Here is a 1,153,433-nt window from a genome sequence, read left to right on the forward strand (position 1 = left end):
CCTTTCTTTGCCCCTCCAAATCCAACAAAGAGTTGGTTTTCCACCCAGTATTCTTTTGTAATAGCAATCTAAAACATGAATGCTCTTTTGGATCCAGATGTAATGTCCTGGCAGGAGTAATATTGGCAGGAAAAGAAGACTAGCAGTCCTGAGCTTCACTTGAGACAAAATGCATCTCCCAGCGAGTTGCCTTGGAAACTCCAGTGTGCATAAATGTGGACATTGTGCGTTTCAGCTGTGGCAAATAGATCTAACCAAAACTCTTCAATCTCGGAAGAAACCTTGCACAACCTTCGAATGAATATTACATTTGTGATTTGCTGGGAATAGTCGGCGGAGTTTGTCACATCTGATGTTGAAAGAGCCAGCCAGATGTTGCCACAAAAGGGTTATGCCATGATTTTCCAGCCATGTTGCAGTACCACATGGTAGTTGTGTTGTCCACTAACACCTGAATTAGCCTTCCCTTGATGGAAGGAAGAAAGGCTTTCAATGCCAGTCGAATTGCTCTCAGCTCCAACAGACTGATTGGGAGAAGTGACTACGCTGGAGACCAGAGGCCTCTCATCGCCACCTCTTCCAGGTGGTCGCCCCAACCCAAAAGTGACTCATCTGTCACCACTCTGAGCGGGGAAGAGAGAGAAGTCTATTGTAGACCCAATCACGGTCTGTGAGCCACAACTGCAGGTCTTTTGCAGTTCCCTGAGAGATTTCCCTGATGCGGTCCCCACAGGGTCTTCAAGTCCCACTGCAGAGCCTGCTTATGCCAATGGGTACGTTTTAACAGGATGCAGGAGACGATGTAACCCAGCAGCCTCAGAGTCAGTCTCACCAAAATCAAGGATAGAGGCTGAAACATCGATATCATATCCAGAATTTGCGGTACTGGAGGATAAGCTCGAAACTGCACTATATCCAGAACAACTCCTTTGAAAGGGAGCATCTAAGAGGAAGATGCGACTTTGGCATGTTGATCATGAACCCCAGTGTATGAATAATGTCCACTGCAGTCTAGAGGTGGAAGACAATTGCCTGGGGCGAGCTTGCCTTCAAAAGCCAATCATCGAGGTAGGGGGAAGACTTGAACCCAGACCTCTGCAGATGTGCTGCAACCACCACCATCACCTTGATGAATACTCATGGGGCATTGGTAAGGCCAAAGAAGAGCCCAGCAAACTAATAATGATCCTGGCATACCAGTAGCGTCGGGGGAGGCAATATGAAAAAAGGCATCCTGCAAGTCCAACAGTACCATCCAATTTCCAGAGCAGATAAGACCTGTGCCAATGTGGGCAACTAGAGTACTTCCTTTTTCAAGAAATAAGAGAGAGCGCAGATCGAATACAGGACAAAGGCCTCTATCCTTCTATGGCACTAAAAAGTAGCGGGAATAGGAACCAACACCTACATCAGATGCTGGCACCCTCTGGATGGCTCCTTTGGAAAGAAGGGCCAGTACTACCTGTTGCAGGAGCACAAGGTGTCCTTATCAGCCAATCTGGGGACAGAGGAAGAGGTGGCCAGGTTTGTTGGAACAGGACAGCGTAACCCCGCTGAACAATCTGGAGTACTCATTGGCATTGGATTGTGCTGCTAACCAGGTGCCCATGCTGGATTGAGAGGAAACTAAAGAGCTAAACTAAACTGTGCGGCTCCCAGGGGGCCAACTGGGAAGAACTCTGGCTTTGGGCCAATAAGGCTTGAGAGAGCCACTTCCATGGCCACAAAAGGACTGAGCCTCCTGGCCACAAAAGGACTGAGCCTCCTGGCCATGGTTGCCTGGGCAGAAAGGACGCGGCGGATAGTCCCTACCGTTACCGCGGAAGGTGGAATGCAGCCGTTGTGGGGCAACAGAAAGTCTCAACGACTTAGCAGTGGCCCTACTATCCTTGAATCTCTCCAAGACCTAATCTCTGATGAGACAGGTTCCATCAAAGTGTATGTCCATGAGCAAGGCTGATGGTGCAGTAGAGAAGGCGCTCTAATTAATTCAGGAGGTTGCGGCCTGGACAACAAGGCTCTCTGAGGTAGGGTGATGGGAGAGAGAGCAAGGCAATCAATCAATCAATCATGGACATTTATAGAGCGCACTACTTACCCGGAGGGTCTCAAGGCGCTTGGGGGGGGGGGGTGCTGCTACTGCTCGAACAGCCAGGTCTTGAGCTTCTTCCTGAAGGAAAGGTGGTCTTGGGGCGCAGGTCGGTCGGGAGGGAGTTCCAGGTCTTGGCGGCCAGGTGGGAGAAGGACCTTCCTCCTGTTGTCGTTCTTCGGATGCGGGGGACGGCGGCGAGGGCGTGACTGGCTGATCGGAGGTGGCGTTTGGGAGCGTAGAAGTTGATGCGGTTGTTGAGGTAGCTCGGGCCTTGGTCATGTAGGGCTTTGTGTGCGTGGGTGAGGAGACGGAAGGTGATTCTCTTGTTGACGGGGAGCCAGTGCAGGTCTCTCAGATGTCCGGAGATGTGGCTGCGTCGGGTGATGTCGAGGATGAGTCTGGCCGAGGCGTTCTGGATCCGCTGGAGTCTCTTCTGGAGCTTGGCGGTGGTTCCGGCGTAGAGGGCGTTGCCGTAGTCCAGTCGGCTGGTGACGAGGGCCTGGGTGACCGTCTTCCTGGTCTCGGTGGGGATCCACCGGAAGATCTTTCGTAGCATGCGCAGGATGTTGAAGCATGACGAGGAGACGGCGTTGACTTGTCTGGTCATGGAGAGGGAGGAGTCCAGGATGAAGCCCAGGTTGCGTGCGTGGTCTGTCGGTGTGGGTGCGGTGCCCAGGGCGGGGGGCCACCAGGAGTCGTCCCAGGCGGAGGGCGAGGAACCCAGGATGAGGACTTCCGTCTTGTCTGAGTTCAGTTTCAGGCGGCTGGTCATCATCCACTCGGCTACATCTTTCATCCCTTCGTGAAGGTTGGCTCTGGAAGCGGCGGGGTCGTTGGTCAGTGAGAGGATCAGCTGGGTGTCATCGGCGTAGGAGATGATGTTCAGGTTGTGTTGGCGTGCGATGGGCGCGAGGGGGCTCATGTAGACGTTGAAGAGGGTGGGGCTCAGCGAGGATCCTTGAGGGACGCCGCAGATGACTTTGGTGGCCTCTGACTTGTACGGTGGTAGACGGACTCTCTGTGTTCTTCCGTCGAGGAAGGAGACGATCCATTCCAGTGCCTTCTCCTGAATTCCGATGTTGCTGAGACGCTGCACTAGGGTGCGGTGGCAGACCGTGTCGAATGCCGCGGAGAGGTCTAGGAGGATGAGGGCCGCTGTTTCTCCGTTGTCCATCAGGGCTCGGATGTCATCGGTGGCAGCGATGAGGGCGGTCTCGGTGCGGTGGTTGGCTCGGAAGCCAGACTGTGAGGGGTCAAGGGATCCATTCGTCTCGAGGAAGGCGGCCGGCTGTTTGTTGACGGTCTTCTCGATGACTTTGGCTGGAAACGGGAGGAGCGAGATGGGGCGGTAGTTCTTGAGTTCGGTGGGGTCCGCTGTTGGTTTCTTTAGTAGAGCGCTGAGTTCGGCGTGCTTCCAGCTCTCCGGGAAGGTGGCGGTGTCGAAGGAGGTGTTGATGATGTCCCGCAGGGGGGGTGCGATGACAGCGTCGGCCTTGTTGAAGACGTGGTGAGGGCAGGGGTCGGTCGGAGATCCGGAGTGGATGGAGTTCATCATGCGGGCGGTGTCGTCGGTGCTGATCGGAGTCCAGGCGCGGAGGGTGGTGGTGGGCGGCGTTGCTGCGGTCGTTGTGTGCGATGGTTGACTGCTGAAGCTGTTGTGTATGTCCGCGATCTTGTTGTGGAAGTAGGAGGCGAGGGAGTTGCAGAGGTCTTGCGATGGGGTGATGTCGTTGTTACCGGCGTTGGGGTTGGAGAGCTCTTTTACGATGTTGAAGAGTTCCTTGCAGTTGTGTGCGTTGTTGTCCAGTCGGTCCTTGAATGCAGTTTTCTTGGTGGCGCGGATCAGTTGGTGGTGCTTCCGGGTGGCAAGCTTGAGGGTGGTCATGTTGTCCGGTGTAGGTTCCTTTCTCCAGACTTTCTCGAGGGCTCGGCAGTTCTTCTTGGAGCTCTTGAGTTCGTCGGTGAACCATGGGGCTTTCTTGCTGCCGTGTCTGCTGGGCGGGGTCCCCAGAGGGGCGAGTTCGTCCGCGCAGTTGCTGATCCACTTCGTGAGGTTGTCGGCGGCCTGGCTGGGGTTCGCTGAGCTGGCGGGAGGGTGCTGACTCAGGGAAGCGGCGAGCTGGTCGGCTGTGATCTTGTTCCAGCTTCTTCGGGCAACCTGTTGCTGGTGGTGGTGGGTCGTTCTTCTGAAGGTGAAGTGGACGCAGCTGTGGTCCGTCCAGTGGGGTCCGGTGGCGTGGCTGAAGGCGATGTCTTTGCTGGATGAGAAGACGGCGTCGAGTGTGTGTCCGGCGAGGTGGGTGGGGGTGGTCACCAGTTGCTTGAGTCCCAGGTTAGCGAGGTTTTCCAGCACGGTGGTGGTGTTGCGGTCGTCGTTGTTCTCCAGGTGGAAATTGAGCGAGCAATGGTCCTGTGCACAGGAGTGCCTGTGCAAGGCTTAGCCCAGTCCCCGAGCAGGGCATCAGTGAGGGCTTCATTGAAGGGTAGTAGGGGTTCGGATGGAGATACCCTCGGTTGAAGCACCTCATTCAAGACATTTGTTTGGACTTTGACAGTGGGCAGCTGCAGGTCTAGGGCCTCAGCTACCCTCCGGACCGCCATCCTAAAAGGAAGCTCCTTCCTCTATAGCCACTGTGGAAGGAGAAAGGAGATAAGGGTCTGGTGAGATGTCTAGACCACCGGTGTCAGCTAGGGCCTCATACCGGTTGTCATTGGCCATGGACTGCTGGGGGGCGGGAGGGTCAGTAGGCATAGGGATCCTCAGATCCCCACCATTTGTGTTCTTCAGTAAGCCCTTCAGTAAAATAGGGCTTAGTCTACAATTAAGATCGTGTGGGCTTGTTCGGCACCAAAACCGAAGTTGTGCATGGTTTTGTATCGGAGTTGGGAATCACAATGGGTTCGGGAACGGCTCCACTGCAAAGGTCCCCAAAAGGAGGTCACGAAGTCACAGCCAAGAACAATGATGAAGCAAAAATACAGAAGATGGAGTCTCAGGCTGCTCAAGATGGAGTTGGTCATTATGGACTTTACGTCAATTGGGTCAAGGCTGCTCCCATCATCCATTGTCTTCACTGGCTCTCAGAGCACTTCCTAACTGCCAGAGAATATGGCCCTTCAAAAACCAACTAGACAGGCCATTTGCTGTGCAACACACATGCTGACCACATCCATGATGAACACAAAAACACAAAGAGGCAAAGACCAAGGATGTTGCAATCCCCCAACACTTAGCAAAAATATGCTTTACCAATTAATGTTCTCTCTAGTGTTTTTGAACTGTTAATCCCAGGCTTTGCCTCTGATCGCTCACACACCAGAACAATGTTTTGGAACTTGCTCCCTAGTTCAGTAAGTCTACATGATCCTTGACAAAGCAGACATGGAATATTGAACTTTACAAATACAAACAACATAACAAACTGATGAATATTACTGCAGCATTGGATATGGAGGAGATAATTCTCATAAGCGGGGCGGGTGGAGATGAAACACTGGACCAGGTTGGAGAAGAGGCATTGCATGTGAGGAGGCCATGAGGATATGTAGGTACCTGTTTTCTGATATGTGGAAAGCGGTATCCCAGAGCTTTATAGACCATCATGATACACCTGAAGTGTAGGCTTAGGTAATAGATGTTTAGACGATAAGTGAAGAGGGTGACATTTTCTGCCTTAGTGGGACAACTGTGGTCCGCAAACCCCCTCCACCACCAGGACATCAGGCATTGTGAATTTGTCAGATATGAAAATGCTGGAACCTCATGGTGCAACAACCCTAAATATAAAAGAGTAGGTACTTGATGTTGTGCTTCTTTAAAATGCTGTATTGTATACACTTATTAGAAAACCTTCTCTTATATACACTGTTTGAACATTGGCTATCTGAAGCAAAATATGATGTTACAAAGTATGTGTAATAATGTGTATAACATATGAATAAATCAATAAGATGTTTAAAAAATTCAGAAATGTAATCAATGAACTAGATGTTCCTTGATCATTAGATGCATGAGGGAAAACAGCAATAGACTGTTTAAAAAAACGTTTTAAAAAAATGGGGGGAAAAAAAGGTGAGCCTGTGAGGTTAGTTAAGGGTTTTAGGCTTGATTTATATAGTGAAAGCGTGTTTCCAGCTGACAAAAACAGCTCAAAACGATTATGCATGTATTTATATATGTAGAAATATTTAAAGAGTGCAAACCTAACTACAAAGCAACAGTGTTGTACAAGAGTGTGGAACAGAAGTGGTGCCAGTCTCTTCAATCATAGCCGACATCTGGGGAGAAGAGTTACATAATGCAGGACGATGACGGGTATTAAGTGCAACCTTCAGATAAGACCATACTTCTTTATTAAAAAAAGAAGTTTCCTTAGAAAGAAGACATTTTAAGGTTTTTGGCAACAAAATCAACAATAAAATGAACTGCCAAATCAAACTAATGGACCGGAATATACTTCAATGGGTTTACATAATTCTGCAATACAAACATGAACATCATGATCAGGTTTTAGTGTTGCTTATTTTTAAATAAAATCATTCACGAGCAAATCCACAGTAAGCGGAAAATGTTCAAATCCATGAAGATGAAAACAGATCCAAGCAATCTTATGAGAAAATAAAGAGAGACCTTCATTTGCCTTGAACGAAAGATTTTATTTCCATTCGTAGCCGCTGGATCGCTTAACTTCATTCATTCAGCTCGTTGCACAAGGCAGAGTAGATAAAAATTGATAATTTAATTATGAAAATATTTTCTGCAATACACTGAAATAGCAGCATAGAGGTACAGTGTCCATTAATCATCTATAAATGTTAATCTCCCAGGGCCTTCATTCTTCATCCACCTCCGGTATCTTTTCCATCGGGGGTCAGAAGCCATCTTCTTCTTTAGTTCTTCCTCCTGCTCCCGTTTATAGACCTGGTGGAAAATTATAATTCACGATTTAAAATACTGTACAAGTTTCAACACATTTAGAACCACGAGTATGCGCTCTCCTCCAAACACCGCATATTCTCTTCACCTTTCACCCCCCCTAAAGTTCCTTCCACTTATTATCCATCCTGTGACTGTGGGAAGCCACCCAGTCCATCATAATCCTTATCCTTTTATAGTGTAGAGAGAAAGACTGAAGGTGCACGGTAAATCTTGCCTTTTCATTTATTGTACCCTCTTATTTGAATCCATTCCCTGTATCGCCTATTCCCTCGGCTCTCCGTCTTTCAAAACCCGGAACTTTCTACATCGTGCTATTTATTAATGTATTAAATTAATTATGCCGTCTCAGCTCAGACTGTGTCAGTCCAGCCCACGCATGGGTGCTCGCAAACATTTACCCAAGGGCCGCAAAGTGCGGTCTGTGATGTGCCCAAGGGCCACATTGATGTCAGCATGGTGGGAGTGGGGCTTAGTGAGAGAGGTTAGTCTGTGAGATTCAAGTGTAAAAAGCTCCTCGATGCTAATGGCAAGCCACAATATGTCGATTAACAGACCGCGCATGCGCAAGGCTGGTAGGCTCAACCTAAAAAGGCACCAACCAAACCTGCCTGTCAACTGAACACCTTTTAAGTTATTGGATTGAACTATCTGAATGTTGTGACGTGCGCTAGAGGGCTACTGTCAAAAAGAGTAGATGGTCACAGGACATGCGCCTACCACTATTTCTAGACCTGTTTGAGCTATATGGCTGAGCTGCTGCCAAAATTAGAGGTAATAAGTAACAAGTGTGACTCCATTAAAAGGTGCCGTCAACGCAGAACACAGTCCTTCGTCCCACTGGCTAATACACATGGGGTGAATAATTTGTGTATCATCTACTTCTATAGCCAGTTTTTAGCACGCACATGCACAAAGATCACAATTCTTATAAAATATCTTCAACACATTTGGTAAGGCAGAAACAGGTAGAGAACCGTGATGACTGGATTTCTCTATAACCCCATATGCAAGTCCCAAAAACGAGCTAAAACCTGTACATTAAACTTTACATTACTGAATACTTTAACCTATGTAAATACTTCACTAAGCAGCATAAAACGCCCACCTAAATCTGCCAATCTCCTTCGTACTGCATTACTATCTGGGTTATGTGCAGCTGATGACATTTAAGGGAATACAAAAGGCTGGAGTTGCATACCTCCTTAAAGCTAAAGGAGTTTAAAAATAACGCACAAAACCAAATTTCCTAATTAAGGATAATACTTTACTTCAACTTCTCTTCTCACTATAATACACATTACAGTGTAAGCAAGAGGGTAAACTAAATTAAATACTACTTTTCCTCTTAAAATCGCAGCATGAAATCTGGATATCGAGCACTCTATGCTATAAAAGATGTGTATGAAGACCAGCGTGAACTCGGCCTAGGAAACTACAACAGACTGAAGATATGCCACCTTCACAATATTATAGTTCTAATGAAGATAGACGAAAAGTGCTGGATTCCCTCAAATGGTGACACCTGTTCACAATGACATTCAAAAGATACTATGTCCAGTCTTTTGCAGGAAAAGAGTCTATTAGGTGAAATTAGAGGCAGTGAGAGTTAATGGCATAATCTGAGAACCATTTTAAATTCGGAAAGCTGCAAGGCCTAGGATGACCCACAGCGGTTTAATTCCCTAGCTATGGATTTTCCAGGGATACAAAGGCATCAATAAGTGCATGCTGGAGGAAAGGGAGTCTCGATATGCACAAGACCTCTTATAAGTGTCCTTCCCTACAGTAATGGAAATGTAGGAGGCCTGTAAATTAATTAGCAAAAATGCGTACAAAATAAAGGAATCATTAGGAGGCTCAACCCCATAGTGAACACGCTTCCAGTAAGGGTTTCAAATTTTATATTTCAAGTGACCCAGATAAAAGTTTGTGGTGAACGTTTTAGCTTTAAATTGATTCAACCTCTGGTCTACGCAGCCCACTATGGTCATGGTGAATGCTAGACTTTTGAACACAACACTCTTCCTGGTCACTCAATTTTTCAGGCCCCTTTTGTTGCAAAGTATAGACACGCCTCAAAAACACAGACAAGCTGCCCAAAAGCCTACTTTTGGGGCTATCGCACCACTCTCTTCTTGTACCACTTATCACAATTTATTTTATTCAATGTTGAGCTTAGGATTCACAAGTGGAGTACAAATGTCTTTCAACTGCAGGTGGCTGAAGCTAGAGACCATAGAAACTTTGCTCATCTGTTCAAGGGGATGTGCCTATAGTGCTGGCGAACCCTAGGCCAAGTGCGCACCACAATAAGTCAGAAATTTCCAATGCTGGCAACAGGTGCCTGACACTTGTCTTAGTGAAAGAACATTTTCAGATGTTGCCTCTTTAAGAGTATCACCATCACTCAAGTCAGCAGCCTTTTGCTATGCCCAACATGAACATGCTTTGTCGAACTGAAAGTTAAATCGCCACACAAGGCGTTTACAAATTTATAGAACTACATGTTTACTCTCTAATACTGAAGGAATTTTACAATTCTCTTAGTAAATCACAACGAAACGTTCTATGTTTGAAAGCCACAATGGAGTCGAGAAGTGTTGCCATGCACACCCTTCACCAAATCCCATATTTGAGTCTCTCCCTAACTAAGTGAAAAGGATATACATAAGATGATATTTGCCCAAAAGTCCTGAAACAAGTACTCTGAAAGGGTTGGATACATCTTCTAAAAATCAGTTGATCCAATTTCAAGTTTCTGCATCTTGACTTACTACTCATCAGAGCCATAAGTGGGTTAAGCAACAATTGACCAATAGAGAAATGTAAAAAGGAACTCAACTCCCTCTTTCATATGATGTAACATTTGCTTTTCAGAGCACAGGCCGATGCCAACTACTAGGAAGGTAGTTTATGCTTCAAGAGACTGCCCTCATAATCTACAAATCATTGAGGTTACTGAGTTATTAGTTTGTGATAATGGGTGATGTATTTTCAGGAATGATACATTGCACTGAAAGGTGGAAAAGAGGGCTTAAAAGCAGCATTGTAGAGATGCTGATAGGAGTTAAAGCAAAATATCATAGTTGTTCATCTCCCACGATTTACATTTACATCATTAGTCAGTTTGGTTTCGTGTAAATAATGGGTCTAATAGAAATACTGTTTTAGTAATACATGGAGATCTCTAACATCAATTGCATAGAATATTCGACGGAGCACAGCTGTATTAAAAATGGAAAATGGGACAACTGAATGCAATAAACCTTCAAGAGTACCAGATATGGTAGTTTGATTAGTGTGAGGGGAAAATGTGTGCTGTGCGTGTGTGGGATTGTAGGGATAAGAGGACAAAGTGCAGTAAAACCTCTAACCTTTGGAAAACGTAAATTGTTCAGTTATAATTGCCATTTTGAAATCCACTAATGCTCATCACATCAGATTTGCTCACCTCATAGTTTTCTCTTTTCCACAGTTCTCGTTCCAGGAAAGTCGTTTTTTGATGGTCTTCGACGGTGTCAAACTGAGACTGGGACATCTTCATATATCTGCGTATAATGTACAGTCTTTCTTCCTCGCCATATTCTTGTCCTTTGATGTTAAATGTGTAAATCCACCAGCAGTACCACACTATATATTTGCACAGGTACACAGGGCATAAGACAATTTGGAAGAGAAGAATATCATATATCTGAGGCTTCTGATAACCTCCTTTAATATCGATTTTAGTCTTTATAATGTCCCGTATTATCTCTTCTTCCTCTGCTTTTATTTCTTCTTTGGACCGTCTGTTTTTGCCCTTCTCTTTAGCCCGGTTAAAAAGACCTTGTTGCTTGGCAATTTCCGCTGCTTGAATTCGATACTTTGGCACCGTAGAAAGGTAATTTATGGCTTCATTGTAGCTGGCCCACCAGCTGTAAAACTAGAACATCGAAGGTAAAAAGAACGTATATCATTTTACATAAACAGCAGAGCACCTACTATGCAAATAAAATAGCATAAAAGACAAAAACTGCTCCTGACCCAAATACAAACAACCTCCATAAATGACCACAAAAGGCTAAGCCTATAGGCAGGATACGTGAATGCACAGCTTCCACGAAAGACAGTGTAAATCTGCATTATTTCAATATATAGCAGATTCTACTTAACATACACAACAAGCGCACAGTCGTCGCCCATTCCATCGTGGACTCGTCAATTACAGACATAATCTAAGAGAAAAATAAAAACCGAAGTGACTCTCTAAACCACTATGACACAATCACCGACCATTTGTAGGTGTTCCAATCTGTAGTACATTGTTACTCAGCAGGCATATTTTCCATGCAGAGCCTTGCCACAGGTCACAAGTAGCCATTGGTCAGATGTGAATCACTAAATTAAATAGATTACCTCATTACTGTCAATAGGAGATTGATGGTGAGAAGGCGTAGAACTATAAACATACACATTTTCACCTTTGTGATGGCAGCCACATTTCCATTTTAGAAAATTTGAAATTTGGCATATGCTTTAACTGCAACACTACAGCAGCTGAGCCTACCAGTGTCGAAAATGCAGAAATGCTTTCCTTTTGCAAAGTGTTAATAAACACATACATTAATAATTGGCAACAGGTTAATACTATTTAAAAGGGAAGCACAGACAAAGGACAGCAGAGTTGTAAATATCTGCTTTTTTTCTCATAGATTAAAGGCATGATCGAAAGGGAATTGGTCAGCTTGATTAGTATTTTTAAATAAATGGGATTGAGTACTTCTGTCAAAGCGGTGCTATAGGATAAGTTAGAAGCTGTAAAAATCTTACTTTTGTGTAGTGTTTTTTTGAGTTAGAGGTTAAAAACAAAACTATAGGCATGTTTCTAAAATGCTCAATGGAGTAAAGAGGTTTTTGAGGATCAGGCACATTTCATGCTTTGTAATGAGGAAAGGCTTCTTAAGAACAGTGGCTTCCAGCACTTTAAGAATTGGGCTTGATTTGCTAATGGTGGGTAGTCAAGACATGCATTAATTTCTTTCTAAACAGCTCCCATGATTTCTACTAACAAAGTTCATGGAGCAGACATCAAATCTTGAATTTAATTTGGATAGTAGATTTTCAGAAGAGAGTCTGTGTAAAACAGTGAATGCCACATAGGAGCTTTAGAATTGATATTCCAAGGATAAACTCAGTGAGGTATAAAAATGACATTTGCAACTAACCACTCTTGATATTTTGAATTTCACGTTGATTATACAAGTTACAGCCTTGCAGAAACAGGCTTTACTTCTGGCTGGCTATATCGATATTCTTGCTCTCAAGGCTGCTGTCTTATCACCGGTCAGCCTGGCTTTAAATCACCTATAACCAATGTATCACCTGTATAAGATGGCCCACAGCTAACTAAGTCTCATGAGCAGTAGGCGAGATGCAAGACTGCCTTCTTTTCACCTCTTTCCCACACTGCCCAAAGTTACTTCCATGGGTGATAGTGCATTGTAATTTGAACTATTCCATCTATCAATGCAAAGTTCTTGGTTCTGCATTTATACATACAATATCGTGGTGTACATTTATTTTCTTGCAAATGTTATAATTTCCCTGGAAACTCAAATAAATTGCATTTTTAACCCCTTCGATGCCGATGGCGAGCTCAGCTTGTCATCAGCTACAGCGCTCGTGTGCTGATGACGAGCTGAGCTCGTCATGTAACGCGGCTTTTTGAAAAATCCAGCGCACAGCGGGAAAACCGCTAGCTCGCAAGTGGTTAACCATTGCACAATAGGAAGATGCTAATAGGTTATTTAAGTTTTGACCTAAAGATAATCTTAATTTCTGAAAAGCAAACGTCAAATTTCTCACTACTGTGGAGGGCAATGTTGCATCACTTCATTGTTCCTTTATTACAAAGACCTATCTTAAAAATCTTTAAACCTCAATAGACAAAGCTCCACATGCTTTATATTTCCATCCCAATGAGCCCTAATTCAAAGCAAACTGAACGTACATGTAGGATTCTTCTAGACCATAAATGAGTGTAAAATGTTACAGTCCAAAAAATTCACAAAGAAAGAAACTTGGAGAGGGCACACATTCAAAGTTGCATAAAACGGAGGATGGAATTTTCGGAATTCTAAACTATCATCAAATGATTGAACAGTTTTTTTTTCACATTAGTTTATAAACAGAAGGAAGGCCTACTATTTGATTAAGGCCTTTATCAGTCAATTGTACAGTATGTGGTGAGAGTTTAAACCATGGGGAAATTATGACACCAATATATTTATAGTGCTGCAGCATAACCTTATTTTTCTCTATATTTATTGTAAAACGAGGCACAGAATAAGTGTTGAGAGAAAATGGAGGCCAGCTGTATCTTGAGTCAAACTCAAAATCATGCTACTAATGCATACATTCTTGCTTAGTTAATGTTAAATGGGACTTCTGGAGCGCAAAATCACCGACAGGTCTCTCAGAGCTATGAGAGAGCCTAACCTCACATATCCTATTGTACATGCACCAAAACTTGGCCTAGGTTGTGCCCCAGGCTTCAGTAAAAAGAGGCGTTATAAGTTTTTTCCTAAATGGAAGAAGGGTGGGTTCCCTGCGAAGGGTTTCCGGCAGCCTGCTCCAGAGTTGAGGGATCATTGCGGAAAAGGCTCTGCCCCATTGGTGTATGTGTTGAAGCGTGTGCAGGCCTAAAATCAGACAATCGAAGGGAAGTCCCTGGCACACAGTTTATGAGGGGTTCCTTAATGTAAGCAGGGGCCCAGCCGTGGATGGCTTTATGGGCTATGCAGGGACCTTTGAACCTTGTTCTCGGTTTGATCGGGAGCCAGTGCAGCTACTGTAGTAGGGGGGTGGCATGTGCCCGCCTTTGCTTTCTGTACAATGATTTGTGGCAATCATCCGACATTTCATTATGTTTTTTGGGCAAAAAGAGATTTGTTAGCACCAACATGCCACCAGAAACTATTGTTTCAAATGTCTCTCTTGGGAATTAAATACATTTAGAGCCAATGACAAGTATTTAATTTACTTCAATCAGAAACAATCCCAGACAATTAACTAAGCCGAGCTTCACTCTGCCAATAAAATGGAGTTAATAGCTAGTTCAAAAGGGGTACACAAATGTGCTTGTTTATTAGACCTAAGCACGAGTTGTCTCTACTTTTGAGAGGTTGTGTTCTCAGGAGTGTGATGGATTCTTCCAACATGATGAGTTTAACTAAATGTATGGGAAGTTGCTTTAGTGACTAGGAACATAAGTGAGGAGCTGTGCATTTGCCTGGGCATCAGGTGTAGCAGAGAAAAGCAAAAACTAGCCAGTCATACCGTCTCAATACAGCCATGCGACTATAATGCTAATGTTTTGACACACCACTACTTAAAAAAAATAATAATATATAAATCATTCCAGTTTATACATAGGTTGCCTAAATAGCTTACTTGGAAGATGGAGATGGCACACACAGTGACCAAGATGACTATCCTTACATCAACCTTGGGGGCCAGCCTACGGCTGTAGTAATGGTAGTAATGCCTGTAGTATTCTTCCGGATGATCGAGCATGTAATCATAGTCCTTACGCGTTTCTTCATCCTGCAGCATAAAAAGGAAATTAATTGGATTTTCAGACATGAGATTTCTCAATATGAATTTTTTTTTTTTTAACGAAATTAAAAAACATGAATGCACTAAACAACAGAAAGTAAATACATGAAACAGCCATTCACATTCAGAGCTTTGGATAAAATATTTTCAATCGAAAATGTTAATGCTCCATCTGACTTTGCGATCCAGACCAAGGAGCTGTCAGTTGAACACACTGTACTCTATGCTTAAAGACACGCATCCATTTCAGTCAATAAATAAATTCTTCAATCTACTTGGCTCCTGTATTTTCAGTTAGGATTAAAAAGTTCTCCATGATGGAATTTTCAGCCACATTAGGTCTGAAACACATTTTAATAGATTAATATTTTTCTTGTAACTCCAACCATAAAGAAAACATTACTAAAAAAGTTACCAGTGTATCTTTAGGCAGGTAATAAAAATGAAAAGTCAGCCATATAGAACATGCGGCAGGAAATCTTATCTTCATTTCTTTTTTTTTTTAAAGAATGGTGCATTCCCACTGCTTTTGAGATCATTTCAACTCTTACTTGATAAATCCAGGAGCCTCACAGTTAAAGAATACAGTGCTAAGTAAATAGAGAAGTTAATTTTTCTACTCTGTGAAGCAAAGATGGAGTCAAGTAGCGGAGCTGTTTGATACTTGGACTTTTAGAAAGTCATTGCTTCATCCATTTTAGGTCTCGCCTAGCGATGCGGCGCATGCGCTGTTCGCCTTGGCGAGATCTATCGTCGTCGTTTTGCTAGCGAAGGGGTACAGGAGATGTGCACGCACCCGGACAGGCGATGTGCACATCTCCTCGTGTACGGCTTGCGGTGTTTCAGCACGCTCGCGTGCATCTGTTCGCCAGGCGTCTCTTTTCATCACTGTGTTTTATCACAGCACGCGCATGTCACGCTTTCACTTTCGCGTGCTTCCACTTTCTTCTACTCCATATTGTATCCGTGCAAGCACTTCTTTAGTGCGCCCCCATGTTTACCCCTTTCATCCTTCGGAATCCTCGGCTCAGATCTGCCTCACATCCTGTTAATATTCCACCGGGGAGCACACCTGGGGCTGCCTAGGGCAGAGGAATGCTGTGATGTCAGGCAGCGTGTGTGTTTTATCCCGTGCGGTCATTTCATTGCCGTTTTCTTTAGGAATATGCCTTCTCTCGCCCCTAGTCAGCATGTGGTTTCCCACAGTCCCTCATTTATTGCAGGGAGTCGGTCACAGGAACTGTTTGGTTTTTCTTTGCCTGATCGCTTAAAATGTTAGTGTCACTTACCTGCTGAGGCATCAAAATGTAAGCATACACTTCAGTTTCTTATGCAGCATGGGTTGTGGCGCTTCCCAGTTATTCTATGTACTCTTGACTCTGCAGTTTGTGTGCGCACACAGTACCAGCTTGTAGATATGGTGTTGGATGGCTTAGCATTGCTTTTACTGGATGACTGACGTATACTGTTTGGCATAAAGGGCACGGAGTGCTCCACAAAGTGCTTTCATTGCCAGTTCAAAGAGGCAATATGCACTTAATTTGATATTGGGTGCTGTTTTGTCCTCGACCTGTATTCTACTTTAATTTTGACCTTTCTCCTTTTTTCTGGAAGAACGTTATTTTTATTAACTTCCAGGGTTCATATTTGGCCGTACACTTACAGGAAATTTACATTTTGCTGAAGACCTTCTATTATGGCAGCTACACCAACTGCATCATCTCGTTACAAGATGTACTTTATTTCGAATCTTTTCAGTCTGCTGCACAGTACTCGAGCTTTGACCGCAACAAGTGGTTCACCTCCGTTCGATTTGCATTTTTACACCGAGCACTCCGCTGGTCAGGTCCGTGATGTGGGACAATGTGAAGTTCTATCTGCCGATTTCAGCATCCTCTCCAAAACTACTTTCTGCACCTTCAGCTCATCTTTAGTTATTCCCATGCATTCACTTCTCTTCCATGCCACCAACTAACCTCATTTCGCCCTCTTTTTCACCCTCCATAACACTATGTCCCTCTGTATTTTACACGCCCTCCTTGGTAAGCCCAGTTTCCTTCCATCACTTTACCAGAAAACAAGAGGGGTGCCCTTAAACGTCAAACCTCCCATTGGGCCCCTTTCTCAGACCTTTTGGCCCAACATGGTCAGATTCCTGCTCCTCCTTTTGGAATCAGTCCTTCCTAATATACCCTGCATGCATCTACCTGTACCCTATCTCCTTGTTTTCTTTCAGCAATCCCTGAAATGCATTCCTTTTCATGTAAGAATCCTGTCCAAACACTCGTCCGTTTACCGCTCACTGAAAAGCGGTCTGATTGGTTGTTCTTCACTGAGGCATGATTGGCAGATATCCGTGTCCTGTTCCCAGAGTTATTTCTTCAGACTCCGTAAGAGCTGGAAGTGAAATCAAGGTGCACAAAAACACCTTTAAGACTTTCCCCACTACTGATTGACTCCCTCCTTGCCTAGAGAAACTCACTCCATCTATTCACATTCTGCTCTCCAGGCATTCCGCTCTCCTTTACTGAAACTTGCGATTCCACTACAAACCTCTTGTTGGCTTCTTCTTTGACAGGCATTATATAACCCGATTAAATCCCTTAATCTATACTTTTGAACTGCAGCAGTTTTTTTTCCCGCATCATTGGTTCAAACCATTGAGCAACATGACATTTTTTACAGATTACATGATAATAGATATTTTAAAGCATTCACTAGTTATTGGAGTGTCCACCTTTCTATCTTGGTCTTCACTGCTACCTCAGCCTTGATCAAACATACCCCATTAGAGTCCTGATAAGACTTCTCCGCCCATCTTTTCCCTGCTGTACAGTATCACCAGATCAAATATTGCTGTTTCAGCCTCTAATCTGTGACTTGAAGATACCGTAAGTAAAACAGCTTTTCCCTCTGGAAAATATTTATTGAAAGCGATTGCAACTCTTAATGCTATAAACCATGCATTTGTGTAAGTGAAGTAATTTAACAGGCAACTTAGCCCATCTACCGACCACACTTCAGGATGCACAGGGCAACAACCCTGAAAGTCAAGTAGAGTTATTGTTCCATCTGCCTTTCTTGTGACTCTCTCCCCACCAAGGAACTCTTTAGTATCCTCTCTCAATTACGAAACGTTGTCTGCACCAGTGATATGTGTCTTCACCTGTTCTGTGACTTTCTGGCCAAATGTTTGGCCATTTGACTGCGAAGGTGCCTTCATTTGTTCACCATCTTTCCTTTCCACCTTCTCCGTTGCTGTTTTGTACTGATGTCACGTTGATTTAAGTCTACCCCTTCACCCTTCAAATTCAGTGATCATGTTTCTGATGCGCGAATCTGGATCGCTAATGGATCCCTGCTTCCAAGTCGTTTATTACAAATTTTCAGTCCACCTACACGTCAGTTGTATGTCAAACTAGTGCTTTATGTCCAAGCAAAAGGCGAACAGTGGCCTATCATTGGCGTTTTGATTTTTTGCTCACTAATCAAATCATACATGCAAAAGCTAGCCAATTTGGGAAGTGTGAAGGTTGTTGTACCAGTGTTTTGGTTAGCCCTGAGAGCGAGACACACGGGAGTAGTTACTGCAAGCGTCTGCCCAGCTGAGCAGGATAGGATATCTGGGGTCAGCTGTCCCAGAGTCATGGCAGGGCTCACTACTGGTAGCACTACACAACAAGCATTTGCAATGCAATAGCTCTCGCTTTTGCGAGAGTTTAAGCTATTGGCATTGTAAATGACAATGTCTTATTTCTTGGTTTTAAAAATAAAGACATAAATAAAAGACATTGTCATTTACAATGCCAATAGCTCAAACTCACAAATGCAAGACCTATTGCATTGCAAATGCTTGTTTTAATAGTAGGGATGGGGAAATTTTTTTGGTTGTATGATATAAGCATAAATGGGTCTTTCACGCGTGCCTCTACCATGCATGAGTTAACCATGCATCCCCTTACCACACATGCATTTTCCAAGAAATTTCGAGGTATAGACGCGAGTGGTAAAATGGGTATGGGTGGCTAAGGTAGCCATCTACCACGCCTCCCCGGACCACACCCTCTCCCCCGCACTGTGCCTTCCGCTGCCCTAAAACCTACCCTGACCCCCCTCAACATTAAGAACTACCTCAACTACCTATTCCCCTCCTACTGTCTTAAGACCTAAAACCCTACACTACCCAGACCCTCCTGCCCTCCTGCCGTCCCTTAAACTTACCCAACCCCTTTCACTGCTCTAACACCTACCCCGACCCCCCATCCCTAAAAACTACCCCAACTACCCTTTCCCCTCCCACTGCCCGGAGGCCTAAAACCCTACACTACCACGCCTCATCCCTTAAACTACTCCAACCCTTCCACTGCCCTAAAACCTACCCGACCCCCCCAACCCTTAAAAAAAACAACAACAAAAAAACAGCCCCACTTATCTCACCGGTGCATCTTCCTGCTTCAGTCCTCCAGCAGCTAGACTGCGCACTGCCTCATTCACGCATATGCGTACTTATGGCATATGTGTGGTCAAGGCAAGCCTGGTAGAGCTGGAGTAGTCGGAGCACGTGTGGTACAGACCGCGGTGTTACGTCTGTTTCCCCATTTTTTCACTTTTCTCTCAAATCTATTCCCTCAAGTTTACTTAGCTGCTATGCAGACGCTTCGACCGCCATTTCACCTTCTGGTGTATAAAAATCAGATCAGAACGACTATAGTTTTTATGGATTTTTCTTCAGCTTAGCATGAAATTGAGGATGGTGTCATTTGGGCCAAGATGCCTTGTAGACGGCTGAACAGATGTGCTTTCCTCATGGCTAGGCGGGGGTACAATTATCACTCACAGTCTCTGGTGTGCTTAAAGGTCTTCACTTTTCAGCTTCATTATCAGTTCTTCTAGACAAAGAAAGCAGGTGCATGCATGGTCATCCAAAAACACATAGCTCAAAGGGTGGCAAGTTCTACAGCTCTCTTCAATTGCTAAGTACGTGCCCACAGAGACTCTTTGGAAGAGTGCTAAGAAAAGTCGAAAGGGGAGATTAAAGCAATTTTCAAACGGAGATGGTTGGGTCAGATCAATTCCTCACCTCATCAAAAAAAAGGCCAATCGTTTCAAGAATATAGCCATGACGTTCCTACAAGGAGTTCTTAAAGGCTTCCTTATGGCTAATGTTCACTTGCCCCAATGCCCTTACTATAGAACTTCCATGTTCTTGAAGAATTCACTTCACCGCCCAGGATTAACTTTCGAAAGGAAAAAACGCGATTCTAGGACTGCTCGGATGGACACGAGAAAGAACTTCTGAGCTTAATTTATGTCTTATGGAAGTGGCTTCTCTAGGCAAGTAAGAACACACAACGACTACCATAGCTTTTCTTGACATTCTGCAATTAATGGTTTTAAATAACCAGGTGTAGCAGAGATCCAGGTCTCAACAAACGATAACTGCCTTTTACCAGCAAATCCCCCAGCAAGAACGAATATAAAACAAGAACGGTAAATGGGATGCACAGTTTGCAGTCCCTCCAGGACATTGTAGCAAAGACAATTTGTTTATCTCAGCAGATGAGATAAAAACAGCGGGCATTGCACTCTGCCTCAAATTTCATGGGAAAAAGTGTTTCTTGAAATCTGAACAAGCTATTGGGGGGTCTTACTCTCTTATCTGGTAGTTCGGCCATTACATTTACACATGGGCTGGTTATAGAAAACTTGTTTCGTCAAGTCTGGCACCCTCAACCCTTTGCCTTTATCTGCAGGTACATCTTTCTGAACAATTTTTCATACAGTCCTAGCAATGCATTCTGCCCCACACTCTGAATAGCTAGCCTGGTACTATCATACAATATGAATGGTATAGAATAAGGAACATATATAGGGAGGTCCCGCCTCCCTGACTCCTCCCCCACCGCGTCGTAGCCTACAAAGGCTCCGCCCACTTTCCCTCTCGCGTAGGTCGAAGCCCTGTGGCAGAGGGCAGAGGCTGCGCGCTGAGCGCTCGAAAGTGACTTATTTAATTCTTTTTTTAACTACCTGGTTCACCTCTCTGCTGACTACGAGCAGCTTGCTGGCATCACCGTCCCGCTGAGAGCGAGCGGCGGACGGGCATCTTGGGTCTTTTAATTACCTCCTCCCTCCCGCCTCCCTGACTCCTCCCCCACCGCGTCGTAGCTTACATAGACGTTCCCCATGCGTCAGCGCAGCGGACGAGCGCAGCGGGCGCGACGGAGTTGCGCCTGAGTTAAGCCCGTCTGCGCCCGTCCGCGACAGGTCGGGGCAGCGGGCACCTCCCTATGCCCCGGCGTTGTCATACTCATCCCTCGCCCTCATATCCCACTGGATCCCAGGCACCATCAGCACGCTCGTGCGTAATCGGCTGCAAAACCTAAGTCTCCTTCAGAGACCCCCGGCAATTCCACCTGCCGTCATGCCTTCCCCTGCTTCCCCCCCCCCTCCCGTCCCCCACACGCCGATCTTTAACACTACTGCGGCGCTTCTTAACACTCGATCAGCAGTCAGCCATCAGTATGAGCTATTCGACTACCTTGACACTCATAATCCGGATCTCTTGTTTTTAACAGAGACCTGGTTTAAGGCCGACTCCACACCTAACGTCTTAGCCGCACTCCCTCCCTCATATTCCATCACCCGAGCGGACCGACCGGAGGGCCGAAGAGGCGGTGGAGTGGCCTTGATAGCTCATACTGACTCTCACCTTCAGATCCTCCCTTTCACCCCCATTTCTGAAGTGGACTGCCTGATAATCCGCCTTTGCTCTTATTCGGCCCCCCTCACTGCTGTCCTGATTTACCGTCCCCCCCAACCCACCCCTACTTTTGTTTCTAGCCTCCAGGATATTCTCGCAACACTGGTCATTAACAATTCATCAGTTTTGGTGTTGGGCGATCTCAACTTCTGGCCTAATGACCCGGCCGAAAGCTCTTCTTCCAAAGAATTTACTGATCTTATGACCTGCCTCAATTTTACTCCCCATGTTCATAGCCCTACCCACGTGCATGGCCACTCACTCGACCAGATTTGGACTCTGAATATTCCCACCACCCCCCTCACCATTTCCCCCTGCTCCTGGTCGGACCACTTTTTAATTTCCTTCTCCCTTGCTCTAGCTCCAGCGACCAAACCCCCCCTTCCCAAGAACACCTGGGTTAGGAAATGGGGCAAGGCAGATATGCCATCTTTCTGCTCATCTTTACTCAACTCCTGCCCCGACCTTTCTGGCCTCGCCGCCCCGGTCCAAATGGCCACTATTGACAGCTGGCTGACCCAGGCAGGCGATGACTTTGCCCCTCTGAGGCGGATCACGGTTAAGCGAGCCCATGCTGCTAACCGTTGGTTCACCTCTGAGCTTAAGGAGAAGAAACTGGCCGCGCGCAGAGCGGAGCGTGCATGGAGGAGGGACTATTGTCCTGTCAAAAAACTCTCTTATCTCTCTGTTCTCAAAGCATACAAGCAAGGCATCCTCGACTCCAAGACCCTGTTTTATTCTAACAGGATACTGGCAGCAGAATCCCAAACTAAAGAGATTTTCGCTACGGTACACGAGCTTGCCTCATCTAACAGAGTCATGGCCTCGATCCCCCCTTCCCAATCGCTCTGCGACTCACTTAATGATTTTTTCATTAACAAGGTCGCAAAGATCAAGGCCAATATCCCCCCCCCCCCCTCCTCTACCTTCACCAATCCTTCTCCTCCTGCCGTCACTTCCAAATTTACTTCCTTTCCCCCCCTCACCGAGGTCACGCTCTTTCCCCTGCTTCACAAGATAAAGTCAGGCTCCCCCCTAGACTTTGCCCCGGCTCATATTTTGAGAGAAATCTTCCTTAACTGCCCTACCCCCCCCCTCACTCTTCTGAACGAGTCACTCAGCAATGGTGTGGTCCCCACCGCTCACAAATTCGCGGCTGTTATTCCCATCCTTAAAAAGCCCGGTGTCGACCCTTCATCACCTTCTAACTACCGTCCCATCTCCCTTCTGCCCTACTTGGGCAAGGTTCTAGAAACCCATGTCACCAGCACCCTGAGCACCTACGTGGAAGCTAATCACTGCCTCTCCCCTCGGCAGGCGGGTTTTCGCCCCCTCCATTCTACGGAGAAGGTGGTGACCTCAGTGATGGACTGCCTACGCGAGGGCATTGATACCAACCTCCCGCAGGCCCTCATTCTTTTAGATCTGTCCGCCGCCTTTGACACGGTGGACCACTCCATCCTCCTTACCCGTGTCAGGGCGGCAGGCATAGAGGGCCTGGCCCTCGCCTGGCTTGAGTCCTTCCTGAGCGATAGGGCTCAGGCGGTCCATCTAGCTGGTTTCACTGCTGCCCCTCGTGGGGTTGTATGTGGAGTCCCTCAAGGTTCCTCACTTTCTCCCCTTTTGTTTAATTTATACATCTACCCCCTTATTTTTTTGTTACAGCAGCTGGAGGTCACGGTGTTTAACTACGCCGACGACCTCCAGCTTATCTTTAACCTTTCCCACGCTTCCTCCTCATCCCTGAACGTCCAATCCATCATGTTGTTCATTCAGGATTGGATGAACTGCAACCACCTCAAACTCAATCCGGACAAAACGGAACTAGTCCTAACTGGAGGTGGTTGCAGTCCTTGGTCCCCCTCTTACTGGCCTCCAACACTTGGTGTCCCTCCGATCCCGGTTCCCAAGGTCAAAACCCTTGGTATTCTTTTGAACTCCTCACTTTCTGTTCACTCCCAGGTCAACTCAGTTGTTTCTTCCAGCTTTTTTTCTATGAGAACCATTAGGAAGATCTCTCGCTTCTTCTCTCTGCCCGCTCTAAAGATCATAGTAATGGCTATGGTGCTCTCGCGCCTTGATTATGGCAACATCTACAACGGCGCCCCAGCCTATGCCATTCGCCGTCTGCAGCTAGTGCAGAATCAGGCTGCCCGCCTGATTCATGGCCTGCCTAAATTCCATCGTGTCACTCCTCTATTGCAGGCCCTGCACTGGCTGCCGGTGAAAGAGCGAGCTTTGTTTAAGCTTGGCTGCACCGCCTTTCAGGCCAGAATGGGCACCGCTCCGGAGTTCATCTGCTCCGCTATCATTCCCTATACGCCGGGCAGAGAGCTCCGCTCCTCTCATCAGGCCCTGTTAACCATCCCACGTTTTAGAAAGAAAAAGGCAGGTGGAACAAAATTCGCAGTTCTCGCTCCTGCGTTCTGGAACTCTCTTCCGGCGGGACTCCGCGGGACACCCTCCTACACTGAGTTCCGGAAAGGTCTAAAAACCCTGCTCTTTTCTCAAGCCTACAATGCTTAGTCTTCCCTCCGCTCCTGTTGGCCTTCCTACTGCTCAAAAGCGCCAAGAAACCGCGTGGTAAAAGTGCGCTATAGAAATATTTTTAAATTCAAATTCAAAATTCACCAGGTGCACTTGTTTAAGAATCAGGGTCCGAAAAAGGTTGACTTTCATGTCCCCTTCCGATCACTAAGCAGAATTATACCCGCTAGCTAGGGGCTTGGAAGGCACAGAGGATTTTATTTCATGACAGGGGAAGTGCACAATAATATACACTAGGGTGGACATGAGAAAGTGCAGGTATGGAACTGCTTGCCTGTTTCACCAACTTGTTCAGCTGCTCACTCTGCTTGAGAACTTGCTCATGAATCTCACCAACTGGCTCGCTTGGCCTGGTGACCCAATAATAAGCACAAGGTTGATGAAGCTGTGGCATGTAGCTTTCACTTCCCTCCTGACCCATCCCTCACCTTCTAGGCCCCTTAACATGAGACCCATAAAGTAAGCACACAATGATAAAAATCAATTGAGATATCAAGAACTATGACTTTTTAAGTAAATGTTACAAAGCGCACACAATAAATAATGAGATGATAAAAAAAAAAAATCAATTAGTCCAGGAGGTGCAAGTTATCAGATCCTAGTATGGGTGAAATCTAGTGGTATAACCTGGTGAGCCAATTTCCCTTCAAAATTAATATCCTGGATGAAGTAAGTACTTCAGTGGGCCAAGGCAATATAGTATTTATTTATTTATTTATTTATTCAAAGTTTTATATAGCGCGAACAAGATCCTTACAGATATCAGAGCGCTTCACAGAGACAGGGGCAAGGGCAACAGGAATGAACAAAATAATGGGAGCAATATAGTGGTCAATAAACATAGAGTAACATAGATAACAATAATGTACAGAAACATATCAAAACCTATCAAAATACAGTCAGGTAAACAAGTCATATAAATCCAACAAAGAGTAGCATATATTGGTCGATAGGACGAGAGTAGCGTAGTAGTGCCCCTCTAGGTAGTAGGATAGTGCCAAAGGGCAGGGTGATCAGAGATACAGCGCGATGCGGAGACTCAGTTCCAGTCTCTGTAATGTTCAGGAGATCTTGGCCAGAAGGATTCTCTTCACCTCTTTCTTGAAGAGTGCCGTGGAGGAGATAAGCCTCGTTTCCGGAGGGAGCGCATTCCAGATCCTGGGTGCCATTCCTGAGAAGGAGCGCTTGTATGTTTTTTCTTTCCGGAATCTACTAGGCTTCAAAAGTAGGTTTTTTGTACTACGATTGGATCTCGACCCTCCTGATATAGACAACTTTTGCGCGAGGTAGTTGGGTGCTTTGTGGTGCACCGCCGAGTGTGTCATTATTGCAATTTTTAGTTGAATTCTGGCTTCAAAAGGAAGCCATTTTAGAGATTTTAGGTCTGGGGAAATATGCGAATGTTTTCTCGAGCCAGTAATGAGTATAGCCGGATGCACTGAATTTGGGCTCCACTGTCCCTCTGTTTTAGTTCCAAATGGGAACAACTTGGAAAATGTGGTTGTTGAGGTATCTGGCATCACTTTCCTTAACCTTCACATGTTGCTCTGCCAGGAATCTTTCTCCAAAGCAGGTGACCGTAAAGGCTGTATGTTCACTATAAGGTATTTGATGGGTGCCCTTTACACTTCCACTCTAGACTAGGGAAACCCGAGTAGGGGAGGGGAGCGTTGAAGATTCAATTTGGAGGCTATCATGGTAGAAATGTACAATTTTCATAAAGATCATCTTTGGAATATTGTGCCAAAAATCAGCTCAGCAGCAAATTTGGTTTTTAAGAAATAATACAGCTAAGATGGATTTTCTAGTCCTGGGATAAACTCCGACTGCCATAACTTGGCTTAACACTCCTAGCCAGTCATTTAAGAAAAATAAAATAAAGTCAGTTTCAGCTAACTCAATAACTATCACATCTGAATCCTATTACTATAGGGACATAACAGTCATCTTTGATATGGCTTACCGCTGCGCATTATGCCCATGGCCTCTGTGGATACCAAGTCGCTACTCACAAATAGGTTTTTTTAAATTACTTTTCGCACATGCTTCCAGCTGCTTATCATGGAGACAGTCAGTTGCTAGTGCAGCCCAGTTCCTGGTTTTTAGAATCACTCATGTAGGTCATGTATGTCTACATGGCATCCAACATTTGTCTAATGCCACCAGTGCGATTTACAGACATCTGTTTGAGAAAACATTCACAATCACTGGGTGATAACAGTGATGTCACTGACCATACATACCATGAGTGATGTAATATGTAAGGTCATAAGCAGTGCATTGCAGGGGCGTAAGTTATAGTTAGCTCAGCTTATTATAACTGCTGAATTTCTCTGATTCTGCACATGTGAAATGTCAGTCTAACAATAACATTCCTGGAACCTCTAGGGTTTTTTTTTTTATTCTATTTCCTAACTATGTCCCTGTAACCTTTGTTTTTTTCTGTGAAATTCTATGTTTTATTAACCAGTAGTCAGGTTTGTTGAGTAGTGGAGATAAGGGGCGGGGCCTGTGACCAGCTCTCACAAATCTTGCTGTTTCACACTTACTAGGAGGTAACAGGAGGGCTTCATGGCCCCAAGGACACGCAGCTTACAAGAGAACTTCATTACCAAACCAGTAGTGTGCCAGGAGGCGCGTTTGCAGAGTGGTGGAGAAGGGGGGCGTGGCCTCCAAAGAACTTTCAGCAATCCCGCCGTGTGGGATTTACTGGAGGCAACAGGAGGTCTTGTTTGCCCACCAAGGACCCTACGGTGCCAAGGGGACTGTATTACCCAAACAGCAGTGCGCCTGAAGAAACATTCGCTGAGTAGTGGAGAAAGGCCTCCAGCGACTTGCCAGGTCCCGTATTTTTATATTATTTTTTTAACGGGGTAGGGCCAAGTACACCCACCCCTTTTCTCGAGCCCCAGGGTTAGGCTTTTTTTTTATGGTGGAGGGGTCCTTCGCAGCCCCCCTCACCAGACCAATTTCGGCCCGGGGGACGCATCTCCCGGCCTATTGTGTGGGTGCCCTGGTCCTGGGGGGGGGCATCCTGAGACATAGCAGGAGTCGTGCCTAGTGGGGTATCGGGGGATAGAGGAGAGCGGTTCCCATGGCCCTGTATGGCTCCAAGAGGGGGCTGCCTTTTTTAAGAATTTGACCCGGGAAGGTGATGGTGTGCGTGCACCCCACATCAATTGAAACTGAATGGTGGTGGTGGTCTCCAGAGTTGGGGGGTGTCCAAGAGGAACCCCATTTATTAATTTTAAAAAACAAGCCCCGGGGAGGTGGCGGTCCCCGGAGGAGGCACTATGGGCTTACCCTGTATTTAATTAAAAAGAACTCATGGAGAGGTGGTGGTCCTCAGGGCATCAATGAGCCCCAGAAGGGAGCTCTGCCCCCCTTTACTACAATGCCCTGGGAACCTGGCCCACTTGGGGGCCAATATGAAACGAAGCACAGGAGCCCGCACTTGTGTTTTTTTTTTTATTTTAAATTTGATTTTGAACCCACCGAAAATTTACTAAAAAAATGATTTTGGCCCTGTGGACTAGATCTATATACACACCCTGCTAGGGGCTGCCCACTGTGCACAAGGCCATGCATCCTCCACAAAAGGGAATGAGGGCAGCCCTTTCACAAGTAAGACATCAGCAACCAAAGTGGTTTCCTTCAGGCCCAGCGACTACTATGCCGATGTGTGCGTTTTAGATCAAAAAATGTTTTTGCTTTTCGTCAATGTTTGTCACATTGGTGAGGGCCTAGCATCTTCAACAACCGTAACGTTTTACAAAAAACTGTCAAAATGCGAGGATTGGGGTGTATTGTAGGACACCCGAGAGGGTATCCAGGCGCTGTGCTGTGCTGTCAAACAGTCAGGTCTTGAGTCCCTTCCTAAAGCGGGTCATTGAGTTTGAAGTGTGGAAGTGGAGGGGGAGGGGGAGGGTGTTCTAGTACTTGGCGGCGAGGTGGAAGAAGGAGCATCCTCCGGTGTGGGAGCAGCGTGGCATCTATGCGAAGTGAGCTGAGCTTCTTGAGAGGAAAGTGGAAATTGAGGCGTTGGTTCACGTATGCAGGTCCGTGGTCATGGAGGGCTTTGTAGGCATGAATCAGGAGCTTCAATTGGCATCTCTTCTGGTTTGGAGCCAGTGGATGCCTTTCATGTGCTGGGTGATGTGGGTCCTCTTAGGCAAGTTGAGGATCGGTCTGGCTGCTGCGTTCTGGATCATCTGGAGTCTTCTCGTGAGTTTGGTGGTGGTGCCTGCATACAGTGTGTTGCCTTAGTCCAGCCGTTTGGGGATGAGGGCAATGAGCATAATACTGAATAAAGCATCTAAGAGTTGCTTCTCCGCTACTTCATTGATCATCTCCTCTACATCGGACTGGGGCTTGGCATTATTCCTGAAGAGTCAACAGAAACTTGATGTAGAAATTGGCCAAGGGTTAGGCTGAAGCTGTACTTCTGTTCCACTGCCAGGCGTTTATGAAAGCCTGTATACATACATTCTCTAACTTGCAGATACCAGTGGCATGCACAAACAGGGCACTATAGTTTCCCATTTACTCCAAACCGCTATACTATAAGTGTGCAATACATGAACGCCAAATAACGTTAAGTGGTTGGTGAAACACTGAATAAGTTCACGACATGGGCATATATGCTTACCTGTTTTGTTTACACATTTATAGCACCTAGAGCGCAAGGTGGAACTTTCATTCGTTTCAGAAGAAATCTCCTATTTTGGCTCCAAATTAAGACTTTCCATCTTGGAGGACGTATGAATTGGACAAGTGTTCAAACACTTTATTTAATATCAGTCGGATGAGTCTTTACGTTCTGTTAAGGCTCAACGTATACTGGATACTTCTGGGACATTATAAAGGATTTTGCAGCAGGGGGTCTAGAGAGGACCATTCCAAAGACCCCAGCAGTGCTGCCAGCCGCATCGCACATCTTTGTTAATGGCACACTGATGTATATCCCCTTGCTGTATTTGTGTACTTTACATGTAGCTCTTTTGGGTCCATCCGTTTCAGGGCAGATACGCTTTTTGCAATCTGTAAAACTAACCTGTCATTCTGCACTTCATCTTTTCACTGATCCAAAAAAGAAACTCTGGCTAACCCGATAAGCTCTGCGTTGTTGGCAGCTTGATTTGTGGAGAATGGACCAGATTCTATGTTTTATTGATAGATGAAAGAAGGTACATGTAATGCTTAAACTTCTGCTTCCTTACAGAGAAGCCTTTTCTTTCATCTGCACGAAGATACTACAAGTGTTCTAATGTTCCCCGAGTAATTTTCTGAAATATTCGAAGAGATTTATTTTGCAATTACCTTTTGGTCTGTAGCCATAAGCCCATTACCTCAGAGAATCAATGACATGGATGGTAACAAATGCAGAGTTGGGAGGATCAAGGTCTTTTCATCCTCTGATTGACAATCTGCAGATTCAAAAGAATGGCCTCTGAATCGGTGATGCCCTTTGCTGTGGCTGGGTTTTATGAATGTACTTTTGCTTCTCAGACTGCAACGTCCAGCAGTTTTCTTCAATAGTGTGCACGTTTATCACTAGGCGTGGCTGTCTCCTACTTAACAAAGAGACTGACTCGCATTACAAACCAGTTCTCTCACTTTCCGTAGTATTGTGGGTGACAGTGTATTTTTAATGCCTATTTTGTCATGCACAGACGCATGCATCTTTCCACAGAATTATTTTGCACACAATTGCAGACCAGCCTGATAATAAACAAACATCACTGGACAAAACAACCATGAAGGAAAGAGTTGGAGACGATTGGGTACAAACCTTTTAGGAGCGGGCATTAACAGTGCATCGGACTGCCATTGGCTGTCGCTGGGGGGGGAGGGGGTGTAAAATGACCCTTTCGTGTTTACACCAGAGGGATTTCTTTTTTCCTTTTTAGGGCTCGGCTATAACGCGCTGAAAGCGCGTTCTCGCCGAGAACTATTGACGGCGTCTCAGCAGTCTGAGACGCCGAAGGGAGACAAGACCTGGCCGCGCGCAGCGTTTTTCCATAGGATAACGTTGTGCGCGCGGCCAGGTCTTGTCTCCACGGCTTGCATGGCAGGCCGGATCGCGTCGCGCGCCTCTGTGGAATGCAGGGGGAGTCTGCATACCAGCGCGCGGCGCTGATCAACAGGCAGGTTTTTTTAGGTCGTCTGTTTGCATGTTAGTAGTGTTAATGCCCGTGCGATAGGTTCGCGCTATACATTAAAAATAAAAAATGGCGGATAACAGCAAGGAGTACCGTATGAATGTGAGTGCGGGGAAGGAAGAGCACGGTACAAATCTGGCTTTTAAAACAAAAATACGGAAGACCGTGAAAAATGCCTCTGTTTATCATTAAGGTTCATCGAACAGTTTCTATTGTTTAGGCCAGCGAGTTATGAATGCTAATGTACTGTACGAAAGCGCCTGCAGTAAATCCGAGGCGGTGTTCTATAACGGGCGCATTGTAAAACCCGAAACGTTTCCCTCCTTCCTTGTGGCAAATAATATTTCGTTAAAACTGGGGCTGCGTATAAAAAATGTCTTCGGTAATTAAGAGTGGCCTTGAAACACAAAGAGCTGCATTATTTCCTCTGTTCACAAGGGATGCGAGACTCGTACGCCAACAGGTCGGGCATGTCTCCAGTTGCTCTGCATTCTTATATTTCTTAGATTTTGTTATTCTTCGGGAATGTACTTTTTTTATATCAGGTAAATTAATTCCAGTTAATAAAACTAGATCCATCAACGTTATGCAACTTAGGGCATGCCAAGACAGGAGAGAAAGCCTGAGCAATGCATTTCAAGAGTAACCACAGAACCATCATCTAGCAGGGAATCTTTATGATGTTTTATATTCTTCAGTAAAAGGGGAACATCAATCTATAATTGGTGTATGGATTTCTACATTAAAAGTAAGTCTGTGAGAGGCAGTAGATGTCAGTTTTAACATTGAGTGGATGGGAGTGGTGGTGTCTGTGTGTGCATGGCAGTGGTGGTGTCCGTGTGTGTATGGCACACCACCACTGGCATACACACACGGACACCACCACTGGCATACACACACGGACACCACCGCTGCCATGCACACACAGACACCACCACTGCCATGCACACACAGACACCACCGCTGCCATGCACACACGGACACCACCGCTGCCATGCACACACAGACACCACCACTGCCATGCACACACGGACACCACCGCTGCCATGCACAGACGGACACCACCGCTCCCAAGCACAGACACGGACACCACCACTCCCAAGCACAGACACGGACACCACCACTCCCAAGCACAGACACGGACACCACCACTCCCAAGCACAGACACGGACACCACCACTCCCAAGCACAGACACGGACACCACCCGTGCTTAATTTGTAAAAAAAAAAGCGCCAGGGCTTTCATTTGTCAAAAATTAAGTGAAAGGGCACTCGTCAGGAGGCTACTGTAGTTAGCCATACACATTACGCGACTTTGCGCTATTGGCATTGTAAATGACAATGACTTTTATTTATGTTTTTGTTTTTAAAACATAAATAAAAGACCTTGTCATTTACAATGTCAAGACCTTAAACTCTCGTTCATTTACAATGCTAATAGCTCTAACTTTTGCAATGCCGAGACCGTTGCATTGTAAATGCTTGTTATTTTGGCTGCTTAGGTACAGCATCCTGAGCAACCCGAGACAGAGTTTTTTTTCTATGGCGATCAGTGTGCATGGCACGTTGACATAATTTAATTAACACAAAAGTGAAAGCAATACAAACTTAAACTGATCAGCTATTTTATACTTTTACTGCATAAGGGTCTCAGGGACATATCTCAGCCCCTCTCGTACACACTGCTTGTGTTGAGGGAGGTTAGTTGGAAAGGGAAAAATCTCCCCTTTTCAATGGTATCTCTGCATTGTGGATCCCTGCTTGGGGACTCGCCACAGGAGAGTGATCTCAACCAAGGATCAACGCACTAGGCACCAGGGATTTAATACAATGAGCAGCTCATTAGGCAAGGGCTTGTGCTCCCACAACCTCCAAAAGATGTAGTCTTTTGCCCCCGAGGCAGATGGGCAGGGAGGAAACACCAAGAAAACAGATAGAGTGAGGGTCCCTGGGGGGTTTAACCCCTTCGGCGCTCATGACGAGCTCAGCTCGTCATGAGCGTAACCTGCCCTACGCTCATGACGAGCTGAGCTCGTCATGTAACGCGGGTTTTTGCGAATCGCAGCGCGCAGCGGGAAAACCGCTAGCGCGCATGCGGTTAAAGACCAAGCACAATTACATACCCCTGAGTACAATTTTAAACAACACAAGGTAACTGTGGGTCTACAATCATCAGAAGTTGTGAAAAAACAGCCACCAGCCTATTTCTAGCTCAACAGAAATCCTCCATAATGAGTGATACTTCTCAGGTGTGAAAATTCTCAGGTATGAAAATTCCCATCAGATATCGTTCGGTACCGCCCTTGTCATCATGTGGGACTCCTTACACCAATGAGAATATTTTTGCATCCCTTGATGGAATAACCGATGCCCCAGTGTCACAAAGGGTTTGTAAGGGTAATCTAAAAACGATACCTGAAAAGCAGTGCGTGTGAAAAATGGGATGCAAAAATATTCTCCTTGGTGTAAGGAGTCCCTCATGATGACAAGGGCGGTATCGAACGATATCTGATGGGAATTTTTATACCTGAGAATTTTCACACCTGAAAAATATCACTCATTATTGAGGATTTCTGTTGAGCTAGAAATAGGCTGGTGGCTGTTTTTTCACAACCTCAGGGAGGAAACACCCCAAATCAACACTCACTCGACGCTGTGTAGTTAAGGAGAAAAAAAACACTGGTGTAGGGGTTGCCCACCATGGGCATGGTCATTCCCCCACAACCCCAAAAATAGGCAACAGTCTTTCTGTCACCACTTCCCGGGGAGTAGCAGATTGAAGGCTTTGTCTCACTATGCTTTCCTTTGGAAGTGTGTGTGTGTGGGGGGAGGGGGGGGATTGGACAGAAAGGCCACTAGACATCAGGAAGATATATAAAACATAGGGATGGGGACTGCCCACCATTCACAGGACCATGCCTCCACCACAGAAAGGGACAAACCAGTCTTTCTGCCATCCTCCAGGGCAGACACGGGGTAGGTGTTGCACCTAATTTGACCCTGAGGAAGGCAAAAAAAAACACTATACACTAACGATTTCAAGATGCTGCCAAAACAAAACTAAAGGATGGGGCAGCCTACCCTCACAAGGACTCTCAAAAACGTGATCCCTTGCTTTCATATGGTTCCTAGGGCACGGAAAAAACTATAAAGAGATAAAATCACCCAGCAAACTTTTTTCACTTAAGTTCTGAAATCTACAGGATATACATCAATGTACGGCCCAGAGGGGTAGAATTTTTTCATATTTATCATTTTTTTATAAATCTATGAAACAATTATTATAATAATATAATTCGGGAGGTAAGCAGTGAATTTGAAGGTATACCCCGATATCCTAATTGATGGGCATATTGCTTCAGTCCATCTGGTTTTTAAAAAGAAAGTTCCTATGGTACTTCCTATTCCCTTTACAAGTGAACACATGAAATTAAATCCTATGGGGAGATTGATATTTACACATCCGGTTACATTTTATTCAGATAATCTGGATCCATTGTTGTATACCCTTAGATCTGAGATGGCGATTGGAACGGACGTTCCTGTTCTCTGCTAGTCTGCACTGCCCTCTTCAAAATGATATCCAAAAGGTCTTTACAACCTTCAAAACACAAACATCATTTGATGTACCTGATAAGTTGGAATAGTACTGCCCGTGGTGGTAAAGATGAAGGAGATATGTTCTACTAGACATCTGTCTTGTCTTACAAGAACTGAAGTATTATAGTGATGAGTAAGGTTTTCAGAAGAAAACAAAATGGTAGTTTTGATTCAGGTGTGCTTGAGTTGGGTCTGGGTTTCCATAGATCAGAGTGGCAATACAGAAAGATTATAATTCCATCATATTGGGTCAATTTCTTTCACTAGGAAAATAAACTATTTCAACTAAGGTTGAATGATAGTCTGAATATGATGTTTGCTTTTTAAAAAGATCTTATTTTAAATTAGGTGCAACCTGGCAAAAGCACCTGATGAGGGGGTCTTAGTATCTATCTGTAGACTTGTCACTTAGGACAGTTGTTGGACTATAAAGCAGTGATTGACATTAAAGTAAGCAACCACTGGAAGATTTTTTTTTTGCTGCATCCTTAAGTGATGTTTTTATTTTCACTTTTTTCTTTATTAACCGAAACCGGATTTTCTATATTGGGTTTCAAAACACTTTAATAACTAAAAAGAAAACATCTGCAATGTTCAAAGACTACCATCCAATCAAACAGGGGGTACCTTAAACAAATGCACAGCGCACCCTAATAAGGGTAACATATTAAAGCACAGAGCAAACTGCTCCACTTGCTCTTCCAGCAACACCTGCATTTGTGCTTGAATCGCAACTTATAAATGGCAATAACATTCACTACTGCAGCAGGTGTACAGCTGTAGTTGAAAAGGGTCAAATTCATCTGAGGATCTAGACGCACCAAGTCAGAGTTCCTCGATTATAAAATATCCATTGAATCTGAAACTTGTTGTGAAAAGTTACCACAGCTAATTAATGCTAAAATTGCAGGACTAATGAGTATTTCCCCACCAGCGTACACATCTTGGTGCATACCTCTCCTACCTGCTTAAAGATGGTCATTCTTTTACCTTCTCTCACTCACAAACCAACGGAATGGGAGGGGTCACAAAGGTCTACCATACTTTTTGACAAGGGACAAACTGTATAATCTGCCACATATGATCCGGATGGCCATGCATTTAGCTGTTTCAATTTACTGTGTGATGTTGAGAAACGATACACATCATATTTTAACGTACATGGGGACGGACGGAGAAGGCAAAAATCAGGCAAGTTATTACTAGAGAATAAAGAAACTTGTCTTACGCCACTTTTACTTAAAAGCTGGAAATGCTGTATTAAAAAAACAAGTATAATGTTCAACCAATGATGGTCTCCCTGCGATAACTACAGTGAAGCCAAAGGCTTAAAACGAAAGAACCATAGGTACAAAAAAAATATGCCTTGCTAACCTGTTAGAAATGTACCTACATGAACCTTTCTAGACCCGATGTTCCCTGCAAAACGGCGATTACCTTGCTGATACGCCCCACGGGTTCGTATCAGCATAATCCACCCCAATGTTGGGGACAGGTAAGTCTGCATTTTAGCATAAGTTAGTTTTTGGAGAAAACAGCTGTTTTCTCCAAAAACTAACGTGTGCTAAAATGCTGGGGCAGCCTTGTAAATATTGCGATGTGAACATCAACGATATTTGCAAGGTTGTCTATCCGGGGTACGCCCAGTGATGCCCACTTTGCATCTCATTAGAGATGCAAAGGGAGGCGTTGAGAAAAACTGTGCTAACATGCGATTATGCAAGTCAGCACCCCCTTGTAAATATGCCCCATAAACCCTTCCTTCCCCAAGTCGACTTTAAATCGGTGATCCAAACTCTCGTCTTGCCCAAAATGGACTACGAAAGTGCTACACTTACAGGGCTTACCTACATACAAGCTGGCCCCTCTAAGGGCCTCCCTTAACTCTGCTGCCAGACTCATCACCGTAACAAAAAGAAATAAGGCATCACCCCGGACCTAAAACCCTTGAAATGGCTCCCTTATGAGACAAGAATACAACTACAAATTGCGTGCATGACTCTTAAAACCTTACCTTTCAATACTCCGAGGTGTTTGACACAAAAATGTGAACTATCGGGCAGATGCAGAACATTGCAAAGTACCAGCTCCCTGCTGCTGAAACCACAGACTTTCCATAAAAAGAAAAACATGCAAGAGAACCTTTTCGAAAATTTGGAATTCTCTGCCTCCGAAAATCTGTTCAATTCAGTCTACCACCTCCTTCAAAAAAGAAGTGAAACCACTTCTGACTAACACATTTTTGCCCTAAGATCACTACTGTTGCCATTACAATAATTACAGTTGCTTTCATGATCATATCAATGAATATGACTTATTTGTTGAGCATGACCACTGTATTGCTGACTTCCTATGGAGATCAAACTTATCAACCTGTTAATCTTCCTTGTTTGCACCTCTCATACTTGTGACTGTTTCTTCTCTCCTACTCATCTCGTTCATCACCTAATGTAAAGTGCTACAATTCCCTCACGAGTCATGTTCGCGCTATGGAAAATGTAATAAATAAAATAAAAAAAATAGACTAGGTTTAAGATGACAAGAATGAGAGTGCTAGCCATGAGCACAAGAACTAACTGGTGTGTAAATATACGAGAACCATCATGTACAGTAATTTAGTTTTCCCTTCTCGTCACCCTTCTGTCAAGTGTCCTCTTAAAACGATCCTTGCAATCCTCGTTTCTTAGCTAACAGCGGTAAAATCTGTGCATTCAAACTTATCCTACCCAAGATGTTATCTTCAAACCCAAGCTGGTTAAAGGTTTTCACAGGGAAGAGGTGTGGCACCGCGGCCAGGGTGACTGACGCTGGGCATCACGGTTTGATCCCTGGCTCCGGTGGCAGGGGTCTGCCCAGCACCATGTGACTCTGGGCAATAGCTCGCTTAACCTTCCCAACGGCCCCCAGCACCGAGATACCCCTTTGGGGGTGATTTGTGCGCTATACCCACAGGGTTGTAACAGCATAATCCACCCCAATGTTGGTGATAGGTAAGTCTGCATTTAAGCAGAAAACAGCTGTTTTCTCCAAAAACTAACGTGTGCTAAAATGCTGGGGCAGCCTTGTAAATATCGCAATGTGAACATCAGCGATATTTGCAAGGTTGTCCATCCGGGTACGCCCAGTGACACCCACTTTGCATCTCATTAGAGATACAAAGGGGGGCGATGGGAATAAGGGTGCTAACATGCGATTATGCATGTTAGCACCCTCTTGTAAATAAGGCGTTAGTTTTATCTCCGCTTTTTTGGCTTAAAAAAACGGAGATAAAGCCCTTGTAACTATGCTCCTAAATTCCTAAACCTTTGCCTGCAATTTGCTGCAACACAATGATGTACAGGTCCTTTAGACTGAAGACATAGCTCACCTTCAATGTCTCGTAAGCGGTTGCTACCAGCAGGAACTTCTCGTGCGCGGTCTGGTCGGTATCTCCGGGCTGGCGGCGGTAGCGATCTGGGTGGTATTGCCTTGCCAGGTGGCGATAGGCACGAGCGATCTCCTGCTTACTGGCCGTGCGCCCCACATCGAGCACCTCATAGCAGTCGCGCGTCCCACAGTAGAGACCCTCGAGCAGACCGCGCGCCGGTCCCACCGCCGCCAAGAGCAGCACCAGGACAGCGAGCGGCCCGCCGGCTCCCGCCACCATGTCCAGCCAGCATGCCCAGTGAGTTGCTGGAAATGGAATGCAGGGGACGGGACGGGAGCCCGGCGCGTCAGCGTTCAAAGAAGGTGAGAGACGTAGAAAAGATAGATAGACATAGAAGGGGGACTAGGAGCCACCGTTTGAAGTGCAGTCCGTGAATAGTAAGATGGCCATGTTGAAAACTCTGCAGTTCAAATATAACAGCAGAGGGGTAAGAGGCTTTCATTGCTGGTTTCGATTATTCGAAAGACTAAAAATAATTAGGTACACTCTGTACAACTTCAAAAATGTTTAGTTTGTAAAAAGACACTGATATAGTAAAATATTATAAAACGTTTAGACAATATTGGGAATATGTTTATTGAAATTGATTTTGGTAGTAGGTACACAAATATATGCATTAAAAATACCTAATAAATTAGGAGGATTGATCTGTAGGTTTTAGATGTCTAACTGCATTATAAATACAAAATATGACATGGGAAGTGGGGGGCAAGATAGCACTTCCCGGTTCAATACGTAGGACTCTGAGCAGCATAAGGAGACCAAACTATTGCTCGGAGTGTTTTGTTTCTATTCTATGTCCTGTAATCTAGGTACAACACAGCCTTCTGGTCCACGTCGCCAATTATAGGTGCACCATTTCATTGAAAGCGAAAACCCGCGTGACGTTTCCAATTACTAATTAGTTTTGCTTAAAATAAACTGACATTAGTAATAGCTTATATTTTAAAGGGAAAATACGTCGTCTTGAATATCATCGAAATAATTCACTCTTGTTGATTTTTTCAGTACACTCTAATTATTTCGCTTGACATTCCTCAAAGGCATTTTTGCGCCCAGAACACTTTTTGTCTTCACAACAGGGATTTATTTACGCTGTTCCTTAAACTCTGCTTCCAAATTGGCAGTTATTAGCCATCTAAACATGGCGACCGCCGCATGCCAGACTGGATTCCGCTGTCGTGGCACGTTATTCTGTTTCTATTTATTTATATTTGCAGTTTTAAATAGCGCTAACTAGACCCGAAAGAAGGTATTTGAACACTTTGGATGAGCACCGTTTACATTATACAAAGATACATTCATTTTTTTAAAGGCACGGAGATATTAAGTAATTTTCTGTAGTAAGGCGAGGAGACAGTTGTAGTTCGAAGATTTATTGTGGAAATAGCAAATATCAAAGGGGAACAGGCAATGCCAGGCAGCACGACTGAACCTCAAGGAAGCCAGTACATAAATGAATCCTAACTCTAGAACATTACATGACAACACCTAAATTCTATGTCTCGCGCAAGCACGAGTCATTAAAGGACACTTTCATGAATATTAAGGCAAAGGATACACTACACATCCCCCCTCTCTTCATAAACAAGCATTTGCAATGCAATAGGTCGCGCATTACTTAAGTTTGAGCTATTGGCATTGCTAAATAAGGCAACACCAATTGCAACATTAGTCTATAAATTGTAGGCCAAAAAAATGTGTGTTTATTTTTGTAGCAATGGTGGCATGCTGCGCTTTAGATGTATATGTTTAAAAGTAAAGTGCGCCATACTGCGATTGCTACAATAGTTAATTATGGATGCGTTAACAATTGATGTGTGCACTGATGGCTGGTGGTGTGTGTGCCTGGTGAAAGCGTACACTTACGGCTGGTGGTGTGTGTGTGCCTGGTGAAATCGTGCACTGACGGCTGGTGGTGTGTGTGCCTTGTGAAAGCGTGCACTGACTGCTGGAGGTGTGTGCCTGGTGAAGCGTGCACTGACGGCTGGTGGTGTGTGTGTGCCTGGTGAAAAGCGTGCACTGACGGCTGGTGGTGTGTGTGCGCCTGGTGAAAGCGTGCACTGACGTCTGGTGGTGTGTTATTATCAACTATTGTCCTCTGGGAGACATAAATCATTAGAAATCATTCACTTCCATCCACCATACACAGTTGGGCATTTAATTCTATCCAACTTCCCGAAACCCAAGTATTGGCACAAGACCCCCAATAGTATGTAGAAATAGTTACACAATTTATTATTACAAAGAGTTTTTTTAAAACATTCATTAACACCTTTATTATAAATCAAAACATCCTCATTTCATAGCAATGCTAACATCATAAAATGTTATTTGTGTAACTATTTCTACATACTATTGGGGGTTTAAGGTTTAAGGAGCAGCAGGAATAAATCCCATTTGTGACGACAAAAAGTGTTCTGGGCGCAAAAATGCCTTTGAGGAATGTCAAGCGAAATAATTAGAGTGTACTGAAAATATCAACAAGAGTGAATTATTTCGATGATATTCAAGACGACGTATTTTCGTATGTAGAAATAGTTACACAAATAACATTTTATGATGTTAGCATTGCTATGAAATGATGATGTTTTGATTTATAATAAAGTTGTTAATGAATGTTATTAAAAAACTCTTTGTAATCATAAATTGTGTAACTATTTCTACATACTATTGGGGGGGGTCTTGTGCCAATACTTGGGTTTCGGGAAGTTGAATTGAATTAAATGCCCAACTGTGTATGGTGGATGAAAGTGAATGATTTCAAATGATTTATGTCTCCCAGAGGACAATAGTTGATAATAGTTCTTATCTGAACCCTAGTCCTTTGGGTTTCCAAGGGTTCCTCTTGTTTCTTTATATATAGTCTGGTGGTGTGTGCATGCTGAAAGCGTGCACTGATGGCTGGTGGTGTTTGTGCCCGGTGAAAGCGTGCACTGACGGCTGGTGGTGTTTGTGCCTGGTGAAAGCGTGCGCTGACGGCTGGTGGTGTTTGTGTCCGGTGAAAGCGTGCACTGACGACTGATGGTGTCTGTGCCCGGTGAAAGCGTGCACTGAAGGTGTGGTTGTGTGTGTGGTTGTGTGTGTGGTTGTGTGTTTGTGGTTGTGTATGTGGTTGTGTGTGTTTGTGGTTGTGTGTGTGGTGTTGTGTGTGGTTGTGTGTGGGTGGTTGTGTATCTGTGTGTGGCTGTGTGTGTGTGGTTGTGCGTGCTTGTGTGTGGTTGTGTGTGGTTGAATGTGTGTGTGTGGGCGTGTGTGTGGTTGTGTGTGTGGTTGTGTGTGTGGTTGTGCATGTGGTTGTATGTGTGGTTCTGTGTGTGGTTGTGTGTGTGGTTGTGGTTGTGTGTGTGACAGTAATACTAAAAGCATCTCAAAATAAAGGAACACAAACATAGAGTTTGTGGAAAGAGAAAGCACGTTGTAAGTCAAACGGGCAGCAGCAAGGCATTGAAACCTCTTCCATTCAGATGGGTTGGTTCAGTGTTTCGCCCTAAAATAGCTGGAATTTTAGTTTCAGTGCATGCACGTTTTAGAGAAGGGATTGTGGAGGCTTGCCCCGTGACGAAACAGCTGTGGCATCAGTAGCTGCCTTTCGACCAGGTTTGTATGCGATATACAGAACTGCTGCAAAAGCAGTACAACACAAGCAGTGTGGCAGACACTGGCGGAGTTAGTTTATGAAAAACCTAGCTACACGGCGGAGGCTGTAAATAGGCACGTTCATCGTGAGTATAGGGGGGGAAAGCCCCGCAGTCCATTTGGCTCTGCTGAAGCTACTCTGTGCCTGGGGCGGTGACCGTTCCGGGTTAGCTTGGGTTCAGGTCAGGAGGCCCAGCGATGCAATAAAGGGGACAGCCTTCTGTACTCATCTCTTCAAAGATGTGCTAGATTTGATTAAGACTTCACCAGGGCAAGGGGGGACAGAGAAGAGAGTGAGGCTGGGAGTCGATTTGTTGGGAGGCAGAGTCCATGGCACAACGCATGCCTTAAACAAGGATAGGGCAAGCAGCAATTAGGGAGGTGGGGGGGAGGGGTTAAGCTGCAAATCTGGAGGATGTTAGAAAACGGTGGATGGAATAGGCGCCACGAGAAAACAGCGATGTGCCGACAAAAATCCACAAGCTTGGCGTGCCACACTTTATAAAAAATATTATTAAGATGAGCAGTCTGACCACAAAGCTTGTACTTTTCACACACTCACCGGGAAGGCCATTGTTTCCGGTTTTGAATGATAGGGAAAACCTGCTGAGAATCCAAGCAGCCACATGGCGACTCCAGTTACTACAATTATCCGCAAGACGTGAAAAACACAAAGCCATGAATCTCCCGAACCTGATAAGAGGCGTACTTCACAGCAGTCCTAGACAATTTGAGTATTTTAAAGCAGGCTGACAGATACTTGTCAGGATTAGCGTGTAAATGCTGACAGCCCATCGCCCATTGTAGAACAATGCAGCTGAGGCCAGGTGGCAGCACTGTCCGGCCCTCCCCATGTCACTCGCCAAGGGGGTGAGGGTGGGTGTCACTATTGGAACTTGTCGCTGTTTTGTGAGCTCACAATCCCCAAAACCAACACCAAAGCAGACCAAACAAACACATTACTTGCCCAAATGTGCAACTGCAACGCTACTAATGAGCCCGGGGGTGTCGGAAGTAGCTAGGGAAAAGCATTAGTCGAAGAAACCGATGAAGAGTTCCTTCTTCTTTGAGAATTAGCAATCACATTTTCCCCGTAGATCGTTCTAATCAATATGAAGAATTTGCTAAGGCTATGGATGGGTGCTTACGTTTGTGAGATGCAGGATGACGGAAAATAAATAAAACATTTATTTGCATAAAATTGTGGCTTCTGAAAGGCTTTTGTGATAAACAAGATTATGTCTGTAGGCGCAGCGGGGGCGGGATGGGGAGGAGGGGTTGTGAGCCACAAGCGCCATTGTTGAGTGTGTGCTGATTGATTTGGGTGAGCCGCGCATAACAAAAAAAATGCGTGGCTGCTATTCTGGAACTTGAAGTGTGCCTCGCGCTTGCAAAAATATCACAAAGCGCTCTTAAAACCAAGGTACTTTAAAGAAAACATATTATGGTGTGAGCAGCGTTTATAGTGCGGCTGCAAAAAACATAACATAAGTTGAAGTGTAGCTGCACTACTTAAAAGAGCAAGCCCTCACCAAAAGAAAAGGAAAAAAAAACGTGTGGCAGCGAAAGTGTTGCATTATGAAAGCTGAAAGAGATAATAGTATTCAAACTTCAAAGACACAATACATTAACATATGAGACTGCACGTTTTAAAATAAGCATGCAAACTGCAACAACCGGATGGTAAATGGTGATCACTTTCGCGGCCGCTTTGATGTTCTCAGTGGCCGCACGGCTCACTGAGAACATCAAAGCAGCCGCGAAAGTGATCACGCAGGCTGACAAATGATGCACGCGCCCGGCTCACATTCACTGTACCCGATCCGCCTGCAGACTTTGGGAGCACTTTCAAAAGCCCCTTTACTAAATATCTCGCAGAGCATCGCTTACGCGATAGCTAGGCGAGACCTAAAAAAACAAAATGGAAAAATGCAATCAAGGGAGAAAAGGAATGAGGGAGCAGAAGGAAGCGGAACAAGGAGAAGGTACAGGGAAGAAAAGAAATACAATCATGTAACATACTCATTCAACCAAGCAGGGAGAACACTCCTCCTCTTAGCAAGGTTGTTATTGTCAATATTCAAATTATGTGACTCATGAACTGGCTCAACATTAGCAGAAGACTCTTCCCCTCCCGTTAAAGCAGAAGCAGAAACACTGGGGGTATCATGACTGGTGGAAGATGCAGACTCCTGATTATTTGGGAAACATCGTTTACAACGCGGTGTTTACACCACACTACCTTAACAACGCTGCCATTACAACGCAAGTCGTTACTACGACTTGCGCTGGATGGCGCTGTTGGTTAAGGAATATTGTAATTTTATATTCCAACACCTTCCCTACTGTTACGTGGACTGGTGTTGGAATATAAAATTATAATCCACATTCCGCGCCCTCCAGCGCAAGTCGTTGTAACGACTTGCGTTGTAATGGCAGCGTTGTAAAGTACCGCGATCTAAAAGATCGCAATGTACTGACATACATCCGATTATTTTTAGCTGCTATTGCTTTTACTGGAATAAAATCATCTGAGCCTAGATGAGATTGTAAGCTACTATTACTAAAATAATCCTCCACCCAATCAAAATTGGATGAAGATGCAGATTGTTGTGAACATTGTACATCTTGGTGATTAACATCCAGAGCAACATTCTTAAGATTCCACACCTTTCCATCAGCAAGCCTAATAGAGTTGCGTAGGACCTCAATAACTTGCTGTGGTGTATCAAATCTACTTTCACATTTGGAAACTTTGGAGACTTTAATAGGTTTTCTGATACGAACCTAGTCCCCCACATTAATAGGAACCTGTTTAGTACCATGATGATTGTCGTAATAGAGTTTGCTCTTCAAATGAATAGACTCTAAACTTTTTTTAACATCAACAGGAGACCATTGTTGCACATTCCCTTCAACAAGCCAACTAGGGTTAAATTACACCTAGGCATCCTCCTTCTCATCATAATGAAGGGGGATAGCCCGGTTGAGGTTTGGGTGGTAACCCTATAGGCCCAAACAGCTTTCTGTATCTCTAACTTCCAGTTCAAGTGTTTACTCATGGCCGCTTGGATCACACCCTTGATTACTCTATTGAAGCGCTCCACAGTGCCATTTCCACTATGATTGTATAGTGACGTAGTTTTGCGTTTGACACCACACCTATCAAAATAATTTTCAGCCAAGTTCGACACAAACTGTACCCCATTGTCACTTAACACACAAACTGGAAGTCCTTCCACCACAAAAATGTTATCCAAAAATTTCAAAACAGCTTTGGTATCAACTCTATCCACAATCTTAACAATAGGCCATTTAGAGAAAAGGTCAATTACCACCAAACCTTACTCTTTCAAATCACCAACCAGTCCAAAGATATCAATGGCAACAGTCTCCCAAGGAAGACTGGGAATTAAACCTTCACTCATTGGGGGTCTCAATGTTTTTAAAGACTTTTCCACAGAGCAACAAATCGAACACGCCCTAACTAAGTTTTCAACCTCTCTGTCAACTCCAGGCACCAAAAGAGGCCTTTTTTTTTGTAAAATCTTTTTATTGGATTTTATAATTATACATGTCATACATTAATCATACTTGTCTGCTGCAGTATTACACTTGATGTTAACATTTCTGTGTCAAAGAGCAGCGTGGCAATTAATTAATTAATGGGAGTAGCACCTCTACTATCTCCGTCGGAGATGCTGGTAGCCATTGAGGAAGTGGCCGTTGGTAAGCTTACCCCAACTCCCCTAGCCGTATGACAGTCACTAGTCCATTGTTCCCTGCAAAGGGTATCGCTAAATGGTGATCCAGGTTCTAAATTGAACTTGGGGATTCATAACTCGGGAAGTAAGGGATCGGGGGTGGGGGGGGCCTGGAGTCACATGAGGCGGGGGTAAGTGAAGCAGAGCTCCGTGTTGTTTCGCTAACTGTAAGCGCTTTTTTCTATCCTGACCGACGGCGTGATTCCCAGAGAGTGGCCTAGGGGGTGAACTAGTGTAATAGGGGGGAGAATGTGGGTGGATTAGTATGCGCTTGGTCCTAGTTCTGCCTGGGTGTCTTGCGAGGGGTTCTGCACCACCAGTGTGTGTTCGGCATCCTATTTCTAATGAAATAGGATGCCGTCGTATGCCACAGGCTTCCTCCTGGCGGATGAGATCTTCTTCGGCCGCAGCCCATTTTTTTACCGCCACCCACCATGCTGCTATTGGGGGACCCTCTGTTGCGCGCCAGTGCACTGCCACACTTCGTTTTGCTAGAAGTACGGCCAGCAGAGAAAATTTGGTCTCTACCTTCTTTCGCTTATTGCGCTTAAATATGCCCCGGGCGCATGCCTCCCACGTGTGGAAATCTGTTAGACCTGTGACTGCTTGTAGTGTGGTCTGTACCGTCGTCCAGAGGGTTTGTATCACGGGGCATGTCCAAAACATGTGGATGAATGGGGCGTCCGGAGTGTGGCAGCGGGGGCATTCAAAGTGGGATGTCAGGTAAAGGCGTTTAAGTCACGCCGGTGTGAGATAAGCATGGTGCAGCTTGTTAAACTGGACATTTTCGAATCTTTGGTTGCGGGATACTTTTTTGTGATGTTCTAGGGCTATCAGCCACTCTCTATCATGGAGGGCGCGGCCGAAGTCCTCCTTCCAGCGGAGCCGTAATCGTGTCAGTGGTACGTGTGTAAGTTCCATAATGGATTTATAGATCCATGTAATATGATGTCTACCAGTCCCCATATGTAGTAGTGTGTGCAACACCGGGTGGGTCTTGGGTTCTCCGTCCTCAAGGTCCCAGGCCCGTCTGCAGTCCGCCACCAGCTGCTGATGCAGCAGAAATTGGCCGGTTGGGAGCCTGCTTTCTTCGGCCAAACCTACGAACGAAATCAGTCGGTCGTCGGAGAGCAAGGCTTCAGCTTTGGTGAGCTGATGTTTGGTCCAAATCCTAAGCTCTCTCGCGGTGTAGAACTCGTGCCCTTTGGGGAGTCCTGCTAGCGGCAGTAAAGGGGAATACATAGGTGTCCCTCTCGACATACGGTAAATCCGCATGGTACAGGATATGGCCACTTTGACCAATAATGGCTGAGCCGGGTTGAGTTTGGTCTCCGTAGGAGTATTCGGGTCAGCTCCAGGACTGTTATCTGTCCGTCCTGGGCGTACGTTTTCCCGAGGTTGGGATGCGCTGTCCAGCGTGATAGCCACTGCAGCTGCGCTGCTAAAAAATAGGCTTCAAATGACGGGGCGCCCATCCCTCCCTTATCGCGGGGCAGCTGCAGGGCCGATAAGGCCACCCTGCAGCGGCCCTTCCCCAGATCAGGGAGATTTGTAATGAATTTAGCTCTTGGAAGAAGGGCCATGGTAGGATTACCGGGATATTAGCAAAGTAGTAAAGAAGCCGGGGCACCATGATCATTTTGGATAAGGCTACCCTCCCAATGGGAGCCAAGGGTAGGGTCCGCCAGAAACTAATTTGACTTTTAAGTCCTCGGAGGGCTCGGTAGTGGTTGCCTTCCAGGAGGTCCTGGGGCTCATGGTAGAGTCTGACCCCCAAGTAACGTGGGGCGTCACCCGTCCATGCCAGTGAGGCATCTCCCAGTCAAATTTCCTTGTGTGGAGTATTCGGGTGTAGGGGATAGATAGAGGATTTCTCTCAGTTCACCCGTAACCCTGCGGCCCTCTCGAAGTCTGTGAGTGTGGTCCAGCGGTTGGTGAGGTCTGCTGTGATGTCCCTAACATAAATGAGGAGATCATCCGCATAGAGGGAGACGCAATGTGTGCGGCCTCCCAGGGGGATGCCCCAGTGCTCCCCACCTCCCGTAGTCATGCTGCCAGTGGCTCCATGGCGATGGCAAAAATGACGGGGGACAGGTGGCAACCCGGCGTGTGCCGCGCATGATTGGAATGGGGGCCTATTCTTACCCATGTGGTGATGTCAGTGTATAATAGCCGGGTGTACGCCATGATTTGGGGCCCTATGCCCACCCTCCGGAGCACCTCAAATAGATATTGCCACGCTAGGGTGTCGAACGCCTTCTCGAGAACCAGTACAAGGCATGCCGCATGTGGGAACCTGCTCCCACCCCTTCCTGAATCTGTAACAGCCAACATTTATTTTGGGAGGTGTTTCTCCCAGGGTCAAATCTGCTCTGGTCCGTGTGTATCAGTCTGGGGAGTATCTCTGTGAGTCTGTCTGCCAGGATCTTCCCTAGAATTTTGCAATCCGTGGTCAGGAGGGTGATAGGGCAATAGGAAGCTCGGAGCAGAGGATCCCGATCGGGTTTGGGGAACGTTACCAGTATGGATTCTCGCATAGATTGAGGGAGTAGCCCCATCTCTAACGCCTCATGGAAGACTGCACCGAGCTGCGGGACCAGCTGCTGAGAGAATGTGGAGTATAATGCTATGGGGAAACCGTCATGTCCCGGAGCCTTGTTTTTGGTCAGGCGACGAATTTGATCTCTGCCGTTTTGAGTAAAGGGTCCAATGTCGTTCGCTCCTCGTCTGTGATTTGGGCTATGGTGTCTGTGGTTAGTATATTTTGAATATGTTCCCCCCTGTCCTGGGTCGGCTCCTTGTATAGTATGGTGTAGTATTCGTGGAAGGCTGATAAAATGTCAACTTGTGCGTAGACCACCGCTCCTACGGCATTGCGAATGCCAGTGATCGGCTGTGTTTGCGTGTCCTGACTAATGAGCCAAGCTAGCAGGGTGCCGGCACGGTTCCCTTCATTGTGGACTCTAGTGGTGTATGTGTGAAAATTATAGTGACGTAGGTCGGCACACGCCTCCTCGTATTTGGGTTTTGCCTCTGCTAGTTTTGCGGGGGGAGCTCCCGTTGATCTGCTGCTTTAGATAACTGCGCTACTTGTTGTTCTGTGGCTTATACCGCCCTCTCTAGTGTTTGTTTCACTCCTGTAATTTGCCGGATGCATGCTCCCAGTAAGACTACTTTCAAAGCGTCCCATTCTAGTGACCTAGCTGGTGTAGTGCCTGTATTTTCAGCAAAGTAGTGTTGAATGGTTTCTGACTGCTCGTGTTGGAACACCGGGTCTATAAGTCAGTCCTTGGGGAGGTGCCATATAGGGATTGGTGGTACGGGTGGGCGCCCTGCAACAGACAAGACATGCAGAACGTGATCCAAAATGACCCTGCCCAAGTAGTCCGAGTGTCTAATGCGTGGGAGGATAGATTGTGTGCACATGAAGCGGTCTAAGCGGACTCGTAAGTTGTGGGGTATAGAATGAAATTAATATATTTTGGTGGTCAGGTGTGTATGTCGCCATGCATTTGCTAAAGACCAGTGGGTAGCCCAGGCGTGGAGGGCGGTTGTGTGCGCGTGGGCTGGGGGGTGTTTGGTGGGGGGTAGGATCTATCCAGTGCAAGATCTAGGGAGCAGTTGTAATCCCCTCCTAGTATCCACGGGGAGGATGTGAATCCCGCCAGGGTGCTTGTTAGGGTCCCCCAAAATGGTGCCTGATCTATATTGGGGGGCGTAGATGCTACCTTCGAGGATGGGCTGCCCATCTTATAACCCTAGTAGCGCGTAGCGGCCCTTGGGGTCCACCTTTCTACCTGTTTCGCGAAAGAGCACTCTGGACCGAATTCAGACCAGCGCTCCACTCGCGAAGGTGGAGTAGGTTGTGGCGCAGAATGTGCCACGCCACTTCTTCTGGAGTTTGCGCAATTCCTCCTGAGTGAGGTGGGTCTCTTGGAAGGATATGATCTGCGCTTGTTGTCGCTTAACATACGCATATATCACATAGCGCTTCCTGGCTGTGTGTATCCCCCGTACATTTAGGGTTAAAAACTGGAAATCCGCGTGTGCCATGTTGGATAAGAAGTTGTGCCGTGGCAGCGTTGGGTCTCTCGGGGTGTGGAGTCCCCTATCCCTTGCCAATGGGTGTCGATGGCAAAGCTGTGTGGAGCTGTGGGTGTGCGCCCCTGCCCTGTATATGGGAGGTAACAAGAAATCATGGTATATGGGGTGGGTGAACTGAGAACTGGGGTCAGGGAACAGTCCCAATACTGGGGACCTATCACTGGGAGCGATACATCCAATCTGGCGCTCCTGAAGGAGGAGAGTGTCAACATAAAAATAACAACCATGGGGTGGTGGTGCGTGCGTGCGAGGGTGGTCCTTGGACGGGCTTTTGAAGAATCAGTGTGTGTCATCTGGTCCCTAGCGGTGTCGGAACGATGTTGCGTGTGTATCATGGGAGAACTGCAGCTTTGTAGGGCGGCCCGAACAGCTGTTAATAGGGCTACCCTGCGTCTATGTGCTGCGGGAGACTGAGGACAGCGTCTCTGTGGTACCCTCCCCTGTGTTACCTTGCGTGCTCCTCAATTTATGAGATCTGCTGTCTGGGGAGTGACTTGGGGTAGGGTGATTGAGTCTCCCTTAGACGAGGTCTCGTCACTATCCTCTTCACCCGCCGAGGGGAACAGACGCCAGGCTCTGTCCGTGTCGTCTGAGGCATGTAATGCTGTCACAGCCTATAGAGCGTCTCGGCGATCCTGCATAATTTGCTCCAGATATGGGGAGTCTAATGCAGGGCTACACGCCATAGTGTTCTCTTCATTGCCCCCCCCCCCTGTTTGGGTTGTGCTTCCTGGGTCGTGGCGCCCTGCGCATCTGCCCTCGCACGGTTTCTGTCCCAGATAGCTGCGGGCAGTGCAGGTCCACCCAGTCACTCGCCTCCTGTGCGCATGTAAAAAATAAAGCAGAGTTGTTGTGGATAATTTTTTTTTTTTTTTAATTTTTATTTTGTAATATGCAAGTGAATCGGAAAGGGGGAAGGGGGATAGAGCAATAGGATCAAGAAAAGAGGAAAGGAAGAACAGGCGACAGGTCGCCACAAATCCCCACACAGGGGGAGCAAAAAATTGGGGAGGGAAAGCGTTCGCAAAGGAAGGGGCAGTAGAACTCCAAAGTCCACTACAAGATGACAGCAGCCAGGCAAAGCAACAGGGTTCGGGCCGGAAGTCCGCCCATCACAGTGTTCAGATCATTCCTGGTGCTCCAACCGTGAATGCATTGTTCGTGGTCAAGAAATGCAGCCCCAACCTCAGCCGAGGTCTAATGTCCAACCCAAGAGCCAGGCAAGTCGCAACAGGAGAAGGAACCCAGAATTAACTTCCCCAACTACCCCCCCTCCCTCGTCCTCCCCCCACACCCACCCCCCCCCCAGTGGTGGCGACATTCAAGCTCACAAACCAACACAGTGACTCCCGCAGTTTATGGAAGACATCCCTAAGTTGCTCAGACTTGGAAGAGATGTAGGGACCTCAGCGCTGATGGGCATACCGCCGAAGGCAGGCCTCGGGACAGAAATCTCACAAGTGGGCCCCAATTGCACATAAAATTCTTAAAGTTCCCCCGGAATATGTCAGAAAGACGTTCCATGCTCAACAAACGCCATAACCGGGCATGCCACAAGGAAACAGCAGGGGTAGATGGGGACTTCCAAGCAGCCGCCAAAGTCATCTTAGCCGCACCCAAACACAACCACATGACACGCTTATCCGCCCTAGTTTGGTGCTCAAGCAATGGATCCCTTAGGCCTAATAGGACAAAGGCCATGGAGTCAGGGATTGGATAGCCCAAAATATCCTTTAGGTGGGAGAGAATCTCGGCCCAGAACGGCCGAATGGTGGGGCAGTCCCACCATATATGGCTAAAGTCCCCCAACATCCCACAACCCCGCCAGCATCTATCTGAAGTAGTTGGAAATATGCGGTGTAATTTAGACGGATATAAGTACCAATCAAAGATGAGTTTCATGTGGGCCTCCCTGAGGTCAGTAGAGTGGTTATGTGCCATCACATCTCGCCATAATCCCTGCCACTCGTTGACGGAGATGTCCCTCCCTAGAGTGGACTCCCAGTGGTCTTGATATCGCGGCCGCGGAGACATAGTAGTATCTAAGAGCAATCTATACAGAAAAGAGATCGCTCCTTTCATGGTGGAAGTGCGAAGGAGAAAAGACTCGAATTTCGTCAGAGGTCTGGTAGCGGCGTCCACAACTGCAGGCGACGTCGCCCAGTGTAGGAGCTGAAGATGTCTATATCGCTCCGTCGGGAGAACTCCATAGTCCCTCATACAGTTGTGGAAAGTGAGGGGTTCGGCGCCATGGAACAGGTGGGTGAGGGCCCTGCAGCCACCCTCCCTCCAAGTCTCAAATGGACCCTCCGTCAGAGCCGGGGGGAAGGCCGGGTTAAAATGAATTGGGGTGAATGGGGATGGGAATGTGGTCCAACGGTCATCGCCGCTCACCGTATCCCAAACCTTCAAAACCGTGCTCGTGGGAGTGCTGATGTATGTATTCCTGGGCCGGTCCATCTTAGGCTTCCAGGCTAGATCCCAGATGGAGAGGCCCGCGACACTCCGGTCCATATGGAGCCAATGCTTCTCCGAAAGCTGTTGGGACCACTCCACCAAAATTCTCAATTGGGCAGCCTTGTAATATAGATGCATGTCTGGAAAGCCCACTCTACCCTCCAATCGCGGGCGTCGAAGAACCGCAAATGGAAGCCGCGCTCGGCCACCTTGCCAGACATATTTCAGCATCAAGGTCTTCAATCGGCGAAAGAAGTCCAGTCCTATCGGGATGGGTAAAGCCTGAAACAGATATAAGAGCTTGGGGAGGAGAACCATTTTGAGCGCATGGATCCTGCCCAGCCATGAGATAAATTTGGGTTTCCATCGCTCCAGTTCAGCCCGGATTGATGTCAACATCGACGGGAAATTAGCTTGGAACAGGGCACCCACGGTGGGAGTCAGTCGCACTCCCAGATAGAGCAAGGATGACGACGCCCACGTAAGCGGAGTAAGCGACCGGATCCGCTGTACCTCCTCCGGTGATAGGGTCAGGTTCAAGATGTAGGACTTATCAAAGTTAACCTTAAATCCTGCAACCTCCTCATAAGCGGAGAGTACCGAGTGAACATGGGGGAGTGACAACGCTGGGTCACGAATGGACAATAAGACGTCGTCGGCAAAGAGTGAGATCTTATGTTGCTCACCCGTAAAAGGAAGCCCTAGAATCCGCTCATTCTCCCGCACCGCCAACGCCAATGGCTCTATGCTAAGAGCGAAGAGGAGGGGCGAGAGGGGACATCCCTGGCGTGTCCCTCTGGAGTGGCAGAAGCTCCCGGACCTGTGGCCGTTGACCAACACTCGGGAAGTAGGGCTACTGTAGTTGGCCTCAATCATTCGCACGAAGTGGGGCGAAAACCCAAAGGCCACCAAAGTCTGGTGTAAAAACCCCCAATCGACGCGATCGAAGGCTTTCTCCGCGTCAAGTCCTATCAGTACCGCAGGCATGTGGAACCGTTCCGCTTTTTCAATGAGGTGGACGACGCGGCGCAGATTATCGTGAGTCTGCCTACCCTTAATGAAACCAGATTGATCAGGATGGATCAGGGCAGGCATCAGGTCTTGCAGTCTGCCCGCCAATATGGAGGAGTACAATTTAGCGTCTAGGTTGAGGAGCGCTATTGGGCGATAAGATGTACAAGAAGTGGGGTCTTTCCCCGGCTTGGGGATAACAGTAATCAACCCCTCGGCCATAGAGTCCGTGGTCCTACCATCAGTCGCCATGGCATTGAAGAGAGAGACTAAAGAATCGCAAATGTCAGATGCGAACGTCTTGTAGAAGAGGGCCGTGTAGCCGTCAGGCCCAGGGGCCTTATGCAGCTTCAAGGCCTTGATGGCATCCAGTACCTCCTCTCGCGTGATGGGGGAGGACAGCAAGTCATTCCATTCTGTAGAGACTTTCGGAAGAGGCAAACCCTCCAGAAACTTGGATTGAGCCTCCGGATCGAGAGCATCTCCCGAGTAAAGCGCTGCATAGAAGCGCCCAAAGATGGCCGCTTTGTCCGCGTCTCTGTGCTGAACAGAGCCTGCGTGGTCACGTATACCACCTATATAATCTCGTTCACGTTTGTCCCGAAGCTGCCGGGCAAGATGGCTCCCAATTTTGTTGCCTTGGGAGTAGGAGGCACGCCGAAGACGCAAAAGAGTAAATTCCGCTCTGTTGTTATAATGGGCCCTCAGCTTCCCTCGCACTGCCGTCAGGGGGCGCAGAGTCACCCTGGAAGGGTTCGCCTTGTGGGCCTGTTCCAAGGCGGCAAGTTCCGATTCAAGGGCCTCCCTCTCCTCACGCCTCAATTTGTTCAGGTTCGCGTTGAGAGCAAGGCACGTGCCCCTTAAGGAGGCCTTGCACGCGTCCCACGTGTTATATACCGAGGTGTCTGAAGGAGGATTGAGGAGAAAGAATTCACCAATAGCCTTGCGCAAGGCCTTACAGGACATCTCATCCCTCACTAGAGCAGCTGGGAAGTACCACTTACGCCAACCGTCCCACCCAGCGGTCCAATGCAGCCCCAGAACCACCAGGCTATGATCGGATAACGAGAGCGGGAAGATAGCAGACAGTTGTATATCCCCCCGAAGAGCCTGGCTAACCAAGACATAGTCAATGCGAGAGTACGAGTGATGAACGTTAGAAAAAAAAGTGTAGTCCCTAGCCTGCGCGTGAACAAAGCGCCAACTGTCTACTAGCCCCAGATCACCCACCCGACGCTTAGTTTCCTCCGAGAAAACGCCAGTGTCCGCTCTGCGCGCTCCAGAACTATCCAAGTCCCTGTCCCACACCATGTTGAAGTCACCCAGCAGGATCAAATGCCCCTCCACAAAGTCCCCCATCTTATCCAGCAAATCCTGCAAAAAGCCATTCTGACCTGTATTCGGAGCATACAGCACTGCAAAAGTACAGAGGCGGCCATGCAACATCCCCTTCACCATAAGCCAACGGCCTTCCTTATCAGCATTCACACCGACGGGCTGAAAGTGTAGGGAAGCCCGGAAGAGAAGGGCCACCCCTCTATGCTTCGTGGCCGCAGACGCCCTATAGATAAGAGGGAACTGCCTATGACGGAGTCTCAGTTCGTCCCTCCTAGCCAAGTGGGTTTCCTGGAGAGCAACCACATCTAAATGATGGTCCCCAATGTACTTCCAGAGCTTCTGCCGCTTTTGCGGGGAATTAAGGCCTTTTACATTCCAAGTTCCTATGCTAATAGGCATAATGGGAAATTAAAAACCACGCCATGCACACGCCTAGAAAGCCACTCAACCCAGGCAGCCCTCCGACACATTCTGGAGCCCAAGTCCATCGAGGACATTCAAGCAAGGGGAACCAGGGGTAAGACCCCAGCCATAACCATACTAAGGGGGCCGCCCGTCTATTCCCCGAACCTCCCAGGACGGCCACTCCTCCAGGAAGTGTAAGAGCTAAGGGAGCCATCTCACAGAGCAAAATATGAGCCGTAGGAGCAAATATCGATGAAGAAACCATCATCATACAGCTAACACACAAGGTCGCCACCACCACCCTCCCCAACACCACCCCCAAACCAAAGCGCTCTGCCATTACAACTACTTGCAGAACACCAATTGACCCGCCCCCCCGGAACAACCCCAATACAAAAAAAACAGAGCACAAGGCCCGCAACCTGAAATGTAGGTTCGTCAGTTCCAATGGGCCACAGGGCACAGGGTCCACATCAGACTGGTATCGGGGTGGGGACTCCAGATCAGGGGCCCCCAGGACCAAGGCCCGGGGTGTCTTCTCCAAAAGTACCATAGTACCCCAGGGCCGCAGGGACAGAGGCGCCCTGGCGCCCGATTATCAAAGAAGGCAGGGATCATGCCGCTCCAGAGGATTGCTGGGTATCCGCAAGAGTGGCCGAGGCCACTGACGCCACCGCCGATCCCCTCTCCTGCAGACTGACAGAATGATCCGGTCTCAGCCGCTCCGGGGAAGCCCCAACTCGGTGCCAGGATGAAGAGCGACGTCGGCGCCGCGAAGAAGAGGACTGTGTCGCTTGCGATGATGAATCTTCCTCCAATCCCAACAGGTCTCTCGCGGCCCTCAGAGAGCGGAGCTGCACCAACCTGTTCTGCCATCGGAATATAATCCTGAAAGGGTGACCCCAGGAGTAGGAGACGCCCTGCTCCCTTAGATAAGCAGTCACAGGCCGGAAGTCCCCCCGCTTCTGAAGCGTGGATGCTGCCAAATCCTGGAATAGCTGAGGCCGATGGTCTCGGAAGCTCAAGGAGCCGAGGGTCCTGGCGTTCCGGAGGATGCGTTCTTTAATCTGAAAATCATGGACACACGCAAGAATGTCTGGGGGGGGGCACCCCGCCTGGGTAGGCCAACTCTGTGCACTCGATCCAACTTAATCTCCTGAACATCTTCCTCGTCCAACACCTGGAGGAAGAGGGCCTGCACATACCCCCTTAGGTCACCAGCCTCGCCATCCCAGGGGACCGCTCTGACACAGATGTTGTTTCTTCTGGAGCGGTTCTCCAGGTCCTCGGCATATGCTTGCAAATTCAGGTTTTGATCTGTAAGGCGAAGAACATCCTGCTGCAACTGGTGAACGTCATTTGCCATATTCAAGTCATGATCTTCTAACACGGCCACCCGCTCCCCAACGCCGTCCACATCTCTCCGGACCTCACGTAGGTCCGACGCCAGTTGAGCACGAAGCTCAGAAATGTCCTCCTTGATCGAGGCAAAGAGTTCCGCCATGAAAGCCTTGGTGGCTGGCGCCTCCTCGTCTGATTGTCTGGTCGAGCTACTCGCTCCAGGGGAGTTCGGCGGTTGCGATCCCTTCGAGGCCCCCTCCTTCACTGTCCTCCCTTTGCGTGGCAAGTTCGACATCGTGGCGAAGCCTCGGGGGCAAGGCCGTCCAAGAGGTAGGCCGTGCAGGGTTTCACGGTAATGTCCAATCCCAGACACTCCGCACACACCGACAATCTCAAGTCGCAAGCAGCGCAATGCCCGGGGGGCCCCCCCGCGCGGCACCGTGTGGCCAAAGATAGGAGAAACTCCCTAGGCCGCAGGGGTCGCGTCGAGGCGCCGGGCAGGGACAGCCACTCCCAGCACGCCCGATGTCGCCCGAGCAACAAAGTCCAGGTTCCTCCCAGCCGTCCAAAGCTCACCTGCACACTCCGTCCTGGGCAGCCTTTCACTCCCCGCCGTGCGGCACCGAAAATCTCAGCAGTGGTGTCCACGGGCCCCGCAGGGGGTGGGGTGGTGTTTGCCAGCTCCTCCGAGGAGCACGCCGCTGCGCTGGGCCCTCGCTCACTCCTCTTCCCCTGTCGGCACTGTGCAGCGGCGGCCGGTAGTATGGCAGCCCGGTCCTGTGCGCCACCACCACTCCAGGGCCCGGCGCTGTCTCAGGCGGGGCAAAGTTCTCGTTTGGCGGGTAGGCTCCGCTCGCACCCACAGTGCCCAGGAGAACGTCTCACGCTGCGGGCGCTATCAGCAGGCCGCGGGTGGACTCCGCTGGCCGTGCGAAACTCAGGGCCGCTGCTCGGGCTCACCTTCGGCCCACGGGCCGTCACCTTCCATGCGGGTGGGCTCCGATTCGATTCCCTTGACTGCGGGCGACTCGGGTGGGCACCGGCAGTCCGCCCTCCTCCCGGCACATCCTCACCGGGGCAGCCGCGCACCGGTACTCGAGGTACAGGGTGGGCTCCTGGTCGCCTCGGGTCGCACTGTAAGCTCCGTCGTCCTCCACTCGATGGGGGCACTCAGGGTCGACCCGGGCGGGCTCCGTTCGTTTAGCCCGATGTATGGGGCCGCTGCTCCGCGAAGCCACGCCCAGCCGACGCCGAGTCACTGCACTCCCCGGCGGCCTCGTTTTCACGCCAAGCCGGAGCTCAGTAGGCCGGATCTGGAAGAGCACCCTATGGCGCCTTAAGATCGCTCCAGGATGCGTCGAGAGCACCGGACCACTCCGTTCAACGCCGCCGGCCTCCGCGGATGTTTCAGAGCGGAATGAGGCCCTGCTGGCAAAGCTATACAATGCTTAGCAAGTCGGGCGCCGGAGCGACTCAGAAGTACGACTTACTCCGACGCCATCTTGGCCACGCCCCCGTTGTGGATAATTTTGAGTCTGGCGGGGAATAACAGGGAATATTGAATGTTATTCGCTCTCAGCCGCTGTTTTACCTCCAGGAATAGCGATCTCTGCTGCTGCACTGCCGGTGCATAATCTGGAAAGATCATTACCTATTTGTCCTCGACCCGGAGGGGGCCTGATCGTCTAGCGGTTCTAAGTACTGCATCCCGGTCTCTAAAGTGGAGGAATTTTGCTAGCATCGGTCGGGGGGGTGCTCCAGGCTGGGGTCTGCGTGCTGGGTCTCTATGGGCATGCTCAATGAAAAATAAGGCCGACCGGTCGGCAGCAGGGATAAAGGACTTCACCCACGCCTCCATGTGCCCCACCGGGTCTGGCCCCTAAATTCCTTCTGGCAGTCCAAGCACTCGTATATTACAGCGCCTCGAGCGTCCCTCCAAGTCGACCATTCGTTCCTCCATTGTGGATAGACGGGTCAGGACATCGCAGATTGTCTTTTGTTGCTCATTTACTGCAGGTTGCAAGTCCGCCATGATCTTCCCCCCTTCATTGACCTTGTCGGCTAGCTTTCGATGGTTGTCCCTAATAAGGCTTATGTCGGTCATCAGGGTGCCAAGCCGCTCCTCGATAGACACCCTGGAGAGTTCAATAGCTGCTAACAGTCGGTCCAGTTTGTCCGATATGTATAGGTCGGGCGGGGTCGCTGTCAGCTTGTCCCCTGTTTTGGGATGTGGTATATTTTCGGGCGCTGTCTCTGGTACAGTGGTGGTTTGCGTGGCCCTAGGTTTCCCCATCGTGCCTCCTGGGGTGCCTTGTCCCTCACGGTCCGTGTGCTGTGGCGCGGGGGTATGGAAGACACTGTGCGGGGCCTCTGCTCCTCTGATATGGGTTCTGAGTATGCTCCGACCCTCGCCTGCCCCACCGGGCAAGGCGGGTGCTCCGCTTGTCCGATTTGGGGATGCTTCTCCCTGACCGCGCTCTGTGGTGGGCACCGCATGGGTCACTCTGCGGGGCACAGCCGTCGTGGGCGCAGGTCCCTTCCTTTTTCCCCGCCCACTGTTCTTGTTGTTAGGCCAGGAGGGCCCAGACCGATACGGCCTTCCGGTGCACTATGGGGCTGAGGAGGTGCGTGTTTTGCTGTACTCCCTGCGGCTGTCAGGTTGTTGTAGGCCAAGCACCGAGTTGGGCGCCAAGCGGGCTGTTAATCCGCCATCTTAAGGTCAGGCATTAGTCGAACTGGGCCTCAGCGGTGGGGGGGTACCACGCGCACTCCCCGGTATCAGGCAGCCCCAGGGGGGGTCCCCACCACTCACCATCTCCAAGTCTGAGTATTCTTCTCCCAACCGGTCCGGTTCTCCGCTCCCTCCCCAGGGAGGTTCAGCTGTCACGCTCACCAGGCGCCATGTTGGAGTCAGGCAGTCTCGGCCTAGACAGTGCTCCGGTTTCTGACGGCCCGTGAGAGGGAGGCGACCCGGTATCCCCGGTCCTCCGCTGCCCAGCATGTTTTCTCTCCTCGGCCTCGTTCGGCTGCGCTCTGCCCGATGCGTCGCTTATGGCGGGGGCTCTGGGCACCCGCTCGGCGTCCAGTGTTTTCAGTGGCGTCTTCTCCGCTGAGTACTGCTGTCAGGCACATTGGCTCCCTCACTCCTTCGTAGCCCGGTCTCTCTGGGCTCGTGATCTGTGCTCTGGGTCGTATCTCCCTCAGCAGACCCAGATCTCAAGATGTCGGACAGAGGCGAGGGCGGGCGCCATCTTGCCACTAAGCGTCGGGTCCCGTAACAGCTCTGTGTGTCCTGCAGCCCCGCTCCGTTTCAGCAGGGGCTAATCACCGCCGGATGCGCTGTGCGTTCCGATTGCTAAATATCAGTTTCTTTGCCAGAATCGACGCTGTAAAGTGGACGATATGTTTGCCCGCTGTGGAGCTTCAGCAAGGCACGTCCACCATCCAAGCCTGCTTGGCCATGCCCCCCACCAAGTTAACAACTTATTTTGTTCTAACAATTCCAAAATGGCCTTCATGGCATAGTTGTAAAACTTTGTTGTGTAAGGTTCTTGGGGGAATGATGCGATCACCTCTCATTAATAAATCTTTGTCAGAGGATAACTCCATACGCACCTCCCAAAAGGACTTCAAATCAACTGTGATATTGTCTTTCCTAGCCCACCCTTTAGATGTGTAATCAGAAACCAGCCTTAAATCACTATTCTTGTGTAGCTCTTCGACCCATTCTGTTTTAGTGATGGCGGGTGTACCAGAATCATGAATGAAAGCTATACTTTAATTAGCACAAGGGTCGTCAACACACTCATCCAAAGGAACAGGTAGCCTAGACAAACAATCAGCGACCATATTTTCTCTGCCAGGTACATAAATGATCTTATAAATATACTCCTTCATCCGCATTGAAATTCTGGCTAGCCTAGCAGAAGCTCCCACACTTCCTTCAGTGGTCAAAATACGTACCAAGGGTCGATGATCTGCGAATGACTACAGGTTTTCCCCAAACAAAAGCGCAGAAATGTTCTAACCCCCAGGCACAAGCCAAAGCTTCTCTTTCGATGATGAGGTACTTACTCCCAGCAGGAGACAAAGCTCTAGAAGCAAACAAAATGATTTTCTCCTTACCATCAATCCCTTTCTGTGAAGAACTGCACCCAGCCCTTTATCGCTTACATTAGTGGTTAGCCAACATTCCAGATTTGGGTCAACACTACCCAAAGCATTGACACGTTGTAAATCTTTTTTGATCAAGGAAAACTCCCTCTCGCACTCAACAGACCACTCAAATTTTACATTCTTTTTCAAAAGAGCACGAATATTATAAACCTTGGATGCAAAATTTGGTATAAATTTGGCCCAATATTCTGCCATTCCCAGAAAATAACTGATTTCCTCTTTAGAAGTGGGAGGGTTTACCCCAATAATAGTGTTAATCAGTGAAGGCTTAGGTTTCACCCCCTCCTCACTTATGATGTGCCCCAGATATGAAACACTTCTTTGCGGAAATCTGCACTTAGACAGTTCGACAGTCAAACCAGCAACCTGCAAAGTGCAAAGAACCTCATCCAAAATAAAATCATGCTCATCTTTCCCTTTAGCAGCAATCAAGATGTCGTCTTGAAAGAATGAGACCCCTCTCAATTTTGCAAAAAGTCTGTGCATCAGTCGCTGAAAGGCAGCAGCAGCCGATGCAAGACCGAAAGGCATGCGTCTAAACTGGTAGCATCCAAGGGGAGTGATAAAGGCAGTAAGCCTCTTGATTGAAGTTCCAGCATGACCTTATGGTAAGCCGTGGAAAGGTCTATGGTAGAAAACCAGTTCCCCCTTCAAGGAAGACACCATCTCATTGATTTTTGGAAGGGGAAATCTCTGAACAACAATATTGTTGTTGAGGTGGCGTAAATCAATGCACAGACGGATTTTTCCATTCGATTTGCGCGCAACAATGACTGGAGAAATCCATTCTGAGGTGTCAATTTCCTCAATAACACCTTTTGACGACAAATTTTGTAGTTCTTTGTTAACTTCATCTCTTATTAACATAGGAATGGGTCTAACCCTATGCACTTTAGGTTCAGCATTCTCTTTCAGCACAATGCGGTGTTCAAATTCTTTGAGTGCCCCCAACTCCTTACCGAATACATCTGGAAATATTTTATCCAGTACTTCACTCACGTTGCTAGTTTCATCCATTATAAGCACTTTCTCCTCACTGTTTGGATCAAAACTGATATGTAGATTCTTCTGATCATGCCATCCCAAAACAGAAGGTCCAACCTTGGCAACATACAATTTACCTCTGGCGGACCTTCCTTTAAACAGGAGCGTAAGCCATCTGTAACCCAGCATATCTATTTTCTCTCCCGTGAAACTTACTGGGTTGGCATCTGAAACATTAAGATGATTACCAATTTTTCCCACAAACTTTGTTTTCCACACATCTTCACTTACTATAGTGTAAGGTGACCCTGAGTCAGCGTAGATCTTCACTATAATGCCACCTAAGGATAATTCACAAATTGGTTTATCTTTCAATGATTCCTCACCAATATTGAGAATGAAATTTCCTTGCAAATTCTTAATGCAATTATCCTTCTCATCTATATCCCCTTCAGTATTTTTCTCTTCATCATACACATATTTCACATTACTACGCCTGCGACACATTTTGCTAAAATGACCTATTAATCCACAAACCCCACATTTTTTTCTTAAAGCAGGGCAACTTTTGCTTAAAGCTACATGTTCCCTGCTGTCACAACGGTAGCATCTTCTCTCCTCCACTCTCCTGTCCCCAGATACGTTCCTTTGTAACTGATTCGGCCAACGTCCAAAACTTTGTTGCCTTTGACCCTTAGTATGAGCCTGTAACTTAAAAACACCTGTAGAGTCCTTAGATAATTCTTTTTCAGATTCTTTTACCACAGTGGCACATCTGCCTGACATCTCCGACTTTCTCATAATGGCCAAAACATCTTGAATTGAATTGAATTGAATTGAGATTGTTCTTATATAGCGCATGGCTACCCGGGAGCATCCCAGCGCTTAGAGCCGCCGAAGCAGAGAAGCTGGTATTGTTCTAGTGTATTCTTAGTTATTAGGTTTCGGGAATATCCATGTCTTCAATTTCCTGCGGAAGGTCAGGAGGTTAGGCTCTTGCCGCAGAAAGAGGGGCAGAGAATTCCAAAGTTTTGATGCATTGTAGGAGAAGAGGCGACCTCCAGATCGCGAAGCATCTTAATTCACCCATAACCGATCCTGTATAGGTGAATTGTTGTTTTGCATCACCAAATGGTCACGAATCAAGTCATCATGGAGATCTCCAAACTTGCAGTGTATCACCAATTTCTTCAAATCATCAAGCCATTCATCAACAAGTTCCTCCTTGTTTTGTTTCCTTTGAAAGAACTTTTGTCTTATCACACAAATGCACACCTTAGGCGCAGCATATTTATCTGTATCTTTAAGGGCACATTCAAAACCATCTAGATGTGCATCGGTAATTTTGGGCTTTCTTGAATACATTTTTAATCCCACAGGGTTTAAGGAGTGAAGAAGTATTCTTTTCTTCTGTTCAGCTTTCGTTTTACCAGCCTCATCAATGGCACATATGTAGTTCACAAAATATTCTTTCCATTCCAACCACTTAACACCCAAAGTGGATCGGAAGGGCTAATGCTAAAATTCTGCTGTGCCATGTTTAGTTCCTCCACAATATCACGTTGATCACCTTGTTCCATACACTAAAATAATATCCGGGTTTGACAATAAAATAGTTATAATTGCTAAATAAAATACTGATAGTGCACAAAAGCACAGGCAAAGTCACATGGATAAAAATGTAGATAACACAGAACAAGGCAACAAAAAATAAATAAATATATATATATAATCCTGTCGTGCCCCGACATTCTCACCTCTTCCCCAGTTTGCTCCACAAGCGCGCGAAATAGGGAAATGCACGTTGCAGGAGTCAACCATGAGCTATAACGTCCCGCTCGTGTGGGTGATCGCCTGATCAATATCCCAAGAGTTTGTCTTGCTATAATGGCCGTCACGCAAGGTCACGTAACGTGACCCCATGTGATTATGTCATGACGTGTGCATCAGGTTACTCACTTTCAGTAAGAACTGAATTTGCGAGCCTCGTTCCAGACTGGAATCCCGCGCACTGCTCGAAAGATGCAGCCGATGGCGGTTGAACAACAGTCTCTACGCCACATCCAAGAAGGTAATTTTACCTTGTAACTGTTAAACACAGTGTAACTCGAATACAGAAATGTCCATTAATTCCGAATAAATAAAAAAATGAGGTGATCCACAATACCTTCTCGTCCAATAACAGACCACAGAAACTCCAGCGTAGCAGTTCAAATCCTCTTAAAAAAAACTTCAAGAAGTCCGTAGAAAGAGTGGTGGTTCTGTCCAGTCGTCGCCAATTGTAGTAAGGCAAGGAGACAGTTTTAGTTCGAAGATTTATTGTGGCAATAGCAAATATCAAAGGGGTACAGGCAATGCCAGGCAGCACGACTAAACCTCAAGGAAGCCAGTACATAAATGAGTCCTAACTCTAGAACATTACATGAGAACACCTAAATTCTATGTCTCGGGCAAGCACGAATCATTAAAGGAAACTTACATGAATAATAAGGCAAAGGATACGCTACATTTTCCCAAAACCACAGAATATTGAACCCACGCCAGGACTCTAGTTCCCAAGTCGGAAGCTCTGGCCATTACGTTCCATACTTCTATGAGTTGTTCATGGTTTCTCATTATGCTGCTCAACGTAGTCATCAATTTAAAACATTTGTGTAGTACGGAAAACCTTTTTTTCCCGTTTTCTGTAGTGAGAACCTGGCTCGAGGGATTGAGAGCGAGTTACATGAGCTACAGACTATACTATACATTGTTTAGCCCCTGGATGTTGAGCTGATGGCGGGATCTGATTTTGTTGTGTGTACTTTAAAGTTTTAACATCCATAACAATTTGGAATTGTACTCCGTGACGCTCAAGCATCATACATTATATTGTTACATAAATCTAGATTTGATGTCTCTATCATTGCAGTAGATCTTATACCTCTAGCAGCTTACCGGGTGACACAGGAGACTCACGATTATTTCAAAAGTAGATTATAATAATGTTATTTATACCTGTTGTCTATATTTTTAGAACTCACGGGACAAACATGTTTTTTAAGTGCAGCGTCATTTAACAGCTCGGCGTGGATAGTACTGTGCTAATCCTATGCTTAAAGAATTTACTGTAGAAATGGCAAAATACTTTGCCCCTTTTTATCTGGGTGTGGTGCTAATCCTATGCTTAAAGACTTTTATAGAAAAGCAGAGATTTGAGGTGAGCAAATTTAGAGTGTTGCTGGTGTTGAGAGTGCTCTATACTGGAGCTGCTTTCCACCTAAACTTGAGAACTACCCAGAGTTCTCTGCTTCTTTTTTTTACATATTGGATGTGTCACTCTATGTCTGAAAGGGTATGCTTTTGATATATACTGAAAAAAGGAATATTAAAGGGATGTTATAGTTAGGTGAATATCAGTGTTGTAACACAAAATGATGGGCCACTGCAAAATATGATAAGGGGATATCCATGAGTCTCACAGATATTCATTGGCCTTTGGCTGAATGCACCTCCTGAAGGTTTGGTGGTGGGGGGCTGAAGGCTTGGCTGTCCCTTCAGTACCACAGGCACCTGTGTTATGCCCCTGATGAAAATGTCAGTTAAAACAATGTTTTAAACTAACAAAACCACACCAAAATTCATCAGTTACAATTATCTCAAGTCACTATAACTGGTGCCATAATGTAACTTTAACTCCTGCCCTCACCATGCTTAGTGTTGTTATCAATGATGTCCTTTCAGATGTTATTAGGGATGTTATCAATGCAGTCATTAAACATGTAAAGAGTGATGTAATATGTCAAGGTAGAAGCAGATCATGGTGAAGGCGCAAGTTATAATTACTTTAGGGCACAAGTTATAATTACTTGAGATAACTTTAACTGGTGCGTTTCAGTGGTTTTGCTGCTTCGAACGTTCCGCGCCAGTGCGGAGGGTTCTATTGAGCAGGCGGGGCCGCGTCGGCCAACGGACGTGCGCAGCACTACCGAGGAAGTGCTCGCGACAGCCTTTGGCCGACACCCACAGCAAACGAGTTAACTGACACTTTCACCTAACTATAACATCCCTTTAACCTTTGTTTTTGTAGTGAAATCCAGTTTTTTTAACATAAAGGAAGATGTCCATTGCAATGCGTAAAATGGAGTTGGGCGCAGAGCTTGGCCTGTGGCGAGGCCCTGCGACTTACTCCCCAAAGTGGGCAAACCCCACTGCTATGCCTTCGGCTGTGCGCAGCATGTTGTTGGGTGCAGAGCCTGGACTTTGGCCAGTCTCCTGCCCAACCCTCCATGGGCACCCACACCTACTTTTTTAGGTTTCACCTGCTCTGTGTTTGCTAAATCACTTGTAGTGAAAAAAGAAATCTAAAAAGAGGCCTAAAGCCCGACCATCCCTTACCTTTACTTACCTTTACTTACCATTGGTTGGCTCCCACGTCACTATTGTTTCCTGTCTGTATTGGTCAGCAGCTCTTTCTGGTCTCCAGCTTCCTCCTATGCTTCAGAGTCAGTCAATGCCATGGAGAATGAACCAAGTACTGTTTCCTGTGGCCATTGTCCTTCCACTGGCTGCAGGTACTCTTTTAAAATTTTCCACATGCTTCTTAGAGAGTGCATGTGTCTGCAGTCCTCTCCATGCGTCCGCAGTCTTCTCGTTCAACCCTGCCCACTCCAGTCATTTCACCAAACCCCCCGTTCTACTTGTCCGAAAGGTATTGGAGTGCTTTATATGACCATCAGTTACGTTACACAAAGACACCATTTTTTTGTTGTTGTTTTTTAAGGCACTGGGGAGGTTACATAATTTGCCCAGGATCATAGGATGTTAAGCCAACACAGAGATTCGTCCCCAGACCCCTAAGCAAGCAGCTCTTTTAATTACGCCACAACTTTATAGTCAAAGCGCTTCCACTGTGCTTGCTTTATAGTCACAATGTGCCAGTTCCCCAAGTCGGTAGCTCTTTCTGTTATCTCCGTTATCCCACATCATTATATTCTCGGCACTTCTGCTGCGCTTGCTTGATAGTCACAATGTGGCATTGTATGTGTCCGCAGTCCTCTCCAACCCCGACATGCTCCAGTGGTTTCATCCAAACCCCTCCCTCCAACTTTACTCAACCTGAAGGTATTGGGGTACTTTATATGAGCACCAGTTAGATTACACAAAGTCACATTCATTTTTCGTTTTAAGTCAATGGGGAGCTTACGGGGTTTACCCAGGATTTTTAGCCGACATCAAGACTCGAACCTGGGGCCAGATGTAGGAAGGCAAATACCGGTCGGTAACGGACGATTTTGGCCGTTACCGACCGGTATTTGGCTTTTGAGATGTAGGTGGCCCCAATTTTAATGAATCTGTAAATTTACCGATTCGGTAAATTTACCGATTCGGTAAAATACCGAATCAGTAAATTTACCGAATCGGTAAATCTAGATGTAGGTGGCACTTAAAATAGTGCCACAGGCCCTTAAGAATTCGTTATTTACCATGCAATACTATTACATGGAAAATAACGAATTCTGTGCATGTACACCTGTGCCATGTGACACACATACATGCTCTTAGGCCCTTAGGGCATGTATGTGTGCCACATGGCACACAAGCCAGAATCAGGGGTGCAACAGGGTGTCAAAGTGACACCCTGTCCCCCTTGCCAATTCGGTAATTTTACCGAATCGGTATTTACCGATTCGGTAATTGACATTGATTCCTATGGGCCTCAAGGCCCATAGGAATCAATGGCAATTACCGAATCGGTAAATACCGAATCCTACCGATTCGGTATTTTTTACAGATTTTTTACCTACATTGGATTTACCGAATCATAAATACCGAATCGGTAAAATTCGGTATTTATGAATCGGTAAATCCAATTTACCTACATCTAGCCCCTGGTTCCCCAAGTCAACAGCTCTTTCCGTTACATCACATCTTTATTGTCAAATTGCTTCTGATGTGCTTGCTTTATAGTCACAATGTGCTAGTGCATGTGTCTGCAGTCCTCGCCATGCGTCAGCAGTCCTCTCCTTCACCCCTGCCCACCTCTATGGTTTCACCCAAACCCCCTTCCTGCTCTACTCGACCCAAAGGTACTGGAACACTTTATATGAGCACCAGTTACATTACACAAAGACACACTTGTGTTTCTAGGTCTGGCAATATCCTCGGCCTTTTGGTTTTACTAAAATAATATGTATAATATACTTATATAAAGAGGCTTAAAACCATCTCTCTGCACCCATTGGTCTGTTATGTAATTCCCATTTTGCTTCCGCCCAGTACAGCATGCAACATGGGACAAATGGATCAGCCTACTTAAGCCTCTGGTTAACGTCACTTTGAGTTACTTTTAGTACCAGTGTTGCCTGATGTGATAGCAGGAGGCATTTGCAGTCAGAACAGGGTACATTCCAGCTTTATCAGTTCCTGTCTCCTTCGACTGCTGTTGTAAATTCCTTTTGAAGTGGACTGCTGCTATTTCACAGCACACCATATTGTGTTCCTGGACTCAGTTTCCCCAAAAGTTCTTTGATAAAGTTTGCCCAGGAAGAAAAACAAACTTTGTCATATTAAGCACTTATAACAGTTTTATTTAAACATAGGTGGAGTGTAATTTGGGCTTCAGTATTCAATATTTGATACTGTCAACCCTCTTCCCCCCCTTCTTTTTTCCCCTTGAATTTATTTTGCTTTTCCTTTTTGCTTTTCTTCTTTCTTTCCTTTTCCTTTCTTTGGTTCTATCTTTCTTTTTTGACTTCTTCCATTTATCTTTCCTCCTTTCTTTTTTCCTTCTAACTTTCTGTTTTGCCTTTTTTCCCCTTCTCTGTCCATCTTTCTTTCTCTTTTTTTCTTTCATTCTTTCTTTTCTATTTTCCCCCTTTTTGCATCTTTATTTTTGCCCTTTTTTCCTTCTTTCTTTCCTTCTTTCGTTGCTTCTGACTTTGTTTTTCCATTCTTTCTTCCATTTTAACCTTCTTTCTCTCCTTTCCTTTTTGCCTTTTTTCATTTGTTCTTCCTTTGTTACTTTCTTTCTTTCCGTTTTGCCTACTTTCTTTCATTTTTTTCTCTCTTTCTTTTTTCGACTTTTTATGCATTCTTTCCTTTTTCTTTCATTCCTTCTTTATTTTTGCGTTTGTTTCCATTCCTTCTTTCTTTATATTTGTCATCTTTCTTCCTTCCTTCCTTTTTTCTTTCCTTCTTACCTTTTTCTTTCATTCTTCCTTCTTATTGTATTCTTTCATTCATCCCTCCTTTCTTCCTTTTATGCCTTCCTCCCTTCCTTTTTGCCTTGCGTCATTACTTTTTTGCCCTTCTTTCCTTCTTTTTGTCTGTCTCATTTCCATTTTTGTCTGCCTTCCTTTCTTTTCTCCTTCCTTCTTTTTTGGCTTCTTTCTCAAAAGCGATCCTAGAAGCCAATGCAAGACCAATAATTTTTCTAGGTCTGTGTTAGCCAAGTCCTTTTAATTTTACTAAATGTATGTATAACATAATTACTTTTAGGGGGTTTCAGCCAGTCTTCATCAATTAGTCTGGGACTGGGTCATTTATATGTCCTTACACCTACTCCAGCATGCATCAGGGGGCAATGTTTTCCCACTTCAGCCATTGACTGACTTCACTTTGAGTTATGGCATGCTGCTTTTTTTAATAGGAGCACATCCACACACAAGATAGTACTCTTCAGTGGTGGGTGTACCTGGTAATGTGTACTCTTTTGGGACCAGAAAAACATTTAAGCCTTCAGCCAATGTTTTGTTTTAGATTTAATGAGGGGTCTGCAGCTTCCCAAACAATACAGTTTTGGAAATACTAAGACAAAATAATTGCCAAAAGGCTGGCGGCCAACGCCTAACCTATTGGCTTTGCCAAAGCTTGTTTTTATTTATTTAGTTGCCCCACGGATCCATCGCATTCTCTAGGGGACCGGGCTGAGACTCATGGTTGATCCGCAGATCTACAGAACCCCAAAACAGAAACAAAAAAATAAAATTGGCCTCTGAGGGGTTCCTGTGGATCCCCTACTTATAATAATCCACATTTGTAAAGCGCGAACAATCACCCGTAAGGGTCTCTAGGCGCTGGGGCCGTTGGGAAGATTAAGCAAGCTATTGCCCAGAGTTACATGGTGCTGGGCTAATCTGCCGCCGGAGCCAGGGAGCGAACCGTGATCCCCAGATTTGAGTGTCAGTCGCCCTGTCCGTGACGCCACACCTCTTACACAACCCTGTGGATCAGGGTACCCCTGCCTTGCCCCATATCTCTTTTTTATTTTATTTTGTAGGACTCAGTCCTTGAGTGTTGTGATGGCAGCCACAACTATTCCTTCAAGTTGCGGCCAGCGCTAACTATAACTTGCGCCCCTGTAATGCACTGCTTATTACATCACTCATGACATGTTTTATGACATAATTTATGACATCACTGATGAAATCTCAAATGACATCACTAATGACATCAGCCAAACCCAATTCTCCTGCATATTGCTGTATAAATTCCTATGGCCTGGGGGGTTGCACGCGCTTTGCACCCAGCCACGAGCACATTGCAGGGTACGACCCACCATACCCCTTGCATTACCTGCTCCTCATAATACACACAAACCAAGGATATAACTGTCTCCGGGTCATGTCCTGGAACGTAAACGGACTACTTGAATGCATCAAACGCATGGCAGTCTTGAAATATGCACAACAACACTCCCCGATATCCGCCTGCTTCAGGAGACTCATCTCATGGGATCCCATTGCGCCTTCCTGGCACGTAATGGCTTTGTTAGGATGTGGCACTCAGGGTTCTTCAGGCGTTCTCTGGGGGTGGCCATCTTACTCAAAAAGTTCCTCCCATTTGTTCCCTCTCACGTTTTCAGGGACCCACATGGGCGATTTGTAACTCTCTCAGGGATGCTGGGTGGGAATACCCTTAATCTCCTATCCATATACATTCCTCCTACGATACTTGCTTCAACGCTACGGCACCTTACTGACACTATTTCCACTTTGCCCTGGGAACAAATGATTCTGGGAGGAGATTTTTCAACACGGTCATGCAGCCCAGCCTTGACAGTACAAGCATCCCCTCCAGGTTGACCCACGTTAAGACATTGACCGAGTGGGTGGACACATTGGGCCTTTGCGACATATGGAGGATCTGGAACCCTATTGTATCCCAATACACGCACACTTCGGCAGCGCACCATTCCCATGCATGTAGCATGATTTTCATGCCAGCCCCAGGCTGTCTACGCATAACCAATATGTACATTCTTTCCCGGGTAAATTCAGACCATTCAGCATTACTCATGCATCTAGGAGACACCCCTGACGGATTGCGCCCTATGTGGCGATTGAACGTCTGGTTTCTCCAAAATAAGGAATTCCACAAAACTATCGGGGAGGAACTTCGGCAGTACTTCCTCGCGAACCTGAGTTCAGTGTCTTCACTGGACACCCTCTAGGAATCAAGTAAAGGTACCACCGGGGTGTGGCCAAAAGCCACTTTCAGGCACAACGGCGGGTCCAAGATAGTTACTTGGCCCTTCTCGAGGCGCAGGCACTTCGACTGGAGACCGACATTGCCAGGACCCTGAACGGAGCTCATGATAGGCAATTGGCAGCCTTACGTGAAGAAATCAAGCAAAGCTCTTTAGAGTCAGCTAAACTGCTGTGGCACTCATCTGTTGCCCGCATGTACGGCTGGGGGTATAAAAATGGGAGGCTCCTGCACAGGTTGGCCTCATATCCCCTGGCATATCCGTTAATCCTCAGGAACCATCTGCCGTACCTCAGCTGAGATTGTGTAGGCTTTTGCAGGTTATACTCAGTGCGCAAGTTGGAGGATACTCTCTCAAACTTTCTCAACCCTCTGCAAGTCCACATTCCCTGCTTGACGCACTCAGAAGCAGCTAGTCTGGACCTTCCCTTCACCCCAGAGGAGATAGGTGCGGCGGTCTCCCAAATGGTGTCACGGAAGACCCCAGGCCCTGCTGGCTTCCCTCAGGAATATTATGCGTCCTATCGGGAGCTCCTGTCCCCCATCTCTCAGCCCTGCAGCACGTGACAGAAGTTGGGACATTTCCCCCGGAGACGGATATGGCAACCATTGTGGTCATCACCAAAAGCCAACCGCCTTTGTCCACCTGTGTAGACTACCGGCCGATCTCCCTAATTAACCCTGAAATCAAACTCTACGCTACGATATTGGCTTAGCACCTGCGCCCGCTCCTAAATAAGCGAATCCATCTGGACCAATACGGCTTTATGCCAGCTCATAGCACCAGACATTTCATAAGGTGCCTCCATCTAGCGCTTGCAAATCGCCAGGCAAAACCCCTTATCTAGTGCTTCTTCTTGTAGATTTCCAGAAGGCCTTCGATACAGTGGACTGGCACTATCTCGATGAGGTGCTCACAATAATGGGCATGGGTCAACAGTGTTGGTGCTTCGCCAAGTCCTATACTCTAACCCTAAAGCCAGAGTGCTGATTAATGGGACCCTCTCTGAGATATTCCCAATCCAAAGAGGCTAGACAGGGCTGCCCCCTCTCCCCGCTCCTTTTCGCTCTCGCGATGGAGACCCTGGCATGTCTCATCTGCACGGATGACTTGATTCAAGGCTTGGCATGGGGAAGCCACAACGTGGACAAAATTGCACTAAATGCGGACGTCTTGCTTTTCCTAGCAGACCCGGCCCGCTCCGGCCCTAGATACCTTCAATCCCTTCAAGTCTTCGAGAAGGTCTCAGGCCTCACGCTGAACTCGGCCAAACCGACACTCGTACCTCTTCATCCCTCTAAGGAATGTTTCGACTGGCAGACTAACATACCCATTAGGTGGCAGTCCTTTAATATCTAAGCATCTGGGTGGCTTTGCTCCCGGAGCTAGAATGGTACCCCGCTTATTAAAAAGGCTAGGGAAGACCTTAATCGCTGGCAAACCCTCCCACTTAACCCCCTCCGGAGGGTGGCATTATTTAAGATGATGATCCTCCCTTGGTTCCTATATGTTATTCAAAATACTCTCTTCTAATATCTCCAAAGCTGATTTTGAGAGATCAACGCCATGATCACACGGCTCCTGTGGGGAGATAGGAGACCGCGGATGGCTCTTGACAGATACTGCAACCTGTCCTTCGATGGCGGTATGGGCACGACGGAACTCTACCTATATTATTTGGCCACGAGGTTGCTTGTCCTTCATGACTGATTCACCAGAGGATGGTCAGATCCTGCTTAGAGAACTGAGCATCGAGACATGAACGTCCCTCAAATCCAGGCTCTCATGTACAGATCCCCCATCCCTAAGACGCTCACAACGGTGACCCGAACAGTTTTCCTGGCCTGGCGTTCGCCCTACATTATACACAATGGAAATCCAAATCGACCCCAGAAAACGCCACTCAGGCAGGGCAAGTGGCTTGGTGAAGTGGCGGCGTTGCAAGGGTTTAAGCAGTGGGACTACACCGGCATCTCCCAACTGGGCGACATGTGGGTGGGAGACCATATACAGACTTTTCAGTATTTACAGAACCGCTTCTTCCTACATGCTTCACAATTCTACAGATACTTGCAGATATGCCACACCCTGACCACACACATCTTGACGGGTACCACGCTTCCTGATTTCAGTCCACTGGAAACACAAGTCTTGATGGGGAATCTTGGGAAGGGAGGCGTCTCACGCACATACCGCACCCTCACGAACAACAGCCCCACGTCTCTGGACTTGCTTAGAGTTCGCTGGGAGGATTGTCTGGGTCCCCTTGAGGATGAGGACTGGCGAGACGCCCTTATAGCCCCCAAAACTATCACTACCCCTGCCAGACTCTGACTCATCCAGATCAATTAACTTGACACTGCATACCTCTCCCCAGAGCAACTGTATAGAGCAGGGCTGCGCGTCTCGTCCGAATGCTAACGCTGCAGGCCCAAACCAGCAGATTTGTACCATGTGATCTGGTCTTGCCCCGCCTCGTAAATTACTGGGACAAGATAGCATCCGAACTCACACACAACTTGGGCAGGCAAGTACCTCATGACCCTATGCGCCTCCTCCTGGGATTATGGATGGTCTGGATTGATCCCGGGCAGATAAACTGTTTCTGGGGACGGCCATCATGGTGGCCACACAGGATATTGCCATGGCCTGGACACAACTTACCCCCCCCCCCCCCCTTACCCCCTCACAATAGCTCAATGGCGCCGAGGGGTAGAATGGTGTGCCGCTCAAGAGAAACCCTTATTTGAAGCCACGGCATGATCGGCCAAGTTCCAAAGAGTATAGGGTAAATGGACAGATCAAATGGGTTAGTGGGTTCCATGAGGATGGACTCTTGCCTTCGGCAGCCTGCTTCTTGTCATCATGTAAAGTGCTCAGTCGTCGTGTGTAAGAAAGTGGCTCTGTATATACTGTTCCAAAGTAAGGTACAGTGAGCACAGAGTCCACAGTCCCCAGAGGTTTGGCAGAGGTTAAAGGTAGATATAACCTTACTCTCTAAAGTGGTAGCTTGGTCGAGCAGTAAGGCAGTATCAGAGCACAGTGTAAAGCATTTGTTGTACACACTCAGTCAGCAAATGGTCTCACACACTCAAGAACTGAATTCTAGGCCAATTGTTTTGTATATAAAAATATATTGTTGTTTTATTTTAGAACCACAAGTAGGTATTAAAATACTTTCTCGGAATGAGATGTTGCAATTGAATGCTTTCAATGAGCAATAGACTTTTAAATGTAATAGATACAGTTGTTGCAATAGGCAACATAAACTTAACACAATAATAACATTGAGCTTAATGGGAATTTTAAGTAAACTGCAATATCAATTACTTTGCGTATGTTTTTCTTAATCAGGGCTGGATCCTGGATTCAGCCCTGGTGCATCTCCTTTAAACAGTTGAAAGAAATCGTTTTTGTTACACAGGCGATTTTTTAGGAATATTTGTATGTTTCAAAAATTGACACTTCGAAGAATTTCTGGCAAAAAACAGGCAATGTTAGCCTACGGGGTAAAATCAGGTTATCGGATAATCACTGTTGTAATTACTTTTTAGGATCAGTGCTGGGCACAAAGATCCAGCACTGGGATCTCTCCTTGTAACAAGTGAGTAATTTTGTTTTTGTTGACCAGATGATTTTTAGTGAATATTTCAAAGTTTCAAAACTCAACACTTAGAAGAATTTCCAAGTGAAAACCAGCCAATGTTACCCTATGGAGAAAATGTGAGTTATCGGCTTTCAGGTAAGTACTCGACTGGCAAAGTTAAGGTTCTGGGGCAAGACTCAGGGGTCTCCCAGGTTCAGGTAGGTACAGTCGTTACACCCTCAGCGGCACAGGGGTAGCCGGCTGCAGAGTGAGTAGGCCCAATGTCAGCCTACGGCGGGCAGGGGGCCTTTGGTTGGTGGCTGCTAGCAGGCAGGCCACGCGGCTGTGGGAGCTGAGCTCCTGGTCACTTACACAGGGCAAGTGGGGAAGTAGAATAGAACAGATGCTGCACTTCCAGTGGCACTCGGGCGGCTGGGTGCAGGGGGCTTTTGGGCCATGGGGCGCACAATGTATTTCAATGGGAAAGCTGCAGGGGGCCATGGGGCGCCGGGTGCAGGGATGTCTTTTGGTGTCGGGAAATCTTACCCTCTGATGGTCACTTTTGGAGGGGTCCCTGGTTGTGAGGCTGCAGGCATAGTCAGGAGCGTCAAGGAGGGTCCTTGGGTGCAGGATTTTTGGTCACAGTTGCCGGGGGGGCGTCCTATTGGTTTTTGAGGGGCTCGGCGGGTGCTGAGTGTGCTTAATTCGTGGTTCTTGGCTGGCACCAGGGATTGTAGATCTGTCGTCCTCTTGTTAGCAGCTGCATGACAGGTCTTCTTTCTTCTTCTTCTTCTTGGTATTTTCGGAATCGGGATCTGATGGAAGAAGCTTCAGGGTGCCCCTAAATACTAAATGTAGGGGCTTTACAGGTAGGGCAAGCTCAGGGACCAAAGGGTCCCTTACCTGGGCTGAGTACACCCCCTATCCTGCCACTCTCCAGTGGGAGGCTGTATCTGATTGGGTAGGGCTCCCCTTCCTCAAGATGGTGAGAGCCCGGAGTTGTGCTTCACCTTGCCTCCCCCACCTGAGGGGTGGGGTTGGCAGATGCTGGCACACCCCCTTTCCTCACTTAGGTTTTCCCGCCAGAGTGGGGGTCAGACCAGTGGGGTCCAGTTGCTGAGTACAGCAAGTGGCCTGGAGAAGTTCACAAAGGTGGCATGCCTTTGAAGCTTCCCTGCCCATCCTGGGGGCGGAGGCCTAGCACCTCGCCCCAGGAAGTGCATTGTTGCAGGCCCACGAGAACGGATAGCTCTCTACTCAGGGGTCCAGCAACATGTCTGCTGGGTGGCAGCCTAGGTAACCTCTCAGTCAGGACGCTGGTTGTGGGTTAGTTTCAGGGGGCAACTCTAAGTTGCCCTCTGTCGTGCATTTTACACTAAATCCCACACTGGCATCAATGTGGATTTAATGTGCTGAGAAGATTGATACCAAACTTCTCAGTCTTCAGTGTAGCCATCATGGTGCTGTGGAGTTAATGATGAAAACCTCCCAGCACCATACACTTAGGCTGTCCAGAATTCGGTTAAAACCGACTGTACCCAACAGTACCCTACCGACTGAAAATCAGATGACCCGGTTTAAACCGAGTGTCACTGATTTTTTACATATTTGTTGCTTCGCTTGGCCACTTGAGGGAGCCAAAGGAGCACAAAAAAGAACTATCCTGGAACTTGCATTGCGGAAGCAAAAAGCAGGAAACAAAAAGTCATCCCCAATAAATTAGGGGCACCCCATTGGTTGGCAACTGTGTACTGAGCGACCCCCGATATTGTCAGCTTGTGCGCTAGGTTTTGTGGTGTTCCACGGTGGAGTGCTCTGTGGGTAATGTATTCAGTCTTAAAGTTGCTAAACTCCCTAATTAGGGTGGGCGCTTAATGATTTGACTGCTTTCCAGCTTACCTACCAAGAGCGAAGATGAAATACATGGAGGGGGGTGGGAGGGCAGTGTGGGAGGTAACCAGCCTCCAGGGAGCTCAATCCGGCACTCACCTCAAACACTAACAGAGGAATGACTGTTAATAACAGTCACTCCCCCTAAAAAAAAAATCACAGGCACACATGTATTACAACACAGAACCTATTTTAATTGCTGTCACAACTGTTTGTCCCTAAACATCTCCGCCCGCATTGAATATCAAGTGGAGACGACGACTGCTGGTGCTCCAAGACTCAGCAGATTAGTTCTGCGAGGGAGCTGTTTTACAGGAAAGGTGGTGGGGCCTCGTTCAGTGGTGCATTAATTGACCTGTCTTTGCGTGATTATTATCAATAATAAAATTAACATAATTAATCAATAAGCAGTAAGGAGGCTAAGATGCTGGCAGGCAGACGCGCAACGCCCATGGAGCTCAAAGGGCTGCAGTCTAAAGCCCCCCCCAGTTAGAAAGTTTCCCGGGCACACACAGAGCCACACCCAAGTACTTCACAGGTCTTTAAAAAGACCATTTAAGTATTAAAGAGGCTTTGCTTTGCTTTCAGCCCTTCATCTCCACTCTGGAAGACTTAAGGATTCCCCCACCCGGAATTTGGCTCTAGGTGCACCTCTGATGCCAGGTGGGAATGGTGCAGGGCTAAGTGAAGTGTGCAGGACTCCGGATGCATGCCTGAGATGCTGCTATTGCTGACTGGAGATGTGTAAACTGATTGAAATTGGAAGCCTGGCTTTCACGCACCACCACAGTCTGACAGCAGGATTGATGGAACACATGTTTTCAATGAGAGTCACTGAGGGCAGCCGAGGGATGGGACTGCTACAATTACACTTATGAAGAAATGTTCACCAAGAACGGGGGAGAGTTGGACTTCTAGCCCTTCCCCCTAACCTGACTCACAGGTGAGCCTGCTCAAAAATGATTGAGGAGGTAGAACTTTAAAAGTTAGACCAACTCATTCTTTGTGCCACAAATCCATGGCATTCTTCATGCCACAAATCCATTACGAATGGCAGCAATTTATTTCCTATGCTCTGTGCTTTTTTATGCACGCACGCGCATTGATGCAACATTCATTTTGCCACAGAAGGCAGCTGCAACTCAACCCTAATTTGCTCTGTGTTACCCCTGGCCCGGCCCTTACTGGTCTCGTTTTCTTAGGGTGTACACATGGTGACATTAAGGCTAGCACTTGGAAGCTTTGAGAACTGACCAACCAGGCCCCCTGCTTGGGGAGAGAGGAGCTGTTGTGGTCTGCCGTCTGTCTTACAGAGTCTGCACCCGAGTACTTCACAGGTCTTTAAAAAGACCATTTACTTAACAAGGCTTTGTTGTTCTTCACCCCTTCTTAGAGCACCTGCAGCTACACTCTTACATGGAGAACAGCTAGAGCTCGAGCACTCTCCCTCTAAAAAACAAAGGTAATTCATTATTTTTTTCTAATTCACGTGTGCATACTTTTTTGTTGTTGGGAATACAGTGGCAAACGCAAGACTGCTCCATACACTGTTCGCTGTATGATCACAGATCCGTTCTAATTAATAAAATCCTTGTTTAAAGCGCTATGTACCCTGCAGTGTAAATCGTGTTGTATTTAACGTGCAACAAGCGTCTCAAGTCTGGCAATCTATATACATTGTTTGTGGAAGGAAATGTGTAATGATTAAAACAGCCATAGGCAGCCTTTAGTTTCCACCTGTATAGTTTTTATTTCACTACCGTTCTATAGATTTGTTTGACTACGGTGTGTTTTGTGAAGTATTCTTTGATTTTTTAACTGGAAGTTTCTTTTCCACCCGTTGCTTTGTGCATATTTGCCATTGATTACATGGCTGGTTTCCTTCGAAGGTAGTTAGAATAATCAATTGCATTCCCTGTGAAATATGCATTGGTTAGCCCACTCATTTCATTCCCTGAACAGCGAGCCTTCTGTTTTTAGAGCCTACATTTGTCTGTTCTGTTGCTCAGCCTCGGAACATAACATATTTTCAGTTTTTTGTGGGGTAACTTTTGGCAGGTCACCTCCTTCAGAGCTCATAACTGAGCTGGCAAAGTTATCTTAACCTGTAGAGACACCTACTTCAGTTGAGTTAATTGCGGGCCTAGGTTGAGAGCCACCACAGCAACTAGGGCCTTTTCTGTGGCTCCTGCTGGGTGGGCGTAGAGACAATTTGAGGTGTTCACTATGTCCGGGCCTCTGCAGACTTTGTTTCTTGCTCCTCCTTTAGAATAGAAATGTCCCTTCGCCAACCAGGGCTTTTGAAGTCAATGAAGCCTCACTGTGGTACTCTACACAAGTGTTAGATCCCTACCGTAAAGGGGAATTTTCTCCAGACTTTGCAAAATACAGCTTCATTATTGACAGCTTTAATACCTCTGAGGGCCTATGCACCCAGTTCAACGCATATGTTGCAGAACCTGTTCCAGATAATGTCAACCTTTAGGTACACCAGAATTGGCATGGAAAGCTATGTCAGTGGCCAGAGTTGGCAAATTGTGTACTGGCTGTTTTGGTGTTGCCTGTCTCAAGTGCCAATGTCGAGAGGGCCTTTTCACAAATGAAAGTTTACATGGGAAGGAAAGAGAAGCTTGAATGACCAAAGACTCACTGAAGAAATATTGTATGGTGTACTACAATAAGTTCGACTTGTATACACTGTACGTACACTGTCTATATACCATGCATCAATGAAGTAAGCAAGCAATAATAAAAGCAAAGAGTTCCATACACATTGGTAAAACACTGTTTCAGTTGTTTTTTATGGCGCGAAAATGAGTAACCACTGAAAAGCACTGTTTTTTTGAGGTATTGAAATCACTGGAAAACATTGAAAAACACCTCCAGAATTTACCAAAAACCGAAACTGAAAACAGGAAAGCCTACATATACTCTTGATGGCAGCACTGCACCTACAGTGCGCAGGAATGGACCCGGGCACTGTAGGGGTACAGGGCTCATGCCCTTGTACCCTCACCATTGGCATAGGGCACCCAGCTAGAGGGTTGACTGAGGTATGCCAGGGCAGTGTGTTGTGGGTATGGCACACAGGGATGTGTGCCATGTCGACTCTTGGGGGCCGATTCACAGAACTAACTTAAGACAAAAGCCTAAACTTACTACTTTTGGTATTCACAGAAGTTAGGATATTGTCTTAAATTTGTCTTAAGACAGACTTAAGACAGACAAGACAAACTTAAGAAAGACTTAAGGTGGACTTAAGACAGACTTAAGACAAAATCCTAACTTAAGTCTGTCTTAACTCTGTCTTAAGTTTGTCTTAAGACAAACTTAAGACAAAATCCTAACTTCTGTGAATACCAAAAGTAGTAAGTTTAGGATTTTGTCTTTAATTAGTTCTGTGAATCGGGCCCTTGGTTTTGTTCTGCAAAGGCAGTGTGGGTGTGTGTGTGTGTGTGTGTCAGAGTACAGGGCCTCTAAGGGTGGCACAATAGGTGCTGCAGCCCTTAGGGGCCTTCCCTGGAGTCTTCATTGTCTAAGTGGAAGAACCTGGAAAGTCCATCTGCATCGGCATGGGCAGTCCCAAATCTGTAAGCCACTTCAAAGTCCATTCCCTGTAGGGTGATGGACCACCTTAGTAGTTTTGTATTCTCTCCTTTCATTTGCATTAGCAATCTGAGAGGTCTGTGGTCAGTTTGAACGTGGAAGTTAGTACCAAACAAGTAGAGCCTCAACGTCTTCAGGGACCAAACCACAGCAAAGGCCTCCCTCTCAATGGCACTCCAACACTGCTCTCTGGGGAGAAGCCTTCTGCTTATAAAAGCAACAGGTTGGTCTTGGCCTTCATCGTTGGTCTGGGATAGTACCACTCCTACCCCTAGCTCAGAGGCATCAGTCTGCACTATGAACTGCTTGGCATAATCTGGTGATTTTAGAATTGGTGCTGAGCACATTGCTTCTTTCAGGGTATCAAAAGCCTTTGCAACTAACTGGGAATGCCCTGACTTGGGTCTGGGTTGTTGGAGCTGCCCAATCCAGGATGGCCTAGATCGTGGGCTGTAAGGGCTGTCCCTGGCCTCCGCCAATAAGGTGGCCCAAGTACACCACAGTTCCCTGCCCTATCTGGCATTTGGATGCCTTGATAGTTAGGCCTGCAGATTGCAGGGCTTTTAAAACCTTCCCAAGGTGGATCAGGTGATCCTGCCAGGTGGAGCTATAGACAGCAATATCACCAAGATAAGCTGCACTAAAGGATTCCAACCCAGCCAGGACTTGACTCACCAACATCTGGAAGGTGGCAGGGGCATTCTTTAACCCAAAAGACATCACAGTGAACTGATAGTGCCCTTCAGGTGTGGAGAATGCTGTTTTCTAATTTTGCTCCTGGGGCCATGTCAATCTGCCAGTACCCTGCAGTTAAGTCAACGGTACTGAGAAATGTGGCTGCCCCTAATTTGTCTATCAACTCATCTGCTCTTGGGATAGGGTTAGCATCTGTCTTGGTGAGAGATGTAAGGTCTCTATAGTCCACACAAAACCTAATTTCTCTCTTTCCACCCTGTGGATGAGGCTTGGGGACCAGAACCACTGGGCTGGCCCAGGGGCTCTCAGAGGGTTCAATAACCCCTAACTCCAGCATCTTGCTGACTTCAGCTTTGATGCATTCCTTGACTTGGTCTGACTGTCGATAGATCTTGTTTTTGACAGGTGCACTGTCACTAGTGTCCACATCATGGGTACACCAGTTTGTAAGACCAGGAGTCAGGTAAAAGAGACCAGCATACTGTTGCAAAACTTGCTTGCAGTCAGTCTGCTGTTGGGCAGAGAGGGTGTCTGAAAAGACAACTCCATCTACTGACCCATCTTTTGGGCTGTATGAGAGGAGATCAGGTAGAGGTTCACTCTCTTCTTCCTGTTCCTCATCAGTCACCATCAGCATGGTGATGTCAGCCCTGTCATTGTAGAGCTTAAGGCCGTTCACATGGGTAACCCTTTTGGGTGTCTTGCTTGTGCCCAGGTCAACTAAGTAAGTGACCTCACTCTTTTTCTCTAGGACAGGGTAAGGGCCACTCCATCTATCTTGGAGCGCCCTTGGTGCCACTGGCTCCAAAACCCACACCTGTTGCCCAGGTTGAAATTCAACCAGTGCAGCATTTTGGTCATACCAGTGCTTCTGAAGCTCCTGGCTGGCCTCAAGATTCTTGGATGCCTTTTCCATGTACTCTGCCATTCTGGACCTTACACCAAGCACATAGTCCACAATGTCTTGCTTGGGTTCTTGGAGAGGCCTCTCCCAACCCTCTTTCACAAGACAGAGTGGTCCCCTCACAGGATGACCAAACAGAAGTTTAAAGGGGGAAAACCCTACCTCTTCTGTGGCACTTCCCTGTAAGCGAAAAGCAGGCATGGCAACAGGAAATCTCATCTCCTCTTAAGTTTTTCAGGGAGTTCCATGATCATGCCTTTCAATGTCCTGTTGAATCTGTCGAAAAGGCCATTGGTTTGTGGGTGATATGGTGTAGTAAACTTGTACTGCACTCCACACTCTTTCCACATGTGTTTCAGCTAAGCAGACATGAAGTTGGAACCTCTGTCTGAAACCACCTCCTTAGGAAACCCTACCCCGGTGAAGACACCTAGGAGGGTCTTGGCTACTGCAGGAGCTGTAGTAGTCCTGAGTGGAATTGCTTCAGGGTACCTAGTAGCATGATCCACTACTACTAGAATGAACTTGTTCCCTGAGGCTGTGGGAGGTGAAGTGTACCCACAATGTCCACACCTACCCTTTCAAAGGGAACATCCACCACAGGCAATGGTATCAGGGAGGCCTTTGGGTGGCCCATTGTCTTGCCACCGGCCTGACAGGTAACACAGGAGCTCACAGACTCCTTCACCTTTTGCTGCATCTGGGGCCAGTAAAAGTGACTAACAAGCCTTTCCCAAGTTTTGGCTTGCCCTAGATGTCCAGCTAGGGAGGTGTCATGAGCTAAAGTTAGGAGGAACTCCCTGTACTTCTGTGGCACTTCCACCCTCCTGGTTGCTCCAGATGTGGGGTTTCTTGCCTCAGCCAACAGTAATCCCTCTTCCCAATAAGCTCTGTGGGTACCACTGACATCTCTCAGCTTGCTGCCTCAGGCTTTCAAGAGTGGGACAGTCTTGCTGACCCTGGCATAGCTCTTCCCTAGTGAGTCCCCCTGGGCCCAGGAGTTCGACCTGGTAAGGGTCAAGCTCCATAGGCTCAGTTCCCTCTGGGGTTTCCAAGTCCTCTCCCTGAGGAGAGGGTTCCAGAGTGGTGTGCTGAACAGTCTTCTTACCTTTTCTCTTGGTGGGTTGGGACATACTTTCAGGCTCCAATCCTACTTTTTCACCCTTCCTCTTGCTGTTTGCTCTTGTTTCCACACACACCAATTCAGGGATACCCAGAATGGCTGCATGGGTTTTTTATTCAGTCTCAGCCCAGGCTGAGGTTTCCAGGTCATTGCCAAGCAGACATGCAGTTGGTAACTTTTGAGAGACCACTACCTGTTTCAGGCCAGTAATCCCCCCCCCCTCCCCAGCCTAATCACCCCATAGCCATTGGATGGTTAGTGGTAACACTGTCAGCATTGGCGACTGGGTAAGTACGCCCAATCAGTTCAGTTCAGTTTATAAAACTGTATTCGGATAGCTTAGTACCCATAAAAGCACAGCATCATGACAACTTACTTAACAAGCGGAGAGTAAAGAATACATGGTAATAAATAGATTACAATGATGTAAACATAACATTTTGGTAAATTGAATAGCGAATTAAAAAGAGCTTCATTAGTAATAAGTAAATTACTATTATATAAAATTTCAGTTCATCCAGCAGTTATACAAAAAAATGCAGGCATAATAAAAACACAAGGATTGGACATAGTCGTTTGTGCTCGAGTGGAGATTCTCAAAAATGTACTTATGCGAAAAACCAACTCTTCATCAACCAGGGAGAATAAACACAGATAGGCATTATCCAGATTAATGGACCTCTTATTTTTTTTAAATGGATATAAAAGCCACTTGCTATATTTCATAGAGCATGTATAGAAGAGTAAAAAATGTAAAATTGATTGGCCACTCACCCCATCACACGGACATGGTACGTGATCAAGATTGGGGTGGTAACCAAGAGGGAAGCACAGTGCAAATTAACAGTTCCTGCTCTTAAACGGAATAATAGGCTCCTTTCCCAATGACTCATAGGTAGGGTGAGGTATGTAGGTAGGGGATGGTGATACTGTTCTATGTAACTAAGAGCAAAAGGTTTCTTAGATTCCATGGCAATCCTTTCTGTGTTATATAAAGAATAGAGGGCATCTCTAAGATTCTTTCTGTGCACAGTTTCAACTGTATTTGGGTTTAAATAGATACATTCTTTGTTGACGCTGCGTAGGCTTAGGTGCACTCCAGTCAACTAAGGAATATCCATCCCTTTCTCACATTTAACAGTCAGTGATAATCTCTCTGGTTAGGGAAGCAGCCTGATTCTTCCAAACTGATAACCAGAAAAGAGCCAGTCGGGCACGTATAAAATCCGACATATAATTAAGATTAAGTTCTCTGTGGCAGATGTATGGTGAGGTGGAGATTGGGATACCCCACAGTTTCCTGCAAAACCTATTTTCTTCCTCCTGAATACAGGAGCTTTTCGCAATGCCCCAAATCTGTGCCCCATACATGGCTACTGAAACGTACTGTAATTTAAAATGTATTTGAATAGCTAAAATGGCACCAATGGTCTTTGGACGGGGAAGGCTAAGGATTGAATTGATGGCCTTTGAGAACTTGCTCCTGCAGTGAGCGAGACGCTCATTCCAAAAGCCGTTCGCAGCAAAGACCAACCCGAGGTAAGGGAATGTGCGGATGCTTGTCAATTTCTAGCTATCCACAACAATAGAGCTTAGCTTCCCACGACCACAGGACATTAGAAATGATTTTTTTAAATTAACGCATAGGTCCAAACTATCCATACACTTGACAAAGGTCTGTACTAAAATATGCAGAGAATTCGGGGTGCAGCCTATGAGAACCACATCATCTGCGTATAGTAACACAGGAAGGGTTTTCCCATTGATTGTGGGAACATCATGGGTCGAGGTTTTTAGCGATTTGTTCAGCCCAATAATGTAAATAATAAAAAGGAGGGGGGCCAAGACACAACCCTGTCTGACCCTCCTTCCTACCTTAATGGCTCCCGAAACCTCTCCACCCATGCCAATCCTCACATGCGCCTGTAGATCTTTATGGAGGTATGCTAAAAAATTTACCAAAGGCTCGTCCAGCCCATATGCCAGAAGGATAGTCCAGAGCTTTGACCTACTAACAAGGGCAAATGCCGAGGACAAATCCATGAAGGCCAAATAGACCGGGGACTTCCTCGCAATGGTATATTTCCCAATTACCAAACTGAGATTGAGACATTGTTCGTTTTTTACCAACCTTGCTACGAAAGCCTAACTGGCAGGGCTCTAAAATGCCATTTTCCTCTTACCAGCCTAAGATCTTGTTGTATAGAACTCTCCCCAGTATTTTTAGAGTATTGTCAATCAGTGAGATTGGCCTATACTTACTAGGCTGGGACCGGTCCCCCTTTTTAGGTCTCGAAGCTCGCTCTCGCCAGAGACCTATAGTTAGCGGCTCAGCTTCCGAGGAGGACAGCACCTGGCCGCGCGCATTTCTGCCGAAGGAGGCGATTTGCGCCGGCCACGCGCGCGAGAAAGCGCTCGCAGTGGCCAGGTGCTGTCCTCCTGGAAAGCAGCCTCCCACGACTCAGAACGCTGCTCGTGCTCACGCCTGCTCCCAGGGCACGCACTCTCTCATCTGTGCGACTTGGTAGAGCAGCTTGTAGTGTTCCTCCCTCTTCTCAAAAGTACACAGGTCGCAGTCTTCTCTTTATGCAGGATGGGCGGATCGCCCGACAAACGCTGGTTCTTTTATTTCACCCACGCTCGCCTGCCTCCCGTTGATATTAAAGCATTTCTGGTGCATCGAAGCATCGAGGGAGGGAAAGTGCTTAAGTTTATTTTCTCTTCCTACAAGTACACCACATGTGATAAGCATGGGTCATTGTAGCATCACCCAAACATAGATAGTACATGTTGCTTCTGCAACGAAAGGCATGACTCAGTTAACCTGCTCCTGCATTCAGTGGTTAGAAGAGAGGAGTTGGCCTAACGGCTAGGGTGCTCGACCTCGGACCTGGGGAACACGGTTCGAGTCTCGGGAATTTCGCGAAAACCTCCTGTGATTCTGGGCAAATCCCCGTGCCTCACAAAATGAATGTGTGTCCTTGTGTAACGTAATTGGTGCTATGTAAGGCGCTCTGAACGTATTAAAAATCTATTTACATGTGAAAATAATGTGCTTTCTTTTGATACTCCATTGTAGTAACCCCACTGGTCTTTTTCTCACTTTTGGGGCTACACTAGATAGTGCGTCCACTTCTCCTTGAGGATTCCTCCTTTTTGCATTTCAGCGGAACATACGTTCATTTTATCTCGGAGACAGACTTGGGTGGTGCCTGTCTTCCGCATGTGCGTGTTCTCGCCGATCAGGTCTGTGTGGTTAATGTTGTGCAAGCCACTCATATTATGTGTACCTGCGTGGGTGTTCTGTGAGGCTGGTTTTATTTTACCACTTCAAAGCACGGGCCGTTTCCACCATTAGGCCAGACTAGGCAGTCGCCTAGGGCGGCAGAAGGGAGAGGGCGGCAAAAACAAGAGTTTGGGAATTCTGCTCATTTGCACTCGCTCACTGTGACAGTATCAAAGCGGTGCCAGGACTCTGCGTCCCAAACCTCGGCTCCCAGACGGGGACAGGAAATCTGCAGCTGCGGCGCACAACATGCCCTTGAGAGGCACTGGGTGCTGAGGGCAGACCTGGACACAGGACGTTGGGTGGGCCGGGCATACTGGAGGGCCACCCTGTGCAGGAGGGGTCAGGCGGTGGCGCTCTGTGCTCAGCTTGAGACCCCAGGCCCACAGCCCCGCCCCAACCTCCGGGCCGCCATGGCGGAGGCACCGCTGTGCCTCACCTGGGTGCTTCTGGTGCTGGCCGTGTCCTGCGTGTCCATCAGCCTGGCGTCCAACAACGAATGCCACAACACCTTTGATTAAAACGGCTGGAATGCCAGGGTGAGGTATAGTGCCTGAAACTCAACTTTTGGCCTGGGAGCCTTTCACGGGATTGGAAATGAAAGCCTGTGTCAGACTCGTCAAGGGCCTTGAGTGCACAACTCCAGGAAGCAGCGTTGGCTGGGCTGATGAGAGTTGTACACGCCATGCCGACATCACTCCCACCCCGTACCTGCGCATGGCATATTACAGGCACACAGTCGACCTTTCTTCTCTTGCTGTGTGTACTCGACCTTCCGATCCAGACTGGAAGGAACAGCTAGAAGTCCCGGGGTTAGTGGCATTTAAGCGCTGCACCTAGCACCTAGAGGTAGTGTAGCGGCTAGGCCTAGCACGCCTGGGTGTTCTTCGCATTTCTTCCATTAGCAGCACGCTCTTCAGCGCCGAGGGAACCGGTTGTTGTGGACACATGTCGCCTCTAGATAGCAGGCCAGGGCGGCAAAGAGATCAACTGCTCAGGTACAGCCACCCGTGGAAAAAAGCTGCATGGGTTGGCGAGTCACGCCCTGTTCACTTCAACCACCAGGGCACATCGGCACGACCTTTCCCTGTGTACCATGTTGGAGAACTGCCCATAGCCCATCCGTCATTCTCCGCATGTTCGTTTATTTTCCCTTCTTCTTACTGTGCAGCTGCAGACACCCCTCCCCAGTCTGCGATCCATTGAGTCACATGCCTCTTTCCCCAATCCATCTGGTTCGATGTGCACTTTCCCTGCAGCAGCGGTACTTCTAGTTTTGCAATTAGGAAGCATCAGTGGGCCAGCTCTGAAGGGACGGGGAAGCCTTCACTGACTGACCGTGCACTGCAGGATGTTATTCATGTTTCTACGCCCCGCCAACCAGAAGGACCCTCACTTTCAGGCACTTAGGCCAAATTGCCAACCCTCGGCTCACGCCGATGAACCAAGGGAACAGTGTCAGACGCGGGATACGGGCGCTTCTGTGAAAGTGGAGCCTGCATCTGGAATTCCCTCCCTGGAACCAGATGTTCCCCCTCCAATTTAATGCTCTTCACAACCCCCCTCCCCCTCCCTCCAGATACTGGCGCCCGGCATCGCCCGTCATCGCTTCAGCATAGCATGCAACCTTCCAGTGATCAGTGCAATGCTGTGACGTATCACACAATGGGTGTAATGAGCATGTGCTGCCTCTCCGACGGCTCTCGGGATACACTCAGTGAAAGCATGACCCCGGGCCATGTACATGTGAAGCTCTGCAAGAGCTGTATGTACCTGACTGCTCTCCTACTTTGCCTTTGTGCATCCGCTCCTCCTTGCATTTGATGCTCAAGGCCAGCTTGCACATGCGTAGCCTGGGATCAGTGCTTGCGTTTATTCTTAGGTGCTTTGGCAAGGTGTGCGTTTAAGCGGAGGCATGGTGCAACATAAACCTATCTGCGGAGCGCTTCCCTCCATAAAGGTACTTGCACAAGCTTGCACTGCTAACTGTTTTCGTTGGCGAGTGTTGCTCCATTGATAGATTCTTCCCACTGATTGCACTCGTGTTTTTCTTGCCTTCTGCCCCGCTGTCCATGTATGATTGCACTGAAGAGATTAGGGTCTGGTCTCCTGCTGGTCACCTTCTGCACAGCCTCACTGGCACGCCGCGGAAACTGTGAGGCATCGAGGCATAGGAGCTAGGATCAAGGTAAGAGGTCTGTGGTCACCTGCCTGCCACCCCTCTCACTACCTCACTCTCTATCTCACTACATAACAACTTCACTCTCTCTCTCTCTCTATCTCACTACCTCACTCACTCTTTATCTCACTACCTCACTCGCTCTCTTTCTATCTCACTAACTCACTTTCACTCTCTCTTTTACTACCTCTCTCTCTATCTCAATACCTCACAACATCACTCTCTGCTTATATCTCACTACCTCACAACATCCCTCTCCTTCACTACCTCACTCTTTCACTACCTAACTCTCTCTATCTCACTACCTCACTCTCTCTCTCACTACCTCACTCTCTCTCACTACCTCACTCTCTATTTAAATACCTCACTCTCTCTCTGCTAATGCAATAAGTCTCACATATGCAAAGAATTAAGCTATTGCCAATAGAAATGACAATGCAATTTATTTAGGGATAAACATTTTTTTTTTTAAAAAGAGCAATGCCAACAGCTCTAACTATAATATTGCCGAGACCATTGCATTGTAAATGCTTGTTAAAAATTGGAACTATGATGCTCTTGGCCCATGTATCAGGTAGCATAGCGTGGATTAAGCTATTAAAAACATTCAAAAGTAACGGAGCCCAGACGTCTGGTTTCCATTTTATTAGGTCAATTGGTAGCCCATCAGGGCCAGGTACTTTATTCCCAATACTCTGGTGGATAGCCTCTTCTACTTCAAATGTAGTTATCTCTATATTGTTCAATGGGCCAGAATCATACTGATCTGTCTCTGGTGAAGGAGTAGCATACATTTTTGAGAAATGTTTTTCCCAAGACTCACAAGAAATAGTACAACTAATGTGGGTTAGTAGCTGACCCATGGATTGGAGGTCCCTAACTGCGGACCAGAAAATATTACCCTTTTTTATAGTGGCGGCCTGTGATAGGACTTCCCAGCTTTCATTTAAAAGGGCTCATTTCTGATTTGGAAATCGCTGTATTATACTTCTTCCTTGCCAGTTGCACATCTATAGCACACCTTGGATTATATGACAGTGCCCTGCACAGGTTCCTCTTGGCCTCTGAACACTCACGGTCGAACCATCTGGGGTTATTTACTGCCCGGTGGACGGGTTTCGACAGGAGAGTTTTGGTGGCCAAACAGAGTTTGGAGAAATCATGAACTACCTCTGTATGTGCGGTTTGTAATGACAAGCAAGAATTAATAAGATGCATATTGTCCTTCACTAGTGTCTTAAACAGTTCGCCACTGTCAGCACCCCTCCATATTAGCTTTGAATTGAATTGAATTGAATTGAATGTGGGTTTATAGAGCGCGTAGTAACCCGGAAGCATCCCAGCGCTAAAGACCAAGACAGCGAAATCAGAGGGTATAAGAGGGAGGATAGAGGGGGGGTCAAGGGAAGAGATGGGTTTTTAGGAGTTTCCGAAATCGGAGATGGCAAGGTTCGCTTCTGAGTTTGAGGGGAAGGGAGTTCCACAGTTTAGCTGTGTTGACCGAGAACCGCCGTCCCCCTGTCCGTGCCTTTTTTACTCTGGGCACTGTGACTAGGCGTTCGTGATCTGAGCGGAGGGGTCTGATGGCTTTATAGGGCACGACTAGGTTTTTAAGGATGGGGGGGCCCTTGTCCTGTAGTAGTTTGTGTGCCAGACCAAGGGATTTAAACTTTATCCTTTCTCTTATTGGGAGCCAGTACAGCAATTTCAGTGCTGGTTTGGCTGATGATCTAGCTGGGGTGTCCGTGAGTAGCCGTGCTGCGGCGTTCTGAATTTGTTGGAGTTTGTTGAGGGTGGATTCCGGCGCTCCAAGGAAGATGGCGTTACTGTGATTCAGTCTGGACAGGATCAGTCCTTGGATGAGCAGCTTGCGGGAGGTCTGTGGAAGGAGGGGCAGGACTTTCTGAGCCGATCGGAGGAGGCTGAAGCAGGTTCCCGCTATTTTTTTGGCTTGGGTCTTAAAGTATAGATCTTGTTCCATCCATACTCCCAGGCTTTTGATCTCCTTTTTTGGAGATGGGGGCTCCCCCAAACAGGTGGGCCAGATGTTCGGAGGGAGAGTGGGTCCTTTGTTCCCTAGTAGCATGATCTCTGTCTTGGACCCGTTCAGTTTTAGGGAAGATTCACCCATCCAAGTGAATATTTTTGATAGGCAGGTGAGGAGGGTGCCTGGCCCTTGGTCAGAGTGAGAAAGGGAAACGACGAGTTGGGTGTCGTCGGCGTAGTTCACGATTTTAACTCCGAACGGGGCGACCACCTCCTCCAGTGGGGACATGTACACATTAAATAGTGTTGGGCTAAGGGAGGAGCCCTGTGGTACCCCACACTGGAGGGGGATTGCCGCTGATCGGGTGTTGCTTTCCCAAACCTCGAAGGTGCGATTACTCAGGAATGACGTGAGCCAGGACAGGGCCGTTCCTACCACCCCTATGTCAGTCAGTCGTTGGATGAGGACCTGGTGGTTAACAGTGTCGAAAGCCGCACTTAGGTCCAGGAGAATCACTGCCACTGATCCTCCTGCGTCTAGGATGCGTCCTCCTCAACTACTGCCAGAAGGGCGGTGTCCGTACCCTGTCCAGGGCGAAAGCCAGTCTGTGAGTTCTGAAGAAGGTTGTTAGATTCCAGGAAGTGGGAGAGTTTTTTATTGACTAGCCTTTCCGTGACCTTGCTAAGTCCGGGGAGTAGGGAGATTGGCCTATATTGGCCAAATCCGCTGGATCTAGAAGCGGTTTTTTAAGATGGGCTTTGACAATGGCTCTCTTCCATCCAGGAGGAACCACACCATGAAGCAGCGAGGAGTTAATGAGGTCAGTAACAGGTGTGGCGATGGTGGGTGCAATCATTTTTAGGATACGCATGGGAACCGGGTCGCTAGGTGAGCCACTTTTAATGATGGCCAAAGTTTTGAGTACTTCGTCCACTGACACAGGGCCAAAAGTATCCAGGTGGATGGCTGATTTGGCTGGTTGATAGTTTAGGTCTGCTCTTTGACTGACTTGGGGCAGGGTGGTAAGAATATTTTGAATTTTTTCGTCAAAATAGTTTGCCAGTTTGTTACATTTGTCCTCAGAGGTGTCATGAGCTAAAGGAGGGTCCGGCACTTTGAGCAGTTCCTTCATGATGAGGAAGGTTTCTCTAGCGGAGTTGGAGGACTTTTTGATTCTATCGTCGAAGAACTGCCTCTTGGTATTGCGCAGGGCCGTTTTGTATGTTCTCATGGCGGTGCGATATTCATCTTTTCTGGATCTAGTCCCGTCTTTCCTCCAGGAGCGCTCCAGTTTTTTACATTCTTTCCGTAGTAATTTTAGCTCAGGTGTGTACCAGGGGGCGGGGTTAGCTCTTTTCTCCTTTTTCTGGGTGCTTTTTTTTGGAAGAATAGAGTCGAGTAACTGAGTGAGCCATTTTTCACATTTCGTATCTGCAATCACTGGGTCGAGTGCAGGGGGGGGGTAGGACTGTTTTAGTATGGAGGTCCAGTTTTCAGCAGAGAGTTTGGACCAGGCTCTATCCATGACACGCGTCTTGAGTGGTTGGGGTGGTGGGGCACTGATTTGTCAGGATAGGGGGACCAAAAAGTGGTCCGTCCACGGGAGTGGGTGGGGAGGTGTAGTTTTCAGCTCGTGGATGTTGGTGAAAATAGGGTCAAGTAAATTACCTTTGTTGTGCGTCGCCTCAGAATTGACTAGTTTTAGTTCATATGAAGTGAGGTCAAGGATGAGATCAGACGCTACCGAGCCCTGGGGGTCATTGAAGTGGAGATTGAGGTCTCCTAGGATCATGAAGTTGGGGGTGGAGGCTGCTCGTGTAGTAACGGTTTCTATTAGGGCACTAGAGAACTGATTCGGGCTCCCCGGTGGGCGGTATACGAGTAGTCCACAGAGGGAGACTGTGGGTGATAATTGTATAGCGAAATGGCAGCTCTCACAGTCTTCAATGCCACTATCTTTTACTTTGCATACAAATTGTTCCCTATAAATTAAGGCAAGGCCTCCTCCTCTACCGAGGGGTCTGTTCTGGAAAAGGATTAAGATTCCTTGGGGGAGGGAATTTACGATGTCGGCTTCCGAATTGAGTGTCAGCCACGTTTCCGTAAGGAACAATATATCTATCTTGTGGTCCTGAATTAGGAGGTTTATCTCTAGGGAGTGTTTCGGGAGGGACCTACAATTCAGGAGGCCCAATTGAAGGGCGTAGTGTCCCACGGTGGTGGTGCGGTGTGGGCTGCGTAGGTTGCAGTTGATGAAGGTTTTTTCCTCTTTGTGAATATAGTGGCAGTTAGCGTTTTTCGTGGGTTTGAGGGACAACAGGTCTCTTTGAGTATAGCTGTAGCGATCCCCTGCGGAGTGGGGCATAGGTTCAGGGCCTGGGGCCGGCTGGGCCCGGACGGGCACAGACAGGCTTACCTTTGGCGCGCTGGCGGCGCGTCCGGTTGAGGCACATTTTAAAGGGTGAAAGGGGGCGTGGCCTGAGAAATATGGGCGTGGTCTCACTTTCCCTCGGAAATGGCGGCAGAAACTTTTCAGAGCCCCGCGGCAGCGTTAATATCTGCTGCGCAGTGCTGAGACGGCGATAAGAGGAGGGGGGAGTGCTCTGGGCAAGGTGGATCACACAGGAAAAAACAGTTTTCTAAAATAACAGTGCTTAAGTTTTTTAATGGTCATGTCTCCCGGCTTCCGCCTCAGGAGCTGTCTGTGGGTAAAGCGTGCTGGGACTGTAGCGCGGCTTAAATAGCGATCGTAGGGGGCGTGGCCTGAGAAATGTGGGCGTGGCCTCACTTTCCCTCAGAAATGGCGGCAGAAACTTTTCAGAGCCCCGCGGCAGCGTTAATATCGGCTGCGCGGTGCTGAGACGGCGATAAGAGGAGGGGGGAGTGCTCTGGGCAAGGTGGATCACACAGGTAAAAACAGTTTTCTAAAATAACAGTGCTTAAGTTTTTTAATGCTCGTGTCTCCCGGCTTCCGCCTCAGGAGCTGTCTGTGGCTAAAGCGTGCTGGGACTGTAGCACGGCTTAAATAGCGATCGTAGGGGGCGTGGCCTGAGAAATGTGGGCGTGGCCTCACTTTCCCTCGGAAATGGCGGCAGCAACTTTTTAAAGCCCCGTGGCAGCGTTAATATCGGCTGCGCGGTGCTGAGACGGCGATAAGAGGAGGGGGGAGTGCTCTGGGCAAGGTGGATCACACAGGTAACAACAGTTTTCTAAAATAACAGTGCTTAAGTTTTTTAATGCACGTGTCTCTTGGCTTCCGCCTCAGGAGCTGTCTGTGGCTAAGAGACCTTAGGCCTTAGATTGTCAGTTGAGGGCATAAGGATTTTGGCCCCCCATTCAGAAGAAAGCATGGGCCGGGGTGCCAATCTCAGTACTATTTTAATAGGGTTGTGGTCACCATGATCCGTGGCAATGACCTCTGCGGCCATTAGTTGATCCTCAAAAGAAGGGGAAATAAAAATAAAATCTATAGTTGAAGAACAACCCCTTCTGTGGAAAAGTAAATTTTGCCATGTTCTGTGTCCCTACGCCTCATCCACCATATGTTATGTGTGCATGACCAATATGCATATGTTATTCCCCATGTCTGATTAAAGACGCAATTACAGTTGTGTCCACCTCTGGTATGTCATTTTCCAGTCCTCGTGAATACTACGAATATCAGGCCTATGTAAGTAATGTTGCCACGTTTCTCAGTGTGCACGTTATTCCATTATAAAGTCCCCGTTTCCAGGCCTCAAAAGGGCCCGGACCACAGATTCAGCTCCTGTCTCCTGAAAGCCTCGCTGAGGAGCGATACAGCCCCCACCTGTATCCTCGACCCTTCACTTACTTCCTGCCTTGCAGTGCCCGGTGCACCCCGGCTCTGCCTCTGAGTCTGCCAAAAGTATGTTATAGTTCCTGCTATCAGTTCAGTCCTCCTCTTCTGCATTCCTAAGCTACTGAACTGCATCAATAGTTTCCGTCATTTGTCTAGCCTTCTCGTCTCCACGTTAGAGAAATACTGTATTTAATGGTCATTTAATATTCTTCACGTACTACATGTAGAATAATGCATGGTCCAGTTTTAGAGTCAAGTTAGCTTTTCCCCTCATGACTTCTAGTTTATATCAACATGTTCCCTAAACATCAGATACCAGATAGGGTTTAGGTACATGTCGCTCCGACCCTCCAGACTCTAGTCTCTGCTCCTAGCACAGAGTTCGTAGCCCCCAGTTTCTCCTAGTAACACGTCATTGCCAGTTTTCGCGCACCATTAGGTTAGAGGTCCCGGCTCCTTAGGTAGCCCCCTCCAAAGTTTCCGCCCATTCATGACATATTCTGTTACGTTTTGCATCACATGTCTAAGTAAACTCCCAGTTACACCTCTTATTTCTCTTATCTCTCGCGACTGCTACGCGTCACGCCTTCTACTCCACCTACTGTTACGCCTACTGCAATGTAATGCTATGTGTTTGCGCTATGTATATAAGTCAATGTTTTGTTATTAAATGTCAGCGCGCTCATCCCAGACCAAGCCCCGGCAGCTGCTGGGCCCCAGTTGTCCTGCTGGGCCTTATTGTCCTATTCCCATGCAGGTTGTCCTGATCCTGTCCTTATGCTGTAATAAACCTGCAGAAACTCCTACTACCTCGAATCTTGACTCTTATTTATTGAGCTATCTGTTATGCTATAAGTCTAGTCAAAAATAGGGTATTATTTATTTATTTACCACATAATGGCGCCCGAATAGGGACTTGCCCTTTCCCCACGCGTCGGTGAAGCCACGCCGACCCCCTGACCCTCTGCAGTCGTGACGGAACCATACCGTGCACTGGCAGATATTTCTGCTCCAAGTATCCCTCAGGCCCACGGAGGAGACGGAGGAGGCGGTCCAGCATCCGAACGAGACGGTGGAGGAACGCGGCGAGTCCCGACCAGAGCCCAAGCCGAGAGTCCAAGGTCCGAGGTATCCGGAGGCCCACCCGTAACTGAAGTCCGAAGTCCGAAGTTCGTCGTCGTAGTCCAGTCCCGTCCGAGGCCTTCCGTTCCGTGCTGCCCGGTGAGTACCATTGCTGGGGTAGTGTCTAGACAGGGTCAGTCTAAATTGACTCCTGGTCCGTGGGTTGGTGGTACCCAAGCCCACAAACGAAGTGTTCACCTAGGTGGATACGGGTCTTGATGCGTTCCTTTATGGGACCGGTATGTTCCGTACTGTTACAGCAGTGCATCCAGTAACTCTAGTCTGTTCCGTTCTCGAGAATTCTGTTCTGTTTCTGTTTTCAGTATTTTCAGGTAGTATTCTGTTCGAACTGTTATTTATAATGTTGTTTAATGTATTTTCAACGTCGTGGTATGCCTGAATTGTTTTCTCAATTGTTATTGTTTTTCGTGTATTGTATTGTGTTCCGATTCAAGTTTAGAATGCCGCTCTTTTCCAAGTTACGTCAGTTAAAAACTAGAAAGGGTCTGCTGGAAGCAGCAGTTCCTGTTCCGCCTAGGGACAGTCCAGGTCATTTTATGTATCAGAAACATGGCATAAGCGCCATAATGTATCTAGATTTATGGGTAGAGTATACCAAACAGTTAGAAGAAAAGTATAGATGGCCCGTATCGGGTACATGGGATGCCGAATGTATCATGCGAGTAGAAGAAGCATTATGGAAAAAGAAAGCCAGACAGTCACAGAAAGATGCCATCGAGTTATGGCGTAAGGAAGCGCATAGAAGAACGGAAAAGGAAGTCAGAAAGTCAGAGTTAAGTAGAGAATCCCAAGAACGAGCCCAAGAAAGAGAATTAATCGAGATAGGTGAACAAGTCAAAGTCGAACAGTCAGACAGACAGAGGCATGCCCTTATTAAGGGTATGTATCCTCTCCTTGCCGAAGGCTTGCCAAAAGCGACCCCAGAGGCACCCAGTAATTTCCCGCCATCATTAGTTCCGACCAAGCTACGTCACAAACCGACCGCAGCTGATATTTTTATTTCGTCCTATTTGGACGACACAGTTCCAGAATATGCAAATCCAGTTCGCGCTCCACCTGTCCCTGTAAATCAGGCACTTCCCGTTCCTCCAGACACCGGAGTACCTGTTACGGTACCCCCGGGTCAGCCTGCCATACAAGTTCAGCCCACGTTACAATTACCGACCCTGCAAGCACGAAGAATGTCAGTCGACGATTCTAGTATAGGGGCCGCAGGAGGAGGTCCTCCTCAAACCCCGCCGCCACACAAGCGTTTATCAGCACTCGAATTACATGCTCAAGCATCACAGCGTACTCCTAAAAGTAATAAGTCTGTTACAGAAATCAGACAAGCCCTTGCCGAATGTGTCTATGACACAGTCCCAGGCGAGTATAATATGGTTTTATATTCCGTACGCGTAAGAAGGGTGACCGAGTATCTAGTCACCTTACCAAATATGAAAGAAGATCTAGACAGAATATATCGTTTCATCCGTACAGGGGATGATCCAGAAAGTATTGGCGAGATTATGTCTCAAAGGAAAGCCGAGATTCAGCTCATGATATTAAAGTTCCTGATCAATTGTCTAATAAGAGAACAAGATTACCCGTCTAAAGATCCCGCCGAAATGAGAATCCTAACAAGGTGGAGTGATAATATAGCCGAGGGTAAGCACAAGACCATTAGTGCCATGGAAAGTATGTACAAGAAAATTCGTAAAGAAATAATAAGGTTACACGAACAGCGTAAAGCAGCACAAGTAAGCGAGAAAGAAAGTATCTCTGATCCTGAAGAGGAAGACGAGAATCCCGCCAGAATAGCGTATGTAGGAAAATCCAGATTTCCAGATCGCCATTTACGTCTAGAACCCAAGTCTTTTTTTCAACATCTAGCACCAGAACAAGGTTCCCTAGAACAAGTATTTCAAGCTACCGATCACATTCTGAAATCACGAGTCGGTTATAGCGAATTAAGTACCATGCATGAACAAGAACTAGCCCGATCAGCAGTCCGATGGATTACTGATTCTACCACTTTTCCAGACGAAATAGTGGCACAAATGTTTCTGAAACTGCCCCCAGCCGAGCAACGACTGGTGGGTATGTATATGATCCAACACCTCATTACCCTGTATGAGGGTCAACATTCTGATCCAGGCCCGTTACATGATATCCTGAACGAGTTACTCCAGTACAGATGGAGAGGTCTAGGTACTGATTTAATTAGTGTCATTCTAGAACAGCGCCACAAGTATAGAACGTTCCTGAACCCGCATTTTGTTCATGTCTCACCCCCAGAAAGTAAACCATTCTACATAGACAGACAGAATCCGCTACGAGAAGTCCACCCAGTCCAAGGGGCGGGTGGCGTAATGCAACGAGTGTTTGTATACACTCCGATATCAAAGATGGAACTTCTTGAAATGAAGAAATTAATTCCCTGTCATGACAAAGATCCAGCGGGGTTCCATAGAGAATTAAAAGACATGCTCCGTATGGGAGAATACACTTACCCAGATATCATTAAAATGTTAAAGGTCCTGCTACCCGCAGGGGTGTATGAAAAGTTAAAAGAAAAAGAATGGGAGGTGGGAGAGAAAAAGATCGATTGGACAGCTCTAGAAGCTGAAGACAAGGCACGAGTACCAGGTACCGGTCTTGGAGATAAATGTAAAGAATTACCAGAATTATTGATTCAAGTTTTACCCAGATTATTGACAACTAGGAAAGAAGACTGGGATGCAATCTCAGCCTGTAAACAGAAACAAGATGAAGACATTAGTGATTTTTATTCTAGATTTGAGAAATGTTTCAGTATTAACAGTGGTCTCAAGACAAGTAGTGAGTCATACCCTCATCTTTTCGTTACCAAATTAGTCGAGAATTCAAGTCCACAAATTAAAAACCGAGTTTTGAAAGTCGAAAGCACCTGGCAAGCAAATACTCCGTCCCAGATGCTCCAGATGCTCCAGTACCACCAGAATAGAATCAGAGAAGAGCAAGAACACGAAAGAAAACGTATGAAAGACACGAAAATTAAAGTGCTAGTTGCACAATCTATTCCTCAAGACAGTCAGAAGAGGGGTCCGAATCAAGCCAGTCATCCTGCGGCTCCCGTTAAAGGGAACTGCAATTATTGTAAACAGCCAGGTCATTTTATAAACGAGTGTGCAGTTTTGAAACACAACATAGCTACTGGTAAGACTAAAGAAAGACCACGTCCGCCGAGACAAGAACAAGTTTCACAGATTCCTCAGTCACAGAATGCACCACAGACAGTTACCGTACCGCAGCCTATTGCTGCAACACAGCACGTTACACCGCAGATGTACCAGTATGCACAGTCCGAGTATCCAGAGTACCAGTCATATTCATGAAACAGCCTAGAGAGGGAGGTAGGTTTGCCTCTCATCGAGATACCTGTAGATCAAGAAGGTCCCTATGTTCATAGTCAAGTATTGGGGAAAGACAGAAAGTTTTTGATCGATACAGGGGCAAGTAGGACCACAATTAGTCACGCCGAAGTTCCAGGGGCTCCGCTCTCAGGCTCAAGAAATGTTTCCCTTGGATTTTCAGGAAAACCCATAGTTAATGAAATATCTAAGCCAGTTACTCTAGAAGTAGGTCCATTGTCCCGTACTACTGATCTGTTACTTACTAAGTCATGTCCAGAAAATCTATTAGGCATTAAGACATTGAAAGAATTAGGTGCAGTTATTTGCTGTTCCCCAGAGGGAATACGTCTGTTCCTACGTGACTTTAAGGGTCACTATGTGTTACGAGATTTTGATTCAAGATTGTCTAATGTTCCGCAGCATTTATGGGCGCAAGGTCCAACTGATGTAGGTTACATGCAAATCACACCCTATCGTGTGACTCTCAAACCAGGTGTAGTGTTACCACGAATCAGGCAGTACAGATTGCCACCTGAGGCTGTAGCAGCCTTATCCAAAATTATTGACGAGCTCATGGCTCAAGGAGTAGTTGTAGAAACTGACTCCAATGTGTGTAATTCTCCGATCATTCCAGTCATGAAACGTACTGATCCAAATGCACCCCCAGTATATCGATTAGTGATTGATTTACGAGAGCTTAATAAATGTATTATTCCTCAGTACCCAGTTGTCCCAGACATTTCTTCCCTGTTAACAGCCATTGATTCCGAAGCCATGTTTTTCACTGTTATTGACCTCAAGAATGCATTTTTTAGTGTTCCAATTCATCCAGATAGCCAGTTTCTTTTCGGATTCTGTTTAAATGGAAGGAGCTATATGTTTACACGCGCTCCTCAAGGTTTCACAGAAAGCCCTAGCATTTACAGTCAAGCACTCAAGAGACAACTAGACAATATTCACATGCCAACTGACACTGCCCTGCTCCAGTATGTCGATGATCTACTGATCACAGCCCGTTCTGAACGTGCTTGCGAGCGAGCATCACTTACAGTTCTGTATTTTCTAGCCGAGATGGGGCACAAGGTGTCACCTTCGAAGCTTCAATTCTGTGTCCAGCAAGTGGTATACTTAGGACACTTGCTGTCCAAGAGGGGTAGGCAGTTGACACCCGACCGTATCCAGTTAATAGCGAGTCTTCCCCAGCCCAGAACCCAGAAGGAGGTACGTGCCTTTATCGGCCTTACTTCTTATTGTAGACAATGGATTCCCCAGTATGCATTTCTAGCCAAACCACTGATACAGTTAACGACACAGGAGGCAGCCGTATCGACTGTCCTCCCTTGGACATCTGACCATACACTTAGTTTCAACGAGTTAAAGAAAGCCCTATGTCAAGCTCCAGTTCTAGCTACACCGAACTACAGTAAGCCTTTTACACTTTTCGTTACAGAACGCAAAGGTACAGCATTATCTGTTCTCACACAAGATCAAGCAGGTCAATACAAGCCCTGTGCTTATTTTTCGAGCACATTAGATCCAGTCGCCCAGGCGTTGCCTGCGTGCCTCAAGTCAGTTGCAGCCACAGCACTAGCTATCAGACAAAGTGATTCCATAGTTTTAGGACATTCCCTGACAGTACAGGTCCCACATTCAGTAGAAGTTCTTTTAAACCGAACACAAACACAGCACTTGACAATTGCACGTTTAACAGGTTATGAATTGACACTGTTCCAGCCACACATAGAAATTAGACGCTGCAACGTCCTGAATCCTGCTACACTGTTACCATCAGTTAGTTCAAATCCAGACACACATGATTGTGTGGAAGTAGTTAACATTACGACAAAGCCAAGACAAGATCTGACAGATATTCCGTTACCAGATCCTGACCTGACACTTTATGTGGATGGTTCATGTATGAGAACTAGTACAGGAGAGCTAGTCGCCGCGTATGCAGTGACTACTGACACTGAAGTTATTGAAACACACCGTATTGATACTCTGTCCGCTCAAGCAGCAGAGCTAGTCTCTCTGACACAAGCCTGTACACATGCCAAGAACCTGAAGGTTAATGTTTACACAGATTCACGTTACGCATTCGGAGTCGTACACGACTTCGGAGTGCTCTGGCAGGAGAGAGGTTTTATGACTTCTCATGGAACCAAGATTCAGCATGGTCTCCTTATTCAAGCCCTGTTAGATGCCATACATTTACCGACATCTATTGCTATCATGAAGTGCAAAGCACATACGAAAGTTACTGACATTATTTCCCAAGGTAATGATTTAGCAGACCGCACAGCCAAGCTTACAGCACAGACTCCAGACATTTCAGTTAATCAGACACATATTCCAGATCTGACTACATGCATGACAGTTAAGGACCCTACTCAAGATGTCATAGATATCCAGTCACATGCTACTCCCGATGAAATCAAGAAATGGTCTGTACAAGGAGGGGTCCAGACAGATCAAGGATGGTTAACGAAGGGTAGAGCCACATGGTTTCTCCCCGATTCTATGGTTCAAGTCATTATCAATACCGCACATAGTCCAGCACATTTAGGAGAAAAAGCTATGTTAGACAGTATCCAGAACATTTGGTTCAACAAGCATTTACGAGCTGCAGCCAAGCAGAAAGTCCGTACCTGTATGATATGTTGCCAGTTTAATCCAGGTAAAAGTGTCCCGGTGGAACAAGGTGGTTTCCAGCCCCCTGACCACCCTTTTGAGGTCCTCCAGATGGATTATATTCAAATGGAGCGATGTCGAGGTTTCAAGTATGTTCTTGTAGTTGTATGCGCTTTGTCCAGGTGGACAGAAGCATATCCAGTCCCAGATTACACAGCCGCGACCACTGCCAAGCAGTTGGTTCGTGAATTCTTCCCTAGATATGGACTCCCTAGAGTCGTATATTCTGATAACGGCCAGCCATTCTCATCTGAACTCATGAGACATGTTTCCCTTTTGTTAGGGTACCAGTGGAAGTTCCATTGTGTACGCCATCCAGAAGCAGCTGGACTAGTCGAAAGGCATAATCAGACTCTGAAAATCCGTATAGCAAAAGTCTGTAAAGACAAGGGTGTGGACTGGTTAGTAGCTTTGCCAGTCGCTCTGTTTTACATGCGTATGGTCGCACATTCCAGATCAGGTCTGTCCCCGTATGAGGTCGTTTTCGGCCGCCCCCCTAATATGTGGGGTACTCCTAGACCCCGAAGTATTACCGATGTTTCATGTAATATGCTGACAGATTACCTAGCTTCCTTGATGTCTGCCCTCAACTCATGTCGTTCACAGGTTGCCGCCGCATTTCCAGACAATACCGAGGTGGCACCGCACGAGATCGTTCCAGGCTCCCTTGTGATGATCAGAAATTTTGACAGATCAAGTCCGCTGGAACCACGTTGGAAGGAGCCACGTCAGGTCCTCTTGACCACCCGAACTGCCGTCAAGTTGGAAGGCAGGAAGGGGTGGGTCCACCTTTCTCATGTAAAACTTTTCAAAGGATCGAAACCAGTCTTCAAAAACATTTCCAAGAACATTTCCCAGGATTCGAAGGATTGCCAGAACATTGTTTTAAAGGACTGTCCCGCACAAGACATTATTACAACCCCTCCCTTGTTAGAGAAAACTCCGCAACAGGAGTATAAGTTAAAGCTCAGGTCTAATAAGTCAGCCAGTTTGATTGTATAAGTCCTCCCCTAGGTGAAACGGTTAGACTGTTTCTGACATGTATAAAATAGACCCCCATAGTGAGAGAGTCAGTCAAAGCTCAATCAAATGTATCGTTTTTCTGAGTTTCGTATTATTTCTCAGCATAATGATTTCCTGCACTAGTTACGCGCTTTTCCTGTGTTTTTCAGTTCCTCATGTAAATATGTCTGCTCATGCTACAGTAGAGCACACGTTTAGTGATCTGCCTCCTCACGAATATTCATACCGCCTCGCCATGCGTAATAACACATTTATCCGTATGTTACATTATTCACACCAGACCAGCAATGCCACTAATTGTTGGGTGTGTGGTCGACTCCCCCCTTTCCAGACACCGAAGGGAGTTCTGCCACTCTTTCCTTATCCATTCTCACACAATGGTTCGTGTGGAGCATGGTCCACGTTAACGTCATCCTCAACAGATATGTCTTTTCTTAACAGTACATGTTTCCCAGACAAGCAAGGTCTCCCCCACAGAACAGGTTTAGATCTAGAAAATGAAGTATATAATTTAGGTAATTATTCGTCGAATTTCATGGTTCTGAATGTTCAGTCTGATACTACTCCAGACTCACCCGCTATTTCAGTACTACCAGTCAAAGGCGAATTATGTGTCCGTAGTTATGGTTCTGTACATATAGGTCATAGTGAATGTACTACTGTTATCCAGTATAGTGACAGTGGGAAATCTATTTTCAAAGCTTCACGTCATTCTTATTTTATTTGTGGTCAAACTGCATATGTCCGTCTGCCCCTCGATTGGGAGGGAACCTGTTACATTGCTTTCCTACTGCCACCTGTTTTTCTAGCCCCACCTGACTATCATAGGAATTCTTTCTTAGTACATACCAGACACAAGAGAAATCTCCCGATTGTCGATTATACTGAAACCGCCGCAGAGCAATTCATTGATATAGATAAAGGTGTTTTCCCTTATTTAGGTACAGTTGTAAATAGTAAGCTCATCCGTCGGTTAACAAGAACCCTTGAAGCAGTAGTAGATGAGACTGCCTCCGCTCTAGGTAACTTAACTGAAGAGCAATCCTTTATGAGAATTGTCGTTTTACAGAATCGTCTCGTCCTTGACGTCATACTGGCCGATAGGGGCGGGGCCTGTAGAGTTCTCGGATCCAGTTGTTGTATTTTCATTCCAAATAACGCGCCGTCTGTTTATTCAGCTATAACCAGACTCCATAAGATTGCCCACCTGTTACACCAAGATCCAGGCACCTGGACATGGTCCGGTTGGTTCTGGAATGTAATTTCCGCATGGGGTTGGAAAGTCCTGTCCTTTTTAGGTATTGCAGTAGCGATCATATTTAGCTGCTGCCTCTGTATACAATGTGGCCCTGCGATTTGCAGCATGTGTGCTACCTCTTGTATTCCCAGTCCCAAGCCCTGTTCTAAATCTCGTTCCAAGACAATTCGAGACGAGCAAATGGTACTGTATGAAATGATAGATGGTATCATGAAAATTGATGTTTCCTGATGGAAACGTAGTGACAAGGAGGGAATGTGGAAAAGTAAATTTTGCTATGTTCTGTGTCCCTACGCCTCATCCACCATATGTTATGTGTGCATGACCAATATGCATATGTTATTCCCCATGTCTGATTAAAGACGCAATTACAGTTGTGTCCACCTCTGGTATGTCATTTTCCAGTCCTCGTGAATACTACGAATATCAGGCCTATGTAAGTAATGTTGCCACGTTTCTCAGTGTGCACGTTATTCCATTATAAAGTCCCCGTTTCCAGGCCTCAAAAGGGCCCGGACCACAGATTCAGCTCCTGTCTCCTGAAAGCCTCGCTGAGGAGCGATACAGCCCCCACCTGTATCCTCGACCCTTCACTTACTTCCTGCCTTGCAGTGCCCGGTGCACCCCGGCTCTGCCTCTGAGTCTGCCAAAAGTATGTTATAGTTCCTGCTATCAGTTCAGTCCTCCTCTTCTGCATTCCTAAGCTACTGAACTGCATCAATAGTTTCCGTCATTTGTCTAGCCTTCTCGTCTCCACGTTAGAGAAATACTGTATTTAATGGTCATTTAATATTCTTCACGTACTACATGTAGAATAATGCATGGTCCAGTTTTAGAGTCAAGTTAGCTTTTCCCCTCATGACTTCTAGTTTATATCAACATGTTCCCTAAACATCAGATACCAGATAGGGTTTAGGTACATGTCGCTCCGACCCTCCAGACTCTAGTCTCTGCTCCTAGCACAGAGTTCGTAGCCCCCAGTTTCTCCTAGTAACACGTCATTGCCAGTTTTCGCGCACCATTAGGTTAGAGGTCCCGGCTCCTTAGGTAGCCCCCTCCAAAGTTTCCGCCCATTCATGACATATTCTGTTACGTTTTGCATCACATGTCTAAGTAAACTCCCAGTTACACCTCTTATTTCTCTTATCTCTCGCGACTGCTACGCGTCACGCCTTCTACTCCACCTACTGTTACGCCTACTGCAATGTAATGCTATGTGTTTGCGCTATGTATATAAGTCAATGTTTTGTTATTAAATGTCAGCGCGCTCATCCCAGACCAAGCCCCGGCAGCTGCTGGGCCCCAGTTGTCCTGCTGGGCCTTATTGTCCTATTCCCATGCAGGTTGTCCTGATCCTGTCCTTATGCTGTAATAAACCTGCAGAAACTCCTACTACCTCGAATCTTGACTCTTATTTATTGAGCTATCTGTTATGCTATAAGTCTAGTCAAAAATAGGGTATTATTTATTTATTTACCACACTTCCCCTAAATTTTGGTAATTGGTGGCATTTGTACCTCCTACCAGATCCATAACGTTGGTCAGGTTATATGATCTCAAGAACGTGGCCAACTCTGCACCCCTACTAAAAGGGGGAGCTAAATTACATATCCCCTCATCATGCTCCATGTCCGTGAGTTTCGCATTAAAGTATCCACCCAAGAGAATCCAGATGGACTCACTGAGCTTTGCTGGCAAACTAAATTAGAGATAAAATCAAAAAGCCCAATAAAGTTCCTATTAGGAACAAAATGAAAATCATTGTTATAAAAATTTGCAAAATAAAAACTAACTCTCCTTTTATAAAAACAGAACTTGATAGTTGCGACTATTAGTTGGTAAGACCTTGAAACTCCCTCCGGCAGCCACATTTATCCCAATAAATAGGCCCCCGATGGTCTGCCCGATTTGGGGCTCGAGGCTGCTACGCTAAAACCGTGGAACCCTTCAATATATAAATTATAAGTGGTCCAAGTCTCCTGGAACATGACTACGTCTTGTTCCTTTATTAGTTGCAGCCAATCCTGGTCGCAAAGCCTGGACTGTAGCCCTGCTACATTCCAGCTTAGAAAACTCAGTTTGGTTCCCATGTTAGCCCTAGTTGAAACTGGCTTATCATTGTAAAGTGGGGGTGTAATGCCTGGGCGATCCACCTCATGACCCTGTGGGTTGGCCATCCATAGTGGTTGTCAGTCCTGGGCATCTAAACTGGAAAGTACCTGAAACCTGGTGGTTACCAGAGGCAATATGTAGGCATCCCTAATCGGTATGGATGGTTGTTTATAGAAATAGCCTAAAGGGAGTGCACAGATACCAGTACTTTGTGTAAATGATTGCTCGCAGACACTTAGTAAACAATGAACCATTTGTGGTCTTCGGAAATTAAGAACAATACAGTCACCGTTCATGTTCTTATCTGAATGGCAAACCCACCCTACTTTCCTGGCCATAATAATTTCATTCATAAAAGAAGAATGAAAACCTTTGTGTTTACATAGCCAATCCGCAGATTTATTGCAAAGACCTGCCCAGGACTCCCTCTGACCCCCAGCAAGATTGGGAACACCGGCCAGAACTAACACATAGGGACTAGAGGCCGGAGGTAGACTCAGGACATCGGTGTTTGGGCTCAGGCGTGTACCCCTCGAACAGTCTGTAATATCCCTGCTTGAGTCAACTGCAATAGTGACGGTCCACTCCCCGGAACCAAGTTCAGATTATTTACATTATGCACTCGGAACATATCTTGACTTTCCCTCTTCTCGAGAGTGGGGCTCAAACCAGGGAGTTCATTTGAGTTGCAACAAAATGTGTGAGGATTAGCAAGGGGAGTATCCAAGTGAGGGACAGTAATCACCAATTGTGAATCAGACCCATATTTGGTAGCCACAGATATTATAGGGTTCCCTCCCCCCAACATCATTGGCAACATGGTTCACCTTTCTACCACTTAGATTGTCCATAACAGAGTCCAAGTGCTTTATTTTCCCCCAAAGTAAATCAAAATTCTTGTCAATCACCTCATTAATGTTAGCCAGCGTAGTTTCAAGAACTTTCATTGCAGGCCCTGCAAGTGTGGCTTCCCCAACAATATCTGTATTAATCTCATTACACCAAAGTTCTGAAATAGTGTCTGTCTGGGTAGCTACAGAATTTGTCATAACAGCCACGTGGTCGTTTATACTACTAGCAGATTGACAGCATTTTGTGTTTTTGGGTTTTGTCTTGGCAATGCCGGCGTTTCTCTTCCTTTTGATGGGTTGAGCATTTAGTTTAGTATTCCTTTGGGACTTTGCAACCTGTGCCCAGGTGTTGATACAGGACACACCTGGTACAGGCATATTAGGTGAGTCCAAGCTTAACGCGGATGAATTAGGGGAAACAGGATCGGAATTCGATGGCAATGTGTTTTGTAAGTTTTGGTGTGTTGCACTGACTGGGATAGGACGCCCTAGCGATAAACGGGACTGTAACGTGGCAGGGTCCAGGGACAGCCGTCTCTCAGTCAATTCAATTTTGTGCGTTAGGAGGGACTCAGCCCTCACAATGAATGCATCTAAAGTACCGGCTACTCCTCTCGGTTTACTCATTTTGCGTCAATAATTACCAGGAGGCCCAATTACAAACCCGCGGAACAGTACACTGGTAGGCAGTACCTAACGAACAGCTTCACGTTGCCTTGTGGCTGGATAGATGGAACAATGAAATAAATACCTGGAGGTCAATGTGAGTGGGGTAGCCCAGCCCGGCCTCTTCCGGCCTCTGATGGGCTCAGACAGGCCCGCCCTTGGTCCGGGCTTCGTCCGGGCTGCGTCCCGCGCCGCGATGGCCACGCCTCCCCCTCACTCGCGGCAGCTGCTGTGTGGAGCAGTGCACTCTGGGAGTAGCACTCCCCAAAGTGTCAACAGGGTGCTGGTGTTGTGGGAAAGAGCGACGTATCACCTGGGACCCTTAATATCCCACCAGGGGTTCTTCAGAGAGGCAATGGCTGGCGTTGCAAGCAGCAGGTAAGCACAGACAGGCTGCTAAGGACGCCCAATCAAGTATTGCTCAGGGGAAACCAGTGTGTCTCTCACCATAGTGACACTGGCACCTGTATCCCTCAGAGCTTATATCTTAGTACCATTAACCCAAGGGTATTGTAAGTACTTCTTTAAGTTGGGTGGCCACACAGCTACAGTGGCAAACTCAACTTCCCCTTCTGAAACTAGAACTGCTTCAGTGTGCATCCTGATTTGCTCTAGGCACACTGTTGATCCCATCTGTAGACTTGCTACCCCAGTTGTAGCTGTACTGGTTGCCTTAGGAGCGTTGTTGTGGGGGCAAGATTTAGCTACAGTTAAGTGTCCCAACTTCTTACAGTTGTTACACCAGGCCTTTAAGGGATCAAAGTTTTCCCCCCTATAGGGCTGAGGCACATAGAGAGTAGTTTGGGTCCCACCCCCCTGTAGAGGTTTTTGGGGCCCTTTAGAAGAATCAGACTTTTTATCTTGGGGATTCTCACCACCTTTCCTCTGGGGAGGTTTTGTAACCACCTTCTTCTGGTCACCCCCAGTGGTTGTCCTTGTCACCTAGTCTTGACCCAATGGTCTGCCTTCTTTTCGAATTCTTGGGGAGAAATTAGACCTAGGTCTACCAAATGCTGATGTAACTTTTTATTTGTGCAATTACTTAGCATATGTTCCATGATAACCAAATTGCAAACTCCATTAAAATCATGCACATTGTGTCCAGTTAACCAACCATCCAGTGTCTTTACTGAGTAGTCTACAAAATCAATCCAACACTGGGTCTGGGTTTTGTGAGCCCCGTGAATCTAATTCTATACTCCTCAGTGGTAAGCCCAAATCCCTCAATTAGTCTTCTTCATGAGGTCATAGGACCCTGCATCTGGCCCAGAGAGGGTCAGAAGCCTGTCTCTGCAGTTACCAGAGAACAGTTACAACAGGAGTACCCCCCAGACAGGTTTCATTACTTTTCTCATGTCAAAAGCCCTCTCAAATGCTGTGAACCATTTGGTGATGTCATCACCTTCCTCAAATTTAGGGACAATCCCTTTGGGGATTTTAGGATCATAAGACTGCTCTTTATCCTTATTATTAGTATCACTGCCACCATTGATGGGTGCTAAACCCATCTCCTTCCTTTCTTTCTCTAGAGCCAGGAGGCTGGACTCTAGTTCTTATCTCTTGGCCAGCTTTGCTGATGAACTGTCCTCTTCTCTGGGGAGTTCTCCAATGTTTTCTCTGGGACCTGGTCCACCTGTGTGGTCTCTAGGTCCCTAGAGATTGATTCTTGGAGTTAAGGGTATGGGTTCCCTTTCCTCCCGAGGGATTATTGGAGGGAGGTTACTATCCCCCACATCCTCCTCCCTTTCCCATTCTGACTGTTCATCACCATTTTCAGAGGGTTGGTCCTGAGCATACTCAGCCGGAGCTCCTTGAGCCCTTGTTTGATTGGAGGCAGGCCCATTTGTATATTTTTAAGTTTGCATAGTACCTCAAATCCTTGAAAGACAAGTGTAAGTAAGGTGTGAATTCGAGCCCCTCAACCAGGTCCTGCATGTTATTACCTTCACTAGTATCTGGGGTCTTTTGAGACCTTCTAACCAGTTCTAACCCTCTACTCTTGATTACAGTGACTTTTATTTCTCTAAAATTCTAAGGGGACTTAAGCAAGGCCCTGACATTTATTTTATTTTATTTGGAAAAACCAATTTAGGAAGATCAGAATTCTAAAGGCAATTTAAGAGTTCTGTTGTGTGATCAGATGGTAACCAAGTAGTCCAACAAATGCAAGTTTGTATCCCACCGCTGATCCACCAAGGTAAGAAAGTAGCTTTGTATATACTCCTGCAAAGTAAGGTACGGTGTGCACAGAGTCCACAGTCCCCAGAGGTTTGGCAGAGGTTAAAGTTAGATATAACCTTACTCTCTAAAGTGGTAGCTTGGTTGAGCAGTAAGGCAGTATCAGGGGACAGTGTAAAGCATTTGTTGTACACACTTAGTCAACAAATGGTCTCACACACTCAAGAACTGAACTCTATGCCAATTGTTTTGTATATAAAAATATATTGTTGTTTTATTTTAGAACCACAAGTAGGAATACAAATACTTTCTCAGAATGAGATGTTGCAATTGAATACTTTCAATTAGCAGTAGACTTTTAAATGTAATAGATACAGTTGCTGCAATAGGCAACATAAACTTAACACAATAATAACATTGAGCTCAAGGGGAATTTTAAGTAAAATGCAATATCAATTACTTTGCGTATGTTTTTCTTAATCAGAGCTGGATCCTGGATTCAGCCCCGGTGCATCTCCTGTAAACAGTTGAAAGAAATTGTTTTTGTTACACAGGCGATTTTTAAGGAATATTTGTATGTTTCAAAAATCAACACTTAGAAGAATTTCTGGCAAAAAACAGGCAATGTTATCCTATGGGGGAAAATCAGGTTATCGGAAAATCACAGTTGTAATTACTTTTTAGGGTCAGTGCTGAGCACAAAGATCCAGCACTGGGATCTCTCCTGGTAACAGGTGAGTAATTTCATTTTCGTAGATCGGATCATTTTTAGTGAATATTTCAAAGTTTCAAAACTCAACACTTAGAAGAATTTCCAAGTGAAAACAGCCAATGTTACCCTATGGAGAAAATGTGAGTTATCGGCTTTCAGGTAAGTACTCGACTGGCAAAGTTACGGTTCTGGGGCAAGACTCAGGTTCAGGTAGGTACAGTCGTTACACCCTCAACGGCACAGGGGTAGCCAGCTGCAGAGTGAGTAGGCCCAATGTCAGCCTATGGTGGGCAGGGGGCCTTTGGTTGGTGGCTGCTAGCAGGCAGGCCACGCGGCTGTGGGAGCTGAGCTCCTGGTCACTTACACAGGGCAAGTGGGGAAGTAGAATAGAACAGATGCTGCACTTCCAGTGGCACTCGGGCGGCTGGGTGCAGGGGTTCAAGTGGACCCACAATGTCCACGCCTACCCTTTCAAAGGGAACATCCACCACAGGCAGTGGTATCAGGGGGGCCTTTGGGTGGCTCCCTGCCTTGCCACCGGCCTGACAGGTAACACAGGAGCTCACAAACTCCTTCACCTTTTGGTGCATCTGGGGCCAGTAAAAGTGACTAACTCTCCTTTCCCAAGTTTTGGTTTGCCCCAGATGTCCAGCTAGGGAGGTGTCATGAGCTAAAGTTAGGAGGAACTCCCTGTACTTCTGTGGCACTACCATACTCCTGGTTGCTCCAGGAGTGGTTTTTCTTGCCTCAACCAACAGTAATCCCTCTTCCCAATATGCTCTGTGGGTACCACTGACATCTCTCTGTGCTTCTGAAACAGCTTGCTGCCTCAGGCTTTCAAGAGTGGGACAGTCTTGCTGACCCTGGCACAGCTCTTCCCTAGTGAGTCCCCCTGGGCCCAGGAGTTCGACCTGGTAAGGGTCAAGCTCCATAGGCTCAGTTCCTTCTGGGGTTTCCAAGTCCTCTCCCTGAGGAGAGGGTTCCTGAGTGGTTTGCTGAACAGAAGCTGGTCCCCCACTCTTCTTACCTTTTCTCTTGGTGGGTTGGGCCATACTTTCAGGCTCCAATCCTACTTTTTCACCCTTCCTGTTGCTCTGTGCTCTTGTTTCCACACACACCAATTCAGGGATACCCAGCATGGCTGCATGGGTTTTTTATTCAGTCTCAGCCCAGGCTGAGGTTTCCAGGTCATTGCCAAGCAGACATGCAGCTGGTAACTTTTGAGAGACCACTACCTGTTTCAGGCCAGTAACCCCCCCCCCCCCCAGCCTATTCTCCCCATAGCCATTGGATGGTTAGTGGTAACACTGTCAGCATTGGTGACTGGGTAAGTACGCCCAATCAGTTCAGTTCAGTTTATAAAACTGTATTCGGATAGCTTAGTACCCATAAAAGCACAGCATCATGACAAATTACTTAACAAGCGGAGAGTAAAGAATACATGGTAATAAATAGATTACAATGATGTAAACATAACATTTTGGCAAATTGAATAGCGAATTAAAAAGAGCTTCATTAGTAATAAGTAAATTACTATTATATAAAATTTCAGTTCATCAAGCAGTTATAAAAAAAAATTCAGGCATAATAAAAACACAAGGATTGGACATGGTCGTTCGTGCTCGAGTGGAGATTCCAAAAAATGTACTTATGCGAAAAACCAACTCTTCATCAACCAGGGAGAATAAACACAGATAGGCATTATCCAGATTATTGGGCCTCTTATTTTTTAAAATGGATATAAAAGCCACTTGCTATATTTCATATAGTATGTACAGAAGAGTAGAAAATGTAAAATTGATTGGCCACTCACCCCATCACACAGACATGGTACGTGATCAAGATTGGGGTGGCAACCAAGAGGGAAACACAGTGCAAAAAACAGTTCCTGCTCTTAAACGGAATAATAGGCTCCTTTCCCAATGACTCATAGGTAGGGTGAGGTATGTAGGTAGGGAATGGTGATACTGTTCTATAGACATGTAACTAAGAACAAAAGGTTTCTTAGATTCCATGGCAATCCTTTCTGTGTTATATAAAGAATATAATAATTATAATTACTAGGCTGGGACCGATCCCCCTTTTTAAAATATGGAACTATGATGCTCTTGGCCCATGTATCAGGTAGCATAGCGTGGGTTAAGCTATTAAAAACATTCAAAAGTAACGGAGCCCAGAAGTCTGGTTTCCATTTTATTAGGTCAATTGGTAGCCCATCAGGGCCAGGTGCTTTATTCCCAATTCTCTGGTGGATAGCCTCTTCTACTTCAAATGTAGTTATCTCTATATTGGTCAATGGGCCAGAATCATATTGATCTGTCTCTGGTGAAGGAGTAGCATACGTTTTTGAGAAATGTTTTTCCCAAGACTCACAAGAAATAGTACAACTAATGGGGGTTAGTAGCTGACCCATGGATTGGGGGTCCCTAACTGAGGACCAGAAAATATTACCCTTTTTTATAGTGGCGGCCTGTGATAGGACTTCCCAGCGTTCATTTAAAAGGGCTCATTTCTGATTGGAGATCGCTGTATTATACTTCTTCCTTGCCAGTTGCACATCTATAGCACACCTTGGATTATATGACAGCGCCCTGCACAGGTTCCTTTTGGCCTCTGAACACTCACGGTCGAACCATCTGGGGTCATTTACTGCCCGGTGGACGGGTATCGACAGGAGAGTTTTGGTGGCCAAACAGTGTTTGGAGAAATCATGGCCTAACTCTGTATGTGCGGTTCGTAATGACAAGCAAGAATTAATAAGATGCATATTGTCCTTCACTAGTGTCTTAAACAGTTCACCACTGTCAGCACCCCTCCATATTAGCCTTAGATTGTCAGTTGAGGGCATAAGGTTTTTGGCCCCCCATTCAGAAGAAAGCACGGGCCGGGGTGCCAATCTCAATACTATTTTAATAGGGTTGTGGTCACCATGATCCGTGGCAATGACCTCTGCGGCCATTAGTTGATCCTCAAGAGAAGGGGAAATAAAAATAAAATCTATAGTTGAAGAACAACCCCTTCCCCTAAATTTTGGTAATTAGTGGCATTTGTACCTCCCACCTGATCCATAACGTTGGTCAGGTTATATGATCTCAAGAACGTGGCCAACTCTGCACCCCTACTAAAAGGGGGACCTAAATTACATATCCCCACATCATGCTCCATGTCAGTGAGTTTTGCATTAAAGTATCCACCCAAGAGAATCCAGATGGACCCATCCGAGCTTTGCTGGCAAACTAAATTAGAGATAAAATCAAAAAGCCCAAAAAAAGTTCCTATTAGGAAGAAAATGAAAATCATTGTTATAAAAATTTGCAAAATAAAAACTAACTCTCCTTTTATAAAACAGAATTTGATAGTTGCGACTATTAGTTAGTAAGACCTTGAAACTCCCCCCAGCAGCCACATTAATCCCAATAAATAGGCCCCCCGGTGGTCTGCCCGATTTGGGGCTCGAGCCTGCTACGCTAAAACCGTGGAACCCTTCAATATATAAATTGTGAGTGGCCCAAGTCTCCTGGAACATGACTACGTCTTCTTCCTTTATTAGTTGCAGCCAATCCTGGTCGCCAAGCCTGGACTGTAGCCCTGCTACATTCCAGCTTAGAAAACTCAGGTTGGTTCCCATGTTAGCCTGGGTGATCCACCTCATGACCCTGTGGGTTGGCCATCCATAGTGGTTGTCAGTCCTGAGCATCTAAACTGGAAAGTGCCTGAAACCTGTTGGTCACCAGAGGCAATATGTAGGCATCCTTAATCGGTATGGATGGTTGTTTATAGAAATAGCCTAAAGGGAGTGCACAGATACCAGTACTTTGTGTAAATGATTGCTAGCAGACACATAGTAAACAACGAACCATTTGTGGTCTTCGGAAATTAAGAACAATACAGTCACCGTTTATGTTCTTATCCGAATGGCAAACCCACCCTACTATCCTGGCCATAATAATTTCATTCATAAAAGAAGAATGAAAACCTTTGTGTTTACATAGCCAATCCGCAGATTTATTGCAAAGACCTGCCCAGGACTCCCTCTGACCCCCAGCAAGATTGGGAACACCGGCCAGAACTAACACATAGGGACTAGAGGCCGGAGGTAGGCTCAGGACATCGGTGTTTGGGCTCAGGCGTGTACCCCTCGAACAGTCCGTAATATCCCTGCTTGAGTCAACTGCAATAGTGACGGTCCACTCTTCGGAACCAAGTTCAGATTATTTACATTATGCACTTGGAACATATCTTGACTTTCCCTCTTCTCGAGAATGGGGCTCAACCCAGGGAATTCATTTGAGTTGCAACAAAATGTGTGAGGATTAGCAAGGGGAGTATCCAAGTTATGTTATGTTATGTTATTTTGTGGCTTTTATAGCGCACGGCTACTCAAAAGAGTGTCCCGGCGCTTTATTAACATCCTGGCAAACACAACACAATAAAAAGAAGGGAACGAAGAAGATAAAATCTAAGAGGCACAAAGCCAGGTTTTCAAGCCCTTCCTAAAAAATAGCAGGTTAGAATTGCTACGTAGGGAGAGGGGCAGAGAGTTCCAAAGCTGAGGGGTCCGGGGCATAAAAGAGCGACCTCCCACGCGGGCCCTCTTCATACGAGGAACAATGGCGAGAAGCTTCGACTCTGATCTCAGAGATCGAGAAGGACGGTATGGCATGAACCTCCTCTGCAGGTATTTTGCCCCAGTAGAATAGAAGGCCTTATGCGCGAGGGTCAGAGTTTTGAAGACTATCCGCTGTCGGATAGGCAGCCAGTGAAGCGACTGCAACAGGCCGGAAACATGAACTCGCCTGTGCAGACCAAAGATAGCGCGCACTGCCGCATTCTGGACCACCTGCATCCGTTGCAGGAGGTATTTGGGCAGGCCAAGATATAAGATGTTAGCGTAGTCCAATCTTGAACCAATCAAGGCCTGCACCGTAATCCTCCTGTGATTCTCGGAAAGCAACGAAAAAAACTTCCGAAGCATGCGGAGAAGTCCAAAGCAAGTGCCCGTAAGGGCGAGAATCTGAGATCTTAAGGTCAAGCTGTTGTCAATTTTGACCCCCAGATTCTTCGCTAGCTGAGATGACTGCCTCGGAGGAGACATGTCCGCAGGCCACCACACCTGCCAGTCCGGGTCGGATTGACAGCCGAAGAAGAGTACCTCCGATTTATCTGAGTTGCACTTGAGGCTGTTCAGTTGGAGCCATTTAAAAACAGCCCCAAGGCACTCACGGATACTCTCTCCATCAAAATCCTCCCCTTTCCGGCAGGTGAAGAGCAGCTGGGTGTCATCCGCGTAGGATACGATCTGGGCACCGAAAGACTCGGCCAGAGCCGCCAGAGGGGTCATAAAGATGTTAAAAAGAGTCGGACTCCGACTCCCAATGGCGGCATCTCAGCGGAGGCTGAGGAAACCCAGATCGTCTGTCGGCGACCAGCTAAGAAAGATGTAAACCAGCTGAACACCGTCCCCCTCAGACCGATCTCATAAAGTCTGATGAGCAAGCCCTCATGGGGAACGGTGTCAAAGGCCGCCGACAGATCAAGCATGATCAACATAGCTCTCCCACCCAAGTATAGCGTCTCCTTGATGGCCTCAGACACCTCCAACAGCGCCGTCTCCGTACTCAGATTAGGGCGAAAGCCTGACTGAGTGGAATGGAGCAGATCATTAGATTCCAAAAAATTGGAGAGCACGCAGTGCACGTGCTTCTCCAGGGTCTTGGCCAGAGCCGGAAGAAGAGAAATAGGCCTATAGTTGGCCAAGACCTCAGGAGCCAGACCAGGCTTCTTGATAAGGGGGATAACCATGGCTTGCTTCCACGCCAAAGGAACCTCGCCTTGGCTCAAAGAGCGATTCAGGAGAGGGTTAACCAGCGGGTTAACTACCTCCGCCATCTTCGCCAAAAATTTGGCCGGACATGGATCTAGTGGCTATCCAGATTTGAGATTGGCCAAAAGTGTCAAAGACGAGGCAGTTGAAATGGGCGGAAAAACTGACAGGACAGGCCCCGAGGGGACCGATGTAACGGGACCAACCTCGGAGCCAGGCAAGGCAGCCGCCGGCCGCGGTGGAAAAGACTCCTGTATCAACTTGATTTTAGCCGTAAAGAAGCAAGCCAGATCCGACGCCCACTTCTGAGTGGGAACAGACTGGGCCGCATTCGACCGCGGGGCGATATATTCCCTGGCGATCGTAAAGATCTCTTTACAGGAGTTCGAGGCATCCTCGATCCTCCTGGCGAAATAACTTTTCTTCTCAACAAGAATGGCTCGGTGATAGGCTTTGACCCTAGTTCTATATTCAAGTCTGGCCTCTGGGTTGTACTGGGCTCGCCAGGTCCTTTCCGCCACCTTGCACTGCCTGCGAGAAGCAAGCAGCGCGCCAGTAAACCACGGGGCAGAAACCCGTTTGGGTAATGATCGAGGAGGCCTCAAAGGGGCCAGATCATTTAGCCTATCCTCAAACCAGGCCTGCAAGGATTCCAGGTCACTATCCAGAACCCCCATAAGAGGGCAGGGATGTTCACACAGTGCTTTAGACAGCAATTCTGGAGTCACCCGGTGCAACGCCCTTATCCCTAAACCAAGCTGCCTAGGGGCACTACTCCGAGGTTTCTCCTTGCCCAGTATATAAAACTGAACCAGGCGATGGTCAGTCCAAAGAACCGGCATAAGTGCTGTCACCTCTATGGGGGAGGAAGAGAAGACCTGATCCAAGGTATGGCCTTTGTCATGCGTTGGTTTGAAGAGAAAGGGGGCTAAGCCCAGGGGAGTCGTGATATCAGATAATTTAATCACTTCTGAGTCCAGCGCATCGTCCATGTGAAAGTTAAAGTCACCGGCCAGAATGCAATGATCGGCTCTCATGGCCAGCGGTAGCATAACAGACTGAAGTTCTTCAAAAAAAGAGCCTGCTGGACCCGGAGGTCTATACACTAGCAAACTTTTCACTGACTGATGCGGCGCCAAAGATAAAGAAAAGGCAAGGGACTCAGACCCTTTGATGGCCTCAGTGGGGATAATAGAACATACAACAGAGTTCTTCACCACGATGGCTACACCGCCACCCCTTCCTTCCGATCTGTCCTGCCTGTAGATGCTATAATCTGACGGGATCGCCGAGGCGATATCCGGGTTGGAGGAAGCTCCCAGCCAGGTCTCAGTAAGCATCAAACAGACCGGTTTTTCCAAAGTAAGGAGGTCAAAGAGCTCCTGAGCGTGACTGCGCACTGACCTAGTGTTCAATAGCATACAGAAATGCTTCACCGGGACCACCTCCCGATAAGGGGGTGGCCGTAGACCAGCGCCTTTCGACCAGCCACAACCAGGGCATTTGCTCTTGCCCCTATAACGACCAGGGAAAACCTTGAAGCAGCCACACGATACCCTTTGTAGGGACCGGAGTTGCACAGATGTATAGCTGACCATGGTTGCTACGAATTGAGTACGGTCGCCCTAGGTCAAAGTCTCCCGCCACTCCGCCCGCCTCCGGGACGCTGACTGGCGCAGATGGGCAGGACTCAGGCACGACTCCGGCACAGCGAAGGCACGCCCGCTGCGCTGATCCGCTGCGCGGAAGAGCGAGCTTTAAATAGGAGTCCCTGTGGACATCCAAAGCACTACACTGCTCACTCATGCAGTTGCTGACATTCACCCCACTCCAAGATGGCGCCCGTTCCTAGCTCACCACCCAGAACCGGGAACCGGACCCGCGAAATGCGGTGATAAACAATTAAATGGCAGGTAAGGGCCCTAGAAACTGTCCGCTAAAAAGGGACAGTACTCACCAATTGTGAATCAGACCCATATTTGTTAGCCACAGATATTATAGGGTTCCCTCCCCCCAACATCATTGGCAACATGGTTCACCTTTGTACCACTTAGATTGTCCATAACAGAGTCCAAGTGCTTTAGTTTCCCCCAAAGTAATTCAAAATTCTTGTCAATCACCTCCTTTAATGTTAGCCAGCGTAGTTTCAAGAACTTTCATTGCAGGCCCTGCAAGTGTGGCTTCCCCAACAATATCTGTATTAACCTCATTACACAAAAGTTCTGAAATAGTGTCTGTCTAGGTAGCTACAGAATTTGTCATAACAGCCACGTGGTCGTTTATACTACTAGCAGATTGACAGCATTTTGTGTTTTTGGGTTTGGTCTTGGCAATGCCGGCGTTTCTCTTCCTTTTGATGGGTTGAGCATTTAGTTTAGTATTCCTTTGGGACTTTGCAACCTGTGCCCAGGTGTTGGTACAGGACACACCTTACAAGCATATTAGGTGAGTCCAAGCACAACGCGGATGAATTAGGGGAAACAGGACCGGACTTCGATGGCAATGTGTTTTGTAAGTTTTGGTGTGTTGCACTGACTGGGATAGGACCCCCTAGCGATAGACGGGACTGTAACGTGGCAGGGTCCAGGGACAGCCATCTCTCAGTCAGTTCAATTTCGTGCGTTAGGAGGGACTCAGCCCTCACAATAAATGCATCTAAGTTACCGGCTACTCCTCTCGGTCTACTTATTTTGCGTCAATAATTACCAGGAGGCCCAATTACAAACCCGCGGAACAGTACAATGGTAGGCAATACCTAACGAACAGCTTCACGTTGCCTTGTGGATGGATAGATGGAACAATGAAATAAATACCTGGAGGTCAATGTCAGTGGGGTAGCCCAGCCCGGCCTCTTCCGGCCTCTGACGGGCTCAGACAGGCCCGCCCTTGGTCCGGGCTTCGTCCGGGCTGTGTCCGCGCCGCGATGGCCACGCCTCCCCCTCACTCGCAGAAGCTGCTTTGTGGAGCAGTGCACTCTGGGAGTAGCACTCCCCAGAATGTCAACAAGGTGCTGGTGTAGTGGGAAAGAGCGGCGTAGCCCCTGGGACCCTTATTATCCCACCAGGGGTTCTTCAGAGAGGCGATTGCTGGTGTTGCAAGCAGCAGGTAAGCACAGACAGGCTGCTAAGGACGCCCAATCAAGTATTGCTCAGGGTAAACCATTGTGTCTCTCACCATAGTGACACTGGCACCTTTATCCCTCAGAGCTTCTATCTTCCATTAACCCAAGGGTATTGTAAGTACCTCTTTAAGTTGGGTGGCCACACAGCTACAGTTGCAAACTCAACTTCCCCTTCTGAAACTAGAACTGCTTCAGTGTGCATCCTGATTTGCTCTGGGCACGCTGTTGATCCCATCTGTAGACTTGCTACCCCAGGTGTAGCTGTACTGGTTGCCTTAGGAGCGTTGTTGTGGGGGCAAGATTTATCTACATTTAAGTGTCCCAACTTCTTACAGTTTTTACACCAGGCCTTTAAGGGATCAAAGTTCCCTACTCCCTATGTGCTGAGGCACATAGAGAGTAGTTTGGGTCCCACCCCCTGTACAGGTTTTTGGGGCCCTTTAGAAGAATCAGACTTTTTATCTTGGGGATTCTCACCACCTTTCCCCTGGGGAGGTTTTGTAACCACCTTCTTCTGGTCACCCCCAGTGGTTGTCCTTGTCACCTAGTCTTGACCCAATGGTCTGCCTTCTTTCCCAATTCTTGAGGAGAAATTAGACCTAGTTCTACCAAATGCTGATGTAACTTTTCATTTGTGCAATTACTTAGTATATGTTCCTTCATAACCAAATTGTAAACTCCAGTAAAATCATGCACATTGTGTCCAGTTAAGCAACCATCCAGTGTCTTTACTGAGTAGTCTACAAAATCAATCCAGGACTGGGTCTGGGTTTTGTGAGCCCCCCTGAATCTAATTCTATACTCCTCAGTGGTAAGCCCAAATCCCTCAATCAGTCTTCTTCATGAGGTCATAGGACCCTGCATCTGGCCCAGAGAGGGTCAGAAGCCTGTCTCTGCAGTTACCAGAGAACCGTTACAACAGGAGTGCCCCCCCCAGACAGGTTTCTTTACTTTTCTCATGTCACAAGCCCTCTCAAATGCTGTGAACCATTTGGTGATGTCATCACCTTCCTCAAATTTAGTGACAATCCCTTTGGGGATTTTGGGATCATAAGACTGCTCTTTATCCTTATTATTAGTATCGCTGCCACCATTGATGGGTGCTAAACCCATCTCCTTCCTTTCTTTCTCTAGAGCCAGGAGTCTGGACTCTAGTTCTAATCTCTTGGCCAGCTTTGCTGAAAAACTGTCCTCTTCACTGGGGAGTTCTCCAATGTTTTTTCTGGGACCTGGTCCCACCTGTGTGGTCTCTAGGTCCCCAGAGATTGATTCTTGGAGTTAAGGGTATGAGGTCCCTTTCCCCCCGAGGGATTGTTGGAGGGGGGGGGGGTCACTATCCCCCACATCCTCCTCCCTTTCCCCTTCTGACTGATCATCACCATTTTCAGAGGAGTGGTCCTGAGCATACTCAGCCAGGAGCTCCTTGAGCCCTTGTTTGATTGGATGCAGGCCCATTTGTATATTTTTAAGTTTGCATAAGGACCTCAATTCCTTGAAAGACAAGTGTAAGTAAGGTGTGACGTCGAGCCCCTCAACCAGGTCCTGCATGTTATTACCTTCACTAGTAGCTGGGTTCTTTTGAGACATTCTAACCAGTTCTAACCCTCTACCCTTGATTACAGTGACTTTTATTTCTCTAAAATTCTAAGGGGACTTAAGCAAGGCCCTGACATTTATTTTATTTTATTTGGAAAAACCAATTTAGGAAGATCAGAATTCTAAAGGCAATTTAAGAGTTCTGTCGTGTGTTCAGATGGTAACCAAGTAGTCCAACAAATGCAAGTTTGTATCCCACCGCTGATCCACCAAGGTAAGAAAGTAGCTTTGTATAAACTCCTGCAAAGTAAGGTACGGTGTGCACAGAGTCCACAGTCCCCAGAGGTTTGGCAGAAGTAAAAGTTAAATATAACCTTACTCTCTAAAGTGGTAGCTTGGTTGAGCAGTAAGGCAGTATCAGAGGACAGTGTAAAGCATTTGTTGTACACACTTAGTCAACAAATGGTCTCACACACTCAAGAACTGAACTCTATGCCAAATGTTTTGTATATAAAAATATATTGTTGTTTTAATTTAGAACCACAAGTAGGAATACAAATACTTTCTCAGAATGAGATGTTGCAATTGAATACTTTCAATGAGCAGTAGACTTTTAAATGTCATAGATACAGTTGTTGCAATAGGCAACATAAACTTAACACAATAATAACATTGAGCTCAAGGGGAATTTTAAGTAAAATGCAATATCAATTAGTTTGCGTATGTTTTTCTTAATCAGGTCTGGATCCTGGATTCAGCCCCGGTGCATCGCCTGTAAACAGTTGAAAGAAATCGTTTTTGTTACACAGGCGATTTTTAAGGAATATTTGTATATTTCAAAAATCGACACTTAGAAGAATTTCTGGCAAAAAACAGGTGATGTTATCCGATGGGGTAAAATCAGGTTGTCGGAAAATCACAGTTGTGATTACTTTTTAGGGTCAGTGGTGGGCACAAAGATCCAGCACTGGGATCTCTCCTGGTAACAGGTGAGTAATTTCATTTTCGTTGATCGGATGATTTTTAGTGAATATTTCAAAGTTTCAAAACTCAACACTTAGAAGAATTTCCAAGTGAAAACAGCCAATGTTATCCTATGGAGAAAATGTGAGTTATCGGCTTTCAGGTAAGTACTCGACTGGCAAAGTTAAGGTTCTGGGTCAAGACTCAGGGGTCTCCCAGGTTCAGGTAAGTACAGTCGTTACACCCTTAGCGGCACAGGGGCAGCCTGGTGCAGAGTGAGTAGGCCCAATGTTAGCCTATGGCGGGCCAGTGGCCTTTGGTTGGTGGCTGGTAGCAGGCAGGGCACGCGGCTGTGGGATTTGAGCTCCTGGTCACTTACACAAGGTAAGTTGGGAAGTAGGATAGAACAGATGCTGCACTTCCAGTGGCACTCAGACGGCTGGGTGCAGGGTGCTTTTGGGCCATCCGGGGCCCAATGTATTTCAATGGGAAAGCTGCAAGACGAACAAAGGCTGCAAGCTGGGGGAAGGAGATTCTTCAGGTGCGACCACCACTTCGAGAGGTAAGTTGGGAAGCTGTAGGTTAGGTAGACACCCAGGAGTTGGGCACAGGGGGCCGTGGGGCGCCGGGTGCAGGGGTGTCTTTTGGTGTCGGGAAATCTTACCCTCTGCTGGTCGCGGTTGGAGGGGTCCCTGGTTCCGAGGCTTCAGGCATCGTCAGGAGCGTCAAGGAGGCTCCTTGGGTGCTGGATTCTTGGTGACAGTCGCCGGGGGACATCCTCGTGGTCTTTGTCCACTCAGGCACGGGCCGTGCTCGGCGGGTGCAGAGTGTGCTGGATTTGCGGTTCCTGGCTGGCACCAGGGGTTGTAGATCTTTGAGCAGAACCACTGCTCGTGGGAATCCCACTCTTTGGATGAGCAAGCCAGTCAGGTCCTCTGGGGTTTTCGAGGTTGCTGACCACAGGAGATGCCAGTTTTAGCAGGAGCAGGTTCGAGGGTCAACAGGCCGGTAGGGCTGGGGCCAAGTCAGTTGGTGTTGTCCTCTTGTTAGCAGCTGCATGGCAGATCTTCTTTCTTCTTGTTCTTCTTGGTAGTTTCGGAATTGGGATCTGAGGAAGGAAGGTTCAGGTGCCCCTAAATACTAAATTTAGGGGGGTTACAGGTAGGGGATGGTCAGGGACCCCCTATCCTGCCACTCTCCAGTGGGAGAGGGGCAGGAGCCTGTCTATGATTGGGTAGGGCTCCCCATCCTCAAGATGACGAGAGCCCGGAGTTGTGCTTCACCTCACCTCCCCACCTGAGGGGTGGGGTTGGCAGAGGCTGGCACACCCCCTTTCCTCACTTAGGTTTTCCCGCCTATCTTCCCGCCAGAGTGGGGGTCAGAACCGGTGGGGGCCAGTTGCTGAGTACAGCAAATGGCCTGGAGAAGCTCACAAAGGCGGCATGCCTTTGAAGCTCCCCCTACCCATCCAGGGGGCAGAAGCTTAGCATCCCGACCCAGGATGTGCATTGTTGCAGGCCCACTAGAGCGGATGGCTCTTTACCCAGGGGTCCAGCAACATGTCTGCTGGGTGGTAGCCTAGGCAGCCTCTCAGTCAGGACGCTGGTTGTGGGTTAGTTTCAGGGGGCAACTCTAAGTTGCCCTCTGTCATGCATTTTACACTAAATCCCACACTGGCATCAGTGTGGATTTAATGTGCTGAGATGTTTGATACCAAACTCCTCAGGCTTCAGTGTAGCCATCATGGTGCTGTGGAGTTCATGATGACGACCTCCCAGCACCATATAATCTTAATGGCAGCACTGCACCTACAGTGCCCAGGAATGGACCCGGGTACTGTAGGGGTACAGGGCTCATGCACTTGTACCCTCACCACTGGCATAGGGCACCCAGCTAGAGGGGGGACCGAGGTATGCCAGGGCAGTATGATGTGGGCATGGCACACAGGGATGTGTGCCATGTGGACTTTTGGTTTTGCTCTGCACCCGGAAACTCAACCTGCAAATGCAGTGTGTGTCAGGGTACAGGGCCTCTAAGGGTGGCACAATAAGTGCATCAGCCCTTAGGGGCCTTCCCTGGTCACAGGGCCCTGGGTACCTAGGGTACCACTTACCAGGGGCTGACATGTGGCCAGAGATGCCAATTGGGTTTAGGCTTTGATACAGTTTTTAGGGAAGGACCACAGGCTCTGGGTACCTGATTGGCAGGACACTCAGTCAAAGTACATCAGCAATTCAGCAAAAAGTGAGGGCATACCATGCAAGAAAGATGCCACTTTCTCACATTGTGCTTGTTATGTTATGTTATGTTATTTATTTTTTTGTATAGCGCAACGGTTACTCAAAAAGAGTGTCCCGGCGCTTTTAGGTAAGGAGAACAGATTTCAGAATAACACAACACAGCTAAAAGAGGTAAAAAATAAACAGAAAGAAAGCGAAACTACAGGCAAACCTGTTGGGAAAACAGCCAGGTTTTGAGACCTCTTCTAAAATCAAGGAGAGAAGACGCCCCCCGCAAAGGGAGCGGTAATGAATTCCACATCTGTGGGGCCAACAGACTGAAAGAGCGGCCCCCAAGGCGAGCCCTCTTCACACGCGGAACAGCCGCCAAAAGTAGAGATTCTGACCTCAACGAACGAGTCGGATGGTAGAAGGTCAGTCTCTTTTGGAGATGTTTAGCTCCCACAGCATGGAGCGCTTTATAGGCCAAGGTCAAAGCCTTAAAGGCGATCCGTTTGCGGATGGGTAGCCAGTGTAACGTCGCCAACAACCCACAGGCGCTGGTGCGTCTACTTAGGCCAAAGATGGCCTTGGCCGCCGCGTTCTGTACAACTTGAAGCCTTTGCAGCAGATACTCTGGCAGGCCCAGGTAAAGAATGTTGGCATAATCCAACCTGGAGCCTATCAGAGCCTGCACCGTCAGCCTCCTATGCTCCTCGGACAAGAGAGGCAAAAACCTCCGCAACATTTTTAACAGGCCGAAGCAAGTGCCGGTTACCCCCAAGATCTGGGCTTTCATCGTCAGCCCCTTGTCCATCTTAACCCCCAAGTTTTTAGCCATGGGAGAAGAGCCGGGCGGAGGGAACATGTCGATGGGCCACCAGGCCTGCCAGCTAGGCTCCGTATCGCACCCGAAGAAGAGTACCTCCGATTTATCGGAATTGCACTTGAGGCTGTTCAGTTGGAACCATGCGAACACAGCCCCAAGGCAAATGCTTACAGTATTACTTCTATACTGACATCCCCATTATGCCTTATATGCAAACCTGTAATTGTGCTGTCAATGCTCATCTTTTCTTGTTTCGAAAAAATCAATAAAGTTGATTTTCAAACAAAAACAATCCTATGGCTTTACACATAGCATAGTTCACATTAACAATCGACCATAGATATACGGGAAACCCTAATTGAGTACAGTGTTCAATTTGTATACAAATGTTCAGAGAAAGCCAAAATAGTCAATGCCAATTCCAAAAAAACATGCTTTATTATGGACAGCTTTTATCTGTATCAAACCCAGACATACACCGAACCTTCATTAACAAATGAAGTTGATTGCAGTAGAGAATTAAGAACTGTAAACAGTGTTTAATCTATGGATAGAGTTAAATATATACCACACTGTTAGCAAATTGTGAAACTCTCATGAGAAATACACCACAAAGTATTCAAAAGAATCTACTAAGATCAGTGTACATTCTATGTAACAGTTGTCAAAAATGACACTATTTTCTAAAATAACCAAGATCTGAAGGTGCTAAAAGTCATAGATCTTCACCCTTCATACTGTGATGAAAACTTTACAGATAGTCCTTTGTCTGAAGCAAAACAAGCCCATGTACATAGGTTAGTGCCTGGTACATGCACTCTTCCATGTTAAGTATAAATGATCATGCTGACACGATTCTCCCTAATAACTCAATGCTACTTACAAAACTTAGTTTCTAATATGTAGAAACTTTTTCTGCAGAATCAAAAAGTTTTATGGAGCATAATGAAGACAAGTCAACTGTTTCTTCACACAGAGTTACTCTTGCATGTGAACATTTATAACATATTCAATACCTCTACACCGTTATGGTGCAATAGGAGCACACACGTTTTGTAAACACTTATACCAATTAACTGGACACAAGCTGTACAAATTTAGGTAGAAACGTAATGTGGTAGTTACCAACCACTATGTAAACTATAAAATAATCTAATACACTCATTGGATGATGTCATGAGTGATGTCACCAGTGATGTCATGAGTGATGTCATAAATAATGTCATAGAAAATGTCCTGAGTCATGTCATATGTGAGATCATAAGCAGTGCATGGCAGGCGCGCAAATTATAGGATCGGATTGGGAAGTTGGGCATATAGGCATTGGGCGATGGGCCTGTGCCTTAGGGTGTCCTGTGGGCTGGTTTTTTTCGGGCCACTGTTAACCGACCCGCGGAATGCCAGGCCATGCCCTTTGATTCATTCCTCCTCTGACAGGCTGTTAGAACTGGGGGTCTCTAATTGATAGAGGTAAGTACCTTTGACCAAATAGGGACCCTTGCTTCTAGTCAGGGTAAAGAGATACACACTGTAGATAACCCCTGCTCACCCCCTAGGTAGCTTGGCACGAGCAGACAGGCTTATCCCCAAGGCAATGTGTAGGGTAGTTGCACTTAACACACACAATAATTCCAGAATTCACCACAAACTGACACCACACAGGTAAGTATATTAAAAATATATCTTTATGTATTTTAGGCAGTCAAAACCAATGGTGATGCAGTCACCGAATCACTTGACTCTTCTTTAGGGTTGCACTATATTCTAGGAAGTTAATTCAGTCTCAGTCTCAAATATCAAGGAAAGAAATGTTGTAGGCTGTACGATCTCAAAATCAGCTCTTCGCCGTATCTAGCGCTGTTTTACAGAAGCGCCTCACCGTGCTTATTTCAAGAGAAGCCTCCGCGTAGGGGAAACCTCAAAAACGGCCTCTGCTGGTCCCGCTAGCGCTCCGCCCGCTCTCGACAATCCAACGAGCGGCGGGGAGCCAGATTACAACTTAGTGCTGGGACGGCAGGTCGGGGACGATGAACACACTCACGGATCCCTCGGCGAGGACGGGTCTTCCTGCAGGCTCGAGCGCGCCTCCCTCGGACAGGAGCGCTGACTTCACGGGAACCTTTTGACCCTGGGTTCCAGGACAGGAGACCAGCTCTTCTCAGGCCCTTGGAGATTCTTGTAGACACAGCACACAGCAAAGTCTTGAGGTCAAGCAGGCAGGGGTCACTGCACACAGCAAAGTCCCCTTCTTCTCTCCTTCAGTTGAGCAGCAAAACAGGTCAGCCCCAGAGCACACAGCAAGGGCAGTCTTCCTTAGTTTCTTCAGCGGTTCTTCTTCTGGCAGAGGTTCCTCTTGATTGTAGAATCTGAAAATCTGTTGTCAGGGGTCCTATACGTATACCCCTAAAAGTCTTTGAAGTCTTTGTGCACGTGGGTCCTGAGCCCGGTCTGGACCAGTTCTGGGTGTTCCTTGAGTACTTTGTTTTCCTGGCTTATTCCTTCCTTTCAGAGTGAGGGGCAGGGTTGTCAGCCACTCAGCAGGAGGTGGAGCCAGCATTGTGGTAGGCAGGCACAGCCCTATTCAATCCCAGGTGCTATCCCCTCCCACCACTCTAGTTGCAAATGCAGTAATTCAGCCTAGGGATGGCCCAGCCAACCTCCTGGGGAATCCCCAGCCCCTGTCACTCTCAAACCAGACAGTCAATACACAAACAGGCCAAGGCACACCTAAAGGTCAGGCAAGAGAACAGCTACTTTTTAAAAGTACTGTTCTCAAACACAGAATTTAAAAACAACCTTTCCTAAAAGATGTGTTATTAAATTCTGAGTTCAGGTATACCAATCTTTTATGTCTTATCTTGTTCCTATGAGAAGATAGGCTGGTAGCCATTGGAACCAGCCTCCCCCATGTTAGTCTATAGAGCAAGATAACCTTGCAGCAGTGACAAAACAAAATGGCTGTTGTTCACTACCAGAGCATGTTACCTGCACTAGTACATGCTCTACCTTTTTTTTTTTGTTGTTTTTTTTTTGTTGTAAGACCTTTATTGGTAATTGCCAGCATGACACAGCCTGATGCCTACAACCCATTGGGCCGGCAGCGGTAAGGACCTCAACTCAGTTGTCTACCATTTTACACAGCTGTTAAGCCGACAACCAGAGGTCCGGCAGCGTAGTCTGAAATGTAAATTAAAATCACGCAAGTTTGCTAAGGATATGCCATTGTCTTACATTTTCTTATTCGCTGTTCCTTGCTACTTCCCAAGACAGACTCTAGCGTTCTTTAGGAAGCACGGTACGTCTATGCATACAGATCGGGCAATGGTATGTCAAATGGGATACCAATGCGTTGCACGTTCCCATGCTATGCAGGACACAGGGAACAGTTCAGTGCATATAACAAGAAAAGAAAGGCAAACATTAAACAGAAACCCCAGGGAAACAGTTAGCACACAGTATTTCTATCATTGAATGTAGTTTCATATACAAATTAGCTCATCCACAGTTTAGTGCACAATCGGGAGGTAAGCTCAAGAGAGGGGCGTGGGGCCTAGTCACCCCGGCTGTCCGCGCCACCTGGCCTTTTTCGGTGCCACAAGGGGCAGGTGTACCAGTGTAAGGTAATGATCGCATGAGGCTCACTGTATATAACAAGGAGGGAGGGGGGGAGGGGGGGGGGGAGCTGGGCAGTCCCTGGGTCCAACCACAGCCCAGGAACCTCAAGGACTGACAGGACTGCATGTAATGGGAGGATCGTGAGCATCCTCTTCCTCCGCTTGCCGGCCAAGCAGATAAGTCACCACGGGGGCCCAGATGTCTTTAGGTTTAGACCGCACAGGCATTAGCTCGGCGTAATCGTGCAGGCAATCCTGCCAAGTGGCCATATCCCGGAGCCAGCATTTAAATTTAGGCGCTCGTCCCCTTCCCCACCGGCACGCCACCCGCCTTTTGGCAATAAGGAGACTGAGTGCAAGGAGTTTCCTGTGTGGGGTGACCACTTGCCCAGCAGAGCAATCAAAGGGCAGGGGTCTATGGTGATACACAGCATGGCAGAGAGCCCTTCAAACACCTGTGACCAGTATGCAGCCACCTGTGGGCAGGTCCATGCTAAATGAAAGAAGTCCGCCCCTGCGGAGCCGCAGCGAAGGCAGCAGTCAGAGTCTCGGAGCTGGAATCTATATAATCGCGCAGGTGTGTGGTATACTCGATGCAGGAATTTATAATGTAGGAGGCGCAGTCTATTATTACCGGTGATGGCTTTTGTTTGTGTGCAGCTAGTTTCCGACTGGTCGTCGGTGAGTGGTTCCGTGAGGTCGCCATCCCATTCCAGCCGGGCTTTTAGGGGAGGGGGATGTGGAACGTCCTGAACATGTTTGTATAGTTTAGAGACTACGTGGCGTGGGTTATCCGCATGTACAATAGCATGTAGTGGTGCGAAGGTGTCCGGCTCCCTGGGGAAATCAGGAGTGATAGTGCGTACATTTTGACGCAATCGGGTGAATAGGAAGGTGTCCATGACTGAGGCTGACCTCTCCCTGAAGAACTGTTCAGTTGTGAGAAAGGTCCCGTTCAGATATAACTCTCCCCAATGGACGAGACCCAGCTCTCTAAGGAGTTTGCGCCCTATCTCTTCACATGCAACTCGGAGTCTGGGGTCATTCGCTAGAGGTAACTTGGGTGAGTAGAGAAATGCACAGTCCAGGGTGTGCGCCAAACGTCGCCATGCTGCCACTGTACAGTCCACTGTGGACGGGTCACGTTCCCTGGGCTTCACATTGGAGTGTATGTAGCCTGAGCCGGTCGTGGGAGCCATGTAGCCATCCTCCACTGCGAGGTGTGCCATGTAAGGAGGGGGAAAGTACCAGTAGGCCGCAAAGTGGGCCTGTGCGCAATCATAATACCTCTCGAAATTAGGGACGTCAAAACCACCCAGATGGAAGGGGAGCATAAGAGTGTCCAGGCTGACGCATGACTGCTTCCCACCCCATATCAGTCTAGTAAGCTGGGATCTAATTGTGCTGAAGAAGAATTTCCCTGGGTAATAGGGAATATTGACAAATAAATATAATAGTTTGGGGAGGAGTACCATCTTGGTTAAGGCAATCCTACCTGCCTTTGAGAGCGGGAGATGGATCCACTTAGTGACTTTGTCAGTAATTTTGTCTATAACGGTGCCGTAATTGGCACGCATCATGTCCTCTTTGTTCCGGGAGATGCGAATGCCCAGATATTTCAGATCGTCTTGCTCCCATACCAGGGGGTAGTCAAGCGGGTGAGGTAGTGTGATATCGGTCAGAGGAAAAATGGCTGATTCCCCCCAGTTAATTTGTACTCCAGCCAGACCTCCAAATTTAGTGATCTCGCGCAAGATCGGGTTGAGATTTTCTTTCGGTTTTGCAATATAGAGGGTGATATCGTCCGCGTAGAGGGACACCAGTAAAGGACGGGAGGGGTAGTTGAGGGCACGGTGATTGTGGTGTTGGCGAAGTTTTGCAGCCAAGGGCTCGATAGCAATAGCAAAGAGGGCAGGGGACAGGGGGCAGCCTTGGCGCGTTCCCCTCTGCACGGCGAAGGGCTCAGTTCTAGCGCCATTGAGTAGTACCGTGGCCGTAGGCTGGTTATAAAGTAGCCGAACCCAGTCCATAAAGCAGAATGGTACCCCCATGTGACGCAGAGTGCCTAGTAGGTAGTCCCATTCCAGGGAATCGAAGGCTTTGGTAGCGTCAAGGAATAAAGCTGCCGCCTCACATCTGGGGTTGATGTCCTGAAGGACGGCATGTAGGGTGCGGAGATTGTGTGCCGTCGCGCGGTTAGGGACAAATCCAGCTTGATCTGGGAGTACCAGGCGCTCCATGAGGAGGTTAAGGCGGGTCGCCAGTGTTTTAGCCAGGATTTTAGTGTCGCAGTTTAAGAGCGACAGGGGTCTGTATGAGTCACACATCATGGGTGGCTTGTCTGGCTTCAATAGGGACGTAATGAGTGCTTCGCGCATGGTGCGTGATAGGATGCCCTCCTCGAGTGCCGAGTAGAAGACCTGCTTTAGAATGGGGGCCAGGATGGGAGCGAATAGTTTATAGAAGTCAATTGGCAGGCCATCTGAGCCTGGCGCCTTGCCCGACTGCATGCTCATAATGGCGTCTGCTATCTCATCCAGCTCCAGTTCGTAATGGAGAAATTGCTGATGGCCTTTACCCAGCCACGCCAGTGCGGTGTCCGCAAAATAGTTCTTGAGGTCTAAGGGTTCAGTCCTCTGGGACGAGTAAAGAGCTCTGTTATGCTCCTGAAAGGTACGGAGCTGTTCGGGGAGGTTTCTCTGTATATTGCCTCGGGAGTCTTGTATTTCAGAGACATAGGACTGGAACCATGGGGGTTTAATTGAGTTCGCGAGGGCCTTACCAGGCCGGTCGCCCTCACCAAAAACACGGGCCATGTGCGGTCTTCCCAAAAATGTGCCCTCCCTGTCAGCAGATTCTGTGTATTTGGAGAGTTTGTCTCTCATTCAAGCTTGGAGTGCAAAGTCATCAGGGCGGGAGGAAATGTCTCTCTCGAGCTGGCGCAACTCCAACTCCAGGGAGCGGAGCTCGGTGCGTAGTGACTTGAGAATGCCCCCACCTTTGGCGATGCACCAACCCCGGACGGTGACTTTAAAAGCCTCCCAGACCCTGGTCACACTGTCCACCGAGGACATATTACGTTAAAAAAACTCTCGGATGTCCTGTTCAAGTTCAGCCTTGAAGGCCGTGTCTTTAAGGTGTGCAGGGTTAAGGCGCCAAGATAAATATGGGGAGCATGCAAGGGGGAGTCGAAGGACTAATAGCACAGGTGAATGGTCCGAGTGGGTGCGAGCTAAGTGTTGCGTTCGAGCCAGCCATGGAGTCAGCCCCGCTGAGACAAATATGTAGTCGAGCCGTGCCCATGTGGAGTGGACTGAGGAGTGGTGTGTGCCTTCTTTCAAGGAGGGATGTGCTAATCTCCACTCGTCCAGCAGGCCACCGTCCTGAATTATGTCCCTGAGGGTCCTCTGCGTGTTCGTGTAGTGCGAAGGGAGCGCCCTCGACCTGTCCACTTGGGGATGTAGTGCCGTGTTAAAATTGCCCCCCACACCACGTGTGTAATGCCTAGCATTTGGATTTTACCCCATAACGCGAGAATGACGGAGGGGTCATCTGTATTAGGACCGTAGTAGTTCGCGAATAGGATGTCATGTGCATACAGGCGTTCCCATACTAAACAGAATCTGCCCCCTGAGTCCACCTCTGCCCCATGTGGTGTAAAGGCTACCCCTCTCTTGACGAGAATAGTAACCCCTCTGGCGTAACTGGAGTAAGAAGAAAAGGTGCGGCTAGTGGCCCACTTGGAGGTGAACTGTGCAGGCGCTCGTGGGTTCAGATGCGTCTCTTGCAAGAGGGCTACCTTGATGTCGTGGCGATCTAAATAACTCAGCACCTGCCGACGTTTTCTGGGGTCATTAAGTCCCCAAACGTTCCAGGTGGCAATCGTGACGTGTTGGTGCAGACTATCTTCGCTAGGTGTGGCCATACCTACATCCCCCCTCTGTCTCTAGTGTGGAGTGCAGTTTAAGTGCACTTGACGCTGTAAGTGAATGGCGTGAATGTGTCAGAAAGTGTAGACTAGTCGCAGAACATTTATATACTTGTGTTGTGTTACTGTTTCCAACATTCCCTCCCTCCTCCCACACCAGCTGCCCCAACTCGCCGGATACAAAAACCCACCCAAAGTTACCCAGAACATAAGAAAGTACCAAGAAAGTCTTAAGAGCAAATCGGGGTATCACCCACATAAGGGGGTGAAAAGTCACTAGGTGCGCTGGACCAGCCCATATCTCTCCCTACTTGCACCTACCAGGCTCTCAGCAAGACTAAGAGCCCATTAGTGGGACGGAGAGATAAGTCCGAGCGTCGGAGTGAGTGCAACAACAACTGCATAAGGTTCAGAATGTACTGTTAAGTCATACATCACCAAAAGGTTCAGCCAAACATTCCAACGTGTTGAGAGGCGAGGAGTCTGACGGTTCATGGGCGTGTGTTAAGGGTCAGCCAGGTTGGGAGAGAGGGGAGGGCGATCTGGTGTGAGCTCTGGCAGCCGCCCCCCCATGTGCCGCCCTCCTGTGCTGCTTAAGGTAGTCTTCCGCATGTTGAGGAGTGCCGAAAAAATGCTGCTTTCCATCATGCGTGATCTTGAGCTTGGCGGGGTACAGCATGGCATAGGGAATTTCCATCTTCTGCAGTTTTTTCTTTACATCTGTGAACTTGCGGCGTGCCTCCTGTACAGTCGTGGTGAAGTTAGGGTAGAAGGATAGCGAAGTGTTTTCATAAGAGACGGTTTGTTTCTCCCTGGTGAGCCGTAAAATAGTGTCTCTGTCCCGATAGTCGAGTATTCTAGCTATTACGGGACGCGGTGTAGCTCCAGGGGGGGGCGGGCAGCAAGAGACCGATGGGCCCTCTCCACGATAAAGTGTGCCGAAAAGGAGTCCCTGCCAAACAAATCAATCAGAACTTTTTCGATGAACTCCTCCATCCGCCCAGTGTTGGTCGTCTCCGCAAGGCCCAGGATGCGGACGTTGTTTCTTCGAGACCTGGCTTTAAGGTCCTCGTTTTTGTCCGCAATAATTTTAAGGAGTTTGTCCATTTGAATGAGCTGGCGGTTCGACGTGACAGAGGTGTCCTCAAGTGTGGATATGCGGCCCTCCGCCTCTTTTAAGCGGTGATCATGTTGGTCCATTTTGGCCACTACTGAGTCCATTCGGGAATTGAGGGCATCTATTTTGGAGTCTATGGAAGTGAGGCTGTTTTTCATGCCCAGCAGTCGAGATTTCCCGTCTTCATCATTTGGCGCTGTGGCACCGGCCCCCGGCTGCACATCCTGCTGAGTGTCCACCGTTTTCCGGGACTCATATGGCAGCTTAGATTGTCTGGCATCGTTGCGCCCCATCCTGGCGCAGATCTCAGGGGAGGGAGAGGAGGTTGTTGGGCTAGGGCACAGCGATGATAACCAGGGAGGGCTCCGGGGCGCTTAGGTATGTATGCTCTCCAGCCGGTCAGAAGGTGAGGCGTGGGCCGAGCAGGGTCTCCGCTTCCGTGCAGGGCGCCGCAGTGCCCTAGGGGCTCCACCGGTACCCCCTCAGCGCCCCTAGCCCAGCCCCAGAACGGGTGAGACAATGGTCAGGCCAGTGAGTCAGGGCAAGAAGAAGGTGAAGGCCGGGTTTCATGGGGATGGTGAGCGCCCACCGAGGGGACAGCACGCACAGATCCACCACACCTGGGGGTCAGCGCAGTCAGCGCAGGCAGCGCCGTGTGTAGCGGGCGTCAGCAGGCCGAGGCATCACCCCCAAACTCCAATGGGCGCTCCGGGAATGCGCAGGCGACCCCGTGGAAGCGAGCAGGGCCTGAAAGCACGTGAAGAGATGGCCCAGGGAGTGGCAGACCAGGCCTCACCTTGTAGTCCAGGAGTTTCGGGGTGCCAGTAGGTCCGCCGGTAAGTCGGCCCAGGTGGATGGGCAAGTGACGGGCCGGGTGGGGAGAGCAATGACCGTTGTTCGGGCCCACAGCGGTGCCGCCCGGCAAAGGTCCCAGGGAGGTCACAGGTCCAGATCAGCGCCCCCCACAGTGCAAGCGTACCTGTTGGTATCGGTGGCTCGGGCCGAATCCGAGCATGGCCGAGCAGAGCCCGCACTGTAGAGTGACTGCCGAGGAGGGAGGGGGGGTCCGTGTATTACGCCGTCTCAGGCGGTCCGGTTGTAGGCTTCGCGGCTTCCCACGTGAGGCCAGCTCCCCGTGGAAGGATGGACAGACCACCCGTCTAGGCCCCCGATGGCAGAGGCGGACTCAGGCCCCGGGTGACGTGGGGCCCGGAGCACAGCACTCCGCAGTTCGGACACGAGGCGGCAGGGGAGGGGGCCCTCACCTTCCAGAGTCCCCTCCGGACAGTGGTGACTTCAGCGGCAGGTTAGGAGATGGGGCGGGCGCCAAGACAGCTGTGTGCTCCCGCCTCTGGAGGGTCCCGGGTGATTTCAGGCCCGGGTGGCTAGGCCACAGGAAGGTCTGACCGGAGTTGGTTCCGCTTCCCCAGGAGTGTCGGTGGAGCCGCCGGGGGCAGTGGGTGAGGGCTTGGGCAGTCTCGGGGCCACTCAGGCCCGCAGGCAAGTCCAGGAGGGTGCCGCAAGGATAGGCCTCAAAGCCGCGGACTAGAGTGCCCGCCACGGCCGATTCCGCAGCAGCTCAGGCTCCAGCTGGGGTTCCCGGGGCGGCACCAGCAGCGATATCTCGCTGTGTGGGGCAGCTGGAGCAGCGATCTTGGTGCCGGAGCGATCCTCTCCACCTCACGGATCCAGCGGTGATGTCTGTGCACAAGTTCGTGCACTCAGGATGATTACAGGATCGTGCTTAAGCTCAGGTGTCTTATCTTGTTCCTATGAGAAGATAGGCTGGTAGCCATTGGAACCAGCCTCCCCCATGTTAGTCTATGAGGCAAGATAACCTTGCAGCAGTGACAAAACAAAATGGCTGTTGTTCACTACCAGAGCATGTTACCTGCACTAGTACATGCTCTACCTTTCAGATACACTGCACCCTGCCCAAGGGGGTACCTTGAGCCTTCCATAGGGGGGACCAATGTGCACAGAAAGGGAAGGGTTCGGCCTGGTCAGTGTGGACACTGACCAGGAGGAAATGGCAGTTCACAGACTGCATGCAGGCACTGCGGTGGCAGGCCTGAGACACCATTTTAGGGCTACTCATGTGGGTGGCACAATCAGTGCTGCAGGCCCACTAGTAGCATTTGTCATCACCAGCCCTGGCACACCCAGTGCACTTTACTAGGGACTTCTTGGTGATACAAATATGCCAATCATGTATACCCAATCAATATCACAATTTCCATAAGGAGCACTTACACTCTGGCACTGATCAGCAGTGGCAGAGTGTCCAAAGCATCTAAACCAGCAAAAACGAAATCCAGCACAGCATCAAAAATACAGGAGGTAGAGGCCAAAAAGATAGGGGGAAACCACGCCAAGGATGCCAGGTCTAACATGTGTCCCCTCCAGCTGAAAGTGGGGAGAACTATCCACCCTCTTGGGAGTTCTCTTCACTAAGGCGGAAGAATCTGGACAGACCATCAGCGTTGGCGTGTTCTGTACCAGGGCGATGTTCCACCATAAAGTCCATTCCCTGTAGGGAGATGGACGACCTCAACAGTTTTGGGTTCTCACCCCTCATCTGCATTAACCATCTGAGGGGCCTGTGGTCGGTCTGAACACGGAAGTGAGTTCCAAACAGGTAGGGCCTCAGCTTCTTCAGAGCCCAGACCACAGCAAAAGCTTCCCTTTCAATCGCACTCCACTTCTGTTCCCTGGGGAGTAGCCTCCTACTAATGAAAGCTACAGGTTGGTCCCCGCCCTCGTCGTTGGTTTGTGAGAGTACTGCTCCCACGCCATGCTCTGAAGCGTCTGTCTGCACTATGAACTCACTGGAAAAGTCAATCAATCAATCAATCATAGACATTTATAGAGCGCTCTACTTACCCGGAGGGTCTCAAGGCGCTAGGGGGGGGTGCTGCTACTGCCCGAACAGCCAGGTCTTGAGCTTCTTCCTGAAGGCGAGGTGGTCTTGGGTCAGGCGCAGGTCGGTCGGGAGGGAGTTCCAGGTCTTGGCAGCCAGGTAGGAGAAGGACCTTCCTCCTGTTGTCGTTCTTCGGATGCGGGGGACGGCGGCGAGGGCGTGACTGGCTGATCGGAGGTGTCGTTTGGGAGCGTAGAAGTTGATGCGGTTGTTGAGGTAGCTCGGGCCTTGATCGTGTAGGGCTTTGTGTGCGTGGGTGAGGAGACGGAAGGTGATTCTCTTGTTGACCGGGAGCCAGTGCAGGTCTCTTAGGTGTCCGGAGATGTGGCTGTGTCGTGGGATGTCGAGGATGAGTCTGGCTGAGGCGTTCTGGATCCGTTGGAGTCTCTTCTGGAGCTTGGCGGTGGTTCCGGCGTAGAGGGCGTTGCCGTAGTCCAGTCGGCTGGTGACGAGGGCCTGGGTGACAGTCTTCCTGGTCTCGGTGGGGATCCACCGGAAGATTTTCCGTAGCATGCGCAGGATGTTGAAGCACGACGAGGAGACTGCGTTGACTTGCTTGGTCATGGAGAGGGAGGAGTCCAGGATGAAGCCCAGGTTGCATGCGTGGTCTGTCGGTTTGGGTGCAGTTCCCAGGGCGGGGGGCCACCAGGAGTCGTCCCAGGCGGAGGGCGAGGATCCCAGGATGAGGACTTCCGTCTTGTCCGAGTTCAGCTTCAGGCGGCTGGTCGACATCCACTCGGCTACTTCTTTCATTCCTTCGTGGAGGTTGGCTCTGGCGGCGGCGGGGTCGTTGGTAAGGGAGAGGATCAGCTGGGTATCGTCGGCGTAGGAGATGATGTTCAGGTTGTGTTGGCGTGCGATGGCCGCGAGGGGGCTCATGTAGACGTTGAAGAGGGTTGGGCTCAGCGAGGATCCTTGGGGTACGCCGCAGATGACTTCGGTGGCCTTTGATTTGTACGGAGGTAGGCGGACTCTCTGGGTTCTTCCGTCGAGGAAGGAGATGATCAATTCCAGTGCCTTCTCCTGGATTCCGACGTCGTAGAGGCGCTGCACTAGGGTGCGGTGGCAGACGGTGTCGAAGGCCGCGGAGAGGTCTAGGAGGATGAGCGCCGCTGTTTCTCCGTTATCCATCAGGGTTCGGATGTCATCGGTGGCAGCGATGAGGGCGGTCTCGGTGCTGTGGTTGGCTCGGAAGCCAGACTGTGAGGGGTCGAGGGATCCGTTCGTCTCAAGGAAGGCGGCCAGCTGCTTGTTGACGGTCTTCTCGATGACTTTGGCTGGAAACGGGAGGAGCGAGATGGGGCGGTAATTCTTCAGTTCGGTGGGGTCCGCTGTTGGTTTCTTGAGTAGAGCGCTGAGTTCGGCGTGCTTCCAGCTCTCAGGGAAGGTGGCGGTGTCGAATGAGGTGTTGATGATGTCCCGCAGGTGGGGTGCGATGACAGCGTCGGCCTTGTTGAAGACGTGGTGAGGGCAAGGGTCGGTCGGAGATCCGGAGTGGATGGAGTTCATCGTGCGGACGGTGTCTTCGGTGCTGATAGGAGTCCAGGCGCGGAGGGTGGTGGTGGGGGGCGGTGGTTCGGTTGAGTCGGGCGTGGCGTTCATCGGTTGGGTGTTGAAGCTGTTGTGCCTTGAGCACCGGTGCTGTGCACAAGGCAGTTTTCAGGGCATCAAAAGCAGTTTGACAGGCCTCGGTCCAATTCACTTTCCTGGGCTGATTTCTAGAGGTCAGTTCTGTCAAGGGGGCCACAATGGTGCCATATCCCTTGACAAACCGTCTGTAATAGCCGGTGAGTCCTAAGAAGGCTCTCACCTCTGTCTGGGTCTTGGGGGGTTCCCAAGCCAGAATGGTATCAATCTTTGCCTGTAGGAGCACCACCTGGCCGCTTCCCACCTGGTGTCCCAAGTACACCACTGATCCCTGCCCTATCGGGCACTTGCTGGCCTTGATAGTGAGGCCTGCCCTTTGCATAGCCTTCAACACTTCACAGAGGTGTTGCAGGTGTTCCTCCCAAGTGGAGCTGAACACAGCAATGTCATCCAGGTATGCGGCGCTAAATTGCTCCAGCCCGGTCAGTACCTGGTTGACCAGTCTCTGGAAGGTGGCAGGGGCATTTTTCAAACCAAAGGGCATGACTCTGAACTGGAAGTGCCCCTCTGGCGTTGAAAATGGCGACCTCTCCTTTGCCCCATCAGTTAAGGCAATCTGACAGTACCCTGAAGTCAAATCAAAGGTGCTGAGGTACCGGGCAGCTCCCAACCGATCCACGAGCTCATCAGCTCTGGGGATGGGGTGTGCGTCAGTCTTGGTGACCGCATTGAGCCACGGTAGTCCACGCAAAACCGGAGTTCTGGGGGGCCACCAGGCGTAGCAGCTTTCTTTGGCACTAAGACCACTGGGCTAGCCCAGGGGCTGCTGGAGGGATCAATTACCCCTAGCGCCAACATCTTGGAAACTTCTTCCTTGATGCTGGCCCTGACCTTGTCAGCTACCCTGTAAAATGTTTGCTTCACAGGCAGGCTATCTCCAGTGTCCACATCATGGACGCACCAATTAGTGACACCTGGGGTCAGGGAGAACATGGAGGCAAACTGACCCAACACCTGGCGACAGTCCCTCTGCTGTTCTGGGGTCAGGGTGGGCGAGAGGACGACACCATCCACTGACCCGTCTTGCTCTTTGGCTGCCAGGAGGTCAGGGAGAGGATCACTATCATCTTCCCCTCCAGCATCTGTAGCCATGAGCATTGTCACTTCAGACCTCTCAAAGTGCGGCTTGAGGCGGTTCACATGCAAGACTCTCAGGGGCTGCCTAGGAGTCTTCAAGTTAACCAGGTAGGTTACTTCGCTCTTGCGCTCCACCACCTCATATGGCCCGGTCCACTTGTCACGGAGCGCGCAAGGCTCCACCGGTGCCATCACCCACACTTTCTGACCAGGTTGGAACTCAACCAGAGTGGTATTCTGGTCGTACCATCTTTTCATTTCCTCCTGGCTAGCTTCCAGGTTCTCCTGAGCGAGCTTCCTGAAGCGTTTTGTCTGGTTGCGGATGGCCAGCACATAGCTGAACACATCCTGGGGGGTTTTCCCGCGGGATTTCTCCCACCCCTCCTTCACCAGTGTGAGAGGTCCTCTAACAGGGTGGCCGTACAGTAATTCAAAGGGACTGAACCCTAAGGATTTCTGGGGCACCTCCCTGTAGGCAAACAACAGGCATGGTAACAAGACGTCCCACTTCCGTCTCATGGGTTCTTCTAGGCCGATAATCATACCTTTTAGGGTGCGGTTGAACCTTTCAACCAACCAATTTCCTTGAGGGTGGTAAGAAGTGGTGAACTTATACGTTACCCCACACTCCTGCCACAGAGACTTCATGTACCTATAGATGAAGTTGGTACCCCGGTCGGAGAACACCTCTCTGGGGAACCCCACTCGGGAAAAGATCCCCATCAATGCACGGCCCACCACGGGTGCTGTGATTGTCCTGAGAGGGACTGCTTCCGGGTACCGGGTGGCATGGTCCACCAAGACCAGGATGAACCTGTTGCCTAAGGCTGTCTTGGGGTCCAGGGGCCCCATGATGTCGATGCCCACCCGCTCGAAAGGGGTGCTCGCCACGGGAAAGGGTTGGAGGGGTGCCAGGCACTCCCCTCGGCTCTTGCCACTGGCCTGGCATGTTTGGCAAGACCTACAAAAGGTACCGACGTGCTTCTTCCTCTGTGGTCAGTAGAAGTGAGTGACAAGCCTGTGGTAGGTCTTGTCTTGCCCCAGATGTCCTGCGAGAGGCACGTCATGAGCCAGACCCATTAGGAAGTTCCTGAAGCGCCCGGGTTCCACCAGCACACGGGCTGCACCGGGCTCAGCGAACTTAGGCTCACTATAAAGTAAGTCACCTTCCCAGTAAACAAAATGCTCCTTGGACCCTAAGCCTGCTGCCTGGTCTGCAGCCTGTTGCCGCACACCAATGAGAGAAGGGCATTCCTTCTGCGCCTTGCAGAACTCCTCCCTGGAGGGACCACCCTCTTGCTGCCAATGGGTCAGCTCAGGCAATTCCCCCAGTTTGGCCACCTGCTCCCCTGTAGGTTCCAGGGCATCCCCCTCAGGTTCTGCTCCTTCCTGGACCGTGGGAACAGCGGGGGCTGGTTTCCCACGCCCCCTGCCTCTTCCTCTCCTGGCAGGTCCCTGGGCCATTGTTCCAGGCTCCAGTTCTGCTGAATCACCCCTACTGGCTGCCATAGCACGTGTGGTCACACAGATCCATGCAGGCAAGCCCAACATCTCCAGATGAGTTCGGTGCTGCACATCCTTCCATGGAGAACTCTCCAGGTCATTACCTAGCAGACAGTCTACAGGCAAGGCATCACTGACAACAACTTCCAAGGGACCAGAGACCCCCCATTCAAAGGGAACACGTGCCACTTTGCAGAGGCGCACTGAGCTGTCAGCTGCCACTACAGGGCGGAGTACATTGGGAATGACCTGCTCTTCAGACACCCACTGACACCTCACTAATGTCACGCTGGCCCCTGTGTCTCTCAGAGCCTCTATCTCCCTCCCATTGATGGTCACCTTCTGCCCGTATTTCTTAGTGTTAGGGGGCAGCAAGGTTTTCTGGACCATCTCTTGGTCTCCTAAAGAGACAAGGGCCATCCCTGCTAATCCCTCTTCCCCACTGGAAATCAAATCCCCCTCCCAAAGCTACACTGGCTAACCCTGGGGCTGGAGCACCAGTGGGTGCTGGGGGTTTGTTGGGGCACTTAGGGGCAATGTGTCCCACTTCCCTACATGCATAACATGTGGGCTGAGCTCAGTTGTCCTGTCTGCCCTTAGTGGGCCAGGACCTCTTAGGCTTGGGGGGTTGGGACTCCTTCTCCTGGGAACTATTTTGGGGCCCTTTAGAGAACTCCTTACTGTTACCCTTGTCCTCCCCACCCTTTGGCTGGGGACCCTGTCCACCCTTGGCTGGGGTACTTACCACCCCCTGGTGGACCCTGGTGCTAGTCCACCGGACCGCCTCCTTAGCAAGCTCACTGGGATCAGTTAACTTGCTATCTAAAAGATGCTGGCACAGCTCTGGAACACATAGACTACTCAAGTGCTCCCAACTAATCAAGTGACGCAACCCCACATAATCAGTTACCTTGCTGCCCTTTATCCAACCTTCCAGTGCACGCGTGTACAAACTCACACACTCCACCCAGGTACTAGAATCAAGTTTCTTGAAGTTCCTAAACTTCTGGCGGTACTGTTCTGGAGTAAGTCCATACCTGAGGCATAAGGCCTCCTTAATAGCGGGGTAGGTTAAGGTACCTGCTGCTTCTAAGGGTGCCAAGACAACCCTCCCAGAGGCCTCAAAATGCTTCCACAAACCTGCCCCCCAACTCTTCTCAGGCACTTCATTCATCTTCAAGGCAAGCTCATAGGATCTAAACCATGCATAGATAGCCTCGCCCCTCTGATAATTCTGCACCAAATCTTTGGGTATGTACGCCTTACCCGCCTGCAATGGCTGCGCGCTGCCACCATTGGAACTGGACTCCGCTTGTTTAGATCTGAGATCCAGCTCCCTTAGACTCAACTCATGAGCCCACTGGAGTTTCTTTTCCTCCAAAGCGAGAACGTTCCTGCTCTCCTCCGCCTTCTTTTCAATGTCAAGGTGTAACTTTCTCTCTTCTGCTTGGGCCTTGAGTTTAAAGAGCTCTAACTCATGGGCCCTCTTCCTCTGATTCCCCTCCAGTTCCTCTGGGGAATGCCCCTACTGGAGAGGGCGCTGCCAGCCCTAGAAGCTGGCCTATTCACGGGTAAATCCTGGGATCCAAAACCATTCTCCTTTGCATCCCCCTCTCCAGTAGCATCCTCTGGATCAGCTTGTTTGGCCTCCCACCAGGCCCTTAAAGCTTTTTGTAGCTCTTCCTTGTTTGCGCTGCCCCTCATGGGACATCCAAGCTTTTTGCAGAATTGTTTCAAGAGCTCCTTCTTGTATGTGAGCAAATCCTGAATCTCAAATTCCAATTCCACCTCTTCACCTGCTTCCTTCTGAGACATGATGCTTCTTAGGCCTTCCAAAAAAAGGATTAAAAAAATAGGTGCAGTATGTGGCTGCGACGTGGTCTGCGCTAAACTCAACTAGTGGTGTACACAAAATTACTATAGGTCAAGTGCAAATACCAGTTCAAATCCTCACCGCTGTCCACCAATGTTAGAACTGGGGTTCTCTAGTTGGCAGAGGTAAGTACCTTTGACCAAATAGGGACCCTTGCTTCTAGTCAGGGTAAAGAGATACACACTGTAGATAACCCCTGCTCACCCCCTAGCTAGCTTGGCACGAGCAGACAGGCTTATCCCCAAGGCAATGTGTAGGGTAGTTGCACTTAACACACACAATAATTCCAGAATGCACCACAGACTGACACCACACAGGTAAGTATATTAAAAATATATCTTTATGTATTTTAGGCAGTCAAAACCAATGGTAATGCAGTCACAGAATCACTTGACTCTTCTTTAAGGTTGCACTATATTCTAGGAAGTTAATTCAGTCGCCGTATCTAGCACTGTCTTACAGAAGCGCCTCACCGTGCTTATTTCAAGCGAAGCCTCCACGTAGGGGAAACCTCAAAAACGGCCTGTGCCGGTCCCGCTAGCTCTCCGCCCGCTCTCGACAATCCAACGAGCGGCGGGGAGCCAGATTACAACTTAGTGTTGATGAACACACTCACGGATCCCTCGGCGAGGACGGGTCTTCCTGCAGGCTTGAGCGCGCCTCCCTCGGACGGGAGCGCTGACTTCACGGGCGCGAGACCAATGAGAGCGCGGCCTTGGAGTCGAACCCACGATCCTAGGCCAATCAGGGCGCAGCTCCTTAGGTGAGCCCCTCGTGACGCCGACGCTTCTCCCCTGCTCCAGCCACTCAAAGCGCGGCTGGATGATGATGCGGCGGCCCGGGGACCAATCCCAGCGCGGCGCCGCCAACCAGGCTTCGGCGTTGCTGATGGGGGCTCGTCTCTGGGAGCCAATGGGGGTGCAGCTCCTCCGGCTTCTTCTCCGCGGCCCCGGCAAGGGAAAGCAAGATCTTTTGGGTGAATGCAGACATCGGGCAGCGGCAGTGATAAGCGGCACGGGGATTTTTAGGCTGTAAGAGGCGGGCGGAGCGCTCTTGAAGCTGCAGGCTCCCTCAGGTGGTCAGACACGAAAGGAGGCACAACGATCCTCCGATCTTCGGTGATAATGTGCCGATGAGCACACCGATCTCCTGCACGGCCAGCAGTTGCAAATCACGCACCAAGTAGGAAACAAAGCACAATCTTCACGGCGTTCTGTAGTTTCTAGGGAACCTTTTGACCCTGGGTTGCAGGACAGGAGGCCAGCTCTTCTCAGGCCCTTGGAGATTCTTGTAGACACAGCACACAGCAAAGTCTTGAGCTCAAGCAGGCAGGGGTCACAGCACACAGCAAAGTCCCCTTCTTCTCTTCTTCAGTTGAGCAGCAAAACAGGTCAGCCCCAGAGCACACAGCAAGGGCAGTCTTCCTTAGTTTCTTCAGCGGTTCTTCTTCTGGCAGAGGTTCCTCTTGATTGTAGAATCTGAAAATCTGTTGTCAGGGGTCCTATACTTATACCCCTAAAGGTCTTTGAAGTCTTTGTGCAAGTGGGTCCTGAGTCCGGTCTGGACCAGTTCTGGGTGTTCCTTGAGTACTTTGTTTTCATGGCTTCTTCCTTCCTTTCAGAGTGAGGGGCAGGGTTGTCAGCCACTCAGCAGGAGGTGGAGCCAGCATTGTGGTAGGCAGGCACAGCCCTATTCAATCCCAGGTGCTATCCCCTCCCACCACTCTAGTTGCAAATGCAGTCATTCAGCCTAGGGCTGGCCCAGCCAACCTCCTGGGGAATCCCCAGCCCCTGTCACTCTCAAACCAGACAGTCAATACACAAACAGGCCAAGGCACACAGAAAGGTCAGACAAGAGACAAGCTACTTTCTAAAAGTACTGTTCTCAAACACAGAATTTAAAAACAGCCTTTCCTAAAAGATGTGTTATTAAATTCTGAGTTCAGGGATACCAATCTTTTATGTCTTATCTTGTTCCTATGAGAAGATAGGCTGGTAGCCATTGGAACCAGCCTCCCCCATGTTAGTCTATGAAGCAAGATAACCTTGCAGCAGTGACAAAACAAAATGGCTGTTGTTCACTACCAGAGCATGTTACCTGCACTAGTACATGCTCTACCTTTCAGATACACTGCACCCTGCCCAAGGGGGTACCTTGAGCCTTCCATAGGGGGGACCAATGTGCACAGAAAGGGAAGGGTTCGGCCTGGTCAGTGTGCACACTGACCAGGAGGACATGGCAGTTCACAGACTGCATGCAGGCACTGCGGTGGCAGGCCTGAGACACCATTTTGGGGCTTCTCATGTGGGTGGCACAATCAGTGCTGCAGGCCCACTAGTAGCATTTGTCATCACCAGCCCTGGCACACCCAGTGCACTTTACTAGGGACTTCTTGGTGATACAAATATGCCAATCATGTGTACCCAATCAATATCACAATTTCCATAAGGAGCACTTACACTCTGGCACTGATCAGCAGTGTCCAAAGCATCTAAACCAGCAAAAACGAACCCCAGCACAGCATCAAAAATACAGGAGGTAGAGGCCAAAAAGATAGGGGGAACCACGCCAAGGATGCCAGGTCTAACACAGGCCATCACACTTCAGGCTATGATGGGCGGGGGAGGGGCAAGCCTGTAATGGGGTCTCGCCAGGCCAGGTATTGTTCTGGCCCTTAGAGTACTCTGTGGGACCCGCCCTGCCCAGAATCAGTGCCTTTCCCCCTGACATCCCTTCCCCCTAATCCCCCTGCTAGGCCTTTGCATTCAGGGCATGATGGGAGTTTTGCGGGAAGAGGGAGTGCAGGTGAATTTTTGACCATTGGCAGCGGCAGTTCCTCCTTTAGGGCAGAGAAGCATCGCCTTGGCTGCTGCGACGCTCCTCCGCACTAAAGGGGGAAGAATCCATTAACTTCATTAAAATGGACTCAATCTCATTTTGCTATCGGTGAGAGCGGGTGATTACTGCTGATTGACAGCAGCTGGAATGACACGACAAGTGCGTAGTGCACATGTCGGATTGGCCGACTGTCTTGTGACAGCCAACCTGACATGCACATTTCTGCCGCACCAATCCAGCAGCTGTGTTAACAGCTGTGGGATTTAAGACACAGGCCTCCAGTCGCAAAAGGAGCACTGGTTTAGCCTGCTCCATCCAATCCATGGGCATTCTCATTAACACCTGCTCCAGGTGTCCCATGTAGTCCTCCCAGGAGGTGCTGAACACAGCAATGTCATCCAGGTACGCCACATAGAACTCTTCCAGGCCTGACAATACATGGTTGTCTAGACGCTGGAAAGTGGCGGGAGCATTCTTCAATCCAAAAGGCATATCTTTAAATTGGTAGAGGCCCTTTGGGGTTGAAAATGCTGTTTTCCCCTTGGCACCAGGTGTTAATGCAATCTGGCTGCAATCGCTGGTTATATCAAAAATACTAAGGTACTTTGCAGTACCCAACCTATCCACCAGCTCATCAGCTTAGGGAATAGGATGGGCATCAGGTTTTGTCACAGTATTTAGACCACGACAGTCCACAGAGAAGCGCAGGTCAGCTGACCCCTGCTTCGGCACCAACACCACAGGGCTAGCCCTGGGACTGCAGGTGAGTTCAACAACCCCAGGTGTAGCATCTGATAAATTGTGTAAACCACAGAACACGCTAACCAGATATGATGAATCTGTGACTTAAATTACAACATCATTAATATTCCAAATCGCTAAAGTGAGGAACAGTCCTAAGTAAAATCAAACAAATCATGCAGTATAAAAAAGGACATTTTATAAACATATGCTTTTTTTATTATTAAAAACTTAATCAATCAATTCACAAAATTCACTTAAATCGATTTACATAGTCTTATCAATTAATTGAAGTTGACACAATTTTAGACACAAGATTTAAAAACAAAACTGTTACAGATACATTAAAAACGGTTGACGCAGCATTTCGGTGATAACAAATATTTCGTCACTTTCTTCAGGACAAGAGAATCAATATGTTATCTGAATGACAATATAAAAGAAAACTATATTATCTTATAAGGCAATACAATGAATAGCCTCAAAGAAGGATTTAAAATAAAAGGTATTTAAAAGAGATATCGACACCTCTTTACGGGACAAGTGAGTGACAGACTTGGGAGACATTGAGGACTCAGACTGGCAGGGCGCCCTGGCTTCACCCAGGGAGTTGGGAATCCCCGCACGTCTCCGACTTGTACAACTTAAAATCCTACACCGAATCTATTACACCAGACTTTTCAGGCACAAGACCCATATTGCCTTAGAAGATGTGGAGAAGAGGGGTCATTCATACATACCATATGGGAATGTGCAGCATGGCAGAATACTGGAGACAGGTAATGCGAACAATATCCCAGGTCATGGAAGTGTCACTGATACCAGAACCGCGTAGGTGCCTACTTAACATATGGGAACCTAACGATCTCTCCCGTCATGGACAAATATGAGTCACACTGGGACTAATGGTGGCAAAGTGGAACATCGCGCAGAAATGGGGCGCGTCAGAGTTGCCCTCGTTGATAACATGGTGTCGAGATATGGATCTGACTATGGTAGCAGAGCGCACAGTATATGCTAGTCAGGGTAGCCCCCGTAAATGGACAAAGATTTGGACAGCCTGGAATACGTACCAAGGGGATATATGTGACCCACTTCCAGAACCTGACAGTGATAGTTCAGATGAAGACTAATAGGGTGGGAGGTATGCAGAGGGTAATATCAGGGATAGGATTGTCACATCGTTACATAATGTATAGCTGGTATAAACTGGACATGGCTGTAAACTTCCATATGCTGATTGTACTATATGATTCTCTATGTATTGTCATCATTGCTGTTTTGTTAATAATGTTAATAAAAACATTTTTTTTTTTAAAAGAGAGATATCGACATACCTATTAGATTGCGCCTGTGACTTTTTTCAGATCGTCTTATCATATGTCAAGGCGGAATAGGATCCAGCGTAACGTATCTTAAATTGTTGTTCTTCGGTCAACCAATAAACACTCTATAATGAATACAGTTATAAGTTGTATTTGTCTTAGCGAATCCTCTCTCGGGCGTATTATGTAATAAATGAGCTATGATTTAAAGCCTACCTTTACGGTCTGGTTGCTACTTTAGAGACTCATCAGCTGAGAGATGGCCGCCGTTTTTATCTATTTTTCCATGTGCTTCCCAAAAAAAAAAAAATATATATATATATATATATATATTACCTACTGGTGGTCGCCAGTAGGTAGTTATAGTTAGGACCTAGTTACCATAGGAAAATGGCAACATTCTATTCCCAATAACTTTGACACCGATTGACGAATCTTCGCGAAATTTAAAAATGAATTCTTTGTTGATATCAGCTCCTATGTTGAAAGTTTGGGGGTGATTCATCAAGGGGGGGCCGAGAAAAAAGGGGCTCTCAAATCATGTTTTCTCCATGTTAATTTCCATAGAAAACTTTAGACAAGGCTACAGGTCGAACGGGTGAACGGAATTATCCCAAATTTGGCAGGGAGCAGTGTCTTGGTCTAGAAAGCACGATTTTGTTTATTTGGTGTAAATCCGGTCAGTAGTTTTTGAGAAATATCAAAATTTACAGATATCGATATTTGGGAATTCTGCCATCTGATTGGCTGAGGCGTTCAAGCACGAGCTTGCTGCTGATTGGCTGCGAGCGGTTGCAACTAGGAAGTGTTGGCCGCCATTTTTTGATTTCGTTGTAGCGAGTAAGGGGAAAAAAGTTGGAAAGAGGAGGGTAGGAGTACTGTAACCTTTGTGGGGTGTTTAGGGTGTGCTATAGAGGGGGTGCGAAGCGAAGTATTCACCCCTACCGGTGTGAAAGTGATGGGATACGGAAATTAAGTGAGGTATTCCCTAGTGTGTGATGTTGCTAAGGTTAGCTGGTGCGTGACTCGGGGATTAAAGCCTGAGCCCAAACTGTGTGTCTTATGCTGTGAAGTCATGTGCCCTGGACGCTGCAGTACAGTTGTGGAAGTAGTGTTAGCATGTGTTTATACCTACTAGGATGAACTACTGACCCGTACTGGTGTGAAAGTCCTGTGGTACGCAAATATTTGAGGTATTGTCTAGAATCTCATGGAACTAGGAAGTGTTGGCCGCCATTTTGTGATTTCGTTGTAGCGAGTAAGGGGAAAAAAGTTGGAAAGAGGAGGGTAGGAGTACTGTAACCTTTGTTGGGTGTTTAGGGTGTGCTATTCAGGTGGTGCGAAGCAAACTACTCATATCTACTGGTCTGAAAGTGCTGGACTACGGAAATTAAGTGAGGTATTGCGTAGAGTGTGATGCTGCAAAGGTGAGCTGGTGCCGGACTCGGGGATTAAAGTGTGAGCTTAAATTGTGTGTCTTATGGTGTGAAGTCATGTGCCGTGGCCGCTGCACTACAACTTTGGAGGTAGTGTCAGCTTGTGTTTATACCTACTAGGATGAACTACTGACCCGTACTGGTCTGAAATATGTGAGGTATTGTCTAGAGACTCTTGGTGGTAAGCTGAGCTGCTGCAGGACTCGGGGTTGAAAGCGTAAGCCCAAGCTGTGTGTCATATGCTGTGAAGTCATGTGCTCTGGCCGCTGTGCCACATCTGTCTAAGTAGCGTCAGCATGTAGTTATAGCTACTTGGAGGAACTTTTGTTTCGAACATTGTAGTTTGTGTATAGTGTTTAGGGGGTGTTATAGAGGGGGTACGAAGGTAAATTCGAGCGTATCAAATCAATTCGGTATTCGTGAAGTGCTAAGTACTTATTCCTATGGGTATGATGGCGCTGGGGGATTAAACTGAATTGCTGACGGACTCGGGGTAAAGCTGTTGAACTACTGACCCCAACCGGTCTGAAAGTGCTGGGTACGGAAATTAAGTGAGGTATTGCCTAGAGTGTCATGCTGCTAAATTGAGCTGCTTCTGGAGTCGGGGATGAAACCGTGAGCCTAAACTGTCTGTGCTATGCTGTGAAGTCATGTGCTCTGGGCGCTGTGTCACACCTATCCAACTTGTGGGAGAGGTGTGGCGCCGCGGCCAGGGCGACTGACGCTGGAATCTGGCGACCACGGTTCGATCCCCGGCTCCGGCGGCAGGTTAGCCCAGCACCATGTGACTCTGGGCAATAGCTCGCTTAATCTTCCCGACGGCCCCCAGCGCCTAGAGACCCTTACGGGTGATTGTGCGCTTTACAAATGTGGACTTTACTTGTATATGGTGCTTAGGAGGTGTTGTATAGGGAGTGCGAAGGTAAATCAATACGGTATTTGTAAAGGGCAAACTACTCACCCCTATGGGTGAGTAGAGCTAGGGATCAAAGCGAGAGCTCTGTGCTGCAAAGTGAGATGGTCTGGCTGCTGCCCAACAGCTGTGTGGAGAAATTTGTTTGGCAAGGGTCCGGGAGTTGCCGTTATGTGGCCCTAAAATAGCGGGCCTAAGTTGTAAGCTATAGGGTGGCTCTAAAAAGATACCTTGTGTTCATTAGTTGGAGCTACATATAAGTGCGGATGCACAGCTTCAAATTATTCAGGAAAACTCGGTTTCCCTGATCTGTGAAGTTTCCATTACTTCTGTAGATATCCGCCATATCAAAACGTATGTTGTTGTTGTAGATGGACCCCTTTTTGTGGTCTCTGAGGTATGCCAACACAGCTCTTCTGAGATTTTTCAATCTAAGGACAAAATTGTTTGGACCATTTCCACTTTTGTCTTTGGGATGTACTGGAATATACAAAGACAGTTTGAGGCAAAAGTAACATCAATTGTCCAAAGGTGTCTTTCGTAAGCATTTCCAAACCTACCCCAGTCAATGTGCCTAGGTCGTTTCCACCACAGTGCACAATGATGAGGTCAGGGTGTTGGAGATGCAAACACGTTTTAACCAAAGGGAATAATTGGTGCCACTTCAATCCTCTTTGTGGAAACCATTTAATGTCCACATTTTGTAAACCTAGGTCTAAATCAATACGTCTCTGTTCTGTATACCTCTTGCACCAGAAAACATAGCTATGTCCTACGATCCACACTAGCATTTTGAAGGTATGGCTGGAAGGTATGGAAAGATGTCTGTAGCTCATGCAGTTCCTTCGTAGAATAAGAGATATGTTTAAAGATGGGGAACTAGTTTTTTTCACATACAAAACGGTACCTGATTGGGAGATGAAAAGGATTAATTTTTAAAAGTAGGGTGCACATCTGTTTTATGGAAAAGCATCTTTGTGATTGGTTAAGAAAAAGCAGTTTGAACGTGGAGTATATATTATAGTATAAAATATGCTCAACTCAACCACACCTGCTACTTCCATTTGGAATGCAGTGTTCGAACTTAAAACAAGGTGTCGTTAAATGTTCGAGAAAATGTTGCAAAAAAATATCGTTAGGTTTAAAAAAATTGATGAACTTTCCGACCTCCACGTGTTGTAGAATGTTCTAGAAAGTGCGTTGATAGAATACTTCTATGTGTACTTGAACATTAAAAAAACTGTTTATATGGAAAATTAGAAAAACAGTAATAGAGAGAACTTTTGCAACCTAAAAGAATCAAGGAACTATTCTAATTTGTTCTTTATATGTAGTTATGTGTGGAGGAGCAACATTATAGAAAGAAGAGCAGCAGGAAGAGGAAGAAGCAAAGAGTGGGGGGACGGGGGAGATGGGTACAATGACATAAATGTACAGTGAAGTACAGCATAAGTATAGATAAACAATGGCCAAAGTGAAACACACCAACAAGGAGCAAAAGTTACACAACCCGGCAACATCACAGCGCTGAACGAGCATACAAGTGAAAACCAGGCGGTATTCATATAGGATGGGTACAAAGGCCGGTCGTGGGTGTTGTTGGATGTGTGCGACTGTGGTCATCATGGATGAGATGTCCAGCACGTGGCACATGGGCAGGTTCATTGTGTGTTACGTTGCCAAACAGCTGCTCCTCCTTCCCTCGAGCCTCCATACTTTTGTACGGTACGCTGTTGTATCCCGTGCACTCAAACGGCACAGCGTTGTAATGCGTATTTCGGCATGTTGTGCGGCATTCAACTACACCATGAGAGTGCTGTTTGGTGGTGGTGGATGCCACTTTACAACATTGTCTACTGCGGCCCTTGTGTCAGGCTACATCAGAACACAGAGACACACTTAACGAACTTTCTGCACAGAGACATGTGGGAGACACCCCGTTTCCCTTGCCGGATAGGCACACCCCTGCGCTGACTTGTGTAGGCCGGAACAGCACACGTGTGTTGTGCCTGCAGGAGGATGCGTGCGTAGCTACATGTCCAGGGTCACTTCTAAAGCTGAGATGACATGGTAACATCTGCTGAAGACAGCACATTGTGATGTTGCAGGGCATTTGCTTATCATGCTAACACAATGACCACACAAACACACTTGCTCAGATGCGGGTATGGGGGGCGTTGGTGGTCCTGGGGTTGTTGCGGTGAGTCTTGTGGCCCTCATGGGTATCCCTGTATCGTGTTCTGGTGTGTCTCTTCGCTGTGTTTCCTTTCATGCTGCAGGTAGTCGTCCTGCTTCACACCAGCAGAAAGCACATGTAAAATTCTTGGTGATAATGTGGGTCATCGCCGGAATTAATTTTGTATTGTAGTTGTGAAAGTTGTGATGTCATTTGTTCATGTGTAGAACAATATACGGACAGGGTAGTGTATCCCGTCAAGATCCCGCATCTGATGCACCATTCCTAATCAATATAAATACAATGAGATTTCTTCATTGATTTTGTGTGTACACTGTAAGTGCAGGGACTGCCTCAGAGCAATTCAACACAGGATTTTAGTATTTAGAATAAATCCCAAAGGTGCACCTTGTGTCTTTTTGCACAGGAACTGCTACTCTGCATTTCATTATTAGCACTTTAATGCAACTAAAGTTGATATAAATCTAATACAGTATTTAGAAGTTGGTGCAAACTGGAGAGATGAATAGTATTCCCGCGATAAGTGATCTAAAATGTAACACCACGGTGATACCAGCAAATAACAGTAATAAGAACAAGAAAGAGTCACACATCAGTTAAGAAACAAATCGAAAAGGTATATAATTTTTTTTGTCAAACTTTTTGTTTTTTAAGTTTTATAAACAATAAACTATTCTCAAATTTTATTTTTTTATTAATATATATAAAAAATAAAATAATAAATACAATTCAACAAATCTAATAGAAAACAACAAGGTGGAAGATTCCTGTGGGGACCATGGATGTCAGCAACAGAGCTTGGAAAATAAAGCACAAAATAAGGACGTGTGTAATGTGCATATGAAAGGACTGAGAGAGAAAAAAAGAGAAGGAAAAACAAGCCAGAGAGAAAAAGAGAGGGAAGGAAAGAAAGGGAGTGAGAAAGGGCTAAGGGAGAGAGAGACAGAAGGAAAGGAATGAAGAGAGTGAGAGAGAGAGAGAGAGAGATAAGAGAGGAAAGAGAGAGAGAGAGAGAGAGAGACAGAGAGAGAGAGAGAGAGACAGAGAGAGAGAGAGAGAAAGAGAGAGAGAGAGACTGTCACCTCTGCACATCGATTTGCAAATAATTACTTGGTGCTATAGGAGTGCGCAGCAGTGGGCGGACTTCACGTGCCTGTCAAAACCCCGCCGATCTCAGATGTGTTGCAGAGTCCTGAGTCCTAAATGGCGGACACCACATCACATTGTGCGCGCATCTTACAGATGTCGTTGAGTCTTGAATGGCGGAGACCACAACAGCTTCTTCGCGGACCTGATAGTTGTCGCTGAGTAGTGTATGGTGGAGACCACTTAAACTTCCGCGCGGCCTGGCATATCTCACACATGTCGCTGAGTCGTGAGTCGTCAATGGCGGAGAGCAACTTAGGGTTTGGTGCCGCTAAGCTTGTGAAACTCAAGTTAGTGGCACGTGGTGGTAGGCTCCTGATGGCCACATGAGTTTGGGGTGGCAGTAACTCAATGCATATAAAGTCTGCGCCAAGGGGATGGTAGGCTGCTGACGGCCATATAGTTGAGGGTGCGACTAACCTTATGTGCACGTTTTTGTGGAGTCTTAATGGTTAAGACCTGTGGACCGTTCACCAGCTAGTCAGCACCTGCAATAAAGGATGTGAAGTTGTCGATCTATTATATTTGCGTGATCACATGGCCTGTGCCACATGTGCCGGATGAGTGTGGTGTGTGTGCTAACTTGCCCTCAGGAAGTGGTTGTGAGATGTTGAGAACTAGACCACTGACCTGCACACCAACAGCGAGTACGCCTGCGACAGGTAGCTATGTGGGGCCCACGTTAGAACGTAATCAGAGTGGCGTGGCGTATGGCAGAACAGGGCAGGGATAGACACAATGACGCGGACGGCTCGTAGTACTGCGTCTGTGTGTTGAGAGGACGGGCCGCAGCTGTCGCTGTGCGGCCTGGGTCCGAACTGTTCATAGTTCACACTACAGAAGTATTCAAAAACTAGACCACTGACCTGCACACCAACAGCGAGTACGCCTGCGACAGGTAGCTATGAGGGGCCCGCGTTAGAACATATTTGGAGTGGCGTGGCGTACGGCAGAACAGGGCAGGGATAGACACAATGACGTGGACGGCTCGTAGTACTGCGTCTGTGAGTTGAGAGGACGCACCGTCAGTCAAGCTTAATCTCGCTGAATAAATTAGTATACGCGTGTCCCGGTACTAGTAGTACCGGGACATACCCGACTGAAAATGCGCTGCTGAAGCCAGGGAGTGGGACAGGGGCTGGGCTGCAGCAGCTGAGTGACAGTCCAGACTCAGCTGCCTGCAGCAGTAGAAACAGTACGCATGTGAGTTGTTGGGCTAGGACTAGCCAGAACATGCGTGCAACAGTCTTACTGAGTCAGGGACCCAAGGGGGTGCTGCTTCATACAGAAGCGCCAGGACCGCAGCCCCCGGGTCTCATTACGGGCGAAGAGTAACTGTGCCTCCCCTAGACAATCCTGGCGCTGCATGCAGCACCAGGATTGGCTGGTCCACCTCGCAGAAGGGCAGGCAAAATGAGGCAGTTTATTTGTTGGGTGCCGCGCAGCGGGGTGGTGGCACTGCCGCAGCCGCACTTATGTATGGCCAATCACTGTGCGACTTCATGTGAAGCCATGCAGTGATTGGCTGTTTTCGGGTGGTGACGTCCAGACTGAGGCTCCCAGCGCAGCAAGCTGACTCGACATCGGCGACTCCCTCACGTGTTTGCCAGTGAGTGATCATTTAAGCCCTACTTTTGTTGCCTCGGAATCGGATGCCCATCTCTGCTTCTGTTATCTAATTGTGATTGGCGATTGTGTCTCCTCCGCTCATGTATGTAGTAGGTATCTATGCTGTATTTTTGTTTTAACTCCCCCCCCAAAGCAGGTTGGGGGGGAGTTGGGGCGCGCTGTACACCATGGACCAGTAGTGAGCCATGAGGAAAAGAGGCTTGCTGGTGCTACAAAACGGCAGTTGCTTTACTGTGACATGGGACTCTTGCAGAGTTGGGGGCTTTGCGTTGTTTCAAGCAGCAGATACATCCTGAGTCCATGCATCTCCGAACAGGGGAAGCCGTCCTCAGACGGCCCTCGTAATTGCTCCCAGTCTCCCACCCCAGGGTGTGACACGCACAGTCAGCGGACAGCGGTGCCACCGAATCTGCACCTGGTAAATACCGCAGCTGCTGGTACCACGCACTGTTTATTATCACATACCCAATTTTACAAATATAGAAATAAATGTGCGTGTTTCTTTCTGCCTCATTTTGAGAATAAGGGGGGTCTGTAAGAGTATGTGTTAACTACAATCATGCATAAACAGGGGTGACAAACAGACAGGGAGAAGGACAGAGAACGAAAGATCAACTACACAGGAAATTTGCAACAACAACAAAAACGACAAACGTGGCTGGAATCGAGTTAACGCTGGGATGGGTTTATGAAAAGTGGAAATATCGCTTTATCGCAAAAAAATGAAAAATAGTAGTCCCCTCCACTGCTAGGCCAAAGAAAAGAATTACAGCACAATTACTCATAACCTCTGCTAAAGACCACAAGAAAGCGAAATAACGAAACGTGAGATAATTAATTCAATCACAAAGTCATGTGTGATTGGTCCGCATAAAGCATTCCCACCAATCAAGGATTTATGAATTAAAAATGAACTCTTGGTAAAATAAAAAATACCAATAATACATTCGCGTTTGTTGTTTCATACTCGCAGGATCATAACTAATAGTAACGAAACTGAATTTTAGTTCGTATTGACTTTATGTGAATTAATAATTCGAACAATCCAGCCATGATGTCAATCCGTTGCTATCACTGCACCAATCAGTGCCTTCTGGGACCTGGAGGCACCAGCTCCACAGAACGCTTGTTTGGGGTTTCAAGGTGTAGTGCTCGTCACTTGCTGAACAGGCCATTCTGCCGCTCATGTTAGGGTTTGATGGTCTGTGTGGAACGCTGTGCTCATGTTTGTGAACACTTCTAAACATTTCATCCTCTGCGATCATGTTCCTGTCTGACTCTACTCGGCCGCCACTGTTTGTTCTGCTCAGTTGTTCACTCCTTCCTTTCTCCGCCTGTGACCTCAAGCAAGTCTCTCTCTCGCTGCTCATGTCACCATCAGTCTTTCTGCTCATTTTAGAGGTTTGAGAAGTGATGGCTAGAGAAACCTGAATCGATGTTACCCCTTGCTAAAGACAATGGGCACAGCACATCTTCTCACTGCACCGTTACAGAAGAACAAGATGTAAAGCAGCACCCCCTCAGAAAGAGACAGTCCTGGAAATAAACACAAGCAGCTTCACATGTGTTGGCCTTATTAGGTTACTGTCTCTGGGATAGAGCTCATGTTTGTATGGCACGGCGACTCTGGGGCTCGTCTCGGGACACCCACACCATTTGGGGAGCACAAATGTGATGAGTGGAACGCTTGAGTCGATTTAAATCAGTGGCAGTAACTCTGGATGCATTCCATTCCATTGTTTTAGCTGATACTTTTGGGGCTGGCCTAGTTTAATCAGGTGAGCACGTGTCTGGTGGGCAGTCTGCTAGCACTCTCAGTTAGTTGAGGCCTCCATCTCTATCACTGTGGTGGAAGACTGCCTGCCATAAGTAAAGATCTAAGTCTGCCTGACAGAGATCTAGGTGTCTAGCTGTCTGCTGAAGGTGCCTCCACTGATTAGGCGGTTAAGCTGTTGGCAGAGCTGAATGATGGGTGTTGTGCGGACATCATATTTAATTTCACCCACTGACTATTTAAACTGGTATTACCTTCTCTTTCCTCCTTTCATTTATTTGCTCCCTTGTGAAATGGATCCCAAAAAGACAAACACTTGCTGGAAACGTAGTCTTTTTCTGACATTTTTCCATTTCTAAGTGCAGCCTCAGGGTGGAGAGAAATAAAACATTCAAAATATGAAAAATAACTAATAACTAAAGCAAGGTAGCCAGATTGATTTATTCACACCTAAACACATTAGTGCCACATTACAGTGTTTGCTAGTGAAGCCCTACTTTTGTTGCCTCTCAGTCCTCGCTCTTTGAACAACCACGTTTTCCCTGGGTGGGAAAGGACACTATTCCTGGAGGTACTGAAATACCTGCTTGTTGGGTGCATTAGAAAACAAAATGGGTTCGGGCTCGCTCGCTACGCTCGCTTGCAACGGTGCAGTATGCCAATCATTTTACGCCTCACCACTTTCAAATGTCACCAGCCGCCCCTGCATGTGGGATCGGATGGTGTTACAGACGGTTAGTGGGATTACGTATCGCCGGCCTTGCATATGGAAATTTGCCTCACTGATCGAAGGGAGTCTGGTGCTGTGGTCTCTGTCATGGACTTGGAGTCACTGCCATTCAGGACTGAGGACACAGTTACACATGTGGGATCGGCTTGTGTTGAACAGAGTTAGTGGCAGCACGTGTCGCTAGCCATTCATATGACAATATGCCTCACTGTTTGAAGGGAGTCTGCTGTTGTAGTTGTCTCACGGAGTTGAGGTTCACTGTTATTCAGTACTCAGGACCAGTGGCGGTTTTACCATTAGGGCGGTGGGGCGTTGCCGCACCTTTTATTATTGGTACCATTTCAACTTTCAAACTTTTTTAAAAAGAACATATTTTAAAAGTTTGAAAGCTGAAAATATTGCCAAATTCATACATTATTTATTTATTTTGCTCGCGCGAGTCCCATGGATGAGTCGCGTCACGTCACCTGAGACGAACCGAGCGGCGCGCACTGTCAGGAATGAGTGATTGCAGCCGTGGGATGACCGCAGTGCGCATGTGGGGTTCACCGGCTGCCAGCAACCCAACATGCGCAGCAATGCTTTTCTGCCAGAAACATATTGGTGACAGGGGGCGGGGCCGAAATCGCCGTCCCCAATAGTCAGAAAATGAGCGGCGAGTTTGCCTGCTCACACATGCCAATCCTGGCACTCTCTAGCGTCTGTATTGGCTGACGCTGCTTGTGCAGAGCGTGGTTTACTTACACAGCCAGTTGGCACCGCGGAGGTGGGAGGGCCGGCCCAACATAGCACCGGACGGCCAATAACTGTAATGGCTTAGTGTTAAGCAATGCAGTGACTGGTCGTTCTGCAATTTCTGCCGTTAATGCTGAGCAACTCAGAAGTCACCCTTGACCCTAGTCTAGTCTGCACCGGGCACGCACGAGTAGTCTAGTCTACACGAGACGGGAGAGAGGAGAGACTGAGACAGGCTGTGAGACAGGGGTCCGTGACACGACACGACAAGAGTCATCATCATCACCGGCAACTACTCACTCAGTCAGAGCTCCAGTCCCCATTTTATTGCCTAAGTAAGTTAGCACTCAGGTTTGTGGCAGTTATAATCTTATTTTAATGCTGTGGCTGCCGGTATTGTTCGCATGGAGGGCCTCCGATTGCTTATTAGTATTCTGCTTTTAAATACATGCTCTCCCATAGTGTGAAAAGCAGAGCAAATTGGACAAGCCAATAAGCCATATAGAAAGCGCCGGCGGTTAATGTGCAGAGAAAATGCGGGCTAATTACGTCGGTCTTTATAACACGGTTATTTCCATTAAACCCATTCCCCCGCGGCTCGACGACCCAATTTCAAATACACCCCCCAGGCCGCGACTGACAAAGTAATTTCCGATTTTGGAATGTGAAGTACTACTATGTGTTCATACATGGTCAGAGGTCATATTCAGGATAGTTGGAGCACGTTTAAAAGTGCTTTCTTCGTTTTGCTGTTTGAAGTATTCGCTGTGGAAAATACCGGCATTCCGTCATTTTCCCAAAGTTTCTATTGGTCTGGACTTTACAGTGATCATGCTGGTAGAAAACTAGCCTGGTGGCAAACCCGCAGATAGGTGACGTCACTTGTACAGCCCCCATTATCTTCAAAAAGGCCAGTCTCCGAGTCCTGCAGTGTCGGAGGGCGGTGGCAGAGGACAGACAATGTATGCTCTGCCCCCAAATGGCACTTCAATGGGCCTCCCTGTCTCCTGCAGCCTTGTTGTTCCTCTGCTCGTCTTCCACAACAAACTCCATCCCCAACACGGTGTACAGTCATAATATCGAGTCAATTATTTCGACTGGACAGAATATCGAGTAAAAAATATAGAATGGACATAATATCGACTAGACATAATATAGACAACAAAAATATCGACTAGAGAAAATTAATATCGAATAGAATGGACATAATATCGAATCAAAAATATAGAATGGACATAATATCGACTAGACATAATATAGACAACAAAAATATCGAATTTAAGGTAAGTTAATAATAATTTTTATTTTTTGTGTAATATAAGTCTGTAGCGGGTTGTGGGTTTATAGGGGAATAGGGTGGGAAGTAATTTAATTCTAATTAATTAAATATGTTAATTTATTTATTGATATATATTTAGAATTAATTGTTAATTAATTATTAATTGGTAATTAATTAAAATATAATTGGTAATTAATTATAATTGATTAATTGATAAATATTTTAATTTTAGTAATTTATTTTCTGTAGCGGGTTGTGGGTTTATAGGGGAATAGGGTGGGAAGTAATTTAATTATAATTAATTAAATATGTTAATTTATTTATTGATAATAATTTAGAATTAATTGTTAATTAATTATTAATTGGTAATTAATTAAAATATAATTGGTAATTAATTATAATTGATTAATTGATAAATATTTTAATTTTAGTAATTTATTTTCTGTAGCGGGTTGTGGGTTTATAGGGGAATAGGGTGGGAAGTAATTTAATTATAATTAATTAAATATGTTAATTTATTTATTGATATTTTTAAAAAATTAATTGTTAATTAATTATTAATTGGTAATTAATTAAAATATTATTGGTAATTAATTATAATTGATTAATTGATAAATATTTTAATTTTAGGGTTCAGGGTCAGTTGTCAGTTTTTGGGTAAAGGGGTATTTTTAGGGTTCAGGGTCAGTTTTCAGTTTTTGGGTAAAGGGGTATTTTTAGGGTTCAGGGTCAGTTTTCAGTTTTTGGGGTAAAGGGGTATTTTTAGGGTTCAGGGTCAGTTTTCAGTTTGTAGGTAAAGGGGTATTTTTAGGGTTCAGGGTCAGTTTTCAGTTTTTGGGTAAAGGGGTATTTTTAGGGTTCAGGGTCAGTTTTCAGTTTTTGGGTAAAGGGGTATTTTTAGGGTTCAGGGTCAGTTTTCAGTTTTTGGGTAAAGGGGTATTTTTAGGGTTCAGGGTCAGTTTTCAGTTTTTGGGGTAAAGGGGTATTTTTAGGGTTCAGGGTCAGTTTTCAGTTTGTAGGTAAAGGGGTATTTTTAGGGTTCAGGGTCAGTTTTCAGTTTTTGGGTAAAGGGGTATTTTTAGGGTTCAGGGTCAGTTTTCAGTTTTTGGGGTAAAGGGGTATTTTTAGGGTTCAGGGTCAGTTTTCAGTTTGTAGGTAAAGGGGTATTTTTAGGGTTCAGGGTCACTTTTCAGTTTTTGGGTAAAGGGGTATTTTTAGGGTTCAGGGTCAGTTTTCAGTTTTTGGGGTAAAGGGGTATTTTTAGGGTTCAGGGTCAGTTTTCAGTTTGTAGGTAAAGGGGTATTTTTAGGGTTCAGGGTCAGTTTTCAGTTTTTGGGTAAAGGGGTATTTTTAGGGTTCAGGGTCAGTTTTCAGTTTTCGGGTAAAGGGGTATTTTTAGGGTTCAGGGTCAGTTTTCAGTTTATGGGTAAAGGGGTATTTTTAGGGTTCAGGGTCAGTTTTGGGTTTTTGGGGTACAGGGGTACTTTGTAAAAATAAAGTAAAATTACATTTAAATTACATTTATTTAATAAAATTAAATTATATTAAATTATATTATAATATTTTTTATTAATTTATATTCAAAAAATTATTATATACTTACCAATACTTATGTTGTAATGGTATGCGTTGTAAAGGTATATGCGTTGTAAAATCTTGCGTTGTAAATGTATGCGTTGTAAAAGTTTTTGCGTTGTAAAAGTTTTGTTGTAATGGTAGGCGTTGTAAAAGTATGCGTTGTAACGTCATACATCCCTGGAGTGGGAATAGTAATTTTAACCTCTACGCTATCCAGCGCTTTCCCTACTGTTGCACCCACTGGAGTGGGAGTAGTAAATTTTACCTCTACGCTATCCAACACTTTTGCTAATGTTGAACTCACTATAGTTGTAACAATAAATTTTAAACATTTTCTAAAATGTTATATATGTTTATTTAATAATATGTTTCAATATATATATATATATATATATATATATATATATATATATGTGTGTGTGTGTAATTTTTGGTGATATAATTTTTTTAATTATATAAATTATTTATTAAAATTATATTTTTTTAATAATTATTTCTAAGTTTATATTAAATATATTTATTACTATATTAGTTTTAACTTACTTTTAAGACATTTTAAAAAATCGATATTTTGACAGTCTATATTTTTGTAAGTCGATATTTTGGAGTCGATATTTTGGTACTTACCTGTTTGAAGATAGGGAGTCGATATTTTGTCAATCGATATTTTTGACTCGATATTTGTGTATCTCGATATTTGTGTCGTCGATATTATGTCAGTGATCCCCTAAACACACTGCAGGGGCACTCTGTTGGCCTAGGCGGGTGCAGGGAGGGCTTAGTGCTTTGGCAGCCTGGGGTCTGTGTGTGTCCAGGGCGGATGGCGATGGGGAGTGTTGCAGAGTGAACGTTGTGCCTGTAGAGTCAGGTGCCTGCATGTATGAGTGTAGGCCTGGATGGTGTCTGCCCGTGACTGTAGGGAGAAAGGTGTGCTTGTGTGAGCGAAGCAGTGAATGTCTGTGAGTGCAGGGGTAAGTGGGTCAATGTCTGTGGGAGTGATGTGACTGCATGAGTGTAGGGAGAGTGGTGAGTCTTTGCAAGTCTATATGCCCCTTTTATTTCAATAATTTGTAACAAGTATTCTTAAAAGATATGCTTAAAATGTATAATTTGCTCCCATTTATTCTCTAATTTTCTTGCGAGGGAAGAACCCCTGCACAAATTCCTCCCAGTCTTTGATTCACGCTTGCTCGCAATTTATATTCCACTCATAACTTTCTGCCCACCACTTTTAAAATTCACCAGTCGCCACTGCTCAGGACACAGTTACACATATGGGATTGGCTTGTGTTGAAGACGGTTAGTGGCACCATGTGTTGACGGTCTTTCACAGTTTAGGTCAGAGGTAGCAGTGAGCAATGGCCCATAGCCATGTGTATACGTTGGTGGCCCCACCGGCCTGCGAAGTACAGGTTCTTTGGCAGCACGTGTCGCTGGCCTTCCATATGCAAATATCCTTCACTGATTAAAGGGAATCTGATGCTGTGGTCGCTGCCACGAAGTTGGGGTCCTGCCATTCAGGACTCAGGAACCAGTTACACATGTAGGATCGGCTTGCGTTGAACAGGGTTAGTTGGCACCATGTGTCGCCGGTCTTCCACAGTGCAGGCCAGAGGCTGTGGTAAGCAAAGGCTCACAGGCAGGTGACGTTGAATTGAGCTGCACAGATTGGGAGCATTTGGTCTTCTTAACCCATTATAGTCTCTTACAGAGTTTGCGTCTGTACTAATCTTGAATCGTGAACCGTGTAACCCCAGTGCAGGGCGCAGGCAGTGGTCAGGATGGGCGCACAGCCACTTGGCGTTGACTTGAGCTGCACAGTTTGTGGCACCTAGAGTACTGGACGTGTGCGCACACTGCGAGGATACGTGGTCTCGGAGGGCCGGAATGGGAGCAATGTCTTGACTTGATAAGGCCACATGGAGATGACTTATGGTGCAGTGAGTTAGTGGCACCAGAAGCACACAGTGTGTGCACATCCTACAATGAGTGGTGGTCTCGGTGGGCCGCAGTGGGAGCAACATGTGTTGCAAACTGGACTGCGTCATCTGCAATCGCCACTGCATCTGAATTGTGAGCCCTGCTGTCCGCAGTGTTGATCGAAGGCAGTAATTAGCATAGATATCGAGGAATGCTTTTTGTCACTTCTTCTTGATAAAATCTGAGGACATAGAGTACAGTTCTCTGTGTAATTAATAAATCAAGGCTGAATTCAAGTTGTGAGCTCTGCTGTCTGCAGTGTAGATTGAAGGCAGTAGTTAGCATAGATATCGAGGAATGCTTTCCGTCACTTCTTCTTGAGAAAATCAGAGGACATAGATTACAGTTATCTGGGCAATTAATAAATCAAGGCTGAATTCAAGTTATGAACCCTGCTGTCCGCAGTGCAGATCGAAGGCAGTAGTTAGCATAGACATCGAGCAATGCTTTTTGTTATTTTTTCTTGACAAAATCCGAGGACTTACAGTACAGTTCTCTGTGCAATTAATAAATCAAGTCTGAATTCAAGTTGTGAACCCTGCTGTCCGTAGTGCAGATCAAAGGCAGTAGTTAGCATAGACATCGAGGAATGCTTTTTGTCACTTCTTCTTGACAAAATTTGAGGACATAGAGTACAATTCTCTCTGCATTTAATAAATCAAGGCTGAATTCAATGCGGTCCGCAATGTAGATCCAAAGCTGAATTCAAGTTGTGAACCCTGCTGTACGCAGTGCAGATCGAAGGCAGTAGTTAGCATAGACATCGAGGAATGCTTTTTGTCACTTCTTCTTGACAAAATCTGAGGACATAGAGTACAGTTCTCTGAGCAATTAATAAATCAAGGCTGAATTCAAGTTGTGAACCCTGCTGTCCGCAGTGTAGACGAATGCAGTAGTCGGTACAGACATAAGTCTGCGGTGTTGTGGCGCTGGGTTCGCAGGGGCTTGTGTGGAGGAGGCCTGCGGTCATGGCGGCAGCCACGTGCCAGGGTGAGGGCCGCTGCTCTGGCAGACAGGTTTGTCTTCGCACAAGTGAACCACGCCCAGGGCGTGGCCTATTTATTTATACTCTTACGCTGGAGTTGCGTACATTGGACCAGCCCACTCCGCTTCCGCTTCCGCTTCAGGGGGAAGACAACACAGCTACATGACCGAGATCTTACCCACTGCCTTAGGTAATATGGTTGCGTCCACTGTGCTGTACACTACACGTATCAATACTATATCTCCACGTGGAGAGGTTTGTGCTTTGCATAGTGAGGTATGTGCAGCACATCACCGGTACACGTGGAATTGTGTGAATTATTGTTGATGGTCGACTTGCCTCCTTCACACATAGTTGGTTTCCACATGTCCGAACATTCAATCAATCAATCAATCAATCAATCAAAGCTTTATTTCGATATAAAAAATATCTTAAAATCACATAACGATTAAAATACAATACATTTTTTTATTAGAAAAACACTTCATAAATAATTAAAAGACAAGAATAAAAAGACATTAAACCATTTACAGCTTTGAACATGATTTAAAAAAATAATCACCTGGTAAAATTTATCATAAGACTTTAAGTCTAATCACCCATGCCCAGCTGAGGAATTTAGCTACCCCAACAGGCCAGTGTAGTGTTGGGATCTGTCTGTAAGATTCTTAAGGCAGAGACATGGCACCTAGTCTCGAGCTGCCGACAAACAGGTTTTAGCCATTTCGATCGGGGTTTGTTATAGGCGCTGCAAACAAAAAAAAGGTGCGGAATAGTTTCTAGTGCACGTTACAGAACGGACAAGTGGCAAGTGTTTGGTGAGGGGGTTTCCACTTAGAAGTGCGTTCACGAACTGGTAGGGTTCCCAATCTAAACTGGATGTATAAGGCCCTATCTTTGGGTTTTCTGATGAAGTCCATATAAGGTTCGAGAGAGTGTACTGTCTTGTGCAGACGAAACTCGTCTGTGAGTCTACCCAGATTTTCAGCTCTAGAATCTTGGGCATCGACCCACAACCAATATGCTCGCTTGACCTCCAGTTTAGAAACCGATGCACCGGTCTCCCATGCAGCACTAAAACCAATAGCCGTTAACAGCTCCTTAACCTTTGATAGCCAAAAAATTTAATGAGACCCCTGCATATTCATAACTTCTCTAAGGCCGTCTGCGTAGCTAGCTAGCTCAGGTGTACGCCACAGACGAGCCCAATAGAGAAGCGGACGCAGGATTATAAGGTCTTTAATAGATCTGCGGCCAAGGTCGTATTGGAGAGGTTTGTTAGGCGTGCCCCTGGGTAGGGACAGAAGCTCCCTAAAGAATTTATTTTCAGCCATGACAAGGGAATCGACATTATTGAAACCCCAGAGCTTCGCTCCGTACAGTGCGCTGCCTATAGCTTTTGCGGAATAGATCTCCAGTGCAGGGGCTATGGGTCTGGATAATGAGGATCTGTGCTCCCTACCGATAACGCCCACGACACGTTTATGGTTTAGGGCCAGTTTTTCAATATGTGGGTTCCATTTGAGTTGATCGGATATCCTAATCCCTAAGTAGTCAAACATTTTAACATGCTCTAGTGGCTCCTCATTTAGTGTGAGCATACGATTTGCTTTCCTACTGGGGTTAAAGTAAAGGAGCTTTGTTTTGGAGGTGTTAATAACCAAGCCCCTTAAGTTACAAAAAACACAAAACCGATCCAAAAGCTTTTGGAGCCCCATGGGCGTTTTAGAAACCAATAGCGTGTTGTCAGCAAAAAGCAGAGCGGGGACTTTAACACCGGCCAAGCTGGGGGCATCAGCATCGATGTCAGATAGAAAGGAGACAACCCCGTTTACAAACAGGGAAAAGAGGGTCTGCGCCAGGACGCATCCTTGACGAACACCTCTGTTTACCGGGATTTTAGCCGTCTTCTGCTCCTGCGTGCCCCACCGGATGCATGCATACGTTCCGTCGTGCATGCGGGCCAACAGGTTCAGAATGGGCAAAGAGAACCCCATCTCCTGCAAAACCACCCACAGGCGCTCTCGGGGGACCAGATCGAACGTGGTCTTCAGGTCAATAAAGGCCAAGTACAGTCCACCTCTACCAATGGATACTGTCTTCCAGTGGAGTAGTACCAGCCTAAATGCCTGGTCGACAGTGCCTGTGCAAGCCCTGAAGCCTGCCTGGAAATGGGAGATGATGTTATTCTCCTCCGCCCAGAAGAGGGTCCTTTCCAATAGAACCCTGCCAACCACCTTCTGACCAGCATCGATCAGGCTGATTGGACGATAGTTGGCAGGGTCGCCCCTTGGCCCCTTCTTTTAAATAGGGATCACCTCGGCCCCCTTCCAAGAACTTGGGACTGGGGACCCATGGAGAAGGGCGTTGATCAAAAGGGAGAAGAACTTGGCCCACTGCTTAGAACTGGCACGGAACAGATCGCCAGGGATGCCATCCTGGCCTGGTGCCTTACCTTGAACAATTTTATTAATAGCTGACTCAACCTCTATCTGCCCTACGGGATCAATGGGGGTCGCGGTGGCGGACAGGGGTGGTGTACAATATACAGAGGGCTCACTGCTATCGGGTACCCCTGGCCCTTCATACAGCCTTTGAAATGTTCAAACCAGTCCCTATCCGTAATATGATTGGGTAATGGTTTGGTATCACCATCGTTTGCTCTTCTAACTAAAGCCCAAAACCGCTCGCCATTTTTGGACTGGCTGCCAGCTTCAGCTCTTCCCAGTGGGAGTCATCCCAAGCCCTCTTTGTCGCCAGTAGTGTTCGCCTGTACGCGGCTTGGGCTAAGCGAACCTCGGCTGCATCACGGGTTTTAATGGCACTTATCAATTTAGATTTAGCCTCTCTACATTATTGGTTGTACCACTTGGCTGTGGATTTCCTACTCTTCAATTGGCTTGACCCGCGAGAGTCAAGAAAGAGAGCATCCATCCTGTCAATTGTCTCCACATAGACCACATCAGCCTGGGCAAGACCTAGTTCATTAATACAAATTGCAGAGAGCTTCTCCGTCTGAGCTCTTGCGATCTCCCCCAGGGCGCTGGTCTTTTGTTCATTAATGGCACATTTTTGCCATTTAATGAATCTTTTGAAGTTTGAAGGTGCAATTTCTCTGGTCGCCAGCGTTGATCTATTAGTGGGCAGGGGCTTCCCCTCAGTTATGAAATTCTGCAAACTAAGAGATAAGGGGTTATGGTCGCTATGGATAGATGGAATAACTATCATGTCTGACACATATCTCCACAGTGTCCTGCCGACCAAGATGTAGTCTATTCTGCTGGGACAAGTGACCCTGTGATAGGTGCAAGCACCCGCAAAATCTGATGGTGTGCGCCCGTTCACAGCAACCAGTGCATGCTCCATTATCAAGGCATTTAGTTGAATGACGACTGGTGTCCATTTTTTAATTGGCACAGTCGTCAGTTGCGGAATTCCCCATCTCGCGTCCTCATCTGAGAAACCTACCGCGCCGTCGACTGCCAGCTGTTCAAAAGTACAATTAAAATCGCCTGCAATTATGGGCAAAGAGTCTTTGGGGCAAGAATGGAGTGAATCTGCAAGCAAGGAGATAGTTGGAGATTTGCCCCCCCCCTTGCAGACCTCTGGCATAGATATTAAAGAGCTCCAGAATCACTGCTGCTTGAGGAACCCGGATGTTAGCCTCATCATATCAGAAGAGGGACTATAATGGTGGATAATTTTACAGTTTAAAGAGATATTGACCCAAATTAACAGGCCGCCAGACGGACGACCCCTTCCAGAAGAGGTGGCTGGAACGTAGAAAGTGGAGTAACCAGACTTGTACATTGGTTCAAGGCACCAGGTTTCTTGAAAAATGCACAGGTCATATTTTTCAATTAAATCATTCCAGTCGGGAGGTAATATTTTTTTCCCCAAACCCGCTATGTTCCAAGAGATGATATTCGGATAACTATTTTGGCCATTGGTGTGTATTAGGACAGGGTCTTTGCCACTACCATCGGTCTGAACCGGATGGGATGGGTTGTCAGATACTATGAGTTTCTTTTGTCCGCATTTGCCAATTCCTGTCAGGGCAGAGTGGCCCTTATCAATCATCAAACACATGGTGGAATTTAAGCGCTGGGCATTAGAATTATTATCCCCGCATAACGAGGGAGACAATATTAGAAGTGGGTTGTCAAGACGTTCTGGCGACCTAGATCGACTTCTAACCGTGTTGTCTAATGCAGGAGATGGGACACGGAAGGCCTGAGAGACCTTTACCTGTGCCGGGAGTCAGTCAACAGCTTCCAATTCGCTGTACCGGTTATAACAGGGATAAGGGGGGGAATGAACTGGGGGCCAAACCATTCTCCACTGCACTGATTACCACCATGGTTGATCCTCCCAGCTCTTCGTTGTATTAAATTCCAACCCTCATCATCACCCCCTCCCCAACTATTGAGATTCAAGTCCCTGTGCACTTCACGCCTCCTCCCTCCCCTAACCTGGTTAATATCCCTCATCCAACTCCATCCATTATCTTGTTGCTCCACAGGCATGTAGAAATAAGACAGAGGTCTGGCCATAATTGTGGTACAGTTGTTTCGGGAGGCCCCCACGCAAATATGCTCCACAGTTCGGGGGTCCTCAAAAGTTACTACTACACAATCCCCATGTGTTCTTTTCCTGTTATGTCCCACCCAAAGGACTCTCTCAACCATTAAGATATTACTATAGATATTTAGTGGTAGAGAATAATTGTTGTCTAGCCAGTGGCATACCTTGTTTTTAAGTCCCCAAAAGGGTTCTGTAGTTGAGGTGGCCAGTTCCGGAACCCCTGTCAAAACTATCACATAGCGACAGGCATCTGGCGGTAAGTTAATATTTCGACGCTTCTGAGTTTTTTCATGGTGGACTATATCAAGATTTAGAGCGGGGGTAATAGGACCATCTGATTTTGTTCGGTTAGTGGGCTCATTTGCTACAGGGGGTTTGGCACTTACTTTGTTGCACTCAGGGTTAGGGAGATTCGGCAGGGGGATCTTGGATGTTGTATTTTTTACCACTACTGGACATTTGTTCGTTACATGATTTGCCCCTTTAGCATGGTTAGTGTTCTGGGATCTTAAGTCCTTGTGTATTTCCTGGAGCTGTTTTTCTATACCCTGAAGCCTTACTTCTAAAGGAGTGAATAGGGTTTTGATACGTTTTGTTAAGGTACAAACTAGGAAAATATCCTTTGCTTCTATAGCTCCTGTACTATCGGCTATGGTGCTATCAGCATGGATGTCAGCCAAGGTGTTATCCAGAATGGTATCATCAAGGATGCTCAGGGGTAGGTGTAGAGTTACAGGTCGATCCTCTTCCGTCCCAGTTTTTTTCCCAATTGTTTCCCTCCCCTCCTCTATGCTACCCCTAACACTGGTGCTATCACTAGTGCTCCCTCCCTTAGCTAAATTTGCTTTCCTGGCTCCAGAGGTGGTGGTGTTAGTGTGCTTACATTTGGGAATGGCCCCCTCTTTTTTCCCCCTCTTTTGGTTATTACTGTTCTCAACTTGGGTGTCTACTAATGTAACTACCGAACTAGTTTCCGAAGGGGTCGGGCCTGGGGATCAAGGGACAGTAGGTCTTGAAAAGCTGGCTGGTTACAGAGAGTATTGTGGACCTCAGCATGGGTCTGCAAAGGATTGGTTATACTTAAAGAGTTATCAGGGGTACGTGCAGAAGCAATATGGCCCAAGGACGACCTTTTGGCTAGTACAAGGTCTTGAGAGACCCTTCTTTCCATTAGTACGATTCCTTGATCAATTAGGGAGTTGGTGCGTATAATAAAATCATCCAGTGTGCCCGTCAACTTTTTGCCTCCCGCCGCAGCCATGCTTCTTGTTTCACGGGTTGTCATTTCCCTTAACAGAAATAAAAAGGGAAACAAAAGAAACAACAAACACAGGTCCCGTGTTGATTAAACTGCAGGGTGGCAGCTGGTCAACAATAAGGGTCCCAAACATAGATTGCCAATGGGACAGAAGATGCTTGGGTGTGCTTACAGTTCTGATGTCCGTGGCTTGGGTTGACATCCAGGGTCTATGGCCCAGTCCAGTCTCCTCAGGCCTCTGAGGGCCTAAGAGGGTCCACCCTTTGCCCGGGCTTCGCCCGGCGTCCCGCGAGGTAGATGAGACGCGCTATTTGTAGCGCCTCCGGGGCCGGGAGATGACGAAGGCGGCTCCTGCCGCAATGCCCCACGGGAAATGCAGTCCTCCGCACAGCGGCCGCAGATGGTTGGAGCGGCGGCGGGAGGACTGCGCAATGAAGCTTGGCCGGAATGGCGTGTGGCGTCCTGGGCAGAATAGGCAGACCAAGATGAAGTCCCCCAAGCAGGTAAAAAGAGCACACCCGCTCCCTCGATGAGACGTGCTATTTGTAGCGCCTCCGGGGCCGGGAGATGACGAAGGCGGCTCCTGCCGAAATGCCCCACGGGAAATGCAGTCCTCCGCACAGCGGCCGCAGATGGTTGGAGCGGCGGCGGGAGTACTGCGCAATGAAGCTTGGCCGGAATGGCGTGTGGCGTCCTGGGCAGGATAGGCAGACCAAGATGAAGTCCCCCAAGCAGGTAAAAAGAGCACACCCGCTCCCTCGATGAGACGCGCTATTTGTAGCGCCTCCTGGGCCGGGAGATGACGAAGGCGGCTCCTGCCGCAATGCCCCACGGGAAATGCAGTCCTCCGCACAGCGGCCGCAGATGGTTGGAGCGGCGGCGGCGGGCCGAACATTCAGCTATTGTGCGGTTGAGGGGATATGGTATTTTGGGAAGGTCCGTTGTCCTGTTTTACGCTGCCTCGGTGGTAGTAGCAGGGGAGTGGTCCGGGGGGAGGTTCTGGTGTTGGTGGTGCTGGGTGTTGTGGCCTTGTTGGGTGTCGGAGCTGCATGATTAGTACCTCTATCACGTGTTGTTCTTTAGATGTGGGTGTGAGTTGGGTGTAATTCACGCAGTGATAGTTGAAGTCCTTACATCAGTTAAAGGTTGATGTTAATTTGTTACTGGTAAGTGTGGCTATTATCTGTTTTTAGGTAGCTTTGCAGATTTAGCTGGTTGTTGAAAATATGGGGAAGTGGTGTTTTCGTGCTTTTTTTCATGTGAACGCCTAGTTTGTATATCATTAGCGTTAGTTGTGGCTCTGGTTTGTGGCGATTTTGTTGGCGGAAGGTATTGATGGAAGAGTGTTGAGATTTGCAATTTTTACCAGGTTGAGAATGAGCTGATAATTAAAAAAGACAGAAAAAAAAGATATGCTTCATGAACATTATAATTAGAAATTAGCATTTAAAAACATTCACTGAAAATACCATAGGTTTTACAGACGTTATAGTTTGGAATTAGCATTTAAAAACCTTAGAAATTCACAAAATAAAACCATAGGTTTCAGGGACATTATAGTTAGTTGAACATTTGATTCGTATAAAATCAGAGTAATTTGCCTGTTATAGTCTGTTGAGCTAACTATAACTCGCGCGCCCACAATGCACTGGTGATGACGTCACATATTACATCGCTCATGACCTGGTCAGTGTCATCACTGAGGACATCACTGATGACATCTCAAATGACATCACTGATGACATCACTGATGACATCATCCACATGAAAATTTGATGCATATACTGATGCCCTAATATAAACTTTGATACACGCACTGTAAAATACAGACTACTATTTTTGAAACCATACACACAACGATGCCAGATACTACATACCACCCACTATTTCCTAGGTCTATACACACATCCAGTCACTTCTACATGCAGTTACTCATCAATAGAGTACTATAATATGCACTCATACACCTATACCTTGTCAGGATTCCAATCAGGACATCATAATCATCTGGTGTCACGAAGAGATGGAACAACTACATGTCCCAGAATGCCTATAGCAAACGGATGGGCGGTTCTATATAGGAGGAAACTTCCTGTTCCTCTTGTCGGATATTCTGCATTCAACGACCTAGTGGCGGCGCTTTCGGAATTCAGGAGAGGCTGCCTGTCTGTTCATGAAAAGAAGTAGAAAGGCTTGGTTTTGTCCGTGTGATTACGCGGGCGGAGACGGATCGGCATTCCAAGCCGGTTGTCAGATCTTCGCGTGTTTTCCTCCGTTGGAAGAGCCTCGTTGCCTCGGCTCATGCGGAGGGAGACGAGTTCGTTAGTAACAAGCGGAGCTTGTCAACGCATCTTCCCGCTTCCTCCGTTGGTGAGCCTCTTTGCCTCGGCTCGTGCGGAGGACGACCTCTGGTTCCTTTTAGATATTGATCTTTGCCACGTTGCCCTCCGTTGGTGAGCCTCTTTGCCTCGGCTCGTGCGGAGGACGAACTCAGTGTCCTTTGTTGTATTTGTCATTGCCACGATTGCCCTCGGTTGGGGAGCCTATTTGCCACGGCTCGTGCGGAGGATGAAATCTCGATCCTAAACATTTGAGCTTCCTCTTACCAGGCTTGGTAAACCAGTCTTCTGTTGGCTGAGTATGCGGCTGCGGCTCGTGCAGAGGATCATCGGGGAAACTTACTGTGGGGTGACACAGGTACTGTACCAATCACATTACCATCGGGTGACGTAACCCATTCATAGTTGTGTATTGTTTTGATTGCTATTGAACACTGGGATCCTAATGGATAAGTTCCGAAACGCGTCGGGGAACTGTTTGCCAAACTTTGAATGGAATAAGGCAAGCTTCATTACGAAATTGGAGCTCGGCGCAATCTTTGTTATCACAAGGTTGTCTGTTTGAAGATAAAGGGTCGCAAACTTGCTGGCAGCCCACCACCGCTTCGAGGAAGAGAGTTTTTTTTTGTTGAAAATATGTTTATTGCGAAATTGGAAAAAAGCACAGGGTACACGGTCATCCAACCCACTTCCATGCAAAGGTCGATAACATGCAGTGTCTACAAGAATACACAGTTTAACAAATAGTGGTTCTGTCGGGTTTCGGCCACATGTAATTTATCCAAACGGTTTCCTTTATACACTTCTCCTGATAGAACCAACAAAAACCCTCTAGAATTCTATAACAAATCTTTTAAAATAAAAAACTATAATAAATCTAAATACTCATTTGTAGTATCTTTATCATGTTTTATAAATCAATGCATCATTTCTATACATTGTCTACAATAACTGTCAGTATATCAAATACAATGCAAAAACAAGTGACAATCATAAAAAATGGACTTGTGAGCAACAAAATTTGTTCAAATTTCATACAAGAAAATATACATTTATATACAAATTATTTCATAAGACCAACAACTAATACAATCTTGGAACTCTTTAATTTCTTTCCAATTCGTTGGAGGCTCCAAGTTTATATGGCCTGGGAAAAATGTCGACGTTTCGACCCTGAACGCGCCAAAATTTTCAGTCGCTGCGGGTCTTTATCAAGACAATAATGTGCGCAACACGACAGTCCTCTCAACGAGGTGCGTTAGTCACATGGGAGTGAAGAATGTTCATTTTAATCCTCTCACACAGGTACTTAATCACGTTGAGATGGAGATTAATCGTTTAGTCGTGACTCTTGCAAACTTCAGTCGGCTAATGGGACCAGCTCCAACAATACACAGCCATATTCGGCCCACATCACGGAGGCTGGGCGGCGTAGGAACAAAGCATGTAAAGAGAAAAAAGTTCATCCGTGCCCTAAGGATACGGAACTATCCTTGTATTCGCTAGATTTTCTTTTTCTGCGCAATTATGCTATTTAACGTGTAACAAGAACCAATTACCCCAACTATGGCATCATTAGTACAGATTTTAACGAGACAGGTCAATTATGTGAGGGCCAGTTGAGGCACAGTCTTCGAGGAAGAGAGTTAGCGCGAAGAGAGAGAGTTTTGAATTATATATATATATATATATATATATATATATATATATATATATATATATATATATATATATATATATCCAGATTACCACGTCTTGCTTCCTATTTTCAGGCTCTCCCCCTGAACACGGAGACGCAGACACGGACCATCTTGTGTAAATATTTATTCAGCTCAAGTTTAGCGCATGACGTTTCGGCTCTCAGCGAGCCTTGTTCACATGACAGTGTTACACATACTGCTCAGTCTATTTAAAGAGCCCGAGATTGTTTCACATCACGTGTCAGGGCTGAAAAAATGTGTGTAGAAAGGGAAGACATACTAGGTGAAAATACCGGACGCTTTCTGTGGTTTTCATTAAACATTTCATTTCGTATATTTACATGTTTTAATCACAATAAATTTCCGTAAAATACTTTTAAATCATCGTGCTTTTAGTCTGTTGGGGAAGTATTAATACCATTGATAACAATTCATCTTTAGTAAAATACCTTATTATAAAATCAAAGTAAAATACATGTATAATACAGATGAAAAGGGTAATTAGATTACAGTACTAAGCAATGTAATAAAGTGCAAGTGCATTTTAGTTACTGTGCAAATTACGCAAATCTTGTACTGTTCAAAATTGTAGGGTCTTGATTTCCCAACAATTCTGTGCAAAAATGCAAAAATGTGCAAATTAGCAAAATAGTGCAACATGTTGTTAAAACCAGACACACCCTTTGGTTCTCTCATTGTATCTATAATAAATAATTTAAAATCATTATTTATCTATACACTGTACAACAGAATCTCTGTGTTGTATACTATAAGACTTCCCCTGCCAGCACCTTCATTCAGAATGTAAAGATCCATATTGCGTCATATCTCCCCTTCTCACCTTGTCATGCCTCGAGTTCCGCAAACATGCTGTCCCTTTAAGAGAAACCCCTACATAAGCAGTCAGAGCCCTTGGAGCGACGCTTTACGTTCTTGCGTCAAGCTCCCGTTGCTACAGTCCTGTCTTGTTTCCTGTTGCCTGATTTCCGATTGATATTGTAGAGACGGGCTCTTTGCCGTTTCACTGCCCTGTGACTTTTTCCTTGCTCCCCCTGTTGTTCCAAGTCCTGGACCTTTCTAGGAACTCTGTTTTTTCCATTCTGCTCCACCCGACGGCCGGGTTTTCGCTCTGCCGTCGGGCCGGGCAGCAGGTCAGAGTTTCCCGGTTATTGCTGGCTCCGCCCGACGGCCGGGTTTTCGCTCCGCCGTCCAGCCGGGCAGTACCTCTGACGTCCCCATTTCCTACGGGCTCCGCCCGTCGGCCGGGTCTGTACTCCGCCGTCTGGCCGGGCTACATTTCTCGCTGGCAGCCTAAGCCCTTACCTGCTTCACCAGTCGGCCGGCTTGTTCTCCGCCGCCCAGCAGGATTATTCTTTAGGTATTTAGGTTTGTTTACCCTACCCTCCACCCGGCGGCCGGGCTTAGTCTCCGCCATCCGGTGGTTTCCTTACATTCCGTTTGTTTCCTTTTTGGCCGTAATCATCTTCCATCACTTCCTGTGTTCCTGGCCTTCCCTACAGTGTGTGTGGGGGCACTTGCGTGGACTCGTGAAGGGCACAGAAGTCTTCCACATCACCCAGAATCACGGTAACAGCGCTGTGCGCTACATTCATGTTATTAATATATAACCGTACTTGAACTAATAGATGTTTGTTTTGTATCTTAGACCTTCGGTTATACAGGGATGTTATCTTCTGATTCTGGTTTAATCCACTGCGATATAGATGTTTATTTAGGAGTCTTCTACAGGTCATCAAGTAAGAATTCTACAATTCTGAACAGTGTTATACAAGCTCACAGTCCACATAGAGTAATCACTATTGTGTTTTTTTTGTTTGTTCTCTCACCTTAGCCCAACCTGAACCCTGCAACCACTACACATTTATACCACAGCAAAGTTTAACTTACATTGGTATGTAACACTCATGTACTAAAGTAAGGTGGCAGTCTTTTGTGTATGTTAACAGGGGTTAGAAGTTTGTATTTTGTTTCAGCTCCTACATCCACCAGAGGTCCTGACCGGGTGTATGTCCATTCACACAGAAGTCTACGACCAAGATTATATTCTTTCCCCGCCTTTCCTTGTTTTGTCTCCCTGTTTTCCCCTGGCGAACCTCTCGGTACTCTAGTGTTTGATAGAGTCGGAAGGCCGTAGGGGAAGGCTGTGGACTATTCTTCGGATCCTTGGCGCTCCTGCGGAACCTGCCTGGAAATCATTACACACCTCCCCTATAGTGCTCAAACAAACTAATTGAAATAATGTGTGCTTGGCAAATAATAATTATATATGAATATCGACTCCTGGGAAATTAGGATCCTCCAAGTCAAGCTAATTATATTGTGCCCCTAAAGTGTGTTTAAAAAAACTAAATCACATAGTAGCGATTGCAACTTTGTGTTTCAGAGATTGTTACAAAGATATCAGCAAGAATATCAATTCTTTCCTCTTCAGGTGTATCAATTAATGGCAATCCAACGTATTTGACCCCACTTCTCCGGAATGAAGATAGCGGAGAAACTAAATGAGTGAGATTATAAGTGCATAGTTGTTAATTTCAATGCCAGTATATCCTCCTATATATCTATACAGATCATCATTTAGGGTAAGCAGGTATACATGTCTTCTGTAACATTTAGACCCATAGGTGCCTTAGTGTCAAGCAACAAGATATACTGGGTCTCCAATCTTCTTAATTTCAATTCCCTCTCTCCACCTCTTCTGCTAGTCTTAATCGCATCTATCACATAATATCTGAGTGAAGTATTATCCCCTTGATGATGATCACGATAGTGTCTAGCGACTGGGTAGGTATTGTCCCCATTGGCGATTGCTCTAAGCTGCTGCAGAATACGTTGATGTACTGGCAGTTTTGTACTGCCTACATATTTCAATAAGCAGGGACATAGGAGAATGTAGATTGCATATTCTGTCTTGCAAGTTAAAACCTGCGATATAAGATGTTGCTTGTCACTGAATCCATCCTGGTATGACTTGGTATTGATACCATGCTGGCAAGCCTTGCAGGTTTTACATTTATAAAAACCTTTGTTGGTTTGCCACCAGGTTGACTTTAGTACAGGTTCAGGGTCAGTATCAACTATCTGGTCTTTGAGAGACGGTGCCCTGCTGTAGGTTACAGATGCCCTATTAGGGAGAGTGTTGCCTATGATAGGGTCACTTCTTACTACGGGCCAATATTTGTTGATTAATCTGTAAATTTCTCGGTGTTGGTTGCTAAATCCTGTAATAATTCTAAAGACATCTGAATCAATTGCTGTATTGTTGGTTAAACTGGAGTCAGTGTTAATTACCTGTTGTTTATTTCGGGTCAATAGGGCTTCCCTGGTTACCATCATAGATCTGTTTTTAGCTTGTTCAATTGTTTGTGGAGAGTAGCCTCTTTCAAGAAACCGTTCCGTGCTTTCTTGCTGGGCCTTCTCCAAATCTGTGGGATTACTGCAGATGCGTCTAATCCTCAGCATCTCCCCATAGGGGATGCTGGTAACGAGATGCATCGGATGCGCACTAGCAGCATGTAATATGCTGTTCCCAGCTGTAGGTTTGCGATGAATTCTAGTTTCTAATTTTCCATCGATAATGTGTATATATATACACACACATATATATATATACACACACACACACACACAGATAAAACAAACGCTGCGCCCACGGAATCAAAACTCCGCGCAACCCAAAATAAGAATGCAAGACGAAGGCAACGCTGGAAGTGCACCCAAACCAAAAGGAAGGCAACCCAAGAAAAAATTCTGGCAGAACAAGAAACAGTAAATGAAAACACCATAATCAACTTAACCAGTACTCAATTAGACCAAGCAGAGGAACAGTTACTTTCGTTGGGCTTATCCTTCTGCCCGGAGAGTAACTTCAATTATTGTAACACCAGAATCGACGTCTTTAAATATATCCGCAAGATAAAACTCAAGAAATATTATGCCATTAAGAAAGGCACAACTGAGAAGAAGAGTATGGAAATTGGCCATCAACCCAAAAAAAGCGGATTACAAGCTAAGGATGTCGGTCTGATGCGAACTATGCACCATCTGCGTACTGAGGATGACAATGTTTTGAACACTCAATCCATCGCCGACACGGAGGACATTGAGATTAACCTTACTAGTAACAGTCCCTTTAAATCACCATCGACATTTAACCCTAGCATGCCTAGGGATGCCATAGACATTTATGCTGACAGGCTAACTGAGGAGCTCAAAAAACTTCAACTAAAAACTATGAAGCAGCGCAAACCACCTAATGCCAGAATGAGAGCATATAACAATTTGATGCAGAAGTTAAAAAACGACAATAAAATTGTCATTAAACAATCAGACACAGGTGGCAACATTGTGCTTTGGGCCAAACAAGATTATATTGAGGAAGCTCACCGCCACCTCAATGACGAACTTTGTTATGCCAAGACTGATCTCAAGACTGCTACAATGATTCAGGAAGCATATGAAAAAGACCTATACCTATGGAAACGTGAGGGACTTATATCTAAAGACGAACTGAAATTTCTACATAAAGTCCATCCAGTGTTACCAAACATTTACTTTGTACCCAAAGTACATAAACAACAAACACCAGTGCCAGGCCGGCCTATTGTGTCAGCGATCGAAAACACATCAAAATACATAGATTTCTATCTGCAGGAATATGTTGTCTCATTACCAGCTTACATCAAAGATACAACGGAGTTCTTACATCTTTTAAATCAATGCACATGGTCTGACAACTTGTTACTCATTACAATGGACATAGCCACCCTATATACTAGTATAGCACACGCCGATGGTATAAGAGCGGTCAAATACTATCTGGACCAACGCCCCATTGAATCATATCAACATAATAAAATGCTTATCACTATGATAGAGAAATGCTTAAACAACAATGTTTTTCTATTTAATAATGCTGTATTCAGGCAATTGAGGGGGGTGGCCATGGGGGCATGTTTTTCCCCCACCTACGCGGGGCTCCACGTGGGGTGGTGGGAGGAACATGTCCTCAAGACTCACCATGCAGCGTATTGGAACAACAATGTCGTGAGGTATTGGACATATATAGACAACGTGTTTATAATTTGGCGTGGTTCCATACAAGAAGCTAACCAGTTTGTGAATGACATTAAAAACAATCAACTGAACCTGAAATTCACAGCAAATATTAGCGTACATGAGGCAACTTTTCTAGATGTGCAGGTGAATATAGTGCAAAATAAAATAACTACCAGCCTGTTTAGGAAGAGTACAGCAGGCAACACTATCATGCACGCTAGAAGCTTTCATCCACACCACACCATTACTGCTATCCCTTATGGGGAATTTTTGCGAATACACAGGTCCTGCAGTTCCCCTGAGATGAGAGACAAACATCAACAGGATTGCAAAAACAGACTCATTGCCAGGGGCTACAATGCCAAGAAGTTAGACGCAAGTATGGCAAAGGCTAATCGTCTTAATCGGCTAGAGCTATTAAACCCCAACAGGGAAAAACATCCCATATCACAAGAGGGTAGCAAGGAAAACACTATTCGCCTCATAACTGGATACAGTCGTCAAGCACGTCAAATCACTAAATTGATTAAGCGGGAATGGCCCATCATCCTCACAGACCAGGTGTTAAAAGATATCATGCCTAAAATGCCTACGGTTACATATAGACGCGTGTATGCAATGCGCAACGATCTGGTGTGTAGTAGCCCAGAGACGCTAAAAGTGGACAATTGGCTGTCCCCCCGCAAAGGGTTTTTTCGCTGCAGCAGCTGCCGGGCGTGCAAGTTTGGGGTGAATGTAAAAACATATCCAACCCCATTTGATATCACTCCTATTACTTTGAAAGATCATTATACTTGCCGCACGGAATTAGCCGTTTATGTACTGAAATGCAGCTGTGAACTTACCTATGTAGGCAGCACCAAATTACCGGTCCACATGCGCATCCTAGAGCACCTGAGGGCGATAGTTAATGCTGACCCCAGCTATCCCGTAGCCCGGCATTTTAAGAATGTACATGACCAAAACCTCAATCACCTCAGATACTTTGTTATTGATGCTATCAACCCGAGTAAAAAGGGAGGAGACAATGAAAAACGTCTCCGACAGCTCAAATCAAACTATATCGTGCTTCTCAATAGCAAAAGTCCGGGAGGATTGAACATGGGGGAGAACCTTCCCAATTTCCTGTAATAAAACTGTTGTGTATCATTGGATGGTCTTTTTTACATCTTGCAGAATGGCCACTTAAACCCCCTCTGTATTCTATTACCTGAGACCATGGTCTCACGACAGGATGATGGGCGCTTTGGAACTCCGATGTACATAGTTATGTATTTTGATAAACATCAGATGTTTCACAACGTTAAAAACACGTTTAGGCAGATCAGTGTGGAAAATTGCAGATCTTAATGTTTATGTATTGTTTTTTATTATTATTTGCACACCACATCTATGTGAATCATAGAATCTGCACATATATTCAGGGTACCCATCAATTTTTTGTGAGTCCCTGTTTTAGCACCCGAGCACTTTAGAGTACCACTGAACAAAAAATACATACACACACCCAATGCATCCACATTGGGACTAGTAATAGCCAGAAGAAGGCAATCCTCTTGGAGTATTTGGGCCCATTATTTCAGGCACATTTATCGCATGGGTATTAGTACGATTAATAAGATCCCAGGCACATGCAGACCAGTTCACAAAGTATCTATAGATACGGTTGGCACAGATCTGACCATGATATCTAGTGCGAGGCACGGGAAATGAGGTAGATAAAAATAAAAAAAGGAACTTCAAGTATTTGTACAGATAACAGGCAATCACAAACCTTTGTCTATAGTCCAATGATCTATGTGCCATATAAAAATGTGGTTTCAATGTTGTTGCATTATTACTGATTTGCAAGACATCAGGGTAGTGTATGCATCTTAAAACTTGATTTGTTTCTGTATAACATCCAATGCACATATCACTTTATTAATATGATACTTGGGTCACGATATTATATGCCTGTATATAGTTAATTATAAGTGTATCATGAGGAAATTAACAAATTTATATACAACAAATGGACAATGCATTGTGTAAAAATGGCGCCCTTAGAAACGTTTAGTTAAGGACTATATGTGTAATCATAGTCCTTTGTTTATGTTTACCTTTTGAAATGAAATGGCGCGCTTTTGTGTGTGAAAACTCTTTTTAAACAGCGGTTACTCAATCACTCCCCATCAGTGAGCAAGGACGTGAAGTCCGAAACGCGTCTGATGGCTTGCACCACAATGAAATAAATACTTTGAGAAAAATTTGAAGACTGACTCGGGCTAATTTTTTAAGTCTGCGTACCTGTCGGTGCAGTGAAGCACACCGCGACAAGTTGGATTGTTATATATATATATATATATATATATATATATATATATATATATATATATATATAAATTCAAAGATTCTCCTGTTTTGAAGAACACCACTCCGGACACAACGGGACTTCAAATCAGGTACTTTATTCAGGAATCACAGCAGACCGGTTTCGGCATGTGCCTTCTTCTTGTGCTCTCATCCTTAGTCCGTGAATGTACCTCACTCTTTATGTATTCAAGCTCCTCCCTCCTAGTGGCGGCTGGGCTCACCTGCTTCCAATTGCTTTTGCTCGCTTCTGTATTAGGAACTACAAGTTCCGTGATGCAGCGGGCTGGCAATACGAAGTAGGCTGATGAGGCTTTCACTTTTAAAACACTTGTGTGTCTGTTTTCTGTCCCATACTCTCAGCCACATCCTTCGGGTTTAGCACAGCTTTCAGGGCAGTCAGGATGCGGTGTCTCTCCGCTCCCTCTGCGCTCGATGTTGCAAATAGCTGGAAATGCCTCAAAGGAAACTGGGGCGGACCGTGGCCTTACTCCGATACCTCGGCTAACATCAAATTTTTCCAATTCACCCACGGTCACTTGCAAGAGGGTCCTTCGTGCGCGTTAGTGGACCGCGCGAAATATAAATTCAAAGATTCTCCTGTTTTGAAGAACACCACTCCGGACACACACGATATTATATGCCTGTATATAGTTAATTATAAGTGTATCATGAGGAAATTAACAAATTTATATACAACAAATGGACAATGCATTGTGTAAAAATGGCGCCCTTAGAAACGTTCAGTTAAGGACTATATGTGTAATCATAGTCCTTTGTTTATGTTTACCTTTTGAAATGAAATGGCGCGCTTTTGTGTGTGAAAACTCTTTTTAAACAGCGGTTACTCAATCACTCCCCATCAGTGAGCAAGGACGTGAAGTCCGAAACGCGTCTGATGGCTTGCACCACAATGAAATAAATACTTTGAGAAAAATTTGAAGACTGACTCGGGCTAATTTTTGAAGTCTGCGTACCTGTCGGTGCAGTGAAGCACACCGCGACAAGTTGGATTGTTATATATATATATATATATATATATATATATATATATATATATATATATACAAACACACACACACACACACACATATATATATATTCCGCTCTGGTAGCTAAATTTGTTATATACGATTTCACAATCAGCTACCATTTTCCCCAAAACATAGATTTAAATATTAATCTTATTATTCAACAGGGGGCTAACCATTGCATATCATCAGTTGAGAGCATCAAAATCTCTAATTTAAATGGATATACCCTGCGGTGGTCCATGCTAAATCCTAATAAAGTTTTAGAACAGTTAATCATTATACAGAGCGAAGCCTATGAAATCTGTCTAGATGAGACTGCTGGGGCAAAAAAAATTATGGATGCATTTAAACTAATTACCAAGGGAATTAAAGAAGGGTTAACTTTTTATCGGAAACACGAAGGAAAGTTGACCTGTGGCTGTTTCGACTCTGCTTGTACCAGGGCTCACAAGAGTTTTAAAATGGCCCTAAGCAAGGGTTGAAGGAGGAGGCTTGGGAAGACTTACATGAAGTTTGTCGTAAAAATAATAACACAGCCTTTTGGCTTGTTATCAACTCCCCTTTTTAAAGAAAAGCAGATAGACCCCGAATCGAGATTGCTATTATGGAGGCTGTGTGGCTAGCTCACTATTCTAAAGTATATTCTAATCAAGTGGAGAGTGCTATTGAACCTCCTCCATTGATGTCTACGATCGACTCCTCCATGATGGCACTTCCTCATGATCAGACCTACCCCAATTTCACCCTTGATGAAGTCAATCTAGTTTTAAAGGCAAGTAAAGGAGGCAACGCACCGAGCCCATATGCATCCCGGTTGACCTTTATTAATCTAACACCGACCTCTGGGGCCTCCTCCTGACACTCCTCTTGAGATCCTGTTGGAGTACTGTTTTTTTAAAATACCTGTCCAGAATCCTGTGTAGTGACCATTTACAAGATAGGCGAACGTAACTGTCCATCCCAATATAGACCCATTTCCTTACTTGATTCTTTAGTTAAAGTGGTTGGCCGCATGCTCTTATGTAGATTAAAGGATTGGGCTGATTCCAAAAATACAATCTCTGACCTACAATATGAATTCCAACCAGGAATAGGGACAACTGAGCAGGCTATTAATCTGAATCTACTGATAGGAAAATACCTGCACATCAAACTAGGCAATCAGTTTTGGTATTTGTTGACGTATCTTCTGCTTTTAGTTGCATCGCACACGATAAACTTTGAACCATCATGCTCACCATGGGTGTGGACACTACTATAGTCAACTTCCTTAGATATTTGTACTCATCCAGTAGATTTATAGTATGTTATGGCTTAAAAGGAGAATGCACTCAGCCATTTATCATAGAGAAAGGAGTTCAACAATAGTTTGTACACGCCCCCTCTTGTTTAATATGTATATCAATAGTCTGGGCAGTGCCCTAGTAAGTAATTGTTCTGATCTTCCCCAGGTTGGGCACCGACCCATACTAGCCCTCCTCTATGCAGACAACGCGGTGCTCATGGTCCGTACCCCGTTGGCCTTACAGCGTTTACTTTTTACTTACTGAATTTGTTCATTATATGTAGAACCTGGGCCTGCAAATTAACATCAGTAAAACCGATGTAATGAAAGTGGGGAAAAGACTAAATGGGGACTGACGGATATCTGGCGAGCCCAACACTGTATGCCGGGGACTATTCTCACTTCTCTGGCATGCATGAACTGCACGTGCGGCTGGATGGGTTCTTGGGGTCGGCGGAATTAGTGTCCTCGGCTGCGAGATCCGAGTATTTAGCGAGGACTATTTCCGACCACAACCCTCTTCTAGCCGACTTCAGATGGTTCCTGGGTACCCCCTGTGTCCCAACTTGGAGGTTGCGCCCCGAGATGCTGGAGGACATAGTGTTTCGGAGTGAACTGGGAGACAGAATCACCGCCTACTTTGCGGAGAATGAGGGCACGACTGGGGCAAGGGCCACGGAGTGGGACGCCTTTAAGGTGGTAGTGAGAGGCTATTGCATTGCTAAGAAGGTGGGGGTGCGACGAGTCCTTTTAGAGGACCTCGGCAAGGCAGATCGGAAGCTTCGCGAGCTGGAGCTCTTGCGGCCCGGCCGTCCGGAGCTTCACCAACAGACCGCAGCCGCGAGGGAAGCCGTAGCTGCTGAGGTTGAAAGATTACGCAGCTTTGACTATAAAACCTACCTGACTAGATCGCTGGTGAGGGGGACAAATCGGGGGCGCTCCTAGCTTGGCTAGCTAACCCCACGAGACGCACCTCTCCCACGGTTGCCATGCGGGACGCTGTGGGGGTGGAGGTCTATACCTAGCCAGAAATCCTTGGTTGTTTTATGAACTACTACGAAGGTTTGTACCAGAGTAGGGGGGTTCAGGACGCTGCCCCCATTGACAACTTCTTGCGGGATTTGCCCATCCTTACTCTGGAGCCCGAACAAGCGAAAGCATTGGGAAGAGACGTGGAGCTGGGGGAGATCCGCAGTGCCATGAAACGCATGGCACGCAACAAAACTCCGGGTCTGGATGGGCTTCCTGTAGAGTTCTATTCCACCTATGTTGACCTCCTGGCCCCGCAGCTGTTGATAATCTACAAGGAGGCGAAGCACCTGGGGCGCCTCCCGGGCTCCATGCGTGAGGCCCTCGTGGTCCCCCTGCTCAAGCCTGATAGGGAGGGTAGCGACCCGGCGTCTTATAGGCCGCTTTCGATGCTCACGGTTGATTATAAAATACTAAGCAGCATCCTAGCGTCGAGATTGCTGGGACACATGGGCTCCTTGGTGCATAGAGACCAGGCGGGGTTCATTCCCAAGCGAAACACTACAATGAACATCCGTCGCCTGTTCCGCCTGTTGGAGGAGGGCCACGACGAGGCTCCCCAACCCATGATCCTCTCGATTGACCTGGAGAAGGCTTTCGATAGTCTGGAGTGGGAATACCTCCGTAGAGTGCTTAGTTGTTTTGGGGTAGGGGAAGGATTCTTGCGTTGGACTACAGTGCTATATGCCTCTGCGGTGGCGAGAGTAAGATCGGGCCCGCTGATCTCCCAACAATATCCGGTGGAGCGAGGTACGAGGCAGGGCTGCTCGTAATCCCCGTTGCTCTTTGCGCTGGCAGTGGAACCCCTAGTGTTGTCAGTTCGCACCGGAGCCCACTACGGTGGACTGCGGACCTTATTGGGACAGCAGTTTATTTCCCTGTATGCCGACGATCTGTTGCTTTTCCTGGAGGATGCTGAGGGGGCTTTGGCTGGTGCCGACACTGTACTCCCCTCTTTCGGTGAGATATCGGGCCTCAGGGTGAACTGGTCGAAAACTTGCTTGTTTCCAGTTCGCAACGGGGAACCCCAGCCCGTTACGCCTAGGGCGATCAGATGGGCACCTGGCTGCCTTAAATATCTGGGGGTTTACATTTACCATTGCCCTGCTGACGTTCTGGAGGGCAACATATCCCGATGTGTTCGGGCACTAAAGGGTAGCATGTCTTTTTGGGCTACCCTGCCGTTGTCTGTGGCAGGACGTATAGCGCTACTAAAGATGGTGGCGCTTCCCCGGCTACTCTATTATTTCAGGACGCTTCCAATCTGGATCCCGCCGGCTGTATTCCGGACCCTGAGATCGCTAATTGTGGCATTCCATTGGGGGTTGCGCCGCCGCAGAGTGGCGCTCAAGACCCTGATGAGGCCTAAAGCGGAGGGTGGGCTAGCTGTTCCCGATTTTGAAACATACTACCTAGCTGCCCAACTGCAGACCTACACTCAGGAGGTAGCACGGGAGTTTCGGGGTCCGGAGGAGGAGCGGGGGCTGGGCATGCCCAGACACTTTCTTTCTTATATTGCACTGCAGCAGAGGCTAGCGATGAGGGACCTCACGCAAGAGGAACGCACTATCAGATCGTGCTGGAACCGCGTACAGCGCAAGTCGGGTATAAACCACCCCTACGCCCCCGAAATCCCATTGGGAATGCTCACGGCGCTACCACATGGTGGGGATTGGTCGCAATTACAAGCTTGGGAGGACGCGGGCATACAAGTTATCGGCGACCTGTACGGGGACGGAGTGCTCTTGCCCTTCCAGGCACTGCTGGACCGATTTGACATCTCCCGGGGCGATTTCTTGTTACACGCGGCGTTCACGAGGGCACTTCAGATACACTGGCAGAATGGTCTTGAGGAACCACAGACGTCCTTGGCATGTCAGTATGTTATGATGGCAGCGGGAACGGTTAAAGCTGTAACGTGTTTATACTCCAGGATGGCTCATGAGAAGTTGCCTCCATTGGAGACACTCAAGGTCAAGTGGGAGGCAGACATAGGGAGAGTCATCCCAGAAACCACGTGGGCCCAGCTGGTGCGCCGAGCTTGGAAGGGCACGCGCGGAGCTCGGTTCCAATTGGTCCACTTTTATATATTACACCGAGCATACCTGACCCCGGAGAAGATACAAAAGTACTTTGCCTCTGACACTGCGGCCTGCCCTAGATGCCGGACAATTGGAGCGGACCTAGCCCACATGTTATGGTCCTGCCCCGCCTTGTCCTCCTACTGGACAATGATAGGGGACACCCTCATTGAAGTTACAGAGCGGACCCTACATTTCGACATCGCAGTAGGGCTCCTACATTGGTTTCCACATACCCCCAAGACAAAAGTGACCAGCAGATTCATTGATATGGGACTGCTTTTGGCGAAACGGGAAATAACACGACACTGGAAGGCACGAGTTGGTCCAACGGGCGCTAAATGGCGCAACGAGTTCCTCAAGTGGGCTGAGGGTGAGAGCACCCTGCGATATCAACTAGCGAGGCGGCAGCAGAATGAGAGGGCATTGGAATCAGCGCAGGCATGGGAAGCATTGGTGCAGGCCCTACGCGATCATAGCACCCCTAGCGACATGGAAGGTGATGCCAATTACCTGCCTGCATCCCCGTAATGCGACAGGTTTATTGTATTTTTTTACAGACTGCGGAAAGTTTCCTGCCACATGCTCTCTGATGCTCTAACTATACACCAATGGCGTGGGGGGGAGGGGAGGGGGTGGACGGAGGGAGGAAAGAGCATTACAAGCTTCCTAATACGCTCTTGATATTTTGACCCTGTTGTTTAGCCACTGGACCTCTGGGTGTGTTTTGTTGGGTTGGGGGGGGGGTTCTTTCTTTTAAAATAAAAAGCAGAACTGAAATTTTGCATAATGACTGGTCGTTTCTAGATGACCACAGGACCCACGCTCAAAGTTTATTTCCAAATTGCCGCCCGACCTCCGGGTTGTGGGCTGAATGGCCGTGTAACAGTGCTACCTCACCATCGGCGTTACCATCACCGATTGCTTTACCATTGACCAATGTACAGTTGTAACGTTTCTCTGCAATAAAAATATATTTACAAAAAAAAATAAAAATGAAAGTGGGGAAAAGAGCAATACAATGCTGTGACATCTTAATCGAGAGTACCATTATAACGCACACACCATCTTTTTCATATTTAGGGATTTTATTTGACCGGGAGGGGAACTGGAGAAGTGCAATGAACTCTAGAAGACTTTAAGGGGCATATCATCTAGGAAACGCGATAAATATTGCATTTCCCACTTTCAACGATTCTGTTTAACACCGCGTATCACTGTAATTAATCGGCAAGATATCGCGCTATTACCAAGGCATATCTCCACGGCGATTAAATCCTGCAATAGCGGGAGGAGCTACGTTGGCAACCAAGATGGCCGCATAAGCTCCCGGCTCCGCCGACCTCCGCCAGTTGCTCACAGATCCTGATGATTATCCTGATTTCTCACCAGACTCCCGTGCAGCTGAAGTGTTCCTGACTCTAAAGGTTCAATCCCGGAATTTCTAGCTGCTTGAATAACGAAGATACGCCGTGTTCCATTCTCGGCCTAACCCAGAGTTGAAGCCGGGGACTTGATTTCTAACCCAGCTGGGTTGGAGTTGAATAACATCGGCCGCGGGACGTGGGTGGCGTCCGGTCTCCCGAAGTGGAGTGTTTCTTGCCCGTTTTGGATGGTGGTCCGGTGGCAGTTTTCTCTCGCAGCTGTGGCGGCGTGACGCATCGTTTGCTGTGGTCGGGGGTCCGCTGCCCGGAGGCCCCGTGGAGCTCCCGGGGTCTATGGGCTTGGTTCCTCGCTGGCGGCGATGGTGTTGAGACCACGCTTTCGAGAGTGTCCACAGTTGTCATCGGCCTTGCCTGTGCCTGGTGCCCCGGAGTAGTCGACCTCCGGGGTTCAAAGACCTGCTCGGTTGCTTCGTGAGGGGCGATGGAGCGGGTGGAATGTGTACCGTTGCTGCATACTGTAATGGCCGCCATTGGGGAGCTCCATTCACAAGTCACCGCCATCGTCCAGAGGATGGTCGTAACGGTTGATATCGTCTGCCGGAGACCGGACTCCGACCCTTTGCTGGTTCCAGAACAAGCTGCTTTACCCGCGGAGCAAGCTCCGACTGTTACAGAGGGCCCCGCGCTGAAGTCAGACTTTGTATTCTTCTTCGACTCCCGAATGGCGGCATGCGAGCCTGGGACTATCAAAGGTGCATCCTGCCCTACGCCGATACCGCCCAAGATGGATATGGACAATCTTATATTTCAGAGTGAGTTCTCCGGTGACTGTCGGATTGATACCTCGCCCTTTTTCTCTCAGATGGTTCAAACACGCTCTGGCGACCTATTTCTGGTGGGCAGTGAACTCCGTTTGACTTTTGGATTTCGTGTACCGCTATCCTGGTCTCACTCCTTCCGTACTGACTTTGAACTTTTTCTATATTTTGATTCTCCTATTGAGATGGCGGTTCGAGCGGACAGGGCTCGCTTGAAGAATCGTAGCGGCCAGGGTTGACTCTTATTTTTACTGGATGGGTTTGAAAAATGACTTTCTTTGACACGGGATTTGTATCTCATAATGGCGCGGAGTGGGGTGGTTCTTACAAGCTTTCCCCTGTTGGATTTTACTCGTTGCATTCTATTATTCTGGAGATGTGTGGGGTGGGTTGCCGCTGGCGGGGGGTAAGGGAGACCGGGGGCCTGTTTGATATTTCCTCCTCCACTCTTTTTTCCTTCTTTTAGGTCTAGTTCCGGGGCGACAGGCACACTGCGGGTGGCGATGGGCCGTAGCCATTGCAGGGGTGCAGGGTGGGGGGAATGGGAAGGGGTTTGTTATTTTACCTTTGTTTAGTTCTATGGCCTTTTTTTCTCTTTCCTTTCTTCTTTCACAAGAGATGGGTCGTTTATCCTGTATCGACTTTCTTACTTAGTCGGGTGTCTAATTTGGTCTTCACTATCCTGAATCATGGGTGGGCGAACCTTACAGGCTGTTGTCTTGTTAGATTGCTGATTGTTTTACCTTTTTAATGTATATATCGCTGCTACAGCTACATACTTCTGTGAATTGATTTCTATGCATTGGTATATTCGCTCACCTATCTTTATATTGTATTCTGTGTATGATACCCGATTTATGTAAATTCTCAACTTCTTCAATAAAAACCTTAAAAAAAAAATCAAAAAAAAAAAAATCCTGCAATAGCAGCGTGAAACAGAATCGCGGAAAGCGGTAAATGCGATATTTATCGCGTTTCCTAGATGATATGCCCCGTTGCCTCAGCCGCGCAATCCACCTGCCATAATAATTATGGCTAAGTCAGTTACAAAGCAGGCGTCGCAAACCCGCGATAACCGCGGTTAGCACGGTTTATTTTATTTTATCATGGGTTTCCTCGCGGCTTGATAATATTGCGCTGCTTTGTCTGCGCCGATTTCCTCGGAGGAATGTAAGGGAACGCCTACTTTACATGTCATTAGCGATATTCATCGCTGACATGCAAAGTGGCGTTTAAAGGGCTGCTCACCTAGGGAAACACGTGTTAGCGTGCCCTTGATGATTGAGGGTTAACAAAATCGCAGTTTTTCGGCGCAAAAGGGCCGCTAAACCGGCGGTATTCGGCTTGGTGATATGCCCCTAATTTGTTAACTCCATTACTGCTTTGCTCAACTTCTCTAGGAAGCTGAGTCATAAGCATCCAAGAGAGATGATGACCATATAAAATTCCAAATGCTGGCCTTTCACTATGCATGGATCTGAGCTGTGGGGTTTTGCCCCATACCTAATAGATCTGATTAAGATTCAGCCCAATTAAGATTCAGCCCGTTCTGCTCTGGCACAAAATCTGGTCATCTGAGCACACAGAGCCCAATCGAGCTATTGTAAAGGATTGCCTTAGATCCAAGTGTGCTTCTAAAATTATTTGGCTTAAGCAAGTTCAACATTTCCTGTATGATAGTGGTCAACCTGAGTATTATGATTATCCGTAAACATTGATCAGTATCTCCAGGAAAGCACTAAAGTTGAAGTGTCTAACACTGCTTGAGGAATTAAGGCTGTCTACTGAAATGATTAAACCATCTATACTTAAGAATCAGTTGATCCTGACTACCTATGACATGCAACCCTATTTAGCAAATGTATGCAATACCCAAGACAGATTTCTATTGACACGGTTTGGGTTGGATATTTTCCATCGTTTAACCAGTTTTCCCAATATAAACAATTGGTCACACGCCTTAGTGAATTGCCCCTGTGATAATTTATCCAAGCAGAATACCATGCACATTATGTTTTTCTGTAAATATTATTCAAATTTAAGGAACTGTTAAGCCACTGTTAAAGCCTTTAACTTTTATGCAATGTCGACTGGCCTTTTTATATTTACAATTGCTTCCAAACTTGTATACATCTGCTGTTCTGTCACGGTTTGTATGGGCTGTCATCACTCGGAGGAAGTTGCATAGAAGGAACAGAACACTGTTTGTTTTATCTGAACAAGAACGGTGATGGATTAAACCCAGATCTTTTGACTGGGTGTGAGTGTTTGATTGGTTCAGATGCTCCGTCCATCACCACCCCCTTTTGTACCGCTTTGTTCGCCATAAGTTGGCAGGGTATGCTCAGACGTGAGTCCCTTGCTCACTTTGCCACTGGATTCAAGCAAGCCTGGCTAAAGACGGCTGAGATACCAAAAACCGGTCATAGGAAGCTTGTTTCCGGTCCAGGGATGGCATGGCTTGGCAGTTTGTGCTGGACTGTTCCCATGAGGCACAGGATCAGACTGATTTGCATATGGCCATGTCTGAACTGGGGTGGCAGAGTGGGCTAAAGAACGGTGATGGATTAAACCCAGATCTTTTGACTGGGTGTGAGTGTTTGATTGGTTCAGATGCTCCGTCCATCACCACCCCCTTTGGTACCGCTTTGTTCGCCATAAGTTGGCAGGGCATGCTCAGACGTGAGTCCCTTGCTCACTTTGCCACTGGATTTAAGCAAGCCTGGCTGAAGACAGCTGAAATGCCAGAAACCGGTCCAAGGAAGCTTGTTTCTGGTCCAGGGAAGGCATGGCTTGGCAGTTCGGGCTGGACTGTTCCCATGAGGCACAGGGTCAGACTGATTTGCATATGGCCATGTCTGAACTGGGGTGGCAGAGTGGGCTAAAGAACGGTGATGGCTTAAACCCAGATCTTTTGACTGGGTGTGAGTGTTTGATTTGTTCAGATGCTCCGTCCATCACCACCCCCTTTTGTACCGCTTTGTTCGCCATAAGTTGGCAGGGTATGCTCAGATGTGAGTCCTTTGCTCACTTTGCCACTGTATTCAAGCAAGACTGGCTGAAGATGGCTGAAATGCCAGAAACCGGTCCTAGGAAGCTTGTTTCTGGTCCAGGGGAGGCATGGCTTGGCAGTTCGGGCTGGACTGTTCCCATGAGGCACAGGGTCAGACTGATTTGCATATGGCCATGTCTGAACTGGGGTGGCAGAGTGGGCTAAAGAACGGTGATGGATTAAACCCAGATCTTTTGACTGAGTGGTGATGTTTGATTGGTTCAGATGCTCCGTCCATCACCACCCCCTTTTGTACCACTCTGTTTTATCTGAACAGCACTTGTTTTTAATAATTTTGATCCGTTTTTAACTTGAATAATGAATATTTTCTTTTTTTACTATGTATGCTTTCATGATTCACACTGTGATATCGAATAAATCTCACACACATGCTGGAAAAATAGTTCAGTGAATTGAACGTTTCTTCTTCAAAAACATCCGACTTCAGCATTACAGGTTGTAAATTATTTACCATAATTTTGCAGATAGTAACTTATTGTTACTTAAAACTCTTAAAGATAATACTCCTTGTGGGGCACTTTCTGGGCCATTTGATTGCATGATTTATATAAGAAATCCATACCCCTGGCAAAGTAATTAAGAGTTCAGAATTGTATTAGGCCTGGGCGAAACCCATGGAATTTCACTCTGCAGAATTTTTTGTGAATTCCGCCAACTGGCAAAAAAATGGTTCTCCTGCCGTTTGCGCTGTTTTGTTCACGCCGGTAGCGCATTCTGCACTGAAATTTAACGCGAACCGCACCACGCTGTGTACATGAGTGCATCCATTTTGTTTTACCTGCTTCTGCTTCTCCTCCTGGCCTGCTTATTACTTTACTAACACTACTAAATCCTCCCCATCCGATCAACCCAATCTTAATCCCACTTGTTATTCACTTATTTTTATCACTATCTATCTTTTCGTGCTGTATTTACGTTTCTATCTTTGTTTTTCATGACATGTTTTTTGTTTTCCTTTCCTGAACTGTTCTGTCCTCCTCCTGTTTCTTTTTCCGTTATAGCAGAAGCAGGCAGCCGTGGCGCCAGTGCCATCCGCAAACTCTGTTGGCGCGGCCGGCGTGAAGGGGTGTGGCCCGCCCCATTTTCAGAAAAGTGGAGGTTTGGGTACAGCAAAACCTCCCCCGCCTGCTGGCAGCAGGGCCTGCAAGGGTTTCGCCATGCAGGAGCGTTTGCTTCTCTGGGGGAGAATGCGGCAGTGTGGGCACCAGAGCACAGGGGTGCCTCGCACACAGAATCAAAATGAAGGGGAGGGGCATGCAGCCCCTCTTCTTGCTTGATTTCGGCCCAAGGACTGCCACCCCCTTGGGGCCCGGCCATGAAAAAAGGGGGAGGGTGTTAAGAGATGGCAGTGGCATTGCTAGACCTTTTGCTGCTTGTGACGCCCCCTGCGTTTGCCGCCCCACAGCGGCTGCATGTAGAAGCAGGGGGTAAGACGATGGCGATTCCTGCATTTGCCACCCGCAACGGCCGTAGGTTTAGGGCGAGGGGAGGCCGCCATCCCCAAAACTCATGCCGCCGGGTCGGACCGCCCCCCTTGCAACCCCACTGAGAGATGGGCTCCCGGGGATGGGACCATGGGGCCAAATAAGGCCTGGGTTAGAGGGCTACTCAAAGAAATGATGGACGGAATGCTGAATGAATCACACATTCACCCCCAGTAAATAGATCTGAGTTAAATCCATTGTTCTTTTGCGCACCATGCCACCCCAGTTCAGTCCCAGCCATAAGAAAATCAATCTTGATCCTGTTCCTCATGGGAACAGTCCAACTTGAACTACCAAGCCAGGTCTTCCCTAGACCGAAAACAAGCATCCTTGGATCAGTTTCGGGGTATTACCCGTCATCAACCAGTCTATCTTGAATCCAGTGGCACAGTGAGCAAGGGACCCACGCCTGGGCATACCAATCCCACTTAGGGCGAAAAGTGTTACACAAACAAATGATGATTGAATGCTGAATTAATCACACATTCACCCCCAGTCAATTGATCTGGGTTAAATCCATCGTTCTTTTGCTCACCATGCCACCACACTTCAGACCAAGCCATATGCAAATCAGTCTTGATCCTGTCCTCATGCGAACAGTCCAACCTGAACTACAAAGCCAGGTCTTCCCTGAACCAGAAACAAGCATCCTGGGACCGATTTCAGGGTATTACCCCTCATTAATTTTAAAATCAATAAAGTTTCACAGGAGAGTGGAGGTTGTGTAAGACACATTTGTTTGCTCTCTTCTCCGTTCCCTGGTGTTTCCTGCCCTACTTTCCCTGTTTGCTGAAGTGTATCATTGTTTAGCATGAGTAAACCAGATGCTCTAATGTGGTTTCCGATGTGTGGGCGTCCTGGGGATCATTGGGGGTTTCCATGTTGAAGTCTACTGTCTCGACCACAAAACCTGCTCAGGATTTGGGTAAACTGTCTCACTACAGGATGATTTACTGTTTGCCCTGACTAGAGACCCAACTGCGTTCACCTTTACTACGTTAACAGCTGATACATTGCTTAAGTATGCCTCAGTAATGTCACCTTCCTGCTGTGATATCTTTGTATGTAACTGTATTACTTCAGTCTGTTCTTTTACTGGATTCCTCTAGGCCATGTTATCACCTATTATCGTTATGTCATTCTGTAGGTCAATGGTTCTTAACCTGAGGTCCGAGGACCTCAGGAGGTCCGTGAGGCCTACTCATGGGGTCCACTAAGGTTTTAAAAAATTTAATAATACTAAAATTACTCAATTAAAATTTATAAAGTATATGTAAAGAATCAAAATAGAAAATGTGAAAACTTGTTCTATATTTAATTGTTACACAAAATATTTCAATATTTGAGTTTCTGTTTGGTGTATACTTGTTTTTGTATGTTTGTGTATTGTGAGGTCGAAATCATAGAAATTGCTTAGGCTGGGGGTCCCCTCCTTCCAATAATGACTCAGTGGGGGTTCTGGGATTCCAGAAATGATTCAGTGGGGGTCTACAGCTGTCAAAAGGTCATGAAAAGCTTCTGTAGGTCATTCTTTTGTTTTGTAGTGGTAGTGTGATCCTCACTTCATTTTTGCTATCCACACATATGCTGAGATGCTCTCAAGCAATCTTACTATGGGATAATTCAATCTAAATTGCGGCTTCATACCCATTTTGGGCCTTATTTATGAGGCCGTGAGTCCCTTTTACTCCGCCAGTGCGTCACTTTTTGTGACGCACCAGCAGTGTAAAAAAATGTGCCTTATTGCACTATATTTACAAAGTGACGCATCTAGGTAGATGCGTCACTTTGTAAATCCCTGCGCCACATTATGCCTACGCCAGGTATAATGTATGCAGGGGGGGCGTTCTGACGCAACAAAAGGTCATAGAAGTGACGCAGTGAAATCTATAAGATTTCACTACGCCACTTCTAGGACGCAAATGCGTAAATATCTTATGCCTGCCTCACAGCAGACGTAAGACTGACACAGGCCCTTTCACATGGGACTTTCCCCATGTGAAAGGACACATTGCTGGAGTTGCGTCACTTTTGTGACACACTCCAGCAATGCGTCACTTTTGCGCCATATAGATACGTCAGAAATACTGACGTATGTGTAACTCCTTGCGACATGATGCGTCATACAGTAAATATGACGCATCAATCATGTCGCAAGGAGGGAGCACTGAGAAGTGACGCATCGCTGCTTTCACGCAGTGATGCGTCACTTCTCATAAATGAGGCCCTTTGTTTTTACCACTTCTGGAGTATCTAATAATTTACCCCCCCTCCAGCTGTTCGTTCTAAAGCATGCATAATGTGAGTGGAGTGATTTCAAAAGGTGAAAGGTTGCATTCACTATTGCAAATTTCTATTATACTCAGTGTGTTTTAGCAGTATTTTTTTCCACCAACAAGACACACAGACACCATTTACCTTCCACAGATTGTTTGCTTTTCAATAAGCTTTGCTCCCCAAACCTGCCCAAATGCAATTACAGAGGAAAGATATTATTTGGTCTCTCGGCACAAGAATATTCATGCCTATTACTTCTGCCAGGGCTTCAGACATGTGCAGTTGACAATCAACGGTGTCCTAAGAAATACCTCTGTGTCTTCCTCTGTCTCCGAGGGCTTTCTGATTTGTGTTTGTGTTGACTGTCTGCTCATTCAAATGTAGAGGATACAAAATCTTCTGTCTTTCACCAGGACTGCATTAACCTGTGGTCATACATCAGCACCGGGTCCACAGAGAGAGAAGAACTGTACCTACCGGGTCTCCGCAGCATCCCCCATCTACTATATGTGTAAATTGCGTTTCATTGTTATTCCACATTGGAATGTGTTAGGAAGTCTTCTAACTTTTAGGGACTCTCTCCAGGGTTGGTTGCACCACCTCCCTGACTCTATTAAGGATCAGAAGAGGGTGGCCTTGCTGGGGACCATGAAGTAAGGTGGTAACTTGGACCTCTGTGAGCTAGTCCTTGTGGGCCCCGCAAGAGTGGAACTACAGACTCATACCAGACACACATCATCCTGCAAATGGTGGAAGGACTGAGTGGCTGGGGGTTGTTTGATTTATTATTTACAAAGAGCTTTTTCACCTCAAAGGTCAGTTTGGCACTAAGAGAAGATGAATCATGGAAGAAAAGGACATACGTACCAGTGACAAGATGAATCATGGAAGAAAAGGACATACATACCAGTGACATGAATAGACTCAGCTGGATGAGTTAACACAATAGGAAGATTTTGAGGGCACTCATAAAGTGTATAGTAGTGATGTGATAAGGAAGATTGTTTCACAATTGGGTCCCAAATAGCTAATAGTTCACTCACCAAGCATTGCTCTCTTGACTCTGGGTACATTCATGAGACGCTTAGAGTTGAAGCGCAGGTTTCTACCAGAGGAAGCGTAACTGAAGAATTGCCTTAAATATAATTTTTCCATGTTGTATTATACCTAATGTAAAGAGCCCTAAAGGAAACTCTTTGCTTAACTGGAAACCCATCGAGTTGAATTCTGGCTTGGCATACATGATATGATCTTTTGAGATGATCTAACTGTATAGTTTTGTATCCTCTAAAGTTTATGTAAATTTGTTTCTGAGAGACCGCAAGAAAAGTATGTTACAATAGTCTATTCTTCATAGCCTGCAGATAAGAGACCACTTGTGCATGATACCCCAGAGGCAGGAATGGGAGAATTGTGCTTAGACATCGGAGTCTGAAAAAGTAAGCTGAAGACACAGCATTGATCTGGGAGTTGAGGGAGAGGTGATGGGTTAACAGTACCCCAGTGATGGATAGACGATGGGCGGTCACCCAAGGACACAGGCCCCATAGTATTTTGCCCACAATCTACGTTTTCCTGACTGTGAAGAGCTCTGTCTTACTAGCATTTAATTTGAGGAAGGTTTTCAACAGCCACAACTGAAGTCACTTTAAACACTACATCCAGTTGGTGATGGAACTGGGTGCCGATATAGCCAGAATCTGGGCTGCGATCAACGCTATGGGTGTGTAGCTGTACACAGCCACAAATCCAACAAAAGGAGTAGGAAAGGGTATTACTAAACTCTAATCCAGCCCTTTATCACACTGTAAATAGGCAGAGATGTACGGGGACGCATCTCCCCAGATTGTGTGGAGTTTTAGGACAGGATCTTCCTTCAGGGTGAAAAAAACATTTTAAATTAATAGAAATGTACTTTTTCAAAGGAGATCCTACAACACACAGCAGGAATTTGACAAGCAAACCAACCTGCTGCAGAGTACACCTGGAAATATGCATGTGGTACGGCTTACCAGGTGTACTACTGGGAATATAGGTGAATAGCATGAAAGATTAAAAAAGCAGGTTCAGCCGGAGGCGGCGATCTCCGCCCATACTCTTTCTTCTCTTTCTGTGAATGGGGATAATTGTAAGGATGAGAGCCGCGCCCTCTCCAATGACAACCTACGCCACCACCACACAAGCCACTCTTAGACAGTGCTATCACTGTGGCTAGAGTCTCCAACTTGCTGCTACATATCCGACTATCAACAACAAGTGCCATGGTTGTGGTAAACACACATTTTATTTTCAAGTTATGCAAATGTTGTGATTTCACTGTATCAAGCAGATAACACTTGTCATTTCAGCAGTTCCAGCAATACAAGTCAAACAAGCAGACGCATTCATCTGGATGTAGGCACAGAACCATATAGAGCAGTTCTTCCAATTAATTGTCTTCCATTGAAGGAAAGAAACCATATACCAGGAATGTCCCTTCCATCAAAATTAGGGTCCTGACTGAAGATGATTGCCTCACTGACCTGGTGTTCGGAACTGCTGTCAGTGGCGTGAAAGTAGCTTTTCTCATAGACACAGACAGCACACGCAGTGTCATGACTGATGAACAATTAGTTTGCATGCATGGCGACATCTGACTTCAACAAAAGTACACATGGATGCCTATGGTTTTGAGAAACCAATCATGTACAAAGGTTCCTTGAGACGCACAATTTCCAGTAAAGTCATTGTTGTGTGTTCAATGTCACTGAAGCAACTTCTGATACAGTTGTTTGTCGAATTTCAGGACTAGCATTAAGATAAGCTTACTTCAGGTACTCTATTGACTCATCACACGGATCAGTATGTCAGAAGAAGACGCGGGAGGCCTGAGGAAACTTAAAGATACTCACCAACAAGTTTCCTACTCATTGTATTGCCATCGAATGGCCAACATTTTCTCTCTCCCATAATGTTTATTTTTGGTCCCTCTGGACGCTTTGGACAGTCAAGGATTTCCTCCCTAGTACCAAAGTGTGTGACTATACAGGGGCATGTCCCCCCTCCTTCTTTTTGACACATATATCACCAAGTAAAGGGTAAGGACTATGAGTGCACAAAACATCACAACTTGCAGTGTGTTTTTTATCATGATTTGCAGTGCCACCTGCTATATGTCACGGATATGTTTGAGCAATCTGATTATAGTTTGTCTTTCTATATGTACTACTCAGTGGAAGTAAGCACAACACAATCAAACAAGCATTGGCATAGCCAATAGGTCTCGCTTTTGGGACCTTGTAAGGGATTAGCCCTGCAACCCTTGATGTTGTTTAATGAAGGATATTGTGCTGGATAACTAAACACTTATAATGTCCCAAAGGCGAGACCTATTGGCTATTCATTGGGGGACCTTATAAGTGTTTAGGTAGTATATGTTAAACTCTAACCATGTCACCAACCTTACCCCCTTAGTATTGCTGTTTCGTGGCAGATAATGTCTAAAACACGAAAACGACAATTTCCAGTCTAATTGCATCATAAACCAAAGGCTGTAACTGCAAGCCTGCTGGCTAGTCTACAAATCTATTTTTAAGACCAACTTAATGAGGGAGAGAGACAGGCGATGCACAAAGAAAGAGGCGAGCAGCAGGGTGAGAGCGAGAGGCAGAGACAGGCAAGGGAAAGATAGAGAACGAGAAAGACGGCCACAAACAGGCAGAGAAAAAAAAGTCAAACAGGAGGCAACAATAATAAAAACAAAAGAGTGAAAGAGAATGGAAATAGGAGAGAGTTGTGAGCAGGACAGACAGAGAAACAGAGGCAAACAGAGGAGAAACTGAAAAGGAGAACCAGAAAGCATCTTACCGAGGTAGAGGAAAGGAGATAAAGGGTGCCAACTGCAACAATGCTGGTTGTTGATGCTTAGCTGGTAACGATGCTGAGAAAGACTAATACCAGAACACTGGTGTGAACAGATGAAGCGGTGTTGTTAATTTAGCTGCATCCGACCCCAAGGGACAGTGAGTTATAACCAGCATCCCCCACCTAGGGACGAGCGGTGCCATTTTTATTGGAGGAAGGTTCTTTACCGATGAGCATCGTTAGCAGCCACTGCGCCTCAGCGAGGAGAGAGAGAGTAAATAAGAGGAGCCGTGAGAGCTCTGTCTGGAGCTAGTCAAAGCAGGAAGTGATTAACTACTTAAAACAAGCATTGGCCGCCCAACGCGAGAAGCTTGTAGTAATGTATAAAAAAAAACACGCTAGTGATGCGCGCGCGCAGCAGCACTAAAAAGTGAAAGTGAAAGTGATCGTGCTGGAAGGGAGGCAGATGGCGTCTGCGCGCGTGCAAGCTTGTGTGAACGCAAGCGCTAGGCCTTCAAAAGCCTGTGGCAGCACTTTGAAAACCCGATACTAAATGTCTCGCAGGGCAGCGCATGCGCTGGCTCAGCGAGACCTTAAAACGGGGGGAGGTGATAATAAGCACAACTACATTCAGGGAAATGGGTACAGTGTGGTTACTAAAAGTGTTGGGTATGACATGGCACTATATTGAGTTGACTGATTGATGCTAATTTAGTTTATTATTGTTTTTTTGTTTGCAGGATCCAAGGCAAATAGGTTGTCGGAGAAGGGCAAATCTGCCCTGGGTATGTTGCATGTTCTGTTTGTTATGTGTTTTGTCTATGTCCTGAATAAGTTAGGCTGAACTGATCGACTTTCATAAAAAAGTAATTCAGGGGCGTTCATTTCATAGTCCTAATGAAAGCCCATGATTCCATGGGGCCATTGAATGTAGGGCTGAAACACGGTGGCATTACAGTGGGTGTAGGGCCGAAACATGTCAGCTTTACTGAGGGTGTAGCGCCATTACTCTCACAACACCACTCTAATTGTATTTTTCACCATACCAAAAACCCCATCAATAATAAGACACCTAGGTTTTTCCGTTGTATTGTTAATTCCGTTTAAGACTCTGGTAGGAGATTATCCAAAGTGCTCCCTGGAACATGGTCGAGCCCATTCTGGTTTTTAGTGACCAGGAGGAAATCCAATGATGAAGCAAGTCACTAATAGAGTGGGTGAGGGTCTAACAATAAAAGAAGCAATTGCACCTTTTATACAGGGTCAAGCAAACTCCTAATATTGAACAATTTGGTCATTCAGTGGCAAAACAATTTATGGGATATTTGTTGGTGAGTGTCTAGTTGAAGTGGGATGCCATATCCTACTTATCTCCTCTCTTCTCCTCCTTCTCAGGAGCTAACCCCCATTACCCACTAGGATATATATAGTGTGGGCAAACTAAAAGATAGACCAATTAGTGTAGGAAAGTGGACTATTAAGTGATATGGCGGGGAGGCCTTACAATGTAGTATTATCACAATATTCCAAAGATGGTCCTTGGATTCAGACTAATAAATCCTTAACTCTGCCTGGTAGAGTGTCAAAGAGCAATCAGGCTTTACTAGAGGAACATGCGTGTTAAGCATTTCAGAAAACCAACATGGACGATAAGTAATTGACACGACTCAAGATAAATCTGACACAAATTTATAAAAATAGAGTGTATTTTTTTCTTAATTTAGATACCAAAATGAACATATCATACATATAACTGGAGTAATATATTTTTGAAGCAATATTAAATCAGTGCAGTAAAAACCATAAACAAAATACCATTGCGGTCAATCACAAAAACCACTACTGACAATCGGTAACTTGCAGGCCAAGTTTCTCGGAACCCTTAAAGGGGTAAGGTCATGCGGGCCCCACGACCAGGCCACAACAGTTAGATCAATTTTACCTAGCCCGTGAAGTCCGGGTGCAGGGCTGTTCTGGCTGTCTTTGGTGCTGATCGTGAGCTGCTGGTGGTGCTGTTTTTACAGCTTACACAGTGCTGCAAGAAACAAAATTCAAGAATATAACAGGTACACAGCTGCTGACATTGGATGATGATTGTACAATGCTCTCTGTAGATTCAGTGTCAAGTGTGGGGGTTGGTTCCTGGACTGGTGACTAACAGGCCTTGGCAGGTGTAAGTACAACCAAAAGCTTTGGAAACTTCACTGTATGTGGTGGAGCAACGTAGCAGCCTGAGACTTTGGGGCAGGTAAGACTACAACTCCCACAATGCACTGGACTTCCTGGATTTGGGCAATCCCTTGTTGGGCCCGATGGCCAGATCTGGTGAGCATTTCAACCTGTAGTTTGCAGGGGACTAATGCCACTAGTCCAGGGGAGATTGAGGATGCTTCTGGCTTCCCTCTCTTTAGGAGTGTTGAGCCAGGGACGAGGGTCGTTTACCCTCTTCCAAGTCTGTTGAGTCAGGGACAGAGTATCCCTCTTTTGCTTTGTGCTGCTGGGCAAAGTCCAGTTGTCGGTGACACTGGTCTCCTTTTGGTCCTTCCTTGAAGTAAGTTCTTCAGATCTGAGGTTCTGGTGGCAGGGGTGTCCTAAAATCCTAGATTTAGGAGAATTACAGTATACACAATGGGTGTAGCCAATGGGCAGCAAGCCCCTACAGCTAGTCCACCCCTGAGGTGACCATATCCAGTGGTGTAGGTCACCTTTTCTACCCAGAACCCACTATTTCTGCCCTCTTAAAGTTGGCAGAGTTCAATTTTAGGTGTACAGATCAGGTTGCCCCCCCTAGAGGTGTGGCCAGCCTACCTGGGGGTGTACACAGAGTGCAGTCGCGCCCGGTGCAAGGGGAGGGCTGTTTCCCCCCTTCAGGGAGACAGCCTAGATGCATATCAGATGTGGTGTAGCCCTTGAAGATCACCACTCTGATGTGCTAATTCACTAATCATCTGGGGAGCAGGGAGATGTGACCTCCTTTGTGCCCAGCCTTTATCTCTGGCTCCTGGGAATGATCACATTGCCTGCCAAGAGGTCAAAATCTTGTCTTGGCGGCAGCAGGTGTGGGCTGGACTCTACACAAATATATCTCCTTCTCCCATACACCAATTGTTAAATGCTTCCCGACCAACTTGCAGAGTGAACTGACTTTCAAAAGTTTTCAGGACATTTAATACCCAATTTTAATGTAACCCTTTCTAAGGCTTCTTGTACAGTACGTGTTATCTGGCTTTTAATGTCATTCTTGTAATTTGAATATTTTTATATTAAAAAAGACTAGAAAAAAATGTTTTCAATGCCCATGGAACTTGCATTTTGTGTTGGACGTGCCAGTTTCTTCAGTACATCCACTCTCAATCGCTTTCAAATACAATTCATAAAACTTCATGAAAGAAGACACAAGTACGTTGATCACATAAATAGATTTTTTAAAAAGCAAAATGCCAAAGTTTAACTGCTACAAAGTTACTAGAGTAGCCAAGCAACTAATCATGGGCTTACTAAACCGTTATGATCATGACACTTGGTACCCACATGCTATAACAGTTTTGGGAATAATACATCCCAACCTAATATAACTTCTTTTGTATTTGTGGACTGAGTTTAGACAGAGGCTGTAGTGAAGATAAGGGGTTGACTGCAGACATTGCTATTCGAGACACTTTAGTAGGTCGTGTACTTGTCCACAATACCCTCACTCCTGTTTCCGGAAAACAGTTGTGACGGCATAACCTACCTATATGATAACCATAAACCCCGGCCAGAACGTCCAACACATATCCTCCCACATAAGGTTGTTGTAACCTTAGAAGTTGACCTGGCAATTGTTTAATTTTGTTTAAAAAAGGGGATAGATCCCTAGAAGAGCATTGATGAGTTCCTTTGTCATTGTCAGCATAAACTTTTAGATGTGTTGGGCCCTTTAACGCAAATATGGTAATTACAGAGAATGCAAGTTGTTACAGGAGCACATGTGATTCTACCTATTCTGAGGTGCTGAACCCAGCAGGCTGTGTGCATGTTTGTAGGAAAGTGCCCTTTTTGACATGGTCACCTCTACTTTTTGCCTGGTATTTGATGTGATTTCGACTGTAAGTGCACTGGGTTCCTGCTAACCAGACCCAAGTGCCAGATCTCTTTCCCAAACTGTATGATTGTTTCCCCCAATTGTCAATACCTTTAGTATCTTCTGTAAGTCCCTAGTAAATGGTACCCCTGGTACCTAGGACCTGAGGTACTACAGATGGTCCCCAAGGTTTGCAGCATGTCAGGGGGCTGTTGACGAACAGGACGATGTATTGCTTTACTCCCCTTTGAACAGTGTGCCTGACACCCTGTCAATGCACACACAGGCTATACATGGCGGCCCGTTTAAATCCTTACCAAGCGCCCATGAGGAGGAGCCCTGGGGGGCGTGCCATATGACGCCTGCTTTGTCGGTCTTATCATGTGAGGGCTGCATAAAAGAAGTGGGTGTGAACGCTTAGAGGGGGAAGAAGAAGGTCAGATCCACGTCCAAGACGACAACGAGACCACGTACCGCCCGCCACTCTCCAGGAGGAGCATGGCTGGACATGGTACAGTCCAGACTGCGGGGATTCTCGGGGCACTGGGTGGGGAAGGGTACGTCGTAGAGGGAGGGCACTGTATTCTGACCATACCGCAATTCACATGGTGCTGGCAAGTGGTGAAAATCCCTCATGTCCTCTACCCTGAGTTTAAGAAGGACTTTCAGTCCTTCCTACTGAAACCAGTCTGTTTTTGTTTTCTTTTATGCTCCGGGACAAAGGTGGAAGCTGGCGACCTCCGCATGCCTCTGTGAATCCTCGGTGAAATCGGGAGCATTCACTTAACCAGGACTCAACGTCTAGCTCAACCGACTGTTACCTACCTTGTATGTCCCTAATAAACCAAAGGAAAACTAAAGTAACCGATCTCTTGTGCATCCTTCTACCTTTTCTCAGCCAGTTTACACCTGCCCAAGAGGGACCATGACAAAGTGGCGGAGAATGCGGGCACAGACTGTCCAACACAGGATGGAGAACCGTGTGTACCAACTGAAGGAGTGACAAAATAAACTAGAATGGGCCATGGACAAAAGCACAAATCAAGCGGAGAAGGACCATGCTGTCTTTGTCTCCATCATTCTGACCCAGGCTGACAATATGACCAGACTAATAGAAGGATAGACAAAGATGCTCCTGGGCCCAGGGCAAGGGAGGGGTCCTGCACTTCCTGGGACGGTAATCCCCCTACAAAAGTAGGCACCGCATGAAGATCCCGGTTCCTTTTTTTCAGAATTTTGAGAGGGCAGCGAGGGCCAGCGCTTGGCCAGGGAATCGCTAGCCTTTTTAGCTGGCCCCTTTACTCACAGGAGAAGCGCAGGCTGCCTACCAGATCATCAACAAGGACGGTACTGCTACCTATGGTCTTGTGAAACAGTATATAATGGACCGATTAGGGGTAGACGACGAGACACATCGTCTCAAGTTCAGGAAAGAAAGGAGAGTGCCAGGAGACACCCTGAAAACCCTTTTCTACAAAAAGAAGGACACCGCCGATCGGTGGCTCAAGCTATTGGAATCTACCAGATGGATAAAATATACTTAGAACAATATCTCAATGCATTTCCTTACGGGACTCAAAGGTGGCTCCGACAAAATGCTGACTTAACCTTAGACCATGCCGTGGAGATGGCTACCTCCTACACACGAGCCTAATACCGCAACGTGCTCAAGGAGCCAGAAATGATAAGAAAGGGGCCCAACAGATGAAAATTGAGAAGAAATCAGTCCGAACCCCTGTTGAGCCTTTTAGGGCCCGACTAGGAAGTACTGAAGGGCTTTCCTCTTCAAGTCCCCAATGCTTTGAATGTGGTGATTTGGACCATATCACCAGGTTCTGCAGAAAGAAAAAGGAAAAACAAGATGACGAACCAATAGATGTCAGTTATGCACCCCGGCCTATCCTGCATGCTCAAGAGATGGGACCAGTTTACTATGTGAGTCTGAGAGTAAACAATCTGACAGTAACAGCTCTCCTTCACTCAGGTTGTAAACGCTCGGTAGTTAGAGAGGAGCTAATCCCTATGTCCAATATTATCCACAAGAGGACCGTTAGCATTTGTTGTGTGCATGGCTATGTCAGGAATTGCCCTGTAGCCCGGGTAACCCTTTAGACCGAAACAGGCCTGGAAACCACAGTCGACGTATAGGTCCTCCCTTCCCTCCCTGAACAGCTTATATTAGGCATAGACAATTCCTGCTTTTCTAGTCTCCTGGTCGATAATTTAAGAACCTATTCCTGAAAAAAAGAAACCCACAATAGTCTTCTCACTTCCGAATCATGGGCAATAGATAACCACTTTTGGGGTGGCACAGCTAAATGATAGCACCCTCCTTAACGCCTGGCAGAGCGCCAGAGCTACACAGGATAACCCCAGAAAAACATATCCCTGTTTTTCAGAGCAAAACGGCCTCCTGTATAGAATTGCGAAAGAGGGAGATGAACCCCAATTATTGATCCCGGCTGTTTTTAGAGACCAAATCCTTTTTTGCCCATTCCCATTTTTGGCGGGCCATTGCGAAATGGAAAAAAACAGTCAGTCCATTCTAAGCAATTTCTTTTGGCCAGGTATCCACGCACAAATAAAGAAATACTGTCAAGAGTCTGCAATATGTCAAAAAAGTAACCCATACGTCCCTTCGAAAGTACCCCTACAACCCCTACCCATAATTGGCAAACCATTTGATCGGATAGGAATGGACCTTATAGGCCCTCATCCTAAATCCTCCAGGGCATATCAGTATGTCATTGCTGTCGTAGATTATTCTTCTAAACACCCCTAAGCCCTGCCCCTGAGAACTGCATCCACCACCATCTTAGCTCAGAGACTAATGGAGGTGTTCTCAAGGATGGGTTTCCGTGGGAGATCATCACGGATCAAGGGACCCCGTTCGTCTCTAGATTGATGAAGGAGGTCTGCAAAATGTTGGACATTAAATCATATCAAAATCTCCGTGTACCATCCCCAAACTGAGGGCCTAGTGGAAAGGTACAACGGGAACCTAAAACTCACCCTAAAAAATCTACTAACATGGGATGGGAGGAACTGGGACCAACTGCTTCCATTGTAGTGTATTTCCTATATTCTCAATAGGCTCTGCGCATTGGAATAATATATACTGCAGCTTAGATGTAGGACTAAGGTCAACTAGGTCTCTGCCGAATATATTAGACTTAATTATGTGTGTGCCAGCTAGCTCAGAGGTCACTAGAAACTTTCTTGAAAGTACAAGAAGGGATTCGTTTCTGACAACCATATAACATGACAACTTTGTTTCCCAAGAATAAGAAATAAATCTTCAGAGTCGTGGAAACAATAGATAACTATTTTACTGAGTCAATCGTGTAAGATCACAGGCACAAATATGGTGACAATCACATAGACATGCTGCAACATGCACCTCCAGAAACGATTAGTTTCACCAGAGTTGCTGAGAAATTAGAGAGATGGGCGTTTTCAATAAAAGGTATTTATTGAACAGTCTTCTACCTCAAGCATGAGAAATGTACTGCTACAATAGTAATGCTGGTTATAAAGTACAAGGCATATAATACAAACAGTATTATAAAGTAGTACTGTAAATGCATGATATGGTTTCTAAGTCATAAGTTGCTTTAAATAGATAAAATGCATAAAATACATACAATGATAAAAGAGATGGCTAAAAGTACTCAACTGGTGCTTCTAAAATACGCCTACCCCGATGTACCTGACCTAAGCCTAGCACAAGGGACGAAATACATTTAGGAGTAGTTTTAACTTTAGTATTCTTTGCCTGGAATCTGCCAAGAGTCTAATCAAGAATTCTGTAAGGGTCTAATCAGCTCCGTACCTTGGTTTAGAATGAAGGAGGTCTTGTATCTCTCTCTCAGGACTCGATCTCCCAGATACCCGCAAGGGTAAGCTGGAAACACTGGAGCTGGATTTCTCGGCAAGAGAAGAAACAGCGTCTCTCAGTGCGTCTGCTGGAGGGTCGGCTTCCTTCGGCACTTGCTGCTGCAGGGCGTCGGGCAAGTAGTTAGTCGATCTGCTCCAAGAACCACCATGTGTTAGTTTGGGCAAATGTAGGCATATTTATACCATGAAGTCGCCGAGTTTGACGCATGATTGGACTTAATAACGTCACTCAAAGGTTCAATTTCCAGAAAACTCCAGGATTTCTTGGATAACCTAATATTCAAGCAGGGGGAAGATCCTAGCTGCGGAAGGCGGGTTTTCCCAAGAAATCGTTGTGAATTCTCGGAACTTAGTGGAAGTAGCCTTGCCGTATTTGGCCTGTAAGGTTCAGGCCAAATATGGTAATGATTTCTATGCCTATATAAGGATAGGGTAAAGTATACCTATATAAGGGCATGAATCGGGAAAAGTTACACTAGGGTCCTAGATTAGTTTACAACACCCACTCCACGATCTTAAGTTCAATAAGACTAGACCTATAAGCACTGATCAAATCTAAAGTAAGTGTTCACAATCCCACCCAAAATACAAATTTGCATTTGAAAAGGCTTGTTTACATGAAAAAATAAAAGTGAAAGTACACTGTATGAGCTAATAAGAAAGCATGCCTTCAAATATTTACAAAGCAAAACAAAAATATACATTCATGAAATTTCTATAAAGTCTGTACAGAAAAGAAAAATGAAATCGAGACCATTCCATAGCATAATATTTGAAACCATGGTGTTATGATGGCTAGGCCAAAATATTGTCAGTAGGAAGTCCTATAAAGAAATCTTGTTCTCTATGAATAGTTCTACTTTAAGCAGAATACTCTGTGCCCCCAATTTTTTTTTTTCTAATTTTGGAAAAAGTTCAAAAGTTGCATTTGTAGAAAAGTTTGTAAGCCGGAGGGTTTGTTTTGAAAAATGAAAGACGAATTGCAGAGTTCAGGGAACGCCGTGTCAATATTATCAAAAGTTATTTCCAGAGTCAGGAGAAAACATCAGATCATCGAGGCTGGCCAAGAAGCCGTCTACCGTAGTATGCAAAAGTGAAACTACTTGATCAAGCAGATCAAATGCACATAGGTGTGGATCATTGCCGTCAGCATAGGAAGCATTAGCAACGTCAGCAGTTGATGTTACCTGTATGCCTGTAGTTTCTCGTATCTCACCCGCAGTTAAACTTGCCGGTGCGACCTCAATGAATGCCGTCATCAGAATTGGCAGCCGTTGGGGACAACACGATGCATGAGCCGTTACAGGACCTAGCAAAGCGTGAACAGTACTGATGGAAGTGTAAGACAGATGTCTAACACGCATTCTTCTCCGCAAAGCAGGCATCGCAGAACAGGTAAGATGCAATCTTGCCAGATTGGTCTGAACGAAAGAAACCATGTGGTGTTCAGGTCTCTTAAACGAGCCAAGCCGAGAATCTGTGTTATCCGCTCACGATACCTCATTGCACGGAGGGCTTCTTCCATGGATATCTGGGTATCGTTGTTGACCGGACTTGCCATATCGAAGCAGGAGAAATAAAAATAGTATCCCAGCTACGAGTCCCAAGATGAGAGGTAGTCCGCCGAACACAGAGTGTACGAAATTTGGAATAATGCAGAGGACTGCTTCAAAAGGTGCTAACAGTCCCGAAAAAATTGTCTTAAATACATGTGGGATTCCGCTGGTATCAGACATGTTTAAGATTTGGCTCAACATTTCTACCAAATGCGTAGGACAATTTGTTGATAATAGGGCATGTATCTCTGCCGAAGTCCTTGCGACTTGCAGATCATACATTTCTCTAGACGAGGTCAGTGGCACCGCTTTTTGCAAAAGAATGGCTTTCATTCTGCTTAAAGTATCAATCCGTATAGAAGAGATATTCAGTGAAGGCCATAACGCCGTCCCTCTGTCTGACTTGCTCCTTGGATACAATACTTGCATACAACAAGTAACCCTGGAGGACACACTAACGAGATAAAGTTTTCCTGGCAACATGCCACAGCAGCTGTGATCATTCAGTAAAACGTAACTGCCATTGGATAGCTGTCTGAAAATTGGTTCTATTACTATGGAGGGAGTTCCGTGCAGGTGGCATGAGAGGTTATTTGCAGAACCATTGCAGGCTCCATGTAAATTAATACCTTGGCACAAAAGTGTACCACTTACTGAATTTTTACAATTATTACCACTAAGGAATACCTCTGTTCCCTTATTCCAACATTTGTGTGTGTAAGGTAAAGTCCAGGTTGACTTAATGTATTCTTTACCCAACCTTTCATACAGGCTGGTATATGCTGTAGACACTACTGAAATTGGAAAATCGTCACTGGTATTGTTATGGTGCCATGAATTATCCATTCAGTGACAGGTTTCTCAGAAACTGTCAATGGCAACCTTTCCAGTTTTTCAATGTTCAGCACAGTATAGTCTGCTCCTTTTTGTGCCAAAGAGATTTGTTTATCTGTAAGGTTAAATACAGAAAACAATGACGTTGTGTTGATTAGACGCCAAGGCACGTAGCCTGAATGCAGATTTTGCAACGTCCAGCCTAACTGCATCATAGAACGTAATTGGGACTGGCCATGTTGTAGAATTAGCAAGTCCTGCTCTATTATGTCAATGGCAGAAGTTACAATGTTGTCCAAAGAATAAATTCTGGAGGACAGAGTCGTTAACCCAGTGTCCACTACAGAGAGACTTTGCTCTAAATTAATACGATCAATTTCTCGTATCTTTTCTGCAGTTTCCATTTGCATTACTTTCCAAGCTTCGTCGTACCCAGCGTATATATCGGCGTATATGAAACGTTTTTGACGTGGTTTGCGAGGCCCCAGTAAGAAATCTCGCAAATCATTGCCTTCTTTAAGCAAAGATAAGTGTTGTTTAATCTCCGAGAGTGTAGATGTCTGTAGCCATTCAAGGCATAGCTTCCCTACACTATAAGTAGTTACTATCCCTGGATGTTGTCTCTGGGAGTATCTTGGATCTGGCCTGTTCATTTTGAAACCTTGTGTTTTGTTCAGGAATCTATCTCGACAGTTATTAGTGTCTGTGGGCCAGATTAACCATTTTTTCCAGTCAGGATCAGTTCTGTTTTGTTTTAAAATGTGGGATACGTCTAAGTCCTTATCAGTATTGTTATTACTGTCAGGTATGGGATTAGGTATAGACGGTTTGTTTAAACCTTTTATCTTAGCAATGCCAAGACAAGATGTTTGTTGAACAGTGTCATGCAAGAACATTATTTGTTCTGGTATTATGCAGGCTCTGAATAATGCTTCTAAACCTTGCACCTGCCAATCTTTTGTACCCCAGACGGTCTTCGTCTCAATGTTGTCATTCCAAAAGTCAAAACACAATGTAGACATTTGAGCATAAAAGTTTGCAGAATAAATTTGTTTAGTGTTGGTCAACATTGTTTTCATTCCTGTCTTATTTTCATTTCTAAAATAAAACATTTCTGGATTGGTAACATTATACCCTGAGAAGTATTGAAATTTCACATAAAATGTTTTCGAGCTGCCTTTTGCTGGCGTTGGACAATGTTCCCGTTGATTGTAAGTAAAAACATTTCTAGGGTTAGCAGACTTATGCAAATAATGATGACCATAGTGATTAAAACAATACATGTGTTCATAATCTGATGAACCTTGTGAGTATTCATGATCTGTGAATTTTTGCTGACATTTCTAAATCAGACAGTTTAACAAACAAGGGGACCCGATAAGGTAGCTTTGGACCACGGGTGAGTTAGTTATTTCAGAAAACAAAGGTCCTCGGCTTAAGGGTTTAGAAGGAAGAAAATTATTTATAGACTTGAATCAGTACTATAAGTAGTCATCCACTGCCCAGCCGGACATTGGGATTTATTGTTAGATAAATGCAAAGGTTTGAACAAAAATGGAAGCAACGACAATTATAACAAGGGCACAGTGCTGTACCCAGCGTCAAGGAAGGAACATAAAGGACAAAGGGATACAGAAAGGAAAACAAAGTATCAGGCAATAACTTAGGAGCAAATGGTGGCTTGCATTAATTTCAAAACGTTAGCAAGCACAAACCAACAAGGACCACAATACAGATACTCAGTGGTTAGATTGCGGCACTGTTTACAAAGTCGACGTTTCGATCCCTAGCTCCTGATAAACTGGGATCATCTTCAGGACTAACATTGAATTGCCTGTTTGTAACTAAGCCTTCAATGGGCTTGGCGGAGGTCAGGGATGGTTCCGACAGTAAGGAGAAGGGGGGCTGGAGTGCCTCCTATGGTGTGCAATGGAGGTGTAAGGTCCTGGTGCCCACGCGGGCCCGATGTCCGGGTTCGTGGTTCGATGACCGAGGGGACCGCTGCGATGGCGGTTCGGTTCCAAGGAGCTCAAGGAGTCTCATGTGGGGAGGCGTGGATGTCCTACGTCCATTCAGGCATAATAGCTGGACCCGTCCAGCTATTAATAGTTTCATTTAAGTCCTGTAAAACAGCCAAACGATCTTTGATATCAAAGGGTTTTTGTTCTACCACTGAAGTCTGACTATCAAGGTCCCCAATAATCATTCTAGTACCAAACATTCGTTCATACGGAGAATTTCTTGGCAGATTATTAAGACTACTTTGGACACTTATTAGATGTTTGACCCACCCGTCACCCGAACCTAATACCTTGGCTGTTATGGATTGCTTTATGTAACGTTTTTTTCTTTCCACTACCGCATCACCCTCGGGATGGAAGGGACTAGAATACCACAATGCAATGCCCAAGCTGACCATGGCCTCCTTGTAAACCCTAGAGCTAAATGCAGGACCCTGGTCAGAATGTAGCGTGCCAATTGCGTATGTGCCGATAAAGACTCGCAAATCCTTTATAACAGTTCTGGCGTCAGCCGAGAGCTGGGGCCACATCCAAATGAATCTTGTGCAGGAGTCTACTGCGACCATAATATATTTATAGTTGCCATCCCTAGTTAAGGGACCACAGTGGTCCGGTAAACACACGCTAGTGGTTTGTCTGAAATCAGAAGGGGTGTCTGTGCAGGACGTTTTACTGTAGAAACTTTTATTTTCTGGCAGATTTCACATTCTAGAACATAATTTCTAGTTTGTTTCCTCATGCGTGGCCACGAGTATCTCTGTTTTAATAATGACACCGTGGCGGAAATTCCCACATGTGTAGATGCTAGCCCTTCATGTGCTGCTACAATTAGTCCTAACCTATGTTCTATATTTGGGATTGCCCTATCCCCCACTCCAGGGATTCGAGCAAAAGGAACATTATTCGCATCAGTTATATATGAGTACTTTATTGGAAAGCCTTTCGGGAGTGTCTTACCACTGTCTTTAACTGAAGCAGTGACAGCTTGCATTATATCGCTGTCTATTTTTGTTTTTGACCGAGTAATCTCAGCTACGGAAGCCGTTTGCACAGCTGCCTTCGCGGCTTCATCAGCCAATTAATTCCCTGCAACGTGAATGCCATCACGTTGATGACTCAGTGTATTAATCACGTGAGTCTTTTGTAGTTCTTTCTGTAAAAGAACTACTTGTTCCCAAAGCATTTTATGCTTTATTGTGCCACCTTTTGCGTCCTTGAAATCGTTCTGAACCCAGTTCTGCAGATACTCATTGTAAGATTGTACGCAGTAATACGAATCGCACACTATTAGTGTGGGGAATTCGCGATCAGTATTTTCAAGCGCCATCTTGAATGCCTGTAGTTCAGCTCGGTGAGCTGTACAGTCCCCGAGTGATTAAGTTTTAGTGACCATAGGTCTGAATTTGCCTTCGCACCAGCGACCTTTAACAATCGCGCACACAGCACTATAGGCTTGTTTACCCCCAATAGCGGGCTGTGTCTGTATAGATTATACATCCGTAATGTTCCAGAGGCAGAATTTCAGTCGGTAGAGGACATTCATATTCGTATTGGAGAAATTCTTGTGTTTTTAAATTAGTGTCAAAATGGTATTCAACGTCTGTTGCAGCAATAGAGTTAACCCATTGAATCCATCTTGGGTGTAAAGCTTTTGCATTGGGAATGCTAGCTCTTGTCACTGCTTCTAAGGCAGGTACAGGTGTAACGATCATTATACGTTTACCCTGTGCGAGAGCTCTCTCTTTTGCTACTGCAGTTTGAACCGCTGTCAGAATTTTTTCTGTTGATGAGAATTTAATTTCAGCTTGTGTGTACAAGTGTGATTTGTAAGCGATTGGTACCTTTTCACCTTCATTAAAGGTTAGGTATGTTAATCCGCATTTTCCTGGGATGACACGGATCACTAGATTGCGAACGTTTTCACGTGTCTGTAACTGTTTTTTAGCTAACATGTCTGTTTGGACTGAACGCAGAATTTCTGTTTGTGCTTGAGTCCAATTAGTTGGTCTGAAATCTGGTTTGATTAGTTCATAGAGAGGTTTAACCCTCTCTGCGTAATTCAAAACATAAGTTTGACCGAAATTCAGGAAACCTAGAATTGACTGTAGGTTTTTCAGTGTTTTTGGAGGTTGAAGCAGCGCACACTTCTCAAGAAAGTTTGCTGCCAGGCTTTTGCCTTCACTTGATAACTCGTACCCTAAAAATAGGACATTGAGGTGGCCAATTCGTGATTTCTTAAAATTGAATTTATACCCTTCAGAAGCAAACCCAAGTATTATGGTGTTCACTCTTTTCAAGTGTACATCCAAATCGTCATCTGTAAGATAGATGTCATCGACATAAGATAATGCCTCATCGTCGTACATTTGTAGTAACTCTGTTACTTTGGCTGAAAATAACCCTGGACTATTCTTAAATCCCTGGGGGAGACGGCAAAATTGTCACTGTGTCCCCAAGATTGAGAAAGCGGTCAGGTGTCTGCTTTCTGGTGCAATGTTTTGACAGAAAAACCCATTTGAAATGTCCATTGTGGTTTTATATTTTTTGCGCACAATGTTATTCATCAGTGCAGCACTATGTGCATTTTGTACTGCAAATGTTTTACAACAGGAGTTTAGGTGTCTGTAATCCAAAACTAGACGATATGAATTGTCTGGTTTGGAAACAGGAAACAAAGTATTGTTCATAGATGAGGTGCATGTTTCAATCACCCCTTGATATTCAAGTTGATTTAAAATTTCCTTGACTTGTTTTTTAGCTTCCTGTTTAACAGGGTACTGTCTCTGTGCAGTAGGTTGGTTTTTTAACTGTATTTTGTGGTGAGGAGAGTCCTCATCCCATCCTACGTGATTTTTATATAATGCTGGAGCTTGAGCTACAGCCCATTGCCTTGCATATGTATATTTTTTATGAATTGGAATGTGATTTGAGAAGGCAGGCATAATCATTTCTTCGCCTTGCGGGCACTCCTTAACAACAACAGGTGGCCAGTCTTTTTCAGCTAGAAGTATGTCATAACCCTTGGAAAGCTTGTCCCAAAAGAGAGCTTTTATTTTTCTAGTTATGTCCCCCTCCATCCGGAGTGTTATTTCATATAACTTGTGGGGTGTACTAACCTTGGTGTCGGCAGTTTCAACTTGAATGTGTGGCAGAGTGGGCTAAAGAACGGTGATGGATTAAACCCAGATCTGTTGACTGGGTGTGAGTGTTTGATTGGTTCAGATGCCCTGTCCATCACCACCCCATTTTGTACCGCTTTGTTCGCCATAAGTTGGCAGGGTATGCTCAGACGTGAGTCCCTAGCTCACTTTGCCACTGGATTCAAGCAAGCCTGGCTGAAGACTGCTGTAATGCCAGAAACCGGTCCTAGGAAGCTTGTTTCCGGTCCAGGGAAGGCATGGCTTAGCAGTTCGGGCTGGACTGTTCCCATGAGGCACAGGGTCAGACTGATTTGCATATGGCCATGTCTGAACTAGGGTGGCAGAGTGGGCTAAAGAACGGTGATGGATTAAACCCAGATCTGATGACTGGGTGTGAGTGTTTGATTGGTTCAGATGCTCTGTCCATCACCACCCCCTTTTGTACCGCTTTGTTCGCCATAAGTTGGCAGGGTATGCTCAGACGTGAGTCCCTTGCTCACTTTGCCACTGGATTCAAGCAAGCCTGGCTGAAGACGGCTGTAATGCCAGAAACCGGTCCTAGGAAGCTTGTTTCCGGTCCAGGGAAGGCGTGGCTTGGCAGTTCGGGCTGGACTGTTCCAATGAGGCACAGGGTCAGACTGATTTGCATATGGTCATGTCTGAACTGGGGTGGCAGAGTGGGCTCAAGAACGGTGATGGATTAAACCCAGATCTGTTGACTGGGTGTGAGTGTTTGATTGGTTCAGATGCTCTGTCCATCACCACCCCCTTTTGTACCGCTCTCCCTTATCTGTGCTTTGTTTTTTCAGTTAATTTTCTAAACCATTTCATCTTCATAGGAGACTGTTTGTCCATGACATTGTTGGGATATGCTTCATTCTTTTTGGATCTATCTGATTGCCGTGCTCCAGTTTAAGAGGCTAAGAGTAACGCTACTGCGCACGATAGACCAGGTGGCAGACCCAGCTGCACACAGAACTCACAATGAACCGTTCCCATGCATGTCAGGCCTTGCTGGTGACCCACTGTTGGTGATGAAGTGGCGGGGACCACACTGCAGGGAACAGGTGCCAAGACAGAGATCACTCATTGCCAAGCCGCAGAAGTGAGGGTGGGAAGTCATTAAATTACACCGGTGACTGTAGGGACCACAGTTAGTGACTGGAAATGAGCACACACTGAAAGCAGTCAAGAACAGTATATAGAACGATAGATAGCAACAGGCTCATCAAAGCCTCTATATGCCTTCTGCATTAAAACTGACCTTGCGATAGAACGCTTCGCAGTCAGCAGTGTACTCAGATGTGGGCGAGGCATCATGTGTGGATGGTGAAAGAACCCGAGAACCCCGACAATCATCCCTGACCACTAGATTGGACTCAGTTCTAGCAACAGTGGAGAAAATAGGTTGAACCCTGGACCAAAAGCGCACATCCTTGGAGTCCAAAAGTGAAAGTCAAATCTGACTTTACGCTCCTGAGGGCCGATCACCGCAAACTAGCTGAAAAAGTTCATGCTAATGAGCTTGCTCTAAAAGACCTGCAACCAACGGCCCACACTCACGCAGCGACATTACAAGAAGCTATTGGACCGAGTGAAAACCTTGGAAGATCCTGCGGAAGGTCGCTCACGCCGCAACAATGTGAGGGTGGTGGGCCTTCCAGAGGGTGAGTAGGGGCATGACCCGATGGCCTATGTCAAGCGCTGGTTGAAGGATCTTCTACCGGAGGGTGCCTTGTCACCCCAATTCGTGGTGGAACAAGCGCACAGGGTGCCGGCCCACAGACAGCCGCTGGGAGCCAATACGGGAACTCTCCTATTTAGAATGATGAACTACAGAGACATGAACACAGTCTTGAGAGAAACACGCAAGTTGAATGACATCAGGATTCAAAACACCCAGATGATGCTGTTCCCTGACTATACAGCACATGTGCAGAAACGGTGGAGCTTTTTCAGCACTGTGAAATGCCAAATCAGAGAATTGAACATACTTACTCCCTGCTGTTCCCAACCAAACTGCGGATGGTGTCGAAGGGCGCCACTCACTTCTTTGACACACAATCGGACGCCTAGGACTGGCCACAAACTGACTTGTGACACAACTGCACCAAGACAAGAAAAAAGAGGCTGGCGAGGGGGCATGGGCCTGAGCTGCCCGGCCCTGGGCGGCTCCTGACCAGGAGCAAATAACAGAAAGACGAAAAGCCCTCCACGTAGTGGTGGCAATCCAGGCCAAGACACAGGGTTTAGACCATGAGGCGGAGTCTGCCGTTTCACAGAGCAAAGATGAATTCACTCCCATATGGTCTGGTGATCCAGACTCACTGTGCTTGCCACATGTCACACCGCAAAGTTTGGACGATATAATTTAAGTGGCCACAAGAAGACAGACGGTTGAACTGTACCTCATGGTTCACAACTGTAGTAATGAAGTGGTTCCAAGCTAGGTACCCTATATGGTACAGTAGGCTGGTTGTTTTCTGGGAGGGCTTGGGAGAGGCAGCTTCAGAGCACAACACGTTCCCCCTGCGCGACGGCTCACACACTAGCACTCGAACCTATGGGAAACACTTGGAAGTTAAAGTAGAGCACTTTGGGGGTAGACTGCAATTGGCATCACATAGCACGTGACCCCCCTTATATAGGCATCAGTACACACAGTAGTTGCCATGGTAGAGCAATGCAGTTTGGGCAAACTCCTGTTGCGAGTTCACCCTTAAGAGGCTGTGCAAGTTGCAATTCAAACCTCAGTTTTTCTTTTGAAACCCTACGGAGCACCAACCAAGTACCTGGTTCCCCACTACACAAACATACTTCTCTACTGTGGTAATTACAATACACCCCCAACATGATGCAGGTGAACATCATCACATGGAAAGTGAGAGGTATACACACGCCTGCATGTCAATCCATATCCATACTAATATTATAAAGAGAGAGCCCAAACCTTTGAGGCGGGTAATCTCCGTAACCACAGCACCAATCACAACACCCAATACAGCGTTGGAAAGGGCAGTTGCAGCAGAAGGACATAGGCTATGCAGACGGCCACCATATACAAGGTAAAAGAACCGTGCCAGCAAAGTAGTCCCTTGTGGGTGTGTCTGCATTGTGCTGTGGGCGTGGGCTGGGGGCGTGACTAACGCTGGGGGCGTGTGGTACAGCCATCACATCGTGGGCTGTGGGCATGTGCTGGGGGCATGACAAACGCTGGGGGCATGTGTCTGCCCTTCATGCCATGTGAGTCGTACATACAAGCGCCAATTACGTTGCTGCGCAGCATCAAGGGGCACGCTGGGGGCGTGACATGCTGGGGGGCGTGAGAAATGCTGGGGGCGTGTGTCCGGCCTTCATGCCATGTGAACGCAATTGCGCCGTATCAAGGGGCACGCTGGGGGCATGAGAAACGCTGGGGGCGTGTGCTATGTTCCGCCCTTCATGCCATGTGGGTCGTACATTAATCAGAAGATCGTCTGCTGTGGCCGTGTGCATGACAAACGCGTTCAGCTGGAGGCCTGGTAAGTAACATTACTGCAGCCTCTCCTGCGCGATGTTACTGAACTCTCGCATTCAACGAAATTAGACGCGCCTGCTACCATCAACCAGGGCTCTAGCCGGGCTCAGGCGGCGGATCAGTACACTAATTATAAGCGCCTGATAACATCAACCAGGGCTGCAGCTGGGCCTCGAGCGGGAGAACACGCGTCTTCTAACATCAAACAGGCATGCATCTGGGCCTCAAGCATGGGAACACGCAAATGAGCGTGTCTGCCGGGACAATTACTGCAGCCTCTCCTACTCGCTGTCACTGAACTCTCTCATTAAACGGATTTACCCGCGGCTGATAACTCTCTCATTCAACGACATTACACGCGCCTGCTAACATCAACCAGGACTGTAGCCGGGCTCAGGCGGTGGATCACTACATCAATTACATGCGCCTGCTAACATCAAACAGGGCTGGAGCTGGCCCTTCTCCATCCCTATTCTAATGAAACAAAAAATGCTGTCTACCGCGAGATTTTAAAATAAATTGCCCTTGCAAAATACACACATTCTATTTCATACCCGGACAACGTCGGGACGGGCTGCTAGTACTCCATATATTCATACTTACAGCGTAGATCCACCAGCATAATCCCCCTACAAGAAACTCATCTGACCCAGATAGAAGCAGTTTGTCTTTGTTGGCACTGGCGAGGACAGGTATATGGCACAAACTACCCCTCTCAAGCTAGGGGGGCCTTGGTATGGGTGAGAGCAGGGGCTCCCTATGTGGTGAAGGTAAAGGTCAATGAGGGGGCAGATACGTGATTAAGAAAGGCAGACTAAATGGCCAAAGTATACTCATTTGTTACGTTTATGCCCCCAATATAGAGCAAAACTAATTCCTACCAAACTTGTCGTGTTTTGGCAGCTCCTGAGTTAGCGTTTAGCACAGCTACACGGTCTTTTCGTTAACTTGACCAAAACGAACGGGGGCCATTTTGAATCCTTCTGGCTTCCATTTTCTATGAACATGCTGCCTCGTGGTCAGTGTGCCCTTTCGTCCTTTCTCGATACCCATGGTCACCTATTCTGCTCGGTAACAGGCTATTTTTAGTACTGGTCAAGCGCACATGCGCACTATGCATCAACTGGTCATTCTTTAGGAATGTTAGCACTAACTGACCAGTGCTATTGAACTCCTCCCACATGCTGGCTGTGTTCCAAAAATGACCTTATATGTACCTAAAATATGTAACTTGTAACCGCCTATCTTTTTATTGCTATTAAACTGTATAAAAGAGGTCACGCACCGATGTTCGGTGTGCTACTTCTTACATTGCCGAAGGGTGCTGTAGGAATGTATCACCACCCCATGGGGTCTTAATAAACTTGTCTTTTGCCTTTTCCAGTGTCCGTGCCAACTTCTATACTAAGGTATATGAAAGTTTAGCAGAGTATGTAGGCCTGATTTGAACCCAACACCACAATTGGCGACCACGAAGGGACTCATCGGTGACTCGGATGCCCGAAGGAGAGGTCGTGACGAAGGTCAGGAAACTCGCCATGGACGCGATCGCTGCTATTGAGTGACCCGAGTCTTGGCACCCACGGTGTGTTTTTCCTTCCTTCCGATCTGACCTTCCAGGTGGCGCCGGTCTTCGACTGAGATTCTGATCTTGGATTGTCGTGATGTGCCGTTTTGGCTGATTCGACCACAGAACTTGGCAGTTGGACCTTGGACGTTTTGAAGATACTTGGTAAGCTTTTTGACTGGTGAGGTAGTCTACTGACACTTGCTGTGGCTTTTTGAATTTTGAATTTGAATTTGAATTTGTTTGAAGTTAGCTAACGTTTGAATCTTTTGACTTTGAATTTGAATATGTGAAGTGCACCTCACATAGGCAGGCATGTAGGGATATTTCTCTGATTTATTTGATTTGAACGGCACACCGTGTATGAAGCACATTAAGTGCCATTTTTGTGTAGTATCGCGTTTTCGTGGTACTTTTTGAACATGCCTGTTTTTAGTACGCTCCGAAGGATGTGCTGTTTTGAAAATGGTACCAATTATCGATTAAATTAATCACAGCCGGCTCCCCCAGAGGGGACTCCAAATCGTGAGATGTATGTTAAATTCGGTATTCCACCAATAATGTATAGTACGTTATGGCATAAGTATACTAAAACTGATCGTGAATTACAGTGGCCACTACATGGGTCATTTAGTCTTCGAAAGGTTCAGTATGTGGAGCAGTGTTTGTTTCAGCGAAGGTCTAGACAAGATATGTTTGATTGCGTGCGTATGTGGGAGAAAGAGGCGCGTGAACGAGTGAAGCGTGAGGAAGCCTTGGCGGAGAAGGTGCAGCGGAAGGCTGCACATGATAAAGCTTTACAGCTACAGGAGAAGGAGTTACAGGAAAAGAAAGAGAGGGAGACGCGAGAACATAATTTACAGGTTAATGGTCAGTTCCCTATCAGGCTTCCTCTTTATCCGGTCCTTACTAATGAAACAGATGATTTTTCATTACTAGATCGCTGTCCGCCTCCGTACGTTGCACCTACGGCTCCGAACGAGGAATCAGATGAGGGTAATGATCGTACACAGCGTACAAGGTTACATGCGGAACGAACTGCGGAATTGCGTTCGTTTGCACGAAAGCTAAATATTAATACTGTTACTGTTTCTGAAATTAGTAAGCAAATGGAACAATGGTCTGATCAAGAGCGACTGTATTTCTTAGATCATTTTGGAGATGAGGTTGTTGAACGGTTCAGAAAATACTCTTCAGAATTAGAACCCAAGGATATATCTAAGGGTCGTGAGAACTTTCGTAAAGGTCTTTTTGTTCTTTCAGATGCGGATGAATTTTTCAAACGGTTGGTTCAACTACGGAATGAGGCGACACGGCTACGGGAGTTGGAAAAATCGAAGGGTCCGCCTGCGTCCGGAGCGACGGAAATATCCAAAGAATGGCCTATCTTTGGAACAGATAAGATCGCTGCGATTAATGTTAGACCTATGCGAGAAGCTGCGCCTTTATATGTCCCCCACAAAGGGGATGGCACAGATGATGATAAACGCTCTAAAGACGCGAAAGGGTATTTTGTATATAACTGGGTTTATACGCCTTGGAATAGAGCAGATGTTATGGCGCTTAAGAATGCTTTGCCTGATCCCCGTAAAAATCCTGCGGCTCTCTATGAAAGTGTTGAAAGTGCAATTTCATCGTGTATTATGACGTTAGTTGATATTGATTTGTTTTTCGGGTTGATATTGCCACCTGATATGTGGAGAACGATTCGTACGTTTGATGACCACACGACTCTTGGGGCCACTTGGAAAGATCTTGCTCAAGCTGATTTAGATAGGGAACCAGCATGTAAGCCTTGTCAATTAATATTAGACCTTCCAGGGGCCATACTAACAAAATTAAAGACTCTTGCTCCCGCTAAAAAGATTGATTGGACTATATTAGCCTCGTGTAAGCAGAAGACGGATGAATCGGTTTCTGACTTTTTCTCTCGCTTTGAGGCAGCATTCCATGATTACAGTGGGCAATCATTAACAGAAGATACAGGCAGGCATTTATTCGTTGATAAGTATGTGGCTAATCTCCTACCGGAGATTGCAAAACGATTAAAAACGAGTGAAAGTTCGTGGACCACGGCAACCCCTGCCTCTCTCTTGACTATGGCTCAATATTATGAACGACAGGAATTGGAGGCAAAGGAAAGTAGTGAGAAGAAAGCGAAGGATTTGAAGACGAAGGTAATGTTAGCTCAGGTTCAGGCTACGAGAGGAAACAATAGAGGGGGACGAGGATTGTACAATAACGCTCCTCCCCCTCGTTCTGACATTTCTGTGAATCAATGTGCATACTGCAAACAGTTTGGGCATTGGATTGCAGACTGTCCGGTGTTTCGAGAACAGTGTAATTTGAGGGGACGAGGAAGTGGAAGGTCTAGGAATAATTATGGGGGGCCGCGAGGATATGGAACAAATGATCGTGGAGGATATGGAGCAAATGGTCGTGGAGGATATGGAGCAAGGGGTCGTGGTCAGACAGATTATAATACATTTGATAATCGCAATCAATATCAGATAAATGAGGGTGGCTCTGCTGAGCCACGTGATGAGTACTATGCATAGGATTGCGTAGGATGGGGTGTGGAATCGGTTGAGGTACCAGTTGATCAAAGGGGTCCATATATAGAAGCACATGTTTTGGGTTCTACTGATCAATTTCTGGTCGATACAGGAGCTACTCGTAGCGCTTTGTCCAAATACTTGGTTCCAAGGGCTCCCCTGTCTGGCGAGGTAATTACAGCTATAGGGTTCGATGGAACACCTACTTCTAGCCCACTGTCTCAACCCGTTGCATTTCATGTTGATAAATTTGCTGCCCCATGTCCCTTTTTGTTGTCTCCAAATACACCAGATAATATTATGGGACTCGATATGTTAAAACACTTTCGAGCTACTATTCGCTGTGCCCCAGAAGGAGTACGAGTTGTGTTGAATGAGAATTACCCAGAAATTGAGCGAGTGTGTTTTCTCCATGAATCTGAAGTATTAGCCTCCTTACCAAAAACGTTGTGGGCCACTTCTGATACGGATGTAGGGCAAATGATAATTCCTCCAGTACGTATTACTGTAAAGGAGGGAGTATCTCTACCACGTGTCCCACAATATAAGATTTCGATTTTGGCAGGAGTCGTTGAGGAAGTCCCCTACAATGTTTGCAACAGCCCAATTTTACCGATCCTTAAAAGAGATACAGATGCTAAGGTTTACCGTTTTATTATTGATCTGAGGGAAATCAACAAGATAGTAGTGCCTCAGTACCCGGTGGTGTCTGACATCACCACGTTGCTTACGTTGGTTCCATCGACAGCAACTACTTTTACAGTCATCGATTTGAAGAATGCCTTCTTTTCGATTCCTGTACATCCTGATAGTCGATATCTATTCGGCTTTACATTGAATAATAAATCGTACAGATTTTGTCGAATTCCTCAAGGTTATACAGAAAGTCCTAGCATCTATAGTCAGGCTTTGAAAAGGCAGCTTGATTCCTTTGAATTACAAGATGGAGTGGTTCTTATTCAGTATGTGGATGACATCTTACTGGCTGCAGACACACAAGAACAATGTGAGAAAAGTACCTTTTCCTTGCTTTCCTTCCTAGCCAAAAATAATCATAAGGTTTCAAAGAAAAAGTTGCAATATTGTAGACCCAAGGTGACCTACCTCGGTCATCTTTTGTCTAAGGAGGGCCGTGCATTGACACCAGATCGAATTGAAGCAGTTTTAGATACATCAGTCCCTCGCACTCAGAAAGATGTTCGTGCCTTTATAGGTTTGACGTCTTTTTGTAGGCAATGGATATTGGGTTTTTCACACATTGTTAAACCGTTGTTGGCATTGTTGTATTTTAATTACTCGCTTGGGACTGACCTGCTTCTTCACCCACCTCTCGCTCCGCGGGTCCCGCAGCGTTTGGAGTTGTTGTTTTTTTGCCTGCTGAAGGGATATACGAGGGAAGTGTTCCACGGGGCTGCGAGCGAGTGCGAGCGCTCACCAGGGACTGCATATCCCAGGAGCACCCGCCAGCCCTGAGCAGTAACACCTGGGCCGCTCTCCCCGACCCCTCCTACCCTTCCACCTATTGTGTGCACACTCCATATTAGCCTTCAGCACTCCCGCAGCGCGGGAGAGCGCGCGGGAGAGCGCGCGGGAGAAGCCCGGGAGAAGGGCGGGACCGTCTGTGGCCGTCCGGGGCCGTAGGAGGCCGGGCTGGGCCAGGTCATTTTCATTTTCATTCTATTATAGGTCTGGGGTATTGTGTTGTGATCACTCTAACGTTTATTTATTGTTTCAGGGTTGTAATATCTAACCACTTAGAACTGTCATGAGTCACTCTGCCCCACCCGCTGTAGGACCATCTGTTCTCGGTCCGTTGGATAAATTTTTTAAAAAAACTACAAAGGATTTAGACAGGGATCTCCTCTTAGCAGAGCGAAGAGCAGAACGTCGTCGTTCAGTTGAGCAGTTAAAGAAAATTTCATTGCATTCACAAGCAGTCTTAAACTCTACTCATGATATGGCCGCTCAAGGGCTGAGCTCAACTGAGGATGATATCACCGACTTTAATCAATCCCCAAATATATTTAGATTTCCAAGTATTTCCCCGCTATGTGCTGATGTTAACAGCGGAGATCACCTAGGTTGTCCGCCAGTGGATCACTCGAGCCTTTTGGTATCGAATCTTCCATCTATCAATATTATTGATTTGGACCCATGTCCCACCTTGCCCAATCTCCCTCCGGGGGGTATAGACCCAGGTGAGTCTATATCTACAACGAGTAAATGTAATGGCAGACATAAGTCTGATGAGGCCAAAAGGGTTGTGCACTCCCCACCAAGGAAAAGAAGGAGGAAGGGTGGGGTCAAAAGGAAAGGACACAATGGCCAGTTACCTACACCAGCCCCGCCAAAGTCTAACATCGAGCTGGGGCCCCCACCTACTGTAGTGTCAGAGGCTTCAGACACACAGGTGATGGAAACCCTGGAGTCACCTAGTGAAGAGGCCCATGAGGTTTCCTACGCTAACATAGAGAAGCTTATTAAATCCTATATGCTTCCAGTGTTGGAACGTGTTAGGACATTGGGAGATAAATTGGACCGTCTGTTGGCAAACATTGACCCCATTCACGCATCTAGCGGGGATATGGCCAATGGTCCACTGACTAGACCTCCTGGTCCACCCCAGGGTAGTGGCACCATAACTACTTCTTCCAGTATACCCACCAAAAGTGCTGTTAACAATGCTATTGTTATTACTAACAAAGCACCAGTTTTAGCAGCCAAAGCCCGTGCAGTAGCAAAAAATGCCAAAGAAACTCCCAGGGTGGTAGTAAATAAACCTCCAGGGAAGGGTGTTGTGTCACAGACAAGGAATGGGTAAAACAGCTAATCCCTCTGGCATAACTAACAGACCCCTTCCCCACAAGATAAATGTAGATCTGCCACCGGATTCCTCTAACTATGTTATTGTTATGACGGGTGTGCCACCGGTTGCGGAAGGGGATAGGGAAAATAACGAAAGTTTAAAAAACAAAGTCATTTTTTGGCTGAAAACAAATAGGCCCCTTCCCTCACATCTTAATGGGGACATTGTTACAGTCAGAAGATGTAGGTGGGTAGGGGTTCGCCCTAAGGATATAGAGGGGGATATAGTCATTATCAACTTTAGGGACCATAAGGTTGTATCCCATCTGTCTGACTGGTATGTAGGAAGTAACGAGGGAGGGATTTCTACGAGGAACCTTACATACTTCTATCCCGAAACCCTGATTAATCCAACAGACCAACTCCCTATAAATAACCCTAATAACACCAAAAGCCTCCTTAACTGGACCAATTTTTCTAACAACTATCATGGATTCCAATTCAACCCCGAGGTGCAGTATCGCTCCTACATGCAATCTAATTACAACTGTCCTGTTCAGACTCCGGGCTGGGCTAAGAATACCACCCAGCCCAAGGGCCCCCCAGTTCTACCTGATCAAACATTCCCTAATTACCTCCAGCATCCATTGGCTTTTATGCCACCTGCCCCGTTACAGACACAACAGTACCCAAGTTCTTTGCCAGATTACCCTCCTGCAAACAGGTCCACCCGGCCCCAAGAGCTCTGGAATATCCCCCTAAGAAATTTGTATGACCCACTATCTTGGTTTTCGACGAACGATTGACCAGCACGTTTATTTGGGGTTGATCATCCCGAATCTGAGTGTTCGAGGGGGGGTGTTGCACAGGGTATCTTAATCAATGCGCCTGATAGTATGGAAGCCCAATCCCAACACTCAGTGGAGAGCTGTCTCTCCTTTAGTGGAGAGCCAGAAATACCTACTTTTGTATCTCCACCTATGTTGGTTAATGATGCTGATATTGTAGGAGCAAGCTCTGGTTTATTGTGCCAGGCAGGGTCAAAGTGTCTGTCAACGGTTGGTCAGGTTGCAGTTGTAATGGGGCACGTTGATCTCACCCCCCTGTCTGATGTATCTAACACTAATGTTGTAACTGAAATGAGTGAACTTTTATGTAAAAAGGGCACCATCCTGGGATGTTGGAATGTTGCGGGAATTGATTCTTGTATTAGTATCCCCGATTGGGCTGACTTCATTCGACGGGGTGATGTCTGGTCATTTCAGGAGACCTGGGCGACCAAATCAGTGTATTTTCCAGGCTACTTGAATTTTAATAAACCAGCTGTTAGAGGTCACAGAGGTAGGGCCATGGGTGGGCTCATTATATGGGTTCGCCAGGTAGCAGGTGTGTCTGTGAAGGAAGTTTTTATAGATTGTCCTGACATTTTGATAATTAGTGTGAAAACCAGTAGTGGGTTGACATTACTGCTTATTAATGTGTATGTTAGAGGCACAACGGGTGGCAGAGTTTCAACGACCCTCACTTGCTTGGATGGTTTCATGGGTTCCACTCAATTATCTGGTCATGTGGTTGTCATGGGGGATTTTAATACTTGTTTCGAACCCCTAGGCATAGAGGATGGACTACTGACCGAGGATGAGGATTTGACCTGGGGGATTCCCCAACTCGATTTACCCCCGATTGCCAAATGGTCCCAGGCAGCTACATTTATTAAAGGTTTCTGCTTAAACTGGGGGCTGCGTGCCCTTAATGGACGCGTAAACTCTGATAGGGAGGGTAATAAAACGTTTTGTAATGGTAGACATGGCAGTCGCATTGATTATATCCTAGTAGATATTAAAATGTGGCATTTAGTTCAGGACATGTCAATTAAGCCACGTCCAGAAAGCGACCATGAACCACTCATAGCGGAATTGAAGGATTCCAGCTTTGCAGGGCCGGTCGATCCACAGCCTAATCCTGTACAAGAGGCAGTGGTATTAACAAATGATCTAAGGAGGGTGCGCTGGCCAAAGGTTGCGGTGGATATTGAAGCACGTGCAAAAATTAGGACCCTGGTATTAAATTCACTAACGGAGATTGATAACTGTGGAAATCAGGAAACGACAATCTCAAAAATCACAGATATCCATGCTGGCCTATTTTTGTCCCTAAAAACTCTGTTTGTAAAACTGGTTGTTGTTAATAGGGCTAGGGGGAAGGGTAAAAAGCCAGCAAATTGGTATAATGAAGCTTGTCGAAAATCCCAGTCGTCTTTGTTCAAGGCCTTGAAATCCAAGAACCAAGCCTTAATTAAAAACTGCAGGAAGGATTATAAAGTAGTTAAACTTCGGGCCAAAGCCATATGGGACGACGAGCGCTGGAGCCTCTTAGCTGAGGCGTGTGGTGCCAGGAATCTTCAACACTTTTGGCACCTCCTTAAGTGGGGTCATTCCCAGGATGATCGTCCTAGCCCAGCATCCATTGAGCAAAATAAATGGGTGACATATTTTGAGGAACAATTCAGTTGCCATGGCATCACACAAGATTCCATTAACTGGCCTATTGCCTCGATACACTTGTGTTTACAGCTAAAGAAGTAGAATTAGTCCTGAAAGCCATCCCAAGAGGTAAAGCGCCTGGTCCAGACTGCATTCCAGCAGACCTATTCCATCAAGACCATGATTTATGGGTACCGTACTTAGTACGATTGGCAAATGCGCTGGCCATGGGCGCTAGGATCCCTGATTCATGGGCAGGCGCAGAAATATTGCCCATATTTAAGAAGGGAGATCGGTCGGTTCCCTCCAACTACCGGCCGATCAGCTTAATTGACGCGGTCCAGAAGATTATCAGTCGTCTTGTTTTGTTAAGGGTTCAGGCCTGGATTGAGGAATTTAACATCCTTACTCCTCTCCAGGCTGGGTTTAGACCCTGCTTCTGCACTGGAAGACTGTCACCCTGGGCAAAGGCAATCTATTTGCCGCCTTTGTGGATCTGCGGTCAGCTTTTGACCTTGTCCCAAGGGCTGGGCTTTGGAACTGCCTCTTAGATATGGGCATGCCTCCTATTCTGGTGCGCCTAATAGTGAATCTCCACGCTGAGACATTTGCGTTTGTGCGATGGAGTAAACCGGGTGAGGTGACTGAGAACTTTTCAGTGGCAAAGGGAGTCAGGCAAGGTTGCGTCTTGGCGCCTACCTTGTTTTCCCTATATATTAACAGAGTCACGAAGTACTTCGACAACTTTTCAACGGATGCTCCAACCCTGGCAGGCATGAGAATTCCCCTGCTCATGTTCGCTGATGATACTCTCCTGATTTCAAGAACCAGACAGGGCCTACAAAGTGCACTGACAAGGTTTGAGAGTTTCTGCAGCGAACATGAGCTGGAGGTGAATGTCTCCAAAACCAAATTTATGGTTTTAAGGGGGCGCAAACAAATTAATGCAAGGGTTTCTATGGGAGATATCCCCCTGGAGCAAACCAAACACTTCACCTATCTGGGTGTCACCTTTAGTGACACCTTGAGTTGGACCCATCAGATCGAGCTTATGACCCTGAAACATCTACAGCTGGGCGGAGCTTTGATCAAAGAACACAAAGGGTCATTTACGAGGCCTATGTCTCCCCTTATAAAGATCTATGGTGGTAAGGTTCTCTCAGCCATCTTGTATGGTGCGGAACTATGGGGCAATAGCAATTTGAACTCATTAAAACTTGCCCAAAATAAATTCTTAAGATTGTCTATAGGTCTCCCCCAGTCGACCCCTATAATACCTCTTCTTTACGATTTAGGGTGCCAACCGGTGGAGGCCCAAGCTAGATTCCGCCCGCTTGCATTTTGGCGCCGTTTGTGGACAACGCCAGAACTCCACCATTATGCAGCAGCATGTCTGGAGGTCAAAAATAGCTCTGGTGCCTCTAGTGTAGGATGGTTCCGAGACCTTAAGTCTACCTTATTAGCCTTGGGCCTCGGTGAATTGTGGCTTTCGCCTGAGTCAGCTAGTTTCCCCTCTAAACAGGACTTAAAAAGATGTCATTGGGACTGGGTGACCCATAATATATATACGGAAACAAATCCTAGTAGTCTCACTGGACTGTTCCTTGTACATAAGGATATATCCAAGTTAGAGGGATACTGGGACATCATAACTAAACCCCTGGACCGCAAATTATTTTACCAACTCAGATGCGGTTCTCTTCCGATTGGGGAGTTTACTCAAAAATGGGGAATTGAAAGGTTGTGTTTTTGTCCAAAATGTAAAGATACCAGGGAAAGCCTGGACCATTTATTGTATGTGTGCCCATTATACTCTGCCCCTAGAGCCAAATGGCTAAAACCTGTATGTCGCCAGCTAGGAACAAGATTGGCTGTTGAAGCAACCAGACTGTTAAAAACCAGCTTGGATCCGCTTATTGTTGTGGGGGTCGCGAAATTTCTTGGGTGGGCCTGGGTGCTTAGAAGCAGGTTTATTAACAATAACTAATAGGGGACTATTTAGTACTTTTTAATCTGATGATGCAATGTCTCCCATGTGTTATTATGTACATTTTTGTATCTATGTACAAGAAGCTGATTAGCTTGTCCAATGATTTAATAATTGTATTATCTGTTTATATGTATATATTGCATTTTATGTCTTTTATGATGAACTAATCGAATAAAGACTTCTTGACTTGATAAGGCATTGTTGTCTAAAGATACACCGATCCCCATTGAATGGACGGATGAATGTCAGAATGCTTTTGAACAATTGAGACAAGCTCTTTGTTCTGCACCAGTGTTAGTTACACCTGATTACACGAAGATTTTCACATTATATGTACACGAGAAGGATGGGTGCGCGTTGTCAGTTTTAGTACAGACACACGGAGACAAACAGAGGCCTTGTGCATACTTCTCGGCGGTACTCGACCCTGTGGCTCGAGGATTGCCTGGATGTTTTCGAGCAGTTGCAGCAACAGCAGTAGCGATACGACAAAGTGAGGGAATAGTTTTGTCACACAAATTGTTGGTGTTAGTTCCCCATGCGGTAGATGCGTTATTGAATCAAACGAAAACACAGCATCTAACCAGTGCCCGTCTGACAGGATATGAGTTAACGTTGTTGGCGCCGCACATCACACTAAAACGATGTGCGACACTGAACCCTGCTACTTTACTGCCGGATCCTGTTGCTGAAACTCAGAAGGAAGAACAACATGATTGTGTTTTTCTGACTGAGGAACAGACAAAGGGTCGTATCGATTTACAGGATACACCCTTTCCAGATGTAGATGGGGAACTGTGGGTTGATGGATCGTGCGTGAGGTTACCAGATGGTACGACTTCCGCAGCTTATGCGATCACGACACTTAAGACAGTGGTAGAAGCAGCACGAATACCTCAGAAATCGGCTCATGCCGCTGAATTGATAGCCTTGACGAAAGCATGTGAGTTAAGTGCTGGACTATGTGTGAACATTTACACGGATAGTCGTTACGCTTTTGGAGTAGTGCATGATTTTGGCCTACTCTGGAAGGAACGAGGATTCTTGACTTCACACGGAGTACACATCATGCATGGAGAATTGGTATGCGATCTCCTGAATGCACTATTATGTCCAAAGAAAGTAGCAATAGTCAAATGCAGTGCACATAAAAAGGTGACGGACAAAATAGGACAAGGCAATGCTTTCGCAGATCACATTGCGAGAGAGACCGCTATGCTACAAAATAATTTCCCCATGTATGTGGTAAAATCACAAGCCGAGCGGTGGCATGATGCTAGAGAAGAAATACTAGATATACAGAAATCAGCATCGGAGGCAGAACTTACGAAATGGGCCACTGAAGGAGTATTGGATGATGAGGGTTGCTGGCGCAGTAAAGATATGGAGAGATGGAAACTACCCATGGCCTATTTACAAACAATGGTGCAAATGACACATGGGCTGGCACACATTGGAGCTTTCGCAATTACTAAATTGCTTACACGAGTTTGGGAGAATCCTGAAATTGCTAGCACGGCTAAGAGAGTAGTGCAGACCTGTCTGATATGTTTACAGCACAATCCTGGACAAGGGACTCATACTCCTAAAGGAGGGTTTGTTCCACCTACTGCACCATTCGAAGTACTACAGATGGATTACATCCAGCTGGAACGCTGTAATAATCTCAAGTATGTCCTAGTGGTGGTGTGTGCCTTCAGCAAATGGATTGAGGCTTACCCTACGAAAGACAATACAGCATTGACAACAGCTAAGGTGTTACTCAAAGAGTACTTCCCGCGCTATGGTGTTTGTAAATTTATGTGGAATGATAATGGTCCTCATTTTATTGGGAAAGTAGTAGAGTACATCCTGAAAGGATTGGGAATCAAGCAACGATTCCACGCTGTCTTTCATCCGCAATCAGCAGGTTTGGTAGAAAGATACAATGCGACTTTGAAGCTAAAACTAGCAAAGATTGTGGCATCCACATCTCTGAAATGGCCGGATGCTTTGCCTTTGGCATTACTGTCCATTCGATCAGTGCCACATTCTCGATCTGGCCTCACACCCTATGAAGTGGTGTTTGGAAGGCCGATGAATATTTGGGGAGTTCCTAAGCCTCGTTTGATACATGATGTGCCTTGTATAATGATGAACGATTATTTGGCACGATTAACAAATGATTTGCTTGCTATTCATCAACAGGTTCGAGAAGCGCTCCCTGATAACTCCACTGGTGAGGCTCACGATCTTCGTCCTGGCGACTATGTCATGATCCGAGTGTTCGAGCGTTCCAGCAGTTTGGAACCGAGATGGCATGGCCCTGAGCAAGTGCTGCTGGCGACTCGGACTGCTGTGAGAGTCACCAATAAGAAGCGGTGGATACATTCAACGCACTGCCGACGTGTCTCTCCGGATCTGGTGATCCCTGTGGTGCTATCCGACTACAGAAAGATTTTGGATGCAGAAAAGAGCCCAGCTGTTACGCCTGATGAATTGGAGGGAGCCTTCCCGGACCACGCTGTTTCTGATGAAGTGAAGTACAATCTACGTCCCAGGAAATAAGATTCCTTTTTGCATTTTTTGAACTGGTTGGTAACCGCTCTGAGGTTTGTGAAACGGAAGCCGGGAATATCAAGGGGGGGGGATCAGTTCTGCCTAGTGTAGCGACACCCGTCTTGAATCCCGGAGAACAAATCAACGGCAGCCTCGGTCCAGAACCATCGTTTTATTTTTTCGTTTAGTGTTGTTCTTGAAGAGGATTGTTTTGTGAACTATGGCATCTCCTTCGATACGAAAAGGGAGAATTCTTGGTGCTGTTTTGTTTGTCTTGACCGTGGTGGTGATCGCAGTATTAGCTTGGACTATAGAACAATTGTTTCCTGCACGAGAACATTTGCTGCCCACCACTCCAAGCCCATCTGAACATTTTCATTTTACTTTGCCTTTTCACGAAGAAAGACATAGGCAGACTTATTTGAATAACAGCTTTATTCAGATTTTGCATCATACTCATAACATGACCAACACGTCCAATTGTTGGGTATGTGGAATGTTGCCCGGACATCAGAAGAGGGGAGGAACTCCACTCATTCTTCTCCCGTTTTCTCATAATGGTTCTTGCCATGCTTGGTATACTCTTCTTTTCACTCTGCGATGGCCAACGAAAGGTGGTTTACTTTTTCGATTGAACAAAATATGCTATAACGACAAAGATGGTTATCCACACGCTGAAGGAACTAAATTTGAATGGGAAGAGTATCGTCCGGACAATGTCTCTGCACCTCGTGTATATACGAATCAAAGACTTATAAATGTGACGAGCTTGCATATGATAACAGTTATTGATACAAAAGCAGATCTGTGTATTAGAAATAAAGGTACAATCCCTGTAGGCCGCAGTGAATGTAATATTACACTTACCTTTGATACGCCAACTGGAATTGCATTCGTAGCTTCACGTAACACATATTTCATTTGTGGAAATAAGGGATACCATCGTCTACCATTGGGATGGTTAGGAACGTGTTACATAGCTTTTGTATTACCACCTGTATTTATTGCTCCTCCTATGTACCACAATGATTACGTGCTGTACCATGATTTCGTACTGAACAGAGTTAAACGAACATTAGATCTTGATGAAATCGACCAAACTGATACCACTTTACAACAATATGTAGATTTCAACTTGGGTTTATTTTCATTTGTAGGAGCTGCACTGAATAGCAGGAAGATAAGGCGGCTTACACGTGTGGTGGAAGCTGTCGCTAATGAAACTGCCTCTGCTTTAGGGAATATTACTGAGGAATTGCAAATTACCAGAATTGTAGCGCTCCAGAACCGAATGGTTCTAGATGTGATACTAGCTGACAGGGGCGGAGCATGCCGCGTCATCGGAAGTAGTTGTTGCGTGTACGTGCCAGATAACTCACCTTCCGTGTATGATTCTATTACGAAATTACATAAGATAGCTGCTGAGATCCACCCAGAAAATGGAGCATGGACCTTTTCTGGTTGGTTCTGGACCCTCTTTAGTACTTGGGGTTGGAAATTATTAACGATTCTATGTATTTTTATTGGAGTACTATTTTCCCTTTGTTTATGTATTCAATGTGGCCCTACATTATGTTCTGTATGTATCACAGCCTGTATTCCGTCTAAACGAGCTATTGTTAAGCAAGAGAAACTGATCAATGATGAAGTATTGAAAATAATGGCTTTTAACATTGATGATGAACATTCTGATTACGTCCATTATGAGGTAGCTTTTGCTAAACGCTAAAAGGGCCGTCTGTCGTGTTTTGGCAGCTCCTGAGTTAGCGTTTAGCACAGCTACACGGTCTTTTCGTTAACTTGACCAAAACGAACGGGGGCCATTTTGAATCCTTCTGGCTTCCATTTTCTATGAACATGCTGCCTCGTGGTCAGTGTGCCCTTTCGTCCTTTCTCGATACCCATGGTCACCTATTCTGCTCGGTAACAGGCTATTTTTAGTACTGGTCAAGCGCACATGCGCACTATGCATCAACTGGTCATTCTTTAGGAATGTTAGCACTAACTGACCAGTGCTATTGAACTTCTCCCACATGCTGGCTGTGTTCCAAAAATGACCTTATATGTACCTAAAATATGTAACTTGTAACCGCCTATCTTTTTATTGCTATTAAACTGTATAAAAGAGGTCGCGCACCGATGTTCGGTGTGCTACTTCTTACATTGCCGAAGGGTGCTGTAGGAATGTATCACCACCCCATGGGGTCTTAATAAACGTGTCTTTTGCCTTTTCCAGTGTCCGTGCCAACTTCTATACTAAGGTATATGAAAGTTTAGCAGAGTATGTAGGCCTGATTTGAACCCAACACCACAAACTGATCGAAGTCTTGGCCCGATAGAGGGGAATTAACTGGCTTATAGTTGGCGATTTCAACTCGGTACTTGATGTGGCGCTAAATCGATCATTTCTACCCCTAACGCACACCACAGCCATGTTGAATGCACAGGCGCTGATTACATGGCTGGCCCACTAGTCCCTGGTCGACATATGGCGTACTCGCATGTAAGGCTGGACCGTATAGTGGGGTCCCCTACCTTGCTACCCCTTGTTGAAGAGACAGATTACTCGGGGTGCACAGATTCCGATCAAAATTCCCTGCTCTTACAACTCAAATGGGATGTGGGCCTGCCACCCATCCCCAGTTGGCGCCTCCAGCTGGCGGCGCTGGAGGACCAGGCGTTCCATGCACCAAGAATACACTCGCCAACCTATACACGCTGTGCGCAACGACACGGGCGCATGCTACATATGCAACACGAAATACATACAGAAACTATGCTACACTATGCAGCACTCTACCAATCTTCGTTGACCGGGAACGGTTGGACGCCTTCATAGATTCAGTGAGTCTGACTAAGATCACCCCTGAACAGTGTGCGACGTTGTGCACACCAATTGCTCTTGAAGAAATCTGTGAAGCTATTATGGTGCTAGCGACAAGTAAAACCCCTGGGCCAGATTGGCTGCCTGCCGAATATTACAAGGCGTATGCTGCGACACTGGCCAGTGCTAACACACCCTCTATGCTGCGGCGCTAGAGGAGTCGAGACTCCCCCGATCTCTACGTGAAGCGCGCCTAGTGTCGCTGCTAAAACCTGACAGATACACCACTGACTTAGGCTCCTACCGGCCGTTGGCCCTACTGAACACGGAATATCATGTTCTAGCGAAAGTCCTAGCGGACCGACTGGTGCCCATAGTGCCAACCCTAGTCCATGTGGATCAAAATGGGGTTGTGCCCTCTCGTAACACCTACTTAAACCTGAGGCGCTTTTTTAGAGTTGTCACATATTCGGCGAGTCGATGGCCATACTCTGGATGCTTAATATCAGATCTGGAGAAGGCCTTTGACTCCCTGAAATGGGAGTTCTTATTTGCTGCACTACCCCGCTATGGCCTTGACAAAACATTCATCCGCATGATTAAGCTGCTACATAGGGAACCAACGGGGTGGGTGAGGACAGGTCCATATATACCTGCGCCAATCACCAGGGGAAGAGGAACTAGGCAAAGATGCCCGCTGTCCAGATCCTTTGTCATTAGCCATAGAACCCTTGGCATGGGCTGTTCCGCTGGTGCAGACTGGGGCATCCCACTCGGGGAGGGCATGCACACGATCTCACTGTACAAGGACGACATCCTTGTGCATGCTGATCGATCCCCCCACTACTAGCTTGTGTTCTGGGAGATTTCGCTGCCGTGTTGGGACTGAGAGTTAACGCAGCGAAGTCAAGCTTGTATCCTTTCAACAGCGCACGCCTGGTCCCGATTTATATACTTAATGGAGTGTGTATACAGTGGAAGACAGATGCCTTCCGCTACCTGGGCATAAGGATAGATCATCAGCAGGCAGACCTAATTAACAGTAACCTGGGTAGAGCATTGACAGCTGCCTGCTCCAAATGTCCTTCTGGGGCATGCTTCCACTATCAGTAGCGGGCCAGGTGGCTGTCACTAAAGTGGTGATCCAACCGCGACTCCTCTACAATTTTGCAAACTTATCCTTATATATCTCCCCGCCCTTCTTTTGTGCTCTTGAGAAAGCAGAGACTTCCTCTGGGGTAACTCTCGCCACCGGGTAGCTATCAAGAAACTCTACCTGCCAACTGGTCAAGAAGGCCAAGCGGAGCCAAACATGGAACAGTATTATCTTCCGGCACAACTGCAATGGGTGGCCTGGTGGCTGGCTGACCGCCAACGACGTGACAAAGCAACCACACTGCTGCCCTGGTCCCTAACTGCCCTGGTTAACCTGTTTCACCCCTGTGTGAAGTCAAAGCCACCGGCACCTCTGCTGCTCAATAAGGAATACAGATGTTATTGAAGGTGCTTAAATATTACACGGAGCGTGAAACTATATGCACCTGACTTGCCCTGAAGGGCATGCGATCACTACGGCAGTTGAACTGCGCAGCTGGTGAGTCAGGAAATGTGGACCTGTATCACGAAGGCGCTCTAATACCGTATGCCACGCTAGTCGAGGAAAATGGGTTACACCCAGGTCAATTCCTGCTACATCGTTCGCTTTTGGGAGCTCTAGCCACCAAATGGCCAACGAGCCCCCAACACATCTCACAATCCAGTGCTTGCATGTGATGGGGCGAGGTGGACATTTCACACAGTGGTTTGCCACTTCCCTAAGACAGCACACTGCAATCACACTGACACCATTGAGACATCACTGGGAGAGAGACCTGAACTGCCCACTCACAGACCCCGAATGGGCCTCTGGACTGGAGGGCCTTATACATATCCCCTGCTGCCATATACAATAATATTACGCTGAGAGCATATCTCACTCCACCTAAAATCAACAGTTATTTCAATTGCGTGGACACTGCTTGCCCTTGTTTGCCACCTTATTGATGCGGACTTGCTGCACATGTTATGGGGATGTCAGCACCTTCAGGCATACTGGAATGTGGTGTTGGACGCCCTCTCCCTTTGCATGAAACGCACCATTACCTTTGAATGGGACATCTATATCCAACATCTTTACTGTATAAGTAAAAAGCACAAGGTGCTCTCCTGCATCCTACATCTGGGGATAGCAGTAGCTAAGCAGCTGAACACTAGGAAATGGAAGGCTCCTGAGCCCCCTCACATACTGGCTTGGGGCGCTCCCTGCTGACGTGCGAGGGCTAAAGCAGAGAGCGTTGCGCTTCATCAGGAGAACACACTGGGCATTCGTAGGACCCCAATTGCTACAAACTGGGATGCGATTCTGAGTGAGCTGCAAAGCGCCCATAACACCGCTGTACGCACACCAATCCCAAATAATAGTAACACCCCTGAGAATGCACTAGGGGAGGAACATCGGCCCTGACAAAGATGTAATTGAGGATTCACTACTGTTGGGCGCGCTTACGCATCGCCTGCCTTGGGTTTCAGGGCGAACATCAAAACGATCCAACAAACAAGAGCAGAGAGTATGCATTGATGCAGGGGACCAGGAAGCGATCCTCGGCACTCCAAACGCTGGACCTTTGACAAACAGGCACTATATGGCCGTGGGGAATTTCCCTTAAGACTCTAGATTACTGCCTGAAGGACTAACTAAATCCATGCCCATTACAACATGTGACAGACCTTAGGATCGCTACGGACAAGCTTGGGATCACACAGCTCACACAGCTCACTTTGACAATAACATATGGGACCTTTTTTATACGGAATTCCAATCTAGACCTTCCCTGAACTCGTATTTGATCTAGATATTTCAGGCGTGGCCAAACTTCCTTACAGATCAGGACCGTTATATATCTCCATTGTTATTTTCAAAAATAACTCGGTTTTCCCTTCGTAAGGGTGACTGCCCTTAGGAGCCCTGATGAAGCTCTCCCAGGGAGAATGAAAGGCGTTGCCTGGAATCTAATGTCTTGAAACCTCATAAGAAATGATCAATAAAGAATTTTGAAAATCTTACTTTCGCTCTCTGGACTTTGCCACTCTGCGCACGCCCACTATTTGCTTGACCAGGAAGAGCTCCAGTTAGATGCACAACTACGTGTTTCATTATTGCCTGCCTCCCCTGTTAGCAGACAACTACACAGTTAGCACTTACTGACAAAACAAATGGGGGACACCAGGGAACTAAGTAACCACAAATACCACCAGAGGTCAACATGTGAGGAGTATATAAATTCAGTATGCGCAAATGATTGTCACCACTAGAGGAGCAGATATGTCCAGATCACCCCTGTACCAATGTATATCGTCTACTAAGTAACCAGCTAATAATGGCTAAAACAGAATGTGATTTGCACTGTGTATGTCTGTGTTGTTAATTGAAATTCAATAAAAACATCCACACAACAAAAAAGAGGCTAAGGGCAACTCTTTAGCTAATATTTATAGGGTATCTGTTTGGACTTTTAATCATTGCAAACAGGGAGTTTACTGCTCTGCGTGGTTTCTTATACTCCTGGCTGTATTATTATTGGTGGTTCAACAGAGAAGTCATAGCACCACTGGAGTGCAGACCTTCGAGACCTGCTAGTTATATTTTCCCTCTATAATGGAAATGTAATGTTAGCTTTTTTCTTTGGTATTGGAATTCTCAGTAAAGAAAATCAGTCAATCATGCCAGCAGTCTTTTTAGGAAGAAGTCACAATCTTGGCATCAATATCCTTAATAGATTCCAAATCACCCATCATTCATTTTCATTCTTTATTTCGATCGATTAGATCATAAAAGATTACATCCAGAATTAAAAAGCGCAATTAATTATTACAAATCCATTGAACATAGATTAAAAGAGGACAATGCAGTTTTCATCCTAATATACAGATTCAGGCTGTTGCTATAGTTTGCCTATCACAAATCGCAGTCGGATTTAAAAGATCAAAAATTGATCGCACTGTATTTCAATTAAGAATCAACAAAACATAAAAATTGTTGTAAAACTTATACCGAGTCTGTATCAAAATTCATGCAACGGGTACGTATGTGCCACATCTCAGTTAAAAATGTGGCTACCGCGAACACAGTCGGGGTGATACGTCCGTCTTTAATATTCTGTAAGCAGGCAAGTAATGCCTGAACCCCAAGCTTTTAAGAAGGGGAACAAGCCAATACTTTCTGGGTTTCTGGTAAGCATTACAGAAGAATATGACATGTAAATCATTTTCCTGTTGGTATGGGCATGCTGGACAATGCTCTGGGGTAGGGGGCTGAGACCAGGTACTGCTAAGTGCTCTAAGAGGGAGTGTGCCGTACCTCCACTGTAAAAATAATTTTCTTGTCAGGACAGGGCTAATTCTATCAAGGACAAGTTTCCGGTGATATAAGTCTTTAGATTGAATAAAAAAATGTGTTTAAGACCCCAGGCGTGGATTCTGTAGTAAAGATGTTATTTTAGAGTCATAATAGTCCTTTGATAGAGATTTGCGTGAAACCTTGCTACAAGCATTTGCTGGGTCTAACCACAGTTCCGGCCTTCCCAGACTCTAACATGTCTTTTTTATATATTTTAGCCAGGGAATGTTCGTTATGTTTGGTAAGGATAAAATCTCTTGCAACTCCATCCTGTAGCTCATGAGCTCTGGGGTACTCCAGATTCGTCGCCAGAAAGTTAGTGGTTTTAATCCCAGTTCTTCCTCAATTGGTCTTAGGCCCAGATCTAGTCTGAGCGGGAAGAGTGGGGTGCTTGATGGTAAGGCTACCATCAGCCTGATAAATTTATTCTCAGTGGTTGTCAGGTTTTGGGCGGGTATATGACCCCACAACTCCCCCCGTGTGTGACTGCCCCCCGCGCCTGCATTTTATAAATTTGGGGCACTGGGCCGAGGGGATTGTAAGTTGATCTGTTTGCCATCCTGGAGATACCACCCGTTAGCTGCGCTAATTTAATATTAGCCTTTGTCCGATGTGTATCCCAGGTCAGATTTTGATTGATGGTCACCCCTAGGTACTCGAATGTGTGGACCCTCTCTAGTCTCAGTGTGCCTATGGTGGGATTAGGGCGTGTTGAAGGTGGAGGACTAAGAATCATATATTTGGTTTTCAGGGCATTGATCTCCAGTCCCCACTCAACACAAAAGGTTTCGAACCCATCCAAGACCCGTTGTATTCCCATCGGGGATTTTGACAGCAGCAGGGTGTCGTCCGCAAACATAATAGCGGGCACCCTGCTACCGTTAAGCTTTGGGGCATCAATGTCGGCTATCCTAGTCAGGTGGTCGATTACCCCGTTAACAAAGAGGCAGAACAGGGTGGGTGCGAGCACACAACCCTCTCACCCCCCTGTCAAGGGGGAATCTTCCTGAGAGCATCTTATTTCTACCACACCTGACCCGTGCATAGTTTTCTTGGTGCAGTCTTGTCAAGATGTTCAAGATGTCGGGGGGGATACCCATCTCCGCCAACACGGACCACAGTCTGGATCTTGGAACCAAATCGAAGGCGGCACGCAGGTCTACAAAGACCGTATAAGCTGCCTCCCTCGATTATAGCAGTTTTCCAGAACAAAAGATTCAATTGGAAAATCTGGTCCGTTGTTGAGATCTTCCTTCGGAAACCTGCCTGATAGGGGCTGAGAATGGAGAACTCCTCAATCCAGTTTTGGAGGCGATCTAATATCAGCCTGCCGAATAGTTTTTGGGACACATCGATAAGGCTGATGGGCCTGTAGTTGGCTGGAAGCAGAGGCGATCCCTTCTTAAATATAGGGACAATTTCCGCTCCCAGCCAAGTACAGGGCACCTCCATGCCCCTCAAAACGTCGTTAAAAATTGTCAGCAGGTAGGGAGCCTATATATCCGGTTCTTGTTTGAAAATGTCGCCCGGGAGCCCATCTAGGCCAGGCGCCTTTCCTGAAGCCAGCCCTGACATGGCCGCCCGTACCTCCACCTCTGTGAAAATATCCCCCTCTAGCAGTGTAGCAGTGGTTGGCAATACTTTGGTTGGGGCCCTATCTCCATCCGTGTACAAGGTCCGGAAATGGTCTTGCCAGACCTTGGCTGAGATGTTAGGCTCAATGGCGGGAGATGGTTCCTCAGACCCTGTATTCACTAGTCGCCAGAACTTCCGGACGTCCCTAACAGCTAGTGTGATAGTCAGATTCTCCCATTTATCGTAGTCCCATTCAGCCTTAGCATGGGTGATCAGCCGCTTATAGTCCCTTCTCCTTTCCTGTATAACAGATCTGTTTTTGCCATCACTTTAGTGGGGAAGAATTTCCATTATCTCGGTGCATTAAGTTAATCAGAAATCATACCCCCCAGGATATAGCGGCATGGATTGGCAAATTTAGCGGCACAAAAATGAAAATTTAGCTGCACAAAATGGAAATTTAGCGGCATTTAATTATTATTTTTTTTTTTACAACAAACACAGATATCTTATTGTTTGAGTTATTTTACAACATGGAGCTATGTACATTTTGTTTATTTACAATTCAGCCCATTTGTTTTGGTTAAAAGGCATGTTAATCTTGACCATGTACGTTCAGTTCTTCTGAGCACTCCAAATCTAGACCAGTATTGTGCTGCTGGTTATAATGTAAAAACAATAATGCCCGGATCGATTGCTCTGAAAGGGACCGTCGTCTGGATGAGAGAATAATTTTGTAGATGCTGTTGCTCTTTTCAGCATCTGCAGAACTGGTCACACAGTCATTGTACACAGCTGCAAGTTGGGAAAGAGCTGGAATGTGGTCAGCCAGCCCACGCCAAAAGAGGTCAGTGTCAATCACTCCAGAAACAGATGCCTGCACTGCTTCTGGGCCTACATTTTCAAAGTAGAGGCGAAGCTCCTGATCGGGAACTTCGCTCAAACCAGGGATGGCTGAATAGGCACTCTTCTCATTAGGCAGGATGCAGAGTCGCACAGGATTAAAAATGCGCACTTGTTTCAAGAATTGTATGCCTGGCTGGGCCTCCCCCATGTATTTGCCCACCTTTTCTAGTGAATGTTCAAAAGCGTCATTAAGCTGGGCGGTTATCCTTTTTTTCTGTGCCAGACTTAATTTTGCCCCTGAAGTGGTCTGTAGAAATGGCTGTAGTGACTCCACAGTGAGGACTGAATTGTTGGTTAGGTTCATGTGGAGGTCCTCCAAATAATCATATACCTTCATGGTCACTGGTGTCCGACTCTGGAATAACTCCATCAGGTTTAAAATGGTTTGGCATTTTTCTGCCACAATGTCCAATTGGACTTTAATGCACTCCCTTTGGTCGCTGTGCAAAATCTTCTGTAGATTTTCAAGGGAATCTGGGGGCGACTTGCTGAGTTGCATCTCAGACTCCACAAACCCAGCATAGGCCTCAAAGTGCTTGCAGTGGTACTGGACAGCGGCAAACCAAGAATTCCAGCGGGTACTGCAAGGGTCAGGTGCCACCCGTGCTTTCATCCCATGGTTCTCAGCAAGTTGGTGCAGGTACCTTCTCTTTCTGCTACCGGCCATGTAAAAAATGCGGGAGAAGTACAGAAGGAAAGCATTTAGCTTCACAAAAGGCTTCCTAAATGACTCTCCAACACGATTCATGATGTGTGCCAAGCAGGTGATGTGTATGGAGTTTGTATACAGATTCCTCAACACCGTGTTGTAGGCCTTGAGCATGTATGCCGCGTTGTCAGTGTTAAAGGAAATAACGTTCTGGAAGTCTATGCTGTACTCTGTGAGCACCTTTACAACAGCTTGCGCTACAGTCCCATGGTTGCACTGTGATAGGAAGACTGTGTCCACCAGGTGGGTATGGATCTGACGGGCACCCTGCGGAGAGACTACTGCAACTAGCACATTCAAAACACACCGCCCTTCGACATCTGGTGTTTCATCAAAGATGACACTGATCTTCTGATCTTTCAATAGCTCTTTCAGCTCGTTCTTGGCACTTATAATCTCTCTGGGAGATAACGTTCTTGCAGCTGATGACTTCCCAGGTATCGCTCCACCATTCCGTACTCGCTCGTGTAGGAACTTGCGCAACACAAAGTGGTCGGTTTTGCTCAGCGGAATGTTCAAAGCGGTGCAGACGTTAACCCACTCACTTATCATTTCATGGTTTGCGGCACCGGCAGCATTACTCTTTGTGAATAGCGAGTTCACAGTCATCTGGCGTGCACGTTTTGGCGAGGATTGAAGGTCAGGATCATCTGAACAGCGCTTCAAGTGTTTTTGGGACCGCACATGCATATCCACAGTGTGTTTCCGGATGTGGTCCACCGCCACATTACACACACTGCAAAACAGCACCCCACCGTCAGCGTACATCACGGTGCTGTAGTCTCTGGCCCGATCTGCTGCGGTTATCTGGGTGGGCAGATGTGATCTGTGCTTCACACCCTTTGCAGGCTGCACAAACTTCTCCATTCTGCTTTTCTTGTTGTGGCGCAGTCAGTTAACTCACCTACAAAGATAGTTGGTATTACTAAATGCATCTCAAAGGGGGGAAAGGCAATTGTTGAATGGGAAGTTCAGAAAGCGCCGGTGCTCAATGATAAGAAATGCATGCAACCCTGAAGCACAAGTAAAGTGACAAACTTGTTGGGCCATAACTGCAATGGTAAATGCCAGTCCCCGAACGGCGTTGAGCAAACAGACAGACAAATTGGACCAAAACGTGCCGGGCCAGCCACGTGCAAAGAAAGTGAAAGAATTGCCCAAAACCAAAACAAACAATTATGAAATTCCCCACAGGTGCTCAGAACCCCAAACTTACCTGTGCGCTGTGGCAGCTGACCCAATTGGCTCTTGCAACAGCAGATTCTTCCCTGTGATGCTCTGCAAAAGAACCAAAATAAAGAGTTAGGAAACTCACCAGGTGCCCAGAACCCCAAACTTACCAGTGCGCTGCGGCACCTGCCCAATGGCTCTTGAAACTACAGTTCCTTTCCCCACAGAGAACACAACAATTGCCCAAAACCAAAACAAACAATTATGAAATTCCCCACAGGTGCTCAGAACCCCAAACGTACCAGTGCGCTGCGGCAGCTGGCCCAATAGGCTCTTGCAACAGCAGATTCTTCCCTGTGATGCTCTGCAAAAGAACCAAAATAAAGAGTTAGGAAACTCACCAGGTGCCCAGAACCCCAAACTTACCAGTGCGCTGTTGCACCTGCCCAATGGCTCTTGAAACTGCAGTTCCTTTCCCCACAGAGAACACAACAATTGCCCAAAACCAAAACAAACAATTATGAAATTCCCCACAGGTGCTCAGAACCCCAAACCTACCAGTGCGCTGCGGCAGCTGGCCCAATTGGCTCTTGCAACAGCAGATTCTTCCCTGTGATGCTCTGCAAAAGAACCAAAATAAAGAGTTAGGAAACTCACCAGAGGGGCTCAGAACCCCAAACTTACCAGTGCGCTGCGGCAGCTGGCCCAATGGCTAGTAAAAATTCAGGCCAAAGGGTCAAGATTCAGGACAAAAATTCAGTACAGTGCAAGTAAAAATTCATGCCAAAGGGTCAAGATTCAGGACAAAAATTCAGTACAGTGCAAGTAAAAATTCATGACAAAGGGTCAAGATTCAGGACAAAAATTCAGTACAGTGCAAGTATAAATTAATGACAAAGGGTCAAAATTCTGTACACAAGGTCCAAATTCTGAACAATAATTTTGGCACAGCTTGCCCATCAGTTTACAAATTGCAGGACCTAGAATATCAAGTCACAGCTACTTTCAGATTTTCACCAATTTCTATAGATAGCCTCCCATGCCTTTCACTGCATGGCCCCGATATTTTGGACAGCAATTGAAATATTTATATCAAATCAATTTAAATTTGAAGTCAGTAGAAACGAATGCACACCCAGAGTACATTGCAAAACCTGCACAAATTAGAGAAAACATACCAAGATCATGCAGCACATTTCAAGATGTGGTAAATACAAGTCAAGTGCTTCAAAATCAATCCACCTAACATCTACAGTTGAAAGTGGTGGAGAAATAATGCTGATAAAACCTGCACAGCTAAAATATGAATTAATAAATTAATCTGTGGGCAACCCTGTGACAAAAAGCACCGGAAAGAAAGAAAAATGGACTTTGGGCCCCAAGGAATGCAATGTGGGCCCCCCGGGGCCCGCTGCGTGCCCCATGTGCGGCGGGCCCCCACAGAATGTGGCCCCGGGCCCGCCGCACAAAGGGCACGCGGCGGGACCCGCGGCAAAGCCATTTTAAAAAAAAAATATGCCCCCTGGGGCCCGCTGCGTGCCCCATGTGCGTCGGACCCCCACAGAATGTGGCCCCGGGCCCGCCGCACACCGGGCACGTGGCGGGACCCGAGGCAAAACCATTTTTTTTTAAATATGCCCTCCGGGGCCCGCCGCGTGCCCCATGTGCGGCGGGCCCCAACAGAATGTGGCCCCGGGCCCGCCGCACACAGGGCACGCGGCGGGACCCGAGGCAAAGCCATTTTTTTGTAAAATATGCCCCCCGGGGCCCGCCGCGTGCCCCATGTGCGGCGGGCCCCCACAGAATGTGGCCCCGGGCTGCCGCACACCGGGCACGCGGCGGGACCCGAGGCAAAACATTTTTTTTTAAATATGCCCTCCGGGGCCCGCCGCGTGCCCCATGTGCGGCGGGCCCCCACAGAATGTTGCCCCTGGCCCGCCGCACACCGGGCACGCGGCGGGACCCGAGGCAAACTCTGACTTGAACTTGCTTGACCCTGCTTACCGAGACCCGACGAGAGGAGAGCCAGCCCCGCGATGCAAAATCCTGGGAGGGGAGGCAGCAGCCAGAGGAGCAGCAGGACAGGAGCAGGTGAGGGGGGTAATGCAGGCGCACGGGATGAGAGAGACCCTTTGACCTGACCCCTTTCTATTGGCTCCGTGGTGATGAGAGCCACGGAGCCAATAGAAAGTGCCGGATTTCGCGGGCAGTTTTGTAAAAATCGCGGCATTTTTACAAAACTGCCGATTTCGCGATTTTTTGCAAATCGCGATATCCTGGAGGGTCTGATTAAGCATGGTTGCCATAAGTAATGCAAAAATGCCTGTATCAATTGGGAATGCATCTACATGGGTTATATATTCATAATAACAATAGCTGCACCACAATCCACCAATTGTTTCCAAAAATCAACTTCTAGGTTCTGAAAATATGCACATTTTCATCTCAAATACATGATTTCATTTTTGTATTCACATATTAATACAATTAAGCAAAAGTTTCTAATTCTGTAGGCTGAGCTGCACAAAGGGTAGCTGGAGAGCAGGTAGTAAACAAAGAAAAACATAGAGACAACAGTTGCATTTTTATATATTTATTAAAAAGCATAATTTTCATCAACTGAGCAAAACAGCTCCCAACAGTCGAACAGCAGGTATATTGTGATGCGTGTTTCTCATTCATCATGATTAAAAAAGTGTGCAATACATTGATTGGCCTGTTTTTTTGGACTGCTACAACACAACTGAGCAGCAGATAGAGGGAGAAATTTAGATCTGTGACATCAACGTGAGAGAGGAAGGTGTGCCACCATGGACATCAACATAGACGCAGGTCAGTGTCTTTATATTTCAGAATTAATTTCCGCATACACCATGATTTAAGCTGTAGCACCAATGACACAATGGAAAGCAGCCCCAACCCTTTACTTTTGTTTTCGATTTATTTCGCATTGTCTGACTAAAATCACAGGACAATCTGCAGTCAAAGGAGCCCACGTGTAACTCCCCGTGGCAAGCCGCGTGTAAACAAGAACGGCAAATTCCCGTTTTATTTAAAAAAACAAAAGTAACATGGAAATAAAATATTTACAGCGAAGTTCACGTGAGATTTGTGTATAAAATCCGGAGAACCCAGTGCCGTTCCCGTGCGATGGCTCAGCTCTTTCTAAATATACCAGTGTAGGGGAAGGAGGGCCGGCTGCAGGCAGAGGGAGTCACAGCCAGAGTCGAGGCTGTTTCTCTTACCGGCTACAGCCGCCTGGCGGTCCGGCTCTCTCCGAGGCTAAGGGGGACGTTTTCCTCTCATCTTTCCGCATTACGCAGACTCGCGGTGGACAAAAGTCCGCGCTTGCTCGACCGAAGTCGGCGGAGACAACAGCCAGCCTTTCAGAGGAGAACCATCAACATAACGAACAGAAACCCCGCCTGCTGCTGTTCTCCACCCGGCAAACATGGCCGCCCCTGCAGCAGCCGCCACAGCGCAGGACGAGCTGGGTGAGTGCGAGCCCTTCCCGGCTCCTGTCCACGGAGCCGCTGACAGTGTGCGACCTGATCCGGCTAAAGCCCGTGTTTTGTAGATTGGATTTATTTTTATGAAGGTGCCCGATCTGTGTGACAATAACCCCTCCCATATCCGGCTCAGGGCTCTGTTCTGTGTGTGCAGCGCACTTGTTACTCTGAAGCTTTTTAGTCGTAACGGTTGCGTGTTGCCTCAGCTGTCCAGGTTGTGCTGTTGCGGGTGTTATTGGGGGAGCCCTTGGGCCTGGAGGTGTACTGAGGCCCCAGGCCGCGGCTTTGCACTGTCATGTTACGAAACTGAAAGCTCGCCTCTCCTTCCGTGTCTCACTCCGGCTGATTTTATCACTCGACAGCAAACGCACCTCTGAATCCTTGCGACGTCTCGCGCCACTGTCTTGCCTCTGATTCGCGATCCCAACGTTTGGAGGACATACGTTATTTTTTTGTGTTGCTTTAATGCTGTAGGGAGCGGGTAATGACGATATGAGTGGAGAAGCGTTGGCCAGTGTAGTCTAATATTGTGAGACGAGTCAGTAATTAAACTAAAGTAGTAGTCCTTGAGCTAGGAGACTCATTTTTATGGTGTCATTTAATTTGCACTGGTTAATAAAAGGAACCCCAACAAGATCTGGAGTTTTCATGTTTCGGAATATTAATTAGCATATTTGGTGATATGACATAAAAGTGATATTACCCAATGATTGCTATCAGCCATAACCTGGTAAGTTATCTAAGTCAGGTAACAGAATTTGTTTTTGATCAAAGTATTTTACTAAAGTTTGAACAAAAGGGGAATGCAATTAATAAATGGAATGAATGATACAGGCTAGACAAACTGGTACATATGTATAAAGTTTAAAGGAACATACAAAAGCAGATATGAACAAAAGTCGATGGCAACAATAAAGGGAAAAATATTACACCATGTCCCTGTAAAAAGTATGAAACACGGTACATAAGTAAAAGTAGCACATGTAATCCAAAAACATCCGGAAATATTGTGTAGGGACTGGAAGGAAACAAGCCATGTATCAAATTATACCGTAATAGACCAGGGGGAAAAACAAAAAGAGAAAGGGGGAATAGATAGGGAAGGAGGGGTAGGGTTGCTCCAGTGGAACAGCTGCTTTAAAGGTAAAAATAGAAAAACAAACGCGAACAAATCTTAAAATGGTTCAGGTATTAGAGGGGTATGCCTCGGAGTCCTGAGCACAGGGTTGAACATAATTGTCCAAAGATCGCCAGACTATGTTAGAGATATTATCCGAGAGGAGTGACTATCAGAGTGCAGTGTATGAGCGCTACGAAGATAGGATACCCAGACTCACCAAGTGTGGAATGAAAGGTGTTGGAAGGACTTCTACTCTGTGAGAATCAGAAACAGAAATTTTAAAGTGAATATAAAATAACAAAACGTTAGTAATATTGTTCCATGTGCAAATATGAACATTTATTTCAAGCACCAGAAGTGGATGCTCCACACTTAAACCGATGTGCCTGCATTACGTCACCATTTATGATGGGAGGGTGTCCTATAGTGTCTGATGTTCAGGAACTGCTATAACTAGTGTGCTCTGGCCATGTTCCATCAACACAGTGACAGCAGAACTGCCAATGAAAAGCTATCTAGTACAGGCACTCTAGGCAGTTGACTTCCACTCAGGTTGGGCAAGCGAGATCAACAACCTTCCTTCAACCTAGATTCCACATTCACTGCACCCATGCTTGTGCAGGCAAAAATAAAGTACAGTAATGTCTTTTACAACATACTCTGGCCCTCTCAGGCTCTTCTTTTCTTGCAGAATGTTTTTTTGGAATTGAAGAGACCTTTTTTTTTTTTTCTTTTCTTCAAGGGACAGTTAGCTATTCATCACTTATCTCAAAAGTACTGCAATGTTTTACAACTGCATTTCTATTCAGCCATATAATTTCAATACTATTAACAGAGGGCTGTAGTACAATAGTATACTATGGCTGTGGACAGGTAGGGTTAGAACACCTCCTGTCTGGTACATTTAAAACTTTTTGTAATGTTGAACGTTTGCTATCAATGTAAAAGTTGCAACTAATGGCTGTAATATCACTCCACACCGTAGAGATCCACGAGTGACCAATGGCCTCTTCAAATTTTCTCTTCGTGAGTCTGACAAGGGACTATGCAACGCCTGTGAAAAATATCAAACCTAAGTAAAATAAAAAGTGATCATTCGAATACTTGAACATCAGCCCCTGTGAATTGGATTTGCCCTGGCTACATCCCAATTCCTAGTGTTCTTTCCTCAGTGTGGCAGAATGCAAAAGGACTAACCATATCCAAATCAGCTTGGTCCTGCCCCATTGAGTACAGTCTAGCCTGAAATGAGACTACAAAGCCTCTGAACTTGAACACAAGCAACACCAGACCGATTTTAGACCTTCACTGAGATTTTGCACATCTTTGTCAAAGCTGCCTCTCCGCACGATAGATTATACCCAGATCTTTTGACTGGGGGTGAATGTTTGCATTGTTCAGCATTACGTCCATCAATTGTTCTTTTTGCTTTTGTCACCTGAAACAGGAAGGGTATGCCCAGGCATGGGTCCCATGCTCACTGCGCTACTGGATTCAAGCTAACTTGGCTAGCTGGTGAGGGGTGATGCCCCTCAACCAGTCAGAGGATGCTTGTTTCCGGTCCATGGAGGACCACCTGCGTTTCCAGTTTGGGCTGGACTGTTCCTATGAGGAACAGGGTCAAGACTGATTTGCATATGTCTGGGTTCAAACTGGGGTGGTGTTTTGAACAAAAAACAATGGATTAAACCCAGATCTTTGACTGGGGATGAATGTTCACATTGTTAAGCATTCCGTCCATCCATCCATTGTACTTTTTGCTCTCTTCAGCATACCGACACTGACTGTTACAATCCCTGGAATTTAGAAAGAGGTCTTACTTAGATATGGATGGCATCAACTAATCAAGATGGAATTTCCCCACTCTCTTATGCCAGAATTGGGGTTTTCCCCCGCTGTTTATGCTTGTCAGAATCCTGTGTCCCTTTCACTTTTTTCAATGACCTTCTCACAAACTCCGCTTCAAAGCCCTTTATTTCTTGTTCATGTCCCATACTTCTTCTGTTCTCCCTTTGAAGTGCCTTCAGTAATTTTAAATCCTGTTGTGTACATAGCAATATAATCTCACATTTTTTTTCTTCTTTTCATAATACATTTCTTCCCATTTTCTTCTTCTCCTCACATGTTCTCAAGTTCCCTATGCGCCTAATGCTTTAAAACAGACTTATTACAGATTTGGCCTTGAAGGTAGAGTTGCTGATCTTGGAATTGAGGAACCAGGCTTGATCACTGCCATTGGCTCAACGTCCTGTGATTTCCGGGCAAATCAATCTCCCCCAAGGCTTAAAAAAAGAAAATCGTAACATGTTATGGCGCTCCTGTAAGGCTCACTAATGCCCCATGTCAAGGATCGTGGTTTTTAAAATTACAAAAATATATTCAGGCAAATACCATTCCATAATATCACTGTCATTGATTTTATATGTTTTTTGGTTTTAGACTTTCTCAGTATGATTGCTCCTAATGCGTGACAGCCGCACTTAACTGAATCCTTAATAGAATGAAATCTTTTCTAAACTTCTGCTTAGGGTTCAATAGATTGCTTTGATCTATTGGACTAGGGGTTAGGATACTTGCTTGGTTTTAGTTCTGGGTTGGAGAGATTTTAATTGTCACCTATGATACAACACAAAAACCTTAGGACTCTGCTTTGAAACATAATGGGCCTTTCATTGGTTTCTTTCAACATGGTTTTCAGATTTTTGGGATTGAATATTGCAATGTTTTTACATCACCAAATAGAAGTTATTCCTGAATGGTACGGCGGCCATGTTGGTGATCAGGTAAATGGACTAAACTGTGTGGTGATGTTTGTTATAAGGTTAGTTTATTTGTTCTATTGATTTGTAGAGTTTATATATAGCACAAATTTGACCTTCAGGCATCGGAGCGCTTCACAATATTTACATAGCAATAATTATGTGGTTTACAGATTGAGGTAGACATAGAGGCAACATTGGCAGTACGTCAGCGAAACATATGACTGTGTTATTATCTGTAGCTGGTACAAGTTTTTGAGGTAGAAAATAGCATATGAATATAGATGTTATTTTTACAGCGCATATTAGGGCACGCATAATGACATAGTGGCAATGCGTAGACAAAATGTGTGAGGACATTGGGATCAGTAGCTGATATATTTTTGAGGTAGAAGTTGTGTGTGTGTGTATATATATATATATATATATATATATATATATATATATATATATATTACCTTCTGGCGATAGCCAGTAGGTATATATAGTTAGGATTGTTTTCCATAGGGAAATCGCAACATTCTATTGGGAATAACTTTGGCGCCGGTTGAGGAATCTTCCTGAAATTTTCCTTAACTTTGCCTCGCGGCGCTCTGGTCCTTCCCTCCTGAAAGTTTGGGGGGGATTCGTCAAGCGGGGGCCGAGATAAAAGGGGGGTCCCAAAACGTGTTTTCCCCATGTTAATTTCCATAGGGCGGTTGGACCCGCTTTTAGCCCGAAGGGCTGAATGGTTTTCCACCAAACTTGGCAAAATTGTAGGGACTGGTAGCCCGATGTGCCTTTGCTATGTCTCAAGATATGTGCTCCAGTGGTTTTTACGAAAATTAACTTTGAAAAAATATATATTGGGCTACATTGGGCTATATATATGTTAGAGCCCAAATGTAGCCCAATGTAGCCCAAAGATGGCCACCAGAGACAAAAAAAACAAATGTAGACCAAATATCAGCCAGATGTAGCCCAACTATAGCCCAATGACAGAATGTCCCAGAGTGTTCTAAAGAACAACTAGAGCGCTAACAGTCTTACTTATGACAAAAGTATGGCACACCTGAAGTCATCTTGATTGGAATAAAGTGTTAACACTTAAAACATTTAATTTGCAAAGGAACAAAATGAGGGGGTTCATTTTGCCATAGAAATTATGATTAGTGCTGAAGAAAGAAAAATTAGGGCACATTTTGAGTGACTTCTCAAATCATCTTATATTTCATTAAAAAAATTCTGATATGCATTCTCCCAAGATGGCCACCAGAGACAAAAGAGCCTGTGCTTAAAAACTCTGTTAGCAAAGCAGGCATTTCAGATTTAAAAAACGTTTTAATATATAAAAACATTATCCGCTAATAGAATTAGCATTTAAAAAACCTTGCGAATTCAATGAAAAAACCATAGGTTTCAGGCCTTATATAGTTAGGAATTAGCATTTAAAAAATCTTGCAAATTCACTGAAAAAAACATAGGTTTCAGGCCTTACATAGTTAGGAATTAGCATTTAAAAAACCTTTGAAATTCACTGAAAAAAACCATAGGTTTCAGGCCTTATATAGTTAGGAATTAGCATTTAAAAAAACCTTTGAAATTCACTCAAAAAACTGTAAGTTTTAGTGGTGTTATAGTTAGATGGACATTTTACTCATACAAAACCATTGAAATTGCTCCTATATAGTTAGTTGTACTAACTATATTTCGCGCACCCGCAATCCACTGCTGATGATGTCACATATTAGATCATTCATGACATGGTCAGTGACATCACTGATAACATCTCAAATGACATCACTGATGACATCATCCACGTGACAATCACATACACCTTTTCATACACTATTACAATTTTTCATCACTCTTTGTAAAATACAGAGTATCATATTAAAATCCATTGTCACAGCAATACAAGTATCTAAAAATCCACTCAGTGATTCATAGATGTATACACACATCTAATCACTTACCTATGGATTCACTCATACATGCTGTCAATGAACAATAGAACACTATCAAAAATACTTATACATCTATATCGACATTAAACAGCACGCATCCTATTCACATATGAAGTCATCCTACTCACTTATGCAAACAATGGATCATACTTACATATTTACTTAGCAAAACACTTAAACAAACACCACTTATTCTATTCATTTAGATAGTAAGTCATACTTAGTGAATTATAAAATCACTATTACAAGTATACAGTTATCCATACAGTCACTCACACAATCATTGTGTTTTATGTATACTTATTTATATACAACAACTGACACACACACTGCCTTTTATTTTTCTAGTTTGTTGGACCTGTACCATTGAGAAATATATTTGCTCATCACCACACCCATAAAGATATTCACTCACACAAACAACTGTTAGAACATGTAGTTTTAACTTCATATATCTACTGAATCAACTATTCACACATCTTTGGACAGTCACACACCCCCCACCGAACCACACACACTTTCACACTCCCATACAAATACTCAGTTAACTAATCAATAACTAATATAGACTTTCACATAGCTAGTAACCAACTGTAGAATCAGTTTACACAACAACTGACAAAGTGATACAGATTTTCACACAGTTTAGTCACTATCCACTATATTTAGTGAGACATTATAAATTGGTCAAGTAAACAGTCCATTACACTGCTACTAAATCCTCCATCCAAATATTTATTTATATATATCCACTTATTCTTCAATGCAAATTGCTATATATATAATGCATATTTAAATAACAAAGCAAGCCACATTCACTGGATGATGTCATCAGTGATGTCATTTGAGATGTCATCAGTGATGTCACTGACCATGTCATGAATGATCTAATATGTGACATCATCAGCAGTGGATTGCGGGTGCGCGAAATATAGTTAGTACAACTAACTATGTAGGAGCAATTTCAATGGTTTTGTATGAGTAAAATGTCCAGCTAACTATAACACCACTAAAACTTATAGTTTTTTGAGTGAATTTCAAAGGTTTTTTAAAAGCTAATTCCTAACTATATAACTCCTGAAACCTATGTTTTTTTCATATATATATATATATATATATATATATATATATATATATATATATATATATCCATACTAATATTATAAAGAGAGAGCCCAAACGTTTGAGGCGGGTAATCTCAGTAACCACAGCACCAATCACAACACCCAATACAGAGTTGGAAAGGGCAGTTGCAGCAGAAGGACATATACTATGCAGACGGATAAAAAAAGTATTAAAAAAAATTGCAAAAAACTACATCATCCAGAAGTCCGAGGGCCAAAATAATATCAAACCGGAAATGATGTAATAATGTGACTCACTATATTGAGACTGAGAGCTTTGAGCCAAATTGATCGAGAACAAGGGATATGCTATCCCGAAACGCGTAGATTTGTGCCTGCCTGCTTGAGAAACTCCATGGTGTGAGGATTAAATAAAAAGCACATAAGTGAAGACAAACGCGAGTTCGTCCCGTTTTTCTCCCAGCTGGGGGAATTGGTTGTGGATTTAAATGCGGTGTGGTTCTGCCGCGGGGATTTACGAACCGGCGAGAGAGCGCTGCAAATTCTGGCGAAAAGGAACCGAGGGGTATCAATATATATATATTTCTCAACCAATCACAACACCCAATACAGCATTGGAAAGGGCAGTTGCAGCAGAAAGACATAGGCTATACAGATGCCTACCATATACATTTGAAAGGTAAAAGAACCTTACCAGCAAAGTAAACCGTTGTGGGTTGGGCGCGGCATGACGACAAAAAAAAGAGCTTCCTTAAACATGTGCGTTGTGCTGGGGGCGTGAACAAGGCCAATGGGCGCGGCAGTTACAATTGCGCAGCAGCAATGGGTGTGGCCAATGGGCGTGACAACCGGCAACAATCGCGCGGCACATCCCCCCCCCCCCCCCCCCCCCAAAAAAAAAGCGTGCCTTCAGGGCGTGTGGAAAACAAACGTGTGCGTTGGGCCGGGCGCGTTGCCAAGGCCAATGGGTGCGGCGGGAGCAAGGGGCGTGGTCAATGGGCGCGGCAATTGCCGGGGCGTAGGCGGGGGCAGACGCGGCTGATCGTGCCTGCGGGGACAATAACTGCACAGTATCCTGTGCGCTGTCAGCCAGTCAACTCTCTGCATAAAGGACCGGGCCTGCGGGGACACTAACTGCAGCGTCTCCTGCGCGCTGTCACACACTCAACTCTCTGCATAAACGAATTGACACCAGGCGCACAACATCAACCAGGGCTGGAGCTGGGCTCAGGCGGCGGCTAACGCGACTAAGCGCGCCTGCTGGGACACTAACCTTTGAACTGACTGCACTTTCCCACACGCGCAGCGTCTCCAGCGCGCGCTGTCACCCACTCAACTCTCTGCATCAACGACTTTACACCACAAGCACAACATCAAACAAAACTGGAGCTGGGCCCAAGTGGGGGATGACGCGATTCAGTGTGCCTGCTGGGACACGAAATTTACAACTGAATGCACTTTCACACACGCTTACCTACGGAAGTGTAGTACATACACATTAGAGACATCTGCTAATACTTCTTACTCCGTGGTACACACAGTATCTGCACACACATGCCTAACTATTGTGACACTTCATGCTGAAAATGTTCTCTAACGAGAGATTTTAAAATACATTTCCCTTGCCTATTAAACACATTCTATTTCATACCCGGACAACGTCGGGACGGGCTGCTAGTGTATGTATATGTGTGTGTATATGTATGTGTGTATATATATATATATATGTTTAGCAGCGCATAGTTGCATTTTCACAGGGTAACATGGGGAATAAGGAGACATGCCTAGAGCTAAATAACAATGGGCTGCAGGGTACAGTCGAATGGATGGATACATTCTTGAGGTAAAACCAGTATATAGATATAAATATTGTTTTACCAGCGCATAGTAGCAGAACATATTGTGATAGGCATACAAACACGATGGCAGTGTGTAGACGAGATATATGTAGGCATTGGGATCTATAGCTGAATACATTTTTGAGGTAGATACATCATATAATGCAATAGATGCATTCTCATCAGCTCTATGCACCTGTCAAGAGAATGCATTGGCGTCAATGGTTCTGGATCCTTGCATTGTGAGTATTTTGAGTTCCCTTTGATAGAGGCTCGAGGTGTCACCAGCATGTACATTATGCACATGTACAGGAGAAGATATAACAGTTCTGCCGTGTTTGAAGCGGTGTATTGCTGGATTTGAGGGACAAAGTGAAAAAGTGCAGTTAGCACAAATCTTTTGTTGTAAGTCTTCTCTTTATTATTGGTTGGAGGGCTGTGAATACGCAAGGGTGAATTTACCCCTTCATGTTAGTACTGATTGTGTCTCCAATGCTCTACAAGCAAATGGCCACAAACAAAATCAAGGGACTGCAGAACAAAAGAGGAGGACTGCGAGTTTACCCTTATGCCTGTGTTTTGTTAAAAGTAAAAAAAAAAAATACTGACAGTAGTTGTTTTAATAGTACTTTGTATTGGAGGCAGTGTACATTAGTGTGGGGTGTTTGGATGGTGTTTTCACATATAAGTGCTTTGGAAATAATCATAATAGAATACGAATGGGAGGATACGACAGATGTGTGGTTCTGGAGGCAGTTTACGTTGGTGTTTGTTTTTGTGCGTGTATCAGCTTGCTCATACTAGGGTTAGTCAACATTGTGCACAGGTGGGAGCATGTGATTTGCCTCCAGATGGTGCAAGTATAGTAGGCAGTTGCTTTCTCGTTTTGGTACCTTATGATGCTAGCTGGGAGTAATGATGTGGACTGGTATTGAGAGTGGGAGGGATGTACAATACCTGTTTAGCTATTTTGTTTTTATAGTTTTCCTTTGTGTGCACTGGGAGCTGTTGTGTTCCTTCTGGTGTATATGCAGTATCAAAAAGGTGAGGGCTTGTGAGTAGCTTCAGGAGCTTTCTGGCATTTGGTCAGCTTGCATGAGCTAAGTTTGCGCTTTAAAAAGCTTGTATTCATTCATGGCCTGCTGTTGGGTGATTTTGAGTGTTGAGCTGCAGTGGGCTGTGAATCCTAGCCTTGTGTTCCTGCGTGGATATGTTGTCACGTAAAAGAGGGAGGAATGCTGAGAATTTGTTGCATTATTTGCCTGGTATGTTTGCAAGGGCCTGACGTTATCCCTGTGTATTAAGTAAAGGTATTAAGTAAAGTGAATGATATATTATATTATTTTATTTATTTATTTGAAGAGTTTTATATAGCGCTGGCTAGACCCGGAGGTATCCGAGCGCTTTACATTAGGTTAGCATTAGAAATGAACAATGTTACAAAGTTATATCAGTTACAAGAGCAAATAAAGGCATAGAGAAAATAATTTGTTACATAATTACATACGTTACCAGAGCATTAAATGATATAGAAAAGAAGTCCTATGGTGCGTAGAGAGTAGTGGGGGGAATAGGAAAGGAAAATGACTCACGCGCACACGTAGCAGCCCGAAGGGCCTAAACAGTGGACCAGGGCAGACCTTACTCCTGGACCGAAAGAGGAGCAGTTCCTGCGAGAGAGGGGTTGCAGAAAGGTAGTCCACACTCACCTAACCGCACTGACCGGGGGGGGAAAAAACATCCGGGGGTTAGGGTAGCCACGACAGGGCCGGCCCTAGGCATGTGCAAACTGTGCACCTGCACAGGGCCGCCAAACCCCAGGGGCCGCCACGACGAGGATCGGATCGGAAGGATCACTGGAGTGGCGGCCCCCTGGCAGGATTTGGCGGCCTCCGGGCAATGGCAGCCAGTGCTTAATAATTGTGTCGGTGCTTTTCTCCCGTGGCAGAGTCCCGGTGAAGCAATACTGCAGAGTCTGCGCTGAAGTCCGAGTGTTGTGGCAGTGGCTGTGAGAGCCAATAAAAATATTCACATCGATCACATATGATATTATATGATTAATTTTCTGTGTCCAGACCGTCCGACTCTAACCCTCATTTATTGATTTTTCCATTTCCAAATTCCACATTCAAATGTAACTGGTCGTGAGGATGCGCATTGCGAATTTGCTTTACTTAGGCGGCGGCCGTCCCGTCCTTAGTTTAGTGTTTCCGGTGGGCGGGAACCTGTTTGGACTCAATTTGGGCTGGATTTAGTTCTGCGCGCCCGTACGGCAGTGCGGCAGGCAGCTTGCATACATTTTCTTTTAAATGCCATGCCCCTGCACGGCACACCTGTTCCCCGCGGCGCCACGAAACAAAAGCGAGTGGTAACTGGTGGCTAACGAGTGACGACGTCGAGTGCAGACTGCAGCAGGCCCATCGCAGTTATCCATTAATAAAGGCAGACAACCACTGCCCACCATCACCTAACCGTAAGTGTAGACCTAATGGTGTTTTTTTTTTTTTTAATGAGCATGGCTGTGGTGGGTTGTGCGCGACGTCACGGTCACCGCGTTAGCTCCAGCTCCTGCAGATGAAGAATAAATGATTGCCAGGCCCAGGGCCCCAGCCTCTGGCATGTGCAGTAGAATAGGCGCTGCTGACAAGCATGGCAGAGTAAAGTGTTTGTGTGTCGAGCAGTACAAATCATTTAACTGAATTAACACAGGGCTGTTGGGAAAGGCCCGTGTCGTCAGCACAGGGTTAAGTTGCCCCATTGCGGAGAACCACAGCCTAGCCTGGCGAGGGTTCAACCATTTACTTAAAAATGCGCAAAACGTAAAGAAAAAGAGCTTGAAGTCCTCTTTTAGATCGGATAGTTATCGTGATAGGTCAGGGGTTAAGTTCCAGCCTTATCCTCTTGGCCCGGGCAGTCAGTGGCATTGTACTTGGCTGCACACGGTGCCCGGGGCCAGGGGCTGTGAGGCATAATTTCTCAGGGCAAGCCTTGGACTTGGCACTCCGTTTACTTTACAGTTCACTTTGTTCATATACGTATGAACTGAAGTGAACCACGGATGTCTCGCAGCCTCCAGCGCTGGGCACCTTGTGCAAGTACAATGGCATTGATTTGTTTTTAATTATGACAGTTTTTTAATATAAATGAGGCAATTTCAGAAATGTTTTTGAAGCATCCTTCAAGTACGCCGAGCTGAGTGTGTTATTATTTATCTAAAATCCTCACTGAACCATTGATTATACTTTGGAGTAGTTTGTGATATGTGGGGTTGAAGTTGATTTACTATTGCACTATCAGCTACAGGAAGTTTGCAGATAATTCTACAAGATTTACGTTCACAAATCACATCTTGAATACTCACTTAATTAAAGACTCTCCTTGTCGGGGTGAGTGCGTTTGGACAGGAAGTGTCGCTGCCATCTAAGAATCATATGTAATGGAAATTAAGAGAAAAGTAAATAATGCTAAAATATCTAATTACTTGGCTTAACTAGTGTCACCTTCCTGAGCTCCGCCCCGTCCGGACCCCCTCTTCCGGGGCCCCCAATTACGCTCCCTGCACAGGGCCACCATGAGCCTAGAGCCGGCCCTGCGACAGGAGACAAGGCAGGCCGTCGACTCAAGGCAATCCGCATGCAAAGTCGACTGTAGCGGAAATGCAGAGCAGAATGGGAGCGACCGGAAGGTAGATGAGGGCAAAGGGCAGACACCCAGAGACTAGTAACGTGGCATGTCTATCTGTGCATGGACTGTGTGAACATGGTCTGGAATTTTGGGTGTGCATTGTATGAGAACGGACTGATTCATAGAATGCTGTGATGTGTGTACTGGGAAAGTCTTGCAGTTAAAGTTGGAGTAAGGATGGATCCCTGAAGGGAGCTAAAATGTGGCTATAATTAAGCGCTTACAACATAATAAGAAACTTCACTTAACAATCGGGCCTCAGTCTAACATATCCAAAGACCCTGCCGTCCAACTACAACATTCAGATTCCTTGGTTTTAACACACATTTTTTTTGTTCCCGATCCTTTCGTCAGCATGCCTTTAGTAATATAGTTCGATATATGCTTTTGATGTAAGTAAAACAACTGAAACGTGCGTGAAGCTGGAACAATTGTGCAACACAAAACCGTTTTCAGAACCTGTTTAGCCTTATAACTTCTTGATGCGACTGGTACTGGTACAGAGGATGACATGTCTCTAGTGGGCCATGCCACATGAAGGCATCCTTGAGGACAACGTTGGATTTGGAAGGGCCACAATCATCTCTCGGTTTGGTCTAGAAGTATAGTAATCCGGATTTATCCAGCATCGGCAAGGAAGTTGTACATGCAATTTGGAATAGGTAGTTTGCCGCTTAGGTCCTTTACTAGTAAATGGGACCTTAACAAAAACACTGCCTGTCCAGCGTGCAAACACCACTTTGAAAATGAAATTCACGTCCTTTTTTCTGTCCTGAATACCAGTCGGTGCATAATCGTTGGGTCAAACCAATCTGTAGGAACTTGGGTTTTAGAAAATGTGACAATGCTTTTAGAGTACTAAAATACGATACGCACCCTCCGATCGTTTTTGCCGTCTCCCGTTTTCTTAACGCTATGTGACTAAAACGTAGAAATTTTTTATGAAATAAATTGTGACCTAGTTATTGATGAAATCAAATGTATACTTCGGATAACTTCTGAGAATGGTTTAATTCTGATTTTATATGGGATGGTTTTAAAGTGTAAATAGCTGTGTGTGTGTGTGTATATATATATATATATATATATATATATATATATATATATATATGATTGTGATTGTTAGTGATAAGTTCTTTGTTATTTAATATTGAAATGTATTGTTTTATGTATTTTATCATGTGCTTTTATGGCCCTCTGTGACCGAAATGAAGTTATCGAAGAAGATAATAATACTAACATGATTTGAGGGTTCTGCATAGAGGTGTTATAGATGTTTTGTGCTTTACAGAAGTCCATTTCATCTCTGAGATTCTTCAGGTTTCCCTACAGGCACTTCTATAGGAATGTGCGTATTTCTCTGAAGGCATTGGTTAGTTTGAAAGATTTATAGTAGAATTCAAAACAAGTTACCCTGCATGACTAAAATAGTTACACTGAAAACATGCTGATATGAATAATAAAGGTTATAAGCTTAGTGGTTATTCTGTAGTACTTGAAGTATCATTATCAGTGTCATACTTGCAGATCTAGGTATCGATTTCACTAAACTGAGCTAGTAAAACATTGTCGCAACATACAGTAACGGCGGGAGTTCCCTTTACAAAATTCATTGATTTGTTTATTAGTGCTAGTTTCTAGGAATATCAATAAATATTCTATAGTTACGTTCTCAAGTTCAGAGCAGACCCAAAACATTTTTGTCTTCAGGATACTGTTGTATTATTCTGTTGCAGGAGACTTTTTACTTGTCAGAAATTCACTTTAGTTTCGGTTTGCAAGGATGAGTCCTGCTGCAACTTAATAGTTTTGCAATTTTGGGAAGAAGTTGCCCGGGGTTTGAATGAGATCTGACAGTTGCTAAAGGTATCCCCAGTCACAATCTCAGCTTGGATACCAGAAAGGACCATCAGGGTTGTGCTCTATCAGATATGTTACTCAACTCGGTCTGCACAAGGAGCCACTGGGGATTCTGTTGTCATGTCACTGTCTCCCTTTATCATTTTTAGGTCAAGCCTAGCTCCGCGCGCATGCGCTGCCCTATGGGCGGCTTCTTGTGAGCACTCTAAACTTCTCTGTGTGGGTCTGACTCCTCCCACACATTGGATTGGCCTTTGCCTGTGTCTTTCAATAATGAAAGCACGCAAATGGCCAAAGGCTGGCGCATGTCCCAACTCTTTAGCAAAGGTGCACTTCCACAGTGTTTTGCTTGTGGGAGCGAGCAGCGGCGCGCAGGGTGGCAGCTGCATTCCTCGTTTTTTTCCTTACAGCGCGAGCGCACCACTCGCGGGATGCTGTTCTTTGTTAGGCGTGTTGCAAGCATTTTTACTTTGATGAACCCTCCCGCGCTTGCATCTGAACGCAACAAAACCATAGAGACAACAAACCGCGGAGATAAGCACTACTGTCCCCGCCTCAATTAGAAAGTCAAGAAATTGCAGCATCTGGTTTCTGGGTTGGGCATTCCAGAGGACTGGCAAAGATCACACGGGGGGATCCCGACGACAGCTGAAGTATCCACTGGGGCTTTCTACCTCTCTCTTGCTCTCACAGCGTAGGCCGTCTGTGGAGTGCTCTCTGCCTTAGCTGTTTTTGCTCTCCAGGTTCAAACAGTCCCTGAAGCTATGTCTCCGCTGTATACCCTGTCCAAGATGAGGAATTGCCTCCTCCCTCCCAGCTGCATGAAGGTCTCCAGTACTCTTTCTCTCGGCTCAACCGGTGTAGACATCTCTGGAACTTTCTCTGGGTCAGGGATGTTTCTCTGCTCTTCTGGCTGAATAGGCTGAAGCACTCCCTTGCTCTTTCTCCGCATCCACACTGCCCAGATCAGCACTTAATCTGCTCTTTCTGCCAAAGATGCCGCTGGTCTCCCAGCTCTGACTGTGTACTCTGTTTTCCCAGCTGAAACAGTCTCTTGTGCTATCTCTCTGACTCAATTATGTCTGTCTGCTCTCTCAGCTGAAGCTGTTTTCGAGCTCTCCCGCACAGCTGGTTCTGGTTCTTGGTTGATAGTCACTTGAACTCTGTCTTTTATTTATCTATATGTTTAGTGTTGGAGAAGTCTCCTGTCCTCTCTCTCTCTGGCCAGTTGCCTCTGCTCTCAGCTGAGGTACTGACTTGGACTCTAGCATGCAACTGCTTGGCCCACCTGATGAAGCAGTCTCTCGAGCTCTTGCACCTCTTTTTATTATCTCCGCTTAAACTGTCTCTTGAGCTATCACTCTGCCTCAGCTGTCTCTGCTGTCCCACTTGAGCAGTCTTCAACTAAACAGTTTACGCTGCCTCTTGAGCTCTCTTCTCCCCTCGCTCTCTGGCCTGGCTGTCTCTGTTCTCTCGGCTGAAGCAGTCTCTTGAGTTCCTTCTCTGGCACAGCTGCCTCTCCTTTCCTGCTGAATCAGCCTCTCGAGTACTCTCATGCGGCGGGAGCTTCCCTTCGGGCAGGCAGAGCTCAGGGGCCAGGGCAACACTTCCCGCGCCTCAGCCCTCCTCCCCTCCCCTCCTGTCCCACTCCCACTCCCACACCTCTACCATATCTTCCCCTCCTCTCTGAGAGCCGAATCCTTCTAGAAGGCAGAAATGAGACTGCAGGCAGACCACTGCAGTGCCTGATCAGCCCCCATGACTCTACAGATGTAGTAAGCGCTATATAAATGCAATTACAATACAATTAGAAAATTGTTCGTTTATGGTGATTAATTTAAAAAATGCACTCTTCGTAGTAAGGTAGGATTAACTTTTATGAGGATTCATTTTATTTCATAAATTGATTTCAGAGCAGCAATTTCACAAGCACGGTAGTGTTTAGCTCACCTTTCAAACAGTACGAAAGCAGAAACACAAAAGTTTTTCATTTACACACTATTGTTTGTGGCCTCTTGGTTCGATTCAATCAACTTAAGTGAACCGGAACCGTACGCAACTCCCAGAATGCACAAGGTTATTCAAAGAAAATCCAGGACTGAAGAACTGCGGCCTTCGTGACACAGAGCTATCTGGGAACCATATAATATTGGCACAGCTACTGCATACTGGAGAGGAAACGGCCATTTCAAAGCTGCTGTTACCACACATAGCCGGTACCATGTACCAGTGGCACAAAACTATCTTATATATATATTTCTAAATCAGACTACTTGAACTAGTGTGTAGCAGTTGTATAGCTCTTTAATTCCTGGCTGCACAACACCCAGGAAAATGTGCTGCATAGCTAAACACTTTGAAGGTCTCAAAGGCGAGACCTATTGGCTATGCCAATGCTTGTTCTGATAGCAGTCACATTTGTCTTTGTTCATAAGGTTTTTTTATTGATCTGTCCGAGGCTATTGAAAACACTATGGAACAACACCTCTTTAAGGTGCATCTATCAAATTATCAAGATTGAACTGTCCGATTGTTGCGATTCCAGTTTGCTCTCATCTAGATTCCTGGTTAAATTCACTACTATCTTCAGTGGTTCTGTCTAAGCATGAGAATTCAATCCACGCATGTAAAAGAAACATTTTATTCTAACTAACTATAATAGGATACTGATACAAGCATTGAATGGTGTTGGTGTTTTTGGACTTGGAAATTCCATTTTGTGATGTATCTGCGCACACTTGCTAAAGTGTTTACAATCCAGTCAAAATACTGTAGGCAGATTGATCATAGCCTAGGCAGTGGTTCCTAACCTTTTGACTTCTGGGGACCCCAAAATAATCATTACTGGAACCCAGTGACCCCCTCCACTCATTAGTGGAATCTGGGGACCTCCCCACTGAGTCATGACTGCTAGCCAAGGGCCCCAGCATAAGCAGTGTTGACGATTTGAACTGCAAAACAATACACAAAAAACAGTCAAATAACTGCACCAATGATGACCATTCTAGTTAATGCACAAATATATATAAATAAAACAAATCACACAAACATATATAAATAAAACAAATCACAATTTTAATATGAAGGTTGGCGCTTTTCTAAATTCAATTGAGGCCATTCATAATCCATACTGTTTGATGCACTTTCACTGCTCCCACGAATCAATCTAAGGCTACTAATTTAATTTTTAGTCTCCAATTCTTTCATATTTTTCAGTACGTTTAAATATTTTCAGTTGCACATTTAGCTTACTTATATGCACTTTATCAATCTGTTAATGTTATTCAATTTTCTAAATCGTCGCGGACCCCCTGAGGAGTCTTTGCGGACCCTCAGGAGTTTCCGGACCACATGTTAGGAGCCACTGGCCCATGGAGTTTGAGTGATTTAGGTGATAAGCTCACGACACTGCTGTGATGCACCCTGTGCAAACAAGTGCAACACAGGCTGCATGTTCTTCCCCGCAAGGGCCAGTAGTGATCATAGGACGCAAACATTTTTATATGACCCAATTTCCACCAAGGTAATTGGTTTTATCCTGTGAAATAGCTTTTGGACTGTTTATCTGCGAATCGGTCTTACTTCTCAGAAATCATTTTTCCCTAGCCAAGTAGCATGTCCACAGAAAGGACAGCGTAGGCACGCCAGTGAATCGAAAATCTGTACTTTTTAGAGGAAAGAAGATCGCCTATTTTTTTGTTATGCTTTCAGAGACTGGAACTTGGTGCTGGTATTTGTGGGATTGGTACCATCACTCTTTTGATTTAGAAGAGTTTGACCTCTTTTTCAGAAGGTATGCACCTGATACAGTCACTTGTTTACCCAAATTCTGTTGGAACACTTTTATTTTAGTATGAAATAATGTGTAGAAGATTGAAGTTCTTTTTATTTTATAGTGAAAGGAGTATTCGTGCTCCAAGGCTGTGATTTTTTTATTTCTACAGGTCCAGAATCTGATACAACTGAGTACATTTATTACACAGGGCCTATTACTTACTATTCTACCATTTTAAATTACAGATTACAATGGAAAATTGCAAAATGTATCTGTGGAATTTACGTGGATGATTAGTGTTCTTCATTGCTTGTAATTTGAAATTGAAACTGATTGATGATACACCAGGCTAATTAAATGTCTGCCTTATTAATGAGGGCAGACCGATATGCAAGTGGTTTTACCCCCTTTCCACTTGGCAAAGCCTTCGCTATATATCTTGTATATGAGATAATGGAAATTGGATTGAACCCAAAGAGTTTGCTGACACTTTTGCAGCATATGGAAGTTCTAGAATAGTTAGTTACTATGTATAATTATTGTTGAGCAAAAAGACTGTTATGCTTGGGATACATTTGTATTTTATTGCCTGCAATCCAGGGTCAGGCTGTGGTGGTTAGGGCAAGTAGCCGGATCCTGTATTTACAAAGTGTTGAGAACGGGAGAACGAGAAGCAGGCCCAGTTGGCTTAGGAAATCTTTGCCTGGTTGTGGCCTAATCTTATCGCCCTGGAAGTGGTTTATCACTGGGAGAGTAAAAATCGGCATGCTGACCGTCTAATGTTACCACTTTCATTGTTTACTGTTTTCACGACCAAGTTTTCTAAGATGGAGTGTCAGTTATATATATGATTGCATCAAAGGAGAATGTGCTTTTTCCCTCATGTCCGAATGTCAATTTTCATATGAATGTGGGCAAACTCTTTTACTAACACGATCCAGATGTCTCCTTTAAGTCTTTTACCCAAATCCATGACGAACAATGGTTTCACCCAAAAATTACCGGATAATAGAAAATTCATTATAATAGCACAGATTGACCATGTAACCCTTGATGCTACTCTTTCAGAGGGTCCTTTCCTCTCTTTGGAGATTGTCACCACCTCCTTCCCCACTTCGCCACCTCCATCTTTCTGGCCTAGTTCTAGTTCATCTTTGACAAGGGGTCTGGAGACTGTGGAGTTGAAGTGTAATTAAGGGGATGCTTGCAGCAATGTACCCTGTGAATGAAGGATTGCCGTCAGTAATGCTATAATCTTGTGTTCAGCACATGAAGACATTTTTTTTGTGGTATGTGTTCAAAGGCTTGCATTCCTGTCTCTGCGGACCCTTTTAGATTGTTTTGTAGAACTCACCCTCCTTCCTCCCTCTCTTCTCTCCCACTATGTTTTCTGTTCCTACTCCCTCTCTACATGTTTTCTCGCCGTTGGCTCCGTTTCCATTCCTCCTGCTTCTCCCTTTTCTAGTAGTATGACTTTTTCTGTTCGGATCACTGTAGAAATAGCAAACATACTATTAAACATTTTTACCTCATTTTTGCATTCCGCTGCAGGAACCGTTTGTTCTCACAAACGGTATTGTAAGGAATTTTGAAGTGGTTTTTTAATGGTTTTTTCAAATCTACTTATCCGAGATTTGAGAACAGAAGAATTTTTTTTTTTTTTTTTTTTGTCAAAGTGGTTTTGCTGCAAAGTTAATATTTGTCATACGGGGTTAGTCAGTTGTCCTCTCTCCAGCTTGGTGTTCTTTTATAGAATAAACAGTTAGATTTCTGATGCGCTTGAGTTATCTTATTAGGAATATCTGTGGGCGGCTGCTAGAAACATAATTAGATATGTCTCATGCAATTAACCAGGTTATTGTTTTCTGTGAAGCAATTTAAATGGCAAGCTAGTAATGCATTCCCTGGCTCCTTCTTGCAATCTTCTGTTTGCCCTCAACGACCTTCAGCCTGCTCACTTTGAGCCTGTGAGGAAGTTTCTTTGGTACTGCTTACCTCTAAAGTGATCTTTTAGGTAGTTATTACATTGGCTTGCAGAATGGGAGATCCTGCAAATTTGAAGCCCCCTTCCTTCAAATTAAAAACTTAAAGTGGAAAATCTTTGATGGTATTAGGCATTAAAACCTGGAACCAATTGCCACTGCATCTCCAATTTATAGATACGTAATATGGTTTTAAAAATCCCTTAAGACCAAGCTTTTTCAGGCATTGGATGCTCTTTGCCATGCTCTCATTTAGCTTGGGACAGGGTTCATTCACCCTGTTGCTTAGTGTAGCTCCAGGATACTCATTCTTGAGTGACAATTGGGCTTTTCAAATGCCCTATTTATGTATTCATTCTGGGAGCCTACTATGCCAATAGCCTTTTCGATACCCTTTCTATGCTTTGCCTCAGATAAAGTGGATTTCTAGCTCAGCCACGTTTCCAGTCTACAGCTGTCTTGAGCGTTCATGAAGGACAGGACATTGACCTACCCGTAATCTATCCCAATCCAGTATTCTCAGAAGAATGTCTATTGCATTGTTGGACATCGGTCTCTGTTCATTTTAAGTTAACTGTACATTGGGAGTTTGGCAAACATGGGCCTCATTTATTAGGGAAGCGTAGATCAAAAACATCTGTGACTATTCTCTGCTACTAGATTTTGATGCCCAACAATAGGGGCAGAAAAGGCATCGGGTGGAACTTTCTCGGTAGGTTAAGGAAAGAACCAATAGCAAATGGCAGATTGTGAGTCTTGTCTTTGCAACGGGAAGGGTCATAAGTGCCCCGGAATCGGCTAGTCTAGCCCGAGACGTTGTGGCCAGTCTTTAAAGGGTTAGACCAATTTACTTACTTCGTGTCACTGTTGTGACTGGTGTTCTTAATTGAAATGTAAATGAAAGCTGTATGGTTTTGAGAAAACATCAGAACGAGGAGTTTTTGGATGTAAAACCATGTGAAAAATACATTGCCTGCCTTCTCAGCATGCTTAATAGGTAAGGAATCTGACGAAAAGCTCGTGGACTGGGGTTATTGAAATGTATCGTATTCTTCCTTTCTATGCACCATGGTGATGGGGGAAAAGTGCAACGGGTCCCGATGTTTTGTACCTTTTGAATTTAATAATTATTCTCTATTCGCTGCCTTTTCTGTGATTTCAAAATGTTTTCTCAGTCATCATCTGCACCATTGCATTTTAATAAACAATGAAACAAAATGTGTAACTTTTGACAAAATCGACTTGAAAACTGCTTACTCTTCGTTTATACACAGTTGTCAATGAAATTAAGATGCAGCGGTGTAAGCGCTCTTAAGTGATCCTCTCATCCAAGGAGAACAGAAAGTGTTTGAGACGTAGTTTTATTTTTCCGTAGCTTTTTTTTCTGACATTCACTCATTCAGAGGGAAAAAGCTCAAGCGAGAAGCGAACATACCTAGGTTAGAAATAGATTTTCTATAGAGATGTACACTGTATTTCCATGGCAACCAGCATCATTCTTATGTGTTTTGGAACATTCTGAGATTATGAAAAGCGTTTTCTCAAATGCTTCATTTCAATATTTATTACTACATGATCTGTTTTTATAGCCACGTGACTATTGAGCTACTGCTCTTTTTAACATACTGCTGATTTTCTTTTTAGTCGGCAGTTTCATAAGTTTGTATGCTGTAACATTCCTGCTGTATGTCCAGCCCCTCTTACCTTCACAGCTCGTGGAAGGAAAACCAGTTCAGATCTATTGAGCGCTTTCACTGAGTGATGGAAATATATAATGTAGGCAATTATTTTCAGTATGAAGGACTCTGCGATTTGCACTGTAAAATAATGCAGAAGAATTACCGAAAAAAACACAAATCCGTTCATTCGCTTAAAAATAAAAATCCATCTGTACGCTTGATTTTAAATGGAAGATTAAAAAAATCTTACATGTCTACCAACATGTTACTCTTTTGGAATTAAGGAGCAATTAAATGACCGAGAGAATATAGAGTGTGTCTGAGGAAACTTGCGGAAGGGGGGTGCTAGGCTGAGCTAGGGAGCTCTTTCATTAATCATCTTAGCACTATGCAACTATAGTAAGCCACAAATTACTTCTCATACTATCTTTCACATGTTTTTGAAATAGCTGGTTTCATATCTGCATCAATCACTCGGTGCTTATTTACTTCAACCTGCCCCAAAGAAAAAACTTTAAATGAAACCGCTTCCGTGTAGTAGTTGGTATGCAGATATGTATTGTCTTCTTTAAATAGAATGTGCTGAACGTGTAGAATGTAGTAGTGTTCTAGTGTGTATATATATATGATGGCATGGAATGTGGGGGATCAGTGGAAGACTGGTGTAGGAGGCTGGCTCTTAATATTGTTTATCAAAATGAGATGTATTGTGTAAAGAGTCCAGGAGTTCCCTTATGAGTGGATATGGGCTTGCTGTGGCAATCCCGAAGTGCTCTGTTTAGGGGTAGTGTGGTCAAGCACCTTAGGAATAACACAGAGGCGTGCAAGACATCTGAGAATACACACAATGGTCAGTGAGACACACGACTCATGAAGAAGGTCCACACCAATTTATAAAAATAGCAAGTATCCCTATATATGTTTACGCATCAGAAGAAAATTGTTCGTGTAAGTACGTTTTTACATAGAAATATTTTTCAGTTCAAAACGTCAACAGTGCAGCTTCTGAGTTCTGCAATGTTAACCTATGTGAGGAAAATCATATGCGGTTTATCGATTCTTGTCCGCGATTTACGGGACCATTTTAGAGGAGTTAAGTTGAGTAGTGGGCAAGATCCAGGGCCGCACCAGCAGTGGGCAAGATCCAGGGCCGCACCAGCAGAACTCCACCAGCAGTGCGAGGGCAGCAGGGTGCAGAGGTGCAAAACAGTGTCTGGTGCCCAATGTTATCTAATGGAGAACGGTCGCTGTAAAAATAGGCTGCAGGAGGGGACTATGTGACCAGTCCAATGAAACCAAGTGGCTTTGGTTTCTGCGAAGTTGCGGGACGCGGGGTACACCTTTTGGTCCTATTTTCGGGGCGGGGTGTCTGGGTGCAGAGGGTCTTTGGTGTGTCTGGTTTCTCTGTCCCGCAACAATCGCGGTTGAGGGCGACTGCCAACAGAGGCTCCAGGCGATGTCGCGGAGTTCAAAAGGGGTCACTCCAAAGTGGGCTCTGTACTTGGAGGGCTTGGGGACCACGCTGACACTGTTGGCCCACTTCGACACAGCTGGGGGTCTCGGGTGCAGTGGTGCTGGGCGGCGTTGGGTTTTGGCAGGGCCGGAGTCCTCTTGGTCTTTCTTTTGCTGTCTGCTGGATGCAGAGGACAATTCTGCTGTCCCTCTGCTTGTCTTGATTCCTGGGCAAAGGCTGGCAGGTCTCCCTGGCTTTGGGGACTCCGCAGCTACAGGACAAGTCCACTTTTGGTGCAATAGACCAAGTCAGCGGGCATGCTGGGGTTGGTGCCAAGTCCGTTATTGGGTATTCTGTGCTTGCTGTGCGACTCTTGTCAGTCCAGTCTTCTTTCTTCAGGTCATCCTGATCTGATTCCCTCGTGCCAGGGATTCCCCTAAATACTGATTTTAGGGGCTTTAGTGTAGTTTAGAGTTGTAGCCAATGGGCTACTGACCCTCGTGGTCACTAAGCCCTGTATATAACCATTTCCTGTCTGAAGTGGGTATAACCCTGTCCCAGAATTCCTAAGTATGCCATCACAAAGATGGCTACTTCTGAAAAATGGTGTCCACCTCAGTTTAGCCCACCTTAGGGGTGGTACTAACCAGGGGGTGGCACATCTACCTGACTAGCTAATTTTCCTGCCTTACCAGGTGCCAAAGAGGGCTTTGGACAAGAGGGTTGGCTTCATCTCCTATGAGGGGGAGCCAGATTCGCATTTCAAAGGTGGCAGCTCTTTGAAGCTTACCGGCCTAGGAAGGTTTATCAGCAGGTCATCCTATGGGAGGGAGTGTTACACACTCTTCTGAAAAGGCTTTTGTTCTGAGAGCAAATGCTCTCGCTCTAGGAGATCGGAACAGTGTCTCAGGTCGCAGGGTGGCCGAAACCAGTCCGGGAGCACACCAGAGGCTGATAGTCTTTCATGGGGCACCTCTAAGGTGTCCTCTGGGTGTATGCATTGGTGAATCCAACACTGGATTCAGTGTGGGTTTACCAATATGAGCTGTTTGATACCAAACATTCCTATCTTCAGTAAAGCCACCATGTAGCTGGTTGAACTTGTTTTCACCAGTGTCCAGCACATGTTTTAAAATTGCTTTCCTGCTAATTTGTAATGGCAGCAATAGGACTGACCAGCACATGGTTGTATCTTCTCATGCAGGTATGCCCTCACATGAAATATTCCGCATCCTGCCTTAGGGCTATCAGGCCTGCTGTAGGGGTGACTTACAAATATTACCTGCACTGTTAGGAGACAAGGTACACAGGGATGTGTGACATGAAGTGTTTTTACTTTTGTCTGTACAAAGACACAGAGCCTACAATGGCAGCCTTGCATGTGCTTGGCGAGGGGTCACGTAGGGTGGCACAATTTGTGCTGCTGCCCTTAGGAACTTTCTTTAGTACCTTGGGCTCTGAGGCCATTTACTAGGAACTTACAGAGGGTGCTAAAGTTTTTGCCAGTTGGGGGAAACAATTGTACAGTTTTGGAAAAGAACACTGGTACTGGGGGCGTGGTTAGAAGGAACCCAGTACACTTCAGTCAAAGTTGCATCAAATACCAGGCAAAAAGTGTGTGTGTCTGTCTGTCTGTCTGTCTGTCTGTCTGTCTGTCTGTCTGTCTGTCTGTCTGTCCTCCCTACAACGGTGCGGGCTGAGATGAACTGTGTACATCCTTGTGTGAAGATAGCAATAAACTTGATGAAACTGCAACGTATGGTCTGCATCATCACTACAGTATTTTGACGATGAGCAAGAGCCGGTATTAAACAGGTTTCAACCAAGCACCTGTCGCGAGGCAGTGCTTTACATGGCATCGATTGGATATTTCCACTTAAAATTGCAACACGTTTTGGAAGGAAAACTAAGGAAGTGTACCTGTACCGTAAGCATAACTCATCAGTGTGGGCATGCTTTATCCAATTCATAGATGTGGGTATCAGTACAGCATTTGAAGCAGGCCAGCGAGAGTCCGTAATGGCAGCCTTTCCAAAGACTAATGGACCCTCGGCGGGGGCAACATTCAGAAGTCCCACTTGCAGACACGCTGTCCCCCGGGAACCAGAGAATGCACTGATGAATACATGCATCCAAGGCTGGGTGGAGTGCCAGCATATAAGCCGATGTATTGTGCCTGGCAACCTAATAACGCACATAAGGTCAAATCAACGCGCTGTGCGGTTTTGTCATCATCCAAGGTCACGCCAATGTGTGGCCATCTTTGATTGTATTTTTACATCGTAAACACATTGTGCTACTGCGCGCAGCGCTCTTGTATTTTATTGGTGCAGGAAAGAAATCACTGTGCGTTCAAGCGCTGCTGAGAACATAGCTTGTATAGTGACTCATCAGGGGGCATTGCACCATTTACTCAGCATTGCAAAACAAGGATGTATACAGCTTTGTACGTGAAATACTGCTTCTGTGGTAATTCTTTATTTATTGGGTTCAGTTGATTTGAACATGTCTGCCAGTGAACCTACAGCAGCTACGTGCAATGGGACTGCACATCCCGTGCATTTAAGTCCACCCAAGGAAATGTTGGCAACTCCCGGGGAACCTGCTGTTCCGTGGAGTGATTGGAAGGAGTACTTTAACTATAAAGCTAATATGGAGGATAGTAGCGACCCTTTGAAAGCAGAAAGGAAAAAGAGAGTTCCCATGTATTGCCTGGGCCCAGAAGGGTTACGTATCTATAATTAACTGCAGAAACCAGAAAGGAGTGCTGCTTATACAGATGTGTTCAAAAGCGGAATTTTTGATTTGGATAAATACTTTTCGCCCAGTGTGTAGAGCAGTGATGAGACATGCCTGCTTTCAAAGGAAGCATGAATGTATTGAGGATTATGCATCCACATTAAAAATCTGGTGATCACATGCAGATTTGGAAACCTGCACGATGTACTAGTATGCTACCAGATCGTGATGTACACTAAGAATATGTCCATACATGAGAGACTGTAGGTAGAGGAAGAGGCGAACCTCAAAGACCTAGCAATTGTAAAGAAGGCAGAGCTTTCAGAGTGTTGTGCCAAAACTACCCTGTCGCAGGAAAAGAAGGTCGAAGACTCTGTGAGTAAAGTGTCTTACATGAGGCAGAAGAGTATGCTGACCAGTTAGCGGTGCTAGGACCAGAGAAAGGATAGACGTAAGGGTGACCATTTGGAACGAGGAAGGATCAATAACATTGTTTGTTTTTGGTGTGGCAGTACTTCACACTCGGCTAGGTTTGATAACTGGCCCGCAAAAATGGCTAACTACTTAGAGTGTGGCATAATGAGGCGTTATCCTAGAGTGTGCAAAAGAAGAGCGGCACCACCATAGTAGCATATGTGAGAGGGAGTGAAGAGGAGAATTCATCAGAAGAAAATTTAGGAGTATGTGGATGCAAAATGCTGTGGGCATAGAAAAGTTGTATTAAACATTGCAGATGAAAGAATAAGCAAACCATTGTATTGGTTTTCGTTTGACTCTGGGTCCCCATACATGATAATTGCAGAAAGTGTTTGGAGAAGTACTTTATTAAATGGATCGGCAATCACTTAGAACCTTAGTATATTTCCCCAGAGAGTTACACCGGGGAGAGAATTGATATGGTGAGTTTCAGACAGTTGGTTTGTAGGTTAAAAAACAGACCTGCATCTTGTAAATTGTACATTGCCAAGGATGGACCGTCAGTGCTGGGGTGGAAGGATAAAAAATTAAGTATACTTTTTAGATCCTAACCGTGCAGAACAAGTCATGGTAGCATGTGATGAAGATGTAGCGGGAAAATGGGTGCTACATGAATTCCCCGTAGTATTTGAAGGAAAAATTGGAAAACCTAAACGGTTTATCATTCAAATATGACTAAAGGTCGGAGCCACAACTAAGATACATAAAGCATGCATCATTTCTTTTATTGGCCGGGATGTGGTAAAAGAGCTAGCTAAGGTATTGGTACAACATATCATTGAACCTGTGGAGGGGTCAGAGTGGGTTTCTCCAATAGTCATAGCCAGGAAGGCTAATGGCAAGGTGCGTCTGTGTGTGGACTTGATGGGGCTGAATAATAGCATTGTGGTGGATCAGTTCCCGTTGCCTAGTATAGATGAAAGGAAGTCATTAACTAGACAAGCGAAGTGGTTTTCATTGTTGAACCTGTCTACAGCATACTACTAGGTGGTGTTGGATCATCCCATGATCAGGCATCTTACAATGTTTTGTACACCCTTTGGATGCTACCAATTCAGACACATGCTGTTTGGTGTGGCATCTGTTATTAACAGGAGGTAACCCAATTGGAGTCAAAGGACCTGGGTATCCAGTATTATAGACAAAAAATGGTCCTAGAAATTGATTCAACACATACAGTATAAAAATATATCAAATATTCTTTTGATCACCATCCGATTGAATCCGTTATGGTTGGTACAAGTCAAAACACAACAAATATATTAGCCCGAAATACTAATTGATGCAAGAAAAACACACTTAGAGCAAACAACTGTGTCTCACGAAGGTCCGAGAGACTCTCTTATTTAATATATGCTTAGAAAAATAACAGATATATTTCCACAACGTAAAAAATACCGTTATTTACACATGGGGTTCACTGACAAGTGATGTGCACAGAAAAGAGTGATAGTAAGTGCTCGTGTAGGTAAAGTGACCAAGAAGGTCTGTTAGAAAATATAGGTTAATAAATAGGAAGATTTTTTTAAAAAGAAACTAAGGTTTAGTCCTTAGTGTAAAACACGGGTGAGCCTGCCCTTGATGTTTAAGTCGCAAAAAATGTAACTCTTTCTTGCTGGCACGTGATTGAATAGTCTTCCGTATTCTAAATAGCACAAGGGACGCGGGGGGCGTTGGAAGAATGCAGGTACAGGCTCAGGGGAGAAGAAAATTGTCGACGTTTCGAACCAAAAGCAAACAGGGTGACTGATTTCCTCAGGGACGGGTCTTCATGAGGACGGGAAGAAGGTGGGGACTCAATATGCATGGAAGCAAAGCAACCCCAAAGTCAGTGGGCACCTGTAACAACAAATAAACGGGCTAAATATCTCCACAAACAACACTTACATCGTGTTTGAAATCTTCGAAAAATCAAAGAGAGAGAGGGCACTCACCCTTAACCGGTGTGCTACTTGTGCGACATCAATCAGCACCAAAAGCTATGGTATAACTCAAGCTGTTCCAATGTGCTTGTCAGCACTAGGAAGATAATAAAAATAAAGAAATGGTAGCCGTCAGTACTATTGATTGCCATACGTGCTGTCAGTGGTTGTTTAAACATGCAACTTGTATCACAAACCAATTGTGTACTAAATGCGCAATTCTTAAACACCCACAATGGGTGACTGAGGCTTAAAAACGGATCTACATCAGGCTATTCCACCTTGTTCGTCAGCATTGGATATAAGTGGCCAATGTTGCTAATAAAACGAGCAGTAAATGCTCTCAGTAGTAGTCCTTAATATTATCAATAATTTCTTACATATATAACCTATAACATAGCCCACAACACATAGTGACGGTAGAATAAATACGCGGGTAGCACTCACCCACGATATGTTCCACGTGAAAAATCCAAAGAGTTGATTTAAGACGTAACTGACGGCTACCATTTCTTTCTTTTTATTATCTTCCTTGTGCTGACAAGCACATTGGAACAGCTTTAGTTATACCACAGCTTTTGGTGCTGATTGATGTCGCACAAGTGGCACACCAGTTTAAGGGGGAGTGCCCTCTCTCTCTTTGATTTTTCGAAGATTTCACGATGTAAGTGTCGTTTGTGGAGATATTTAGCCCGTTTATTTGTTGTTACAGGTGCCCACTGACTTTGGGGTTGCTTTGTTTCCGTGCATATTGAGTCCCCACCCTCTTCCCGTCCTGATGAAGACCCGTACCTGAGGAAATCAGTCACCCTATTTTGCTTTTGGGTCGAAACGTCGACAACTTTCTTCTCCCCTGAACCTGTACCTGCATTCTTCCAACGCCCCCCGCTTCCCTTGTGCTATTTAGAATACGGAAGACTATTCAATCACGTGCCAGCAAGAAAGAGTTACATTTTTTGCGACTTAAACATAAAGGGCAGGCTCACCCATGTTTCACACTAAGGACTAAACCTTAGTTTCTTTTTAAAAAAATCTTCCTATATTTTCTAACAGACCTTCTTGGTCACTTTACCTACACGAACACTTACTATCACTCTTTTCTGTGCACATCACTTGACAGTGAACCCCATGTGTAAATAACTGTATTTTTTACGTTGTGGAAATATATCTGTTATTTTTCTAAGCATATGTTAAATAAGAGAGTCTCTCGGACCTTGGTGAGACACAGTTGTTTGCTCTAAGTGTGTTTTTCTTGCATCAATTAATATTTTGGGCTAATATATTTGTTGTGTTTTGACTTGTACCAACCATAACGGATTCAATCGGATGGTGATCAAAAGAATATTTGATATATTTTTATACTGTATGTGTTGAATCAATGTCTAGGACCATTTTTTGTCTATAATGTTTGGTGTAGCATCGGCAGCAGATATGTTTCAGAGGCTAATGTTGTTTTTTTGGGCACATACCAGAAGTACATTCTTCCAGGATGACATTTCGGTTATGGGGAAAAGCAGAAAACATCATAATAAGGTACTAATGTAGGTGTTACATACTCTTTAAAAAATATAAATTAAAAAAAAAAGGTTGTCAGCAGAGATTAAGTGCAGGTTTGGAGAGAGAAAGTTCACACATTTAGGTCATGAGATCAATGGTGTTTGAACAAAAAAGGAAGCTAGTGGAGGCTACTAACTGTGCTCCCCAAATTATGAGGATGAATTTAGATAATTTCTTGGATTAGCAGAATTTTATTAAAAATCTATCGAACATTTTACACAGAAAACACATGACATGAGACGATTATTGAAAAATAAGGCACAGTTTGTGTGGGATGAGGAGTGTCAAAAATCATTTTTACAGATCAAGCAAGCAATTTGCAATGCTCCAACGATGCAAGGTTTTGATTCGACCAGACATATTGGTGACTATTGATGTCAGTGGTAAAGGGTTAGGCAGTATGTTGGCCCAGAAGAGCGGGTAAAGAGGTTGTAGTTGCGTTCGCATCCCATTTGTTGTAATCCGTGTAGGAAAAATACTCTGTGATAGAAAGGGAGACATTAGCATGCATGTGGGCACTGGAAAATTTTCTACCGTTCACAAGGGGAAGAAAGTTTATGCTGAGGACAGTGAAGGGTTATCCAGAGCATCAGCATGGACCACAAGATTATCTGTGCGGCTACAAGACTTCTTGTATGAAGTGCAATATGTACCAGTAGTCAAAAATGTCACAGCTGATTTCCTGAGTTGAAAGTCACTACCTCTAAGAGAAATCAACCAGGATCCCTGAATGAGTTTTGTGTGGCTGGTATTTTTTCGTATGAGGGGATCAACAGTCTACAAAAGGAGGATTGGATGGAAGGATACAATAAGGATGATGTGTTGAAGGATGTGAAGGACAAGATTGTGAATGGTTGGGGAAATACTAGTAAATCTGAGATAGTTGGAGAAAAGAAAACATTCTGGGAGGTACGCAAGACGATGTATTTATTTGTAGCGGCAACAAAATTATTCCACCAACTGGGGTTGGGGAGAAAATAATCTCTATTGGTCATGAGGGACACTCCGGCATTCCATGCATGCAACTCAATATAAAAATGTTATACTGGTGGCCCTAGGTAGATCTGGAAACAGAGAGATTTGTAAAAGCATGTATGGATTGTGAGAACGCAGACAAATCCCAGAATACCTTCAATCCTTCCACATCCTCTTTGGGGTGTCCTAAATTGCTGTGGGATGACATAGCACTGGACATCTTGAGTCTGTTACTTGGTGTGATGGTTAATGTAAGAACGTTATAGTTATGGTGGATATGTTCTCCAGGTGGATTGAATTGGAGATAGTGACTAAGGTGGCTACAGGTACATTACATTTCTTGATGTGTTTTTTTTTTTTTAGGAGAGGGGTTTCCTTCGTCAATATTGATGGACAATGGGGTGCAGTTTAAGTAAGAGGAAATGAAGATATTTGTCAAATTAGCTGCCATAGAACAGAAGTTTACGGCGTTATATCATCCTGGGGTAAAAATAAAACCGTTGGCTAGCAGAGGAAAGAAGAATTGGGAATATGAATTGAAGAGAATGATATGGACATACAGAATTACAGCAGTTGAGACTGTGGGAAAGTCTGTTTGGATTGACTAGAGGCCATTTACAGCATTCAGAAGTTAATCCAGGTTGGATGAAAAGAAGTAAGAAATTGAATTGGGATGTTACGGATGTAAGGAAATGCATTTTGGCTTTGCAGGAAAAGAATACAACTTATTTTGATGGCAAACCTGGTGTAAGAGAAATACATATAAAACAAATCATTGGGTTTGTGTAAAATCAGTCAGGAAAGTAGCCAAAGGAGAAAGTAAATTCAGCAGTCCTAAAGAGGTAGTGAAATGTATGAAGAATACAGTGGAGCCGGACGATGGCAGTATTTATCACGAGTCTATTTTCTCTTGCTAAACCTGCCAAAGGTAAGGTGAGAAACAGTGAAGATGGCTTGAACAGATTTTGGTCGTTGTAGGTGTCCCATGGAAAGGAACAGGAATAAAGCAGCAAGGCCCTTGCTGAAGAGTGTGCAAGAAACTCGTGAAGGGAGTAAAACGGTTACACTAAAGTTTAGTAGAGCGGATCAAGGAGGTCATAATGGTAAGACTAGATCGAACCCACAGAGATCAGCTGCGGAGTACCCCAAAGATCCTCGCTCAGCCCCATGCTCTTCAACATCTACATGGCCCCCCTCGCCTCCATCGTTAGCATGGGCTCAGCATAGTTTCCTACGCTGACAACACCCAGCTCATTCTCTCCCTCACACAGAACTCCCGAAGACCCCAGACTCGGCTTCCAGAAGGAATGAAAGACTTCACAGCTTGGATGAACAACAGCTGCCTTAAGCTGAACTCTGAGAAGACAGAGGTCCTCGTCCTTGGACCCTCCTCCACTGCCTGGGACAACACTTGGTGGCCTTCCGCCCTCGGAAACCAACCCACTCCATCAGACCACGCCCAAAACCTCTGCATCATTCTAGACTCCTCCTTTACCATGACTCACCAGATCAACGCCGTCGCCTCCTCCTCCACCTGCTTCAACTCCCTTCACATCCTCCACAAGACCTTCAAGAGGATTTCCACCCGAATGCCGAAAGACCGTCACCCACGCACTCCTAACCAGCAGACTGGACCACAGTAATGCCCTCTACACCGGAATCAACAAAACCCTGCTACACAAGCTCCAAACCATCCAGAATGCCGCAGCCAGACTCGTCCTCGGAACCCCATGACACAAGCACATTATCCAGCACCTACGAGACCTCACCAGGCTCCCCATTGAGAAGAGAGTAACCTTCAAGCCACTCACCCACGCCTACAAATCCCTCCTCAACATCGGACCCAAATACCTCAACAAAAGAGTCTCCTTCCACTTACCCAAAAGGAACCTCCGCTCCGCTGACCTCGCCCTGGCAGAGACCCCGCGAATCCGCAGAACCAGAGGAGGCGGAAGAGCCTTCGCCTACATCGCAGCAAAGACCTGGCATGAGCTTCCAGTCCACATCAGATGCTCCCCCACTCTACACACTTTCAGGAAGAGCCTCAAGACCTTTCTCTTCGACTCATCCGGAGCTCCTCCCCATCCCCCCACCCCCCCCAAAGCACCTTGAGACCCTCACGGTTGAGTAGCGCGCTTCATTAACCCCTAATTGATTGAGTATTTTTGGAAGAACTATATGTAATCCTAAAACGTTTGAGAATTATGTCTGTTAATAAAGTTTTAGTTATCTATTTTTGTAATCGTGAAAAAAGGGAGGATAAGGAATATTCCTCTATTTTAAGAGAAATGGATGTGTAGTAGTGGGTAGATAGGAATGCATTGTCTCATTTAAATAGAACATGTTGATTGTGTATAATGTAGTAGTGTTCGAGTATAAATATTGCATGCAATATGGGGATCAGTTGGAGATACTGCAGGGCTGTGATTAACTATGTACATCCTTGTAAGAAGATACTTGCAATAAACTTCATGCAACTGTAACATATGGTGCATCATTGCTGCATCTACAAAATGACATTCAAACCTGCCTCGCGTTTTTCATGGATCTAGAAAATTAGCACTCTAGTTGTTCATTACAACTCTGTGGTGACCTTGCAGTAGAAAACTGGGTAATCAACTGACTGATAGCTGCTTGTAAGTACATGTTTTGCTAGGCATGCCAAACGTTTTTTCTCACATGGATGTTGAAGAGACCTGTGAATTTGTAGAAAATGTGTCCTCATTTTAGCTTCTAGATCATTAACCATAGCTTCCATAAAAATCATGATACAAAGCTGTTCACAAGGTCAACCCTTTTGACCAGTGCTTCATTTGTGCAGGTGCTTTCAGGTGCTGAGCACCGGCACCTATTTCTCAGAGCCAGGTATATTGAATTTTTCTACCATGCACAGCCAGAACTGTGCACAGGCCATTAAAAAGCCCCAGCCTCGAGCGAGGCTTGTGCCGCTGTACGTTCAGATACGGTGCATGCTGCTATTGTGCTTGCTTTGGCACGCACCAGTGCCTGGCCCTCAGGGTGGGGGAAGGGCAGGTGTGTTGTGTCATGCGCAGTATAAATGCACGAACGATGAACTGGGAGCATAATTTCAGCTGTGCTACCCAGCAGTCTGTGCTTTCCAGTGTAGCCAAAGCTGCAAGGTTAGGTGAGTTGTGTGTGCGTCATTTTACACACAACTGTTATCCTACAGGTGACAGAATAGTGCTTGGCCGTGGGACACCATCGATAAATTCCTGCACAGTGGCACCCGCAGGAAACTGCCCAGTAGCTGCCTGCCTCAGGAGCCCAGACAAGGCCTTGCAGTGTAATAACAAAATACGGGAAGCAGCGTAGGGTGGTCCAAAAGTGAAAACATTTCTTCCTGCCAGTCAGTGTATTCCTACCATGCTCCTACCTGTCCCAGTACCATTTTTGTCTCTATCAGACCCGTCCTCTCCCTTCTGCAATGGGCACCGTTGCAGCCACCAGCACCTTGAAGAACACCTCCCATCCCTGCCACTGTGACTGTACCCCACCGCTACCTCTGACCGTGCCCCTCTCTCCACAGTGGCCTTCTCCCACTATCCTAGTGCTCCTCTGTCCACAGCGCCTTTCTCACCTGTATTTCAGTGCCCCTCTGCTTACAGTCCCCTTCCACTCTGTATCACAATGCCCCTCCCTGCAACAACACTCCCTCACTCCTGTTACAGTACCCGTTGGCTCCCTCCCTCACTCTCAGAGCACCCCTTCCCACTATCACTTTGTATTAAAGCATGCACTGGGCCCTGAGTATCCACACTTTGAGTTCGCACGTGAGACCGCGAAGCCCTTCTCAGTCTTGGCTATTCGAACCAGGAGGCTTTGCCAAGTACCCCCTAACCAGAGAGAGGATACACAGAGAATTTCTCAGCTTTGACCTTGAGAAAAATAGCATTGATTCAAAAAGTGCTATCAGAGGGGCTAGGCTGATTTGGGCGCTCTGTACCCCCCACCCCCACAAGCCTACTGAGATCAATCGCCTCACACCTTCTCTTTACCTCCAAAGACCCATGTCCTATAAACCCCTCCTGCATACTTAAAGCCTTATGTCCCTGTTGGAGAGAGAGATCAGAGTTTTCGCTAGTTGTAGTTTTGACTCTAGCACAGAGGGGTAATGTAGAACATGTACCACCATGCAGATGACAGAACTATATTATGTGGATAGCTCAGTGGGTTTCTTTTTTTTTGTCACAGACATTTTTTTGTTGCTCGCAAATTACAATCCTAATATAGCACAGGCGGCAGACTCAGTTGAATTATGTGCTTTATTTGTTAAAATGTATGTGTGGAAGCTTGTCTGAATGGCGTTGAATGTCTGACTTCATTTGAAAATAGGTGGCAGTCGGATTTTGCGACTTAGTCTGATCATGTAATAGAACTATTTGTTTCAAGCATGAGAGTATGGTTCTCCATCAAAGCATAATCCCAATGGTATAACTGACACTTTGTTTTATCAGGAATACCTATTGTGACATAACAAAACATCTTTTTATGGCATAAAACTTAACACAGTTAAAGAATCGCGTTTGTGTGTCTTGGACAACACTGCTGTGCATTGATGAGACAGGCCAAGAATGATACACTCCCGTCACCTCTCAACTTTACATAATTAATGACTGTATATTTAATAAAGCAGAGGTGTACTTTTTGCTTGCTCTATCTCAGTATCTGCTTTTCTTCCCCCCTTAACACCTTCGCTTCTCTCCAATCTTACTTCACTTTCTGCCCTACATCTGCATTTTCTCTTAATCGCCACCTCCCCTCATTAAATGCTTTTAATTGTTCACCTTTCCATCTTTCCCTTCCACTCTACTCTCACACGCTCCCCACTGTTCGCTTTTCTTCCCTTGCCTTTCTCGTCTTTTCACTTTTCCTTCTCATCAAGTTCAACTCCAATCTTGCAATCCCAAACTCTGCTTTCCATATTTATATTCTCATGTCTACTGCATCTATCTTTGCCTTTAGACCTCTCCTTCTCCCTTTTAATTTTTTCCTTCTTTCACATATGTTTATATCTACTCCCGGAATCTGTGTTCTATCTCAGGGTCATAAATTGAAATCTTGGCGTGGCCACTCAGTCTTTCATTTTTAGATAAAATTAGTACAATCGAGCTGGCTAACAACATTTCTAATTTGGTGTCAAGGCCCCCTCTAGTGAGTATGTGCTTTACAAACATACATGGTGTGTTTCTCCCTCTATCCCTTCATGTCTTCCTTTCACATTCTTGTTCTTATTTCCTCCTTCTTTCATTCATTACTTTTTTTATTTCCTTACTCCAGTGCTCCTCTTACTGCCTTCTTTAATTTATTCCTTCCTTCATTCTTTTCTTTCTTTTAAACAGTGCAAGCACATTTTCTTTAGTTTGCAAAGCTGCCTCAAGTCCTCAAATGACCTTTCTCTAATTTGAGTTCACTTTTAAGTTTTTGTCATAGGCTTCCAATATGTTATATTATGTTATATTGATTTGTATAGCGCACTAATCACCCAGGAGGGTATCCAGGCATTTGGGTAGGTGTGAGGTGCCTGAGTTGCTTTTGCGAAGAGCGAGCCCTTCATCTTCTTGAAGAACTCAATAATGGAGGAGGTGACTCTGATGTGTTGAGGCTTGTGGATGTGGGTGGAGCCAATAAAGGGAAGTGGGTGGGGCAACTGGAGGGAGTGGGCGGAGCACAATAAGTGGGTGTGGCCTCGTTAAAGACTGTGAGCACCTGCACTTCATATTTTACAAATTAAGCACAGCTTTTGACAGGATTGAGTCCGAAAGAACTCACCACACTTTCTAAATTAATATGGCATTATCAACAGGGCCAGACAGGGAACCACAACCGGCCCTGGCAAAGTGCTCGGCTGCCCTCCCTTCCCCCTCCCCTCCCCACTCGAGGGGGGGGGGGGGGTTGGAGGTGCCGCCGAGCTCTTTGCCGGGGCCGGTTTTCGGCCGATTTTGTTACAGGGCCGATTTTGCAGCAAAAACGGCCCTGTAACAAAAACGGCCCCCAGGGGTCCAAAACCGCTCCCCACCCTTGCGGCGCACCGGGGGATTGCCTGGTGTCCACTATGGCCAGTCCGGCCCTGATTACCAATAAAAGTTATATATTGTGACTAAAATTCAATACCAACCTTTCTTTATGTCCTTTTGTGTGACCTTTAACACCAGCCGTTATTTACAATGCATTTAGGCAGGCCGAAAAATGGTGGTTGGAGCCTTATCGCCAAAAATGCCAACCAATATGTGTAAGAAAGTGGCTCTGTATATACTGGACCGAAGTAAGGTACAGTGTGCAGAGTCCACAGTCCCCAGAGGTATGGCAGAGGCTAAAGTTAGATATAACCTTACTCTCTAAAGTGGTAGCTTAGTCGAGCAGTAAGGCAGTATCAGAGGACAGTCTAAAACATTGGTTGTACACACTCAGTCAGCAAATGGTCTCACACAGTCAAGAACTGAACTCTAGGCCAATTGTTTTGTATATAAAAATATGTAGTTTATTTTAGAACCACAAGTAGGTATCATACATACTTTCCCAGAATGAGATGTTGCAATTGAATACTTTCAAATGGCAATAGACTTTAGAATGCAATAGTTACAGTTGTTGCAATATGCCACACAAGGTAAACACAAAATAACATTGAGCTTAATGGGAAGTTTTAAGTAAATGCAATAAAATCACTTAACGTATGTTTTTCTTACTCAGGGCTGGATCCTGGATTCAGCCTTGGTGCATTTCCTGTAAACAGTTGAAAGAAATCATTTTGTTACACAGGTGATTTTTTTTTTTTAAAGGAATATTTGTATGTTTTGAAAATGGACAGAACAAATTCTGGCAAAAACCAGGCAATGTATTCCTATGGAGGAAAATTGGGTTAACAGTAAATCACGGTTATAATTACTTTTGGGCACAAAGATCCAGCACCAGGGTCTCTCCTGATAGCAGGTGAGTAATTTAGTTTTTGTTGTTAGGACGATTTTTAAGGAATATTTCAAAGTTGCAAAACTCGACACTTAGAAGAAATTCTGAGTGAAACCCAGCCAATGTTACCCTGTGGAGAAAATAAAGTTATCAGTCTTTTGGTAAGTACTCGACTGGCAGAGTTATGGTTCTGAAGGTAGACTCAGGGGGTCTCCCAGGGTCAGGTAAGTACAGTTGTTACACCCTCAGTGGTACTGTGGCAGCCGGGTGCAGAGTGGGTAGGCCCAATGTTATCCTATAGAGGATAGGGGCCTTTGGTTGGTGGCTGCTAGCAGGCAGACCACACAGCTGTGGGAGCTGAGCTCCTGGTCACTTCACAGGACAAGTGGGGAAGTAAGATTGGATAGTTGCTGCACTTCCAGTGGTACTCGGGCGGCTGGGCGCAGGATGCTTTTGGGCTGTCGAGTGCCCAATGTATTTCAATGGGAAAGCTGGATGTTGAACAAAGGCTGCAGACTCTGGGATGGAGATTCTTCAGGTGCAACCACCACTTCGAGAGGTAAGTTGGGAAGCTGGAGGTTAGGTAGCCACCCAGGAGCTGGGCACAGGGGGCCGTGGGGCACCGGGTGCAGGGGTGACTTTGGGTGTCGAGAAATCTTACCCTCGGCTGGTCGTGGTTGGAGGGGTCCCTTGTTGTGAGGCTGCAGGCAACGTCGGTAGCGTCGAGGAGGGTCCTTGGGCACTGGATTCGTGGTCACAATCGCCGGGGGGACGTCCTCGTGGTCTTTGTTCACTCAGGCACAGGTCGGGCTCGGCGGGTGCAGAGTGTGCTGGATTGGCGGTTCCTGGCTGGCACCAGGGTTTTTTGCTGTTGGGCAGAAACACTGCTCATGGGAGTCCCAGTCTTTAGATGAGTAAGGTAGTCAGGTCTTCCCGGGTTTTCGAGGTTGCTGACCACAGGAGACACCAGGATTTAGCAGGAGCAGGTTCAAGGATCAACAGGCCGGTAGGGCTGGGGCCAAGTCAGTTGGTGTCGTCCTCTTGTTAGCGGTACCAAAGGGGGGTGGTGATGGACGGAGCATCTGAACCAAACACACTCACACCCAGTCAACAGATCTGGGTTCCCATGAGGAACAGGATCAGACTGCTTTGCATATGGCCATGTCTGAACTGGGGTGGCTGAGTGAGCTAAAGAATGGTGATGGATTAAACCCAGATCAGTTGACTGGGGGTGAGTGTTTGATTTGCTCAAATGCTCCGTCCATCATCCCCTTTTGTATCGCTTTGTCCTCTTGTTGGCAGCTGCACGGCAGGTCTTCTTTCTTCTTGTTCTTCTTGTTTCACAACCGGGATCTGAGGAAGGAAGGTTCAGGGTGCCCCTAAATACTAAATTTAGGGGTGTTACAGGTAGGGCAAGGGCAGGGACCAATGGGTCCATGTCCTGGGGTGAGTACACCCCCTATCCTGCCACTCTCCAGTGGGAGGGGGGCAGGAGCCTAGCTCTGATTGCGTAGGGCTCCCCATCCTTAAGATGGCGGGAGTCCGGAGTTGTGCTTCACCTCGCCTCTCCCACTTGAGGGGTGGAGTTGGCAGAGGCTGGCACACCCCTTTTCCTCACTTAGGGTTTCCCGCGTGTCTTCCCGCCAGAGTGGGGGCCAGAACCGGTGGGGGCCAGTTTCTGAGTACAGCAAGTGGCCTGGAGAAGCTCAGAAAAGGCGGTATGCCTTTGAAGCTTCCCCTGCCCATCCTGGGGGATGAGGCTTGGCACCTCGTCCCAGGATGTGCATTGTTTCAGGCACCAGAGAGCGGCAAGCTCTCGACCCAGGGGTCCAGAAACGTGTCTGGTGGTGGCAGCCTCGGTAGCCACTCAGTCAGGACACTGGGAGTTGGTTAGGTTTCAGGGGGCAACTCTAAGATGCCCTCTGTCGTGCATTTGGCATTAAATCCCACACTGGCTTCAGTGCGGGTATAATGTGCTGAGAAGTTTGATACCACACTTCTCAGTCTTCAGTGTAGCCATTATGGTGCTGTGGAGTTCGTAATGACAACCTCCCAGCACCATATACTCTTAATGGCATCACTGCACTTACAGTGCCCAGGAATGGCCCTGGGTACTGTAGGGGCACAGGGCTTGTGCACCTGTGCCCACACCACTGGTATAGTACACCCAGCTAGAGGGGTGACTGAGGTATGCCAGGAAAGTGTGTTTGTGGGCATGGCACACAGGGATGTGAGCCATGTCGTCTCTCTGTTTAGTTCTGCACCAAGACACTCAGCCTGCAAAGGCAGTGTGTGTGTCAGGGTACTGGGCCTCTAAGGGTGGCACAATAAGTGCTGCAGCCCTAAGGGGCCTTCTCTGGTCACAGTACCCTGGGTACCTAGGGTACCATTTACCAGGGGCTGACCTGTGGCCAGAGATGCCAATTGGGTTAGTTTTGGGGAAAAGAACACAGGCCCTGGGAACCTGATTGGCAGGGACCCAGGGCACAACAAGGAAAAGTGCATCAGTTATCAGGCAAAAAGTGTGGGGGGTTACTGCAACAGAAACCCACTTCCTTACAATATGCTGCCTGTAACCTACCTAAATAGTGCTATGAAAACACATCATCTAACAAACTGTTGTGTGACTTTCACTTCAAATTTGAAGGGTCAGATCTATAATTATAGTAGTATCCAAGGGGAAGGGCACTTGGATACTCTGACTACATTCCGGGCCAATAACTACCTAGGTTTGTTACCTCCTATCACTCCGCGATCCCCAACTGGGAAAATATTGCTTCAATAAAATTATTACATGCCCTTGCTCTGTTTTCAAAAGTTGCTGCACAACGTTAAGAACAGAAAAGGTGGTTTGTGCCTTACTCACAAATTGGAGATATGCAGTCAAATGAGGTATTTTCTGCTTCTTGTTCATATCCTTTGAACATCAAGGTGTGAAAATGTCACGGAAGAGATGTAGCTCTAGTGTAAAGGGTTTTTATTGAATCGCAAGAAAGCCTCTAAAGCAGGAGACCGAGGTGGAGAAAAACTCATATAGTGAAAGCTTTCTTGAGCAAAAAATAAATTTTCTGCTTACTGTAATGGTTGTATTTCTTCAAGGGTTGGGCTGGGCACATGTTTGTTGCTGTTCAAGCTTGTTCAGTGGTGTTTGAAACGCAGACCAAGGAAAGGGAACATTTGTAATAGGAATTACCCTGAGCTTAGAAGGGATGACTTGCCAGTCATTCTCATATTCTATGTTGAGAGGGTTATATGGAGGATTGCTCGCCCTGCTCCGTAACTAAGAATGTAAGCAGGCTACCTACTAAGGACCTGCTCTGGATGGAGAAGGGAAGTGGTTGGGTGTATCAATATTTTCCTAAAAGGATCCAACTCTGGCATTACTTGAAGGTTCCATAAAAAAGAAAGATGTTAAATGCTAACATTCTGAAGAATTTTATCACACGACATTGCAAAAAATGATGTTAGAAAAGTATTTTATTCTATGAATATTGTGTCTTTACTTCAACATCCAGATAATAGTCCCTTAAAACGTAAGTAGACCTACTTTTTCAGGCACATTGAGAACAACCTACATCTGAAAAGGTTAAAAACTTGAAGTTGATAGTAGTTTATGGGTGCTATATTGACTATTGTGAAATGTTTAAAATAGCCTTGCCATTGGCCTTTTTGATTGTTTTTGAATTTGCCATATTTGATGATTTGGGGTTGAGAAAGATAAGCAGTGGGTAATCGTACTCTATTTTGTACTGTTCTTTGTCTTCAAATTCCTCCTCATTGTTGTCTAGTCTCTCCATTGTCTTTCTGTCCCACCAAGGTTTAAATTGATAGGTTTGTGGTTTTAGGTCGAGCCTAGCGCAGTGTGCATGCGCTGTTTTAGGAGATGACCTTTTAGAATCGGTCTGCACTTCTCATACTCGTGCGTGTGGCGGCATCCACCTTGTGGGAGCGAGCAGTGGCGCACAGGGGCCATCTGTTTGTAATTATGTGGCCACACGCGTTTGTTACATTTGCCTACTCGCTACATTTGTCTGCTCGCGGTTGCTGCAGCTTTAACTTTCTTGCCGGCTCCAGGAGTTCTCTTTCTACTAAACATTTGCAGGAACTGTTGTAAAAGGCGTTCCATACACTGCTGTGTGCACCCGCAGATGACTACCCCAAGTTCACCTTCGAAGCACATTTACAAAAACCCCATCGGGGGGTATTCTTACGTGCCAAGCGGCCAACATACATACTGTGAAGTAAAAACAAAATGCACTCTGGATACATTGGAGCATGTGGCGCCATCAGGGTCTGCACCAAACATTATTTAAATAAAATAAACACACATTTTACAGTAAATACAAATCATGTGCCATTTATGGAAGATTTTGCCATGCCATCCCTGTGTTCTCAGTCTGCTTTGCGTCATCTAACGATCAAAGGATGCCTGAAACTTCAGGAATTGTGGCACAAAAGGGGGAAAAGGAACACCCACATTCTTACATGGTTTAATCTTAGTTCACACAATGTGTGTAGAAAGCTTACGACAGCGCGGTCACGAACTGACACAGATGCCGATTTATTAATTCTCACCACTGTGCACAGCGTTGGCTGCTGAGAACACCACCAGAATTTGGGAAATCTAGCCCCATGTGACTTCTATGCTGCAAGAGAGCTGTGTTCAGAGAGAGCCAGGTGTGCCTTAACAGCAATGTTGTTTTTGCATTGAACAGCAATATTGTCACGCCTTGCACTGCCCTTCTACAACCGAATGCTACGGCATACCTGCAAGCACAATGCAGAGCGGGCAGCTAGTACCCCAATTGTGACACTGCTGGTGCAAGTTGCCACAAGGTGTGGTGGTGTGTGAGGTGAAATGTCTTGTGCTTAAGATGCTAGTAAGATCTGAATGCCTTGAGTAGCTGGTGTAGTGGATGTGGTGTCTCCTACTTTGTGAAGTGCAGAAGAGATGCATGAGGTTCAGAAGGGTGTTACGATCATGTCTCGGCAAATGTCATGCTGGAGGTAGGATCACAGTATATGGTGAATGTGGTAACAGTGTTGGAAGGACACTAGCAAGGAGGAGTTAACAAACAACCTGGTAAAAGGTGGCAAAGCTGGGGATTACTATTTTAACAATATGAGGAGTCGGAATGGATATATCCAGGAAATGTAATCCAGGATGAAGTGCCATTTGATGTCATGTACTGCTAAAAAATGTGGGTGTGTGGGTTAGTGTTACCAGAGGCTCCAAGGTGTAGCACTTCCGGGACTAGTGGGAATAAGTTATTTTCAACACGAACAGCAAAGAGGTAGATAGTATGCGAATATGAATAAACGTTTGTGTCCGATCTGTAGGCTAAAGTGAAAACTTATCTTATAGCAGAACATTTTTTGACAGGTGTCCACATATGAATTGATATTGCGTCCCCTGCAAGCCTCCTGCAGCCTGTCTCTATTTTGAACTTCCAAGAGATGTACTGTGAGAAAATAATAAGTACTGAAAATAAAATGTCCTAGCTATTGTGAAGTTAAGTTTATTTTCTATTAATGACACGGAGGCAAGGATTATGCTTGACTCTTCCATTGTATTCACTTAGCAGTCTTCACAAAACATATTTTTTTTTAAGACTACAAATCCCATGACCTTTTGCAACAACTCAACATGAGAACCATAGAGCACGTCCCGTATATCCAGCATGGAGGAAAAACGTTTCCTCTTTCTTCGTGCAAAACATCCTGAACTCCGTTTTTTTTTTCTTCAAAAATTTGCTTGTGGTCTTAGCCTAAGGAAAATAACAAGATATAGAGGGTAAATTCCCAAAACCATCAATCATGTCTAAAATATCGACCAACATTGGCAGAAATTATGATATCGATACATTGACAAGTGTCATGCGAAACATAGCATTCACATACTTAAGAACAAAAATTGTATGAGAACCTTTGTTAAACCTATGCAGTGACAACAACACTCAATATGTACTTATCCAACACTGAAGACTTCTTAGGAAACAGGAACGGTAATAGATGGTACCCAATCGGGAGGGATAATCCTCTCCTTCGTGTTCTTAATAGAATTGAAACTTTCCACCACGAGTTTGAAGCTGGTTGACAACCTGTGAAGCCATGCCAGAGATCAGTTTAAAATAAAAGGTCTTAAAAGTTGAATCTGAAGACCAATCAGCTGCTCTTATGATATGCTTCAGGCGTCTCCCCAAGGAGAAGGCCCTCAAAGCCATAGGTCTCCTAGCGGAGTGGGCCCCAAAGGAGGACTGGACTCATCCCACCCATCGGGCGATAGTAGTCGCTAAGACTGGCTTGAAAGGTTTCTTGAGGGAAATAAATAGTTGAGCCATGGTCTATATTCCTCTGTAATAGTTTCATATTCTCTCAGGCATCGGACCACACACCATTTTGGATGATCCCGGGAAAGCCAAGTGATGAACCACCCTGGTATTGGACTTGGTATATCATAAAATAGTGAATGACAACCCTTCTAATAAACATATGTGACGTAATATCTAGGGCACCAGAAACCCTTTTACAAGAAATGAGGTATAACTGGATTGCTAACTTACCTGTTAGTTCCTTACGAGACAAATACTGATTATCCTGCCATGAGCGCAGCATTCTGTACGCAACATTAACGTCCCAAAGGGAGGATTGCTTCGGTTCTGGTGGAAAAGATAGCTAAATACTCAAGAGATGGCAAATTAGTGGATGTTCCGGAATAGGCCTATGACCCGCTGAAATTGCAAATCTGCATGCTTTGATTGTGCAATAAGCTAACCCTTTGTCAACCAACTCGGACAAGAAATTGACAGTATGCTCTACATCTGTCTCCACAGGATCAAGATCCCTTCGCATACACTAGTGTGACCATCTCCTCCATGCCAAACCATATTTCTTAACAGTAGAATCTGCCCATGCTCTTCTGATGAGGGAACCAGCCTGTGACGAAGGGCCTGGGACTTCCCAACGTCCCCTGTAATCCTCCAACTCATCAGTAAGAGAGTCCCGTCCTGAATCAGCTTGTGCAAGTTGCCATGAAGATCCGTCAATAGATGAGGAGTTGGGGGATGTGGGATTGTAAAATCCATAGAAAGTTCCAGAATAACTGTATACTATACATCCGATTTCCAGAGCGCTGTCACTAGGATCGCTTCTGCCTTTTGTCGCCTGACCAATGTGGTGAGTGTGGCTATGATTGATAATGGAGGAACCGCATACCCCCGAAATTAACTCCAGTCTTGCAGAAAAGCATCTGTCCCCTCTGCTAGAGGATCCGGATGACAACTGCAAAAACGTGGAAGTTGATGGTTGAGTTTCGCTTCAAAGAGAGACACCTGGCACGACCCCCACTAAATCCATACTTCTCTGAAACCGAGAGGGATCCTGTTTCCATGCGCTGTAATCCTTCAGGTGCCTGGACTGGCAGTAGGCAGACTGATTGAGTCTCCCTGGCAACTAATTTTGAAGTCACCGACCACTTGTGCTCCAGACAATAGTTCCAGGTGTCTTTAGCCCAGTCTGCCAGTACTTTGGACCTGGTGCCCCCCAGGTGGTTGATATATCTCACTGCCGAGATGTTGTCCATCTTCAACAGAATGGCACAAGGCACATTGTTGGCTGCTAAAGTCTGCTCCTCGAAAGATCCTGCAAGGAGTTCCAGACAGTTGATGGGGAGAGCCTCCTCTTGCTCCGACACTGTTATCCTGTTGTAATATCGCCACAGTGTGCACCCCCTCCCTGATGACTGACATTGATAACGAGATGAAGGGCTGAGCCAAATATGGCTCTGCCGTTCCAGGCATGCATGTGATGGAGCAACCACCGAAGTTCCATCCAGGCCTCTGGAGAAAGAAATCTCTTGCACATATGTCGCACTCCTCCGGAGGTGATGCGCCTTCAGGTCTTGCCGGGCCCGGTAGTGCAGTGGACCCAGAAAGATCACCTAGGTTGACTAAGACAAAAGGCTTACAATCCTTGCCAAATGGCATAGGGAAATTATCTTCCTCCCGCCAACATTTTATGCAACTCCTGATGGATAATAAGCATCTTTTTCCGAGGAACTGTCGCACTGTGTCGACCACAAATCCTAAAGGTAATTTGTTACGCCAGAACAAATAAAAAAATTCCAGACGTTCCCTGTAAATCCCAGTCCTTGCAGAAGAGACTTGGCCTTCTGAAGTTGGGAGATTAAAGTGGATTTTTGCTGGGGCATTAGGAGAATTTCATCTAGGTACACTATTAGTCGAACTCCCCGTGCGTGAAGCCATTCCATGAACACCAAGATGTGGAGGACAGGCTGAACGGCAGGCATATGAACTCGAAATTCTGGCTATCCCACTCGACTGTACAAATGGTCTGTGGGGAGGAAAAATCGGACTAGCGAGGTAGGTGTCCTTTGGATCATGACTCACCAACCAGTCGTTGGGCAACAGAACACCTCGTAGGAGGTGGATCCCTTTCATTTAGAAATGGCGATACACCACCCATTGATTTGAAATCTTTCAACTTTATGACTGGTCTGAAACCTTGGTCCTTCTTCTCCACCAGGAAAATATTGCTCTGGAATCCCCTGGGGATTAAGAATGGAATGGGTAATTGCTGCTTTTTTGAGAAGCTCTCTCTCCTCTTGGTCTACCACCTGTGTCACTTCCTGTGATAAGACCAAGGGATAGGAGTATTGACTGGGCGTACCGTAAAACTCTATATGAAAGCCCCTCACGGTTTGAAGCACCCATGCGTCCCATGTTATGGACGTCCAGTTTTAACTGAACCACTGTAGCCTTTTCCCCACTCCTTGTAAGGAAGAAGGGATATCGCTTACTGGTGGTGCCACCTAGCATGTTGCTGGCTCCTTGGAAGGCTCCTCTGCTGCCACGTCCTCTGCCACGACCGCTGAAGGGTTAGAATCCTCCACATTTCTTGTGGTATTGCATCTGGCTAGAGCGCCTTGTTTGAAGTTTATGGGGGGTTAGAGTTATATGCCCGGCCGGAGAAGCTCTTCCGGCCCGCCAAAACTTTGCTCGTTGAAGACCTTCTTGATGGACCAGTGGGCCTTGTCCAGGGATGAAAAGGTGTTGACGAAGTGTGATAGCTTCTTAATGAAGGGTTTTCAAAGAGACCTCCATTCATCATCGGGCCGTCTTCAAGTGGTGGCCAACTCACCCAACCTGAGGTCAATATTAATCAGTCAGGAATGCCTGCGCTCTGTGGATAAGGCACAATTGGCCTTTTCTAAAAAGAATGGGGCCATTGAGCCCAACCAGGCAATATAGTGGGATCGATGAAATGACCGGACTCCTTGGCATCTTCAGCCATATCCAATATTTTGATAAGTGGCACCAAAACATCTAAGACCTTATTCTGACAGGATCACCAGGAACGGTCCAGGCCCTTCTTAATGTATTTGACAAATTAAGTAATGAACGTCGCCATTCTGGCATCAATGTCTGGGGTACTTGCTACCTTATTGGCCAAGGAGGATCTGGGGCACCCAGCCCTCAGACGCCCCATACATCCTGGTACATATGCTTTCTAATGCGGCTTACCACATCGTGCCACTTTTGGTCTGGATTAGTGCGGGGTGATAAATAGCTTCCAGGTTCAACATGCCTGGCTTCCCCGCGGAGTCCTGCTCGCATGTGCCCTCCAGCCTGGTTTTCTTAGCACCACCCTCCAGTCACCAGGGTCTACTTGGACCTGGTTCATAGCCGAGTCCCCATCCGGGGCATCTGAACAATCCCCAATATTTTTATCTGTTCCTTGATGGGAGCAGGAATTGTGCTCGGGGTGGGTGTATATCCAGGCTGGGAATCATCCTGGGCGTCCAGGCGCCTTTTCAGGAAGGACAGGAGAAGCCTCTCAAAGGCGTCAGGCGAGGTAGCATTTGCCCTGTCATTGGTGTTAAGTCTGCTTTGATTAGGCCCACCAGTTATCAGACACAGGCTCAAGTTTCAGGCCCTGTAAGGGGTAATAAAGTGCGTCTCACTGCCAGGTCAATAATACGTTGACTCTGGGATTCCAGAGCCGAAGAGACTGCCCTCTCTAGGCATGCGTCCGAACTCATCCTTTATAGATATGGAGAACCATCTGCACCTCCTCAACGGACTCACATTATTCGTCAAAAGCACCTGCCATGGCTGATCAGGCGAAATTAGAGGTCAAAAGGCAGGTATATTGAGGGGAAACTGTATAAAACACTCCCTAGCCAGCCCAGGCAAATTTGGGTTAGCCAATGCTTGTTGTCTGCTCGTAGAGAAAAACCCCTGAATCCAGCCCTCTAAATACAATGGGCCGTAAGGGGAAAAGTGTCAAGAGCGAAACCGCTTATCAAGAGCATAAACTGTTCCAAATATGTACAGAATGCAGGGCTCGAGGAGTCCAGTGCGCCTGCTAGGCAGTTTTCCCTTCACTGACCGCTTAAGGGGCAAAGAACCACGAGATGTCTAAACGGGCACCAAGGAATGCGAAGAATGTGATAGGAAGGGGCGCGCCTTCTTTTGTAAGAGACGCGTACCCTCCACACCACCTCCTGAGGTTAGCCAGTCACTGTGCATCTCGTTGCAGCGAAATGCCGCAGGAATGCCAAAAAAATGTAGCTGCATGGTTCGGGATGCTGTGAGCCTCCTTTAACAGTCCTGCAGACCGTGCGCCTCCCTCTAGAAAGCGAGACACAGCAGGAATAAGGAAAGGAAAACCCGACACCAGTGTGAGGCCGCGGGCCCTGGAATTTAGCCCCCGAGGTCCCGGCTGCAACGTGGACTCGTCCGTACACGGCCTCTAGTGGAGAACTGAGGTTATCTCCTAGGGCAGCCCATCTTAGACCACTAAAGCACCAACGCTCTCCAGAGCATGCACAACGGTCAAACAGTAGGATTCCAACAAGTCATGCAGTGTAAATCCATACCCAAAATCCAAGACATTAAGGAAAAGCATTTATCTGGCTGCTGATCAGTGAAGAAAGAGGAAGTGTTTTTCCTTGATGTTGGATATATGGAACTTACTCTATGGTTGTCATATTGAGTTGTTGCAAAGACTCATGGTATTATAGTCTTTGAATAGAATATATTTTGATAAGGCGGCTGAGTGAATACAATGAGTCCAGCATAATAGTCTCTGGTCCTGACATAGAATCTCAGTTGACCTTGACAGAGAATAGTGGTGAGATGAAGAGGCACCAAGCTTGCAGTTGTGGAATGTCTGTGTCGGTAGAAAGGTGCAAAAACATTTTGGCGATTTTGAAAATGAAACAAGAAGCTTATGGGATTCACTCTCTTTTCAGACCAACTCGAACGTGTCTTCCTGCGCCTTGGCCATGCAGACACAGATGAACAACTGCAGAGTATCATATCCAAATTCCTTCCTCCTGTACTTCTGAAACTGTCAAGTGCACAAGAAGGAGTTCGCAAAAAGGTACGTTTGTTCTTATTGGTTGACCCATATTATTGAAGCACATGTTGAGATTGACCAGAGTCCTTTCGTTATTAGCCCATCACTTTCAAGTGGTGTTTAAAAGTCTCTCAGTCTGTTCCGCACTGTATATTTTATGTTGCAATTCATGGTAGAATAGTCTGCTTGTTAATAATTACTTGAATCATACTTTCTATTTTAAGTTGTGCTGTTCTTTAGTTTTTATTTTCGTAGTTTTTTAGGTCTGACGACAAACAGCTTTCGGTGTTTGGCTAGACCAGTGGTTCTTAACACTGTGATGTCTGCGGAACCCACTGTATCACAGCTGGAAGCTTGGGACCCCCTAAGCCATTTCTATGATTTGTACTGCAACAGTAATTTACATCCAAGTATACACTATATGAACTATTTTCCTCTGTAACTGCATGCCTAAATATGAGACCAACTGTATACCGGTAAAAGACCCTGGTCTAATTTACAAATCAATAATCAGTTGTGTGAGATCACAACCCTCAGCAGAGGCGCTGGTACAAAAGTATTAACTGGATTGACCCTGGCCTCTGACAGAATAAATGTAATCCCCCAGCACACGCATATAGATTCAATACAAAATATACACAAGTGTAAATTGATCTTTTGTTCTTTATTGTGCTCCTGTTCAGGAATATTACTTCATGCTCAAATGCACAGATTCCTTAGCCAACACGGGTTTCGTTTGCGCCAAAGGGAGAGTTATCCCGCGACTTCCTCACGGCTAAATCCACTATTTATTTATTTTACCGATTTGTAGAGCGCGTGGCTGCCCATGAGCGTCCCAGCGCTAAATGACCAGAACCAGATGCAGATGGAGCCTTACGGGAACAGCCAAGTCTTAAGTGCTCTGCGGAATGAGAGAAGGTTGGGTTGGGCTCTGATGCTTGGGGGTAGCGTGTTCCACAATTTGGAGGCATTGTATGCGAACAGTCGACCGCCAGAGCGGACTTTCTTAATTCTGGGAACAGAGGCTAAATTGCAGTTTGAGGATCGAAGCGTTCTTTTGGTGGTGTGAGGTGTGATGAGGTTTTGTAGGATTGGTGAGGCCTTACCATGTAGGATTTTGTATGTTGTGCAGAGTGCTTTGAATTGTATTCTCTCCTGAACGGGCAGCCAGTGCAAGGCGTTCAAAGCAGGTTTGGCTTAGCATCGGCGATGGGTTCCTGTGAGGAGGCGGGCGGCAGCATTTTGTACTGCCTGGGTTTTTGACAGTACTTTTTTGGGAGCCCCCAAATAGAGGGCGTTGCCGTAGTCTAGGCGTGATAGCACGAGGCCGTGGATGAGGAGTTTTTGGGACTGTGTTGGGAGTAGGGGCAGGATTTTCCTAGCTGACCGTAGGAGGCTGTGACACACACCAGCCGTTTTTCTTGCTTGGGCGGAAAAATTGAGGCCTTCATCCAGCCATATTCCTAGGCTCTTGATTTCTTGTTTCGGAATGGGTGGAGTGCCCATGCAAGGTGGCCATAGGGATTTGGGATGGTAGGGTGATTTATTGCCCAGGATCATTATCTCTGTCTTGTCGTTGTTCAGTTTGAGGTGGGAGAGGTTCATCCATTTGGTTATTTCATTGAGACAGGTTTGAAGGTTAGGGAGGGAATGATCTTGCTGACTTAAGGATACTACCAATTGGGTGTCGTCAGCGTAGGTTAAAAGCTTGATCCCAAAAGGGGTGACGATCTTTTCAAGGGGGGACATGTAAACATTAAAAAGGGACGAGCCCTGAGGGACCCCACAGCTGATGGCAGTGGACCTGGACGTGAAATTGCCATCTGCTACCTGGAAGGATCTATTGTTAAGAAAGGATTCAAGCCAGGCCAAGGCCGTTCCCGTGATTCCAAGCTCACTGAGCCTGTGGACCAGCGTCGAGTGGTTGACGGTGTCGAAGGCCGCGCTCAGGTCCAGGAGGATCACTGCCACTGATCCTCCTGGGTCCATGATTTTCCTTGCCTCTTCGACAACCGCCAATATCGCAGTTTCTGTGCTCTGGCCGGGCCTAAATCCAGTCTGGGATGGCTCCAGGAGCCCATTGGTTTCGAGATAGTGGGAGAGGCTGTAATTGACGTACTTCTCAGCTATTTTACTAATGCCTGGGAGCAAGGAAATCGGCCTATAATTGCCTAGTTCTAGTGGGTCCAGGTGTGATTTTTTGATCAGTGCTTTCACCGTTGCTTTTTTCCAACTAGGGGGGACGATGCCGTGGGTGAGTGAGATGTTAATCAGTTTTGTCAGGTAAGGGAGAATGGTGGGCGCAACTAATTTAAGGATGTTGAGTGGTGCGGGGTCAGTAGGGCAACCACTTTTGATTGAGTTGAGTATAGGAAGGAGAGTGTCTGCTGTCAGGGGAATGAATGGTGACAATTGACATGCTATGGCATGGGGTGTAAGACAGGACTGATCGGCACCGGCGGGAGAGTCCGAAGTTGGCGGTGGAAGGGAATTGATGATGTTTGTTATCTTCAAATCAAAGAATTCTGCAAGTTCATTGCAACGCGTAGTTGACGGCTCTACTAGGGGAGGAGGCTCAGGCACTTTGAGGAGTTTCTTAGCTATTTGAAACGTCTCCCGGGATGAGTTGGTGGATGATCTAATTTTCTCCTCGAAATAATTGACTTGGGCGGTTTTAAGAGCTTTTTTATAGTTGAGAAGGATCTTTTTGTATTCAGATTTTTTTTGTGGGCTCGAAATTTTTTCTCCAGTCTCTTTCTGATTTCTTGCATGCTTTCTTTAGAAGTTGCAATTCCTGGGTAAACCATGGGGAGGTAGCTTTACCGCGTGGCTTACAGGAAGATTTTTTTGGGAGGGTTTTATCTAGTGTCTCTCCTATCCAGGTCGAGAACTCTGCGTCCGCGTGAATGGGGTTGGCGTCAAGTTTAGGGGGGGATTGCTCTAGATGGAGTTTCCATTTTTCTGGATCTAATTTAGCCCAGGAGCGCGTGGGCTTGTTAGGTAGGGTTGTGAGGCATGGGGTGGGAGTCAGCTGCCAATTTAGTGGGACTAAAAAATGGTCAGTCCAAGGTACCGGGATAGGATCCAGGACAGTAGGATCGTTAATATTGGAGAAGATCGGATCCAGCAGGTGGCCCAACGAATGGGTGGGTAGTCGACTTTGTAGCTTTAACTGGAGGATTTCGAGGTCTGCTATTAGGTCAGCGGCTGGTTTGGCTTCCTTTTTATCAAAGTGGATGTTCAGATCACCTAGGATCATACAGGTGGAATGAGTGGCGGCCAGTGTGTATGTGTGTTCCACAAGAGATTCACAGAACTGGCCTAGGGGTCCTGGAGGGCGGTAGATAAGAAGACCCGACAGAGATCTACATGGGGAAACTTGAATTGAGAACAAGACATTTTCACAGTCTAGGAGAGGGCTGCCTTGCAGTCGGCAGGAAAGATGGTCTTTGTAGATTATAGCGACACCCCCACCCTTCCCTTTAGATCGGTCCATGTGTTGAATTAGGAAGCCCTGTGGTAGGCAATTAACAATGTCGAGATCGGAGTCAGGTCCTAGCCAGGTTTCCGTTAGGAAGAGAGCGTCTAGCTCATCATTCTATCATTCTTATCTCCATGTCGGTTGCAATTCCGTCCTGAATCTTTCACAGTGTTAAGATTTCAAGCATAAATCCTTAGGATCCCCAGACTGTTCCTCTGTCTTTCTAATAATGTGCCGTTTTGCGTATTATTAGTGGTCCCCTTATACGGGGAAGTCACCACTCTCATTCCCGGTACGTGATTCAGTTGCAGTGTTGCCTTTAGCGAGTATGCCGACGGCGGGAACGAGAGTGGTAACTTCCCGTAACCCGCAGGAAGCTGCGGTATAACCCTCCCTTTGGTAGCAATGAAACGCGTGTTGGCTAAGGAATCTGTGCGTTACAGAGTATGAAGTAATATTCCTGAACAGGAGAACAAAAGACAAAGAACAGAACAATTCACTCTGTGTATATTTTGTATGCAATCTATATGCGTATGCTGGGAGATTACATATATTCTGTTTGCCGGTCTCTGACCGTTTATCAGAGAGGAGGGGGTGCCCTCTCTACCTCTATAAGCACCGTTACTTGCAATTGACACACCACTAAACATGTTATTGTGTGGACTTTTTCCCTAGGGCGCCACTTCCCTACGCACTAGCCACCCCTTTTTCCTAACAACTGGCCTAAGGCAGACACAGGGCAGCAATTGAGCTTGGTATAGACCAAGCTGGGGTCATTGCAGGGTTTTTGCGTCAAAAGGTGGCAGTGATCGTGATTGCATAAAATCTAGAAAACAATGGTGCTTATTATGCCATAGTGTATGATTCCTACAAGGAAATGCTACTCTACCTGTAGAAGTATTTCACTTGTGTTGAAAAGTACAGATGTACGCCATTTCAATACAAGAAGAAAAGGTTCTTAGGGTAGCTAAGTGTCTTGCATGTAAAACAGTTGATGGGAGACTCTGCAGCCAGGAAGGACCTTTAGGTAGACTGTAAATATGTGTAGATCACAGTCTGCTTTGATCTCTGCCTCTCTAAGTGTGCAGATACGTATGGTTTCTCTTGAAAAGAAAGCAATTCAAAATTGTTTTTAGTCAGAAGTTGCTTGCTATTTCATGTCGGAGTGTGCTTTAAATACAAACCGTAACAGTGCACATTCAGATATGATCTGTCCTGAACTAGCAGTCCACTTACTGAAATTCTTTTAAAAATGCTTATTCGTTTTTCAAACCTATCTTTATTGATCATATTAGTACATATATCAATTACATTTGGAAGACTGTACAGTTGACTTCAAGTAGGTATTGTTTGTTACTTGATGAAACTATTATTCTTGGTGGTGGAAACATAAGTGTAAGGGTTTTTATCTCAAAATTCTTATGATTATTTACAAATATTAAGGTTTAAAGATCATGTGTCTTGTGACTCACTGGATAGGTGCTGCGGACCCTCAGGGGTCCATGAACCACAGGTTCAGAACCACTGCTGTAACTGCTGACCTTGTGACCCCTTACTGAATAAAGGCTTATTTAGATGTTATAACTGAATATGCCTATACTAAAGTAGATTAGGTCCCTGGTCAGATTCAGAGCTATCTTTTTACTTGGTGACAGTACAGTCTTCCACAAGTAGAATAACTAACCTGAAGTACCCTAGAACTGGATACTCTTGTGATCGATGGACTACACTGCATTATGAGACTCCTCAAATATTACATGCACTACTTTGGTGTGCATTCACTGCATATTCAAAGATTAATTGGTAAAGATAGGAACGTGGTTTACCTGGGGCAGCATTTCTCTCGAAATAATATTTTCGGAAATTAACTATAAGAAACTCCCATCTTCCCATGGTAGATTGAATTAGACTATCGCGTTTGTACCTCCGATATTATGATGATTGATCTAATCTGATTTTGATGACTTTCTGGTGCTTCAAAGAAAAGTTTGATTCTTTCAAGTGTTCTGGGATCTCCACTGAAGCCAAAACGAAAGGTCACAGCATTTTGAATCTAAAACCGATATCTAAGCAGCAAAAATATTTTCCGCAGGATGAGTGACTTTTAATGGTTGTGGCGAGTCGAACTAGGATATCCAAATTCTAGACTTGGGTTCCCAACTAGCTTTATTTGTGTGAACCTGATCAAATGACTATTTTCCATTGCCTCAGTTAAATTTTCAAAAATTTAACAACACATAGGTGTTCTTTTTGCAAGTTGAACACCATTATCTCCCCTTGTTTGCTGAAGAGCTAATAAGTGATGTGTAGCAAAAGCAGTGGAATACGGGGACACCACTGACCATTATTGGAAGGCAGGGATCTCAGCTAACATTTTCAATTATTTGTACTTCAAATCCAAATGCAAAAATACAGAAACAAGCATTCATCAAACAGACACCTAAATGATGCAATATTTTATTTAATTCACAGACTATTATTTAAAAAAAAAACACATTTTAATGGGAAGGGGGGAGCTTTTTTATAAATTCAATTGAGGCCACTCATCGTCCAAACTATATTCTAGTGCCAGGATGCTCCTTCCGGAGCGACAGTTTGCGCTTTATAAATACCAAATACAAATTCTGTTTGATGCATTTGAACTGCTCCCACCAATCAATCTGAGGATATGAACCTAATTTTTAGCCTCCAATTTCTGGTTCCTTCACATTTTACTGAAAATTTAAAATTTTGCATTTTAGTTCTTTATTGACATACACTTCATTAATCTGTTAGTATTATTTAATTTTCTAAGCAGTCTCGGACCCCTGAGAAGGCTTTGCTGACCCCCAGGGGTCCCTGTACAGTAAGTTAAAAAACCACTGACCTAATTAAAATGGCTTCTAAACTCATAAAAAACTCTTAAATGTAGAAAATAGGGTGCAAGCCAATTAGCTCTAATCAAAGAATTCCTGATTGCACTTAGCCTAGTTGTTTGTTGTTCATCAAATGGGCAATGTTTTATAAGGTTCATAACATTTTGTTTTATTCCAGGTCATGGAGCTTTTGGTCCACCTAAATAAGCGTATTAAAAGTCGCTCAAAAATTCAGCTGCCAGTGGAAACATTGCTCGTCCAGTACCAGGATCCCGCAGCTGTGTCGTTTGTTACGGTGAGCTGTACTCTTCTTCATATTTGCATGTAGAGGAGCATGATGCTTATTTTTGTTGTTTATTAACTTTTGCAGTTTGTCTTGTTTCTTTAATGGAGGTTGGCTTGGCATTTTCTGCTAGCTTGCAGAAAGATCATGTCTGTTAGGAATAAAACCCACACTCCTGTAACTTCCTTGCAGGTTGAGCCGGGGGCTGAAGGGCGATTAGAAGACTGTTATGTTATCTTATTGCAATTTATATAGCCCACTTATACCTGTGGGTGTCTTGTCTGTATTACTTTGCTTTTCAGTGACTCAAAAGAGTTTTTTTTTATAGTAAATATGCTAGTATAGGAGGGCATTGTATGAATATTGCAGTCTGTCTTTCGAAGTTGTCATGAAGGTGTAAGTTTTTTTGGGTAGAATGTCCCCATTGTCTTCCCTCTTCCCTCTGTCCTCGAGAAATGCTTTCCATTATATATCTATAAATATCTATATCGTACTGGCGGTTGTCAGTTATGGTATGGTATGTTATGTTAAAAACATTTATTAAGCGCACTTACACCAAACGGTTTCATGGCACTAGAGTCACGGGGAGGCAGCGGCAGGGAGATAGCTTAGGCGTCATATGCCTGGGAGAACAACCAGGTCTTGAGCTGTTTTCTGAACTGTGCAAGAGAGGTCAAATACCTAATCTCCACTGCTGTGTGTGTAGTGTCCGGGGTTGTGCTTAAGGTAGTGTTGTAGGGTTTAGGATAGTCCAGTAGTGTTCGTCTACTGTAGTGGGTAGTGTTGTAGGGTTTAGAGTAGTGCAATAGTGTTTATGTATTGTAGAGGTTCATGCTGGGGATAGTGTTTAGAGTTTACGATAGTGTAGTGGTGTTTGTGAAGTGTAGGGGTTGTGCTGAGGGTATCCATTAACATTACTCTATCTCCACCCTAAGCACAATTGTCATTAGTAACCACAAAAAAATTCCAGATGAAGTTATCAGCAGAATGCTAGGAAAAAGTTTATCAATATTAAATGCTTTTAATCAAGTAAAATTCAAATCACCACATACAGTGTGCCACAAATGGTATCACCACAACAGTAAGTCTCCCCAACTTAGATTTAAAGTGCATAAACATGTTTCATGTGACAGACCCATAGGCCAACGCTGCAGCTTCCACATGCTTCAACACCCTCCACATACTCAGCAAGACCTTCAAATAGACCCACCCGCGAACTAAAGAAGACCATTATCCAAGCACTCCTCACCAGCAGGCTGGACTACGGGAACATCCTCTATGTCGGAATCTACAAATCTCTACTCCACAAACTTCAGACTGTCCAGAATGGACAAAACACCTTTTACATTTTGCCGTAATTGCCACCACAAATACGTGCAGAAGGACAAGCATCCGGTTTGCAACCTCTGTCTGCCGGTCGACCACGAGAGCAAGGATTGCAGCGCCTGCTCGGCATTCACCCCGAAGACACACGTGGTAAGAGAAAGACAGAGGAGAGCCAACTACAACATTCAAGGCCAAGCTTCAACCCCGTCGCGCCGGGACTTGGGCCTCTCCAGTGGGGAAGAGGACAACATCGCCGAGGGACCAGATGACTACATGGTCGTAAAGACCGATATGAAATCCACAAAGGAGGTAAGAGAGACGTCGATCCCATAAACCCCGACCGACTCTCGAAATCAGAGTCAGACTCTCAAAAATCAGAGTCCTCGAAAGGAGCACTGGCACCGAAACATTCGACGGACGCAGCTGCATCCAGGGACAAACAGCCCAGCGGATCCTTCGAAAAGGACTCACAGTCGGCGAAAACCCAAGACAAGCCAAGGTCGTCGAAGCACGTCCCCAAAAAGGCACGCTCGACACGGAAGGAAAAGGACCCGAAACCAACGTCGACTTCTACGTCATCAAAGTGATGGGCCAAAACCCTCGACGCCGAATAGTTCGCCGAGGTGGAGAGGAAAAAGAGAAGGCTCGAGGCCGAAATGGACAGTATCCTCTAAAGGAAAAAGGAATTCGACGAATGGATGAAAAGGTTCACCATCCCGTCGAAGCCGCCGATGATCATCAAGGTTGAGGACGAAGAGGAGTTAGACGCTGAAGAGCCGCCAAAAACTCCGGAGCCCCAGGAACAGCAGGAGGAAGAGGGCCTATTCTAATATGAGGGAGAAGGCTTGGAAGACCAACAAACCAGTTTGGGGTCGGCATCCTCGGTGGCGCAGGACCTGGATTGGCAGGACCTCGAAGCCGGAAGAGGCCGTAGAAACGTATCCTTCGAGGCCTTCGCCGCTAGATGACATTGACATCTACAATATGGTCATCAGAAATGCGGCTGCAGCATATGGGGTGAAACTGGAGGAAGAGAAACCAAAAGGCTGCTCCCTTTTAGAGACCCTGCTCCCCACTCAAACCAGGAGTCCATTCCTCCCCATGCTCCCAAGTGTCCTGGACCAGGGAAGCATTCAAGGAACCATCAAGCTGCAGATCTCTCACACCAAGGACAGAGAAGAAGTATAAACATTCCTCTAAGGATCCACCATACATCCAGGGATCCGTCACGGCTGACTCCCATCATTGCAGCAACAGCCAGAAAAAGGGCCAACATTCCAACAAACTCAGACTAACCTCCAGACAAGGAAAGTAAGAGGATAGACCTCACTGGAAGAAAAATAGAGAGGAATGCAGCAATCCACTGGCTCATTGCCAACTCGAATGCCCCACTCAACAGGCATATATACCCGCATTGGGAGGATGTTGGACAGCTACTCAAACACCCCCCTGAACAATACCAACAGAGCGCAGCTCACATGGTGGAGGAAGGCAAGAACATGGCAAACTCATGCCTCAAATCAGCCCTGGATGCGGCAGACACATCCAGCAGGCTCATGATGATTGGGGTAACAGAAAGAAGGCATGCCTGGCTGAGGATCTCCGGTTTCAATCCGGAAGTCCAGAATAATATTCTAAACACACCCTTCAATGGAGAAACACTATTCGGAGTGCCAGTAGATGAAAAACTGGCGCAGCTGAAGAAGGAAAATGAAACTGCAAGGTCCATGCGTTGCAGTTCAGAGGTATGAGAAGGGGCACCCCGACATGGAGACCAAACGGAAGAGGGTGAAACCAGCCGGGAACGTCACATCAGACTTTCCAGCAGAACTACCAGGGCAACAATAAAGTGCAGCAGGGTCAGCAACAGCGAACCTGGCAATACCAACCTAGGGGGCAGTCCTTTCGCGGGAGGGCGAATAGACGAGGACAAACAAGTAGAGGGGCCAGCAACCCACCTCAAAGTGACTTCGCTCCACCAAATGTGCCCACCCACACAACAACTCTAGGGGAGGAGCACAACAAAATAACCAAAAAAGTTTTACACAAACTCAAATCAGGGATCAATGGACATATAACACCAGTAGGAGGCAGACTAAAACACTTCTTCCAAGAGTGGAAGAAAATAACAACAGACAAATGGATACTGAACGTCATACAGTTCGGATACTGTATAGAACTGGAAAAGAAACCTCCAAACAGGAAACCAAAAAGCAAGGCGCGCTCAGTAAAAGAACTTGTGCTCCTCCTACAGGAAGCACAAGAACTCCTCCAGAAGGAGGTGATAGAAACAGTACCGTTCAAAGAAAGAAACAAGGGAGTGTACTCAAACTACTTCCTCGTACCAAAGGTGAACGAAACGTTAAGACCCATCCTGGACCTATGGTTCCTAAACCAATACATAAAGACTCAAAAATTCAAGATGACATCCCTACAGGAGGTTATTACTCAGATAAGGGAAGGAGACTTTATGTCCACCATAGACTTCAAAGATGCCTACCTACACATTCCCATGAACAGACGACACAAGCATCTACTAAGATTTGCCATCAACAAAGCGCACTACCAGTTCACAGCCCTAACCTTCAGACTAAAGTCCGCACCAAGGGTCTTCCCCAAATGCCTGGCACCGGTAGATGCGCACCTACGGAGGGAAGGGATTCATGTATACCCCTACGTCGACGACTGGCTAATAAAGGCAAGTTCATACAAACATTGTCAACTACATGCAGAGCGGGTCACACAGACTCTGTTAGAACTGGGATTCTCAGTACACTGGGGGAAATCCTCGATGGAACCAGAACAGTTGAAGATCTTCGTGGGCGCATAGATCAACACCATCCAGAGCAAAGTGTTCCCCAGCGACAAGAGAACACTCACCTTGATGAAGGCGACACGTCAATACCAGAAGGGGCAAGCTCTGACAGTGAGAACAGCGAGCAAGATCATGGGGATGATGGCGTCATGCATACAGGCCCCGACTGGCCGTTGCGGGCACCGGGCAATGCCCCGGTGCGCCGCAAGGGTGGAGGCCGGTTTTGGGCCCCTGGGGGGCGTTTTTGTTACAGGGCCGTTTTTGCAGCGTTGCTGCAAAAACGGCCTTGTAACAAAATCGGCCGAAAACCGGCCCTGGCAACGAGCGCGGTCGCACCCCCGCCCCCCCCGTGGGGTGTGGGGGCCGGCCGAGCACTTTGCCAGGGCCGGTTTTGGTTCTCAGTCCGGCCCTGCATGCATACACCTAGTCCCCAATATACAACTCCACATGAGACCATTCCAGGAATGGCTCCAACAACAATGGTCACAAGCTACAGGGAGTTGGGAAGATCTAGTGGTTGGAACGCACGCAGTGCAAGAAGAGATAGCATGGTGGAACAAGAAGAACATAACAAGGGGGAATCCTAACAAGGGGGAATCCTTTAACACCACCAAACCCAACAGCGACCATCACCACAGACTCATCCCAGAGGGGATGGGGAGCACACATGAACCAGCTCAAGGTGAGGGGTCGGTGGATTCCAACAGATGCTATCAGGCACATTAACTACCTGGAACTAAAGACCGTGTTCCTTGCCCTAAAAGCCTTCCAGAAACAACTGTACAAGCAGAGAGTGTTGATACAAACCGACAAAACAACAACGATGTTCTACATCAACAAACCGGGAGGAACACAATCCGCTGCACTATCCAACCTAGCGCAGGAGATATGGAGATGGGCCATCCCACTAGAAATAGACCTCCTGGCAATACACCTACCAGGAAAGGACAACGTGGAGGTGGACAGGCTCAGCAGACAGACATCAGCATCCCACGAGTGGGAGCTCAATGCACAGGAAACACCAAAATGCCAATACTTCGCAACCAAGGGAACAATCCCAGAGGAATGCCCTATGGATAAGCTGGTCAAAAACATTTGCCTACGCTTTTCCCCCGATACCACTGACACACAGGGTACTCAGCAAATGCAGAACCAGCAACACAACACTGATTCTGGTGGCACCGCAGTGGGCCAGGCAGTCCTGGTTCTCACAAATAGTGGAAATGGCGCAGGCACCATCATACAAGTTCGAAAAAAGAAAAGACTTGCTCTCCATGCAAAACAGGGAGGTACTTCACCCAGAGCCAGAGATCCGCTGCCTGGCTCCTGAAGACGTAGAGTTTGCACACCTAAAACTCCCAGAGAGCACACTGCGGGTGCAACGGGAGGCAAGGAGACCTACCACACGGAGGTGCTATGTGGCGAAATGGAAAAGATTCACACAATGGTGCATCAGGGAAAAACTACACAAGAAAATAACCAAGGAATCAACTGTGCTAAAATATTTCAAACCTTCTAAAAACAAACCCGAGCTCTACCTCGCTGAGAGTACACCTAGCAACAGTAGGAGCCTACACAAGAGGGGAGATGGGAAAGAGCTTCTTTACATCCCAAGTAGTAAAGACATTCCTAGAAGGGGCTAAAAGGATAGCCCCCCCCCCCCCCAAAGGATGCAGCCGCCGGCACGGAACCTTAATATAGTTCTAACAGAGCTTATGAAAGCGCCTTTCGAACCCATCCACTAGGCCTCACTACAGATGCTCACAATGAAGACAGCCTTTCTGGTAGAAATCGCCTCGCTACGCAGGGGAAGGGAGCTACAAGCACTGACGCTACAGGAACCCTACATTCAAATACACAATGACAGGGTGGTAATAAGAACCGACCCACACTTTATGACAAAGGTGGTGTCAAGGTTTCACATGAACCAAACAATACAGATACCAAGTTTCTTTCAGAAACCACCCACAAGCGCGGAGAGAGCACTGCACACTCTGGACGCTAGAAGGGCTGTAATGCATTACATGGAAGGAACTAAAGAACACAGGAAAACAAAGCAGTTCTTTCTATCCTTCGCAAGCAGTTTCCTGGGAAGACCAGTAACAAAAGGCACCATTGCACGATGGATCGCACAAACTATACAATTCTGCCACACGCCATCAGGTCAAGAACTACCAGGAGGGGCAAAAGCCCACACTACCAGGAAAAAGGGAGCAACAATAGCCTTCCTGGCAAACACGCCCATCCAAGACATCTGCCTGGTGGCAACATGGGCTTCATTGCACACGTTCACTAAGCACTACTGCGTGGATATACAAATGAACAAGGAAGCACAAGTAGGACAAAAAGTGCTTCAACATATATTCAACAACCAACGCTCATCTTCCACCCAGCCGCCACAAACCTAACAAACCGCTACAAAGTCTATGCACAGCATAGTGAATCCAGAAAGATTCACCCTGCAAAACGAATAGTTTCTTACCTGTCGGTCTAGTTTTGCAGCTTGAAGACTTTCTGGATTTACTAGCGAACCCTCCCACCTCCGCCAGAAAGATGAGACAGGAGGAGAGAATGCAAGGACAGTATACAATCAGACTTTTTATGAGACAAAATTGAAGTTCCTTTAAAGAAAGGAAGAACTTGAAAAGATTGGAAAAGGATGAACAAACATGACACAAAAACAAGAAAAAAAAAAAGGAATCCGAAGATGGCACCCAAAGGTGGGAGCTTCTGGGGGAAGCGTGCCGATGTCTCAGGAAGGACACCAAATGGTGGGACGTCGACCACTAGACCACGGAATAATGCACAGCATAGTGAATCCAGAAAGTCTTCAAGTTGCAAAAGTACACCGACCGGTAAGAAACTATTCGTTATCAGTAGCTTTCTGAATTTAAGGTAATCCTAACCTAAGGGGATTGAAAGTCCACACAGATTTATATTTGGAAGTCTAAAATGAAATTCAATTCAATACTTAATTTCAAATATCCTCCTATCCTTGTTTCTTACAATTCTGGCAATAGAAACAAAAAATACCCCAACTATATGCGTGGAACTATTGCATGGAACAGGAAATGGCCAAAAACACAGAGTGGAACCATCAAAATGTGCTTTGCATTACATTGTTTCTTGGGACTGAGTGTTTGCAGTATTTGGGCTTGGGGTTGGCCGACACGTAAAATAACCTAACCAGTCTAGGCATTTTTGAACAGCAGGCACGTTTGAAAGTCCAGAGTAGTGAGGATTGCGCAGACCACTATTTTTCTTACTGAGAATGCCCTACAAACCTCAAACTTAGGGTAAAACCACATAATTTCCTCATATTTTCTTAGAGGAAAAAGTTATGAAATCCACAAGAATTAACAGAAGTCCTTCCTACCTTTTTAGCTTTCCCACAGTTCATCTGTTAAAATAGGCGCTGCCAACGATAAGAAAGTTCCCACAATGCAACCTGGAAATTTGAATACTTTTCCTTCAAATTAAGTCATCTGTGGTATATAAAGCGCCCCTGAAAACAAACCAACAAACCTGGGAGACATTTTTGGAAACTTGAATGAGAAATGGATTGTGTGGGGGCACCTGCCTGTTTTCACATTGGGTCCCTCATCTAGGCACCAGATTGTTCTTCTACCATGCAGGCTCATATGTCAAAACTATGACCAAAGAAATCTAATTTTCTTAACACTTCCCATGATGGCCAGTTTAGTTTAAGGGCTAGAAAAACAATCTTGGAGCACTGGACTGGAAGCTGGATGCCAGAACAGGCCAGGAACCGGTCCATTTACATTTTTTTATTTTATTTTTAGGTTGCGCCCTGGGCGTTGCAACTGCGTAGCAGTTGCTCCGCCCACGGCAAAATCTCATGATCCTACATATGGGCTTTGGTTCCGCCTCTGTCTCCCATTGGCTAGCTCCATAAATGGAGGCTAGCCATTGGGAGACGGAGGCTGTCAATCACCCTTTCTCGTGAAAACGCGATTCGGGGGCGTTTCTCAGTCTTTTTTTAAGTCCCGCCCCTTTGTCATGGGCCGCGCCCCCGTGACGTCATTCCCCTGGCCGCGCTGTGATTGGCTGGCCGGCCCGGGACCTGACTCGTTTTTAAATGTTTCCGATGCGTGGTTTCTTGTTTATTTATTGAATGTGCTTGGGCGCCGCGATGCCTACCACAGTGCCCAGTTTTATTATTTTTATGTTAACATAACCTCATACTCTCCCCGCACCTTTACATCTCCCCGGAAACCACATGACAGACTCTGCTCTTTTGCAAGCCCCCTCTCCGGACTGCGATATAGCCCTCCCTCGCAAAACATAAATCTGAAACCACATCCTCCTTCGTGTACACATGTGCCCCTCCTCCCGCTGCTCGTGCTAAACATGTCTTGGTAGACTCTTGGTGTACTCACGGGCCCTTCTTTCCTGACAGGGGTCCGAGGCACGCTGCTATCCATTAAGCCGGGATGGGGCCTGGTCGGCGCGAGGAGCAAGAAAGGACGCCCGCTGCGCTGGTTTTGTTTCCTTTCACGGGCCCGTGCTTGGAAGCGGCGGAGAGTTCTGCCGGGGCCCTCCCTCCCTCCTCGGCAGACATTGTCCTCTCCCGCTGAAGGGTGACAAATGCGGCCATTGTGCGCCGCGCCCCGGGCTCCGAGCTGGCCCAGTACCGGCCTCGCTGCGCTGGGGGCTCGTCGAGGGCCCCCATCCCCTGCAATCGGCCATACATGGGCGAGTGGGTCTCGATGCTGCTCGGGGCGGGGCACAGATGCCAGGGACTGAGCTCCACATGTGGTGCTGCGGCCAGACCCTGCATTGCAAGGCCGTGCTGCGGCCTCCTGGGCTGCAGGTAGCGCATTGACTGCAGCGGACTCACGAGCAGGCGCTGACTCCTGGAGGGAGCGTCACTCCTGGTGACTGCTCCCTGAGGGGCCTGCTCGCCGGAGGGCTCAGTCCTCCTGGGTTTGCTGTCCCCCCGGACAGCCTGTGCGTGAGTTTCCCGTGTGTCTTCATCTCTCCTTGGATGTGGCCCATCACTGGCACGGTATGCCCTTGAAGGGTGCTCGGGCGTCAGTCCCTTTGCCCCTGGTCTCGGGGGGTGAGTTTGGTTGTGCACTTAAGCTGTGAAGTTTGCAGACCCCCAGCTCCACTCCATCTCTCCTCTGCTCCTCGCAGTCTCACAGGGTCGCTCGTCTCGGCTTTGATTGGCCGCCCTGTCGTTGCTGTGGACGTCAGCTCCTCCCCGTCCAAGGGCTGGTACAGAGGAGCTGTCAGGATTGTGGCTGCAGCCCTCAAAGTCTTATTGATTAAATGGAAGGAAGTGGATTTGTTTTCAATTAGCCATGACTAAGAGAGGAAGCCTTCTGTGACGTCAAGGCCGCCGAGGGAGGGGGTGGGGGTCTGGTGCCCCACGGGGCAGGTGCCTGCAGCGCCCGCCTTGAACTGCTTCGCCGGCTGTCAACTCTGTCATTCATGTCCTCGCAAGAGAGACATACCAGAGTTAGCATCCCCCTGGTGCAAAGACCTGTGGTGTCCTAGGAGTCCTATCATCTGTGGTTGAGGCTGATGTTTCTTATTTTATATATTTATTTCATTAACTTCCAGTTTTGATGCTTGTATGAATTGTTCTCGTGCAATAATTATAGAAAAATACGAAGGAGAGAGGGACTATGTTTTGGCCTGATTTCATGTTGCGGACACTCAGCACAAACTGGTTATAGAAGTTTCAAAAATAATTTGTACCACAAGATTACCACCTGTTAGTTTGGCTTGACAAAAATGGTGGCACAATGGTAACTGCACTGCAGTATTTAGCTAATGTAATGCCACCTTTTGGACCTTTGTTGTAAGCACAGGAATTTTTGCTCAGTCCATCTATTTCTTATATTAAAAAAAAACTTGGAAGCGCTTTCATTTGATACATTTCGAAGACTTAATGTAAGTATACTTAAAAAATAAAATATAGAATCAGCATAGTCAGCAAGTGCCGTACAAATAATTACCACGAGTACTGCTTGTCCCATACCCTTCAGAATATCCACAGAATTGTGGTAAATCCCTTGGTATTCTACACAGTAGGCCAATAAGCAATTTTCCAAACCCTATCTTAGCGGCATTGGTGACTTGCACTAGTTTCGCCTTGTATTTGACATTCACAGGCCTGCATCAGGACAATTTCAGAATAAGGTACTTTTGGAAGTGTTCCTTTAATTAAACAATGCAGCCAGGGGCACAGTCACTGGTATAGGGTTTGAGGACTGTCTCGCCTTCTAATCATTCTGGAGTAGGATTTATGCAACTCATTGAATGTCATAAACAGTACTGTTGATCTTTTTTGCTCCCGCTCTTGCCCCCTGTGTTGCTCCCGCTCTTGCCCCCTGTGTTGCTCCCGCTCTTGCCCCCTGTGTTGCTCCCGCTCTTGCCCCCTGTGTTACTCCCGCTCTTGCCCCCTGTGCTCCCGCTCTTGCCCCCTGTGTTGCTCCCGCTCTTGCCCCCTGTGTTGCTCCCGCTCTTGCCCCCTGTGTTGCTCCCGCTCTTGCCCCCTGTGTTACTCCCGCTCTTGCCCCCTGTGCTCCCGCTCTTGCCCCCTGTGTTGCTCCCGCTCTTGCCCCCTGTGTTGTGTTGCCCCCTGTGTTGTGTTGCCCCCTGTGTTGTGTTGCCCCCTGTGTTGTGTTGCCCCCTGTGTTGTGTTGCCCCCTGTGTTGTGTTGCCCCCTGTGTTGTGTTGCCCCCTGTGTTGTGTTGCCCCCTGTGTTGCCCCCCTGTGTTGTGTTGCCCCGCTCTTGCCCCCTGTGTTGTGTTGCTCTCGCTCTTGCCCCCTGTGTTGTTGCCCCCTGTGTTGTGTTGCCCCCTGTGTTGTGTTGCCCCCCGCTCTTGCCCCCTGTGTTGTCTGGCTGCCGCTCTTGCCCCCTGTGTTGTCTGGCTGCCGCTCTTGCCCCCGTGTTGCTATTCATATTCCCACACCCCCCATGCTGCTTCTGCCCTACCCGCCTTCGGTGTTCCTTCCGCGAACCTGGAATTCTATGTTGCTTTACGTGCCATCGTTTTTGCTTCCCACTGCCTTTCCGTATTGCTGTCCCCCCATCTTTGTGTTGCTTCCCCTGGCCCAGTCTAGAAAGAAAAAAAAACAATAATGCAATAGGTCTCGCCGTTCATTAAGTTAAAGCCATTTGCTTTGCTATACAATACCATTAGCAAAGCAAATGGCTTTAACTTAATCAAAGGCGAGACCTATTGCATTTTCAATGCAAGGGTTTCGCCTTTGGAAAATTTAGAGCTATTGGCATTGTAAATGTCAATTTTTGAATTTATGTGTTTGTTTTGAGAATAGCAAAATAGATGGCATTGTCATTTACATTGCCATTAGCTCTAACTTTCCCAAAGGCGAAACCATTGCATTGAAAATGCTTGTTTAAATCGTTTGCAAGGGTCTAGTGGGATTTCTGCGCTGGCAAGTTGGAGTAAAACCTCCCAATCTGCCCGTCACCTGAGGTAGAAAGACTGCCTCCTTTACCCCTCTGCACCATGATTTCTAGGAAGCTGATGTCTAGTCTCACCTAATGCTTTTTAATGACTTTCTTTTTGATTATTATTAATAAAAATGTAATGAAGACTGTTCATATAATTTGTGTAGTGTTACACTTGGAGTGAAATAAACGTGATCTACCGTTATTAAAGTTGATTTTACTGATTTTATCTTTTTACTTTTAGAATTTTACGATAATTTACATAAAGATGGGCTACCCCCGTTTACCAGTGGAAAAACAATGTGAACTGGCTCCAACTCTCCTGACTGCAATGGAAGGCAGGCCTCAACCACAGCAAGATAGGTATGTTACACTGAAATACCTTGATAAGCGGAGTGACATCATAGATGGAGCCCTTTGGCCTGAGATTGTCACACACCTTTTAATATAATGAAGGTTTGACTAAAGTTGCTCATGTCAAGAGCATCAGACAGTGTTGTGCGTTTACCTGTAGTCATCTTGCACTACTTGATATACATTGCAAAACTAAAGTGGTGTACTATCATGGTGATCGCTTATCGGAAATGTTAAGTGTAAAGCGCAGGCAACCAGCTGCATGTCTGGATGTTTTGGAATGCTTTGTTTCCAGTCTTGTAATAGTGCTAGTGGTATTATGCTTGTAGTTTCATCTTTCTAATATGGCTTTTTTTACTTGGTATACCTGCTTTATATTCGATGATGACAACCACATTCATGAAATCTTGGTTTAAGTTAACAAAATGTCCTCAAAATAACAATATGTGCTGCTTAGCAGCAAGACCAAGTTCTCCTCTTTATATCTTGGCCAAAGTTGATGTGATTTGTGGCCAGTGCTTAATTGGAGCTGGCGGCAGCATGTGGGGCCCACTGGCACTAATTTTTGGGAACCAGCACTTCTATTTACCTCCGATTTTCCCTCAGAACAAAAGAGAGAAACAAACACAAAGGGAAAGAAAGTGGAAGACTGAAAAACAGTGATAAAGGGAGAAAGTAGGGGCGAAAAGACACATGCAAGAGGATGTTATTAGAGCGACTTTCTTAGATAGCATAGTAACACAGCCTAGTTAATGTACTATGAACAGATGTTGGCAGCCAGGGAATTTGGTGCTGCACTAACTGATGTAATCACTGTATGTAAATAGCAAAACAGTTGCCCACCTGGTACGACAAGCCAACATATAGTCAAAGTCCTACCGAGAGGCAACAAACAACTTGTGTTTGAGCAATGTAATAATATAGATCAATATAAGCAAGAAAGACAAATAAAAGAACATACTCTAGCAGAGGATCATTTTGTCTTGCATTTTGTTGATCTATATTGTCACCTTGCTCAAACAAGTTTTTTGTTGCCTCTTGAAGATGAGCATATCTATTTGGGTTGCTTACTCTTGTTGTCAATGTTGCAATAATTGCACTTGTTTCTCCACAGTCTCATGCATCTTCTCATACCCACCCTTTTTCATATGAAATATCCGGCTGAACCGTCCAAGGTTGGCGCCCCTTTTAACCTTGCGGAGAAACCAAAGACTGTGCAGCTACTGTTGGATTTTATGTTGGATGTTCTCCTAATGCCTTATGGGTAAGTGGAAGTAAAATGTTCTACAAGATTCTGCATAGATGTCAAGATGCTTTGTGCACTAGTTGTCTCTTAGAGGAGGCGTGTGATGTTTGCAGTTTAAGCCTTTTTAAAGCTTTGTTTATGGGAAATAATTTAGGATTTTCCATCATCTAAACTTGTTGTGTATATATTTTTTGACCTGCAATTAAATACTCTCTATGGATGGATTTCTTGCACCTGTGACTTGCAGTGAAATTGGAGAAAGTTGTTCCTGAATTCTTGCAGCAATGTAGAAAATGGTGACTGAATATGTTGCCTAATGTATAATAAGTCTAAATCTCTTGCAATGAAGCTGTAAATATCGAAGAGAGTTATATTTTATAATCCCATTTCACTGTCTGTATACTAAATAGTGTTTACACATGGTCTTGCCAGCCGTCAAATGCATATAGAAGTCCACCCCTTTGGTTTGCCTGTGGATGCTGGAGCATGCATACCTGTTAATGAATCTAGGCTTGCCGTCTTATGTTTGACTACTCCTGGGTTTTCGCCTTCCTCTGCACGTTTTTCTGCCTGCTGTACTTTATGCATGCATTCTTTGGTTTGGTGCATACTCGAGGGTAGCTGTTCGATGTGGATGTCTGTCACCCTGGCCACCCAGCTTCTAAATCTCACTTTGTGGTTGTCTTGCGATTTGTATGTATGGCTTGACTGCCTGTGCTTGTGTGCATGTATTCTCTGTCAAGTTCATTTTTTGTACTTTATACTTGTTTTACTACTCTTTTTTACATTTATGCAATTAGATGTTTTATCAGTACTTAGGTGCATGAGGGTGGAACTGTGTTTGCATTTTTCTCTGCATAGTGCCTGGTTGACCCAGACTCCAGCAAAATTCAGTTTGAAAAGTTCTCACTGGTATCCTCCCAATAAATCCTCCCACTTTATTCCCTGAACTACACTTTTATTTTCTTCACTGTGCATTGAGTCTACCATCGTTGTGGCTCCCCAACAATTCTGCAGCCAAGGCAGAGTGCAGTTTCAGGAGCTTCTACCAAGCTTCACCAATTCACAACGTTGTGTGTGGCAATATCCAGTAGGTTCACCTGTTTCTGGGATTCCGTCTAGCTGTTGCTCCAGCTCTGTGGCTGGCTCCATTTTCGTGTGGTGTTATCAAAGATTAAATACTGCAGGAGGTGTCGTCGTCTGTGGCTGATGTAGTTTAATGTGTTGGTGTTGCCAGTTCAGTGATGCCTGAATTCAGTTGGCTTCCCTGTCCACACAGTTTGTGGGTGCGATCTAGATTATAGAGATTTCTGAGCTTAAAGGTGCAAATGCACAGGTGTTTTACTACCTTTCTCTGTGCATAGAGATTGTTTTCATACCCCTGGATAGGGATACATCTCAGCTCCGACATTTCAAAACCTTTTTTGTGATTCTGTTCCAAAGTGTACTTTAATTTTTACTAAAATATGGTTACAAAGGGGATTTTTTTTATTTGTCCATTATAGGTTTATTTCTGGTGACGTTGGAGGAGTGAATGGTGCTGGAAGTTACTGGATAGCAAAAGTGAGGGGGGGCGGGATTCTCCCTTAAGTCGATTTAAAGCTAAGGATTATATTCAATGGATTGCTGAGAATTCCTCAGCTGACGCTGGAGGTTATTTTAAGGACGAATTAGCTGTAGAAACGTGCTTTGGGTTTACTGCATAGTACTGGACATCAGTGAAGACCGTTTGTACACTGTTGATTGGCTGTTGTGTGCTTGGAGTCCTTGATGTCCTTTGGAAACAGGTAGAGGTCTGTGGTGTTGTAATTATTGGGTTGCACGGATCACAAAATATACGAATTGTATTCTTCTTTGCAAGTAGCCCCTATTTTCTGGCAGTAGATCACGTAATCTCTATTCGTTACTGCGAGTTCCCTAGGTCGGCGATGTTTTGACTGCCAGGTTCTAAGGTGTGGAGTTTAACAGATTATAAGACTGCTTTATACTCAGGAAACTTCTGCTGAGCAGAATGACTGACTGTACCATAACACTAATATAGATATCCTCTCTATGTAGATATAGGCACCTCATGACACCTCGCAATCCCAAATTTGGAAAACTCTCTTATGCTCTATGTTGTTTCTTATTGTAAGATTAGAATGTGTGTGAATTAGGTGCAGACTCTGCCAGAGCTGTTCTTTTAACTTCTTTTTTTATATATCAACAAACACCCAGAGTCTCTTAAAGAACAGTTGATGATATAATCAATTTTAAACAATTTCACCACCTATTGCAAATGCCCATTGAGCGAGAATGCCCTTAGCCCAGACGCAGTAAAGCGTACCTCCACCTAGAACTTTCACATTATTGCATCCGACGAATCTCATCAACCATAAACAATTACAACTGACATCCATGATTTTTCATGGCTGAATTTAATAGCTCCCTTTCTCATGCATCTACTGATGGGGAGATATCACACCGTAATTGGGCTATTCTGCAACTATTCTGGAACTGGCCAAAAAAGTAATTTAACAAAAAACTCCCTTCTTCAGTCAACTCCCAAGCACGGTGCTTGACTTGCGGTGTTGTTCTAAGTTAGACTTTAGGAAGAGGGTATATTGAATGAATTTGTATAAATAAGCATCTCTGTTATGTTTAATTTTTGTGGCTGTTGACCAATGCATACAGAACTGTGACGCATAATTAGAAAAAAGAACCAATTAATAATTGCATGCATTTTGCCTGAAATGCCCAACTAGATGTTACTTTATCACCTGTTCTTCCTCCTTTCGGGTGTTTGATTTAATAGTGATCAATATAATCAAACTAGTCACGATTTTTAAAGCTTTCCCACTCAGTCACCTTTCTGAATTTGGAGCTTTGTGCTGCCTTCGCATCCATCTCCACTCTTTAGACCTTTGTGTCCTTTTCGATCGTCTGATACCATACCTTACCCCTACAGTTCTTGCCTTCATGTCTCTCTAGTGCTCTGTCCCCACTGCTGCAACACTTCCACTCTTTCAGTCTCTGCATCCCTTCCTTCCTTGGACAAGCCCTGACCCCCATCTCAGTATGCCACCTGATCTTCGGTGCACCCTTCCACCCTGTGGAGTACACACTTTCCTCCCGCCTTGAGGTGTTATGGTGCAGCCTCACCGTGCTTTACCATCCCCTCTTGGAAACTGCCTGAACTTGAATTTATTTCCAATCCAAGCTTTAGACAATCTTGCTTCCAGTAGTACAAATAGATGGGCATAGAAGAAGAAGTAGACCGAACATAACATTTAAATGGGGGAGTAGGATAGTTTAAAGGAGTGTTTTAAAATGCTGCAGAATTCAGTGTTCATATACTCACGCAAGGCCTTTTGCGTGCGTGAATTTTGAAAGCATTAGTAATGAGATGAAGAAGTCCCTCCCATGGAGACCAAAGGTTCATTCCAGGTGGAGACAAGCTAGCGCTACAGCCATGCTGAACAATGTTCCTATTCCATGATTTGCAGCGTAGCTTCCTGGAGGTCATGTTGCACCTTTACTGAATGTTTTGATTCGGACTAGGGGTGAGAAATCCAAGTTGATCATGCCCTGAAAAGTAGTTTTTTGACTGAAAAAACCTGATCCCATCTCAAATGAGTCTTCTCACTAACTGCTGCATCTTATGGGCCTGAGCTTTCACTATCAGACCAGTGTTCTTGTATTGCTGTAGATCCGTGATGAAGGAAATGTTTCTTGTAATCCTAGTTCTCCATCGTGAGAATCATCATTCTACTCTTGATTGAAATCAAACAGTCCTAGCTTTTAAAATGAAATAAATATTTGGTTTTGCTCAGGATGGGGCAATTTCACAAAAATGAATTGATATCACCTGGCTGAAACGGCCGGCAAAACACACATGAGCACTTAGTGAGTGCACCTAGCACTACTCCTCCCCTCCCATGCCTCGGCCCGCCCCTCCCTGTAAACGCTGTCCGAGCCAGCGGCTTAAAAATAAAACAAAACATTGAAATATTTTTGGTTTTTTTTGCTGCTGGCTCTGAGGCAGCGGGGCGACGCTCCTCCGCCATTGCGGAGGGGTCGTGATGGATGAGCAGTTTGACTCTATGCTGGGAGCGTCTTAATTATATATGACTAAAAACAGTTGGCAGTCAGTTCAGGTAAGCTGTAGACTGACCGATGCAAATGTAGGTATATTTATTAAGAAGAGATTGTCTCTCTTTAAAAGTGCTTGACAGTCCTGCCCTTGGGTGAGTCTGTTCAATGTTTTACTCCGATGAAGATTCCCATAATGAAGAGATAAGACTGCAATTGAGTCATGATCGCTGATGCACATTCTCTGTCCTACAATTGAAACATGGCTGCGCTCCTTTTAAATTGTTTTTTTAAGTGGTTTGGTTTGTCGTGGGTATCTGTTGTAGGGGCTCTGGAATTTTTCAGGTCAAGTTGATGAAAGCATCTCATCATGTATTGCTTCTCCAGAATACAGTCTGAGATGAGCATTTTCTTTCAGTTGTCCTGTTGTGTGCACCTCTAGCTGGCTGTGGGCTAAGGCAATACTGTTTTTTAGCAAAGCGTACTAATTATTTTTCTAATTTTTTGGATTTCCGAAGTTTAGACCTTTAGATGATGCAGAAGAGCTTTGAGCTTTCGGAAAGTGTAGGAGATCACTTTATTTGTGTCTCATGAAGTTAAATACAGACTGGTGCTCTTTGGTATCAAGAAAAGGTGAATAATTAAGAAATGCATGGCTTCCGTTGATTGCATTTGCAGTCAGTACTCCTTGTTATTTTCACAACTTTTACTTGCCAGTTTTGGGGATTTTTGCCAAAAGTGTATTTTTTGGGAAATTAATTAACAGGAAGCCACAATTCATCTGCCCCAATATCATCACTTTTATTGTTGAAAAGGGAATGTCTAACACTGATTCTGCTTTCTTAGGAAACAACACGTTAAAGTGTTGTATATGTATCGAAATGTCTAAATGCGGAGATTGTGGAAGCAGGGGTTCTATCCTTGGGAATCAATGAGTATTTGGCAATCCATTAATTAACTAAGAATTTATAATTTTATTTTGTGTTTTAGATTTGTCCTACCTGAAAGTCACAATCGACAGAATACACAGCCAACACAAGGTTCCCCACAATCGAGCGCGACTGCAGGATTAGGAATCCCCCAGCCACCTCCTGGTTTGAGTTTCCAAGCTGCAAAACGAGTTATTGGCGAAAGTCCATGGACTGCTGAAGAGCTGGAACAGGTAATGCCCCCCCCTTGAACCCTACATGACTCTATAGCACATTACAAGTTAATATAATAATATAAAGTGCATGCTTTAAAAATGCTTTTCCTTTATGTTTGTTAACTTGTCCGTTTCTTAAAGGAATATAAAGTCTTGTGTAAGTAAGACTTGTGCATTTCCTAACTAACACTTTGTGAACGGAAATGTTAGTTCTGTAACCCCATTACGGTCTAATGGTTTGGATAATTGTGAAGGGTTTGTAAGAGTTTCCAAAACTTAATATGCTTATCAATGCAAAGGAAAGCTAATGAATAGTGATTTTTAGGTAATTTGAAACTACAACAGACTTGTGACTGATGTCCTGTTTTTAAATTTCTTCTACTGTAAGCACCATCTAACTTTGTATTAGTGGGATTTTTTCCTGGTACATGAGCTCCTGAAACAAAGAAAAGAAATCTACTCTGAATAAATGTAGTATGCCAGAATTTTAGCACCCCCGCTCGGGTTGCCACCTGCCTCTTTTATACCATCTTGACTGGTATTTTCATGCCAATTTCGGTAAAAATATTAGAAAAATCATCTAAAGCTCTTTATTAGTACATACTTTAAACAATACATTTAAGAAAAAACTCTTTTAAAAGTGTTCTACAGATGACGTAATGACCATTGGCGCTGACTGATAAAGTAAACCAACAGAAAGGCCATGTTATAATACAGACTATTTCATATAAAGTTCTAGTTAAGGATCATATCTGGGCCTTTGCAGAATCTTAAAATGCGAACAGATGGCTGGTATGTTTCTCTTGGAAAAGTGGCAATCCTATCCCCCACACTCCTTGTGCGAATATAAGCATAACCCTTCCACCTTGTACCTAATCAGCTTAAAGTCCAGTTAAGTAATGTACATGAAAACTTCTCAATTTGACCTAATTTTCTGGACCACTTTAGCATACGCTTATAAAAATTTCTCAAAATTCTGTGTGGTACATCATGTCAGTCCACTCTCGAAAATGACCTGCAGTGCCTGTTTTACAGGAACTTAAAGAAGTGCTCCTTAGTAATTCATCTGAGGTGGCAGTCTTCACTTACTTTACTGATTTGGTGTAGTTTGAGCCACCACACCTCCAGGACCGAAGCCATCGAAGATTGCTCTGTGTGACCCAGCATTTCATATATTGTTCAAAACACCCTACTAAAAACCATCGAATCTTGGGCAATCATAGAATATCTATAGATACGTGCCTCTAGTGCCACACCCTCAAGGCAGGCTTCAGATGGCTTCTCGTCTATTCTATGGAGTTAAACTAGAAAACAACAGGTATGGCGTCTACAATCCCTGTGGTCATGCATATACAATAGTCTGCTAGACCATCCTCGGGTATTTGAAGGCCCATATGTGTCATCCACACTCTCTTTAGAACTACTAGTGCGACATTGTTTACTATACAAATGGCACATAAGAAAGGTAAAGCAGGTTGCTCAATGTGTGGCCACGGGGGTGCTGGACAGGGGGTGCTGATGAGTCACCAGCTGCAGAGGGACTTGTAGGATGAGGAAGTGTGAAGGGTATCTTGGAAGGAGGCCAAAGACTAGTGTTGATCAGTGAGAGAGGCAGTTAAGAGATGAGCAGCAGGGCAGACAGAAGGAGGAAGGTTACAAGCAGCCCAGAAAAGCAGGATCTATGCAAGTGACCTGGGATTATATGCTAGGTAGGTAAGGTAAGTGTACTCGTCTTCAGATGGTATGTAGGGACTGTATAAGCAGTTAGAGAAGAGGGTGCGGTGGGGTAGCTTTGTTTGTTGTTGTTGCTGCACTTAAGGTAAGCAATAGTTTCCAAAGTGGGGCAAAGGGATAGGATTCTTATGGGCACAATGGGTGCAGTAGTACTCTTGGGACTGTTGAAAGCACGTTTAATGATGGTAAGAGCTAGTGCCAGTAAACATCTCAGCTGCGGAGTACCACAGGGCTCTTCGCTGAGCCCTGTGCTATTTAATGTATACATGAAACCACTGGCTGGGGTAGTCGAACCGTACGGCATTAAAATCGTGTCGTACGCCGACGACACTCAGCTAGTGGTTTCACTGGCGCAAGAGAGCAACAGGCAATCCCCGGCAGGTCTGTTGAAATGTTTAGAGGACGTGAAGGAGTGGATGACCAACTCCTCCCTTAAGCTGAACGGAGGAAAAACAGAGCTCATGCTCCTAGGCCCAGCATCGCCAGTACCATTTACCTCCTTGTGGCCCTGCGGTCTGGGCACTCCCCCCACCCCCAAGGAAAGTGTCAAGAGCCTGGGAGTATGGTTGGACAAAAACCTCTCCTTCTCCACCCAGGCCACTAAGTTATCCGCCACCTGTTTTGGAGTACTTAGAGTCCTGAGGAAGGTCCTCCCACTTCTGCCTCTGGAGGCCAAAAAGGTGGCAGTACAAGGCCTCATCCAGTCCCGCCTAGACTCAAACAATGCTCTATACGTTGGGGCCCCTGAGATGACCCTTAGGAAGCTGCAAGTGGTACAAAACTGCGCCGCACGAACCTTACTCCAGATTCCGCGAACCCAGTCAGCTAGACTTGGACTGAAAAGCCTGCACTGGCTGCCAGTGAGGCTAAGAGTGACATTCAAGGCGCTGTGTATTGCGCATCGGGCCTTTTGGAAGACGGGATCAACAATAAATAACAACCTTGTTATCCCCTACCACCCAAATAGGAACCTTCGATCTACGGATGCTTTCCTTGCAGTAGTTCCTAGAGTGAAAAGAGCCAGGACCGGGGGTAGGCTGTTCTCGCTTAACACCGCCAAGCTTTGGAATGCTCTCCCCCTCTCTCTTCGCTCCAACCCTGACCTGCTCTCATTCCGGAAAAAGCTGAAAACTTTATTGTTCGCCAAATTCCTTTAGTCCTAATCTCCCTCTTCCGTCACATCTCTGTTCTACTCAGCGCTTGGACGCCCGTGGGCAGCAACCGCGCTTAACAAATCCATTTCCATTCCATTCCATTCCATTCCGTTTATCTAATGAATCTGACATGTTTGGCTGAGAGACGTGCACGTTCCTAATACACCAGACTGGAAGAGGGTGATGAAGAGCAGTAGAAGCAGCAACTCTAATGGAAACAGTGAGTAGAAGGTGGTTGGGAAACTTAACCAGGTTTGTTAATATAGTGTAGGGTACCCATGTCTGGCTTGAGTCATGCTTCGAAAATTAAAAACCTTTTGGGGCTATTGCTTTAGGGTTGTAAAACCAACCACATATTGAGGCAGTTCAGCACATCACTGCCAACATAAATGCATTTTCTCTGAACAAACTGGAAGCATTCTGATATGGGATATGCTGACTTGTGTCTGACCTCTGGAACTATGCAAATAACTTTTGTCTACCTGTGCCTCCCATAGTAAACATGTTTGAGGCATGTGTGGCTTTAGAGACACAGGCGTTGCATACTCCTGCCATCTAGTGTTGGGTGCGGTTGTGTGCAAGTTGTTTTTCTTCGAAAAAGTTTTTTGAGTCACAAGGTAGAGTGACTCCTCCTCTTGGTGATAATGCACACGGGCATCAACTCCATTGTTAGATTGGTTTTTTTCCGCCCTCGGGTCCGGACGTGTGTGCATGTACTCCGGTTCGAAGTTGTTACAGTGCTCTTTTTGGTTCGTGCAGTATTATTATTATTATTATTATTATTATTATTATTATTATTATTATTATTATTATTGTTTCGATCACTTTTTCCATTCTGCAAATCGAGGTATAGCGATGTCGCTCATTGAGTCGATGCGCTTCTACCACAGCTCCTACAGGGCCGCGCCCTTCAGGGTCTTTTTCCTCAGTCTACATCAGGTTCTGCAGAGAATGTCCTGCTGGTGATGGAACGGACGCCACTTACGTTACTGCCCTCACTGCCACATGAAATATTCCTGGACCGACTTGCATCAGGTCTGTAATCTGTGTTTGTCTCCACAATACAACGAAGCGAATTGCAAAGCTTGTCGCTCCAAGAAAATCCCACCAGAGCAGAGAACCGACACTCCGGACATCTTCGGGTATGGAAACGTTGAAGAACAAGAAGAACACCCTGGACCATCTTTTGTGGAGAAGAGGCGTTCTCTGTTCAGAGCAGTTCCAGCTCCGACCTAGAAATGGAGGACATCACACCGGCTCAACAGTCTGTGAATATGGTACCCCCATCCCTCAACACTGTGTGTAACCATCCAAGAAACATTGCCCTCGGTCCGCCACTGCCTTCTGGTCATGGTCTGCGCTGAACAACTGCTTTGAATACCCCGCTCTCCGGCTCTGCGTTGAAAATACTAATAAAGCTGAAGCCTTTGACATCAGGGACTTCAGTGCCTAGCCGACCTTCGGTGCCGAGCCGTCCATCGTGGTTCACCGATTCGACGCTGAGCGGAACTTCGGTGCCTAAACTGAAACCTGGGTTGGAACCGAAGTACATTTCCAAGGCCAATACCAGTAAGCCAATGGAGACTATTCTCCTTAAACTCCAATAACGGCAGGATGCCAAGCAAAAACAAATTCATATCAAACCTCACACCGGACATGTCCTCACTAAGCCTTCGGCTTCAATACCTCCGCCACTGGAAAGACGGCTGTCTTTCCAAGAGGCTCTTGTCTTGCCACCTCCACCAAAACACAGAAAAAAGGCAGACAAAACCACCAGCCCTCTGCCTCCTCCTCCACCCTCTCAACCACCTCTGCCACCCCCACCTCCTCCTCCCCCACCAGCTTCCCCTTCTCTACCACTAGCTTTCCCTTCTCCAAGGAAAAGAGTTGCTGCATAATCTTCTAATCATTGGCGCATTGCCAATTCAATGGGCCAATTGGCTCATTATGATTGTGCTCACTGTGATAAGATGAAGGATCTGCTCCAATATCTCCCAGAGGAGCACAAAAAGCAGGGGCAGGAACTTGTCTCTTAAGACAAGCTGATATCCAATTCATCTATACGCTGTGCCTTAGACTCTGCGGACACTGCGGCTAGAGGTATTAACACCAGCATTTTGTTAAGACGCAAGCATGGCTCCGTATTTCTGGGTTTAAACCAGAAGTGCAGCAAAATGTCCTCGATATGCCGTTTGATAAGAAGCAACTATTTGGTCCACAAATAGGTCAAATATTAGAAAAAAAATTAAAAAGACGGAGAGGGCAAAAGCAATGGGGGCCCTCCAAACACCTACTTCCCATGGCTCTTTTCACCCCTCCACATACCGTGGAGGTTCTAAAACAACCTCCCATTGAGGCCTCATCCTCCTATCACCACCTCCAAGGTCAAAACACCTCTCAAAGAGGATATTTTCGAGGCTCTTACCACGCCTCCCAACATTCCACCTCCCACCCACAAGCTCTCATTGAAACATCTAACATTACTGAAACAGGAAGCCAATCTCTTCTCCTCAAGGGAGCCATAGAGCTTAACCCTGTACATCAGCAACGTTCAGGGATGTACTTCTTCATACTCAAAAACCCAAATCTCCACAGACATTCTTAGACCTCAGGCCCCTAAATCTCTACATCCAGTCTTAGCATTTTCATATGGTAACTTTACAAGACATGATTCCACTTCTCCAACAGGGCGACTTTATGGCTACACTATACCAAAGCAAAACCAAAGGGGATGATGGACGGAGTGTTGAACATTGCAAGCACTCACCCCCAGTCAACTGATCTGGGTGTAATCCATCATCATTCTTTAGCTCACTCCACCACCCCAGTTCAGACATGGCCATATGCAAATCAGTCTGACCCTGTGCCTCATGTTTGATGTTTGGGCGTTTTTATATAGCGCTCTGTCACTCCAGGGAGCATCCTGGCGCTTTGACTTCATAGCTGGTAGATTATCAGATGTATTATCTAAGTTCAAGGTGTTGTATACAGTTAGACAAGAGTCTGCGAACAGTCCAGCCCGAACTGCCAAGCTGAAGTTAGTGAGCTAAAGAATGATGATGGATTAAACCCAGATCAGTTGACTGGGTGTGAGTGCTTGCAATGTTCAACACTCCGTCCATCATCCCCTTTGGTTTTGCTTTGTTCGCCTTAAGTTGGCAGGGTATGCCCAGACGTGGGTCCCTTGCTCACTTTGCCACTGGATTCAAGCTAGCCTGGCTGATGACGGCTGATTAGCCAGAAACTGGTCCCAGGATGATTGTTTTCCGGTCCAGGGAAGACATGGCTTGGCAGTTCGGGCTGGACTGTTCCCATGAGGCACAGGGTCAGAATGATTTGCATATGGCCATGTCTGAACTGGGGTGGCGGAGTGAGCTAAAGAATGATGATGGATTAAACCCAGATCAGTTGACTGGGGGGGGGGGGGGGAAGTGCTTGCAATGTTCAACACTCGGTCCATCATCCCCTTTGGTTTTACACTAGACCGAGGACGCGTATTTTCACATAAAAATAAATCCACCACATCTCAAATATTTCAGGTTTATTGTGGCCGGCAAACATTACCAGTTCAAAGTCTTCCCTTTCGGTGTGACTACTGCACCTTGGGTATTCTCTAAATGCCTAGCAGTTGTATCAGCGTATCTACACAGACAAAAGGTTCATGTATTTCCGTATCTAGACGATTGGCTTATCAAAGTCAACACTCAGCAGTTTTAACAGCACATTCAGATTACAATAGATCTTCTCCATCGCTTATGCTTCACTATCATTATCACCAAGTCTCACCTTCAAAATCTGCTCTTCAACCATATCTAGGGGCTATCCTAAACACACAAGTAGGATTAGCCTAGCCCAATACTGCAAGGGTCCAATATTTCCTAGCACTCATACCTCAGTTCCAGACTAATCAACAACTTGCAGGGAGAACAGTCATCTGTCGCATGGTGGCCTCCTGCATTGCCATAGTCCCTTATGCACAACTGAATATGCGTCTGCTGCAGGAATACATGGCGCAAAAGTGGTCTCAGTCACAGGGTCAGTTTGCAGAGAGTGATGAGTGCAGTGGTCTATCAACACTAGATCTTCTGAGGTAGAACACCAAAAACCGGTAGGCAGCCTTTCTTTGACCCTGTTCCCCAGACCACTCACAACGGCTACATCACTCAGGTTGAGTTGCACACTTGCAGAACCTCACAATACAGGGCCTCTGGGACACCGTCCACCAGGGTATCCACATCAACTATCTAGCGCTTCAAGCTGTTCACCTAGCATAGAAAGCGTTCCTACCTCACCTGATTGGCAAAGTTGTCTTAGTCTGAACAGACAATATGACAGCCATGTATTGTCTACAAAAACGGGTGGGGACACATTCTACAAAATTAATTCACCTACCCCACACCATTTGGAGGGGGGCCTCTACATCACAAAATTAATCTCTTAGTGGAATACCTTCCGGAAACAGACAACCGCTTTTCAGACCTCCTCCGTAGGATGCAGTAATAAGTTCATGAGTGGGAACTCCATCCCCAAGTACTTCCATTAATGGGGTTCTCTCAAATAAATTTGTTCTCATCTGCAGAAAACGCCAAATGCCCAAACTTTGCACCCAGGTCCCCAAACCCACTATGGAAGGGCAAAGCACTAGGATGAGTCGGTCAGGAATATTTGCCTATGCTTTTCCTCCTCTCCCTGTCACTCCATTTCTGGTACGGAGGCTCAGGCAAACATCTCTCACACTAATACTAATGGCTCCCACATGAGCTCGTCAGCCCTGGTCCACAACATTACTGGACCTCGCTGTAGTACCCCACAAGAAGTTCCTCATGGAGAAATCAGGCACCCAGATCCCAAAACTCAGCCTTGCAATCTGGCTCCTGAGATCATAGAATTTAGTTACTTAAATCTACTAGCTGAATGTATGAACATTTTTAAGCAAGCCCATAAGTCTACCGCTCGAGCATGTTACATGGGTAAATGGAAAAGGTTTATTATTGTCATTCAAAACCGATTGATGCTCTCAATGTCAGAGTTCAGAACATAGTCTGTTACCTGCTTTATCTACAATTCTCTGGACTGTTATTCACCTCCATAAGGTTACATATCGCTGCCTATCCACAAAAGAGGCAATAAATGTCTTTATTCAAAATACCTTTCTTTAAAGCATTCGTGGAAGGGCTTAAAAGAGTAATTCCACCAAGGGCTCATCCTGCACTTTCCTGAAACCTCGACATTGTTCGTTACACAGCTCATGGGACCTCCCATTTGAGCCCATGCCTAACTGCCCTCTTCAATTTCTATCTTGGAAGGTGGCATTTTTAATTGCTGTTACTTCACTTATACATGTTACTGAGCTCTAAGCATTAACCTTAGGGGAACCTTTCTTACAGCTCCACAGAGATTGGGTGGTCCTTCGTACCAATCCTAAGTTTCTCCCTAAAGTTGTCTCACTTGCATTTTCATCAATCCAGTGAGTTACTGGTTTTCTTCCCTCAACCAGACTCCGTTGCGGAAAGAGCTCTGAACACTAGATGTCAAAAGGGTCCTTATGTTCTACATTATTAGAATTAAAACTTTTAGGAAAACGAAACAACTATTTGTTGCTTTTTCACCACCTCATAAACTAAAGCCTATATCCAAATCCAGTATTGCCGGATGGATAGTTAAGTTCATTAAACATGTTGCCTAAAAACCAAAATAACTTTACTTGCACCTCCTAGAGCACACTCCACTTGTAAAAAAGTAGCATGCATGGCTTTCCTGGGAAACATTTCAATAGCTGACATATGCAAAGCAGCTACATGGTCTACACCACACACTTTCACTAAACAGTGTATGAATGTCTTAGTACGCCCATGTAGGGCAGGCAATTCTACTTATTCTTTCAAACGACGGCAATACCCACAAATAAGCCACCGCTTCCGAGGAGGACTGCTTTATAGTCTATTCAAAGTATGTGTATCTACAGCCACACATGCCTCAAATGGAATATGTTACCCTGTAAGCATCTGTTCGCTGCATGTTGTGCTATATATTCACATTCACCCTCCTTCTTTCCTGGACTCTTGCAGCCGTTACGGTCTACTTCTTATGCACATGGACATCTCTTTACTTACACTTATTCTACACTCCATTATCACCCGCATGTGGGAAAACAATCTAACAATGGAGTTAATGCCCATGCGCATTATCACCAAGAGAAGGAGTCTCTCTCCCTCATGACTCCAAAGACGTCTTTGAAGAAAAACAACTTGCACACGTCCGAACCCAACACTAGATGGCAGGAGTATGCAAAGCTTGTGAATCTACAGCACAACATGTCACAAACCGATGCTTACAGGGTAAGTAGCATATTCCTTGCTGTAAATATATCAAAAAAACTTTATAGAGTTCTTTCTAATAGTGAACTCCTTATGTTCCTACCGTCTGCCTGTCACATGTTCATCCCTCAATTAATACCATTCTTTGCAGTGCGTATCTTATTTAAAATGCTTGTGCCTTTTTTTCAAATGTTCTCTGGAAAGCGCGTTAGCATGGATAGAGGTTCTCACTACATCATATGTTAAAAAAAATAAAAGATCGATGGTGGTGTCAACTGCGCTTTACTGTCTTTATTTTGATCTTGTTTAACAGTGTAAATTGGGGATAGTGAAGTTTATTGAAGCTGAACAGGTGCCTGAAGTGGAAGCTGTCATCCACTTGGTAATTGCTTCGAGTGACACCAGGCACAGTGTGGCAACTGCAGCTGACCTGGAGTTAAGAAGCAAACAAAGGTAAGCTCTTTAGTTTCTACATCTGTGTTGTTACTTTTCGATTCCTTTCCATGTTTAAATTTATGCTTTCTCAAAGGTAGCCTTTTGGCTATTGTGGCAGAGTGGGGCTATTTAAATTCCTGTTTTTTTCTGGGTTTTTATAAACCTAAAAATGGCAGTTGTGGCCAGTGCTCTTCTAGATTCTGGTGCAGAGCAAACTTATTTTTGATTAGTTTGGATCCACTTTATTAAAGAGTTGTTTTCACTTCAAAAAAGTGTTTCTAAATGGGCATTTTTTAATAATTTCAAATGTTTCGATTTTGAAACTCTGACCACACAAAAATTATGATTTCTTCGAGTTGGGTTAAATTTAAGTAATAGTTCAGTTAATTATGTTGGAATAATTCAATGGGACCTAGAATACATTGGTTTGAATAATGCATCTCAATAATAGAAGTGATTAATGATACAAATGTCATCGGTCTTGACCGTGGCTTGTTATCAATATTCTGTCTGCTTCAGTGTATCAGAATTTAGAATGAGCAATGTGTCGAGCAATGGCGGTGGGATGGCAAAGCGGGTAGGTTTATTTGCAGAGAATCGTTTCTATTTAATTTCCAAAGTTGCTTAAATATTTAAACCTGTTATTTTCATTGACTAGTCAATGCTGTGTAAAATGTTCAAAGTTTAATTGCAAAAATGTTTAGAGTATCAAAAAGTTTTGTGTAATTTAATGGATTTTTTTCACTTTATCCCCAGCCTTATTGACTGGAATAACCCTGCAATTGTTAATAGGATGTATAAAGTATATCTGGGAGATATCCCTCTGAAAACTAAAGAGGTAAGTCTTTTTGCTGTAACTATTCTAGACATGAGGCTATTTTTCGTGTTCAGTATTTTTACTGTTCCAGGAGGACTTGCTGGTTATTTGTTTATGACTGAGAATTGAAAACAAATATGGGATTACATTCTGATGTGTTGTTTCCTCCAAATACCCCTTCTCGACTTGTCACCTTTTAAACTTCTTAAATAGCTATTTTTCCAGTTGTTCATTTGGCATGAGATGCTAATTCTTACTTATGAATGGGACAGAAAAGATGTTTCTATGCATTAATCCAATGATGGCAGCACTTCACTGAAGATATTGAGAAGGTAAACATGAATATAATTGGGTGACTTGCTTTCTTCTTTCCAGGAAAAATACTGAATCCGGTTCACTCGATTTGAGCAGGACAACAATTATTTAGAGATTATAGCTACCATTGTGGGGATGTGGATGTGTGCTTAGGACTGAAATGATCACGAAATGGAGTGGAGTTGCTGAAAGGGAATGGGGACCACACTCCCACATTCTCTTCCCTCCCGTACTATAGAATTCCTTCCCCCTCCATAACATTACTTTCCTAAAGAATGTTTACAGCTCAGTTTGTTACTTATATACTAGAGCTGTATGCTGTATTTGATTTAACTAGTTTTCAATAGATATACTGCGCTTAAGCAATATTAGTGTACTTTGTAGAGAACAAAAAACTAGCCATGATTTAAGAATAGCAGTAATCACTTTGATACAAAGGAGTAGTTAACTGAGTTGAGACTGCTACAGAGTCAAATTAGATTAGGGAAGATGGAAAAAAACATTTGTAGTAATTAACAAAAAGGTAGGAAGTTAGGTTGAGTTCTTAATTATGACTGTGGAGTGTTCCATAGTATATCTGCAGCACAAGTGAAAAAGCGCGTCAAAGCTTGAGTGGTTTTACATTTTTGGAGTTTCCAATTGTAGTAAATCTTCTCTTTAGCATGTAGTAATTTTTTTAACATTTTAAATGCTTTTGGACCTGTAGAATCTACTAGTATATCGGGTGTTTATTGCTGATAGTGCACTAACCATCCTTTTTAAAGAAAGTAAAATTGAATGAAAGACTGCTGTGAAGATCTTGTAACAATACTTCTTAAAGTTTTAGGGGCTTCTCACAATTGGATGTTCTGGAATAAGTGCACACCCTGGATATTCAAAAGTGAAGAATGTGGTGTTATAGGTGGGGCAACTGGGTAATAACTGTAATTTACATGTATCCTGCTCATGCATCAATGAAATGGATATATACTTTGCCCATGCAAACATTTACTAAATCTACTAGGGCATTATGTATCTGATATTTTCAGTTTCTGTAATGTCTCAAATTCACTGGACTTGTATTTGTTTCACTGCATTGGAAACTTGTGCAGGGCTAAAAGGGAGAATTGCAGAGTATAATCAAAGGAAGCTAGATAAGAAGGCAATGAACTGGAGAATAATAGTTTGCTAGTCAAATGTATATAGATAAATGTTTAAAAAACATGATCTGCCATCATGAAAATAGCAATCTTTCATCCATAGTCATTTCGTTATATATGGCTGACAGTTATGCTAGTATTTATGCATTAAAGAAATTGAAAGGCTAAACATTTGCTTTGTGGTCAAAGGAGTGCCACCTAATATGGCAAAAACATATCGCAAAACTGCTTTCCCGCTGGGGTATAGTTGCCAGTTACATGCTGCTGTATGTTAGCGGCCAGCCTAAGAGCTACTTTTCGTTGCAACGTTCGCAGAAACTAGTTCTAATAAGTATTTTGTGGTGGTAAGACATTTCACACCCGCGTTCTTTTGTTTGGCAGGGTAGTCCAATGAAACCAGAATGGAAACGGGATCCAGTCGGCACCCGGGTTAAATTAAAGATTATCCCTCATCTCCTACGTTCCAGACATGCTGCTGAGACCTTTCCTGCCAATATCCAGGTATTCTTAAAGAAATGTGGGAAGCATGATAAGGTGCTGCTTTGATACTATAAGTAGGATGTTAAAACTTGATTTCTGATTGATACTTCTACCTGCAGATTCCTGACCTGTTCAATATCCCCAGGTGCAGACTAGATCTGGAAACCTATCGTAGCTACCTCTCACCTTGGTGCCGAAAGCGATACCCGAGTGAAATCACAAGAGCCATATGGCACGCACCCTGGTGCACTGTCATAATTTACACTTCTTTGTATGCCTTTCGAAGAAGACTTGGCTCTTCTTTTTCTTTTTTTTTATTCAAGTTTTTTCTGTGTTTTTCACAAATAAATTCTCTCAAATTCTACTGTACAGTGCATAGGGATGTTGCTGCCAGCGAATTTTGTCTTTACACCTGGGCTCACTTGCAATGAACAGATGTCCATTTCAGATCCCGACAAAGTCTGCCGGTGGTGTCTGGTGTTGAATGTCATGCGATAACTGCTGTGGCATACTCCCCATAGCCATCAAAGAACACGACCAAACGTTTTATGGCCTTTGCCCACAACAAACATTACGCTCGTTGCTGCTTACGTTCAAAGCTAAGGTTTCATTCCTCTCCTTCAAAATCATAGAGAGAAGAAGAACTCCCCTCCACACAGAGCGAAATCAAGAGGTTGATCGCCTCAACGCACTGCATGCCCCTCCCCAGCTCTCAGAGTCCTCCTTAGACCTGTTCTAGTGGATGTCCTTCTGAGGAGCTTCCCCTGTGGAACCGCCTACTGCTGTGCCTGCTACAGGCCTGTTCCGCGCCATGCCCCGTCCTAGGCCGTTTGCTGCCTCTACTGTTCACTGCATTGATGGCAGCATATTAGGAGTTTCTGGTGCCGTGAGCCAATCTGGATAATTTTTTCAGTGACTTGATGGCACCGATACCGTTGACACTGCTGGCTAAGGAGTAGGACGCCATTATCCACATGAGGTGGGGAGGCTATTTTCCAGGTGCTTTATCACCGCGCCTAATCAAACGCAGCGCAGTACACTGATATTGTTGACACTGCTGGCCAAGGAGGAGGACTCCATTATTCTCTGTCCTGCAGATGCAGGAGGCAAGTTTTTGGGCGCTTTATCACTGCGCCTAGTCACCTGCAGTGCGGGACTTGCCCGGACAATGACCGGTCCAAGAGAGGCCTTGTCTGTGCCAGTGAGAACCTGGAGGGGATGGGCTGGGCCGTTAAAGTCTCTAGGCTTTTTCTTTTAGTGCTGGGTTATACTTTTTTCCCATCACTTTTGGCATCCGGGTGAAGAGAAAACATCACCCTGAAATGGCGAGGGCTTTGGGTAAGAATTTCCACCTCAGTTACCGTCTTCTTAGCCAGTGCAATGGGGATCATTGATAAAGAAATTAATAAGATTGAAGAGAGACTTGTAATTTATCATTGGACCTCGTCAGAGTTACAAAGTAATTTACATTTGAGTATTTCACCTAGGAGTAATATTAGGACTGTTGCGGACATTGTGAACAATGACTGTGTTCTAAATTATTCTTAATCCATTACTCAATCTGATTCATTATCCCATCCTCGTCCATAAGCCCAAAAAGACACCAGGCATTACTCCTAGAGCACCAGTAAATAGTATAGAGGGTGGGGCTGTATCTGCTGATGAATTGTTTAAACAGCCAAATAAAAAGGTTAAAACTACTAAGCCCCTCCTGTTAATCCAGGTGTGGTTTAGTGCTCTGTTTGCCTCCATGCTTGCTTTAGAGTCTCTAGTTAAACACTCTTTAGACCTTGAGGCTAGCACTAGTGGAAAAATCGACTGCCAGTTGCTTAGAACTATTGAAATCTAATGCTATTAGCCCTAACTTTCAGACTGCATCCACTACTTTGCCGCCCCTTATCACAAATGCTACTTCATAACAACACTACTGAAAAGCAGGTTTCACAACGGGGCCCCTGCAGTGTTATTGTTCCATCACTTATCCTAGTGATAACTTGGTTTTATCATCAGACAACCAATCTTCTAGAGGCCCAGGATCCCCTGTGGCCACTGGAGTATCAAAATGTTTAGATCTTCCTCCGGAAGCCATCCCTTTTTTGTTGTTGTTGTTCTGATGAATGTCTCTAAATTAGATCAGCAAGACCTTGAGACCTGGGAAAATCTGAGGAATAAATCAATCCATTGGGTGGGGAAGAACACTGGACTGACTTGAGGCCCTTTTAAATGATATCAAAATGGTCAGTAGGGTAACTTGGGTTGGCAGAAGGGTTAAAGTATTTTTTGGTGACTGCGTAGTTGTCTTTTAAGGCACCTACACTGGTAGATACCATCTTACATAAAACCTGAGCACCAGATATTTCTCCCCATCAGATCACTTCTATACCTCTTGGTTATTTCAGTCGCCTGGAGGCATTTAACAGATGCATATGACCTCCCTCTATTGTACCTCCTCGGCCAGTCGGATGGAGTGTATCCAGGGGTTTCAGGCTACAACCGTTTTGCACCACTGGCTTCATTGGAAGGTGTGGATTGACACAGTGAGAGTGTGGAGATGGGTGGTTCCGTTGATGGATTTTTGTGGTCTCAAACGCCCTTTCATCTGATTGCCTTGGGCTATCGCCCAACTCTAAAGTTAGAGCCTGATACCCTTTGCGTTAACTTCCATGTAGAATTGTATTTTGGAATGTGGTAGGATTACACTTCAAAGTTCATATTACGGATCAGTATGATTTTATTTCCAAATCTTTTATCGTGTGTTTTCAGGGCAACAGAGTGTTTTCCTATTAATTGGTAACAATCCAAACAAAGGTTGAACCTTCTCCGGCTGGCAGAGGGAAAGGGGTTGGGTCATTTATATTTCAAATTTGTCTGCCTCCGTTTGGAAATCAGTTACTGATTCCCTCTATTATCAAAATATTATGATAAAAACTTCTTAAGTTTTTTTTTTTATAGTTTGTTTATTGGCATTTCAGAAGACATATCATTTCAAACAGAAATTAACATACAGACCGTTGCACAACAACATCTATAGTCCATGCGTGACTATACAGCATTATACATAGCAATAAATAACAGTAGTGTAGCTGATACATACAATTAGTCAACGTCTTGTGTTTTCAAGTATTCTATGAAATATTTCCAGTAATCTCGAGGTCTAGACCCCCAGGTAGCTCTTCCTCATAAGTCTGCAGGGTGTCCTTGCAATACACCAAATCTTGAATCCAGTGTTTGATCCTTGGTGCATTACTGCTACCCCAGCCCAATGATATCCTACGTTTAGCCAGGAGTAAAGCAATTGCACAAACCTTGCGCTTAATAGCACGGACTTCTGAGACCAGGTTCTAACAGATATGTACGAACATTACATTCAATAGTTGTGTCTACCATGCTGCCCAACATTTGCTTCCCCTTCAACCAATAATCCGCTACCCCTGTACAGGACCATGCAAGGTGTATAAAACCTGCGTTCTCAGCGTTGCAACGTTGACACTTGGAATCCATATGTAGGCCATACTTGCAAAGTCGTGCAGGTGTGTAGTAGGTCTGGTGAAGATATTTGAAATGCAATATACGCAAGTTCCCATTAGGTGTCAGTAAGCCCGTCATTGCTCGAGTCGTGGCCCATTCTTGGTCTGTCAAAGGAGTGTCTAGACATTCATTCCATTTCTCCAGTTCTTTTTGCGTAGTGTCTGCTATAGCTTCCTGCAATTGAACATATAATTTGGATACCATATGTTTAGGGGTGGAAGTGGTGAGTAGTAATTGTAGTGCTGACAATTGCTGCGGTTCTGCCGGGTAAGAGGAGTACAGTTTCTTTATAGCCCCCTGTAATCTGTGATATGTAAACTTAAACAATAGTGTTTGATTGCTGATGAATGAAAGGTCATCCAACGTTTTAAACAACCCGTTGCAATATAGGTCACCCATGGTGTCAATGCCCACTTGCCTGAGTAGCCACATACCCACTTCTTCTTGGGTCACTGATGGCTCCGAATGGTAATGTAGTGGGAGCGCAGAAGCGTATAGCGGCAGTTTATGTGCCTTGCGGCCCATTATGTGCCAAGCATTGTTCGTTGTGTCTATAGTGTTAATATCTTGGTTATGAAGTGGGGGTCTGCGATGCGTTATGATTGCAGTCAGCGGGATCGGTAGTGCATCCCTTTCCTCAATTGCAACATGGGTGAGGTAAGGGACTTTGCGATACCAAAAATGGGCGTATTGTGCTTGTGCGCATAGATAATATAACAAGAAATCAGGGACTCTAAACCCACCTTGTGAGTAGGGTAGCGTTAATGTGCGCAGTTCAACCCGGGCCTGTTCAACAGCCCATATCAGACGTAGTGTCATAGTAGTGATTCTACGAAACACCGCCATAGGTGGTTTAATCGGGATATTATAAAAAAGATAGAGATGTTTTGGCAGAATAACCATTTTCACAATGGCTAAACGATCAGCTAGCGAGAGCGGCAATTGAATCCATCTCTCTATTTTCTCTTCCAACTCACTGACAGCCCTGCCATAATTTGTGCGACTCACTACTTCTGGGTCCCGGTGGTACCAGACACCCAGATATTTCACGGGTTCTGATTGCCACTCTAGCGGGTAGTCTGTCTGGTGCTGTTGGGTGGTATCTGTTAGTGGTATAATTAGTGATTTAGACCAGTTGATAAGTCCAGACTGTTGCCCAAATTTGATATACTCCCTCAGTGGGTTTAAATGTTGCGCGGGGTCTCTGACATATAACATATTGTCAGCGTATAACGATATGTGCAAAGGTCTTTGTGGGAACTGAAGCGCTGAGTAGTGATGTCCCTGTCTTATGTTACAGGCCAGTGGTTCAAGCGCTATAGCAAACAGCAGGGGGGACAGAGGGCAACCTTGCCGTGTCCCCCGTACATAGATATGGTGTCGGATATATATTTGTTGATTTTTATGCGCGCTGTCCGCGCCGTGTAAAACACCTGAACCCATTGTAGAAACATGGGGGGGGAAGCCCATGCTCCGCAGAATCGTATGTAGATACGGCCATGCTATAGAATCAAGGGCTTTAGCCGCGTCTAGTAAGATCGCAGCAGCCTTGGTGCTGGGGATCAAATAATGTGATAACGCAAAAAGTGTTCTGGTATTTTGTGCCGTTGACCTTGATGGAATAAACCCCGATTGATCGCGTAGGATCAAGTTCGGCATCAGCGGCTGCAATCTGGTGGCCAACAGTTTAGACAGAATTTTCGTGTCCACATTAATGAGGGACAATGGCCTAAAAGAGTCACAATATTCCGGATCTTTATTGGGCTTCAACAGAGCTATCAACAGGGCTTCTCTCAATGTTTGCAGTAGTATTAATTTATCGTGAGCATCCCCGTAGATTGCCACCAGGTGCGGTGCCACTAGATCCGCAAAGGATTTATAAAATTTGCATGTGAACCCATCAGGGCCTGGTGCTTTCCCTTTGGGAAGTGATTTAATAACTGCAGTTACCTCCTCTACGGTGATCAGCAAGGATAGATACTCTTTTTGCGCATCAGACAGCCATGCTATCGCTACGTCTTCCAGATAGTGCATGATGTCCTCTGGAGAGGCGGTGGGCCGTGCGGCATATAGCTCTCCGTAAGTGGACATAAATTCTTTCAATATACCCTGTGTATCTCTGATTGCTCGAATTGCTTGTGGTGGGCATCCTGCGCATATTTTAGCTGCCAATGTGCTGCCTGGCCTACCACTTTCCCCGTAAGATCTCGCCACTTGGCGTTTAGTAACATATCTGAGTTCGTCGTCTGCGTATGTTTGATAATTCTGTCAGTGTAGCTCTAATGTCCCCTAAAAGTTTTGTGTCACTTGTTTCTTCGTACTCGCGTTCTAAGGCACTTAGCCTGTCCTCGTGAAGAGAGAGCTGTCGCCGTATATCTTTTAGAATACCAGCATTGGTATTTAAGCAGACCCCTCTAATTGTAGCTTTGAAAGCTTTCCATAACAACCCTGGATCTTCCGAGGTGGGCGCATTTAGCTCAAAGTACTCGGCAATGGCACTGCTAATTGTGTCGGTGTATACTGAGTCAAGTAACGCTTTCTTCTTGAACCTCCAGCTATACGGGTGGGGTACATAATGTGGTATAGTGATGGTATGTAATACCGGATTATGATCAGACCGTGTTCTGGGTAAGTGTGACACGGACTTTGTCCATAACGATATGTCCGTAGTACCCAGCCAATAATCTATACGAGACCAACTATTGTGTGCAACTGTCGTGTATGTGGCCTCCAGGTGTGCAGGGTGTCTCGTTCTCCAGAGGTCAATGAGCTGCCTGTCTGCTATAATATCTTTCAGTTTGTCTAGTGCACGTTTGTGGGGTGCTACCGATGCACCAGATCTGTCCAATGCATCGTTTAGAGCAGTGGTTCCCAAACTTTTGACTCCTGAGGACCCCTATTGAGTCACCACTGGAAGCCGGGGACCCCCAAGCAATTTGTATGAGTTAAATTTCAAGCATTAAAACAGTAATTCGAAAAAAATACACACGTGTGCACACAAAACAAATACTCAAAAGTACTAAGGATTTTGGGGCCAGATGTACGACCATTTCATTTAGCGCATCGCAATTGGCGACACATTGCGAGTGGCAAATTGCGAGTCACTAAATGAAATGTACAACAATTTGTTTAACACTGTTTGGGATTCCCAATGGGGTCGAAAATTGCGAGGTTCATTAATATTAATGAGCCTCTCGCAATTTGCGAGCCCATTGGGAATGCCAGCCCTCCCAGCTGGGCTCTGCAGGCCACCATGTCTCGGACTGCTTTTAAATAAAGCAGTTTAAAAAAAAAATGCAGCCTGTTTACCATGCATTTAAAAAAAAATAATAATAATTTTAATGAAACATTTTCGTTTCATTTTCTAAGGGCAGGCAGAGGTCCCTGGGACCACTGCCTGACCTTAAAAATACTTTTGCAAGCATTTGCAAAGGGGAAGGGGTCCCCTGGGGACCACTTACCATTTGCGAATGCATTACCATCTACTTGAAGTAGGTGGGAATTGTGACTGTTTTGCGACCGCAAAACATTTGTACATGGTTTTGAGACTCGCTATTTGGAAGGGAATTTCCCCTCCAAATAGCAAGTTGCAAAACCTATTTAGAGAGTCGCAAACAAATTGCGACTCGCGAAATAGGCTATGTACATGGCCCAATGTGTTTTTGCATGCGCAAACGGGTTCGCGAACCCGTTCGTGCATATAAAAACAGATCGTACATCTGGCCCTTAGTATTTTATATTGAAGTAATAGCTCCTCTGTCACATGTATTTCATTTGTCTTATAGCATCTCTCATACCATTGTAGGATGTCAGAGCACTTTACATCACACAAATATAGAGACATTGAATCATACATGTAAATCAGTGTGTATATAAAATGTTTAAAGAGTGCTTGGTCTGGAAAAGCACAAACTCAGGATTCAGAGCATAACACAGTGGCTAGCATTGACTTTAACATTAAAAATGTATTTCCATCCAAATATATCTTTTTAGCAGCATCAGGATAATGAATAACTGGACAAAATATAAGTTACTAACTGGTACCATGCAGTTTGCAAGCAGCTCTTTAATGACTGTTTATAGGTCCCTCTGCTAGATTACGATTGTCACTTATGAAGTGCACAGTAATAAAGGAATCTCTGTGATAAAAGCAGTAACCACGAACCTAGGCACATAAAATGCTGCTTTTTAAGATGCATGTTACACGTTCTTTGCAGTAGGCACATTAACCCTCTGTGCTACATTAGTTAAGTCAAAGCTGCCACTGAACAAAACTCTCCTCGCTCTCCAGGAGGTACATTAATCACTGGCTTTATCTTGACACTTTTATTGTTGCTGGAAAGCTGCTATTTACACAAGAAATGTTTCTGTGCTTTTAAAACTGTTGCCTATGGACCCCCTGGGAATGGGTCACGGACCCCTGGGGGTCCGCGGACCACAGTTTGGGAAACACTGGTTTAGAGCGATATTGAAGTCCATCCCCAGCCCCCCAAAATCAACGGGACATCTGGTAGTTCATTGATCTTTTGCCATATGCAGTGATAGAAATCAGGGTCGTCTATGTTCGGACCTCATGTGTTTATTAAAGTGAGTCTTTGTCCTCTTAATGTCCCCGTTACCGCCACATAGCGCCCCTCATTGTCTGTGTAGCTGTCATCCACATGGAAATTTAAACCCCTCCTAATCAATATGAGGACCCTCTACAATAAGAGGAATATGCAGAACCATGTATTGACTCTGCCCACCTGTGCCCAATGTGATTAGTCGTGTTCGGGGCAATGTGCGTTTCCTGTAGGAATGCAATGTCGATCTGCAGTCTGACATAGTAAGCTATGATTTGACGTATTTTTCGGGTTGTTGAGACCTCTAATATTCCAAGACAATAAATGTAAGTGTTTGGGCTGTAGTTTCTCAGCAGTCATTACAATCTTTGAACATCTGTTGTGACCTATTGCATCGTTTACAGCATACATAACTATCGTTTACGAAATACATGATAATAGTATTGCACATTGGAATGTCACTCTGGATTTCAGCGATGTTTCTCATGTGCAGTAATCTGTAAAACGTTCCCCAACTCCAACCATCCCTCCCACCACCCACTTCAGCATCCCAATTATGCCAAAGAGACAACCCTGCAACAAAACTAGACCAAATTGAACTTCGTTTGGTGAGCTCCCTCGTGGGGGGTCCACCAAGTGCACACATCTGCATCCAACATAGTGGATGTGGCCAGGTTTACAATAGTTATGCAGTGTAAGTAATACCTATGAAATAAGAAGTGAGCCACAGGGTATGCAGATAACTCTACGAAGCATATATAACATGCCAGTATTGAACTTCCCTCCCATCACCATACAGAGTACACATTTACGGAAATTCCAATTTCAATGCTTGAAGCGATACACAAGGCAGCAATCCTCCCAGCCATGCCCAGGCGCTAGCCCCCCCCCCCCCCAAGGCCTCGGAGATTAGTCTAGGGAGTCGCTTGCTATCTGTAGAACAGTGTTTCACATACACATCGACAGATGTCCGCTGACACAGTGAGTCTGCACAAGTACGCCTTGTCAATCAGCCCAGTTAGAGACAGGGCTAATTCCGTATAATCGAAGTCCTGCTATCTCATGTAGGTGGTAGCCCTATACGGGACTCCGGGCACCATCTGCCAATCAGGAGCCGCTGTAAATACCCAGTGTTTGGGATTATGCCAGTCAAAGAAGAGAAAAGAGAAAATTTACTTTTCTACAAAAATTTGGTTTACTAAAACAAGTTATGAAACCAAGATTTGCCTTATTTGAATTTTTGATTAGATAGCAAATGGATAAAGCAAGATAGAGCGATATTTTGATTAATTCATGAAGTAGGTTTACAAAACTGAAGACAGTTAATTTGTGGTACCTGTCTTAATAAATGTTTCTAGAATTGTTACCATAGGCATCATTTTGTAATAGTTTAGTCAAAGAAGGTACAGCAGCGCCCAATGCCATCCAGGGGGTCTTCAGTTGGGCCTCACGGGGGATTTTACAGTTCCGTGCATTCATGCCAACATAGTCTCCCACCACAATATTTGGTTGAATGTGGCTTACCAGGCTGCGACGAGTAGAAGCACGGACATCTCGCCCTCCCGAGTGGTGCTTAGTCCGAGTCTTGGTTCTGCTCAGCGTGATTCTGTTCTCGACATCTTTGGCTTAGTTTCTTGATAAATTCCTGCGCTGCTTTCGGAGTTTGGAGAATCGCGGATCGGCCATCTTTCGTTACTTTCAGTCGAGCTGGGTAAAGCATTGCGTACTCTATTCCTAATTCACGGAGCTTCTTTTTTGCCGGGGGAAAATCTTTACGCTCTAGCTCGACAGTCATGGTGACATCTGGATAAAACTCTAGCGTGTTTCCCTGATAATTGATTTGTTGTTTCTCGTGGGCCAACCTCAAAATGACATCACGGTCCCTATAATTAAGGAGGCGAGCGACAATAGGTTGTGGTGTTGCTCCTGGCTTTGGTCTTGGGGCTAGGGACCTGTGTGCGCATTCTACCAGCAATACTGATGAGAGGTGTTCTGTACCAAAGATGTTACGGATCAGGTCCTCCACATAGTTTTCAATCTTCCCTGTGTTTGTAGATTCCGGAATTTCTGCGATCCTGATGTTATTGCGCCGGGATCTCGCTTCCAAATCCTCCGCCTCAATTTTTATAACATCCAAGAGTCTATCCATATCTGTGCATTTCTGAGTTGTAGTATGTGACTCATCCTCCACTGCAGAAATTCGAGCTTCAGCTTCAACAAGGCGTTCACCGTGTTTATCCAATTTCGCCGCCATGTTGTCAACTCTCTGGGTAATTGTCTAACTTCCTGTGTACATCTTGTAAACTTTTCTGTATGGCTTTCAGTGCTTGTGCCATGCTATTAGTCCCCTCTGTGTCGTTGTCAAGTTCGGTATCAGAATGTGCTGTTGCCCCTCTAGCACTTTTTTGGGTGTTGAATGTTAGCTTGGCCTGCTGTTAGTCTGGCTTCCCCATGCTGTCGCTAATTGGCCTCAAGGGAACTAAAGATGAGAGTTCCAAAACCCGCTATGTGCGGTGTACCGCAGTGCGATCCCCCGCCAGCACACCCTTTCAGCTGCCCAAAACACCGCACCTCCACCAGTTGTCTACAGATCACACATGAGGTTCGGGACAGGGCGGCGTCACATCCGCAGCAGCGTGGGCCTGTAGTGAGAGCGCCCCTCACCATACAGGCAAAGCACACGTCCGATGGCGCACACCAGGGTCCCTGACTGTAGGCGATATCTGCCAACGTGAAATATGGAGCACAGGGATTCTATCACAGCACGCACCTTGTTAGTCGCGTCGATCTCGTTGCGCTAAGCCCCCTCGGGAAAGAGATTTCAGCTAGTGTAGGCCTTACACAGCACCGTCAAAGATGTTTAGGACAGCTCCAGCGTCGGTTTCATGGATGGGTACACTGTCACATCGTGCCAGGACAGGCGGTAACGCACTCTCCGGTTCAGCTCCCCAGTCGCATGTACCTCATCATATATTTACGGGTCCCACAGGTCTGGTGATCGCATCTTAAGCAGGCATAAACATGTGCATATATTGAGCCCAGCCGGACCGACATGTCCATCCGGGCTCCAGCAATGAATTGAGCGATTTGGCACTTAATCACAGGCATTGCACAGTACCAGCCGCGCTCCAATTAGCTCCATGTCGCCGCGCGGGCAGTAACTTACGGCGCCAGCCGTGGTAGCCGCTATTTTGTGCCGATGTCTCGCGGCTCGCTTTGCATCCAGCATGCGGGTCCCACGATATAGCAGCCGATGTCTCAGGGCACAGTGAAAATCAGTGCTCCGCCATGGCCCAAGCGAGCGAGGCGGAAACCATGCGCACACTCCTCGTCTCACCTCCCGATCACTCAGTAGTGCGTCTGCTCTTCACTGCCACAGGGCGCCGCCATCTTGTTGGATACGAGTCCCACTTGCGCTCTGCTTCCAACGCAGTTTTTCAGCAGTAGCAGCGTGGGAATAGACGTAGGTTACTGCTCAGGGCAGTGCCGGCACCTTCCGACACACGTTTCCACTATCTGGCTCAGATTCTGAGCCTGCTAGACGCATTTTAACATCGCGTCTCGAACCTGGCCGGCGGAGCTGTCTCAGGAGGCAGCCATACCGCTGTGCACCCTCTAGCGCCCCGCAACTTCTTATAAGTTTAGTTTTGTTCTTGTTAGCTTTTATAATAATGCATTTTCGTGCGATATACTTAATGTACTTTCTCAACTGGATCATGGACTTGAAACTATATGTTGCCTCGAAGCGAAAGAGGTTTTTGTTCTTCAGTGTGGCAATTTTAATGTTTATTTATATCAGTAGCCACTCAAAATGGTTTGTGGTATGGTGGATTACATGCTAAGGATCAATCCCATTTTACCCATAATGTATACAGGGCCAAGTGGAATGATTTGATGTTTAAATAATATTTTTGTTTTTGCTAATAAATTGTCACAGTTCCTTTTAACCGTACGTGTATTGGTGCAGGTACTAATATTGATTATATCCTCTTATCATACCTGACCCTTGGTATCTTGACACAAACAGCAATACCATTTTCTGAGAAAAATGCTTGATACATGTACAACAATACCAAATAAATATTACGGTCAAGAAATAATACAAGTTCAACTTCCCACACCTATTTAATTAAAAAGTAAAATGTTATGACTGTTGTATGTAATATAGGTACATGAGGAGAACATATACACCTTTATAAATAAATAAATAGGGTGACTTGCTATAAAGAGCCTAAGAATGTTAAATAATGTGGAATCTTTTCAATTCTTAGTAACAAATGCCAACTTTCAGATACTCAGCAAGTGACTGGGCGTTCAAACATACTTTTATTAGTTTTTGTCTGTTTCGTTAAATGATGGTGTCCTAATGTCCAGTGGGAAGAGGTTCACAACCCTGGGTCACTCTTTCAGAAGCATTTGAGTGTCCTTGTGAATGAAGGGATTTCAAGAAGAATACATTTAGCTCTCAACAATTTCCGCTGGCCACCTGACATGGTTATTGCCTACGAAGTTAGGGGACCCAAAGTAAAACACTTCATGGGAAATGCAAATTGGGATGGCATGATTCCATCCTAGTGGCAATTGCGTGCTAAACCTATGCCAAATAACATTTCTAAATTCCGGTGCAATCTCTGCCTGCCTTTTTTCCTTTGGACCGAGTGTGCTTGCCTAAAATGCACCCCTTCTTTCACTTCCTTCCCTTCCCATGTTGCCAGCATTCATTTTATGATGAATGCCTTTAACTTTTTCTTGAGATTCCACACTGGACATGTAGTAAGCTCTGAGTTACATGCTAACGTTGTACTTTTTGTAGTAAAAATTCTATTGTATCTAAACACAAAATGTATCTTGAATTAGCTTTTCACAGTCTCAGCCTTGCAAACGTAATGCTTGCGTGCAAAACATGCAGAGTTGGATTGTCTGTCTTCTCAAGTCCTGGGAACTCATAAGGTATAATATGTTTAATAGAAAATAGAGAATAACCATTAGAACGACAGTGGTCGACACTTTAGTTAAGGTGATGCTTATGCCATTTTTAAAATAGTGTGAAATTCTTTAAAAGGAGATGAGACTCTTCATATAAGGGTTTAATGCTTTTCAAAAGGATTGAGTAGTTATCTAGTATTTTCTCTCGTTTATAGGTGGTGTACGATGGTCTTTTCGGTGGGAATTCGAATGCCAAGTTAAGAGCATTGACTCTGCAGTTTGTTCACCATATTTGCATAGTGTAAGTAACAATATTTCATTTTATTGTTTTTTGGTGTATAATGTATCAGTTCAGTTAGTTTACATAGTACTGAACATGGCTGTGAAGTGGACCACGGGACCTCCAATTATGCAAAATTTCAAAGTAGTGTTGTGTAATTCTTGAGGGAAGGGGTCCTGCAGCATTCAATAGTTAAACAAGAGATTCTTGTCTTGATTTCACTTTACCAAAAGCACACAAACTGTCGAGCGTGGGGAAACATAATTGGTCGAGAGCTCACATTTTGAGGGTTCACCCTGAGAAAGATTACTGGGTGTTGTACTTTGAATTTCAGTGCTTCCAGGTGCCTCCAGTTCTCCTACTACAGGGCATGGATGTTTCATCCAATATGAATTATTTTGTGATGGACAAAAGTGGGTTCGGAGGGACCATCTACTATTACCACTGATATTAAAAAGGCAGTTTCTATTGTATGATCTTTTCAGCAAATTCTTCATGTAGTACCTCCAGGTGAGAGATTGGATATGGATTTCTTTTTTTCTAGGAACTCACCTAGCAGGTGCTAGGTGAATCGGATGCAGGGCCAGCCACAGATCGAACAGACATCACAGCTGTGAATGAGATTGTGGCTGCATGATAAACTATGCCAATTACCTCATTAATTGGTTTCCTGTGCAGAACAAACACCTGGATCCGAAGCTTGTTAAGCCTTTGGTTGTTGTCCATTCCAAATCTTCAGATCTTGTACTTTTCAAAGAATGCAGGAGAGAGATGTTTGTGTGTGATGCGCATTCATTCTGGGTATTGTGTATTGTCAGCACATAACATGAAAAAGAATTCTGTGTCTTATGCTCTCTCATGCATTCGAAGGCCTATAGACCGAGTGTGGAGAAGCAATTTATGGCTTTTATTAGGATGAAAGTCTTCTGCCTGGCTTTATGAAGTTGTGTGTTTCCGGAAGCTCCTCTTCCAGTTGGCTTTTCAATCATGAGAGCTTATTGAGAGTTCTCCCATTAGCTAACTTTAAGGCATCACAGCTAGGCTCTGAGGTCGAGAGGGCACCCAAAGTTCATCCTTCTTTTTGAGCACCCTTCAGCACTGCCCGTCCATGCTAATGAGTCTGTTATTGGACTGGCAGCTTAGTTGATGACCGGGGTCTTTGTACTTGTACACCAAGGAGGAGAAAGGCCAGCAGGCTCCATCCATCTGTCAGTCTGTGCAGTCTTCAGTAACTGGGGTCGCTTGCTTCCATCCTATCTGGGACATTGGCGTTAGAGTATGTGTATGTTAATGTGGTTCACTTGAGTTTGCTGACAAGTTAATGGAAAATGAAGGAAGTGGGCTCTTTTTAAAGTGGACCAAAAAGAGGTACATTGTGTAAAGAGTCCAGGCACACACCGAAGGAATTACAAAGGCACAAATAACACCCCATTGCTCTCCTTTGTGGTAGTATGGGCGAGCATTTCGGCATATCAAAGGGTAGTGCTAAGCATTTATTGCAGCAGTAAGTGAGACCACACTCAAAGAAATCCGACACCAATTTATAAAAATAACATATACTTTTATGTGAATTTAGGTACCAAGATCATCGGAATCAATTAAGTACTTTTTCGAGGTCTGAATTTTTACAGTTTCTAAAAATGGACACCGTGCAATTTCTGAAGCTGTAATGCTTTCCTATGGAGTAAAGACATACACTGCATACAGGTACTTCACTGCAACTTAAGGGACCAATCTCCTAGACTTCAGATAAATAAAATGTACTGCATTCTGGCACTTAACAGCGACTTGAGTGTGTGGGTCCCTTAGGGTGGCATAAAATATGCTGCCGCCCTTTGGGACCCTCTTTAGCACTCTTGCCCTATGTACCTGGAGTACTACTTACTAGGGACTTACTGGGGTATAAAGGACTTTGCCAATTGTAGCACAATTGGACAACACTTTGTTTTGGGGAAGGAGCACTGGCACTGCGGTCTGGTTAGCAGGCCTTCGTGCACTGTCGGAGTCGAAACTCAGCATCTAGTAGGTAAAAACGGGGAAAAAAGTGGGGGGATAACTCGAACAAAATCCCAGTTTCCTACAGTGAAGGCCTGAGCTCTTCACCGTGACTAGAAACAGTAGAACTGATCTTGCAGTATACAAAGTTTTTTTCTTTCCATTTTCATTCCTTCCTCAGGTAAGCTGCAAAGTGCTGTACCCTTTTGATAGCTATGATTGGGTATTGGAGAGTCCTGTTAGTAAAGGATTGCCATTGTCGATCTTTATTTATTTATTTATTCAAGAGTTTTATATAGCGCTGGCTAGACCCGGAGGTATCGGAGCGCTTTACATGAGGTTCCACAAAAAATACAATTACAAGATTACATCAGTTCCAATTTTCATCAGTTGCTAGACAAACAATTGCAAGAGACATAGAAGATGAGATAATTGAAGTGTAGAGGGGAAGGGTAAAGGGATAGGAGGGAGATACAGCAGAGAGACGAAAGGAAAGTCTGTCCAAAGTCTGGCTGGGTAGGTGACGGTCGAGGGGAAGTCTCAAAACCCATCTCCTCTATAGCTATCAGGTAGCTCCACCGGGCATTGGCCAAATAGCTTGGTCTCAATGGGAAAAGCAATTAAAGGAACATGGAGGGCAAAATAAATGTAGCGTAGAGGGGAGGGGGACGAAATTAGGTCTGTCTAACGGCCGACTGGGTAGGTGATGACCAAGGAGGGAGTCCACGGTCCATCTTCCCTATAGCTAAACCAGGTAGCTCCATCGGGTATTCAACAAAATAGTTCCGTCTCCATACATTGGGAGAGGAGAGAAAGGAGAGACAAAAATAGAGGGAGGATGCGGGAAGAGACGACAGGAGAGACGAAAGGAAGTTTGGCTGAAGACCGACTGGGTAGGTGAAGTCCAAGGAGGGAATCCCCGACCTGTCTCCCCTATAGCTAAACCAGGTAGCTCCATCGGGCATCGGGCATCGGACATCGGACAAAGTAGCTAGATCTCAAATGACGAGGGAAAAATTCACAGATAGACAGGGTGGGGATTAGGGCCAGGACAGGTGAAGGCAGAAAGGTAGGAAGTTCCCATGGATCTGGTGGGCTATAGATCGCGGTCCTGGTGTTGCGTCACGAGGTCAAGGACCCTGGTGCCCACCGAATCCACATCTTGCTGCAGGGACGACACCGCTCCGACCAGGCCGAACGTAGATGATCCATTGAGGATTTGATGTCGCAACTGATGTTACTGCGTAGTTCGGCTTTGTAGTCCTTGAGCATGTTCAGGCGATCCGCTTTTTGAGGGTCATTGTTGCTGCGCCTGTGTCTCATCGAAGTGTAGATAGTTTTTCAGAATTCGGTAAGAAGTCAGAGACCTTGTTTAAAGACTAGCCCGTCGCCTACTTAGGCGACATATGGATCAGCCCCCAGAGCGTTTGGGACTGCGATGGTAGATTAGCACTAAATTTAAGGCAGCAGACCGTCGCGGCACGTGAATATGGAAGGCCTAGCGTCAGGGATAAGTTGAGGTCAGACGGCTTGTGCTCGGTAGTGAACGTTGTCAAAACCTGCGTACCCGAAGGCAAAGGTACTGTGGTGGTCTCTCCAGGGGGCAGAGGTGGATTATGCAGTGCGTGTGAGGAGAAGACAATATGTGATCCCCAGATGTTGATACTCACCGAAGGGCCTTGGGAGTACAGGATCACATTTTCAGTAAAATAGGACAAAAGGACCAGGGCAGCAGACCAGGTCAAGCACTACGGATCATTTTGTTCCCAAATGTTAGTGGTGCACACTCTTCTAGCATCCGCTGCCGTAGGATGCGTAAATAATCCAATTATCAAAACAAAATAGAAGGTGCACGCAAACAGAGTCAATTTCAGTATTGTTTTTTGTATTAATTCTTCTTTATTCAGAAAAGTTTCGTCACGCAGCATAGGCACAGCCAACGCGTTTCGTTCCTCTTTTAGCCTTGGGAACTTCATCAGGGCAATTTATTATAAAGTTCAAGAGCTGAAGTACGAACTCAGTTTGGACCGCGGCTCGGCGTTCAGCCACGCTTGCTGAAGAAATCGGAACCGACACCATACCACAGGTTCGGCGTCCCGTAATTCTTCTCCTCCTACTGGATTGGAGAAGTCTTATACTTCCCTAACCTCGGGGGACCTCGGCGTGGGAATACGACCACATGCGACTCAGGATCCATAATTGATAATATTGACTCAATTCCTTTTTGTGATTTAACTGATCGGATCCATTGACGACTAATGTTTTGGAAACTTGCATTTACCGCATTAAACAGAGCCATTTGAACCGACAACCAGCGGAGACGTGATAGTCACTTTTCAAAGGAGAACACTATATGCTGGTACAGCTTATCACGCCGAGCCGCGGTCCAAACTGAGTTCGTACTTCAGCTCTTGAACTTTATAATAAATTGCCCTGACGAAGTTCCCAAGGCTAAAAGAGGAACGAAACGCGTTGGCTGTGCCTATGCTGCGTGACGAAACTTTTCTGAATAAAGAAGAATTAATACAAAAAACAATACTGAAATTGACTCTGTTTGCGTGCACCTTCTATTTTGTTTTGATAATCACATTTTCAGTAAAGCCTGGGAAGTAGGGGAGGTGTGTTATGACTCCAGCACCCGAGTAGTTGAAAGATCCCGCACCGCAGAGTTTCAGAAGACACCCTCACCCGAGCCATCCGTGCGATGTTCCCCCTCGGGCTATCCTCCGCCAGCAGCCCCAGTCACGGCCATGAAAGAAGGGGACGCGGGTGGCCCCGCAGCTGGAGACGTGAGCGCCAGGTAAAACCGCTATTCAAGGCGGCGCGGCCGCCATTTTAAGGTCAGGCTCGCGGGGCTAACTAGGCACATGAGGCACAGTTCAATATTCAAGCCTCACAGCAGCCACAATCAACCCCGCGTCGCCGCTCACCTCGATTCCACCTCTGCTCCGCTCATTCGGGCGCCCGCAGCAAGCCATCCAAGGGGGCGTCTGCAAGAGCTCTCTCCACATCGGAGCTTACGCCGCCATTTTCGCCTCAACCATGAGCGCACTCCGGGGAAGCGGTTGTGGCTTGCAGGGGCCAGTTCTCAGGTCTGCCAGCATCTGTGCACGCCCGCATCCATCCAGATATTTCCCCAAGCGATCCGGTGCCCAAAATATATTTTTTCTTTTTGCGAGTACGGAGTCGCGGCTCACCGCGGCTTCACGTCTCGGCCCCCGGGTTTCAAGTGGAGGTGCTGGCGGCCGCCATCTTGTCAACATTATTAGTGCTCTTTGTACCAATAATGATTCACCAAAGACTGCAGCGGACGTATGCCGCTGCTCACCAGACCATATTGATGGATTACTGGTCCTAATTGCAAAAAGGATTATTGAATGATCCAAATTTATGGAAAATAAATACACAAGAAGTAACACGCAAGAAGTGAGACGAATAAGACAACCTTCTTTTCAGTGGTTACACTATCCCCTCTGACCAAGGGGTGAATTTTATGACAATACCACTATCTGGAACTGCCTATAGAAGTGCCAAAGTAAAAATATCTGTGTATATGGCCCAGTGTGGTGAACCACTGGGACTCTAGTACGCACTACGCAAGCTAGTATTCCTTTAAACCATTTTATTTATTTCATCATCTTCTGATATCAAAGATTTTTAATTCTGATATTCATCATACATATCATTAGTAAACTGATATAATATTTTTCACAATAACATAAATTTATACATGACACAATTTTCTCACAACACAGGATTACAAACGCAAATTAAAAATGACAACCCAATGCATTTCGGGGCGTAATAGCCCCTTCGTCAGGGGTCTATGAGAAAAGAAAAGGATACAAACAAGGAGAATATTATTCATGCGAGCTAAACAGTGTTGAATCTTTCATATCATCAAAACCATGACTTAATCACTCTTACCTAAGTCATAGGGGACAATGTGTATCCTGTGGTCTATTTATTTAACTATTAAAAACAGTTGTCTGTGGAAGAAACCGAAAAAAGTATATGAACTGGACCAGTCTTATGCACAATACTAACCTATTTAATGTCTATTGTTTAAATAAGTTCATAAACGGTAATGAAGCTTTACCTGCAAGAACGTATTCTGGCAGCGGTTCTGCATTACAAGAAACAAAAAGTGATCAAAGAAACCGATTGGCCACAATTATCCAAGCGTTACAGAAATACATGTCTGTTTTTTAAAAGTCAAGGGAAACATGGGGCTCACCTGTGTGAAATGTGAAACCTGTTGCCACATGAAAACAACCTGAACCAAACAAATAGTTGGCATCAGTACACATATTTGTTTATATACTTTCGCGGTAAGGTAGTGAAAATAGAAGCTCGTTTACCTGCGAGTCTACAATGCAGACTTCGATCTCGCTGCCGTTTTTCCCTCGTGAATACTAAAAACGAAAAAATCAAAACTAATGAATTCCCTCGCAAGTTTCAAACGAGAATCCAGAGATACTGCTAAGAGCAAACGCCAAACTGAGGCTTACCGTCTATGAAATCTATGGTTCTTATCAAGATATTTCCTCCGTCGCCTTGTTTGTTAACAGGAAACCTCCGGCGGGCGTCTTGGTCCTACCTCGCTTTTTTTGACTCTCACAATAATAGAGAGTGAAAATAGACGATAGACTTTTTGGTTTATTTCCGAAAATAAACTCTTGGAACGGACTTGTGTTCCACGCTCACTAACGTCAAGTTGTCCTTTTGTACGACAAGTAATTAAAATAATTTTCATGTTAAGCGGATGATCGCGAAAATATACTCAAAGCGATTTCTGTGGTCATACCTGCTATGCTTGTGATAAAAGAGTTGTGTCTCCCTCAATAAAGCATTTATTTGGAAAAAACGAAAAAAGGAAAGGAGGAAGATACTGCTTCTGAATTATAGTGCATTCTAGTCTATATCTATGAATTATTGAGAGTTAAAGTGATATTTGAAAATGCAAGAACCTGTGTGTGTTTTGTCGACCTGAAATACATCATTTTGTACATATAAAATAAACCATTTTCATACAACTTCAACATAATACAAACATTACATTTTTCATTTGCCTACCTATTTACAATCTGTACACAAGTCCTCTTCGAACCTAATTATCAAAACATAAATTAAGTGCCTGTCTGGACATTCCCATGATCATTTTATAGCCTAATTATGTGACTTTGTGATGTGTAATGGATGAATGTAAAATTCCGTGCACATTCAAATTTTTTCTATATTGATTTTATAAGAAACACGACATCTCCATTTTGTCATTCAGTCCTGACGGGACCATAGTTTGTAATTTCCGAATCCAGAAGGCTTCTCTTTGCAAAAGTATCTTTGCATTATCCATGCCCAGTCTCTGGGGTACTATCTCAATGATTTGGAAACGAAGTTGAGCAATATTATGATTTTTTTCAATCCAATGCTGTGTGAGGGGTGACGTCAAGTTTTTATTGCGTATCCGACTTTTGTGCTCGCTGAGCCTTATCTTCATTTTTCTGTCGGTTTTACCGATGTACAACAGCCCGCATGGGCACTTAATCGAATAAACAACGTGTTCTGAGTCACAATTAGTGGTATGTCTAAGTGAAATCTTTTCACCAGTCCTGGGATGTGATGTGATAAGATATTGCCTGTGATTACATTATTACAGTTCTTGCAATTAAAGCACCTCAATGTCCCTTTATGGGCCAATTCTTGCTGTGGTAAAGTTGATGTATTAAGAAGTTCTTTAAGATTTTGCGCTCTTCTGTATGCAAATAACGGTCGTTCTTCAAATAACGTACCAAAGTCCTTTTCAGCCAATAGAATTTCCCATCTCTTTGAGATGGTTCTTTTTATATCTCTAGATGCAATAGAATACTTTGAAACAAAAACCATTTTGGTGTTTGTAGTTTGTTTTCCTTTGTAATAATTCTATCCTTGATGTTGTTTTAATTTTCTCTAAATGTGCCTCCAGTAATTTTTTTGGGTAGCCCCTGTCGAGGTATTTTTGCTTTTGTTCTTGCAAACTCTTGTCACATTGCTCTGGATCAGACGAGATACGCTTAATCCGCATGAATTGCGATACTGGCAAGTTGTTTATCAAACTAGCTGGATGGAAACTGGAGTACAGTAAAGCTGTATTTTTGTCCGTTGCCTTTTTATATAGTCTAGTCTCGATGGAATTGTTTTTAATTTCAACTAGAACGTCAAGAAATGGCAGTGTAGTGTTGCTTACATTGTGGGTGAATTGAATTCTCGGATCCACGAGGTTTAAACTACTGATATTGTTGAGAAGTTCACTTGTGGGACGCTTCCAAATTAAAAAGATGTCATCTATGTAGCGTCGGTAATAGATTAAACCTTGCTGCCATGTTGAATCCTCTAGGATGTAATCCAGTTCGAATTTTGCCATGTATACATTGGCATATATACATGCCCCCGGGAAGCCCCGTCAATTGGTTGTAATACTCATCTTGCCATGAAAAATAACTGTTCAGTAAACAAAATTCCAACAGTTGAAGTATCAAGATTTTCTGCTCATTAGGCTTATCTGTTCTCAATAGAGCCCACTCCATGGCTTCTAGCCCTTGTTTATGCGGTATAGACGTGTATAACGCTGTCACGTCTATTGTACATAGAGTCCATTCCATACATCCTGTTGTATCCAGCTCTGTCAGACTTCTAAGGAAGTCTGATGTGTCCTGTAAATAAGTGGGCCAATTTTGAATGAACGGTTGCATGTGTGTGTCAATATAAATACCTAGATTTTCAAATATCGATGAACAACCTGATACTATCGGCCTGAAAGGTGGATCGTTGATGTCTTTGTGTATTTTGGGAAGAAAGTAGATCTTTGGTCTCCTTGGGTAGATTTGTCTTAGATATCGCTTCGTGGTGTTATCTATCCATTGCAGTTCTTCTGCCTTATCCAAAATTTCATCCAGTCCTTGAGTAATCATAGATGTTGGGTCTTGTCTTAATTTGACATAGGTGTTGGTGTCGTTCACGTGTTCATCTCCCTTTCTTCTATAAAACGTCGCATCCATAATTACCAGGCCTCCGCCCTTGTCTGCTTTTTGTATCATTATTTCTTTGTTCATTGCATACAGAAGAGCGCAAAATCTTAAAGAACTTCTTAATACATCAACTTTACCACAGCAAGAATTGGCCCATAAAGGGACATTGAGGTGCTTTAATTGCAAGAACTGTAATAATGTAATCACAGGCAATATCTTATCACATCCCAGGACTGGTGAAAAGATTTCACTTAGACATACCACTAATTGTGACTCAGAACACGTTGTTTATTCGATTAAGTGCCCATGCGGGCTGTTGTACATCGGTAAAACCGACAGAAAAATGAAGATAAGGCTCAGCGAGCACAAAAGTCGGATACGCAATAAAAACTTGACGTCACCCCTCACACAGCATTGGATTGAAAAAAATCATAATATTGCTCAACTTCGTTTCCAAATCATTGAGATAGTACCCCAGAGACTGGGCATGGATAATGCAAAGATACTTTTGCAAAGAGAAGCCTTCTGGATTCGGAAATTACAAACGATGGTCCCGTCAGGACTGAATGACAAAATGGAGATGTCGTGTTTCTTATAAAATCAATATAGAAAAAATTTGAATGTGCACGGAATTTTACATTCATCCATTACACATCACAAAGTCACATAACTAGGCTATAAAATGATCATGGGAATGTCCAGACAGGCACTTAATTTATGTTTTGATAATTAGGTTCGAAGAGGACTTGTGTACAGATTGTAAATAGGTAGGCAAATGAAAAATGTAATGTTTGTATTATGTTGAAGTTGTATGAAAATGGTTTATTTTATATGTACAAAATGATGTATTTCAGGTCGACAAAACACACACAGGTTCTTGCATTTTCAAATATCACTTTAACTCTCAATAATTCATAGATATAGACTAGAATGCACTATAATTCAGAAGCAGTATCTTCCTCCTTTCCTTTTTTCGTTTTTTCCAAATAAATGCTTTATTGAGGGAGACACAACTCTTTTATCACAAGCATAGCAGGTATGACCACAGAAATCGCTTTGAGTATATTTTCGCGATCATCCGCTTAACATGAAAATTATTTTAATTACTTGTCGTACAAAAGGACAACTTGACGTTAGTGAGCGTGGAACACAAGTCCGTTCCAAGAGTTTATTTTCGGAAATAAACCAAACAGTCTATCGTCTATTTTCACTCTCTATTATTGTGAGAGTCAAAAAAAGCGAGGTAGGACCAAGACGCCCGCCGGAGGTTTCCTGTTAACAAACAAGGCGACGGAGGAAATATCTTGATAAGAACCATAGATTTCATAGACGGTAAGCCTCAGTTTGGCGTTTGCTCTTAGCAGTATCTCTGGATTCTCGTTTGAAACTTGCGAGGGAATTCATTAGTTTTGATTTTTTCGTTTTTAGTATTCACGAGGGAAAAACGGCAGCGAGATCGAAGTCTGCATTGTAGACTCGCAGGTAAACGAGCTTCTATTTTCACTACCTTACCGCGAAAGTATATAAACAAATATGTGTACTGATGCCAACTATTTGTTTGGTTCAGGTTGTTTTCATGTGGCAACAGGTTTCACATTTCACACAGGTGAGCCCCATGTTTCCCTTGACTTTTAAAAAACAGACATGTATTTCTGTAACGCTTGGATAATTGTGGCCAATCGGTTTCTTTGATCACTTTTTGTTTCTTGTAATGCAGAACCGCTGCCAGAATACGTTCTTGCAGGTAAAGCTTCATTACCGTTTATGAACTTATTTAAACAATAGACATTAAATAGGTTAGTATTGTGCATAAGACTGGTCCAGTTCATATACTTTTTTCGGTTTCTTCCACAGACAACTGTTTTTAATAGTTAAATAAATAGACCACAGGATACACATTGTCCCCTATGACTTAGGTAAGAGTGATTAAGTCATGGTTTTGATGATATGAAAGATTCAACACTGTTTAGCTCGCATGAATAATATTCTCCTTGTTTGTATCCTTTTCTTTTCTCATAGACCCCTGACGAAGGGGCTATTACGCCCCGAAATGCATTGGGTTGTCATTTTTAATTTGCGTTTGTAATCCTGTGTTGTGAGAAAATTGTGTCATGTATAAATTTATGTTATTGTGAAAAATATTATATCAGTTTACTAATGATATGTATGATGAATATCAGAATTAAAAATCTTTGATATCAGAAGATGATGAAATAAATAAAATGGTTTAAAGGAATACTAGCTTGCGTAGTGCGTACTAGAGTCCCAGTGGTTCACCACACTGGGCCATATACACATTTAACAGTGGGCAGGCACTAATCTGGTACAGCACACTTATCGTTTTGAACGAAAAAAACAGCATATAAATACGAGTGCAGAACCCTTCTTCATTTATAAAGTAAAAATATCTGACATAATCCTGAGCCTTTCTGTATTGAGACATTTTAATTACGTGTGGAGCATAGTCTATACTCAGAAGAGATAGACGAGTCTAACGAAGACAAGGCTGTCTATCATCTTATCAAAGGGGTATGCTTGAAAATTATATAACAAGCGCAGAGAGTTATTTACTGGTCTTGAAAAAGATGGAATGATTTATTGAACCATCGAAACGCGTCAACGCCAAATCTATACACAATCCATTTATCCAGCATTGTTTGAACAATAAGTGTGAACTGTATTTTCCAATGCGAGTGATACCATGTAGTAATGGATGTGTAGCCTGTCAAGACTTAATATACCTGTCTGGCTTTTTTTACTCTCTAGTATGTTTTTTAATTATGTTGAATTTAAATTGTTATGTACTGTACTTTTTTAATCTTTGAGATATCTAGCTGGGTGTTAAGTCTTTTTTAATTTTATGAATTTTATGTGTATGTAACCAATAACATTTTGTGCATATTTTACTTTTCAAAGTGGTTTTCCTGTTATATATGGCACAATCTCCAGGTGTGTAAAGAGAGAAAGCAGAAAGAGTGTAATTGATGTGGGTGACAAGTGGTGTATGGTACCCATTATTTGTAAAGAAAACTACCCCCATGGGATTTTTCTTGTTTCACCAATAATGATTTGGACTTGATTTAGATTTTGGCGGACATGTTATTCCATCACATACATGACTGATATCCCTCTGCCAAATTATAAGTACATTGCATTTGAATTCACTTGAAATTAGGTGGACAGCATATCATTCATGTTTGTGATGGAGTAACCTGTCCACCAAACTCTAAATTCGGCCATAATTTCCTTACAGGATACAGAATAATGTATAGTTTATTGAATGGTCTTATTCATATAGCACAATGGTCAGTCTCCCAAAGCTACTAGTTAAGGATTTGCAACTTTTTTGTTTGTACGGAAGCATACAGCAGTTGGAAACTAGGGCAGTTAAAGCTGCAACGCTTGGAATAAATTGTTTGTGTTTACTGTCTTTTAAGCCTCCTTGGTCTAAACATGGCAAACAGAGCATGCAAGAGGTGTGGCTTTTACTGACCACTCCGCACAAGCTTACTGTTGGTGTAGCACCAGATAAAGTACGCCAACGAGTGCTAAATCACATTTAGTTTTTGTATTGTTGAGAACTTGAATTAGATTAAATGCTGTATCGTCTGTAATATGTCACCTATATGAAAGAATTTGGGGAAACATTTTAATACTAAAAGAATATTTTACAATTGCTAGTTTCACTAGATAAGCAGATCTGATTAGCAGACATTCTTTTGAGATGTTTAATGCACTCATAAGGACACAAAACTTGGCAATAGAAGCTCATTAATCAATCTGCAAGGCAAGGAAATTTTAAGTGTAAAAAAGATAGCCGACTGAGTGCATTCAAAAATTCTAAATACCTCCAAAGTGGATGTTTTAAAGTTTTTCCCTTTCTGCAAATAGTAGGATATCGCAATGACCTTAGTAAGTAAAGATAGAACACAATTATTTGTATTACTTGAATGTGATTTTTCTTTTTCAGTTGTCCGGATGTGAAAATGAAGCCTTTGGGCCCCATGCTTCTTAATGGTCTCACAAAGCTTATAAATGAATATAAAGAGGTAAGTTTAGTTATTTCAGTTTGATGGCACATCCAAATACCATACTTTCTCATTTTCATCTCCTTTCTCTTCTATATTAATCTTACTCTGCCTTTTCTCAGAAGTAAACGATTTTCATAACCCCTGTCTTCGATTGACCTTTACCTTGTGTTAGGCACACAGTTCGTGGCATGTGTAGCTGTAAATACACATGCTGTGCATACTCCTGCTATCTAGCATTCGGCATGGATGTGTGTAACTTGTTATTCCTAGAAGACGACTTTTGAGTCATGTGGTATAGTGACTCCACCTATTACTGGTAATGCACATGGCCATCAGCTCCATTGTTAATTGTTTTTTTCCCACTGTCTGGTTTGGCCGAGCTTGAACAGATATCTTGGTCAATGCCTCTCTGTGTTGGTCTTGCTTGCCTTCAAACTTCTATATACCTTTAGGATAAAAGATACCATTGTCGTCGGCAGAATCTTTTGTGTCGTTGCGACCTCCGTCCGGGTCTGCAATCAGGTTGTTTTAGCGGATCCTACAGGGTCAGCCCACCTCTGGACCTTCAACCTCCATCACAGACCTCATGAATACAGTCATCCTAATGGAAAGGATTAATTTTCAGTACTGCCCATAAAGCAGAGCGAAACCCCTCTGCACAGACGACCATCAGGTTTGCAACTTCGGTTTGTTCCCGGAGCATGACCAGGCATCCTGTGAGGCCTGACTCGGCTTCTGAGGTGGATCGGGCATGGAGCCTGGAAGGAAATTGTCAAGCCTCCAGTCTGTCACAGCCCAAGGTCCATGCTCTGCACTTAGACAAGGCTTCGGATCAGACACCAATCCAGCCTTCGGTACCAAAACTGCCACTGAAGACATGGCATCAGGCTCCAACGACACCTTCCACGCCAAACACATCCTCTGTGCTGACACCACAGCCAGCCTCAGAAAAATGCCATTGGTTCTGGCTAGGCAGAAAGCATTTTTGTCACTGAAGAGGCTGGCTGACTCTCACATCTCCGTGGCCTTTGATGACCAGTAACAGCCAAACCTGCAACACCTGCAGCAGGAACTCAACTCTTAGCAGAATGGAATCCTAATCCATCCACAGGCTGGCAGTATCTTCACACAGCCTCCTCCCAAGACTTTGGACACAGTATCTCACAAGAGGAAACTCTATTTTGAGGAGGCTCTCACCTTGGAGCCTGAACAACCAACCGAGGCCTGAAAGCACCACATTCATCATTCAGGGAGTGAGGGTGGTAGTTGTATTCCTTTCTATCCTTTAGACCAGTAGTTCTTAACTTGTGGTGTGGGTACCCTCTGAGGTCCGCGAAGCCTACTCTAGGGGTCCGCGACTGCTTAGAAAATGTAATAATATTAACAGATTATTAAAATGTATGTAATATAAAGCAATATGAAAATTTTTAAAGGGTTCTGTAAATGTGAAGGAATTTGAAATTGGAGACTAAAAGGTAATGTTCTCAGCTTAATTTTTTGGGGGGAGCAGTGCAAGTGCATCAATTAGAATATAGTATGGATGATGAGTGGCACAATTGAATTCAGAAAAGCTCCAACCGTCCCACTAAAATTGATTTTTTTTTAAATGTGTTTATTTGCTTGTGGCATAAGTAAAATATTTCATCATTTGTGTTCTTGTTTGATGAATGCTTGTTTCTGTATGTTTCTTGTCTATTGATTTGCGGTTCAAAAATGCTTAGGTCCTTGGCTTCCAGTAATGACTACCTGGGGGTCCCTGGATTACAATACTGATGTAGTGAGGATCCCCAGTTACCAGTAATAATTAAGTGGGGGTCCGCAGAAGTTAAAAGGTTAACAACTGCTGCCTGAGACACTTATGAGGCTCCTCTAAACCCCAAACCTCAGGATGACCCTTGGTATGATTAGGCTATTAATCCACATGGAGGCCCTTACCGTTACCTCTATCCTGCCAAGCCTTCCCCTCCAGACGACTCTGCATAATACCACAAGGTCCTTCATCGAGCCGCCGCGTTCCACAAGGTGGACTTGCGTGAGATCCCATAGAACAAGGATTTCTTCATGGAGATGCTCACCTCCATAAGTTGCTATCTCCAGTTTTTACTCATGCTCAAGGGCATACTGAAGACTGCTTCTGAAACATTTAAGGAGCCAGTAAAAGCCAGGGTAGTCACTCCTAGGTTGGACAAGAAGTATAAAGCTTCCTCTCAGATCCTCCTTACATCAGAGGTCTGCTTCACCTAGACTCCTTTATAGTCGACACTGCCTGCAAGCTTGGCAATGATCAGGGTACAAGTGACGCTCCACCCAGGTACAAGGAGAGTAGGAAGCTTAATGAGACAGATAAACATGTCATGGCCAAGTCTGCCACCTATTGGTTTATCACCAATGCAATCGGCCTGCTCTCCAGGTACGACCATGCTCACTGGGATGAAATGGAAGAGCTCTTCCAGCACCTCCTGGAGCAGTTTTAGAAACGAGGCCATGAGCTTGTCATGGAGTGGATAATTATATCTAACACTACCATTTGGTGTAACCTAGGCGCCGCGAACACTGCGTCACACGGAATCAACTTGATGTAGTCATCCGATGCCATGCCTGGGTGCCTGTCTCTGTCTTCAAGCCAAAAGTGTGACAACATCTATTCAACTTGCCCTTCAGTCGGAAGCACCTGTTCGAGGCATGTGGGCTGCTGAATTCATATCTGTGCATAGATCGCTGCCTAGTGTTGGGTCCGGATGATTGCACCTTATTGTCCTGGAAGAGTCTTCGAAGTATCACGAATAGGTGACTCCTCCCCTGGACTATAGTGCGCATGGGCATCTTCTCCATCTTCAGATTGTTTTTTTCCGCCATTGGGTTCGGATGGTATTCCTATACTCCAACTTCGGAATCGAAACTAAACTTTTCTAGAGGCCAAAAGGCCTTCGACTTCGACGGTATTGTTCTCGCTCGGTACTTCTTGACTCGATCAAGCTTTCCATCTCGACACGGTCGTCGACGCGGGCCGTTGGGCCTTTTCGACGCCACGTGGACCTGCTGTCGATGGAAAGGAGCCCGTTCAAAAGGTCCCCACAATGCCACTCCAAGTTCCCGCATACTGACAGACACACAGTATGCAACAAGTGCCTATCACCAGACCACAAGGAAGAAACCTGCCCAGCCTGTGCCCAATTCTGTTAGAAGAAAACGATCCGGATTCAACGGGCCGCTAGGCAAGAGATGCAGCAACAGGCACCGGAACCAGACAACATCTTCGAGGATGAACAGGAACTTCCAGAAGGGGAAGATTCGGATCTAGAAATCATCACCGTCGAGGACCACTCGAACTCCGATGATGAAATCCCACCGGGGCAAACCGTGAGTACATTGCCCCCGACACCAATTACCCCGTTACCGAAGGCTCCGTTCGAGGCATCGCCTAAAGGCCTTCGCCAAGATCCAAAACATCATTTGGCAGCCCCGCCGTCCGGCTCGGCTTCGAAAACAGACTAAGCCTTCAGACACCCCAGGTCCAAGTAACGTTATCCCAAAGAAGGTTCTAGAACCCAAAAAGGTCATCGGCCCGAAGGGCGTCGAACCGAAGAAGGCCGTACAGCCTAAGGGCGTCGAGCCGAAGAAGGCCATTGAGCCAAAAAGCGCAGAACCAAAGAAGACCGTCGAGCAAAGAAGGCCGCAGAACCGAAGGGCGCCGACCCGAAGAAGGCCGTCGACCCAAAGGCGGCCGCTGCGCATAAAGTCGTCGAACCGAAGAAGGTCTCCGACACAGAGGGCGTTGTACCGAAGCCTGTGGCCCAGCCGAAAAAGGTTATCGAGCCAAACAAAGGCACCGACCCAAAGACAAGTGCTCCTAAAAAAGCGGTCGATCCGAAAAAAAAACCTCGACTCGACAAAAGACAGTCAACCTAAAAAATCTGTCGAGCACAGAAAGCGCATCGAATGTGAAGATCCGGTCGATCCGCAATCAGTCGTCGAGCCGGACAAAGAGGCCGAGCCGAAGAAGAGCAATAAGGCACCGAAAGTCGTCGAACTAAAAAAGGTTGTCGACCCGAAGGCAACAATAGATCCAAAAAAGACTGAGCTAAAAAAGTAAGACACAGCCACGGACAGTGGAAGAAGAACTCTTCCACCCAGAGCCATCAGAGGATCAGGCAAAAATATATATCAACCCATAGACTGGTAAAGTCACTATTTTACACAGGAAAAAGAGGCCATTGGACACTGACCCTCATTCCCCCATTCCTCTAAAGAAAAAAGACTTTGGGACTTCTCCCTCTAGACCCTTCATTCCTTTCTATCCCACTATGCCTACTACGCCTTTTGCTCCTTACTCTCCTACGCACTCTGGGGACAATGAGGGCGACACAGGGGAAGATCCTCAATATGATATTAACTATCCAGAGGATCCTAACCCTCAAAATGAACCATGGGTAGAGCCCACTGATCCATATGACACGCATCGCATCCCTGACACCTCCTCATACCCAACAAGGCCATCACCTACTGACGACACCATTGTCTTCAATCAGCTAATAGATAGGGCAGCGCAGTACCACAACGTAGACATGCACAATGAACCTATAGAAGAGGACTTTTTATTTGACTCATTCCCTACTTCTGAGAAAAATGTCAGAACACTTCCTATGTTGAAAGGGGTCCTAAAACACGCGCCAGATATATTTAAAGATACAGCCAGAGCACGTGTAATCAATCCCAGGATTGAAAAGAAATATAGAGCGGCCCCTACAGACCCTACTTATATCAGAGGTCAGTTGCCATTAGATTCACTAGTGGTGGCCAACGCATGCAAACGGGCCAACTCCCAGACAACAGGAGAAGCTCCACCTCCTGATAAAGAGTCTAAAATACTAGAGGCCTCGGGTAAAAGAGTAGCATCACAGGCCTCCAATTCATGGAGAATTGCAAATACACAAGCTCTACTAGCTCGTTACGACAGAGCACACTACGACCAGCTTGAAAGTTTGATGCAACACCTGCCTGAGCCTTTCAAAGCACATGCTACTGACCTCATACAGGAGGGAACATTTATTACAAACGCCTCCATTAAATGCGCGCTTGACGCAGCAGACACTGCAGCCAGGTCCATTAACACTAGCTTCTTATTACGAAGACATGCATGGCTACGCATTTCTGGCTTTAAGAATGAGGTGCTATCCACCATTCTTAACCAACCAGTCAATCAAGACTTCCTTTTCGGGCCTGCAGTCGACACCATTTTAGACAAAATGAAAAAGGATACGGAAACCGCAAAGTCAATGGGTGCATTGCAGTTTCAACAACACAGAGGTTCCTTTCGACGCTCCTCATACAGAGCAGCTACACGAGGCAATACTTCACAAACCTCATCTACATACAAAAGCAACACACAAGGTTCTTTTAACAAGAACTCCAACAGAGGAGGTTATAGGGGCAAAAATAATAAGGGACGAGGACGTGGAGGCAATAACACCAGAGCCTCCACTGCCACAAAACAGTGACTTCATCACACTACCTCCAGACCATCTAACACCGGTCGGAGGCAGGATCCAACAGTTCCTACCTGTCTGGAACTCAACTACCACAGACAGGTGGGTAAGACAAATTATCCAGTATGGCTATTGCCTAGAACTCACTTCTACTCCACCAAATATACCACCCAGAAACCGTCCTATGTCCAAAGAACACATCACCCTGCTACAACAAGAGGTGAGATGCATGCTGGCAAAAGGGGCCATAGAGCCAGTCCCTTTCCAACACCAAGGGATAGGAGTATACTCACTATACTTCCTTATTCCCAAGAAGGACGGTTCACTCAGACCAATATTGGACCTCAGACCCCTAAATCAATACATACTGTCGGAGCACTTCCATATGATCGCACTACAGCAAGTGCTCCCTCTACTCCAGCAAGAAGACTTTCTAGCAACATTGGACCTCAAGGATGCGTATTTTCACATACCCATCCATCCAGCTCACAGAAAATACCTCAGGTTCACAATAGGTCAACACTACAAATTCAAGGTTCGCCCCTTCGGGGTAACCACGGCTCCAAGAGTGTTTACAAAATGCTTAGCGACAGTAGCTGCACATCTCAGGAGGCAATACATACACGTGTTCCCATACTGTGATGGTTGGGACAGGGCGGGGGGACCCATAAACTAAGTACTACTACACAAGTACGTTTGAAAGGGAGCGTTCTTTATTTAGCAGCTCATAGTCCAGCTCCAAATATCCAATCCAAAACAAAGAAAACAGGGAATCTTCTTTATCCCAGAATTAGCACTGCTGTGCTTTAGTAACTGACGGCTGTCTTGCTTCAAGGGTCCGGACCTTTTAGGTCCTTCAACGTCAGGGGTCCGAAAAAGGCACTTGAAAGAAAGAAAACAACAAAAACCCTTGGTTACTGGTTGGTACGGGGGTTCCGGTTCTGACAGAGGGGAGGCAGGGAGTGAGGGATCACCAGGGTCTACCACCACAACACACGATGACTGACAAGGCGCTTTTGTGCATAAAAAAAGGAAGGGATGTGTGACTTCCGGCATTTAGCACGCAGACCCGTGTTGTGACCTCCCTCAACCTCCCCTACGAAGTCCCTCCCTGTGCAAATACGAGTCCCCGTAAGCGGGCCTGTACCTTGTGGTGCCACACTTCTCCTGAAGCGCGGCGGGGCGGCTCGTTCTCTCGTTGGCCTCCTGGCTTTCTCCGGTCTTGAGGTTGCACGATTCCTGGAACCTCCGTCTCCTCGGGGTAGAACGCCTCCGTGGCCACACCGGACGACTCCCTCTCCACACCTGCCTCGGCGGTCGATGACGTCCGACCCTCTTCCGGGTATCGCGTTTTCAGCTCCTCCCTCGCTCCTGATAGGAGCACGGCCAACGACGTCACTGGCAGAGTTCCCAGCTCCGGGAGGGTCCAAGCAGCGTTAAAGGGAGCGTGGCCGTCCTGCACTCTGGGCGGAAAGAAACAAGCGTTAAAGTCCTCACCCGGCCCCGGGCAGACAGGCACCCCCTGACACATACCTAGACGATTTGCTAATACAAGCAAAATCGTACGAACAGTGTGCAAGAGACACGTCTCAAACACTTCAGCTGCTACACAGCCTAGGCTTTTCGATAAACTACCCAAAATCGCATCTACAACCATCCCACACACAACAATATCTGGGAGCTACTATAGACACCTCAGTAGCAAAGGCATATCCAAACTCAGCAAGGATAACCAGCATGCAGATGCTCATTCGCAAATTTCAGCCACAACACTCTTTGCCAGTTCGAGTCTTCATGCAGCTCATAGGCATGATGGCGTCCTGCATATTCATTGTCCCCCATGCCTGACTACAAATGCGTCCATTGCAAGAATGCCTAGCAAGGCAGTGGAACCAAGCTCAAGGACAACTAAAAGACCTAGTGTTGGTAGACTGTTCCAAGAGCAGGTTCCACAACTAGTACTAACAACAGACGCATCACTGACAGGTTGGGGAGCCCACCTACTTCAATACACAGTACAAGGGCTCTGGACAATCCTAAACAAAATAACCTGAATATCAACCAACTAGAGTTGCTGGCAATATTCCTAGCTCTAAAAGCATTCCAAAAATACCTGTACAGCAAGACTGTGTTGATCCGGACGGACAACATGACAGCCATGTATTATATCCAGAAGCAGGGAGGAACACACTCCCCACAGCTGTCCCACTTAGCACAGAGCATATGGAAGTGGGCAATTCCAAAAGACCTCTTTCTCCTGGCAGAACGCCTCCCAGGTAAAGACCATCAGATAGCAGATCTGCTCAGCAGACACAGCCAACAACTTCACGAATGGGAGATTCACCCCCAAGTTCTCCAGCCATTTTTCGAATAGTGGGGGCACCCAGAAATAGACCTGTTTGCCCCAAACAAAAACTCAAAATGTGGGTACTTTGCCGCCAGATTCCCACATCCGCTGTCACAGGGCAATGTGATATGGATGAACTGGTCAGGCAGATTTGCATACGCTTTTCCCCCAGCACCACTGATCCCGTGGTGGCAAGCAAACTGCGGCAACAGTCACTCGCACTAATCCTAGTTTCTCCCACATGGGCGAGACAGCCGTGGTACACAACGTTCCTGGAGCTTTCAGTAGTTCCTCATCAAAGGCTACGCCTCGCACCCCATCTTCTAACTCAGAACCATGGAGAAATCAGACACCCAGATCCCAATCAGATGAACCTAGCGATCTGGCTCCTGAAATCTTAGAATTTGGGTACCTTAACTTGCCTCCAGACTGTATGAACATCATTAAGGAGGCAAGACGACCGACTACTAGAGCATGCTATGCAGCTAAATGGAAGAGATTTGTTATTTATGCAAGATGGCCGCCTAAGAGGAGCAGCTGGATGAAGCTCCAGGGCTTGGGATCACCTTACTGGTGAAAATCCCTGTGTATGCCCCCCCTGCCACCCCGCTTCCAACTCCTATTGATTAAGGAATAAAACTGGAACATTTCCATCCCGGTCAGTGTTTACTGAGGGATTTCCTACCTTGATGTTTCTCGACAAGACGATTACTCCTCTGACCTGCCTTGGACCCGAAGCTGCTACCTTGATGTTTCCCGACACGGCGATTATTCATTTTGACTGCCTCTGACCCGGAGCTGCCGGCTGATGTGGACACGAACCCCCGAGCCTGTTCTGGGCTGACGCGGATCTGCCTTCCTCGAGCCGGAGGTCGGTCTCGAACGGCGCTGCCCCATTTCCTGAGCCCTCTCTGGTTGGTGCCCGGGCTGGGACGCTGGAGCTTGCCCTTGGCCCTGGAGCTGTCGGCTGATGTTGGACGTGAGCCCCCAAGCCCGTTGTGGGGACGCTGATTCTTCCGGTGCGGAGCCGATCTGAGGGCCCCTTCCTCGGGCCGGAAGCTGGCCTTAGACGGCACTGCCTTTTCCTTGCCGGCGCTGGCCCCTTCGGTCGTTGTTGGAGAGAGGGTGCGCTCTTGTGCCCGACCTTTGTCCCTGCTACGATCTGTGCGGAACCCATCGGGAGCCTCATCCGTTATGCGGGCCCCCTCTAACGAGCGTGGGGTCGGCCTCGGGCGACACTGCCAGCTTCTCCAGCCCCTTTTCCCCAAAGCTCATTGCCGGGCAGCAGTCTTTCTGATGCGGAGCCCGTCTGGAGCCATGTCTGGTGTGCCAGCCCCCTCTCCCTAGCGGTGACTCGGCCCGTTGCTCCAGCGCCGTTCCGCAACACCGACTACGGCGGCTCTGCCCAACCCCCTTCTGCATCGTCTGGTACCCATTAATCCGCACGGGGATTCGGGCGCGGTGGCCTCTCGCAGGCCGAAGAGCCCGACCTGAGCCACGACTGATTGGTGGCCCCCCCTTTCACTGGATTGAGGCAGACATCTGGCGGCACTGCCTTTCTCCAGCGCCCTCTTTCGTTGCCCCGTCGTGAAGATGTTTGGAATGGTCCCCTCGACATCTGTGCATCAGCAGTGGTCTTGCCTCTGATTCTCTGACTTTGGGATACAGCTGTTGTTGGTGGCATTACAGTTTTTACAGTTTGTGTTCTTACTTTACTTTGGTTTTTATGGTCCCCAGCCATCTTGACTATTGAATTGCCCTCCCCACTCGGCCTCGTCATATTCCCCACTAAAATGGCAGCAACTGGTAATGGTAACTGAGGTAGGACTATACCATTCTGCCCCCTGTAATAGGAATTGAAATAGGACTGCACCATAAAAATAAACAAGGGGCGATTGCAGCTCCCTTAACCAGGCCTGACTAGGTGGCGGCCAACCTTGGACAGACTCCGACCCGAAATTCTTTATAATTGCCATTGAAAATACACTTCACAAGTCTTATATCCTTCTTGTATATCTTTTATTTATTTATTTATTTATCTATTTACTTATTCTAATGTAAAGCCCCTCTGCACTCATTATGAGGTCAATGTCAAGTGACTATAGTACTTTGTAGGATTCCCAACTTAGTAGACATTTAGTTGCTCAATTTACAGCCTTGCCTTCCTTAGCTGACTCACATACTTCCCATCCTTATTCCATCACAGATATTCCTCTGTCCTATTATTTTATTATCTTATTCTCTGAAGTGTTTTAATATTGTTGTCTATTTTAGTATACTTTTTATTACTATGTTGTTCTTTTATTGTTGTTTATTTGACCTGACTTTGCTGTTCCCCCATTAGTTACTCTATTACTGTGCCCTCCCACACTTCCCAGTAATTTTTGCGTTGGCCTAATGAATCTCTCCCATATTTCCTACCTTTGCTTTTCCTGCGGTGTTTTATCTTTTGGCTTAATCTGTGTGCTTCCTCGCCCTCTACATTCTCTCCCAATCACGCCTCCCCGCTATCTTTCCCCTTCTTCCTCAGTATATCCTATCTCGAAAACTGGTCCCAATTCCTGGTCTATCCTCTACCCTTCCCATCTCACCAAACATGGCAAGAAAAACTTCAAACACAAGCTCTTCAGCCTTCACCCTGAAACCCTATTTGCTGATTTCCACAATTCAGTCAACTCCTCCTTAATCACTAACTACATCTTCTACTCCAAACGCCCCTCTAAATGGAAAAGCTTATTTCTTCAACACCTCCCAATCTCCAACTCCCGCAATATTCCGTATGGTGTTAAACTCTCCACCTCCCCCTCTTATTCCTTTCCTGGAAACATTGACATTTCCATCTTCAAATCTGGTAAAATTCTCATCAAAGTGTCTGAAAATCACCTATACATCTTCGAACTCCACTTCAGCGTCTTATCCCAATCCCTCGATCAATCCTTGAACCCCCCCCCTCCCACCCATGCTCCCCCCAGTCCCATTATCTCCCCCTTTACCTCCTACCTCCCTAACTCTTCCCTCCGATCTTCCTACAACCTCTCTCAACAGTGACGTCTACTCCCAACCTACATTGTCGACTCGAACTCTCAATACTGATACCAGCATCGACTCCCTACTCCCCCCCAGCCTCATGTTTCCTCCCCTCAGGTTCACCCAATCGTCCAGCCAGCCTTGTTCCCCTCACTCTACCGCAATTGTCCCCCTTAGCGGACTGCGTTATCACCAGCTCTGACTCCCCACCACCAAGCTCCCCCTCATCTCTCCTTACGGTCTCCTCCACCCTACTCACCATAGCCTCACGTTCCCCCCTCTCTGGCTCACCCAATCTTCCATCCAGCCCTGTTACCCTCACCCAACCGCAACTGTCCCCCTTAATTGACCACGTTACCACCAGCTCTGACTCCATACACCCAATCTCCCCCTTTTCTCTCTTTCCCGTCTCCCCCTCCTCCTCCATGATCCCTGAGGTTCTCTCTCAACCACTACTAACCACTCATACCCCTAACTGTATAAATTACTCACTCTCTTATCTCGCAATCACCCAACTTCTCTGCTTCTCTCTCACCCACCTTCACTAATGACTCCCTCTCTCCCCTCCCCTCCCTCCTCCATCCCTGACCCCCAACCCTCTCCCACTTCCCTCAATCTCTCTTTTATCCCCAACTCCCTACACTACTTTCCCGCTCCCTCACCTCTCAATCCCCCAGTACCACCACGATACCTCCGACTCCTGCATCGGCCACCCCTTGGATGCTATATATCCCCTCCCCCTTCGTGTCCTCGCCCCCCATAATCCCACAGCAACTCTTACAACACCCCGCTGACCACTTCCTCTCACACGCCCTTTCTCTCTCCTCCTACTCTCCTTAATACACCTACATCCACATCCTGTTCTATCCCTCCCCTTCCTTTAACTAATGATCTTATTAAACCCAATTCCCCAACCTCTCCTATCTCCTTGATCCCTCCCTTCCCCGCCATGAAAGATCAAACCCACCATAACCCCCTTCTCCTCCCCCTTCCCCCTGGTTACCCCCTCCCTTCCTCTGCCTAATCCTAACACCTACTCTTCACCCCCCCAAAACGCTTGATCCACTCCACTCCTCTCTCCTTACACTATCACTCCTTAATATCGAACTTCTCCTCTCGTCACTTGTTTTAGATCTCTCCTCCCTCAGATCTGAAGTCTCTCTCCTTACTAAAGCCCACTCTTCTGATCACACACGCACATCTGTCCCTTCATTTAACAGTGCATCATCCCTCATCAGCTCCCCTTCTACTTCCCACAGCAACAACTTCCCTTTTATTGACCTCATCAAGCACTCTTCTCATGTCGCACTCCTCCCTTCAAACTCCCCGACTTCACCTAAACCCATGGAACCTGCCAATGCACCCCTACTCTATACGGATGCCTTGATTTCCTCTCCCCAACATTTTACAGACCCAACATCCTTGGAGATTAACTTATCCCTGAACCCTCCCATCTCCCCACTTCCCCCACCGCCCTCCAGTCCCCAGTTCCCTCAGTCTACTATCCCTATCCTCCTAGGAACGAGTCATCTCCCCCTTCACCCGACATCTCCTAGACCCCCTCAATAACTAACTTCTATCCTACCTGATCCCAGTACGCAATCCCCCGACACCGCACCCCTCTGCTGCATGCTGATTAACTGCCGATCCGCTTCCTGCCATGCGACTGATATTGCTGAAATCCTTCTTAATGAAAACATTGATATTGCATTCCTTACCGAAACCTTGCTCAACCCCCACTCGACTCCTATCCTTGACCTGCTCATTCCTCCTGGCTATTCCATCATTAGAAAAGACAGAATAAAGCAAATAGGTGGAGGCCTTGTCCTAATTCATAAAAAGGAACTGAATCTCACACACGTTCATCTCCAGGACCCTTCTTCCTTTGAATACCTTTGTGTTGATCTTACTGCTACGGACTCCCCCACCATTCGGCTACATACTATCTATCACCCACCCGGTAATCCCATCCCCTTCACCGCTGAGCTGTCTGATCTTATCACTCAATCCTTGCTCACTCACTCCAAGAATCTCTTTCTTGGCGACTTTAACATTCACTGGAATAATAACGATGATCCATCTATCATCCTCCTTAAAGATATCATGGATATTACTGACCTGACACAACTCTGCCAATTCCCTACTCACTCTAAAGGCGCCACCCTTGATGCCATTATGACTAGCAAGGATGTGGCTTCTCTCTCAAAGATTCTTCCAGTAGACTGGTCTGATCATCACCTTATCCTCTTCACTATGAACTGCTCTATTCCCCTCCCCACTCTTACTGACACTTTACCCTTGAAACTTACTCGTAATCTTCACCTTATTCCCCCCGGCGAGTTGGAATCCTCTATCAATTCCCGCTTTCTCCTCCCCCCCCCCCCTTCGCACAGCACCAATGACCTAACTGAACATTACAATAATTCTATCCTTCAAGTGCTTGACCAAATTGCCCCAATCAAAATGAAACAGCAAAAAAAAATCCTCCCAAATCCTGGTTTAATTCTGACCTTAATAACGAAAGACGAGCCCTCAGACAGTCGGAACGCTCTTGGAGGAATCATCCCTCCCCTGATAACCTGACACTCCTTAGACACGCCTGAGCCAATTACAAGAAACACCTCTTCGCTGCAAAAGCTTCTATCTTCCGCACACAACTTGACCAGGCTAAAAACCGGCCCAGAGAACTCTTTAGCATTATTAAAAAACAAACCTCCTTTGGCCCCCCTAAAATAACAGCCACTACCGAAAGATGTGAAGAAATCGTCAACTTCTTTTCGAGCAAAGTGAACTCTATTGAATTATCCTTCTCTTCTCCACCTCTCCCATCCCAATCTACCGTCAGCCAACAACACCCCCCTAACATTCCTACCTCACCATGCCCATCTGCCCCTCCGTGCCACGACCCCTCTATACCCCCCCAACTCTACTCCACCCTGACCCTATCGCTAAAGACACCTTTACCAAAAACAATGCCTCCTGGACGGAATTTCAGCCAGTTTCTGAATCTATTGTCCTCAATATCATCACTAAACTCAAACCATCTTCTCACACCAATGACCCTCTACCCGCCCAGTTTGTCCAGGAACTTAAACACATCATTGCCCCCATCTGGACAAATATCATCAATTCCTCCCTTGCCACGGGTTGCGTGCCAGCATCCCTTCAACTTGGTCAAATCTCTCCCATCCTTAAAAACCCCACCGCTGATCCTAATGACCTGAACAACCTTCGCCCTATCTCTAATCTTCCCTTCCTCTCCAAAGCCCTTGAAAAATGTGTACTTTTCCAGTTAGACAAACATATCACTTCCTTCAATCTCCTCGACGTTTTCCAATCTGGTTTTAGAAAAGGTTGCAGCACAGAAACTGCCATGCTCCATATCACTGATGACATTCATCGCTCACTTGACAAAGGTGAATCCTCCCTCCTTATCCTCCTTGACCTCTCTGCGGCGTTCAACACTGTCCACCATCCCACCCTTCTTAATACTCTTAAAGACCGCTTTGGGTTTGATGGCATTGTTCACCAATGGTTCTCTTCCTATCTCCAAAACAGATCCCAACAAATTAAACTCAGTCACTGCCTCTCCAAACCTCAACCTGTCTCACTTGGGGTCCCTCAAGGCTCTATCCTTTCTCCTACCCTATTTAATTTATGAATGGAACCACTCACCCTCATCCTTAAACAAGCTAATATTAGTTATCGCCTCTATGCGGACGACACACAACTTTACTACAAGATTAAATCCCGCCATGACATCCATCTCCTCAACGATACCTTGAATAAAGTCCAAGCCGGGTTTCATCTCAACCATCTCAAATTGAATCCCAAAAAAACTGAAGTCCTTCTTTTCACCCCCAAAAACTGCTCTCTGCCCTTTCAAATCTGAATCAATGACATCAATGCACTCAACTGCTCCCTCTCCACTTCTAACTCGGTCAAATCTTTGGGCATCAGCATTGATAACAATCTTACTCTCATCCCACACATTAAAAATTTTGCTAAAAAAGTTCCTCTTCAAAGATGCAACATAGCCTACTCTTCTATAAGACTACACCTTGCTGCTATAGCAGCATACCTTCAAAACAGGCAACACCTTGCACTGTTTAGAGAACCAGCAATCAAGGCTTTTATGGAGGGTCTTAAAAGGCGGATTCCTCCAAGGCACCCACCTTACCCTGTCTGGAACCTAAATATAGTACTTACCAGACTTATGGGGCCTCCTTTCGAACCTTTACACTCATGCGAATTGCAATTTCTAACATGGAAGGTGGCATTCTTGATTGCCATTACCTCACTCAGGCGAGTTAGTGAGCTACAAGCATTAACAATTCAAGAACCCTTCATGCTAACAAGGTAGTTCTTAGAACAAACCCTAAATTTATGCCAAAAGTCGTATCAACTTTCCATATTAATCAGTCAATAGAACTGCCAGTGTTCTTCCAAAATCCACAGTCAGTAGCGGAAAGAGCACTACACACACTGGATGTAAAGAGAGCTCTGCTTTATTATGTGGACAGAACAAAATCATTTAGGAAAACAAAGCAATTATTTGTTGCTTTTTCACCACAACATAAAGGGGAATCCCATATCAAAGTCAGGAATGGCCAGATGGATAGTTAAATGCGTTCAAATTTGTTATCAAAAAGCAAAACGCACTTTAACCGTACCCCCAAGAGCACACTCTACGAGAAAAATGGGGGCATCCATGGCTTTCCTAGGAAATATCCCTCTTAAGGACATATGTATAGCAGCCACATGGACTACCATACGCACTTTCACAAAACACTACTGTGTAGACGTGCAAGCAAAGCAGCAAGCTGCTGTAGGCCAGGCTGTCCTCAAAACTCTCTTTCAAACTGCTGCAGCTGGCACAGGTAACCACCGCTAGAGGAGATACTGCTATACAGTCTATGCACAGATATGAATTCAGCAGCCCACATGCCTTGAATGGAGTATGCTACTTACCAGTATGCATCTGTTCTTGGCATGTAGGGCTGCTGACATTCATATCGCCCGCCCTCCTCCCCGGTGCCTGTTGCAGCTGCAGCATTATCTTTTGCATGGCCCTCTCTTACTTTACTATCTCCATCTCTGCCACAATGGCGAAAAACAATCTGAAGATGGAGAAGATGCCCATGCACACTAAAGTCCAGGGAAGGAGTCACCTATCTCGTGATACTTTGAAGACTCTGCCAGGACAACAAGGTGCAATCATCCGGACCCAACACTAGGCGGCAATCTATGCACAGATATGAATGTCAGCAGCCCTACATGCCAAGAACAGATGCATACTGGTAAGTAGCATATTCCTTTTGGTCCACAGATTGACAAGATGCTCGAGAAAATCCAGAAGGACATAAACACAACTAAGGCCATCGGTGTGCTCCGGACTTCTCCCCTTAGTTACTTTTGAACGTCCTCTGAAGCCTCTTTCTACTTTCAGAGGCAGCAGACCCAGCAAACCCCTTCACAGGCTATTCCGGGGATGAGGGTGGAGGTGGGAGGGATACTGGGGTAACAACTCCCAGGGTAGTAGGAAGGGCTAAAACAGCCACCCTTGACAAACACTGACTCATTTACACCTTTGCCGACAACACTACATATGTTGGAAGACTACAGGAGTCTCTTCCACGGTGAGTGGAAATCACCTCAGGTCTCGGCATCTTAGGCCAGGGTTCCTGTTGGTGCTCACTACAACCTCACCTAACACCCCACCACACAAACACACATGCCCTTCATTAACCAGTGCCTCCTCAAAAAGGAAGTGAGGCACTTATTTGAAAGAAGGTCATGGTGCCTGTGCCGCCACATCAGCACAGCAAGGGAGTGTACTTCCTCAACTTTCTCTTCCCCTAGAAGGATGGGTCTCTAATGCTGATACTCGACCTCAGGCCCTGAACAAGGACATCCTGTTGGGCCACTTCCACACGGTGACACTCTAGTATGTCATCCCTCTACTGCAACAAGGCAACTTTATGACTGCCCTTGACCTGAAGGCCCCAACTTCCACACTCCGATTTACCCTGCAAATTGCCAATACTTCTGGTTTTTGGTAAGTGCTCCGCATTTTCAGTTCAAAGTCCTGCCCTTTAGGGCTACAACGGCCCCCAGGAGTACTGGCATCCGCGTTTTATCTTATTTGGATGACTGGCTGATCAAGAGCACAACCGAACACAGTGCTTCGCTCACACCCAGACCACCGTGGACCTACTACATGGTCTAGGGTTCATAATCGGTACAACAAAATCCCTCCAGCCGCCCATTAAAAACCAGTCCTTCTTGGGAGCAGTGCTCAACAAAGTCACAGGGAAAGCCTGTTCCAGTCCTACACGGATCCAAGCTTTCCAATTTTGCTCCCCCTTTTTCAGCCAGATCGCCAAGGCCTTCTGTATTGCTATAGTTCTCATTGCCAGGTTACACATGCACCCGTTGCAACAGTGGCTAACTGGACAATGGGCTCAAGCAGGTGGTCACTGAGAGGATGTAATGTTGATCTAGGACCCCACCCAATGATCTCTGCAGTGGTAGAACCGCAATAATCTGTTGCAGGGCTGGCCCTTTTCCGAGCCAGCTCTGCAGGGGACCATCACAACGGACGCTTCCCTCACAGGGTGGGGGCACTTTTACAGGAGTCTCTACATCAACTACCTGGAGCTGATTACCATTCAGCTGACATTCAAAAGCATTAATCTGTCGCATTCAACACAAAGTGGTTCTCATTCACACAGACAACATGACCATACTGTACTACTCACTGAAGCAGGGTGGGACACACTGCAGTTGTTGGTGTTAGTGCAAGATATTTGCTGTGGGCACTCATCACAGAATTCATCTACTAGTGGGCAACACATTTGAAGACCTACTCAGCAGAGTGCAGTAACAAGTCCACGAGTGGGAACTCCTCCCATAAGTCCTACTCCCATACTCCTATTGTTGGGGGTTTCCCGAGTTAGACCTCTTCGCCACCGACAAAAACGCAAAATGCCCAAGCTACACATCTAGATACCCAAGGGCAATGTACTATGCATGATCTGGTCAAGGATATTTGCCTACGTTTTTCTGCCTCTTCCATTTGTGGTTTGGAAGCTTCTGCCAACATCCCTCCCTCTCATTCTGGTGACTGTAACATGGGCCAGATAGCACTGGTTCACCACCCTCTTCAACCTTTTCCTAGTACTCCACACAAAGATGCCCAACCGGGCAGACCCTCTAACTTAGACCCAGGGCACATCAGGCAGCCTAACCCCAGGCAGCTCAATGTTGCGATTTGGATCCGGAGGTCACAGAATTTGTCTACCTCAACCTACCACTGGAGTGCATGACCATTCTTAAGGAGACACTTAGACCCACACCTCAAGCCTACTAAGCAGGTATATGGAAGAGGTTTGTGTACTTCTGCTTTTCCAGGCACACAGATCTGCTCAAGGCAACAGTCCAAAACATTATCTGTTATTTGTTGCACTTGCAGAAGTTAGACCTCGTTTATTCTTCCATCAGACTTTATTTAGCCGCAGTTGTGCTTCCCTTCAGAACCGGGAACACACTTTTCTCTTCCAAGTTCCAGTCATCAAGGTCTTCATGGAGGGACTTAAAAGAGTAATCCACCCAGGGTACCACCTGCCTCCCGTCTGGAGCCTCAACATTTTCCTCACAAGACTTATGGGCGGTCCTTTAAAACCACTTCACTTATGCCCTTTCCATTCCTTTCCGGGAATGTGGCCTTCATAGTTGTGTGAGTTTCAGGCTCTTAGCCTGGAGGAACCTTTTTTCCAGGTTCACAAAGCTAGGGTAGTCATTTGGACAAACTCCAAATTCCTCTCTAAGGTGATCTCTTCCTTCCATCTCAATCAAACCATTGAAGTTCTCGTGTTCTTTCCACTTACAAATCCAGTGGCAGAGAGGGCTCTTCATATACAAGATTTCAAAAGGGCCCTCATGTATTGGACTGACTGGACAAAACCTTTCCGTAAAACACGGATACTCTTTGTTTATTTCTCCATATCACACAAGGGCAGTGCTCTCTCCAAACTCAGAATAACCCAGTGGTACGTCAAATGTATACAAACCTGTTGCACTAAAGCCAAGAGACCTTTGTCTGTCCCTGCCAGCCCCTCCTTTACCTACAGAGAAGGGGCCTATGGCTTTTTTTTTTTAACTAACATCCCTATAGCTTACATCAGCACGGCAGCTACCTGGTCCACTCCGCAAACATGCACTACTATGTGGATTTCCTAGCATCCCAACAAGCGAACATTGGCCAGGCTATACCCTGTACACTTTTCCAGTCCTCTGCAACATCCTCTGGCTAGCCACTGCGTAGGGAGAACTGGTTTACAGTCTATGAACAGCATGTGTATCTATAGCTATACATACCACAAACTGAAAATGTTACTTACCCTGTAAGCATCTGTTCGAGGCCTGTAGTTCTGTAGGTTCACATGCACCCATTCTCCTCACTGAAAGCCTCTAGTTGTTGCAGATGCCTTTCTTTAGTCCTTCTTTGCATGGCCACCTTCTGTCTCTATGCTCCATTTTCATCCTCCCCCCGCTGTGCGAGAAAAGCAATCCAACAATGGAGCTGGTGCCCATGCGCATTATCAGTAACAGGTGGAGTAAATACCTTGTGACTCAAAGACTTAAAAAAAAACAATTGCACACATCTGAGCCCAAGACTAGATGGCAGAAGTATGCACAGCATGTGAATCTATAGCATTATGTGCCGAGAACAAATGCTTACAGTGTAAAATTTCCCTTTTCAAAGATGATGCTTTTATTAAGTTAAGACTTAGTTTTCGTTGCTGTCCTGAGAAAAGGCCCAAATGTCTCCTATTCAGGTTAGACCTATAGTAATTACACAATCTTTTCAGCTAGTGTCATCAGGGCAATAAAACAAACGTAGGCCTGGTGCAAGTCTTAACTGATTATAACCTTGATAAGTGGAAATGTTTCCTTTTTATATGGAATAAAACTTACAGCTCTGCACCCTTTTAATATACTGAGAACACTGAATATTAGTTCTTCACATATTGTATATAACTTGATCACACACGGATCTCTGAAAAGCTGTAAAAGTCTCAATAGATCAGATACCATTTTGGATACATTTTTCATACATTGCAGCATTGTTATTATCTTTTGGAAAGGAATGTAACCTGCAATTCTTGCCACCTGAGGGTATTACTGCATCTGATTTCCTTTCATACCCGTCTTTAGATCCCTATAGCAGATATTCCTAAATCCAGGCATTCTGGTGTTAATAAACCTTAGACAGGTGCCATAAATAAATAAATAAATGTTCAGCATGAAGCTATTGGATTCAAAGACTCTTCTCCACTCAAAATATTTTATCAAAAGGGTTCCTTCTTCAGGTTTGGTGCTTATGGCTGTAGCTTTATTGTGGGTTTCCCAGAGGGGCTTCATTAAGAGGAAGGGTTTGACATTTTTTATTAGTCACCCCCAACATTTTTGAGTTGGATTTGCCTAAATTAAGGACTGTCATAATTATTTTAAAGATAGGACAAAATGGTTTGGGCTTAAAGAAGGCGTTCTTGGGTTTAAGAATCATAACTTGAGTCTAGAATTATAATTGTAGCATGAAGACTATACAAGTTACATAAACGAGAAAACATAATATGACTTTACACAGAGGGCACATTAGAATGTTAACATTTAGAGCCTTAAGTTCAAAACAAGGTTTAAAACTATGCCTTTGAAACAAATACTTATTTTGAAATCAAAGGGGTCAAAGTGGGGCATATGCCTGTCGAGGACTATCAAAATGAGTGCTTCGCAACACTTTAGCCTCAGAAACTCTGTTTAGGCAAACCTAGTTCCAGAGGATCGAAAGAGCAGCGCGCAACTCTTTACTGACCTCCCTTTGGTGCAAGCCCACTTACAGTGGCAAAGAATGTCACAAAGTGACCATCAAGAGGAAGAAGAGTCTGCATTAACATTAAAATCCCTCTTCCTTACTTTCTTCATTGTGGCAAAACCGTAAAAGGTAGACTTGCAAATTAATTTTCTGGTTAGTAAAATAGGTAAATATAAACAAAGAACAAAATATCAAGAAAGTGATTGGTAGTTTGATGTGTACAAAAGCCATTATCAAATTGTAGATATAACATGCTATCATGACTCCAAAGTATGCAAAGCTAAACAGACTTCATATTTGGGTGCACATAGGATAAAGTATGTCTGCTTAAACAACGTCTTGAACGTGCACTCCTTTTATGCTTGCTGTTCACTAAAGCCAGATCCGCTGTTTGATAGCAGTATACATTCACTTCATTCTGTATTGTTATATTTGAGTTAAGACTTGACTAGACTTTAGATAAAACTAGGGGGGAGTCAAAGTATTTCATAAATCCTTAAGCTAAGCCTTACTCTCTGCCTTAATAGCAACATTTGACAAAAGGTAGCACTTGTCGACAACCAGGAAAACTACTAAATAGTCCCTAGGTGTTACTTAATATAAAACATAACACTTTCTACAAAAAGGATATGCAAGCGATTGCACTGAACGATTCAAAGTGATGAAAGATCTCCAATTGGTATGTGTAGTATAAAGTGGATTGGATCACACTTCTTTTAGACCCCATTTTGGATCGATCCTGCCTACAGGCAGGTCATTGGGAAGAGCGTTGTCCGAACTGTTTTCAATAATGGAGGAGTTAATTTAACAGCGGGCTGGAGAGCTCAAAACAACAAATAACAGGGATATTTCTTTTACTCTAATACCCATTAAACTCAACTAGTAAACCATAGTAATCGGCATGCATTTGCCATTGTTGCCCTAATGCCTAACCGAAGATTACAAGCTTGAGCACTCTCATAAAGATACACATAATCTGATATAGGAATCCTTAAAAGCCACCATAAAGGGAAAATGTACGGGGGACCCCATATGGGATCTAAAAAGGTTTTACTAGATTAATTTGAGAATAAACTGGTGGCACTGGAGAAAGAAGCTGTCCTGAAAGAAGCTGTCCTCAAAGCAGGCTGGGCTGATGCAGAAGAAGGTACTGCTATATCACATAGCTAGGCATGCAGACGTGGCTACTGCATGCATGCAACTAAACAAACAGGTGAAGGAGGTAAATCTGAATACTTGTTTGCTTGACTAGCCAATAGGGAGAGAGGTTCCTGGAGAGTTAAAGTACTGAGAGACCAGAGCAAGTCCCTACTGACCGGTTTGCATAATCTAAGCCATAGATTTGAGACATTTTTTAGAGGCCGATATGAAGGGCAGAAATGGGCAAATAAAGAGCAAATTGAGAAACTGAATGGAGCGTTGTCTGAAGATCACGGAGACTGATTTAAATAAATCCCTTTAACTGGAAGAAATTGTTTGGGAAGTGCAAAGTAGGAGTATAAGCAAGATCCCCACTAAACTGGTTAGCTGTAAATTTTATGAATCCTCTTAGACATCCTTGCTCCTATGTTATTTGAAGTGTACAATGTGGTACTGTCTATAGTAAGAATGTCAGTCTCGGAGAACAAGGAAGTTGTTGTATCTGTGAAGTCTGGGAAAGACTCGGCAATAGATGAAAATTGATTAGTTTCAGTTTGATGTATGCCAGTTTGGCAAGGCAAATATTAAAATAAAATGAGGACTTCCGCCCAGGATAGTGTTCGCTTAGGCTCTCTTCTTTACCCATCACCCTGACTGGGCATTCTGCTTCTGTAGTCGACAATGTTGAGTTGTGAACCCAAGACCAGTCGAGGGGTGGGGGGCTTGAAGTGGCCTCTGCACCACATCTGAAGTGCCTGGGAGACTGGAAGATATCATGCAAGACCAGAAAAGAAGACCCTTTATGGCTTACAAGATGATGACTGGGACCAGACAAAGACCATAACTTCCCCCTAAAGCAGTTTGCCAGCAATCTGCAGCAGCCCTGCCGCTCATGACACTCCATGTCAGTGTAGGAGAATGAGGTGACTGTGGTGACAGCCGCTGCCCCAGTAGATACTAGAAACTAGATGAACCTGTGTTGAGGATCAGCTATTGAGAGAGCGCCACTTATTTATCGCAGACTGATTTTTAAAAAAACTGGTAAGTGGCCTGCAGGAGCTATGCACATTAATTGTGCTGTTGTGGAAAAGCCACTGGTGCTAATAGACTGCAGGGAATAACCCCGCTAGATTCACTGGGGGCTAGCAGAAGACAGCAGAGGATAGAGAGAACACAAGGGGAGACACTGAAAACCCTTCTCTGTTGATGGGATTAATGTGCCCAGGTGCCATGGGGACCCAACATTGTCTCTTGTGCTGCCTCATTTGTTGAACAGGCCAGGGGCTTAAGACTGTTCAGAGGTAGACAGAGGACTTGTTTTATCCCATAAGAAATGGCTGATGTGAGAGAAGAGGACAAGCTACATGCTGAGGCTTGGCATACTAAGCAAGGGATGACTAATTGACCTGTTCTTGAAAAACATGAAGGACAGGTCCCTCACAGAATCCACGAATGAGCCTCACCTCTTTACAATAGATGGCTAAAAGGATTGTCTAGAGGAGTTCAAAGCCAACTAGGATAAGCTCCTGATGTAAAGTTTAACCTTCTTGTGAGCTGACCTAGGGAGAGATATTGCTGAGGTAAAAGCAGATATGCAGTCCTTGAACCAATGGCTGTAGGAGGCTGAGAATTGGCTTTTGATGAGAGATGCTTCTGAGCAGCTCATACCCTCTACCATAGCACATATGGAAACATGTATTCTGGTGCTACTGGAAAGGTTTTAAGACTTGGAAAAAAAGTCCTGCAGTAAAAAGAACTTTTGAAGTGTTTACTGTTAATTTAAGTTCAATGTCATTATTAAAAACCAACATAAATATGAGCAGTAAAAAAGGAAAACACACATTTTATACAAATTCCCCTTTTAACATTGTCAAATATAAGCAAATTGGAAATCATTACAATAGAACACGTTAAAATTCGCTACAAATTATGAAGCTGAAGTTTTCTAGAAACAGGTATCAATAAGTTTCTTCTAAGATTAAGTAATGCTTCAGAAGATGGCAAATGCATTAGAGATTATACTGTTTCCCCCAGTGGACAAGTTACATTTTTAGTTACTTTTCAAAGCATCCATGTTATCCCATAATGTCTGAATTTCAACATTCAGCATCTTATTTCTGAATCATATTTAGAGCAAATTAAACACTTAAATTCCCTTCTGCTGATTCACCATTGATCGCTCTTTTCTCAATAGACTAAGCCTCTGACACTTGATGGCGCGGGCGGGGAACATGGCGGCCGAAAGCTAACGGCCGCGGCGGAGCTCCCTGATGTGTGGCGTCTGAACCGTCGTTAGCGACTTGTAAAGTTCTTCATTTCCCCCTAGCAACATCGTCTTGAAATACGTCTTCCCAAAAATATTCTTAATAACGACCACCTTTGCTTGGTGAAAATACAGTGAAGAATACGCTCTGCAGTGCTTTTCTGCTGGTCTCCGGAGCATCCTAGTGAGGCGCGGACTCGATGGTGTATGAGGCCGTGGGAGGAGCGGTGTTGGAGCCTTCATGGTTCCGTGCTCTGGGTGCTGCTAGGGAATGGAGACGGAGAAACTCCAGGCTGCAGTTTCAGCAGTCTTCCCCCGGGGGTTCTGTCTTCTACTATTTTGAAGGCACTGCTGGATTAACACTCAGCCGAGGGAGCGATGTGGAGAGAGTCCTGACAGAGGGCGAAGCCTGGCGTTTTGTCAACGAAAAATCGGCGCGGCTGGAGTTTTCTGGTACGGAGGTCGAGATGAGGCTTGGAGGCTCCCTGAGGGGGTCTTGTGGGGACTTGCGGGGCTCTGGGGGCTCAGATTTCATATTGCTTTCTTCCCCTTCGAGGGTCTGCGGTGGGGGTGCAGTGGCTCAGAAGCGGCTGGAAAATGTAGGGGACGGAGTCTCTCTAAACCTATTGGCTGCAGCAGCTCAGACTGAGACTGATTTAAGCAAAAAGCGGGAGAACTGCATGGAGAAGCGAGTCTACAATGTTACTAGCAGCGACTTGAACTGCGACACTGCATTATTCACTTCTGAGCCTGTGGTCAGCCGATACACCTTACGCAATAGGGTTCCTAATACTGTTTTAGTTGTGCCCAAACCTCTCGTAATTTCGCCCCAATAAAAGAAATTAAGGCTGTCACCAGACAGGGGAAGGGTAGTCACACTGTGGAAAGTACTCTCCCCCCACCCTGGTAAGGGAAGAGGTAGGAAAAAAGCTAGAGGGGGGCTTCTACCAAACTAAAAATCATGCCATCATTGACATCCTATTACAAGGATCTCTCCACTACCACCTCCGACCGGGGGCAAGATAAAAACATCATTATCGCCACAGTCTCTACCGCTCCTACTGCTGCCCTTTCTGGCACCAGTGTTCATCCCTCCTCGAGCCCTTTTAGCAATGTAACAGGGGAGGGAAGTGCACCACAAGACCAGCAGGTGATTGTGCATCATTCAGTGGAACTATCAAATAGCTTTTCGGCATTAGAAAATCAGGGCACAGATCAGGGAGAAGACTGTAGAACTGCACTGGAGAAGGCAGAAGAGGTTCTTACATATATTGCACCTGGGCCTCAATTGGCTGGGCCTTCCACCCCGCTGACATCAACTGCGCCCGGGACATTGGCTGACATCTTGTTAGGTCTGAAAGAGGATATTGGCAGAAGATTTACAATCTCAGAGGCCAATCAAGTTGCTATTCAGGCCTCTTGTGAACTACTGGCGCAGAAAGTTGAAGAGGTCTCGCAGAGAACGGATGCCCTCGAGGTAGAGGTCCCTAAGATTAAGGAAGCTTTATGCTCTTCTTCCGCAATGATGCACAAGGTGGTTGAAGGATGAGATCGAGCGCCTCGAAAATCATTCCAGGAAAAACAATGTGAAAATTCTAAATGTCCCTGAAGACCTTGAAGGGGGTGATATTAAGAATTTCGTAGTCTCTCTTTTGAAACGATCTTAAAAGACTCCTCAGAGTTGGACTTGGATTTGATGGCCAATATTCAAAGCGTCCACCGCGATCCATATAGGAGAAAACCGGGAAAAGAGCGCCCAAAGAAAATCTTGGTGAACTTCCTCACGTATGCTATCAAGTAGAGAATCTTGTCTTTGGGCTTGAAAGCTGGTTATTTAAAGTGCACTTCCTTCTCTAACCCATTCTCATTCTCCATTCGTTCTGATGTTTCCCATATCACCGCCACAAAGCAGTGGGAATTGGGCAAGAGGATGGTAACTTTGAACTCGTTAGGGGCTAAGACACAGTTAAGATTCCCTGCATCCCTTCGGATCATGTGGAATAACCACATGTACAATATGCGCCAAATAGAGGAAGTCGATACCTTAATAGATAAGATCAGAAAAGGAAGCGGAAGTGAGAGCGGGGTATAATTATTAAGGGTGTGTCTGGCATTTGGCTTCTAAATGGATTAATAAGCAAGGGAAAAATAAAATAAGGAAACAGAAAATGGAGGGTAATTATATAGTTTAGTAGAAAGCCGCTTCCGTTTTGGCAGGATCAGAACATATTTATCTTCTAATTGTGTAACCATTATTTAGCCACACACAGCGGGGGGGTCCTGACCAAAGGGCGTATGCTCGGAGGAGAAGGGAGGGTTCCCCAGGGGTGTGATGGATTGACGGGGTCACTTGGGGGGGGGGGAGAGGGGGGGAGGATGGAAGGAGGGGAGGGGGAGCACGGGGGGGGGTTGCAGTGGGAGTAAATATAAAAATAAGTCCTCTTTCTCTATTCTTTTTTCTCTTAATGCTCTTGGGGTGTCCAGCTAAAGGGAGGGAGGCAAGAAGAATTTGTATAATATGATGACTACTAGGATAAGGTTTATCTCGTGGAACGTCAACAGGCTCCGGTGCCCGCGAAGACAATGGCTTATTATGAAATATTTAGAACAATCTTCAGCCCAAGTGTGCCTCTTACAAGAGACCCACCTAAGCTATCTCGAGTGTAAGACTATTTTCAGAAAATATAGATCGGTTGAATTGTTTTGCTACTCTGAACAGACCGTATATAATAAGGGGGTGGCGGTCCTAATTAGATCGGGAGCTGGTGGCACCATCAAGTCCATGCTAACAGATCAATCTGGAAGATGGATTGTGGTGCAGGCAGCCATTGGGGGGACCGAGCTTGCCATGGTATCCTACTACGCCCCTTATGCCAATGACCCTGCCTATCTATTCAGAGTACAAACCAAATTAGTAGATGTCAACACTCCAGCAGTAATCGGTGGTGATTTCAATGTCCTTCTCAATCCCCTTCAGGATAGGTCAAATTATAGTCCGCATGCTGCCGCCCCTCGTACGCGTTGGGCAATGATCAATATGATCCATGGGCTCGGACTGGTAGATGCTTGGAGGGCTATGAAGGGCGTAGAACCAGGCTTCACTTTTTTTTAGCAAAAAGCACAGACACTCCTCTAGAATTGATTATATTCTTACGGATAGATTTAGGGAGTAAGTCTAAGTCTAATCCCACCCCTAGGTGGACACTAAAAAGGGCAATGCTATCTAACCAGGAAATAATTTTCTCTATCAAAACTTCTGCCATCGACTATTTTTCCAAAAATATGGGTTCAATATCACTTGACTACGTCTGGGACGCATTTAAGGCCCATATTCGCGGCCTGTTACATAGCCTGATATGTGCTAAAAACAGGGAAGAGGCGCTGGAATTCCAAAAATTGGAAAGAGAGATCTAAACTGGAAAGTGCTAGGTTGAGTTGTCAACCTGACAACTTGACACAATGTTATCCCATAACATGGATAACTACGAATATGGAGAGAAAGCAGGAGCTATTCTGGCATGGAAGGTAAAGGCGGACCGAGTAAAAAACAACATCCACAAACTGATCATAGATGAAACGGGAGCAACTTCTTGTAATCAAGAGGATATCTGAAGGAATCTCCTTTCAATGTTTTCCAAACTTTATAAAGAGGAGACAACTTCAAGTCCCGATAGTATTCAGGATTGGTTGAAAAACAAGGCCGTACCAACATTGACAGGTGAGGGTCGAAACATGCTAGACGGCCCCATCACAGAGGAGGAAATTAAACTTCACATTAAAAAGATTAAGAATAAAAAAGCTGCAGGGACGGATGCCCTTCCGGGTGAAGTCTATAAGGCCCTTCAGGATGTGATAGTTCCTAGTTTATGTGAACTTTTAACTATATTTACAGCTCAGAAGGGAGGGTCCCCCCGTCATGGAAGGAGGCAACAATAGTGCTTATCTTGATGCCGGGAAAGGATCCTCTTAAGGCGGACTCCTATAGGCCAATCTCCCTGCTTAATGCGGATTATAAGATCTTTACTAGCATTTTGGCAGGGAGGTTGGTCAAGATAGTTCCACAGTTGATCAACATTGACCCAAAGCGTTTTATCCCGGGAGCGTTCATCCAGGAACAAACTTTACAGCTAATAGGCAGCATCGATCTGGCGTTGGCATGGTCGGAACCCTTGGCGGTGGCTGCATATGACGCAGCCAAGGAGTTTGACCGTGTCAACTGGGCCTTCCTCTGGGAGACTCTAAAAATGATGGGATTTGGTTTAACATTCATACAAACCCTCATTAGATGTTACAAGGGTGACTCTGCAGTTATCCTCCTGAATGGTTCACTGACATCGAGCTTTAGTATAAAAAGGGGAACACGACAGGGGTGTCCTACCTCGCCCCTATTGTTCGATATTTATATCGAACTTCTTGCGCTAGCATTGAGATTGGACGAACAAATTACTCCCTTCCAAGCCTCAGAATACAGATGCAAACTAGCCCTATACACGGACAATCTGCTGGTTTATACCAACAACCCAGCAGAGGTGCTACCTAGGGTAGAAACTACTTTGACGGAATTTGGTCTGTACTCTGGGTATTTAGTTAACTCCTCCAAGACTGAAGTAATGTGCTGGGGTGTCTTTATAACTGGTCTGGAAACTGCAGTAAGGAGCTTAAATACTTGGGGATAACTATAGTACCGGATTTAAGTAACATCCCCTTGATTAATTTGAGGTAAGTGGCTAAGGAAATTGACCATCTTTTTTCTAGATGGCAGAATTTACCTCTCACCGTCTATGGCCTTGTAAACTTAGTTAAGATGGTTATTCTGCCCAAATTGACGTATTTATTTAGCACTATTCCCCTTGATTTTCCAGGCAAGCTCTTGGGGAAAATCCAAAGTAAAATAGGCAGCTTCATATGGTCTAACAAAAACTCCAGGTTATCCTGGAAGAAGTTAAAACGAAGACTTTTAAAGGGCGTTCTAGCTCTTCCAGACGTGCTCTGGTATTCTTTTGCATTCCAGTTCAAAAATATACGCTGTCTACTCTCAAGTCCCGATGATACCAACTGGGGGAGGATCTTGAGGGTCATGGCTAACTTTGAGGGAGGGGGTATTGGATTTCTGTATAAGTTTGGAGTGCCAAGATTTTTCAAGAAGGTTTGTCTAAAGGTTTTAAAATCAGCACTCAATGTGTGGCATAAAGTTAAGGCGAGATGGGGGATAAGATATTATGCGGACTTCGCTCCAATCTGGGACTCCCGCGGACTGCCTGTGTGTCCGTAAGATAATTTAGTGTCTCCCATTAAGAAGGCAGGAATCCTGATCTGGTCCGACCTAATATCGTCTGATGGAGTCCCTCCTTGGGAGGTTTTAAGATCTAAAATTGGTGACACCCTCTCTAGATTCAAATATTTGCAATTATGCTCCTGGTTTTCAGCAGAGAAGAAGCATATAGGTGGAAATTGGGAGATTGAGTATATACTTCAGAATGTAAGCCCAAGAAAAAAGGAGGTCGGATTCTGGTATAAGAGCCTATTAGACGCCGAGGATGTAGAGCTTTCCCCTTCTCATCTTGTATGGAATTCAAACGTGTTGGGAGATGCATCCGTTAGTTTATATACTTTATCTCTTCAAACCCTATATAAGTTTGTTAAACCGGCTTCTCCTAAAAAGAACCACTTTTATGTTGTTAATAGGCTGTATTACACACCTAAGAAAATTGCAAAATTTGTTTCCTGCCCACCTCCCAAGTGCCCTAGATGTGACTAGGTTGAGGTGGATGATATACATATTTTTTTTTTATGTATTCACTTAAGAGACTTCTGGTATAACGTGGGGAGCGCCCTGGAAGGCATTTTTAAACTTAAGCTGTATCTGAACCTAGCCAGAGTTATTTTTGGTTTGGATAATGATCTCACAAGTCAGCTCTCTGCGGGCCAAGTGGGCTTATTTTTCTGCTTGATTTTGATAGCCCGTAGGGAAATCTGTAAATTGTGGAAAGACCCCAGACCCCCGCTTTATGAGAACTGGTTGGGTGCGGCATTGGGTACAGCGCGATAGGATCAGGGCTTGGTAGACAATAGGGACAATAACATCTGGTCACCACTGATTTCCTGGGGTATAGAAATTAGGCTGGTCTAAGGTCTCAAAGGTCCAATGATTACACCAAGCCTCGTACAAAATAAGCTGGCCTTGTTGGCCTAAAGCAAATGCAATACCATAGGCCCTGGGCGCCCAGATTGGAATGGGCTTTTTTGTTAACTTTGCAGACGCGAATGGTGAAATGAGGAGTTTTAAAAAGAAAAAAAAAATTAATAGACTAAGTCTCTGAAATATACTTACGTTCCTAAACTTCAACCCATTGTTATGTTATTCATATTCTGGTACTCCTTGATCCCATTAAATTGCAATTCATACTGCTCTTTATCCATGATTGACATGGACAACAACATTTTAGAGGAAAGATTGACAGGTAGGCTGCCTAAGGTTATTGATATGCTAGAATAGGAAGATACATTGAGATTTAGTCCATGCCACAGAACAACCTATAGGAATAGATTCTCTCTTTAAGTTACTGGACAGATTGCAGCATGACCCCGCCCCACATGATGAGGCCAGATTAGATGCTCACGATGCCACAATTGGTTGTTGCAAATAGAAACCTTGAATTATTGTAACTTACACTGCTGTACGCTAATGTGGTGTCAAGAGTAAAGGCAAACGGCTTGGTGCCACTGAACTGGAAGATATTTGGGGGTGCCATGCATGGATGGCCCTTTCCCCCCCCCTGATCTTTGCCCCAAGAGTGAAGCCTTTTGCACAGTTACTTAAGCACAGATTCATGGATATTAGGGTGAAGGTGGACAATAGGACAAACATGGTCTGACTTTACACAGAAGAAGTATTGTTGCACATGAAGCCTCCTAATACAACATTAGTAAGAATGTTGGAGACCAAAGAAGAATGCAAAGTTCATTCTGTTTTCCAGGTTAATGTTGTTAAATCTATGTTGTTTCTAGTGCCAATTCCAATCAATTGGGGCATGATTTAACTTAAATTCTGATAACAACTGTTAATTCACTCTTTTGTTATCTAGGTATTTAGAAAACTCATGACATGTAGGTGATATTTTATACTAACAAGTTCCTGGTACTCAGAAACTAAGAATACATCTTTTGATTTTTGGCTGTCCTTCCCAATAGAATTAGTCAGTTAGCCTGGCCCTATGTTCCTTGAAGGAGGTGTACCTTCCAGGCAGGTACACCCATCTCTTTGTGGGATATGGCCTGCAAGATCTTGTCGGTTTTCCTAGAAGAGCTCACAGCATCTCTTTCCCAGATACTTCAGTATGGGCAGAATGGAGCACAATATGCACTGAGTGCTTGCCTGGACACCACCAATTGCATAGACTAAACGTTTGGCACCAGTTGTAGTGCTTAGATGACTTGGATACAGGGAACTGGATTTTCTGGGGGCATACAGATGTCCCTCATGGACATGACCTTTAATGGAGCTACACTTACTGGAAAGGAGGATGACTTGGTGCTTGAGTGATTTAAAAGTAGTCATGCCAATGCACGATCCTTGGGTTATTTTCACCAGCCTGCCAGTTCCACCAACAGTATTGAAAATTTAAGGGTTTACTCCAGAGGTCTAGCTTACAGGTAATGTAAACCGTCTCAGCCGGTGCAGCTGCCACTCTAGCCTTTTCAAGGTAGAAGACTTCTGAGGTTGAAACTGTTCACACCAGCAAGGACATTCATCTGCCAAAGGAGGATTGCGACCTCAGGCCTATTCTGAATCTCTGGCTGTTGTCCTTCCTCAAGAAGATGTTCAAAAAGCTTACTCTGGGGCAGATCCTCTCTTCTGTGGAGACTGGATGTTGTCCTTTGACTTGCACGATGATTATTTTCATATACATGTTCTGCAGTCCCACAGATGCTGCATTCGGTTCAAGGTGGAGTGGTAGCAGCACTTCAGTTTGCTGTGCTGTCCTCCACGGAAGTCGAGTTTTATCACCTAATACCTTAGCCTTGAGTTTCTGCAATGATCCGTGGATCACCAGTGGAATTGTTTCACCTCTTTCTCAGCTTAATTCTCAGGTTTTGTCAAGGTCCTTGTAAGGGTTTCATTCTATAGAAGGTATTTATACTGGATAATTAGAATGACTTTTAGGCCAGTGCTTGGTGTGACAACATATTGTCTATTACACTTTTTTATTTATTTTACTTTTCAAATTCTTCTTAAAATGGGCAGCGAACATCTTTTTCACGAGATTTATTTTTACCATACAGCCTTATCGTTTTGTAATGGATTATATATTTATGAACATCTTTTTCTTCTAATTTTTTTCAAGGACCCTAAACTGCTGTCCACTGCATATTCAGCGGTAGGAAAGCTGTCCAGGTGAGAATAATGAGTTGCTTTAGAACATATCTTAATAGATGTTTACATATGTTAATGAGAATAACTTGTACTGTGTAACCTGTTAAGTATTTAATACATAAATTAAGGTTCTCGTCACTTTGTGTTTTTTCCTGCTTCATTATTTTTTGAATTTTATAGTTAAGAACTGTTTATTAAATTTGAAAAATATCACATGCACGCACCTACAACCAGTGGCTGGGTATGGGTAGAAAACCAGGACCGTAACTGGACGGGAGGAAAATATGTTGAAGGTGGGTGGTTCCAATAGACGAGGAGAGGGAAGAAGAGTGAAAGGGGAGGAGGAGAGGATAGTGGAGGAAGAAATGGACCAGGCTATAGTACATGCCTGACCGCCCGGAAACTACGGGAGAGGCTTCTGGGAGCGCAGGCAACAAGAGAAATATTGAAGTCTTCACTGTACTCTGGGCATATTGCCAGTCAGTCTAAGCACCCAGAGATATCTAGGACAGGTGAGTTCCCAGAAGGCACAAACCAGGAACTGAATGCAAAAGCCACATATTTTTTCAAACCAGGGCAGTGCTCCCTCCACTGAGGCAGTGATCTTTTCCATAGCTAGTGTGTCCAACATTTTTACGCAGCCAGTCTGAATGTGTAGGTTCAACATATATGCCCCACTTTGATAGGAGAACTTGGTACCCCGCACAGAGAGCAAGCGCAATCGCTTTGATCTATCAAACCTAAGTGGGTAAGTCAGGAGGTTAGAAAGTCCCAGCAATATGTAGCTTGGAAAGTGGGGTATGTAAGTGGAGTGGATCTCATCTACATCCTGAAGACTACTTACCAGTATCTTTGAAGTTTTGTGCATTTTAGAATTTAACATGAACGGCAAGTACTTCACATACTCATATGTTCACTGAATGTGTCACTGTTGTCCCCGTTAGGATTACATTTTTGGTGCTTGATTTATTAAAATAATGTACTTTTTCAGCTTCTCGGAAGCCTTCTAGCAATCGCTTTATGACAAAACTTGGACAAATACGTATATATATATATATATAAACGAGCCATATTGCCGCCAGGAAGCTTACCGGATAGACGCTCTTCTGCCTTCCTGCCCCTGGGTTCCTGACGCTGTGGGTCTCGCCGCCGCCGCGTTCTCCATTCCTCGCGGCTGGTGGCGGCTGGAGACTACAGCTCCCAGAGGGCAGTGCGACCACTTCCGGCCACTTCCTGCCGCTGCGCGCCTGGAGGCGCTACTTCAGCAGGACGCTCCCTCGGTGGAGCGGGGAAAACGAGCCATATTGCCGCCAGGAAGCTTACCGGTAGACGCTCTTCTGCCTTCCTGCCCCTGGGTTCCTGACGCTGTGGGTCTCGCCGCCGCCGCGTTCTCCATTCCTCGCGGCTGGTGGCGGCTGGAGACTACAGCTCCCAGAGGGCAGTGCGACCACTTCCGGCCACTTCCTGCCGCTGCGCGCCTGGAGGCGCTACTTCAGCAGGACGCTCCCTCGGTGGAGCGGGGAAAACGAGCCATATTGCCGCCAGGAAGCTTACCGGTAGACGCTCTTCTGCCTTCCTGCCCCTGGGTTCCTGACGCTGTGGGTCTCGCCGCCGCCGCGTTCTCCATTCCTCGCGGCTGGTGGCGGCTGGAGACTACAGCTCCCAGAGGGCAGTGCGACCACTTCCGGCCACTTCCTGCCGCTGCGCGCCTGGAGGCGCTACTTCAGCAGGACGCTCCCTCGGTGGAGCGGGGAAAACGAGCCATATTGCCGCCAGGAAGCTTACCGGTAGACGCTCTTCTGCCTTCCTGCCCCTGGGTTCCTGACGCTGTGGGTCTCGCCGCCGCCGCGTTCTCCATTCCTCGCGGCTGGTGGCGGCTGGAGACTACAGCTCCCAGAGGGCAGTGCGACCACTTCCGGCCACTTCCTGCCGCTGCGCGCCTGGAGGCGCTACTTCAGCAGGACGCTCCCTCGGTGGAGCGGGGAAAACGAGCCATATTGCCGCCAGGAAGCTTACCGGTAGACGCTCTTCTGCCTTCCTGCCCCTGGGTTCCTGACGCTGTGGGTCTCGCCGCCGCCGCGTTCTCCATTCCTCGCGGCTGGTGGCGGCTGGAGACTACAGCTCCCAGAGGGCAGTGCGACCACTTCCGGCCACTTCCTGCCGCTGCGCGCCTGGAGGCGCTACTTCAGCAGGACGCTCCCTCGGTGGAGCGGGGAAAACGAGCCATATTGCCGCCAGGAAGCTTACCGGTAGACGCTCTTCTGCCTTCCTGCCCCTGGGTTCCTGACGCTGTGGGTCTCGCCGCCGCCGCGTTCTCCATTCCTCGCGGCTGGTGGCGGCTGGAGACTACAGCTCCCAGAGGGCAGTGCGACCACTTCCGGCCACTTCCTGCCGCTGCGCGCCTGGAGGCGCTACTTCAGCAGGACGCTCCCTCCGCGTCGCGGACGCGCGCGGACGTCGCCGGGCTAAGCCCGGGCAAAGGGCGGGCCCTCTGAGGCCCTCAGAGGTCGAAGTGGTCGGGCGGGCCACCCCACCAACATTTTTGAAAAAGGTTAGTCCTTAAATAGGTCTCCCATAATGGCTGACTGCACTGCTACATGCATAAATGTTGACATTCTTACTCAAGATGCAGAGTCCCCGGTAACATTGTTAACGTCGTTTGAGGCATTGATAGACACTGCATTCAACGAGATTGTTGAGACTGAAAGGAGATTTTCTATGGGTCCATTGAGCACAAATCAACCACATGCCGTGAGCAGTATCAATGGCAATACCCATACCCATATAAATCCTGAGATAATCGTCGTAAAATCCTCACATCCTATTGTTGAAATACCAATTGTCTTAGACGATGAGGATACCGTCACGTATATAGCACCAGAGGTGACTCTTGGCCATGCCCCAGAAATACCATCTATTGAGGCTGCTAATAAGGTATCTGGTAATGTCGCAGCAAAGAGAAAGAGGGGCCCTGCTAAAATAACCTATAATAAACGGAAGCAGTCACTAAGGACTGTCAACCAACCAACTCCACAAAGCATGTGGAGTAAGGGGAAGAGACAGAAGTTGGTCCAATATACAGCACCTACACAGGATCAACCGTATCTGGGTGATATGGTTATTATAAATAATGAAGGGTCTAATCATATATCTATCTCCACCCAGACTGAGCCTCCCCACGGAACTGACAAACCTAGTCATTATGCTAAATCAGAGGGGAACCTTATTGAGACTATTGCAGAGACAATTTTTAAAAATTTGGAAGGTCAAATGATCAAACAATTTAATAATATTTTTAAAAGACTTGATAAATTGGAGAATTTAATTAAAAACGAGGATGCAAAGAGAAAGGGCATAGCAAACTTGGACAAAATGAGAGTAGAACGTCTGTTAAAAGACCTTGAATCCACTACTCGTGTCACCACCACTGGTGACCATGGTAATATCAGGACAGTGGAACAACAACCCATTTCTAATCCCACACAGTCTGTTACACCTAAGGCGTCCAACAATAGGGGTACAACTGGCAGTAATCTGCCTGATCGTCAAACCAATATTCCCTTATTACCATGTAACCCTATACATGGGAACGTCACTTCATCTAAACCCTCTGTCTCCACTAATGATGCAAGCGGAGTATTTATTAATTCCACAAAAAAGGGCATTACAGTGAAACAGACCACACTAGTACAGAAGGGTCCTGTTAATTCCAGCCAGCACGATAGAAAGATCACGCATGAGGACAATAGACCTAATAAACATCAAGGCCCGGCCCTACATCTTCCACCTGAGGCCTGTCCTTATGTCTTAGTTCTGGCTGGTATCCCACCGCTTAAGGAAGATCAAGGAGAATCATGGGTTCAACTCCACAATAAGTGTATAGACTGGTTAACGAAGCACAAGGGAGTGGGGTATGATATCTCAAAAGAAATCATAACCACACGGCGTGTAACCTGGATCGGTCCCCTTTACAAAAATATCAACGGGGACTGTATTGTAATTAATTTTAGAAATCCGGGCACTGCAAAATTTCTGCTGAACTATAATCCTGGTCGACACGGCCCATCTACTGTGGTGACACCACTACCATTAAAATATTTCTACCGTCCTCCACACAAGATGATGCAACCCCCTCCTGTTTTCCCATTGCAGAATAGGTTTGGAATTTTCCAGGACCTGGATACATTGGACTGACTGCCCACTAAAAAGACCAAACTACTTTCCGTGTGCCCTGAGGCAGTCCAGTTAAAGGAACCATCTCGTGAAGCGGAACCGTTAACACAGGAGATTTCTCCATCTAGTCCATTATGTGTTCAACAGGGGCATGTTACATCCAAATCCGCTTCAAGTACTTACCAGGGTTTCAGTCCGAGGAACAATAAAGATAATAACTTAAGTATCCTCAGTTGGAATATTGCGGGCCTGAAGTCCAAGTTGGGAATTGTTTCATGGAGGGATTGTGTCAATTGTTATGATATATTGATGTTTCAAGAAACTTGGTGTGTGGAGGATCTATTGCTTGAGGGGTATAGTTGTCATAACAGGACTGTCCCGGTCCCCTTGGTTGGTCGTCCTAGTGGTGGATTGTCCATTTGGATAAAAATATGTGCTGGGACTAAAATTGACGCGCTACAAACAAATTGCCCTAGTTTTATGGCACTCTCGTATACCGAGCGGATAAAACTGTGTTTAATCAATTTCTATAATAATGATTTTCTGTCTCAACCTAATCGAAATTTTATTCTCTTATTTGATTTTATTAATGAAATCATGGATGGACAGGTATATGGGAAATTTGATGGCATTTGTTTAGGGGGGGATTTTAATGCACATGTACATCTAAGGAATCCCCCATGTAAAAGAGGAAAAGAACTGTTAGATTTCCTTGCTACTAGTGAACTTGTCAATTGCATGGAACATGTAGGTATGGAAGACTATGCATCCCCATTCCCTACTTTTATTGGACATGGGGGTGGAACCACAATTGATTATGTTTTCGTTTCACATGCCATTGCAAATTCACTAAAAAGGGCTGAGGTAGTGTGTGAAATTCACAGTGACCACTATCCAATTGCCATCTATTTATCATTACCGAAGGGTAAATGCCCAAGACGTGAAATAGGCGCAAGGGGTTTGGAAGTTTCTACAGATAAGTTAAGGGTAATCTGGAAGGGAGTGGACAATAAGGGAATCCTGGCAGGGGTATGTAAAAAATACCCAAGTTTGATCAAAGATTGTCTAAGCACAGAGGACCATGGGACCGACGTGGTTAAAGCGTTCTCTGAACTCTGCACCACAATTAAAGGCGAAATTTCCAGACCAGCCTCTAGTAAGGCTGTGGATTCACCTAGATGGTTTGATGGCCCATGCTCTAAAGCAAATAGGATGCTTAGAGCTGCCTTAAAAGCTGAACCGAGGGATATACCACTGGTAAGGTTGCTCAGAGCAGAGTATAAGCGTGCTTTACGTACTAGATCAAACGATCTACTGAAAACCCACTGGGATTCCCTGGTACGATCTGCTAACCTAAAAGATACCACTGGGTTCTGGAAGGAGGTAAAGGATATAAGATCTATCGGTTCGACTCTGACCGAAATTAATTGTAATATTACTGGTCCCATCTGGGTTGCACATTTTGGTAAAATCTATGCAACACCAGACAATCCTCCTTTACTGTTACCCCCCCCACACTCAATGTCTATTTCTATATCTGAGGTATTTGATGCCATTTTAGAAAGTGCCGGGAATAAAGCGCCTGGATCCGATGGGCTCTCTATAGACCAGTTAAAATGTGAGCCAGATTTTTGGGCTCCATTGCTGTGCAATGTTTTTAACAATTTAACTGAAGGGGAGATCCCAGAAACATGGTCACGTAGTATTATTGTTCCTATTTTTAAAAAGGGCGATAGGCTGGACCCTGGGTGTTACCGCCCAATTTCTTTAATAGACAACACTTTAAAGGTATTGGGGCGGATTTTATTTAAAAGGATAAGAACATGGACCGATGAGAATAACATCCTCCATCCGAGCCAGTTCGGGTTCCGTAGCAGTGTCGGAACGGTGGAGCAATGTCTGAATCTGAACCTGATCATGGCAAAATACAATATCGCAAAGAAATCCCCTTTATATTTTGGTTTTATGGACCTGAGCTCGGCTTTTGATTTTGTTAATCGTTCCCGGCTTTGGTTTACCCTTCTTGAATATGGTTTAGATGCCCATCTGGTACATTTTTTAGCCTTTTTACATCATGATCTTAAAGCCTGTGTACGTGTGAATCAAATGGGTGAAGTTTCTGATGATATTAGCATTGGAAGGGGGGTCAGACAAGGGTGTGTGCTGGCCCCTCTCCTGTTTATTTTGTATATCAATAAGCTAAGCAGCACTTTGAGCACCTTAACTAGTGATGTGCCTTACATTAATGGAGTCCCTATACCCACACTTCTTTATGCGGATGATGCGGTCCTGATGGGCCGCACTCCCAAGGCACTCCGCATTTTAATCTCAGGTTTTGTCCTTTTTATGGCCGATTTAGGCCTAACAACTAATTTTAAAAAATCTTTAATCATGAGCTGTGGCCCAAAAAATCACAAAATCCCCCAGATCATTTCAGGGTCAAATGTTTTAAAAAGCACTAGCACTTTTCCCTATTTAGGGTTGCTATTTTCAAATAGTGGTACGTGGCATGCACATGTTTCTTATGCCAGGAACAAGTTGGGCAAGTCTATTAATTGTGTAACCTCTCTGAGACAGCCCAACCAAGCTGATGTAATAACTTCCCTGGTCAAGATATACCAAACCCAATGTATGCCAACTGGCACTTACGGCGCTGAGGTTTGGGGTTATACCAACTGCCCCCCTATTCAAATAGAAGAGAATAGATTTTGTCGTAAGGTATTGGGGGGGGTTATCTGTTCTTCAACCTATTTATGCCATAATGAATTAAATATCCCTTACATTGAAGATTTCGTGAAGTCCAGACCAGCTCTATTCTGGATAAAGATCTGGAATAACACGGCTGCTGCATTAACCCGTGAAATTATTTTGGATTGTTTAAAGTGTGATAGGGGACACCATATACCATGGCTGAAAGCAGTAAACGAGAGCCTTGCAAGTGTGGGTTTGGCTTCTCTGTTCACATCACCAAACCTAATAAACCGCTCCCATAAAACCATCATTTCAAGGGCATTGTATGACTTATATAGAGAAGAGCGTGACAGGAAGAACCTGATTAAATGCACGGTTGTAAAATATCTGGCCTATTCTGAACCACACGTTAAAAAACCTGGCCCACCGTATAGATACTTGTGTTTGCATCTTGGTAGATGGGCAAGGGGTTTACTGTTTCGCTTCCGAGACGGGAGTATAGTCAATCTATTGAACTTCCCGATGGGATATAATAAACATCTCGAAACCTTAAATTGCCCCTGTAACCCTGACCTGAAGCAAAGTCTTATGCATTTCTTGTTCTTTTGTGGTTTTTATAAAAAATTCACTGCACATTTTCTTATGCCCTACTGCAAGAAAAACGGATTAACTAACTTTAAATTGGCACTCCGGTCCTTTTTGGTATTGGGATCAGATGAAGTCATTTTTAGGATAAGTTGTTTTCTGAAAGCTGCTGTTAGATCGAGAATCACCCTTAATATTGATGTTTAACTACTGCACACTGCACTTTCTATTTTGATACTCTTTTTATAACGGTTTAATATTGGTTTTAATGATTTTAATAATGTTTTTATACAGTGTTTTTAAATAATATTGTAAGATATTCTCTTCTTTTACAAAAAATTAAATGATTTACTATCACGAAGGGACATATGTTGTATAGCTGGGACATTGTAAATGGATTCCGATTTTGCTCGTTTGTCCCCGGATAATTCTCCAATTGCAATTACTGATGAATGTTTAAAAATGTATTGTGTTTTTTCTGTTTGTACTTTTATGGATGTTCTTTTACTCCGAATAAAGATCTTTTGACTTGACTATATATATATATATATATATATATATATATATATATATATATATATATATGTATATATTTTGGTTTCCTAGGACTATAGGTCCCAGCATGCACAATCAATCAACACGCACTTAGCGAGGCCCACGTGGGGCCACTAACTAATTAGCATGCTGAAAATTCAAATAAGGAAGCTGCCCATGAGACATTTGTTTAAGAAGCTGCCCATGATGAATGAGATGGAATAAAAGTGCGAGCTAGCTTTAAAAGCACCGGATGGTGGGCTCCTTTGCGGAGTGCGTTCCTTAAAGTTCTTGGGCATTTGTTTCGACATACATATGTGTTTATGTATATATGTGTGTATATGTATATATGTGTGTCTAGGTATATATGTGTGTATATGTGTATAGGTATATATATGTGTGTGTGTGTGTGTGTGTGTGTGTGTGTGTGTGTGTGTGTGTATATATATTTATATATAATAATCCTAATGGTAAAAATCCATGTTTCTAAAAGTTGACCAAGGTGTAGATTGAATCTAATATTGGGTCTTTGACAAATCCCCCTTTTGGTTCAATTTATGTGAAAACCTGTTTGTTTAAAATGTTTGTTATAAGTAGGCGTCTAATTAGCTAGATGGGCTTATTACGTTTTAGTTCTCAAAAACGATCACTCTTTTACACCAGTCATTCTGGAGGCCATGCCCAATCACACTTAATAATGTTGAATAAAGGGACAATAGTTTGAGTAAAAGATACAATTGTCTTGATGGTGCGTAAGCAATATCTCCTAATATTCCTCACTCTTTATTTCTTTTCAGCCGGATGCCACAACTGTTTACCAAGGATATTGCTCTTGTACAGCAGTTTTTTGAAGCGTTGTGTAAGGTAGGTAAAATAAAGACCTTGATGGTGGACAGTGTTTGTGGTAATTTTTTGGGGTCGAAGCCTACTAGACAGTGCAGCTGTCCGGTTTGCTAACCACATCTTGGGGACAATCGGAATGTTTTCCACCTATTGCTTCCCATTGGGTTTGTAACTCACATTTGCTTGCTTTCTATTTGCTGGCTGTATATGTTTTAGGCTGTCCAGCTTGAGTTTGGCCTTTCTGTTACCCAAACCCTGTTTACTGAAATCCAGTACTGGTGGAAGAATACAGTAAACAGGCCTTTAAATCTTGTTCTTATCTAGTCACATTTTCTGTGCATTCAAATACAGAGGTCAAATGTCAGGCTCTGTCTCCCATGGAGCCTGGTGTTTACTTTTGTTTCTCTAACTTCAAAGTGAGAGGATTTATGTGACAATCATGCTGGCTATTGGGGGTGTACCTGAGGAAGGCTGTTGATTGTTATTTTCTTTTCTAGCTCACAACAAAATTCCAATGTTTGTAAATGAGCTGTGCAGATATTTCAGAATATATCAGAATTCGAAAAGCACAAATGAAGCAAATCTTTTCAGTAATTATGAAGGGTGGCCGGAGCAAATATTTTAACACAATCAAAACAAATCAATACACTGAGTGATGACATTTCCACCCTTTACCGTTTGTGCGCTCTTTACTTTTACCAGTAAAACTGTATGGCTGTGCAAATGTAATGGGCATTTCAATTGGAGATGTGTTGTGTTGTCTTTAATGACAGTACGCTACCACACCATACATACTCCACTTTACCCAACTCCACTCTACTTTGCACCCCTCCACACTCCACTCCACTTCACTCTGCCATTCCGCACTGTCGCACTCTGCTCTGCACCCCTCCATACTACTCCTCTTCACTCTTCGTCACTCAACTCTAAACCACTCTACGCCAATGCATTTTACTCAAAACCAATGCATTCTACACCAATCTTGTCTGCTCCACTGCATTCTCCAACATTGTACGCTACATCACAGCACTCTACGCCACTCTAGTCTTCTCTGCACCACTGTACTTGCGCCACTGCTCTCTATACCACTGCACTCTACCATGCACCACTCCACTCTGCACCACTCCACTTCGCTCTATACCACAACACTGTACTCTCCACCACTGAACTCTACGCCACTTTTGTCTGCACCACTGTACTCTGTGCCACTTCACTCTACTCTGTACCACTGTACTTTACTGCACTCTACGCCAGTGCACTGTATGCCAATACACTCTATGCCACTCTGCTCTGCATCGCTCCACTCTTTGCCACTGCACTCTATGCCAATCCACTCTAAACCACTCGAATCTACTCTGCGCCACTGCACTATACACTACTACACTATAGGACATTTCACTCTAACACCACTGCACTCTGACACTGCTGCACTCTGCGCCACTCCATTGTACACCACTGCACTCTACACCAATATATTCTGCACTACTGCCCTGTATGCCACTATACTCCACTCTGCAACACTCTACTGTATGTCACTGCACTCTACTCTGCTCCACTTTACTCTAATGTTACAAGGAAAAGGGTCCCAGTAAGTGCACTTCTTGATAAAACTGAAAATTCTTTATACTGTTAAATGCAAAAATAATTACACAATTTTTAATGAGATGTTATTTATGCACATCCTCATCCATGCATATTTATGCAAAAAACGTATTCCAATCCAATCCAATCCAATCCAAAAATTCTTTATTTCGGCCACATGGGCCATAAAAGATACAGTAAAAGTACATATAGATAAAACAGAATATATACAATAAAAATCCTACTGGACCTGCAATGCTAGAAAATACAAGGTAATATGAATTAACCAGACATTTTCTTCCTTATTATCCATGCTGCCATTAAAAATTTGGAAACCGCAAACACAATGTGGCCCAGGGTGTTGGTTTTCATAACCCTGTAGGCCTGTAAATACTTCCTGAAGCCCAGGTTCCGACATAGAGGAGCTAACCAGCGCCTCCTCGGGCTCCGGTAGGCATGGCAACAAAACATTATGTGCAAATCGTCTTCATCATTAGCTTTACAGCATGGGCAGAGCTTGTCACCCCCTAGCGACCATTTATAGGTAAAAACTTTAGTAGGGAGCGTGCCAAACCTCCATTGCAGGAACAGCTTCCTCGCCAAAAGAGGATAAATAAAATCCATAAAAGGTTCAAACACAAAGGAATTTTTGGATACTATAAAACGTCCCGTCAAGGTGCCACTATCATAAGCATTGTCCATATCAGCAAGGCTTTTGTTCTTGTAGAGCTGTGCGAGGGTTTTACGCGAAATCTTTCGGCAGCCCTGAGCTGGATCATCCCATAAATCTGGCAAATTCAGGCTAGACAGTTCCGACTTAATAAATGCCAGCCAAGGGATCTTGCCGTTAACATCCAGCCTCATGACGTGTATAAGGTCCTGCCTATAGTGATACAGTTCCTCGGTGGTCCATATCCGGTGCCAGAACTTCACAGGTTTCGACCGTAGGTCCTCTGCAATTGACGGAAGGCCCAGGTCGAGTCTTAGGGGGAGGAGTGGTGTGCCTTGCGGGAGAGCAAGTAAGCGTCTGAGAAAACAATTTTCCACCCCTGCCATGACCTTCCCAGCTTTATGCCCCCACAGCTCACTGCCGTAGGTGGCTGCTGCCTTCGCCTGGGTCCTATACGTTTCCAAGGCCGGACTAACAGGCTTAAAGGTGGACTTATTGGACACCCTCAAGAGTGCGCCCGATAGCTGGGAAAGTTTCAACCTAGATCTTGCTACCTGGGAGTCCCATGTCAGATTTTCTTGGAGTGATACCCCCAGATAAATAAAGGTCGAGACCCTTTCAAGGCTAGTTTCCCCCAGTTTTGGATTGGGTCTGGTTTTGGTGGGGGGGTTGAAGATCATGAACTTAGTTTTTTCCGTGTTCACCTCCAACCCATGTTGTCGACAGAAATGGCCAAAACCGTCCACAATCCTCTGGATCCCCATGGGGGATTTGGAAAGAAGGAGGGTATCGTCGGCAAACATAATTGCCGGGACCCTCCTTCCTGCCAGAACCGGTGCATCATTGTCCCCAACAGCGTCAAGATGTTGAATGACGCTGTTAATGTACAGACAGAACAGTGTCGGAGCCAAAACACAGCCCTGTCTGACACCTCGGCGGACCGGGAATTTGCCCGAGGGCTTGCCTTCCCTCCCACACCTCACTTGCGCAAAGTTGTTCTCATGCAGCCTAATGATGATACTGAGGAGGTGGGGGGGGAACTCCTAGCTTCTGCAGAACCTCCCATAACTTCCCCCTGGGGACCAGGTCAAAGGCTGACCTCAGGTCCACGAAGACCATGTACAGTCGACCTCCCTGTAGCGTGACCGTCTTCCAATACAGGAGAAGGAGGCGAAAAATTTGGTCCATGGTCGACGTGTTCTTCCTGAAGCCAGCCTGGAGGGGGCTCATGATGTCATTGTCCTCGACCCAGTCTAGGAGATGGTCTAAGATGAGGCGCGCAAAGAGCTTTTGGGGCACATCTATAAGGCTTATAGGCCTGTAATTGGCGGGGAGCAGAGTAGAACCCTTCTTATGGATGGGCACAATCTCTGCCCCCAGCCACGACCCAGGGATCGCCATACCTCCAAGAATGGCATTGAAGAGAATGAGAAGGTATGGGCCCCAGATGTCCGGGTGATGCCTAAATAGATCCCCGGGTAACCTATCCAGTCCTGGCGCCTTCCCCACTGGTAAGCGTTCTAGGGCAAGCTCCACTTCCCCCAGGGATAGTTCCATTCCAAAATCCTGAGTACCCAAGGGCAGTTGCAACTCTGCGTCCGGGCAGGAACTAGTATCTTGGTAAAGAGCCCCAAAGTGGGCCTCCCAGACCGCGGGGGCTATATTGGGCTCGATTGCGTTACTAAATTCCCCTGTCCCATTGTTTACAAGGGCCCAGAATTTCCGGGAGTCCCTAACTTTTAGGGCATCATGAAGATCCTGCCAGTGGTTCCAGTCCCACTCGGTCCTTGCAGTCGCCAGCACTGATTTATAGTGCTTCCTAAGGTCACGTACATTGGCCTTATCTGACCCCTCTTTTATTGCTGCAATGAGCTCAGATTTTGCTGCCCTACAATCTGAGGTGTACCAAGAGGGAACAAGGGTCCTTTTCTTTCTGGTTGGGACCTCCGGGTGGAATACCTCAGCCAAATCCCTCACTAAATCCTGGTGTATGTTTCCCAGTTTCTCGTAGTAATCTGGGGTTCTTAGTTCATTCAGGAGAGCATCCACCTCCATGAAGCTGGGGAGTGCCAGCTCATATAATTTCTTAATGGACTCTTCCGAGCTCACCAACTTTCCCCACTTGACCCGGCGCCTATTTGTTGTGAGGAACAAATCCCCCGGATCTTCCCCTTGGCCAACTGGGGATGAATCCGTCATAGGCAGGGGGCACAGGATATTTAGGCAAAGAGCATTGTGATCACTATCAGACCTCTTAATTACCCTGAAGTCAAGCACTTTAGGCCAGAGTGTAATGTCCACCATGATGTAATCTAGCCTCGACTCTTGGCCCCTCCTGTTGAAAGTACACACTGAGGGGGTATCGGAAGGAGTACGACCATTACACGCCCTCAGTGCGCAATTCAGGGTAAGGGACATGAGTTGTAATGCTAGAGGGGACCAGGCTTTAGGGTGAGGAGAAGATGAGGGTGGAACCCCCCAGTGGTCATCCTCGGCCGTAAGCGCACCATCCAGTAGACCTTCCAAAGGTTCAAAGTGGCAATTGAGGTCTCCTCCAAGCACCACCCTGAGGTCACCCGGAAGTTGGCCCAAGAAGGAGGCCAAATCATTTAGGGTTGGTGATTCGTTTGGCGAGGCCACTGGTCGCGAGTAGACGTTGACAATGGCCCACGGAGTTTTACCAGGCCATGTGAGCCGCACACACTGGATGTCCTGCGAACACGTGTAAACCTGCTCCGCCTGGCACCCAGTGTGACTCGCAATCCAGATTGCCAAGCCACCTGATGGCCTCCCCCTCCCAGCCCATTTGGCAGGGATTTCGAATACATCAAACCCTCTCCTAGACTGGGTGGCCCTCGCCCAAGTCTCCTGGAAGAGGAGTATATCACATCCACCTACCAGGCAATCCCATTCAGGAGAGCCTTCCTTGTTTGCAATTCCTGCCACATTCCAGGAGAGAATTCTCAAACCTGGATCAGGTGGCAGGTTGCCCTGGGCTTCAATAGGAGGTTGCGGAGTGACCATGGATGAGCCAGTGTCTAGGGAGCCACTTCCGCAGACCGCGATAGCGGCAGGCCCGGCCAGCTCCGATGCCCCTGTTTGCAGAATATGGGCAGACCCGGTGTTAGGTGAGGGTCCCAGTTGGCACAGATTGTTGTCCGTGTCAGCCCCTCGCTCATTCGCGGTATGCAGCCGGGTTAGTTCCGTCGTAGGGACTATACCCGATCCTACACGTCTTTGCACGTCATCCACCATCTTCCCAGGACCAGACAGGATTGCCCTGGTTTGTGGTCAATCGACCTGATCCAAACAGGAAAACCTGTTATGATGTATGAAATTTGCCTGGGCAGTTGATAAGGAGTGTCTTGGTCTGTAGCGGGAGCCATCTACAGCAAAGCCCACCCTAGTCCACCCCTTCTCACTCCCTCCCACCGTGTTGCTACCACTAGGATAGAAATATGAGAGGGGTACAAGTTCTATTTTGGACTTATCAGGCCTTACAAGCCAGTTGCAGATATAGTTTGCAACGTGTGGGCTCTTGAAACTTAAAACGATACAGTCCCCTGCCCTGTTCTTTATAGTAGGGCCAATCCATGGAATCCTCCTTACCATCAGAACCTCACCTTTCAAGTTTGGAGGCAGCGGCCTATTGATGCTGAGCCAGCTTATAACCTTATTGCGTAGGGAGTCTTGAGTCTCCCTAACACCACCAGTTAGCTCAGGAACTCCCACCATGATTGCCGTATATGGAACAGCTTCTGGGGGCAGGTTGACCACCCTGCGCCTATCAGGGGGGGGGCAGGACCATCACTCGGGGCATTTATAGGACCCACTGTCGCCCTTGACTGCGGCGCGAATTGCGGTGCAGGGGGTAACTTGGATCTCCTGGGAGCCGGAACAGGGGGCCTAGGTGCTGGAGGTAACAAAGTGCGCGTCTGAGAAACAGACGCACCATTTGTACTCAGCGATACCCTACTGGAGACCTGGGACAATGTGGAGGGAAGTGAACTATTCCCAGGTGGTTCCCCGGTAGCTATAGGAGCATTTGTAGCTATACCAGGGCTTTTCCTAGTATGGTTATTTTCCCGGGACTGGAGTAGATTCTCTATAGCCTCTAATCTAGCTGAGATGGGGGTTAACAGATTCTTAATAATAACTGCGAATTAATTATTATATCTGTACTGTTGGAGGATACCCCACCAAAGATAAATGGACCCGCCGCTGCTGATGATAACACAGGAGCTGGCGAGGCCACAAGATCCGGCCCAGACCCAGATAGAATAAGCTCAGGGGAAACCGAAATGTCTGTACTTTCTTCGAGGGATGATTCAGTTATATCAATTTTTGCCCTTTTTGCCCTCTTTATTTCCCTGGGCCTTTTCCTTTTTAAGGGCTGTACCACCCCACTATCTACAGGGTCTGTTAACAGGACCGCCTGACCCGCTTCAGGCGTGTTTGATCCCATGTTGTCCAGAACAGCAGAATGGTCAGAAGTCCCAGATGGCCGTGAGGAATTTCGATCCCTCTGCGTTACAGGAGTTCTTAGCTGCTGAAGGACCGACTCAATAGTCTGGTCAATGCTGTCCAATAATGACATATGGGTAGCGTCCATAGTGATGGGTGTACTAACATCATTTGAAGCAGATCCCCCGTGGTCCAAGAACACACTTTCAGGACCCATCTCAAGGTGAGAGTCCATGGTAGAATGACACTTACTAATTTGGGAGCTCGCCTTGGGGAAAAAATTTTCCAAAGTACTTGCGCCTTGTTGTACAGACTTACTCCTTAAGGCTCTGGACGCCATACTGGGGTAACTGATGGGGCAATTTAGCGGGGGCGTTAGAGGGGGGGCCCGGTCCGGTCTCTACCGGCCTCTAACGGCCTAAAACGGCCCGCTCTTTGCCCGGTCTTCGCCCCGGTGACCGCCCCGCGCGCGTCCCGCTGCGCGCGTGAGGAGGTTCTCCTAAGTATGACAATGGGGCGTGGCACTGGGAGGGGGCGCGAGGCGCGGCGGGAAGAGGAACCAGCTGGCGATGACAGATGGACTGCTGGTCCTCGCAGTCCCGCTCGCCTGCGCCTCTCACCTCCGCTGCGGCCGGACTTGCAATTAATGTTCCCCCAAGTAGGCGTAGGCTCCCAACCACTCCTGTGGCGAGCAAAGCAGGAAAGCAGAACAAACTCCTCACTCGAGCGGCACCCGCGAAGCGGGGGCCGCGAGGAGTAAAGAGCACTTCCAGGCAGGGGGGCGTGGCACTGGGAGGGGGCGCGAGGCGCGGCGGGAAGAGGAACCAGCTGGCGATGACAGATGGACTGCTGGTCCTCGCAGTCCTGCTCGCCTGCGCCTCTCACCTCCGCTGCGGCCGGACTTGCAATTAATGTTCCCCCAAGTAGGCGTAGGCTCCCAACCACTCCTGTGGCGAGCAAAGCAGGAAAGCAGAACAAACTCCTCACTCGAGCGGCTCCCGCGAAGCGGGGGCCGCGAGGAGTAAAGAGCACTTCCAGGCAGGGGGGCGTGGCACTGGGAGGGGGCGCGAGGCGCGGCGGGAAGAGGAACCAGCTGGCGATGACAGATGGACTGCTGGTCCTCGCAGTCCCGCTCGCCTGCGCCTCTCACCTCCGCTGCGGCCGGACTTGCAATTAATGTTCCCCCAAGTAGGCGTAGGCTCCCAACCACTCCTGTGGCGAGCAAAGCAGGAAAGCAGAACAAACTCCTCACTCGAGCGGCACCCGCGAAGCGGGGGCCGCGAGGAGTAAAGAGCACTTCCAGGCAGGGGGGCGTGGCACTGGGAGGGGGCGCGAGGCGCGGCGGGAAGAGGAACCAGCTGGCGATGACAGATGGACTGCTGGTCCTCGCAGTCCCGCTCGCCTGCGCCTCTCACCTCCGCTGCGGCCGGACTTGCAATTAATGTTCCCCCAAGTAGGCGTAGGCTCCCAACCACTCCTGTGGCGAGCAAAGCAGGAAAGCAGAACAAACTCCTCACTCGAGCGGCACCCGATTTAGACTGATATGAACACAATGGGGGTCTGGCATTCTGTACTCCGCTCCGACACTGCATCTGAGGCTTTCTGGTGCCCCACCCCACTCCACTTCACGTTCTAGTCCTGAAGAAGACCCCATAGTAAGGTGGAACTCAACCTACGCCATTCGGGGGTCGAAACGTCGACTTTTATATCTACACCTGCCCATGAACAACAGATTATTGTTACTGTGTTTTAGCATAGGAGATAGGTTTGAAATGTTGTCTATGTGGCTCAAAAAACATGCCTATGTGATGGCAACTAGTCATTCTGTGACCACATCTGAACTTTGAAACTATTTACTCAATACCAATCCTCACAAACCACTTACCCCACCACACCTCTTCCCCCTCCATTCTTTGGGCACATTTTTTGTCTATATTCATTGAATAGGTTTTTGCATAAATGTGCGTGGATCAGGATGTAAATAAATAACATCTCTCATTAAAAATTGTGTAATTATTTTTGCATTGAGCAGTATAAAGAATTTTCTCTTTTATCAAGAAGTGCACTTACTGGGACCCATTGCCTTGTAACATTGAATACCCAGGTCCCAGTACCATTGGGTCTACCCTTCTATGTAACGCGACTTTACACTAAGCCACTCTATGCCAGAGCACTCTACGCCAATGTACTCTACACCATTACACACTATACTTCTCTGATCTACTGTGCACCACCCGCTCTATGCAAGTGCACTCTACCCGCTCTACTGGGCAATACTGCACTCTTTGCCACTGCACTCTACACCTCTCCACTCTGCATCACTCCACTCTATGCTATTCCACTCTACCCTGCACCACTCCACTCTACCCTGCACCACTCCACTCTACCCTGCACCACTCCACTCTACCCTGCACCACTCCACTCTATCCTGCACCACTCCACTCTACCCTGCACTACTCCACTCTACCCTGCACCACTCCACTCTACCCTGCACCACTCCACTCTACCCTGCACCACTCCACTCTACCCTGCACCACTCCACTCTATCCTGCACCACTCCACTCTACCCTGCACCACTCCACTCTACCCTGCACCACTCCACTCTACCCTGCACCACTCCACTCTACCCTGCACTACTCCACTCTACCCTGCACCACTCCACTCTACCCTGCACCACTCCACTCTACCCTGCACCACTCCACTCTACCCTGCACCACTCCACTCTATCCTGCACCACTCCACTCAACCATGCACTACTCCACTCTACGTAACTTCACTCTACTCTGAAGCAATCTACTCTACTCCCCTGTACTGTACTGCACTCTACTCCAGTCTACTCCACTGCGCTCTTTGCCACTGGACTCAACCCTGCATGTCTCCACTCTGTCACTTCACTCTACTTTGAAAACATCTACTCTATGCCACTGCACTCTATGCCACTGCACTCTACACCAGTCTTTACCACTCTACTGCACTCTACTCTGTGCCACTTTTTGCCACTTTACTCCACACCACTGCCTTCTATGCCACTTCACTCTAAACCACTGCACTCTACAACAATGCTCTCTACACTAACTACTCTGCACCACTGCATTCTACACAACTACATGCTACGCCACTCTATTCTGTTCCCTGCCATTCTGCTCTGCAAGACTGCATGCTGTGCCACTCTACATCATTGCGCTTGTCACTGCACTTTATGCCACTCTATTCAACTCTGCATTGCTCTACTCTACACCAATGCACTCCACTCTGCACCACTCAAATCGTTGCCACTGCACTCTACACCAATCTACTTCAGTGCACTCTATGCCATTCTACCACTAGATTCTACCCCAACGCACCCTACACCACTTTACTAAAAACCAATACACTCTGCGCCAATCTACTCTGCACCACTGTACTTTATGCCACTTCACCCTAGGCCACTCTACTCTACTCCACTCCACTCTTATACTCCACTCTATGACCCTCTATTCCATTAAACTCTGCTCCACTTTGACGCTGCTTCACTCTATGCCACTCACTACTACAACACTCTACTTCACTCTGTCACTCTACAACTCTACTCCAATCTAGAATGCTCTGCTCATCTTCCTCTATGCCACTCCTTGCCACTTTACCCCACTGTATTCTGTGACGTACTACTCCACTCTGCGCCATTCCACTGTATGCCACTCGACTCCGACACTCTATGCCACTCCATGCTATTCTACTCTCCATTCTTCTCCTATACTACACTACTCTACTACACTGTACTCCACTTTATGCAGGCTCTTCTACGCCATTCCACGACACACTGTGCCATTCCATAGCACTCCACTTTACGACACTCCACGCCACTGTCCTTTACCCCTCTAATTTTTAGTCATGCTGAACAGCAGCCAGGCTAGCGTACAACATGGCTAAAAATATTGGCAAAGCCAATAGCTCTTGCATAGATGAAATCTATATGCTTTGCCATTGCTTGTTATGTATGCTGATATAAATGTTTTATATGAATTCTATTAACTTGAAACAAATTAATCTTCAGTCTGTCCTCTATATTTCCCTCCTTTGGACGGTCTTTAGCTGTCTATGCTTGTTCTGGAACAGTGGAGTATTCGTCGACTTAGGGTTATCTATATACAGAATGTTTTCAAAGCATAGTGATCGCATTGCAGTATTGTTTGGATATACATTTTACAGAAGTAGTCTCCAATGTACATTTGTATAACCCTGACCATGTCTTGTTTTACTTTTGCAGGAAGCACCCGACACCAGGCTTTCCATCCAAGAAGCGTTGTCTATGATGGTTGGAGCTTACTGTAAATTGGAAGGAGCACAGCTTACGCTGATGGAGGCTCTTGTAGCATCATACTTGGTTAAGGTATATACTTTATTATTTTATAATGGATTTGTATATCACTTGTATATTACTTCAGACCCATCATAAGACAACGAAACCCTCCAATTTGCATCATGGAGTGAGACCGAGTATCTCCTTATGACATTGCTGTCCTCCTCCCTTTGCCCATCCAATCAGCATAGGTAAACATTTGAGCACCAGGCTTCTGGGCAGGGGAAATCTAATCCTTTATTTTCACATATAGCCATCCGCAGTATGAAATGATCTAGATAGACGTCTGAACTAATATAATTAATATGGCTTTGGGTAGTTAGCACCCATTTGGTTATTTTCTTATGTAGCCACCAGCAGTAGGAAGAGATCTGAAAGAAACAGGTTAGTATTAGAATCCTTACCTTAGAATATCCCCTGGATCCGGAAACTTTTGCGTAGCAGTACCCTTGCGCGTCGGTAGGCGTCGTCTGCGGCTCCGCGTCCGTCGTCGGCGTCTGTGCCGGGATGACGTCGCCGGAGTACTTAGACGCCGCCCTTGCGCGCTGGCGTCAGTTCTTCTTCTTTTTTCCGCGCCAGCAAGCGCAGATCTGAAAAAAGATGTACCCTTAGTCAATTTTTGACTAACTTTTTCGATCCTTTTTGATCACCTTTCGAAGTCTTACGACTCCGGACGGTGCCGGTAGGGATGCCCGGGTTCAAACCCTGCGTTGATTGCAACCGAATGATGTCGGTTACTGCACATGGGAGAGGCGGAGATCAGAGGCCTCTGGTCTCCCGCGGGGTCCCAGCTCCATATCAACCTTCTGGAGCTGCGGGCGATTCATCTTGCACTGAAGGCATTCCTCCCCTCTGTCTGGGGGAGTGTAGTGCAGTGTTCACGGACAACACCACCGCCATGTGGTACTGCAACAAACAGGGCGGGGTGGGGTAGTAGACCCTATGACAGGAGGCTCTGCGCCTCTGGCAGTGGCTGGAACATCAGGGCGTGACCCTGGTGGTTAAACACCTGGCAGGTTCTCTGAACGCCAGGGAGGACGAACTCAGCCGTCTGTGCATGATGGATCACGAATGGTGTCTGAACTCTGACGTGGCGCAAGGTCTCTTTCTGCAGTCGGGAGAGCCTTGTTTAGATCTATTTGCCACCGAAGAGAACGCGCAATGTCATAATTTCTGCGCGTTGGAATTTCCAAGGCGGCACTCGTCCGGAGACGCTTTTCATCGCGAGTGGAGTTGCGGTCTGTTGTACGCTTTTCCGCCTATACCACTTCTGCCCAGAGTGCTGAAGAAGATCAAGCGCGGCCGGGCCCAAGTTATCCTTGTGGCTCCGGACTGGGCGCGAAGGTACTGGTATCCCGAGCTACTCAGCATGTCTGTCGATCACCCGATTCATCTGCCTCTTCAGGAGGACCTTCTGTCGCAGCAGCAGGGGACGGTCCTCCACCCGAACCTGTCCAGTCTCCACTTACATGCGTGGAGATTGAGCGGCGACAGTTGAGGCCATTAGACTTGCCTCCTGAAGTCTAATGTGATTCTGGCAGCCAGGCGTCCCTCCACAAAATCGTTATACGCCTGCAGGTGGAACAAATTTGTGGTATGGTGCACAGCAAAGGCTGTGGATCCCCTTTCTGCCCCTCTTTCGGAGGTTCTCCTCTTTCTTCTCTCTCTTGCCCAGCAGGGCCCTACTCTGGGCACTATCAAGGGCTACCTCTCTGCTCTTTCCGTCCTCTTAAGGCTCCCAGATCAGCCCTCTTTGTTCAAGTCCCCAGTTGTTAATAGGTTTTTGAAGGGCATCACTCATATGTTTCCTCCTGTTCCTTTCGTGATGACTCAGTGGGACTTGAACCTTGTTCTGACCTATCTGATGTGCGCTCCTTTCGAGCCACTTCATAACTGTCCTCTTCGTCTCCTTACTCTGAACACTGCATTCCTGGTTGCCATCACCTCTGCCAGGAGAGTGAGTGAGCTCCAGGCTCCTTCCTCTAAACCTCCCTTCCTTTCTGTCCATCCGGACAAAGTTGTGTTGCGGATGCAACCCTCTTTCCTGCCCAAGGTAGTCACAGCCTTCCACATCAGGCAGTCCATCACCTTGTCCACCTTCTTTCCGCCTCCGCATCCCTCGAAAGAGGAAAAGAGGCTCCACCGTCTGGACCCAAAACGTGCGCTCTCATTCTATTTGGATCGCACACGCCAGTTCCGGGTGGATGACCAACTCTTTGTTGGTTACGTGGGCGCTAAGAAAGGTCGGGCGGTGCACAAGCGGACCATCTCTCGGTGGGTCGTGTTGTCTATCAAGGTATGCTACTCTTTGGTTAAAAAGGAGCCTCCTGTTGGGCTGAGGGCCCATTCCACTCGGGCCACGGCGGCTACTACTGCCCTGGTCGGGGAGTCCCCTTGCAGGACATCCGTCAGGCAGCTACGTGGGCCTCGCTGCACACGTTTGCAAGACACTACTGCCTGGACAGCCAAGTCCGGAGAGATGGTTTTTTCGGCCGTTCCGTTCTCCAGGACTTTCTGGTGTGATCATTGGTTCGCAGACCCACCACCGGGGTTGGTATTGCTGGGGTATCTATTCTACGGTAAGGAATCTAATACTAACCTGTTTCTTTCAGATGCACAAGTTACTTACCTTCAGTAACGATATATCTGTAAGAAACAGTAGTAAGTATTAGATTCCTTACCGCCCCACCCATCCTCCCCGTTCTGCGAACCGATATCTAGGGTTAAGGTCATCCCCTTTTAGGGCCCTAGTTTAATTGCACCAGTGTTGCTTTTTAGGTCGAGCTGGCGAAAGCATGCGAAGCATGCTGGAGTCCAGCTCGACAACTATAGCCGCCCGTCTCGTGGGAATCTGAGACAGGGGATGGGCACGAGCGCCGATTTTCTTCTCGTGGGCGCGCACGGCGCCGTGCCCATCTCCTGTCTCACATTCACAGTCTCTCTCAATCACACACAGCCACACTCACGCATGCGCACAAACACACATGCAGGCACAATGCATCATGACGCACTTACAGACACACAGCCCCACATATACACACGCACTGCTAACAGACATACAGTCACACATATACATACACACGCACAGCTACACACGCGCACACACACAGCCACACCCACACACGCGCATACACCCCCATCCCCCCTCCCCTGCCGCCACCCCCTGCTGCCACCCCCACTACAACTAAGTCCCACTTACCGCATGGGCGCAACTCGGGACTTCATCCGCCACCGAGGGGCTCTCCCTCCGGCATGGGAGCCCCGCCCGAGTCACCACTGCTCCTCTCCTGGCCAGCCACTCCGTGGGCGCGAGCTTCCAGCAGGAAACGGAAGTCCCGCCCCACGGCAGTGTTCGTCACGCGCACGTCTTGTTGTTTACCATGAAAGCCGTCCCGCAGCTGCTCCGGCCTACTGGCTGCAGCCCGTGTTTGTCTTTTTAGGTGTCGGATAGGCGCGCTTGTTCTAATTGTATTGTTCCCGTGTCACCTCTTGAGTTCTTTCTTGAGCATATGTAGGCCATTATATCCCGTCCTCTCTTTACCCTCTCCTTACACTCTTTCTTTCTTTCTGTTCCCCTATTTCACATGTCCACCTCATTGTGTTCAGTCTTGTGTTTTCCGATTCTCTCTCTCTCCCTTTGACTCCTCCATCACTCTTGTGTACATCTCATCCTTTTCTCCCATCACCCTCCCGCCTCCCGTGGTCCCCACCTCTTTCTTGTGCTCTTTTCCTTCTCTCTCTGTCTCCTCCTCCTCTCCTCCCCTCACGCACAGCAAGTCAGAGATACAGCACAGAGAGATGCTGACTCCTAACTCCCCCACCCCAATCTGCACCACCCTCCTACATCACCCACCCACCGTCTGAGCTGTGGGAGAACCCCCCTCCTGGCTGCCAGGACGCCAGCCGTTTGCCCTTGTACCCTACTGAGGACTTGTGGGGGGCAGGATATACAGGTAAGAAGGTGGCTCCTCCCCACCCTGGGCGTGGCTGCGAGGAGAGGGAACAGGTGTCAGAATTTCCGTCCAGCCTGGAAAGGGAGCTTGGTGCATTAGTGTAGCAGCGCGGCAGTAACTGTACTTGACCGGTACATGCCCATTTCTTCATACATGTGAGGTGTTTTGTCACACTAGGTTGTGAGACAGCCCCTCGGAGCGTGGACAGCGCGACGGGGGAGGCTTAAAACGCGGTCCTCCGAAGTTTGTAGCCTCTCAGTTCGAGACTTTTGTTTGTTATTGTGCATGTTTTTTGAGGACATGATGTTGTCATTCAAGGCATGTCTTCGAAAATGATTGCATGTTCACACTCAGTGTTTAATTTCATATCTTCCGTCCAGCAGACTTAAAGTATATTAAAAGATTTTTTTAAAATGTTTTTTCCGATTCACAACCCTACCATAAAAACATCTAGCGTTGGCAAAGCCAATTGGGCTTGGCTGTAAAAGGATGAGCTATTGGCTTTACCAATGGTTGTTTGTACTTGCACAATTGACTGCATGGCCAACTCATCCCTTCATCCTTCTGGGATCAAAAACATATGTGCCGTACAGTTGTGATCTCTCTTAGACAAAATGATACATTTTAAGTACAGAATACTTGTTTCACTTTCTCGTCTGTGCATAACACATTTTTTCCCGTCTGCGCACACCACATAACAAATAACACTTATTTTCCCGTTTGCAGAATAACATCGCGCACTTTAATGAACTCGTCTGTGCGCGTCTCTTTCCATTTTTCACTTTCTCGCCCATCTGTGCAATAATAAACAATGCTATTATAATAGGCAATTCTTAACATCGCATTAACGTCTGTGCAATGCTTAACACCTTAGGTGCTGCGCACGATCAACGGCCGACGGCACCACTACCTCCGTAGTGCTGCCGTCGGCCGTTGAACGTTCGAACTGCACCTGCGCAATGGAACGTCCAGCACTGGAGCCTGACGTTCCATAGCAGCTAAGGTGTTAACATTCTGTGCGCGTCTCTTTCCATTGTTTCACTTTCGTCTATCCAATGCTTAACATTCTGTGCACATATCTTTCCATTGTTTCACTTTCCCGCCCGTCTGTGCATAACACATTTTTTCCCGTCTGTGCACAGCACATAACAGATAACATATATTTTCCCGTCTGCAGAATACCATCGCGCACTTTAATGAACCCGTCTATGCGCGTCTCTTTCCATTTTTTCACTTTCCCGCCCATCTGTGCAATAATAAAGAATGCTATTATAATAAGCAATGCTTAACATCGCATTAACATCTGTGCAATGCTTAACATTCTGTGCGCGTCTCTTTCCATTGTTTCACTTTCGTCTGTGCAATGCTTAACATTCTGTGCGCATCTCTTTCCATTCTTTCACTTTCCCGCCCGTCTGTGCATAACACATTTTTTCCCACATTTTTTCCCGTCTGTGCAGTGCTTAACATCGCATTATTTCTTGTGTAGTCTATGTTCTTGGAAAATTTACTTCCAAGCGTATTTGCACCGGATCTACCTATTAGGCTTACAATAACATTTATTAGCAATGGTTGCACTCTACAGACTCACTTCCACGGCTTGAGACAGAAGGACTAGGTTTCAGATCCGATTATTTTTACTGGCCTTCCTATGGAGTGCCCTAACTTGTCCAAATAATTATGCCTTTGACTCAACCTGTACAGCTCACTACTGGTGCAGAGCAGTGTTTTTTTATTGTAAGACATTGTCTGTGGGGCCACCTCTACAGAAGCTCAGCTCAGTTTTTATCTCCTTTTGCCACTCGGGAGATATTTCTACTAATGAAACATTTCTTAATCTTCCCCTGGGTTACATCAGCTCATATTGAAAATAATCTATTTGTCTGGCACTATGAGACCTAGGAAGTCACCCCTTCTGAAGCCTAGAGTCAAAATGGAGGTTACCATCCTCGAGTCCATCTGAAACAATCCTCTTTGGTGACCATTGCTTTATGTCCCCTCTCATGAATGGGTCTCTTGGGCTTGACTGGTTTAAAGCTGAAATGGCTTTATTTTGGCTGTCTCGCGAGTGTACAGTGCTGCCCTGTACACTTTGAGAAGACAGTAGTTCATAGCAGAATTATATGCCAGGCGAATAGGTCAAGCCGACCTGGGGCTCATTTACACAGCTGCTGCAGAGACTCCCGGGCCGGCCACAGTATCATTAATGTGGCATCACATGACTGCGCAACAATAATGACAGACTCTTGTGTCCAATTTGGCAGAAAGTCAGTGTATCCGAATGAGGTTGGCAGTTATGTTTCTTTAGTTTCCCGCCGTGCCATCTTGACTGCCTGTGTAAGCCCGCCAGTTTAGTTGGTGCCACAACCGTACTAGCGTCGCCGGTGACCATTCAGGTGGCCCGATGTCGCACAGTCATCCATTTGCTGCACAGAGCCTTCAGCATGGGATCATGATTCAAATGACTTACTCACTGGACCCCCCCACCCCCCACCCCACAAACACACCCACACACACAACCCCCCCCACACACAATCCCCCCCACACACAACCCCCCACACACACAACCCCCCACACACACAACCCCCCACACACACAACCCCCCACACACACAACCCCCCACACACACAACCCCCCACACACACAACCCCCCACACACACAACCCCAAACACACACAACCCCCCCACACACAACCCCACACACACAACAACCCCACACACACAACCCCACACACACACAACCCCACACAACCCCACACACATGCAATCCACCCACACACAACCCCCCCACACACAACCCCCCCACACACAACCCCCCCACACACAACCCCCCCACACACAACCCCCCCACACACAACCCCACATACATACAACCCCCCACGCACACAACCCCCCCACACACACTACTACACACACACACACACACAACCACACACACAAACAACCACAAGCACACACAGCCACACTCAACCACACACAGCCACACTCAACCACACAACCACACACACAGCCCCACAACCACACACAGCCCCACAACCACACACACAACCTCAAACACAACACACATAACCACACACACAACCCCAAACACAACACACACAACCCCACACACAACCCCACACACAACCCCACACACAAACCCCACACACAAACCCCACACACAAACCCCACACACAAACCCCACACACAAACCCCACACACAAACCCCACACACAAACCCCACACACAACCCCACACACAAACCCCACACACAAACCCCACACACAAACCCCACACACAACCCCACACACAACCCCACACACAAACCCCACACACAAACCCCACACACAAACCCCACACACAAACCCCACACACAAACCCCACACACAAACCCCACACACAAACCCCACACACAAACCCCACACACAAACCCCACACACAAACCCCACACACAAACCCCACACACAAACCCCACACACAAACCCCACACACAAACCACATCCACACACAACCACAACCACATCTATCTATCTATCTATCTGTTCGAGGCATGTGGGCTGCTGAATTCATATCTATAGCATAGATCGCCGCCTAGTGTTGGGTCCGGATGATTGCACATTGTTGTCCTGGAAGAGTCTTCGAAGTATCACGAGATAGTTGGCTCCTCCCCTGGACTACAGTGCGCATGGGCATCAACTCCATCCCCAGATTGTTTTTTTCCGCCATTGGGTTCGGATGTACTTTCGTTCTCTCAGTTCGGAATCGACATAATTCTCGAGGCCAAAAGGCCTTTCTTTCTCTCTTTATCGTCGGTATTGTTTGCGTTCGGGGCCCAGTTCTGTTCGGACTCGCCTTCCGAGTTCGACATTCAGGGAGTCGCGTGACTCTTGGAGCTCGAGGCCCAGTCAACGCAGCAAGACCCTCGACGACGCGACATGGAACGGAGCCCGTTCAAGAAGTGTCCCGTGTGCGGATCGAAGTACCCACACATCAACGTCCACCCGGTGTGCAACAAGTGCCTGTCGCCGGACCACGATGAAGCCAACTGTATGGCTTGTTACCGGTTTTGTTCGAAGAAAACTATTCGGCTTCGGCGCGTGGCACGCATGGAGGCCCGGCACTCGGCACCGGTGGACATCTTCGACAGTGACGAAGCAGACGAACACGACGTTCACCTGCAGATTTCGCCTCCAGCGGAAGAAGTCGAAGACGACCCTCAAGTGATGTCGAAGACCTACCCGTAGCAGACGTCGTCGACGAGGTAGGAGACGACGATGAGGCCTATGGGGCCATGGAAGATAGCTCAGAGGACGAGCTATGCCCCGTTCGAACTCTTACTAAGGCTCAGGTCGAGGGATCGCCTATCGGCCTTACCCAAGACCTTCTACCAAAATCCACAGCCCCGCCTCCAGGCCCGGCTACGGACACTTCGGCGGAGCCGCCATTGAAGAAATCGAAACCGAAAGTGAAACCTTCGGTCTCCGAACACCCTAAAGTGGTTCAGGCGCAACCGAAACCTTCTGATCCACCATCGACACCCTCGTCTTCCGGGGTTTCGGGACAGCCCAAGCCGAAGAAGCAAGTCGACCCGGCCAAGTCGGTGAAATCCGTCCAGCCGAAGCCGACTAAAGGCGCCGAGGTGCAGCCCAAAAAGGTCGTCCAGACTCCGTCCAGCAAGGGCGTCGAGCCGAAGTCCGGATCGGGTATCGAGCCGAAGCCGAACAAGGCCGCGGCACCAAAGGCCGCAAAGGGCGTCGAGCCGAAGACCGGCAAGGGCATCGAGCCAAAGGTTGCCCAGGGCACAGGCACGCCTCGGACCGACCAGCCAAAGTCGTTGACGATCGAGTCTTCCCACGTTGCTGGACCGAGGTCGTCTGTCGTATCGGCGAAACCGTCCGCTTCATTCACGAAGCAGGTCTCGGACTCACTCAAGCGTATCAGGGACAAGGCCTCGGCAGAAGACCCCAAAACGCCTTCCGCGCCGAAACAGTCGGTCCCCACCTCCAAGTCATCGACGCCACTCCTCTTCACGTTGCCGCCGAAGGTGGCACCGAAGGCATTCGCACCACGGGCGGCGCCCGAAGCGAAAACGCACAGTGCTGTGGGGTCGACGCCTACTCTCCCAGCTGGGGGCTCAACGCATCGACCACTATTACTGGAGGAACAGTCGGAACGCTTTATCGATGCCGACACTGGGAAGCTTACGCTTTACAAACGAAAAATTACGGCGACGATGCCTTTGGAGTCGTATACCATTCCTTTAAAGCGCAAAAAGCCTGCTTCTGATGCACCAGTCTTGGTCGAACCATTGACTCCTCGGACTCAAAGAATTGCCACGCCCTCGCCAACCTATTCCGATGCCGAGGATGCTGGGGATCAAGATGACGAATACAGCTTCCCGACCCACGCTGATCCTGATGCACAACAGGACGCATGGGTGGACACAGGTGACCAGGGTGACTAGGGGGATCAGCAACCCACTCTCGACCCTCAGATATACAATATCAAAACGTCTCCCACTGAGGATTCTGCGGCATTCAATGCCTTGATTGAAAGGGCGGCTAAGAACCACAACGTTAAACTCCATGCTGACCTTGTGGAGGTGGACTTCCTCTTTGACACTTTTTCAGCAGCTGAAAAGACTGTGAAAACTCTCCCAATGCTCAAAGGGGTCCTCAAACATGCTGCGGACATTTTCAAGGAGCCCACACGGGCAAGGGTGGTCAACCCTAGAATTGAAAAGAAATACCGACCGGCACCTGGCGATCCCACTTACATCAAGGGCCAGTTGCCATTGGACTCTCTGGTCGTTTCTAATGCCCGCAAGAGGGCAAATTCGCAGACCACGGGTGAAGCTCCTCCCCCGGACAAAGAGTCCAAAGTGCTAGAAGCATCGTGAAAGAGAGTAGCAGTTCAGGCGGCCAATATATGGCGTATCTCTAACACGCAGGCACTCTTGGCACGCTACGACAGGGCACACTACGACACACTAGAGACCCTGTTGCAACATCTCCCAGAACAATATAAGGAGGCTGCGGAGATGCTTATCCAAGAAAGGAAGCTCATCTCCAACGCTTCAATAAAGTGTGCACTGGACGTTGCCGATACTGCAGCCAGGGCGATTAACACCAGTGTGATGTTAAGACGACAGGCGTGGCTCAGAATCTCTGGATTTAAGCCTGAGATCCAAACTACCATCCTCAACCAGCCAGTTAACCCTGACAGATTATTTGGTCTTGAGGTGGATACCACCTTGGAAAAAATAAAAAAGGATACCGAGACTGCCAAGTCCATGGGAGCTCTCCAATCCCAACAGTTTCGGGGGAGCACTTTTCGTCGCTCAGGCAATAGGGGTGTTTCCAGAGGCCAAATGTCCCAGCAAGCACAGTTCAATAAAGGTGGGGCGCAATCCTCATACACCAAACAAAATAGAGGAGGTTATCGGGGCAACAACGCCAAGGGCAGAGGCAAGGGCAACAACAACAACAACTCCCGTTCCTCCGCCTCCAACAAACAGTGACGCCCTGTCACTGCCCCCCGACCATCCCACACCTGTCGGGGGGAGACTCCAGCAGTTCCAGCCAGTCTGGAGAACCATCACCACAGACAGGTGGGTCAGGAAACTTATCCAGTACGGTTATTGTTTGGAGCTCACATCCAATCCACCCAACATACCACCAAAACACCGTCCTATGTCCACAGAGCATTTGCACTTATTGCAGCAAGAGGTTCTCGTCATGCTGCAAAAGGGCGCTATAGAGCTCGTGCCAGTGGAGGAGGAAGGCACAGAGGTGTACTCCCTGTACTTCTTAATCCCAAAGAAAGACGGGTCCCTCAGGCCTATTCTGGACCTCAGGCCCCTAAACCAGTACATTCTCTCAGAACACTTCCACATGCTAACGCTGCAGCAGGTTCTTCCGCTCCTCAATCAGGGAGACTTCCTCGCAACCTTGGACCTCAAGGATGCTTACTTCCACATTCCACTCCATCCATCACACAAAAAATACCTCAGATTCACCATTCAAAATCGGCATTATCAATTCAAGGTCATTCCTTTCGGAGTGACCACGGCCCCCAGAGTGTTCACCAAATGTCTAGCGACAGTGGCGGCGCACCTCAGGAGACAACACATCCATGTCTACCGTTATCTGGACGACTGGCTGGTTCAGGCAAAGTCGGCCCAGCAGTGCGCCGCCGACATGTCCCACACCATTCACCTTCTTCACAGTCTGGGGTTCTCCCTAAACTATCCAAAGTCGCACCTTCAGCCAGCCCATGTGCGGCAATATCTAGGTGCAACAATCAATTCTCTGGCAGCCACGGCTCAGCCAACTTCAGCGCAGATCAAAAACATCCAGTTGCTAATCCAACAGTTCCAACCGCAACACTCGCTTCCTGCGAGAGTGTTCATGCAGTTGATAGGCATGATGGCCTCCTGCATTTTCATAGTCCCGCACGCGAGGTTACATATGCGTCCGCTCCAGGAATGCTTAGCGCATCAGTGGAATCAGGCTCAGGTACAGTTGAAAGACCTAGTGTTGGTCACCGGTCGGGCATACAACTCTCTGCATTGGTGGAATCCACACAACCTTTGCAAGGGCCGACCGTTCCAAGAGCCTGTCTCACAAATCATCCTGACGGCGGACGCATCTCTCCAGGGATGGGGAGCTCATGTACTCCACTACACAGTGCAGGGACTATGGACAATACAGCAAAAGAAGATGCACATCAACTACCTAGAACAGATGGCAATCTTCATGGCATTGAAGGCATTCAAAGTACGTCTGTGCAACAAGGTTGTGTTGATCCGGACGGACAACATGACAGCCATGTACTACATCCAGAAGCAGGGAGGTACAACTCTCCACAGTTGTCTCATCTGGCTCAGAGCATGTGGAAGTGGGCCATTCAAAGGAACATCTTCCTCATGGCCGAACACCTCCCAGGCACGGACAATCAGATGGCGGACCTGCTCAGCAGGTACAGCCACCAGATGCACGAGTGGGAGATACATCCATCAGTACTCCGCCCGTACTTCCAGAAGTGGGGTCATCCACAGATAGACCTGTTCGCCACAAGGGAAAACGCAAAATGCCAAAGCTTTGCCGCCAGGTTCCCTCACCCACAGTCGCAAGGCAATGCGATATGGATGAACTGGTCAGGCAGATTTGCGTACGCTTTTCCCCCAGCACCTCTCATACCGCTGGTGGCAAGAAAACTAAAGCATTACTCGATGACTCTCATCCTGGTTGCTCCAACGTGGGCACGCCAGCCATGGTACACCACGTTTCTGGAACTCTCCGTGGTACCGCATCAAAGGCTACACCTCACGCCCAAGCTTTTGACGCAGAGCCATGGCGTCATTCAGCATCCAGATCCGCAACAGCTCAACCTGGCGATCTGGCTCCTCAAGTCTTAGAGTTTGGCTACCTTGACTTGCCCCCTGAATGCATGGATATCATACGGGAGGCAAGAAAGCTCACCACCAGAGCCTGCTATGCAGCAAAATGGAAGCGGTTTGTCATTTACTGTGCATCACACAACATCAACCCGCTAGATGCATCCACTCCCAACATCATCTGCTATTTGTTACATCTCTACAAATGCAATCTAGCATACGCTTCCATCAGGATTCACTTATCCGCCATAGCGGCTTATCTCCAGAACAGGCAGCATCTCTCCGTTTTCAGAGTGCCTGCCATTAAAGCCTTCCTGGAAGGCCTGAAGCGGGTCATCCGTCCCAGGACCCCGCCGGCTCCTGTATGGAACCTCAATGTGGTCCTCACCAGGTTGATGGGCCCACCTTTTGAGCCTCTACATTCATGTGAGATTCAGTTCTTGACATGGAAAGTGGCTTTTCTCATTGCCATTACGTCTCTACGACGTGTTAGTGAGCTACAGGCGCTCACTGTACAAGAGCCATTCATTCAAATTCACTCCAACAGGGTGGTTCTGCGCACTAACCCTAAATTTCTTCCTAAAGTAGTTTCGCAGTTCCATGTCAATCAGACTATTGAACTGCCCGCATTCTTTCAAAACCCAGAAACAGTTGCCGAAAGAATGCTCCACACTCTTGATGTCAAACGAGCCTTGATGTACTACATCGATAGGACCAAAGACTTTAGGAAAACACAACAACTCTTTGTTGCCTTCTCAGCCCAGCACAAAGGCAACCCCATTTCCAAAGCAGGTATAGCCAGGTGGATCGTTAAGTGCATTCAGATTTGCTATCACAAGGCTAAGCGCACTTTAACGGTCCCTCCAAGAGCCCACTCCACCCGAAAGTTGGGGGCCTCTATGGCTTTCCTTGGTAATATCCCTTTGGAAGATATTTGTAGAGCAGCCACATGGTCTACACCACACACATTTACTAAACATCACTGTGTAGATGTGCACTCCAAGCAGCTGTAGGGCAGGCTGTTCTTAAAACGCTTTTTCAGACTTCTGCAGCTGGCTCAGGCGGCCGCCGTTAATGGAGGGACTGCTATGTATTCTATGCTATAGATATGAATTCAGCAGCCCACATGCCTCAAACTGAATATGCTACTTACCAGTATGCATCTGTTCTTGGCATGTAGGGCTGCTGACATTCATATCGCCCGCCCTCCTCCCCGGCGCCTGTAGCGGCTGCAGACTTTTTAACACTTACTCTTAGCATGGCCATCGCTTACACTATTACACTACATTTTTGCCACAATGGCTAAAAACAATCTGGGGATGGAGTCGATGCCCATGCGCACTGTGGTCCAGGGGAGGAGCCACCTATCTCGTGATACTTCGAAGACTCTTCCAGGACAACAATGTGCAATCATCCGGACCAAACACTAGGCAGCGATCTATGCTATAGATATGAATGTCAGCAGCCCTACATGCCAAGAACAGATGCATACTGGTAAGTAGCATATTCAATCTATCTATCTATCTCTATATCTCTCTATCTCTCTATCTCTCTATCACCCTCACTCTATCTATCACCCTCACTCTATCTATCTCTATATCTATCTATCTATCACCCGCACTCTATCTATCTCTCTATCTATCGCACTCACTCTATCTATCGCCCTCACTCTATCTATCTCTCTATCTCTATCTCTCTATCTATCTCTCGATCTATCACCCTCACTCTATCTCTCTATCTATCACACTCTATCTCTCTATCTATCACCCTCACTCTATCTATCTATCTCTCTATCTATCACACTCTATCTCTCTATCTATCACCCTCACTCTATCTATCTCTCTATCTATCACACTCACTCTATCTATCTATCTCTCTATCGATCTCTCTATCTATCTATCACCCTCACTCTATCTCTCTATCGCACTCACTCACTCTATCGCACTCACTCTCTCTATCGCACTCACTCTATCTATCTCTCTATCTATCTATTGCACTCACTCTATCACACTCCCTCTATCTATCGCCCTCACTCTATCTATCGCCCTCACTCTATCTATCGCCCTCACTCTATCTATCGCCCTCACTCTATCTCTCTATCTATCACACTCAATCTATCTATCTCTCTATCTATCTATCGCCCTCACTCTATCTATCACCCTCACTCTATCTATCACCCTCACTCTATCTCTCTGTCTATCACCCGCACTCTATCTATCTCTCTATCTATCTATCACCCGCACTCTATCTCTCTATCTATCTATCACCCGCACTCTATCTCTCTATCTATCACACTCACTCTATCTATCGCCCTCACTCTATCTATCGCCCTCACTCTATCTATCGCCCTCACTCTATCTATCGCCCTCACTCTATCTATCGCCCTCACTCTATCTATCGCCCTCACTCTATCTATCGCCCTCACTCTATCTATCGCCCTCACTCTATCTATCGCCCTCACTCTATCTATCGCCCTCACTCTATCTATCGCCCTCACTCTATCTATCGCCCTCACTCTATCTATCGCCCTCACTCTATCTATCGCCCTCACTCTATCTATCGCCCTCACTCTATCTATCGCCCTCACTCTATCTATCGCCCTCACTCTATCTATCGCCCTCACTCTCTCTATCTATCACCCTCACTCTATCTATCTCTCTATCTATCACCCGCACTCTATCTATCTCTCTATCTATCACCCGCACTCTATCTATCTCTCTATCTATCACCCGCACTCTATCTATCTCTCTATCTATCACCCGCACTCTATCTCTCTATCTATCACACTCAATCTATCTATCTCTCTATCTATCTATCGCCCTCACTCTATCTATCACCCTCACTCTATCTATCTCTCTATCTATCTATCACCCGCACTCTATCTCTCTATCTATTACACTCACTCTATCTATCGCCCTCACTCTATCTATCTCTCTATCTATCACACTCTATCTCTCTATCTATCACCCTCACTCTATCTATCTCTCTATCTATCACCCTCACTCTATCTATCTCTCTATCTATATATCTATCTATCTATCACACTCACTCTATCACTCTATCTATCGCCCTCTCTATCTATCTATCTATCTATCTATCTATCTATCTATCAATCACTCTATCTATCTCTCTATCTATCTATCTCTCTATCTCTCTATCTATCACACTCACTCTATCTATCTCTCTATCTATCGCACTCACTCTATATATCTCTCTATCTATCGCACTCACTCTATCTATCACACTCACTCTATCACTCTATCTATCGCCCTCTCTATCTATCTATCTATCTATCTATCTATCTATCTATCAATCACTCTATCTATCTCTCTATCTCTCTATCTCTCTATCTATCACACTCACTCTATCTATCTCTCTATCTATCGCACTCACTCTATATATCTCTCTATCTATCGCACTCACTCTATCTATCGCACTCACTCTATCGATCTCTCTATCTATCACCCTCACTCTATCTATCTCTCTATCTATCACACCCAATCTATCTATCTCTCTATCGCACTCACTCACTCTATCGCACTCACTCTCTCTATCGCACTCACTCTATCTATCTCTCTATCTATCGCACTCACTCTATCGCACTCACTCTATCCATCTCTCTATCTATCTATCGCACTCTATATATCTCTCTATCTATTGCCCTCACTCTATCTATCGCCCTCACTCTATCTATCGCCCTCACTCTATCTATCGCCCTCACTCTATCTATCGCCCTCACTCTATCTATCGCCCTCACTCTATCTATCGCCCTCACTCTATCTATCGCCCTCACTCTATCTATCGCCCTCACTCTATCTATCGCCCTCACTCTATCTATCGCCCTCACTCTATCTATCGCCTCACTCTATCTATCGATCGCCCTCACTCTATCTATCGATCGCCCTCATTCTATCTATCGATCACCCTCACTCTATCTATCTCTCTATCTATCGATCACACTCAATCTATCTATCTATCTCTCTATCTATCGATCACACTCAATCTATCTATCTATCTCTCTATCTATCGATCACACTCAATCTATCTATCTATCTCTCTATCTATCGATCACACTCAATCTATCTATCTATCTCTCTATCTATCGATCACACTCAATCTATTTTTCGGATGACCGCAATGATTCCATGGATTGTGTTGTCACCGAGGATAAATGGCTATTACATTTTAAAAATGTTTATGGGGACACTGTTGATGCAATGTATGATGTCCCGCTGAAAATTTCAGCTATCCCCCCTATCTTTTTTGATCGAAATTAGGTGGAAAAAGCTATTTTGGCCACCAAAAAGCATAAAGCACCGGGCCCTGATGGCGTGCCCGCTGACTTCTTTCAGTACTCAACAAAACTCTGGGCGGAAGTATTGGCAAACGTGTTTAATGCCGTTAATGGTGGATTGGCACCTGCCTCCTGGGATAATTCCACTATTGTTCCAATTTTTAAAAAGGGCTCGCGGGATGACCCAGCCTGTTACAGACCTATATCCCTCCTCGACTCCTCAGTGAAAATCTTGGGTAGAGTTCTTCTAGCAAGGTTGAAGGAAAATGTAGACCAGTGTGGCGGGTTGGCCGAAATCCAATATGGTTTTAGGGAAAGAAAGGGCACTATTGAACAGTGCGTCAACTTACATCTGCTCATTTCCAAATATACTGTAGCCAAGGAGGGGTCCGTATATCTTGCATTTATGGACCTCTCCTCGGCTTTTGACCTTGTCAATAGGTCGAAGCTGTGGGCCATTTTGCTGGAGATGGGTATCGATGAGGTCCTGGTCTCCTTCATAGCTGCCCTGCATCAAGAACTCTCCTCTAATGTACGCATGACAAATGAGGGTAGGTGTACCACTTCATTTAGGTCATTGAGGGGGGTGCGGCAGGGTTGCATCCTAGCCCCTCTGCTCTTCACCATTTATATGAATGGCCTGGGTGCACACCTGTGTGGGCTGGAAGCCGATGTCCCGCGTGTGGGGGCAATTAAGATCCCGGCGCTCCTATACGCGGATGACGCCGTGCTGATTGCCCGCACGGGTGTTGGCCTCCAGTGCCTTTTGAATGCATTTGGTTCGTTTATGGAGAAATTAGATCTTAAAATAAACGTGACCAAGTCACATACAATGGTGGTGGGCTCAGAGTGTCGTAAGAAGAAAAGCAAAACATTTACATGCAGGGGGGACACTGTCTCGAGGGTGTCTACATTTCCCTACTTAGGTGTTTTGTTTGACCAGAAAGGGTCCTGGGGGCCGCAGGTAAGAGCTAAGAGGTTGGCTGTTATTAGATCATCCTCTGCGCTCCTGGGATTTGCTGGTAGGCTGGGGGCTAGGCCCATGGAAGCTATATTAAAAATTTATAATAGCAAACCCGTAGCCATCGCTTTATATGGTTCCGCATTGTGGGGCTATGTAAATGTGGAACCAATCCAAAAAGCGGAAAATAGATTTATTAGATCCCTACTTTCTGTCCCCCAGTCGACCCCGACGTATTCAATTCATAAAGAAGTGGGCCTACAATTTCTTTCCGACAAGCTGAGTATGGCCCCTTTGATTCTCTGGCTGAAAATGTGGATGAATGAAGATCTCCCACTGAATCATAAGATTATGTCAGATGTGCTGTCCTTGGATAGATCTAAGAAGATTCCTTGGGTGGCATACTTGAGCAAGGCTTTTTCGGATATTGGGCGGCCAGATCTTTTTTCCTTTCCCGAGAATATTAGGTTTCAAGATATTGATTTTGTTAAAAAGTCATTTCTCGAAAGGAAGGAATCATGTCGCGAAGAAAGTGAACTGATAAAACCGGCAGTAAGGGCCCACTGCTTATTGGTTAATTCACCATCACTTGCTCCATACCTTGGCTTTGTCACAATTCCCTTTCACAGGTTTCTTTTAATTAAATTTAGGCTTAATCTGTTACATTTTTATTTGGGTTCTTTTAAAAACTGGCAGAAACCAGAATTGGCTCCTCCCTGTACTTGTGATCAGTTTTCAGTGCAGGATACGATGCATTTTATTATGTTTTGCGGGTTGTTTTCAGAACCACGAAAAAAATACTTGTTGCCTATACTTAAGAAGGCTGGCTTCACTCAAGTGAGACCAGCCATGCTCTATTTACAACTATTACCCAACCCGTATGTTACTTTTTGCATTGCCAGTTTTTTGGTAGCTGCTTCAAGGGCGAAAGTCGCCTGTTATGATTAGTTTTATAGAAAAGTGTGTTTTACTTTTTATTTCTATGTATAAATGATATGTTTTTAGTATAGATCAAATTGCTATTTATGTAATGTTTTCTTTTTTTTTTTTTTTCTTTTTTTTTTTTTTCTTATGTAACTAGGATAGTCTTATACGAATTGTATTGTATCTTTCCTTTTTTTCTTTTTACTTTGTATGGCTTTTGAGTAAGCCGAATAAAGTTATTCTGACTGACACTCAATCTATCTATCTCTCTATCTATCGATCACACTCAATCTATCTCTCTATCTATCTATCACCCTCACTCTATCTATCTATCGCCCTCACTCTATCTATCGCCCTCACTCTATCTATCTCTCTATCTATCACACCCAATCTATCTATCTCTCTATCGCACTCACTCACTCTATCGCACTCACTCTCTCTATCGCACTCACTCTATCTATCTCTCTATCTATCGCACTCACTCTATCTATCGCACTCACTCTATCTATCTATCGCACTCACTCTATCTATCGCATCACCACAGCATCACTCAGCGCCACCACTGCATCACTCAGCGCCACCACAGCATCAATCTGTGCAACTGTTCAACAACAACTGGTTCAAATATGTTGTCTCAATGTTTCAAGCTTTATTACAAATGTCACAGAAAGATGTTAATATTTCACTTCTGTTCTTGGATTTTTGTCACAATAAAATACACTGAACATAATCTTCACAAAATTTATTTACAAAAGTTTAAGCTATTGCCATTATAAATTACAATAACTTTTATTTAAGTATTAATTATTTTAAAAAATTAAAGCCATTGTTATTTGTAATATCAATACATCCAAGTCAAGTAAATACAACACATATTGCATTACAAATGCTGTAGGTGTCGCTTTTGCGAAAGTTATAACTATTGGCATTGTAAATGACAAAGCTATTAATTTCGCTGTTTTCAAAACCAACACATAAATACAAAATTTGTCATTTACAATACCAATAGCTCAAACTTTCCTAATGCGAGACCTAGTGCATTGCAAATGCTTGTTATCATGGCTCTGCGTTTTTGGCATGGAAAAGCTATGTATAAGAACTGATGTCAGCGCGCGCGCGAGGGCTACGTCTAAGTACTCCGGCGACGTCATCCCGGCGCCAACGGCGCCGACGATGGACGCGGAGCCGCAGACGACGCCTACCGACGCGCAAGGGTACTGCTACGCTAAAGTTTCCGGATCCAGTCTGACGCCTGGGGATATTCTAAGTAAGGAGTCTAATACCAACTACTGTTTCTTACAGATATATCGTTACCGAAGGTAAGTAACTACTGCTTTAAGGAGATCCTACAACTGTTTCAGAAGAGTACAAGAAGAGGGCCTATGTATTTGTATGGAGGAAAAGATTATCTATAGCACTTGCATTAAGTTATCTCTGAATGCTGTTGATGTGGCTTGTAGGCAACTGAGCTCAGGTACATTTATCGTAAGATATGCCCAGCTCAGGATTTTGGGTTTCTGGCCAGATGTTCAAACTAATATAACTGATATGGCTTTGGGTGGTTAGCACCTTTTTGGTCATTCTCTGCACAAAATACTAAAATGAAAAAAGAAATTTATTGAAACTGCGAGAGTGGGGTGGATGTTGCAACACAGAGATTATTTCAACAGAGGTCCATCAACAAAGACTTTAAAGCGGACTTGCGAAGAATGGACTCTAAAGTCAAAGATGTAGAGGTCAAAACCGCAGCTCTTATTGAAGACACCTCTACCCTCCAGCAACAAATGGCCCAGCTTCAAAAACAACAAAAGCAAATGGGTGACCTTCTGGATGACTATGAAGGTAGGGCACGAAGGAACAACATCCGTATCCTAGGCGTGCCGGAAAGAATGGAACTGCCAGCTGCTGACCTGTTTGTTGAAGACCTAATTATGAAGCACCTCCAGCCCAAGAACCTCTCCAATTACTTTTCAATTGAACAGGCACACAGGGTCCCAGGAGGTAAACCGAAACCGGGGCTCCACCTCGCCCCATCATCGCGAGGGTCTTCAACTTTATGGATCGAGATACCATCCTCCAGACGGCTCGCTCAGGTCCACCTCTACTAGTGGAGAACACTCGCATCACTCTGTTTCCGGACTTTACGATGAAGGTTCAGGCGCAGCGACGCAGCTTTCTAGAAGTTAAGAAAGCCCTCCGGGATAAAATCATCAAGTATTCTATGCTCTTTCCGGCGAAGCTGCGAGTTGAAATGGATGGTAAAGCTTGGTTTTTCCTGTCGCCAGACGAAGTGTGGGATTGGCTGGAGGGCTGGCGAAAAGTCGGGATCTCTCTGCGGAACACCAACGAGACGAAGATCGGCCGGAGAGTCAGGAACTGTTCACTGGAACTAACGAAGATGAGATTTGAAAACTCTCCGCCACAAGTGGTTTACCATGTGTCATGACCCGGAGCTCGCTCGTCTGATCGGCGCCCTTCACGCCAATGCAGCGGTGTGGGGTGAGCTGCGGCTTGATAAGTATCTCTTCTCCCAGCGGGCTCATTCGATGGACCGGACAGAACTGAGACTATGTACCAAAAAATTCCTCCGGTAAGGTGTTGATGTGCACTGACATTTGTTTTTCCGATTCCACTGTATCAGGTATAAATCTTCTTGAATCAGGCGAGAAGCTTCAACGGCTCACCAGGTGTCCCTGTAATGGTTGGGAGGGCGACAGGCACCCTGCCTAGTTGGGGTGTGGATAGTTTTAAATCCGTGGGCAGGGAAGCAGGGTGGGGGGACGGGAAGGGGGGGAAGAGTGAAACTTGCACGTTTTGTATGGGGTAAAGGATGGGGGAAGTGGGGGGGGGGAGGAGGTTATGGGAATGTTTAGTTGTTGCAATGATGCTTTTTTACGTTTTCAGCGGAGTCCTATTTAGTCGTGATGTTCTGCCCATTCAGGGTCCCTTGCAGACAGATTGGCCACCCAGGTTGGCTTTTGTTCCTCTGGGACCGGGGATCCTCCTAGTCATACACCACGATATATCCCAAGGTCTCGCCGTCACGGGAGATCCCCTTCCAGTCATCCTGCCTTTCAGCTCCGCCAATTTCACCAGTATGAAGCAGCTTCTCTCTAGAACCCTAACTATCCTATCCTGGAATGTCAATGGTCTGGGTCACAAGATAAATAGGAGCGTGGTCCTCCAATTTCTCCGGCGCCTCTCCCCCGACATTGTCTTGCTACAAGAAACGCACCTGGTGGGCAACACCTGTCAGGCGCTCCAAAGAGGAGGGTACAAATTACTGGTCCACGCGGGGTTCTCTTCTGGTTCCCGTGGCACCGGGATTCTGGTCTAAAAGACTCTTGCACTCACTCACACTAGGACTTGGGCTGACCCCCTGGGCCGTTTTGCATTGGCTGAGGCCACGTGGGAAGGGCGACCACTGAACATTATCTCAGCTTATCTTCCGCCGACTTTGGTCCGAGACTCCCTTAAGGAACTGGGCGCTCAATTACTAAGTCTTTCCCCGGGGACGCTCCTGATAGGCGGTGATTTTAATGTAACGATGTGTGATGATGTTGACCGCAGGCCCCAGCGAGGTTCCCATCGTCGTAGCTCGGACTTGGCGTATTTTGCGCACGCCATGAGGCTGGAAGACATATGACGCCGTCACTATCCAGACACACCGTATTTTACACACTACTCTAATGCACACAACAGTATGTCTCGAATCGATTATTTATTTTGCCCTACCGCGGACGTGGGTTGCTTCGTTCGCCCGAGGGACCTTCCCCGTGGCATCTCCGATTATTCACCTCTTAGTGTGGACCTCACCTATAATCGCCAATTCGCAAGGGGCCCAATTATCATCAGTCCCTGGCTAATGCAGATCCCAGATATCAGAGAAGCGTTGCAAGAACGCACTGAACTCTATTTCGTGGACAACGTGGGGTCTGTGGACTCGACGATCACACTCTGGGAGGCGTACTTTGGGGTGATAAAAGGAGAGGCGCTGGCACTTAAGATGGGCTATCTGCGGAAACACGACGAGCGGATCCTTCAGGCCGAATCTGACCTCATCCTCCTTGAGGCATCCCATAACGCGACTCCGTCAGATGCTAGTGCGGCTAGGCTTCGTGCCCAGCAGCTGGTCTATAAGGCCTTGTCACAGGAGAAGGTGCAAGCGCGGCTGCTTCACATGCGCCATCGGGGTCTACGAGTTCGGGGATAACGCGGGTAAGATGCTTGCCTGGCTGGAGCGCCGTGACCAAGGGTCCAGGTGGCTGTCATCCATAATCAAGCCAGACGGCTCCACATTTGTGGACCCACAAGACATCGCGGAGGCCTTTGCAGACCACTTGGAACGGGTCTATACGGCTGGCGATGGCTACACATCTGATGAATCCAGACAACTTTTGGACGAGATGCGCCTCCCAACTGTGTCAGATGCGGACAGAGTGGCCCTGGACGCCGACATCACGGCGGCGGAGCTAACTGCGGCACTGTTTGCTGTTAACTCCGGCAAGGCTATGGGCCCCGACGGGGTCCCTGTTGAATTTCTGAAGGGCATGGTCCCTGACATTATCCCTCATCTTCAGAATATGTTCACAAAGAGTCGAAAGGTCGGGGTCCTTCCACTTGCCCAAAGGCTTGCCTCCATAGTGGTCCTGCTTAAACCCACTAAACCACCCTCTGACTGCAGCTCTTACCGGCCAATCTCCTTAATAAGTGCGGAAGCTAAGGTCCTGGCTAAACTTCTAGCACATCGCCTTCACTTAGTGCTCCCCTCCCTGATACATGATGACCAGTCCGGTTTTCTTCCGGGTCGCAACACAGCAGTGAATCTTCGGAGGGTACATAATGTAATGAGCCGCTGGTCCATTCTGCAACAAGAAGCGGCCATTTTGTCCCTCGATGCCACGCTGGCCTTCGACTCGATCGAATGGCCTTATATGTTCGAGGTTCTCCGTCGCTTTGGCTTCGGGCCTCAGTTCATTAGTTGGGTGCGACTCCTTAATACAGACCTCTGGGGTCAAGTACGAGTCAACAATCACACATCTAGGAGGTTTCAACTTCACCGGGACCAGGCAGGGCTGCCCCCTGTCCCCATTGTTGTTTGCACTCACCCTGGAACCCCTGGCTCATTGGGTCCGCACGGACGTCTCTATTAGAGGCTTGCACTGGAACGAGGACATTACGGATAAAATCTCCCTCTATGCGGACGACATCCTAATCTACGTGTCATCTCCCTGATCCTCTATCAATAGCCTATTTCACGTTCTTTCTAATTTCGGGAAGTACTTGGGATACTCTATAAATTGGACTAAATCGGTGCTGTATATGTTACATGGCCCCCCCGCTCCGTTTGCCCAAAGGGTTTTCCATCGCAATAGCCAAGGAGGGTTTTATGTATCTTTGCATTTTATTACACCAGATTCCAAAGTATTTTACGATCGCAACTTGTTGGGCCCCTTGCGTAGGCTCTGCAGTGATGTTTCACACTGGCGCTCACTCCCACTGTCACTCCCAGGCAGGGCGGCACTGTTTAAGATGCTGGCGCTCCTGCGCTTCCTATATGTCCTGCAGAATTGCCCTTTCTTGATTCCACATTCATATTTCCGGTCTGTGGAGAGCGAGCTCCAACTTTTGTTATGGAACGGGGTGCCGCTCGGATTGCCCTGTGTAAACTTTTCCAGGGATGGTATGACGGGGGTATTGCCCTGCCTAACCTCCGCCTCTATTATTGGGCTTAGCAGTTGGTGGCTATAAACCACTGGATACACGGTTCGCCCTTGGATCCGGCCTTCCTCTTGGACAGTTGTCAGACTGGTCGAGCGGGATACCTGGGAGCTCTTTACAGTAAACCTTCTAAATCTAGATACTTGGGGCCAATGGCACACACAGTAGCTATTTGGCACAGGGCTGATAGATGTTTGGGGTGGTCGAACAGAATCACTAGGGCAACTCCTCTGTGGTCGGCGCAAAGTTTGGGTTCCCTCTGCTTCCTTCGAGGCTTTGATAGGTGGGACACGGATGGGATCTCTGAGATAGGGGACCTTGTTCACTAGGGTAAACTGCTGACCTTTAGTGATCTCCAGACTAAATATGCTCTAGCGCCCACTGAATTCTTCCGTTATTTGCAAATTACACACGCTATTCTTGCGGCTGTCCCGGATCTTGCCACCTTACCTGAGTCATCTCCTCTGGAGGACAGGCTCCTATCAGAACCCCCCTTCCAGTCGCTGAGATCCAAGTGGGAGGCTGACCTGGGTCCCTTAGATGAGGAAGACTGGCGTTCGGCCTTAATGTCTCCGAGGGAATCGGCCATCTGCCATAGGTTTCGGGTGATCCAATTGAAGGTGTTGCATAGAGCGTATATGTCTGCCCTTACCCTGGCCAGGATTGGAAGGCGCCCTGATACACTGTGTTTGCGAGGCTGTGGTCTTCCTGGTACCTTCTACCACATCTTGTGGGACTGCCCGGTGGTGCAACAGTTTTGGAGCGGGGTACTTCGGAAAATGAGTAACTCCCTGGGTAAGCCACTCTTGCCAATGCCCAGGGAATGTGTACTTAACATCTGGGGGGCCAATAACCTGAATGGTCAGGAGCTACAATGGTCAGCGTTAGGTTTTCTGCTGGCTAAACGTGCAATAGCAATGAAGTGGGGATCACCAGACCACTCTGTTGGTGGTGGGCTGGGTGGCTGAAATGGATAGATGTATGATTGCTGAAAAGACAGTCTACAAGGTTCGAGGATGCCCCGCAACGTGGGACAAGAAATGGGGGCATTGGAATGCTTATTGGGGGGAAATATGTGACTCTCCAACAGCGGAACTGGCCATGTCCCGTGATGGACCTATGGGAAGACCTGTATGATGACTCTGATATGTTTGATTGGTGTATAACTTTATGTACTATGCAGTGCTTGTGACTGATTTCTGCTCCGCTTTCTTTGTTTCATTCCATGTTTCAGTTAAAACAAAAAATGAAAATAGACCGCTAGCATATCCCTGTAGGAATTGGGGGTTCAGAGTATGTCTTATTTTGCTGCGCCGCCGGACCCCAGGGTTGTCGGCTAACTGGCTGTGTTGAATGGAAAATGATTTGATTGTTGCTGCCGGCCCCTGGGTTGTAGGCATGTAGCTGTGTTTTACTGAACTGTATAATAAAGGTCTTTAAAAAAAAAAGACTTTAAGTAAGGCAGCAATGTAATGGGCAGCTCAAAACAGCATTTTCACTATGACTAGTGGCCAAGTACATCATTGGCAATGGCAACTGCATCCAAAAACATAGAGAAAGACCTTACAGGGTAGAGGATAACATAAAGGGCTAGAGTTGTTGAGGCTTATTTACCACTTCAAAGTGGAATTGTATCCCATGACTGTACAGCCCTATTCATGTTAGACCTGCCAGCCTTAGGGTGGTCTTCCCCAAAATCTTTTGCCTTACTCCTCCGGTTTCTGCTAAATTCATTTATGTTGGCCCTAGGACTCTGTTCACTTTCCCACTGCTAATCGGTGCTAAAGTGCTTGTGCTCTCTCCCTTCACAATGGTGAAATTGGCTTATATCCAATTGGCACATTTAATCTACCTCTAAGTCCCTATTAAAGTGGTACCGCATGTACCCAGGGCCTGTAAATTAAATTCTAGCCGTGGGCCTTCAGCACTTATTGTGTCACCAACTTAAGTACCCTGCGAAAGACCGACCACCCTGCAGTGATCTCCTGAGCCTAGGAATCGAGGCCATATCTGGATGTCTTGAATGCAGGGAGCGGTTGGAAGATTATTTTGACACCAAACATCTTAAGTACAGAGGCCTTGTGTTTGCAAGGCACTTTTGCATATAGCAGAAGGTCTTAAATTGGACCCAATGGGCAGCCACTGCCAGGTACACAGCAAACTGGCTGTAGAAGTTTGCCTAGGTGGACACAGTAGCTTATGGGCTGCCACATTTTGAACAATTTGAAGCTGTTTAAGCAAGGCTTTAGCCATACTCTGGTAGAGAACGTTTCCATAATCCATTCTGGAAATAACTAAAGTCTGAATTACTGTTCGTTGGGCTGCAGCCAGTAGACAAGCTAACATTTTCTTCAGCCATTTAAGGATGCCAAAGCATGTCGCTGCTGCTTTATTTATCTGGAGACTCATGGATAGTTTATCATCAATCCATACTCCCAGACTTTTCACCACTTGCATTGGAGAGGGGGTTGAGGCCAGAAGGCTAGAGATGAGAACTCCAGAGATGGGGATGGTTGCCTACCAAAACGACCTCAGTTTTGTCCCCATTGAGCTTCAGCGAATAATTGATGTTCATCCAGGCCGAAACTTGGGCCAATCAGTTGCTGAGAGCATCAGCATTTTAAGTGTCACTAGAAGATATGGACAACATAATTTGGGTATTGTCTGCATATGAAAAGAGTCCATCCATTGGGCCTCGACAATGTCAGCAAGAGGCTGGGCAAATAGATTGAACAGGAGAGGACTCAAGGTAGAGCCGTGAGGCACCCCGGAGGTTCACAGATGGGATTTTGCCCTGTATTTATGTGAATGCACCTGATAGGTGCGATTATGCGGGAAAGATCTAATCCAAGCTAGGGCTGTACCCTGCACTTCCAGGTGACCCAGCAGAGTGGAATGATTCACAGTATCAAATGTGGCACTGGGATCTAATAGAATCGGTTCAGCTGAACTGCCAGAATCTAATTGGCCATGCAGAAATTCCATGACACCAATGATAGCGGATTGAATGCTTTAATATGCCTTGAATCCTGATTGTGATGGATGCAAGCTCTCATTCTTCTCCACATAGGACGTAGGTTGCCAATTACAAGCCTTTCCAGCACCTTAGCTAAGGTAGGCAACAGAGAGAGTGGCCGATAATCAGACCATAGAAGCAGGTCAAGATTAGGCTTTTTTAATAGGGGCGTAACTAAAGCCCTCTTCCATGCCAAAAGGCACCCTGCCTTCTGCAAGGGATACATTCAAAAGCAGGGTAAATGCACCATAGTAAACATGGCCAACTTACTCAAAATAGAAGGGGGGCAGGGATCAAGCGGGGACCCAGACCTAATGACAGACAGCAAGAAAATGAATGAAGATACCTCTATTGGGCCAAAAGCGTTCAATCCACCTGACACCTGTGGAGGATGTACATTTTCACAGGCACTCAAAGTATCAGAAAAAATTGCTTGAATATCCATTATTTTGTTTAAAAAGAAGTAAGCAAAGTCATCACATTGAACTTGTGTAAGAGAGGTAGTGGGGGGGCAGTAGATTTCTGATCTACCAAATACTTAACAACTATAAAGAGTTATTGTATTTTCCTACTCCTAATGGGAAGCAAGGCTTCTACTGAGGATCTAACCCATAAGTTGCTATTATCAGCGTCCATTTCCTCTACATTCCTAAGAGTGGAGCGATGTGCTTCAAGTGCTGAGTTAAGCTCCGAAATAACTAGTTTTTACCATGTTCTCCTCATGGGATTCATCTGGCCAGCCTGATTTCAAGCCCCCAACAGAACCTGGATGGAGAACGGGACCACAAAGTGGATTGTCCAATTTAAAGGAAGGGGCGAGTTGGACGGAATATTACTAAGGTTTGAAAAAATTTAGTCTAACAAATGCGCTGTTCCATGTGTAGGGAGCTTTGTAATCAACTCAATATCTAGTGCCTCGAGATCTTTGGTCACAGATGTAGCAGTTTTGCACGCCAAATCGTCAAAATGAATGTTCAAATTGTCCATAATTATAAAATGGGTGAATTTCAGAATAAATGGCTCAAGGGCCTCTGCGATACTCCAACTCCAATTAGATACATTGCCAGGAGGTTGGTACATAAGGGCGCCAGACAGAGTAAACTTATCAGTTATTGATGAGGAAAAAAATCAGTGCTTCACAGTGGGAATTACTAGTTTATCAATTTTGCACCCATATTGTGCTTAACAAACAATAGCTACCCCCCCCGCCCACCTTTTTAATTTTCCTGACTCAGTCTCAGTATCTGATGTGAATATAGCACTGCCACCTTTTTATCAGATCCAAAGGCTGAGTTAAGCCAAGTCTCAGTCAAAAACATTGTATCTCGCTCATGGTCACTGAGAAAGTCAAACCGCTCCCAATGGTGCTTTACTAATGACCTGAATTGAGGTTAAAAAAAGCAGAACTGCTACCAGCCTCGGGCAGGATTATCCCTAATATACACAGATTGAGCTACCGAAATTGCAGCTACTTTCCAGGCTGGGAGATTGGTCATAAAACTATGGTGCGCGCACTTTTGAATGGTTACTACTTGATCCAAGTTTGCCAAAAGGGGACAGACGGTATCCTGGGGGAGAGGTAAATGAGCCTACCTGGGTTGGCAGAGGCAGCCTGCATGCTTTGTGTGATTTATCCAGTTCAAATTTGTATTTAGTTATTCAATCCATAAAAGGGTCGGACAGTTGGTTAAAGTCACTAGCCATAATTATATTGGTGTTCGAGATATTAGCAAGTTTTACTTTTATGAAGTGGCAAAAGTCAGGGTAATATTTAACAGGAGCATAAACATTGAACAAAGTAATATGTTTGTTGTGGATAATGGCATGACCGACACTCATTGTCCATTCAGTGGAAAGAACTTGCAGTCTCAAAGCTTTAGGACAAAGAATAGGCACACACCCTTGATGATGAATTGTGGGAGAGAAAAAAACCTAACGGAGAAAAAAACCTAACCAATCCATTGTTTCTTCAGTTTAACAGATTCAGATGCATTACAATGTTTATTGTTAAAAGGCAATTTGAAAACGAATTTTAGACAAGTGAGAGAGTACCTTTTGTTATTTTACCATATGGCCAAGTCCATGAACATTCCATGAGACAGCATTAAACATATTGGGTATAAGAGGAGAGGAGTACAGTACAATGTGTGACAAGCTGCATAATGAGAGGAGACACATTTACAACAATTATTATACAAAACAAGGGACAGGAATAAGGGAAAAAAGAGAATGGAAATATATAAGAAAGCAGATCAAGGATAAACATCTAGATCTGGAAAGATAATGACTGAAAAGTGATATACGACGTGCCAGTACCATAAGATCAATAGCAGAGCACAGAAAACTAAAATAAGAAAGGAAATAGCCATATGAACACAAACATTTTTAAGACTTCTGGGCAACAGTATCCATCTTGTGGATGTAACGTTCTGGAGGAAAACTTTAAATTTAGCAGGGATGGAGAATGCCATAATGTATATTCATTTGTCGCATTTAAAATCTGAAGGCAAGGAATTCCTTACTTCTGGCATTGGAGTCGCCTTCAAAACACAAAAAAGGTCTGGAAATTCTAGAAGAAGCATAATTGTGGCCCGACGTTCAGAAAAATGAGGATGAAGTTGAGCTAAACGATGAACCTGTTGCAATTTAGGAGGAGTAGTAGTTGGATAGCCAAGTAGGTCTGGTAGGAATTTCTTTAAGAATTCAATAAGATTAGGGCCCTCAAGTGCTTCAAGTAGTCCATACAGACAGAGATATTGCTACGATTCCTATTTTCCGAATCCTTCTAGTGAAGTTTCAGGGTCTTTTGTTCAAGTAGTGGATTTTTTGTGGACATATCCTAAAGGGAACAAACACATTGTTCCGTTTCAATCATTTTGCCCTTCGTAAGGATCCATTTGTCTTCAGTCAATTGTAACTTCATGTTAGTAGCCTTCATAATAGGCTGAAGAGCCCTCCTCTTATCCAAAATGTTACCCAAAATCGGATTCCTGGATGAAGAAATAGGTGATATGGAATCATTCTTAGCCCTCTGAGATTTAGCCCCAGAAGCGGTAACCTTAACCCCAACAACTGGGTTGGTAGCCAGATTAACATGATAGTTCTTACTATGAGGCAGTCGCTGCACAGACTTTGTACTTCCCATAAACTAAAGAAGTGCAGAGAAAACAGAAAGGCAAATTATCATGCAGGAAAAATCAGGATAGCAGAAAAGATACCTTCAAATTACCAGATTGAAGTTCATCTTTAAGGTATAAGTGCCTGTGATGAAAAGCAGTGAGTCAGAAATATCAAACAATCCAAAACAAATAACTTGTGTCCAAAATTAACAAAACGGGTGCATTATCCAAAAAGGTGAAGCTTCAGTTGAACGAGCAACACAGTTCCTCAGGAGAAGTTCCTGAAGAGACAAGACCGTGCCATTCAAAGTGGTGGCCACATACAGTGGAAGAAAGGCTCTTTAATGAGGAGAACACTCTTCCGTTTGAGAGGTAAAAAAAACACCACCAGGTGTGGTGTCATTTCAGGACTGGGTGGTATAACAAGGGTTAAGTGAAGAATGAACATCTTTTCCTTTAAAAAGAAGCTCTGCCACTGGTTGGAACTCCTAGGACTGTTGCCTTCCTGCCTGGTGCGCGAAGCCACGCCTTAACTTGTTAAGTAAGGTATTTAAAGATGAATGTAATATGTTATCCTATTTGTTTCACTGAGCAATTATAGTTTTAATTATGTTTTAAAAATTTTACATATTAGAATAACTTCATCTAGATCACTCATACAGTTATTCTATCAGCAAATCAACATATAACACTTCCATTTGTTTTATTCTAGCCTGAAACGCAGGTTCGTCAAATAGCAGTGAAATTTGCAAGCACCGTTTTCTCACCAGCCCACATACCTTCGAGATATCTGCTTTTACTGGCTGCAGGAGATCCGTAAGTTCCAGCATTGAATAAATGTAGTACTTTGTCATTGTAAACTGATTATATATTCCTTTTGTTGCCTGTTTTAGTATGCTTCTTGTCAATTTAAGTGATCCGAAACTAAGGCCCATTTGTCTCCTCATATGAAATATTTTCCTCCCTTGTGGGGTTGAAAAACTGATGATGCGGCAGAGGCATAAGTTGCACAAACGTACTGGTCTTTAGTTATGTTTAGTTTAAATTTACTGCATAAATACTACTCGTGCAAAAACTCTTTAAGATGGATAGCCTAAATAGTTGTACAGCGATTCTAATGGGAAACAAATTGACTGTTCTACAACAGGTTATAAGGATGAGATTATATCTAAAGTCATAAATGACCTGTGAATACTTTTTGTCTAGGCAGTACTATTTTAAAAAGGAGACCACTTTTGTGTCATTTGGTTGGGGTATGAGTTTCTGCGGTATAATCTGGTTCTCCACCAGCAAGTAGTGTTGGTATTACAGGCTAACAACTATATGAATAATTTAGAAAGGCTTTTAAGCGCCATCTCTTCCAGATCATCTCCTAATTCTAAGACCTTTTATACTTCAACCCCAAGATACATGGTGCTATAAAAATTGCGATTATGACCATGATGGTCATACCCGATGTAGGTTGGCTTAAGTGTTTTGTTTTTTTTACTTTTTGTAGTCTCATACTACATACTTTGGGAAGCCTAGTCTTTGTGTAACAATTGCAGTTGATACTGTAACCACTGCTCTAACTTTTAAGATTAACATTTTTGAGCCGCCTTTGGGACCATGGCTTGGAAAATGTTGGTTATTGCCAAGGGCGTGGAGTTCTAGTATTCTGTTAGTTAATTGCAGTGCCAAAGTATGTACGTCCGCCAAAGTATGTATGTCCCCATCTGTCATCTTTCCAGCTGTTTCCAGCATCCTCTGGGCTTTGCTTCGTTCCTTTTGTGAAGCTTGGTTGGAGTTTGGCACCAGTGCATCATTATTTTACTTGTTGTTTATCTCTTCGAGTAGCTCTGCACTGTTTTATGCACCCTGAAGAGAATTTATTGTCCGTCTTTATTTGATATGTCTCTGACAAATTCTTTTTCCCATCATTTTTGGCCTGATGGTTTTGCTGCTGTTTGGCTGAGCAGTTTGAGCAAAATCTGATTTAGCTGGTTCTGGTGGCTTGGTGAACTGCTACATCCAATTCAGGAATTTGGGTTTGACCGTAGGGTCACAGGTTTGAATGCTGGAGTGTCCAGTCAAACTTTCAGCCTTCCAAGGTCAATAAAATGAGTACTTTTAAGTTGGTTAATAATAAACATATGTTATTTCAGCACCAAGACACCCATGTGGGTGAGCATGCACCTTACAAATGTACATGTAATGTTGTGTGTTATGTTAATTTTAATGTTATGTTCTCTTTCAACATCCATTTTTCATATTCTGTGAGCAGCCTAGATGTTCCCTTCTTGACATCTGGAGTAGCCATGGTCTTATTTATAAATAGCAATGTCTATCCCTGTCAGATAGGCTGAAGTCAACCTTGTAAGTTTCCCTATTTTAATAGTGACCCTAGCATGAGACAGTGTTTCTTCTGCCATCTTTTTAAGTCTTCTCCCATGCATCCCAGGCTGAAATCCCGAATGACACAGATGGGTGGTGTTCTCTTCTTTTTTTGTAAATGGGGATGAAAAGGAGGTAAAGCCTCAGACAACTACTACTTCATCCTATATTCCAATGTGATCCTAGTTATGAGGGATGAATAGAAATCTCAACTTCTGTGTTTTCTGTATAGCCATTGTGCCCCCTGAGAGGAAAGAGCCCACATTTAGATGATCTATGAATCATCATTGTTTTTTTATTGATTTCATATCAGCAGACAGTTATACAGAAAATAAATCTCTCTTAAGAAAAAAAAGATCCAGGTGAGTAGTCATTATATACAGTAACACAGAAAACAAACCGTTGCAGGCTCGTAAAATGATCAATCACTAACAGAAGAGAAATCCAATCCATTTTGAAATAGGGGCCCAAACATTTCGACCAAGTGCTTTTTTTTTTTTAAGCCCTTCAATTTATAAACCGCAATCTCCAGATGATATATAGATCGTAATCTCGATTGCCAGTTGTTAAAAACCGGTGGATCAGAATCTAGCCATCGAAAAGTAATTCAGGATCGATATACCGACATACAAATAAATAAAAATCCTTCTTCTGCCACTGATCTAGTTCCGACTTGATTTGACTGAAGTGCAAAGATTACCAATTCTGCAGACATTTCTACATATACCCCCAAACTAGTATTTAAAAAAATTGGACATCCATGATAAACTGAGACAGTTTAGGGCAAATAAAAAACATATGAATAGAATCAGCAGCAATACACCCACATCGGTTACACCTGTCGCCACTTTTCGATTTCCATTTTGCTAGTTTAGCGGGGGTGTAATATAGATTAAACATAAAGTGTTGACTTTTAAGTGAGCCATTAAACAGGATGTTAGTTGACAATTCAATTGCTCTGGATATATCTATTTTTTCCATTTCTAGGTTACTTTGCCATTTATTTTCAAATAAACATAAGTCATCTTGAAGCCTATTTACCATCACCTGATACACTAAGCCGATTCTCTTTTCCCTTCTACTAGCTTCGAGTATGTCAATTTTGTTCATCGAAGGCTAGTCTAAAAGACCGTTAGAATCCAGAAAACTTCGTATTTGGAGATATTTAAAAAAATCCATTCTAGCAAAGTTATATTTATGCTGCAAATAAGAAAAAGAGGCAACCTGATCCCCCTGGTATAGACCTCCTAATATATGGACTCCTACAGAAAGCCCCCTGGTATAGATCTCCTAATATATGGACTCCTACAGAAAGCCATCTTATCACCTGATCCCTAAAGATCTCGGGTAGAGTCCGACAATTCACTAAAGATGTGAATTAATTCAAATCAAAACAAAAACTGAATCTTTTTTTTAATTGCTTCCATATTTGAAAGGCAGTTATCATAATTTTAAATTTAGTTTTTTTGTAGTAACTAGGCTCATTTATTCTTACAAGACATTGTCTCGCCTCCTTCCCTAATAGCATTTCATAAATTGAAGGACTGATCGATTCTCCCAAGGTAGCATCTTGAAAAATTAAAATACCCATATATCTCAATAAAACAGCCCAATAATACAGCTGAAAGTTTGGGATCCCCCAGCCTCCTCTAACTCTCGGAAGAGTGCACCATTTCAAAGCTCTTCTAGATCTATGATAGCCCCAGAGAAACCTAGAGGACATTCTATCTATCTTGCCAAAGAAATCGGATGGAAAAAGCAAGGGTATCGTACGAAACAAATATAGACATTTCGGGAATATTAACATTTTTAATACATAAATTCGGCCATATAAAGAAAGATGTAAATTATTTAGTCTCTCCAAAGTTCTATTGGCTGAGTTTAATATGGGATCTACATTGAGCCGTACAATATCGTCTATTTTTGCGGATATTGTAATACCATGATATAGAGTATCAGAAGAAAAGACCAAATCACTTGGACGGCCCTCTTCCGAGTGAATAAGCTGGGTTTTCGAGACGTTTAATTTATATCCCGAATACCCCGCAAACTCCGGCGCCAATTCAATTATTTTAGGTAAAGCTCGCTTGATATCTGAAGTGACAATGGCGTATCGTCTGCATACGCAAACACCTTATATTCAACCTGGTGTATCCTCACCGGACTAATGGCAGCTTCTTTTTCCAATCTAATCAGATACGGTTCAATGTACAAAGCAAATAACAAGGGGGAGCAAGGACAGCCTTGCCTCGTCCCCCTTATTATTGGCAGATTATCAGAAACATTGCCAGGTATACGAATTACAGCCTTGGGATGATTATATAATGCCTGTATTGCATTAAGGTATTCTATAGGAAATCCCTTCCAAATCAGCGTGGACCACAGGAACCTCCAGGAGACCCTGTCGAATGCTTTTTCAGCATCCAACAGGGCCACCGCGACCGGAGATCCTGTGGCTTGTGCCCAGTCTAATAGTGAGATAATCCTCTTCACATGGTCCGTTGTGTCCCTATTTTGAATAAACCCATGCTGTATTGAAACCAAAGTTGGCATAAGATCGTTCAATCTATTAGCCAAGATTTTCGAGAAAATTTTGCTATCAGCAGTGATGAGAGAAATGGGTCTATATGACCCTGATTCAGTGCCCACCTTCCCTTTTTAAAAAAAAAATAACTATAGTAGCCAAAGACCATGATTCAGGGGGATGGCCCAGAAAGGCTTGATGAAACACTTTTAGCAGCTCAGGTTTTAACAATCTACGAAAATTACGATAAAATTTGAGGGGTATATTGTCTGGTCCCATTGCCTTCCCAGAAGCTAGGCCTAAAATAGCTATTTCAATTTCTTCCTATGAGATAGGGGCAGCTAATAGTTTTCTGTGATTCCAAGTGTCCTACATTACCAAGATTTTTAAAATATTCTGAAGCATTCATTTCCGCCTCCATGCCGTCACTGGATTCATTATATAGTAATTGGTACAAATCACGGAACGCTTTTAATACCTCTATTTTAGACTCTTGAATATCCCCATTCAAATCACAGATTTTTAAGATATCATTGAAAGCTGCCTTCTGCCTTAGCCTTTGGGCTAATACTCTCCCAGTTTGCTCGCTCAGTTCATAACACTCTGTCTTATATTGTCTGTGCTTAAGTGCAATCTGATCGGCTATATGAGAATAAACTGTAGCCCGTTTAATAGTTAAATCTCGTTGGGCATCTTCAATACCCCAACCTAGTCTAATATTTTCGGCCCACTTTATCTCTGCCTTCATTACCAAATCGGATTCCTCCCTAAACTTGTTCCGTCTAGCTTTTCGTTGAAATAGAGGAGGAGATAAAAGCGCTGGAGAGAGGACACTGCGCCAACATAACGGACAAGAACACACTCACCACACTCACAAAGAAGAAATACGAGCTGAATAAGATCTTAAGTGAAAGAGCGGGCTCATGGCTGACAAAGTTCAAATCTGTGAACTTGTGTGCCGCCAACAAAGCGGGGAAACAACTGGCATCCTACCTAAAAGCAAAACAAAGGCAACACACAATCGCAGCAATAACGGACAGAACCAACAAGTCTCAAACGACAAACAAAGGAATACTAGAAGTCTTCAGACAGTTCTACCAGGAACTATACACCGAAGACAAGAACCTAAGTAGAGACGGAGGTGCCGCCCTACTCAAAGACACGAATCTGCCAGAACTAAACGAAGACGAAAGAGATTCGCTGGAAGCTGACATAGCAGAAGCAGAAATTGAAGCAGCAATCAACCAGCTAAAACAGAACAAAGGACCAGGCCCAGATGGATACACTGCATTGTTCTACAAAACCTTCGGCCAGCAAGTAAAGACGCTACTGGCAGAAACATACACTGCCTGCATACGGGACGGCAAGATGACAGAGTCCATGAGCGAAGCAAACATCACAATAATTCCCAAGGAGGGGAAAGACCCACAACACCCACAGAATTACAGACCAATCTCGCTAATAAATGTTGACTGTAAAATCTATGCGAAGATACTGTCCAACAGACTGAACAAGGTCCTGCCAGACATCATCCACAGCTCGCAGGTGGAGTACATCAAGGACAGGCTATCGCAAGACAATACAAGGCTATTGTGCCACCTAATCAACCACACGACACAGAGCGGCGAACAGGCAGTCATGATAGCGCTAGATGCTGAGAAGGCCTTCTATAGAGTTTCATGGCCATTCCTAAGGAACTGCATGAGCAGATTTGGCCTGGGGGCAAAATACATATCCATGGTGATGGCCCTTTACAATGGACCGAAAGCTAAAGTAGTGGTGAACGGCATTACATCGGAAACGCTCACACTAGGCAGAGGCACCAGGCAAGGATGTCCCCTCTCACCAGGCCTCTTCCTGCTGGCACTATAACCCCTACTAGCCAGAATCAGAGACAACACTGAAATAACGGGCGTCAAAGTCAAAGAAAAAACGGTCAAACTCGCAGCCTACGCTGATGACATCCTTATTACAACCACGAACCCATCAACGTCGATAGCAGCTCTCATGGACACAATAGGAGAATATGCGGAAGCCTCAGGGTACAAGCTCAACAGAGACAAATTGGAGTGCAAGCCAATGAACATCCACACCACAAGAGAGGTCCTCGGGGACTCTGGACTGACATGGCAGACAACACCACTCAAGTACCTAGGTCTGCTGTTTGGGAAAGACCTAACATCCACGCTACAACACAACAAAGACTCAACCCTGAAAAAAATAAAGGGAAGACTAGAGCTATGGTCCCCAAAATACATTAGCTGGTGGGGCAGGATAGAAACTAATCAAGATGATGATAACGCCAGCAATTAACTACACGCTAAGCATGCTGCCACTCCTGATGACAGAAGCCTTCCACAGGAAGCTAGACAAACTCATCAACATCTTCATATGGGAAAACAAAAAGCCCAGATTAAGCCTACAGAAGCTGAGGCTAACCAAAGACCTTGGAGGTCTCAACCTAGCTAATTTCAAAACCTACCAAACGGCCTGCCTGGCAAGACAAGGAATCTCCTGGCTAGATGACACCCCAACTTACAAGCCAGTCTGGTTAGAGGTGGAAAAGGATACTCTGGGAGGCCTTAACCCAATAGCTCTTCTAACAGCAAACCGACATCCCCAAAGAACCAACCCAATACTGAAGCACACCAGGGAAGCCCTGATGAAAATAGATAGACGCATGTCGCAGAAACTGAAAGGCACGTCCTGGGAATCGATCTGGTACAACACAAAGGTAATCTATCAAGGGGCAATAATGCACAACGACACATGGATCGAGAAAGGGATCAGCCTTCCAAACCAACTGGAAACTAAGCAAACACCGTTAACCTTTCAAAACCTGCAGCAACTACACGGACTCCCAAACCGAAACTCTACAACTTTCTTAAAATTAAGACAGCCATAACCAAAGCAAACCTACACAGAGAAGAACCCAGCATCATCAAATACATGCAAATGCTTAACTCAGCAGGCCATCAAACAGCAAAGATATACAAGCTCCTGAGCCCAACCACGTTGTCACTGAACAAGAAAATAACTAACACATGGGAACAACTCGTAGGCAGGCAGCTAAATGAAAAAGAACGGTGCAAAATGTGGAGCTCAGCAACAACAAACAAAATAACCCCACAATTAGCACAGACAAAATTCTGGCTCCTCCACAGGGCCTACTGGACCCCATCTAGGCTCCACAAGATCGGCATATTAGAGTCTGGCAACTGCTGGAACTGCCAGAAAGAGGAAGGTACTCTGGAGCACCTTATCTTCAAATGCGCTAAAGTCAAGAAGTTCTGGATGCAGATCAGCACATTCCTGAACGACATGCTCAAAACAGACCTAACAATAAGCTTTGTAAGCCTAGCAACAGAACACGTGACTGCAAGCCTAAACAGCAGAGAAGAGAGAGACCTACTAGACCTGCTCCTCACAGCGGCCCTAAAAATAATCCTGACGAACTGGAAAAACACCGCCAAAGCAAATTTTAAAACATGGATTAATTGGGTCACCTTCCTAAGGGGGGCGGACACCATCACAGGGAAATTCTCAAAGGAGCACAACTCAAAAGAAGGCATGTGGGAACCACTTGACGCGCAGCTGAAGAAAGCCCAGTAAAATTCGCCAACCCCCCCCTCTCTTTTCTTTCTCTCTCTCTCTCTCTCCCTCACTTGGGAAAGATTAAAGAGAACCGTGTATCACATTGTACTGTATACAAGATCTGCCAAATGTATATTCCACTTATATTTTTTATCAATAAAACTTTATTAAATAAAAAAAAAAGAAAATTCGAATAGCTAAGAGTTTCCCCCCTGATTATTGATTTAAAAGTGTCCCAAACAATTTGGACGGAGGCAGTATCATTATTACACTTAAAAAACTCCTTAATAATTTTAGCCATATATTGAAGATAATCATCCTCCAATAGTAGATTCCTTTGAAACGACCAGTCGGTTTTAATGCCCCTTATTTGGGATGGCAGTTGTATTTCGAGTATTAATGGATTGTGGTCTGATATAAGTTTAGGAAGGATCTCGATGTTGGCTTTTTCTATATAATATTGGGAGATAAAAAAATAGTCCAAACGAACAAATTTTTGATGTGGGGCAGAAAAAAAGCTAAATCCAGGTTCATTTGAGCGAAGCGTATTCCAAACATCAATAAGCCCATTTCCTAAAATCAATTCACGGAGAGCACTATAGGTCTGATATTTTCTACCCGAGTACTTCCCACTTATACTAATATCAACCCCAGCATCAATGTGGATATTTAAATCCCCACAAAGAATTATCAGTTGACACCACGAGGCCAGCTCTAAATTAATAAAGTTCATTAACTCACAGTCATCTAGATTTGGACCATACAATGAGCAGATAGTGAACCTGTCTTCGTCAATCTTCAGCTCTGCCAATCCCCATCTCCCCCATTTATCTGCCGATGTTTTGACACACGTCCTGTTTTATAAAAATAGCAACCCCTCTTTTAATCCCTGTCTGTTTTGAGCATACTAGCAGATTTAGACCCACATTTTTCAATAAATTCCTCTTCTCCCAAGCGATACGTGTCTATTGTAGACACAAGATGTCTATTTGTAATAGCTGAATAATTTTACAGACAATTCCCTTTTTTTTAAGTCGTTGAGGCCGTTAATATTCAACGTACAAACCTTCAATTTCCTATCCATTATTATATATCCGATGTAGAATAAACGTGACTTGCCTATTTTGATTTGTGCCAAAAAGCTGCGATCTCAAAGATGACTTAAAAAGAATCCACTCCGATGCCCACTCAATAATGACTGCTGCTGACTTACACCCCCCCCACCACCACCCCCACCACCACCCACCCACCCCCCCTTCTCGCCCCCCATCCTCACCCCCCCTCCTCACCCCCCATCCTCACCCCCATCCCACCCATCCCATCATATGAGGCACAAGGACTATTAGTCCCTGAGAACACAGAGTGCCCCCCACCTCCTTTCCTTGGTCGGAAAAGAAGATATCACTGTTCAATAAAACCATCTTTAACAAAACTTTAGTGTTCACCCAAAAAAAACACAACAAGACCCCCATCAAACAAGAACACTATGCAAAGGACAAAATTATGAACAGTTGTTTCAGAAAGACCCTACATGACCCCTTCAGAAGAAGGTCGCAAAAAAAAAAAACGGGCAGAGTCACCATCATTCGGTTTCATAATGTCATCAAATATTATTTTGCCACAATTTCAGAGAAAAAAAACCTGGTTTGTCCTTTGACGATAACTTTTAGCTTGGCCGGATTCTGTAAATACACCACTGCTCCCTTTTCCTGAAATCCCGCGATTAATTGACGTAGATGCCACCGTTTGGATACAGTGGCTTGACAAAAATCTGGCTGAACAAAAAAGCTGCAGCCTTTTGCGGCTCTCTTCTTGTCTGGCCTAGCGAGACCAAAAACTGCTTCTCTCACTAAAACGTTGTTGAATCTAACCAAAATTGCTCTTGGGCGGTCAGCCTCTGATTGCTTAGTCTTTTTAATTGTAAAGGGGAAGCGATGCGCCCATTCAATTACTAATGGCCAGTCCCACGAAGTTAATTCTGGGAATGCCTCAAGAAAAAGCTCACAAACAAAATTGCGTACATCTCTAACTCCGTGAGCTTGAAGCTAATGTCATCACGTTGAGCTTTTATAGAGCTAAGCTCTAATATTTGTGCGGCGACCTCGTCCCCCAGCACAGATATTCTGGTCTCTGCTTCAGTAACCCTGGATGAGATATTGGTGCAAATTTTTGTGACTCGTCTTACAGCATTCTGGACCTTGCGGCACGTAGCTTATGTACGGGCAATCTCTGTCTTTGTTTCAGCTCTATGTGCCATCATAGTTTGATAAATCATGACTAATGTCACCTCTTGATCAGAGCAATGTTCATCAGATCGTGTATGCTCTTCTTCCAAAAAAACAGATTGGGATACAGCTTCAGGGGATACACCACCAGGGTCAAGCGATTTATTCCTGCTACCCGAGGTCCTCCTAACCCTGTGTTTTTTAACGGTTGTGGCGGAACCAGGAGAAGTCTCACTAATTCTTGAATCGTCATCCATGCTACTATCACCTGGATAGTCTGCCCAATCTTTATCAATACTTTCATCCGATGAATGGTCTGACATTGAAAAAAATCTATCAACAGTTTCTTGAAGACCTAAAGGGTCAGGACACGAAGCTTCGTTTGGTGCAGATAGTATTGTTACCTCAGCAAAGTGATTCAAACCAGCAGAACTCTCAGCAGCTACTCCAGAATCTGAGCACACTCCGAGCTCCCACAATACCACTGGACGGTCCTTTTTCGTTAGTCTTTTCAGGATTGAGCAGTAACGTTCCTGTGACCAGACTAGACAGTGTTTCTATGGAATGCTCATCCTGAACCATCAAACTCGAAAAGTTCCCCCAGTATCAATCATAGGAGCCTCAATTACATCTGTTACCGGACTCTCGGAGCGCTCTGTCAGTGTTTTTTTATGAGCTGCTTCTCAAACATCGTTGGCAAATCTGCAATGCATGATTCACATTGTGAGTTTTATTCGATCGCTCCCCTCCCCTCTTTTGATTTAAGATAGGTTGCAGCTGGGCTAGCGAGTTATCCATAGCACCCCCGACTCACCCGCAGCTCCAGCATCAACAGTGCGCACAGTGTCTGGCTGCGCGGGAGTCTTCGTTTTAACACTCCTGATGACCGGGAGTTTCAGGCGGCATACTCGTCCTGACGCCAGCCGCTTTGCTCATGTACAGTCCCGGTGAGAGGGGAGGGAAACGCCACACCGGCACCCGGAGAAAGTCCGAAAGCAGTAACAGTCAGATAGGATGCCGAGACGCCGTGGAAGCTTCGCGTTGGTTAGAATTCAGGTTTCAAAATACTTTCAAAAACCAGACTAGAAATACGAAATCATTCAGCAGTCTTTATGGAAGCCGCTAGAGTGAACGCAGTAGCTCACTTCTTTTCCGACCAGGAGCGGAGAAACAGGCCGCTCACACAGCCGATGCAACGGCCGCCATTTTGCCTCCAAAAATCATCATCATCATCATTGTTTTTAAATGACCTTTTTAACCCTCTCCACTATGAAGCACAGCTCACCCACTTGTAAGTATTTGGTCAAGTTAGGAATTGCGAATCACTCTTTCTTAGTCGGAAGGTATCACAAGGTGTACGTAATCAACTACCCAAAAGAAATTGTTGATGAGTGTCTGGAACTTTAGTTTGGGTGGGGAGCATGATGGTCTCAAATTAATAGAGTTTGGCTGCTACAGTAATTTTTTGGTTTCGCCAGCACAACGCTTGCGCTGTGCTTATGAAATCGCTTGTATTTGATATTTCTTAAATCGGTGCTGTTATCATTTCCCATAGCCAAATTACTGTGTTCATTCGCTTTTGTGTGGAACTTATTTTTTTGTTAACTTCCCCTGGCTGCAGCATTTACTATACTGCTACTAAAGCTGTTTACACTGTTTAATCCCCTTTCACTGTCAAGATAAGGTCTCTTCCCACGGAAAAGGCAGTTTGCTTCTAACAGTTTGCTGGAATGCTTGCTTTTTATTACTTATTTGTGTAATGCAGATTATTTAGTCTTAGAATGTTTGACATTTCCTATTCATGTCTTAATATCTTACTCTGTAGGCATTATCGGATTGAATTTTTCAACTTAATCAATTTGGTCAATATGATCAAATTTTAAATGTTGTAATAAACATTGCACGTTAAAAATAAAGTTAATATACAAGAGCTATGCTATATTTTACTAGTAAACAGGCAGCCACAAGTGCAGTTACCTTGCAGACAACAGGGTCATGATTTGAATGGTGCAGCAGGTGCAGTAGCGCCGGGACAAAAAGTATATAGGCCCTATAAACTCCTGTAAACACCTAATATTGCTAAATGTGATTTCTATACAGGCAGTCACAATTGCAGTTACCTTGCAGTTAAAAGGGACTTGATTTGAGTGGTGCAGCAGGTGCAGTGGCACCGGGGTCAAACGCTTTTGGGACCCCACTAAACCCAGATTATAGCTAACTTTTAATACTGAACAAAGCAGTCACAAGTAAATGTATCTAGCAGGCAATAGGGTCATGATTTGAGTGGTGCAGCAGGTGCAGTAGCACCAGGACCAAAAGCTATAGGCATCCCACTAAACGGAGAATATTGCTAAATTTTACTACCAAACAAAACAGTCACAAGTGCAGTTACCTAGCCGGCACTAGGGCCATGATTTCAATGGTGCTGCATGTGCAGTGGCAATGGGGCCAAATGTTGTCAGAGTTCCTCTAAACACCAAATATTGCTATATTTAACTCCTAAATAAGCAGTCACAAATGCCATTACCTTGCAGGATCTAGGGTCATGAATTCAATTGTGCCACAGGTGCATTGACACAACGGCCTAAAACTATAGTATTAGCCCCTCTAAACACCAAATATTGCCATGTTTTACTACTAAGCAGGCATTCACAAGTGCATTTACCTTGCAGGCAATAGGGTCATGATTTGAATGGTGCAGCAGGTACAGTGACACTGAGGCCAAAGTTTGTCATAACTCCTCTAAACACCTAATATTGCTAGCAATCAAATTTATTATTTCCCTCTTTAATTTCCTTTTTCAAAATGTTACTATTACTTACCCGCACTATACCACTAGTAACAGCACAATATATTGCCTTTTTTGTACATAGACAAGTCATAACACCTTAACAGATTTTCTTTAACTTATATTGTATACCTACTCCACAAGCTAAAACTTGCAACAAAAACAGCTTATTATTAATCACATAGGCGAAACCCGAAACATTTTCCAATGCTTGTTATAATAGATGTTCTCCCCAGCCATGAAACGTTGCCCTGTTCCTTATACGCAGGGAAGCTTTTATGTCTGCCAGTAGAGGGGAGTAATTCAGGGCAGTAATGCAAGTGCTCTGGATTTTAAGCACTGTTCTGACATGCTAGAACAGAAGCAATACTTTACCATTGTGATTGCCTACTACATTAGTGATAAATACTAATGTAAGACATCCAGTGTTGTCACTGCAACACATGGAGCTAGTCAAGAGCCAAGCACTGGCAGCAAAATATTTGCCATTTTAAGTTATTCATTTTTTCTACTTAGTGAGACCTTGGTTTGGTACAATTTAGTTTCAGGAATGTTTCATTTTTCCATGCAGTGAAGACCTTGAAGCTGAAAAGATCAGCCAAAGTTGTACTCTGTTCTTCATCTAAAGGCAGGGCAATGCAATCTTTGAATCATCTGCTTGGTGAAGAAGTTAACGTTATAAAGTCAATAGGCGGACTGTTGTTGAGATGTGTATGTTTAGCAATAATGGGAAAAGGATGATCTCCACGGAATCCTACTGCAGATTTTAACTTCTTTACAGCAGCAAAAGATACTATCGGAGTTTAATTCTTAAAGAAAGTAATGATGTTCATCTGAAAGAGACACGTTAGTGATAGATTCCTTACCTTAGAATATCCCCAGGTGTCAGACTGGATCCGGAATTTTTTTGCGTAGCAGTACCTTTGCGCGTCGGTAGGCGTCGTCTGCGGCTCCGCGTCCGTCGTCGGTGTCGTGGGCGCCGTGATGATGTCGTCGGAGTACTTAGACGCCGCCTCCGCGTGCTGACGTCAGTTCTTAGACACAGCTTTTGCGCGCCAGAAGCGCTGAGCCATGTTAAAAACCAACACTGGTGCCATTGAAACTACGGCCCTGAAAGGGGATGACCTTAACCCTAGATATCAGTTCGCAGAACGGGGAGAATGGGTGGGGCGGTAAGGAATCTATCACTAACTAATGTCTCTTACAGATATATCGTTACACAAGTAGTAACTTGTGCTTCAAGTCCAGAACTCTAAATCCCATTTCAATCATGCCCTACAAAAGTACAGCATGGTCACAAGTGGCCCAAGACCAAAAACACAATTACAGCACCACCAGCATTGTTCAAGGTTTGCTGTGTACAAAGGCTCTGCATACTCTTGCCATCTAGTGTTGGGATCAGACAGTTGAACTTTTGAAACTTTTTTAAAACTTTGAAGTCTTTTGAGTTATGAGGTCTTTGTGACTTCTCCTGTGGTCTTGGATACCGACTCCATTGTCAGATTGTTTTTTTCTCTGGCATCAAGTGAGGGCGTGATTTCGTGGTTTTGTACGTTCCCAGTCTCAATGAGTTCATTGATTCTCATTATGTCCTCTGAGTTTGTTCTCTTCTGTCACGAGAAGACTTTATCTGCTGCTATTGGTACCGATTCCATTCCCCCAGTCAGTTGTTTTCAGGTGTCTGGGCCGCTCTCCTCTTTGGGCTTTAGCTGGTCCTTGTCTATCCTTCAGAGAATGAAGATGCGCTGAGGTAGCGGAGTGTACACTTTTCATGCGATGACCATGGTGTCAGTCTAAATACGCCACCGCCGATCTTCACGCCGTCTGCAATCTATGCATATTGCAGAAGTTCGACGAGTGCCGCTACGACTGTTGCTTAGCATTATGCAGCAAGAAGACTGTACGCCTGTGCTGAGACTGATTTTGGACCCACAGCAGGATCGCACAATCCTTCTTGGAAACGCCAGACGTCTTTGGTGAGGCAAATCCCCTCAACACCGAAGAGCAGGAAAAAGCACTGTTAGTTGCCCGACCTTCCACCAGCCCAGCCCAGTCCTGTGTTCATCTAATCCAACATCTTGGAGTCAGGTGAGGAGAAGCTCTTGGAGGAAAAACTAGCACCTGAGGATGTTCCATCTTGCTTGGCCAGCTCCAGTCCATGCTTGAAGACCATGCCTCACTTGAGTACCTTCGATGCTCCAGCCCCTCCAGAACATCTAAAATCAGTGCACATTGGAGCCGAATACCTCCCCTCCAGGGGACAGGCTTCTAATGAATACTTCTGCTTGCAGATTCCTCAACTGTAGGACAACCCTTAGGTGTCATACTGGATCCAGAAAACTTCAAAGCCGAAATGGACTCAGTTGGTGCCGGAAATTATGTAGGACGACGTCCCTGAAGCCAAAAGCGCCTGACCGAGCGCATAAACAGAAGTTCCCTTTTTTCCACGCCTTAAATGCAGATCCGGAGCTTCGGTCTTTGGAGATCTTTCCTCCCATAAAAAATGTCAAAGCAGTACCATGTTCCCTCCAAAGAAATTAAGTTTTACGCCCTGTAGGGATTGTAATTTATTTATTTTATTTATAAAGTTTTTTATATAGCGCAAACTAGACCCAAGAGGGTATCAGAGCTCTTTACATTTAGGATTGTTGCGAGTTACATCAGATACAAGAGCATAATAAGGTACAGTACACATAAACAATGATTCAAGAATTCGTAGGAGGAAGGGGAGGAAGGAGTAATAGCGGGGAGACTACGAGGAACTGTGACGGAAGGTGACAGTCAAGGGGGAAACCAGGGCCAATCTCCTCATTAGCAGTCTAGCAGCTCCATCGGGCATCAGCCATGTTGCTCAGGTCTCAGCAATTCTGGAAAAACAGTTTTTAGCAAAGTCACCGAAGACCAGCTGATCACCACCCTCGCACAGAACCCACCCACCGACCCCCACCAACCCAGACGCAGCAGCCTGCAACCTCAGACAGTGGATCGATGACTGTGCCAACACCCTCGCCCCACTCAAGAAACCCTCCAACAACCACGCCAGCAAGAGAGCCACATGGTTCACCAACGAGCTGCAGACCTCCAAACACGCCTGCCGGAAACTGGAGAAGATATGGCATCATGAACGCACTCTGGACAACCACGCAGCCCACAAGGACGCCACTCTCAGACATCACCACCTCATCAGATTAGCCAAGAGATCCTCCTTCAAGGACCACCTGGATAACAACGCACACAACAGCAAAGAGCTCTTCAGCATCGTAAAGGAACTCTCCAACCCCAACGCCAAAGACATACCGCCCTCACAAGAACTGTGCAACTCACTAGTCATCTTCTTCCACCGCAAGATTGCTGACAACCATGACGGCTTCAACACCATGACCGCCCCGACCACGCCAGACCCCACCCCCCCGTCAACACCACCAGCGCTAACCGCCTGACCTCCTGGTCCCACGTCGACGAGACACGCAAGGTCATGAACTCCATCCACTCAGGATCTCCGTCAGACCCTTGCCCACACCACGTATTCAACAAAGCAAACGCTGCCATCGCACCCCAACTACAGAAGGTCATCAACATCTCCTTCGAAACAGCGACATTCCCGGATAGCTGGAAACACGCCGAAATCAACGCCCTCCCCAAGAAGCCCAAAGCGGACCCCAAGGACCTCGAGAACTTCCAGCCCATCTCCCTGCTCCCGTTCACGGCGAAGGTCATCGAGAAAATCATCAACATGCAACTGGCCCGCCACCCGGAAGACAACAACATCTTGGACCCGTCCCAGTCTGGGTTCAGACGAAACCACAGCACCGAGGCAGCCCTCATCGCTGCCACAGACGACATCAGGCACCTACTAGACAATGGCAAAACATCAGCCCTCATCCTCCTGGAGCTGTCAGCCGCCTTCGACATGGTCTGCCATCGCACTCTAAAGACACGCCTCCTAGAAGCTGGAATCCAAGAGAAGGCCCTTGACTGGACCACGTCCTTCCTCTCCCGCAGAACCCAGAGCGTCCACCTCCCGCCCTTCCGATCCGAGGCCACCGACATCTGCGGCGTCCCCCAAGGCTCATCCTGACGCTGTTTAACGTCTACATGGCCCCCCTCGCACAAGTGGCCCGCCAACACGACCTCAACATCCTCTCCTACGCCACCCAGCTCATCCTCTGCCTCACCAAATCAACCTCCATGAGGGAATGAAGGCCGTCGCCGACTGGATGAAGAACAGCCGTCTGAAGCTGAACTCTGACAAGACGGAGGTACTCCTCCTCGGACCCACCCCCTCAGCATGGGACTACTCCTGGTGGCCGACCTCACTGGGAACTGCACCGATACCCACCGACCATGCACTCAACCCAGGATTCATCCTCGAGTCCTCCCTCTCCATGTCTAAACAGGTCAACGCCGTCTCCTCCTCCTGCTACAACACCCTCCGCATGCTCCGCAGGATCTACAAGTAGATCCCGACCGAAACAAGAAGAACGGTGACACAGGCCCCCGTCAGCAGCAGACTGGACTACGGCAACACACTCTACGCTGGAATCCCAGCCAAATATCTACGACGACTACAACGTATCCAAAACGCCTCCGCCCGACTGATCGTCAACGTCCAGCCCTGCAGCCACATCACCCCCCACCTGAGAGACCTACACTGGTTCCCCTTCGACAAGAGGATCACCTTCAAGCTCCTCACCCACGCACACAAGGCACTCCACAACGCCGGACCATCCTACCTGAACAGCAGACTCAGCTTCTACTCCCCCACTCCGCCAGCCTTGCCCTCGCCGCTGTCCCCCGCATCCAACGAACGACCTCCGGCAGCAGATCCTTCTCCTACCTCGCCGCCAAGACCTGGAATGTCCTCCCTACCCACTTACGGCAGACCCAAGACCTGCGCGCCTTCAGAAGACTCCTCAAGACCTGGCTCTTCGAGCAGTAGCGGCACTCCCTCCCCTCAGTGCCTTGAGATCCTCACGGGTGAGTAGATCGCTTTACAAGTACTCTGATTGATTGATTAGTTTATTTGGTTTGAGAAGGTTGTATAGCGCTGGCTAGACCCGGAGGTATCAAAGTGCTATACAAGATGAACATTGCGTTACAAATTACATCAGTTACAATAGTGTATTAAGGTACAGTAAACAAACAACGAGAATGAGCAAATTTGTAGGAAAGGAGGGGAGGAAGTAGCCGTAACAAGGGAGACGAGGAAGAACTGTGTCCAATGTCCGGCTGGGTAGGTGACGGTGAGGGGGAAACCAGGGCCAAGCTCCTCATTAGCTGTCTAGCAACTCCACCGGGCATCGGCCGTGTTGCTCAGGTTTCAGCGATCGGGAAAAACTGTTTTGAATAGATACATAGGCTATGAGGATAGAGGTAACAGAAGGAGGCAGGGGGAGGGAGTAAAAACAAACCAGAGAAGGAGCGGGGGCTACCATATAGGCCAATGGGGGATGTGATCAAGGTCTAGATGGAGTCCGGTGGTAGGAAAAACTGTGGCAGCTATCTTGGGGTCAGGCCAGGGATTCTGACCTTGGAGATAGAAACAGCAGGTACCCATTTAAGTGTTTCGCTCGAGGGGTCATTTGGAGGGTGACATCCCTCATGGTGGGCCGCCGCCGCACTGTTCCACAGTCCAGTCACAGCACACTCAGTCCGCCTTGCCATGGTTTATACACCTATTACACCAAGCCCGATCTCATCAAAAAAATAAAGCGATCTACTTAGTCTTACAAGGCCGCCATTTTAGGGTCAGGCACTGTACAGCTGCAGGACATTGGGAATCGGAGTTCGGCCCCGTTATCACTAGCTCCTCAGAAACTGATAGCGCTGTCTCCTAACGCTTACATGTTACATCAAGGGCAGAACGCCTTAACGCAGTGCTCGACTTAGGGATGCAGGCAGTAGTCCCAAAGCTGCCTGGATCAGTAATATCAGGGCGGGTGAGTCTCCCGCGCTCCAACCATGATCAACAGTAATCTCGGTGGGCGGCCCACTACCTAACCCCAATGCCAACACTTGCCACGATATGCACTCATCCAGGACCCTCAGCGGTAACCTAGGGCCTTGGAAAGATGCGGCAACTCACTGCCTTAGCTCAGCCGCGGCACCCGGGCCACATACAGGCGATCCTGCAGTGGCGAGGGCGGGCACCCCACACCTTCACAGCAACTGGGCCACCCCTCACTCACCTTTCCACGTCTTTGGGGGTCCACCACTCACATCAGGGGTGCGATCTGCCCAAACATCTGATCACTGTCAGGCTGCCGCCTCAGCCGGTGAGCAGCCACCCGACACCGCCCGGCGCCCAAATCCGTACCGGGCGGGTATGGCAGCGCGGCTTCAGGGTAGTAGGGCCCTAGCTCTGGTGCCCACAGGCTATACGTGGCGGCGCCACCATCTTCTGGATATCGCCTTACGTGCTGCCCTCAAACCACACAACACGCTCCAGAGGCCACTGCACATTTCTGCTCCCCTGACTTCACCGTCGTGTTTCTCTGCATTCCCGGGGCCCAGCTCCTTGGGGATAGCCGCATACAAGAGTGGGAGGCTTCGCACAAACGTACAGACAAATTGCGCACTTCCTCTCACTGATAAATACAGGATAATCCGGGCAGTTGTCCCGGCCTCGGGGGAGCTCTGTAAGGGGACAGATGTCCATTTCAGACCCCCACTCTATTTGTTTATGGTTCTTGGGCTCTGACCGTGATACCAAATCCTGTTCACCCTGCCTCAGTATGAACCCCAAGGCCATTAGAGAGCGGGAGGCCAAACACTTTATGGCCGTGTTCAAGGACGACCATCAGGTTTGTACGTGCTCTCAACGTAGTTGCCATTTGCCACCTTCTTTGTCCACCAAGCGCAGAAAACACTTGAAAAAAATCATAGGAGTACTCCAAAGTAGGTCACCCAGACGATCCCCGACATTTGTCCTCCGAGCCAGAGTTAGATGAGATTCCGACTGAGGATCCTCCATGCAGCCCTGCTGCTCCGGTGGGACCGTATTCGGACAGATCTCCACTGCAACCTAATCCTTCAGCACCAGCTCCCTTTCCTGCCCCTTTGCTGCAGTTCCCAGAGTTCCTGACACCAAGTTTGGATTCAGTGGCATTCCTCAGCGCCATGTCCAGCATCTTCGCAAAGGCGTCAACTCCATACTAGGTCCCCAAAGATTTGACGGCTCCACCACTGTTCCCGATATTCTTGCAGTTGGATCTGGCACCTTGCTGCCCGGCTTTGACCCGATGCTTTGATTTCGACACTGCAACTACCTTCATAGCTGCTGACACTACCACCACCAGCTTCAGATAGTCACTGGCGCAGCAGACCGACGTCAAACTCCTCCCACAGAGAGGTACAGAGGCTAATGGAGGAGGAGATCTTACCGAGCATGCCTCCACGAAACCTTTGGCACAGTTTTGGTTTTGGTGGAAATCCTACTCAATGGAGAGTAAGTGCAGGATCTCCTGCAAGACTTTCAGGGCCTATGATGATGGCCTGGATACCTCGCCAGAATTGACTATGGAGTTTCCTGCTGGGCCACCAATTCCTGAAGCGGTGTTCCCTCAAAGTCATGCTGAATGCTGCAGAGGCCTTAGATTTACAGTTGCCATCAGCAGAAACTAAGACCAACATCCTTACAGAAGTCCTAATGCCGTCATCGGCCACATCAAAACCCTTGCTGCCTTTAAATGAGTCTTTACTGCCCCAAGTCCTAGCAACTTTGTAAAAGCAATTATCTACTCTAGCAGTTGAGGGGCTTATGTCCCGATTATACCACTCAGCCTCAGGTGATCTGCCGTTCCTTTCCACACACTCACCCTTCGAAAGCCTGGTTATCCAGGCGTCCTGTTCAGGTATGCAACTAAGGGGCGCTTCCCTACGGTGCTATCGAATAGGGAGTCTAAAAGACTAGAGAATTAGGGCAGGCAAGCCTTATCGGCTGGACGTATGGCCTTAAAGATGTTGAACGCCAACTGCCTTATCACCCGTTATACCCATGCGTTGTGGGACATGGCCCAAATAATGCTGCACCATATCCCTACAGAGATGAAGAACCATTTTCAGGGGGTCTATGCTGATGGGCGAAATGCTTCACATCATATGATTAAGTGACTCAGGACATTCCTGGGGTTGTTTCCGAGACCATCTGCACATAAGGTTGAATCAAGGTTTATTGATTTGGCACAGGTATTGTCTAAGAGGCGAATAGCCATGAATTGCAAGGCAACTAGAAGCCCCAGTGTGCAAGCCTGGTGGGAAGACATCACAAGATGGACTAAAGCTGAAGAAAGGGCGCTGTATAGAGAGGGGGCTAGGGGGGTACGAATTTGCCCCATTGCAGATTTATGGATTGAAATAATACTCTCACGAGAACACCTGGAGACTGGGCATGAGGAAGACTCCACAGATAATACTGACAGTTCAGGGGAGGAGCAAGTTGAGGCACCCAGGAAACAAACCGAAGAAGTGATCTAGACGACAACGAGGACTCCTAGATTTCAAGGTAGAGCCACCTTATGCATGATCTATGGCAGGAGAAGAAAGGCCAAGTACCGCACAGACCACATACAACAAGAGGTGATGTATAGTCAGAACATTCGATATAGGTAAGTGGAAGATAGCTTGCCCTACTACATATGGACCCCCAACCCGAAGAGACATATTCTGACAAGTCTGAGACCACGTCATTCGATGCTGGAATTATAACGTCAACACACAGATAGAACCAGGAGGGCTGCGTGCATGAACAGGTGTTTATTTGTTTTAGTGTTTTCTTGAATCGTTCCAATTTACACATTGGCGAGTTCTCCTATATGAAAATGGTAATATGGCATCTACTGAATAAACTAATATCACTACAAAAAAATCACAGACTTTGTATGTTACCCTTGCGATATAATAAGGGGCTACTCCCATATAAGATACATGATGCTCTGCTGTATAGGTTATAAATATATGCTCCAGAAAGTAACAACAAATGTAAGTGTACTAACCTTACAATGATGACTTATTCATATGCTCGGAAATGCCTACTAATGTGATGATTATGTAATCTTTTAAAATGCCAATAAAAATTTACATGAAAAAAAAGTGGCTCCAGACATTTAACTTCTCTTCTGACGTCCAGTCCAGCTTAATGGATCTTCCTTTTGACGTATAAGGTAGATTCGACGTTGGAGAGATTCAAAACATCAAGAGCCACAACATGTTCACTGATCCTTCAGCTTCCACCACCAGCCAAGGACTTTTTGATTCTTTTGCCACTTTTGTGGCTTTAGAAGAGGTTCCTACTTCATTTCCAGCCAACATCCACTGCTCCAGCAGCAACCTAACCCCCTTGTTTAATACAGGGGTTGTTCCAGAGGATGACGCCGTGGATCCACCTTGCAACTCTCCTCCTTATCCTCCCCTGCTCATCCAGGAAAGCAGCCCTAGTTTGTTTCTCCAACCCCACATGGATCCCATGGGAGCACGGGTGTCCCATTTTCTTCTGTCCTGGAAAGCCCTTATTGGACCAGTAGGTCTTTCAGATTATAGAAAAGGGCTACACCTTTCCCTCCCTTCAGGTTCTGCCTTCCAATGCACCCTCCTCCCGATAATTTGGTCATTTTTTAGCAGGAAGTGGCAGCTCTCTTTTTGAAAGAGGTGGAATAATTAGTGCCAGACAAGAAATATGTCAAGGTTGCTATCCATGTTACATCCTGGTGCCCTAAAAGGGCGGCTGCATGTGTGCTATCCTAGACCACAGGAACCAGAACATCTTCCTCAAAAAGAAGTTCAAGATGATGACCCTAGCTCAAGTTCTCCTGGCGTTGTAGCTTGGAGACTGGATGGAATCACTGAACTTCCACGGTGCATTCTTCCACATCTCTATTCTGCGGGATCATCATAATTAGTTGTGATTTTTGGTATGTTCTATGCACTACGAATTTGCAGTACTACCCTATGGATTGATATCAGTACCTCGAGTCTTCACCAAGGTGATAGTAGTGGTTGCAGCTCATCTCAGATGGTCGGGTATACCAATTTTTGCCATACCTGAAGAACTGGCTCCTCAAGGACAAATCGCCAGACATGGTATTGCACCTCCTGCAGTGGAAAACAACCCTGTTGTTTGACCCGGGCTTATCGATCAATGAGCCCAAAGCTCTCCTTTGGCCCTCCCAACAACTCCAGTTCATTGGGTCGGTAGTGGACACCACCCTTCTCCGTGCCTTTCCTCCTCTACATAGGTTCACAGATATCCAGGAGGAGAGCCCATCTTTCCGATAAGGTGCGAGAGTTCCAGTCTGTGAGTCTTATGATTCCTAGGTATGCTGGCTTCTTGTATTCTCCTAGTCACAGACAAACGTTGACAAATGAGGGCCCTGCAGTGGTGCATCTGCAGGCAGTGACTACAGTATGACGGAGACCTGTCTGATTCCATTGTGATCTCTACTAGTGCTGCAGCAGATTTGGCTTGGTGGGGTAATGAGGCAAACCTGACACAGAATGGCCTTGACTCGCCCTCGGGCAGTGACAGTAGTAGTAACGAATGCTTCCACCTTAAGGTGGGCAACTCATCTGGAGGATCTGGAAATCAATGCCCTCCGGTCTCCAAAGGAGCAGGTTCTTCACATCGACCTTCTAGAATGCCTTCCTTCCCCTATCCTAGGTCAGTTCGTCCGGACTGCAATGTGGCATGTGAACAAGCAAGGAGGGGTGAGTAGGGTCGTCTTTGTCTGGAGACGTTGAGACTATGGTCTTGGGCACACTGCCAAAGGATCTGGCTCACCGCCAATCACCTAGCGGGGTCTCTGAACAGGCGGCGTATTGTCGTTTCGAGTGGCGTCTTGTACTATAGGTAGTCCAGGACATTTTCGCCTGGTATGGCACTCCTCCAGTGGAGTTATTCACTTCCTTGGAAAATGCTCAGTGTCAGCAATTCTGTGCACTCCATTATCGGTCAAGTGGAGTCTTGCTGGATGCATTTTAGTTGAAGTGGAACTTATAGCTGCATTACATGTTCGACTCCATACCCTTTATTCCCCTGATTCTAAGGAAGATTCACCAGGACCGGGCACAAGTCATTGTTATCGCCCCATTGGCTGAGAGGGGTAAGGTTTGCAGACCTCCTTCACTTCTCCAGGAGTCCTCTGCTCTACCTTCCATTCAGGCCGGACCTTCTCTCCCAGTCGGTGGTAATGGTTCTGCACCCCAACCCCTGAGACCTCCACTTATATGCTTGGAGATTCACCAGGGAGAACTGAGCTCAGAGATGACTGCCCTAATTTGGTCAGTGCGTCGCCCCTCCACGAAGTGTGCATACTCCGACTGGTGGGCACCTTTGTTGCTTGGTGTTCGGACAATGATGTGGATCCCTTGCAGGCCAAACTATTCCAGGCGCAGCAGTTTGCGCGTTCCCTAGCTTAGAGGGTATGTGCAATTGGCACTGATAAGGGCTATTTAACCACATTGTTTGCTTTCCCCCTGTCTGCCGGATCAGCCATCCCTATTTAAGTCTCCCAATTTCCTGGGTTTTCTTAAGGGCCTGGCTAGATTTTTCCCTCAAACTCCATTTGTAGTTCCTCAATGGGACTTGAATTTGGTTCTTAGATTATTTATGAGGACTCCGTTTGAGTCCCTATACAGTTGCTTCCCTCGCATGTTGACCCTCAAGACTATAGTTTGGTTGCCTTCACGTCTGCTAGATGGATCAGTGAACTGCAAGCCCTTAGCTGTCCTCCCCCATTCACTACCTTATTTCAAAACAAGTTGATGTTGCGAACCAGGACTGCATTCCTTCCATGGTGATCACTACTTTCCACCTTGCCCCATTGAATACCCCTCCAACCTTTTACCCCCAATTCATCATCTGAAGCAGGAGAAACAGCTGCATTGGTATGCCCTTTCCAAGAAGGAGCCACCAGAAGGAATCTGGGCCCATTCCTCAAGGGCTAAGTCTAGCACTTCTTTATTGTCTCAGTGTGTCCAGATTGCAGAAATCTGTAAGGCAGGGACATGGGCTTCCTTGCACACCTTTGCGAAGGTGCACAGGGACGGGCACTTAGCAAGATCCGTCTTTCAGGATTTTCTGGTCTAAATCATCCATCAAATCTCCTCCTGGGCAGGTTATTGCTGTGAAATCTGTTATACAGGTGAGAAATCTGCATGTAGAAGTATCCATCAGAAGAAAAAGTTATGTACCTGCTGATGTCCCTTCTGGCACTGACTGAGTTCAGCGCCCTATGCTGGCTGCATTGCAGCTTTGAAGTTTTCGGGATCCATTGTTTTATATGGGGATTGTTCTATAGGCGAGGAATATGCAGGGAGATAGAATATTCACCAATAGGAATGTTACTGTAGGTAAGTACCTTTTTCGTCAAGACAGGTGTCAAAGCGGCTGCCACCCGTCAATGCGCCACCACCTCCGAGCGCTGGTTGACTATGAGCCAAGACTTTGATTCCAAGAAAGGACCCAGCCAGGGGTCTCTGTCCTCAACCAACCCCAAGCCATAGGACCTCGAGTAATGCTGAGCCATCGAAGGCAGTTTCGCCTTCGAACCCGAAACCAGCACCGGCACCAAAACAGCCCCGTTAATGCAGAAACAGACATTGGCTTGGAAAGCCTTTGTTGTCAATGTCAAGGAACACCTTCTTCTCAAGAGGCTACAGAAGGAGCTGGACAAACACCACCAGAGGAGGAGCATTATCCATTCACATACTGGAAAGATCTCAGCCTCTGAAAAAACTTTAACCAAAAAACAGAGGCTTGCTTTTTAGGAACCCCCCTACCGGACTCTTCTATGCCCAACTTGCCTCCCAAGAGGCCTAAGGGCAAGGTCCCTTCTTCTCCTTCTCCTCCACCACCACCTCCACTTCCATCACCACCACCTCCACCACTATCCTTCCCCCCTACACTACCTTGACCTGCCCTCCCTCTCAAGGCACTCTGGAGTCTTACTCCGATACAGGCAGTCGTAGCCCTTATTCCAAGGACCTTTCGCCAATCTACCCTGGGGCTTCCAAACACCCAAGGGAGGACTACGACCTAGAACTCCACATAGACCCGGACTTATGCATTTTTCAGTCTGACAGCACAGCATACTACAGCGTCATCCAAAGTTGCCTATCATAAGGTGGTGGTGTACACTACCCCTGATGAGAACGACTTTTTGGTGGAGATGCTCTCAAAAACAGAGCATTCTGTTCAGGAGCTCCACATGCTCGAGGGCTTGATTAAGTCCGCCCTGGAAATTTTCAAGGACCCGGTTAAATCTTGCCTGGTCACACCAAGCATCAAGAAATAAATACAGCTGGCGGCCACCAACCCACTCTATATCACGGGCCAGGTCCCTCCTGACTCCTTAGTAGTCACTACTGCTAGGAAGAGAGCAGCAGCCCAGGCCACTGGGGTGCACCACCTCCTGATAAGGGGAGAAAACAGATCTACACTGTAGGGACATCCTTGCATTTGCACATCTTGAACTCCACAGGTCTCTTTTCCAGATACGATACAGCCCACAGGGAGGAGATGGAAGGGCTCTTACAGCGCCTCCCAGGTCAATATCATAGGTGGGGATGGGGTGGGGGTGGGGGGGATCTTGTAGAGGAGTGTAAAGTCATTTCTTGTGTGACTATTCAGTGTGCTTTAGATGCGTCGAATACCGCGGACAGGGGAGTCAATGTCTTGCTTATCCTCAGGCACCACTCCTGGCTCAGAGTGTCTGGATTCAAGCCAGAGGGGCAACAGCGCCATGTCAACCTGCTGTTTAATGGGGAGGTTCAGGCGTTCCTACTCTAAGGAGCCATAGAGCTAGTGCCCCTGCAACATCAGGGCAAGGGTGTCTCTTCCCTGTACTTCATCATTCCCAATAAGGACAGATCCCTCAGACCCGTCCTCGACCTCCATCCTCTCAACAGGTGCATCTTGTTCGAACATTTCTATTTGGTCACCCTACAAGATGTCATCCCTTTTCTCCAACAAGGCGACTTCATGAGCACAATAGACCTGAAGGGCATCTGCTTTCATATACCAATCTATCCAGCTCATCTGTGCTACCTCCGCTTCATGATAAGTGGCCAACACTACCAGTTCAAAGTACTAACTTTAACATCACTACCGCCAGAAGTGTCTTTACCAAGTGTTTACTGCTGGCTACTGCTCACTTTTTGGACCAGAAGCTACAACCCTTCTGAGCCAAGTTTAGATTACATGACTCTGTTAAAACTGTGCAAGAATTCGAAAGAAAGTGAGCCTGAACGCTTTGATCAGGAACCTGCATTGATCTTTTGAGTGTGTCTACTCATACATTTGTGCCCATCTTAGACTATTCACTTAGTAGAAACAGATTAGAGACTAAAAGACATGCTTTTGTGTCTCTTAAAGTGGTGTGTTTTATAAACGGTTTTTATTGGTTTTCTACTGCAAAAAACAAGTACACACATTGACCCTTGTACATTGTGAAGTACAGCAGTGGCATCTACTAGCTTATTGACCTGGAAACTAATGAGAGACTGAATCTTGTCCTCGACCAGGGCATTTAGTACTACATCCTTTGGCACGTTTTAAAAACATATTTACAATCCTTCATGTCAAAATTCTAATTCACATATTTGGTTATGGGCTTGAGATTGAGTGCCCACCATTGCCAAGGTGAATAACGTGCACTATAATTATCCAATAATTATGTTTATATGGTCCCATTTGAAAATACAGTAATGAAAAGGGCCTTACTTAAATGATATAAATTGAAATGGTAAAATTATGATATACATTGAAATGGTAAAATTAAAAAAGATTCCAGTAAGTTCAAATTATGGTGCTCCGAAATAAAAACGCACGGTAAATTCCACAAAGACCAGACCTATTGCAAATACACTTGAAAACAAAAATGGATAATTTCCCACTATCACTATTGTGAACGCCATTGTCTTTGATAAAAAGCTGTCTAAAACATGAATTCATCACGTTTCTTAATCTGCAGCCATCTATTGACATGCAAACCCAAATGTCATCTGAAAACTGTCTGTTTTTGGTATGTGTTTTCTAAGCTGTTTTAATTTTATGACAGGCGTGAAGAGGTGTATGGTGAAGCACAACGTGCACTCCGTACGTGCCCTACAAAAAATGAAAAGGAGAGCACAGATGGACAGATGCCACCTTTTCCAGAAATGGTCCATTACATTCAAGAAAAGGTAAATCAGGGCATGTTAATCTCATCTTCTAAAATTGTTTGCTCAGTTTCAGTCAAGCAATGGGCTATTCTTTGCTAGATAAGCTTTGAAGCTTTGCTTATATTAGGCTGCAGTAAAGTATTAACAAACTCTGTCCCTTTGAACTTAGTCTTTAGTAGGAGCAGGTGAGGATTCCTCATTAATTTGAATGCTTTTATGAGTGTCTGTAGCATCAGAAATACTGTTCTCCCAGCTGTACACTAAGATGGGCATGTCTATCTTCTCCAGATGTCTGGTAACATGTGTTGCTTATTAGGAACTGTACAGAGGCGAATACTGTTTAAACCAATTTTCTGCCTAGTATGTAAAAGATGGTGACTAAAATCAGTAAATGGGCAATTTTACAATTCAGAGGTTACGATCTAAAACGTCTGAGTCATAAACTGTCATGATGGACTTAAAAGGTAACATCCATAGGCTAGTGCCTGTAGATAATATATCTGTTCGAGGCATATGAGCTGCAGATTACACACTGTGCATAGATCGCCACCTAGTGTTTGCAGTTTGTTGTTGTCCTGAAAAGTTCTTTGGAAGTCACGAGATAGGTGACTCTTCCTTTGGACCACATTGCGCAGGGGCATGGGCTCCATCCTCAGATTGTTTTTTTCCGCGATCGGGCTCGAATGTGTTTCCTGCGCTCCGGAATTTCCTTCGGGGCGAAATTCTCACCCAGTTCGACAGTATTGTTTTGATCGCGCTTCACATCAATGCGATTCTTCACCACTTCAAAGTCTTCGATTACGGTCGTCGAAGAAGGCCTTTGGTCCTACCTAGGCCTTACTCTCTGGCTCATGGAAAGGACACCATTCAAGAAGTGTCCTCAATGTGGGTCTAAGTTTCCCCACACCGATCTACATGAGGTGTGCAACCTTTGCCTCTCACCGGAGCACGAGGCCAAAGACTGTTCCGCTTGTGCCTCTTTCCGCTCCAAGAAGACGATTCGGGACCGACGAGCTCGAAGAACAATGGCTCGCTTGTCCGCTTTGATCCCCGACGACATCTTTGAAGAGGGCGTCGATGTGCCAGAACACCAGCACGCCGAAGGAAGTGCCAGCTCCTCTGATGCCGAAGACTCAGACGTCGAGGACATCACTCCAGCTCTACGGGTCGTAAGTAAGACCGTCGACCCAACCCTTCCTCGACACCCTCAAAAAAGGCTTCAGTCACACCCTCACCTTCGTGCCCGGGTGCACACTGAGAGACTGCTTCCCACGCCCCTCCTTCGTGCCCGGCAAAGAAGCCTACTAAGCCTTCAGGCAGCTCAGGCTCGAGTCAGCCTATTCCCGGTGCCGATCCTATACCAACACCGAAGAAGAAGCCATCTTCCTCAACCACGCCGACCAAGCGGCTCATCGATGCCGAAACCGCACTCTGAGCCGAGTAAAAAAACGCCCAAAGGCCCCGATTCACACGTTTTGGAGACGAAGAAACACCCGAAACCGAAAAAACATGTTCCGGTAAGACATTTCGAAAGGTCACACTTCTAAACCAAAAGACCCTAGACCAGCTACAGACTCGGTGCCGAAAAAACCTCCGGAACCGAAAACTTCGACGTTGAAGGATCTACCCTGTTCAGAAGAACTTTTTACACCAGATCCTAATAAAAAAAACTCTTTTAAAGGATCCTAAGACTTGCCAACTAGCTCTTAGCTCCAAGAAGAGAACACTAGAGGGGTCCGCTCCTCCAAAGAAGAGAGACATTGCAACCTCTCCATTAAGGGTCCCTTCTCCACCACCTCCCCATACTGTCCCTCCTCCTACACCTCCTCCACCACATCATTCACCTACACCATCCACTAATCCAGATGGTGATGTGGATACAGACTCTGAGACAGGTGGGGATGCGCATTACCCAGCAGGGACCAATAGTCCCCCTCAATCACCTAATCCATGGGATGATTATAACACCCCTGATGTGCCTTACGTCCCACAAGACGATGTATATCCTTTTAGACCTTCCCCACCAGAGGACACTATAGATTTTAACCTACTAGTCAAGAGAGCTGCCCACTACCATGGGGTTGACTTGCACACCGATACTGTGGAGGAAGATTTCCTATTAGACACTTTTGATAACACACAAAGGTCTACTGCCATTTTGCCAATGCTTAAAGGTGTCATCAAGCACGCAACAGAGGTTTTTAAAGATCCTGTCAGGGCTCGGGCACTCAACCCTCTCATTGAGTAAAAATATAAAGCTGCCCCTACAGACCCAGTTTACATTAGATGTCCAGCACCACTAGAGTTCTTTAGTAGTGTCTAATGCACGTAAAGGTGCTAATTCACAAACATCAGGTGAGGCCTCACCACCAGATAAAGAATCTAAGCTTCTTGACACCTCCGGTAAACTAACAGCGTCACAGCTAACATTTGGCGCATTGCCAATACCCAAGCGTTGTTGGCAAGATATGACAGGGCACATTATGATGAACTGGAGTCCATAATGCAGCATCTATCAGACAAATATAAAAATAGGGCCAATTACCTCATACAAGAAGGTAGAAATATTACTAATACTTCCATTCGTTGTGCCCTAGATGCTGCAGATACTGTCTCAAGGGCAATCAATACCAGTACCCTTTTGCGGAGACATGCCTGGCTACGTATTTCAGGTTATAAACCTGAGGTACAAAATTCCATCCTTAATCAGCCATTTGATGAGACACATTTATTTGGCCCTAATGTCGATGTGTCTTTAGAGAAAATGAAAAAAGAGCGACACAGCAAAATCTATGGGAGCCTTGCAGCAGCAAGCTCCCATACATTCTTTCCGTCGCTCATCATATAGAGGCAACACAAGAGGCTAATCCTCTGAAAGCCCCTCCACTCCCTATAAAACCCCTAGCCAATCCACATACACTAAGGGCTACCAGAGAGGGGATTACGGGGGTACCCACAACAAAGGCAGAGGCAAAACCAACAACTCCCGCTCTGCCTCCACCACTACCCAATGACTTTCCTCCCCCCCCCCCAATATTCCACTCCTGTGGGGGGAAGACTGCAGCAATTCCTTCCTGCCTGGTCCAACATCACATCAGACAGGTGGGTGCGACAAATTATTCAGTCAGGTTACTTTCTAGAACTAACATCTACCCCCCCAAACATACCACCCAAAAAGTGCCTAATGTCACAAGAACATCTATCACTGTTAAAGCAAGAAGTAATATCTCTGCTAGAAAAAAGTGCAATAGAACCAGTTCCTCTGCACCAACAAAACAAAGGGGTTTACTCCCTAAATTTTCTCATCTCAAAAAAGGACGGCTCTCTAAGGCCTTTTCTGGACCTCAGACCGCTAAACATATACATACAGTCAGACCATTTTCACATGGTCACACTCCAACAAGTCCTTCCTCTCCTGTTACAAAACGACTTCCTTTCTACTCTAGATCTCAAGGACGCATACTTCCACATTCCCATTCACAAGGCTCACAGGAAGTATCTCAGATTTGTAATAGATGGGCAGCACTATCAATTCAAAGTACTCCCATTCGGAGTCCCAACAGCACCAAGAGTATTCACCAAGTGCCTAGTAGTAGTGGCAGCACATTTACGAAGACAGCACATCCATGTCTTCCCGTACCTCGACGACTGGCTCATAAAAGCCAGTTCATACAACCAGTGTGTAGAACACACTCATGCCACGATCCAATTGCTCCACAACTTGGGGTTCACAATAAACCACACCAAGTCTCATCTGCAACTATCCAAAGTACAACAGTACCTCGGTGCTACAATAAACACCTCAACAGCGCTAGCTTATCCCACTCCAGTAAGCATAGCCAGCATGCAAACTGTTCTCACAAAGTTTCAGCCACAACACTCCCTTCCAGCACGAGTGTTCGTGCAACTCATAGGGATGATGGCCTCTTGCATTTTCATAGTGCCCCATGCAAGACTTCAAATGCGTCCTCTACAAGAGTGCCTATCACGTCAATGGAACCAGGCTCAAGGTCAATTAACAGACCTAGTGTTGGTAGACGGTCGGACTCATCGCTCTCTACAGTGGTGGAACACCAAAAACCTTTCCAAGGGACGACCGTTCCTAGAGCCAGTTCCTCAGATAATCTGGACAGCGGACGCATCGCTCTCTGGCTGGGGGGCCGACCTACTGCAACACACCCTGCAAGGCAGGTGGACATCGCAACAAAAGCTACTCCACATTAATCATCTGGAGTTACTAGCTATATTCCTAGCACTAAAAGCTTTCCAAAAGCAAGTATCAAACAAAGCTGTGTTCGTCCGCACGGACAACATGACAGCTATGTATTACATATAGAAACAGGGCGGAACACACTCCCTGCAACTTTCCCAACTAGCACAGGACATATGGCGGTGGGCTATACCTCAAAACATATTCCTTCTAGCCCAGCATGTTCCAGGAGTACAAAATACCATAGCGGATCTGTTAAGTCGTCAGACGCAACAGACCCACGAGTGGGAATTCATATGCAAGTTCTTCAACCATTCTTTCAGATGTGGGGACAACCTCAGATAGACCTCTTTGCCACCCACGAAAACTCCGAATTCTCAAGCTTCGCCGCCAGATATCCACAACCACTGTCCAAAGGCAATGCGATATGGATGAACTGGTGAAACAAATTTGTGTACGCTTTTCCACCTCTACCACTCATGCCACTAGTGGTACGCAAACTACAGCAGCATTCTCTAACCCTCATCCTAGTTGCTCCAACGTGGGCCAGACAGCCGTGGTACACCACACTGCTACAACTGTCTGGAGTACCGCACCAAAAATTATACCCGTCTCCACACCTTTTAACACAGAACCGTGGAGAGATCAGGCACCCGGACCCAGCTCAGCTCAACCTTGCGATCTGGCTACTGAAATCCTAGAATTTGGATATCTTAACCTTCCTAAAGACTGCATGAATGTCATAAAAGAAGCTAGACGTCCAGCCACTAGAACATGTTATGCTGCGAAGTGGAAACGCTTTGTAATATATTGTCACAACAACAATATTAATCCCCTAGACGTGTCTATTCAACACATTATAGGATACTTACTGCATCTCCAAAGATGTAACTTAGCCAACACGACTATTAGACTGCATCTGGCTGCAGTAGCAGCATATCTGCAAAACAGACAGCATCTATCTCTGTTCAGAGTGCCTGCTATTAAAGCCTTTATGGAAGGCCTTAAGAGAATAATTCCTCCCAGAGTACCACCTTCACCTGTGTGGAATTTAAACATTGTTCTCACACGGCTAATGGGACCTCCCTTCGAACCATTACATAAATGTGAACTACAATTTTAACATGGAAGGTTGCATTCCTAGTAGCTATTACTTCTCTGCGAAGAGTTAGTGAACTACAAGCACTAACCATTCAAGAACCCTTCTTACAAATGCATCATAATAAGGTCGTTCTACGCACTAATCTGAAATTCCTGCCCAGAGTCATTTCTCCCTTCAACCGCAACCAATCTGTGGAACTGCCCGTTTTCTTCTCGCAGCCACAGACAGTAGCAGAAAGAGCTCTTCATACCCTAGATGTCAAAAGAGCATTGCTATACTATATCGAGAGAACACAACCCTTTCGTAAGACAAAACAACTTTTTGTGTCTTTCTCACCACCACACAAAGGTAATCCCATTTCAAAACCTGGGATAGCTAGATGGATTGTCAAATGCATACAGATTTGTTACCACAAAGCTAAGCGTACGTTATCTGTTCCTCCTAAAGCCCACTCTACAAGGAAAATATGGGCTTCAATGGCATTTTTAGGGAACATTCCCCTAGATGACATCTGCAGAGCAGCTACATGGTGTACACTGCACACGAAATGACCGGTTTGCAGGGCTACATGTGGGTTGCACAATCAGTGCTGCAGGCCCACTAGTAGCATTTGATTTACAGGCCCTGGGCACACATGGTGCACTTTACTAGGGTTTACTAGTAAATCAAATAGGCCAACATGGATAAACCAATCACCAATACAATTTAGACAGAGTGCATATGCATTTTAGCACTGGTTAGTTGTAAAGTGCCCAGAGTCCTAAAGCCAACAAAGACAAGTCATAAAAAATAGGAGGAAAAAGGCAAAATGTTTGGGGATACCCCTGCACAAAGGGCCAGGTCCAACACATTGTATCAAAATTTGCCTGAGTTGTAATATCTCTGCATTGGACAACAGTTTGGGAAAGAGCTGATTTTAAATCCTTGGACTGAGTAGCCTTGTACACCTGCTATACCAACTAGTGCTTCCAAAATGACCTATACAATCATAGTGTGATCAGAGTTACCCACCAGTTCTTGCAATAGGGATCGAATTGAAGAGAGTTCTCCATTCAGCACGAGAAAAGCTTCCGAATTCAATGTTTCGCCTGGTGAGGAATGTGAATCTGAGGTATTGAATGTTGGAGACCATTTAACCACACCCAATCATATGCAACGGCTTCAGTGCCATTACGCCCAATGCTGGCAAGTTAAACTTCCGAAGGTTAAATGCCGGCTGCTTTTATTAAAAGAATTTGAAGAATTCATCTGCTGTGGAGTACGTTTTAAAATGGGGGCAAATTGATATATCTTACAAAGACTCCTTTCCAGTGGTGCTCCATAATTCGAGCAGAGGCGGGGACCAGGGGCCACACATGCACACTCACATCCCCCAATACACATTAGTTCATACATACACATGCATGCACGCACCAAACATTAAAAATAAATAACACTTACTGGGCCACAGCAATGATTTTTGGTGGAAAGAGGGAAGTCTTGGTGGTTCCTGCGGATTGGGACTGCCACCTCCTCTCACTGACCGAAGAGGCAGCAGTCCTCTTGCTCCTCACAGAGTAGGATGGGGTCAATGAGAGTTGCTGCCCCCAGCCCACTCTGTGACTAGACTCACTGATAGCACTTCAGGGCTTACAATCGAAGCGCTGAGGTCCGAAACAATCAGTGGCGTTCCCCCTGATCGCGAGGGGCAGGACCATCAAACGCTTGCTGAGCTGAGGAGGTCACACGCAGATGACTGTGCCAACTTTAGCCCAGCAAAGTTCAGCTCAGGCAGCCAGGCACCTGCTCATTTTGCACAAGTACAGTGCCGGGCTGCCTGACCTTAACAAGAAGAGTATTTTTTTAAGATATATTCTTGCGGTCCCACAGAGAACATCTGTTTTTAATTGTCATGCAGAATAGGGCATTGAGTTCATTACAGATCTCATTAAACTGCAACCAATTTTATTATGGCATAGTGTCTGGTCTACACCTACATTGGGATTAGATAGAGAAATTATCAGGGATGTAATGACTCTGGACCAGGCAAGACACGTTCCATGGCTATCTTACGTTAAAAAGCTGTGTAATGATCTAAACAGCCCAGAGTTTTAGGAGAATCCGGAGGAGGTATGTGCAATATCCAAAAAGGCTTTGAAACAATTATGTATGAGTCATTTTGAACTGTTAAGATTAACTGCAGAAATTAATAAACAATCTGTCATTCAACATCAGATGACCCTGGTCTGTTATAGAATCCAACCCTATTTGTGTTATTGTCTGAGGGGCTTTGATAGATACATCTTAACAAGGTTTAGATTTGAATCTTTCCAACATCTACTGACGTTTCCAAATAAAAATGACTGGTCTAGGGATTTGGTAATTTGCCCTTGTGACAATGTCTCCCGGCAAACGACAATCCACGTAGTATTATTTTGTAAGTACTACACTCAAGAACGCGTAAGGTGGATTAAGCAATATCTGAAGCAGGGTGCATGGCGGCAATACCGGCCAGCTTATTTATCTTTGCAACAGCTGGATAATGAATATTGCACTGTAATTATGACCGTTTTTTTAAAGAGTATATTGAAGAAGCGGAATGTAATAACTTGTTAGCCATGGTATGGAAAGAAATAAGTGCCATTTTATGTACGGTATTCCCTTTTATATATTACAGATGTACAGTTTTCGATGTTTACTGTTTGTTTAGAAGGATGTATTTTAAAGAGGACACTGTATGAACTTGACTATCATTTTTAACTGCGGCTTTTATGATTTTGTATTTTTGTTAAAATCGAATAGAGCATAATTTGATTGATTGATTGAGTATCTTATCAGGCTGACCTTTGCTCAGCCTCACAGACAATCTTTACTTTTGGGAAAAGGTTGGCGGGAAAGGAGGCAGGTCCGCTGCGGCCTTAAGTATGAGTCACTGCTGCTCATTTTTTTAACTGCTCAATGTTCTTCAAGAATTTTATTACACTTAAATTGAACAATACGAAACAAGTTTGAATATTGATGTTTAATTACATTTGCTAGGTAGACTTTTACATCGGATGTATTCTCTACTAAACTTCTAGATTGCATATTAGAATTAATAGCTTGGTATAAGTGTTTGTGCTTGTTTTTTCAGGCATCCCAGAGAATTAAAACGCCAGCTAAATACATGACAGGAACGTCAGTCCTCCCGTTTAATCCGGCTACATTTGCAGAGGTACTCTATGACTAAAGTTTTCCATCTGTTGCAAATACTATAAATTCAATCTATTAATAACATTTCCTTCACGGAGATGGCTTTCCAACAAATGTATGCAAAATGATCAATCTTGTTCCCATAACTCATTACGGTGCAGATGTACAGTCCCTATTTAAATGCATCAGTAGTTGTATTAATTTGTGTAATTGATTTACACATGTATAAGGAAAGTGGCTTATTTTAGTACTTAAATCTTTGGTAGCCCTCCTTTGTATGCCCTGTTTTAAGAGGCAAGTTGAATATGCTTTTTAATCGGAGGCCCCTTTGGCTCATCTTATACTCCCAAAAACCTTGTCCTCAAGCCAGGTAATGCCTGAAACTGCCACAGGCTCAGTTTATACAAAATAATGATTTAAAATGTAGCTGAGATGCGCCTCCAACGCATGTTGTTTTCTTGCTCTTTGTCCAGTTGTTATTGAAAAAAAGAAGGGCATTCAAAAACACATATGCTAAAATAATGTTCAATTAATACAAGTTATCAGACCTTTATCAGCAGAGATCCAGCCCGTGGGCTTTAGACATTGTTGTGGTGTTTTCCTTTTAAACCAAATCTTTGACGAATCACTTAGATAAATTTGTCACACACATTTTCGAAAAGGTTGACATTTTAAGTATATGTGAAGAGATTGTGTAGATTCGAATCCAGTGAATGAGTTTTGTAGTCCTATTTTTATATAATATATACATTTATAACGGTATAAGTGCATAAACATTGCCAAGAAGTCATTTTTAAACGTTTCTAACCTGTTTAAAAAATCATTTAAAAACAGTTTAAAAAACAAGGAAATAAATGTTCTTTGGTAAAGTATGACTTTGTTGTAAAGTTACACAAATCACAGTTCTAAATGAGTTCGATAACACAAGATGCCTGTCTAGATGTACCTGAGTGTACCTAGCATGTGAGTAGGTGCTAAAGAGCTAATAAGCCTAAGAGCTTTGATAGTCTAAGAGCCTAGATCTAAGAGCCAAGAATCCCACTAGGATTTAGTCGAACCCCCATTCCTGAATAGTGAGAGTGTGGGACTTCGTCCTGGACTTGAGTTGAACACCCCGCAAGGGATGGTTAGACCACTGTCAGCTGGAGCGATGGCATGCCAGAGCTGCAGCATCTCTGGTCAGTGTGTCAGCCTTGAAGTCTTGGCTCCCTCCTGCTTACTGATCGCAAGAGGTGCTGTATTTATACAGTCTATGTATGTGTGTTACCCATTGTTTAGTATGAGGATGACGTTGGGGATTAAACCTTTGTGTGTAGATAGGAGAGGTGAAGTATGCCCCACTGGAATGTGTACTCATAAATTATTCATATGTGCTAAGGATGACGTCTTAGTAATATCGATTGGGCAGAACCCACCCTTGTCATGAACTAGGTGAAAGGTTTAGTCCTTAAAAGGTGTCCAACCTTATAAGGCTTTCAGTCCCTATAAGGCATTCTGTCCTTATTTGGAGTTATGTCCTTATAAGGCTCGTTCATAGGAATTGAAGGGGAGATGATGTAGGGAAAGAGTATGATGTTCTCTAAACCTATGTCAGGGTACCGATGGGAAATATAACAGACCGCCCACCCGATTTTAGAGTGGGTGGTGGAATGGGCAGTGTTTACTTTCACATACTGCCATACAAAATGTGGCGGTAAGTGAAAGTAGCTGGGAGGAAACTTCCATGGTGAGCGGGACCATTAGTTTTTTTGTTTGTTTTCTAAATGAAAAACCTGCTTTGGGATTTTGTTTTTAAAAATATAAAAAATTATTCAAAGTGTGTTGGACGACATCGTCGTGTTGAGAGAGCTGTATGGCATACTTTCAAAACAATGGTCAGAGATGTCCACTGGGCTGGTGGACATCCCCAAATTCGGAGTGCTATTACTCCAAACTCTGTATCACCCCCTGAGTCCGCTGTGTGATGGAATATTTGAGAGTCTAATTCGTAAGTGATTTTTTTTAAAGATGTAATCTTTATTATTACAAACAAACATTTGGAATGTTGGAGCGACTCTCAATTACTTAATTCTCCAAACTACTCATCATGAGAATGAATTCGACATAAACAGCATATCCGTGTCCGTCTTTAATAATAGTGTAAAGACACAAACTTTATTATTTTCTGTGGGAGGCATGAGCAATAGAAGAAGGAAACCAAGCAAAACCCCAGCCATTTTGGGCAAACTTCCAAGTCCCCTGCTGTTTCTTAACTGGCAGATATTTAAATTGATGGCTTATTGAGACCTACCCCATGTCACGTCTTACACCCATTTGATTCCATTCCTTAAAGTTCTCAGTGCAATCAAATGCTATTCCTGATTTTGTCAGGAAAGAAAATGCAGCCTTCATCTGCACAGCACTCTTAAGGTTTTACCAAAACATGTACCTTTAAATCAAAGAAGACTCGCCTAATGGCCTTTAGGTCTCGTTATTTTTGTAGAACTTCAGAAGTGTTTCTTGAAAGACCAGAACCCTTTCTACAATTATAACCTTTTAAGACTCTATACTGAAAATGTGTGCTTCCTATTTATGTACTTTAGGGTGGCCACATAAGTGTCCATAGCACATGTCCACAACAGATAATATTTTGAAAATCCTGAATACCTTTGTCATAAGCGCAGACTTCCCTATTTAGTATGGTTTCAGGACCCTGCGGTGGCTTCTGTGTTTTTATATATGTCTTGTTTTTGATTCGAAGTACAATTCCTCAATTTTTCACTGGTTCCACCTGTCTCAACCTTCTTCTTGTCAAATAGCATTCAAAAGTCCTTAGACTTTTCAGATTTTCTGTGAGGTGCCTACAGTTGGGCAATGGGTGCCTTTGTCTCCTTTGGTATACCAACAACTCGGAAATAGGTTCCGATCTCTTTCCATCGAATTCCACTTATCTTTTGAGGCAAGTGCTAGTTATCAAATCTATGAACAGCACTAAAGTCCATGAATTTGACCTCCTCTCCTACTCTTGACCTCTTTTTAATTCCTTTCAGGAGTAACTAGGATGTTGCAGCTGTTACTAATATAAATAGCAATGTTTCTCTTCGAAGAACGTATGAATATAAGATATTACCTTTCCTGAACATTTGTCTCACTGTTATTCTTCCTGATTAGGTCTTGAATGGTTGAATTTGATGTTGTTTCTTTCATACATTTACATTGTGTCACTGTAAATCTGCGTATTGAAGTACTACCTTGTCTTCAGTAGTAGAGAATTTTCACTATAAGCTGTATCTTCCTAATTGTTTGCGCGCTATGCTTATTATTACCGGCTTTATTGTGCACCATTCCAAATAGATTTATTAACTTTATTCTAAATCATTACCTTTACTATTCTAGAGAGTTAGCTCATGGTGTTCTCTGTGCCTATGATGGTAGCATGTGACGCCAGTAACCTTGCGTGTCAAACATGTGAATCAGATTGTATAAAAATGTTTTATGTCTTTCATGATCATTGCCTGTTCCCGATGATATCTCCTATTTTGACAGTATGTTATAGCCCTGGCCTCACAGCAGGCGCCTGGCATAACTCTTTCACCATATTGTGCACTGCGGAAGGCCTGTTATTCTAACTTGCTCCTCACAGACTCACCCACCCTCTAAGGCCTTTAGAGTGTGGCCTCTGTCCCAATTTGCACTCAACCTACTTAACAAGAACTCTTTGGCTGCAGTGTGGTTTTGATCCCTGTTGCAGTGTATCCTACGCTAGGGCTTGGTCCTAGAGCAGGGCCTGCTGCTGAATGGAAGTAATATCTGCACAAGCTTGGCTGCAGAGTGGATCATTGTCGTATTGACATCTTTAGACACTCTGGGCCTTTCACCAGCTTTATACAAAGTGTTCCCGGATTTTCATTTTAAGATTGCAAATGCAGTTTTAAAGGTCTGAGCTTGCTGGCTAAAAGGCCAGAAGTGGCTGATGGTGCCACACATGAAAATTTGATTGCGAGTGAAAGTAATAAAGGCTTGAAGATAAGTCTGGCACATGTCTGCTCCAAAAGGCTGGGACCGATATTGTTACTGTATTGACTCCGCTGCACTGGTCTTTCTGAGGTTCTGGACTGCGATTGAATCATATATCTTTTCATAGGTCAGTAGCCTCTTCTTGGAATCTCAGGTAACGCAATGCGAAGGCCGAGAATACGGTGGGAGAAGTGTGAGAACCCAGGTCCCTTGCAGGTGTTGCAAGTGATACAGCTGTACGCAGCACACCTTGTCTGTTGACTGTTAAGAGTCCCTCTTCTGGATAAAATTACAAGCCTTCCCTCTTTGGCTATTTTTGAACAAATACACATTTTTACTATGCCTGTCGACATAGAGGACCATTTTGTTGTTTATTTGGAGGTTCTTTCTACTGCTTTGCATTCCCCATTTTATTACATGGCATATTGTACGATTTGCAATACTGACTGCCTTCCTGTCCATGTCTGTAGCACAGCCAAATCGCAGGTCCAAAATGGAGGGGGATAGTGGTTGGGGCTGCAGCAGAGGGGTAGAAAGAAAGGATAAAACCCAGCAGAGGGAAGGCGTTAGAAAAGAGTGAATAATTGTAATTACTGCGAAGAGGCCCCCCCCCCACCACCCCTCACCCCCCTCAGATGAGGGAGAGCTAGAGGATGGATTGAGCCCCCCTTCTGAGATTTCAGGGGACAGGTGGTAGAACACTGTTGTTGGCAGAGATGTGGCAGATAGGAGAAACATTAGAGATGCATCAACTAGAGAGGGGAAACCGTAACACTGCAGAGGAAGGAGGGAGTATAAGAGCAAGAAAACGGGTAGGCAAGACAAGATGTGAAGTGAGGGCTGTACATATGAAAAAGAGTCCCCGGGAATTGGTGGCGGCAAGGGCTAATTAATATATGAGAAAGGTTGGCAGTTTATGCTAAATAAGTACTGTGTCCGACAGTTCTAGTTTCTTTGAAGATTACCTGCAGGACACACACCTAAATTGGATTTTGCATCGATCAGGTGATTGTGATTGTCAATTTAAATCCTTGGGCAGAGTATATAGCCTCATACTTTTCTTCTGGAATTAGAGTGCTTTTAAGTAAGTGCTAAAATAACCGTATGTAGCATCTGATATCCTGAGCATTTTGAAGGTATTTCTCTACCCAGATTCACCCTAAAATGCATCTGTTCGAGGCATGTGGGCTGCTAAATTCATATCTTAGCATTAGATCGCCGCCTAGTGTTGGGTCCGGATGATCGCACATTGTTGTCCTGGAAGAGTCTTCGAAGTATCCTGAGATAGGTGGCTCCTCCCCTGGACTACAGTGCGCATGGGCATCGGCTCCATCCCCAGATTGTTTTTTTCCGCCATTGGGTTCGGATGCGGTCTCGACGTCTCTCTGTCGGAACCGAGAAAAACTAACTTTAAACGGCCAAAAGGCCTTGTATTCTTTGCGTCGGTATTGTTTGCGTGCGGTCTCGAGTTCTTCCGTCTCTTGGAGTCGGAATCAGCGGAGTGCTTACACTCTTCGGACATCGGGGCCTTCTCATCGCGACACGACTGCGACTTTACAGCATGGAGCGGAGTCCGTTTCAGCTCTGTCCGCTCTGTGGGTCCAAATACCCACATATAGACCTGCACCCGGTCTGTAACAAATGCCTTTCGCCAGACCATGACGACGGCAACTGCAGGGCCTGTGCAAAGTTCAGGTCCAAGAAAACACTCAAGATTCGGCGCGCGGTGCGCCTTGAAGCCAGACAAGCGGCCCCAGATCCAGAAAACATCTTCGGCGACCAAGAAGACGAGGACCAGAGCCATCATCTTCAAATCTCCCCGCCCGAGACGGAGGTCGAGGCAGATCCGGAACACGACGACTGAGTCGGGGGTCAAGGCCTTGAATACGTCGAAGAGGTAGGGGACGTCGAAGAGGTTTATGGGGCCGCGGAAGATAGCTCGGGGGACGAGCTATGCCCCGAAGGTTACGAAGATCGAGATCGGGTCACGGGATCGCCTGTCGGCCTTACCCTAGACCCTGTACCGCAAGCCACGGCCCCGCCTTCCGGCCCGGCCACGGACAAACTTGCTGGGCAGCCCTTATCGAAACCGAAACCGAAACCTACGGTATCGACTACACCTAAAATGGCCGACCCAAAATCGAAACCGTAACTTATGGATTCGAGCACACCTAAAATGGCGGCCGTACCAACGAAAACGACCAAACCCGCTGCTTCATCGACTCCGTCGACCTCCGGGCCACAGAAGTCGAAGAAGTCTGTCGATTCCACAGTGTCAAAATCGACGACAGAGGAGGGATCCTCTAAGAAGGGTGGTCGGCACGGGTCGACCGCTGCGGCGCCGTCAAAGCCCGCAACAGCCAGCGAAACGGCTCCGGTTCCGACTGGGACTCCGTTAGTCGGACGCGTGGTGGAGACGGAGCCGAAAAAGACACACGGATCGAAGGCTGGTACATCTGCGCATCGGTCCAAGGACTCTGGGTCGGCGGCTGCGGCATCATCGTCAAAGACTCAGAAGGGGCAACAGGACGTCGGATCCGAGGGCAAGGTCAAGTCCTCCTCGTCGACGCCAAAGGCCACTGTCAGTGACGCGTCCCTCGTCGCCGCTTCACTACAAAGAATCAGGGAGAAGGCCTCTGCAACGTCGGCTCCGATGCCATCGCCACAGAAGCCGATGGACACTCCGGTGAAGCCTGCGAATAAACTTCTCTTCCTTCTGCCGCCAAAGGAGGCGCCGCAGGCCTTTTCAACAAAATCGGCGCCGAAGAAGTCGGATTCTTCGATGGCAGGGGCGTTTTCAAGTCGGGTACTCGACTCAGAAGAGGATTCTGAGCGTTTTATCGACGCAGACACGGGCAAATTGACCCTTTACAAGAGGAGAATCACTTCACAGCCAGTGGACTCCTATGTCATCCCCCTAAAAAAGAAAAGGCTTCCTCAAGACGCTTCAGGCCTCATGGAACCTATCCAGCCTCCTCCAAGAAGGAGCCCAACTCCTTCCCCAGAACACTCTGAGGGTGGGGGATATGATGAGGAGGACCAATACACTTTCCCCATCAATGAACCAGATGCACAGCCGGATTCATATGATGACATTGGTGACCAAAGCACCCAGGATGTGGGGCAAGACCCACAGCCTGACCCACAGCCTTTCAGTGTTCGTGCCTCCCCAACAGAAGATTCTGCAGGTTTTCATGCACTCATTGAGAGGGCAGCTGCTAATCATGATGTGGACATGCATGCTGACCCAGTAAAAGAAGACTTTTTATTTGACACTTTTTCAGTCTCTGAAAGGACAGTAAAGACACTGCCTATGCTCAAAGGGGTCCTCAAACATGCTGCGGACATCTTTAAAGAACCTACCAGGGCGAGAGTGGTCAATCCACGTATCGAAAAAAAGTACAGACCAGCACCTGCAGACCCTGCATACATTCGGGGACAGTTGCCGCTTGACTCCCTGGTGGTCGCAAATGCCCGCAAAAGGGCCAACTCCCAAACAACGGGTGAAGCTCCTCCCCCGGATAAGGAGTCCAAAGTGCTAGAGGCAGGAGGCAAAAGAGTAGCTGCACAGGCTGCCAATTTTTGGCGTATTGCAAATACACAGGCACTCTTGGCACGTTACGATAGGGCGCATTACGACACCCTAGAGCAAGTTGTACAACACCTGCCTCCGCAGTTTCAAGAGGCTACCAAACTGCTTATAGAGGAGGGAAAACTGATCTCCAACGCAGCCATAAAGTGTGCACTTGATGCCGCGGACACGGCCGCTAGGGCCATTAACACTAGCGTCATGCTGAGACGGCAGGCGTGGCTCCGCATATCGGGGTTTAAACCTGACATTCAAACAACCATACTTAATCAGCCAGTCAATCCTGATAGACTGTTTGGTCCAGATGTTGACACCACCCTAGAAAAAATAAAGAAAGACACCGAAACTGCTAAGTCTATGGGGGCCCTACAATCACAATAGTTTCGTGGCAACAATTTTCGTCGCTCAGGTGCGCGTGGAGTCACCAGAGGACAGATGGGTCAACAATCACAATTCTCTAGAGGTGGAGCACAATCCTCGTACCCCAAATAGAACAAGGGGGGTTACCGAGGAAACCGCACCAGAGGACGTGGCAGAGGAAACAACAACTCCCGCTCCTCTACCCCAAGCAAACAGTGACTCTCTGTCACTGCCCCCCGACCACTTAACACCTGTCGGGGGGAGGCTACAGCAGTTCCTGCCCGTCTGGAGAAACATCACCACAGACAGGTGGGTGCGACAACTTGTCCAGTACGGTTATTGTCTAGAGTTAAAGTCCACTCCACCCAACATTCCACCAAGGCAACGGCCTATGTCCGCAGAGCATTTGCACTTATTGCAGCAGGAAGTAGTGGTGATGCTGCAAAAAGGCGCTATCGAGCTCGTGCCGGTGGAGGAGGAGGGCACAGGGGTATATTCCCTGTACTTCCTTATTCCAAAGAAGGACGGATCTCTCAGACCCATTCTGGATCTGCGTCCCCTCAACCTGTATATACTGTCAGAACATTTCCATATGCTTACACTACAACAGATTCTTCCCTTGTTAAACCAAGGGGACTTCTTAGCAACCTTAGACCTCAAGGATGCTTATTTCCACATTCCACTACACCCGTCTCACAGGAAATACCTCAGATTCACTATCCAAGGCAAACATTATCAGTTCAAGGTCCTACCCTTCGGGGTGACCACAGCCCCAAGAGTATTTACCAAGTGTCTGGCGACAGTGGCGGCGCACCTCAGGAGGCAGAACATCCATGTCTACCCCTACCTAGACGACTGGCTCGTTCAAGCCAAGTCGGAACAACAGTGCGCCGCGGACATGTCGACTACCATTCACCTCCTTCACGATCTGGGCTTCTCGTTGAACTACCCAAAGTCGCATCTTCAGCCGGCACATGTCCGGCAGTTTCTGGGCGCGACGATCAATACCCTGACGGCCATGGCTCACCCAAACCAAGTCAGGATAGACAGCATGCGGTCTCTAATCCAAAAGTTCAAACCACAACACTCACTTCCAGCGAGAGTGTTCATGCAGTTGATAGGCATGATGGCCTCCTGCATCTTCATAGTCCCTCACGCACGGTTACATATGCGCCCGCTCCAGGAGTGCTTAGCAAATCAGTGGACACAGGCTCAAGGACAATTAACAGACCTAGTGTTGGTTACCAGTCGGGCATACGACTCTCTGCATTGGTGGACTCCACACAATCTTTGCAAGGGCCGACTGTTCCAGGAGCCAGTGCCACAGATTATCCTGACGACGGACGCATCTCTCCAGGGATGGGGAGCTCATTTGCTCACTTACACCGTGCAGGGACTATGGACGACGCAGCAACAGAAGATGCACATCAACTATCTGGAACTGATGGCAATCTTCATGGCGCTCAAGTCCTTCATTGTACATCTGTGCAACAAGGTAGTGTTAGTCCGGACGGACAACATGACCGCGATGTACTACATTCAAAAACAGGGGGGCACCCACTCGCCACAGCTGTCTCATCTGGCTCAGGGCATGTGGCGGTGGGCCATTCAGAGGAACATCTTCCTCATGGCAGAACACCTCCCGGGCAAGGACAATCAGATGGCGGATCTGCTCAGCAGATACAGCCATCAAATGCACGAGTGGGAGTTACATCTGTCAGTACTCCTCCCGTACTTCCAGCGGTGGGGTCATCCGGAGATAGACCTGTTTGCAACAAAAGAAAACGCAAAATGCCAACACTTTGCCGCCAGGTTCCCTCACCCACAGTCGCAGGGGAATGCGATATGGATGAACTGGTCAGGCAAATTTGCGTACGCTTTTCCGCCAGCCCCTCTGATACCGCTGGTGGCAAGAAAGCTAAGGCAGCACGCGATGACTCTCATCCTGGTTGCTCCAACGTGGGCGCGCCAAGCATGGTACACCACGTTCCTCGAACTCTCAGTGGTGCCGCATCAAAGACTGCGCCTCACGCCCAGACTCTTGACGCAGAACCATGGAGAAATTCAGCATCCAGATCCGCAACAGCTCAACCTAGCGATCTGGCTCCTGAAGTCCTAGAGTTTGGATACCTTAACCTACCTCCAGAATGCATGAACATCATCAAGGAGGCAAGGAAGCCAACTACCAGAGCATGCTATGCTGCAAAATGGAAGCGTTTTGTCATTTACTGTACAGCCAATGACATCAACCCGCTAGATGCATCTATCCCTAACATCATTTGCTATCTGCTTCATCTTTACAAGTGCAATCTAGCGTTCACTTCTATTCGGATACATCTATCCGCCATCGCAGCTTATCTTCAAAATAGGCAGCATCTCTCTGTTTTCAGGGTGCCTGCTATTAAAGCTTTCCTTGAAGGCCTGAAACGAGTCATTCCCCCAAGAACACCGCCAGCTCCGGTGTGGAACCTCAATGTGGTCCTCACCAGACTGATGGGACCACCATTTGAGCCACTGCACTCGTGTGAACTCCAGTTCCTAACATGGAAAGTGGCTTTCCTAATTGCTATTACGTCACTGAGGCGTGTTAGTGAGCTACAAGCGCTCACAATCCAAGAGCCATTCATTCAGATTCATCCAAATAGGGTAGTGCTACGTACTAACCCCAAATTCCTTCCAAAGGTGGTGTCACAGTTTCATCTCAACCAGACTATTGACTTGCCGGCATTCTTCCAAAACCCACAAACGGTAGCGGAAAGAATGCTCCATACGTTAGACGTACGGAGGGCGTTAATGTACTACATAGACAGAACACAACACTTTAGGAAGACAAAACAACTTTTTGTTGCCTTCTCACCACAACACAAAGGCAACCCTATTTCCAAAGCAGGAATAGCCAGGTGGATTGTTAAGTGCATCCAAATCTGTTATCACAAGGCCAAGCGCACGTTAACGATACCCCCAAAAGCGCATTCCACACGCAAATTGGGGGCATCCATGGCTTTCCTAGGGAACATTCCTTTAGAGGACATTTGCAGGGCAGCCACGTGGGTTACACCACATACCTTTACAAAACACTACTGTGTTGATGTGCATTCCAAGCAGCAAGCTGCTGTGGGACAGGCTGTTCTCAAGACACTTTTTCAGGTTTCTGCAGCTGGCACGGGCAACCGCCGCTAATGGAGGGACTGCTATGTATTCTATGCTAAGATATGAATTTAGCAGCCCACATGCCTCGAACTGAATATGCTACTTACCAGTATGCATCTGTTCTTGGCATGTAGGGCTGCTAACATTCATATCGCCCACCCTCCTCCCCGGTGCCTGTCGCAGCTGCAGATCTACTATTGTATTCAATCATTAGCATGGACATCCTTTACACTTTTCACTCCATCTTCTGCCACAATGGCGAAAAACAATCTGGGGATGGAGCCGATGCCCATGCGCACTGTAGTCCAGGGGAGGAGCCACCTATCTCAGGATACTTCGAAGACTCTTCCAGGACAACAATGTGCGATCATCCGGACCCAACACTAGGCGGCGATCTAATGCTAAGATATGAATGTTAGCAGCCCTACATGCCAAGAACAGATGCATACTGGTAAGTAGCATATTCATTACTCTAAGTCGAAGTGCTATACAGCCATGGCCACTACGGGTTGTTTAGGAAGTAGGCAAGGAGCCTGTCACTGAACTCAAAATACAATTGTTCTATGTGTATCTTTCTTCTGCAGTTAACTTGAATTGTTTCAATGATTTGAATGGTGCAGCAGGTGCAGTGGCACCGGGTTACCAAAAGTTGTCCGCACTCCTCCAAACACATAATATTGCTAGTACATCAATTAATTCTATTATATTCCCTCTCATTTAATTTTTCCAAATTTTGCTATTACTTACCCGCACTATAACACTAGTAACAGCACAATATATTGCCTTTTTGTACATAAACAAGTCATAACACGTCAACAGGCTTTCTATAACTTACATGGTACAACTACTCAGCAAGCTACAACTTACAACAAATAACTGCTCATTATTAATCAAATAGGTGAAACCTAATGCATTTACCAATGCTTAAATATTGTGTCTGTTGTTTCAGATCATTTTGTACCTTCGAATGTGCCTTGCCCATAGTGCAGGAGTGGTGCCTACCTCACAAAGTTTAGTGGATATGCAAGATCACGCTCCGGCCATTGGACGTTACCTGAGAAGCTTACTCTCTGAGAGCTCAATATCCTCATCTCCTCCATCTTCCAAAGGTGGAGAGACCAACCCTGCTCAAATTTATGTCACTCTTCTTCAGCAGCTGCTATCTGTCGTTGGAGGTGAGAAAGCAGTTTTTTACATTGAGGTGTTTATTTAAAAAACTGTAAGGAATTAATAAATCTTAACTTTCTTGATAATGTAGTCTACATTTTGTATTAGGAAGTACATTTCTGATGGATACTTTTGCCTGGGGACTCCTCACCTTTTCAGCCTCTCTATGCGCCAGGCTCGATCTAGAAAGTTTGTAAAAGCTCTCTTGCCCAGAAGTTTGTAATTGGCTCAGTCTCAACATAGGATCTGCACCAGGCATGACATCAGCGGAGCATATATATTCCATGCTGGCTCCCTGACATCTGTCGCCGTTTTCCATGCCCTTTAACTCTGATACAGAGTTACTCTCTTTGGAATGATTTTCACCCCAAAAATAAAATAAAATGTTAGTGTTGAGCAAAATGTTCCCATCAAAAAAAGTCAGGATTCATATTTTGTGTAGTGATGTAATACAGAATGTAAAATGTATGTGGTCATTACCACAAATAGAATGTCATAAATCTGATAGAGATATCTAACTGCAGATTCCTTACCTTTGAATTTCCCAAGCTGGATCCTTAAGATTTTTCTTCGAGCAATACCCTTGCACGGCGGTAGGTGGCATTGGTCTTCTCTGTGTGACGTAGTCAGCTTTGTCTCCTCCATTGTGATGTCCCTGTCACCTATATAGGCAGCACCTCAGCACGATGACGTTGGTTCTTTCCTTTCCGTGCCAGCCAGCGTAGATCCGTGAAGAGAGCCACACTGTCAGTTTGTGACAGGCTTTGTTTGATGTTTTGGCGAACATTTTTTGGTGTGTAGATTTTTTCAACATATCAAAGAAGACTTCTGGATTCAAACCATGCACCGCCTGCCACCGTCCCATGTCAGTTACGGATCCAGTCCTGGTTTGTCTTTGGTGTCTGTAGCGCGACCATGACTTGAAGTAGTGCTCTGACTGCCGGATCATGGCTCCGAAAGCTTTGAGGGAGCAATGCCTAAAGGTGCTTACGGCCTGGCGCTCGGTACTGCGTCATTCTCCCTTGAGGTCTCGTTTACGGTTCCGTTTGAGAGGACGGTCCAGGCACCGCTCCAGGAGTCCCAAGTCCTCGTCCTCCCACTCAAGAAGTTGGTAGGTCAGGGAAGAGGCCTAAGCAACACAAGAAGTCGAAGCGTGCTTCGACTTTTCTCCGTCCATCGGCCGATGTGATGGAGGAGTCTGGGCACTCCACTCCTCGTTCTGCGGAACCTGCGCATGGCTTGGTTCCGCACTTCCCTGCCTTCCCGAGAGCTGGATCGTTCCTTGCCCAGCTCAAAAAATTTCATGACGCCATGTACCTCCTATTTGGGCAGCCTGACTCTCCTGGTGCTCCTTTGGGCCCTGGTGGCTCAGAGGGGGCTCCATCGGGTTCCGCACCTGCTGTTCCGATTTCTCCCCACTACCCCTCCCCCCCACCCTCCTGGATCCGGTGGTGGATATGGACCGATGTCTGTCGCACCACTGCAACCTTGCCTGGAGCAGAGACTCTGTATTCCACTGCCGCCATTCTTATCCCTCATGATTCCGAGCTGTATTGGTGCCTATTGATGCAGATTCCGGCTCCTACATCACCCTTGTCTTAGATCGGTCCCTCAGCCTTCTTATGAAGGACTAGGAATGGAGGAAGATTGGGAGGGGTCTCTGGACCCTTTACCGAACCAGCCTGAACACGAAATGGACTGATATGAGGAACTGGGTGAGGCCAGTGGACTGGCTATCTCTCCAGATTCTGGCCTGCTTTCTCCCGCTTTCGTGGCTACGGAGGAGGGAGCTTCATATGCTAAGGTGGTGAGAAAGGCAGCTGAGGTCCTGGACCTTCACTTCCCTTCATTGGAAGTCATAACTAACATCTTGACAGAGGTCTTGCAGCCGGGTGTCTTCTCCTCTGAACCCTCCCTGCCATTCAATGAGGTCTAGACTGATGTGGCCATAGCCCAGCACAGGGACTTCTGTGAATAGGACAATCACCGCCGCCATCGCTCTGCACCGGGTGACTGTGAGAGGGACGGGTGGAAGAAAAATCTACGAGGCCGAATTCGGGGATCAATTGTGACAAGTTTTTATTAGCATTTAGCAAAACTCCAAACGTCAGCCCAATGTGATGGTATATCCTCTTCTTTCCCTCTGGTTCTGTGGCCATGGTCTTCCTTGTTGTGGAGGGGCACCCCAAGAGGCTCAAGATTGAAGAATAGAAAGGCGGCAAGTTATTCTGCTTTTCCACGCTTTTGTTGGTCAGAACTCTCCACTGTTCTCAAAAAGGGAGAGGTATACATGCAGTAGAAAAAAACAGGAGGGCCTGTATACGGCACTGTACACAAGACCATTACCAACACTGTAGGAGTGTTTATACTATTTGTCCCTTACCTTCAGGATACTGAGGTTGGACCAGCGTTAGGTCCCTTCAGGTGCAATTACTAGAGTTATGCGGGAGGCAGAAGTAGGGGTAGGAAGTGTCAGACGTGGTACTCATGAGGAGGACATGTAGGGTTTTCAGGGTCAGTGCAGGAAAACGAGTGCAACAACTCAGTGACGAGGCGCACTACCTGGTTCCCTCCCTTTACTCCCTCCCCCTTCCAATTCACTTACCTCAATAGCCGTAGCTCTCCAGAGTTGCGGCGGCTCATAGGCATCCTCCAGGGTTATCAACCACTCCTCGGACCAGGTCTCCGAACCTTCGTCGGCATCTTGGGCTGAAAAGGTGATGGCATCTGGACTCTCCTCTCCATTGGTTTCCTTCTGCTTCCGGGTGCAATCCCTTAAAACTGCGTTCCTCTCCTCTCCTCTCCCAATCTCCTTGCTCCTCAGGCATCTGGCACGCTTCCGGGTTCCCTGTGACCTCCTTACGAGGTGTTGGCCCCGCATAGGTTTTGGCCTCCCATCCGGGGAATTCCTTCCTGCACACGAGGCATTGTAAGAGGTTAACCCTTTCTCTCCCTGCCTCTGGGAAATAGTGTTCGTCCGTACGGGACCCACAGGGGCCTAAGGTTAGGAGGGGTAGAGAGGTTATGGAGTCAACCCCCTCACAGTGACCTAAATTTCCTCACCAGCCACTCTACCCCCGAGAGCTTGTTGGACCACGCCTCTACCTCACAAGGCGTGTTCGATTTCCGATTCGGAAAGTTTGCCATTGGTTGAGGGCTTGATACGACCTACTCGCTCAGCATAGCGATGTCATTGATGGCAGCCGTTCGACGCAACGCCTGGTTGAAAACTTATTGCTTTTCTGGGGATATCCACACTACCCTCAAGGGCAAGCCTTTGATGGCACCCATCTATTCGGAGACAAAGTAGACATGGTCTACAGCGCTTTAAAGACTCGCAGGCTATGGCCAAGTCCTTGGGCCTCTTAGTTGCCACACATCCCTTTTGTGCTACGGAAGGGGCTTTCAGCCACGCCAGCCATACCTTAGCCACAAGGCTGCGCAAGTTCAGCAACCTCTGTGCAGTAGTGGGCACGGCTCATTCCAGCCCCATGTGCGGGCGGCCAGAGGTCCTACCACCCACCTGCAACCTCAGCCTCCAAATCCTCCTAGTCCAGCACTTCAAGATCATGGGCGGTTAGTTGGTGGCAGGATCAGACATGCCCTCCACCACTGGCAAAACATCACGTCGGACAGGTAGGTTCTTCATATAACAGAGATCCACCTTAAGATAGATGTCAGAATAAAGTAATCACAGGTCACGTGTGTTTTCCTATGATGGTTGGAAGCACATAGTGTTTGTTTAACCCCTTCAGTGCAGATGACGGCTCCCGGTCGTCATCAGTCACGGTGGGCGTGTGCTGATGACGGCAGGAAGCCGTCATGACCACGCCCGTGATCGGAATGTGCCGCACAGGCGCAGAATTCCGGCCGCAGTTAAATACCCCTCACACACCAAAAGGGCCCTTGGTGTCATGCTTCATCATGGGGTCTTCCCGCCCCGCTGTGGGACGGGGCATGCTATGAACCACGACTACTTGAGAGCACTAATTTTCAGAACTATGTGTAGTGTAGGAAAAAGTGAGTGGAAGGGTCAGAGGTGAGTGGAAAAAAGTGTTAAAAAGCACTTGGCTCATGGACTAAAAACTTTAATATTCCTTAGGGCTGATACTATTAAAAGAGTGGGTTGGAGGTATCCTGCTTCAATGAGCGATCACTCCTGTGTATGTCAACATGTTTCGAAGCTCACAGGCTTCTTCAGGACAGAGATCCCTTCTGTATAGTCTAAACAATATCTGTGAATATCTAAAGTGGTAATATGTACAAGTGGTGTTACTAAGTGAAGAGGCAATAAATCATGCACAAGATACAATACCCAATAGGTATTCGATATGGTAATTTGTTTTTGTGGAGTCAATGCTCCATGAGCCTTAGAACGGGTGGGAAGGATGCCTATAGTAACATTTGACTCTAGGACACTGCCTCGCTTAGGTAACTCCTCCCCGCGTTCAACAGAGCCGCGGGGAGGTTCTCTGCACTGCGGACAGGTTTCTAGGGCCAGGGCTGACCCCTTTCAGGGTCCTCGTTGTTCAGAAAAACACTAAAGTCAGCGCACTCCATGGTTCTGCGCTTCTGGCATGGAAAGTGGTGAAAAGTTGCTTCACACAGGGAGGGCGAGAGACGACCCATCCAGTTACATTCTTCTGAATTTACAACTACACACAGAAAGATAACTAGGTATTTTGGACGGAAAGCAAAAGAAAGAGACAAGGGTAACATTTAGAGACCCTACAAAGATTTAGGATTAGGTGCCACACCTACTAAATGGCGGCATGCTTCACCCTCTCCACCTATCCACATCCTGATAGGCTATTCCCATTTGGGCTGACTCAGCCACGATTGGGAATCAAATAAAATATTGATCTGGAAATAGCAGGGATATAGGAGACAAACAGCCTGATTCATGAAGCGAAAATGCGCTCGCAATAGCTGCGAAAAAGCTATTGCGAGCGCAATTCACAAAATCGGCATTCACCACAGAATAGCGAATTCGCTAAAAGATTCGCAGAATCCCGGCAGGAGAGCATTAGCGATTCGGAATAAAATAGCGAATCCGCAATACAAGCGCAATCGGTAATCATGAAAAATCGCAAATAGCGAAAAACACCAAAATCGCTGTTTGCGAGGCGCAAATTAAGGACAACCCAAAGCAGGTGGTAACCATCAAAGCCATGGAATTTTTTTTTTGAAAAACCATTGCCCAATCAGTAACAGGTGCAGGCCTGACCAAACACACATAAGGAGATGCAGCAGCAGCATTAGGAGTCTCACAATGCCAGGACTGTACATGGTGGTCAGGCGGCGAAGGCTACAGCGAGCAGCACGGAGGAGACGCAGAATCCAGGAGAGGATATTCCGCCAGCGGGTCACCCTGCTGGGCCAAACCAGAGAGCAAATATATGCAAAGTACCGCCTGAATGGGGCAATGATCATCAAGCTAATACAGGACCTTGACCCCCTGATGCAGCACCCAACAAGGCGGACCAATGCCGTGCCTACACATGTCAAGGTATTGTGCAGCCTGCACCTCCTGGCCTCCGGGAGCTTCCAGGGGATAGTTGCGGCTGATGGGGGGATATCCCAGCCCACCATGTCCCGCTGCCTACGGAGTTTCCTTGACGCAATGCTGACCCAGCTACACCAGCACATCAAATTTCCCACCAGCCAACAGGATTTGGATGTGACCAAGCAGCAATTCTACAATGTTGCGCAGTTCCCACATGTGATAGGATGCATTGACTGTACTCACATCCACATCTGCCCACCAGCTGCAACGGAGTACATGTACCGCAATCGCAAGTCCTACCACTCCCTCAACATCCAGATGGTCTGCAATGCTAAGACATACATCACGGACATTGTGGCACAGTACCCGGGGAGTACACACGACTCCTTCATATTCTGGCACAGCGGCCTCCACACACGACTGGCCAGGGGAGACTTTGGTGAAGGACACCTACTTGGTAAGTACACTTGCCCCACAATGTCACACTGTGATGTAGTATCTGCGCTGCACAGGCACTCACCCTCTGCTCCTCTCATGCAGGTGACAGTGGCTACGCCCTCCGTGAATACCTCCTCACCCCATACCTCAACCCTGCGACACCACAGCAACGGCGTTACAATGTAGCACACATACGCACAAGGAATTGCATTGAGCGGACATTTGGGCTACTGAAAAGCAGATTCCGCATACTGCACAAGACTGGTGGGGCCATGTACTACAGTCCTGATGTGTGCTGCCGCATTGTGGCTGTGTGTGCAATACTACACAACATTGCTACCAAGCGCCGGATACCTGTAGAGATCTCTGGCAGTGAGTCGGAAGGGGACGACCGGCCACCTGCACATGTGCGTCATGCACGCGGGGAGAACCCAGCTGAAGGACACAGACGCCGCAACCACATCACAATGAACAGTTTCTAGTGCACCCACTCCCCTCACCCAACAAATCACAATTGCATGCCAATGGAAATAATGACAGGAGGCCGATGTATGATGCAGGAATAAATATTATTGTTAAATGCACAATAATAATGTTATGTCTCTATTCATCAAATGCTAGCAGTATTGCGCCATACTGCTCCTAACAAAACAATGGACATGCTTGTATCAGCAGCATGTCCCAGCCAATGTACATGAAACTCAATTGCGCCTCCGGCGCGCAGCACCCAAACGCCTCTCTGGCTCTTCCTCTGGGACGGCACGTGTCCCTGCAGTGGGCCTGGTGCTGCGGCGTAACACGCCAACCAGTGAGGCAGACAGGCTGCTGACACTGGAGGTGCCCTCACTGGTGTCGTCCCCCCCCCCCCCCCTCCCATTGCCTGGCCCAGTAGGATGGAGTGCCATCACGGCAGTGGTGACCTGCTCCAACACTCGTCCAACATCCTCAACGCATTGGATCAACTGCTGCTGCTGCGCCAGGGACCGTCGTGAGAGCTGGGAGGTGGCATTCCTGATTACATAGTTAGAGCGGGTGTAGGCTGACAGCCGCGTAAGAAGCTGCCGGTGGCGGCGGCGTGCGGAGTTGCGCTGCGTTATGAGCGCTGCAGTGTTGGCCTCCATGGTTGTCGTCATGCGCTCAATCCTCTAGCCCACATTGGCCACATTGCGGCCAATGTTGTTTAGCTGCAGTTGAATAGCCCCTTGCCGTCGTGCCTGCAGTTGGTGTATGCGTAGCATCCGGCGCTCAATGCTCAGGCCTGGCACGCGCACAGCCATCCCCCTCCTGCCGCTGCGTGCTGTGTTCTGCTGGCGAGCCCTGCCATGCCTGCTCTGCTGGCTGCCCACAGTGGGTGTGCGCACTGTCACCACAGTAGCTGCACCAGATGTAGATGGTCCAGCTGGTGGTGGAGTTGTGGTTGTCAAAGGTGCAGCGCCGGATGGTGCCGGCGCAGTTGGTCTTGCCCTGGCTGCGGGGATAGGTGCTGCGCCTGATGGTGCTGGCGCTGTTGGTGTTGCCATGGCTGCGGGGAGAGGTGCTGCGCCTGATGGTGCTGGCGCAGTTGGTGTTGCCCTGGCTGCGGGGAGAGGTGCTGCGCCTGATGGTGCAGGAAGTGTCGGTGTTGGCACCTCCTCGGCATCCTCTCGTGCCTCGTCAATAAGCAGCCTGTTGCTGTCGCTGCTGTTGTCAGCGCCACTTGTGAGGGGAATTGGACGTACATTAATTGCATGTATCTGTCACACGTGCAGTTGCTACATGCATGCTGGATGACATTCCCTGCCTGGCTTTGGCATTGCGTACTTTGGGACATGTGAGGCTGCATTGGGATTCTTGTACATTGTGGGCAGACTACATTTCCCACAATGCTTTTGGGCATGACCTAATGTGCATGGTTTGCATGACTTGGGATGATTATGGGAGGCTATAGGGCCATGGCCATTGTTAGGGGACAGGGTCGCAGTCGCATGCCACTTACCTTGGCTGTCTTGGCTGGGTCGGGATGAGTCCAGATTGACGACCCCTATTCCCCCCCCTTGGCTCCAGAGTGTCCTCCACGCGGTCCTCCATGGGGGTGTTGGGAGGGACTGTAGGATCTCCGCCCCCAGTAGCCTGGGTCTCGCCCAGCCTCTCTGCCACCCTCTCCTTGGCACGACCTCGGAGGTCGTACCACCTCTTTTTCAGCTCCTCCAGTGACCTGTGTGTCACGCCCACAGCGTTCACTTTAGCAGCTTTCCCAAGCCAGATTCGACGTCTCTCCACCTCCGGCACCCTCCTGGAGTCCTTCCCAAATAGTTTGGAGTGGTTATCAACCACTCCCTCAATCAGGTGCTCCAATTCCTGCTCAGAGAACTTGAGCTTCCTCTTGCGCCCGGTGTCACTGGGCCCTAGTGCTGGCTCCTCTGACATTGCTGCAGTCACAAATGGGTTGGATTTGCAAGTTTGGAGGTGTCCTGGAAGGAGCTCTGTTCAGCTGCAGCCTCGAGATCAGCCTCACAGTTCTGAAGGGGGGTGGGAACTGCCTGCTTCCTGGTTGTGATGTCATCACTGTGCTCGAAATGTGACTTCCTGTTTTTGCGATCTCGCTATTTGCGAGATCGCATTTTGCGATCTCGCTATTTGCGAGATCGCATTTTGCGATCTCGCTATTAGCGATATCGCTAAATCGACACGGATTTTGAGGGTAATTGCGAATTTCCAGCGATTTTAGTAAATCGCTAACGCTTTTTGCGGCCGTGTGCGAATCGCTTTATTTTCTCGCTAACTATGATGAATGCCGATCTGCGATTTTCAAATTGCGATTCGCTGTAAATCGCAATTTGAGACAAGCAGAATTCCTTTTTCATGAATAAGGCCGAAAGAGTTTAAAATAACCCCTTTCCGAACTACCTTTATTAGAAGGGTACCGTGGGTTGATTAAAAATACCAGAGCAGGGTTCAGTTTGAACGTCAATCTCTCAATCACCCCTCATTTATTGCCGAAATGTTTTGGCTCTCACAATGAGCCCAATTGGGTCTGGGGCCTTCCTCGGGGCTATGTATAAATGTCCCTGTCTGATCTAGAATGCGTTCCATGCAATTTTAATGAGGCATAAGGCTCTCAACTGACAAACAATAGTCCTTCTGTTATTCATGGGTACCCTGTCTTTTTCTATTCCAGGGATCAATCATGTCTGGCAGTGGGGACCATCTGGCAGCGGGGACCATCCTGCTGTCACAAATACTTCAAGGACCAGGTCTTGCAATTTCACCTAGATGTGCAGCCCATCTAGGTGAAATTGCTGGACTAGGACCTTGGAGTATGTGTGACAACAGGATAGTCCCCACTGTCAGACACACATGATCCCTGAAATAGGACAACCCAGGGTACTCCTGAAATACAGAAGGACCCTTGCTCGTTGTAGATCTTGCATTAGTGAAACAAAGTCAAGTAAGGAAATCTGCAATTAGATGTCATCCATCACCTTTGGAAATAACAAAACTGAAAGGGTCAGCAATTACTGCAAAGAATGGAAACCGAACAATAGTGAGAAACAGAGCACATTTTAAGAAGTTTATCACTCCAGTTCAAGTACAAGAAACACAAATACAAGGACAACAATAAAACACTTCTTCACTAGAGCATACATCAATTGGAGAGAATACAAAGTAGTGAATGTGAATCTTTCAGAAGAACAACAAGAACTGTCATGAAACCATAACGACTCCTTGAAGAATGCTAATTTTTGTTTATTTGTTAAAGAAGAGGGTAGATGTAGTGATGTAATACAGAATGTAGAATGTATGTAGTCATAACCACATATAGAACGTTATATTTCAAGTGGTGTTAAGTTATAGGAGCAGTGCTGAGGAGAAGATGTTTAAGGAGGCTGTCTCAGCATGTTGATAAATACATTTGACATATTATGATTGTCTTCGTGTCATTACACTCTGTTATTCATGCCATGAGCAATTGCCCGTTGCAGACCCTCTCGTGATCTATTTGTGGTGTGCGAGTCCTATGCACGACTCACCGTTGTGTGACCAGGGTGGCCTCATGCACTCTAAATCCATTAGAGAGGTGGAGCTTTTTATGGTGGGCTCTACAACGGTTGCACTTCAGGTCTCACTTAAAGTCCTGGTCCTCACACTCAATCAAACTTTCTAAGGACAAGAAGAGTGAGCACAAGAAAAAGATACCTATCTTGCTTCAGGGATAGGTCACTTGAGTTTACCTACTCAATTAACACAATCCTCTTTGGACCTGGCATCAAATCTGGCTTCTACCCAGTGCTGACTCCGGTGTTGATTTTAGCTCATATTCCTGCTCAGACGCTCCCAGAGTTTCCAACCTGAACAGGCGCAGCTTATGGCATTCATGCATGCCATCATGGTGCCGTTTCATAGCTCCAAATTCACCATGGTGTGCTTTTGCAACCTATGGATCCTGTGGGGTCCGTTCTGGAAAACTACCAGTTTGCTTTTCCACAGTACCAACTGACCAATTTAGCCTCTTAAAGGTGCCATCCCAATTCCAACTGGTGCCGCTCTTGCACCTAAGGCTTCACCAGTAGCTCTTTTTAATATGCAATAATGGACACTGTCATTGGCTTCAAAACCTATTCCTAAAACTAATGCTGTCCTCGTGTTTAAGGAGACAGGCGCTCAGGTTAAAAGAGGAAGCCTGGTTTAGAGAAAAGTCTCTGAGCAGGAATTTGCCTAGTGATGAGTACTTTAAGTTATTCAATATCTTTGGTACAGACTCTGAACACTTCCAGATGCTGGACATTATTGGACATGACAACGTCCGTAGTAGTGAGACAGCAAACGCACTCATTCCTACTAACACTGAAGATGCACACTACCTAACCCTTCAAAATACCAGCAGACTGGATACATCCCAGGTTTTGGTATTTGAGTGCCCTTCGGTGCTGCCATCAGCAGAGGGGGCTTCGTTTACGCAATTCAGAAGACTATATTGGTCCTTGAACTACCTCTGCCTTTGGAAGAAATCAAAGCTAATCCTCTTATGTAGATTTTTCGGCCAGCGTCTTCATCTTTGGAGCCCTTGCTCCCAATTATTTATGCTCTGATGGCACCTATTCTGGAAGTGTGGGGGTAAGCAATCTTCCTTCCCAACGGTGAACCTCTAGATTGCCGGCTGACACTGAGGGACCTCCGCTTTCTCCTTGTTCAAACTTATCCTAAGAGCTCGGTAGTGCAGGTGTCATCCTGCTGTAAACAGAATCTGGAATCCTTCCCCAATGCACCTGTTCATCTGGAGTCTTAAAATATAGAGACTATGAGAAAAGGGTTTCTTCTTCAGGAAGTCTGGCTCTTTGGTCCACCAGTATGACTTTCTTCTTGGCTAGTTACTCCCACCAGGCACTGAGGATATGGCACTGATGGTTGTGCCGAGCCTCAGGGGCCAGCTTCTAGATAACTTTGCCAAACTGGTTTGTGATGGACCAGATGTGGCAAAACAGATCTTGAGGATGGCAAGCCACTCTGGACTTAGGGGATGTCTAGGAAATTTTTATGGATTTACCCCTTAGTGGCTCTCGCCTCTTTGGTGAAAAAGCTGATTTGGGCCCTTGAACATTTTAAAGAGACTTGGACAGGGATCGGTCATGGAAAAGAGTAGCATGTTCCTCTGGGATATGTGCCCCTACACCTCCAGTAAATAATGGACCTTTTTCTTTTACCTAGAGTTGTGGTCTGCACCAGTTTTCTACTCTTTATCGTTTGCCTACGTACATATTCTTCCTTATAAAATGATCAGCTGTTGAACTCCTCTCCTTGTCTCGATTTGCTAACTTTCTCAATCATAGTGTTCTTTTCTTCATCCTCCCCCAAACTTGCTGTGCCTTCCCACCCAAACTCAGCTAATTTTCACTTTCCTCTTCGTTCTCAGCTCTAATCACCATGCAAGTGAGAGAGCCTTGAGGTCATAGTGATGTGAAATAGTGCCGGAAAGGAAATTGCTGCATTGCATTTATGGGTGTTATTTTCATACTCATTTGCATTATGCAGTCTAATACAATACACATTTTCAGACAGTTGTCCTGAGAGAGGCTACCCTTCTCCTTGTTCAAAAGTAGTCAGTAAACTACGTACAGTGTAATTGTATAACATGCTTAGCAAAAAATGACCTTGGGGTACTTTATCTCTTAGTAAAACTGATAGAAGCATGTGGCATTCATGAATGAATGAAGATGCGGGTAGGAGAGGAACTTATCATTTCCAGGCCGGGACGAGACCTTGGACGTATATGTGACAACAAGCACCACTTGCCTGTTTATCCCCATGCAGCAGAGAATGTAGTGTTTTAATAAAAACACAGACAAAATGACTAAATAGTTTGGCATATATGATGTGATTGATTAGGATGAATGCCTATTTTACACTTTGATGTGCAGGAATAGTATTGACGCATGGATGGATCCTCGTGAGGTCCTGAGGAAAGCCAATTAGCCCTGTTAGGCATTGTTGTGATGACTGAAACATGTTGACCAGGGGATACTGAGACTCCTAGTTTCCCAAGTGAGTGTCCCTGCCTATTTGTAACATTTGCGGGATGCCCCAAATAATAAACTAAATGTTTGGAGCACCTTACACAATTTTGAACTTTAGGACTTTAGAATCCCTATTACAATCAAAGAGCTCCCTTGGGTTCCAAGCTCAAGCCTGTCCAGATATATACTAGGTATAAATGTCTGTGGCTGACCTACATGTGGTTTGCCTTTGGTACCTTGGGTCGATCTAAGATTCCAAGGCCTGCAGTCATTGTGCTTTGGTGCACCCCAAGGTCATTTGAGACTGGGAAGTGTAGCTCTTCATGACAAAGCATTACATAACCTCTTGCCAGGATCGGTTGAGTTCTAAATTAGGTCTCGGTCCTGCTCGCATGACAGGTGTAGGATAGTTCCCCTTTTTGACATGGTCAACCCCACTTTTTGTTCACTAATACTGATGTTCTTGAGTGTATATGCACTGGGTCCCTGATGGAGGCACAAGTGTAGCTGTTCTTTCTCTAAAAAAACTGTACATGTTTAATTGCAACCCAATTGCCAAGGACTTTAGATCCCTTGTAAGTCCCTAGTAAATGGCACCAATGTTACCCAGTGCATGCATACCGAAGAGGGTCCCTATGGGCTGCAGCATGTATTATGCCACCCAAAGGGACCGACACAAAAACCACATGCAAACTGCCACTGCAGGATGCGTGAAAGGGCACAAGCCCTTCTGAAAATATGACAGTGCACGCACCCTGTGTGCAATGACCACACAATGTATATACTATATGTAAGTCGACCCTACCACAGGCCTTAAGAGATCTAAGGCAGGGCACAATTTATTACATGTGACGGCACATGTACATTAGCAGATATGCCCCTATGATGCCTACTTGTATTTCTAGAATATTGCAAGTGACCAGGCAGCCATGTTAAAGGTATGTACTGGGCACTGGTCATTGCTAGTTACCCAGCTACATAATGGCTGCACTGAAAATGATGGTGTTTGGTACCAAATACCTCAAATCTATACTGATGCCAGTATAAAAATGTTTGTGACATGTAGCCAGAGGGCACCTTAGAGGTACCCCCTGAAAATCTACTATTCCTCTATTGTGCTGTCTGACCTATATCATCCAGACTTTCACCACATACAAGCTTTTAACCCCCTGTAGGTGAGAGCCTGTGCTCTCAGAGGCTAGAAACAATGCCTGCTCCAGAGAAAGGTGTTCACACCTCCTCCAGCACGCAGGTTAATGTAGTCAGCATATCAAGGACAGAGGCTTCAAAGCCTCTGCCGCCTTGCATATGTGGCCATGGCTACCCCCCCATAACCTGGGTAGCGCCACCCCCTGCCCTGAAGGCCGTTTGGCACCAGAACAGGCAGGAAAATTAGATAGTCAGGAGGCTTATTGCCCTTTCTGGATAGGCACACCCCTAAGATGGGCCACCTGAAGTGGACAGCCCAAAAAATGTTTCAACATTTTGGATTTGGTGAGACTAGGAACTCTGGGTCAGGAAAATGCATACTCTCCACAATAAGTGGCTATATAGGTGTTATAGTAATCCCAGAGGTAATTAGCCCATTGACTACTACCCTACACTGCCCTAAATGCCCCTAAATTCAGTATTGAAGGGTCCTGCTGACACCAGGAACTCGGGTGCACCTACCGGGAACCGAAGGAAGGACAAAGAAGAGCCAGGGACTTGAGAACAGAGGTCCTACATCGAAATTGGTGCCATACCCTGCCTGGCTGCTTGTACCTCGACAGTCACAAAAAGTGGCTCATCCAGGAGCAGAACAGCCTCCCCATCTTCTCAGTGGATGGGTCCCCCCCCTTCATCAACCTAGCAGCATCTCACTTGGGATGGAGGGAGCCATCCCCCTGCTACTGCAGGCTCCGACCGCACTTGCCCTGTACCTCAACTTGCTGACCAGCGGGTCTACCGAGTGAGCAGCTCCCCAGGAAGAAGTCTTTGCTACTCCAGGAGGTCAGATCTGTCCCCTGCCAAGTTGGTAGATGCCCGGCCCTTCAGGAGTCGCCCAGCACCAATATCTTGGTACCGGAGCATTCACCACAACCAAGGCTTGTTGTGTGTCTAGTGTGGGTACCACAAATGCCAAAGCCGGCCTGCTGACGAGGAGCTTCAGAATCACCAAGGTCTGGACTGAGAGTGTCCAGGCTGTCCTGCTTTCTATAACTCTCCAGGTAACCAAAACCAAGTGAGAGCCTCTAAACACAGCAACCCGCCGGACAAATGATCTCTGAATCCTAGCCCCCCAGCCCTGGTCCACGAAGGCTGACTGTACCCCTGTACACCAGAGACCATCAAGGGCTGAGACCTCCCATGGGTGTTGTGGGACTTGTCCCCAAGTCCCCCACTTGCGGCCTTTCTTTTGCAGGTACCTTTGCCATTGACCTTACCATGTAGCACTCAAAGTTACCAACACAACCAGCACCTCTGCACCTGGGCTCACCAGGGCAGGTAAACCCAAACTGTTGTTGGTTTTTTGGACCTTGCCCCCTAAGCACCTTAAGTCCCTAAAGGTATCTTTCAAAACCATCTGCAAGTACTTCTTTGCAGGGTATGTTTCCCCATTAGGATAACATTACCGCGTTCAAGGCTCATACCTCGAAACCGTTATTTGACTGTATTTTTTACTGCTTTAAAAACCTATAACTTTGAAAGTATTTACCATATTACGATGATCTTGGTGTCTAATTTGATATATAAATCTATGTTATTTTTCATAATTGGTCTCAGATTTCCTTCTTGAGTGTGTCTCATTTATTGACTGTGTGTACAACAAATGCTTAACACACTCCTCTGATAAGCCTATGTAAGCTGCTCTAACACACTACTGCAAATAGAGCACTTGGGATTATTAATTTAAGCCCTGTAAACCAATATGTGTCGGCTGTACCTTTTTGCATGGTGTGCCCTTACATTGGTACTACCACATAAAAAGGCCAAGTTCCTACAACAGGTCTTCACATCTAAGCCATCGGGCAAAATCAAGAAGAGCAAGACGTCCAAGCGGGGCTACGCCCATCCTGCCAATCTCGATCTCTCGTGAAGGCGCTATTATGCCTGCAGGTTGTCCTCCCAAAGTCGCTCTACTTAGTAGTCCATCCCAATGATTCTTTCACTACAACTAGAATTTCTGGGGCCATCTACAATGCCACAGCAAATCATGGACTTCCGCAAAGCCATCCTAAGGCTTTTTGGAGTGGCACTGGCTGCTCCTGGCGCCCCCACCGGCCTGAAGGAGCCGAAAGATCTTGTAACTGAACTTCTGCCAGCGGGTCCGACCTCTGTGCCAGTTGGGTTCTCTGGATCAGCTCAGGGATCTGTCCCGATTTTAGTTCCAGTTGCCTGTACGGCGCCACAACCCATGCCAGAACGTGATGCACTGATGCAGATGCCATCAACTCTGGATGACGATGGTCATTACATAGTGATGTCAGATGTGCTGCTCCAACAGAGGCCATGCTCCTTTTTTTGAGCCGCAACCTTTTTACCACACTCTTGATTTTGATACAGTGCCTCTACATTGTGAAAGAGCTCACGTTCTTCATGGGGTATTCAGCACAGACTCTTATAATTGGAGTTATGATATTTGGATGAGATTGCCTCACCTTACCTAAGGGACAACTGCTTCTAGGACCTCCAAAATGCCAGTGTTCAGGATACATCCAGACTCTAGACTAGTTTACCCCATGGCCTGCCACTGAAGACAATACCTCCATTGCTATGGTTATATAAAGGGCATTGGAGGTTCCTGATCTTCAAATTCTCACTCTGTAAGTTGAAACCAGTGTTTTGACAGGGGTGTTGCGGTCAGTCCAGCCAAGTTCTGAGCTCCTACTCTCATTCATTGAATTTTTGTACTGATACACCATTAGGTATATGGGTCATACCCTGCTCAGATCCTCTTGTGCATTGGTGATACAGCTTTCCTTACCCGACTCCTGAGAGCCTGTGGTGCAGGCTTCGACCAGTACAGTAAACCCAAACTTGTTTTCCACTACTCTAATCGACTACACTTTTGGTAAGCATTTTTTTTTCTCTCCAAGTTTAGCCCTTTGATTGGTAAATGCTAGCTGTCTCTTAAGCCTCTACTATCATGTCTTCTGGGACTCAATGGACCAAGTATTGCCCATGGTCCACAAAGCAGCAGAGGCATACATTTCAAGGCCATGCAAGATGGTCTTGATGTGGCCAAGTTCACCATTGGCTGCAGACTGGATACCACTGATTCCCTTGGTATTGCCATTGACATCTTTGTGGCCATCCCAGGCTTCCCTGGATGCAGACCACTGGCTTTTTGGGAGGCATTCGTGCCAGTCTTATGGACATGTCGTTTGATGGCTCCCATTTTTTTGGGGATACAGTGGACTTGGGCTGGAACATTTCACAGTTAGCAGGACCACGGTTATCTTTCTAGGACTTTCTGCTACTCTGTGCCTGCTGCAAGAGCAATTTCGCCAACCCTATGGCTATGGTAGTTGCTTCCAATATCCCCAACAGTTCCATCAGGTGTAACAATCACCCATGCCTTTTCATGGCTCTAGCCGTGTTACACACTGAAGAGAGAAAGAGGGACAATCAGCCCATTCCTCTGACCCAGCTCCCCCCAGTTGCCGCTGCACCAAGCCTCTTTAGCGTGCCCTTGACAGCACACAGCCTTCATGTCAGAGGCAGGGTCCAACACGTTTTGCCAGGGTCGCGGGCAACAACTTCGGAAAAGTGGGTCCAGCAAATTATTCAGCAGGGTTACGCCTTACCATTTCTCAATATCTTGCTGCTCCTTCCACCATCCCCTGATTGGTCTTAAGGAAGAGCAGCTGATCTGTTGCCCTTGCGGCAGGAATTGCAGGCTCTTTTGGCCAAAGGAGCAAAGGAGAGGGTATGGATGCCAGAAGTTGGTTGTGGTTGTTATTCTGGCTACTTCCTGGTGCAGAAAAAGCACTGTTGCTTTGGTCCCATTTTAGACTGTCACCTTCTCCGTGCCTTTCTGCAGAAATACAAGTTCAGGTTGCTCACCCTGGCCCAGGTATTGTCGGCTGTCGATACAATACTAAATATTCCCTCATAGCCTATAACACATTTTCATTTGAACATTGTTCATATAGATTAGAGCAAACATCAACTCACAACAGTGACTCATATGATCATCTCATTATTATTTTTATTTTATCAAACCTTTCTTCTCTTTTTTCAAAATATTTTTTTCTTTTTTACAGTATTCTTTATATTAACACATAATACATAGTTCATCTCAGTTTCACATGATTTATAAATCACTCCTTGTTGATCAGTAATTCTTCGAATCGAAAGATTTCATAAAAAGACATAACAAAAGGAGTTATTTTTCAAAGAGAACCACACAAAACCCCTGGTTTAGAACTCAATAAATGCACCCATACTACAATCACTCAAATTCATTCACTTTCACACCAACCACATGCATTCAGTATCTGTACACAGTTGAGTATAATGTATGACAAGGGACACCCCTGCCACAACTAGAACCACAGTATGCTCCACAGGGTTCCACGCAAGGTCGACTAGCGTTTCGGTGGGATTGAGATGTTACGACCACCTTCCTCAGGACCTATCCAGATACCCACTCCAAACTTTCAACAAATACGATTTTTATTCAAGGAAATCTAGATTTAAAAAGACTCCTCTATGGTTCCAACACTGGGGGTCCACACGGATCACCAGTTGGAGATAACTCTGTGTTTCAATGGTTTTGTCGTGATCGTTTACCAAATTATTATACTGGAGTTATTGGTTCAGAAACCTCATTTTATGTGAGTCAAGGCAGGCATGGAGTTAAATATCCTCACAACGTAGGGCCATCTTATAGCAGTAATCTTTTAGCGGTCATTTTTAATCTTCAATGTGTTCTAGAAATGACACATAGATGCGTTTTGCACTTTATCCTTAGTTTAATTCTCCAAGTCCCTCCGTATCGGCCGCCTGATACCACCGTCAAATTATCGGCTGTCGACCCTGGAGACTGGATGGTAGCGCTATTCCTGCAGGACACTAATTTCCGCATTGCCGGAAGCATCTAAGTTTGCTGTGCTCAGTTTTGGCCTTACCATCACTCCTTGGCGCCCATGAAAGTGACTGTATTGTAGGAAGCAAATTTTCAGAGGTTGGGAGTTCCAGTCTCGCCCTTCTTAGACGAGCAGTTGTTGAAGACCGGCCTGCCCCAGTAGTCTACCACCTGCCTTCAGTGGGATCGGAGGTTCAGGTGGGCACAGTATCAGCAGGATCTTTTCAGTGTAATCCAGATTTTCAAATACACCAATTTCCAATACATCCAAGCATCAGTCAGTCACTAGGGTGGCTCTCTGGGACCTCCACTGGCTCCTGCTGGAACATCAGATTCAGTTAAAATCTCTCTGCATTCTGCACAGGGCGATCAACAATCGAGGCCCACTTTTGCTACGATCATTAGCATTCCTTTACTTGCCTAGAAGGCTTCTTAGATTAGCATCTGCTTACTTACTGAAGGTTCTCAGAATTCATAGATCGCATAGAGGTGGACGCTCCACATAATTTTTGGAGTCCAAACTCGGGAATTCCTTGCCCCTTGAAGTACACCTTCTGGAGCAAGATCTCCCCTTTCGTGAAGGCTTTAAGACCTGCCAATTCAGGGAATAACTTTGTCTCCCTGATGCTGCTACTGTATCTGCTGCAGTGCTGGGAGGCCTTCTGGTAGCCATGCGCTATAGAAAAACTGATGAATAGAATAGAATAGAATCTTAATGTAGAATACGAGCTAGAGTGAGATGGTCCTTTTCTACACAGTCTTGCTTTTGTTTGTTCCAGTGAACCCGATAAACCGCCAGTTGTCCATCCGATGTTCTTTGGTAGATTCAATACAGAAGCTGAGAACCCTTTTTGGATCCAGCCGGGGACATTCCTCCTACTCTTTAGAGGTTGAGATGGGGCAAAAACCAACAGAAGAGTGATATTACAACCAAGATAAAAAGTAGTTACTATCTTTGGAAGGAAGGCTCGAGTCTGCAGAACCAGCTTGTTTGGGGAGAATATGGTGTAGGGCAGGTGAACAGAAAGGGCGTGCAACTCGCTGACCCGTCACACCAATGTCTTGAGGGTAATGAGCCCTAGGAACAACTGTGAAGAGTCTCCGAAGGCGTTCACATGAAAAAAGTGAGGACCAAATTTAAGTCCCATTGCAGCATAACAAATGGTATAGGAGGGAACATAAGTTATAACCGTTTGAGGAAACACATCACAGCAAGTGACAAATAATGATCGTTGGTCCGGCAGTCATAACAAGAAGGCCGAAAGACCTGACTGGTACACTTTAACAGTGCCCAAAGCAAAGTCGAGGGACAATACAAACTACAGAACTTCTGAGAGTTATCATAGAGTGTGTTGATCTGTTTAGCAGTGCACCAGGTCCCAATTTACTTACTTTCTGTAATGCTCTTTCTAGTAGAGACTCTACCTAACCGCAGATTCCGTACCGACCTTCCCACCTCTCCGTTCCGTGAACCGATCTCTTCACATAAAAAGATCCAAAATCAGGAATCTGCGCTCAGGTCATGACCAATCTGATAATCTCTGCCTCTGTGGGCACGGAAGTATCAAAGCAACTGATATCAGCGTGCATGGGTGGCTCTTATATAGTCCAGTTTGCAGAACAGTGTTGATACGAAGCTGCCGGCATGTTTGGGTACTACTGAAGATATTTTAGATTCAGCCTGGCCCCTGGGGGAGTATTCATAAGGTGAGATATCTGCTGTTAGATAGTCTCTACCAGATAGACCACTACCGAAGGTAAGTAATTTGTTTGTTTACTACACTGACATACAAATGAGCCTCATTACCTTTGATTTGTTGCTTTGCGATCCTGTTGTACTTTTAGACAATTCAGCTTATTAGTGCTCCATAATCACATTAACAATGTTAAACATAAAGAAACTCAAGAGAAAGGGGCATATGTATCAAGGCCAAATGGGTTCGCAAAATGTTATGTATGAAACAATTTGGGTGCAAAATAAGGAATCGCTAAAATTGCCATTCCTTATTTTGCGATTGCATTTAAGGAATCGCAAATTTTGCGATTCCTTAAAAGCAATGTATCAAGGAAAAAAACATTCCAAAATGCCCTTAAGGAATCGCAGATTACCACCAACTTCTAGTTGGTGGTAAGTTGCGAATTCTCTTAAAAAAACATTTTTTTTTAAATCCAAAGGTGCCATGTGACGCTCATACATGCCCTTAGGGCATGTATGTGCGCCATATGCGCACGCATGTCATTTTCAGGGGTGCAGCAGGGTGTTCTTGAGACACCCCTGCACCCTTGAAATTATTCTCAATTTGCGATTAGCAATTTGTGAATAATTTCACATTCATTCCTATGGGCCTCCTGGCCCATAGAAATGAATGGGAAATTATTCCTTAATTGTGATTAGCAATTTGCTAATCGCAATTAAGGAATTTTAAGAAAATGCTAAAAAAGCGATTTTCTACATGCATACTTAAAAATCGCTATTAAGAAATCGCAAAAGGGTATGTTGATACATATGGCCCAAAGTCCTGGTGAAGAATGGGTTGCTAATACAGATTAGTAACCTTAAAACTTTGTAATATTGAGAGCTCCATTGAAAACAATCGAGCAGTAGCAGCCTATATGAACTGGTATAGGCCCGCTGCTCTTAACATTCCAATGTACTAATAACCAGGTTCTGCCTTTGTCTTTCCCCTATCTTTCCAAAACACATGAAGTGGGCAGGGGAAAACGAAAGCCAGAGGCTGTGCTGCAGAGCACACCTGAGCCTTCCCTACTCCCTAGCTCAGAGTCACTGAAGCCTCAGTGAGAGAGAGAGAGAGAGAGAGGAAGGGGTAATGCTGCTCAACTCCTGGGTCTCCCTGGCTCAGCTGACCGAGGAAAAACAAAAACGTTTAGCCAAGATGGGGAGAACCAGTGGCTGAATTAAGTCACCTTTCACAGCTCTTGCTGTGAATGTTTAACAGCTAACAGCCGTGGCTCAGTGCGCTGTTAACTACTGAACAGTCACAGCAACAGCAGTGAAACAAAGGCTTAGGAGCTTCAAGGATTCCAATCCCCTTGAACTCTGATGCCTTTGTGTTTATAATTGGGACATTCTGCCCTCAAGGGATGGAATATTCTAATAGCTTTACAGCACACTGTATCTGGGCTATACAGGCCATTAAAGGCCTGCTCCCCTCGTTAAAGCTGGAGTGGGCCTTTAATGACCGGTATAGCCTGCTACAGCGGGCTGTAAGGCTATATTATAACATTGGAATGTTGAGCGCTACATTGAAAACAACGGAGTGTTCCGGGTTTCTAATGACTGGTCCGGAGCATCCACATTCCAATGTTTAACAAAGGCCTCACGATGCCCGAGGGGATTTCAACCCCTCTCGGGCTCCGTGAGACCTTTGTTTTACAAATGAGAACATTCTGCCCTCCAGGGGTGGAATGTTCTAATAGTCTTAGTGCCTTTTGTAGTGGGCTCTACCGGCCATTGAAGGCCCACTCCCCCGTTAAAGGTCTTCGGCTCAGGCCTTTAACGCCGGAGCAGGCCTTTAATGGCCGTTAGAGCCCGCTATGGTGGGCTCTAAGGCTATATTAGAACATTGGAATGTTGAGTGCTCCCATGAAGACAATTAAGTGGCTCGGGGCTTATAATGACGAGATAAGACTTCTGCTCCATCGTTCCAATGTTTCTTTCTTTTAAATTTAGAACATTCTTCCTCCAGTGGGTGGGATGTTTGAATAGTCTTATAACCTTTCTGCCTTGGGCTACAACAGATATTATTGGCCCGCTCCCTCATTATATAACTTAAATTCAGGACCTGTCACAAGGGTATACAAGGCTATAATAATGGTTTGCAGTATTCATGTTCCATAGACCTACTCCGTATACAGCCCCTTATGAGCTTTCTGCTCATCTTTCTCTAGTTTTAAAAAAAGGATCCTTGATAGCATCTTTGGGTTTTGTTTTCACAGCCTCGTTAATGTATTGAAGAATACTCCGAATTGTTGTCTTTAGTTGTACCATTAATATGATATGTAAATGTAAATGTAAATGTAAATGTACAGGAATTTTATATAGCGCAAATCACCAAGCGGTCTCTAAGCGCTTGCTTAAGGAACCCGTCCTGGTATTCCCCTGTGAGATAACCCCGGCAGGGTATCCGCAAGGTGAAAGCCAGGCATCCCACCGCGAGGGGCCGTTGTGGAGATTAAGCAAGCTATTGCCCAGAGTCGCAGAGTGTGAACCCGTGAATCGAGTAGGCACCGGAGCGAGAATTGTCGAGTCCATGGACATTTTAGGACTCAAGACCCAGCCGAGCCGGGAATTGAACCCTGGTCCCGGGCTGACCTCTGCTTCCAGGTCTGCCTCCTCTAACCAGTGAGCCACACTTCTCCACGAATATGGGTTTATTGCTTTGAGTTCCTCACGTGATTCTCTGGTAATATCAAGTATTTGAATTGGTGGAAAAATTGCAATGTCGGAAAAATATTGTCACAGGGCAGGATTGTTTTCTCTCTACTTCATATTAATACTGATTAAATAGTTGTAAGAAGGTTCTGAATTCATGAAATGTTTTTATCAAGATTTAGAAGCTGTTTAACTATTCGATTTCCATTAATTGTATATGACAAGGGAACACATTATTTTAATGGATGTTCTGTCTAATTTTATTCAGGTTTGCCAGTGATGTACTGTCTGCTGGAAGCAGTTGCTGTCTGTCCTCAGAAACTAGCCGCCAAGTTTACGGATAAAATCGACTGGATAAAGGTATCCGAATATATAATTATTTACTAGCATATACACTTATGTAATGCTAACGTAAAAGATTCCTGTGTCTTTTTCTTACCATTTATTGCTGTTTTAGTGGTTTAATTTTAAACCTTTTCGTGACTCTAGTTTCTTAAGTGTCATCATCTCAGTTGTAGTGTCCTGTAACTACTCTTTTCAAATGTGGGTGGTATTTGGTTGGCTTGGTTGATTCTCTTCAACTGTTTCACTCAAAACAACGTTTCACAAAGTGACCAATCACCAGTTGAATATATACCAGTACATCTTTTGTAGAACATAGCAATACAATTTCAAGCAGCCCTATAGCATTTGTAGATTTCCCTTTTGCACTTCATTCACAGGACCCATTAGTGAGGCATTGCTTTGCAGTTCTTAATATGCTCTTTCCACATGTTTCAAGGTGCCTGTAGCACAATTTTGGGATACACAAGATGAGTAACTATTATAATCCAAATTCAAAGCACCCTTTTCTCTACTCTTCCTCTAGGCACTAACCACACGCCACTCTTTCTTCGACTAGTATTTAGGTCATCCTTTGTGACAAAGCACTTTCATCACATACTAAGTATCGTGCTGGCAGTAAAGCAGCTGCAGTGTGCTTAGTCTGGGAGGATAGTTTCTTAATTGAGCTAGAGTTTTTAAATGGGGAAATGAAGAATTCCTCATGTTCTATTTAAGCTACTTCTGTGTAGAAGCAGATCGATCATGAGATTTTCAAGCATTACTGCCTACTATATGTTGTGCATCCACTACATCACCGATGAGTCCTCCATATTTTTGCAGTGTGTTACAGTTAGTCTCTTGGCAACTCCCAACATGTGATGCAGCAGAATTCTCCTGTGTTGACTGGTCTGTCTTTCATTTAGTAAAATAATCCTGGAGACTCTTTTGCTCGGCAGACTTGCTCTACATGGCTGGTCTTCCAGAAGTTTTTTATCTGTGTACAATCCAACCATATGTGTATTGCTGAGCCTTACATCTCCAGAATATGACACCGGTGTTAGAATAAATGTATTTTAGCCTCTTGTGTGTAAAATACCCGTGCATTATGATTTCATAGGATTATTTTGTACTGTGAATAATTCGGAAACTCTTGAATACTCCTTTAAATTTTTTCCATGCATCCTCACTAATATTTGACCCCTTGGACATCGACCCACTGTTTCTGATATCCCACGTTGCGCTTTACTTTCTTTTAATTTAGAATGAAATGTAGCAGTTATATTAGCCCTTTGTCTGTATCCTATTCTTATTGTATTTTTTAATGGGTGGAGCTGCCTCGTAACCTCTTAAGTTAGATGGTTGCAGAGACTAGTGCCTTAATTGGAAGTATTGGAGCCTACCATATTCTGTGACATTAAAATCTGTTACGTTCTTTGAACTGTTACATTTGGTACCTAGTGAAGGACAACGCTCCCACAGTCTCCATCTCAGAAAGTGAACCCATTCCGTTGCAGGAGAAAACCATGGATTACAATGCATGGGATTAGGAATGTGGTGAGGCTCTCTCTAAGCACTATCTAGTCCCAAATTAGCAAAGTATTTTTGGTGATTCCCCCAGTTTGTTAGATTCAGAAAAGGGAAGCTGCTGAACCTGGTGCCCTATGTCAAGCTGTTTAGATCCTGAAGGGGAGGAAGGAGTGATTTTGTTGTAAATTGCCTGGTGATATGTTGATTACGGGGTTGTTACCAAATTTGCAAGACAATAAGATGTTTTCCAGGTGGGGCTGGTCTTCTCATATGGAGGGCTTCAAGATTTGTACCCTTCTGTGTACTTTGGCTGGCCTTAAAAGGCTAAAGACTGTGGACTGTGGATCAGATCTCTGCAATAGTCACCCAGATCTATATGCTGAAAAACTTGGAATGCCATAGCTTGATTTTTTTATGCACCAAAGACTATTAACAGCAATACAAATAGATTGCTGTCTCACTTACAATAAGGGAGTCTGTCTTTGCCTGAAAGAGATATGCAGCTCAGATTTGGGACAAAAGTTAACTACACGGCTTGGTTAACGCTGTGCTGCGACTATTTTTTCCAACTTACTTTATTTTGCCCACCGTAAACTTGACAATCAGCAAGCCCACAGGAGGTACAGCACCTTGTATCAAGAGAGGCGGAAAAGCAGATTCTAGCTTTGTTTGCATATTCAACCAGAGGGAGTGTAATGGATCTCTTCGGCCACACAAAGGAAGGTAGTGCGTTCAATGTTACTCAAGAAACTCTTTATGAGGGACATTTCTAACTGCATCTTGTGAATATCCCCAGGCACCAGACTGGTTCCAGAAAGTTAAACAGTAGTCCTGTGCAATGGTATGGTAAGTGGTGCCATGCAACTCTGCGACAAACTCCTTCGGCTATCGAAATGACAAGTGGCGCCGCAAAGTGTCACCCATGTGGCACTTTTAGGCACTTTTATGTGCGTCAGTTCCTTTCTTTCTGTGCTTCAGATGCATATCTATAGCTCTGCTACTTTTCTTCATCATTTTTTCTTAAATATTTCTTCTTTTAATTTCATCTAGTATACTAAGGAATATGTAATCCTCTAAGACTACATGTTTTAAACCGTGTAGGGGCTGTCACAAACAGATGTCTGTGAAGTATCCCTACAAGTTGTCCCTCTAATGTTTGGGTTCAGCTCACAACTTCAAGGCCTGTGGCGACGGCATCCAGATGAATCCGAAAACTGTCTTAGAATGTGAAGTAAAGCTCTACACCGCAAGACTCCACTCCAGTCCCACCCCTGGCCAAAATCTAAACTGCAGACCCCTCCCATCCTGAAGTTGTTCCTACGGTAGATCTTGTCCGTGGTTAAATTCTTTAGGTAAGTCCAAAAAGAAGCATAACAAGTCCAAGCTAGATTCTGCCCCATCCTGCCAATCCTGATCGCCAAAAAAGGTGCAAAGCTTTCACTGTGCCTCTAGGTCTCACTTCTGTTCCATTGAGGACATAATTCCAACCTTGTCACGATGCGCCCTGAGTTTCTTGGCCTATTGTGATGTCAAAGCAGATCAAAGCTTTTAGACACGCCATGGTACACATCTTCCTCCTGCTTCCGTCTCTATTTGGCTCACCTTTGGGCACCGAAGATCCTGAGCAGTCTCCAGCCGAGTTACTGCTGGCAGATCTGTCCTCTGTACCTCTCAAACTTGCTTCAACATCTGTGCTGACTTTGGGTTTCTGTGAGGGTCCTTTGGACGTCAGTGCCGGTACTAATTGCGCTAGCACGAGAGGACGATTTACAACCTATCGAGCTAGCCAGTTCAACAGAATTTGTTTTGGCCGAGCTGCACACCAATCCTGATGTCACAAAGACAGTACTAAATCCCTCTGACTCACGCTCTACACTATTACCACACAGACGCTGCACCAGCTTTTTTGATCAGACTCCAACCATAGTCCGCCATATGGAGACAACAGTGGGTGTAATTGAAAGGGGTTTTCCCCATCCTAAGATGAAGACAGCTATTAACCTGCAAATTGCCTGTGCACTGGATATCTCTCCCGATACTGAGTTGATTTCCCTTTCTGGACTAGCTACTGAGGAAAGTGCATACTTTTGTCAGAGTCATTAGATAAGCTGCTGTAGTTCTAGACCTCCACCTCCCTACAATGGAGGACAAAAATAATGTCCTCAATCAGGTCCTTCAGCCTGGCCAGGCTCCCAGCCAAAACTCTTCTGACTTTCATGAAGTCCCTCACTGATCTACTCCTGGGCAGTTTGGTTAAATCTTGTCTGGCCCTCTGGTCAATTGCCAAGTTGCACGTCAGCATAGACCAGCTCCATGCAACCCTGATAGTTTATTTCTGCATCTAACCCCTGAGAGTATGGTGCTGCAGGCTTCCACCATCTAGATGAAAACTACTGCCCTTCCAACTGCTCCTCCAGAAAGAGAGTCACGTTTCCACCAGCCACTTGCCACGTACCTGCTGTTGCCACCATCTTCACGCCGGGGAAGGAGTGAGGATGCCGGTCTGAGCGCTGAAGGCGCCGGGGGCCATTACTCTGGGGGAGACTACACTGCCCAGACTCCTTGGCGGCTGCTGACGCTGCGTTTTCGCACGGGAGGCGCTTAAAGTCCAGTCGGGCGCTACCCGGGCTAAGGGCGGGCCCGTCCGTGCCTGTCACCGCCAGAGGAGCCAGGGCAGGGCCAGCCCTCTAACGTCTCACTTTGTGGAGCATGAAATGACTTACTACATCCCTTGACCAGGTACTGTTTTATGCCCCTGACATTGTTCGTGATAGCCGGTGTATCATTGGTGGACTGTTGCACTTGAGTGTCTTAATTGAAACTTATTTAATTAGTTTTTGGTTACCATTTTGAAAAGAAGGGCGCGCTAAATGGGGAAACGCAAGTCAATGGAGGGGGAAGGTACTGAGCTTGGGGCCTCTTCCAAAGTGCGTAAGAGGAAGAAGGCCAGGAATGTGGTAAGGCATGCAGCCACTAGTTGTATCCTTGATCGAATTGACAACCTGGTTGAGGAATGTGAGTATCTTGGGCAACGAGACTCGAGTTAATGCATCCGGGGGCATTTCCCTGCAGAATGTGGGTGGTGTGGGGGTTGAGAGTGGGGGCATTGTTTCGCCTTTCATTCCTGCCTTGTTTCTCACAAAACAAAAGGGTCTAAAAGAATCCGGCTCTGCCCATAGAGGGTCCTCAACTGTAGAAGGAGAGAGTACTCCCGTTGTTGCTAACGATAGCTCTGCCCTGACGGATGGTAGTTACCCACCTTTATGTAACAAATGTATTCCTTGTGTCAACAGGTTTTCCGTCCTAGCAAACGTTCACAGTGGAGGGCCTGTGACACCGCAATTAGTTGATACTGGCTCAGACCCTATTTTTTTTGCCTATAGCCCTTTCCCGAATCATGTGCCACTATCCTCACCGGAATTTCATACTATGGATACTAATCTTCCAAATAATGTTTACGAGCTGGTGAATTTAGTATGTCTTTTGAGGGATGAGATTGCATCCATGAAAACTTTGATATTAAATTTATCCGCGGGGGTAGGGCTTCATCAAGTAAGGGGTTAAGCACCATATCAAATTCTAGCACAACTAACGCTAAGGCTTTCCCCTTGATGACTACGGGTGGTAGGCTAAACCCATTGAGTGAGGGTAGGTTAGTCGGGGACACAAGCAATACCAAATTTCGGTACAGTGGGCACACCAGGGCAAGTAGCTCGGTACCAGGAACCCCCAAAATGAACCCCTGATAACTCCTGAAAACAGTTGGGCCATTGGATGAACAGGCCAGGGAGGGAGCATTTGACATCTAATTTCAGGTCGGGCCGCAAATAGGACACAGGACAGAGGCATAACCTCTAGCAGAAGTAAGGGCATGGAACCCAGTAGGCCATCCAGCACTAATAAAATCTTTATGACAAATGTCCCCAAGTTAACATCGGGGGGAAAGTTTGAGAGTGCAGACTCATTGACTAACAAAGCCATTCATTGGCTACGCCATGTCAGAGGGTGCCGATGTATAATTAGGGATGACATCACTAAGGCACTTAGGCTTACCTCTGTAGCTGAGCAGTATGACTGTATCGAACTGACCCTGAAGACGGAATTGTTGGCCGAGAACTTATTTGCTTTAGAGGTTATATCCAGCCCACCAGTGCACTCCTGTATACAGCTTAGGAAGTTTTCCCCATTATCTCAGAATCACTTGCCCTGTGCTCAGAGGCTAGGGAGCATTACTGGGTGTTCTGGGCTGGAAAATAATGATTGACTTTTATGTGTATCCTCCCAAGCTTTGCTCATTCACACTATTGTGAACTCTACTGGGGAAAGTCTGGACATTTAAACTTACACCCTTGACAGCCTTAGTGCTGAGGACCTGATTGTTAGTGTTGAGGAGGTTGGCCACCCCATGGGAGTACCGTCTGACAAAGGGCCAGTTAGTTCATTTACTGATTGTCTAAACTCGGAGGAGGGCCAAATGTACCCTTATAACACAAGTCCATCCACCCCTTCTCCTCGGGGGTCATTTACTAGTTCAAGGCCGGTTAGTCCCCCTACTAGCCCCGAGCCAATTAGTCGGCTTGAGGCAAACCCTAGGAACTGTACTCCATTCCTTAATGACTGTGCTTATAGGGGTGGTACATTAATTTCATGGAACATAGCAGGTTTGGGCACCAAGATATCATCGCCTGATTGGTTATCATTCATTAGTCAATTTGATGTTTGTCTCTTCCAGAAGACCTGGGCTTCTGAACCACAGTTTTTCTCCGGATATCTACATTTTTTTGCCCTGGCAATCAAGGGGGGCAAGGGCCGTCCTATGGGTGGCCTAACTATTTAGTGCGCCAACAACTCCCTTTGTCTGTTAAAGAACTGACTTCAGGGAGTAAAGATATTCAGGTCCTAAGACTGGACTTAGGTCCTATGGGTTATTCGGACCTTTATAATGTCTATGCAAGGGAAGTTCGAGGGGGAAAGTCTCAGGTTATAGCGGCCTTGGACTCCCTCATCGAGCATCATTCGGCAGCCAACAATGTGATTGTTGCGGGTGACTTAAACACAACCTTCGAGCCCTTGGCTGCTCCCGAATGGAACCTTACGGATGAGGATAGCCAGTGGGGGGTGCCCATGTTAGAACTAAAATTCGTTAGGAAGTGGACAGAGGTTATCGTTCAGATCAACTCTGTCTGCTACGAGAGGGGACTTAGGGCACTTAATGGTAGGACTCCGAAGGACAGGGCTGGGGCTGTAACATTTAGCAACGGGCGTAGTAAAAGTCGAATAGACTATGTCCTTTGTGGCCTGAGGCTCTGGCATACAATAGACGACATGATGGTTGTCGCTCGTATAGAAAGCGATCATAACCCTTTGTTACCCATAAGTGGTGGAAGGAAGATGCCCCCTGCCCTGTATTGCGCCCCCCAAATATTGTTTCTTCTAATGACATGAGGCGACTCAACTGGGCACGTATAGCACCTAAGGAGGAGGTACTGAATCAAATAACTAAGGAGGTTGACAGTGTTTTGGAGACGCTAGAGCAAGTTAATGTCTCAGGCACTGATTGGAATAGGGTAAACCCAATCCATGATACTCTGTTTGAATGTATTAGTGCCTATTTCCTGGCCCCTGCTAAAACCAAGACTAACGCGACTCCCAAACCGCTACGGTGGTATAATGAGGATTGTAGGAGAGCAAGAAAATCCTTGAGTGAGGCTATTAGGGCTGGAACTTTAGCAGCTGTCCGCCGTGGAAGACAGGCGTATAAAAAAGCTATCTCCAAGGCCAAGAACTTATGGGATGAGCTCCACTGGCAGGAGCTAAAAGAAGCTAGTGGTAATAAGAATTCCAGATTATTCTGGAACATTATTAAGTGGGGTAGAGGGGGCCACTCTGATCAGCCTGAAAATGTTGTTTCCCAGGAAGGGTGGGTGAACTACTTTAAACCGCAGTACGCCCGTAACCCTTTAGAAAGACAAATGGAAGTCCCTAGATTTTTTTTTTTTTATAGATGATGCTTTTAGTTATGCTGATGTATTAGCTGCTCCTAACGCAGTGGCAGGAGGGAGAGCTCCGGGTCAGGATGGCGTCCCTGCTGATGTTTTTCTTTATGATAAGCCACGATGGGGCAGATATATCCAGTTGGTGGCGAATGCAATAGTAAAAGGAGCCCCGGTCCCGGATTCTTGGAAAGGGGCGGTAATAATTCCTGTGTACAAGAAAGGCGATAGAACACAACCAGGAAATGATAGGCCTATTAGCCTAATTGACACAATTCAAAAAGTAATTGGGAGGATGACCCTGAATAAAATCTTGGATTGGGCAGAGTAGAATAGTGTGCTGTCCCCGTTTCAAGCTGGCTTCCGTGAGTACACTAGCACAATTGATCAAGTCTTCCGGTTTATTCTTATTTATTGGAAGACTGTATGTCTAGGCAAGAGCAGCCTTTATGCTGCCTTTGTCGACCTTTGTGCAGCTTTTGATCTTGTCCCCCGTGTACAGTTATGGGCCACACTTCAGAAACTGGGTCTCTCTGAAGCTATTTTGACCGTGGTTATGAGGCTACACGAGGCAAATTATGCCAAAATCCAATGGGGGGGCCAGGGCAGGGTCACCGCCCAATTCCCGGCTGCACGTGGGGTGCGGCAGGGCTGCGCCATGGCCCCAACTTTATTTTCCTTGTACATCAATGGCATTGTTGATTACTTGCTACCAGTTAACACAGATGCCCCTTCCTTAGCCGGTGTTAAAATTCCGATTTTAATGTTTGCGGATGACACGTTAATTGTGTCTAGAACCCCAAGTGGCCTTCAGCGCGCCTTAGTTATTTTTGAAGAGTTTTGCATAGTGCGAGGCCTTGAAGTTAACGTGACTAAGACCAAATTGATGACTTTTAATCCGCATCCTAGTTTTAAGGGGAAATTTTAAATGAATGGGAAACCCCTCGAAATGGTCAATGACTTTACTTATCTGGGTGTCTATTTAGGAAAGGATCTCAAATGGGATCACCATGTAGATTTAGCCGTCCTCAAGCATCACCAGATTGCAGGAGCATTAAGCTTGGAGCACAAAAAGTCGTTAACTAAACCAATTAAGCCTGTCCTCCAAGTTTATGAATGTAAAGCCGTTGGCTCCGCGCTATATGGCGCAGAATTATGGGGGTTTGAGAAGACGACTCCTCTGACACTCTCCGAAAATAAATTCTTTCGTAGCATCACTAGCCTTCCCCAGAGCACACCCTTACTCCCCTTGAGATACGACCTGGGCAGGAAGGCTATTGCAGACATCGCCAAGCTATGCCCTATTTTGTACTGGCGTAGGTTATGGACGACGCCTGAGCTCTCTGTCTATGCTGCTGGGTTTATGGATGTTATAAAATCTGATTCCCACCATAAGATCCGGTGGCTAAGACATCTTAAGGATAGCCTGGTTGCTCTGGGCATGCAAACACTGTGGGAAAGTCCAGATGAATCCACATTTCCATCTAAGAATCTTATAAAGGAGAACTACTGGGCGCAGGCCACATATCGTGACTGGAGCGCCACTGACTCATCATCTATGGCAGGGGTCTTTCTAGGGGCAAAACTTACGCCCAGGCTCGAACCCTACTGGGATATTATCACCAAGCCTGAGGACAGGAAGCTGTATTTCCAACTCAGAGCGGGCTCACTGCCCCTGAAGTCACTGACCTCTAGGTGGTCTGCTGAGTGTTAACTTTTGCCCGGCCTGTGGCAGACAAAGGGAAACGATCGCTCACCTTCTCTTTGTCTGTCCTGCATATGCAACCCCGAGGCGTGTTTGGCTCACTCCAATGTGTAAGCTATTGGGTACCAATAGAAGCTCTGAAGCCGAAAGGCTGATATGCACTAGCACTTTGCCAGTTATCTCAATAGCGGTAGCTAAATACCTAGGATGGGTGTGGGCCTTAAGGCAGAAATCATAAAGAGGATAGTTGATTGCTTACTTTGCACATGTTTAGTCTATTGCTAAATCTTGGTCCCATATCAATTGATTTTAGTCTGATTTTAATAATTTTATCCTTTGGCTAAATGTTTTTAACTTTAATGAAATTTTAAACTATTCCATTTTCCTTAAATCATGTATACTGGAACCACATTATGCTGATCATGTTGGTTTTTTTTTTACTTAGTATTGTGTAACTCTGGAACGTTTGCTTCCATTATGAATGTTTTGCTATGCTTTTATGAATTTTTCTCGAATAAAGCTATTGAATCGAATCGAAAGTCACAATGTATAGAGCCTTTTTGGTAAGAGGATGTTTTCATCAACCAGCCTAGCCCTGAGGTCTGTTAATGATGGCTGCCTTCTGGGATGCTACACTCATGCATTCTGAGGCATCTTTGGGGAGAGCTTACCAGCGGTTCCAGATGACTTGGGGGCTTGCTTGGCTCATGCCATTCAGAATTCTTGGGATGCGGCTAAGTTTGTTATTCAGTCTGGCCTAGACACCACTGATTGTCTGGAATGAGCTATTGGGACACATTTAGTGGATTGGCGTCGCTTATGAATGAGAGCCACGGGCTTTTCCGGAGACATCCAGGATCCCTAGTGGACGTGTCTTTTGATGAATCTCGCCTGTTTGGCATAAAAGCAGATTTGGTGAACAGGCGTTTTAAAGAGCCGAGACTTGGAATGCTGTGTGCCTGTCGACACCAGTTTGACATTCTTCCCAATAGTTTTGTCTTTTTTTGGTGGTATTCCTAGGGCTTCACATCTCCCCTGTGTCAGGGAGAGCTGTCTGTGGCAGGGAAGCTTCAAAGGCCTTACCACCTTTGTAACATGACCCCTAGCCTCTCCTGCTATCAGGAGCAGGCCCCCTTCCTGTCTCACCCCCCTTTTTGGCTGGAAGACAGGCAGGACAAATTAGAGCAGCCCAGAAGGTGTGACCACCTCTGCGAACCCCCACCCCTCAGGTGGGGGAGGCGAGGTGAAGCCCACTCTTCAGTGCCTGCCATCTTGCAGATGGCAGCACTCTCCAATCCGAGTTAGGGATTGTGCCCACTCCCCCCACGTGGGGTGAGCACACCAAGGGTGTAGTCACCCTAAGGTCAGTAGCCCATTGGCTACTGACCTCGAGACCCCTAAAACGCCCCATAAATACAGTATTTAGGGGGCAGCGCTGAACCAAGAAGGCAGATTCCTGCAACCTATGAAGAAGAAGACACACAACAGAGGGGACAACAGAAAATAACTGACTTGACCCCAGCCTGCCGGCCTGTCTGCAGTTTCTGGAGATCCTGCCTTAAAAGTTGACCTGCCCTGCAGCCAGCGACCTCCAAAACCCCTGGGAGGCCAACAGCATCTCTGTTCGAAAGAAACTCCAAAGCCAGACTCCGAGCCTGCTGAGGACGAAGTAGCTAGATGCCTGGAACCACCACTGCACCTGTCGCCTATGGCCGGAGTCCAAGTAGCTCACCAGTCCCAGCGAGGTCTCCCAGCACTCTAGACAGAGTACACCATGGGTTTACCCCTCCAGAACTCACTGATGTTGCCTGCAGCCTCTGCAAGGAGACCCCTCCCCCAACCACGAGTGGCTCTGTGAGGTTAAATCCAACCTCAAAATGCACCCCTGCATCCAGCCGCCCTGTGCCCTGGAGTAAATGACCCGAGGTGCACCTATGTCCCATAGCCCTCCAACTTACCTGCCCAGCTGTTGGTTCCTCCTGGAAGACTTCCTGGACCGAGCCTGTAGCCAAAATGCCAAACCAGCAACTCCTATTGAAAACAACAGGGCACCCGAAGCCAAACCAGCACCCTGCACCCAGCTGCCCCTGTGCCGCTGTGGGTGCACCTTGTGTGCTAACTTTTACCCCCCCCTTGCCCTGAGCTTTACCCTAGGAGCTTTGCTCCCTCAACCTTGTGGCCTGCCCGAGAGCAGCCACTAACAGACGGCCCCCTAGCCCCATAGGCTAACATTGGGCCTCAGCACTTTACACCTACCCACCCGAATGCCACTGAGGGTGCTTTTTGAGTGCATCCTTGATCCTGGGGGACCCCTTGTTCTAACCCCCAGAAAATCAACCCTCAAGACCATTTACTTACCTGCAAACTGATAACCTCATTTTTTCCATAGGATTGCATTTACTGTTTTCCTCTGAAAAACGTGTGTTGAGGGTGTTTGTATGAACGTATAAGAAATTGTTTTTTAATAAAAAGAACTGTTTTACTTACCTTTTATCTAGGAAATATCCCAGTGTGATATCTAGGCTTATCACACTGAGTAGGAACAGTAATCTAAAAAGTGCTCTAAACAGTAATCAAATGTAATCCAAAATTAATTTCAACTGTATTTGAATATTTTACAAACCTGTAACAAGTCCTTATTCATCCAGCTGGCTTGTTGAGCAATCTGTCTTGAAAAGTACAATTCCACTTACCTTTACCAAGTTTTGCTTGGTTCTAAAAATTAAATGCAACAAAGAAACATATTTGATGTAAACAATTGGTCTGAGTTCAATCTTGGAGTGTGACATTATTTCTTGCCTGGGTGTGTACAATAAATGCTTAACACTACCCTCTGATAAAGCTTTACTGCTCACCCACTCTACCACAAATAGAGAGTAAGCTATTATCTACTTTAACCTCTGTATGCCTTTGGGGATCCACTGGACTCTGTGCGCACTCTACCTTACATTGGTATGGTATATACAAAGCCAACTTCCTGCGCACAGCATAAAGGAACCTTTCCGATTCCTTCCAAGTTTCAGTGGAGACTGCAAAAGATCCGCAGTGGATATTGCTCGACTGCGATTGGACCAGCTGCAGACCCCTTTCCCTATCCTGCCCAGATGGTGGTGATCGACACTTCACTACTAGATTTGGAAGGAAATATTGGAGAAGTGGAGATCAGAGGACACTGGTCTCTGTCTCCACATAAATTTGAAGGCCATTCATTTGACATTGAAGGTCTTCCAACCAAACATCAAATAGAGGCTGGCATACGTTCTGATGGACCCCACCACCAACCAGTGGTGCTGCAACAAGTTGGGCAGGTGGGGTCCGCATCATCAGCATGATGCATGAGTGAGCTTCAGGCCCTCTTGGTCCACCTGCCTTATACAACCTTATAGTCGGACAAATTGGTGTTAAGAACTCGGGCCATGTTTCTGCTGACAACAATCATCCTATTTTATGTTGGACATGTAATCAATCTTTCGTCATTCTTTCCTCCACCTCATTCCTTGAAAGAGGCAGAGAGATTCCTGTGCTTGGACCCCAAGAGAGAACTGAGCTTTTATGCCGCTCAAACCAGGGACCATTGGGTGGCCGATCAGATGTTTGTGGCGTTCTTTGGAGCAAAGAAAGGCAAGGAGGTGCAAAAGTAGCCTCTGTATTAAGATCGGCTACACATTTGCTGAGAAGTTGCCTCCAGAGGGCTTGATAGCTCATTCCTCCAGAGTTGCCACTGCATTGGTACGTGGAGTGCCTGTCCTGGGTATCTCTCAGCCTGCTGTGTTTGCTTCAGTGCACACGTTCAGGAAGCACTATTACCTTGAGAGGTGCATTGGAATGGATATTTGCCTGTTCAGGCACGCAGGACTTCTTGATCTGATCTTTTCACAGCCCCACCACTTTAGGAGGTAGTACTTTGGTATCCATTTACAAGCTGAGAAATTTGCAGTTCGAAGTATCCATCTGAAGAACAAGCTACTTACCTCCGATGACACTTTCTGGTGGTTACTTTATCTGCATATTCCCCAATGCTCTCCCAAGTTCCAGTGTGGTGGAATGGCCTCCTGGTCCATATAAAAAGGTATAAATTAAGGAATCTGCAGACTGGTCCTTCTAATCTGTTAATGGGCTCCTCATCTGCAGTTGAAGACAAGCTTACGAAAAGAACTGAGGTCAGGGCCCATGAGTGGCACTTATATGCGGCGCCGCTTATCACTTCCAGAACGGAATGAGTTCTGTACGGAGTCGCACAGCACCACCTACAGGCACGCAGGAGCACTGTTTTTTAATTTTCTGTATCGCGTTCCGGCCTGGGGACATTCATAACGGTGCGGAATCTGTGGTTAGCAAGGGTATAACACAGCAGAGCCAGTGCTTTAAATGGGCCGGTACCCACCGGTACTGAGTACCGGCACCTTTTCATTTTCTCGAATAGAGTACCGGCACTTTTCCTTGAATAAGGAGAGTACCGGTACTCACGGGGGGCCTGGCTTTGATGCATGTGGCGCTTCGTCATCAATCACCTCGGCAGCACCTTCAACTCTTAATCACATTGGAAGCCAGTGCTGGGCTCTTACAAGAGAATAGCTGCTCGTCACCATTACACAGTGATCTGCATATGCTCTGGAAGCCATCAGAGCAGAGGTGTGTCTGAGGAGCGGTTCCTTTATCCCTTGTCCTTCCACTGCGAGCGCTGAGAGGTGGCTATAAACCTAATGGGCGAAGGTGTGAGAGGCATTGTTCACAGTAACACAGTACTGCAATGTTGCATCTGTAGGAGAAATCGCTGTATGTAAACTGCTGCCATTAGACTCTTTTACACAAATTTGCCAGTACATCTATCACAAGACAGGATGTTGAGCACTATTTAAAAGTCAACAAAAGATTTTAGAGCAGTTCTTATCCAACAGACGTTTTTTCAACATGTGCTGTGTTACATATATGCTGTAAACAATGGTTCTGTCGAATATAGCTATTTCTTTGTGAGTTAGAAAAAATCATGCAAACAGTCAATCTTTTACTGTTTGCATGATTTTTCTAACTCACAAAGAAATAGCTATACCCGACAGAACCATTGCTGTTTACAGTATATAGGCCCAGGTTCTGAGGGATACTGGGTTACCCCTTTTTGCTTTGCTGAGTGTTACATATATGGGTGTATATTTAATTACACAGTGTATTCAGAGCACTCCGTTAGATACCTTTATTCATCTAAAATCACATGTGCAACCTGTTTATTTTGTCCACCACTCCTTTTCAATCACATAAAATGGAATGTTGCAAGGTTGAGCCACCAGCAGCAACTTCACCAGTGTCTCTGTGTCAACATTTCTTATCCAGTGGCAGCGAAAGACAGAATATGCTGCTTACTGAAGTCACACAAAGTATGTCCCTTGGAGAGCAACACTGGTTTCCATTTTAGACAAACACCCACTAGTGCCGAGAATGAAAAGACTGTCCGATGAATTGCTCGTTTTTTTTTTTTTGCAGCTAAGCATTTACTAATGGTAGGAAACAGGAAGCCAGTGCCTTTCTCTTAAGTTAGTAAGATTGGGGCACCATAAATAGCAATAAAGTGGATAGCTCTGGTGGTTAATTCACTTGCTAGAAACATCTGCGTGCATTCTAATCTAAGGTACAACTCACCATAAAATTGCCTAGAGGGTCATTGTGCCTGCTGGAAAGCATAGCATGCAACATGTAGATCAGATATTTGTTTTTTTATGTAGATAGCTCAATTGGATACTGTTTATGTTGCATAGATCCTTGTCTTCCCTGTAGGTCACAAGTTAACAGCCTTGGCATATATCTTAGTGAATTATGCCGCTGCAGCAGGGACCTGTATGCAACAACAAGGCATTTATATAGAACCTTACTGGTTTCTTACTCAACCTTTTTATTTAAGGTTGTTTAAAAAAGGGTTACTTTGGGTAGTAATAAACACTTATTAGTAAGTGCTATATAAATGGTTATTAGTGCAAAAAGCGAATGGACCGATACGTACGATATTCCAATAATGCATGCAGATTTCTTGCATAAAAACCTTGGAAAAGTTAAAAACTTAGCCCCGCCCCTTGTTCCACCTTTAGCACCGCCCTTATGCCCGCCCCATGCTCCACCCCCTGTCTATCCCTCATTTTGATGAGTATCTGCACTTATTTGTGTCCATTTAAAGCACTGAGCAGAGCGTTACCAAAGACCAGTAACTGGATCCTCACAATGTCTTCAAATCACCTAATACCATTCTTCTAAGCCAAAGCAAAAATCTTGGGGAGACTTTTTAGAGGCTGCTAGGTTTAGGACGGAATGTCTGAAATGTATTTGGAATGAGGGTGACACAGACAGACTAATTCTTCTGGGCCTCTCTGCCATGTAGATACTGTGCATCGCTCTGTTCTGATCCAATGACAAAGAGGTGGGAATTGGGGGCTTCACTGTGCAGTGGCTCGTATCTTTTTGCACCCATTCTCTCCTGCTTCCCCCTGGCAGGTTAAAGAGCACTACTGTGGTTTTTATTCTAGCACACTGGCATCCTTGTAAGCATTACTATTTAATATTTACCACTAATTACTTTCCAAGATTATCTGAGATTTGAGTGCCTAGCACTTTCATAGGCTGACAATATGCAGCTGATTATCTGATTGGACTAGGATTCCTAGTTTCCTGTCAAATTACACAGCTGCTTGAAAGCTCTGCTGGCAGTGGTATTGGCATCACTTCTTAAAGCCCATAATATGGGACAATTGCTAATTGATAAAAACAGTAATCGCTGGAACAGATCCTTGTGGCCAGTTAGCATGGGAGAGGCTCCAAAACAGTTACCCTAGGTTCAATCCCTTGGGAGTTATGTCAGATCATGACCTCTCATTTAATGTGCAGATTAATACTGTCTATAGGGCACCATTTTAACTTCTGCATCTTCTAAAATGGGCATTTCGATACACAGCTTTGTTGCGACATGCCCTCCAACCAGACTGATGCCTTTAAATAGTAAAATAACAGTAAAATGAAATGACATCAAACACCACACGACTGGAAAGTTAATGCATTTGGAAAAGCCAGGAAAAAAATAAGAGAGCAACCGCCATGATGGAAAGGGAAAAGAAAAGAGAGCAAAAACCTGCAGTGGACTGGCTGCAGAGTCACCTTAAACACAGGTGCAAGCCCTCAGACGGGTTATTGCCATTTTGGAGTTGAAGAGAGAAGGAGCAGCACCCAGAAGCACAAGAGGAACCAGGCCCAGGCAAGAAACTCTCCCAGGTGGACTTTGTATGCTGTTTCCTAAGCTCCAAGAACCCCGGACCCTGCAAAGTACTCTGTTCTTGGATGCTCAGGCGGCCAAGAAACAGCAATGCAACATCATACAATTGTTGCAAAGTCTTGGGTATTGTGCAGGTTAGAGCAGAATAAAGGGATCTACCGGGCACCTCCTGTTTGAGCATTAGCCGAGCTGCAGCATGTACAAACTTGTCATTCGTAATTTTTTTTATCATCTGAGCTTTGATCATTTGTCACAGACAAATGCTATGTTGGTTAGCAGCGATGAAGAGATTGTTGATGCATCATGATTTCTACAGCCATGAGTCTTTTTCCCGTCCAGCTACCCCAGCCCTTGAGCGATTGCTTGATCTCTTAGTTTGGAAAATAAGAATCTGTTAAAGATCCCTAGGATAAAACATGAGCTATTGTATGAGGTTATTTTAATTATTGGGACTCTGACTTTAAAATAAATGTCTGTTGCAGATCTGGAAGACGGGTTCTCATCTCCCTGTTAGGGCACCCCTCTAAACATACCTGTTCTGTTGATTTATTAGGGCTCTTCTAATGCGCTTACCCATAGATTCATCAAGCATCCATTTTGCAATTCCTTATTAGCGAAAAATAAGGATTCGCTAATAAGGAATAGCAAAAGGCTATGCATGAAGAACTCTCTTAAAAATATCGATTTCTCAAAATTCTTTAATTGCGAATCGCAAATTGTGAGTCGCAATTAAGGAATACCTCCCCATTCATTCCTATGGGCCTAGAGGCCCCCAGGAATGAATGGGAAGACAATCTCAATTTGCGATTCTCAATTAGAGAATCGCAAATTGAGATTGCAATTTCAAGGGTGTCAAAAGGACACCCTGTTGCACCCCTGAAATCTGCATATGGGTACAGCTTGCACACACACATGCCCTAAGGGCATGTTTGTGTGTAAAATAGGACTTTGAAAAATGCACTTTAGTGCATTTTTCAAAGTTTTTGCAAATTACCAGGAAGTTCAACTTCATGGTAATTTTCTCCCCCTATTAGCGAAATCGCTAATTTTTTTAACTTTAATGCATTGCATTTAAGGAATCTCAATTTGAGATTCCTTAAATGCAATAGCAATTTAAGGAAACACAATTTTGCGACTTCTTAAATTGCGATTTTTGCATTTGGATGATGCATCCCAAATGCAAAAATACCGATCGCAAAGGGGCAGATTCTGAGAAACTGCCCGTTTGCGACCGGTTTTTAGCTTGATGCATTTATGCATTAGTCTACTGTCAAATTCGGCATTTTAGCTTTAAGAAGCCACTCGTAAATTCTTAACATTTTAGTTACATGGAGGGGATGAAAAGGTGAGTGGAGGATGACAATGGAGGAATATAAGAGCAAATGGTAAAATCATCCAGCACAAATATATTGAACTTGTACCGTAAGAATTGTTCTTCAGTCTATCGGATCACAAATGGGAAGTCATTTCTGGACTAGTTTGTGCCAAGCTTTGAAACACCCAAGGGTTTTTCTGCACCATGGGTATGCAGACGATTGAGTAAAAACTGGGCAGTTTTTTGATGGTAACCTTTCCTTTAAATCAGTTCAATAAAGAATGTTTCCGTCTAAAGCTCCATTTGCAGGGTAGATGGGGTCTGAATGAGTGGAGGTAGAAAAGCAAAAGCTTGGTCAACTTTTTGTCTTTAAACTCGTATCATAATATTTGCATGCCTGAGAGAAGCTTGCAGGTTAGAAAAGATAGTAGTTCTGCAGTTCTGTTTTCAGGAACTCTGGCAGTCCAGTTTGTAGACTGGTGAATAATACAGAGCATGTTAAATCTGTGTTACTCCACTGGGAGCCTGTATAGGGATCTCTGTTGAAGGGATACCTGTTCAAAATTTGTGGCGTCCTCTACAACTATATCATACAGTCAGGGTTATCAATTAAGTATGATCTTAGAAATGTTTAAGTTAAAAATGATGCTAAAGTGATATGCCAAGGGGACACTCGTGGAATACCTGGTGTGTGTTGCTGCTGTTTGCTGCTTGGGAAGGCTCCCTGTCTACGGCTCGCGGTACCCGCTTCGCGGGTCCCGCTTCGGACCTCTCTCGTTGGTTGGCGCTTCGGTGGGGGCTGAAAGGCTGCAGGGCTGCGAGCGGAACCCGGGACTCATTCTCCCAAGAGTCCCGGTGTAAACGGCCGCACCACCTGGCCCCGCTCTCCCTGACCGCCCCGCCCCACCTCCTCCAACAGAAAAGAGGGAAGGACCCTGCACTGCGTGGGACACTCGTGGAATACCTGGTGTGTGTTGCTGCTGTTTGCTGCTTGGGAAGGCTCCCTGTCTACGGCTCGCGGTACCCGCTTCGCGGGTCCCGCTTCGGACCTCTCTCGTTGGTTGGCGCTTCGGTGGGGGCTGAAAGGCTGCAGGGCTGCGAGCGGAACCCGGGACTCATTCTCCCAAGAGTCCCGGTGTAAACGGCCGCACCACCTGGCCCCGCTCTCCCTGACCGCCCCGCCCCACCTCCTCCAACAGAAAAGAGGGAAGGACCCTGCACTGCGTGGGACACTCGTGGAATACCTGGTGTGTGTTGCTGCTGTTTGCTGCTTGGGAAGGCTCCCTGTCTACGGCTCGCGGTACCCGCTTCGCGGGTCCCGCTTCGGACCTCTCTCGTTGGTTGGCGCTTCGGTGGGGGCTGAAAGGCTGCAGGGCTGCGAGCGGAACCCGGGACTCATTCTCCCAAGAGTCCCGGTGTAAACGGCCGCACCACCTGGCCCCGCTCTCCCTGACCGCCCCGCCCCACCTCCTCCAACAGAAAAGAGGGAAGGACCCTGCACTGCGTGGGACACTCGTGGAATACCTGGTGTGTGTTGCTGCTGTTTGCTGCTTGGGAAGGCTCCCTGTCTACGGCTCGCGGTACCCGCTTCGCGGGTCCCGCTTCGGACCTCTCTCGTTGGTTGGCGCTTCGGTGGGGGCTGAAAGGCTGCAGGGCTGCGAGCGGAACCCGGGACTCATTCTCCCAAGAGTCCCGGTGTAAACGGCCGCACCACCTGGCCCCGCTCTCCCTGACCACCCCGCCCCACCTCCTCCAACCCCGCCCATTGACTTAGAACATACAAATACGGACACCAAACGCCGCGCGGGAGCGCGCGCGGGAGCGACCGGGGCGAAGACCGGGCAAAGAGCGGGCCGTTTGAGGCCGTTCGAGGACGGCAGAGGACGGCCCCCGGCCCAAAAGCTCTGGTCCGCCGTGTGGTTATAGTAAGATTGGTTGAAGTGTACCAGGTGGGGGTTTTGGGTTCCTGTATATTGGTATCGTCCATCAGGGTGGCCTATCCAGCCTATCCAGTTTTTCATTACATCTGTATAAAGATTGTTATTAGGTTTTCCTATAGAAGCTGGGACGTATTCCGATATCATGGTTTTGAGATCCGGTAAAACACGTAATGTTCAAATCCAAACCCCAACTGGTGTGGTTTCTGGCCCACTAGACGCTTTCATTACGCGAGCCTCGGGCATCCTGGAAAAAGAAATTGCAATGGTGGAAAAGCGTCTTTCCTTAGATCTAGTTAGTGGAAAACGCTCTTCTATAGGTAGATTGGCCAAGGTTCCTAGCCCCGTACCACCAGCTCACACACACGCAGCTTTTAATTGCATGCACCTAGACACCACGGAAGCTATTGTCCATATGGATAGCGAGGAACTTAATCCTCCTGATCACACCACACTTTTCCCCAAACATCCCCTGGATGACCCTGAAGTAACAGGAGAAAATGATACTCAGGATAGCTATTCGACTAATTTAAGTTTTGACTCGGCTGATTCAATCCCTGATATATCCAAAGCAGATTCTAATACACCAGTCCACACAGATTCTAAAGACATAAACAAGGGTTCTAGGAAAAGAAAACAAGACTCCAGTTACAAGGGAGGGAGAGAATGCAAGATGCCGAAATTAAAAGATCCCGTTGGTATTCGTAAACCAGGCACAGGGCACCCAAGTGGAACTCAATGCACAAATACACTGCCTAACACTCTATGCCCCTCCCTTGTTTCTCTAGGTTCCTCAAACCCCTGTCCAACATGTCTGAGCAGTGATGAATCCCTGCTGGCAAAGATGGAGGTCTTAATGAAAAACCTCCTATCACCTGTTTTGGAGAGGACTAGATTAATGTTATCGCAAATAAATTCTTTAGAGGCCGTAGTTAATGCGAACTCTGCAATACTATTGTCCTTATCGGACATAGATTCTGGTTTGGCCAAACATATCCATCCATCTCTGGCCCCAAAAACAATCTTGATTTCACCGAGCCTAGCTAATAACAATCATAATCCATCAGGACTAGCAACGGATAACCCTAGCTTAAATAAAGGGAGTGCCCATAAAAATTCTCCAAACAAGGTACTAAAGGCTGCTCCCCATCACCCTCAAAAGCCAAAGCCTACGAACAAAACACCCACTAGACAGCAACCAACTAAATTACCCGCTCAGGTAAAACCCAATCCCACCACTCAGAGTTTCCCACCCCACAGGCCCCGTATTAATCCCCAAAATGCCCCAAATCCCCTGGCAAGGAAGCATTCCAGACATCCCACGCCGCGGGTTGACATCCCCATAGAGGCAACACCTTATACTATGGTGCTGACTGGCGTTGCCCCATTGCCATCGGGTAACAGGGAGACCCATGAAGACCTACGAAATAAGGTTACTTTTTGGCTGAACAAAAATAGACCTTTGCCCCCATCTTCGCCAACAGAAATCTTATTTGTAAGGAGGGTCGACTGGGTGGGCCAGAGTCCTAAGGACTTGGAGGGTGATTGTATTTTAATATCGTTTAGGGACCCATGGGTGGTGGACACAATTTGCCGTGAAGCCAGGTTTGCCAGACAGGGGGACGTCCAAACCCTTGACCTTTCTTATTTCTATCCACAACGACAGGCTCTCTCCCAAAAAGCCCCGAGACAGGGACGATCCATTGTTATGAATAACCCCAGGACACTACACCTACCAATCTTTCCACCTTTATTCAACCGCTTTGGTCCCCTGTCCGATCTGGAGGCAATTGATTGACTCCGTAAACCACCCCAAACCTCGGAATCTGTAGATAAAGTCGACTCTGGGGAAGGGGGTAAGAGGCAGGGCCTGGTGCCTACTCAATTTACAGTCATGGTAGAGGAGGGGGAAAGGGTCCCACCTTCACCAGGGAAAAATTCACCACCTTCAAGGGAAGGGGGATCCTTTCTGCAGTTGGCTGATTATGGCCTCATGGGGGGGTCAGCAAATGGATTGAAAGTTGGGACGGGTCAGGATTCGCATGTAGTCCCTGCAGTGGTGGCCCCCTCTGCTGTTACATCAGAAACTCTGGCCATAGCGTCCTGGAACATTGCTGGGATTAAAAATCGCGTCCACTCTAGTGACTGGCTTGAGTTCATGGATAAATTTGATGTCATACTACTCCAGGAAACCTGGTCTGTGGACACAGTCTATAAGCAGGGCTATGTAAACTTTTATAAAGCAGCTACCCAAAGTGCTACTGGGAACACCAAAGGGCGAGCCTGCGGGGGGTTACTGATCTGGGTGCGACAATCCTTGGGCTATTGTCTCACGGAGATAAGTGTACCTAATCCGGACATCCTGATTGTTAGATTGCGAAGGAATGGTCACCAGGACCTGATATTGGTAAATATATACGCACGAGGCCTGCCAGGCGGACGTACGCCACCATTGTTGGGGGTACTAGAATCTGCTTTGGCAGCCCTCGATTGTTCCAATGTCATCTTGATTGCAGGGGACCTAAATTGCTGCTTTGAACCTCTACTAGACCCTGGGGATTGCTGGGGCTCTGCGGAGGACACAGTATGGGGTATACCTGAGCTGACGTCTGTAAAATCAGTACCCGCCACAGAGGCTGCGGTAAATTGGACGGCCTTTTGTCTTAACAGTGGCTTCAGGGCCTGTAATGGTCGAACTAAATCAGACCAGGGAGCCAGCTGTACTTTTGACAACGGGCTGAGAAGAAGCCGCATTGATTACATTCTACTAAAAGTAGCAGATTGGTCTCTGATGCTGGACATGGAGGTAATTCCCCGCCCTGAAAGTGACCACAATCCCCTGATTCTCCAATTAAAGGTGCCAGGGCTAGTAAGATTAGAGGAACCTGGTATCTCACAGACGGGGGAGGCCTACTTAACGAATGATAGGAAGAGGGTTAAATGGTCCAAAATTGAGGGGGACGACCTTCTGAGAAACAAGATTATTAGTGTGGCTAACAGTACTCTCAATGAAATGCTGACTCACGTTGACTTGGGGGACAAAACCAGAGCAGCTGATCATATTTTAAGTCTCCATAATCGTTGTTTCGACGACCTAAAAATTCTCCTTTCACAACCTCTCCGACAGGGAAAAAACCTGGTACCTATTCGCCCTAGCAAATGGTATAATAAAAAATGCAGGGAAGCACATACAGCCTTAGTTAATGCTGTTAAGTCCCGGAATGCCGGGTTGGTGAGAGCCGCCAGGTCATCCTATAGGAAAGCACAAGGGGAGGCTAAAAGGGAGTGGGAGGATAAACACTGGTCCGACCTCCTGATAGCCTCCATGTCTAGCAATCCCATCAAATTTTGGGAGATAGTTAAGTGGGGGAAGGATGCGGATGGTCGTATCCCAACAAACCATGTACCCCCCAATGAATGGGTTACCTTTTATGCAACTCAGTTCCGTGCTGTTAACCCTACGCCATCCAGTACTTTCGAAAAGATTCCCTACCCTAACACTCTGAGCGAGACCATCACTTTTACAGAAGGCGAGGTCGAGCTTGCATTACACTGTACCACGCGAGGGAAAGCGCCAGGTATGGATCTTATACCCGCTGACCTCTTTAAAGCTAACCCTGCCCTGTGGGTACCATATATCGCCATGGTGGCAAATTCCATTGCTGCAGGTGCAGGCATACCTAAATCATGGAAGGGGGCGGAGATCCTGCCGATTTATAAAAAGGGCAATAGGTCTAGTCCGGGTAATTATCGCCCGATTAGCCTTATTGACTGTATACAAAAACTTATCGCTCGCATGGTCCTGGGTAGGGTCCAAGGATGGATTGAGATGGAGGACATCCTATCCCCAATGCAGGCGGGCTTCAGATCGGGAACCAGCACCATCGACCAGGTGTTCAGATTTTGTTTGATCTACTGGAAGGTGGTGCTGCTTGGCGGCGGTACCATCTTTGCTGCGTTCATCGATCTGAAGTCCGCATTCGATCTTGTACCGAGGGAGAAAATGTGGGGAGTCCTGAAGTCTCTAGGGATGCCAACGGAATTGCTTGATTTGATAATCAAAATGCATAAGGACAATTTTGCTAGGGTAAGATGGGGTGCCCAGGGCCAGGTGACAGAACTCTTCCCAGTCACCCGTGGTGTCCGCCAGGGCTGTGTTTTGGCCCCAACCCTTTTCCTTTTGTTTATTGACCAAGTTGTAAAATTCTTTCAATCGACCCCAACCGATGCTCCCATGCTGGCAGGACAGCGATTCCCAATGCTCATCTTTGCTGATGACACCTTACTCCTCTCCAGAACACGTAGCGGCCTACAGCGGGCTCTGGACCGCTTTGAGGAGTTCTGTGTCATCAGCGACCTTAAGGTGAACGTCGGGAAAACCAAATTTATGGTCTTAAGTAAGAACCGCACCGTCCGAAGCACAGTTAGTATGGGAGGGGTCAAGTTGGACCAAGTCGAGAATATGACATACTTGGGGGTAATGCTAGACAGTCGCCTGAAATGGAAAACACAAGTTGAGGCCCAAAACCTTAAACTTGCACGACTTACAGGCTGTCTACTGAGTGAGCAAAGGAAAACCATAACCAAGCGGGTCACACCTGCCCTCAAAATCTACGATGCCAAAATCAACCCTGCAATCCTATATGGTGCGGACTTGTGGGGTCATATGGATTTGCAGGGCCTGTTTAAAACACAGTGCAAGTTTCTTCGCAATCTGGTTGGTTTGCCACAGTCGTCCCCATCAATCCCCCTCTGTTTGGATATGGGATGCCCCCCAATTAACGAGTTGGCCAGATTCAGACTGGTTGCCTTCTGGAGGCGTTTATGGACCTCGCCCGACCTCACCTTATTTGTAAATGGGGCAGTAGAAGTAAGGGCAATCAGTGGATCGGAAAAAATCCCCTGGTTTCAAACGGTCAAATCAATCCTGACGGACATGGGCCTAGAGCATCTTTGGTTTTCCCCAGCAGTTAGCACTTTTCCAACTAAACAGGCATTTAAGGAATTGTACTGGTCCACGCTTCGCCTGAATAGAATAAATGCATCATGTTCTGCTAGTCTTACTGGTAGGTTTCTTTGTTTTAAGTTGGACCCCACACGTGAACACTACTGGGATACGGTCTCTAAATCCTTAGACAGGAAACTTTTCCACCAGTTTCGGGTGGGCACTTTGCCATTGAATACCTTCACGAAAAATTGGTCCTCTAGTATTACGGACCAATGTAAATGGTGTCCGGGTCAGAAAGAAACAGAGGGTCATTTTTTGTTCGCTTGCCCCAAATACCACGCACCAAGGACTAAATGGCTAAAACCACTTTTTCAGAGTCTGCCCATAAGAAAGTCAGAAGAGGCAATCTATGTATTAAAAAGTAACACTCAGGAAATCATCACAGTGTGTATTGCCAAATATTTGGGTTGGGCGTGGATACTCAGGACAAAACAGTAGCCTAAACTTGGATAGTAAAAATGTACCTGTAATCCCATTTTATCTGGGGAAATTTGTATTAGGGAATTTAATTCAGGATTGTCTATAAATTGTTTAATTCATTTTTTTAATGCTAATTTGCCTTTTTTAATGTATGTGTATTTAAAATGTTATTTAATTAATTATTGCCTGTAAAATTGTCTTTTATGATTCTTTTAAATCGAAATAAAGACTTTAAAACCTGAAACCTGATATGCCAAGGTTTTATTGTGTTCTTCCAGTTTACCATCAAGAGACTGTAACACATTTTTGTTGATACGATTATTTTATTCACGTTCATTGTACTTGGGATAAATATTATTAGGGAAACAAAAAAGCAAGGAAGAAATTAGTTATTTTTCAATTTTGATGCAAGCAAATGTATTTTCATTATTTGGGGGCTTTGATTCTAGCAATCAGGAATGAAAGATGGTTGTGAGGAATTGGGTTGTATTATATGGTGTGATAATGCAACCTCACTGTGTAATACACTTACCAACCCCTTTAGGACCCTTGGGTTTCGTCTGTGAAACCCTCAGATCAATCCTGGGTAGCCGTGGCACTGAGCAGCAAGTCTTACGCTGAGGAATACGTGTTAGGCATTTAAACCGCAACGAATCAATTAAAGAAATGGACACAACACTCAAGAAATCTGACACCAATTTACACCTCTGCCTATTTATGTCTGCATGTGTGAGAGCAATCAATGATTCATGCCTTTCAGGTTGCGCTGTTCGTGTGCATCTGTTTTCTTCAGACAGACAGCATTGATTTGAGCTATACATTCAGTATTATGTCATGTTTCTTCTTTTGTAACACACTAATCATTGTTGTGGTGCATCTGGGAGAAGGACAGAGAAGGATGAGGCATAAGGGGCGAGAAGGAGCTCAGAAATTAGGGTTGTGTACAGCTTCTCTATATGCAGGACCTAGAAGAGCACAGGATCATTCTAACTGCCACAATTCAGCTTTGTCTAGAAAGTGGACAGATAAATACCATTGACGTAGCTCACAATGGATATAAAGTAATGCTAGTACCATAAGATTGTCTGAATGTTTAATATTGTGTTTAATTTGCATTATCCCCGTTGAGCTATGTTGGAGTAGCTTTTATCTTTCCTTTTTAGGTCTCGCGTGGCGTACTGCGCACATGCGCAGTCAAGCACGCGAGATTTTATGTCTCTTAGTAAACTTCACTAGGAGGGTTATGCCCCGACCCTCTTCTCCATTGGCTGGCCTCCTAAACGGTGGCCAGCCATTGAAGAAGAGGTCCTAGTGACGTTCTTCTTTCTCTTTAAGCCCCGTCTTTTTCAGATTGACTTCCCCGATTTACTGCTGGCGTAAAAGGTTTCTTATCTTTTTTATGGGTCCTGATGGCCCCATAAAGAACATAAGGAACCTTTTACCCCAGCACGAAGTCGGGGAGGTCAATCTGAAAAAGACGGGCTTAAAGATTAAAGGCAGCGCTTTCCCTCTCTCCGCCGTCCTCTTCCCTCTCCCCCTCCCTGCGCCCCTCCCCGCTGTGTGCCATGTATCTGAAAACTTGTTCACATCTCGAGTGTGTGACGGGTTGCTAACAAGATCCTGTTCCTGCCCCAGCTACCTCGGCGCTCAGATGCGGCGATCACAAGTGGGGTGTGCACTAAACACTGTTTCTGATCTGTATTTTACCCAGCCGATGCTGTGAATGGAGGTAGCGTGCCTCCTCCCCGGGCATGCTTCAGCAGCGTCGCTAGTGTAGGGACTGCACTGCCCTGGCTAGGTCCTGGTATAATAAAGGATACGCACACAAGGTATGAGTTACTTAGTATGGGCGGGGAGACCCCGAGCGGTCTTCCGCAGGTTTATTTATCCCCTCGGCACGGACCCGCCCCGAGGGGTGTGTGGATGCGTGGTCAGTGGATACAATGTATGGGAGCGCCCGAGTGGCACTCTACAGCTAGGTCACTGGCAGCGGCAGCCTTGCACACGGCTCTTTGCTAATACATGCCTTGGGATCAGGGAGGGGGCTGAGAGTCTCTGATGACACTTTGGTGTCGCCGCTCCTCGCATGCCCGCCCCCACCACCCTTGCGCACGGGGGCTCTCTGCTTTCTCTGGGATTGGGGGTGACCTTGGATCAGTGTCCCCTATGCACTGGCTGCAGCGCCGCTGCTCCCGGGATGAGAGGTGCGGTGTGGGTGAACAGCGCACGGGCGCCAGTGCGTGAAGGATGCGCTCCTTTGGTCTACGCGCAAGCCTGCCCTCCGTGCATGTGGATCCATCTAAGACTAAGGTAGGGTGTCCCGGATCAGCCCTCGAGTAGACACCTCCCAAGCACGCACAGGTGCAGAGATGGCATCGGCTCCCAGCGCTCTCCTCCCTGCAGGATTAAGAGGCTGAGATTAGCCTTTCCCGGTGAAGGAGCCCTGGAGCCGCCGCTTCCTTTGTCAGAGAAATAAATGTGCTTGGGGTGGGGGAAACCAGCCCTGTCGTGCATCAGGCTGGCAGGTGAGACATTGGAGGCACTATTGTAACTAAAAATAGGACAGCTCGCTGGCTGCTAGAGGTGCAGCTATTTTGCAGGTTTTATTTACAGCAGGGTGACATTACTGTACATTTCCACTCCATCGAGACCATTTTACAAAAAGTAATCGAAATGAACATCCATCAACACATCCACTTCTACCACATCCACTTCTACCACATCCACTTCCACCACATCCACCACCACCACATCCACCACCACCACCACCACCACATCCACCACCGTCACATCCACCACCACATCCACCACATCCACCACCATCACATCCACCACCAGCACATCCACCACAACCAGCACATCCACCACCACCTCATCCACTGCCACATCCACCACTGCCACATCCACTACATCCACCACCACATCCACTACCACCACATCCACTACATCCACATCCACTACATCCACCACCACATCCACCACCACCACATCCACCACCACCACATCCACCACCACACCCACCACCACCACATCCACCACCACCACCACACCCACCACCACCACATCCACCACCACCACATCCACCACCACCACCAGCACATCCACCACCACCAGCACATCCACCACAACCAGCACATCCACCACCACCTCATCCACTGTCACATCCACCACTGCCACATCCACTACATCCACCACCACATCCACTACCACCACATCCACTACATCCACCACCACATCCACTACCACCACATCCACTACCACCACATCCACTACCACCACATCCACTACCACCACATCCACTACCACCACATCCACCACCACCACATCCACCACCACCACATCCACCACCACCACATCCACCACCACCACATCCACCACCACCACATCCACCACCACCACATCCACCACCACCACACCCACCACCACCACACCCACCACACCACACCCACCACCGCCACACCACACCCACCACCGCCACATCCACCACATCCACCACCACATCCACCACATCCACCACCACATCCACCACATCCACCACCCCCACATCCACCACCCCCACATCCACCACCACCACATCCACCACCACCACATCCACCACCACCACATCCACCACCACCACATCCACCACCACCACATCCACCACCACCACATCCACCAGCACCACATCCACCAGCACATCCACCAGCACATCCACCAGCACATCCACCAGCACATCCACCAGCACATCCACCAGCACATCCACCAGCACATCCACCAGCACATCCACCACATCCATCACCACATCCAGCACCACAACCAGCGCATCCACCACCACAACCAGCGCATCCACCACCACAACCAGCGCATCCACCACCACAACCAGCGCATCCACCACCACATCCAGCACATTCCTCACCACATCCAGCACATTCCCCACCACATCCAGCACATTCCCCACCACATCCACCACATCCAGCACATCCACCACCACATCCAGCACATTCCCCACCACATCCACCACCACCATATCCACCACCACATCCGCCACCACATCCGCCACCACATCCGCCACCACATCTGCCACCACATCCGCCACCACATCCACCACCACATCCACCACCACATCCACAACCACCAACACATCCACCACCACCACCACATCCACCACCACCACCACATCCACCACCACCACATCCGTGTGTGTGTGTGTGTGTGTGTGTGTGTGTGGCTCTGTGTGTGTGTGTGTGTGTGTGTGTGTGTGTGTGCGCAAATGTAATAGGTCTCGCATTTGCGAGAGATTAAGCTATTGGCATTGTAAATGACAATGCCATTTATTTATATGATTTCAAAACCAACACATAAATAAAAAATGTGTCATTTACAAGAGACAGTTGCATTGTAAATGCTTATTATATAAACTAGGGGGAAAAAAGAAACACAATTGCATCTTTGTAGGTTTGTGCGGATGAGATTACTAATTGTTTCAGGAACAAAATGCACTGGGACAGTTGAAGAGTTCCTCTAGACATGCATCGGTTCTTCAAGCAATGGCTATTAATTTCCTTTGCAAGAGCTTTAATTTAATATGACCTTAATAAAGATTTATATAGCACTGCTCTGCCCCTGGATGAATCTATTTTTGTCTTTCAGGAGGCGCTTCTGCTGTAAGCTCTATTAACTGACCGGGCTTGTTTATAAATTCTGTTACACTGACATGTGTATTTGTTTCCTGGGCAGGGCCTGATGAGCAGCAGTAAGGAGGAAATGCGCGAGTTGGCATCCCAGCTGTATGCAGTTGTGCTGTCTACAATGTCTGGGGATGAACTGAAAGCTGCCATTCAGAATCTGATCAAGTGTACAAAGGACAACAATGTAAGCACTTTTAAGCACTGAAGGAAAATGCATTACACTGTATTTAGTAGCCTATTGTCCTATGCAGAAGTGGACAGATGAATGTGTCTCAATAGCAGCACAGTGTAACTGCAGGTTCGAGGCATGTGGGCTGCTGAATTTATATCTATGCATAGATCGCCGCCTAGTGTTGGGTCCGGATGATTGCACATTGTTGTCCTGGAAGAGTCTTCGAAGTATCACGAGATAGGTGGCTCCTCTCCTGGACTACAGTGCGCATGGGCATCCCCTCCATGCTCAGATTGTTTTTTTCCGCCATTGGGTTCGGATGTACTTCTTAACTCACGTTCGGAATATATATTAGTTACTTTTTCGAGGCCAAAAGGCCTTCGGGGCGTCGGTATTGTCTTTCGTTCGGTGCCTTGTACCTCTTTCCAGTTCTTTGAACTAGACTTCGGAAGACTATTGCCTTTCGACACCAAAGGCCCCTCGACGATCGACGATGGAACGGAGCCAGTTCAAGCGCTGCCCCGTTTGCAACTCGAAATATCCCCACATCGACGTGCACCCGGTGTGCAACAAATGTCTCTCACCGGACCACAACGAGGCCAGCTGCATGGCCTGTTCCAAATTCAGATCAAAGAAAACTCTCCGTCTTCGACGCGCTGCACGACAGTCGGCGCGGGAATCGGCACCAGATCCAGAAAACCTCTTCGGAGGTGACGACGAGGAGAATGTACAAGAAGAGGATCCCGAACACTCGGATCCTGTGTCGGATCCAGACTCAACCTCAACGAGGAAGAACGAAATCGAAACCGAAACTGGTAAAAACAACCATCGGCTCCACGACTTCGGAACCTACCAAGTTGAAACGTGTGCTCGACCCCTCAGGGTCAAAAGGGGGAGTCGAACCGAAGATCGGATCGACTACGCCTGTGCCTACAGTTAAACACGCCACGCTCACGTCGACGCCGACGTCCGGCTCCAAAGATGGCGACACTTCCAATGGACTCGAGGCCCAAAAGACCATCGATTCGAAAATCAGGAAGCCGCTGTTAGTCAAAGCCTTCATGACAACCAGTCGAAACTATACATCGACTCCGAATCAGGTCGACTCACCGTTTATAAGCGCAAGATCATGCCTGAAACGCCTATGGAACATTATAGGATACCGCTAAAGAAAAAGAGAGACTCTACCACCTCTCCTATTCTTTTTTAACCCATTCAAACATATGGTCGGGACTATACCTACTCTCCCACACATGTCACTGAGGATGTGGAGGAGGGGGACAATGAAGACCAGTTTAACTATCCCATTGATATGGATCAAGATGAGTCCCAGCCATGGGCTGACACTGTGGACCCTGATGAACCACACACCACCCCTGACACTCATTCATATGCTATCAAGCCTTCACCTACTGAAGATACTGCTGCGTTTAACGCACTCATTGAGAGAGCGGCACATAACCATGATGTCGACATGCGCGCCGACCCCGTGGAGGAAGACTTTCTTTTTGATACATTCTCAACATCAGAAAGATCTATAAAAACTCTGCCTATGCTCAAAGGTGTGCTCAAACATGCAAGTGACATTTTCAAAGAGCCCACTAAAGCAAGGGTGGTGAACCCAAGAATTGAGAGAAAGTACCGGCCTGCGCCCGTGGACCCTACCTACATCAAGGGTCAACTCCCACTGGACTCCTTGGTGGTGGCTAATGCTCGCAAAAGAGCGAACTCTCAAACAACGGGTGATGCTCCTCCTCCGGACAAAGAATCCAAGATCTTGGAAGCCTCTGGGAAACGTGTGGCAGCTCAAGCTGCTAATATTTGGAGGATCTCCAATACCCAAGCCCTGTTAGCGAGCTATGACAGGGCACACTATGACACGTTAGAGCAGCTAATGCAACACCTGCCAGATACTTATAAGGAGGGAGCAGAAATGCTTATACAAGAGGGGAAGTTGATCTCCAACGCGTCCATTAAGTGCGCGTTGGATGCAGCTGACGCAGCAGCTAGGACCATAAACATTAGCGTTATGCTCAGGAGGCATGCCTGGCTCCGCATCTCTGGATTTAAGTCGGAAATCCAGACTACCCTACTCAATCAGCCAGTTAACCCTAACTTCCTGTTTGGTCCAGAGGTAGACACCACTCTGGAAAACATTAAAAAGGACACTGAAAATGCGAAATCCATTGGGGCTCTGCAGTCTCAACAGTTCAGGGGCGGTTCCTTTCGTCGCTCCGGTAACAGGGGAGCTTCCAGAGGACAAGCGTCGCAACAAGCCCAATACACCAAGGGAGGCACACAAACCACCTATAGCAAGAACAATAGGGGTGGATACCGTGGGAACAGCACCAAGGGCAGAGGACGTGGAAATAATAATGCCAGATCCTCCGCCACTAACAAACAGTGACGTCTTGTCACTGCCCTCCGACCATACAACACCGGTCGGGGGAAGACTCCAGCAGTTCCTGCCAGTCTGGGAAAGCATTACCACGGACAGGTGGGTGAGACAACTTATACAACATGGTTATTGTCTAGAACTAACCTCCACTCCACATACCCCCAAGGCACCGTCCTATGTCCGCCGAGCACATGCACTTATTGCAGCAAGAAGTCATATCCATGCTGCAAAAAGGGGCCATAGAACTCGTGCCTTTAGAACAACAGGGTACAGGGGTGTATTCACTGTACTTCTTAATCCCAAAGAAAGACTGGTCTCTCAGGCCCATTCTAGACCTCAGACCTCTAAACCAATACATCCTATCAGAACACTTTCACGTGCTCACTTTACAGCAAGTTCTGCCGTTGCTCAGTCAGGGAGATTTCCTAGCAACCCTAGATCTGAAGGATGCCTATTTCCACATTCCCATTCACCCCAGTCACAGAAAATATCTCAGGTTCACCATCAACAACCAGCATTACCAGTTCAAGGTCCTGCCTTTCGGGGTCACCACAGCCCCCAGAGTGTTTACAAAGTGCTTGTCGACAGTGGCCGCGCATCTTCGGAGGCAACACATCCATGTCTATCCGTATCTAGACGACTGGCTTGTACAGGCAAAGTCAGCACAGCAGTGTGCCAGCCACATGTCCCGGACAATTCACCTCCTGCACAGTCTGGGATTTTCGCTAAATTACTAAAAGTCCCATCTTCACCCCGCACATGTACAGCAGTACCGAGGCGCAGAAATAAACACTCTCGCTGCCACAGCGCAACCAAACTCAGCGAGAGTCAACAGCATGCAAGTGTTGATTCAAAAATTCAGGCCACAACACTCACTCCCAGCGCAGGTGTTCATGCAACTAATAGGCATGATGGCCTCCTGCATCTTTATAGTCCCTCACGCGAGGCTACACATGCGTCCGCTTCTGGAATGCTTGGCACGCCAGTGGAACCAGGCTCAAGGACAGCTAAAAGACCTAGTGTTGGTGACCGGTCGTGCATACAACTTTGCATTGGTGGAACACACAAAACCTTTGCAGGGGACGACCGTTCCAAGAGCCGGTACCACAGGTAGTGCTAACAGCGGACGCATCTCTCCCGGGCTGGGGAGCTCATGTCCTCCATTATACTGTGCAGGGACTGTGGACTCCACAGCAGCAAAGGTTGCACATCAACCTACTGGAGCTGATGGCAATCTTCATGACAATGAAGGCATTCAAGTTGCATCTCTGCAACAAAGTCGTGCTGATCCGGACGGACAACATGACTGGGATGTATTACATTCTGAAGCAGGGAGGGACACACTCTCCACAATTGTCACACCTAGCACAGTGCATGTGGAAGTGGGCCATTCAAAGGAACATGTTCCTCATGGCGGAACACCTCCCAGGCAGGGACAACCAGATGGCGGACCTGCTCAGCAGACACAGCCATCAGATGCACGAGTGGGAGATACATCCCTCAGTGCTATAACCATATTTCCAGCAGTGGGGTCATCCAGAGATAGACCTATTCGCCACACAAGAAAACGCAAAATGCCGCACCTTCACCGCCAGGTTCCCACACCCGCAGTCTCAGGGCAATGCGATATGGATGAACTGGTCGAACAGATTTGCGTACGCTTTTCCTCCAGCACCACTCATACCGCTGGTAGCACGCAAACTGAGGAAGCATTCCATGACACTCATCCTGGTTGCTCCAACGTGGGCGACGCAAGCATGGTACACCACGTTTCTGGAACTTTCAGTGGTGCCCCACCAGCGCCTAAAACTCACACCCAGTCTCCTCACTCAGAGCCATGGAGACATTCAGCACCCAGATCCGCAGCAGTTGAGCCTTGCAATATGGCTCCTGAGGTCATAGAGTTTAGCTACCTAAACCTGCCTCCTGACTGTATGGACATCATCAAAGAGGCTAGACGACCTACCACCAGGGCCTGCTATGCGGCGAAATGGAAGCTTTTTGTTATCTATTGCTCCAATAATGACATAAATCCACTTGATGCTTCCACGCAAAACATCATATGTTATTTGCTGCACCTATACAGGTGTAATCTAGCGTATAGTTCCATCAGGATACTTTTAGCTGCAATGGCGGCTTATCTTCAAAATCAACAGCACCTATCCCTTTTCAGAGTACCAGCCATTAAAGCTTTTATGGAGGGACTGAAAAGGGTCATTCCTCCGCGACACCCGCCTTCGCCTGTCTGGAACCTCAACATAATCCTCACCAGGCTCATGGGCCCACCATTTGAACCTCTTCACTCTTGTGAGATACAATTTCTCACATGGAAAGTGGCTTTTCTGGTGGCAATTACGTCGCTAAGACGAGTTAGCGAGCTGCAAGCCCTCACTATTCAGGAGCCTTTCATTCAAATTCATGCTAATAGGGTTGTGCTGCGCACCAACCCTATATTTATGCCCAAAGTAGTGTCACAGTTCCACATTAACCAAACTATTGAACTACCTGTATTCTTCCCAAATCCTGATTCAGTGGCAGACAGAGCACTACACACACTAGATGTTAAAAGGGCTCTACTGTATTACATAGACAGGACTAAAGATTTCAGGAAAACTAAACAACTGTTCGTTGCCTTCTCTCCACAGCACAAGGGCAACCCAATTTCTAAATCCGGTATAGCCAGATGGATTGTTACGTGCATCCAGATCTGTTATCAAAAGGCTAAATGCACGTTAACAGTTCCCCGAAGAGCGCATTCCACACGCAAGTTGGGGGCATCCATGGCTTTCCTAGGTAACATTCCTCTAGAGGACATATGTAGAGCAGCCACATGGACCACCATACACACATTCACCAAACACTACTGTGTGGATGTACACTCAAAACAGCAAGCTGCTGTAGGTCAGGCTGTTCTCAGAACTCTTTTTCAGACTGCTGCAGCTGGCACAGGCAACCACCGCTAAGGAGGGTACTACTATTTATTCTATGCATAGATATAAATTCAGCAGCCCACATGCCTCGAACGGAATATGCTACTTACCAGTATGCATCTGTTCTTGGCATGTAGGGCTGCTGACATTTATATCGCCCGCCCTCCTCCCCGGTGCCTGTCGCAGCTGTAGCACTCAGAATTATTCTCATGCATGGTCATCACTTACTATATCACACTCCATCTCTGCCACAATGGCGAAAAACAATCTGAGCATGGAGGGGATGCCCATGCGCACTGTAGTCCAGGGGAGGAGCCACCTATCTCGTGATACTTTGAAGACTCTTCCAGGACAACAATGTGCAATCATCCGGACCCAACACTAGGCGGCGATCTATGCATAGATATAAATGTCAGCAGCCCTACATGCCAAGAACAGATGCATACTAGTAAGTAGCATATTCCTTAGCAGAGTCTGAAATGTAGCTCTTGTTGAACTACCTCTGCTTTTGGATCCATTTTCTGAAATCCATGCCACTCCTACATTTGCAGATGTTCACACACTCAACTTTATGAATGTTAAAAAAAAAAAAAAAAATTAAATTGGAGGCAACATCCTAAGAGCTCCTCTATCCTCTTACCCACCCAAGAAATGCAACTACTGCTATCCTTACAGGTGTACCTTTATGTTCTGTTTCTGTGAGCAGAAACTATTTGCAAAGTGGGTGAGGGGGGTGTGTTGCAGATACACCCACCCAGGCACACCTAGAATCTTGCAGAAAGGTCCAAATTTGTAATCGCAGAAATGTCATCACGCTAGGGGAATTTTGACAAGTTAAAGTACACACTTCCTTCTGCTAATCTTGAGTCTGTGATTCAGGATTACTAATTTACTGCTGCAAATTGAATTTATTTAGCTCCCTATGCCAAAATTGGGTGCTCAAATTGTGTTGAGAATTGGACCCATAGCGCGTTGCTGGTTATGTCACCTTAACTCTCTGCACTTTGCATGCATTATTATCTTTGATTAAATCCATGTTCAATGTTCCAGTGAATGGTATTGTTTGTGTTCTAGAACCTAGAGACACAACATGGCTCTCTACTAGCGTTGGGATACATGGTAGGACGGTATATGGCCAACAAGAAAACAAAAGACCCGGAGTTTCGCCTGGAGTCGAACATGACTGTGATGCCAGAACAAGACCAGCTCATCCAAACCGCTACAGAAACCATTGGTAACCCCTTGACACCACTAAAATAAGCATTGTGACAGACAAGGGCGTTTTGGGGTAAATGTGTCTAGTTAAACTTATATAACACAGTTATCAAAATCTTGAAAAGTCAAACAAATCGTGCTTTTTATTAGCTAACAATTTTTAATTCAAATCTCTTGCACAACAGTTCTAGCCATCAAGGTCCTATTTATGGATGTGTTTTAAGAGGACTCCATTTTTTCTGATATTTTTCTGCTGTCAGGCTTGACTTTCAATAGTTTTTTCAACTGCAGATTCTTCAGCTACCTCCCAGTCCTGTCGTAAACTGTGTTTCTTGTTTCGTCTAAGTAATGGTTGCCTCTGACATTTCACTGGTGGACAGCTGCATGGCCAATTCAGTTTAACTTGTGCCAGCTTATATTTTCCTTGTGCTTGGTGACTTGGCGCTACTGCTAACTGTTGCTTAAACATATCATTTTAATTCAAACCTTCATGACTTTTAGTTTAGTTAACACTTTCTGTTGGTAGTTTGACTTGCTTTTAACTTCTCAGTCACCGGTAGGGCTGGGGAAGAGGCTAGGGAACATGCCACATCATGGTAGGAGATGCTGAACTCCAATTCATCTTTTGTCTTCTCAAGGTATTGTTTTTTCCACTAGAGCAGAGCTTGACTTGACTCTGTTGCAATGTCCATTTCCTCCTTCGTTCTCTGCTGCTAATGGGCTATTTAAACTTTGTGGACTCTCTAATGATGCATTTGATGCGTGCCCATTGGCGTTGGTCTGCCTTTGATGGTGTGTTCCTGCATCTCCCCTGCTTGCTTAAGTAAGAGCTAGGAGTAGTGCTACCATCCCTGAGACGAACTTTAGTTGTGTCTTGTGGATTGGCTCGGGGAGGGTAGCATGAGCTGGCTCAAGACAGTGTTTAGTTCACATGATACAGGAGAGCACCGTAGAGGCGGGCATTTTCTAAGGAGTCCTACCACATCAGTGGTCTGTGTTATACATGGCTCTGAGCTTCTGGCGGCAAAGTCGTGAAAACAAACTCATGTCAGCGCGCCTGGGTGGCGCCTAATTGGTTACTGCGACGTCACTTCTGGCACGGACGACAACGGACGCGGAGCCAATAAACGTCACCTAGTGGTGTACAGGGTTATTGCTCACAAAATATCTTCCGAATCCAGTATGACACATGGTGAAATTCTAAGGTAAGGAATGTGCGGCTGGATATAGTCTCTACCAGATAAGGCGTTACCGAAGGTAACTCGTACTTTGGCACTACTCTTCCTTTAATCCCTGCTCCTTCATATGGCAGGAATACCACTATATAATCAATACACAGCAAAACATTTTTTTACCTGTAACAATATTTTTGTAGCCTGAAACTCTTCTAGGCTTACATGTTCTCTGTTCCTCCTATCAATAGCCTCCGTATTTTCATTTCCATGAACCAAACCCAGTTTGTATTATTCATCTTCAGAATGTGTTGTCATTAGATATTTCAACTCCCTGTGTTTAATTTCTCTTATGTTCATGGGTCCTAGATTTCAGTTGTCTCATAGTGCTGCCTGCATAAATGAGATAACCATCACAGCTCAGTATGTAAGCAACCAAGTTTGTATTACAAATAATAAATTGACAAATATTATAGTTAGTCTAAGATTTGTAGTTGAACTTTTGTTTGTATCTATTTCAAATTCACAAGTCTTACAGCTCTTAAATATATGGAACCCAACAGTTTGGTAGACAACCAATCTTCCTTTTGTTCTGGACCGATATAACTGGGAAATAAAACCTTTCAAATACTTCTCAAAGGTCAATCCGATATCCCATCCCTTAGACAATATATTTGATATTTGATATTTATGGGATTTTATACAGCGCGACTATCGCTCCGGAAGGAGCATCTTGGCGCTGAGCGTGCAGAAAAAAGAAACATAGTGATGAATGAATCAGATGGCTGCGAAAACTGGAGAGTCAGATTGCTGGAATACCCAGGTTTTCAAGAGTTTCCTGAAGTGGCTCTCAGTATCAGCTAGCCTAAGGTTAACGGGGAGGTTGTTCCAAGCTCTTGCTGCTAGGAAGGAAAAGGTCTTCCCCCCCTCGCGTTTTTAACTTAAATCTTGGGATAACGACAAGGTTGGTTCCTGAGGATCTCAGGTAGCGCGTAGGATTGTAATACATAAAGCGCTTGGTGAAATACAGGGGACCTGTATCCAATATCCAATAACAACCTATATCCAACAATTTGTGGCCAATGAATTCTACTCATTTTAAGAGTTGTCACTACACAACACATGATATTGTTTGACCATGACTAAGGAGGATATACATTGCATTTTTCCTTTCACCCTTAAAGTATCCTGTATTTTGCATCTACATGTTCCCATCTCACCTTCAATTAGGCAATGTACACCTTTTTCTTCTTACCATAAAGTAATCTTTCAGAAGCTGTATGTACCCTTCAAACTCCCTTTAGTTGCTTCAGTTGTGTGAACACTGTGCGATCTCTCCAGATGATATGCCTGAAATCACTGAGCATGTAGATGGTGAAATCCCTGAGACTGAGAATGTTTGTTTAATAACGGTAGGAAATTAAAAGTGAAGCACAAAATACACTCTTGGTCTCTTTGACTGTGCAATGGCTATACAGGATATAAACCCTGTAAAGTAACAGGTATTGGTATGCCTTAATATTTTCCCTATATAAAATCTGTACATTTATTTGCTACATATGTAGTATGTAACTATATTGGCATTAATTGTTTTCAAACATGTTCTACTGTTTTCATATGAATTCTTTAAATATATGTCCATGGTGAGTTTTAATGAGTAATATACGAAGCAGTATTTATTTTAATAAGCAATTTTATGTGTGGTATTTGCATCTGTGAAGAAGTTCCTACTAAGGGACCATATCGCCCTGGTGCTGTCTTTTTCTGAATATAGAATTCTAATAAAGATACAATAGGACTAAAACAAAACTGGCCATGATAATTTATAAAACTTAATATGGGGACACTTATTGAAAGTAGAACACTTGATAGTGCCTTCCTCCTTTTTTGAAGTATAACTTTGAGATATGTTTGCAAAGCGGAATTATCTGCATCACTCTTTCTCCAGGCATATATTAATCACAAGGCCATTGTGAGCAAGGGTTCATTAGGTAAGATTACGTTCGAGGCATGTGGGCTGCTAAATTCATATCTTAGCATTAGATCGCCGCCTAGTGTTGGGGTTTGGATGATTGCACATTGTTGTCCTGGAAGAGTCTTCGAAGTATCCTGAGATAGGTGGCTCCTCCCCTGGACTACAGTGCGCATGGGCATCGGCTCCATCCCCAGATTGTTTTTTTCCGCCATTGGGTTCGGATGTGGTCTCGACGTCTTACTGTCGGAACCAAGTAAAACTATCTTTTACCGGCCAAAAGGCCTCGATTTTCTTGCGTCGGTATTGTCTGCGCTCGGTCTCGAGTCTTCCGTCTCTTGAAGCCGGAATAAGCGGAGTTTTCTTCGCTTTCTAAACTTTGAGGCCTTCTCATCGCGACACGACAGCGAGCCTTTACGGACATGGAGCGGAGCCCGTTCAAGTACTGCCCGCTCTGTGGGTCCAAGTACCCACACATCGATCTACACCCTGTGTGTAACAAGTGCCTTTCACCGGACCACGACGACGGCAAGTGCAAGGCCTGTGCACAGTTCCGCTCCAAGAAAACTCTCAAGCTTCGGCGCGCGGTGCGCTTGGAAGCTAGGCAAGCGGCCCCAGATCCGGAGAACATCTTCGGCGACCCGGAAGAAGAGGTCCAGGGTCACCTTCTACAAATCTCCCCATCACAGACGGAGGTCGAGGCGGATCCGGGAGACGACGACGGAGTCGCGGGTCAGGTCCTCGAATACGTCGAAGAGGTAGGAGACGACGATGAGATTTATGGGGCCGCGGCGGATAGCTCTGCGGACGAGCTCTGCCCCGAAGGTTTCGAGGATACCGACCGGGACACGGGATCGCCTGTCGGCCTTACCCAGGACCCGTTGCCGCAAGCCACAGCCCCGCCTTCGGGCCCGGCTACGGACTCACTTGCTGGGCACGATGTTTCGAAACCGAAACTGAAACCGTCGGGGTCGTCAACACCTAAAATGGCCGACCCGAAATCGAAACTGAAACCAAAGGACTCGAGTGTCCCTAAGATGGCTGCCGTGCCTGTGAAGAAGTCGGTGCCCGTCACCCCGTCGGCTCCGTCGACCTCCGGTCCGCAGAAGCCGAGGAAGTCTGTCGATTCCGATGCTCCGAAATCGAAGCCGACGCCCGAGGAAGGGGCCCCCAAGAAAGATGGTCGGCACGGATCAGCGGCTCCGGCGCCGTCCAAGCCCGCCAAGGTCGGCTCCAAAGAGGCTACGCCCAAGAAGTCTGCGCCCCGGCCTCAAGATTCGGAGGAGCCGAAGACGGTTTCCGCGCCCAAACCGCACAAGGCCCGCGAGGACGTCGGATCCGAGGGACCGCTCAAAGCATCCTTGTCGGCGACGAAACCCACTGGCAGTGTACCGTCCCCCATTGCGGAGTCACTGCAGAGAATCAGGGAGAAAGCCTTTGCTCCATCGGCTCCGATGCCATCACCGCAGCCGCAAAAAGACGCTCCGGCTAAGCCTTCTGGGAAACTCCTTTTTCTCTTGCCACCTAAGGAGGCGCCGAAAGCGTTTTCGACGAAATCGGCTCCGAAACAGGGTTCCTCGCTGCCTGACCCTCTTCCACGTCGTGTACTCGAATCGGAAGACGATTCAGAGCATTTCATCGATGCTGCCACCGGCAAGCTGACACTCTATAAACGGAAGATCACTTCGGAGCCGGTGGACCCCTACGTCATCCCGTTGAAAAAGAAGAGGGTGCCCCTTGACGCCTCAGGCCTCACGGAACCGATTCAGCCTCCTCCAAGACGGAGCCCTACTCCCTCCCCAGAACACTCTGTGGGTGAGGAATATGATGAGGATGAACAGTACAATTTCCCTGTCGATGAACCTGATGTACAACCAGATTCTTACGACGACACTGGTGACCAGAACACCCAAGGTGTGGGCCAAGACCCGCAGACCTTTAATGCACGTGCATCCCCGACTGAGGACTCAGCAGGATTTCATGCACTAATTGAACGGGCGGCAGCCAATCATGATGTGGACATGCATGCCGACCCGGTTGAGGAAGACTTCCTTTTTGACACCTTTGCCATATCTGAAAGGACAGTAAAGACACTTCCTATGCTGAAAGGTGTTCTCAAACATGCTGGGGACATTTTTAAGGAGCCTACAAGGGCGAGAGTGGTCAACCCTCGCATTGAAAAGAAGTACAGGCCTGCGCCTGCGGACCCCGTCTACATCCGGGGACAATTGCCACTGGACTCTCTTGTGGTTGCCAATGCCAGGAAACGTGCCAACTCCCAGACAACGGGTGAAGCTCCTCCCCCGGATAAGGAGTCCAAAGTGCTTGAGGCAGGAGGCAAAAGAGTGGCTGCACAGGCGGCAAACTTTTGGCGCATCGCAAATACACAGGCGCTCCTGGCGCGTTATGATAGGGCGCACTACGACACCCTAGAACAGGTTATACAACACCTGCCCCCACAGTTCCAAGAAGGCACCAAAATGCTTATTGAGGAAGGAAAGCTAATATCAAACGCAGCCATCAAGTGTGCACTTGACGCTGCGGACACAGCTGCTAGGGCTATCAACACTAGCGTTATGCTGAGAAGACAAGCCTGGCTACGCATCTCAGGGTTTAAGCAGGATATTCAAACAACAATTCTGAATCAGCCAGTCAATCCTGATAGTCTGTTTGGTCCGGATGTTGACACCACCCTAGAGAAAATAAAGAAGGACACGGAAACTGCTAAGTCTATGGGGGCCCTGCAGTCCCAACAGTTTCGTGGCAGCAATTTTCGTCGCTCAGGTGCACGTGGAGTCACCAGAGGACAGATGGGGCAACAATCCCAGTTCTCCAAAGGTGGAACGCAATCCTCGTTCACTAAACAGAACAAGGGAGGTTATAGGAATAACAGCAACAGAGGTCGCGGCAGAGGAAACAACAGCTCCCGCACCTCTACTCCAAGCAAACAGTGACTTTCTGTCACTGCCCCCCGACCACATAACACCTGTCGGGGGGAGACTGCAGCAGTTCCTGCCCGTCTGGAGAAACATCACCACAGACAGGTGGGTGCGACAACTAATCCAGTATGGTTATTGCCTAGAGCTGACATCCACTCCACCCAACATCCCACCGAGGCAAAGGCCTATGTCCGCAGAGCACTTGCACTTATTGCAGCAGGAAGTGGTGGCGATGCTGCAAAAAGGCGCAATCGAGCTCGTGCCGGTGGGGGAGGAAGGCACAGGGGTATATTCCCTGTACTTCCTTATTCCAAAGAAGGACGGTTCTCTCAGGCCCATTCTCGATCTACGTCCCCTCAACCTGTACATACTGTCAGAGCATTTCCATATGCTTACACTACAGCAGATTCTTCCCTTGCTGAACCAGGGAGACTTCTTAGCGACCTTAGATCTCAAGGATGCTTATTTCCACATTCCACTACACCCGTCACACAGGAAATACCTCAGGTTCACTATTCAAGGCAGGCACTACCAGTTCAAAGTCCTACCCTTCGGAGTCACTACGGCCCCGAGGGTCTTCACCAAGTGTCTAGCGACAGTGGCGGCGCACCTCAGGAGGCAGAATATCCATGTCTACCCCTACCTAGACGACTGGCTCGTACAAGCCAAGTCAGAGCAACAGTGCGCCGCAGACATGTCGACTACAATTCACCTTCTTCACGATCTGGGTTTCTCCCTAAATTACCCAAAATCGCATCTTCAGCCGGCACATGTGCGGCAGTTCCTGGGTGCTACGATCAACACCCTGACAGCCATGGCTCAGCCAAACCAAGTCAGAATCGACAGCATTCAGTCACTGATCCAACGATTCCGACCAAGACACTCCCTGCCAGCGAGAGTGTTCATGCAGTTGATCGGCATGATGGCCTCCTGCATCTTCATAGTCCCTCACGCACGGTTACATATGCGCCCGCTCCAGGAGTGCTTAGCGAATCAGTGGACACAGGCTCGTGGGCAATTGACAGACCTAGTGTTGGTTACCAGTCGGGCATACGACTCTCTGCATTGGTGGACTCCACACAACCTTTGCAAGGGCCGACTGTTCCACGAGCCCGTGCCGCAGATTGTCCTGACGACGGACGCATCTCTCCAGGGCTGGGGAGCACATGTGCTCACTTACACAGTGCAGGGACTATGGACGACGCAGCAACAGAAGATGCACATCAACTATCTGGAACTGATGGCAATCTTCATGGCGCTCAAGTCCTTCATTGTACATCTGAGCAACAAGGTCGTGCTAGTCCGGACGGACAACATGACCGCGATGTACTACATTCAGAAACAGGGGGGCACCCACTCGCCACAGCTGTCTCAACTGGCTCAGAGCATGTGGAAGTGGGCCATTCAGAGGAACATTTTCCTCATGGCAGAACACCTCCCGGGCAAGGACAATCAGATGGCGGATCTGCTCAACAGATACAGCCATCAGATGCACGAGTGGGAGATACACCCTTCGGTTCTCCACCCGTTCTTCCAGCAGTGGGGTCATCCGGAGATAGACCTGTTCGCAACAAAGGAGAACGCAAAATGCCGACTCTTTGCCGCCAGGTTCCCTCACCCACAGTCGCAGGGGAATGCGATATGGATGAACTGGTCAGGCAAATTTGCATACGCTTTTCCGCCAGCCCCTCTAATACCGCTGGTCGCAAGAAAGCTAAGGCAGCACTCCATGACTCTCGTCCTGGTTGCTCCAACGTGGGCACGACAAGCTTGGTACACCACGTTCCTCGAACTCTCAGTGGTGCCGCATCAAAGACTGCGCCTCACGCCCAGCCTTTTGACGCAGAACCATGGAGACATTCAGCATCCAGATCCACGACAGCTCAACCTGGCGATCTGGCTCCTGAAGTCCTAGAGTTTGAATACCTTAACCTACCTCCAGAATGCATGAGTATCATCAAGGAGGCGAGGAAACCAACTACTAGAGCATGCTATGCTGCTAAGTGGAAGCGTTTTGTCATCTACTGTACGTCCAATGACATCAACCCACTAGATGCATCTATTCCCAACATCATCTGCTATCTGTTACATCTCTACAAGTGCAATCTGGCGTACACTTCCATTAGGATACATCTCTCAGCCATAGCGGCTTATCTTCAGAACAGGCAGCACCTCTCTGTCTTCAGAGTGCCCGCCATTAAAGCCTTCCTTGAAGGTCTGAAGAGAGTCATTCCCCCAAGAACGCCACCAGCTCCGGTGTGGAACCTCAACGTCGTTCTCACCAGACTGATGGGGCCACCATTTGAGCCACTGCACTCGTGTGAGCTCCAATTCCTTACGTGGAAAGTGGCCTTTCTGATAGCTATTACGTCTCTGAGGCGTGTCAGTGAGCTGCAAGCGCTCACCATACAAGAGCCGTTCATTCAAATTCACCCAAATAGGGTAGTGCTACGCACTAACCCTAACTTCCTTCCTAAGGTGGTGTCACAGTTTCATCTTAACCAGACTATCGACTTACCAGCATTCTTTCAACACCCGCAAACGGTGGCGGAAAGAATGCTTCATACCTTAGATGTACGGAGGGCGTTGATGTACTACATAGACAGAACACAACCCTTTAGAAAGACAAAACAACTCTTTGTTGCCTTCGCACCACAACACAAAGGCAACCCAATTTCTAAAGCAGGGATAGCCAGGTGGATTGTTAGGTGCATCCAGATATGTTATCAGAAAGCCAAGCGCACTTTAACAATACCCCCCAGAGCGCACTCCACACGCAAACTGGGGGCATCCATGGCTTTCCTAGGGAACATTCCTTTAGAGGATATTTGCAGAGCAGCCACGTGGGTCACACCACATACCTTCACAAAACACTACTGTGTTGATGTGCATTCCAAGCAGCAAGCAGCTGTAGGACAGGCTGTTCTCAAGACACTTTTTCAGGTTTCTGCAGCTGGCACGGGCAACCGCCGCTGATGGAGGGACTGCTATGTATTCTATGCTAAGATATGAATTTAGCAGCCCACATGCCTCGAACTGAATATGCTACTTACCAGTATGCATCTGTTCTTGGCATGTAGGGCTGCTAACATTCATATCGCCCGCCCTCCTCCCCGGTGCCTGTCGCAGCTGCAGATATACTATTGTATTTATTCATTAGCATGGACATCCTTTACACTTTCACTCCATCTCCTGCCACAATGGCGAAAAACAATCTGGGGATGGAGCCGATGCCCATGCGCACTGTAGTCCAGGGGAGGAGCCACCTATCTCAGGATACTTCGAAGACTCTTCCAGGACAACAATGTGCAATCATCCGAGCCCAACACTAGGCGGCGATCTAATGCTAAGATATGAATGTTAGCAGCCCTACATGCCAAGAACAGATGCATACTGGTAAGTAGCATATTCATTTTCTGACAATAACATGGCATGGTGAAATATATTCTGTACTAGTGTCCAGATCCAGTTTTGGGAGGAAGAACTGAGATAGTTAAGTTTTTATAATAACTTGTTTTCCTATAGTACTTCATTGCACATTTTTACTTTTTCTGAAGCTGTAAGAAATTGCTATACCCCAAATAAATGGTACTCCATTTACCGTCCTATGGATATTTTAATTCTGAGGTAGGTTTGCTGTGAGTTATTTATGAAAGAGAAGTATCATAAAGGACCTGAAGGGTGGTTTATGTAAACTCGAGTGTCTGCAATACAGTTGCTGAAATCCTGCGAATGTATTTAATTTCATCCCATATCTAAATCATTGAGACCAAGCTTGGAATACAATTTTATCAAGATGCGATATTCGTAGTGGCAATGGCAGGGATATTATTAAGAGTTCACTAGTGCTTTTGACCTGGTGCCTCAGAGTTTGGGGCCAGTTTAAGCAGAATGCAGTTCTCTTTTGTCTGGTCTTCCCTTTTATGTTTAAGTACATTCTACTAATATGGGAAATTCATGTGGAGATACTGTCTTTACACAATCGGTTTCTCTGTAGGAGTTAGTCTGCTACAAACACAGCATGGTTGAAAAAAATAAAATAATATCAAGATTGATTTGTATTTCTCAAAATATCCATGTATATGGACCTTCTCATCCCAGCAATCCATTCTTTGAGCCTCCATAATAACTCATCTTTTTTTGTGAGCAGGGAAAGGATCGATGTTGAGTAATTGATTTTGTGAGTTCTTCAACTTTAAATGTGTGAATAAAAGGGAGCCCAAATCGAGGCCTTTGTGGTAGTTGAATAAAAGCATCTTTGAGAGGCCTGAATAAACACCTGTTTAAAATGTTCGTTATCAGCGTAAGAGTAAAAGATTGGCCTTGTAATGTGATGTACATGCTATCCAAATAATGTAATTATGATTCACCATGCTCTGAGTGCTTTGGTGTTGGACTTTAGATTGTTATTAAATATAAATGAACCAAAACAACTAGGCAAATAACAAATTATAGGTATATTTCTTATATGGCAACCGAATTTGAAGATCTTTCTGATGCAGTTGAAAAATATTAACACTAAAAGATGCATCCTTCATTTTCCCCCAAAACGTACCTGAGATTTCTTATAAATCCTTTTTGAAGTGCATTCAAAAGGCTTCTGAGGTTGTTTATTTAAGTAAAATATCATGCTTGTGGCTCTTCACCATGTTTTTTCATAGACACAAATTGCTTTTGAAACTGTGGTAGTGTTAGGGTATTTGGGGTCGTGGACAATTGTTCTCATCAGAAGTTCAGGAACTACCAGACCAACAACAAACCACACATAGAGCTGCTTGAGATAAATTAAATTAACTTACATAAGAGACCTGACTACTTGGTCCATAGAATTGAATGTCCAACCTAGACCTTTGGTAAAGTTCAGAAATCTTGAGCGAACTTTTCCAATTTGAGAAAAATGTTTGCCAATCAGTCTTGCGTTGCTGTGAAACTGGAAGCGTTTCTGTGAAGGTGGAAGAACTAATCTGTGTGAGAAAATCTTGAAACATTTGAGATGCTCAGTCTCCGAAAACACCTTCTATGGAGGACAGAAATTGTGGGTTGTTTTTGCCCTTGAAGTCCTGTTTCCATATTGCAGATGCTTGTGATGAATGATCTTGACTTCTCCATTTCCAAGCCTTATTGAAACCTTAGGTGCTTGAGAATCCTCTCACAGAATCCTTTTCTAAATATGTGAAAGATGGACGTGTCCCGGCAAACAAATGGTTTTCCTGTTGAGAATATAAATGACACATTAACCAATAGAGAGCATACTGAACAAAACCCCTCCTAGCTGGGTCTTTAAGGTCACAAAAATTGAAAGAAACATATTTAGGGCCCTCGCATATGTGATAGTACTAACAAATTCCTTCTGCTTAGTTTCTTCACTAACCCTTTTAGTAGGTTACAGACACAGCGTCTCCACCCTCTCTCCTCACTTTACCCAGAATCCTCAGAGGTGATGAAATCCTGGACCTACACTCCTATCTCCACTCATCACCCCACATGTGGGCAACCCTTATACCAACCCCAAACAAGAACATATGTGGGCTTCTCCCTTTCACAATTACATCATGACCAAGGACACCTGCCATATCTAAAATAAAACTATGTTGCTCCCTATCATAACACCTTGCTCCAAAACTCCCTGCTCACATGTCACCCAACTCATTGAAGGTGTCTTCATTTTGCTACAGGCCACCCTCTGAATTCAAATGCACTCTGCCTCAGAGGAATATGAAGATTGTTGCTGCTTTAGGAGACTGCTTGGTTGCCCAAGAACTGCTTTGCTCTCCTTACCTATGGTTGCTGTGTATGGTTTCCTGTCTGTCTTTTCCTGGAAACTTTCTTAGTTTTTTTCGTTGGGGCATTACCTCGAGTCCACTTGGCCAGCCTTTACCTCATCTCACAATTGTTCATCTTTCAAGTGTAGAACCTTCTTCATTTAAATCATGAACTTCACACGATAGAGTTGCCCCTTCCAGCTGAGACAACTGTTCATATCTGTTAGCTGTAATGTAGGATCATAAGAACTGGGCCAATCATCCTCCACATCTGAAGGGTAACACTAGAGAGGTATTGGAAGAGTAGTAACTTGTGCCTCTTGAAAATGGAGGTATCTTTCTGCCGTGCCACCTCTATTATCCTCTTATTCATCTGAAAGTAATAGACTCCTAGTAAAATATCAGGAGATTACTCCTCTAGGGGCCAAATATCTCGGTTATGGGACTGCCAAGTGCTCATACTCCTCAATGTGCAGTAGAGATCTGAATATTCTTTGTACAATTCCTTCAATATTCTTTCATATCCTCCTTTAGCTGGCTGGACTCCATAGATTTGTTCCTGTGGGACTAATGTTCCAAGCCCTCAAATGTCTCATGCAAGATTATAGTTTGCTCCCTGAGGATGAAGAGTGCTTGTTGTAGAAATTCTTGTGAGGTCCTCTGTGACCATAACATATCTGTCCTTCAAATCAAAGTGTGGAAGAGCTTCCTAGCACTCTGGCTCATTTGATCACTTTTGAGAGTCCAGCTTAGTGTTAGTGGATCTAGACAACATTTTCCTTAGAGAGCTCTCTTGTTCATCCAAGCGAAGAGAGTATGACGGAAGCAGCGGTTCACAGCTGGCCTCTTGACACCATTACTAAACATTTAGGCCTAAAGCATTTAAACACGCAGAAGTAATTTCGCTATTGAAGAAACCAGTCGAGGATCCAAGGATATTGAAAAACTTATTGACTTGTTTCATTGCTCCCATTTCCAGCAAAACTATTAAAACTAAAAGCTCATATTGCTCAGGAACTATGCAGACAGTTACAGGATACTGCTTTTCTCCATACTGCCCAAGCTGGTTTCAGACCTGTACACAATACGGAATCTGTCGTCACATCTGTTCTGGACAAATTAAGAAAGGAGGAGGATCAAGGGAAGGATGTTGCCTTGAACCTATTCGAATTGTCTGCAGCTTTTGACACTGTCGATCATAAGATCTTGATCGACCGTGGAACTGAGGCAGGGGTGCAAGGCACGTCCTTCAATTGGATCAAATCTTTTATGGAGGATCGCTCTCAGTCAGTTAAACTGGGCCATTTCTCATCCGAAGCTATTGGGCTAGAATACTGGGCTCCCAAGTATCATTGTTGTCGCTGCAGTTAGTATGTACATTAAGCCTTTGATAGTGACACTGACCTCTTTAGGTTGTAGTGTAGATAATTATGCAGATGATTCCCAATTGATACTTCATGTAGCTGGAGCTCCATCATATCAAAAAGTTCTAAATGCCATGAGTTTTATTACTAGCTGTTTGGGAGCTAATCAACTGAAATTGAATGCAGACAAGACTGAAAAAGTCTTGCTGAACAATGTAACCAGTATTTGGAGCAATCTCTACTGGCTGATTGAACTTGGGCCGGCGCCGATTCCTAAAACATCTGTGGATCGTTTAGTAGTAGTGATTGACGGAAACCTTACTCTACAATCCTAATTAGGGTCTTAGTGTCTCAGTGGTCCTTTCTATTAAAAATGCTGAGAAAAACTGTACTTCTGCTGTCTGTTGAAGCATGGAAAGTAATAATGGAGGAAGATATCGACTACTCCAATTCTGTGTGTGGGATTACTAAATGTTACCTGGCATAAGCTTCAATTTATTTAAAATGAGGGTGAAAGGCTGTTTCTTTTTCCTTGCCATACCCATGCCACACCCTTATTAAAAAACCATTTGCTTCCTATAAAGGAACAAATCCAATTTAAGGTATCGTGCATGATGTTTAAAGACATGAATGGGTCTGCCCTAAATTTATGGCAGCAAGAATCATGAAATACATTCCCATAGGCAATCTGAGATCAACTAAGGTAACTTGTTTTATGGTCTAAAAGTTTCATAAACATAGGTTGGGTGGTTGGAGTTATTCAGTGGTGACCAGGTCCATCAGGAAATGGACTATTAGATGTTTAGATGCTAAAGACATTACTTTTTAAACAGGCTTGTGAAAGCAAGTAATAATACATTCTCCATTCCCCAGTCCAAGATGTATAATCTGTAAGTGCCAAGTACCACTACTGAGTGTGCGCCCTATTAATTGGATTAACATGACATAACTAGCATTTCAATGCAATCTAGGGTTGAAAATAAATTCAATTTAATTCTAAATAAAATTCTCCATATCCTTGTTGGTTAGAATCTGAAAGGACCAAAACGTGATGGACGGGACGCTTGGATTAATCTCAGCCTCTTCTAATTATTTCAAACCACAATCCAGTCCATCATTTTTTATTACTGTCCACAGTGCAGTGAGAGACCAACTATATACAGATGAGTAGTGAATCTGCAAAAAAGGGAAAGACTGTCCGAAACTAGTAGGCAACATCCCAGACAAGTTTTGTTCTTGTTGCTGATTAGTCAGTTGGAACATTTGTCTGTTGAGTGAGCCCAGGGTTTGAGCATAACCTTGCTTAAATGTCAGCCACTGTTATTTATTTATTTAAGTGCACAGCTCAGGCCATCATTGGACTAAATAGGTTAGGTCATGAACTAAGAGAAACACAAATAGCAACATAAATGTCCGTATATTTTTATTGTTGCACGTTCTTCTCTTGGACACTTGAAACAGTTTGTCTTTAGTTGTTTATCCATGGTATTACATCCCAGCACATAAATCGTTATACATCTTCATATACATGCATTGACTCAAAACAGCCAAGACGTTGTTCGCGAAATTCTCGCTTCTTCAGGGCTGTTGGTAAGGAAAAATACCACAATTAGCAACTAAAATACATGCATGAAAGAAGAGCTTGTTACAGATGCAACATTTTGTATGTTGTCCCAAAATCAAGAATATAAATTAAAATAAATATGAACCTAAGCAAAACCCTAAGAAACAAAAAGAAAGAAGATAGAAGAAAGACAGATAAATAACACAGGAATACCTGACAAAAACCTAAAATCTCTCATTATAGTTGCTAATATCCGTCCCTATGTATGGAACAAATCCTATCAGATCCCACAGTGTATCGTTAAACAAATACAACTATTCTATGTAAAAAGGATTTTTAAGAAACAATTTTCACAAATGTATAGATCATTTCTAATCCAAAACGAGAATCTTTAATCTAAATATGGTACACAGCACCCTTGTAATTGGAGTGATTTGCTGGAAGTACAGGTCGCACAATTATGAATTAATCCAAAAGATCCCCACATACAGCATCACATTACTTAGAATCCAGTATGAATATACAGGTCTCCTGTCTGCATAAATACCTAAATAAGTATACAAAAGATAAAAAATACCTTCACAACATTGATTCCAAGATGCATTTTATTTTAATACTCATCATATCCGGTTCCCACAATTCTTCGTGATCCAATGCTTCATTCAATAGTTTCCTTCAATAGCTAAAAAAATGTGTGTGTGTATATATGTGTGTGTGTATATGTATATGTATATGTGTGTGTATATATATATATATATATATATTTAATAACATTGGAGTCCAAAATCTATGCAGTAGGGGGAAAGTTCAAGCAAAAGTTTAAGCTCATCTAAGTTACTCCATATGTTCAAAGTGAAAGATTCATAAGAAATACATCACCTAACAATTCAAAAACCTACTTCGAACACGTACTAGTGATAAGAATAAAGTAAAAGAAAAACATTTTATATAAGAAAAGTTTAATCGTATGGTGTATCCCCTCTCAGTATTGGGAATACACAAACTGTGAGTCACACTGAGCTAAATGTATTGCGTCTTGGCAACACTTCAAATATAATTTGCAACAAGACCACACCTCAAAGATACTACAATAACTAGTATCCCGACCTCACTCTAAGATCCCAAACTGAGACAAAACCATAAAAACCAAACGTCAACACACAGGTCATGATCTAGTCTGTAGCCTCCCATCAGTGTAGATACCATCGCGTATACAGCACGGTGAAAACACTCGGTCTATATATACACACGTGAAGCGCTAATTACAAAAACAGTAGTGCTTAATAGGCAATTGACTTTTGAATTTAAAATCTGTGATCCTACCCCCACACCTTAAGTCTCTTATTTAAAAACATACCACATTTCAATTCACAACATCGCAAAGGAGGCAAACGAGAGGGCAGATCTATAAGATGAGACCAAAAGGTCAAGCAATATATAATACATTTATCTTCATCGACATGTGAAAAATATGCCATACAAAGGCATGAAAATAAAAAAAAAAGGGAAAATAATACATACAGGGATCTCAAACCCAAGTTATCAGAACTAGTACGTGCACAGTAACTATTAAGTGAGCTACATGCAGCTATGAATAATGACTGCGCCTAGGGCTTAAATCTTATATGGCAAAAATGCTCTGAAAGCTGGTCTTGCAGACCAATATGAGATTCCGGCAATGACAAACCTTATGTTGTCAAATGGACAGAATAAAATACACATAATCTTCCACAATACAAAACAACGACTGTATAATTAGCTGCTATGAGGTATTAAATCTTAACAATCCTCAAAATAAGGTCATGAACGGCAAATCACTCCAAAGCCCATTTGCGAAAAGACAACCAGGAAATCATTGATGAAATTAATTTTAGTAGCACCACAGAAATTGTTGCACTCTCAAACTTCTGAAGAAAGAGAACATTTTCCACAAAGCGATTAAAAAAAATATAGAAAATAAATAAGTGAATCTCGAACCCTCGACATCACAGGTCGAGAGAGCTGTGGGGTGAACAATTGAGCTACAGAGATTATCGAAAGTCAGGCTCTCTAAGCAGGGGCATAGCAATCCAAATGTAAGCGTGCTCCAAGGCACATCCTTCATGTCCACAATAGATGCCCCAAACGTAGTATTGGCCAGCAAACACCGATCTACAAAAAATTACTAACATAATCTAATGTGAAATAAAGATGTGTGTATCGGAAAGAGTATTGGATAATATAAAATGAAAATTGTCTTGGATATACTTAGGCTTTCCTGTTTTCAGTTTCTATTTTTGGTAAATTCTGGTGTTTTTTTTCAGTGTTTTCAATATCTTAAAAACAGTTATCAGTGGTTGCACATTTTAGCGCCACTTAAAGCAACAGAAAATGTGTTTTTCTGGTGTTTATGGAACGTTTTGTTTTTATTATTGCTTGCTTATTGCACTGAAAGAACATGGTATATAGACAGTGTACTTATAGTGTATATGAGGTCCAAATAGATTTTTGCAAATTAATCTTATTGTAGTACACTATACAATACTTCTTCAGTGAGTCTTTGGGTCATGTGCGCTCACCCTTTCCTTTCCAAGTAAACTTCTGTGAAAAGGCCCTCTCAGCATTCATAGCCTCTTGGGCTGAGAACCATCAGCTAAGGGACACAGTTGGAATGACTCTTTCTTTGATGCCACATAAAGCACAAAATGATAAATATTTGCGTTGTAGTTCCTGTGCATAAGAAAACAGTGCACCAGAATAGACTAAAAAGTCAATAGCATCCCTCATTAACTCTGAAGATTGTAAAGATGCTTACAGCATACCATCTAACAAGTGGCAAGGATCTCCTACAGGGAATCACTTCAGCTCGGGTATCAATTTTGACAGGTCATCACACAACTTTTTTATATACATAGCTGAATCACTGCAAATACAAACAATATCACTCCAATCTTTGTTGAACTTGGAAAGAACCTTTTTTGCAGAGCATTACAAGTGACAATGCGTTCCATGTTTTCAAAAAGTCTAGTGTCATGTTTTCACCACTATCCCAGATGCTAGGTGATATATATACTTGTCACTATACCTTGCATTGAATGTTTAAAGCCTGAGGTGTCTGCATTTCACCTACTATCAATACTGACCCACTAGAAACTATGGTCTGATGTGTTAAGGGTTTTTACCCTTTCTCTCTGGGTAAATGTGATGACACATATTAGGAAAGATTTTTATGAAACCCGCCATTTTACCTATCGGTGAAATAATCTAATGCAGCCAAAATATCAAATATGAGTTTGATATTTCCTGATTCTCTATAGTTTATAAAATGATTAAACTAGACCTAAAACATGAAACTTAACTCTGCATCTTTAGACCAAAGGCCACAAAACCGAAAAAAGTAAAAGGAAGAAGAAACAATATTTTAGTGGCATCCCTAAAGAACAAAACTCAAGCAGAACAATGTTAGCCAGTCTTTCTTACTGCTAGCTTGTATAACAAAGTTATATTGTATTGACCCCTTCAGGAAGAAAAAATGACACTTTCACTCTTTTTTTCCTTTCTTTGAATGGCATTTAGTTTGTGGTTGTCCTGCTGTTTTTTCAGTGTTTATATGTTTTCACCGGTGAGGGCTATTTTTCTTTCAGTGGGGTTTTTATCAGTTATTATAGGTTTAAACCTAAAACCCTACAGCCTAGATATACTACATAGAGATTCAAGTTAATAGACAAAGGCAAAGAAATTAAGAGAGAAAGAGAAATGTTCATTCAGGAAAAAATTGAAAGTTTTACAACATATTGCAAAATCTATAGTCCCTGAGGTCAAGCACTGTAGATCCATGATCTCATGCTATTCGAAAGGTCTGGATACGAGGCTCAAGAGATTTTATTCATACAAGAAAGTTCTCTATGCAACATGCTCATACCAGTGTGTGCAATTCTCTATCTACATTGAGGCCTCTATTTACTGTATTAAGCCTAATAATCCAATAGGTTTCCCTCATCCTGACTTGTTTCTCCCTGCCACCCCTCTTCTAGTCATTTTGACTGCTTTTATGCCAGTAACTCTGATATCTTGCAGTTCCTCGATCTTATGTTCAGAATTAAAGTGTACTGTCATAGGATATTTGGGATCTTTATTTTTAATGGCCCTGATATGTTCCTTCCATCTCTTTCAATTTGCGAGTTGTTGAACCAACATACTGTTTCTTACAAACACATAGCAGGGCAAACACACAGTGTGTAGAATTACAGTTAATAAATAGTTATCTTAAACTCTTTAACCTACAAAATCATGGAAAACATTGATATTGTTTGTAACATATTTGCAGTAAATGCATTTAGAGTATTTATAACATCCCACAGGGAAACACTCAACCAGGATGTAGAGACAGGTTCAGGTGTGGTTGATGAGAACATAACAGAATCACTTGGGCTCAGAATATTGTGAAGAGTTGGTGCTTTCTTATAGTTCAGTTCAGTTCATAAACTTTATTCGGGTAGCTTGGTACCCATAAAAGCACAGCATCATAGCAAGTTAAATGACAAGCGGAGAGTTAGAAACACATGGTATCAAAAGAAAAAATTACAATAATATAACCATGACATTTTAGGAAATACGATAACAAATTAAAAATAACTTAATTGGTAAAAAATAAATAAGTTACTGTTATGTATCATCCTGCATTCATACAGAGATAATCAGCCATAATAAAATCTCAAGGATCAAGCATGGTCTTACGTGCTCTAGTGGCGATTCTAAAGAATGTACTTATGCGAAAAATCAATTCTTCGTCGGCCATAGAGACTAAACATGAGTAAGCATTATCCAGACTGATGGGCCTTCTCTTTAAAAAAAAAAAAAGGATATTAAAGCCACTTTATATATTTCATATAATATTTACAGAAAAATAAAAAGTGTAAAATTGATTTGCCACTTACCCCATCACAAGATACGTGATCAAGGTTGGGGTGGTAACCAAGAGGGAAACACAGTGCAAGTCTGACTGTTCATGCTCTTAAGCGGAATAATAGGCTCCTTTCCCAATGACTCATGGGTAGGGTGAGATATGTAGGTAGGGGATGGTGATACTGTTCAATGGACATGTAACTAAGAATAGAAGATTTTAGATTCCAGACCAATCCTTTCTGTGTTATATAAAGAATAGAGGGCATCTCTTAGCAATTTTTGGGCACAGTTTCAACTGTTTGTGGGTTGAAAAAGAATTTTTTGTTGATACTGCGCAAGCTTTGTTGCCCTCAGCTCAAACAAGGAATATCCATCCCTTTCTCACACTTAAGTCGTTGATAATCTCTCTAGTGAGGGAGGCCGTCTGATTCTTCCAAACTGATAACCAAAAAAGAGCAGATCGGGCACGTATGATATCCGATATAAAGTTAAGATTAAGTTCTCTGGGACCAATATATTGTGGAGTGGAAATTGGGATGCTTAGCAGTTTCCTGCAAAACCTATGTTCTTCCTGCTGAATACAAGAACTATTTACAATACCCCAAATTTCCGCCCCGTTCGTGACCACAGGAACGCACTGTAATTTCGAAATGTTTTGAGTAGCTAAAATAGAACCAGTGGCCTTTGGGCAGGGAAGGCTAAGAATTGAATTGATGGCCTTTGAGAACTTGCTCCTGGAGTGCGCAAGATGCTCAGTCCAGGAGCCGTTCGCAGCAAAGGCCAACCCAAGATAAGGAAATGTGCTGGTGCTTGTCGGTTTCTGACTACCCACAACAATAGAACTTAGCTGACGCTTCCCAGGACCACAGGACGTTAAAAATGATTTTTTTAAATTAACACATAGATCCAAGCTGTCTATATACTTGACAAAAGTCTGTACTAAAATGCGCAAAGAGTTCGGGGTGCGGCCTATGAGGACCGCATCGTCTGCGTATTAAAGCACGGGAAGAGTTAATTATGGAAGCGTCATGAGTCGAGGTTTTTTGTGAATTGTTCAGCCCAATAATGTAAATAATAAAAAGGAGGGGGGACAGGACCCAGGCCTGTCTGACCCCCCTGTGCTTTTTTATAAGTGATCAGAGGTGATACAAGGAGTATTTTATATAAATCTTTAGTGCATTGTAAGATGCTCCAATGTTTCAAGAAACTGTTGGAAATCTCCTTATTACCCTCACTATAGGTTGTAATGAAACGTACAACATTATTGGCATCCTTGTTACTAGTTTCCTTCCTAGTGTTTGGTTTCAGAAGATCTAATCTACAAGTCTTGTCAGTTCTTATTTTAGCTCTTTGTACAATATCCTCATGATATCACCTTTGTAAAAATCGTTCAGTAATGCATTTCTCCTCTAAGACATAATTGGATTCTAAAGTACTGTTCCTCTTGGCCCGTAATAATTCCCCATAAGGGATGTTCTCAATCTGTTTCTTAGGGTGACCTGAGTCTTCATGCAGAACAGAGTTAGTCGAAGTGAGTTTCCTATATAGTTGGAGAGCAGTCTACCATCCTCAATGTACAGTTCAATGTCTAAAAAGCAAATTCGTTCTTTACTGTGTTCCAGGCTCAATGTAACATTACATTGATTATTATTCAATTAATCATGGTATTGAACAAGCTCAGGGATAGTTCCATGCCAGATCATAACACGTCCTCAATATAACGACCCCAAAAAATTACTTTAACGGTACTGCCACATGAGCCCGTTCAGGCGTGCTCCCTCTCATACAACCTCATAAACAGATATGCATAAGAGGGAGCAGACCTAGAGCAAATGGCGGTCCCTTTTAGTTTATGGTACAATACATCTTGGTAGTAGAAGTAGTTGTTATTAAGGATAAATTATGCCAAATCCAAAATCTTACTAGAATTGGAATAATAGCTAGCTAACTTGGTTAGCAAAAAAGATGTCAATGCTTTTAGTATTTTGACTAAATATGGCTTAAAGTAATCACTGGTGTCTGCAATTACTTCAAACATTCTATCCAAAACGTTTTTCGCTGTTGGAGCAGACCAAATCTTGGTTACAAGTTTCTTGCACTCTTTCCTTTCCTCCGGGTCTCCCAGGAATGCAGGATGTCCATATAACAAAACCTATTTAATTAAAATGTTTACGGTTACTATACCAGGAGACCAAACAGCTGTAGCCATTTAAAGCTCTTCTGAAAAGCAAAGTGGTGGTTTGTAAAGGAGTGAGGGAGACTTTGATGCACCTGATTAATACCTAGATATGTTGTAATCAGATGCTTGAATAAATAACGAGTGAGATGATAAACAACTGAAAGGCAATCTGGGAAACCAAATTGAAGGTAGGGGAGATATATCACAAAAAAGAAAAATTGCAACATGCGGAGCATAATGAGACACACGTTTTTAACATATTCCAAAAAGGCGGTAGTTAGCATGAATCCCAGTGATTTATAAGTTAATAATTCTTGCTTGTCTTCTACTTACGTCTTTGTTTGAATTTATCCCATACCTCTGATCTCCTTGCTCTTCAGGCAGTGTATATGATCATATGGTGTGAATATACTCATTGACTTGGCTAGAAGGCAAATGCACTGAGACATCCTGTAAATATTGGACTTCTAATGGAGAAATTGTGATTTGAAATATTTGCAGATGCCACATATAATTGGTACATTTCTAAACTATTGAGTTATTCTAGCTTCATTTCTATCATTAGTTTAGCTCATCCATTCTCTCAACATGCAATTCAGTTGAAAAATGCAGCAGTGTATCCTGAACTACACAGGAGCACAAAAACCCTAGACACTTTTCTTTTTTGGCTAATTTATCCTCATCTGCGGAGTTGTTTAAATCTCTTGGCATCGCAGGCACGAGGACTAAATCAGGCCATACCTACCTCTCAGCAGAGCACAAAACAATTTGATGGAAATACTTAAACTTGCACTCAACCTCACCCACCCTTTTCCTTCTCATGCCTCATTCTATCAAGCAATAGATCAAACCCCTGGTTGTCTTTTATTCTCCTCATTCTTTTATGGCTGAAGAGATCCTGCATCAATGTGTTTTTATCAGTGATTCTTAGTAAATTATTTTAATTCCAGCACTAATGCCAAGTATGATCCTGGTGTGATATATCACCTTTTGCCTGAAGCATATTTGTAATGATCTTAATGTCAATAACTATTCTGCTTAGTAGCCTGTGTCGCATCTGGTGAAAATCAAAAACAGTTTTACTTCAGCATCTACATTCTTCCACTTGCTGAGTATCTTTGGTTGCATTTTCTACCATTATGCTGATGAGTCTGCTATTTTTTCACCTCAGAGGAGCTAATGCCAAACTCTAGCACCATAAAAGATTGTCGGCACATTGTGTAGAGCTGAATTAACCAAAACTGGCAACAATCAACATGGACAAAAATGAACTCTTAATAAATGCAATGACCCCCTCACCTAGTGTCTTTTACCAAGGCTTAGTATCTTAGGACCATTTCCTTAATCCTGACCTAATGTGAAAATCTTTGTCATCACAGTAGATGAGTTGACAGTGAACAGTCAGGCTCCAGCAGTCCGCTCTTCTTGTACTTTATTTTAGTTCATACTCAGACTCTCCATTCCCCTCCTCTTAGTGGAATGTAGAAAAACAGCTATAGCGGCAATCATAGCAGAATTACTTTTTTTTATTGTTGTTTTCTATTTTTATAAAAGAGACACAAACATATTAGTCATTTCACTCTATATGTGTGGTTACCCTTCAACCTTCATACAATGATCTTTCAGCCCTATATACTACTACAAATCTTTCTTCCAGTTCTCCCACTTTGAGAGGGTACCCTCTCCACGCCATAGTCTCACCATTTTTCACCTGGCTACTACCAGTCCAAGATCAAGATTGCAAAACTATTTTGGTTTTTATGACACAGCAATCCCCCCCCCACCCCCCCTCACCCCCCAGAATTCATAATTTTGCCTTTGCTTCAACAGGAATTAGTCAGGTTTGTCAGACCACTTGTTAGTTCTTTCCAATTAGGAAGTTTAGTGCACATTGCCAGATATTGTATATGAATGCGCCCCCCTGCAATTTCTGAGACAACTGAGTCTATCCTTCCAAAGTTTCTCAACAGCACCCATGTATACGAGCACCCATGGATGTTCATAAAACATCCTTAATTACCATATCTCTCCTGGAAGCAAGGGTTCACTATCTTTTTTATTTTTACCACAATTGCAAGATATTGATATTCATGCAGCCAGGTTTGTGGCCGCATAACTGTTTCACCACAGCTAAGATTACCCTAGACAAACTACACTGTGTTCCAATTCAGAGCAGCATATCTTTCAAAACCCTTTGCTTAATACATGTGTCTTTAAGGAAATGCATCAGAATGCTTTAAAGCGAGCATTTCTAGATACACTCCTATCCCTTCCTTCTACAAACTTACTTATGCAACCTTTCTTGAAAAAACATTCTATTTAGGTAAGGCTTTTGCCACCCTATTCTCATGAATAACTTCCTCCTGGAGTAAAGATTGTATCCTCATACCTTCTCCTCAGAAAGAAACTCCCAACTTTCCTTTCATGTTAATCTGCTTCATCTACAGTTCTTATTTGTCATATTGCCCAGAGACCATAGGGCGTATGCTGTGCTCTTCAAATACTTTAACTTACTTAATAGAGATTAACCCACGTGTTTCTTTTAATATAGGCCCCTTCTAACACTTGCGAGCCTGTCAGAACTTTTGTCTTACTTCTCTCAGGGCATACTAAAGCATCCCCTACTATTAGACAGATTGAAGGACTTTCATAGGTTACAAACTAGTTGTCCTTTTGACAGATTTTCAACATTTGTATAGAAGCAAGTTTGAGAGAGTGGGGAATGATAGGCAATTTTAGTTTCAAATATGTAAACCATTTTATTGTATTTCTTATGTAGGTTTATTTTTGGATAATCCTTCTCCGCTGCTGGGAATGGCGGCTTGTACGGCTCTGGGGGAAATAGGCAAGAATGGACCCTTGCCAATTCCCAGCGAAGGTTCTGGATTTACTCAGCTGCACCTTGTGGAAACATTACTCGCGAGAATACCGTCTGGGAAGGAGACAAATAAGGCAAGGTTCTTTGAATTTCCTGTCGTTTTTTTGTTTTATGTACACAGGCACTAAGAAATAATTATTCTACCAAGACATGAGGAAGTAATATAAATGTAGGAAATTGGGTTACTGGTTGAGGGGGGTGAAACCCTACTCAAGCAGCAACCACAATTCCTGTCAGGGTAAAACACAAGCAAACCTCAGATGACCCTGTGCTTAACCCTCTGATAGCTTGTCACAGCAGCAGTTTAGCTTAATTCAGAGGTAATATGTATAGTATTTACAGAGCACTTCAAATAGCAATAAAGTGAAAACACAACGCAAGAAAAATCCACTTGAATTGAGAAAAATAGATAAAAATGTAATTAAAATCCAGTTATTAGAACCATAGATATGCAATATTAAAGATTTAAATAAAATCAGTGCTTACAAGCACAAAGCACCTACTGTGGTTACAGGCCACACTGGACCGGGACAATGTCACTAGTTCAGGCCAACGATGATGGAGCATGGGCTGGGACCAAGGTAGGCCTGTTAAAAAAAAAGAACCTTAAGTACTGTGTTCGAGGCATGTGGGCTGCTAAATTCATATCTTAGCATTAGATCGCCGCCTAGTGTTGGGTCCGGATGATCGCACATTGTTGTCCTGGAAGAGTCTTCGAAGTATCCTGAGATAGGTGGCTCCTCCCCTGGACTACAGTGCGCATGGGCATCGGCTCCATCCCCAGATTGTTTTTTTCCGCCATTGGGTTCGGATGTGGTCTCGACGTCTTTCTGTCGAAACCGAGAAAAACTAACTTTTAGCGGCCAAAAGGCCTCGCTTTTTTTGCGTCGGTATTGTCTGCGCACGGTCTCGAGTCTTCCGTCTCTTGGAGCCGGAATAAGCGGAGTTTTCTTTCGCTCTTCGGACTTTGAGGCCTTCTCATCGCGACACGACTGCAAAACTTTTCTGAACATGGAGCGGAGCCCGTTTAAGTACTGCCCGCTCTGTGGGTCCAAGTACCCACACATCGATCTACACCCCGTCTGTAACAAATGCCTTTCGCCTGACCACGACGACGGCAAGTGCAAAGCCTGTGCACAGTTCCGGTCTAAGAAGACTCTCAAGCTTCGGCGCGCGGTGCGCATGGAAGCTAGACAAGCGGCCCCGGATCCGGAAAACATCTTCGGCGACCAGGAAGAAGAGGAACAGGGTCATCATCTTCAAATCTCCCCACCCGAGACGGAGGTCGAGGCGGATCCGGTAGACGACGACGGAGTCGTGGGTCAAGGCCTTGAATACGTCGACGAGGTAGGAGACGACGAAGAGATTTATGGGGCCGCGGCGGATAGCTCAGGGGACGAGCTCTGCCCCGAAGGTTACGAGGATACCGACCGGGTCACGGGATCGCCTGTAGGCCTTACCCAAGACCCAGTGCCGCAAGCCACAGCCCCGCCTTCTGGCCCGGCCACGGACTTACTTGCTGAGCAGACTGTATCGAAACCGAAACCGAAACCATCGGGATCGACTACATCTAAGATGGCCGACCCGAAAACGAAACCGAATCTTAAGGACTCGAGTGTCCCTAAGATGGCTGCCGTGCCGGCGAAAACGACTGTACCCGCTACTCCATCGACTCCATCGACCTCCGGTCCGCAGAAGTCGAAGAAGTCCGTCGATTCCGCTGCTGCAAAATCGAAATCGACGCCAGAGGAGGGGTCCTCTAAGAAAGATGGTCGGCACGGGTCAACAGCGGCGCCGCCGTCCAAGCACGCCAAAGCCGGCTCCACGGAGGCTACGCAGGCGCACGGATCGAAGACTGGCACGTCTGCGCACCGGTCCCAGGAATCGGGGTCGGTGACAGCGGGATCCGCGTCGAAAGCGCACAAGGCCCACAAAGACGTCGGATCCGAGGGAAAGGTCAAGACATCCTCGTCGGCGCCAAAACCCACTGTGAGTGAGACGTCCCCCATCGCCGAATCACTACAGAGAATCAGGGAGAAGGCCTCGGCTCCGATATCATCGCCGCAGGCGCAAAAGGACAATCCAGCAAAGCCTTCTGGCAAACTTCTCTTTATTTTGCCGCCGAAGGAGGCGCTGAAAGCCTTTTCCACCAAATCGGCACCAAAGAAGACGGTTTCTTCAACGGCTGGCCCACTTCCACGTCGGGTACTCGAATCAGAGGATGATTCAGAGCATTTCATCGACGCTGACACAGGCAAATTGACCCTCTATAAGAGAAAAATCACTTCAGAGTCAGTGGACTCATATGTCATCCCACTGAAAAAGAAAAGGGTGCCCCTTGACGCTTCAGGCCTCATGGAACCAATCCAGCCTCCTCCGAGACGGAGCCCTACTCCCTCACCAGAACACTCTGCGGGTGAGGGGTATGATGAGGACGAGCAATACAATTTCCCTATCAATGAACCAGATGCACAACCGGATTCATATGATGACACTGGTGACCAGGGCACCCAAAGTGTGGGGCATGACCCGCAGCTTTTTAATGCACGTGCATCCCCAACTGAGGATTCAGCAGGTTTTCATGCACTAATTGAGAGGGCGGCAGCCAATCATGATGTGGACATGCATGCTGACCCGATAGAGGAAGACTTCATTTTCGACACATTTTCAGTCTCTGAAAGGACAGTAAAGACGCTGCCTATGCTTAAAGGAGTCCTCAAGCATGCTGGGGACATATTTAAGGAGCCTACCAGAGCACGAGTGGTCAATCCACGTATTGAAAAGAAGTACAGACCTGCACCTGCAGACCCCGCATACATCCGGGGACAGTTGCCACTGGACTCTATAGTGGTCGCCAATGCCAGGAAACGTGCCAACTCCCAGACGACGGGTGAAGCTCCTCCCCTGGATAAGGAGTCCAAAGTGCTAGAGGCAGGGGGCAAAAGAGTAGCTGCACAGGCCGCAAATTTTTGGCGCATTGCCAATACACAAGCACTCTTAGCACGTTACGATAGGGCGCATTACGACACCCTAGAACAGATTATACAACACCTGCCTCCAAAGTTCCAAGAAGGCACCAAACTGCTTATTGAGGAAGGGAAGCTAATCTCAAACGCAGCCATCAAGTGTGCACTTGACGCCGCAGACACAGCTGCTAGAGCTATCAACACTAGCGTTATGCTGAGACGACAGGCGTGGCTCCGCATCTCGGGGTTTAAACCAGATATTCAGACAACCATTCTTAATCAGCCAGTCAATCCTGATAGTCTGTTTGGTCCAGATGTTGACACCACCCTAGAAAAAATAAAAAAAGACACAGAAACTGCTAAGTCCATGGGGGCCCTACAGTCACAACAGTTTCGTGGCAGCAATTTTCGTCGCTCAGGTGCACGTGGAGTCACCAGAGGACAAATGGGTCAACAATCTCAGTTCTCAAGAGGTGGAGCACAATCCTCGTTCACAAAACAGAACAAGGGAGGTTACAGAAATAACAGCAACAGAGGTCGCGGCAGAGGAAACAACAGCTCCCGCTCCTCTACCCCAAGCAAACAGTGACTCTCTGTCGCTGCCCCCGACCACTTAACACCTGTCGGGGGGAGACTGCAGCAATTCCTGCCCGTCTGGAGAAACATCACCACAGACAGGTGGGTGCGACAACTAGTCCAGTATGGTTATTGCCTAGAGTTGAAATCCACTCCACCCAACATCCCGCAAAGGCCTATGTCCGCAGAGCACTTGCACTTATTGCAGCAGGAAGTAGTGGTGATGATGCAAAAAGGCGCAATCGAGCTCGTGCCGGTGGGAGAGGAAGGCACAGGGGTATATTCCCTGTACTTCCTTATTCCAAAGAAGGACGGATCTCTCAGACCCATTCTAGATCTACGTCCCCTCAACCTGTACATACTATCAGAACACTTCCATGTGCTTACACTGCAACAAATTCTTCCCTTGTTAAACCAAGGGGACTTCTTAGCAACCTTAGATCTCAAGGATGCTTATTTCCACATTCCACTACACCCGTCCCACAGGAAATACCTCAGATTCACTATCCAAGGCAAGCATTATCAGTTCAAAGTCCTACCCTTCGGAGTGACCACAGCCCCAAGAGTGTTTACCAAGTGTCTGGCGACAGTAGCAGCGCACCTCAGGAGGCAGAACATTCATGTCTACCCCTACCTAGACGACTGGCTCGTTCAGGCCAAGTCGGAACAACAGTGCGCCGCGGACATGTCAACTACCATTCACCTCCTTCACGATCTGGGCTTCTCGTTGAACTACCCAAAGTCGCATCTTCAGCCGGCACATGTCCGGCAGTTCCTAGGTGCGACGATCAATACCCTGACGGCCATGGCTCAGCCAAACCAAGTCAGGATAGACAGCATGCAGTCTCTAATCCAAAAGTTCAGACCACAACACTCACTTCCAGCGAGAGTGTTCATGCAGTTGATTGGCATGATGGCCTCCTGCATCTTCATAGTCCCTCACGCACGGTTGCATATGCGTCCGCTCCAGGAATGCTTAGCAAATCAGTGGACACAGGCTCAGGGACAATTGACAGACCTAGTGTTGGTTACCAGTCGGGCATACGACTCTCTGCATTGGTGGACTCCACACAACCTTTGCAAGGGCCGACTGTTCCAGGAGCCAGTGCCACAAATTATCCTGACAACGGACGCATCTCTCCAGGGATGGGGAGCTCATCTGCTCACTTACACAGTGCAGGGACTATGGACGACGCAGCAACAGAAGATGCACATCAACTATCTGGAACTGATGGCAATCTTCATGGCGCTCAAGTCCTTCATTGTACATCTGTGCAACAAGGTAGTGTTAGTCCGGACGGACAACATGACCGCGATGTACTACATTCAAAAACAGGGGGGCACCCACTCGCCACAGCTGTCTCATCTGGCTCAGGGCATGTGGAAGTGGGCCATTCAGAGGAACATTTTCCTCATGGCAGAACACCTCCCGGGCAAGGACAATCAGATGGCGGATCTGCTCAGCAGATACAGCCATCAGATGCACGAGTGGGAGTTACACCCATCTGTACTCCACCCGTACTTCCAGCAGTGGGGTCATCCGGAGATAGACCTGTTTGCCACAAAAGAAAACGCAAAATGCCAACACTTTGCCGCCAGGTTCCCTCACCCACAGTCGCAGGGCAATGCGATATGGATGAACTGGTCAGGCAAATTTGCGTACGCTTTTCCACCAGCCCCTCTGATACCGCTGGTCGTGAGAAAGCTAAGGCAGCACGCGATGACTCTCATCCTAGTTGCTCCAACGTGGGCGCGCCAAGCATGGTACACCACGTTCCTCGAACTCTCGGTGGTGCCGCATCAAAGACTGCGCCTCACGCCCAGTCTTTTGACGCAGAACCATGGAGAAATTCAGCATCCAGATCCGCAACAGCTCAACCTGGCAATCTGGCTCCTGAAGTCCTAGAGTTTGGATACCTTAACCTACCTCCGGAATGCATGGACATCATCAAGGAGGCAAGGAAGCCAACTACCAGAGCATGCTATGCTGCGAAATGTAAGCGTTTTGTCATTTACTGTACAGCCAATGACATCAACCCGCTAGATGCATCTATCCCTAACATCATTTGCTATCTGTTGCATCTTTACAAGTGCAATCTAGCGTACACTTCCATTCGGATACATCTATCCGCCATAGCGGCTTATCTTCAGAACAGGCAGCATCTCTCTGTCTTCAGAGTGCCTGCCATTAAAGCTTTCCTTGAAGGTCTGAAACGAGTCATTCCCCCAAGAACACCACCAGCTCCGGTGTGGAACCTCAATGTGGTCCTCACCAGACTAATGGGACCACCTTTTGAGCCACTGCACTCGTGTGAACTCCAGTTCCTAACGTGGAAAGTAGCTTTCCTAATCGCTATCACGTCGCTAAGGCGTGTTAGTGAGCTGCAAGCGCTCACAATCCAAGAGCCATTCATTCAGATTCATCCAAATAGGGTAGTGCTACGTACTAACCCCAAATTCCTTCCGAAGGTGGTGTCACAGTTTCATCTCAACCAAACTATTGACTTACCGGCATTCTTCCAAAACCCACAAACGGTGGCGGAAAGAATGCTCCATACGTTAGACGTACGGAGGGCGTTGATGTACTACATAGACAGGACACAACCCTTTAGAAAGACAAAGCAACTTTTTGTTGCCTTCGCACCACAACACAAAGGCAACCCTATTTCCAAAGCAGGAATAGCCAGGTGGATTGTTAAGTGCATCCAAATATGTTATCAAAAGGCCAAGCGCACTTTAACGATACCCCCAAGGGCGCACTCCACACGCAAACTGGGGGCATCCATGGCTTTCCTAGGGAACATTCCTTTAGAGGATATTTGCAGGGCAGCCACGTGGGTTACACCACATACCTTTACAAAACACTACTGTGTTGACGTACATTCCAAGCAGCAAGCAGCTGTAGGACAGGCTGTTCTCAAGACACTCTTTCAGGTTTCTGCAGCTGGCACGGGCAACCGCCGCTGATGGAGGGACTGCTATGTATTCTATGCTAAGATATGAATTTAGCAGCCCACATGCCTCGAACTGAATATGCTACTTACCAGTATGCATCTGTTCTTGGCATGTAGGGCTGCTAACATTCATATCGCCCACCCTCCTCCCCGGTGCCTGTCGCAGCTGCAGATATACTATTGTATTCACTTATTAGCATGGACATCCTTTACACTTTTCACTCCATCTTCTGCCACAATGGCGAAAAACAATCTGGGGATGGAGCCGATGCCCATGCGCACTGTAGTCCAGGGGAGGAGCCACCTATCTCAGGATACTTCGAAGACTCTTCCAGGACAACAATGTGCGATCATCCGGACCCAACACTAGGCGGCGATCTAATGCTAAGATATGAATGTTAGCAGCCCTACATGCCAAGAACAGATGCATACTGGTAAGTAGCATATTCATTGCGGCGCGTTGTGAGATCTCACATCGAGGATGCCTGCTACAGCGGCGATTCCAGAGAGCTGCGGGTTGCAAAGCAAGGTCCTGCAACAAGGATGCACCATTGGTTCTAAGGAGTTTCAGAACTGCAATGTGAGCTTGTGCGTTGGAGATGTCTTGCAGTGATTGTTCCTAAGAGCTGCTGGGTCCTGCATCAGGGATGCATCGCACAGAGGTGGTTCTGATGAGGAGCTGCAAGGAGATGTATCATACTGCGCCGGTTCTACCCAAATGACTTCCACTGGCCTGGTAGAGCACCTTCAGGTCCACTTCCATGTGTCCAGGACTGGGGTGGCACAACTTGGGGAACAGGACTCGCAGAAGGCAGAGTCTAGGTGCAGTGTTCAATATAGTTGGAGCCCTTTCTATCCCTGAGGCTCTGATCAGGCGGCCAGCCAGCTAGCCCTTGGAGTCACTCTGGTGGTCCTGGTTTCAAGATGCATATTAGTCCTTCTCACTCAGGCAGCAGAGTAGCACTCCTTCTTGCAGCAGAGCAACACAGTAGTCCTGAGTCTTCCACGGGTCCAGAGGTGTACTGATGAGTTTTGTTTGAGGATGCACTACTCATACCTGGTGCCACTTTAAAGTGGGGAAGCTTCTAGAGCCCTCCCCCTACCAGGGTGTCTTGATTTTTCTGCCTCCCTGTCCTGGCCCCAGATTGTCTGGGGGTTCAAAAGACTAGTTTGAAAGCCTTTGTGATTCTGCTGAGACAGAGTCTTTGTGATGTGCCAGTGTGGCAGATGACAGCGTCCCCTCCCCCCATGAGGTCAGAAATGGCCCATCCTTCCAGCACCTTTTCCCTCATTGTCAGTGTCTGGGAGCAATACACAAAAAACAACTGCCAGCTACACTTAGTTATATGACCCAGGATACAGGCTGAAGGCGTCAAATGCTTTGGACAAGAAAATGCCAACTTTCTAAAAATGACATTTTCAGAATTTTTACTTAAAATCCAATGTTACCCTTAAAGAGTGTTTTACATTGAAATTCTTTAGAGACCAAACTCTGCATTCCCCCCCTGCTCCCAATTGAAAGTTATTACTTATTAAATGTAATAAGTTAATTCAGTGTCATCCTGTAGGAAAGGTTGGCCTAGTAGTAGTGAAAAATGAATGTATATTGTTTTCCCTATCAGGACATATATAAGTACATATAGAACTTTTTAAATACATTGCACCCTGTCCTATGGGCAGCTTAGGGCCTACCCTAGGGGTGATTTATATGTATTAAAAAGGATGGTTTGGGCCTGGCAAAATGTTTATTTTGTCAGGTCGAAATGGCAGTTTAAAACTGCACACACAGGCTGCAATGGCAGGCCTGAGACATTTTTAAAGGCTACCTAAGTGGGAGGCGCAGCCAGTCCTGCAGCCCACTAGTAGCATTTAATTTACAAGCCCTGGGTGCACGTAGTACAACTTTACTAGGTACTTCCTCTACATCAAATTTGTCAATCGGTTGTAAACCTATTTGACCATGTTTGAAATAGAGCACAATCCCTTGAGCACTGGTTAGCAGTAGTAAAATGCACAGAGTCCTAAAATCCAACACAAATGGGTTCAGAAAACAGGAGGTTGAAGGCCAAAAAGTTTGGGAATGACCCTGCTGAGAAGTCCAAGTCCAACAGTAAACCTTACTAGGAAGTTAGTTGCTTGAACTGAATACTTGTTCAAACCTCCTCACTTGGAAGGGAGTAACTCTGTGGATATAGGTTAATACTAGCAATGAGGTTTGATTCTCAATCCTAATTGCTGTTTTGTAAGAGTCCACTCAAAAAAATCCTACACGCTCACATGTGGAAAGATATCTTAACAAAAATAGGGGTGAAGACCTCGTAACCTACTGGCCAACTTCTTAACCTAGTAGTATGTCTTCCGCAGTTATATGTTAGGCAGCTCAAATCTATTTGCGGTGTTCAGAGAATTAGGAAAGGTCACCAGTATTCCTGAACAAGAAGACTTTCCAACCTTATATTTAAGTCAATTTAGTGCTCACTATAGTGGGTGCTTGTCTGGAATAGCATAGGTAGATTGTCAAATAAACTGGGCATACTTTATATAGACCACCCTGTTGCCGTACTGACACAGCTTAGCATTCATTCTAATACTAGACAAATGGTCCCCTGTCTTTTTGGGATTGTTGTATCTTATATCTCCAGATGTTATTGCCTCCAACGGGTTAACTTTCTGGGTAGCAAAATTGCTTTTCCTGTTGGTTTCAGCAACATCATGTGCGCATGCCCTAATAAATGAAATCCGGTAGGCAACTAATAGTTATATCCCAATGCGTGTTGTTGTCACCATTCCTCCTACAGAAGCTGTGAGAAAGTGCCATCTTTCTTGCATTGGTATGCCCCCACTTTTTTCTGAACTGCTGATGTGCTTTGACTGAGTGTGCCCTGGGTTCCGGCCAACCAGGTACCCAGGGCCTGTGTTCTTCCCCTAAAACTATGCTGAAACAAAAGACCCAATTGGCATCTCTGGCCACCTGTGAGCCCCTAGTAAATGGTACCCTAGGTACCCAGGGCATGGTGACCAGGGGAGACCCCTGAGGCCTGAAGCACTTATTGTGCCACCCTTAGGGGCCCTGTACCCTGGCACCCACACACTGCCTCTGCAGGCTGAGTGCCTAAGTACATAACTAAAACAAGAGTCGACATGGCACACATCCCTGTGTGCCATGCCCACAGTACCCACTGCCCTGGCATACTTCAGCCACCCCTCTAGCTAGGTGCCCTATGCCAGAGGTGAGGGCACAGGTGCATGAGCCCTGTGCCCCTACAGTACCCAGGGCCAGTCCTGGGCACTGTAAGTGCAGTGATGCCATTAAGAGTATATGGTGCTGGGAGGTTGTCATTAAGAACTCCACAGCACCATAATGGCTACACTGATGACTGACAAGATTGGTATCAAACTTCTCAGCACGTTAAACCCACACTGATGCCAGTGTGGGATTTAATGAAAAATGCACCTGAGGGCATCTTAGAGATGCCCTCTGAAACCCTAACCTACAATCCACGTCTGGCTGAGTGACTGCAGAGGCTGCCACACAACAGACCTGTTGCTGGACCCCTGGGTAGGAGAGCCTAGGCCTGCAACAATGCACATCCTGGGCGAGGTGCTCGGTCTCCTCCCCCAGGATGGGCAGGGGGAAGCTTCAAAGGCATGTCGCCTCTGTGAGCTTCTCCAGACCATTTGCTGTACCCAGCAACCAGCCCCCACCAGTCCTGCCCCCCACTCTGGCGGGAAGACTGGCGGGAAAACTACGTCAGGAAGGGGGGGTGCCAGCCTGTGCCAACCCCACCCCAAGGTGGGGAAGACGAGGTGAAGCACGACCCCGGGCTCCGGCCATCTTGAAGATGGGGAGCCCTGCCCTATCACAACTTGGCTCCTGCCCCCCTACCACAGGAGAGGAGCAGGCTAAGGGGTGTGCCCACCCCAGGGCAGGGACTCATTGGTCCCTGCCCTTGACCTACCTGTAACACCCCTAAATTCAGTATATAGGGGCTCCATGAACCTTCCTTCCTCCGATCCTGATACCAAAAAGAAGAAAGAAGATCAAGAAGAAGACCCGCCGTGCAGCTGCTAACAGGACAACAACAACTGAATTGGCCCCAGCCCTACCGGCCTGTTGATCCTGGAACCTGCTCCTGCCTAAACCCGGCGACCCCCGCGGACAGCAACCTTGGGACCCCCAGAGGACCTGCCTGCCTTGACCCTCTTGAAGATTGGGACTCCCATTTTATTTTTTATTTTTTTATTTTTAGAGTTTTCTATAGCGCGAACTTGAACCGATTAGGTTATCAGAGCGCTTTACATAGCACCAGTTCCGTTACATGTTATCACAGCAGTTTACATAGAATCAATTACGTTGCACATTTCAGGATCTTGAACAGGTTAGGTTATCAGAGCGCTTTACATAAGACAGCATTCGATGTCCAGTGCCCTCCTCCGCTGTGTAGCGGGGGACCACTTCCAGCCCTCCGAAGTCGTCGAGCTGTCGGGACTAGGCTCCTGGAATTTCAGCTGCCCCTTTACAAGGCACTTTACATAAAATCAGTTACGTTACACATTTCAGGAACACCTTTCTTTTTGCTCTAGTGGGTAGGGTTATCTCTTCACACGGGGGAAGGGGTACACCTGGCTATATTCCACCAGTTCCACAGGCGATTAGTCGTAAAAGCTATAATTCTAACCCAGGGAGGGGATACACATGGATACAATCTAAAAATCAAATAGTAAACTAGTCATTAGAGTTATCATCTATCTTGACAGGAGGGATGTGACTGGAAACACTCTAGGGGTAATATAGGGGTGGTAGAGAGTACAGAGGACCGCTGCAAACACTACACGAGTACCAGCATAGAGGAGGGGTGGGTGGGATGCAAAGGTCTGGAGGGAAGGAAGGGCTAGAGTCCAGCGAGAACTGTCCAAGAAAAAACAGCAGCATTCACAGCATAGAGGAAGGGTGGGTAGGATGCAGGGTATGTAGGGAGGGACTAGTCCAACGAAAAAGTCCTCCAGAGTCCACCAGGGCACTATCCTCTGCGTTCGTGTTCCCGTAGCCTGCGTCTGCCGGTCATAGAAAGTGTGTCCCCGAGGGCGCCATCTTGAAGTCAGGCACCGCCGGCGCCAAACAGCGCGGCCGGGAAGGGGGGGGGGCGCATCTCTGCCCTCAGGCCCAGGCTCGTCTGTGGCGGAGAGAGGGGTGCAACCACCCACCTGGTGCCCACCAGGAAGCTCCGGACCAGCCCACTCTGCACCAACCGAGCCCGGCACGGGCCAACCCGAACCAAGACCACGAGGAGGTCCCCCCGGCGATTGGGACCCGAAGTCCAGTGCCCAAAGACCCTCCTCGGCGAACCAGCCGACGCCTGAACCAGGGGCCACCCATACCGCGACCAGCCGAGGGTAAGCTTTTCCGACACCCAAAGACACCCCTGCACCCTACAGCCCCTGTGCCTCCTTTTGGGGTACCTACCTGTGCTCCAAGATCCCAACTTACCTCTTGAAGTGCTGGTCGCCCCTGGAGAGTCTCCGTCCCCGAGCCTGCAGCCTTTGTTCCCTCTTCAAGATCCTCATTGGATAACATTGAGCGCCCGATGGATCAAAAGCACCCTGCAACCAGCCGCCCGAGTGCCGCTGGCTGTGACCCCTTTGTTCTATCCTACTTTCCCCCCTTGCCCTGAGCAAGTGACCAGGAGCCCAGCTCCCAGAGCCGCGTGGCCTGCCAGCCAGCAGCCACCAACCGAAGGCCCCCTTTCCCTCATTGGATATCATTGGGCCTACCTACCTCTGCACCCGGCCGCCCCTGTGCCGCTGGGACTGAACTAACTGTACTTACCTGACCCTGGGGGACCCCTGAGTCTATACCCAGAACCTTAACTTCACCAACCAAGTACTCACCTGGAAACCAGTAACTCACTTACCTGCCATTAGATAACATTGACCCATTTTTTACTCGAAAATTTTCCAAGTGTGAAGTTTTGAAAACTGAAAATATTCCTATAAAATCAGCCAAAGTGCGAATTCTAAAGTACTCACCTGTGATCAAGGGAGAAGCCAGTACTGTACCTTTCAGCCCAGTACTGAACCGCCAAAGTAATCCCTAGCAGGTTTACTAGTAATCTGTATTTTCTCCATAGGAACCCATTGTCTGCTTTTCTATGAACTTTCTTCTAAGTGGCTAATTTTGAAAACTGCAAATATTCTTTAAAAATCGTACGAAATACTGAAACGCAATTACCTACCTGTTTTGAGTCAAGCCCCCAGTGCTGGCCCTAGGACACCAGTGCTGGGTTACAAAAGTAACGCGATCGTACTTTACCTGCAACCTGAATTCCTTCCCATTGAATCACATTGTCAGATTTACATTGAAAAGTTACAAAGTGTGAACTTTTAAAACGGCTTTATATTCATGGAAATTCATCACAGTAACTAAAACGTTTTTGGTAATCTGGTTTCAGCTTAGACCCCAGGACTGAATCTAAGACCTGGTCCTGGAACTACCAAAGTAATTCATAAAGTAATCAACTGTCCTTATCTGTGAAAAAACCCAATGAGCTCAATGCTAGAGTGTGTTTCAGAACTGTGTTGCTTATTATCTATCCTGTAATTATTGTGTGCACAAACTTTATTGCTCCTTTGCAAAGTATTTACATGAGAGAACATAACTTGAAAAGTATAGTATTCTAACTGTTGGTTCTAAAAATAAAACAACTATATCTGAGGATATAACAACAATTGGCCTGGAGTTCAGTTATTGAGTGTGTGAAACCTTTAACTGACTGAGTGTGTACAACAAATGCTTTACACTGTCCTATGGTACTGCTTTACTGCTCGACCAAGCTACCACTTTGGAGAGTAAGGTCAGTTCTGACTTTAACCTCTGTTATACCTCTGGGGTTGGCGGACTCTATACACACTGTACTTCATTCTAGTCCAGTATTTATAGAGCCACTTTCTCACAGAAGCAGAGTGCTCACACACTTTAATCAGTCTGTTCCCCAGGACTGGATTACTTAAACTACTCTGCCATTGTAACCATATCTTTACATTTCTGCTTTTAAGTTCTTGCCCCTATTGTAAATAAGTGGTCTGGTTAAGTAGAAACAGCGTAGAAACAGCTCACTGGCCATGTTACCTCTTGCACTTTTAGTCTCCTCTCTTCTGAGCCACTCACCCTTCCTTTCCCCACAGTTCTCGTAGGTGGTGGTTACTAAGATTCAGGAGGGGGGAGAATCACTGTGTATTTCTAGATAGCATGGCTTGTAGGGTTTGCATAATTGTGTGTATGTTGTGTGTGTGTATATATGTGTATATATATGTGTATATATATGTGTGTGTGTGTGTATATGTATATATATATTTATATATATAAAAAACACTCCTATTTTGGAATTGGTAAGCCTCTTAATAAGAATATTTGGATTACTACAAAAGTAGGACTTTTATTCTCTTTGCTGCTGAATCTTAAGATGGAGTGTCTTCAATACCCACCTGTCGGCGCTGTATTAAAAGAACAGCGCATTACCTTTTAATTGTTGTTTGAAGTGCTCACAAAGTTTGTTTTCGTCTTTTAAAGGCAAAGGAACGAGCAATACTAACACTGGGATGCTTTCCAGTGGGAGATGCTGAATTTCCCCATCAGAAGAAATTGTTGCAAGGCCTAATGGATTCAGTAGAGGTATGGTTCATTTGTGCACACCGTTGCAATAAGTCTTGCAGCAGCTCTGAAAGTAGATATTCTGTATCCTTCATTAAATGTAATATTAATAATCAACAACAAAATCTGCTGTGATTTGTGCTGAAGAAAATTGTCTGCATAAAGTCGATTATTAGTGCAGTCGAGCTAAATGGGGATTTTTAAACAGCAATATGTTTAAAAGAACAATCGAACGCGTGGATGTAAAGTTAATAATAAATATTTTAAGACTTTTAAAGACTGTGTAAAGCTGAGTAGAAGCAATGATTTTGTTAATTTGCAAGATGGCAATATCTTTTTCTGATGGATAGTTCGAACTACAGATTCCTCCCCTTTCCAAAATCCTCCAGGCACCAGACTGGATCCTAAAATTTTCTTAGCAGTGCTTTCACCCTCCGCTAGGGGGTGCTGCATGGCTCCAAGTTGGCTTTGTGGTGCAGCAGAAGTGACAGAGCGTAGCGTTATATACGCCCCACTCCCTCATGCTGACATGGTTTCCTTTCTTGCACACCTTTGAACTCTGACCCTGGAGCTCCACTCCTATTTTTTTGTTTTCTGGCAATTTTTCAAATAGAAATTCGGTGTGCCATGGAACGATGTGCCCACCTAAGACTTCAGGTTTCAATCTTTTCTTTTGTTTAAATATCTTTATTGGTTTTCTTGAGTTTAGTAACAGAGTAGAGTTGTCATAGGCATCACATCTGCACCTACAAAACTACATTATGTAAGCAATTGTCTTATTTGTATCACTTTACATAAAGTCAAATACAGTACACAATGGCTTTGTCGTCCTTGCAGGTGGTCTATAGTTGTAAAACACTGCATGCTACTTCCTGCTAATATTTGTGTTTTTTTCAATTCCCAATTAACTTGTAGTTACGCCCATTATATTGCAAATATGTCTTATTTAGTCAGACGTCTAAATCAGGTGCTTTGAATCGGCAGCCCACTTGGAAAATAGGAGCTTGTATTGCAACTAACCATACTTTGGGAGATTGTGCGGAAAAAGAAGGGTGGGCCAATAAAACCTATATTAATCAAGCTTCAAAACTAACAATAAATAAAAGGGAAACTGCCATCACATTACAGCGAAAAGGATATACGTAGCATTACCAGGCCTTCACCTTCTCATCTCGATCTGGGCCCTACTGTGGCTTGCCAGGGTTGTATTTGGGCTCCTTTAAGTATTAGAGACTGCTATCATCTAGGCTAGTGGCTGGGGGTTAGGGGGGATGCACGGCGATGGACCTATTACACAGACATACTGCCACACAGGACACAGCATTGTCCGTGGTTACTTTATATCTCTGGATGTAGGACCATCTGGGATTGGATGAGGTATTGGCGGGAGGGGCATCTGTACTATTTACGTCTTTCCCATTCTTAAAGGCTGTGAATATATTATCCCAGTATTGCGCTAAGGGGTACTTGCGGAGTCCTGCTGTTTCCTCCCTATGTAATGTCATGCTTTCCGCCTGCGCTCAGATCGTGAGCGACCTTTCCCAGCTGATCGTTTCCGGGGGAGTATTATGTTTCCACCTCTCCGTAATTAAGCTCGAACTACTATCAGCCCAGATCCCAGAATCGTGTCATGACTTTGTTTTTTTTAAGACCTGGCGTAAAACCCTAGTATGTGCACTGCCCATGTGTGTGGCAAGGAGGTTTTAGTGCAGTATGCAAGTTTTGCGGCCCCCTTCTGCCCGTAGGTGTGTAAAGACTCGCAAGACCACTGCATGTGGAGTAAATTTGCATTAAGTTGCTGGCACCAAGGGCATGCAGATGTGGCGATGTGAAAGTATCTGTTTATGATATCGGGTGAAAGGTACGCGTTTTGTATAATGTTTGTGTCAGTTTGAATTGAGAGCTCCTCTGAATGCATGTGAAGCTGGCCAGAATAGCACTCCATTCCTTTTCCGGACAGGGTGTGCCCCTGCCCTCTCCCAGTGGGTGCAGAGACTTAGCATCGGTTTCGGTGTATGGGTAAGGAGAGCCGCCACTAGCCAGTGCACTATGTGTGAACCCGCCCCAAGACATGCAGGTATTGAAGTAACAGGTGTGTGGGCGGTCCAATCGTCAAATTCCCCCAAGAGGCCCACAGGGCTCTAATTAGGGAAGTATGTAATAGAAACTGCCCTTCCGGTTACCCACTGTCTCTCGCCAGGGCATCGAATGTGAGTAGCACGCCATCCGAATATGAGTCGCACAGGGTATCCAGTAACGGGTATACAGTTCCGCTGTATGCCAATGTGTAAGAGCGTCCCTGTAAGTGCGGGTCCTCCCTCTGGGTGTCCCTAGGAGTGGGAGTATCGGAGCGAACAGGAGCGTTGCGCGGGTATGATGTAGGCTTCGCCTGTAGCATTTATGCGCCAGTGCTAAGTGTAATTGCGATGGTCGTGGGGGCTTGGCGATGGTATGAAATGGTGGTAGATTTGTGATTGGGTCAAAGGCTGCTGCAGAGTCGCAGCGTCCTCCAATCCCCTGCCACCAAGCCACTTCGTCACCCACTGTAGCTGGGCCACTATATAGTACATCTCCAAATTAAGGACTGCCAATCCTCCCTGACTAGCGGGAGCATATAGCTTCCACAAGGCTACTCGAGGCCTGCCTTTGTTCCAGATTAAGTCCCGAAACATACATTACAGCTCGCGACATATTCTGGTCGGGACATATCTCGGAAGATTCGAGATATAATAGTTTTGGGAGGACGATCATCTTGACCATGGTGATGCGGCTCATGACATTTAGCGGGAGCGACTTCCAGAACTGTACCTGAGCTCTGACTGCTGATATTGCCCTCGTTATATGGCCTTCTAATAAATCAGGCGTCTTGTATATGAAGATGCCAAGATAGCGAAACATAGTAGAGTATCACAGGAGGGGAGAGTCGCTGAGGAGAACTTCTGTTTCGACTGTGTCTGCGCTAAAAAGTGTAAACCCCCGATTTGGCCCAGTTAACCCAGAGGCCTGATACTGCTTTGAAGGCTGTAAGTGCTGGTGCTATGGACAATAAGATGTCGGTAATGTCCCGAACATACAAAAACAGGTCGTCAGCGTGGAGAGAACGCATGCATTCCGTCTCCTAACTCAATTCCCCACGCCTCGCTATCATTGCGGAGTAACATCGCTAGTGGTTTCATGGCTAGGGAGAAGAGTAACGGGGACAGGGGGCAACCCTGGTGTGTCCCTCGTCTCACCCGAATAGGTTCTGAAATGAGCGTGCTGGTCCTAACCCGAACAATAGGCTGTTGATATAGCAGCTGAACCATTCTCATGTAATGATCTCTAAGATCGTATTTACGGAGGACTGCCGCTAGATAGTCCCATTCCAAATAATCAAAGGCCTTCTCTAGGTCCAGAAACAGGCAGCCAGAGCGGGGCAATGCGTGTACCGCGTAATGCTGTACCCTGAAGAGTCTGTGAATGTTGAGCGAGGTACTCCTAGCGAGAACAAAACATTTCTGATCCGGATGCACCAGCGTTTTCACTAAGGGCGAGAGACACTTTGCAAGTATGGATGTGAAGATTTTGTAGTCAGTATTTAGGAGCGCTAAAGGGCGATAAGAGCCTAAGGATTCAGGATTCTTATCGGGTTTGAGTAGAGTCACCAATAAAGCCTTGTTCTGTGTGTCCGTAAGAGTGGATTCATCAACCGCAGTTGCGAACACCTTCATCAGTTGCGTTACCTGTATATGCGCATAGGCTTTGTAAAATTCAGTCGGTAGTCCATCAGGACCCGGCAACTTCCCATTGGAGAGTGAGAATATGTTGTCCCAAATTTCTTCCGGGAGGAGGGGGTTGTTCAGTTCCCCTTTTTGGGCACGTGTAGGATGTGGCAGCGTTATCCCCTCAAGGTAGAGCTGCAGCTGCAAGGGTGTGGCCTGCATGCAAGATTTGTATAGGTCCGGATAGGGCATCACAAACGCATCAAGTATATCTCGCTATGTATATGCTATGCCTCCTTGGGCCATGCGTACCGATGCTAACGAAGCCAATGATTCATTCTGACTGACAAGCCATGCGAGTAGTCTCCCCGCTTTGTCCCCCAAGTGGTGCGCCTGCGCAGAGTGCGCTTCATAATCAAAACATCTCAACCGCTCTAACAGCCGTGCATGCTCTTCCCTGTGGTAATCTAACCGCCTTGAGGATCTCCCAGTGGCTTCCTGCTCGCTGGATGCCAATAGTGTCTCTAATTTGTTGAGGTATTTTTCTAGCTGAGCTATACCTGCCTGCGCCCCCAAACAATGCCCCCATGCGACCACCTTTAGAGCTTCCCAACTTCAGGTTTCAACCATGCCATGACCGTTAGAAATGGATAAAGGACCCACACAAGGTTTTCCTTTGATGTTTGGGCTCAAAGAATACTCCAGTGTGTGATGAGGGTGTCCTCATCTCATCCACCTGGAGGTGATCTGGGACCATGAAGTGAATCTGTACATCGCCGAACATAGACAAAGTTACGGACGTCCTATAAATGCTTGTCTGCTCCAAGTCAGGAACGCGGATCTGCTTGTAGCTTTCGGGGGTGATCCTGCAACAGATCTTCATGATCAAAGTCATGTGGTAAGTCGAAGTGCAAAGCTAAGAAAGCACATAAAAAGACAAAGCAGGACAGGGCCTCATCCTGACACTTTCCATCTAAAGAAAAGATGCAAGGGCATCCAGGTTTCAATCAATCTCGCTTGCAATCCCTGAATGAGAAAATGATTTCAGTTTTTCCAGATGCACAAGGACCATCTTCGATGTCCTAGCAAGTCGAGGCCTTTAAATAGGCTATACTGCATATTTGTGGCACTCGTCTGACTCTTTCTGGTTCACCTTTGGGCCACGTGAATCCTTTGGCTAGGTTAGACGCCGGTGAATTCCTCTTCTACACCTTCTGAGCCCCTAGAAACAGTCTCAGATTATACTCAAACTCCAGTACCGACTTCCATCCGGTCTCCAAGACTTGCGCCTGTCCCTCTTCCATTTATGCCGGATCTCAGGCTGCAAGTACCAGAGAAGGAGTCTGATGCTGACTCCTTCGTTCAGCCATGAGCTGATTCGGTCGTGGTCTCTACAGAGGTCATTCTATGACTCCACTCAAGTGCACTCGGTTCCCGTATAGCCTGATTCAGACACTACAGTGACTTTATCAACATTTTGGTTCAGGTTCTAACCAGATGTTGCCACTACACCGAGATGAAGTTATGATGGCGCTGATTTAACTCCACATTACAATGATGCGAGTTTATATATGGACTTCGAGGAGGCCAGTGGGCTTGATACTTCCCCTGATACAGGGTTGATGTCACCCTTTTGACCACTGACTGGAGAGTGTTGCTTTTGTAGTGGTAATTTTATTTTCTGTTGAGTTCTAGACCTACAACTGCCTTGTGTTGAACTAAGACAAACAACATTACAGAAGTTCTACAACCAGGGCCTGCTTTCTTTGAGCCCTTACTCCTTCTCAACGAAGCTCTATCAGATACCCTAAAGGGCACTTTGTCTAAGCCTTCCTCTTGCACACCGGTGCACAGGCAGGTAGCCATAAGCTATAAACTAGCGCATGGTGACCCTGATTTTCTTAAACTGCACTGATCCCCTGAGAGTTTGGTGCTCCAAGCTTGCACCAGCAGGGTGAATCCTCATTAATTCTTCATGATTCCCCGGGAAAGGGAGTAAAAAGAATTGAGTTGTTCGAAAATCAAATGCTCTCCTTGGCCAGTCTAGCCTTCTGGATAGTCAATGTGGTTTGCCTGCTAGGCTGATATCTGCACGTCTCTGAGACTTGGTCACTGAGATCTTCTTGCCTGTGGTCCCTGTAGAGGTTTAGGCTCCCTGGCTCAACCCCTTCAATGTGGTCAAGATGTGGCCATATATGTCATTCGTGCTGGCCTTGTTAGTTCTGATTACTTGGGGCACGCAGTCGACACCTTTGTTCTTCAGTCGCCATGTGTGGATGTGTTCTACAGGTTTTACAGGAGATGTGCAGGCGTCCCTTACGATATCATCTTTTGATGGCTCCTATATATTTGGCGAGCAAGCTGTCACTTGAGAATATTTGATGGAAAGTCGAGCCAAAGTACATTCACCAGATTCAGCATCTCCTGACTACTCGATGGTTACTGTACAGACAGCTGGAAGCAGCTACTCCCCCCCCCCCCACAAAAAAGCAGTCACCCCAGTGCTTTTGTGGTCGGGAGTAGGGATCAGGCAGGCACTGCGCAGATCACCAAGGGTATTAATCTTTCCAGTACCCCCTCCCCTGTGATATCAGTATCCCAGCTGCTTTAGTTTGCCAATGGTGGCGCACAACCACCCTATGGATGCAGAGTTGAACACTTTCTCCCAGGCTGGCAAACCATCACATCTGACAGATGAGTACTCCAGACCATTCAGAAGGACTATCTCCTTCTATTCTGACCCACTGCAGCTTCCTCCCTCACAGACCGGATCTCAGAGGAGCACCTTTCCTTCTTACTGCAAGAGTTTAAAGCTCTAATTTCTACAGGGGCCATCTGAAATTGGGATGCATTGTTACTCCCACTATTTTCCTCAAGCTGTAAATGGACGGGGTCCTCGGATCTCTTTCCGTCTCCTTATATGCGTGTTGCATCCCATCACACATTAAGGTCCCTAGCGCCTTCTCGCTTAACCAGTCAGTCCGGCTATTCCCTAAACCAACTTTTATGGAGATTCTAAAACAAGTATGTTCGAAAATTAGAAAAAAGTAAAGGGTTAAAAATAGAAAGAAAGTAAAACAAAAACCAAGTCTAATCAACATCCTTTAGTCGAGACCACGAGTCCAGATATTCTCAATATCCTTAATATGCATATTTTGTCTTTTGCAAGGGCCTTCACAAACTGGGTATCTACTCTAAAGGTGAGGAATCTGTAATATCCTTCTGAAGGACAAGTTACTTATCATTGGTAACCCTTTTCCTGGTCAATGCTCTATTCACAGAGCCCTAGCTGCCTTGCCACTTTCTGTTCTGTGGAGTGGGCTCCTGTTCAGTCTAAGAAGGTCTAAATTGGAGATCTGCACATTGGTACCTCAAATTGTTCTGTGCTCTATGTCCGAGGGTGCGGAAAGAGTCAAGCAAGAAACTGACTCAGGAGCACAGGGTGGTGCTGTTATGTGGCTCAGATCTATCACTTCATGGGTAAAAGAAAGACAATGTGGATCCGCACGGTACCACCGGGTGGCGTGCGGGAGCACTGCTATGAAAAGTTTCTGGATCCAGTATGTGGCCTGGGAATACTCGGCGATACGTCAGCGATGGGATACAGTATCCACATGAAAGACCATTACCAAAGTTAAGTAACTTGTTCATCTATACACATCTTTAAAAAAAAAAAAGAGAGACGACTTAAAATGTATATATAATCTATAATAGATGTCAACAACGTCAGCCCTACATGATGAAGTAAACGCATCGGATGAAGTCCATATATTTTGCCTTTCAAGCTACAGAAGCAAATAATGTTCTCTAGGTACTACTAACCATGGAGAAACAACATATAAAACATGCATCATACCTTGTTCCAGATAGCAGGTTCCAGATGGGTGCATGATTTAGCTCTATTTTGACTTTGTTACCAGTTTACACCTATTGTGAAGTCACTGAACTAAAATTAATCACCCGTTTTAAGCAGACTTTTAATTTTGCTGTACATTTTGGAATTAGGATAGAATTGCTTACTAAACCATGTATATGATAATAGTTTCAGTGCATGAACAGCACTTTTCTAAGCAGCTCATAGCATTTTAATGCTCATGCTTTTCATATCTGGCATAGTTTATCAGAAGGTATTGTAGTGAAACATGTTTGATTAGGGGAATCAAGCCTTCTCTTTTAGGTTTAGGATTACTAAGAATTGCAGTAAGTAACTTTTGGGGTCATTGGGGTGCTTTAGTGTCTTTTGATTGAATAAAGGAAAGTTACCAGATTTAAGAATGTATTATGTTCACCTTTGACAATGTTAACCGTCTCAAATATTTCAAAATTATCTCGCCAGTCATTATTCTTTGGGCCTTCTGGAGATTGTTGTTCTTCCAATGCATGGGTACTTGCAAATATTTTCCCAGGGTCCCAAATCTGTTGCTGGGCAGTCGTTTTCTGAGCCCTCCTCCGCAAGTGGCCATTTCCATGGATGCCTCATTCATGGGGTTGTGAAGTGCATATCAGCCACATGACTAATCACAGGACCGAAGGACCTGGACGCAATACCACTAATAATTTCTTGGAGCTCACAACAATCTAATTAGGACTCATACTATTTTGTTCACTAATGCAAGGCAAAGCAGTCCTCTTAAGCACCCAGAAGCAAGGAGGGTAGACTCCCTTTTCCCTGCAGTCAGTATTGGCCCAAAACATTTGTCGCGGGGTCATTCAGGACAACGTAATGCTGTTAGTGGAAGACCTTCTGGGGTGGACAACAATTCTGCAGACTGTTAAGCAGGACACAAGTGGGTCTCTCCCACAATTGATCTATTCACCACCAAGGAGAATTCGAGATGACAAACCTTCACCTCCAGTTACCCACACCCGCCAGCCCATGAGTAATTCACTATGGATTACCTGGTCAGGGATATTTGCTTACCTTTTACTTCCACTTCTGCTGATCCCACATGTTATAAGAATGCAGCAATTATCAGAGATTCTCATCCAATTGGCATCAACTTGACAGAGACAGCCATGGTATTCTATGCTGCTAGAAATGTCGGTACATCTTCAAAATCAGCTAATGTTGAGACCAAATTGCCTAACTCAACATCAAGGTGAGCTCAGACATCCGGCCCTCAAGCAGTTAAATTTAGCAATCGGTCATCTGAGGTCTTAGAGCATGGTTATCTTCAACACCCAGAGGAGTGTTTGCATATCCTGCGCAAGTCAGCAGACCCACCATGCGTGCCTGCTACACAGCAGCGTGGAAGAGATTTATTCATTACTGTTTGGGAAAACAAATTGAACCCATTAAAGCATCGGTTCAAATCCGCAGCTCATATATACTGCATTTGCCAAAAGCAGGATTGACGTGCACTTGTATTATGTTACTCTTAGCTGCAGTCACTGCTTTCATGCAAAATTAAGACACACTTGCTGGGGCAAAAAAACTATCTGAATTGGCTTCTTTGTGCTGGTGCATTGTGGGTTAAGGGAGAGCGGTCATAGGACATCTTTAAAAAAAAAAAATTCTTTGTATTGTATTGGACAAATCCACAGTTAGGTGATTACAGCAATGAATGACACAGCCATACAGCAGTTTATATTTTGCATGTGTGTGTTATTCAGGAAAGCATGCCAGTACAGGTCTACAGTACTCCCACCTCTTCACAGCACATCCTTTGACCAAAAGTTCTTTGAGCAAAAACAACTTTCAAACGTCCGTGCCAAACACTAGATGACAGGATTGTGCAGAACATGTGAATCTGCAGCACTACAAGCTACAAACGGATGCTAGCTGGATAACTAACATTTTCCTTTCTATGAATAATGCCCCCACCATTTTCAGCATTGTTTTTTAGATATGCTAGATATTCCCCCGATTTAGATTTAGAAAGCCTTCTGTTTATAATATGAGGAACATTTGGTGGAGCGTCTAAACCTATTTAACTATTTATTATTTACACCTGCAGATTTAAACATTTTACCATGGTTTTATCCAGACTTTAATTATTCAGACACACCACCATAGTGGCAATGGATCTACTAGAATGAAAATTAGGCGTAGGAAGAATCAAAGACCAGCTTTTACTTCTTCATTTATCTAATTTTTATCCAAAGAAAAACGTTATCATGTCTGACATTTATGCATTAGTAAATCTTTATTCAGTAAAATCTTAAACTTTATTTCAAAACGATCATTTTATTTAGAGCTCAAGAAAATCACTTTATTTTAGAAGACAGTTAAAGATTAGCAAAGAACAGATAGTTCCAAATTCATTCTCTCCTAACATCCCTAACTAACACCCTCATCTTATCCTTCAATCCTGCAAAGCAAACAAGGAAATAAATCATTAGGATCTTACATCCAGAATCGGTCAGCAATCGGGCAGCATCTCCAGTAGAAATCGAAAGAGCTACCCCTTCTAGCTAAAACCAGGGGTTTTTATACCCTATTTCTCCAACTTAATCCATCTAAATTGTAACTACCATCATTTATTTGGTCTCTCATTGGACAAAATCGGGGTGGGTGAACATTTCTTCACCATTACAGCATTATTTTCACAACGTGTCAGCAAGAAATAAAGGGTCTTTGTTTAAATCAGTCCGGGCTTAGGCGCTTCCTTGCATTTGAAACATGCATCAACTCTCCCAGGCTCTAAGCATTACATCGTCCATGCTTGGCACCCATCCTAGGTACCGGGCCATGGTAGCCTTGAACCTCCTCGAGCACAGGCAGTTCACTCTAACTTGCAGGTTTTTGGCGTGCCTGCGCAGTTCAGCTCCTGCTCACAGTTTACCCGAGCAGCTATCTTTCGCATAGGCCTCAGAGGCCACTTTTTGGAACTATCGTAAAAACAAACACAGATTTATGTTGATTATTGAATTTAAACCCATTCTGTTTACCTCCCACCTAAATAATGTTTCCCAGTTAGTTGTTACCTAGCAAATAAGCCACGTAAATGCATTTTATACTTACATTTCGACCTCTCCACCACATAAATGAATACAATAAGCACATTTAAATTGTGTTTTGGTTATTTTTCAAGCTGTGCATTAATTCACAACACAATAACAGTACATATTAGCTAGTTTTTATTGCAATCATGCAAGCAAGTTAGTTCTCCCCGTGTGTAATAATAAAATAATGTGTGCATTTTATTCTATGGTTGGTTAATTTTGCAAAACGTGCAATCAGTAAATATTAATGTTATGGGACATTAACTTTGCGAGAGGTACACAAAATTTTGCGTTTGCCAACTCGCTCCATCAATATCAGGTTTTGATCTACCTAGACTACATTTTCGGGTTGTAAGCACATAGCCACCTGAAAGGATTTTACTTGTGGTGAATTAAACTATTGCTAGAACAGATTACATTGAATGCTTCTGGTGCGGCATTGGCGCATTAACGCAATATATGGTAATTTATTGGATATTTGTACCTTTATCAAAATAGCCTCCCAATGTTGTTATCGGTAAAAGCGATATAATTCTGAAAGTAGAATCGCTTAGATTTTAAGCAGCAATCGTCTGTTTCACTTCATTGTGCTTTATTGGTGAGCTCATTCACCAAACACTGGAGGGGTCTACCTTAAATGATCCTTGATTTATCAAGAAAGAGATATTACTTAATTTTCAGGAACAGTGGCTCGTAAAACAGTGACGGAATGAAGTCACAATTTGCAGATACACTCCTAAGAAGATGCTAAGAAGATGGAACATTAATTATATGCATCAAAAAATTAATCAATCAGTCCTTCTGTGTTGTTACGTTACATGTATTTATTTATATGCTGTACATAATGCCATTAGCGTGGCCTTGTAGCACCAACAGGTCACTTACTCAAAACACTTAAATGGTGCTTCTTATGGATTAAAAAGTAAGTGACGCTTTAAAACACCCAACTTCACTTTTGTTTTGCATTGCTGATTTGGTGTTAGCAACCATTTAGAGTTTTACTTTATAGCTTTATCAAATTGTTATTGGTATAGAGGTTTCTTTCCTGCAGGCGATGTTCGATATTGCACACAGCCAGCATAATTCTTTTTCCTGATAATCTAATTTATGCTATGTCCTTATGCTAAGAATTTAAACACCTTCTTGTTAAATATTATTTTACTGGATTAATTTGTCATCGAATGTGATACCCACATACTTTGATACTTTATTCTTTTTTTGAATGTTTAGGCAAAGCAACTAGAACTTCAGTTCACAGTTGGGGAAGCCATTACCAGTGGTGCCATTGGAACCAGTTCCGTAGCAGCCCGGGATGTTTGGATGGTGACCGAGGAAGAATACACTCCTCCTGCTGGTAAACAATTGCTATGTATTTTTTTTAACAATCTCTGTTGAACCGGTATGCAAGAGTCTGATCCACAAAGCCTAGCTTTTCAAAATCAGACGTTTGCACACATTAGGTTCTTTAGATGTTTTAAGTAGATTTCTGAGATTTCTGGTCATCTTTAAGAGATTCATGAAAAGTCAAAGGCATGCACTTGAAAATCTGTGAAAGTCGTATACTTTTGGGAGTACTAAACTGCACGTTTTACATGTAAAAATTCCATCAGTTGTGAACATGCGTGAGTAACTGATATGGAAATGTGAACTCGCTTACATTTAATTTTCTCCATGTGAAATATGTTTTTCTAGGTGGAGAAACTACTTCTCTACACCCCAATTGCACCAGTGGGTGTACGTCTTTACCATGGAAATGCCATTAAACCTTCTTTTCACAGAAATTGTTTTGTCTGTGTTTCCAGGATTGGAAACTACCAGCGATTTGTTTGGGAAATTTCACAAACTTAAAATTCAACTTTAGTTTCAGCTGCATATCGAAGAGGCCAACCTCGAGCGCGGGATTTCCTACCCCTACTTCTGCGTGTATGAATGCAGAAAGTCAATTGTACTAGCAGATTATTTTGTATTCCCAAGTGCACTTAGCAAGTGCAATATTCACTGATTCTGTCAGTCAGAATGTGACATTTTGAGTTGGTCAATAAGTTGACCAGATTCTTCTCATCAGCAGGCAGTAATTCCTGGTTTCTTCATTGTTCATTCTTCTTCTGAATTTCATTTAGGTTGAGTAGTTGTTAAAGGGAACATTAGCTTGCTTTTTGTAAGCGCTTCTTAAACGGAAGTAGATCCCAGTGTCCAGCTCCAGTGTATTGTTTTTCCTGCTCCTCTTAAGTGTCTTGTGGCAGAGGAAATCTTCCAGAGTACAGAGAAGGTAGCATTTTGGCATATCAGTGAGCTTGCTTATCATTACTAAAAAAGATTTTCATATTACACCACTGGCAGGGCTTACCGCAGGCTGAAGGGACAGTAGACCTAGAAAGGATCCAGCAGTTATTTAGACCTCAAACATTTTTTTGAGAAGCACTAAAAGCATTCCTAAAGGGCATTGCCAATCAATCACCCGAACAGACACAAAAAAGCAAGATGGGCCAAATTCAGAGGAGCTATCACAAGATCTCAGAAACCCCAGCACCGGATTCTTCTTCTTCATCATGTTGAAACTGTCAGTGGAGCATGTCCCTGGTCTGAATAATGTAATGATGAAGGACCTCAGCAGGCCAATTAGACTGCTACGAGTGGCAAATGTACATGACCAAGCTTTGATTGATCTTCAGAATATGGGGAATACCCCACATTGATCTGTTTGCTACATTCACCAATGCAAAAGGACAACTCTTCCCAGCTAGTGGTGGTATTCTGGGACTCGAATCTCTTTCGAATCCCTGGTTGGAAATCTATGCATACACTTTTTCTCCAGTAACTTCGTAACCCTTGCGTTTGCCAGAAACTCGAAAGAGTTGTGCATGTTGATTCTGTTTGGACCAGGTAGTTGATTCAGTTCAGAGTGGACCCTCATCTTCTAACCAAGGATTACGGTCAAGTTCTGCACCACTGTCTGAAATCACTTAATCTAACTGCCTGGCTGCTACAGACTTGATGTTCCAGCATTCCACCTGATTGACTGAACATTGTGAATGTGACAAGAGAGGCCTCCTCTCTAAAAACATATTTTTTTAAATGGAACAACTTCTGTATTTGGACAGTGGATCGTAACATAGCCCCACATGATATTTTGCCTTATGTGTTACATGTAACAAAAACTGGCCTAATGTATGAATCATTTCCACAAGGAACCCCTTTTCAGATTCCGTCAGGCTGCACTGCCACATTTGAGTTTGAATCAAATGAATCCATTTTTTTCTTCTTTTCTCTTGCTTTGTCTTCATTGTTTAACCCGTATTAATCCTTTATTCTTGTTTTGTGGTCAATTCATTGTACTCAATCTTTTGGTAGGTGTAAATATTTCACAAAAGCTCTGGAGTCCAAATTGGGTTCCACATACCATGACGTTTATTAAAACAACGCAATGCATTTCTGGAAGTAAATTCCCTTCTTCAGGGGCATCTACAAATCCAGAAACAAATTTTTAGCTGACATATTCAACTATGTTAAGCACTTCATTGCATTTAAAGAAACAAACATCAGTTGTACAACTAAAACCGGAATCACAAACCATTTACACAGTGATTTAACTCCTGTTCAAAAACATTCCCTCCTTGGTCTCGCCATTTATATTCAACACTTTATATCCCAGTAATTCTACCCCACTGTGTGTTACACATCGCTACACTCTTTATCACTGACATACATACAAACATATACTAATGTGCGCATACCATGACTGGTGGGTGCCCATGTTATTTAAAATAAATCATTCCTTCATTCCTTCACAGCGTGTAAAAACGCTTCTGATGCGAGTGAAATTTTCTTACTGCAAAAGCCTTTTCTTATGTATTCCCGCCCATATTCAGCGTCCAAATGTAATTCATTGCATGTGTGTGCCTCCAAAGCTATACATAAACATTAACAAAGGACTACTCAAAATCCAGTTCATGAATCATTTACACACAGTGACACTACAACTCCCAGAATACCATAAAAATTCCCCTCCACATTCTTTTGTGTGAAATGCCCGCGTTAATATGCTTGTGTTTCCTTTTAGATAAATCTATTTGTAGCCTTTATATGAAAGTGTCCAATTTTTCAAAAGAGATTCTTAATATATTTAGTTAAATGAAGTGCTTCTCTCTTTCTGATAATTCAACATGGGAGAGAACCCGGTTCCTGTGCTTTTCGCCATTTGTATGTATGTATGTATGTATGTATTGCGTACTTGTATAGCGCAGACTGTCACCCAAAGGGTATTCTGGCGCTTTGACTTATCCAGACCAACACAGAGCACATCACTACACTGCCCTAGGGAATAGATGGGACTTCAGGCCTTTTTTAAATGAGAAGAATTCCCCCGTGCTCCTTAGGGTCACTGGCAGAGAATTCCAAGATTTGGCCGCAGTATATCTAAAGGAACGGCCTCCCATCCCTACCCTCCGAATCTTAGGGATTGTAACCAGATATCCAGATGAGGATCGCAGGGTTCTGGAGGTCGAGTACCAGGAAAAAAGCTCTTGTAGCGGGACAGGGCCCTGATCATGGAGGGCCCTAAACACTATACACAGCGCTTTAAAACAAATGCGCTGGTGGACAGGTAACCAGTGGAGATCCTTAGGCGCCAGGGATGAAGAAGCTGAACGCGGTCGAGAAAGGGCCAGTTTAGCGGCCATATTCTGAATACGCTGCAGTTTTCCGATCAAAATACCAGCGGCACCCAGAAGCAGTGCGTTGCAGCAGTCAAGCCTACTGAGGATAATGCTACGCACTACTTCTGGTCTAGCTTGAGCTGTAAGCATTGGGAGAATTTTACGCAAAATGCGAAGCAGCATCATACACGTGGCGACAGTTTTATTTACAAAAACATTCAGTTGCAGATTAGGTCCGAACGTAACGCCCATATTACGGGCGGAATCTGCAGCCGCAACTGTACCCTGGAAAGCAATAGGGCAAAAATCCGCCGGCAGAGGCCGAGGAATGCGATCCAAGGAGCAGTGCAGAACCTCAGTTTTTGAGCCATTAAACTGAAGGGAGTTGGTACACAGCCAATTCGCAGTGGCTGTCATGCAGCGACGAAAAGTCTCCTGAGACACAGCCTCTTTACCTTCCAATGAAAAGATAAGCTGCGTATCGTCGGCGTAGTTAATAACCGAGATACCAAATGATTTAATCAGCTTAACTAAGGGGCGGAGGTAAAGATTGAATAAAATGGAACTGATGGCCGACCCCTGAGGTACCCCTTGCCCCACTCTTTTTGTGCCAGATCTAAAAGGCGGTAGAGCCACTACTTGTGTCGATCCTGAAGATAGGAAACCAGCCAGTCTCTGGCCAGACCCGCCACCCCGGCTTCCTCCAATCTGCTGATGAGAATAGCGTGGCTGACCGTGTCGAACGCGGCGGACATATCAAGCAGTACTAAAAAAGCTGCATAACCTGAGTCGACACGCGAACGAAGATCGTCCAGGACAACCACTAGCGCAGATTCAGTGCTGTGGGCAGGCCTAAAACCGAACTGGGCCATGTCCAGCCAGGAATTAGTTTCCAAGAAGCTGGACAGATGTTTAGTGACCCACCTTTCCAGAATCTTAATAGGAAATGGAAGCCACGAGATTGGTCGGTAATTCCCCAGGCAGGAGGGGTCCAATGTTGCCTTCTTCAGGAGGGGAGAGACCATGGCAAGTTTCCAGTTATCCAGAACCGTAGCAGTGTTGAGAGATTAACAGCAGATGGGAAACAAAGGCGGAAACAGATCCTCTTGAAACACCTTCCACAATCTATGGGGCAATGGATCCATAAGAGATCCGGAGGATACACCATTTGCCAACTGGCAAAACTCCTCATAGAGAGGGAGGGGGAAACTGTCAATCCGAGCCTGTTCCTTCACAACCTCAGGGGTCCCAGAGATGGATAAAGGGGCCATACCCATCTGAAACTGGGAGCCGGGGGAGGCTGACCCAGAGAGCCCACTCAGAATGGTGGCAATCTTGTCCTCAAAGGCCGCTGCCAAGGAGTCGCATAGGGACTGAGAGGCCGGGATGCAGTTAGCCATACTGGCCGGATGGGACAAGTCCTTGACGATATTAAACAAAGTTTGGGACTTATTTACGGCCTGCGTCAGCGTCTCCTCGAGGAACTTGGCTTTGGCACATTTAATCTGCGCTTTATAGCACAGAAGGGCCTGTTTATAGCGGGCTTTGTCAGGCTCTAGGTAGTGCTTCCGCCAGGCTCTCTCCGCCTGCTTGCACCGCAGTTTCTGTTGAAGAAGGTCTTCAGAATGCCACAGCATAGCAAGTTTGGACCTATATCTTGCTTTTCGTAAGGGTGCCACTTTGTCCAGGGTGTCAGTAATTTGCTGGGTGAAACGCAAATAGCTCACATCCACGCTTCATCCCAAGATAAAGCCGCCAGGTAGCAAGGTAGGGAGACTAGACTGTTTCAGCAGTCTGGACCATTGCCTAGTAAGATTGGACACTCCCGTCTTGTCATGCCTGCGCGTGAAGGCGGGGAGATATAAAGAGAAGAGAACCAAGGCATGATCAGTCCAACATTGTGAAATAATATTCCCAATAGAGACCTGATTCTCATCCGCAAAGACTAAATCAAGAACATGACCCTTAAGATGTGTCTGGGAGAGCACCAGCTGTTGTAGGTGTATGTTATCACAAGCCTGGCACAGATCTCTATATGCTGAATCCAGAGGCCCTTTGGGCCAGAGGTTAAAGTCCCCCAAAATTAGTAATCTCGCGTGGGCATTAGACAGATCATAAATAAGGTCTACCAACTCAGGTACAGCTGACAGGGCATTTCCAGGGGGCCTAAAACACAACAACCCAGAGTCCAATGCACCCCCTTGCCCTTTCAGAGAGAATCCCATGAGTTCAAAGCCCAACACTTCCTTAATCTCCAGCAGCGAAAGTTTCAAAGTGTCCCTGAAACTAAAACCAACTCCTCCCCCTCGGCTCCCTACTTGAGGGTTGTGTCAAATTTTATAGCCCGGTGGACAGGCAAATCCCAATTTATAGCGTTACTTTAGTCATGTTTTTATACCATGTTCCTAATGGCCTCTTCTGTTCACTGTTGTCGTTTTGGGTGTAATCTCAATGTGAGACGAACGTATTCATTTATCTGCTTTTTCATGGCATCTTAGAATCCAATCAGATTTTTAGAGTTACAGAGTTAATAATGTCTAGGTCAGGCATACACTCTTACAGTTAACAAACCATCTGACAAGAAGTTCATTATGCTAACAGGAGCTCTGATGCGAGGTTCATTGAAACGAGGATAAATCTGAATCAATCTTGCTGTGAACTCAGCATCTGGCCTATACTACACTTGTATATATAAACAAACATGCTTACACTGTATATATAGTTCACCACTTGAGCACTGTGCACAATTGTCACCCTTACGCACTTTATATTCATATATATAATTGACCTTGACAATCTACCATTGTAATGTATATATCATTGGATGAAGTAATTCTGATATAAATAACTTCACCTAACCATCCATCTCAGTCCTTATTCATTAAGTGCCAAGATAATTAAGTATTGATCACTTGTCCATATGATGCGTGTTCGATAGCTTACTTTTCAGATTCCATTCAAACCATCCTCAACTGACGGTTGTTCTACCTGACAGAACCATTTTTTGTTCCTTTATATTTGTATGCCATATAGGATCTGGATTTGATTTTGGCATGGTTAATGACTTCCTATTTGATATTCTTAGTAGAGGTGATTTTCAGCATCTGGCTGTCAAGATGCCCTTTTAGGTTGCAGTAACCGCATTTAGGCATTTAGACATTTAAAAGTATTGCTAGCGGATTTCGTTTTAATTTCATTTTTCAAAATGTTTTGTATCTTGAGGGAGACGTCATCTTTCCCATTTGTTGTAGTAATAAAATTTCATGGAAAACACTGTATTCAGCTATTAGCTTTCTTTTCAGCCATTTCATCCATTCAACATGGACAAGAGACAGTAGAGATAGTGTATAAGTTGCTTTTAGCCATTATGTTTTGCAAGATTTGTTGCAGGAATCCTGCTTATTCACAGAACTATGCGCAGGAAACCAGGACATTGGTGTATTGTGGTGTACCAAAAAGCAAACTCCGTGTCCAGAACCCCAATCCGACTTGCATCAGTGTCTCATTCGTTCTCCGTGCTACAGCGGAGCTACCAATGATTAGACAACCCAGAGCAAGCGACTTAGCAACCTCTCAGGAATAGTGGGAATTAAGAACACTGTTTTGTTTTTATTCTCATACAAGTCCACAACGTGAGTAATCAGAGACACGGTATAATTTAAAATGTTTATTTTAACTGCAGTATCTTTGCCAACATTAGTAAAAAGATGCATAAAATCAATACAATCAGCATTGTTACAATTCCATAAAATACAAAGGGAGAAATCCTATTATAATCAAGGCTCCCTGTTTTAGTTTTTACGGATTTTTACAGATAAATACAGACCGAAAACAATGTGTTTTCTGTCTGCATTTATTTTTAAAAGTGGATAAATGCAGAAAATTGTTCTTCTTTTAAGTGACTCTCCATGCTGTCTTTCATGAATTATAGGCCAGCAGCTGAGCAGTTGGACGGCATTGGAAATTAAAAAAACGGATTGAATTTCTTTAAATAAAGGCATATGTCAACATACATTAATGGTATAATGCTAGTATTGTGGATGTATTGGTATGTCATATTTGGCAGCTTAAATAGCTAACACACAACAAACATCAAACTATGACTGTGCATCTATCAGTTAAGTAGATCCGGAAATGTACAGTTTTACAACTTCATTTATACGCAAAGCACAAAATAAATATGGATAAATACAGATCAAATGGCCCAAAAATAAATATGGAAAAATACAGACGGAAATGGACGAAAAATAAATACCATAAAACCGGGAGCCCTAATTATAATGATAGTGGAACCAGGTCTATAGCGCCTTGTGTACCACCCTCCTCTTGCTCGGAGCTAGGTATTATAATAATAGAAGATCTCTAGGTTTAAACGGGGAACCCCATACCTCCAAAATCAGGTGAAGTGTATCACATCCCAGATCAGCACAACTCTTTGTAGATGGAAAGGTGTTCTCCAAGTGCCTCTCTCATGCATGCAATGCCATATTAAAAGCACCCGAGTTTCAGTAATGTGCAGCTGTTTGCGTGTTATGTCTAGAGCCTGGGCCGATCAACCTGAAGCAACAGAATACATTGTTATTTAACCTTGAACACCATGTACAGACTTAAGGTCACAGAGTAAGTCTAGAGATTTGAAAAACAGACCTTCCTCATGTGAAAGAAAGCAAGCAGTATGTCTTCGTAAGAACAGTGTCATGTGCAAAGGTGGCAAAATGGCGTTTGAGAAACTAATTCACTTATGCTAACATTGCAATGCGTGCAAGCAGAACTGTATCCTCACTACACCCTCCCCTGATCGGTCCAATGAACAAAAGGAAACCTAATCAGAATGCAGAGTTCAAGATCGTGTGAGACAGAAATAAGCTCAGTTTTGTCAAAAGGGTCACATGGAGATGAGCGGGACAAAAACAAAAGAATGACTTTAAAAAAGAAAAAATGTAAGTGTAGAAAAAAAATTCACCATGAGGAGAAGAAAAGAATAAACGTTGCTGCACCGCTGCCAATTTAATCCATCAGTGTGTAAGCACAGTATGTTGCAACAGCTTCCAAAAGGAAGTCATTGTTATTATCAGCAAAGATATCCACCATGCAATTTAGTAATGGAAATGAACATACATGTTCTTCGAGAGCAGGAGCCTCTAGCACAATCAGAGGACAACTTGCGTTTTCTTCAATATAACTCCGTTCCAGGAAGTCATGTGCAGCCGCACATATGTCCCAATTTGTCAAACCTCGTGCGCTGCCGCCCAGGCCAAAATCCTGATTCCAGAACAGGCCATAATCCCAATTCCAGAACAGGCCAACTCATGAGCCACTAAGGGACTCATTAGATGATCATAATCTGGGGCAGGAGACACCGTATTGGAGAGACAGAGTTCTAATGCCCTTTCAAATTGGCAATCCAAGCAATGGAACACGGGCTGAATGCAAGTAAAATATGAAAAGCGGAAGGATAATCCGTATGCCGCGCTCAATGTGGCCAATGGCAGCACTCCATAGTGTTCAAGAATACGATCACGGAGCAGCTTCAGCCGGGGTCGGCTGTCTCTTGACACAGACAGTGCAGCCATTTCAGAGCAAGCAAATAAACAGCAGCACACCGGCAACCAAGGCGAGAATTAGAGGGAAGCTGCTAGAGATAATGGAAAAAATAGAATGAAAAAATCCCGGTATCACACCAAATATAGGGGCCGATTAGGATGGCGGACGGAAATGGGTACTGTCCGCCATGGTGGGGGAAATTTTACTCCCGGCAGCGCCGCGGAGAAACCGCGGTTGGGATTAGGATATTCATGTCACGAAACTCCGACCGCGGCGGACGGAACACAACCAACACCGTCCGCGGTGGACGGAACACAACCAAGTCCGTCCGCGGCGGACGGAGTCCAATGAACAACCACTGCCGCGGACGGAAATGACCGCGGAAAATAAAACATGTACCGCCATCCCTGAGAATACTCCGTGGCCGCAATTAGGATAAATCCGCCCGTACAACGGAACTCACAGCCATCCACGTCCGCGGCGGAAACAATGCAACGAGAACCACAGCATCAGGGCGGAAGGCCAACACGCACAACATCCCTAGCGCCTAACAAATGTATGAAAGTGCACCGCAAGTCCTAAGCAAACATACGAACATTGACAAGGCCCCCCCCCCCAGCACAAGCCACCATGACACGTCCCAATTATCCAATAATGCACACAAGTCAACACGCCCACCTACCACCTGACTGCCAACAACCATCGAGACACGACTATAAAAAGACACCCCCACACAACCACAATCCCTTGCACCACAGCATTGCTGCCAGCAAGAGGGCCATTCGAGACACTGCTAACTCACATAAAATCACATAGAAGACACCCACCCACCACCCTACCACACAAACACCCACCACACAAATCCTACACATCACACACCACACACCTGCACCTCCCAACTCACTCAACTCACACACTGAGCACCACACACCATGGCACCCAAAAAAAACCCCAAATTCACGGAGACAGAGTTGCGGGTAATGGTAGATGAAATTATCCGTGTGGAGCCCAACATCTTCGGGGCCCAAGTCCAGCAGACGACCGTGGCGCAAAAGAACCACATGTGGGACAGGATCGTCACTCGTGTGAATGCGTCGGGGACTGTGCCGAGGACCAAGCACGACATTCAGAGGCGGTGGCATGACCTTAAGACCAGGGTCAAGGGCATCCGAGCGAAAAACCACGCCAGAGCCAATCTTACTGGCGGTGGCACACCCCCGGAGCCCATACCCTACACCGATTGGGAGGAGAAGGTGCTGGTGATACTACACCCAGAGAGCCTAGACGGCCTTGACGAAGGAGAAGAGACTGGTGAGTACAAACCAAGCACCACGATCAGCACGACATGGTCAGGCTCACACAACTGAGAAGAAACATCCCCCACGCCCCAACCCATGCACGTCGGACACCAACACACTAACATGTCCATGGCTCCCAACAGGCCCCCATGTTCACGGGGAGGGTGGCGGTGGTGGTGGAGGGTGGGGTGTGTGAGAGGCCCAAACTACAACTCCCAACAGGCCCCCATGTGCACGGGGAGGGTGGCGGTGGTGGTGGAGGGTGGGGTGTGTGAGAGGCCCAAACTACAACTCCCAACAGGCCCCCATGTGCACGGGGAGGGTGGCGGTGGTGGTGGAGGGTGGGGTGTGTGAGAGGCCCAAACTACAACTCCCAACAGGCCCCCATGTGCACGGGGAGGGTGGCGGTGGTGGTGGAGGGTGGGGTGTGTGAGAGGCCCAAACTACAACTCCCAACAGGCCCCCATGTGCACGGGGAGGGTGGCGGTGGTGGAGGGTGGGGTGTGTGAGAGGCCCAAACTACAACTCCCAACAGGCCCCCATGTGCACGGGGAGGGTGGCGGTGGTGGAGGGTGGGGTGTGTGAGAGGCCCAAACTACAACTCCCAACAGGCCCCCATGTGCACGGGGAGGGTGGCGGTGGTGGAGGGTGGGGTGTGTGAGAGGCCCAAACTACAACTCCCAACAGGCCCCCATGTGCACGGGGAGGGTGGCGGTGGTGGAGGGTGGGGTGTGTGAGAGGCCCAAACTACAACTCCCAACAGGCCCCCATGTGCACGGGGAGGGTGGCGGTGGTGGTGGAGGGTGGGGTGTGTGAGAGGCCCAAACTACAACTCCCAACAGGCCCCCATGTGCACGGGGAGGGTGGCGGTGGTGGAGGGTGGGGTGTGTGAGAGGCCCAAACTACAACTCCCAACAGGCCCCCATGTGCACGGGGAGGGTGGCGGTGGTGGAGGGTGGGGTGTGTGAGAGGCCCAAACTACAACTCCCAACAGGCCCCCATGTGCACGGGGAGGGTGGCGGTGGTGGTGGAGGGTGGGGTGTGTGCGACAGGAAACAGAAATGTCTACAAATCAATGTAACCATGTACTGTCCACATTACTGACCTGCTCGATCTTGTCCCTCAGGTGATCGTCAACTGACTGGGGAAAGCAGTACCCGGCCGCCAGCCTCGCCTCCCACACCTACAGGACTCTCTGCCGACGACGACACAGGCAGCTCCGGGGCGGAGGATGGAGCGGGACCAAGCACGCAGCCAGGGCCATCTGGCTCACAGGGACTCCCGGGACCGACCAACGTCGCATGTGTGACTCCCGCGGCACCCGTCTCTGTGATCTGCACAGTCCCCACCACCACCAGTACCACCAGTACCACCAGTACCACCACTACCACCACTACCACGAGCACCACGACTCCTGCCGGTGCCACCCAGCATGACCCAGCGCGCAACGCTGGTCCAACGGCCCCACACACAAGCAGGGTGAGTGGGCCACAAACACAGGCAACGGGACAACTGCCAATCAGGCGACCCACACACCGCCGGTCAGAGGAGGGACAGCTACCCGAGCCAGTGGCACAGTCCCTACAAGCTCTTGCCAGGTGCCAGGCCTCATACGACCGGTCCCAGGCAAACGCTGATCGTGTTCACGAGGACTCAGTGGACAACACCAACAGCCTGCGCGAGATCTCTGGCATCCTTGGCCAGATGTTGGTGATCATGGGCCAGCAGGCAACGATGTGGAGGGAATGGGTTGCCCGGAACAACCCCCCCCCTCCTCCACCATGTGTGTCAGCGCCACCGCCACCGTCACCTCCGCCTCCCCCGTCGCCTCCGCCTCCGCCTCCACCGCCGCCACCACCACCTGAGCCCCTGGCGACGGATGTGGCCCATCACCAACCTGCCCTCCCAGCTGCCTCTGTACCACCTCCGAGACGGAGGGGGCGTCCGAGGCAGGAAGTTGCTGAGAGCAGTGTTGGAGCGCCAGGCACACGCTCCAAGAGGGGACGACCTTGACAATGCCACTGCCTGTGCCAGACATTCACCCTGCAAACCATCCTGTCCCACATAGACAATCATTGCCACTGGTCTGCTGGACTAGCCTGACACCCCCCAATGTGGTGTCAGCACGGACATTTCATCTGCCATTACCTACAACTCCAACTCCCTCCCTCCCACTTACTTGTATATATTCACCAGCACAAAAGCACAACCTGTCAATAAATTGCATTTACTCACACAATGATGTTTTGCCTCCATGTTTATTCACATGATTGCCATCAGATACAGACGTAAACAGGTACAGGGATCATAGTCGCACATGATCATGGCGCTGCGGGAGTGACCTAGAGAAAACCAGAGACAGCAAACACACGTCAGTAAAGAGATTCACACACATCACAACACAATGCACAGCAACATTACACAAACGACAACCATCACACAAGCATGGGATGGGAGCACACACATCATGGACACTCCTATGTCCAAAGACATGAAGACACACATGTGCAACCATCACAAACCACACCCAGCTGAATAACCCCATATCCACACAACACCAGATAACATACATGAGGCATTGTCAACCGCCACTAGAGGTAGATACTCACATTCAAGGGAAGTAGCGATCAATGAGCTGGCGCCTCTGGTCCACACCTTCCTCCTCACCACTATCCTCATCAGTCGACATGGGTGGGATGGGAGGCCGAGGAACTCCTTCGTCTTCAGGGTCCAACAGCAGTTCAATGTCATTGCGTACTGCCAGGTTGTGGAGCATGCAGCAGGCAATCACGATCTTGCATACTTTTCCTGGTGAGTAAGGCAGTGCCCCTCCGGTCTTATCGAGGCACCGAAACCTAGACTTCAGCAGTCCAAAGGTACGTTCGATGACTCTCCGTGTCCTTCCATGTGCCTCATTGTACCGCATTTCACCCGCCGTCCTCGGATTACGTAGGGGACTGAGGAGCCAGGGCCGGTTTGGGTAAGCCGAGTCGCCTATGTAGGGGGATGACAGAGACAAACATCAGAACAAGATATGGTGGGTACCCCATGCAACACAGAGATCACAAGAGTCCCCACTGCACACTCACCAACAAGCCACGCTTGACCGGGTGGCAGATTTGCCATGAGTCGTGGGACATTGCTGGTTCGCATGATGTGGGCGTCATGTGCGGATCCAGGAAATCTTGCACACACATGGGAGATGATGTTGCTCGCCAGGCACACCACCTGCACGTTCAGCGAATGAAAGTGTTTCCGATTCCTGAACACTTGTTCGCGTGCCCGTGGTGGAATGAGCGCGATGTGCGTGCCATCAATTGAGCCCACAACGTGAGGTATGTGGCCCAGTGCATAGAAACCAGCTTTGACAGCTGGCAACTCTTCCGGACGTGGGAAATGTATGTACTCATCCTTGTACAGCATCATAGCTGTTAACACATCCCGAAGAACCGTGCTGAACATTGCCTGTGACATACCCCCGGCACCTCCAACTGTATACTGAAATGTGCCAGTAGCGAAGAAATGTAGTACCGCCATGACCTTTGCAGTGGGTGTAAACGAGCCAGGATACGTTCTACGTGGCTGCAGATGAGGAGCCAATTGAGCCACAAGCTCCAGCAACCGACGTCGATCCAGCCTGAATTTCCGAATCACCTCCTCGTCTACCATATCCTCCAGCTGAGTGTATGGGCGATGCACATTTGGAGCCCTCCTGTGTGGGAGAGAGATGTAACTTAGGTCAACGTACAAACGACGCATACGTGTACAACTCCATCACATGTGTACCTTACTGACATAACTCCAGTCGTCACCCTAATGTATCGTAGACACATCACAGACACTCATGCAACTGCATGCACACAAACGATAAGTTTACACACGCCATGTCATCAAGCACAAATGCCACCACCAATGATGATGTGCATACGGTAATGACATGCATGGTGACAGAACGTATAAATCACATACACGGAATGCATGTGTACCACCACCACTGTAGTCACCTCGACACAACAATAAACCGACAACAGATGCATGAATTGGCCACACAGCCGTGATGTACTGTGTAGTTGTGAAGATGTAACAACGTCTGTAGGGTCAAACCCGACGTCAACACGTACGAATGCACATCTGTTGGCCATTGTGTGCCGACCGATGTCCATTGTATGGACACACATGCTATATTGTATGACATATGACCTTTCACAATCACGCTCACATCCCTCATGACGCAACTGCACACAACACATCACGGTGCAGCGTCTGACAAGATCACATATTTGGCGCCGCCATGGCGGTGCTCAACTTCCGCTACTTCCCAAAGGCAGAATGCGGCCTGCGTCCCTCTTCCCATTGGCTGCATGTGCAGGGACCGTGACGGGCACACATCGGCAACCGCACGTGCAAGCTTCAGGCACGGATGCTTCAGTTGCAACAATGTACTATCACTGGCGCCTCCATGGCGGGGCACGTACACAGCGGGGGAGGTGCAGGCCTATACACCCTGCAGATGTACTCAATGGACATGCCAGTTCATGACCCCCCTTACAGTCACCTTGCATCATCCACCGTACACCGGCCGGAGCGGCCGGCCCATGAACAACCGCCGTGCCCGGCCATGAACACAACCGCCATGGCCGTGCCCGGCCATGAACAACCGCCGTGCCCGGCCATGAACACAACCGCCATGGCCGTGCCCGGCCATGAACAACCGCCGTGCCCGGCCATGAACACAACCGCCATGGCCGTGCCCGGCCATGAACATCCGCCGTGCCCGGCCATGAACACAACCGCCATGGCCGTGCCCGGCCATGAACAACCGCCGGTCCCGGCCATGGCGGTTGTGTTCATGGCCGGGCACGGCGGATGTTCATGGGCCGGCCGCTCCGGCCGGTGTACGGTGGATGATGCAAGGTGACTGTAAGGGGGGTCATGAACTGGCATGTCCATTGAGTACATCTGCAGGGTGTATAGGCCTGCACCTCCCCCGCTGTGTACGTGCCCCGCCATGGAGGCGCCAGTGATAGTACATTGTTGCAACTGAAGCATCCGTGCCTGAAGCTTGCACGTGCGGTTGCCGATGTGTGCCCGTCACGGTCCCTGCACATGCAGCCAATGGGAAGAGGGACGCTGGCCGCATACGGCCAATCGCAAGTAGCGGAAGCTGTGCACCGCAACAACAGGGCCAGTCATTGGCCCATTTCACGATCACGCTCCCAGGGCTGACCAATTGCTGGCGACGTATGCCACTGACACGTGCTGAGGGCCCTATATATGTGTCTTGGCCAACATGAAACTTCCTACCCTGGGGACCAGTGCTGCCTGTGACCATCACCTCGACCTGCTGCTGCTGCTGAGCTGACCACCGACTGCTGCCTGTGACCATCACCTCGACCTGCTGCTGCTGCTGAGCTGACCACCGACTGCTGCTCTAGTGCCATACTCCGTGATCTTGCCATGTCGAGAGGCAAAGAGATCCGGTCTCGACCCTTCACCGCCGCGGAGCTTGATGTCCTCGTGGACGGTGTACTCCGCAACTATGGACGCCTCTACGGCGCACCGGGACGGGTGGTAAGTGCAGTGTGGGACATGTTGGTGTGCATGAGGGGGCCAAATGATCAGGCCTATTTATATCTTAGCTGTGTAGTGTGGGCTAGACATATGTTCCTGATTGTGCATGGCTGCTGACAGTAACGTCTTGCCCCTATGTGTGTGACAGGCCACCTGTCCACTGACTTAAACCCTTTTGTCTCCCATCATGGTAGGTCAAGCTGCACCTTCGCAAGGACCTGTGGAGGACCATAGCACGGGAAGTACGGGCATTGGGGGTGTGCAACAGACGACATACACACTGCCACAAACGCTGGGACGACATTTCCAGGCTGAGCAAGAATGTAGCGGAAGTAACACTGGGCCTGATTCCAAGGACGCCCCGTCTGGCCCGACGCTCCATGACCCCTCTCATGCACCGTATCATTGCAGTGACGCATCCTGAACTGGCCGAACGTCTGAGTGCCGATCAACAGCAAACTAGCGGTGAGCATACTGTCTGTGTAGGAAACTTGTGAGTGCTATGCATGTATTGGTGCACAGACACACCATTGAGTTCCGTGTTGCGTATGTATGCCTGTGATGGCATTTTGGTCCCATTGGGTGGTACTCATTTGACATCCAGGTCCGCCATGTTGACACGCCACTTGCTTAGTAGTTGAGTGTTAAAGCACATCCCCTAGTGGTCCATGTCCCCATGGCAGAAAATGTGAGGATGACTGGTAGGGGTGGGCCATGTGCAGGCTGAGGGCTCATGAACCTTTGTCTGCTATGTGATTTGGCTATCCTGTTCCTTCTGTACGTGAGTGTGCCCATGACTCACACATCTTTTCTGTGCATTTCAGCTTTGACAGAGGACACTCAGCCACAGACGGTGGAGAGTAGCCGAGGAAATGAGTCCGGCTCAGACTTCGCACACACGCAGACTGACACGGAGGAGGCCAGCGCCGGAGAGGGGGACAGGACCGTCCCTGAGGACTCGCATGTGGAGACACCATCGTCCTCCTCGTCGGACACTCTTGGTGAGCCTGCACTGTTGTCACAGACTGGGAGTGGGCACTCATCACCTTCTGTCGGAAGACAGCACACAGGGCCCACACTTCCGCCAACTGCACCATGTATTGTTCGTGGCCGAAGGAGTAGGGGGAGCAGAGTGGCGTTCGGTGCAGGCACCGCTGCCCCTGCCACGGTGAGCCAAAATGCACTGTGTGCTGAGGCCGTTGATCTGCTGCGACAGCTGTGTGTGGGTCAGACCAATATGACAAATGCTTTCCAGGATCATGATAGGAAGTTGGGGCAGGTGGTGGCATTCATGGAAGGGATGCATGGCGATCTTGCAGGTCTACACAGGACAGTGCAGTCATTGGCAAGCAGTGTGTCGTCTGCAATAGTACAGTCGAATGAACAGGGTGCTACTTCTGTTTCCCCATCTACACCGCTGGATGTCTCAGGGGGTAGTGATTATTCAGAGCAGGACTCAAATACAGGTTATTGCACTAGAAGCAGCGTCAGACAGCACGTCAGGGCACGCAGGGCACAGACCCCATCCCCTAGATCAGCTAAATCTGTTCACGTAGACGACGTCAGATGCACTGGAGTACACACACAGGATCCACAAGTGTTGTTGGGGGACATGCCTTCCGGAGCTACACAGGCATTCAACACGAAAGGTACTCCGAAGGCAAGGGATACTCACATGTCCATGGACTGTTCCTTGGACAAGGCCAGTCAGAAGACAAAGGCACCTACTGAGAGCAGGGAGACTCCCAAGAGCAGGCCCACAGCAGTGGATAGGAACACTCCCAAGGACAGTGAGAAGACTAAGGCACCTACTGAGAGCAGGGAGACCCCCAAGAGCAGGCCCACAGCAGTGGATAGGAACACTCCCAAGGACAGTGAGAAGACTAAGGCACCTACTGAGAGCAGGGAGACCCCCAAGAGCAGGCCCACAGCAGTGGATAGGAACACTCCCAAGGACAGTGAGAAGACTAAGGCACCTACTGAGAGCAGGGAGACCCCCAAGAGCAGGCCCACAGCAGTGGATAGGAACACTCCCAAGGACAGTGAGAAGACTAAGGCACCTACTAAGAGCAGGGAGACTCCCAAGAGCAGGCCCACAGCAGTGGATAGGAACACTCCCAAGGGCAGCGACACACACAGGGAGCAGGTGTCTGCTGGAGGCAGGTGCACCACAGACGACAAGTCTGCTGGCAGGAACAGGGCGGCGAGCAGGGCACAGGCTACATCCAGAGACAACACTCCACCTAAGGATAAGGCACATCCTACGGACAAGGCATCTAGCATGGACAATGGCGCAATCAAGGACAGGCATACTTCACCCCTGGCTGCACTGAGGCTGATGTTTTCTACTAAACGCCAAACTGATGTCTCCGCGGCGGAGTCCCCCCATACCTCCACTCCCATCCAGGCCAGTCAGAAGCAGAGGAGGGTGTCCCCTGTTGTTGCATCCCCCATTACACATCATTCCGAGTCCAGGCGGCAGGCACAGAGCAAACGACAAGCAGGCTCCAGCACGTCCCCCGAAACCAGATCCCCGGCAGCAGTTGCTCCACCTATACTGGGTGGTGATTCTTTGGAGTCCCCACCACTTGGCAGTCCTGTCCTGTCCAGGGTGCACTCACACCTCCCTAAGAAACGCAGACACACACCATTGACACCTGCAAACCCCGATTTGGCTCTAGGTGAGCTATCCCCAGCTCCCAGGCCCACCCTGCCTCCTGGCCCATACAGCCCTATGGCTCATCATTTCAGTTGTCCCAGTGGCGCCGGTGCAGTTGACTCTCATGTATCAGATGGTGGCACAGTGTCAGTTGTGCCCTCTCCTGTTGCAGGTCCTGGCAGTGTATCTGGGTCTATGGCTCACGTGTCAGTTAGAAGATCTGTGGCTGTGTTGCACACTCCTGTTTCTGGTGCTGGCAGTCTGTCTGGGTCAGTGGCTCACGTGTCAGTGACTACATCTGTGGCTGTGTCTCACACTCCTGTTGCTGGTGCTGCCAGTGTGTCTGGGTCCGTGGCCCATGTGTGTGTCACTCGGGCTGTGGCTGTGTCTCACACTCCTGTTGCTGGTGCTGCCAGTGTGTCTGGGTCCGTGGCCCATGTGTGTGTCACTCGGGCTGTGGCTGTGTCTCACACTCCTGTTGCTGGTGCTGCCAGTGTGTCTGGGTCCGTGGCCCATGTGTGTGTCACTCGGGCTGTGGCTGTGTCTCACACTCCTGTTGCTGGTGCTGCCAGTGTGTCTGGGTCCGTGGCCCATGTGTGTGTCACTCGGGCTGTGGCTGTGTCTCACACTCCTGTTGCTGGTGCTGCCAGTGTGTCCGAGGCAGGTAGTTCACGCAGTCCCCCCTGATTCTGTGATGTGACGTGCTGTACACTTCACTCAAATGTTAATTCACATGGTGTGTCCATTGAGAACTGCGTGGCACTCTTGTGGTCCCTGTGACGGGTTGGTAGGGACACGTAGTTGTGCTGCCTCTGATGTACCTGCTCTGTAATGCACAATGCCCTGTTGATGCTCTGATACTGCATACTGGCCTCTCGTTACCTGCCTCTGATGTACCTGCTCTGTAATGCACAATGCCCTGTTGATGCTCTGATACTGGCCTCTCGTTACCTGCCTCTGATGTACCTGCTCTGTTGGCCACACTGCCCTGTTGCTGTTCTGATACTGCATTCTGCCCTCTCATGTGCTGCCAGTGATGTGACTGTTCTGTGCAATGGACTGTTGATGCACTTGGCCCCTCTCACGTGCTGCCTCTGATGGAGCTGTTCTGTGCAATGGACTGTTGATGCACTTGGCCCCTCTCACGTGCTGCCTCTGATGGAGCTGTTCTGTGCAATGGACTGTTGATGCACTTGGCCCCTCTCACGTGCTGCCTCTGATGGAGCTGTTCTGTGCAATGGACTGTTGATGCACTTGGCCCCTCTCACGTGCTGCCTCTGATGGAGCTGTTCTGTGCAATGGACTGTTGATGCACTTGGCCCCTCTCACGTGCTGCCTCTGATGGAGCTGTTCTGTGCAATGGACTGTTGATGCACTTAGCCCCTCTCACGTGCTGCCTCTGATGTACCTGCTCTGTTGGCCACACTGCCCTGTTGCTGTTCTGATACTGCATTCTGCCCTCTCATGTGCTGCCAGTGATGTGACTGTTCTGTGCAATGGACTGTTGATGCACTTGGCCCCTCTCACGTGCTGCCTCTGATGGAGCTGTTCTGTGCAATGGACTGTTGATGCACTTGGCCCCTCTCACGTGCTGCCTCTGATGTACCTGCTCTGTACTCTACAATGCCCTGTTGATGCTCTGATACTGCATACTGGCCTCTCGTTACCTGCCTATGATGTACCTGCTCTGTAATGCACAATGCCCTGTTGATGCTCTGATACTGCATACTGCCCTCTCGTTACCTGCCTCTGATGTACCTGCTCTGTAATGCACAATGCCCTGTTGATGCTCTGATACTGCATACTGCCCTCTCGTTACCTGCCTATGATGTACCTGCTCTGTACTCTACAATGCCCTGTTGATGCTCTGATACTGCATACTGGCCTCTCGTTACCTGCCTATGATGTACCTGCTCTGTAATGCACAATGCCCTGTTGATGCTCTGATACTGCATACTGCCCTCTCGTTACCTGCCTCTGATGTACCTGCTCTGTAATGCACAATGCCCTGTTGATGCTCTGATACTGCATACTGCCCTCTCGTTACCTGCCTATGATGTACCTGCTCTGTACTCTACAATGCCCTGTTGATGCTCTGATACTGCATGCTGCCCTCTCGTTACCTGCTATGTTGTACCTGCTCTGGTGCCCACTTTGCCCATGTTCACGCATACACTGTGATTTGACCCCTATTATTTGACAATAAAGGTAGTCTATCAAGTCTCGTGGTCTGTCGTTGTCATTCCTGCTTGCGTCCTGCTAATGTGTATTCGTATATGCTTCTCATCAGTGGTTTCGGTAACATGACACTCCCCCTCCCTACGTCACGTCCCTTGCTGGTATTCCCCTCCAGACAGCCAATGGTTTGTACCTTACCTGCGTCGTCGTCCATAGTAGGCCATGACTAGGACGTGGTGGATCGCGAAGAGCATCGGGAAAGCGTGTAGCGCCGGGTCCATGGTGGTGGTCAGCTTGCGGTGGGTATCTCGGCTGTGTCACCTATGTTCGCTGTGGGGATTCCGCCGTGTTAAGACAGGTTGTTTTTCCGCAGCGGTTTTATGTGTGTTTTCCGCCATCTTGATTTGGGGGACGGTCTTCGACGTCAGTGCGTACGGCGGAGCGTTTGGATGTGTTCCGTCCGCCGCGTGGTCGTGTGTAGTTGGCCGGCGGAGCGTGTTTTTCCGTCGCGGACGGAAATTTGACACGTTTTCCTATCCTGATATGGCGGACGGAGTATCCGCGGCAGGCGGACACGGAAAAGGCTTTTTCCGCCTACTCCAGGGCCGCGGTGGCTCTTCCGTCCGCCATCCTGATCGACCCCTTAGTTTGGAATGAGGTCACAAGGCTTGAGCTAAGAATTAAAAAAAAAAAAGGCCACGCCTGTCGTACTAGAGGCATTAAAAATAGTGTGGATCAAAGCGCTTAAATGAAATGGGAGATCCATATTTAAAAGAGCATGTACCCTAGCACGTGTTAGCAACGTGAAGGACAAATGTTTCACGAGAAGAAGTAAGAGGGACTGCTATCTGGAACAATAGAGCCCTTATTCTGTTTAACTTATCGAACTCTGCTTTCAGGGTCGGAATGGAAGGCCAAACGGAGATATCAAGCCTCCCATGCGGGGGTGAGAAAAGCACATTATGTGAAAGAGACCTGTTTGTGATAGATTCCTTACCTTAGAATATCCCAAGGCGTCAGACTGGATCCGGAAGGTTTTGCTAGCAGTGCCCCTGCACGTCATTAGATGGCGTTGTGCGGCTCCGTGTCCGTCGCTGGCATCGTATGCGCCGAGATGACGTCACAGAGACTACTTAGGCGCCACCCATGCGCGCTGATGTCCGTTCTTTCTTTTTCTTTTTGAGACTTTTGGCTCGTGTTGGCAAGTAGGGAGGCCTGGTTTTAAGTCCTGCGGGGCCTTCCGTCGCAATATGTCAGTGGCTGACCCTCACGACTTCTGTCTCTACTGCCTAGAGTGTGACCATTACTCCTGGTCCTGTTTAGACTGTAGGGCTTTTGCCCGAAGGCCTTGCAGGAGCGGCGGCGGAAAGTGTTTGAAGTTTGGCACTCGTCCCCGCACCGCTTGAGGTCCAGGGGTCATTCCCGTGACCGTTCGCGGAGTAGTCCTCACCGCTCCTCGGGATCCAAGTCGTCACCCTCTGATTCGGGTAAGAGACAACACAAAAAGAAGTAGAAGAAGCGTGTTCGCTCTCCGACGTCCCCCCGTCGGTCTTCGAATTCGGACAAGGGGGACAGGGGCTCCACCCCTGCTGCTCCTTTAGAGCCTGGGAGTCCTGCGGCCTACCCACCTTATCTGGGTCCGTCAGCGACTCCAGCACAAATGCAAGAATTCCTTGCTGCCATGGACTGCCTGTTTAGGCCTCGGGCTACCGCCGGTGCGCCTTCGGGCCCCGTGGTCCCGTGTCGGGATTCTGCTGGGCCGTCGACTCAAGCCCGACTCAAGCCCGACTCAAGCCCTGGCGCCGCCAGCGACTCTGGCCCCGGCGCCGCAGGATCCCCTGTGCCGCTGGCTCAGCCCACGGCGCTGCCCTCGGCACCGCAGTGGATACCGCTGGTTCCGCCTCTGCCCTGGTTCCCGGAGGGTTTTTTCCCCGACTGGGATCTGAATTGGGACACAGCGCCGGCTCTGCCCTGGCCGGTGTCGTTCCCGGGTCCGTTTTTCTTCCCTCCCTGATCCCTGCCCCACCGCTGAGGTCGGTGCTGGCTGCACCGACGACGGAGGACGATTTGGGAGGGGTTGGAGGACCCTCTTGCTCATCAGTGTGATTCCGAGCAGGACTTGGTCTCCTCCGATCCGGGGTTTGCCTCTCCCCAGCCTACTATGGAGGAAGGTGCCTCGTATACAGTGGTGCTCCGTCGGGCAGCAAAGGTCCTTAACCTCGCTCTCCCCACGGTGACCCTTAAGACTAATCTCCTCATTGAGGTGCTCTAGTCGATGTCCACCTCATGGGAGCCACTGCTGCCCTTTAACAATGCCCTCACTGAAGTCTTGTTGGGCACTTGGCCGTGGCCGGCAACATGGGCTCCTGTGGATAAAAATGTTGCCAGGCATCCTCGCCCTGCGCCGGGTGACCCTGCCTTTCAGACTACTCATCCCACACCGGAGAGTTTAGTCATTCAAGCTTTGACATCTCAGAGTGCTTTTCCCACGTCTCCGCTGGATAAGGACTCGTAAGAAGTTGGAACAGTTTGGTAAGCGGTTGTTCTCATCAGCCAGCTTAGGGCTGCAGTCGGTGAACACCGCTTGCCTTTTGGGCCACTATTCCCACGCGGTGTGATATACCGTTGCTGAAGTGTTGCCTCAGTGCCCGGAGGTCCAGACTGTGCTATCTCAGGCTGTGGTTGAGGGTAAGGACGCGGCTAGGTTCGCCATTCGTTGTGGCTTGGACACCGCGGACTCCCTCAGGGCAGTAGGGCAATCTCCATGACTGTGGTACTTCATCGCCACGCCTGGTTGAGGTCCACCGAGTTCTCCCTGGATGTCCAGAGCTCGCTCATGGACATGCCTTTTGACTGCACTCGCCTGTTTTGTGATAAGGCCGACACTGCACTGGAGCGTTTCAAGAACTCTTGAGCTACGGCCAAGACCTTGGGCCTTTCCACCACGCGCCATGCCCCTTCTACCTTTCATTCCTTTCGTGGCCATGGCAGAGGGGTCCCCGCGCATTTGTTCAGCCAAAAGCCTGCGCAGAACAGAAATCAGCGTGGGCGTGGAAGCCGCCAGGGTGGCTCCGGGGGCCCGTGTGAGGGTCAGTCCACCTCCGCCCCCGCGACGTCCACCTCGAAACCTTCCTAGTCTGAGCTTTAGGTCACAAACCACGCCGGTGGGTGGCAGGATTCAACCTCACCTTCCCCACTGGCATTCTATCACTTCCGACAAGTGGGTGCTGCAACTCGTCCGGAGGCATTACTCCCTCCCCTTCGAGTCTACCCCCCCCAGCCATGCCACCTCAGTTCCACCGCATGTCGGGGGATCACTTTGCGCTTCTCCAACAGGAAGTAATAGCCCTCTTGGCCAAGGGGGCCATCAAGCGTGTTCCTGGGCCAGAGGTAGGACGTGGTTGCTATTCCCACTACTTTCTGGTCCCCAAGAGGACAAAGGGGGCTTGCGCCCCATCTTGGACCTCAGGAACGTCGATCGCTTCCTCCGCAAGGAGAAATCCAAGATGTTGTCCCTGGCTCACGTCTTGGCTGCCCTCGAGACTGGATGGTTGCGTGGGACTTGCAGGATGCATATTTTCACATCCCCGTCCTGCTGCCCCACCGGCGTGATCTGCGGTTCACGGTAGGCCAGGAGCATTTTCAGTTTGCCGTGCTCCCCTTCTGCCTTACCAGCGCCCCTTGGGTGTTCACGAAAGTGATGGCGGTGGTCGCAGCTCACCTGTGCAGGTCAGGGGTGTTAGTCTTCCCCTACATCGACGACTGGTTGTTGAAGGCGGGCTCGCCCCAGGCAGTAGTCACCCACCTTCAGACTACGGCCTACCTCTTGCACTTGCTGGGGTTCTCCATCAATGTGCCGAAGTCACACCTGAGTCCCTCTCCGAAGCTTTCCTTCATCGGAGCGATTCTGGATTCAACGCAGTTTCGGGTTTATCCCCCCGGAGCAGCGAGTCCGGGATATTCAGGCTATGATTCCTATCTTTCAGCCTCTATCTCGGGTTTCAGTCAGGATGACCCTCCAGCTATGGGCCTGTTGGCCTCCTGCTAGTGCATCATGCCAGATGGCATAGGCGGGATCTGCAGTGGGACCAAAAGTTTCAGTGGGCGCAGCATCAGGGCAATCTGTCCGATCAAGTCCAGATCTCGGAGGGCACTGCACGACACTTGCAGTGGTGGCTCACGATTCGCGATTGGGTCAATGGCAGATCCCTCCCCCTTCCCCAACAGGAGCAAACCGTGGTGACGGATGCGTCCCTCCTGGGATGGGGAGGCCACTTGGGAGAGGCAGAGATCAGAGGCCTCTGGTCTCCGGCGGAGTCCCGGCTCCATATCAATCTTTTGGAGCTTCGGGCGATCCGACTTGCACTGAAGCATTCCTTCCCTCTGTCCGGGGAAGTGTAGTGCAGGTGTTCACGGACAACACCACCGCCATGTGGTATTGCAACAAACAGGATGGGGTGGGGTCGTGGACCCTATGTCAGGAGGCTCTGCGCCTCTGGACATGGCTGGAACATCAAGGCATTACCTTGGGGGTTCAACACCTGGCAGGTTCTCTGAATGCCAGGGCGGACAAACTCAGCTGCAGGTGCTTGATGGATCACGAATGGTGTCTGAATTTGGACGTGGCGCAAGGTCCCTTTCTGCAATGGGAAGAGCCTTGGTTAGATCTACTTACCACCGAAGAGAATGCGCAATGTCATCTGTTCTGCGCGTTGGAATTCCCAAGGCGGCACACGCTCGGCGATGCTTTTCGTCGCAAGTGGAGTTGCGGTCTGGTGTAAAAACTCTATGTATTGTTTGTTAAAAAATGTGATCTGGTTATATGAGTAATTTTTTGTTCTTTACTGTCTAGAAACTGTCCTGAAGAAGGTCTAAGAATTTTTTAATATACCGAAACGCTGCGTCGACAAACTACTCTGTATGAATATTGTGATCTGATTGACTACTTTTTATGAATAATGTAACCTGTATAATGTAATGCCTTTATGTTTTTTCATGTTTTGAAATTTAACAGTTGATTTTAATCTGTTTTTATTGTTCAGCAATCTATTTTTAACCTGTATTGTACTTAATAAAATGTAAAAATATACCTTGGTATAAATAAGCAAACAAGTTGTTTCTCTGATCTGTATAGACTTCACAGTGGGTTAATAAATAGTATGGCATGGACATCTTTGTCTATTAGTTTGAGACTTTATGCTCTCTGTGCATAGGGACTTTCTATCTTTTCAGCTTACTCTTCCCCTGTCCCTGGTCGGATTTATTAGGGGTCCTCTTTTTGTTTTTTGTTTTACATTCCACCAGGGCAACAGCAGCCACTACTGCCTTGGGACGTGGCGTTCCCTTGCAGGACATTTGTCAAGCAGCTACATGGACCTCGCTGCACACGTTTACCAAGCATTACTGCCTTGACAGTCCAGTCCAGAGAGACTGCTTCTTTGGCCGTTCTGTTCTCTGTGACTTTCTGGTGTAATCTTATTCGCAGATCCACCCCCGTGGTTGGTATTGCTGGAGTATCTATTCGAAGGTTAGGAATCTATCACTAACGTGTCTCTTTCAGATGCACAAGTTACTACTTGTGTAACGATATATATGTAAGAGACATTAGTTAGTGATAGATTCCTTACCGCCCCACCCATCCTCCCCATGCTGCGAACTGATTACTAGAGTTAAGGACATCCCTTTCAGGGCCCTAGTTTCATGGCACCAGTAGTCGGTTTATTGCATGACTCTACATTCCTGTGCACAGAACAAACGTCATGGGTGGCGCCTAAGTAGTCTCCGTGATGTCATCTCGGCGCATACGACGCCAGCTACGGACACGGAGCAGCACAACGCCACCTACTGACGCGCAGTGGTACTGCTAGCAAAACTTTCCGGATCCAGTCTGACACCTGGGGATATTCTAAGGTAAGGAATCTATCACTAACTAATGTCTTTTACAGATATATTGTTACACAAGTAGAAACTTGTGCTTTACAGCAACCTATGCGCTGTGAGATAGTGACAATGTAAGGAATCCCAGCCAACAACCCGCAGCGAGCTTCATTATTTAAAAGTAAATAGCTACAGTTACACAATAGTGTGAATGTTGGTGTGATAGCTGGCACTGGATTCCCTTTTAAAATGCAAGCTAAATTCGGAGCCTGCATGTTACAGGCGCCGTGCAATTGTATATTCATACACACGAGTGAGTGATCAGGTGTGGAAGTGCACTCTTCACCCTTTAAGTAAACCTCTTTGCCATCTTTCAGACATCTGTATGAGAAAGGCAGAGACCAAACTTTGTGGAGAAAGGCAGTACCCATCGGTTCATACCTACCCAGGACATAGTGTTTCATAAATGAACTAATTTTTTTTTTTAAACTCTTTTTATTATATATATAAAAGTAAAACAATCAATCAAGGCAAAGGAGCAATACAATACAGGTGCGTTTCCGGCGGGAAGGTAAAGGCAATAACATCATAATGCAAGTCAATTAACGAGAAGCAGAGGGGGGGCACAATCGGGGGAAAGGACCCAATATTTTAAAACATGAATATTAGGACTGATCATGTAATGTTGGATCAGGGAGAGTGCGGGATATCGGGGATATCAGGGAGGGGTGGTGTGCATATATCTCCTCTGTAGGAGTTCCATTGACTCCAAATTTTACCCCATTTTTGGGGCCTACCTCGCGCCGCATATACCGTCTTCTCTCGAAACATACACCAATCCATGTTCTCCTTCCACACCGAGACCGTCGGCGGGCGGTGAGCGCCCCACAACTGTGCAATGTCTCGTTTGGCAATCATGTTGGCCAGGGTCGCCCATCGCGTCTGAGCCAGATCATAGTCATTCGGTTCCCACACATTCAGCAAACACCGCCTAGCTTCCGGCTGCATCTCTACTCCCGTAACCTCTTTCATGACCGCATGCACTCCATTCCAAAATGCAGCAACCTCCGGGCATTCCCAAAGTATGTGAAGGAAAGTGGCAAGTTGACCACAACCACGGATGCATAACCCATTGACAGAATAACCCATTCGAATCAGTCGCGGGCCAGTCACATAGACACGGTGCAAGATCTTAAGCTGAACTAGTCGAAGACTGGCCGGTATCGCGACCTCCTTGGGTGAGGAAATCGCGGATTGCCAGTCCTCATCGTCTAATATTAAACCGTCTCTGGTCCAGACCACTCTTAAATGCGTTAATAGGTCCGACCGATCATTAATTAATTTCTTATAGATCAGAGAGATCGTGCTATCGAGCACATATCCGTCAAGTATTCGATCCTCCAACGGGGAAGATTCCGCCTTCAAGACCTCGAAAGTTTTAATCCTATCCTTAACCCAGAGATCGCCCACTCTACTGATACCAATCATATCCCATTTCTCAAAGTCTTTCGTCCTCCACAAACTTCCCAACTTGCAAGAATCATATAAAGGGGTCGCTCGAGTTAGTCTATCGCTCCACCCCATTGCCGCGTTTGCACAATACCACACCTGCACCGCGATCTTGGTAGGTCCAGTAAGCGTCCGGATCTGGAATATATAGCCCTATTATAATTCCCACCCAGCAACAGCCACCTATCCATCTCAAATGCGGGATCTAAACCCGGACCATACACACCGTGAAAGATTGCACTCAGTTGAGAGGCCCAGTAATAACGCCTGATATCGGGAAGAGCAATACCGCCGTCATACCAGGGAAGCGTAAGCTTGGGGAGGGCGATACGGGAACGCCCATCCCATATCAGCTGTCTTTGTAAACTCTCCACTTCCCGGAAGTATTTTGTCGGAATTACATCAAACGTATTCTGGAGCGCGTATAAAAACTGCGGTAGGGACATCATCTTGAAAAGGGTCGCTCGCCCTAGGGGGGACAAAGGAAGGCCACGCCAGCCCACCACGTCAGAACGCAATCGTTGTAGCGGAGGGAGTAAATTACGACCATATCTGGCCACGGGGTCCAAAGTGATAAAAATTCCCAAATATTTGAAACCCGCTTGTGTAACCTGTATGGGACAACCACACGGCAATGCAGGGGCGCCACCCGCGAGTACGTATATACAAGACTTTGACCAATTGATCACGAGGCCAGAATTGCGTCCGAATGAAATCAACACATCAAACAGCACGTTTAACGACTTTTGGGGCGAAGTGAGGTACAACAGAATATCATCCGCATAAAGCGCTATGCGATCCTCAAACTCAGGGGTCCACCGTATACCTTTCATCGATGGTTCCCAGCGCAACCATGCAGCCAGAGGCTCCAGGGCAAGAGCAAAGAGGTGGAGACAACGGACATCCTTGTCGAGTACCCCTTCCCAGAGCGAAGGGACTGGATACCCGACCGTTGACCACCACCTGCGCCAACGGTGCCTCATAGAGAAGTTTCACCCAGCCAATAAAGCCAGGACCAAAGCCGAATATCGCTAGAGCGGCCCACAAATACGACCATTCCACAGTGTCAAAAGCCATCGTGGCGTCAAGGGAGACCAAGATGGCCGACTCCCTAAGATATGGGGCTCTCGCGAGAGCGCCGTGTAAGCGTCTCAAATTCAGTGCTGTGTTGCGGCGGGGGATGAATCCGGACTGGTCAGGGTGAATCAAGTCACTAATCACCTTGATAAGACGGTTTGCTAGTACTTTAGCGAGGATCTTTGGTTCCGCATTAAGAAGCGATATGGGTCTGTAGGACGCACAACAAGCCCGTGGCTTCCCCTCTTTGTGAATCACTACAATCGATGCAAGACGTTGATCGTAAGGAAGGGAGCCAGTATCCAGCGATTCCAAGAACATATCGCTGAGATATGGTGCAATCCTATCTGGACGCCACTTGTATAACTCAGTAGGGAGACCATTAGGACCCATAGCCTTCCCCGATCGAAGAGAGCGTACGGCAAGAGCTATCTCATCCACTGAAAGTGGCGAATCCAGCAGCTCCCTATCTGAGTCCGACAGGCACGGCAGCGAAATATCCATCAACAACTGGTGAGAGTCTTCTTCGGGCCTATCGGACACTGGAGTATAAACCTCCCGAAAATGATCAGCGAAGCACTCAACTATCTCAACCGGGTCAGTCACACGCATTCCATCAGGCCTCTCAATCATCGGAACCACACGACTCGCTCTTTCCTTTCTATCCAACCAAGCAATCAATTTCCCAGCCTTATCCCCCACATCATACAGCCGACCCTGTCGCTCCCTACTCATGAATTTAGCGGCATCAGTCACCAGGGCCCTATAATCAGACTGTTTGAGACCAAGGATATGAAGTTTATCTCAGGTGACCCCCAACTCCAACTCTCCTTCCAGTTCAGTAATATCAGCCTCAAGTCGGACCACCGCCTCATTCCTGCTCTTCTTAGCACCAGCAATCAATGATAAGGCATGTCCACGAAGGACCGTCTTGAACGCTTCCCACAATGAAACAGAAGAAGACACCGATCCCTCATTCTCAAGAAAGTAGTGATCAAGGGATTTAACAAGTTCAGCACGGGTCTTAGGGTTGTAGATATACCAGGGGTTAATCGGAGCCACTCGACCCCCAGTGCCCGAATTAGTGTCCATATGAAGCCACACGGGAGAGTGGTCCGAAATCCCCCAAGCTAAGTGTCTGATCTCCTTAATCAATGAGGCCTGTGCTGCCGGCATCAAAACATAGTCCAACCTGGACAGGCTATTATGGGCACCCGAGTGGAAGGTAAACTGTGTCCGACCCGGGTGCATCACCCTCCAACAATCTATCAAGCCCAGCGTTTCCAGAAATCAACTCAACCATGATTGGGACCTTGCGAGATCCCGGGGGGGATGGCGGTCCTCTACCCCAGAAACAACAGAATTAAAGTCTCCGCCCACGATCAACATACAGTCAGGAAGTCCCAGGACCACCCTCCCCAAATCAGCAAAGGTCGAGGACTGCAAACCAGGGGGGACGTATACAGAAAGCAGCGTGATGGTCTTCCCCTGAGGCCCTTAGGAGCAAGATGCGGTCTTCTACAAGGAGATCCGTGGAAGAGGCTGTGGAATTTTCCGGAACACCAATGATGCGCACATTATTGCGTCTCGCCCGGCTTTCAAAATCCTCCAGTCGACGATTGAAGAGGTCATTAGAGGACCGAATATTACGCACCTCCGTTTGTAGGTCAGAGACATCCGTAGTGAGGCTGGAAGTCTTTAAGTCCAAGGATTTTACCTTTTCGTTGGTCTTTGATAAATCCATTCTAATAATATTGACGTCAATGGCCACTGTGTCGAGCTTGAGGGCAATGGCCTCATATTGTTGATCCATAGAAGTCTTCATACCAGTGATGGCGCCCATGACGTCTTGCAGTGTAAGATCAGCCAACATGGCGGGGTCCTCGGTCACTTCACCCCGATTTCTATTCGCCCCTCCGGGTGACACCTTAGGCTGGGTGTAACGGTCCATGACGTTCGTTTGAATGGCACCCCCTCGGAGAGGGGTCTTGGTTTTGCGTTTCTCGCTGTTGGGTTTGCCCGCCATGTCGGGCGGTAAGCCCCCAAGAAGCGCCCTGGACCTGGTGAAAATGGTTCGTGCGTTTTCACCCAATATCACCAAAAGCAAGCTAGCTGGCATATGGCGGTGACCACATACACACCGCCGTGGATTACAGTGAGTACCAGGGTCCGGGCGCGACTCGGGCTAATAAGACAGGATAAAGATGCGAGAGCGTGAAGACCCAAAAACGAAACCGAAAGTCAACTCTGGGCAGCAACCAAGACTCCGCAAGCCGTTGTTGTTGAATTACAGCCTGGGCACTCGGACCACTCGAGGCCCGGAGGAGTTCATGGGATAGGCCTCAAAATTTCAAAATATCATAAGTTTGGGTCCCGGAGTCCAAATCGATTTCTGAAAACAGCTAGTATGTCAGCTGGGTTGCGTCATCAATAGCCCATCGAAGTTGGCAGGATAATATTCAGGATAAGTGCGTAGGGTGGCGAGGGTCTCGGGAGCCCTGGGCTCACGCGGCCATCTTGGAAGCGCGCGTAGCTCCTCCCCCTGTAAATGAACTAAATTTAAACAGAGGAAAAGACAGTGTTATTAAACCATGGATGAGCCACACAGCTGAATTTGATTCGGCTACAGAAAATGGTAACGGTTCCAGTTCTTCAATATCCAATAGAGAATATGTTGCATCCTTTATAAACATGTGTTGGTTTTCTGCTAAATTAAAAGGTAAAAACAATGACTAAGTATTCATGTAGTCCCAAGGCACTTTCCCTTGTTTTAACCCCTTCGACGCTCATGACGAGCTGGGCTCGTCATGAGGTAGCCTCCTCGCACGCTCATGACGAGCCCAGCTCGTCATGAATAAAGGGATTTACAAATTCTCAGCGTGCGGGCGGAAATCATGCCGCACGCATGCGGTTAAAGATTGTAAAGTCCAAGCAAACTGCACTATGGAATGCAATTGATTTTGACCATGGCACAAAGCCGACACTTTGTCTTGCACAATATCCACAACAGATGAAACAATGTTATCTAAGGTGTAAATCCTGGAGGAAAGCGTCTTAATACTATTATCAATGACAGCAAGCACTTTTTCCAAATCTGCCTGGTCTATTGCTCTTAAACGGGAAGCAGCCTCAATTTGCGACAGTTTCCAAACTTCATTGTAAATAGCATATATATATATATATATATATATATATATATATATATATATATATAATCAATCTATCTATCTTGGATCTGCCACCCACAGGACCTTTAACAAAACCAGTCAAGTCAACACCTCCTGTTAATAAAGAATAATTATGTTTAACAGACACTAGGGTGGAATGTTTCAGCTAATTTTGACATAATTTCCCCACTGAATAGGTAGCTACTGAATGGGAAAATTCAAAACTGGGATCCGTTCTGTCCTGTGTGTAGCCAGAGGCCTGACCCAGAAAGCGTTGTTGACAAAAATCAGAACTTGTTTGCCATAACAGCCAGCCTTCAGGATCCAGGGACGAAATATTAAATGAGGTGTTCGAAATTAAAGATTGCAACTCATCAAGGGACATATCGGTATGATTGTCCCATTTAGGGTAAGCATACAGATTAGGAATTTTAGGGGCATTCATGTGTTTTGAAGTGGCCAAACCAAGACATGTTTTTTGATAAATCGTACTATTCAAAAACATGTGGCTCAGAATAAGACCTGCACGGTGCAAAGCTTCAGTGCTGTGCACCTGCCAAGGTTTAGAACCCCAAACAGATTTAAGATCAATTGTATCTTTCCATAGCTCATAGCCACCTACAGCTAACGGATCCATAAAGGATTTGGAATATAGCAAATTTGTGTGAGTAAGTCTCACTTTAGAATTCGATTTAGAATTTAATTTAAAATAAAAGGAGCTCGGGTTTGATCGATCAAAGTCAGTGAAATATGTGAATTGTTTCAAAAGGGTAAGGGAGCTGCCTTCTATGGGAGTAGGACAATGTTCCCATTGGGTGTAATTAACCACATTTCTAAAGGTATTAGCCTTGTGCAAAAAATGACGGCCATAGTGCTGATAGCAAAACAAATCTGCATAGTTTGCGGAGTCTAAATGTAAATCTTCAGCATCAAAAGCGGCATAATATTTCAAATCAGAAAAAAGAGCTTCAATGGCTTGAACATCCCAATCATCAGAGCGCATGTTATGTTTTAAAACATCCCCCATTGAAACACGAAGTACATTTGGAACATTAACCAACTCTGTGGGTCCATGAATTTGACATTTTACAGCATCCCATACAATCCCATCTGACACAGGACACGCAGTGATGTTGACAAAAGTCTGGTCCCTTTTCATGGTGTGTGATGAGTGTGGGGCCAAAGTTCAATCAATTAACCGGTTTGTTGATCGTTCAGTTAAGCAGTGTCCATTGACTAGACGAAAAAATACCATTACAAATCCAATCGACATGAACAAAAGAACGGAGATGAGAACCAACCAGATGCAAGTCCAAGGTGGAACTAAAAAATGTCTTTTAAACCAAGTAACATAAACAGAAAACCTTGATGGTGCACTCGATGCAATGGAGTCAGAGTCAAATGAAAAATGTGACTAGTCCACTGCACTTGTCTGCACACCAGGCAATGACACATCTGTGGGATAGGTGTACCCAGTATCTTCATGTGGATTGCCATCCGGCAGATTTAGTAACGTATTAGTAACTGTGGACATATCAATGGCAATGTCAGGCCTGTTGGTGTTAGCAGAGGCCAAAACTAAATTTCTCAGCATCGCTGGACAAGAGACCGCAGGAGTCCTACTAAGAAGAATCGGCCACTCGTTGACATTGTCAATGGAGATGTACATCTTATCCTTGCGACCAGGAAGTGGTGGTAAAATGACTCTTCTTGTGCCATGCACGCCTAGCACTAGAACTGGTGCATGATAAGAGGGCCGAACTCCTTCTTGTTCTCTACCTTCTCATGGACCAGATCACCTACTCGAGGTAGCCAGCCAACTACCGGAATCCGTAGAGCAGCTTCAGCTCCAGATGTGGCGGGCAAGTGTTCCTTTGCAAGACTGTCTCGAGTCTCTTGTACGTACTGTAACACAACAGAATGATTATCTACGTCAAAGGATATGGCTGTCGCCCCCATATATAGACCATCAAGGTTCGGGACAAACATTTTTATGCCAAAGAGCATTTTGTATGGGGTCCGCCCACCCAGAAATCTTCTAGGGGTATTATTAAGTGCACGTTGTGCTCTATACAAATGGGCGAGCCAGTTCCTGCCAGTTCCTACAACTCTAACTGTCAAGTATTGCTTTAAGTCATGGTTCATTCGCTTCACAACAGAATTGCCCTCAGGCCGGTATGGAGACGAAAATTTTACCTGCACCCCCAAAGACCCAATGGCTCCTTGAACGCCTTAGAGGCGAATGCTGGACCCTGGTTAGAATGGAAGGTGCCACATGCAAAAATTGCCACAAAGACACCCAAATCCCTGATGACAGTTCGAGCATCAGCACTCCTCACTCAGTCCCACCCTCTTCAACGTCTACATGAGTCCTCTCGCCTCCATCGCACGTCAACACAACCTCAACATCATCTCCTACGCCGACGACACCCAGCTAATCCTTTCACTCACCAAAGACCCCAACACCGCCAAAAACAACCTTCACGAAGGCATGAAAGAAGTAGCCGAATGGATGAAACAGAGCCGCCTAAAACGCAACTCAGACAAAACGGAGGTGCTCATCCTAGGATCCTCCCCCTCAGCTTGGGACGACTCATGGTGGCCTTCCGCTTTGGGATCAGCACCCACAGACCATGCACGTAACCTTGGCTTCATTCTAGACTCCTCTCTCTCAATGTCCAGACAAGTCAACGCCGTATCGTCCTCCTGCTTCAACGTCCTTCGCATTCTCAAAAAGATCTTCCGCTGGATCCCCCTCGAGACAAGAAAGACTGTCACCCATGCACTGGTCACGAGTCGACTAGACTATGGCAACACTCTTTACGCCGGAACTACAACAAAATTGCAGAAAAAGCTCCAGCGTATCCAAAACGCGTCAGCGAGACTCATTTTAGACATCCCGCGCCAAGAGCACATCACCGGACACCTAAAAAATCTCCACTGGCTTCCCGTCAACAAGAGAATTACTTTCCGCCTTCTTACCCACGCACACAAGGCCCTTTATAATCTGGGACCCGAATGCCTCAACACCCGGCTGTCCTTCTACATTCCCACCCGCCAACTAAGATCATCCAATCAAGCCCTCGCCGCAGTCCCGCGCATCCGAAAAACCACCATGGGTGGCAGATCATTCTCCTTCCTGGCTGCCAAAACCTGGAACTCACTCTCCACCCACCTTCGCCTTACTCAGAACCACATCTCCTTCAGAAAAGAACTGAAAACCTGGCTATTCGACAAATAGTGAACCCCTCCCTCTAGCGCCTTGAGACCCTCTGGGTGAGTAGTGCGCTATATAAATGCCCGAACTTGAACTTGAACTTTGTGGCCAAACCCATAAAAGACGTGTGCACAAATCCACTGCAACTAAGCTATACGCAGTATTGGAAGAAAAAGGACCACAGTGATTGAAGTAAACACAAGATGTCTATTAGATATGTACAGCTGGATTTGTGGCGGCCGTGCAGCAGTCGAAGGCTTAATCTGCTAACATATATCACAACATAAAACTTTATAAATAAATAAACGAGAGGACATATTCATGTGTTTGTTTATATAATACACGCCACCAGTAACATTGCTGTAAGATAGACAGTCGCTGAAACGCCGGCATGAGCCGAGGTCATGCCTTCGTGAGAGGCTGTTATCAAGCATAGCCTGTGGTCAGCGTTGGTAATCAGCCTGTCACCAACGTTGTTAATTCTCACATAGGGAACTTTATCAGGACTTAAATGATAAGCGTATTTAGAAGGGGAACCCCTAGGGTAATTATCACCCTTCTCTGTAGCAGCAATAGCTGCCAAGATGTCATCATCAATTTTGCTTTTGGACCTGGAAACTGCTGCTACTAAGTATGTTGCTACTGCTGTCTTTGCTGCCTCGTCAGCTAGACTGTTGCCAACAGCGCGTACTCCTACGTGCTGCTAATCAAGAGTATGAATTACACTTACGAGAGGCAGACACTCTTTAAGTTCTGCGACTCAAACCCACAGCATTTTATGCTTAATTGTGCTACCTCTGAATTCACAATAGTCATTCTGAGTCCAAAAGAATAAATTGTCGTTGAAAGACTGGACACATTAGTAAGAGTCACTCGCAATCAAAGTAGTCACACAAGGATCAGCAAACTCTAGTGCAAGCACCAGAGCACGTAGCTCTGCCAACTGGGCGGTACAGTCTCCTAATGTCTGCGTGTGCACGACATCAGACTTGAATTCTCCATTCACAATGGTACCAGCGCTATTGCACAGGCCGCTGAATAAGACTGTGTAGATCCTGTCGCTGGCTGCGCCGAACCGTCTGTGTAAATGATACAATGGTAATCCTCAAGCGGGCGCATGAACAGAGGAGCAGGATGAACAGATTCATACTGTAAAAACTCCTGTGTTTGCAAAGAGGGGTCAAAGATAAATGTGACATCCGGAGCGAAGTGGCCCATTGTATCCAACGAGGATGTAAAGCTTTAGAATTCGGTACACTGGCTTTCGTCACTGCCTCCAGTGCAGGATAAGGCAGGGATGTGGAATTCCTATAGCCCAACGCCCAGGACATATTGTTGAGGGTCAAGGGCAACACGTTTTAATGTGTATTTTGTCCTTGGGACAAGTAGGCCCAACCCCCTGCAACATAAACCCTTTGCTGCCAGTTTGCAGTACCACATTAAGGATCAGGGAAGGGTACTGCCTGTAGTTTAGTTAATATTTGTGTGCATGTGTTAATGCTGTTCAACCTTGTATTTATGGTTCATTAATTGAAAGCCTCCATTATTTGGGAGAGCGCTCTAAGTAAATGTACGTTCTGACTGCACTACTGACAATGGTTCCAGTATGAAAATGTGTACACACGGTTTCAAAGTTTAGCAACATGAGGCTATGCATGATGCTCACAGACTGCTCTCTGATTTGATGCAAATATTTGCAGAAGCTTGAAAGCAAGATTAATGTTTCTTTGCTATCAATATAAAATGTTCCTAAAAAATGAAATTAGGGAAATAACATTTTGCTAAACTACTGTAAAATTTCAGGTACCATTTCTTTGCAGCATTATTTAGTAAAATGTGTTGATGCATGCTAGTATTTCCCAAAAATATTCATATTGGAAAATTCGTGTAACCAGTTTCAATAAGATTATGGGAAACAAAAATAAACAAGCCTTGGCAAAGCCAGTAGTTCTGACATTGGTGGTCAGCTTTTTAGTTTTGGCAATGCGTGACTTGTTTTGGCATGGCTTTTGTAAAACTTTATTGATGTGAGAGCTGCCGGGCACTCACCATTATAACAAACATTGGCAAACGCAAAAATTGTTTTTGGTCTTAAAAAGTCACACACTGCCACATTAGTTACTGGCACTGAATAACACTACTTTGTGTACCGATATGCTCCTTGTGAAAGAGCAGAATGCTGTCACTTACAGTGAAGCCAGTCATTTCAGAGAGAGAGAGAGAATTTTAATAAACACAAAAGGTCATGGTTAACGCCAGACCAAATTAGGGGCCCAATTATTAAAGAAAGTCTCAAAAGTGCACCTTTCGTGAATTCACAAGAATTTACATTAGTAGGGCAAGAAATTGTACTTCTACAAAATATTTGTGAATTGCATTTTAGCATGCAGTACATTCAGGAAAAGGGTCAAGGTAGTTCCTATAACTTTGTTAGCATCAACAATTCACCACAAAACAGTTCTGAGTAAGTTCATCAGAAACACAAATTTATTTTTAAATAGAACATTCATTAAATGCTCTTGTAATTTGCATTTTAGCATGATCAAATATGCATGTGTAGATTTGCTCATGTGAAAACGTGGATGTTTGAAAGATCATTTTCCCTCCAACTACTTTTTTCCCAACTCTATAAGAAGGTTTACGTATGTCACTCTCAGGAGTAAATTTCCAACATTTCTCAGTATGGGAAAGGTTAGAGAAGATTTGTTAAAAACCCTAAAACATGCAAGTCAGTAGGTTTGCACAGACTCAATAGGGCATTCCAAGCCTGGAACTACTGCTTACTATCATCTTCAGTCCCAGTATATGGAGCTGCGGAAACATGGCAACATAAAATGATTACTAGTATTCAAACACTACTATGGAATATGCCCTGGCATAATCAGAGAGGCTATATAAGAGCTCCCCATATAATGAGATTGCTGCCATAATTTGTGGCAGCACTACATGGTACCAAAGGGACAAGTGGATTTCGGTACAGGACAAGTAGATTTATGAAGCAACCTGTCCCATGGACAAGTAGATATTTTAATAAATTCCACACCCCTGATAAGGTGCAACAACCAACATGCATTTTCCCTGTGACAGTGCTCTTTCTTTCAGAATAGCCATCTGAACTGCTGTCAACCTTTTCAACAGAAGAAAATCGCATTTCAGCCGAAGTGTACAAGTGTGACTTGTAAGCAATAGGTACTGTCTCCTTCATTAAACGTCAAGTACGTGAAACCCACAGCACCTGGCACACTTCTGTTTACCAGGTTTGTGTGGTTGTCACGTGTCAGTAAGTACTTAGATTCAAGAACAGACTGCAAAGATTGCAGAATAGCTGAATGAACAAGAAGCCAGCATGATTTGGTAAAAGTTGGTTGTATCAAGGCATATATCGGCATGATACGCTGGGCATAATCGGGAATGCAAGTACGCCCGATATGCAAAAAACCCCAGCAAAGATTGAAGTTTTTTCAGCGTTGAGGAGATCGCAAACGTGGCATTTCTCCAGGAAGTGAGGTGAAAGACCTCGACCTTCATTGTTGAGCTCATAGCCCAGGAACAACACTGTGTACTCTACAATGTGTGATTTTGCAAAGTTAAATTTGTATCCGAAGTCTGCAAACATAACAATGATGCAGTCTACGCGACAGAGATGAGGCAGAGGGTCCGTGAGATAAATATCATCAACGTACGAGTACGCATCAGGGTCAATGCCGTCTAACAAAGAGACGACCCGTGCGGCAAAGACGCCTGGGCTGTTTTTATAGCCCATGGCTAATCTTTTAAATTGTTTTTATTTACCGCCACAAGTGAACACTGTCCATTGACTACAAAGAGAGGACAGGTTATGACTAGTGTAGTTTTAAACCTTTTTCGCACAAGACTGTCAACGAGAGCACAACTATCGGTATTCTGTACCCCACATGTAGGACATTGAGAGTTTAAATGCCGATAATCTAAAACTAGGCAGTACGACCCATTGGGTTTGGTTACAGTGAAAAGAGGATTATTCATGGGTGACACACATGTTTCAATCGCACCTTGATATTCTAATTGTTCAAGGATTTCCGCAACGGGAGCCTTTGCTTCCCGCCGCATGGGATATTGGGTGTGTGGCTGTGGCATAGACCGCAATGGAATCTCATATCTGGGAGAAAGTTTATCCCATCCGACCGAGTACAGTACAACGCCAGTGCAAGCACCAGAGCCCACTCTTCTGCAAAGTTCTGCGCCTGTTTCTTGGGCACTGTGTGTGAAAAACTAGGGAGGATTACCTCCTCCCCCCTCGAAGCGGCTAAAACGAAAGGCAGGGACCAGTCTGCCTTAGCTAACAAAATGTCATATGTTGAGGTCAGATTTTCCCCAAAAATCCCTTTTATTACACGTTGTATGTCACCTTCTATTAAAAGAACTATATCATATAGTCTGTCAGGGGAAGCGACTCTAGTGTCTGCGGTTTCCACTGTGATAAAAGTGTCCGTTGCTGTCACCTTCAGATATGGACGCAGTGCTTGCCGCACTATTGTAACCTCCACTGCGCAGTCTAGCAGCGTTGATGCCCATGTCAGGTTCTGAAGCTGTGGTCTCACTATCTTTGGCATACCTCGCGGTTAACGCAGCAACTTTCTTTTTCTGAAACTGAGGGCGTTGACGTGGAAAGTCGTCCTGCTTGCCTGTACCGTCAGACAGGCGGGGCTGCTCACGTCTTTGCTGGGCACCCCGACCTCTGACGCGCTCTACTCCACCGGCTTGTGAGATTGATGTTTCCTGTGAAGAATGAAGAGAATGTTGATCAGGAATCTGAAACTGATCAGGAGACTTAATTCGCGCACGGTCGTGCAAATCATATGTACGCTCAGTAGACACCGGTATTGGTGACGCAGGACGCAACCCTTGTCGACACTTTAAGGTCTGCGTCTGTGAGCTCACACAACTTGTACTATTTTGATTGCCTCTGAGACTGGGACCATTTGGAAGTGGTGTTTATATACCCTAGAGCAAGGATTCTTAAAAATTTGAATTCTGTGGAACCCTACTTAATCATTACTGGAACCCAGGACCCTTACTGAATTAGTATTGGAATCTTGTGGCCCGGTTGAGAATTTTTGATAACATCAAAATAAAGAAATGAGTATTCATCAAACAAATACCCAAACTATTAAATAATTCATTTAATTAACAAGCAAATATAAAAAATTTACATTTTAATTTTAATGTGAAGGTTGGATTGTTTCTAAATTCATTTGAGAAATTTATCGTTCATACTATATTCTGTTTGAGCCACTTGCACTGCTCCCATGAATCAATGGGTACTAAATTAATCTCCAATTTCAAATTCTTTCACATTTACAGAATGTTTTATAATTTTCATTTGTATGTTTTGGCTTCTTTATTTACGTACACTGGGAAACGTACAGAACTACGTAGACAGAGCCATGAGTTCCGGAAGCCCGCCAGAGTAATCACGTTTGCTCAAACAACAAATTTTCCTTAACCACGCATATGCGTGATTAAGGCAAATGTGCGCTCCAGTGTTCAGAATGGGCGGGGACTTGAAAGAGGACCGTTGGGAAGCGGACACAGTCAGGTAAGTGGGGCTGGGTCTTGGGGGCTCGGGTAGTTTTCAGTGGGGTGGGGGTTCGGGGTATTTTTCAGGGGGGTGGGAGTTCGGGGTAGTTTTCAGGGGTGGGGGTTTCGGGTAGTTTTCAGGGATAGGGGTTTGTAGTTTTCGGGGGGTTCAGGTAGGTTTCAGGGGTAATTTTTAGGGCTTGTGGGGGGTACGGATAGTTTTTAGGGATTAGGGGAGGGCGGCGGTCTTTGTTAGGGCTCAGGGGGAGGTTGGGGTCATTTTTAGGGCTTAGGGGAGGGCGGGCTTGTATTAAGGACTGGAGGCACGGAAGGTTTTAGGACTCAGGGAAGGGGGTTGGTTTTCAGGAGGGAGGGGTGGTTTTAGGACTCTGGGCGGGAGGTCCATGTCTGAACCACGGAAATGTGTTTACCATACATGCTTTGACAACTGATAAATCGTTATTAAGACATGCATGGTAAAGGCATATTCGTGGTTAAGACTGGTGTTGTACAGACTGCATGGAACATGCATGCGTGGTAAACGCTTGTGTGGTTCCATCACACAACCTATACACTTTATTATTCTGTTAATATCATTTTATTTTCTAAGCAGTCAATGACCCCCTGTGTATAGTAGTCACACCCTGACCATAGTGGTGATCACTGGTGCTAGGAAGTTGTGAAGATGTCTAAGTATGGATATTTGCTGTATAATAAGTTAGGAATAAGGTTCCCTGTTTTCCCGTTTTTTCAGATTTTTACAGATAAATAGACAGAAACCCATTTATTTTCCTATCTGTATTTATTTTGAAATGTGGATCAAAATGGAATTTAGGTTGTTTTATTGGTTAAATACATTTTGAAATATGCTAGATTCAGCTTAGTTTTTTAACTTAATCCAAAATAAATATGGATAAATACAGATAAAAGTAACAAAAAAGAAATATGGATGAATGCAGACTCAAGTGTCAAAAAAATAAATACCATAAAACCGGGAGGCCTAGTTATGAATATAATCCATTGTGGATGTACCGTTAGCCCAAAACATGCCTTATTGATAAACATATGGCCAGGAAGCTTGCTAGTTCAATAATAAAGAATCTGCAGGTGTTAGCAAGTATACACGAAAACCAACATTAAAAAATATTCATTACTTTTTGATCTCTTTCGTTAAATAGGCGTCTTATTTTGACCAAGGGTGAAAATTATCAACAAAAGGAATGGCGACATTGAGGCAACTGGTGCCAGCAGTAGCTTGTTGAATGCCTAGAATTAGTGGCCATACATAGGGGTACATTTATGTTTGTATAGAAAATGCATGTACTACCTCCTATTAAGACTATATTTGTATCTGATAGAGACTTCTAGCCACAGATTCCTTACTTTAGAATTATCCCAAGGCCTCAGATTGGATCCAGAACTTTTTCTTGAGCAGTACCCCTGCACGCCAGTAGGTTGCATGGTTCGACTCCGCATGGCATCGTTGGCGTTGAAAGTGACGTGCATGGTGCCTATATAGGCCCCACCCCAACGTGCGGACTTCAATTCTTTTCATGCCAGTTAGCACAGACCCAGGAAGAGCTAGCCCTATTCGATTTTTGGCTACCTTTTTTTGATGTTTTGTCGAAGTGTTTTGACGGTTTTTCCTCCTGGTGTGGCAGGATATGTCACCGAATAAGGACGGATCTCTCAAGCTCCTGGCGGCTTGATGTGCGATGGTGTGACGATCTTGATCCCGGTCAAGAGGAAGGTCTGTGAGCAATCGCAGAGCCTGACAAGCTTGTTGCACTCTTAGCCTTTGAGTCATTTGGGTGGGTCCTGCCACAAGAAGAAGTCAAAGCATGCTTTGACTTCACCTCACCCATCAGCCAATGAGGGAGCATCATTCAAGGCCTGGCTCTGCGGTTGAGCCAGCGCCTGGTCCATGTCTCCCTGAGTTTCCAGGAGCTGGAGCAACCTCTGAGCAATTTACAGAGTTTTATGAGGCTATGCTCCTCCTATTTCGTTTGCCCATTCCCACCGGTGCGCCTTCAAGCCCAATGGGTTCGGCAAGGGCCCCTACGGGATCCACGCCTGCATCTCCAGCAACAGTCAGGCCCTAGGTATCCAAAAATGGATCTGGGTGGGTGCTGGTGGTCAAATGTGGAGCCTTACACCATGTAAGGTCGAATCTCGTGCACTACAATGGCGCCAATGCACATAGATTATTTCAAGAAATCAGTAAACTAAACAGTTTTCAAATCATAGTTATATCTTTTTAATACTTGATCTTCTCATTTTGAACTCCCCATATTCCAGCATATGATTGAATATCCTTTATCTTATATACATCAGTAATTGTACGTCCATAAATTTCAATGGATCACAAAAGTGAGCACTATCCCCTATGCATTTCGTGCATAGCACTTCGTCAGGGGGAATCTATAAAGAAACAAACCAGAAAACATATTTCTATCGCTGTCCTGCGATATCTCAGAATGCACAAAAAACAGTTAAAAAAAACTGTGAAGGTACTCTGCAAGGGCGAGGGAATGTGCATAAAGGACAATATAGGAGAGGGAAACAACAATGATTAGCGAGCCGGTGATTACAGTATGATAACTAAATAAGGTGATATGGCCGGTGTTAAATCAAAAAAAGCAAGTAAGCCCCAAGGTTCCATAAAGGATAGAGACCCGTGTCGACTTACTGACCGGTGACGCGCAACGGATTAAATGGTGAACACGAAATGAGGCATAGAGGTAAAGTGTGGATGTGAACCTGCACGAGCATGCTGAATAGGTGCTATTAGAGCCTAGATGAAAAATGTCAGTGAAAGGTGGAAATTCTCACGTGCTTCTAGAAAGGAAAAGCCTTACCGCTCAAGTTGTGAGAAGCGTGTGTCTATTCTGAAATTCCAAAAAAAACAGTGAATCGAGGAAACCCGGAAGACGCGAGTAAAAATAACATGGACGTGATGTTGCCCGATCATGAAAGTAGAAAGAGGGATGACATTGGTATTAGTGAACAATGCATGCCTTTTGAGCCGCCATTCGGGTAAGTTTGCACAGATGCTGCCTAAGGTCTCGGAAAACGTCCAGGCCCTGCACTCCAAGACTGTTGCTGCCAGGGGGGATGTAGCTACGTTAACTGTTGGATGTGGTGTAGACACCACCGACTCACTAGGCAGAGTGGTTTCGCTCACAGTGGCCCTGCAGCGCCACTCCTGGTTGAGGAATACTGGCTTATCTGTGGATGTCCAGACATCACTCATGGACATGCCCTTTGATGGCTTCTGTTTCTTCAGAGACAAGGCGGATTTGGGGCTGGAACGCTTTAAGGATAGCAGGGCTACGGCCAGGTCATTGGGCTTTTCCATGGCCCTTTGTCGCCCTCAATCTGCCTCTTGTTCCTTTTGTGGCCACGGAAGAGGTGTACAGCTATGTTCTTATTCTCCCAGCCACAGCGGCGCGCAAGCGTTACAGCCTCTGCGTTGCCTTGAACATGGTACCTACCGGCCCATGGATAGGGTAGCCAGCGGTCTGTTCAGTCCACTACAACCCCAGCAGCAGTCGCCTCCAAACCCTCCTAGTCTGCCTGTTTACCATCATGGGCACCTAGTGGGTGGCAGGATTCGCCATCACCTGCATCATTGGCAGTCTACAACATCGGACAGGTGAGTTTTTCAAATCTTCCTATGGAGATGCTTCCTCACCTTCAAGATTACAACTCCCTTCATGCCCATTACTTACAAAAGGCTGATGGAGGACTACCTATCCCTTCTCCGCCAGAAAGTGGAGGCTCTTTTGTCCAAAGGAGCCATAGAGAGTGCGGATGCCAGAAGTGCGTCATGGTTGCTATTCCCGCTGCTTTCTGGTGCCCAAGAAGGACAAAGGACCTTGTCTTATCCTCAACATGGTCTCTCTCAATTTCTTCCTCAAGAAGGAGAACTTCAAAATGCTCACTCAGATCCTTTCTGCCCTTGACCCAGGAGACTGGATGGTAGCTTTGGACTTTCAGGTTGCCTGTTTTCATTTTCCCATCTTGCCTACCCACTAGCATTACCTGCGGTTCCCGGTGGGCCACAAGCACTTTCAGTTCGTTCTGCTCCCCTTTGGCCTCACCAGCACCCCTTGGGTGTTCACCAAGGTGATGGCATGGCTGCAGCTCAAATGCAGAGATCAGGGGTGCAATCTTACCCTAACTAGACGACTGGCTATTGAAGGCAGCTCATCCCAAGCTATCTTCTTCCTCCTCCAGACTCAGGCAGACTTCCTGCATTTGCTGGGGTTCACTATCACCGTAATAAAGTCACACCTGATTACCCCTCACTCTTTCAGCTGACCTGTTCTGGACACAGTGTATTCTGAAAGGCTAGCCCAGGATATTCAGCCTCTATCCTGGATTTTGGTGAGACTGACTCTGAGCCTGCTTGGCCTCATGACCTTCTGCCTGCTGCTGGTGACTCTTGCCCTGTGGCGTATGCGGGCTCTGCAGTGGGACCTGAAGGTCCAGTGGGCGCAGCATCAGGGACATCTTTCTGTCATGGCCCAGGTCTCAGGGGTGGCTTACGGAATGCTGCATACCCCTCTCCCTTCCCCAATAGATCTGACAGTAGTAACAGATGTGTCACCACTGGGATGGGGCGGCCACCTGAGAGAGGTGAAGATCAAAGGACTCTGGTCTCCGCTAGAATCCGAACTCCACATCAACCTGTTAGAGCTCTGAGTGATCTGATTAGGATTGAAAGCCTTTCTACTGTCCATCCAGGGAAGGCTAGTGCATGTGTTCATGAACAACACCACCGCCGTGTGGCCCTTTCCACCTAGAGTGGAGCTAAGGCCTCCTGTATGCCTTTCCGCCCATAACACTCCTGCCCAGAGATCTCAAGAAGATCAGGAACGACTGAGCCCATGTCATCCTTGTGGCTCTGGACTGGGCACAGAGTCTGGTATACCGAGTTGTTGGCATGGCCATGGGTCCTCCGATCAGGCTACCCCTTTGGGATGATCTTCTGTTGCAGCAGCAAGGTAGGGTTCTCTACCCAAACCTGTTAACGCTCTGCCTTTTTGTGTCGAGATTGAGCGGCGGTAGTGGACAGCTTTTGACCTTCCTCCTGACGTCTGTAATGTTATCTTGGCAACCATCGTCTTCCACCAAGATGGTTTACTCCTGTCATTGGGAAAAGGCATGGTGTTCAGAATGACCAATTGATCCCCTTTCGGACCCCGTTTCTCAGGTTCTCCTTTTCATCCTTTCTCTTGCCTACCTGGGCTCTGCTCTGGGCACTGTGAAGGGCTATCTCTCAGCCATTTCAGCTTTTCTGCGCTTTCTTGATCAGCCATCCTTCTTTAAATCCCCTATTGTAAATAGGTGTCTGAAAAGTTTACAACATTTGTTTCCACCTTCTCCCTTTATTGTACCCCAGTGGGACCTCACTTTCCTTATGTGCACTCACTTTGAGCCACTGCACAATTGTCCGCTCAGGCTTCTTACCATTAAAATGGTCTTTCTCGTGCCTGTAACATCTGCCCAGAGGGTCACTGACCTTTAAGCTTATTCATCAACGCCTCCTTATCTGAATATCTACGCGGACAAACTGGTGCTTCATACGAGAGCTTCCTTTCTCCCGAAAGTGGTCCCTCCCTTTCACATTTGCCAATCCATTACTCTGCCTACTTTTTATGTTCTTAGTCATCCCTACAAGGAAGAGGAGCAACTTCACTGTCTGGACCCAAAAAGAGCATTGTCATTCTATCTTGACCAAACTCAAGAGTTCTAGGTTAACGACCAACTCTTCGTGGGGTATGTTGGAGGGCAGAAAGGACAGGCTGTATTAAAAAGGACGATCTAAGTGTGGATCGTGCGCTGTATCAAAATCTGCTATGCATTGGCTATGGGTTTGCCTGTCCATTCCACCAGAGCTAAAGCTGCAACCACTGCGTTAGCTCGTGGAGTTGCAGTCCTGGACATCTGCCAGGCAGCAATGTGGGATTCCCTGCACACGCTTACCAAACACTACTGCCTGGACAGTCTGGTCCATGGGATGGGCATTTTGCCTGTATGGTCCTGCAGGACTTCACGTGAAATTGGTCCGCAGAACTGCCGCCCGGGAGGTATTGCTTGGATGTCTATTTCAAGGTAACAAATCTGCGGCTAGAACTCTCTATCAGATGAACTAGTTACTTACCTTCAGTAGTGCCTAATCTGGAAGAGACTCTATCTAGCCCCAGATTCTTTACCGACCCACCCATCCTCCTCGCTCCACAAACTGATTGATAGGGACAGGGCTTCCCCCTTTCAGGACCCTAATTTTGCACACCAGTGGTCAGTGTACTTCATAGCTCCCGCTTCTGGTTTGAACAATAGTGAAAAGTAACTGATGTCAGGGCCCAGGGGTGCCACCAATATAGGCACAGCGCACATCACTTCTGTTGCTTACGAGGTCGCTGACGCCACGTTGAGCCTAACGACGCCACTTATCGTCACCCAGGGGTACTGCTCAAAAAGAATATCCAGATCCAGTCTGATGTCTTTGGTTAATTCTAAGATGAGGAATGTGCTGCTAGATAGTCTCTAACAGATAAGGTGCTACTCAGAGTAAGTATTTTGTTAATTAGGCGTGATGTAAGTAAAAAAAAAAATGAAAATACTATGGATTGAGAACTCAGATTCCTCACTTTAGAATATTCCCCAGGTGCCAGGCTGGATCCAGAAACTTTCTTCTGCAGTCTTCCACTGCACCCTCTAAGAGGTGCTGTGCATCTCCTCTATGGGTTTGGCGGCGTGGAAGGAGAAGGATCTGCCGCTGGAGGTCGTTCGTTGGATGCGCGGGGTGGCAGCAAGGGCGAGGCTGGCGGAGCTGGCGGGCGGGGGTGTACCAGTTGAGTCTGTCGTTGAGGTAGGCTGGTCCGGTGTTGTGGAGTGCTTTGTGTGCGTGGGTGAGGAGTTTGAAGGTGATCCTCTTGTTGACGGGGAGCCAGTGCAGGTCTCTTAGGTGGGAGGTGATGTGGCTGCGGCGGGGGACGTTGAGGATCAGACGGGCCGAGGCGTTCTGGATGCGTTGTAGTCGATGCAGGTGTTTGGCCGAGATTCCTGCGTAGAGTGCGTTGGCGTGGTCCAGTCTGCTGCTGACGAGGGCTTGTGTCACTACTCTTCTTATTTCGGTCTGGATCTACTTGTAGATCCTGCAAAGCATGCGGAGGGTGTTGTAGCAGGAGGAGGAAATGGCGTTGACCTATTTCAACATGGAGAGGGCGGAGTCGAGGATGAATTCTAGGTTGCGTTCGTGATCCGTGGGTGTTGGAGCTGCTCCCAGTGCGGTCGGCCACCAGGAGTCGTCCCACGCGGAGGGGGTCGGACCTAGGATGAGGATCTCCGTCATGTCCGTTCAGTTTCAGACAGCTGCTCCTCATCCACTCGGCGACGGCCTTCATTACCTCGTGGAGGTTGGTTTTGGCGGTGTGCGGGTCCTTGGTGAGGGAGAGGATGAGCTGGGTGTCGTCGGCGTAGGAGATGATGTTCAGGTCGGTCTGGCGGGCCACTTGTGCGAGGGGGGCCATGTAGATATTGAACAGGGTAGGGCTGAGGGAAGAGCCCTGGGGTACGCCGCAGATGATGTCGGTGGCTTAGGATCGGAAGGGCGGGAGGTGGACTCTGGGTTCTGTCGGAGAGGAATGTTGTCGTCCAGTCCAGAGTCTTCTTCTGGATACCGGATTCTTGGAGGCGTGCTCTTAGTGTGTGGTACCTGACCTGGCCTACTCTCAATGAAAATTACTAGAAGGACTGTGTTAGGAGTTAAAGATTGGATTCTAATCTAGAGTCCCTGTTAAATAACATTCACAAACAAGAAAATTTGTGTTTATCGATTAGCACAACTAAATATCATTGACAAAAGGCTTTATTTGTTTATGTGGTATGTGTGTGTTTGAATTGAGTTTGGGATGGATGTCTTGGCCAAAAGTTTGGAATGAATGTGTTGTAAATGTGTAAATTTGTACAGAATGTGTATGTCATTGCAATATTTGTTTTGTTTTTGTAATTCTTGTATAATGCACAAACAATCTTTAAGTGAAAAAAGAAAAAAAGTCTGAGTAGTGAAATAAAAGAATAAATAAACTAGAGACATAATTTATAAAACGGACCGGAATGTCTTTGTTCATTTAGGTCACATTAGAAAGGTTGAAGTAATGTTCAGTAATGGCAATTGTGTTGTTTACTTTACTTAGTGTGTGTTGGCAGACTGTGTCGAAAGCGGCTGACCGGTCCAGGAGGATGAGGGCTGAGGTTTCGCCGTTGTCTAGCTGGCGCCTGATGTTGTCTGTGGCGGCGATGAGGGCAGTCTCGGTGCTGTGGTTGCGTCTGAATCCGGACTGGGATAAGTAAAGGATGTTGTTGTCCTCGAGGTGGCGGGTCAGCTGCATGTTGGCGATTTTTTTTTGATGACCTTCGCCGGGAAGGGGAGCAGGCTGATGGGACGGAAGTTCTTCAGGTCTTTGGGGGTCCGCCTTGGGCTTCTTGAGGAGGGCGTTGATTTCGGCGTGTTTCTAGCTTTCCGGGAATGTTGCTGTGTCGAAAGAGATGTTGATGATGTTTGGTGTGGGCAGGGGTCTGACAGAGATTCTGAGTGGATGGAGTTCATGAGCTTGTGTGTCTCTTCATCGTTGGCGTGGGACCAGGAGGTCAACTGGTTGGTGCAGGTGGCTTTTCGGGTGTGGTTTGTTGTGGTCGGGGCGGATGAGGAGTTGAAGCTGTCGTGGATGTCGGCGATCTTGCGATGGAAGAAGGTGGCCAGTGAGTCACACAGATCTTGCGAGGGTGGGATGTCGTTGGTGTTGGCGCTGGGGTTGGAGAGTTCCTTTACTATGTTGAAAAGGTCTTTGCTGTTGTGTGCGTTGTTGTCCAGTCTGGCTTTGAAGGACGATCTGTTGGCTGTTTTGATGAGGTGGTGATGTCTGCGGATGGCGTCTTTGTGAGCTTCATGGCTGTCTGGCACGTGATCGTGGAGCCATTTCTACTTCAGCTTCCGGCATGTTCGTTTGGAGATCTGGAGTTCTTCGGTGAACCAGGCGGCTTTCTTGCTGGGGTGGTTGATGGAGGGTTTCTTGATCGGGGCGAGGGTGTTGGCGCAGTCGTCAATTCACTGTCTGAAGTTTCGGGCAGCGGCATCTGTGTCGGTGGGGTCGGCGGGTGGATTCTGGGTGAGGGTGGAGGGGAGTTGGTCCTCGGTAACTTTGCTCCAGCAGCGGCGAGGCAGCTGTTGGGTGCGGTGGTTGGTTTCTTGAAGGTGAAGTGAATGCATCGGTGGTCAGTCCAGTGGAGTTCGGTGGTGCAGTTGAAGGTGACGTGGGTGTTTGTGGAGGAGACGGGGTCGAGCGTCTGGCCGGCGGCGTGGGTGGGCTCGGTGATGAGTTGTCGGAGGCCGAGGTTGGCGAGGTTGTCGATCAGGGCGGTGGGAGTTGGCGTCGTTGTAGTTCTTGAGGTTCAGGTCTCCGAGGAGGATGTTGTCCGTGGAGGCGAGTGCGTGGGTGCTGGTGAGGTCGGCGACTGAGTCACTGAAGAGGGCCCGGGGTCTGGGGGGGTCTGTAGATGAGTGTTCCTCTGAGGGTGGTGTTGGGGTCGGTGTGGATCAAAAGTGAAGGTGTTCGGCAGAGTTGGGGGAGTCGTCTGCGAGGGGGTGGACCTGGAGGGTGGACTTGTGGACGATGGCTATTCCTCCTCCGATCCCGTTAGCGCGGTCTCTGCGGGAGATCTTGTAGCCGTCCGGGATGGCTATGGCGATGTCAGGAGCTGAGGAGTCGTTTCACCAGGTCTGTCAGGAAGGCAACGTCTGGGGCGGAGGTGTCGAGCAGCTTCCAGAGCTCGACGGCGTGTTTCCGTGCAGAGTGGGTGTTGAGAAATAGGCAGCGGAGGTGGTTGTGTCCAATCCTTGGGGGTGTTTGGTGGTACTGTCGCAGGTAAAGTTGCAGGTGTGGCAGGAGAAGGGTCCATGGGTGCCTTTCGGGGTGGCCTGGAAGCAGCGATGGTTTCGGCCGATGTTGAGTGCGTGGAGGGTGTTGGCGTCGTATCGCAGTCCGGCGGTGCAGAGTACGTGGGGTCCAGGGGTTCTGGCGCTGGGCGCGGACGGGCGCAGACAGGCTTGCCTTTGGCGCGCCTTTGGCATGCAATCGGCGTGCCCGCTGAGCGCGTGCGCTACGTGTCCGGGTAGCGGCCGTCATTTAAGGCGTGGAGGGTGGGAAGAGCAGCTGGGCAGCGGGAGCCGGGCGGCGAGGGGGCGTGGCCGTGGGGGAAGCGGCGGAAAAACAGCGGGTCACGGAAGCAAAAAAGGGGGGTGGGGGGAGCAGGGGGCTACAAACGGTGAGAAACAAGAGCGGAATAAATACAAAAAGTGAACAGGCAAGGGGGAGAAAAGAACAGTAAATCACAAGTCCTAATCACAGTCAAACGGTGATCCTGGGCACAGGAGGATCGAACCCGCACTAGGAGCGGCAGCAGCGGGATGTCAGGATATCATGCAATGCTATCTTTGCGCTCAAAGTCCTCCTGCATGTCAAAGTTGAAATTCAAACATCAGCTTAAAGAGAAGCAAGACTCTCTACTTCATCCCTTTCCTCTGAACCCAAGGAGACGGCTTGAGGGCGTCATGATGTTAGTCATTCACCCACAAGGTCCCCGGTTGCGGAGCGGGTTCCACAGCTAATCTTGATGTGCAACCAGTTCCCTGGGCCACTGTCATCATCATAACTGATTGAGGCTTTAAAGAGGACTTGGCATGATTCTGGCTCCTTCTGCCATATCTTTGGGCACTAAAGGACCATAGAAGCCCCCATTCGGGTTACCACTGGCAAATTCATCCTTGGCACCATCTGACCCCTGTAGAAAAGCCTTGACCCGCCGTCCTTACTCTGGTACATGCTTCCACTCATTCTACTGGACCTGCCCCAGGCACTTCCTTGTTGACACCGGCACCCAAGGCACTGAAGTCACGAGGATCCAAAGCTTGATTCTGTTGTCGTACACCAAACCAACTTCGGCCCGATGTGCCTGATGTCACGCTTTTAGATTACAAACGTGCAACAGATCATATAGCCTGACCCAGTGTATCCCAGGGCAGACACATCAGCAGAGGCTCCATTAACCATTATCTTCTTGGCTCCGAACAAGTGACCCTCTAGAATGGGGATGATTATGTGTCTCCCTCCCCTTATTACACAGATGACCGCTTCTACATATACTTGCAAGAGGTCAGTGGGCTTGACACTTTCCATAAGGCAAGAGTTGACTCACCACTGGTGCCACCAACGGAACAAAGTGCATTCTTTGCATTTGTGTTCTGATGGGCTTCTGTGGTCCTTGATTTACAGCCTGGATTTGGAGACCAAAACAAATTTCCCTATAGACATTTTACAGCCTGGACCAGCAACATGTGAGGTTTGTTCCTTTTCCTTTGTCAAAGCCTTGTTCCTGTCCACTGGTAAAAAGACAGGTAGCAAGGTGTCACAGATCATCTCCTGGTGATCCTGATTTTCTTACTAAACATCCTATTCAGAGAGCCTTCTGGTTCAGGTTTCAACCAGTAAAGTGAATCATAATTAATTTCCTACAATTCCGTCATATAGAGAGTAAAGAGGAATAAGGCTTTTTGTAGAAGTATTCTTTAATCTGACAGTTTAGCATTGCAGTTGACTAATGCTGTTTGCCTATTGAGTTGCTACACACATGTCCTGTGGAGCATGGCCAGCGCGATCATGCTGGTGGTTTCGGAGACCTTAGGGCCTCCTTGGCTCACACAGTTCATAAAGGACAAGCCCCTGCTTAATATGTGATCCACGCTGGCCTAGACAAACCGATTACCTGGGGTGGGCAGTTTGCACCAGCTCTGCGCTTTGCTGACGTGTGAATGGAGTCCACAGGATTTTCTATTGATGTAGAAGTTTCTCTCATAGATATGCCTTTTGACGACTCATGTCTTTTTGTGAAAAGGCAGATTCAGCACTAGAACGCTTTAAGAAGGGTAGAGCCATGGTGTGTTCTCTTGGACTTTTGCCCCTCCAAAGCAGTTTCCACACCAGTTCAGAAGGTTCAGAGGGCTGGCATGTAGACAAAGAATAGTCTTCACAACCAGTACAGCAGCCCCCTTAGTCCTTTTGCGGGCATGAGTCTAGCTGGCTGTGTACAAGCCAGCAGAGATATCAGTCCCCCAAACAATTTTAGTTCACCCCTGGTGGTGTATGACCATTGGGGGTGGAGGTGGAGCAGTGTTAGAAACTTCCTCCCAGTGTGCTGATCCATCATGTTTGACAGATGGGCCTTACAAATGTTTTTTTTCTTTGTGCCGTAAAAGGTCTGTGGCCTAATTGGGACCTTCACACTTTGAATGCCTTCTTTGGGAAGGACAAATTCAAAATGCTCACTCTGGCCTGTCCTGGACCATGGTGACTGAATGCTGTCCTTGGACCAGCAGGACACACATTTTCGTATTCTTATCTAGCAGTTCCACAGATATTACAGTTCAAGGTAGTCCAGGAGTAATTTCATTTTTATATGTTCCTTTTTGGCCTCGCCAGCAGCCTTCTGGTATTCACGAAAGTAATCGTGGTGGGTGCGGCTCATCTTCAGAGGTCGTTAATACCAGTCTTTTTCTACCTTAAGGATTTGGCTGTTGAAGGTGGGTTCACCACAGTGTGACCACCCCCAGACAACGACAAACCTCTTGACATCACCAATCCCGGGTGATAGTGCGCTCTACAAATCAGCATAACATTAAGGTTCACTATCAATTAGGCGAAGTTGCACCTGACTCCTTCGCAGACGCTTCCAATCATTGAAGCCGTCTTGGACAGAGTGCTAGGCCTTCTCTCCGCCTTGACAAGTCCATGACATTCTGGCTATGACCTCGATGTTTTTGCCCCAATCTCGGATCACGATAGAGTAGCTCTGAGCCTCTTGGGTTTCTAGCCTCCTGCAACCTCCCTGTCAGCTACACCAGGTGGCACAAGCAGGCTCTGCAATGGAATCTGGAGTACCAATAGGCCCACTATGAAGTAAATCTGATGTCATCCAGATTTCGAAGGAGACCGCTCATGACCTACATTGGTGGCTGTGCAAACTAAATTGATCCAGTGACAGGCCCCTCTCCTTTTCCCATCACCTAGAACTAATAGTGGTAACAGACACATCGCTTCTGGCTTGGGAAGGCCATCTGGGGGAGGTAGAGAACAGAGGACTTTAGTCTCCAACAGAACCTGAGCTCCACATCAATTTGTCGAAGTTGCATGCAATTTGGGTGGCTGGAAAGACTTTCCTTCCATCCATCAAGAGAAGGTTGGTGCTGGTTTTCACAAACAATACTACTGCCATGTGCTATTGCAAAAAAACCCCAAAGAAACAGAGTGGAGCAGGTCCTGGTGCCAGGAGGCTGTGCGCTTCTACAGTTAATTGGAGCGCCAGGCCATTTCCTTGGTTGTGAACCATCTGGCAGGGTTCCTGACTGTCTGAGCTGATGAGTCAAGCAGATGTAGTCTGCATCTGGAGGTGGCATGGGGCATCTTCAAACTGTAGGAAGAACACTGGGTAAACCTTTTTGCTACTGTCTAGAACAAGCTGTCTTGAAAATGTCCCAGTTTGGCTTTCCGCAATTAAGGGATGCATTACGGCTGGAATTGAATACAGGACTCCTGTACGCCTTCCTGTCTTTTCTGCCTCGGGTTCTGAAAAAGATCAATAATGACTGGGCCCAAGTCATCCTGGTGGCCCCTGAATGAGTCAGGAGAGTGGGGTACCCAGAACTGCTGGACATAAGCATCTGTTCACTGATTAGGCTATCACTTCGGGAGGGTCGTGTGTTGCGGTAACAGGACAGGGTGCTCAACCTGAATGTGTGCAATCTGCACTATTGTACATGGAGATTGAGCTATAGCACCTGACTGAGTTTTATCTTCTGCCAGAGGTGGTGGCTTTTTATTGCCTCCAAGCATCCTTCCATAGCATCTACTTTTGCCAGAGGCTGGGACAAAATTGTGGCGTGGCATGACATGCACAAAATTGACCCATTACAAGCAAAGCTGTTGGACGTTTTTGTGTTTGTTTTCTCTTTAGCCCAGCAAGGCCTTGCAGTGGGCAGTATTAAAGTTTATATGTTGGCTCTTTCAGCGTTCATTGGACCAATTGTTCTTGCTTAAATTACCTGTTGGCATGAGATTTATTACAGGTTTGACACACGTTCCCTCACAAACTGTTTGTGACACCGCAGTGGAACCATAAGTTCCTCTTTACGTTTCTCATATGTACGTCCTTTTGACCCGATGCATAGTTGCTTGCTGCAAAACCTCGTTTTTTAGGTCGAGCCTAGACGCAAGCAATGCGAAGCATTGCTTAGTCTGCGAAGACATCTATTGTCACCCGTTTCTGGGAATGGGGACACGAGAGGGTGCACGAGCGCAGATTTCACCTCGTGGGCGCGCACGGCGCTGTGCCCCTCTCGTGCCTCATATTCCCAATGCGCAAACACACACACAGCCAGCCCCCACCCCCCTGCGCACACACAGGCGCGCGCACACATACACACGCTGCCGCCCCCTCCCTCCCCCCTCCCTTGCACACACAGACTCACAGAGGTCTATGGGGTGAGAGGTCGCAGCCCTGCCCTTGCGTTCATTAAAACTTAACCAAGATGTGGTTCTTCCCTGGTCTCACCTGTGACCGCGGACCCCGCCTCAGCTGCTCCCCTCCCCGGCCGCCTGTCACCTGGGCTGCCCGTCGCAGCGCGTCTCCTCCCGGCCCCTGTCCGGTCCTGGGTTCTTATCCAGCTCCAGCATCGCCTGACTGTCGGGCATATCCAGACTCAAAGTTCATTGGCCCGCTCCAACTCCACTGACCAATCCAATCGCACGTTTTCTAGGACCGCCCCACGCGCCACAGATCATCCAATTACCTCGTAGAACCACAGTCGATGTTGGTGTGCACCATGCCCAGTATGTTTGCGTTTCACGCCTCGGTTTTAATTTGTTGTGGTTCGCACCGTTATTAGTAGTATCTCGTAGGCTGTACACAGGTGGTTAAAATGGAGTGCAGATAAGGGGGTGGGGAGGTCTTGGTGGAACCTTCTGCTGAAGTCGTTCAAAAATCCATCGCCAGGCGAAAGTCTTTTGTTGCAGCTGTTTCTAAATTTCAGGAGAGGCGACGGACTCTAAGATCGCTGCCACGTTCGACACTTCTCATACCATGGCAGGAAAGCCAGGCAATGAGGCCGTGAATACCACAACTGTTTTTTCGGGAAGGTTCCGTGTATTCGGAGTGCCAAAGTTCAGCGTTAATTTTATGGTTAATATATTTGGTAATGCCATTAAACACTTTTATTTTTAATACTATTGATAACACTTGTAATTCCACCGGGACACCATGACGCTGGCCTGTGAAGAGCCTATCGGAGGCAGCGTACGTGCCCCAGAGAGCCAATCAGCTCTCTAACAATCAGACAGGGCGTAGACATAGAAGAACGGCTGTGATTCCCCATGCCCCGACCTAGGGCAGCAGTGGAGGCTGAAGATGGTGAGTGCGGTGGGGGCACAGAGTCACAGCCGCCAGCAGTGCCCCACCGGGGGCCCGGAGTGTGGGCGGCCGCAGGCTCCGGAGCGCCCCCTCCCCCAGGCACAGGAGCTCGTGGAGAGGAGCCCCTCTGACTGACAGACCTCTCTCATGGGCCCTGTGGCACCCATAGAGCAGCAGACCCCCCTCTTTATTTTATTTTTTATTTAATGCGATTTTCTATAGCACGAACATTACCCGAATGTGTCAGAGCGCTTTACAAAAGAACCAGTAGCGTTACATAAGGACTTTGGATTGCATGAGTTACATAAGAGATACAAACTGAAAAAATTTGCAAATGTACAAGGTGAAAAGTCACTCAAAGAACAGACAGCTGTGACCCCCAAAGTTTCCAAGGCAGCCTTGAGTCAGGGCTGTCACCACTCCCAGAGATGAATATGGGCCCCTTGTTCACCTTCCAAGATTCTGCCAATATTCCAACTCCCTTCACATTATTACTTACTACATTTTCGGACGGGACACCATTTATTTCAAGTGGATGCAGTTTCTGGTGTTCTGATCATCTTGCTCCTGCTCATTCCCCCCCGTCCATCCATCCATTCGTCCATGCATCCATCCACTCACTTATCCATTCATCGTCCATCCACTCACTGATCGATCCATTCATCCATTCAACATTCCATCCACTGACTGATCCATCTATCCCCTCACTGATCCATCCATCCACTCACTGATCCCCACTGACGGATCCATTTATCCCCTCACTGATCCATCCATCCATCCACTCACGGATCCATCCATCCATCCACTCACGGATCCATCCATCCACTCACGGATCCATCCATCCATCCACTCACGGATCCATCCATCCATCCACTCACGGATCCATCCATCCATCCACTCACGGATCCATCCATCCATCCACTCACGGATCCATCCATCCATCCACTCACGGATCCATCCATCCATCCACTCACGGATCCATCCATCCACTCACGGATCCATCCATCCACTCACGGATCCATCCATCCATCCACTCACGGATCCATCCATCCACTCACGGATCCATCCATCCACTCACGGATCCATCCATCCACTCACGGATCCATCCATCCACTCACGGATCCATCCATCCACTCACGGATCCATCCATCCATCCACTCACGGATCCATCCATCCATCCACTCACGGATCCATCCATCCATCCACTCACGGATCCATCCATCCACTCACGGATCCATCCATCCACTCACGGATCCATCCATCCACTCACGGATCCATCCATCCACTCACTGATCCATCCATCCATCCATCCATCCATCCATCCATCCATCCATCCATCCATCCACTCACTGATCCATCCATTCATCCATACATACATCCACTCACGGATCCCTCCACTGAAGGCCACAGCACCACTGAAGGCCACAGCACCACTGAAGGCCACAGCACCACTGAAGGCCACAGCACCACTGAAGGCCACAGCACCACTGAAGGCCACAGCACCACTGAAGGCCACAGCACCACTCCATGCAACATCATTCCACGCCACGGCATCACTCCACGCCACGGCATCACTCCACGCCACGGCATCACTCCACGCCACGGCATCACTCCACGCCACGGCATCACTCCACGCCACGGCATCACTCCACGCCACGGCATCACTCCACGCCACGGCATCACTCCACGCCACGGCATCACTCCACGCCACGGCATCACTCCACGCCACGGCATCACTCCACGCCACGGCATCACTCCACGCCACGGCATCACTCCACGCCACGGCATCACTCAACGCCTCAGTACCACTCAACGCCCCAGTACCACAGCATCACTCAGCACCGCAGCATCACTCTGCACTACAGCATCACTCTGCACTACAGCATCACTCTGCACTACAGCATCACTCTGCACCACAGCATAACTCAATGCTACAGCATCACTCAGCACCACTCAACGCCACAGCACCACTCAACGCTACAGCATCACTTGGCACCACTTAACACCACAGCATCACTCAGCACCACTAAATGCCACAGCATCACTCTGTGCAACAATTCAATTCAACAACTGGTTCAAATATGTTCCCTCAATGTTTCAAGCTTTATTACAAATGTCACCAAAAAAATGTTAATATTTCACTTCTGTTCTTGGATTTTCGTCACAATAAAATACAATTAACATAATCTTCCCAAAAGTTATTTACAAAAGTTTAAGCTATTGCCATTATAAATTACAATAACTTTTATTTAAGTATTAATTATTTAAAAAAATAAAAGCCATTGTTATTTGTAATATCAATACATCTAAGTCATGTAAATACAATGTCACATTTGCGAAAGTTAAAACTATTGGCATTGTAAATGACAAAGCTATTAATTTCGCTATTTTCAAAACCAACACAGAAAAAAAATATTTGTCATTTACAATACCAATAGCTCAAACTTTCCTAATGCGAGACCTATTGCATTGCAAATGCTTGTCCTGTACATGTTGGTGCTGTGGACTCGGACAGCATTCTTACCAAATTTTATGACTCCTTTTCACATTGGGCAGATCACCAGCATGGCTGTGTTCTTTGCCCCCTCCGCCACCACGCCCTCCAAAAGAGGAGAAGAGTCTCCATCATCAGACCACGAAACAGCTTTTACATTGATCAAACCAGGGGACCCCATGTGGGCTATCTGCAGCTTTTTGTGGTGTTCTCTGGGCCGAAAAAAGGGAAGACTGTGCAGAAGAGGACCGTGCCGAGGTGCATAGCCCACTGGATCAAGATCTGCTATGCACTGGCTAGGAAGGGGCGCATCAACTGTCTGATGCCCCATTCCACCAGGGCTAAGGCTGCTATCACTCACGCAGTGTGCCTTTTCTTGACATCTTCTAGGCTGCGACGTGGCTAGATATGTTCAAGAAGCATGCCACTCTTGTTGGCCAGGTCTGATGAGACAAACTCTTAACCTACTCGGTCCAACTGGATGTTCTGGGCGGAGTCCACTCCACAGAGCCTGCATTGGTGCCTATTTTGAGGTGAGGAATCTACATTTAGAAGGATCCATCAAAAGAAAAAGTTTCTTAGCGTTGGTAACTCTCTTTTGAGTGGATACTCTAACCGCATATTCTTCCTCGCACTCCCACCTCCCTGTTCTATGAAGTCGTCCCTTTTTTAAAACCCAAAATATCCCAAGTCAGAGATCAGCACTCTGGTTCCTGCAATTATTCATGTTTCGTGTCTGACCGTGCAGAAGCTGAAATAAGAAATTGACATGCGCCACGCTCCATCACTTCCAATACAGTACTGCACCAGTGTGGAGCCCCGTCTGGCACTGTTGAAAAAAGTTTCTGGATCCTGCCTGGTGCTTGGGGAATATTCTAATGTGAGAAATCTGCAGTTAGAGTATCCACCAGAAAGAGCGTTAACAAAGGTAAGTACCTTGTACATTTGATTCTTCTTTTACAGTTTCAGACAATTCACTACTCTGTTTACCAGTTTTATTTCTTTTTACGTATTCACCATGTACCCACTTATCAGAGGTTTGACTTTGCAAATAGTAATTTTGCAACTGGGTCAATATATGAGTATTTGTGTATATTTTCTTATTTTGTTTACAGTTTTAAATAACCCAAACGTGGCCCAGTGTCATTAGAGCACTTTACATGGGCAGCAGATTATATTACACAGTACACAAGTTCAGATTTTTCTTTTATAATAGGAAACATGGGGATTAAGTATTAAGTTATTTGTCCAGAGTCACAGGATATTGAGCAGACTCTGGGACTTGAAGCTTATACCAAAGTAGGCAGCTCTAGCGGTTAGGCCACATTTCTCCCAGTAATGAGTGACTTAGAGGTGAGGGAATAACGCTAATTCTGACCAGAATGAATGTTGAAAGTACTTGCCTACTGCAACAATGCATAGGTTTGGCCTCGCACATCTTGGGTCTTAAGGGTTATTGCATGGATGTTGAATGTTGGGGTAATATGTGAGATTAAATCATAATCAATATTGCATCTTGTATTTGTGTTTTATGATGCTAGAGATGGAAAAGGTGTGTAATGAATTAAATACATTAAATGTGACATGAGCTAATTCCAGGGAGAAAAGTTCCAACATTCTGCTTTGCTTTTTTTTCTCAATTATTGAGATGTGTCTTTTGTTTTTTCACTCTACTAGATATGAAGGTGAATGATGTGGTGCCATGGGTCCTGGATATAATTCTGCATAAACAGATTGTCAGTACCAACCCACATGTTAGGCAAGCTGCTTGCATCTGGCTTCTATCATTTGTGAAGCGGCTTAGCAACCATAAAGAAATCAAGGTAACATGTTTGTCTTGGTAAGGTGGAATCTTTTGTTGAATGGGGTGGAAATATATTTGTTATGGATTCTTTTTCCTTAGAAATTTTTCTCCTTTAAAAACCATCCGAGGTGCTAGATTAGGATGCAGAAAACCTTACTGTAGATGTCCCTGATAAGAGATTAGTTATCCCTTTGTTGCAGTGCGAAGCAACATAAATGGCTAGAGGCAAGTTTGTACATGGGGTTTCACCCTGTTTAGTGACCGTGTTTGTGTTTGTCTTATTGATAAGGCTTAAGGAAAGCTAGGGTGATGGGCCTGGACACAACTGGCTTATGATTGGCAACATATAAGTTAACCTGATATTCGATCATGACAACTACAGCATTGAAAATTAGGCACTCCAATCAGCATTCTTATATGTAAAGGCAACAAACTACACAGGTTTTGCCTACCAATATCCTTCTGCACTTTTGTAATGCAAATTTGCTTAAAGAATCGCTGCTGTTATTATGGCCTAGTAATTGGAGTCAATGTAAATTCTTGCTATAGCATTTGGTTGTGTATCATAGTATTTAAATGTGAATTATATTGGTTGGGGGCCAGCAAGAGTGAAATCCATGAATGTACTTCTTAGCAAGGTATTATGTTGAAATTGTTACTGGCTGGCTTGATCATTTTTGGATCCCTGTGAAGCATTATTTGTAGGAATGTGTGTGCTGAAGACTTTTCCATGTCTTTTTTTCTGCTGAAAGTGCTGTTTTTCCTCTGTGGGTTTGGCATTCACTCTGAAGTTTGCATGTATCTTTGTTAATTGGCCTTGATGTCCTGATGTGCGCATTAGGGTTTGTTGTATGTAACATACCTTCTTCTGGATGTTTGATACATGGATTGTTAGGAGGATATGGAGGTACTGTTGAGGTCGCGAATGCTTAGCCACGTCTGTGGTTTGGAGTAGTGTTGTGTTTTCTCTGTATAGGTCAAAATATTAATATAACCGTGTGGGAATGATGTTCTGATGGCAAGTGTTTAGCCAAATATATGGCTTGATGCTCTGTTGTATGTATGATTTTCTGGGGTTCATGTTTTAATGTGTACTATTTTTGTAGTTGGAGGCGAAAAGTAATGAGTATGTTGAGGTGGTAAATGCTTAACTAACAGTATGTCATGGAGCTGTGCTTTCTGTGTGAGTGAATTAGGGGTTGTCTAATATTTTGTTGAAGGATGTCTAAGTATGAATATAATTTGAAATATAAGCCACGAAAAAGACCCACTACATTAGTAACCCACTGCATACCTTTGAGCTGTGTTATATATGTGGTGGTGCCAGGGGTTGTGTCTAATATGCATGACTTATTTAGGCTTATTTTATTTATTTTTTAAACATTGATATAGTGTGTGTTAGAGATGGGGTTTCTGGTTGGCTGAGGTATGCACCCCGGCCAGTGACAAAATTGAAAGCAATATATGCAAGATTGTTGGTTCCTTCTTGGAGAATAAGCAATTGTTATTAAATTGGGAACCAAAGAAGATGCTGTGCCCTGAGTTGCGCTGTAGTGTGGGTCGATGGCGTTTCGATCCTATAGATTTATGATTTTCAAAAGGACCGGGTTGCCAGTTAACGAGAGTGGTGTACGGCACGAGAACGGAGCCCTGTTCCGGCCGGGTAGATGATTAGCAGTGAGGGGATTGCAGGGTCAGGAGATCCACTGTCGTCTCCTGGGTGAGTTCCGACATGTGTACGGCGCGAGAACAGAGCCCCATTCCGGCCGGGTCGATGGTTAACAATTGGGAGGTTGCAGGGTCAGGAGATCCACTGTCGTCACCAGGTGGGGGCACCGTGAAGAGGTTTGCTGGGAACCGTCTGAGTCCGGTACTCAAGATGCGGTCTAGGGTCTGATTAGTAGACTGTGATCCGCGAAGGGTGGAGTTACGAACATACACATAGTATTAGTTTACAGCTTTAGGAAGCTGTTCCATGTCACACCGCAAAATTAGAGGCTACCTAAGGATTGATATTACAAGAGCGGTAAGTGTAGGAGTCACAGAAAATGTCAGAGCTTACACAGCAGGTGAATAATATACCAACCAAGTATACATTGATGATAATATTCCCACGTCCAAAACAGTTAACTTAACACATGCATATCTGTCCGATAGATCCATGATGATATTTTTCATTTTCAACAGCCATGCTGTTTATGATTAAAACCAGTTCCGGCTGGACTGTTCCTGTAGGAGCAGGGTCAAGACTGATTTGCATGTAGCTGGGTCCAAACTGAGGTGGCATTATGTGCATAATAACAATGGATTGTGTTGTGGCCCGAGTGATTACGAGTGGCTGAGTTTCATTCAAGCATTCCTTCCATCACTGTTTTGTATGCTTTTAGAAAGCTGGCATTTTCTTACTTTAACAGTCCGCAGTTCGAGCAGCAGCGGCAATGCTTCAGGTCAAGAGAAATGTGCCAGTTCTGATTGGCGCAACATCGCGGATGTGTGGCTTTTGCAGAAAATAATCAACAAACTCACCTCTAGGGCCCAGGACTAGATTGGCACTTCTTGGCCGGGCCGGACTCATAGTTGGTACAGTCAAGAGGCTGTAGCAAGGTTGTTGGAAGTCGTTGATGTCCCTGAGACTTCAGAACAGGAGGCAAGCCAGCAAGCTCTTGGAGTCACCTTGGTTCTGGGGATGTAGAGATGCAGGTCCAGTCCTTCTCACTCCCAGACAAGGAGTTCAGCAGGGCAGGCAGAGCAAAGCAGGAGTCCAGCAGAGTGACAGTCCTTCCTGCAGTCCTTCATCCTGGTAGAATGTCCTAGAGTCCAGAAGTGTACTGAGTTGGTGGTGTCATGGGTCCAGTACTTATGCCCAGTTGTGCCTTCGAAGTGGTGGAGACTTTAAAGAGAGGTCTTTGAAGTGCACAAAGTCCCTGCCCTGGCTCCAGACTCACTACATGGGGTTTGCAGCCTCTTATGTGAGGACACGCACAGCCCACTGAGGTGCAAGTGTCCGCTCGTCCCTCCCATTCTGCCCAGGATGAGCTATCTGGATGTTAATGGCCCATCAGGATGTGGATGGCCCATCAGGCACACCTAAGCTCCCTTTGTGTGTGGCTCTCTGGAGGGAATGTACTAAGACCAGCTGTCACCCACCCCAGATGTGAATTTAGAGACAGGCAGAGTCACAGAATAATTAAAGTAAGAAAATGCCAACTTTCTAAAAGCATACAAATCATTGATGGAAGAAATGCTTGACTTAATCTCAGCCACTGGTAATCACTCAGGCCACAACCCAATCCATTGTTATTCTGCACACAATGCCACCTCCGTTTGGACCCAGATATAGGACAATCAGTCTTGACCCTGCTCCAATAGGAACAGTCCACCCGAACTGCCAAGCTAGGTCATCCTTAAACTGGAACACAATCAAGCCAGGAACAGTTTCACCTTAGTTATGGGCTCATCAGCCGGGTACAGCTTGGTTTCAATGACAGTGTGTAAGAAACCCATGTCTGGGCATACCCGTCCCACTTAGGGCAACACAATAAGTATACTAAACAGTGATGGAAGGAATGTTTGAATTAATCTCAGTCACTAGTAATCACTTGGGGCGCATCCCAATACACCTTTACTCTGTGCACCATGCGACCTCGGGTTGGACCCAGCTATATGCAAATCAGTCTTGATCCTGGTCCAATAGGAATAGTCCAGCCCTGAACTGCCAAGCTAGGTCCTCTCTAAACCGGAACACCATCAACCCAGGACCGATTTTTCCCTAGTTATGGGCTCATCAGCCAGGTACATTTTGGTTCCAATGACCGTGTCGACAGAACCCACGTCTGGGCATACCCGTCTCACTTAGGATGACATAATAAGTACACAAAACAGTGATGGAAGGATTGCTTGAATTGGTCTCAGCAACTGGTAATCACTCAGGCCGCATCCCAATCCATCATTATTCTGCACACCATACCATCTCAGAATGGCATGGTGAGCAAAAAAGCGATGGGTTTAGGCCCAGATCTCTGTACTGGGGGTGAATGTTTGACATTGCTCAGCATTCCGTCCATCAATTGTTCTTTTTGCATTTGTCACCCCAAGAGGGATGTGTATGCCCAGACGTGGGTGCTGTGCTCGCCATGCCACTGTAGTCAAGCTAGCCTGTTGGGGTGTGATGCCCCGAAAGCGGACCATGGATGCTTGTTTTTGGTCTAGTGAGGACCTGCCTGGCATTTCAGGCTGGACTGCTCCCATGGGGAGCAAGGTCAAGACTGATTTGCATATGTCTGGGTCCAAAATGGAATGCATTGGTGAGCAAAAAAACCGATTGATTTAGGTCCAGATCTCTGTACTGGAGGTGAATGTTTGACATTGTTCAGCATTCTGTCCATCAATTGTTCTTTTTGCACTTTCTAAAAGTGGCATTTTCAGACTTGCAACTTGAAATCCAATGTTACCTTAAGTTGTGATTTTAAATTGTGAGTCGAGAGAGCCCAAACTTGAAAAATCTATCTTTTCCCAATTGAAAATTACACTTATAAAATGTATAAAGGTAATCCCAATCTTGACCTGTGTGAGAGATAGGCTTTGCAGTAGTAAAAAAACAAATACAATAGTTTTTCACTACCAGGACATGCAAAACTTAAAAGTATATGTCCTTCACTAATTCTGCAGAAGCCTTTCGGAAGACGTGGCTTCCTTTACTGAATCTCCTATCCAAAGAGTTCAATGAAATTACATGCCCTAAGTATCTTCGAATCCTACGTCTCACCAATACCACTGACGACTCTCGGTGAACCGCCAGACGGCCACACGGATCTTCCCTGGCGCATTGATGATTCCACTGACATTTCAGGGCACACTGGTCGGGAGGGGGTCTGGGGGAGGGGGCGGGGAGTTTCTGGTTGTTGTCGTTCTTTTCATGTCATTTGACTGCTTAACAGTTTTGCCGCACTTACGATGTCACATTGCTCTTCTGCCATACCTATATTGCTTATTCCTTCATGATAGGGAAGACATGCTTGTCTGTCCCGCCCGCTATGTATGCCACTTGCCTGCACCTAAGATAGAGATGTCTCATTATCTGCTTGTTGACATATTCAATAAAAATACATTTGAAACTAAAAGTATATGTCCTGTTTTTTTTAAATACATTGCACCCTGCCTTAGGGCTGTGTAGGGCCTCCCTTATGGGTAACTTATATGTATTAAAAATGGAAGGTTTGGGCCCGGCAAGGGGGTTAACTTGCGAGGCTGACCTAGCAGTTTAAAGCTGCACACACAGGCTCCTTCATGGCAGGCCTGAGACATGTTTAAAGGGCTACTGAAGTGAGTGGCACAATCGGTGCTGCCGGCCGACCAGTAGCAGTTCACTTACAGGCCCTGGGCACATGTCATCTGAAAGAGAGACGTTAGTATTAGATTCCTTACCTTAGAATATCCCCAGGCGTCAGACTGGATCCGGAAACTTTTGCGTAGCAGTACCCTTGCGCGTCGGTAGGCGTCGTCTGCGGCTCCGAGTCCGTCGTGGGCGCCGTGATGACGTCGTCGGAGTACTTAGACGCCGCCTCCGCGTGCTAACGTCAATTGTTAGACATTATTCTTCTTTTTTCCGCGCCAGCAAGCGCAGATCTGGAAAAAGCAGTAACCCTTAGTCAATTTTTGACTAACTTTTTGGATCATTTTGATCATTTCTCAAAGTCTTACGACTCCGATCGGTGCCGAAGGGATGCCTGGCTTTAAGCACTGCTAGGATTGCGACTGCACAATGTCGGTCACGGACCCTCACCACCTGTGTCTAGGCGTCGACCACGACGACAAGGCCTGCTCCGACTGCCGGGCCCTCTCTTCGAAAGCCAGGCAGGAGCGGTCCCGCAGGCGACTCGAACTCCGGCAGTCGGTCCCGCGCCGCGAGAGGTCTCGGTCCCACGGGAGGTCGAGGGACAGGTCGCGGGCTCGGATCTGTAGGAGAGTAGGGTCTGCTATCCTATGGTCACCCCAAATTTTTGCTTTTTGCTTCACTGGTTTATGACTTAATGTGGCTGTGGGCCTGCTAATCAGACCCACAGCCTGCTGTTCTCTCTCTAAATTGTAACCCATGTACTTTAGGTGCATAACGAAATTGGAACTGGTTCACCTTATTGGCCCCTGTAACAGTGTACCCAGGTACCCAGGGCATAGGTGCTTCCAAGGCCTACCAGGGGCTGCAGCATGTATTGTGCCACCCCTGGCCTGGCCTCCATATTTGACACAACTGGCTGATCACTCAGCTGGGGTAAGTCGGTGTAACCACCCCTTACTTAGGTGTAGTATGCCTATACCTAACCTAAAATGGACACATATGTTCCTATCAGCCACTCCTATGGAAGGCCTCATCAATCCTGGAGGCAGAGTGCTTGGAAATATGTGAGATGGTGCTCTGGCATGAGCTGAGCCTGTCTGCAGCTTTCGGAACCATGTCCTTTAGCTGTTCCATGATATTGCCATACCATATACTCTTAAGTGCATTATAATCCTCGCGGTTAAATGCTATCTTAGGTTTGGCTTTATCAAAACATGTCGAGTAAGGTGTCATACGAATTGGAATACTACCCCCTCGCCAGGTCTGGCGACGGGGGTAGCATTTCACCCTTCTAGAGGGACACGACATGTACCTAGCCTGAACCCCGGTTAAAGTTAAACAGAGCCTTAGCATCACAAAATGGATGCTGCCACCACAGACACAAGTCTGACCTCCTGCTGCTGGGAGTCCTTCCAGCGAGGGCAGCTTGGACAAAGGGTTTCCTGCCTGGGGAGGTGCTAGCACCACTCCAGACAGGATTTTGTGTATTGGGTAGGACAGGGCTGAATAGAATCAGACATGCCTGGGGCACACAAGGTGTCCCTGTGCATAGGCCAGTTCAAACCGGTGCTGGGGCTTTCCAGCCCCAGTCCTGGCGCGAAACTGGACAAAGGAAAGGGGGTGTAACCACCCCCCTTCCTGGTTCCACCCAGAGGAGGGACCTAGTAGGTGATCCGGCCCCCTAGATTCGAATAAGAGTGGGAGCTGTGTCCTGAGACTGCAGATCATCCTGAATCAACTTGAAATACAGAAGAAGACTGGACTTCGACATTCTGCTGCTCAGAAGACGGAAGAGAATCTCCCTTGTGGCCAAGGAGTGACCACCCTGTGAACACAGGCACCAACCAGCAACTCGACGTCTGCTTTGCCGCCTCCCGCCGGAGCCCGAGCCCAGAGCCTGACAAGACCCAGACTCCCAGACTTCTCACAGCCGATCCACAGTCCCTGCAAAGAAGGGACCCGCGGAGGCACCGAGAGACGTGGGACCGGCCCTTTCGGAAGACCCCCGAAACGCTGACTGCGCAGCATCAGAGGCACCCTCGACGCTGTGCTTTGGGGTTTGAGAAGCCCCAACCTCGAGCAGCCCTTGCACCGAAGATCAGCCCCCCAGCATCTCCACGATCTGCGTGGGGCCCTTTTGCATTGTGCCACTCGACGCGCCTTCCCGTCCACTTGCCACGTGGCTAGTGGCCATCTTGGCGACGAAACCTACAACTTTCACTGCGGGTCTGGTTGCTCCAGACTTGCCCTTGCTCCTGTAAAAAGGAGCCCCTGCTCTGACCTTGCTGGTCCGAGTAACAAGCCTTTTTCGATTCCTGCGTGGCTTGCTTTAGCCAAGGCCTGTTTGCTTCAATCAAGTTGCCGACACCGCCAACAGCGAGAAGCCTGCGTGGGACAGCTCGTGACCGACTCCTGGACGTCTTCGACCCCCTCGTGTCCACGTGGCTGCAGAGAGAAGCTACACCTCGACGCCTGTTTGCACCCGACATCGCCTGGTTCCACTCTGGTTCCACGGTAGTCACTGGCTAGTGACTTTGAACATTGTCCCCTCTGCTTTCAGGTCTTCACCTCTTCAGATCCACCCTTGGATCCACCGGATCTCTTCACATCGAGCCGCCTGCAGCATCTTCAGCTCCAAGCACCATCGACCTGCGTGACGAAACACGACACTACTTCGACCCTATGCACCCGCTTCCTGTGGGTGAGGTAACTCAGCTCCGCCGGTGTTCCCACACTGGTACACACCTCTAGTGTCTGTGTCTGAAGTTTCATCCTTCTAGGTCACTCGGAAGTTTCCTTTCTAACTAACTTTGTACTTTTTGCGCACCATAGACTTTGCATTGGTGAGTGCGTGCACTTTAAACACTGCACCCGAGTCCCGCGGGCCTTTCCCGACTTCTTCACTGTTAGTCCCGAACAGCTCCAGCGATTCCCCAGGCCCTAGGCCTATTTCCTGTCCAAGTGGCATCTCTTATACCACTTTCTTAGTATATGGTTTAGGTGGCCCCTAGGGCTCATCCATATTGTGCAACTTTTGTGTATTTTAACTGTGTTTTGTTTTAACGCATTTGCTTCTGTGCTCATAAAGAGTATCAGGGATATTTGTAGTAATAAATCCATATATATTTTCAATATATATCTGTGTGGTGTCCTTTCATTTGGTATTCAAGGGATTGTGTATGGTAAAACAGCTTGCTTCACATGCCTTTACAGAGTTTAGCCTAAGACTGCTTAGTCCATGCTACCCCTAGGATAGCTTGTCTCTAAGGTTGACTTTACAACCTGCACCATAAGGGTTGCTTGGCATGGTACAAGGTGATCACTAGAACTAGTGAGCATCATATACCAGGCCAACTTCTCACAGGATCCACCACAGTTCCGAGAGTAGGCAGCACTCCTCCGGGTCGAAGTCGTCGTCAGGTAAGAAGCACAAGAAGCCCAAGAGGCGTCATCGCTCTTCGGACTCCCCCCGACGCTCGCGCGATGCGGCCGGGGGTTCGGGTGACACCACCCAGGCGGCTCCGTCGGAGTCGCGGGCGCCGCGTCCAGCTCCACACCCTCCGGTCCCTGGGCAAGACGTGACGCCGGAGGAGATCGAGCGCTTGCTCATGGCCATGAGGAAACTCTCTCCTCAGACGGGCTCCGCAGCGCCTTCTGGCCCAGCGGACCCGTCTGGGGCCTCTAGCGGGTCGGGGGCTTCTACCCCGATGCCGTCGGGTGCTTCGGCACCGCAGGGCTCCACAATCTCGACGTCGCCGGTGCCTTCCGGCCTGGCGCCGCAGGGTCCAGCGGTCCCGGCGCTGCCGGCGCCTTCGGGCCCGGCGCCGCGGGACCCCGCTAGACCTTCGTCGGGATCTGGGTCGTCGCAGGTGGACCTTACGACCTCCCCGGCGTCGGATCATCCGGTATCGCCTCCGGCGCCGTCCTCGGGCGGCACCGTCCCTGATGCCCCCTTCGTTCCTGTTCCGACGTCGGGACGGCCCGATGGGCGCCGCTCCAGACGTCTTTTGGGGAGTTTCACTTCTATGAACAGGCCCCATTGATTGAGAACCCTGAGTATCAGGAGATGGGTGATGAAGGGGATTGGGATGAGTCTGAGGACCCTCTGATCCAAGAGTGTCAGTCTCATGAGGACTGGGCAGGAGACCTTGGGGAGGCCAGTGGCCTGGACACCTCTCCAGACACTGGTTTTGTCTCCCCTCCTACCGTGGCTTCGGAGGAGGGGGCAACCTACAGTGTGGTGTTGATGAGGGCTGCCAAGGCCTTGGGCCTTGAGCTCCTCGTCGCGGCCGTGAGGACTAATCTCCTCACTGAGGTCCTTAAACCGCAGTCAAGCTCGGCCGAGCCTCTGCTGCCCTTTAATGAGGCCTTGACCGACGTTCTTCTGGGCACCTGGTCCAAGCCCGCTACGGGTTCGCCCGTAGATAGGAACGTGGCCAGACGCCACCGCCCAGCCCCGGGTGACCCATGTTTCCTGTCCACCCATCCCACCCCCGAGAGCCTGGTCATCCAGGCCTCCAATTCCCAGACCGCTTTCCCGTCGGCGCCACCGGACAGGGAATCCAAGAGGTACGAGCAGTACGGCAAAAAGATCTTCTCGTCCCTTAGTCTGGGACTGCTGTCTTCCAATACCTCATGCCTCTTGGGCCGCTACACCCACTCTCTGTGGGATACGTTTGCGGATGTGCTGCCAGAGTGTCCGTTGGAGGTACGGGCCAAACTCGGCCAAGCCCTTGTGGAGGCCCGGGATGCAGCCAAATATTCTATCCGGTGTGGGCTGGATACCACCGACTCACTAGGTAGAGCGATGGCGATGGCAACGACGGTGGCGGTCAGACGCCACGCCTGGTTGAGGTCTGCCAACTTTTCGGCCGATGTCCAAAACACACTGATGTTTGATGGCCGTCGCCTCTTTGGCGACAAGACAGACCATGCGCTTGAGCGCTTTAAGGACTCCAGGGCTACGGCCAAGTCCTTGGGCCTCTCGGCCCCGCGCCAGCAATCGGCTGCCTTTCACTCCTTTCGTGGCCATGGAAGGGGTGTACCCATACGTGCTGCCAGCCACGCTCCGCAGGGTAATACCCAACGCGGTGGCGGCCGTGGGAACCGCCGTCCCGGCGGTCGGGGACAACGGCGAGGTCAGTCCACACCTTACCCCGCAGCATCCGCCTCTAAACCCTCCTAGTCCATGCTTTCAATGCTGACACTAGCTCAGGTCCTTGCTGCCCTGGACCCAGGAGACTGGATGGTAGCGTTGGACTTGCAGGACGCTTATTTCCACATCCCCGTCCTGCCGGCCCACCTCCGCTACCTGCGGTTCACGGTTGGCCACAAGCACTTTCAGTTTACCGTGCTCCCCTTCGGCCTTACCAGCGCCCCACGGGTGTTCACAAAGGTGATGGCGGTGGTCGCAGCTCATCTGTGCAGGTTAAGGGTTTCAGTCTTCCCCTACCTCGACGACTGGTTGTTGAAGGCGGGCTCGCCCCAGACAGTCGTCAGCCACCTCCAGACTACGGCAGATCTCCTGCACCGGCTGGGGTTCTCCATCAATGTGCCGAAGTCACACCTGTGCCCCTCTCAGAAGCTCCTTTTCATCGGAGCGGTTCTCGACTCGGCGCGGTTTCGTGTTTATCCACCCGAACAGCGGGTCCGGGATATTCAGGCTCCGATTCCCATCTTTCAGCCGTTATCCCGGGTCTCGGTCAGGTTGACGCTGCGGCTTCTGGGGCTGATGGCCTCCTGCATCCTACTGGTGCATCACGCCAGGTGGCGGATGCGGGCTCTGCAGTGGGACCTGAAGTTTCAGTGGGCCCAGCATCAGGGCAACCTGTCCGACCACGTCCTGATCTCGGAGGGCACTGCGAGACAGCTGCAGTGTTGGCTCACGGACCGCGATTGGGTCAGCGGCAGATCCCTCTCCCTTCCCCAACCGGAGCACGTAGTTTAGACGGACGCGTCCCTCCAGAGCTGGGGTGGCCACATGGGAGAGGCGGAGATCAGAGGCCTCTGGTCTCCGGCGGAGGCCCGGCTCCACATCAACCTGTTGGAGTTACGGGCGATTCGTCTAGCACTGAAGGCATTCCTCCCCTCTGTCCGGGGGAGTGTAGTGCAGGTGTTCACGGACAACACCACCACCATGTGGTACTGCAGCAAACAGGGCGGGGTGGGGTCGTGGACCCTTTGCCAGGAGGCTCTGCGCCTCTGGCAATGGCTGGAACGCCAGGGCGTGACCCTGGTGGCTCAACATCTGTCAGGTTCTCTGAACGGACGAGCTCAGCCGTCGGTGCATGATGGATCACGAATGGCGTCTGAACTCGGACGTGGCGCAAGGCCTCTTTCAGCGATGGGGAGAGCCTTGGTTAGATCTATTCGCCACCGAAGAGAACACGCAATGTTATCAGTTCTGCGCGTTGGAATTTCCAAGGCGGCACTCGCTCGGCGACGCTTTTCGTCGCGTGTGGAGTTGCGGTCTGTTGTACGCCTTCCTGCCTATACCACTTCTGCCCAGAGTGCTGAAGAAGATCAAGCGCAACCGGGCCCAAGTCATCCTTGTGGCTCCGGACTGGGCACGAAGGTACTGGTATCCAGAGCTACTCAGTATGTCAGTCGATCCCCCGGTTCGTCTGCCTCTTCAGGAGGACCTTCTGTCGCAGCAACAGGGGACGGTCCTCCACCCAAACCTGTCCAGTCTCCACCTCCATGCTTGGAGATTGAGCGGCGACAGTTGAGGCCATTTGACTTGCCTCCTGAAGTCTGTAACGTCATTCTGGCAGCCAGGCGTCCCTCCACAAAGTCGGTATACGCCTGCAGGTGGAACAGATTTGTGGCATGGTGCACAGCAAAGGCTGTGGATCCTCTTGCTGCCCCTCTCTCTGAGGTTCTTCTCTTCCTTCTTTCTCTTGCCCAGCAGGGCTCTGCTCTGGGCACTATCAAGGGCTACCTTTCTGCCCTTTCAGCCTTTCTGAGGCTGCCTGATCAACCTTCTTTTTTCAAGTCCCCTATTGTAAATAGATTTCTTAAGGGCATCACACACACGTTTCCTCCTGTTCCGTTTGTGATGCCTCAGTGGGACTTGAACCTGGTTCTTACATTTCTGATGTGCGCTCCCTTTGAGCCACTTCACAACTGTCCTCTCCGCCTTCTAACTCTGAAGACTGCTTTCCTGGTTGCCATCACCTCTGCCAGGAGAGTGAGTGAGCTCCAGGCCCTTCCTTGTACTCCACCTTTCCTTTCTGTCCATCCGGACAAAGTGGTGTTGCATACTAAGCCATCTTTCCTGCCCAAGATTGTCACGGCCTTCCACATCGGGCAGTCTATCACCTTGCCAACCTTCTTCCCGCCACCGCATCCCTCTAAAGAGGAAGAGCGGCTCCACCGTCTGGACCCAAAACGTGCACTCTCATTTTACTTGGATCGCACACGCCAGTTCCGGGTGGATGACCAACTCTTTGTTGGTTACGTGGGCGCTAAGAAGGGGAAAGCAGTGCACAAGAGGACCATCTCCCGGTGGATCATCTTGTGTATCCAGGCATGCTACTCCTTGGCTAGAAAGGAGCCCCCTGTTGGATTACGGGCTCATTCCACCCGAGCCACGGCGACTACAACTGCCCTGGGCCGGGGGGTGCCCTTACAGGACATCTGTCAGGCGGCTACGTAGGCATCACTGCACACGTTTGCAAGACACTACTGCCTGGACAGCCAAGTCCGGAGGGATGGCTTCTTTGGCCGTTCTGTCCTCCAGGACTTTCTGGTGTGATTATTGGTTCGCAGACCCACCATCGGGGTTGGTATTGCTGGGGTATCTATTCTAAGGTAAGGAATCTAATACTAACGTGTCTCTTTCAGATGCACAAGTTACTACTTGTGTAACGATATATCTGTAAGAGACATTAGTTAGTATTAGATTCCTTACCGACCCACCCATCCTCCCCGTTCTGCGAACCGATATCTAGGGTTAGGGTTACCCCCTTTCAGGGCCCTAGTTTCAATGGCACCAGTGTTGGTTTTTAACATGGCTCTGCGTTTCTGGCGCGGAAAAGATGTGTCTAAGAACTGACGTCAGCACACGGAGGCCGCATCTAAGTACTCCGACGACGTCATCACAGCGCCCACGACGCCGACGACGGACGCGGAGCCGCAGACGACGCCTACCGACGCGCAAGGGTACTGCTACGCAAAAGTTTCCGGATCCAGTCTGACGCCTGGGGATATTCTAAGGTAAGGAATCTAATACTAACTAATGTCTCTTACAGATATATCGTTACACAAGTAGTAACTTGTGCAATATGAATAAGCCAATTTTAGCATGTTTAAGGGAAAGAGCGCATGCACTTTAGCACTGGTCAGCAGTGGTAAAGTGCCCAAAATCCTAAGTCCAGCACAAATGAAGTGAGTTAAACAGGAGGTCGGAAGGCAAAAAGTCAAGGAAAACCATTCCAAGCATGTTTGATCTAACACTTTTTCAAACCAATGGCCTTCTCTAGACCCATTTTACTATTGGTCCCGGGAACTGTGGAGCCAGCTAAATAAAAAAAAAATCCTGGCTCCAGCTACCATCAAATGGGCTACTCCAGGGCTTCTAAAAAAAAAAAAAAAATACAGACCTTCAACACAGGATCCAGTTTATTTTTAGGCAAGACCCTAAGCCGGACTTGGAATAATCATGTCTGTAAGAAAGAGACACACCTATGCTTACGACAGAGCACTTTGGGAATTGCTCACTGCCCTTGCAAGACACCCTGCCAAACAACAGGATACCAGGACTTTTTGGAAAGTCTAGTTTGTACCCTAGGAGAAAACAAAGTTTTCTGTGAAACCTTCCTCTTCCAAGGTTACCCCTTGGTGGCATGCTTCATCTTAGGGTCCTTTCCATTCCGCTGCGGAATGGGGCATGCTGCGACCTACGATTCACGTAGGAGCACTTTTGTTGACTGAGAACTGGCTCCTGCTGATCCTAATTTTCTTACTAAATAATCTACTCCTGAGAGCTTTGTGATTCACGCTTCAGCCAGTGAATTCCACTTCATTCCCCTCGGTTCTCTGGATATGAAGTCCAAGAGGATTGAAGGTTTTGGTAAGAGTATGTTTTCCTCTGCCTGTCTAGTATTGCTGTTGGTTAATGCAATCTGTCTATTGGTTCACTACATGCATGCCCTGTGGAATATGCCCTTGAAGTCTTGCTACAGTCCCTCAAGCCCGTTAGGCCTTTCTGGCTCATACAATTCATGATGGACAAGATGGGGCAATCTGTATGATTCGTGCTGATGCTACTAATAGTCTTTGTAGATTTGTGCTTCACCAACCAACCTGCTTGGGTGCGCTTCAGTGAGCAGATGAGTTTGGTAGGTGGCACCTAATGTATTACAAGTGACATATCCCATGGTGATGCAGGATGTTCCAACAGTGGGGAGAATCATGGCAAGAGCTGTATACCACTGTTGAAATCGTGCAATGTTGAATGTTTTACACGTTGGCGTTTCTGCAAGTACACTCATTAGGAGATGTATTCTGGCTGAAAAGGAACATGGAACTCTGTGCACTTTCACACTCCTGCCTCTCCAGCCTATGGTTCTGAAAAAGATCAAGAACGACTAGCCCCAAATCTTCCTAGTGGGTCTGGGTTGGGCCAAGAGAGAGTGGCACCTGGAACGTCAGGGAATTAATAATAGGCTACCACCTTTGGAGGGTCTTCTGTTGCAGTAACAGGCCAGAGTCTTCCAACCAAATCTGCATAATCTACATGAGCTGTGGCAACTGACTGAGTTTTGATCTGCCAACTGAAGTGGTGGATGTCAACATTGTGGCCAGTCACCCTTCCACAATATTCATTTTTGCCGAACGCTGGAACAAACTTCTGACTTGATGTGGTGCTCGTAAGATTGTCCCCTTAAAAAAGAGCTGTTGGACATCCTTGTGTTTGTTTTATCTTTTGCCTTGCAGTGGACCTGAAGCCATGATTCCCTTTCACACTTGGCAATCCATCACTCTGCCTGTGTTCTTTGCTCTCCCTCATCTCTTGAAAGAGGAGGAAATGCTTCTTTGCATTAAACCCAAAAAAGCTTTTAGCTTTTTCATTGATTGTACCAAGAGACAACGTGTGGAAGATTAAGTTTTTTTTGCGGCTCTCCCAGGCAAAGCGATGGAAGGCAGTGCTGAAGAGGACCCTGTCGAGGTGAATAGTCCTCTGCATCAAGATTTGCAGCACACTGGCCAAGAAGCTGCCGCTGAAAGAGATGATGGCCCATCCCACCAGGGTTAAGGCTGCTACCACAGCCTTGGCTTGCGGAGTACCTGTCCTAGACACCTACCAGGGTGCAACGTGTGTCCGTGGACAAGTCCACAAAGCTCGTCTGGTGGTAAGGCCTCGTTGCCTGATTGGTGCTGTAGGACATTTTGGTGTGAATCTAATCCACAGACCCTCCAACTTTGATATCTATTCTAAGGTTGGGAATTTGCAGTTAGAATTATCCATCAGAAGAACAAGTTACTTACCTTTGGTAACATGCTTTCTGGTGGATACTCGAACCGCAGATTCCTCAGTGATACATCAAAGAAACCCCTCCCAATCTGAACTTCTCCACATGACCACAATGTGTAATTCTTAGGCAACTTGAGCTCACTGACCTTCATTTCCCTTGTTTACCCCAATAGTGAGCATATACTAAATGCTATATCAATGACTGGGTACTTGCATTTTACAACTAGATGAACCCTGCAAGGTCTTGTCAGAGCCAAGCTGTTATGGGCCCAATTCTCAAGATTATTTACATGTGTAAGGTTGATTTTGCACTCATAAAAGGATTTTCGAACATGAAGATTTTCATTTGAGTAAATCTACTCACTGGGCTGGATGGAGGAAGGAAGCAGTAGTTATAGGGCTGGACAACTCTTTTGAGTTTGTACACTCCCACATATATATGGGTATTCACCAGTTCCTGTTCAACTGGTTCCCACCAGATTGGCGATTTACTTACAAGAGCAGGATTAAAATTATTCCTGGACTGGTAAGGGACACCCCATCAAACAAACAAAAAAAATGGAGGAGGGCAGAGGCCCGGAAATTCTTTTCTTCGTGGGAGAAAATATTTTCACCCTAGAGAGAAAAGAAAAAAATACACTTTTACAAGTGAATTTGCACTGCTCAGCAGATTGTATATTTGCTTGTTAACAAATGGAATTCAAAAATGTTTGCGAGGCGTATGCCTGGCTGGAACTGAAAATAGGCCTGGGCACCAACATAAAAGTGGATCCTTTAGCGAATCAGATAGCTAAACAAATGGCCCACATATGCAAATCGAGGCAGTTTTGAACTTTTGAAGATATGCTGTATAAATGCTTTGCGAGGTATGGGAGACTACATGTGTTTGTGCTTGCTGCAGGCAATGTTTGTGGTAATATCGGGAAAATCGACAGTAAATGTTGGCCCACCAGACCATAAAACAGGCCTACAAATATAAAAAAGAAAAACACACCATCTGGCCTGACATTCTAGCCCTTCGACAATACCAGGTTGCACTATGCAGTCTTGTGATTGATCTGTACACTGTGGTTCGGTGCTCAGACAGGGACTTGGGGCCTGGGCATGTTCTCCATGCAGGCTGTAATGCAGCCTGGCTATAGAACATGCAAGGTGCGCATGACTGTTTGTCTGGCCCAGGAGAGTCGGCCAAGCAGTCATGGGCAGTTTGGAGTGGGCACACCACTACTTGCCTGCCCCTCTGTCCTCTCAGCAGCCCCGCCCGCAAAGCTGACGGCAGCAGGAAAAAATAAAATTATAATAACCTTGAGTTATTCTCATTTTATTTTTCCTTTTCTTTCACTGCTGCAAAGCAGTGGGGCGATGCTCCTCCGCCTTAGCGGAGGAGTCGCCACCGATTCCACGTCTCTACTAGTGTTTGGAGACCTTCCTTAGACTGCCCCTTATTCTGAGCCTTCTTAAACACCTTGTTAGCCTTCTTTTGTCTGAGGCTGGAACCCGAACAGTTAGAGGATCTCCGGGTTCTCGTTTCTATCAAATATTCAGCCAGATCTAGACTTGTAAAACATGTGCTAAGGTCTAGATCCCTCAGAAAATATCTTATCTTATTGAAGGACCCGTGCAGCATGGTTTTGAAATGCCTAATAGAGGACTCAACTTCGGGCCAGTCCTTCCAGGCGTCTAAATTAAGGAAGTCCACGATCTTCCGATACCCATTACTTTCCCATCTAGAGACTATGCCCTTATCTAGTAGGGGTCGATCCCCACTACAAATGTCTGCCAAGTAGGTAGCTCCACTAATAATGGGGATATCGTCATGTTTAAACAGTTAATTTTGAGAGCTATCAGTCTCATGAGTTACTTGTTGGAGAAACCGGAGTTATTAATTTTCAGGCCTACTTCTGTAAACTTTTCTCATTTTCTACATAAGTCGAAAATCTGCACACATGTTAGATCATAGACCTGCTGGTGCACTTTTGTGAGACTTTCTTTAACAATGGAGCTTATAATTTATTTGTTCACATCTTGAACTTGATGATTTTGCAATGATTCTCCATTACTAATAGTTTAATAGTATTAACATGCATCAAACATGTTTTACATAAATGATGCCATTGAAAAGAGGCATTTGAAATTGCCTTTAACATTTGTAGGATTATTCAGCAAAACCAGCTGTAATCTTTGTCCGTTTTTTGAAGTTGTAAACATTCTTAAGTGTGTATATGCATTTAATGGAGGAGCATTTGGCTGCAAATAGTTATATTTTATAAACGTGTACATGTTGTTTTTTTATAAAATCACTGTCATTAATCAATCTGTGCTTACAAATCACTGTATTTACTAGTAGTGCTCGACCATACCGTAAAGGCTTTGCATTCGTGGCTCATGGATGTAATTTTGAACCGCTTTAGAGGCAGCAGATAATCCTGCTTCTCTCAACCATTTTGAGACCCTGCAAACAGGCAGCTATATGTTTTGTGCTGCATGTAGCTCAGTCAACTTCTCCAGTGAACAAAATAAACATGAAGTCTTGTTGTCTTTGACCTTAAACAAAATGTCCTTTTTGGCAGCCACTAGGAATTACGTACCCCTGCCTACCAGAAAATGTTGGTCAGCCTATCCTTTTAGTCCTCTTTTGCTCAATTTGTTTTTAGTGCCCAAAAACTGAATTTTACTGTAAATGTCAAAGCTAAAAATTGGAATTGAGTTCTAAAGTATCTTCGTCCACGGTTTGTCTGTAGTTCAAAATCAGACCAACAGTATCTATTGTTGATGCCCCAGGATTAATGGTGTGTGGTACTTTGTGGGATCGCTCAATTTAAAACGATTGATGCAGAAATATTTTTGAGACAGCTAAAGCGTGTTTGTCTAAATTTATTCTTAAAGCCAAACTCTTATTGTGTCCACACTGCTGCTGTTCTTTTGTCAATTTCATGAGTGCTTCATCTAAGCATTTTAATTTATTCTCCCTCCGTGATGTTTGTGTGTTTGCGGAATTATGTCCAAAAGTCATGTCTGCTCCTTAAAACTCAAATTAATAGACCCATGCTTCATTTACTCCTCTAACTACTACCAACATCGTGCCACAAGTTGTTCCTCTTTTCATATGAAACATAATATTCCACCTCCAATGTAGAAATGTGATCTTGAAGCACAATATTTCACCTCTGGTATAGCAGTGTGACCTTTCTTAAATTTTTCTATTTCTGTTTTGCTCGTGCCACTTTTGTGCCACAGTGAAATGGCACTTTTTAAAGAAATGTCTAAATTGCAATTCGGTCAGTCAATATTGGTTTGCTCTTATTTGTTTCTATCTAGTCTCATCTCAAGGAGATCCAGAGTGCTTTTGTTTCAGTCCTTTCGGATAACGACGGTAAGGAGCTCATCATTATTTTCCAACTAATATCTTTGTGATTGATAATATTGTGTTGCATTTCTTCAAGGAGAAATATGTAAAACCCACATAGAATTTTCTTCTGCAGTACTTTTTGAAAGTTAAAATATGTAAATTGTTGGACTATCTAACCCACAATTATGAATAGCTCTAATGTCAGTTTATTTGAAATAACTTGCCCATTTAAGAGTGGATAGTTAATTACAGTTCATGCTTTTATAGAGCTCAGCCAAGATGTTGCATCCAAAGGTCTTGGACTGGTATACGAACTGGGTAATGAACAAGATCAGCAGGAACTGGTGTCCACGCTTGTTGAAACACTCATGACTGGAAAAAGGTACATTGAGCCTACATCTTTGCCTGTCGTTGTTTTCTTCCTTGGATTGCAATTCATAGCAAAGTTCTCACATATTGTGCAAATGTCCTTTCATATGATACTCTTGAGATCACCGTGTTTTTGGAACTTTGGTTAAATAAAAAAAAGGATATTCAGCATATAAAAAAATTACTTTTGGAACATTCATTTAGAACTTCGCTGGAAAGCAGCATTCCAGTACACTGCCAAGGCTTTTCAGTGCTGTCACTTATGGATGGAAATAATAGCGTCCTCTACTCCACCCAGAATAAAGTTCAGTGTCACTGCCAAGGTCTTTCACAGTGTTGTTACTTATGGATGGAAATAATAGTGTCCTCTACCTCACCCAGAATAAAGTGCAGTTTCATCTAATGTCACTGTGTGCATTGAGACTTCGAGTCTTCACATATTCCACATTACTGCACTATAGTAAACAGCTAATAAAAAGCCATGTGCAGCAAACGGACCTCAGTCCGCCATGGTGACGAAGTGCCACTGACAAAGCAATCCCTCCGCCTTGCGAATCGGTCATATCCACTCACCAGTGTATGGTGAACTTTGCTGCATCCTTGCCTTCGTCAATTGCCTAGCTAAGGATGGTTCAGGCCTCCCCTGAGACCATGAGCTGCACTTTTGCAGCCGAGTTTCAAAGTGTGTGTGTATAATGGCCCAAGAGGCACGCATCTTCACCAATGGCAGTGCAAGGCTGGTGGAAGAGAACATCCTCTTGCCAAAGGCATCCAGCCTCTTGGATTCCCTATCTGATGGTGTGGTAGGGAATGCACCAGGGTTGACTTTAGATGTGGAAAGCTGGACAACCATACTCTTGAGTGGAGTGATGTGTTGGGAAAGCTAGGTCCCCAGGAGCAGGCGATAGCGCGGGCAATCGTCATGTGCACAGGAGTTACGCCAAACCAGTTGAGTGGTAGCTGACTAAGAAAGCCTGCCCCTTTTTTGTGCCTTTGTTTTGGTTCTCCCTCACAGAGAGCCCCTAGTCCTGCTCCTCCTTCCTGCTGATAGTAGTGAGCATAGACTGTAGCATGACAAGTCTGGGAGGAATATGCAACAATCAGAAACTACCCAAAACCAGTACCTTAGCAGGACCTGTTGTCATTGTGCCAGGATTTCTTATAGACTAATGACAGGAGTCGCACCCCTTGGTGACCACGAAAGACCTTTAAGCTCCTGGGATGGACTTGCTGATTGCCAGCTGCTATCTTATGGTAACAGGAACCTGGAAGTTCTGCATCCGGCTAGGTAGAGCTGCCCTGAATCCACCATCAATGAAGTAGCTCACTGGCTACTGAGGATGGGTGCTGGTGATGCTCCTGCATCTAGGAAAGGCTGTCCTGAAGAGGGAGCTATAATGAGTGGTACTGGACGAACTGCAGTTGGGTGCTGTAGCCTTATTTGAAGGATCTGCATCGCCAAATCATTTGACCCTGATTCCTCTGCAGTGAGATAGCCTGCACTTTGAATTTGTACTTGTGTACGGGCACTTGAAGCTTCTTTCCTGAGTGGTCCGCAGAGCCCAAGGGTGCACCACCACCAACTATAAAGTTTACATCAGATCATCTAGTGCCTGGGACGATTGGGCAAGGTGAAGAAGCACAACTGCAATCGAGGATTTACAACTCTACCTCTGACTTGATCACCACTGCGACTTGGGTAGAGGTCTCCATTTTCTATAGGTGATCAACCTTATCCCCTACCCTCTTCAATCTGTACCTCGAACCACTCTCAGAGGTGCTGCGCACTGCCAATATCTCCTACCACATGTATGCCGACGACACACAGCTCTACATCAATATCTCTTCTCCAGAGGATATCCATTCCCTGAATGAGGCCTTGAAACTAACTTTTCACTGGCTCACATCTAACCAGCTTAAACTCAATGCCAAAAAAACAGAGTTCCTCTTAATCTCTCAACCCAACGCCAATACAGACATTCAAGTTTGGGCCAAGGCTATCACAGCGCTAAACTGCTCTCCTACCTTTGTGGACTCTGCTAAATCCCTGGAAATTACCTTAGACAGCAACCTGAACATGCGGGGCCATATCAACGCGATAGCCAAAACCGCCAGATTTCACCTGAACTACCTACGAAACTTGAAAACTTTTCTCGACCCCCCTGATCTAAAATCGGCTATCCAGGCCTTAGTCATCTCTCGACTAGAATATGGTTGCTCCAACATCGCAGGCCTACTCAAGATCTCTCTGGCACCCTTGAAGCCTGCCTCAACGCCGCCGCCAGACTTCTAACTGGCTCGAAGAAGTTCGACCACATCTCGCCCCACCTTAAAGCTCTGAACTGGCTTCCTCTTGAGGCCAGAATCCAACTCAAACTGGCTTGCATCACCCACAAGGCTCTCTATTCCACGTCCCCTGCTTTTCTCGCACAGAAACTTGTGTTATCCGGAGGAATCAGAAACTCACGTTCCACCAGAGCCCTTTTGCTCCTACCTGCAAAAAAAGAACATACAATCGGGCTTTCTCTGGGGCCGCCCCAAGAATATGGAACTTACTCCCACCCTGCCATTAGAAGAATACCGTCTCTAGCTCACTTCAAAAAGGAGACCAAATATTTCCTAATGGGCAAATTCCTCTTCTACAGCTCAGGCTACAATTACCCCCTCAACCTGACTTTACCTATCGTCACTGCACTATTCCTTGGCTGCCTCCCCCTATGTTACCCACCCTGCACTTCTGAACAATCCTTCAGGGTGATGAGACTGCTTTTCTAGTTTATTGCATAGTTTTTGCTCCTATCCCTTATAGTAGTCGGATATCATGACTGTTTGTTCTGCCATATACTGTTTCTATTTGTTTCCCTATCCTTGGGCTCTCCGCCCCCCTTTGTTCTGTATCCCACCTGATACTACTGTAAAGCACTCTGATACCCTCACGGGTCTGGTTCGCGCTCTATAAAACACTAAATAGATAAATAAATAAGAAGAGCAATCTCTAGCAGCAGTGACCTACATTATGCAGTTGATGTAAGAATATACGGTAAGTGCTGCACAGTTAGATTTTTCATCAAAAAGGTGCAGACATGTAGTCCAGTATTTGAAGTAACACCAACATATTTTTAATATTACATTCTGCATGACCTCTTCCTTTCTGGTTGCATGTAATGTAGCATATGAAGGCTCTGAGAAATTTACAGCTAGTATTTTTTTCTGTATTGAATTACAAAAATGCTGGAAATCTGCATTTATTAATCACATATATAAATAAACCAGCTGTTGGCAGCAGTCTTGTCCAATACTGTAAACGTAAGTTAATTAAATGTTCGCAGTAAGGGTTATAGCCTCCTGAAGTGCCCAGTCCTTATTCAGCTCGCAGGCCTTGTCCCTAAGCTGCGGTGCCTAAAACTGTGCAATTAAGGGTCTAAGTCTGGCAATTAATTGCTCTTGTGATACTTATTTACACCATGGTTGTTTACGATACAATCCTGTATCTCCATGGGAGTCTTAAAAAAAAATTGAAATTCTGATTACATTTACTCTAGATAAGCTACATTTACCGTAATCATTGACCTTGTAGGGGATCCTTCTTGCCATACACTATCTTACCTTAGGAAAACCCTATGGACCACTCAGAGCCCAGGCAATTTTAAAGTCTATAACTATTTTGTGTAAATCTTTATATAATGCTGTTTTTCTTAAAGCTGGTTTTATAATAGGCAGACTCTAAATTTATGGCAGAAGTTTCCAGTTGTTGCAGTTTACAAAACTGTCGGATGGACTGACCAGCCAAGTTACTGCTCTTTTTTCCTCCTTGCTTCAATGGTTGAGATATTTGATAATTTGGTGGATAAAAGAAAAGAATGTTAAGCCCAGCGAGGGCAGATTGCCTGCTGACATGAGCACAGTTGATCAGGTCTTAGAATTAGTTGGGTCCAAATCACACTTTATCTGATCATTTGATGAAGTGGACCAGCACACGTTTATGGACATGCTATCACCTGCACACCTTATTGAAGTTGTTGGTTTCCACTTGACCATCTGCAAGGATCCGTTTTCAATGTGACTATAGAGTTTACAGATAGTATTCAGATAGTTAAGAGAGTCTGAGAGGGCTGCACATTAGTATTGATTCTATTGAATATAACCATTGTTTAGATGTCTGCCTACAGAACTTACAAGTTTATGCACCTATGTTGGTAGCCCACCTAACACCAGTTATCTTATAGGCAATGGCGCTATCTTTTTGTCAAAAACAGAACATAGCATTGCCAAACTTGTTTCAGCTTTTGATGGTTTTTCATACTACTACATTTAACCGTCATATTTTATATCGTGTAAACCGAGCCCTTACCTCCTTGGGACAATGTTTATAATTCCAGTTCACAATTGTTTTTAGAGACACTTTCACGTGTTATGTTTGCTGCTTTAAAACAATGATGCATTTATCTTATGCACAGCTGACCTGATTTTTAAAGGTAAACTAACATTTTGAAGTAAGTTTACTAGTTTCTTGGAAATAACAAACTACGTGCAGAATTTTATGTCATACACATAAGTATAGGGAGTTCCGAGACATAAAACACCATAGGAGGCATTTTGTAGTCCGTTTTGTAGTGCTACAAATTGTACTACAAATTGCAGCGAGAATCTGGCCCAACATCTTTTTTTGCAAAAAGGGCCACATTTTAGCCCTGGCTTTTTCATTTTGTGTTTCTATACTTATAGGGATACTTGCTTGATGTCCTATAAAGTGTCCCTGGAAATCATAGAGCCAAAGTCCTTTAAATCTGCACTCTGATTATGATTAAACTTCTGGGCTTATGAGAATAACATTCTCTCAGAGCCCCAGTATGGGTTTAGGAGAGGCATCGGGACAATAGAACAATGTGTACATCTGGATCTTCTGGTGGGAAAATGCACCCTAGCCAAGTGGGGGTCTTTACACCTTTGTTTTGTGGACCTCACCAGTGCCTTTGAGTTTGTAAACCATGAAAAATTGTGGCAAACACTTGTCGAGATAGGTGTCCCCAAGGATATTGTTGTTTATTTATCCCAGATTTACACATTTTTGTTGACCAGAGTTCGTTTCGGTCTGAACGGAGAATGCACGCCAGATTTTAGGGTAACCCGTGGGTTAAGACAGGAGTGCGTTTTAGCACCCCTCTTATTCTCACTATATAGAAAATAATGTTGATCGTTGCCTACAAAATCTTAAGGCTGATGGACCGGAAGTAGGTCCCCTTCTAACACCAGTGCTTCTTTATGCAGACTATGCCGTGCGTATTTCAAGGACGGCAAATGGTTTGCTCATTTTATGACCGAAAAGGATTTAAAACTAAATTTATCAAAAACTTTCGTCATGACTTGCGGCAATATTAGAAAAGGGATAAAAAAGCATTCTGTGGATGGTATTGTGATCGAGAGAGTTTCAAGTTTTACCTATTTGGGGTTATTATTTAATGAAAAGGGTACATGGGGCGCACATATAAACTTATCAAATCTAAAGTTCTCACGTTGTATAGAGGTTATTTTTCAGATTCTCAAAAAAAGTTGGAAATAAACCAGTAAGGGAAATGCTCACCCTCTATAGAAGCAGAGATTTCTACTGCATGTTATGGTGCAGCAATGTGGGGGAGGGCTAATACTGCCACTCTACAAATCCAAGAGAACACATTTTTAAAACGTCTGCTAGCAGTCCCAGTCTCTACATCAAACTGTATAGTTCACAGAGAACTGTCTGTCCCATATATTGGTGATTTTATAAAAATAGCTGGGTTAACATTATGGCATGGGATTTGGACACACGAAGAAGCAAGGTTCACCAAGAGCATAATACTTGATTGTTTGGCTCTAGGTAATAGTAGGACAATTTTGTGGCTTGAATACATGCACATTCTATTAAAAAGCTGCAATTTAAATATAGATGCAAAAGAACCTATGTCCATCCAAGATTATGGCAAGAAAGAATTGAAGACCAGGTTTATTACTGCTATGGACCTAGTACGGGAGGGTGAATACAGTACAAAGCAAAGTATTATCTCTTATTATGAACGCCCATTTTCTCTGGGTATACAACCGTACCTTACTATAGTCAGAAACGTCCAGCACAAGTTCTTTCTGACTAGATTAAGACTTGGTACCCTCCATTATCTAGTCGCAATTCCCAAGACAAGGAAAAAGTACCATTTATTACCAAATTGTCCATGTGATGGAAAATCTCCTCAAACCACGCTGCATTTTTTTATTATTTTGTGATTTTATAGGGTTATTCGTAAATTCACGTTAAAACCCCTTTTTAAAGTAAATACATATCATTATAAACAAGCTTTTAATATTATATGTAGCTTGGAGGATGAAAAAATTATGACTGCAGCCTGTACTTTTATTCAAATGTCTATTAGCAAAAGAAAGACCTATTCTCACTTGGAGGCACTAAACTTTGATGACTATGAGAATTGAAATAATGGGAAAATATAATGCACATTTTTTCAATATGTGATTTGAATAATTGAATGCACTTTAATATACCATTTAAGATGATTTTTAAGATTTAGGAATTTGTATGTTTTTGATGAATTAATTGCCCTCTTGGATCTCTATCTGTATGGACTGTATTCTCAAATTAACAGTGAGTGTACAAATAATATACAATTCATTTTAGACATGATTCTTTAGCATACTTTTATGGTCATATGAAATGTACCGAATAAAGCTTTTTTGATTTGATTAAATTTCTGGAACTGGGATTACTAATTAAATTGAATTTTCAAATAATCTACTTTGACTGCCCTGCCTGGTATTGAAAAGCACTTATAAAGACACCCAAATATAAGGTTTAATAGTAATTGTCCTGGTGCACTCAGGCTACCTAGAAAACGGACAGTTGCATGAAGACAAGCCCATGTTTGAAACAGTTACTCTGAAGCCAAGAGCCTCTGGCTCTTGTCAAGATCTCACCATGATCATAAATACTGCTAAGAGTTATTAAAACTACATATTAAAGACAAACTTCAAATTAGAATGTGCGGAGGTTAAATGTGTCTCTGAGGAGATCCAAATTACTGTTGCACACAGCCACCTATTCCTACTCCTCTTACAAGTGAGTGATCGAGTTCAAAATAAGTGCTCCAAATGATACATGTGACAGAGTTATAACGCAGAAACTGAAATTACACTTTAAGGAAAGGAGCGTCCTTCCAGTATTAATTACATTGTGTTGGTGCATGAGTCCCATTTTACAAACTGTGCATGTGGTAAGTGCTAATGGTAGGCGTCTTTTCCAGAGCCAGACATGAAGTTTCAGGAGAAACTGAGGTTTTCCAGGGAGGCTCACTTGGCAAAACGCCCGATGGGTAAGTTTCTTTCTGTGTATTTATTAAAAAAAAATATGAGCTGCACATGCAGCTATAGTTAAATACTGTAATTGACATTCTGATAGAGATTGTTATTGTTTATCGTGGAACAACTGTGACAGTCAAGTACTGAGTGCAGTAGGTGCTCCTGTGAAAGAAGTGAGGTATTAATTCAAAAGTATACCTAAGAGCTTTCAACTGGAAGCCTGAATAGAAGAAGCAAACATTCTTTTGAGTTAAAGCGAGCAGCTTCTAGGTCTGATTTAAATCTGCTTTAGATCCTGGTCCTTAGCCAACTGAAACTTTAAGCCCGGCAGGTTTACTTTTCAACAGGTTGGGTTACATTTTGGTAGTTACCAGGCTGAATTCCAGTGTTCTCCATTAGCTATTATTTGTTCTAACAGTTTTCGTTATTAGATCTGGTAAAACATAATTTAGCAAGGGGTTGGTTGATGCATCAGCTACACATTTCTTTAAACCATTTGTTTCATTTGGGCTTTGTTTTCTTGCATTAGATGCATGCATGTCTCTTGGCCACCAGTACAAACTAAGTGGATCAGCTGATGACTGAGTCTTCGACAACTACTTTTCCAGACTTCACATATTTAAGGACAGTTGCGACCTCATGTAAATCAATGCACAACTCAAAACCTACTGCTGATTGAAACTATGTACCCTGCAGATCTTTATCTTTGAAATATGACAGCTGTAGACTGGGGCCCTGAAGCTATTTGCACGGATACCACTTATGGTCAGTGGTTTAGAACTAGCATTTACACAGCACCGACTGCATGTCCCTATTTCCTGTTACATGCAGTCTCGCCTGATTCTTCCACTTCTCGTTTCTACATCCCAGTGTCTCAGACCTCTACAACATGCATAGTGGTTAGCCATTTTTATTTTTCTATTTCAAGATGTATTTATTTTAATTTATTTTAGCTGAAAAACATACACACACCAATATACTTCTCAAAGCACTTAAGATGCTGTAGAACAGAGACTGCAAGGGAGTAAAGGTTTCAAGTATTAAAAGTTGCAGCAAATGCAAGAAGATGAGATTTAAAAAAGACTGCAGGTACAACTGTGTTTGGGGGTTCATCAAAACAGTCTGGATTGCAAGGCTTGCTTAGTGTAACCTTGAAGGAGACCAGTGTTCTTGTGAAATGAAAATGATTCTTCTTTGGATAATTTTATCTCTGCTTAAAGGACTGACAATCCCACCCAAGTTCTTCAGTGGGACTGCCAATGAAAATAATTAGTGGTCAAAGATTGAGAGCCAGTTCCAAGCTCTTCTTACAAGGATGTAACAATGAGGGAGTGCAGACTCATGTTTTGGGGTACTTTTGGGCACCAGTAGCCGCTCTGGTGGATGGAAGGCAGTCAATGTTGCTACAGTTGGCTCCTACCATGGAGCATTGTGAGCAGCCCTCTTTTGAGATCCTCTCAGTTACATTCCAAGTTAAGTTACAGTTCTGTTCCTCACCCACCATCATGCGTATTCTACACGGTGCAGATGTGTAATCCAAGACTCCAATAGCTCTGCAATCCTGTACAGACTCTCTATTGATTAGGTAGTGGAGAACTGGCCTGAGGCTCCAGTATTGGAGCATGTAGTGATACCGAGTGAAAGAATAAAACACAGGCAAGCCTGATAAGGACGAACTTCGAGGTTATGCTGCACCATTTATGTATGTATGTATTGGTGTATTTGTATAGCGCAATGACTGTCACCCATCGGGTATCCTGGCGCTTCGACTTGGATGATACAAACACAGTGTTTGGGCGGTTGCGCAGCTTACAAAGAGAATTTACAGAATTTTCGGAAACAGATGAGTTTTCAGAGCCTTCTTAAAGGGAATAAAATCATCCATGCTGCGCAAGCATATTGGTAGGGAATTCCACAGTTTCGCCGCGGTAAACCTAAATGATCGGCCTCCCATCCGGGTCCTCAAGATTTTGGGAACTACAACCAGACGGGCTGAGGCTGAGCGAAGAGATCTGGTCGGTACATTTAGAAGTTAAATCTTTTATTTTGTCCATAGTACCATCTGCATGTCAAAGTCTAACACAGAAATTGTAATAGCTTTACATTGGGAGGACTATTATTCAATCTGCTCAAGGGAACGGTTTTGCATACTGGGATGAAGGGGAGGAGTTAGCTGTATTTTTCCAAGATTTCCAGGTTTGGAGCATTTCAAGAGTTTTGGTTACTTATCCAGACAGTGTGATGAATGAAATTGTGCTGACTGTACTATCCAGTGACTAGTTCTTATATAGCCTTTGTGACACACATACTACCTCCACTTTGATTAAAGCCACCTAATAGTCATGAAGTTTTAAATAAATGGCGTGTTGCAAGAAAGGCCACAGGATGAACCACTTTTGTTTCTTTTGAGAACGCATTTCAAATGCTTTAGCAAATATCTGGGTAGGACACTTGATTTACTGTTTGTTTTTTAGTTTTTTAACTGAAGCTCAGAAGCTATATACTTCTCGTAGATGATCTGTTTACCTGAATAATCTTGCAGTAGGAGAGTCATTGGCAGTTTGTGCACCTAATATGGTTGTGAGGCCTAATGACGATTGACGATAGGTGCATTACCAAAGAAGGTCTTAGCCACTGGTTCTATTAAAATGAAATCTACTAACCTTTGGCAGCAATTTAGCAAGATAATAGTAATGGCAGCTCGAGGAGCATGTGGTTGAACATTTGCTTGAGGCGTTTACCTGATGGCATTTTAATGTCAAATCTAAAAGTACAGTGTGGTCGTGATCTAGTTGGCGGTCACATGGCACGTGGTTACTTCCTCTGCTGTATTCCTTGCAGAGGTGGTATGGGTTTTGTTAGCTGGCACTTTTAAAGGGGACAAACCTCTGAAGGAGTGGGGTTATTTGGAAAGAAAGTGGATTACATACTGAATAAATGTGAAGAGTTTAGGCATATAATATTTGAATTGGTCTCCTATACCAAAGCACTTTGATACTGTAAATAGTGTAGAAATGTGGTTCTGGCTATGGATAGGTTTACATTTTGCAAAGTTCAGATTTTTGTGTGACAACCCAAGTATTGTAAGTCCAAGTCTAACAAGGAAAAAGACATAAACCCCAGATAAATGAAGTTCTGCAGGTGGTGGGATTCAAGATGTTCTGACCAATTTCGAGCTTTATTTTGTGTGCTGTATTCAGTGTTCTTATTCACCTTGCCAAAGGTTTTTGCAAGTTTCAACCAAGACTGGTTATAGGATTGTGCTTTCCATCTTTATTAGGACCTTTGGTAAGCTACCTTTCTTTGGCATTCTGAAGTATTTTCCATTCGCTAAACGAGTGGTCAACAAAGTTTCCTCTCTGTGTATTGCAGTTCAGTAGTCCCTCAACTTAGTGTTGCCTCTCTTAATGACTCCATCATTTGTGCCTGTGATGTGAAGTTGCATAGACCTTTTTTTGTTGGCATTTAAGTCAGCTAGGAGGGCAAGTCGACAGCCTTTTTTTATATTTGCTGTAGATGGTTTGCTGAAAAGGTAAAGTCTCACTACATCAGCATGCATCTATTCTTCCTACACTGGTAGCAGAATTTCACCATAGCCAGGCCATGCAATTGCCAGTCTACTTCCTGCTGCCTCTTTCATGTAAGGCTGATGGGGTTTGGTCAAAGTAAATCTAAAAGGGGCTTATAGCCATTATATTGTGTGATCGAATGAGCACTGATGTATACACTGCTTTTGAATTGTACGGAAGTACTGCCGAGGATGTGACTTTATCAAAATAGATGATTCGACAGTAGATCTTCTCATGTACCAGGGAGTGCTATGAGACTGCCAAGAGGATTCCTGGGAGTATAATAGTGCATTCTTCCAGGAGCAAAGCGGTCAGTGCTTTATTTTTTGAGTCTTGCACTTGAAAGAAATTGATAAGACAGCCACTTGAGCTTCCCTTAACACATTTACAAAAGATGAATGACTGCTGCAGAAGTCAGTGTGGAAGCTTTATGTTGATTGTCTGTAGTTAAGCATTTTGTCTGATCGCTTTTCTTTTTTGTTATCCGTGTCCCCTTCATCCAGATTGTTAGCATTCAATGAGGAATCCTTCAATGTTAGAGAATCTAAAGAGAAAACAGTATCCATTAGAAGAAAAAAACACATCTCTTCAGTAAGGCTGGCTGTGATTGGGCACTGTTTCTTCTTCAGCCTCTTTATTGCTTACCCAAATTCCCTCCTAGTCCTCAGGTCCTCTAATTCCGAGGGAGCTGTAGAATCCTAGGAAGAGAAACAGTGCATGAGGAAGTTACTGTATGCAGTGTTCCTGATGTCCAGTCAGCATTGTTCACAGTACCAGTGTGAGGCTCTGGGACATGAGTGGAGCACTGCCTTAACTGCTAGTTTTGGTTTCTAGGGTCCCCGTCTGTGTCATGGGTACTTCGATGATCATAACTCTACAGAGTGAAAACAGTATTTCTTCATTCTATGGGCCTCTGATACTGACTAATTCCTATTCAGAACATCACCTACTACTGTAAATATTTTAGGATAATGGTCAGAAGAAGAATGCAGATGCTAGGCCTGGTTAAATACGTAGAATGTCATTAACTATTGATAACATGTCTATATTTGTGTGCATGCTTGTTGGAACAGAGTATGTTTTGTTTTATCATAATATAGTAAAATATCTATGTTGCTTCCTTTCCTTTTTATTTCCAAGTCAGAATCTGTCTACTTATAAGGAGTTGTGCGCATTGGCAAGTGACCTTAATCAGCCGGACCTCGTGTACAAGTTCATGAACTTGGCTAATCATCATGCAATGTGGAACTCCAGAAAGGTAAATCCTAAAGCGGCTTAAAATCATTCCGAGTTAGCTTGGTCTATGGTCAACCAAGTTAGTGGTATATCAGTGCTGTACATAGACTTGATTGATGATATTCCGCAATTGAGTGGCCCCTTAGGACGTAATGTCTTCAACATTATTACAAATTAGCCGTAAGAGTCTTAAGGAAACCCTTTTCCCATAAATTGCTGCCCTCGTTGGTTGTTTGACTTAATCTTTATATGTCGGTTAAGTTGCTGCACTGATTTTTTTAGCAAGCAATGGTTAAGCAACTCACAAATGATTCTAGACTTCTTTGTGATACCAATTACTGTTCTAACTAAGAATCAACCCCTTTTGAGATTAGGTCTTCATCGTTTTCCTTATACTAGGGAACATTCAGGCTCTTGGCTCATTTAGTTTTATGATCATGTTTTCTCTAATAAGGCCACTTTGATCAGTGTTTTAATATGGTGAGATTTTTCTGCAGTTCCCTGCAAATGAAAAGGTAATACTTTGATTGCTTCTGCCATTTACCGGGCGAAAATCCCACTGAGCTAACGATGTGATTGATTCTGCCTCAAACATACGTAGTGTATTTGCTCCTGCACTGATCAAAGTCAGACTTTGCATTTGTTGTGGCCTATCCTCATACTCTGGGGGCTCTCGTAACTGATGCAGTCATCACCGAACACCACCAAGTTGTGCTTGAGGATATGTCATTCAATTGAGTTGGTTTTTGCAGATGATTTACTTCAATACTTATGTATTGTCATGAAAGCTAGGTCTACCATGCACCAGTTAAAATTAGGATTAGTTAACTACATCAACTTGAGGCCCACCTTTAATTTGGACTATACCTATAACAATCTGTTTTTAAATGTCCTTGCACAATACTAAATATCAATATTTATTTATTTATTTATCAATCTGCTTAAGTAGACCAGTTAAAAAGAGTTTATTGCATATATTTTGTGGTATTTTGTTAACCTTATTTATGTAGTGTGTATGTGAGCGGTGCCCTCTTTCTGCATGATTGCCCCCACATTTTACTGAACTGCAGTTGTGATTTGACTGAGTGTGCCCTGGGCTCCTACCAATCAGGTACCCAGGGCCTATGTTCTTTCCCTAAAACTGCATTGGAGACCAAACCCAATTGGCACTCTCTGGCCACATGTCAGTCCCAGGGCACTGTGACCAGGGAAGGCTTCTATGGGCTGCATCACTTATTGTGCCACCCTTAGACGCCCTGTACTTTTACACTAACACACTGCCTTTGCAGGCTGCGTGTTTTGTTGCAGAACAAAGTGAAGAGTCAACATGGCACACATCCCTCTGGCCATGCCTACAACCCACTGCCCTGGCATAGTACAGTCACCAATCTAGCTGGGTGCAATATACCATTGGTGAGGGTACAGGTGCATGAGCCCTGTACCCCTACAGTGTCTAAGTCAATTCTTAGACATTGTAAGTGCAGTGCTGCCATTAAGAGTACATGGTGCTGGGAGTTTTGTCATTATGAACTCCACAGTAACATAATGGCTGCACTGAAAACTGAGAAGTTTGGTATCAAACTTCACAGCACATTAAACCCACGCTGATGCCAATGTGGTAGTTAATGAAAAATGCACACAGAAGGCATTTTAGAGATGCCCCCTGAAAACGTCCTACCACTAGTGTCCATGCTGAATGGCTGCTTTCAGCTGCCCCCACCAGACCTGTTTCTGGACCCCTGGGTCGAGAGCCTGCTGCTCTCGGGGGACTGAAATAATGCACATCCTGGGACGAGGTGCAAAGCCTCCTCCCCCAGGATGGGCATGGTCCATGAAGGGGATGCTTCAAAAGTTTGACGCATTTGTGAGCATCCCCGGGCCTTTTGCTGCTTCCAGCAACTTGTCACCACCGGTTCTGACCCCCACTTTAGGCGGGAAAATCAAGAGAGGATGGGTGAGGCGAGGTGAAGCACAAATCTCAGTCCCCGCCATCTTGCAGATGGGGAGACCCAGCCAACCAAGGTGAGGGTTATGCCCCATCTCCCACTGGAGGGTGGCATAATAGGCATAATAGAAGGTGTACCCACCCCAGGAAAGTGACCCATTGGCCCCAACCTTTTACTTACCTGTAATGCCCCATAATCTAGTATTTAGGGGCCCTCCTGAAACTTGCTTCCTCAGACAAGAAACTACAGGATGAAAAGAAGGACCGAACAGCCGTGCCGAAGCAAAGAAGAGAAGGACGCCCATTGACTTGGCCCCAGTCCTACCGGCCTGTCCCCAGCCCTACCGGCCTGTCCCCACCTCGACCCTGCAGAAACCTCGGTGTGTCCTGCAGCCAGCAGCCTCAAGAACCCCAAGGACCTGCCCTGCCTGCAAAAGAAAAGACTCTGTCTCCCACGAACACCGAATTTGTTCACCTACAGACTCCAGAGCTGGAGTCTGTAGGTGAACAAATGCGGTGTTCGTGGGAGACAGAGTCTTTTCTGGCAAAGTCTGCACCACTCTGCACCCGACGCCCACAGCCCTAGTTCGAGTGGCCCAACACCACGAAGAGGTCTCCCGGATGATCCTGAACGGAGATCTGGTGATCCCTGACCTGTCTCAAGCTTCCAGCTGATGCCTACAGCCTCAAACCGGAAGGTCCCAGCAACTTCGACCATGAGCTGGTAAGAAGATCTGACACTAAAAGGCACCCCTGCACCCGACGCCCCACAGCCTTGGGTGGCCCAACCGATGGTACCTAACCAACCCCAAGCATCCCAACTTACCTCTCCAAGTGGTGGTCACACCGCGAAGACCTTCGTCCCCAAGCCTGCAGTGTCTTTGCAAACCAGAGACTCCCCATTGAAAGCTACAGGCCGCCTGACGCAATAACAGCACTCTGCACCCGGGCGCCCCAGTGCCGCTAAGGGTGCACCTTTTGTGCTGGCTTGAACCCCCATTTGCCCTGAGCTTCGCTCCCACAACTTTGTGGCCTGATCATAAGCAACCACCAACCGGAGGCCCCCTATCCCCTGTTGAATAGCATTGGGCCTCAGCACTCTGCACCCGTCTGCCCTGGTCCCGCTGGGGGTGTAACAAGAGTGCATCCTTGACCCCGGGGCACCCCTGAGTCTAACCTCAAAATACCAACTCCCACAACAAAGTATTTACCTGTTAACCGATAACACTATTTCCTCCCATAGGATAACATTGACTTTTTTTCTATGAAAAGCTTGTAAGTGTGGAGTTGCAAAATCTATAAAAGTCTTAAAACTGTAACCAAATAAAAAAAACGTTTTTACTTGCCTGTTTACAGGAAATGTCCCAGTGCAGTATCCAGGTATACTACACTGAGTCAGAAAAGTAATTTGTAAAGAAATCTACATGACCTTCTACTAAAAAGCCAATACCAAGTATATGTACAATATTTCAAAGCATTGCATTACTAGTAGCTCTACTGTAATCAAACCAGAAGTATATATATAACTGTAATATAAACTGTTTATTTATTTATTTTATTTATTTTGAAAGTTTTATATAGCGCGAACAAGATCTTCGCAGATATCAGAGCGCTTTACAGAGGAGGGGAGCATATATAAACAGATACAACAATAGTGTTAAACATACAGTTAAGTGATATCATAAACAATCAAGTAAGTCAATTTCAAAGTCAAACAAAAATGCAAAGGGTTCGAACAAGTAGTACAGATCAGTATCGAGCCTTTGATGTTAACCCCCAGTAGTAGTTCAAGTGCATTTAGCCATGAGGATAGCTTTTACTTCTTTCTTAAAAAGTCTGGTTGAGGGGATGAGCCTGGTTTCAGGGGGGAGTGAGTTCCAAATCCTGGGTGCCATTCCTGAGAAGGAGCGTTTATAGGTTTTTTGCTTGCGGAATCTTTTAGGCTTTAGCCAAAGATTGTTTGTGCCTCTAGTGTTTCTGGAGCCTCCAGAAATAGTCAGCTTCTGAGCGAGGTATCTAGGTGAGCTCAGGTGGACAGCTTTGTGCGTCAAGCAGGCGATTTTCAGATGTATTCTGGCTTCAAAAGGCAGCCAGTTCAGGGATTTGAAGTCAGGAGAAATGTGTGAGTGTTTTTTTGATCCAGTGATGAGTCTCGCTGCGGCGTTTAAAGAGGCTCTTATGGGTGCCGTAGTAGCTAGGGGGAGACCGCAGAGGGCGATGCTGCCGTATTCTATTCGAGGTATGACTAGTGATTGTACCGCAGTTTGGAAGTCTTTGGCTGGAAGGAAGGGTTTAAGTTTCCTAAGGGTGTTGATTTGGTAGTTCGCTCCCTTAGTTGCTTTGTTGATGTGTTCCTGCATGCTGAGATTGGTGTCAAGTGTTATGCCCAAAGAATTTGCTGAGTCCACGATGGTGGGTTGAACATTGAGTGCCGTTAGGTGTTTAAGCCACATTTGTGCGGTAGTGGTCTTCGCGGGAGGTGAGATCAGAAGGAACTCTGTTTTAAGGGCATTGAGTTTGAGATGATTAGAGGCCAGCCAGGATTGGGTGCTTCTAATCGTTGAATTCAAGAGCGTGATGTCTTTGGGTGATTGTAGTTTGAGATAAAGTTGGGTGTCATCGGCATACATGTGGAAGTGTACATTGGATTCTTGTAGCTAGGTGGTGAGAGGTTCCATAACTAAGTTGAACAAAGTTGGGGATAGGGAGGATCCTTGTGGTACGCCTAGCGATACAGGTCTTGGCGAGGACATCAAGTTGTTGCTCTTGAATTTCTGCGACCTGTTATGCAGAAAGGACGTGAACCACTTGAGCACAGTTCCAGATAGACCCATTCTTGTGTTTAATAGTTCGAGTAAGTTCTCATGTTTGACAGTGTCAAATGCAGAGGAGAGATCAAGGAGGATGAGGAGGCAGGTATCGTTATGATCTAGGATTTGAAGGGCGTCGTCAATTATGTGAGTCATAGCAGTTTCAGTACTGTGATTTGCTCGGAAGCCTGATTGATGAGAGTTGAGGAGATCAAACTGATTAATGTGTCGAGTCAATTGTATTTGTGCACATTTTTCCAACAGTTTGGCAAGAGTCGGAATATTGGTAATGGGACGGTAGTTATTTAGGTCAGAGGGGTCAGCTGTAGGTTTCTTTAGCAAAGGTGTGACTTGTCCAACTTTGAGGGAGTCGGGAATGGTCCCTTGTAGAAGTGAGCTGTTAATGATTTTAGTCCAGAGTGGAAGGAGCGACGGTGTAAGGACTTTGACAGCGTTAGCAGGAAGGGGGTCCGTGAGGTGATTAGATGGTTTGAGAGTGCTGAGCAGTCTGCCAATTTCTTCTTCCGTGTAGGTGACAAAGGATGACCAAGTGGCATTGTTTTTTGGTTTAGTGGGTGCTATGCAGTGGGGTTCGGAATAGAGGCTTGCGTCAATAAGGAGATCATTCTTTATGTTGTCCGTTTTTTGGATAAAGAAAGAGGCGAAGTCTTCGCAGGAGGGAGCTTCGCAAATAGTGCTGAGCGGTTGGGGTTGTTCTTTGGATTGTGTTCTGATAAGCTCAAACAGCTTTCTCGGACGATTTTTGGCTTGGTCGAGCTGACGGCTGAAGAAGTCTGATTTTGAGCATTTTATTTTCCTGAAGTAGGCATTTCTCTTTTTCTTCAGGGTTTTTAGGTTCAGTGCAGAGGGAGCTGATCTCCAGGTGCGCTCTGCCATTCGCATGGCACGTCTGTCGTCATTGAGACTCCCGTCGTACCAGGGATTGGAAATTTTTGCGGAGGCTTTTTTTAGCTGCAAGGGTGCGACTTCATTAATTATTGAGGTCATAGTGTTGAGATAGTGATCAGTCAAGGATTAGACGTCCTTAACGCCCGTACGAGGAAGTAGTAAGTTGCAGCTGTTGGGGGGTAGAGAGTTTGAGTTTAGTTTTTTCATGTCTCTTTTCCAGACTTTGGGCCTGGAGGGTTGAACAGGGTAAAATTTAACTTTTTCATTGATGAAGAATGTGATAATATGATGGTCTGACCAGTCACAGGGTTGGATAGATTCGAGTTGGGTAGAGGCCTCTTTGGAGATGATAAGGTCGAGGATAGAGCCTTTCTCGTGTGTCGGACTGTTGCAAATTTGAGTGAGGTCAAGGGCGTTAAGGAAATTCTTCAGACCTTTTACCACCGCATCATTACGATCATTCCAGTGGAGGTTGAAGTCACCCAGATATATTTGTGTGAGTTGTCTCCCGGAGTTGGTTGAGATCATGTCCATGATTTGTTGGGAGAAGATAAGGTTGTCGCCGGGTGGGTGGTAAATGCCGTGAAGAGTGCATATCGGTTTGCCCTCATTGATAATATCGAGGCAGATGTATTCACAGGAGGTTGGGGATGGTAGGGAAGGGGAGTTTACTTTCAAGACAGAGAGGTTGCTCCTGTATATACATGCGATTCCGCCACCTTTTTTATTGCCAGACCTGTCAAGTCTAGTGATGTTGTAGTTCGGGGGAACCAGAATGTCCATTATAGGTGTAGAAGATTCTGTTAGCCACGTTTCAGTCATGATGATTAAGTCAAGATCCAATTTTAGGATGAGGTCAGCGATAGCGGAGGAGTGTCTAGCGGCTGATCTGCAGTTGAGGAGAGTGCATTTGAGTCGTGGTGTGTCGAGGGTGGGAGGGGGTTCTAGAGCGAGGGACTTTACTCAGGTTGCTATGGTTAGCGATTCTGTTATTCAGTGTGGGGGTCTAAGGGGATTGGAGTGAATCGTAGGAATGGCGATGAGAGTGTCGGGTGTGTTGTTATGGGGAGCTGAGTCGTAGGAGCGGAGGAGGGTGATTGTGTCGAGGTCCGAGAGAGGGTTGCAGGAGCGATGGGGGCGGTTTTCACGGTTGTGAACAGGGATTGAGGTCCAGTGCGGTTGGAGTCGAGTGCGAGAGTTCGCCGCCCGGGTGGAGGACCAATTGGGAGGGGTGGTGATGGTGGAGGCGCGTGAGGGGTGTCTGGGGTGTGTGCTGAGTAATTGTTTGATGATGTGAATGTCTTGCTTGATCTGGTGGAGGGTGTTGGGTGAGGGGTGACTGGAGTGTGATAGACAGAGTAGTTGTTGTTTGATGATGTGCATGTCTTCTTTGAGCTGGAGGAGGGAGGCCGAGATGCAGTCCAGTGTGGGAGAAGTGTTGGTGGTGGGGATGGGAGGGTTGGGCGTGGATGACCTAGGGGAGAGGTTGGTGGTAGAGTGCAGGGTGGTGGATGGGCGTTTGTTAGTGGTGAAGGGGGTGGATGTTAGGAAGTGAGGGGTGAGACTGGGGGGGGGAAGTGGGATTGTATATGGTTCTTTTTTGAGGGGGTGGAGTTGAGTTGATGGAGCTGGTGTGTTCTGTGTTATTAGTTAATGGGTGGAAGTGGGGGCTGAGGATGGGGGGGGATAGAGGGTGGGGTTTGCCTTTGTGTGTGTCGGTCTGATGCTGATCTAGGTTAGGCGGGTTGCGGGTGGGAGCTGTGGTATCAGGGGTGTGAGGAATGGGGATGAGGGCTGGTGTGTGGGGGGAAGGGGTGAGGTGGTTGGTGTATGAGGGAGAGAGATCTATGTCTGTGTTTGAGGGGTGTGGGGTAGCTACGGTAGGTGGGTGAATGACTAAGGTGTCAGGAATAAAGGAGAGGTGCATGTCGTTTTGGGTGGGAGCTGTGGTATCGGGGGTGAGAGGAATGGGGATGAGGGCTGGTGTGTGGGGGGAAGGGGTGCGGTGGTTGGTGTAAGAGGGGGAGAGATCTATGTCAGTGCTTGCGGGGTGTGGGGTAGCTACGGTAGGTGGGTGAATGTCTAGGGTGCCGGGAGCGGAGGGAAGGTGCGTGTCCTTTTGGGGTTGAGCTAGGTTAGAGGAGTTGTGGTTGGGGGCTGAGAATTCAAGGGTGATAGGCCTGAGGGTGCTATGAGTGGGGGTCCGATGATTGGCGAGGTGTTGTTTGAACGTGGGGAACAGGTTGTCTAGTAGTTCCAGGTTCTTGTCTGTGGATTGAATTAGGATAATCCCGTTATTGTAGATAATGATGGTGGTTCTGCCCGGGAAGAGTTGGGATGATGTGATTTAGAGTTTTAGGCCATGCGCAAAATTCCTGGAGGTGGAGACGGTGAGTAAGGTGAGGAACGCTTTTCTCCATTGGGCTCTGCGTGTGGTGTGGAAGATGATATCAATATTCATTGAACCATTGACTGGTGAGAAGTAGGTGTCTGCAAAGGGAGTTTCAGGGTGGGACCTCAGGAAGTTGTGTTTACAGCGTTTAGCTGCTTTTTTAGTGAGTGAGGGTGGGTAGTTTATTCTATATGTGTGCTTGCCGATGGGTTCCATGATGGGAGGACAGTCTAGGTAGGTGTAGGAGGGAGGGTGCACTGTCATAAACAGTTGCATGGGCCAAAAGTGACACTAGTGAGCGGCCCAGTGTATGAGGTAGTAATCAGTGCTTACAGGAATAAGGCTTGGAAAGGGTGCAGGTTGCACAAATGTAGGGAGCACAATAATGCTATACGCAGAGTACAGATGCAGACAATACAAACTGTATTATTAATGCAAAGTACTTATCACTTACCTGGTCCAGGCTTGCTTGGTTCTAGAAAATAAAATAACTAAAAGAATATTTTTATACAAAACCAATTGGTCTGAAGTTCAGTATTTGGGTGTGTGACAATCATTTGCTGATTGAGTGTGTACAGCAAATGCTTAACACTATCCTCTGATACAGCCTTACTGCTTGCCCACAAATAGAGAGTAAGGCGCTATCTACTTTCACCTCTGCCTACCTTTGGGGTTCCACTGAACTCTGTACACACTATACCTCACTTTGGTGTAGTATATACAGAGCCGGCTTCCTACAGTGTGACTTGTGTTTCAGTGGAGTATTTATTACTCAGATTCATATAAGTTGCAATGCTTATAGGAAGTACAAATATTGCCAGAAACATATGAAAATTGGCTAAAGATTCTTAACCTGCTTTCCATTTCTCAACAGGGTGCTGCTTTTGGTTTTAATGTGATTGCAACAAAGGCTGGAGAACAACTAGCTCCATTTTTGTCACAGCTAGTTCCACGTCTCTATCGGTACCAATTTGACCCAAACACTGGCATTCGACAAGCTATGACTAGCATTTGGGATGCCTTGGTAACAGACAAAACCACTGTAAGTTCCTCTAACAAGGGCACATCTAATTAAACTGTGTTGCTTTGACTGTTAATCAGTGTTTTATGTTCTGTTACATTATTTTTTTTGTTCAGAGTTTTTTCCATAGCTCTTTGTGTAGTGTCTGATTTGCAAGGATCGCACGCCGAAGGGAAACTCATTGACCTGCCTGTAGTTGTGTTTCTAATTGGAGTTTTCCTATAGATTCCTCATTCTCCAAATGTTGTACATGTGTCATATTATATCTGGATTTTCTTATTACCACAATAACTTATGTATTGGCACTAGGTAGCTCCACTGTGGCTTTGACCACACATCCACTCAACATCACTAGAAAGGGAATACCTGCACCTGTGACATCTTTTCTGTGCGCCACTTATGAGAAGACCAGGAACTCAAAATATCTCAGAGTTAATGAATATTTTTCTGTTAGTTTGAAAACAGAAATATGAAGTTACTGTGCTATGTTTATGCTCTCTGCTTTCAGCAAAACATGCAGTAACTCTGAGATATCGGAAGTTAATGTGTGCACTCAACATGCCAAAAAAGGAATACATACCCATTATTCTTTGCACAGAAAATGGCATCATGACACAGCCCCTTATGGCTTTGTTTATCAGTTTTTGCTATATAGTTACTCAGGAAATTGATGTTTTCAACAAAGCAGCATTTCACCTAAAACCTCATGGTTGAAGCCCTCTTCTAAACGGAAGAGGCAGTTGTCTGTATGTAAGCCTCATTCCACCTGCATTAGATGTTTGGAAGTGGGGCACAAACTCTTGGACAAGTGCTACATGATGTACTCAAATGTCATAGGAGAAAAAGAAGCAACATTATTTTACTCCATGGGCTTCATGAGAATTAGTTGAAATCCATCTAGCTGTCAGGGGATAAGTCTTGATTTCCTAGAAATAGGTGCGCTTTCAAGGAGAGATCTTCATCCCACCATGAGAAAAGTATGCATAAGAAATAGAAGCAGGAAAGGTCTTCGATTTCATTTAGAATGCGTTAGGGTTTTCGGGCAGAGCATGGGTGCCATTTGCACTGTTCCTGGACTCCAGGGGATTTAGGTTTCTCAGAACCTCATATATTCTCACTAAACTTCAGATATCTGTCTTGTCTTACTCTGCAGACCCTCCTCTTATGAAAGCTATGAATCAGATTAAGATTATTCCTCTGCCCTCTAAGAAACTATAGCGGCTAATTCAGAAAGATCCATGCAGACAGTCCAGGTTGACTCAATGCCATCTCTGCTAGAGGCATCCTTGTTGCACAAGAATGAAAAGGATAAGGTGCCGGTCTAGCTGGCCCTGACAGTAAAGGTGATGCCAAGTGCGTTGGACACAGCTTCATTGGCCCTGCTGTATCTAACAAAAATATGTACTATTGATATGAGTTTGAAAACTGCAGAATTTATGGAGAAGACATTGGTTTAGCAGATTACTCTTGTTTGAGGTGCTCTTTTTCTCTGATTCTTTAGAGTTTACTTAGCCTTAGCACCAAAGGTATTAAGACTGTGATAGTGAGGTCAACCATATGTTGTCTCAAATAGAAGAATGCATTCGGAATTTCAGAATATAAGAGGGCTTGTCACGTCGCCTGGAAGTGAGTTTCAATATACAATGAGGTTCCCAATGAGAAACAGCCATCTTTTGCTGCTGTTATTTAAAAGCAGCAGAAACTCTGAAACTGACTCTAGCCATAAAAGATAGAGAAATATTCTTACAGAAATTCTTCTGGTCTGTCCCAACAAACTTGTTGTTTTTCCATTACTGCCTCGTATTCTTTCAGTATAGGTGAAACCTGATTTGACTGTGGCAAGTTCTTAGGCACATTGCATTTAGCGGAAAGCTGGCACCCTTGTATCCAAAATTCCTTACTATCCACCCCGTGCCTCAGAGATTGGTGGCACAAAATGGCCATCAAAACAGAGGGGGGAGGAGGAGGATTGGGCTAGGTTCACCCTCCTATGTATATAGAGTACAGCAAAAAAATAAGTAGATGACGCATCAAGAGCCTAGCCAAGGAAAACGGGGGGTTCACTAATTGGGTGTAAACCGCCTCTGCTAGTAGAAAAGAAAAATGTATTTCCTTGAGTCCCCTCACTCACCCAGGGTTGCCCCTAGGTGACATGCTTCATCATTGGGGCCATCCCAAACATCTACTGTTTGGGGCGTGCTGTGACTTGCGGAGGTACTTAGGAGCACTTTGTTTCTGAGAATATGTGTGGTGCAGTGTGGGGGAGTGGTGTGAGTGACTTTAAAATGTACCTAACTAGTGAGCTAATGTTATATTCCTGCCCCTAGTTGGTAAGGATAAAAAGGGGTTAATAAAAGGGAAAAATAACTGTTATGTAATTACAATCCCTAGTATTGTGTCGATATATTTCGAGGTATCCCCTAAACCTCTTCTTCAGGACAACATGGGGGCCAGCCCCATGTGTACCTCTCCGTGCCGGACCTATAATAAAGTCACTCATACCACTCCCCCCACACTGACCTCTCGTCCATGTAGTAACAGCTTATCAATTTTAACATTATAGGTCTCTCTAAGGACTTCGATGGTACTTTACAACCCAATACTAAGTTCATCCTATACAAATCACCTGCAAAAGCCTTCGCAAAGTATGGACACCCAAGGGGGGACTGTCTACATATATAACAAATGATTTCAACTGGAAGTCCGAGATAATGGATCCAGGGGTAAATTGGATACAAATCACAAAGCTCGAAAATAAACAATCGATAAATGGAATTAGGTGGAAGTTACTTGTTTTAAACGTGTACATCCACCCTGAGAAGTCTACAAAAATCAAAAAACTGTTAGAGCTAATAAACTAAATGAAAACGCTACAAATAACACACCAATTTCATTTACAGGTGATTTCAACAGTAATCTGACAAGAGTCAAGGGTAACGAAACCAAAATCCAAATAATAAGGAACGATCTGGAATCTTTGGGACTAATGACTCTAAATGGAAACACAAAGGGCGATCAACCTGCAAAAACCATCTATTCATGTGGAAATAAAAACTCCACAATAGATTTCACATTAATTAGCAAAGACCTCATACAGCTGGTTAACCATTTCGGCATTGTAACTCGACCGGAAAGTGACCATCTCCCGCAAGAAACTATACTAAGCTTAAATATCCAACAAAAAGTGAGTATTGTGTCACTAGCCACAATCCCGGAAGTATATAACCTAAAGAAACTTAAATGGAGAGGTCCCATAATTAATGAGATAATGGAAACGGTGTATACACACGTAGAAAACACAGCAGCCCTGGAATTCCATTCGCTCGCAAAAATTGGGAGAACTTACACACACTTGTGTTAGAAAAATTCCCGGCAAAGTTAGTAGTGAAACGTGCATACGATTCCAACAAAACACCATGGTACACCACAAAGCTAAGAGATAAAAAAAGAGAAATTGCAAGAAAATTGAGACTAAAAGCAGCAACAAACAGACTGGGAAAAGATATAGAAAATAGTGAGATACAGAAAATGGGAAAAGAATATAAAGAATGCAAAAAGGTTTCATACTGGAAAAATATGGGAAGATCTGCTGTGGACAAGTAAACTACCAAACAGCAGTGAATTCTGGGGCATAATCAATAAATTATCAAAAGGAACTGGAGCGCAGCAAAATACAGGAATAAGTGAAACATCATGGCTACAACATATTGACACCCTATACAATACTCACATGTAACAACCCCCACGCAAAGAATTAAGTAAAGACACTGTAAAAGGAAACAAATTGGGAAGTGTAATAACTAGATATGAAAAAGACAAACGGGAAGAAGAAACAACAATTGGGGAATCTGAAGACCTATCCCCATTAACAACAGTGAAACAAATAACCTTTTTGATAAAAAAAAATTGAAAGCCGAAGACGCTGCAGGTCCCAACGGGCTACCAAATGCTCTATTTAAACAAGATCCTGACTTTTGGGCAAACTATCGCACTCCACTTTTTAATCAACTGTTCATCGACAAAAAGATACCAAGGTCCTGGTATGGTAACATCTTCCACCCTATTTATAAAAATGGGAGCAGAATGGAACCTGGTAACTACAGGCTGATAGCCCTCATCGATGTAGAGGCAAAGCTTTTCTCATCTTGTATATCACGTCACCTACCGGAATGGATGAATAAAAACAACATAATTCCGGGTTTTAGGGAAGGCATGGGTTGCACTACAAATCTTTCAGTTCTGGCGCTGTTAATAGAAAGAGCAGAAAAAAAGAAGGCAGGATTACTGGCATGCTATATCTATCTAAGATCCGCTTTCGATAGAGTACCAAGAGACCGATATCTCCAATATCTTTTCCTTTTTGTAAGTGGTATTTAATATTTCCTATTTTTGTTGTTTCTAAATATTGTAATTCATAGGGGAAATAGGTAAGATTACCATTGGTGAATACAGGATGATATACATATTTGTGAGCTAGACACAATTCTGAATTCAGCATTGGCATACTTTTCACAAGCAATATTCTCATAGACTTGATAAAATAGTGAATATAAATTGAGGAAAAAGAGAAATCTGCTCCATTGTTTGCCTCTGTATATTTTCGTAATGTTTTTTGTTTTGAAGGCTAAGACGCGTCATGTTCAAGAGGTGTTTCTTAGTGGTTTAAAACATTGAATACCCCGAGCAAACAAGAGCCATTGCTTGCAATGATTTTTCAATGTGTACCACCTCTCGTCTCTTAACAATATAAAGTAAAATGAACAGTTAGTGCCAAGGAAACCATTTTGTTTTACCAGTACCCAAGAATCTAAAGTTAAGGACAAAAATATGTTATAGAAACAGTTGGCAGAGGACAACAACTGATGTCCTGCTATAGAAGCTGTCATTGTACTTCTATCAAACTGCAAAGATTTTAACTCCCTTTGCTCCGAATATTATTATAAAACTTAGTTTATAACTGCTGCGTGTACACAAACTATCATGCCATAAACCGTACATGCAGATGAGCGGGTGTAATGTGCTCTTTATTACTATTATTGAATGAGTGGGCTGGGCATCATGACCTAGCTAAGGCTGAGATTCTCATGAGTTGTAGCCCATTTCCACTCTTAATGGTGATAAATAGCGTATTACACTTTGCATATATACATATTTATTAGTCCCATTCTTATGGTTAATTTCTATATTGAAAACTCAATTTTCAAGCATGTTTGGTGATTCAAAACCTAACTTGTTAAGAGTATATTATCTAGGGAATGAATGCCCACTTTATGAAATAATTTCTATCCAGAAAATGCCAACACATATTTTGAGAATAAAATTAATTAATTTGCCTCATTTCAGGACATAAAGAATTTATATTTGCTTTAGACATATTTCTTGAAAAGTAATATTGCTTGCAGCTAAATTACTGTTTGATAGACCTAAGAGTTTTAAAAAAAAGTGGGGAGAATAGCAATTAAGAATTACATTACATTATTTAGTTTTTTCATTAATGAATCTAATTGCTACAACAATGTGGTTCATAAGTCATAATGTGCTTAGTTGATAGTTTTCAAAGTATTTTATTCCAATACAGGTTTTTAATATTATGATGGCAGATTCCCTACATGTAATGCTAAATTATTAACTAACAATGCCAGTCTAAAATAGGAGGATATTTAGAGCTAGTATCAATTATCTGTAATTTGTATATTATTGACTAGAAGTCATGGGCTACTGGTCATCTATATGTAATTTGACCTCTATCAAGAATATTTATTCCACCGCCCCCCAGGTCATAGAAAAATGGACTTGAATATTATGAGTTTGATTAGGTGGAGTATTTGAATTTTTTAATGTGTTCATGAAAATATCTGATTGAAGCTTGTTTTGACAGGATTATTTACTAGCTCATACGTAATACATAGAGAAGCTTGTATATTATAAATGGCCACCTTGTTATTCATATTTTTGATACATTTCTTTTATTGAAACAGTATTGCTTGGGATTCGTGTAGGTAAAGTATATCAGTATGTTAAGATGCAAGATATAGGCTATAAAATGATGAGCTCACTGTGAAACTTAAAAATAACATAGGGCTAGCATGTACATATCTTAAGGGACACTAACCTTGGCTCATTTTAATGAGTCAATTGAAATGAATATGATTAAATAAAATTACAAATCTCTTTACCTCTGGGTCGCAGTCATGGGCACCAAAGCCTGTTCTGTTTATGATAGTGATGTGTTAGAAAATTGGGCATGATGTTAGGACATCTTATATATTGGTGTGATCCTGGATTTACCATTGGGGTTTTACATTTTTCTACTCTGTGGTTGTGTGGCAGCATTTTGTAGACACTTTTAGTAATTGAGCTATATGGTGGCGACTTACTAATCTATGGTTTGAAGGTGGTTGTTGGGATCATGAGTTTTCCTAATCCTCATTAACTCAATGATGCCATTACATAGTTTGAAATAAAATGCCAATACTAGCGTCCACATTTGTAAAATAGATACCTTCGAAATTAATCATATTAACATGTCATATTATGCACTAAATATTTAAAAATCTAATTTGTACCTGTAATTTCCCCAAGTTTTATAATGTTCTATAGTTATTGCGGAATTGTGATTGTAAAAGTTGATTAAATTGTTAATATGCGGTTTCTATAACTGTGTAGTTATTTAGTGGCCATGTGGTAGAATAGACTCTTATTATGTAAGTGAACTTTTGAGTTAGTGTCCAACAACATGGTGGGTGTTATTTTAAGAGTTTGTATAAAATATCACAATTCATTAAACAAATTCCAGTTATGGCATATGTAATAGAGTAGTTTGTGTAAAATATTTACGAAAAGTGAATTAAGTTGTTAATATTAAATATGATTCTGGTATCAGATCAGAGTCCATAATGAGGGCTACACAACTGTTGTACATTCTGGCTATTCCTAAAGTAAATGCAAATATGCATGTGTGCCTCTCCCTTATCCATTTGATTGCTTAAGTACCCAGACTTAGCACATGAAAAGGCTCACTTCTTCTTCTTTTTAATATTTTATGCATTTTCGTCTTTATCCTAGAAATGGTGATGAATTATTTGTATCTTTTTTAAGACAGAATTATGACATTAATTTTAAATGTGATTTATCTATGTGCTTTTATGATCCTTTTTAATATGATCGAATAAAGTCAAAATGATTGATTGATTGTCAATATTCAGATTTGTGACTGGTAATCAGATTTGCATCTGTGTGTACTTAAATAACAGTTTAAATATGTTGTTTTGAAGTAATTTGTAGTAACGCTTACTGTTACCTACGTAAGGCATTGGATATCTGATTTAAACCCTGAAATAATGGTTCAGTGTAAAGATTAGTCAATTGCAAAATAATGTGTTGGTTTAACTCTTGCCAAATCCCTGATAATATTTGATAAAGGATTATTCAAAGTAGTTTTCATCGGTTTTTATAGTACAGATGAAGTGACTATCACTGAGGCGTTCAATTTGAACCCTAATAATAAATGAGAAAAGAGGAAGAGAAATTCAATCTGTGAGTTTATTTCCCTAAAAGGATGACCAAACTCTGTGTGATCTTTCTCTTTCCCTTTCTAACATGTAAATAGATGAGTAATATGTTAATCTGCTTTTAGGAAAGTATGCACTTCTTCCTCCTGGTTATCACCTCTTTTGATCCTACAGATTGCAACAAATTTAGTGTGCTTATGTTTTTCTTTATAATAAGTGACATTGATATGTATAGACAAAGGTTACTTAATGTCACTGTGCTTGAATGCCTTAAATGTTCTTCTATATCCTTTGTACTTAGTGCTCTCAGTTGTCTTGGGCTAAGGGACAGAAGTTAACGTCATTGATCAACTGACCGTGAAGTCAATGAAATTATCTTGTACCTGGATACCTGGCTCCCCAAACCATTTTCGTGTCTTTGATTCACATTACAATGCTGCCTAGAGTTCAGAGTTATATCACTGGTGTATTCCCTTAAGGGAGTTGTAATGCAGGTAGATGGTGGTTAGATCCAAAGAGAGAGTGACCCAGAACTAGGAAGAGCAGAAACAGGCAGGTTGCACAGGGACAAGCCACAGCCTGCCATGTATAGCACATATCTGTACCTGCATGCATTAGCACATTAAACCCAGACCTAGTGAGCTTTCCTATTCTTGTTTTAGAGACGAAGGGCTTGAAAGGGCATAGAACATATTGATGAACATAACCACTTTTAGTACAAGGATTGACATTGCTGAAGTCTTCACTAATGTTGTTTGTAATCTCTGCTTATGTTTGAATTTCATCTTTTCTAAACCGGTTCCTTTGCTCACCAGGTTGACAAATATTTGACAGAGATTCTTCAAGACCTGATAAACAATCTGACCAGTAATATGTGGAGAGTGCGTGAGTCTAGGTAAAGGATGCTGTTTATTAATATATTGCCTTTTTACATGATCAATGAAATGTTTGGCTTTTTAGGGTCTTTTAAAGAAATTCATTGTTTCAACATGTTTGCACTCAATATTGGCTTTTCGTGAATAGTGTGTATGTGTACTACACTCAAATATTTTAGTGTGCTGTTAGATTTACTGCACCAATTGAATCCTTTTATTAAAAATAAAGATGTAATTACACAGCATGGTCGCTTTCTTAAATTCTGCTTTCATCTTCTGACGCTTTGTGGACGGATCAAGAACATTGCTTACAAATATTCTACACTTTCATCAGCAGTGATATTAATGAAATGCAAATCCGCACTCATCATTTTTTAACCATGTGAGCAGGTTATTTTGACATCGGTCTCATTGGGATCCTGAAGATGTACGTTCCTTAGTGGCTGAAATCTCAGCACTAAAATTCTTCGGCTCCTCATTTTTTGACTTGGCTTTGGGATTTTCAATGTGCACCGCAGGTGGCACTTTTTTTAATGAATGTGGCACCTGTGGACCGAAAACATTTTTTTAACTGAGCCTTTTTCTTCATTGTGAAAGGGTTTATCACATTAAGCATATTTTATTTGGCTCCCGTTCCTCAGTGGTCAGTTGGGCATTTGGTGTGGTAACTGTTTGTATTTTTAAATCTTAATTTGCTCGCTTTCATAGTCCTGGCATTAGTGTGTTCGACCAGTAGACAATAACTATCAAGTTCTGATAGACTTCTAACTGCAGATTTCTCATCTTTGAAAATTCCCCCAGGCACCAGAGGTGTACAGAAACTTTAATAGAAATCCACATGTTCTTTGACAGGTAGCGTTGTGCAACGCCACTTCAGGTTCATCAGATCTATATGTAACTTGGGGGCCAATTTAAAATTGCCGCCTCCACGCACTGTCAGTTCTTTTATTCCTGTTGCTTCGGATGCAGATCCGGAGCTAGCAATTCTGTCTTTGTGAAGAAAAAATAATTTTCATGAGGGAAAGTTCCTGTCAAAAAGTTCCAGTGGGCAGATATAGGCCATCAAATAAACCATTTTTAAGCTGTGCCGCAACTGTCACTGGCAAATATCGGTGACCGTCGCTCACGACGTCTGGGCTGCTGCCATTCCGTCTTCTTCCCCTGAGCAGACAGCTACAGCGTACAAAATACAACACCTGAAAGAGGCCGCATCCTCCATTTTTGGTACCCCACTGATTGCCCTGGAGTGCCTTCGGATCCCATGGATTCGAGGTGGCAGCCTGTTAGAAGTCCATAGAGGATCCATCTTCGATGTTGACTACGCCACACGACCTCCACCAGAGGTTGGCCCCAACTCTGCCCATGGTGCCACAGGTTCCTGTCTCAGCGCAATGTCCGACACCATCTTCGATGACAAGACTGACCTCACTGGTGTGAGCCTTGATGCTGATTCTTACTTCACCGATGCTAGATTCGTATCTGATAGTTCTATTGGAACTCAACCACCCTACGTCATCCCATCCCAGACTTCCACGACTGTGATCCAGATGAAGATGATGACATGCTTTTTATGAAGAGGGGACCTTTTTTGATGATCTGCAGGATTCCAATGTCCTTGACACCTACCGTGACACTGGCCTGCCATCGACTTACCCTTATTGCCACAGAAGAATCTAGCTTCTTCCCAACTGTTAGTAAGAGGGCAGAGGAAGTGCTTTATTTAACATTACCTATGCAGGAGATCAAGACCAAAGTTTTGACAGTTTCTTAACCCTGCAGCGACCACACAGGAACCTTTCTTACCCTTTATGTGGCTCTAACAGAAATACTAGTGGGCACCAGTGCTAAAACTCGGATCTTGCCCACCAGTCAACAGGCAAGTGGCATGACCGGTCATTTCCTGGATCCCGTTTTCTTTCTCCAGCATCCTACTCCAGAGAGCTTGATGGTTCAGGTATAGTCCCGCTGCCGGAACCCCAATTCTTTTCCCACACTCCATCCTACAGTGAATTCAATCAGATGGGTAATTTCACAAAACATGTTTTTTCTAGTGCCAGTCTTGCCCTGCGATCCATCAACACGTTGTGTTTCCTGTGACAGTATGGTGGATGCGAGACAGAGTGGTGGATATGTTGCCAGCTGTTGTCAAGGTAGTCAAACATACCCTACAGTGTCTTATCTTGGAGGGCCAAGATGCCTCGGAATATGTAATCCGTTCTGGCCTAGACACAACTGCCTGGCAAAGTAAGGCAGTCGGCACCAGCATGATGCTTAGATGCCATGCGTGGACCTGTTCCACAGGCTTCTCTTCAGACTACCAGCAGTCACTGATGAGATGGCAAAAGATGGCTTGAAACTTTTCGAGAGAAGGCTGACTCTGCCCTCAAAATTTCAGGAGCGCGATGCCACTGATTGTTCTATGAGCCTAGTTCTGCCAGCTTGGCAGCTCCTCCAGCAAGAACACCCCTTTCCAGGCTTTGGCAGAGGCACAGCCAGTATGGCCCTCAGCAGCAACAGGCCTTTCAGCCCTTTTGGTGGCGAGGCCGGGGAGCCAGCCAGCAGCATTCAGGTTCACTGGGGCAACGTTCTAGCCAGATCACAACCTCTCCCTCAACAGTCAATGCTGCTGCTTTAATTTATTCTTGGCAGCACATGATTGTCCAGTAGGAGGTCTGGTCAACTTTCACTCCCTCACATGGCAAAGTGTTTTGTCAGACCTGTGACTGCTCCAGTTCATATACCATTGCTAGTCACTACGTTTTCTGTCCTATGCCCGAACTCGCCACCTGCACCTTAATACCTGGAGTGACACTTGTCCATGTTTCATGAAGAAGTTAAAGCTCTCACGGCCAAGGGAGCAATAGAGAGGGTGCCGGCATACAGTTGTTTTTCCTGTTTGTCCTGGTGCTAAAAAAGGATGGTTGCCTTTGTCACATACTCAATCTTCCTCCTTTGAACTTCTTACGCTGGGAGGACAAGTTGAAGATGCTTAACCAGACCCAAGTTCTGTCTGCCCTGGATCTAGGAGACTGGTTAGTGACGGTCAACTTGCAGGACACCTATTTTCATATTTTCATCTGGCAGTTCCACAGGCGTTAACTGTATTTCCAGGTGGGCAAGGACTGATTTCAGTTCTCTATTCTCCTCTTTGGCCTGACCAGTTTACCTAGAGTGTTCACAAAGGTGATGGTGGTAGTTACAGCCCATCTATGAACGTTAGGTATACCAGTCTTCCCTCGACGACTGGCTACATAAGGCGACTTCCCCTTAAACAGTCGTAAGCCATCTCCAAATGATGGCCAATGTGTTGCCATCGTTGAGTTTCTCCATCAGTGTGTCAAAATCGCACCTGACATGTTCACAGTGGCTCCCCTTCACCTGAGCCATACTGGATTCAGTGCTTTTTTGAACTATCCCACCTCCTCAACAAGTCCTGGATATTTGGGCCATGATCCTGAAGTTTCAGCCTTTGACCTGGGTCTCAGTGAGAGCAGCTCTTAAGCTTTTGGACCTCTTGGCTTCCTGCCTCCTGCTAGTGGACCACACCAGGTGGCACATGCGGGCTCTGCAGTGGGATCGAACAACTCCATTAGCTCAGCACCAAGGCAACACGTCGGAATCCATTCAGCTGTCAAAGGAGACTGCAATACATGTTCAGTGACTGCTACTCATCATGTCTACATGGAGGAAATAAACTTAAGGCATCAGTTCAACACTAGCAGGTCATTTAATATTTCACTTGTGACAACGTGAAACCATGCTGGGCAATTCCTGTGGTCTTGTGGTGAGGCGAGGAGCTTGGACTCTTGATAAGGCATGGATTAAGTGTTTCCAGCAGTTCCTCCTGATGGCGTTAACTCTTCTGCTCCCAGGGTTATTAATTTACACATGCAGTTTCCTCATTGTTGGTGCAGAAATTTGGGTGTAAATGTTTTTTATGAACATCTCTCACGTGCATTTAGTGTTTAAATCTGTTCATCACATAGTCGTCCAAACAAGGTCATATTACACACACATACAATCAATACCATCTGTCTAGAAGGAAGAAATATCTCAGTCACTAATTAGACAATTAAAAATTGGCATACCAAGGATATCCCCACTCCTGATCATCGCAGCATTTCCTGAAGGCGGTGTGTGACTTAAAAGGAAAGCAGAACAACTGAAGAGAAGCACCCACAAAATTCAAAAAAGTTCCCCCTTCTCTGTCCGCCCCTAAGAAGTATCTACAGAGCCCACAACAAAAAGGATATAAATAAACTCCCTGTCACTGCAGATACACCCAAGAGCGATCACTGTACCCACAACAGAAAACAATCAGTCTGAATTCTGGCTGAGACTCTCCATTAAGGCACTTGCTGATTCCATCTAGGAACAACACTCTTCCCTTGATACTCAACTCGTAGTTTCACAGGAGAACCTAGTGGTGCAGTTAGTTCTCTATTCATCAGGTTCTGCCTAATGCAAATCAGTGCCCTTTTCCTGGCTAAGGTATTCTGGTGCAGTTCAGGAAGTAGCCATAAGCTCTTCTCCCGCCACTTTCTCTCTTTTTTCTGCATATCTGCTCTTTAACTCAGCTATCTCAGATCCGCAAAGCTGACCATTACCAATGCCATCTTTGGTACCTTCATTGGACTGACCGAGCTTCGGCAGAGTATATAATCATTTACAATCATGTCCCGGGCTGAGTCCTGTGGTAGACCATGCACCTCAGCCAATATGTTGATGGTTCTGCCAAGAATAGCCTCACTGTTGATTTCTGCTGGTCTCAGCAGTATTCTAATGTGAGTATCCTTGCTCAGGTTGTCCAACGTATTTTTTCATTAATCTTTATGGTCTACAGTGGTGGAAGCACTAATGTTATAAATGTATACAGCTCACGAATACCAAACAGTGTCTTGGTGCTAACAGTCTGGAAGCGAGCTGGATCACTATTCAATGAACAACCAGGTCTTAATGACTTTCCTGAAAGATGTCCAAGAGGGGAGACATCTTATGGTAATGGGGAGCACCCTCCCCATTACCCTCAGAAGTCTCCCCTCCTAGGTGCATGCTGTTCCTCATCAACTCAAAACTGGCTGTAGTGGAATCTCAGCTCAGAAGATGGCATATTTACAAGCAGACCGGTGCCAGGTTAGGAGTACCAGAATGGTGCAGCATTCTTGTAACGCAGCTGGTGCAGAACCCCAATGCTGCAGCACTTTATTATTTATCCTCTGGATCCCCATAGTGGTGGTACACATGTTTCTCTTTAATATTAGGGGGTTCCTTGATGCATACATCCTTTCTATTTCACTCAAGGATATTTCCTTTGCCCTACATTTGATCTGTGCATTAGTGTAACATTCAAGAACTTTTATGAAGGGAAACGCTATTGTAGGCTTTACATCTTTTTCTTTTATAATTTTCCAATATATTTCCTCCTTTCGGATTTTCTTCTAGAGTAAATTATAACTCTCAAATTAGTTGGTCATTTGTTTTGCCAGTCTTCTTTTCATACCCAGAGTTGCTATCTGATCTCGATTTTATATTGTAATAGTACAAGCTCTTTAACTAGTCGCCACCTAGAGGTGACACAGCAAAACCAGTGAATAATTCGTGCGTAACCTTTGTTTTTAAAACACTTTATTTTTGCCTTTTTTAACAATAAGAGGAAAGGGAGGTCAAGAAGAAAGTGGGGCAGGAGGAGGGAAAGAGAAAACATTATAGTGAAAAGCTTATTGCATTCAGAGTATGTACCTTTTGAACACTGAAACATTAATGCCACCATTAGGAGTCGCCTGGTAATTCTGGTGGGCATAGTAATGGTGAATTACTAGGTGAATCAACCCGGCATTACTGATTATCCCAGTAATGTTGCAGTGGAACCTGAGGTTTCTACTCTGAATACCTGGAAAGTCTGCACTTCTGGAACTAACAGGATAATAATAATAATCCACATTTGTAAAGCGCACAGTCACCCGTTAGGGTCTCTAGGCGCTGGGGGCCGTCGGGAAGATTAAGCAAGCTATTGCCCAGAGTCACATGGTGCTGGACTAATCTGCCGCCGGTGCCAGGGATCGAACCGTGATCCCCAGCTTCCGGAGTCTGTCGCCCTGGCCGCGGCGCCACACCTCTTCCACCTCTAAAGTTAATTCCAAGGGGGGCTGATTTACCAGATATGGGTCCTGGGCTCTCAGAATGAAGCCCTATGTGAGACCCGAAACGTGGTAACTTGGAAATCTGTTACACAGTAACTAAACACGTCTATCTAGATTCTAGAATGTTTTGTCCAGGCACGTGTGGCTGGGTGTCAAGCTGCATTGAGAAACATTTATTGTTTAATCTTCATCTACTCATTCAGTGTAGTTTACACTTCTTGCTACTCCATTGTGGGAAAGTGCTCCTTTTTGACATGGTCACCCCCACTTTTTGCCTGGTATCTAATGCAATTTTGACATAAGTGCTCTGGATTTTTGCTATCCACGTCCCCAGAGCCAGATCTCTTTCCCTACAACTGTACAATTGTTCCCCCAAATGGCAACACCCTGTGTAAGTCCCAAGTAAATGGTACCCCTGGTACCTAGGACAAGATGGCTAAAGAGGCTCCAGCATGTATTTTGCCACCCCAGCACCATCATGCAAACTGCCATTGCAGGCTGCGTGCCATGGTGCAGAGAGAAGTGAAGACATGTCATGGGACACCTCCTGTGTGAAATGCCGGAAGACACTGCATGCAGTGTTGGTAAGTCATCCCTACAGCAGGCCTTACAGCTTTAAGACAGGGTGCACTATACTACATGTACATGTAAATGTAAATGTGTGTATACTTGTAAAGCGCACTGTCGTCCCATCTCGGGGCATCCTGGCACTGTATACCGCTGTGGAACCCTTCCTGGCTTTTCCTGTGAGATGTCCCCTCCTGGCCACCCCCAAGGTGAAGCCAGGCATCCCAGCGCTGTTGGGGCCGTTGTGGAGATTAAGCAAGCTATTGCCCGGAGTTGCAGAGTGGGACCCATGATTAGAGTAGGCACCGAGGCGAGAATTATTGAGTCCGCGGACATTGAGCCCAAGACCCTGCCGTGTCGGGAATTGTACCCTGGTCCGGGCCTGACCTCTGCATCAGGGTCTGCCGCTTCTAACCAGTGAGCCACATATCTGAATAAGCAGATATGCCCCTATGATGTCTAAGTAGATTCTTTGATATTAAAAGTGAACAGGGAAGCCGTTTTGAGAACATGTGCTGGACACTGGTATTTATGAGTTCCCCAGCTAAAAGATGGCTTCACCGAAACCACAGATGTTTGGTATCAAACGTCTGGTATTAATAAACACACACTGATTCCTGTGATGGATTTATCAATAAATGCACACAGAGGACACCTTAGATGTGCCCCATAAAACCTACTGACTACTAGTGTAATGTCCGACTGGTGTAGACCAGCCTGCAATACAGACACGTTTCTGACACCCTGTAGGTGAGAGCCTGCCCTCTCTGAGGGTTGACGCAATGCCTGCTCCCGCCAGCGGTCTTGTCACCTCCTCAATGCAGGATGGCTATGTGATCAACATATCAAGGCAGAAGGCTTCAAAGGCCGCCTTTGATATGCAACCCAAGGCTTCACCAGACAGGGGAAATGCCACCCCCGGTACCAGGCCCATATGGCACCAGAAAAGGCAGGACAATTAGCTAGTCAGGAGGCATGTTGCTCCATCAGGCTAGATCCACTCTGAAATTGGGCTGCCTGATGTGAGCAAAAACTTAGAATTCCACCATCTTGTTTTTTGCGCAATTAGGCTCACTGGTTCAGGGCTAGGCCCATTTCCCACATGAAGCATTTAGTGTTATAATGTTTGCCTCTGTAAACCATCAAGGGTTGCCTGAGCTCTTTACACATTGTACCTCGTTTTGGTCCACTAAATAAAGGGCCAGCTTTGTACATCTGTGCAAAAATATAAGCTTATTGCTTGTCACATGGGTTTTAAGTTGGATAAATTCATACCATCTGGGATCCAGTGGAAGTTTTTAAAAAAATTGTAGGATAAGTTGTTCTCATCACAGAATGACCCTAAAATGATTCTGGCCATTTTACTACAGCCAAAAAGATTTGGGTTTCTTGCACACCTCATCATGCTCTCATTATAGGCACGCCTTAACCCATGACATCAACGGGCAGTATGTTATATTCTTACTGGACTGTTCTATATATAGTCACACGTAGCATGTGGATTATTGCGAGAAATTGATATTCTTCGCCTTAACAGAAATAGCATTTCTTTTTTTATTGCTGCATCTCCAAACTTTTTAGCGTAGTAAATTAAATACTGGTAATTTGCAAGTAGACACCTCCTGTAGTGTATATTTAGCTTTTCTCTGTAATTGCCATTTCTAAATATATTAAACAAGCATTTGCAATGCAATACATCTCACATTTAGCGAGACCTATTGCATTGCAAATGATGGGCATCACGGACAACAGGAGGGAGGGCGGGGTCGTAGAGGAGAAGGCACGGACAACAGGAGGGAGGGCAGGGAGGGGACAAGAAGGCACAACAACAGGAGGGGATTGGTAAAAAAGGCTCCAAAGCATGTTGTGCCTGCAGTAGGAGAACCTCATTAAATAGTGCTTACAATCTAAATAACACATACGTGTAACAACCAAAGTAAAGGGGCCAGTCGCCATGGGAGGTGACAAATAACGAGGAGGCCGTACTAAGGAGGGACTAACAAGCCTATTGACGGATCAGAAGTCAGCATTAGGACGGACAATGACACAAGCCAATTGCAAATAAGGGTGGACTTTGGGCAGGGCTTCTATTCCCTACTCTTCTACAATAAGTCTCGCACAGCAGCACCACGACCTAAAAATGGATGGTACTGATTTAGTGATCATCACACTTTATCTGACCACTTGCATATTGATGTCAATGTGCTTAATTGGGTTACCTGCCATTGCTGATGCCAGTTGTGTGTTTTCCTAGTAGCAGTGTTGCCATTAACAATATATTGTAATTACCAAACTGTGATGCTTTTCAAGATGCAGTTTGACAGTCAATGAATGTCTAATTTTAACATGCAAATTAACATGTTTTTATGCAGTTGTTTAGCACTGAATGACTTACTCCGGGGGCGGCAGTTGGATGACATTATTGATAAGCTTCCAGAAATATGGGAAACTCTTTTCAGAGTGCAAGATGATATTAAGGTAAGCTGACTGTGCCACATGATGGTCTGTATTTGCATATCATTATATATCAATAGTTATACATAAGAATTTAAAGGAATGGTGGTTTCGGTTTTTATCCAAATGGAGTATTTTTTACTGTTAGTTATGTTTAAGTGTCCCTTGCCACTGAAAATAGTTTTTTGTTTTCCTAATAACTTTGGCGACGTTTGACAAATCTGCACAACATGGTGCACACAATTAGTCCATTTAGGTTTTGCTTTGTCACAATTCGTGCCAATCGGGCTAGAGGTTTGGAGTCCGAATTAATAAAGAACCATTTATATTAGGGTTCAAAAGAATTTCTGATTTTCATAACACAAAAAACGCTAAATGGAATTACACCAAATTGGCATGAAACTAAAACTTACTCGAATTAATCTTTTTTGTGATAATTTGTAAATATGTTTAATAGTGTTTGAGATATTTGCATTAAATAAAAGTGACCTGGACTTAAGATCTTTAAATGTATGTATGTAGTGACCTATCAGTCGTGGATTATCATTTGATCAGAGGATATGCATGTCTGAAAAATAAAAACATTTGTTGGAAATTGTTATTTAGGTTTCCCCTTCATCCAGTTGTACCCTCTGCGGATCCTTGAAGTTATTACATATCTTGGCTATCTCATTAGCCCCCCGCAAGTCCCATGTCACAATATATAACTGTGGGAAGCTGCTTATGGCACAAGAGGATGTCTGAGTGAGGGTGTCCAGAGGAGTAGAAACTGTTGCTCAAAAATCCAAACTAGACTGGTTTTGCCATTCCACCTGTGGATTTGCATATCCAGTATACTCCTTTGAAAGTTAGAGAATACTTAAAAACTCTTAAGCTTATCGTCATTGACCAACAATTAAAGGTCTTTTCCCTCGTTGAAAATTGTTGTTCTTTTACTACTGTCGGAGTGGGAGTCAATGCTTTTCTAAGGTCAGCATGAGAATAAGACAACCCATAAATTGGTATGGGTGTAGCAGAAGCAGTTCTCTATGGAAAAACATATATATAAAAAACGAGTTTGCATAGTCAAATGCACTTTCACATTAAATTTCCACTTGCGTAAATGTTTACTTTTCTGTATATGGGAATAGTTATGAACTCGAGTACTCATACAATTCTTTAGGAATCTAACTAAAGTTAGAAATTCACTCCAATGTATGAATCTGTGACCTAATAAACCCATTATTTACAGGAGTTTCTGCAAATGTAAGTGACTTATTTCCATCATTATGGCACTGTAATGTTTGTTTAGATTTGAAAATGTTTGGTACGAGACGTGCACAGACATCAAAATAAACCTTAGTAGTTTTCAAAGTTTTGTTTTTCTTGAAAATTGCCATTTTCATGCGAAAACGACTAAAATATATTCTAAGGTCACAAGGTTCCAAGCAAATTTGTCTTTTGTGTGAAAATTAGGACATTTGGTAGCCTTTTGTCTCAAGTTTATTTAGACATACTTTTCCTTTGTTGAGTCACTCAATAGGAAAAGTTAAGTACTCATTTACAAACTACTTGCAAGTTGTTGCCGATAGGCTGCAGAGCATTCGAATACTCACAAGTTAATGGCATCAACTAACACTTGCAAGAGTAATATTTTTCAAATAATCTTTTTATGGATTATTTTCATTGACAAGATAGCATATCAGTGGCGCACGACACCCACATGCAGGTAATGAAGTTTAATATGAAGGAACAGTATTTGTGTATTCTTGCAGCCCTGGAGCATATCAATAACACATAGTTAAATGTCAATGCGAGTGTATTCAGCCCACGGTTCCAGGTTTTCCTGTGCTTATGTGGACAACCTTGCATGTTGAGAAAATTATTTCTGATGAATACATTTAACTGTAGATGTTTCACCATAAGACTATCCCCAGGTACAATACTGGACCCGGAGAATTATTTTTGTAGTGCTCCTATGTGTCGCTAGGTGGAACCATGTGCCGCCACGGTGAATCTATACCCTCCTGTCCCCTGCCTTTCTGCCCCAGAAGTGAGGGATGCAGCTCTCCACACCCAACTTTGTTTAAATAACTTAACGCCCTCCCCCTCCCGAAATGGACAGGATTCAAGCCATGCTGTGACTGCAGGAAACAAACTGATGTCAGTCACTGACCCTTACAGGTGCCTGAGGTGCTCGTACTCTGGTCACGACTTGGAGTTGTGTGATAAATATGTCCTCATGCGCCCCAAGGCGTGGAAGGCAAAACTCTGTCTCCGAACATAAGAAGAGATCACGATTCAGAAACGGATCCAAGTTGTGAAGTTGTTCACTACCCCATTGAAGGAATCTGTTTTACGCGAAGTACCGTTACCACTTTCTTTTTTTTTTTTCTTCTTTTTTTTTTAGCAATGTCAATGTATTATGTTTAAAACCATTCTTTTTCCTAAAACCTAATGAAAACATAACCAGGGAGTACAGAGAAACAGTGACTCCAGCTAGGTTATTACCTTGACTGCTCCACATATGCGAATGACCCGATTAATTTCAAATAAGACTTTTAAACATTTGTTCGTGCCTTGTCAATTTTACGCTTGGCAAGTAAGATTCTTCCAGCCCCACTGCTGGAGGTATCCTATTTGGAGAATGTTCACTTCAGGATATTCAGCTAAGCCTGTATTTAAGTCAAAGTCTGAGTCACTGAGGAGATTTGAATCTGCAGAAAGCGTGTTTACGTATTCAGTGGTCCTCCCTGCCACAATGTCCTGCATTAAATCCCTATCTCCCTTTTCGCCCATCTCCGCTTGTCGATGGTGTCGGCAACAGCACTGAACAGAGATTTCAGATGTACAAGGAGTTAAAGGCATCTTCCTGCCATCCATGAGTCAGATGGAGGTCCTTGCAGACAATATGACTTTCATGCAGTACTGCAACAAGCAGGGCAGAATATGGTCTTGGGTCCTGTGGCAGTAGGAAGTAGCCGAAACTGCAGAACATTTTTCTGGGAGCCAGCCATCTGGCCGGGACTGTGAATGCCAGAGCAAATGGGCTGAGCAGACATCTGCTGTCAGTCCACTAGGTGCATCTGTACTTCAAGGTTGTGAGGCGCATCTTTGACCAGTGTGGTATGCCCTGGTTAGTTCTGTTTGCCACTTGGGAGAAAATGCAGTGTCAAGTCTACTGTGCACTGGAGTTTCCTCCAGGAAAGTCACAAGGACACATTTTACAACTATGATGCATTTGCTAGTTCCTCTGCTAACTTGTGCGCTGAATAAAGTGAAGTGGAGAAGTGTGGCTCACTGGTTAGAGGAGGCAGACTTGGAAGCAGAGGTCAGCCTGGGACCAGGGTTCAATTCCCGGCTCGGCGGGGTCTTGAGTCCTAAAATGTCCATGGACTCGACAATTCTCGCTCCGGTGCCTTCTCGATTCACGGGTTCACACTCTGCGACTCTGGGCAATAGCTTGCTTAATCTCCACAACGGCCCCTCGCGGTGGGATGCCTGGCTTTCACCTTGCAGATACCCTGCCGGGGAATACCAGGACGGGTTCCCTAAGCAAGCGCTTAGAAACCGCTCGGTGATTTGCGCTATATAAATTCCTGTACATTTACATTTACATTTACATAAAGTCAGAACAGACTAGGCCCAAGTCATCTTAGTAGGCCCAGGTTGGGCCAGGTAAGTTTGGTACCCAGAGTTCCTGAGCATTAGTATTTTCCCTTCAAACTGGCAATCAAATCTGAGGAACTGTCTCACCAACAAGTGAGGCTCCTGCTCTCGAGTCTTTGCAACCTACACCTTAATGTGTGCAGATTGAGCAGCTTGAAATGCTTTCAATCTGCCAGCCGCAGTAATCGATGTTATCTTGTTGCCTGAATCCTTTTGACAAAGCCCATCAACTTTGGGAGAAGTTTGTTGGTAGTTTGATACTTGTCATATCGACCCTCTTTAGGCTAAGCCTTCAGATTTAACCATTGGCCTAGAAAGGCCTTGCAGTGGGCACAAATAGGCGGTATCTGTTGGCCCTTTGGGCCTTTGAGTATTTTCCTTATAAATCATCTCTATTGAAATCACCCATTGGTATATGTTTTATCAGAGGTCTAACTCATGTTTCACCCAAAGCCTTTAGTCGCAATGCAGTGGGAAGTGAACGTAGTGATCACCTTTCTTATGTGCGTTCCTTTTGAGCCAATGCATGTCTGCTGACTGCAATTACTGAAGCTCCAAAGAGTCTTCCTAATTGCCATCACCTCTGTGTCCCAGGTGAGTGAACTGCTGATGCTCTCAATGAAACCAGCCTACACCACCTTCTTACCGAACAAGTTCTTGCTGAGGACCAGTCTTGTTTCCCAAAGTTGCTTTTCCACATTGGCCAAACCATCTTACAGTGACTATTAGTTATAGGTTCCTTACCTTAGAATTACCCCCAGGTGTCAGACTGGATTCTGAGATTTTTTCTTTACCAGTACCCCTGTGCGTCGGTAGGTGGCGTCAGTCGACTCCACGTCTGTCGTTGGCGTCGTGGTCACCGGAATGACATTGCGGTGTCTACTTACATGCCGCCCCTGCGCGCTGTCAGATCTGGAGAGAGAAGTACCCTTAGTCATTTTTTTACTAACACTTTTTCGACTTTTGTCCCCCAAAACATTTGAGTCATTCGACTCCTGGTGCATGTAGGGATGTCCCATCGTTGGACCGGCTTCAAGCCTTGTGACTCCTGTCACAAGTTGATGTTAGTCACGGAACCGCACCTGAGGACCCTCTTGAGGACCCGGTCGAGAGGGATGTCTCAGACTGGTCGAAGAAGCACAGTCACTCTTAGCCTTCTCCCTGTCCGTCGGCCGACAGGACGCGGAAGGTCGTCGTCCTTTGGCTCTGCCTGCGGAGCCTACTGCAACTGCTCTGAGCTCCCCCCCTCCTTTCCCGGGAGCCGAAGCGTTCCCTGCCTGGCTTCGTGCATTTTACGAAGCCCTCTCTCCATCTTTAGGCAGTCTCATTTCGTCAGCACGCTTCGGGGCCTGCGGACTCAGCTGGGGGCTCTAGGCCTTCGATGCCAGCGCCCCGACATCGGCACCGCAGCGCCCCCAGGGACCCAGGCCTGGATCCGATTCGGTGTCAGTCAACCTCACGACACCTCCCCCAGCGCCGATTCCTCTGAGGACTCCTCTGCTACCTCCGACTCCGGTTGTATCCCTGGCCTGTGTCGAACCTGTCCTCCCCATCGACTTGGACATGGAGCCGGACCGACGTCAACCGATGCCAGTACCACCGACGACCGGTACTTATGTACCACTGTCCTACCCTGGCGTTCCATACAGAAGCCAGAGGAGGGTGAGGAGGACTGGGAGGGGTCTGTTGACCCTCCCGCAGGCCTGCTTGAAGAGCCGACTGGAGAGAGGAGTTGGGTGAGGCCAGTGGTTTGGATACCCCCCAGACCTTGGTATGCTTTCTCCCCCTACTGTGGCCACGTAGGAGGGAGCCTCCTACACTGTGGTGTTGCGTAGGGTGACTGAGGCCTTGGGCCTAGAGCTTCCTATGGTGGCAGTCAGGACTAACCTCCTGACTGAGGTGCTTCAGCTGGATGCAGCCTCTTCGGAGCCCCTGCTGCCATTCAATGAGGCCCTCAATGACATCCTTCTGGGCACTTGGTCCAAGCCCAGCACAGGGGCTCCTGTGGAAAAGATGATTGCCCGACGCCACCGCCCGGCCCCAGGCGACCCGATTTTCCTCTCCCAACACACTACCCCAGAGAGCTTGGTGGTCCAAGGCACAACATCCAAAGGCGCATTCCCTCCTGCTCCCCCAGATAGGGAATCCAAGAAGCTTGACCATTTTGGGAAGAAGATGTTTTCTTCTGCCAGTGCGGTGAACACTGCATGTCTCTTGGGCCGGTACACCCACTCTGTGTGGGATATTGTTGCGCAGGTGCTGCCACAGTGCCTGGAGGAGGCCCAAGCCGTACTCTCCAGTGCGGTCGCAGATGGTAGGGACGCAGCAAAGTTCGCCATTCGATGTGAGCTGGATACCGCCAACTCGGTAGAACGATTTCTACTGCAGTAATCTTGAGGCACTACGCCTGGCTGAGGTCCACTGGCTTCTCCGGGGATGTCCAATCGACCCTTTTACAAATGCCCTTTGAGGGACATCGCCTGTTTGGTGACAAGGTGGACAATGCGCCTTTGCTCTTCAAGGACTCTAGAGCTACTTCCAGATCCTTGGGCCTCGCTGCCACCTCTCGCCCCATTCAGTCTGCCTTTCGTGGCTACTGAAAGGGTGCCCCACCACGTTCCACCCATGGCCACAAACTACCCAGCCTATGCACTGCTGGGGACGTGGGATCCAGCGCCGTGTGTCTGGGGGCCAGTGGGTGGGCCAATCCACCAGTGCCCCCTCTACAGGAGCCTCCAAACCTTCCTAGTCTGACCTTTCAGGGCCATCTGTTGCCAGTTGGCGGCAGGATCCGCCATCAACTCACTCACTGGCCCAACATCATGTCGGACAGGTGGGTTTTGCAGATGGTCCGAACGGGCTACTCCTTCCCCTTCGAGACTATCCCTCCATCCATTTCACGAACACCCCATCACGTGTCGGAGGTTCACTTGGCCCTTCACCGCCAGGAAGTTTCGGCTCTCTTGGCCAAGGGAGCTTTTGACCAAGTCCCTGTCCCAGAATTAGGTTGTGGTTGTTATTCCCACTAATTCCTGGTACCCAAGAAGGACAAAGGCCTGTGTCCTACCTTGGATCTCAGGGTTGTCAACCACTTCCTCCGGAAGGAGAAGTTCAAAATGTTGACATTAGCTCAGATCCTGTCTGCCCTAGACCGGAGACTGGATGGTAGCATTGGACTTGCAGGGCGCTTACTTCCACATACCCGTCCTGCCAGCCCACAGGTGATACCTACGGTCATGGTAGGCCACGAGCATTTTCAGTTTACCATGCTCCCATTTAGCCTTACCAGCGTACCTCAGGTGTTCACAAAAGTGATAGCGTGGTCGCAGCTCATCTGCGCAGATTAGGGGTTCCAGTCTTCCCCTATCTCGACGACTGGCTGTTGAAGGCGAGCTCGCCCCAGGCTTTCGTCTCCCACCTCCAGACTACGGCGGACCTCCTGCACTTGCTGGGGTTCACTATCAATGTGCTGAAGTCACACCTGATTCCCTCTCGGAAGCTCCTTTTCATCGGAGTGGTTCTGGTCACAGCGCAGTTTCGGGCCTATCCTCCCCAGCAGCAAGCCCGGGATATTCAGGCTGTGATACCGATGTTTCAGCCTCTACCCTGGATTTCAGTGAGAATGACCCTGAGGCTGCTGGGCCCCATGGCCTCCTGCATCCTGCTGGTGGATCATGCCAGGTGGCATATGCGGGCTCTGCAGTGGAACCTGAAGTTCCAGTGGGTCTAGCTGCAGGGGAATCTTTCCGATTGCATCCAGATCTCGGAGGACACTGCACATCAATTGCAGTGGTGGCTAATGAACCAGGAATAGGTCAACGCCAGATCCCTCTCCCTTCTCCAACCACAGTTCACAGTGGTGACAGATGTGTCACTCCTGGGATGGGGCGGCCACATGGGAGAGGTGGAGATCAGGGGTCTCTGATCTCCGGTGGAGTCAGCGATCCACAACAACCTTCTGGAGGCCGAGAGATTCATCTTGCACTGAAGGCATTCCATCCTTCTGTCAGAGGAAGGGTAGTGCAGGTGTTCAGACAACACCACCACCTTGTGGTACTGCAATAAACAGTGCAGGTGGGGTCAAGGATCCTATGTCAGGAGACTCTTCACCTTTGGACATGGCTGAAACATGAGGTCATGTCTGATGGTTCAACACCTGGCAGGTTCTCTGAACGCCAGGGCAAACGAACTCCGCCGCAGGTGCATGATGGATCACGAATGACGTCTTCACTCGGAGGTGGCGCAAGGTCTCTTTCAGCAGTGGGGAGAACCTTGGTTTAGATCTGTTCGCTACTGAAGAGCACGCGCAATAACAGCAGTTCTGCACGTTGGAATTTGCTAGGCGGCACTTGCTCGGCAGTGCTAATTGCGGTCTTCTATACGCCTTTCCGCCTATATCACTTCTGCCCAGAGTGCTGAAGAAGATCAATCACGACCAGGCTCAAGCCATTCTTGTGGCTACGGACTAGGCACAAAGAGTTTGGTTTCCCGAGCTCTTGAACCTGGCCCATCGATCCTCCAGTCAGACTGCCTCTTGGGGAGGATCTTCTGTCACAGCAGGAGGGGAAGGTCCTCCACCTGAACCTGTCCAGCCTCCACCTCCTTGCATGGAGATTGAGAGGCGACAGTTGACCGCTTTTGACCTTCCTCCCGAAGTCTGTAATGTCATCTTGGCAGCCAGGTGTCCCTCCACAAAAATGGTATACGCCTGTAGATGGAACAAATTTGTGGCATGGTGCACAGCAAAGGCTGTAGATCCCCTTTCTGTCCCTCTTTCAGAGGTTCTCCATTTCATTCTATCTTTGGGCCAACAGGGCTCTGCTCTGGGCACCCTGTAAGGCAATCTTTCGGCCTTTCTTCCCCTTCCTACTCAGCCTTAAAGACTGCTTTTCTGGTTGCCATCCCCTTTGTTTGCCGCCTGGTGAAGAACTCTGGCCGGGGGCTCCCGGCCTGACTTAGCCTTTTTGGCTAAATATCCCTAGATTCCCACCTCCTCCGGGGATAAACCTACTCATCTGGGCTTCCGTCCTCATCTACGGTCCTCGATGCTCCATTCCTGCGCTTGGGAGCATGAGAATTCTCGTCAAAAGTGGCGCTACTAGCTTTCTCCTGTGGAGTTCCAGGACCAGCATGGCCGATGTCCGGTGGAGCCGCTCTGTTCAGCTATAGGGGAGTCTGGCCCAGGTATCTCGCCGCAGCCGACACCTACCCAGCCGGGCATCGGGCACAGCTCCCATCTCAACTCCGCTGCTCAGCTTCCTCCTCCCCCGCCTTCTCTCTGATGTCCCTGGTGTCCAACGTTGCGGCGGAATCCTTTCGAAGCTGTCGATGCCTCTCTGATCGCTCTGGATGGCTGCAGAGTAGACGGGCGGAGGTTCTCCCCTCCTGACTCTCCCCCTGCCTCTGGGCTCGCTTACTGCTGCCTTCCCCTACTGTTACCTCACCTCCAGCTTGTCAACTGGGATGATTTTGAGACTTACAAGAGGTAAGGACTATCGGCGCTGTGCTACGTGGCGTTCTGAGTTACTCTTCCGTCCTTGCCGGAGAAGCTCCCATGCGGGTTTCCAACTTTGCTGCCTCCTGTTATCTTGATCTGCTGCCCTGCTGCCCATAACGGTTCCTCTCAAGACATATCGACAACGGATTGGACACCGCTGCCGAGAACACTTGTTCATGGACTGAATGGCTGTGACTCGAAAATAGACTGCTGCACCCCTGACTTTCGGATCTTTTTCCCCTTCTAGTGCCTCTCCGTGAAATCAGCGCTTATTTTTCTTTTTTTCCGGACTTAGCCTTTTTGGTTCTTGGACCCTTATGCTCCCTGCCATTTTGGGACTATTTTCCACTGCCTCTCCTTCCCACGACCCGCCATTTTAGCAATCCCTGTTTCCTGCTGGATGACTTTGAAATTGTCTCTTGTTCGCCACGGACCCACTCCTCATTCTTCTGATTTTGTTAACATCTCTGGTGCCTTTTCCGTTTTGTTTTCCTCGCACTTTGCTGTCCTGATCTGTTTTTCCATCCCCTTTCCTTTCTGTGCTCCCCCTTTTTCCTCGTCTGCCCCTTAGGCTGTTTCTTGCCTCCGTTTTTACCGCTATATATCCTACTGTTTTCTGCCTCATCATGCGTCCACTCATTTCCATCCTCGACTTTTCTCATATTCCTAACTTGTGTTTTCTTTTGCTACTGTGTAACATTATGTAATTGTTCTGTAACTTGTGTAACGTGCTTTGTACTGATACTCTGTAAAGCGCTCCGATACCTACGGGTCTAGCCAGCGCTATATAAAACTCAAGTTAAAAAAAAATGATTTTTTTTTTTAAATGGGTGAGTGAGCTTCCGGTTCTATCTTCTAAACCTCCTTTCCTTGCTGTCCATCCGGACAAGGTTGTCCTACGAACTAGACCTTCTTTTCTTCCCAAAGTGGTTAGCTCTTTCCACATAGAACAGACCATCACTTTGCCAACCTTCTTCCCGCCCCTGCATCCTTCCAAGAAGGAGTAGAGGCTCCATTGTCTGGATCCAAAACATGTGTTATCATTTTATCTGAATCGCAGATAACACTTCCGGGTGGACTATTAACTCTTAGTTGGCTATGCGGGCGCCAAGAAAGGTTGGGCCGTGCAAAAACGTACCATCTCTTGATCGGTCGTCCTTTGCATTAAAATCTGCTATTCCTTGGCAAAAAAGGAGCCTCCAGTAGATCTGGGCACCCATTCCAACACCACGACGGCAGCCAATACTGCTTTGGGATGTGGAGTACCCCTCCGTGAAATCTGCCAGGCAGCCACGTGGGCATCACTGCACACGTTCACTAAACATTACTGCCTGGATAGTCAATCCGGAGAGACGGCTTCTTTGGCCATTCAGTTCTCCAGGACTTTCTGGTGTGAACTTGGTTCTCAAATCCACCTCCGGGTTGGTATTGCTGGGGTATCTTTTCTAAGGTAAGGAATATATATCTAATAGTCTCTTTCAGATGAACGAGTTACTTACCTTCAGTAACAATATATCTGTAAGAGACATACATTAGTTATAGATTCCTTACTGCCCCATCCATCCTCCCTGTTCTGCGAACTAACTGCTAGAGTGAGGGACTCCCTTTCAGGGCCCTAGTTATGTGCACTAGTGGTCAGTGTCTTGCATGGCTCTGCGTTTCTGCCGTGGAATGGCGTGTAAAGAACTGACGTCAGCGTGCAGGGGCGGCGTCTAAGTAGACACCGCTACGTCATTCTGACGCCCATGACTCCACGACAAACGCGGAGTCGACCAAAGCCACCCCCGACATGCTGGGGTACTGCTAAAGAAAAAATCTCTGGGTACAGTCTGACGCCTGGGGGTAATTCTAAGGTAAGGAATCTATAACTAATATATGTCTCTTACAGATATATTGTTACCAAAGGTAAGTAACTTGTTCATCACTGCCAAAGGTATTTGCTCCTCCTAATCCTCTGATGGCGGAAAAGAGACTCCATTAGCTCAATCTAAAAAGGGCTTTGAACGTTTACATTGACTGCATAAGGGACTGTTGTGACCGGCTCGTGGCAAGGTTTTCTAGAGAAGCAAGCTAAGGCGGCCTTGGCAAGATTAATAGCCATCAGCATTAAAATCTATGCGTTGGCCGTGAAGTAAGCTCTTGAAGTCCTGTGGGTGCATCACTCCAGGGCCGCGGCCGCAATAATGGCATTGTCAAGGAGAATGTTGGTTCTGGACACCTGCCAGACTGATGTGTGTGTGACATGTTCACGAATACTACTGCCTTGACAGTCTGGACTTACGTGAGGGCCATTTTACTTGCTTAATCCTGGAAGTCTCATTCATCTGAGTATGCTGCTCAGACCCTCCACCTTTAGGAGGTACTGTTTTGAAATCTATTTTTAATGTGAGGAATCTGCAGTGAGAACTATCCATCAGAAGATCAAGTTACTTACCTTCGGTAACACTCTTTCTGTTGGATAGTCTATTGAACCACTTACTCCTCACTGCTTTCCTACTTCCTAATTCTGTTGTGTGGAGTCCTGAAAATCTTAAGATTCCATACTAGGTTTTGGCATGCTGTCACTTGCAATTTTTTGGTAGGGCTCCACATCTAAGTGTGTGGAAGGAGAAGAATTAAGAAACTTGCGTCAGCATGCAGGGGTAGCACTGATATGTGGCTCCACTCCATCATTTCCGGGTGGTATGGAGTCACTGTGGAGCTACATGGCACCATCAGTGCTTGGGGGCATTGGTGTGAAAATTCTCCTGGTACAGTCTGATGCATGGGGATATTTTGAAGGTGAGGAATCTGCAGTTAGAATATCCACCAAAAAGAGTGTTGTCTAATGTGAGTAATGTATTCTTTTGGGCCTAGGTGTAGGGCAACTAAGATTAAAAGGGTGTATATTAGATTTTGCTTGCATAGTAACAAATCTGAACACTTCTAAAGAGATTACCTGATCATTCTTTGTTGGGATTTTTTGTCAATTTTGTAACATTGAGCTTTGTATGGATTTATGATCTACCCTTTGTTTAAATAATGACAATAGAAGTGAGTGTTTTTAATTCTTAATACTGATAGATTCTCTGTATTAATTTCTCCTTTGTTCCCCCTCAGGAATCCGTAAGAAAAGCAGCAGAATTAGCATTAAAAACTTTGAGCAAGGTAATATTTCAATACGACTTTCTTTGCGTGAATCTTATAAAAGTGACTGTCACCTTTCATAAATATATTACTCCAAAGAGCACACTATCTGTGGAACTACCTTATTGTATTTTGCAGTTGATGTTGCAATAGCCCCTCCAACACAACCCTACTCTAAGGTGTTGGCATCTCATTGCTCTTAGACACATTTGAAATGATTATAGTTCAGGTGCATTGGGATTTGCTTTTCAGATAAACTGAAAGCCTTTAGCATCTATTTGTTTGATTATCTTATTTTTGATAGATTTGTTAGAATTGGTTGTTCTTAATATAAAAAATCTAATTTTTTCCCTCAGATTTGTGTGAGAATGTGTGATTCCTCAAAAGGATTATCTGGTCAAAAAACTATTGCTGTGCTTCTTCCATGCCTTCTCGATAAAGGAATGATGAGTACCGTGTCTGAAGTCCGATCCCTCAGGTTTGTATTTGCATAACCTAATTGGATCAAGTACAGCTCATGTTTTTTTGTCCACTTTAATATTTGAAATAAATTGTATCATAAATAATTTAGTAATTAGTGTGTGTAGTTTTTCTTATTAGTTTTAAGGTGTGTTTGTTCTTCTCCTGAAAATGTTAACACTCTGAGTCAGCTGTCTAATCTTGTAGAATTTACTTTACCATCATAGTGGAGTGGTGTGGCTCACTGGTTAGATGCGGCAGACCCGGAAGCAGAGAACGGCCCGGGACCAGGGTTCAATTCCCGACGCGGCAGGGTCGTGGACCAGGGTCAGGGGACTCGATAATTCTCGCCTCGGTGCCTACTCTAACCAGGGATCACACTCGGTAACTCTGGGCATTAGCTTGCCTCATCTCTACAACGGCCCCCCACATTCGCCGGGGATGCCTGGTTTCACCTTGGAGATACCCAGTAGGGACCATCTCACAGGGATAGCCAGGACGGGTTCCCCAGCGGTCTACAGCGCCACGACGCCTCAGGGCAGCAGTGCGCTTTACAAGACACATACATTTACATCACGCCATTGGTTTCTCATAGAAGCTTCTTTTTGAAATGTTCTTCAGCATTTCGTTCTGCATAGATGAATACATTTTGTATATTTCCCATGATTTGGAAAGGTGACTATATAATGATGTCTTTAGTAAAATAAAAAAAATATAAGCAGAAAAAAAAATTCTCAGATTATCTTGCCGACCCGTAAATATTTGCTCAGTTGAACATCTTATTAGTTTTAATTTTTGCCACATAGGAGCATCTCTACAAATGGCTAGACTTTTATAGTACCGGCGCAAAATGTTTTGTTTTACTATAACATTTCTCATATTTACTGTTCATTTTAATTGTTTTCTGTAGTGGAACTTGAGCATTCTAGATTTTACACGACAGACGTGAGACATAAAGGTGGCAGGTCTGTAGAAGATTTGCATTAGTTGCACGAAAAAAGATGGCTGGTGATAGATACATGACTGTATTCACTGTGTCAAGTACTATGGTTGTGCTGTTGCTGACCGGAATTTTAAGTTAGAGGGATGAGTTTATACAGCAATATTATCAACCTTTTTGTGTGACGTGAGGTTTATGTAACTTGTCAGGTTTATCCCAATGCCGACTGTTAAGACTTCACCAGGACACGGACTCCACCACAGACAGTTTTTTTCCACCATTAGGTTTGGATTTTTTCGACTCCTTACAACCACTCCCACAGCGAAAAAAGATTTTGACACCAGAGGACCAGAGCATCTGTTCATCAAGACATCAGTGCTTCGGCGTGTAAGGCCTTTCATTCAATGTAAACTTTTGAGCACCAATTGGACAGAAATTGTGCGCATTAGTCAGCTATGCAGCGCCAGAACTATACAGGACTCCATCTCTGCCACAAGAGTAAAGGAGTAGACTTTGATGACTACGGAGAAGTGTTATTCTGTAGCCTGGACGTTAAACAGGAGCTGAACTCTACATATGTATCCTCTCACAAGACTCTACAGGGTCCATCAGGATGACTACACCCTGGACAATGACTGCCCCTCTGGTTTTAGGTCCTGAGATTGCAGACCAGGGGCAGCATCCATGGCTTGCAGGGGACTCTGAAGATCTTCCCTTTCTAAGCTGACCTTGAAAACTACGTCAAGCAGACACAAAGGATCTTACCTCCATGGATCCACCTTTAATTCTACAGCATGGTCATATCTCCATAGTTTCATACTTTGACTGATCAGCCTTTCTCCATGAAGGTTAGACAGTCTTGTCTGCCCACATTTGATAGTGAAATCTCTCGAGGCTGTGGCACAGAGCCTTGAAGCCCAGAGGACACTGTCAGACTTTAGCATAAAGATCAGTGATGAAGCCGAGCACAAACTTGATGCCACTAGATAAAGGGCACCAGCCTTATACTAGGAAGAGGCCAGTCTACATCAAAAAAATCTCTGGGCTGGACCTCCTTCCACCATATAGCCACCTCATAAGAAATGCAAAACCACCTTTTAGGAGGCTATTTAATGGGATCTTGGAGCCCGTGAAGACCAAACGCCATCCTACCACTACCATCTGCACAGCTGTTCACACCTCACTCTGTACATTTTAACTCAAATCTCTGCTTCTATATCAGGAACCAGGGACTACTGACCAACTAGAAGATGCGTGGCACTAGGATAGGGATGACCCTAACAGTTATTCTTCCCTGGAACCATACAAGCTGATTAATGCAACTCCCTCAGCCAGTTTATTATTTCAGACATCCAACTACTCAATTGAGGAGCATTGATTGACTTCCAGCCATTGTAATTTGGTGCTTGGCCAATGATAATTCCCAGTCAATAAATCTGGTTTGCTTTTTTTGGGTCAGTTTCCAAATCTAAGAGTACATAATTCTGGTTTCAACCAACCAGTTCTACCTGCTAGGTATGATAACAGATGTGTAACCACCCACCAGTAAATGTTCAAAGCAGTTCACCCCAGAACATGTACATAAAGTCTGCATTGTCTTCAGAGCATCTCAGACAGACATCCCTCACTGCTGTATAGGGCCACAGGCTTCCAGAACATGTCCCTCCATACAGGAGGAGGCATTTTACGTAGAGACCTTGTCCAGAACAGAGCATCGCACTCAATACCTTCCCATGCTCAGATCTGTGCTGAAGTGTTCTACAGAAAACATCAAAGACCCTGTCAACACAAGAGCAGTCATCCCCGGGGTAGACAAGAAGTTCAAACTTGCACCTCAAGACGGATTGTTAATCCATGGCAGGTACCCTCAGACCGCTCTTGTTGTTTACACCGCAAGACAGCTCTTATGCAAGACACAATGGGCACTCCAACTCCTAACAAGGAGAGGAAGAGTATCACTACTGTGGGGCAATACATTGCTTTGGGGCCTCTACACAATTGCTGATTACCAGTCGCAAGACCCTGTTTGTGACAACTGCGGGTGTCCTGAAACAAATTCTCCAGTCCCTCAAAGAGGCATACTAAAAGAGAACAAAAGATATTGTACCAGAGGAGAAGGTATTCTCCAGCACAAGCATCAGGTAGATCCTCGATGCAGTGGATTCTGCCTCTAAACCGGTCAATAGCTGCATCCTCTTATGCGCAGTGAAACAATTGCTAACTACTTCACTGACAAAGTTGCTAAATTCAGCTTTCTCTTATTCATGATACCAATCTGTCATCCCTGTCCAACTGTGTCACTGACCCTGCGGTCACCTCCGAAATATCCTCCCTGGGCTCAACCAATGACCATCACCTCCCAACAAAACCTGAAATCAAATAGGATTGCCAGCAGCCCAAAAACAATGCTAAGTGGACAAACTTCAAACCTATGACTGAAAAAGAAGTCTTCACAATAATAGCACACATGTAGCCTGGTGCCCACGCTTCTGACCCACTGCCCTCCAACTTAATACAGAACCTCAGCAATATCATCTCCCCCCTCTGGACCAAAATCTTTAATGCCTCTCCCTCCTCAGGCTGTGTTCCTGAGTCACTCCAGATAGGCCAAGTCACCCCCATGCACAAAAACCTGGAATTGACCCCAATGACTTCAACAATCGTTGACTCATCACAAACCTTACCTTCCTAGCCCAAACACTGGAGAAATGTGTCCTCCTGCAACTAAACCGACACATGGAAGAATTCAACCTTCACAACACTTTCCAGTCAGGATTCCGTAAAGGCTGTAGCGCCAAAACCACCATGCTCAATATTTCAGATGACATTCACAGAAGCCTGGATGAAGGTGATGACTGTCTCCTAATCCTACTCTACTTATCTGCAGCTTTTGATACAGTAAATCACCCAGCTCTACTCGACACTCTCAGAGTCCGCACCGGTATCAATTGCACTGTCTTGAAATGGTTTACTACGGCTACTCTCTCCTTACTGGAACCCCTGTGGACCCATGAAAGCTGCTCTTAACGCAGCTGCCATACTCCTCACAGGCACCAAAATATTTGACATCTCTCCTGCTCTCAAATGGCTTCCCATGGAAGGCAGATGTTTTTTCAAGACAGCCTGCATCACCCACTAAGTGCTTCATACAAAAAAAAACCAATACTTAGAAACCAGAATCCCAGGAGCTGGAAGAGCCCATACTCTGAGAAACTCTGAGAAGCTCTGAGATGCTCCGACGTCATTCCTCCCAACTTCAAGAAGAGATCACCTCAATCTCGCTCCATCGCGGGTAATGCTCAGAAGATCTGGAACTTGCTACCTAAAGATCTCAACTGTAACCCTTCCTTCCCCTCATTCAAACGTGAACTCAAATCTCTGCTCCTCAACAGCGACCTTCACAGGCACACAAACTGTTCTACGTTCACCCCGTTGATGAACACCTTCAAGATGGTCACATTACTTGTTCAATTGCCTCATTGGGACTTGCTCACCGACACCTCCCCCTGATGTCTTTCTCCTCCATATACCCTGTGTTTTTCTTTTGAATATAGCCATTGAGTGCTGTACTGGCTTGTGACTTTTACATTAAGAGTTCCTTTTGTACCTCTTATAAACGTATTTATGTATTTGTATAACCTGTTAAGTACTCTAATACCCTCTGGTCTAGCAAGCGCTATATAAAACTCAAGTAAATCAAATAAATAAACATGCTTGGCTTAGGGTTTCAGGGTTACACCCAACAGTACCTTTTTGGACTGCAGTTCGTTTATCACCTATTTGGCTCTCAGGTGGCCAGAATGTTTGAAAAGATGAAAAAGATAGGGACACAGTAGAAGCTATGGGTGTCTTGCAACAGCAGAAAAAGCAGGGTTTCAAAAATGTCAAATCTCAGCAGAATCCAAAGCATTGTTCATCGGACCTAGACGTTAGTATCTGCAGCAGTTCTCTCAGGAAGACCAGCCTCAGGACAATAAGTTAGGGTGGATTTCGTAGCCAGAGGCAACTCTTGCAACAAACAGTCATTCACAGCTGTCAGGGGAAAAATGTGGTTATACCTCCCTCAATGAGAGCAAATAATCTCAGACCAGTCCACGCAGTTACTATATAGATTTTACATCACCCCTTCAAATCTGCCACCTGAACACCACAGTATCGGCAAGGATCAACACAGACTACTTTTGGAGGAGTTAAAAGTACTGCTCCTGAGAGAAGGGATGCAAGTTGTTCCGACCCTTCAATGAGAACTAGGAATCTATTTTCTGTACTTTCTAATCACCAAGAAGGAAGAAACACTGCAGCCTAACATCCACCCATAAGAGTTTAACCTCTACATTGTGTCTAGTCATTTAAAAACGACGAAACTACACAATTTCATTCTGTTGCTCAGTGTGGGAGATTGCATGGCCACCCTCCATCTCATGGACTCCTACTTCCATATCCTGATTCATCAGGCTCACCTTGAGTATTTCTGATTTCTGGTAAGTGGTGTTTACTTACAGTTAAATACCACTCTGGGGTCATGACAGATCCCAGAGTGTTTTTCCAAATATCTAGCCATGGTGGCAGCACATCTCTGGAGCAGTCAAATTGATATATTTCCATTCCTGTACGACTGGGAAACCAATCATTTCCAATACATTGGCCACATCCTACTCCCAACAATCCATTCTACATCCAGAACTAAGCTTTACAATCCACGCAAAAAAGTCATACCTGTATCTCCAACAAACCCAGGTGAGCCATATTCTATTCAGTCCCAAGCAAAGCTTACCCAAGCCTACAACTAGTGATCATGTTTCAGGCGCTGCTTCCCCTTCCCAGCCATAGTCTCCTGTGATGGTGAGAATAGTAATTAACTTGTTGGAAATTATGGTGACTTCTATTGCGCCAGTCCCACATGCAAGGCTTCTACATCTGCACCCTTTACAAAAGTCTTTCTCGGCAGAGCTCAATGGCGGAACAAAAACAACTTTTTACTGGGCAGGTCATTTCTTATTCCAGAACCGCAGGTGACCATCAGTACAGTTCGCCCGCTGAGCATTTCAGACACAGATTCGCCATAAGGTGGTTCTCATTTGAACCCAGAAGATGCCCACCATATATTGCTTGAACATTTACTAAGCGGGAGTCATCACCAAACTATCGAGTGAGAGGTCAACTCCCATATACTGAATCATTACTTCTAAAGTTGTACTACATCGACAGTAGACCTGCTACCCATACTTAAGAACTTAAAGTACCACTCCAGGTACCATCACCCACAATGTCTAGGCAGTGCTCTGTGGATCAGTTGGTTAGGGTTATTGCCATCTGCTTTCCCTTGCTACTATTGCTTCTGTAATTAGGAAATGTGTTGGTTGTCAAAGATGCGGATTCTCATTGCTCCAACGTTGGAAATTCAAAAATGGGTGGAACACCCCCTTAACAATTATTTACTTGGTCTTCCCTGGCAGTGTCATTCGGATCAGTGTCTGTGGCAACAGTGACCTACCGTCACTGTTGCTGGGGCCTGAGTAGAGGTGGGGGAGCCAGCATATTCACAGGGAGAGTCAAGCCTGAATCGAGCCAAGGATCCTTCTTGGCTCTAAATAGTCGTATACGAGTTGAGACATGGAAAGATCCATGAAAATCATGCAACAAACATCATGTAAAAATGTGATAGATGTACCCCCAAAAGTGAATTTCTTGGACTCTGCACAGTTTACCTCTTTTTGGTATACTATATAAAGAGCCAGCTTACTACACAACTTGCTAATGCCATCTCTACAGCACTTTACGTTCTGTCCCTAGAGTGCATTTCATTTAAGAAAAAGGTGCCACAATGGCCTTCTTTGGAACCCATCCATTACTGTGCAGATAGTCAAGCCAGACAATTGGCAAGTCGGACAAACTGTACTAGAAATACTGTTCTACACATCTCTTGCCTCCATTGACAAACCACAGTATTAGGGGTTGATTACTGCTTTTCTGTTTATGCACAGCATGGGATCTACATGTATACAAGCTGGGAATCTCCAGCACTACTCGCAGCAAACCAGTTGTCACATTAAAGCAATGTTTTCCTTCTTTTTCTATCTCCATTGTGTGCTGCTTCCCTCCTCAAAACTCCGCCTCTGCACTCCCCATGTTGCTGTTTCACCCTCATTTCTCCCATCCCTCGCTACACCATTGCTTCCACCACCCATTCATCTGCCTTTTTTGTTGTTGCTTGTTTTTAATTTTTTTAATATTTCAAACCCCTCCTGCCAGAGCGCCTCAGCCCCACCACGCCTCCATGTTGGTTCCATCATTCAACAACATTTTCCTGCTCTCGCTATCCGCTCTTCCATTGCACCCCTTTTGCGTTTCATATGTTATAAATTATTTTACCTTTTTTGGAGGGAGAGACAGTTTCAATTTACTGCTGGGCTGCTCCCTTCATTTTAATGCATGTTTGTGTTATTTATTTACCTCTCCAATACTGGCATTCGTCATCTTGGAGCAGTAAATTCAAATTTAAAAAAATGACTTCCATTTCATAACCAACATCTGCACTTGTATAGTGATGCACACATATACATTGTTACACTGTTACTAGTTTTTTTTGCCTCCTGTGTTTTTTATCAGCAAGTAAGCCTTTTTATTTTTGCTGGTGTGGAGCAGCAGTGGCAAAAAGCATTGGCAAAACCATAAAGTCGCATAATTCCATTGAAAAGTTAGTCTTTGGCTTTTTCAACGATTTTTTATTATAAAATTGACTTTTTACCTCTGCAGAGTATAATGTACTTTATACACAAAATGTGAAGATTTCACCACTGGTAAAGGGCTTGTTTATTAGTTACATGTGTCAAATATATATGTGTAAATATTTTTTATATTGTAGCCTGTACTGTATCTACCATTTAGTTTCAATGAACACATTTTGTTGTAAAAGGAGCAGCATGGAAGCCATTTTACATTATATGGGTTTTGAAGAATCCATATGAACTACCTTGAAAACAATTCATTATGATTTTGTGAGGTGATACGTAGGACAATATAGTCATTCAATTTCTTTTTCTTCTGTGTCACAAATTTTCAAGGAACATATATGTGCATATGCCAGTGTGGTTGTTGCAAGCATTTATAAATGAAAACATTTGTCTGTTTTTTTTTTCAGCATTAACACGCTTGTAAAAATCAGTAAAGGTGCTGGAGCCATGCTGAAACCTCACACACCAAAGCTCATCCCTGCCCTTTTAGAGTCACTTAGTGTTTTGGAACCACAGGTCCTCAACTATCTTAGCCTACGAGCTACAGATCAAGAGAAAGTATGTTGATACTAATGGTTGTTCATAATTGTATAAAGATTTGCATTAAAAGAAAATAAACCAATAATGTTTTGACTGCATTTTCGATAAATGGTTAAGATAAACACCAAAGCAATGATTTTAATTAGTTTGGACATATATTTTTGACCTCAGATTCTTAATCTCTTAACATGTTTCAAGTTGTCAGATGGGCTGCAGGTGGCCCTACTACCACCAAGTTGCCTATCCCAGGATCATCTGAAATGATGTTCTCGCACTATGTAGGCCTGGGGCCAAAAATGCCATGTGTTAAAATGGCCCTAGTGCAAATCTGTCACACTTATTTTCAGTTTTGTTCTGGGGCAATTGTACTAACCTATTTTTTGTTTTTGGCGTCAGATTGGGGAATGATTGATTGCACCTGATTTCCATTTATTATTAGCATTACAGACTTCTTTTCCTTACACAAACTCCTTCAGTTTATACCTGAAGAAATGTGTGCTGATATATACCATGTGGTGTGAAATTACCAAACTTCTTTAAATCCAGTGCTTAACTTAACTTTGACCAAAGTGCATACTGTATTTTGTAACAGTGGATAAGTAAGAAACTCAGTTTGCATCTTATTATTTTAAGTTATACTCACTAGATTTTCTTTTACATCACTCAATTTCAGTAGCTGTAAAAAGTGTGGTTGTTGCATGTTGTTGACTGACCCCTAGATTGTATATAAGGGAGTTTGTTATTAAAAAATAAACTAATGACCCTCCCCCACACCCTGGACACTGTCTTTTTTCCTGCCACTCGCTGCCAAGGTTTACTTGGTAGTGACAGGGAGATGGTCATTACACTATCCCCCCTAAATAGGGCAGACCGTGTTCTGCCCCTCCTCTGACGGACCCTATGCCATCGGAGGAGGATTTTACTTGACTTAGTCTATGCAAGCTCTTTTGAAGGAAATCCTATAGTCTGCATGTCTCCAAATGAGGTGGGAGGTTCGATAGTTTGAAGGTCCGTGTAGTCTGTCGCGTTTTTGATGGATTATCTTATCCACAAAATGTTTAAATCAGGCCCTGTGTCATACATGTGCATGTCCCAGAGAACAAGTGACATTAATTGACAGCAGGAGCCGTGTAATAAGGGAAGGCTAAGTCTCATAACCTCTTCCCTCTTTACTCTGCCAAACTGCTTTGCTTCTGCAGTGTGACAGGTGAGGGTGAGAAGTAGTAATTGGTGAGCGCCCCACCCCACAGCACCTTCCCTTGGCTCTCATTGTAATTGTATAAAATGATTACTGTGGCGAACTCTAAATGTTTAGGCTCACTGAAAATCACCTTACAGTCCAGTAAATAACATTTTCAGATAACTTGTGGCTGTATTATATTAAATCTAAACATTTTTATACCTTTAAAACATATCATTTTCATGTTTCTACTAGAACGCAATGGATAATGCGAGGCTCAGTGCTGCTAAATCATCACCCATGATGGAAACAATCAATATGGTAAGTACCCATGGCTTTTTCTGTTGTTAAGACGTGCTGCGTGTCTGATCGCACTCCCTACCTATATTAATGTAACCCCTTCTCTATTTCTTAGTGGTCACCTTTTATGGCTGCCTGCTCATTCGGGTCACTTGTTTGACCTGCCAACATAAGTGAAACAACCTATGCATACAGTCTTTAAGGTTGTAAGAAGTGGTATTGCCAGGATGTCATGGCTAATAATGTAATCAGAGAAAATGGTCTCCTCCTGCTCCTCAGTTGTATTACTCTTCCCCACTTACTACATTGACTCCAGTGCCGCTGATTGTAACTACTGTCATTATCACTATGACTAACAGTAAGCACTGAGAATTTAAAAATTACATTGTTTTTATTGCATGTTGTGTGCTTAGTCATACTTGATTGACTTACCCTTAACTCATTCATTTTACAATTTAACTTTACTATTACATGACTTACATTCATCATCCGTTTTATGCTCAAAAGGGCCTATGAATACCCCAGGTTGTCTGTGCTCAATGAGATTTCCTCTGACTTGGATTTTGTCCAGTTTCTAAATTCTATTGAAATGATCACTATTAAAATCTGAAATTACATAAAATATATGTGTTGACTTTCAATAAGATTGCAGCTTTAAATGGGTTCATGATGGTCACTATAGCACAGAAAAACAAGTTGCTTACCTTCGGTAACGCCTTATCTGGTAGAGACTGGTACCATAGATTTACCCCCAGGTGTCAGATTGGATTCAGAAACAGTACCTTTGCGTGCATGTATGTAGCATCTTTCGGCTCCGTATCTTCAGCGCCGTCCATGCTCTGTGCCCATATAGGGGGACCTCAAAACACTGACATTAGTTTCTTTTCGTGACCTTTCCATGCAAGAAGCCTTGAGCCCCAGAGGTTGCTGATGTACCAGTGTGCAGACACTAAAGACCTCATAAGGGTTACTCGATATGGTGAAATTGATTTGCAGAGTGGGGAGGATCAGTAAGGAATCAAGATAGTCTTTACCAGATAAGGCATTACCAACGATAAGTAACTTGTTCATCTGATAGAGCCTTCTAACCGCAGATTAGCAGCCTTAGAGTAAATACCCAAGCAATACCTCTCTGGGGGTGGGTCTGTGAATAGATTTAAACAAAGAAGTCCTGTAGGACCGAACAGGCAAAATACCAGTCACTACGGACATGAATGTCCAGGTCAATAGTGTTTGGTAAATGTGTGCCGAGACGCACCCGTTGCAGTCTCAGCGCAGGGACTTTACAAGATAATACAGATGTTTGCAGCCTTGGCTCTGGTGGAATGAGCACGCAAGCCCCAACGGGGTTGCTGCTTGGCAAATGTGTATCAATCATAATTCTGAGAATTATTCATCGTGAGGTGGTCCATTTCCTCATGGCCTTCCTTTTCTTTGCCCTAACAAACCAAATGCGATGTTGGTCATCCACCCGGAACTCTCTGGCACGATCAGTGTAGAACGGCAGCACTCTTTTTGGGTCCAGTCAGTGGAGTCTCTCCTCTTCTCTGGAAAAGTGAGGGGGCGCAAAGAAGTTGGGCACAGTGATGGTCTGGCCCACATGAAAACATGTCACCACTTTCAGTGGAAACAGGCACTTGTCCTCAGCACCAGGTTGTCTGGGAAGAAAGCTGTGGAAGGAGGGTGCACAGAAAGTACCTGCAGCTCACTAACCTTATTAGCCGATGTAATGGCCACTAGAAAAGCAGTTTTTCGCAAGTGTAAAGAGGAGTGGGGATAAGGGGCATCCCTGCTTCGTTCCTCTTTACACCTGAAGCACATCCGATACCACCTCCTGTACGGACCCTTGTCCTGGGCTCCATATATAAAAGACGCACCCAGGACAAGTATCCTGGGCCTAGACCCATCCGCCGCATCACCTTCCACAGATACTCCCAGGAGAGGGTTTCAAAGGCTTTCTCACTGTCTAGAGCAACCAATGCTGCCTCTTCCGCGACTCCCTGGGTGGTGTGCATGACATGAGAAAGCTGTTGTGAGTTCATGTGGTTACCTCTCCCTGGCATAAAGGCACACTGGTCAGTATGAACCATATGGGTGACGACGTGGCCCAGACACATCACAAGGACCTTCGCAATCAGTTATTAGGAGCCCTCAGGACACTGTGGGGTGTGATGGACACAGAACCACCAACACATGCAGTGAAGCATGCACTACACACCTTGGGAACAGCTCGCCACCTAATCACTTGGTTTTACAGAGCCATTATGGATCACAATGGGATCTCCCTGAGCCAACTCTGTTAGGAATGGGTGGAGGATTTCCCCCCCCCCCCCCCCGCATGACACTAAAACAAAATACCCTCCCCAAGCACACCAATCACAATAATATATTTCAATGTCCATAAGTTTATTCTTCTTCTGTGTAAATCAATTTTCTTCAATCGTTACAGCACTCGGTCCGTACGCCCAAATATTGATTATGTACTTTTTGGATCGAGAAAGACTTCTAAGAGATAGAAGTTTACTGAAATTTTGAATGCGGAGGAAACGGGAAACTGTAACTTTCGACCATATGGATACGTTTACGACTGGAATTCTGTAAATTGACCTTATTGAGTGACTGAGTGCAAAAGGAGGATCGAAATATATCTGGAGGATTAAAGGAAACTGGAACCTCCCACCATATGGATATTTTCGTGGATGGGAGAACAGCCTAATTCACATATCGACTGACCACATAACATTACGAAAGGAGGATCAGGATTATTTCAGAAGGATAAAATGGAGAGAGAGTTGCGTATTGTTTGAGAATTACGGATGAATTTACAAATCGAAAATTTTGGCAACTATATATCAGCCCTGAAGAAGTCAAAATTGCTTGATGTAGCAAGACGCAACACATGTTGGCTGCTAAGGATATGATTTATGTTTGTTGAATACGCCACATTGAATGTTTTGGGTGTACGGACCAGAGTTCTATACCGAAGAAGAAGAATAAACTTATGGACATTGAAATATATTATTGCGATTGGTGTGCTCGGGGAGGGTATTTTGTTTAACTTGTTATCTGCATGTGCAGGTTGAGGTGGGGTTGTGAGGTAACCAACTCTTCTTCCCCTTAGAGCACCGGTATAGATTAATATTGTTTTGATACTTGACCCAGATATACGGTAGAGCGCCCTTTCGTTTACCTGGTTACCTGATAGTCAGTTTGTACCCTGCATGACACTGATTGGATCCTGGCACTTGAATCTCCTAATTCTATCTCTAGAAAAGCGCGATTCAAGAACATTCAGTATATAATTCTTCATAGGGCTTACCTCACACCTTCTCGAATAAACCATATGTTCTCATCGGCTGATCTTGCCCGTCCCAGATGCAGAGCGCGGTCAGCTGACTTTCGGCACATACTTTGGGCGTGCCAGATATTACCAGTTTCTGGCTTTCAGTGCACACCCTATTAGCCACAGTTACAGAGCTAACAACACTCAACTCATGGGAAGCTACAGCGCTGGGCATTTTTTCAAGGAAGAAAAGCTTTAAGGTGCAGGTGCCCTTTGCAAATTTAGCCCATCTTTTAGCCAAGAGCATATTAACCATTTCTTTCTTGAGTGGTGTCAAGCCTTGTTCCACTGGGGTGAAGCAGAACATTCTGCTCTGCTCTGGGAGGAAGCCCGGAGAACACGAAAACATCACATACAATTCAAAGAGCTTAGGACAGAGTATCCTCTCTACCACCTCACATCAGTTTACTCCTCCTGTGTCCTTATCTGATGGGGAATAACAGGGCCTAATGTGGATCTGGATCCACACTACTTATTCATGGCCACCCAACCAATATTGCGGTGGATTTGGCCTCGTACTATTTATGGCCCCCTAACCAGTATTGTGGTGAATCTAGCCTCCCACTACTTACCCACGGCTCTCTAACCAGTACCTCGTCTATCCCATCATTTGCGTAATCCTGCTTTCTGCTCTTATATTCCCCTTTGTGCTACCCTCTCCAAGTTGGACTTCCCAAACTTTAACTTTTTTCTTATCTTTATAAATTTCCTCTTGCTCCATGATGGAAGAACGAAATATTTGCTTATATAGTTATAGTGCCACAGCTGATGAACACAACTACTTAACACTAAATGTTTTTAAGATGAACTAATCTCTCTTAATGTATGTAGTGCAAAAAATCTTGTTGTATTGTATTACTGTATTGAATAATTTAAATGCCTAATAAAAATGATTGAACAGTCTGGCGTCAGAAGCATGATCATCAAAGCTTCCTGCTTGTGCTTGGGTAGGATACCATACGATTTCACCTCCTAGAAGGTTTCCAGGAGCTTATGGAGTAGTTCAGCTGAGTATGTCTGGTAAAATTCTAGTGGGAGGCCTTCTGGCACTGGGCATTTCCTTGAGCCAAGTCTCTGAGAGCCTCCTGCAATTTGTCCAGTTGTCTCTCCTCCTCTAGGCTGTTCCTGTGGGCCAACAATAGTCCAGAGACCGGGACCCTATCAAGAAATGTCCTCACAATGTGCATCCCATCCCATCCCTCAAGGGGGATGTGTATACTCTCACCAGATGATCCTGTGGAGTCTGATTGAACGCTGCCTGTCCATCACCATCCCCCCTATCTGCTTGGGTTAAAGAAAGGATCGTCGGCGGGGGCCATTCACATTTAAGTCAGGCTAACATATGACCAGACTAGTCCCCCTCCCTGTGTAATCTGACCGTAATCTAATTTAACATAAAAATCCAGTCAGTTCCAAATACCTGCAACTCATCTGTGTGCCTCCGCCTCATCTTCCTGTCCCACCGCCTATCTCTGCAGGTGACTTAGGCATGCTTCCTCCTCCCATAGCGCCTGCCGCAACTTCTTTCTGGTGCTGTAGAACTTGCTGAGGGCGTACCTCCCCCCCCCCACTCACCCCCCCCACACACACACACAGAGCTCCATTCTGTGCCGTAATGCCCAGCGAAATTCCAGTTTGTGTCGAAATAGCCCTGTACTGTCAGCTGCACATCTAATTTATATTCTGTGTCTCTTAGGGACTCTGGGTGTTATCGCCATAGGGCAGTGCGAGGTCTGTGCCCCACTCAGTCCGCATTTCAACATTAGCGGAGCGTGGTCCAAAAGAAAACACCCCTGATAGCTCACTCCCTAAACATTCAGCGCCATCAGCAGGCAACAAAAACTGATTCAAGCGGTTATGGGTTTGGTGCTTGTTCGTGTCACAGGCAAATTCCTTATCAGTAGGATGGAGCTCCTGTCATTTCTCTACACACCACAGTCGGTTCATAGTCTTCCTGCAGCTTCAACGCCATATTTGGTTGAGTTCCCAGCCGGGGTGAGTGTCTGTCCGGACCCAATTGAAATCCTCCACCCAGATATGGACATGCCCACAGACGGTGCGAGTTCGGTCTCTATTGTTGCAAAAAAGTCTCTGTCATCAATGTTAGATGCATAGGGTTTAAAAGGTGCAAACTCCACACCATCCAACATGCCATGGAGTAGAATGCAACAACCCTCTAAGTCTGCCGTGTGACTACGTTGAGGAGTATGGTGAGCAGTTAATCTGTCCCCTCCCCTTTATTTTGCAACTTCTGTGCCTCCCCACCCATCAGATGCGTCTCCTGCATAATCGCAATGTGGACTTCCATCTGGCTCAAGTATGTATGTGTCCTATACCGCTTTACAAAGAGATTCAGGCCCCTTACATTCCAGGTGAGAAAGCGAGTGGGCCCTCCATCAGAAATAATCTGATGCCGTGGGTCCAAGGACCCGTCACATCCACAACCCCAGGCCACCAGCCACCCCCACCCATCCCCCACCACACCACCCACTGGAGCAGAAACCACCGTGGACCGCAAAAAAAAAAAAACCCTAATTAACAATCACAAATCCACCTCCCTCCCAGGGGAAGCACAGCTAAACTGAACTTGTCTTCCCAGCCATAGTATACCCACTCACCATTATATAAAACAACTAATACTTGTGATGGTGTGAAGGTGGAACAAAACCTATGCTCTCACCAACCTGGAAGGAATAATGTCTTCATGTATGGCCCAACATCAACGTCCAGACAGATCTCTACATAGATGCACACCATGTATTGTGGTATCTAAGATACCATGTCAGTTGGGTGGCCATCACAGGGAAGGATGTGTCACCATCCTGGGACACGTAACAGGCCAGTTGCTGGCGAATAGTACTAGTCCAGCTCCAGCAGTTAGATCTAAGCTGTCTCCATCCCAGGAAGCTGCGTGTCGTCCACGAAATCAGAACCACTGTCGACAGTGACAGCTGAGGCGACCGACTCCACCAGCGCCTTGGCCTCTTCCCTTTGCTGCCGTCGTAGTTCAAAATCGAATGTGCCAACTTGGCAACAACCACCTTTGCACTGGATATGGAGCGCTGCCGTCGTCTTTGCTTCTGTTCCTTGTTAATGGGCCAGTCTGCCGTCCCCGCCAGGACCATTCTCGGGCCCCTCGGGGTCTGTGTCTGAATTCAGGCGTTCCCTGAGTTCCCACCGGTCCCAGACATCCTCTAGCTGCATGAAAAATTGTGAACATCCCTCATGTAACACTTTGAGCTTGGCTGGGTAAAGCAGCATATACTGAAGGCCCATTGCTTTCAACTTCTGCTTAACTTTGCAAAAAGTTTGCCTTTGCTGCTATGCAATCCACGCATAGTCTGTGATTATTTGGATAACCTGGTTCTCTTAAGTGAGGTCACCCTTCCGCCGCACTTCCTGCAAAATAGCATCTTGGTTCCTGTAATTTAGGATTTTTGCAATAATAGTCCTAGGAGCATCCCCCTTAGTGGAGGCAGTGGGGCCAGCAACCTGTGGACCCCTTTCACTACAAAGAGCTGTGAAAGGCCAGCGTTTGGGATCTGTGATATTATCCATCCTTCCAGGAACAGCTCCATGATTTATTATAGAAAGTTAAAGGGACTGTCCCACAAAATATAAAGCGCACCAGCCTCCCAAATGCCCCTTTTTGTATGATCTTCCTGGAAGGATTTCTTAGTCTCTAAATTAGGTGGTGGATGTGCCTCCCTTTATGATCAGTTCCAGAGCATTTTCCTCCCCCCTGAGTAGCCTCACCCCTTTTGGCTTCCATCCCATTCACTACATCTTTCGAGGGCAAGGTTGTTCTTTGTGTGAAACTTTCCTTTTCTCTGACTTTGACGGAAGTTTCACATTGCTTAGGTGATCTTGTTGCCATCCGCTTAAATAAGAGATGTTGCACAGGTATACCACAGTAGAGTTAGAGTCCTCTGACCTGCAACATGGCATGGAGAACAAGGAGTCGGCTTGAGCCCGGCTTCATAGACACTTGGCATGAAACATTAAGATAGCAGGAACAGCCCTTATGCCAGATTGAGTTTCTTGCCTAAAAAACTAAATAAATAGTCCCAATGAGGCCACTGACATAGAGCATGTCTGCTTTAGTTTGGGGATTGTTTCTTACTGGTTTATGCATTTTTAATTTCTTCAGTGTATTTTGCTTATTTCCAAATCACCAATGTTTGCATGCAAACCATAGTTAAACATGCCCATGATCCAAGTGGGATCTTTCGTGCTCTAGAGGATTACCATCGAGGTATATGAATGTTCCCTCTACTGAAATCATAAAATCAGTTTTAATCTTACCATGGCTCCAGCAGTTGTGCTCTTTGCTCTGGTACAATACAGTAAATATCTGCAATGTAATTGTGTTAGTTTTCCTATACATGAGAACAACGATGGATATATCTGATTGCGTTAATGGAGGGGGGATAGAATTAGCCATCTGTTCTGTGACATTCTTGTTGATATATATGAGGGTGCTGAAACTGAGAAACATGTCTGAATTTTATTTACTCCTTAAATTTAACTAATTTATCTAATTACAGCTTACTTCAAAGCCATGTGCGAGGGCTGCAGGATACGTTGTAATGATTGGGAGTTTCTATGAAGTTATCTTTTCACTAAGTGTAACATTTCATTAGTATTTTAATTTGATATTTTTTCACCATTTACAGTGCTTGCAACATCTTGATGTGTCTGTCTTAGGGGAGTTGGTTCCGAGATTGTGTGAACTAGCCAAAAGTGGACTGGGTATTGGAACAAAGGTAGGACATGATTACATTAATTGAACTTCTACCATTACTAATTTATAGAAAATGTAAAAGCTGTTTAATTTATTTTTGGCCAAATAAATTAATGGCTGAATGCTTTTATGTTCATTAATGTTTTTTAAACTACTTCTGTTGTCCTTTCGACTACATTGTGTCCTTGGAGTTTGCAAGTTTAAGCTGTTTTCATCTGTCATCAGGCATCCAAAATATTAGATTTTGCCATAAATTTGATTATAAAAATGTTGAGCCTGAAGACTCCTTCTGAGTGGTCCAATTATCATATTTTTTTTGTGAGAACTTTCTTTTTTAATTTTCTACATGCAAGATGTATCTTGTCGCACATTGAGCGAAATTGAAATTACTGGATTTCAAGATGTGGGTGGGTCTTTGGTTATCTCCTACACAATTACACTATGTAGTAAGTACACCTTGTTGGACTAAGGATAGATGTTTCCCATTATTAGGTCAGCTTGTCTATAATGTGTGCAAAAGTATCCTCGAAGGAGGGTAAAGAATATAACTGCAGCAAACTTAGTTGGGTGGTGGGAATCTAAGGAGGAAAGGAAGGGGTGTAATGGGGCCTACCGATCGGGTGCTCGAGTATATACGTTGTGTAGATGACCGCACTTATAATGCACTTTCCCTTCTGTCTGCTGATCCTACTAGGGCTATTCGGGTCTGTGTAGAGAAGGGGTGTGGGAGGTCCTGCGCCATCCTCCTCTCGTAGTATGAAGGGTATATCTAACTGGCACTACCCAAGGGGGTCTGACAAGGTGGTTCGCCAATTCAGTGTCGTGGGGAGGGAGGATTGTCTGGTGCAAACTCTTTTCAGTGGACTAACATTGCATCCCACATAAGGGCTATGGGCTGTCTGCAGAGGCCTCCCAACTCCCTCTCTGTGCAGAGTTGTTGCCTCTGTCATCGTTTTACCTCTGCTTTCCATTCTACACTACAAGGAGGGGGTGGCGTTCTTCCACTTAAACGGCATCACCCTTTTTGATAATATAAGGACCAGATCAATGAAATGGAAGGCGGTTTTGTATTTCTTTGTCCTTTTGTAAATCCACAGTTTCAAGCTTTTAACTGTCCAATGAGGGTTGGCCCTTAATCGCTGAAAGTTTTTGGAAGACCACCTGCCAAAAATGTAAAAAAGGGCCGTGCAGGCCCTTGACGTGTTTAAGGATGGCCAGAGAGGTGCTGCTGCTACCACAGGTGTCTGGGACAGCAGGAAATACGTGGTGTAAGCGTGCCGGCGACTCGTAAGCTTTATGATGGATGTAAAACTGTAACAGTTAAAGGCAGTTGTTCAGAGAGACTTTATGTGTGTGTGCGAGAACCCGTGTCCACTCTGTCATGCAGCGGCTTGCCAAACTCCGCTTCCCAGGTATCTTGTAGAGATTGCAGGAAGACCTTGGTGTGGGTCCCCTTGTGTTTATTCTCCGTCTGTTACCCAGTGTGTATAGGCAATCAGTCAGGGTATTTGTGGTTAGTTTGAGAACCTCTACCTGCAATTGGTGTTGCGTCGCAAGCATCTGCTAATGGACATATAGATAGGAAGGGGCCTGGGGGTAGGTCATGCTGGGTTTGCAAGTCTTCAAACACTTCCTGTTGTCGTTCTGGAACAGGAGGCCAAGAGTACTGAGGCCCACTTCCTCCCTTAATTGCAGGTCTTGTCTGGTAAGGAAGCCTGCATACTTGGGAAGGACCAACATGGGGACTGAAGGCATGTAGGCAGAGGAATTCTGCGTCCATCAGAGTTTCCAAATTAGGCACTGCAAGGCTACGCAGGTCAAGCAGGTGAGCCCTCATGGTAGACGCACCCCTGGTGCCATTAACAAAAGTATTTCGACTGGCTGGACGGGGTGTAGACTACTCGGTTTCCTCTTGTCCACGCCTCGTTAACAATTTGGTGAATCTAGGCAGCTAGCTGCTAGGAAAATAGTTCAAGGTCTGGGCACCTAAGCCACCTGCATCTGAAGGGAGGTGTAATTTCTTTAGGGCTACCTTGCACCAGTAGTTATGCCATATTAGATCTCCTAGCAATTTATCTAGTGCTTGGAGCGTCTGTCAATGGGGGATTACCAGAATATTAGCAAAATGGTATAGGAGGCGGGGAATCATCACCATTTAAGCCGCAGCGATGCTGGTCTTAACATGTAATGGCAGGGTCTTCCAGAAGGAGACTTGGACTCTTAGGGAAGATACTGCTGCTGTAAGGTTCACATCCAACATATCTGGTTTGGTGTGGAATATTTCAATACTGAGTGCTCATCACAGTGGGCCCTCTTACATATCCAGTCAAGTTGGTGGTGTGGAATGGAGAAGCGGAAATATGTAGTATTTTTTCCAACTCTTATCCTAGAAAGAATTACAAAGTATGTTAGGATGTGGGCGAGGCGCGAAAGATCTACTGGGAGGTCATTAATTTAGAAGAGGGTGTCTTCTGAATAAAGAGAAATTGGGTGTGCCCCTTCTGGTAGTGGGATTCCCCAGTCCCTTCCCAAAAGACAAACCTCGGAAGCCAGAAGTTCCACTACTAAAGCAAAATATATTGAAGATAGGGGACATTCCTGTCTGGTACCCCAACCTACTCGTATTTGGCTGGAGATTAGGTTTCCTGTCTGCACCTGCACTGTTGAGTCTGTGTACAGTAGGCGGCTCGTCCTAATTGTGTGGTCCCCGGAACAAGGCCCATATAGAAAATAGATAGTCCTACGGTAGGAAATCAAATGCATTTTTAGGAGATATTATTAGAGCAGCGGCTCAGGCCATTGTTTCTGTGCGGCCTCCACAACTCGGTACAGTTGTCTGATGTTTAGTGTCGTACTCCTACTTAGAATAAATGTGTTTTGGTCTGCATAAATTAAGTGCGGAAGGATAAATGTGTTTTGGTCTGCGTAAATTAAGTGTGGAACGAACTGTTGAATGTGGGAGGCCAGTATTTTCCTCAGGATTTCATTATCCATATTGCGGATGGCGATTGGACAGTAGGATGTTCGGTTTGTAGAAACCTTACCGGGTTCCAACATGGAGACCGGTAAAGCCTCTCTGAGAATGGGTGGAAGACGACGGGCCTTCAGCGTTGCCTCAAAGAGTTTCACTAATTGGTGTGCCAGAGAGGACATGTACATTTTATAAAATTCCACCAGGAGCCCATTGGTTCCCAGTGTTTTCCCAGTGGTCAGACCAATACTAGCTGATAGAACCTTCTTCACCGAGATGGAGCATCGAACTCTGTCCACTGTAACCCTGTTGGAATGGGTAGGGGTGTCCAGTTAAAGAGTGATTGGATTTCCGTCTCCCCATTGAAGTCCCAATACAAGGCATTGTGATCTGATCTATCCCTGGCCAGGTAGTCGGGCAAGATGAAAGACGAACAGAGCTTCTCAAAGCATACTATTCTGTCTAATCTAACATATAAATTGTGCACCGAGGAGTAATGGTAATAAAGTTGGCGATTCGGATGCTGATGTCTCCAGGCATCTCGGAGGGCCCAGTGCCACAGCCAGGTGGTCTGGGCACGCACATTATGAGTAGCCAGAGACACGGGCAGTGATTGGTGAGAGCGGTCTATAGAGAATTCCAGCACACAATTAAAGTCGCCCCCCCCACCCCATCCCCTAGAATCCATGGGAGATGCTTCCACTTTGTCAGGTGGGTATAGAGGGTGATGGAAGCTAGGTTGGTCAAAGTTTGTAGCGCATATGCTGCCTTTCAATAGGGGTCGGTAGTCGAGTCTTTTCCAACAGGACGAAGTGACCTTAAGGGTCAATGTCCTGGGAGTGAACCTGAAAGGGTGTGCCGGCCCACAGCCTGATAAGGGCCTCCATTGGCAAATGCAAAGTAATTATAGGAGTGTATCTGCCCTCTCTATCTTTTTAAGATGTTCCACTTCCAGGTAGGTGATATGTGATTCCTGCAGCAGTGCTATATGGACATTTCTTTATTTGAGTAATGCATGGATTTTGTTTTGCTGGGCAGCTGTCTGCATTCCCCTTATGTTCCAAGAGATTATCTGAAACACTTGGGTAGGGGGTCACTGGATTATTGAAGCACCTGCTGAGCCCCACCCAGTTGTGTGCGAGTCCCCCTCAGTCAGATATAGATCATTGGGGGTTGAGTGTTCTAATGAACATTGTCCTAATTGTGATGCTCTCCTCATTTGCAAGCCCTCTAAATCAATTCTCTACCATAATAAAGAAGCAGCTTGTGCTTTCTTTTGCGGGCGTGTTCTTTTTGTCTGTGAAGAAGACAGGTAATGGTTTTCTTTTCATGTAAGAAAAACTGATCAAGGTAAATTTCCCCTAAAGTCCCAAGTCGAAAGAAAACGTTACAATTTACAAAGACATTTATGAGTCTTTGGTTGTGTGGTGTATGTCAATGTACTGCGGAGATTTAATACTGCTTACCTGAGTTACAAACACTCGTATGTACCAGGGGCAAAGTCACACTGCGCACCAGTTCACATCCGAGCTAAATCTTTTTCTTAGATTCACATGCTTGAATTATCCTCTGAAGTCATACTGAGAACCATCAAAGTTCTTCTCCGACATTAGGATGTAGACTCCTGAAACTCACTGTTCCCCCCTAGGGTCATTACTTGAGCATATGAACAGGTAAAGTTTTGAAGCCAGGTATCTTTTATTTGTTTTTTTTTTTATCTGAAAGAGACAAGTTAGTGATAGATTCCTTACCTTAGAATATCCCCAGGCTTCAGGCTAGATCCAGAAAGATTTTCTGCTTAGCAGTACCTCTGTGCGCCAGTAGGTGACATCCTGCGGCTCCGCGTCCGTCACTGGCGTCGTAGGCGCCGAGATGACGTCACGGAGAGTACTTCGGCACCACCCATGCGCGCTGATGTCAGTTCTTTCTTTTTCCGCGCCGAAAGCGCAGATCCAGTTTGAGCACGCACCTCGGTCATTTTATTGCCACTTTTTTGAGACTTTTGTCTCCTGTTCTTGTCTCCTGGTGCACGTAGGGATGCCCGACTTTAAGTCTTGTGGGTCGTGCCACCGTAATATGTCGATGGCGGACCCCCATGATGTCTGCCTCTTCTACCTGGAGCAGGACCATGACTCACGGGATTGTCTGGACGGCCGGGCCATGGCCCCGAAGGCATTGTGGTAGCAGCGCTGGAAATGCTGGAGGTCTGACACTCCTCTCACCACCGCTCAGGTTCTAGGGGCCGTTCGCGGAACCGCCGCCGCTCCTCGGACTCCAAGTCTTCACCTTCAGATTCCGGAAAGCAACTCCATAAGAAGAAGTCGAAGAAGCTTGTTTGCTCTCCGACGTCCCCCCCGTCGCTTCCGGGAGGCAGACAAGGAGGTCAGGGGCTCCACCCCTGCGGCTCCTCCGGATCCTGGGAGTCCCGCGGCCTACCCTCTATACCCGGGTCCATCTGCTACTGCCGAACAGATGCAAGAGTTTCTTGCTGCTATGGACCTCCTGTTTAGGCCTAAGGCTCCCGCTGGCGTGACTGCGTTCCCTGCGGTCCCGTGTCCAGATCCTGTTGGCCCAGCGGCACAGCCTCTGGCGCCAGCCCCGGAGCCACTGGATTCAGCGCCCTCGGCTCTGGCCCCGGCGCCACAAGGTGCAGCACCGCTGGCTCCGGCCCCGGCGCTGCCCTTAACTCCGGCCCCAGCTGTGCCCCCGTTGGCCCCCACTCCGGATCTGCCGCCACGGCCGACTCCTTCTACCCACGGAGCCGGACGAGAACTGGGACGGCTCCGAGGACCCCTTGCGTGGCAGTGTGTCTCCGAGCAGGATTGGGTAGATGACATTCAGGATTCGGGTGAACTTGATGTGTCTTCGGAGCCGGGGTTTGTGTCCCCTCTGCCTACTATGAAGGAAGGCGCTTCCTACACCATGGTGCTGCGTCGACCTGCGGAGGCTCTCCATCTCAACCTCCCTACGGTGGCCCTTTAGACCAACCACCTTACGGAGGGGCTACAGCCGGCATCTGCGTAGTTGGAGCCGCTGCTCCCTTTAAATAAGGCCCTTACCAAGGTCCTCTCGGGCACTTGGTTGCGGCCGGCCTCGGGGGCACCAGTGGATAAGAACGTCACTAGGCCTTATCGTCCAGCGCCTGGTGATCCGTCTTCTTGACCACTCACCCCACACCTGAGAGCCTGGTCATTCAGGCCTCGACATCGCAGAGTGCATTTCCCTTGGCTCCGCTGGATAAGGACTCCAAGAGGCTGGACCAATATGGCAAGAGGTTATTCTCCTAAGCCAGTTTGGGGTTGAGATTGGTTAATACCGCCTGCTTATTGGGCCGTTACTCCCACGCAGTGTGGGATTTGGTGGCAGAGGTTCTACCTCAGTGCTCCGAGTAGGTCCAGGCTGTCCTTTCCCAAGCTATTGCGGAGGGCAAGGATGCGGTGAAGTTTGCCATCAGATGTGGTTTGGACACTGCTGATTTGTTGGGCTGGACAATTTCCACAACGGTGATGTTGCGGCGCCACGCCTGGTTGCGTTCCACTGGGTTTTCAACCGATGTCCAGTGCTTGCTCATGGACATGCCCTTTGATGGCTCCTGTCTCTTTGGCGACAAGGCGGACAATGCCCTGGAGCGCTTTAAAGACTTGCATGCCACGGCCAAGTCTTTGGGTCTTTACATGAAGGCCCCTGACACGTCTGGGTTTCGTTCCTTTCGTGGCCAGGGTAAGCACAACCAAGCACCCTCCTCCGCTAAGCCTGTGCAGAACCAGCCCCAGCGTGGCCACGGCCGTGGCTTCCGCAGGGGCGGGTCTGGTAACCAGGGAGCGGGTCAGTCCACCACCACCCCCGCTGCTTCTGCCTCTAAGCCTTCCTAATCCGAGCTTCAGGGAGCACCCCACGCCAGTGGATGGCAGAGTACGTCACCACCTCCACCATTGGCACACAATTACCTCGGACATGTGGGTGCTCAGATAATCTGTCATGGTTAATCGCTCCCTTTTCTGCCCTCCCCTCTGGCCATGCCACCCTGGTACCACCCAGCGCATGTCGGGGGATCATTTAGCTCTTCTCCGTCAGGAGGTCACCGCCCTCTTGGCTAAGGGGGCCATCGAGCGCGTTCCTGGTCAGGAAGTTGGGAGTGGTTGTTATTCCCACTATTTCCTGGTTCCCAAGAAGGACAAGGGGGGCCTACGCCCCATCTTGGACCTCCGGAATGTCTATCGATTCCTCCAGAAAGACAAGTTCAAGATGCTAACTCTGGCTCAAATCCTGGCTGCCCTGGCCCTTGGAGACTGGATGTTGGCGTTGGACTTGCAGGGCGCCTACTTCCACATCCCTGTCCTGCCGGCCCACCGGCGCTACTTGCGGTTCATGGTAGGCCAGGAGCATTTTCAGTTTATCGTGCTCCCCTTTGGCCTTACCAGTGCCCCTCGGGTGTTCACGAAGGTGATGGCGGTGGTCGCAGCTCATCTGCGCAGGTCAGGGGTGTCCGTCTTCCCCTACCTCGACGACTGGCTGTTGAAGGCTGGCTCGCCCCAGGCAGTTGTCACCCACCTCCAGACTGCGGCCGACCTCCTGCATTTCCTGGAGTTCTCTATCAATGTGCCAAAGTCGCACCTGAGCCCCTGTTAGAAGCTCCCCTTCATCAGAGCATTTCTGGATATGACGCAGTTTTGGGTTTATCCTCCCGAACAGCGAGTCTGCAGTGGGACCTGAAGTTCCATTGGGCACAGTATCAGGGCAACCTGTCTGTTCACGTGCAGATCTCGGAGGGCGCTGCATGACACTTGCACTGGTGGCTCACGGATCGCGATTGGATCAGTGGCAGATCCCTCTTCCTTCCGCAACCGGAGCACACAGTGGTGACGGATGCGTCCCTTCTGGGATGGGGAGGCCACATAGGAGAGATGGAGATCAGAGGCCTCTGGTCTCTGGCAGAGTCCTGGCTCCATATCAACCTTCTGGAGCTGCGGGCGATCTGGCTTGCACTGAAGGCATTCCTTCCCTCTGTCCGGGGAAGTGTAGTGCAGGTGTTCACGGACAACACCACCGCCATATGGTATTGCAAAAAACAGGGCAAGATGGGGTCCTGGACCCTATGTCAGGAGGCTCTGCACCTCTTGACATGGCTGGAACATCAGGGCATTACCTTGGTGGTTCAACACCTGGCAGGTTCTCTGAACGCCAGGGCGGACAAACTCAGCCACCGGTGCTTGGTGGATCATGAATGGCGTCTGAATTCAGAGGTGGTGCAAGGTCTGTTTCAGCAGTGGGGAGAGCCTAGGTTGGATCTATTCGCCACCAAAGAGAACGCGCAATGTCGTTCGTTTTGCGCGTTGGAATTTCCAAGGCGGCGCTGGCTCGGAGACGCTTTTTGTCCCGAGTGGAGCTGCGGTCTATTGTACGCCTTTCCGACTATACCACTTCTGCCCAGAAGATCAGGCGCGACCGGGCCCAAGTCATCCTGTGGCTCCGGACTGGGCTCGAAGAGTTTGGTATCGCAAGCTACTCAGTATGAGCATCGATCCCCCGCTCCGTCTGCCTCTTTGGGAGGATCTTATTTTGCAGCAGCAGGGAACGGTCCTCCACCCGAACCTATCCAGTATCCACCTCCTTGCGTGGAGATTTAGCGGCGACAGCTGACACCTTTCGATCTTCCTCCCGAAGTCTGTGATGTCATCCTGGCAGCCAGGCGTCCCACCACCAAAACGTTATACGCCTGCAGGTGGAACAGATTGTGGCATAGTGCACAGCAAAGGCTGTGCATCCCCTTTCTGCCCTTCTTTCTGAGGTTCTTCTGTTCCTTCTCTTTAGCACAGCAGGATTCTGCTATGGGCACTGTCAAAGGCTATCTTTCAGCCATCTCTGCCTTTCTATGGCTTCCAGATCAGCCTTCTCTTTTTAAGTCCCGGGTTGTTAACCGTTTCCTTAAAGGCATTACGCATACGTTTCCACCGGTGCCCTTCATAATGCCTCAGTGGGACTTGAATCTTGTCTTGACTTTTCTGATGTGCGCTCCCTTTGAGTCCCTTCATAACTGTCCCTTACATCTTCTTATTCTCAAGACAGCTTTCCTGGTAGCTATCACCTCTGCCAGAAGAGTGTGTGAGCTCCAGACTCTTTCTTCCAAACCTCCTTTCCTTTCTGTCCATCCAGACAAGGAGGTTCTGAGGACCCGTCCTTACTTCTTACCATAGGTTGTCATGCCCTTCCACATCGGGCAGACCATCACTTTGCCCTTCCGTCTGGACCTAAAACGTGCTCTCGCATTCTATCTGCAGCGTACACAGCAGTTCCGGGTGGATGATCAGCTATTTGTTGGCTACATGGGTGCCAAGAAAGGTCGGGCGGTGCACAAACGGACCATCTCCCGGTGGGTTGTTTTGTGCATTAAAGCGTGTTACTCTTTGGCCAGGAAGGAGCCTCCTGTGGGGCTGCGTGCCCATTCGACCAGGGCAACTGCAGCCACTACTGCCTTGGGGACTCAGTGTCCCCTTGTAGGACATATGGCAGTCAGCCACATGGGCCTCGCTGCACACATTTACCGAACATTACTGCCTTGACAGTCCGGTCCGGAGAGATGTGCTCTGTGACTTTCTGGTGTACTCCTGCTCACAGACCCTCCACCTGGGTTGGTATTGCTGGGGTATCTATTCTAAGGTAAGGAATCTATCACTAACGTGTCTCTTTCAGATGCACAAGTTACTTACTTGTGTAACGATATATCTGTAAGAGACATTAGTTAGCGATAGATTCCTTACCCCCCCACTCATCCTCCCCGTTCTACAAACTGATTACTAGGGTTAAGGTCATTTCCTTTTAGAGCCCTAGTTTTATGCATCAGTTGTTGGTCTCTAGCATAGCTCTGCGTTTCGGCGCGGAATGGTTGTATACAGAACTGACGTCAGCGCGTATGGGTGGCGCCTAAGTACTCTCCCTTATGTCATCTCGGCGCCTACGACGCCAGTGACCGACACGGACCCGCATGACGCCACCTACTGGCGCCCAGAGGTACTGCTAAGCAGAGAAACTTTCCGCATCCAGCCTGACACCTGGGGATATTCTAAGGTAAGGACTCTATCACTAACTAATGTCTCTTACAGGTATATTGTTATACAAGTAAGTAACTTGTGCTACAGTATGAAACACAGCATATAAATTGAAAGGAGCAAAATGCACAACTCCTTCAATACTGTAGACCCGCAATAAGATGGTACATTTTGACTGACCCTTCTGGTCATGTCCATCTTGCCCCAGTTGCCCCCCCCCCCCCCATCCAAATTGAGTCTGGCTGGGTGTTGTGAACTATGTGATTACCAAAATCAATGTTTAAACTAGTGCATCTCACCCCTCCCACCCTAATCTGTAATTCTCTCGACGTCTGCCCCATGCTCCTTCAAACTTTTTGGGGTTGATATAGATCACTCTTTCTGCTTTAATGCACAGTCCATGCCCAAGAGCCATTGACTTTTAGTTGGCCATTGCGAACCACCTCACAACTTAGCATTTTCCCTCTTTGCTACCATGAATCCCAAATTGCAAAACAAGGAGGGCTTGCGTAAGGTTTATGCTACATGGGGCTTCCAGTCGAATGAACTGCGGTGCTTTAGGAATTGTTCCCTCAAGGACTACCTCCATTTCTTCAATGATGGTGGCCCAGTACATGTCAATAAGGGGGTAGGAACAAATAGTATGAAATGTACCCTCGCCCACCCTGTATTGTAGCCAGGGAGGGTTCGGGCCTAACCCATTTGACCCAATTGGTTTTGATATAATAGGTCCTATGTAGGACTTTTAGCCTTAATCTCTGTTTGGACTTATTAGTCACTTCTCTAGGATGCATTAAGTCTGCTTCACAATCCACATTCTCCCTGGTTCAAACGTCTTTCCCAGGTCAACCTGAGTTTTTGAAGCGTGTCAGGTTTATTGGTTATTGATGGTGGAGTACGTTTAGGAGACTACCTTACTAATCCACATTTTCTATGAGTATCCTATTTTCCAGAGGCTACAATTGGCCACTGTGTTCCAGTTTAATTTCTCTGCTTGCAGAGCATGATGCAGCTGCATGAACCTATATTTCTGCTTGGGATTCAAATTCTATTCTTGCTGTAGTACAATTTCACCCCATTTACAGCCGTTATGTTTCCTACTGTGGAGATGCCTATGGCATCCCATTGGTGAAATCCAATCCGCTTTCTGATCTCATTCAGCATGTGCCCTTTTCACAGCAGTGTTTGCCTGGTCACTTTTCCCCACAAACCCTAATAATAATAATAAATAATCCACATTTGTAAAGCGCACAATCACCCGTAAGGGTCTCTAGGCGCTGGGGGCCGTCGGGAAGATTAAGCAAGCTATTGCCCAGAGTCACATGTGCTGGGCTAATCTGCCGCCGGTGCCGGGGATCGAACCGTGATCCCCAGAAGCCGGACTCAGTCGCCCTAGCCGCGGCGCCACACCTCTTCCACCCCAAGTGCCTGTTAGCCTTGTCCCATGCGTCCAATGTTGCCTGAGTGGTGCACAATAATTGCATTGTACTCCTTTCGCTATATAAATAATGTATATACATGTGCTCTTCCAGTCCCAGTCATTCTAGTCTTGTATCAGGGTCGTTGTAGCCAGATGGTTGCCGGGTGATAGTTTGTCCAGTTGCTACAAGTGAGAATCTGTATTTAATATGTTTAGCTGAAGGATTTAGTGGGCAACTGTTTGAAGACATTGATAAATTAGACAATAGGTGAGATCTAATGGATTTTCTTATGTCAGTATGGTTGGTTTAAAAGTATGGTTTGCATGCCATAGGTGTTGAAGCAGAGTGCAACTGCCTTTATGAACCCTATCAATGGGGATAAGGAGCATAGACTTAAAAGTAGACAGTCATAGAGTTTTACTCTATGGTGTTTTAGCTTTTACACTCTATTTCTTTCTTTTTCTTTCTCTCTCACACTCTCTCACTTGAAGTTGGAGAAACTTCACACTTCTTTGGATTTCCCTTGGCCCACCCTAGGCCTGACCCATTAATGTCTAACAGGCCATTCATCCTAAGTACATTCCCTTTGGTGAGGGAAATGTTTATAAGACTCTTGTTGCCACCTACAGCTTCCTGCCAGACGTCTCCAAGTTGTCCCTTCTATTGATGAGCCCTTCACTGTTGATGGCCCTTGTGTCACTTTCCATCATTGATGTATCCAGTGCCAATGAAGGGTATTTGTGACAAAATACTGTTGATGAGAACACTTGTTGATAAGCCCCCAACACCACCACTTAGTTGTTTTAATTCCCAATGAGAGTTCCATCATCAACTAAATCTGCTGAATAAGACAGAGGCAACAAACCTCTGGTTGACAGACTTCGCTTTCAGTGAGACTTGTATTCTCACCTCTGCCACTGCTTCCTCAGGTTCTTAAGAAAGTCACAGGTACAAGGCTCATCTTTTTCTGGTATGGTACTCCACCTGTTGCCTGAGCATCCGCCTCCTGCTCAGCCTTTCTTTTCAGGAGGAACTACTGTCCCAACAACAGGGCAGAGTGCTACACCCTAACCTCAATAATCCGCACCTCATTGCATTGAAATTGAGTGGAATCAGCTGAGAGGATTGTGTCTGCCTAAGGAGGTAATAGGTGTGACTTTGGCATCTCGCTACCTGTCCACAAAGTCAAATCAATTGTGGACGATTAGCGAGGTTTATGGCCTGGTGCGACAACCATTGGGTTGATTCACTAAAGGCCAAACTCTTTGATGTACTTCTGTTTGTTCTGTCTGTAGCCTGGCAAGGCCCCTCCATGGGCACCATTAGAAGGAATTTGTTGGACCTTTTTACATTTAACTAGAAAGGTCAAACCACTGACCAAATGAACTATTTCACATTGATTCATCCTCTACATCAGGATCTGCTGTTTGGTCGTCTTTGTATTGCTTAGCTCTAATTCCTCTCACAGTGATGGGTACTTTGCATGAGCTATCTTGCATGTTTTTCTTTGTTAGCCAGAAATTTTCAGTCCCACCTCTTAGGGGGATTATTTTTGGAACTTACCCATAAGGTAAGGAATCTTCAAGAAAGCATTTCCATTAGCAGAAATTGTTACCTTTCGTAGCAGTATTTCTGGTGTGTATGTATAATGTTCTTGCAAATTCCTCACCTCCTTTTGTCCTCTGCAATGAGTTAGTGCTGTGATTAATAAAATCCCAAGGTACAAATTGACATCTGTTGCTTGACAAGGCTTGCTTAGTTCCTCTCTGCATATCTTGATGAGTCATGGATAAAGTATCACAACCTGATAGCATGGCTTAATATGCTCTGGTGGCGTCGCATCCAGCGGTGAGGTTGCAGCTGGAGCCTCATGGCACTACCTTTGGCAGTAGAGTGTCTCAGCTGGCGAAACGTTTCCTAGACTAGTCTGTAGCCTGGAGCAAATAATCACAAGGTGAGGAATGTGTGGGAAAACTATATATCCATCAGACATATCATTATCGGAGGTAAGTAACTTTTTCTTTGAGTTTCAGAATCCCTAGAAACTGCAGTGGCTATTTTTCTGACTTTGTCTATACTGTTTGATAATGTAATTTAATTAATGTTTCGCTTCTATTATGAACACTTCCTTTTTTTCCCGTGGTCTGCATGTGCTCCCACTTCCAGATGTAGTTCCAGTCCCCAGTGCACATTTACGTTCACCTTTACCTCAGCAGTGCAGGGTTTTCCTCATACACAACTAGTTGAATTAATCACCAAAAACCCTCTTCTCAGTGCAGTTTCCTTTGGGATGTAGACTCTGGCTTTTGCACATCTGTAACTGTGGTGCTGTACTTGTTGATACTTTCTATGCAGCACTTTTGATAACATAGCTGCCAAGTGCCCAATGTCTTTTGTTATACCGTCCACGAGTTGTGACACAATGTATTCTGGGTCATAGCAAGAATGACTCACAACTATGCATGCAGAACTCAATTGACTAAAAAGCTTGAACTAGCTGACGGCATTACATACAACATGGGGCACTTGGCTGCAGAGATTAACTGGTGAGTGATGTTTTTATGCGGTGGGCTAATTAGCGGGTCAGCCACAAGAAGAGTAGCATGGCAGCTTTGGACATATATTTTTATAAATGATATTCAACTTTTCTACACTGTAGCATCCTCACTGATAGTCATAAAAATAGAACATTCCACTAGCATGTGTGGTCCATGGAACACTTCTTTTCGACAGAATAGTAGACAGAGCATCATTGGAGGTAGACATTTTTTTCAAAGGATGCCATTTATATGCCACCTCCATGGAGTTACACAGGACTTTTTGAGCTGTTTTTCTCATTATAATGGCCAATTAAAAATAATAACATAAATTGCTTCACTGCAGCACCTAGCTGAAAATGTTTGCTTCTCATTTAAAAAAAAAAAAAATGCTTCTCATTTTAGAGAAAAATTGAGAGAAAGAATGGCTGCTATGTTAAAGTGCCTCCGCTCAACAAGAGGGCACTACTCCTTTAAGAGCTTAGCAACTTCCCTCTCCCAACATGCACTGTATTGGCAGCTTGCCTTGCAGCCAAGGTCTTTTTCCAGCATGTGCTGACTGAATCCTAGAACGCTTTGGGAGGTTTTAATCCCAGAATCCTGAGGTATTTTTTTACCATTTATTTCTAATTTCACCCGACGTCTTTCGGCAGCTTCGCAAGTGATCACCTGTTTTTCCCATATTTATGTGGTATTTTTCACTCACAATGTCTTCACTTTTTGTGAAGTGACCTTCCTGTGGGATGAAGGGGGTTGCTCTAGGTCCCCCCTCTGCTTGTGTAGTATGTCTTTCACCTACACATTCAGTTAAGTCGTCCTGTGGGTTCTGCTAAAAAATGTCCAGAAGCACCCTTAAAGACAGGGAAGGCTTTTGCTTTATGTGGCAGCTGGAAGATATAAAAGTGAAGCATGCGAGAAGGAGACACAGGAGGGAGGTCAGAAAGGGCAGATCCTCAACTCAACCTATGCCTTCCCCAAGAAAAGACTCTAGAGAGGGGAGATCTAAAGACAAGAGGAGGCATACACAACATTGCCACCATCCAACACAACCCCGGAGGTCACAGGATCACCGGTAGACTTTGGGGCAGTCTTCGGCCTCGCAGGTTCACATCAAAAAAGCTTGGTGGTGCTTTTGACCTCAACGGTGAGGAGGACCTGGCCAGCACCAAAACCATTGAAGGTGAGGGCTTCTCCTATCATACTGTGTTGGATGCTGAGCACATTGTCATCAAGAATATAGATGTAATTGACGTTCAGACATCCACTGTTGTCTTTGGAGCACTCATCAACATTGATCTACTGTTGCTCCATTTTAGAATCATCAGCAGGCTGTCCCAATTTCTCAACTCCCATTTGATCTCTTCAACCAAAAATGCCAAAGACATTCCTGTGGCTGATCGTATTCAGGATCCTTTACCAACGCTGGATCTGCCTCTCAAGCCACAATTGGTTTAAAGGAGCATATCTATGTCTCCAATAAAGGAGATGTCATTGCCAGACCTTCTGACAACAACTATGCATGACCCCACCCCACCTCTTCCTGTAACACAGGGCAGGCAAAAAAGGAGATCCCCACCTCCCACATCTCCATCGGTGTATTCTGCATAGGATTCTTATTTAATATATGCCCAGATGTCACCAGCAACCTCCCCATATGCGCTCAACCCCTGTGAATGATAATAATACATTTCAAGATGTATTAATAAGAGGTGAAATCTAATTTAATATCCAGCTAAGAATGGCACAATCTGCAGTTTCTGTTATTATGAAAACACTTCAGACTAGAGCAGCTCCAAGACCAACCTTACCACTGATTGCAAGTTTTGCAGAACTGGTGTAGGAGAAATTCCTTTCCCCAGCAACAATGAAAATGACAACTCCTGTGTTGCCAAAACAATCCGAAGCAACTGAGTAGGATCCTCCCAACATACGTCAAGAACCGGATTCGATGAGTTATTGTTTCAGCATTGCAGAAAAAACATCAATCTGCTCTGGAAACTCCAACTCCGCCAGACAGTGAGTGTAAGAAGATGGACACTGCAGGGTGCAAAGTGTGGCACAGTGACAGTTGCTCTCAAGACTGCTAGTGACGGTCCATTTTTGGGTAGATACAACAGGCCATTGTAGGAGTCTCTATAATATTTTGTGGAAGACCAGCCAAGAGAGCACATACAACATTTTTGGACATGATTCAAGAATGCCAACTAGTAAGCAACCAAGTATTAAGTGCACTTACAGACTCCACATATACTTCCCAAAGTGGTCTCGGATTTTCATATCAATTAATCTTTCTCCATACCGTTGTTTTTAGCAATCCTTCTTTCTCAGCAGTAAGAACATCACCCTCATAAGATGCAAGAAGAGTGTTAAAGTTTTATTTAAAAAGAACCAAAGACATATCCAAATCCTCACTTTAATTTGTCAATTATCAACCTCTCCCTATGGGTTGGTGTCTACTAAACAAACCATTGCCGGTTAGATATCGTCCTGCATGGTATATTATCAACAGGCTAACAAGCCTTTGTCTGGTAGCCTGAAAGCTCATTTCATGAGAGCTAGCACCGCTACAGTTGCTTGGCTGAGAAACGTTCTCTTTTCTGAAATCTGTGAAGCTGCTACTAGGAGATCAGGCCACACATTTAGGAGGCAGAACTGTTAAGCTGAGGACACTAAACTGACTCTATGGTTGGCGAAGCAGCTGTAAAGAATCACTGCGGTAAAAGCCTTGAATTTTTCTGCCTAGACTCCGTTTTTCCAGATCTTACTGGAAAATATTGGTATTTGTTCTGAGGGATATGCTTGCTACTCTGTTTACATTTATGACCGAGTGAGGGTCCTACAATGTAGAAGGAAATGTTACTTGCTTGTAATTCCAGTCCTGCACCATAGGAATCTTCACCGAAGTCCTAAACAACCTACCCTCCTCCCTGAATACCATTGTTTTCACTTAATATCTTCTTGAAAATCATACTTTGCCACTCAAAAAGAACTGAGGCTGTCAATACAGTGCACGATGAGGGAAGCTGCTGAGCCCTTACAGGAGCTGTGTCTATTTTTTGATCTGAAAAACTTTAATTGAGTAGGCATTCTTCCTATTCGTTTTTCTTTAGTGATATGCAAGGTTGCATATGTTTTTCAACATTGAACGTTAACATTTTAGCTAGGCACTGCAAGATAGTCTTGTTTTGTTATTGTTTAAATTGGCCATTTCAATGAGAAACTCGAAAAAAGACTTCCTGTTCTCCTCTATTGAGGTGCCACATTAATGACTTACTTTAAAATGTCTCCCTCCAATTAAGATTTTTAAAATTATTCTATGGAAAAGAATTGTTTCAGGTTTCCTGCACGTTGTGTGGGAATATTCTCCATTAATGCGAGGTGAAAGGATACCTGTGATGCGGAACTGGAATTACAAGTAAGTAAAATTCTCATGTTTATTTTAAAATCTGTACTACTGCAACTGCCTGTCTGAGAAATCCATCTCATCTTATACATTTTGTTTATATTTTCCAAGGGGGGATGTGCCAGTGTTATTGTGTCCCTTACAACACAATGTCCTCGCGACTTGACGCCATATTCAGGTATGTTTTCAAAGTATTTTATAAACTTATATGGATTTAACCCCTTCCGTGCTCATGACGAGCTGAGCTCGTCATGAGTTGCGCCGCTCGCATGCTCATGACGAGCTCAGCTCGTCATGTAACGCGGTTTTTAAAAAAAAGCCGCACAGCGCGAAAATCGCGGCCGCACGCATAAGGTTAAAATTATTTGTTATCTTAAAATCATTTTATTTGAAACCAACATTACTTCATTGAGCATTAAGTTTCAGATTTAGAGGTCCTTTACTACTTGTTGCTCTTGTACTACTGAGGTCCTGACGTTATACTTTGCACCATGCATTATGAAAGAGGCTGCGTACTGCAGTGCCTAGTATTATTCGGAGGTGTACGGAGTACACAATTTTAATTAGAATTAATAAATGTATGTATTGTTGTTAGCATGGTTACAACCAAATACATTTCATTCGCAGTTGGAATGTAGTGATAATCACAGCTCTAAGTTTATCTTCTACAAAACAAAAACATACTCTAGGTAGTTATGGGTACTTCCTCCTTTTTCATGTAGAGCATCCAAATCCTGTCCACCTACAAATTGCCTTTATGGGCCCAAATTATAAGTGCCTTAGAGGAAGTATTTATCGCAATTTATAAAACTTGACAGTGGGATCAGAATGTATTGAGTGCAATAAATAGTTGCTATTACATGTTTTTGCTTAACAGTAGGGCAGCACGTATGGATTTTGTTGTTTTCACCCAAAAATCTGCATGTCTCTGTTTTTATCAGCTCTTTTTTACGTGTTAACAATTAGCTGGTTTGACCTGCGGAAATTTTCTGGATGATGTAAAGTATGCACCTTTTGTAATGTGTTGAATTGTGCATTAATGGCAAAATAATGGGCCACTCTTAATCGAGACCTACGTTCTTTATAAAATAACATTCATGGCCTTCTAGTTTTACCTGCTAGGGAGGTTTAAGGAACGAATGTCAACATTAAAGCAAATAAAAATCCCCTGTGTCTCTTAAGAGGAGCAGTTCTCATCTTTGTACTTAGCAGATCTCCCCACCCCAAAATCAAATCTTTGATGGTATAACTTTTACTGGTATAGATGATCACTTTTGGGAGATTCTCCATTGCCTTCCCAGACCTCTGTTTTATAAGGAAACTGAATGAGTGGTAATGACTGTCGGAGTAGTAAATCCATCACTTTCTAGCAGCTTGCTCTCTGTTTTACCAAAAAAGTTCCTCAGGTTTGCTTCAGCAAGTAGGTCAAATGTCTCAGAAGATTTCAGCATTTAAACTCTGTAACAGAAACTGCAACAAGGTATCCTTTTTGGACCCATGTGACGTTCTGCATATTTTATTTCATAACCAGTCACAACTCCTTGGCCTCCAAATAATGCTCCCTAAAGTCATCAGAGAGAAGGAGGCCTTCCCTGACTCCAGACTCTCCTAAGTTAGAGAAGAACATTTTGACATTAAAAAAGATGAATCCAGAATTTCCATCTCCATTGGCTGACCTCCCAGGATCAAAGCCTTCTGGCTAGCCATTCTTCTTGCGCCAGTGCAAGGTGGAAGGATACTTCTCCAGGAGGAATTATGCCTCATCCCTCTGGCGCTCCTTTTTATTATCTTTCAGAAGGGGCTATCCTTTACTCGTATGGCATTCCTTCATTCACTGTGGCGTCATGAAAAGCAGCACAAGCATTGCAATAGGCCATCTGTGGAGGCTATATTTAACATTTTGACACAGCTTGCAACCCTCTACTTCATTTAACGAGAATTACTTTCCACTCCTTCATCCTGTATGCTTGGAAAAAAACATTTCTGATGATACCTGCAGAGTCTTCACCTGTTGAATAATCCCAGGTCATGCTTGACTTTGCACGTCTGTGTTTTCCACAAATGTGCAAGACTCTCTCAAGTGCTTATACTTTGACAGCGACCTCTTCTTTGGAAATAAAGCAGACTTCGATCTGGAAAGATTTAAGGCCAGAGCCAGATTCTTTGGTCCCCAACACCCTCAACCTCAGTTGGATTACAGACAATGTTATTACTTTCAAGGCTTCTGTAGAGGATTCAGCTTTTACCAACACCAGTCTGAACAGGCACAACAGGTCTAAAACTCTCTAGTTAGGCAATACAGAGGCAGGGCCTGAGGTAAAGGCTGTGGATCCCTCCACCCAGTCTCCCCATCCTCCCCTGCATCATAACTAGAGCAGGCCTAGTTTGCTCCTTCAGCTTAATAGGAGCCTGTGGGAGGTCAGAAATCCTCCTTATACCAGTCAAAGGCAATTACTTGGGACCAGTGGGTCATTCTGGTAATAGAAATGGATCTACCCTGCCCTGTGATACACTCTTCACTCTCTTCTCACCATCCGCTACCCTGTCCAAAGACCATCTTGAAGCAAGAAGTGGCAGCGCTTCTTCTGAAAGGAAAAGTGGAGTTAGTGTCCGAACAGGCCTTTGGCTAAAGATGCTATTTAGAACACCAAAAAGTATGACGTCTTCATCTGATTTGAGGCTTCAGAGTTCTGAACGTGTAGATCAGGATGGAGAAGTTCAAGATGCTGACACTAGCTCCGGTCCTACTGGCGTTGAAAAGGGGGACTGGATGGTGTAATTCAGCTTGCTGAATGCTTACTTCCCCATCCCGGTCCTACAGTTGCACTGGAAGTACATTCATTTTGTGGTGGGCTCTACCCATTACTAATTCACAGTGGTCCTGTTTGGTTGACTGGGACAAAGTAATGTTACTTTCCCTGAATTGGCAGAGGAGGAAGTGGTATGTAGAACTTGAGCACTTCTCCCTGTGTTCCCCCGCATCGACTGCCATCCACGGCAGACCTTCTCTCCCAGCTGGAGGGGGATAGTGGTGCACTCCAATCTTCAAGGCCTCCACCTTCATGCCCAGAGATTGATCGGGAACATCTAAGCTCCTTTCAGCTGCCACCAGCGGTCGTGGGCATCATCCTGTCAGCTTGTCGTCCCTCCACAAAATCTGTATTTTCTGGTAGATTTTGTTTCCTTGGTTGCATACAACAATGTGGGCCCTTTGCAAGTCTGGCTGTCAGAGTTCCTCCAATTTGCACTCTCTCTATCTCAGAGAAGTTGTGCGTTGAGCACTGCAAAAGGTTTTTGGCTGCATTGTCAGTTTTCCTCCATCTCCCAGACAAAACCACCCAATTCAAGTCTCCTGCTGAGATTAAGTTTCTTACAGGGTGTCTGATCTGTAATCTCCAACTCCTTTTGTTATTCCTCCGTGTGACCTAAATCTTGTTTTGACGTTCTTGTTGGGGGTCTCCATTTGAGCCTCTCCACAGTTGTCATTTGCGGTTTTTATGAATATTTATTTTGCTGCCATCACTTCAGCAAGGCGAGTCAGTGAGCTACAGGCTCTGAGTGCCCACTTGCCTTTTATGACCGGTTTTCCTGAGAATCTGGTATTGCAAACCAAGGCTGCTTTCCTCCCAAAAGTGGGTTCTACCCTGAATCATTGCTTCACCCTCGTATTCTTCTATCCCTACCGCATCCCATAAAGGTGGAAGAACAACTGCATCCCCAATAACGAACCTATGCCAGGGCAGTTTTTATCTTGACCACAATTGAGACATCAGATTGAGTCACCAACTATTTGTTGGTTACTATGGCAGTAGTTAATGAAAGGCAGTGCAGAAGTAGACTTTATCCTGCTGAATCATCTGCTTGAAAGACTCCGATCTCCAAATGGCTCTCGACCAACACTTGCATAACCCTCACCCAAGTCCTCCTCACCAGAAAGCTGACTATGGCAATGCACTCTGTTCCAAAATCAATGTTCTGGTGACCAGAAAACTCCAGACGATGCAGTGACCAGCATCACCCTCCACCCTCCTCCCTCGCACCATCCTGCAGGTCAAACAGCTCCACTGACTCTCAATCCACAAATGAACACTTTTCAAACTCCCCAAATATGCATACAAATCCTTACAGAGAATTGGCCCCACGTATCTCAACAACCGAATAAACTTACACAAAACGTCCATTTCTACAAGACATCTCACACATATCCCCCACATACAAAGAACCATGTTCAGCAGCCATGCCTTCTCCTTTCTCGCTCCTAAAGCTTGAAACAATCTGCGCATCAGAGCTGCCTTCTCAGTTCTTGAATTCCGCAAGAATCTAAAGACCAGGCTCTTCACCTAACCCCTGTCCTGCCTGGGCTCATGCAGCTCCTACTTTCAGTGCCAGGATAACTCTTTGGGTGAGTTGTGCTATACAATTGCACATAACCTAGTTCTCTCCATCAGATTCCTCATCTCCTGTCCACGCAAGAAGAGTTCCTATCTCTAGAGTCTACGGGTGACAACATGGGCACCCCTACACATCTTCGACAAACATTACTGCTTGGTCTAGGAGGGATGGGCACATGGCCAAGTCTGTGCTGCAATATTTCCTTATCTAACAACCCATCTGCAGGTAGAAGTGTCCATCAGATGAAAAAGTTGCCTACTGTAACTGTCTTTGTAGTGTATACTCTAGCTAACTGCAGGTCCCTGGCCTATCTCAGCCATCTCAGGGTAAGTGTTAATAAGGTTCAGATTAAAGTTTGGCACTGCACTATATGGAATCAATGTCGCTCCATTCAGTCACCTCAAAGGCATGGAAAAAATGGATGGAAACTAATGTTGGGCTGGGGCAGACACTATATAGTTTTGGTGACGTCACCCAACATCACTTCCAGCATAAATACGAATCCAGCGCCCCCAGCTGCGTCATTGATCTTCATAGTTTCCAGATCCAGTCTGATGCCTGGGATTATTCAACCGGTAAAGAATCTGCAGATAAGTAGAGTATCCACTAGGAAAATCGTACCTTTTTTCTTTAGGTTAAGGTCTAGATCTGTTCTATCTGCTTGCCAAAAATCCTTTTTTGATTAGAGACTTATAGCTGCAGATTCCTTACCTTAGAATTATCCCCAATCATCCGACTGGAGCTGCACATGTTTTCGTGAGCAGTACCCCTGTGCGGCAGTAGATGGCGTTGTTTGGCTCCTTTTGGCATCGTCTGCCCCAGAAGTGACATCTGCTGTGCCTATATAGGTACCACCCCAGCTCGCTAATGTCAGTTCTTTTCTTTCCCCTCCAATCAGTGCAGATCCGGAGAGAGCTTCCCCCAGTAATTTTTTGACTGACCTTTTCCACTTTTGATGAAGCCTTATTTCAGATTTTCTGGTGTGGCAGGATGTCAACTAGCAAGATCGGCCCCACGTCCTGCTGCTCCTGTCTCTCATATATATTGGTGACTGACATGCACTATGTGTGCCTCTGGTGCCTCAAGCGCAACCACGATGTAAATACCTGTGCCGACTGCCACGCCCTGCACCCCAAGGCCTTGCAGGAGTGCTCAAGGCCTTGAGGGAGTGCTCCCTCAATTTCCCTGCTGCTCGATGTGGGTCATCGCGACTGTCTCAATACCGGCGGAAAGAAAGGTCCTGGTATCTGTTGCGGAGCCCAGGATCCTCATGTCATTCAAAGTCGTCTTTATGCAAGTCCCACAAGAAAAAGAAAAGAAATCAAAGAAGTCTTTAACTTCGCCCTGTCATTCGACGAGACTAGTGTTATCATTAGATGCCTGGCTCCACGATCGAGCTTGGTCCTCCCCCGAGTTTCTGGGCCCAAGTTTGTGATTTCTGTGAGGCCTGGCATCTCATATTTGGGCAGCATGCTGGCGCACCTCAGAGCCCCGCGGGTCTAGGAAGGGCCCTCACTGGTTCTCCACTGGCTCTTCTGTCCCCGGCTCTAGTAGGGCCCCTTGGATCCACTTATGAATCCAGACAGGCACCGGTCGTACCACCTCCACCTTCCCTAGCGCTGATCCTGATGCTCCTGGCATCGCTGTCAACCTCCGGCAGCACAATCCCCAATCTCATCCCGACTGACACAGAGCCATAGGGGCGCCATCCAACACCGGCACCATGCCTTCCAGGCCGAAACACGAGCCCTGTTACTGTGGGCTGGGATTTGGGGAGGTTTAGGAAGGGTGACTGGACCCTGAAGGTTACCAGTCCCTATACCCTAACATTGACTGTTGTGAGGAATTGGCGAACAGCAGCAGACCTCTCCAGATACTGGCATGGTCTCTCCCTCTACTGTGGCTAGAGAGGAGGGAACCTCTTTTGCAGTGGTGGTGAGAAGAGCGGCCTAGGTCCTGTACCTTAGCCTACCCTCAGACTAGCGTCTTGACAGTGGTGCTTCAACTGGGAGTGACCCCCTCAGAACCACGTCTCCCATTTAATAAAGCCATCACAGACGTCCTGCTTGGGACTTGGTCTAAACGCTGCACAGGGCCCCTGTGAACAGGACGATTGCACTCCGCCACAGCCGATATCCCTACCCTGCCCCAGGGCACCCCGATTTCCTCACTCAACACTCTACCCCGGAGAGCTTGGTGGTCCATGCTTCCATCTCTCGTCTAAATTCTGACGCATTCCCTACCACCCCACCAGACAAGGAATCCAGGAGGCTGGATACTTTGGGAAAGAAAATGTTTTCTTCCACCAGCCTGGCACTTTGGTCCGAAAACACCACGTGCCTTTTGGTCCGTTAGTCCCATACACTGTGATATTCAGTTGCGCAGCTGCTGGCCATGGTAGCAGAGGAGGCTGGGGCCCTACTTTCCCAAGTTATTACATATGGGAGAGATGCAGCCTAGTTCATGATCCAATGTGGTCTGGACACAACTCGCTGGTCAGAGTGGTTTCTGTGTGAGTGGACTTACAACACCACTCCTGACTGAGAACTGACTTTTCCAGGGCTGTCTAAGCATCACTTATGGACATGCCCTCTGATGGTTCCCGTCACTTCCGCGACAAGGTGGACTCTGAGCTGGAGCGCTTCAACGATAGCAGGGCGACGGCCATGTCCTTGGGCCTTTTTCTGGTCCCACGCCAACCACAGTCTGCCTTTTGCTCCCTTCATGGCTACAGAAGGGGTTTCCAGATGCATCTTAAAACACCCAGCCACCACACGTCTTACCCAGCCGCCATGGCAAGCAAACTTCTCAGCCTCTGCATGGCCGAGGACCCAGTACTCACAGAACCCGTGGTTCAGGCAGCCTGAGGACAGGCCAGTCCACCACCCCAGCAGCCGCAGCCTTCAAACCCCTTTATTTTACCCATTTACCATTATGGGCACCCGGTGGGAGGCAGGATATGCCATCACCTGCCCCAATGGAGGTCAATAACATCAGACCACTCGGTTCTTCAGATTGTCCGAAGGAGCTTTTACCTCCCTTCGTGACCTCCCCTCCACCCATTCCACCCTCTTGCGACGGACTGACGGAGACTGACTGAGGACCATCTCTCCTTCCTCTGCGAGGAAGTGGCGACTCTCTTGGCCACTGGAGCCATAGAGAGGGAGCCAATAAAGAATTAGGTTGTCGTTGTTATTCCTGCTACTTTCTGATGCCCAAGAAAGACAGAGGCCTGTGTTCTCTCCTAGAACTGCACCCTCTCAATTTCTTCCTGAAACAGGAGAAGTTCAAAATGCTCATGCTCGCCCAAGTCCTATCTGCCCTGGGTCTGGGAGACTGAATGGTAGTGTTGGACTTACAGGCCCCATTCCACATTCCCGTCATGCTTGTCCACATGCGCTACCTACGGTTCACGGTGGCCATGAGCTGTGCTCTCTTTTGGACTTACTAGTGCCCCTCGGGTGTTCACCAAGGTGAGGGCGGTGGTTGCAGCTCATCAGGGGAGATTAGGGGTGCCAGTGTTCTCCTATCTCAACGACTAGGCAGGCTCACCCCAGGCTGTCATCTCCCACCTTCTGACTACAGCGGACCTCCTCCACTCACTGGGATTCACTATCAGCATGCGAAAGTCACACCTGACTCCTTTTCAGATTCTCCCATTCATTGGAGTGGTCCTGGACATGGTGAAGTTTCAAGTTTATCCTCCCGAACAGTGAGTCCACAGATATTCAGTATGTGATAGCAATATTTCAACCTCTAAATTGGATTTTGGCGAGACTGACTCTAATGCTGCTGGGCCTCATGGCCTCCTGCATCCTGCTTGTGACACATGCCCGCTGGCATATACGGGCTCTACAGTAGGACCTGATGTTCTAGTGGGTGCAGCATAAGGGGAATCTCTCCGACCTGGTCCAGATCTCAGAAGGAACTGCAAAATATCTGCAGTGGGGGTTAACGACCCATGATTGGGTCAGCAGCAGACCTCCTCTTCCTTCCCCAACCAGATCTAACAGTGGTAAAAGAAGTGTCACTCCACATCATCCCTCTGGAACGCTGGGTGATCTGGCTGTCATTAAAAGCCTTTCTACCCACCATCAAGGGAAGGCTAGTACAGGTGCTCACGGACAACACCACTGCCCTGTGGTACTGCAACAAACCGGAAAGGGTGGGGTCATAGACTCTTTGTCAAGAGACCCTGCATCCCTGGACATAGATGGAATATCGGGGCATATCCCTAGTGGCCCAACAGCTTGCAGGCTCTGTGAAAGACAGTGCAGTTAAACTCAGCCGAAGATACCTAGCGGATCACAAATGGCATCTCCATCCTGAGGTGGTGCAAGGTCTCTATTGAGCAGTGGGGAGAGACTTGGTTAGATCTGTTCTCCACCACAAAGAGTGCGCACTGTCAGCAGTTCTGCGTGCTGAAGTCTCCAAGGTGGCTCTCTCTCAGAGACGCTTTTCCCCTCGAGTAAAGTTCAAGCTTCCTCTATGCCTTTGTGCCCATACCGCTCCTGCCCTGAGTTTTCAAAAAGGTCAAAAACGACCGAGCCTAAGATATCCTTGTGGCTCCTGTGGGAAGCTGACTTTTTATGTGGTAGTGGCAATGTAAGGGCACACCATGGAAAAAGTACTGATGACGCTTATTGGTGTACAGGATTTAAATTAATAATCCTAAGTGCTCTATTTGTGGTAGTGTGGTCGAGCAGCCTAGGCTTATCTGAGGTTAGGGTTAAGCATTTTTTGTACACACGAAGTCAATAAATGAGACACACACTCAAGAAACCTTAGACCAATTTAGAAAAATAATACAGATTTTTATAACATTTTAGACATAATGATAATTGGTATCAGGTAGGTTCTTTCGGATTTATAGATTTTTTGTAGCATTAGCAAAAATACAGTCCATGGTTTTCAGGTATGAGCCTCGAACACGGTAATGTTATTCTATGAGGGAAACATTCACTGCATAGAAACACTTGCAAATGGTTTACAGGGTTCTCCTCCTGGACTTGAGTTGCTTAAGGACAAGGTCCAAGAAACTACTGTCAGTTCAGTTTTACTTGCCCTGGTGAGTCTAGGCGCAGAGGTGCTGTTTGCGATGGTAGCCTCAAGTGTTACGTGGTAAAGTCAATGGAGAAGTACCTGCAAAGAGAAAGGCTGCAAGTGGGGACTGGGGGACTAGTCCAGCAGAACCAAAAATGGGCTCTGCTCTTATGGATCTCTGGAGTACGAAGACGCCAATGGCTTATGTGGACCAGGACTGGGGGGCTTGGGTGGAGATGTGTTTTGTCCAGTGAGTCACTCAAGTCAGAAGTTCTCACTTCATTTAGGTGACCTGGAGTGGGAGAGAAAATAAGATTGCAGGGCCACTCTCTGTGATGACCTTGAAGATCCCGATGTCCCTCGTTGGCAGCTCGGTCTTGGCGTCAGTGGTGTCTGGGCTGGAGACACAACAAGCCTTGGTGCTTTAAAGGGCTCTGGTACCCCAAGTATTGGTGCAGGGAGAGACTGGAATAGCTCCGTGGCTTGAGACTTGGTAAAGCGACGAGCCGGACCTCCTGGACTCTAAATAGCAGGCTGCATGCAGTTTTTGTGTGGGCCCCCTTGAGTGGCACAATATGTGCTGCAGCCCATAGATACCCTGTTTACTACTCATGTGCTGAGTACCAGCGGTACCATTTACTAGGGACTTTTGGCCGATGCCCGGTGAAGCTACTTGTTAGCTATAGAGGAGATGTGATGTGGACTACCCCTTCGGCCATCACCTACCCAGCCGGACATTGGACAGACCTTACTTCGTCTGTCCGTCGTACTCTCCCTCCTCCCTCTTTACTCCACCCACTTTCTCCTTTATACTCCATTTATCCCTTTGTACTCTCTAATTTTTTTCTCCTTGAGACCTAGCCGCTTGACTGAAGCCCAGTGGAGCTACCTGATAGCATTAGAGGAGATGGGCTTTGGACTTTCCACTCGGCCATCACCTACCCAGCCGGAATTTGGGCAGACTCTCCTTCGTCTCTCCATCCTATCTCCATCCTTTCTCCCTCCTATACCTTTACCCCGCCCCCTTACCCTTCTAAGCTCCATTTATTTAATCTTCTGACGCTCTTGAAATGTTTTCTTGTAACTGACGTAACTTGTAACTGATGTAATTTTGTATAATTTTGTGGATCCTTATGTAAAGCGCTCTGATACCTCCGGGTCTAGCCAGCTCTATATAATCCTCAAATAAATGAATAAATAATACAGGAGTGCTAAAGTCCTTGCCAATTGGGATCGAATTAGTCATTTAGCTGTTTGAAAAGAAAGAGTTCTGGCACATTGGGGGCCTGATTAGCAGGTACCCAGTGCACTTTCAGTCGAAAAGCATCAGTACTAGGGCAAAAAGTGGGGGAGGGCATGTAAAAAAGAGGGACTTTCCTACAGCTCTGGACTGAGCTTGAAGAACGTTGGTATCCCTTGCTGTTGAGCATGGCCATCATTCCTCTGATCCATCTGCCCCTTCAGGAGGATCTTCTGTTGAAGTGCACAACTTTCAGGCGTGGCGATTGAGCGGTGGTAGTTAACGGCTTTGGACCTTCCGTCTGCAATGTTGTCTTTGCAGCCAGCCGTCTTACCACCAAGACTGTATATGCCTGCCGTTGGGGCAAGTTTGTGACATTGTGTGTAGAGAAACCCATTGACCCTCTTTCTGCTCTCCTCTCTCAGGTCCTTTTGTTTATCCTTTCTCTTGCCCAGCAGGACTCTGCTTGGGGCACCATAAAGGGCTATTTTTCTAACATCTCAGCCTTTCTGCGGTTGCCAGATCAGTCATCCCTCTTCAAATCATCTGGGCACATAGGTTCTTGAAAGGTGTGCAACCCGTTCCCACCTTCACCCATCATCATACCTCAGAGGGACCTTAATCTAGACCTATAACGTTTCTGATTTGTTTTCCCTTAGAGCCATTGCACAGCTGTTCTCTCAGGCTCTTGATCTGCAAGACGGCCTTCCTGGTGGTAATACCATCTACTCGGAGAGTCCGTGAGCTTCAGGCTTGATCATTCAAGCCTACATACCTGAATATCTACCCAGATAAGCTGGTTCTATGCACTAGAACTTACTTTCTGCTGAAAGTCATCACTCCCTTTCATATAGGCTATTCCATCACTCTTTTTACGCTCTGCCACATCCCACCAAAGAAGATGATCAACATCACCGTCTGGACCCAAAAAGAGCGTTGGCATTTTTTCTGGACCGGAGTAGAGAGTTCCGGGTGGACAACCCACTCTTCATGGGGTATGTTGGCATGAAGAAGGGAAATGCCATGCAGAAACAAACCATCTCCCGATGGATCATGCTCTGCATTAAGATCTGCTATGCATTGGCCGTGAAGCAACTACCTGAGAGTTTGTGTGCTCATTCCACCAGAGCTAAGGCTGTGACCACTGCATTAACACGTGGAGTTCCGGTCCTGGACATCGGCCAGGCAGCAACGTTTACAAAACACTACTGCCTGGAAAGTTAGGCCCGTTGGGTCGGGCACTTTGCTTGTTCAGTCCTGCAGGACTTTAGAGTGTGAAGCAGTTTCACAGAACCTCCTCCTCAGATGAACAAGTTACTTACCTTTGTTAGCGCCTTATCTGGTAGAGACTCTTTATCTAGCCGCAGATTCCTTACCGACTCACCCATCCTCCCCAAAAGGCAAAAGGATTTCTAGCGACAGGGACGTTCTCTTTTCAGAGCCCTAGTTTTCCTCACCAGTGGTCAGTGTAATTTCTGGCGCTGCGCACCTGGTGTGGAAAGTCGAGAAAAGAAACTGACTTCAGTATTCTGAGGTGGCACCTAAATAGGCACCGCGTGCGTCACTGCTGGCGTGGACGACGCCACGTGAAATCCACCGACGCCACCTACTGGCGCTCAAGGGGAATTCTCACAAAACAAATTCTGGATCCAGTCTGATGCCTGGGAATAATTCTAAGGTAAGGAATCTGCAGCTAGCTAGAGTCTCTACCAGATAAGCGGTTACCAAAGGTAAGTAACGTTGTTCTTCTTGTCTAGCAGTTCCAAGAAAAATAACCATATGAGACAGGCTCAGTGTCTTATCGTCCCACCCTTTGCCATAGAGTTTGGTAGTCAAAGCTCCATCTTCGGAATTGAAGCAAAGTACCTTTCCTATGAGCCTGTCAGAGCAAGTGTTAAAAACTGGACCTTGTTTGGCATATAGACATTGTTTCAGGCCATCTCACCTTTCACATTGTGTCGCATCTCCAGTGTATCAAAAAGACTACTTAAAGCCCCAACACCAAATCTCATGGTGACACAAATAAGGCAGTGTAAGTATCCACAATCTCCCATAGCTTTAGCCTACTTTGGTGTTAACGAACATCCAGGCAATAGCAAACCCTGAAAAACATAAGGAAGCCAATTGCTGAAGGAAAGTGGCTGACCCAAATCCCTTGTCTCTTTATCACTCTGTGTCTCTCTAGTACTGCTTTTTTGAAGGATTGATATTATTAGATCTTTATAAGTAATTATTTTATTCTTTAATATATATAAAATGTTTTCATCCAGCAAAGGAAAGATGTGGCAAGTTAATTCAAATGGAAACTGTACCTTAAATCAGTTCTGCATAACAATATACTGATTCAGTGTTAAAGGAAAAACATGACTTACTCTAAGGCCCTGATTACGAGTTGAGGTACTATTTAGTGCACCTGATAAATAACAATACAACAGTGTACATTATTTATCGAGTGCTGTAAATAGCATCTATTACATGCTTGCATGAATAACATGCAGATTTTGGTGTTTAACGTTCCAAAATCTGCATGGTACGGTAAAAACCCCTTTTCACACATTTCCCCAGTTAAATTTCAGCAGGTTTAACCTGCCGAAATTTAACGAAGCTTTAAGTATTTAAAGCATCCAATAATTATCGGATACAGTAACTAACTTTTACCTGTCTGGCCATAAACATAGGTTTAGGCACACATAGGCAGACAATGGCAATTCGCAAATCTGTTCAGAAGTGGTTCTGCCCTCCCACAGCATGCACCTGTGTAGGCATAGAAGAGCCCTGGTCTTTCACTGCACTAGCAGTTCACCGTCCTCGAAAATAAAATAGTAAAAATTAAAAAAGGCATTTAGTGATTGACAAACAACACTTAATAGCAACAAATTCTTAAGCAAATGTATGTGGGACTCAGAATGGCAAGCTATCTCAGAGGGAAGGGCGACACAGTCCCTCTGTGCTCACATGCATACATACCTCCTCAGTCACACACAGCTTGGGCCACATTTATAAATTAATGATGATCAAATCACAAACATAGGGCTCCATAAGGAACTTGCGTCCAATATTCAATATAATTAGGGATTTATGTAAAAAGGAAGAATCCCGTAAGACCAGTTTTCTTACCAGCGCAGTAAACTGTTGTCAAGAGCTTGAAAGAGTAATAACTCTTTTCTGGTTAATTGTAAGAGCTTTCCAGTAACCAGTTTGCCTCCCTTCACAGTCAAGACACTTGAACGTGCCCAGTGTCTTCTCTATTGGTCCCAAGAAGGGTAAGGAAACACCTGATAGAAAAAAACTCCTGCACTAACTTGCAGCTTTTAAATGAAGATAAAGTTGCATGAGAATAGAGTAATGCTTCACGCCGTCACTTATTCAGGGTAGAGAAAAGAGGCAGCAAACATCTTCTGAGAATCAGGAATTCAACAGAAATCTTGAAGCTGGAAATATAGGAGAGAAAGCTAAAAAAAAATGATAGCAAAGGGGCGATTAATACTACGAAGAAATAGACTTTGAATGCGTTGCCATGTATACTCTCTCTGTGCATTCCTTAAACCTGAATCAGATGAGAAGTGATGTGCGAGAAATCGGGATTTCAGTGCTCTTGCCAAGTTTTACCAAAAGACAGGCTTCCTTGAGTAGGACTCGCTTACATTTAAGGGGAGCTGCAAGAGAATGTGCAACTGCCACTTCCTGAACATAACTCCAGCAAGAATGTCTAAACACCTTCCCTGTCACCAGAATGCCTAGACAGAGGTAAGGGGACTGGTGCTATCTATTGACACAGTAGAGACCAAAGCCACCAGTGCTGTGAGCATGGCAGAGCTCTGAGCTGCCTGCAAAGTCTGCAACAACTGTGCGGTTGCTCGGCCATGATAAGAGTGCCCTGCAGTACTTCTCCTGGTGCCCAAGCCCTCTTTTCTTCCCACAGCGTGCACTCATTGGTTCATGTGAGCAGATCCTCTGACTCACTTGACTCCCAGTCTGAGGGCTTGCAGTGGAGCTGGCAGGACCCTAGTGACAGATGCCCATCCTAGCTTCTTGGACTCTCATTGTCTGGGCTGCCTAATGTAGCGGATGATTGGGTGTTAGGAATACTGCTAGTTTCAGGCTGGCACTTTTAGGCTGTGGTGGGGCTTGTTTTTATTATTACTGCCTAAGGGCAGAATTTGCCATGGTCTGCCATGGCCTCCTGAAAGCTGCTCAGTGATCAGGTTGAATTCGTAGGTTGTAGGACAGTAACCTACCACCTAAATCTTTACTGTGGGCATGGGTATAGTAAATGTAAGGATGGTAGTTTTCTGATCAGGAATGCGTTTTTATATGTTTGTGAGGAGCATGTTGATTCTGCTGCATTGCTATTGGTGTGTATGCAACCGACCTCTTTGATTTGAAGCATACTCCGCAAGGTGGTAAATTGTAGGAAAATTGTACTGAGTACTGGACTTACTAAGAGAGTACCTTGCCCTATTATCTATGGTCTCCTCTCCTGTGAGTATTTTTTTTATCGTCTTCAAGCGTTCGATCACTTTACTTCCAAGAAATTGAATTAGTGGCATACAGGCTCTGCCAGAGTAGTGAAATAATGCCATAATGTTCTTTGGCTGATTATGTTCCATTTTCAAACGCCCACCTAATACCTCTTACAGGTTTTTCAAGAAATAGTGAACTGGTTTTACTATCATTATTTTATATGGCTATCATCTGTGTGTATTCAAATCTTATGTAACTAGGTCTACTCCCTACCTCTGCAGCGCCGACAATTTGCACAGTAGTATGTGTAATTCCTTCATATTTGTATTATTTGCAAATATATGGAACACAAAGATTATGCTTTCACCAATTATTTTCCCTGTGTTTTCCATGGTCTGGCAAACAGGTAAACTCATGAGTGCTCTTCTCAGTGGATTGAATGACCGCAACAGCGTTGTACAGAAGTCTTATGCATTTGCGATGGGACATTTAGTTCGGGTGAGCCCTGTTTCAGTATTTCGTTTCTAAATTATGTAATTTCTGTAGATAAATATTAATGAACTTTCGCTTCACATGTTATATTACAGACAGCAAAAGATAGCAGTACTGAGAAATTGCTCCAGAAGCTTAGTGGCTGGTACATGGAGAAGGAAGGTAAGTCCCATTTTGAATAAGTCATCGATCTGTGGTTCTTAAAGTGGCTCCTTGAACTCAATTGAAGGTCATTGTCATTTGAAAAGAGGTAGGATAGATGTAGCTAAAAGAGGGGATTTGTTGTGAGCTCCAGCTCACTTTAATGGCTGATTCTGAAATTAAAGTTAACTGATTCCTTCAACCTGAGGTGCATAGATGGGGCAGAAGTGCTTCTCTGTTATCTGTAACTCACAAATTCATTTTTAGTGATATTTAAACTGACCATTCACTCGTCCAGGAGGGTCCTAACCTACTTTTTTGTTTGTGTTGATACATCTCAGTATAAAATGTACTACACAACCTAATATTGTTGTCTTTTGGTGCATCTTTTCGTACTTCTGTGAAGTAACAGACTGTGCCAAATCTTCTGAATGTGGTACAAAAGGGGGTGGTGATGAACGGAGCATCTGAACCAATCAAACACTCACACCCAGTCAATAGATCTGGGTTTAATCCATCACCGTTCTTTAGCCCACTCTGCCACCCCAGTTCAGAAATGGCCATATGCAAATCAGTCTGACCCTGTGCCTCATGGGAACACTCCAGCCCGATCTGCCAAGCCATGTCTTCCCTGGACCGGAAACAAGCTTCCGAGGACCGGTTTCTGGCATTTCAGCCGTCTTCAGCCCGGCTTGCTTGAATCCAGTGGCAAAGTGAGCAAGGGACTCACGTCTGAGCATACCTTGCCAACTTATGGCGAACAAAGTGGTACAAAAGGGGGTGGTGATGAACGGAGCATCTGAACCAATCAAACACTCACACCCAGTCAACAGATCTGGGTTTAATCCATCACCGTTCTTTAGCCCACTCTGCCACCCCAGTTCAGACATGGCCATATGCAAATCAGTCTGACCCTGTGCCTCATGGGAACAGTCCAGCCCAAACTGCCAAGCCGTGCCTTCCCTGGACTGGAAATAAGCTTCCGAGGACCGGTTTCTGGCATTTGAGCCGTCTTAAGCCCGGCTTGCTTGAATCCAGTGGCAAAGTGAGCAAGGGACTCGCGTCTGAGCATACCCTGCCAACTGTGGTACAAAAGGGGGTGGTGATGAACCGAGCATCTGAACCAATCAAACACTCACACCCAGTCAACAGATCTGGGTTTAATCCATCACCGTTCTTTAGCCCACCCTGCTCCATCCATCACCACCCCCTTTTGTACCACTTTGTTTGCCATAAGTTGGCAGGGTATGCTCAGACGTGAGTCCCTTCCTCACTTTGCCACTGGATTCAAGGAAGCCGGGCTGAAGACGGCTGAAATGCCAGAAACCGGTCCTCGGAAGCTTGTTTCCGGTCTAGGGAAGGCTTGGCTTTGCAGTTCGGGCTGGACTGTTCCCAGAGGCACAGGGACAGACTGATTTGCATATGGCCATGTCTTAACTGGGTTGGCAGAGTGGGCTAAAGAACGGTGATGGATTAAACCCAGATCTGTTGACTGGGTATGAGTGTTTGATTGGTTCAGATGCTCCGTCCGTCACCACCCCCTTTTGTACCAAATCTTCTGAATGCCTTTTTGTGCCGGCTAGTGAAATTTTGAAAGGTACAAGACTATATTGCTAGCCTTACTTGGTTGGCTTCCATGTATTTACCCATCTTAATCAAATTCCCAAATGTAATTTATTTTGAGATTTATTCAAGAACCTATGTAAGTCTTTTGTGAAATTGAGTCCCTGCTTCGCGCACACTTTTGATATTTCCCTGCCTAAGGAGGTTATTAATGTTCCATCAGCCTGTTAAGTTGTCATGAACAGGCTTCCTCCTGTTCCCCCATGTTCTCCATGATATGAGCTTGGAGACTTGAACCCTTTCTTTTATAACATGCAATCCTAGCATAGGGAGTGCACTTATCTTATAGTGTTGAACTAACATAGAGCAATGCTGAATAGACTTGAAGACTCCCCAGTTTATAAGCAGTTCTCCTTTAGCCAAACTTCAGTTTTCTTTAATGGGCCCAGGTCATCAGAAAACTGGGAGCTCCGGTCAGAGGTTTGGCTAATTGAAATTATCATTGTTTTTTTATATTTGTTGTTATTTCTGAAATAGCATTCCCCTAGAGACTCTCTCTCCAAATGATCTGCTAAACATTCATAAGACACTGAAGATCCAGCAGTTCCGACAGTAATGTTTGCCAGCACTTTCCATAGCCTCCAAGAGACTCTTTTATAAATGCCCATGAATATTTACTTTTTGATTGTAAATATGAGCCGAAGGCCTCCGCATTTAAGATTTGCCAGATTACTGCAAATCTATTAGACTCCCTACTGATTCAATAAAGCTAGGGGAAGGCTAAATGCTTTCTGTCTTTATGTATGGGTAGAGAATTTGCTTGCTACAGTGAGGGACACCTTTCCTTCTGGTTGTCTGACTTTGAGGTCACTAATGTTGTCTAGTTAGTTTATCTGGATGCCAGAACTTTTATGGAAGTTTTTGGAGAGCCAGTGGATCACTTGCCTGATGATCATACAGCCAGTGATTGATAGATTTCTCCTTCTTAAACAGTCTAGTCTGCTGTCTCAACTCTGGCAAAAGGTAAAACCCCTCTCGCTAATGGCTTACTAGTAGAGTTCTATTCTTCTCTCAGAGATTTACTAGCTCCCCACCTCCTGGAGCTATATGTTCGAGGCATGTGGGCTGCTGAATTCATATCTATAGCATAGATCGCCGCATAGTGTTGGGTCCGGATGATTGCACATTGTTGTCCTGGAAGAGTCTTCGAAGTATCACGAGATAGGTGGCTCCTCCCCTGGACTACAGTGCGCATGGGCATCGACTCCATCCCCAGATTGTTTTTTTACGCCATTGGGTTCGGATGCATATCTAATCACTCAAGATCGGAATCGATAGAAACTTTCCTTTAGGCCAGAAGGCCTTTCCTTTAGCGTCGGTATTGTCTTGCGTTCGGTGCCCAGCTCTGTTCCGGCTCAGTTCCCGAGTCGGACTTCCAGAGGAGTCGCGTGGCTCTTCGGTGCTCGAGGCCCAGTCGACGCAACCAGACTTTCGACGACACATCATGGAACGGAGCCCGTTCAAGAAATGTCCCGTGTGCGGATCGAAGTATCCCCACATCGACGTCCACCCGGTGTGCAACAAGTGCCTGTCGCCGGATCATGATGAAGCCAACTGTATGGCTTGTTCATGTTTTCGCTCGAAGAAGACGATTCGACTTCGGCGCGTGGCACGCCAGGAGGCCCGGCAGACTGCCCCGGCACCGGTGGACATTTTCGAGGGGAAAGAAGCGGACGAGCAAGAAGTTCGAGAGCCGCTTTCTACTCCGGCAGAGGAGATCGACTACAACTACGACGCAGACGTCGAAGTAATCGATGCAGAAGAAGTCGTCGACGAGGTAGGAGACGACAATGAGGCCTATGGGGCCACGGAAGATAGCTCAGGTGAAGAGCTATGCCCCGATCGAACAATCACTGAGGCTCAGGTCGAGGGATCGCCACATGGCCTTACCCAAGACCTTACACCTGGATCCACGGTCTCGCCTACGGGCCCGACTACGGACACTTCTGCGGAGCCGCCATTGGTGAAATCGAAACCGAAAGTGAAAGCTTCGGTCTCGACGAAACAGAAAGTGATAGAGACGCCGTCGAAACAGAGGACGTCTGTCGCTCCGGTCGCCTCCTCTTCTTCCGACATGTCGGGGCAGCCGAAGCCGAAGAAGGTTGTCGATCCGGTTAAGTCGCTCAAGGGCGTCGAACCGAAGTCGCTCAAGGGCGTCGAGCCCAAATCGCTCAAGGGCGTCGAGCCAAAGACTGGGGCACCAAAACCAATTGTCAAGGCCACCGACCCGAAGCCGTCGGCGCCGAAGACCGTCATCACGGACGGAGGACGCGGAGCTCCAAAAGCGGCAGATCCTGTACATCGGCCGGAGAAGGCCCAAAGTTCTGCGCTCGAGTCTGCACATGCTGGTAGACCGAGAACGCCTGTCGGGTCGATGAAACCGTCCGCATCCTTCACAAAGCAGGTGTCGGACTCATTGCAACGTATCAGGAGCAAGGCTTCAGCGGTCGATCCGAAGGATACTTCCACCCCGAAGCCCGCTGCCAAGATGCCGAAGTCCTCGGCGCCAATCCAGTTCACGCTGCCGCTGAAAGTGGCGCCGAAGGCGTTCGCGCCCAGGACGGTCGAAGACGCGCCCATGAAGGTGTCCACGGGGTCGAAGCTTCCACAGCCAGTGGTGAGCTTGAAGCATCGACAACCCCTAATGGAGGAGCAGTCGGAACAATTTATCGACGCCGACACCGGTAAACTTTCACTCTACAAGAGAAAGATCACGCCGGCACAGCCTATGGAGTCCTACATAATTCCCTTGAAACGCAAAAAGCCTTCTATGGATTCCCCAGTTCTGGTTGAGCCGATTAATCCACGGCCTCGGACCATTGCTCCATCCTCTCCCACTTATTCAGATGTGGAGGCTGGGGAGGGGGATGATGAGGAGTACAACTTCCCTGCCAACACTGAACCTGAAGATCACCAGGACTCCTGGGCAGATGCAGGGGACCCTGAGGATCCGCACACTGCCCAGGACACTCAAGTGTATACTGTCAAAACCTCCCCTACTGAGGATTCTGCGGCATTCAATGCTCTCATTGAGAGGGCGGCTAAAAATCATGACGTCCAGCTGCATGCTGACCCTATTGAGGTGGACTTCCTGTTTGATACCTTTTCCACCTCTGAAAAAACTGTCAAGACTCTGCCAATGCTAAAGGGGGTTCTGAAACATGCTGCAGACATTTTTAAGGAACCCACACGTGCCAGGGTTATAAACCCCAGGATTGAGAAGAAATATAAGCCCGCACCTGGCGACCCTACCTACATCAAGGGCCAGTTGCCGTTGGACTCTTTGGTTGTTTCTAATGCCCGGAAGAGGGCAAATTCTCAAACCACTGGTGATGCTCCTCCCCCTGACAAGGAATCAAAAGTGCTAAAAGCATCAGGGAAGAGGGTGGCGGCTCAAGCGGCCAATATCTGGCATATTTCAAACACTCAGGCACTCCTGGCCAGATATTACAGGGCACGCTATGATACACTTGAGACCCTGTTACAGCACTTGCCCGATGAGTATAAAGAGGCAGCGGAGATGCTCATTCAGGAAGGGAAGCTCATCTCGAATGCTTCTATTAAATGTGCACTGGACGCAGCAGACACAGCGGCCAGGGCAATTAACACAAGTGTGATGCTGCGGCGTCAGGCCTGGCTCAGAATCTCCGGGTTCAAACCGGAGATACAAACCACCATACTCAATCAGCCTGTAAACCCTGATCACTTATTTGGACCAGAGGTGGATACCACCCTGGAAAAAATTAAGAAAGACACCGAGACTGCAAAGTCCATGGGGGCTCTCCAGTCCCAACAGTTCAGGGGTAGTACTTTTCGTCGCTCAGGCAATAGAGGTGTTTCCAGAGGCCAGATGTCCCAGCAAACACAGTACACTAAAAGTGGGGCGCAGACCTCTTACAACAAGCAGAATAGAGGCGGCTATCGTGGCAACAGCACCAAGGGCAGAGGTCGTGGAAACAACTCCCGAACCTCCGCCACCAACAAGCAGTGACGCCTTGTCACTGCCCCCCGACCATACAACACCTGTCGGGGGGAGACTACAGCAGTTCCTGCCAGTCTGGAAATCCATCACCACAGACAGGTGGGTCAGAACAATTATCCAGTACGGTTATTTTCTGGAGTTAACGTCCATTCCACCCAACATCCCACCAAGGCACCGTCCTATGTCAACAGAGCATTTGCACTTATTGCAGCAAGAGGTGCTCGTCATGCTGCAAAAAGGGGCAATAGAGCTCGTGCCGGTGGAGGACAGAGGATCAGGAGTGTACTCCCTGTACTTCCTAATCTCGAAAAAGGACGGGTCCCTCAGACCCATACTGGATCACAGGCCCCTCAACCAGTACATTCTCTCAGAACACTTTCACATGCTCACGCTTCAACAGGTTCTTCCGTTGCTCAATCAGGGAGATTTCCTCGCAACATTAGATCTCAAGGATGCATATTTTCACATTCCACTACATCCGTCACACAGAAAATAGCTCAGATTCACCATTCAGAATCAGCATTATCAGTTCAAGGTCCTCCCTTTCGGAGTGATTACGGCGCCCAAGGTGTTCACGAAATGCCTGGCGACAGTGGCTGCGCACCTCAGGAGACAAAACGTTCATGTCTACCCTTATCTGGACGACTGGCTTGTCCAAGCAAAGTCAGCCCAGCAGTGCGCCGCCAACATGTCCCACACCATTCACCTTCTTCACAATCTGGGATTCTCACTAAATTATCCAAAGTCGCACCTTCAGCCAGCCCATGTGCGGCAGTATCTGGGCGCGACGATAAATACACTGGCAGCCACGGCTCAGGCAAATTCGGTGAGGATCGACAGCATTCAGTCGCTGATCCAGAAGTTCAGACCACAACACTCGCTTCCGGCACGAGTGTTCATGCAGTTGATAGGCATGATGGCCTCCTGCATTTTCATAGTCACGCACGCGAGACTACATATGCGTCCGCTTCAAGAGTGCTTGGCGCACCAGTGGACTCAGGCTCATGGACAGTTGAAGGACCTAGTGTTGGTGACCGGTCGGGCATACAACTCTCTGCATTGGTGGAATCCACACAACCTTTGCAAGGGCCGACCGTTCCAGGAGCCTGTGCCACAGATTATCCTGACGACAGACTCATCTCTCCAGGGATGGGGAGCTCATGTACTCCACTACACGGTGCAGGGACTTTGGACAACGCTGCAACGGAGGATGCACATCAACTACCTAGAACTGATGGCAATCTTCATGGCACTGAAGGCGTTCAAGGTACATCTGTGCAACAAAGTCGTGTTGATCCGGACGGACAACATGACAGCCATGTACTATATATCAAAAGCAGGGAGGTACACACTCTCCACAGTTGTCTCATCTGGCTCAGAGCATGTGGAAGTGGGCCATTCAGAGGAACATCTTCCTCATGGCGGAACACCTCCCGGGCAAGGACAATCAGATGGCGGATCTGCTCAGCAGGTACAGCCGCCAAATGCACGAGTGGGAGATACATCCATCAGTACTCCGCCCGTACTTCCAGCAGTGGGGTCATCCAGAGATAGACCTGTTCGCCACAAGGGAAAACGCAAAATGCCAAAGCTTTGCCGCCAGGTTCCCTCACCCACAGTCGCAGGGCAATGCGATATGGATGAACTGGTCAGGCAGATTTGCGAACGCTTTTCCCCCAGCACCTCTCATACCGCTGGTGGCACGAAAGCTAAAGCAACACTCGATGACACTCATCCTGGTTGCTCCAACGTGGGCACGCCAACCATGGTACACCACGTTTCTAGAACTCTCCGTGGTACCTCATCAAAGGCTGCACCTCACACCCAGACTTTTGACGCAGAGCCATGGCGACATTCAGCACCCAGATCCGCAACAGCTCAACCTGGCGATCTGGCTCCTGAGGTCTTAGAATTTGGCTACCTTAACTTACCTCCCGACTGCATGGATATCATACGGGAGGCAAGAAAGCCCACCACCAGAGCATGCTATGCAGCCAAATGGAAGCGGTTTGTCATTTACTGTGCAGAACACAACATCAACCCACTTGATGCATCTACTCACAACATAATTTGTTAGTTTTTTACATCTTTACAAATGCAATCTGGCGTACGCTTCCATTCGGATACACTTATCCGCCATAGCGGCTTATCTCCAAAACAGGCAGCATCTCTCAATTTTCAGAGTGCCTGCCATTAAAGCCTTTCAAGAAGGACTGAAACGGGTCATTCCTCCCAGAACCCCGCCAGCTCCTGTATGGAACCTTAATGTGGTCCTCACCAGACTGATGGGCCCACCTTTGAGCCTCTACATTCATGCGAGATTCAGTTCTTAACATGGAAAGTGGCTTTCCTGATAGCCATAACATCACTGCGGCGTGTTAGTGAGCTCCAGGCGCTCACTGTACAAGAGCCATTCATACAGATTCACTCAAACAGGGTGGTGCTGCGCACTAACCCTAAATTTCTTCCTAAGGTGGTTTCACAGTTCCATGTCAATCAGACTATTGAACTGCCTGTGTTCTTTCAAAATCCTGAGACAGTGGCTGAAAGAATGCTCCACACTCCTGACGTCAAACGAGCTTTGATGTACTACATCGATAGGACCAAAGATTTTAGGAAGGCGAAACAACTCTTTGTTGCCTTTTCTGCCCAACACAAAGGCAACCCCATTTTCAAAGCAGGTATAGCCAGGTGGATCGTTAAGTGTATTCAAATTTGCTATCTCAAGGCTAAGCGCACTTTAACGGTCCCCCCCAGAGCCCACTCCACCCGCAAGTTGGGGGCCTCCATGGCTTTCCTTGGTAATATCCCTTTGGAAGACATTTGTAGAGCAGCCACATGGTCTACCCCACACACATTTACTAAACACTACTGTGTAGATGTGCACTCCAAGCAGCTGTGGGGCAGGCTGTTCTAAAAACACTTTTTCAAACGTCTGCAGCTGGCACGGGCGGCCGCCGATAATGGAGGGACTGCTGTATATTCTATGCTATGGATATGAATTCACAAAAAGGGGGTGGTGATGGACAGAGTATCTGAGTTAATCAGAACACTCCTACCCAGTCAACAGATCAGGGCTTGATCCATCACCGTTTTTTAGCTCACTGCACCATCCCAGCTCAGAACCTGGCTATATGCAAATTAGTCTGTCCCTGGCCCAGTGCATCATGGGAACAGGGCAGACCAAACTACCAAGCCAATTCTTCACTGGAAAGGAAACAAGCTTCCGGGGACCGGTTTCTGGCATTACAGCCGTCTTCGGCCCGGCTTGCTTGAATCCTGATGGTGCAATGAGCAAGGGACTCATGTCTGAGCATACCCTTCCACACTCATGGTGGCCAAAATAATTTACAAAAAGGGGTGGCTATTAGGTCTACCGCAGGGGTGCAGGGAGGGGGGTTGCAGTGTGCCTGTCGCCCCATTGAACTAATCTACAGAAAGAGAGAAAAAGTCCCCAGAGGAGGAAGATCCCCGAACCCCCCCCACCCCCGGGCATTCGCACAATGCTTGAAACAAGGTCTCTAAGCCGCTGCAGCGGATGATGGCTCGCCGATGTAGACTCACTGCTCCTGGCCCTCCACGCCTCCCTCAGCGCCTCTCGAGTCCTCCGGGCCCTCATGATGCGTCGACAAAGTGTCTAACCATTCACTAACCACCTCAGGGCGGTCAAAGAAGAATGCACGATCAGCATGTTCGATTCTCAGGCGGGCCGGGAAGAGCATAGCATATTTCAGTCCCAGGTCCCTGAGTCGTCTCTTCACACCCGTGAAGCCCATCCTCTGTTTCTGAACTGCCTGAGTAAAGTCAGGGTAAAAACTAATTGAAACGTTCTCAAATTTAGTGGGCCCATTGGTGCGCGAAGCTTGCAGGATAGCGTCCCGATCACGAAAGTTGAAAAGTCTAGCAATTATGGGCCGCGGAGCGACTCCCGACTTTGGCTTGCCACCCGGAACACGGTGGGCGCGCTCCACGGCGAAGAATTTACTGAGGCCTTTCGGCACCAGATGCTTCAACACGAGGTCCTCCACCAGGATATCAACAGGCATGTCAGCAGAAGTCTCCGGGACACCCACAATGCGGACGTTATTGCGCCTGGCCCGGCCCTCGAAATCTTCCAACCGATTGGCAAACAGGTCACAAGTAGTCCAAAGATGGCGGACCGTGGTCTGAAGGTCCGAGACATCCGTGATCAAACTAGCAGTCTTGAGATCGAGAGATTTGACACGCTCATTAGTTTTCCCAAGGTCCGCTCTGATGAGGGTGACATCAATCGCCACCGTATCAATCTTAGCCGCTAGAGTTTCATATTGCTGACCCATGGCGGATTGGACACTCGCAATAGCGCCCATAACATCCTTCAACGTTGGCTCCTCGTCATCAGGAGCACCGTCCCCAGATTCTTCCAGGGCACCACTCAATCCACCCGGGGAGCCCCGTGGTCGAGTAAATCGATCAATGGTCTGAGATTGGGTGACCCCCCCTTGGGACGAGCCTCTATTGCCGCGCCTCTCAACGACTGTTCTGCCCGTCATGTCGTGGAAGGAGCTCCAACGGGAATTGCAGAATCAAGGCAAAGCGAACTCCGTCGTGGCAGGCTCTGAACTGCGAGTGGATAAGGGCACATCATAAGCAGCAGGCTGGCAGCGATAGCAGAATCGGAACTCGGATCTGGAAGTGAGCGTTCACAACAAAGAGAAGAAACGAAACCGAAAGTACACCAGGGGCAGCGGGCGTGGCTTATCAGCCGTTGTTGTTCGATTGCCACCAGGGTACCTCGGGGACTCAAGCCCCCGGCTGGCATACGATATAGGCCTCAAAGTTCAAAGCGCAGCAGGTCCAGTATCCGACGGCCAAATCGATTTCTGAAAAGAACGCTGGCATCAGCAGGGCTTCAATAATGAGCACCCATCGTCAAAATCAGGATCTTGCACAGGATAGTCGCGGGAGGCGGAAGGGGTATCGGGAGCCCTTAGCTCACGCGTCCATCTTGGAATCGCGCGAAGCTCCTCCCCCCATTTTTCTATTTTTTATCTACCTCAAGTACTGTACATTTTATGGTGATTGTTTTCTACAATGCTTTTATGGTTGCTGCAACACTTCTGAATAAAGTTTACTGACTGACAGCACAGCTTTGGGCTTGAATGTAAATTATGGAAAATCATATCTTTTGCCCACTTAATGACTAGGACGTCTGCGAACAGGCACCTTGCCCAGTGTGTCTCTACAGTGGGAACAGAACATTCTTGGGTACCTGGGAATCTAAATCTACCATTGTGACGCAAATGTTATATTGAATAAGATCATGAAATTCCTTTTGACCCTTTGCAATTCCTGAGATCCTCTTTGGGCAGAATAGCTCTTATGAAAATAATACTCATGCCACATTTATTTTAATTTTTCCCTGCTCCACTACTGGTCATAGCACATGACACTTTTAGAGTCTTGGTGCCAGATGTACTACGTAAAATTGCATGCGCAAAAGGGTTTGCGACCTGTTTGAGCATGCAGTTTTAATCTGAAAGAGACACGTTAGTGATGGATTCCTTACCTTAGAATATCCCCAGGCGTCAGACTGGACCCGGAAAGTTTAGCTTAGCAGTACCCCTGCGTGTCAGTAGGTGGCGTCCTGCGGCGCCGCGCCTGTCACTGGCATCGTCAACGCCGAGATGACGTCACGGAGGGTACTTAGGTGCCACCCATGCGCGCTGACGCAAGTTCTTTCTTTTTCTGCGCCAGAAAGTACAGATCCGGATTGAGCACGTACCTCAGTCACTTTTGGCGACTCTTTTTTGAGACTACAGTCTGCCTTTTTAGGTCTCGTATATGGCGACGCAGTCGCCAGAGAGACCTATTGTTACCGTCTTGCCTGCCAAGTGATACAGACCGGGGCACGCGCCGATTGGAGTCTGTGGACGCGCCCGTACAACCACGCGCCTGTCCCCCTTCCGTCCTCGCAAGCCAGCATGCAGTTTCACTTTACGTTCCCTCCCACCCCCCCCCCCCCCCCTCCCCCCCTTGTCGGCTCCACGGAGACAGCTTTTTGTACATTAAGCTTCCTATCTCACCCTGCGTCACTCGTAGTGCAGTGCCTCCTCCGGCTCGTGAGTCTTGCTTTTGTTTTAATTATTAATAGTGCCCTGGCAACCCTAAAGTCTTTTAAATGTTTGGGATTTGCAGTACAATTGCACTTGAGATTGCAATTTCTGAATGGGGCATGTTGCACGCGGAACCCTTTAATACTCACAGTTCCTACGCTGCTCCGCCTGGCTCACGGCGGGCCCCAGGGTTCCCGCGCTCTTGTTGGGAACGCTGCTGGCATGGGCTCTGCTGCAGACGGAGTGCAGTCCTCGGAGGTAGCCGGCCATCCTGCAAACAGAGCGGGGCGGGGAGCTGAGGCTGCTGCACGCGCGCATGGGGAGAGGGAAAAGAAGCAAGCTGCGGCCGTGCGAGGGCCGCTGTAAGCGGCTTCAAGGGCACCACGTCACCAGCCTGTCTTCCTATAGGAGTGCAGGAGGGGTGCACGCGCAGTTCAGTGGCTGGCGCCTCGTACTCATTCTCTCGTCTCGTCTCGTCTGTTTTTTTCATGCAAGATATTATTCATGTAAAGTGTGCACGGAGTTAACAGTTGCCTCCACGTATCTGAGATTTCAGGCTGTGAGTGTTAACAGCCACGATTGATACCTTTGGGGTTCAAGCCTAATGTCTCACAGTGCCCGTCAGTGGGTGATAAAGGAGATCAGCACGCATGCTCATCCAATTCTTGGCCTCTTTGCAGAGCGCACAGAGCAACGATCAAATGTGAGAATTGTAATTGTGATTTTATGCGAAAGTGCGTCAGAGGTAAACGGCTGTCTAAGTATTTGACAGGGCGAAAGTTAAGAACAGGTCATGCTGACAGGTGAGTAGGTGTTGTGCGAGTGGGTGGGTTTGCGGTGGGGTGAAGGAGATACAAGGAAGTACATGCGGTGGAGACAGAAAAGAAGGGGGTAGAAAAGGAAAAATGAGGCGTGAGGTATGCAGATAGAAGATTATTGATAGTGATGAGGTGGGATAGGGCACACGTGCCTAAAAGACTGCAGAAAAGAGTGCTGTGAACAGAACAAGAGGGATTTGGACACTTAACGACCCGTTGTGTGCCCCTAACAATCACTTCTAGAGATGCCACTGCTCTGGAAGAATCTGAGAATGAAGGAAAGGTTTTCCCAATCCATGTTTAACGCAGGCAGAGTGGGGAGGCTATTTGGGTGGAGGGGGGGATAACACCTGTCGGAGGAGGGGGGGCTGTGTCCTGGCTCCTGCGTCACATCTTTTCAGCTGCGGTACATCACCGCGCTACCCACAGGCCCCGTGATGCTATTAATGGATATACATCGAATTAAGGCCCGTGGCTTCAAAGGCTGCAGGTGACCCTGAGCCGCGGCCTGGCCTTGGAAGGAAGAGCAGGGAGAAGGCAGGCCGGGCACTGGGGGCGGGTGTCGAGCAGGCGTTGTGCCAGGCAGGACCAGGCTGGGTGCCAAGCGGCAACGAGAGAGGCTCAGTGTAACCTCAGAAGACTAGTTCTACAGGGGGTGGCGGTGGATGTGGCCTGCTCACACAACCAGGTATGGAAGCGTCACAAACTGCAGTGATGATCACTCACAGGACCCTGGGTGAACTTCAACCCCGGGCCTTTCGTTCGGTTTTATGTGCTGGTGCTATAATGTCAACGTTTTTGTATTTGATCTGGTGGTCTAATGCCATGTGTGTGTGTATATAGCTCCAAGTTTGGGTATTTTTTAATTACTGGCCGGTTTCTGTGTATTGGCGCTAGAATAGCATGTGCATCAGCGCTACGTCAGCTGTGTGTGCTGGAGCTGAATTATTTTTTTCTTTTTTTGTTTTGCGTGCATTCATGTTGCAGTAGACAGTTTCTCACCTGGTGCTGTAAAAGCCCAGGTTTGTGTGCGAGCTTGTCTCTTAATGGCAGGATTGTGTGAGTATTGGCGTTGTATTCTCGAGTTAGTGTTTCAGTGCTGTCCATGTCCGCTTGGTGCGTATTTTCTTTATTGCCGTTCTTCTGTGTTGATGCTGTAGTAAAGCCATGAGTATTTGTGCCGTAATGCCAGGCATGTACATGTGCGATGTACTGCAGTGCTTAATTTGAGCCGGTGGCTTCCGGTGCGCACCAACACTTAATTCTCAGCACAGGTTCTGACCGTCTTCCACATGGTGGAGCTCTTGAACTTTGGGATGAGCAAAACACGTTGTTTAATCATTTAATATACATTAAAACGAATATTTCCTGCTGCCGACACCATTGTTTTACCTTTGGATGGCTGTTGTAGTCTGAATTGTCGCACTTGTAGGAGTGTGGTGGTTAGTAGGTGTGTTGGTAATGTCATTGGCAGGGACAATGGGTGGCGCGGGCTGCAGTGACCTCCCGAGAAGGGCCCTGGCACGTACCTTTTTACAAATTAACCACTGCTGTAATGACTGGTCGGTGTCACAACAGGTGCAGTAGTGCCACATTTGTGGAGGCGCTCCAATGAAAACTGGTGGTGCTGTAACACCAAGATTGTGTGCATTGGTACTGCAATCAGGGGTGGCTTGCCTGTGACTGGAGGAGCATCGCCCCACCACCTAAATTACCCCAAAAGCCTCAGATGAAAAATAAAATGGCAAGAAATTAACTTGATTACCAATGCGGTGCTAGCGAGACATTTAGTAAGGGGGATTTCAGAGTGCTACCGCTGGCATCGCAGGCATGGCTGGCATAGAGCTACAGTGCACGAGGCGTGCACGCGCTCTCCCTCAGAGCCTCCTCTCCGCCCCCTGCCTTTTTTATCTCATTTACGAGCTGTCATGGCTCATTAATTAACTGCTTTTACACGCCACACGATCGTACACAACTCCCTCTGCCTCTCTCCCCCGCTGCAGCCCTATCTATGCATTCTGCCTCTATCTTTGGTGAGTTTCGAGAACAGATATATTAAACTATTTAACTCCGAATATGAAGCTTCTACATATTTCAGGAATCCCCGTCCTATTGCTTTCCTACTTGTTGCAAATTGTCTTTAATTCTTAGTGTTACTGTTACTTGTTTTTTGTTTGCCACGCATCAGGCAGCTTTCTCATTGCTGTCCTGCCCCCGGGCGCCGCGCTAAACTTACAGCATTATTAACAAGGGCGCCATATTTTAGCAGACGCCCACTTAACTTGCTGATTTTGCCAGTGCTTGTTCTTTCAGTGCATGCAACCCGGTGTCTATAGTGCGAGCGTGGGGTTTGTTTACCTAGAGAACAGCCGAGGATTACATGCAGGCTGGCCGCAATGTAAATGCATGTTTTATTATCCAACCCTGAGCAAGTGAACAGAAGTTTGGATTTCTAAAAGATTCTTGGCATTTTATAAGAAATAAAATCAAAGCGTCCTGCAAAATGCTAATAGGTTTTGCACCGAGGACACCGCACCGAGGCAGCTCTGTGACACGTGCAGGAGGCAGTGTTTGTGAAGCCAGTAAAAGGCCCTATCATCAGTTTGTATGAACTTTTTATGAGCTAAAACGTCCAGGTTTAATGGTTGTGCTGTGATATAACCACACACAACCAGCAACCACACACAACCCCACACACAACCACCCAACCACACACACAACCACAACCACCCCCTACCACACACACAGCCACACGCACAGCCACACCCACCCCAACCACGCACACCCTCAAACACGCACACCCCCAACCACGCACGCACATGCACTACCACACACACAACCACACTTTCAACAGACCCCACCAGCCGTCAGTGCATGCTTTCACCAGGCGCACACACACACACCACCAGCCGTCAGTGCATTCTTTCACCAGGCGCACACACACCACCAGCCATCAGTGCACAATTTCTACAGGCACACACACACACCACCAGCCATCAGTGCACACATCAATTTGTTAACTCATCCACAATTAACTATTGTAGCAATCGCAGTATGGCGCACTTTACTTTTATTTCTAATCGAGGAGAGAGGATCACTTGTCCTGCATAACGTAGGGTATGCGGGAAGGTTCGTACTAGTCCCAATAAAAAACCCTCATACACGTGTTGGAAATTTCGATGTATTAGCGGTGTATCTTGATTCTCCGCTGTCCCTCACACGTGTTCGCACAATCATTGGGTTAGTGGTTTATGCGACCTCCAACCGGGAGGTATTACCCTTGTTAGAGCAGTAGTGATCAGAAATAGTGCAGTGCTGTTGTGACTAATAAAATAGCTCTCTATACCAGACAATTAATTTTAATGATTCTGGTATTTCTGAGGCCAATATTAAAATTTAGGGAGTGAATTGGAGTGATTATGACTCATTCACAAAGTGTTGCGTGGGTTTGGTCGACATGTTTCAGCCCATCAGTTGCCAGTAGGTCAGCGGGGCTTTCATCAGGACCACGGTGCTCAGGTGAATAGAGACCTCTCACGTCTCTATATAAAGTGAAAGAATTTTCAAAAGAACAAGTCTCTGTGTTGTTCTTTCCAAGGTCAAAATGTACCTATGAAATAAAAATAACAAACTCAACAAGGGGAAGGTTTTGGGTGTTAAAAACTAGTAAACTGGTATGTATTACCAGGAACTTTTTGTTAGCCTTATTGTTAAATTGATCGAAGTAATCATACTTCTAACTGACCACCCCAGTTTTCAAAAAGGGTCAACTCTTACAGTACTGGCTGAATTATGTGTAATGGAAGGATCATAAGTATTGCGTTTTTAACGTTATTGGTCACATGCATTAGGCAAGGAGGGACAGTTAACTGGTCTCTTCCTTCTGTATAAATCACAATTGCCTCTAAATATAGTTCACCTGTAAGTATAATGCAGATCTTCATTCAAGGCGAGCGCATTAATACCCTTAATCACCCGATTGGTACAGTCTGTATGATTGAGGGCCTCATTGTTGTATCTAATCCCACTTTAATCGTATGGCTTAAATGCAAGTTCTAGTCGTATAGATAGTTCAACGTTCAAACAAATCATATCCAATCACATGCATATTCACACATTTGGGCGTACCTTGTCAAATGGTCGTACTAGACCTCAACGGGTTCCAGCCAGGTCAGGGGGTGCACTAGGACAACAAGTAGTGATTTAGTCACTAGTTAAAGACAGACAAACAAACACGGAAGATACGTTACAGTTTCCGCCCTTCTCCCGCTACCTCTGTTACTCCGTCTCGCCGCTTGTGCTGACTCTGCTGGTTCTGGACCCGGAACTTGGGAAGTGTTTCCTGTGGCTAGTTTATGTTCGTTTTGGAGGTGTAGAAACAGGGGAAAGACTATGTTTTAAGACTCTAGTCTGGCTTCTGTTGTTCGTTACGGTGTTATTAAATAGAATTAATCTTTTTATGAAAGCGAACTAGTAAACAGTATAACAATTATCAGAAGTTACCAATATCATTATTTCAAAAAGGTTCCAGTGAGCCATTGTTTTGATTGATAATCGAACGTGAACGTGAAGAGCAGACTTTTTAGGGTTCTTTGTCAAGCCTAGTCATATTGGAGAATAGACTTTCATCTGTACACAGTACCCCAAGATATATTATCGTTCAATCCGTGCTGATCTGTGCCAAGCCTATGGACCCATCGTTGTTCCTTTTCAAAAAGAATTTTATCCGCATTTTGATCTTTTTGTGACAGAGTCTCAAGGACGACCCACTGGAGGTCGTTTATTGTGTGTTGTGCCTCTAAAAAATGAATTGACATTTTCGTCGTCATTTGTTTGAGTTTAACATTGCTCCGATGCTCACACAAACGTTGTTTTATTTTCCTACAGGTCATTCCTATGTAACGTTTGTTACAGGGACAAGTGATCATATAAACAACATGACTTGTGTTGCAGTTCGTGTGGTGAGTTAGTCTCCATTTGAAATTTGGTAGGAGCTGGATCTCTTTGGTGACTTTGGTAAGGTGACAAACTGAACATGTTCCGCAGGGGTAATGTCCAGTAACTGGACTATTATCCCAAGGAGAATTAGTAATGGCCAGTTGCTTCTTTGGAGGAGGTCTGGTATGTACCAGTATATCTTTAAGATTGCGTGTGCGTCTATTCGCAAATCTGGGCTTGGGCCACTGGATATTGGCTGACGTTATGATCTTCCAGTTCTTATTTACGATCTTTTTTAGTCTGTTACTTGCAGGGCCATAAGTCGTGACGCAAGTGGTGATATCTGGATTTTGCTCTCGTGAATTAGTTTCAAGAAGACTGTCTCTTTGCTGGTTCCGGGCTCTTTTCTTACATTTATCGACAATTCTTTTAGGATAATGTCTTTCCACCAGTTTGCCACCGAGTTCTTCTGCTTGCTGTTTAAATTCTGTTAGTTTGCTGCAGTTCCTTCGCAGCCTGAGGAACTGGCTGTAGGGCAGATTCTCTCTTAATGGTCTCGGGTGATAGCTATGGAACGAGAGTAAGCTATTTTTGGACGTCGGTTTATAGTACGTCTTTGTGTGAAGTGTTTGCCCTTCTGCGTAGATGGTAATGTCCAAAAAGTCCAATTCACTTTTGTTTGCAGTATAGGTGAACTTCAGGCACTCGTCACAATTGTTGATCCAGATATGAAAATTGATAAGACTTTGCAAATCACCTTTCCAAATTAAAATGACGTCGTCAATATATCGACGCCAGAACAAAATCTGTTCATGGTAGGGATTGATGGGGTTATTGATGTAATTCTCTTCGAAGACACTTACGTACAATCCCGCCACGCTCGGTGCGAACGTGCTTCCCATGGAAGTTCCGTGGCATTGTTGGAATATTTTGTCGTTATATTTGAAGAAATTCTCAGTGAGGGCAAGTCTGCAGCATTCCAAGATGAAATGTTTGGGTGTTTTATAGTCCCAGTTGATGTTGTAGATTATTGTCTCTAAGGTCTCTAGTGTCTTTTCTTGGGGCAGACTGGTGTAGAGACTCTCTACGTCGAGTCCTACTAAGATCATTTCATCTTCACAATAATTGAAATCTTTCAGGAGATTCAATAAGTCTCTTGTGTCTTGTAAATATGTCGGAGTTTTCTGGACAAGTGGTTTCAGGTACTGGTCCGCAAATTGCGACAAAGGTTCCAACACGGAACCTATACCAGACACTATAGGTCTACCAGGAGGTGGTGTGCGTGGTTTATGTATCTTTGGTAGCGAATAGAAATATGGTATTCGTGGGTTTGGTGTTTCTAGAAATTCTGCCTCTTTTTTGGAGATCCAATTATTTGTCTCTGCTTCATTAACCATCAAAGAAATTATTCTTTGTAGTCTAGGTGTTGGATCTGAATGTATTTCTTTGTACAATTTCTGGTCAGAAAGGAGATCTAAGCATTGTTGGTTGTAGCCATCCTGGGTGAGGATGACTACTCCTCCACCCTTGTCCGCCTGTTTGATGACAATGCTTTCGTCATTCTTCAGTTCATTCAATGCTTCCCTTTCCAATCTTGAGAGATTCTGAAATGGTTTGCTGATATTATCTTTTAGACCATCTATTTCTTTCATGATGGCGTTCTCAAACGTTAGTATCTCGATCGGTACTTGGGAATTCATTGGGCAAAAGGAGGACTTTTTTCGTAGGGAGGTGTCTCCATCCGTCGTTTGTGAAGGTTGATTGGAAAAAAAGGCTTTAAGTTTTAGTTTTCTGCAGAATTCGGCAACCTCACATTTCATCCTGAAAGTGTCCAGGTTCGGTGTAGGGACATAACCGAGGCCTTTATTAAGGACTTCTTCTTGGTCTTTGGTTAATGTTCTGTCCGTCAAGTTTACGACGAGGGAGTTGTGTTTGTTCCTGTCTTGCCTCTGGTCACACTCCTGGTTTGTGGTTGGCGTCCTTGATCTTGCCAAGTCACTCCTCTTTGTTTCGGCCCTCGACTGTTCTGGCCTCTTCCTAAAAAAGGCTGTGGTCCTTGTTGGTAATTGTTCCCAATAGATTGTTGTATTTGATGGTTCATCTGTGGGGGACCTTGAAAGTAAGAGTCTACCCAACCTTGGAAATGTGGGTTAAAGGTTGGAAATGGAAACATCGGGGGATTTATCTGATAGTTTGGTGCCCGCCAATAGTTACGGCCGCGGCGATTTCCTCGTCTGTTTCGATTCCTTCCTCTTTGATTATTAGTAAAGTTGTCACCACTCCAATCAGAGCCATCAGTCGAAGAACCACTTATCGATCCCTCATTGGACGTGTTATCTTTTTGGTTGAAATCTTTATGGCTGTAGGGGTGGATTTTCTCCAAAGAAAATTTCGTAAGTTCTTTTGCCAGTTTTTGTAATTTCTGTTGTCAGAAATTCTTGGGAATCACTCATTTCCTTATTGATTTCTTCCAATCGTTGTTTATAGACCGTTACATGGACCATATTATTTAGTTTAGTCTCGATGATTTTGATCTTAATAGTTAATTCGTCCGTAATTTTGGTGGCTGTTTTTATGATTAGTACTAGATAATCTCTAGTGCATTTCCAGGAGATTGCTGACCAGTCTTTGCGAAATGCAAGGTCTTTAAGAAAAATGCGAGGGGCATTGGTTACCCACAAGCCTTTCGGTGCTGCGTTCACCCTCAGATATTCCGTCATAATTATGCCGTGTACTGCAGTTCTTACTTGTTCCTTCTTGAGCTCTGAGAGTTCATCCCATTCTTTATTATTCGCCAGTGTCTGAGAGGTCCCTCTCCAATAGCAAAGGTGGTCGAGCGAGTATTTCGTCGATTTCTGCTGTTGAATAGCTCAATCCGAGGTTGTCTGCCATGTTAAAGTCGCTGTTTGTGAACAGGTTGTATTACCATGCGCAACCAATGTTACCCACAGCTGTGCGCTGCTAGCATTCAAAATCAATGACTTTTAAACATATTTATCTAAAGCACAGCATGCCACCATTGCTACAAAAATAAATGCAAATTTTTTGGCCTACAATTTATAGACTTTTGTTGCAATTGGTGTTGCAATATTTAGCAATGCCAATGGCTCAAACTTAGTTAATGCGAGACCTATTGCATTGCAAATGCTTGTTTCTCCTGGTGCACGTAGGGATGCCCAGCTTTAAGTCTTGTGGGTCGTGCCACCGCAACATGTCGGTTTGCGGACCCCCACGATGTGTGCCTCTACTGCCTGGAGACCGATCATGATTCCCGGGACTGCTGAGCCATGGCCCGAAGGCCTAGCGGGAGCGGCGCCGGAAGATGCTTGAGGTCCGGCATTCCTCTTACCGCCACTCCGGGTCTTGGGCCGTTTCTGAGACCGCAAGGGGTTGGAGCCGTCGCTCCTTGGGCTCCAAGTCTTCGCCTTCGGATTCCGGTAAGCGACGCCATAAAATGAAGTCGAAGAAGCGTGTTCGCTCGCCGACGTCCCCCCGTCGCTCTCCGTACGTGGACGGTGGCGACAGGGGCTCCGCCCCTGCATTTCCTCTGGAGCCGGGGAGTCCAGCGGCCTACCCGCTATACCCGGGTCCGTTGGCGACTCCCGAACAGATGCAAGAATTTCTTGCTGCTAAGGACCGCCTTTTTAGGCCCCGGGCTCCCGCCGGCACGCCTTCGGGCTCCGTGGTCCCATGTCCAGATCCTGTTGACCCTGTGGCTCTACCACCGGCGCCACAGGATCCTGAGCAGCTGGCTCCGGCGGCACGAGGTGCAGCGCTGCCGGCTCCAGCCCCGGCGCCGCCCTCTGCTCCACCTCCGGCGCCGCACTGGGGGCTGCTTATCCCACCCCTGCCCCGGTTCCCAGACCATTTTGTTCCGGCCCTGGATCCAAATTGGGATTCGGCTCCAGCCCAGCCTTGGCCGGCGCCGTTTTCGACGCCGTTCGTCCCTTCTCCGGCTCTGCCGCCACGACCAGCTCCCTCTACTCCAGAGGCGGACGACGATTGGGATGGGTCCGAGGACCCCTTTGCTCGGCAATGTGACTCCGAGCAAGATTGAGTGGACGACCTGGAGGACACAGGTGAACTCGATGTTTCTTATGACCCAGGGTTTGCCTCTCCTCCGCCGACTATGGAGGAGGGTGCTTCCTACACTGTGGTGCTCCTTCGGGCGGCAGAGGCTCTCAATCTCGACCTCCCTACAGTGGCCCTCAAGACCAACCTCCTTACAGAGGTTCTCCAGACTGCGTCGTCGGAGCCGCTGCTTCCCTTCAATGAGGCCCTTAACAAAGTCCTCTTGGGCACTTGGTTGTGGCCTGCCACGGGGGCGCCGGTGGATAAAAACGTCACCAGGCGTCATCGCCCGGTGCCCAGTGATCCCGCCTTCCTGACCACTCACCCTACGCCTGAGAGCCTGGTCATTCAGGCCACGACATCGCAGAGTGCCTTTCCCACATCTCTGCCGGATAAGGACTCTAAAAGGCTGGAACAATTTGGCAAGAGGTTGTTCTCCTCGGCCGGCTTAGGGCGGCGGTCGGTTAACACGGCCTGCTTGTTGGGGACGTACTCCCACGCGGTGTGGGTTTCAGTAGCTCAGGTCTTGCCTCAGTGTTCTGAGGAGGTCCAGGCCATCCTTTCCCAAGCGATTGCAGAAGGTAAGGATGTGGCAAAATTTGCCATCAGGTGCGGTTTGGACACCGCTGATTCATTGGGCAGGGCTATTTCCACGACTGTGGTGTTATGGCGCCACCCCTGGTTGCGTTCGACTGGGTTCTCGCCCGATGTCCAGGGCTCGCTCCTGGACATGCCCTTTGATGGCTCCCACCTCTTTGGCGACAAGGCCGACAATGCCCTGGAGCGCTTTAAAGACTCTTGAGCCACGGCCAAGTTCTTGGGTCTTTCTACGAAGAACCCTGCTACTCCTGGGTTTTTGTTCCTTTTGTCGCCAGGGCAGGGGCTCCCAGGCACGCTCCTCCAACAAGCTTGCACAGAACCAGTGCCCGCGTGGCCGGGGATTCCGCAGGGGCGGGTCTGGAAAACAGCGTGCAGGTCAGTTCACCTCCACCCCCACTGCTCCAAACCTTCCTAATCTGAGCTTCAGTGAGCATCCCAGGCCAGTGGGTGACCGGGTCCGCCACCACCTCCACCACTGGCGCGACATTGCATCAGACAAGTGGGTGCTGTAGATAATCTGCCAAGGTTACTCACTCCCCTTTCTGTCCCCCCTCCAGCCATGCCACCTCGGTACCACCAAATGTCGGGGGATCATTTGACTCTTCTCTGTCAAGAAGTCACGGCCCTTCTGGCAAAGGGGGCCATTGAGTGCGTTCCCCGTCAGGAGGTGGGGGAATGGGTGTTATTCCCACTACTTCCTGGTCCTCAAGAAGGACAAAGGGGGGCCTGCGCCCCATCTTGAACCTCCGGGATGTCAATTGAAGGAGAAGCTCAAGATGCTGACTCTGGGTCAGGTCCTGGCTGCCCTGGACCCTGGAGACTGGATGGTAGCGCTGGACTTGCAGGACGCTTATTTTCACACACCCGTCCTGCCGGCCCAACGGCGCTACCTGCGGTTCACGGTAGGCCAGGAACATTTTCAGTTTGCCGTGCTCCCTTTCGGCCTTACCAGCGCCCCTCGGGTGTTCACGAAAGTGATGGCGGTGGTCGCAGCTCATCTGTGCAGGTCAGGGGTGTCAGTCTTCCCCTACCTCGACTACTGGCTTTTGAAGGCGGGCTCGCCCCAGGCAGTCGTCCTCCAGACTAGGGCCGACCTCCTGCATTTGCTGGGGTTCTGCGTCAACGTGCCGAAGTCGCACAAGAGTCCCTCTCAGAAGCTCCACTTCATCGGAGCTGTTCTAGATTTGACACTGTTTCGGGTTTATCCTCCCGAGCAGCGAGTCTGGAATATTCAGGCTATGATTCTGATCTTTCAGCCTCTATCCCGGGTTTCAGTCCCTCCGGGTTCTGGACCTGATGGCCTCCTGCATCCTGCTGGTGATACATGCCAGATGGCATATGCGGGCTCTGCAGTGGGACCTGAAGTTCAAGTGGGCGCAGCATCAGGGCAACCTGTCCGTCCATGTTCAGATCTCGGAGAGCGGGCAGTTGCAGTGGTGGCTCATGAATCGCGATTGGGTCAATGGCAGGTACCTCTCCCTTCCCTAAGCGCAGCACACAGTAGTGACGGATGCGGAGATCAGAGGCCTCTGGTCTCCGATGGAGTCCCAGCTCCATATCAACCTTCTGGAACTGCGGGTGACCCTACTTGCACTGAAGGCATTCGTTCCCTCTGTCCAGGGAAGTGTAGTGCAGGTGTTCACGGACAACACCACCGCCATGTGGTATTGCAGGGCGGGTTGGGGTCCTGGACCCTGTGTCAAGAGGCTCTGCTCCTCTGGACATGGCTGGAACGTCAAGGCATTACCTTGGTGGTTCAACACCTGGCAGGTTCCCTAAAAGCCAGGTGGACGAACTCAGCCGCCGGGGCATGATGGATCACCAATGGGGTCTGAACTCGGACGTGGCGCAATGTCTCTTTCAGCAGTGAGAAGAGCCTTGGTTAGATCTATTCGCCACCGAAGAGAACGCGCAATGTCATCAGTTCTGCGCATTGGAATTTCCAAGACGGCACTCGCTCGCTTTTCGTCGCAAGTGGAGTTGGGGTCTGTTATACACCTTTCCGCCTCTACCACTTCTGCCCAGAGTGCTGAGGAAGATCAGGCGCGACCGGGCCATAGTCATTCTTGTGGTGCCGGACTAGGCTTGGATAGTATGGTTTCCGGAGCTACTCAGTATGAGCATCGATCCCCCGATCCGTCTGCCACTTCGGGAGGATCTTCTGTTGCAGCAGCAGGGGACAGTCTTCCACCCGAACCTGTCTAGTCTCCACCTCCATGCGTGGAGATTGAGCGGCGACAGTTGACACCTTCCGATCTTCCTCCCGAGGTCTGTGATGTCATTCTACCAAAACGGTGTACGCCTGCAGGTGGAACAAATTGTTGGCATGGTGCACAGCAAAGGCTGTGGATCCCCTTTCTGCCCCTCTTTCGGAGGTCCTTTTGTTCCTTCTATTTTTGGCCCAGCAGGGCTCTGCTCTAGACACTATCAAAGGTTATCTTTTGGCCATCTCCGCCTTTCTGCGGCTTCCAGATCAGCCTTCTCTTTGTAAGTCCCTGGTTGTTAACCGTTTCCTTAAAGGGATTACGCATACGTTTCCACCTGTGCCCTTCATAATGCCTCAGTGGGACTTAAATCTTGTCTTGACTTTTCTGATGTGCGCTCCCCTTGAGCCCCTTCATGACTGTCCCTTACGTCTTCTTACTCTCAAGACGGCTTTCCTGGTAGCTATCACCTCTGCCAGAAGAGTGGGTGAGCTCCAGGCTCTTTCTTCCAAACCTCCTTTCCTTTCTGTTCATCCTTACAAGATTGTTTTAAGGGCCTGTCCTTCTTTCTTGCCAAAGATTGTCATGCCCTTCCAAATCGGGCAGACCATCACTTTGCCCACTTTCTTTCCGCCTTCGCATCCTTCGATGGAAGAGGAGAGGCTCCACCGTCTGAACTCAAAACGTGCGCTCGCATTCTATCTGCAGCGTACACAGCTGTTCCGGGTGGATGATCAGCTCTTTGTTGGCTACGTGGGTGCCAAAAAAGGTTGTGCCGTGCACAAACGGACCATCTCCCTGTGGGTCTTTCTGTGTATCAAAGCATGTTACTCCTTGGCCAACAAGAAGCCCCTTGTGGGACTGCATGCCCATTCGACCAGGGCTACTGCATGCACTTCTGCCTTGGGACGTAGCGTTCCCTTGCAGGACATTTGTCAGGCAGCTACGTGGGCCTCACTGCACATGTTTATCAAGCACTACTGCCTTGACAGTCCGATCTGGAGAGACGGCTTCTTTGGCCGTTCCGTGCACCGTGACTTTCTGGTGTAATCTCGTTCGCAATCTCGGTATTGCTGGGGTTTCTATTCTAATGTAAGGAATCTATCAATAACTGGTCTCTTTCAGATGCACAAGTTACTACTTGTGTAACAATATATGAATGAATGAATGAAACAGCACTTGTATAGCGCTAACTACCCGAAGGCCTCGTAGCGCTTAAAACTCTGTAAGAGACATTAGTTAGTGATAGATTCCTTACCGCCCCACCCATCCTCCCCGTGAACTGATTACTAGGGTTAAGATCATCCCCTTTTAGGGCCCTAGTTTTATGCACCAATGGGCAGTACCTTGCATGGCTCTGCGTTTCTGGCACGGAAAGTCGTGTACAGAACTGACGACGCCAGTGGCGAACGCGGAGCGCCAGGACGCCACCTACTAACGCACAGGGGTACTGCTAAGCAAAACTTTCCGGATCCAGTCTGATGCCTGGGGATATTCTAAGGTAAGGAATCTATCACTAAATAATGTCTCTTACAAATATATTGTTACACAAGTAGTAACTTGTGCGTCAGGGCCATGTACTTACACTATTTTGAGAGTCGCAGAAAATAATTTGCGACTTGCAAAATAGTGTATTGCGACTCGCAATCAGGAATGGGCGTTCCCTTCCTAATAGCGACCGCAGAGCCATGTATGAATGTTGTACGACCGCAGTTGCGGTCGCAAAACACTCGCAAATTACCACCCTCTTCAAGAGGGTGGTAATGAGGTGGCAAATGGGAAGGGGTCCCCAGGGGACCACTTCGCCTTTGTTACTGGCTCCAAAAATATTTTTTAACTGCAGGCAGTGGTCCCAGGGACCACTGACTGCCCTTAAAATATTAAACGAAAACGTTTCATTTTTTTTTTTCTCTTAAATTCATCCCGTTTGACTTTAAGGAAAACCGCCTGCTTTATTTAAAAGCAATTCTAGACATGGTGGTCTGCTGAACCCAGCAGGCCACCATCCCTGGGAGGCCAACATGAATATGGGACCCCCTCTTATACATATCTTTACGGTCAGGGAAAGAGAGGAACACAAATATAACATTAAAAAATATTCCCTCATGACCTAAACAACTTTAAAAATATTTTTTTTTATACTTTAACAATTATTTTGACACAGGGTGACGGCATTAACTCATTTCATAGAATTTTTTTTTATTTTTTTATATACGAAATATTTCCATCTTTTTTTCTTTTTTTAAATCTTTTTTTACTTTCTAATTATTACAATCATTTGATAAAACATGTAATACTTCATTGGAACAATAAAAAACATATCCGTACCATGCAGAGAAAGAGACAAAACCTATGCAAATTTTGTCAAGAAAAACCTAATATCAACTATCTCACACACCCTACATTCACTCATTATTCTGCGTCTGAGGGATCGCAAGTTGTAACGCGAAGTTGTTACGAAAGGTCGACGCGTTTCGGTGGTGTAAAAACCACCTTCCTCAGGACCTTCTAGCAGAACACTCAGATCTTCACAAACGTATCATAACCACTGCATGGATGGATATCTGTAATAATAGATAATATACATATATATCATTCATCTAATTTATCTTTAAATCGTACATTACATAATCACTCTTAAATTACCCTGTGTGAATCAAACAACAGATACTTAATCGCATTTCTTATTTCATTATTTTTTGTCTTTCATCGGTGATCCAGAAACTAACAAACAGCACATGTCATCCACTACCACAGTAGAGAAAAAACAGCGTGACATGAATTTAAATAAGGAATAAATATAGTGAAAAAGATTGGAAAAAGGGTTTGTATACAAGACTAGTTGTCATGTAGCTTGATATTAAGAGAAAATATTTTAATAGATGTCCTTTTGATAGTTTCTAAAGATACCATATTTCTATTCTTAAATATCACAATTATGGTTTATATTCTTACCCTGGTGTATCTGATGGGGTAGAATACCGCTTCAATTATAGGTTCATCTCGGAAAGTTAGTTGCCTAGGAATGTACCTAAGTTAAATTACATCAGGAGTATGCATAAATCAGACATATTTATGGGCATATTAGTAACATGATTACAATTATATGATCTTGCTTGTATTATCCCTTACCACGAAAATGGTCAATCCGACCATGGAATGATTTGAAGTACGGGGATAGTCCGGAGCTGATAGCACTTTATAACAGGTACAGATTTCCTAAAAACGATAGCTATCCTTAGTAAGCAGGTGAGGATTCTATACTTTTCTAGATGTGACTTGAATATAAAGTATTACTACTAACCTTTTTGTTAGCTGTAGTAACCATGAGATGCCTTGTGCACTACCGTCGGTTGGGTTTTATAGCACGGTCCAAATGATCTAGCTCCCTTATTAAGTGGCAAATGACTGTGACAAAAAAGAACAAGCATTTACAATGCAATGGTCTCGGCATCATTAAAGGTAGAGCTATTGGCATTGATCATGACATTTCTTTTTTTTTCTTTAAATCATAAATAAATGGCATTGTCATTTACATTGTCAATACACACCACTCTGCACTCAACTGCACTCACCTGCACTGCACTGCACTCACCTGCACTGCACTCACTTGCACTGCACTCACCTGCACTCACCTGCACTGCACTCACCTGCACTGCACTCAGCTGCACTGCACTCACCTGCACTGCACTCACCTGCACTGCACTCACCTGCACTGCACTGCACTCACCTGCACTGCACTCACCTGCACTGCACTCACCTGCACTGCACTCACCTGCACTGCACTGCACTCACCTGCACTGCACTGCACTCACCTGCACTGCACTGCACTCACCTGCACTGCACTCACCTGCACTGCACTCACATGCACTGCACTAACCTGCACTGCACTGCACTCACCTGCACTGCACTCACCTGCACTGCACTGCACTCACCTGAACTGCACTGCACTCACCTGAACTGCACTGCACTCACCTGCACTCACCTGCACTGCACTAACCTGCACTGCACTGCACTAACCTGCACTGCACTGCACTGCACTCACCTGCACTGCACTGCACTCACCTGCACTGCACTGCACTCACCTGAACTGCACTGCACTCACCTGCACTGCACTGCACTCACCTGCACTGCACTGCACTCACCTGCACTGCACTGCACTCACCTGCACTGCACTCACCTGCACTGCACTCACCTGCACTGCACTCACCTGCACTGCACTGCACTCACCTGCACTGCACTGCACTCACCTGCACTGCACTCACCTGCACTGCACTGCACTCACCTGCACTGCACTGCACTAACCTGCACTGCACTGCACTCACCTGCACTGCACTGCACTCACCTGAACTGCACTGCACTCACCTGCACTCACCTGCACTGCACTCACCTGCACTGCACTGCACTCACCTGCACTGCACTCACCTGCACTGCACTGCACTCACCTGCACTGCACTCACCTGCACTGCACTCACCTGCACTGCACTGCACTCACCTGCACTGCACTCACCTGCACTGCACTCACCTGCACTGCACTCACCTGCACTGCACTCACCTGCACTGCACTCACCTGCACTGCACTCACCTGCACTGCACTCACCTGCACTGCACTCACCTGCACTGCACTCCACTCACCTGCACTGCACTCACCTGCACTGCACTCACCTGCACTGCACTCCACTCACCTGCACTGCACTGCACTCACCTGCACTGCACTCACCTGCACTGCACTGCACTGCACTCACCTGCACTGCACTCACCTGCACTGCACTCACCTGCACTGCACTCACCTGCACTGCACTCACCTGCACTGCACTGCACTCACCTGCACTGCACTGCACTCACCTGCACTGCACTCACCTGCACTGCACTCACCTGCACTGCACTCACCTGCACTGCACTCACCTGCACTGCACTCACCTGCACTGCACTCACCTGCACTGCACTGCACTGACCAGCACTGCACTCACCTGCACTGCACTCACCTGCACTGCACTCACCTGCACTGCACTCACCTGCACCGCACTCACCTGCACTGCACTCACCTGCACCGCACTCACCTGCACCGCACTCACCAGCACTGCACTCACCTGCACTGCACTCACCTGCACTGCACTCACCTGCACTGCACTCACCTGCACTGCACTCACCTGCACTGCACTCACCTGCACTCACCTGCACTGCACTCACCTGCACTGCACTGCACTCACCTGCACTGCACTGCACTCACCTGCACTGCACTCACCTGCACTGCACTCACCTGCACTGCACTCACCTGCACTGCACTCACCTGCACTGCACTGCACTCACCTGCACTGCACTCACCTGCACTGCACTCACCTGCACTGCACTGCACTCACCTGCACTGCACTGCACTCACCTGCACTGCACTGCACTCACCTGCACTGCACTGCACTCACCTGCACTGCACTGCACTCACCTGCACTGCACTGCACTCACCTGCACTGCACTGCACTCACCTGCACTGCACTCACCTGCACTGCACTGCACTCACCTGCACTGCACTCACCTGCACTGCACTCACCTGCACTGCACTCACCTGCACTGCACTGCACTCACCTGCACTGCACTGCACTCACCTGCACTGCACTCACCTGCACTGCACTGCACTCACCTGCACTGCACTCACCTGCACTGCACTCACCTGTACTGCACTGCACTGCACTCACCTGCACTGCACTGCACTCACCTGCTCTGCACTCACCTGCACTGCACTCACCTGCACTGCACTCACCTGCACTCACCTGCACTGCACTGCACTCACCTGCACTGCACTGCACTCACCTGCACTGCACTGCACTCACCTGCACTGCACTGCACTCACCTGCACTGCACTCACCTGCATTGCACTCACCTGCACTGCACTGCACTCACCTGCACTGCACTGCACTCACCTGAACTGCACTGCACTCACCTGCACTCACCTGCACTGCACTCACCTGCACTGCACTGCACTCACCTGCACTGCACTCACCTGCACTGCACTGCACTCACCTGCACTGCACTCACCTGCACTGCACTGCACTCACCTGCACTGCACTCACCTGCACTGCACTCACCTGCACTGCACTCACCTGCACTCACCTGCACTCACCTGCACTGCACTCACCTGCACTGCACTGCACTCACCTGCACTGACCTGCACTGACCTGCACTCCACTGCACTCCACTGCACTCCACTGCACTCCACTGCACTCACCTGCACTCCACTGCACTCCACTGCACTCACCTGCACTCCACTGCACTCCACTCCACTGCACTCACCTGCACTGCACTGCACTCACCTGCACTGCACTCACCTGCACTGCACTCACCTGCACTCCACTGCACTCACCTGCACTCCACTCCACTGCACTCACCTGCACTCCACTGCACTCACCTGCACTGCACTCACCTGCACTGCACTGCACTCACCTGCACTGCACTCACCTGCACTACTCTGCACTCACTACTCTGCACTCACTACTCACTACTCTGCACTCACTACTCACTACTCTGCACTCACTACTCTGAACTCACTACTCACTACTCTGCACTCACTACTCTGCACTCACTACTCTGCACTCACTACTCTGCACTCACTACTCTGCACTCACTACTCTGCACTCACTACTCTGCACTCACTACTCTGCACTCACTACTCTGCACTCACTACTCACTACTCTGCACTCACTACTCTGCACTCACTACTCACTACTCTGCACTCACTACTCACTACTCTGCACTCACTACTCTGCACTCACTACTCTGAACTCACTACTCACTACTCTGCACTCACTACTCTGCACTCACTACTCTGCACTCACTACTCTGCACTCACTACTCTGCACTCACTACTCTGCACTCACTACTCACTACTCTGCACTCACTACTCACTACTCTGCACTCACTACTCTGCACTCACTACTCTGCACTCACTACTCTGCACTCACTACTCTGCACTCACTATTCTGCACTCACTACTCTGCACTCACTACTCTGCACTCACTACTCTGCAGAGTAGTGAGTGCAGAGTAGTGAGTGCAGAGTAGTGTGTGCAGAGTAGTGCATTCACTACTCTGCACTCACTACTCTGCACTCACTACTCTGCACTCACTACTCTGCACACTCACTCTGCACTCACTACTCTGCACGTAGTGAGTGCAGAGTAGTGAGTGCAGAGTAGTGCACTCACTACTCTGCACTCACTACTCTGCACTCACTACTCTGCACTCACTACTCTGCACACTCACTCTGCACTCACTACTCTGCACTCACTACTCTGCACTCACTACTCACTACTCTGCACTCACTACTCTGCACACTCACTCCTCTGCACACTCACTCCTCTGCACACTCACTCCTCTGCACTCACTCCTCTGCACTCACTCCTCTGCACTCACTCCTCTGCACTCACTCCTCTGCACACACTCCTCTGCACTCACTACTCTGCACTCTGCACACTCACTCTGCACTGTGCACGCCGCTGATATCATTGAATCTTCCACCACACTTTCTAAAACTCTATAGTCAGAAGCATAATAGGCACAGAACCAAAAGAAGGGTAGACATTGCTTAAAATAATCTTATTGTATTTATGAGAAGCAAAAGCGAGACTGTGAAATGTGCTGAGTATCAGTTTGTTAGGAATCAACAGAGTGGAGTTAGAGAACCAAGAAATAGTAGTTTAAAATCCGGGTTAGAAGGAGTAGTAATCACAAGCGGAGGATCAACGGGCGCGAAACAGCGTGGTGGGCGCGCACGACGCAGCGTGGGCGTGCACATCAGCTGAAGATCGCCGGAGAAGACACGAGTCTGCCTTCTGCCGTGACTGACCCGATGCGGAGGGAAAGAGCCCGGTGAGGGGGGGGGGAGGGCGGCAGAGAGAGAGAGAGTGTGAGAGTGTGTGTGTGTGTGTGTGTGTGTGTGTGCATGCTTGCATGCGTGCGTGCGTGTGTCTGTCTGTCTGTCTGTCTGTGTGTGTGTCTGGCGCATGCCTGCCTGCCTGCCTGCCTTTGTGCGCGTCCACAGACCCTGGTCGGCTCGTCCACCTCTCTGTAGTCCCTTGCTAGCTTACTAGGCGACAATAGTTCTCGTTGCCGAGACCTAAAAAGGAATCATGATGAAAGTCGAACATCAGATTCCAATCTTAATATCACTCTCAGGTCGTTCCTAAGCACATGTACGTGTAACTCTTAACTAATTCCCAATTACAGCCTTCTGTGCGTTAAAGTTATCTCGGTTATGGTCTAACCAGCTTTGCCCCACATATGACTAACCATAACAAACTGTTTACTCGCTACCTTTAGATTTTATAAGCGGTGCTCGAGAGTTGGGGCTAAACGGGTGGCTTTACTTACTTTTGTTTGATCCGACGCGCGGCGTGTATTGCTCCGTCCGGCACTCCCTCGTAAGAACCCGTAGGCTAGAAGGAGTTCTCGTGACATCTTCCCTTAAATACAAACCCTATGGCGCCAAAAAGATGTTGTTCACGTGACCCAAGTATACACGGGCGCCATTACTAAGTGGTGTCGTGATAATGTTATATATGTTAGTGTTAGCTCGTGTTTTATAATGCAACCAAATCGTCTGTATTGTTTCTTATATGTGGAATCACCCGACTCTCATCGAGTCTAGCAAATTACGTGCATTCGCCAATGCAATGGCGATGTGACAGTCACGTCCATATCGTGTCCACAAAAACATTTTTTATTCATGTGTAGGGAGCAGCCTCCACCTCTTAAAAATAGCATGCTTATGTGGAGCGCCAAACAATATCACGGAAATTTTCGTAAAAGCGCAACAGTTTTCAATACTCATATAGTTTCATGTAAAAAACGGTCAAAAAAAGACTAGTTCTATGAGCGCCATTACTAAGTGGTATTATTAACTATTTTGCCTATTACACTTAGATGGACATTAGAGTTCACAATTAAGCTGACCGAGGCGAAGTTAAAAAAGATCACCATTATGCTATAAAAGGACCTCCTCTAGCTGGTTCTGCGAACTATTTTAAGGCATGTCCCAAATATGAATTTGAAAAAGATGGTATGTATTGTCCCAACATGACAAAGGATCATATATAGATAATATTAATATATATCATGATTCGTAATTTCAATTCAGAGTGTTAAACCCTGAGACTCACTCTCAACCTGATCAGGTTGGGGAAATTAACCTGATATCATCTACAAAAGTCCGAGTTGAATAATTAGTATAAGACCAATTATTTTTTGCATAATAAATGGAGGAAAAGTTTATTCTGTCACATACCAAGAAATGTTTCCATTTAGACCTATCCTAACGCTGTCAAAGCGGAAAATCCAATAACATTCCCGTTTTTTCCTGGTTCTTTCAAGATGTTCACCATTTCTATGTTGGACCTTTTCCAAAATGCACCATTTAAGTTCTGATTCTTTATGGTTAAGATCGACAGTGTTGGGTCAAAGGTGCTGTTATCTTATTGGTCCTTACCGACAATTTATGCTCACTAAATCTCAGTCTAAACTCTCGTCCCGTTTCGCCTATATATGCTAGTCCGCATGGGCATACAATATAATAGACAACATTTTTACTTCTACAATTCGTGAATGATTTTAATGCCACAGTCATATTGTTGTGTTGAAGGGTGTTACCAACAATCGCAGAGTCACAAGCATGGCAATTGCCACATCTGTGATTGCCACGAATGGTGTCACCACCAGTCAAGGTTGTTTGTTTCTCTTGAGATTGAGTTTTGTGCCTTGTATGGACCAGCCGGTCCCTGAGATTTCTGTTGCGCCTATATGCTACTAAAGGTTTCTCCAAAACAGATTCATTCTCAACTTCCAGGATTCTCCAATTCTTATTAATTATGTTCTTGATTTTATAATTTAGTGTGGAATGGTTTATTACACATGTGATCTTATCTTGAGTTTTATTCCTTTTGTGTTTCAGCAAAGCGTCTCTGTCATAATACTTCGCCCTTTTAAAGGCTTGGCGAACTAAGCGATGGGGTAACCCCTTTCAATTAGTCGTTCTCGCAGAGATACGCTATGTGTGTTGTAGTCAATCAAAGATGTGCAATTTCTCCGAATGCGAAGAAATTCCCCGAATGGAATTGAATCCTTCTGACAGTGGGGATGAAAGCTACCAAATTGGAGGATGGTATTTTTTGCAGTAGGCTTGCGATAAAGACTTACTTTTAACTCTCCATCTCTCCCTTCAATTGCGATATCTAGGTATTCGACTCTTTCGCGACTGAAGTTCGATGTAAATTTTAGATTCTTATCACTGGCATTAAGCCAAAGAATAAAGTCTTCTAATAGTCTCATTTCTCCCTGCCAAATAAAAAAAATATCATCAATGAACCGTCTCCATACGGAGACGTTCTCAAAGAAAGGGGCATTCGTATTGTAGATGTTTTTTCTCTCCCATTCACCCATATAGGTGTTTGCCACACTCGGGGCACAAGATGCGCCCATACTTGTGCCCTTTATCTGCTTAAATAGGTTACCCTCAAATTCAAAATAATTATTCAGGAGGACAACTTCCAGACACTGGATGATAAATTTGTCCGGTCTGTTGTTGGGATATCTCTGCAACAATGAGGTGACTGCCTGTAACGCTTGACACTGAGGAATGTTGGTGTACAACGACTCAATGTCAAGCGTTACTAGGAAGTCAGTCAAAGGGTTGAAGGCTAAACCCTCAATTTTGTTTATCATGTCTCCTGTAGCCTTTACAAAAGATTCATATTTCTGTGTTAAAGGACATAAGAAGGTATCTACATATTTAGATAGTGGCTCAGTATTGGAACCAATGGTGGAAATTATTGGGCGCAGGGGTGAATTGATTTCATTTTTGTGCGTCTTTGGTAAACCATACATGGCCGGAGTGACAGGGCAGGACTTGTTCAGAAATTGAAATTCTTTGTCACATATGTATCCATTCGATAACGCTAACTGTGTCATTTCCCTGATAGAAATACTGAGTCTGTGCATTTCTCTGACATTAGCAGGTCTATAATGTTCTGTATTGGATAACATAGCTTTTATTCTGTTATCATAATCCAATTTATCAAAGACTGATATCCCCCCACCTTTATCACAAGGTTTAATCACCAACTCGGTGTTGTTTTCCAGACTAGTGAGGGCTAAGTTCTCTTGTCTAGCGAGATTGAAATTAAATCTCTGAGGTTTGGATAGTAATCTAGTTATATAAGAAAGGACCTGTCTTTCAAAAATCTGTACTTCTGGTCCCACCATATCTAAAGTTGGAGAGAAAATAGATGGGGGTTTGCATTTCGAAAGATTTTCATCTTCATCTAGCAAGTCTCTCCCATCAAAATATTTCTTTAACCTGACTTTTCTAAAAAAAAGCATGGAGGTCGACATGTAATTTGAATTTGTCTATTGAAGAAAAAGGGACAAAGGATAAACCCCTACTCAGTACTGAGGATTCTTCATCTCTTAGTGAACTAGATGATAAGTTGTAAATGGGGAGAGTATTACTGCACCTATTATGGTTCTGTTTACCCTCTACCACCAGTATTGCTGGTTCCTTGTCTTCACATACTGTTGTTGAGTTTGTGGGCTCGATGTATGGGGACCCCCTCTGTGTTGTTGCCAGTGGACTTGTTTTCCCCTGTATGGACCTCTGGATAAAAAAACCCTACCTTGGAAGTTGCGCTGACCTTGTCTTCCTCTAAAAGATCCAGAGTTATATCTTCCTCCACTCGGGCCTGGGTGTGAGTAATTCTCATTATCGGACTCAGATGAACCGGTGTCAGAAAAGTTGGTATAGTTTTTCCTGTAATTAAAATTAGATTGGTGATCATTCGGGTTCCCTGCTTGATAATAACTTGGATTCAGGTATGGGTAGATTTTTTCCTTTGAGAACCAACGCACATCGTTTTTCAGTTTCTCCGTTTTTTTATTTGTTAAGTAAGTTTCGAAGTCTTTCATTTCAGTCTGTATTTTGTCTAATTTATTTTTGGCATCCTCTACTGCATCTGAGGAGTTCAATTTCTCCTCCAGTTTTAGAATTTCATCATTCAATGTAACCAGGATGTCCCTTGCAGTTTCTATAATTAGTAACATCCAATCCCTGGAGCAACGATTAGATATCAAAGACCATCGCTCCAGGAATTTCCGTATTTCTATGAATAGTGCCGGTGCATTTCTAACTCTCAGGCCAGATGGGATAACCCCTGCTAGTAGATATTCCCGCATATAAAATGCATGTGATTCAATACGTTTGGCTCTTTTCCTACGATTTAGTAAATTTTGCCATTCGCTGTTATCACCTAATGTGTTACTGGTGGTATTATTTGTGTCTACCACATGGCCTAGTAGGGAACTAAAGTCTGCGTCCGTAAACCCAAAGGTTTCCATATTTTAAAGCAGTATTCAAAATTAAGATTATTTTCTGATTCCCTAATTCAAACTAATACCAAGGAAGGAAAAAGAAAGGGAGAGTGAATAAGGAAAAAATTCCTATTAAAAAGTGGGGACTGTGCTGTGCTACTAGAACGAATCAGCCTAGAAAGACCAGTTAGAAACCTGTCAGTTGATCGACCAACTGAGTCCCACAGTTAAAGAACCGTGAATGTGCCAACATGAATATGGGACCCCCTCTTATACATATCTTTAAGGTCAGGGAAAGAGAGGAACACAAATATAACATTAAAAAATATTCCCTCATGACCTAAACAACTTTAAAAATAACAATTTTTATACTTTAACAATTATTTTGACACAGGGTGACAGCATTAACTCATTTCATAGAAAAAAAAATTATTTTTTTTATATACGAAATATTTTCATCTTTTTTTCTTTTATCTTATTTTTACTTTCTAATTATCACAATCATTTGATAAAACATGTAATACTTCATTGGAACAATAAAAACCATATCCGTACCATGCAGAGAAAGAAACAAAACCTATGCAAATTTTGTCAAGAAAAACCTAATATCAACTATCTCACACACCCTACATTCACTCATTATTCTGCGTCTGAGGGATCGCAAGCTGTAACGCGAAGTTGACGCGAAAGGTCGACGCGTTTCGGTGGTGTAAAAACCACCTTCCTCAGGACCTTCTAGCAGAACACTCAGATCTTCACACTGCATGGATGGATATCTGTAATAATAGATAATATACATATATATCATTCATCTAATGTATCTTTAAATCGTACATTACATAATCACTCTTAAATTACCCTGTGTGAATCAAACAACAGATACTTAATCGCATTTCTTATTTCATTATTTTTTGTCTTTCATCGGTGATCCAGAAACTAACAAAACAGCACATGTCATCCACTACCACAGTAGAGAAAAAACAGCGCGACATAAATTTAAATAAGGAATAAATATAGTGAAAAAGATTGGAAAAATTGGAAAAAGGGTTTGAATACAAGACTAGTTGTCATGTAGCTTGATTTTAAGAGAAAATATTTAAATAGATGTCCTTTTGATAGTTGCTAAAGATACCATATATCTATTCTTAAATATCACAATTATGGTTTATATTCTTACCCTGGTGTATCTGATGGGGTAGAATACCGCTTCAATTATAGGTTCATCTCGGAAAGTTAGTTGCCTAGGAATGTACCTAAGTTAAATTACATTAGGAGTATGCATAAATCAGACATATTTATGGGCATATTAGTAACATGATTACAATTATATGATCTTGCTTGTATTATTCCTTACCACGAAAATGGTCAATCCGACCATGGAATGATTTGAAGTACGGGGATAGTCCGGAGCTGATAGCCCTTTATAACAGGTAAAGATTGCCTAAAAACGATAGCTATCCTTAGTAAGCAGGTGAGGATTCTATACTTTTCTAGATGTGACTTGAATATAAAGTATTACTACTAACCTTTTTGTTAGCTGTAGTAACCATGAGATGCCTTGTGCACTACCGTCGGTTGGGTTTTATAGCACGGTCCATATGATCTAGCTCCCTTATAAAGTGGCAAATGACTGTGACAAAAAAGAAAAAGGAATCATGATGAAAGTCGAACATCAGATTCCAATCTTAATATCACTCTCAGGTCGTTCCTAAGCACATGTGGCGCCATAGGGTTTGTATTTAAGGGAAGATGTCACAAGAACTCCTTCTAGCCTACGGGTTCTTACGAGGGAGTGCCGGACGGAGCAATACACGCCGCGCGTCGGATCAAACAAAAGTAAGTAAAGCCACCCGTTTAGCCCCAACTCTCGAGCACCGCTTATAAAATCTAAAGGTAGCGAGTAAGCAGTTTGTTATGGTTAGTCATATGTGGGGCAAAGCTGGTTAGACCATAACCGAGATCACGCACAGAAGGCTGTAATTGGGAATTAGTTAAGAGTTACACGTACATGTGCTTAGGAACGACCTGAGAGTGATATTAAGATTGGAATCTGATGTTCGACTTTCATCACGATTCCTTTTTCTTTTTTGTCACAGTCATTTGCCACTTAATATAAGGGAGCTAGATCATATGGACCGTGCTATAAAACCCAACCGACGGTAGTGCACAAAGCATCTCATGGTTACTACAGCTAACAAAAAGGTTAGTAGTAATGCTTTATATTCAAGTCACATCTAGAAAAGTATAGAATCCTCACCTGCTTACTAAGGATAGCTATCGTTTTTAGGCAATCTGTACCTGTTATAAAGGGCTATCAGCTCCGGACTATCCCCGTACTTCAAATCATTCCATGGTCGGATTGACCATTTTCGTGGTAAGGGATAATACAAGCAAGATCATATAATTGTAATCATGTTACTAATATGCCCATAAATATGTCTGATTTATGCATACTCCTGATGTAATTTAACTTAGGTACATTCCTAGGCAACTAACTTTCCGAGATGAACCTATAATTGAAGCGGTATTCTACCCCATCAGATACACCAGGGTAAGAATATAAACCATAATTGAGATATTTAAGAATAGAAATATGGTATCTTTAGCAACTATCAAAAGGACATCTATTAAAATATTTTCTCTTAAAATCAAGCTACATGACAACTAGTCTTGTATACAAACCCTTTTTCCAATTTTTCCAATCTTTTTCACTATATTTATTCCTTATTTAAATTTATGTCACGCTGTTTTTTCTCTACTGTGGTAGTGGATGACATGTGCTGTTTTGTTAGTTTCTGGATCACAGATGAAAGACAAAAAATAATGAAATAAGAAATGCGATTAAGTATCTGTTGTTTGATTCACACAGGGTAATTTAAGAGTGATTATGTAATGTACGATTTAAAGATAAATTAGATGAATGATATATATGTATATTATCTATTATTACAGATATCCATCCATGCAGTGGTTATGATACGTTTGTGAAGAAGGTCCTGAGGAAGATAGTTTTTACACCACCAAAACGCGTCGACCTTTCGTAACAACTTCGCGTTACAACTTGCGATCCCTCAGACGCAGAATAATGAGTGAATGTAGGGTGTGTGAGATAGTTGATATTAGGTTTTTCTTGACAAAATTTGCATAGGTTTTGTTTCTTTCTCTGCATGGTACGGATATGGTTTTTATTGTTCAAAGAAGTATTACATGTTTTATCAAATGATTGTGATAATTAGAAAGTAAAAAAAGATAAAAGAAAAAAAGATGAAAATATTTCGTATATAAAAAAATAATACATTTTTTTTCTATGAAATGAGTTAATGCTGTCACCCTGTGTCAAAATAATTGTTAAAGTATAAAAATTGTTATTTTTAAAGTTGTTTAGGTCATGAGGGAATATTTTTGAATGTTACACCATCCCTGGGAGGGCCTGTCATTCCCAATGGGCTCGCAAATTGTGAGAGTCTCAATAAAATTCATGAGCCTCTCAATTTACGACCCCATTGGGAATCGCAAACAGTGTTAAACATATTGTTGTACAAGCAAAATAGCGCCTCGTAAATTGCGAGTCGCAAAAGATTCGCAATTTGCTAAGCGCTATTTTGCGCGCCCTACACCTGGCCCTTTATTGGTAGAATTAATATGGGGCACTCGCAGAAGTAGACGTGCACTCAACAATATCTAGCTCACACTGTCAAACAATTCAAAAGGGGGTGGTGATGGACAGAGTATCTGAATTAAGCAGAACACTCCTACCCAGTCAAAAGATCAGGGCTTGATCCACCATCGTTTTGGCCACTATAGGAGTGGAAGGGTATGCTCCGACATGAGTCCCTTGCTCACTGCACCATCGGGAATTCAAGCAAGCCGGGCCGAAGACGGCTGCAATGCCAGAAACAGGTCCCCGGAACCTTGTTTCCTTTCCAGTAAAGAATTGGCTTGGTAGTTTGGTCTGCCCTGTTCCCATGATGCACTGGGCCAGGGACAGACTAATTTGCATGTAGCCAGGTTCTGAACTGGGATGGTGCAGTGAGCTAAAAAACGGTGATCGATCAAGCCCTGATCTTTTGACTGGGTATGAGTGTTCTGCTTAATTCAGATGCTCTGTCCATCACCACCCCCTTTTCTGAATCGTTTTGGCCACTATAGGAGTGGAAGGGTATGCTCAGACATGAGTCCCTTGCTCATTGCACCATCAGGATTCAAGCAAGCCGGGCCGAAGACGGCTGCAATGCCAGAAACCGGTCCCCGGAAGCTTGTTTCCTTTCCAGTAAAGAATTGGCTTGGTAGTTTGGTCTGCCCTGTTCCCATGATGCACTGGGCCAGGGACAGACTAATTTGCATGTAGCCAGGTTCTGAACTGGGATGGTGCAGTGAGCTAAAAAACGGTGATGGATCAAGCCCTGATCTTTTGACTGGGTATGAGTGTTCTGCTTAATTCAGATGCTCTGTCCATCACCACCCCCTTTTCTGAATCACACTGTCAAACAAGCATTTACAATGCAATGGTTTCGCCTTTGGAAAAGTTAGAGCTATTGGCATTTTAAATGACAACATTTGTATTTATGTGTTGGTTTTGAAAACAGATAAATAAATGGCATTGTCATTTACATTGCCATTAGCTTAATCTCTCGCAAATGTGAGACCTATTGTACCCTACGGACGAGCTCAGCAGACAGCAATTACTACCACACACACACACACACACACCCAGAGCCAGCAACACACACACCCAGAGCCACCCACACACACCCAGAGCCACACACACACACCCAGAGCCACACACACACACACCCAGAGCCACACACACACACACACACACACACCCAGAGCCACACACACACACACCCAGAGCCACACACACCCAGAGCCACACACACCCAGAGCCACACACACACACACCCACCCAGAGCCACACACACACACACCCAGAGCCACACACACCCACCCAGAGCCACACACACCCACCCAGAGCCACACACACACACACACACACACACACACACACACACACACACACACCCCCCCCCCCCGAGCCTCACAAGCTCCAACAACTCTAAATGATGAGAGGATACAGAAAGGGGCAGTTTGGCTTTTTCACGCGATTTAATTTTCAAGTGGGGACAGCACAGTACATTTCTTAGGCCAAAAATGCCACAACAAAATACTGCAGAGACTAAACAAAATTCCAGACGAATGCACATGTGATGCTTAGAGGGAGGTCTTTTTGAGAGGGGAAGGGGCAGTAACAATCCCAAACTCCCAGCGGTCATGAAAGGCAAAAAAAAGGGGGCGACACTTAGGAATCTGTCGATAATGGACAACCCCTCACAAACGCAGGAAAAGATTTACTCTGGAGATTAAGTAATCGAGCGTCCGTGAAGGGGACGCAGCCAACACAGGGCGTCACTCAACAGTGAACACAGGGTGAGAAAAAAAACAAGAAGCACGGGCACACGGACAGCGGGAGGGGGGACGCACAGCTGCCAAGGTTTCAGATTGCCATGTGTGACATTTTCATAATTTCAGCGAATTTATAAGTGACATTTCAGCGACTATGAGTGACACTTTTTCACGAACAAAAATCATGCAATGAAGACGAGGGAAACTTCAAAATATCAGAAATTACAGCCATTTAAGCAACCAGAAACTACAAGAAGCTAGTGCTCCCTCCTGTAACCTCATATTAAATGGCAAAATTACAGGAAGCTAAAAATAATGACACGGACAGCGGGAGGGGGGACGCATAGCTGCCAAGGTTTCAGATTGCCATGTGTGACATTTTCATAATTTCAGCGAATTTATGAGTGACATTTTAGCAACTATGAGTGACACTTTCTCACGAACAAAAATCATGCTATGAAGACGAGGGAAACTTTAAAATATCAGAAATTACAGCCATTTGAGCAACAAGAAACTCCAAAAAAGCTAGTGCTCCCTCCTGTAACCTCATATTAAATGGCAAAATTACAGGAAGCTAAAAATAATGACACGGACAGCGGGAGGGGGGACACATAGCTGCCAAGGTTTCAGATTGCCATGTGTGACATTTTCATAATTTCAGCGAATTTATGAGTGATATTTCAGCGACTATGAGTGACACTTTCTCACGAACAAAAATTATGCAATGAAGATGGGGAAACTTCAAAATATCAGAAATTACAGCCATTTGAGCAACAAGAAACTCCAAGAAGCTAGTGCTCCCTCCTGTAACCTCATATTAAATGGCAAAATTACAGGAAGCTAAAAATAATGACATTTCAGACATTGACAGCTGAAACGCCTAGCACTGAGAACTTGCTACACTGCATGAGATACATAAATTCACTACATGGAATTCAGTTGTGCACGTTTATTTTAAGGTTAGACTACTGCAGTGCTATATTGTAGGCAGCTTTCAGAGATCCCCCCGGCCTTTTGACCAATTTTTAATGAAAAGTCTCACCTTGCTCTGGGAGTGACGGCAAAGGGAGCAGGAGCAGTGGCAGTAGGAAAATGATGACTGACACTAAGCTGCCACAGCCGCTTCCAGAAAGCCAGGGCCATGTGGGCGATTACGGACGAAAGGATGAGGCAATCGGACGGTGGCGGCAGACAATGAAGCTCTGAGTCCGCAACGTGGGGCGCCCTCACAGCTGCAGTGCACGCGTTGAGGCTACAGCCCGCCAGTCGCACAGCGGCTTTCCGTGATCAAGCTCCTTCCGAGGTTCAAGTTGGTGAGGCGCGCACCTAGTCCCCTCACCTCCTCGGCATGATGTTGGAGTAGCCCCAAGGCTTGGCTCAGGCTGGTAGATGGCCATCGTTGGCGCAGTGGACGGGCCGGTCGGGGACGACATGGTGATTGCCGAGAGACACACTGCAGCAGGCAGCACAAGTTAAGTCGCCTCCATGTCCCCGCCCGCCGCTTCTGACTCGAGTCTCTCTTCCTACTTCCTGTGTGTAACAGGACTTGGCATGGGCTCCAGGCCGCGCCGCTACACAAACCAGTCAAGAAAAATGCACGAACACTTGAGGGCAGGCCGGCCACCCCGCCGCTGGGTCTTATCCGGGCACACGGACAGCGGGAGGGGGGACGGGCACACGGACAGGGGGAGGGGGGACGGGCACACGGACAGCAGGAGGGGTGCGGGTTAACGGGCACACAGACAGCGGGAGGGGGGTGCGGGGGGGCAGCAACTCTTGGAAAGTGAAATCGTGCAGCCCATCCCTGCAAAGCACACGTTGGAAATGAAACCAACATGCCGAGAGAAAAAAAAAAATCACCCGCCCACCACCGGAATGACGCCACAAAGGGGCGGGACGAGAAAAATTCGACGGAACGCCCACGAATCGCCTCGCACAATGACGGACGCCTCTCTCTTCCAATGGCTAGCCTTCATTTATGGAGCTAGCCAAAGGAACAGAGAGGCGGGGCAACACACACTTACTGAAAAACATAAGATTTCGCCTGCGTGAAACGCTGCTGCGCAGCTGTTCACCAGGCGAAACCTAAAAATGGACTTGGGGGAGGTTCCCAGCAGCGAAATGTATTACCTTGTGGCCCAGTTACAAAGGGTGTCATGGCTGTGTGTTGATAAACTCTCACATTAGGGAAGAGGCTGAGACCACATGCTATAGTGGTGGAGAAGCGTGGCTCAGTGGTTAGAGGCGGCAGACCTGGAAGCTGAGATTGACCGTGGACCAGGGTTCGATACCCCGCCTCGGCCGGTCTCGGGCTCAAAAATTCCACGGACTCGATAATTCTCGCTCCGGCGCCTACTCGACTCACGGGGTCACACTCTGCGACTCTGGGCAATAGCTTGTTTAATCTCCACTACGGCCCCTCGCGGTGGGATGCCTGGCTTTCACCTTGTGGACACCCTACCGGGGTTTCTCACAGGAACCAGGACGGGTTCCCTAAGCAAGCGCTTAGATACCGTGTCGGTGATTTGCGCTATATAAATACATGTACATTTATATAAATACATGTACATACTTAGTGTTGCTGGTGGAGCCGGCCTGTCCTTGTCTCCTAGATTTTTTAGTTTCGAAATACTGATGGGGGAGCTACTTGGTTAGAAGGAAACCATGACACGCATATAAGGCCATTTTCCAAATTAAGAAACATTACCTGTTTGATAGACACCCAACTTTGAAAGAAGACACTTACATGAAGAAGCAAATTATATACGTTTGACACTTTAATACAAATATATCATATCCAACTGTGTCCGCTTTTGTTCTTTGGCTTGATCACTAAAGCTGCGCATCAGACATGGTTTTGCGAGGTTAAAGAACCACTTAGACACAAAGCACTGCACAGGATGTTAACTCTAATGATTTAAAATAATTTGGTAATCCTCTTGTTAACCGCAGTACTGCAAACCCAGTCTGAATGAGGCAAGGCCAGATGGGTGTTAGATATCAGAAGAGAATTAACTGAAGGTGAATTGGCAACAGTATTTTATCATACAGTCAAGGTGTTCAGGAACGCATGCTTTAAGCTATTGCAATTTAACAACATATATCAAACATGCCAAACACCCGATGGCTTGGGTAGAATATATAGTGGTACAACAGATGAATGCCCCTGCTGCAGAACAAGTGGGGTAAGCTTCTGCACATGGTGTGGGACTGCCTTATGATAGGTGAATGTTTGGGTGGCTGTCACCGGCTCTGTTTCAACACTAACAGTAAAAATAGGCATTCATAAACCCGAAACGTGCCATCTGGGCTTAATGACCTCACTCATAAAATTTGTTTTACCTATGAATGTTTTGATTAAGCCTTAATGTCCCATTACCATGTTGGTAAGGTCACAACGAGATCTAAACTCCTCCTAGTTAGCTGAGGTGTGGTCAGAGGCTGAAGTTGCAGTGCTAACCGCAAAGGAGAATTTTAGGAAGGCCTTGAAAGTGGCATGGAGTACAATCCTACCTTGTCCAGCAAGAACAAAAAAGATATGACATCAAACCACCTTGAGATGTAGCTAGGTTTGAGGAAGGGCTGGATTCTATCTGATGGATGTAGGAGTGATTGTGAGATGCAGGGACACAGCCATGTAATCAGGAAGTTTCTACCCCAGAGAACCCAACAGTCCTAAACTGTACTTATTTCTCCCCACAAATTTCACATGGAATAAAGCTGTTTGGTCTCATGGAGAGTTGTCACTGAATATCTGACAGAGACATCTAGCTGCAGATGTCTTACCGTTGAATTTTCCAGACGTCAGACTGGATCCAGAAGAATTTTCTTTGAGCAGTACCCCTGCACGCCGGTAGGTGGCGTCCATCGGCTCTGTGTGGTGCCTTAAGCACCGAAAGTGATGTCCTCGTCACCTATATAGGCGCCAACGCTGTGCACTGATGTCAGTTCTTTTCCATGCCAGTCAAGCGCTGATCCGTGAAGAGGGAGAGAGCTATGATCTATCACTTTTGGACAGGATTTTTCAACATTTTGATGACCCTTTTTTAGTGTGAAGCTACAATGTTGAGGAAGACTTCAGGTTTCAAGCTACGCAGCACCTGTCACTGCGCCATGTTGGTGACTGACCCGCATTTGGTTTGTCTCTGGTGTCTCGAGCGTGACTGCCGGCATGGCTCTGAAGGCTTTGAGGGAGCGGTCCCTAAAGCTGCTTGCTGCTCGGCAGGTGACACCATGTCACTCGACTCCTTGGTGGTCGTGATCATGATCATAATGAAGAGGAAGGTCCGGGCGCCGCTCCAGGTGTCTCAGGTCCTCTTCGTCCCATTTAAAATCACCGGACTTAAGAAGCACTAGAAGTCGATGCGTGCTTTGACTTCTCCCTGTCCATCGGCCGACGTGACGGAGGAGCCTCGGCTTTCAAGGCCTCATTCTGCGGAACCTACGCCTGGGTCAGCTCCACTCCTCCCCGATTTTCCAGGAGCAGGAGTGACCTCCGCCCAACTCAGAGAATATTGAAGCCATGTGTCTAATTTTTGGGTGGCCTGAAGGCGCCCTCGCGTGCCTTCGGGCCCCAAGGGGTCAAAGGGGGCTCCATCGGGTTCAACGCCGGAAGTTCCGGCTCTATGCCCTTTCTTGGATCCGGACCAGCAACGTTTGTGCCACTATGACCTTCCCTGAAGCCATTCCCTATTCTGATGCTCCCGATGCCACCGGCGACGTCGACCCTAAGCTTGTACTGCATAGCTCAATGTCTATTCCGGCACTGACAGGGCATCCAGGTCCTAGGTCGTGTCCTGAGCCTTATTCGGAAGGGCTAAGAGTGGGAGAAGATTGGAAGGGGTCTCTGGACCCTTTAGATGACCAGCCAGAAGAGGAAATTGACTGGGATGAGGAATTGGGTGAGGCCAGTGGACTGATCACTTCTCCAGAAACTGGCATGCTTTCTCCCTCTACAGTGGCTAAGGAGGAGAGAGTATCTATTCTAAGGAAAGGAATCTGCAGCTAGAACTCTCTGTCAGATGAACAAGTTACTTCTCTTCGGTAGTGCCTTATCTGGTAGAGACTCTGTCTAGCTGCAGATTTCTTACCAACCCACCAATCCTGCCCGCTCTGTGAACACATTTCTAGGGACAGGGCTTTCCCCTTGCAGGGCCCTAGTTTTCCACAACAGTGTTTACTGTACTTCGTGGCTCCGCGCTCCATGCGTGGAAAGTAACTGACGTCAACTAGCCTGGGTGGCGCCTATACAGGCATCACAAACTTCACTTTGGCGTGGACGACGCCAAAGACGCTACGCAGAGCAGAATGACGCCACCTACCAGCACACAAGGTACTGCTCACAAAACATTTCTGATCCAATCTGACTCCTGGGGATTATTCTAAGGTAAGGAATCTGCAGCTGCTACCGAAGGTAAGTAACTTGTTTGTTAGGGTTAGATTTACTCAGTTTGCTCCTTTATTGGTTACACCACACTGAAACTGCCCACATTTATGCTTATGCTTCACATACTCACGGCCTATACCCCTTAAGCAACTTGCTCCAGGACCCCCACAGCGACTAACATACAACTGGGAGATAAACCCAGGTCCTTGAGACTACTTACTTGGAATGTAAATGGGCTTCTTGACTAGATTAAGCGTGGAGCAGTCTTGAGGGCGGGCCATATGGCCAGATAGCCTGCTTTTGCAGGAAACCCATATTCTAGATCATAAATGTCCTTTCTTGGCACGTATCGGGTTTACAAGGGTATTTCACTCTGGGGTCCAAAGAGGGTCAAGAGGGGCAGCTATACTCATGAAAGGGCACATCCAGTTTCACCACATTTAGACTTGGCATGACGGATTAGGATGTCACGTCGCAATCTCTGAACTTGTTCAAGGCAAACCCTTCTTCCTCATTAATGCTTTGCCCCCTCACTTTGTCACGGTTATTTTTGCAGACCATACTCCGTGTCATTGTGGCGTTCCCACCAGGGCCTTGGATCCTGGGGTGGACAGAAATTTTGTAGCGCACATTCAAATGGAATGTTCCGAGAGCTCGAGAGGTCCCCGTCCCGGATGGTATCAACTCGCCTCATAGATAAAATGGGCTTATTAGATGCTTGGCATTTCTGCGATCCCACAGACAACAGTTGCTAATTTTTTTGGGGGGGTACATAAGACCTTTTCCAGATTGGATTATTTCCTCCTCCCCAAATCCCAAGGCTACACAATATGCGAGACACACGTTTGGGTGTGCGGAATGTCTGACTACTCACCAGTTGAGTTGCTGGTGACGTTGGGGGAGAGGGGAGGCCCACCTTAGTGGCATTTGAGCAACTGGACCCTCGTGAATTTAAGTTAGCCCTGCATAATAATGTGGGTTCATTCGCCTACCACTGACCCTGTGGGAGACATTGAAGGCCACTGCACCGGCTTCATTAATAGTCGCCGCACAGCCCACCGGGACCGTGTTGAGGTAGAGGACTTGGAGGCGAGACTCCAGAAGTTGGAGGCTCAATATGTGGACTCCCTTGATCCGACTATCCTTTGAGATTCTCTACTTGCCAGCCCCTTCTTGTGTCAAACCTAGATGGATGACGCACTCTCAGGCTGGATGGCGCCTCAGTTCTATCGATCAGTGGGAGGAGAGCTGGGGAAAATCTAGTAAAACCCTCCACTAGCTTTGTTCGGTTGCATCTTCACAAGATCCCATTACCTTTGTTCTGAATACCCAGGGCGAAGGTTTGACGGATGAGCGATGGACGCTTTGCAGCCTACTACAGAGCACTATATGCTCACCAAGAAGCAGAGTGCTCCTCTGAAGTACAAACGTTTACACATGATCTCCCTACCTGAGTCCTCTCGGAGGAAGACAGAGAGACACTAGGGCTAGAAAACTATGGTAGACAAACTGGGGGTAGAGCCATTGATGCAGCTCCAACCATGGAGTCACTGGACCTGGTGGTTTCCTGCCCAAGTTCTACTATGCCTCTTGAAATCTCACAGGCCCTCATCTATTAGTGGTCTTTCGGGAGGCTCTGAGGGGCAACCTACTGCCCCTGAATTTAGAACATCTTACATCATTGTAATTCTAAAGCTACACCATCCACCGGAATTCTTTGAATCCTACTGGCCGATTTCTCTTCGTAACATCAAGGTCAAGGTGTGGTCTAAGGCCTAGCTATAATAGGCTGATCAAGGTCATCTCCACCCTCGTCCACTCAGAAGAGTCGGGCTTCATGCTGGGCCAGGCTATGAGACACATCATATGATACCTTTGCAAGGCCATCACACTGTCCAAGCACTACCACAAAGAGAGTGTGCTGTTACAAGTGGTCTTTTACCAGCCCTTTGGCTTGGTTGGCTGGCAGTTTTTATTCTCTCTCCTTGCCAAAATGAATTTTGGGCCCCATTGTATCAACTATGTCAAGCTTCACTATAAGGAGCTGTTTGCCCAGGTTAGGGTGGGCAGGGCCACCTCCTCTCCCTTTCTGGTTCAGCGAGGAACATGTCAGAGGTGCCTCCTCTCAACCCTCCATTTTGCCCTGGTCATTGAGCACTTGGCGGACTGGATTAGGGTAGATGCACAGCTGAGGGTATTTGAGAGGGGACCAGGGGCGAAGGAAAGGGTTGCATTATACGCAGATGATGTGCTCATATTTCTGCCGGATCTCCAGGGCTCTGGTCTCTCGTGCTCCAGATAGTGGACATCTTTCGTAGAATCTCGGGGCTCAGAGTAAAGTTCAGCAGGTCCTCGTTTTATCTATGGAGCAAAGGCATGCCGGAGTTGCCGTGGATGCCAGAGCTCATGTCCTTGACCCCCCTTATGTATCCGAGACATGGACGCAAGTCTCTCTTCCACCTTCTATATGGGGGGGGGGGGGATTGGTCCCCCGGAACCTCGCCCCGGCCATAAGGGTGGTCCTCGCAGCCTGGAGGGAGACGGGTGGCATTCATGGAGTGGAAGGGGCGGCACATCAGGGAGACACCTCTATGGGAGGGCAAGGCCCTGCGCTAGGTGGCTGGGCTATCGGGGTTCGGTGCTGGGAACTCATAGGAATTTCCGGAATTGGAGATGTCCTCCAGCGGAACTCACCCAAATTTTTCACTGTTCTTCAAGAGGAGTTCTAGCTCTACCAAACCCAATTCTATAAATACCTGCAGCTCAGTAACGCGGTCACTCCCTACATTGTGCACTTGGATGATATCTCAGAATTTAGCCCACTAGAAGCCAAAATACTTCTGACAAACATCTCATAGCACAAGATCTATCTCCGTTATATATCGGTCCCTGGTTGTTAGTGCTCCAGATACTTTTGAGGCCCTCCGAGAAGCTTGGGCTGGCAACCTGGGCCCTCGGGTGGAGGAGGACTCGAAAGAGTCTCTGGCTTCTCCCCATGAGGTGGCCATTGCCTCCCAATACCGCCTTATTCAGCTGCACTACTTCAACAGATTTTATTATACTAGGGAAAACCTGTGGAGGAAGGGGCTTTATTGAGTCTGCCGCTTGTCTGTGCTGTCCGACTGAGACTGGAGACTTCTTACATACAGTCTGGAGCTGTGCAGTTCTCTTCCCTTCTGGACTGGGGTATGTTATTGCCTTGAGGGGGTGTTGGGCCTGACCCTGCTGAGGACCTCCCAGTGTGCACTGCTGCACATCACGGACGGAATTGAAGGGAAGAGATATCTGCTCGCCCTACTATGGCTGGGCCTTACTGTAGCCAAATGTGATGTTGCAAGGGCGTGGAAGGAAGCTCTTGCTCCCTCACTGAATGTTTGGAAAGGGGGCTAGACTGCTGCTAAGGCGTGGAATGCCCTAATGATATAGCTCAGGCTGCCCCAAGAAAAACAATAACATTTTGTAAGGGTGGGCAGACTACCATGGGATATAATTGGAGCCGTGTCTTTGGCAGGGGAGGTCCCTAGCCGAAATCAAAGCATTTACGGCATGAGTACCTCTTCTGAGTGGGTTGGTGGAGATGAGTGGAGCGATCATTTCTATGGATTACTATACACGTTGTTGCGGTCTGTGGGTATATCGTTACATTTTTTGTTTTGTTTGCTACCTTTCTTTGCTTTGTCATATATTATAAAGACAGGTCACACAACCAGGCTGAATGGCCTGCTATCCAAAATGTTTGACAGATGTGTTGATATCATGCCTATTGGCTGTCTATTCATATTGTATTGTATTGCATTATCGCTAAAAACCCAATAAAGAGTTTTGAAAAGGAAAAGAAAATCTGCAAATTATGTTTTAGATGATGTATTGTGCTGCAATCCACAATTCTACATAAAAGCTTCAGATTTGCATAATTCCAGTGGCCCTGCTCATGACATCCCACAAACGATCAGTAAAGACCCCTGTTCATTTACCCCACTCTGGTGGTCTGTATTCTAGCTACACTGGTCTGAAGATTAATATAAATATATAGTGGAGGTAGGAAAAAACCTTTGTCTTGCACCAGTTCGCTTTTTTGATATCTGTGGTTCTGGGATCAGCATTATGTTTTCCACAAGTAGCCCAAGCACGTAATTCCAGATCATTACACAAAGCAGTGAAAGGATGTGGGCGAAGGCCGTTAAAACCAGAATAACTGCAATGAAGAACCTCCATTTAAATAGTGGTACAGTCACATCCTGGCTCACTTTCCCAGGCAAACGAGTATTGTAAGAATCTGCTGCTATGGTGTCACAACAATGTGATTTATTATATTTAAAGAAGAAATCATCTATTAGCTTCTCGTTTGCTTCATTGGCCAGGATTGTGTTTTCCCTTATTTATCACAGTTACCAAATCCAGGTTTGAGAAAAGACAATCCTAAGGGTTCGGGTGGGATGTAATCCAATCTATTCATCCCACCCATATAGGACTGGGGTGCAGAATAATAGTGGTCTTGGTCCCTGCCCTTTGAAAGCCAAATGTACTATTACACATATTCTTATGGACTGCGTTTTTTATCTTGCAAATCGGATCAAGTTTTTAAGACCTTTCTTTTTTAAATATAATGCTCTTCATAGGAACAAAGCGGTGGAGTTACTGTCAAAGATGCGATATTTTGATGTGGCAATTGGGGTTGCTCGGTTCTTACGATCTGTTAAACAGAATTTAAAAAAATTAAATGTAAAGGGGAGGTGAGGAGGGAGGTTCATTTAAAGGTTTTTCATTAATGTGTACTTTTTAGAACGTTTTATGGACAATTGTCTAAATAAACGTGTTTTTGAACCTGTCTTAAGAACACCAGAACATTACACACATTTTGGTCCTCAACTTTCATATGAACACATAATGCATTCTGGGTGTTGTAGTCTTGCGTTGCCATTGAATGCAATTAGACTACCATACCTGAAAATACTGGTTGTAGGTGAGAAGTTCAGAACTGGACACCTTATCAGCAATGACCTGGAATGAGCTGATCACACAGTCTGTGTAACTGTTTTGATACCGTGTAATAGTATCCATAACTTGCAAATTATGCAGCATATGTAGCATTTCACATGTCGAAAAAGGTAGATTCATTTGAGTTGGAGCTAAAAAGCTTTCCAGATTATAATGGTTCATATGGGGTGCGGGATCCAGAGGCAGATGAAAGTGGTACATGCACCATTGAACGCTATTCTTAGTTAATTTAAATCTGTTTTCTGCTCTGCATGGTGGACAGGATTCCCATTTGTGGTAATTGCATGGAAACTGTTGAATAAATCATTCTTATTGTTGGTAGTTCAGGTTCATGCATTGCAGATTTGTATGGAATGCCAACATCAGTAAATATTTCTCTTAGGCTGATTGTGTATGGCTTAAATGAAGAACTGCACTGATTTACTTGTTTTGATATTTTCAGAATTTGTGAAATCTGTCATCATGTGATTTGTGCTATCTTTATGGATGGTCACTGAAGTATGTATAACAATTAACTCAGTTTTAAAAATTATTGCACAGTCATTTTTAATCTGCTTTCCTTCGTCCTACAGAACCAACATATCGTTCAGCTTGCGTGTTAACTGTCCATGCAATAGGGCGTTATGCCCCAGATGTGCTGAAAAATCATGCTGGGGTGGTTCTGCCGCTTGCGTATTTGGGCATGCATGAAGTGGCAGATGATGAAAGTGAAGAGAAGGACTACTCCAGTATGTGGACAGAAGTATGGCAGGAAAATGTGCCAGGTATATTTCTCCTGAAATTTAACATTAATGCTGAAATGGAATTTGAAATCAATGAAAATATTGGTTCTATGGTAGACTGCTTCTTAAACTACAGTGTCCATTTTCCCCATATGTTTGCATTGCAGTTTTTTATCATAGGATATGTGTTCTCTTTTAAAGGTAAGTGTCACCTATAAATTGCAGCACAAACATGAACTGACTTTACTTTTTGCAAAAGGACTAAGGCAGGTCTACATTGGCTAACTTAATATTTGTGCAATCGTGGTTTAATAAAAATAAATCTAGGTATTTCATAAAACCTGCAAAAAAGAACCCCAACAAATTGCAGTGTACATTTTTGACAGTGCCATCGCAGGCGCAGCTAGCCAATTGTCTTGACCAAGCATGCTGTCTCAGGATGATCACTAAGCGATGGGCCATATTACATTTCAGCCTTGTTAGCACAAACATGAACTGAGGCTTTAATAGGTGCTCGCTCTATGTAAGGTTGTAAGCCTTCAGTAACCCATAGTTCAGCATACATAGAGACACTGATTGGTTGACACTCTCTTTGGTGTCTTTTCTCTTCAAATAGCTGTGGGCACCATCTTTTTACGCACCCTTACTCATCCAGCTCAAAGATTCTGGGTCATTAAATATGTTGGGTCAATCCAGCTTTGAGCAATTGTTCTTAACATGCCTCAACCAGGGAATGTGCAAAGCTAAGTCAAGAGTGAGATAGTCCTGAATTGTTAGACTAAGCTTTGCTACTTCATTTGTCCACACCCTATACCAAAGTAGAAGGGAGTGAAGCCAGGATCCTCCTGAAAAGTTAGTCCCAACTGTTTATGAGTAACTTATGTTTGGCAGCTGGCTAGTTCTAATATCAGTATATCAAGATAATGTTGGGGTGTTTACGTATTCCTGACATCTCCCAATAAGTAGCCAACACTATACACTTTGCTTGATAGATAGTACCGATCTTTCTAAAGGGTTTCAGACTTTAATATCTTTTAGAATGCAAAAAGGGTGGTTATGGCCTTCTCAAACTGATTCTAGCTTTGCGGTTTCCATGTGCACCCGAATCAAAGTGTACACCCAAAAACGAGAAGATACCTGTATACTTCATCTGGGCACCCATCAAACTAAAATAGCAGGAGCAGTATGATCTGAAGATCATATGGTTTATCTGAATTTACACTGAGGCTCAGCTCGCCCATGAATTAAACATATGTATTCAAAAGGAATTGGAAACCCTTTCGGGTGCTGGACAATTATACTGTCATTTGCATGCAGAAGTGCCGGCAATTGGCACTGACCTATTTGAGGCATGTACCTACATCTCTCAACCAACATTATCTCCAAGTTGTTCATGTAAAGTTTAAAGAGGAAGGGAGCAAAAACACACACCTGCCTGACCCCCCTGTCAGTGCAGAAATGCTCAGTGCATTTAACATTAACTCCATACCTTACTCTGGCATTTGAGCCAGTGTAGATGTCCGGTAGAAGATTAATAATAGATTTCTCCACCCCACCTCCCTCAATCAAGTGCCACAATTTAGGATGGGTACACCCTTTTTAGACACCATATATTTTGTGATTAGTAATCCCAGGTTCAAATAGTCCTCATACCTCTACGGAATCCATATTGAGTGACAGAACTACAAAATGTTCTGCACACTGATCCAACATAGCTAGTAGTATCTGCCAATGATTTTGACTAGGACCTTGTTGAGTCATTGGTTTCAGTAATTTGCGATTTGATAACTTACAAAAACGTGTTTGAGACTTTACCATATGGCTGTGTGAAGCACACAAAACTGTGTCTGCCAAGTAATCCCTAAGCCCCAAAGTAATTTCCTCAACCCAGTGTCTCTCAGAGTTTTTGACCTTCACTGTGACTCCAGAGATGTCATTTTTGCACATTTGTTCCAGCCACCCTCTCCTCAAGCATTTCCAATGAAATGGGGTGGTATAGCCTAGGCTTTAAGGTCCCCCTCTGATTTATCTCCATTTTAAGCACTAATTGGCACCAATTTAAGCTTACAACATCTACACGGAACACCTTCAAGCTCCACCCAGTGGCACAGCATTGTTTAAATGCATGTGCAGCAGTTTCTTCACTTCTTCACTATTTTAATTATTTCACTTTAATTTCTGTTCATTGTCTTTTCTACATTCATCACTCTTTTCATCCACATGCCAGGAAACGCAATTTTCCAGGTTTCTTATGTTAATGCAGGGCCATCCGAACCTCTTAGCAAAAACACGTGCTGAAGCCAAAATCCATCAAAAGCAGTTTTATTGTAACCCAATGCATTTCAGGCCTCTCAGGGCCTTTCTTCAGGGGTGACTGCAAGTACAAGATACATAAATTAGCCCACCATCCGTCACTTATGAACCACAGTAGCATGTACATCAATATTATTCTCAATGTTAGCATTGTTAATGTAATTTTCAGAAGGCTATAGGCATATTATACACGGAAATTCTCCTTCACATAACTAGTAATTAATGTGCTATGCCGCTGTCAGTTACCTCCCAAACGCTTTTGAAACCGTCTTATCAATGCCTGTATCGTCATCCCTCCCCCAGGTACTTTTAAACCTCACATTGATTCCTGTTTCTGAAACATACAAGCACATTTACCGGCTTACCTGCTGTCTATACACACAAACTCCCTCCCACCACGAGCAAAGTCATTTCTCTTTGTGTCTTTCAACCACTTTGTTATAAACGTGACATAATAATAATAATCCACATTTGTAAAGCGCGAACCATCACCCGTTAGGGTCTCTAGGCGCTGGGGGCCGTCGGCAAGATTAAGCAAGTTATTGCCCAGAGTCACATGGTGCTGGGCTAATCTGCCGCCGGCCATGGGGATCGAACCATGATCCCCAGATTCCAGAGTCAGTCACCCTGGCCACGGCGCCACACCTCATTCGCCCCTCCCTCCATGATCTACCCACTTAAAACAACATCATTAGCACCTGTGGCATTCTTAGCCTCCCTTATTCACTCTAAATTATTCTAACTCCCATGATGCACCAATCATTACTACGTGTTAACGTGACTGGAATCTGCCTCAATACAATGCGAATGAATTCTTACCTACGTTAACATTAAACAACATTGATCTTTATAACGCATTTGTACGCTTTTGCTATACTCATGAAATACTTGACAATCATGTTTAAAACTGAAATAAAACACACTCGAGGATTCAAGATATTCCGCCTGGCATAGGAATGATGCTGTGTCTTTTCCAAATGTCATGTACTCAAAAATACCCCACCCCGTGTATGTTGTTCATCAATTTAAGCTTAGCCATACTCTTATACTATGTGGTGTTTCCCACTTTAGAGAATTTCTGATGGATACTTCTAAACACAGATTTCTCACTTTAGAACATTCCTCGGGCGCCTGAATGGATGAGGAGATGCTTCATAGCAACGCTCATGTGCGACAATGGGTGGCTTATTGCTGCTCTGCATTGACTCATACTGCCCCGAAGCGACAGAGCTTAACCTTATGAGGCGGAATCAGAGGTTTGCTCCCAAATTTGTCAGTGTCTTGACGACTTTCAAGCTTTAAACAGTGAAATTGGGAATATGGAACTACAGAATGTTCATAACACCGCCGCCGGACTGGTCCTCAACATCCCCCTCCACAACCACATCACCGAACACCTGCAAGAACTCCATTGGCTCCAGTCAACAAAAGAGTCCCCTTCAAGCTCCTCACACACACTTACAAAGCCCTCCACGACTCAGGACCAACATACCTGAACCACTGCCTCTCATTCCTCGTACCCACCAGACACCTCCGCTCCACCCAACTGGCCTTGGCCACCGTACCACGGATCCGCAAGACCAGGACCGGAGGAAGATCCTTCGCCTATCTCGCCCCCAAGACCTGGAACACACTGCCTCTCCACCTCAAGCAATCCCTGTTGGTGACCCAATTCAGGAAGGATCTCAAGACCAGGCTCTTTGACTGATCCCCAGCGCCCAGATGGATCAGCACCCCTGCCCCTCTTCCCCCCCCCCCCCCTTCCGGCCCCTCTCTCAGCGCCTTGAGACCCTTGGGTGAGTAGGCATGCTTCACAAACCCTGATTGATTGATTGATGTCCTTGCTGAAAATGACAGGATTCACGCCATGCCATGACTGCAAGAAGCCCCCATCGGTCACCGATCCACATGAGGTGTGTCTTTGCTGCCTTGGTTCAGCACACCACTCTTAAATAGTGTGATAAATGTGCCCTCATGCATGTGAAAGGTGATTCAATACCAGGAGGCAGAGCTGTACGTGACTGAGCACAAGACGTTGTTGTAGCCATCAATTAGGATCCGCTCCTGCTCCAAATCACACACCCAGGCTTTGCCCCGATCTCGAGGCCATTCTAGTGCCCGTTCCACATTCTGCTCCAATTCTTGTAAGTCCGTGTCCAATTGCAAGCATAAAAAGAAAACCAGAATTAGACACTTTCCCACCACTCGGACTACAAGGAGAAGGTTCTCCGGCATCAATGTGCAAGTTGCATTCCATCAAGGTTGCGGGTCACCAAATGATTCCTCAGTTGATCACCACATGCCCTAGTTTTCTGGGCTGTCCTCAACACCATAGGAGATTGAGGCTTCAGAGAGGACATGCTGCAGATATTTAGCGTGGTTCATGCTCCATCCGTCATGCCTTTGTGCCCCAGGAAACTACAGGGTCCTCCAGTGGAGCACTTCTGCTCCCTGCGGACTACAACTGGGCCCGTACCAACTCTGGTACAGACTTCCACACTTACCCCATGACGCATGTCAGTTGCCGATGCTGATGCTGAAAGATGACCCAGTCCTGACATCTTTATACAATCCCAAACTGGCTCCATCCCGGGCTTGATCGATGCTGTGCTTTAAAATTACAAAGGGCAACTGGTTGTCATGCTGCCTGACTGTAACCTTGTGCCTCTGTTGCATTACAGTTATTAAGAGAGGCTCCATTATCTTTTTGGTTTTCACTCTGATACTGTACCAGAGCAGGGTTCACTCCAGGATGTTTATTATGGTGCGAGTAAATTCTTGCTTTGTGTATGGTTAGATAAACTAGCCACCAGAAAGAGGGTTACAGAAAGTAAGTCATATGTTCTTCAGGGTCATCTCACGAAATTAGAGTTTAAAATGTTGATAGTTGTTTATTTGTGCTAGCCAGGGACAGAATGGTTGTGTCAAAGTGAAAACTAAGTAGACAGGCCCACATTTTAACTTTGAACATTGCTACTGCCATAAAAAGTTATGCCTTGTAGATCCTAAATTGCGGTCTAGTTGTTGTTGTGTCTCAGCGAAGAAGTATGTTGATAAAGACATTCATGATATTCAACTACATTATAGTTTCAATGAGGTCTTACTTTTTGACGCTTCCAGAATTGGCATATGTGTCTTCATGTGGTGGAATTTTGGCTTCCCAGGAATGTCTGGATGGGGTATGACATTTTGGATATCAACCAGTAGAAGAGGGTGTATAGAGATTGTCAAAGAACACTGACAAAAGCCATTTTCTGTAGAAATCATGTTATTGACATTTGTATAGCTTACTGCCTGACGTTAGTATTGTTTTGTTGCACTGTTGGCTGGGGGTGCCTTAGTACATGTGTCCCGGGTTTCTCCCAGCTACAGAACAGAATGAAGATAGTTCCCGAAGCAGAAGGCATTCTCCTGACCTCTCACAGAGAGCTTAACAGCATAGCAGTGTTGACTGCAGAGGTATATTAACTTGAATGTCCTCTTTCTCATATAAACACCCAGAAAGGCACCCAAAAAACGACCTACTGCAGCCTCCATGTGTGATTGCGATGGTGTAGAAGATGATGTATTACCACAGTCAACATGCGTAAACATTCTCTGGCATATTTGAAGACCTTGATTAAGCATGGACTTGGGTGGAGTAGGAAATGTAAACCTTTCCTTGTCTATTCCTTTGGCAATGCTAACATTGATGTCTGTATCATGGGTCGGTGTGGCGGGCTTCTACCCTGCTTCCAGACATTCAGGAGGATAGTAGACCTTCCCTTAGAGTGAACGATATTGTTTATCTTGATACCGACCGTCTTAAAGATTGCACACAGGATCTTAAAAAGTCATTAAGTTGGTTACATTTTATCATGTTGTTTATAGTTTGTTGAAATGATAATGTGATGCGTTGCTGTTTACGCAAATGTTCCGCGCACTGATACCTTATGGGTGAGTGCACTATATAGCAATGCAAAAATAAATGATTAAAATAAATAAGCCTGAAGAGCCTGAGAGTGCGATCTGCTTGGCACCACCATTGGAAGATGAGAAAATGGCATGCAGAGAAACTAACAGCTGCCCCAGATTTTTCTTGCCCACCAGCTTTGGATCTTGTGCTCATGCTTACGTAACCCACAGAAATAAGGAAAGGTTCAGGTTCCTCCCGACTACAATTCCACCTACCTCCAAGTTGGACTGCTGGAGACATGCATGTCTTCTAAAGCCACTTTCCATTTTCAGCATATCACAGATCTGAAACAAGGATATGTCTTTGTGGAATCCGTTCTGCCAATCAGAAAATCAGTTCGTTAATACTGGCCTGAAAATAGCCGGAAAGAAACCTTTAGTCTGTAAAAATCCAGTTAAGTGAAAGTGTCAATTTTTTAAAATGTAATGCGTAATACTGGGGTTGAGTCTGTTTTACTTGCCTGCTGATTTTGTCAGATAAGTGTCAGAGGCACATGAAGATTGATTGGCGTGTCTAACTCTCGATTTTGTTTTGAAATGCAATTATTTAAAAATATTTGCTCGACGTGTCAGTATTTCTAAGGTGACATAAGAGTCGTACTGTTTATACCCTCTCAGAAATTATCAAGTTGTTAAGTCTCCACTTTGACAAATTAGCAAATGGAAGAAAACCTTTTCAAACAAAATGGAAACACATTTTGTGGGAAATACGGGTTAAAACAGAACTAAACTTTAGACTTTTCTTAACATCTACCGAGGAAGACAATCCTAGAAATCGTCAGAGAAACTAGAAATTAATTATGGAACAGAAAGAGTGAAGAAACAAAACGGAGATTAGGGGGAGACTGGGCATGTGAACAGGAGCAGAAGTAACTTAGAAATAGAACAAACGAAGTGACACCGAAGAGTATCAGAAGAGGCCCAAATACCCTCCTCTCCAATATACACAATGTTTTTCACATTGCCGCAAGATGTTCACCAGCCACGAAGAAGTAGTACGTGTCAGATGGTAGAAAAATGTAAAATGTTTAGGGCTACATATTTGTGAATTGTTTTTCTGTCTTCTCCCATAATTTAGACATCATCTCTTATTTTATTTCATTGGGATCCAATCTTAAGGGCATACCAAAAAGGAAACTGTACAAGGTGATATTAGAAGCAAGTCCTAGGCAAAAAAGGCCAAACATTGTTCTACACTGAGATCAGTTTGTAGACATAACTGCACCAGCTGCCACACATTTCAAAGAATGTTGAGCACAAAGGAGCGCTTTCATCCTGCTCTAACAAAAAATATTGTTACAATACTACTCAATCTTATCTACTGTCTTTCTGGGCTAAACAAAATTTAAACAGCACCTTTCTTTCCATGTGGTTGGTCTGTGTGTTTAAAATTATGCAGTGGTATCTGTAAACAAATGACAGATTGTCAGAAGTGTATTAAAATCAAGTTTGTGTTATTTGAAAAAACTTTGACATACATTAACGACATACTGATATACGTACTTTATTGGCACAATAAAACAGTGGTAATAGCTACATTTGATGCTCCTTACAGATTGAATACCTAGCAAATCATGGGATAATGATCACACATGCTGGTGAGAAGTTAGTTGATGTCCAGAGGTGCATAGGTGTGAGTGTGGGAAATACCACAGTTTTGACATCCTCAAAATTTACCTCAACAGAGCACTCACATGTCAATGAATTAGAGACGGTGTTAAACCTCAATTTCATGAGGCAATATGTCCCGGGGTAAGGCACCTCTCAACACATTAAAATATCAGAAAACTGTCAATTAAAAAAGAGGGCCCGCTCAAAAGTTGAGTTTTAGATCAGCTGTAAATTAAATGATTTTATTGCAAAACTCAGACGTAAGGCTATAAAGGTACAATGCTCTGAAGGCACTGTGCTAATAGGGTATTACAGAGAAGTGCAAAATCAACAGTCCCAAATGGTCAGCAGAATCAAGAGAAAAACGGACAGCATCCCAAGCAGCATAGGAAAGAACTCACAGAAGATCTGGCTCACCTCTGAAAACCGAAGTTTTGTATGCATTATTTTCATTTATTAAATTATTAATACAGCATATTCATTGTGATATAACCAAATATGTTACATTCATAGCAAATCAGGGCACAATTCCATTCAGCACCATATTGCTTTAGCACCTAAGAACTATCCTAATACATGGATATTGATATGGCATAAAAAGGGCACACATGGCAAGATGGCAGAGTAAAGAAATGTAGGAGGCAGGGAATATGATTAGACAGTCATAAGAAAGAGTCTACATCAACGCTGTTGTGGGAAAAGGGATTGTTCAAAGGGGTAAGCACAACATGTATTTGGACAACTGAGTGGAAGCCAAATGAAAAAGGAACAATCTCCAGGGCTACCTGAGACTGGTTCACAGCAAAGCTCCCTCTGTAATGTGGACTCGCAAGGGGCTATGTACTGGGGGTGGCAATAGGGCAGGAGACCTGTGCAAAGCACTGAAAAGTGGTTGGCACACAGAATCAGTCAAATGGGTCCTGAAGCAAGATTGTTGACCGCTTATTTTGGGACTTGCTTAGTTTCCCGGGAGTATTGGAAACTGCCAAAGTAGGGATTGCCGAGATCTTTCTTTATTTTTAAGGTACCTGTGGGGCTCCATGATGTCCATTTACTACAGTTTTGCCTATTCCATTCCTTACACAGTCTTTCATTCAGTGATCCACATACTGATGCATATGCTAAGTCTGTTATTCTAAATTGGACTGTCATTATCATGCAACAGTTAAACCAAACGTTGAATTGCTTAAACAGTGAAATAGTGAAGTGCCTAAATAGTGATCACACACACATATTTAACATTTTGTGTTGTTCTAGGTTTTTATAAAGATTCTCTGTATCTCTTTTTCAATGCATATAGGGAGTTCTGGAGGTGGGATTAAATTGTATATGCAGGAACTGCTACTCATCACACAGAAGGCTTTGCAGTCCCAGTCATGGAAGATGAAAGCCCAAGGTGCAGCTACCATGGCCTCTATTGCTAAACAGCAGACTGGTTCTCTGGTACCACCACATCTAGGCCTGATGCTCAATGCACTTTTACAAGGATTGCCTGGTCGCACATGGGCAGGCAAGGTAAAGTATCTAAGTGCACCCTCCATAAATGTTCTTACATCCTACCTTTATATGCATACAACATTTTTTTTTTAAAAACGTTTTCACCTGATGAAATTCCAACGGAATCTTTTGCAATTATTATATTAGATTGAAGAGCAGGTGTATCTTTATCAGATATTTGTTTTGTTTACTTTAAGAACAGTTTTTATATTGACTGTTGAATTGTAAGTAATGCAAAGTTAGGGCTACAAAATGTTGTGGGGAAATCCATGAGGAAATTCTGCTGTTATTGAACTTTTGCTGCTACTCGAGCATTTCTGCTGGTTGCACACTGCACTTTTGGGAGCATTTTACTTGTGTCTGCCAAACGTAGCGCCATTTTTACTCTGCTCCACTGGACCATTTTCTGGGCTCCATTTTGCTTGGGTTAGTAGTCTTGTTGCTATAGAGGAGCTCCCAAGCACCTACTTAAGGTGACTGATGCCACGGATGTTCAGCGGGCGCGCCACTGATGCGCCGAAGGCAAGCACATCTGCGCCTGCCCACTTACGGATTGCGTCCAGCGCCAGCTGTGCTGCTCGTTTCTCTACCTCTCAGGTTTGCCCCCTTACAAGAGAAGCTCTCCGAGCCTTGAATTGCGATCTGTGCCACTCTACCTTGCTTTATGACCCTGCAGTTGAGAGTGCCTCTGACTTTCTGTGTAAAGCCTGTGATTTCACCCTAAAGGCTCTAGCCACGCCTGGGGAGGGGTTTCGATACCCCACGTGGCATTGAACAAAGTGGTCGGCTTTAGAGCCCACCTTATTTACTGTAGGTCCCTCCCCAAAAACTGCCCGTCATATGGCTTTTACTATCTGAAAATACTTAGAATCTCATGTTTCTCACTGAAACATGTCTCAAGGACGGCTCTAATCCAGACCCTGCCTTGGCCATTCCCCTGGGTATCGGATCCGGTGTGCCAACCAGGATGGAGATAGGTTGAGAGGTGGTATAGCGATTATACTCAGGGATACGTTGAAGGTTTTGTCATCTAGGTTTGGCAAATTGGGAATATTGAGGGCCTCGCCTTCTGCATCAACCTTACCCTCTCTTTCTCCTTCGCCAACTTGCTGATCTTTAAACTCCCGGACTGCTCCAACAGCTGCCTACCTCAAATATGTGATGCTATTTCCCAACTATCCTTACAATATACCAACTTCACTTTTTTGACAGACTTTAACACTCATGTTGTTGTCCCGAACTGCTCCAGGCTTCTCAGTTGACCCAGAACCTGGCAGGCCTTAACCTGACCCCACCCATATAGCAAGCCACATATTGGACATCAGCTTCTCCAACATTACTGGTCTCCAAATCGGTGTTCCCATGCCTCTGGTATGGACGGACCATTTCCTTGTCATGTTTGCTTTTTATGGCTTATGTAACCTGTTAGAGGCCAGGACTGCACCGGAGTAGGAGAAACTGGCAGAATGTTACAAAGGATGCCTTTGTGCTCTCTTTTCAATCTACCTTTCCATCTTTCACAGGCAATCCCGACAATGACTAACTCTTATTTAATCAATGGATCGCTAAGGCTTTGGCTCTTATTGCACTCTTAAAAACACTTGAGTCCAAAAGATCCAAGCCATCTGCTTTTAGGTTTTCCCACCGCAGCTGGAGAAGGTCTTATTACCCTGTAGCAAAACACTCCTACAAGACGGCTCTCAAATATTTCTGCAAACTTACGCTGCAAACTATGAGAGAGCATATGACGTTGCGTAGCGAGAATACAGACCACTGTTCTCATGAAGTCTTAAATATTGAAAATTCCTTTATCGCCCCTGAAATGGTTAAAAGTGCCTCTCACCCTTCGCCTGCCCTCTGCCGTAGCCTCTCTGACTTCTTTGATGAGAAAATTCAAAAACTTTACTCAACTTTCCAGAAAGAAAGCCGGCTCAGTACATTCACTGATGCCCACGCTAGTCTATCAACACTTTATCTGAATTTTGCCCAATATCTGAAGAAGATTCTCTTGAGGAGCGACTGAAATGCAAATCCAGCTCCCCGGAGGACCCCCAGACACCTCCCCTCACCCCTAATTTCTCAGACTGGTTGCTCTCACTGTAAATCCTTTTCTCAACATGATTTTGAATGCCTCCTTGAAATCTGGTGTCTTTCCTGCTATCTGTAAACAGCCATTCCTGCTGCCGCTCCTAAAGAATCCTAATGCGGAACCTAGTGTGCGCAGCAATGTCAGGGCCGTCTCATTGTTACCTGCAAAGGTCTTGGAAAAGCTGGTAAATCAACAACATTATTCCTTCATTGAAGCAAGCGATCTGCTTCATGACACTCAATCTGCTTGAGGCCGCCTTATTGGAAGCGTTGGGAGTCCGTCGGAGAAATCTTGGCGGCAGCGCATCTGCCATGGTGTTGCTGTTAGACTTGTTGGCAGCGTTCGACACAGTAGCATACTCTAGCTTGCTAAATAATTAAGCCTTTTTGGCTTTCAGGTCACTTTTCTGTCCTGGATTCGATCATTTGTGGAAGAACGATCTCAGCGGGTTTTCCTTCACCCATTTTCCTTTTCTCCCAAACCCCTGGTCTGTTGGGTGGTCAGGGCTCTGCCCTCAGTTTGCTGCTCTTCAGCCTTTACTTGGCCCCTTAGACCACTGTAGGAAAGTAGTCTCTGCTTTCATGGTTACCCTCACTTTTTGCTGGTGTCAGTATGTTTTTTTACTAATCTGACTGGGATCTTGCTAATCAGTACCCCAGTCACTGTGCTTCCTCCCTAAATTGACCATGGTAAGTACTTCTGTCCATCCACAATTGGCTACTGGTTTACGCTTGTAAGTCCCTAGAATATGGTACTAAGGTACCCAGGGCACAGGCACACCAACGGTCTCCCATGGGCTGCAGCCTGTATTGTGCCACCCATGAGAGACCACATAAACTGTCACTACAGGTCTGCCCTCCTGCTGCTGAGCCGAGCTCGAGCAGGGGAAGGTAGAACAATAGGTTTCCTGTCGCAGGGAGGTGTGACCACCTCCCAGACAGGAGTTAGTGTATTGGGCTGGGTTGGGGGTGCTTGCCAGCATCAGACTGCTTTGAAGGGCACATTTGGTGTCCGTCTTGCATACTCCACTTTTAGCCAGTTCAGTGAGCCGTTAGCTCCCGCTCTGGCATGAAATTGGACAAAGGACATGGGAGTTTCCTCCCCTCTGTCCAGCCCCTCCTCTGTGAAAGACCCCTGAGTCCTCCTAACCCCCTTCCTGGAGTATTTAAGGTCTTACCTTTGGGTGGGCCTTAGATTCGTTGTGGGGCAAGGCTCAAGCTTAAACCCCCTCACTCTTTGACCATCTTGGCACTTGGACTTCGCTGGACTTTGCCTGAAACCGAGACTGCATCAAAGAAGACTCCTGCTGCTTCTGGTCTCTCTGTTCTGCAAGCTTTCTTCATTTTCTGTGCTTCTTCCAGGATCTTCAACAGACATGTGGGCATCAAGGACACCCAAAGTAATCTCCCTTGGAGTGAAGAGTCACTCCCCTGCATCTGCAGGCACTGTAACAAAGTTGACCGGTCTGCTGCTCCTGACATCCCATGGATTTCAAAAGGCTCAGCAACAGAGGTGGTGGTTCTGCAACTCCCTTGAGGCCTGACCTGTCCTCTCTGTAATTTTGAGGCCAATATCCCTAGACGGAACAGCGGGGACCACACCCCTGTGCTCCACGTCGACTTGCCATTGCCAAGGCTTGTTCCCGCTTCACTCCAGAGATCTTCCCACAAACACACATGCGTAGAGTTTGTCTGTCTACTTCCTGCGTTATAATCAGAATACGAACACGGCAAGAAGATTGCTATGTAGTGGCTGCAAGACGGGCCCAGATTGACACTTCTTACATTTTTTTAACAGAATTTTGTGATCACGCTATATGGTTTTAACTCGGAATTAATAGGCTAAACTACCTTGTGATATTTAAAACAAAGGCTATTGATTGTGCATCATTACTTTAAGCAACATATTGAGAATATTGCCTTTGGAACCACAGAAATAATTTCTGACACAGAGACGCCATTTGAATATATTGGACAGTCTTGGAAGTTTTGTGTCTCATAAAGCACTGAATAAATCCTCAAAGCAGAGTAGACATCCCAACTGAAAGATTTGGTTGGAGCCTCAACTTCTGCCAATGCGCCAGCTGCTCTCTCCATATACAATAAATGGTTGTAGCTAAGATGGTCCCCTGATGAAGGCACACATGCTGAAACGCGCATAGTTCTCCTCTACCGCTAGCGTTCCTACGATCTACAGTGACATCGGACATTTCAACTGAAACCAAACTGAATAATGAATTGTAAATGAGATATATGACTATGTTGCTGCTATATATATTTTTTTAACTATTTCTTAAAGAAAACAAATACTTTACTTACAAAAATTTTTAAAAAAATAATAATAAATGTTAATATTGGTACATATTTTTCTGTTTTCTTTTGAATTAATGCACAGATTTATTGTTTATCAATTTTTTTTCATTGCTTAGAAAATTTTATGGAAAGGTATTCACTTGCTTATGTACTGTTTTCCCCCAACAATTCATGTCCCTACGACTAGCAAGTATATTGTGCATGTAGGGGTCCCTATTTTCTAAAAATATGTTCCTGCTAAACTCCAGAGATCTTCGGCTACAAGAAGCTCCAACCTCCAGCATCTCTTCCTGCCAAGTACTGCATCCTCACTGCATCCTCTGCACCTTGGTCCTTCCTTCTTGGCATTGCCAATTGGATGGACTCCAACTTTTTAAAACTGAATGCAGAGAAATCTGAGGTGCTCTTCTTCAGCCATCTCACCCGATTTGAAGCAGCTTCACTGGCTTCTTGTTGTGAAGAGGGTTAAGTTCCAATCCCTTACATTGACATTCAGAGCCACTGGGGGCAAAGACCCTCGATACCTGAGAAATAAACTCGGTGGATACCAACCGGAGAGATCCCTGAGATCTATTCCCCTGTGGTAGGTATTTTTTTGGGACTGACCGCTTACCTTTGAAACATCTTGCCTATCAAGCTCCATATGGCCGAGTCCTAGCACTGCTTCTGGAATGATCTAAAAACCTGAATCTTTAACCAAGTGTAGATATGAGTGTCCGCTCTTATTCTACAGTTTCTGCTTTTGAGCGCTGGGACGCCTCAGTCGAGGCAGCCATACGCTTTACAAATACCTTTGATTGATTGATCGATGCCCTAGTGTTCCCACAAAAAGTATTTGTCTTTTGAACCTCCAACATATCGCTATGACACTGAACAACACTCATATATCAAGGGCACAGGATTGTTGTTTTTGTCCCAATCAGCAAATAAGAGTCACATAGGTTGCATTTATAGCTTTTTGTTATTTCTGAGCAGTAGGGCTCTGTTCAATTCCATGCAAGGGCAATAGGACCAAATCCCCACTTGGACATGATAGTGGAATGAGTTGTCCTAGATGCATTTGTGTAAGAGCGAGAGTTCCTCTGCATGCTGGATCAGTCCAGGAGGTATCCCAGGCATGGGATTAAGGTGTTTCTAGAGGCTGGGGCCCTCCACTTTGGGTTTGACTTGCCTGAAGATTTTCATTCTCTGCGTGTGTTTTTTTTTTTCCATCCAACAGTGAACCCTAGAAACATTAATGCGTGTCTCCGAAGAGTGCTTGAAAGCTCTATTTCTAATAGATAACTGTTCCCTCCGATTTAGATATGATCCTCTTCTGCACATTTTTCTATGCATGACAACTGACAGGCGTTAGATGACACTGCATCACACCAGTCATCATTTCACATGGCTTCAATGGAAGTGAAGTAGCAGGTACATGTAAGGTACCAAAGGCTTGGGTGGCAAATAGTTTTCATTTCTTGGGAGGTAGGGCGCCGAATGTACCCGTCAGAATATTCAGACTTTAGGCCATACTCTGTATGTCCCAGAAAAATGTATGCAACTTTATCCCCTTCTCGGAATGTCAGTGCTGCCTGGATAAGTCACATGGTCTTGTGAAGTTCTCCCAAATGCTTTCCAGGCAGTTCGAGAGAGGGAAGCTACATTGATGATTGTCTCTGATAGTAACCTCTTCTTAATGCTGGACTCCATTCTGAAGGTGCTTACTGGAGAAATTGCCCACATTTTTTTAGAAACACTAGAGATCCTCCACATCCTACAGAAAAGAGGGGAAGGAAAAATATAGAGAGGTCCATGGAGTTGTCTGATGTCTCTTCGGAGGCCATCCTGATTCTTTAGAAGGCTTTTCCAAAGAGGTTACTTCCCCTCCTTCTTGTGACTCTGAGTTCCAGTTTCATGCTTACCAAAAAGCAATGATTGCTAGTTTTGCATCTGCCACACACACACACACCCTTTCTTTGGTGTTGGTTTGGTATTACACGCAGTACTGGCTGGGTTTTTTAAGGCTATCTTCCAATTGTACCTAACTCCACTGAAAAGTTGAAGACCATGCATTTGAAGAAAAACTGTTAACTTGAGAGTTGGTGCCATCAACACTTAAATTGATGTTGAAAAATGTCTCTCTGGGCAGATGCCACAGTTCAAAAAGGTCACAACATCATAGTTCTTTGTCATATTTGGGTCAGATTCTGACACCTAAGGGTCCCTAAATTCTCGATTCAGCTAAGTAGATGATCTGCTTCTTCAAATTCCCTTCGAATCTGTATTTTATATTGACTCACAGATTGCTTGCATGCTGGACACTTCCCCAGATGCAGATTTTCCTTAGCTAGAAGTAATCTCTTATCCGAGATATTGTCTGGAAATCAGTCCTCTGAAGCCATTTAGTGACGCCTTAATAGATGCCATACGAGAGGCATTAGAGGAGCTGCACTGACGTCACTTTCTTTTCTAGCTTTCTCTATTTTGCAGATCCAAAGTTCCTCTCCCGAGAACGTTCTCTACCAAATTATTTCTGCTTGTAGTGTTTTCAGGGGTGTTTCCCCCGAACATTTCAGGTTTAAGCCTTCTCATTCTTGACAACACAAGATGTTACTATTGGAACCTCAGGACCTGTGTATCTGGTGCCTGGGACCCACATGTGACTCCAAGCCTTGCTCAAAAGGTGGCCTCATGCACATCAAGGCCATAAAGCAGCAGGAGGCCAAACTCTTTCTGGCACACACAATCCAGCTCACCTTCAACCGGCAAGATGCTGCTTCCAACAGCAAAGACAGGGCCTCTAAGAAGAAGCACATGAAGCATTGTAAGATGTGACTCTTCGACTTCTTAATGTTACTCATGCTCAAGGAGTAGGTCTTCCATTCCGTATTGTTGTTCCCCAATACCATCATAGGCATTATCTTCAGAGCCTATTTTGGTGGTGTTGGACCTTGCACTTCATTTGGTCCTGGCACTGGTAATGGAGTCTCCTGCTCTGTTCCGGGAGCTCTCTAGTCTTGTAATGAGTACTTTGACAGACTGGAAAGGTGTACCAAGATAACAGTGATAGCAGTAATGCAGGCAACCTTCTCCCCCTCACTGGGGTAGAATGTAGTGGCTGTATGACCCTGCGAAAGGCTAGTGCCTGGATACATGCCCTGAGGTACACCTGGAGTGTCCTTCAGGCCTCCTGCTGACAAAATTGCGTAATTTGCCAGCTTGCTCTGCAACGCAGTAGAGATCCTTGAGCTGCCTTTGTTTGTGGTGGAGAACAAAGCTAACCCCTTAACAGGAATTTTGCAGCCTGCATCGTTCACCGTTGAACCTTTGCTCACTCACCTTCAGCAAGGAACGGATGGACCCTATCTTAGTCACATGGACCAAAACCACTCCACTCCCTGTGGTGAATAGCCAGGTCACCTGCCTACTGTGACCCAAAATTCTGTTCTGCACACCCTGCTGCAGAGAGCTCTGTGCTTCGTGTGTCTCCTTTCTCTAAGAAGCATTTTGACCCTTTTCCATCTACTGCTGTAGATAGGAAGTTAAGGTAGTCGGAGAAGAAGGTCTTCTTTTCTATCTTTATAGCGTGATTTGCCTCGTGTTCAGTTACACCTATGTCCTTTGGGAGATGGTGCAAATGGTGGTTCCAAACCTTCTGGGTCATCTTAGCGACCATTTCAAAGAAGTTGTTCGTGATGAGAGAAACACAGTAAAGCAGATCATTCACTTTGGCCTAGACACAGTGGATTTGGTGGTGTGTACCAAGGGCTCTTGCATCGCACGTTACCACCATGCCTGAATCTGTTCCACTGGCTTTTTGGGGGATGTCCAGCAAATATTATGGACGTAACTTTTCAATGGAGCCTGCCTCTAAGGCGAGAAGGCCGATTCAAGCACTGCAGGTTTTGAAGCAAGTGCCAGACTAAGGCTTTTGTGCTAGTGACCTCTGAATGCTAATTTTATCGACAGTACAAAAGGTTCAGGGTATATATTCAGGGTGTGTCCTTTTGGAGGTACCAGCGCTTGTCGCCCATGCAACAGACCAACAAGTTCTTCTGTAGCCACAGGGGTCATGGTGACTCCATATATTGTTAAGGGAAGCAGCAACAGTTCTTCTTTTTTTCTTGTCTGGCGCCTTGCTCAAAACCAGTTTAATCTGCCCTTGAGGGAGCATGTGTAGCCTGTAGGAGGGAGAATGTCCGCTTATTTACCATACTGGTAATCCACCACCATGGACTGTACGATCCTTAATTTAATTAAGTATGGCGATACCCTTCCTGTCCATCTTTGCCACCTCCTAGTCCTCCTGTTTCCTTTGTCATCCTGGAACATCATTCTGGCTTTCTGCAGCATTGTTATTGCCCTTTTGAACAAAGCAGCAATGAAATTGGTCCCAGATAGCCAAATCCTGGATGCTACTTTCACTACTTCCTTGTGGCCAGGAAAGAAAGTGACACTTGTCCCATTCAGGGCCTCTGCATACTGAATGCCTTCCTAAAAAAGGAGAAATTTAAAAACCTTTCAACCACGCAGGTTCTTTTGGATTTGGAGTTATACAGCATCCCAACTGTACTCTCAAACAAACATCTTGATGAACTAAATTCAGTTTCTAATTTGGAAAAGAGCAAAAGCAAGTGTGCCCCTGTCAGAAGGAAGCAAATGCTTCTATTCCAAAAGTTTCTGACTCCAACACAAAGGTGTCATTTGTCAAATGTTACTCGGCTTCATTAAAAAAAAAAATCCCTAAACTAGAAATTCAGTTTGGTGAACATGCAGCACACCATTTATGTGATCTGTATTGTTGCTTCCGATTGGCAGTGCAGTACCCCAATATGAATCATGTCATAACTTGACAGGCTGTATAAATGTTTTTTGCATGCCCACCAGCGGCTGGGCTATTTTGAAGATTGCGAATTTGCAGGTGGATCAAGGTATCCATCAGAACTAACGGTACTGAAGGTACATACTTTTTCTAGTCTCCATCTTCAAGTCATATAAAATGCATCACCTTAAATTACCATTGGATCACCACACCTGGAGAGCAGTCAGTTAGCTGTCCACGGATTCGTAGGTCTCCTTCATAACTTTACCTCGCCGCAAAATACAATCCGAAATACCTCTCCAGTAAGATACTACATTGCTGGATATTTCCTAAACTCCCCTAATAAAAAAATCTACTTCACATCCACAGAACATTATTGAGCTCAAAATGTGGGTGCCACTTTGCCACAAACGTGCTCCCTGTAGAACAAAACTAAACATCCTAAAGATGCACCTAACCTTTGTGCCATCACCTCTTGAACCAGAAAGCTTATAGATTGCATTCACTTTGCAATATTGTACTGTACAATCCCTCTCACACGCTGATGAGTATGTGAGCAAAATGAATTCTTATAGGTGACTCTATGTTCTTTTCTTTTTTACTTTGGAGGATAAGCAGGCCTCAGGCTGGTAGACTGGCACATTTATATCCCCCACCTGCAAAATAGTATTGCAGGTTTCTGAACTACAACCTCTTTGCACTTTCTGCAGTCAAAGGCATTTGCTTAATCCTGCATGCTTCTAGCTGTAAGAAGGTTCAAGGTAAAGGTAAGGATTTTGTGCAGTTTTGTTTAAAACTCCCACCTGTTTTGAGCATATGGTAATGGGTGTAGTGGCCATAGGGTTGCTATGCTGGGACTGTATGATTGGGAGGGTGTCGGGGCTGGACAGGCTATTGGGCTGCTCGGGTAAGCATTACACGCTCCTTCTGTTCCCTAATATTGGGGTGATTTGGGGACCGGCCTGAGCCTCTGCTAGCCCCAGTGGTATTGCCAGGTGCAGATCCGCACCCCATTAATTCTGGCACCGTTATTTTGCGCCCTTTTAGCCTCGGTGCTAGATAATAGTACCATTCAAAATTAGACCTGCTCAACAAGGGGTTGGTGACCTAGTATACATTGATTTCCAACCAAACACCATTTATTCAGGGTATCCACGCCTGTAAGGGATGACAATTCAATTCCTAGATTTTACCTCCTGTCAGATCTCTTCCTACAACACCTGCTGCCTTGCGCCATTCATGTTGTGATACAGTAGAAACCCACAGTCTGTGTCACAAGATTCTAGTTAAACAGTAAAGAATGAGCTATGAACATATACCCAGCGATTTGGCTTTGCTTATCAGGAGTGTTTTTTGATTTTAATTTATGTTTAAGCCAAATACATTTTTAGTCTTCAAAGATTACTGTGACCTACACACATTTTAGCAAGGTATCATGGGTGCATCCTCAATATTATTGTTCCTGTTTAGGACAAAGTATTCGCCATCTTGATTATCTTGTTGGATATGATATGTTCATATTGGGTCATGTAAGGTTTACTTGAGCTATTGATACTTAGTGGGTTTCCACAGAGAATGTTTCTTAATATTGTACAATGATTTTCAGAGGGTTCCAAGGCCTGTGGACCATTCACCACTCATAGTGGCTCAACTCGGTGCTGACAAAGCAATAAGCTCTATACTATGGATAGTTTAATTCTTTGGTAATTCGCAGAAATTTCTATTGAAGCCTATGTTTGATTGCCTATTTCACCAGAACTAAGGCATTATTTCAGTACTCCAAGAAAGTCCTTCATCTAGGACTGTGCTAGGTATCTTCCTAAAATACTATGCATGCTTTTGTAATCGTTATTGTATGGGAGTTTATTAGAAAAATGGATGCCCTATTTGGCTACGTCATTATTAACAACCCCAATGTCTGAAGCATTGCTCGTTGATATTTTGCAACTACTTTACATGTTTGATAAAATCCAGCCATTTGTTTGGAAACTCAGTTATGCAGTTTCTTGCAAGTATTATTACCAGTTTAGCTGTGCAGCTTCTCTTAATGTCACCTTTTTTCGATTACCAACTTGCTGTCTTATATGTAACTTTCCATTTCTGTATGTTGAATTTGTTCTACATTGTGTTGTTTTAAATGTTTTTTTAAATAATTGGCAATGCTTATTTACTAGCTGGCCCTTACTGGTCTGGAATTTACAATTTTTGTTTTCCCCTCTAGGAAGAGCTCCTGAAAGCTATTGCCACTGTAGTTTCGGCAAGCAGGTGAGCAAAAGGGTTATTTTCCTGTAATGTCTAGGATGATTCAAACAGTTGCATTGCATTGGTGTTGTGTAATGCAAAGTTACAACGCGGTATCAACTGTTACACCTCTGATCTCCAGAGATTTGTTTATTGAGCTCCAAAGTACAGGTCTGATCTCTGCTGGTTCTGAATGTTTGTTGTGTAACATTGCATTTTTGTGTTTTCGTCTTAGACTTGTTTCAGATTCCTCACTTTTTGAATATTCCACAGGCATCAGTCTAGATTCGAAAACTTTTCAGCAATACTTCTGCATGCCAGACAGTGGCACCATGCAGCTCTGCACTAAATCCATTCTAAAAATTATATGCACTAGCAATATACGCACCACTCCTGCACACTGACATCAGTTCCTTTCTTTCCATACCTCTAGATATGGATCTGTAGCAGTCCCTCTTTTTTTTTTTTTTAGAACTATTTATCCCAGACATTTTACAGTGTGCAAGCGAAATGTCACCTCTGAAAACAACAGTTTTAAACCTTTTAAGGACTGTTGCAAGCAAATGTCTGTAACAGATCGTCTTCAGGTTTGCTTGTGATGCTGGGGTCGAGTCACAACTCTAAGGTCTGTAGTGATTGTGTGTAGATGAACCTGAAGGCCATATGAAACTTCGAAGTGAAACTTTGTCATTGAGCACCAGAAGAGTCTTAGGCCCGTTCCCTGTCCCGTAAGTGACAGGGGTAGATCCTGAGTTGATCTTCGCACACTTCAAATCTTCGAGTATATCAAACAAATGGGGGTTTGGGGATTATTAGTATACTCAAATAATGGCTGATGGTTTCCTGGACCTAAAATGGCGGCACGTCGCCAGATCTCTGCTTTCCCTCATTACTGTCGCCGCACACTAGATTGGCGCTCAGTCTAACTAATGCCTTTGTGAATGTGACTCACACCCAGGACCAGCCCAACTATCACTGCAATCGGCTTGCTGCCTGACCCTAAGATGGAGGCATTATGTGGACATTGTGATGGCCTCCCAATGCCTGACCTTAAAATGGCGGCGTAGTAAATCCACAGGACTAGCCACACTCTGGCTAGCCTTTGAAATCAAAGGATGTAGGTGCGAGACTATTGTCACGACCGGAACCTAGCGCACTGCTGGGGTGAATCTATTTCACACTTCTTAATGTTTAAACAACGTTTAGACTTTTTGTTCATGCAATAATAACACTTAACAAATTGTCTTTGGCTTATCATTGATTCTGTAATTTTCTTTTTGTTGAAGATATTTATCTCCTATTATGTTTTGTATTTACAAATTTTCCATAGAACAAGTCATTTCTTCATGACTACATATACATAATATTTTCATCAATTATACATATATAATAATAGTTTGACTTTCAGCATGAAAATAAATCATAGCGGCGATTGTGGATAGTTGGCCCGATGCATTTCGGGACATGAGGTCCCTTCCTCAGGGGCCGCTGTAAATGAAATGATGTAAAGAATAATCATTGCACATTACTGTATCTCAGGTCATATTCACATTACTTAAATTCTTATGCATTCAAAGTTATAGGCCAACTGCAAAGGTTCTGAGACACACCTATGGCGGCATGCATCGGAAATAGTATTGACAATCATGGTCTAGTGTTTTATATCTACCAGTAGGTGTATATACAGAATAAAGAGGCTCAGAAGTGAAACAGTGCTCAACCCAAGTAAATAACGGTGTTACATAAGTCAAAAACGCAAGATAAACTTCCATGTTTGTGTGCTCAAAACTTAAACGGGTATGCATTCAAGTGAAGGTTAAAAGTGAAATGAAAAGTTGCGTATTTGCGTTCGGTGAGTGAGCTTATAACTTGCATCCGAGTAGTACGTGTGCCGCTATAAAAGCCAAAGAGATGGCTGACTTCAACATGCGTAACCTCAAATTCATGCGTTACATACGACAGAAGCTGACCTTTACAAACCCATGCAGCGTGGACAAACCATGAATGAATTCACCGAATGATCTGTAAACAGAAAAACTATCAAGAACCGAGAAGCGTAATGAATGTTACTACCCGTAAACCATCTGGATCTGTTTGCATACAAATTCTCATATCTGCAAGAAGTGAAATGAAAACCAGGTCATTACTCTCTACTACGTGAAATCTGTGTGCCGATAGAACATACACGTAAATAAAACCGACGCTCACCTTCGTTCGAAAACTGTTGTTAGTAGTGTACCGGTTACCGCTAAACCCGCTAACTCACTGTATTCATCGAGCGTAGGTTGAACACCCACAAGCTTAAAAAGGTCTGAGTTCTCGAAAAGGGTACTAGAGATACACGACGGATGTGCTACGACAGTGCTGATGCAAAGTACACGGCGGCCATCTTCGTGTGGTGGTGCTCATATAAATTGTTATTGTTAATGTCGGTTTATATAGCGCCAAATCACCGACAGGTCTCAGGGCGCTTTTGACCGCAATGACATAACAGCCCAGGCAGCAACAGGAGGCGTTGGATCTATACTGAGCTCAACGCTGTTCTAAATAAAGTTGTCTTCAGGGCTTTCCTGAAGCGAAGCAGGTTTCCTTCCTTGCGAAGGGCTTCAGGCAGCTCATTCCACATTTTGGGCAGTAGGACCGGAAAGGATCTCCCTCCTTTTGTGGCTAGCCTGAACCGAGGACATACAAGCAACTGAGCCTCGGAGGACCTTAGGCTTCTTTCGGGCCTGTAGATGACTAGTCTTTCCTTGATATAGGAAGGGGCTTGCCCGTAGATAGCCTTGTGGGCTATACAGAGACTTTTAAAAGCCGACCTTTGCGTCACTGGTAACCAGTGAAGACTCAGCAACAGCGGGGATGCATGTGATCTCCTTGGAAGTCTGAAGATTAGTCTTGCCGTATCATTTAAGACTACCTGCAGTCTGTTTGTTAAGGCTTTAGGTAAGCCCAGGTAGAGCGCCTTTCCGTAGTCCAGCATCGACAGTATGGTGGCAGAAATAAAGTTACGCGACTAGCAGCTAAAACATAGACAGAAGAGAAGGTGGAATAAACCTATACTGAACCAACTAAAAACATAAATATGTTTAGTACTGTAACACAGTACTCCGCGATAACTGCATGTAGACAGTGACATTTCTACGTGCACTTTAAACTCTATATTTGTCTGTAATATAACCATTACATAGCCTATACACAGTATAGCAATGTAGATTGCTCAGTTGGTCGTGAGGGTAAATATACACAATCATAATTAGCTTAGATTCTGGACCCCGTCCTGTAACTGTGCCTTATTTCAAGGATAAGACTACTTCCTAAAGACATTTGAGACCTAACGTGTTGATGTAAGATTAATAGAGCACTTGTGACTCTATTATAAAAAGCAGCTCAAGTCAATTTTAGCATTCAAGCCTAAAGGTTCCATGGTTTGATATTTTTTGATTAAGATTACCTCACGTTGAGATAAGTGTTGGCTGGAATCCCTTCCCTCTTTGCTTTCTATTTTTTCAATCACCATAAATCTGACTTGGGAGATGTTATTTTGGTGGTTAAGCCAGTGTACTACGAGGTTGGAGTTAGTGTTTTTGGTCCTTATCATACTTTTAAGTTCTCCTATTCTTATTTTGATTTTCCTTTCTGTTTTCCCTATGTACATGAGCCCACAGGGACATTTGATACTGTAGATGACAAAACTCGAATTACAGTTCGTTGTGAAGCGCAATTTGTTTTTTTTCTCCAGTTCTAGGATGGGTTAAAAAGTTTTGCTGCATCACATTATTGCAGTGAGTGCAATTGTTGCATTTCCTCATCCCTCTGTGTTGGGTGTTATCAATCGGTTTGGTGCTAGTCGGCTGTTCCTTCAGATTTACTATCTGACCAGACATTTACCATTCCTGCTGTTTCACCAAAACTGCAAGACATGGTCACAAATTTGTGCCAAACACAATACGCCAGTAGAACTAATATATTATCTGTCGCCCAGTTTATGGATGCTCTCAAGAACCATAATTCTTAATATTTCTTTCACCTCATCCTTCCATCTTACATTACTCTTAAAACACAAGTAGATATCTTTAAAGCAAATTTAGAATACATTTAACTTGAGATTATATACTATTAAATTAATACTTTAAGCAAGTGAGTAGCTACATACGTGGTTCTATCAGTGTGTAAGAAGCTGTTTAAGTGTGAGTATGGATGTATAAATGGGTATATCGGTAGCTTTATTTGAGTGTGACTGGTTGTGTGAGTGGGTGAGTGGATATGTGAGTGAGTGTATTCGTGCCTGTGTGGGTATGCCATTGGATGTGCAAGTCGCTGTGTTGGCGTGTGACTGGGTATGTTATTGACTGTATGGGTGTCTAAATGTGTATGTAAATGGCCGTATGGATTGGTAACTGGCTCTGTTAGTGGGTGTTTGTATGTGTAACAGTGTGGTCAAGTGGCTATATTAGTGGTGGATACATAAGTGCTGTGTGGGTGTATTGTATGTGTTAGTGCCTCTGTCGCTGTCTGAGTGTGTGAGTGGCTGTATAGTTTTCCAAACAGGTATGAGTGTCTATATTAGTAGGTGACTATAAGTGCATATGTAACTGACTGAGTGCTGGGTATATGAATAGTTTTATGGGTGTGCAACTGAGTGTGTCAGTCATTGTCTGGCTGTATGAGTGATGGGTACATAAGTGGTCTTGTGGGAGTGTAACTGGGTGTGTAAGTACCAGCCTGACTGTGTGGGATGTGGTGGTCCCCAGGCCCTGGGGGCGGGGAGGATCCCTGAGGCCCCCAATACATATTCCTTATGGCGTCAGGGAGGTGGTGGTCCATGGGGCCGGAGGGGGGGTCCAAGAGACCCTCCCCTTTTAAAATGAATAAGCCTCAGTGAGGTGGTGGTCCCTGGGGCATTAATAAGACCCCTCCGCTTTAATGGCAACATGCTGCTGAGACCTGGCCCACCTGTGGGCCGGTTACTAATGTAGCGTGGTAGTCTGCGCTTTTTTTGTTTGCTTTTTTTGGCGGATTCCACAGATCCAAAACAATTTGTGCCGAAAATGACAAAAAATGCTTTTTGGGCTCAGATGGGTGCCTCTTTTCCTTTTCTTCTTTTTTTTTTTTAAAGGTTTTTTTCTGGGACACGGCCTTTGCATCCCTAAATAAACAAATTTGGATTTCGGTTAATATCTCCTAATCTACTGAACAGATTTACACCAAATTACAAAAAGGCACTACCCTGAACCTACATGTCCCTTCCTGCCAAATTCGGTGTAATTCCGTTCAGCAGTTCGGGCTGTAGCGGTGTCTAAAGGTCCTATGAGAATTAACATGGGAAACTGATGTTTTTTACCTCCTTTTTCTCGGCCCCCGCCTGAAGATCACCCCGAAACTTTCCATGCGCCACAAGAATCATCGGAGCACTTTTTTGGGAAAACTTTGTGATGATTTGTCAAATGACGCCAAAGAAATAGTCAAGTCAATAAATGCTTTTCCTTTGGAAACTTGGTCCTAACTGTAACTACTTACTGGCAACGGTCAGTAGGTAATAAATATACATATACAATATTACTGTATTCTTTTTGCGCATTAGGCAGTATTCTCTTAATCTGCTCCATTCCCAGCTGGGTCCTGAGCTTAGTTCCGGATTGAAATTTGCCTCTAGATTAGATTTTCCAAGCTTTTTTAGATGCCTCATTTTGCACTCTGTCACCTATTACTATGTTACACCACCTTTCACTGATTTACCTATTTCACTGCACAGTACTTTGGTTTCATGAGAGCGAGTATTTTAGACATTGAAATTGGCTCCACAGTCAGTGTTGTTTTCTTTAATTACCATCTTTTTGCCTTGTTGTTAATATTCTCTCATCTCTCACTTAATGATTTACACTAGTTCCACTGCACGCTTCATGTCGCGCTGCCGCACTTGCAGTTCGCCCCTCACCACTGCTTTGGCCCTTTCGGACATGTTTGGAAGGCTTATGTGGTTTTATTACTTGTCTGCCTCCCACGTTAGCCCATTAGCGGGTTCCCTAACAGTTTCGTGCAGGCGATTATATTAATTTTATGCCATCGGTGTAAAATAAGGCGGTTATTTGGCCTTTTGTTCTACAATGTCCCTAGTTTGCATATGCATTTCACCTTCTCTATTCTCCCCGTCTTTCCTGAGTGCATTACTCACATGCAGCAAACCAGGCAGACAGCGCGCGCTTCAATTTTAGTTTTGAAGTTTCTTACTCTTCTTTCTCTTTGTTCGTATCCACTCTGCCCCGCCTCTCTGAGTCTTTCCTCTTCTTTCTTCTTTTCTGGCATGCTCCACAACATGTTGTCATTGGTAACTCTACCAAGACCTGGGGCAGTGACGTGATTGCATGAATCATTTTTTTTTTTTTTTTTGGTCTTCATCTCCACCATGGTTGTAATCTGCTAAACCTCTGAACAAGGAAGGAAGGCATATCGTGGTGCTGGCATGCAAACGGTGAATGAAGCTGCCATGACCCTACAGCTATGTCATTCGCCATGCCGATCCTGGCACCTTGTTACTTATTAGACAGGTACTAAGCATAAGCCAGTTACCACCATTGCTTATATCCACCGGTACGCCAAGAGAAAAAGACGAAGTTGTTTAGCAGGGAGAATATATCATGGCTTCGTAATCATCGGACCTGGGGGGGGGGGGAACCAGTACGACTAGTGGGACCAATCAAGTAGATGCCAAAAAGCTCTTTTATCTGGTTTCCCAGCCCTGGTGAGATCTAATTTTGATATTTGGAGCATTGAGGTACACCAGTCATGTAAAGAAGGAGGAGAAGCCTCTTTCCATCGCTTGCAGATTTCTCTTCGGGCCACCAAGATAGAGTAAAACAAGAGGTTTCTGGCAGGACTTCGCTTCTGATCCACTACACCGAAGATTACTAGCCGAAGGTCTATAACCACTGTAAAGCCAATGGAAGATGTAAGTTTGTTGCTAATTAAATCCCAGAAAGACGTCAGGTGTGGACAATCCTAGAACATGTGCGCATCAGAGGCCGCCACTAGACCACACCGGGCGCATGCCACCGGGTCCCCTGTTGAAAATTTAGACAACTTCTGAGGAGAGTAGTAAGCCCTGTGGAGGGTAAAAACATGGTTCCTGCGGAGCCAGGCTGGTTTGACTAGATCCCACAAGACATTACAGGACATTAGCCATAGATCGTTCAAGTTCAGGGAAGGCAACAAGGAACCCCACAGTAGGTCTGGGAGATGGAATTCCCCATCGATCTCTTCCAAGATTAGGTTGTACCATAGGGAAACTTCCTTAGATACTAATGGTTTATCAAGCAAAAAAGATTCCAGTTGGCTGCCTCCCCCTAGAGGCGTGTTATAATAACGGGGGGGGGGGTTCTAGCTGACTGTGATTGAGCCCAACTTGATATTTGTAGATACTTCAATCTGGAGAAGTTAGGGCCCACCTTGCTCGCTAGATGTTCCCAGGAAAGCATAGTCCCTTCCACAAACAGGTCACCCCATGTTGAGATTCCGGCGTCTTTTAGTGGGATTACCAGTACATCGTTTACCCAACCAGAAGCAGCAGGGAGATCCCATATAGGAGATCTATTCGAGTAATATCCTAGTTTGGTTGCAGCTCTGAGATTGAACCAAGTTCTTGCTAGGCCCTGCAGCACCTTCAATTTAACCTTTTTGAAAAATTTAGGGTCACCAAACTTGAAAAGAAAACCCGACTGCCCAACTCCTTCACCCTGTAGTAAAGCCGAAAACATTGTCCCTATGCCTTGGTCTGATGGGATTTTTAGCAACATACGTGCGTGTGTCATCTGAAAAGCCCACGCATATATCTGAAGGTCAGGACCAGCCAAACCGCCTTTCTCCCTACGCCGCCTTATTTTCTTCCAAGCTATTCTTACGCTTTTGTTTTTCCAAATGAATGAAGAGATGTCACTCTGCAACTTCGCCATCAGTGATGTGTCAAAATAAAGTGGTATGGTATTAAAAATAAAAGTCAACTTAGGTAGAATGGACATTTTCACTAAATTTGCACGACCCAGAACTGTCAGAGGGAGATGTCCCCAAGACCCCATTAACTTCCGGCAATCTTTAGCAACTATAGCAAAGTAGGTGGGAGCAATCAGGTTGATATCTTTAACGATTCTTAAACCAAGATATCTCAAATTCCTACTTAGTTGCTCGTTAAAACCTGTTACATCGCTATTCCATGCCATAATTTCAGTTTTGGAGGCATTTACCTCGTACCCTGAGATTTTCCCAAATTCCAGGGCTAGGTTTATAGCTGCCGGGAACGCGGTGCTGATCTCTGACGTCATCATCATGATGTCGTCTGCATACAGGGACACCTTTTTTTCCCAATCTCTGTATTTAAAAGGCTTGATGTTGTTGTCCTCCCGAATTTTTGGAGCAAACGGCTCTATATAAAGTTCGAAAAGCAGAGGGGATAAAGGGCAACCCTGCCGTGTACCCCTTGTAATAGTAAATGGTTCAGACAGACCCCTGACAGATGCGGATGGATTATGGTATAGGAGTTCCACCGCTCTGCGGAAAGCCCCACCCACGCCGAATTTTTCCAAGGCCCCCGACAGGTACAACCAATTGACCCTGTCAAAGGCCTTGGTGGCATCCAGCGTGAGGATAGCCAAAGGCATAGAAGAACTTGTCACCATGTCGATTGCTCCTATAAGGTCATACGTCAGCTCAAAGAGCTGGCGACCCTTAACAAAGCCCTTCTGATTGGAATGCAGGACTGCAGGAGCAACCTGGCCCAGCCTCTTGGCCAGGAGGGACGCAAAGATTTTGTAATCGACGTTGAGAATTGATATGGGGCGGTATGAACCGCAGTCAGTGGTAACCTTGCCTGGTTTCAGAATAAGTGTGATGGATGCGTTATTCCAGGAGATTGGAGGTAAAACTCCTTCCTGCAGAATTTGATTGAATAATACAGCAAGGAAGGGAGCAATTTTACCCGCAAGGTGCTTATATATCTCGTCCGGCAAGCCGTCGGGCCCCGCCGCCTTACCCCCCTTGCTACTTTGAATCGCAATCACCACCTCTTCTTCCGTGATCGTCTTGTCTAGGGATGCACTTTGTTCTGGGGATAGCGATGGTAATGAAATACAATTCAGCCACTCTTTTATATTTTCGACAGAGATATTCTTGTCCTCCCGATAAATATTCTGGAAAAAATCTTTAAAGGCCAATCTTATTTCTAAATCCGAAGATACGGTCCCGGCGCTAGTTGTTATGGAATCAATGTTATTACGTGTCCGATCGGTTCTGGACTTCCAGGCAAGCAGTTTGCCTGCCCCTTCTCCAAATTCAAAATAAGCTAGTTTACTAGCTTCCCATTTCTGGAGGATGCGCTGATTAAGCACAGAAGCCAGTTGCCCTTTAAGTTCCAGCAGCTTCTCCTGCTTAGCCAATGTAGTAGGATTGGAAACATTACTGCAGGCCTCTAGTTCGGTTTGCATCAGTGACAGGTTGGCCTCTATAGATGCAACTTCTTGGGTGTACTGCCTCCTGCGGAATACAGTTTTATTCTTGATGACCCCTCGCAGGGAACACTTAAAGGCGTCCCATACAGTACGATATTGATTCGCAAAAATTCTTGTGCTTCTGATCTAATACAAAAGAGATCATCCGACGATGTAAGAAGGGACCGATCAAAAGACCATGACCTGGCCGGGGATTGGATCAAACTGACAAGATCTAAAGAAGCTGCGGAGTGGTCCGACAGGTGCGATGGTAAGTAAGTGACATTTTTTACCGAATCGAGCAAAGCTCTACTTATTAGAAAAAAATCAATCCTGGATCGGTGGTGATACTTAAAATTCCGGAAAGAAAAACCGATTTTGTGACCCGCCCTTACTCTCCAGATGTCTATAAATCCGTATTGACACATACAGTTAAGTAGGAAAGCTCTGGACTTAGACAACGTTTGTTGTCGACTAGACGGAGTCTTATCTAGTAAGGGGTCAAACACGATGTTAAAATCCCCTGCTATTATGACTGGTTCTGAGAAGTGCAAAAGTTCGAAAAATAGTGATTCTAAGGCAGAGGGGATCTTCCCGATTAGGCCCATAATATCCAGCTATAGTTAAACGTGAGCCACCTATATCCATGGTGGCAATTGCCCACCTGCCTGCGGAGTCTACCTCCTGTGGAATGAGTCTTGTGGTGATTGTTTTTTTAAAAAGAATAGTCACTCCCCTAGTAGTGATTGATTGGGAGGTAGAAACAGACAGATCTATCCATCTGTTTTTTTTTTTACCAGATCAAGCAGCTCAGCCTCAACTAGATGTGTCTCCTGAAGTATAATGACCTGCGCATCAGAATCCCGTAAGTATTGTAAAATCCTATTTGCTCTAGGTTTGGTGCGCAGGCCACTAATATTCCAGGAGAGAATCCTAAGATTACTCATGGCTAGTATGACTGGTACGGCTGGATACTGAAGGCATGCAGTCCTTAACCACTATCTGAAATACGATCCTTGTCCAAACTTTAGAAATGGTAATAAAATTGTCAACAACCAGATCAGAAATGAGGAACATTTTATGCTTTTTTCCCCAACCCCAGTGAACCCCGCCCCCCCACCCTTGAGGAACCCTTGTACTATCTAACCGGAACATGACTTAATTTGTGGTACCCCTGACCCATTCTGAGCCCCTACAAAGCGTTTTAACTATAAAGTTGAGAACTAGATAATATTACCATTATAGTTTTATCTGCTGTAACCCCACACGAAATCTGATCAGATCCCTCGAGGTATGTATTGTATTGTATGTATTGATGATTTGTAAAGCGCGTTGGCTACCCAGGGGCGTCCCAGCGCTATAGAAAAGAGTGAGTTGGGCTGGAGAGGCTGGAGTAAGAGAAGCTGAGTGAAAAGTTAGATTGGAATTTTGCTGAAGAGCCAAGTTTTTAATAGTTTACGGAAGGTGAGAAGGTTAGGTTCTGATCTGATAGGGAGGGGAAGGGAGTTCCAGATCCTAGCCAGGTTGTAAGAAAGCGAGCGGCCTCCACATCTGGCCTTCCTAATGCGTGGTACTGAGGCGAGGTGGGAGGTCGTAGACCTGAGTGGGCGGGAGGGTAGATAGGCTTTCATCAGGGGGGAGTTAATAGAGGGGCCTGTACCCCAGTAGGATCGGTGTGCGATGCACATGCTCTTAAATTCAATTCTGGATCTCACCGGGAGCCAGTGAAGATCCTTCAGTCTGGCTCTGACTGAAGTTCGGCGGGGGATATCCAGGAGGATTCTTGCCGCACAGTTTTGAATGACCTGGAGTCTGTTAAGTGTAGATTGTGGGGCCCCCAGATATAGGGCGTTTCCACAATCGAGACGGGAGAGGATCAGGCCTTGAACCATAATCCGTCTTGAATGGAACGGAAGGAGGGGAAGGAGGGGTACAAGGTAGCTACCATTGTGATCTTCACCTCTATTCTTTATTTTTTTCCCTCACATATTCACCCTCCCCTTTATTTATTTATGTTTTTATTTTGTGCGAGAAGCTCCTTCCCTCTTACTTGTTTGTTGTATTATTCATCTGCTTAATTTTCATTTTTTATTTATATATACATGTTTGTTACGTTTTTTTTAATTTGTTTTTTTTTTACCTTCTTTTTTTAATTTTTTTTTTAGAGATTTTACATATCACCATATGAAAGAAGAAAGGGAAAGGACACGAAGGAGTAAGGAGACGGAGCAACTGGGAAAGTCAGGGAAAGTCAAAGATTGTAGAACCCTAACCTCTTTACCTTAAAAAAAAAAAAAAATTCATGCTCTCACCCGGCACCCCCCTTGGCCCCACCAAAAGTCATCAGCTCGTCTGCAGCCTGAACTGAGCGAATGTTAAACATTTTATTGTTAAACATAATCTTCAGAGCTGCTGGAAAACTCAGCTGCACTGTCGCACCTAGTTTCCTAAAAGCCTCCATCCTCCTGCCCAATTCCCATTGCCTATCTAAAGTAGCCCTTGATAGATCAGACCTTATTTGAAAAGTGAAGCCTACTCCTGATAGAGATTTTTGCTTGAGAGCTAGGTTAAGGATGTGGTCCTTTAATGAATAGGTGTGAAAGTTCACTATGATCTTTCGTGGCTTAGTCCTCTGTGGGCTCCGCCTTAAGGGGTCCCTATGTAACCGCTGGATGTCAATAGCTAACTCCTCTTCAGAGTGATCTAAATTGGGAGACTTCTTTAGAAGTTGAATGATGTAAGCCTTGATGTCTGAACCTTCACTGCCTTCTGGCACGTTCAAAATGCGAATATTTTTTCTCCTCGCATTGTTTTCCAAGATCTCCATTCTGTCCGCCAGAGCAGTGTCCTCCCTTTTTAATTTGACAATTTCCTCCTTAGCATTATCCAATTCAAGAGACATCCCCACAACTGTTTCTTCCAGCACTCCAGTTCTTGAAAAAAGACCGTCTATCTTACTGTCTAAAGACTCACAATAAGATCTGATCTCTCTCTGGATTATCGTTGACTCTTCAAACCCCCTTTTAATGTCAGCTGACAAATTGGAGAACATAAGCAATATTGAAGAAACAGAGATCTGGAGGCATACTAGCGGTGGAGGCAAAGGGGGTAGAAGAGGTATCGCAGGTGGAAGAGGAATTGGAAACAGTTTGCTGCGAGATATTTAGATTTACATTTGAGTGCCCCTCTCGACTTTGACAACCCAAATCGTGTGGCTCAGGGTCCGTGTCGTCTACATGGCATACATGCTCACCCAGATGACTGCGCTCCTCTACTTCAACGGAACTGCTTGGTGTGCCAGAAATTGCTGCCTCACCCCTTGATGCCGTACTAAGCTCCGAAGGAGATGCGGCAGGGGAACCACTAACACTGATATTGATATTGACACTTGATTCTACAAATGGTCTAGTAGGTGAAGTAATATCCAATGTAGAATTGACATTTATCGGAGGAGGGCTAGTGGATGTACCCCCCGCCCCAGGTTGAAGTTCGTTGCAAGCCTCCTCCATATTAACAGATGTAGAATCAACCGAGTCCAAACAGCCGGACTGAACCGTAATCGTGGATAGGCCTGGAGGGGTAGACACTGAAGGGGGTTAGCTCTGAACCAAATCCAACACCTGAGGAATAACCTTGAAATAAGAGCGCAGAGATGGCTTTATCCTAGAGCTGGAATCAAGGACCGACTTAGCTGACTTAGCTAATTTTATAGACTTTTTTGCGCGTTTAGCTTTCACCTCAGTAGAAAGATATGAAGAAGTTTTAGAGGGTGACTTAGAAGGTGTTTTAGAGGGCGTTTTAGTGGTATTGGTCGCTTTGGTCAGCTCGTAACCCCCCCTCAGCACTGCCCTGGGTCGTTTCCCCAGACTCCAGCCTAAGTAGTGTCTGTACTCCCAAACCGGGGGGTCCACTCCTGTCCTCCTTCTTCTTACTGGATTTACCCCCCTTGCTTTGGTTTTTGCTGCCTCTATTGCCTCTACAGCCCCTGCTAGCTATCACCGGCTGTAGGTTAGAGGGGATTTCAATTGGATAAAGGCTGGAGCTTCTGAGGGTGGTTGCTCGTGGGGTGATTAATATACTACGCCCCCCCTGCTCTGCGCTGGAACCCGGTCCTGAGTCAGGCAGCCCCTCTACAGGCGTCTGGAACAGCTTGCTATCAGCTGACCCCCCCCCCTTAGCTTCCCCTTCACCTCCTTTGTTGGAATCACAGATGTCGCAGAAGCTGCTGCTATGGCTGCTGTAGAGGCTAGGGCATCTGCTGCTGTGTCGGCCTCCTCAGTCTCAGCCAGCGGCCCCTCCTTCCTCACGAGCACGCTGGGCCGAAGGTCTCTACGGAGACACCGCAGGCGTCTCCCTCGGCGGAGCTCCAGGGCGGCCTGATGTCACGGCCTCAGACCTGACGGCAGCGGCAATGTCGGCTCAGTCGAACAAAGCACCTGAATTGCCGGGATTCGGAGGGTCCCCGAACCAAGCTGGAGCATGCCCCTCTCCAAACACATAGATAGGGAAAAAAGACCGCGGTCGCGGTCCGGTCTGTGATAAAAAAGCTTCAGTCATTTTTCTGAAACTCCCGAAACAGCAGGACGGAGCCAAACGGAGTAAGCAGAGTGGTGGAGTTACTCAGAATTCTCACGCCGGTGTCCTCGTTCTCTCATGGTAGTCAGAAGCGTAACGCTCCGCTAGGGCTCAGAGCGGAGTACCGCGGCAGCTAGCCTGCTGCCGCCATGTTCCCCACCATGAATCATTTTTTTGTGCAGTAAATTTACAGTAAACCAACTTGCACTGTCATTGTCAGTTTTCACCGATACCGTAATGCACTTGCATTTCGTGATTTTACAACGTATTGCAGCACATGTACCTATCTGCCTATATAAGCTGGTACTTGCATGTAGCGTGTTCATGTGATCAAGGCCGCAGGTCGGCGGCCAAAACACGTTATATGGACCTGTTTATGCTGTGAATAAACTCACCATTTCAACTGCTGCTGTGGTCTGTGCCCGTGTGTTCTTTTGCTGCCTGCAACCACTGTGGGACATTCTGTATATGTATATGTATATGTATATATGTATATGTATATGTATATGTATGTATATATATATATATATATATATATATATATATATATATATATATATATATATCCTAATGGCAAACACTGAGGCTGGAATATGATATTAAGGGTCAGGGTAGAGGTATCTTGAGTCCATAGGATCGATGGAGGGGTCTGTGAGGGACCACTCATGTGCAAGAATTTGCCCAAAAACGCAGTTTCACAGCGTGCACTGTAGCCCCGTGTGAATCTGCGACGGATCCGTGGATCCAGACCCCAATTTCTTTTTTTAAATACACCCACTCACAGACCCATTCAAATGCTCTCTCACTCACACACCAATTCACACATTCATACATCCACTTACACAGCCACTCACACTCATTCATACACTCACACAACCATTCAGTTAACTGTGTTTGATCTCACTCCTGAAGTTGTGGCTGTCATTGTGGCTGCTAGGTGTCATATGTCTAATATGGTGCTGGATTAAATTTATACCCTGGTGTGGCACCCACAAGTCCGATCCACTACAGGCCAAGTTGTCTGATACTTTTTATTTTTTTAGTTTCTGGCCCAGCAGGGACTTGCAGTGGGCACTGTTAAAGACTTATCGGTCCTACATTTTTTTTTACTTTCACAGGACCAGCCACCAGGCGTCCTTTTTCAAATCCCCATTGTGATGAAATTTAGAAAAGGGTCGCTCGTATGTTTCCCCCAAGCCCTTTACGATGCTACAGTAAGACCTTAATTTGCTACTCAGTTTTCTCATCTACAGACCATTTGAACCCCTGTGAAGCTTCTGTCAACGTCTCTTGATTCTAAAGACTGTGTTCCTGGTTGCTATAATGTCTCCTCGCTGCATGCGTGAATTCCAAGCTCTCTCGGTGGAGCTGCCCTATACCACTTTTTCCCCCAGACATTGAGGACCAGGGCAGGCATGTTACCTAAAGTTGTGACTGCTTTTCACACAGGTCAATCCATCACTCTTCCTATGTTCCTTGATCTGCAGGAGAGACTCCATTGGGTGGACCCCAAAAGAGCCTCAAGCTTATACATCAATCGCACCAATAACCATCAGCAAAACAAAGGCACAGTAATGCAGAAAAGGACTCTGTCAAGATGGATTGTCCTCTTCTAAAAGGATCTTCTTCACATGAGCCAAGAAAGATTGAGGGCCCATTCCACCAGGGCCAAGGCTGTTTTCTCTGCACTGGCACACAGTGAATGTCCCTTCAGGACGTTCCGCAGACCCTACTCCTTGGTAGGTACTGCTTTGGTATCTGTTCTAAAATTGGGTAATCTGCAGTTAGAAGTATCCATCGGAAGAACAAGTTACTTACCTTCGATAATGTTCTTTCTGGTGGTAACTCTATCTAACCACGAATTCCTCACTGCCCTCTGGCCTGTCGCCCCCGTGTACCCCCCTCCCCACCCCCATTTTGTAGAATGCCTCTCTTTACACCTTAAGAGGTTCCAAGCTAGAGATCTGCACATTGGCACGGATTGGTGTTTGGGCTCCACATCTGAAGTTACACCTGAGAATATGATGAACGACACTGCCGAAAGTCTCACCTTTTTGGAGTTGACGTTTTCCCCGAAACATGCTGCATAAGTAATTTTCGAAGCTAAATTTCAGTAGAGCACATATCTGCATCTACAAAGGGTGTATACAAAAAACTGATTTTAGATTTCAGGAACTCTACATGTTTGGTTTTGTGATGTCACATCCAAGGAGAACACCAAATTCAAACTGGTGCGATGTTGGCACCTAATGCAGAAGAGCTACATCCGCTTTTCCACTTCCAGTCTGGCATCTGGAAAAAAGTTGTAGGTGTGAAATCTGGAGAAAGAGAATCCACCTGAAAGACAGTCATTTGGTATGGTAAAGCAGATATGTTGCTTTGAGAGCCACTGTGTGAAGTAACCACTTATCATAATGCTAAAAACGTTTTGATGCTTCTTGTCATGTGATAGTAACAGTATTGCTATATTTGTGATATTTCTGTATAGGATAGAGCTGCAAAGATGTGTGCCCGACCAGCCTACTGTGGAGGATATTGTACAATCTGTTTTGAAGGAGTGCCGAAAAGAGAACCTTAAATACAAGACAACAGCCCTTAAGTGTGCAGCGGATGTACTGAATGCAACCAAAGAGGACAGATTCCAGGATATGGCAGAAATTCTCTTTCCTATTATAAAGAAGGTACTGATTCATATCTACTTAAAAATCGCAACCATTCACTTATAGGATTGTTATACCAGGTTATATATTTTATTGTATTCTCTTCGAAAATTTCTGCTCCCATGAATGCTCTCATATTCATCTTTGTGGAGCGGAATATCATATTCAAATGAGGCATTTACTGATGTTTTGCTGATTCTAAATCTTTTCAAGCATCTATACATCTTTGTTTGTGACCCTGAATTTGTGGTATCCTAACCTGAGCATTCGGTATACCCAAAGGTATTCGTACCAAACTCCATTTTGATGGCAAATGTTTTCATCAACCTTGCACCACGCTGATACAAAAGTGTCAAAGAAAGAAGCAAAGAGGTTGTAGAGCTGTTTGTGATATCAGTAAAGTTATGCTGAACATGACTCAAGCACTGCTTTAGAAGTTTGTTCATTTGAAACTCACTATTTTATGGGACAAGGGCAAAACATTCTATGGATGATGAATCCACTAGTATGAAGAAAGTGAATCCTAGAAGCGAGGGGTTTCTCCTAGTTTTAGAGGAAAAGAATGCAGCCGAGAAAAGCCAGGCATCAAAAATGGCATGTGTAGTGTGAACAGCCTGGCTAGTTCACCTCAAGTGTCTCGTCCGCCCACCTCTTCAGCATCCTCTAGGAATACCATTAATATTTTTCTATTGTGAATGTTAATTCATTCTGTTCCTGCTACATCTTATTTAGAAGCAAACCTAATTGAACTATCATTTACAGCTACTGGATTTTAGAGGTATTGATTTAAAAACATATCACCAGGTGAACCAAATTTTGTGGTATCATTTTAATACAAGGTATGCTTAAGGAGCTCTGAGGCAGCTGTTAGCAACGGGAAGTGTTTTAAAATATCCCTAAAATAAGCACATTGATCACACATTTATTTTTAGTGCGGCCTCTTAGGTATTTTCTGATTGTATGAAGCAAATGTTTTTCCATCATTCTTTATAGTAGCATATGTTAAAAGCATTTTATCACTTTGCAGACCATTTTTGTGAACTTCCATCACGCCTTGAAACTAGAAATTGAAGGATAGGCAGGGGACTGTACTACTCCATTGCCTGATCAAAGGTTAATAGGTTGTCTTCCCTTTTACTTCTCAGTAGTAAGGTTACATACTTGGCTATAGTATCCCTCCCTAACCCCAAATCAACCCATAAGATCCTTTGTATCACCTAGCATCGCCACTTTCAGTGAAAACATGCATACCTGAACAAAGTGTGTTTTGAAGGGTCATCAGTCAGCATGGTGACATTGCATTATTTTGTTTTTGTTGAAATATTTTTATTGGCATTTTGTAAATAACAAAACATGGTATTAAAAGAATTTGCAGTTGTGCATGCATGCGGTCTCTTTACAGTACTTATCAAGCGCGTGACATTTGGTTTAAAAGATAGGTTACTTAGTGCCCAACCTCGGACAATAACAGAAGGGTTTAACTCCGTACATAACTTTTTGTATAAATTACTTCAATCAATTGTCTCTAGCTGCAAATCTGTTTGCGAGGGTTCACAGATATGCCCACGATAAGCATTCAACTTGCCCCATATTAGAGTCCATTTCTTGAGGCATCCTCTGTGGACATATACAGATTTTTCAACTACCATTATACTGTCCATGTCGCAACACCACTGGGAAAGGGCAGGGGCCTATCTGGATCCCCAGCGTTAAGCTATATTGCGCTTCGCCACTGTCATACTGAGTGTCACCCACTCCTGCATCATGTGGTTGAGATCTGTAGGTTCCCAAATGTTAATGTCTCTTTGGTTCTGGTAGAACCGAGGTGTCCCTGACTTGCGAGATTGTACGCATAACCACTCCCCAATACCTTATTATTTTTGGACAATGCCAGAGCTTATGTAAGAATGTGCCCGATTCACCACATTGACGGAGGCAGAGTGGTGAGTCAGATCTACCAATTTTATGTAGAAGCGTGTGCGTGTAATATGTATGATGCAGAATTTTTTGTTGTACTAATTTGAATTTAGCAGGTACTGCCACCTTCTTGGGGAACGCAAGCGCCTCCTGCCAGTCGAGTCATCTAAGTTGCCTAGCTCCGATTCCCACTTTGCCCGCAGGGTGTTACGGTTTCCGATAGGTTATTTATTATTTTTCGATATTTATTATTTTTCGATATGTGTGGGAGATGGCCTTTTTTGCCAGATGGTCCGTCAGGAGTCTATCCTCCAACGGTGATGCCTCCACGAATTGTGTGCCTGGTGTGATTTTCGCAGTTAGCGCATGTCTAATCTGTATATAACGGAACATTTCCGTTTGTGCTAGACTGTTAGTTTGTTGTAGATGGGCAAATGGGATTACTTCACCTTTCTTCTGCATGTCTCCCACCTTCGAGATGCCTATCAGATCCCATTGTTTAAAGCCCTTAGTGTTCCGCAGCAGGCCTAGTTTCTTTGTGTCCCATAGCTGTGTGGCTTGCATTATGACTCCCTCCCAGCCCAGTGCCCGCCGCGCCTCGAACCATACATGTATGGTGTGCACCGTGGCGCTTCTGAGGGCGGTCCATTTGACCTTATAATAGAGTGTTCTCATAATCCCATCAGGCTCCTGTATGTATCTATCCATGTGGTATGCTGGGTCTTCTTGAAGTGCATGAAGCCATTGAATAGTGACAGTTAGCTTTGAGGCCCAGTAGTAGATTTTTATATTGGGAGGGCAATACCTCCATCATACCAACTCTGTACTAATTTATTCGTAGCGATACGGGTCGTCTTTCCGACGGTCGGGCAGTCACTTCAGCGGTTATTGCCGTGAAATATGACTAGGGGACTGAAAATGGCGTATTCTGGAGAGCATACAAAAATCTGGCAGTGCCATCATTTTAAAGAGGGCTGCCCTTCCCAGTAGCGTGAGCGGCAGGGAGCGCCAGTGTTTGACATCATGCCTAAATCGCTTTAATGGCTGTGTAAGATTCTCGGTCATGAACTTCGTGTTATCGTGCGTTATGTAGATTTCCAAATACTTGAAGCCTCTGCTTGTAATTTGAAGTTCGCAACCTCTTGAGAGTAGTGGTGGTGGACCGTGTAGCAAGTAGAGGAGTAAAGTAAAGTCCACATTTGTAAAGCGCACAATCACCCGTAAGGGTCTCTAGGCGCTGGGGGGCCGTCGGGAAGATTAAGCGAGCTATTGCCCAGAGTCACATGGTGCTGGGCTAACCTGCCGCCGGAGCCGGGGATCGAACCGTGGTCCCCAGATTCCAGCGTCAGTCGCCCTGGCCGCGGCGCCACACCTCTCCCACTGGAGTGACTCCCCCAATTTATAGTGTACCCAGAGACCCACCCTTAGGAGGCAAAGATATCCAGCAAACAATTAATGGAGCGCGCCGGAAATGTGAGATATAACACATCAACCGCATAGAGGGAAATGCAGTCTTCCCATCCATGTGTCCATTTCATGCCACGAATAACCTGGTCCTGGCGTATCCACGCCGCCAAGGGCTCCAGCACTAGTGCAAAGAGGAGGGGGGACAGGGGGTAGCCCACCTTGTCCTTCTGCCCAGTGGGAAGTCAGTTGAAATAGGGCCATTTACAGCAACATTTGCTAAGGGCTGCGTGTATAGTAACTGTATCCAAGCGCAGAATTTGGGTCCGAAACCCATGTGTTGGAGGACCGCGAAGAGGAAAGGCCATTCGACGAGGTTGAACGCCATACGTGCGTCTAGTGACAGGATAACTGCATCTTCCTCAACCGTGGACCTACTCGCATTGACACTATGCAGTCTCTTTAAATTAAGTGCGGTGTTGCGGTTGGGCATAAAGCCGGATTGATCCGGGTGAATCAGTGTGGTGAGATACAGTTGCAGTCTCATGGCTAACACCTTCGCCAGTATTCTGGGTTCTGCTTTTATAAGGGAGATCGGCCTATAGGACATGCAGTCCTGCGTTGGTTTACCTGGTTTATGGATTGTTACTATTGTTGTGAGGCGTTGGTCCCCGAGTAGGATCCATTCCTCTAAACTATCAGTGTACATATTAAGTAAATGTGGCACAAGTTGAGACAAGGTTTTCTTGAAAAATTCCACTGGAATCACATTGGGCCCCAAAGCCCTGCCTGTGTGTAGTGCACCGATTGCTAGGGCAATTTCGGCAGAGGGCAAGTCGCCGCCAAGAGCTTCAGACGCGACCGGGGACAATGCGGGCATCCTTATGTCTCTAAGAAAGTTGAGATTCTCCAAGACAGTGTTGGTGGCCGTGGGTGTGTATAACCTTTCGTAGTGGGCTGCAAACACTTCTGCAATCTGATGAGGCTCTGCCGTAGCAGTACTATCCTCAAATCGGATCTGTGCAACCCATTTACTCGCTCGTTCTCTCTTGTCAAGCCATGCTAAAAGCTTGCCTGCCCTAATCCCCTAGCTCATAAATTGTGTGCTGCATTTTGGTTTTAGTTCCAGCAATGTGTACTCTAGTTGCGCCAAGTGTACCTTATGTTGCGACTCCTTACTGGTGTCTGTGGCATGATTGGCCTCCGCCTGGGATACTCCCTGTTCTAAGCTGTCAATCTGCTGTCGCTGAGCTTGCTTGTGCCCCATAATTAAGGAAATGGCCTTCCCACGGAGCACAGTTTTATACGCCTCCCATAGCGTCGCAGGGACGAGACTGAGTATTGGTTGTCAACAAAATAGTAGTCTGTCGCCTGCAGGAGTTCTCTCCCAACCTTCTGGTTTTTGAGGTAACCAGGATAAATCGGAAAAAGTCGGCGTCGAACCGGAGAGGTGGACGCGTACGTAAGGATCACCGCTGAATGATCAGATATGCCTCTGGGCAAGTGTGTGATCTCAGAGACTCGTTCTAAACCGTCAGCTAGTGTAAATATGTAGTTCAATCTTGAGAGACTATTATGAACTCCTGAATGGAACGTGAACTGTTGGTCCGTTGGGTATCTGGTCGGCCATACATCCACGAGTCCAAGGGCCTTGATAAATTCCACTAATCTGAGGTGTGCGCTATTGGGGTCTTCTGTCTATGGATGGGTCCATTGTCACGTTGAAATCTCCCCCTATGATTGTCACCTTGTGGTAGCGTCAATAGGATCTGTCCCAGACCTGGAAAGGTAGTCTGGTGTAGTGTTGGAGGGATATAGACTGTCACTAGAACATAAGGCCGCCCCTCCCATTGGCATGCTATTGCAGCAAACAGTCCAAGGTCATCTGTCCAGGACCCGGTCACTATTTGTGAGAAACGCTTATTGATTAAAATCCCCACTCCACGAGATCCTGATGTAAAGGCAGAGTCTGCAATCCTTTTGATACCCCACCTATCTAGGGCCTTACAGGCTGAGCCCATCAGGTGTGATTCCTGCAGTAACACAACGGCTGGACCTTTACGTTTGAGGTATTGGAGAACCAGACCTCATTTTATTTTGTCTCCAAGACCATTCACATTCCAGGACAGCACCTTAAAGGGAAGATTGGACAACTGGGCAGTCTTTGTCCGTGCCTCTAAAACGTCAGGTGTATTGTCAGTGCTGTTAGCTGTGGACTCCATCAATGTCAGGGTAAGAAACTCCCTGTGGCGCTTCTAGGAGAGAAATACCATGCTTGCACGGATACAGTGTGTGATAGATCAATACCAAACTGAAAAACATCCAATAAAACTTTACCCATCCCTCCACCCCCTCCCTGCCTCCCTACACTGCGGACTTAGAACTACCCGCCACACTAACTGAGCAAAGTGCTTTCTTCCCATTAACTTGTACTTGCGTAAGGGGGGAGAGTTGCTCAGCGCCCTCCATCGGGTCCCCCAGTAGGCATAGTTTACTGTGGTCATAGTGCCTCACTCAGTGTCCGGGTCCATATGTCAAAAGTCTATACCGGCACCAGGCAGGATCTGCAGCGTGGATTGTGGCAAGTCTCACACATTAGGGCCTCCATAGTCAGTCTGAGTTTTGCAATCGGTAGCTGTTGTCGTTGCTTAGGTCGCTGCCTCGTAGTGCCTCCGGCGGGCCGCCAGCCCTCCAGCCAGTCAGCCGCTTCAGTCGGTGTTTCAGAGAACCATGCTTTACCCTCTGCCTCTACTCTTAATTTTGCAGGGTACAGCATTGCATATTTTAGTTCTCTATTTCTCAGTTCCTTTTTGATGTTGAGAAAGCTGCAGCGATGTTTGGTTACTTTTGCTGTGTAATCAGGGAATATGGACAGCGTGCTGTTGTCCACCTGGAGAGGGGGTGCTATGCGTGCTCCTTGTAAAATAGTGTTTTGTCCTAGAAGTTAAACATGTGAGCCAAAATCAGTCAGGGGAGGCCCCTGGCCGGGGCCTGCACCCGGTGAGCCCGTTCCACTGAGAAAAAGCTGGAGAGACCACGTGGCTGGAGTCTGGTTTTGATGAGGTCCTCAACAAAGAGGTCCAGGGCCGGTCCTATTCTGCTTTCCGGAACTCCGACCAGGCGTATGTTGTTTCTCCGAGAGCGCCCTTCCTGGTCATCCAGTTTATCAGCCATCTGTTTCTGCGCCAGTTCTAACTTTTGGATTTGTTTTTGTAGCGCCACCGTTTTTGCAGAGAGTGCCTTCGTAGTAGTTTCAACTTCAGTGAGCCGCATGCTTATTTTTGAGACATTCGCACGTAGTAGTGTAATATCAGTGGAGATTGTTCCTATTGACGTTTGCCTTCGGAGCAGAGCAGCCATTACATCTTGAAGAGTGACCTACTTAGGATGTTCACTGGGGTGGTCTTTGTCACTTTGTGCGGGCAATTGTGATGTATCTGTCTGGTCCTTTTGGAAGGCATATTTCTCTAGCTTGGATCCAAGCGCCCTGTGATGTCCTCGGCCCCCCATGGTGCCCTAGGTCCAGGGGGTCACTCTGGTGGGGGGAGGATGGGGGAAGTCGGTAATTACCGCTGCCTGCCGCTGGGACACCGCCCACGCTCTGCCTTTCGACTTTCCCGCTCCCTGTAGTACTTCACTGGTGTGGAGCGCGGCTGAATCTCACAGGTATCCTCCAAGGACGTCACCGCCCATGCATCAGAGTACCTCCTTAGACTGAGTCTGAGTTAAGCAAACAGGGCAGTGCGGGCTTGTCAAAGGTTGGTACTTGTAAGGGCACCTGCGGTCTGTCCGTGGGCCGGAGTGCATGTGCTGCCAGCCATGGGCAGTGTCGCAAGGCAGGGGGCCAGCAATGTGGATTAATGCATAGGCTTGTATGCAGTGTGCGCTATTACAGTTTCATTTTCTGGGGGGTGTGGGGGCGTGACCTCGCACCGTCCCAGAAGCATCCAACGGACATGACCCCACTGTAATGTTCACCGTGGGAGGACCTAACTGCTGCCACTGGTGCACGGGAAGCCCCAACACCTCAGTGCCTAAATGCGATCATCTCCGCCGTCGAGCTGATCTCTCGTTCTCTCGGCCCGGTGATATAGGCGGATTCGAAATGCTGCAATCTGATGTTTCACGCCGGTACGTCCTCCTGCCATGCAACGTCTCCGGTTATGAATCTGCACTCGTGGGATAATTTAGCTAGTTCGGGAAGGTGGTGCGATCCCCACGGCGGCCGGCCTCAAGATCATGCAAGGACCCAGCTTCACGGCTACCACCGGGCCTCAGCCTCTTTTACCGGTTCCACTTCAATCTCAGGGGCCAAAGCTTCAGTAGCTGTAGCGCCAGTGATCCAGAGGTAGTTTGCCCGGTTTGGGTGACTTTGATCGCCGGTTGAAGGTCAGGATTGTTTGGGGCGAGCCCTTCAAGCGCGGAGCTCCTCTAGGCTGCGGCCATCTTCAGCGGCAGCAAGCCACGCCCCAACATTGCATTATTGTATTGTAATTGCATTTATATAGCTCTTACTACTCCTGACGAAGGTTGAAGTGCTTTTTCGGCGAGTAGCACGCTATTACGGAACCCAAAAAGAATTAGCGTTGAATTAGTATAGTGAAATATGAAAGGAATTTGAGCGGTGCATGTTAGTGGTTATTTGGATTAAAAAGGATATTGGAGGGATGGAAGAGGGAAGGGCTTGCATATATATAGCGCTTGCTCTCCAAGATGAGTGGTCGTAGCACTTTTCGGTGAGTAGCAGGTTACTCTGGAACCCAAAAAGGATTAGTGGTGAATTAGTGTAGTGAAATATGAAATTCATTTGATTTGAACGGTGGACATGTTAGTCTGTTATTTGGATTGTAAAAGGAATAGCGAAGAGATAGATGAAGGGAGGGTTTAGAGAGTTTTGGGGGGAGTTCATCGCAGTAGGAGGGGGTTTGGGATGAGTAAAAGGGAGCTGGGGTGGGGGAAACAAAGGGAGGGAAAAGCTTGTTTGGGAGATCTGAAGCGTTATGTCCATATGTGCATAGGAGATGTTTGGATTTTGTAGGAAAGTGGAGTATTATATAGTGAACCTGCTTTATGCAATACTCTCACAATACCTTATATGGGTCCTTTGGATTCACAGTAATCAATCTATAGCTCAGTCCTAGAACAGTGGCACGAGGAGTCAGACTTTACTAGAGGGATATTTGTTAAGCATTTCAGAGTACCAACATGGAGTATAAGTATTTGACACGACTTGTAAGTAATCCAACACCAATTTATATCCATAGAGCAGATTTTGATATAAATTTAGATACCTAAACAAAAACAATCTGATAAATATAACCGGAGTTATGGATTTTGGAAGGAAAAATATATAAGTGCGTTTCGCTACTGCAAACATAACAGTGCAGTAAATTTCGAAAAACACAGGTGACAATCAGTCACTTGCAAATCAAGCCCAGTGGAAACAACTGGGGTAAGGAGAGGCGGATCCCAAAACCAGGCCATGACAGTTAGTTGAATTTTACTCGGCTCGGCCTTGGCCTGGGTGCAGAGTTGGCGTGGCTGTCCGTGCTACTGAAATGGGAGCTACGGGTTTGCTGGTTTTACCGATTAGACGTTGCTGGTTACAAAACGGATGCAAAAACTTTACAATGGGACCACTGAGGTGATCAGTTGAAGATGCTGTGAGGTTCCCTCGAGGCACAGCGTTGAATAAAGGTAGTGGTAGCCGGACTGGCGACCAACAATCCTTGGCAGCAGCAAGCTCAGCCTTGGGTTATTCGACATCCTGGAGTCCGGGGGAAAACCGTATCCTCCTGAAACGTGCTGGAGGTCAGGGCTAAGTTTCCCGCAATGCACCAGACCATTTACTTTTGGGCGATCCCTAAAAAAGGTCAAAAGAGTAACATGCACCACTGAATGTGGTCACCTCAGGGGCAGACTAGCTGCAGGGACTAGCTGCCCATAGGCTACTAGCTCTCACACCCCTAACTCACCTAAATTTAAGATTTAAGGGACCGCCCTCGCCCCGACACCAGAGCCTATGATCTGAACCATCTACTTCAAAGAAGGACCAAGAGGAGACTTGTGTCACCGACAACAGGACTTTGCCCAGCAGCAAAATGCAAAAGGGGGATATTGTGCCCCTGAGGCAACAGACTTGGAACTGAGTGAACGACCCTCGTCCTTGTGTAAAAGTAGACACCCCCGAAGTGAGGAACCTGTGCAGAAGTCAGAAGCACCCTCAGACGCCCTTAGAATGGTGGGACCAGTCCCTGCAAAGTGCAGGTAAAATCACGCTCTGCATCTTAAGAATCATTTGCCATCAGGCCCTCTGAGGGATCGCCCCCCAAAAGTAAACCGTGAGGTGCATTCTGGGAGTTGTAGTCTGGCTTTCCATGAAGTTTCGAGCTGCTACCGTACTTACCTGCACCGCAAGACATTGAAGTTCCTTTTTGTTACTTTTACTGCTACCAAGGTTTGTTGGTTTCCAGTTGGGTAACTGACCCCTTAACTCCATGCTACATTAAGAGGGCACTTCACAAGACCTGCGACCGACCTCAAGAACAACCCTGCTCTTGTGTATTTGCATCCTCTTTCTGGTGGCGTCGTCTCTATGGTAAAAACAGCTTGGGGAGAACTCCTGTTTAAAGACCACTGACAGCCAGGACAACCACTGCACTCGGACTCCATGGGCTAGGTAAAATTGAACTGACATTTGGACCCTGGGACCCTAAAGACCTCTACCCTCCGAGGGTACACTATAACTCGAGCCTTAAGTGACTGATTGTCACTAGCAGTTTTTCCCATTGACTACAATATTAAATGTTTGCACAATGTAATGCTTTTATTTTCTAATGCTTTGAAAATCCAGAACTGTAGTTGTGTATTCTATTTAGTTAGTTTTGGTGTCTAGATTTCCATAAAAATATACTCTGTCTTTATAAATTAGTGTTGGATTTTTCTTGAGTCTTGTCAATTAATTGTAAACCCTTGTGCTACTGTAAAATACTTCACACGTATTCCTCCAGTTATGCCTAGCTGCTCTTCGCCACACTACCAGAACTGAGCTAAGGATTATTGTGTGAATCCAAGGACCATCTTTGAGGCATTGTGATAATATTGATTGGTAAGTATACTTACTCATACCTCATAATATTTCACTTTCCTACACTGCTGACTACTTTCGTTTATTCAATCCATGTACCTTGCTGGGGATTGGCCATGAAACTCAATACTTAGCTTATTTTATGGTTCTTAATTTGAAACACCACTGTTGGGACGATAAAGTCCTCTACATGGTAAAAGCATGCAACCTGTACCCTTGCCCTGAGTGCACAACTATACTGTTGTCTGGATCCCTAATTTGATATCTAATAGAGATGTCTAGCTGCAGATTCCTTACCTTTGATTTTTCCCAGGCACCAGATTGGATATGGAAGATTATTCTTCGAGCAATACCACTGTATGCCGGTAGGTGGCGTTGGTCAGTTCTGCGTGACATCGTCTACATCGTCTGCGCCGTTGTGACATCTGCATCACCTAGTCACCACCTCGCCTCGCTGTTCTCAGTTATTTGCTTTCTGCGCCAGCCAGAGCAGATCCGTGAAGATAGCTACCCTCCATCATTTCTACTGGCTTTTTTCAACATTTTATTGACACCTTTTTTGGTGTTTAGGTCTTTCCTCATGTCCAAGAAAACTTCTCGGTTCAAACTGTGTGCCACCTGTCACCTCGCCATGTTGTAGACGGACCCACACCTGGTTTGTTTCTGGTGCCTGGAGTGCGACCATCACTCAAAGTCATGCTCTGACTGCCAGGCAATGGCTTCGAAAGCTTTGAGGGAGCGGTCCCTAAGGCTGCTTGCGGCTCGGCGCAAGGCAACACGTTGTTCTCCTCGGAGGTCCGGGCACCGCTCTGAAAGTCTTAAGTCTTCGTACTCCCACTGAAAGCCATGGAGTCAGTCAGATAAGAATTACAAAAAACATAAGAAGACCAATACCATAAAACATTTTATTGTGTATAGTTAATTAAAACCATTACAATTTTGTATTAAAAATCATCAGTTTTGTCAGACCTTTCCTGTTCACAAGAAGAAATAGTTTGTTCTTAATTCACAAACACTTTAACCTAGTGTATTGGCTCAAAATGCGGCACAATTTAACTACCAATTATGTATGTCAGCTAGCCGTTTCTCAGCTAGTCAGTATTTATCGTTCTCAGTTTCATAGCTGAATTCATGTGCAAAAATACAAATGTAAACTAGATATTACAGATCCTCAATTTCATTACTAAAAAACATGTTCAAAGATGCAAGTATGAACTAAATAAAAGTTAATACCATATATTAATGATCCTCAATTTCATGGCTAGAATCGTGTAGAAAAATGCAAATGTACTTCTCACTAAGACAATGGTAATATCCAAAGTCGACATAGCGCTAATGGCATTAAGACATGTAGTATAGTGTATGGCATGGTTGTTGATATCTAGATAATAAATCAACCTCAAAATCCTGGCTATAATCATACACTATGGTTCCATACAGAGCCTTTTATATCTGCCACCAGAATAGCAAATGTGCAAAGTCTGCAGGTGCGAGATAGCGGTCATATGCTGTGAGCACTGTTTGTTTGATTTTTGTAACAAAGTGCTAACTTTTTGTAAAAAAAGAAGTCAAAGCATGCTTTGACTAATCCCCATCCGTCTGCGTTCTAGGCCTCGTTCCTCTGAACCTGGGTCGGTTCTGCGCTTCCCCGCCTTCCCGGGAGTTCCCCCGTCCATCTCAAAGAATTTTATGATGCCAAATGCCTCATATTTGGGCAGCCCCAGAGGCTCAGAGGGGGCTCCATCGGGTTCTGCGCCTCCTCAGTGGATCCGGCCTGACGCCAGCCGTGCCATTGTGACCTTCACTGGCCTGACACACAGAATCCCAGCATCGCCCCCAGCGGCACCATCTCTATTCTCATCCCTGATGAGCCGGATTGGCGCCTTCTGATGCCAATACTGATGCCAACAGAACCCTTAGGTCCTAGGTCGGTTCCTCAGGCTTATTCTGAAGAGCTAGGAATGGAGGAAGATTGGGCGGGGTCTCGGGACCCTCTGCAAGACTAATCGTATCAATACATGGACTGGTGTGAGGATTTGGATGAGGCCAGCAGACTGGATACCTCTCCAGATTCTTGCCTGCTTTCTCCCCCTACCGTGGCTACGGAGGAGGTGGTATCATACGCTATTGTGGTGCAAAGGGCAGCTGAGGTTCTGGACCTTTAGCTCCCTTCCAAGACTAATAACTTGACAGAGTTCCTGCAGCCAGGTGTCTCCCTCTCTGAACCCTTGCTGACCTTCAACGAGGCCTTAACTAATGTCCTACTGGGAACCTGGTACAGGGGCTCCTGTGAATAGGACAACACCCGCCACCATCGCCCTGCACCAGGCAACCCAAATGTCCTCACCAACCACCTTACCCCTGAGAGCTTGGTGGTCCAAGCGTTTACCTCCAACTGCATGTTCCCTTTTACACCCCCGGAAAAGCAATCCAAGTGGCTGGACAGTTGGGGTAAGAAAATGTTTTCTTCCGCCAGTTTTGCATTGTGGTTGGTAAACATCCCATGCCTGTTGTGCCGTTACTCTCACTCCCTTTGGGAAATGGTTGCACAAGTGCTGCCACAGGTCACAGAGTCCTGAGCCATCCTCTCCTAAGCAGTATCATATGGGAGAGATACAGCAAAGTTTGCCATTCCTTGTGATCTCGACACGAACGACTCAGAGAGCAATTTCATTGACGGTGGCTGTAAACCTTCCTAGTTAGGCCCTTCAAGATCATGAGCGGCCATTTTGGTGGTAGAATCAGCCATCACCTCCGATACTTTCAGAACATCACTTCAGACAAGTGGGTTCTCCAGATAGTCCGAAGGAGCTACTCCCTCCCCTTCAAGACTCGCCCTCACTCCATGTCTCCATCTTATGACCTGCTAACTGAGGGTCACCTGACTTTGCTTCAGGAAGGAAGTTATGACTCTCTTAGCCAAGGGAGCCATAGAGAGGGTTCCGGCGCCAGAAGTAGGCTGTGGTTGTTATTCCCAATACTTTCCGGTCCTGAAAAAGGACAAGGGTCTTCATAATATCCTAGATTTGCTAGCCCTCAACTACCTCCTCAAAAAGGAAAAGTTAAAGATTCTAACTGTGGCTCTGGATTTGCCTGCCCTGCACCCAGGACACTGGATGGTAGCGTTGGACTTGCAAAACACTTATTTTCACATTCCTGTCCTGCCTGCTCATCAGCGCTACCTGCGGAATGGGGAAGGTCTCAAGCACTTACTTCTCTGTGCTCTTCTTTGGCCTTACTAATGCACCTGGGTTTTCACCAAGGTGATAGCGGTGGTCACAGCTCATCTGCCAGTCTTACCCTATCTTGATGATTAGCGATTGAAGGCGGCTAGCCCCAGGGTGTCGTCTTCCAACTCCAGACTACGGTGAACCTCCTGCATTCACTGGGGTTCACTATCAACGTTCTGAACTTCTCTCTCAGATGCACCCTTTCATTGTAGCTGTTCTGGACAAGTGCAGTTTCGGGCCTATCCTCCCAAGCAGCGAGCCCAGGATATTCAAGCTATGATACTGATATTTCAACCTCTATCCTCGATTTCGGTGAGGATGACTCTCAGGCTGCTGGGCCTCATGGCCTCCTGTATCCTGATAGTGACACATGCCATATGGCATATGCAGACTATGCAGTCATAGGCAAGCATGGATCATGCATGTGCGCCATAATATAGGCCTGTCCCTTGGATTGCGTTCTTGGGTGACCAGTAGGGGTGCCCAATGCACTAACCTCCTAGTGGTGGAAGGCTACCGCCTTCACCAATAGTTAACCAGCACAAGTGCATGGTGAAAGCATACTGTGTTTTGATCAGTAGGAGGGAACAGGTCCTTTTTATTACCCTTTGTCACTGGAGTGAGGCCTACAGGCTCACTCACCGTTTCAAACGTTCCACTGTTGTGTGCTTAATTCAACTGTGGACTACATCAGTTAGATGTAGAGATCTGCACAACGCACAAGTGATGACTGCATTGTATGCTTGTGTGCCTGGGCAGGGTACAGTACAGGGCTCGAGCAGTGCTGTGCAGTATCAGCATGGTTAGTGCATATGCTGATTTTATGTATGCCTGCGAGGAATCGGTTAAATGAGAGATGCAGTGCTGTGTAGTTCATGCGCAGTGAAAGCATGTTCTGAGTGTATATTTGCTTGCGAGAAGTATGATGAGTGAAGTATTGTACAGTATGCACATGGCGAGTGTGTTAGTTGGAAGTGTGTGTGCTCTTAGATAGCACACTATGGCACAATACACAAAGAATACGGTACTGAGCCTTATGCACAGTTATTGTGTGTGCTGGATGTATGTGCCCTGGGGTGGCACAATACATGGGGGTGACCGTGCTGGACAGTATGTGTGATCTGTATGTACATTGACTGGAAGTGGACCTGCAATGGTACATTACATGGAAGATGGATTTGTGTACTACTGCATTCCTGTGCTCTGCGTGGGACACACTGGTGGAAGGGAGAGAGAGAGACCCTCCCTTTGCTCTTCAAAACGTTGCTCTTTGATTCAGTGATAGATCACAAAGAAGGGGCAAGGATACATCTGGGGAAGGAGATGGGCCTGATGAGCTAATCATAAAGAGTAGGGATGGGAACCTGGGGTTAATCTTTTGATACACATCACTGTTCAATTCAATATTCACTGTGGTTGACATCCAGGTGTGAACTCTAGTCACTCCTAGGACCTGTGTTGTGGGACTATCAGCTTTGGAGTATCTCTTGCTGTGACAGACAACCTTTTTAAGAAAAAGAAGAGAGAGAATAATGTACACTTCAAAAGAAGCAGAACCCCTACATAAATCTTAATGTCCCAGGCCATAAATCACATTTGGTGTCTGGAAATGGACTATAAGAAGGACAGGTTGACCCCCAAAATTTGTCATCTGGCAAGCAGCTGTGTGAGAAGGAAAAGCTCTGCACGACTTCTGCCTCTGACCAGATCTGGGGGCCAAGGCCTGCTAGTTTCCCTGCTGGGTGAGGGGACATCACCCAAGGAAACCAAGACAACCTGACCTAGAGCCTGGAGAACCAGTGCCTGCCTGCTTGCCAAGACCAGAGTGCTATGAGAAATATAGACATTACTGAGTGCACTTTGAGTTAGGAGTCGTATTCACTAACCTGTATCTACACTCTTCCGCTCTGCCCCCTGTGGCAGCCCTTGACTGTTGGTCCACAACTACCACTGAGAGTCAACTGTGGCACTCTGTAAGGGTTTCTGACAACAGCAGAGAAATATCAACCTGTCTTTTTCTTGCAATACTTTTTGCAGGTTAATGTTGATGAACAAATGCAGTCTGAGGGCAGAATGGATTCCCTTAAAAAAATGTAAATTACAAGCCTTATAATTGTTGTTACTTACAACAGATAGTTCGGTCGTCTCAGGTTGACTCAGGATTAGAATTAGTAGCATCAAATATAACCAGGCCTAGGAAAACCTTCAAATCACTGACTCCTTTCTTCCCCTTCTTTTTTCCACACCTCCAGCAGGCAAAAGTATCAGAGACAATCTGAAAGAGTAGAAGGAATTCTTAAAGCGCTAGATTGGTACTCAGTATTGTGTAAAATGAATAATGTGCTTAAACTTGTTAATCTGGAAAATTTTGAGCGAGAAGTCCGTACCCTTCTGGGGAAGTAGACAGTGGCTCCGGTCCAGCATTCCCAAAATGAAAAGGAAATTTCTGGTTTGTAAGAAAGTGCTCAGGAAATAATCCGGAGCCAGAGTCTGAATGCTGGCTGTCTATCAAATCTTACCCAATTCATCAAGGGGATGATTGGATGTGCATCATAGACCGCATATTACAGTTGCAGGAAAACATTGGAAGTTCTCTATTCTTCTTCTTTTTTTTTTTTTTTTTTTTTTTGTGTAAGAAGTGATTCCTATGAGTATAAAGTCTTACTATTTGATTTGAAATCAGCTACAGCTAATTTGAGCTAATTAATTGCATTAGTGGTGTATATTTGAGAAGGAAAAGGTTAATTGTGTATTGTTATCTAGATTGCTGTTTTTTCTAGGCATCAACACCCCCAGAAGATTCTTAATCATTTACAGTCTCCATCCTCCAGTGTCAAAAGTCAACCAGGCAAAGTCGCTCTTGGTTCTAAACCATTCATTACCTGTGAGTGATGCTGAACACTCAGATGGCAAGAGTGTATCCTTTGGAGATGAGACTACATTTTATCCATTTGAATTGTCACAACATTTTCAAGTCTGGCTGCGTGCTAGATCACTACAACAGTACCCAGATGATCAGTGCTGGCAGTGTTCCCAATGTTTTGAACACTTTGGGAACACTGGCACCACTGTCCATCTAGGTACTGTTGTAGTGAGCTAGCACGCAGCCAAACATGAAACTCTAGAGATGTAGGACGCAAGGGATCTTGGTAAAATGATATTTAGTGCCCCATTTGATTTGTTCTCCTTCAAAGATCCAACTATTGTGACTATTCAAATGGATAAAATGTGGTCTCTCCTCCAAAGGATACACTCCGCATCCCTCACAGGTTATGAATGGTTTGAAATAGAACCAAAATTGACTTTGCTTGGTTGGCCTTTGACACTGGAGGGTGGAGACTTTCATATGTAAATGATTACGAACATTCTTGGGTGTTGAGGCCTAGAAGAAACAGCAATCTAGATAACGATATATGAGTAACCTTTTCCTTCTCAAATATGCACCACTAATGCAATTAATTAGCTAAATAAATAGCCGTAGCTGATTTCAAATGTGTTCTATTATGTAAACTGTAGTACAGTTCTCCCTGTTGGTGCTGATCTGAAAGAGACACGTTAGTGATAGATTCCTTACCTTAGAATATCCCCAGGCGTCAGACTGGATCCGGAAATTTTTGCGTAGCAGAACCCTTGCGCGCCGGTAGGCGACGTCTGCGGCTCCTTGTCCGTTGTCGGCGTCGTGGGCGCCGTGATGACGTCGTCGGAGTACTTAGACGCCGCCTCCACGTGCTGACGTCAGTTCTTCTTTTTTCCGCGCCAGCAGCGCACATCCGGAAAAAGTGGTACCTTAGTCTTTTTTGACTAAACTTTTTTTTTATCTCTTTTGATCGTTCTTTTCGAGTCTTCGACTCCGAACGGTGCCGGTAGGGATACCAGGTTTCAAGCACTGTGAGGATTGCGACCTACTGATGTCGGTCACTGACCCTCACCGTCGGTGTCACCACTGTCTCGGCGTCGACCATGACGATAAGACCTGTTCCGACTGCCGGGCCCTGACTTCGAAAGCTAGGCGGGAGCGGTCCCGCAAGCGACTCGAGCTCAGGCAGTCGGCCCCGCGCCAAGAGAGGTCCCGGTCCGAACGGAGGTCGAGGGACCGGTCGCGGGAGCGGAGCCACCATAGCTCCGGGAGTCGACATCACTCCTCTGGGTCGAAGTTGTCACGTAAGCACAAAAAGTCGAAGAGACGTCATCGGTCTTCCGACTCCCCCCCGACGCTCGCGCGACGCGGCCGGGGGTTTCAGGTGACACCGCCCACGCAGCGCCGCGTCCGGCCCCATACCCTCCGGTCCCTGGGCCGCGCGCGACGCAGGAGGAGATCGAGCGGTTCCTCATGGCCATGAGGTCCATCACTCCCCCGGCGGGCTCCGCGGCCCCTTCGGGCCCAGCGGACCCGTCTGGAGGCCCGACGCCGTCGGGTGCTTCGGCTCCGACGCCGCCGGCGCCGCAGGCCCCTGCTGGATCCGGATCCGGGTCGTCGCCGGTGGACTTAACGACCTCCCCGGCGCCGGTCCCTCAGGTGTCACCCCCGGCTCCGTCTTCGGGCGGCGCCGTCCCCGATGCCTCCCTCGACCCGGTTCCGCCGCCGGAACGGCGCCGCTGGGCGCCGCTTCAGACGCCGTTCGGAGAGTTCACTTTCCATGAACTGGCCCCATCATTTACTAACCCTGAGTACCAGGAGATGGGTGATTAGGAGGATTGGGGGGGTCTGAGGACCCTCTGACACGTGAATGTCAGTCCCAGGAGGACTGGACAGGTGAACTTGGGGAGGCCAGTGGTCTGGACACTTCGCCGGACACTGGCTTTGTCTCACCTCCTACCGTGGCTTCGAAGGAGGGGGCAACCTACAGTGTGGTGTTGATGAGGGCGGCCAAGGCCTTGGGCCTTGGGCTCCCCGTCGCGGCCGTGAGGACTAACCTCTTCACTGAGGTCCTTAAGCCGCAGTCATGCTCAGCCGAGCCTCTGCTGCCGTTTAACGAGGCCTTAACCGACGTTCTTTTGGGCACTTGGTCCAAGCCCGCTACAGGTTCGCATGTAGATAGGAACGTGGCCAGACGCCACCGCCCGGCCCCGGGCGACCCTTGTTTCCTGTCCAGCCACCCCACCCCTGAGAGCCTGGTGATCCATGCCTCAAATTCCCAGACCGCATTCCCGTCGGCTCCGCCTGACAGGGAATCCAAGAGGTATGAGCAATACGGCAAGAAGGTATTCTCCTCCCTCAGTTTGGGACTGCGGTATCCCAACACCGCATGCATCTTGGGCCGCTACACCCACTCCTTGTGGGACACGGTCGCGGACGTGCTGCCAGAATGCCCGTTGGAGTTACGGGCTAAACTCGGCCAAGCCCTTGTGGAGGGCCGAGATGCGGTACGTTATTCAATTCGGTGTGGACTGGATACCACCGATTCACTGGGCAGAGCGATGGCAACGACGGTGGCAATTCGTCGCCACGCCTGGTTGAGATCCGCCAACTTCTCGGCTGATGTCCAGAATACACTGATGGACATGCCGTTTGATGGCCGTCGCCTTTTTGGCGACAAGTTAGACCATGCGCTTGAGCGCTTTAAGGACTCCAGGGCTACGGCCAAGTCCTTGGGCCTCTCGGCCCCGTGCCAGCAATCGGCTGCCTTTCACTCCTTTTGTGGCCACGGAAGGGGTGTTCCCACACGTGCTGCCAGCCACGCGCCGCAGGGTAATACCCAACGCGGTGGCGGCCGTGGAAACCGCCGTGGCGGCGGTCGGGGTCAACGGCGAGGTCAGTCCACACCTTCCCCCGCGGCATCCGCCTCAAAACCCTCCTAGTCCGTGCTTTCAGGCCCATGTGTCGCCAGTGGGGGGCAGCATTCGCCATCACCTCCTCCACTGGCACACTGTCACTTCGGACAGGTGGGTGCTGCAAATCGTCCGAAGGGGCTACTCCCTCCCCTTCGAGATGACCCCTGCAGCCATGCCACTGCAATACCACCGAGGATCGGGGGATCATTTGCGACTTCTGCAGGAGGAAGTTACAGCCCTCTTGGCCAAGGGGGCCATCGAGCGCGTTCCTGGGCCAGAAGTAGGGTGTGGTTGTTACTCCCACTACTTTCTGGTACCCAAGAAGGGCAAAGGAGGCCTACGCCCTATCTTGGACCTCCGGAACGTCAACGGCTTCCTCCGGAAGGAGAAGTTCAAAATGCTGACACTGGCTCAGGTCCTAGCTGCCCTGGACCCAGACGACTGGATGGTAGCGTTGGACTTGCAGGACGCTTATTTCCACATCCCCGTCCTGCCGGCCCACCGGCGCTACCTGCGGTTCACGGTTGGCCACGAGCACTTTCAGTTTACCGTGCTCCCCTTCGGCCTTACCAGCGCCCCACGTGTGTTCACAAAGGTGATGGCGGTGGTCGCAGCTCATCTGCGCAGGTTAGGGGTTTCAGTCTTCCCCTACCTCGACGACTGGTTGTTGAGGGCGGGCTCGCCCCAGACAGTCGTCAGCCACCTCCAGACTACAGCAGACCTCCTGCACCAGCTGGGGTTCTCCCTCAATGTACCAAAGTCACACCTGTGCCCCTCTCAGAAGCTCCTCTTCATCGGAGCGGTTCTGTCAATGTGCCAAAGTCACACCTGTGCCCCTCTCAGAAGCTCCTCTTCATCGGAGCGGTTCTGGACTCAGCGCGGTTTCGGGTTTATCCTCCCGAACAGCTGGTCCGGGATATTCAGGCTCTGATTCCACTCTTTCAGCCTTTATCCCGGGTCTCGGTCAGGTTGACGCTGCGGCTTCTGGGGCTGATGGCCTCCTGCATCCTACTGGTGCATCACGCCAGGTGGCGGATGCGGGCTCTGCAGTGGGACCTGAAGTTTCAGTGGGCCCAGCATCAGGCCAATCTGTCCGACCACGTCCTGATCTCGGAGGGCACTGCGAGACAGCTGCAGTGGTGGCTCACGGACCGTGATTGGGTCAGCGGCAGATCCCTCTCCCTACCCCAACCGGAGCACGTAGTTGTGACGGACGCGTCCCTCCAGGGCTGGGGAGGCCACATGGGAGAGGCGGAGATCAGAGGCCTCTGGTCTCCGGCGGAGCCCGGCTCCATATCAACCTTTTGGAGTTGCGGGCGATTCGTCTAGCACTGAAGGCATTCCTCCCCTCTGTCCGGGGGAGTGTAGTGCAGGTGTTCACGGACAACCCCACCACCATGTGGTACTGCAACAAACAGGGCGGGGTGGGGTCGTGGACCCTTTGCCAGGAGGCTCTGCGCCTCTGGCAGTGGCTGGAACGCCAGGGCGTGACCCTAGTGGCTCAACACCTGGCGGGTTCTCTGAACGCCAGGGCAGACGAGCTCAGCCGTCGGTGCATGATGGATCACGAATGGCGTCTGAACTCGGACGTGGCGCAAGGCCTCTTTCAGCGATGGGGAGAGCCTTGGTTAGATCTTTTTGCCCCCGAAGAAAACGCGCAATGTCATCAGTTCTGCGCGTTGGAATTTCCAAGGCGGCACTACTCGCTCGGAGACGCTTTTCGTCGCGAGTGGAGTTGCGGTCTGTTGTACTCCTTTCCGCCTATACCACTTCTTCCCAGAGTGCTAAAGAAGATCAAGCGCGACCGGGCCTAAGTCATCCTTGTGGCTCCGGACTGGGCACGAAGGTACTGGTATCCAGAGCTACTCAGTATGTCAGTCGATCCCCCGGTTCGTCTGCCTCTTCGGGAGGACCTTCTGTCGCAGCAGCAGGGGACGGTCCTCCACCCGAACCTGTCCAGTCTCCACCTCCATGCTTGGAGATTGAGCGGCGACAGTTGAGGCCATTTGACTTGCCTCCTGAAGTCTGTAATGTCATTCTGGCAGCCAGGCGTCCCTCCACAAAGTCTGTATACGCCTGCAGGTGGAACAGATTTGTGGCATGGTACACAGCAAAGGCTGTGGATCCTCTTGCTGCCCCTCTCTCTGAGGTTCTTCTCTTCCTTCTTTCTCTTGCCCAGCCAGGCTCTGCTCTGGGCACTACCAAGGGCTACCTTTCTGCCCTTTCAGCCTTTCTCAGGCCGCCAGATCAACCTTCTTTGTTCAAGTCCCCTATTGTAAATCGTTTTCTGAAGGGCATCACACACACGTTCCCTCCTGTTCCGTTTGTGATGCCTCAGTGGGACTTGAACCTTGTTCTTACATTTCTGATGTGCGCTCCCTTTGAGCCACTTCCCAACTGTCCTCTCCGCCTTCTTACTTTGAAGACTGCTTTCCTGGTTGCCATCACCTCTGCCAGGAGAGTGAGTGAGCTCCAGGCCCTTTCTTGTACTCCTCCTTTCCTTTCTGTCCATCCGGACAAGGTTGTGTTGCATACTAAGCCATCTTTCCTGCCCAAGGTTGTCACGGCCTTCCACATCGGGCAGTCTATCACCTTGCCCACCTTCTTTCCGCCACCGCATCCCTCTAAAGAGGAAGAGCGGCTCCACCGTCTGGACCCAAAGCATGCGCTTTCATTCTACTTGGATCGCACACGCCAGTTCCGGGTGGATGACCAACTCTTTGTTGGTTACGTGGGCGCTAAGAAGGGGAAAGCGGTGCACAAGAGGACCATCTCTCTGTGGATCATCTTGTGTATCCAGGCATGTTATTCCTTGGCTAAAAAGGAGCCCCCTGTTGGATTGCGGGCTCATTCCACCCGAGCCACGGCAACTACAACTGCCCTGGGCCTGGGAGTGCCCTTGCAGGACATTTGCCAGGCGGCTACGTGGGCCTCGCTGCACACGTTTGCAAGACACTACTGCCTGGACAGTCAAGTCCGGAGGGATGGCTTCTTTGGCCGTTCCGTCCTCCAGGACTTTCTGGTGTGATTATTGGTTCGCAGACCCACCACCGGGGTAGGTATTGCTGGGGTATCTATTCTAAGGTAAGGAATCTATCACTAACGTGTCTCTATCAGATGCACAAGTTACTACTTGTGTAACGATATATCTGTAAGAGACATTAGTTAGTGATAGATTCCTTACCGACCCACCCATCCTCCCCGTTCTGCGAACCGATATCTAGGGTTAAGGTCATCCCCTTTCAAGGCCCTAGATTAAATGGCACCAGTGTTGGTTTTTAACATGGCTCAGCGCTTCTGGCGCGGAAAAGCTGTCTAAGAACTGACGTCAGCACGCGGAGGCGGCGTCTAAGTACTCCGACGACGTCATCACCGCGCCCACGACGCGGAGCCGCAGACGACGCCTACCGACGCGCAAGGGTACTGCTACGCAAAAATTTCCGGATCCAGTCTGACGCCTGGGGATATTCTAAGGTAAGGAATCTATCACTAACTAATGTCTCTTACAGATATATATCGTTACACAAGTAGTTACTTGTGCGTCAGACAGAATTTTGAAAGGTTTACCTTTTCACCAAGACATCCCAAGACAAACTGATAGATGCCTCGGTAATGGGAAGGAAAACACGTGTGAACCATCTTTAAGAGCTAGCAACATGGTCCCAGAAAGAAATGCCTTATCTTGTCAGCCTTTTAGCAAAGGGTCTGGTCAGCCATTATGCTTACACAGCTGGACAAATGACAACAGCGCGCAGTTTGAGCAAGCATAGTGGATAAGATTCAAAGTTCAGTCTCTCGAAGCACAAACAATATAGAAATGTTGGTCGCCACAGTTCATCTTCCAGATGTTCAGAAACTGACTCACTGAGCAGAACCTTTAAAGAAAATCACAAGTGGATTACTAAACGATTAAGTGCTAGATCAGTGACTGTTTCCTTAAATACATCTCAATGCAGATGAGGTAAACTGAAAATGCCCAGCATATGCATTCTGCATTTCAAGCTACGAGCAATGGACAGTGCCCTTCTGATAGGTCGGGGAGTTTTCTGCACTTCTATCAATGATTTTACTGGTGTTTATCCAACACCAGGAAAAGCTTGCAGGCTCTGGAGAAGATGCATCCGTGGCAGATTACTGCCCTTCGGGTATTGGAGTAACCACACAGTAGGCTGCAGAATGAATCTCCTAAACAGGTTCAGGGGTCACATTTTACAAACAATTTCATTTTTACATTGAACTCGGCAGCTTGGCTCCTGAACCCTTATCGTTTGGTCACCTGCACCTTCCTCAAGATTATATAGACGTTCTGAAGGAATCCGAACATCCATCCACTAAGTCTTTCTAAGCACTTAAATGGAAGCGGCATCTGTTGCATTCAGAAGAACTACAACCCTACCAGATGTCAAGGACAAGCAGTACTTCCTTATCTCTTTACTTGGCTTGATCAAGGCTGCACTTTTCTTCAGTTATGATGTATCTTTTAGCCACTACTGCTTATGGACCATGTTGTTCACAAACTTCATTTTTCAGAGTTTTCGTGAGCAAGATATTTTCCACCCTTTTAAAATACTATTCCCACATGGAGCTTAATGTCATCCTCTCTAAGCTCGAGTCTTTTTTTAGTCCCTCCAGAAGGGAACACCTCGGTATTTAACTTAAAAATGTGTCTTCCTTGTTGCCAAGGCATAGGTTTGTGTGATCATTCTCTTTGCTATCTTGAGCCATGCAGTTTGTTCCATAAGTAAAAAGATAGTAAGCCAAGGCATCCCGGTTTTCTACTTAAAGCAGTGTCAGATTTATTTATTTTTTAACTCTTTTTATTGTTAAACTTGCACACACGTGATTGTTACAGCAATTAACATTACCACATCACATCATCACCTCTAGTGCATAAATGCCCTCTGTCTATATAAAAGCAGTGTCAGATTTTGATGTCAATCAAACCATTTCATTACCATTGCTGATCTTTGACATGCATTGTTTTCCATATGTGTATACATTAGGGATTTATTCCCAAAGCAGCTGTTGATCAAAACATTTCATTACCAGCTTCTTTTCAAAATACTCCCTCTCCAGAGGAGAGGTCTTGTTTTTTTTTGTTTATTTTTTAAGCATTCAGTAATTTTAACATTTGCTTACCCAATTGGAAGAGGATTCATTAAAACACAATCCGTGTAAAATAAACAGGAGGAACGTTTATTGTATGCTGACAACCCTCAACTGTGGCCCGAACCCCACCATCTCATGTGCCACATGTAAAGCAACAGCAGACTTTTTAGTTGTCAAAATCTCAGCGATTACCAGTATCACTGCAGGACTACTCAAGACCAATTGGAGTACTTAGCCCTTCTCCCCTTCATGCTTCCCTGACTAACCTGAAAACTGCATGGGCACCCCTTGAGGCAGAAGGATTTGAATCTATTGTGAACAGCAGTAAACATTATGGTGCATCTATTGACTCCCTCCCAGCTTAGATCCATAAAGATCTGTAACTGCTTGAATATTCTATCTCTAGACATCCTCAGTGCCTTCTCCTCTGCAGGTAATGTTACTGGGACATTCAAACATTCCCTTGTCACCCCTGTCTTGAAGCATGCTTCTTTGGATACTGATGCCATGGCTAACTAAAGGCCCATGTCCCAGCTTCTATATAAGGCCAAACTGCAGGAGCATGCGGTTTTCTTGCAGCTCCAGGAATTTGTAACTGCCACCTTGTTCAACTGGTCTTTTGCCCTGTTTTTTTTTTTGGTTTATTTTTTCTGACTTTTATATAGTGCAACCTTGACCCAAATGTATCTGGTATCAGAGCGCTTTACATGAGTACCAGTTGCTTTACAGAAGGACTCATTCATTTTCTTTTTGTTAGGCAAGGTGCAATGAATCCTCACTTCTCAAGAGGTTGTCTCAAATAGGGGTTTGCTGCATAGCACTCTACTGGTTTTCCTGCTTGCTGTTGTATAGATCCTTTATGTTCTCAATTTCTCCTTTTAGATCCACTGTAAAAACCTCTGAACGTTGAGTTCCTCAAGGTTCCATCTTATCTCCTCATTTTTGATGAATTTGTACATGGTTCATTTGACTCCTTTGATCAAAGACAGTGGTTTTGACCTGTTTATTTACAAGGATGATATTCAACTTTTGCTGAAGATTGAGGTTGCCAGCCTCTGCTTCTGCTCTTCTGGCCAAAGTAGAACTTTGAATCAGTGTCGATCATCTTAAATTGAATGGTGCCAAGACCGAGATTCTTAGTCCAGTTAGCGCTTCCCCTCAATGGCACTCTCTCTCTGGCTGTCTTCACTCAGCCCCAAGCCCCTAATTCTAAATGGGTGAAGAATTTGGGGATTGCAATTAATTGATCTTTGTTACCGGTGGTCTAGGTCAACTAAGTGGTCATTCTTTGCTGTTTCCATTGGAACATGTTGTTCGAGGCATATGAGCTGCAGATCACACACTTGCATTAGATCACCATCTGGTGTTGGGCTCGGATGCTTGCACCTTGTTGTTGTCTTGGAAGAAGTCTTTGTAGTCACGAGATAGGTGACTCCTCCCCTGGACGATAGTGCGCATGGACATCAACTCTATCCTTAGATTGTTTTTTCCGCTATTGGGCTCGGATGCAACTTTTGCGCTCTGGTTCAAAACTTTAATTTCAAACTTTTTCGACACGCAAAACTTTCTTAAACTCTTCTAATTCACTTCCAACATTGAAGTCTTCGACGTGACTTTCATCGGCCCGATTACAGTTGCGTCGCGGGCCACTGGGCCTATCGACGCCGTAAGGCCTACGGCTCATGGAAAGGACGCCGTTCAAAAAATGCCACCAGTGTGGAGTGAAGTTCCCACACAGTGACCATCATAAGGTCTGCAACCTGTGTCTCTCGCCAGAACACGATGAGTCCAGCTGTCCAGCCTGTGCCTCATTTCGATCGAAAAAGACTATTCGAGATAGTCGGGCTCGATGACACGTCGTGATTCAGAGATCAGCTCCGGAACCAGAGGACATCTTTGATGAAGACCCAGATGTCCCAGAAGAAGATTCCGAAGATCTTGAAATCGTGTCAGAGGCAGATGACTCAGATGACCCCATCACTTCTGGTCAACAAGTGAGTACTACTGCCCCTACCCCAACCCCACCATCAAAACTGAAGGCACTTGTCTAGACTTTGCATGTTGGCCCCAGTTGCGACAGAAAGCACACTTCAGAAGCCCTGCCTCCGTGCCCGGCTCCGAAGAAGAAAGACAGGCCTTCCGGTAGCTTGGGACCGAGCAAACCGCATATAATAGTCCCACCGGCGCCTTCGGCACCAAAACCAAAAGAACACTCGGCTCCAAAATCGCTTCCAATTCCTTCGGCGCCAAAAGACAAACCGGCCTTGAACACCTCCAGGCTCGTTGATAAACCAGCTTCGAACACTTCTAAGCCTAAGGATCACGCCTTGGTTCCGAAAGCAAAACCTTCGGAACTGAAAAACAAGCCTAAGGATTCTACCACGCCTCCTAAGGCCAAAGAACACAAAAATCAGCACCAGCCCTGCTCGGAATCGAAAAAATTGACGCCGAAATCGGTTATCGAGGAAGAGGAACTTTTTTATCTGGATCCTGTCGATCCCAGGTAGAAAATATATATATATTAACCCTAAAACAGGACATGTCACAACTATTCCATCCAAAAACAAAAAGCCAGCGCCTGTGAAGAAGGACTCTGCTACATCACCTATTCCCCCTTCGTCTCCTGTACCTCCTTCTAATCCTCTTCCTCTCCCCAAACCTGTTACACCACCTCTACCTGTAACTTCTCCGCCACATACACCACCACCAAATGATGATGATGATGATAATGATAACCTAGGGGTGGGGGGAGACCCCAATGATCCAGTCACAGATCCAGACGACCAAAAAGACGATTGGGATTACAATAATCCAATAGATCTTCCAGACCTCCCAAGCCCCCAACCATACCCAACAAAACCATCTCCCCCAGATGATAATATTGGTTTTGGACAACTAATCAATAGGGCTGCCGTTTTTCACGGCGTCGCAATGCACTCAGACAAAGCAGAGGAGGATTTCCTTTTAGATAATTTGAACAGTCCCAAAAAACTGTACAAATATTACCAATGATAAAAGGGGTCATTAAACATGCCCCTGATATATTTAAAGATCCTGTACAAGCCAGGATTCTCAATCCAAGGATTGATAAAAAAATATAGACCTGCCCCTGACAACCCTGCGTACATCAAGGGACAACTGCCTTTGGATTCTCTAGTAGTTTCCAATGCTAGGAAGCGCGCAAATTCACAAACCTCCGGGGATGCACCACCCCCGGATAAAGAATCCAAATTAATAGACGCATCTGTCAAAAGGGTAGCTGCGCAGGCGGCCAATCAATGGCGCATCGCTAACAATCAAGCACTGCTAGCTAGATAGGGTTTCCAGCTGATCATAGAAGGCCCTATCCTATTCCAGCATTTTCCTGACCGATATAAAACTCAACCAAATGATCTCATCCAAGAGGGCAAACTAATAAACGCCTCAATTAAATGTGCCCTTGATGCAGCAGACACTGCCTCTAGGTACATCAATACCAGTGTACTGCTCAGACGACATGCCTAGCTACGCATTTCAGGCTTTAAATAAGAAGTCCAGACAACTATTTTAAAGCAGCTGTTTAATCATCAACAACTTTTTGGACCGGCTGTGGACACTACACTTAAAAAAATTAAAAAAGACACAGAGACTGATAGGTCCATGGGAGTTTTACAGTCTCCGCAAACACGTGGATCCTTTCGTCGCTCCTTGTACAGAGGAGCCTCCATAAACATGGGCACAGATACCTCATCTTCTTTTAAAAACACTACCCAAACATCCCCCAATAGAGGATATTTTAGAGGAGGATACAGAGGCAATAACAGCACAGGGAGAGGCTGAGGTAACAGCAACACTCACACCTCCCCTGCTGCTGAACAGTGACTTCCCTCCAGTCCCGGCAGACCATTCCACTCCAGTCGGGGGAAGATTATCACAGTTCCTACCTGTCTGGCAATTCATCATAACCTACAAGTGGGTAAGATAAATTATCCAGTATGGTTACTGCCTGGAACTTACAGCTACCCCCTCAAACATACCCCTCAATCAGTATATACGCTCAGAACATTTTCACTTGATCACTCTCCAACACGTGCTTCCTCTACTCCAACAAGGAGACTTCCTTGCCACACTAGATGTCAAGGACGCCTACTTCCACATTCCCATACATCGTGCTCACAGGAAGTATCTATGGTTCGTAGAGGACGGACAACACTCAGTTCACAGTCCTTCCGTCCAGAGTCACCACCGCTCCGAAAGTATTTACCAAATGCCTGGCAGTGGTAGCAGCACACTTAAGGAGACAGCAAATCCATGTCTTCCCATACCTGGATGACTTTCTAATGAAAGCCAAGTCATTCAACCACTGTGTTCAACACATTCAACAAACCATTCAAACACTGCACAACTTGGGGTTCACAATTAACTATACCAAGTCGCACCTCCAACCCTCTCATGTACATCAATACCTGGGAGCCACAATAATTACTTCCACAGCTCTAGCATATCGCAGTCCAGCCAGTATACAAGCTCTCATCAATAAATTTCAAACACAACACTCTCTCCCAGCCAGAGTGCTCATGCACCTCGTAAGCATGACGGCATCTTGCATATTCATTGTACCTTATGTAAAACTTCAAATGCGTCCCTTACAGGAATGTCTAGCACATCAGTGGACTCAAGCTCAGGGACAACTTACAGATCGGTTGTTGGTGAACAGCAGCACACATCACTCTCTGCAGTGGTAGAACACAAAAAACGTATCCAAAGGGCGGCCGTTCCTCGAGCCTGTTCTACAGATAGTATTAACAACAGACGCATCATTCACAGGATGGGGAGCACATCTCCTCAATCACACAACTCAAGGCAAATGGACCACTCAACAAAAAGTGCTCCCTATCAATCATCTGGAACTGCTAGCAATATTCCTAGCTCTGAAATCATTCCAAGTTCATGTACAAAACAAAGCTGTCATGATCCGCACGGACAACATGACAGCCATGTATTACATACAAAAACAAGGAGGCACACTGTAACCGGGAGGAGGGGCGCCCCCCCGCCTGCACCCCGGTCTGAGCCCATAATCTGTGACCCACCCCTCTTCTCTCAACAGGTGTCAGAGACCTCAGGATGGACCCCGGGAGCCGTCCAGTATAGCTGCGACGAGGAGGAATACGAGCACGGCCCCTTTAACTGGCCCAGCGCGGAGGAAGAGGAGGAGGGGCTGGTCTTCCCTACAAGAGACGCCCAGAACCTGGATCAGGTGTGTCTATTCACCGGAGGAGCGGTCAGAGAGGAAGAGAGCGGCGGAGTGGCGTGGAGCAGCGGAATCGAAGAGAAGAGGAGAGCGGAGCGAGAGGGAATCGAGGAGTGGAGAGGAGGAGAAGACTGGAAGAGAGGACAGGCTTGGAGAGCGGGAGAGGAGCGGAGCGGCGGATCAGCTGGGACCTCGGACAGAGCTGAGACCGGGAACGGACCCGACGAAGCGGTAAAGCACCAGGGCGGCGGCGTCTCAGGACGGAGAATATCCGGCGGACAGGAGGAAGAGACGGGAAGCAGACGGCGAGGAGCAGCTAGGAGACCCGCGGTAGCAACGGACCCAGGAGGGCAACGGACCCACACTTCGCCCAGCCACTCCCCCGGAGGGTCGTGGCTAACAGAGGTACGGGGTCGGGTTACGGGGTGGTTGAGGTTAGGAAAGGGAGGACCCGCTGTCCCTTAGGATAACTTACCCCCTGCACTCACCTCACGGAGCAAAACGGCCTGGTAGCACGGTGTATCCCTCACCCCCTTCTCTGTTGCTGTCTGTAGGAATTGACGGGATACTAAGACCTCCTCTGTTTTCTTGTTTCCCCCCTTCGGTGGAGTCGGGGCAGGACGGAGCCCGAAGAGCCTGGGAGAAGGAGTCCGATCCGGCGGCGAGAGCAGGACGGCACCCGAAAGACAAGGAGGGAGAGGAGCAGGTCACCCCGTCCTGTACGCGCTCGTACTACTTGTACCGACAGACTGTTCCACTCAATAAAACCATCTTTGAATCCTACCAAGACTCATCTATTGCCTATTCCCACCGAACCGGCCACACACACATTCTCTGCAACTGTCCCAGCTCGCACAAAATATTTGGAGGTGGGCCATTCCACAAAACATACATCTGTTAGCAGAGCACCTTCCAGGAGTTCACAATCAGATTGTGGATCTGTTAAGTCAACAGACACAACAGATTCACGAATGGGAGCTACATTCACAAGTTCTTCTACCATTTTTCCAGATGTGGGGTCAACCAGACATAGACCTGTTTTCCACACACGAAAATGCAAAATGCCCAACCTTCGCCGCCAGGTTTCCACACCCGCTGTCCAAGGGCAATGCAATATGAATGAACTGGTTAGGCAGATTTGCGTATGCTTTTCCGCCACTCCCCCTGATTCCACTAGTGGTACGCAAGCTCTGACAACAGTCTCTAAAAATGATCCTAGTGGCTCACACATGGGCACGCCAACCATGGTTCACAACACTGTTGGAACTCTCAGTAGTCCCAGAATACAAACTACGCCTCTCCCCATCACTAATAACGCAGAATCTTGGAGAGATAAGGCACCCCGATGCAACTCAACTCAATCTAGCGATCTGGCTCCTGAAGTCTTAGAGTTTGGTTACCTTAACCTTCCACCAGACTGTATGAACATCATTAAAGAGGCCAGGCGCCCTACCACCAGAGCTTGCTATGCCGCAAAATGGAAGAGATTTGCCATTTACTGCACTACAATCATATCAATCCACTAGATGCCTCCACCCAAAACATAATTTGCTATTTACTACATTTGCAAAGATGTAATCTAGCATACTCATCCATACGTTTACATCTAGCAGCACTTGCCGCTTACTTACAAAACAGACAACACTTGTCACTTTTTAGAATACCAGCAATTAAAGCCTTTATGGAGGGCCTTAAAAGGATCATTCCTCCTTGATTACCTCCCTCTCCGGTATGGAATCTCAACATTGTAATTGCTAGGCTCATGGGACCCCTATTTAAACCTCTACATAAATGTGAACTTCAGTTCCTCACATGGAAAGTAGCTTTCCTTATTGCAATTACCTCTCTCAGGAGGGTGAGTGAGATCCAGGCTTTAACCATACAAGAACCCTTCTTACAAATACATTGTAACAAGGTGGTTCTCAGAACAAATCCAAAATTCCTTCCTAAAGTCATCTCTGCTTTTCACCTTAACTAATCAGTGGAGCTACCGATGTTTTTTCAAAACCCAGGCTCCGTAGCAGAAAGAGCTCTTCACACTCTAGACGTCGAAAGAGCCCTACTTTATTACATTGACAGAACTAAATCATTTTGAAAAACAAAACAATTGTTTTGTGTCTTTCTCCTCACCGCATAAAGGTAATCCCATCTCCAAAGCTGGGATTGCAAGGTGGATCGTTAAATGTATCCAAATATGCTACCAAAAAGGAGCCTCCATGGCATTCTTAGGGAACATTCCCCTAGAAGACATTTGTAAGGCAGCAACATGGTCTACAACACACACCTTCACTAAACACTATTGTGTTGACGTGCAAGCCAAGCAACAAGCTGCTGTGGGCCAGGCTGTTCTTAAAACTCTCTTTCAAACACCTGCAACTGATACAGGTGACCACCGCTAAGGGAGATACTGCTATACAGTCTATGCAAGTGTGTGATCTGCAGCTCATATGCCTCAAACGGAAAATGCTACTTACCAGTATGCATCTGTTCTGGACATATAGAGCTTCAGATCCACACACGCCCGCCCACTCACCTCCCCGGGTCCTGTATCTGTTCCAGTTCTATCTTACTTAGATATACATACATGGACATATTTATCTTTACTACTAACTCCATCATTTCCCAACATGGCAAAAAACTATCTACGGATGGAGTCGATGCCCATGCGCACTATTGTCCAAGGGAGGAGTCACCTATCTTGTGACTACAAAGACTTCTTCCAAGACAACAACAAGGTGCAAGCATCCGAGCCCAACCCCAGATGGCAAAGAAAAGGGGGAGTAACAAGGTCCTAATCCCTTATTGGCCGTGTTATTGAGTCCGATGTATGAGAGATATTTGTCCTTGACCGTGGGTAACCCCATCCCACTGGAAAAAACGAGCAATCCAAGTTAGGTCAGGACAAAAAAAGAATATTGTAGTAGAATCACGGAAGAAATTCCCAGACTCGATAGCTTGTTTGTAGTATTTTTTATGCTGATGAAAAGAACATGCTATCAACCATTGTCACAGGACCCGACACCATCAACTCTCTGCCAAATTAAAGAAAAAATTGAGAAATGGTATCGACTTGGACTTCTATCCCCTGAAGAGAAAACTTTATTTTTTATTAATCTAACAATGTCCACGTTCTACTTGCTGCCTAAAATACACAAAGGCACATACCCACCTCCAGGTAGGCTGATCATAGCGAGAATAAACTCACCATGCTCGAGATTAGGAGAATTTGTGGACAAGAAATTGCAGGTGATCATGAAGGACATTCCGTCATTCATACAAGACTCCAAAGACATACTCCTTACTCTTGGGAATCTGACTTTGTACTAGTATGTATTGACATCGTCAGCCTATACACTTCCATCCAACATTGACGGAATACGAGTAACAAAACAATCTCTCTGGACCCAACCTGCAAACTTCCTGGAAACAAACACGATGGTTTTAGAAATGCTTGAATTTTGTTTGGGAAAAAAAGGTCTTCAGTTTCAACAGACAACTGTACTGCAATGGGGCCAAATTTGCGCCTCCGTATGCATGTATCCTGATGAGCCACGTCGAAAGGTACTGGCTGTGGTACCCCCAGTTTGCCAATTTCACCTCCCACATTGTAATGTGGCGAAGATGCATAGAAGATATTCTGTGCCTCTGGCAGGGTAACATACCTTTATTACAAAAGATTCCTCAACACCCTGGATAGGAATCCCTGGAGTATAAGAACCACCTCCAACTACTCAAGAAAAGAAAAACATTTCTTGGACCTAACACTAAACGTAAAGGGCAACACCATACACAGCAACTACATAGGAAGGAAACAGCTGCAAATTCCATCCTAAAAGCGGACAGCTGCCACCCAAGGCACAACATTAAGAATATACCAAAGGGAGAACTGCTACGAACTTGCAGGAACTGCAGTGAAGAGCAAGTATTCTTGGACAAAGGGAATGAGGTGATATTCCGATTAGAACAGGGATACAATCGCAACAGTATGGTAAATACCCTAACAACGATCTCCAAAATGGAACGAAAAAATACTCTCAAGCCAAAAACCAACAAGGAAAGTAATACAGGAATCTGTTTCATCACCAACTTCCACAAAGGGCACCAGCACATAAGAAAAATCCTGAAACGCCACTGGCATCTACTCCAACATACTCCAAGCCTCAACGAACATTTCAAAGGGTATCCTGAATGACTTTCCGACAAGCCCCGAACTTAAAAAGAATGCTGTGCCGCTCTGAATTCACAGATAAAAGGAAACAAAAAAACACATTCCTAGCCAGACCAGCAGGTTTCCATATCTGTCGTAACTGTAGCATATGTACACTTAGCACAAATAAAACCACTCGAGTACCAATGCCACAAGGAAAAAACTTCACCATCACAGAATGGATTGACTGTAATAGTAAATTCGTAATCTACGTCGTACTCTGTCCCTGCAACAAGGCCTAAATTGGAAGCACCATTCGGCCATTACGAATTCGCATCCAAGAACATTACAGAAATATCCACAAATACACCACAGGCCACCCGCTGACAGATCATTTTCATCAGGAACACCCCCACAAGAAAGAGTTCTTTCTTCGGCGTGGAACTGATACAACAGACTAAACGAGGAGGTAACCGTGAACTCAGACTAAGGAGAAGGGAAAGTGAACTCATCCTCTCCTATAAAACGGTGAAACTGGGCCTGAACAAAGATGCCGAAATGCATGTCTGGTTAGGTGATGAGTGATACCAAGGAACTGTCCTGGCCCTCGCCTTACTTTTACTGACACTTTCTTGCAAAAAAATGTACTGAACCATATTACCAGTGACAAAACACTGTTTGGATACCACACACTGCATGTCAGTTCAGATGATATGTTAATGAAATGCCGTCAAGTATACTTTGATGCTTCGAGATGCATGGTGAACAATACTACACTATTTATGACTGTCTGTACTTGACCATTCCTATAATCCTCAAATCATTTATGAGATTACTTATTGCCCCTAGATGTACTCATACATCCTCCTGAACTATCATTTACTTTCTACTAACTAATCCCCCCCCCCCCCGGCCATCTACACCCCACCGATTCTGATACTAATATATTTTGGTCCAGTCATGATTTCTAGAGGACGGAGGACGGATGATATTCCGTCATTACGGCTGATATTGCCCTATTATTCTATTTCTTTTTTTATATTTATTCCCTATCCAAAGCTCATTGAGCCGTCTGTATCTGAGCAAGATCCACCTTGAACAATACGGATGATATTCCTCATACAAAACTCCAGACCTCGGGCCCACACCACTCTAAGATGGTGCCCAGGGAATCTGTTCTTCCTCAACAGAAACTAGTACCCTGTCTTAACCTGGAAATACTCACCAACATGGAGTACAACTAACGGGCTCCCGCAACAGTACGGCTCCTGGCATCCTTAGCTGAGACCTGTAATATCCAGGCATTAACGCCTCTATTTTAAGGTAAGCGATGTCTGGTTCACTATAGGGACCCCGGCTGCATGCCTAACAGGGCGCTCCAATATAAATACTAATCCGGTATTTTTTCATCTAGATTTAGGACTCCGACTCCCATTTGCCAGGACTGGCATTGACCCTTTTACATTCTTTAACAGTAAGCTCCACGTCTCACAGACGCTCCCCCGATGCCTCACCTGGTCACACCGCCTTTACTTAGATTACACGGGCATCATCGCGCTCTAAATGAAGGTATAACTCTTTCACTTTTCCCGTCTGCTGATCTGCAGGTCACATGCTGGGCTTAACCTCCCCTGAGGACAATTTCCATAGCTGTATATAAAGTTTAGAAGCTTCCATTGCCAGGTGTGGAAACCTTAGCTGGACCAAAAGACAATTCATGTGTTTTGTCCTGCTCCCTACACTGTGGAGAAATGGCTGGAAAAGAAGTTACCAGCATGGACAGCACCTTTATGGAGTTGATGAATCACTTCTGGCGGTGAATCAATAACTCTGCTGCGGGAGGCATTCAGATGGCAAAATGGCACTTAGTGCCAATTGGAATATGGTTGTAACTCTTCTACCTCTCTTGTATCTCTAAATGAGAAATTTATAGGGAGATCAAGTATCCATCAACAAGAACATTTCGAGAGGTAAGTAGCTTGCTATTTTGTAAAGACAGGTGTTAATTCGCTTGTGAGATAACTTAAGGAGATCATTAAGGAATGTTTACTTTTGAAACATAACTATTTTACACGTATAATATCCTGTGCCACATTTCACCTAAAGGTAATCATCAATAGGAATGGTGCATCCAGCTAAATGCAGTCACTTTTGAACTTTCAGAATAGCTTTCCGATGTATGCGTGTCATCTCTGATCTCTTTTTTTAATCTTCCTTCAGAATTCCTTCGAGAATGGAGCTCGTTCATCTAAAGATGAAGAGGATGAAAATGAAAAAGCAAAGGAACTACAATTGGAGTGTCTTCTGTGTGCCTTTGATTCCCTAGGCAAAGCCTGGCCTAGAAATCTCGAGACGCAATGTGAGTTTGAGTTTTAGTGAGCATTAACTTTACATAGTTCCTTTTTAAATCATTCCAGTGAGGATACTTGGGTCTGGATGCCCTCAAGTTAGCCACATGCTTATGATGGTGCTGGCTTTGCAAAAGTGTTTTACTATTACCTTGCTTCTTCATTGTTTTGCCTATACAGGCTTTGTCGTCTTCTTTTTTTTAAATCATAGATGTGCACTCCTTAATGTACACCCAATCTTTCTGATAGAGACATCTAACCACAGATTCCTCACCTTTTGAAAACTTCACCAGGTGCCAGACTGGATCTGGAAACGTTTGAGTAGTACTTCTGTGCGCTGTCAGGCTACCACACTGACACCATTCCATTCCAGAAATGACATTCAGTTGCTGACATTGGTTCCTTTCTGCCCACGTCATCAGATGCGAATCCAGAGATACCACTTGTTGCTTTCGACATTACCTCACAATTTATGCAGTGCAAGTGAAATGGCAGTTTCCAAAATGATAGGTTTTAGATTCCAAAAAGGTCTTTTGCAAGCAAATGTCTGTGAAAGACCTACATCAGGTTTGCCGTTGATGCCTGAGGTCGAGCCACAACTCTAAGGCTTGCAGGGGCTGCGCGTTGATTCATCCTCAGGCCATTTGGGAGCCAAATGTCTGTCACGTTTCCGCCCTGCAGTTTGTCTTAAGATTGATCATCATAGAGTTCCAAATCCTATGGTAAGTCCAAGAAAAAGCATTATCAATCGCAGCTGGACTTTCCTCCCTTCCTACCACACTCGTACACCTGAGAAGGTGACATAGTGTTGTCATGCCTCTCGATCTTGCTCTAAAAGACGGTCATTGCCAGAGCCAATCCCGCAATATGTCCAGGCACAACCCAAGTTTCTGGGGCCGTCTGTGACTCTGAAATAGATCCAGAAGTCCCACAAGGCCATGTTGTGACTCTTCATATCCCTTCCAACTTCTGCTTGCAAAGCTGCTGACCCCACATACCCTAGAGGCCCTCTATCTGAAACACCGCCAGAGAATTTGCCCTTCGTGCCAGTTGGATCCTCTGTTACAGCCGCTGACCTCTGCTAGCACCTTCGCAGACTCTACAATTGTCTCCACGGCCCACAGTAGTTCCTGGAGCGTAGATGCCGGTGCTGACTACATTGACACTGAAGGACAAGTTGAATTCGGTTTTGCCTCAAATTCAACCTACGCCATGCTCCATGTCCAGTAAAATGCATCCTTGAAATGAAATGAAAAGGCATTTATAGATCGCATGGCTACCCGGACGTGTCCCAGCGCTGTGGACCATCATGGACGGAGACTGACTAGGAGAACAGCAGGGTCTTAAGTTGTTTTCTGATGATATGGTGATTGGAGATCAGACGTAGATGAAGTGGCAAGGAATTCCAGAGTTTGGAGGCATTGTAGCCTTGCCCACTCCATCTGAGCCGCTTAACATTCTGATTATACAGGGCAGGTCTAATACACTACATTCCTTGTTTGGGACGGATCATGGCAGTGAGTATAATGTAGGGATGAATTTGTTCAACTCTACTGTGAAGAAAATTCGTATGAGGACCTTCAGGATGCCAGTGGCTTTGACACCTTTCCTGACACCGGCCTAGTCTCAACCCCAACTCTTCAACTGAGGCAAGTGCCTTTTTTGCAGTGGTCACACGGATGGCGGCCAGAGTTCTAAACTTTCAGCTTCCCAACTTTGAGGTTAGATCAGTGTGCTGACCAACGTCCTCCAGCCAGGGCAACCCAATACTAAGCCCCTGTTGCCTTTTAATGAGGCCCTTTCCAAAGGGGCCTGGTCAAATACCCTGCTTTGGTCTCCTGTGAATTGCAACATTGTGCGGTGAATCGCCCTTCCTCCGGCAACCCTGCTTTTTTGACTCTGCACCCCTCCCCTGAGAGTTTGCCGGTGCAAGTCTCCACCAGTGGGACAGATCTGAATGTCTTCCTGACTATGCCCATCAGATAGGGAATCTAAAAGAGTGGGGACCTTTGGGAAGACGGTATTTACTTCCAAAGGTTTGGCCCTCTGGTCGGTCAATGCTGGTTGTGTTTTGGGCGTCTGTGCTCACACTCTCTGTGGTTCAGTCACATATGTCCTTCCAGGTGCCCTGAAAGACCTACATGGTGTACTGACAAAGGCCATTCAAGATGGCTGTGATGCCACTCAATTTACCATTTAGTGTGCCCTTGATACCACTATTGATTCCTACTTCTCCCTTTGTTATGCCACAGTGGCATCTTAACCCTGTCTTCACCTATTTATGTGCACTCCCATTGAGCCATTGAAGAGCCTTCCTATGTGGCTTCTTACCCTCAAAACACTGTTCCTAGTTGCCGTAGCATTGCTCCAAGCTCTTTGTCACCCCACTGTACACTAACCTCTTCCTAGAGAAGCTACTTTTGTGGACTCTGGCATATTTCCTTTCAAAAGTAGTGCCACTGTTCCACATCAGTCAAACCATCTCCGCATCAGCATTCTGTGGCCTGCCTCACCCCTCTAAGTAGGAAGAAAGACTTCATTTCCTGGGCCCAAAAGAGCACCTAGCTTTTACATCGATTGTACCAGAGTACACTAAGTTAATGATCAATACTTTGTGGGGTTCGCATGAATTAAAATGGGCAAAGCCTTGCAGGAACTGATCATATGTTGCTGGATCATGCTCAATATTAAGATCTGTTATGCATTGGCCTAGAAGCAGCCCCTACAAGGTTTAAGGACTCATTCAACCAGAACCAAGGCTGCTACCACTGTGTTGGCTTGTAGAGTTCCTGTCCTGGGCATTTGTCAGGCATCGTCCTGGAGATCCCTTGATACATTCACGAAGCAAAACTGGATGGCCAGGTTCGCCAAGAGGGGCATTTTGCTTGTTCAGTCCTATAGAAATTTTTAGTTGGAGCCAATTCACAGACCCACCCTCTGATAGGTATTCCTTTGGTATCTATTCAGAAGGTGAGAAACAAGTTACTTACCTTTGGTAACACTATTTCTGTTAGAGACTTTATCTAACTGCAGTTTCCTCACTGACCCTTCCATCATCCCCATTCTGTGAATCTGACTGTGCTATTAATAGGATCCCATGTTTGCTTTTTGGACTCTTGAGTCTGTTGGGTCTCTGCACCTCAAACGTAACGTCAGCATGCAGGAGTGGTGCCAATATGGGCTCCACACATAATTTTTTGGAGTGAAACCGCATCAGCGTGAAGCCACAACGCACCACCTACTGGTGCTCAGAGTTACTGCTCAAAAGTTTCCAGATCCAGTCTGGAGCTTGGGGAAATATTCAAAAGGCGAGGTATTGGCGGTTAGTTTGTACCAGAAGAAGTGTTACCGAAGGTAAGTAACTTCACATCTGATAGACTACTAGCCGCAGAATCCTTCACGTAGAATTATCTCCAGCCGTGAGATTGCATCCGGAAAACTTTTGCCACCGCATCCCTGCGCACCGGGGGCGGGGTGACACCACGAGACTCCGCCCAGGCGTCGTCCGCGTACGTGACATCCGCGAGGTCACATAAGACCCACCCCGGCGCGCCTACGTCAGGTTTTTTTTCATTTCCGCGTGCAACCCGGATCCGGTCCTTGCTACAGGCCTGTTTGGGCCCTCTTTTCCCTTCATTGTCTGGAACAGTGTGTGAATGCCTTTGGGCTTCAAGACTTGCACGTCATGTGGGCGTCTTAAGTCGGCGACGGATCCTCACCTCATTTGTATGTGGTATTTGGGGGAGAATCACGGCACCTCTGATTGTGCGGCGTGCCAACAGTTGAAGCTGAAGTCTTGGCGGAAGCGCCGAATGAAACTTCTCTCAGCGTGTCTCTCCAGGTCGACGTCCTCCCCTCGGTCTGCTTCGGAGTACGGCTTCAGATATGGCCGTGGTCGTCATCCTCGCCCTTCTCCGATGTCACATGAGCGTCGCTCACCAGTGGGTAAATGTCGCAGTTTGTCCCTGGGGGCTGGTTTCCGGCCTCAGGGGGCGTGGGCTCTCCGCGGGTGATGCGGCCCGCATGTCGTCCTATCCATCGTTTCCCGGTCATGGGCATAGAGAGTACAGATGGAGACATACGCGGCGGCTTTGCAGGCCTTGCTGGCGTCTCCCCCTGGGGTGTCGGTGGATCCCTTGCCCTGGGCGGGGTCCTCCGCGGCGCCACTGGGGCCGACTGGTTCGGACCCAGACTTGGAGGATGTGGTGCTGTTGGGGTGCGGCTCCTCCGAGGCACCTCCTTCAGGCCACGGCGTCTCTGCCTCGCCGCAAAGGCCCACGGGAGTCCCTGTGGTGTCGCGGGAGGGCGCCGGGGCTCGGGTCTCATCCCCGAGCCCCTCTCGGTCCTTTGACAAGATGGTCCTGTCTAAGGCCGAGGTGACGCCGCTACGTCGCTGGCAACGGCTGGACTGTGCGTAGCCACAGGGGTCAGTGGACCCTCCTTGTCCCGCTCCGGGTCGTGGCTGGGTGGGGACCCCTTGTCCCTCTTCAGCACCCTCTCGTCCCTCCCCACAGGTGGCTGCCTCGTCCGAGGGCGAGTCGGAGGTTGAATCGTCCCTGGCGGTGCCACATGGGTTGCCTAGTGATCTCCGCCACATTCTGGGCAGTGGCTGGCGGAAGGCTTCGTGTCACTCCCCAGGCCCTTCTCGTTCCTCTGTGCAGGCTGCTGCCACGGCGGGGGTCGAGTCGGCATTGCTCCGGCACCGCCCGGGGACAGTTTAGCGGTGTGACTTGGAGGAACGGGGGCCCGATTCACAGAACTAACTTAAGACAAAATCCTAAACGTACTACCATTTTGGTATTCACAGAAGGCACTTACTCATTTTGATATTCACAGAAGGCACTTACTCATTTCGGTATTCACAGAAGTTAGGAGTCCTAACTTTAGGACTCCTAAATGCCTTCTGTGAATACCGAAAGTTCTAAAGTTAGGATTTTTCTAAGTTTAGGAGTAGTAAAGTTAGGACTCCTAACTTTAGGACTCCTAAACTGAGAAAAATCCTAACTTTAATACTTTCAGTATTAACGGGTGGCTCCGTCTGGTTGCAGTTCATTCCTCCCCTTGGTTCCTTGGAGGATTGGGCTACAGTGCTTCTGTGCCCTGCTGCTCTGGTTATTCCAGGATTGGGGGGTTTACCTTCAATCTCTGTCATTCCCTCCCTTCCCTTCCTGTTGGAAGCCCCTCTGCTTACCTCCGACTAGGGGTCATCTGGCTAGGCCTTGCCCTTATTCCTTGGGGGGTGGTTGCCCTCTATGCTGGGGTGGCTTGGAGGTTTGTGTTTCTGTCTCTCTTGGGCCTGGCTCCCCTTCCTTATTTCTGGATGGGAGTGGTGGGCCTGTTACATGTATCATGGCTTTTTACGCATGTTCCTTATTTCAGGGGTAAGGCTGTCTATGTACTGGCAGGGTGGATGCTCAGGGCTCTGCTCTATCTTCTGCCCCTGCCTTTGGACACTACAGTGTTGCACTGTTTCTTATAGTGTGGTTTGTCTCCCCTTTTTTTTACTCTTTCACACACTGTTCCCATGCTCCCACAGTTTTTGTCTGGTCGCCCCGCGTTGTGGTGTGGAATAGTTTTCCAAAGAAAACTGACGTAGGCGCGCTGGGGTGGGTCTTCTGTGACCTCGCTGACGTCACGTACAATGCCTGGGCGGAGTAGCGTGGTGTTGCCCTGTCCCCGGCGCACAGGGATGCTTTGGCAAAAGTTTTCCGGATCCAGTCTCACGTCTGGGGATAATTCTACGTGAAGGAATCTGCGGTTAGAACCGTCTCTATCAGCTACATCGAAAGTAAGAAACTCGTACACTAGGGTGTAAAAGTTGCTTATTCCTTTTGAAGGTGGCTTTAATGCCCCCATGCCTTGTTTTTGTATTGACAATATCTGATAGAGCCTCAGAATTCTTACCTAAGACTATCCCCCAGGAGTCAGACAGGATCTGGAAAATCTTGAGCAGTACCTTTGCTCATGGGTAGGTTGCGCCGGATGTCTTCACATTGTAGTTGTCATCCACGCCAGATGTGAAATACGCTGTGCCTAAATGTATGCCACCCCAGAATGCTGACCTCGGTTCCTTTCTTTCTTTGCCAACAGTACAGATCTGGAAGAGCTAGCTTAGTCATTTTTTAGCACTTTTTCAACATTGTTAGTTTTTTCGAGCCTTTTTGCTCTCTGTGTGCTATAAGGATATCCCCTAAAAAAATAAATTGAGGGTTTTAAATTCTGTGGAGCCTGTCATAAGCAAATGTCTGTGTTGAACCCCCACCTGGTTTGCTTGTGGTGCCAGGGACTATGACTCTAGGGCCTGTCCCGACTGCCGCAGCATGAATCCGAAAGCATTTTGGGAGCAGGCAATGAAGTTTTTAGCCACTTGATATTGGGTGACTCTGCACCGCTCCAAATCCAGGTTATGTGGGAGGTCCCGGGCCTGCTGTCGGAGTCGTTCCTGTCAGTCATCGTTGCGGTCGACGTCGTTATCTGATAAGTCGCACAAGAGGGCCAAGAAGTCGAAGCACTCTTCGACTTCACCACGCCGGTCCTAGTCAACGGACAAGGTGCAGGAACTATGCCGCAAGTCTAGGACCCACTCCTGCACTCTACCTGTGGAGCTTAAGCGTGGGTCTGCTCAGTGCCTCCCTGAATTTCCCTGGGCTGGAGTGAACCCCGCCCAACTCAAAGAATTTTATGAGGCTATGAACCTCATATTTGGGTGACCAGACCCCTCGATCTGTACCTAAATCCAGCGACTACGGTTGCCTGTCCACGACCGTCACTGAAGTTCGGTCCTGTGGTGTCGTTCCCAGTGGCACCGAACCAGTCATTCCTGATTCCGATATGGAGCCTGATCGGCTTCACTGGACATGGACACCGGCGCTGACCAAACCATGATCGCCCGGGTTGGAGACAGTGCTTCCGTTTAACTATAGGCCCTGTTAGTAGTATGACAGAGGTGGATCTGAAGACCGCTACGGTTAACTTACCCCCTTGAAGAAACTTTTTCCGAAGACAAACTGGTATGAGGACCTGGCTGATGCCAGTAGTTTGGACACCTCACCAGACATTAGCTTGGTCTCTCCTTCTAGTGTAGCTATGGAGGAAGGGGGCTCTTTTGCTATGGTAGTGCAGAGGCCAACTGAGGTCCTCGATCTTCCACTACCCTTAATGGAAGTCAAGACCTACCCACCCAGAACCCACCCTGACATTCTTTGAAGCCCCCTCTGATGTCCTCTTTGGGCCTAGGACAAGCCCTGCACATGTACTCCTGTTTACAGGAGAATCGCACATCGCCAGTGTCCCGCACCCAGCACCCCACTCCTGAGGACTTGGCGTTGCAGGACTCAGTCTCCATGGTGAATCCTGGTGTATTCCTACCACTTCTCCGGATAGGAAATCCAAGCGGGTGGGTGCCTTTGGGATGTAGATTTTCTCTTCCACCAGCCTTGCACTATCGTCGGTGAACAGCTCATTCCTCTTGGGACAATATAATCACATGGTGTGGGACTCGGTTGCAGAAGTGCTGCCTATGGTCTCGAGGAGGCCTGAACCATGCTGACCCAGCCTATCACTGATGCAGGGACACAGCAAAGTTCACCATGAGATGCGGGCTGGATACAACAGACTTGCCGGGCCATTGCTTTAACGGTGGTATTCCTTCACCGCTCCTGGTTGCAATTGACTGGCTTTTTCGAGGATGTCTAAGCATCCCTTATGGACTTGCCCTTCGATGGCACTTGAAAATTAGGCAACAAGGCGATTCAGCGTTTGAGTGCTTCAGGGAGCTTCGGGTCCCCGCCCGCTCATTGGGACTCAACATCGCCTCACACTCTTTTGCTCCTTCTGCGACAATCAGCTGCGTCCTTTCCAACACAACCAGCAGGCTCCATAGCCCCTTCACGTCCACGGGCGTTGCTCCCACAAGTCTTGTGGGGTCCAAAGCCAGAGATCTGCCCAATCTGCCAATTCTCCGGCAGCCGTGGCCTCCAAACCTCTTTAGTGTGCCCTCGCAATAACTAAGGCACCCAGTTGGAGGCAGGATCAGGCACCACCGGCCCCAATAGCAAGCCATAACTTTAAACAAGTGGGTGCTTCAAATTGTTTGGTGAGGTGATTCGATAGGGTTACATCCTGCAATTCACAGAAATCCTGTTGCCCCTGCCACTGTCCTCAGATCGGTTGACGGAAGACCACCTCTCCCTGCTGCGTCAGGAAGTGCAGGCTCTTTTGGCCAAAGAGCCATTGAGAGGGTGCTGGAATCAGATGTGGGGTAACAGCCAGAGCTGCTGACTTAGGAGTTGGGGAACCAGGCTCAAGTCACGGTGTCTGCTCAACATTCTGGGCAAATCACTTCATCTCCCCTGTGCCTACTAAAAATGAAAGAGTCCTTGTGTATTGTACCTGGTGCTCTTGTAAAGTGCTTCAATACCTTTTGGGTCGAGTTTGCGCTACATAAAAATGCAATAAAAAAATACCATTTGTGCTGGTTGCTATTCCTGTTACTTTCTGGTACGGAAGAGGGATGGAGACCTAAGCCCTACTGTACATCTGCCCCCTCTTAACACCTTCCTGGAAAAGGAGAACTTCAAGATCTCACACACGCTCAGGTTCTGCTTGCTCTCGACCCTGGAGACTGGATCATAATGCTGGACCTGTAGGATGCCTATTTTCATATTCCCTACCTGTGGCCCCATCGGTGCTCGTGGTGAATGAATATAATTTTCAGTATGCTGTGCTCCCCTGTGGCTGCACCAGTGCCCCTCAGGTATTCACAAAAGTGATAGCAGTGGTTGCAGCACATTTTTGGAGGTGGGGGTTCCAGTCTTCCCCTACCTTGACTGGCTGCTGAAGGCTGGCTAGGCACTGGCAGTGGTCACCAAACCTCCAGACTATGCTGGACCTTCAGTGGAGTCACTATCAATGTCCCTAAGTCACACCTGACTCCTTTGAAGATGCGCCCTTTCACCCGAGCCATGCTGTACCCAGTGCAGTTCTCATGCTTTGGAGCATAAAGTTCAGGACATTCAGGCTATGAATCCTGTGTTCCTGGATCTTAGTGAGACTTAATCTGAGACTGCTTGATCTGATGATCTCCTGCTAGTGAAGTATCCCGGATGGCATATGTGGGCTCTGCAGTGGTGTAACAACTGTGTTCTCGGACCAAGCAGGCTACCAACCGTAGCTAACCCAGTCGTCACGTAACCACACTCTTCTCAGGCCACTATTTACAAGATATCTAGAAGACTTACCTGAGAAGGTGAAAAGAAGTTATTTACAAGCCTGTACAATCAAAGATACCGCTAACATCTAATGGATTCCATATCTTGTCCTATAAATACCTCAGCACATATTCTTTAACGTCACCCGACGATTTCATTATCTTCTTTATAGTCGCCAGACTTTTCTCTTTATAGTCGCCAGACTTTTCTCTTTATAGTCGCCAGACTTTTCTCTTTATAGTTGCCAGACTGTCTATGCTATGTGGGGTTAATCTATCAACAATTTGGGCATTCCTGCTTAGGAGCCGATTTCCCTTCCGTATCTACAATTACTTACCAGAGAGGAATCACCCATCTCTCTGTCAGCATTTGGTAAAAAAGGGGACCTTCCTCCACAGAAACTAAGGGCAAATTATATGTTCAGTCATGCAACCATCCCTGATCCTGAGTAGTGTACCTAGTCTCAACAGTTACCCACAAAGCATCTGGTTAAAAAGGAACCCTTTACTCTCTCTCAGAGGCAATAAACAAACAGGATTTGCACTGGGGTCTCTTTATTAAAATGACAAGGAACTAAATAACTACTGTTCTTTAATGATAACAACTAACAAGTAATCACCAACACATACATTTATATAAAGAACTGAAAAGTAAAGATGGTTAAACATTAGAATAGGATGTAAACATTATAACAATGATATATGTATAAGCAATACAGTAGGAAATTATTAATGCAAGTGGAGACCTAAACATAACCTAGGAGGCAAATAGGAGTGAATGATTATATAATGCGAATTATTTAAGAACACCTCACCCGGAGGAGGAGCTTAGCGCGCACCCAAGATGGTCGCGTGAGCTCAGAGCTCCCGGACCTTCGCCACCTCCACCGATCATCCTGTATCTTATCCTGATTTAGACGACGGGCTTTTGTGGCCGTGACCTGGCTGATCATTTATCCGGTTTCAGATTGCGATTTGGTCCCCGGGAACCGAAGATAAGGACTTTTCAACATTTCTGGCCTGCTCCATGGTACTGCCCCGGGCTTGCCTTCTCTGCCAGCCGGGTGGTAATCGAATAACAACGGCCCAGGCGAGGCTCCCATGCCCGGTCTTCTACTTTCAGTTTCGATTCCTGTGGTCTGGCCTCATTGACCTTGCCCTGGTCGTTGGTTTCTTTCACTACCACGTCATCGTTTAGTGATCTGGACTTTCGCTGCTCTTTGATCAGTGGCGGGCCCTCCACCTATTCTCCGAATTGATCCGGGCGTATAGAGTGTCGCCATTTTTACTAGGTCTCAGAATACCCTCCGGGGCGCACGACCTAAAATGACTACCAAGCCCGAGGCGGAGAGGCGCAAGACCAGACCGGCAACTCGGGGAGGTCCTGTGCAGTCCAACGTTATGGATCGCTATACCCTCACTAAGGGATCTCCGAGTGGAATGACTAAACCCCCAGCCACCTTTGGGGATGACTCCCTGTTGGATGAAGAACCGTCGTTGAAAGACGTCATGGGCGCCATTGCTGGGATGAAGGCCGCGTTGGGACAGCAATATGAGGCCCTGACTCACAAGCTAGACACGGTTGCTATAGATGTTACTCTGATCAGGGCAGACCTTGGAAAGACTAACGAGAAGGTCAAATCCCTTGACCTGAAGACATCCAGTCTTATCGCCGATGTCTCTGAATTACAGACGGAGGTCGGTAATTTGAGATCCGCCCGTGACTACCTCTCTCGACGCTTGGACGATTTTGAAGGCCGCGCACGGCGGAACAACGTCCGGTTGGTTGGTGTCCCGGAGACGACGGACTCGTCAGCAGTAGACCTACTGGTGGAGGACCTTGTCCTGAATCACCTAGCGCCCAAGGGTCTGAGCAAGTTTTTTGCAGTGGAACGGGCCCACCGAATCCCGAGTGGCCCGCCCAAGTTGGGAGCTTCTCCGCGCCCCATCATTGCGCGGATCTTTAACTTTCGTGACAGAGATGCGATCCTGCAGGCGTCCCGCACATCGGGCCCTACGAAATATGAAAACGCCGCGATCAGCTTCTACCTGGACTTCACCCAACAGGTTCAGAGGCAGCGACTGGGATTTCAAGGAGTGAAGAAGAGAATGAGAGACAGAGCCATGAAATATGCCATGCTTTTCCCGGCTCGATTGCGTGTGGTTCACAATGATAGAACGTTTTTCTTTGACCATCCTGGAGCTGCTAGTGACTGGTTGGACTCGTTGCCCCCTGGACAGGAACAATTTGAACATTCGGAGCACTCCGGTGGAGCGGAGGGCGGCCTGATGGAGCAGGAATAGGGAGTAAATCGGCTCCTGGACCAACGTATTGACTTTCGGCTGTGGTTTGATGCTATGCTACTATTGTCCGCTACTGTGTTGTCTTAATGGGGTGTGGGAGGGGGTCGGGTGTGTCTTCCTCCTCTGGGGTTCTTTTCGTAGATTAGTTGTATGTTAGGGCGACAGGCACACTGCAAGTTGGGGTGGCTTTTGAGTCTCACGCAGGGGTGCGGGGTATAATGTTGGTTTGGGGGGTTGGGGGGTTCAAGTTTAGGGTTTTTTGTTTTATTCAAGGCATAGTACTGATGATCTCCTGTGTTGCAGTGTCGCGGCTGGTGTGGGGGGGAACCTGGGGTGGATTCTGGGATGGGGGATAGGGGACTACGCATTCTGTGTTGGAACGTAAATGGGTTGGGAGACAGAATTAAACGGGGGTGGTTTTACAGTTGCTACGACGCTTGTCTCCTGATGTGGTTTTGCTTCAAGAAACACACTTGCTGGGTAATACGTGCCACGCCATGAATAGGCGTGGATACCGTCTCATGGCCCACTCGGGTTTCACTTCCGGCTCCAGAGGGGTGGGCATTCTGGTTCGGACCTCCCTCCCCCTTGCTATTGATGACGTTATACTCGATGATAGGGGGCGTTATGCCGCTATTGTAGGGCGCTGGGAGGGGAGGGTGATTACTTTACTCTCGGTTTACATACCCCCAGGCCTTCAAACTACGACCTATGCTGATTTGGGAAAAGTGATCCTGGGAGTGCCCGAGGGTGTACTTGTGGTAGGGGGGGATTTCAACTCAGTAGTGTCTGGTATGTGTGATCGTCACCCTCCCCGTGTCCTCGCTAAATCTCAATCCTGGCTGGGGGACTTCCTGGAGGCAATGGGGCTAACCGATTGCTGGCGTTTACATCATCCTGGGCAACGGCAGTATACTTTTCACTCCGGGGCCCATGGCAGCCTTTCGAGATTAGATTATGTTTTGATGCCCTCCTCCCAGGCTTCCCTCATAGGGGAGGTGAAATATCTTGCATGGGGTATTTCGGATCACTCCCCGCTGTGGTTAGTTGTGAACGCTCGTCTGGGGTCGGGAGGTCGGATTGCCCCGATTTAACCCATGGTACCTCCGTGATCCTAAGATTAGAGTGGAATTACTTAAAGCAATCAATGGTTACTTTGCTGAAAATGTGGGTTCAGTGTCCTCTTCTGTCTCCTTGTGGGAGGCGTATAAAACTGTAATTCGGGGCCAAGCCCTCTCCTCGATTGGCAATGTTAAGAGGTGTAAGCGGGAAGAGGTTGTCCGTCTTGAGACTGAACTTACCATCCTTGAGGGAGAGTTGGACTCTGGAGCCTCCCCTGAGAAGCTGCACTTGTTAGACCTAAAACAGCACGAATATAGAGCACTTGTGACTGACGCTGCGAAAGAGATGGGTCGTGAACAGCAGGGGCGTCTCTATGATGTGGGAGATAAGGCTGGGAAGTTGCTTGCTTGGTTGGATAGGAGAGAATGCGCGAGTCGGGTTATCCCTGTCATAGTTGGTGTGAATGGTGAAAGTATCACTGACCCTGCTGGGATCGTTGCGCGATTCGCCGATTATTTTCGGGTAGTGTACTCCCCTGTGTCCGATCGACCAGAGCAGGACTCCCGCTTGCTTCTCCGTGATATCTCGCTGCCATGCTTGTCTGACCCGGAGCGGGACCTACTGGAAGCTCCGCTCACGGCTGATGAAATTGCGACCGCTATCCGATCGATTCGCTCCGGGAAGGCCTCGGGCCCTAATGGACTCCCCATCGAGCTTTACAAGCTCCGTCCCGACGTACTGGCGCCGTATTTGCGATCGATGTTTTTGGAATCCCTAGAGAAAGGGTCTCTTCCTCCTGATCAAAGGCTGGCCTCCATAGTGGTTATCCATAAGGAGGGAAAGCCGCGTGACCGCTGCGAATCTTTCAGACCTATTTCCCTGATCAATGTTGAACCTAAGATCCTGGCCAAAGTTCTTGCTACTCGTTTGATATCTGTTATAGGAGATCTTGTTCACCCGGACCAATCCGGCTTTATACCACATCGCAATACGGCACTTAATCTTCGGTGCCTTCATGGAGTCCTAGCGCGAGCCGGGACTCTGCGGGAGTCGGCCATCTTGGCGTCCCTAGACGCCACTATGGCGTTTGATACGCTTGAGTGGCCTTATCTTTGGGCGGTCCTTTCTAAATTCGGTTTTGGGCCCGCCTTTATCCGTTGGGTGCAGCTGCTTTATGCAGGCCCTTTAGCCCAGGTAGTGGTGAATGGGCGTGTTTCAGCCTCCTTTGCGCTTGGTAGGGGTACGCGCCAGGGCTGTCCTCTGTCCCCACTTCGGTTTGCTCTTGCCTTAGAGCCATTGGCGGCTTGGTTGAGGTGGGAACCATCCTTGAAGGGTATTAGATGGTCTCCGGAATTTGAAGACCGTATATCTCTGTACGCGGATGATATACTCTTATACCTTACGTCGCCCCGGAAGTCGCTGATCGTCCTTTTCGACGTTTTGACTTCTTTCAGTAAAAATTCCGGTCTAGTCATCAATTGGTCCAAATCTTGCGTTTATGTTCTTTCTGGCGATGCTCCCCTCTTGCCACGTGGATGTCCTATCTCGGTGGTGCTCGAGGGATTCAAATATCTGGGAATCTTTGTTACCCTAGACCCTACGCTTCGTTACGAGCGCAATTTGTTGCCCCCTCTCCGACGTCTTCGGGCGGATATAGAAACGTGGAACAGACTCCCTCTCTCTCCCCTGGGTCGAGCGGCGTTGTTTAAGATGATGTCGCTCCCCCGATTTCTCTATGCACTTCAAAACACGCTTGACGTAGTACCAGCTGGGTATTTCCGGGAGATTGAATGTCTGCAGCGACAGTTGATATGGGGGGGCCGTTCTCGTATTGCCCTTTCGAAGCTCACGCTCCCTTGGTATGATGGCGGCATCGCACTCCCGGACATCCGTCGCTATTATTGGGCCTCTCAGTTAGGGGCCATCAACCACGGCACCTATGCTCATTCACTAAACCCGGCCTTTGCGATGGATAAATGGTTGCTGCCCGGCGGCGATTACAACAGGGCTTTATACGCGACGTCAGCCGGTAGATCTCTTACTGGTCCCACTAAAACAGCGGTGCAGGTGTGGTATCGGGCTACGGCGGCCACGGGATGGGCTGACAGACCGACCCGGGCTACTCCACTCTATGCCTCGGATAAACTTGGCTCCCTTTGGCAATCGAAGGGATTCGATCGGTGGGACATGATAGGGATCAGCAGGGTCGATGATATGTGGATCAAGGGTAGGATCAAAACTTTTGAGGAATTGAAAGTTGAATATGGTTTGAATGATAGGGAATCCTTTCGGTATGCGCAAGTCCGGCACGCAATCTTGTCTGTTTTTCCCCGAGGCTCGGACGTGCCGGAAGCATCCCCGCTTGAAGATAGGATACTAGACGGGCATGTCCCTGATAGCACTATCTCGCTCATTTATAAAAAACTGATTAATATTAGGATTGACTTGTTGGAAGGCCTCCGAGGGTTGTGGACCAGTGATGGTCTGGAGCTCGATGATGAAGACTGGCAGGCCGCGATCTCTTCCCCGAAAGAGGTGGCTATCCCGGCACGCCTTCGGTTTGTCCAACTCAAAATTCTGCATAGGGTGTATGTGACTGGCCCGCGTCTGGTGCGAATGGGATTCTCGACGGATGGATTGTGCAGGCGTGGATGCGGCAGGGTGGCCACGTTTCTCCATATGATTTGGGAATGTCCGGCTGTGCTGAGCTATTGGAATCGCGTGCATGCGGTAATGAGTGAGGTTACGGGTGTACGGCTGTTGCCTGAAGCGCGGAGGTGCTTGCTGAACGTCTGGGAGCCGAATGATTACAATCTGGCGCAGCTTCGATGGGCGACCTTGGGTAACATGATCGCCAAGCGTGACATTGCCCAGCTATGGGGCGCCCAGAGGCCTCGGACAGTCCTAGTGTGGAAACAAAACATGGATTGGTGCATGTTTCTAGAGAAAAAACGGTTTATGTTTCCCGTGGCACTCCTGGCAAATAGGGGAAAATCTGGACTCAGTGGAACACATACCGTGGTGATATATGTGCTCCCCCCATATCGGAATGTGATATTGACTTGTCTTCCTCCCAACCTGATGTTTCCTCCGCAGGATTATAGATGTCTTGTATACTTCTGGTCTCCTTTCCCCCCCTTCCCCCCGATTTACTGGTAGCAACGATATCTGATTTACGTTTGTACCCCGCCCCCCCCCGCGAGCCGAATGGTGTCACGATTCTATTGTAATGCCTTGCCATGTTTTGTTTTTCTGTTTTCTTGTTTTTATTTTCAATAAAAAGTTTCAACAAAAAAAAAAAGAACACCTCACCCTATTAAGAAGGGTCCAACTCTCTGTTCCTCTCTGGTGGAATTAGGACTCTTTCCATCATCATCATGGCACCACCACCAATGGACCAACTTCTAATGTTCATCATGGTCTCTGCACTCCACTGGTTCCAACTGCACTCTAACTCTTCCAGCTGACTTCTAACTGACTTCTTCATTGACTGACAGCTTCACCGCTCAAATCCATCTGACCGCTCTCCTCAGTTCCAAAAACCATCTGACCACTCTGCTCTTCTGTTCTCTGATAATATGGAAGGCTCTCTGCTCATGGAAATTTCCAACAGAAACTACCTCCCACCGAATTCCTGTGGCAGCTCCAAGGCTCTCTGCGCAACCGCAGTGGCCAACTGCGTGTTACGTCTAGACCTTAAGAGACAAACACATTTCTTCGATAAGAACCAGTTTCCACTGGCTTCTCTCTAGCACACAACAGGCTTAACTATAAACATTACCCTTACCCTGCAAGCGCCTCAGTCAGCAGAGGCAAGACAAAGATGGCTGCTCTCTAGTTTAGGCCACTAGGCCCGAAAAGAGGCAAAGAAGGCACATAATCATGCCAAAGCCAATAGGCAAACCCTACAAATAGGCTGAAATAAAGGATTCATAGCAATATACTGAGATGGCAGTGGACTATAGTCATCACTAATCAAAATAGGGCAAATCATCCTGTCGTTACAAGTGGGTTCTGAAGTCCCAGTGGGCACAGCACCAAGGAAACCGTTCCGCTCAGGTCCAGATATCAAAGAAGACTGCACAAGATCTGCAGTTGTGGATACTGGACCGAGATTGTCAGTGGCAGACCCCTATCTGTTCCTCACCCAGAGTTGAAAATGGTGACTGATGCATTCCTTCTGGAATGGGGCAGCCATCTGGGAAAGGTGGAGATCAGAGGCCCATGATCTCCAGCAGAGACTCAGTTCCCCATCAGTATTCTGGAACTAAGGGTGATTTGCTTGGCAGTGAAAGCTTTCCTGCCCTCCATCTAAGCCGCTCCAGGTGTTCATGGGCCACCATGTGGTTCTGCAATAAGCAGGGCGGGCTAGGGTTGTGGATCTTGTGCCAGGTGGATCTGCGCCTCTGGACGTGGCTGAAAACTCAGGACGTTTTCCTGGTCATGCAGCACTTGGCAGGAACTCCGCCTTCAATGCCTCATGGACTCCGAATGGTGTCTGCATCAGGAGGAGGCTCAAGGTCTCTTTAGGGACTTGGAAGAACTGTGGCTAGATCTAGGACAGGGGAGAACCTAGGATAGATGTATTCACCACCAAATACAACGCACAATGTCAGTGCTTCAGTGCGCTCAGATTTCCATAGTGGCTTTGCTTGGAGACGTATTCTGACTAAACTAGAATATGGAACTCCTATATCCCTTACACCAATACCTCTTCTCCCCCGGACTCTGTAACGATCAGAACTTACAGGTCCCAAGTTATCCTGTTGGCTCCAGATTGGGTAAGGAGAGTATGGTATCCAGAATTCCTGAGCATGATCATCAACTCCCCGATCAGGCTGCCCCTTCAGGAGAACCTCCTGTTTCAACAACACCAAAACCCGCACACTTTCCACCCTCATGTGTGGCAATTGAGCAGCAACAAATTGAGGGATTTTGACCTCCCTTTAAATGTCATTGTGGCAAACAGGTGTCATCAACAAAAACTGAATATGCTTGCTGTTGAAACAAGTTGTGACTTGGTGCGCTGAGAAACACATTGACTAGCTTTCTGCTCCCTTGTCCGAAGAGGTCTGGTTTGTTTTGGCCTTAGCCCAGTACAGCCTTGCTCTGGGCACCATTAAGAGGTATCTTTTGTCCATTTCAGCTTTTGGGTGGTTTTCGGACAAGACCTCCCTGTTTAAGTGTCCCAATGTAGCACATTTTCTGAAAGGTCTTCAGCACATATTCCTAGGTAAACGTTTTGCTATTCCCCAGTGGTATCTTAATTTGGTTTTAACCTATTTGATGTGTTGCCCCTTTGAAGCCATGCATAGCTGCCCTCTCAGACTTTTGTTAATCAAGACAGTCTTCTTGGAGGCCATCACATCAGTCAGAAGAGTCAACAAGCATCAGGCTCTTTCTGTTCAGTCTCCATGCACCAGACAAACTGGTCCTCCAAACGTTTTAAGATGAAACAGGTGTTAGAAAGTGTTTATAATGTGTTATCTGCCAATTGCTCAGAATCCTATGGAAGGAAGTTGTTGGACGTCACTTTGCAACACACTTGGAATTAAACATATACAATTACAAAGCTCCATTTGCTTTATGCTGTTCCATTTGGGTATTCAGAAAACTGAGCTCACTTTTGCTTAAGGATGCATAGTACAAACGTATTAGGAAGATGGCACTATTGAGTTTTCTTTAAATAAGGTCATTTTCTGAAACTAACCTGTTTTAAATATCTTCTTTTAGGCTGCTACCGGTTAGAGATGTGTAAATTGATGTGTGAAAGACTGAAACGTAGTACGTGGAAGGTACAGGTTGGAGTTCTGCAATCTATGAATGCTTTTTTTAAAGGGTAAGTTTATTTCTCTTTTTTGGATACATCGATTTGTCTCAGTATTGCAGAAATTGAAATTAATGAATTGAAGTCTGGTGAATGAATATGGGAGCCATGACAAAATTGGATATAATTAAGTCCACGTCTTGGTGTTAAGCAATGTTTTTAGTTTGCCCACTGATGAGGCCTATGTTTCTAAATATCACACTCTTTAGCAGGTGACATTTTGTGATGACTCTGAAATCTTTAGTGAGTCTTCCTTATTAAGGATATATAAATAATTCTGATAGATACTTCAAACCGCAGATTCCTCAACTTATGAATACCCCCAGGTGCAAGACTGGATCTGTACACTTTTTTCAGCAATTCGCATGCGCATGGTAGGTGGCATCGTGTGCTCCGTGCCGACCCCGTCCCTCCCCAGAAATGACACCAGAGCCAAATATAACCACCACCCTTTTGCGCTGACCTCAAGTCCTTCCTTTCTGCGTGGATTCATAGCTCACTCCCTCATTTGCCTGTCACTTGATAGGATTCTTTTCTTAACAGTTTTACAGCATGCAAGGGGTTAGGCCCCTTCCAAAAACCAAAGGATTTAAACCTTACAGGGACTGCCACAGTTGTAACTCACCAAGTATGTCTCTGCTACCTGGGTTTGGGGCTTGACTCCAAGTCGTGTTGGAATTAGCACTAAGATGAACCTGAAGGCTACCTCGGACTGCAAAACTAAGCTCTATGTTGCCAAACATCATCGGTTGGCAAGTAAGGGCTGGTCATTCTCAAAGTCGAGGATATGAACTGTTTCTTTCTCATGAGGACGTTCTTGAGAGCGGACCTCTACCCATTCAGTCTTTAGGTAAGTCAAAGTCGAAGAAAAAACAAAAGAAGTCAAACGTGATTCTCCTTCGTGAAACCACTCTGGTCAGGAAACATTGCATGGATGTCAGGGTGCGTCCCGATCTCGGTCTCCTACCACAGAGCTGACTCCCTAACTTATCCCAATGCAGCCAGAATTCCTGTGCCCAGCAGCGAACCTGCAGCAAGTTGAGTTCCTAAAAAAGCACCATGCTGCATATTTTCAGCACCCTTCTTGCTCCTTCTGGCACACTTCTGGGCCTCAAGGATCTAAGGAGGCCTCCAGTCACATTATCATCTTCAGATCGATCCCCGACTCCAAACCTGGCGCCACGATCTACCCCAGTCCTCCACACTCTGGCACTGATATCAGAGGGAGAACCAATTGTTCTTTCGGACTCTGAAGCGAATCTACCTCAGTCGTGACCTCAGATGCAATCGATTCAGCCCATTCACACTCAGATGGGATATTACTTTTGCCCAGACAAGATGTTGGGTCATGTTGGATTCGGAACTTCATGATGGAGATGACGATTCACAATTTTATGAAGAAGGAGAATCTATTTTTTAGACCTTCAAGATGCCAGTGGATTGGACACCTTCCCTGACACTTGAACTTCCCACCTGATCTTCAACAGACAAATCTGCTTTATTTGCTGTTGTGATGATGAAAGCTATGGAAGTTATGGATATCTAGCTCCCAAGTGAAGACCAATGTCCTCATGAAAGTCCTTCAACTGGGACAAATTTGCTCAAACTCTTCCCCAGTTAACAAAGCCCTTACAGATCCTCTGAGGGGTACTTGGGCTGGGGTTGCCCACCCTTTCTCCCTCATCATCTTACTCCTGAAAGAATAGTGTCCCAGGAAGTCCACAAGCTTATTCAAGCCAAAACCAGTCCCTACTACACTCCCTTAGAGGGAATCCAAATGCATGGAGGCATTCAGCAAGTGGATGTTCTCTGTCAGCCTAGCCCTCCACTTAGTTAACATGAGTGTCCTCTCGGGAAGCTGTTTGCATGCATTATGGGAGATCTTGCTCATAGTCTATGAAGAATTCAGCACCAGTTTTGCACAGATTATCCAAGATGGACAAAATGCAGTGCCACACATGGATGAAATCAACTGGGTTTTCAAGTTACATTGAGGCATCACTGATAGACATGCGATTTGATGACATGTCTTTTCACAGACAAAGCAGACTTGGCCCGTTTTAAAGAGAGCCGAGACATAGAGTCCTTTTGTCATTTCCGCACCCATGTGGCAATATACCCAACAATTTCTTCCCTTTTGAGGTTTCTGAAGACGCTTGGCACAAAGGCAGTGCCAAGGCCCACCTCAACAACAGCAGTTTCCTCCAGTCCTTTCGGCATCCGAGTCAGGAAACCGGCCACAACGTCCAAGTCCTCAGGCAACGTACCACTCAGGCCACCTCTCCCCGTCACCACTTCCAAACAACTTTAGATTGTCCTCAGCGGCACATAGCCGTCCTGTTGAAAGCAGGCATTATCATCACTGGGGCGAAGCATCACAGCTGACAAATGGGTGCTCCATGTTGTTCAGCAGGGGTACACTGTTCCATTCCTTTCCACCCTGTTGCACATACGATCGGCACCAGAGCGGCTTTTGGAGGGCCATTTGTCCATCTCACAGCAGAAGGTCCACGTCCTTTAGAAAAAAAGTACCATTGAGATTGGAAGGGATGCTGCTCCCATTATTTCCAAGGAATCGGTGAGCATTCGGTCTGATGTATGCAATAGCTGCAGCTGAGTCCTTATCACCCTCTCACCTCCTCAGTATGACTTTGTCATACTTTTTTGTTATTTGTTTGTTCTATGCCCTCTGCATCAATGGACTTGGTCAGGCTGTTAAAATTTGGGCAGAACAGACATAATTGGCACCTTTTATTGATTTGCTACATCTCCTCCAATAAAGTTGTGCAATTTCATAGCCAAGGTCACACACTGCCTGTTAAAGCTGAAATATCCAAATCCGTCTGGTATCTGGGAAGAGGCTATCTCCAGGAACTAATGTAGCCATCGGAAAAAACGTTAGGTAAGTAACTTGTTCTTTCTAAATACTAAAAGGTGTATTGCTAGTACTTCCACTGGGGTTTTAGGTAAATTACCCTCCTTTTACTCTGCTCAGAGGATGCAAAGTAGAAAAGATACAAATCTCAAGAGTGCATGTGTGAAAGCCCCCTGGTAAATCTGCCCTGTACTTGTAAAAAACACATATACTCTGAGCATTTACATTTTGAAAAGTTCTGACCTTTTACTCTGATTTTCAGATTAATGCTTTTAGAAAAAGAACACTCAGACACTGGTGCATTGACACAAATTCTGCTGGAAGCAAGCCCAGCACTTGCACATTCTCTAGGTAAGTACGTTTTTCCCTCAAGACTATATGTTTAAAAGTAAATTTTCCTTTTTGACTAATTTGATGAATTAATCTATGGGTTGAAGGTCATGGCCCCTCTTGAAAGAATGAGCATATTGAATCGTATGGCAAAGCATCTGTATTACTGTGCACTTATTAAACCCATAATGTACAGAAATTAGTATACTTAAAAAAAATATATATCTTTATTGACTTTTGAAAGAAAAACAATTGTAGCATGGATATTAAAAGTTAGTATACTTGATGGATTTAATGTCTAGCTCAAACTGATTCCCAATTTAGGGGGTTGTTACATAGGATTCAACAGTAGTGCCTGTACGTTAATAATATGAAAATACTGTGAAATTCTAAATTCTTTATCCATTTATAAAGTGCTGGGCAAAAGATGGTTGCCATTCAATGTAGACAAAGCTGGCCCATAACCATGCTAATCTAGCCAAACGAGACGAGTATGGGTGCACTTCTATGGCATACAAAAGGGCATCCGGATCAATGTCCTCCACTGGGCCGGCTGCTGTCTGGGCCAGGGTGGTTAGACGGCTTATACAGGTGCGACCATTTGCCCGAGGCAGACTTTTGGCTGATGCCGCCTTTTACACTCATTGACCGGGTCATGTCTATCGATAAATGAAAGGCGGGAGGCTGTCTTATGTTGGCGGACCTCTATCCTGAACAACGGTTCATAACATACCAGGAAGCAGTAGACTCTTTTGTACTGGGACCGGGGCAATTCTTACAATACGCCGAAATAGCAGCAATGGCACGGCATCAATGGCCTACTTTCCCAGATGCCCCGGAACACACACATACTCTGGTCATGATGATAGCCATGGCAGGAGGCGGAAACTTGTCACTCATCTGTACAGGGCGTTACGGGACGATAGAAAAGGCGCACCTCTCAAAATAGAAGGTAGATGGCAGGAAGTGAGCCCCCAGGAGATCACAGAACGAGAGTGAGTAAAAATTCATGAGGGCGTCCGTAAGGTGGCGGTTTCCAATAGATTTAAGCAGATACAATACAACATGGTCCACATGACATATCTCTCACCCAAGCGCCTCCACGCCATCGACAGCTCAAGAGACCCAAGGCGCCCCAGATGCCTCTGTGTACAGGCAGATTTTCCACATATGGTTTGGTCATGTCCCATGATTTAGATGTACTGGACAGCTATCCTAGAGGACTTACACAGAATAACGGAAATGGAGAGTTGCCCTGGAGATACGTACTTGTCTCCTTGGACTGAACCCCCGGGACCCTAAACTTAAAACCAGCAGGAAGTTCCTGGTGTTGGGACTTGTAACAGCTAGGAGACGAATAGCAATTCACTGGCTGACACAGAGTGGGCCGCTGGTAGCGAACTGGAAAGCGGACCTGAAGGAATGGGCGCTAGCAGAGGAGGGGCACATATGCAGTACTAGGAAGGATGCCAAACTCCCGGAAGTATTGCAGGCATGGGGGCTAATGGCCCAGGAGATAGGGAGGAGCTCCCAGAGTTCCACGCAGACGGTGTTGACTGGTGTTAGCTATGTAGGGACTGCATCCCCAGACCTTGGGAGGGGCAGGAGGGTACCCCCGATTGAGATGTGGTTAGAGAGACCTCTGGGTGGGTGGGCCCGGTAAGGGGGGGAGGTGGAGTTTCTATCTGAAAGAAAAAGGTTAGTATTAGATTCCTTACCTTCGAATATCCCCAGGCGTCAGACTGGATCCGGAAAATTTTGCGTAGCAGTACCCCTGCACGTCGGTAGGCGTCGTCTGCGGCTCCGCGTCCGTCGTTGGCACCGAGATGACGTCGTCGGAGTACTTAGACGCCGCCCTCGCGCGCTGACGTCAGTGCTCCTTTTTTCCGCACCAGCAAGCGCAGGTCCGGAGAAAGTGGTACCCTTTAGTCACTTTTTGACTAAGCTTTTTTGATCCTTTTTGGATCCGTTTCGAGTCTACGACTCCATCGGTGCCGGTAGGGATGCCCGGGTTCAAGCCCTGTGCCGACTGCAACCGACTGATTTCGGTTACTGACCCCCCACTGCCGGTGCCTACATTGCCTGGGGCCCGACCACGATGACAAGTCATGCCCCGACTGCCGGGCCTTGACGTCGAAGGCTAGGCGGGAGCGGTCCCGCAAGCGCCTCAAACTCCGGCAGTCGGCCGCTCGAGGTCCCGGTCCGGAAGGTGGTCGAGGGACCGGTCGCAGGGCCGGAGTCATCACAGGTCGGCGAGTCGACACCACTCGTCGGGCTCCAAGTCCTCAGGTAAGAGGCACAAGAAGTCGAAGAGGCGACATCGCTCTTCTGACTCCGCCCGACGCAGCCGGTGGTTCGGGGGGCACTGCCCATGCGGCTCCACCGGAGCCGCAGGCGTCGTGGCCTGCTCCATACCCACCGGTCCCTGGGCAGAACGCGACGCCGGAGGAGATCGCTGCCTTCCTCATGGCTGGCCATGAGGTCGCTCTCTCCTCCATCGGGCTCCGTGGTGGCTTCGGGCCCAGCGGACCCGACTGAGAGCCCAAGCGGGCCGGGTGCTTCGGCAACTTTGGTCCCGAAGCCACAATGCCCCACTGGATCCGATTCCGGGTTGTCGCTGGCCGACCTTATGACCCCACCGGCATCGACCCCTAGGGTGTCACCCCCGGCGCCGTCCTCGGACGACGCTGTCCCTGGTCCAACCCTCGGTCCGGATCCGGCGTCGGAGCGGCGTCACTCGACGCTGCATTCGGCTCTGGTCGAAGAGCAATTCTTTGAGGATCTGGGTCTATCCTTTATCCCTGAATTTCAGGACATGGACGACGAGGGAGACTGGGGGGGTCTGAGGACCCCCTGGCACGTGAGTGCCAGTCATATGAGGACTGGACACAAGAACTGGGGGAAGCCAGTGGCCTGGATACCTCCCCAGACACTGGCCAAGTCCTTGGGCCTATCGGCCCCGCACCAGCAATCTTCTGACCAGCGCTCCTTTCGTGGCCACGGAAGGGGTGCTCCCACACATCCTGCCGGCCACGGGCCGCAGACTAACATTCAGCGCGTTGGCAGACGTGGTTACCGTTGCGGCGGCAACAGGGGACAACGGCGCGGCGAGTCCACATCCACCCCCGCAGCATCCGCCTCAAAGCCTTAATAGTCCGAGCTTTCAGGCCCATTTGACGCCAGTGGGGGCAGGGTTCGCCATCACCTCCTCCACTGGCGCTCCATCACATTGGACAGGTGGTTGCTGCAAATCGTCCGAAGGGGCTACTCCCTCCCCTTTGAGGCGACCCCTCCAGCCATACCACCGCAGTACCACCGCGTGTTGGGGGATCAATTGCAACTTCTGCAAGAGGAAGTTACGGCCCTCTTGGCCAAGGGGGCCATCGAGCGCGTTAATGGGCCAGAAGTAGGGTGTGGTTGTTACTCCCACTATTTTCTGGTCCCCAAGAAGGGCAAAGGGGGCCCACGCCCTATCTTGGACCTCCGGAACGTCAACGGCTTCCTCCGGAAGGAGAAGTTCAAGATGCTGATATTGGCTCAGGTCTTAGATGCCCTAGACCCAGGAGACTGGATGGTAGCGTTGGACTTGTAGGACGCCTATTTCCACATCCCCGCCCTGCTGGCTCACCGGCGTTACCTGCGGTTCACGGTAGGCCACGAACACTTTCAGTTTACCGTGCTCCCCTTCGGCCTTACCAGCGCCCCACGGGTGTTCACGAAAGTGATGGCGGTGGGCGCAGGTTAGGGGTTTCAGTCTTCCCCCTACCTCGACGACTGGTTGTTGAAGGCGGGCTCGCCCCAGACAGTCGTCAGCCACCTCCAGACTACGGCCGACCTGCACCTGCTGGGGTTCTCCATCAATGTGCCGAAGTCACACCTGTGTCCCTCTCAGAAGCTCCTCTTCATCGGAGCTGCAGCTTCTGGGGCTGATGGCCTCCTGCATCCTTCTGGTGCATCATGCCAGGTTTGGATGCAGGCTTTGCAGTGGGACCTGAAGTTTCAGTGGGCCCAGCATCAGGGCAACTTGTCCGACCATGTCTTGATCTCGGAGGGCACTGCAAGATAGTTGCAGTGGTGGCTCACGGACCGCGATTGGGTCAGCGGCAGATCCCTCTCCCTACCCCAACCGGAGGACGTAGTTGTGATGGACGTGTCCCTCCAGGGCTGGGGGGGCCACATGGGAGAGGCGGAGATCAGAGGCCTTTGGTCTCCGGCGGAGTCCCGGCTCCACATCAACCTTCTGGAGCTTCTGGCGACCTGGCTTGCACTGAAGGCATTCCTCCCCTCTGTCCGGGGAGTGTAGTGCAGGTGTTCACGGACAACACCACCACCATGCGGTACTGCAACAAACAGGGCGGGGTGGGATCGTGGACCCCATTGCCAGGAGGCTCTGCGCCTTTGCCAGTGGCTGGAACATCAGGGCGTGACCCTGGTGGTTCAACACCTGGCAGGTTCCCTGAACGCCAGGGCGGACGAACTCAGCCGTCGGTGCATGATGGATCACGAATGGCGTCTGAACTCGGACGTGGTGCAAGGCCTCTTTCAGCAGTGGGGAGGGCCTTGGTTAGATCTATTCGCCACCGAAGAGAATGTCATCATCATCAGTTCTGCGCGTTGGAATTTCCAAGGCGGCACTCGCTCAGAGACGCTTTTCGTCGTGAGTGGAGTTGCGGTCTGTTGTACGCCTTTCCGCCTATACCACTTCTGACCAGAGTGCTGAAGAAGATCAAGCGCGACCGGGCCCAAGTCATCCTTGTGGCTCCGGACTGGGCACGAAGATACTGGTATCCCGAGCTACTAGCATGTCAGTCTATCCCCCGATTCGTCTGCCTCTTCAGGAGGCGCTTCTGTCGCAGCAGCAGTGGACGGTCCTCCACCCGAACCTGTCCAGTCTCCACTTACATGCGTGGACATTGAGCGGCGGCAGTTAAGGCCATTAGACTTGCCTCCTGAAGTCTGTAATTTGATTCTGACAGCCAGGTGTCCCTCCACAAAATCCGTATACCCCTGCAGGTGGAACAAATTTGTGGCATGGTGCACAGCAAAGGCTGTGAATCCCCTTTCTGCCCCTCTTTAGGAGGTTCTCCTCTTTCTTCTTTCTCTTGCCCAGCAGGGCTCTGCTCTGGGCACTATCAAGGGCTACCTCTCTGCCATTTCCGCCTTCTTAAGGCTCCCTGATCAGCCCTCTTTGTTAAAGTCCCCGGTTGTAAATAGGTTTTTGAAGGGCATCACTCATAGGTTTCCTCCTGTTCCTTTCGTGATGCCTCAGTGGGACTTGAACTTTGTTCTGACTTATCTGATGTGCGCTCCCTTCCAGTCACTTCATAACTGTCCTCTTTGTCTCCTTACTCTTAAGACTGCATTCCTGGTTGCCATCACCTCTGCCAGGAGAGTGAGTGAGCTCCAATTTCTTTCTTCTCAACCTCCCTTCCTTTCTGTCCATCCGGACAAAGTTGTGTTGCGGACGCGACCCTCTTTTGTGCCCAAGGTAGTCACAGCCTTCCACATCGGGCAGTCCATTACCTTGCCCACCTTCTTCCCGCCTCCGCATCCCTCGAAAGAGGAAGAGAGGCTCCACCGTCTGGACCCAAAACGTGCGCTCTCTTACTATCTGGATCGCACACGACAGTTCCGGGTGGATGACCAACTCTTTGTTGGTTACGTGGGTGCTAAGAAGGGAAAGGCGGTGCACAAGCGGACCATCTCTTGGTGGATCATCTTGTGTATCCAGGCATGTTACTCCTTGGCTAAGAATGAGCCCTCTGTTGGATTGAGGGCTCATTCCACTCGGGCCATGGCGACTACCACTGCCCTGGGCCGGGGAGTGCCCTTGCAGGACATTTGCCAGGCAGCTACGTGGGCCTCGCTGCACACGTTTGCAATACACTATTGCCTGGACAGTCCAGTCCGGAGGGATGCCTTCTTTGGCCGTTCCGTCCTTCAGGACTTTCTGGTGTAATTATTGGTTCACAGACCCACCACCGGGGTTGGTATTGCTGGGGTATCTATTCTAAGGTAAGAAATCTATCACTAACATGTCTCTTTCAGATGCACAAGTTACTACTTGTGTAACGATATATCTGTAAGAGACATTAGTTAGTGATAGATTCCTTACCGACCCACCCATCCTCCCCGTTCTGCGAACCAATATCTAGGGTTAAGGTCATCCCCTTTCAGGGCCCTAGTTTCAATGGCACCAGTGTTGGTTTTTAGCATGGCTCTGCGTTTCTGGTGCAGAAAAGCTGTGTCTAAGAACTGACGTCCGCACGCGGAGGCGGCGTCTAAGTACTCCGACGAGGTCATCACGGCGCCGACGACTGATGCGGAGCCGCAGACGACACCTACCGACGCGCAAGGGTACTGCTACGCAAAAATTTCCGGATCCAGTCTGACGCCTGGGGATATTCTACGGTAAGGAATCTATCACTAACTAATGTCTCTTACAGATATATCGTTACACAAGTAGTAACTTGTGCTATAGGAGGCCAGTGGCATCTAGAACTCCCCAGAGAAGTATTTTTCTCCCCCTGGGCAAGCCACAGAGAAATCCACTTCTTACGCCATGATCATGGCAAAGTTCTTGACCGCCAGCTACCCACCATGGAGATTAATGCAATGTCTTGACAGAAGTTCTCCAACCGGGACAAACATCTTCCAAACTACTTCTTCCATTTAATGAGACACTTACGGATACCTTATTGGGGGCTGGGGCCGAACTTGTTCGGCCCTCTCAGTCATTTATCAGATTGCCAGGCGAGATCGCCTCGCTCCTGGCTTTTCTTTCACTGCGCCTTTCACCAGCCCTCTAATGCCAAAATATTTCCTATAGCTCCCCTCAATAGGAAATCTTAGTGTGTGGAAATATTGACCACATTTGTCTTTTCCGCTATGAGCTTGGCAGTCTGCTCTATTAATGCAGCTGTTTGTTGGGATGCTACTCTCATGCCCTTTGGGATTCAATGGCACAAGTCCTCCTGGGTGTCCCCAAAATCATTTAACCTGTTCTCGCTCCTGTGATTCCAGATACCCATGATGCAGCCAAGTTCTTAAGTCTTTGTGGCTTGGCTATCACTGAGTCACTGAGTGGGCTATAAGCACCAGTTTTGCTATTAACCACCATGCATGGCTGTGATCAACTGGTTTCTCTGGCAATGTCCAGTCCTCCCCGATGGACATGACAATTTATAGGGCTCACCTGTTTGGGGACAAGGCTGATTTCGCTCGATTGCTTTAAGGAGAGCTGGGCTACCATTCGCTCTCTAGGCCTTTCCACCCAATCTTGCCAACCACAAAAGCTCTATTGGTGCTTTTGTGGCTTTGGCCAGCCTGTCCAGGCCCCACAAGGAACCCAGCAGTTTTGCGGTGAAGGCCAAGGTCATCATGCCTCCCAATCTACTGCCATAACTGCCCCCCGCCCCTCCTGCTCACTCTGGCGGCTCCACCTGCATAACCTTTTTAGTCTGCCCTTACAGGGACACAGCCAACAAGGGGGAGGCAGAAATCATAAATTCTTCTTGGGTTGGCAGGTGATCACATCAGACAGGTGAGTCATACGGATTGTTCACAGGGGATACACCTTACTCTTCCTTTCTTCCCTGCTGCATTTTCCACCCCTCCTCCCACCCCCTCTCGTGACTGACAGAGGTAATTTCTCCATTTTGCGTCAGAAATTGCAAGCCCTTTTGACCAAAGAGACTGTTGAAAGGTTCCCAACGCCAGATGTAGGACATGGTTATTATTCCTGTTATTTTCTGGTGTCCAAGAAAGACAGAGGCTTTTGGCTTATTTTAGATTTGCGACTTCTCAATACCTCCCTCCAAAGGAGAAATAAAAAATGCTCACCCTGGCCCATGTATTGTCTCCCTTCAACCCTGGAGACTGAAGTGTGGCGTTGGACCTGCAGAACGCCTATTTTTATATACCTGCCCTGCTGGTTCATCGACTACCTGCGGTTTGTGGTGGGACAGGAGCATTTTCTGCTATGATCCCCTTTGATCTCACCACCGCCCCTCGAGTGTTCACATATGTTTTGCGGTGGTGGCAGCACACCTTTGTCAGTCAAGGGCACCAGTCTCCCCTTACTTTGATGACTGACTGTTGAAGACAGGCTCACCCAGGCAGTCATCAGCAATGTCTAGACTTTGGTGAACCTTTTGTCATCTTTGGGGTTCACTATCAATGTACCAAAGTCACATCTGACTCCTCAGACGCTTGTCTTCATCAGAGCCATTCTGGACACTATTTGGTTTCGTGCCTTTCTCCTGTGGAAAGGAGCTTAGGAAATTCAGGTTATGATTCTGATATGTCTGCCTTGGCCCTGGATGTTGGTGAGGCCAACTCTCAGGCTGATGGGACTAATGGCCTTCTGCATTGTACTGGTGAAATATGCCAAGTCGCATATGCGGGCTCTGCTGTGGGACCTGAAGTTTCATTGGGCCCAACATCAAGGGTACCTCGGCGACCACATTCGGATTTCCGAGGTGACTGCAAGAGATCTGTAGGGGTGGTTCCTGGGCCACGATTGGGTTTGCGCAGACCCCTCTCCCTCCCCCACCTAGAGCTGACAGTGATGATCAATGCATTGCTTCTGGGTTAGGGTGGCTATCTGGGAGAGTTGGAGTTCAGAGGACTTTGGCTGAGTCCTGGCTACACATCAGCCTTCTGGATCCGAGAGCCATCCACTTAGTGTTGGAAGCCTTCCTTCCTTCCATCAAGCAGAGGCTGATACAGATGCTCACGGACAACACCACTGCCATGTGGTATTGCAGCAACCAAGCCGAGATGGGGTTGCGGACCATATACCAGGAGGCCTTGCACCTCTGGAAATGGCTGGACCACATGGCGGGATCTTTGAATGCCAGGGTGGGCAAGTCAGCCATCGACACCCAGCAGATCGAGTGCCATTATACTCAAAGCTAGTGGTAAGCCTTTTCCGTTATATAGGGAGAAACTTGGCTCCATTGTTCACCACCACCAAGAGCGTGCACTGTCAGGGTTTCTGCATGTTGGAGTTTTGAACGCATCTTTTGCTCTATAAAGCGATCCAACTTGAGTGGATCTTGGGACTCCTGTATGCCACTCCTGCCCGAGTTCTCAAGAAAATCAGGACCGACCAGGCCCAAGTCATCCTAGTAGCTCCGAATTGGGCATGGATAGTATGATATTCAGAACTTCTGGGCTTGAGAATCAGTCCTCCTATCAGGCTGCCCCTCTGGCAGGATCTGCTGTAGTAGCAGCAGGGTCAGATTCTGAACCCGGGCCTTCAAAATCTCCACCTTCATGCATGGAGATGGAGTGGCGACAACTGAACACCTTCAACCTTCCACCTGAGGTGGTGGATGTCCTCTTGGATGCCAGGTATCCCTCGGTATGCCTCTTTCGTAGGGACAAATTTGTGATTCTGTGCTGTACACGGCAGATTAATACCCTCCAGACATAGTTGTCTGACGTTCTCTTGCTTGTTTTACCACTTGTCGCCATGGATTTCCCTTAAGCACGTTTAAAGTCATCCTTCTACCTTCTTACAATTAACAGATCAGCCCTCCTTGTTTAAGCCACCAGCTGTGATGCAAATTTTCAAATGGGCTTCAACACATTTTTACCACTTCTCCATTTGTGACGCCCCAGTGTGACCTTGACCTGGTCCTTACTTACTTGATGTGAAGTCTGTTCAAACTTCTTCACAGCTGCCCCTTGTAACTTCTAACTATCAAAAGTGTGTTCCTCATTGCCATCACCATGGCATGGCATGCCAGATAGCTTCAGGCTGTTTACCACCTTCTTCCCGGACAAACTGGTTCTGTAGACCCAGGTGCCTTTTGTGCCAAAAAATGTGACGCTGTTCCATGTCACTCAGACCATCCCTCTGCCGGCATTCTGATCTCCACCTACCCCTCTGAGGAGGAGAGACTCTATGCTTTGGACCACAAGAGAACACTGAGCTTCTACATAAATTGCACTAAAGAACACCAGGGGAGAATTACAGAAATGCCCCGGGAGCTCTGTGGGCGTTTGCGCCTGCTTTGTGTGCCCCCAGGGCACTTTGGTATTACAGGAGGGGCCGCAGACACTTGTGTGGCCCCTTCTGTAATACAGATAGCGCTGGCACACAACGAACACCAGCGCTTTCATCAGAGGGTGTTCCCACGAAAGCGGTATACCTTCTGGGCTGGTACCTGCAGGCTTTATGGGATATAGCCAGCAAGATCTTGCCAGCCATTCCAGAAGCCCTCCTAGTTTCACTGCCTCAAATTATATCTTGCAGCCAGGACGTGGCAAAGTCTGTCTTACATGCTGGCTTGGACGCCACAAACTGTGATGGCAGAGATACTGGCAGCCACTAGATGTTCCGAGAGGCCAGTACCCCAGGGCCAAGGCGGCTGCTGCTGCGTTAGCACTTGGTGTGCTTGTCTTTGACATCTGCCAGGCTTTGGCTTGGGTGTCTGTCCACATGTTCACAAAGCACTGTTGCTTTAACAGCCAGATCCAGCCCCACCATTTCCCAGCTATGTGGATTTGCCTCTTTTTAACATCTGATGAGATCCCAAGTTTGGAATCTTCATGTTGGTCCCAAAAATTGTTCACACTCCTTGTGTGAGGGTGCGGAAAGAGCAAGAAATTAATGATCGCACGCAGAGGTTGTGCTTATATGTGGCTCCTCTCTGCCACTTCTGTGACGTTTTGGAGCCAGTGCAATGCCAAATGGCACCACATAGTGGTGCGCAGGTGCATTGCTGGAAAAGGTTTCTGGAACCAGTCTAGAAAGTGTTGTAAAGTGTGGAATCTGCGGTTAGATAGAGTATTCACCAAAAAGAGCATTACCAAAGTTAAGTAAATTGTTCTTTTATCCACTAATCCTTTCTGCTCTCATGAACTACTTGAGGTTCACAAAGGAGTCTTGGCTCTTCTAGTTCTGGATCTACCTTTTGGTCTGGAAACTACACCGCAAGTTTTTATCATGGTTCTGTCCATGGTTATTGCTTCATTGCGGTCTCCAGCTCTGGTTACAGAATATCTTTACCATACCATGACCCTTCACCATGGCTTAGTTTCATGATCAGTGCCTAGAAGTCCCATCTCGCCAATACAATTTTCCACAGCTTCAGGTTCCAAGTCAGTGGTTAATAGTCCCATCTCGTCCCCCCAGAGTCTGACCTTTATAGGAAAATTATGGTTCTACAAGTCCAACTCATGTTCGGCTTGATGGTCTCATGCATCCTGTGACAGATGGCGAACAAGGGATCTACAGTGGTTCCAAAGGAAAGATTGGCTCCAGCATTAGAGGAGCCTCTCGACTGAGACACAGAGCTATGATTCTGCCCTTCTAGATCTGCAATAGTGAATGTGTCTATCCATCCTCTTGATGGGTCATCCCTTCAAGCTGCCCTAGTTACATTTCCTCGTAGCCCTGGTGTGCTCCTCTGAGCATTTCATAATGCATAGCTATGGTCCACATTGGAGGAGAGCCTTTCCATAAACTTTCTGGAGATACTAGGACTGGCCTCCTACCTTCCTCTTTAAGGAGCACCATTCAAGTTCTTTCAGACAGCATCGCCACTGTCCATTACCCCAACATGGTGTTGGGTCTTGGACCCTGTGTTGGGGAAGTGGCAGCTGGCACGGCTCACAGGTGGCGGGCGGGTGGACGCAAGGGGGTGTGGGGCACAATGTAATATTTTGTTTTAAAATACACTTACCTTGCCGCCGGGTCCCGCGTTTCCACTCCCCTCCGTTTCAGACTCCAAGAAGCTAGCCAGACTCCCATGACCATTCACAACGCTGCAATGCAGCATTGTGATTGGTCTGAGCGTCGCGGTTCGGCGCTCAGCCAGGGACTGGGGGTCTGGGCATGTTCTCTATGTAGCCTGCCTGGAGAACAGGGAAAATGCGCATTACTGTTCTGGGCGGCCGAGAGGGCCTGCCAAACAGTCATTGCTTACTTAGGAGCGTTCTACCACTCCTTCCCTGCTCTACAACCGCGCCCCCTCATGTAAGCTCCCCCAGCAGGAGGACAAAATAAAATGATAATAACATTACGTTATCATTTTTTCTTTCTTTTTTTTTTACTGCTACAAGGCAGTGGGGCGACACTCCTCCGCCTTAGCATAGGAGCCGCCACTGGTTGGGAGGTAATGCGAATGTAGTGACAGGCCCAAGAAGTGAGCATTTTCTCAGCAGCATTCCTCTCGGGCACCCTCAACGCAATGGTGGATGCTCTGATATTGGGGTGTCCATTCATGGATCGCTTTGACCTGGTCCAGAACTCGAATTGTATTCTGTTTTGTGCCATACTCTTCCTTCTGAATGTTACCTGAGTGATGCCTTCAGGTGCAGCTAGTCAAAGAGTCTGCTTTGTGCATTCCCACGATCCTGCTTCTGTCAAGAGTCCTGCAGCAGGTTTGGCTGGACCAACTGATTCTAATCACCCGTATTAGGCAAGGAAGATTTGGTACGTCTATCTGTTTACTCTGTACTTTCCCTGTGAACTGCTCTTGCTGCACGATGGTCACATCCTTCGTCCCAGTCCCCAAAGCTTTGCAGCTGCACACATGGAGTTTCAGCAGTGTCAAATGGATACTGTCTGCTTGCTGCCTAAAATTGTAAACGTCATCTTGGCTGCCCAGGATATTCGCCACAAAATCCATCTGAATGCAGCCGCAAGAAAACGTTGCTGATTGTTGTGAGTCAGTGTGTGAATCCATTCAATTACCGGTTTTCCGAGAGCTTTCTGCCTTCATGTGTCTCCCTGACAAGCATTCTTTGTTTAAGGCTCACTAGAGGAGCATTTTCTGACATGTTTACCCTACTTGCTTCCTCCCACTCCTTTCTTTGTCCCTCTGTGGCATTTGAATCTGTTTTTAATGTTCGTCATTGCAACACTTTATGAGCCGACCGTTCCACTTCTGACTTTGAAAACTGTTTTCTTAGTGGCAATAACTTTAGTCTCGAGAATCTGACCACCCTGCCCAGATCAAGTGCCTCTTTAGACATGTATTTCTTTCATATCGAAAGTGGTTTCTGTCTTTCATATTGACCAATCTATTATAATGTTAACCTTCCTTTCTCCTCTTGCAAAAAAGGAGGAATTGACTGTACAGAGTGGATTGCCAGCTCTTGTTGGCTTTGCCAGAGCCAAGAATGGCAAAATGGTAACCCAAGTGGATAACTCATGTAGGGTTACCCTTTGCATTAAGGTCTGCTATGAATTGGCCAGAAAAAACCTCCAGCAGGCATTTGTGCCCACTTCACAAAGGACAACTCTTACCGGAGGCATTCCTGAAGCTCACATCTGCCGGTCGCCCACTTGGTCATTCTTACAAACTTTTGCAAAACTCTGCTTCCTCTCAGCTCAGGTTCACAGAGAGGAATACTTTGCCTGGGCTTTATTAAATGACTTCCTTGGTAATATCCTGCAATATATTCACTGCCCTACCTCCTCCCCTCATGAGTTAGTGACATGATAATAAGGTCCCACGGTTTGCAAACACTTCCTATACTGTATTTGTCCCAATAATTGATGCTCAGTCAGTTCATTTCCACACGCTTCAATGGGGCGATGGAGTATATAGAACTGAAATCAGCACACCAGCTTGCACCTTGTATGTCTCAGTGCCGTGCCATCATGCGAGAGCAGAGTTGACGCTGAATCCACATGGAGCTACCTGGTGACGCTAGGGAGCTCTTGCTGGGGGGAAATGTATGTATTTAGCCTGGCACTTGAATTGTATTTTAGAGGTGAGGAATCTGTGAGAAGATACAGTATCCACTGAAAATATTTTTACCAACTGTAAGTTAAGGATGGATCTTATTTTGCACCCTATTGGCCATTTTTCCAGTGGCAAATATGCTGGCTGGAGTAGAGCTCTTCGGATTTTCTCTAGTGCAAAGCAGATAGGGGACTGTATTTGCTGACCGGAGGATGTGAGTATTCTTGTATTTTACAGTTGCAAAAGTGGCTCAGGACTGGACTTCTTGAGTGCTCAGCTGTGGAAAGGTTTCTAAAGTTTCTTTATTTCAGTTAGAGTGTGTGGTAAAAAGGTTTAGTCTCTGGAAAGGTTTATATGAAAATCATTGTTAATTTCAAGGTTAGCGTTATTTTTTTTAACCATGCCAATATCACATCCTTACTAGCAGTGTTTTGCCTCCAGTCGTTTTTGCTCGGTAGCAGCCAGCTCAGCTGTAGTGGTGATTGCTCAAAGTTACTCCTTTAGCGCAGGAAACATTTATTTCTAATTGTGTGCAACCTGAAAGTAAATGTAAAGGTTTTTATTGTGATTGCTACCTTTTTAATATAAACCAATCTTGATTTTCTTTTTTTATGTTTCTGTTCTAGAAAATAAAAGTTACTCTTCTGTAAGAACGGAAGCACTTTCTGTCTTGGAGCTACTTTTTCAAAGGCTTGACGGTAAGCTTTTAACACCAATATTATTGATGAAAATGCATGTAAGTAACTGTTATCCTGTGCGTTGGTTTTTAAAGTCCAGCACTAACAAGTACTATTATTTACTATGATCGTGGTAGACCAAGCTGACTTTGGGGTCGACCAGAGCCACTATCTCAAAAGCTAACCTCTGAAAGAGCACTTCTTCTGCAGCTTTCTCACCTCAAGAACTTCTCCAGGCTCCAGAGTGGAGCCTTATATAGCTCTCTTTGCCCAGTGGTTGGCGTCACGGCGCCCACTTGACATCTGAGATGTGATGTCAGGAAGCTGAACATTTTGAGAAAATAAGTGCTGACCGTACACAGTGCTTGTGACTTCTCCTTATTTGGAGTAACAAATCAACTTTAGTTCAAGATTTGTCTGGTATTATTTATTTATACCCTTTTATTTTTTGATTTTTAAGTTAGAAAATGATTTGTACGAAAAAGACATACCATATACATTGGACATACACTTATTCAAACAACATATACTTAATCACAAAAACATCGTATATAGACAACAGAACGTGAATCTGAACATATCATATATACATTTGCACACTAGTTTGTGCAACAACACAAATATTCATTATTTGCACTATCTTTCTTTAAATGAAGTGTATTTACAATCAGATGGAGCAAAAATCAGATGGAGAGAAAAAAAATCAATATCATAAACAATGCAAATAAGACTGAAGGACTTAATCAATATTTCAGTCATTCAAGGAGCAAATTGTTCCTAGCTGTTTCTCCAATACTTGTCTCCATTTAGCCGACGCGTTTCGAACTCGCTATTTTAATTTGCGTGTTCTCATCAGGGCTTTATGACTTTTTCCTGCAGGGTTTGTTCAAAATATGAATAAGAAAGGAAAGGAAGATTGCGTCAGTTCCTCTTTTGTACTAGCTAGCCTCATATTATCGCTCTAATATATATATTGGCTGCAAGGTGCATACCTTATAAGAGTCGTCGCAGTTTGGTAGGGTTCATTTATTTTATACGGAGGTCCCTGCCGAAGTTTCTAGAAGAGGGAAAAACCAATAAAATGGAATCAGTTCTCTGTTCCAGTCACAAGCTATTTGCCCGATGCCAAAAACATACACTCCTTGCTAATACCTTATTCCTGTGATCCCTTCTTTTTGTTCGAAGTTCAGTCAGCATCCAACATTTTTTCAAAGGCGCCCCTGTGGGTCCCGTATGCCTGCCCGGGAAAATAATGATTTGTGACTCGTCCATATTTTATTCGCGTGTACTATCAAAACCCTTTACCACCAAACATGTGTACCTGCACTCCCAACTCGGAGGTGTTCGTTCTCGCTGCTTGAGGCGGGGGTACGCTCGATATTAGTTAGAGCGGTCTGTTTCCTAATGGGAAGACAAGCGTTCAGTTACATACAGCTTGTCGATTTTATCGCATCTAAGCTGTTCGGTCACAGCGGAATATTCACCTACCCGGTACCTTCTGTTCAAAGCTGCACTTCTCACTTGCAGTGGCTTTCCATCAATGCGCCATTTTGGAAGGGGGCGTGAGTGTTTAGACGCATCACATGATTTTGGGAATTGTGGGGTATGTAGTCCATTCCATCTATCCCACATCAAGTTTAAGACGTTTTCGGGACATCTATAATCTGGAAATTTCTGACAGAATTCAACCTTTGGGGTCGACCAGAGCCACTATCTCAAAAGCTAACCTCTGAAAGAGCACTTCTTCTGCAGCTTTCTCACCTCAAGAACCTCTCCAGGCTCCAGAGTGGAGCCTTATATAGCTCTCTTTGCCCAGTGGTTGGCGTCACAGCGCCCACTTGACATCTGAGATGTCATGTCAGGAAGCTGAACATGGCACTACCCCAGTGCTCTGAAGTCGGTTCCTTTTTTCCAGGCCCTTTGATGTGAATCCACACTGGTTCTCCGTTCCTAAATCTTCAGAAATTTCAATTGTATAGTTCATTGGGGACATGAAAGAAGAAATCAGGTTGCCATAGGTGTGGCTCCTGCTTTTTTTAAAGAGTTTTAAGTTCCCACAATGCCAACCCATGGGGTGGTTTGGTGTCTCTTCGCACTTTTGATACCAATGCCAGTCATGATGATTTCCGTTTGACATCTGTCAAAGACCAAATGGGAACTTCTTATGCATCTGGAAGCCATAACAAGCCTTAACAATTCTTCACATCCCATTCACATCCCTTCCGAGGAAGTCTTCTTGTTCCAAGATAACAACTTACTGTACGGCTGACTTGTCTTCATCTGTGCGTCGGTCCCTATCAAGGGACAGGACTTCTGGTTGGCTGATTCAGTCGGTAATTTCAACATATGGAGACATCTTTAGAACTGTGACCTACTTTGCCGGATATGAGCACCTGGCTCTGTTCTGGATCTGTGTTTGGCACTGCCATCTCCACTTGGCGTTTCCAGCCTCTAGTACTGATCCTGATTCGTGGCTAAGTTTTGCCCTCCTCCAGCTCCCTTTTGAGCGCCTTGGTGCCCCAAGGCACCTGCAGGCCCTTTAGCTGGATTCAGTCTGCATCTTCTTCCCTGGTGCCATTTGAGCCAACCCTCTTATGCGATTTGCTGTTGGCAGCTGTTATGGTGCCACCAAAGGCCTAGCCTTCTGTTTCGACAGTGGAGCTAAAAGACACTTTCTTTGCCTACAGCTCAGTTATCAGAACATATGGAGCAGTCTTATCTTGAACCTCTCACGAGTCTTGCTCAGGCTTTGATCAAGGGGTTTCATGTTCAGAAGGCTGATAGTGTTGGCCAGGATTGCTCCTATCGGATTGGCAGTTTGCGCTTCACAAATACCAATTTTCATTTCAGTAAGCTCGCTCTGTTTCTGTTCAGACTCTGAAGAGGTCCCTCTTTGTGGCTTCCAGAACCTCAGTTACTGCACTACATCTGGTAAGGTTATTCCTGACTCTCCTTGGCAGTCCCGTCAGATCATTTCTTGCCTTTTAAGGCAGTCTTGGGCAAGGTAAATGAGCTCTTAGAATTGCCTGTGCCATTCGCCGAGATTAAGGATTACATTTTAATGAACATTCTGCATATTAGTCCCTCAATATCAGAAACCTTATTGCCTTTTAATGACTTAGTTAGAAATTTCATTAGATTGAGTTTATGGGAAATAAATTGTTTTCCACGGGGAGTCTGGTCCTTGGCTTCTATAATGCCATGTGCCAATTTGTGACTTACTCCCATGCTGTTTGGGAGAAGGTCTGGTTGGCATGATGCCACTTTGTGGGCTGCATGAGGGGCCACTTTGCTGATGTAGTCCGGGATGGATGTGGTGCTGCTAGACACTTCTTAGATCCAGACTTAACACCATGGATTTGGTGGCCAGGTCCATTGGCTGTTTAGTTGTCATTCGCAGGAATGCTCGGTTGAGATCCTTGGGCCTTAACTGAGATGTTCAGACAGTTGTGCTGGATGCGACCTTTGATGGTTCCCATCTCTTTGGTAAACAGGCCTTGCTGAACCTAGACAACATTACCTGGAGTTGTGCCAGTGCTGGAACATTAAGTTAGAAATCTTCTACAAGCGTGACCCTCAAGCGGCATGGAAGGTTCAGATCTTTAACAGTGCTGATCCCATACAAGCATCACCAACACTCCCACTCTGATCATCATCTATATCTACCTGCCAAGGAATCAGTGTGACTTGGGGCCTTTAAAGATACTGACACCAACAGAAGCAGTTTTCGTCTTCATCATCCCTGGCTTTTCTTGTCAGGCCATTTTATATGAAGGGTAAGTGCCTGGGGGGAATGCGGTCTGTGTCTATTTGGGCCTCTGGAGCTTTTAGTCTGTGTGGGGTGGTCTGTGGCCACTTTTGTGGCCTGTTAGTTGAACAACTTACCTTCTTGTTTCTCTGATGGTATGGCACAGCTCCTAGGCAGGGAATTGTAGTTACTTTTGCTATTCGGGAATGGAACCCCACATCCTTAAGGAGGCACTCGTGTGGCTCCTGAAAGAGATCTTACCCTTCGTTCAGGTTATGTTTGACTTTGAAGGTGCATTTATTCTTAGTTTTCAAATGTCCCCGCCTGAGGGACAGTAACTGTTTTCTAAGTTTGGATTGCGGGTCTGGGCATGACGTGGTATTCGGGCTTTATATCCTCCAACAGTCATTGGCTTGTGAATGCCCCAGTCAATGATTTGAATTGCAATAGCATCACGGTAGGGTTGTGTTGCTTCATTCGACATGTTTATGTATTTGTGAGGTGGGGGATGTAGGTCACTGTAGACTATCTCCTGTCCGCTTACAGTGTATGTGTCTTGTGTTGAGGGGGTGTGATGGTCTTCTGATTTTTCCATGGCAGAAGTGCGCAGCAAAAGACCTGTATTGAAATACGTAGACAAGCCTCCATTTTTCGGATCATTACCGTAACTCACAGAAATCCAAACCACAGAGATCCCCAAACCACTTAAAAGTATTCTAATGTTCTCCAAATGTGGTCATATCCATCGCAACACGTTCTACCCTTCAGCGAAGAATTTAAGAGCTGCTTTTGCATCCTTTGGTAATGTGCTCTGGGAAAAGTGCATTTCTATCGATTGTTTAACCTCCAATATCCAGTCTGTGGCGATGAGGGTGGTACGAGCCAGCCAGTTCTAATGCCTTCCTCTCACAGTCCCTGTGCAGGAAGCTGAAAGGTTGGACGCCTTAGCAAAAACTCTACTGTTAATGCTCGTCAGCCCTCCCTTACACAAATTGAGAAAACAACATGGCGGTTGCCGATTTGCTAACATTTTATTAAGATGTTTACTGGGACAGGTCTGAATACAGACACCTTTGTCGCGATTTATAAGATAAGGTGTTGAATCTGCTATTCGAACAGAATAATTTGGTGCCAGGCCTACCGAGAGTCTGTGGTACTTCATGTTGTTTTAGCATGCTGCCAGTTCTCATTCTGTTCCCCTTCGGCAGTCTGTCTCAGTGTGAGACAGTTTATTTTTTATGGATATATTTTAGGTAAAATCTATACCAGTCAAAATGTTGGATCTTTTCTTCTCTTGTGCCAAGATCTCCCACTCTTGAAACTCCTTATTTTGTCCAGTTACTCCCAACAAGCTTCGAAGGAAATTTGAGCTCCCAAGCATCCATTTGTTTCTACCCTCTATTATCGAGTGGTTTTTTTGCCACCAAAAGTCTGAAGCAGTTCTCCAAACTCGATAGTGGTTCAGGAACTGTTCACAGGGAAATGCGATGTGCAAGGGCAGAAGGCTATTTGTCTCTCCCATGCAGGTCTGATGTATTGACTGGCTTTTTTTTTTATGAATTCTTTTAAAAATCGACACACTTTTTTTTGTAGTTGCAGTTTTATAAAGCGCGTACTCGACCCGTAGGTATTGGTGCGCTTTACATGAGCACCAGTTACCACTACACAAAGAAACATTAATTTTTCACGGGAGATTGAGTGATTTGCCCAGAATCACAGGATAGTGCACCGATGCCGCGATTTGAACCTGGTCCTCGAGGGCCAAAATCGGCCGCTCTGGCCGTTACGCCGCACCCGATCCCCTGAAGTAACATCATGTGGCTCCTGGCCATCAAGGCGTGTAATAGGTACAGATGACAGGAATTGGAATGGCTTCCTTTTGTACAAGTGAAATTAAGTGTTTTTTCTTGTAGTATATTTTGTGGGAGGGACGTTTGAACTGATGCTGCTTATGCTGTGCCTGTGCTGGTGTATTATTTGTATGCACATTATTGGGCTTCCTCTGTTAAACCAGGCATGGTACAGACTTTCCTTCGTTGACAGTACTTCACAAGCATGAAGAAGAACAAATTGCTGTCCTCCAGAGGGACAAAAGCGGCAGGGACTTATATATGTGCTTTAGCACATCTCCCATAAAATTCTGACCAATGAGTCTACAGGTGTAAACCGAAGAAAACGCACAATCACTGTTGGGGCTAGGAAGTGCTATATAAATGCAATTTAAATTGTCTCGCTCTTCAGTACTGTGTGCTTAGGCTGAAAGGGACCATGTTAGGTAGTGTCAGAGCGGGGGGGGGGGGGCAAGACTACAGCACACTTAGAAAAAATTCAAAGAATAAAGAAAGAATGCAAAGTCCACACCAAGTTCATATAAATAAAGGCAAATGTATTATCTGCTGCCTGATGAACATTAGAGAAAAATGGCAATTGGTGAATATTGGTTTAGATAGCTCAAATAAAAATCATTCTGAGCAGACAAAAATAGGTACCTATAGATTTAAATGAAAGTCTATAAAATTAGTGAAAATGGTTAAACAAGTACCGTGTCTTTCATTGCAAGTATCAATGCAGTCGTTTTAAGAGTGAGTTTCGTTAGGGTTTTGCTAGTAGAGTTTCCATCTGCGAGTGTAGTAGATTGAGACACACAGCATAGACGGTGCACACTTTTCTCATACAGAACAGGTAAGCAATAGGCTGAAACATGGCATGCTTTACTCAAAGATACACACATGGGGCCCGATTCACAGAACTAACTTAAGACAAAATCATAAACTTACTACCATTTTGGTATTTCCAGAAGGCACTTACTCATTTCAGTATTCACAGAAGTTAGGAGTCCTAACCTTAGGACTCCTAAATGCCTTCTGTGAATACCGAAAGTCTTAAAGTTAGGATTTTTCCTCAGTTTAGGAGTAGTAAAGTTAGGACTCCTATTCACAGAAGGCATTTAGGAGTCCTAAAGTTAGGACTCCTAACTTCTGTGAATACTGAAATGAGTAAGTGCCATCTGTGAATATCAAAATGAGTAAGTGTCTTCTGTGAATAACAAAATGGTAGTAAGTTTAGGATTTTGTCTTAAGTTAGTTCTGTGAATCGGGCCCGTGGTCTGTAGACATTTTGTTCCTCCTGTGTCTACGTGTTTTTTTAAACTCTGCAACTCAGACCTGTTGGCTTTGTCAATGTCTCTAGACATACTTGCAGTTTGACCAAAGCTGCACCATACATGCGGTTTGCAGCTCAGTATATGCCAGTGCTTAATTTGTAAAATAAGTGCCAGGACCCTGATTAGGAGTGCACTGCCACTTGCACTACCCATTGCCCATTAATTGCTGCCAATGGTGGTCCCAAAACAACTACTAACCATATCTCTCGCCTGCAAGTGTGACTGGTCAGATTATTCCAGGTCCTCAAAGCTACAGGAATGGCTGTCGAGGCAGGTATTCGTATTTTTTAATGTGTATTGTATACATAAACAAACACTGTTCTTCTCATGTGTAAATTAGACGATCAGCGCCACCATGTGGCGGAGTCTGTCACAAGTGTGGTGATGACAATTAAGTGCTGGTGCCGAGCACCGGAAACCTCCGGCTCAGAATGAAGACCTGGTATATGAAAAAATGTTTAGGCTAGGCCACTACTTCAGTTTTATTTAAATCTCTTTAAGCTATCATGTTATCCTTTGCATTGTGTCGTACTATAAGAAAATTGATGTATTTAATGAATATTCTTGTCTTTCTTTTTATTCTTCCTTAGAATCCAAGCAGTGGAACAGTTTGCCACCAGAAAGCAGAGAACACCTCGGTGTATCGCTGACGTCAATGGATTCGGACAGTCGGCCAGAACTGCGGGACAGAGCTGCTGTTCTGAAGAGGAGGCTGGAAATACTTGGCTGATAAAAAACACATTTTTGAAAATTACAAAGTGCCATATAAAAAAAAAAAGAGTTGAGAGGAGTGAAAACACAAAGCAGGGATATGAAACTGAATTTATAGCATGTATCATTTCAGGATAATAAAGATTTCTTTAAATTCTCCTCTTTTTGGGTTGTATTGTATTAATTAGTTCTTTGGACGGGGTAATTGCTGGCTTACTTCTGATTCTTAGGAATTCTGAGTAAAGCAAATTGTCTATCACAGACTAAATAAGCTCCTTTTATCGTCACCGGTGTAAATATGCAACAAATGTATCAAGTGAACAGAGAAGTTAATTAAGATGAACTGAACAAGGAAACACTTAAAGTGGAGTTTTATAAACATATAATTGTCTTTTTGTCCAGATACATAGCAAATAAAACACGGAGCACATATCTGCATTACGTCAAATATCCTTGGAGTTTTTTTTACGGTCTGAACAGTTAAATGCAATTGCGTAATTCACGCTTTTCAAAACACTTATTTCCTATAAAAAAATTAAGTTGCTCAGTGTGCATGCCCGACAGTCAGATTCTACCATCATATGCACCCACCTACTTCGTGTGTTTTGGTGCTTTTCTTCCTAAGGGGGGTTTCTTTTCTTCTACTTAAGGGAGTTTAGCTTTTCTTTGCATGTTATACATATTTTAGGTAGCCTGTTAGTGTATTTTTTCAGTCCATGATCTTTTGCTCATTGTCAGTTTCGTTGTGTAGCTGCTAGCATCTTTATCAAAACTCGGACATCAAGAGATGTAGCTGGTGCCTTTTGCAGGAACCAAAAGCTAACAATAAGTGATACCCCCAGCGCCTGGGACCCCAAAACTCCTTGCCTGATAGCACACTTTGTAATTATTTTCCACCATGTCTTTTAAGAGGGACATCGTGGGTGGTCTACCAGCTTCAGTCCATTTCCCCATCACCATTGAGCTATCAGGATTAAGTTGTACGAAAGCAACAGCAGAATAGAGAGATTATTACTGCTTTATTTTCAAATAGCATAAGCTGAGGTTTAGATTTCTTGGATAAGTTGTCCGAAAGAGGCGGAGGACTAAAAGGCACTGGCAAGTCCATACCCAACCTTCTAACTGTGCATCTGGTATGTAATACTGGAATCCTTGTTGCGGTGTTATCCTTGCCAGCGTCCACTGGTGTATGCTACAAGGCGCTGAAGAGCCAAAACAGTGGATCTCATTCTGTGGAGAAACTACAAATTTATACGAGAGAGTGCTGCAAGGCGCTGTCTGAGTTTCACACTGGAGTGCGCTTCAATGCAATTAAAAGGTGTGACATGCATGGTAATCCAGAGATGCTTTTCGGTTTCAGTGCATACAAAGGTTCTTCAATTCTGCAACTCTTTAGCTGTAGTGGTCCTATGAGCTCTGTAAAAGCTTAGACACAGCATTTAACCTTTGTTATTGTTAGATGTCCTCTGAGACTCCAGCTCACTATTCACTTATCTGTCTTGCCCTTTTGTGGGCATTTTGATGATGATGCAGGGGAAAATTGTTTATGAATAATGAAGGGTTTATTAGGACTATGTTATCCTCTGGTGTGTCCATGTTTCACACAGCCATGGACAAAGGTTCAAGCCATCTACAGCAATCCGTACTGTATCTTATGATGGATGTATGGATTTGTAGTTTCCTATATTGAGAAATGACATTCTGACCAGTCCTCTTCCTTTGCAAGAGAGAGAGAGATTTGTGTTGGTCCTCTTTATGACACTATAACATATCTGAAAGAAACAGGTTAGTATTAGATTCCTTACCTTAGAATATCCCCAGGCGTCAGTCTGGATCCGGAAACTTTTGCGTAGCAGTACCCCTGCGCGTCGGTAGGCGTCGTCTGCAGGCGTCCCCTGCGGCTCCGCGTCGTCGGCGTCGTGCGCCGTGATGACGTCGCTGGAGTATATAGACGCCGCCTCCGCGCGCTGACGTCAGTTCTTCTTTTTTCCGCGCCAGTTAGCGCAGATCCGAAGAGCAGTACTCCGGTCTTTTGACCAAGTGTTTGTAAAACTATATCTTTCTACGGTGCCGGTAGGATGCCTGGATTTAAGAGTTGCGACGAGTGCGACCGCATGATGTCGGTCACCGACCACCATCGACTCTGCCTCCGGTGTCTGGGCGCGGACCACGACGTGGAGTCCTGCGTCGACTGTCGGGCCTTGACTGGAAAAGCTAGGCGGGAGCGGTCCCGCAAGCTTCTCGAGCTCCGGGTGTCGGCCCCGCGTCGAGAGCGGTCCCGGTCCGGTCGGAGGTGGAGGGAGCGGTCGAGGGAACGATCGCGGAGCCGCCATGGGCGCTCCGGGAGTCGCCACCATTCCTCCGGTTCGTCAGGTAAGCACAAGAAGTCGGGGCGTCGCCATCGCACCCCCGACTCCCCCCGACGCCCGCGTGATGCGGCCGGGGGCTCGGGTGACCCCACCCCCGCGGCCCCGCGTTGGTCGCCGACGCCGTCTACCCCATACCCGTCGGTCCCTGGGGAAGGCGCGTCGCGTGAGGAGATCGAGGCCTTCCTCATTGCTATGAGGGCGAGGTCTCCTCCGGCGGGGCCTACGGCGCCTGCGGGCCCGTCGGTCCCGTCTGGGGGCCCGAGTGGTTCGGGTGCTCCTGCCCCGACGCCGCCGGTGGCTCCGGCCCCGGCGCCGCTGGTTCCCTCTGGTTCGTCGCCGGCTGGTCTCCCGGCCTCTCCGGCGTCGGTTCCTGTGGGCCAACCCGTGGTACCGCCCCCGCGTGGTGCAGCGACTCCGCCGTCGGCTCCGGCCGGCGTCGGGTCCCCGGCACCGACGCCGCGCGGCGCCACCCCCATTTCCTCCCCGACTCCGGACGCGGAGTCGGACCGGCGTCGGCCGACGCCGGATCCGACGCCGATGGGGCCCGTTGACCCCGATGTCTATATCGTCGACCCAGAATATGGGTATGATGAGGATGAGTATGGAGAGGGTTGGGAGGGGTCTGAGGACCCTCTATCCCGTGCCTGCCAGTATGATGTGGACTGGGTAGGTGATCTGGGTGATGCCAGTGGCCTGGACGAGTCGCCCAACCCTGGGTTTGTCTCCCCGTCCCCTGTGGCGTCTGAGGCAGGTGCTGCCTATTCGGTGGTCCTGATGAGGGCTGCCAAGGCTTGCACCTTGAGCTCCCCGTTGCGAAGGTCAAACCGAACATTCTGACCGAAGTGTTTAAACCGCAGTCATGCCCCCAGGAGCCTCTGCTGCCGTTTAATGAGGCCCTGACGGATGTCCTTTTGGGCACCTGGTCCAGGCCCGCTTCTGGTGCGCCGGTTGACCGGAATGTTGCAAGGCGTCACCGTCCATGCTCGGACGACCCTGCCTTTTTATCCACCCATCCCTCCCCGGAGAGTCTGGTGATCCAGGCCTCCACTTCACAGTCCGCATTTCCGTCGGCTCCGCCCGATCGGGAATCAAAGCGGTATGACCAATTTGGTAAAAAGGTCTTTTCCTCTTTGAGCGCTGGACTGCGGTCTTGTAATACCGCGTGCCTCTTGGGCCGCTACACCCACTCCCTGTGGGATACGGTCGAGGAGTGTCTGCCGCAATGCCCCCAGGAGGTGCGGGACAAGCTCACCCGGGCCTTAGTTGAAGGCCGGGATGCGGCGCGGTACTCGATCCGTTGTGGTCTTGACACGACCGACTCGCTGGGTCGGGCGATGTCCACAACGGTGGCGATTCGTCGCCATGCTTGGCTGAGATCTGCCAACTTCTCGCCAGATGTCCAAAATTCACTCATGGACATGCCATTTGATGGCAGTCGCCTGTTTGGTGACAAAGCGGACCACGCGCTGGAGCGCTTCAAGGACTCCAGGGTCACGGCCAAGTCCTTGGGTCTTTCGACCCAGCGCCAGCAGACGGGTTCGTTTCGGCCCTTTCGTGGCCAAGGGAGGGGAGGTCCCACACGTGCTGCCAGCCACGCGACGCAGAGCGCTCCCCAGCGCGGTGGCGGCCGTGGTTTCCGCCGTGGTGGCGGTAGAGGCCAGCGGCGTGGTCAGTCCACGCCTCCCTCCGCTGCTGCGTCCAAGCCTTCCTAGTCCGAGCTTTCGGGCTCACGTGACGCCAGTGGGTGGCAGGGTTCGCCATCACCACTCCCGCTGGCGCGCGATAACATCGGACAGGTGGGTGCTGCAGCTTGTCCGAAGGGGCTATGCCCTCCCCTTCGAGTCCACTCCTCCAGCCATGCCACCGCAGAACCACCGTGTGTCGGGGGACCACTTGACACTTCTGCAGGAGGAAGTTACGGCCCTCTTGGCCAAGGGGGCCATCGAGCGCGTTCCTGGGCCAGAAGTAGGGTGTGGTTGCTACTCCCACTACTTTCTGGTGCCCAAGAAGGACAAAGGAGGCCTGCGTCCTATCTTGGACCTACGGAACGTCAACGGCTTCCTCCGGAGGGAGAAGTTCAAGATGTTGACTTTGGCTCAGGTCTTGGCTGCTCTAGACCCACAAGACTGGATGGTAGCGTTGGACTTGCAGGATGCGTATTTTCACATCCCCGTCCTGCCGGCCCACCGGCGTTACCTGCGGTTCACGGTAGGCCACGAGCACTTTCAGTTTATCGTGCTCCCCTTCGGCCTTACCAGCGCCCCACGGGTGTTCACGAAAGTGATGGCGGTGGTCGCAGCTCATCTGCGCCGGTTAGGGGTGTCGGTCTTCCCCTACCTCGACGACTGGCTGTTGAAGGCGGGCTCGCCCCAGACAGTCGTCCACCACCTTCAGATGACGGCAGACCTCCTGCACGAGCTGGGGTTTTCCATCAATGTGCCGAAATCACACCTGTGTCCCTCTCAAAAGCTCCTTTTCATCGGAGCGGTTCTCGACTCGGCGCAGTTTCGGGTTTATCCCCCGGAACGGCGGGTCCGGGATATTCAGGCTCTGATTCCCATCTTTCAGCCGTTATCCCGGGTTTCGGTCAGGTTGACGCTGCGTCTTCTGGGGCTGATGGCCTCCTGCATCCTACTGGTGCATCACGCCAGGTGGCGGATGCGGGCTCTGCAGTGGGACCTGAAGTTTCAGTGGGCCCAGCATCAGGGCAACCTATCCGACCATGTCCTGATCTCGGAGGGCACTGCGAGACAGTTGCAGTGGTGGCTTACGGACCGCGATTGGGTCAGAGGCAGATCCCTCTCCCTTCCCCAACCGGAGCACGTGGTTGTGACGGACGCGTCCCTCCAGGGCTGGGGTGGCCACTTGGGAGAGGCGGAGATCAGAGGCATCTGGTCTCCGGCGGAGTCCCGGCTCCATATCAACATGTTGGAGCTACGGGCGATTCGCCTAGCACTGAAGGCATTCCTCCCCTTTGTCAACGGGAGTGTAGTGCAGGTGTTCACGGACAACACCACCGCCATGTGGTACTGCAACAAATAGGGCGGTGTGGGGTCGTGGACCCTTTGCCAGGAGGCTCTGCGTCTCTGGCAATGGCTGGAACGTCAGGGCGTGACTCTGACGGTTCAACACCTGGCAGGTTCTCTGAACGCCAGGGCGGACGAACTCAGCCGTCGGTGCTCGGTGGATCACGAATGGCGTCTGAACTCGGACGTGGCGAGAGGCCTCTTTCAGCAATGGGGAGAGCCTTGGTTAGATCTATTCGCCACAGAAGAGAACGCGCAATGTCATCAGTTCTGCGCGTTGGAGTTTCCAAGACGGCACTCGCTCGGCGACGCCTTTCGGCGCGAGTGGAGTTGCGGTCTGTTGTACGCCTTTCCGCCTATACCACTTCTGCCCAGAGTGCTGAAGAAGATCAGGCGCGACCGGGCCCAAGTTATCCTTGTGGCTCCGGACTGGGCTTGAAGGTACTGGTATCCCGAGCTACTCAGCATGACAGTCGGTCCCTCGATCCGCCTGCCCCTTCAGGAGGACCTTCTGTCGCAGCAGCAGGGGACGGTCCTCCACCCGAACCTGTCCAGTCTCCACCTCCATGCTTGGAGATTGAGCGGCGACAGTTGAGGCCATTTGACTTGCCTCCTGAAGTCTGTGATGTTATTCTGGCAGCCAGGCGTCCCTCCACAAAGTCGGTATACGCCTGCCGGTGGAACAGATTTGTGGCATGGTGCACAGCAAAGGCTGTGGACCCCCTTTCTGCCCCTCTGTCTGAGGTTCTCCTCTTCCTTCTTTCCCTTGCCCAGCAGGGCTCTGCTCTGGGCACTATCAAGGGCTATCTTTCTGCCCTTTCCGCCTTCTTAAGGCTACCTGATCAGCCATCTTTATTCAAGTCCCCTATTGTATTACGATTCTTGAAAGGCATCACGCACATGTATCCACCTGCTCCGTTCGTGATGCCTCAGTGGGACTTGAACCTGGTTCTGACTTTCCTGATGTGTGCTCCCTTTGAGCCTCTTCATTCCTGTCCTCTCCGTCTTCTCACTTTGAAGACGGCCTTCCTGGTTGCCATCACCTCTGCCAGGAGAGTGAGTGAGCTCCAGGCCCTTTCTATTAAACCTCCTTTCTTGTCTGTTCATCCTGACAAGGTGGTTCTTAGGACTAGACCTTCTTTCCTGCCCAAGGTAGTCTCTGCTTTTCACATTGGGCAGTCCATCACCTTGCCTTCCTTCTTCCCGCCTCCGCATCCTTCAAAGGATGAAGAGCGGCTCCATCGTCTGGACCCAAAACGTGCGCTTTCATTTTACATGGATCGCACACGCCAGTTCCGGGTGGATGACCAACTGTTTGTTGGCTACGTGGGTGAGAAGAAGGGAAGGGCGGTACAGAAACGAACCATCTCTCGGTGGGTCGTCCTGTGCATCAAAGCATGCTACTCTTTGGCTCGGAAGGAGCCTCCTGTTGGGCTGAGGGCCCATTCCACTCGGGCTACGGCGGCTACTACTGCCTTGGGCCAGGGAGTCCCTTTGCAGGACATTTGCCAGGCGGCTACGTGGGCCTCGCTGCACACCTTTGCGAGGCACTACTGCCTGGACAGTCAAGTCCGGAGGGATGGCTTCTTTGGCCGTTCGGTCCTCCAGGACTTTCTGGTGTAGGTTGTATTGGTTCGCAGACCCACCACCGGGGTTGGTATTGCTGGGGTATCTATTCTAAGGTAAGGAATCTAATACTAACCTGTTTCTTTCAGATGAACAAGTTACTTACCTTCGGTAACGATATATCTGTAAGAAACAGTAGTTAGTATTAGATTCCTTACCGCCCCACCCGTCCTCCCCGTTCTGCGAACTGATACCTAGGGTTAAGGACATCCCTTTCAGGGCCCTAGTTTCAAATGGCACCAGTGTTAGTTCTCACATGGCTCTGCGTGTTCTGGCGCGGAAAAGCTGTGTGCAAAGAACTGACGTCAGCGCGCGGAGGCGGCGTCTATATACTCCAGCGACGTCATCACGGCGCCGACGACGCGGAGCCGCAGGGGACGCCTGCAGACGACGCCTACCGACGCGCAGGGGTACTGCTACGCAAAAGTTTCCGGATCCAGACTGACGCCTGGGGATATTCTAAGGTAAGGAATCTAATACTAACTACTGTTTCTTACAGATATATCGTTACCGAAGGTAAGTAACTTGTTCTTTGTGCACAGAATCTTTTCATTGCGTGGAGATGAAATCCATAGTGTAAACTTGAAGGGATTATTTCCACTCCTGCTCTATTTGGGCTTTACCTTCTCCTTGGGGAGATTAATGGTAATGGTGTATCCTGAGCAGAGCTATAAACTGCTACCTTCCTTAGTGATCACATCTCTCTATTAACAGGACTGTGCCAGACTTTGAATTTGAAGCATACCTAGATATATTCTTCACTGTGGTCATCTATACTCTTTGGCTCCTAATAGTCATTCTATGATTGCTAAGTGTAGTCTGAAACTACTATGTCAGGGGCACAATTACTAGCCACTTTCAAATTAACTTAAACCTTCTGAGGTAACAAAAGAAATTGAAAGAAATTATGAGTTCATCCCTAGGCATAGACTCTGGACGATTCTACACAAATGCAATTTCAAACTGCCTCATTCCTCTGGACTTTCTGTGCGTGGAGCTGAAGTAGCCATTATTCAAACTGTAAATACCCTCGGAATCTAGGCAATGGCTTAATAGATGTATCTTTGATTAAGGCTAAACTTGTTGATTGCATCTTGAGGGTTTCTATTGGTGTATGTCACTGAACATGGAAAAAGCCTTCATAAGGAAGACCCGGTCCCACTTGACCTAAAATGTGTGGACATCCGGTTGCTCTCAAGAATGCTACAGCGACAGGTCATCATCGAGGTCCGAGTCTTCTGGTAAGTCGAAATCTAAGCAGAGGCACAAAAAGACAGAACAGGATTTGTCCCAGTCCTGCTACTCTCTAAATGAGAAGTCGCAAGGACATCAGGGTGCCTCAAGGTCTCGCCCTCAGTCCCCTGCCGAAGAGCCAACTCCATAACTGACTCTTAAGCACCCTGAGTCTTTTGGCTTCTGTCGACGACGTTGCAACAGATTGAGGCCTTGAGAGCCCATGTTGCAAATTTTTAGCACTCTCCCGGCTCCCTCTGACATGCTTTCGGGCCCTAGGATCCACGGAGGCCTCCGGTTGGGAAAATGCCTGCGCATCCACCCTCAGCATTGTCTGTGCCTCTCTGATACCAGAGCTGACGCCTACTTCCAATCCAGAACCAAGAGCCAGATCGATCCCTGTGACATTGACATTGTCACTGACTGCACCAGTGGGTGATTTTGGTCCTATCAGACTCCTAGCTGAATCCATCTTCGCCTCAACCAAGGTGGCAGCTGAACACCATACCAACACAACCTTACCCGATTCCTTCCAATTCAGAGAAAACTAGGCCTCTATTTAGGAGTTGCGCTCCAGCAACTTTTAAGTGTGGACTCTGACCACAGCCAACCACCTTTGGAAATGACAAAGTGATGAGGGGGAGTGTTTTCCCCAACATTATGTGGTTGACAATTTATATCTGAATATACAAGACTCTGGTGGCTTAAACACTGTTTGCATTAGGCTCTTCCCCAGACATTGGGTGATGTTCTCCCCCTGAACCACTGACAGAAAAGTGTTCCCTTTGCCATGTTTTTTAAATGCACCTTGGAGACTTTGGACTTGCAATTGCCCATTATGGAATTCAAAACCAACTGTTATAACCGGTTTTATAACCTTGTGAAACCTCAGTAGAGCCTTTACTCGGATCTAAAGAGGCCCTGATTGAAACGGTCCAGGCCCTGTTTCTGCCCTCTGATAGACAGGTTGCCAGATACAAAAAGATTGTGCCTGACGATTATGATGTTTTGACACAGCACCCTCCACCAGAGAGTTTGTTGGTTCAAGCTTCCTCCAGTAGTGTGAACTCCAATTCTTTCCTCAGGTGTCCTCCTAACAGAGTCAGAACACCTTGAGACCTTTGGAAAGCGAATATTTTCCTCAGCCAGCCTTGCCCTCCAGTCAGTCAGTGCCAGCTACTTGCTTAGGGGGTATACCTATGCTTCATGGGGCAATGTTGGAAAGAACTTGTCGGCAGTCCCCACAGAATTTCGCACCAACTTGCTCAAATTGTCCAGCTTCTTTAGGGCCCCACAAAGTACATTATATTCTCTGGGTTGGCCACTACTGACGGTTTAAACAGAGCATTTTGCATTAGGATGGTGCTTTTTCAGCATGCTTGATTGCGATCCACTGGCTTCTCTGGAGACGTGCAAGCCTCTTTAACGGACACACCATTTGATGTGTCTTGCCTCTTTGACGAAAAGCTTGATTCAGCATTGGAATGCTTCAAAGAAAGCTGTGCTTGGTTGTTCCCTGGGCTTTTCAGCACCCATCGGGCAGTATCCTCACAAGTTTTGCCCCTTCCGAGGCTACTTCAGACAATAGGCATATTACGCATGGCAAGGCTCTCTGCAACAGACACCCAAGCGCTTTAGGGTCGGGATCAAGCAGACAATGCCCAGGCAATCAAAGAGAGCAGACTTCCAAAATCACCATCCTTCCAGTATCCACCTCCAAACCATTGTTGTTTTTCCCATAGCGGCTCTTGACTGTCTTGTGGGAGGCAGGATCAAATACTTCCTTCAAGGGTTGCAGATTATAGCATCCAAAAGTTGAGTCTATATCATGCAACAAGGCTTTACTTTCTTGATGTTTCTTTTCAACCCACTGCTCCTCTGACTCATCTGTAATCAGCAAAAAGGAGTTAATCATATGCAGGATAATGTTAGACGTAGTAGAGACTTGAAAATTATGATAAGAATCGACTTTTGTTAGTTGAGATTTTCAACCAATGTTCGAAGCTTTGTCATTCACCCTGTGGACGGAAATGTTGCATATGCAGGATCATTCCCAGAAGCTGGATCCATATAGATGGACAGGTGGAGGACTTTTGGGCATTTACAGTCAAGCTAAGCTCATTAAAAAGATAGATTGATCTAATATGTAGTTAGAAAAAGCATTACCAAAGGTAAATAACATGCTCTTCTGATGGATACTTCTAACTGTAGATTCCTCACCTTTATAATAGACCCCAAAGCAATAACTTCCAGGAAATGGGAATGGTCTGGGGAGTAGGCTCAGTCCAAAAGAACAGCAAGACCATGCAAGAAATATGACCTTCCTGCTCGACCTTGAGAAGGCAGTAGTGTTTCGTGGATGTATGCACCAACGCCACAGTGTCATTGTGATAGCCTTAGCTCTTGTGGAGTGAGCCTATAGACATTCAGGAGTCTGTTTCATGGTCAGTGCATTACAGATTTGTATGCAGAGGACTATCCACCTTGACATGGTCCTCTTCTGCACTACCTTCTCTTTCTTCACTCCAGAAAACCCTAAAAGCTTAATACATTTCTCCCAGCGCTGAGCACAGATGGAATTCCTGGAAGAGAATCGGTCTGCAAGAATGATATCTGCCACTTAAAAAGCCAAATGCTGACCACCTTTTTCTCACTTTGCATGTGTGCTGCAGCGTATAGCACACTCTCAAGTGAGAAAAGTTTTAAAGTTTGTCTAGGCAAAGTAGTTCATACTGGAAGGGTACCCTTCCAGTACAAAACACACGCCTAGACTCACACAGACACTTTGGCACAAAGATGCAAAGGTGTGTGTGTGGCACTCGGAAGCCTAACTGCGCGCAATCGCTAGGGAGAGAGCAGGTTGTCATACCTTAGAAAATACAGTGCTTTCCTGCTCTCTCCCTCTCAAAAGTCAAAAGCATTTAATTGCTCACGCTCAATCTCCACACGTGCGGGTGTGGGTTGTCATGACTGAGATGCAGGACCTTGCCCTGTGGTTTAGACAGGAGGTGCCCCTGAAGTGGAAAGCGGATCAGAGGGCAAATGCTCAGGCTCAGCAGCTCCTAGTAATATATACTCTACTGGCCCAGTCCAGGGCTATCAAGATGAGTTGGGCTAGATCCACCATGATTTTCCTCCTGACTCTAGGCAGGAGAGGTAGTGTAGGGAACGACTCCAAGAAATTTGTGTACCTTCACAGTCTGAATGAGTCTCTTAGTGATTTTTCCGGATGAAACGCCAATGCACAGTATAGTTTGTGCTACGAGTTTTGTAAGGCGATACCTCTTTTTGTATAGTCATCCCCAAAGTTTTGGACTGATGCTGCTGAATTTTCAGCTCTGAAAGAGAACTGAGGCCTGCTGACCAGACTTCAGTGCCTATGCCCTGCCCTAACACTGTATATGTTTGATTGCCTTATATCCAAAAGGAATAAGCTAACTTATTTGTAAGCCCCTAGTGTATGGTACCCAGGGTTTGTAAGTTAGAGGGTCACCCCAGGGATTTCAGTACCGGTTGTGCCACCCTGGGTGTGACAAATGTAAAACATGGCTCCAAGTCTGCAACCCCAGTCTAGAAGAGCAGTTTTAAACTGCTAACCTGGCTTTGCCATTTAAACAACGGCAATGCCCAATATTCACTTTTTAATATATGTAAGTCACCTTTAAGGCAGGCCTAACAAGTCCTAAGGAAGGGTGCTGTATATGAGAAAGTGGTATAGGAACTTTTACAAGTTCCAATAGTAAAAACCTGAAATTGTTTTTACAGTGGAAAAGGCTAGTAGCCTAAATTGGTGACTGCAGTTACAAGCTGACAACTAGGTTTTGCTAACTTCTGACTGGGACTACTAAAGTGAATACTGTAAAGTATCTAACAGCTTGTTGAACAAGTTACTTACCTTCGGTAACAATATAACTGTAAGAGACATATATTACTCAGACTGGATTCGTAGACACATTGTCGTAGCAGTACCCCTGCATGTCGGTAGGTGGCGTCGGTCAACTCCGCGTTCATCGTCGTCGTGATCGCCGGAATGACGTCGCTGTATCTACTTAGATGCCGCCCCTGCGTGCTGACATCAGTTCTTTACATGACATTCCACACCAGAAGCACAGAGCCACTGACCACTGGTGCACAAAACTAGGCCCTGAAAGGGAGTCCCTAACTATACAAGTCAGTTCGCAGAACTGGGAGGATGGATGGGGAGGTAGGGAATCTATAATTAATATATGTTATAAATCCCTCACCTTAGAATAGATACCACAGCAATACCAACCCCGGCGGAGGGTCTACCAGAAAGTCCTGGAGAACAGAACGGCCAAAGAAGCCATCTCTTCGGACTTGAGTATCCAGGCAATAATGTTTAGTGAACGCGTGCAAAGATGCCCATGTGGCTACCTGGCAGATGTCACTAAGGGGGACTCCACGTCCCAAAGCAGTAATGGCTGCCATCGCCCTGGTGGAATGGGCGTGCAGTCCTACTGGAGGCTCCATTTTCACCAAGGAACAGCAGATCTCAATCCAAAGGACGACCCATCTAGAGATGGTCCATTTTTGCGCGGCCCGACATTTCTTGGCACCCACATAGCCAACAAAGAGTTGATCGCCCACCTGGAATTTTTTGTGTGATCCAAATAAAATTATAACGCATATTTTGGATCCAGACGGTGGAGTCTCTCCTCTTCCTTGGAAGGATGCGGGGCGGGAAGAAGGTGGGCAGAGTGATGGTCTGTCCTATGTGGAAAGAGGTAACCACTTTGGGAAGAAAGAAGGCCTGGTTCGAAGGACAACCTTGTCCGGATGGACAGCAAAGAAAGGAGGTTTTGAAGATAAAGCCTGAAGCTCACTCACCCCGCGAGCAGTGGTGATGGCAACCAGAAAAGCATTCTTTAAGGTCAAGAGTCTGAGAGGACAATTATGTAGCGGCTCGAAAGGAGCACACGTAAGGTAAGTTAAGACCAGATTCAAGTCCGACTGGGTCATTATGAAAGGAACAGGAGCAAAGAGGTGAGTAATGCCCTTAAGAAATCTATCTACAATAGGGAACTTGAAAAGAGAAGGCGGATCAGGAAGGCGTAGAAAGGCTGAAATGGCCGAAAGGTGGCCTTTAAGGGTGCCCAGAGCAGAGCCCTCCTGGGCCAAGGATAGAATGAAGAGGAGAACCTCTGAAAGGGGGGCAGAAAGGGGATCCACAGCCTTTGCTGTGCACCATGCCACAAATGTGTTCCATCTACAGGCATATACAGTTTTAGTGGAGGGATGCCTGGCTGCCAAGATAACATTACAGACTTCGGAAGGAAGGTCGAAAGCTGTCAACTGTCGCCACTCAATCTCCATGCAAGGAGGTGGAAGCTGGACTGGTTCGGGTGGAGGACTGTTCCCTGTTGCTGCGATAGAAGATCCTCCTGAAGAGGCAGTCAGATCGGAGGATCCATGGCCATGTTCAAGAGCTCGGGATACGAGACTCTTCGTGCCCAGTCCAGAGCCACAAGAATGACTTGGTCCCGGTCGTGCTTGATCTCCTTTAGCACTCTAGATAGAAGTGGTATAGGCGGAAAGGCATATAGAAGGTGGCAATTCCACTCGCAACGTAAAGTGTCACCAAGCGAGTGCCACCTTGGAAATTCCAACGGACAGAACTGCTGACATTGCGTGTTATCTTCGGTGGCAAGCAGATCTAACCAAGGCTCTCCCAACTGCTAATACCTTGCACCACCTCAGAGTTTAGATGCCAGTCATGAACCATCATGCACCTGCGGCTGAGTTTGTCTGCCCTGGCGTTCAGGGAACCTGCCAGGTGTTAAAACACCAGTGACATGACCTGATGTTCCAGCCAAGTCCAAAGACGAAGAGCTTCTTGACATAGGGTCCACGACCCCACCCCCCTGTTTGTTGCAGTACCACATGGTGGTGGGGTTGTCCGTGAACACCTGCACTACACTCCCCCGGACAGAGGGGAGGAATGCCTTCAGTGCTAGACGAATCGCCCGCAGCTCCTAAAGGTTGATATGGAGCCGGGACTCTGCCGGAGACCAGAGGCCCCTGATCTCCGTCTCTCCCATGTGGCTCCCCAGCCCTGGAGGGAAGCGTCCGTCACAACTACGTGCTCCGGTTGGGGAAGGGAGATGGATCTGCCACTGACCCAATCGCAGTCCGTGAGCCACCACTGCAGCTGTCTCGCAGTGCCCTCCGAGATCAGGACATGGTCGGATAGGTTGCCCTGATGCTGGGCCCACTGAAACTTCAGGTCCCACTACAGAGCCCGCATCCGCCACCGGGCGTGATGCACCAGAAGGATGCAGGAGACCCGGGATAAAGGCTGAAAGAGTGGAATCAGAGCCTGAATATCCCGAACCCGCTGTTCGGGTGGATAAACCCGAAACTGCGCCGAGTCGAGAACCGCTCCGATGAATAGGAGCTTCTGAGAGGGGCACAGGTGTGACTTCGGCACATTGATGGAGAACCCCAGCTGGTGCAGGAGATCTGCCGTCGTCTGGAGGTGGCTGACGACTGTTTGGGGCGAGCCCGCCTTCAACAACCAGTCGTCGAGATAGGGGGAAGATTGAAACCCCTAACCTGCGCAGATGAGCTGCGACCACCGCCATCACCTGTACTACACTTCCAGACAGAGGGAAGGAATGCTTTCAGTGTAAGACGAATCGCCCGGAGCTCCAAAAGGTTGATGTGGAGCCCGGACTCTGCTGGAGATCAGAGGCCCATCAGAGCCCCATCCCAGAGGTGAAGCATCTGTCACTACTGTGAACTCTAGTTGGGGAAGGGAGAGGGGTCTGCTGTTGACCCAATCCTGGTTTGTTAGCCACTACTGCAATTGTTGTGCAGTGCCCTCCGAGATCTGGACGCAATCGGAAAGATTACCCGGATGCTGTGCCAACTGGAACTTCAGGTCCCATTGCAGAGCCTGAAACATCAGAATCATAGACCGAGTATTCCGGACTCGCTGCTCGGGAGGATAAGCCCAAAACTGCACTGTAGCCAGAACAGCTCTGATGAAAAGGAGCTTCTTGGAGGGAATCAGGTGCGACTTCGGCACTTTGATAGTGAACCCCAGCGAATGCAGGAGGTCCGTCGTAGTCTGGAGGTGGGAGACGACAGCTTGGGGCGAGCTCGCCTTCAGTCATTCGTCGAAATAGGGGAAGACTGGAACCCCTGATCTGCGCAGATGAGCTGCAACCACCGCCATCACTTTTGTGAACACCAGAAGGTCACTGGTAAGGTCAAAGGGGAGCATGGTAAACTGAAAATGCTTATGGCATACCATGAACCGTAGGTAACGCCTATGGGCTGGCAGGACTGGGATGTGGAAATAGGTGTCCTGCAAGTCCAACGCTACCATCCAGTCTCCAGTGCCGAGAGCAGACAGAACCTGCGCCAATTGTCAATATTTTGAACTTCTCCTTCCGGAGGAAGAAGTTCACTTCCCGGAGGTCCAAGATAGGACGCAGGCCTTTGTCCTTCTTTGGTACCAGGAAGTAGTGGGAATAGCAACCACGACCTACTTCCGGCAGAGGGACGCGTTTGAAAGACCCCTTGGCCAAAGGGCTGTAACTTCCCGACAGGGAAGGGTCAAGTGATCCTCCGACATGCGATGGAGTGTCGGTGGCATGGATGGAGGGGTAGTCTCGAAGGGGAGGGAGTAGCCCCTTCAGACTATCTGCAAAACCCACATGTCCGACGTGATATTTTGCCAGTGGGGAGGGGATGGCGGATCCTGCCGCCCACTGGCAACTGGTGACCCTGAAAGGGTGGACAAGGAAGGTTTGGAGGCTGTTGCAGAGGGGGAACTGGTGGACTGGCCTGTCGGCTGGCCCCCAGACCCACGGCGCTGGGTCCCACGTCCCCGGCCGTGCAGAGGCTGGGCAGCTAGCGCAGGCCTGTGGCTCTGGGTGGAACATGATGGGGCACCCCTTCCTTAGCCACGAAAGGCAGACTGCGCAGTGCGAGAGGTGGTAGCGAGGCCCAAGGATATGGCCATAGCCTTGAAGCGCTCAAGCGCATTGTCCGCCTTGTCGCCAAACAAGAGATAGCCATCAAAGGGCATGTCCAAAATGGTCGATTGGACATCGCCAGAGAAGCCAGTGGACCTCAGGAAGGCTGACGTTGAAATTGTCATGCCTAGTGAGTCGGCTGTGTCCAGCCCACATCGAATGGCGAACTTTGCTGCATCTCTCATCTCTGCGACTACATGGGAGAGTACAGCCCGGGCCTCCTTCGGACACTGTGGCAGCATCTGCGCAACCGTGTCCCACACTGAGTGGGTGTAATGGCCCAAGAGACATGTGGTGTTCACTGACCGCAGTCCTAAGTTGGGGGAAGAAAACATTGTCATCCCAAGATGGTCCAGCTTCTTGGATTCCCTATCGGGGGGAGCAGTAGGGAACGTGCATTTGGATGTTGAGGCTTCGACTACCAAGCTCTCAGGGGTAGGGTGTTGGGACAGGAAAGTGGGGTTGCCTTGAGATGGGCTGTGGTGTTGGGCAATCATTCTATCCGCAGGAGCCCCTGTGCTGGGCTTGGACCAAGTGCCCAGAAGGATGTCTGTGTGGGCCTCATTGAACAGCAGCAGGGGCTCCGAAGAGGCTGCTGCTGGTTGAAGCACCTCAGAGAGGAGGTTGGTCCTGACTGCCACCGTAGGAAGCTCAAGGCCCAAGGCCTCAACTGCCCTATGCAACACCACAGCATAGGAGGCTCCCTCCTCCGTAGCCAGGGTAGGGGAGCAAACATACCAAGGTCTGGGGATGTATCCAGACCACTGGCCTCACCCCGTTCCTCTCTCCAGTCCGGCTCTTCAAGCTGGTCTGCCAGAGGGTCAACAGACTCCTCCCAGTCCTCCTCACCTTCTTCAGGCTGCCGCTCAGGGCAATAAGGAACGCCAGGATAGAACAGTGGTAGAAAAGTACAGATTGGCGCCGGTACGGTCCGGCTCCATGTCCAAGTCGAGGGGGAGGCCGGGGTTGATGCCGGCTGGGGACACAACCGGTGTCGGAGGGTGCAGAGGTGTCATAAATGGAGTCGGGCCAGAGGAGGTGTTGTAAGGTCGACCTGCACTGATCCAGATCCAGACCTGGATCCCTGGGGGCCCTGAGGCGCCAGGGCCGGAGCCGCCGGCATCGAAGGCCTAGAACCCACAGCCGAGTCCGCAGGGCCCGAAGACGTGCTGGTGGAGTCAGGCTGCCCAAAGATGGAGTGGAGTGCTTCGTAGATGGTACGAAGTGTGGCGCGGGCCGCTCTGGCTCCCGGGAAGGGACGGAAGCTCGAAGTCGACCCAACAGACTCCATTGGCGGAGCCGAAGGATGACAACTTTCCGCGTCCTGCTTCGCTTTGGCTGACGAACGGGAAGAAGGCGAAAAACGACGGTGCTTCTTCGCTTTCTTATTGTGCTTTGACTTACCCAAAGATGCAGACTTCAATGAGGAATGGTGGTGGTGACCCCGCGACCGGAACCTCGAGCAGCGCGGAGCTGACTACCGAGAAGCTTTCTGGACCACTCCCGCAAAGACTTCGGGTTCATGGCCCGCCAGACACCAGAGGCACACAAGGTTTGGTTCCGTAACCAACATCAACTTGTGACAGGAGTCACAAGGTTTGAAGCCGGTCCGACGATGGGACATCCCTACGTGCACCAGGAGTCAAACGCCAGTCGGCAAAAGTACAAAAAAAAATAGCTGGTCAAAAAGTGACTACGGTTACCGCGCTCTCTGGATCTGCGCTCGCTGGCTGGCGCGGAAAAAGAAAGAACTGACATCAGTGCGCGGGGGTGGCTTCTAAGTAGATACCGCAATGTCATCCTGGCAATCTTGAAAACGGACGTGGAGTCGACCGATACCACCTACCGATGCGCAGGGGTACTGCTACGAAAATATTTCTCCGGATCCAGTCTGACGCCTGGGGGTAATTTTACGGTAAGGAATCTACAACTGATAGTCTCTTTCAGATGTATTAAGCAAAACTTGATTCCCAAGTCTGAATTAATGTAACTTGTTGCAATGTGCAACTTTTATAAAGTTGCTACTTTGTTGCCCTAAATCCCCTGAGGCCGTCCACTGTTGCACACAGGGTTTTCCTCGAGACAGCTTACTGGGGTGAGGTGCAAACGACTCTTAGGAAAGGACACAATAGAAGCCTGTGTTGGTGAGAGGTTTACCTCTCCTTGGCAGATAGCCACATGGATGTTGACCCAAAAGTCGAGCTTCAAAAGAAGTCACCTTTGAAAGGCAATTTGTTTAGGTAGATAGACTGCCACTCAGGAAAGAGAGGAGAACCAGTTGCCAAACAGGTTTTTCAGAGGTCTGTAGCCACACAGGTTGGGCTAGGGCGATCCACACGCCGAGAGAGGGGTTCTTCCATTTTGAAAGTGGGCAGAATAGAGAATTGTGGGATAGCCAGATGCCACACTACACAGGAATTGGTCATCAGGCAGGAGGTAACATAGTAGCCCAATGACTACAGCCTGCGTCTACCCTGAGGGCATTTTATGGGCATAAATAGGGGACCCCTGGCACACAGAACTCAGATCTAGATGGACTAGAGAAGAGGACCATAAAAGGACTGCCTTGCAACACTGAGGAACTGGCAAAGAGAGGCTGCAGTTGTCTCAAGAGCCCATCCAAAGCAAGACACTAAAAGGGTCAGTTGTCTGACCTCCTAGTCACAGCACAGGGCCACTACAGCTGAAGAAGCCTTCTGGGGCAAGTTGGTAACGGAGATCTTCAAGCCACTGCTCCTTGCCGTAGTGAAGCACCAGAGACCAAGACCCGATGCTCAAAGTTCCACCGAGTCTGCAGGCCCTGGAAAAGTTGTCGGAGTGCAGCTTGGTCACCCAGAAGACAGGTTATCATCCAGGGAAGCATTCGGCTTCTGCAATACCGGGTGACTGGTAGCTCGGTGGCAACTGGACATCTGCCAGGACCGCGAGGACTTAAAGGGATGTTGACCCCTGTGGCTAGGACTGCCTCACCAAGGTTGTGGACCAAGGAGTAGCTGCACGAATTCCCCAGTCGAGGGCATTGCATCAACAGCATGCTGTATTCATGCTCTCCATGCCACTGGAGTCAAGCTATCCTGGCTGATGAGGGGTGAAACCCCGAAACCGGTCCTAGGATGCTTGTTTCCAGTCCGGAGAGGACCTGGCCTGGCAATTTGCAAAGGATTTAGGCCCAGATCTCTGTACTGGGGTGAATGTATGATATTGTTCTGCATTCTGTCCATCAATTGTTCTTTTTGCATTTGTCACCCCGAGTGGGACGGGTATGCCCGTGCTCTCCATGCCACTGGAGTCAAGCTATCCTGGCTGATGATAGGTGAAACCCCAAAACCGGTCCTAGGATGCTTGTTTCCAGTCAAAGGAGGACCTGGCCTGGCAGTTCGGGCTGCACTGTTCCCATTGGGCGCAGGGTCAAGACTGATTTGCATATGGCTGGGTCCAAACTGGAATGGCATGGTGAGCAAAAAAAGTTGGATTTAGGCCCAGATCTCTGTACTGGGGTGAATGTATGTAATTGTTTTGCATTCTGTCCATCAATTTTTCTTTTTGCAGGATGTCTTTCTTTGGCACAAGGAAGTAACATAAATAGTATGGCACAAGGAAGTAACATGAATATTACCCCTCTCTTCTCTCCGAGGCCAGCACTCACTTTAAGGCACCCATGGACAGGAGAAGCATGACTTCTTGCATCAAGATTACGGTGTGATCCTCTGAAAGTTGCTCTGGTGTGGGAGGAACATGGATCAGGGAAAATGAAAGGCATGGAGTAGGCCCTTAGAATAATCTACAAGACCCACCTGTCTGATGTGATGTATATCCAGCCAGGGGTAATAAAACGTATCCTGCCTCACACTGGCTGGTCCTGAGTTTGTGATGGCAACTGTAAGCATCTTGGAAGCCAATACAGATGGGGAGAGTTGAAAGACTGCTGTTCCTGCTGGTACGAGAGACCACTGCCAAATGCTCTGCCCCGAAAGGACAGGATGTGTTGCTTTAGTACATGGTGGGAGGGATAGTGTTGTTTCGAAGTCAACTCTCTGGAATAGCCTCTGAATTTTCAGTACTGTAGGTGAAACTGCTTGGTAGCAAAGAATAGACTCAAATATTGTGCTATGGTGCAGTTATCCCTAAATGATTCCAGCACTAAATCAGCCTTCACATCAAACATCGTGGGCCTTTGCATAGCCACATAAATGAAGAGGGCTTGTACATCTCCTGAACAGTTTTTCCTGAGCAGTTTTCCCGTGCCCAGGCCGGCACAAAGAAAATACTTGGCTGCGTCCTGTTCGGGCCAGAACATGGCTTAGCCCATGTCACCATCAAAGTGTCAATACTAGCTTGAATAAATAGCATGGGTGGTTTGAATGAAATTGGCTCGGGTTGGAAACTTTCAGTTACCAAAACTGCCTTAATTTCAAGTATCAGTATCACAAGGAAGAGTATGTATGTTCTAAATTGCTTCAGAATCAGAGCCAAAGAGAGCTGCTTCTAGCCGCTTGGTAATACAGATGTTGGGAGCACAGGATTAGAGTCTGGTTTCATAATAACTGGCTGCACTTTTGTAATCTCATAACATGAAACAGGCCTGGAGCAGGCTAACATCGGTTCAGGTTCGGAGACGAGCGCAGGCAGATTCGGTATCGGGGATGGGACAGAAGGAACACATGTGGACCTAGGTTGAGCTGTGGAGGCCTTAACTGGTATCAATATGGGTCCAGAATGAATCACAAGGGCTCAGTTGTGGAAAGGTCTGCCAGTGGAAGTCCAACTGGTGGTCCCTGGGCCTCAGAAGGAGCACCAGAGGGAGCCAGAAGCATTTGAAATATTTGCAGCATGGCCTCTTTGAAAGTTGTAATCTACTACAGGGTCAATAAATTTAGCAAGACTCCCAAGAGCCTTCTTGCCGGACAGAGTACCACATAGGTTTTGTTTGCTTAAGGCGCATTTTACAGTAGACTTTTCACTGGAACCGCTTTATGAACAGGGCCACAAGCGGCGCCCAGTCCTTGGAACTGGAGCGGGCCTGAGTTTACACTGCATCCCTCTTTTTTGCTCAGTGACAGAGCGTAGCCTCCTGTTCCTGGATCCCTATCAGGTGCATTAAGGCACACTTTTCACACAACTTCGAGTCATGGCCCTTGCCAAGGGACACATTGTGTGGGTCCATGACTGGCATTTGCTTCCTGTAATCCCTGCACGGCTTGTATGCTGTTGTTCGGTGGGGTCATTTTCACCAGCACATTGACATAGTAGAATTTGAAGTCGTTGGAAGGCCGACAAATTTGGGAGCTGAACTACGAAACATCCTCGAAGGACATGGAATGAAAGGAACTTACATCAGAAAGCAGGGGTGGTTTTATATGCGACATGAACTCAGTTATGGGGCCGTACGGAGTCACAGTGAGGGGGCAAAGCACCTCCTGCAAGCGCATGAGTCGATTCCTTGTAAAGGGGAGGAATTTTCTATTAGAATTATCCATCAAAATCAATAGTACCCAGATCCTGTCTGGCACATTGGGCGAATCACAAGGTCAAGAATCTGTGGTTAGAGGTTCTGGCTGTAATGCAGTAATGTACCCTCCTCCCGTAAGGAAATAATTTTTAGGTCTCGGCTAGCGTAGGCTGCGCTTTCGCAGTCTCGCTGGCGAGATTTTATGTTTTCTAGTACGGGGCTTAAACAAGCCAGCTCTTCTCCATTGGCTGGCTTCCTAAATGGCGGCCAGCCATTGGAGAAGAGCTTTGTCTGTCACTTTAAGCCCCGTCCGTTTCGGATTGAGGGGCGTGTTTTTTTCCTGTCCTTTTCCCCCACCGTCGTTGCCTATAAGAGTAGTGAGAGGAGCTGTGTTCTTACCTCTACCTAGGACCACAGACACAATAAGCAACTACAACTGTGGCAAAAAAGACTCACATATAGTGCCGTGCAGGATGTGACTGGCATTTCTGCTTTTGTTTTTCTCACTTTAGACAAACTAGTTACTTACCTTTGGCAGCACATTGTCTGGTGGATACTCTAATTGCAGATTTCTCATTTTTAGAATATCCCCAAGCACATAACTGGATCTAGAAGATTTTAACATTGCTCGTATGCACCAGTTTGTGGCATCGTGCAGCACCTCGCCGAATGTGTTCGGCCCCAAAAGAGAGCAATGGAGCCACATATAAGCACCACCTTTCCGCGGTGATGTCAGTTAATTTCTTGACTCAGTCTATGCTTCTAGAAGTGGAACCCAAAAATAAGCAGCCGTTAACGGCGTACAGATTACTAAATTAGGTCTTTTTTTAGATTGAAAAGGAGATCAGTCCAAAGAACGGGGAGGTTGTTATGAATCTGCTTCTAGAGTATCTACCAAATGTAAGTAACTTGTTTTTCTAATGGATACGTCTAACCCCAAATTCCACACCTTTAGAACAGATACCAAAGCAGTACAGCCGAAGGTGTTGGGTCTGCGAAATGGCTGCAGCACCGAACAAGAGAAATTCCCTTGCCTACAGAGCTGGTTGTTAAGGCAGTAGTGCTTCATGAACATGGGGACGGACGCCCATGTCCAGTCTAACAGAAGTCAAGCACAAGCACTCTGCATACCAGAGTAGTCTTGGCTCAGGTAGAATAGGCCCCAACCCCTCAGAGGGCTGCTCCATAGCCATTGCAAAACAGATCCTAATGCAGAGGACTATCCATCCACGCTGACAGAGTTCTTTTCTGCACTGCCTTTCTTTGCCCCATGGAACCCTAAAAAGAGCTGATCAATCACCCAATGGTCTTTGGTGCGATCCATATAGAAACTCAAAGCTCTATTAGGATCCAGCTGATGGGGTCCCTCCTATTTCGAGGAGTGAAATGGAGCAAAGAACATGGGAAGAAGGATGGATGTCCAATGCAAAAAGTCATAACAACTTTAGGCAGAAAGGCCTTCAATATCAGTTGATTGGAACCAACTCCAAGAGGGTTATGTGGAGATGAGTCTCTGCCAGAGACTAGAGTCCTCTTATCTTCACCTCTCCACATGACCTCCCCATCCCAGCAGTGATGTATCTTTATCACCATAAGCTCTGGATGGGGAAGTGAAAGGGGCCTGCCGCTGGTCCAACTGTGGATGAATCATCGAAGCAGATCTTTTGAAGCCTACTCCAAAACTTTGTTCAAATCGAATAGGTTACCCTGGTGCTGGTCCAAATGAGACTTCACCTTCCACTGCAAAGCCCATATACGCCACCTTACATATCAACTGCAGGATAGCAATAGGCCCAGAAGCCAAAGAACCACTTAACATCTAGGCCAAGAAAACGCGGGAGCACTGGTAAGGCCAAAGGGGAGAACAGCACATTGAAAAAACTCCTGGCCCACCTTGGATCACATGTAGCATCTGTGGGACTGCAGGACGGGGACATCAATGTAAGCAAATGAAAACCACAATCCAGCCATCTGGATCCAGGGTAGACAGAACCTGGGCAAGAGTAAGCATCATGAATTTGTCCTTCCACTGGAAGGCAATCAGAGGGCAGAGATCTAAGATGGGACAAAGGCCTCCATCCTTCTTCAGGACTAGAAATAACACGAGTAACATCAAATCTCTACTTCCTGAGCTGGAATCTTCTTTATTTTACCTTTGGGCAATACAGCATGCACTCCTTAGAGCGAGTTGGACAAGTGCTACTCAGAGAAAGGAGACATGGCATCTGTCTTTGATGACTGCACCAAGCCTGATTCCAGGTCCGGAGGCTTGCACTTGAAGGCCATCAAGGAGCAGGACGCTAAGCTCTATATCACCAAGTGCAAGAAAGAGGATCAGTCCTGCTTCAAGTAATGTGACTGCTAACATTTCCCATTCTGCATCATTGGGTAACTCCAAAACGGAGTTGAGACATGCATAGAAAGAACAGTACAGAAAGTGCCCCTTGGATGCATCCCATCTCCAGGGAGAGGTCTCTGTGTAGCTCAAAAGCCAGACTCAGGCTTTAACATCAAACTGCGATCCAATTTCGATTCTGGCACTGAGACATCCCAAATTCACCATAGAATTGTGATAATACAGCCTTCAAGAGACAATACTGCAGCTTTGAGGATGATTATGCATCTCCCTGGCATGCTTCTGGGCCTCATGGGTCCGTTGAGGCCTGCAGTTAGGTTTTCAACGGCAGGTCCTCCCCGCAAAGCCAACTGAACCTGTGCAAACTTAGCACGCTCTCCCTCTGGCAACAGGTCATGCCTCGCCCTTCACTCCCTTGCTGCAGGTCCTGATGGTTGATCTTTCGTACGCGCTGTCCACAGACTCTAAAGCTACCAGGACTGGATTCTGATGATCCAGAACCAGTTTTGGTAACGACCCGGCCCATATCACACTGTACAGGAAACCACGCCCAATCTCTATATCGTAGTCTCGATGGCAGTATTTCAGGCGGAATGGAGTCCCTCATTGGCCCTGACTCTGGCAGACTTCAAGGCTTTAAGCGTAGTCCCCACATTAAGGAGGCAGATAATTTTCTCCACTGACTTTTCCCCGATGCTGGCTTGTACTTTGATATCAAAAGTACCATTAGGCTTGGACACTTCACTAGAGATGGACATGTATTCGTACAGGATGGATTGATTCTTTTGCCATGGTATTACAGAGTGATACTAGATTTGTAGTCCCCGATATTGGAGATTAAGGTCATCCTTCTCACTGAAATTATGGAGCCTGAGCACGTTTTAGTGAAGCCCTTATTGTCCTTTAATGGAGTCTTCACTGAGTCCCTCATGGTGGCTTGTCGCAGACAATGCTCAACCCTGCCTGTAAGTCACTCTATTGCAGGATGGCACAGACCTGCATCATGATTCAGCTTTCCTGGTCCAGATTCGAACTCATGAGATCCTTATGATTCAGTCCTCTACAAGTAAAGTCAATCCAAATTATTTGTCTGCTGCTCCACTGGACAGAGATTCGAAGGAATTAGACTCTATTGGCAAGGGACTACTTTAATCTGTTAGCTTTTAATTCTGTTTGACTCTTAAGTCAGTCCAATAATGCCCTCTGGGGAATGAGGTTTTGCCCACTTTGTCAGACGTCTTATGAAACTCCTTTGCCCAGAAAGTATATGATGGCCAGGGCATAGCAAAGTATATTGAAGGTCGGGCCAGGATACCACTTTTTGTAATGTCCAGGGTACGGGCGCACAAGTCTTCTAAGACACAATGCTTGAATGTGTGCGTGCTGGGTTTTACAGGGTTTCTCTTTGATGGGGCTTACTTGTTTGGGGGAAAGGCAGGTTCTGACTTTGAACATTTTAAAGACAGCAGAACAATCTCAGGGGTGAGCTTAGTCGGTGAGATTCGGGGAGTGTGAATCTCAAATTTCCGACCCAAAAAAGCAGTTGGCTGCAGTTTGGAGTCGTGAAATTACCATGGTTCAGGATGAAATGTTTACATGCGGAACAGGATCAGTACTGACTTACATTCATTGGGCCTCGGTCTAGAGTGAAACAGTAGGTGAAAAACGATGGCTTGTAATGCTACTCTAAGTGAATGCCACTGTTAAGAATATTTGTACGCATTCATTCCATCACCTTTTAGGTGTTTGACTGCAAGTAGTATACCTGGAAACCTGAGACTAGAATAGCTTTCCAACCCTACTACTGCCAATGTTTGTGAATTCTGAAAAGTAGTAAATTTGCATCTGTTCAAGGAGTTCTTCAGTTTATACAGATTTACTTTTGCTTTGATAAACCAGTCACTATATACAATTAAGGTTCTGCCCCATAAAACAAACAAGTTAAAAGCTCTGACTAAAACGAGAATGAAAAAAATCAAAACAAACATAGCAAACCCAACTCAGGACCAGAATCAACCATGAAGCAAGAAAGCATTTGGGGAGGGTTCTCCCTGGGAACTCCTGACTATGGTCACATTCAACACAATGGCCTGAAGTCCCTGCCCAAGCACACCTATTTTAAATGTATTTTCAGTGCATTCCCTCTTGCTTGTCTCTGCTACTAGATGCCATGATGGTAGACTTGTCAAAACAGTGCATGTAGACAGGGCTCCTTGTCTCCAGTCCTGTCCTTTTATACCTCATTTTATCAAGTGACTAACATTCCAAGATATTAAGCCTAAGTTACAAATAGGGATGGGCATGCCAGAAATTTAATTTGGCGAGCCGAGCCAGTGCGGAGCTAATGGTCTGGCTCGGTTCTAAGGCCAAGATATAAATATGATAGTCTCTTCAAAATTTTTAAAAAGTGTATTACTAAACATGCAGAAGCATTTCACCGCAGTACATTAGATTATATCACTGAATATACAGATATTTATTAGAAGTGACAGTTTTTAAGCGTGAACTTAGAAACATTAATGGCTCGCCCCTGAAGACCATGCCATTAGTGAACTAAGAGGCAAGTCAGTTGTCATGTAAACCCAATATATATCCTAGATTCTTATGATAGTTTGAGCAGAATTACTAAATTAAACATAAGCAGTGCTTGTACAGCACACATTTAGAATTCAAGTATTTAAAAGTGCTTGCCCTCTTATTTGATGATAATGAAAAAGGAGCTCTGTGAAATAAAATGTTTGCCCAGGATCACATAGTTTGGACAGGCAGTGAAGCGGTATTGATTCAGGGTTATCTGGTTACACAAATTGAAATTCAGCCAGCAGATGTACATATCTACCTCTCTCTTAAGGATCTTTCCTTTAATATGCCAAAGGTCACTGTTTTTTCTTTATTTTTGGTGCACAATGAAAAAACAGACACAGACATAGCAGACCCCCACATCCATCTACCAAGCCAAGAATGAATATATTTGGGGGTGTCACACCCCAAACACTCCCCTGAAACAATGCCCCTAAGCAGTGGCTCATTAGGTAGGGTTGCTTTCCCCTGCCATATTTCACTAACATTATTTGAGTTATAAGGATATTAAAGGGATTTGCCTAATTTCAAAAGCAGCTGTAACAACCTATTCAGAAGCCAATTCTTCATTCCTCCAGGCCTCTGGTGGTGGTGGGGGAAGAGGTCGCCAACACAACAGTCCACCTTTATGCAACTGGAGACCATAGGGGCCAACTCCAGTTATGTCTACCTCCTGGCACTCAATTACATCAGATAGTAAATCTTTATTGTTTGATTATTTAAAATCTTACAATATTACAATTACTAAAATATATACTTTTAGTATCTAAAACCAATTAAAGCAATTTCTTCATAAAATTCATTAAAGTTCATTAAGTTAATTCATTTAAGACTTAGTCTCCTAATTTTGCTTTTACTATTAGTAGGAACCTTACAAAGGTAGCGTTCATACCTATGTCATTCGATTGGAGACAACATTTCAGAGCTTGCCTACATGTCCGTATTCCACGTACATTAAAAGGGAGTTTAAGTAAAGATTTCCTTTCATTTTGGAGTCCGGGACAAATGCATAGCAGGTGCACAATGTTCTCTTCTCCACTTTTACTTAATCTGCATAGAGTACACCATTCAGTGGTTTTCCACGGGGGGAGGTGGCAAGTTCCCGGGAGTATTCCAAATCTTGCTTTGAGAAGGATTTGTTTATTTTTTTCTGACCACGGGGTTTCCAAATAGTCTTGTACCTTCTATTACATCAGATCAATGGGTTCTTCAAATTGTTCGACAAGGTTATGCCATTTTGTTTCTGTGTTCCATCCCTAAGTTTTTGCTCAGAGGCCATCATCCTCGCCTCTATGGAAAGAAATGTATTCTTTCCCTAGAGAGGAGGATGATGCTTGCCAAGGGTGTGATTTAGACTGTACATAAGGCAGAGAAGGACTTGGGTTGCTCTTCCAGATATTTCCTGCCCCCCCCCCCCAAGAAGGATGATTGCTTGAGATTATTGTTTGGACCTAGTTTCATAATAAGCAACAGATCATAATGATGACATTTACTCAAGTTCTGCTGGCCTTGGATACAAAAGACTCAATAGTATCCCTACACTTGCAGGACGTGGACTTTCATGTGTTGGTCCTTCAGGCCCATAGGAAGTATCTCTGCTTTTTAATGGATGCATACCTTCCAATTCTCTGTCCTGCTAGCTGACCTGACATTGACCTCCCAGGCCCTTAAAGAGGTCATGCTGGTGCCGGCAGTCCATCTTCGCAGGTCTGGGATCCATGTGTTCCTGTACTTCAACAACTGGCTGTTGAAGGTGTGTTCATCTCACACCTCCATCAGACAACATATGTAAAGGAGGGATAGTGGAAAAAAGGATTAATATGTGTATTTACAGCATTCGCAATGCTTGGATACCATTGCATTTAACAGAGATCAGTCTGCATTTGGAAACTAAATACTATCTAGTGTTTCAATCTGGCAAATTAATCATCAATGATTTTCTTTTAGTTGAATGTTTCTGTATTCTTCTTGCTTATATTTTCTACTTTGATTGTGTTCACAGTATTTCATGGGAGAGTTGTAGTTCCAGCCTTGACTGTTCTGAGACTGCATGGGTTTCTAGTGTCCTGCATCATTCTGGTGCCTCATGGTGTTGGCATTTGGTTCACATTCAATGGAATCATCACCTGTAGTGGGCCCAAAATGTCTGAACTGGGGTCGCAGAGTGGGCTAAAGAACGGTGATGGATCAAACCCAGATCTTTTGACTGGGTGTGAGTGTTTGATTGGTTCAGATGCTCCGTCCATCACCACCCCCTTTTGTCCCAAAATGTAACATCCTCTGGGACAGGATTCAGATCTACAATAAAGCTGCTAAGGACCGTCAGCAGTGGATGTCAGATGTGTCCTGGTGTGTGGCAGGCCGCTCTCCACTCCTTTCTAGAGGTCTCAATGACATTTGCATCCACTGTGGGTTTGGTCTGTCACCTCATCAACATATAGTTGAGAGGTTTCTGGTCTCCCATGGAGCATAGCAATCCCATTAATCTTTTGGAGCTGGCACTTTCCGTCTGGCCTGGAAAGTGTTTTAACCATACCTCTAGAGCAGGTTGAGATTTTATGACGTCAGAGGATTTTGACGAAAATGGTGACTCACTTCCTAAAGTATTGCACAGTGATGAAAAGAATGCAGGGACTGGGAGTACAACTATCTTCTGCACTGACTCCTGAGCAAGAGAGTGTAGAGAGGTCCCACTTTGGGACCCTCAAAAGAACTTCAGGAAGAAGTTCCAGAAGTTTGGAGAACTTTGGAGCAGCTTTGAAAAAAGCTCCATAAGTGGAGCTACTCGACTTGGCCAGCCAAGCCTGCGACCACTCAACTGCGAGCAAAGCTCCGGAGGACTGACTTCCAGGGTTTGACCGGGAGCTGGTTGAAACCTAAGCAGGCAAAACCTCACTGAATCCAGCCTGGTGAAGAGCTACAAGGGACCCTGGGAGAAAAAGCTTTGTAAAGGTTTCTAAGTCCGAATGTAGTAAAGGTGACCAGGACCAACTTTGAGAATCAAGCTGCCCACTTCAACGCGAGACAGCCTGATCTTTGGTGCATCCCGCTGGAAAGCTCCAGAGGTCCGACTTCCATAGGTTTGACCGGGAGCTCGTCGCAAGGCAAGTCTGTAAACCCTCACCGAATCCGGACTGGCTGAGAGCTTTGAGGGATTCCAGGAAGAAAAACTCCAGAAAAGTTTCTAAGTCGGAAGGTAAAAACTTTGACCAAGGCCTACTGGGAGGGGTAGCCGCACACGGCTCCATAGTGGTCGGCCTGAAACTTTGAGTTTGTCCCAGTCCAGCACAACAAAATGTCTCAATAGGTGAGGGCACTAGGGGGCGCATGACCAAGATGGCCGCACGCAAGTGAGGCTCATGTGGTACGGGACCAACAACTGCTAATAATCCTCATTCTCCGCCGAGATTCCAGGGCTCCAAAGCCATGAAATGAGGGTGGAAAGTGCGGCGATACGGACACTGATCAAATCCTGTTGGCGAACCCTGCAGAAAGTGTCACGACCAAGCATTTGCTGAGCCGGCAAAATAGGTGGGCTGAGTGGCCTAGGCAGCACAGCGGAGATTGCATTCATGCTGCCACAATCCCGGGCACACGAAACAAAGACTGAGGCCCCATGCATGCGTCACCCTGTCCATTGTCCGTGTGAGGAGGGTCATGGCGGTGGTCCCGTGCCTCACACCTGCTCCCGGGGCCACCTAATAGTGAAAAACACGGGCGGGGGACGCAGCGCGAAGCTCTTCCTTCAGCCCCAGTGTAATGCAGGCAGAAACACTGGGATATTGTACAAATTACACACCAGCCAGTGGATGCCATAGCCGGATCACCAGATTGAGACAGTGTTCCCCCGGTAGTGCCTGAGCGGGAGTGTGTACTCCGGAGGCTATAAGCTGCGTGGAGCACATCAGTCGAGTAACAGAGCCTAGCCCAATCCCCAACCTACCACGAGGACAACAGGGATCCGACGGCTGTTCCTAACCACAAAGGCCTGAGCCTAGACCATTAGAGACGTGGCACTATTGGCTTGGTGTGGCTAGCGGCGCCCTACTGCTCCTAGCCCAAAACCCAAACAGCATCTGGTATATTGGTGGGGAGGTAAACAAGTGCCAACATAATCATCAACACCTGGCAGGCACCTAGATCGGTCTGCTGCTCACTCGTCATGCCCCAGCCAGCCCCTATACCAAGCAGCAACAGAGAAGGTGCGCTGACCCATTAGTGGTACAAGATGGGTAGAGCAGACGGAAAATAGTCAAAACTCCCATTTGAAGCGTGAAAAACTACCCGCACACAATCAGACAATCACACTGAAGCCCAAGCTCCTATTGATAACCAAGACGAAGACTAGAGATCTTTATTGCTCACCATGAAAAATAGTCTCACATCCATTGAATCCAAAATGGATGCCATGACCTCCCGCATGGACTACATTGTCCACAAGTTAGAAAAACACTATCGCAGACTCACAGAAACGGAAAATAGCATCTCCGAATTAGAAGACGGCGCTACCAGCAGCAAAGAGCAAATATACCAAATGGATCGATTGCTGAAAGTAATAGCAGATAAAAATGAAGATTTGAAGGTGCGTTCCCGGCGGAACAATGTGCGTACTGGGGCTATCGGAAACAACCAATACAGGCCGCATGGAAGACTTCATCGAAAAATTACTCTGTGACCTGTTTGGAACAGCGGCATTCTCGCAACACCTAGTGATTGAAAGAGCCCACAGATCACTGGGAGCTCGAACTCCACCCGGAGCACCACCACGCCCGGTGATCATCAGATTTCTTAACTACCGGGCTAGAGATACAGGTCTACGCCTGGCACGGGAAAAAAAGACAGTAGAATATGAAAATACCACCCTCTCGTTTTTTCCTGACTTTACATTGAACATCCAGGAAGCAAGAAGAAAGTTTATATCGGTGAAGAGAAAACTCCAGAACGCACACATCGACTATGCCATGCTGTATCTGGCGCGACTTCGCGTCCCTCATCGGAGGAAACAGCACTACTTCCAGAACCCTCAACAAGTGGAAGACTTCCTTAAAAGGAACCAGCGAGCGGCATACAACGTGAACCCCAGCAGATCCAGATCCTGGTCCACCTCACCGCTGCTACAACTGGACTGAATGCGATATGAACGACATATTGGTAACAGTACGAAACTATGCAATGCTCAGAAACACCAACAGCATTGCCTTCAAGTGAAAAGAACATCTTCCATCTCAAGGCAAACCCATGGTCTGCGAGGCTCAAAGTGACATTATCCAGAAGGTACTGATAAGCATATGACTTTTGTAGACCCGAAACATGTCATCTTCCTCTATTGGAATTTGTGTCCCTAGGTTTTCTAATGGTGGAACATAATTCTGAGCCCGGACACCTACCCCTTCCCCTTGCACTTATTCACCTTATTCACTTAGTGACAGTCCCTCTGCCAGAGTCCCCTAGCAGCAGCTCCACGGGTCAACCCCATTACTGTTTTTTCTTGCGTAAGATTTACGATGTTAGAAAGGCATACTAGTAAGATACGTCAACCGTTGTACTTTTTTTAGAATTCATGACGGAGTGGGAATGTATGCCTGACAAGTTGGGGATGTCGGTGTGGGAGGTGGGAGCATGGGACAGTCAGACACAGTATTATGTACTTATTGATCACAATTATAGATCGTCTGAGGTTCACAGCTTAGAATGCAATGGCAAAAAAGGCAGACCTAGGAAAGCTTGGTTATTAGATAGCTGCAGGTGCCAAGATTCAAGCTAAACTTTACTGTTTATCCTGGAATGTCTGCCGGTTAAACAACCCACGCAAAAGACAAAATATCTTGGGGTATCTGGATAGACACCAGGTACAGATTGCTCTATTACAGGAGACCTAATTAGACCCCACTACCATCCCAAAATTTGCTACCCGATGGTCATCACATCATTGCTTCTTGTCTTATTCCAAGTATGCCAGAGGTGTAGCAATACTTATTAAAAAGAACACACCATTTGTACTGGGGGGAACTCTCCTTGATCCCCAATGCCCCAGTGAAAAAAGTGATGTCCGTCCCAGGTGGCGAAGGGCCCTATGTTAAATGGCGATTAAACTCAATGACTTTATTACAATGTGCGTACTGGGGCTATCGGAAACAACCAATACAGGCCGCATGGAAGACTTCATCGAAAAATTACTCTGTGACCTGTTTGGAACAGCGGCATTCTCGCAACACCTAGTGATTGAAAGAGCCCACAGATCACTGGGAGCTCGAACTCCACCCGGAGCACCACCACGCCCGGTGATCATCAGATTTCTTAACTACCGGGCTAGAGATACAGGTCTACGCCTGGCACGGGAAAAAAAGACAGTAGAATATGAAAATACCACCCTCTCGTTTTTTCCTGACTTTACATTGAACATCCAGGAAGCAAGAAGAAAGTTTATATCGGTGAAGAGAAAACTCCAGAACGCACACATCGACTATGCCATGCTGTATCTGGCGCGACTTCGCGTCCCTCATCGGAGGAAACAGCACTACTTCCAGAACCCTCAACAAGTGGAAGACTTCCTTAAAAGGAACCAGCGAGCGGCATACAACGTGAACCCCAGCAGATCCAGATCCTGGTCCACCTCACCGCTGCTACAACTGGACTGAATGCGATATGAACGACATATTGGTAACAGTACGAAACTATGCAATGCTCAGAAACACCAACAGCATTGCCTTCAAGTGAAAAGAACATCTTCCATCTCAAGGCAAACCCATGGTCTGCGAGGCTCAAAGTGACATTATCCAGAAGGTACTGATAAGCATATGACTTTTGTAGACCCGAAACATGTCATCTTCCTCTATTGGAATTTGTGTCCCTAGGTTTTCTAATGGTGGAACATAATTCTGAGCCCGGACACCTACCCCTTCCCCTTGCACTTATTCACCTTATTCACTTAGTGACAGTCCCTCTGCCAGAGTCCCCTAGCAGCAGCTCCACGGGTCAACCCCATTACTGTTTTTTCTTGCGTAAGATTTACGATGTTAGAAAGGCATACTAGTAAGATACGTCAACCGTTGTACTTTTTTTAGAATTCATGACGGAGTGGGAATGTATGCCTGACAAGTTGGGGATGTCGGTGTGGGAGGTGGGAGCATGGGACAGTCAGACACAGTATTATGTACTTATTGATCACAATTATAGATCGTCTGAGGTTCACAGCTTAGAATGCAATGGCAAAAAAGGCAGACCTAGGAAAGCTTGGTTATTAGATAGCTGCAGGTGCCAAGATTCAAGCTAAACTTTACTGTTTATCCTGGAATGTCTGCCGGTTAAACAACCCACGCAAAAGACAAAATATCTTGGGGTATCTGGATAGACACCAGGTACAGATTGCTCTATTACAGGAGACCTAATTAGACCCCACTACCATCCCAAAATTTGCTACCCGATGGTCATCACATCATTGCTTCTTGTCTTATTCCAAGTATGCCAGAGGTGTAGCAATACTTATTAAAAAGAACACACCATTTGTACTGGGGGGAACTCTCCTTGATCCCCAATGCCCCAGTGAAAAAAGTGATGTCCGTCCCAGGTGGCGAAGGGCCCTATGTTAAATGGCGATTAAACTCAATGACTTTATTAGATACTGTATTTAAAGCCGAAATCGGACAGGAAATTCAGGACTGTTTTCAGCGTAACACAGATTCTGTACCCAAGGTTACTACAGTTTGGGAAGCGTTCAAAGTTACCATAAGGGGAAGGGGTATATTGAGAGACATCCGTGGGCAGCTCAGCCAACTTGACACTGAAATCAAAGCCTTAGAGCAAGAGCTATGCAACACAGCTGTAGGGAGCACCACAAAAGTTGCGCTGCGTGATAAATTGACACAGTACAATGACACAGCGGAATGTGAATGTAAATTCAGAAGTAAATATCACATAGCACGTAGATACGGAGAAGGGCATCGACCAGGGAAAGCCATAGCAGACTATATCCGGCAGCCCAGGTTCTCCAATTACATTGCTGAAATTCACGACTCCGAAGGGGCGATTCACAGAAATATCGCAGGCCTCTTACATACTTTCACTGCATATTATGAAGCCCTGTATACCGCACACAGGAGACAACCACTAAACCTCCCTCCATATTTCGAAGAGGGAGTTCCTAGCAGAAGACCTAGAGGAGGATGAAATCATGGCAGCCATCATGCAAATGAAATCAGACCGGGCTCCGCCGAGCTACCAATTGAGTTTTACAAAACTTATATAACACAACTAGTCTCTACATTAAAAATGGTTTTCAAAGAGGCAAAGGGGGATGGTCTACTCCCAACAACCCTGAGAGAGGCCATGATCACATCTTTGCTTGAACCCAGTAAACCAGCCGAAAATTGTGAATCCTACCGCCCACTCTAAATTTGTTAATGAACAGATTAGTATTGACTGACCAGTCAAAGTTCATCCCAGGGTGTGCAACATCACACAACCTCCGGACATTGTTTACTGTTTTGCAAGATATTGACCCAGATATTGCTGCGGTGGCAGTGTTTCTCGATGCCACCAAGGCGTTCGACTCCATTGAATGGGATTACCTCATAGGGACCCTGCAATACATGGAAATGACCCCCCGATTCCTGAACTGGATAGAACTCCCATACTGTCAACCCATTGCCACTGTACTCAATGGGACGCATTACCAGAAGTACACGTCCGGGCTGCCCGCTATCACCTACACTATTTGCCTTGGCCATTGAACCACTTGAGGCTAAGTTGAAGCAACACCACAAGGATAAAGCACTAGCATACCCCACCAGACACCTTTTAATTTCATTATACGCAGATGATATTACTCTTTATCTTAAAGACCCACAGGATAACCTAAACCCACTCCTACGCAAAATCACCAAATTTGAAGAACACTCAGGCTTACACATCAAGTGGAATAAGTCAGTCATTTTTCTGCTAACCGATAAGGCTGTACCATATATACTTGACTATCCCCTAGCATGGTGTAACAGGGGTTAAATACTTCAGGATAAGGGTCATTAGGGACAAAAGTGAACTGATGCGCTCCAATTACGGTAAGACCCTAGAAACCGTCACGGACTCCATCACAAGGTGGATAGCAATGCCGCTGTCCATGGTGGGGCGGATTTCACTGGTAAAAATGGTTATACTACCCAAGCTCCTTTACCTATTCATCAATATCTCCTACTACCCGGAGAAAATGTTCTTTAGGGCCCTGAGAACACAAACAATTTGGCTAGTATGGGGAGGAAGGCAGGCTAGAGTTAGGTGGGAAACATTGACTCTTCCGTTTTCACAGGGGGGGTTCGAGGTACGAGATTTTGAACTCTATTACTATTGTGCACAAGCACACTATGCTACGTATTGGTTCCACCCACCACCCTTCATGCCACACCTAACGGTATAAATGGGATACACAGTTCCGTCTCCACTTTTGCTCTCATTGCCATTCCCCTAGAACAAAGAGATACTGATCCCACTACAGTTGCATGCACTAACTCTGCTTGGAGGAAAAAAGCCACTAGGTTAGATAGACCAATGCTATACTCTCCCTGTTGCCCCTGGTGCGTCATCCGGATTTACAGGTCACCTATGAACGGCAATGCAGACAACCGCTTGAAAAACTCCAAATGGAGACATGGGGGGACCTGTGTACAGATGGGTGATTCCTGATGAAGGAGCAATTCTTTAATGGGAATGTACCCACAGCTATGGAGATAATTATGTTTGTTAGACTCAAAGCATCCGGGCTGGCGTGCCAAAATTCCCACATGAACCACCAATTCCCCTACCACATCATGAGCTTTTACAAACTGAACCACCTCAACACATTACTGCGCACATTTTTCACAACACGCAAAAAGCAACTAAACCTCATTAATTAGCATTGCACCTTGAATGGGAAACTGACCTTGGCATACCACTATCAGACAAATAGTGGGGAATCTGCTGTAAGCAAATAGAGGCCATCACAGCAAATAGTAGGCTGCGTTTGACCCAGTATAAGTTTTTACATAGGCTGTACTATACCCCGGTCAAATTGCACAAATTTAAGCTAAGAGATAATGACAAATGTGGCAGCGACGGGCCGACTTTCTTCACTATGCATGCAAGTGCCCTGCAATCCATGGATACTGGCAAAAGATATTTGAAGCTACGTCACAGATGGTGTGTGCAACACTCCAGATATCCACTGACACCGCAATTCTCTGGTACATTGATGAAATCGACACTGTACATAAGAAATATCTAGCACTGGGTTTACTGATTGCCAAACAGAAAATTGCCTGTAGGTGGGGTAGAGATCGGGCCCTCAAAAACAAGGAGTGGTTGTAGGATCTCATAATGTGGCAGGAGCAGTCATTTACCGGTGCAGAATTGCTTCCACCCATTTCAAGACCAAAAGATATATGGGACCCCCTGAAAACTTACCTGCTTTCCTCATCAGATGATACAGGAGATGCCACAATCAGGCAGAACAGTGCTGGGTCCTAAAGGCCCAAGGGATACCCAATGAACCTCATCTCTATTATAAACTAAAGGTATACAGGGGACCCCAATATGGAAGCATACGCTGGTTTTTAAGACGCCTACAGGGGCAGGAATTTAAACAATCATAAGCACATAATGTCTACTATCATACAACTTCCAATATAATAAGTACCCATACTAATAGTACTCGGATTGATATATATGTTTAATATTGTATGCTGTGAAATGTAATAATTTAACACTGTGAATATGTACCAACAGTACTGTACAATGCTGTGAATGACTGGGGATTTTTGTTGTCTCTGTGTGTATATGGAAAAACGTTAATATATATAAAAAAAGTCTCAATAGGTGCTATAGGTTTCTATGTGATATATAGTGCCAACTCTTGAAAAATTCATATCTCCAGTTCCCTACATTGGATTCTGATTCCTTCTGGTGCCATTTTAAGACAAAAATATATCCCATTTTTATAAATTGGTGCTGGATTGTTATTGTGTGTTATGCCTTATTATTTACTGAACTGGTGTTTTTAAATGCTTTACATGCCTGTCTCTGAAGTTAAGCCTGCCTGCTTGCAGCCAAGCTACCAAGGGTTGATCATGGGAATAATTTTCTGAGAACTATTCTGAGCCCTAGACTGTGCTAGTGGCCATATTGCCAGTGGTATGTATGTATGCATGTATGTGTGTGTGTGTATATATATATATATATAAATATATATATATATCACTACTGATAACCCACTGTCCAACAGTACCCAAGCAAGAATCCACAGACTGGCATATTTGTGTCCAAAAGATTCCCAGAGCTGATGAACTACTGGGTGGTTGAGTGCTGCTTGCTTCTTGAGTGCCTTTGATATGACCAGTAGGCATCAGTAGATCGTATTAGCACCTAGTTCCAAGAAGAAGCCTGCTTTCTGATAGATACTGCTAATTGTAGATTCCTCACCTGTAGAAAATTACCCCGGCACCAGATGGGTTTCCCCCACTCCGCTTGGGTATGTCCCAAATGTAATGGCAATACCAAAGGGGATGATGGACGGAGCGTTTGAGCAAATCAAACACCCACCCCCAGTCAACTGATCTGGGTTTTATCCATCATCATTCTTTAGCTCACTCCATCACCCCAGTTCAGACATGGCTTGGCAGTTCGAGCTGGACTGTTCCCATGAGGCACAGGGTCAGACTGATTTGCATATGGCCATGTCTGAACTGGGGTGGTAGAGTGAGCTAAAGAATGATGATGGATTAAACCCAGATCAGTTGACTGGGGGTGGGTGTTTGATTTGCTCAAACGCTCTGTCCATCATCCCCTTTGGTATCGCTTTGTTCGCCCTAAGTTGCCAGGGTATGCCCAGACGTGGGTCCCTTGCTCACTTTGCCACTGGTTTCAAGATAGCCTGGCTGATGAGGGTTATGAACCTGAAACCAGTCCCAGGATGCTTGTTTCCGGGCTAGGGAAGACATGGCTTGGCAGTTCGGGCTGGACTGTTCCCATGAGGCACAGGGTCAGACTGATTTGCATATGGCCATGTCTGGAATGAGGTGGTGGAGTGAGCTGAAGAATGATGATGGATTAAACCCAGATCAATTGACTGGGGTGAGTGTTTGATTTGCTTAAACGCTCCGTCCATCATCCCCTTTGGTATCGCTTTGTTCGCCCTAAGTTGGCAGGGTATGCAGAGACGTGGGTCCCTTTCTTACTTTGCCACTGGATTCGAGATAGCCTGGCTGATGAGGGTTAGGAACCTGAAACCGGTCTCAGGATGCTTGTTTCCGGTCCAGGGAAGACATGGCTTGGCAGTTCGGGCTGGACTGCTCCCATGAGGCACAGGGTCAGACTGATTTGCATATGGCCGTGTCTGAACTGGGGTGGTGGAGTGAGCTAAAGAATGATGATGGATTAAACCCAGATCAGTTGACTGGGGGGTGAGTGTTTGATTTACTCAAACGCTCAGTCCATCATCCCCTTTGGTATCACCAAATGTAATGGAACAGAACTATGTATAAGTGCCGCCCCTGCACAGCAACATCAATTCCTTACTTTCTGCGCATTCATACATTAATCCGAAGCTCTGCTGTCTTTTGTAGATTGTCGATTTCTTTCTTAATTCCTTCCAGTGTGCAGGAAAGTGATGCTTCCACCAAAGACTACAGTTTTCAAACTGTGTTGTGAGTGCCAGAAACAGATATCGGTAATGGACCCACATGAGGTCCACCTGTGGTCTTTAGGCTTGAGCCACGGCTCCAAGACGGGCAAAGACTGTGATCTCATGCACACAATGGCAATCCAGGAGCGTGAAGTGAAGCTGTACATCATTAAACACAGAAAGACGTCTTGGACCTCACTTAAGTCCATCTCGCTCTCCAAACTGTCAGCGCAGCTCCATTTTCTCTCTCAAGGCTTCTTCTGCAACAGGTCAGGTCGTCCAGTATGTCAAGTCCAAGAAGAAACGCAAGAAGTCAAAGCAGGACTCTGCCCCACCCTGCCACTCTCAGTGCAAAGAGAAAACCGGAGGGGATCAATGTGCCTACCGATCTCGCAGCCGATCCCCAGCTGCAGAGCCAATTCCACATCTTATCCTATTGCATAATAATAATCCATATTTGTAAAGCGCAAACATATCTCTCCTCAAGGTTTCAAGATGCTGGGTGTCGTCGAAGAGATTAAATGAGCTCTTGCCTACAGTCACATGATGCTGAGCTGAGCTGCCGCCACGGATCGAACCCCACGCTCCTGAGTCGGACGCTCTGCCTGCTGCACCCACACCTCTGCCTTGTGTCCTGACTTGCCCGGGCCATGCCCCAACAGGTCAAGGTCTTCAAATTGGCCATGCTGTGTATTTCTGATACTCTTCCTTCTCCCTCTGCTGTGCCTTTGGGCCCCAAGGATTCGCAGGGGCATGCAGTTGTGTTACTGCTCTCTGGTTCACCTTGCTGCTGCCTCAGCCCCTCAAACCCACTTTAGGCTCCACACTGGTGTTGGTGCTACTTTCCACTTCGCTGCAAGATCCATACCAGTTATCTCTCCACCCACATCAGTAATGATGTCGCCAGAGGTCAAGCCGTTGCCAACTCCTGTGTGTGACCTTGAGCCGAATCTGCTTTGAAGTGACCAACATTGAGACTTGACTCCAATTCAATGCACCCAGTCGCCGTACACTCCGATTCTGGCAAAACTCTTCCTCTTCTGCAAACCCTTCTTCAATGATTTTATTCACTTTTTAGGTCATGTTCAGATCATCCTTACAATGATGTCAGCGATGATGGGGATGATTTACCCCCACACTATGATGACCTTTACATGGGATTGCAAGAGGTGAGTGGATATCCTCCTCACAGACACACGACTGGTGCTGAGCATTGGCCCCTCTACAGTAGAGAGCGTATCTTTTGTTGTGGTGATTAGACATGCAGCTGAGGCAATGGGCCTACAGCTACCTTGAGTTGAAGTCAAAACTAATGTACTGACTCCTGAGAGTTTAGGACTTCAACATTCCATAATTAAGGATGCATTCCCTATGACCCCTCCGGACAGATAAAAGGGGGAGGCATTTGGTGTACAGATGTTCGTCTTCGCAAGCTTGACGTTACAATCAGTCAAGGCAGTCTGCCCATTAGGACGTTATATGCATGCCTTTAGTGACATGGCTAGCAAGCCGGCAGTCCCAGAAGAGTTTCCAGCCTCCCTGGCTCAAACCATGCAGAAAGGTCAGGATGCCGCAAAGTATGTCATCAGGGCTTGCCTGGATACTACTGACTGCTTGGGATGTGCAGTAGGCACTAGTGTGGTACTCTATCGCAATGCGTGAATTCGACCCACTGGCATTTCTGTGGACGTGCAGCCTTCCTAATGAATATGACTTTTGATGAGGCCCATCTTTTTGGCGAAAAAGGCTAATTCTGCTGTGAGCGTTTTAAAGAAAGCAGATCTGCACCACACTCTTTGGGCCTCTCTACTCCTGCACAACAGTTTCCTCAGCACTTCTGTCTATTTCGAACCTACTCCAAGGGCCTGGCTTATAGGCGCCAGCAAGCCCCACCACTACCCAAGCAGTCTTCCCAGTCCTTCTAGGACCAAGTACAAGGATCAGGCAAACATCATGCAGGTCACCAAGGACACCTTTCTACTCCACCCCGCTACTACTGAATCAATCCCCAAACCTCTTTAACTTGTTCTTGGCAGCACACAGCCACCCTGTGGAAGGTAGGATCATATATGTAATTCCAGGATGGCAAACCATCGCATACAACAGATCGGTCCGCCACATCTTCCAACAGGCCTACGCACTTCCATTTCTTTCTGGCCTGCATCAGCTTTCTCCCACACCAGAGATGCTTTCTGAGGAGCACCTTTCCATTTTGCTGCAAGAGGTGCAGGCCCTATTAGCCAAAAGGGCCATCCAGGAGGTGTTAGCCTTGGCAGTAGGGACGGTTTGGTACTACCTGTACTTCCTTATGCTGAAGAAGGGCGGAGGCTATCATCCTATTTAAGATAATCACCCTCTGAATGCCTTCCTCCAGAAGGACAAATTCAAAATCCTCACTTTGGCTAAAAATTTGTCTTTTCTGCATACAGGCGACTATTTGGTTTCCGTGGCCCTGCAAGATGCATATTTTTACATGCCCATCCTGCAGTCCAACAGAAGACACGAACTGTGGTTCAGTGTCAGCTAGGTGCTTTTACATTTTGCTATGCTCCCCACCATCCTCACCTGTCCCCCTCAGCCCTTCAAGCAAACTGACCGGAGTGGTCCCAGCACTCATTCTATGATTGGGGATACCAATTTTCTCCTATTCAACGACTGGCTGTTGAAGTCATGGATCACTTCCAGAAGAGAATAAAGAACCTCCAGGGGGGATCAGAGCCCACTCCAAAATAACTTGTCCTTCAACTGCGGCTCTGGTAAGTGAAGTCCTATTGCATGCATCTGCAAAGCGGTAACAGCTTCCCTGCACACCTGCACAAAGTATTACTGTGTAGATTCAGAGGTGCGAGGGAAGGTCCCCTTTGCATGGTCTGGCCATCAGGCTTCTTTAGTTTAACCTGCCTTTCAAATCCAACTCCTGGTTGCGTATTGCTTGTGGAACCTCTTCAAAAGGTGAGGATTCTACAGGCAGAAGTATCCATCAGAAGAAAATGTTACTTACCTTTGGTAAAGATCTTTCTGGTGGATACTCTACTTGCAGATTTCTGCTGGTGGCAGTGTTGTATGGCTCCAGTGATGTCACAGTGGTGTTGCTTCTGGCGTCGAAGTGGAGCCAGATTCCCCTGTTGGAGCAGAGAGCTATTGGATAGTTTCCAGATTTGTTGTTGTGTCCTGCTGGACACGTAATGATACAGCCACTCCCTAGGGGCCATGCTAACACCCACCCTTCACCCATCTAGCACAGGTGTCACCAGTCAGATGACCCTGCTAATAAAAATGGCTGGGCGCCTGTGCCCTGGGCCAGATATACATCATGTAACTAAGTGTCTGTGTTGTCCTTTATCACAGTATGTGGGCCTAGGGCCCACAACTTTACAAGTGTGACACCTGGGTTGTTCAAAAGGTGAGGAATCTGCAGGCAGAGTATCCACCAGAAAGATCATTACTAAAGATAAGTAACTTTTTCATTCTAACCCATGGAAAGATATCACCTTCTTGGACTGGGAGTCACCTCATCCCAATTTACAAGAAAGCTTTCATATCAAGCCCTACACATTTTAGACTGATCGCACTCATTGACTGCAATGGTAAAATATTTACTAGAGTGCTTTTGAAAAGTTTGTGGAATGGATAGAAAACGATCAAACAAGTGAATTTTAGACCTCAGCACCTTACAGTTGATAATATCGGGCATTGACCGTACTTGCTTCAAAGAGTATCCACTTATGCAAAATCTTTACTGTTGTCTAGTGGATTTCTCTAGTTGGTTCGATCAAGTAAGCGGGAAGCCATCATGCGTTCAAAACTAATTCAGAGATTTTATAAGGACTCCTTGGTCACAGCTGATTTCTGGAAATCAAACACAAGAACAGAAAAAAGCAAAGAACAGTGTGTGCACTCATGTCACCATTTTAGATTGGCATATATTGTGATATACCGTGGATAAGAAAGCTGTGCTTCTGCAAATTTGGTGGATTCCACCATTCTCTCTTAATATACAAAAAAAATTGTTTAAACCTTTTTATTGGATTTTAGAAATATGCATGTTATACAATAATCAGACTCATCTGCTGCGGCATTACAATTGATGTCAACATTTCTGCGTTAAATAGCTGAGTGTCTATCAATGGGGGGGGAGCACTTCTCCGCTGGTAAAGGAAATATGACCTATTTCTTATTGGTCAAGCTCCACATGTGCTTCAGCAGGTTATTAGAAGCCTAGCAAGGTACAATACATCTAACCACCTAACTATTAATACACGTCAAAATATTTAAACGTTTGTAGCAAAAATGTAACTTTAGATAGAGCATAGTGGAGACAACTATTGAACAGATTAAGCAATACAATTACCTGGAAATTATATACACTCCACGTTTTGCAATGGGGTACCCAGCTCACAACAATAGCCCGTAAGGCACAGTGGGGTACCCCGCTCACAGCATTAGCCCAGAAGGTTAAAACTACAGTGTCAGATTTGAAACTTTCAATAGTGAAAATGATGGCTTCTCTATCATTTCTCCTATGAGGGCTTTTGACTGAAAATGCAACTGTGGCTAATATGAGCATTACTAAATTTGATGGACTAAGGCTATGCAGCATTGATAAAAATTCATGGCGTATCCTATGTGCTAGTACCAATATGTTTAATTTACTTGTAAGTCCCTAGCAAATGATACTACCTCCACGCAGGGCTTCTAACTTAAATGCTACTACTGGACCTGCAGCACTCCTTGTGCCCCCTCCCCCACTAAAGAAGCCTTTTAAAACATGGCTCAGGCCTGCCACTGCCACCTGTTGCACAGTTTTAAACTGCCATTTTGACCAGATAAAATAACCTTTTACCAAGCCCAAACCTTCCTTTTAAATACCTAAGAATCACCCCTAAAGTTGGCCATAAAGTCTCATAGGGCAGGGTGTATAGTATTTAAAAAGTCAGATTGGGTTAATTAAGTTTTACATGTCCTGGTAGTGAAAAACTCCTAAAATCGTTTTTCACTGACTGTTGTAAGACCTATATCTTCCATTGACTAAAATGTGGTTAACCTATTCCATTTGTAAGTGTAAACTTTGGATTGGAATCCAATACAGATATGCTGTTTAGACTGAAATGAATTGTAACTGAAAATCATTGTTACTGATAAAGTTGAATTTTAGGTCACAATTCTGAAAACGGCACTTTTAGAAAGTTGGCATTTTCTTGTCCTAACCGTTTGTGCCTTCTGCCAGAGTCCTGGGACACATGACTGTGAATAGCTTTACTTTTGGGGTTTGTGCATTCCTCCCAGACAGTGACACAAAGCTGTGAGCAGGATATGCCATCCTGCTACGATGACTGTAAGGGGCGGAGCTGCATCCTGCGTTACTTAAAGGACTTTGCCTCCAGCACACACTAAGGAACCTGAGACCGGCTTTTGTCACCCCAGGGGGTTTGGTGCTTTGGCAGGGGAATTGAAGAACTTTCCGGAACCAGATGTGGGTGTAGGACAGGGAGTCCCTTCACACAAAATTTACGGCATCAGGTATAAATAATGGACCCCCTAAACTACTCTTCTGAACACCATGGGGCCCATGGGAGTTACATATTAAGGGCTACACCGCAGCCAGTGGACTGCCTTGCTGCTTGAATGACTGCCTTGCTCTCTGAAAAGGAAGACTAACTCTGCATGCCTTCCTCCCAGGCTAACAAGGGTAACTACAAGGGTCAGTTGGCTGATACCCGGTTTGAGCTACAGGGACACATAAAGCTTCAGAGGCCTCCCTGCAACTGTCCAACTGACCTGGTACAACTGGACCTGCCTGTGCCCTGCTGGCCTTTGCTGGAATAAGCCCCTGATTTCCAAGAAGTCCTGGACCCTTGGCTGGCATCAGGGTGTGTTCCTTCTAAAGGAAAGGTGAAAATCCTGAAATTTGGCTCGTCAACAACACAAACAAGTCTGCTCGCACCATGACTCAGCCGCTAACATTTAGTGCCTGTGAGACCTGCTCTTTGCACCGACAACAGTCTGCGGCGACTGGTAACGCAGGACCTGCACTTCGGGCTACAACAACATCAGCCTACGGTGACCATCAATGTGAAGCTACAGCAGCAACTGTTTGCGACACCTGACCTGCTCTTTTCGCTACAGCAACAACCGTCTGGGATGCACAACCTAGTCATCGCGCTACCTTGACAAATGCCCACGATGCTCAGCCTCATTCTGGCGCCCTCCTCCAACGCAAATGCAACTCTTTGTGCCAGACTTTGAATGTAACTTTTCAGTGGACTAACCTTGTCCCTGTGTCTGAATAGTACTCCGTAGTGGCCATCCTGAACATGTGACTTTCCCCCAGTGTAGCTCACCTAGATGATTGCAAGTGGCGCTTTGTGCTTTTAGGCGCTATTTTTACTAACAACTTTAAAACTGAATATCTCTTGTTCTACTGATTGGAGTTTTGTCATTCTGGTAAAAAAGAATTTATTGTGCTCTGTTTCTTTAATTAGGCCTGGGATTTTTCTTATGTTGTGTTTTCACTTTATTATTGTTTGTGTGCTAAATAAATAGTTCACACATTGCCTCTTGTTAAGTCTGACTGTTTTTGTGCCAAGCTACCAGAGATTAGGCACAGGTTAATTTAGTGACTTTTCTGGTTCTCCCTGAAAAGGACTATGGTTGTTGACTGAGTGGAGCTTACCAACAAAAAAAAACAGTTCCTTCCATTTCATACATTAGTGTTCAGTGATGTGAACCAGTACAAGAGCAGTGCATCAGTGATGTGTGTAAATCCAAAAATCACATAAAAATAATCTGACATCAGATTCAACCTTTTTTATGGTTTAAATCGTTTTATTGTGTATTATTAACAGTACAACATACACTCACCTACATCCATAGGCAGGTGAGGTATATAACTGGGCAGGGGGAGGGTAGGAGAGGGAAGGGGAGGGGAGGGCAGTCTCCACAACCAAGTAGAGGGGTAGGGAGGATAACATGTTTGGGTTGAAAACTGAGAAGGAAGGGTTGTCTCCTCTGTTCAGACGGTCATGTTGATAGACAGGGCGGGTCTGGAATTAAGTTGCTGGGTGGTATTAAGTGTCAAATTAAACTGGTCCTTCTCCATTCCGGTAGCTAAGACCAGGCTCCTGTTGCATAAGCCAGAAAACCCAGAAGTAGGTTGGGCAGGAACGTTTGTGGAACTCACATGAGAGGCTTGAGCCCCACTGTTTATCAAATTGTGGCAGTTTATTATCAATTGACGCAATAGGTTTTTCAATGCCGATAATGTCCCAAAGGCAGAGCAGCCAGCCTGCCTGAATGGGTAGGGAGTTGGTGCTCCACTTGGAGGTGATAGCTTGATTAGCTCCACATAAATCCATAGTGATAGCTTTGTCTTTATGAGAGTGGAGTGGATAAGGTGTGGTTCTGAAAATTCTGGACTCGTGTAATCATTCTGGACTCGAGAATTAAAACTTCGTCGAAACATGACGAATTTGGTATCAAAAGACCGAGAATGACGGGCACACCATGTACAAATATTTTCAGCATATTCGAGTGACGATTTCACCTCGAAATCGTCATTTGCGTTCTGAACCCTTGGCTTCCATTTATGTGTTGCCCTTTACATAGGCCTTAATCCAGCTGAATTCAATTCCACAAGGACACATACTCCTTAATCGACTTTCCTATGACCTGTGCAAGTTGGAACCATTGCCCCAGGCCGAACTCGTTAGGTCAGTTCCCCTCCCAGTGGCCGAACAAGATAGCATCAAGGCTCAACAAGCCATAAAACCATTTCAGCGCGCACACCTGCCGTATCTTGCTCCCATCTGTCTCTACTCTTTTTGCTTCACTTACTTTATGGTGGGGAGGTGCCCGTTTTATTGGGGGTCCACCGATATCTGATGAAATGTTGGGCCTTGCCGGGTGATTTGTTGTGGGCAGCACGAAGTGAAATATGTACATGTCATCATGACTCTGCTTTTCCTTTGTAACAAAGAACTGTAAATGATATAATGCAAATTCAAAGAATGTTTGCCTGAAGCTGAATATTCTGTATAAAGAGAGACCGCTTACCCCACCGGTACCAGCTTCTACCCCAAAGCAAGATTGATGCTGCCATAATAGAAGTCTGGTTTTGGATAAAAAAAAAATTTGATTCATGCTGCTAATTGTGGCCCCTTGATGGGTGACCACTCAGAACAATGTTTTTAACAAACATAAAGAATTGAATGTATTGGTTTGTTATGAAATTGAAAAATCTTTTGCACTTTTCACTGAACACCCTTCATAGTACCTCACTCCCCTTTCCCTTGCGTTGTGTATTTGGGCACATAATGTTATAAGAAAATTTAAAAATCCAAAAATTGTTGTGTATAACCCATTTCTATGGTTGTTTGGTACCTTGTGAATTAAAACATCGTACTTTATTATTTATTTTTGATTATTTTTGATTATTTACGTAGCATTTACCTTTGAAATCTATTTTCCTCTTCCCTGTCTGGGACCCCTTTTTTCTATAACGCTCTATTACCCAGGTCCCACTGACTTTGAATGGGTGAACCCTTTATTACAACATAAAACCATTTCAGCGTGCACACCTGCCGTATCTTGCTCCCATCTGTCTCTACTCTTTTTGCTTCACTTACTTTATGGTGGGGAGGTGCCCGTTTTATTGGGGGTCCACCGATATCTGATGAAATGTTGGGCCTTGCCGGGTGATTTGTTGTGGGCAGCACGAAGTGAAATATGTACATGTCATCATGACTCTGCTTTTCCTTTGTAACAAAGAACTGTAAATGATATAATGCAAATTCAAAGAATGTTTGCCTGAAGCTGAATATTCTGTATAAAGAGAGAAGCCTGACTTTGTAAATTCGAGCAGTCTCCTGAGAACATACTTCCTGTGTGTTGTACTTCTAGGACACTTGTTACTTTGGTTGCAGCCAATAAAATCGATCCTTTACTTCATCTAGAAGACTCTGAGTTTCTGTGGTCTGAATCAGGAAGAACCCGAGGTCTCTGGGTGTACCCTGACACCGCTGGGTTGCCGGTTCTGTGCCGGTTCTTAAAACCCAGTACCTCAGCTGGCGCCCAACGTTTGGGGCGATTCCAGTGGTACCAGTCAGCCAGAGGTTCGTGAGGAGCTTCGTGTGGAAATTCTGGAGGACGGCCAACCACTTCATCGACCCCTGCATGTCGACGTGGTCCGAAGGTCTTTGCTGCGAGGTTCCCCGCTTCCCAACGGCTACAGAGGACTGCTGCCCTGGCTATCGCCCTGATTTGGACCCTTGAAGTTTGGTAGAGCGAAACACTAAGACGAGTCTTCTGGTGACGTCATCGATATTTCAGTTAAGTATAAGTGGAGCGTCTCCCAGTCCTTAGTTGGCTTTGATTTGGAGCTTGCAAGCGCCAAAGCCGAAGGACTCGTGTATTCACGAGAAATATCGTAATCGATAATCCTTTAAAGTTTGGAGCTAGGCTAGAGAGCGAAGATGCCTAGTCTTAGACTTGGAAATTTGTTTTGTCTTGGCTATAATAATAGGGACTCCCGATTGGAGGACTCATGTCCGGTTCCTCCGGTTGGAACTCCGACTTACGAGCTATATGTGAAACATGGGGTAGGCCCCATCACATACAACGAAGTATGGATCAAATACACCAGGAAAGATGGTGTTTTAAAATGGCCCCAATATGGTAGTTTTGATACCGAAATCTTAGACAACCTTGAAGTTAAACTCTTTAAAAAGAAAGCCCGGCCGGCGATGTTTGACTCCTTCCGCCTATGGCGTAAGGAGGCCAAACAGAAGGAAATCAAATTAGCTAAGAAAAATAAGAGAGAAGGGGGACTTTCAGTAATGCAAGCTGCTATGCAGTTTAAAGACGATGAAGAAGAGCAGATGAGTGAGCAGTTGCACAGGCAACGTAAAATGGCAATAGATAAATGTTATCCAGTGTTGCCGTCTCTTCAGCAAGAGGCAGCAAAAGAGCGTGAAAAAGATCCATTAATGTCACATTTATTAAGTTCGCCACCCCCCTATGCGCAAAATGCCACGGCACCCCCGCAACCTTTAGTTGTGCAACCTACGCCTCCTGTTCCTCCGCAGCACCCAACAGCTGTTCTTCAGCTGACTCCTGTCCCTACGGTGCAGCCTCCTCCAGGCCCACCGACCACATCTGCTTCACCTGTACTTTCTACGATTTTGCCTAGTGTACTTTCTATTTCTCCTAATGCTCCCTCTACGATTTTGCCTAGTGCTCCTTCTATTTCTCCTGATGCCTCCTCTGCTATTGTCTCTCCCCCTGCCTTGTCTCACCCCGTTTTTCCACCCGTTCTTCCTTCAGTTTCACCTTCCATTTGGCAGAAAATGGCCAGCACTGTCACTAACCTTTTCTCACCTCTTTTTGGGTCGCCTACTACGACCCCTAACATGGGACGAAGACAGTTGCGAAGTCGACTGCCTGACTATCAAGAGAGAGACTCATTGAATCGTTTAGCACGGAAATGGGTTATGGACACTGTAAAGTATGATGTAGAGTCTGTCATGGAAGTCTTCCATCAATGGGAAGCACCGACGCAGAGATATGTTTTTGAACAGATGTGTGTTTTCCTTTGTGAGGATTTGGAAGACAATGATCTGGAATGCAACCCGCAAGAGTTGTGTCGTGTGCGGTTCAAGTTCGGAGAGGGCATGATTGTAGGTCCCGATGTGGAGAAAGCGGTGGAAATATTGTTATCATATCGGAGTAAGGGGAGCAGTTCTGGGTCACAATCTGAGCCTAGTGCATCTGGTAGGAAAAAGGAACATTTCGCACAAGGCTGTGCCACCATCCAAGCTATTGAACACTACAGAGCCTGAACTCTTGTTCCAGGATCAAACAGTACCTGGAAGACAACCGTATAATTTGAGACCAAGAAAAACGAACTAATAAAAACGATTTTCTTTTGCAATTTGAGACCGAGACCCATGGACTAATAAAGAATTCTTTTTCCTTCCAAACACCATTTTTTTTAAAGTGCAGCTCTCCCATCTGAGAAACTTGCTCATTTTTGTTTTTCGAACCGCCATCCGGGTTCCGCTGCTAGGGCCGCGGTTGATTAAAGTCTTTGGGGTGCAGCTAACGACGTTAGGTCGGTAGTTCTGGTTGGTCCAAGGGAGTTGCCCTGGACTGACGGAAGCATCCCTTAGCAGAGGCAACCTCCCACCGCGGGCAGCACTTTAGAGAGGATGGAGTTTCCCGATGTGGAGAGACCTGCCAAACCAACGAACTTTAAACGCAAATTATGTAACGTGATGACAAAGAAAAGTTTTATAATATTGTGTATTTTTATGCTATTCAGTGTCATGATATTTTTGATAAGTTATGTTTTATTCTCTTTTCGTGTAACATTTGCACCCACTGCATCACCCATACCTCCTCCTACTGTTTCCTCTCATTCTTCCCACCCCCTTCCTGACCATGAATCCAATAGGAGATTGGAGTTCATTAATAACTCCTTTGTTCAGCTCTTGCACCAACACCAACTCGTAATGAACACAACTAACTGTTGGGTGTGCGGTCTTATGCCTCACACCACGGATAAAGGTATCCCTTATCTGGTCCTGCCATTCAGTCACAATGGTTCTGTATGGGCATATAGGACAATGTTCATATATGCACACGAAATCTACCCCCTACGTTCTGTAACAGACAATCCTAGAAAAAGTGCTCTAGTCAAGGGTATAGTAGACATGATTAAGGAAGGTATTTCTTATGAGACTATCCCGAGAGACGAGACACTAGTATACATAGGATGGAACATGACTGGATATGGAGCTACTCTGAGTGAGAAACAGCAAGCTAAGAGATCGTCCCCGATTTGGATTGGACCCCATCAGGGTCATCTGTGTCTGCAAGGTAATGGCACGAATCCCAGGGCTCAGTTAGGGAAGAGTATCTGCACTAAAACATATGTTTTTGCAGCCCAGACTTCCCCCGCGTTTTTAGCAGCTAAGGGTACTTATTTCATCTGCCATGATAGAGCCTATACATGGATGCCCCCTGACTTTTCGGGCTCATGTTTTGTTTCATTTCTGTTGCCCCCCACCTACACAGCAGCGGCAGACTACCACAGGACAAGGATAGTTAGAGGTGTCTTGAGTACAGAAGACACTGCAGGTCAAGAATTTGGGGACTTTGCAAAGGGTTTTCTGCCGTTCTGGGGATCCATGGCTAACAGCAGGAACATAAGGCAATTGACAAGGGTAGTTGGGTCCACCGTGATTGAAACTGCTGGTGCCCTTAGTAACTTGACTGCTGAGCTCCAGTCGGATCGACTTATGACCCTTCAGAACAGGGTCGCGTTAGATGTCATACTTGCAGACCGAGGTGGGGTATGCAGATTGATCCAATTGAGTTGCTGCGTTTTCATCCCAGATAACGCTCCAACAGTGTACCAGGCCATCTCCAAACTACATAAGATTTCCGAATCTATTCATGTGGATAAAGGAGATTGGTCGTTAATGGGATGGTTCTGGGAACTGATATCCGCCTGGGGATGGAAAATTCTGATGGTCATTGGAATGGTCTTAGCCATTCTTTTCCTGTTCTGTCTATGCGTGCAGTGTGCTCCTGCAATATGTGGCCTTTGTGTCACATCATGTGTAAGGAAACCTGTATCAAGAGACGAACTAAGTACTAGAATGATGTTACAGCAACATCTCAATGACTTTAGGAATATAGATCTGGACTCAGATTAGCATGAGGACAGATTAATTGCCTATGTAAGGGCAAAAGGAGGGTTTGTGGTTCTGAAAATTCTGGACTCGTGTAATCATTCTGGACTCGAGAATTAAAACTTCGTCGAAACATGACGAATTTGGTATCAAAAGACAGAGAATGACGAGCACACCATGTACAAATATTTTCAGCATATTCGAGTGACGATTTCACCTCGAAATCGTCATTTGCGTTCTGAACCCTTGGCTTCCATTTATGTGTTGCCCTTTACATAGGCCTTAATCCAGCTGAATTCAATTCCACAAGGACACATACTCCTTAATCGACTTTCCTATGACCTGTGCAAGATGGAACCAATGCCCCAGGCCGAACTCGTTAGGTCAGTTCCCCTCCCAGTGGCCGAACATGATAGCATCAAGGCTCAACAAGCCATAAAACCATTTCAGCGCGCACACCTGCCGTATCTTGCTCCCATCTGTCTCTACTCTTTTTGCTTCACTTACTTTATGGTTGGGAGGTGCCCGTTTTATTGGGGGTCCACCGATATCTGATGAAATGTTGGGCCTTGCCGGGTGATTTGTTGTGGGCAGCACGAAGTGAAATATGTACATGTCATCATGACTCTGCTTTTCCTTTGTAACAAAGAACTGTAAATGATATACTGCAAATTCAAAGAATGTTTGCCTGAAGCTGAATATTCTGTATAAAGAGGGAAGCCTGACTTTGTAAATTCGAGCAGTCTCCTGAGAACATACTTCCTGTGTGTTGTACTTCTAGGACACTTGTTACTTTGGTTGCAGCCAATAAAATCGATCCTTGACTTCACCTAGAAGACTCTGAGTTTCTGTGGTCTGAATCAGGAAGAACCCGAGGTCTCTGGGTGTACCCTGACACCGCTGGGTTGCCGGTTCTGTGCCTGTTCCTAAAACCCAGTACCTCAAAGGTTAGTAAATTTGGAAAACCGAGTAGGGGTCTAGCTGAGAAAAACTGGGGCATCTGTATCAAAGATCTCATTGACGTGTCTCGGAATCATGTCCTATTATCGTTTACATTTTGGGCAGTGCTAGAGGAGGTGTGTTAGGGTGCCATTGTCGCCACAGTCACACAAGCAGGCCTCCCCAGTGCCGGACCTCCACCTTGCCATCCTTGCAGGGGTATAGTATTAATAAGGAGTAGTTTCTGTCCTGTAACTCCAGTTCTGTAGTAGGGGTATCTCTGTTATAGTCATAATCTAGTGAATAGTCCCGCCCATGTGCGTGGACCCCGGAGCAATCAAAAATAATCTCTTACAGTGTCAAAAAATGCAGAAAAGCATAGACACTTAAGAGAGAATTTAAAGACAGATAATGCAGCCTAAAAGGCTACACTGTCCAGTACTTCAACTAGAAATCCACAAAACAGCAAAAAGCCTGTACAGATTTCCCTTGCTTTAACAGCAAACTCCCTCAGGAATGATAGAGAGAAGAACCTGGACAGACAAGCCCCATAGGCTGCCATTATGTGGCTCAGAACAGGATACTGTGCCTTTAAGAGAATCTTCCAGAACCTTCTCCCAGTATCCCAGAATGCATAGCAGGCCCAACTTACTTTCAGTTCTTTTTGAAGGCGTAACACGCCAGACCTGTAGCATTCCTTAAAGGAATATGTCTCTCTCCACTGGGGAGGAGGGCGGGCGCTTATGACTATAACAGAGATACCCCTACTACAGAACTGGAGTTACAGGACAGAAACTACTCCTTCTGTAGTAGGGGATCTCTGTGTATAGTCATAATCTAGTGAATAGAATGGCAGGCCCATCCCCACACCAAAGCGGCGGTGGAGAAAAGAGAAACAACACCACTATTTCGCGAACAGATTTCACAGTGAAGCCTGTCCAACCTGAGCATCTGCCCTAGCATCAGTGTCCAGGCAGGAATGCTTAGCAAAGGTATGAACCGACTTCCAAGTGGCCGCCTTGCAGATTTCTGCAATCGGAACATTACGAAGCAATGCTGTCGTGGCAGCCTTGCCCCTGGTGGAATGAGCCTTAGGCTTACCTCCTAAGGTCTTATTAGCTTTTTGGTAACATAATTGTATGCAGGACACAATCCACCGCGAGATGGACTGTTTAGAGGTAGCAAGACCCGTCCTGACTGATCCATAATTGATGAACAACTGGTCTGACCTACGAATATCCTTGGTTTTATCCAGATAAAATTTCAACACCCTCCTAACATCCAGGGAATGCAAAGACCTTTCCGCTGGAGAGGAAGGATTCTGAAAGAACGTAGGTAAAGTTATAGTCTGGTTGATATGAAAATCAGAAACAACCTTGGGAAGAAACTTAGGGTGAGTACGCATAACAACCTTAGCAGCATGAAATACAGTATAAGGTTCTTGGCAACATAACGCCTGAATTTCACTCACCCTGCGGGCCGATGTAATGGCCACGAGGAACGCCGCCTTCCAGGACAGGTGCTGCAACGAAGCCCTATGAATAGGTTCAAAAGGCTCCTTCATCAACCTGGACAGCACCACATTCAAGTCCCATGAAGGCGAAGGAAGCCTGACAGGAGGGAACACTTTCTTCAAGCCTTCCAAAAAATCCTTGATCACAGGGATCCTGGAAGAAGGAAGTCTGTGAAGGGCATTTCCTGTAGGCAGTCAAAGCAGCCAGATGAACCTTAATGGAATGGACATTAAGGCCAGACTGCGCCAGATGTAGCAGATATGGAAGGATGACATCTTCCTTGCATGTCGTAGGGTCATAGTTCTTAGACTTGCACCAGATGCAAAACCTCTTCCACTTGTAAGCATAAGAAGTCCGAGTGGAAGGTCGCTTAGCCTCCTTCAGTATCTCCATACAATCCTCTGGGAGAATCAAATGGCCATATTGCACTATTTCAGGAGCCATGCCGCCAAACTCAAAGACGAGAGGTTGGGGTGCACCATCCGCCCCCGAACTTCATGAGAAGGTCCGGCCTGCACGGCAGCTTCATGTGAGGAAGGAGAGACCGGTGAAGCAGGTCCGTGAACCACCACTGCCTGGGACATTTCGGGGCAATCAGAATCATCTTTGCCCTGGATTGGGAGAGCTTGATGAGAACCGCTGGAATCAGGGGAATGGGTGGAAAAGCGTACAGAAAGCTGTTCGACCAGTTGATCCATAACGCGTTCCCCAGCGTCCCCTGCTGGTAGTACCTGGAGGCGAAGTCTCGGCATTTGCTGTTTTCGGCAGTGGCGAACAGATCTATGTCTGGAGTGCCCCACCTTGCGAAGACTTCTCCTAGTACTTCGTCGTTTATGACCCATTCGTGGTTTTCCTGAATCAGTCTGCTCAGCTCGTCTGCCTGAACATTCTGCACACCTGGCAGATGAGTGGCCGTTATCGAGAGTCCTCGAGCCAGAAGCCAATGCCAGATCGCCTGCGCCTCCTGAGACAGAGTGCGTGATCTCGAGCCCCCCTGCTTGTTGAGGTAATACATCGTGGTCGTATTGTCCGTCTGTACAAGCAGAGAGTTGGTCCAGAAGGACGGTTGAAAAGCCTTCAGCGCCAAGTGAACAGCCCTGAGTTCCAGGAAATTGATGTGGTACGTGGACTCCGACGGGGACCACGTCCCTTGAATCTGCAGGTCTCCGGAGTGCGCTCCCCATCCCAGGAGAGAAGCATCCGTCACGATAGTCTGAGTGGGAATGTCCTTGTGGAAGGGAACCCCTCTGAGGAGATTCTCCGCTGAACACCACCACTTCAGAGACTGAAGAGCATGTAGAGACAGTCGTATCTTGTCGTCCCAAGACCCTCTCCTCTGGTCCCACTGATCTTCCAAGCACTCCTGCAGCGGTCTCATGTGCAGCCGCGCATGCGGTGTCAGGAAGATGCAAGAGGCCATCGATCCCAGCAGAGAAGACACCGTCCTCACTGTCGTGGATGGGGTGGACATGAGAGCCTGAGCTTTCTGAAGGAGTGATAAACGTCGTTCTTCCGAAGGAGACACGCTTGCTGACAGCGTATCGATGGAGGCTCCCAAGTACTGGATGCACTGGACCGGAGTCGGGACAGACTTGGACATGTTGATGTGCAACCCCAGCTTGTTCAAGAGAACGCACGTCTTCTGGAAGTGAGCTTGAGCTTCCGAGAAGGAGGAGGCCTTGATCAACCAATCGTCCAGGTACGGGTAGACAAACACCTTGTTCTTCCTCAGGTGTGCCGCTACCACTGCCATGCACTTTGAGAACGTCCGGGGCGCAGACTTCAGCCCGAACGGAAGTACCGTGTACTGATAGTGATTGGTGCCGACTTGAAATCGCAGGAACTTCCTGTGTTTGTGTGCAATGGGCACATGGAAGTACGCATCCTGTAGGTCTATGGCGCAAAGCCAGTCTCCCCGCTGCAGTTGAGGATAAATCTGATGCAACGACAGCATGCAAAACTTTTCCCTGCGAATCCATTTGTTTGCCTGTCGCAAGTCCAGAATGGGCCTGAACTCGTTCTTGTCCTTCTTGCGGACCAGAAAGAACCGGGAGTACAGACCTCTTCCCCTTTGAGACAGAGGTACATCTTCTATCGCCCTTTTCCTTAACAGGATATCGGCCTCCGCCTGGAGCTCGCGCAGCTGATACTGCGAGCTGACCGGAGGAATCGATGGAGGAGGGCTGATGAACCGAAGACTGTATCCATTGCAAACAATATTCAGCACCCACTTGTCCTGAGTAATTTTTCTCCACTCTGCCAGAAAAAATTGAACGCTTCCCCCCACCGGAGCGGGTAACGGACGAAGGGGAAGTAACCGCTAAGGGTCGAGACCCAGCCGGGCCCTTGTTCGCGTTAGAGGACTGCTGTCCACCTCTACCCCTCTGACGTTTCTGGAAGGGCCTTCTGTATTGCTGCTGTTGTTGCTGCTGCTGCTGTTGCCCAGAAGACTGCCCCCTTCCTCTACCCTGCGACCCGAACCGTCGTTGGAACTGGCGGTAGGGTTTCTTTTCTTTGGGCTTCTCCAAGCCCACAGCCGTCAGGGTTTCTGCCTCGGCCTTCATCCTGGCCATTTAGTCATCTGCGTGTTTCCCGAAGAGGGTGTCGCCGGAAAAAGGCAGATTTGCCACTCGTTGTTGCGCTTCAGGCTTGAGCGAAGTCAGCCGGAGCCAAGCATGGCGTCTCTGATTGATACCGTGGCAGTAGCCATGCGCGGCCAGCAGGGAGATATCCGCCGCTGCGCTGATGGCATGGTTCGAAACCAGCATCCCTTCCTGGACGATCTCCATGAAGTCCTCTTTCCTGTCACGCGGGACAAGGTCCGCAAACTGTTCCATGGAATCCCACAGTGCACCGAGTCACTGGAGGCCTTCATCGTCGTGGAAGACGTCCCACACGCCTTCCGTCCAGCTGAGTCAATCCAGCGGCTCTCTTTATCCGGAGGCACAGTGGAGGACGGGGAGGTAGCATGAAGTTTCCTAGCCGCCGTCACAATCACCGAATCAGGCACTGGGTCCTTCCGTAAGAAGGCCGGGTCCGACTCTGGAGCCCTGTACTTCTTGACAAGCCTGGAGGGGGCGGCTTTCACCGCCGCCGGCGTAAGGAAGAGCTGTTCAGCAGGCTCAACCAGCCCTGGCACCAAAGGCAGTAGGGGGCGAGACAGGTGCTTCGTGTGCAAAGTTTCGAAGATCACAGAAGTCGTGGGCGTAGGGGCCGTCACCTTGATCCCCAACTTCGCCGCCCCTCTCAGGAGAACCTCCTGGAACGTGCCAATGTCATCAATCGGAGATACCCTCGTCTCCGGTGAATCCGACAATGTAGGAGAATACGAGCGGGTCCCAGAGGCCGAACGGGACCTGGACCTATGCCTCCTATGGCGATGTCTGGATCTCGAGGAGGATCCGTGTCCACTCCTAGATCTGTCTCTTCTCCCTGAGCACGAACTCGATCTCCTGGGTCTGGGATGCTCCGCCGGCTTCCCCGGGTCGGACGTCTTGGGCTTAGGAGGAACCTTCGACTTAGGAGTTTTCTTCGGAGGTGTCGGAAGTCTGGGCATCGACACCGATCTCGGTGGAACCGGAGGAGGAGCACCAGGCACCGGGGCCTGTGGTCCTGACGGAAGAGCAGGTAGAGGGGGCAACGGAGGAGGAGTTGGAGCCCTCGGAGGAGGACCTCGAGGCAAAGGAGGAGGAGGCGGAGGCGTAATAGTTTTCTTCGGGGTATACACCTCAGAGTACGCCGTTCCCGGCGACCCATCATCCTGTCCGAACTGAGGGGAGCCCCCCACAGTCCTCGGCCTGTCCTTACGACCCCCTGACGTCGAAGACCGGTGTCCAGACGTCGAACGTGGTCCCCTCGACGTCGAGCGGCCCTTCGGCATCGACCGTTTCACACGCCTCGACGTCGACCGGCTTCTACGCCTCGACGTCGATCCCGACCAGATGGATGATCCTCTAAACCTCGACGACGAGCGCTTACGCCTCGACGTCGACCTCGAGTGCCTCGACGTCGACTTCTTCTGCGCCGGAGACCTCTTCCGCCTCGACGGCGACCTTGTCCGCTTCGACGGCGGCCTCGACGACGAGGATCCCCTCGACGACGATGATGTCCTCGTCTTCGACGGCGAACGGCGGTGTCGCCTCGACGGCGAGCGCCGACGCCGGGTCCTCCGATGCCTTCCACTCGACGCCGACGACGAAGAAATCGACACCGGGTTCGACGGCGGCCTGTGTAAGTCCCTCGACGTCGACGGGCGACGTTTTCTCGACCCAGAGCCCTGGGGTGACCGGGAACTGGCCGTGGACCTTCCTCTCGACGTCGTGGTCAGAGCAACCGACCCAGACGGAGACCATGGACGTTTGCTGGACTTCCTGCCCCTGGGGAGCCCCCCAGAGGCCTCAGCATGGGCAGTAGAAGCCCCTCCAGACCCACCTTGAGCCTTCAGCCTTCTTTCTTCAAGGCCCTGAAGCCTGATCTTCCTCCTGTCCTTCAGGGTCCTGCCAGAAAAGCCTCTACAGATCCCACACTCCTCTGGGATGTGGGAAGAGGGAAGGCAGAGGATACACACCTCATGGGGATCTGACTTGGCCTTCTTCCTGGAGCACTCCGGGCATTTGTCAAATAATACAGGCATTATTGACAACAAAAGGGTGCAGAAAACCAAGAAGAAAGTCACCAGAGTACTTTAAAAGTACACAAAATCGAATTTCAGTGAAAAAACACCACAAAACCCTTGAAAAGGGAGAGCTCAATGCTCCAGGGTCCTGCTTGCAGGAGCCGGAAAAAAGAACTGAAAGTAAGTTGGACCTGCTATGCATTCTGGCATACTGGGAGAAGGTTCTGGAAGATTCTCTTAAAGGCACAGTATCCTGTTCTGAGCCACATAATGGCAGCCTATGGGGCTTGTCTGTCCAGGTTCTTCTCTCTATCATTCCTGAGGGAGTTTGCTGTTAAAGCAAGGGAAATCTGTACAGGCTTTTTGCTGTTTTGTGGATTTTATGGTGGAATTTCTAGTTGAAGTACTGGACAGTGTAGCCTTTTAGGCTGCATTATCTGTCTTTAAATTCTCTCTTAAGTGTCTATGCTTTTCTGCATTTTTTGACACTGTAAGAGATTATTTTTGATTGCTCCGGGGTCCACGCACATGGGCGGGACTATTCACTAGATTATGACTATACACAGAGATCCCCTACTACAGAATTAATTATTCTAAGCAGCACTTACATGCCTGCTGCACTGAGTGAGGAGATCCTAGCCCTATGGAGAATATCAGACCCCTCTTTGGGAGTGAAAGTGCATTTCATTCTTCTTCCCATCTCTTTTTAGCTGGTGATTTGGTGATATCCGTCAGCGGGTTTAAAACCTTGTATTTATCGGTCAGCAAGCCTTTGTCTCCTGTACTCGTGATGAGCCACGTTTTTTACTTTGAGTGGTCTTCTGGCCACAGTGATGACTTGGGGTTGGGTTGACCCAGTGCTTAACTGCAGTCTAGTGACAGATCTCCTCAGCGGGAAGCCCGTAGGTGGTCTGTACTTTGCAAGTAGGCCTTCTATCCTTTTGCATTGCACTGTTTGCCAGGCTTAGTTGGTGGGACCTGGGTGGAATTCGCGATTGCTCAGCTAGGGGATATGTGGGGAAATGGGTGTTGAGAGGCCTTTAGATACCATAACTCTGTCCCAGGCCTCTACTGTGGCACATACTATGGGGGAAAGTACACCCTAGGGGGCGGTGTTGCTTGAGGAGCCAGGGCACCTTCCATATGTGTATATCGGCGATGCTCTGGTCCTTAAAGCACCAATGTTACTTTGTGAGTGGTCAGGTCCATCCCACCATGTACCGTAGCTCAGCTGCTAAATAGTAATGGATAGGGTGTGGGAGCACGCAGGAAGCGGTTACCATTCTCATCTGATATTTGACTGAGAGGCAAAAGGAAGTCAACCATAAAAAACACAATTTAAAAATTGTGTAACCCATTTGGCCACACAACAAGGACTAGGAATCTGTAACTAAAGTTGAATGGCTATTTAACAAGTTAATAATCATTCCAGTAAATGCAAAAATCAAAAACATGTTATAAACGTAAAGAATTACAACAAGAAAGGTGTTGAAACAAATTCCGACTCAATAGCCTAAACCATACAATAACGACAGTAGGAGAATATAGATGCCAAGAATTAGGAATGTGTAAATGTTTTCTTTATTTTTCTCAATAAAAACTAGTGAAATAAAAAAAAATGCGTGTTCTTTTAAGAAACTTCGCTCCTCCTTCCTAAACATGAATAGGGTCTAAAGTGATCTGATCAGGCTCCAAGTCTAGAATGAGGATGGTTCAAAATAAAAGGTTTCAGAGAGATTTAGAAATGCAGGTAGGTGTAAGCATAGCGAAGACTTAAGTAGAAGTCTTCTAAAGCAGGGAAATAAGTGTTAGCGTTAAGCCACACTCATGCAAGAGGAAAGGAATCAGAGAGGTATGTACACCTCAAAATCCAAAGGGATCTGCTTAGCTCAAAATCCAGAAGGGCTATCTGATCAGCAAACGTGTGAACACCAATTAAATCCATCAAGTTTCACAAACCATCATCCCGTTTGAGGTTATAAACAGGCCGCTGTTTCTACTCTTCGCACCGTTTATATCGGCAACATCACTTGGTTTTCCCATCCCACAAGCATGAACGGTTGTTGCAACCTTAGGTATACCTCAGTTCCTTATACGTGATGAATAGGAGGTTTGTTCTGCTCATTAACTCTCCATATTCTTGCCAAGATTTCTCTTCTTAGGTTTTACTGTCTCTAATACTCCTTTCTCTAGCCACGAAACCTTGGCCACGTACTTGCAAAGGAGAGAACACAAAAAGCAAGGAAAATGTACATTTCATGTTAAGAAATAAAGGCGGAGCCAAGCTAACTTTAGTTAAGCATTTTCAATGTACACTTTGAATGCCTGATTATAGATGCACGTATAACAAATAAATTAATGCAAGGTTACATATATGATGTACTTGCAAATGAATGCAATATGGCTTGAAACAAAACATGAGTGTAAATATATATGTGAACTGCATGTCTTCATGGTTAAGCTAAACATTAATATGCAAAAGTTTATGGATCTCTAGTTTTCTACAGCGAACACACTTGAGGAGTGAATTTGAATGTTTAATTCCACGTAAATAAAGTTAGGCACACAGTATATGTTTTCGAGATAAATGTAAAAACAACATTTCTGTGATGTGTAAGGGTGAAGCAAACATTATGTGGTGCCAGATGCCCAGCCAGCGCCATGCTGTGGGGTATTTACAACGTGATGCATCTGGGAGATGTGTCACGTTGTAAAGCCCTGCGCCACATGTAGGTGTTCCGGCGCAGGGGCGGGGGGGAGTTCCAATGCAAGAACGCCTCCTAAAAGTGGCTGAGTGAAATTTACAAGATTTCACTCAGTCACTTTTAAGGCCATGCTGCGTCAAAACCCTGCACCTGCTTGAAGCAGGCGTAAGGATTGACGCAGCATGTTAGGGATAGGGCACCCCCGAGCCTTGCTGGAGCTGCGTTGCGCTTGCGATGCAACTCCAGCAATGCGACGGGGGATGCGACACGCATCTGCCCATCCGTGCGCCACGGTGCGCCGCATTGTAAATGAGGCGCATCAGTGGTGGCGCACGGGTGGGCAGATGCATCGCAACTCTTCTGGCGCATCCCTGCTGATTAGCAGAGTTGCACCAGAAGTAGTAAATCTGCCCCATAGTATCTTATTTTGACTGCCACACTGTTCGACAGATTTATTCTGTTCCAGTGAGGTTGTATATGGGCAGGTCATGAGTTTAAAAGACTGATTATGTTTTGACTGTTTCATTGAACAATTAAGGTGAGTCCTCCATGACACAATAAGGTGGGACTTGACACAATGCATCAGGGATGGCCTCCAGATCTTGGTGAAGGTAGGCTATGTGTCCTCTAAACCTGCGTACAAAAATCTCAAGCTGGGTCCCTCAGGACAGGTCACAATAGATTGGAGGTGCCCTACAGAATGTAAACAGTATTTCAGATGAGGCCTGAACTGACCATACCAATTCAAGTGAGGCTTTCAGTCCTGGACACCCCACACTGGTTGTGCCTGAACACCAGATGTTAGAGATGGCTTGAGGATCTGGACACAACAATTTAATTGTAGTTCATGCAGGAGCAATAGGTCATATTTAACTTTCATAACTGCCACACCAGAACTGTACACAATATGTTGGCGGTAGCTTCCAGAAATCAAAAAGTGTACCAAGCATTATATCCAAAAATTGACAATACTGCAGAGTGCTATAATGTGTGACTCAGTCAGTGGTAGGATACAGGTGAGTTACTGAATGTGGGGATGTATGTACATTTGAATTCTGGAACAGCAGGGTTAAGCAGGGTTAACTTACTTGTTTCCTGGCGGGCACTGTCCATACTGCTCTGCTTAGTACTTCAGTAAGTGTGTTTGCTAAGTACACAATGTGTGAAGCTTGCATTTCTCATCTTTGTGGAACTTCACACTCAACATTGGCAACGACTGGGAGAAGCATGTGGTGCAAAGCATCATGGAAAACGTATTTAATCACGTGGCTTAAGCTCAGGAACAGGGGCTGTGTCATATGAGCGCACTGAATGTGAGCCGCAATAATATTGGTGTCGTCCTTGAAGAAAATCAGGAGTGAGGACTGACTTCTGATGTCACCCAGGGTCAAGTAGTTTGCGTGTCTGGCATCACCCAGGGTCAGACAATTAACGAGCCTTCACAAGACGTTTATGTGAATGCCCGACATCTGTGTGAACCCAGGGCCGGTCCTAGGATTTTCGGAGCCCTGGGCAAAAGGGAATGTGGGAGGCCCCTGAAATCTACATAAGTGACACCTTCTGATCTCAGGGAAGCTGCTTTGTGCAGACGCCACTTGGGCCCCAGCTCCTCTTCTCAGCCACCCCAAGCAACTCTTGTACAGCCCATTTCGAACTGAAGGTGTGAGAATTGCTTGGGGGCTGAGTTAAACCTGTGTGGGCTAAAGTGCTGACAATGGACGCCCTGCCGAGTCTCTGAACTGGCTGCCTGAGAGGTGTACCCTCCCCTAGGCCTTCCCACACCATCCCTTAGAGGCCCCAGGAGGGGGGCCCTCCCATGAGCCCGTTTGTGAAGCATATTTTCACTCTGATCGTCAGACATACACGAGGACTAGTGGGGTGTTAATTGACATTGTGGGGGGCCCCATCCTGGCAGGCAGAGTGCCAGGCCCTGGGCAGCTGCCCACACTGCCCATGCCTAGCGCCGGCCCTGTGTGAACCCTTTTGCGAAAGGTGACCTTTCAAAAGTCATGTGTGGCTGCCATCCTGTGTGTCCACTTTCCATAATTATCCTGGACGGCAGTTGGAGCGTGGTCCAGGTAAGGAAAGCTGGACCAATTGGAGCCCATGGGGAACCCCTCACGGCGGTGGGAGCGAGCCAAGGGTAAGAGGCGAAAGCCCGCCAAAACGCAGCGCTGCAATTGGGCATGTCTTTCAAATGGAGGGAACCGCCCAATAGGAAACCAGGGGACAGATAAACGAAAGAAGGTAAAAAGGGGCACGGGCCCCCTGGAACACACAACTAACCTCACAAGTGTCACCCACTCCCTCACACTAGAATGCGGCAGTTGCAGACGTGAAAGCAGTGGGAAACAGCAGAGCGGAGCCAGCACAGAAAGGTACCCATGAAAAGAGTAACTTAGAAGAGTTGCTCAAACAGTGTCCTTGGGATGCCTCACTGCAGGCACGGGTGAGCAGGCGAGTGGTCATCAAGGGTACAGACCAAGCGGAACGGCACTTACAGCCCAGGCTAGGTCTGACGGCCGCCCACGAGGTTGATAGCAAGGGAAGCCTAGAAACTTAAACACTGGGATACCTGTGGAACAGGCCACCGCACAAGTTTAGTGCTGTCAGCTAGAAATGGAAACAAAACGAGAGAGACAATATTACTAAGAGATGTAAAGTATGACAAGAAACATGGACTAGGAATGACCAACCATGATGTTGTGAAATGTATGATCCATGTTGTGTTGTGAGAAATGAATTGCGGCCTTTATACATCATAAAATGATGTGCAGGAAAAGGGTGTGTAAGGAACGGGGCCAGGGGAAAGAGAGTGAGAGAACTCACAGGACTGGGGTTGGGGGGCGGAACATCTGTCTCAAACCTGTGGTAGCGATTGCTAATATTTGTTGTTTCAGTCAGGTTTGCAGTGGAGTAGTGCAATTTTGCAACCATGTGGTACATTACAAACTTTGGCTGATATATAGACTTTTACACTGTCTGTGGAATTCTTGTCATAAGTTTAAAGTAACTTCGATCTAAACACCAAGTTATCAGATAATCATCATTTAGTAAGACATTTTTGCTCTCCTATAATTTCTTAATGTAGACATTGCTGACTAATTATTTTAAAGTGTTATACTTTTAGGGTAATTAGATTGCAAGCCTTTTCTTCACCGACTGCAGTGACTATTTCATTTCAGTTTTTTTAACCGTTTAATCAAGTTACATTTCTTCAACATGTTAAGATTTCAACTGCCACCAACGTTTTTAGCTGGACCAGGTGAGCCACCCGTTGAACAAGAAATCTTTTCGAGGTGTTGAAAGAAGATGAGTGTGTGTTATTTGTGTTTTGAGGGAAGCTTGCACTGCCGCTGTCTGTGCTGGGCTCTGGGTTGTATGACAGAGGCACGTATGGTTAGACCACGCGTACAATGCAGCCCGAACAACAAACCCGTCTGAACAACGCATTCCTTTACCACTCATGCCTTTCCCACGCAATTTTGTGGTTAAAGGCATGATTTGTAATGGGATGCGTGGTAAAGTTCACACCCCAGCCCCTCCGCCCTGAACCATAAAACCCTGACCCCAGCCCTATAATTAACCCTACCCCCAAGCTCTAAAAACAACTCCACCCAAAAACCCTTGAACTATCCCGACCCCTTCTGCCCTGAGCCCTAAAACACTGGGCCCTGCTCTATAAATAACCCAACCCCCGAGCCCTAAAAACAAACCCCATCCGAAAACCTAAAACTACCTAATCCTAACTATATATACCTAAAACTACCTCGACCGCCCTGCCCTGAGCCCTATAAACCATCCCCCTCCCCTATAATCAATCCCGACCCGAGCCCTAAAAACCTCCCCACCCTAAAACAACTACACACTCTCCCAAAACCTGGCCCCAGCCCCTCTTACCAGTCTGCGTCCTCTCCTGATCCTTCCTCTTCCTGTGCCTGCCCATCCACAGCCTTAACCATGCATTGATGCACTAATTAAGAGCACAAAACTTGGCAAAATTGTTTTTAACATTGAGTTTTCCATAGGGCGGTTGGACTCACTTTTAGCTCGAAAGGCTGAATGGATTTCCACAAAACTTGGCAAAATTGTAGGGACTGGTAGCCCGATGTGCCTTTGCTATGTCTCAAGATATATGATGCTCCAGTGGTTTTTACGAAAATTAACTTTGAAAAATTTATATTGGGCTACATTGGGCTATATATATGTTAGAGTCCAAATGTAGCCCAATGTAGCCCAATGTAGCCCAAAGATGGCCACCAGAGACAAAAAAAACAAATGTAGCCCAAATATCAGCCAGATGTAGCCCAACTATAGCCCAATGACAGAATGTCCCAGAGTGTTCTAAAGAACAACTAGAACGCTAACAGTCTTACTTATGACAAAAGTATGGCACACCTGAAGTCATCTTGATTGGAATAAAGTGGTAACACTTAATACATTTAATTTGAAAAGGAACAAAATGAGGGGTTTCATTTTGCCATAGAAATGTTATATATATATATATATATATATATATATATTACCTACTGGCGGTCTCCAGTAGGTATATATAGTTAGGATTTTTTTGAATAGGGATTTCTGAAAATTCTATGTTGAATAACTTTGGCGTTGATGGACGGAAGTGGCTGAAATTTTCAGGAAAATGGCACATTTTGCTTCTGAGCGTTCCCTGAAAGTTTGGGGGGGTTTCGTCAAGCGGGGGCCGAGAAAAAAGGGGGGTCCCAAAACGTGTTTTTAACATTGAGTTTTCCATAGGGCGGTTGGACTCACTTTTAGCTCGAACGGCTGAATGGATTTCTATGAAACTTGGCAAAATTGTAGAGACTGTTTGCCCGATGTGCCTTTGCTAGGTCTCAAGATATGTGCTCCAGTGGATTTTGAGAAATTAACGTTCAAAAAAATATATATATCTGTGACAGCGTCCCGGTTGTTGTGTTGTGTGGGTGATGTAAGTACCAACATGTAGGTACCAATGAAGAGTCTAAAATTCAATGTACACCGTCTCCTCTGTAGATATTTTGTATGTTCTAATATGGGTTATTTAAATGTAAATGTGTGGAAAAGCACTTCATGCTTTAAAGCAATTGTATTTTTGAACTGATTGTTCTTTCCTCTTAGTCCTCCTCTTTGTTTTTTTTCCCCCACACTCTTCTTCAGCATGATAGTTGATAAATTCGTTCCCTCAAAAAAAATGTATACATACAAAAATTATATTGAATACATATAAAATATATTTTTCCTTTAAAAGAAGAATACATTTTACAGCTTTTGATATTTGCTAGTAAAAAACCATTGAAATTCACTGATACTAAACATAGGTTATAGACCATATATAGTTAGGAATTAGCATTTACCACACCTTGAAAATTCACTGAAAAAACCATAGGTTATAGACCATATATAGTTAGGAATTAGCATTTACAAAACCTTATTTTACTCACACAAAACCATTGAAATTCGCATATATAGTTAGTTGCACTAACTATATATCGCGCACCCGCAATCCACTGCTGATCATGTCACATATTACATCATTCATGACATGGTCAGTGACATCACTGATGACATCACTGATGACATCTCAAATGACATCACTGATGACATCACTGATGACAACATCCAGTGACTGTATGTTTCTGTAAAGTTAAAATATGTCTTACATATTGAAGAATGAGTGGATGTATAAGTGTCTGGATGAAGGATTTAGTAGGTGCATGACTGACTGTATGAGTGAGTGATTAAATGTGTCTCACTGAGTGCATGGGTTAGTGACTAAACTGTCTTAATTTGTGCATCATTATGTCTGTTGTTCTGTAAACTGCTGCATGTGTTGATCAGTAGCTATATGAGTAACTATATGGGTTATTGATTGGTTGCCCAAGTATTTGTATGGGAGACTGAGTGTGTGTGTGGGTGGCTGGGAGGTGTATGACTCTGTGCATAGATGTGTGAGCAGTTGATTCACTAGATGTATGGGTTCAAAAGTGCATGTGGAAAGAGCTGTATGGGCGGTTGACTGTGTGCATGAGTGTATTGGTGAGTGAATGGATATCTCAGTGCTACATGTCAAAGTAAGTACATATGTAAAACACAGTACATGTGAGAGTTGACATATATAAATAACTGCATAAGAGCCAGTGAATGTGTGAGTGGCTGTATGGATCATTGTGAACTTGTATCAGGGATTGTATAAGAGAGTAAATATGTGTTAGTATATGTTTGAATAAGTAAGGTGTGTATAACTGTATAGTTGAGGAAATGGAGGTGTGATTGATTCTTTGCATGACTGACTAGGTGTGGGGATACTGTGAACGCATCAGCGTGACCTGGACTGACCCAGCCTTCGAATCCAGCCTGCCTGTTTCGACCGACGACTTGCCGGACCCGCTGCGCGGGTCCCGCTGCGAGGAGAGACTTCCCGTGAGGCTGCGAGGGGGAGCCCTTTATCAAACTACATCTTCTGGGCACCGGCGGGGCTGCGAGCTGCCTAGCAGGGACTCCAGTGACCAGGAGTCCCTGCGTGCAACACCTGTGGCCGCTCTCCCCGCCGGCAACGCCCCCAACCCAACGGTGTAAAAGCCCAGCGCCTCCCTTACACAGTGGGATACTGTGAACGCATCAGCGCGACCTGGACTGACCCAGCCTTCGAATCCAGCCTGCCTGTTTGGACCGACGACTTGCCGGACCCGCTGCGCGGGTCCCGCTGCGCGGGTCCCGCTGCGAGGAGAGACTTCCCGTGAGGCTGCGAGGGGGAGCCCTTTATCAAACTACATCTTCTGGGCACCGGCGGGGCTGCGAGCTGCCTAGCAGGGACTCCAGTGACCAGGAGTCCCTGCGTGCAACACCTGTAGCCGCTCTCCCCGCCGGCAACGCCCCCAACCCAACGGTGTAAAAGCCCAGCGCCTCCCTTACACAGTGGGATACTGTGAACGCATCAGCGCGACCTGGACTGACCCAGCCTTCGAATCCAGCCTGCCTGTTTGGACCGACGACTTGCCGGACCCGCTGCGCGGGTCCCGCTGCGAGGAGAGACTTCCCGTGAGGCTGCGAGGGGGAGCCCTTTATCAAACTACATCTTCTGGGCACCGGCGGGGCTGCGAGCTGCCTAGCAGGGACTCCAGTGACCAGGAGTCCCTGCGTGCAACACCTGTGGCCGCTCTCCCCGCCGGCAACGCCCCCAACCCAACGGTGTAAAAGCCCAGCGCCTCCCTTACACAGTGGGATACTGTGAACGCATCAGCGCGACCTGGACTGACCCAGCCTTCGAATCCAGCCTGCCTGTTTGGACCGACGACTTGCCGGACCCGCTGCGCGGGTCCCGCTGCGAGGAGAGACTTCCCGTGAGGCTGCGAGGGGGAGCCCTTTATCAAACTACATCTTCTGGGCACCGGCGGGGCTGCGAGCTGCCTAGCAGGGACTCCAGTGACCAGGAGTCCCTGCGTGCAACACCTGTGGCCGCTCTCCCCGCCGGCAACGCCCCCAACCCAACGGTGTAAAAGCCCAGCGCCTCCCTTACACAGTGGGATACTGTGAACGCATCAGCGCGACCTGGACTGACCCAGCCTTCGAATCCAGCCTGCCTGTTTGGACCGACGACTTGCCGGACCCGCTGCGCGGGTCCCGCTGCGAGGAGAGACTTCCCGTGAGGCTGCGAGGGGGAGCCCTTTATCAAACTACATCTTCTGGGCACCGGCGGGGCTGCGAGCTGCCTAGCAGGGACTCCAGTGACCAGGAGTCCCTGCGTGCAACACCTGTGGCCGCTCTCCCCGCCGGCAACGCCCCCAACCCAACGGTGTAAAAGCCCAGCGCCTCCCTTACACAGTGGGATACTGTGAACGCATCAGCGCGACCTGGACTGACCCAGCCTTCGAATCCAGCCTGCCTGTTTGGACCGACGACTTGCCGGACCCGCTGCGCGGGTCCCGCTGCGAGGAGAGACTTCCCGTGAGGCTGCGAGGGGGAGCCCTTTATCAAACTACATCTTCTGGGCACCGGCGGGGCTGTGAGCTGCCTAGCAGGGACTCCAGTGACCAGGAGTCCCTGCGTGCAACACCTGTGGCCGCTCTCCCCGCCGGCAACGCCCCCTGTTATTCTCTATTTTACTGGGTGGAGCTACCGCTGCGCGGGAGCGCGCGGGAGCGACCGGGGCGAAGACCGGGCAAAGAGCGGGCCGTTTGAGGCCGTTCGAGTACGGCAGAGTCCGGCCTAGGCCCACTCCCCCTGGTCTAATAGAATCCTGCTCAAAATGCCTTTAAGATCAGGGAAGGAACGCACTGTCCAAATCAACACACCTAATGGCGTTGTCTCTGGCCCCTTGGACGCATTTATTACACGGGCCACTGGCATCTTAGAGAAGGAAATTGCCATGGTCGAGAAAAGGCTCTCAATAGACCTGATTAGTGGTAGACGATCCTCACTGGGGGCTTTAGCCACATCTGTCTCCCCTGCACCATCTGTACCCCATGCTGCCTTCAATTGTGTCCATACTATCGTTACGGACGCAATAGTTCATATAGAAAGCATTGGAGGTAGCCCTACCACAAGGGACAAAATAATGGAAGGAAGAATTAGTATTAACGATTCTAAAGATACGCAGGAGACTGGGATGGAGGATAATGATTCTGAGATTAGTGAGGAGCAGGATCTTAGTCAGTTATCCGGAACCCCTCTCTCTAATCAATCCAATATCTCTAATCCTGTTGAAAATACTAATCCACCTATATCCAATTCTCCCCCTAATACCAAAAAGAGAAAATGGGATTTTACAATGTCAGGGGAAAGTAATATGAATCTCAAAAAAGCCAATACAGCCCAGGGAGAATGGCGTCAAGGGTCCAAGCTAAACCCAAACCGGCTAAAACCCCCGGTGCCTAATAATTTGGTATGCCCCTCACTCTTGACTTCGGGTTCCTCCACTACTTGTCCCATGTGCCTCAACAGTGATGAGGCTCTGCTGGCAAAAATGGAGGCCATGATTAAAACACTACTCTTGCCAGTCCTGGAGCGGACAAGGCTCATGACCTCAAAGATCGATAGCATGGAGGGTCTGATTCAAACAAACCACGCAAGGTTACAAGCATTGTGTGGCTTGAATGATAAGGGCACTGTTAATGCACCAGCTTCAAGTAAGGCACCCAGTAAGGTCACTAGTAAGAATATGGAAAACGGCAAAAATTCCCTTAACACAACGATAGGAATAAATAACACCATAGCCAAAGGGGGTCAAAAAACTAATACTTCTTCTACCACCTCTTCTAAACCAGGACCTAGCTCCCAGACCCAGGTACCAAAGCACCAAATGAAAACAGAGGCTAAACAAAATATGGTTGGGCGTCAACACATGGGTTCTTTAACACAATCTAACTCAAATCGTCCTTCACCTAGTATTTCAAGAACTCAAAATACTGCTTCTACTAGTCACAGGGAGGGGGGGCGTAAAAGGCCAAACATTCCCAGTGTTGATCTTCCCCCCGAAGCGGCCTTACACACTATCGTTTTGACAGGCGTAGCACCATTGAAACCAGGATCTAGGGAATCGTATGGTGACCTTCATAATAAAGTCACCTTTTGGCTGAATAAAAATCGTCCGCTGCCCCCCTCCACTCCTACGGAGATATTGTATGTGAGGAGAGTAGATTGGGTGGGGCCTGAGGCAAAAGATTTAGAAGGAGATTGCATCCTTATATCATTCAAAGACTCATGGGTAGTTGACGCTATTAAACGAGTGCCCAGATTTGCAAGGCAGGGGGATGTCCAAACCTTGGATTTATCCTATTTCTACCCGCGCAGGCATATACCTTTTCAATCCTATCCTTTGTTTCGTAAAGGTCCTGCTGCGAGACATCCCATGGTATTGACCCCGATTGACAGCCAGCGCCCCTTTCTCTTTAATAATTTTGGCCCCCTTTCTGGCTTGGAAGCTATAGATTGACTTAGTGGTTCCTTTAGTGAGACCCCAACTGGTAGTGTGATAACCCAAGCCCTGAGTGATTATAACGTGGCATGCCCAATTCAATTGAATAATCTAGTTGTCGGGGAAGGAAGCCAAATATATCTGCTAAACAGCCCTAGACCACAGGTAGTTGCCCAGGGGACTCGGATTGAGGAGAAAATCATTGCCCCGGTAGAGTGTGCTAAGTACCTAGTGGATAATGATGATATAGTGGCTGCTCATGGACCTGTACAGCCCTTAAACCCTTTGTTACCAGGCAATTTGAACAACCATCTGAAAATTTTGTCCTGGAAAATAGCGGGGATTAAGGCACGCCTTGTGTCTGCAGACTGGTCAAGTTTTTTGGACACTTACGATATTATCTTGTTGCAGGAAACATGGGCAACGGAGCCTGTCCATAAGCTGGGCTATATTAACTTTTTTAAACCCGCAACTAAAGGAGGTAAAGGGCGGGCCGCAGGTGGCTTGCTAATTTGGTTGAAACAATCCTTGGGCTTCTACCCAACAGAGTTCCCGGTGGAGAATCAGGATCTGTTGTCCATTATATTAAATAAAGGGAACAAACAAGTTATGAATATTATTAACATCTATGCTAGAGGCCTTCCTGGCGGTCGATGCTCACCCCTGTTGAACTTTGTTGACCACATGGTAGCGAAAATGGACGGAGGTATTATTACTATTATTGCTGGGGACCTAAATTGCACTATAGAACCCGTGCTGGATATGGGAGATACATGGACCATGGCAGATGATTCTGCATGGGGTATTCCAGAATTGCAAGTGGAGAAGATGACTAAAGCTACTGAGGCTGCGGTGTCCTGGACGGCCTTTTGCTTACAAAATGGGCTCCGAGCATGTAATGGCCGTTCCGCCTCTGATGTGAAGGGAAAATGCACTTTTGATAATGGCCAGAGGCAAAGCCGCATTGATTATATTTTATTGGACATGGAGCATTGGGCTCTCCTAATTGACATGGCAGTTTTAGAGCGCCCGGAAAGCGACCATAACCCACTGTCCTTATCGTTGAAGATACCGGATTTAAATAGAAGGGAAGTATCACCCACAACCTATACAGGGGATGTCATACTTACCAATGATAGGAGGAGATTGAAGTGGTCACGGGTTATGGAAGATGAGTGCTTACTAAACAATATCAATGTTGTAGTGGGAAACGCACTTAACGAAATGTTGCAAATAGATATGTCGGGGGCGGCGGCTGGAACTGTAAATAGTGTGATGGGTGTTCATATTAAGTGCTTTGACAGCTTAAAAACAATGTTATCCAAACCATGTGGGAAGGCTGTTACTAAAACTAACCTTCTGCCCCAAAAATGGTATAACAAGGACTGTAGAGAGGCACATGCAGCTCTTATCTCTGCCATTAAATCTCGGGTCATGGTTACAGTAAGAGCTGCTAGACTCCATTACAAAAAAATCATCAGCAAAGCCAAACGGGAGTGGGAGGACGAGTTCTGGTTAGATCTTTTAGAAGCATCATCTTCTAACAACCAGAAAAGATTTTGGGATTTGGTCAAATGGGGTAAAAATATTGATTCTTCTACACCTGGAAATAATGTGCCACTTGAGGACTGGGTATCTTTTTACTCGGCTCAATTTAGAGCTGGGGACGATGAGACCCTAAATCCCTTAAGCAATCCACTCGTGCAGACCCCAGAAAGCGGAAAACTCACTTTTACGGTTTCTGAGGTTGAGTTGGCATTGGCACTTACCCTCCGAGGCAAAGCCCCTGGTATGGACCTAATCCCGGCGGATCTTTTTAAATCTAATCCCACTCTGTGGCTCCCGTACATCACTAGAATAGCTAATACTTTGGCACTTGGAGCTACAGTCCCGAACTCCTGGAAAGGAGCAGAAATAGTTCCAGTTTATAAAAAGGGTGATAAATCCATTCCAGCAAACTACCGCCCTATCAGTTTAATCGATTCGATTCAAAAGATAGTGGCGCGTATGGTCTTGGGAAGGGTCCAGGGTTGGATAGAAATGGAGAACATTCTGTCCCCCATGCAGGTGGGCTTCAGATCGGGAATGAGCACCATAGATCAGGTTTTTAGATTCTGCCTGATCTATTGGAAGGAAGTTTGGTTAGGTGGTGGTAACATCTATGCTGCATTCATCGATCTGAAGTCCGCTTTCGATCTGGTGCCCAGGGATAGGCTGTGGGGTGTCTTGGTAACTTTGGGATGCCCTCCCGAATTATTGGACCTTATTATAAGACTCCACGAGGACAACTTTGCAAGGGTGAGGTGGGGGGGTCAGGGACAAGTTACAGAAACATTCCCCGTAACCCGAGGTGTCCGCCAGGGGTGCGTCCTGGCCCCTACCCTGTTCCTCCTTTTTATTAACCAAGTTGTTAAATTTTTTCTGGATACTCCCACTGACGCCCCAATGTTGGCAGGGATGAGGTTTCCGTTACTCATCTTCGCAGATGATACTCTAATCCTCTCCAAAACACGAAGCGGACTACAGCGGGCATTGGACCGCTTTGAGGAGTTTTGTACCATCAACAACCTGGCAGTCAACGTGGGGAAAACAAAATTCATGGTTTTTACAAAAAACCATCTAGTCCGAAGCTCAGTGAAGATGAATGGAGTAAATCTAGAACAGGTTGATACCATGACCTATCTAGGGGTCACCCTTGACAGCCGCCTGAGATGGAAGGACCAAATTATTATGCAACAACTCAAACTTGCCAGGCTGACTGGTTGTCTCGTTAAAGAGCAGAAGGAATCAATCACTAGACGGGTCCTGCCGGCCCTTAAGATCTACGATGTTAAAATTTCTACAGCCATTCTATATGGCGCTGATCTATGGGGTCATACGGACTTGTCTAATTTGTATAAAATCCAATGTAGATTCCTCCGAAACCTTGTGGGCCTTCCACAGTCTACACCCTCGCTCCCTCTCTGCCTGGACCTTGGTTCCCCTCCTATTAATGAAATGGCAAGATTTAGGTTAGTGGCATTGTGGAGACGAATATGGACATCCCCAGACTTATTCCTTTTTGCAAAGGAATTGGCGGAAGTTAGGTCTATCAGGGGGTCAGGGAAGATACCATGGCTCATTGCTGTAAAAACAATTCTGATAGACATGGGCTTGGAACATCTCTGGTCTTCCCCACAATCAAATTCGTTCCCACCTAAAGATGAATTTAAATCTTTATATTTGACCACCACCCGCCTAAAAAGAGTGATGCTGTCCAATAAAAATGACCTCACAGGCAGGTTTCTAACATTCAAAATTGACCCACTGAGAGAGCCATACTGGGATGTTATTTCCCGACCGCTAGATAAGAAACTGTACCATCAGTTTAGAGTGGGCGCTTTACCATTAAACACCTTTCTGAACAAATGGTCCACAGGGATATCACCCTATTGTATGTGCTGCTCAGGTCATACTGAGTCTGAAGGTCACTTCCTCTTTGCCTGTCCTAGGTATGGAGCACCTCGGAAAAAATGGCTAAAACCTTTGTTTAAAAATTTGCCATACAAAACAGCGACAGAAGCCATACAGGCGCTCAGGACCAACACCTCAGAGGTTTATGTGGTAGCCCTGGCAAAATACTTGGGCTGGGCTTGGCTCCTTAGGTTAAAAAAGTGTATACCTTAGAGCCAATTATAAAAGTTGTTCTGTTATTTGCTGAAATCTGTTTCGTCCAAGTATGCAATTGTTAAACCACCCGATGACTATGCAACATTAACTGCACTCATTTTTCGTCTTCTAGACTGGTAACTTTAACCTTTCAAAATGTTATATTTCTTCTTTTAAATTTTACATAAAATATTCAGGTCTCTTTATTTATTCATTCGAAATTTAATCCTGTTTTATCCACTTGATAAGAAATGTTTTTTGGTTTGAGCACCTATGTATTTTTAGAAGTGTCTAAATAATATCTGTGCATATTGATTTTCTTTGGCTATTTTAATTGAACCAGTTATACTTTTTTGTATTTTAATATGTCTTTTATGATTGTTAATAATCGAAATAAAGACTTTAAAACCTGACTAGGTGTGTGAGTAACTCCATGGATGAGTGACAGTCACTGAGTGTATCTAAGGTTATATTAGAGTCTGAAGAGGTTCATCGTATTATCACATGAATGATGTCATCAGTGATGTGATCAGTAATGTCAAATGAGATGTCATCAGTGATGTCATTTGAGATGTCATCAGTGATGTCATCAGTGATGTCATTTGAGATGTCATCAGTGATGTCATCAGTGATGCCATTTGAGATGTCATCAGTGATGTCACTGACCATGTCATGAATGATGTAATATGTAATATGTGATAAGGCATATACGTGGTTAAGGCATTTGTGTTTGAGCTTGCGGGAAAACTGCACATGTGGCTCCGCCTGCGTTGTATAGGCTGTTTGCCGTGCTCTGTCTATGTAGGTGATTTATAAAGTGCAACTGTAACTCAGAGAAGTGTCCTGGCGCTATAGAAAATGTGCCATCTGCAGGCAGGAAAGGAGAAGAGTCTAACTGCAGGAAAAGAGCCAGGTCTTAAGTTTTTCCGGAAGATCAATATTTCCTTTATGGTCCTGAGAGTCAGTGGCAGCTCATTCCAGAGAGAAGGGCCTAGAAATGAAAAGGATCTGCCCCCCCGCCCTTGCCTTCTTAATCCGAGGGACTATGGCCAGACTGAGATTTCCTGAGGGAAGGTTTCTCTGGGGAGTGTAGGATTTGATTTATCTTGAAGATACCTTGGACGAGTCCCCTAAAGTGCTTTTTGGGTTAAAAGCAATTTTTTAAAAGTGATCCTCTTCTTAACTGGAAGGCAGTGTAGAGTATGAAGGAGGCCAGAGACATGGGAGTGTTGTGGGAGCCCAAAGATGGTATGTGCTGCTGCATTCTGAACTAACAGCAGCCTGTCTATCAGGTATTTGGGCAACCCTGTGTACGGGCTATTTCCATAGTTCAGTCCTGAGGTTATCAAGGCCTGGGTCGTCTGTTTTCTAGCCTGAGAGGAGAGGTAAGAATGTTCTAAGGACACGAAGGATGGCAACGCCCATGCCCACCACAGAGTTGATTTGAGTGTAAAATGATAGTTGCTTGTTGAATTTAAAGCCCAGGAGGCAGATTTATGACGACTGGCGCATCCCTGCAAATCAGCAGAGATGTGCCAGATGAGATGTGTCATGCAAGTTTACCCATGCGCCACCACAGATGCGGCACCACAGATGCGCCGCTTTTACAATGCGGTGCATCATGGCGCAAGGATAAACAGATGCGTGACGCATCTCCTGGCAGAAGGGTGGCGCATTGCTGGAGTCGTGTCGCAAAGGTGACGCAACTCCAGCAATACTCGTGGCCTGTCCATACACAACGTGGTGCGTCAAGCCTAACACCTGCTTCAAGCAGGCACAAGGTTTTTACACAGAGGCGTCGGAAAAGTCTTGTAGATTTCACACAGGCGTTCCTGCGCCCGAATGCCCACCCTGCACCAGAACGCCCACATGAAACCTGACGCAGGTTTCATGTGGCGCAGGGCTTTACAATGTGACGCATCTCCCTAGATGCGTCACGTTGTAAATCCGTCGCAGTATGGCGCTAGCTTTACGCCACCGCAGCAGTGGCGCAAAATTGTGCCCCCTGGTTTTTTAGCACTTGACTTATTAATAGAGATGGGGGCATCTTTCGGACAGAAAGTTTCCCATGATGTCTTGGCCTCCGGGCCAAAAAAAAAGGAGATTGGTCTTACCTGTGTTACATTTGAGTTTTTTATTGGATAACCATATAAATGTGCATTCTGGCACCCATGGATTTTCTGCCCAGGGAAGCACTCTGGGGTAGATTTACAATAACTGGAGCATCCCTGCAAATCAGCAGGGATGCGCCAGTTATTGTGCGTCACGGCTGCGCCACCATGGATGCGACGCATTTACAATGCGGCGCACCATGGGGCAAAAATGGACGGATGCGTGACGCATCTGTGCCGTAAAGGCGCCGCATTGCTGGAGTTGCATCGCAAGCGCGACGCAGCTCCAGCAAGGCTCCAGGGTACCCTATCTTTATAATGCTGCGTCAATCCTTACACCTGCTTCAAGCAGGCGCAGGGTTTTGACGCAGCAAGGGCTTAAAAGTGACTGAGTGAAATCATGTAGATTTCACTCAGCCACTTTTAGGAGGCGTTCCTGCGCCGGAACGCCCCCTCCCGGGCGCCGGAACGCCCACATGTGGCGCAGGGCTTTACAACATGATGCATCTCCCAGGTGCGTCACGTTGTAAATACCCCACAGCATGGCGATGGCTTTGCGCCACAGCTGCATCACAAAAGTGACGCAACGGCAGCATAAAAGAGGCACAAGTGGCTTGTAAATCTGACTCTCTGTACTTTAGTAAAGCTTTTAAAACCAGACTCCAAAGAGGCCCAACCTGTGGACTTTGTCAATTCCTGTTGACCTTGCTCTGTGGTGCGAGTTCCTGTTCACGCAATATGTGGGCACCCCTGCGTACTCACCAGTCTGACGATGGTTAAGCCATCGCTTTTCATTAAAAAAAAAAAACATTAAAATCCAACAAGTGTTATCTGACAGCAGTATAATTGAATCACCGTTTAGGAGTGACATATTATCCAACAATCTGAATTAAATAAATAATAATAATAATAATATCCACATTTGTAAAGCGCACAATCACCCGTTAGGGTCTCTAGGCGCTGGGGGCCGTCGGGAAAATTAAGCAAGCTATTGCCCAGAGTCACATGGTGCTGGGCTAATCTGCCGCCGGTGCCGGGGATCGAACCGTGATCCCCAGATTCCGGAGTCAGTCGCCCTGGCCGCGGCGCCACACCTCTTCCTTGTATGAGCTGACTATTACAAATCGAGTGTCTTCCTCCTCCTTTTATTATACCTTAATTGTTAACACCTTTTTAAAGCGCGGCTTGCGTATGTTATAGAGCCCAGGGCTTGGTTTCAGTGACCACCCTACTATCCTACCCACCCGCCAATACAGCGAGGCTTCCTCTGGGCAGGGAGGCCAGGACACCCGGATTTTCATTTAACAAAGTGGACTTCCAAATGCTTGTTCTTTATTAAGACCAACAACGCACGTTGGGGCAGATTTATGATGCCCTTGCGCCTCCTTGCGCCGCAATTGCGTCACTAAATGTGACGCAACGGCGGCGCAAACAATGCGCCCTATTTACAACGTGACGCATCTAAGAGATGCGTCACGTTGGAAAGCCCTGCGCCATGAGGAGGTGTTCCTGCGCAGGGGGGGGGCGTTCCTGCGCAGGAACGCCTCCTAAAAGTGGCTGAGTGATATCTATGAGATTTCACTCAGTCACTTTCTACGTCAATTCCTTACGCCTGCTTGAAGCAGGCGTAAGGGTGACGCAGCATGCATTGAATAGGTGGCTCCTGTGCATTGCAGGAGTCATGTCGCACTTGCGACATGACTCCTGCAATGCGCCGCCCGTACGCCGAGAGATGCGTCACGCATCCTCACTGCCTTGCACCATGGTGCGCCGCCTCATAAATGCGGCGCACCATGGGTGGCGGAGCAGTGGCGCACTGTGGCGCATGTTAACTGGCGCATCCCTGGGGATGCGCCAGTTAACATAAATCTGCCCCTTTGCTTTTTACGTACAGTACAGAAAGGTATATGAAATATAGAATCAGAAATCTAGTCAAATGAAAACTAGAGAGAATACGTTGCAGACATCAATGGACTTATGAAGCAAACAGAGTGGCATTCCTCTTTAAACAGATTCGTCACAGGTCGCACGGGGTTCCTCAGTCCCTGCATCGGTTGTAACCCATAATTGTTTTGCTAGGAGGCGAGCAGCTGAGAAACGCTGGGAAAAGGCCAGCACCCAGAGGTACCGCTGTCAGTAGACGTGGTTGCCATGGCGATTACGCAGAAGAGAAGACTGCCGAAATTACGAGGACACATGAGTTTAAATATGCCTGACACTAAATAATGTCTCCCGCTTCTAACACGAGTGCTGAAACATTTATATAATCAAACCTTCGGAAAGAAAATAGAAACGCCGCGTAAATGTACACTTTTTAAACAGTAAAAGTACACGAATGATGTATTTGAAATGGAAATGTGCCATAGCACCCAAGAGGGATCTCTCTCTGGCCGTCTCTGTCTGTCTTAGCCACAGCTAACAATTATTTATTAACACAAGAGATACAGAAAAATACGGAGTGAACACGTAGACAGAACTCTTTCAAGCATGTAAATTGTAACCTAATCCTCAGGGGGGACTCACCCATCTTTACATTCCACCTGGAAGTTCCACATTTCACTTACCATACAACCCCTTTCCAAGTGATAAGAAGACAATGCTGAGTACACTGGGTGTGTGTAGTGGGTGTGAATGATCGTAGTTTAATCTATTGCCAAACACGTCAACCACACACAACAAAAACTCACGTATACCTTTCACACCCTAAAACACATAATACAAACTGCACCTATCACCGTATCACAAAACCACTGCATTATCTTGGAACATTTCTTTTCAGAGTAAGGCGTGAAGTCTCCTCCGCTACTGCCTTGAAGCAGTAAAAAAAGGAAAAAATAAAATGATAATTACGTAATGTTATCATTTCATTTTGTCCTCCTGCTACAGCAGCTTTCCATGTGGAGTCGGGGCGGAGCTGCAGAGCAGGGGAGAAGTGGTAGAACCCTCCTAAGTACTCAATGACTGTTTGGTCGGCCCTCTCAGGTCGTCCAAAACAGTCATGCACACTTTCCCTGTTCTCCATTCAGGCTGCATTACAGCCTACATGGAAAATATGCTCAGGCCCCCAGTCCCTGGCTGATCGCCGAACCACGGCGCTTACTTTGTGATAGGTCAGGGGATCCTGTGTGCTTACCAATTTACAACGCTTCATTGCAGAGTTGTGATTGGTCAAGGGAGCCTGGCGATGTTTCCTGGAGTACGAGACAGAGGAGAGCAGGAGTGGAGACGCGGGACCCAGCAGCAAGGTAAGTGTATTTTTTACAAAAATCTACAGGACCTGACTGGCCGTAGCAGGCACTGGGCGTTTCCCCGGTGGTCGTCTGGTTGGGGGCCGGTTTTAGGCCACAGGGGCCGTTTTTGTTACCCGGGGCCAGCAATGTCGGACCTACAAACAGCTCCGCCGCACCCCTCTCCTGCCCCATAGGTGGTCCGGCCGAGCAGTTTGACAGGGCCGGTTTCGATTCCCAGTCCGGCCCTGAAAATCTAACATTGTGCCCAGCGATCACCCCGGCAGCCCCTCCTCCCTCGCCCGCCCCGACACCCGCGAGTTGTGCCGGCCGCCACTGCTCATAGCGATCTGTTCCTGTGCCAATGCTTTAGTCTCTAAATGGAAAGACTCATCCCAGATTCCACACTTTACACTCTTTTACTCTGACAGTACTCTTAAAAACCTTCACTACCTCCTGAGGCTTCGCCCACACAGGTGTCTCCATACCTGAATCACAAGTCCTCCTGACATGAACCAGTTGTCCGATGGGAATATCCACTTTGCATGATTTGCCTTTGGTTCGATCCATCTGAAGCTGCATTCTATTCAACTACATCTATCCTACCATAAACTTGTACCTCAATGCTTCGAGCACAATGTCTGTTCCTTTACCACCAAGGATACATCTTTAAACAGATAATCAACCTCGCAGCAATTGAAGTGGTGGACACCAGACACAGATTGATTGGTGCTATGATAAGACAACAACATTGTGTGGAGACCTCGCTTCCTATTCATCCCATTTCTGTGTGCCAACTGAATGATATCTTTGATGAACTTAATAAACCTCTCCACATCCAGCTATCACTTGTGGCTTCTCCGCTAAGGTGGATGAGCGTCGCCCCACTGCTATTCAGCAGTGTAAGAAAAAATAAAATGATAATACCTCAATGTTATTATCATTTTATTTTTTCTTGTTGCAGGCATGGCAGCTTTGGGAAGTGGAGCAGGGTGTGGCCGGCCTTCTCGGGCTAGCCAAACATTTATGCGCACATAGCATGCTCTCCATCCAGGCTGCATTACAGCCTGGGTGGAGAACATGCTCAGGCCCCTATTCCCCATCTGAGCACCGAACCACAGCACTCAGACCAACCACGATGCTGCATTGCAGCATTGTGATTGGCTCAGGGGCGCCTGGGTGTTTCCGGATGTCCTTCCTGCTTCGGTCGGAGGAAGGAGTGGAGAGATGCGACGAGGAGGACGCGGCGACACAATCAGGAGTTTTTACATTTATAATTTACCCCTGCTACTCCCACCTCATCACCACCCCCAATCAGTGGCAGCCGCCACTGCTAAGATCAGTTGACTGGGGGTGAGTGCTTGCAATGTTCAACACTCCGTCCATCATCCCCTTTGGTTTTGCTTTGTTCGCCCTAAGTTGGCAGGGTATGCCCAGACGTGGGTCCCTTGCTCACTTTGCCACTGGATTCAAGCTAGCCTGGTTGATGACTACTGATTAGCCAGAAACCGGTCCCAGGATACTTGTTTCCGGTCCAGGGTAGACATGGCTTGGAAGTTCTGGCTGGACTGTTCCCATGAGGCACAAGGTCAGACTGATTTGCATATGGCCATGTCTTAACTGGGGTGGCAGAGTGAGCTAAAGAATGATGGTGGATTAAACCCAGATCAGTTGACTGGAGGTAAGTGCTTGCAATGTTCAACACTCCGTCCATCATCCCCTTTTGGTTTTGCTTTGTTCGCCCTAAGTTGGCATGGTATGCCCAGACGTGGGTCCCTTGCTCACTTTGCCACTGGATTCAAGCTAGCCTGGCTGATGACGGCTGATGTTCAACACTCCGTCCATCATCCCCTTTGGTTTTGCTTTGTTCGCCCTAAGTTGGCAGGGTATGCCCAGACGTGGGTCCCTTGCTCACTTTGCCACTGGATTCAAGCTAGCCTGGTTGATGACGGCTGATTAGCCAGAAACCGGTCCCAGGATGCTTGTTTCCGGTCCAGGAAAGACATGGCTTGGCAGTTCGGGCTGGATTGTTCCCATGAGGCACAGGATCAGACTGATTTGCATAAGGCCATGTCTGAACTGGGATGGCTTAGTGAGCTAAAGAATGGTGATGGATTAAACCCAGATCAGTTGGGGGTGAGTGCTTGCAATGTTCAACACTCCGTCCATCATCCCCTTGTGTTTTTGCCTTGCTAACCATTAGCGGCAGGATGGAACGCAGCAATTTTCTTATGATAATACCCAATTGCTCAAAATACTCTTTCACATGCAAATAACTAAACTATTGCCAGAGACAATACTCTCATGCAAACTTCTCTTTCAAAAATATAGTCCAAACACTTCGTATTCCTGTCTGCTATCACTCTTTCCACCATTCTGATCTTGGGACACTTTGTGAAGTAGTCCATTAACACAAAACCAAATCACTTCTTCTGTGGTAAACTTAAATGGCACTACAGTGTCCAACCTCATTTTCCTCCACAACCAGTCGTCACTTCCATTTGTTTAAAATCAAACCTGTGCACCTTGGCTGCCTTGTTACTTCTCATACAGATTTTACAGTTCATGACCAAAGTATTAACACACACAACCATCCGTAATGAGGCACATCATGGGTGGCATGCCCATGTGGACTTGGTAGTTTCATTTGAGTTTGTAGTGACGGAACCATTGTGGCGCCTGATGGACTCCGTAGAACTGTGACGTAAGCATCAGAGAGTAGTGAAGTGAATGCAGGTTTAGAATGCTGAGTTCGTGATTACACGCAGAAGAATAAAGACGTGTTATACTAAGCTTCGTGTGTGACATAGTCATTGGCGAGTACCCAGGATTGGGAGGATGCTACAGCCTTATGACACCATTTGACTTCTTCGTTGGTAACTCATGTGGACAAACAATTTCTTCCTCTCAAGTCAAAATACCAGCATCAGCTCCCAATGCATCTAGTAAAAAGATAGAATTCTCCAACAAGCTTCCTCTCTTCAGGCTAGCTCAACTTGACATACTCCACTACTGTGTTCAACTCTACATCAGACTCAGTTTCTGATACTCATTAACACTCTTTGGTACACATTGTCTGGAATGAGACTCCTACATAGTCATGAGTCGGCTCTCAGTTTCTGATACTCATTAACACTCTTTGGTACACATTGTCTGGAATGAGACTCCTACATAGTCATGAGTCGGCTCTGGTGGCTTAGTGAACAAATGTGTCCACTGCAGAGGCCTGAGTTTGACCTCATGGTCACAGGTTCAAATCTCAGCGGGTCCACTGAGCCTTTCATCTATATGAGGTCGACAAAATGAGTACCATTGAGTTGGGTAACAATAAATATCTGTTATTCAGCATCAAGATGCCTATGGGTGAATGTGTGCTTTACAAATACACGTTATGTTATGTATGTTAGTAGCACTTGACAAAGGAGGGCACACAAAGACACTAAACACTGGCAGTACTTTGATGCCAATACCATGAAGAATGCCACATTATACTTTTTTCTACTTATATTTCCTTACTTAGAGGCAGTGCTTAGTTTGTAAAAGAATGTTACCTGGTGCCCAAAATTCTGCTCAGAAACCTGTGGCTGGTGCTTTTAAATGTTGGCGTATTAAATAGTACAAGGGGACCTAGTCTTGAATTGACCTCATGGCTCTGCCATCCACTATCAGACATTCTCTGTCCCTTTCCCTCACTCCTACATGTTCCTGCTTTTTTCCTTTGCAACGTTTTGTCCTGTCTTTCTGTTCCTATGTCTTTTTAAGTTCTGTATTGTTCTCTCTTTTTGCTTATGGTCAAGCTTGATGAGAAAATAAGTGCTGGTCCCCAGAAATGTTGGATTGTTGGTTGGCCCTACAGGCTCACATTGTGCACTGCTTAGAGCTATTGCATTCAAGGTCCTTATTTTTACACAGTACTTGCTGAATGCACCAGACTTGCTTAGATTTGCTTCATCCACTGAACCATTTCAGGCCCTAGCTATTAGTCAGGAGCTGTCAAGTGCGAGGTACGAAAATATAATAGATATGACACAGATTTGGTTTATTTCTCTTTTTTGACGTAAGATATATTTAATACAGAGAGAACAACCTGACCTCCTTCCAGCTAGGTCCCTGTTACCGTAACCTACCCACTTTGAACTCTCTCACCTATCACTTTCCACATTCCACTTACCCCATGGTGGAGCAGAGTTACTAAGATTTTAAGCCGGGCTTGCATCACTTTTGTGGGGCAGACCCAACGCAAAATAATTTTTGTTATTCACTAAGGGCCAGATGTAGGTAGCCAAATACCGGTCGGTAACGGCCGATTTCGGCCGTTACCGACCGGTATTTGGCTTTTGAGATGTAGGGGGATCGCAACAGGCCATTTCGGTAATTTTACCGATTCGGTAAATACCGACCGGTAATGCCCCATTCATTCCTGTGGGCTTCAAAGCCCATAGGAATGAATGGAGCATTACCGGTCGGTATTTACCGATTCGGTAAATACAGATATTTACCGATTCGGTAAATGGAACATCTGGATGTTCCTACATACCCCCCCTTCTTATTTACCGATTCTTAATTACCGAATCGGTAAAATTCGGTAATTAAGAATCGGTAAATAAGTTCTACCTACATCTGGCCCTAAGTCATGCAAAGCCACTTTGCATGGTTTAGTAAATACAAACTAATGCTAGAAAGTGCATAGGTGTTCCAAGGGTGGAGCATGAATGCACCCATACATTTTGCACATTCCCAGATTTACAATAACTTGTAAACCTGGAAAGGCATCCAAATGCTATGCGTTGCCTAGTGAGGCATAACAAGGAGAAATATCTTTATTTTTATCGTTATTTCCTCTTTCCACGTGTGCTTCATTTTGCAGCACATATAGAAAGAGGAAAACACCATTAAGGATTTGCACAAACACAATCCTGCCTGTAACGCAGGCACCATTGCACCATGGTGCAAGAGGGACTGAGCTGGTGCTAGGCAGGACACTTTGCAGCTGAGCTAGAAGCTGCAGAAACGTGCCATATCTTAGTTGATGTGATACATTTCTGCTATCTCCCTTTCATGGAACGCAGCACAGCAACTTTGCTTTCTGCCCTGTGCTGCGCGAAACATTTGTAAATCTGCCCCGATCTCTCTTACTTTTTGCTCAGTATCAACGTGGATATAAGTATTTTAGTCATCTACACCATTTTATATCCTTACCGTGAGCAATTCTCCACCTTTTGGCTCAACTTTTTATTCCTCTTTTTTTATCTACATAAATAGAATTCAGTTTATCTTAAATATATTTCTCTATTGAATTTATATTGAATTCATATTAGCTGTTTTGCACCGTTAGACCCTATTTTGCACTCCTTTGAATTTAATGAGTCTTCCACACCTTTTCAGTGAAAGTATTCTTGATGGTGTCAACTTCTTGAATACATTGTATTCTTGGTGGTCTAGTTGCTGGAAAGACCTTCTGAGCATGTGCCATAATTCGTACGCCTGCAAAAAGGGACTAACTGTGCATGCACAGTAAGCAGATTCACCAAATGCAAGCCTGTCTGTGCCTGTCCACTTCTGTGAAGGCCTGTAGGCCGGTCATGGCGCCAATCTCTTCCTTGACTCTTTTATTTTGAGGACTAACCAAGAATACATACTATTGTAGTGAGGCATTATTTAGAGGTCTCTCTGTGTCCTTATTAAAGTGTGTCACTAGGGGCCAGATGTATTTAGAACTAAGTTGCAAAAAGTGGTCACAAATTGCACACTGACATTTTGCGAATAAATTCTGAAGTTGAGAACCAACTTAAGTATTATGAGGTCAGCTCACGAAATGACCATTTGGAGTGAGTTGTAGTTCAACCTCCCTCATTACTATTCATGAGGTAGGTCACAAATTGCTTCTCACCTCGATTTCATATGATCAAAAGGAAAGTGCCTGCTGCGTTCAGCAGACCACCAAGGTTGTGTTTGCATTGAAAAAAGTATTTTTTTAAATGCAGCCCATTTTTCTTAAAGGAAACAAGCTACATTAAAAATAAACTGAGATTTCAAAAAAGAATGTTATAATTGGGCTGTGGTCCTGTGGATCGTTGCCCACTCTAAAACAGCGCTTTTTTACATTCACAAAGGGAAGGAGTACAAGAGGACCCCTTTCCTTCCACAAATGAGTTGCAATTTCTGGGGAGTCTGTAACCTATCTGTGGTTTGCACCAGAAATTGCAGAAGAAGTAGTAAACTATTGAAACGTAGCATTCTGAATCGCAGATTAGAAGGAATTCCCTATGCACGCCTCTTCCAAATTGTGGTCAAAAGGGGGTGGTGATGGACGGAACATCTGAACCAATCAAACACTCACACCCAGTCAAAAGATCTGGGTTTGATCCATCACCGTTCTTTAGCCCACTCTGCCACCCCAGTTCAGACATGGCTATATGCAAATCACTCTGACCCTGTGCCTCATGGGAACAGTCCAGCCCGAACTGCCAAGCCATGCCTTCCCTGGACCGGAAACAAGCTTCCGAGGACCGGTTTCTGGCATTCCAGCCGTCTTCAGCCCGGCTTGCTTGAATCCAGTGGCAAAGTGAGCAAGGGACTCAAGTCTGAGCATACACTGCCACACTTATGGCGGCCAAAGCGGTACAAAAGGGGGTGGTGATGGACGGAGCATCTGAACCAATCAAACACTCACACCCAGTCAAAAGATCTGGGTTTGATCCATCACCGTTCTTTAGCCCACTCTGCCACCCCAGTTCAGACATGGCCATATGCAAATCAGTCTGACCCTGTGCCTCATGGGAACAGTCCAGCCCGAACTGCCAAGCCATGCCTTCCCTGGACCGTAAACAAGCTTCCGAGGACCGGTTTCTGGCATTCCAGCCGTCTTCAGCCCGGCTTGCTTGAATCCAGTGGCAAAGTGAGCAAGGGACTCATGTCTGAGCATACCCTGCCACACTTATGGCGGCCAAAGCGGTACAAAAGGGGGTGGTGATGGACGGAGCATCTGAACCAATCAAACACTCACACCCAGTCAAAAGATCTGGGTTTGATCCATCACCGTTCTTTATCCCACTCTGCCACCCCAGTTCAGACATGGCTATATGCAAATCAGTCTGACCCTGTGCCTCATGGGAACAGTCCAGCCCGAACTGCCAAGCCATGCCTTCCCTGGACCAGAAACAAGCTTCCGAGGACCGGTTTCTGGCATTCCAGCCGTCTTCAGCCCGGCTTGCTTGACTCCAGTGGCAAAGTGAGCAAGGGACTCACGTCTGAGCATACCCTGCCACACTTATGGCGGCCAAAGCGGAAGGCATGGCTTGGCAGTTCGGGCTGGACTGTTCCCATGAGGCACAGGGTCAGACTGATTTGCATATAGCGATGTCTGAACTGGGGTGGCAGAGTGGGCTAAAGAACGGTGATGGATCAAACCCAGATCTTCTGACTGGGTGTGAGTGTTTGATTGGTTCAGATGCTCCGTCCATCACCACCCCCTTTTGTACCGCTTTGGCCGCCATAATTGTGGCAGGGTATGCTCAGACGTGAGTCCCTTGCTCACTTTGCCACTGGATTTAAGCAAGCCGGGCTGAAGACGGCTGAAATGCCAGAAACCGGTCCTCGGGAGCTAGTTTCCGATCCAGGGAAGGCATGGCTTGGCAGTTTGGGCTGGACTGTTCCCATGAGGCACAGGGTCAGACTGATTTGCATATAGCCATGTCTGAACTAGGGTGGCAGAGTGGGCTAAAGAACGGTGATGGATCAAACCCAGATCTTTTGACTGGGTGTGAGTGTTTGATTGGTTCAGATGCTCCGTCCATCACCACCCCCTTTTCTTCCAAATTGTGATTTGGTATACACTTTGAAACCTATTTTGCGATTCGCTAAGCACTTACCAAGGGCCGCACTAGGGCGGTGCGACCGGTGCCTCCGCACCGGGTGCTGATTTCTAGGGGGCGCCTTGTTTGCAAGTTTAATATTATTTGAAAGCACCTTGTTAGACCTATCAGCCCTAGGGTGGTCTTACCCCGTTTTTTTCCCTTTGCGCCTAATTTTTGCCTCCATCTTTTTGTTGGGCCTAGGCCTCTCAGCGCCTTACCACTGCCAAACAGTGCTGAGGTGCAGGTGCTCTCTCCTAATAACATGTCTGCCACAGGCCCCTGCTGAAAGGAGCGCTGTGTGCCCCGGGAGCGGCAAGGATGGTTCGCGGGCGGCGCCACGCTGAGCAAGGAGGAGGGGCCGCTCGAGACCCCGCTGCGGCCCGAAGCTGAGAGGGCCGCCATGGTAGTGGAGAGGGCCGCGCTAGGCCCTGGAGCGTTTCCTCGTGGCCGAAATCATCGGCCATGCCTCGTAGCAGGCGCGGCCCCATTGGTTCCTGCGGCCACGCCCACTGGAATCCGCCATGTGATGGCTTCCGCATCCAGCCCCCAGAACGCCGCAACCCCATTGGCTCCTTGGCCGAGAGGAGGTCTGAGGCCCGGGACTGGTCCTGATCATTGCCGGAGGGGCTCCGCTGCCAGTGGGAGCCCCTCGATTGATTTCCCCGCCGGTGCGGTCCCCAGTTCAGAGAGGAACTCCCACCGCCCCCTCCAGGTGAGAGCCCCGCAGGAGAAGAGCAGCGGGCTGCCTGGGGAGAGGGCGCCTACCCGGGACTCGGCTGGTGAGTGAGAGACAGCTGAGGCCCGGACGCCTGCAAATTCATGATGGACGGAGGGGGAACTGCTCCTCCTAACAGAATCTGCCCAGCATTGCCGCTGTACCGGCGTGGAGGAATGCTCCCATTTACTGCATGAATGTCCAAGGATCTGTAGTGGTCTGGAATCTACGCAAAGGAATTTGTGTTAACTGTCTGGCTGACACTCCTGAATACCCCATGCTAATTCCTTGCCTAAGAAGTGTTGCAGGCATCAACCACCTGCCTAGTAAATGTCCCTGAGGTTAAATACATGCAGCCAAGGTGTTGCCCCTAATGAATGTGTGCATAGGAAATGTTACTGATGCTGTATTCCTGTTACTGATGCTGTATTCATGCCCCCAAAGTGATGCCTTATTGGAGAAGTGTGGAGGGGATGTTACCTTTATTAATGTTTGCAAAAGAGATATTGCCTATGATGTCCCTGACTCCCTGACTATCAGAATTGTTATCTTCTTTGAATTAATGCCTAAGATTAGCCTAGTACCTTAGAAATGTTACCTGCCTGAACTAAAAGTAGATATAGAATCTTGGTTTATGAAACAACCTGGTGTGGTGTCACTTCATTGCGTGCGTATTCTTGAGTCGTGTGAGCGTGTGCATCACCACTGCTTTACACATTGCCTTCGGGTGCCTTCTCGCCTCGCGCCAAGCTACCGTGTCGGAATTGGTGACCCCAGTTCTAACACACCTGCTGCCGCATTAGTTTCCGCCAGCAATTTCCAGGCAGTCAAAACAAAATGTCAGGATAACTCCTGTGATTAATGTTCCTCCTGACGCAATATCAGAGTTTTGTTTAATTGGGATTTTGACTCACTATAGTAGCGCAGAGAGTTAATACGCCTGTTGCAAAAAACAAGTACCTTGCAGATTACAAAGTGCACAGAATGTAAATAGGTCAGTGGTTTACTGTTTTTAAAAGAGATATCAATTTGTAACTTGTAATTTATATGTTAAATACAGAGCTGTTAACTTTTGTCAAAGAACCGCATGCTAGCTGCACAGTATAGATTTGTGCAAAGTTTAATGTAGCAAAAAGGATTCATTTGGGTAGAAACCTATTCTCATTATTAAAGAGAACCCCCAACTATGGTGTCCCTACTTAAATTCTGAGTTTGTGCTTCTCTAGACCAAGCACTATTAAACTATACTACCTACCAGTATTGTTTATTTATTTATAAAGTTTTATATAGTGTGACTTGGGGCTCCTACACCGTGTAGCCCTCTGACTTACATAAACATTTCCTATATACTGATTTACAAACGTATGATTGGTTGACTCTCTGTAATGTGTGTGTGAATCCAAGTGCTCTGACATGAGTTGCGCTATATATGCATCGGAGAGAGAGTTGTTATGGAGACTTTGGGAAAGGGTGGTGGTGAGGTAATCTGTGGCGGAGGTGGTCATTGGGGGGCACCAACAAACATTGTCGCACCGGGCGCCACCAGCTCTAACAGACGCCCCTGCACTTACCAATTCGAAGAATGGGTTTAGAACATACTAAAACGCCTTCTAGAGGTCACTAATCCTGTGATTTAGAGAATTGTAGGGGTTGCGAATACTATATGGCTTTGTACACCTGGCACTAAATTCTTGTAACACATGAATGCTGCGAGTCAGCTCTCAATTAAATGTGCAGTAACTACTATGTTGTACCCCATATCTAGTGAAACTGACAGCTTGCTGAGTAAGTCTTGCCAGCCGCAGCATGGCTGGAAACAAAGTCACATAATGAGTTTTGGTAAAAGGGCCAGCTTCCTCTCACCAGTGTGTACCGCTACTGAGACAAACAACAAGCGTCTGTTTCTTCCAAATCCTTAAAGCTTGTTTGGAACAATACCACAATCAACGCATTTATTACCAGGGAACCTCAATTTTACATTGACTGTCACTTTCATGTAAAGAGGGCCATGGATTTCTCTATTCTCAGTACTATGCCAACAAATACCGTGCTTAGATGCCAACATGAACAGTTGCATGCTTTACCAGGGAATCCTTCTTTGCCTGATTTTAATTGTCCAGCTCCTTAGATCATTATGCAACCCATTTCTCCTCTCATCTCTCAACCACATTAAGACTGCCCTAATCAACGCCAGATCGCTATCTAACCACATTATAGAGATAGGCAACACTACTAAGGGTAACTCTTTAGATTTGATTTTTGTGGTGAAAACTTGGCTTAAGCCTAGTTTGGAGACTCCATTGTGGAAGATTCCTCACCTTTTCAAATGTTTGTGTGCATATAGATAGATTTGGTAACAAATGTGTGTGTGTGGGGGTATTGACATTTGTATATATTCAAGGCAATACCTTTAACTATTCTTCCTTTTTCCACTTTAACAGATTCAGAAGTTCCTACTATGAAGACTTTTCCCAACCCTAAACATACAATTACCTTCATGTTTTTATGTCGTTCTCTAAAAGCACTGCCTGCCTGCCTTAAAGATTTGGCTGATGACCCAATTGAATTCAACATTAGCAACCCTCACCTTTTACCTTTCGTGATTTCAATCTTCATAAAGACAACATAAATTACCCTTATGCTGGTCATCTATCTACACCTTTCTTTTCTATTACAAAAATGTCTAAAAGCCATTCTGTAGGCTACATGGTAGATTTGCTTATTGGCCCCAAAGACAGTATATATAATTTACAAGCATCTCCATTTGATTGGTCTGAACACTATCTTCTTGCTCTTGTTGACCTTCCTCCGCTGTCAATTAGACCCACTATGTAGAGATAAATGAGAGAGAGAGGAAAGATTCAACGTGGGGACTAGTTAATTTCATTACATAAACCAGATGGGGGAGGGTCTGAGGGATAGTTTAATGACCCAGCTATACTAGTATCCCAAAAACCATATGCACAACACAAGATAGTAAGGGGTCAAGACATGAGTTCTAACTGAATTAAATCTCTACAACAACGAATGGAACAGAAAAGCAAAGGAAAAACAGATGGTGTGTAAAGTAAATCACACCTAGGGTCTCCTGTTGTTACGGGAGGATTCCCATCAGTCACCACTCGGATCCGCCCTTCATCATCTGGGATCCTTCACCCTCTGAGCTACAGATGTATAGACCCACAGTGGATTGGCAGATGTCAAAAGCCTAACCCTACTTGTGGCGTACACTGAGAGGGGAACTGTAGGTGTTGGGTGGTGACTGGAAGCAGTGCTAAATGAGTGCTAAAAAGTGAGGTGCACAGTGAAAAAGTGAGCAAATGTTTATAAAATTAGGTAAGGAAGCGAAAAAGAAATTTATTAAGGTTAGCTTCTTTCCTAAATTCTAAAAGAGAAGAGTGCGTAGTGGTCTAAACAAATAACCACTGTTGGAAAAAGAGGTCGACATGTTTCTGCAGACTTACAAGATCAACTAGTATCTGGCTGCTTCCTCAGGACCAAAAGACGCTACTGCTTATACAAAAAAATAAGTGGGAAATAAGGAAGTAAACAGATATCACCTGAAATATAGCGATACCATCTTTCTCCTGGCTGATTGAGTTCACATGCCAAGAGTGGGTCCATTCGTAATGATATATATGTAGAGAAAAGAAACAGAAGAAATACAACATATTAAGTGCAAAACACAGTGTATGTGCACAAAAAAAGACAACATTTAGTCAATATCATTGCTTGCCAGATGTGGTCGCCTGTATGTGCATGTAACACATCTCTATATATAACATCAAGTTTGTAGTTACTCACTTACCTAACTGGCAGGAGAGAAAGGCCCACCTCACCTGGCTACAGCGCAGGTAAAGCGAGGCAAGTAGCAAAAAAACATGAATAAAATGAGAGGGAAATATTAGGACATCAGAGTTATCACGCTATTCCAGCAGAATACCTAAGACACAAATCAAGGTTTTTTATCTTTCTTTTTCTCCATTCATACCAGATCATGATCTCAAATCTGCAACCACCACCAGTGATTATTTGCTGATGGTACAAAATTGTTTAAAGAGTAGAGGGAAAGCTAGCCCTTGATCATACTCGTAAAAGTCATGCACACCATGTAGATCGTAAGGGTGTCGGGAACACGCAGCCAAAAAGAAATGTACTGCACGAATATTCGGTTTTGCAAAGTACAAGGCAAACGAGGTTTGAAAGCAAATAATGCCTTCAAAACCTCCACCTCAAACGTGCGAGACGGCGAGGAATCAGGGAGAAGTCACGCCCCTCGACTTTTCAGGTTTCTAAAGCACTCAACGGACATAGTCTAGAAAGCAAATACTGCCTTTAGAGCTCCGAAGGAGACCAATCTCGTATTATCTCACCGGGACATGAGCCACAGCGCACTTGTAAGCATAACGGGCAAGCGGGAAACAACACAAGAGACAGACATGGTGTGAGCCTACCTGTCCGTCGGTACCCCGGGCGTCCCTCTGGGCTGTCGTGGGAGGTACCGACGCGGCGTTCGGCTTGTGAACTATATTTCCGGCGCAGGCGGTAAGCGCTGCATACCGATGACGTCAGTCTGTGTGCGCTCTGCTAAGCATCATGGGGATTGAAGTCTTCATTCTGATCTTACTATGATAGACATTGGCGAGTGTATTTAGTTATTAATTGTAGCGCTGGCAGTATGCGCTACATTTCGATGGCGTCAGTGTTTATGCGCTCTGTGGGGAATGATGGAGCATGGAGTTCTATTTAAATTCTGCGCCACCTCTGATCATGAGCAAATAATGGGCACAGCGCTCAGTTAGAAGGGGTATATTATTAGTATGTATTTAGTTTCCAGTGCTCAGTTCATTAATATATACCTTGTGCTTACTAATTGGCGCTAGTGCTACAACGAGGATTGTAAGTGATTTTAGTGTGCAAGGTGCCAATCCACTGTGGGTCTATACATCTGTAGCTCAGAGGGTGAAGGATCCCAGATGATGAAGGGCGGATCCGAGTGGTGACTGATGGGAATCCTCCCGTAACAACAGGAGACCCTAGGTGTGATTTACTTTACACACCATCTGTTTTTCCTTTGCTTTTCTGTTCCATTCGTTGTTGTAGAGATTTAATTCAGTTAGAACTCATGTCTTGACCCCTTACTATCTTGTGTTGTGCGACTAATTAATTTCCCCTTATGTAATATATTCTAATCAAGAAGAACTGGTTCACACTCCTGAAGCTTGTTGTTTATGTGTGGGAAACAATTTTTTATGAAAACCCTCACCCACCAACCTAGTTGGTGGCATGCTTCATCATCGGGTCCCACCCAAGGTGCCGAGTGCACCTCGGGTGTGCTACGACGCCTGAATTACAGCGGAGCAGGATTTTATGAGTGTAAAATGGTGCTGTTAAAGTGATGTTAAAAACTGTCTACAGGGTCCCTTTTAATAAAGGTTTATTTTTAATGGTGGGCCCTATGACAGGGTTAAAACTGGAGGAAGGCGGATATGTGTAGAGTTTATTATTATGCCTCTGATATCCTGGAAAAAAGGTCTACATATTTCAGCCAGGCTCCAAAGTGTGCTGGCTTTCTTCAGGAGATGTGTGGTAGTGAATGTTAAAGAACGTGATGGTCATGTATAGTCTACTTGCCCATTTGGAGTGACAAGTGTCGTACATGCTAAGGTGCAGTAGAGGAGGGAGATTGTATTATAATTATTATTAATATTAATTGATTCTTGATAGAGCGCATGGCTACCCTTAGGCATCCCAGCGCTGGTTGCAACCACACGCATTTTCCGGTTCTACTGCAGTTTCTGGAAAAGCCACTCCCAGTGCTGCTGTAAACCCTGAAAAGAAATAAGACAGACAAAACACAAAAACACAAAGGGGTGGGAGCACACTGCTTCCCCTCCCAGCACAGTTCTCCACTTAGCATTATGGTAAATGCAGTTCATGTTACATGCTTACTTGAATATTTCCTGGAGTATACCATCAAAGTTGGTGCAGGTTAGTGCTGTAAATCTCTAGACACATGTTTCAGGATATCATCCCTCATCAGCAGAGATAAAAACAAATTTAATCTGGGATTGCTGTGCAGCCTGCCACAATCCTTTCAGGTCTCAGTACCTCTCACAGGCGCACAGGTGCAGCTCGTATTTTGGGTACCTATAAAAATATGGGGTTCTGGCTTTTTTGGTACATAGGAAGTCTGCCTCTTGCTTGGAGATGTGCTTTCTTGCCTCTGCTTTTTATATGGGACCCAAAATACACAAGGAGACCATACCTCCCCAGGTCTCCCCATTGTGTCGGGAATAAACCGCCTTCTGGAACCTTTATCACGATTCTGTCATTTCTTTCTGAATCCATTGGTGCAAATCTCATCAAATATATACCTTTTGACCCACATAATCACCTCTTAGTGGGTCTTGACATAGAGAGTCTCAATACGAGTCTCCCCAAGGATGAAACCTTGAGAGTCATCAAACAAACACTGGAAGGAACCGCATGGGAATACAACACACCCAGTGTATTCATTATGCAGTGTGCAACCCTTGCCCTCAAAGAGAACTATTTTGAATTTGAGGGGAATTTCTTCCTACAACTAATGGAACATCAATGGGGAGTACATTCACCCCCAGTTTGACAGGCCTTTATGTGTATCACTTTCGAAACCACACACATCCTGACCCCCAAAACCCTTTCAAATCTAACATAAAATTCTGGCATTGCTTCATTGATGACATCTTGATGATTTGGGCATGCAAAGAGGATATTCTCGCAACTTTTCTATCATGGCTGAATAGCTGTGACCCATATTTGCGCTTCACCAGCACTGCGGATAATAAGAAATTGGTATTCTTGCATCTAACGATAGAAGCAAAAGAAGGTTCTCTACAGAACACCACCTTCACACCACCACCACAGTCAGAAACTCGCTACTCAAATTTGATAGCACCATGCACGTTCACTCAGGGAAAACTTACCTTACGGACAATTCCTCCGGATTAGAAGGAATTGTTGAAATATTGAGACCTTCCAATCACAATCGACAGATCTAGTGGAGAAACTCAACAAGAGAGGTTACCTAAAGAAAAACTTACGCTCCTCAAAGAAGAGAGCACAAAACCAGAACAGGGAAGCTCTACTAGAAGAGACTCAAAGACCGGACACAACCATCCCAATGACATGTGTCACTACTTATAACACTGTCTCAAACTACAGTTGGCAAAAACATTATTCTCCATCAAAAAAGCAGATAGCTTAAAGGACCGTCTGATCTCCACACCCCCGAGACAGACCCACACCTCAAGGGGTAACACTGTCCTTAATGTGTGGAACCTCCCAAAAGTAACGGGCCATTTCCCTTGTGGGAACTGTTGTGTATGCCACCTTACTATAACCACTAAGGGGCCAATTCCGATGTCGGACGGACTCCGGACCATCGGACATCGGTCAAGAGCCGTAAACTACCGACCTGCTGTGGTCTGTTATGGCCCTGCTAGTACAATGCGACCGAACCCTGTTCGATCTCATTCGTATGGTTCACAAATGCAAGCATGCATTCCGAGCGGAATGCATGCCCACATTGAGAAAAGCGGTGCCTGCCACCGGGTGCAGGGATCCACAGAGGGGCACCATAGGTGCCCCCAAGTCTGCCTTTTGGCAGCCTTGCACCCATGGGGGCCCTGCTGGGGACCCCCAAACACAGTTTCCGATGGCCTTTTCGTGCTGGAAAGACCAGCATGAAAAAGCAGTGAAAAACTGGCATCGTATTCCCTCGGTCATAAAGAGGCGACCGGAGGAGTATTGGTGGATTTCTGGATGGAAGACGAGCTCTCCGAGCCCGTCGTAGGCCATCCGGAAAAACAAGATGGATTCTTTTCCAACCGAGCCTATCGGAATGGCTCGGTCGGAAAGGAATCCGTCCAACACTAACCGATTCGGTCGGAAGGGCTCCGAACATGATTCGGAGCACTTCCGCCCCGAATCGGAATCGGCCCCTCAATCTCTAGAATTGGAAGAAGGAAAAACATATCTTCTTAAAAAACACACTAATTGTAACTCCACACACGTCATATACATGATAGAGTGCCCGTGTGGCCTTCAATATATTGGCATGACTAGCAGGAAAATAAAGACCAGATTAGGGGCACACAGAAGCAACATACGTTGCAAAAGGAGCACCACCAGAATGATGGACCATTACATTTCAACTGGACATACCCCCAACGACCTAAGATGGGTCGTTATAGATCAAATTGAAGGCTCAGCCTGCACAAAGGATATTCCTCTATTACAGAAGGATCAACGCTGGATTTACCGCCTTTTAACCCACAAGACTGGGTTGAATGACACCATGCCATGGAATGCGCTGAACAACCGCTAACCACTTATCTATCCCGTACACATTGTCAGGAAACATCGTGAACACCGCCAAAAGAGTTTGGTAGAATACAACAACAAGGACACATGACAATCTCTAGGGTGAAAACCATACCAGCACTGTCGCAACAGTACCTCACTGCAAAGCCAACATGTATAGGGGCCCAATTCATGTGTAGACTGCCCTGTCAGGCCGTATTAACTGTGAGTCAATGTACCTATTCATGTAAATATTTCAGAGAGGCATTCAAGCACCTATCGCAAGACACTTAATAATATCAGGCGCACACCTTGTGAAACATTCTCTGTTAAGCAACCTGCTGCCACAACAAGACCCAATCAAGGAAGCAGAGTCTATTCTTCCTTTCTATCCCTTGCCAATTGTCACACCCCCGAGTGACGTTACCACGCTCCCGTGTGATGACGCGGTCACTTCAAATTACCGGAAAGAGTTTGCGGGAGATCGCACATATACCGTTGATCTCCAAACAAAATGTTCTGATTCTGAAGCAATATATATGTTTTGAGTGGCACTCCTCTTTTTGTCACAGTAAATATACTTGAATCCGCCTAAATCGTAAGTATCTGTCCCTGGGTGCTAATGGGGGTGCGTACTTGAAGAAACAACAGAACCTTTTCATTTCATTTACAGATTGCACACAGATCCCCCGATGAAGGGCAAATGGCCCGAAATGCATAGGGATACATTTATCGCAATTTGACATCTCATCAAATGAACAAATTACAAATGATTGGTTGTTTCATGGATGCAGTCTAGTGCGGCAAGGTGGATTGCTGCATTCCACTGCATGAAAGTATAATAAATCTGTGTAGACGTGGAATATTGAAGTTAGAATGTGAGAAATAACTGTTAGAGAAATCAGTTGCTTGGAAGATACAGAACTGAAGTGTCATCGTATGTAATACACAAGGTCAGTTGAATTATATAAGTAATTAATTAAGATATAAAGACCCGCAAGTGCAGGACCGGTAAGGCAAACAGCTGGGGCTCGAATGACGCCCAACAACAACGAAGCCTAATGAATAATCTGACGTAGGCAACCAATGACCAATGAGAAGGGAGTAGAGGGAGAACACAAGGAAAAGCTGGAACGCCAACCCTCAAACATATAATGCATGTTACATGTTACAACATCTCCCTTTCTTTCAAAAGAGCAGAATGAAATTAATACATTATAAAATCTCTAAACTTACAAGGAATCTGTACCACTCTTCCTGAACTTGTACTAGCAGATTGGACAGTATTAGGATAAAATAACAACTCCTGCTCATTCTGCAAACTACCACATTCATTGTACTCATTTGCGGCAGAACTTTGGGAATTCAACTCTTGGATGTTAGCAGAGGCATCTTCTAAACACAATTCTCTATTTGATCTTAGTGCAACATCAACAGTGTCTTTTGGCTGGCAAATTTCACCATTGGGATTTGAAGAGGAACACATTTCAGACTCCTTATCATTAACCATATTCTCATTATTAGATGTCACCTCATACCAAAAGCTATCTGAAAGTGACACAGTATTCTGATTTTTAGAATCAGACATCAATTTCTTTTGAAAGTCCTTGATTTTGATTACATCACTTTTGTTCCTCCAACCCAATTCTGACACACGAATTGCACCTCCTGATACCTCTACAACTTCGCTTGGATCAAAGAATTTAGAATCTCCTTTCTGTTTTACAAATGGTTTTTTCACTAACACCCAATCCCCTACAACAATGTCTTTGTGAACAGCTTTATGCGTGTCATCATAGTATTTCTTGGATTTTAGTTGTTGCTTGCAGATAGAACTATTGACTTTTAGGCTATCATCATCCACAACTGTAAAGTCACTTTTCCCTTTTTGATGCACAGAAAGCTTGGGTGATATACTTGTGACGGCTTGTCTACCTCTCATAAGAAAGAAAGGGGAAAAATTGGTAACGTTATTGACAGTTCTGTTATACATATCCACTCTATCTTGAGTGAATTCTACAACTGATAAATTGTTTGCCAGGGCCATTTGAATTCCATCTTTAATAAACCTGTTGACACGCTCCACTTGCCCATTGGATCTGGGGGAGTACAATGGAGTCTTTTCTTGTGAAATTTGATTTTTCTTTAAAAAGGTCGTCATCATTTCCGATGTCAGCTGTTTACCATTATCTGACACTAAAATTTGAGGTAACCCTTCAATAGTAAAAAGTTGTTCTAAAAATTGAATAACACTTTTAGAATCTATATTAGGAACAAACTTGAAATAGACCCATTTGCTGTAATAGTCACAAACCACCATTAAAAACTTACATGAACTTTCTAAAGCATAAAAAGGGCCAGAGAAATCTATGGCAATTTTATTCCAAGAGGAAGATGGTATTTCCACTAATTGCAACTCCTGAACTCTGGACTTCCAACGTTTGTCAGAATTCAAACAGGTGGCACAAGATTCTACATATGAATTCACTTCTGAGTCCAAACCTGGCCACCAATAATATTGTTTAAGGGCTTTCTTGGTTAATGTAGATCCAAGGTGAGTTCTGTGAGCTTTTTGTAAAAGAATTCGTCTTACCTTAGGCGGGGGTACCAACAGTTCACCTCTCATTGTGAACCCATCCTCGATGCTTAAATCATCTGCCACTTGTGCATACGTTCTCAGATCTGTACTCAAATTTCTTACTGGGGGCCAGCTACTGGAAATAAATAATTTGACTTTACTTAATACAGGGTCATCATTAAGCTGTGAAACCCAATCAGATTCCTCACAAATACTGGTAAATTGATTGCTACTGTTTACAAAAGAAACTACACATTCAGTGTCATCATATTCCTTAAAATCATCACATTCAAGTGGAAGGCGTGATAGACAATCAGCTCTCACATTGCATTTTCCAGAAATATGTTTGATAGTGAAGTTATACTCTTGTAATTTTGACAGAATCCTGATTAATCTAGACGAAATTTTTCCATTCCCTCTACCACAACCATCCATAAGAAAAGTGAGTGGCTTATGATCTGTAACTAAGTCAAAACTTTTGCCCCATAAATACATTCTCAGTTTCTCAACCGCCCAGACACAAGCCAATGCTTCTCTTTCTATGGTGCTGTAGTGTCTTTCAGATTCCTGTAACCTCCTAGAAATAAATGCAATAGTATGACTTTCATTGCCAACCCTTTGTGTGAATACTGCTCCGATACCCACAGAACTCGCATCCACAGTTACAACATTATGCCCTTCAGGATTGTATGGCTTCAAAGTTGGAGCATTAAGTATTGCATTTTTAATCATTTTAAAAGACTTATCTTGTTCCTCAGTCCACAAAAATGTCTCTCCTTTGCGCAACAATACTCGTAGGGGTTCGACTTTACAAGAGTAATTCTCTACGAACCGCGAATAATATTCGCTAAGCCTGAGAAATGATCTAAGAGTATCCTTATCACATGGCCTTGGGGCATCAGTTATGGCTTTAACTAAATCAAGTTTGGGCCTAATACCTTCACAGCTTAACACGTGGCCTAAATATTCAACCTCATCTTTTAAAAATTTGCACTTGTTTTTTGATACAGTCATCCCTCTATTAAACAATTTACTCAGAACAGTATCCAATATTTCATTATGTTCTTCTACTGTTTTTGCATGTATAAGAATGTCATCTTGGAATTTTTGTACTCCGTCAACTCCACTCAAAATAGCTTCCATTAATTTCTAAAATACGCTGGCTGAAGAAGCCAGCCCAAACGGAAGTCTTTTAAATCTGAAAGCCCCTAAAGGAGTGATGAATGTGGTCAACTCCTTTGACGCTTCTGATAACTGCACTTGATGATATGCAGACTTGAGGTCAATAATTGAAAAATATTTTGATCCACTGGTGGCTGCCAAAATCTCCTGTATATTTGGCAGAGGGAAACAATCAACAACAATATTTTTATTTAACGACCTCAAATCTGCACATAAACGGATTTCGCCATTTCTCTTTTTAATTAAAACAATAGCCGAAATCCATTCTGAAGAATTTGTTGGCTCAATTACTTCTTCCTCTACTAGCTTGTTTAAGAGTTCTTGCAATTCAGATTTTACTGATAAAGGAACTGCCCTTACCTTATGTTTAACCGGTATTGCACCTTACTTCAGCTTAATTTCGTGTTCGAAACCTTTAACACAACCAATTCTATTGTCGAACAAAGACTCATACTTGTTAAAAATATTTTCCAAATCATCATTTAAAACTGGACTTACCAAAGAAATAGAAGCTTGTACAAAATTTTCGTCCAAAACAATTGGGTCATCCGCACCTGGTTTAAGTATAATGCCCAGCTTAGCTAAATCCTTCCAACCTACAATGTCTTTTCCCTTTTCAGCCACATAGATTTTGGAGGAAATTATCCTACCTTTTATATTTAACAAGTCATAAAAATACCCATATGCATTAATGTCAGACTCTCCAAATGCTTTGGCATATATATCTGTAGCAAACGAGTCTGTATTAGGCCAATATTTCGCGTATTTCACATCTGAAATGATAGTGATCGGAGATCCTGAATCTGCCATAATCTTTACCTCTACATCTCCAATGTGTGCAATGCCTAATGGACCCTTAATATTTCCAGTTTGGTCATCAATAGACAGAACAATGTTGGCACACATATCTTCCTCAAAATCATTTACATAACTTACTTTCACCTTCCGGAATCTTTGTGATCTGGAATTATTACAACTCGTAGCGAAATGACCAATTTTCATACATTTTGTGCACTTCCTACCCTGTGCTGGGCATCCTTGAAAGTCTGCTTTATGGTTCTTTGACCCACATCTATAACATATAATAACACTTGAATCTGTGCCCCTGCTATCTCTGTTTCTTTTCTCATAAGCAGGGTACTTTTGTTTTAAATCATTAACAACATACACATCAGCCCTTGAATTTGAGGAAGCAGATAAAACTTTTGATGTCTGAAGAGATCTCTCGATCCCTTTGGCAATATCTATCGCCTCTTGTAAAGGAGGATTTTTACATGACAAAAGCCTCTCTTGTATTTTCTTTTCATGGCAGTGAAAAACAAACTGATCCCTAATATATACATCCACCATGTCATTATATTCGCACTTAGTTGCTAGAACACGCAAAGCACCAATATACTTCTCAACAGTTTCATTTTCTTGTTGTTTACGCATAGTGAAATGATGACGCCCAATCATTATATTAGGCTCCTCTCCAAACTGTCTTTCCAAACGTTTGAGCGCCTCTTGGTATTCATCTAATGGTATAAACTGTCCCGGGGGTGGCTCATACTCAGGCAAACTATCGAAAATTTCCTGACCATTTGCTCCCAATAATCCAAACAAAATTGCCACCTTTCTCTCTGGATCATAATTCTTCCCGTCTATTGCGACTAAATAACTTTCAAAAGCCCTCAACCAGTTTTTCCACTTCATGCTTGGTTTCCCTGGATCATTCAAGAAAGGAGCTGGAGCACATATATTTGTATTTGTAGCCATTTCTGCAACTTTTCCTTGTACCTCTTTCTTACCAAGAAACGCTATTTTTAAAACTTATTATTAAAATTGAAAAAAGAACAATTTTACAATTCAATAATTTCTCAAAAACTACTGCTAAATATTCTAAATATCAAGTTTAGTTTTATAAAAGAAATAGCTCATTGATGTGAGAAAATATAAACATGGAAAACAGGTAAAAATCCCTTTTTCTTTTGTTTTGTTTTTTATCGTGTAACATCAAATTCCTCTCATGAATAACACTGTTCTGAGAGAAAATACGATTTTCAGAACACAAAATGGAGTCATGCTCCGGATCGTAGGCTACGCGATGACATCAGGAACCACATCAGCGATGTCAGTTTCAGCTGACAGGAATGCCTGGCTGCAAGACTCTGAACTGAAAATTCCAACGGCCGACGTTGAAATAGACGTGACCGTTGACAGTTTACAGCTGAGGAGAATGCTACTTGCTTCCTCGAAAACGCTGTCGAACATGTGAAATTCAGCGCATCAGCACATGGAAGAAAATAGACGAAAGAATGAATTAGCGCTAGAAAACTCCTTTGGCAAAAATCGAAATATCGTAACTTGCCTGAAATTAAAGTTTAGAAGGTCGCTGAGTCTTGAGCCAAAGGAACACTCTTTTGCTTCCTAACTCGACCTCACATGGAAAAGTAAATAAATAAATTAGCACTGAATAATTCGCCCCGAAAAAAGAAAATCTGAATAACTTGCCTTGAAAAAAAATACTTTGAAGAGAAAAGACGATCCTCTGTCACACACCGGCGGGTCTTGAACAACTCTTTAGTATCCCGTCCTCGTCGCCATCTGAAGTGTCATCGTATGTAATACACAAGGTCAGTTGAATTATATAAGTAATTTATTAAGATATAAAGACCCGCAAGTGCAGGACCGGTAAGGCAAACAGCTGGGGCTCGAATGACGCCCAACAACAACGAAGCCTAATGAATAATCTAACGTAGGCAACCAATGACCAATGAGAAGGGAGTAGAGGGAGAACACAAGGAAAAGCTGGAACGCCAACCCTCAAACATATAATGCATGTTACATGTTACAACAAGAACGATTGGGTAGTTAAAATACAAGCTTTTTTAACTTCCATTTGTGTAGTGTGCTACTACCCAGAACTTGTGTTGAGTTGCGGTCAAGCCTTTTTCATGAACCAACGTATGCCCAACCGGTGTTTCTCTGTGAGCGTCTTTGATTTTGACGAGAAAATTTGAAGGAGCGTCTTTCTAATGTGCGGCTGTATATATTGTGAAGGTCATGTGCCATTGAAAAGACCAGTTGTAGCTGTGTCTCCTTTTGTGATTAGCAGGGGAGCTACGAGGGGAGGTGCAGGGGAGCTGCGAGACTAGTGCGCTTGACAGAGCACTGCATGGATTGTGCCTACCCCCCTCCAGAAACCGTTGCCTGGAGCAATTGGAAGGTACAGGCTCCTCCGGCAGCCTATACATTGAGGTGTTTTGGAGCGGGGACCATGGACAATTTGGAGGAGTTTTGGTGCTGTGACGGGCTGTTTTTTTTTTTATGCGTGATTTTCCTCATTTGTAACTGTACTGTCTCGTGCTGAGGCAGTGAACAGGGGTGCGCACACACTGTGCTTTGAAAGGGCACCAACCCGCCTATTGGAAGTAGTGGGCACATATACTGTGCTTTGAAAGGCATCCACTGCCATATTGGATGTTGCGAGAGCAACACGGGCACAGTGAGTAGCAGTGTACCATGCAGTGATCCACCTACTTTGAGTATTCGGTGGGGAAAACACTTGGTGATTTGCACACCTTAAAGCAAAAGTTATAATTCTGTGCGGAAAACATCTGGTGATTTGTACACTTTAAAGCATAACTAACTAGAGTATTCAATGTAGAGAACATGCAGTGATTGTGTTGATTGCGGTGATTGCACACCTTATGAATAATTACTTTAAGCTATTATGATAATTCTTTTAACATTAATAATCTGTATCAATATTTAAGTAATGTTTACCAGTTACAAGCAGATATGGTCGCACTTCATAAGTCATGTTAAACAGCTTAATTGAAAGGAAATAAGTAAGCTAGTTTTGATTTAATTCTGCACTAATGAAGTGTTTGTTCCAGACTAAGTGCTATATTATCCATACATTCGTATCTCAGGAGAAATGGTGAAGGAAATCGAAGCCATACTCCACTTCTAACATGGCTGTATTGTAAACCTTCCTAAAACAAATTTGTGCAGGTCAGGTGAGCCTCCTATACCATGGAAGGAGTATTTTTTTAACTACATAACGACTATTGATTTTGAGGACAAATTGCCAACTGAAAGGAAACAAACGTTTATTAGATACATTCATTGGGGCCTGAAGGATTAAGAATTTAAGGACAACTTCATGGGAAATGATGGTGGGGATGGTAATATGATTGTTAAACCCATAACACAATTGGGCAAGTATTTTTCTTCTTAGGTGTATATAGGGGTAACCAGTTACAAATTATTTCACAGGAAACAATAAAAAGAATAAACTATATCTGAATACCTTCATGACATTGAGAAAATTAAAATTAAATTGCAGGTTTGGAAGTCTATTGGAAGAATTGATGTGAGATCAAGTAGTAATGCATGTGTGTGATTCAACAATACAGGAAAGGTTGTGGATTAATGGTGATGCAGAGTTGAAAGCTGTATTGTCTATAGTAATAAAAGCAGAAATGTCAGAAAGGTTTGCTAAACCAATAAAGAAAACTACTGAACGTGAATTAGAGGTAGTAGCCAAAGTTACCACTGACAAAACTGGAAACAAGTCATGAATAAAAAAAGGGGACAAATGTCGGGTAGTTGGTGAAAACCTTAAATGTTACAGGTGTGACTGTACATCCCACTTAGCAAATAGTAAAAATTGTCCTGCACTAAAACAAAAAGAAACTAGATGTTGGAAAATTGGGCACTATGGGGGCCATCCCGATGTAAAAAGGGACCGCCCGCCAGAAGGGCATGGGTCCCATGGGGGCCATTAGGATGCGCCCACCATACTGGCGGGCGCATCTCGCATTTTTAACATTGCGGCGGGTGGTGCTGAAAGCACCGGCCATGGCAATGTTAAAAATGCACGTCATGCATTTCAATGCACAACGTGACAGGCACCGCGCGGTGCCTGCCACATTGTACATTGAAATGCAGGGGTACCTCCTCATGTGTACCCCCCCCCCCAGAACGGGCCCCCACAAGAGATTACTGCATGCCTTTCCATGGCGGCAACGCCGCCACGGAAAGGCATGTGTCCGCCCCATCATAATATGGATGGCGGTGTCTAGCAGACACATCCACAATATTAAACTCTTTTCCGCCCGGTCGACTTGTCGACCGGGCAGAAAAGCGGTGTTTCCGACCGCTTTGGTAACCCCGCCACAGTAATATGGCGGGGGAATGAGTGGCGGGTGGGGACGGATGTCAGGTAGATCGCCACCGCCATGCGGGCGGTGGCGATCCGCCCGACATCCTAATGCGGCCCTATGTGCGAGTCTGCAAGACCAAAAAAGAGAAATGTGATGAAGTAAAATTTGTTGAGGTAGAGGGTACTAGTATGGAGGGAACTAGTACAGCTAGTGAAGAGGAAAGTGAGAGCTTCTTGAATGTTAGAGAAAAAGTTGCACTAAATGTCTCAGATAGAATCAGTGGAAACAAACCTATATGTTTCATGATTTTGGGGGGTGTAGGTATACATATATCAACAAATTTGGGTTCAACCTACACCATTGTGAATGAAAAAGTATGGAAAAATAACTTTGAAAAGAAATTAGGATCCTATCTTGAGTGCAGCAGAAAATGACGCTAGTGAGACTATTGGAATGATTGGCTATAGGACATTGATTTTCAGATTCAAGAACAGGAAGGCTTGTGTAAAATTATATGTAGCAAGGAAGGGTCCATCATTCCTTGGGTGATTGGATCAAAATAATTTACATATATTAGTAGACTCCAATAGTAAAGAACAGGTTTTATTTGTGGATGAAGGAGAAGTAATGTGTAAAACAATGTTGAAGGAATTTCCCAATGTGTTCAATGGAAAAATTGGACAGTTGAAACATTTTGAGTACATAATCATTCTCAAAGGCAAAGCTATTCCAAAAGCCCATAAAGCAAAGAATGTACCAATGGCAGTCAGGGAAGAAGTCAATGAAGAGTTAACATGATTTGTTGATGCTGGAACCATAAAGCCAGTAGAAGCGCAGCAGAGTGGATAGCCCCATTAGTGGTTGCAAGCAAAACCAATGGTAAAGTGAGACTGTGCATTGATCTATGAGATCTTAATGATAACATTGTTGTATATAAGTTTCCTTTAGCCAGTATCAATGAAATGCATACTATGACAAAGGGTATGGAAGTATTTTCCACCTTGGATCTATCTGCTGCCTACTGCCCAATACCGTTTCATAAAGAAAGCAAGAAATAAATGGCATTTGTTACCCAAGTTGGGTGCTTTCAGTTTAAAAGAATGCTGTCCCGCTTAGCGTCGATGGCGACAGTGTTATAACGCTTTATGTTTAATCTGTTTGGAAAAATTAAAGGGATTTTATTTTTCACAAACAACATACTAGTTATGGGAAGGGACAAAAAGATCGTTTCTTCGTGTAACAAATGCAACCGAGTCTGTTTTCTAGCTTCATCCAGAGACACATAACACATGATCACGGAAGTAGCACTCAACCGTGTATACCTCGTCTTTGCGGAACACGGAAACGCCTGAGAGCGTTCTTTTTGAGCTGATTTATTACGTTGGAGGTGAACCCATGACATAAGGTCAGTCCACCTGAATCTGTCGTATTCGAACGCAATATATAATGGTATCAAACCTGGCCGTTTTGTCACTTACCTTTGGTCGTTTTCACTTCTCAGATTCGCGGAACCGGCATAGTGAAAAGACATGTAAGCCCCTTTTTCACAAACTTTTTTCTAACGCTTGGTATACATTTTTCGGGTTATATTTCGTTTCACACATCACATGGGCACTTTTTTAGATTGAGTTCTAGCTCTAAGATATACGCGTGTTACACCATGGTTTAAACAGCTTACATGAAAAGAAATTCTTCATTATGATGCTTTTTTTTTAACACATGATAGATATATACTGATGCCGTGATGCCTTTAAATTAACAGTGATGCTTCCTGAGGAAGGGCTGTTTCTTGCCCGAAACGCATAGGAGCCACAAAGCAACAATGTCGTAAAATGAATTATGATTGATAAAGGAAATGGAATGACAAATGAATTTCATTGAATAACCATTTATGAATTTCAACTTAACGAATAAATGAGGAGAGAATAATTTCTATGAACTGCGTGGAGTCCTCATTTGGTCTACAGAGGAACCTACTTCCTTGAGTGCCCACGGGGATGCAACTAATGGTTCATTAGGAGCACGCTTTATTTGTGTCACACAGGACGTCTTGGACGGACGACGCCACCCGCGGAGTACCTAAAAACTCCAGTTACACTTTTTTTAATCTATTTTTAAACTTTCAGAAAACTAGGCTGTGCACCTGTATCAAACAAAATTTTCAAGAGAAATAGAGGACCATGACAAGAAACTAGAAAAAGTACTTGAAGTTCTAGAAATTCAAGGCCTTACAGTTGAAAATGCCAAATCTGAATTTTCTAAGAAACATTTAACTTACTTAGGTCATGAGATTAGTAAAGTAGAGTCAAACCTAAGAAAGGTTTGTTACTAGCTACTAAAGGGGCTCCATATCGCCAGAATAAAGAGGACATACGGTCATTTTTGAGGTTGGTGGAATTCTTTTTGAAATATGTAAGGAATTTCTCCATGAAAACTTTCCAAGTGAGGAAGTTGCTAAAAGCACATGTAACGTTTCTGTGGTCAGATGAATGTAAGCAGGAATTGGATAAAATGAAGGAAGCATCTTGTTCTGCACCTATTCTTCGAGGGTTTGGTCCCCTGTGTACTAACATAGTGATTAAAGATACCAGTAGCAAAGGTCTGGGGGCAGTTTTGTCTCCAAGAAATGGTGCAGTAGTTGAAGTCATTATTGCATTTCCTTCACAAGCATTGTCACCTTCAGAGGAGAACTATGCAGTGATAGAGAAAGAAGCACTAGGCTGCGTATGGGCTTAGCAACATTTTTGCTCATTTGTATGGGGGAAAAGAGGTAATTGTTAGATGTGACCATAAACTGTTAGGGAAAACTTTGACCACTGTGGGAATGTCAAGAGTATCATCTAGGTTTGCCCGGTTATCCATGTGCTTGTTAGACTGTGTACTAAGTTGAGTATTTACCCTAAACAAAAATGCAGAAGCAGATTTTTTTATCCAGGGCGCCCACTACATTACAAAAAAAAAGGATTTATTGGACTGTGAAAAAGTAGCGTGGGTGGTTGAAGCAGGGGAATACTCATTATATCTGGAGGAGTGGTAAGTAGAGAGTGCGAAAGATCAAGAATTAAAAAGTAATTTTGACTTTGTTAGGGAGGTATGGAACCATAAAAGTGATATGGGAGAACTTAGACCATTCTGGGAGGTACTCAGTAAACTGGCAACTATGGAAAGATTCTTTTTTTAAATTGCCTTTTTATTAGTAATAAAATGCATATGTAACACATAATTAAGTACTGGCAACCTCAGCCTTCATACACCACTCTCTCAGCGTGCATGCACCTGTCAATGTCATGTTTCCATTCTCCCAGTTATGGTATCAGATCCGCACCCCACAACCTAGCCACATTTCCAGTGTCGCTGCATCCTTCTTGTGTCTCTCCCATGTCGTCTCTCCTCCGCTCCTCAACCAGGAAGCACCCAGGCTCCCCATAGCCAATCACAATGCTACAATGCAGTGTTGTGATTGGTTTCCCTAAGCCAATCACAACGCTGAAATTCAGCGCTTTGATTGGTCTGAGTGCCGTTGTTCGGTGCACATATGGGAAATGGGAGCCTGGGCATGTTCTCCACCCGGCTGTAATACAGCCTGGGTGGAGAACATGCAGAGTGTTCATGACGGTTTGGCCAGGCCAAGATGGCCGGCCAAACCATCATGCACACTTTAGGGAGTGCAGCTATCACTCCTCCTACTGGACGTCATGGGAAACAAGCCCAGCCCTTACCTGGTGATACTAAAAATCAAATGCTAATAACTTACGTTATTATCGTTTTCTTTTTTCTTTTACACTGCTCCACAAGCAGTGGGATGATGCTCCTCCGCCTTAGCAGAGGAGCCGCTGCTGCACATTTCTTTTTAGCCACAGACAATCCCAGGGTAATCTTGTAGAAGGATTCTTAATTAGAGAGGAAAAAAATATTCCTCCTTCTGCTTTGAGGTAAATAAATATTTCTGTGTGCCAAGAGGGGCATCTAGGTATGATAAAAAACTAAATCAGCAATGAAAAGTTTATATTGCTGGCCAGGTATTGATAACGAGTTTGGAAGGGAAGTCGGAGAATGCCATGTATGTATCTAAGCTCATACATCTTTGAGGACATTGAGATCTCCTATGAGCAATACATTTGAGTGACCAAAAGTTCCTTGGGAAAAGGTGGTAGTTAACTTTAAGGGGCCAATTGTGAATACTTAAAAATATATTGTAGTATTGATGAATGTATTTTCCTGGTGTCCTTACATCAAAATGATCAAAATAAAAACAGATACAGTACTAGGGTTCATAGACAAGGATTTCCAGAAGGAAGGGATACCCAGCATTTTACTGAATGACAATGGTGTACAATTTGTGTCAGAGAAAGTTAAGAAATATATATATTTTTTTGTAACCAACTTCATTGAAAGTTTTGCGGCAAGACACTGCAACACACAATGCATGGTATAATCATAATACAAGTATGACATAGCCCAAACATTAACAATGTGCAAAATTGTTATATCAGATCGATAGACCATAATAGCTGCACCATCTCCCCCATATATGCTCATGCTTCTTAGGGCAGCCATGAGCCTCAAAAACCGGCTGCTCCTGGTGAGCGCGTCAGTCCACTCTTGCACGCCACCCCCTAACAGTCAGCAGCCTCTGTTGTTTCCATGCACAGGCTGCGTCCCACTTAGCAGCCAGGCAAGCCATTCCCAGAAAGACATGCTCAGCTCTGGGGCCACCCACCTCATCCAAAAATCCAAGCAGTGCAGTATGTGGTGTTAACACTACAGCGAGCGGCTTAAGACAGCCGAAAGTATATGACCCCCCTCCCTCCAGAAGGGCCTTATCACTGGACAATCCCAGTCTATAGGATAGAAGTCCGATTAGGGGAGTGCACACCGCGTGCATACCGCTACTGCATGGGAAGCAAATGTTGTAAGCGTTTGGGGTGAAATATATCAAGTACAAGTCATTAAACTATCATACGCAGCCTCGCCAGCTCCCTTGGTGCCTTGCAAGCCTACCTCCAGTCATCTTCATCGAAGTACCCGACCTAGGATGCCCACCTCTGTCAGGCCCTCTCAAGGCCATCCGGGGCGTGGATCAGCAGCGACGTGTAAATTGCTGATGCTGCCCCTTTACCTAGCCTCCCCTGGAAGATCTTCACCTCCAACGGACTATACTCAGGCAAAGTGGTCTCTGGCAAGTTATGGGCCAGCAAGGCGTGGCTAAATTGGAGATGCTGAAAGAATTGCAAATTAGTCAGGGATTATTTAACTCTCAACCCTGGAAATACACAATACCCCCCTTATAAACATCTCCAAGGTATGAGATCCCAAGATGGTCCCAGGCCACAAACCCCTCCAGGGCTGATAGCTGACCAGACCACATTCCTCCTCATAAGGGGGCCATCTCGTTAGGTGGCGGTTCCAACCAGTAAGGTGAAAAGCCGCCCTCCAACAGGTAAGGGACACGTGCACAGGAAGACAAGGTATCCGGTAGATGTGCTCCATATGAAAGATCAAGCAGACCATCTATCCCCAGGCCAAATCCGGGAAGGAAGACACTTGTTCCCCTAGATACATAAAGGAATTGTGTCGAGTAGGAATGTTAGGACACCAGACCTGCCACAAAGAGTCGCCTTTTACCTCCACTAAACAGGACTTGCCTTCATTATCTGAAGCCTGTACACCTCACCGTACAGCCGGAGACGTTTTAAGCAGCGGGGCCCGGAACGCTATGGATCTTTCAAAAACGAAAGCATATAGTCCACGTATAGCACTACACGGTCTTTGAGGCCCATTCCCCACCACCATCCCTCAACCTGAGAATCACAGTGTATAAGCCACTCCAGAGGCTCTATCACCAAGGCAAAAAGCAATGGGGACAGTGGGCACCCCTTGCGTGTGCCACACTTGACTGGAAATGCAGGAGACAAGATCCCGTTCATTCAAACAGAAGCGGTCCGGGAGTGATAAAGAAGCTGAACCATACAACGGAACTCTTCTCCCAGGCCAACCCGACGAAGAACCTCATCCATAAAAGCCCACGAAACTGTGTCAAACGCTTTGATGAAGTCTATTAGCAAGACGGCCAGCATACCATTGAGATTTGATACCTGGGTCAGCACTACGTGGATTCTTCTAATACAGTGGTGTGTACGGCAGCCCAACATAAATCCACATTGATCCGGGTGGACCAGGTGGGGCAAGGCCCTCCTCAGCCGCAGGGCCAATACTTTCGCAGGATAATAATGTTCGTGTTAATCAGCGAATCAGGAGCACTGATCCTTAGGAAGACCGTCTTTGGGTAGAACCACAATTGTAGTGCAATACAAGTCTGGTGGGAAAAACCCCTGCTGCAGGGCCGTTGCGTAGAAATTCAGGAGGTAGGGGCACAGGATCTCACAGATGCACTTGTAATATTCAATGGGGTGCCCATGAAGGCCAGCTGTCTTTCCCACTTACAACCCAACACCGCTGCACTCACCTCCTCTCTCGTCAGTACTTGGTCCAGTTCCTGAGCCAAAACATTGGGCATAATAACCAATGGTATACTGTCCAGAAGGGGGTTTGTGTGTTCCGCTGGTGGTGGGGGCACTGTAGTATTGTAGTATTCTAGATTATAGAATGTTTAGATGAGAATTGTGTTAGGTCATGGGGAATGTTGGTGATTGGTGAGAAGGTTGGGAACTGACTGGAAGGTTACCTCGTTGCTCTCTTGTGGATGTTAAGCTGTACTTCATTTCGGAATGAATCTGATTATTTGAACCTGCATCATCTTATCCCTTCACTACATAATTACTGGCGATGATCGGGAGGTAGATTTTCTGAAGAAGACAGCGTTCACTGGACATTTTTCTACGATTTCATTTCTCACTTCGTGGAAATGATTCAGGATTTTTGTGTCGGACTATCACTTGGTAACGTAGCACTGAGAATTATATCCTGAATTAATCGTTTTCTTTTAATTTAGCGCTTTGCTCCATCTGCGCTGACAGTTGCAAAAGAGGGAACTTGTTGAATACTCATCGAGGTACGTCTAAAACTATTAGCGTTTGGCAGCGCATGTCTGTGGAGTGTGACATTTTTAGTATTTCAACTTACGTTTGTCAATGTTGTCGACCGCATTGTCGAACGGTGTGGCATTACTCCGTTGCATTTTTTGAAACTGCGTGCGTGCACCATTTCTTCTACCAATGTTCGGTGCAAGAATCTGTTCTTTCGTGCATTGCATTTTGGGATTGCAGCTTTTGCGCGTTGCACTTTGGGATTGCAGCTTTGACCTCACGTACTACGTGCGGCCATTTTGGATTAACTTTTCAGCAATTTCAATCGGAGTTCACAAGAGTATTACCTAAAAGGCCAGAACTTGCAGTCGAGTTGTTTCTTTTCCTGCGACTACTCAAAGGCACTATTTAAAAAAAAATAATGATAATAATAATAAATATTGTGTTTTGTTTCTTTTCCATCCAGGACACAAGGTATTGTCTATTATTATTATTATTATTATTATTTTTATTCCAATTGTTTTTTTAAAAACTATTTTAGACACGTCTAACATTGGTGCACCACCACATTTTTTACAAATTGCTGGAGAACCCAAGATAGAGTGGAATTTATGGTTTCCTATGTTTTTGGCCTACGTAGACGTTTTAGAAAAAGATGGGTGTTCAGCCAAAAGGAAACTTGTATTATTAAGGCATTGTTTAGGTGGTGCAGGTATAAAGGAGTTTGATAATTTACCACCCATTGAAGAAGCTGGGGACATGGATGTCTTTGAGAAGGCTGCGAAGCAAATGAAAATTCGTTTTGGAAAGAAAATTAATGCAGTGATGGAGAGGTTCAAATTTTATTCACGTTTCCAAAAAACAGAAGAAACTATTGAAGACTATGTTTTTGCTTTACGCTCTCTTGCTTGTTCATGTTCTTTTGAAACTATTTCTTACGAACAAGTACTTAGAGACCAGATAATGATGAGAACTAAAAGGAAAAAAATTCAGGAAAGACTATGGTTAGGTACAGAATCCACTTTAAGTGCAGTTATCAATATTGCGAAGGGGATTGAACAGTCTGAATTAATTGTGTCTGAAATAAGAAATCAATCTACTAAAGTACAAACCATGGAACCTGAAGTTTCTTGGGTAAAAGATAAAACTAATGATCCTAAGAAGAGTTTTGTTAAAAAAGAAATGGAAAGAAAACATGTAGATAATAAGACTTTTTTCAAAAAGAATGCCATTATTTGTTATAGATGTGGTAGTTCCAACCATGTGGGTAATTACAGAGGATGTCCTGCTTGGGATAAAGGTTGCATGAAGTGCAAGAAAAATTGTCATTTTAGTAGTGCATGTTGTTCTTTTCAGAGAGTTAATTACATTTCAGAAGAAGAAGAAGAAGCTTTACATAGTTTAAATTGTATTTTTTCTGTGGATGAGTCTGAATGTAAAGAATTTCCGTCATGCATCATCAACATAAATGGTAAACCTGCTCAGTTAATGGTAGATTCATGTTCATGGTACACTATCATTGGAAACAAACTCTTTAAAGAGAATTGGGGTGATTGTAAACTATTTCTCCCTGACATACGACCAGGAGGGTATTCGGGTCACAGGATAGAGATGGAAGGATATTTTTGGGCAGAAATTGAATTCATGGAAAGAGTGATCAATGGTAAAGTGTATGTGGCATCTAGGGGTGTTTCAATTCTTGGTTGGCCACACCAACACAAATTGGGAATAAAACTTGACCCAAAAGCATCTTCTCCTGTCAGTATAGGGCCGATTTGTAGTTCATGTACAAATTTGGAGGATATTAATACTGTTTGTTTCCAAAGCAAACAAAAAATTAGTGATGAACTATTTGTCACAAATATAAAGAGTAAATACCCCAAGGCATACTCTAGGAAAGCATGTTGGTTTTCAACATAAAATTATTTTAAATGATAATGCTATTCCCATCAGGCACAAAGTTAGAAATGTTCCATTAACGTATAGATCTAAACTCAAGGAAATGCTAAAGGATTTGGTTTCAAAACTAATTATTGACCCTATTGAATCATCTCCATGGGTTTCCCCCAATGTTTTATCACTTAAGAGCACTGGTGAGCTTCGCTTATGGGTGGATCTTCGCAGTTTAAATACTGAGGGCCTCATTTATGAAAAGTGACGCATCGCTGCGTGAAAACAGCGATGCATCACTTTTCATTTCGCCCTCCTTCCGAGACCAATGATGCGTCATATTTACAGTATGACGTATCATGGCGCAAGGAGTTACAGATACGTCAGTATTTCTGACGTATCTGTAAGCGCAAAAGTCACGCACCTCTGGAATGTGTCACAAAAGTGACGCAACTCCAGCAATGCGTCCTTTCACATGGGGAAAGCCCCATGTGAAAGGGCTTGCATCAGTCTTACGCCTGCTGTGAGGCAGGCGCAAGATTTTGACGCAACATGTCCTAAAAGTGACGCAGTGAAATCTCATAGATTTCACTGCGTCACTATTACGAGGCTTTTTGTGGGGGAACGCCCCCTCTGCATACATTATACCTGACGCAGGTATAATGTAGCGCAGGGGTTTACAAAGTGACGCACCTGCTTAGATGCATCACTTTGTAAATAGTGCGCAACAGGAGGCATGTTTTACGCCGCCGATGCATCACAAAAAGTGACGCATCGGAGGCGCCAAACTTACGCAAGGCCTCATAAATGAGGCCCTGAAATTTGGGTAGACAAGCTTCCTCTTCCTAATATTCATGAGCTAATTTCCACCTTGGCCAATGCTACTGTTTTTTCCACTGTTGATTTAGCAAGTGCTTATCATCAGGTTGAATTGCATGAAGAGTCTAAAAAAACTCACTGCTTTTGTTACTCCTGAGGGTATGTTTCAGTTTTCACGAATGCCTTTCGGATTAGCTAGTGCAGCCTCTGTGTTTCAACGTCTTATGAAAGAGTTGTTAGAAGATTGCAAAGGAGCGATCGCCTTTCAAGATGACATTTTAATATTTGGGAAGGATTGCATGGAACATGATAAGAATTTAGAGTCTGTGCTACAGAAAATCCAGATGAAAGGTTTAACGCTGAAATTTGCTAAATGCAAATTTAGACAACTCAAAGTAGAATATTTAGGCCATGAAATTTCGTCTGAGGGTATCAAACCTAAAGTCAATTACATAAAGAGTATTACTATGGCACCCATTCCTACTTCTAAAGAACAGCTTTTGTCTTTTTTAGGTTTAACTGAATTTTATGGAAAGTTTGTTAAAGATTATTCTACTATTGTTCACCCATTACGTATTTTGTTAAAAAAAAATGTGAAATTTGTGTGGGGTAAAGACCAACAAGACTCTTTGATTTTTAAAAAAACAAAATGTCAGATGCTCCATTTTTAAGACCATTTAATGTGGGTAATGAATGCATAGTTTGTGTTGATGCTAGCAATGTCGGCCTTGGTTCTGTGTTAAAAAGACAATGAAGGTGAATATGTGGTGTCCTATGCCTCTAGGTCTCTCCGTGATTCTGAATGTAATTATTCCACCATCGAAAAAGAATTACTTGCTTGTACTTGGGCGGCTCAACATTTTCGCCAATTTCTATGGGGTACAAGATTTTCATTGAGAACAGACCATAAACCTCTTGTTAATATGTTGTCAGCTGGAGGGGGCAGGACGCTTACAGCGCGTTTGGCAAGGCTTGCGGCCAAACTGCAGGAATTTAGGTGTCAGGTGATTTATGTTCCTGGTTGGTCCAATGTTCATGCTGATTGCATGTCACGTTTGCCTGTTAAAGAGGTTGTTGATTCTTATGTCAATGAAGAATGTGATGTTGCTTTTACTATGGAAGATGTCAAACTAATTTGTGGAGAAGAGTTTTCTAATCATATTTCTGAGTCCAAATGGTCTGAAGCGATGGAACATGATGACATTTTGAAAGAAATTCAAATATTTATGAGAAAAGGATGGCCTGAAGAAAGGAAATTGAGTGGTGAATTGGCCTCCTTTTGGAAGGTGAAGGATGAACTTATGTTAAATCAGAGTATGGTAATGAGATGTGACAAGATTATTCCTCCTAGGAATCTTAGAGAACTTATTTGCAAGTTGGTCCACGAAGGTCACTTGGGAATGTCTACAACGAAGAGAAGAATTAGGGAGTTTTATTGGTGGCCTGGGTTAGATGGTATGGTGGATAGATGGGTCAGGAATTGTTCTCCTTGTTCCCTAAGTGATAAATCTGCAAACGCACTATCTGTTGGAATTACTCCTATTGAATTTGCTCAAGGGCCTTGGAGGAAATCAGGCATTGACATTATTGGAGCATTTAATTATCAATCAGGCAAGGAATTATTTACGTTAGTCTTGATTGACTAATTTTCGTAATGGCCCGAATTAAAGATTGTGGAAAAAGTCTGTGCTGGGAATGTAATTGAGTTTTTGGAGGAGGTGTTTGCTAGAGAGGGTTTACCTGAGGAAATCCTCTCCGACAATGGGACACAATTTGTGAGTAAGGAGTTTCTTTTATTTTGGATTGCAATATTGTACATAAAAGAGTTTCTAATTATTTTCCTCAAGCTAATGGTCAGACTGAGAGGATTAACAGAGTAGTGAAAGAGTCTTGCCAATTGGCTATGAGAAGTGGACTTAAGTGGAGGAAGGCTTTGCCAGCTACTTTGTTAACATATCGTACCTCTCCTAATTCTGTAACTGGTCTTTCTCCTTTTGTAATGTTACGAGGCAGGAAACCTGGATCTAAACTTATGCCATGGTGGTTGAAAACTAGGAATGCTTATGATTCTAAAATAGATTTTGATGAGGTACGAGTGAGGGTTAAAAAATATCAATAGAAAATGACACAAGATAACGATAAAAGAAAGTCTAATGTGTCTAGATTAAAAGTAGGTAATTTTGTTCGTGTAAAGTTTGGTGGACAGGTCAACAAAAAACAAGTCAAATGGTCTGATCCCGTAAGAATTACAGAGATTTTTAGTAAAGCAGTTAGGGTGGAGGGTGGTAAAATGTGGAATTTTAGACGAATATCTGTTTGTAATTTACAGGCATCTAATGATTCTACTCTAACTAATCCTAAATTACAGGCATATAATGATTCTACTCTAGCTAACTCTAAGTTACAACCTGTTAAAGTCAATATTCCAAGATTTTCATCTGATAAGTATGTTGATAATACCTCTGGTTTCTCAGGTTTTCATGATGCTTTTGATTACTTAGAACCAATGAAGAATGTTGATAGTAACATTGTTCCTGTTAGTCACAATACTAGTTTTAGTAATGTTGATGATGCCAATATTAATCAAGAAATGAATGTTACCAGGAAAAGTTCACGTACTAAGCATGTTCCTATCAAACGCAAGGATTTTGTCCGTTTTTTATTTTCTTTTGCTTGTTTATTATCATTTTTTGTTGTTTTTTTGTTTTTCAAAAGGGGGAAGTGTGTAGTATTGTAGTATTCTAGATTATAGAATGTTTAGATGAGAATTGTGTTAGGTCATGGGGAATGTTGGTGATTGGTGAGACGGTTGGGAGCTGAATGGAAGGTTACCTGGTTGCTCTCTTGTGGATGTTAAGCTGTACTTCATATCGGAATAAATCTGATTATTTGAACCTGCATCATCTTATCCCTTCACTACAGGCACTGCAAGTATAACTCCTGGTAAGAGTCTGCAAAAGTCTGGGCAATGACCTAGATCTCCACCTGGGGCTGGCCCAATGAGTCCCGAATCACCAGGACCACACGGTCGGAGAGTTCTCGGGTTGCCAACCAATACAATAATTTTCCTGATTTGTCTTCTGAGGCAAATACCCTCTGCGTTGAGGCCCTCCAGCACTGCCTGGCCTACTCTAAAGACACTTGCCATGGCCCCGTATGGGACAAGGCCAGGAGAAGATGGGAGGGTTCGGGGTCATGACATCGGAAAGCAGCTACCACCCTTAGGATCTGGGCTTCTAAGTCAGTCAGGCTTGCTACTCTGTGCGTCTCAGCCTGACGAATATAGCCTTTAATACAGCCTCTCAGGGAAGACTTACTAGCTGCCCATAGCGTCGCCACCATGTCCACTGATCCTACATTGAGCTAAAAAAATGGACACAATTCCTTCTTGACAAGAGCCTCGCATTTGGAACGCTGCAGGTGCCAGGCGTTGAACCTCCAAATGAGTCGTAAAGCAGTGGACTGAGTCCCCCACGACAATGACAATGGAGAGTGATCAGAGATACCACGCAAGAGAATACAGACTGATTGAACATAGAGACATCAACAGTGCCATCCCGGACAGATATAATATTCAGAGGAAGGACCGACACAACCACCCATGAGGGGGCCTCACCATCGCCCAAAAAACACCCTCCGCCTCACCACCTCCAGCGAAACCTTCCCTTTCGCTGAACACCTGCACTTCCAGATGAAGACCACCCCCAATTCCACACTCTGTGGAACCCTCGTCTACAGACCCCCCCGGCCCCTGGACCCCCAACACTGCCACTATCACCAACCTCATCGCACCCCACGCCATTGCCTCAATGAACTACATACTCATCAGAGACCTGAACTTCCACCTCAACAACAACAGTGACCCCAACTCCACCACTCTTGGTGACAACCTCAACACCTTCGAACTCAAACACCTCGTCACTACTCCGACCCACAGAGCAGGATACACCCTCAACCCCATCTTTGCAGCAGGAAGCAGCGTTCACTACAGCCACACAATGCAACCCCCATGGACCAACCACCAATGCGTACACTTCACTGTCGACAAACCGAGGACACCCAAACCAGCCCCACACCCACCATGAAGGAACTGGAGCAAGGTCACTGACGAGCAACTAAACTCTGCCCTCATTTGAGACAACCACACCTCGGCATCCAACGCCAACATAGCAGCCAGGGAACTCCACACCTGGATCTCCAACTGTGTAGACGATCTCGCCCCACTACACTACCCCGACAAACAGCGCCCCAGGAAAGCCGCCTGGTTCACCACCGATCCCCAAGAAGACAGACGTACCTGCAGACTCCTGGAGAAGAACTGGAGAAACACCAAGACACCCGAAAACCATGCCACTTACAAGAATGCCATGAAGGATTACCACAACCAAATCAGAACCACCAAGAGGACCTTCATCCACAACAAAATCCTCGCCAACTCCACCAGCTCCAAGGAACTCTTCAGTGTCATTCAGAACTTCACCAACCCCTGCAGCGAAGCCACGGACATCACCCCGTCCCAAGACCTCTGCGACAAGCTCAGAACCTACAAGTTCCACCTCAAGATCAAAAACCTCTATGACAACTTCATCGACCACCCACCGGATGCCACAGCCGGCCTGCCCCACAGCCACACCAGCCAGCCCACCATCTCCTCCTGGACACCTATCACGACCGAAGACACCGCCTTGACTATGAAAGGCATCCACTTAGGGGCACCCACCGACCCCTGCCCTCCACACATTTACCACAGAGCCACCACGCCATCGAAACCGAACTACAACGCACCATCAACACCGCTTTCGAAACAGGCACCTTCCCTGATGATTGGAAAAGCGTGGAAGTCAGGCCCCTGCTCAAGAAGCCCACAGCTGACCCCACCGACCTCAAGAACTACCGGCCCATCTCGCTCCTACCATCCGCAGCCAAAGTTGCAGAGAAAACAGTCAACGGGGAACTGACACAATTCATCGAAGACAAAGCCGTCCTCAAGCTCTGCCAATATGGATTCCGAAGCAACCACAGCACCGAGACCTCCCTACTTGCTGCCACAGACGACATCCACACCCTCATGGACCAAGGCCACTCCTCAGCACTTATCCTACTCGACCTATCAGCAGCCTTCAACACCGTCTCCCACCGCACACTAGTCGCCAGACTACACGATGCTGGCATACAAGTTACAGCCCTAGATTGGATCCGTTCATTCCTCCCTGGAAGAAGCCAAAGAATTAGACTGCCACCCTTCATCTCCGATCCCACAGAAATCACCTGTGGAGTCCCACAGGGCTCATCACTAAGCCTGACTCTCTTCAACATCTACATGGCCCCCCTCACCGACATCGTCCGACAACACAGCCTCAACATCGTATCCTACGCTGACGACACCCAGCTCATCCTCTCCCTCACCAAAGACCTCACCACCGCTAAACTCAACTTCCAGAAAGGAATGCAGGACGTCGCAGTCTGGATGACCAATAGCTGCCTAAAGCTTAATGCAGAGCAGACAGAAGTCCTTGTCCTCAGAACCAAACCCTCAGAATGGGACAACAGCTGGTGGCCGACCACCCTCAGAAGCCAACCGACCCCCTCGGACCACACCAGAAACCTCGGCATCGTACTTGACTCAGCCCTCACCATGAACCAAACGCGTTCCCGGGAGTGCTTGGATCACTATAATAGCGTACTCGCTTTAAGAATAACAGACTTATGAGGCACATTCCGGCCTCTTTACACTTCTTCCTGACCAAATTGAATTTACAACTCACAACAGCTTGCATCATATCAGCCGAGGCCTGCTATGTATTAAGAATCATGAAGTCTTTTATCAGAAGATTTACTTGGGTTTTCCTATGACCAACTGGGCTGGAATTATTACCGGCTTATAGGTCTGAGTTATTGTTTTCTCAACAGCCCTGAAGAAGTCTGGGTTACGACCCTAATGATGAAACACATGTTGCTAGGACCCTGTGTTTTTCTTATTGAATTAAAACAAGGAGAACATCTTATAAGATTTCACTTACTTTCATCTTTTCAGCTGTATATAATTGAACTTTTATACAATACTGTAGCGTGTGCATAGGAATTGCTTGCACGTGTTAAGGACCTTGGTCAATTTCTAGAGGGTCTTAGGGATTGTCCCTCACCTTTTGCACCGCAAAGATTCTGAACCATTTACTGAATGACACTTGGCGTGCACCATTGAACTTCCTGTGTTTATTAAACTCCCACGTTTGCTGTAGATGAACCAACAGCTCAATGCCGTCACCTCCAGCTGCTTCAAAACCCTCCGCATCCTCCACAAGACTTTCAAATGGATCTCCCCCGAGTCAAGGAAGACGGTCACCCATGCACTCATCACCAGCAGACTGGACCATGGAAATGCACTCTACGCCAACATAAACAAATGCCTACTCCGCAAACTCCAGACGATACAGAACACTGCTGCCAGACACATCCTGGGCAGCCCCCTGTACGAACACATCAGCCAACATCTGCGAAGGCTCCACTGGCTCTCCATGGAGAAAAGAGTCACCTTCAAAATCCTCACCCAAGCCTACAAATGCCTATACCAGACCCAAATACCTCAACAACAGAATCAACTTCCACTTACATAAAAGAAACCTCTTAACCCCTTCGACGCTCATGACGAGCCCAGCTCGTCATGGAGTTTCCATTGACTTCAATGGAAATTTAGTGTAAATCATGAAACATGCCTTAGCATCCAAGTGGTTAATCTCCAACCTCGCACTAGCCAATACCCCGCACATCCACAGAGCCAAGGAAGGCGGAAGATCCTTCGCTCACATTGGAATGAGCTCACGGCAGACATCAGACGCGCCCCCCCTCTCTGAGCACCTTCAGGGAAACCCTCAAGACCTGGCTCTTTTATTAAGCAGTTCTGCGGACCCCCCCAGCGCCTTGAGACCCTCATGGGTGAGTAGCATGCATACAATCCCCCTGATTGATTGATTGATTGATAGAGAAGGTCCGCTGCTGGCAACAACACCAAGTTCATGCAAACTTCCACAGCATGCACAGCGGATTGATGAGTATAAGCCCTTTGGCCTGAATGCCAGGAGCGCCAGGCATCGCAGAACCACCACAAATCTGACCTGATCGGGAGTGCCTGGTCGGGTTTGGGGCAGAGGAGGCGTCCAGGATCAGATCAGGGATTGCATTAAAATCCGCTCTAACCATTGTAAATCCGCTCTACACATTGTAACACGCTGAGGGAGGATCAAGAGAGAGGATTTGCAGGGAAGACTGCAGTAAGGGTGGTGGGATGTAACAGGATATAAAATTATAATGCCTCACTTCCACTCGGCCTTCAATACCCACATAACATCCCTGAGTGTCCGAATGGTACGTGTAACCGCCAATGGAAGTGATTTGTGTAGCAATATTGCAACTCCCCGGGAACCACCTGTAAAAGCTAAGTGGTAAACTCTGAGGCTAAGTAATATTTTTAACAAATGTGGGGTTTGACACAGGACGACATTCCTTCACAATCCAAGTGGAAATGGAATGGTAGAATGCTTTAATAGAGTGCTCAAAGGAACCATTCTGTTAGCATTAAAAAAACAATTATTGTTGGGCAATGTAAGTGTATAAAACTCTTTGGTCATATAGGTCAACAGAAGTGGCATGAACAGGGTTTTCTTAATTTGAAATAACCTCACCTCCACCCTCAGCTGCACTAATCTCCCTACCACAACAGATGCCAATACAGCAGCAAAAATCTCCACCAATGGATCGCCAACTGCGCCAACACTCTCGCCCCTCTCCAGAACTCCACCAGACGACACAACCCGAAAGCCACCAGGTTCACCACGGACATCAGAGAATCCAAGCGCGCTTGCTGCTGACTGGAGAAAACATGGAGAAACAGAAAAACCCTGGAAGTACACTCCGCCAACAAGCCCGCACCCACCGCACACCACCAACTCATCAAATCAACTAAGAGAAACTTCACCCAAGACAGAATCCTCTCCCATGCCCACAACTCCAAGGAACTCTTTGCCATCATACAAGAATTCACCAGACTAAACACTGAAACTACCGACGTCCCTCCCTCCCAAGCCCTCTGCAAAAACTCAGCTCCTTCTTCCACCTCATGATCAAGATTCTCTACGACAACTTTGACTACCAAGACCACAGCACTGACCATACACCCCCATCAGCGATGCCATCCAGCTGACCACCCTCACCTGGACCTCTCTCACCACAGAAGACACCGTAAAGACTATAAAAAGCATCCACTCAGGAGCACCCACTGACCCCTGCCTGCCGCACATCTTCCACAGGGACGCCTCCACCATCGCACCCGAACTACGACGAACAATCAACTGCTCCCTCGAGACAGCCACATTCCCCGATGACTGGAAATGTGCAGAAGTCAAACCCCTCCTCAAAAAGCCCTCCACAGATCCGACAGACCTCAAGAACTTCAGACCCATCTCTCTTCTCCCCTTCGCCGCCAAAGTCATTAAGAAGGCTGTAAACACCCAGCTAGCACACTTCATAGAGACCAACAATATCCCCAACACCTCTCAATCCATATTCTGCAGCAACCACAGCACAGAGACCGCCCTAATAGCAGCCACTGATGACATCCGGTCCCTCCTCGTCCAAGGTCACACAGCAGCCCTCATCCTCCTAGACCTCTCAGCTGCCTTCAACACCGTCTCCCACTGCACACTAGCCGCCAGCATTCATGGAACTGCCTTAGACTAGATTTGTTTCGCTCAGGCAGAACACAAAGAATAAGACTCCCACCCTTCCTCTCTGACCCTACAGAGATCACCCCAAAGATCCTCCCTCAGCCCCATGCTCTTCAATATATACATGGCCCCCCTCGCAACCATCGTCAGAAAACACAGACTCAACAGTGTCTCAAATGCCAACAACACTCAGCTCATCCTCACCCTCACCAAGGAACCCAATCACCAAACACAGTTTCAAAGAAAGGACGAAGGACATCGCATCCTGGATGAGCAGCAGCTGCCTGAAGCTCAACTCGGAGAAAACAGAAGTCCTCATCCTTGGCTTTACCTCCTCTGCATGAGACAACATCTGGTGGCCCCCCTCCCTCGTAAACCCTCCCACCCCTACGGACCATGCTCGCAACCTCAGCATCAGACTGGAATCTTCACTCACTATGAATCACCAGATCAATGCTGTATCCTTCACATGCTTCAATACCCTCCACATACTCTGCAAGACCTTCAAATGGACCCCCAGACTCCAGGAAGACCATCACCCACGCACTCATCACCAGCTGACTGGACTACGGAAACGAGCTCTATGCCGGAATCAACAAAACACTCCTCCGCAAACTCCAGACTCCCCAGAAGACCGCAGCCAGCTTGTCTTCGACATCTCACGACATGACCATATCACCCAACACCTCTGTGACCTTCACTGGCTCCCTGTCAAAAAAAGAATAACCTTCAAACCGTTCACACACGCCTACAAAGCCCTCCACAACACCAGACCCCATTACCAGCAATTTATCGTACCTTCCCTACCACCACGCACCACTTGGACTCTGATGGTTCACCAAGGGGAACTGATACGACCCTGGATAATCTGGGCTCCCTTTCTGAGGAGGACTTTGATCTTTTGAGTCAAAAAATTAAATCAGGATCCCCTGCAGACCCTCTGTTGCCGACTCAGTTTAAAAATATGCAGGCCATCTGTCGTTCATCCTTGTTGGCCCTGATAAACAAGTCGTTGTCCTCTGGAATGGTGCCCACTAAGTGGAAGCAAGCGGTTGTTACACCAATCCTAAAAAAGCCTACCCTAGACCCTAAGAAACCCGAAAATTACCGCCCCATCTCACTGCTGCCGTGGCCTGCTAAAGTTACCGAAGCCCATGTGAATAGGATCCTGGCCGACCATCTTGCCAAAGCTAACATCTTGGATCCCACGCAAAACGGATTTCGCTCAGGCCACAGTACAGAGACCGCCTTGCTTTATATGGTAGAACATCTGCGCTCTGTACTGGACACCGGACGAACAGCGGCACTCCTGTTGCTCGATCTGAGTGCCGCCTTCGATACGGTGTCCCATGAGATTTTGTTGCGGCGGTTAGAGGATGCTGGGATCGGGGGTATGGCTTTAGGGTGGTTCCGCTCCTTCCTTTCTAACAGATCTTTCCAGGTCGCGATTCCACCTGGTAAATCCACCTCGCACCCGCTCACTACGGGTGTTCCACAGGGATCATCTCTGAGCCCCACTCTTTTTAATTTATATGTGAGTCCGCTGGCTGCGGTAGTCAAACGCTGGGGCCTGTCAATGGTGTCCTATGCGGACGACACGCAGCTGGCGGTCACACTAACTGAGGACTCACCTGTGGACGCCTTGAATTTCCGAGAGGGGTTGCGCGCGGTGTCCAATTGGATGAACCAAAATTGCCTCCAATTGAATACAAAGAAAACTGAGGTGATGGTGGTTGGGAAGCAACCTGGACGGTGGAGTGACAACTGGTGGCCCCCCGAACTAGGAATGATTCCGGCGCCCGTTATGGAGATAAAAAATCTCGGGGTATGGCTGGATACCACACTGAGTTTTACTTGCCAAACTAAGAGGGTAGCTGCCTCTTGTTTTGGTATACTCAGGGGCATCAGGCCAGTGCTTAAGTTTTTCGATGCCCCTACTAGACAGCTCGTGGTTCAGGCCTCTGTGCTGTCTAGGATAGATTATGCCAGCGCCCTCTTGGCAGGTACGAACAAGGCAGAACTCACACGGCTGCAGCGAGTTCAGAACTCCGCCGCAAGAGCGGTATTAGGATTGCCTAAACGCTGCTCAGCATCTAGAGCATTGCAATCACTCCATTGGTTGCCTGTGGCTCGCCGGATCGAGTTCAAGGTGCTCTGCCTAGCTTTTAAAATTCTGAAAGGTACGGCACCACCTATCTTGATGAATTTACTGACCCCTTATGTACCCTCTCGTTCCTTGAGGTCGATGGGGCAGAATTTGTCTGTTGTTCCTCGCTTTCTGCTAAGCAGGATGGGCGGCCGCTCATTCCGAGTAGTGGCGGCGAAACTGTGGAACTCACTTCCCAGTGAAATTCGAGCTATGGAGGATTTACTCCTTTTTAGACGTGCTATTAAAACTGTCCTTTTTAACTAAGTCCTCTGGATTCAGGTGCGCTTAGTGATGTTGTGTTGACCTTTCTTTGGCGCCAGGACGCCCCTTTGCTGGGGTAGCTGTGCGCGGTACAAAAACCTATAACATAACATAACATAACATAACCTCAACGAAACAATCTCCTTCCTCGCCCCCAAGAGAAACCTCATCTCTGCGGACCTAGCCCTAGCCACGGTCCCCCGCATCTGCAGGGCCAGAGCAGGTGGCAGATCCTTCTCCTACATCGCGGCCAAGACCTGGAACGAACTCCCTCTCTGCATCAGACGAAGCCCGACACTGCACCTATTCAGAAAGGATCTCAAGACCTGGTTCTGGATGGCCACGGAGCTGCTTGAACCTCCCCCAGTCCCCCAGCGCATGAAGACCCTCATGGATGAGTAGCGGGCTTCAAAAACCCTGATTGACTTATTGATTGAATTAATGAGAGGAAGGAAACCTAGAACAAAGTTGATCCAAGGATGGTTACCCAATCCTACTAGTGTAACCTGGTTTTTGGGAAAGGTCAGAGAAAAAATAATAAACAAACGAGAAGAATACAAAAAATACTTCGACAGGAAACATGAGGTTAAACACAGTAAATTGAAGGTTGGACAGTGTGCTAGATTTAAGAAACCAGGCATAGTTCCTAAGGGAGTTAGTTCTTACTTTTAACATAATATGCATTACACAAGTGTTAAATAATGCTGTCAGATTAGAAGATGACAAGGTGTGGAATTTAAAGAGAGTAACTGTATGTTCTGAACAATGCAGAGTAGAAATGCCTAAGAAACAAAATGATAAGACACACAATCATTAGCGTTCCATGAAGTTAGGTGATTATCTTTGTGATCCATGATTTATGCTAGATTACATACCTGTTTTTCCAAAAGGTTATATGGTCAATCTCACTATTTAAAATGTATCAATGCAATGATTGTACTTTTTCAATGTGATATATATATATAAGGGTTTTTATTTGTGTTTAAAAGGGTAGATGTGTAGAGTTGATGTAATGGAAGTAATGACATCATTAGAACATGGAATGTTGAATTTATAAGGTGAGAAATGAAAATTGGAAAAATCAGTTGCTTGGAAGACTGTGAGGGCTTAGTTCCATAATAAAGGAGCTTATTTAACTTCCATTTGTGCTGGGTGCTACGACAATCTGGGCCTCTATTTATTCAGCACAGTCCACTGAAATAAGAAATCAAAATGGATAGAATATTGAAAATAATTTATATCTTATTATTTCACATTTTGACAGTCATTGTAAGAAATTGGGTTATTGGTTGAGAGGGGGGAAACCCTACTCAAGCAATAACCACAATCTTTGTCAGGGCAAACCACAAAAGTCATTATATTAACCTGTGCTTAACCCGCTTTTAATTTGGCAGAAAAGCAGTCAGGCTTAACTTAGAGGCACCATGTTAAGTATGCATGCAGTACATAAACACTAATGTAGTGAATATACAACACAAGAAAAAACCCACACCAAATCCTCACCAGATCATCTGGACGGGCCACTCCATGGTGCACTTCAGCATCACCACCTCCACCCTCCCTCCCAGGACGGCCCAGCAAACCCGGCAAAACCCGAAGCAAAGTCACAGAGACCGACTGGATCAACAATCTCACATCCAGCTAACCTGAACCCACCAGCAGTCTGTACTTCAGCGTCTGAAACTTCAGCACCTAGATCACAGACTGTGCTAGCACGCTTGCACCAGTCAAACACACCAAACACAAGAGAACCAACAAACAAGCTAGCTGGTAAACAGAAGGCCTCAGAAACTCCAAATACTGCTGTAAACAGCCAGAGAAGAGATGGAGAACAAGCAAGGACATCAGTGATAAGACCACGTACAAAACCTCACTCAATCACTACCACCACCAACTGCTGGAGACAAGGAAAAAAGCCTGCACAACAAGAACCGAAGCCAGCTCTAACAACAATAAGGAACTCTTCAACACAATCAAGGAAGTCACCATCCCCCCATCTGCAGCAAACAATGCCATCCCTTCGTAAAACCTCTGCAACAGCCTCACAGACTTCTTCCATGACAAGATAGCCATGATCTACAGAAACTTCAACACCCAGACCCTCCGAATTCATCAACCATCCCTCCACTGGTGCGACAGGCACTCTACTGACCAATTGGAGCAAACTCACCCCATGAAGACACCACCTATATCGTGAAGACAGTACTCTCAGGGGTCATCTCATACCCAGGCCCTAATCATATCCTCATCCTAGACAGACCCAAGATCAGCCTCAAACTCACGACTATCCTCAATGCCTCAATAGCCACTTAAACCTTCCCAGAAATCTAGTAACACACAGAGGTCAACACCCTACTAAAGAAACCGACCCAAGCAACTCAAAAATACCACCTCACTACTACCACTCCTGGAAAACGTAATGAAGAAAGAAATCAATCAGCAACTTGCCAAACACCTGGTACACCACCAACTCCTTAACAGCTGACATACTGGATTTTGAAGCAACCAAAACAGCCCTTATCGCAGCCCCGGTCAACATCCGCGGTATACTCGACCAATTCAAAACAACAGCACTCATCCTCCTCAACATCTCTGTGGATTTCAACACTGTCTCACCCACACACTCGTCAATAGACTCCACCATATTGGAATTCAATGCTTAGCACTCAAATAGATCACCTCCTTCCTCACAGGCAGAATCCAACTAGTACACTTTCACCTCCAAACCCAAGGAAATCATTTGTGTAGACCCAGAATGCTCCGTGCTAAGCCCCATCCTATTAAACAATTACATGACCAACATCGTCATATCTCACGGACTCAGCATCATCTCTCATGCCGACAACACACAACTCATTCCCTCCCTTGCAGAAGACCCACCAACACCAGGAACAACTTCCACAAATGCATGACCAGTGCTGCTGACTGAATGAAGGAGAACTGTCTAAAGCTTAACACTGACAAGACAGAGGTGCTGATCTGTGGAGGCCAGTACCACTCTGTGACTCCTCCTGGTGGCCACATCAACATCAACTGAGCATGCCAGAAACCTCAGAACCATCCTGGACAGTAAACTTACTAAGGTCTCTCAAATCAATGCTGTCACATCCTCCTGTTTTTCTTCATTCTGTGCTTGCTATGTAAGATCTTCAAATGGCTCCCCAGGACTCAAACTGCACCAACACCCAGGCTCTTGTCACAAGCAGATTGGATTACGGCAACACAGTATATGTACGAATACCAGCCCACCTCATCCAGAGACTCCAGACCATTCAGAACTCCACTGGCAGACTCATCCTCGACCTACCTCGACGCGCCCATATCACTCCCCACCTCAGACAGCTGCACTGGCTTCCGGTCCAAAAACGTTGCCAGTTCATGATCCTCACATATACATTCAAGGCACTGCACAACACTGGACCCTCCAACCTCAAAATTGCCTCCACTTCCATCAAGCCACAAGAAGCCTTCACTCTGTCTCTCTCTCTTTCTCACCCATACACCTTGCATATGCAGAAGCAGAGCTGGAGGATGATTCTTCCCCCACCTCGTAGCAAAGTCCTGGAATTACCTCCCCTCCACATTGCTGCTGAAATTATGAAAGAAGCTGAAGATCTGGCTGTTCGACTAGCACTCTAGTCTTTGTTCGATCAGAGCCAGACTCAGATATCACCTGCCCAGCGCCTGGATACCCTCACGAGTGATAAGCTAGACTCTAGAAATCCACTAACATAACATAACACCAATTTAGACAAATAGAGTAAAACTGAATAAGTAAAATTACACCAAATTGAATTAAATCCAATCAGTAGAACCAGAGTTATCAATATAAAGTTTTTGAAATCTAACCTAAAAAAAAAATCAAACTGCCAATTGCATTTATTTGGTTGCACTGGACTGGGGCAAAGTTAAAAGTTAAGGCCAGCCACGAAGGAGCGTTGGGTCGGATACATGAGCCTCAAGCAATAAGGCAGTCCTCTGGTAGCAGCAGGGCAGTCCTTGGAGGTACAGGGCAGCCCTCAAGCAGCAGGGCATTCCTCATAGAGTCCAGGGAAGTCCTTCTGAAGTCCTCCACAGGTCGAGAATTGTACTGAAAAGTGGCTGTGAAGGTCCAGTATTTATACCTAATGCCAGCCTTTGAAGTGGGGGAAATTTCTAAGCTACCACCACATTTGGTTCTCAAAAGTTCCTTCCTTCACCGGCCAAGGCTCTAAGAAGTCTAAGGTGACAAAAGACTAGTGTTAGGTTTCTTTGTGTGTTGTAGAGGCATGCGCTATTGAAGTGCAAGTGGGGCAGGGAACAGAGCCATTCTGTCAGGATAGCCCATCTTGCCCACACCTAAGCCCTTTTGTCTCACGGTCTGGTAGGAATACTCAAAGCCTACCAGCAGGGTCATGTGACCCAGGCCACTGGCAGCAGGGACCAAATGGTTAGGGCAAGAAAATGCCAACTTTCTAAAAGTGGCATTTTCGGAATTGTGACTTAAAATATGACTTTACCATTACAGAAGGTCTCAAATTACAATTATTATTCAAACATTACATACCTATCTGTTCCCAATCAAAATTTAAAACCTATTATATGTAATAAGGTAACCCAATATTATCTACTTCTGAGAAATAGGGCTTACAGTAATAAAAAAGGACTTTAGGAGTTTTTCAGTTCCAGGACATGTAAAACTTAAACACACACATCCTACTTTTAAGATACAATACACCCTGCCCTATGGGCTGCTTAAGACCTGCCTTAGGAGTGACTTATATGTATTATAAGAAAGTTTAGGTCTGGCAAAACGTTTATTTTGCCAGGTTGGAATGGCAATTCAAAACTACACTACAGGTTGCAGTGACAGGCCTGAAACATGTTTTAAAAGGCTAATTAAGAGTGTGGCACAACTAGTGCTGCAGGCTCACAAGTAGCATTTCATTTACTTGCCTTGAGTACATGTAGTACCACTTTACTAGGGACTTACAGGTGATTTAAATGTGCCAATTGGGTGTAACCAATTTTACCATGCTTAAAGGAGAGATCACAAGCACTGGTCAGCAGTGTTAAAGTGCTAATGCCAATATAAACCTAAATTCCCAAAACAGGAGGGGTGAATACAGTTTGGTGGTAACCGTACAGAGAGGGCCCACTCCAACATTCATGTAATATTATCTATAATTCACACAACTCTGAATTCAGTTAATTAGATATCCATTAAATAACCCTGTTCAGGACAGCAAAGCGTCTCAAATATAGGCTAAGTTCTCACTTCTATAAATGATGTTCATCTATTATAAATGAAAGTTCCTATATTATTTTTTCTAAAATCTTATATGTTACTTTCTTCTTGTTTGAATGGATTTCGTATGTAATTGGCACTATTTTTTACATGTTTCACTGTGCACTTTTTTCTTTACATTTGATAAATGTTTTCTTCATGCTTAATAAAAAAAGTGCGAAAGTAACTGAAGCATTTTTAGTATTTGTCCTTTTAGATGTCAGTAATGTTGAAATCTTCTGATGCTTAGGAGTATAGTTGCTTTCACGTTGTTTTAAATCTAATGCACCGAAACCAGTTTCAAAAAAATAAATATATGAAACAAAACACAATTGCTCCTAACAAAACATAAGTTACATGTACAAGTGGGTGACATTTACTTTTGATTAGTGAAATCATAGATTACATGCACTAGTCCAACATAATAGTACTAGATGGTTTCAACCTCATAAAGGGGTATAAAAAGTCTTATTCATATTCATTTGTATTTTTTAAAAGTGCACTATATTTTCATGTTTGTTCTTTTTTTTCATATTTCAAGAGTTTTTATTGAAAAGTTTACAGATATAATACAAATACAGTACAGTAGTGATGCGGGGGCACATACAGATGAGTTGCTGGATTCTCGTGGATGACAGCTGGCGTTTCATTTTGTTGCTTATGCTGGTAAGCGTCGTATCTGTAGGCCCCAAGAGTGAAGAGGAGAAGAGAAGAAAAGAAAAGGGGGGGGGGGCAAATCGCTGCTGACCTTGGCATGTCGTTACATTGGTGTGCAGCCTGTTGTTAGTCTAGGGGGGTTTGTCCACTTCTAAATGTTTGTCCAAGGCGCCCCACATCTCACTTCTAGCTGTGTGGTTGGTTGAGTATTTTGCTGTGATGTTGTCCGCGCCTCTCAGAAAGGTCACCCAGTTTATCCATCTCTTAAAGGTGGCTTTACTAGTGCATTTCCAGTTGGCTAGTATTGTTTTAACCGCCGCTGTGAGTAGACGGTCTACCAGTTCTCTGTTGTCCCTGCATTCTAGGTCTGGAGCCATGAATGCGGTGGCTATTCCATTGAGACCCTGTCTTATGGTACCCCCTACTACTGTGTTAATGAAGTTGTTAACTTTGACCCAAAAGAGCTTGACTTTGCGGCACTCGTAGATGAGATGGGCTAGGTCACCCTTTGCTTTATGGCAGTTCCAACATGTATCATTCTCTATGGCGCCTACTGTAGCCAGCCGGGCCGGCGTCCAGAACATTCTGTGCAGTAGCCAGAACTTTGTTTGCGCTAGTTGAGGGGAGACTTTATTCTTGGAGGCCGAGACCCATAGCCTAGCTTTCTCATCTTCGCTAAGCTGTCTGTTGTGCAGTGATTCCCAGAACGACATTGTTCTGGTTTTCAGTGGGGATGTTTGTGGACTTATGAGTTTGTTTAGGTGGGCTGTTTGGTGTCCGATCTTGTTTAGGTTGTGCATGTACTCTATGATGGAGGGTTTCCCTTTGTTGAGGTTTGCTTTAGTGATGGCCGTTCTGATCTTCAAGAATTCATAGAATTCAATGTTGGGTAGATTGTGTACCGCTTTCAGTGTTTCAAATGTGAGTGGTGTACCTTCCTTCCCCAGCTGAGCGGGTGTTGTGATCCCTCTACCGTACCACTCCTTATTTGCGAGTGTCTTACCTCTGTATTTTATTTGTGAGTTGAACCAGATTGACTTCCAGCTAGATCCCCTGATGCTGTGTTCCATTTTCTTATCCACTTTCAGGAGTGCTGCCTTGGTGTTTTTGAGCACTGCGTTGGTTGCCTCGGGGTGCTTGTTGGCTGTGAGTATGGCTACAGGTTCGGCGCCTCCCAGGATGTCTCTCTCCAGCTCGAACCAAACTGGTTCGTATTCCTGGGCCGGAACAAGCCAGAATATTCCCTGTTTCGCTAACCATGCTGTTTGGAAAGCCTTAAAGTCCGTAACGTTCAGTCCCCCTAGTTCTTTCCTCAGTCTCAGTTTTTTAAGGCTAATCCTGGGTTTCTTCCCCTTCCACAAGAACTTGTTAATAATCGTGTCTAGCTTCTTGTGGAAGTCTTCGGTTAGTGTAAGTGGTAGCATGCATAGCAGGTAGTTCATCATGGGCGCTATCATCATTTTGATGGTCTCCACCCTGCACCACCAACTGATGAATTTAGGAGACCAGGACTCTAGTTTATTTTTATTTCCTTTAGGGTCGCTTCCTCATTGTGGTTTAGGGTTGACCGTAGGTCTCTGCCAAATAGGAGGCTGAGATACTTAAGGGGTTTCTTTTGCCAGGTTAGCCCTGATGTCCCCAGGACCGCACTGGTAGTGTGACAGTTCATGGGTTTGCATTCAGATTTCTCTCTATTCAGTTTGTATCCCGAAACTAGGGCATATTCTTCTATCGTGTTCATTAGCGCCACTATTGAGGTGGTCGGGTTTTTCGTTGTGATCAATATATCATCTGCACAGGCTGCTAATTTTACTGTGTTGTCTCTGACTCGGACGCCAGTTATGTGTTGGTTGTTTCTGATCATAGCCAACAGTGGTTCCAGGGCTAACAGGAATAATGCCGGGGATAGTGGGCATCCTTGCCTCGTTTCTAGGGTAAAGCTTTCTGACGTCCTGCCGTTGACTGCAACCCGGGCCCTGGGGTTGTTGTATAGTGACATCACCATGCTCCGATACTTTGTTCCCAGGCCAAATTTCCCCATGCATAGGTCTAAGAATGGCCAAGAGACTCTGTCAAAGGCCTTCTCAGCGTCTAGAGCGATCATTACCGCCTGGTCTTGACTGTTGGCTGTGAGGTGAATGAGGTGGCATAAGAGTCTGGTGTTATCTTGGGACGACCTGTTTTTAAGGTATCCTACCTGCGAGTTGTGGATTAGATGGGGTATTTAGTCTCGCCGCCATAATTTTGGCTTATATTTTGCAGTCGACGTTTATGAGGGAGATCGGGCGGTAATTTTGCGGGTGCTGTGGGTCTTTGCCCTCTTTGGGGATTACTATAATGTTGGCTTCCGCCATTGAGTCCGTCATTTTACCCTTTTGTGCGCAGAACGAAAAAACTTCGACCATGGTGGGTTTTAGCTGCTGCAGGAATTGTTTATAGAACACGGAGGTGTACCCGTCCGGTCCTGGAGCTTTGAGGGATGTGGCCGCCTTTTCTACCTCTGCACCAGTGATATCTCCCTCCAGAGATTCTCTTTGCTATTCTGTCAGTCTAGGTAGGCTTAGTCTCTTCAGTAGACCTGCCCCACCGTCAGGTCCTAGGCTCTGATCTGCTGTGTATAGTTCTTTGTAGAAGCTTTTGAACACCGCCAAGATTTTTTTGTTGTCAGTGTGTGTGTCTTGTTCATCCTGTCTGTTATCGCTTCTATTGTGTGCTGCCTTTGTTTTGCTTTCAGGTATGCCGCTAGTGTTTTCCCTGCTTTATTGGCTGAGCATAGGTTGATGGATGCGTATTTGTTGATCCATGTACCAGCTCTTTCACTCAGAATTTTATTGAGCGCATACTTCCTTTTAGTCAGGTCAGTCAAAGTGTTTTTGTCTGCTAGGTTTGCGCAGTGGCCTCTCTCTAGATCTTTGATCTGGATTTCCAGATCCACTATTTTTTTGGTCCTGTCTTTATTCATCCTGGTTTTGATATTCAGGTGTTTGCCTCTTATTGTGGCCTTTAGGGCTTCCCAAAGGTTTCCCTTGTTGGTCTCCGCGTTATCATTGAAGGCAAGGTATTCACTGATTGCCACCTCAATTTCTGCTATATTGGCAGGGTTCTCCAGGATGTCACTATTTAGTCGCCAGCTTCGACTGGGCTTCTCGTTGTGTTTGCCACTGATCGTTAGGGTGATGTGTGCATGATCAAAAATTGTCATTGGCCCAATTTCCGTTGTGTCAATGAGGTGTGTGTGCGTGGCTGACATGAGGATGTAGTCGATTCTGCTGTATGAGTTGTGTGGGTGTGAGTAGAAGGTGTATTCTCTTGCACCTGGGTGTTAGATTCTCCATGGGTCTCTTATCTCTAGTTTGGCACATAGGCTTTTAAGGATGATTTGTTCTTGTGACCTGTGACTGGCTCTGTGTGGGTGTCTGTCTATGGCGTGGTCTAGTGCCTGGTTCATGTCTCCAGCTAGGATTAATAGCTTGCCTTGGGGAATGCTACTTAGTCTGGCTTCCACCTCCTCCCAGAACGTTTTGTCTGCCGATTTGGGCCCATAGATGTTGGCTACATGTATTAGCTCCTCACCTCTTTTGAGGCTTGTAACTAGTACCCTACCCTTGTTGTCTGTCTGACATTCGTGTAGTGCGAGTTTGGCCTTTTTGATTATGATTGTAACCACTCCTCCCTTCTTGTGTATAGCCGGTGAGCAGCCTACTTCCCCTATCCATTTCGCTTTGAGGCGTTGTGCGTCCTCCTCTGAGATCCTTGTCTCTTGGAGGATGTAAATGTCTCCTTTGAGTTTCGCTAGGTAGTCAAGTGCCTTTGGGCGTTTGACCGGGTGGTTGAGGCCCTTTACATTGAGGGATACCACTTTAATGTCAGAGAGCAGCTGGGTGTTAGTAGGTGTAGTCATGGTGGTTTGCCTCTCTAGCTAACTTTAATGGCAGGTGTTGCTGTGTTCCGCCGTTCGAGAGGCGAATGTTGGCCTAGTGTTGTGTTGGTTTTGCCCCCCTGGGTGATCAACGGAAAGGAAAGAAAGGAAAGAAAGATAAGGACCGAAAGAACATAGAGATAGTGAAACGCATCTGACTGTACCGTGGAGCTCCCCACCCCGCCCCGTCCCCCTCCCACCCCCCCTCCCTTTCGACATCATACTGTTGGCGTGCGACAGCAAGAGTCCTCCCTCCCTCCGTCCCCCCCGAGTTCCTTTTCTCTCATGCCCTTCCCTTGTAAACATGTTGCACCTGGGAGTCAAAGGATATGCGGCTGGTGCTGTTTACTCCTGAGGAACCTGGTGGTGGCTTGGCATGAATGTCCCGTTGACTCTGGTGCTGCTTGTGTGGTAGCTTCGTTGTCCGCTAGGTTACGATTCAATGTTCTTGTTCCTGAGGAGTTCTGATTTTGCTTCCAAGTCCGTTATCTTGAGGTAGAGCTGTTGTGCTGAGGTAGAATATTCCTGTTTAGCATGTTAGTATAGTCTTATGGCTTCTTCTAACGTCCTCCTTCTGCACCTCCTTTCGAGGTATCTGATCAGGCTCTTCTCTCCGCTGCACCTGGGCTTTGTGCCTCCATTTCTTCAGGGTCTGGGCCTTGTAGATATCTCCACAGCTCGTTGGGTTCATCAAAGACCAATGTGCCTTTCCTATCTGTGACTCTCATTCTGGCCGGTCCCGCGAAGTTGAATGTTATGTTTGCTTTCGGGAGTCTGTCCCTTAGTGCCAGGAACCCTTTCCTTGTCTCCACCGTTTGCTTGGAGAAGTCTTGTGTTATGATGATCTTTTGACCCTTCCATTCGATGTTTTGGCCTTTCCTAGCGAAGGAGAAGATGACTTCCGTGTGGTTTGCTCGCAGTGGTTTGCATATGATAGGCCTCGGGCCCTTTCCCTGCGGTTGTTTTGTTGCTGGCACCATGTATGCCTTGTCTACCTTGAATGGCCGTCAAACCTTAAGCCAGTCAGTTTTGGTAGTAGGTCTTCCAGTAGAACTGCGCATGAGCCCGCTGCGTCCTCCTCTCCTTCTGGCACCCCTAGGAGTCGGATGTTCCCTTTCCTACTTCGGTCGTCTTGCTCTGCCAACATCTTTTGTAGGTTGCTCGTTGTTTTTACCACGTAGCCCATGTCTCTGTTTGTTCTGGTTGTGTTGTCTTCTAGGTCGCTTATTCTTTTCTCTGCCATGTCAAGTCTGCAGTTCGTCTTGCTTTGGTCGGCTCTTATGGCTGCCAGTTCTAGTTGCATATTGTCTATGTTTTTTTTTTGGCTTTTGCAAGGTCGTTCCCTTCATTTATCTTCTTGAGGAGCGTGTCTAGTGTTATTTCATTCGTGTGATTGTTTTTCAGCTTCGTTGGGGATTCGGTTAGGTCCTTCCTGACCTTCTTGTTGTTGCTGGCATTTTTTTCGTCGTTCCCCGCCATTTTGTCGAAGCCTCTTCTCGCTAGGTAGGCGTACAGTCTGTCGTCTTTCTGTTGAATGGCCGGGTGAGCTTTGTTGTTGCTTGCGCTTACGGTGTCTTTGTTTTCGGGTGTGCTGTCCAATCTAAATCTGCTTGGTCACCTTATTGTCCTTGTCCTGGTCTTTGCGCCCTCCAGCTCTTTTCTTGGCAGATACCGTGCTTCTCTTTTACGTTGTCAGTTTGCCTCCCTGGCCCTTTAGTGCTGGGTTACTTCCCCTGCCTCCTTCTTGGCTTAGTGTGGCTGGGTTTACTTTTGCTTAGGTTATCTGTCTTTTCGCCTCCCTTGTTATTTTCTGGCGGTGCCGTTTAGGGCTTGAGTCCGCTTGTGGTTAGCGTTCTCTGCTGTGGCTGTTCTGCCACCTCATCACTCTTGCTTAATCTTGGTGTGCCGCCCGTGCTCCGTTGTAGTTGCCCTGTTGGATTTACCCCTGTAAGCCAGCGTGCTGCTTACGTCTTAATGGAGGCTACTTCTTCTCTTTGCGTGCCTGCGGGTGTTGGTTGGTTGAGAGCTGGCTACTGCCATGGTATTCTGTTGCGCTGTTAGGTGGGGTTGGCTTGTGTGGTATTATCCTCCCCTGTGGGCCTGTGGAGTATTCTCTGCTTTGTTCAGCGCGCTCTATTGGCCTTGTCGGGAGCGCCTTCCTGCTCTAGCTAGCTCCGTTCTATTCCTCTGCAAGATGGCCGCGCTGGCATTAACCCAGTTTCGATTCGGCTGCACCCTCTCTGCAGACCTGCTTGCCGATGTTGCTCAAAGTGGCAGCCGGAGGTCGCTACCGGTTGGTCTGCGCCCTGCATCGCTCGGTGATATTCTAGTTACGTCTGGCTTGCGCGAACCTACCAGGTATTAGCGGCCCGCTGGTTTTAGCCAGTGTTGGGCTTGGTGCACCTCTGGGCTTGCTTCGCGGTTAGCTCTATGTCCTCTTACGAGCGCGTCGGCCTCTGTTCGCCTCCTGCCTTGGGGTTCGTCTGTATGCTTCCTCTGCTTGGCGGAGCGCTGCCACTTCTGTGTCTGCCTTTGTCCGACACCGCCCTTCTACGCCTCAAGATAGCCGCTGCCAGAGTCTGCTTTCAGTTTCGTTTGCTGTGCCGTTCGCCATTAGTTTCTTTGCGGGTTGTTTGCGCGGACCTACCGGCGGTGCCTGGCCTCGCTCGATCGAACACCGTGGCTGGACTTTAGCTCTGCTGCTGTAGTCTGCGCTCCTTCCTTGCTCCTTTTTCTTGCGGTGTGGTCAGCGTTATTATTCTTCCGCTCCATAGTGTGCCGCCATCTTGAGTTCCTCCTGCGCACTCCGCCCTCACAATTTGGCTTGTTAATTCTGCCTCCTATCTTGGTGGCTCTACTCCTTTCACCTTCTTGTGCCTCGATATTTCCCACGTCTTCTGCTTCGCTCGTGGGTTGTTTCCAGGGCTGTTTCGCTGACTCTTTCGCCGTTCTTTAGTTCGGGGTGACGGAGGTCCTGGACTTAGGCGTCTGCCTGCATTGCCGTCCAAGCCACGCCCCGTTTTTTTTTCATGTTTGTTCTAACGTGTAACTTTCTGACTTCTTTTCCACATCATACCTTACAGAAATTACTAAAAACTTTAGCATAAATATCAAGGTCAGACAAGGCCGCGTCCTGGCGCTAGCCTTTTTTAACATCTTTATGAATGATTTCGTCGACTACCTGAGGACCCTACATCTTGATGTTCCAGTTTGCGGGGTTCAAACGCGTCAATCTTGCTTTTTTGGTGATGATGCGGTGCTTTTGTCACCTACAGACTATGCTATGCACAAGCTCTTAAATGCATTTGAAAACTATTGCAACAAAAAGAAACTGTGGATTAGCACTGCAAAAACAAAATATATGATAGTAAAGGGCTCCTCTAAATTGAGGAGATCCGTTGAAATGTATGGAAACACGTTGGATCGCGTCGACCAATACGATAACCTAGGAGTAAGGTTTGAGTCCAAGTTGGCCTGGTCAGCTCGACTACTTAAATGTGAGGCAATATTGAGTCAATAGGCAGGTGGGGTGCTCAGCTTTGCCAAAAGTCAGAACCAAATAATTAGCCCCGCCCTTGAGACCTATAGAGCGCAAGCAATTGCTGCAGGCCTATATGGTGCAGAGTTGTGGGTCTACAAAAATGTGAAAGGGTTGGCTAAGGCAGAGAACCGTTTTAACGCTGTTTACTTCTCCTTGGTCCTGGGACCCCTATGGATGCATTGAGGCATGAGCTGGATGTTGAACCCGCTGAATAGTCTGCAGCAATACGTCCCATTCAATATTGGGTACGAATTTGGACAAACCCAGAACTGAAACTTTACCTGGACATCATGTGAGAGGTGTGGGTGCAAACTTAAAAAGTTAAGTTAAATTGCCCTGGTTTAATCATGTGGAGTATCATTTTGCAAACCAGAGGATATGCTGATTGCTGGTTTGAACCAGAAGAAATGACGAAAGACGGCGAAAAAAGCATAAAGGCAAGGTTTTGGCATTATATGTTCATTAATCTGTTGGAAGGAAGATTGGTCAGCTTCGGACACTCAAGTTCTATCCTGTCTTTGAACTATACTTGGACAAATTGAATCCAAATTTCAAAAGATCATTGTATATTCATTTCAGGCATCGTACTCTGCCTGTGAAGCAGTACACGAGCTTATGGAAAAAGGGTGGAAGCAATCCATCTGTTGGTGTTATTTTGGGGGATAGAGTCTATAACGCACTTTATGTTCCTTTGTACGTTTACATTAAAAGCTAGAAGAGAATATCTTCGCCTGCTTTTTATTGCTTAAGTAAAGAGAAATTGCAAGGAGGCCATGACATTGTGGATGCGCACTGACTTTGATCAAGTTATTAATCACCAGGCAGGTCGCTCCCCTCACCGCCCCACAGTGTGCCCTGTGCCCCGCCTCTGCTGCCGCTCATATCTAGAGTGTGCCTCGTTTTTTGGTTTGTGCCTGCATTCCTCCTCTGTGACTACTGTGTAATCTCTGCTATTTTACTAGTTTCTTTTTGTATTTTTGCTGCCTTGCCCCCTTTTTTTGTCCCCCATGTGCCTTCCGCTCGCTCGCTGACCCCTCCATGTTTCACGCCGCTGTGTCCCCTGTGGCCCCGCCCCCCTTTATTCACATTGGCCACCCCGCTCCCAGCTGCTCCTCCCTACCACATCCCCTCATATGGAGGCCCCGCAGCGGTAGAGAGAGCGACCCTTGACCCTGTCACCAGGCAGGTCGCTCCCCTCACCGCCGCACAGCCCCCCTGTGTGCCCTGTGCCCCGCCGCTGCTGCCGCTCATATCTAGAGTGTGCCTCGTTTTTTGCTTTGTGCCTACTTTCCTCCACTGTTACTACTGTGTAATCTCTGCTGTTTTACTGATTTCTTTTTGTATTTTTGCTGCCTTGCCCCCTTTTTGTGTCCCCCTTGTGCCGTCTGGGACCCCCGCTCGCCCGCTCACCCCTCCGTGTTCCCAGCTGCTGCGGCCCGCCCCCTGTATTCCCTTTGGTGACCCCGCTCCCGCCTCCCAGCTGCTCCCCCCTCCCACATCCCCTCATATGGAGGCCATGCAGCGGCCGCGCTGCTGGAGCGCTGAAGGTGCGCCTTAGGCAAGCTCGTCTGCGCCCGGCCGCGCCTGGACCACTCCCAGCGCCAGGACCCCTGGACCCCGGAGACACCACAGCACCTGACTGCAGTACGTCGCCAGCACCCTCCACGCACTGAACCCCGGCCGAGAACACACCTGCTACCGGGCAACCCCAAAGCGCACCCAAGGACCCTTCACCTGCCGGAACTGCAACTTCACCAGCATCCGGCCAGCCAAACAGCCCACCATGGAACCCAACTACCTCAGATGCATCCTCCTCAACACCCGCTCCACCCGCAAACACGCATCGAACTCTGGGACCTCCTCGACTCTACCTCCCCTGACGTCGCCTTCCTGACAGAGACCTGGCTGAACCCTGCCTCCACACGCGACATCGCCATTGCCATCCCAGAAGGATACAAAATCACACCCAGGGACCGCACCAACGAAACAGGAGGAGGAATTGCCATCATCCACAGGAACACCCTCAGAGTATCGACCAACACCGACGACACCCTCAGCACCGACAAACACATACACTTCCAGATCCACACCGATTCCAACACCACCCTCAGAGGAACCCTCATCTACAGACCCCCCAAACCTCGACCACAGTTTAGCGACTCCATCGCCGCCTTCGTCAGCACTTTCGCCCTCGCCTCCACCGACTACATCCTCCTAGGAGACCTGAACTTTCATCTCGAGGAACAACAACGACACCAACTCCCCCACCCTGCTCGACAACCGCGGACTCAGACAGCTCGTGACAACATCCACCCACACCGCCGGCCACACGCTCGACCCCATCTTCACCGCAAGTCCCCACATCTCCTTCAACCGCACCACCGAACCCCACTGCACCAACCAGCACTGCATCCACTTCACCTTCAGGAAGCCCACCATGCACCACCACACCCAACTGCTGCCCCGACAATGCTGGAGCAAAATCACCGAGGGCCAGCTCACCACCACCCTCGCCCGGAACCCACCAGCCGACTCCACCGACCCCGAAGCCCGTAACCTCAGACAATGGATCGACAATTGCACCAGCACCCTCGCCGTGCTCAAGACACCCTCCAACAGCCACACCAGCAAGAAAGCCACCTGGTTCACCGAAGACCTCCAGGCCTCCAAAAGAATATGTCGAAAACTGGAGAAGAACTGGCTCCGCGAACGATCACCGGACAGCTACACAGCCCACAAGAACGCCACCCGCAGCCATCACCAACTCATCAGAGCCACCAAGAGGGCCTCATTCAAGGACCGCCTTGACAACAATGCACACAATAGTAAGGAGCTCTTCAACATCGTGAAGGAACTCTTCAACCCCAGCTCCAACGCCAACGACATCCCGCCTTCACAAGACCTATGCGACTCACTGGCTATCTTCTTCCACAAGATCACCGACATCCACTACAGCTTCAACGCCACGACCGCACCGATGACTACCGCCCCCACCACCACACACACCAACCATCTACTCTCATGGACAAGCGTCAACCACAAGGACACCAGCGAGATCAAGAAGACCATCCACTCCGGCTCACCGCTAGACCCGTGCCCCCACCACATCTTCAACAAAGCCAGCACATCCATTGCACCCCATCTCAGCAAGGCCATCAACATCTCTTTCGAGACGGCAAACTTTCCGGAAAGCTGGAAACACGCCGAGACCAACGCCTTACTTAAGAAACCGAAGGCGGACCCCAAGGACCTCAAGAACGTCCGGCCCATCTCCCTGCTCCCATTTCCGGCTATGGTCCCAGAGAAAATCGTCAACAAACAGCTGACCCGCTACCTCGAAGACAACGACATCCTGGACCCATCCCAGTCTGGTTCCCGCAGCAACCACAGCACCGAAACCGCCGCATCGCCGCCACAGATGACATCAGGACCCTGCTAGACAACGGAGAAACAGCAGCCCTCATCCTCTTGGACCTGTCAGCTGCCTTTGACATGGTCTTGCACCGCACCGTACGCACACGGCTACACGACGCCGGAATCTTAGGGAAGACCCTGAACTGGACCACATCCTTCCTCTCAGAGCGTCCTCCTCCCCCTTCCACTCCAAGGCCACCGAGATCATCTGCCGCGTACCCCAGGGCTCGTCCCTCAGCCTGAAGCTATTCAATATCTACATGGCACCCCCTCGCCCATGTCGCTCATCAACACAACTTCAAAATCATCTCCTACGCCGACGACACCCAGCTGATCATCTCCCTCACCAAAGACCCCCATACAGCCAAAACCAACCTCCATGAAGGAATGAAGGCTGTCGCCGACTGGATGAGGAACTGCCGACTGAAGCTGACAAGATGGAGGTCCTCATCCATGGGTCCACCCCTTCAGCCTGGGTCGTCTCCTGGTGGCCGACCACACTGGGAACTGCTCCGACACTCACAGACCACACACGCAACCTAGGGGTCGTCATCGATTCCACCCTCACCATGACTAAACAGGTCAACGCCGTCTACTCCTCCTGCTTCAACATCCTCCGAATGTTACGTAGGATCTTCAAGTGGATCCCCATTGAAAAAAGAAGAACAGTCACCCAGGCCCTTGTCACCAGCAGGCTGGACTACTGTAACACCCTCTACGCAGGAGCATCGGCCAAGCTCCTGAGACGGCTGCAACGCATCCAGAACACCTCGGCACGTCTGATCCTCGACATCCCCCACCGCTGTCACATCACTCCCCACCTGAGAGACCTACACTGGCTCCCCTTCAACAAGAGGATAACCTTCAAGCTCCTCATCCACGCACACAAAGCCCTCCATGACACCGGCCCAGCGTACCTCAACAGACGACTCAGCTTCTACTCCCCCGCAAGTTCCGCTCTGCCAACCTCACCCTCGCCGCTGTCCCCCGCATCCGAAGAACGACAGTCAGAGGCAGATCCTTCTCCCACCTCGCCGCCATGACCTGGAACACCCTCCTCACCAACCTACGGCAGACCCAAGACCTACTGGCCTTCAGAAGACTTCTCAAGACCTGGCTCTTCGATCAGTAGCTGCCCCCCCACCCCCCCCCCCTGCGCCTTGAGACCCTCATGGGTATGTAGTGCGCTCTACAAGTGTCCTGATTGATTGGTTGATTGAAGTATATTCGTACAAATATGTTGTCTGGAGAGTAACAAGACAACTGCGCTAACACTTTTCTCTACTGAGTTTTTCTTATTTACATATTTTACCTCCACAAATCGTTAATTCGTTTGCAGCCACCTATACTTGTTGTGGAATACTGAAGGGTAATTTGATTGATGGGATTTATTTTGAATGATTTTTAAAATATTTCTGTGATTTTACAACCAGATGCCCTTTTGACTAGGTGTAACTAATCTATTTTTACAGGTAGCAACCTACTCTTAAATGTAGGTTGATGGCTATGCCCGAGCATTTGTATTTATTTCACTAGGGCCAACCAGTGACGCGCTTTAATAGTTAGCCAGTCTGTTTTGGTCGGTCCTAAACCATCCATGTGGCTTAGAAATTGATGTCTTTTTGGCTAGCTGTAATAGTGTGTCTTTACAAGAACTAACCTTCCAGGCCTAGTCACTGGCCAGGTATTCAAATTTTTATAGTAATATGGGCCATGTTGAGCTTGTCATTGGCAAGCCTCTAGCGCTTTTTTAGTAACAGGGCCATCTCGAAGAGCACTTCATTAGCGACTTAACCTGATTTGATGAGTTTAATAACCTATGCGGCTCCATAATTTTTGTCACTTTGATTAGTCCTAATAAATGAATTTTTACAAGCATTAATATTTTTCGAGTTGGTTGTCTGCTAATTATTGTAAGTGCTACGTTGTAATTATTGAAGCATGTTATTCATTCTTGAAGTGTGTATATTTTGACATGTCTATTGTATGGCCTGTCTATGGCAGGATGACACAATAAAATTAATTTGCTAAATTTGCACATCATACCTTCTGTTTAATTTCTCTAAATGTTGTGTGGCTCGCAAGTGGCAATGCCGACTTGAGCATTAGGCAGTATTGCTTTCGTCAGGTAGTAGTTGTTTTCTATTTCATGCTCCACGACCTACCAATTCATATTTCTGGACTTCATGGGTTACTGAATAAAATTAGAAACTCACAGTGTTACCATACCAGTCTTTCCTCGCGGCAACCAACCAAACAAGGTTTACAACTAACCAATGAATTGTGTACTGTAAGAGTTAAGTGCTATAAAGTGCACCACATCTTAGTGAGACTAGAAGCATGGATGATAATGTATGTATTTTTGGAAACTCCTGTGCACACTGGGTGATTGTTAAAGTGCAATACTGCATAGCCCTGGTCAATGTCTGATCGCACTGACCACACCAGTCAAAGTCAATATGGTTTTGTACGTTACAAACTTATTTATAACTCGTTTTTATATCACTTAAGTTCTACCTATTTTATAACATGGATTGTTTTTTCTTGCACATTGTAAAGGTTTTAAATAACCATATACAATAAGGATATTATTAACTACTTCGGCGCTGATGACGAGCTCAGCTCGTCATCAGTTGCGCGGGAAAAGCCGCAGCGCGCATGCGGTTAACAGTCAAAGTCAATGTGAGAAATAGGGTTGTTGGTTGAAGGGGGGTGTGAGCCATCTGTGTCCTCCTCTCTTCTGCACCCAAGTCCCACACCAAGAGGCGTCTTTTGACCATTCTCCTTTCCATAGATGTTGAACCATCTGAGGTCCTCGCTGTCCTGCTTTTCGGGCAGGTAGACTGTAACCAGGGCTTTAAGTGGGCCGGGTCTGTCCGGGTCTGAGCACCGGCAGTTATTTTCAGGGGGCGTCGAAACGGGTCTCTTTCGGGCTCTATTTTCGGGCCTCACAAAGGTAGTCTGTTTTCTTTTTTTTCTTGGACTGCAGTGGGAGCATGCACATCGATGTGCACATGCTCATTTAGTGGCGGTCAAGGCATGACGTCATTGCAGGTGAGCTGCGTTGTAGGAGGAAGGGAGCCATTTTCTATCGGGATTTCCCTTCTCTTTTTGCAGTTAGTAACAGCCATTGACAAAGTCAATAGTCCTGACTTGTAGGTACAACGTTATTTATTGTATCATATATCTGGATGGAATGACAGAGACAGCAAAATACAAATCGGGCGGCACACTATCATTACAGATTTTTGGCTTATGTGATTTTAAGCCACACCCTTAGTTGTATAGGCCACGCCCTTTTGAGAGACCCCCCTTTTTTTTATCCCACTTAAAGCCCTGACTGTAACCTTTCTGATGGTGCTCCTCATCAGTACGGCCTGTTTGAGTATGCATAGCTATGCCTGCCCTATTTGTGCCATACTTTTGGATGCCGACCTTGGCGAATGCTGACAAGGAAGGTCATACAGAGTTCTGGCACATTGACTAACTATGAGCATAGGTGTTAAAGCGAATTTCATGTATTTGGCAACAAATACACGACATCCAGTACTTGATTCCTTATATGCTGACGCATGTGTATTTAGTCAACAGTGGTGTTTACCAGTAGCATAGCTAGGTTTCCAGGGGCCCTGGTGCAAGCAAGGAAAATATCCACTATTACTGCTGTTGGGATGGTAAAATACAGCAATTTACAGGGATCAATGGGCCCCGATGCACTGCACTTGCTGCACCAATGATAGCTAAACTCCTGGTTATGACACGTTTTACCATTAAGAATTAAAGTGCAGTGTATAATGGACCAAATTGGTTGCATCTATTGCTTAAATTTGCATTCCTGCTGCAAGTGCTGAATCTGTTCTGTGAGTCGTGAAGCGTGCATTGCTGCTGTTGTTGCGGCAAAAAACTTGCACTGCTGCTGCAGCCATCTGAGCTGCACCCTTGTTTTGTGTTAGGAAAGCTGCCTTGCATTGCTGGTGCCATTGTGCTGTGTATTGGTAAAAACCAGTAACAACCTTTTGACTACACACAAAAAAAATTGTGTTTGCCAATGGGCATTCAAGCTCTTACCTTGAGCACGAGTTGCACCTTAAGCAACTCCTACCTTAGCAGAAGTCTGCACACTTCATGCCACACAAATCAAAAGTAAATACATAATATTAACAGTAGAAATATTATACAAATGTTATATACAGGGCTCGAGTCGGGGTACCACCCCCCCCCACGTTTTACCGGGTGGATGCTGTCCCCCCTGCCAAACAGCTGGACTTCACTCTTTGGCCTCTCTCTGGGACGAGGAGCTCGGAGCTCACAGCACGCTGCTCACGCGCTGACTTCTCAGATGCAATCGCATCTAAGGGGTGAGCGGGAGGCGATGAGCCTGATGGCGCAAGCCACCTTTCATGACGTCAATTCCTGTTGTGATGTCACTTCCGGTGACAGCGTCCCCCCACTTCTTTTTTTAGGACTTGTGCCCTGGTTATATAATCATAAACATTGGATTAATTTGCACTGCCAAGGCATGTTTTTAGGTTGGGCATAGGCATCGCACATGCGCTGTTGCAAGAACTGGTGTAAGCAGTATACGGAGTGTAATCCCGACCTACTGCTTGCCATTGGTTAACTTCTCCATTGCTCTTCTGTCCTGCTCCTTATTGGTTGGTGCTCCCAATACATCACTTCCATTGTATCACAAAGAGCACTGGCCAACTACAGTTTTATTACGCTATGCTTACATGTTTTATTTAGGGACTACTTCTTTTGTTTTGTGCAAGTGATATTCTATCACCATGGTGCCTAGCACGGTGCCCGGCGTCATGTTTTCTTTTTATCACCATTACGCCCGCTTCACGATTTACCATGCACATAGCTTAAATGTGCATGGGCACCGTGCTTTATATTTTAGCACGGCGCCCACTTTCATCGTTATTTTTTAATTATTGTGCTTGAGTGGCGTGCTTTATGTTTTAGCACGGCGTCCACTTTTATATTTTTATTTCCTGTGAGCGCTCTTCTATTTCAATTTCCGTAGGAACTTTTTAATTAGATGCGTTGAAGTAGTTTAAAAAAAAAAATGTTGGGTGGAGTGGGGTTCTCAATCCATTTTAATTATTATTATTATACTTTATGTTTTTTTGCATGTGTTTTATATGTACTATCTGTATGAACCAATAGATTTAATAAACTATTAAAATCGAACTAATAGAAAGCACATATGCCTTTTTTTTCCGCTGTAAACTTTTAACTGTAATAAACACTGTCTCAAACGTAAGGGCACTCTATGGAATGCCTGAGCCAATAGGAATGTTCACTTCATTCCTTGTCATGAGCCAGATTCACAAATATATTTATACAGCTGAGATAAACGTACACAAATAAATTCATTTGGAAGGATAGAGTGCCAATTCTAAACTAAAGAATCGGCACTGGTGGAGTTTTACTCTCATATATGGGATTTGCAAATGCACAAATCTGCCAGGATGGAGGAATCAAAATTTGCCTAGCATTGTAACGGTAAGTTTCAATTCTATTAAGGACACGGAGGCAAGGATTATGCTTTTACCTTCTTCGCTGTTTATTTCACAAAACTCACAGCAGCCAAAAAGCAATAAACTCAAGCCCTACACCTTAAAACACAGGGTATGGGCTAAAACATAACACAACATTTCCAATAAACTACAAGCCCCATGGATAACATTAGAGCAGTCCATAATGTAGTCCTTCCTTAGTGTCCACTGCAGCTAGGAAAGGCGTCCCTCTCATGACCACTTCCTCTTTCTTCGCGCGAGTCATGCTATGATGTCACTGGTCCTGCTTTGCGCCGTCGCTTCCTATGAAAGACACACGAAAGTGTCAGCGGTGAAAAAGCCAAACGTTCCTTTGTGCAAATTTAAGCAACAGTACGAAAACGTTAAGCCTGACAACCACAGAACTGGAAAACCTGAGTACTTACTGCATTACCGGCGGGTCGTCTAAGCAGGCGGCTCGGGAGGGATAATCCTCGCCTCCGTGTCCTTTATAGAATTGAAACTTACCGTTACAATGCTAGGCAAATTTCGATTCTATGTCAGGACCGGAGGCTTCAGATTATGCTGGTTTAAAGCTTACTTACCACCAAATGCGCAATATCCACCACCGGTTTGAAATAAAACCGCTTGAAGGTGGAGTCCGAGGACCAGTCCGCTGCACGCATCAAGTCCTCCAACCGGGCACCCAAAGAGAATGCCTTTGAAGCCATGGCCCCTCTTGCAGAGTGGGCACCAAATTGTTTCGTGTCTATACCTGCTTCCTGCATGATCCACCGTACCCATCTGGCGATGGTGGGTGATGAGACAGCCTTGTGTGGGTTTCGCAGCGCGATGAGCAGCTGTCGCTCGCCCGGAGGGCGAAGTTCAAGGGTTAAGTCCTCATAAGCCTTCAAACATTGAACCACACACAGTTTGGGGACGTCCACAAAACACGGATAAGAAATCGTTCTTGATGCACATTTTGTGCGGCGCCCCAACGTGAAGACTACCCCGTCCGGGGAAAAAACCCTCGCCGAGACATCCAAGGCGCGGACATCTGATACTCGTCTGCATGAAACCAGACACAAGAGCATGGCCAACTTCACCGAAAGTTCCTTTAAAGAGAGATATTTGTTCAGTTGCCATGACAGAAAAAGATTAAGGACTAAATTAACGTCCCAAAGAACCCAGTATCGAGGTTCTGGAGGCAAAGAGAGACGAATTCCCCTCAAAAGTCTGCAAACAAAAGGGTGCTCACCTAACGGTACACCCGCCACCGGCTGATGGCCCGCCGAGATTGCAGAACGCATCACGTTTACCGTACGGTAGGCCAGGCCAGCCGAGGCTGATTCCGCCAAAAAATTCAACACCGGTACGACGCCCGTGACCACGGGATCCAGGTCCCGTCGAAGACACCAGCGGGACCATTTATTCCAAGCGGAGCGGTAACGCTTAGTGGTGCTACCTGCCCAGGCCTTTGAGAGGAAACTCTCAGCCGGTCTCGAAAGCCCTGGGAGCGACCATCGTCGCCCGAAAGCCTCCACGCCATGAGGCAAAGAGAGTTCTGAACCACCAGATGGTGGGGTTCTCCGTCCGCGTTCAGAAGAAGACGCGGAAACCGGGGGAGTAGGATTGGAGAATCCCAAGAAAGTTCCAGAAGAACTGGAAACCAGACTTGAGATCTCCACAAGGGAGTCACCATGACCACTTCCGCCCGCTGGCGGCAAAGATGGGCCACCGCCCTCACCACCATCGAGAACGGGGGAAAGGCGTAAGACTTCTCTAGACTCCAGTCCTGAAGGAAGGCGTCCGTGGCCTCCGCCAGGGGGTCCGGCCTCCAGCTGAAAAAGCGCGGGAGCTGGTGGTCCAGACGGGATGCAAAGAGGTCCACTGAGAAAGGGCCCCAAAGGTCGTCCAACCACCCGAAAACCAGCGGATCTAGTTTCCACTGACTGGAATCCCTCAGGTATCGGGAGTGCCAATCCGCCACCTGGTTGTCCTGACCCGGCAAATACTCCGCCGTAACCGACACATGATGTGCCAGGCAGTACTCCCAAAAATCCTTTGCCAATTCCGACAGAGCCTTGGAACGGGGGCCTCCCAGGTGATTCACATAACGCACCGCGGAGACGTTGTCCATGCGAAGCAAGACGCAGGAGCGAACCGTGTCTTTGGTCCAGCAGCGCACCGCGAAGGACCCCGCCAACAGCTCCAAGCAGTTGATGTGCAGCGCTTGCTCCCCGGATGACCAGGCGCCGCCTGTGGAAAACTCTCCACAGCGGGCGCCCCAGCCGGCTCTGCGCGCGTCGGACTCTATCACCAAGTCCGGGACCGGCCCAAAAATTGCTGGGCCGTTCCAGGCTTCCATATGGGTGAGCCACCAGGCCATTTCCTTCTTCACCTCGTCTGAAAGGGGAACCACCTGATCGTACGTCAGTCCCCAGCGGAGGTGGTGCGCCTTGAGTCGTTGAAGGGCCCGGTAATGAAGGGGCCCCGGGAAGATTGCCTGGATGGAGGAAGATAGCAGACCTACCACCCTGGCAATCTGCCGGAGGGATGTGTGGGATCTTGAGATCGTCTGACGAAGAGTGTGGCGAATCTTCCCCAGCTTCCTGGAAGGAACACTCAGAGTGCACTGTACCGAGTCCACGGTAAAACCGAGGAACACCACCGACTGGGAAGGAACGAGAATTGACTTTTCGCCGTTGACCACAAAACCTAACCCTTGAAGCAAGGATACCGTTTGTTGTAGTTGAACGTCCAGCTTCACAGGGCATTGAGCCATCAACAAGATGTCGTCTAAGTAAACGATCATCCGAATTCCTTGGCTCCGCAAGAACTCTACCGCTGGACGGAGGAGCTTGGTGAAACACCAAGGCGCCGAGGAAAGTCCGAATGGAAGGGCCGTAAACTCGAAAACCTGGCCTTTCCATTGGAATTGCAGAAAACGCCGATGCAGGGGATGGATAGGAACCACCAAGTACGCATCCTTGAGGTCCAGCCGCACCATCCAATCGTTCGGGAGCAACACATCCCGCAAAAGATGGATGCCCTCCATCTTGAAATGCCTGTATACCAACCAACCGTTGAACTCTTTGAGGTTGATCACCGGACGCTTTCCTCCATCCGTTTTGTCCACCAAAAACAGATTGCTCAAAAACCCTGCCGGGTGTCGTGTCGAGCAACAAATGGCTCCTTTGCGAAGTAAGTCTGAGACTTCTTCGTCGACTAGCATTGCATCTTCCCGAGAGCAAACGATAGGGAGAGGCGACCTGTCTTGGCGGGGCCGATCGTAAAACTCTACGTGAAATCCACGGACGATCTGTAGGACCCATGCGTCCAACGTGATTGCGGCCCAGGCCTCTGGAAACAAAGCCAACCTCCCACCTATGCGGACCTGGTCCGCCGATATAAGACTCACCGTTGGAATTGTTCCCAGCGGAATTCTTGAATCCACCACGTCCTCGGAACCGCTGACCTCTGGTCGGGTAGAAGGTGTTATAATTTTGCAAAGCGTTGTATTGTCCTCGCCCGGAGCCTTGGTTTCTGTTGGTCATCTGTTGACCACCACGGCCGGTCGCGCGGCCCCCGCCGCGACCGGCCCCCCTGGAGAAACGCTGTTGGAAAACCTTTTTAATACTCGTCTGGGCCCTATCCAGGGACGTGAAGGTGTTGACAAACTTCCCCAGCTCTTTAATAAAGGGGTCCCCAAAAAGGCCACCCTGGGCCACTGCCCCCGCCTCAGAAGAGGCCAGATCGCCCAGTTTAGGATCTAATTTGATTAAGAGAGACCTCCGGCGCTCTGTAGACAGGGCACAATTCGCATTGCCCAAGAAAACAACTACTCTTTGCGCCCAGTTAGACAGTACTTCAGGGGAAATGGACGCACCTGACACCTTCGCCTCCTCTGCCATGTCCAGGATTTTTGTTATCGGGCCAATGGCATCCAGGAGTTTATCCTGGCAGGAACGCCAGGAGCGATCAATCCCTTTGCGAGGATCTTTAACGAACTTCGCTAAAAATGTGGCCATTTTAGGGTCTAAATCCGGAGTCAGGGCAACCTTCCCCTCTAACGTAGGCCTGGGACACTCCCCTCGCAGAAAACTCCTCGCCTCCTTTTCCAGGGGCTTGCGGAGGCGGCTAGCAACGAACTTCACCACCTTTTCCCCCGGGGTCCAAGCAGCCGACCGCGGGTGCATAATTTCATCCGGGTCAAGCATGCCCGAACTATCCTGAGGGAGATCGACGGCGGAGCCCGAAGGCCGCCAAGAACGCACTGACCCGTCCTAGTCGTCCGTGTCAGCCGGTGACGCCGGACCTGAGGACAAGGGAGCCGATTCTGAAGGTCCCGGTGTCTGCGGAGGTGCCGGGGTGGGCTCGGTCGCCTTGGCCAGAAATGCATCCCGCAAGCGCTCAAAGGCGTCCTTGTCCACACCCTGCACCGCGCCAGACACCCCTTCCCTACAGGGTTTCTTAGGGGCTGGGGGTTCACTCCCTACTGGGGCAGGTGTTGCACTAAGTGAGCTTGCGTCACTCTTTCGCACTCTTGTATGATTCGCGCGGAGAGGCGCTCCTCCATGGGCCCTACGATCTCCGTTACACACCTGTATATGGAACTATCTACTGCATGGTAGAATTCATCGTCCGTTAAATAACTCTGGGACTCCTCTTCCTCATAATATTCATCACCCATAGTTATAAGCGGTATGGGCCAAAGCACAGTATCGCCAAAGTGGGCAGCCCAAAGATCAGGGTATCAGGCAGTAGCCTGTGCAGTAGTTAAGGAGCAGACCGAGGCTGCCAAAATTTCTGGTCCGGTAGCACCGGAATATGGGGGCACCTAACCCCTAGCGCGCCGACCCTCTGAAGCAGACCGGGTCACTGCCACCCCCCTGCACGCTAATAGTTTTTTTTTTATTTTTTTAAATGCAGGCAAATCTAATGAGGTGCTCACAAAACGCCCGCAGGCGGCAACGCGGTAGAACCGCAATACAGACCCCAAGCGGGGCGTTCAAATGCGAGTGGGGGCTGATACAGACTCAGCAAACCTGAGCGTCACGGTGAGGTGGCCAGGGAAGCTCCGAGGAAACGGTCTCCTCAGCGCGGTCTCCCTGACGAAAAACCGCGCTGAGGAGAACGAGACGTTAAGGCTCCCCCTAGCGGTCGGAGGCGACCGCAATTGAATGGGAAAATATCGCGTAAGAGCACCGAGTGCTCCCGCGACCGGTGAAGGGCTCTGAAAGATAAAAACAGAGCAAAATACAATCCCCCACAATCGGAATGACACACAAAGAATTCAAACCTCTAAACACCCCACAATATAAGAATTAACTGAGGAGAGAGGCAAAAACACTTAACTGGCTGCGAAGCAGCGAAGAAAGAGGAAGTGGTCATGAGAGGGACGCCTTTCCTAGCTGCAGTGGACACTAAGAAAGGACTACATTATGGACTGCTCTAATGTTATCCATGGAGCTTGTAGTTTATTGGAAATTTTGTGTTATGTTTTAGCCCATACCCTGTGTTTTAAGGTGTAGGGCTTGAGTTTATTGTTTTTTGGCTGCTGTGAGTTTTGTGAAATAAACAGCGAAGAAGGTAAAAGCATAATCTGAAGCCTCCGGTCCTGACATAGAATTTAGACATTCACAAATCACACGGCAAATATATTACATCCACTACATCGCCCCAACCACTATATTGCATTGTAAGTATAGATATGGAGGTAAGACTAGTGTCTATAGGCTTACCATGATAATGCAGTGGGAGCTGGTGTTGTTGAGGATAATATATAACTGTGGGTCGTTGTTAACAACCTCGATATAGCGCCATTGAACAATTCCAGGGAGGCCTCCTTGACAAGGTAGGTTAACACCCACACACTTGAAGTTTGTGGGCATTCACATACCTTTTCGCAGGCAAGAAAGATGTCGAAGAGCTCATACATTTAATCCTGATAGCCAGTTTATTTCCTGTGAGGGGATGGTAAACAAACCCGAATCCGTTGGGTAAGGGGTTTCACGGTGTGTGGTGAAACAAGAACAAAAAAGTGAAAAGTGTAACTACAGATTTGAGTTGATTTTTGTCTGTAGAATATTTTAGGTAATGGAAATACCACATATTTAAATTATGAATGAGAACACGTGTACTTGCAAAACTATGAACTGTGTAATTTCCAATGATTACTCTGTGATTCTTTCAGCGTTTCATCAAAGCCATTTATTGGCCTCCGAACAAGACCACGTCAGCCTTATTTCATTATCTTTTGTGAATAAGACCCTCCGAACTTTACGCTGGTGCTGCAAATTTGCAGTGTAAATAAAGTAAACATTTTTTGGAGCTGAAAAACTGGAAGCATTTGCTGTAGTGCTTTCCTATGTAGAGTTTCTCCTGCAGAGTTTTATGTTCATTCCTACCACAGGTCAGTTCATGAAATGCTCGCTCAGATAGAAGCCACGTTCAAGGTGGGGGGAGTATGTTATGACAGCTACCTCACTCCTTGGTGTTAGAAGAACAGCAGAACTGAGGGCATGGTACCCAGTGAGTGCTACCCAATCGTAGTCGGTGTGGCAAGTAATTAGGGTCACAGCTCAGCTGCCCTGCACCCACAAGGCTGTTAGAGGAGTTATTGGCCTCGCGGGCGGAAGCAGGTGCCTGCTGCAAACGAGGGCGCGCGCACATCATAAAACTGCTCTGCCAGCATTATTCCGGTGCACAGCCACATTCAATTATCTGACAGAACACTTTCCACCGACTAAATAGGTCAAAACTGCTCTGCGGATTTAATAAATGTTAAGAGCAAATCAGAACTGGCAGGAAAGCAAATTGGCTATGAACAATGTTCCTCCTCCTGAGTCCCAGCCAAATTGCTTCTGACAAGCTGTCATACTCAGACAGAGGCACTGCTCAAAGGCTGCGAATACTTGGATGCAAACTATTTGTCCCTGCCACTTGTAAGGTCACTGAGTTTACTCCTGAGATCATTAATTTGGAGTTTATGCAAGAGTGAGAAAGGGAGGTATCCGAGGAGCAGGGCTCCAGCGTGCATAGCTGTACGTTCACCCATGCCTGCTTGTCTATCACATTGCCTCTCTGGTTTCCCACCTGTCTGTTCATCTAAGTACCTGTCTCTATATCTATGACACGGTAAAAGGCATTCCTGTATACAGTACTACAGTATACTATAAGTATTGTCACTGATCTAGTAGGAATAGATTACAGACACGGGTGTAGTTAAGTCAACGAGAGTCAAGGGATGAGAATTTCCAACTTTCCAACTAAATAAGCAGTGGGCTTGCAGGGTGGTGGGATGAGGTGTTCATGGTTTGGGATGGAATGTTTTGATGAGGAGCAGGCTTAGTACTGGTTTGCATTACGTGGGCCTCTGTCTAGAGTTGGCACAGTGGATGAAAAACAATGGTTTGGAATGCTACCCCGAGCGAATGCCACTGGTTACATTATTTGCACGCATTCATCCCATCGCATTTTGGGTGTTTGACTACCAGTAGTATCCCTAGAACTGAGATTAGCCCTGCTTTCCAAGCCTACTACTGCAATTGTTTGTGAACTCCAAAAAGTAATACATTTTCACCTATTCATGGAGTAGTTCTGTCAGTACAAACTTACAATTTGTTGGTAAACCAATCACAATATGCATTTAAGATTCCGTTCCAATGAACAAGTTAAAAGCTGTCGGCGACTATCTACTGCTGGTCTCATATTCTATTCCTGTTTTTCAATAAAATCAATAAAATTGATCATCAAAAAAAAAAGCTGTTGGCGAAATGAGAATGACGAGAAAAACTGACACAGATATAGCAACCGCTGTCAGCACACCCAGAACCAACTACGAAGCCAAGAATGCATTTGGGGTGTCACACTCCAAACACCCTCCTGACGCTGCGGCCCTTACACTCTCACCTGGTCCTGTTAATTCTCCATGTGAACCCATGATTACAGTGACGTGCATCGCAATGACCAGGAGTCACTGACTCATTTAACATTTTCACTTTACAGACTCTGTATTTTCTCTGCTACGAGAAGCCTTGATGGTAGAATTGTCAAATCAGTGTATGTGGGGTCTATGTTTCCAGTCCTCACTTTTTACAAATAATGTTATCAAGTGATTAATGGCCCCATGTACTAACCCCAAGTTGCAAATAGAGGTGGGCATGCCAGCAAATTATTAGGACTAGGTGAGGCAGAGCCGTGCCAAGTCACAGGTCTGGCTTGGCTCTATAGCCCAGATTTACAAAACAGTCACACAAATCAAGGCAGCACCTCAAGTTGCTGAACTGTATTGCGCTTGAGAGAGAGAGAAGGAAAGCTGCAACTCTACTAAGATAGAATGCTAGCCTGCTCTCTCCCTAGCTCTGGTACACAATTAGGCTGCTGAGCACCACGTGCACACCTCTGCACCTTAGTGCAAAAGTGTCTACATGAGTCTAGCATATGTTTTGTACTGGAAGGGTACCCTTCTAGTATAAAATACTATATCTAGACAAACTTTACAACTTTTCCCACTTCAGATGTGTGTTGTACAGTGCAGCACACATGTAAAGTGGGAAAAGGTAGACTAAATAAAAGCATTTCTACTTTTTAACACATGCTTCAAAGTGATGTTATGTTTTTGGTGCGAAACCTTGCCTACTGTTGTTAATGTATGAAGCTGGCTCTGTATATACTATACCAACATGAGGTATATTGTGCACAGAGGCAGAGGTAAAAGTAGATAGCACCTTACTCTCTATTTGTGGTACTGTGAGCGAGCAGTAAGGCTTTACCAGAGGGTAGTGTTAAGCATTTGTTGTACACAATCAGGCAGCAAATAATGTCACACCTCAAAGACTGAACTCAGACCAATTTGTTTGTATCAAAACTATTATTAAGTTATTTTATTTCTTAGAACCAAGCCAAGCCTGGTGCTGGTAAGTCAAAGCAAAACCAAAGGGGATGATGGATGGAGTGTTGAACATTGCAAGCACTCACCCCCAGTCAACTGATCTGGGTTTAATCTATCATCATTCTTTAGCTCACTCCGCCACCCCAGTTCAGACATGGCCATGTGCAAATCAGTCTGAAGTGAAATAAATGCTTTGCAAAATCTTATGCAATGTTTTACAGTTGAATGCAGGTTCAAATGCAGTTGATTGAATTACAGGTAAGTCAATGTTTCGAAATACATTTTCAGTTACTTTTCAAATTACTATGTACGTTACTTTTTAGATTATTTATCAGATTACTTTGCTAATCAGTGTGATATGTCTAGATATAACACTGAGACATTTCCACGACAAAAGGTAAGTAATTCACTTATAGTACATAGGCAGTTTTTCAATGTTCCAATGCAAACCAACTCCACACTGTATTCATATGGAGAAAAATGAAGTTAACGGTTGCAGGTAAGTACTTGTTTGTGGGAGTTGGTATTCTGGGTTTAGAACCAGGGTTCCCCCACGGTCAAGGATGCACTCCTGAGAGAGCCTCAGGGGTACTAGGGTGGCCGGGTGCAGAGTGCTGAGGCCCAATGTTATCCAATAAGGGATAGGGGGCATCCGGTTGGTGACTGCTCATGAGCAGGCCACAAGGTTGTGGGACCAAAGCTTCTGGTGTTAGGCTCAGGGCAAAGGGGAACCGAGTTAGCACCCAAAGTACACCCACAGCGACACAGGGGCGGCTGGGTGCAGGGTGCTGTTTTGGCGTCGGGTGCTTTGTTGATTACAATGGGGATTCTCTTGTTTCAACAAAGACTGCAGGCTCGGGACGAAGATCTTCTGGAGGTGACTACTGATTGGAGGGATAAGTTGGGATGCCTGGGGATGCTGGGACACCATTGGTTGGGCCACCGAAGGCCGTGAGACATCAGGTTTGGGGTGTCTTTAGGCATCGAGTTTTCTTACCAGCTCTGGTCACGGTCGTTGGGGTCCTCCTGAAAGGGACTACAGGCATTGTTTGGAGAGTCAGAGATCACAGATCTCAGGCCAGGATTGCTGAAAAGACCTCCTCATGGTGTTGAGCCACTCGTACTTGGGCCGTGGGCATCTGGTGCAGAGTGGTGCAGACTCACGGTTCTGGTTGGGTCCACAGTCTGTTGGTGAACAAATCCGGTGGTCACGGGAGACAAAGTCTTTGGCTTGGAAGGCAGGAAAGGTCCTTTGGGTTCCTGAGGCTGCTGGCTGCAGGACAAACCGGGATTTCGCTGGAGCAGGTTTGAGATGGGGACAGGCCGGTAGGGCTGGGGCCAAGTCAGTGGGCGCCCTCCTCTTCTTAGTTTTAGCATGGCTTTTTCTGTCCTTCTTCTCTTCTTCTTGTCTGAGGAGGCAAGGTTAGGACTGCCCCTGAACCTTGATTTAGGAGCATTACAGGTAAGTAAAGGTTGGGCCTGATGGGTGCTTGTGACGATCACAGGTCATCATGAGTCAGAGTAGAGCTGTGCTCATGACGAGCTGGGCTCGTCACGAAACCGCCCACTGATGAATTTGCCTGCACAGGCGGGGAATCGATTGCGCGTGGGCGGACCGCAGCAATTGTGATGAGCCCAGCTCGTCATGAGCACAGCTTTACTGTGGCTCATGACGAGCTGGGTAAATAAAAGTATCGCTCTTTTATATCCCAAATAAGTAGTCGGGAACAATAAGTACCAACTGACAACAAAGAGGAACAGGAGTCAGGAGTTGAGGACACATAAAAGATCCCGCTCTAGAGTTCAACGGAACAGCTGGAAGCCCAACAGGTCTCCGGTACCACAATAAAAAGCCAATTCATTTAAGCTGCAACATAAAATATTATCTAACATCCCAAATTTAGATTGTTTTTAATAAAAGCAAGCATTGTCCTGAAGAAGGTGACCAACGTTTTTCACCGAAACCCGCGTCGACAGTTTCTGCTTTTTTTTCTTTGAAATGTTTTTTAATATAAATGTAATATGACAATTTCCACTTATGAATATAAATGTAATATCATGTTTTAACAAATTGTATGTGATTTTTCATGTAATAATGATGAACAAACAGATCAGATCTTTTTTACAATAAATCCTAAACACCAAACGCAAAACCTTTATACCTCATTTGTTTGTCCACCACTGTTGCATATCTCAAAGTGTTTTTATTTAATATCTAAATGTTGAAATTGAATTGTTCTTACTCATGGTGTATTTGTAAATTTGTTATTTTGTGTTTTTGGACTTCAAGAATTGACTATACTCACGGGTTACCACAAAACAGGGTTGGACAGAGGGACTATATCCCATAGTCTTATCTGTTATTTAAAACCAGGAAAAGGGATCATTTTATATTTGTTGTTTACAAATCCATTCCCTTTTTTTCCATAAAGGGTGTCTCCCCAATTTTTTTTTCTTTCTTGGATTTAAAATATAGCACTGATTGTCACATTTATTCTGGCAACATACCGTACCTTGAAAAATGAACACGTTTGTGTCCAGTTGTGAAGGAATTTATCTATTTTGCTGTAAGTGGGCCAGGACTGAGCTCTGCCAAGTCAAAATAGCATTGGCACCATCAGTAGGGCTAGCATTTTATAAGGAGATTCATAGCCATTTGCTTTGCCAATGCTTTTTACATCTTGTAAAGTAAATTCAAAAAATCCAAGATGTCTGTCGGTACAGAAACTTTTCTCTTCAGTTTAAGATAAAAAACATTCCAAGATGGCCAACCTTGCATAATCATGCATTGATAAGCATCAGTAGCTACCTGGGAATTCTTTTTATCATAAAGAAATAGCATTCCATTGACATCGACCCTTGCTAAAACACTGGTAGCCATTTTATATTTTATTAGAGTTTGCATGGGATACCGCTAAAACTTTAATGAAGTGAGTGGCCTGACAGCCATGTGCAACAGCCAGGCCCTTGCAAATGCAATTAGAAACAAGCATAAGCAAAGCCAATAGGTTTTGCCTATGTAAGAGCTATTGGCTTTGCCAATGTCTTTTAGCCATGTTGTACAGCAACATGGCTGCTGTGTACCATGGTTAACGGTTAATGGCATGACGTGATATGACTTCACATGGCATAGAATAGAATGATGTTGAGTAGAGTGGAGTGGTGTTTAGTGGCATAAAGTGGAGTGGAGTAGTGTAGAGTAGAGTGGCCTTGAGTGGAGTGGCATAGGGTAGAGTGGTGTAGAGTAGAGTGAAGTGGCGTATATTGGCATAGAGTGGAGTGACATAGAGTGGACTGGCATTCAATAGAATGGCGTACAGTGGCATAGAGTAGAGAGGCGCAGAGTAGTGCTTTACAAATATACAAGGAAGAACAAAGGCGAGGAAGAACCAATGTACTTGGTCCATTCTACAGGGAGGAGCTAACACAGGAAAGTAAGGGAAGCCTTCAGGAGCTAAGCAATCGAAAGATTGCAAATGAGAAGGCAATGAAAAGAACTAATGGTATGCTGTGGGCGGGATGTAAGATCGCTGCATTGTAAAGAATACATCACGCAGCACAGCGCATGACCTGTGCAGGTGAGACCTAAAAAAGAAAGAAACAGCATAGAAGATATGGTAGAGGCGATGATTGATGATGTACGAGCAATACCCAAAGTAACCTTATGGCAGCAATGTGCAGCTGTCAGGCCCTTGCAAAATAAATAAAAACAATTGAAAAGAAAGAAATCATGCAGGGAACAAAGGGTGGCAAAGGGAGCTGTTGAAAAAAGAGCAATGCCTAAATAAGTGGCCTGCTTGGATGTGCAGCTCCCGGGCTCTCCAGATAGAAGTTAAAATAAAAAATAAAGAGAGTCTGGGAGAGCAAGGAAAGCGATGCACTGCCATGGACTTCTAAAGAACAAGACAAAACAGTCCCTACATGTCTGCAGTGGAAGGATGAAAGCCGTGCAAACAGAAACAGGGGAAGTACTTCTTCAGGGGTGGGACAAACAGACGAATAGGGCATAAAGTTATTGTATAAGGACCAGGGAATGGAGAGCGACAAAAAAGGTCTTCCAGTCATTAGCTAGAAGCTGACCCAAAGCCTACTTCAGCTATGTTTTATTGTTGACAGAAGGTTCTTGACAACAGACAAGCAGATAAAGCTGTCTGTTAGCAAGACCTAAAAACCCAGACATTGAACCAGGGACCAGGGAATTTGCTATTTCCGTCCTTAGCCAGCTTAGAGGAGGAAGCACTACAATCGATATTCTCATTTACCATTGCTGCCCCAGGGCCTAATGGTCTATTTATCTACAACTAAGTAAGCAAGTTATCCCCTTTGTACACTTCACACTCAAGTGGTAGTGATAACAAGTAGGCGTATTACCACTATCCCTTAGTTACTTACTTTAAAATTTTCCTGATCAAGTGTTTTACTGCTTACCGTCAAGGATAATGGTGCTATGTAAAATGTCAGATAAATATCTTATTGTCTCCTGATTTCAGTTATTCTTTGTCCTGGAGGAGGTTTGTATGAATTTGTCAAGCGCAGAATTCTATTTCTCTCCCTAAATTACATAGTCCGCACATCTTGTGCAAGTTTCTTAGATCTACTTGAGGAAGTTTCTTAAATCTACTTCTTAATCCACACCCCTTTCAGAGCCTCCCCCCTTTTTCTGCCCACTTCACTTGATGGTTCCAGCAAAGGCTATCTCTCTCATAACATATGGACTAGTAAAAATGCAGCCTATAGATTAGTTTGTAACTTGTAACAATAAAGCTTTGATGAACAGAGCCACTTTGTAAATTGGATGGGCACGTATCCAATGTATTTTTTCAATTAGATATTTTTTTAAACTAATGACCGGGTGCCTAATGCCAAGGCCTAATTATTTTTAGACTCTGCTTTAAGGTCATTGCGCCTCCTGTTATAGTGCCCTGTCCTATACGTTTCTTGGAAGATGTAGTACTGTTCAATTTCCTGTTACTCTGGCCTTGGACCAGCAGAAAAGAATAATGATTCCCTTCCTGGTAATTGACCTTTTCATATCTCTGTAACAAGCTGATGTGGGTAACTGATTTTAATAAGATGGGTAGAAATATTCAATAGAAAGTATATTTATCTTCCATGTATTGCACCGAGTATTGAAAATGACTCTGAACTCTTTGAGCTACCGTGGATTGATATATATTTTGTTTCAGGTCACTGGTGGACTGTGATAAAACTGTAAAATACCTTAAGTGCCATAATGTGTTAACACCTTCGCTGCGGCAGCTATTCCGCCGCAGCGCTAAGGGGGCGGGGGGGCCGCGCGGCGCTCACACGCTGGTGACGGAACCGCTCCGTCACCAGCCTCGGTTGAGCTGTGCTCATGACAGAGCAGTTCCGTCATGGCCCAGCCCGCCGAATAGAACGCGCCGCGCAGGCGCGTCGGGCGGGCCATGACAGAACCGCTCCGTCATCAGCACAGCTCAACCGAGGCTGGTGACGGAGCGGTTCGGTCACCAGCGACGAAGAGGTTAAAGAGTGATAGGCTATTTGCATTATTTACAATCCTAATTAATTTTGAGAAACCGTTGCAGTAATGCTGCTAGTACGTCCGCGCAGATATTGTGTTATGTCTTGTTTCCTTTTATGCAGACATAGCTATGTGGCTGCTAGCATGAATGGGTGTTGCAAAAGTATGGCAGCAGTCTAATACCTTCAGTGGTGGAGGAAGGGGGGGCAACTGTTGCAAAGGCATTATAGGTCTGCTAAAGACCTAGGGAGGATCAAGAAAGTGCAGGAGACCAGTGAGAGGGGGACAATACCAAGAATCTGAAACATAGAAAGAAAGATAATAAAGTTTACGGCACAGGAATTGAAATTCCTCGTTGATGGGGTCCTCATCCACAAAGCAAAGTTTTTCAAAAGTATTTAAGCCCTGAACATTCTTCCAAACCAAACATCCCATCTAGGAAAATATCATGGACAAGGTAAATGCAGCTGTATCCGCAACAAACATCCATAAAGGCTGTAGGTCTGGCTGTAATGTGCTAACGCATGCAAACACAGATACAGCATACACGCGCGGATGTATGCTAGTACAACGCGGTCATTTTGATTGCGGTACTTTACATCGCGGATTTTACAACGCAAGTCGTTACAACGACTTGCGTTGGAGGGCTCAGATTGAGGATTATCATAATTTTCTATTCCAACACCAGCCCACGTAACAGTAGGGAAGGTGTTGGAATATAACATTACAATATTCCTTAACCAACAGCGCCATCCAGCGCAAGTCGTAGTAACGACTTGCGTTGTAATGGCAGCGTGGTAAAGGTTGTGCGGTGTAAACACCGCGTTGTAAACGACGTTTACCTAAACGCGCACACACACACACTATTTTTCTGTCTCTGTGCAAGCAGCTTCATACTGTGCCTCCGATATATGTGCCCTTTTTTGACATGATATTTGCAGAACGATTTGGTGGCAGTGAGAGAACACTCATTGTACTAAAGGTGGAATTCTGAGAGCAAACGCTAACATCCATTTATCAACGTGTTTTATAATTAATGTATTGTTAAAGCATACTGGGTATTGGTAGAGAAATCAGAGGCCAGTTGAAGAAGTTGGCGAAAGAAATTAAGTAGTGGAAAAATGTAGACACACAGGGACAGATTTACTAAGATTTCATGTGGCGTAGCAAGGCATCTTGCCGCACTGTGTTGCGTGAAAGGGAGGCAGGAGAGATGCACCTTATTTACAAAGATATGGAGCATTTCTGCTTCCTCCTTGTGCTGGTGCACAGTGTGCTGCCTAAGCAGACACCCTTCTGCTATGCTGCAAGGGTGCCTGTGTTACAGGCAAGATTATTTTTCCGCAGGAAGGGACACCTTCCTGTACAAATAAATCCCTAGTGGCATGCTCCTCTATTTATATGCATGATGCATTCTGTAGCACACATAGAAAGAGGAAGTAACGAGAAGAAATAAAGATATTTTTCGTCATTGCGCCTGGGACAGAGAGCAGGCGCGGTTCGTCCATTGGGGCATGGGGGTGTAGCCCCCCTGCCCGACGCCGCCCGCAACTCCCTCATGACAATCATGTCAATGAATCAACATGACGTCAGACCGCCGGGCGGGCGTCATGTTGATTGATTGACATGATTGTACAGGCGGCAACACAAGTACGCATGCGTGGGGACGGAGGGTGAATTTTTGCCCACGCATGCGCACTTGTGTTTTTGCGGCCTTGCGCATGCCCATCAGGAGCCCTAATGGGCGTGCTGCGGGCGAGAAGGTACCTGTGCCCCTGGCGCCAGGATTGGCCAGGGGCGCTGTGAGTCTGTGACGTGTGGGGAGCAGAGCCCAGAGGTGGTGCGGACCGGGACCGGCAGCAAGGTAAGAGTGTGTGTTTTTCTTTTATTTTAAAGTGTTTGGTGCGAGCGTGAGTGTATGCATGAATGTTTGGTGGAGAGTGTTGTGAATGGATGTGTTTGTGTGTATGCCTGTGTGAATACATTTCTTTGAGTGTTGTGTATGTGGGTGGGTGGGGGGGGTCGCCGCCGGCCTGAGTGGCCTGGGGCCCGCACTTGCAAATCAGTTTGCGCCCACCACTGTAAAATGTCACCAGCCGCCCCTGACAGAGAGCTGCAGTATTTTGGCACAATCCTAGGTTTACTGACTTTAAGAAATCTGGAATTGTGCCAAAATCCATGGGTGCATCCTCCACCCATGGAACACCTACCTACCCTAAGGAAATAGAACACATCGTAGAGCGGCCGCTGCAGTGTGTTACATTTCATTACAAAACCACTCAAGGCCATGCAAATCGGCCCTTGTGTGGCTTTGTAAATCCCGATTAAGAACTTGCGTTGCCCTTTGATGACGTGTGTCACACATGGACAGCGCAATTCTTTAGTAAATCTGGGCCTTGGTCTCTCTTTCAAAAGCACTGTTGACCTCATAAGAAACAACATCAATGCTCTTAACACCAATCAACGTGCTCTACATTGATGTCATTAGTCCACCTCCTACGGGAAGCCAGCAGCACCGCCCAGACCCCAGTCTTCGATTATTTCTCGCCCCTCCACCCTATGCGCTGCTTTTCTGCCTTCTGGCCATGGTTGCGTTATGCAGCCATGATGTTCAGAGGCCCTTGTGTAGGATAACATTAGTCCTTTTGTACCAATGATAGAGCATAGTAATTAGCATGCTGTGAATAGAGTTTTACAATAAATAAGCTTATCACAGATGTTACACGGTTTCTAATAATTTTTGCATGAGAGATCAGTAGACCTATCTCTCCCATACAATAACATTTCCATTGTTTTCCTATGAAGGAGAACCCAAAGCCTATTCTACGGGAACACCGAATTTAAGAGTAGTCCAATAATCGCGATTATTGTAATGACTGTTTATGAAATATTTAGCTTTGAATTTGGGTACCCAGTGTTGATACTTTCTATTCACTGTTGATTTTTAATTTCTATTCACTGTTGATGTATTTACTTTTTGCTGTGCGTTTTCGCTTACCGAGTTATTAAATTCTGTCTGGGAACTGAATCTTTTATTAAAACTGTAATAACTGTTGGATTATATCTAGTCTCAACTTTCATATCATCTTGTTTGAGTTTGTCTTTGACCCCACAAGTTTCCAATTCAGACCAAGTACCAGCGTTTGCATCAGTAAAACCTACATCTAATATAATCTTTGATATTGCTAGGTGGTCTGTACAACTTTTCTGATGTGGAGAAAACTTTTATAGGATTTATTTCAAATCAACCGAAGATGTAATAAGCAGAGCGCAGGGTATAGCATGTGGATTTATAGTTTTTGTGACTGGTGCATGGAAGGTATTTGTGGAACTTGGAGTGCAGATATTAAACCATTCGTACTCGGTTGCCTCATGACAGTGGCGTGTTATGTTAAAGTACTGCATGTTTTGACTGTCTCCAGTGCATAGTAAAATATTTCTGGACGAAGGAAGAGCTATGCATGTTTGTCCGCAGGTTTGTTTTCTTATTAACTTATTATGCATTTTCTACACTTTTCTGTTGCACATCAAATAAAAAAAACGGCTATATTTTAATTATTTGACGGGTTTGCAGCACAAGGAACAGCAGCAGCACGCTTTTATTTCACCTGGAATTGTGGCAAAATGAAAGCCTTTTGGGCCACAATTTTTAAACACAAGGAGAAATGACAGATTTGGACATCACACTCACACTAGAAGTCACACTGCTGGGTTATGTCAAAAACATCCAGAGGGCTGTACGGAGGTACACCACGATAGGGCTACTTCTGGCTAAGAGGGAAATAGCACTGCTCAGACATTAAAAGACTGTCTCAGCAGTCTTGCATACTGCAACACCAACTGTGATCTATACTCCACCACACTTTCCAGCACGTCCAGGCCCGGACTGGCCATTGCGGGAACCGGGCAACCCCCCGGTGCGCCGCAAGGGTGGGTAACAAAATCGGCGAAAATCGGCCCTGGCAAAGAGTGCGGTTGCACCCCCAACTCACCTCCCCCCCCCCCCCCCCCCAGCACTTTGCCAGGGCCGGTTTTGGTTCCCAGTCCGGCCTTGAGCACGTCCCGCCCTAAGGACATCTGGGCCCGTTGAAACGTTACAGGGCAGCCGTGCAGGCACAACCTGTCGCACAAATTGAGTACGGCTTGCTGCCCAGGGGGAGCTTTGATCATTTGAAATTGACACATCAATTTTACTCGGGTCTGTGTATTAATCTCCCCTGGGGAATACATGTAGGTGGCACGTTCTGTTTACAAGTAGAAGAGGAGATCACGAGAGGCGGACTGAATGGTTCATTTTGTGCTGAACAAGAACATGATTGTAAATTTGGATGTAGCGGGCACATTTTTTGGGCTTCTGCTGTATAGATACTGTTATGTATAACTGTACAAGATTTTGCAGATACTATGTTATACTACAAAAACTGGTAGATAAAGTTTTTTTTTAAAAAGTAGAAAAGAGTTTACCTGAACCATGTCATTTATAACGCAAGATATACATGTTTTTGCTTGCCGTGGTAAGAACAAGTATCCCAGTCTGGAAGAAAACTAAACTAAACTAAAATGGAATGCAGGTATCATTCTGAACATTGTGAGAAGAAGAATGAAACATATACCATATACTTTGTGGTTCTTTCAGTCGTAGAAGTTACACAAGAATATATACACATGTATATACATCTATGCACAAGCACCATTCCAAAGCAAAAAAACAGGTAGGATAACAGTGCCTAAGGAGTCTTTGCACATTTCGCTAAAATGGAACTGTACCATCTTTGTTGCGTGTGTCAAGTGATTCAGTAATTGGGTGCGTGTAAAGGCATGAGTAAATAAACTAATAGGAACACCTCTAAGCCATCAAGCGAAAAACCAGATAGTATATCATATCATGATGTGCATGTCTTAGTGGATGAAGAGGAACAGAAAAAACATGTGAAAAATATCATAACGCTCCTTATTAAGGTGATGGAGCTCGGACCCTCTCAAACATTTATCTCCAGATCGATGATCATTATAGCTGCATGAGAGGTAAAGGGAGAAAACTATCACTTATTAACATCTAATACAGAGTAACCAATGTGGTCACTCAATAACCCACTCAACAACTTAATCTGAGTTTAGTAGGGTATCATTATAAATTTAGAAGCACATCAATATAGACCAATTTCAACATGATCATATAGAAATACAGAAGTCCAAGATAAGTCCAAATCTCCTGAAGAGATTTACCCTATATAATACAAAGCATACGACTAACTCTATGATGATACAGATTACCAGGAAAATTAGCTGAGCATTAAATTGCATCAGATGATTTTCCAAAGTAAGCATGAGCAAGCTATCTCTCCCTAAACTACCTAAATAGCGTCAACCCTAAGCCAAGAAGCATTTAGTAAAGATGAAATCAGAAAGGTGTCAGCTGTCGGAGTCTTCAGTAGAAGACACTCCAACCATGGGTCAGGTAGCACTGGGGATGCTCAGACGTGAGTCCCAGGCACTCCACACCACTGGAGTCAAGCTAGCCGGGCTGATGAGAGGTGTTACCTCGAAACCGGGCCGGTCCTCGGATGCTTGATTCCGTTCTGGGAAGGACATGGCTTTTGTAGTTCGGACTGGACTGTTCCCATGGGGCACAGGGTCAGCGCTGATTTGCATATCGCCATTGTCTAACCCAGGGTGGTGTGGAGTGGAAAAACGATGGATTTGGGCCCAGATCTTTGGACTGGGGTGAATGTGTGACATTGATCCACATTCTGTCCATCATTGTTGTGTTTGCAATTACCGCTCTAAGTGTACTGGGGATGCTCAGACGTGAGTCCCAGGCACTCCACACCACTGGAGTCAAGCTAGCCGGGCTGATGAGAGGTGTTACCTCGAAACCGGGCCGGTCCTCGGATGCTTGATTCCGTTCTGGGAAGGACATGGCTTTTGTAGTTCGGACTGGACTGTTCCCATGGGGCACAGGGTCAGCGCTGATTTGCATATCGCCATTGTCTAACCCAGGGTGGTGTGGAGTGGAAAAACGATGGATTTGGGCCCAGATCTTTGGACTGGGGTGAATGTGTGACATTGATCCACATTCTGTCCATCATTGTTGTGTTTGCAATTACCGCTCTAAGTGTACTGGGGATGCTCAGACGTGAGTCCCAGGCACTCCACACCACTGGAGTCAAGCTAGCCGGGCTGATGAGAGGTGTTACCTCGAAACCGGGCCGGTCCTCGGATGCTTGATTCCGTTCTGGGAAGGACATGGCTTTTGTAGTTCGGACTGGACTGTTCCCATGGGGCACAGGGTCAGCGCTGATTTGCATATCGCCATTGTCTAACCCAGGGTGGTGTGGAGTGGAAAAACGATGGATTTGGGCCCAGATCTTTGGACTGGGGTGAATGTGTGACATTGATCCACATTCTGTCCATCATTGTTGTGTTTGCAATTACCGCTCTAAGTGTACTGGGGATGCTCAGACGTGAGTCCCAGGCACTCCACACCACTGGAGTCAAGCTAGCCGGGCTGATGAGAGGTGTTACCTCGAAACCGGGCCGGTCCTCGGATGCTTGATTCCGTTCTGGGAAGGACATGGCTTTTGTAGTTCGGACTGGACTGTTCCCATGGGGCACAGGGTCAGCGCTGATTTGCATATCGCCATTGTCTAACCCAGGGTGGTGTGGAGTGGAAAAACGATGGATTTGGGCCCAGATCTTTGGACTGGGGTGAATGTGTGACATTGATCCACATTCTGTCCATCATTGTTGTGTTTGCAATTACCGCAGGTAGCACATAAAGCCACACATGCAGAAGGATAGATCTGCTTTCTGTAAAATCCTAAAATGATTACGTTCAGCATAAACTATCAACTGCATCTTTTGAAAAAAGGGGACCCCTATATATTGTCACATCTACCGCATTGCCCCCATCAATTCTTGTCTATGGCTCTTTTTGTTGTATATACATTTTTTTTAAAAAGCAAACATGTTTCCCCATGTATATATGAATGCACCAATGGATATCAATTTTTGAATTCAAATGTGATTTGTCGGACTCCAGGAGGTGGCGCGAACGACCTGGCCTCAGTTCCCAGAGGCGCCTCCACTGACTCACACCCTCAACATCCTCCTTTCCTGTGGCAGAGGGAAGCGGCTGATCTCTTTATTGTACTCGGCCATGCGCCGGGATTCGACCCCGCCGATCGCGCCGTCCTGGGCGGCCTGAGAAGCGGACCTAGGGATGTCTCTGGAACCGGGACAGCGCAAACGTATTGGGCTCCTGACCCGGAAAGTCTTGTGTAATGCACGGTTCAAGTTGATCCACTTTAATTTTGTGCATCGCACATACATGACCCCGGTCTCCTTGAATCGCATCTCGGTGGATAGGCGGGACAACTGTCCTAGGTGTGGGGCGGAGAGAGCTGGATTCTTCCATTTGGCTTGGGAGTGTCCGCAGGTCGGTAGCTTTTGGAGTGAGGTGGTGGACCATATTGGCCGTGTTACGAGCCTCCGGATTGTCCTGGATCCGCTCCATTGTCTATTGGCCCTGGTACCCAAGCCTAAAAAGAGGAATTTGTCTTACAATTTTCTACAGTTGTTACTGGTGTTGGCAAGGCGGTGCGTGGCCATTACTTGGATGGGGCAGAGGGCCCCCGAGGTCTCCCTGTGGCTTAAGGATGTTAGGGAGTGGTCCCTGGCTGAGGAGACCCATATGCAGCGCACGCGCCGCGATTAAAGGCTCCAGGAAGACTTGCTAGCTTGGAGGTTGATGTGTGCGGAGTGGTTGCCGGATGATGACTCAGATGCCACTAGTGCCGAATTGTTCACCGCCGACAGGTCTGGATCCGAGGAGGGGGCGGTGGGAGGCGAGATGGAGGGACCTGGTCCGGAATAATGCCCTGTTGGGCGTGCACTAATGTTCCCTATCATATAACCCTGTGATTTGTCTGGATTCCCAGAGGATTGCTACTAAATGTGATGTCTGCACCTTATCGGGCCTTGACTGGATGACCTGGCTATTGCACGTACTCTATTACTGATGCCACGTATGGGGGGTTTGTTTGTTGTTCTGTGTTAGACTGTGTTTTTTATCACAAAATGTATCTATCCAGAAGGATGGGAGTAGGGCTCCATGGAGGACGCAGGAGGGGAAATACGTGAAAACCAGCGGACACTGGAGATGCACGTGTACAGTATGCAAACGATTATGATTGTATCTGTGCCATTTACCGACATTACGCCGCCCGGCCTCCGGGATGTGGGCCACGAGGCTGTGTACAATCCTGAATGTTGCATATTGCCAATTCTACCTCTCAGTGCTTATGGGAGGTCTTGCCTGTTCAAGTCCTCTATGTTTTCCGCAATAAACATATTTTTCAGAAGAAAAAAAATTTGATTTGTCTGATTAGAATAGCAATTTATGAAATAACAAAATTACAATTTAAAGTACTTATGAATAATAAAATGAAAATAATTCCTTATGTTTATGTGTGACACTTTTGTTTGGTCTATTTTTGATGGTTTTAAGAATTTATTTGCATTTAATTGCATCTTAACTATCTCACAAGTCAGTGTGTTTATTAACAGAATAGATGTGGGAGAAGGATCTGGATGGAGTGCCCCTGATTTGTCATCATCTGTTATGTGTTCTTCGAGTGTGTGCTTTGTAGTCTATAATGTGGAGGTGGTCCAAGAGCCCACATAGGTAATTCTAGCCTCCTGTAGCCTCTCTGCTGCCTCAGCTTTCTCGACCGCCACCGGTTCCAATGGGCCTAGCCTGCACTCTATTGTGTGAGCTCTTGCATGATCTCTTTTCTGGCCCCCTAACACAGCACCAATGGCCGTTCCTCTAACCACCACTTTGAACGCCCCCCTCCACTAGAGAGGTGCTTTAACCGAGTTCTCAGAAAAGTATGTGACAATGCATTGGCAAGTTCATCTATGAACACTGCGTCTTCAAGCAATGTGGGCTGCAAGAGTCACATTGGGATTAGAACTGGAACTCAGCCGCAGGACAGAGCTATTTCAAGTGGGTTATGATCAGATATTGTCATTCCTAATGGGGAATGTTAGGCTGAAGGTGTGAGGAGCAGAGAATACGATCAAGGCAGGAGTGCAATGTGTGAGGAGAAGAATAAAACGAGTACTCTCTCATGCCCTGCCTGCGACTATGCCAAACATCTGAGAAGCTCCAATATGTTCGTCTGTCTCATGGGGGACGTACCTGGCAGGGGGGATGTGAGTGGTCAAGAGGCATGTCCAAAACTGTGTTATAATCTTCACCCACTATCCGCGGGGAAGGTGTCCAGTCCACCAACACCACCGACAGACGGCCAAGAACACTTTCTGCTCTATATTAGGTGCATAGATGAAGCCAAGTGCAATCAGAGCCCCATCTAATTCGCCCCTTAGCAGTACATAGCTCCCCTGAGTATCAATTCTGGTATCAAAAACTCCAAACAGGACTCCAACGCAGAGCCATATTGCAGCACTCCTCGCAAACACAGAGTAGGAGCTATGATATAATTGCCCTCTCCATTTTTTATGTATTTTCTGAGCCTCTTTTCTGAGCTACATTGTATGCTCCATAACTGCAGATCTGCAATCAAACACAAACTGGAAATCTCTGACACTATCCCCCACCACAATCTTGACATTCTCTTTGTCACTGAGACCTTGTTTAATGACTCCTCTCACACTTTATATGATCTTTTGATACCTACCGACTACTCTATCCTCAGAAACGACAGAACAGACAAGATCAGGGGAGGCGTTGCGATTATCTTCAGAAACTCCCTTCAAATCAAAGCCTTTCCCACCATCCTCTTCCGCACATTTGAATGCCTTTCCCTAGAACTCCAAGTTCATCACGGCTCACCCTTCAGGTTCCATGCCATCTACCACCCGCCCGGTAATTGCTCATTCTTCATGGAGGAACTCATCGACTTCATTAGTGACCAATATTCACATAGCGACAAGCAGGTCTTACTAGGTGATTTCAATCTCCACTGGGGCTCCGTGGAAGACTCGGCTGCCAACAAGCTTGCAACCTTTCTCTCAGCTAACGATCTTGTCCAACACTGCTCGGAAATTACACACGCCAAGGGCTCAATTCTGGACCTTGTTATTGCTAAATCAGACCAGCTTACCATCGCTCCCACTATCCATGTAGACTGGTCAAACAATTTCCTCATTCCCTTCCATTTTCACCTCTTGCACATTAGAACTCTCGGCCAACCTAAAAGGGCCTCTACTTGGTTCCGCAACACAAAAAACATTGATCTTGAGACTCTATGTGATTCTGCCATGCGTTCACTTCCTAGTCTAGACCCCAATACGGATGTCAACGATCTCACTCCCCATTGCCTCTCAATCCTTGCAGTCGAAATCGACATGGTTGCTCCACTCCAAAGCAAAAGGAAAAGACCCTCCCCCTCAGCTCCTTGATTCAATAAATCTCTCTATGATGAAAGGAAAACCCTTAGAATCTCGGAGAAACATTGGAGACAATCTCCATCCACCTCCAACCTCTCTCTTTTACGTTCATTAAGATCCAAATACCACAAGCACATCTTCCAGGAAAAAACATCACATTTCAGATCCCTCCTCGATCAGCTAAAAACAGACCCAAAAAACTTTTCGACCTCATCAAAAACCAAAACTGTTATCCCCAAACCATCAATCCTGAGGATGCTTCAAAGAAAGCAACTGAGTTCGCTATATTTTTTGATCAAAAGGTAAAATCACTGGTGAAACAGGTCACCCACCCCACCTCTATTGAGGAGCGAAAATCTTTAGTCACTTGGCAGAACTTTGCCGCCATCTCGGAAGATGATCTCCTCAAATGCATCCTTGAAACCTAACCCTCCAACCATTCTTCTGACCCCATACCCAGTGTCATCACCATTGATTTCTATACCAATACTCTCTCCTATTGGACCAGGCTAGTTAATTTCTTCCTCAGTCAAGGATCCTCAAAACAGGACAGGTTACACCCCTTCTATAAAAAACCTCTGCAGATGCGAACAACCTCAATAACTTCCGCCCCATCACCAATCTCCCTTTTCTTTCAAAGATCACAGAAAAATGTGTTGCAAAACAACTTTCCCAACACATTATGGACAATAATCTCCTTGGCATGTTCCAGTCTGGCTTTATTCAAAATTGCAGCACCGAAACAGCCCTGCTGCGAGTGATCGATGATGCGCTGCATATACTCGATTCAGGGAAATCGTGTCTTCTGATTCTTCTTGACCTCTCTGCAGCCTTTGACACTGTTAATCACAACACCCTCCTTAACATTCTTCAACAGAGAATGGGCGTGGAAGGCACAGTACTCAAATGGTTTGCCTCATTCCTCTCGGACAGATCCCAAATGATCAATATTGCGAACAGTCTCTCGTCTCCACTGGTGGTTGGTCAAGGCGTCCCTCAAGTTTCTATCCTTGCTCCCACTCTGTTTAATCTCTATCTGGAACCATTAGGGAATTCTCTACCATCTCTATGCGGATGAAACCCAAATCTACCTCAAGGTGTCTTCCTCTCAAGATCTCTCACTACTCAACTCTACTCTCAACTCTATTCACAACTGGATGTTAGTTCACCAACTCATTCTCAATCCTTCCAAAACTGAATTCCTCCTCCTATCTAGCTCTCTCTCCCCACCTCCTGTTCAATCCTGGATGGATCAGTTGAATTTACTCAATAGTAAACCCATCATTGTCAACTGCGCTAAATCCCTACATGTCATACTTGACTAAAGACTCAACCTAATCTCACACATCAACTCCATTGCCAAAAGCGCACGTTATCCGCTGCACCTTCTATGGGGGATTCGTTGGTTCTTCCCGGAGAAAGACCTAAAAACCTTGGTCCAATCGCTAGTTCTCTCTAGACTGGATTATTGCAATTCTCTTCTGACTGGCCTTCCCAAATCTCACCTCTCCCCCCTCAAATCCGCACTCCATTCAGCAGCTCGCTTCATTACAGGGTCCAAACGAAGTGACCACATCACTCCTATCCTGTCTTCTCTCCGATGGCTTCCCATCGAGGCTAGAGCTATTTACAAAACAGCATGCATCACCCACAAAGCTTTGCACTCTTCCTCCCCTCGCTATCTGGCGAATAAACTGAAATTGTCTGGAGGTTCAAGCAGGGCCGGACTGACTACCGAGCAGTTTGGAATGCTGCTGAGCTGGGGGCTGCTTTCACTGCGGTGAGGGCTGATTTCGTTCATGGAGACCTGTGTGTGCTTTGAAATAATTAATGCAAAACGAATTTCGTTTAGCACTCGCAGGTCTCCATGAACGAAATCACCCCCCAGCTCAGCAGCATTCCAAACTGCTCGGTAGCCAGTCCGGCCCTGGGTTCAAGACCTTCTCGGAATGCCAAAAAGTTCCTGCTTGAGTCCCCCCCCTTTCAAAAGGGAATAATGTATGGCTCAATCGTTCTCAGGTAATGCGGTGAGAATCTGGAACTCGCTTCCTCCTTTGCTCCGTGCCATCACCTCCATCCAGATCTTCAAAGCGGACCTCAAATCTCTTCTATTCCAAAGACACTTTCAGAACTAATTCATTCCTTCTCAGACCCTGCCAGGAAGTTCTTTAGTCAATGTGAAATTTGTTACGGGAGAGGAGTTAGCCTAACGGCTAGGGCGCTCTACCTCGGACCTGGTGATCTGGGTTTGAGTCTCGGTAACGACGCCAAAACCTCCTGTGATTCAGGGCAAATCACTTAATCTCCCCGTGCCTAATATGAATGTGAGTCCGTCCTCATGTAACGTAACTGGTGTGTCCGTTCTCATGTAACATAACTGGTGCTATGTAAAGCGCTCTGATACCTGATTCGGTTCGGGTCTAGTTCGCGCTATATAAAATTTTGCAAAAAAAAATAAAAAATAAAAATATGTATTTATATTTTTGTCTGTACATTCTTTCCTTGCTGTGTTTGATATTGTGTTCCTTTTGCCTGCGGTGTTTTGATTTTGTGGCCTGCTATTTTTGTACGTTCCATTTTTGTAACATTTCTCTCATGTAACGTAACTGGTTCTATTGTACAGTGCTCAGACACCTTCGGGTAAAGTCTGCGCTTTATAAAAATGAAATAAATAAATTTAAAAAATGTAATATGTGTGCGGCGTCTATTCAATTAGGCTAATAACCTATGCCATTTGTCCACATAGCCCATACTCTGCACATTCCAAGTGAGGATGTTATAAGTGTTTAACTCAATAGGGATCTTAATCGTTGATTTACAAACTACATCATAGTAATTAAAAAAATGAGTGCCCGACTGGAAGCATTATGATTAAGCTTTCATAGCAAACTCTATACATTGAGACTTGAACGATGTTGTGGCTGAATATAAAGTGCCCTGAAGTCCGCTATAGCCAAAGTATTGCTTTATTCACAATACATGGAGGTTCCTTTGAGTTAACGCCCGACGGCAGTGGTGGAGGTTGGTCTGGCCACTTGAGTGGCCCGGAAAAGTGGGTGGTGGCCTCCGAAAACAAATTGTGGGCACTGGACCTAATTTTATTCTTTACAGATGAAACATTGCCCGTGCTGTTTCTTTTTCAACTTGTTTTTATAGAAATAACTTCGCGCATAAAAAATAATTTCTTGAATTATTGTTCAATCCCTTCACGCCATTCATTTCCATTCGTTCGAATTCTTTGTAGTGCTGCACGTCACCTCCTGGTTTCTTCAGAGCCCTTCTGCATCTGGGGTTTATGTACCAGCTCCTCGCGCCGACAATGCGAACTTTTCACATATTAGAAGAGACGCACCAGCGGTCCAAGGGGCTTGCAAATAAGCCTCAGAATGTTCAATAAGTGTGCTTTGGAAACGTTTTTGCAGAGGTTTGGCAAATGAATAACTTCTATTTCCAGCAAGAGCAGTGAGGGCGTTCTAAGCTGTGATGAAAATCAAATTTCTGCTGCGCCTTTTAGCCCGCATATCAGCAGTCTTTCTTTCCCTGATGCCTGCGCACCGAGCAGAGCCGGTCACACACAGTCACTGTCCATTATGGTGATGAATCGTTCGTCGCTCATTGTTGCGCGTTCAGAGTTGCCAAGGGAGACCGGCTTTTATTAGGACACACATTGTGTCAAGAGGAAAATTGGGTACACATACCAACCGAAAAGAAAAATGATCAGGCTTCTAATATAGACCGTTTCACCTTATGCTGCCAGATCGGAAAAGCCTATCAAATACGAACGTAAGCACGTTTTTTTCTCGGAATAAAATCACAAAAAGTTTTTTCCTCTAAGGACTAATTTCCCTGAGGCTCTGAGGTACAGCGAGAGGAGAATTTTAAAGCGTAAGCCCCGTTATTTATTTTATGCACGGCCGGGAGCTGAGACTTTTATATCCCAGAGAGACAGTCACAGCAAAGTCAGAGATAACTGTGCAAAAGAACAGAGTGGACTTGGATTGGCTGGTGCCGTAGAAACGTTCATTTAAAACCACAAAGGCTACACTTTCAAGAATTTAATCTGCTCAGCCATATTGCCTGTGACAACCAAAGCACTGTGGAACGGTGAATTTTTCACACACAAAGCCCCTAAGGTACGGCATTAGAATATGAAAAAAATGATGAGCGTCCAAGAGGAATTGTGGAATGCTCCTTCTCACCACATAAAGGTTGAACTGAAAGCCGTGCACATAAAACGCAGTTTTAATTACTGTGCTTTGAACATAGTACCTGTTTCGATTACTTATTGGTAATGTTCATTTCTCCCAGTCCAAGTTTTGCTTACACCAGTCCTTACGTATGTGAGGTGACTCTTCACTCTGAAGCAGATAGCCCCTGATGAGTTTATATGGTATTGCTGGTTTTATGTTTTCCTTTGTTTTGGACCCAAAAGGCAAATGCTATACAACATATATTTTTTTAATTAAAGTATAAATGTATCAACAAGTGGATAAACAAGTGCCCTGTGCTCCAGTGATGACGGTGCAGAATGCCAACACCACTACAGGTGTGTACAGATTAAAGCAGCGGAACAATACAATGGTAGTATACAAGGTACGACTCCGAATATATAAGAGGGAAGCAGCCAATCAATTCAATGTCCTGATTGCTAGGGTTGTCAACGGCATTTCACTGCATACTATTTAAGGGTAATCATCAGGACTAGGAGATCAATTAAAGCGATGCCAGCGCAAGACAAGTATCAAGGAAGCAAGTGAATAAGTGGCAGAAAAAACACAAGGCCACGGTAAACTTTAAAGTGGGGGTGTGCAGGTTCGAGTGAAGAATCACTAGATGCCTTCCATAACAGGTAAAGCTGAGCTTCCTTATACATCGTCTTGCTGTGGTATATAAATAAATAATACCGGATCTATTTTTGTCTAGGCATAGCAATAACAGATAGCTCAATAAATAAGAGTCAAGATTCGAGGTAGTAGGAGTTTTGCAGGTTTAATACAGCATAAGGACAGGGACAGGACAACCTGCACAGGAATAGGATGGCAGCGCTGCCGGGGGCAGAATCGGAATCGGCGTAACATTAGATAACAAGACATGAATATATATACTAAAACAGTTGCATTACAATACATACGATAGTGGGTGTGGTCAATAGCAGTCGCGAAAGATAAGGGTGAAAGTAGGTGTAACAGAGGCGTATACATAGACATGTGATGCAAACGTAACAGAATATGTCATGAATGGGGCGGAAACATGGAGGGGGCTACCTAAGGAGCCGGGACCTCTGACCTAATGGTGCGCGCAAGCTGGCAATGACGTGTTACTAGGAGAAGCTGGGGGCTACGAACTCTGTGCTAGGAGCAGAGACTGAAGTCTGGAGAGTCAGGGCGACATGTACCTAAGCAGTATCTAGTATCTGATGTTTAGAGAACATGTTGATATAAACTAAGAGTCAGGAGGGGAGAGGCTAACTTGATTCTAAGACTGGAGCATGCATTATTCTACATGTAGTGCGTGATGAAGAATATTAAATGACCATTAAATGCAGTATTTCTCTAATATGGAGACGTAAGGGCTAGACAATGACGGAAACTATTGATGCGATTCAGTAGCTTAGGAATGCAGAGAAGGAGGGCTGAACTGATAACTGGAATCATAACATACTCTTGGCAGACTCAGAGGCAGAGCCAGGCTGAGCCGGGCACTGTGAGGCAGGAAGTAAGTGAAGGGTCGAGGATACAGGTGGGGGCTGTATCGCTCCTCAGCGAGGCTTCAGGAGACAGGAGCTGAATCTGGTGTCCAGGCCCTTTTGAGGCCTAAAAACGGGGATTTTACAATGGAATAACGTGTACACTGAGAAACGTGGCAACGTAGCTTTACATAGGCCTGATATTCGTAGTATTCACGAGAACTGGAAACTGACATACTAGAGATGGATACAACTGTAATTGCGTCATTAATCGAACATGGGGAATACATATGCATATTAATCATGCACACATAACATATGATGGAGGATGCGTAGGGACACAGAACATGGCAAAATTTACTTTTCCACATTCCCTCCTTGTCACTACGTTTCCATCAGGAAACATCAATATTCATGATACCATCTATCATTTCATACAGTATCATTTGCTCGTCTCGAATTTTCTGGGAACGGGATTTAGAACGGGGCTTGGGACTAGGAATACAAGAGGTAGCACAAATGCCGCAAATCGCAGGGCCACATTGTATACAGAGGCAGCAGCTGAATATGATCGCTACTGCAATACCTAGAAAGGACAAGACTTTCCATCCCCAAGCGGAAATTATATTCCAGAACCAACCGGACCATGTCCAGGTGCCTGGATCTTGGTGTAACAGATGGGCAATTTTATGGAGTCTGGTTATAGCTGAATAAACAGACGGTGCGTTATTTGGAATGAAAATGCAGCAACTAGATCCGATGACTCTACAGGCCCCGCCCCTATCGGCCAATATGACGTCAAGGACGAGACGATTCTGTAAAACGACAAATCTCATAGCAGATTGCTCTTCGGTTAAGTTACCTAGAGCAGAGGCAGTCTCATTGACTACTACTTCAAGGGTTCTGGTTAACCTACGAATTAGCTTACTATTCTGGATAGGTCCTATAAAGAAGAAGAAACCTCTATTGAAATCTGTATACTGTTCTAGAGCAGTTTCAGTGTAATCGACAATGGGGGACTCGATCTCCCTTTTATGTCTAATGTGTACTAGATGTGTGTTTCTATGATAATCAGATGGGGCTAGAAAAACAGGTGGCAGTAGGAAGGCAATGTAACAGGTTCCCTCCCAATCGGGGGGCAGACGAACATATGCGGTCTGACCACAAATAAAATAAGAATGGCGGGAAGCTTTGAAAATAGATTTCCCACTGTCACTATACTTGACAATAGTAGTACAATCGCTATGTCCTACATGTACGGAACCATTATTTCGGACACATAATTCGCCTTTGACTGGTAGTACTGAAATAGCAGGTAAGTCTGGAGTGGAATCAGACTGAACATTCAGGACCATGAAATTCGAAGAATAATTACCTAAATTGTAAACTTCGTTTTCTAGATCTAACCCTGTTCTGTGGGGAAGACCTTGCTTGTCTGGAAAACATGTACTGTTAAGAAAAGACATATCTGTTGAAGATGACGTTAACGTGGACCATGCTCCACACGAACCATTATGTGAAAATGGATAAGGAAAGAGTGGCAGAACTCCCTTCGGTGTCTGGAAAGGGGGGAGTCGACCACACACCCAACAATTAGTGGCATTGCTGGTCTGGTGTGAATAATGTAACATGCGGATGAAAGAATTATTACGCATAGCGAGGCGGTAAGAGAGTTCATGAGGAGGCAGATCACTAAACGTGTGCTCTACTGTAACATTAGAAGACTTATTTACATGAGAAACTGGAAAATACAGATAAAATGCATAACTGGTGCAGGAAATCATAATACTGAGAAATAATATGAAACATAGAAAAACGATACATCGGATTGAGTTTTGACTAGCTCTCTCACTATGGGGGTCTATTTTATACATGTCAGAAACCGGTCTAACCGTTTCACCTAGGGGAGGACTTAGACAATCAAACTGGCTGACTTATTTTACTAGACCTTAACTTAAGCTTATACTCCTGTTGCGGAGTTTTCTCTAACAGGGAGGATGCAGTATCATTGTCTTTTGCGGGACAGTCCTTAAGAATAGTACTTTGGCAGTCCTTCGAATCCTGGGAAATGTTCTTTGAGACTGGCTTCAATCCATAAAATTTTTTAATATGCGAAAGATGCACCCAGCCTTTGCGTCCCTCCAACTTCACGGCTGTACGGGTGGCCAGGAGGACCTGTCGGGGCTCCTTCCAGCGAGGCTCCAGCGGACTTGAGTGATCGAAATTTCGCACTAGGACCATGGATCCGGGAACGATTTCATGCGGTGCCACCTCGGTATTGTCTGGAAATGCGGCGGCAACCTGTGAACGACAAGAGTTGAGGGCAGACATCAAGGAAGCTAGGTAATCTGTCAGCATATTACTTGAAACATCGGTAATACTTCGGGGTCTAGGAGTACCCCACATGTTAGGGGGGCGGCCGAAAACGACCTCATACGGGGACAGACATGATCTGGAATGTGCGACCATGCGCATATAAAACAGAGCAACTGGCAGAGCTACTAGCCAGTCCACACCTTTCTCTTGACAAACTTTTGCAATTCGAATTTTCAGGGTCTGATTATGTCTCTCTACGAGACCGGCTGCTTCAGGATGGCGTACACAATGGAACTTCCACTGGTACCCTAACAAAAGGGACACGTGTTTCATGAGTTCAGATGAGAATGGCTGGCCGTTGTCAGAATATACGACTCTAGGGAGTCCATAACGGGGGAAGAACTCACGAACCAACTGCTTGGCAGTGGTCGCGGCTGTGTAATCTGGAACTGGATATGCCTCCGTCCACCTGGACAAAGCGCATACAACTACAAGGACATACTTGAAACCTCGACATCGCTCCATCTGAATGTAATCCATCTGGAGGACTTCAAAAGGGTGGTCAGGGGGCTGGAAACCACCTTGTTCCACCGGGACACTTTTACCTGGATTAAACTGACAACATATCATACAGGTACGGACTTTCTGCTTGGCTGCAGCTCGTAAATGCTTGTTGAACCAAATATTCTGGATACTGTCTAACATGGCTTTTTCTCCTAAATGTGCTGGACTATGTGCGGTATTAATAATGACTTGAACCATAGAGTCGGGGAGAAACCATGTGGCTCTACCCTTTGTTAACCATCCCTGATCTGTCTGGACCCCTCCTTGTTCGGACCATTTCTTGATTTCATCGGGAGTAGCATGTAACTGGATATCTATGACATCTTGAGTAGGGTCTTTAACTGTCATACATGTAGTCGGATCTGGAGTAGGTGTCGGTGCCTTATTAACTGGAATGTCTGGTGTCTGAGCTGTAAGCTTGGCTGTGCGATCTGCTAGATCATTACCTTGGGAAATAGTGTCAGTAACTTTCGTATGTGCTTTGCACTTCATGATAGCAATGGATGTCGGTAAATGTATGGCATCTAACAGAGCCTGAATAAGAAGACCATGCTGAATCTTGGTTCCATGAGAAGTCATGAAACCTCTCTCCTGCCAGAGCACTCCGAAGTCGTGTACAACTCCAAATGCGTAACGTGAATCGGTGTAAACATTAACTTTCAGGTTCTTGGCGTGTATGCAGGCTTGTGTCAGAGCAACTAGCTCCGCTGCTTGAGCAGACAGGGTGTCAATACGGTGTGTTTCAATAACTTCAGTGTCAGTAGTCACTGCATACGCGGCTACTAGTTCTCCTGTACTAGTTCTCATGCATGAACCATCCACATAAAGTGTCAGGTCGGGATCTGGTAATGGAATATCTGTCAGATCTTGTCTTGGCTTTGTCATGATGTTAACTACTTCCACACAGTCGTGGGTGGCAGAATTCGAAGTAACTGATGGTAACAATGTAGCAGGATTTAAAACGTTGCAGCGTCTGATTTCTATGTGTGGCTGGAACAGTGTCAGTTCATAACCTGTTAAACGTGCAATTGTCAAGTGCTGAGTTTGTGTTCGGTTTAAAAGAACTTCCACGGAGTGTGGAACTTGTACTGTCAGGGAGTGTCCTAATACTATGGAATCACTTTGTCTGATAGCTAGTGCAGTGGCTGCAACTGACTTGAGGCACGCAGGCAGAGCCTGGGCTACAGGATCTAATGTGCTCGAAAAATAAGCACAGGGCTTGTATTGTCCTGCTTGATCTTGTGTGAGAACAGATAATGCTGTACCTTCGCGTTCTGTGACGAAAAGTGTAAAAGGCTTACTGTAGTTCGGTGTTGCTAGAACTGGAGCTTGACATAGGGCTTTCTTTAACTCATTGAAACTGAGTGTATGTTCAGATGTCCAAGGGAGGACAGTCGATACGGCTGCCTCCTGTGTCGTTAACTGTATCAGTGGTTTAGCTAGAAATGCATACTGAGGAATCCATTGTCTGCAATAAGAAGTAAGGCCGATAAAAGCACGTACCTCCTTCTGGGTCTTTGGCTGAGGAAGACTCGCTATTAACTGGATACGGTCTGGTGTCAACTGCCTACCCCTCTTGGACAGTAAGTGTCCTAAGTAGACCACTTGCTGGACACAGAATTGAAGCTTAGAAGGGGACACCTTGTGTCCCATCTCGGCTAGGAAATACAAGACTGTAAGTGATGCTCGCTCGCAAGCACGTTCAGAACGGGCTGTGATCAGTAGATCATCGACATACTGGAGCAGGGCAGTGTCAGTTGGCATGTGAATATTGTCTAGTTGTCTCTTGAGTGCTTGACTGTAAATACTAGGACTTTCTGTGAAACCTTGGGGAGCGCGTGTGAACATATAGCTCCTTCCATTTAAACAAAATCCGAAAAGAAACTGGCTGTCTGGATGAATGGGGACACTGAAAAACGCGTTCTTGAGGTCTATGACAGTGAAAAATGAAGCTTCGGAATCAATGACTGTCAATAGGGAAGAGATATCTGGGACAACTGGATACTGGGGAATAATACATTTATTAAGCTCTCGGAGATCAATCACTAATCGATATACTGGGGGTGCATTTGGATCAGTACGTTTCATGACTGGAATGATCAGAGAATTGCATACATAGGAGTCGGTTTCTACAACTACTCCTTGAGCCATGAGCTCGTCAATAATTTTGGATAAGGCTGCTACAGCCTCAGGTGGCAATCTGTACTGTCTGATTCGTGGCAGGACTACACCTGGCTTGAGAGTCACACGATGGGGTGTGATTTGCATATAACCAACATCAGTTGGACCTTGCGCCCATAGATGCTGCGGAACATTAGACAATCTGGGATCAAAATCTCGTAATACATAGTGACCTTTGAAGTCACGTAGGAACAATCGTATTCCCTCTGGGGAGCAGCATATGACTGCACCTAACTCTTTCAGTGTCTTAATGCCTAACAGATTTTCTGGACATGACTTAGTAAGTAACAGGTCAGTAGTGCGGGACAATGGACCTACTTCTAGAGTAACTGGCTTTGATATTTCATTTACAATAGGTTTTCCTGAAAATCCAAGGGAAACATTTCTTGAGCCTGAGAGCGGAGCCCCTGGAACTTCGGCGTGACTTATAGTGGTCCTACTTGCCCCTGTATCAATCAAAAACTTTCTGTCTTTCCCTAATACTTGACTATGAACATAGGGACCTTCTTGATCTACAGGTATCTCGATGAGAGGCAAGCCTACCTCCCTCTCTAGGCTGTTTCATGAATATGGCTGATACTCTGGATACTCAGACTGTGCATACTGGTACATCTGCTGTGTAACATGCTGTGTTGCAGCGATAGGCTGCGGAGCTGTAACTGTCTGTGGTGCATTCTGTGACTGCGGAGTCTGTGAAACTTGCTCTTGTCTCGGCGGACGTGGTCTTTATTTAGTCTTACCGGTAGCTATGTTGTGTTTCAGAACTGCACACTCGTTTATAAAATGACCTGGCTGTTTACAATAATTGCAGTTTCCTTTAACGGGAGCTGCAGGATGACTGGCTTGATTCGTACCCCTCTTCTGACTGTCTTGAGGAACAGATTGTGCAACTAGTACTTTCATTTTCGTGTCTTTCATACGTTTTCTCTCATGTTCTTGCTCTTCTCTGATTCTATTCTGGTGGTATTGAAGCATCTGTAACATCTGGGACGGGGTATTAGCTTGCCAGGTACTTTCGACTTTCAAAACTCGATTCTTAATTTGTGGACTTGAATTCTCGACTAATTTAGTAACAAAAAGATGAGGGTATGACTCGCTACTCGTCTTGAGGCCACTGTTTATAATAAAACATTTCTCAAATCTGGAATAATAATCACTAATATCTTCGTCTTGTTTCTGTTTACAGGCTGAGATTGCATCCCAGTCTTCCTTTCTAGTTGTCAATAACCTAGGCAAAACTTGTATTAACAGTTCAGGTAATTCTTTACATTTATCTCCAAGACCGGTACCTGGTACTCGTGCCTTGTCTTCAGCTTCTAGAACTGCCCAATCGATCTTTTTCTCTCCCACCTCCCATTCTTTTTCTTTGAGTTTCTCATATACCCCTGCGGGCAACAAGACTTTTAACATTTTAATGATATCTGGATACGTGTATTCTCCCATACGGAGCATGTCTTTTAATTCTCGGTGGAACCCTGCTGGATCTTTATCATGACAGGGAATTAATTTTTTCATCTCTAAGAGTTCCATCTTTGTGATCGGGGTATAAACAAACACTCGTTGCATTTCACCACCATCTGTCTTAACTGGATGCACTTCTCGTAACGGATTCTGTCTGTCTATGTAAAACGGTTTACTTTCTGGGGGTGAGACATGAACAAAATGCGGGTTCAAAAACGTTCTGTATTTGTGGCGCTGTTCTAGAATGACACTAATCAAATCGGTACCTAAACCTTTCCATTTATACTGGAGTAACTCGTTCAGGACATCGTGTAACGGACCTGGATCAGAATGTTGACCCTCATACAATGTAATGAGGTGCTGGATCATATACATACCCGCCAGTCGTTGCTCGGCTGGGGGCATTTTCAGAAACATTTGTGCCACTATTTCGTCTGGAAAAGTGGTAGAATCAGTAATCCATCGGACTGCTGATCGGACTAGTTCTTGTTCATGCATAGTACTTAACTCGCTATAACCGATTCGTGATTTCAGAATGTGATCGGTAGCTTGAAATACTTGTTCCAGAGAACCTTGTTCTGGTGCTGGATGATGAAAAATTGACTTGTGTTCTAGGCGTAAATGGCGATCTGGAAATCTAGATTTTCCTACATACGCTATTCTGGCGGGATCCTCGTCCTCTACCTCTTCTGTAGAAGGGTCATTTTCTTTCTCGCTTACTTGTGCTTCTTTACGTTGTTCGTGTACCCTTATTATTTCTTTACGGATTTTCTTGTACATACTCTCTATACTACTGATAGTCTTGTGCTTACCCTCGGCTATATTATCACTCCACCTTGTCAGGACTTTCATTTCGGCTCGATCTTTGGTCGGATAATCTTGTTCCCTTATTAGACAATTAATCAGAAACTTTAATATCATGAGCTGGACTTCAACTTTTCTTTGGCACATGACGTCACTAATACTTTCTGGATCATTCCCTGTACGGATGAAACGATATATTCTGTCTAGATCTTCTTTCATATCTGGTAGGGTGACTAGATACTCGGTCACCTTTCTCACGCGTAATGAATATAAAACCATACTATCCTCGCCTGGGACTGGATCATAGCCACATTCATTAAGGGCTTTTCTTATTTCTGCAACAGACTGATATCTGGGCGTACGCTGTGACGCTTGTGCATGTAATTCGGCTAACGTTAAACGCTTGTGTGGCGGCGGGGTTTGAGGAGGACCTCCCCCTGCGGCCCCTAAACTAGAGTCGTCTACTGATGCTCTTCGTCCTGGCAGAGTGGGAAATGGAAATGCAGGCTGGACTTGTATGGCGGGCTGGACCGGGGGTACCGTAACAGGTACTCCGGTGTCTGGAGGAGCGGGAAGTGCCTGATTTACAGGGACTGGCGGAGCAGGAACAGGATTTGCATATTCTGGGACTGTGTCGTCCAAATAGGACGAAATGAAAATATCAGCTGCGGTCGGTTTGTGACGTAGCTTAGTCGGAACTAGTGGTGGAGGGAAATTACTGGATGCCTCTGGGGTCGCTTTTGGCAAGCCCTCGGCAAGAAGAGGGTACATACCCTTAATGAGGGCATTCCTCTGTCTGTCGGACTGTTCTGTTTTAACTCGTTCACCTATCTCGATTAGTTCCCTTTCCTGGGCTCGTTCCAAGGATTCTCTACTTAATTCTGACTTTCTGATTTCTTTTTCGGTTCTTTTATGAGATTCTTTGCGCCATAACTCAATGGCATCTTTCTGTGACTGTCTGGCTTTCTTTTTCCATAATGCTTCTTCTACTCTCATGATGCACTCGGCATCCCATGTACCCGATACGGGCCATCTATACTTTTCCTCTAACTGTTTGGTATACTCTACCCATAAATCTAGATACAATATGGCGCTTATGCCATGCTTCTGATACATAAAATGACCTGGACTGTCCCTAGGCGGGACAGGAACTGCTGCTTCTAGCAGACCTTTTCTGGTTTTTAACTGACGCAGTTTTGAAAAGAGTGGCATGACTGAACTATAATCTGGACACAATACGATACACAATAAACACGAGAATCACTTCGCACTCATACCACGACATTAAAATACATGAAGAACATTATGAATAACAGTTCGAACAGAATACCACCTGGAATACGGAAAACAGAATACATGAATTTTCTCGAGAACAGAACTGACTAGAACAGAAACTAGATGCACTGCTGAAACAGTACGAAACTTACCGGTCTCATACAGAGACACGTCAGGACCCGCATCCACCGAAGTGGACACTTTGTTTGTGGGTCTGTGTACCACCAACCCACGGACCAGAGTTAATTAGATTGACCCTGTCTAGATACTACCCCAGCAACGGTACTCACCGGGCAGCAAGAACGGAAGGCCTCGGACTGGACTGGACTGCTTCGACGCCGGACGGACGAACTTCGGACTTCTGTTACGGGTGGGCCTCCGGATACCTCGGACCTTGGACTCTCGGCTTGGGCTCTGGTCGGGACTCGCCGCGTTCCTCCACCGTCTCGTCTGGATGCTGGACCGCCTCCTCCGTCTCCTCCGTGGGCCTGAGGGATACTTGATTAAAGACAAAAATGGTTCCGTCGGGTGAATCAATTGCTTTTACGTGAAGGCTAGGTTAGCTCATAACAGAAGATAACAAATTTTAAGAGAAAACCTCTCTGACAACAAATAAAATTCAAAGTATTTTTATGAAAGAACAAAGTCACATTAAAACACCGGAATTACTTCATTCCATTTCAATTTCAATTATAAGTGAAAAAGTGACTATTGGTGAACAAGGTGAATAGTGCAACAATTTCAGTGACACTTATTTACAAATATTTACAAAGTTTATACAAGGAAGAATGGGCGAGGGGAAAGATTTTTGGCGGTCAGAGTTCTGAGTTAATACTCCAAGGAGACAGATGGTGACTGTGCCCGTTCCCGGAGGGTTCTTGACCAGTACTGTGCGTCGACGTTTCGATCCTAATGTGCCCCGGTTGGTGGTCACGCGGATCTTTATCAAGACAAGGGGGGGGGTGGTACAGGGGGAAGGGGGGGGGTGACTTGGTTGTATTGATTTCCGGATACACAGGAGGCGACAGTCACACGCTGTGCGTAGGCCAATAGGTCAATCTCACATGGAGAAACACTTTCCAATAGAGCAGGGAACCGGCTTTCATTTCTCGCGGTCGCTCGATCAGATACTTGAAGCAGAAATATCTGCCGGTGCGCAGAGGAGTTCCGTCACGACTGCAGAGGGTCAGGGGGTCGGCGTGGCTTCACCGACGCGTGGGGAAAGGGCAAGTCCCTGTTCGGGCGCCATTATGTGGTATATAAATAAATAATACCGGATCTATTTTTGTCTAGGCATAGCAATAACAGATAGCTCAATAAATAAGAGTCAAGATTCGAGGTAGTAGGAGTTTTGCAGGTTTAATACAGCATAAGGACAGGGACAGGACAACCTGCACAGGAATAGGATGGCAGCGCTGCCGGGGGCAGAATCGGAATCGGCGTAACATTAGATAACAAGACATGAATATATATACTAAAACAGTTGCATTACAATACATACGATAGGCGGAGCAGTGGGTGTGGTCAATAGCAGTCGCGAAAGATAAGGGTGAAAGTAGGTGTAACAGAGGCGTATACATAGACATGTGATGCAAACGTAACAGAATATGTCATGAATGGGGCGGAAACATGGAGGGGGCTACCTAAGGAGCCGGGACCTCTGACCTAATGGTGCGCGCAAGCTGGCAATGACGTGTTACTAGGAGAAGCTGGGGGCTACGAACTCTGTGCTAGGAGCAGAGACTGAAGTCTGGAGAGTCAGGGCGACATGTACCTAAGCAGTATCTAGTATCTGATGTTTAGAGAACATGTTGATATAAACTAAGAGTCAGGAGGGGAGAGGCTAACTTGATTCTAAGACTGGAGCATGCATTATTCTACATGTAGTGCGTGATGAAGAATATTAAATGACCATTAAATGCAGTATTTCTCTAATATGGAGACGTAAGGGCTAGACAATGACGGAAACTATTGATGCGATTCAGTAGCTTAGGAATGCAGAGAAGGAGGGCTGAACTGATAACTGGAATCATAACATACTCTTGGCAGACTCAGAGGCAGAGCCAGGCTGAGCCGGGCACTGTGAGGCAGGAAGTAAGTGAAGGGTCGAGGATATAGGTGGGGGCTGTATCGCTCCTCAGCTAGGCTTCAGGAGACAGGAGCTGAATCTGGTGTCCAGGCCCTTTTGAGGCCTAAAAACGGGGATTTTACAATGGAATAACGTGTACACTGAGAAACGTGGCAACGTAGCTTTACATAGGCCTGATATTCGTAGTATTCACGAGAACTGGAAACTGACATACTAGAGATGGATACAACTGTAATTGCGTCATTAATCGAACATGGGGAATACATATGCATATTAATCATGCACACATAACATATGATGGAGGATGCGTAGGGACACAGAACATGGCAAAATTTACTTTTCCACATTGCCACCTATCATCCTGAGGGATCCGGATTACTGTTCTTGTTCCATGTATATGTCCCTGGTTCCAGGTAGTTATTGAGCTGTCCCTGTGCTAATTCACTTACCTGACACTAGGAGGTGCACCCACTGCATCCATCCGACTCCATTCCACATTCAGTTTAGACCAGTTGGCTCATGGACATTATGTGAAACTGGGCGTTGACTCATTGCAAGGAGACTAGAGTGCGCAACGGTACCTGGAGCACTTCCGGGGTAGTAAGGGTCTCTACCAATGTAAAGTAGAGGTTTTCTGTTAGCAGGAATAATCAGGAGACGTTGTGGAAGTCGATAGGTAAGTTTTAATACCACAATCCAAGGCGCATCACAGGAGCACGTCCGTACACAGCAACCTCCAACTGTAGAAGTCACAGACTCACAGTTGAAGATTACAGGTAAGGAGTGTCACGAGAGATGCGTCTCTTGAAAGAAAACACTCTTCAAGAGACGCGCGTGAAAGAATACATAACATAAGAACATGGTGCACGTGAACCATTAAAAGAATACTTACAAGACTCTACGAACTCCACATCTCCTCCCTCCTCACAATATAAAGAAGCAGAAAGAAAACTTAACTAAAAGAAATGAAACTTAACTTAAATAATAATCTCTAAAGCGAGTGGGAAAAGAGCAGTTTCTATGAGTTCTAGATGTACCATCAGAAACATGAGTAAAGGTGGATGAACAACCAGTTTCATCATTCTCAAAATTGTTAGGAAAAGGAAGAGAAACCTCAAGTGAAGGTGAAATTTCCTCATTTGAAACTTGGGTAACTTGAGAAAGAGAAGTGGTATCATTAGAAGTTGGAGATTCCAACCGTGGCAAGTCAAGGAAAGAAAAAGAATGATTTCCATTCTCACACTTGGTTCTGAGAATGCTCTTGGCTTGTTCAGAGGTTAACTTAACAAGTGAACGTTTGTTGCGCCACCCTCTCTTATCTAAAAACAAAGAACCCTTTGACACCTTAAGTACCTGGGTAGGAAGTGAAAACTTAGATAGGCCTTTCTTGACTCTATTCATGGTCTTAAACATGACCCAATCACCTACTGTAAACATTTCAGGGGTAGAAATAGCTTTGGCATTAAAATTGCGTCTTTGTACAGCCTGTTGTTTCTCAACATTACCCTTAAGGACTAATTTATCAGAACAGGCTAGACATCCAGTATTTTCTGAAATCAAATTTTTGATCCAGGAGGGACAAACAGTTCCATGTGGGTTCCTTTTTTTTTAAGTAATCTGAACGGTGATATGCCTGTGGTGGAGTGCGGGGTAACTAAGTATGCCCAAACTTTTTCCCTTAGGAAAACCTCAACGTTTACCTTACAAGAATAAGCGGTCTGAATGCCCTCTTTTAAAAACCGGTTCATACGCTCAATCAAACCATTTGACGCAGGGGAATAAAGGGCTACTTTCAAGTGTTTGACATCAAACTTCCTCAAGAATTCTTCCATAATGCTAGAGCAAAAATGCGAACCATTGTCACTGACAATCTCCTTGGGGGGACCTTCCATTCTAAAAACCCTTTCTAAGAATCTCATGGCTGAAATAGAATCCGGGTTAGTACAAAAATCAAAATCAAACCACTTGGAATAATAGTCAACAACAGAGATTATGTAGCGTTGATATTGAGGAAGAATCTCAAAGGGTCCGGAAAAATCAATGGCCAATTTGACCCAAGGGTCATCAAATGTAAATGTACAGGAATTTATAGAGCGCAAATCACCGAGCGGTTTCTAAGCGCTTGCTTAGGGAACCCGTCCTGGTATTCCCCTGTGAGATAACCCTGGCAGGGTATCCACAAGGTGAAAGCCAGGCATCCCGCCGCGAGGGGCCGTTGTGGAGATTAAGCAAGCTATTGCCCAGAGTCGCAGAGTGTGAACCCGTGAATCGAGTAGGCACCGGAGCGAGAATTGTCGAGTCCATGGACATTTTAGGACTCAAGACCCCGCCGAGCCGGGAATTGAACCCTGGTCCCGGGCTGACCTCTGCTCCCAGGTCTGCCTCCTCTAACCAGTGAGCCACCCAGGAACGGGAACATTATGTAATGGTACATTCTGTAATTTCCAATGCTTATCTGATGCTAAGCAAGTGCTGCAGGCATCAATCCATTCATTGACATTCCTCTCCATGGCGGGCCACCAGAAATGTTCCTTTAACTTGCGTGAGGTCCCGCCTACACCTAAATGACCCTGATGCGCTGTAAAAAATAACTTTTTACGCAAAATTAAAGGTGGAACACATCGATCGCCCCTAAAAATGATTCCATTAACAATTGTCAAATCTTCAGAAACTTGTGCAAAGGACTTCAAAGAGGCAGGAAGAGAACGAATTCTGGGCCAGCCTGAAATTATCAGATTCTTCACTGCCACAAGAGTTTCATCCTCAGCATAACATGTGAACCAATCTTCCTCGGAAATAGAGAGAGGGGAGAAAACTAAATCCTCCAAGGAAGCAACGACACACTCAACATCATCTCCAAGTACAACATCATTATTTTCTAAAGGTAACCTAGAAAGAGCATCAGCTCTCATGTTTCTGCCTCCAGCAATGTGGTGAATGCTAAAATTGAAGTCATGCAATTTGGAAAGTATTCTCACTAACCTCGAAGAGGCTTTACCAGTGCCGTTTCCATTTAAGAGATGTATTAAAGGTTTATGATCAGTGTATAACAAAAAATGAGAACCCCAAATGTAGATTTTAAATTTTTCTATAGCCCAGACACAACCCAGGGCCTCTTTTTCAATGGTGCTGTAATTGTATTCGGCGCTGCTGAGGGACTTTGACGCGAAACCAATGGTATGTTCCACAGAACCATTCCATTGACAAAGAACGGCACCAAGGCCTTTCTGACTTGCGTCCACGTAAATGCCACATTTAAGACCTGGTGTAAAGGATGATAGAGCTGGAGAATTTATAATAACCCTCTTAATGTTATTGAAAGCCAAATCTGCTTTATTATTCCACAAAAATGCGACATCTTTTTTAATTAAAATCCTAAGAGGTTGAACCAATTGAGAATAATTCATGACAAATCTTGAATAATATTCGGTGAGACCGAGAAATGATCTCAAAGCATCCTTGTTGCTTGGGACAGGTACATTTTGAATGGCCTGAGTGAGGGAAAGTTTGGGTTTGATACCCATGGTGGAAATGGAATGACCCAAGTAGTCTAATTCTTCTACAAAAAACTTGCACTTCTTTTCACCAAGGGTGATCCCAACATCTCTGAAGCGAGATAGTACAATACGTAAATCCTTAATATGTTCATCAACATTCTTTGAGTGAATTAAAACATCATCTTGATATGCTTGCACACCCTTAATATTACACAACACGCTGTCCATAAATTTTTGAAAAACACTTGCGGCACTTGCCAACCCAAAAGGGAGTCTCAGATATTTAAAGGCCTCAAAAGGAGTAATAAATGTGGTGAGTTCAGATGAACATTTGGTCAGGGGAATTTGGTGATATGCACTCCTTAAATCCAAGAGCGTAAACAATTTGGAATCAGCAATTCCGGTGAGAAGCTCTTGAATTCTAGGTAAGGGATAACAGTCGATTAAAATATTTTGATTTAATGATCGAAGGTCGGCACACAAACGAATGCTAGAATCTTTTTTTTTAACGACCACGATCGGACTGACCCATAAAGATGAATCAACAGCTTCAATTATTTTCTCATTTACCATCTTCAATAGCACCTTTTTTAAATCATCTCTCACACTGAGAGGAACATTCCTCAATTTGTGAATTACAGGAATAGCATTGGGTTTGAGGCGAATGCGATGTTCATAGTTCTTGATCATACCAACAGAATCATTAAAGACTTCTGGGAAATCTGAAATAATTTTGTTAACTATCCCTACATCAATGAGATTAACGAAGGACACATCACATTGTTCATTTATCTGAACAGGACAATCAGATCCAGGGACAAGTTTGAGACCCATTTTGGCAAGATCTTGCCACCCAACAATGCATTTTCCATCAGTTGCAACATAGACCTTTGTATAAATACATCTGCCTAAACAAGTTACACTGGTAATGAAAAACCCCCACATTTCAATGCTTTTCCCGGCATATGCTTTTGGTATGATATCCAAAGGTTCGAGAGTAATTCTGGAAGACCAGTGAGTATTGAACAATAAATCAGATATAATAGTAACGGGGCACCCGAATCTGCCATCATGTCAATCGTTAAATGATCAACAATTACCTGGCAAGTTGGATCTTTTACATGTCCCGAACCATTGGAATCAACCATACAATTAGAAACCGAATGAATAGAAAGTATTTCTTTTTCAATTAAATTTCTACTAGGAGTAACAATTTCAACAGTATTAATAGTAGTATTTTTCATTTCAGAGTCAATGAATTGAACATCAGAGTTTTCACCTGTAAAGCAAGAAATGTTATTAATCTGAGAACCTTTTCGGTTACGACAAACAGATTGAAAATGCCCAATTTTTTGACAGAAGGTGCACTTTTCCCCTTGGGCTGGACAAATCGGGCTGTTACTCAAGTGTGTTTTAGAACCACAACGAAAACAAAAGGTATTTGTTCTCCTTTGAAATGGTTTCTGAAAAGGCTTATTTCTAGTATAAACAGCATTAATATTTAAATCAGGTTGAGGAAATGAAGTAGCTTCAGTAATGCATTTAGAAGATGCAATCGATCTTTCGATGCCCTTAGCTATTTCTAAAACTTCGGATAAAGAAGGGTCTCTGCAACTCAATATTCTCTCTTGAATCTTCTTGTGACAGCAATTATATACAAATTGGTCTCTCAAAGCAGTTTCTAAGTAAGTTCCAAAACTGCACTCTGCAGCAAGATTTCTTAAAGCAGAAATGAATTCTTCAATAGACTCATCCTGTTCTTGACGCCTTTTCATAAAATTAAAACGTTCAAGTATAACACTAGGCTGTTCGAGGAACTTCCTTTTCAATTTTAATACTGCAGCAGAATATTCAGTAATATCACCACCACCACCAGAAGATGGAAGAGGATTGGGTAAATTGTTAAAAATCTGTCTGCCTTCTTTACCCAAATTGCTATAAAGGATTGCCAATTTCCTCTTAGGAGAGTATTCATCTGCTCCTATGGCAATTAAATAACTTTCAAAGTTTTGAAACCAATGTCTCCAAGGTTCTTTAGGTTTTCCAGGTACTGGTACAAAATAATTTAAAGTAACAATCTGCTGGTTTGTGGCCATGTTGTTTATAACGAAGTAAACTAATGAAGGACTGTTACGTTGAATTTGTAAAATTAAATCCACTGAAAAATGCTTGACAAATCTTTTAAAAACTCTTTACAAGAGATAAAATTCAAGTAAATGATTGTAATCCTTTAAAAACCGCTCACCGTAAATCCTTTAAAAGAGTAAAGGAAGTTGTTTCCTTTCCGACTCTTCCGATCGGTAAATTGTTGTCATAGTAACCTTTGGAAACAATCTAAAATGGCCTCCAAGCGTAGTTACGCTTCTGCACGCATGCGCGATGACGTATGCTCGAGACGAGATAATGATCTCGCTCACGTCATGAGTGACGCGCAACAGGATCCGTCAGAAACTGATGAATGGCACAAAATTATGTAAAATCTTGAGAAGACGGCCAATCAGCGGCGGATTTTTCGGCAGAAGGGCTTGAAGAGGTTTTGAAACAGGCGGTGAGTTTAGGTGAGATCGTGCAAGGTAGGTGATGCGCTCTTTTTATCCAAAAATGAGGGTCCTCGTCGCCAAATGTAAAGTAGAGGTTTTCTGTTAGCAGGAATAATCAGGAGACGTTGTGGAAGTCGATAGGTAAGTTTTAATACCACAATCCAAGGCGCATCACAGGAGCACGTCCGTACACAGCAACCTCCAACTGTAGAAGTCACAGACTCACAGTTGAAGATTACAGGTAAGGAGTGTCACGAGAGATGCGTCTCTTGAAAGAAAACACTCTTCAAGAGACGCGCGTGAAAGAATACATAACATAAGAACATGGTGCACGTGAACCACTAAAAGAATACTTACAAGACTCTACGAACTCCACAACCAAGTGCTGGGAGGCAGTAGAGGTACAAAGCATCCTGATACAATTTTTTGGTGCCTGGCAATGCCTCATAGTCATTGTGCTTCTCACTAGTTCGACACTCAGCTCTGTATGGTTTTGCTTTGTCATATTTCCCATTTTTTTGTTTCCCTGTTTGTTTTCAGGGCTGAATTGTGTAACCAAAAGCAGCCCAGGCAAAAATGTTCAATTCAGCTTCACTCTCTTTGTCTCCTGACGCAATCTCTTTATTTCTATCCATCCATTCTCTCTCTTTCTCTCCTCTGTTCCTTCTCCCTCTCTGATCACTTTCTCTCTACCTTCCCCGTCCCTCCTTTTCTCTCTTTCTTGAAGCACCCAGACCCAACCTACCTGCTCTAATTAACCTCGAGGAGCTGGGGAAAGTGACAGAGGGACCAGTAAAGGCCCTGGGCTTTTAAACCTGGCACCCACCAGGGAAATGCCTTATAAAAATAAAAGGCTATCAGATCCTGTTAGTTTTCCTTTGTTTTTGAGTTATTGAGGTTGTGTTGTGCTGCCTCTTTGTGACCAAGATCCAAGCAGGTAAGTAGATTCACCAAGTTTTATTCCAATTACAGGACAGAGCAACAGCAACTGTTAACTGAACATACCGCATCAAAGACTTTATTGACCACACCCAGACATACCCAAATACCTCCCAACTGATTACGTAACTTTGTAAGGAGCCCACCTAGGACCACAAGGGTCCTACAGCACATGATCACACGACATGACATGTGTTCTGTATAAAGTTTCCCCTTCAGCATTCTATTTCAGTTTTATTTTTCCATTGTGCTTAAATACTATTGAGTATTCTTACATTGTTGTAGTATGTATTTATATTAGAAAGTTTCTTCATCTGAGAATTCCACCAGGAATTCTCATGGTTCATTCCTTTTAGAATGTTTTATGTGCTATGTTCTCTGAGTGCTCTGTGTACCTTTAAAAAGTGTTTGTTATGATACATCTTGTGTAATCAGTTATGATCAGTTGCTCTGCTGATCTTCAAGAAGGTGGATGCTCCAATAAAGACTTCTTCACTTCAGCTTGGATATACTTGTTATTCATTTAAGAAGAACCCTTACTACATATTGGCGACGTTTGGGATGATTTTTTAACATTGGAGCATC

At 46.2% G+C, this 1,153,433-nt stretch overlaps 2 protein-coding genes across 3 annotated transcripts; one reads left to right on the forward strand and one right to left on the reverse strand.

Annotated features, from left to right (window-relative positions):
- Positions 1-6,727: 6,727 nt before the first annotated feature.
- On the reverse strand, positions 6,728-37,436 carry DNAJC25 (DnaJ heat shock protein family (Hsp40) member C25). Its single transcript, XM_078676650.1, has 4 exons — positions 37,063-37,436; positions 14,463-14,615; positions 10,483-10,953; positions 6,728-7,013 (listed from the first exon to the last, which is right to left on the reverse strand). The coding sequence occupies exons 1-4, from the start codon at positions 37,339-37,341 to the stop codon at positions 6,891-6,893; spliced, it is 1,026 nt and encodes a 341-aa protein (XP_078532776.1). The 5' UTR covers positions 37,342-37,436; the 3' UTR covers positions 6,728-6,890.
- A 207,828-nt stretch (positions 37,437-245,264) lies between these two features.
- Positions 245,265-955,226, forward strand: ECPAS (Ecm29 proteasome adaptor and scaffold). Of its 2 annotated transcripts, none has more exons than XM_078676653.1 (49): positions 245,265-245,390; positions 295,118-295,248; positions 301,739-301,855; positions 313,679-313,797; positions 314,903-315,052; positions 320,096-320,267; positions 329,768-329,907; positions 330,646-330,727; positions 332,542-332,661; positions 345,872-345,957; positions 358,909-358,987; positions 391,455-391,504; positions 400,264-400,330; positions 411,271-411,393; positions 442,441-442,544; positions 470,286-470,409; positions 478,813-478,893; positions 490,916-491,141; positions 514,303-514,394; positions 544,229-544,363; positions 550,754-550,913; positions 575,510-575,682; positions 589,672-589,773; positions 601,629-601,752; positions 662,409-662,554; positions 681,666-681,720; positions 681,964-682,078; positions 689,349-689,417; positions 694,113-694,230; positions 703,139-703,306; positions 711,612-711,691; positions 720,751-720,856; positions 733,077-733,124; positions 733,460-733,581; positions 741,644-741,794; positions 743,212-743,277; positions 751,276-751,365; positions 768,833-768,899; positions 784,267-784,358; positions 784,448-784,514; positions 837,531-837,722; positions 846,859-847,073; positions 858,482-858,525; positions 875,038-875,230; positions 911,329-911,467; positions 929,764-929,869; positions 932,995-933,083; positions 947,395-947,466; positions 954,947-955,226. In XM_078676653.1, exons 1-49 carry the CDS (start codon positions 245,369-245,371, stop codon positions 955,084-955,086), a joined length of 5,529 nt encoding a protein of 1,842 aa, XP_078532779.1. In that variant the 5' UTR covers positions 245,265-245,368; the 3' UTR covers positions 955,087-955,226. The 2 variants fall into 2 exon arrangements, with proteins under 2 accessions (XP_078532779.1, XP_078532778.1); XM_078676652.1 differs by lacking the exon at positions 245,265-245,390 and adding an exon at positions 245,525-246,052.
- The last annotated feature ends 198,207 nt before the right edge of the window (positions 955,227-1,153,433 follow it).

The sequence above is a fragment of the Lissotriton helveticus genome, chromosome 2_1 (assembly GCF_964261635.1).
Source record: "Lissotriton helveticus chromosome 2_1, aLisHel1.1, whole genome shotgun sequence".
Lineage (NCBI taxonomy): Eukaryota > Metazoa > Chordata > Amphibia > Caudata > Salamandridae > Lissotriton > Lissotriton helveticus.

Excerpts from the sequence above, each read along its gene's own strand:
- DNAJC25 (XM_078676650.1), bottom strand. The coding sequence starts at position 37,341 with ATGGTGGCGGGAGCCGGCGGGCCGCTCGCTGTCCTGGTGCTGCTCTTG. Across the intron at positions 14,616-37,062 it reads CCGCTTACGAGACATTGAAG|GATGAAGAAACGCGTAAGGA; the intron begins GTGAGCTATGTC and ends TTTATGCTGCAG. Across the intron at positions 7,014-10,482 it reads GGAAAAGAGAAAACTATGAG|GTCTATAAACGGGAGCAGGA; the intron begins GTGAGCAAATCT and ends ATTTTCCACCAG.
- ECPAS (XM_078676652.1), top strand. The coding sequence starts at position 246,010 with ATGGCCGCCCCTGCAGCAGCCGCCACAGCGCAGGACGAGCTGG. Across the intron at positions 411,394-442,440 it reads TAGCATCATACTTGGTTAAG|CCTGAAACGCAGGTTCGTCA; the intron begins GTATATACTTTA and ends GTTTTATTCTAG. Across the intron at positions 743,278-751,275 it reads TGATGGAAACAATCAATATG|TGCTTGCAACATCTTGATGT; the intron begins GTAAGTACCCAT and ends CACCATTTACAG.